At 34.7% G+C, this 1,123,661-nt stretch overlaps 35 protein-coding genes and 3 long non-coding RNA genes across 51 annotated transcripts; 21 read left to right on the top strand and 17 right to left on the bottom strand.

Moving 5' to 3' along the window:
* Window positions 1-1,956: 1,956 nt before the first annotated feature.
* LOC128548933 (uncharacterized) lies at window positions 1,957-4,743 on the bottom strand. Its single transcript, XM_053524648.1, has 2 exons — window positions 3,437-4,743; window positions 1,957-2,992 (listed from the first exon to the last, which is right to left on the bottom strand). The coding sequence occupies exons 1-2, from the start codon at window positions 3,673-3,675 to the stop codon at window positions 2,722-2,724; spliced, it is 510 nt and encodes a 169-aa protein (XP_053380623.1). The 5' UTR covers window positions 3,676-4,743; the 3' UTR covers window positions 1,957-2,721.
* A 10,036-nt stretch (window positions 4,744-14,779) lies between these two features.
* On the top strand, window positions 14,780-24,259 carry LOC128548932 (uncharacterized). Its single transcript, XM_053524643.1, has 3 exons — window positions 14,780-15,038; window positions 18,194-18,337; window positions 18,720-24,259. Exons 2-3 carry the CDS (start codon window positions 18,244-18,246, stop codon window positions 19,823-19,825), a joined length of 1,200 nt encoding a protein of 399 aa, XP_053380618.1. The 5' UTR covers window positions 14,780-15,038; window positions 18,194-18,243; the 3' UTR covers window positions 19,826-24,259.
* A 13,930-nt stretch (window positions 24,260-38,189) lies between these two features.
* On the bottom strand, window positions 38,190-44,099 carry LOC128548931 (uncharacterized). The gene is made up of 2 exons (XM_053524642.1): window positions 43,843-44,099; window positions 38,190-40,730 (listed from the first exon to the last, which is right to left on the bottom strand). Exons 1-2 carry the CDS (start codon window positions 44,065-44,067, stop codon window positions 40,641-40,643), a joined length of 315 nt encoding a protein of 104 aa, XP_053380617.1. The 5' UTR covers window positions 44,068-44,099; the 3' UTR covers window positions 38,190-40,640.
* A 1,671-nt stretch (window positions 44,100-45,770) lies between these two features.
* LOC128548930 (tubulin alpha-1A chain-like) lies at window positions 45,771-49,914 on the top strand. Its single transcript, XM_053524641.1, has 3 exons — window positions 45,771-45,928; window positions 47,923-48,145; window positions 48,522-49,914. The coding sequence occupies exons 1-3, from the start codon at window positions 45,926-45,928 to the stop codon at window positions 49,649-49,651; spliced, it is 1,356 nt and encodes a 451-aa protein (XP_053380616.1). The 5' UTR covers window positions 45,771-45,925; the 3' UTR covers window positions 49,652-49,914.
* A 9,343-nt stretch (window positions 49,915-59,257) lies between these two features.
* LOC128548928 (tubulin alpha chain, testis-specific-like) lies at window positions 59,258-62,491 on the top strand. The gene is made up of 3 exons (XM_053524640.1): window positions 59,258-59,358; window positions 60,130-60,352; window positions 60,701-62,491. Exons 1-3 carry the CDS (start codon window positions 59,356-59,358, stop codon window positions 61,834-61,836), a joined length of 1,362 nt encoding a protein of 453 aa, XP_053380615.1. The 5' UTR covers window positions 59,258-59,355; the 3' UTR covers window positions 61,837-62,491.
* A 15,099-nt stretch (window positions 62,492-77,590) lies between these two features.
* LOC128548927 (tubulin alpha-1A chain-like) lies at window positions 77,591-80,115 on the bottom strand. Its single transcript, XM_053524639.1, has 3 exons — window positions 79,974-80,115; window positions 79,212-79,434; window positions 77,591-79,039 (listed from the first exon to the last, which is right to left on the bottom strand). Exons 1-3 carry the CDS (start codon window positions 79,974-79,976, stop codon window positions 77,910-77,912), a joined length of 1,356 nt encoding a protein of 451 aa, XP_053380614.1. The 5' UTR covers window positions 79,977-80,115; the 3' UTR covers window positions 77,591-77,909.
* Window positions 80,116-97,719: 17,604 nt separating this feature from the next.
* Window positions 97,720-101,085, bottom strand: LOC128548926 (tubulin alpha-1A chain-like). The gene is made up of 3 exons (XM_053524638.1): window positions 100,980-101,085; window positions 99,823-100,045; window positions 97,720-99,606 (listed from the first exon to the last, which is right to left on the bottom strand). The coding sequence occupies exons 1-3, from the start codon at window positions 100,980-100,982 to the stop codon at window positions 98,477-98,479; spliced, it is 1,356 nt and encodes a 451-aa protein (XP_053380613.1). The 5' UTR covers window positions 100,983-101,085; the 3' UTR covers window positions 97,720-98,476.
* A 10,159-nt stretch (window positions 101,086-111,244) lies between these two features.
* On the top strand, window positions 111,245-115,793 carry LOC123531918 (uncharacterized). The gene is made up of 4 exons (XM_053524079.1): window positions 111,245-113,268; window positions 113,421-114,567; window positions 114,707-114,878; window positions 115,011-115,793. The coding sequence occupies exons 1-4, from the start codon at window positions 111,245-111,247 to the stop codon at window positions 115,715-115,717; spliced, it is 4,050 nt and encodes a 1,349-aa protein (XP_053380054.1). The 3' UTR covers window positions 115,718-115,793.
* Window positions 115,794-116,408: 615 nt separating this feature from the next.
* On the bottom strand, window positions 116,409-117,622 carry LOC123530746 (uncharacterized protein F54H12.2-like). The gene is made up of 2 exons (XM_045311518.2): window positions 116,614-117,622; window positions 116,409-116,488 (listed from the first exon to the last, which is right to left on the bottom strand). The coding sequence occupies exons 1-2, from the start codon at window positions 117,620-117,622 to the stop codon at window positions 116,409-116,411; spliced, it is 1,089 nt and encodes a 362-aa protein (XP_045167453.2).
* A 1,561-nt stretch (window positions 117,623-119,183) lies between these two features.
* LOC128548709 (uncharacterized) lies at window positions 119,184-120,308 on the bottom strand. The gene has a single exon (XM_053524077.1). It carries the CDS (start codon window positions 120,306-120,308, stop codon window positions 119,184-119,186), a length of 1,125 nt encoding a protein of 374 aa, XP_053380052.1.
* A 2,968-nt stretch (window positions 120,309-123,276) lies between these two features.
* LOC128548925 (uncharacterized) lies at window positions 123,277-127,690 on the top strand. The gene is made up of 3 exons (XR_008367353.1): window positions 123,277-123,380; window positions 126,858-126,962; window positions 127,593-127,690. It is a non-coding gene; the product is annotated as an uncharacterized LOC128548925 (long non-coding RNA).
* Window positions 127,691-130,506: 2,816 nt separating this feature from the next.
* Window positions 130,507-187,896, top strand: LOC123555729 (uncharacterized). Its single transcript, XM_053524637.1, has 36 exons — window positions 130,507-130,625; window positions 133,440-133,559; window positions 133,886-134,032; window positions 135,552-135,791; window positions 136,006-136,209; window positions 136,433-136,552; window positions 136,778-136,900; window positions 139,037-139,150; window positions 140,318-140,518; window positions 144,772-144,957; window positions 150,108-150,330; window positions 150,674-150,791; window positions 152,116-152,205; window positions 153,302-153,766; window positions 153,905-153,999; window positions 154,358-154,433; window positions 155,610-155,771; window positions 158,867-159,060; window positions 159,309-159,562; window positions 160,311-160,452; window positions 160,938-161,052; window positions 161,684-161,767; window positions 162,261-162,623; window positions 162,956-163,041; window positions 163,658-163,721; window positions 164,347-164,526; window positions 164,898-165,136; window positions 165,344-165,635; window positions 168,684-168,842; window positions 171,241-171,330; window positions 173,670-173,748; window positions 173,928-174,112; window positions 174,413-174,676; window positions 178,020-178,140; window positions 178,625-178,781; window positions 184,376-187,896. The coding sequence occupies exons 2-36, from the start codon at window positions 133,493-133,495 to the stop codon at window positions 184,464-184,466; spliced, it is 5,790 nt and encodes a 1,929-aa protein (XP_053380612.1). The 5' UTR covers window positions 130,507-130,625; window positions 133,440-133,492; the 3' UTR covers window positions 184,467-187,896.
* A 30,300-nt stretch (window positions 187,897-218,196) lies between these two features.
* LOC123555317 (uncharacterized) lies at window positions 218,197-244,165 on the top strand. Its single transcript, XR_006687232.2, has 3 exons — window positions 218,197-218,300; window positions 218,685-218,764; window positions 244,090-244,165. It is a non-coding gene; the product is annotated as an uncharacterized LOC123555317 (long non-coding RNA).
* An 18,432-nt stretch (window positions 244,166-262,597) lies between these two features.
* Window positions 262,598-269,456, top strand: LOC128548708 (vesicle-trafficking protein SEC22b-like). The gene is made up of 5 exons (XM_053524076.1): window positions 262,598-262,621; window positions 264,161-264,276; window positions 267,199-267,359; window positions 268,308-268,454; window positions 269,302-269,456. The coding sequence occupies exons 1-5, from the start codon at window positions 262,598-262,600 to the stop codon at window positions 269,454-269,456; spliced, it is 603 nt and encodes a 200-aa protein (XP_053380051.1).
* Window positions 269,457-280,942: 11,486 nt separating this feature from the next.
* Window positions 280,943-285,333, bottom strand: LOC128548924 (uncharacterized). 2 transcript variants are annotated; one of them, XM_053524635.1, is made up of 6 exons: window positions 285,199-285,333; window positions 284,886-284,946; window positions 284,266-284,415; window positions 283,430-283,519; window positions 281,920-282,103; window positions 280,943-281,070 (listed from the first exon to the last, which is right to left on the bottom strand). In XM_053524635.1, the coding sequence occupies exons 1-6, from the start codon at window positions 285,204-285,206 to the stop codon at window positions 280,985-280,987; spliced, it is 579 nt and encodes a 192-aa protein (XP_053380610.1). In that variant the 5' UTR covers window positions 285,207-285,333; the 3' UTR covers window positions 280,943-280,984. The 2 variants fall into 2 exon arrangements, with proteins under 2 accessions (XP_053380610.1, XP_053380611.1); XM_053524636.1 differs by having other exon boundaries at window positions 285,125-285,209.
* A 650-nt stretch (window positions 285,334-285,983) lies between these two features.
* LOC128548675 (uncharacterized) lies at window positions 285,984-289,567 on the top strand. Of its 2 annotated transcripts, none has more exons than XM_053524032.1 (6): window positions 285,984-286,090; window positions 287,178-287,228; window positions 287,607-287,758; window positions 288,410-288,565; window positions 289,224-289,273; window positions 289,483-289,567. In XM_053524032.1, the coding sequence occupies exons 2-6, from the start codon at window positions 287,185-287,187 to the stop codon at window positions 289,516-289,518; spliced, it is 438 nt and encodes a 145-aa protein (XP_053380007.1). In that variant the 5' UTR covers window positions 285,984-286,090; window positions 287,178-287,184; the 3' UTR covers window positions 289,519-289,567. The 2 variants fall into 2 exon arrangements, with proteins under 2 accessions (XP_053380007.1, XP_053380008.1); XM_053524033.1 differs by lacking the exon at window positions 285,984-286,090 and adding an exon at window positions 286,128-286,175.
* A 7,466-nt stretch (window positions 289,568-297,033) lies between these two features.
* Window positions 297,034-304,042, top strand: LOC128548923 (uncharacterized). 2 transcript variants are annotated; one of them, XM_053524632.1, is made up of 6 exons: window positions 297,034-297,107; window positions 297,313-297,373; window positions 297,885-298,034; window positions 302,216-302,305; window positions 302,843-303,026; window positions 303,889-304,042. In XM_053524632.1, exons 1-6 carry the CDS (start codon window positions 297,043-297,045, stop codon window positions 303,972-303,974), a joined length of 636 nt encoding a protein of 211 aa, XP_053380607.1. In that variant the 5' UTR covers window positions 297,034-297,042; the 3' UTR covers window positions 303,975-304,042. The 2 variants fall into 2 exon arrangements, with proteins under 2 accessions (XP_053380607.1, XP_053380608.1); XM_053524633.1 differs by lacking the exon at window positions 297,034-297,107 and adding an exon at window positions 297,194-297,218.
* Window positions 304,043-333,004: 28,962 nt separating this feature from the next.
* LOC123547384 (uncharacterized) lies at window positions 333,005-405,280 on the top strand. Its single transcript, XM_053524631.1, has 32 exons — window positions 333,005-333,049; window positions 341,517-341,621; window positions 355,874-355,984; window positions 356,445-356,564; window positions 359,495-359,614; window positions 359,913-360,065; window positions 360,518-360,751; window positions 361,568-361,771; window positions 363,214-363,333; window positions 367,558-367,680; window positions 368,696-368,809; window positions 370,397-370,600; window positions 371,125-371,310; window positions 372,300-372,522; window positions 373,844-373,961; window positions 380,942-381,031; window positions 381,908-382,381; window positions 382,586-382,680; window positions 390,236-390,311; window positions 390,569-390,730; window positions 390,888-391,081; window positions 391,422-391,687; window positions 392,841-392,982; window positions 393,511-393,625; window positions 395,520-395,603; window positions 396,550-396,912; window positions 397,744-397,829; window positions 398,659-398,722; window positions 399,526-399,705; window positions 400,549-400,787; window positions 401,004-401,295; window positions 405,141-405,280. Exons 2-31 carry the CDS (start codon window positions 341,537-341,539, stop codon window positions 401,188-401,190), a joined length of 4,932 nt encoding a protein of 1,643 aa, XP_053380606.1. The 5' UTR covers window positions 333,005-333,049; window positions 341,517-341,536; the 3' UTR covers window positions 401,191-401,295; window positions 405,141-405,280.
* A 38,855-nt stretch (window positions 405,281-444,135) lies between these two features.
* LOC128548707 (uncharacterized) lies at window positions 444,136-473,240 on the top strand. The gene is made up of 15 exons (XM_053524075.1): window positions 444,136-444,253; window positions 452,554-452,653; window positions 453,276-453,386; window positions 455,464-455,583; window positions 458,738-458,857; window positions 459,163-459,315; window positions 460,005-460,253; window positions 460,507-460,707; window positions 460,938-461,057; window positions 461,283-461,405; window positions 465,000-465,113; window positions 466,340-466,540; window positions 470,394-470,579; window positions 472,558-472,780; window positions 473,120-473,240. Exons 2-15 carry the CDS (start codon window positions 452,569-452,571, stop codon window positions 473,238-473,240), a joined length of 2,127 nt encoding a protein of 708 aa, XP_053380050.1. The 5' UTR covers window positions 444,136-444,253; window positions 452,554-452,568.
* Window positions 473,241-477,640: 4,400 nt separating this feature from the next.
* LOC123547367 (eEF1A lysine and N-terminal methyltransferase-like) lies at window positions 477,641-495,255 on the bottom strand. The gene is made up of 8 exons (XM_053524630.1): window positions 495,145-495,255; window positions 487,652-487,767; window positions 485,435-485,663; window positions 482,786-482,994; window positions 481,920-482,043; window positions 479,887-480,005; window positions 478,492-478,626; window positions 477,641-477,908 (listed from the first exon to the last, which is right to left on the bottom strand). Exons 2-8 carry the CDS (start codon window positions 487,741-487,743, stop codon window positions 477,656-477,658), a joined length of 1,161 nt encoding a protein of 386 aa, XP_053380605.1. The 5' UTR covers window positions 487,744-487,767; window positions 495,145-495,255; the 3' UTR covers window positions 477,641-477,655.
* On the top strand, window positions 495,181-526,609 carry LOC123547373 (target of rapamycin complex 2 subunit MAPKAP1-like). Of its 2 annotated transcripts, none has more exons than XM_053524628.1 (12): window positions 495,181-495,311; window positions 503,221-503,384; window positions 504,411-504,496; window positions 505,675-505,791; window positions 510,599-510,750; window positions 513,254-513,423; window positions 514,917-515,090; window positions 517,012-517,121; window positions 517,854-517,961; window positions 520,386-520,520; window positions 520,831-520,962; window positions 523,229-526,609. In XM_053524628.1, exons 2-12 carry the CDS (start codon window positions 503,266-503,268, stop codon window positions 523,426-523,428), a joined length of 1,503 nt encoding a protein of 500 aa, XP_053380603.1. In that variant the 5' UTR covers window positions 495,181-495,311; window positions 503,221-503,265; the 3' UTR covers window positions 523,429-526,609. The 2 variants fall into 2 exon arrangements, with proteins under 2 accessions (XP_053380603.1, XP_053380604.1); XM_053524629.1 differs by lacking the exon at window positions 495,181-495,311 and adding an exon at window positions 495,341-495,359.
* Window positions 526,610-538,194: 11,585 nt separating this feature from the next.
* Window positions 538,195-541,662, bottom strand: LOC123543310 (uncharacterized). Of its 2 annotated transcripts, none has more exons than XM_053524627.1 (2): window positions 541,494-541,662; window positions 538,195-541,023 (listed from the first exon to the last, which is right to left on the bottom strand). In XM_053524627.1, the coding sequence occupies exons 1-2, from the start codon at window positions 541,513-541,515 to the stop codon at window positions 539,555-539,557; spliced, it is 1,491 nt and encodes a 496-aa protein (XP_053380602.1). In that variant the 5' UTR covers window positions 541,516-541,662; the 3' UTR covers window positions 538,195-539,554. The 2 variants fall into 2 exon arrangements, with proteins under 2 accessions (XP_053380602.1, XP_045185325.2); XM_045329390.2 differs by lacking the exon at window positions 541,494-541,662 and adding an exon at window positions 541,317-541,418.
* Window positions 541,663-577,636: 35,974 nt separating this feature from the next.
* LOC123539822 (AAC-rich mRNA clone AAC4 protein-like) lies at window positions 577,637-580,095 on the top strand (the record flags this gene model as incomplete). The annotated part of the gene is made up of 3 exons (XM_045324604.2): window positions 577,637-578,152; window positions 578,813-578,978; window positions 579,296-580,095. Coding segments are annotated over 3 exons (876 nt in total), but the record flags the coding sequence as incomplete, so codon positions are not given.
* A 1,658-nt stretch (window positions 580,096-581,753) lies between these two features.
* LOC123540330 (perlucin-like protein) lies at window positions 581,754-586,944 on the bottom strand. The gene is made up of 5 exons (XM_053524626.1): window positions 586,840-586,944; window positions 585,808-585,911; window positions 583,664-583,754; window positions 582,936-583,161; window positions 581,754-581,905 (listed from the first exon to the last, which is right to left on the bottom strand). Exons 1-5 carry the CDS (start codon window positions 586,874-586,876, stop codon window positions 581,860-581,862), a joined length of 504 nt encoding a protein of 167 aa, XP_053380601.1. The 5' UTR covers window positions 586,877-586,944; the 3' UTR covers window positions 581,754-581,859.
* A 1,425-nt stretch (window positions 586,945-588,369) lies between these two features.
* LOC123541521 (asialoglycoprotein receptor 1-like) lies at window positions 588,370-593,816 on the top strand. Its single transcript, XM_045327076.2, has 5 exons — window positions 588,370-588,456; window positions 588,776-588,879; window positions 590,157-590,247; window positions 590,759-590,975; window positions 593,696-593,816. Exons 1-5 carry the CDS (start codon window positions 588,420-588,422, stop codon window positions 593,733-593,735), a joined length of 489 nt encoding a protein of 162 aa, XP_045183011.2. The 5' UTR covers window positions 588,370-588,419; the 3' UTR covers window positions 593,736-593,816.
* Window positions 593,817-621,172: 27,356 nt separating this feature from the next.
* On the bottom strand, window positions 621,173-624,059 carry LOC123560133 (uncharacterized). The gene is made up of 2 exons (XM_045352395.2): window positions 623,903-624,059; window positions 621,173-622,768 (listed from the first exon to the last, which is right to left on the bottom strand). The coding sequence occupies exon 2, from the start codon at window positions 622,745-622,747 to the stop codon at window positions 621,533-621,535; it is 1,215 nt and encodes a 404-aa protein (XP_045208330.2). The 5' UTR covers window positions 622,748-622,768; window positions 623,903-624,059; the 3' UTR covers window positions 621,173-621,532.
* Window positions 624,060-633,878: 9,819 nt separating this feature from the next.
* LOC123560123 (uncharacterized) lies at window positions 633,879-654,095 on the top strand. The gene is made up of 10 exons (XM_045352386.2): window positions 633,879-633,981; window positions 635,021-635,059; window positions 639,321-639,400; window positions 640,134-640,202; window positions 647,654-647,753; window positions 648,277-648,321; window positions 648,699-648,793; window positions 652,294-652,365; window positions 652,490-652,640; window positions 653,957-654,095. Exons 1-10 carry the CDS (start codon window positions 633,969-633,971, stop codon window positions 654,031-654,033), a joined length of 741 nt encoding a protein of 246 aa, XP_045208321.1. The 5' UTR covers window positions 633,879-633,968; the 3' UTR covers window positions 654,034-654,095.
* Window positions 654,096-655,010: 915 nt separating this feature from the next.
* LOC123547310 (uncharacterized) lies at window positions 655,011-728,441 on the bottom strand. The gene is given in 28 exon segments (XM_053524624.1): window positions 655,011-656,853; window positions 659,886-660,077; window positions 660,490-660,606; window positions 664,614-664,777; window positions 665,466-665,507; window positions 666,886-666,958; window positions 672,567-672,673; window positions 672,676-672,737; window positions 673,416-673,546; window positions 673,942-674,105; window positions 681,656-681,688; window positions 701,039-701,060; window positions 708,218-708,517; window positions 709,160-709,276; window positions 713,983-714,072; window positions 716,877-716,891; window positions 717,939-718,130; window positions 718,647-718,760; window positions 720,051-720,226; window positions 720,489-720,713; window positions 721,553-721,699; window positions 722,144-722,282; window positions 722,519-722,632; window positions 722,945-723,120; window positions 723,979-724,086; window positions 725,170-725,382; window positions 726,468-726,687; window positions 728,260-728,441. Coding segments are annotated over 28 exon segments (3,585 nt in total). The 5' UTR covers window positions 728,320-728,441; the 3' UTR covers window positions 655,011-656,781.
* Window positions 728,442-736,479: 8,038 nt separating this feature from the next.
* Window positions 736,480-754,539, top strand: LOC123547358 (GPI-anchor transamidase-like). The gene is made up of 8 exons (XM_053524623.1): window positions 736,480-736,541; window positions 737,471-737,547; window positions 738,680-738,791; window positions 741,951-742,047; window positions 743,916-744,033; window positions 745,309-745,419; window positions 748,840-749,012; window positions 751,297-754,539. The coding sequence occupies exons 1-8, from the start codon at window positions 736,496-736,498 to the stop codon at window positions 751,376-751,378; spliced, it is 816 nt and encodes a 271-aa protein (XP_053380598.1). The 5' UTR covers window positions 736,480-736,495; the 3' UTR covers window positions 751,379-754,539.
* A 4,020-nt stretch (window positions 754,540-758,559) lies between these two features.
* LOC123547304 (vacuolar protein sorting-associated protein 52 homolog) lies at window positions 758,560-941,253 on the bottom strand. 2 transcript variants are annotated; one of them, XM_053524614.1, is made up of 19 exons: window positions 941,179-941,253; window positions 782,089-782,164; window positions 781,463-781,515; window positions 780,688-780,763; window positions 779,269-779,336; window positions 777,348-777,461; window positions 776,980-777,041; window positions 775,620-775,770; window positions 773,899-773,999; window positions 772,889-773,021; window positions 771,920-771,977; window positions 770,074-770,207; window positions 769,502-769,657; window positions 768,828-768,946; window positions 765,780-765,903; window positions 765,165-765,368; window positions 763,100-763,277; window positions 762,009-762,127; window positions 758,560-760,226 (listed from the first exon to the last, which is right to left on the bottom strand). In XM_053524614.1, the coding sequence occupies exons 1-19, from the start codon at window positions 941,212-941,214 to the stop codon at window positions 760,080-760,082; spliced, it is 2,109 nt and encodes a 702-aa protein (XP_053380589.1). In that variant the 5' UTR covers window positions 941,215-941,253; the 3' UTR covers window positions 758,560-760,079. The 2 variants fall into 2 exon arrangements, with proteins under 2 accessions (XP_053380589.1, XP_053380590.1); XM_053524615.1 differs by lacking the exon at window positions 941,179-941,253 and adding an exon at window positions 784,662-784,738.
* LOC123547296 (40S ribosomal protein S18) lies at window positions 786,121-792,974 on the top strand. The gene is made up of 5 exons (XM_045334279.2): window positions 786,121-786,253; window positions 788,037-788,123; window positions 788,851-788,952; window positions 791,862-791,953; window positions 792,870-792,974. Exons 1-5 carry the CDS (start codon window positions 786,230-786,232, stop codon window positions 792,943-792,945), a joined length of 381 nt encoding a protein of 126 aa, XP_045190214.2. The 5' UTR covers window positions 786,121-786,229; the 3' UTR covers window positions 792,946-792,974.
* LOC128548921 (uncharacterized) lies at window positions 806,511-822,119 on the top strand. Of its 3 annotated transcripts, none has more exons than XM_053524622.1 (2): window positions 806,511-807,120; window positions 818,397-822,119. In XM_053524622.1, the coding sequence occupies exon 2, from the start codon at window positions 819,558-819,560 to the stop codon at window positions 820,191-820,193; it is 636 nt and encodes a 211-aa protein (XP_053380597.1). In that variant the 5' UTR covers window positions 806,511-807,120; window positions 818,397-819,557; the 3' UTR covers window positions 820,194-822,119. The 3 variants fall into 3 exon arrangements, with proteins under 3 accessions (XP_053380597.1, XP_053380596.1, XP_053380595.1); XM_053524621.1 differs by having other exon boundaries at window positions 806,511-807,207; XM_053524620.1 differs by lacking the exon at window positions 806,511-807,120 and adding an exon at window positions 809,642-809,847.
* LOC123543607 (uncharacterized) lies at window positions 834,406-849,144 on the top strand. 2 transcript variants are annotated; one of them, XR_008367352.1, is made up of 5 exons: window positions 834,406-834,553; window positions 845,380-845,476; window positions 846,011-846,107; window positions 846,531-846,615; window positions 847,174-849,144. It is a non-coding gene; the product is annotated as an uncharacterized LOC123543607 (long non-coding RNA). The 2 variants fall into 2 exon arrangements; XR_006684991.2 differs by lacking the exon at window positions 834,406-834,553 and adding an exon at window positions 844,899-844,952.
* Window positions 858,427-1,031,135, bottom strand: LOC123543606 (uncharacterized). Of its 3 annotated transcripts, none has more exons than XM_053524613.1 (7): window positions 1,030,981-1,031,135; window positions 876,404-876,485; window positions 863,494-864,611; window positions 863,074-863,184; window positions 862,771-862,809; window positions 862,449-862,493; window positions 858,427-861,741 (listed from the first exon to the last, which is right to left on the bottom strand). In XM_053524613.1, the coding sequence occupies exons 3-7, from the start codon at window positions 864,599-864,601 to the stop codon at window positions 858,857-858,859; spliced, it is 4,188 nt and encodes a 1,395-aa protein (XP_053380588.1). In that variant the 5' UTR covers window positions 864,602-864,611; window positions 876,404-876,485; window positions 1,030,981-1,031,135; the 3' UTR covers window positions 858,427-858,856. The 3 variants fall into 3 exon arrangements, with proteins under 3 accessions (XP_053380588.1, XP_045190183.2, XP_045190192.2); XM_045334248.2 differs by lacking the exons at window positions 858,427-861,741; window positions 862,449-862,493; window positions 862,771-862,809; ... (1 more) ...; window positions 863,494-864,611; window positions 876,404-876,485 and adding exons at window positions 999,392-1,007,139; window positions 1,011,175-1,011,216; window positions 1,011,465-1,011,503; ... (1 more) ...; window positions 1,012,912-1,013,940; window positions 1,014,561-1,014,642 and having other exon boundaries at window positions 1,030,981-1,031,114; XM_045334257.2 differs by lacking the exons at window positions 858,427-861,741; window positions 862,449-862,493; window positions 862,771-862,809; ... (2 more) ...; window positions 876,404-876,485; window positions 1,030,981-1,031,135 and adding exons at window positions 999,392-1,007,139; window positions 1,011,175-1,011,216; window positions 1,011,465-1,011,503; ... (2 more) ...; window positions 1,014,561-1,014,642; window positions 1,020,602-1,020,674.
* Window positions 922,071-934,264, bottom strand: LOC123560099 (uncharacterized). Of its 3 annotated transcripts, none has more exons than XM_053524616.1 (6): window positions 933,988-934,263; window positions 933,004-933,121; window positions 931,268-931,434; window positions 930,755-930,841; window positions 930,315-930,426; window positions 922,071-927,317 (listed from the first exon to the last, which is right to left on the bottom strand). In XM_053524616.1, the coding sequence occupies exons 2-6, from the start codon at window positions 933,017-933,019 to the stop codon at window positions 926,824-926,826; spliced, it is 876 nt and encodes a 291-aa protein (XP_053380591.1). In that variant the 5' UTR covers window positions 933,020-933,121; window positions 933,988-934,263; the 3' UTR covers window positions 922,071-926,823. The 3 variants fall into 3 exon arrangements, with proteins under 3 accessions (XP_053380591.1, XP_053380592.1, XP_053380594.1); XM_053524617.1 differs by lacking the exon at window positions 933,988-934,263 and adding an exon at window positions 933,791-933,974; XM_053524619.1 differs by lacking the exon at window positions 933,004-933,121 and having other exon boundaries at window positions 933,988-934,264.
* Window positions 948,734-966,974, top strand: LOC123547286 (40S ribosomal protein S18). Its single transcript, XM_045334269.2, has 5 exons — window positions 948,734-948,879; window positions 953,414-953,500; window positions 961,754-961,855; window positions 965,523-965,614; window positions 966,860-966,974. The coding sequence occupies exons 1-5, from the start codon at window positions 948,856-948,858 to the stop codon at window positions 966,933-966,935; spliced, it is 381 nt and encodes a 126-aa protein (XP_045190204.2). The 5' UTR covers window positions 948,734-948,855; the 3' UTR covers window positions 966,936-966,974.
* Window positions 1,031,136-1,057,081: 25,946 nt separating the features above from the next.
* Window positions 1,057,082-1,064,708, bottom strand: LOC128548920 (uncharacterized). Its single transcript, XM_053524612.1, has 6 exons — window positions 1,064,574-1,064,708; window positions 1,063,787-1,063,904; window positions 1,062,119-1,062,285; window positions 1,061,607-1,061,693; window positions 1,061,169-1,061,280; window positions 1,057,082-1,058,640 (listed from the first exon to the last, which is right to left on the bottom strand). The coding sequence occupies exons 2-6, from the start codon at window positions 1,063,800-1,063,802 to the stop codon at window positions 1,058,144-1,058,146; spliced, it is 879 nt and encodes a 292-aa protein (XP_053380587.1). The 5' UTR covers window positions 1,063,803-1,063,904; window positions 1,064,574-1,064,708; the 3' UTR covers window positions 1,057,082-1,058,143.
* Window positions 1,064,709-1,079,529: 14,821 nt separating this feature from the next.
* LOC128548706 (protein transport protein Sec16B-like) lies at window positions 1,079,530-1,113,263 on the bottom strand. The gene is made up of 5 exons (XM_053524074.1): window positions 1,113,147-1,113,263; window positions 1,102,915-1,103,113; window positions 1,094,007-1,094,142; window positions 1,093,729-1,093,853; window positions 1,079,530-1,079,659 (listed from the first exon to the last, which is right to left on the bottom strand). Exons 1-5 carry the CDS (start codon window positions 1,113,187-1,113,189, stop codon window positions 1,079,530-1,079,532), a joined length of 633 nt encoding a protein of 210 aa, XP_053380049.1. The 5' UTR covers window positions 1,113,190-1,113,263.
* Window positions 1,113,264-1,123,661: the final 10,398 nt, after the last annotated feature.

Raw genomic sequence — 1,123,661 nt, 5'->3', positions numbered from 1 at the left:
TGATCTTGATCTGCACTGGAAGCAAAACCAGAATCACTTGCCGCCAGCAGGCTAGAGGTTAAATGAATGAAAGGACGTGCTAAAGAAAATCTTTCTAGCTTATCTTTTTTATACTAAAAGATACAGTTTAGGTAAGTAAACTATTCACTTTAATATAATATAATATCAGACAATAGCATTTGAATATTAAATGTTCAGTTATTGTTTACTACAGTCTTTTAGTAATGTCTTAAAATTGTTGCACTAACAAATGCGTATGGTATTTGAATAAAATGTTAATTTCATCCAATTTATCGTATCTTAGGAACAATATAAAAAGGTGCCGGTATTACCTCTTCTTCAGAAAATTTGGTATTGTTTGGTGATACATAATTTCGAGTATGAATTTTACAACCAGCACATCTACATCAACACAAAACTTGAAACATTACCCACCTGAATGCCGGAGCTCGAGGAACTTCAATATTAAATTCTGGCACGAATTCCATGTTTGGCTCTCTTTTTCTCTCTCTTCGTTTTTTGAATCTGTCATTAGCTTCCATCTCTAATTGTAGGAACTCTGGTCTATATAGCCTCTGTTTAGGTATGTTTTTGTGCATGGTTTTCTCGCGGGTCGTGTATAGGTGATTAATATTTTTTTCCTGAAGGTAGCCATATGTTATATTGAACGCCATGTCTGCACGTGTCACTATTTAATGTCCTTGGTAGTCAAAAGAGCCTCCTTAGTTCCAACAATGCACGAGAAACTTAATTTCTCCTTAAAAAGGTCTTTGTTTGTTTTACTTCTCACCGTACTTCACCCTTTCATAAAATAATTTTTCGAGGTGCTTTTAAAATTCATTCCATAAATATGTTCGTGTCAAATTCTTTAGTTAAACATCTATGCAATTTTAATACGTTAATATACCCTCACTCGAAGATTTGAAGTGTCATAATCCTTTTTTTGTATTTTCAACATTAAGTGAAAACCTCAGTGGTTTTTACCTTCGTGACATCCCTAGATAATTTATAACATGAAATATTGCAAACAATATAAAGATAATTTCACATGCCCCTGAAATTAAAACATCGTATTTTTAACAAACAACCGTGATTTAATCGCCAGTTAAAGAGTGAATGGTCGACAGATACCACCATGCAGATTTCGTTTGGTCCCCTAGACACGCTAAAAGTGAACTGTCTGCTCTAGAAAGATATCGCCTGCAGCCAAACCCTTAACTCTGTTGCAAGCATGGAATAACAGGTGGCTGCCAGAAAAGTCTTAGTTCGATGTATTTATCCAAATTGTTTTAGAACACATCTTAAGAGAAAATGTATTTTATGTACGCTTCATTTCAATATACTGAACCTGTCTTCAAGAATATTCAAATGAATATTGAATGTGATAGACACCTTATTAAGTAAATTTGTTCGGAGTCATATATGCGAACTCCATGAGGACTGTCTGTTTATTTAATCTCGACAGATCTTCAAAATCGTGTCTGTATACCCAGTCTAAATAGCTTCAATACATAAGTTTGCATATTCAGCTACTAGCTTTATTTACGGACTAATTTAACCTCCGTATTTCAATTAAAACGTCTACACCATTAAGTATATAAACATTATTGAAATTTCCATATTTATACAACTTATAATCCCTGATCAGAAAAAAAAGAATTACTTTAGTTTGTGTACGTACAAATGATCTTACAATTTGTTGAAATTAATTCTCTTTCAAGTGGATGCATTGCTTGAATACAAAATTTAAAGTTAAACTAATATACAACTTTCAAGTATAATTATAGTTATTCAGTATATTTACCCAGTTTAGTTACAGAATAGTACTTTCATACTTCCATTTTATTCATCACATACAAACTTATGTCATTGAAAGAATGCCAAGGTGGGACCCTTTAATGAAATCCTGCATGCTGAAAAACGTCATGGTAAAAGCACAGAACAATAACATGTAGGGACAGTGAAAACATTTTTTATTTCAAGGAGGTTCGTCTGAACACAGTACATATATAATTTAACAGCAATTAAGTTTTAATCTTCAACTGCTAGAAAGTAGCGTACCCGTAAAGCATCGTTAGAAATACCCCCGGTATGGCATTTGCTGCTGAAAATAGGCGACGTAAGATTTTTACAAAAACATCATTTTTGACCCTTTCTACAAAAGATTTATTTTCTCCAACACCCGGAGATCACGAAAAATTAACCATTTCTCGAAAATAAACTTTTGAAGGACTGGTCCAAGATAAGAAAGGGTCTCTAAAAAGTAACTTGACTTTTCGCCTATCTTGCATTTTGACCAAAGGACCCATATAAGGGGATAATTTGAGGTTATGATTTGGTGCATATTTATAAATGTCTTCCTATACAGCTAAGTAGTCTAACAGGTTGTAGACTTGTTTGTCTTTTTTTTGAAGATTTTAATTTTTCCGTTTAGTGGGTCTTAAATGTTGAAAAGTTAAACCTGTATATTCAAAAAAGTTTTTGTACTGACAGAAATATAAAAGTCATTAAAAATATAAAAATTATGGAATGACTAGTTTTCACGTTTCTTCATAAATAGCCTCCGCCAGTATACAAAGAATGTCAAAAATTACGAAAACGTAGAGTTGGTACTATTTGACGTCGTCTGTGCGACATACAACGTACGTTGAAACGACGTCCTAAAGAATAGCTGTGTCATGACATCAAATACAAAAATGTTATCCACTAATACTATTTTAATCAAAATTTAAAGTTTGGTAGATAATCGTCTTCACGTATGTCAGGGGATTGGTGGCGGCGCCCGCATCCAACTGGCTGCATCAATCTATCCAAAATACTGTGCATTTTCCGGCGGGAAACTGGGTCACGTGGTGATTCTAACTCCTCTTCTTCCCATTCATACTCGTGAAAACCGCGCTGATAATGACCACAGCCACGCGGGTTAGACTTTATCTTCGGTCTCTGTGTTAAGCGTGCAACCATTTCGTCAACATAAGATCTGTCTGCAACTCTATACAAAAGTAAAGTAATGACTCTGTTGAAATGTGAAATACAATGAACGTTAAGGAGTAAAAAGGTCAACACGCTACGTCTGTGTAATAATTACAAAAAAAAAAAAAATAATGCAGGAAAATTTATTCGCTAAAACCTTCAAAGGTTTGTATTCTTCGTGTTAAATGCAGATAATATATAAAACTATACGTTTTTGAAACGCATAAAACAAAACTGATAATAAATCTCAGGGCTAAAGAAGATTTTACTAGTAGGCCACTGGAGAGAATAAAATGTATTATCATAAATTTTGAACGATGCTTACAGCTCCGTGTGTTCCCCGATACCCTAAATAGTTTTGATAAATGATCCGGTTAAGGGGATATAACCACCTTGCACTTATAGCTTGCTAAATGCCGATGTATACGGAATATGCGTATAGTTAAGTTAAACATATAGCTACCTAAATGCTGGGGCACGTGGAACTTCTATATCGAACTCAGGCACAAACTCCATGTTTGGCTTAGATCGTCTTTTACTCCGTTTTTTATGCCTCTCACAAGCTTGCATTTCTAACTCTAGGAATTCTGGTCTATAAAACTTCTGTCTCGGTACGTTCTTATGCATGGTTTTCTCGCGTGTTGTGTAAAGATGTTTAATGTTATTACTCTGAAGGTTTCCATAGGTTACATTGAACGCCATTATTGCAAGTTACTGTTCTGGTTTTGTAAATAAGATGTTTTAAACTGAGGATAATTTTTAAAATCACAGTCTCACAAATTTTGAGAATCACATCACACAATAAGCTGTGTTGTTGTACAATTTATGTAGAACTCCACATAGAAATCTTTACATTAAGAATTGTTGTGAATGCATAAACTTCCTTTTTATCGAATATCACAAGTGTTGCGTTTCTTTACAAGAACTTAAACCAAGTATTTCACTTTAAATTATACAAACTAATTCTTCTTTCAAAGATTCGTACACGTTGTTTGACACAGGTCGTATTGTATACATGCAATTTTCATTATAAAATATTTACTTATTCTATTGAAATTTCTACATCAACATTTAAAGATCTCGATGTATTATCGATACTTTATCTCTAACGAAAACTATTCTATTCAAAATTGTTCTAAAAGTGGAAATCCTACACGTAAATTGGCCTCAAAATACCCATATCAAATTTCAGATAATGGCTAATCCACTTTATCAGTTCATATCTAACCCACCTTTCAAAACGTGGAAATTAATTTTGGTAAATAAATCAATCACAAGAACAAAAAAAAGTTTTATATATATATCCAATTTGATTATACGAGTTCCTCATTAATATATTTATAAAAATGCACTACAGTTCTCTGACTGACCGGTGGCCAATATTTGCCAAGACAAATTCACTTAAAGAAAGGAGAAAATACCGCAACAAGAATTTGTAATATACTAACATCTATGTTACTATGACACTCTATTCCGCATTATCACGATAATATCCGTATTGTCTTTAGCCGTATGCTCGTTTCCAAATGAAGCATTTTTGTTCAATTTTGATCTGTCTATTCCGTTAGATATTATTTTCCAGTCATACCTGCAGTTCACATGAAGGAACACTGTTGATAATAATGGCTAACCAGCCTTATTTCAATGCATTACTAATCCTAAATCTTTTTCAGTTTTTAAGATTAACTTAAACACGCGATACAATGCATTGACCTTTAGATATAAATTGCTAAAACATTTTCTAATAGCTTCAATTTATTACTCTTTTGCAAACAATGTATTGCTGATATAACCGCGGAGATTTATTGTGGTAGATAAAAAGGAACAAGAAATTTCTATTTGTGAAAGCTAACATTCTCTTTGAAATAAATGCGGGATATGAAAAGTTAAATGAGTGCATATGCATTTTGAAATGAAATCATCGATATTGTCATTTTGACAAAAGCTCGTTAAATCGAGATATTTTGTATTGCCTTTTGAGATGAAATGGCAGTGTGTTGATATTGATTTCATATTATGGCGTGCACTAAATTACCAAAACATTTAATGTTTACATTTTTGCCACCAAAAAACACAGATGGACCTTATGCACTCATACAATTTGACACCAAGAAACAACAATGAACCTTATGCACTCAGGCATTTTTACCACTAATTAAGAACCAACAATGGAACTTATGTAATCAGACATTTTTGTCACCAAGAAACATCAATGGACCCAATCTGACTAAAGTACTTGATCTTCTAAACGAAGATCCGAGAATAACACCTTACGGCATAAGAATTGTATATATCAAAAATTAAGGCTAAATATAGATTTGCAAAATGTTGTAAGTTAAGCTCTGTCTGGCTAGCGAAAGGGTCGTCAGAACGGGGCTATCAATAGCTCGTTCTCAGATACTAAGTGTAGCGTAATAGGAGATGTACTTTAGTCAGATTGTAATGGACCTTATGTACACAGTCCTTTTAGAAAACAAGAAACAACAGTGGACTTTATGTACTAGTACATTCTGCCACCAAGAAATAATAATGGACCTTATGTACTCATACAATTTGACACCAAGAAATAACAATGAGCCTTACGCACTCATACAATTTGACACCAAGAAATAACAATGAGCCTTACGCACTCAAACAATTTGACACCAAGTAATAACAATGGACCTTACGCACTCATACAATTTGACACTAAGAAATAACAATGAGCCTTACGCACTCATACAATTTGACACAAAGAAATAACAATGAGCCTTATGCACTCATACAATTTGACACCAAGAAACAACAATGGACCTTATGCACTAATACATTTTTGCCACTAAGAAACAACAATTGACCTTATGCACTCATTCATTTTTGTACTGAGACCTTTCTGCCACCAAGAAACAACAATAGACCTTATGCATTCATACATGTTTTGCCACCAAGAAACAACAATAGACCTTATGCATTCATACATGTTTTGCCACCAAGAAACAACAATGGACCTTATGTGCTCAGATATATTTGCCAACAGCAAACAACAATGCACTTTATGTAGACATACATTTTACCAGCAAGAAACAACAATGGACCTTATGCACTCACACATTTTTGTCACAAAGCAACAACAATGGACCTTATGCACTCATACATCTTTTGGCACTAAGAAACAACAATGGACCTTATGCATTCATACATTTTGACACCAAAAAACAACAATGGACCTTATGCACTTATACATTTTTTTGCCAGAAATAGCAACAATGGACCTTATGCATTCATACATTTTGACACCAAGAAACAACAATGGACCTTATGCACTTATACATTTTTCCATCAAGAAACAATAAAAGACAATATGAACTCATACAGTTTTGCCGCCAAGAAACACAAATGAACCTTATGCACTCATACATCTTTTTGCCACAAAGAAACAACAGTGGACTTATCTACTCAGGCATTTTTCACCACAATCGACCTTATGTACTCAGACATTTTGCCAACAAGAAACAACAATGGACCTGATCAGACATTTTTGCCAACAAAACCTGCAATGGATTTCATGTTCTCGTATATTTTTTTGCCACCAATAAACATTAATGGACCTTATACACTCATACATTTTGCCACCAAGAAACATCAATGGACCTGATGCACTCATACATTTTGCCACCAAGAAACAACAATGGACCTTATTTACTCAGACATTTTTGCCACCAAGAAACAACAATGGACCTTATTTACTCAGACATTTTTCCTTCAAGAAATGAAACAACAATGGACTTATTTACTCAGACATTTTTGCCTACAAGAAACAACAATGTACCTTATGGACCTTATGTACTCGTACATTTTTGCCACTAAGAAACAACAATGGAATTTATTCACTGATACATTTTTGTGCCAACAAGAAACAACAATGGACCTAATGTATTCATACATTGTTTACCACCAAGAAACAACAGTGGCATTTATTCACTCATACATATTTGCCAACAAGAATCTACAATGCACTTAATATACTCATACATTTGTACACACACACACAAAAAAAACAACACAACAATGGACCTTATGCACACATACATTTTTGCCACTAAGAAACAACAATGGAATTTATTCACTTGTAACGCATGTATATGCTTATTTTAGAAACAATTACTTATTATATATTGTTACCATTTATTTATTAATCATATTAGGCAGTTTTAAGGCCTAAAACAAAGATATTTTAAGTCTGGCCTAATTCATGTTCAGTCAGCTGGGACTTTTCTACCTATTTTTGTATCTTTACAGTGAAAAGCGCATGCATTTCTTGCATTTATCATTTTCTTCATTTTATTTGAATTAGTAAATACAAGAAGGGCAGTTCAATAAGCTCTCAAACAACTATAAGTACCGCTAAGTATTATGGCGTTTTTATATTTAGCAACATGTAAATAAACAATCAGTACTTAGCTCTCTCTTTTTAAACAAAGGATATAGGAAGTAAGTTCAATAGTTGGCTTGATAGCGCAGTAGGTTGAGTGGATAGACATGTAATCATTTTGTATTGATAGTTTTGACAGTTCGAACCTTGCATCCGTCCATTTTTTTTTTCATTTTGCATTTAATTTACATACTTTAAGTTTGTTTTCTCTGGTTTTTAATTCATTCACGAAAGCTGCAGAAACGTAAGATCATATTAAAGACGATGCGTATTTCAAATAAGTAAACATGATTACGTGTTAACAGTGACATAAGTTAGTGAACAAATTAGTAATAGATTAACCAACCCGTGTTGTTTTCGTTGAATCGTATTGAAAAAAAAAAAATAAAAAAATAAAATTAAATACAGTTTTAAAAACAAATGTTTACGGGTCCGGGAATCGAACTCCCGACGAAAAAGTATAACACGAATACCGTTACCGCTCGGCCAACGAGGAATTATTGTTTGCATCGTAAACGTAGTGTATTGACTTAAATTTATGCTATTGTTTTTGTTTGTTTACATTTCAAAGCGCTTTATTACTGTGCGATACCTATACTTTTATTCTCTGGCATTTTGAAACATGTCATTTTATACAGTATAAAAATATTTTTGTTTCATCCCTTTTTCAGATAATTTTATCAGTAGGTTGTATTTCATGCAAAGTATGATTTTTCTAATTTTTGGCGGGAATATTTTGCCATATATACTGAATTTTCTGCATGTACTTTTGGCCAGATCTACAGACGCTCAAGGTAACGTTTACCTATTGTCGCCAGGCTGGTCATTTCTCCCTTTATCCTTTCTTCCTCTCACTAATTAATAACTCAGATTTTATTTTCGAGTGTATTTCAGATAATTAATATTGATAAAATGTAGTAAAACCTTATAAGTAAAATAAAGTATTTGTGTATTCTAACTGGTTTTTCTTTTAGTTGCCAAATAAAAATAGATTTCAAATCAGGAATTGTGACCACTTTACGTCCGTCTGTTCGTCCAATTAAAACCTGTTCAATTTGATACGTTGGTCAGTCCTGTTACACACTGATAAATTTTTGTGCCAACAAGAAACATCAATCGACCTTATGTATTAATACATTGTTTGCCACTAAGAAACAACAATGACATTTATTCACTCAAATATTTTTGTTCAACTCTTCTAACCACAGGTTTCGAACATTTCAGAATATTTACAGACTAAGTCCGGTATTTCCTTGCTTTACTTCAAACAAGTCGACGTTTATCTCTGTTAGATGAAAATGACATCGATAGGTAGATAGATAGATAGATATTATTCGGTAAAAGTGTACACAAATCAAGCATAAAACATGGCAATAAAACAGATGCATGATATATAACAACAATATGGTGGCAAGCAGCCTAATTACAATCATACATATATTCTAAACCATGAACCAATACCAGCGATAACACAAAAAGAGAAACGTAGTTCCCCTTATTTCCATTGTGGTCCATGTTATTGGAGGCATGACACAGAAAGTCATGTATTTGTTTAAACTATAAAATTGCACATTAAATCTTGAAATCAAGTGAGCACAGATAATTTAGCTTTATGTATTATCACAGTACTTGATGTCACATATTACTATCACAGTATTAAGTATTTGACACCTGGAGGTCAGTATGAAAATCACAGAAATATATCGTGCACAACTATTTTAGGAAATAAAAATGTAGGAGAACTAACTGGCCATTAATTGGATTTTGATGACGTGTTTGAACTTTGAAGGACAAGTCATATATGTAAGATTCTGGGGAATATGATTCCACAAAACAATACCATTAAAGGCAAATGTCTTTTTGCCAAAGCTTCCAACCTTTGACGATGAGAACCGCCCAGTATCAGTGTATAAATAAGCAACACTGGGATCCTGACTAGGGAAAGCAGTTACTCTGGACCTTGTGCATCGATCACAAATTTATCATTCTGGTACTCGGGGTCTTTACCCATCTTAATTATATGTACATGACAGAGAGTTATCTGTTCGACCCTTCTAACCACTGGTTACCAGTTCAAGGACCTAAACTGTTCAGGACAAATATGAGACATACTATCAAGACCAAGGACAAACCGGATAGGCTTGTTTTTGGTAATTTGAAGTCTGTTCTGTCAAACTGAAATACTAGAAAGAACAAACATGATCAAGGCGGCACTGTATTAGAGCCATGACCAACATTTTCGTGGTGTGAAGAGTCAGAAATTTGTCTGTGAAACTTGAATCGAGATGCTTCACACATTAAAATATTCTGCAGTCGGGACGTGTAAGTTTGTTTTCACTCTAGCTTGTGTCTGAAATCATTAGTCCTCCACCTCTGATTCATGTGGGGAAGTTGGCAGTTACTTGCGGAGAACAAGTTTGTACTGGTACAGAATCCAGGAACACTGGTTAGGTTAACTGCCCGCCGTTACATAACTGAAATACTGTTGAAAAATGGCGTTAAACCCAAAACAAACAAACAAAACAAACACTCTAGCGTGCTCCTATGGTAGATATGTAGACGTGAAACATATTCTTACATAAAGAACATGTTTATTTTCATTAAAAAAAGGCAAAATTGACGTCACTTCACATAATAATGGCATCATATTGGCATCGGGAAGATCGCTAACTAATTTCATGTAGTATTTTATAGAAAAGGTATTTAAGAAAATCAAAATTACATAACTGAATGGCACAATCGAATCGATTATTAGGCCATAAAAATTATTCATTACCTGAATTTTTCCACATTATTTAGCAAGTCAAATCAAGTTTATTTGCAAATCGGCAGTTATCTACCTTTGGCAATATACAATTATGAATATGACAAACATACAATTCGTACAATATAAAATAGTTCTAGAGTATTAACAAAGACATTTCATACATTACATCATGTAGTTAACATATCAAGTGTTTTGTAACATCTCTGCTCTACGGCTAAAAGCAAATTTCAAGAATTTACATAGATTATATTCTTTCTTTTTCTTAGAACTTAACATAGCTCGAACAAATTTGTCAACAGTTGGAAACGATGATGGTACTAGTATATTACGAAGAATTCTTAAATTCCTATATACTGGACAACATAACAGGAAATTAAATTGGTTTTCAACAAAGACTCGTTTTACCTATGCTCGACCAGATTTACATGTATTTTTCTCGGAGCAAATTAAAAAATGACAACATTTTGGAAAATGTTTAGTTTCTGAAGTGACCTACTTTTATCGGTAAATTTCCACCCAAACGTTTGACTGACATTGATCAGGATAAAATACGGTGCGGTTCCAACTAGAGGGTGCAAAACACTAAATTTTAAAGTCACATTTTCCTATGCTCGACCAGACCGATTTCTATTTTTAGAGGTAATTGTAAAATCAAACAAACAAGTATTTTTATGCTCAAAACTTCATATTTTCTAGTTTTGTTTTCAGATTTGAAAACCAGTAAGTTTCAGACTTTCAAACAAGAGACAGAAACACCTACCTGGATAGCAGGATTAAGGAACACTGGTAAATGGTGTGTCTCCAGTATCCATCAAGTAATTTAACCAAAAAACGAACTATTTCAACAATCAAACAAACCTAAACTTAAGTCAAATGTCTATAACATTAAAAGTTTTTTAAACATCTTATTTTAACAGTTTTAACAAGCAGTTTATTCCTCTGTGCATTTATTGCAGCACCAGGATGAAGCAGTCACCAGACTGAGATCGACTTCTGTTTGCACATATGTTGGAGGCATTCATAGTGAAACCAGCGTTCACAAAGTCACACCCCACCCAGTAGAAACCTTCCCTAGTAGACAGCATACACACTTGGCACAGTACATTGTCATCTTCAGCTTGAGTGGGTGAGTCTGGAGTGGGTGAGTCTGGGGTGTTTGTTTGTTCATTTGTGCCCTTTTTTCCAGTACATGCCTGTTTCTGCTTTGGGCTAAGATCAACAGAAGAACACAATACAGATCGAGCTCTTTTATAAGTTTTTTCGTCGTGGCTTTGGTACTGCTAAGTTTGAAGTGGGCTCTAACAAGATATTGGCAAGTTCCTCGGACACAATGCCTAACTTGACAAGATTGTTTTGTTGTATTACAGGATGAGACTCAGCGGAAGTAGATGGCGTAGTAGAGCAATCATCTGTCTTCGAAGATGAGGGGACTAGAGCCTTGGCTGCAGATGGATTGTAGGGAACTATTCCTGTACACTTGAATGCATTTGAAACGGACTGTCCTGTGATTTTGTTAAGAGCTTGGTGAAGGATCTTTGGAAAAAGGCTCCTGGGTAACGTTTTCATCCCCAAATATCCAAGCTGAACAGCCAGTTCGCCTACACGCTGCTTCAAAATATGAAAATACCCAGCATCCTGAGGTTGAAGTAGATGTGACGTATGGGCTGGGATATACAGCAAATCAACTCTGTTTTCTCTTGCAGTGTCAACAAACATCTTTGATACGTGTGAGGCATGGTTGTCTAATATGAGGAGAAACAGGACGACGGCTCCAAACATAACGCGTACAAACATAAAAAAAAACCATTCTACAACAGCTCAGAATTGATATACCAACTCAGAAGACAATACCCAGCGCCAGGCAAACGTTTCCCTATTTCTTGTGGTCATGTAAATATGGAGGCATGCACACAAGTCAGATTTGTTTAACTTAAATTGCACATTAAATCTTGAAACAAGTGGCACAGATAATTGGCTTTATGTTTTCACAGTACTATGTCACATATTATATCACAGTATTAAGTATTTGCACCTGGAGGTCAGTATAAAATCACAGAAATTATCGTCACAACTATTTAGGAAATAAAAATGTAGAGAACTAACTGGCCTTAATTGGTAATTTGATGACGGTTTAGAACTTGAGGACAGTCAAATATGTACGATCTGGATTGATTCCAAAAACAATCCATTAAAGGCAATGTCTTTTCAAGTTCCAACCTTGACGATGAGAACGGCCAGTATCAGTTTAAATAAGCGAACCACTGGATCTGACTAGGAAAGCAGTTACTCTGGACCTTGTGCTCGATCAAATTTATCATCTGGTACTCGGTCTTTACCATCTAATAGTACAGAAGAGAGTTATCTGTTCACCTTTAACCACTGGTTACATCAAGGACTAACTTTCAGGACATATGAGACATATATCAAGACCAAGGACAAACCGATAGCTTGTTTTGGTAATTTGAAGTCTGTTCTGTCAAACTGAATTAGAAAGAACAACATGATCAAGGCGCACTGATTAAGCCATGACAACATTTTCGTAGTGTGAAGAGTCAGATATTTGTGTGAAATGATTTCGATGCTTCACACATTAAATATTCTGCATCGGACTTACTTGTTTCACTCTAGCATGTGTCTGAAATCAAGTAGTCTCCACCTTGATTCTATGTGGAAGTTGGCAGTTACTTGCGGAGAACAGTTTGTATGGTACAGAATCCAGAACACTGGTTAGTTACTGCCCGCGTTACATAACGAAATACTGTTGTAAAATGCTTGAACCAAAACAAATACAAACATACACTTATAGCTGCTCCTATGGTAAGATATGTAGACGTGAACATATTTTACAAAAGAACATTTTTTTTCATTAAAAAAAGGCAAAATTGACGTCACTTCACATAATAATGCATCATATGGCATCGGGAAGATCGCTAACTAATTTCATTGTATTTTATAGAAAAGGTATTTAAGAAATCAAAATTACATAACTGAATGGCACAATCGATCGATTATTAGGCCATAATTTCATTACCTGAATGTTGCACATTATTTACAGTCAAATCAAGTTTATTTGCAATCGCAGTTATTACTTTGCAATATAAAATTATGATATGCAAAATACAATTCGTACAATATAAAATAGTTTCTAGAGTATTAACATACATTTCAAATTACATCATGTAGTTAAATATCAAGTGTTTTGTAACATCTCTGCTCGTACGGCTAAAAGCAATTTCAAGAATTTACATAGATTATATTCTTTCTTTTTCTTAGAACTTAACATAGCTCGAACAAATTTGTCAACAGTTGGAAACGATGATGGTACTAGTATATTACGAAGAATTCTTAAATTCCTATATACTGGACAACATAACAGGAAATTAAATTGGTTTTCAACAAAACTGCGAACACAATTTATAAAGTCTATATTGTCTATGGCCATTATATCTACCAACTTCAATTTCTAAGAAATGCGAACACGGTCTAAAACGAGACAACTCTTTTGGTAATTTATTCTTTCCTGCATTATCTTAATATTTCTAAAACGTCTTTGTACTTTCTGTATAAATCAAGACTTGACTTATTTTCAATAGAGTCGTGCCAATCAGTCTGTACGAACTGGTCATGTAAACGTTGTTTAATTATTCAGCGGATCTACATAAATGTTGGCTGATTGTGAAGTGGGTTGTTTCTTAATCTTAATCCAAAAATCCAATGCTTTTTCTTGATGGAAATATACCCAGTTCTAAATAAAAAAAACGCATAATTATGTGTTTGCTTTTAAACCCCTGGTAGATTTTACAAAATTTAATATGTATCTTATCCACTTCACTACAGTTGTACACTCCCCAGATTTTAGATCCATATAATAAGATTGGTGCAACCATAGAGTCGAAAAAGCTTTAATTTTGTTTTAATGTCAAAATCAACTCTGTCAATCTCTGAAACGATTTAGCGTAATGCATATTCGTTGGTTTAGATAACATATTCAAACATGGTTCTGCTATATACTTAGAAATAGAATTATTAACTTATTTTAGAAAATGTTTATTGTATAGGATTCAGGTAAATTTTCTGTAAATTTCGAGCCGTTTCCAGAAAGTTTACCAGCGAACATCACACAGCTTGCGGGTTATATACTTTACATTTGTTCCTCTAAACATCAAGACATTTTGGCTTGTTAACTTTTATATTTTTGCAGCATTATTTAGGCCTAACTATAGTAAAGGAACCGGCGTGGGAGCCATCAGGGCGCGTAATGGCTGCCAGGTATTTGAATACTAATTTTTCACTTGGCATGGTCAGAGAGGTCTTAATTAAAGCTGGTTTCTGTTTAAATTTCATTCATGATTGTGGGTATATCTTTGACACTTTTGTAGAAAAATTGGGAGAGGAGGTTGCATCTGGTGAAGTGAAATTCAGTTTTATTATGAGTAATACTTCCAGGTCATAGCAGTGTGATTTTGATGTTATTTTACAGTAATCAAATGTGACATAAGAAGTCTCTCTTAGAAGATGCATGACCCCTACTTTTCTCTTCATTTTATGTCAGTTTTATCGTACCTCTTTAAAATGAAGTGAGGAATTGTTCTCTAAAATGGGTCTAGATATGTTTGGTAGCTCATTAAAAAATGCCAGTTTTATATAGAATATATAGGGAATACTATTTATGCTATTGTGACCTTTATATTAAGTATAAAAATCGTAGAATATAGAACAGGTGTGTTGTGGTGCGAAAAGTAATATCACGACATTAATATCGCTCTTTTTTCGTACTTAATCGATTGGTTCTCAGCTCAAGCCCAGGTAAAATATAGCGCTAGACCATGATTTACACAAAGTGAGAAACCAGCACAAATAGAACATGTAAACAAGGAAATAACACAGGTAACTAATTTGATTGTTTGACATTTTACTTATTTTTGTTATTATTCTTTATTTCAGTTGTTATTAATTACATTTTCTATACTGTAATCAAGATGTCATGAAGTCGCCTTTAGCGGCTTTACTCCCAGAGAACCTGCTGATTAGGGCTTTTAGTGCATTGTTTAAAAGTTTTCAGTATAACGTGTAACGTGTTTCTAGACATGTTCGGTCAATCAGATAATTGAAATAGATGGTATGTAAATCTCTGATAACATCTCGGCTATATGTTGTTTCAATTAAGACAACGTACGAATTTGTGATGTGCTTTAGTGAATATGACCTGGACATGCAACTCAATGTGACGGTTTTTTGTACGCTTGATCAAAAGAATGCTATTTATCATGATCAATAAAAAACTGTCAAAAATCAAAAGACTAACGTGTACTTGTTGAAAGTTATGTAAAATTAATCTTTGAAGAATTTTTATTAAAGGGAAACATTTTCATGTCATCTGTCACTCATTGTACATATCGAATAATATAACTATCAGTACATGGTATAAAAACAGATAGATAAATTTGTAAAAGTGCTGAAACTTTTTTTCCACTTCAAAATCATACATTTATGTTTTGATTCTTTTCACCGTTGCGCGAAAATCAAAATCAATATGTGTCCTCTCCCCATCCCGCGGCAATTTATGTTTTGAGAATGTACTTTCTCCATGATGACATACATGAAATTTTATTTGAAATCTTAATTTGACACCAGTAAGATGACATCGGGACATTTTCAGATGTATTAAAATTGACCAGCCCGTGACCGCAATTATCATAGGAATATAAAAGGAGCAGCCCGAATTTACAACCCGTTGTTAAATTGGGCGTTTGAATTCTCATCACTGCGCAAGTTTATAAAGTTAACTACTAGTATTCAAATCTGAAAACACCAACATGAAAATACAGACAAAACAAATCTTAGACCTCGAACTTTATTTAAGGGATGGATAATGGTATAGCCGCTATGTTATACGAATCGGAGTCATGCCAGCTGTTTGGGAGACACATTCGAACAGAAAGCTTTAAATTTAACGATTTTTTTCTGTTAAGTTTTTAGTATTTTTTTTTAAGTTAGCGCTGGAATAGTGGTAGGTTTATTACACTTAGGTTAGAGACATAACAGAAGTTGTTTTCGTGTGAGATAAGATTGCGAATAACTTAATTCCCTACACATACACACCCAGTAAACACCTGACGTCGTACCGACGTTGGTTAGACGTTGGATTTTGGTCGCTACGTCGGCGACCTGAATCCAACGTCTAACCAACGTCATATCCACGACGTCTAATAGACGTCAGACTTAGACGTCTAGAAGACGTTGGAATTAGGTTGGATAGAAAGTCTGATAAATTTTTTTAATTTTAAAACTAACTGGTATAATTTTGCTAGTATAGTTTAAAGATATTTACTTGTTTTCATAAAGGCCTGGACGTGCGCTTATTATAATTATGTTACAATATCGCATGAGATTGTCTATTATCGGAGACGGATTTTTTCACGAACTTTAAACTGTTCAAGATAAAAATGCATTCTATACACATGTATAAATTATTCTAAATTCACATAGATCTTCTCTTCTACACATGCTGTCTATTAGTCACACATTCGCGAGATAAGCCTGCATCGGTTTACACAGTCTTCCTGTAATTTGATATTTATTGGGATAAGATAGAGCAAGTTTATAAATACTTTACACAAAGGGAAGGATCCGCAACGTGAGTAACAGATTTTTAAAAATTATACTTATTTTAAAAGTTATATTGATTTATATTCCTTATTTTTTTTTTTAAATTGACTTATTTTTGTTTGTTACTTTAAAAAGCAATTTCATTTAATTACATTTTACGAAGTTATAGAATATTTTTTTCATAGAATTTAAAATATTACATATTTTTTTGGCACGTATTAATTATGCTCTTAGTAATAGCACTAGTATATTTGTATATGTTAAATAATGAAACTGGCAAATTTTTATATACATTTCAGGTGGAAATGTTGGCGGAGTTGAAGATTCATACAAAAATGACGAAACTTGAAAGTTTCAATTACTGCATTACTTTTTGGACTTATTGTATTAGACTTACGTCGCCATAATATGAAATAAAGATGATAAAATACATGTGTTGATTACTTGTTTGATTGCAAATTACGTTGAAAATTTGGTCAGATTTTGGTTGAAAAGTGGTTAGATTTAGGTTGGAAAATGGTCGGATTGCGACGTCTAGCCAACGTCAGGATCCGACGTCTAAACGGTTTGCAAATCCAACCAAAATCCAACGTTAATCCGACGTCGGGGTCCGACGTCTATACGACGTCTAACCGACGTCAAATGCCTACTGGGCAGAGGTAACCAGTAGTTCAACTACGTCGGACTGTCAACATTATTTTTCTCTACGTATCTTTTTTTTTCAGTGATTGCATTTCCATGACAACTGTTTTTGGCCGGTGACTTTCCAGCTCGCCATTTTATTGTTTCTAAAAAATTGTTAAGCCCTGTTAACATGTCACCGATCAATGCGAGACAAGACGATGTTTGCTTTCCTCTTTATGATACTGCCTTGTCAATACCAAATTTCATTTCTACGTTTGTAATGATCTCCAGATGCAGAAACTATTGTCTGAGATAAGAGAAAAGTCGTTTCAGCATTTCTAAATTTAACTTTGGAAGGTATTATTGTTTATGAACATATTGGCTATCAGACCATAGTGACACTATGGAATACACCCAGAATCAATAAAAACAGTTACTGCAGGAAGATTTATCTTGAAATCACGGCACTCGGCATCAGTTAAATAGTTACTACCGCAAGTTTATCTTGTAATAATATACTCGGCACCTACAAGAAGTTTATACCATGTCATATACTCGGCATTAATAAAACAGTTATTACTGGAAGTTTATCTTTTAATATCCTCGACATCAATAAAACATTTATCTTGTAATATACTAGGCATCAATAAACAAGTTACTACCCACCAGCGATCTTAATTGCTGCTATTAGTTAGTTCTAAGAAAATATAATTTGCAGAGAATTATTTGTGCTACAGTTCATAAAATGAACTAATATCTGATAACTTGGTAAAAGTGATGATATAAAGTGTTGTTTATTTCTTCTTCAGATTTCAAATATCACAAGTAATACAGACGTGCACGAGCACCATGTGCAGACATGTATCCCCAGTTCCAAAGTTTTTTCGCAGCACACTGTCTCGTGGAGATATATCTTATCAACATTGTCATTATTGGATCAATTTTGTCCACAGGTAAGACTATTCGTTTTCTGCTTGGTGTTCGAAAAAAATAAATTTAATTGTTCTACTTTTGGCATACTAAATAAAAGACCGCTAAAATAGTGAACACGGATGTCGTTTTTAAAGAATTCCTTTGGCATGTTTGTAACTAACATTAGAATACTCAGCAACAAACTGACATTAACGAGGTAGCTTGCTGTAACGTGCTTTTGCAAAACTTCGAACTTTGTCATAATAGATTGTTGTGCAACGATTCTCTATATCTCGTTCTGAATCTTGAATCTGATAAAGTTTACACGTTTTGTGGTGAGTAATAAAATTCACAGCTGCGGCTTTAAGTACAAACGTGGCCGGAGTTAAAATGGTAATGTTTTCTCATGAATTCAATTTTCAGAGACAACGACAGAAATGTGTGACAGATGTCTCAACAACAGCACGTGCCGCATAATAACCAATCTGCAATCAAATGTCTCAAGTTTTCATTGCGCATGCTTACAAGGATGGCTTGGCGAGCGTTGTCAAACACGTGTACGTCTGCTTCTAGTCTCAGTTACCATGACAACAGCTACCTTACAATGGGAATATTCAGTAACAGACACTGTAGGTGCAATTGTAGATAGAACAGGTGTCTCAGATGTAGAAATTGTCTCGAATTTAAAGAACGCTCAAAACAGTTTAAAAGGTCTGGAACCTTCGCAAAATGATCTCATGACGGGTTTAAGTGATATAAATAAAAAGGTACCCGAAGGAACGTATTCGTTTTATACGCAAGCGCAATTGAACGTTAATTACTGGACAAGTAGTCAAAGAAATGAGTGCAATATTGTCCCAAATCTTACCAAAACAGTTTTCACTATCTCAGGTCTAGATAGCAGAACTGAATATACATTTTGTGCCAAAACTGATCACTCCTTTACGTGTGACTTTGATCTAGTCGGTCATCTCGATGACATTGTCCCTGCTTGTATTTATGTGACTACAAAAGCAGACGACACTTCTAAACCAAATGTGTATTTAATTATAATTTCTTGTATCGCTGTGATCGGGTTAATAGTTCTTTTAATAGTTGTAGTCGTCTCAAAAAGGAATAATTATTTCACTTTTCTTGTCTGTGCAAAACAACATACAGATAATCGTGAAACTCATAGTATTCTGCAAGGTTCATCAAGAAGAACCGAGTCACCAGACGACTCCCACCCGGATATTTATCGACTCAAATCACCAACAGCAAACCAGACGATCTCAATATCTGCACCAAACTGTCCCGGAAAGCCCAAATACCAGCTGATTAAGAAAAGACTACGTGGCTATGCCTCGTTTTCAGCTCAAAATGAGCAGACGATACCATTGTCTACAGTTCTAGAATACAGCGAGTACGACCATGATGGAGAATATGAAGACTCTGACGCTGATTCTGATATAGCAGCAGAGACAGAGGTAGACACTGAAACAAATATACACCAAATTACTGATATACAAGGAGACAACCCTAATGAATAAAGTGCCTTTTTGTTTGAAAACAGTATTAAAGTGTTACATTGACCAGCTTTAACCTTCACCTTGCTAAATTTTTAAAATGGACTGGTTCATCATTCTATTTGGGCAATACCATTTATCATTCAGTGGGGTGTTCACTGAAAATTTACTGACTGAATAGTCTACAAAGGCAGACTTACTTGCCGCCAGCAGGCCAAAGGTTAAAAGGGCTGTATACCTATACTTAGCATTTTAGAAAACCGTTTTTACTGATCAGTTTTATTGACGATACATGTATGACCGTCTCATTGCTCGTTAAGTCTTATAATTAACTTTCTCTTTACCTTTTGGGCAGACCAAATCCAAGTCTCAATTTTCTCGTCAGTAATTTTTATCATCTGTCGGGTGGGGATCGTACGGTGAGGGGTCATAAGTTGACTGCTTATTAACATTACATTTCATTTTAACAAGATTACACATGGAAAGGATAAAAAACAGCTGCGTTATTTTCATTTTTGCATAATTTTATGATTTGTCATCTTTAAACTGTCATACAGCTTTAATATGTAAATTGAATAATGTAGGGCTTTTATGTGATATTTTAGTACAGTGAAAAGAAAATGATTCACTAGATCCGGTTACATTGCTTTATTATTGTTTGCGCGTTCTTTTTTTATTTTTGTCATCGATATAACTTGTTTAACACTTAAACAGTATTCTGAGCTATCTTACACAAACCGTGTGTGATAAAGGAACAAATAAATACATACCTAGAAATAATGGATTAGTAATCTACCTTTAAATTGTATACGTTTAACAATAGAAAAAAAAATCTACAGCAGAACTTGCATGTACTGTTCTTGCATAAATTGATGTTAAGAATCACTTCTAGTAGTTAGGTTTAATTGCCAATATCTTTTTAAAGACATACACGTATATTTAACTTATCCCACACACATGCTAAATGCACAAAAATAAGTACATTATAGTTTGCACACATTTTATAACTTTATTTCCGTCATGCATTGCAGTTTTTCAGAACAGAAATGAAGTTCAGGTATTTTTTATGATATTGTTCATAATTTATAGCGTTTGGATGGAAGTATGATAATACTTAATTGTTAATTGCAAAATGCGAAATAGTGGGTGCTAAATGCTTATTGTTGCGTGCTTACGAATTTATCAGATGAAATGTTTTTCTAAACATTTGCGGTTCCATGTTACCGATAGAACATGCTATTGCTTCAAATCAGACTGTTAGAACATTATAAACAAAAATGCGAAAGTTTTATTCATTGGTTTAAGAACTTTTCAGCTTAGAGAAGTCATCATTTGGCAGTTAGAAGTACATGTATGACATATATGGCATATAGCATTTGGTATTTAGCATTTGTCACTAATTAAGTGTTTGACAGCATTTGGCAGTATAGCAAGGCACACCGGCCTTCCTTACATTTTTAGCTCGACTATACGAAGTATGGAGAGCTATCCTACTCGACCCGGCGTCGGCGTCCTTCCGCGTCCGCACTTTGGTTAAAGTTTTGATGCACTTTCTCTTTATCTTTGTTATTACTTGATGGATTTACTTCAAACTTAAAATAGTTGTTCCTCATCATCACCCACATCATATGGCACAAGGGTCATAACTCTGGCACCAATATTTCATGAATTATCCCCCCTTTTTACTTAGAATTTCAGGTTAAAGTTTTGGTGCACTTTCACTGTATCTCATTTATTACTATATGGATTCGATTCAAACTTAAAATAGTTTTTCAACATCATCTCCCACATCATGTGACACAAGGTCCATATCTCTTGTACCAATATTAAATGAATTATCCCGCTTTTACTTAGAAATTCGGGTTAAAGTTTTGATGCACTTTCACTATCTCAGTTATTACTAAATGGATTTGATTCAAACTTATAATAGTTGTTCAACATCATCACTCTCATCATATGACACAAGGGCCATAACTCTTGCATCTGTATTTCATGAATTATCTCCCTTTTTACTTTTAATTTCAGGTTAAAGTTTTGATGCACTTTCACTCTGTCTCAGTTGTTACAGAATGGATTTGATTCAAACTTAAAATAGTTGTTGCACCTTATCACCCACATCATATGACACAAGGTCCATAACTCTGACACCAATTTTTCATAAATTATGCACCCTTTTACTTACAATTAAAGGTTAATTTTGATGCATTTTCACTATATCTCAGTTATGACAAAATGGATTTGATTCAACATGACGCAAGGTGCATCACTCTTGCACCAATATTTCATGAATTATCCCCCCTTTTTGCTTAGACTTATACTTATTTAATGTTTTGATAACTTGATCCTTATCTCTCTTATTACTTAATACTTTTGACACAGACTCAAGCTATTATCCGATATCTTCATCCACATTGGAGTCATTAAACACTCCAGTGACACCCCCAGCTTCATCAAATATGCCCAGTTTCACTATCCAGCATCGAAATAGTCGAGCATGCTGTCTCCTGTGACAGCTCTTGTTAATATTCTTTTCCATTTTAACTCTTCTGTAATATTATGTTGACTTTAGAAATATTGTTACATATTTTGATAACAATTTTAGTTATTTGTTACATATTTTTAGCTCAACTATTCGAAGAATAGGGGAGCTATCCTACTCGCCCCAACGTCGGCGTGAGCATTAGCGTTAGCGTGAGCGTCACACAAATGTTAAAGTTTGCGTACCACCCCAAATATTTTCAAAGTCCATTGATATATTGCTTTCATATTTTGCATACTTGTTTACCATCATGACCCCAGTCTGTAAAAAGGAGGAGGCAACTCTATCAAGCATTTTGACTGAATTATGGCCCCTTTTCGACTTAGAATAAATGTTAAAGTTTGCGTACCACCCCAAATATTTTCAAAGTCCATTGAGATATTGCTTTCATATTTTGCATACTTGTTAACCATCATGACCCCAGTCTGTAAAAAGGAGGAGGCAACTCTATCAAGCATTTTGACTGAATTATGGCCCCTTTTTGACTTAGAATAAATGTTGAAGTTTGCATACCACCCCAAATATTTTCAAAGTCCATTGAGATATTGCTTTCATATTTTGCATACTTGTTTACCATCATGACCCCAGTCTGTAAAAAGGAGGAGGCAACTCTATCAAGCATTTTGACTGAACTATGGCCCCTTTTCGACTTAGAATAAATATTAAAGTTTGCGTACCACCCCAAATATTTGCAAAGTCCATTGAGATATTGCTTTTATATTTTGCATACTTGTTAACCATCATGACCCCAGTCTGTAAAAAGGAGGAGGCAACTCTATCAAGCATTTTGACTGAATTATGGCCCCTTTTTAACTTAGAATAAATGTTGAAGTTTGCATACCACCCCAAATATATTCAAAGTCCATTGAGATATTGCTTTCATATTTTGCATACTTGTTAACCATCATGACCCCAGTCTGTAAAAAGGAGGAGGCAACTCTATCAAGCATTTTGACTGAATTATGGCCCCTTTTCGACTTAGAATAAATATTAAAGTTTGCGTACCACCCCAAATATTTTCAAAGTCCATTGAGATATTGTTTTCATATTTTGCATACTTGTTAACCATCATGACCCCAGTCTGTAAAAAGGAGGAGGCAACTCTGTCAAGCATTTTGACTGAATTATGGCCCCTTTTCGACTTAGAATATGCTTATTGTAATGTTAAAGTTTTACACATTGCTTATATTATACTATCCGATCAAGCACTGAGAATAGTCGAGCACGCTGTCCACTGACAGCTCTTGTTTCTTAAGTTACAAACTTTTTAATTTGTGGGTAACTTTTATTTAGAACTAACACCATCTTATTCTAAACATGTTTTTCTCTGCTTTCGATAACTAGTAAATGATCCCAAAGAAGTGCCTTTGTGAGTGACCACTTTTTGGTGGGTTTAACGTCACCGTGAATTTTATAAACTTCTGCAAATTTTCAATTCTGTAATAAAGATGACGACTCCTCTATGGATAAAATTAATATGAACTTACACAATGTCATAATAATATTCGTGCCATGTTTGGCTTACTACATATGTTTACAGCATTTATATTTCTATTATGCATGTAGGTACTGGTGCTTTTAAATGTTAAATCAAACTTTTATGTGTTTTTGTACTTCAGCCATTTTTTTTTTCAAGGCATCTGTAATAGTTGCAAAGAAAAACTATTGTACACTACTTTCTATGTTTTTGAATTAACGCCGTTCAGAGTTTTGACTGACAGTGTTACGCTACAGAAAACTGTAGGGACAAACTACATGATTTATATTCGTAAGTTTTTAACCAAAAATAAAACAATGTTTTACTTTGTAATTTCCTTTTTCATGATATATCTTGATCTTTTATTTATTGTGACATGTGCAACATTTGCAAATTTACACGCATTGTTTGAATTTAATAAAGATTATGGGTTTGAAATATATTACCGGATTCGTTTTTTTTTGTCATCTGTGTGCTGTTCGTTTTTTTTTTTGTTGATTTAAAACTATTTTTTTTTCAACAATATTTTAATAATATGGGTAAATTACTTGGATTCATTACCAGATATGTCCTCCATGAGTACTCAGATGCAAATTGTATTCAGCCAATCATCTCTTTCGAAACTACGAATACATTCCTCCTTTCTTGTGCTCCACCTATTGGTCTAGCAATATTAACCTACCAGGTAGCGATAATGTAGGAGTGAGTAGTTCAAATGCGCTTTTTCAATAACGCATGCATGTTCATACAGGATTTGTCAAGCATATCGTTCTTTAGTGATTGAATATGTTGGACAGGTTGATAAGGAAGCAAGGCGCATGTATAAAGGTTATGTGTTGAAAATTCGATTGTTATAATGCTATAAAGCCCTGGCAGCTCTGTAAAGCAGCAGCAAACTAAGTTCAGAACAAATTGTCTGTTATGGTTGAAAATTATTGCAGCTTGAACAGCTACCTGTTAAAAGGATGACCATTAATGTACAGGCTTTTAACTTGGTGTGGCAAATTTTACCCAATTGTTGGCGTACGTATCAATTTTAGCTACTTCCAACAGTCTGGCCATTTCCTTACCATGGTTATTGCTTCATGACTCGTTTGCTTCTTTCTTTTTTTGTGTTAGTATTAGTGTAGTTTAAATATTTCTTAGAATTTAACCCTTTAACTTAAAGCTATAAGAAAACGAACAAATAACTTTAATCAAATTTAGATACAGCATTTAAAACCTCAGATGTCTCCCTATATTTTTTCATTTTCCGGACACGTTTTTGTAATTTCAGTAACCTTGTAACTATATGTGTAACTTCGGTTCGGTACTGCTAATTCATATGAAGTTTCAATCTGTACTTTCAGAGGTGTAGTCAAGAGATTTCAGAGTATTCAGAAAAAAAACATTTACTTAATAGATAATTTTCAAAGGCCTATGTATATACAGGTCACATAATATCTTTGAAGGGCAATAGCTCTATATTAAACTAGTGAATAAAGTACTGCCATGAAATACAGTTCCCTACTGGAAGGTGACAAAATATTTCAACTGCAGCATAACCTAATGGTCTGATATATGTTAATGATGTATACACAATATTGTGCTTTATGCAAAGTATTTAGATTTAAATTGACATATCTGAAAGTCTGCTGTTGTTCATTGCTTTTAACATCTATTAATATGTTAAACAAGGTGTGTTTGTAAAACACGCATGTTCCCTATGACGGCCTCTCGAGATCACTATGATCTTTGTCCTTTGATCAACTGACCATGGACACAATAGATTATCTACTGACTATAGGCAATCACTCTAAGAAGTTTGAAGCTGGTAGGCCAAAACAACCAACTTCCAGATCAAGGTAAAGGTCACCATATCCTTACCCATGATCTTTGAACAACCTACCTCAAAATCGATAGGGGTCATCTGCCAATCACACATCAAAAATGGTAAAAAAATGGTTCGCAATTTTCGCTATACATAAATTATATAATTGATACCTCAGTAGAGTTTGACTGCTATCTTTAAAAATACTGAGTTAGGTACATGCGGTAGAAGTTCTCTATTTTGCATTCACTCTTTAGATTACATATTGTGGAAGAAATGTAGGTAGGTTTTACTTCTGCCCCAAAGTTATTTTTGAATGAAGTGAGCAAAATTCAAAACAGACAACAAATGACAGAATGCCGTAGTTCATAATTTACAGTTTTAAAGCTAATGAAATTTTACACAGAGTTTATAATCAGTTCATCACAGTCTGTGATGAATTCTGTGTGTTGTAAAGAGTTGAAATTATAAATATTGTTATTCACATTATTTTGTCTGTGTGTTTTAAAGCTATTCTTAACAAAAGCTGTCCTTGCGAAAGCTCGACTTTTTGAATTGTTGTCCAAGAAGCAGAAATATTACCATAAATGTTAAAATATCTATAGAGATTCAATACAGTATCTGCATCTAAGTTAACATGAATGCAAAACTTTAACCAGGATTTTCTCTATGTCCAAAAGGGCATAATTTGACAAAAATGCATGTGAGAGTTATAGAACTTGTGCTATCACCTAGAAAGGAACTTGCATGCAAAATTTTAACCAAGTTTTTCTAAGTCCAAAAGGGGCATAATTTGGTCAAAATGCATGTCAGGTTTATGGGTCTTGATGCTATAACTTAGTTTAATAACCCTGAAGAAAAGTGAAGTTTCAAGTCAATATATGCATTAGTTTTGGAGATAGTAACTTGTACCCAAACTTTATAACAGTAACCAGGATTTATTTTCAAAGTCCAAAAGGGGGCATGATTGGCAAAATGCATGTCAGACTTATGGGAGTTGATACTGCGGGGTAGATATTTTAACATACAAAAAGGAAAAAATAAGTTTCAAAGCTATATGCCTTTAAATAATAGCTATAATTATGTACTTGCATAAGGCATATTACATCTTATGTTACATTTTATTTTGAGAAAATGTTGTATTATTTCTGTACAATGGGGGACGTAAAATTGTGCAATTTGTGCATGCTAAATCCTGAATTTTAAGGCGATTTCAACACTGATTATGGTTGTAAATTACTTTTGTTTAAGTTACATATTGTTATCAAAACTTAGAAAAAATGTATTTTAATTAGAAATCTTTATTAGGGTACAAGATCTTTGTTGGAAGTATTACTGCAGATGGTTCTGAATATTTCAACAGCCAACTGCTGAATGCTAGTGAGCTTTTAGGATATATTTATCAGTATGGTCTTATAAATAAAAAGAAAATATACCAATATATATAATACTCCAAAAATGGTATTCCCCTCCCCATGCCTTCTTGCACATATGCTTAGGTTTGCAGTATTGAGTACTGTTCATATACTGAAATTATCAGTACAACATATTATAGTCACAATTACACTATACAGAATCAATCTCATCTTCAGCAGTGTCCAATATTTAAATGAAATGCTGCCAAGAAAAAGTGCTCAGCTATAAATGATATAATAATTATACTAACCTTATTATGTGATTATAAAATATTAAATCTAAGCGCAGTTTCGAAACAAAGTAAATGGTTTTCAGAGTAATAAAAATATTTTTTTTTAAAAATCTGACTTGGAGAATTACAGTCGACATCGTACTTGCAACCACCTCTATTAAGCAATTCTTTTTATTAAATGACCGGTCAAAATCCCTCACGAATTTTTTCAGTACATAAATACATTCCATTAAACAGCATTTTTATCAAACAATTAGCGACCACATCACTGTAGTCCTGACAGGTAAAATAAAACATTTAGATGTTGATTCTGAATTATTTAGGAAATGACAATTACCATCTGTTTAACAACTTTTCTGTTGGAGAGCGTATTTGTGCTACAAAGGCTCTTCAAAAATAACGTAAACTTTTTCTCTAGCTTTTACATTCTTTAATGAAGCAAAACAAGAAATATAACATCATGATTTGCAATCTTCAATCTGCTTTTAATTTTGCTATCAAATACAAATATATCGAGTTGTTTATGAACTACATTATCATGGCTAACACCCCACTGAAACAAATAAATTCAGAAGACATTTTCCTGACCCCAGAGACTCTAAAGATAGAAATCCCGATCTGTGTTTTGCGAAACATCGAACCAAATGATGAACTTCTAATAAATATTATAAATAGACACCTGAAATTCTATCAGTTGAAAGATGATGAACGTCTCAAGGCTAGAGTTAGGAATGAAATATATAGGGTTCGGAGAGACTTTAGAAGTATAAGTGGTGGTAAAAAGAGAACACTCTTTGATAAAAAAGTTAAGACATTCACAGTGTATGAGAACGAAATAAAATCTTTTCAACAACAAAGCAACGACCAATCAGTGTTATCCCCAATGATGTCTACACCTCCTCCTGGCCTGTCTAATAGTGGACGCATAAGAATAGACAATCCATCAAAGAAAAATCGCCACAGAGTAGTTCGAAAACTTGAAGAAACGTCCGAAAAAGCTTTAGGTTTTATTGAAACTTTTGGTGTGTTACCAAAACAATTAGTTTGTGAGACATTTTCTGGCGATGAGTGCATAGTGAATGTGAATGGAACTAAAAGTGTCCAGAAATCATATGAAAATATGGCCTCTGTTGAAAAAGAACATGTTAAATCAATATTAAATGTTTGTGATAGTACACTGATTTCGGATAAAGCATATCATGAAATTGCTATGAAGGTCCCTTCTATGCCAAGAACACACCATCTTATTTCGTGCAGGAATGAAATGAATGACCAATACGACGTTAAACGCACCCCTGGGATGCTTCCGGGGTCATATCTTAGTCTTTCGTCAGAAGTAAATACATATCTTCAAAATTTATTAAATGTGCGCGGGTCATTGCCGCAATCTTTAAAGCTTAAAGTGTCAGGTGACGGTGCAGCTGTAAGTAGAGTGTCAAACTTTGTTGTGATATCATTCTCAGTTGTTGATGAAAGTGCGTCTTCCTCTAGTCACAATGATCAACGAGTACTAGCCATTGTAAATTGTTCGAAGAACTATTCAAACTTGCAACAATCTCTAGGCCCACTGTTTGATGAAATTAATGACATTCATTCGAAGGGATTTATTCAATTCAATGACATAGAAATTCCCCTTAAGCTATTTGTTGGTGGTGATATGAAGTTCATCCAGCTGTTAATGGGACTAAACAGCAGCATTGTTAACTATGCATGCCCTTGGTGTAAAGTGTCAAAGGAACCGCGGGGTGATATATCGTTGCCATGTGAATATTACCACAGTAATGATATGAAAAGAACTGTTAAAGAAATGAAAACGCTAGCATCTTCCGCGTCCTCTAAGAATAGATACGGTACGAAACAGCCGCCATTAATAAACATTGAACCCGAAAACTATATTCCGGATGAGCTACATTTGATGATGAGAGTAACTAACATTCTTTTGCGAAATTTAATTGATGATGCAAATTCAAAAGATCAGTTCGCAAAGATCTCTGGTGGTGCAACAGACAATCTGTCATTATTAGTCCAAGACTGTGGTTGTAACTTTCGCACGTGGATATCAAAATCTGGTGAAATGGAGTACACTTCACTCTCTGGAAATGACAAAAAGAAACTGTTGAAATTACTTCCAGAAAAGCTCTTGTTTTGTCTGCACGAAGATACGCGCGTCTGTACAATACAACTGTGGAGAGATTTCTATGAACTATACATGCTTATAAATAGAAAGGGAAATGAACAGTTTGAAATAGAACAAGTATTTAGCCAGTGCCATAAATTCCTTGGAGATTTTCTGTCTTTGGGACAAATGAAGCGTGAAGGGTATCATCCGAAAAACGTTACACCGTATTTGCATGCCCTCCTATATCATGTACCATATTTCCTCAGTGAACATGGAAGTTTGTCAAAGTTCAGTGGCTAAGGTGTAGAAAAAACTAATGATATAATAAAAACCATCCACCAGACAAAGTCAAATAAACTTGATGCAACCAAAGACGCATTGTTGGTGCGAAAAAGAATAGAATTAGGGAATTCAAACAATCCCAATCGAAAAAAGACAAAGTATGAAAAAACAGACGAACATTTTTGGGGTCACGAAAAATCAAGAAAAGTTACGCTGAAAAAATGCAAAATTCAGAATGACATTAAAGAAGCACACTGTTCGTACCAGAAAACGGTCATTTCTATGTCTGATGCTAATGACTTGTCAGTAATAGATATTAAACAGAAATTGCATGAATTGGGCATAAAAACAAAGCTAAAAAAAAGGAAAAACTGTATGAATTACTGAAACAGTCTATGTCAAAACAGTAAAAGTAAAGAAATATAAGATATGTATGCATTGATATTGCAATGAGGTTTCAGTTAGAAATGTCAATTTAAACGATATTTGTCAAACTTTACACAATGTAAAAATATGATTTTTAATTGCTGATAGCTATATTATATTGATATAAGAATTAATTTAATTATGATAAAATAACATGCTAAAAATGCTATGGTTCAGAAAATTGCATATTAAACATTCTTTTGATATAAAAAGACTTGTTTTATTTCTAATGAAAAATCCCTTTTCCATAGTTTGTAACTCCAGTGACATTTCAATTAAGCTTGTTTAATTATCTTATGAAAAACCTTCTCTTTTATTACACTTGATATTGAAATAAACATCCAGGCACAGGTGCCAGACACATAACCAAATATTTTACTTAATAGACCTATATATACATATATAGGTCTATTAAGTAAAATATTTGGTTATGTGTCTGGCACCTGTGCATCCAGGTGACAATACCCGGAGGCAATAGATATCGACATCGCAATACCGGTCACCTGTTACCAATACCATATAGCTGTTGTCTCCCCTGATATTGATTTTTTGCAATATTGGTCATGAGGTCAATTCTTCCTCATGTCTACTAACTGCACTGCAAATTTGACGTGATTATGACCATGCATTCAGGAGTAAGTTGAGGCTCCTCGAAAAAAGTTACTTACACGGACCGGGCGCACAGCGATCATATTTCAAAGACGTTAACGACGTCGTGCCTACATTATGATGCTTTCATTAAGTTTGCATTCATTTATATAGAGGATAATTGTTGGTTTCGGTGTAATATCACCTTATAATTTCACCGAGTGGGCACCAAAAGTGATATTTTCACGAGTGGCGCAGCCACGAGTGAAAATAACAACTTTTGGTGTTCACGAGTGAAATTACCGTGATATTACATCGATACCAACAATTTTTCTGTTTATTTTATGTCTAAAACTCTACTTTTGTTGTGTTTATTTCAATAAAATGTCGAAATTTGCGGGAAATTTTATCAGGAAGCATCGCAAAGATGACGTCATTTTAACGACGTCATCGTCATATTGTTTCCGGCTTTCAGTACGCTCGGTAAACTTTTTGACGTTAATCCGGGTATCAGATTTGATAATTTTCACTGAGTGGCCAGTGAGTTTATCAGGATATAATTCACCGTTATATTTCGATAAACCACCGAAAAACATAAAATAAATTTGTAAATTTATTTTATGAATTTTCATGAGCTATACTTAAGTCATAACAAGTTTTTTGGTTAGAATACTAACAATGTATGAACACTTACGACACGCATCTTGGACAGGGTACTCAACGTGAGTATTTGGTCTTTATCTACGGCGTCATACATTGGCGTTAACATTCATTCGCAGTTTTTCCATTTTTGCCCTCCCATCTTCGCTGGCTTTAAGCAATTCTGAACCATTTGAGAAACGTTTGTACCACTTGAAGATAAAGACACAAATGATTGAACATTGTTGTGGTGTCTGCTTCATTAGTTTATGAGTTTCAGTTTTTGTTCGCCAAAATTTCTCTGAAACTAAGCAACTGTCTTAGTAACCATGTGAGTCGATGACGACATTACAATAAACAGTGATACTCACTTAGTTTAAACGTTGTTCTCCTCCGCCTCCCACGTCGGAATGACGCTATACTCTAGGTGCATGTTGCCTTGACGTGTTGCTGCACTTTGGCAAACATGTGTATTATTAGTGCGAACATAGCGATCAAATTCAAATCATGACAGATCAAAAAGCGACTGCGCCGGTAATGCGTAGCTATGTATAAAAACGTTCAACGCACTTCACCTATCAGCAAAAATGTTACAATTATTATTTACACAATATGCAACATTTGATAGCAGAAGTCAACGTTATTTTTGAACAACTCTCTTATACTTCAAATTATTGGAAGAATTAAAGTATCTATCTATATTATTATGTTGCAAAGGGGTCCAGCATTGAGTGGATTGAGTTTTGCGACTTATTTTTGTGTCCTAGAGCCATAATTATATTCTAGGAAGTAGTCATATTAATATGATTTTTATAGGCTCTAGGACACAAAAATAAGTCACATAACTCAATCCACTCATGTGCCAGACCCCTTTGTTATGTTGCATTTGACTGTTAATTAAGATTATTGAGATAATTAAGTTATCAATTTCAGTCACTGGCTTGCACTAGGTTTCTACATATTCAAGTCATTAACATAAATGATTATAATAATTAACACCAACTGTAACTGAATGTAGTAAAGTAAAACATATCTCGCTATACAACATAGTATCTTTAATCACCTGATGCTCTCTAAACTTACTAGTCATGAGTTTGAGTCAACTTTGAAATCTATTCTTCTTATTATATAAGCATATACAAAGCTTTATTTTGAGTTTGGTTGTGCAAATATGCATTAGGGAAGTGCACATAGCTACTTTTTGCACACACAAAAATGATGCAAAAGCCAGTTATGAGCATTTAACCTGTTTTTGCACAAAACAATTTTGGAACAAAATCAAGCTATATGCATATTTAATAAAAAACTCTTTTACAATAATGATTTTATAGAAAATACATCTAAGGTATAAATTCATGTATTTTCAACTGTTGGAAAATTATACACATATAAAATGAGCTCAAATTAAAGTAGGAATTAATAGTTTTTTGGCTCTCCTGAAAAATTATGAAAATGTCAGTTATCCAGTTTTTGCGCTCACATGATGCAATATTCATTTTAAAGAGAAGTATATAACTCCGAAGAGAACACACAAACTTTCTTTTACTTCATCAGCGTTATCTATCCATGCATAGGTCAAAAAGTTAACAACGCAACAGTCTAGACAAGAAAATGACCTAAAATATGTGACTTCCAATGTGACTTTGACCTTTCAACTAGGGATCGGGGTTGTGCGCATGGCATACCAACAGATTATCAGGAACATTTGTGCCAAGTAAAAAGTAAAATCCCTGAAATGTGCATGGATTTCACTGAAATACGGCTAGGGGTTATTGAGCTGGAGTGTGGATAACATAGAAGGTAAAACAATATTTGATAGATACAATTTGATGACAGCCTGACTTGTTCACTTGGAAATATCGTGCTGCTGTTATCACATATTATGTAAACATGACTCTCTGTGAGAAAGTTGCTGATCAGTTCTTCACAAATCTGATTTGAGGAGATATCTGTTCTTAATTTCATCTTATTTGTCACACTTTTGTGTTAGTTTTGCTCAATCAGTTTTTTATATAGTTACTTTTTATGGCAGATTTTAGGCCTAGGTCAAGATCAGCAGCTTTCCCACAGGTTTTACTTTTTTTCTGTATTATCTTTTTCATGCCTCATTTTTTATTTTTTCTTAGTTGCATCATATCGTTTTAGTTTAGTTTCCCTAGTATTAGTATGCATGTGCTTTTTAAAAGCCTATTATTAATAATGTGCTCCTCTCTTAGTTTAGTTAATTTTACGTAAATATGTACTGAAAGTTGTGTTTTTTGTTTTTAACTTGCTTGCTTCTTTTTTCCTCGTCTGGTGTAGCTTCAGCACGTGTGGAGTGGCCGTACCGCTGGTGAAGCCAGTCAAGATAAAAAAAGTAAATTTCTAATATGAATGTGATATAGGGTAGATGACAGATGTGGGTGTGGTGAAGTGTATGACCCCTCCAGGTCCTTTTCCCAAATCTACACCTTTCTTTCGGTAGTTTTTGGGACACTTACTTTGGTAGGGTTTTTGTCTTACACTTGCCACAATAATACCCATATGTCATCTACTTCTTTGTAATAAACTGAGTTTTACTTTGCTTATTTTGCTCTTTTCTGCATGTATGATTAATCTTAATTTGCTTCGAAGGGGAGTAACAAAGTCAGTAATGTATATGTACTGTTACAGGGTTATTTCCCTTGCTCTTTTGTGACTGTGCTTATCCTTTCCAGCTGTTCTATTTTATTTTGTTATTACTATATCATTTGTTTGTCGGGAAATAGCTTTAAGCTTATGTTAATTGTTAAATTCATATCCGACATTTAATAAAATTTCTTGTATCTTGTAAGTATTCATGAAATTTTGTTGATCCCGAAGGACGAAGCTGGTGATAGCTCAGTCTGTCCACAGTTTTTTCTCGATTTCTCTTTAAGTATAAGACAATACTTTTTATAGCATACTTCGTTTTAAAGAACTCTGGGGCTGGTAATATGAACTTTTTAAATTTTCAAGATATCGTTATTGGTATTGTAGATATTTGGTATTGAAGAAGTTTTGATGGGGTATCTTCTATTGTGAATATCAGCCATTGTTGACTTTGTGTATGGATTCTAAAACAATTAGCCATTTTTGACTTTGTGTATGGATTCTAAAACAATTAAGACATCATAATAAGCAACAAGAGCTGTCACAGGAGACAGTGTGCTCGACTATTTTGTCACTTGATAATATAACTGGGCACATCTGAGAAAGCTGGAGCTGTCACTTGAGTGTTTAATTACTCTAATGTGGATGAAGATATCGGACAATAGCTTATGTCTGTGTCAAATGTATTTAGTAATAACAGAGATAGAGAATGTATCAAAAAATTAAAAAAGTATAAAACTTAAAAAGGGACAAAATTCATGGAAAGTTTCTGCAAAAGTAATACACCATGACACTGAGTCATATCATGTGGCAAAAAGTGTGGAGCAACTTGAATCAAATTAGTGGGTTAGAGCAGAAGTGCATCACAACTTGAACCTGAAATTCTAGTAAAAAGGGGGCATACGTCGTAGCATTTTGGTGCCAGCATCATGAACATTGTGACATTTGATGTGGGTGACCATGTGGAACAACCATTTTAAGTTTGAATGAAATCATTTAGTAACAACAGAAGTATCAAAATTAAACTGAAATTCTAAGTAAAAAGGAGCACAAGTCACTAAATGATTGTGCCAAATACATCAAAATCAACCTAAAATTCTAAGTAAACAGGGGGCATAATTTATGAAAAATTGGGGCAAGAGTTATGGACCTTGTGCTATATGATGTGGAACAACTATTTTAAGTTTGAATCAAATCCATTTAGTAACAACTGAGATGAAAGTGAAAGTGCACCTAAACTTTAACCTGAAATTCTAAGTAAAAAGGGGAAATAATTCATAAAATATTAGTGCAAGAGTTATGACCCTTGTGCTAAATGATGTGGGTGATGGTGAGGAATAACTATTTTAAGTTTAAAGCAAATCCATCAAGTGATTAAAGAGATAAAGAGAAAGTGAAAGTGCATCAAAACTTTAACCAAGGTGTGGATGCGGAAGAAGGCCGACATATAGTCGAGCTAAAAAACATTTCCCTGTTGTTGTTTTTTTTGTATTTTTTTTTCAAAATTGTCATATTGCCATATCACAGAAGTAGAAACATCAAAATTAAACTAAAATTCTAAGTAAAAATGGGCATAAGTCACTAAATGTTGTGCCAGAATAATGGAACTTGTGTTTATGATGAGGACAACAGAAGAACTATTTTAAGTTTGAATTCAATTCATTAAGTAATAACAAAGATAAAGTGAAAGTGCACCAACATTAACCTGAAATTCTAAGTAAAAAGGGGGCATAATTCAATGAATATTGGTGCCAGAGTTATGACCCTTTTGTCATATGATGTGGGTGATGATGTGCTATAACTATTTTAAGTTTGAATCAAATCCGTTAGGTAATAACAGATATAGATTGAAAGTGCATCAAAACTTTAACCTGAAATTTTATGTAATTCATGAAATACTGGTTCCAGAGTTATGACCCTTGCATCATTTGATGTGGGTGATGATGCTGAACCATTGTTCTAAGTTTGAATCAAATCCCTTCTGTAATAACTGAGATGTAATGAAAATACATCAATATCAACCTAAAATTCTAAGTAAACAGAGGGCATAATTTATGAAAAAGCTGGTGCCAGAGTTATGGACCTTGTGCTATTTGATGTGGGTGATGATGTGGAACAACTATTTTAAGTTTGAATCAAATCTATTTAGTAACAACTGAGATAGAGTGAAAGTGCACTTAAACTTTAACCTGAAATTCTAAGTAAAAAGGAGGAATAATTCATAGAATATTAGTGCAAGAGTTATGATCCTTGTGCTAAATGATGTGGGTGATGATGAGGAATATCTATTTTAAGTTTAAAGTAAATCCATCAAGTAATTAAAGAGATAAAGAGAAAAAAAGAGCATCAAAACTTAAAACCAAAGTTTGGATGCGGAAGGACTTCTATGCCAGGGTGAGTAGGATAGCTCTCCATATACTTCGTATAGTTGAACTAAAAAATATTCCATGTTTTTTTTTTTGTAAAATTTCTTATTTTTTTCAAAATTGTGATTTTGCCAGATTTCACACAGGGAAAGTTTTCCAAACAAGAGGACCATGATGGTCCTGAATGGCTCACCTGTTCCCACATGGCCAAGTTTTGAGTATGATGTCGTTTTTTCTATTATTTGACATAGTGACCAAGTTTTTGAGCTCATGTGACCCAGTTTTGAACTTGACCTAGATATCATCAAGATAAAAATTTCTGACCAATTTTCATGAAGATCCATTGAAAAATATGGCCTCTAGAGAGGTCACAAGGTTTTTCTATTATTTGACCTATTGACCTAGTTTTCGAAGGTACTGCCGTCGAACTTGACTAGAATCTCAAGTGAACATTCTCACATTTTCAGAAAACTCATGAAATATGGCCTCTAAGAGGTCACAGGTTTTCTATTTAAACCTACTGGCCTAGTTTTTGAACACACGTGACCCAGTTTCGAAACTGACCTAGATATCATCAAGATGAACATTCAGACCAATTTTCATGAAGATTCATTGAAAAATATGGCCTCTAGAGAGGTCAAAAGGTTTTAATAATTTTAGACCTACTGACCTAGTTTTTGACCGCAGTTGACCCAGTTTCAAACTTGACCTAGATATCATCAAGATGAACATTCAGACCAACTTCCATACAGATCCCATGAAAAGTATGGCCTCTAGAGAGGTCACAAGGTTTTTTTTATTATTTGACCTACTGACCTAGTTTTTGACGGCACGTGACCCAGTTTCAAATTTGACCTAGATATCATCAAGCTGAACATTCTGACCAATTTTCATGAAGATCCATTCAAAGGTATGGCCTCTAGAGAGGTCACAAGGTTTTTCTATTTTAAGACCTAGTTTTTGATTGCAGTTGACCCAGTTTTAAACTTGACCTATATATCATCAAGATAAACATTCAGACCAACTTTCATACAGATCCCATGAAAAATATGGCCTCTAGAGAGGTCAAAGCGTTTTTACATTATTTGACCTACTGACCTAGTTTTTGAAGACATGTGACCCACTTTCGAACTTGACCTAGATATCATCAAGATGAACATTCTGACCAATTTTTATGAAGATCCATTCGCAAGTATGGTCTCTAGAGAGGTCACAAGGTTTTTCTATTTTTAGACCTACTGACCTAGTTTTTGACCACACATGACCCAGTTTCAATTTTGAACTAGATATCATCAAGATGAACATTCTGACAAACTTTCATACAGATCCCATGATAAATATGGCCTTTAGAGAGGTCACAAGGTTTTTCTATTATTTGACCTACTGACCTAGTTTTTGAAGGCACGTAACACACTTTCAAACTTGACCTAGATATCAACAAGGTAAATATTCTGACCAATTTTCATGAAGATCTTATGAAATATATGGCCTCTAGAGAGGTCACAAGGTTTTTCTATTTTTAGACCTACTGACCTAGTTTTTGACCGCACGTGACCCAGTTTCGAACTTGACCTAGATATCATCAAGGTGAACATTCCGACCAATTTTCATTAAGACCCCATGAAAAATGTGACCTCTAGAGTGGTCACAAGCAAAAGTTTACGCACGGACGGACGACGGACGCTGCACGATCACAAAAGCTCACCTTGTCACTTTGTGACAGGTGAGCTAAAAAGATGAGACATTTGCTTTTAACCTCAGATACAGCGCAAGCTCTACAACAATTATTCAAAAATCAGAGACTGCAAAGAATAACTTTAAAACTGATAAATGATAGCTATTAAAAATATTGTCAAATTTGTCGGTAGTGCAACAAAAAATGCGTGACATTTTACATATATATTACTGTACATTTTCACAAAATGTATTTTGTTCAAAAACACTAAATCTAGTGATTTCATGAAATATCCATTACAGTGCATTCTAAATTATATCATTCGCTGTCTGTATCTGTTTTATGGCAAGCATGAAATATGTTTAAAGAGAACTAGGGCTAAACTGTCCAAGGTGCAACACAATTTTTTTGTTGATTGACAACAAAAATGCACAAAAAAAATCAACAAAAAAGGACAAATTGTTTCTCTATATATCTATGATGGACATACATATATTACAGGCATAAGCAGTATATTTCTGCAGATGGCTGTAGAATAAACTGCAAAAAATGTGCAGCACTTAGGACAAAAAGACTTGTTGTAACATACCAATTACTTTTCTTACAGTAAAGTGATATTATATGGCTTTCTAGCTGTAGTAAAACTGTGTTTGTAGCAACTATAGTATAAGAATGGAATACCTGTGAAGAGTGTAAGTGTTAAATGTCCCCAAGTGCAACAAAATTTGGTTAAACATAAAAAACACACCTAAAATGCAGTGATAACATGAGATTTGGGTTTTTTTTGTACTCTTATTATACATATTCATCTATGAGAAGCATTTTCAGTTATTTTCTTTACTTGGCTATAGAATGATATGCAGAAGAAAATTCTGTTGTACAAAAGACAACCATTTTTCCCAGCATGGATTTCTTGTTTTCTTTGGAACTACTAGGCTGATATATAATCAAAGTTCAGTTTTTCTGGTGCAGATTTTCCCCGGTGACTATCAGTTAGGCTTGTCATTATTATACATTATAAAGCACAGAAAAACACAAAAACTAAGGCCAGTTTTGTACAGAAAGCTTGCCTCATTTTTTGAAAACTACCCATGTTTTGACCTTGACCTTGACATTATTAAAGATATTCACTGGTCCCCTTTCTATAATATATATTATTTCCAGATACCAAGTGTTTACTTGACATGAAGAAAATCCACATCAAATGTATTTGACTTTACAAAATATATAAATAAATTGTTTATATACAGCTACATTCATAATTAAATGACAGGCAGTAACAGTTAATTGTTTAAAAAAACTTCCAGTTTTTCAGTAGAAGTACATTTTGATACTGTGTTTAGCTATACATGTATACAGTAATGTACAATGCAAAGTATACTATCAATACACATAAACATGTTCATTTTAGGTTTCGTACACCTAATTGTTCAGGGTTTCAGATACGAAATTTGGGTCTAATATATCTTTAACCTTGAGCCTGCTAGTGGCAAGTTATTCTGCTTTTGTGGCCAGTGCAGACCAAGATCAGCCTGCACAACTATTCGCTATTCAGTCAGTAAATTTTCAGTAAACACTGAACACCCCTTTGAATAATAAGTGGTACTGCCCAAATTGAATAATGGACCAATCCATTTTAGAACTTAAGCAGGGTAAAGGTTAAAGATATCTAAAAAAAAATTCTAAGAGATCCTTATTACCATCCTCATACACATATAGATCGAATAATGTGTATTTCATAGCTGGATGTAGCAAAATGAAAACCCTCATTATGAATAAGGAGGATCTAACAGTGGTAAGAGGACCTAACAGTGGTTTTTGTCCCTGAAATATGACACTATTAATTTAGTGTCAGTGTTCATAAATAAAAGAAATCACAGAAAGTTTAGTATTTTATGAAACTATCAAACTTTATTCCAGGTTTTTCTATTGCATAAACTGTGAATACAAAATGACAGAGAAATAATTTTGTAAAATTGATATAGACTATGAAAACTCAAATATATAGTTTAGCATATACTAGTATGCTGTTATGTAAAAAAAACATTTGGCTTGGAAAATTGTATACATAAATATATATGTAAAAAAATAAATAAAATCTAAAAATATAAAATTAAAGCATTTTCTAAACAATGAAGAAGCCAATTTCAAACTTCTTCCTTAAATACACATTTCAAACTGAAACTCAAAATAAGATGCAGCTTCTTATACTCTTAGCTGGATACTGATCAAAGTCATTTGCACGTACCTATATGCCTGTAAATGATTTAAGAAAAATATTTACAATCAGGTGAAAAAAAAGAGAGCGAAAAAATCAAACTTGGATAAAAACAAGTACTATAAAAAAAATACAACAAGCATTTAAAGGCTTTTTAGATTTGGTATTTCATATAAAGAGAATTATTATGTTTTTTTTTCCATTTTTTCCAGATTTTTTGTATGCATGTAGAAACTTAATGAAAATTGTTTGTATTAACTTTTTACGAAAATGCAAATAAAATATCAGCTATTGGTAAAAAATACAAATTATCATAACTTGACTTAAAGCATATATTTTCTGTAAGCAGGTGTCAAAAATAGCAACATCACTTTTCAAAGTCCTATAAATCTATCCATATCCATATTTTACAAGTTGAATTACTTCAGGGCTCCAGCTGTGACTAACTTTTGCCTAGGTCTCCATTAGAATGCATTCTTGTTATTTCTTTTTCTCCTCCAATGTATTTCCCATCAAGGAAAAGCTGAGGCACCTGAAAATACACAAAATGACAAAACTCTAGACATAGTACCTATAGAATAATCATGTAGAGAATACTTTGTGTTCAAATGCAGTGACACTTGCCGCATACAGCTACAGTTCTCACATCTACAGTTTAAAAGTAAGTGGCAATATTTATTAAAGTTCTATAAAAATAAATCAGTTATAACTAGAAATGTGTCCATGGGACACAGATGCCCCCACTACATGACATTAAAATGGCAATTTATTCCAAGGTCAGGGGCCATAACTCCTTCAATACTGAATGAATCCGGACGCGAAAGCCCAGATGCACAACTGCACATGCTGACCAACATGTCTGTAAACTTTGGTGACTCTAGGTCAAGTACTTTTGGAGCTACACGCAACACAACATTAAAATGACCAATTTTTAACTAAGTCAGGGGCCATAACTCCTACACAACTGAATGAATCTGGACGTGAAACCCCAGGTACATAACTTCACATGCTGACCATCATTCCTGTAAACTTTGGTGACTCTTAAAGGTCAAATACTTTTGGAGCTACGCGCGACACAACATTAAAATGACCAATTTTTAACCAAGTCAGGGGCCATAACTCCTACACGACTGGATGAACCCAGACGTGAAACCCCAGGTGCACAACTACACATGCTGACCAACATTCCTGTAAACTTTGGTCACTCTACGTCAAATATTTTTGGAGATAGATGCGACACAACACTAAAATGACCAATTTTTACAAAGTCAGGGGCCATAACTCCTACATGAGTGAATGAATCCGGATGCGAAACCCCAGGTGCACAACTTCACATGCTGACCAACATTTCTGTAAAGTTTTGTGACTCTACGTCAAATACTTTTGGAGCTAGGCGCGACACAACATTCTCGGATGGCCGGACGGACGGACAAGGGCAAATCTGAATGCATAAAAATTGCCTTGTCTCATGTTTTAAATAAATAGTAGATGGGAAGACAATAAATAAATATGCTGCAAAAAGTTTGCATCAGGGGTTACCATCTTGAATTACTAGTACACACAGGACATTTCTATGAAACACATAGGATTAATGCAATTTTATGCGGAATTTTCCTCAGAACTGAAGGTTACAAGTCTTCAATACTTTAATATGTGTTAGCTTGGAGTCTGTTACCTGTCATTGATTATGAACCTCTAATTTTCTTTAGCAGCAAGAAATGGAAATTTTATAGGTAGATGTAATCAGGAAGCAGAGTTTTAAAGTTTTTTTCTTTTATCAGCTAGTTTTGACACTAAGGAAAGCTTCAGAGTTAGTGTTTTTATAAGAAAGTAAATAACTTACTTTATACTTACTTAGAATCAATAGCATTAAGGGGTCAGATCAATGAAGGGAAATGCAGCAATGTTAATCTATAAAAAAAATCTTTGGTTTGAAGTAAAAACTGGCTGCTAAAATCAAGCACTTGACTAGCTGTACATTACTTAGCTAACTCACTGTCACATAGAAAGAAAAACATGCCACTTTTGTAAAGTAAATCTTGAAATTTGAAATACTGGTCCCATATGCTGCACAAAATGTAACAGCGGTTGGGCTTTTTGTGCAACATTATCTTCTAAGTCAGATGTGTACTGAGCATCAGTATAATTGTGTCCAATACTATATATTGTATAGATCATATTATATCCACTATGGAAAGGACTTGCTAGAAGGCTACAGACAATTGTACTGAGCCGCAGCCTAAATATCATAAGTGCAGGAATATCTTTAATTCCATGGCCAACTAGAACAAAGATAGCCCAGCTATAGGAATTCCAAAAGGAATGAGCATATGAAGGCAGTGGTCTCCCCAAAATGAAACTCAAACTAAGTACTCAAGATATGTATGTCAAAGTAACCTATATAGATATACCATCAGCTTTGTGAATATTTTCTACTGTCAAAAGCACTGATTTTGTGCTGTAGTGCTATTTTGTCATTGCTATTTGTGATGTTACTACTAGCACTGACACCCATTCACAGTGAAGAGCAAAATGTCTTAGAACAAACATTATTTGATTTATCAATAAGTTTGATGATTTTGCTTGTCACAGGTTGAACATTTATTATGGTTTAATTGTAATGTCTGATGCAGCATTTTATATTTTAAACACTTAACCTTCCTGCATGTGTTGTAATCGGATTTGTTTGGTTTTATCCAGTAGTGTTTGACTTCCAGTATTGGAACAGTGATACTCGTCAATGTACACCAGTGGCGGAAACTGCCGAAGCTCTTTGAAGCAATATAGTTTGTGAACACTTGTCAGTGAGTCTATTGTGTATATACACCATGTGACACTGGTGGCTAATGTGGAAGCAAATGTCACTGGGTGAGAAAAATATGCAGTCAGTCCTGGGTTTGAACCCGGGACCCCTCGCTTAAAGGGTGAGTGCTCTACTGACTGAGCTAACCGGGTGCCCGACACATATTCTCCCCTTACGTGACCAAGTCTGTACTGTGACAGAAAGAACAATTTATAATGCGGAAGGACCAAAAATTTCTTGATAGCGAGCTCGAAGAGCTGGCCCGAAGGGCCTGCTCGAGAATCGAGCTTTACGGTAACGCAAGTATACTTTCACACATGGTGATGGATTTGAAAAGTTTCGTCGGAAGTTTTAAAAAAGCGCACCCTAGCCGACTGGTGCTCACAGGAAGTACTTCTTTCCGGAGTGAATACAGAACTTCATTCAATTGCTAAAAATTATTCATCACTCAACAATAATGAACGAATGATTTCCAGTTGTTTGAAAAAAATAGTATTTGCATTTAAAAGATAAAGCATCGGCCAGAAAATGGAAAAAATGTCATTAATAAGCAGAAAGAAATGGGAACGCGCTAATGATGTCACCGTGACACCGGCTTCCCATAAATTTTGCAACGTATGATATTCACTGTTATAGGCATGGTGACACTAAATGTAGACTTTTTCAAGTGAATAGGTTCTCCTGAATTCTTGTGACTAGTGAATAGTTTCTTTGTGACAAATAAATGATGCATAATATTTTTAGATAAATCCGATTTCTTTGAGCTCGCTTTGAGGTTCTGCATTAGTTTCCAGTCAAACAGGCAACGACTAATTTCAAATTAAATTCATATTTTCATTACCTCTCTTCTGTCTGTCAGACATAAAATCTGGAAATAATTTTCAATCTGGTTGCAATCCTGTCTAGATTCTATTTCCACCACTTCATACTTTGGAAACTTCAGTCCATAACTGTCTAAAATTTCTTTTACTGATTTGCACGCAGGAGAATATGTTTTAGAGAAGAGGATAACTTTTCTTTGCAAAAGTTTCTTGTCAATGAACGGCTTTGCTCCTGCACCCGCCATGTTGGCGTCCTTAGAAATTCAAGGTTGTTAGGAGCTTGCTTCCTTTTTTGAAATTTCGGGTTCGTTAGTATTCAATCGTTTGCATAATCGTGATCTACATAGAAACTGAAATATTTACTAATGGAGTTTATGACGTTGTCGTCTCATAGTTTCTCGTGACGTTAGAGATATATTAGATGCAAATTTCATATTTAAAAACGTGAACAATTACTTAATACAGTTCAGGCATACAGACACTAATTAGAAAAATGGCGCGAAAAAATGGTAGTCGCATAATGGCGGATACAAATAGTCCTCAGTTTTTTTTGCTCTGCAGAGCTATTTTCCTTATTTTCTTTGCAATTTTTTTTTGCTAAAATCACAGGACAGATCTATGTTTGACATGTAGGTAGCATTTTCATAATGAAATAACAACATGACAAATTTTTTCATGGAAACGTAGATCATACACCACCCGTATAATTTGGGGTCTCATTTTTTAGCTGATTTTGCAGTTTGTGTGTTTGACTGAAATTATTTTTCTTGCATCAAACATGATCCCCACTTTTCTTTTGATTTTTAGTTAGCACTGACAATATTTTTCAAGAAAATGTAAGTTACAGACATTTAAAATGGGTCCTGATGTGTGCTGCGGTCATTGGAAATAGGTCAATTTTATATAGAATAAAGAACAACAACTATTTAGTGTGTAAACATAAAATTAACAAGTTTATGTTTATTAACAGTACTTATACATAGATTTAAATAGTACACACTGTATATACATGTAGGCTATAGATAAAGTACCAATTTGTTCTAGCACTAAAACTGGCAGTTTTTTAAGTTTAACAATCAATTGTTACTGCTTTATATTTAATTATGAATGTGGTTCTATATGCAAAGTTAATTTATATACTAAACTTTGAAAGTTTATTAAAGTTAATACATTAAATTTGATGCGGATTTCATACATTGGATATCTTTAAGAAAAGGAAGATTGAATGTCAGTTATTAAAATTTATGCTGTATGGACTGTAGATAAATGCTCGTGATCTGCGAAAGTACAAACAACTTGTACGCAGTATAAATTATTACAAACAGAAAGAGACAATTTATACGCGAACAAGCCACTACCATAATAAATTGACTTCAGTCCTGCTTTACATTCTAAAGTGCACTGCACATTTAAATTGGTTCAACATCTGCACATGTACCAAAATCTCTGCTATCTCATAAGTCAGTAGTGGCATTTTGGTCTTTTATATATATGCTGGGACCGACAGGCTATATGTATATTCTATATTCTATATTCTCTAAAACAGCTAGTGAGGTCAGTTTGCGTCTAACGCCTTTTTAGCCCGTGATGTTATGAGTTCAAAAGTAAAACAAGGAACTTGGGTGCAATAAACACATTACAATTGCGTTTACTAACTCATTCGCGTGCTTTCTCTCTCTTTCACTCACTCCCTTCCTTACTCCTTCCCTCCCTCTCTCACTCTTAAACACTAGCAAAGCATATTAACATGTTTTCAAATATACATATGTAATCATATAATGTCTTGTTTGATATTTTATTTCAGAACTTTCGAATCCATTTCCTCAAAGAAAAAATACAACCTTGGAGACGGAGTCTTGATCCCAGCTGGACCCGAACCCATGACTTTCGGACTGAGCGGCGTACAACGTATCCACAATCTCACAACTCGTCTCTGAATGATGGCACACATTAGCTTCCATACCCCGCAGAATTCAAAAACGATTTATTTGTTCGTGATGTATAGTGAACAAACAAAGACAAGTATAAATACCGTGCAGCGATAGTAACCAGGTACACAAATAATTTTCGTCGAGACCATAACGTTTCACAGAATAAATCAAAATGGTGAGTGAAGTTTTCCTACTTATTCGCAATTTATTGAATATATAGTAGAATATTAAGAAATATATAAAACATTGAGATGTTATTATATGATAATTTATGTTATATATATGCATAATTGTAATTAATAAATGTTTGGTTCATTGTTGAAAACAAATTTTTTATAGTGACTTCAGTTTTTTTACAAACATTATTTTAATGTACATTTGTAACTTTAATTTACACATTAATTTAACATGTCTTGTAGATGTGATTGAATTGCTACACATACGACAAAACAATTATCAATTTATTATCATAGTATCTATTGCTTTATAGTTTGGTGCACATTGTCAGTAAGAGAAAGGGATAGAAAAATAGATTTATAATAAGGAATCATTAATTAAGATGATTATACTTTAGTTGTGCACAATTTTAATGCTTTTATTGTATTGAGAAAATGTGTATCCACTCTCGGTATTTGTAAATAATGAATTGCAACAGTTTCTATACTGATGCGCGTAAATGTATTTTGTTTTAAAGACAACAAATATCACATGGTTTTGTGTGCTCTTTATGTAGAAAAGGAAAACCAAGTAATTTTAAGAAGGAAACCCGTCCTTTTCAATACTTGTGTCTATTCATAACTTTATAATGACATCAGGAGTTCTAAGTGGCTGAGAAGTGCATTTTCAAGTACCTGGGTAAAACTAAGAATTTTTACAATGAAAATATAGCGACATTAGAAATAAGTATCACATTATTTCAGAAATCAAATTATATTTTTGACTGTACATGCCACAGATGATATTAGAAATTAAATAGCTTTGAAGTTTCATTGAAATATTATATAGATTTAATACTTTGATTTTAGTTTAAAATTTGAGATCTTATACAGGGAGTATATGATAAAGTTCGAGTAAAATGTAATTATTACCCAAATGAAAGTAGTATCATTCCGCAACGTTTCGGACATGTTAACATTGTTAATTGAAATTATGAATGGTCAGAAATTTAGACATCAGGTCGTCTTATAATTGTGACGGAGATAGAGTAAAGTATTAGGAAAAGAATTTAATCCGTCTAAAAAAGATGCTCATTTAAGTCAGTTTAAACCCGGTCGCCTAACAAGGAATGTTTTGTATACCTAGATAATCATACTGTTCGATCTTATCAAAATATATGATTTTTGTGATCACTTAAACACGCAACTATCGGGAAACAATGCTTTAATTTATAACTTTTTTTCTAAAGACTTAAACATCTGTACAATCAAGTATCTAAACAATTGTGTTATAAAAGGCTTAAATAACAGAATTATACATGATTACCCACTTGAAAACAGTCTTGGGTTTTGCCATTAAATTTGTTCTTTTCATCGAGTTGTTTGTAGAGCAAATATTTGTTCATTGTAAATCATAAGTTATTTGCAAATGGACCAAGTTCTTATTTCAGCAATTCAAACCATGTTTTAGCATGTTGATTATGTACATATATAATTTATATTACATGTTTGGTTAAAAGGTAACCGCCCTTTGTCAATTCGTCGCAGGCGGGATAAAACAAACATGACCTGTATTGATGCAAATTTCAAAAGCCACCATAAAAGATATATCAAAAATATGTGATAAAAATAAAATGGAAATGAAGAATAATCATAAAAATGCGATTAGACATTATTTAGCCTTCCAACATTATCATGTACTAAATAACTATAAGATAAGATTATTGTCCATTACGCACATTGGTGAACGACAGCAACCCGATGGTTTTATTTCAAGTCCATTGCCATTATAATGTGTCCCTATTTTCCAAAATGTTAAACACTCACGGGTATAAAGTTAAAGTTTTTATTTTGAAATCCCTCCTACATCCTCGAGAATTCAAAGACATAGGTAGCAATTATCTTATAATATATAATATCTTATATAATATTTTATTCTGATCTCCGGTCATCTTGAAAAATCAATTCATTATTTACTACACACATCTCTCTGTCTTTTTTCTAATGTTTCCAGCGTGAATGTATCTCTATCCATGTCGGCCAAGCCGGGGTCCAGATCGGCAATGCCTGTTGGGAGTTGTACTGTCTCGAGCACGGGATCCAGCCCGACGGTCAGATGCCAAGTGACAAGACTATCGGAGGTGGTGATGATTCCTTTAACACATTCTTCAGTGAAACTGGAGCCGGGAAACATGTACCCAGAGCTGTTTTTGTGGACCTGGAACCAACAGTAGTCGGTATGACTATCTTGTTATAAGTTTGTCGTATCTGTTATTCTGTTTGTAGAATAGGCTAAATAAATTACTGATAAAAGTTATTAAAAGGTCTTTTCTATAACCAAGCGCCACTGCGATAAACATTAAATATCTTAGTCAGAAAAACTGATAAGTGACATACAAAAATATCTAAATGTAATTTTAACACAGAGCATAAATATTTTAAATGTAGATATATATGCTGGGGTTCGTGTTCACATGCTTAAGTAGCTTATGCTATCTATACGCTAATGAAACCTATAACACTGTTTCATTGCTAGTATTAGAAACATTTTATATGTCTAGTGCAAATTTATTCCATACATAAAATGAGTTTGAACAAAAACGTCTATTTTAGATGAGGTTCGTACCGGCACCTATCGTCAGCTGTTCCACCCCGAACAGCTCATTACTGGAAAGGAGGACGCTGCCAACAACTACGCTCGTGGTCACTACACCATTGGTAAAGAGATCATTGACTTGGTTCTCGACAGAATCCGTAAACTTGCTGATCAATGTACTGGTCTTCAAGGCTTTCTGATCTTCCACTCTTTCGGTGGCGGTACTGGTTCTGGATTCGCCTCCCTTCTCATGGAACGCCTCTCCGTCGACTATGGAAAGAAATCTAAACTGGAATTCGCCATTTACCCCGCTCCACAGGTATCTACGGCAGTCGTTGAACCGTACAATTCCATCCTTACCACCCATACAACCCTAGAGCACTCTGATTGCGCCTTCATGGTTGACAACGAGGCTATCTACGACATCTGTCGCCGTAATTTGGACATCGAGAGACCAACATATACCAATTTAAACAGACTGATCGGCCAGATTGTTTCCTCAATCACTGCCTCTCTGAGATTTGATGGCGCCCTCAACGTCGACTTAACTGAGTTCCAGACCAACTTGGTACCGTACCCACGTATCCACTTCCCTCTCGCCACATACGCCCCTGTCATCTCCGCTGAGAAGGCCTATCATGAGCAACTGTCTGTGGCTGAAATCACGAACGCATGTTTCGAGCCAGCTAACCAGATGGTAAAGTGCGATCCTCGTCATGGCAAGTACATGGCCTGTTGTATGTTGTACAGAGGTGATGTTGTCCCCAAGGACGTCAATGCCGCCATTGCTACCATCAAGACCAAGAGAACTATTCAGTTTGTTGACTGGTGTCCAACAGGATTCAAGGTCGGCATCAACTACCAGCCACCAACTGTCGTACCTGGAGGTGATCTTGCCAAGGTCCAGCGTGCTGTATGCATGTTGAGCAACACAACAGCTATCGCTGAAGCCTGGGCTCGTCTTGACCACAAGTTTGACTTGATGTATGCTAAGAGAGCGTTTGTTCATTGGTACGTTGGTGAGGGTATGGAGGAAGGAGAGTTCTCCGAGGCTCGTGAAGATTTGGCTGCCCTCGAGAAGGACTACGAGGAGGTCGGAGTTGATTCTGTGGAAGGTGAAGGCGAAGAAGAAGGAGAAGAATATTAGAATATTTAAAGACTTGTTCCATCTGACCAAATCTAGAAAATTACGTTAGCAATATCATTAGCACTATCATACAAAGAACGTTCTTGACTCAATAGTATGGAACATAAATTCAGATTCCTACATGTAAAACATTAAGATAATAAATAAAGAATCGTGTTTTCATGTTATATTGTTAATATTCATAGAGAGAAACATGTGCGGATGCAGTTTAAAGAGATATTATTCTATATACATGTACTTAATAAAATGCAGTATATAAACTATTAATGTGTGTTTCTATATGAGGAAAGGTAAATAGCAGCCTTTGACAGTTTTTTTTATTCTAATGTACTGTATACAACATAAATGTTCTCATTCTCTGTCTAGCTATCGGTGATCCTATCAAAGCTTTGCTCTTCAATGTATCTATCATCCGCAATACCGATTCTCCTACAACTTTGTTCAATATCTGAATGCTCTGTCTTACTACTTTACAATGGTAGGTACTTCCAGAGTATGATTCCCATTCACATGTATGTGCAGCAAGGGTTTTAAGGAGATCAGACGAGATCCCATCTACTAATGTGCAGGATGAGATTTGTTCAAAATAGTTAAGTCCACCACCATATCCCGGTTCAAAGTCGGTTTGTAAGCAATTTCTATACACAGTGTGCAAAGAATACGGCGGGTTCTCAATCTATTGTATTCTTATATCATTTAAGAAAGCCGCATGACCTATCCGCGCCGTTCAGGACGACCACGTGACATTTTTTACGCATTTCAGGACAACCACGTATCATTGTCACGTCTTTCAAGACAACCACATGACTTATTCATACCTTTCAAGACAACCACATGACCATTTCATGCCTTTCAAGACAACACATGACCTTTTCATGCCTTTCAAGACAACCACATGACTTATTCATGCCTTTCAAGACAGCCACATGACGTTTTTATGCCTTTCAAGACAATCACATGACCTTTTCGCACCGTTCAAGAATACCACATGATGGTTTTACGCCGTTCAAGACAACCATGTGTCAAACCATGTGACCTTTTCAAGCCCTTCAAGACTACTACATAACACGTTTTACACCGTTCAAGACAACCGCGTGACATTTTCACGCGGTTGAAGACAACAACATAACCTTTTCAGGTTCAAGACAACCACGTGACATTTTGAAGACATTCTTACCGTTCAAGACAACCACATAGTTTACATTGTCAAAGTTAATTGAAATCTTAAGAACATGAGCTCGGCCTCCGTAGCTATTGCAATAGGAGTTCTTTTAGGTTCCACACTGTTTTTCCCGTGACATGGGCTGACATCTGACCACATATCTCTTTATCAGTTTCATTTTTTTGCAGTGCCGACAACGGCTGGATTATGACGAACATTGATATAACGATGTTTAAAACAGGCGCTACTGGCACTTGAACCAATGCATGCAACAGACCACTGTGATGAAAAAGAAAATCACTGACTGACTGAGACTTACTAACTTCCGGGAGTTCAAAGTGATTGTCAGCTGTTTTCTGATAGGTCTTGGATAGTTTTTTCATCCTGGGTGGGTTTTAACGGCTATAACCCAAAACATTGCAGTCTGGGCCTATGGAATTTGAGTTGATTCCCTTCGACTATACAACTGCTTTGTATCTAGTGTTGTAGAAAGTAAATCTTTAAATTCTTAAATATAAATGATAAAGTTTCTTTAATGAATACTTTGTTTTTGTGTTACTAAGACAATGATATTACACCCTAGTAAACAGTAGACATTCACATTTAGCATTAAAAGTGTTAATCAAATTCAGGATTCAAAGAACCCCAAAGCACGATATCATCCTTAAGTACCGTTTTTTTTAAGAAAAAAAAAAAATAAAAAAGAATACAAAAAATCCGCCGAAGTACGTTTAAAAGTGGGTACTTAGTGCTGTATTTTGCGTGAATGTAGGTACATGTATATGAATCAAACAAGGATCATTGTTAACTACTCAATGAAAATACTTCTTTATTAGCAACTACGTTATAGATGAAGTTTATTTTTACACGTTGTAGCGTAATTCCGTATATAGATACCACATTTGCTAATTTAACATTTCACGCCGTCCTGTCCAGTCTTTATATTTTGACGCTATCATAATCTTGCAGACCTGTGAACGAATGAAAACGGCGCTTTAAACTTTTTGAAAGGTGAGAAATTTGGGCGCTAGCAGCAAGGGTAAAATGGCTTTTTTTTTCTAATCGCGCATGTATTGACAAAAAATCAGAGGAGAGAATCATTATAAATATAGTTCCATCAAAAAATTACAGAATAACTGGCAATCATGAGATGAATTGTGTAATTACATGTTGCAGGTACCTTGAAATAATGCAACTGTATATCATGAACTAAAATATTTTTTTACGTTGATCTTTAAATTTTATTTTCATTTTTAATTTTCTCACGGCTTTGGTTTATTTATCGTAGTTACAAGTGTTACCACAACATACGACACTGATCAGTATTCAGCAACAGAAATCACATTTAATTGAAATATATTTACTCTATTGATATGTTATAAACACCAGGCCAATGCTGAATTCAATTTTGCATTCCGCAACGCATGCACTATATTTTCAGAAGTCATATTCACCTTATAAAAATAAACTAGCCTACTTATCTTATAGGGTGATAGCCGGTGATAATCAAAGCAACAGTTTCAAAGTTAACGTAAACAATTTATATAAACGAACGTCGTAGGAAACCAAAATCCTACACAGATAATGTCCTTGAACGCATCAATTTTTTTCTGTCGTGAGCATACAGGCATTAATCATGCAAACAGATTTCTGTCGTGAGCATACAGGCATTAATCATGCAAACAGATTTCTGTAGTGAGCATACAGGTATTGATTATATACACCTGACGTTTCTGCAGTGAGCATACATAAAATGCTCCTGCACAAGGAAGGTTTCTGTAGTAAGCAAACAGGTATTGGTTATGTACACCTGAAGTTTCTGTAGTGAGCATCCAGGCATTGATCATGTACGTATGAGATTGAGGTAGTAAGTATACGGGTATTGGTTATGTACACCAGGGTTTCTGTAGTGAGCATACATAAAATGATCCTGCACAAGGAAGGTTTCTGTAGTAAGCAAACAGGTATTGGTTATGTACACCTGAAGTTTCTGTAGTGAGCATACAGGTATTGGTTATGTACACCAGGGTTTCTGTAGTGAGCATACATGCATTGATCAAAAACATCAATTTTTTAGTGTGCATACATGCATTCATCATAAACATCAGGAAGTTATGTCGTGAGCATAAAGACATTGATCATGTACACCACATCGGGGTTTCTGTAGTGAGCATACAGTCATTGATCGTGAACAACAGAGGTTTCTTTAGCGCGCAAACAGTATTGATCATGCACACCAGGGTTTCTGTAGTGAGCATACATAAAATGATCATGCACAAGGAAGGTTTCTGTAGTAAGCAAACAGGTATTGGTTATGTACACCTGAAGTTTCTGCAGTGAGCATACATAAAATGCTCATGCACAAGGAAGGTTTCTGTAGTAAGCAAACAGGTATTGGTTATGTACACCTGAAGTTTCTGTAGTGAGCATACATAAAATGCTCATGCACAAGGAAGGTTTCTGTAGTAAGCAAACAGGTATTGGTTATGTACACCTGAAGTTTCTGTAGTGAGCATACAGGCATTGATCATGTACGTATGAGATTGAGGTAGTGAGTATACGGGTATTGCTTATGTACACCAGGGTTTCTGTAGTGAGCATACATAAAATGATCATGCACAAGGAAGGTTTCTGTAGTAAGCAAACAGGTATTGGTTATGTACACCTGAAGTTTCTGTAGTGAGCATACATGCATTGATCATAAACATCAGTTTTTTTAGTGTGCATACATGCATTCATCATAAATATCAGGAGGTTATGTTGTGAGCATAAAGACATTGATCATGTACACCACACCGGGGTTTCTGTAGTGAGCATACAGTCATTGATCGTGAACAACAGAGATTTCTTTAGTGCGCAAACAGTATTAATCATGCACACCAGGGTTTCTGTAGTGAGCACACAAGCACTTTAGTGAGCATACAGTCATTGATCGTGAACAACAGAGGTTTCTTTAGTGCGCAAACAGTATTGATCATGCACACCAGGGTTTCTCAAGTGAGCATACATAAAATGATCATGCACAAGGAAGGTTTCTGTAGTAAGCAAACAGGTATTGGTTATGTACACCTGAAGTTTCTGTAGTGAGCATACAGGTATTGGTTATGTACGCCAGGGTTTCTGTAGTGAGCATACATGCATTGATCATAAACATCAATTTTTTTTAGTGAGCATACATGCATTCATCATAAACATCAGGAAGTTATGTTGTGAGCATAAAGACATTGATCATGTACACCACACCGGGGTTTCTGTAGTGAGCATACAGTCATTGATCGTGAACAACAGAGATTTCTTTAGTGCGCAAACAGTATTAATCATGCACACCAGGGTTTCTGTAGTGAGCACACAAGCACTGACCATGAACATCAGAGATTTCATTAGTATGCATACAGGTATTGATAATGAACATCGGAGGTTTCTGTAGTGAGCATAAAGGCATTGCTCATGCACACCAGGGTTTCTGTAGTGAACATACATTCATTGATCACGAACATCAGAGGTTTCTTTATTGCGCATACAGGTTTTCATCATGACCATCAAAGGTTTCTGCAGTGAGCATAAATGCATTGATCATGCACGCCAGGATTTCTGTAGTGAGCATACAGCCATTCGTCATGAAACATCAGAAGTTTCTTTAGTGCGTATACAGGTATTCATCATGAACATCAGAGGTTTCTGTAGTGAGCATACAGACATTGATCATGAACATCAGAGGTTTCTGTAGTGAGCATACAAACATTGATCATGAACATCAGAGGTTTCTATATAGCGCATACAAGTATTGATCATGCACACCAGGGTTTCTGTAGTGAGCATTCAGGCACTGATCATGAACATGAGAGGTTTCTTTAGTGTGCAAGCAAGCATTGATCATGAACATCAGAGGTTTCTATAGTGCGCATACAGGTATTGATCATGCACACCAGAGTTTCTGTAGTGAGTAAACAATCATTGATCATGCACATCAGGGTTTCTGTAGTGAGCATACATGTATTGAACATGAATATCATAGGTTTCTGTAGTGAACATACAGGTATTGGTTATGTACACCTGAAGTTTCTGTAGTGAGCATACAGGCGTTGATCATGTACGTATGAGATTGAGGTAGTGAGTATACGGGTATTGCTTATGTACACCAGGGTTTCTGTAGTGAGTATACATAAAATGATCATGCACAAGGAAGGTTTCTGTAGTAAGCAAACAGGTATTGGTTATATACACCTGAAGTTTCTGTAGTGAGCATACAGGTATTGGTTATGAACACCAGGGCTTCTGTAGTGAGCATACATGCATTGATCATAAACATCAATTTTTTTAGTGTGCATACATGCATTCATCATAAATATCAGGAGGTTATGTTGTGAGCATAAAGACATTGATCATGTACACCACATCGGGGTTTCTTTAGTGAGCATACAGTCACTGATCGTGAACAACAGAGGTTTCTTTAGTGCGCAAACAGTATTGATCATGCACACCAGGGTTTCTGTAGTGAGCATACATAAAATGATCATGCACAAGGAAGGTTTCTGTAGTAAGCAAACAGGTATTGGTTATGTACACCTGAAGTTTCTGTAGTGAGCATACAGGTATTGGTTATGTACACCAGGGTTTCTGTAGTGAGCATACATGCATTGATCATAAACATCAAATTTTTAGTGTGCATACATGCATTCATGATAAACATCAGGAAGTTATGTTGTGAGCATAAAGACATTGATCATGTACACCACATCGGGGTTTCTGTAGTGAACATACAGTCATTGATCGTGAACAACAGAGATTTCTTTAGTGCGCAAACAGTATTAATCATGCACACCAGGGTTTCTGTAGTGAGCATACAAGCATTGACCATGAACATCAGAGATTTCATTAGATGCATACAGGTATTGATAATGAACATCGGAGGTTTCTGTAGTGAGCATAAAGGCATTGCTCATGCACACCAGGGTTTCTGTAGTGAACATACAGTCATTGATCACGAACATCAGAGGTTTCTTCATTGCACATACAGGTTTTCATCATGACCATCAAAGGTTTCTGCAGTGAGCATAAATGCATTGATCATGCACGCCAGGATTTCTGTAGTGAGCATACAGCCATTCGTCATGAAACATCAGAAATTTCTTTAGTGCGTATACAGGTATTCATCACGAACATCAGAGGTTTCTGTAGTGAGCATACAGACATTGATCATGAACATCAGAGATTTCTGTAGTGAGCATACAAACATTGATCATGAACATCAGAGGTTTCTATATAGCGCATACAAGTATTGATTATGCACACCAGGGTTTCTGTAGTGAGCATTCAGGTACTGATCATGAACATGAGAGGTTTCTTTAGTGTGCATACCGGTATTGATCATGAACATCAGAGGTTTCTGTAGTGAGCAAGCAAGCATTGATCATGAACATCAGAGGTTTCTATAGTGCGCATACAGGTATTGATCATGCACACCAGAGTTTCTGTAGTGAGTATACAATCATTGATCATGCACATCAGGGTTTCTGTAGTGAGCATACATGTATTGAACATGAATATCATAGGTTTCTGTAGTGAACATACAGGCATTAAACATGAACTTCGAAAGGTTTCTTTAGTGAGCACACAAGCATTGATCATGAACACCTGAGGCTTCCGTAGGGAGCATATAGGCATTGATCATGCACACCTGATGCTTCTGTAGTGGGCATAAAGGTATTGGTCATGTACACCTGAGGCTTCTGTAGTGAGCATATAGGTATTATCATGCACACTGGGGGCTTCTGTAGTGAGCATATAGGCGGCATTGAGCATGCATACCAGGGGTTTCTGTAGTGAGCATACAGGCATTATCATGCACACCGGGGGCTTCTGTGGGCATACAGGCAGTGAGCACGTATAGGGATTTTTTAATGAGCATACATACATGGGTCATCTACACCTTAGGTTTCTCTAGTGAGCATAGATGCACTGATCATGCACACTGAAGGTTTCTGTAACGAGCATATAGGCATTGCTCATGTACACCTGAGGCTTCCGTAGTGAGCATTTAGGCATTGATCATGCACACCTGATGCTTCTGTAGTGGGCATAAAGGTATTGGCCATGTACACATCAGGCTTCTGTAATGAGCATATAGGTATTATCATGCACACCAGGGTTTCTGTATTGAGCATATAGGCATTGCTCATGTACACCTGAGGCTTCCGTAGTGAGCATACAGGCATTGATCATGCACACCTGATGCTTCTGTAGTGGGCATAAAGGTATTGGTCATGTACACCTGAGGCTTCTGTAGTGAGCATATAGGCGGCATTGAGCATGCATACCAGGGGTTTCTGTAGTGAGCATACAGGCATTATCATGCACACCGGGGGCTTCTGTGGGCATACAGGCAGTGAGCACGTATAGGGATTTTTTAATGAGCATACATACATGGGTCATCTACACCTTAGGTTTCTCTAGTGAGCATAGATGCACTGATCATGCACACTGAAGGTTTCTGTAACGAGCATAGAGACCTTGATCATGCATCCCGAGGGTTTCTATACTGAGCATACAAACATCGATCATGCACACCGTTTTTTTCTGTAGTAGGCATACCGGCATTTATTATGCACACTTAAAGTTTCTATAGTGAACGTACATGCCTTGATTGTGCTCACCTGAGGTTTCTGTAGTGAGCATACACGCACTGATCATGCGCGCCGAAATTTTATCTATTGTGCACAGATGCATTGATTATGCACCAGGAATTCTGTAGTGAGCACAAAGGCACTACTCATACACATACCGAGGTTTGTGTATTGAGCTCAAAGATATTCCATTGCATGGGCGGTGCTTGTACAGCTATTGGACGTCTGTCGGCCATACGGTTAATCCTTTAAGCGGGAAGTATTCTTGCACCGACCGGTCTGTCGGTCACACTACGACTTCTTCACGCGAGAGGTGCTTTTGTATCGACTGCACGTCTTGACCACACAACGGCATCTTCACGCGGAAGGTGCTCATGCACGGACTGGACGTCTGTCTACCACACAACGACTTCATCACGCAGGAGGTGCTCTTGCACCGGCTGGACGTCTTGACCACACTACAACATATTCACGCGGGAGGTGCTCTTGCACCGAGTGGACGTCTTGACCACACTACAACATATTCACTCGGGAGGTGCTCTTGACGTCTATCGACCACACTACGACTTCTACACGCGTGAGGTGCTTTTGTACCGACTGGACGTCTATCGACCACACTACGACTTCATCACGCAAGAGGTTCTCTTGCACTGACTAGACGTCTTGACCACACTACGACTTATTCACGCGGGAGGTGCTCTTGTACCGACAGGACGTCTATCGACCACACTACCACTTCATCACGCGGGAGGTGCTCTTGCACTGATTGGACGTCTTGACCACACTACGACTTCTTCACGCGGGAGGTGCTCTTGCACCGACTGGACGTCTGTCGAACACACTACGACTTCTTCACGGGGGAGGTGCTCTTGCACCAATTGGACGTCTTGATCACACTACGACTTCTTCACGCGGGAGGGGCTCTTGCACCGATTGGACGTCTTGACCACATTACGACTTCTTCACGCGGGAGGTGCTCTTGCACCGATTGAACGTCTTGATCACACTACGATTTCTTCACGCGGGAGGTGCTCTTGCACCGACTGGACGTCTGTCGATCATACTTTCCGCGAGAGATGCTTTTGTACCAACATGACGTCTGTCGACCAGGCGGTAAGCTCTTTATACAGGCTATGCTTTGCACTAACGGGGCGCATGGTTAATGACTATATTACATAGTTCTCTTGCACTTACTTGACGTTTTTCTAACGTCCAGACGGACATTTCTTTTGTTCCAACTGAACTTGACATACAAGCGACCACACACATACGGTAGATCGTGGCAATATATTATTCATTCTATCATACATAATTATCATGTTTTCATTCGTCACCAAAGCTACATTATACAACCATATTATGACGATACCGCCTTTGATAGAGATTATGAAATTATGAAATATAGTTAATAGACTATACTTAACATAAAAACTATCAAACATGAATTGCAGAAACGTGTGCAAAGGGTGGCTACAGGTTTCGTGTCAACTATATACAAAGATATGCATGACAATATCCAATATATGTGTTAGGCATTTTACAAAAAAAGAAAGAAAAAAAAGAGAAAAAACTGTCAGTTTGGTTTCTCCAAAAAGATACATGTTTGCTTGAACATATTTTTACGATAATTTAACGTTTCTGTTTCACGCCACCTTAAAACTGGCAACAATAAAACACCGTTATTTTGATATTCCTCTTCTCTAGAAGGCGATTAACACTTTTAAATTAAAAGCCAATTTCTTATTCTGAAATGTATGTTTCTCAAATACATAACAAGTTTTTGATTTGATGTATACTTATTGATGAATAGAATAAATCTACCCCGATATAAAAGAAAGCGTCGCTAGCAACGCACAGTCTGATCATCGTCTCCGCAACATCATTACGTTCAGTGAGAAAGGCTGTCTTAATTCTTCACGATGGTAAGTCCATTCTATTACTTTAAATAGAACAGTAGCTATGTAACTTGCTCTATATTTAATACTTAATTAAGACTTACATTAAAACTATTGATACGAAAAACATAAAACAGTCGGGAATAGGACAAGTAAATTTTGCCAAGGATTATCTATATTAAATACTTAACACTGCACTTTGAATATTGGCAATTACGCATTTTGCCTGTGTTGATCCGATTAATTATTGACATGAACTTTTCCAAGATGATCATTTGAACAAAAGCATCACATATATTAATTTCTGTTAACATGAATGTAACCACCAGTCCTTGTAGGTATAATTTGATTATTTAGCTTTGAAGTTTTTTTGTCCATTAAAGAGGCGCGCCTCTAGATAAACTTCAAATCATCATTACTTCAAAAAGAGACTGCAGATTATAATCAATACGAAAAGTCATAAATAGATGTTATCTATGGTACACCTTATTAACTTTTATTTACAACGAACGTTATATATTTCTATCGCATGATTAACGCTTTAAAGAGTCGATGACTACAGGAAAGTTAGTATAAATGTAGATATATAAAATTTACATTTATTATTAACCAAATAAAAACACCGAGTCTCTAAATAGTATTACTAAAGAAAACATGCACAAATCTTGTGATGTCACTTTAAATATGAGCCGATTTTGTTTTGTAACGAAATCAGTTTTGTGTACGTCTCTATCAAAGCACTCGACTTGATTTGATATACTTGTTTACACTTTAAAAGGAATGCTTTTATAATTTAAGCGTGAGTGTATCTCCATCCATGTCGGCCAAGCCGGGGTCCAGATCGGTAATGCCTGTTGGGAGCTGTACTGTCTGGAGCACGGTATCCAGCCCGACGGTCAGATGCCAAGTGACAAGACTATCGGAGGTGGAGATGATTCCTTTAACACATTCTTCAGTGAAACTGGAGCCGGGAAACATGTACCTAGAGCTGTTTTTGTGGACCTGGAACCAACAGTAGTCGGTATGATTGATACACATTTCATATTATTTTGAATGGATCTATAAGTGAACTATCAGCAGTAAAAGTCAAACGTATGTCAGACAAATAATGTCTTCATTAAATCACTGAAACAACTGAATGTCTTTTGAAAATTGATTCTAGATTAAGTTAAACTATTTCTTTTGAATGGAACTATAAGTGAACTATCAGCAGTAAAAGTCAAACGTATGTCAGACAAATAATGTCTTCATTAAATCACTGAAACAACTGAATGTCTTTTGAAAATTGATTCTAGATTAAGTTAAACTATTTCATCAAATGCTCAACTTGACGAGTGCAAACCGTTAAATTGAATCTTGACCATTTCAGACGAGGTTCGTACCGGCACCTACCGTCAGCTGTTCCACCCCGAACAGCTCATTACTGGAAAGGAGGACGCCGCCAACAACTATGCTCGTGGTCACTACACCATTGGCAAAGAGATCATCGACTTGGTTCTCGACAGAATCCGTAAACTTGCTGATCAATGTACTGGTCTTCAAGGCTTCCTGATCTTCCACTCTTTCGGTGGCGGTACTGGTTCTGGATTCGCCTCTCTTCTCATGGAACGCCTCTCCGTCGACTACGGAAAGAAATCTAAACTGGAATTCGCCATTTACCCCGCTCCACAGGTGTCTACGGCAGTCGTTGAACCATACAATTCCATCCTTACCACCCATACAACTCTAGAGCACTCTGATTGCGCCTTCATGGTTGATAACGAGGCTATCTACGACATCTGTCGCCGTAATTTGGACATCGATAGACCAACGTATACCAATTTGAATAGACTTATTGGCCAAATTGTATCCTCCATAACAGCCTCTCTGAGGTTTGATGGCGCCCTCAACGTCGACTTGACCGAGTTCCAGACCAACTTGGTACCTTATCCACGTATCCATTTTCCTCTTGTTACATACGCCCCTGTCATCTCCGCTGAGAAGGCCTACCATGAACAACTATCCGTGTCTGAAATCACGAACGCATGTTTCGAGCCAGCTAACCAGATGGTAAAGTGTGATCCTCGTCATGGCAAGTACATGGCCTGTTGTATGTTGTACAGAGGTGATGTTGTCCCCAAGGACGTCAATGCCTCCATTGCTACCATCAAAACAAAGAGAACCATTCAGTTTGTTGACTGGTGTCCAACAGGATTCAAGGTCGGCATCAACTACCAGCCACCAACTGTCGTACCTGGAGGTGATCTTGCCAAGGTCCAGCGTGCTGTATGCATGTTGAGCAACACAACAGCTATCGCTGAAGCCTGGGCCCGTCTTGACCACAAGTTTGACTTGATGTATGCTAAGAGAGCGTTTGTCCACTGGTACGTTGGTGAGGGTATGGAAGAGGGAGAGTTCTCCGAGGCTCGTGAAGATTTGGCTGCTCTTGAGAAGGACTACGAAGAGGTCGGAGTTGATTCTATAGAGGGTGAGGGTGAAGAAGAAGATGAAGGCCAAACGTGCTAACGTTTGCAAACATTTTGTCTGTTTAAAATTACTAGATTACTCTGTTTATTTTTCTTTTTGCTTCACACCGGTAACTGAAAATCATGACTATAAATGATCATTTGGCTGATTGTTATAAAATAAATTTGTCACAAAGCGAAATGGGACATACATGTACGTAGTTATCGTTATATACTTGGCATTTGCCGTTGGTTACTTAAAACACACCCATTAAACTTTCATATTCAACGGTGTAACGTCAGGACGAATTATAAACAGCTGAATATGGTGCCTGTCTAGTGAATCAAAGTTAGAAACAGGGAAATAACATAGAGTATTCATAGCACGATAATTGTCCAACAGATGACAGATTACAGTAGATAAAAATCATTTCAAGATGCTTTAAAACTGGTAAAAGCAGATGTATTTATTTATATTTCATGCGAACTAATTAAATATATATGGCATGACTACTAAAAGTAAAGGATTTACGCTGTGTTATCAGTCAATATCAAGTGACAGTGGTCACGTGGTTCGTGATGGTATGTGTGCTCACATGTGGCTTTCACATTTTCCGCTGTGAACGTAAAATATATTAATTTCTTTAATTTGGTATTTTTTCTCTCTAATATTTGTTGAAGGTTTGAATTTTGATGAATACAGTTGAAAAGTTTAATTTGAATCTGTTTTTTTTATTAACTCCCTTTATGGTTCAAACTTTTAATGATCATTTGCAGTATTAAAAGTAGAGGTTTTCTTACTACGTAATTATGAATAACATCTATTTTGAAAGCTTTTATTTCAACCAGTTTTAACATAAAATTTAAAGCCTTATGGAACACATTTGATAGATTCTGGAACTACATGGCCATTTATATGCAGTGAGGTGGATATTAAATATAGAATAGAACTTGTCTGTAGATTTAAAAGTTAGTTAGTCATCCATGTGAAATCTAAATCTTTAAGTATGATTAAATCAAAATATTATTAAGACATTTGCTCAAAAGATGAAGTAATAATAATACAGGCGTACATTTATTAGCGCGGCAAACATTTAGCGCAAACGCAATTTTTGGTGAAATATCTATTTAATGCGTGGACGTGAATTAGCGCTCTCGCGAGACCGCTAATTTGTAATTTTAGCGCTGTCCGAGATGAGGCTATCGGAGATTTACGCAGATTCACGAAAATATTCGGAAATAAACTTAACCGTCGGCAATTTTTATGTAATGTGTTTCTGCTGTAATTATACGTCATACTGATTATGAAATCACCTTTTTCACTGTTGGCGGGCTAAAGAAAGTAGGATTTATTTTAAATTATTTACTTAAGTGTTATACCGTAAATCTCTTCTTGTATTTAATTTTAATAATCTGCGTGTTATATATTCTGTATACTAGTTCTAACTGCTAAAATAAAACGAGATTGTCACACATTTTAATCATTGAATCTCCTTTGTCCTACATGCATTGTGTCTTAATACAAACGTTCACACCTTTCCGTAAACGAGCGACTGCAACAACGGACATGTCCGAAGGTGATACGGTATTCGATAACAACTTGATCAAATGAGAAAAAACACAAACTACAAGCTTAAATATTTTATTTTGTATGATGATATATTTGAAATAATAATATGAACAATAAACAGGAATATTATACGAACCTTTAAATATTAGCAAGCAGTGTAACTAGTGCAAACAGTCAAGAGTATTTATTTGCAAAAGTTCGAGAAAAATCATCAAATGAAAATGTAATGAAAAGCTTGGACTAATAATGCGGGAATGATTAAGCGCACGTGAGATAGCGCTAAAGCGCTGTTATTAGTACACCGCTAAAATAAGTAAGCCTACAGTAGCATCAACTGTCATACAAAACAGAGAAATATTATAGATTTGTAGATCTATATGCAAATGTATTCAGTATCTAAATGATAAAAATGATAAAGTATAAGAGTTTAATATGTATTGACTTTATTTTATTAATTTGAATTCATTAGATAAGGCGAAGAAAATATTGAAGTTGAAGCTTTCTTCGTAGAAGAACCTAACAATTTAAATTTAAAATGACAGTAACATAATGTTCATTTATCCTACTTTCTCATTTAAAACCATTTTTTTTTTATATTAAAATTACTCATAAAATAGGTATGTGTATGTCTTAAAAAAAGTTTAAAAATTGATACGCCAATATAACAAAAGCTGTCCGTAAGACAGCGCGCTCCACTATTCGACGATTTGACAGTAAAATGAATATATGTTTCAATAAGAGACCTCAACCGTTGAAGTTTAAAAGGAAGATACACCAAGGGGCATAATTCTGTCAAGAACACAAATAAGAGTTATTGGGATTGTTACCACACATGCAGATGATGATGGTAAAGATATATTTTGAGTTTCAAGTCATTATCTTATATATTACCAAAGTTATGTCCAGAAAACGAAGTATGTCAAAATATTTAGGTATGAAAGGGGCGTAATTTGGTAAAAAATCAGAGTAATGGGGATTGTTACCACACATGCAAATATTGATGATAAAGATACATTTTAAGTTTCAAGTCTTTATCTTATATTGTACTAAAGTTATATCCAGAAAGCGAAGATTGCCAAAAAAACTAAGCATGAAAGGGGCATAATTCTGTTAAAAATACAATTAGAGTTTTGGGGATTGTGACCACACATGCAGATGATGATTATAAATAAATATTCAATATTTCAAGTCATTAACTTTTAAAGTACCAAAGGTATGTTTATAAACAAAGCTTTCAAGAAAATTTAACATGAAAATAATTCCAAGTATAACAACAATGTGACCTTGACCTTGGGTATAATGGACCCAGGCCCTGCATATACCTTGTTTGTATGCTGGACAACGTTTATGTGAACGTATAGTAAGATATAAGCATTAATAACAAAGATATGACAGAAAAACAAAGGTTGCCGAAGAACTTTAACCTTAAAAATAACATAAGTATAACACCTTGGTGGCCTTGACCTTGGGTATAATGGGCCCAGCCCCTGCACATACTTTGTATGCTGGACAATGTTTATGTGAACTTGTAGTACGATATAAGCAATAGTAACAAAGATATGACAGAAAAACAAAGGTTGCCGGAAACCTTTAACCTTAAATATAACCTAAGTATAACAACTTGGTGACCTTGACCTTGGGTATAATGGGCCCAGTCCCTGCACATAATTTGTTTGTATGCTGGACAATGTTTTTGTGAACTTGTAGTAATAGTGCAGTAAAATGGTGTAAATATACTTCAGAAAATGGGAAAAGCACAAAAACTGGTACATAAATACTTTAGGGCAAAACACTAAAAATGAGCATGAGACCCACTCCAAATAACCCAATATGGCCGAAAAATCCAAGATGGCCGCCATGCATGTATATATTTTCAGAAATACCTAATATTATCTATAAAACTTCCATAGACACTTACAGTCATCAGTATAATAAGCTAAAATCACCCGTTTGAATAAATTCAAACATATTTTTTATTAACAAAAATACCACTCTTCCAACAAAATGAAAAAAAGTTGTCTCCCTTGGATAAAATTTGCTATTAAGCAGAAGAAAAGTCAGAATGCATTTATGTGAGTCAAAATTAAGTATATAATAGTAACTGGCATATCAAGAATGTTTAAAATGGCAACAGTCCTGTGCAGAACTTTACAACAGTTGTAAATTAATATAAATACATTCGAACTTCGATAACTGGAACCCATCAGGACCGACAAAATGTATTCGAGTTATCGGTAGTTTGAGTGATCGAGGAATAATATATTATAAAGGAATTTGGTTGGGACCTGACGATAGGTTCAAGTGAAGGATGGTGTTCGAATTATCAGAGTTTGAGCAAACGAAGTTTATCTGTAGTATGTATTAGTGAATAAAAGACATGTGTTTCACTTTGTCATTAGTTTTCGCGACTCAGAATGTGTTAGTGTTGCTGTTTTCATTTCAATTTATATACATCAAGAGAACTAATGATACTTAGTAAAACTATATAATTCATTAACTATATTAGTGCGATAGATCATGTGAACATCACTGGCCAGTTAGACCATCATGATTTCTTTGGGAAAAAAGTTATTGCCGTTTGATGTTCCAGTAATATTCAGTTTTTATCAAATTGTAGCATATTGTGTCATAACAATAGTTTTATAGTTTACTGTCATAAGCATATCATATACAGTCACTAATGCCCTGATCACTCCCAGACGAAGACCATGAAGATCACACTTCGTCCTGAAAACTTTAACGCAGTTGGGACGGGGGTCAAACTCGAAAAATGTGCAGTTCTAAAGATCATACTGCGCCCTTACAACATCCTTGCCAGGTTCTCACGGCGTCTAACACATTCACACTTATTTTCTTACCACGCGCCTCTTCACGTCCAATGCTTTCTTACTACATTCTTAGTACGACCAGTCAGATTGCACCTCTCGCTTACCATGCTTTAAGCATGCGCGTATCACTTCACTACGTTCGTCGGCTACTTGTAAGTACTACGCCACGCGCCTCTTTCATTTCTTCTGCAAGTGATATTGTGTCCTCATCTACACTCAACAACAATCAAATACAATATACAACAAGGCCATATCATCCTCCCCCCGAAGAAATCAGAGCAGTCTTATAGAGAGGCCGTCGTGGAAAAAGCAAAGGCAGTGTGAAGGGTATACGAAAGTCTAGATATCTGCTACAAACTGCCGTGCTGGTGAGTCCATGATATATGGTAATTCCTGATGATATGCGATCAAACCCATTGCTGGTTGAAATGACGTGATGGGGAATTGGATCCAGTATTTATACTCAATTCTCAAAATCTGAAACAGACACGATGAGAACCTGCTGCAAACGTGACATAGACATGTTAAGCACCGAAAGAACGTATTTATAACCTAATGCGGTGTTCTACAATGTGGTATGGACGTAGCATGTTATAGCACACAAGCGTAGATAAGTCGTAGTGAGAACTTTATTGACATAGCAAGAACGCAATAACAACCCAGTGACAGCGCAATGAGCATGCCATGCTGTCTTTCCCGTCCGCATCACGCTTGTACCATGCTTTACTAGGTTTTAGTTACATCATAACTACGTCCTTATTAAGTTCTTCCTGCTTCCTAATTCGACCACGTCCTCACTACTTTTGTTTTTAACATGTCCAAAGTTCGACCGTGTCCTCTACAGTTGTGGAGACCAAAATTATCATGTTCTTATCGGTGTATACTGTATCCCTTCTACATTGTACAAGTTCTTACTGCATCCTGTCAGTTTTTAGGATGTAGTTGGAACGTTGCTAAGTGTGATGGGGGTATACATTAGGAAAAGAATCTGTCATTTCTGCAAAAAAATGTGCTGTAATATCTATTTTTGGACATTTTTACTGAAATTAGAATATATTAGATAGGGACATATTAACTGCGAGTACTTGAGGATTTATCTAATGAGCACATGTATTCGAAACACAATTTTAATGTGTAGTGGGAACGTTGCTGAGTGTGCTGGGGGTATAAATTAGGAAAAGAATCTGTCATTTCTACAAAAAATGTGCTCTAATATCTATTTTTGGACATTTTTACTGAAATTAGAATATATTAGATAGGGACATATTAACTGTGAGTACTTAAGTATTTATCTAATGAGCACATGTATTCAAAAAAACAATTTTAATACCAATTTACTAGTTTAAGACAAGAAATAAATAACACTGTCTTATTTTAAAACAAAAGTAACAAGTACAGCTCGGCTTACCGGTGAATCAAGTTTTTAAATGCATTTTCTACACCTTCCTACAAACAAACTGTTCATGTAATATTTCTGTGGTATAGATGGAGGCTTTCGATACTCTTCCTTACAACAAAACATGTCAAGTAGCTGATCAACTATCTGTTCACACAAAGATTAGGGCTATAGTGTGCATTCCTGTATCGTCTGCCACACCTCTTGAACATACTAAAAAAGGTTGCCGATTAGGCCGGGCACATATGGGGGTCAGATGTTCTATCATTTTCCTAAAATTCCAAGTCAAGATAAATAAGGCTGACCAGAGGTATCTTTAATAAATTGGAACCTTTCCGGTAGTTTTTGCCTCAAGTACCTGAGTCTCGAACCAATAGCTCCTCAAGTGCATTTGCAACCTACATGTAGATAAAGGCTGTCGAAGGAAGTTTGTCAAAAGTGCTAAAATGCTCTGCACTGCCTTATGCAAGTTAACATAAGTCGTCACCAATCTCGTGCTTTTGTGTACTGACACAAGTATCTGACATGTACCTTATTTCAGATTTCAACTCACTGTGCAGAGTAATATATTTCGCAGAACAGTTATCGTTATATTTAATGTTATCCGTGAAAGCAACTTTTAATATTCTCAGCCTTACTCTTCTTTGTTACACAGTAAGCATTACATAATCAATGATTTATTATGCAGATATTGTGACTGCGGGTGCATAACAAGGATTCTTGTTTTATTTTATCCTGCTAGCCAGTCGCTATAATCTATTCTTGCATTTCGAAGTCCAAAACCGAAAGGGGCAGTTGTCGTACTTGGTGTCAATGGAACTACAATTTTATATAGAAACTAAGTTAATTGACCTTCACATTCTCCATAGTACCTACCATCTGTAAACAAGGTTTCATAAAGAAGTCTTTAGAATTTGTACTTCTGAAGTTATTTTAGAATCCGTCATTTGCCATAGGAACAAATTTAAATAACACTGGCATTTTCCACATTGCCATCTATCCATGAAACACGTATCACGTAAAAAATCTGCTGTAGTTTTAAAGTTATTGCAATCTCCCACTTTGCATGGCTGATGTATTGACATTTATATTGGGCAATTTATAAGCCCCCTCTGGCTTAACACTGGTGGGGAAATAACAACATTGTTTCACTATTCTGCTGCTAAGGGAATGCAAGTAATATAATATAAATTACATATAGTAAAACAAAACATTCTTTAAAATATGACAAAACACAATGATAATATTAAACTGAGTTTTAAAGGCTAGATTTTAGCCGTTACAATGGGAACAGAAAGAAATTAACATCATTTGAATTGTTATTTTTGCATTTGATGCAAATTTAGGATTTATTTTATTATATATATTTATATTTTGTGCATTTTGGGGATGAATGTAAATATAATGACCTTTCATTAGAATCTTGTAATATTGAGTTTTGGCGATCATTTTGGAAAATGGCTGCCGTATCGGCCATCTTGACAGATATCAAATGGGTCCCATGAAAAAAATGTTTTTTTTATGCTTTAATAAAAAGCTGTGCCAATTTTGGTGCTTTTCCCATTTTCTGAAGTATTTTGACATTTTCTGTTACGAATTGATCGGACTATAAGATATAAGCAATAGTAACAAAGATATAACAAAAACAAACGTTGCCGAAAAACTTTAACCTTAAAAATAACACCTTGGTGACCTTGACCTTGGGTATAATGGGCCCAGCCCCTGTACATACTTTGTTTGTATTTTGGACAATGTTTATTTGAAGTTACAATAAGATATAAGCAGTTTCAATTTAAAGTTAAAAAATAGACTTACCATTGTGAAGAATTGACAGCCTTTTCTACTGAACGTAATGATGTTGCGGAGATGAACTGACTGCACGTTGCTAGCGACGCCGTATTCTATATCGGGTTAGATTTATTCCATTCATCAATAAGTATACATCATATCAAAAACTTGTTATGTATTTTAGAAACATAAATTTCAGAATAAGAAATGATTCCCGTTCTGGTAGGCCTAAAACCTCTATTACAAAGGCAAACATTGCTGCTGTAAAAGCTGCGGCTGGATGTGCGATTGTCGGTGAAATATATAGCCAGTTGTACCGGCATATCAGAAGGCAGTGTGCAAACAATTCTGAAAAAGCATTTGGACCTGACAAAGGTTTGCGCCAGGTGGACACCTCATTTGCTCACTGGGGACCAAAAGAAATAACACATTATATGTGCCCAGGAACTTTTGAAAACATACAAAGGCTGTGATAGTCGGTTTATTTCTAACTTGCTAACAGGTGACGGAACCTGGGTGCACATGTTTGAGCCACAGAGAAGGGCTGAAAATAATCAATGGAAGCGAAAAATAAATGCTCCTGTATTGCCAAGAGAACCATAAGTTCGAAAAAAAATGTTGTTTGCAATTTTCTTTAATTATAGTGGGCCAGTCGTTCAAGTGCCTTGTCCATCTGGTCATACAGTCACTGGACGATTCTACAAGAACTCTGTACTGAAGAAAGCGAAAGCGTATTACAATAAGAAAAGTCTTAGCAAAGGATGGTCAGGAGTCCATCTTATATACGACAACGCCTCCATCACAAGATCACAAGTGTGAGGTTGTTAAGTCTTTTTTGGCTTCTGAAAAAGTGTGAAGTTGTAAACCATCCGCCGTATTCACCTGACCTGAGTCCCTGTGACTTTTTTCCAAGGCCTAGGAAATTGTTTTCTGGCAAGAAATATAAGTCCAGAAGTTCTCTTGGCAGCGCCATTTATCATTGTCTCCAACAGATACCAAACACAAAAAAAAGAAAGAAAAAAAGGACAATGCTTTTCGCGATTTGGTTAAAAAAGTTACAAAAAATGTGTTTCGGTAAAGGGGGGTAATAAAAATAATTTTGTTAAAACGTAGTACTTAAAAATCCGAACCCAATGACAGAACTTTTTGCAGGACTCTCGTACCTATATAGATTCTGTAAAAGAATGAAAAATAGGAAAATCCACAGGTCGCCCGACACGAAATAAAAGAAAATGTTGCCATCTCGGTTTGATTGAACCTGTTCATGGACGGTAGTAGAAATGCAAGCTACCGTCCACGCCCTCTAGCCGCTTTTATTATATATCTATATAAATTCTGTCACAAATACGGCTAGTATTTAACAAGTAAATATGAACAGGCAGAAAAAAATCCGTATTGTACCTTTTGTATTGTATGTTGCCGGACTACTTTCATTTAATATGCATGGCCTGACACAGTTCTATAAATATGACACATAAAAACTTCACTCAGTTCTGTTTTAACATCGACAAACATTGAAGACTGATGGAGGTATATTATAAAAGGGTCATTATGACTAGCTAGATCTGGGATTTTGTATTAGGCTCTCGTGGTTTGCATTTGCACGCCTCGTGAGATCCGATCTGGCAAAATCCACTTGAGCCGAACACAGCAATGCCTTGAAAACTGACATTTTGTTCAACCTGTATGTGGCAATTCCAAAACAATATGTCCATTTCTCTATCAAAAGGTCTAAGAAAGTTTTGTTAGTTCATTCTGATTTGAAACTTTTAAATCGTAGAATAGTTTGTATTTTCTTTCGTTTTTCATTTATTTTGCATTTAGGTTTTATGCTTACCATGCAGAATTTGAAATGGAAATCTACTTTGAGAATGAACGACGGAATGAGCATAAGGCAATATTTAGTGTGAAGTGAATCGAAATATATTAGACTTATTAATTAGTATACATGGTTATTCCCTCGAATGATATATAGTATTTCATGCATATTATAGAGAAGCATTTTGAATTGAAAATTACTTAAAATCTTATTGATTCATCATAATCCACTACTGATGGTATCGTAGTTATAGACTCCACGACATAAGATAAGATAATTATTATAACTTATGATATACCGTAACGATGTATTCAATAAGATCAGCAGAGAGTTTGAATGATTTCTTTTCACCTGGTGATTTCTTTACGAATTGATTCTTCCCAAACATTCGAGCATATTTATACCTACTGTTGTAAACTAGTCACGTAAGTTAATGTTCAGTCTGAACATGTAGCACAAACACATAATTACAAATTGGTATTTTTTTTTGATTGAACAGAAGATGCAAACACTGTCAACCACTTGTTAAATAAATTTGTTACCTTTAAAAACCGAAAATGAAAGACCGAGTAGCACTCAATAACATAATTGTATTTAAAATTATAGTAGCACTTCAATCCATTTTGAAAAAGTCACAAAATACGATATAATAGATAACTGCATATTTATATTGGCTCATTCTTTTATGGTAGATTACAGCTACCTGAAACATGTTCCAAACTGCATTTTGAAAGTGACTTGCGAGATAGATATTCAAACACGTATTCTACGATGGACAGATGTTTAAAGAGGCACAGAACTCTGTGAAAGGCGCTTAATTTTTACAGGACGAATACAATGACCATCTGTGTATAAGTGGTTTGTTAATCTCATTTCTACATCATATCAGTAAAAAGAAGATTCTTACAAAAGTGATCTTGCGAGCCTTAGTGTAATGGAAACTCATGTGTAGGTATACCTTTCTCAAACCTTAGTGTAATGGAAACTTATGTGTAGGTATACCTTTCTCAAACCTTAGTCTAATGGAAACTTGTGTAGGTATACTTTTCTCAAACCTTAGTGTAATGGAAACTCATGTGTAGGTATACTTTTCTCAAACCTTAGTGTAATGGAAACTCATGTGTAAGTATACCTTTCTCAAACCTTAGTGTAATGGAAACTCATGTGTAGGTATACTTTTCTCAAACCTTAGTGTAATGGAAACTCATGTGTAGGTATACCTTTCTCAAACCTTAGTGTAATGGAAACTTATGTGTAAGTATACTTTTCTCAAACCTTTGCTTTAAAACTTTACGTCTTCTTCCTAGCTTTTTGACAAAACAATGACGTTATTGTATTTTTATGACATGTTTATGTATTAAACTCAAATTAGCAAAATTCAATACGTTTAGGCAGTGTAATTGCATGGCAACACTCAGAAAAGTTTGAAATATTAGCAAAAAAGAATTAAACAAAACAAAACAAAACAAAACAGCAGCAACAACAATAACAAAAAAAAAAACCAAAAAAAAAAAAATACCAAAAAAAAAAAAACCCAAACAAAACAAACAAACAACAACAACTAAGTGTTGTTAAGTGTATATTTGAAACTTTCTTTATCCGTTTCTACTTATCAAGTACATACAAGAATGGACAAGTTAATTTTGATGAAAGAAAACAAGTTTAAGCATTACGCCAGATATCTAGACATTTATTTACTGTAACAATATGGTAGTCTGGTCACGAAGAACCACCCAGGGTACGCTCTAGATCTTGTGGAAAGTAATCGATAGTGATAAACGGACCGAATCTATAATTTACATTCAATTAATCCATCTGAATGCCGAATATTGAATGCTATATACTGATGAGGTCTGAATGTATAAGATACCACAGCGTTTGCAAAAATATGCTAGCATACTTAGCTAGCGTTCTTATTAAAATTATCAAACATCTTTTTGCAAGAGGTCATCACCGTACTGTTCTAAAACATGCCACGTATTCAGCGTTCAACCCTTAACCGTTGTTCACTTAGCTTTCCTCTTTGACTGTGTGATGATGGGACAGGAGACTCCATGGCAACTAGATCTTACATCCACTCTTGGTATGGACTGATTAGATACTTGTCTCCTATCCTGCTTAGCCGCTATGTGCGGTGGGTGATATATAGGCGGGTTTGTATTGCGATCCCAAATGGATTTAACAAATCAATTAAAGCCAACGTCACCACCTCTGGCGTCGAGAGTTAGTGCGTGTATTTGTCTGCGTTGGTATAAATAATTCGTCAGTGCAAATTATATTTAAAAATTAATGCTGGTTTGAAATATTCATATTTCGAGAGGTGAACAATTTTCATATCACCCTCTCAGGAATGCAATATTTATTTTTTTTATACCGAATAGATAAAAAGATCTAAACATTTACTGGAAAATCAACATAATGATTTAAATGATTTATTTAACACTTAAAAAGTAATTACTAACCAAAAAATGAAGACAGAATTCTTTATTTGTTAGCACTCAGAAATTGTGGCGACAATGCTGTTAATAAGACTTTTTTGACAGATTTAGTTGAAACGTTTAAATATTGCATCAAAGCTGAAAATCGACTGCAGTAACATTAAAAAAAACGGCGATAAATTTTCTTATTTTTAAACGAAACATACAAATATGAGCACTAATTTTCTTAGTTAGATCATTTCCAATCTGAAGGGGATAGTTTTGATTCAATATGTGATAAAAATTTGTTTTCGAAATTTTTGGCACGTAGAACAAATCTTTAAAAAAGAAAAATCGGCCGTGTTCACACATGCATGAACACCAGAAAAGGTAATTCAGTCCTAAAGTGTATAAGGGCCTCGTCTGAAAATTTATCGTCTCAGTCTTTTAATCAATGCGCAAGTATCAATCTCTCCACGGGAGATATGAAAAAAAATATCACACGCGCAGAAAAACAAAATAGCGCTGTTGCGCATGTGATATGAAATTATGGACCTTATCACAAGCGCAGAAATTGAAAATAACGATTTTGCGCATAAGATATAAAATCACTGGGGAATATGATATATTATTCAAGTTAAATTAATGGGAAATTTGCATTGGGCATTTATGTGAGGTATAATAAAAAAGAATGTTCCACGCGTACGTGAAAAAATGGCGGTACATGTAAGAATCTTACAAATGCCTACAAATGGAAATGTGTTTAATTGTACATGTATATGAGGGTACAACATGCGCAGATGGTATGCATAATTCGCCAAACACTTCAATTTTTACAGTATATAAAAAAAATTATAATGTATAATACATTGTTGTTCATTAACAGCCTAAAATCTGAGATAGTTGTAAACTTGGACTGTGCTCCGGATGTGTAATGGACAATTAGAAACAAGTCATGTTTCAGACTTCAATGGCAGTAATCAATACATTACTTACCAACTTCTTCAGCAGGGACGCCACTACCTTAACTTAAAAAAAAGGTTTACTAAACTTCAGCTATGGTACTTCAAGTTTTCTTTAAATTCAAAAGTAGCCTAAAGAAAGACAACAGGTGCTTCGATGGGCGAGTGTTTATGTCGCTTACCCCTCACCGAGCCTCTCTCCGGGCGTTGAATTCTTCATGTAAGGAAGCCATCCAGCTGGCTTACGGAATGTCGGCGGTTCTACCCAGGTGTCCGCCCATGATGAAATAATTATGCACGGAGGGGCACCTGTGATCTTCCTCCATCGTTAAAGCGGGAAAGTCGCCATATGACCTATTCTTGTATCACAGCGACTTCAAGCCCAACAAAAATAAAACAAGGAAAGACATTTCTATTACAAGGTATATAAAATTTGATTTTCACGGAGATGCTGATTTATGGCAGTTTTCCAACTTTATACAATTAAAAGAGGTTTCCATCGGACAATTATGATATACAAAGAATGGCTATTGTTCAGTTTTTCATACAGTTAAACACTACGCTTTCTTCTGATTGTGTCTGACGGAACAGGTAGAAAATTATATGCCATACATGTTATGACTTTTCTGCGGAAATGTAAGGACTATTTCGGGGGCGACTGTTTACTGTTGCTTGTAGGCATATGGTATTAAGATAATCTTAACCGTATTGCTCACCCTGGGGATAATCACCCCCAAAATAAAAAATGCTACTAGTATATGGTTACTAAAGAGTTAGTTCTTCGGGAGGAATTCGTTATTATCGAGGCTAAAATATCTTCATTTATTCGAAAGATTTTGGTGGTCCTTTTGCTCAATTAAGTTATATTGGCAGGTAAATAAGGTTACCTTCCCTTTAGAAATGTGCATGCTTTCCTCTTTGATTGTGTTTGACGGAACAGGTGGAGGACTCTATGATTAGTAGTTCTTAAATCCCACCAGGACTGAGCTATTATGATTTCCGTCTTCTGGCCTATTTCGTCGGGTCCTTAAGGGTGTTTCCCTTGTTGCTCTGTCTTTTGCAAAGGCAATGAGTACATGCGTTTTAGGTTCTTAAGAACTGCATATGTATATATACAAGAGCATTTTTGTGTTTTACATTACATGCCTTCTGTTGCCTTTACGTATGTTAGGGTTTCACCTGGCAGGGATAATTTTATTTACACTGTCTTGTGACTTTGGAACATGGTTGGGGTAAGAGTGAGGTTAGGTGCAACATAAACCGGTTTAAACTCCCCAGTGGTGGTTTTGCCACTGATCGTTCGAAGGCGGTGCTCCACTGTGTTCCGGTATTTGTTTGTTTTGTCCCTCTGTGTGTGTGTGTGTGTGTGTGTGTGTGCGTGTGTGTGTGTGTGTGGTGTGTGCGAGTGTTGTTCGTGTGTGCCTTTGGGGAGGCTGCGTTTTCGGAACGTTACTTTCCATGTTGGATATTATTCCTTGTATTTCTGTACGTGGGTTACCGGATGTATGTGTGTTTCCGTCTTGAGTTGTTGAACTGAAGATGCGAGCAACAACTATCTTTTAAAAAAGATAGTCATTGCATTTTAAATCAGTCTATATAACACAAAGTTCTATGTCTGCTTCCACGATCATACTGTCCAAATAATTTAATCTGCCTAAACACCGAGCTTGATTATCAGTTACGGTCTTCAATGGATACATTTTCAAAACTTAGTATTTAAAACCCCTGATTATTCTTCCTGAGGTGATTATATTCAGACAATCAAGTGTAACAACTTTAACCTACTTTTATTCCGTCCAGGAGTGGAAAAGTTTGTAGTGTTGTTCACATTCTTTATTGGCTTCTTTCAGGTAAAATTTTAGTATTACATTTGTAAGCATATAATTCTCTTTCAAGATTTTTTATGAGTTTTAGAATCTTGGCCAGTCTTAGATTTTATTTAGATACAACATCTTTCAAAATGTTGAAAGTGGACTTAACTTACACTGCATTCTATTGAATTTATCAACATGTTGAGTCTTTTGTTAAAGACTATTATTGGTGAAATTTCAAAATGATTGGAAGACTGTGGATGCAGCAGGATGATCATTTTTCAAATACCATATTGTTTTGTTTTATATGGAAAAATATATACGTCTTTGGTAAATTTCACATGGAAGAAAAATCAACTGGAAAGCCCGAGTTTGATATTTTAGGTACCATCCCTATACAATGTAGTTTTACAGAATGTTATAATAGAAGTGAATTTCTGGTCACACACTACCAGTCAAAAATGTTTCAAGTATATGAAAAATATATTTTAAGGCAAATATATTGTATGTATATGTAACATTACAGGAAAGTCGCTACGTGAATGCAGTTATAAGTTGATGGTGTGTGACGACTTTTAGAAATATATGCACCGTGTTTTGGTAAAGGTCCGTTCGAATGCACTCAACTGTTACTGATTTCAACATTTGTTTTTGCCAGAACTGAAATAAAAGTTTGCCACTTGTGATAATCGTGTGCTACGGCACAATAAAATGAATACAGAAAAGGGTTATTTTAACTGGGAATATTTATGAAACATACTCAGGAAGTAGCTAAATAAAATGATATGTAGAATTGTAGATTCACTAAATCTATACAGAAAAATATCGTTTTTTATTTTCCCAAAGATAATTGAGGTAAAGACATCCCTTATCTTTTAAACCTAATAATTGAACAGCCAGTAAGAGCTAAACATTAGTAAGAGAGGTTGCGTGTACTTATGCACGTGTAGTAAATCAATAGATATTATAATAAGCATCTGCTAGAATTGTTTTATCGAATCGTACACATTTAAAACGTGTAAGGTACTATATCGAAACTCTTCTCTTTATCAGCCTCTACTAATCTCATCGAATATTAAAGTTTTCACTGCGACATTGTTAGATATTACCTTATGATTGTAAAACCATGTTGAAATACATTTGCGAACACGAAATAATTGAATTTTTAAAGTTATTGGTAACACTCTAGTTCTATGAATCGAATCATTAGATCCACAACTAGTATTCAAAAGTTTCCAGTTATCTATTTAGCATCAGCGGTCAGCAGTGTAAAGACAAAATAGATATAATGAAAAAATATATATTTGCTATACACAATACAATAGTTAATGTCAACAATTTTAATCGTGTATCATAAAATGTTTATAAGCATATAATAATTAAATCTTTCCTTGTTCATATCACTGCCAAAGTATTTAAATCGTAACCTGTTCCTCCTGGCTTCCGTCTTTGTCTTGTAACAATGAACTTAATATTCCACTCCTTCCATTTCCCACTCACCCTGACAGGATTAAACTCCAGATGGAACAAGTCTTTAAATATTCTAATATTCTTCTCCTTCTTCCTCGCCTTCCGCATCCACACTGTCAACTCCGACCTCCTCGTAGTCCTTCTCGAGGGCAGCCAAATCTTCACGAGCCTCGGAGAACTCTCCTTCCTCCATACCCTCACCAACGTACCAATGAACAAACGCTCTCTTAGCATACATCAAGTCAAACTTGTGGTCAAGACGAGCCCAGGCCTCGGCAATAGCGGTTGTGTTGCTCAACATGCATACAGCACGCTGGACTTTGGCAAGATCACCTCCCGGTACGACAGTTGGTGGCTGGTAGTTGATGCCGACCTTAAATCCAGTTGGACACCAGTCAACAAACTGAATAGTTCTCTTGGTCTTGATGGTAGCAATGGCGGCATTGACATCTTTGGGGACAACATCACCTCTGTACAACATGCAACAGGCCATATACTTGCCATGACGAGGATCACACTTTACCATCTGGTTGGCTGGCTCGAAACATGCGTTCGTGATTTCAGACACGGACAGTTGTTCATGGTATGCCTTCTCAGCGGAGATAACGGGGGCGTATGTGGCGAGAGGGAAGTGAATACGTGGGTATGGTACCAAGTTGGTCTGGAACTCAGTCAAGTCGACGTTGAGGGCGCCATCAAATCTCAGAGAGGCAGTGATTGAGGAAACAATCTGGCCAATCAGTCTGTTTAAATTGGTATACGTTGGTCTCTCGATGTCCAAATTACGGCGACAGATGTCGTAGATAGCCTCGTTATCAACCATGAAGGCGCAATCAGAGTGCTCTAGGGTTGTATGGGTGGTAAGGATGGAATTGTATGGTTCAACGACTGCCGTAGACACCTGTGGAGCGGGGTAAATGGCGAATTCCAGTTTAGATTTCTTTCCGTAGTCGACGGAGAGGCGTTCCATGAGAAGAGAGGCAAATCCAGAACCAGTACCACCACCGAAAGAGTGGAAGATCAAAAAGCCCTGAAGACCAGTACATTGATCAGCAAGTTTACGGATCCTGTCGAGAACCAAGTCAATGATCTCTTTCCCGATGGTGTAGTGACCACGGGCGTAGTTGTTGGCGGCGTCCTCTTTACCGGTGATTAGCTGTTCAGGATGGAACAGCTGACGATAGGTGCCAGTACGAACCTCATCTAAAATGAATATTTATCATATTAGCGTTAAGCAATTTTCAAAGTCTTACCTTCAAATGACATTCAGTATAGCTTTGTGTTTAATTCAGACATACATTTAATGATAATCTAAGCGCTATATTATAATAGTTTTGTATGTAGTTTACACATCATTAATTCAAATAATACATACCGACTACCGTTGGTTCCAGATCCACAAAAACAGCTCTGGGAACGTGTTTCCCGGCTCCAGTTTCACTGAAGAATGTATTAAAGGAATCATCTCCGCCTCCGATAGTCTTGTCACTTGGCATCTGACCGTCGGGCTGGATCCCGTGCTCGAGACAGTACAATTCCCAACAGGCATTGCCGATCTGGACCCCGGCTTGGCCAATATGGATGGAGATACATTCACGCTGTCAGTTACAAATATATAGGAATTCAAAATATACACAGACGATTTAACAGTTATTCCTATATACTCCTTGTTTCCGTAGGAACCGGTTAAAGAAGTATCTTTACATTTTCAAGTTACTTTTTGTATTAAGAATTCGTAAAAATGCAAAGTAAGATTCATCTAAATTGTCTATTAACGATTGGCAAAATCTAGCGGAATCAACGTCCCCGCACAGCTTTTAATGCTCTCATTGTGAAAACAGGTGCATTTGCATCCATTTCTTTAGTTCTTCACTTTTTAAAAGGCAAAATGTAAAACTATCACACAATGATATTAATAGTGAAAACCTCTATTTTTAGGCAAACTTGTTGTCATAGGTAAGACCAATGTTTCAAAAACACTTGTGGTAATCTTCTAGAACTCTAATATCCAATATATCATAGAACTTAGATATTATCATTATGTACAAATCAAATTAATTACCATTTATTATGGAAACGCAGAAAATGGCAAAAATAAAGGAAAAATAAACGTTGATAGTTTATTAAACGGACTTACCATTCTGACGGAATAAAGAGTAGAAACTTTCCCTTTAGATGTGAAGATGCTAATAAGGAAAAACTTATGACGCGTTGCTAACGATGATGTCTGATATATAGTAGCTGTATAGGCAGTGTATACTTCACGCCAAAACTTTCAACTTCCATAACTATAGATCAATATAAATCAATCCATGGGAAAACGGATGTAATAACTGACCATGCAGTCAAAGTTTCGACTTGAAATTTTGCGAGTTTTACATATATCACGTTGTTATAAACGCGTCGTGTTATATTGTATGGATTCGATTGAAATGTTTCTAGCTATTTATTGCATACAATTAATGCAATGGGTCTCTTTTCCTTTTTCTGTTTGAGAGTTTTAATCAGTTAGAAAAATACACAATAAATGGGGAAAAACTCGAGAATTGGTAGACAGTCTATAAAATTAAACAATGATAGGCAGTGTTTGAGATCGACTATGAGTAAACAGTTTACAAAATAGAAAATGGATAGACAGTTAATGAAAGTTAGTCTGTCAAATTGAAAATGAGTAGACAGTCTATAAAATCCAGAATGGATAGACATTCTGTTGTTGAGAATGGGTAGATAGTCTATAAAATCAAAAGTAGGTGGACAGTTTATACAATTGAGTACAAGATGAAAAGTAGACAAGTCTATAAAATCGATTGAGAATTGGTGTGGGTAGACGTCTAAAATCTCTGCACAGATTTGTTTTTCGCAAAGTATACGAAACACACGGTCCTTCGTTGTAGCAACCAACATACATTATAAAGGTTCTCATCTGCTGATTGAATTAGATAAAAGTAAATCTATTTAGGAGCTCCTTTACAATTTCTTTTAACACTTTTATAACGGTCTGGTGGTCATGTAAATTTTTATTGACTATTAGGTATTTTATCAATGTACTTAGTTTGAAACTCGGCATCAGTTCAAAGCTTTGGTGAATGTGAGACCTGAGGTCTAGATTACAACATTCAGTGTAAAAAATCTTACCTGAACGGATTAAATTTTATATAGACTTTAATAGAAATTATCCTACCTGATTGCTTAAGAAACTTAATAAGGTATAATGGGAGTTAAACAAATTTGCTTTTTCATATGTGTGTTTTGAATTTTGATTTCAAAACATCATCTGCATACGAAATACGAGGACTTAAAATAACTAAACATATTTTTTATTGAACTTTCAATTTTTCCAATAATCGGTATTATCGATTTTTGACACGTTAAATAAAGAAGGATAAATTCGATTTATTCGTTATATCTTTTAAACGGTTTAAAATAACGATTTTGCCCCTGCGGCAATCGTTGATTTAATCTGTCCTCTAAATGATGATATAATTTTAGAAATTGTAAGTTTATTATTTCACTTACCTTTTGGACCGTTTATATTACCACCCTTATTAGCTCGTCTTTTACTCGCACGTCGTCGTTTGTTAATGTTTTTAATAAAGTAAAATATCTCTGTACTATTAAAGCTATTATCAAAGTCTACAGCAGGAGAAACAATCCCCATAACTCTGATTTGAATTTTGATGGAGTTATGCTCCTTTTTGACGTAACGTTTTTGTTAAAGTTTTTGATAAAGTCAAATATCTCTGTTACTATCAAAGCTATTGACTTGAAACTTAAAATAGTTATTTACTATCAAAGTCTGCACCAGGAGAAACAATCCAACAATCCCATAAACTCTGATTTGAAGTTTTACAGAGTTACGTCCCTTTTTGACTTAGATTTTCTAGTAAAAATTTTTGATTAAGTCAAATATCTCTATTACTATCAAAGCTATTGACTTGAAACCTAAAATATAGTAATGGGCAAATCAGTTAGATTTGCCAACCGATTAATCGGCATAATCGGACAAGCCAACCGATTCGATTTATCATACATAATCGGATAATCGGTTATTTTAGTTGCATATCTATAAATTTACTTCACAGTGTATGTTTTATATCATTACTTAAGAAAGAATAATACACATTAAGTATCCTATTTATATTGTATCCCTTTATTAACACGTGTAAGTTAACAGCGTAAAAGTAAAATATTTGTGAAGATAGTAAACTTCAAATCAGGTACTAGTCCTAATTTCACTAGAGTGCAGACAGACAGTATTAATCTAGTCGTTATTGTGTTATTAAATCAAAAATTATTGGAGTTCAGCAAAAAAGTAATAACGATTTATCATTTCTTAGTTAACGACTGGAATGTTTTCAATCCCACAAAATCAAAAATTGAAAATACTTTTGCTTGCGTAAGTCGTAAGGCATGCTATGCGTACTGCCATACTAATATCCAGAGTTTGGGATGATGGTTTTCCCGGCTTAATTTTGTAAAAGCCATATATCTATCAAAATCTGAGTGATCATAGATGACTTCGAGTTCTTCCTAGAGGAATAAGGTCAGTAATTCGGTTGAAAATGTGCTTCCGTGGTGTAGAAAAAAGTCCATAATAAATAGATCCGAATTTTCCCATTTTCTGCGCAAATTCGTGTAGAACGAGTGCTTTAATCACACTTTTTTGCTACTAGAATACATTCTACATGACATGAGACGGTTTTCATGTTCATACAATCCACATGACAAGTTTTGCAGATCGAAACCGGAAGTAGATGTTTATTGCGCGAAGGAGAGCAAATATGCGCCATTTTTAGGGTAGCAGACCACAACTGACTGGCATTTCACTAGGAACTATTCAACCCCCTATTTTCTTTTTATTTTTTCGTTAATTTGTGATAGAACTTTCATGAAAAATTGGTGTAGGAGTAAGTGATGTTCTCTAAAGATACGTAAAGACGACATGAAGTTGTCGTTTTTATATGAAACAAAGAAGGATTTGAATTACTGACCTTTAACCTAGACGTTGGAGGAAGCCATTTTTGCAAAAGAGTAGTTTCCCTTGGCGTAACTGCCCCAAAGATCCGTAAATACCAGAAAGAAAAAGGTCAGAAACAACTAAATTATCCGTTTAAGGTACAGGCAATACAAAATGCCGAGAGACCGAAAACAAAGAAGGCAGTACGTTCATTCTTAGTGTAGTCGGATTTTACAGGAAGTTTATTCAAATTTTTGCCGCCATTGCAGTTTCCCTCACAGATTTTACGAAAAAGTTTCAGCCAAATCTTGTAAGGTGAAACTTAGCAATTCCAGGTTGATGAGATGGGCCTTGGCATTGCAGCCATATAGGATCAGTATTAGTGCAATTCCTGGTAGAGACAATGTAGGTGCAGATTATTTGAGTAGAGTGTAGATAGGTGACTATATTATATGGTGTACAGACAGGGACAGTTTTTGTTTTTTATAGTATGTCATTTTATTACTGCACTTGATTAAAAGGTCCCCGCCAATAAATAAATGCTTTGCATCGGACCAGTAGCTGTGCTTAATTGTAATAAAAAGATACTGTTCCAAGAATCAATTTTCTACGTTGGACCAGCTGCAATACTTTATCGTCATCTCAAGATCTATCTTTCTGGAATAAGGTTACTCTGCCTAACCGTGACCTCACTGTCTCTGTCTCTTTGTCGCTCTGTCTCTCGCTCTCTCTCCGGCGGGGCTCAAACTCCGGAACTCTCGTCGAGGATCCAGAGGTGAACGCTCTTCCAATGGGATATAATTGCACACGATTCCACTTTCAGTGAATTCATCTAGTCTAGAGCGCCCGCCGCCAGTGCGGAAGGTCGCGACTTTGTATGACGTACCGTTTGGGTCAAAAGTCTGAAATCGCTCCAGCAATACCATATTACACGGTTAGCGTGTAAATTTACACGCTTACCGAGTATTTCAATCGGTAGATCTATAAAAGTACACGCTCACCGTGTACTTTTACGCGTTAACCGGGTAAAATATACGCTTAGCGTACAAATTTATACGCTTAGCGCGTATCGCTCGTTTGAGTTACACTTTTAAATAAATTAGCCAATCAAAATACATGTTACAAAGGAAGATATTTATAAAGTTTATGATTGAATTATTACTTTTAAGGAAACATACATAATATTTTCATTATATTACGAATTGTTTTGCCACTGTAAAGATGATTTCAGTCAAATAACTCATTCTACAGTATATACGCTTTGATTACAGCCATGTATATTTTTTATCATATATTACCTGAAAAGCCTGCTTTATCCTTATTTTCGTCAGAAAAGAACAAGCATTTCCAGTCTAATTCCACACATCATACACATATAAAACTTGTACTTTACATTTTAAAATGTCATTTGTTATCATATATCTATTTCACTGAAGTTGCTGTTTTAAGTGATCTACCGGAAATCATCACGTAACTATCTACATCTACATCTACATCTTTCACCCAACCGTCGATTTCCGACTATCACTGGGCGGCGCTGTCAGAGAAACAGTTGTTAAAGAAATGATATGTTACAATGTTAAAATAATAAAAGATAAAAAAGACAGTATGCTACAGATAAAATGGGGCAGAGGCAATAGAATTACATACTGACCACCGCCAGCCTCTCTCTATAGATACTGAGACTGGGGCTAGATTTAACATAAGTTGGTAGGGAGTTCCAGAGACGGATGGTCCTTGGGAAGTAGGAGTTAGAAAAGTACTGAGTGTGAGAAATGGGGATTAAGTAATTTAGGTTTCTAGTTGGAATAAGATGAGATTGGTCGACTGCAACTGTCTGGGTCCTTATTTTATAAAACATTACTAATGAGTTGTGTAACCTTCTATATTGGAGTGTATTCCATTCTAAAGTTTTTAGCATTTGTGTAACACTACTGGTGTAACTGTAGTCGTACATGACGTACCTAGCAGCTGACCTTTGGACATTTTCGACTTTGCTAGTGAGGGTTTTTTGCCAAGGATGCCAGACGCTTGAACAGTACTCAAGTTGAGGGCGGACATAGGTGTTATAGGCAGCAATTTTGACCTTTTTATTGTCAGTTTTCACATTCCGTTGTATGAAGCGAAGAGTGGAAGTTGTTTTGGAAGTGATATTGTCAATGTGTTTGGACCAGTTTAGATCTTTGGAAATGGTTATGCCTAGGTATTTAGCTGCCTCACAAGTTTTTAACTCTATGTTAGGCGTAAAAAAAAAATTGTTTGTTTCCGGTATCCCGACCTACCCTAAATTTTTGGCCCGACCCTAAATGTTTTTATGGCCTTGGAGAATAATTTTTTCAACTTTTTGACAAAAAGTTGCCAAACTGCACTTTTTATGCTTTAAACATGGTCAGTGATGTTAAAAATCAGCTTCCTGATGCTCTAAAGGCATAACCCCCTTATTTGTATTAATTTTTTGAGACAAAAATAATTTCCGAAAAGTCTCCCTTAATAAAAATAATTTCCAAAAAAAAAAAAAAAATTCCGACCTACCTACCCTAATTTTTTTGAGCATGTTACCGGAAACAAAGAATTTTTTTTTAGGCCTTATGAGTTATGCAAAATGACATAATAAAACACATGTCACCTAGGTTATCAAGATCCTTTCGAGGTTCCCTAATTAGAGCAGATCATAGAATTTACTAAGCATATAAGATGGTTTTGATATGATACAATTTAATGCCTTCGGTCATCAACGCCACTATATTTGAACGCACACGGATTAATATATCACGTGGCGGAGCTGTCTTGTGAAACGAAAATAAAATTTTCACAAGATATCTAGTATTCTAAAATCTGTAAGAATATATCTGGAAAATAAATGAACATTTATTTTTAAAACGATGAAAGTTTAGTAACAAAAAATGTAAATTCGTTAGATATAAATCAAGGACTTACTGATGGGAAATACCTGATATCTGGAACAATTGATACGTATTAGACCTTCCTGCTAATTCATAACTTTATCATGACATCACAGTACATTAGGGGTTCTAACTGACCAATCAGAGAGCTGCATTTTCGAGTACCTGCCAGTTTCCACTTGGGTATAACAAAGTATATTTACAATGAACATATAGTGACTTTAAAAATAAATAACACACTATTTTAGAAATCAAATTAAGATTTCACTCTGCACATGCCCCAGATGATGCTGCAAACAACAAAACTTCGAAGTTTCATTGAAATATTATATTGATTTAATATCTTTATTTTGTTGAAAGTTTGAGATTTTACACAGGGAGTCTATGATAAAGTCCGAGTAAAATGTAATCATTACCCAAGTGAAATAAGTATCATTCCGCAATGTCTTGGACATGTTAAAATTATGAATATAAATCTATAATTTTTTATTTCTTATATTCACATGCTGGATCATTTTCATATCGAAAATGTATCGTTCGCAAAGTCATTATCCGTAATTTAATAGATTATAATTATGATAGAGCTGAATTCCGCAAAATAAAAAAAATATAGAACAAGATTTCAAGTCTAGAACACCCTTCCCTGCTACCCGCCCCCGCCCCCTCCAGCCCCGCCTCTCCCTCTCTCTCTCTCTCTCTCTTTCTCTCTCTCTCTCTCTCTCTCTCTCTCTCTCTCTCTTAAATCTGACCGCTGCCATTTGATATTTTCAAATAAAAACTTTCAATTCTAAGAATCAATAGAAATGATAGATGATTACTATTTTTGAATACGGAATGCATTGATCCAACAATTTACACGCTTACCGTGTATTATGGTACCGCTCGAGCGACTTCAGACTTTTGACCCAAATGGTACGTCATATCTTTGATCGCCAGTCGTTTACCAAGGATGTGAAAAATGATACCTGTCGCTCAGCATTATGCGGATAAAACAGACTCCTCTCTGAACTCGTGGCCTCGCGTGATTGAGATGTGGAGATTGATGTCTAAATTTGTAGAATTTTATTCATGATTCATTAGTGTAAAAAATAGTAATTTGATATCAGATATAGGATCCGATATACTATTTTCGTGCTGATTGTACATGTAAAGTTGAGCAACCATTTGAGATGCGTCGATAAATATTTCTGGTAAAATCAGGCAAATCCTCTTATCATAAAATTATATTTGAACGAACTATTTTTATATGTTTAAAACATATTAATGTAAATCGACAACGGTCTGCATACTAGCTTCTTTTTACAAATGCAATAGACTGTGTGAACGGTTGGCGGTGTGTACTAGGTTAAAGGTAAACGGTAAACCGATAGTAATAGAAGACAGACATTTATTCTTTGAACAATCTTTAAATTTGCATTTTGAAAACATCAATAGGAAGTATAGAATGGAAAGTAAGTAGTGGATATTGGCCCTAAGTATTGACCTGATTCTGTATATTTCCGTAATTTAATGCCCGGTTTCCGAACCTAAATAGCGATATAACTGTTGCGTATAAATTTCTTGATAATTTACAAAATATCGCATGTGCAAGTAGCTGCGGGGACAAAAGGATTAGCCATCAATCTCGGGGTTGTGCATTCGAGTTCTCAGCCTAATCATTTTTTTCTCAAATTTCATCTCCAAACTTTACAAGCAGGAAAATGGATACACTTATCTGATTAAACTTATGGTTCATTTCCGAAGTTGAAAGAAATACATTTGTATTCAAGATATTTTGTAGAAAGTGTCGAATAAAAATCTTTAAATAAAACATAAAAATAAAAATTTTCTGGAGTAATTAGATACCTTCGATAAAAAGGCAAATTTCTCCCGAAAATTGATACTTCAAGAGAAAACAATTAAAATTCGTGAAAACTGTTGCAGAAATATTGTAAGAATAAAAGCAAATGCGATAACACTACATTATATTGAATTTAAAAAATATGGTCCAAAGTAATTTCGAACCAATGGTCGTGAGTGGAAGTCAGACGGTTTACAATAAAGGTTATTCGTGTAATAATAGATCTTTTCAGGATACAATATTACGTAAAGTAACGAAAACGCCCTAAAATATCAGCGATGAGAGCCGGGTCAATGCTAACGGACAATACGTCGCCTTATTTTCATGATCGATGTAACTCATTGCAGACTTGGAGCGGTCTTCTGCGCATGCCCGAAAGTGATTATCAGTTCTAGCGCACGGCAAAAATATGTATATTTTTGCATGTCCGCATGCATTTAGTGTACTATATGCATAAAATACTGACTAAAAGTTAGGGTTAGTATCACCATGGTTACAAAATATATACATTTAAGATATTTTCGTTCAAATTTAGTTAATCCGGTATGTACCGGAGACTGTAATTTGTACCGGCGCTCCAAGTCTGCATTGTCAGAGTCACAGTCTTTTCATGATGCCGTAACTTGCTTTTAGATAGTTTGGGAAACGACGTTTAAAGATTTGAGTGTCAATGACTTTACACTACTTACAGACTGGCTGAACTAAAATTTAGCCTGTTTACTTTTGTTTTACAAGGCCACACATTCACCATACAACAGGTGTCATATAGATGGCACTAAAATCTCAATTTTGCCAAAAGTGGACTTACGGCGCTCTAGAGTTAATGCGACGATATTATAGTATAAATTGTTCATTTTATCAAAGGTGCTTTCCCTTCACCAGTCCATGGCACCATCTGAAGTCCAGATCGAATATATCGTGAAAATTTCTAAAAATAAATACAACTCGTTTTTAACACGAACGTGAGTTGTGTAAGTTGAAAACACATTCTATTTATATAGCCTCAAACCATGTTGGGGTAGTGGTAAAGCGCTGAAAAGTAAAATGCCGAGTGCATTCGGAACTGCGTGCTGCATGAAATGTGACGTCAGGTGTCATGTTTCTGACACAATAAAAGAAAACTCGAACAATATGGCGACAAAATGAAATCTGAACTCAATCGCATCTATCCTAAATTTTGTATGGTATAAATTTTAGGACGACATTCGCCAAAAATGGGGCGCATTCCACATTAAGGAAGCTGCGTCACAACATCGTGGCGTAATAATTTCGAACCAAGAAATCATAGTTATCAGAGGTCCGATGTTAAATAAGTAAGCAACCGCTTTCTTTCTCCCTAACTGTGGCTGTTATGTATCAATAGCTATATTTTATGCTATGTATACTTGCGTATTTCATTTTAGTCTGCCTATATATCCAAAAAAAGAGGCCTAGAAATTGTCTTTGATGGCATTTTTTGTTAATGCCCGACAGCCATGTTCATTGTTAACTTTATAAAAAATGGAAACTTTTCAGGGGGTGGGGGGAGGGGGTCACAGCACAAGGTCAAAGGTCAATAAATGCATTTTTTTTGTTATAAACTTCAGATTTTTGCAATTTTTGGTACATTCTAATACAAACTTGTAATTTTTCGGGGATAATTATGAATCTCAGAAGTAAAATAAATTACTTCAGATAGACTTATTGCATTGGAGACTGGCAAAATTCAAAACGATTAAAGTTATTTCTATAGAATGAGCTTAAATTTTCGTACGCTCTTTGTTCATTTATGGAAGTTATCTTTCTCATGTTTCTAAAATTTCCGTTTTCAGGCTAGTAATTTCCATAATGGCTGGTTGGTTACCTGTATGATTGTCTGTATGAACAGTACAGGTAGAAAAACTCTATGGCGCGTATATTTACAAAGACTAGTACAGTCAAACTTCATTTGCTCGAATTCGGATTATCCAATTACTACTTTTTGCTCGAACTCGGTGTCAGGTCTATATAATGTATACTTCACGTTGGCTTGTACTACTGATATCTCGAACACATTTTGCCTGTACTGTCAAGCTCTAGCGAAAATAGTTTGACTGTACTTACTGTTGACAGATCTAAAGATTTCTTCGGAAGCATAAAACTCCAGGACGTAAAATTAGCTAACTCGGTTTGATTAAGTCTGTTGGGAGATAAAATGAAATGTGAAAATTCTCTCAAGCATTATCTAAAATGGTCTATGCTGTCAATCAAAACTCTATTCCATTGGTTTTCGCATGTGTTGTAGCAATTTCATGAATGTATGGGCGTTTAGAAATACTACCTATGTATAAAAATCAAGCGATATCAAAGTATAAATATAAGTAGCGCAAATGTTATGTTTTGTGTGTGTGTGTGTGTGTGTGTGTGTGTTTTCATTCCCTCAGCATGAAAAATGGTACTTTTCATATTTTTGAATCAGCTAAAGAATTATTTCTTTGCACATTAACATAAGCCTATTATAAGAACTTGTAACCGCTCTTCAAGTGTTTCAATATCTACAATTTTGTAAATATTTGTTTATGTTGGTTCTTTGTCATAACTTTAAAAAGGCTTGATAATTGTCAGTGAATTCAATAGTAAATCGAATGTTATTAGTATGATCTTTATGACTGTGAATATAGGGGCAAAGCATGTTTGTTTTCCTGTTACAACACCTTTAATTTCCGAGTGATTGATTGGTGATAGAACCGTGTAGAGAAAACTTGCCAATGTATCACGAAGGAAACTACTAATGTTATAAAATAAACAAATGTGAGCTAACGCTACTGTAGCCTTAAACATGTACAAATGATATATTGTCAACTGAATTCAGTGCGGAATGTTAGAATGAACTACCCTTATATAGAAACATCTTACCCTTATATAAAAAATGAATAAACTCCATAACACTTCACAAACTATAGACGTCTTAGCCTGACATAATTTATCAATCGGAATTATTTGTTTATTATAAATCCATCATTTTGAACTTCAAATCTCTTTTTCATACTCTTCTCATCATGCAGGAAGTTACTTTTACGCATTTTATATCTCTTGGTAACTATCGAACCAGCATATTTCATCATTTTGATTAGCTGAACCATCATCTGTCAGTATTCATGAAAATATTGGATGGTATAACTTTAATTTATCACTGAACGAGCCTTAATGTTACTATTATAAACAAGAGGGTCATGATGAACCTGGATCGCTCACCAGAGTAATATGAGCTACATGTTTCAAATGTCAAACTGATGATTTTTAGAATTTTTTTGGAAAATTTTCCGATGTACAATCAAGTAACCCCTGGGGCGGGGCCAATTTTACCCCGGGGGTCATGATTTGAACAAAGTTTGTAGAAGTCTACTAGGCAATGTTACATATCGAATATCTAAGATCTAGGCCTTCTGGTTTATTTTAAGCAAATTTATGAAGATTTCCCTATGTACAATCAAGTTACCCCTGGGGCTGGGTCAATTTTTTTTTTGTAACCCCGTTTATTTCAAATTGTATACATATATAGATACATATAAACACATGATGCAAACGTACATATATAGATACATATAAACACATGATGCAAACGTACAATTACATGAATTAATAATGTAAATATCAAGACATATTGTCCAACATGTAATCTTAGTAATCTATTATGTATACATATTTTTATAACTACTTCATATACTATCTTAAGTCGTATATTATCATTGACATTTGTTATCAGGCAATTTACAAATTGGGGTAATATTTTACGAAAATATGAAGAAATGTGTATGAGAAAAATATATAGACAGAAAAAAAAAGAGCACATGTTTAACAAAAATATGCTCAAGTTGTTTAAGAACAAAAAAAAAAAAAAAAAGAAAAGAGGAAGAAAAAAGTGAAAAATGAGGGAAACTGATTTAATAAAATGAAAAATCCCTTAATAACTCTTAGTAGACAGTTTTTGCTTAGTTATCTATCGTTTCGATAACTTGAGACCAATTCTTTTCGAATTCAGATATTTTATTATTTATGGCTGAAATGTATTTCAAACTTATAAGTTTATCTTTAAAATAAACTTTGAACATTGGTATAGAGAGGTACCTACAACAGTTTTCTTCAAACTTTGTTTTATAAACATAATACTTTAGAAGTAAAGCAAGATAATTTCCAGCTCGACTGGTACAGGTATCATACGAAAAAATGAATTTTTTTTTCTGTAAATTAATGTCAATATTAAATCTTTCTTTTGCCCAATTACTTAAGTCAAATAAAAACTTATTAACATGTGCACATTCAAATGTTAAATGTTCTATTGTCTCTTGTGGGGGGCTGGGGCTGGGTCAATTTGACCCTGGGTATCAAGATTTGAACAAATTTTGTAGAGGTCCACTAGGCAATGCTACATGTCAAATATCTAAGCTCTAGGCCTTCTGGATTATTTTTAGAAAATTTTGAAGATTTTTCTATGTACAATCAAGTAACCCCATGGGGCGGAGCCAATTTGACCTCGGGGATCATGATTTGAAGAAGTTTTGTAGAAGTCTACTAGGCAATGCTACATGTCAAATATCTAAGATTTAGGCCTTCTGGTTTATTTTTAGATTTTTTTTAAGATTTTCCTATGTAAAATCAAGTGACCCCTGGGGCGGGGGTCAATTTTGATTTTGGGGGTCATGATTTGAACAAATGTTGTAGAGGTCCATTAGGCAATGCTACATGTGAAATATATAAGCTCTAGGCCTTCTGGTTTATTTTAAGAAAATGTTTGAAGATTTTCATATGTAAAATCAAGTGACCCCTAGGACGGGCTCAATTTTGACCCCGGGGTCATGATTTGAACAATTTTAGTACAAGTCCACTAGGCAATGCTACAAGTCAAATATCTAAGCTCTAGGGCTTCTGCTTTTTGAGAAGAAGATTTTTTAAGATTTTCCTATATAAAATCAAGTGACCCCTGGGGCGGGGTCAATTTTGATTTTGGGGGTCATGATTTGAACAAATTTTGTAGAGGTCTACTAGGCAATGCTACATGTGAAATATCTAAGCTCTTGGCCTTCTGGTTTCTTTTTAGAATTTTTTTTGAAGATTTTCATATGTAAAATCAAGTGACCCCTCGGGCGGGGTCAATTTTGACCCCGGGGTCATGATTTGAACAACTTTAGCACAAGTCCACTAGGCAATGCTACATGTCAAATATCTAAGGTGTAGGGCTTCTGGTTTTCGAGAAGAAGATTTTTTAAGATTTTTTTATGTAAAATCAAGTGATCCCTGGGGCCGGGTCAATTTTGACCCCGGGGTCATGATTTGAACAAATTTGGTAGAAATCCACTAGGCAATGCTTCACACCAAATAATTAAGCTCTAGGGCTTCTGGTTTTTGAGAAGAAGATTTTTAAAGAGTTCTGCATGGAATTCAATTCTTTGAACAATTTTTGTAGAGCTTCACCCAAGGAACATTCCTGTGAAGTTTGGATGAAATTTGCCTAGCGGTTTATGAGGAGATGTCCTTTGAAGTAAAAGTTTACGGACAATGGACGACGGACGACGGACGCCGGACGCCGGACGGTGAGTGATCCTAATAGCTCACTCTGAGCCTTTGGCTCTGGGGAGCTAAAAATTCTTAAGCTGCCTTCTGATGTTTTTATATCTTTAAGTTTACATTTTTGTTTGTAAAACGTCTGAATGACTAATGTTTTAGTGTCAAGACACAAGCCTCGTTTTCACAATGTTATCAAGGACATCCTGTCTGAAACCATTTGTCAAATCTGTAAATTGTTACGATCTGATTCGTTTTCAACTTTGTTTTGAACAGGAAGTCAGAGTGTAGAAGCAAAGCCAAAGATAAAAAAAAGATCGAAACAGAATTAGCGTGCTGAATTTTCAGAATAAAATGATGCAAGTATCGCATTAAGAGCGGTGATAGAAAATCTAGTTCTTGAAATTTGCTACTTAATTGGAAATACCTAAAATATGATGATAAATGCCTGACTTATAGTAAAAAGAAAGAACTATATTACAGCAAATCAAGGGAATAGTGTATAGATTAACTAGCTGAAATCCTACAGATCCGTTCTGTTTAGTTTATTACCGTACATGTACTGTGTAAACCTATGTTGTGACCAATATTTCAGTTATTCTTCTAAAACGGTCATATTTAACCATCGCACGTGGACAAATTAATATAAATATATATCATATAATGAATCACCACCAGAATGAAATCATTTCTTTTGGGGCTAGAGAAGGATTCCATATAATATTATAAATGTTACTTTCAACAGTATTTCAGTCATTTAACGGCGGTCAATTAACTTAACAATCATTGTTCTGGATTCTCTACAAGTAGTAGCCTTTTCCCCGCAAGTAACTGCCAACTTCTCCATATGATTCAGAACTGGAGGACGAAATCACTCCTGACAATGTCTATTATCAAATCGTCATGGAGAACATTCACCTCTCCCGGGGATCGAACTCACGACCCCGCGATCCTTAGATCTGCGCTCTACTGATTTAGCTAAAATACTTGTTTCTATACACGACAGTAAAGTGATTTTAACTATATACGTGAGGATTTTATACATTTATATGTAATTCATTTTCCGCTGTAGTCTTCTTCCTCAAAACCTATCATATTTTCTCTTTCGCGCACATTTCTCAAAAGGTGTACAATATGTAAATATTCTTTTTATAGTCAGTTCAAAGCTTAAATTCTAATTTTATTGCTGCCTGAAATGCAAGAAATGCATTTGCAGTGTCATTTTGTAACCATTTGCTCAACAATTTTTCTAACTGCACACCTGACTTTTATTTTTATCTCTGCCAAATTTTGATAGATTTGAATGAAAATTGGACACATTGTTTAATGACCAGTTCAATTAAATAAACATAACAGCAATATCAATTGTGCAAACATTTGTTGTGCCATGACAGTATAAATAAGGTAACCCCCACCCTCCTCCCAAAAAATGTCTCTGAATGAATGCAACTTGGTGCTGGTCTGTATGCGGCAAGTACTGTCATAGGTGGGATTAAACAATTTTGTCATTAATTTGGTGTCATTAATGACGTCATAAACCTGATAAAAAATTAAATATGCACATATCGAAAATATTAACGGATGTTCCATTACAACTAAACAGAGCTGAACATTCAGAATATAATAATTGTAATTGCATTGAATTAATAGGATCAAATTGTACTACTGTGATTTGGATTTACTAATGTGACTTTTACTTTAAGGGTTGCCTTATTGTTACCCTTACAGTTAAATGAATTTACATCAGGCTATGATCGTTTTTATGTTATATTATAATAGAATAATCATTTAACATTGTGTAAAACTTTCATTCAAATCTGTCAAAATTTGACGATAAAGGGAAAAACAGGTGTGGAGTTAGAAAAGTTGTTGAGTATATTGTTAATATACGCACCATTTTGCTACCTTTAATAACTTAAAAGTCATTTTTAAAAGTTCAGTTTTGACCTTGACATGTCAATGACCTTGAAATTACATTGAAATAACCCTTGAATACAACATTTCCAAAAATATTTCTCTAGTTCATCCACATATAAAGATTAGCAAACATGTCAAGTAAAACACACTTTGCCATCGTATGCCACTTTTCCCAGAACTAAAGGGCATTGAGACACAATATTTAAACCAATTTAGATGGTATATGAAAATAAAACGAGTGCACAGTGGCATAGTTTATTTGTAAATGCACTTATTTGACCTTTGACCCCATTGTACTGTAATGAGGAACCCTAGAAGGCGACAGCCCCTTTTAAATTTCATGTTCGATTCTAAGAAACACTTTAATACTAATATCCGAGCATTAACAAAAAATGCCATCAGAAGTCACATTTTCTCAAGATATTGACAGACTATTTAGAATTTATCGGAAAATAGTGTACTCAGAACATACTACCAAGAATCACAAAAAAAAAAAAATAAAATAAAAAAAATAAAAAAAAAAAAAATAAAAAGTCCAGGAGCAATACATTTTATCTTAAAGTCTGTTGAGAAGAAAATGTGTTTTACTAGGTTTTACGTTAAGAGTATATTAACCTGTGCTTTTTTAACAACTCTAACTGAAGCAAAAGTTGAAAATCTAAGGAAAAAAACTAAATAAAAAGGTGCTATAAAGTATTCAGGAATGTCATCTTTATAATATTTCATGGTTTTTGCTTTTATAGACGCTGTCTGCAGAATCCTCAGTTATATACCGCGCTTCTGTCAATTGTGGCGTAAAATTTGCGGTAAAAATTGCATAAAAATAGTTTGCTATATTGATAGTACAAGAACTGTTGATATTGAAAATGTATGCCACTTTTTGCAAAATAGTTATAATTACTATGATATAGGGTACTGACTGTTTTTGTCGCTATGTACGTACAGATATCATTACTAGTACCGGTATTGATTAGCATATCAAATTTCAAAAACATCAGTCACACAAAAAGTTTGATTTTATTCATAATACTTTAACACACCAGTTTTTAAAAAGTCACAAAATATACATAAAAGTTGTGATTTTACAAAACGAGTGAATAGCATTGGTGAAGATTTTGAATTTCACTTCATGATCAAGTATTAAGGACGTATGCTAGAATTTGGTGCGAAAATTTTCCCAATAACAGAATTTCTTCAAACTTTGGATATTGAAGGACAATCATCTAAGAAACAAAAAAATGCAATAAAAACCATAGGTCACCGGTATCGAAAAAGAGTTATCTGTCCTTGAAAATGGCATTTTCCCCAAAAATGACGTTTTCAAGGGCAGATAACTCTTTTTCGAATCCGGTGACCTATGATTTTTATTGCATTTTTTTGTTTCTTAGATGATTGTCCTTCAATCTCCAAAGTTTAAAGAAATTCTGTTATTGGGAAAATTTTCGCCCATCTCATATATAGGGAATTCTAGCGTACGCCTTTAAAGCTCTTTTTCACGACAAAACGTCAAAGACGTTATTTTGCTTTTATTGCCATTTACTTCCCTTAAAAAAGTTTCATTTTAGTACTTTTGTGACTTCAAAAATGGTTTGAGGTTGTAAAATGAGGATTTACTATGATGGCATAGTTTTAGTAAGACCGGTTTACAGATTTTAAGGCCCGTCCGCTTAGCTCAGTAGGGAGAGCGTTGGTCAACGGATCGCAGGTCGCGAAATTGATCCCGGGTGGGGCGTATGTTCACCGTGACGATTTGATACAAGACATTGTGTCTGAAATCATGTGGGGATAGTTACTTGCGGAGAAGAGGTTTGTAATGGTACAAAATCCATGAACACTGGTTAGTTTAACTGTCCGCCGTAACATGACTGAAATACTGTTGAAAAACAGCGTTAAACCCAAAACAAACAAACAAACAGACCTCGAAAAATCAAACAATAGACACATCTTAATACGGCTGTACCGAATATCAGGTACTGACATATTAGCTAATTGAACGACAGAAAAATAGAAGTACATTTAGTCAGAAAAAATACATGTTTATTTGTAACAGAAAACACACATATCTCATCCTTATCAACATTACTTTAATATTGCCCAAGTTATGTAGGAAACTCGCCATTTTGATCACGACAGTAGTAAACAGAGCCGCATTTTCAAGCGATGTCTTTTATTGTCATTTTGTTTCTAGATCGGTTAAACAGCTAACAAAGTCTGCGCGGCATTATTTAACACAGAATGTATATATGTATATTTTCGGTTTGAATGTTCTTTCGTATGCCTGTAATGATATAATTGTTCTTGACAACATTTCAATATAAATTCAACGGTACCAATATCTCAGTTTTGCGAGGCGATACGTAAGCTGAATACCAGTATGCAAAATTGTGTTAAGAGATGCAAAGACAATAAGAATTTTATTCCTTATTTCCCTGTGCAACAATTTTTGTAATACATGCAAAGATGTACATTTGTGTCATATGTTAAAGGTCTATAATGCTTTAAGTTTTTATCTTAAAAACAGGTGAAATAGCTTTCCAAATACATGTAGATGCTATGCGTACTTACATGATTAGAAAAGCACGACTTTTAATATTGCACATGATATTTAATAGTTTGTGTACGTGTGCGTGCGTGTGCGTGCGTGTGTGTGTGTGTGTGTGTGTGTGTGCGTGCGCGCGCGTGCGTGCGTGCGTGCGTGCGTGTGTGTGTTAGGGAGAGGGGGTTCTTTGGTAATAAAAACAATGGATTCAGTAAAAATATTCTAGTATATTCAGCAATATTAAAACCTTTAACAAATGTTAATGTAATGATCAGAAATAGGATTTAACAAGAGACTACTGTATTTTATGTTCATAATGGAAAATGTCACAGTCACACTGTGAGCCTTTAAAGTGTATACACTACGCGAAGGACACACAATTAGTTCTCGTCTAAAAACCATACGCGTTTAAGGGAAGGTCCTCGCAACAGATGACCGTTTGTTCCAAGATTTGTGTACAAGCAGAACGAGGTAAATTGAATTCTGCTCGCACCTGCTTCCGAACCACAACACGCATATATATGTATATAGTAAAGTAATAACATCCGGCATGGAACAATTGTCATAACCATTATAACGATATCTCGGCTACAGAAAATCAAAGCAAAGCATGACCTTAATTCTATAAGGTTCATTTAAATGCAAATGTTACGGTGTCCCAAAATTATTTGTCCAGTTCTAAAGAAGAAATAATAGAGAGAGTATATCTGATGGGATTCTAAAACAAATAAAATTATATCCGTACATCTAAAAAGGATAATTTATGTCAAAGGTTCTTAATTATTGTACTCGAAGTCAATTTTAATTTTTAGCGGGTCGAACAAATTTTATTTCATGACAATACCATTGTTAAATTAGAAAGAGAACAGAAATTTTGTAGAGATATTTTTAACTGCTGCAAGGTCAAGATAGATCGAATAGATAATTAAAAACAGCAATTTTGTCGCGCTAAGTAGCATTGAATTTAATATTCTTCTCCTTCTTCCTCGCCTTCCTCTTCCACAGAATCAATCCCGACCTCTTCGTAGTCCTTCTCGAGGGCAGCCAAATCTTCACGGGCCTCGGAGAACTCTCCTTCCTCCATACCCTCACCAACGTACCAGTGAACAAACGCTCTCTTAGCATACATCAAGTCGAACTTGTGGTCAAGACGAGCCCAGGCCTCCGCAATAGCTGTTGTGTTGCTCAACATGCATACAGCACGCTGGACCTTGGCAAGATCACCTCCCGGTACGACAGTTGGTGGCTGGTAGTTTATGCCGACCTTGAATCCAGTTGGACACCAGTCAACAAACTGAATGGTTCTCTTTGTTTTAATGGTAGCAATGGCGGCATTGACGTCCTTGGGGACAACATCACCTCTGTAAAGCATGCAACAGGCCATGTACTTGCCATGACGAGGATCACACTTTACCATCTGGTTGGCTGGTTCGAAACATGCGTTCGTGATTTCAGACACGGTCAGTTGCTCATGATAGGCCTTCTCAGCGGAGATCACGGGGGCGTATGTGGCGAGAGGGAAGTGGATACGTGGGTATGGTACCAAGTTGGTCTGGAACTCAGTCAAGTCGACGTTGAGTGCGCCATCAAATCTCAGAGAGGCGGTGATTGAGGAGACAATCTGGCCAATCAGTCTATTTAAGTTTGTGTAAGTTGGTCTATCGATGTCCAGATTACGGCGACAAATATCATAGATAGCCTCGTTATCAACCATGAAGGCGCAATCAGAGTGCTCTAGGGTTGTATGGGTGGTAAGAATAGAATTGTACGGTTCGACGACAGCTGTAGATACTTGTGGAGCAGGGTAAACTGCAAACTCCAACTTGGATTTCTTTCCGTAGTCGACGGAGAGACGTTCCATGAGAAGTGAAGCAAATCCAGAACCAGTTCCGCCACCGAAAGAGTGGAAGATCAAAAAGCCTTGAAGACCAGTGCATTGATCAGCAAGTTTACGGATTCTATCCAGAACCAAGTCGATGATCTCTTTACCAATGGTGTAGTGACCACGGGCGTAGTTGTTGGCGGCGTCCTCCTTGCCGGTGATGAGCTGCTCGGGATGGAACAGCTGACGGTAGGTGCCGGTACGAACCTCGTCTGAAATAAACAGGTATGCGCAAATCAGATTTAATCTCTGTGTAATTCTTGTAAGAATTTGTCAGCATTGTCAATGTTCATACGTCCATTTAGTTTTTGATTCAACAAGAACATTAACTATTTTAACTGTCATAACAGACATTTGTTATTCGTAACAGCAAAGGATATTGATTTTCATTTTAAGTAAGTACTATTTTAGTTGTTTATCAACCATACCGACAACTGTTGGTTCCAAGTCCACAAACACAGCTCTGGGAACATGTTTTCCGGCTCCAGTTTCACTAAAGAAAGTGTTGAAAGAATCATCTCCACCTCCTATAGTCTTGTCACTTGGCATCTGACCGTCGGGCTGGATCCCGTGCTCAAGACAGTACAGCTCCCAACAGGCATTGCCAATCTGGACCCCGGCTTGGCCAAGATGGATGGAGATACATTCACGCTGTAAAATAAAGTGACCTACGTTTTACAGTCATACATTGAATATTCAATAGATATCGTTGTTTGGGTAACGTAGAATATGGTCTTAATTATGATCAAAATCGTATCATTTGTGGTGACATTATTCCAGACGCATAATTCAGGTTGTGCACTCGAAAAACAAAACCTTTATATATAACAGTCTGTGGCTTGTCGACTACAGCTGACTTGCTATTCAATAATAATTCAATGATTATTTTCAAAATTTTTATGCATGTGTTTATCGAAACAAAGTGTATGAATATGTGAAAATATATATAGAAATACAATGCGTTCATTAATTGTCTGGACTTAATACGAAACAATGAACCTGCTAATCCATAGATTACTGGAATTTAATATCAACACAGCGTTTCAGTGTGCACATTTACACGTTTTGTAGCCATTTACTGATAAAACCTGTAAAATATCCCTTGCAAGCATGGAACCGAACAGAACAGAGGAAAAAAATAGCAGACTTGGCTTTATTGGATCTGTTTATCAAAGGTAATGAAATGTGCAACACCCCTCTCGCCCCCTTGAAACGGCTTAAGCGGAATTCTGTTACAGTAAAACTGCAAATAAAGCCATGATCCCAATGGACCAGAACAACATCCAAGTACTATGTTTTATTTTCATTTGCATTGTTCTTCAGTTTTATTAGCATATAATCATTTTCATCTTCGAATTTAAAGTTATGTACATATAATTCTATGTACGTATAGATAAAGAGCACTTAGAACACTTTCTGTCTCATCTGCCGATCTATTGACTTTAAACTGTCTGCGAAGTACAGTCGTACAAATAATAAAAAAATATATAAAAGAAATAAAATAAGTAACAGATTACAGGAACATGCAATATAACTAGTACTAATAATAGGCATAAAAAAGTATTAATTTGTAAGGCGGACTCACCATTGTGAAGGAATATAGAGTTGAAAATTTCCTTTTAGATATGAAGTCACTAAGGAGGAAAAAAACTTCTGGCGCGTTGCTAATGATGCTGTCTGATATATAGTGGTTCTTAGGCAGTGTATACTTCACGTCAAAAATTGTGGACAGCAGAAAGCTCATATAATTGATTGAGTGCACATATTAGGCAATGGATAAAAAGTCACCTGAGAAGTATAGCTTAGAGGCGTGCTAGCAAATCGTTTACATGGCATCGGATGTAGCTCATTTTATCTAAATTCCAAAAAAATGCATATCTATATGGTTATTAATCTTATTGTAAAGACTCGAAGGAACTACTTGTACGTATTTGAGCTGGTATTTACCATTACCCACGTCTCCATCCTTTCAGTTCTTTTTTAAGTTTTACAGTACTTTTTTCTCCGCTAAGTATACAAAATATCTGTAACATTATTTGTTGTAGCAACTGGGATACATCATGAATCCTTAATAGATTTCCATTCATTCTAAATATCATATGAGCCGTGCCATGAGAAAACCAACATAGTGGGTGTGCGACCAGCATGGATCCAGACCAGCCTGCGCATCCGCGCAGTCTGGTCAGGATCCATGCTGTTCGCTAACAGTTTCTCCAATTCCAATAGGCTTTAAAAGCGAACAGCATGGAGCCTGACCAGACTGCGCGGATGCGCAGGCTGGTCTGGATCCATGCTGGTCGCAAACCCACTATGTTGGTTTTCCCATGGCACGGCTCATATTAGAAAAAAATATTCATTTAAGCATTACCAATAACGCTTCCTTTAGAAAATGTTATTACGCTCTGATGGACATTGATTTAAATGTAAAAGTTATAAACTTTCAATAAACTTAAAAAATAAGGAATCATTTTAACTTATACGGCAAACGCTTAAGATATAACGCTTACATTATATGACATTAAATTCTAGACCACTAAGTAAAATAACACTTATTACAACGTAGGCATAAATACAAGAAATATATCTATATTTCTCTAGAAACTTGCATAGCAGATGTTTGGTGGATGAAAGTAAAGTTAGTCATCTCATATTTTAATTACATAATGTCCTAAAGATAGCATATTTAGGTTATAACACTTGCACCAAACTATAAAGAATAAACCAGTATCTATGTTATACCATACTCCCTATATATAGTATGATAAACAGTCATGTACTGGAACACAATTAAAGCCCATTTCAGTCGCGCATTTCTCACCTAAATCGCGCATTTCGACAAATGAATATTACGCAAATGTTTTTCTTCCATAGTCCATCAACATAACTTTTGAACAAGCTTTTGTTCTGAGTTCTACATACAAGTTTGTGTTCCTTTGTTTGTTCGTTTTGTCCTCTTGTGTAGGCTTTGTGTGTGTGCGCGTGTATGTGTGTGTTCCTTTGTTTGTTCGTTTTGTCCTCGTGTGTTCACGGGTGGTAAACGCGCAATCCAATTCCTGCTGGGAATACGCTTAAAATGGGTTGCGCAACGTCCGGTGCTGGTGTTGCGCGTAAAAAAAGAGACGAAATTGAGGTATGTTAAGTTATGATTTTGCTTAATATGAGACAAGAATAGATTTCATCGAAAAAAGCAAAATGCTATTCGACACAAATATGATAATACATCATATACAATGTATGTAAAATATCTGGTTTGTAATTTATGATTCGGCTCTATTATCACAAAAACTCAGGCGACACGAAACGTGAAAAAAGTATGAAATCAACAACAATAGAAGTTTCTGACCTCATATGCCTAATCTGAGGACATCTGATGCTATTTATGATAACTCAACTATTATAAAGTAACGAATATCATAAATTATTTGCTTCAAATCCTGCTTACGGGGACATAATTGACAAAAACTCATCGGGAATGGGGTTGCGCACCGGGAATGGAGTTTCTCTATACATCATAGTGTATATAATGTATAGGCGCAACTCCATTCCCGGGGCGCAACGCCATTCCCGATTATCTTTTGCCAATCTTTCCCCCCAAAGCAACATTTCATTCAAGTGTATGTAATATTCATGACTGTTTTATACATGTTTGATCATTAGAAGCGTCACATTTCCAGAAAGAAGGCACAAGAGTTAGAAAATTTTCATTTTTCATAATTCAATGTTTTTTTGACAGTTCGAGCCAGCAGAGTTTTCGTGATAACAGTGCTGATTCTTAATTTAATAAGTTGGTATTTCACACATATGATCTTTATTCATTTTTGTGTCGAATAGCATTTTGCTTTTTTCGAAAACACTCGTAAATATGTCATTATTTACAAAAACAAAAACCCACCTACCTCGATTTTGTATATATTAATGCGAAACACCAGCACCGGAAGTCGCGCAACCCATTTTAGCGTATTCCTAGTGGGAATTGGATTGCGCGTTTACCACCCGTGGTGCTGGCTTTGTGTGTGTGCACGTGTATGTATGTGTGTGTGTTTGTGGTGTGCACGTCTGTGTGCTGTAGGTTTCGTTTTGGGGAGGCTGCGATTTTGGTACGTGGCATTCCCTGTTTGATATTTGTCTTTGTTTTTACTAGGGGGAATGGAAACTAGTCAAAAGCGCTATGGTAGAAAGATATCTATTGAACAAGCTTTTGTTCTGAGTTCTACATACAAGTTTTACAAGGGGGAATAGAAACCGGACAAAAGCGCTATGTTAGAAAGATATCTATTGAACAAGCTTTTGATTTGAGTTCTACATACAAGTTTTACAAGGGGGAATGGAAACTAGACAAAAGCGCTATGGTAGAAAGATATCTATTGAACAAGGTTTTGTAGTTAGTACTTCACATTTATTTGAAGTATGATTTTGGAACGTAGTGGAGATTGCGAGAGAATTACCCTGCTAAATTTCTAAAATGGACGTGCCAACCATTCAATTTGGGCACTTGTGTTCACTGAAAATTTACTGACTGAATAGAGAACATTGTAGGCCATGATCAACCTGCATGGATGTGCAGGCTGTTCTTGGTCTGCACTGTTCGCAAAGACAAAATTACTTGCCGCCAGCAGGCTAAAGGTTAAGCTCCCCAGCAGTAATTTTACCACTGACCATTCCAAGGCGATGCTCCACAGTGTTCATTTGTGTTTTTGTTTTGTCTTTGTTTTATATTTATGTTCATTTACTTCTTCTATGTTCTTTATTCAGATGACTTCATCTGCACATCTATACATGTTTTGTTTCGAGGAGGCGATCTGAGCATGATTTCATCATTTTCTTCAAGTCTTATCTTACCAAGCGCTGTATAAAAATTACTACTTTGATATTGTTTTACTGTCACTACGTAATAAAAAAATATAAAAACAATTGCTTTTTATTGTATCAATGCGATACGTAAATCAGATTAAATCGATTTTTCGTCGGTAGCTGATCAGTTTCTCAATTAATATTAATATTTTTATATACAGCTTCTTTATTTAAGTCCCGTCATGATTGGGTGAAGCTAAATTTGTTATCCACTGGCAGAATACTTTCTACTCAGCTGGTGAGCTGTCTCTTCAATTAAATGTACAACTTCGTGCTTTATCAATCAGAAAATATTTTCGAACTATGTCCAATGTCGTGATAATATTACAATCAGTTCTCAGCGAAAATCTTAAAAACCGACTGGCATTTGTCACTATTACATAAAATAAAAGAAAAATTACAGAAGTTGAAATTTTGTGACAAATGTTTTATTATCAGTTTAGTGGCTAGTCTACACTAAGCCTAAACAGAATCTAAAAGGGGGTCAATCAGATTTTGGTCATGTCTTGAAGATTTGTTTTCATGACTGATATCAGTTTACTCATTCACTGGACATTTGATTCATATTCACTGGAGATTTCTTTTTTAAATGGCTACCCATCAAAGAAACAGCTTTTTAGAATGAAACGAATAAAACTTGTAAACTTTCATTACATATAGAAAGATAGGGATGTCAGGAAATGGTTATCTCCCTTGGTTGTGAAAATATGTTTAATAGCTAGAATGAATGCGTTGTTTGAAGTTTGTTAGCTGCACGCAAAACTTAAGTCAGAAAAAGACTACAATTTGCATAAAATTGAACCAGAATTATCTACCTTGATAATGCAAATACGTTTGATCAGTTTGATGACTAGAAAGCACTTTGTGAAGTTTAAACCCAGTGCATGTATTTGTTACTGAGACACAGCTTGACAGTTCTCCGCGCGCAAAACTTTAACTAAAGGGCCATAATTTACATTGAATTCAACCAGGAGTTATCCAGCTTGGTATTTGACTAGAAGCTATATGTGAAGTTTCAATCCAATGCATGCTGTGGTTACTGAGATATGATCTTTAATCAGTGTGCGTCACTGACGCCAGAGTGAGTAGAATTGCTAGCAGTCTCGGCCCAGTTAGTTAAAGGAGTATCAGGGCCGATTCACTCGTTACTGTACTGTTCCGCATACATACTTTCATTTTACCCTTGCAGTAACCCTATATGTAACAAGGTCAGGGATGGTAACTATATGGCTAGGCAGGTTATTCAACAATACAACTGAGTGTGGAAAGAATGAAAATTTCTGGTAATCAGAGGTGACCTGTACTTGTCTGAAACTATACGGGTGCATCTGTCTATAAAATCTAGATGGTACTTGTATAACTCGGGAGATTGATGGCAAAAAGATGATGGTAGATTTTGTAAAACATTACAAAGCGGGAATCCAATCTACTATGTTCTAGAGAGCGCCAACCCAGTCTTTCTTGCATTTCAGTAGCACTGGAGAAAGGTGAGAAATCACCTGTTACCCATCGAAGTGCACGACGCTGAACCATTTCTATCATATGTGTGAGAATATATATGGCCCAAAATGTGCACCCCTGCACAAGTGTGTCCATTTGTAACTGGTAAGACTAGCTATACTAGCTGCGTCCGTGCAAGAAGACGAGCAGAACTATAAAATACAGTATTTTTTTCTTTGACCTATGACTGTTGCAATCTGATCACCTCGGCCTTTATGCTACGCAATAGACGTGTATTTACCGGAGTATACGGAAATGCCCGATGTTGCACGATTGATGACTCCTTGTTTACTGCTGTTTGTATTACATTGAAGACTTTTATCACCAGTCTTACATTGAAATTGATAATTATAATAAAATGGATTATTTGACAGATATTTTTTTAATCAATGGTGTTGGGTTTTCATTTTTAGCAGGAAAGTTATATGAGTAGACCGAATTAAGTGAAGTAATAGCTCTAACATTAGTTCATAATTATCACAAAACTAACTACTCGATTAAATAAAGACCTTACACGTAGAACTTGTTCTATATTCTTTTGGCTAATTACAATCAAACTAACCATGAACTGGCACCGGCCACGTCAAAACAAAAAGTAAACGGTTAAAATGAGCAAAATATCCGTTAGTTTTTAATAATTCCTACATAACTGACATCATGGTGTTAATGACAATGATAGCACGTGTAGCGGATGGCTTACCACTAGCTGCCTCCGTGCAAGAAGACGAGCAGGTAAGTAACTGAATAGTCGAAATAATTCGACGTTCAGTTTTCAGATTGTTTTATATTTGTGACGGGGCAATCTAAACGTCAGAACTTTGAAGGACCAAAATAATGGAGGATAAATCACAGTACACACAGTTGTGTAAAGTAATTGGTTGTAGACACTGTAAACGTTAATCGTGTACAGTTTGATACATAGTTTTAAGGGGACGCATACTTTGAAATTAGAAAAAAGTGGGTGGGGTATTATAAAATTTACCTGCAAAAAAGTACAAGGTTTTGGTAAATGAAATGAATACTGTTTCAACTGTTATAAGTACACAAAGGATTGCTCACTAAAATAAAAATGAGAAAAACTGAAACAAGAAAGTTATTGTTGAATTACATAAGACTTCTTGTGTACATTCAAAGTCAACAATTAAGACTTTTTGGTGCAAAAATAATAGTGCTTCACTTTGTCCAAACATTTATCAATGTCCTACAGATTCTAATTTAAAGAAAGAATGTGAAATAAGTTCACTGTCTTGCTTTTCATTTGGCATATGTGAGCTAAAACACATTATTTAGTTTGTTTACAAAGTAGTGCATAAGAAAAGATACGGTGGTCAAGGAATGCCACATTACAAAACTAAAAGAGTATATTCCCCTTAATACATTAAACATTTATCATTACAGAAGTCTAGTGGCTAACAATAAAGGCCTAGAAATGTTGCCATTATTAATTTTTAGCTCGACTATTCGAAGAATAGTCTAGCTATTCTACTCACCCTGGCGTCGGCGTCACACCTTGGTTAAGTTTTTGCATGCAAGTACATACAGCTATCATTTAAAGGCATATAGCTTTGAAACTTATTTATTCTTTTTCTAGGTCAATTACCAACCTCACTGGGTCAAGTTCCATAACTCTAACATGTATTTTGAGCAAATTATGCCCCCTTTTGGACTTAGAAAATTCTGGTTAAAGTTTTACATGCAAGTTACTATCTCCAAAACTAATGCAGATATTGAATTGAAACTTCACATGTGTCTTCGGGGTTATAAAACTAGTTGATAGCACCAAGTCCCATAACTCTGACCTTCATTTTGGCCAAATTATGCCCCCTTTTGGACTTAGAAAATTCTGGTTAAAGTTTTGCGTGCAAGTACATACAGCTATTACTAAAAGGCATATAGATTTGAAACTTATTTTTTCTTTTTCTAGATCAATTACCTACCTCACTGGGTCAAGTCCCATAACTCTGGCATGTATTTTGGCCAAATTATGCCCCCTTTTGGACTTAGAAAATTCTGGTTAAAGTTTTTGCGTGCAAGTACATACAGCTATTACTAAAAGGCATATAGATTTGAAACTTATTTTTTCTTTTTTCTAGATCAATTACCTACCTCACTGGGTCAAGTCCCATAACTCTGGCATGTATTTTGGCCAAATTATGCCCCCTTTTGGACTTAGAAAATTCTGGTTAAAGTTTTGCGTGCAAGTACATACAGCTATTACTAAAAGGCATATAGATTTGGAACTTATTTATTCTTTTTCTAGATCAATTACCTACCTCACTGGGTCAAGTTCCATAACTCTTAACATGTATTTTGAGCAAATTATGCCCCCTTTTGGACTTAGAAAATTCTGGTTAAAGTTTTACATGCAAGTTACTATCCCCAAAACTAATGCAGATATTGAATTGAAACTTAACATGTTTCTTCGGGGTTATAAAACTAGTTGATAGCATCAAGTCCCATAACTCTGATATGTCCCCTTTTGAACTTAAAACTCTTTTGATATTTAACATTTTGGGTAATAATTTCCAGCTTCTGTGACAATATTTCGAATAGTCGAGCTTGGCTGTCTTATGGACAGCTCTTGTTAATTTGGTATTCATGAATTGCAATGCACTTAAATATCAAAACACATTCAACAAACTTTTGAAAATGTACTGTCTTAAAAATCCCTAAAATAAGGTATGAAATTTGGTTGAGAGGTCCAATCAATGTGTATATGTGCAAAAGCAACATTCTAATCTTGTTAACAAAAGTTACTAATACACAGCAGGAATGTCAATGATCAAAACTGGACGAATATACAGTTATCCTCATTTTAATGTCATTTATAATTTGTCCTTGAATTCTCCACCATACTTTTCATAACTCTGTTTGCACGAGTTGCACGAGAATGCTGTCATTCACGTAAAAAAATGGGGTCAAATAAGTTGTAAATGCAATATCATGTAAACGTAGTTAATGGATTATGCAGTTCAAGATAAACTTTATCTCATAACGTAACGAACATGTATAATGTTGTAACAACAACTTTACTTGCTTTGATTTAAGTAGCAGTCGGTTTATAAGTGACTTTATTGATTCATTTTGTGTTTTGTTATTGTTGTCAAAAGTATAACGGAAGTGCCTCACAACTGAAGCGGAAACCAGTTTGATGCGCAAAGTAGTCCACTGTAGGTAATATTTTTTGACAAATGTCCACAGAAATTAATAATTTTCTAATATTAAAGACGAATATCTGAATAGGATTCATTACTTGATAAGAAATTATAATCATCGACATGTTTTTTTAAAAATCGTACACGTGCTGACACCTAAGTTGTCTCCCGTTGTTTATTAGAGTTACCTTTCGTCCGGCGCAGTAATACATTTGCAGTGAATCACCGAGAAGTCGTGGGAAAATTAAAAACCATGTAAACAAGCTAAAATTAACCACCTTTTCAAGATGAATTTCAAGTGATCGACATTATGCATTTAACCCGCCTGACCTGTGTAGCATCTTAGATATCTGTTCTAAGGTATTCATTGTGTAGAATGTCATGTTATGCCCTTGCAATGCTAATCCCACTCTGATTTTTTTGTTTACATTTTTTATCAATGAGAAATATGGCGTCCATCCCGAGATGAACTGACGTGGCGTTAAATTTTTACATGTTTAAGCAAACCTGGTGTGTTAGAAAGAAAATCTCATCCCTTCAACATTATTTGGAACACTGTTATTGTAAAAAACCTGTTTTTTCCTTATACAAAAGCTAAATATTTTGTGTTGAATGTACTTTCACAAACACCTCTGTTTTCCTATTACATTCATAGTACCACATCCTTATCCACAAAATACTGAATATTACAGGTGTCCATCAGTATTATATCAGTTTAGGAATATGTTTTTTATTTTCCCACCATTGATTTCTTGAATATGCACCCCTTCCGCATTGCTGTATGAACTGTGAATGTAGCAATATGCGTCCCCTTAAATCACCAAAACATTCGTAATTTTGGATATTATTGGATAATTTTTACATCAGGGTTTCAGAAATCACATGTCCGGAGCCCGGGGGCTACCAAAAAATTCTGCCAGGCTTCTAATTTTTTTAGAGCGTGTCCGCCGGGCTACCTTGAAACTTCGTATCGAGTAGCCCGGAAATCAATAATTTAGTCTTCAAATATAATTTTGATAGTTGTCTATAATCCCCTTGTTTATCAAGAGATACATGCCCAAGGCTTTTATTATTATCACCTACTGTCATAATCGGCAAACAATTAACCATTAAATCGTACCCGCAGGCAAATGTTTACAAAACTGGCACGAGTGATTTTAGACTGATCCAATAACCCCAAAGTCGCAGATCGGTATTGTTTAAAACAATATGCAAACCAGTATTAAAATTACGTCATTTTAGCACCACCTGCCAAAGTGTACTTTCGGTTTCGCTGACCTCAATATTTATCGAGCGATCAGAAAGAACAGATGTTTGATTTTGAGGCAGTTTAGTGCCTACACTGATTGTTTATGCTTTTCGATTTAAATACTTGCTTAACATGCAAAAAAATCGATCATGATTTAGCAAAATATCAGAAAGTATACAGAATTTTGTACAACATAAATTCGGATAAGTGAATACACAGTGTCAAGAATGCGGATATGAAATCAGAGACAAGTATTTCCACTGAAAAACAGAGCAACAACAGAGATGAAAATGAAAAAAAGGAATCCATGGAGAACGATGAAAAGCCGAAATTTTATGTAGATAAACCGCTATCAGAAATGCCTTTTGACAGAATAAAGTTAACACCCTCAAGAAGGAACAAGAAAAAAGGCGCTAACTCACATCTTTATGGAAGAAAGCATACACAAGTCAGGGGAAAGAAAAAAGGCGCCAAACTTCAATGGATAAACTATACCATATAAAGAAGGTAAAAAAAATGAATGAATCGTCTCAAATAGAAGTTGATGGAAAGCTTATTTATTTTCATGCAACAACTATCAAGAAAGACACCTTTTCCCACGGTCTCCGTGGATGCCACTGTTGATTTTATATAAGAACGGGTCAAAATAAATTATCTCATTTATTTTTGCATATAATTCGCGACATTTAAAAAGCAATCGGAAAACACCCGCTGGTTTTTGTTTATTAAATGTAAAATTGAATTGCCAAGAACACGATAATCTCATTTATCATACTTATTTAGGCTTATTGAAACTATCTTAAGAAAATAAATTGAAAAAGACCACCTGCTGATGATATTCATAAAAAATGTAAAGTATATCTAGGCGTGATAATCGAAATAGCCTGTAAGCTGAATTTTAATTTTCCGCCCTCAGAAAAGACATAAAATAGATTGTTTAAAAGGATAGAATTATAAGGTTGTGAATATGTTGATTGATATTAGAATGCACTCAAAAACGAATCTAGTCAGTGTAGATGAGACAGTCAGCTTGATATTTTGTATCAAATAATCAGAATATTTTGTGTTTTTTTTTATAGAATATAATACAGAACTATGGAAAAAGGACAAAGAGAAAATCGATCAGAAGAAAGCAGTGATGAGGAATTATTAAATCAGGAAAATCAGAAAGTGGATAACAAAGAAAAACAATTGACGTGTGTGATATGTTCTAAACAATACAAAAATAAAATAACATTGAAGCAGCATATGCAGAGTCATTTAGGTAAACAAAAGTGTCAATACTGTGAAAAATCATATATACGTCTAACAGATCTACGTATTCACGAGAAAAATGTACACGAAGTACGCAACGAAAACAAACACAAACTGACATCTTTCACTTGTGCGACGTGCGGCAAACACTTTGGTAGAAAATATCATCTTACTAGACATATTGCCAGTGCGCATCCACACTCTACTCAGAGACAGTCCAGATCTCAGTTTTCCTGCAGACATTGTGCTTGTGTGTTTCCAAATTATAACGACTTGTTTCAACACGTGACAGAAAATCACCCATTAAATCAACAAGGAGGCCGAATGGAGACGGAACCACGTACATTGAATAATGATGAACCTGTCCCAAATAATGGTGAAAAAGTGCTTGATAGGGATGATGGGAAAGTGCAGCAGCGGACTGAAACTAGTGAAAACATGCACCCTTCTGCTGACGAATCGGCGATTGAGAATGCTGTTGTTAACAGAAATATATACCCAAGGAGTGGTGAACAATACGACGCTCTGACATTTTTTGGCAATATCAGAAATCAAGTAAGAACATTTTTGCAGTCTAGAGTACAAGCATTGAGGGGCATAAAGTGGAATTTATGTGTACAAGTGGAGATGCAGAGAGATGATGGAGAAGATGCGACAGTTACAGCGCCGTATTTCAGAAGCCGAACTTATATAACTTTGTCTTTGGACGACTTTAATGATCACGATATAAATGAAGCTATGCAGAAAATGTTTGCGAGTTTGGAAAAATTCTTGCGTGAAGGTTCGGGATGGTACGTGAAAAAAGTATTGAAACTTGAAATCCATACAGTGGTGTACAGACCCGTTGGCGGTTCCACATACATTCCTTTGCCAAAGACACTTAATTTAAGCCACAGTCTGTTAAATATACAGAACCAAGACAACAAGTGTTTCCTGTACTGCTTGTTAGCATCTTTACATCCGACTTTAATACAACCTCAACGTGCAGAACATTACTATCAATATGAACAAGAAGTCAACATGTCCGGGATCACCTATCCCGTTACCTTATCGCAAATTCGCAAGGTGGAAAACCAAAATGAAAATATTTCCATCAATATCTTTGCTTATGAAGACGACTCAATCGTCCCATTGAGAATTACTGAAAAGCGAAATCGTCTGCACCATGTGAATTTACTGTGGCTGACCTGTGAGGAGACATCACATTATTGTTTAATTACGAATTTGAATCGCTTTCTGTCTCGCACAAACAGGCATACGGGGCAACTATATTTCTGTCCTTACTGTTTGCATGGCTTTCGCAAAGAAACATCCTTGCAGGAGCATCAACAATACTGCTCGAGGCATGAAGCGCAAAGGATAGAACTCCCTATTCCCGGTGAAAATGACATTCTAGAATTCAAAGATTATGAAAAAACTTTGAAAGTGCCCTTCGTCATCTACGCCGATTTTGAAACCATTAACATGAAACTACATACGTGTGCGCCTAATCACAAACACTCGGCTGCCACACCCACGACCAAACTTGAAGTGTGTGGGTTTGGATACAAAGTCGTGTGCGAAGATGATAGATACACCAAACCTTCTGTGATTTATAGAGGCGAAGACGCTAGTAGTAAATTTATTGAAAGTTTATTACAAGAGCAGGAAGAAATACAGGAAATTCTTTCAACAGTGGAGCCCATGCAGATCACTGACGAACATGATGATCTCATTACAAATGCCGTTGACTGCTGTATCTGTAAAAAAACATTTACTGCTTATGACAAGATATATGGTAGGATAGTCAGACATCATAATCATTTGACGGGTGAAATCATCGGACCAGCCTGTAACAGTTGTAATCTCAGTTGTCAGCAAGCAAAGTTCATTCCCGTGATATTTCACAACTTGAAAAACTTTGATGCTCACATTCTTTGCGAAAACCTAGGACTTTTCAAAGACCATCAGTTGAAGTGCATTGCTCAAAATACCGAGCGATATGTTTTTCTCTGGACAAGCTGCGGTTTATTGACAGCTTTCAATTTCTTCCAACCTCGTTAGAAACTTTGGTGGACAATTTAGCTCAAGATGGATTAGAAGCCTTCCAGCATGTGCTGTCTGAAACTGTCAACAACGAAGATGCAGGTCTTCTTCTTCGCAAGGGCGTTTATCCATACGAATATATGGATTCCTTTGATAAGTTTGATCAGTCACACTTACCACCTAGAGAGCAATTTTATTCGACAATCAAACAGGAGCATATTTCGAATGAAGATTATGAGCATGCACAGACCGTCTTTAAGATGTTCAACATGACATCTTTGGGTGAATATCACGATCTCTACTTAAAAACTGACGTGCTATTACTGAGTGACGTGTTCGAGTCATTTCGAACTTTGTGTATGAAACAGTACGAGTTGGATCCGTGTCATTTCTATACTTCACCTGGTCTCTCCTGGTCCTCTTGCTTGAAAATGACGGGTGTCAAACTCGAGTTGCTGACGGACATTGATAAAATATTGATGGTAGAGGCTGGCATTCGTGGAGGTGTGTCCCAGATATCTAATCGTTACAAGAAAGCAAACAACCCGTATTTGCAGGATTATGACCCTTCACAGCCTACGTCATTTCTACAATACCTAGACGCAAACAATCTCTACGGGTGGTCCATGGTCCAACCACTTCCGGTTTCAGACTTTGCTTTCATGGAAGAAAGAGACATTCAATTATTTGATGTCATGTCCGTTCCTGAGCAGGGAGAAACGGGGTACATCCTAGAGGTTTCCCTAGGGTATCCGAAAAATCTCCATGATGAGCATAATTGTCTGCCCTTGGCACCTGAACGAAAGATTATTCCTAACGAAGTTCTATCGCCATATGCGCAACATCTGCTTAGAAAACTGCATGGACTGTCTGAGGATGATCCCCTTCCTAACCGTGGCAAAGTGGAGAAACTGTTGACTACATTAGAAGATAAAGATCATTATGTGCTCCACTACAGAAACTTACAGTTGTACCTGCGTTTGGGCATGAAAATCAAAACCATTCATAGAATCTTGAAGTTCAAGCAAGAAGCGTGGATGAAGCCCTACATTGATCATAACACGGAGATGCGAAAGAAAGCCAAATCCACGTTTGAGAAGAATTTCTACAAGCTGATGAATGTATCCGTGTTTGGAAAAGTAAGTCTATAGTTTTTGTTCAATACTCAACAAGAAACGCGCATTTTACTTTAATATTACTTTCTCTTTTTTTTTCTTTATGTTTACTAATATTACGTAAAATTTATGGCTTAAAATATATTTTCATACATTTTTACAGACAATGGAAAACGTGAGACGTCATAAGAACATTGAATTGGTACATACAGAGAAAAGACTTAAAAAGGTCACTGCAAAACCCACTTACAAACATACTACCATCTTCAATGAAGATCTGGTGGCGGTGGAACTATTCAAGACAAAAGTCAACTTGTTTAAACCCATCTACTGCGGTATGTGCATATTAGGTATGTATTTTTTCCTACTATTTCTTTTATTTATATTCTAATCACAACATTTTCCCTTGCATCTTTTTAGCCTCTTGTTTTGTGCATGCATAGTTATCATGTGTTATCTGGTTTCAGACTTGAGCAAATGCCTGATGTATGACTTTTGGTATAATTACATCAAACAGAAATACAAAGACAGCGCCCAACTTCAAATGACAGATACAGACAGCGTGCTCTATTCCTGCGAAACGGAGGATATATATGAAGACATGAAAGCTTCGCTGGACTATTTTGACACATCTGACTACCCTAAAGAACATTTTCTTCATAGTGATCAAAATAAAAAGGTCTTAGGAAAAATGAAGGACGAAACAAATGGAATGCCAATTTCAGAATTTATAGGACTCCGGTCCAAAATGTATAGTTTTTTATGTAATGGCAAAGAAGAGAAACGAGCAAAAGGCGTTGCTAAAGTGACAGTTAAAAAGGACTTAAAACATGATTGTTACAAAAACACTCTGTTTGATGAAACGAACACGGTCTCTACCATGCATTCTCTTAGAAGTCACAGACACGAATTATTTGGCGAAACGACTCAGAAAATATCATTATCGGCAGTAGACGACAAAAGATTCCTCATGGATGCAGTGAGGAGTTATGCCTACGGACATTTCAAAATCGCTAGTGATAGTAATAATAGGGTTGACGAAAATGATCCGCAAATAGTTTCAATCATGTCTGTTGAGGACTTTTTAGCAAATCAGGGTGCCAGTTGGAAAAAACTAGATGAAGAAGCATTCATGATTGGTGACTTTAAAATTACTCCTTGTGTAAAACAGTAAAAGCGTATATGTATATTTCTTTTATGTAACCTATATTTATCTGTACAAAAGAAGAATAAAGTACATATAAAACCGCTTTGTTGTTTGCTTTATAAATAAAACAACGACAAACAAGTGAATTGTTTTCTCTCTCCATTTATTAATCTAATATCCAACTAGGCACTAAAGAACTAAAAGCATTTCAGTAATGAAGTACATGTCTGATTATTGTCATGTTCATTTCCAACACAGTGAGAGTATGCGTTCAACATCGTATGAGCCACGTAATTGTCATTCAAATCTAGATTTGCTGCATCAAATACATTTAAAAAGTCTTGATAGGTATGTCCAGCAAGTCTTTGATGGAGAAACAATATACAATATAGTCCACATAATGCTGAAGTATCACTCTGAATTTGAATATGATTTATCTGTAAAGTGCTTGCTTTGATTTCTGTCCAACGTTGGAAATAGTGGCTATTTTGATTTGGTGTTCTACCGAACGTATCAAAAAATTCCAAATGTCCTTGAACATCACTGAAAAAGGCGCACCAGTGCCGCCCTGGTTTAGTGTGAATGTCCGTGTTAGCAATAAATCCAAAGGGTGCTCGTGGAAGTTCGCTTGGTAGTTTGTCGGCAGCAAAAACACCAATGACTCGTTGATTTAAAACGGGGTCACATTCTATCATACATTTCAGCTGTGATGTATCCATTATGGAAGAATGATATCTCTCATTTCATTGATCTCAAAAAAAGCTGGCCCAACGCTCCAGGCAATACAGCTCATTGGTTCTGAAAAGAAAGCAAATGCTATTTATAATATGCATGTCTTGTATAAATACGTAAAAAGAAATATATACATAAAAACTTTCAAAAGTAGGAATTTTATAAGTACGGTAAATTAAAGTATATTTTACCTGCTAATGGTGTCTTGAATACGACATCCAATCGCACATTCCCCGTTTTCACCAATGAAAGATATTCCCCGTGATGGGAAAAGTCTGGCTCCAACTGGAAAACGAACAATGTTGAACCTTTTATATAATGATTTCTGTCTAGTAGATTCCCTTCATCTTGCCTCCATTTTCCGCTTGATACGAGCAAGTTGGTATAGGCGCGCATAATAGCCGTACCTCCAGTTGTGTCAAAATCCAACTTCAGTGGGTTTCCTCCAACAGGTAATCCATCGCAATATACGGCGATTTGCTGAATAGAACAGTTCTCGAAGTTGAAAGGGTTGGTCTTGTAATCACCGCTTACTGCTCTACTTTTCACAAATCCTAAGATGATTTTGTTTGGTCGTTTTCCCTGAAACATGTTCTCCCAGTTGAAACTAGTTGAACCCGTTGATATGCTCACTGATCTCACTTCAACCTTATCATAGGGATATAGCGCATTTTGCTTCTCCAGTATTTTTGAATGGCCGTAGATGACGGCAGGGTTGACTCTGATCTTTCGAGCTAGGATGTAAATATCTTCAATTTTCACATTGTAGTCTGAGTTATCTCCAGTGAGCAGACAAAAGTTGGTAGAACTTCTATACATCTTCACTTTCACATCCACCTGGTTCAGCAAATATCTTGACATGGAAAACAAATCGTGAAAGATAGGTCCTTGTAAGTCGATGCGTTTAGATAAGGCAATTTCATTTGCTCTCAGAAATAGCCCGTTGTTTCTTCCATTTGGATCTGTTACTCCTGGACTGTCTGAATCATCCCTGATGAAGAGCTGCGTATCCAGCTGGCTACTAACAGCATTTGATCCGTAGTTCAGTAATGTCTGAATGTAAGCTCTGTAAGGGTTGTAATTACAAGTGATCGTGGCTTGTTTTGCAGAGTCACTTCTGTCGTTGAGAAACAGCGACTTGCAGAAAACAAGTTTGCGGGTCCCCCTTTTTCTTGCTTGACATCGTGAGTGGCGACCCATCCGCTTTTTCTACTTTCAGTCTGACATAGATCTGCGAATTCCTCAAGTCGAGATAGTCCATTGAGTTTTGCCCGCTTATCCTAAACTCGAATGGACTGTCATCTGACACTTGTGATAGAGGTCTAATTTCATCGTAATACACATCCGTGACACTAGTCTGTGTGCTAGGAAGATCGAACAAAGCCAACTCCGACACCAGTCCTTCTTTAAATTTCTCTTCATTAAACACCGACATTCTTAGTTGATTTCAAAGATATCTTTTTTCTTGTTAGCACGTGACGTTTTCTGTCTCTTACAAGAAGTTTTCTTCTTTGATTTGGCGTTTTTGTTACCGTTCCCACGATAACGTTTAGCTCCTTTATGTGATTTATTATCTGTTTTCTTGCGTTTTGTCCCGCGTCGACGCTGTCCACTCGAAGACTGAAGCATATTTACTACACTAGCTGGATTTATATCCTGCCTCTCTAGTTCCGATTTTGCTTGCGCTGTCGTTTGCTCCGCCGGCAAAACTGCTTTAATCGGAAACTGCTTCTCATCGGCTGCCTTTGAGTCATCTACAGCGATGATGGATAAACGTCTACCAGCTCCGGTTTGGTTCAGTGTCGTTCTACCGCTGCTCACTCTATCAAAAAAGTCTACCCACTTTTGAGGATTTGGAACATACAATTTCATTCTTCCTTTAATAAAACGGATACTGCTTTAAGTGAAGTGTTAGGTTCAACGGCGATTTCAAATCTGACGGGAAAGTACCATCTCCCAGTTTTATATAGATCTGAAATTCTCTCAGCTCTTTCCTTCTGACGGGTAGATAATAAGGTGTATATAACATGTAATCCCATCCGCTCCTTGTGTTTTTATCCAACCGTCTCAAGAGCGGTTGCTCCGCGCCGTGCACAATACTTTCGTAGCAAAGGTCTGTGTAGATGTAAATAGCTCCAGTCGTTTTAGTTCTAGATCTAGAATTGTCTATAGCGTGAAACTCTGTGAGTGCGACTGCCCACTTACCACTTAGAGTCAACGGCAAATTCAAATGAACTTTAAATCGAAACACTTGATTATCTGCAAAGTAGGCATCACTTTCATCGCTTTTGATATATAGAAATCTATCCATGGTGTTCATGGAGCGCTTTCCAAAACGTCTTTGATGTTATCCGTTACAATTCAGCTACTTTATTTTGATAATTCATCTTTATTCATCTCCCAAGTATATCGTGTCGCTTATTTCAGCAGCTATGGTTTGATAAATGTACTGAGATCGTAGTACTCTAGCTAACAGCGCGTGATTTCTAAGTAACGCTCTCTTTTTCCTTCGTCTGTTTACTTGCCTGGAAGCTATAGTTCTCATAGGGAGTCGTTCGTCTTCAAAAATATGAACATCAGGTTGGTAAATGATAATAGATCGAACTGTTAACCTCCTCATAATTTCTGCAATGGCATCTATCTGGGCTGCGGTTATTTGTCGAATTAAATGACGGCGAGCATTTGCTACTGCATTTCTTAAGGTAAACAAAAAGTTCAGTTCTCGAAACACTCGAGATCGCTCCATAGCAGTATCAGATGTTTATGGCCTGTCTTCGGATATGTCTTTAACATCTTTCGCATCTACCCAACTATTAAAAGCTTTAGGGAAGCCTTGCCATTCCACAAAATATTGAAGTTTCTTGTTTCTTTTCCGCTTTTTCAATATACGTTCAATGAACCAAAGGCTATTTTCGTCCTTGTTTACCTTTTGCAGTTCAGCAGTGTAGAACAAACCTTTGATACTGTCACCTTTTAAATCTTTCAACTTGTACATGGGAATGCCTTGCTTCAGGATCCTTCCCGCCACTTTAAACACCTCCGTGGTGTACTGTTCTTGATAAGCCCGTTGAAAGGGTTGTTTGCTAAAGCTGATGCGTACAAGATCTCCCACTTTAAACTGAAAAACAGGTTTAGAAATGCGTTTGTTTGATTTCTTCAAGTACATTTGCGCCCACACATCAGCTTCGTTGCCTTTGGTGATATCATTAGGAGCCAGACCACTTAAGCCGCGGTGGGGAGTTGCGTTAATACTTGAAACAACATGTTGCAAGTCATCGATGTATCGGTAGGTTCTCATGTGTCTCATCATTCGATACAGTCTTTCCTTCAGTGTCCGTTGAGCTCTCTCGATGAAATTACTTTTTGGAGGATTATTTGTCGTAAAAAAATAGATATCCATGTCTTTCATATACTTTTTAAACCATTGGTTTGAAAACTCACTCCCTTTATCCGCGCGAATTTTCTCAATTTCACCTGGAGCAATGCCACTGAGAATGTCTTTCATGGCACTTAAAACAACTTTGGCCGTCTTGTTTTTCAATGGTCTCACCCACAGTTTTCTGGATAGAATATCAATGGCACAAAGCAGAAATCGCACACCGTCATTCTCGTCAGCTAGATTTGACATTGACAGAAGATCTATGTCTAGCTGCTCGCCAATGGATGTGACTCGCACGTTGGCCGTCTTAAATCTATGTCGTCTTGGCTTCTGAAGAGAATAAGCCTCCTGGTCGTTTAACCATCGTTTGATGTGAGTAATTGTAAATAGTCCTGGGTATTTCTTGTTGAGAACTTGAAACAACTTTTGAGCACCCGCGTACGCAGCAGGATTTTTTGCGTTAAAATAATATTCTTCAAGAATATTCTCTTTCTCTTTATCATCCATGCTTGACACTAATTTCTATGATGATTTTACTAGCTAACTAGGATGATCTAAACACCACCACCTATGAGAAACTGATAGTGCTCCTCCTGTTCTCCAGTGTTTAATAGTTTCATACACGTTTACATTGCTGGCAACGTCTTCTCTCCATTCCTTTGTATTGATAGCATAACTGTTAATGTTGCAAAAACCTTTTTCAATACCTTCAACAATACAAGATTTGAACTTTTCGTATGTAGTTTGCTCAGTCAACCAATGTCTGATTTTCTCGTTGTTGTTTAAAAGGTGATAGAAGTCCTTCGGTAAAATGCAGAATAAAGCCACCTTGTACAGCTCAAAGTCTAGTATATTTGACAGAGGAACATGAGGCTTCTTTACAAAATCGCGGTAAATCCTTTGACACAACTCGGGTGGTAAAACGTTCCTGTCACTAGATTCCATGAAGAGCTCCAGAGGACCTCTTCCAGCGTAGGAATACAAGCACAATGATAGATTTCAGACACACAACTGCTTTTTAATACAGTAAATGACGGAGAGCAGGGAGACAAAAGATCCGCTTCTCCAGTGATTGGTGGAAACTTGCAAAAATTGAAATTGTTGAAAAGAATAACTCTTCATACATTGCTCTCCCCTTAAGGTTATCTTCTATATACAACAAACTCGTATAAGCAAATATTACCATGAGCAAAAACATCTACATGGGCAAAAATATCGGTATGTTCAAAAATATCGGTATGTGCAAAATTTCGGGATGTGCAAAAATATCGGTATGGGCAGAAATATCGGTATGGGCAGCAATATCGGTATGGTAAAAATATCGGTATGGGCAAAAATATCGGTATGGGCAAAAATATCGGCAGGCTCCATTTATACCTACTATAATTAGTAAAACGAAAATCAAATGATAGTTTTCGTTATGAATTGATTAATTAATTTATGTATTGGTGTATAAAAATAGAGAAGAACTTTTGTCATGAAAAAGTAGCGTACCATTTACAGAATAAGATAAGCATATGAATCAAGATATGAATTCAAGTTAGTGTGAAATATATTCAAATTAGGCATTTAGCTATTATGTCAATTATTTCTCTGGAAAGGAAAATGCTGACTGTCTATAGGTACTTAATGTTTTATCAATAGAGAATAACATGCTTCTGTCTTTTGATATCAAGGTTATCACGTCGAGGTTAATATGGGCTAGCAGAAGTGAGGTTCAGCCTCAAAAATATCAGGCAAGTGATATCAGGCACTTTGCATAGAAGTTGCATGATAACAATTTTACAATTGATGCTACCTGAAAATGGTGCTATCTTTCTTAGGTCGACTACTAAAAACTCCAGTTTTATGCAATATTTTGAAAGTATCTGTCCATGTTTCCCCTGACTGCTTGCATTCGTATGTCCTTTTGGCGTCATTGTCATGTCAGACCACTTCTGACTGTCCTTGACAAAACATTGATTGCTTGAAACCCGCAATACAATTGTGAATACATTGTTTGAACGTTATAAAATATACAAACGCGGTTTATGTGATCTCCTGTCGCAGAAATTATGTGACTTCATTTACAGTTTTTGACAGTCCTGTACATTTAACACGCCAAAACGTCGACTGGATCGTTAGTGCGTTAAAATGCTATTTATGAAAAAATATATCCCAAACAGTGATTTGTCGTTGAATAAAATCATTGGAGTTTAGATCTGCTAAAATTTTATAATGGACTGGTCCATCATCCACTGAAAATTAACTGCATGAATAGTTAGCAGTGCAGATCAAGATCAGCATGCACGGATGTGCAGGCATACCTTGGTCTGCACTGGTTGCAAAGGCTGAATCACTTGCCAACAGCAGTTAATATTTTAAAGCAGTTAAAAAAGGTTAATATTCTCCCACTTAAAAATTACTAACAGTCGTCTGGAGGGAACGCCTATATGGGTTAACGGTGATGACTATAAATACGCTTGAATACAACAAATCACTATCTTATTGTACAGAAAATTATTTTAGACAAACTGGAAGTGTGACAGATAGTCTTTCATCATTTCCACATATACATGTAATACTTATAGGTTATTAACTTAAATATTATCCGCGGAAGAACGAGTGCATATGTCTACATACAAAGTTAATTCTTTTTATTACATATACCCACTATCAAATAATGAATTTATGTGTAAATTATCATTCTGTAACAAAATACAGTAAAAATACGAAAAGAATTTCTCCGAAAATGTAATAAACAAATCAAACTGACGCGCATTAATATTTTCCGCGAAAATTACGTAAACATGTTGTTGCAACGTGTGCGTGGACGCCATGCACGTCACGCTATTCTTTCCATTACAACGTTAAGAAAAAATTTCAAGTCCGATATGAAAGCGTTCCACGTCAATATGGAAGAATATTGCACGATCGCGGTCCATTAAAACTAAATAGAAAATATTTTTAGGTATGTAATAAGTGCATTTATTGTTAGTTTATATTTCTGAATGATCTACTTCAATTTCTTTTATATTGGAGGCCTCCGTGGCCGAGTGGTCAAGGTTCCTGATTTCGGACCACTTTTCCCTCATCGGATTTCGAGATTCAATCGGGGCGTTGAATTCTTCAGGTAAGGAAGCCATCCAGCTTGCTTACGGAAGGTCGGTGGTTCTACCCAGGTGCCGGCTCGTATTGAAATAATGCACGGAGGGGCACCTAGGCTCTTCCTCCACAATCAAAGCTTAAAAGTCGCCATATGACCAGTAATTGTGTCGGTGTGACGTTTAACCCAACAAAATAAATAAATAAATAAATAAATATAGAGATGTAGATAATAAATAAATAAATAAATAAATAAATATGGAGATGTAGACAAACTAGTTTTACACATGCAATCTTCCGGGTCTATTATTTAAACCTTTATATCTTAAATGCCTTGTCTGATTTAATGCCTTGATTTTCTATAGCCTATTGAATCCCGTCTCGTTCGTGTATAAGCCAATAAACAGGAATATCAATTACCAAACTTTAATGCAAACTGCATGCACAATTGTTCAGGCTACAAAATGGAGCAGACTTAAACAGGCTTTAAATGTAGTAAGTACATTTTAGCTATATATTTGTGCCTTTTGATTACTGCTGCATCGGTAATATGTTAGTCAGTAGATTTTTTACACTTGTTTTTTTTTTTAATTATTTGAAATTTGAAACAAACGATCATCTCAGCTTCGATCTGTTTGGTTATGCAGATAGTAGCATACCTTTGTAGCATCCCTAAAACGTTTATAATAATAATAATGAAAGAAAATATTTGAGCAGATTAACTTTTAAAATATTTCGATTGAACTTAAATTCATTGTGGGAAAATACATGAAACAAACAAGTCTGTAGAAAAACTTATCGTCCATCATAAATTGCCTGTTCATCAACTTCATTGTATGTCATTTTATTTTACTGGATCCTCATGATATTCCAGATGTGTTAGTGTAAAAACAAATTTAAAAAAAATACCATAAACATTTATATGGCTAAATTCAAATAAATACCACTAGCAGGCTTTTAATATAGGATAGAGTTGTACTCCGTATCTAAATAAGCAGACTTAGATCGTAATTAATAATCATAAGAATACGCCATTGATCGTTCGACAAGATTCTATTACCTTTAGAAGTGGAAGGTTAACATTGGTGCATCAGCTTTTCTGAAAATTAGTGTTCTCATTTCAAAAACTTGGTTAACAGTATGATGCAAAACTCGTTTAACAAATACATTTTATTTTCCTTTATTCGATAGGTTACTGATCAGATCTTGATACTTTTTAAGGTAATTATCGAGCACACATTTTATTATTCTCTACTTTTTGTGTAAAGACACAAATAGATACTCTATAGGAAACATGAATTTCAAGTGTCTGTTTTCAGGATTTTGTGGCTTAACGTCATGCCAAAGGAAAGATTTCGCATTTGTTTCGATATCATCGTTGAAGTTTACCAGCTATTTAAGCAATTCACTTTTATATCGGATAATGCAATAATTTTTAACGAAACTTCTTGACATATTTGAATTATAGTCCATGATAATTCAGTTTCATTTTACAAAGCCCCATCCGCGTCTTCAGGCGCTTATGATTTAGGTATTATGTTCCTTTTTCAGAATTTCGTATTTACAAAATAGATCTTTGTGATAACGAACTCTTTTTTCGTATTCTCGAACATTTTAAATGTATTTCGTTTTTACGGAGTATCATTTCAAATGTACGAAATAAAGAATGTAATATATAAATCAAAAGTACAAATTATTTCGTAATAAACGCATTAGTATTCCGAAATAATATTTCGAAATAAAGAAAAGATAATTATACGAAATAAGAAGAATAAAATATTTTTTGAAAAACAAAAAAGAAATAAAATTTCGTATTTTCGAATAAATTTATTTTAATGTGTTTCTTTTTCTACGGAGTATCATTTCAAATGTACGAAGTAGAAGAATGTAATATATCAAAATTTCTTAAAAATGCAGTAGAATTCCGAAATAATATTTCGAAATAACAAAACGATATACGAAATAAGAAGAATAAAATATTTTTTGAACAAAAAAGAGAAAATTTCGTATTTTCGAATTTTTATGTAGCATTTAAAATATTACTTTATGATTATTATTTTTCTTTACAAATTAAAGAAATATAAATCTGGTATAATAATAATAATACTAATAATAATAATACAATATGCATCATTTAAAATAAAAGTGTTGAATGTTATTGTAGGGGTGCTGTACTGCTCCAAGAATTCTAAATTACTATATATCTAATTTATTCATAGTAAAAAATTCAGCTTTCACAATCAAAACAAACATATAATTTCTTGGTGGTTGGCAGAAACAGATTATTCTGTGCTTTAGGAAAAGATAAAACATAAAGATAAGATAATGAGAAAATGGAATATTCTTCACCATTTTGGACATAATTTTAAGTAAAACGTACCTGCTTTCCTGTATCAATGTGGGTATAGTTTATATGAAGACATTTCTTCGCCTTTAAATTTTATTTTAAACAATGCATTCATTTGATTTAGATAACTTTAAATTTTGTATATTCGCAGCACCGTTGTGCTGTTATTGTAAACTTTGGCCTCTTTCACGGCGTTGAAAAAAACGTATGGGAATCGCACGTCAGTTATGACAAAATGAATATACTTAGCCGATCCTGTGTCACAACCATTGAACATATATCTTATTTCAGTAGCTGGACAGTTTTAACAATTTTTCGATACAAAACTAAGGTTCTTTCACTGCAAAAAAAAAGAGGCATTGAAATTATGTTAAATTATCCTTGTACTGCAAATTCGAGTGTGCATTCAACAAGAAAGATCGCCGTTTATAATATCAACGCGTTGGTATGTTTTCAATAAATAAGCAGTTTGAGAAAATATCTAGTTTTTATTTTGCATTTGTTTCGCCTGATATGTAAATAACTGAATGGCACTGAATGTTTCTTGGGGTGTCATTATAATTAAAGATATGAATGTTATCTGAGTTTTATCAGTTTTATCTCATAGATATCAGTGTTATCTGTTTTTTTATCGTATTTATCATGTGTTACGACTATACAAAGAAAGCAAACTAAACGACCGCGGTATAGATAGGAAAAAAATGCAACAATTTCTTACAATGAGATTCACAGATAAAGATTCATTTGAAAGACTTTAAATGCGCACAATGTGTTTAAATACATTGTCACTCATAATACTAGTATCGATTATGTGCAGCGTTAGTATTCACAAAGCATTATCGATATTATGAAGTATATGGTGGCTCGTTTCTGCCATGTCGTGCTGTCGTATTGGCGCCTCCGCAAGTAAGGCAGCAAAAGCACGACAGAGGATAACATGACAGAATGCTACTTTGACGTGTACTAGTGTTGTCGCGTGGCAACCGCCAGCACAAGGGCACGATAAAATTGAGCGTCATAACGACGTGGACGGAAATAATTTTCGTGTCGTCGCTCTATATTTTGTCGTGTCCTTTTGCTGCCAATTTACTTTACCTTATTATTTAACTCAGTTGTTTTCTATTGGTACCAGGGTATTTAGGCGGCCATATAGGCCCTTCTTAACATATCAACTGTAAGGCGAAACAAAGATTAAACAATTTGTCATGTCCTCATGTTGTTGCGTGACGTGCCTGCCAGTACGAATTCACGACAGCACGATAGAATGCTGCACTATCGTGTCCTCGTATTGTCGTAAATAGGGCGCCAATATAATAGAAACATGTCATGTCGTCACCTTACGTTTGCCGTGTCCTAGTGCTAGCTGGAGTTGTTGTTGTCGTTCAGATTTGGACGCCCAAACGATAGCACCTCTTAGCAGAAACGAGCCGCCATAGAAGTTAGATGTGGGCAAGACAAATGTGAACCATTTTGAATGTGACTGAATTTCCTGCCGTATACAAATCGGTTGTCTAGTGTTAATGCTTATGCATTTGTAATGCTTATAAATGCATTTGCAGGTTAAGGAATATAATTGGCATATTAACAAAAGCATATAACCTTTACAACAACTTTGCTTTCTTTAGTGCAGGTCAATGGATAAATCATGCAGTCTGTGGATTCAACGAAGACTTTATTTTTCTGCGCATTTCTTGTGCTGGCCATTGTTGTCGTTGAAGTAAATGCATTCGGTAAGTTCTCATGCATTTGACCAAGTCTATAATTATAATTGGTGTGTCGTCAATGACACTAAATAAGTGTTTCAAGGTTTAGAAAACACTCGTGTATTATGGTAATTGAATAATCACTAAGACCATTAACATTTCTAACCTGAAATTAATGTGATTTTAGTATTTCAAGTCAATATTGCTGCTGTCATTAGGGATTATCTTTACACAAGTGCATTTTTAACTGTAACAATTGACTTGTACAAAGGTACAGGTCTTGTCCATTAATTGACGATATCTTTTGAAATCGTGCTTTATCCGGAACAAATATCCTAACGCAATACTTTGATTGTCAATATCTTTTAAATTAGAAAATTAACACTTTTATATTTTAAACACATTTAGAAAAACTGCTTGTAATGGCATCTCAAAATCGAATTATGCAACCACACGAATTTTTAAAATCCACTCGGATTTTGTGAACATTTCTTTCATACTCAGTTATTTTACTGCTATTTAGATATCTGTAAGAGCATGAATTTCCTGATAGTTCTATGTAAAACAACAGCTGTTGTTCACCAGGTACATGCTGTATATAGAGTAGACAAATTTGAAGCACTTATTAATAAAATATATTTGATTTTTTTCCGCAAGGTTTTTGTTTCGAGGACAGTGATTGTACAACAAACAACACGTTCTGCGATGGTGATGTATGTATGTGCATAGCTGGTCACACACTTTTGAATGGAGTATGCTCACCAGGTACTTATTATATTGAATATTATCAATAAAACCTGTGAAAATAGAATGCAACAAAGCAACAAAATAGCAGACTCGGACTGACAGAGTTTGATTATGGTAGGTGATGAAATGTGCAACATCCCTCGTAACTATAAGCAAGCTTTCTTTTCTCACCCATGATAAAACATATGTTACTTTTTTAAATGACACATTAAAAGAAATGTTATATATTAGGACCATTTTATGCATAAAGTACACATAATTATGTATCCCACATTTAATGGTGGGAACATTAACTTACTGTTGTCCGTCTACATGTCTGTCGGTTTATCTGTCTGTCTATATGTCACAAAATGTGTCCACTTAACTTTTCCAACACCACCGAGCGGATTTATACTAAGCTTCAAAACAACCGTCGGCATGTTAAGGTTTGGTGTTTTCAGTGGAATTATTGCACTTGATTCTTCAAATATTTTGATATTTTGCCTGCTTCTCTTATATTACTGGGCGGATTTGCACCAAATCTTAAAGGATTGTTTAAGCTTACATCTGAATATTGTCGGCATGTTCCCATTCAGTGATTTTCAGAGGAGTTATGGCTATTTGATTTGCACAGTTTACTTTGGCCGCGCAACTGCTTCGACGCCACCTAGAGGAATTTAACTTCATAAAGTAATTATTATCAAACTCTATTGTGCATGATCCAGTTGTTCGAAACTTTAACAGTTGATTAAGCTAACAGTCGAGTAATATTTCGAATTTTAGAAAACTTAGAAAAACAAATGTATGACTTAAGGCTTATGAACACTAAAACGTCTTTACAGTAAAATTAAAACATTGTACTAGTGTTTCCCACCAAGACCAGTATTTTAAATCAAACTTTAACAGGCGATTAGTTTAACAGTCTGTTAAAATTTCGAACAACTGGGCTCATATCGTCAGCATGTCCCGACCGGAGATACTCAGTGAAGTTATGACCCTTGATTTGTCAAATCTTATGATGTTTTGGTCAATTCTCTTAAATAATCTGAGCCGTGCCATGAGAAAAGCAACATAGTGGGTGTGCGACCAGCATGGATCCAAACCAGCCTGCGCATCCGCGCAGTCTGGTCAGGATCCATGCTGTTCGCTTTCAAAGCCTATTGGGATTAGAGAAACTGTTAGCGAACAGCATGGATCCTGACCAGACTGCGCGGATGCGCAGGCTGGTCTGGATCCATGCTGGTCGCACACCCACTATGTTGCTTTTCTCATGGCGCGGCTCATCTGGATTATTTCAACCAAACCTTACAACAGTGAACAGTGCCGAGTCTAATTGCGGATATCTTCGGTATGTTCTAGCTTAGTGATTTTCAGCAAAGATATTGCCCTTTATTTGTCATGCTTAATGATATTATGGCCAAATATCTTACACTATTGAGCAGATGTCCACAAAACCTTACAGGATGTATCGGTGCAAAGCTTGTTATGTATATCATCGGCATATTTCGGTTCAGTAATTTTCAGCGTTATGGCTCTTGATTTGTCATATTGTATGGTGTTTACAATACTTGTTGTTTACCACTGGGCTGAATTTCACCAGATCAGAAGCATATTTGTGCATATCAGTTTAATGATTTTCCGCGCAGTTATAACCATTGATTTCTCAAATGCTGCTATGCTATCTGTGCTACTTCTTCTATATCACGGGCTGATTTCCATCAAACTTACAGGAGAGATCAGTGCAAAGCCTAGTTGTGTATGTCGTTGGAGTATTATGGTTCAGTGATTCCCCCTGGAGTTATGTCTCTTCATTTGTTAGTGGTGTTTTACGATGTCTGCCTGCTGAGTGATGGGAGACGTGCGTTTTCCGTGAAAACAAAATCTCTAGTTCTTATCATTTTAAGCTAAATCGCATTTGCAGCAGTCAGTAAAGGACAACCAATGTATAAATAACGAAAAGAACTACTAAATGCATGGCATTTATATTTGAAACACTGTCAACCTTCTTCATTTAACCTTTAGCCTTCTGCCTTTGCCTTTGCGACCATTGCAGACCAAGATCAGCCTGCACATCGTTATTCAGTCAGTAGATGTTCAGTGAACACCCCTTCAGATAATAAATAGTACTGCCCACATTGGATGATTGACCAGTCCATTTTAAAAATTTAGCAGGTTAATGTACATTTAGTTTTATTGAATAAGATATATCTTCAGTTCAAACTTACCCACATGCAAATTATGTTACATATACTACAGCAATGGTTCTGATAACATTCGGTGTCCCGTAAAAGCTACACGTAAATGCAACAATGTTTAATCAAACACAACATTTCTGTGTGCATTATGTGAAACATTGTATAGCGTTGTTACCTATTGCTGTATCAATGTTATAATGATTTGACAAAATCATGTTTACCTACTAGACATTATTATCTTTATCCTAATATAAAAAACAATTGAAATCTTCACAGAAGAATATAATTATTTGTTTTGCAAATTAAGTTTACGCGGCATTATTACAACGAAATGAAACTATTTGTAATACTTGTTTCATTCGTTCGATTGTGTACCAATATTTTATACTAATATAACAATGTAAATGTAATTATAGCAGTTTTATCCGAAATTTGTTCATACTATACTATACTATACTGCAAGACGTATTGCAACATGAAGAAATAAAGTATTTTTTTCCAATAAAATGAATATTGCTTTGACTTGTTTAAATCGTTTGAGGTATGTTATTAATTATTAATCTAACTCATCTATTGGTCAACATCCCTTAAAAAGTGAGTTCGGTCCTACTTGTCATTATACGCCTCTTGTCGTAATACCTTTTTTCAGTTTTCGGACGATCTTGTCTTGATGACCTTAACTGTGATGATGGAAGAACAATTTGCAAAGACTCCAAATGTGTGTGCAACTCGTTCAAATGGAGAGAGGAGAACGGCATTTGTGTATCGTGTAAGTATAGCTTAATTTCATATTGCTCTCATTCATAAAGGTGTTCTCGATGGTCGTAGAAACTTTTTGTCGTAAGATTCCATATGAAATTTCCATCCGACATATTCCTTGCCCCTACGACAACTCAACATGCTTTTTATATCGTGTATACATAGAAAAACGACATAATTATTGTAATCCTTTTTTATCAAACATAATTTCATTTACAAACCATAAAACTAAAAAAAAATTGACGGTATTTCTAACGCTTCATTCTAATAATTTATATGTTAATCATGTACTCATTATAACATACACTGCTAATGTATGTGTTATGGTACAAGGAGAATACATTCTTGGAACGTGTCTGTTTCTGTTTGATATTTATCGTTGTTTTAGTCGACTATCGGAGCATTTTTTAACCCTTAGCCTGCTAAATTTCTAAAATGGACCGGTCCATCATTCAATTTGGGCAGTACCATTTATTATTCAAAGGGGTGTTCACTGAAAATTTACTGACTGAATAGCGAACAGTGCAGACCATGATCAGACTGCACGGATGTGCAGGCTGATCTTGGTCTGCACTGGTCGCAAAGGCAGTATCACATGCCGCCAGCAGGCTAAAGGTTAAATACCCATGAGACAGAAAAAACGTCAGGTGTCAATAATTCTCTCATACATATTTATTGGAAACGTCTTTGCCACCCTCGTGATTCAATCAGTTAGAATAATAATTAGAGGTTTTTCTCAAATGAATGGAAGTAATTGAAAACAATGTATTAGGATATTAAAAGACATAAACAATTTACAAATAGATTATTTACCACCATGACGTTCAAAACTACCCGACGCACTCATCAATCGTTAATTTAGAAACTGCATTTCGCATCACATAAATAAACTATTACATATTTCTTGATTCTTTGCCTAGTTCAATTCACAATCAGTTGTAAAAGGACTGTAGTTTCAAAACTGAAATATTGCTTAGTATTTTTGCAGCTGCTATACATTTAAAGTCGTCAGTACATTTGCAAGTATTTTGTTTTCAGATGATTCAAAATGCGTTTTCCTAAACATGTTGTAATGTATGAATAAAGCATGTTCTTGTTATTACATCTGAAGAATCCTAATGTCATATAATGGTTTAAAGAATCCATTATACTAAATACTTCTTAGGCATTCTTTTCAGATAGCTTTTCGGCCAATAATAAGTCATGTACTTTAAGAATATATTTCGCATTCCTTTTCACACTTAGCTTTACGGTCTAGAAATTAGTCATGTGCATTAAATGACAGGTTACATTATATCGCCCAGTTAATGCATTGTCCAGCAAAGCATGTTTCAAAATTACTAATTGTTTTGACAACTGACTAACTGGATAAATGACAGGGTAATTATAAACACCCGGTCTTTTGATCACGCCGGATGACTCAAGTCACGATTAATTTCTTTCATAAGCAGAAGTTTTGAGACAAAACTTTAGTATCATTCTGGTACTCAGTTAGGTTAAATGCTTATGTCCGATACGCGCAAAAATGTATAAGTTAGATACGGACCGAGGCAATTAACGTTGAAGTAATTATGTCGAAGAATAGAAGTTCTTGTTAATAACTGAGAATATGTCAGTGAACTATGTTAGAGAATTATGAAGAAAGGCATTGATGTATATATTATCTTAGAACTTAGTGCAATATTAAATAGTAGTTATTATAGTGAACAGTAGTTGTTGTTGTTGCTGATATTTAGTAGAGTGAACCTTAGTTACAGTTACACCACACTAAGCTATAAGTTGGCGCGCAGACCCATTTAGATGAGGGCACCAGAAACTTCCGAGGGATTCCTACATGCTAAAACAGGAAACAGTATTTTCAACATAGCATAATTAATCAATCTTGCGGAACACACTGAACCCTAGCTCAAAGGCTAAGGTCATTTTAGAGGTCAAAGCTCACCAGTTTGATCCATAACTCAACCATCTATCACGGAATTTTAACAATATTTGGCACTGATTTTCCTATAACATGCCAATGTGCTATGTAAAAATAACAGACATTTGACTTAACGTCAAGCACGCAAATGGAGGTCAAACGTTAACATAATATTAACAGGGTCTGTTTCGGATCCAGTTTGTAATTCTGAAATGTATTACGGGTTATATCGGTATAAGTACTTAACGCAAATGATTCCCATAACAAAACGATGTGTCATGTGCAATTCCCAGATCCAAATCGTAAAGGTCAGTGTTTACCGCGACCACAATTCGTAGTGTGAATATCTTTTAACGGTAAACAGTGTCATTTTTCAGAATACTCGTTTAACATGTTCATACTATTCTAAGCTTCTATATCAATACTTAGGTAAAAATAAAGTAAACTAATTGAATTATACAGCATGTTGAGTTTTATTTTTATTGTTTACTTAAAAATATGTGATCAATGCGAACTAATGCCTGATTCAGATACGGTATCGAAAACTCTGTTAAGTATCCGCCGTATTGGAATATGCTTTGAAATAATCCGGTTGATTTGAATTCTATTATAGTAAAAATTGATTGAACTCCATAGTAGTAATCCGAAAGGACCAGAAAATATAACACTGAGTAGAAGTACGGAAAGACTTTACAACCGTCACACGGAACTTAAGACGGATATTGAAAAGTTAACACCGAGTCTCAGTAAAACTTAATTACATGTTTACTGAACATGTGGTACAAATGGAAAATACACATGCTATTCTCTTCCTAAAACGTGCAAAAGTAGTGTCAAAAGTCGTGTTATTTACGTGTTTCTTTACTTTATGCATCTTCTATAGAAAATGTGTTTTCGCTACTTCAGATTATGGTTCCTTTTGTTCAGACTGGTCTGACTGCGGACTGTCAAACAACTATATGTGTGAGGAAAACACGTGCAGATGTGGACCTGAATATAAACATAACAATGACACGTGTGAAAAAAGTTTGCATCGTTTTATTTTTTTTCATTCTTTTCTGTTATTTTAAGCATGTGTATTTGAGGGTGCACTTACAAATATGTTTATTAAAATCCTCATAATATATCTTCATGTACTTCAAAGTGACTCGAATTAATGCGAAGTATGAAGTTCAACATATCTAGTGCTATAATATACTTTCTAGTAATTACTGCATTTGGCGTGGCGCATTTTAATCATATATAATAATGTATTCGACAGTATTTTATTAAAGAAAAATAAGACTAACAACATAAACAATGTTATCATAAAGCTAAATTTTTATATAAATATTTTTTTTTCAACATTTCAGTTATAGACAGTAACTGTAGAATGGACAACAGCTCAGAAGACTGCCCACTTGAACATGCAGTATGTAAAAGACATTACTGGAACTACATGTATGGACAATGCAAGTGTGAAAATGGGTTTGACGAAAACAATGGTCTATGTATACAGGGTAAGGGAACATTTTACATCACCCATGTTGTTTTGAACAAATTCATGAACGATTAAATACATACTGATTTTGATTCGCTATCGGTGCATTACCGGAGAGGACTTATGGTTTGCCACCGTCTTTCTGTCCGTATACCCATTACCAAAAGTTGATTCTTCCAAATCTTAAAAAAACATCAAAAGATTTTTTTTATAAAACTTGGTACATATGAGAAACTTTAGTGTGTTATTTGATGGCTACGTCGTATTTAAAAAGCGACAAAGATTTAAATACATAGAAAGGAACAATGAAAATGTGCTTGCTATATGTATGTCCGTTTTTCTGTCCGCTCGTATTGTTTATTATAGTTTATTATATGATTATAGCGCTGCCTGGTGCAAGTAAGTAAGCAAACTTCGTAAATAACATATATCAATAAAAAAAACCAGCCTGCAGAGGCTTATGATGTACTTCCATACAATTACGCCGTATGTCTTTACGCTCGTCAAAGCAAATAATTTTAAAATCATTCCATAATGTTACCTGCCATTACTTAACATAAAGACTTCATTTTCATTTCTAGCTATTCTACACACCCTGGCGTCGGCGTCGGTGTCGGCGTCCAACCTCACTGGGGCAAGTTCCATAACTCTGACATGTAATATGAGCAAATTATGCCCCTTTTTAAACTCAGAAAATCCTGGGTAAAGTTTTACATGCAAGTTATTATCTCCAAAACTAATGCAGATATTGAATTGAAACTTCACATTTGTCTTCGGGGTTATAAAACTAGCTGATAGCATCAAGTGCCATAACTCTGATCTGCATTTTGGCTAAATTGTGCTCATTTAGACTTGGAAAATCCTGGTTAAAGTTTTGCGTGCATGTACATACAGCTATTACTTAACGGCATATAGATTTGAAACTTATTTATTTCTTTTTCTAGATCAATTACCAACCTCACTGGATCAAGTCCCATATTTCTTACATGTATATTGGGTCCACTGGATCAAGTCCCATATTTCTTACATGTATATTGGGCAAATTATGTCCACTTTCAGACTTAGAAAATTCTGGTTAAAGTTTAGCGTGCAAGTTATTATCTGCAAAACAATGCAGATATTGAATTGAAACTTCACATATGCATTCGAGTCCCATAACTGTGACATGCATTTTGGTCAAATTTTGAACATAAAACTTCTGGTTAAAGTTTTGCATGCTAGTTACTATCTCCAGAACTAATGCAGATACTGGATTGAAACTCTGTAGATATCTTAACATTTAGGGTAACATTTTCCTGCTTCTGGGACAATAATTCGAATAGTCGAGAATTGGCTGTCTTACGGACAGCTCTTGTTCATGAAACACCATTTATAGATAAAAATGTAATACCAGTATGCAAAATATGGTATCTCCCTAACATTCTTAAAATGATCGGCAAATAAAGCTCAGATTTAATAATCTAACATTCACATTACTTCCTTTAGAATTATAATTTCAAATTCAAATATGATACTTAAGTTGCAAGGTTTTTATATAGTTTTAGGTTCCAGTTGTGAAGATGTAGGTTGCGGAAACACTCTCCATTATTCCTACAAATACTTAGATCCCTCCTTTAAGCCAAACCAAAACTATATGTATTATTACTGGTATTATCCAATAAGTGATTGGTACGATTGGTACTACTATTATCACTTACATCTCACATGTAACATTGACAATATGTGTGTGTGTGACCACGGTTTCAAGACAGATGATTCTGGTGTATTCTGCGAACCAGGTAACTCGATGTTTTCCAACTTGTTTTGTTTAATCATAGAACCAATACATTTTGCCATAGTAACAACATGGTGTAATGCAGTGTACAATTCATTGATTTTGTAATTTTTGTTTAAAAAACATATTTGATTTTAGCTCATATCAAATAAAAACACAAACAGAAAATTCACCTAAATATGATTCCTTGTACTAACATGCTTGTTTTCGGTTTGAAGTATATGGAACACTTTGTGAAAGCACGGATGACTGCGGTACTTACCATGGGTATGTATGTGACTCTGACTTAAGACAGTGCACTTGTGCCGAAAATTACATTAGTTACAGTCAGCAATGGAGTTTTGAAGCGGATGTTGACGAAACCTATCAGCATATCTACAATTATTACCCTGACCAAACGAATGTATATTTGTGTAAACCTGGTAAATATGTTATTAAGAAACTTTTGTAAAATTGAATTGTATGTCTAAAACTGGATTACGAGAGCATAGCTGGGGAAATGTGATTTAAACTCTTCAGTCTTTATTCTTAATCATAACACGAATGAATAACATGAATGAATAAATAACATGTTTATTATTTTAATAATTTTAAAGTTTGTTTATCTGACATACATTTCTTTTTGTTATTTAAATCTCTTAACAGAACTCGGAGAGTCTTGTTCAGTTGTTAATTGCACTTTTGAAAATGCTTATTGTAACGAAAACAATACCTGCACTTGTGAAGAAGGTTACACAGAGGACAGTGATGGCACTTGCCAACAAGGTAATTAACATCAGTATAGAATAATGTGTCTTTAGATATTTTACACTATCCAAAAATGATAGTAAAGACAACATACTAGTATTCTGTATATGATATGTAGTTATTTTATTTCTAATATGTAAATAATTTTAGACAAATTCATTTTAAATCACTTTTTGAACATGTAATTTTGTAATTATATTCCGCTACATTATAAACAAGACACTTGAAATTATTGGTTTTCAGTTCTTGGAATGTCTTGCATACGTGACACGTTTTGTCAGATAGTTCCTGGTGGATTTTGTGCAGACGATAACACGTGTAAATGCAAGGAGGGCTTCTTTCAGACCGACTGTCTTTGCCAAACAGGTACATTGCATTTAAGGCTTTGACAATGTTAGTAAACGAAAAGGTCTTGTATTAAGGATGTAGGTTCATTTTGTTGTCTGCAGTTGAGAATGTTTGCATACTCTGTGATCTGTGAGCTTGAAGAACGTTATTTTCAAAGAAAAGTAAGAGCAGAAAAAGCTTAGGTCATCGCACTTGTTTTTAATTTTATACGACATTTTTACCCACTGTTTAAGCACTTGTGAAATTGAAAAAAAGATGGGATTACCTAATACAATATATAATATCCCACTTAATGTTTATATGGATTTCAGGTCTTACAAGTTACTTTGAATATACAAGTTGATATCAGTGTTATGTAAGCACAAATGTCACTATTTCTTTCAGTTTTACGTGCTTAAATCCACAAAAAGAAAATCTGATGTTAAGTTTTTAAAAATAGTTATGCTGCTTTAATGACACATAAAGATGCTTAAAAATGGAGAAAAAAAGTTGGGCTCACCATGCATCTAAGAGATATATGTTGAAATAAACAACAACATTTTTTTGATATTTTTATTTCTTTTTGTTTTAATTTATACTTCCTAGATGTAACCGCCCTGGCAGCCTAGTGGTAGAGCGTCCGCTTCGAGTGCGGGAGGTCGTGGGTTCGATCCCCGGCCGCGTCATACCAAAGACGTAAAAAATGTTACTAACAGCTTCCTCGCTTGGCGCTCAGCATTAAGAGGGTAGTGCAAGGACTGGTCAGCCCAGTGTCAGTATAATGTGACTGGGTGGGGTATCATGTCCTGTGTCTACGGTGTGATATTCCATTGAGGAAGCACTATAAAGTTGGGCATTGTGCTCACTTCTACAAGTAGACACCGTCGTTTATATGACTGAAAAATTCTTGAAAAAGACGTTAAACCCGAACACACACACACACACACACACACACACACACACACACACACACACGCGCACACACACTTCCTAGATAATATGCTATGTTGATAACTTTTATTTTATTTTTTTTATTTTAGCTGTATCATATCAATGTATATCAGTCAGAAAAATATCAGAACAAAAATTGATCTACATAAATAGATATTTGAAATTAACTACTACTACATTGTGCATTGTGCATCTTATATAAGATTATGGCAAATGACGGCCAAAAATAAGGATGATTTTTTTTTTCTCTACAAGTAATTATCTGTTTGAATTAATGTAAATTATTAGCAATATTGTGATGCTTTATCATTTATTTTCGGCGCTTTATTTCTATCACCCAAGTTACACATACGCCGCGGATAGCTACGTCTAGCCACGGATAGAAACTTCATAATCTGTATCGATCCGTACCTGAGCCGTTCCTCAAAGTAGTAATCCGTATCAATCCGTACCAACATTTGATCAAAACATATTCAACTTTAGTCCAACTTGGTTGAAAGTTAAACATACTAAAACGCAGTTATCTGTACTGAAACGTACCCTGCCGTAGCTGAACGTAGTTACGCAGTAAAACGTAGTTCAACGTAGTACGCCATACCTATTCGCACTTATTCGCATCCTGGTTTTTTTTTTGTTACCCGTTTCTCACCATTTGTCCCGTACTAAGACGTACTGTTCCGTACTTATCCGTGTCCGCCCTCACAGACAAATCCTATCCGCACCTTACCTCTACGCAAGTTACAGTTAACCGATGACACGATGGTGTAGTGGTAAGGTGTCTGACTTCCACGCACGTTACAACGGATTCGAAATAATCTTATTTAATGTAAGATGCTGCTTTTATTCTTACATTATTTAATGTATCACATTTGACGAAATTTAATTGTTCAATTCTTTATTCGACTTTTTCTGCATCGTTTCGATAACTTTCAATACATGAACCATAAATTCACGGAGTTTGATCAGATATATGGCAAGTTTGTATATAAAATTTGGAATTCTAGATGATATGGCCAGACGTACAACGCTGAGATTGAATACTAAACGCTTTATCCGCACAGCTACCTGCACTTACGACATAATACCAATTAAGAAAAGTTATATCGCTATTTAGGTTCGAACACTGGAAATATTCAGATAAAATTTGATTTGTTGATAAAAGTTGATAAAAGTTGATTTGTTGTTAAAAGTTGATTTGTTGATAATAGACTAATTTTTAATTAGTTTTAGGTTCAGTCTGTACTAGCACCAGTGACTGCCAGTTAGAGCACACAGTTTGTAAAGAAGGATTCTGTGAGTGCGAATCTTCCTTCGATACATATGGCGAACGTTGTTTGAGTAAGACTGTTTCGTTTCCGTTTTGTTTTTATGGGGGTGTCTCTTAGATTTGCCCTTGGCAATGCGTCTCTCTGTCTGCCTGTCCTTCCGTCCGTTAAGTTTTGTGTCCTGCATATTCTAAAATAGTATTTGACTAGTCATCAAACCTTTCAGCGTTGGAAGTAGTCCACCCAGAGTTATGGCTCTTGACTTTGTCAAACATATGTATGAAAAGTGCCGCACATATCTCAAAAAGTATTTGGCATAAGATAATGAAAACTATACAAATTTTATTCAGCATGTAACGTTGTGCAACTCGGGTTTTGGGTTGTGAACCTATGGTTTTGTTTGAAATTTCACTCTGCAAGGTCAGAGCTATGGTCACCGACTTGTAAAAATATGCATGAAAGACCATAAGTGTCTGTGTCTCAAGTATCTTCAAACATATTTTAATTAGGAGTATGAAACATGTGAACACTATTCAGCATAATGTGCATCTGAGGTTTTGCTTGGGATATTTATTGGTTAGACTAGGGTTCTGGCCATTAAGTTTGGCAAATATGCATATATAGTTTGTATCACATGTATCTCAAAAGCTATTTGACTTTGAGTCATAAACACGAAAGGGTTGTTATATAGCATGTGAAGTTGTGCATCTGGCGTTCAGTTAGGGATCACACTCGGCCAGGCCAGTTCTGGTCCTTGTCTTAGTAAAACACACATTAAGTGCTTAAAAGTGTGCAATAAGTGTAGCATATATCTTAAAAATAAAGTCATGAAACCATGTAGGAATATGAATTTGTGAACTTGAGTTTTAAATTTTTTGGAGTTCAATCTATAAGACCAGAGTAAGGGCCCTTGACTTTGTCAAAATTTTAAGGGAGTAAAAGTTGTGTCCTGTGTATTTCAAAAAAGAATTTGACTTAGAGTCATTAAACATCAGAGGATTGTTGTATTTAGCAAGTAAATGTTTGGCATCTGGGGTCCCGTTTAGTACTTAGTAAATGTATTTATATCTTAAAAATATTTCACCTGGTGTCAAGAAACGCATTTAGTTTGTTATGTTTTTGCTACTTTTGAATATGTTATGCATTAAATCCAAATTTTCAATACAAATTCCTCTTACATGACGAAAATTGCAATACATCAAAGTATTTCAGCAGTCTCTCCTTCCATTGTTCTTTAAAGGTCAAGCCTGTTCTGAGGTTCCTGAGCTACCCGATATTCGTAGACGATCTGTGCTTTACACTCCTGCCGATGGAGAGCCGCTAATTGATGATACTCAGCTCAAAGAGGGATGGTACACAATTGGAAAACACTCAGTTTACTCGAGTACTGAATCTCTGGAATCAGGAAGCTGTGCTACATTTTATCCAATATATTTGACAGGTATAACAATATAGTGTACTGTACTGAATCACTCTAACATAAAGATGAAAGAGACACACATGAAAGGAAACAACTAGTTGTTATAAAACAGATGTATGATATCAAAGATTTTCGTTCTGCAATTACATTAGCAAACTTTATAAGAAGATCCTATTGAAACGTAACTCAACCAAACGAAATAAATGAATGAAGTATTGCCATGCAATACAAAGTCCCCTACTGGAAGGCAACTAATTTTCTCTCCTGCAGTATAACATAATGAACTGATATATGTCAATAATATATAAACAATATTGTACTATATATACAGTATGTTATAACAAAACACTTGGATTAAAATTTGTATACATGTATTAAAAAACCTATTGTTTGGCCGATTATCAAAAAGGTATCATATAAGTTATTTATAGTAAAAAAAAAAACAAAAAAAAAACAAGAGTGCCAGAATGTAACAATATACGTCCGTCATAGCAAATTTCTTTTCACTAGCACACGTATTTGCAAATGGAATTTTTATTTTGTGGTTGTGTAGTAATTATTGTAATCCTTCTGGTTTTCTAAATTCACAAAAAACTCATTACCAGGCAGAAATACCTTAAAAAACGCCTAAAATTTGAAAGTAATATCCATGTTGTACCACAGAAAAGTGGTCTTGGCTTTTCCCTACGGTCAATTATAAAAAAAGTTACAATATAAGTTATATATAGTAATAACTAAGGGAAGTTAATCTTAAAAAAATCTAAGTCCACACAAAAATCCTTACCTGAGGTAGAGATAGGTCAAAATACACCTCAAAATTGGATTTACCATACATGTTGTACTACAGAAAAATGGTTTCGATTTTTCCCTATGACTAGTAATGAAAAAGTAACAATATAAGCTACATTGTATTTATAGTAAGAACAAAGGTAAGTAATTCTATAGCTAAGAAGGGACATGTGCATTACACTCTGTCTCATGATGGTGTACAATTGTGCCAAGTTAAATCAAAATCCCTCCATGCATGAATGCATGAAGAAGAGATGCTCCGGACAAAGTCATTCTTGAATTTGGTATTTGACATCTAAGTGTGACCTTGTGACCTTAGGCCTAGGGATCTTGTTCTTGCGCACAACAATCCGTCTCTTGGTAGTGAACATTTATGCCAAGTTACATCAAAATCCCTCCGTGAATTAAGAAGAAATGCTCCAGATAAAGTCATTCTTGTATATGACCTTTGGCCTCTGTGACCTTGCCTTCGACCTAGGGACCAGGTTCTTGCGCATGACACTCCGTCTCATAGTGATGAACATTTTTGCCAAGTAATATTCAAATCCTATGTTGCATGACAAAGTTATACACCGTACAGGAAAAATGTCCAATTGACCTTTGATATCCAGTTGTGACCGTGACCTTTAAGCTAGGGTTCTGGGTATTGTGCATAACACATCATCTTATCATGGGGAATATTTATGCCAAGTAATATTAAAATCCCTTGATGAATGACAGAGTTCTGGATCGGACAGGAAAAAAACCCTATTTACCTTTGACCTCCAATTGTGACCTTGACCTTTAAGCTAGGGGTCCGGGTTTTGCGCATGACACGTCGTCTCATCATGCGGAAAATTTGTGCCAAGTAATATTAAAATCCCTTCATGGATAGTAGAGTTATCGTCCGGACAGGAAAAAGCCCTGTTGACATTTGACCTCCAATTGTGACCTTGACCGTTGAGCCAAGGGTCCGGGATTTCCGCATGACACGTCGTCTTATCATGGGGAACATTTGTGCCATGTGTTATTAAAATCCCTTAATGAATGACAAAGTTATGGACCGGACACGAAGCAGACCCTGTTCATGCCATGTTAACATCTGACTGCCAAATGTGACCTTGATCTTTGAGCTAGGGGTCTGAAAGTTGTGCATGACACATCGTCTTATCACGATGTTCACTGGTGCCAAATAATATTAAAATCCCTTCATGGATGACAGAGTTATGGACCGGAAAGGAAAAAACCCTGTTGACCTCCAATTGTGACCTTGACCTTTAAGCTAAGGGTCCGGGTTTTGCGCTGTTTATTTGAGGTAATAAACATTTCAAACAACATGTTTTTATATCAACAGACCGACCTATAAGAGATCACTACGCCACTTTAAAATATAAGCATAAAAAATTGGTTTTAAACTTAGTGCTTCTTTTGAGCAACGTTTCTAAAAGTATAAAAATGCAAATTTTGATAAATTTTAAAACAAGAGAAACACCCTTAAGGGTCCGACGAAACAGACCAGAAGACAGATATCAAGGCAGTTCAGTTCCGGTGGGATTTAAAAAACTGATTATCATAGAGTCCTCTCCCTCTTCCGTTAGACACATTCAAAGAGGGAAGCGTTGTGTCCAACTGTAAACGGGTTGAACACTAAACATGCGGCATGTCTCAATGATTTGGGTTGTAACCATACTGAAGTTTTTACATCTTTTATCAGTAAAGTTCTTGACAAGGCTAAATTCAACCTAATTTGTAACTGTACGTCCTGGTGATAAGCCATGGTGCAACATGTCAGTTGGATAGCTTCTTCACATGAAATATATTTTACATAGTAAATGCCGTTTCTGACACACGAGTTTAGGTGAAGCAAGTCGGAGACTCGGCACTGGCCTAAAAGATCACGAAGCATAACTAAGGGCAAGCTAAACATTGAAACCGCGGCTCAAACATATGTAATACATTGGGCTCCGGGTTACCCTCAGAAAATTTTGAAAACATATGTCAGAAAAAGTCTGTGGAACCAATATTCATTAAATTATTTAGTTGTAAACTGCATGCCTAACGGTTTTGAGAGTGTCTCTGCATAATGTAATATTCTCCGAGTGCTTTTATAAACAAGTAATGTCAAGAAGTCACGAAATCGCAACATTTATAATAATTACGGAACTTTTTTCGGACTGCCTAGCTGTGTTTTATATGCTTGTTCTTTTTCCTCGTTGTGAATTTGTTATACTTTGTATTTTTTGTGTACAAAACTATTGATAATATACACACGGATGTAGGATTCCATTTTTACACAGCGTCCTAGAAACAAGATTACTCTTTCAGATTAAATAATTAAGTAGAACATATTCACAAAAAGGGACAACAACTTAAAGTAATTCATAATAACGGTTTTATTTTGCAATGTAACAAACACAAATAAAATCTACCTTCATAAAAACGTTGCATTCATTCGGCAAAGCAAGTCCACTTCTTAATTGTAATTATAGCTTTTATGGTCCCATTTTTTCCTTGGATCAATTTACATCTTTATCTGAAATAAGTACAGTTCAAAAGAATATGAGTATAAGAAAATTAACATTACCTTAGCAATGTCTATAGAATTTTGACAAATCTGAATTTATGTATCTTAAACCTACTCATGTCGCTTCACTTCTTTAGTCAATCAAGTTTATGTACACATGCGAGGCTTTTTGACAGCACAGTCATATAAACATTCGAAGGTAATAGTCAAAATTTGTTCCACTTACTTTTGTATGCGATACTGTCATGAATTAAATTCATAAGCATATGTATCGCATGTAGATTTAAGCATTTTAACGTTTGTTGATGCCGTCCTTAAACTGTTTTCACGTTAAACGCCGAAAATTATGTACTTCATAAAGCAAAGTGCTAAAGCCTGATCACATTACTACGAACAAACACATTTTAGTGTTACAAATGCTGAAATATAATTTTATCCTGTCCAGTACTTTGTATCAGAAACCGTTTCTAAAAATATCTGACATATCTGACTTTTATATGCATTGCCATTGTAATGAGATCATGAGATTTGTTTTTCGTGAATACAAATGTTTATGTGAACTCAATAATGATATGAAAAGGAGAGAAAACAGAACATATTTGAAATGATCGAAACAGAGCTTTCAATCAAATTATTTTTGAAAATTGATTGCTGTAGATATTTTATTTAGGAGAGTTTTTGTCACAATTTTAGACAGAATACTGCTTGCTTGTATTAGCTGTCGGTTATGAGAAACCGTCGATGAAAAAAATATTTTCTTCTGTCTTTCGTCCGGATTTTCAGGTTAAAGTGTCATTTATTTTTCAAGATATATACTAAAAAAGGGAGCTTAATTATTTTCAATGGTCGTTTCATTCATCAAAAAGTGTTACTCTTCATTAAAATCTCGCAAAATGGTCTTCAATATTTTGGCTAAAGAATGTACCTTTAACTGTTTTTCGATTATTGCTTTCGATTAAGTCTCGTGTGTTCGTTCATACAGCCCCATTGACGACCAGTCAGCATGATGCCATGGCTTCAGGTGAAGAAATAACAGTCACAGCCAGTGTTGGAAACCTCGACATATATGGACATGACGAACAGATAGATTTGAAAGTGCGAAAATGTGGACAAGAGACGAATGTTTTTGTACCCAAGCCATCTACACATTTTGCTGGGCTTTGTCTTGGTAAATCTGTTTTGTGATTTACTGATAATTATTATGCCTGAATCAAACAGTCAATGTAACATTGTTACGTAGATTTATTTTCAACACTTTCAAAGTGTGATAACAAATTTAAATATCACCCAGCAGGTGTAATTCGTTTTCAAAACTCCGTGCAGACAAACGTTCCAACAAACTGATTTAGCGACTTAGAAGACGCTATTTTTAACAATACGTATTTCGTTTCTAAAAACATCTACCGACGGCCCTACCTAAAAATAGTGAGTTCCTCTTTTTAGTATTATACCCGAGGATGTTTCATGCTTGTAACTTTTCCGTTTGGTAAATATGACGGGATATTGTTCCCAGTATAATTAAACAAATAAGCCACGAGAGCGCAGATCTAAGGATCGCGGGGTCGTGAGATTGATCTCCAGGAAAGGTGTATGTTCTCCATGATGATTTTAAAATATACATTGTCAGGAGTAATTTCGTCCTCCACTTCTAAATCATATGGAAAAGTTGGCTGTTACTTGCGGGTAAAAGGCTAGTACTTGTAGAGACTCCAGAAACACTGATCAAGTTAATTTACCGCCGTTACATGACTAAAATAACGTTGAAAGTAACATTTACATATATGGAATGCTTTTCGAGCTCCAAAAGAAATTATTTCAATACTGGTGATCATTCATTATATGATATGTATTTATGTTATTTTGTCCACGCGGTGACGGTTAAATAGGACCATTATAGAGGAATAACTGAAATATTGGTCACATTATAGGTATACACAGTACATGTACGGTAATAAACAAAACAGAACAGATCTGTAGGTATTCAACTAATTACTCTATACACCATGTTTTTCATTTGCTGTAATTTCTTTCCTTTTTTCAATATCGGTCAGACACTTATCATCATATTTTATGTATTTGTAATTATGTAGGACATTTCAAAAACTATCACCGAAGCTCTTAATGCGACATCTGCATTATTTTATTCAGAAAATTCTGCACGCTATTTCTTTTTCTTATAATTTTTGTGTTTGCTTCCACACTCTTACTTCCTGTTCAAAAGAAATGTTGAAAACGAATCAGATCGTAACAATTTACACATCTGACACTTGGTTTCATACAGGATGTCCTTGATTACATTGTGGAAAGAAAGCTAGTATCTTGGAACTGAAACATTAGTCATTCGTATGTTTAACAAATTTAAATGTAAAAGTAAAGATATAAAAAAAAAAAAACATAAGAAAGATTGCTTTAGATTTTTTATAATAGTAACATTAAAGGTCCATTACTAAGGGAAAGTGAGTTGGCAATTTTTTTCATAGCCAGTGCATAGACTTCTGCAAGACACTAAATAATGAAGATTGGCAGGTCAAAATTTACAGAAGGTCTTTGCAACTCAAATAAATGTATGTGTATTATGTTGAAATTTCAATGAATCGACAGAATGACCCCCCAGGTCTTTTTAACTTTCTTCATACTTCATAGAAAAATAATTGTACATATACTGCGATTTATTTCGAATTTCTACATACCAACTTTCATTTTCCAATAAAATGAAATAGTTTCTGTGCTTTTTAAAAGAAATTAAAATGTTCACTTTCCTTAGTATTGGACCTTTAAGGCACATTGACACATTGAAAATATACATTTCCATATCTTCATGATTATTGACAGATGATGGTTCAGCTTATTAAGATGATGAAACATGGTTGTTCGATAGTAACTAAGAGATATACAATGTGTTAAAATAACTTTCTTCATGATCAGAAGAGCATGAAGAAGAGATTTGAAATTCAAAACGATGGATTCATAATAAACAAATACTGTCGATTGAATATGTCAGGCTAAGATGTCTATAGCATGTGAAGTGGGAGTATGATGGGGTTTATTCATTTTTTTTATACAAGGGTAAGAAGTTATTTTTATATAAGGGTAGTTCACTTGAAGAGCGGTTACCAGTCATTATAATAGCCTAATATTAATGTGAAAGAAATATTTTTAATCTGATTCAAAAATATGAAGAGTACCATTTTCATGCTAATGAAATGAAAATAAAATCAACATAACATTTGCGGTTATCTAACATCTATATTTATGCGTAAACCACTGGAATATATTTTTAATTGACAGCATAGACCATTTTAGATAATGCTTGAGAAAATTTGCACATTTCATACTATCTCACAAACATACTTAATCAAACTGAGTTTGCTATTGTACATCCTTGAGTTCTATGCTTCCGAAGGAATCTTTAGATATGTCAATAGTTATTACAGTCAAACTATGTTCGCTTGAGTTCGACGGGACAAGCAAAATGTGTTTGGGATATCAGTAGTACAAGCCAACGTGAAGTACACATTATATAGAGATGACAATGAGTTCGAACCAAGAGTAGTGAGCGAATAATCTGAATTCGAGCAAACAAAGTTTACTGTACCAGTCTTATAATATGCGCCATAGATTTTTCCACCTGTACTGTTCATACAGACAATCATACAGGCAATCAAGTAGCCTTTTAATAAGTGTTAGCCTGAAAACGGAAGTTTTAGAATATCAAACATGAAAAGGAGAGCTTTTATAAATGAACAAAATATCAGAGCGTACGAAAAATTAAGTTCATCCTATAGATATAACTTTAGTCGTTTTGAATTTGCCAGTTTCAAATGCAACAAATCTACACGAAGTATTTTATTTAACTTCTCACATTCATAATTATCACCGAAAAATTACAAGTTTATATTATAAGGTAGCAAAAATGGCAAAAGTCTGACGTTTATTAAAAAAAAATGCACTAATTGACCTTTGACCTTGTGCTGTGACCTTACTGTGACCCAATTTTTATAAAGTTAACAATGAACATGGCTGTCAAAGGCAAGTTCTAGGCCACTTTTCTGGATAAGTAAGCAGACTATATGGCAACGTGTGTGACATTGATATTGTCAACCCGAGGGCAAAATGTCAATATCATTCTGTTTCGAGGGTTGACCATATCAGTGTCACACACGCTGCCATATAACATTTATTTTATTATACCAAACAAAATGTGTTAAAAATGTTTTAATTCATTTATTTTCTAACTTTAACTTTAACATAACTTTATTGGCATTAAATGTCATAATACATTTATAGCGTCATACATTTGTATAATACAATACACCTGTAGTGAAGACATGAATTTACATAGAAGAACAAAACTTCACATAATAAAGAAACATTGTGATACGAGATATCTTATTGAAAATTGTACTTTTTACTTGACAATGCTAGAGTGTATGGTAAACAGTACTATAGACTATACGGTAAATAATGTTTAAGATTGCACGGCAAACAATGTATAGATTGTACGGTAAACAGAAGAATACTAGCGATTGTACGGGAAACAATGTTGGACAGCGTATGACGCTAGATATTGTACGGTAAACAATGCTAGAGTTTCTAGAGATTATACGATAAACAATGTTAAAGATTGAACGGTAAACTACGCTAAAGATTGTATGAAAGACACTGCTAGAGATTGTACGGTAAACAACGCTAAAGATTGTATTGTAAACAAGGCTAGATTTTACGGTAAACAATGCTAGAGATTGCACGGAAAATAATGTTAGAGGTTGTACAGTGAGCAATGTTAGAGAGTGTACGGTAAACGACGCTTAAGATTGTACGATAGACAATGCTAGAGATTGCACTGTGGACAATTCTAGAGATTGTACGGTAAACATTGTTATAATTTGTAAGGTAAACAACGCTATAGATTGTACTGTAAACAATGCTATAGATTGTACTGTAAACAATGCTAGAGATTGTACTGTAAACAATGCTAGAGATTGTACTGTAAACAATGCTATAGATTGTACGGTAAACAACGCTATAGATTGTACTGTAAACGATGCATATGATTGTACAGTAAACAATGCTAGAGATTGTACGGATATATATATTTAGCTACTGTAACATTAACAATTTTCTTTCAAGATTCACATGTTAATGATTCTACAAATTTTGTTATGTTTGGCCATCTACAATAATAAGGATTAAAATATCGCGTTCTTAGATTTCTGTATTTCGGACAGACTAGTAAGAAATGGTGTTCATTTTCTACCGAAAACGATATTGCCTATCAATGTTGTTATATCTTCCCGTTTCTATCGCCAATTTATGCGAAGAAAGAGCAATTTGATACTTTCTTTCCTTTATACACTCTAAATATTTCTAATTCAGAATTGTGCTTAAATAAGCTATAAGACGATAATCTATCAGAATTATTATTTGTGTACCAAGACTGCTTGTAGATATCAGTAACACGTTGTTTTATCTGTGAATAAGAACTGTATAATGTTCTTTGGTTAATCCACACATAGGAGAGACCTATGTTATCTAAAATTGTTATAATTTTGCTCACCTAATTCATATTATTATATGAGATATTGTTATTTGCATCATTTGCCAGCATTTCATAAATTTTGACAATCAAAGGGTTGGGTGATTTAAGAATTTTAATCCAGTAATTTAACATTATGGGCTTTCTATAAATTTGCATGAGCAAATGCTAATAATACTGCATCGTCTGCAAGAAAGTATAATGAATAATTTAAATTCGTCTATAGTCCTGCTATGTCGGAATTAATACTATTTACTATATCATTAACGAAAAATAAAAATAATAAACTGGAACTGGGTCACCTTGTTTGACCCCTACATGTGATTCAAAGCAGGTCGATTTTGACCGTTATACCGTACACACTGTTTCAAGACATTGTACATTGACTGCAAGGCTTTCATAATTTTTGTACTAACATTTTCCAAGAAATTCACAGTTTCATCATTAGCGCGGTAATCGCCTGTGTACACATGGAATAGTGACGTCACTATTTTATGTGTACAAAGGAGCAATCATATGGCTAAAAATTGAAGCAGTTAATTGCTCTTATATGACATTCAAAATATCAGCGCGTGTCGTGTGTCACGTGTCAAAAAGGTTCAAAATGTTTTTGATAGTCAAAATATCTCTTTCTCGGGTAATGGGATTTTATCATTTTAGACAAAAGAGAGGTCTAATAAATGTTGTTTTCATACTCTGCTTATAGAATGTAGGTGTGCAACGCAAATTAGAAGATTGCTGATAGTTTCGAGTACAAAAAACATACTATATATAAATTTCAGATAATGAGCATATTCTCAGTATGACACGGTCAACGGGAATCAAGGCCACCGTTCTGACAGATCTGCTGTTTAGTAATGAGACGATAGAAGGAACAACAAAACGTAGCCCTTTTCTCGTTTTTTCCTGTGTCGCCTCGGAGTTTATTATTACTTCTACATACCAGAGATATCCGTATGAAGGGTACATAATGGATGATGACATATATTTCTATTACGTGCACTGGTTTGTAGCATCACTATTCATCATTTCAAACATATCTGCGACCTGCCTCATTTAATTTTTTAAGGCTTTGACATGCCCCTTAAAAGTTTAAATATATTTTTTGTTTTAATTTGTATTGAACGTGTTATATTCGGTTAAACAATTATATAACCTGTTAAATTTTTTCTTCTACATATCTAGATTCTATAACAGTGATAATATTGTTTTATTTAGTTGCTCGTTTGGAGTCATATGCACGAACCGGAAGTTACATATTCTTGTCACTGTCACTAAACATTAATTGGTTGTCTTACAAAAGGAAAGACAAAACGTTTGTCATTAACTTCACAAGATAAACTTGCAGGTATATTGACAATGTGCACTTTAGAAACATTGGACCACTAAGAAGAAAACACTTCATAGAAGGATCATCTTTTTTTGAAATGGACATCATAGAAGCTGGATACGGATTGGGGTTCTCGGTAATTTCTATTCAGAGGCATTCGATGTTTTCAAAAATAATCGTTTAAAGTTATATATTAGAATTTATTGAAAACTAAATCAAATTTTTAAAGCTAGAGCAAATCTGACTGGCTGTGGAAGAGTTGCCTAAGGTAGTCGACTCGGAAAGATGATCGATAATTTCCGTATATTTACGTATTCTTGTGTGGTGTTTCGGCATTATCGGACGATGATGTACCTCATTCGAACATTTGACTTTCCGTTTATAACATAAAAGACGGAAAATACGTAATGAAACGGAAATTTCCGATTGTCAGTTATAGATACACTACCATAAGTACTAAAAACATATCTTCCTTCTAAAGTCAACTTACATAACCACTATATTTAGTTTACAGAGTTCATAGATTTGGTACTTCAATGCACTGGCACCAGACCAGAAAGAAAATACCGATGTACGTGTTATACCCTATCCGTAGATATTCTATAAGAACCATGGTCATGAACGGGAACATATATTAACCCGATTCAATCGCGCATTTCGTACCTAAAACGCACAGTTCGGTAAATAGGTACTATGGATATTGAATATGTGGTAATCTATCTTCAATTGTGCACCGGTCACATTCCTTCAATATTTTTATCTTAGAGAAACAACGCGTAGTTAATAGTTTTTTTTCAACGTTACACAGAAAACTTGGTTGAACTTCCCAGGTGAAATCCCGGTCTAGATTACAAAACCTTTTTGATTTGCTGATGTGAAAATGTATGTCAGTCGTCGTTTAACTACACGTGTACGCTAAAATGTGTATATGCAGCATAAATGTGCAATTTGAATTAAATAAACAGTATTGATGTATACAAATGCATGACTTTAACTTCAAAATCATAACTAAGATGAATATCATTCATCATTTCGAGTTTTATTGTAAAATTTGAATATTTTATATTCTGTTTTTGTTTGTTTACATTTCGCCAAACATGTGCACACTGCTGTGACGTCTAGACCGGATGTTCATTAGGGAAGTTCACGCAAGTTTTTTCTGTAGCGTTGACGAACGTATAAAATATGTGGAGTATCTCAGCAATATGAAATATTGTGACAATGTGACTGGTGCACGATGGAAGATAAATTACCGCTTGATCAATATGCTAGGTATCCATTCACCGAACTGTGCGTTTTAGGTGAGAAATGTAAGATTGAAATGATAGTGCACTTTTCCGTTCATGACCATGTTCTTATAGAATACATAAGGGTAAGGTATAACATGTACAGAGGCATTTTCTTTTTGGTCCGGTGCCAGTGCTTTTATCGCGTTACAATTTTCTTCTCTCTTTTTTAAGATACGTTGCACGTTTGACATATCACTAAGCCCGAACGGTCTGAACTCTCTACTTGCTATAAGTGAAGAGCTATACACAGGATTCCAACTGGTAAGTGTATTGTTATACCTGTATAATGTTTTAAATACAAAATTTGATTCATACGCTCAAAGGTTAATAGTCAAGGCTCATGGAAAACTGATAAAGCTGAAAACCCTTTTTGTGAGGGTCATACAGGAAAAATTGGTAGACAGCTATTTTTAACATATCATCACGAATTCAAATGATTTTTTTCACAAAACTCAAATAATTTTTTCTTGAAAAATAAATTTATTTAGACGAAAACTGTTCAAGAAAGTTTCTTTTTTTTTGAAAGGTGAAAATTGCCTTGTTGTCAATGAATACGGCAAAAGCCGTTAGCTCATTGAAAAACCATTTTTTCCGAAAAGTACCGTGCGGGTAGTGGTAGTGGTATCGTCGTTTTTCCAAATTGGTTAAGTGTGTGAGGTACGCGAAGCTATGAAATGTTGATTCTGTTTGATTCGCAATTGATAGAATATATCTGCTTGGTTAATTATGACTGTGTGAAAAAGGGTAAAACTACATTGTTGATCTACTATACCTCTTTTTGAAATTAAAAGTGTAACATTATAAGCAATAAACTTAAAGGCTGCTATTCCGTCCGAACACTTGCACAGCTTCTTCATCACGTTCTGATGTGCTCGATGATGAATAAAGAAATAGAAGAGTATTTCACTAAAGGACTTCTCTTAAGCCCTGAACAAAGTCATCATTCTGTTCGTTTGCCTGTCTACCCGTCCATTTGTTCCTGTCCGGACATTTTGATTTCTGGGCCGTTTATTTGTAACCCCTATTTAAATATAAATTCTCAAATGTTATATTATTAGATTTTAGTGATTTAATTATTAAGAAACGTCAGTCTTTTACAATGTGTCTTTCAGAAATGCTTAACAATTATTTCATTTGATAATTTTACGCTCTGATCTTTGTAAAGATTTAACTTATCGAATTCATTTTATCTCGGCATTTAAAATGTTTTTGACTGTCTTTGGATACAATCAGTGAATACATATCATACATATTGAATTTGATTGTTAGCAAAAAAATGTGTATTAAATAAAACAAATATTTTACTGCAAGTTACAAATAATTGATTGCTGTTTTTGCTTTATGTTACTATTTTCAGCGTCACGTATTAATAGATGAAAATGAAGACAATTATTTTCTGCAATTGATGACAAACACGCCACTTGGATGCGAGACGACCGAAGAAAATGACGTTGAAAAATGTGAACTATTCTGGCCTGTGATTGGCATTGACGGGGATACGTTATGTAACAATCCTATTACAGAAAATGACCAACATGAACTTTGCAGAATTTTCGTTCGAGGCTACTCGTATGAAAAATATAGAAATAGTTGGGGTTCGTGGTCTCATTTATCGCTTTGGGACGCTTACTGGGACTATACTTATGTATATAATTACACAGAGACACTATATTTAGACAGAAGCACTAACGAAGAATTTGGAGTGTATGTAGATATACAGGGTGTACAACAATCAACTGGTTCTATGAAAATCAAATTCAGTGCAACTACCAGCACGACAGGTCACAGGATATGGAACAACTATAAAATGCCGGATATAAATGTATGTTACATTTCAAAAAACTTGCAGTCTGGTATATTATATTTTAAGATAAATAAATTAAAGCTTTTCTCACGAATGCAGATGATTTTCAGTTATGTTAATGCGGTTTTAAAGTTAACACTTAATAATTTATTTCAGTTTAATATTGCAAGAAGTTCATTTGTTCAAGAGGTTTGCAAAATATCCACGTTTAATGTTCCTGTCCTGACCAAGGAAGCAGACTGGACAGATGCGTAAGTGAATAAATCAGTTTTATTTATGGTAGCATGGCGCTGTGGTCGGGTGGTAGTAAATCAAATTTTTAAGTTGAATTGCATTCACTATCTATCGAAATGTCTAGCATGTTTTGATAGTATAAAAGCTATTGTAAAAATACTGAGGTTGTTAGAAGTTTCCATATGTGTATTGCAATGTAGGATATGCGTATACATAAATGAATAAAACTACACAGCTGTCAAGAACATGTAAAGATAAACACAAACCAATGCAGTCGTAAGAACATTGAAGTAAAAACAGACCCAAACAAGAAGAATGGACAAAGAAGATGTTTTCAAGTATAAGTGTATTATCTTAAGCCTATATACTGTTTAGTTTCAGCACTGAAAACGTGGAAATTGATCAGATAGGTGAATTTACCATGTATCGCAGCACCAGCATACCTGTTCAAGTAAGACTTTTTGTCATATAAGGAAATAAATGTAACAGGCAGGTTGCGTAGTAGTAGTTTTTGCTATTGACACAGTACACAGTCTTCTTAAGCATACAGTAACTGCAACACTTAGGAAAAAGAAGGCAGTCACTTATGTATCTAACGCAAACCAACACGGTCTGACAATGAACTGTCGATCATGTTAAAAAGGTGGATGATGTCTGAGTTGTTGTGTTACTTGGGCAAAGATTGGACTGCATAACAATGTAACATCACGACAAAGACAGATAAAGAAATTATCGTTTTGTCGCGCTTTTATGTTGGCGTGGCGTAAACCTAACAACACAGAAATATGACAAATAAGATAAACCCGGCACCAAAACAACATAACAGTTAAATCTGACTAAACTTTTGTCGAGAGGGCGACCTTTATTTGTCGTTATTTCATGTAAAAGCGGTTGCTGTTGTCATATTTACGTGACTTTGACTGAACTAACATGACAGTATGGCCAAATCACGCTTACTTTATTCGAGTTTTCATTTTGTCGTCTTCCGATAGATATATGTGTGACAATCTATAGAACTCGAGTTATGTAATAACGGAATTAATAGTAAACGGTGCAAAATTGATTACAAGGCTGTTGAAATGATATAATTTGGAAAAAGGGGTTTGGGTGTTTAGCAATAGAGATTGAACCATCAATATGAATAGTGCATTTTCCTATCTAAAATAAATTACCCTTGTTTACCAGCTAAAAGCTTTGCAGTAGGGTTAAGACGCCGTTGCTATTAAAACCATGTATGGTACTTAGTACACTAATTGTTTACAGACCAAACAGTGGCAGTCAAAAATAACTTATTATATTAAGTCTGTGCAATACACTATACAAGAAAGTTAGAAGAAATAGAAAGACCAGTTAGAATAAGTATTGTTCTTATACATCTGTGCTGTAACATGAATTCTTATAATGAATACATATTTCAAGAGATAGCATATATTATATTATATTTGGTACGGGAAAACCTTACCGAAGCTAACCCTCCCTGGTGAATTACGATTAAATAAGGAAACAGGATATACTGATACTAGTTTTTGATAATCATATCTCAGCACTTTATTATTCTATGTTTGCAAAATATTTCCCTAATTTTCTTCTCAATGGTTTTTACTTGTCTTTGGTGCTCCTTTTACAGGTTCAAATACAAACGGAAGCATGCAGTTTGACTACAAGTGGTGTTTGTTTATGTGCAGTTAATTACAGAGATGGGGACAATACATACATGTACAGCTATTGCAATGGTCTGACAAGAATAGGACAGACAAACGGAGATTCGTCGAATCACCATATAAATAATGTAAGCACTCGGTTGAATCTGTGTCATTCAAAATGTCACAATATGACCAATTATATTCAATGTGATTCTTAACCACAAAAAACAAATCCGCCGCGTATGCGGGAGGGGGTATGGAAATTTTGTCTGTGACAGATGAAAATGTAAGCGAGTACAAGTATTCAGAGCATTAGCTTCTAATTGAAAAATCTTCAAAATTGAAAACTAAGGTGAATTTAATCACACTTGCAATCATTAAATAGGTGAAAATAAAGAAAGTGCAGAACACACACACAGAAAGGTAAGGGTAGATTTAACGGAAGCACAGAAAACACCAAACACAACCATGAAGCCATGCATCGCAAGGTAGGCCCGCAACAACAACAAAACAAAAACACAGAAAAATGAACGGAAATATAGAAGACGGGTTGCTTCAAAAATTCAACAACAAGAACATCTTCATTATATTCAAAATACAAAAAGGGGGTGGGGGTAAGAGGTAGATAAAATTGTGGGGGTATTAGTGGAAAACAGAAACTTGAAAAAAGCAAGGATGAATATTCAACAGGGAAAGCCTCGTTCCTAGATTTCTCCATACACGCTTAAGGGTATGCCAACGTCGCACTTGCCCTATTTTCAACAAGTTAGACAAGACAGTGTAAACAAAATGATTATAAAATAAGAAAACTAAAATAGCAAATCATAACTTTTCTGCTTTCATCTTTAAATAATTTCCTTTTTAGACTTAATTTTCATAATGGTAGTAAACGATTTTGCATATTAAACTGAAAGTATTCAATGAAAATTGTCATACACTCGTAGACTTTTATAATCGGTCACTGCGATAACTTGGTTAATATTTAAATTACACGACTGAAATTTTCTCGATCACCTTTGTTCCCATATGCTATTTATTCCTGAGGGTATTTTTTCATTAAAATGACTTAAACCAACCATGTGTGGTATACTTTATTGTTTTATTTCTGGCGGCGTAGTCTTAGAGAAATATATGAAAATCATAGGTGACCGATTACAAATGTCTATGCGTGTATTGGTAGGTTGCAAAAATGGAGTACATAGCACAGTTACCTACCTTTTCGTTTTTTTTTAAATTTCACAAATACATTTGTTGTACTGAAATAATCTTTTAACTATCAAAGAATGTTTCACAAATGATAGACAGTTGTTAGATAGCTTAGTTACTGTTGAAGTGGGTTTAAAGAAACGTTGCATATCGATAGAAGGTAATGAATGGGAATGCAAATTGCAAAATGCTAAAACCATTCTTCTATCCAGATTTCAATTTACTCCCCCATCCACATTCTCTCTTTTTATTTAATGCCTTCAACTTTTAAACGTCTTAATGCCTTTTAAGCAATATCTATTGCCAGGCCAGGTGAACATCGTGTCATCAAGGCCTAAGATGACTATTGTTTTGAGACATGAATACAAATTTTGCAAATCTGGGAACAAATGAAAGCGGCCCAGAACATGGATGAACTAAGTTAGAAATGAGGCATTTTGCCATCCCAGGAAAATTGAAAGAATTTTTACTTGATATATTTTAACTATTGATACTGTGTGAAGATATATTTTATATGAGCTCAGTGTTGATTAAACAATTAAAAAATTCATACATAATACAACATTAAATTAAAGGGACTAATTTAAGAAAACCTTTTATGTTGGTTTGCAAAGACGACTTTGTCTATCAGTTACCACTAGTCTAAATAAACAATAAAATCTATAAAAAGATCCTTTGGAATATGTTCATGAGAGGCAATGAAATGTGCAACATCTCCCACGACCCTAGCACTGGCTATTACACATCTATTGAATATTCCGAGATTCCAAAGGACCAGAAAATATAACAACACTGAATCCAAGTACGGGAGACTTTTTACAGTCGGCACACGACACTTAAAATTGCTGTTGTGATAGTAAATATAATCTGTAAAAGAACCTATGGACGCATGGAATTCAACCGAGAAGACTAATAGCAGACTCGGTTTGATTGAATCTGTTCATGAGAGGTAATGAAATGAAATGTGGAACAACACCTACGCCCCCTAACACCGGCTTAAGGTAGTTCTGCACATTTAATAAACCTGAAGTGATGGCGTAACCTCATTTATTTGGATAGCGTAGAATAAAGCTTGGATTTGGCGTACGGAAATAAAGATCATTTTATGAATTAATGGCAACCTCTGAGTAATGTCACTATCTTTCTAAAGTTAAAATATGATATTAAAACATCTGACACGTTAAATAATTCAAAACAATGTCTTAAAACCAGATTGAAATGAGGGGATCACTTAAACCATGGGCAAATATCTCAAAAACAGGCACACAAACCTGTACATTTTATTTCACCAATTATATGCCCTACGTTTATTTATGACTGTGATAAGTTTCATTAAAACTATATTGTAGAAAAAATGATACTCGCGATAATGTTATGAAAATTGTGGTTTTCCCATAGACTCCCATTATGAAAACATGCTTGAGGTCCTAATTTTTCAAATCAGCCTATCAAACAATCACGCACACGATTCTATTTTTTATTTGCTGATTTTTCTGAGTATATTCTGAAGTTTTGAAAAAAAGGGTTTAATTAAACTCTACAATGTTGATAAAATTTTGATTCCAACGTGCAGAACTACATTAAGCGGAACTTTATTACACATTATATCGAATGTATTCCATGATCCCAAAGGATCAGAAAATATAACGACACTGAATCCAAGTACGGGGAGTCTTTTTACGGCCATCAGACGGCACTTACGGATTGCTGGTGTGATAGTAAATTAAATCTGTAAAAAAGATCCTTTGGAAGCATAGAATGCAACCGAGAAGAATTATAGCAGTCTCGGTTTGATTGAGTCTGTTCATTACAGGTAATAAAATGTGCAACACCTCCCACGCCATCTAGCACCGGCTTTTAATAGCTGAACTCTACTACACATCTATTGGATAAATTCCATGATCTCAAATGAATTATTTCACTTGAATAGGATTTAGGCTTACACTATGAACATGTTAAGCTCTCAAGGATTTGTTTAGTTTCAAAATGAATTTTTCAAGTTCTATGGTCAGTTATTACTTTTTATAAATCATAGGTGCAGTTAATAAATGGTCTCGAACTCAGCATAGGAACAGAGAATTACAGGATTGTAAATGTCACACTGAATACTAACCACAGTGCTTCCACATTACAAGATGGAGAGGGACTCTGCATGTTCTCACCAGGCTCGTACAAACACAGAGATGGCACTGAAAGCATAAATAGTGATGGATTTGTACCAAGTTGGGGGTTTGTAGAAATGCCAAATTTTATCATCAGATACATTTAACAACAAGTAATTACCATTCAACAGAAATGTGCTAATGTTGTTATATTCAAATAAATACGGTTTATGCCCGGAAAAATCTATAGATGCCGGCAAAAGTTATATCATTTTCCTCGAATAAAAGTATTCTTAGAACAACCTTTTACTTTAATTGTTAAATATCAGTTTTGTGTAAATCATCTTATATATTTCATCGACTTGATGTCTTCAGGGTATCCGTAGCTGAAAGCTTGTTCAATCCACTAAATCACAAGGCTTTATCCTGGGATGATGAATATGTACAATGTGGATGCCCTCAGAAAACTGAAGCTTTACAAGACAGAGAGCAGACGTACATCTATAATAATACATATTGGTCGGGTGATACTTTCTACTCGTATATAAGTGAATCATATAGGGTATACGGGGGTTATGTACGATGTTTGGCGGAGAACACCTGCAAAGTGAATCACACAGGAGATGCTGGTAAATCCAAAACAATATACCACAATAATAGAACGATGTGTCATTCTGAATAATAGGAGACAAATGTCCTAATTTGTTTCGTTAAAATTATGTATTCTGATTTGCTTTTGTATGCAACGTTTTTAAATATACTGCATTTAAAAGAAAGATTAAAGGTATTATTGATCTCACTTCATCATTGATACATCAATGTGCGTACTTTATATGCACCTGATTATATTTCATGACATTTTTGTACAGCAAAATGATAAAATCACTATCATTGTTCTGTCGTTTCATTCCTGTTGAAAAAGGTCACTATTTATGTCAGTTTATGTGAATATATACACGAATGTATTGTTTCAACATATATAAAATTGCGACAATTCTTGTAACTATTAAATTCTTTAATCTAGAGTTAGAACATGATATGGTGTCATGATAGGACAATAATGTCAACACAAGTTTTCACAAAAACAAACTTAGCTTGCATTTTAAGGTATTACATCTATTTGAAATACCCAACATACCGTATATAAAGAAATTGACAAATGCTGAACATAACTAACAAAAAAAGACTGTTTCAACTTCTTAGTCTACTTTTCCTTGTCTAACTAATTTTCAGCAGCCAGCAATATAAACTTTTTACAATATTTGTTCTCTGTTTCAGCGATATCAACTTTTCACAGTATTTGTTCTCTGTTTCAGGGTTGTTTGGATCTTTGTTTAACACCATTTAAATTTACATTCTTGTCGTTTTGTTTTTCAGATTGGTCTGGTTCATTACTTCCGGTATTTTCTTTGGCAAGTATAAAAGCACGAATGGAAATCAGGTACATAGGAATTTGGCCCTTACTGCACTTGTTTTGTGATTTTGAAGGACAAGAGGGATACCAATATAAGATCAAATGGTTAGTTTACTATCATATATAATAAATTGTAGCGTATGTTATATCTTTATGATGTACAAATAAATTAAATATGATATAATATAAGAACTGTAAACATATGCAGCTTTGTTTCTTGTTTTTGATTCGATATAGTCAGCTGTTTGCTTTGTTTTTCTGTATTTGTTTTTGGGGTTCAACTTTATTTCTAATTTATAACGGCGGGCTGTCAATCTAATTAATGTTCCTAGATTCTCTACCAGTTTAAACTTGTAATTACAAACTTCCCCACATGAATCTTTTATCAAATCGTTACGGATAACATATAACATGCGCCTCGCCTGAGGATAGAACTCAAGACCCCACAATCCGTAGATCTGCACTCTCCCTACTGAGCTAAGTGGGCAGTTTAATTTCTGAACGCGGATGCTGGCGTGCATTGTATGGTTAAGGCAGCATTGCCTCCTAACAGACTATGTTTAGGATTTATTTAAACGATATATTTGCAGGAAACTTGATAAAGATATCGTGTACACTTCACCTCTTCTGGACTATTCTTCTGTGGACACGTATTATATAACAAACGACAATTTACAAACAGAGAAGTTCTTACTGGAAGTGAAGGTAATAAATTGTCATTAGTGTATGTATGCATTTTAAAATAAAGGTTAGCTTCATTTTTCTTATCTTAACTTTTAAAAATACGTGTTTCTTGATAAAGATATAGAACAGTACCATTTACAATAATTTTCTCAGTATTGAAAATGGAGTGAATAAGAATCTGTATGAGCATTTAAAAGTTTAAGACTTTATTATAATCAATTGTTTTTACATTCATATTGCTATTTAATAGACACTTTGAATTACCTTTCGACAACAGTAGATGGTGTGAGTGGTGTAGCACATTCCATTTTTTCTTATGAAGAGCTCAGTCAAACCGAGTTTGCTATTATTTAAGGTTTTAACTACCCATACATGTATAAATCCCGCACGATAACTCAAACGATAACATGTTTGATAATTATGATTTTTCTTCATTAAAACGTTTGAATACAGAAAATATTTTGTATAACGTTACAGTGTGCACTTAACTTCTATCATTGACAACATTTTTGAGATCAACGATTCATGAGAACCATAACAATAAAACAATATTATAAACATTTTGTCGTTTAAATTATCGCGGAGTAGTATAAGCAATATTGCCTTTCTATTTATTGACTTATTAGCACTTGTTTATATTCTGAAATGTTAGTTTTCATGTGGTGTCAGCATACATGATGCAGCTGGTACAGAACTTCTTGATTCAAAAGACAGTGATGAAATCTCTGCTGTAGAGGTAACTCCATTCATTCTGTCATAGACATATCAACGTTATCTCAAGAGTCTTTTTTCAAAGTAAAAATGTTGACAACCTGGACATACTACACTGACAAGTATTGTTAAGGTGATGTTGTTTAATCTTGGTTAACCGCTAAAAGCATATCTTGAGGAAGCTATCCAGCTGGCTTACGGAAGGTCGGTGGTTCTACCCAGGTGCCCGCTCGTGATGAAATATTGCACGAAGGGGCACCTGGGGTCTTCCTCCACCATTAAAAGCTGGAAAGTCGCCATATGACCTATCATGAAAAAAACATATCTGAAATGCAGTTGAAACACGGTGCTAATCCCAAAACAAAACAATAAAAACATGGCACTTAATTGTTAGAATTCATGTGAACCTGGCGGTACGGAAACTGGTCAAAGTCTAATAATATAAATTGTTATCATATTGAAAATCTCAGTAAGTACTGTAGAAATACCATTTACCTTAAGACTCATGATAATTTCAGTTTGTGGAGACAGAGTTGCTTTTACCTAGAGGAGGTGATGTTGTAGTGCAGGTCAGATTAAATATTCCTCTTGTGTGCACGCTAGGGTATTCGTGTTACTTTGACATTAAACTCTATGCCCCAGATGACGACTGTTCCAACTCATCTATTGCAATTAAAGGTCAGCAAACATGCGGACAAAGAATAATTGGTACATCCACTGAAGATGGGCTTGTAAACGAGGCACGAATCATCAATATCACAGTAACCACGAAAAATAACGCAAAGTATTCATTAAAAGATACATTCTATCTGAAAATGAAATTGTCTGCACATGGAGATACCAGTACATTTTGGCTACACACGTTCAGCCAGGTTTTGACGGTAAGAGTGTTTCACCATTTTCGACAAATGTAATCTTAATTTGTATGCATAAAAACAAATATTAGCTTATTTTGATCGATGTTGCAATGTCCATAAATAAAGTTTATTAAAGAAAGGCTAAGCAAAGGGATTGTACAATTTAAGTACAAAAAGAAAAATATAAAAGAAAGAAAATCGTGACGTTTTCGTCTTTTGGTATACATAGCAGATATTTGTGGATAATTACGAATTCTTTCTTTCTCGTACTTGAACCTTTTAGTCTATTGCAATCTCTTTCCACGAATTATCTTAAACAATCATAATTTCACAGCACTTCTATTTTATTTTGTAAGGTTTTTGTCCGAGATTATGAAAACTACTGGCAAAGAAATTATTGCTATGCAAACAATGACCCGAGAATGCGGACGTTCGATGGACAGTAAGTTTTGAATACATATTCTAACTTTGCGTTTCCATTTACATGCTTTTTACTCAATAAAATCTGTCACAAGATCCTTTGGAAGCAAAGAATGTAACCAAGAAGAATAATAGCAGACTCGGTTTGATTGAGTCTGTTCATAAGAGGTAATGAAATGTGCAACCCACCCGGTTAGCCCGCCCGCTTAGCTCAATTGGGAGAGCGCAGATGGGTCGTGAGTTCGATTCCTGGGCGAGGTGTATGTTCTCCGTAACGATTTGTTAGAAGATACTGTGTCAGAAGTCATTTCGTCCTCCACCTCTTATTCATGTGGGGAAGTTGTCAGTTACATGCAGAAAACAGGTTTGTACTGGTACAGAATCCAGGAAAGCTGGTATCTGTCTGTCGTTACATAACAGAAATACTGTTGAGAGACGACACAGTTCGGTAATTTTATTATGACAGATATTCATCACAGAAGCTCACAAAATCTTATAGTGTCCTTCTCATGTCCATTTGTTGTGGGTACATACTGTAGGATAGATCTCAATGATTATCTTCAGATTGATATGATTACAAATATACTAGTAAAGAAAAGGGTATAAAACTGTATCGAACAATTGGTTTGTATTGACAGGTACTATAATGTTATGGTGGAAGCCGTTCTTGTATTGATGAGACATAAACGGTTGCCGGTGGAGGTAGTATCAGTTACTTAATTTACTATTAATTGTTTTAAGCAATGAATATACTTGGATAATGAGATCGAAATAGTCCGACAGTATAAGAAAATTAAAATCGAAATATCTTAATTTTTTTCAAATGAAAAGATTAGGACATCGTTAAAACAGCGGCACGTTATCACTAGGGGGGTGTTTTCGTAACTCTGACGCCTTTCCTTTTGTGGCTCATAAAAATGAACGTCAAAAACTTCAGTTAAACGAATAGAGAGAATTAATCATTATCTCCTAAGTCTATTAAAACATGAATGGAATTAGAAACATATGATAAAGTTACAAAAAAGGCACCTTGTTTCTACCATTTTTAAAAAAAATATATATATGGTCTTACTCACCCACTAGTATTGTGCGGGGTCGCAAGAATAACTTATTTTACATATGAATATTCCATACTATACGCAGAATTATTTGTTGATTAACATCATTCTAACAAATTCAGGTTTGATAAAACACATTACCAAATAATCCGAAATTTGAAAGAAACGATTTCTGACAACATTATAATATGTGGCTAAGATGAAAGTAATAACTTCATATTTTTGTAATGTAGAATGACTTTAATATTTCCTACTTGTAAAATTCACAGATTCAGCTTGAGACCAATCTGTGTGGGGGTTGGCGTGTTGCGTGTGCATGTGGAGTTACCATACGTGCTGGAAGGGACGTATTTATCGTGAACCATTGCCATGGTAACCACATGACAGGTTATTTACTGGCTGACGACGGTATCTTAAGAGTAAGGAAAAGAACTGCACATCGATATCAAGTAAATTTACACATATATTTTTGTAGTAACTGTAGTATGAAATCGAAATCTAACGATATACAATTAAAATTAACATGTTTCTTTAATCACATCTACTTTACTGGTACAAGGTATGCAAATAGGAAGTGTGTATTAATTTGTTTTGGGTTTATATATATCACAGAGACCATCTTCCGACCGGCAAGGCGGACAGTTAAACAATCAAAAAAGAACAAACAAAAAGCAGCTTTATTTTCGTGCATTAGCTACTCCCAATCTTAAAACAAACAAAAATCTGGAGTGTCAAAGCAAAAGAGGTTTTTGTGTTTCTCTATAATTATGCTCTCTTTTCTCTCTCTCGTTCGCTCAATTTGTTTTCACCTCTTCTGTAGATATACCTACCACACGGCACCATGGTAGATGTGCGTATCTCCTCTTGGAACGGATTCATGGTCAATGTTTTCATTTATCCCTCTCCGGCTGATATGAAGTATGTAGAAGGTCTTTGTGGTAATTTTAATGGTGACTGGGGAGATGACTTGATACACAGTGATGGAAAAGTCACTACTTCTAGTCGGTATTACTGGTGGTGGTATACCCCTGACCCCGACGATTTTGTTCAGTCCTGGGGGTATGTATGTGATTTATGAACTTTTAATTCTAAGAAAACAAGATAAACTATTCAACTCAAGAAGTCGTTTCATGTTTCATTTGATAATGCAAATTCAAACAAAGATTACAACTTGTGTAGCATTAACCTTGACCAACATAAAAACACAAAAATAAAACGCATTTGAATAACTAAAGAATATTAGATGATTATTTTCATATAACACAGACTCGCGTTTACTAATGACCTAGACTTGACTGATGTTGATGAGATTGATGCAACCTTACACAGTTGGTATGAGAATGATGTTTTCTGTGTTTGTACCGGAACCGATGGCGATGGAGAAATAATGTGCTCTGCAAATGAGGAGGACACATGTATAACAAAACCTGATAAACCAGGAGTAGATCTCTCAATAACTGTGAGGAACAAGAGATCTGTTGTCAGCCCTATACACGAAAACAAACACAGACTTACAAAAATGCGTGAAAAACGTGCTGTAAGTTCCAAGACAGGCAAGGTAAATATTGACTTCGATTATTTCATGTCCTTTTGATTTAACATTTGCACTATCTTATTACTGTTTCACAATTAATACATACATTTAAATGATATTTTATTAATATGAAATAAATTTCAGCTATTTCCCCTCTGTTTTAGATTAACTAATTGCGAAAATACCATCTCAAAAGAGGGTATTTTGTAAAAAAAATGCTTAAAATTCACTGAACTGTAGTTCAAAACATAATGCATAAGAATTTTTCAGGAAGAAAGAAATAAAAATCGATTGTCGGGAAAAATCTACATACAACATATTCGACCTTCCAATGTTCTCTCTCTCTCTCTCTCTCTCTGTCTGTCACAAAGCTTGTCCGCACTGTAAGTCAAACATTTCTCATCCGATTTTCACTAAACTTTAACAAAATGTGTTTGACCATAAGACCTCGGTCAAGTTCGATAACTAGTCCAATCGGTCCAGGCATATTGGAGTTATGGCCCTTGAATTACCAAAAATCGAACTTTTTACTCTTGTCCGCACTCTAAGTCAAACATTTCTCATCCGATTTTCTCTAAACTTGAATAAAATGTGTTTGACCATAAGATCTCGGCCAAGTTTGATAACTAGCCAAATCGGTCCAGGCGTTTTGGAGTTACGGCCCTTGAATTACCGAAAAACCTGCCTTTTTGCACTTGTCCGCACTCTTATTCAAACATTTCTCATCCGATCTTTACTAAACTTGAACAAAATGTGTTTGACCATAAGACCTCAGACAAATTCGATAATGAGCCGAATCGGTCCAGGCATTTTGGAGTTCTGGCCTTTGAATTGTAGTGAGTAAACAGTATATAAAGACTGACTTGCTATTTAGATGATTAGGCAGTTGTGGGAGACATTCGCTTTTCTCTAAAGTAGCTCTAGTTCTATCTTGCTTTCCAAAAGTAACAGATTGTTTCGCTACATGATACAAATGAAAAAAAAAATCTCTTTTCTGTCAAATGCAGACATCGGACATGCGATATAAAGTCTAACAATTTTAGTAAAGTCATGTTTTTCTTTATATAATATTTAGCAGCCTTATCGTTGAAATGCCACAGCCTCCGACGTTCCTTCGGTATCAAACAAGCCTATCTACAGCCTCTGTCAACATAACCATTTATTTTTATTTCATACTAAGTGTAGTTAGTAATCGGAGTGTTGTGGTAACCCATTTTCCTTTTTCTCTGCCTTGATTGTTGACTTCCTGTTGTTTGCGCGACGATACGGTAAATCAGAAATCGAGCATAAACCATTACGGTCCAAGCACTGGAAATTTCTGAGATGCTCTTGAATGTATCCCACCTAACCAAGAGGCCTGTGGAAAGACGGCTTCTCCTGTACCGTTGCTATACACTGGGCACGTTAAATAACCAGACTGTTTATTCGTAAAGAGCTAGGCTTAGGCCATAATGAAATAATTCCTAGATTATCATCCAAATTTTGTTCAAAAAGGGGGCGGCAGGGGGTGTAGAATTTTATTTTTATTTTTTATTTTATTTTTAAAACAACTGTACTCAGGGGTTCCATTTGACCCGGACTTGGGATTTTGACTCTTGAAATAAGCAAATGAGTACATACAGACTCCTAGGATTTCAGCAGAAGGGTCCTTTTCATCAACATGAGGTTTATTTCAGTTTAAACTCACAAATCAAGCCTTGTGTATTCCAAATGAACAGCTATTTATACATAAATCGAACCCCTGAGTACATGTCAAGACAAACGGCGAAAACGGAATAAAGTAAAATCAAACTAGTAGACTTTCTTTTTTAATTTCATATTTTATTTATCAACAATTCTTCATTTTATTTAGAAGCTGGATCGACCTGCGTTTTTGATGAACCGACTTCTCGAAAATAAAACGAGTATAATATTTTTTTTTGTTTGTTTGTTTGTTTGTTTTTGTTTGTTTGTTTGTTTGTTTGTTTTTAAATAAAATATTTAGAATAAAAAGAAAGGAAATGTTTCAATATTTCGGAATGGTATCTTTCAAACTGACATGAGCTTCTCAATTCAGACTGATAACAAAATGTTTGACAGTCTTTTTGTTACGATCAAATAGCCAGTAAATATCGGCAATAAGCTAGTCACTTCGTTTCAATTTTGTTGTTCACAGTTGAATCTCGATTGAAAAAATCCACGATATTTATAAGTATCTTAATATTTGTAATTTTTATTTCTTTAATCAAAATACTTCAAGATTTATATGAAATTTATTTTGTTTGAAAGTGAAATATACTACTCGATCTTCTGCAATCTCGATACGGAACGTATCGTAATCTTAGATTTTAGCGTATACAGTAGTAGTTTCCCTTTACCAAAATGGCGAAAATCGGAAACAAAATAAGTTTTAAAGTTGGAAAGTCGTCTTTACCTGTGTATAATGTGCACCCACGATTCGAGGCTGGTCCTGCGGTAAAAAAGTTGTGCATTACACATGGGAATATTTTGCGGCAGCATTGAATTTAAAACAAATATACTGAACCATATCGCAGTTCGTACATTTTTGGTTCTTTTCATTTTTTTTTTTTTTTTTTATTGAGAGAGAGAGAGAGAGAGAGAGAGAGAGAGAGAGAGAGAGAAGATAAAAAAAGGTCGGGGCGGCATAAAAAAGAGGGGACGGGCAGGGATGATAATCTAGAAATTAATTTATTATGGCTTTATAAAGCCGGACATGCTTGTATCTAAAATGGATTCTCTCTATCCGTTCTGGAGCTTTATCTCACTCTGTCCCTCTGGTCAGATCGCTCTGTGTCTATACTAGTAGAGGGTGAATTTTGCATCAAGTGTGACTGCATTTGGTACATGTAAAGCGCCATTCAACGAATTTATCATGAAAAGGGCGCTGTATAAATCTGGTATAATAATAAGTAATTTGATAATAATAAACATTGGTATGCATCGCTGTCATAACCTAGGTCCGTGCAATGTGAAGTCACTTCATTGTATATGCATCTAACACGATAAATATATTTTTTATTAGGTAATTTATCATACATTTCTAAAAATAATATAGAAATACTGTTTTTAAAGTTTTTAAACAGAATCGTCAAACGGAATACAATTACCATTGAAGATGCGATTGAAATCTGCAACAGAACATTATCCGCCTGTACTGTCATCACAGCTCCAAGTGACGGTGTTAATGTTACATTCGAAGAGCTGATTATGAATTGTGGACAAGACTCTGTGGTAATTTATTCAATTATTGTACAGTTATATTTGTATTAAATTCATATTTATTTAGTCAAGTGGTATGATCAAATGTACATTTATGTGTCACATTGTGCCTAACAGTTCTAAGGAAACATGCAAGATAGCCATCTGGTTTTGTCGCAGAATGCTGGATGTGGTGAGAGCAAAAGTCTAATTTAAGGCTTGTTTTTGTTTTACTTTCATTGATGGATCTATTATTGTGGGATTGATATTACAGGAATACTAGTAGATCTATTACTACATGAATTAGAACTCGGGGGTTAATCTGTATTTGTCCATCAAAAATTTTGGTATTATCAAAATAAAGAAACATTACAAATGTTCGACTATTTGATACTCGCCTTAACATTCTTTTAAAACTTGGTCTTACACACCCGTTATACTATGGGGATGTAGATTATAAAATTGTGAAAAAAATTAAGCTTTTTGTACAGTTTATTGCTGCGGTTTCCTATTTGATGGTGCTACACCTTAAAAATTGCAAGACTTCTTGTTTTTACTCCTTATTCCTTAAAATTGGACAAAGGGAGTGGAATTTTGTCTTGAAGACCTTTAAAGTTAGGCTCTTGATACTCTTGACATATTGACCTTTGACAAATTGGTGAGTACATTGGTGTAGTTATACCTTAGATTGGCCCTAATTTTATGTTTTACTTGTTATGATCTGGTATATTTTCACAATTGTTAGAGAATGCATTAAACAAATGGTTAGAAAATACTGCTTATAATTTATACAGTCAGAGATTGAAAAGTAGATAATCAAAACAAGTGATGCAATAAAGCTTTCTACTGAGTAATCACATATTTAAACCCTTGACAAATACAGTTTATACTTGAGTTCTCGAACTCATTTTTTTTTAAAATTCCGACTACCTCGAAGACATTTTCAAGACTCGTTCCAGAAAGACCTGTGCACAAAATATAATTTTATGTTGAATATCGGTTATCTTGAAGTAAAAAGCTCGATCCTTTGGATTTCTAGGTACAGGGTTTGAAAATAATTATTGAAAATCGCATTTAACAAGAAAAAATATATCGTATCATCATAGCAAATTCTGCGGCACTCACATTTTCATTGAATTATATGGGCGAATGAGCATAGCCTTATTTCCACCACTGCAGATGCCACAGATATATAATATTAATTCTCGCGATTCGAGGGAAACAGAACAGAATAATTCTATACCTTTGCAAGCAGCAACCTTAGTATTACCCGTATTAATGACCATCAACCCCGAAGGAATAGATTTATCAATGCTGAAATTTGAAATTCATAGCCTTACTTTTAACGCTGCAGATGTCACACACATATAATATTGATAGTCACAGCAGCATGGTTTTGATGTGATTTTGCATTCTGCAAATGTGACAGGAAACATATCTTTTTTTTCTCTTCAATTTGTATCAGTTTTAGGATAATTGTTGAATATGAGGTAGGATTTGAAATATGTAATGGGTCTGACTATATGAGGTAGCTCTGTAAAGATTGTCTAGCTTTTTGAAAAATATATATCGAGAATAATATTCAGGCGAGTAAAAGCATAACCATAACAGACCTCACTCATAGGTAAAGGACTGCTGTAGTCGTTCAAAAAAAAAAACAAGGAAAAACGTTTAAATCTGTTTACAAAGCCACAGTCACGGGCTTTTCGCTACGTATCTATTAATATTGATTTGCTATACTTAACTCGCTCCACGCAGATGAAACTACATATATGTACAGTTTCGTTTTCTTGACTAAAGCTGATAATACTTGGATGTTATTTTTTCTGCTAAAACATGTTCTTTCTATATTTGAGTGGCTATAATCTTGATAAAATGACATAAGCTTTTGATTTATTCCATTTATTCTATATTTGCCATACATAACAAGAAACCAGTTATAAACGTATGTATTCAGATTCTTTGCAGAAGACATATATTGAGAAAAACAGGATTTAGGATTGATATATCAATGTTGATTTAGGAGTAATAAGTCTGTTCCGACAGACACAATCTTAGAACCTACTCAGTTCTCTATCGGCAGAGCGCCCGCTACAAGTGCGGGAGGTCATGCCAGACCCTTTAAACTTCAAAACAAAGTGACTGAAGATATGGCTGCCTCAGATAAATGAAGGGATTAAAAGTACTTGGGTCGTCCGTGATAGTTGAACTAGCAGTTGTGCGTTTTCAAAACAATTGTTAAGGAGAATATTTTTTATCTTTGAAAGCCGAAAAGCTGATTAACGGAAGGTCGGTGGTTCTGCACATGTTTTGCCCGTCCGTTTCGGAAATAATTCTTCGGGTGCCAAAGGGGTCTTTCTCCACCATCGTCATTCTTGTGTCGAAAACGAGGCAAACAAATTAAATTTTTTTCATTATTTGATCATTTTAGGCTAATCCTGAGACGAACTGGATAGATCTAACATGTGAGGCGATGACAGCAAATGTGGAGAACGAAGTGCGAAATGATGTTGTACTACAGGTTAGCCAGTTAGGAAACCAAATACAAGTTTCATATTTCACTTTTTATGTTGTCAAATGGGTTTGTTCTTGTACAAGGCATATAAATAACATTTTGCTTATGTAATAGTTGCAAAATACAAAGTACTGGCTTTACCAGAGAAATATACTTTGAGCTCGCATGTAAAACAAAAAAAAGTTTCTTTGTATTCCATATCTTTTTAATGGTTGTAACCACATTAAATTTTACTCATTTTTCTAAGCAACATCATCACGTAACAATGTTGATTTCTATAACATTTTAATGTGAATGTGTCTTTATTGTGAGATTCTTGTCATTTACATCTTTGTTTATATCGAGATTTATTTGATGAGAATTCTCATGTATTTCTTGTTTTAATGTTAAGAATCAGATTTTGGATGAAGCTAAACCAAGATAAGATCTCGCATATGATGGAATTTATCATTCGGGTTTCGCGATAAGTACTTTTGTATATGTTCATATACAGTTTTCTTGATTTACAGACAAGATATTGCTTTTGGTATATTGTATGTGAAATGATGAACATTTAGTTGACCTTTTCATACAAACTGCATATAGATATGTATGTAGAGAAAAAAAGTAATCATTGGAAAGCACTTTTCCTAAACAAAAGCAGGGCTCATATGAAAATATAGTCCGATATTGTCTGAATATTCTTAATGTAGCAGAACATTTGTGCCAATTTAAAGTAATTTACTTACAAACATTAGATTTTTTGCATAAATAAATGAATAAATATCGAATACAAATTGTGTGCTGTAAAGTCAATTTATTCTAGCATAGTTCGGGCTAATAATAAAAGGAAAAGAAAACTTTCTGTTGATGTGTCAAGCTGTGTTATCTTATTGATATATAATATTTCGAAAGAGATTGTACACCAAGATCATTTTCTAAGAGCGCGTACTTCACTACAAGACAAAGTAAATAATGTAAATGAATTATTTCTATGAAAGCGTTACAATGAAAAGTTGGTAAAATGTTTTGTTTTTTGGGGATTTAACGTCGCACCGACACATGATAGGTCATATGGCGACTTTCCAGCTTTAATGGTGGAGGAAGACCCCAGGTGCCCCTCCGTGCATTATTTCATCACGAGCGGGCACCTGGGTAGAACCACCGACCTTCCGTAAGCCAGCTGGATGGCTTCCTCACATGAAGAATTGATATGTACTTGATATGGTATTGAGGCCGTTTTGGTGGTTTTAAATGAAACGAACTTTCATCTTCACGCCCTTGGTGAGGTGAACGTAGTTGTAAATTTATTACAAGAATTATATGTCCATATTCTTTAATATAAGATATATTGAAATTTCAGTCGAGTTTGATTCTTGTTTCTATTTATACATATAATGACTGGTTTGTCAACTGCAGCTAGTTTTGCACCTGAAATGGTATTTTGTACTGAAGGTGCATTGTATAGTGGGTATCTTTTTTTTGTTTCCAGTGTGATATCAAACTATATCGTCACCGATAAGGAAGACAATTCCTTATTTTAACGAAGGCGAAAACAAATATGAAAAATCCTTTCGAAGCAAAGGGCTCCCTCCTGTAACCATAACATTGAATGGACTTAACTTCCCAAAGGACTGCAAATAGTATCACCAAGCATTGGGGAGCGGGGATGCATTTTACGGCCACATCAAGGGCACTCAAATATTTCATTTGTGAATTTTAATCAATTCATTTCTATAAATTCGGTACTATTAGATCTTTCGAAAGCATAGAACATAATCAAAGATAAAAGCAGACTCGGTTGAGAGATGACGAAATGTAGAACACCCCTCACGTCCCCAGCACCTGCTCATGAGGAACTCCATTGCTTAAATAAAATTGAATTAAATTTATGGTCCCAAAAGAATATCATATTTTGTCTCGGTATTTTAACAAAGAAAACAATGATAGTTGTAAACTCCAGATCTTGCATGTTCAATCTTGGCTTCGCCTCTCATGAAAAAAATCTGTCTTGTGTTTACTTGGAAACAATTATTTTGATCTGATGTTGAAACATTCTTTTTTATTTCACTAGCGTTTTGTATTTGTAAAGAATCCATTGGCATATAGAATGAAATATTTTGTACGTCTCAATTTGACTGGAAAATATATTTCAAATCACGATTCAGATCATGGTAATAAAAGTAATTCTATTGTTAGTTTCGGTGATAGGCACAACTTCCTGTAATGCTAGTTCTGAGAGTATGGACTTAAAAAGTCAAAGTTTGAAACCTAGTAATGTAAACATAATATTTATTGGAATTATACGGGCATAAATCCTTTCGTATAATGCAATAATGAAAATATATAAAATTATTGTGTTTTAGAAAGAAAAGCCTGAACTTGCCAAAATGATGATACAAATCTGTGCTGGAAATTGTTCAGGACATGGGCAATGTATCGAAGGTACAAACTGGACTGGTTGTGTTTTTCTTTTACTTTAAGTTATATACATACTCGTTCATAAGGTTTTCCGTCTTGATTTCTTCGATAATTTTTCTTAAGTAATATGGTTAAGTGCTTGTAATGTACTGTTTCTGATACTTTGTGATTTATTGTGATTTATAATGCCAGATATTTTACAGGCAACTGTGATTGTTACCAAGGATATGGAGAAGACGACTGTTCAATTCAGTTTTCGGTGCCGCCAAAAATTGAGGGAGTCGCTGGAGATGGAGTCTGTGACAAGAAACAAGCCGACTGTACTTCTATATTGGTTACCACTTCGGGATCACTGTCTGATTCTTCATACACTGCTAGTCATTTTGAGGTTCACGTTTTAAATGTCTTCTTCTAGAAGATTTTTTTTCGATTTTCCATCAATTTATTTCATGTGAGCTGAAGTGTATTTACAATACATGAGTAAAACACTTCAATATTACACAAAAGCTCCAGTAAATGAAAAAGGACAAGCCAATCCAGTTGATCTCTAAAAGTACGTGTTGCTCAGATGCTTATTTAGGCATTCAAAATATTTAATTTGGCTGATTTGCGTTTATGTACATAAGTACATACAGCTTTACTTTAAGATTACACTCTGATTTACGATTATTTGCTGTTGTATTTTAAGGCTAAATCCGATGGTTCCTGGAAGATAATAGAAACGTTTCGAGGTCAGGTTGACTACAGAAATCCTTATGAGGTCAAAGTTGGTCTAAATATGAATAGCAGAAGGAAAAGATCAACTAGCGGGAACATGTACATAGCTGACCAATATGTTATATCCCTGAGCAATGATGGCTCCACATTTGGAAATAGCTCCACAGTTTATGTATTGGATTCTACTTGTCTTCAAGTCAATCAAACAAATGGAACAGACAACATTGTTCTAACGGTAATTTATTTCTTACTTCATTGTGTCAGTACATATACATCATTTCGCATTTTGCCAAATTCAGTCAAATTATTAGGTGTATAACATTGCCAGACTTTGACGTTTACCGCCGTCCAGAAATTATTTTGAAAGCGTTCTTGAATGAAACTTTTTATATTGATGGATAGTTCGATATAATTGCGGGGTTTTGCGTTAATAAAGACCTATATCTCTCAGAATTATAATGTATTATAATGCCTATTTGAGAAATCCACAAAATAAACAGGTGCTTGGATCTTAAAAAATCACCTCACTCGATACACTCTATATCTGTCATATAAATACTTCAAACATATTTCACTTTATTCTTACATAAATTAAGTGTTGTTTCTTCTTGATTATAGATGATATAAAATTTGTACATTTTTTTAAATGCACATGTAACTTAATTTGTTAAACTTAAAATGTATGTATTTAATGAATGTGTTCATTGTTTGACATCTATCTGAATTTTAGATATATGCGGCTTTTTTATTTATCATTGGATGCCATCAATTTAAACATACAAATCAACAAAAATGTTCTTGTATATACTTGTTTAAAAGTACCTGAAAACTTAAATTAACTCCATTCTACATTCTTGCATAAAATCTTTGGGTTTTTTTGCAAACATTCTGGGTACGTACAAACAAGGCAAAAAATACGTGTATAAACAAAGAGATTCTCGTGACCATGCGCTGTGTCCGAGGCATATAAAATGGTTTATTGCATTTTCCATTACCGCTCATGAACAGACTCAATCAAACCGAGTCTGCAATTTTCACTATTTGCCTTGTTCTCGGTGCTTCCGAGGGATCTACCTTTCAGATTTTATGTACTTCATAACAGCGGATGTTAAGTGCTGTGTGGCGGCCGTAAAAAGTCGCCCCGACTTCATCTTAGTGTTGTTATAATTTCTGGTCCTTCGGGAGCATTGATTTCAACTCATTTAGATTTAAGACTGAATACTGCTTAAGCCGGTGCTAGGGGGCGAGGGCAGTGTTGCATTTTCCATTACTGCTCATGAACAGACACAATCAAACCGAGTCTGCAATTTTCACTGTTTGCCTTGTTCTCGGTGCTTCCGAGGGATCTACTTTTCAGATTTTAATCTATCACTTTATCAAAATATCATTTTGCAACCTTACGCGCCTGAGTTGACTTTCCGTACTATAATTATTATGCCCGTATGTTTGTTTCAAAAGTAAGTTTCCACGTCACGATTCAATCCCTAAAGATAATAGATAAACGCCATTTCGAAGAAGTTAACATACTCAGTCTAAATAATACACTAAATCTTTATAATTATGTTCCCGTCTACTTCACATCATTGTAGCCTAATTTGTAATGCCAAAATAAACAAGACGTTGAAACAAGCGAAAGTTGTAAACTTTTAGTTTAAAGGAGTTCTAATTAAGAAATAATTCTTAGCAAAAGAGTGCTCTAACACTATTTATGCAGAACGGGCGGTTATACGTAGGGCGTAATAATTGCATGAGGGCGCAGCCCGAGTGAAATTATTTGTACGACGTATTCCGCCCGAGTGTATAAATAGTGTTATAACATTTTTTTCGCTATAAATTATTTCGATTCTAATTTCCCTTAATCTAAATCAGTAGATAAAATAAAGAAGCACTCTTTCTTGGTCGCAACAAAAACTCTGACGTCACCCTACGGTAACGTGACGTCATTCTAGCGTAAGAGTGTTTACACATAGACAAGCTTATTATAATAGCTATTCTAACACGATCTGCAGCAATTGCCATATAAACATATAGCGAAATCGCCTATACATGAATCTACGATAAAATATTTTACCCCCTATGATTGTGGCATAAGAGATTCTACTTCAGTTACATTACATACAAATTATTTCAGGGCCAAACGGTTGAAAACAGCATTTCAAAAACATAAATATGATAAAAAGTCATACTGAGTTATGTGTAGGACCGTAAAACACGTTTCGATCTCTTTGAGCGAATTCAATTAGCTTAATTAAGATATCTATACTTTCCATTGGCTATGCAACTCTTTCTAACCATAGGGGGTAAATTGTAACAGCATATGACCCGAACGACGTAACGCTGAAAATGTAGAACTGTAAAATGCGAATTATTTGCGTTGTTAGAATCGAAATAATAAATCTGTTCCAATAATTTTTATCAATTAATGAAACATGTGCAGTCGTTTTGATGCGAATGATCAAATCACTCGTGCTACGCACTCGTGATTTAATTATTACGCATCCAAACTCCTGCCCATATTTTATTAACTGATAAAATATAGGAACAGATATATTATTTCTTAATTAAACAGTTGATAAGTAGGCGGTATTTATTTGATATTTTCAAATTTATTTGTAAATTCACCAACCATGCTTTATTTCATAAATCGCAATCCGAGATGTTTATATCTATATTTGAAAATTCAAGTTTTCGTGTTTGTCAAACTTTGTTCGAGATATGTTGGAGTGCAAAGCAATTTTTCCTAAGTTGAGTTACAAGAGAATTGAAGAATGCATGTATCGGTTTCTTTGACACGATATTCTGTACAATTTAAAACGCCATTTCATCGTGTACCTTTTCATCGTATACCGATTATATCAAAGAAGGGGGGTCAAACTTGTATTATATAAATCTTATAAGAAATAACCACATGTTAAAAAAATCTACTCTTGTAAACATGTGTCCATAACAACGTGACACGGCTACGTGAGCTGAATAGTCTTGTATTTTCGATATTTTCAGTACTTGAGTTGTGTTTTATGCCAGAATAGCGTTAACACACGTTTATGTCGTGTAACAACAGATGCAGAATCCCGAGAATGTGCATCTATAAATCCCTTGGGACTCTTCAGATGTTTTTACACGAAAAAGACGTGCGTTAACCGTACATTTGCTCAATTGTATACTGTTAAATGCCATTTTATACCAGATCATGACCTTTTTCTATTAGAATTTGAGATGATCATCGTGAAAATGACTATAGTTCCACAAAATTATTCATAAATGACACGTATTTTAAATAAATCAAGATAGTCTGGCACTAAACTACTCAGGAAGTGTGCATACAATTACTACACAATTAAGTAAACATTGAATATGAAATCACTTTCTTAAATTAAGTAACCTTATATGACTCTTTATTTTGTGGTAATACTATGTGATATCATAAGGTTATGATATTGCTCATGTTGCCATACATCACGTATTCTATAAATTGGGAAAATATTACATATACTTAAATCTAGGCAAACTATTGTACTTGATATATATGAAGGAAAGGATTGTATTCAATATATGATAGAAACCCATTTTATTTCTAGACCGGATATTGCATCATCGACGGTGTTTGTTACGCCAAAAATATTTCCAGTCCATCAGATTCCTGTATGGTATGCAACGACTCGGTAAATCCTTTTGGATGGACGAACAATTATGCCAAAGGTAGAGATAAATATTAAATAAATTGATGTGTTGTGTTTATTTTCTTGACAAACTTTGAAAAGAGACTATATGTAGAACTTTTCGACGATTATTATCGTAGAATTTGTTATTCGGCATGTTAAAGTCATTTTTACAGAAAGTTTACATGCTAGTCATTAATATCTATGTCAAATGTTATTCAATCGTCAATTAAGTAGATATTTTTTCATGATAGGAAGCAATAAAACTGGTTAACCCAAAGCGCGGTAGTTAAATTCGAGTTCCCGTCCGTGTCGAAATGATGTCCTGTGGTATGTCTCCAGTATTTCAAATGATATGACGGACATACATTATGTTGTTAGAAGATATGATCCAACAAAATTATTGCAGAGTCCATTACCAATCATAACAGATTAAATAAGTCTGAGGACTATTACTGTTTCTATGCTTTCAAACGATATTTGTTAGATTCTATTACTTGATGTTAAGATTATGATATAAACAGATGAGTGCAGTGAGAGTGAAGCCGAGACAGATGAGACAGATACTGACGATGCTGAAAATACCAAGCTGGTCTTGTTTGTTGCAATCCCACTTTCTGGCCTTATCCTGATAACAGTCCTCATTGCTGTTATTGTAATAAAGAAGAAAACCTCACCCAGGTTGGTATACTTATACATTTTAGATGATCCGATTTACGACTGGGTAGTTAAAAGTACATGCTTAGTAGAACGATATTCAACTAACGAACCAAAGTTTATTGACGCAACTTGAAATGTTAGTATAAGGAATATTTTAATGGAATTTAATATCCGCTCAAAAATTGACAAATTCTCTCAAAATACAATGATGTAGTTTATGAAAAACACTTAGATCATAATTTTCATAAGCTCATTGTCTCAAAGACTATATATAGTTTGATTTAACGAGATAATCGCTGTGTATAATGGAGCACAGTCACGTCAAATCAACTGCGAGACTCTTGGACACTGAGCATTTTCTCGACTGATTTTACGGAACCGCGAGGAGCGATCGAAATCATGCCTATATATTATCGGTTGCCAGTAATGTTATGTCTTTATCGTAACTAAAAGCATAGAAAAGAAACTGATATTACAGAAATCCGTAACGCTAAGGAGGTTACATGTTCAGACAAACAGGATTATCAAGCATTTGTTCAGACATACGTAGCATTCTCAAACATTTGTATACTGTTGAAAATGATTATTTGAGACAGCAATATATGTATAAACAAGAGCTGTAACAGGAGACAGCGCGCTCGACTATTTCGGTGCTGGATCGTGAAAATGGGCATATCTGAGGAAACTGGAGCTATCAATGAAGTGTTTAATGACTCAGATGGCTGATGAGCATATTGCACAATAGCTTGAGTCTGTGTCAAAAATATTAAGAAATACTCAACATATAGGGAAAATAATATTTTGTTGTGACAACATTATGAAATTATACACATGAAATAAGTAAATAAGTAGTTATTAAATTACATGAAACCTCTACATACAAATAGAACTGTTTAAAGTATGTAATAAACCATCTTTAATTAAATAAATTAATTAAATTTAGTAATAAGTTAGGTAGAGTGAAAGTGCATCAAAACATTATCCTGAAATTTCAAGTAAAAAGGGGAAATAAATTCAGATAAAAATATGCCAGAGCTATGCACCTTGTGTCATATGATGTTGGTGATGATGTTGAACAATTATTTTAAGTTTTTAATCAAATCCATTCAGTAATAACAGAAATAGAGTGAAAGTGCATCAAAACGTTAACCTGAAATTCAAAGAAAAAAGGGGGATAATTGATGAAAAATGTGTGCCAGAGTTATGCACCTTATGCCGTGTGATGTGGGTGATGATGTTGAACAATTATTTTAAGTTTGAATTAAATCCATTCAGTTATGATAGAATGAAAGTGCATCAAAACTTTAACCTGAAAATCTTACTGAAAAGGGGGGAATAAATCATGAAATATTGGTACCAGAATTATGGCTCTTACGCCGGATGATGTGGGTGATGATTAGAAATAACTCTTTTAAGTTTGAACTAAATCTATCAAGTAATTACAGAGATAAGGAGAAAAAAGAGAAAGTGTAAAAAAAACTTTCACCAAGGTGGGGATGCGGAAAGACGCCGACGCCAAGTCTAGTAGGATAGCTCTCTTTATACTTCGTATAGTCGAGTTAAAAATGTCATGTTCTTCGGAAACATTAAAAATATTAAAAATATATTAAAATATTAAAGAAGATCTTCTTATATGAATGGATGTCGCTGACTGCAATACCATACTTAAAACCTTGACAGACATGCCATGTTATCATGTTCAACGCTGTTACCCTGGTTCACGTATACCGAGCTACTATATTATCAAAATTGTGTTATATAAATAATTTTCCTTAAACTAATTGCATTTTGATTGAAAAACATTTATAATGAATTTCTTAACGCCTCTTCTATTTTTGACCAATGATTTGATAAATGATTGTTTGAACATAAATTAACTAAAAAATCAAGCAATAAACAATTTACTATGCGGCCTTATTGTACACATCTGTTTCAATACAACTTAAATTTAATGACCTTTAAAACAGAGGTGTTTCAAACCGTAGTTTCAACCTCTTCAACGAACCACGACTATAAATAGTATATAATGGAAACCAAAGATGCATACGTGCAAGGATGAGGGACTGACCTTCAAAACCCAACCTAGATGTCCACCTTAAACACTATTCAAACCAAATGCTCAAACACCAACAATATCGCTAACACCTATATTTAAACCTTGTCTCAACCTCGGTTCAGGCACAATAACTTAAACCATCAGCTTATACTGCGGACACCGTACCAATAGATATTCGTAGCAGAGGACCCAGCAAGATCATTTCTAAGCTGCAATATGAGTGTCCATCACCTAAATAATTTTATACCAAAGCCAGTAATAAATATATCTTCGATCCTCCACTCACAAATTCGGTCACGATCTGCCAAACGGAATGCTTAGGTGTTTTTATATGGCCGTATACGTACTTGCATACAGATAAATCTCTGACTGTACAATAACCACTGATAACCATATTACTTCAATACAATTTACCGATATATACTATACATTCTGGACCGCATATGCATCGAGGTAAATGTTACAAAATTCTATATATGCAAACATTAAAACTAAACCTTATTTTATTATAATTTAACTGTTTAATAATTCAGTTGAAGTAGTACCTGGTACAATTAACCGAAACGTATGTAAAACACGAAAAGGACAAATTTCACGACACTCTTTTTCTATTTAACGATAATTGACCTAGAAGCTTACTATATTGTTATCAAAACGCATCCATTTTAAGACACTGCATCTCTAAACACACACCACATTCTAAGATGACATATTTCTAAACACACACCATATTCTAAGGCGACATATTTCTAAACACTCATCATTATCTTCGCCGACATATTTCGAAACACCCATCATTTTCTACGGCGACATATAACTAAACACACATCATTTTCAGTGGTGACATATTTCTTAACACACATTATTTTCTACGGTGACATATATCTAAACACACATTTCATATTCTAAGGTGACATATCTCTAAACACACGTCATTTTCTAAATTGACATATTTCTTAATACACATCATTTTCTAAGTTGACACATCTCTAAACGATAATAGGTAAGGGTAGATTTCTCGGAAGCTGTAATGGAAAAATATTTCAGACGGTTTGCTTCAAACATCCAACAAGTACATATAAATTTATGCTAAACATAGATGGAGGAGAAGGAAATTGTAAGGGGCAAAACTGGGCCGTGGTTGGGGGGGAGGGGGGGGGGTTGGGGGGGGGGGGGGGGGGGGGTGGAGGAACACGAAGGGGAAAGTTGAACAGGGCCGAATATAATAAGGGAATGCCACGATTCTTAATAACAGTCACACAACAACGTAAACCTTAATAGCGCAGACACTCGTATACCAAAGATAAATATACAACCACGACTAATTGAATAACATAGAAAAATGAAACACACATCATTATCTTACGTGACATATCTCTAAACACACTTCGTTTTCTAAGGCGACATATTACTAAAACATGTCATTTTTTGCTCAGGTGACATATTTCTTAACACACATCATTTTCTAAGGTGACATGTCTCTATACAAACATCATTTTCTAAGACGACATATCGATTCTACATATGACCGTTAACGTAACTTTCTCCACATATCTAGTTGATTGAGCCATAAGCCATGTCCAAAATTTCTAAATTTTAGGAAAGATGTTTTTATTTTTCATGCTAGATCTGTATTTGTTCATGCAGATAGAACAAAAAACAATATCATCTGATTAACCGTATTTACTGTACAATACTTAAATGAAAAAAAATGAAAACCTATCAGTTCTGTCGCCTATATAGTCAAATATTGTTACAAAACATGATGATCAGTGCCAGAAAAACTATTAAAACTACCAACCCTGTATTTTATCTAAAATTCATAATCTTGTCTTGCATATATTTATTGGTGTATACTATCACGGCCCCTTACCAGTTCCCTTTCAAAAGTATGTCATTGCATAGCAATACATCTTGTTTATCTTCGAAGCACAGCCATCTGTTTCTCCCCTCTGTAGAGTCCAATTGTAGGCGAACGTCCTTGCGTTGATCTGGTTGCTTTTTCTATGCACATTGAATACAGATATTTTCTCTTACTTTTTTCATGATATCAAGACGAATTTAAATAATTTGTAGAGAATGATTGAATACTCGAACAGTTTGCCATAGAAATCTCACGAAACGAGATTGTTTTTTCAATACAATTGAATCAATACGAACAAACTATCGCTGTATAGGGGCCTAAAGAAGATACGATCGGTGTAAAATTGGTGTAAAATATCGGGCCTATCATAGTATCTAAAAGTAATATAATTACAGAAATAAATTTAGTAGGAGAGATCGTGTTTGCATACAGATCCGTTGTATTTTCTGTTTTAGAACTGATAAGACAGCGATCGGATGGACAAAAACCAAACGTCCATGTTTTTTGTTAATAGTGATGTTTTTAAATGGCCTAAACTTTCTTAAAACACAAATTAAATCAATAATGTTTTGATTAATTGAACTGTTATTAAACAAGCAATTTATTAATTGCTCTTAATCATTATTTCGAAAAAAAAAAGTGATTAATTATGAACGCTTAACTTACACTGTTTTTCTAAAAATTTTGAACATCACTACGCCGCTTTATAACTGTATGTCATTTAAAGGTCCATTACTAAGGGAAAGTGAGTAGGCAATTTTTTCATAGCCAGTACATAGACTTCTGCAAGACACTAAATAATGAAGATTGGCAGGTCAAAATTTACAGAAGGTCTTTGGAACTCAAAGAAATGTATGTGTATTATGTTGAAATTTCAATGAATCGACAGAATGACCCCCCAGGTCTTTTTAACTTTCTTCATACTTCATAGAAAAATAATTGTACATATACTGCGATTTATTTCGAATTTCTACATACCAACTTTCATTTTCCATTAAAATGAAATAGTTTCTGTGCTTTTTAAAAGAAATTAAAATGTTCACTTTCCTTAGTATTGGACCTTTAAAACGGCTTTTCATTTTAAAAATATATTTTAATACGAAAATATGAGAACTGAAAGTTTTCAAAACTCTATCATTTTTTCATTCATTTGATTAACTTTACCCATGTTTAAAAAGTCACATAAAAAATAAAAGGTAAGGTATATTTTCCGAGCACCCTTAACACAGCCATAGAGGTAGTATAGTTGATTCTTGTGCTTTTATTCAGTGAGCAATATGTTTACATACATATTTCTTGTCACTGATATATGGTCGTATAAGTTTCAAAATATGGCATTGATAAAGAAGTTAAAGTGCTTTATCATGATTCACCACCATTTCTTATGTAAATTCAGATATTTTTTATGTATTTTGTAAATTTTAGAAATGCTTTGAGGTCGTACATAACTTGATATTATAGCATTAGATCTACTGGATTTTCTTGAACTTTTAACACGTTATTTACTACAAACTTGTCTAGATATGTAATAATTGTACTTTTAGTATGATGAAAGATATTACAACAAAATCGAATGGGTATAAGAAGTCTCGATAAGTATAGAGCAATAAACACATGAGACAGAGTCTCCCTATACAATCTGAAATAGAACTTTGATTTACGTTAGTGTTTCATACCCACTATTTACATTTTCAGAGTTGTATCGACTCCAGACGCTGGTGGGGGCCTGTACGATATGCCGAGGAATGAAAAATTCAACCTTCGAAAGCAGGAAGCGTGGACTTAGATCAGATCTTTTAAGCATAAAAACCTACTGCATAAACATTGTGTTAGCGAAACCATCCAGAAGTACTTCTACTTTTTTCACGTTTCTCAAAATGTCATTGAGACTGTTAATTTCTTGTTTTCATTCTTACTTTTATGCTGAAAAGAAATTTGAAACATATCATCAACCAAAATTCTACCATGTAAACTTTTTGTTTTATTCTTAAAAACACAAAATGCACACATATCTGTTACAATGTATTTTGTATTATATTTCGTTTTAATGGTAAGATGAACATTCTGTATTTTTTATTTATTTGTTTATTTAGTTTTTCATTTTATTTTGGTTGGGAGCCTGGTAGTTCGGTGTGGCTATAAAGGACTAATTATCTGCGTCCGTCCTTCACCTGTCCGCTCCAAACTGTTTTCCTTGAATATCTTTTTAACCCATACAGATATTCTTTTCAAGCTAAAACAGAGTATTTTATGCATTTTATTCAAGCTTTACAAATACCTTTGGGGTCAAAATAAAAATTTATACATCAAGTTCAATGGCTCTGTCCTTTTTGACAAAATAATTTCCGTTTTAAACTTAACAAAATGTGGCAGAATTATGGATTTCTTTGAATATCTCTGAAACCAATGGAAGTGTTGCATTGAAATTTTAAAACAGGTTATCAAGATTATAAGACAGATCCACATATCAGCTGCCATAACTCTGTTTCCCTTTTCAAACTTGGAAGCTGTTCCAACATTTCATTCAATATTTCTAGCACCTGAAATGCATTGGATTGATACTTTCTGCAAACCTTAAGGATCATATTGCAAGTTAACGCATATAATCAAGGGTCGTAACTCCGTGTTGTTTTATTTTTAAAAAATATTCCCAATACTGGACATAAAAACTGGGTATTGTTATTAATAAATATGGTAGATTTTTTGTTTTTCTTCTACAGCTATGATACCGAGGAAGGTATATCTTCACATAAACCTCGGAGATCATGCAGCAATTGGTCATAATAGATATTATATTCTTGAAATATATGTCCTTTTTAATTCTACATAATTTGTCACATTTTAATATTTTAGACAAGAATAGTGAAGGTATTTTAATGAATGTCGATAAAAGGAATGACATAATAAGACAGCATTTGGCTTTTGGTGTGTCGGGGTGGATGGTGGCAGTGATAAGGGGTTGGGGTCTTGAGTGCAGAAAAACCATAACTGTCATAAATACGTATAAAATTATCTCTATTTATGTACTTCGTTTCCCATATGTAACATTAAGGACAATAAAAATCTGCAATTCAATGTAACTTGAAACAAAGATAAATGTAAACGAAATAAACTGAAAGGCAGACAAGAGCCATAACTCTGTCGTGAAAAAATCCATATTTGGAATAAAATGTACCTTGAGTAGTATCTAAAAGAAGACAATGAATATCATTTATAGTCAACTTTTCAAAAAAGACATTTAGTGAGGGTAAGAATGACCCCAGTGTAACTGCTTACTACTTTTGAAACATAAAATAACTTACTACGTTACACAGGCATTTTTGTATATAAACACCGTGTTAATTTATATATATATGTTGACTTTGCAACTAATGTATTTTTAGTTCACCTTTTAATGTTAAGACAAGAGTAGTTTTAAATAAAAATCATATCTGTTTTGGAATTAAAATTTCATATAAAAAAGCTTATTTAGATTTTCTTGGTTCTTTGTTATATACTGAAAATATTGAAATACATAAGAGAGGCTGCAAAATCTTTTTGAAGCATCGTTGTTTCTCTTCTTTAATTTTAGATCAGTCATATTTAAGGTTTTTTTTTTTTGTTTTTTTTTTTTTGTTTTTTTTTTCTTTTTTTTTTTTCTTTTTTTTTAGTATGTAACATGATGCACTGTCTCATTTTTTATTCAATTTTCGATATTTATCACTACTTGCATTAAATAGTCATTTAGTGTTTTCACTGTTTTGTATGTATAACATAAACCTCTAACAAGCTATTATTGATTTGTATAAGGTCTTTAAGTTTGATGAGAAATATAACTTTGATGCAACAGAGTCACTTATCAACTCGATAACTTGAGGATTATGATTTGAAGTTGATGGCGTTGTTAAACTTTTTTAACAGGAACCAGCGAAATATCTTTATAACAAGAATTGCTAATTTGGTACACGCCGTACAGAATAATTTCATTGGACTACAACAATCATTTAGTCTTCTGTTGTCTATATATTATTTCATACATTTTATGATTGGCCAAATTGAAAACTTAAAACAGATTTTAAAATTAATTATGACAAATACGTCAATCCAATTACTAATAGACAAAAGGACATTTCAAACGCTAAAATACTAATCATGATATCTGTATTGTTAGTGACTAATTTACCAAAGTGATAAATCTGTGCATGAACTGAACCACGCGGGCAAAAGCGTTAATGGCTAAATATCCAAGCATCTGAATGATAGGATAGAACAGAACAGAACAGAACAGAACAGAGACTTTATTAAGACTTGTACATAGTACATCATGTACATAATACATATTCTTTACATATATAATACCAACGTAGCAATAAACATGAAATAAGAAATCTTTGTATATTTAGTATTTTAGACTTAAATGTAATTACATATACAGCAGAAAATATGTAGAGAATGAACATAAGATATCAACATTTGACAGTTAGAATTGCATTTCTGATGGTTAGGTCTTTTTCTACACATCTAGATAAATGAATACGTTCGGCTGTTATTTAAATTAAGAAGTTTTATGAATTTATACACCGATGGACGTCTAGAATATTGTACTTTAAGTAATTCTTTCTAATATCAGCGTAACATCTACATAAACAAACAAAACGGCACTAGTATTCGTCTTCAATGTCTAAATTTTTGCAAAATAAACAATATCTTTCCTCCCGAGGAATTCAAATTTCTACTATATCTGCCAGTCTGTATTCTGAATGGAAGACCCCTCATCCTAAGTCTACAAAAATAAAATGTAAAACATCTTGGCAGTATATCCAAATAACTCTCAAAAGACATTTTAAGTTTTTATACATGTACGATACAGAGCTGTTTTCAATAATAGCATACCATTTTTGTTTTGCAGTGTCAATAATGCGACATTTAAACTCGCTCAAAAACAAAAGCTTATTTATACCTTCAGAATGATCAAATAATGATATATATGTATATGAGAATCCATAGTGGTTTAAATAGACAGTTGTAAATCAAACAACAAACCACCAGAATGTTTTGTTTATTTTCATTCTAACATATTTATTAAAACATAATGATTAAAAGTATGCTGTACTGTATTTATGTTGAAATCGTCTCTTGTATAAATGACATCTTTGTTGATGTACATGTAGTATTGCTATGACCAAATGAAAACACAGCGTGTATTTAACTAACACAATAAAAAAGTTATCAGACAATGTGTTTATTTGTATTTGGTCAAAAATTAGTGTAGCAACCAGTCTCATTTTAGCTCTGTCTTTGTTAAACTAGCATAGGCGTAGGAGCGAGTTTAACTTTGGTGTGGGGGGGGGGGGGGGGGGGGGGGGTCAAAGCCAAATGGGCCATAGGCCCTTCAAGTCCCAGTCATTGAGTTATTCTGATGCATTTCTAATGAACCACACAATGGTGTAACTTAATCGGTCAAAATATGTATTGTTCTAAACCAAGAGTGCCATTGTTGAAGCCCTGGAGATACAAACAAATAGCGCTGCATTTGTCTAATTGTGATATAAAAGTATTGAAATATTATATCCCTTAAATACACCATGAAAAATGTAATACATAACGTAAACATGCATAAACAGGCTAAATACTTAAAACGTCTTTGCAGACGCTCAAATATGAACTGTAGTGATGCGCAAGATATTATACTCTTTTTATAAAATATAATCGCTCAATCCTAGGCGCAGGAATTTGTTTACATATAAGAACCATTTTATAATTTTGTAAAGATTTCCCTCGACAATTATACATTCGAAATCCATGAAAATGCAAGTTTATATGATAAAGATTACTTCCTTTCGCTATCCTGATGAATTTCGAAGCTACACGCTTGCTTTTTGGTTCAGACTGATGAACTATCCCTTTAAAGTGTAAAACTAGATTTTTTTGAACAAGAGAGAAATACTCCGCTTTTTTAAAACAGTTGAAAATTATATGGGGATAATCGCAAAATTTTATAAAAACGGAAAAGCATACAGTTCTAATAGGGTATGGTAAGCGCAAACTGTCATAAAATGTTTCTTAAATGTATTTTAGCGCCTTTAGTGTGAACGTTATAATAAGAAATCTTACAACTCTGCCAGCACTTACGCCAGTCACACGCCAGACATTTCAAAAGTTTCTAATATTTCTTTTCTCAGTAGAGAGTGCATCATGTAGATATCAGCCACTGCCCGCACAACTACCTTACCGTTAAGTGTTATTAAGAAACTGACCTACACTACGCTCTCTTTCTAAAGCAGCTTCTTTCCTATATACATCTGATTTATCCTGAAGGTGGTCAGTCAAATTAAGGCTTTGGAACAAAACAGCCCGTTACATAGACCTAGATCTATCATAAATATTTTTTAAAAAAAGAAATGAGATTAGAGCTACGTGCTCTCTAAAATTATTTAGACAGTATATAAGCAAAAACGTTTTCGGAAATTTCTTTTAAATCTCTAAACAACAATGGTCATAGAGATACCTGACAAACAAACGAAAATTCATTGTCTATATATCCTTTCCGCGGCCGTAAAATAATAAAACGTATTAGCGCCTGATGGCACTTACACGCTTCCGTAGAATCAACATTTATTACACGAAATTCATTTTGAAAATATTTCTGAAATGTCTAGGTCTGCAGCTCTCAAATACAAAAGTATCTAACATCCGAGGCATACTGACACTTTTAGACAACATAAAAAGGGACCTTCTAACGAAGTTCCAAATATCTCCATATACCTTTGCTCTGTTACGGACCCCTGTGGAATTTGTGTTTATTCCGAGTGCAAATATTTTTTTTCATTGTTGAATAGCTGAAATATCATGCTAAAGCACAGACATTTTCAAATCGTTAGAAAGTGCTGAAAATTGACTCCTCATTAGCAAAAACAGGAGCTGTCAAAGGAGACAGCGCGCTTAAAACTTTAACCTGAAATTCTAAGTAAAAAGGGGGAATAATTCACGAAAAATTCAAGCCAGAGTTATGCACATTGTGTCATATGGTGTGGGTGATGATGTTGAACAACTATTTTAAGTTTGAATCAAATCCATTTAGTAATAACAGAGATAGAGTGAAAGTGCATCAAAACTTTAACCTGAAATTTTAAGTAAAAAGGGGGAATAATTAATGAAAAATGTGTGCCAGAGTTATGCATCTTGTGTCATATGATGCTGGGGATGATGTTGAACAACTATTTTAAGTTTAAATCAAATCCATTTAGTAATAACAGAGATAGAGTGAAAGTGCATCAAATCTTTAACCTTAAATTCTAAGTGAAAAGGGGGATAAATCATGAAATATTGGTGCCAGAGTTATGGCCTTTATGTCAGATGATGTTGGTGATGATGAGAAATAATTGTTTCAAGTTTGAATCAAATCCATCAAGTAATTAAAGAGATAAGTTGAAAAAAGAGAAAGTGTAAAAAAAACTTTAACCAAGGTGGGGACGCGGAAAGACGCCGACGCCGACGCCGATGCCGGGTCGAGTAGAATAGCTCTTCTTATACTTTGTATAGTCGAGCTAAAACAGCAGTCCACGCGCAAACATTTTGACGGGGTGCGAGAACCCTTGCTATTGACCAATGCAAATGCGACTTTCGTCTTCAAGTTTAACCTGTGTACTTTCATTTTCTTTACTTCCGAGAAAAGCTGAAGGTCATTTGACGTCATTTTCTGTGTTGTCAAAAACATACGTATGCCTGTCAAGATTGTATTAATATGTACCGGCCATTCTAACGTTATGAATTTGAATTTTAGGAAATAAGTTTGCAAGAATGATAGCAAAGAAGGATAATTCCGCATATTTCATACACCAGGTTTACTAAAGCTAGAATTACACTGCCCCGGATGGACTTGCGGATGAGTTCCGGATTGCCATCCCCGGATTGCTCCAGATGTGTAAGGAAACAAGAAGGCCATGAAGGTCCTGTATCGCTCACCTGACCTATTGACCTAAAGATCATCAAGATAGTTTCATTAAGATATGGTCATAAATGTAGCCTCTAAAGTGTTAACTAGCTTTTTCTTTGATTTGACCCGTTGACCTAGTTTTTGACCCCATATGATCCAGATTTAAACTTGACCTAAAGATTATCAAGATTAACATTCTGACTAAGTTTCATGAGGATACAGTCATAAATGTGGCCTCCAGAGTGTGAACAAGCTTTTCATTTGATTTGACCTGGTGACCTAGTTTTTGACTTCATCTGACCCAGATTTGAACTTGACCTATAGATCATCAAGATAAACATTCTGACAAAGTTTCATTAAGATATGGTCATAAATGTGGCATCTAGAGTGTGTTAACTATATTTTTATTTGATTTGACCCAGTGACCTAGTTTTTGACCCCACATGAACCAGATTCAAAGCTGACCTAAAGATCATCAAGATTAACATTCTAACCAAGTTTCATGAAGATACAGTCATAAATGTGGCCTCTACTGGACCTGGTGACCTAGTTATTGACTCCGGGTAACCCAATATCAAACTTGTCCAAGATTTTATTAAGGGTAACATTCTGACCAAGTTTCATTAAGATTAGGTCAAAATTGTGACCTCTAGAGTGTAAACAAGCTTTTCCTTTGATTTGACCCGGTGACCTAGTGTTTGACCCCAGATGACCCAATATCAAACTCGTCCAAGATTTTATTGAGGGCAACATTTTAGCCAGGTTCCATTAAGATTGAACCAAAATTGTGACCTCTAGAGTGTTAAAAACTTTTCCTTTGATTTGACCTGGTGACCTAGTTTTTGACCCCAGATAATCCAATATCAAACTCGTCCAAGATTTTATTGAGGGTAACATTCTGACCAAGTTTCATTAAGATTGGGTCAAATTTGTGACCTCTAGAGTGTTAACGAGCTTTCCCTTTGATTTGACCCGGTGACCTAGTGTTTGACCCCAGATGACTCAATATCAAACTCATCCAAGATTTTATTTAGGGCAACATTTTAGCCAGGTTCCATTAAGATTGAACCAAAATTGTGACTTCTAGAGTGTTAAAAAGCTTTTCCTTTGATTTGACCTGGTGACCTAGTTTTTGACCCCAGATAATCCAATATCAAATTCGTCCAAGATTTTATTGAGGGCAACATTCTGGCCAAGTTTCATTTAGATTGGGCCAAAATTGTGACCTCTAGAGTGTTAACAAGCTTTCCCTTTGATTTGACCTGGTGACCTAGTTTTTGATCTCAGATGACCCAATATCGAACTCCTCCAAGATTTTATCAAGGGTAACATTCTGACCAAGTTTCATTAAGACTGGGTCAAAATTGTGACCTCTAGAGTGTTAACAGTCAAATTGTTGACGACGGACGGACGACGGACACAAGGCGATCACAAAAGCTCACCTTGAGCTCTTCGTGCTCAGGTGAGCTAAAAATTGGTTTTGCGAATTTGTTACGTTATAAATCTCAAATGTAGTCGTAACAGAAACTTAATTAACCTTATTAGAACCTAAATAAGACCGTAATAGCTCGTATTGTTTTACCACCGTGATTGTCTTCCTGACTGTTACGATCATTTAAGATATGTTACTATCTTTTCAGGACTGTTGTGGATTTATAATAGTTTCCTTACGGATATATTATCCGTGGCAAAATTTTGAGCATGTTCAAAACTTTGAACACTTGTCCCCGGATGCCCCCGATTTCTGAACGGATACACCGGATGACTTAGGAGTGAGTTAGGAGTTCTGCGGATGCGTTACGGATGGTATCCGAGACTCATCCGTAAGCCCATCCGGGGCAGTGTGATTCTAGCTTAGAAGTATAATGTTTGTTTGACATACGGTAGGAAGCGACATCCGGTCTTAAACGATCCGAGAATCAATGCATCAATGGTTATGGCTGAAGTAGATGAACCTTTGCCTCATGTCTTGGTACTATGGTTTTGACTAAACTTGTGTATGATGTATGTCCCTTTCTCATTATTCCGAAAATTCTCATTGACTTGGAACTTCTGCCCTTCTAGTATTTGGTAAATAGTTTGCATTGCTGAAGTCAGTAAAAGATAATAAAATTTAAAAACAAATAGAAGTAAGAAAGAACAATTCAAAAGCTTTTGAATTCGTAACCATAATGAGTTATACGATTTTTTTAATATAAAATGGATAGATTTTCTTCGACATTTCACTTCTAGTTGAAATTAAATCATAACTGGTTCAGTACAAGCAAAGTAACATTTATTTATTCAGACTTGGCGAAATCTTTCAGTACATACGTATTATACTAAACGTAAATTTATTATTTTTGAAAATGTAATATCAAGGGAGTTTTTCCATCTGAAAAATAGATATGAAGTATAAAAGTAAGATGTACAAATTCACTCCCAAAAACGAAACAAGAGGTTCATTGAACCTAAAGCGCTCACCTGTGTACAAGGCTTCAAGTGTGTTTGTATAAGTACAGAGTAAGGTTTCTTCTATGTTAGCCTATATTATACATGTCACACACACTTTTGAACAAAGGGCAATAATTTGAACAATTATGGTAGACATTACAGATCTGATATCAAACGCCAATTATCAAGGCTCAAGCTATTACTGATTCAGAGAAGAAAATTGACCACGCCCCCTGGCAGCCATGTTTTTTGACGAACTGGAATAATTTGAACAATCTTGGTAAAGGGTGATACAAGAAGCATTTGTGTAACATTATTTTAAAATCGGGCTTGCAGTTTCAAACAAGAAGATTTTTGAAGTTTCCACAATATACATATAGGGAAAAGTGACCACGCCCTCTGGCGGCCATGTTTTTTTGACACATTAAAATAATTTGGACAATCCTTATAGAGGGTCACAAAAGGACCATTTGTGTAAAATTATTCTAAAGTCAGGCCAGCAGTTTCACACAAGAGATGTTTCCATTATATAGATATATGGGAAAGAGACCACGCCCTCTGGCGACCATGTTTTTTGACGAATCATAATATCATTATTTCAAAATCGGACCATCGATTTAGGAGGAGATGTTGTTTGAAGGCTTTTTTTCTAATTTTAACTCTGGTAGCCCCTATGTGCAACTAAGCGGAACCGTTTGAACAACTTTGTTAGAGGACCACCCAAGGAACATCACGGCCAAGTTTCATCAAAATCCGTTCATTGGTTTTGGAAAAGATGTCGTTTAAACACAAATGCTGACGACGGACGGGCGGCTTGACGCACGGACGGACGCACTGACGGATGCACGACGGACGACGGACACAGCGTGATCACAATAGCTCACCATGAAAACTTTGTGCTCAGGTGAGCTAAAATGAAAAGAAAAAGAAAAATTGCGGATAAAGAATAGATTTCAGTTTCACAGATTATTTCCTTGCTGTTTTGTTTTCTCATAGATGCCGTTTTCCTTATAAGAATCTTTCACTGTTTCACTGTCTTTCTTGCATGATATTTTCTTCAGTTAATAGAAGAATAAAGTAAAACAAATGCTTTTTCTCTTTTGCACTATTCTGTGTTATAGTAGCGTATGAATTTATGTATTTATTCATAAATTACAGCACGGGGTGTAAGATGAGTTTTTTTCCAGCACTGGCAATAACAAATGAATTGCAATCTGTTCAATTTATCATAAATGAAATAAGATTTAACTTCAAGTCATATTTATGATAAGATCTTAGTTTTCTGTCGAATACGGGAACTTGAATGTAGATCTCTGACAAAGCTGAATGGCACTAGCATTCCATAATAGGTCGACATAAAGATCTGTAGTGAACAAATTCCCTTTAGGGTTATGTAGGACTGTACCAGAGTACATGGCTATTAAACAAATAAAGGCAAGTAAAGGACCACGAGACCGATATCATGGCGGCCATCCTTTTTAAAATTTCAAGACGGTGTCGGTAGAGAAACACTCAACGAACGACTTAGTAAAATAATTTGGAGTATAGACCAGAACATTTTCAAATTACCGCTTTACACATATAAAAATAATAAGCCCCGCGCGTGGTGGCTGTTTTTTTTTCTTCAGCCATTGGGACAACGCGGAAATTATCTGATTAGTATGAGGTGATTGAAACAATAGGAATTCTTGCAGGACATGAGTAGAAAAAACGGCCAGTTTTTCTTTTCTAACTTATGGATAGAAAAAACTTATTTAAAAAATCGAAACTGTGGGGAGGGGTAGAAACAACAGATTTTTGTTATTACGACACGTGTCATTTCAAAGTGTCATATTTTGCCACTAGTTTTCACGATATGTCAAATTATGTATGTCTTTCCGTTCTTCATATTTCTTGACTACCTAGCAGAGAAAGTATACATTTGTCCGAACACGCGCCGGGAATAGGTTCAAAAAATTCTTTCACTGGTTGTAGGTGCAGATGGGAATTTCCGGTCTCGAGGGTAACTGTTTAGGTGGTTACGAGGCTCCAGCCGAGTAACCTCGTTAACAGTTACCCGAGAGCCGGATATTCCCATCTGCACCTACAGCCAGTGATAGAATCTTTTTCTTGCATACCATATTAAACTTAGAAGAGTAAAAACATAAATTCAAACAAATGATTTTCTTATAGCACCTTTTTCTTATAGTAGCGTATTAACAAAGGGTGGGAACTTTACGTCCAAAAACAGGAAGTACGGCATGACGTTACAGAGACGAAAACAACGTTAGAGTTCCGGTTTTGTTTTATCATCTGCAATGAAACGATATGTTATTTCCTTGAAATAACGTTTTTTTGAATCGAGAAATATGTTATAGAGGAACTATCAAGATATTTAATTTTTATCCCGTTTTACGAAAAACATTATTATTACTACACACATCTTCTGTACATATGTAGTTCGTTATACGTCATTTACAGCATTAAAGTCATCTTACATCCCCGGTGAAATCACCAGAAATCCCCGTCTGGTATGCAAGAAATTCCTGTCTTTCCCTAGGAAAAAACCTTGTCTGAAATAGCGTGCAGTAAGGTGACGTCACATAGTACTGACACCATTGTGACGTCATGAACATGATAAATAATGACAGGAAATACCCAAGTCTATTTACCTCTACGATCTATACTGAACGTGATAGGCAAGAAAAATGATCTAACATGTCTGTTTGTGTAAGACAGCTGTTTTCCCAACACTCGGGTCAGCTTGGATAAAAAACCTCGCTAACGCTCGGTTTTCCATTCCACACTGTCCCCCGGGTATGGAAACCCCTGTCTTACACAAGCAGGCATATAAGATCCTTATAGTGGTTTTATGTAAGTGCCTTGATAGGGCATTGTAGTTTGTATAATTAAGATATCTAAATTCCATGCAAACACAGTTGTGATTGAAATTGCTTTGTTGAGCTCAGTGAAATTCTGTTGTTAGTAACTGGTAATAAGGGTGCCAAAACTCGATCCTTTCTGATGAGTAATAACATAACGTAACCTATAAAACGTGACGCAAAAGAAAATAAACTTGGGTTTTATACTTCCGTGCCAGGGGCTGATTTGGGACGATCTGAACTAAACAAATACGCCGTTAGTTTTATGTAAGTGTAATAATGTTCAAAGCACAAAGACATACTATTGTATTTTTATAGAAATGAGAGCAAAACAATTTACAGGCAAATTATGACGTCTTTTTCGAGATGCCGTCACTTTAAAAAGGTTAACGTAACAACAGTTCCCGCCGAAATAATAAATACATATCGGTGGTTTGGGTGTTATACAACTGGTCGATGAAACGCGATAAAAAGACTACAACGCACGTTTTACGACGATCATATATTAGAAGAACTATTTAATTAAGATGTTCTTTACTTCAGTAAATTGAAATACGTTGAGCAAATTACACAATATTATGTTGATAAATATTTATCCAGTCTAGCATACCATTTAAAAAATAAGACAAAACCTAATTAAAAGCCGAACAAAGTTCTTTTAAATCAAAATTATATATGATAAGCACTGGCGGACTAGTGAGAGAATACAGGCAGGTACGTTTTTCGTGGACTGCCTTTGAAATATATTGTTATATTTTTTAACAAATTTGAAACCTATATCTTTTATAACATCTTGATTAAAATTTTACAGATATAAAGAAGTAAATGTGATCATGAAATAAAGTAATACTTCGCAAGATTTTGTTGTTAAGGTTATACCAGTGTCTTCAGCTTGATTAATGTTTATATTAATAGGAATTTAGAATACGTTTTAAATTAGACCCTATCATATTGCATTTGGATGCCTCACTGGCCGAGTGGTTAAGGTCTCTGAATTAGAATTACGTGTCCATCACCTTTGCGGGTTCGAACCCTTTGTTAGGGTGTTGAATTATTTTATGTAAGGAATTATTTTATGTGAGGAAGCCAGATCAACGATCTTATCCAGATGTCTGCCCGTGCCTGAAATAATGCCTAAAGGGGCAACTTTGTTGTTGTTGTTTTCTCAGCCATAAAAATGCTGGAGAGTCGCCACATGACATATAATTGTCTTGGTCTGACGTTCATACCAAACAACAATTCATTGCTTTTTAACCTAATATCATGATGCAATTTTCAAATAATTAAATAATAAACTGCAGGGGTCAAATTTAGCAACATTTTCTATTAGCTAAAAGTAGCTAGTACCCTTTTTGTTCACTAGCTAAAATGAAAAGATACCGGCTAATGTTAAACAATAAAATTTAATTACTTTATTAATATTTTACTGGCCAAAACCTCCTGATTAATCTCTGTAAGTAGCCAGTCACAAAAAAAGTCTATTAGCTTTAAACAGCTAGTGCCATTTTTATCCACTTACAAGCTAAAGTCAAATCCTTCCATGTTAACTTGATGCAAGCTGCAATCATGGATTATATCAAAGTTTTGTTGAACAATGAAATATCATTTATAAACATAAATGATAACATTCCTTTCATGCAGCAAAATGTATACCTGCAAAACAAACTTTATTCAAGCTTTGAAGACATCTGCATGGTATATTATTGACTAGCTGAAATTAGCTAGTACATTCCAAGCCCACTAGCTATTCTAAAATTCCACTAGCATTTAGCATTTATCTTGTATGCTTGTCTAAATTCGAACCCTGAACTGTATAAGTAAGATTGCGAATGTTTGGGACGTTCCTCGTAAAAAGACAGACGTAAAAATACACTAGATAATCTGATACGTTTTGCAATTAAGTATGTAAATGTATATGAAACATGTGTATTATAATTTAGTAAATTAAGATAACATTACCATTGCATGTGTTGAAAAAAGGAATCCAAACGAAGAACAAATCGCGCACACAAAGTGTAAAATAATCAGTTGGGTTAGACAGTACACCAGCTACACACCTGTCAAGTTGATATATGATGCATGTTTGTAATTGTTTATTATATCAAACCCACACGTTTTATACGTCAAATTGTCAGACAGTACATATGTATGATGGTTAGAAAATTACTATATATAATGATGTTTTTAGATATCTCTAGAGAAGGGTCTTGGAGAGAAGGGTCTAGAAGAGACCAGGTGCATGAGACCTAGGAAATGGGTCTCGTAGATATTAAGATTAAGTTAGGCTTTAGATATGACATTTGTTAAGACTTAAGAAGTTACAAAATGAATTATGAAAGTTATGTACGAAATATTCTACTGTGTAAATAAACATCAAAAACGTTCAGACTCGTTTCGTGTCGTGTTGTGTTTGTGTTACGCTACACAACCTTTATTCAATTTTTGGTGCCGTGACCAGGATGTCGAATTTCAAGATGGGTTGTTGCGACATTACCAAGCGAAGTACTACTGCCAACGACGACACGCTGCCAAGACGAATGAAGAGAAACTGTAAGTTACCATCTTACCATTCTTCTTGTATAATTTTGCAAGCTAGTCTTTTCTTTTATTAAATTTTTGTTTCTATTTTTGAACAAAATTTCAAGGTAAATTTATTTTGATCAATTGTTAGACATGAAAAGAAATTCAAATTTATAAAATGATAAAACCTATCTCATAATATACAAAATTCTTAAAAAAAGTAAAATGATAGAAAAAAAACAACGTAAAAACAAAAGGAACAATGCCTTGAGGAAAAATACTCAAAAGACTGAATTATGAAATGAAAATGTGAAATATTTGTTTTTCAAAAATTTTACTTGTCATATTATGTTTATTTTACTTGTTCCATATGATATTTGTTTCCCTTATGGCCACATTTAAACAGTTTTGAGCATTCCTGCATTGACAAATTGTTTAAATGAAGGAAGATGGATTGTCCTATGAAACTTGTGTATAGTCATAGATATGCGCAAAATGAGTTGTAAATAGTTTCTGTTGAGGTTATTGGTAATATTTCATCACGAATATATGTGAAAATACAAGGAGCGGCTGAAAACTAGTTAGATATGCGAAATTCATGTTCAAGATGATTCATGCATGAAAATGCATGGCTGGGTTATGTTTACATTGTTATTTTTCAAAAATATGGTTACTTCAGGTCTCAGTAAATTAAAAGGTTGGTCTGGTCTGTTGTGCTGGAAATATTTTGAAGCCTGTTTTGTCGCTGGAACATGTGGATTCCAGTAAGGTTGAATTTATATATATTGTGAGATACTTAGAGTTACTTAATATTGTCTTTGTGAGACTGGAAGTTGAGATCCCAGTTGTTTTGTAAGATGTATACTATTATACAGACACAGATACTGTCTTCCGAAATATTTAATCGGAGTCTTACTATCATAGCGTGAAATCGATGCATATATTGCATTATGAGGTACATGTGTGTACCGGATATTTTAAGCGCAATAGCTTTTTGTTTTATGAGACCTGACATAGTATTTTTGTCAAAGAGTTGCAAAAACAGTCGAATGTGCTGTTACTTTTAGGTTACCTTTCATGGTTTTTAAGCAGGGTATTTTGCCGGAAAATTTATATTTTTCTCGCGGACGACATAATATTTCTGTTGAATCATCTAGAAAGGTTACATTGTGTAAATATAATCATGGAAGAAATTTTTACCAGTTATTCTGTTTATATATTGGTGTTGGTTTTGTATGTATGTCTGTTTGTATTTGGAAATGACTAAATGCTTTATTTTGTAGAATTTTATAGCTATCTTATACATTTTTAAAAAGTATATTTTTATGTTGAGAACATGTTTTGCTTTTTGTTAGAAACATATTTTGGCTGATATCTTTATTTTTCGAATAATGTAAAACGTACGTAGGACATAGCTTGCAAAACAAAGTACAAAGAAGTAAGGTTTTCGGTAACATAACGGTTTATTTGAAGTACAGATACCACTTATGAAAAGAAAGTACGAACGAACTGCCTTGAATAAAATACGAACTGTCCGAAATAAAATACCAACAAACTGTCAAATTAACATGGGAAAAAGTGTATTCCAAGTCAACATTATAAGTCTTGTCATATTGTGGACTGTCATTATATAATAGCCAAAGGGAAACTAATTATACCTAACGGTTACATATCGAGAAGTACCTGTCAAAGCAAAATGATGACATTTGCATTTTGTATTATGACAATTTGTAAACATGCAGACTTGATTTTATCTGTCATAAACTGTCATTTATGACAAATGGGAACAATGAATAATAAAGTATTTTCGGAGGTCATCGGAATATTGGACATGACTTTAATAAAACAGTAATATTATAACTTGGAGAACTCTAGAAAATACATCTGAAATATTGAACATTTCGTTAATGAAACAATAATATTATAACTTGGAGAACTCTAGATAATTTCAGAAGTTAGCAAATGAAATTAGATGGATGAACATCATAAACTTGGATAGTGCGGTACAACGTTACGGCCTATGACGGGAGATTTTTAGCTACAGAGATTGTTGGTAATGCGTTACGCTGTAGAAGGATGCCGAAACCAAAAGACAAATGTGTAGAAGGATCGATGGCGAAACCAAGCGACAATGGCGAAGTGGATTGAAAATGCTGGGAAGCCTGTGGAGTTTGGCGAAGAAAATGGTCCAGCTGGAAAATTACAGAACACTAAAAAAACTAATTATCTTCTCTCTCTTTCTACTTATCAATAAATAATTCATACATTTTGGTCATTACATATCGATTGTACTATTTATTTAAGATCTGTGGTCAAATATCAAAATATTTCGAAAGTAAGATTAATATGCTGAATAAAATCTTTGTATAAATAAGTGAAATTTAAATATCATGATAAATATTTTTACACGCGACAATAATTACAGGCAATTTAGCAATGTTATTAAACGAAATTGTTATCTTTTTCCTAACTCTTATATAGCATATATTCTAAAAGATGCTCACCTGTGTTTTGCTTTATTTTACAGATATTGGTTTTGTGAAATATGGATGTAACACGGGTTAAAGAAAAAGTCTTGGAGGAAGAAAGGAGAAGTGCCACTACAAAGGCCGATATAAAATAAAAAAGACTTTTTATGAAATGTGAAAATTGTTTAGTTTTAAATACTATTCTCCTTTGTTCTTGTTTATCATTAATTGTATAAATGACTTAAGATTTTTTCTTTAACACTGTTCTTTAATATCATTCCTTCAGATAGTATTCTAATGTTATTGATCATATTAAATATCATTCTACGTAAGGCGAGAGATAGTACTTCAAGTCTAAAAAAATTTAAATTTGTAATTCAATTTTTTTCTTTCGGTGGGTAACGAGTGTAAAATAATCAGTTGGGTTAGACAGTACACCAGCTACACACCTGTCAAGTTGATATATGATGCATGTTTGTAATTGTTTATTATATCAAACCCACACGTTTTATACGTCAAATTGTCAGACAGTACATATGTATGATGGTTAGAAAATTACTATATATAATGATGTTTTTAGATATCTCTAGAGAAGGGTCTTGGAGAGAAGGGTCTAGAAGAGACCAGGTGCATGAGACCTAGGAAATGGGTCTCGTAGATATTAAGATTAAGTTAGGCTTTAGATATGACATTTGTTAAGACTTAAGAAGTTACAAAATGAATTATGAAAGTTATGTACGAAATATTCTACTGTGTAAATAAACATCAAAAACGTTCAGACTCGTTTCGTGTCGTGTTGTGTTTGTGTTACGCTACAAAACACAGACAAGCTAAAAACAAAAAAGAGAAAAATATATTTTTACCTTATACTGAAAACCAGATTTTATTTCAGATGACGAAGTGAAATAAAAAGTCTTTTAAACTATAATTTGTTTATTTGTTTATAAATAAATGTGACCTTCTGATTAAAAACAATCAGGATAATACGACGATATTTTCAAACTTTTATTTTTTAATGAGGGCAAATACATCATGACGGAACACAGTTTCTGCACTCATCTTTAAGGCCTGAGTTTTTGTGCTGCCTTCCCTTAAGAGTACAAGTCTTAGAGTAGTTCTTTTGGCTCACATTTATATCGTGACAATGTAACAACACAGTATGTGAACTTTCATTTATAAAAGTAGAATAGCCAAACATGCTGTATAGAATGCCTTTTCTTGCATGCTAGACAGGGTTTTCCCTTATTCATGTTTGCAGGTACTTGAGAAAATACCGTCCTATCTATACCCTTACAAAATAATAACAAACTCTCACTGCGGTTTGCGAGACGCCTGTATTTAGAGACGACAAACGTACATTATATGAGGTGAAATACAACATGACATTTCGGCAAGAACAAAATTATTTCACATACAGTAAACAATATAGTATATCAATATGTTATGAAATACACATCTCTGTTTAAGGTCGATCCACACCTTAGGAACGGAATGTAGAATTTCGACGGAAAAGTATGAAATTTGGCTCAAATATAGATCAAACTCTATATTTTCAGAATGTATGTTTCTTTTTCGGTTTTACGTTTGTGCGTTTACGTTAAAAGCGCCACCTGGTGGCACCCGATTTTTCACGTCAATTGCTCGTTTTTCTGTCATAATTTCAATAATATTTTGGCAATTTCATTTTTTTTTTCGTTTGCGCATTTAATTGTCTGTTCCAATGTATTTGGCAAAATTTAAATATATTTAGTGCATTATAAGACCGTCATTTTTCTGAAAGCAAATTGACTGACGCCGAAATCGTTATAAAATTTGTACGTGCAAATTTACGCATTTTGTCCTATAACTTTTTTTCCGTACGGTCAAAGAGTTTCGTTTTTTGAAAGCGTCTGTGGTAATGTTCACCCTTTAAAATTATCAAATAAAAAAGGCATGTGTTTTCGTTGGATTTTTTGCTAAAAATCTTTGAAAATAATAGTTAAATGTCGAAAAGCGCGACGTTTTTAAGGACATTATATAACGTCGTTACAGGACAGGCCGTCACAAGGCACGACATTACAAGATATTAAGCAAGTCAAGACTGTAACAATAATCGGGGTAACTACGGCTTTAGATAAAACCGTTTTTATATGTTTTTTCAACTGTACACCGGTCTATTTTATCATAAATACAGACTTTTCAAACTAATATTATTTTTGATACGCCGACATAGAGCTTTGATGTATTGCATCATTTATTAACGCGAGTAAATTTCTTCTTTTTTGTTGTTGTTTTTATTCACGGCGGTTGAAAAGGTAAACCCCTGTTTTCCCAAATTTCATTCATTCAAATAATCTATAATTTGATAATAAACGACATTAACTTTGAAGTTTTGCAAAACGTGGTCGACTCGCACAGGAAAAACCAGAAATAAAACTCAGTTTTGTATTTTTTATTTGTAATTATTTTCTTTTTATTTTTATTTTGAGTAAAAATAAACTCTGGAAACCTGTACCCATTTGTCATCGGTTATAAACGACTGTCTAGTACCACTGAATGTTGGGTCTCATCCTTGCAAAACATCTGAGAATAACAATTTTTACATTAGCTAAATATACGTTTTCGTAAAATAGGTATTACATTAAATCGTCGTGAACGATTTTAGAATAATGTGTAAGCGTGCTAATTATACAACTTGACTCTGTGTCCAACAATTTCAATTTTGAATATGATTAAAGAAACTTTTGCATGACTTTTTTCAGAACTTTTACATGCTTTTCATTTTGGCATTGAATTTGAATTAAGGCGATGTAGTCTTTGGTAGTGACTCGCTATAACTGATTTCAATAAAGAAAAATCTTTCATATATAGCTTGAATCATTCGAGCGTACTAAACCAGTTTGTAATCAATACCGCTAGGACAAAGGTGCTCCAACTATATGATGTAACGCGGAGTACCAAATATTCTTGCACACCAGACAGTATTTCCCGTGCTTTTGCCGGTGCTAGAGAATGACTAACGTGCTGCAATTTATGAATGAAGAGAAAAGCATTTGTTTGATCTAGTTTCTGTTATTAATTAAATACGGTATGCAAGAAGAAAAATTTATCACTAGTTGAAGGTGTGGATTGAAATGTCTTGCTCTCAGGTAGCTGTTATCTCCATCCGCACCTTCAACCATCTGAAGATTCTAATAATATAAATTTAATGCTCGACTGCTTATGCAGGCATGCAAAACTTCTGGCGGAATAAGGTCAGTAATTCGGTTGAAAATGTGCTTCCATGGTGTATCGAAAGAAGTCCAAAGTAAACAAATATTAATTTCCCCATTTTTGCCATGAGGAAGAATTGACCTCATGACCGATATTGCAGAAAATCGATATCAGGGGAGACAACAGCTATTTGGTATTGGTAACATATATTGGTAACAGGTGACCGGTATTGCGATGTCGATATCTACTGCCTCCGGGTATTGTCACCTGGATGTTAATTTCAATATCAAGTGTAATAAAAGAGAAGGTTTTTCATAAGATAATTAAACAAGCTTGAATTATCACTGGAGTTACAAATTATGGAAAAGGGATTTTTCATTAGAAATAAAAGAAGTCATTTTTATCAAATGAATGTTTAATATGTAATTTTTTCTGAACCATAGCATTTTTAACATGTTATTTTACAATAATTAAATTAATTTTTATATCAATAGACCATATCTATCAGCAATAAAAACCATATTTTCATATAAAATTATTTTCATACATATTCTTATATAAGAAGAATGTATATTTTAACATGTTTTTGAAAAACAATGTAACAAATCGGCTGAACATTGCTATCTGTAAACCATTTAGATTCAAGTTAAAGGCAAATATCGATGAAGTCTTTTATTTATTTATTTTTTTCAGTTTCAACCAAATCTGAAATGTAAATGACCCTTAATCTCTAGAAAAAAGGAGGTTTGTACCCCCCCCCCCCCCCCCCCCCCCCCCCCCCCCCCCCACACACACACACCCAACAAAAAAAAGAAGATCGAACCATGTTTTATCCGATTTTATAACTTTTACGGCCATAACACATTCTTGTCCAAAAACAAAGACAAATATCAAACAGGGAAGTCACAAAATACTGATAAACTTGACGAATATATTTTAAAATTGTCTGATTGATATGTATTATACCTGCTGACACTACCACGTCCATTCTTATGTCACAAAAATACATACGTAAGTTATTTTGTTGTTTGTTTTTTTTTAAACAGCAGTTTACAATTTATAATTACACAGGTGTAGGTTTTGAAATATTTTAATCTGAAATGGTTGAACATCACACGTATATCAATTCAGTAATTCTTAACATATAGACAAAATAGGAAGTTTAATGAATCGGAAATTATGGTATGTTTGTAAAATTTAAAAAAAAAAAGAAAAAAAAAAGATAGTGGCAATCAGCGTGGTACAGGTATTTTGCCGTATTCAGGCAGACATTATTCATTTTAATATAACTACACATATTCCACCAATATATGAAAACTGTTTGCAAAATAAAAAATATGCAAAAGATTAAAATCGCATGATAATTTTACCTTGTAATTACAAAACAAATACCCGTATTAAATTCAAAACGTAATTATAGCCTTATCAGTATTATAAACGTCTGTGTTGTTTTAACGTTCCTTATTTATAGGTATTTGGCAAGTTTTATTACAGGTCCAATAAAAAGGATTTATGCGTGATGCATACAACATTTTATTACTTCTATATAGAAATGTGTTTCATGTAAAATTATCTTGAATTGAACATGTACAATAAATTATGAAAGTAAGTTAATCACGACGACATTTATGATAACTGAAAAGATCATGAAACCAGGTAAAATGTTCACGAAAACAAAAATATATCATTAAGTTACTGAAGTAAAATTCAATTCTGTTTTAAATGCAGATATTATTTACATTGCAAAAACATTCTTGTACACAAAAAAATGCTCCGAACATATTTTCCAGCTTTAATTTGATCAAGGCGGACCTTGAAATTTATTTACTCAAATTTATTAAGTAAAATATATACAAAAAATTCTGTATTTTACTTTTTTACGACAATTTGCATTTGTGATCCAAGAGTCGATAGGAAAGCTATCTCTTTTAATGTTTAATTGGCATTACTGACACTTGATATTTAAATGTATATGAAATAAGATGAAAACAACAACATAAGAAGAAATGCGCATCTCTTTCTTTTTAGAACCGAAATATTAAAATGCAATATTTATCTTATATTGTTTTTGTGATATTAACACAAAATGAATTAATCGCGAAGTAAAATTATATTAAATGATTAAATCATTACTTTAACCATTTGATCACAATACCGCATGTTCACGCGGCATACTATAATATCGTCTGCTTATGACGCTACAACAACAACTTCGCGCTGAAGTTAATTTTTCTTCGAAATTAGTGGAAATAAACCGTCTGAGAACGAATCAAATTTTTATTTCACAAAAATGAAATAAATATCATTCAAAAGATAAATTCAATGAGAGTAGGAAAGTTCTTGCACCTAAGCTTTCATATCAATGGTTTTATAACAAAAAAATGCTTTGAAGAAACGCATGTATGAGATTTTTGCACATTTTATATGGAAACAAAGAAGGGAAAAAATGACGAAATGATGGCATCAAACTTCATGCGAAGAACGAATCAAAAATTAAGATAAAATTTAATTAAAAAAAACCTTGTGATGAATCAAATGTTGAACTTTGGTAATATGTTTGCACCTAAGGTTTCTTATTTTTAGTAATTTTGTTATTAAGTAAAATGTGTACATGCCCTTCTTATTTCTATATAGAAAATCTGACCGCTATCGATTATTGGCCGGAGGAATATTCTTCGGTATGGCAACTTCGAACGAGTGTGTTCACTGCTAGAATACGTTCTTCATGAAATGAGACGATTTTCATGCTTATACACTCCATACGGCAAGTTTTGCAAATCGAAAGCGAAAGTAGGGGTTTATTGTGTGGACAAGAGCAAATATGCGCCATTTTTTAGGGTAACAGACCACAAATGATTGGCATTTAACTAGGAACTATTCAACCCCTTGTTTTCTTTTCATTTTTTTTTTGGTTACTTTATGGTAGAACTTAACGAAAAATAGGTGTATGAAAAAGTATTGTTCTATAAGATACGTAAATACGACCTGAAGTTGACGTTTTTTATATGAAACCAAGAAGGATTTGAATTACTGACCTTCAAACTGAAGGGATACGACAAATACAATGCTCAATGTTTCTGTAATGCATTCAAGCTCGTCTCTGTTTCTGTCCGGAATAATTCTCAGTCTTTTCTATAAATCTTAACATTCGAAGATTTGTTTTGTTTATACCACATAATGGCTAGATTTCAGCCGATTATCATTTACTGTAACATGACAGCGTTTAAGCTCTTTCTTTTCAGGATTATGTAAAGAAATCGTAATATAACACATTAAAAAGAAATAATGCCATATCCGCTTTTAAATACGAGAACAATGGCATGTATTTACACTTACGTTATGATCCCTGTTATAGCTTTATATCCATGTTTAAGAGCTCGCATCCTGGGCGAGACGTATGCACTCCGCTGAAGATCGGGATGAGTACTGGTGAGAAAACTCCGTATGTAACTAAAATGCTGTTGAAAAGATATCGGTAAACACATAAAAACATCTAAATAACTTTATTACACCATATGTAACCAGATCGCTTCTCAAAAATAGCATTACACAAAATCATTCAAATATTTTTACTTCAGTTCTATGTTGAAAGTACGGTGCCCCTAAAGTGACATGTTACACACATTTTTTCCAATTAGGTAATGTGAGACTTTCTTTATTTCGTTTAAACGAAATAATCATTTCGTTTAAACGAAATAACTTATTTCGTTTAAACGAAATAACTTATTTCGTTTAAACGAAATAACTATAATCATTTCGTTTAAACGAAATAAAAAAAGTCTCACATTACCTAATTGGAAAAAAGGTGTGTAACATGTCACTTTAGGGGCACCGTATGAAAGTAACTACTGTTGTTGGTATATTTTATTTGGCTAAGAATATCATATTCGATATAATGTTGACAATGATTGTAATGAAGCTGTTGTTGCTATTTACAATATTTATATATTTAGAGTCTTTCAATATTGTATGCCATACAGGAAGCTGATGTCTCCATTTTGTACTGAGAAATACCTAATGTGTAAAGTAATCGGCCTTCACTAAATTCGGTTGTGGTGTAGGACAACTAAGATTAGAAACGGGTAGATATGAAAATACTGATGTGGTTAACAGAACATGTTTTAATTGTCATGATACTATAGAAGGTGAAAAACACGTACTTTTTATTGCCCATTCTAACATGACTCGGTTTGATTTCCAGTTAAACAAAAAAGGAAATCAAGCTCTGTATATTCTGCGATAAACAACGTTTGACGCGCGGACCGGTAAGAGAGCATTATGACGTCAATTATGACGTCAAATTGCCGCATGACGTCCGATATATTACTCCTCGCGTAAATGAAGTCCAGTATAATATTTATTAAAATATATCAATGAGCATGTCAGAATAAAAAAAAACAATCAAGGCCTTCTTGTTATTTATCGTCTAATTTACCACGGTTCATCGTTCAGATGCTTCAGTATTTAACCACTCGGGCTAACGCCCTCGTGGTTCAATCCCTACGCATCTGAACTCTGAACCGTGGTAAATTAGACGATAAACAACTTGAAGGCCTTGATTATTTGTTAAGTATATAATGATATAAAGAAAGATGTAGTCACCAGAATACACGTATATCTGATGATGAGAAAATGATTACGATTTTCAGTAATGAACACTTTGTATATAATTATATCTGTCAAAACCTGCTAGATATCATACTTTACTTGAAAGGAAAAGGAAGCTGACTGTAGAACATAAATTGTACTTTTTAAGCGTACGTGTAAATAATGGTCAGTAATACCTTTTATCTAATATACTGTCTTACTTTGTTCTAAGGAGTAGCCGCTGATCAGTTCACTTATAACAGGATGTTACAGATTTCAAAATAAAAGTAAAATGACGTTCTTATGAGTATGCAGCTATATTTTATGCGTTTCCTTTTGTTTTGTTTTAGATGCATCCTATGAGTGATTAGCAACTGCTCCTTAGTCTTACTATGTGAATAGATAATAGTAAATGTGATAGATAACTCATACTCCCTTGTTATCAAGAACAATGTATTTTGGTTCAAACTGTATTTATTTCCACAATTATATTTACAAACACGAGTAGTACATTTAAGTTAATAAAGTTTTACAAAACCATACATCAATCAAAATAGAACAAATAAACAAAGAAAATATTAATCGAATGAAATGAAAAACAAGCTACTTAAAACATATATGAATTCCGCTCCATAAGGAGAACAGATAATGAAGAATAGTAACTAGGCTGTGCAAGTACGTGTGTCATGTTGTATGAATCGAAATATGAATGTAAAAAATATTTGTATAATACGAAGATTTTTTTAGAATGAGGAGTGAACGAATTTGTTTATGCTATGGTCTCTCGTCGTCGTTTGGAGGTTGGAGAGGGGAGGTGTGGGGGTCGCAGCTCATGCATTGAATCTATTTGATGAAATGATAAATCGTTGTACTTCAGTGAAAATGGATATATTATGTTGATATGATAGATGTTCATTTCTTGCATACCAGACGGGGATTTCCGGTATTTTTACCGGTGCTGGAAAAATCCATCTTACACCCCGGGTTGTGAGATGACTCTCGTGCTTTAAATGACGTATTACGAACTATATATATATGTAGAAGATTTATGTAGTTATTTATATTTTATTTCGAAAAACGAAATAAAAATCCAATACCTTGACAGTTCCTCTTTGTTCCTGATAGTATATTTCTCGATTCAAAACATGTTATTTTATCAAAAATTCATAACGTTACGCTGGAACTGATAAAACAAAACCGGAACTAAACATTGTTATTTGTCTTTGAAACGTCATGACGTCTTTCGTGTTTACGGACGTTGATTTCCCGCGCTTTGTTTAAATACGCTGCGATAAGAAATAGTTCTAAAAAGAAAGCCATTCAACTGATTTTATTTTTATTATTATATCTTGATATCGGTATGCAAGAAAAAGATTCTGTCACTGGTTATAGGTGCAGATGGGAATATCCGGCTTTCGGGTAACTGTTTCGGCGGTAACTCGGTAGGAACCTCATTACCGCCTAAACAGTTACCCTCGAGGCCGGAAATTCCCATCTGCACCTATAACCAGTGAAAGAATCTTATACTCCATACAGTAGATTGTTAAGTGTTAGAGGGCATTGGATATTGGAAAATATGTCCGTATTTTCGACAATGTAGCAGATAATGGTCGACAGTTTCCATATCACCACAATCCCATCTAGCAGTGTTTTTGAGTCCTCGGCGGTTGAGGTCATGGTTAAGGGAGCTACATCCCAGACTAGACGTAGCCGAGCATAAAGAATTTGTCCTTTTCTGTAATGGATTTGATTTTGGTATGTTTTTGTTCAGATTTGTTATGAAGGCATTGATTGAAAGAGATAATTTTACATGTTGAGAAAGTAAGTTCCAGTCGTGTATTGTGTTTGGAAGAAAGGAAGATCTGTATGAATGTGATTGGCAAAAGATATTTCTGATGTTTCCTTGGTTATATCTAATGTATTTTCATCCGATTTGTCAGGTAAACATTAAAGCAGAACCATAATACTTAATTCAGTCACACACATTTAAGAAATGGATTTTTGCGGTGTTCATGCGAAATGAACGACAGAATAGGATTAGCAAATCCATGAATCGCGCTAGCGATTCCTGTTTAATTTGCCGATCCTATTCTGTCGTTCATTTTGCATGAACACCGAAAAATGTTTCATTTCTTATAATTATTTAAATTATATTTCCTTTCCATTTGTAAACAAGATTAAATTATAAATTGCACATATTTTGTTGCATTTAACATTAAAATCAGCTTTCCGGCCATTCTGATAGGATAAATCTAAGGAACGTTCTCCCTGACTATACGCGGACGTCGTCAAAACAGCGGCCCGTTATCTCTAAGCAGCGTTGATGTAATTTTAGCGCGATTCATGGATTTGCCGATCCTATTCTTTTGTTCATGTCGCATGGACACCGAAAAAAAACATTTCATTTCTTAAATATCCATCGAAAAATCGCTTACTCATTCACCCACCCATGCAACAACCGGTCATTCCCTCGTGATACTCACTCACTCTTACATTCACACTTGCTCCCAGAAAGCCGAATACGTTTTTTAACTGTCACTGTATTCCTATGGTCTCAAAATTTGTTTTTAAGATTTTACCAAGTGTTGTATTTGTATAGCATGTGTGATATTCATGTTTAGTCTCCTATACCTCATTAATGAGTGGCATCTATGAACAGTGTTATGTATTGTGTATGTAGAATAAGTTAAGACATATACACTTGTGGACTTCTCGAACTAGATGCCTAACAATTTTATCAATTATAGAAGTTTTCTTAAAGATGCAAAATAGTAATATTAATCACTTTTTACTATGTTGAGCCTTGATAATGTTATATGCTGAAAGGCTTTGAAAAAACGTATATTTTGGTGGTTTTGCCAAAAATCAGTTGGAATACTATAAATAAAATGTTTTACAGTAAGATGATATCATATTTATTAGGTTATTAATAGATTTACACAGAGTTACTGTTTAATATTTGTTGCAAATATGTAACTTACCGTAACAATTGTCCTCGGCAGGACCAGGTTGAATTTTTTTCCTGATCAAGATTTATATAAAAAAAAGTCAAGCCTTTCTTTTGTGTTAATTTCTTTAGGCAGATCTATTTCATGAAAAAAAAACTTTTCATGCAAGACAACCTATTTAAATTATAATGATAACCGTGATCAAAATAAAAACTACATACCTAATCACCGACATGATATATCTAATCATCTAGGGATGGGTGCCTTATCAACATATTCCGGATAATACAATACTGCAAATCTTATGCTCTTTCTTAGAAAAGAAAACCAAATATGCATAATGGTATTTGTCGCTGTTACATAAAAGAAAAGTAACAAAACTTTATTTTTTGTCTATTAACTAAGGTATTAGAAATATATAAAATCTGGACATATATAAAATAGGCTGGCCATATTCAAAACGTAATCTAACAGTATTTCTAATTTTTCATTTTTAAGACTTTCAAATGGCACATTTACTAATATATTGGCAAGAGCCTTTAGATTTTTCCTTAAAGTATTAAACAGAGTTTTAAACGTTTGCTTAAATGCATGTACTTTCGCTACGTTTCAGGCTGTATGTCCTAAAGTATAGGCATTTCGTGTCTAAACGTTCTCTATTTAGAACGATTTGTTATTATTTCATGTACCGAAATGTCAGTAAATGTCATTTTCTGCGGGAATATAATAAAAATGACAGACAAGTTTGTTACGAACAGTTCAGATGCTTGTCACGACAGTGCCATTTTATAAGATAATTTAGTTCAACTGACGAAAGACTGTTTTATAGTTCGAAAATTCGGTTATATCTTAAGAGAATCTCATGTACAGCGTTTGATAGTTGTCAGATCGAAGCGAAATGCACTATTCCGGTCCGTCTCGATCGGTCGGAGTTACGATAATGCCTGCTGCACAGTAAATGGGCCAAATGTGTTAGCATCAAAGTCAAAAATTAAAGTTAAAGATTTCTTACCTGTTAAGCCTTTTTCATGAAGTTATATGTTTTAACTTCATGAAAAAGTAAAATAATAGATAACTTTTGCTGATTTTTGTTTTTATACATCATTTTCTATCAGTGGTTGGGCAAGGGGACGGACGTTACATGGGAATGTAAAAAGCTTGTTTCTGAAGCTGTTTACTGTCATTAAGATGAGAAAATTCACCAAATCAATAAACCAGTACATCTTTACAAGAAACTTATAAAAAATTTGCCAAAAATTGAAAAAAAATTTTTTTTTTGTTATTTTACCTGTCGAAGCAGAGAAGGAAAAAAACAGCCATACTCATATTTTTCCTGTTACCATTTATAATATTATACTTAATTGGATAACAACCTTTTAAATGAAGACACAAGAACATCAGTTATTAAACAATTCTGTTTTTTGTATATTTCTTTTTTATTTAGGCTTCAAAACTAGTAAAGAGAAACTGATGGCAAAGGGGGACGGACGTTACATTATGAGGGGACGGACGTTACACTAATTATATACATTTGTTTTTCAAGCTTTAATGTGGCTCTACTGAATAAAAACAGATTCTGTTAATGTTAAACCTATCTAGATGAATGAAAAATGATACAAAGTAATAAAATAAAAAGAAATATTCTGAATTAGAGTCTTAAAATATGGAGGGAAAAAGAAAACAGTATTTTTTAATCAGGAAATTGATAGTGTTCGTCCTATATATTCACTGACTTAATGAAAGGTGTTTCTAAATTTTCATTATTATGCTAATGTCATTCAATAAAAGATATGTGTGTGGTTATGGTACATCTGACAGCTAGACTTAAGTAAATTAGGATGGACGTTACAAATTCACCATAATTTCTAACAATTTTTTTTTGCAAAAACTATGTTGAAGCATAAAACAAAACGAAACAGAACAAAATGAGAAAACGTATTAAAATATTTCTTTTCATGAACATGTAAATGATATGTATCATATAATATCATACACTTTTAAGAAAGTGACAGTAATCATCATCTCAGCACAAGAAGGGGATAAGAGCTCTGACATCAAACACTTTTTTAACCGAGGTGAGGAGGATCATTTTGTTTCACTTTGAATTTCACAGATACCCCTATAAATCATATTAATATACATAGATTAAGAAAAATCCCTTAAGTATGTAATCTGAAAGTAATGCTGAAAATACATTTATATAGACAGTATTTTCTATTCCCCTGTTTTGGGGATTGAAGGAAGGATCCATTAGGAGGGGGAAAATATGCTGTAATAACAAATACTATTTGGGTCCTTAATATGAGTTTGAAAAAAAAATACCCTGGACCCTGTACAACAGTTGGTACATTTACTTAAATATCTGTGATTCATTGCCATGACACATCAGATTTTGTTTATGAAATGATCATAATTTAGAAAAATTTTTTATTCAATTTAAGGGTCTACACAACCATATGGCCATTATTACTGGCATGAGCCTGGATCATAAAATTAGTTCATTAGAATTTCACACATTTAGTCCCACTCCTAATCTGCATATGACAGCAAGCTCCTCCCCTTTCTCAGTTTTTCAAAAGAAATCACTTTGTACAAGGTTCATTAACGAGTCAGTGTTTTTACAAGGACTAGGTATGGATCCAGAAATGTATATACAGGGTCCAGTTTTATGGCACCTTGTATAACGCTTAAGTTTTCCCAAAGTATGTGTTTATACAAGACTCGTTAAGAGGGTAAGTGTTGTTTTTAGAATCTTACAAGGATCCAGAGATATATACATGTATAAACTGGGCCCATTTTATCAGTTTTGTATATTTTTCTCATGTTGTTTTTATAGCCAGCAGGGGTCTCGTTACATGTGACATATTATTCTTTTGAATAATGTCCTCATATTTGTAAATAAATGTTTCATTGGGAATGATTTAACACACACCATCTTTATTTATCAATATATAACCTACAAAAAGTTACTGATGAATAACAAAATCAGAATATATGAAATATTCAATTATCACAATTTTTGTAACATCCGTCCCTTTTCTGTAACGTCCGTCCCCCTATTTTTCAGATGAAAATGATACAACATCATATAAATCTAAATGAATCTTTTTATTTATTTATTACTTATTGATGCATGTCCTATCAAACAGGAGTTAATTTCATTTAAATTTCCTCACATAGCATAAAAAACAAAGATTTTTGCTCTAATTTTCAGGTTTTTTTCTAGTTTTCAATTTAAAATACTCAAAAGTATGAAAAAACATTGTTTTTGATAATTTCATACCTCATACATACTCTTGTGAAATAATAGTATCAGATATTACCATAAAAACATGAAAACACTGCATTTTGTACAAGATTAAGAAAAGCATATATAGGGGGACGGATGTTACAGGGACGGACGTTACACGTAACTTTTGATATTTCATCATTTTTTTCTCAGCAAGGCTGCAGATCTATTTTTTTTTCATTTTTTCATGATAGGTATGTCATTAAGCATATATGAAAGTAATTAATATCAGTATATTCATATTCAATTATAAAATAATAGAGGGGGACGGACGTTACACTTTTTTTCACGCAAATGGTTTTTTGGGTGCTTAAATGGACTTTTTTACTAAAATGTCCATTGATAAGTGCTGCAAGCATTTTTTTCATATTCTACAAATACATAGTAAGACAGTGAGCAAGAAAATTATTTTGAATATGTAAAATTAAGACATTTTGTGTTCAATTCAAAATTTAGCATTTTTGTTAAAAACAGTGGTGTTACACGAGTCACTTTTTATTATCATATTCATAAAAATGTAACGATTTCAGTGATCATCAATGTTATACATCATTTTAAAGCTAATAAAATTATCTGTTTAAAGGTATTCAAATCAAACTTATATTTTGTTATTTGAAAATACTGTAGCATTTTTTGAAAAGTGTAAAAATCCAATGCTAACGTATTACATGAAAAAACAGCCTATTTTCAGCCATAAAATGGCTTTCAAATTTTTTTTTTGGTTGATTATGTGATTTTTTTTTACTGCAGCATTTGAATACTACTAAGACACATTGAAAACAGTTTTAACAAAACTTGAAACGGATGTTCCTCTATAAATAAAATGCAGTTACATGTTTTTTGAAAAAATTGGCCCATTTACTGTGCAGCAGGCACAAAGCCATCAAAACTAGCATCACTGTACATATTGTTCGAATTCTTAAACCTCTTAATTTACTTCAAAAAATTTCTTGAAGACTTTCTGCTAATTTCTGTCATTTTCCTTTTTTCTTCATTATAAAAGGCACACTTCGCACTATATTTAGTAGTAACGTTTTTCTGCTTTGTAAAAAAGTAATATAGTTACATTGATTTATTTTGCAAGACGCTACCGGGAAAGGAATTTAGCTTGCCTTTCTACACTTTTCATCAAACCAACCAAATTTCCACTTTGTAGCATTCGTACTTTTATGAAGTAAAGAAGGAAACACAGTGTACAAGTTCAGTAAAACTATTGATTACTTTAAATAATATTATATTCGCCAGACAACAGATTTTTATTGACTTCATAAAATAGTTTTTACACTTTTACAAATCATGGATTTACTAGAAAAATCAGTCAAGTGAAACTTCATCACATGTTATTACATAGTCATAGACATCGGTCTATTTCTATTGGTAGCATGAACAATACAATATCTTTCTTCGATTATGCTGTTAACTATGCACAGGCTAAGTCAACAATTTTGATCTGACTGACTGACATTTTCATTACAATTATTGCGTGTCTTATTCTTGTACAATAGCTAAATAATGATAAAACTATTAAGTACTCCTTTTTGACCGCCAATACAACCAGGGTCTTTTTCAAAGATAAGGCACTTTTAACTGATCACAAGGCGCGTAGACCGCCAATTTTGAAATGCTATATTTTTCAGTTTTTTATAACTTACTGTGAAGTTCATATATGAACCCAAGTTATAAAACTCATATTCTAATTGCAAATATTTAGTCAGTTGTTGTCTGTTATTAATTTATTTACTACTTTCTCATAACACTAGTCTTGAAATACAAAACATTAACAAAACACACAACAGTAGGTCTTAAGTACATGTACGTACATAATTTCAGCATGTATAATTATTTAATAAAAAACTAATGGATTTAGAAAACGCCGACCCTTTATTGTTGCAATAACTTCTGGACCAAACTTTGTTAATGTTTTGTATTTTCAAGTGTTTTAAGAAAGTAGTAAATAAATTAATTATATTCGCTTTACTTCCGAAAAAAAAAAAGAAAACGGTAGGCAACAATTTCGAACAATAAACAAAACCAACAAGATTGCTCAGGGGTAAACCGATTTGTCCCAAAACTTCCAAAAAGTACAGTTTACACATTAAGTTTACTTAAATTGATCTGTCTGATATTTATTCAAGTGATAGGCTGCAACATATTTTGTGAAAATAATGCAAGAAATCAATGTTAACTCTTGCAAATTACAGCGTCTATGTCAACCAGCAAACATCATTACCTGAAGGCCGCAGGTGTATTGGAATGCAACAAGTAGTGTAGCACATGGGTACTAGGTGATTTCACGTGACTTTTTACCGATATGCGATTGGCTTATCGCATTTATGGAATGCCGTTTTTGCAATATAGCTGGCACTCTATATGATATATAGAGAAATGTTTGTGACCTGAATTCCTCATTCATTATTCCATATAATTTATTCAAACTTTCAACAATGATCAATATTGATACCTTGTTGTGCATAAGGATCTTTGTGTGTTAATTGCTCTTCAATTTCATGGATTAAGGTCCTGTGTTGTCAAATAAGTCCAGGTGAAGGCATGAATCACATTTGTGAAAGCTCTAGTAAAGTATTTCAATAGTCAAGGAATGTGACCAGCTGAGCTAAAAGTTATGTTATACATGAACGGGAAATATAGTTATTTTTGCTCAAAACAATAACTTTCATACTTAAGAAATACATATTTCAAAGATATACTTGTAAATCATGTAGAATGGAGTAATATTTCCTACATTAAAGCGTAATGCTGTAATGATAAAAAAAAAAACAAGTAGGTTATTTACCCATAAGTTACTGTCAACAATTTCTGGTCTGTATAACTTCTGACCGAAGGAAATCTTTCGACTTGTAATTGATATTATTTATCTCAATACCTTATGAGTATGGAAAAAAATGTTATTTACATTACAACCAATTATGTGGCGTGACTAACACTCTACACGTTGCAATAGAGTTTTAGAAATGAATACTGGAATCGAAAATATCTTTACTTCTTATTTCTAAATTTTGAACATTCTGGCATAAATCAAGAGACGTTTATCTAAATAATGAATGCATATGGCTCTTCCTTCCTCTTCAAACTCCTACTCGCTACTCCCCCTCCCCCACCCCCATTCTTTTCAAAGCATTAAGCGTCTCTTCAAAGCATTAAGCTTACTCGTATATACTATTTTGTGGCTGCCCTTTTCGTCTCTGTTTATCATCTTATTGCGTATGTTCGTTTGCGTGAAGATTGTTTTAAATGCCATAATCAGATACGCGCCTGTCATTTGACATCGTGACGTAAATGTACGGGACTTGTATAAAAAGTTGCAAAAGTAATAATGTTGTCATTTAGCTCCAACATGAAACTTATTCTCATATGTATTGCTTTGTTGGTGATCGGGAAAGCTGAAGGTAAACATTAATAACAATATGAAATTAAATAAATTCACCATTCATAAATGAATATGGTTTAAAAACTCTATAGTTCTCATTCAGTTTTATTAACGTTTCGGCCTTAAGGCCTTTATCAAAATATAGTTTAGAATATAGTTTAGTTTGATAAGTGTTTATGAACGTGTTATTATATGCTTAATTATTTAACTTAATGTTATGAAATTTGACTCCATATACCTTTATTGAAACGTATAATGTTATTTGAGTACTAAACCCGAGGACATGTACTGCCGTTCCTGTGGTAAGTATAATTAATTTAACTTGTAAACATATCTCAAGACATGACTTTTTTTTGCATTACACGTACACGCTTTTAAAGATACTTTTTCTTTTACAATTTAGAAACGGAACCTTCAGGGAACTTAGAGACACTTGGTGATGGCCCTTTAAGTAAAGCTTTCGGTCTACAACGGCTGCAAAGGGTTTGTAATACGTTTTGTTTTTGTCAAAGTGAATTTTGTTGTGCTGGGGGTAGTCAGACGTCACTTGTAGTGTCACTCCGCCCCATTTTCCTCAATAGTTTTTAATTGATAGATGCGACAACATTACGTTTTTGTTTGGTAAATAGTTAAATTACAGGTTGTAAATAAAGTAATTGTGACTAATACAGCGACTGCGTGGCGCATCGTTCCTCGCTTGCTTAAAACGATGTTATATAATTTCTGACAAGGTGAACCGTCAAAAATGTCGATGAAGTAAGGGAACTGAGACAAAAAGCGAAACAAAAACTAATTCCTTATAAGAAAAAAATATATATATTGATAATGTTATTTTAAGACTCACGAGGAAAAATATATGTGAAAAGTATATTTAAAGCGGTACTACAAGCTATGCCTTCAATACGCACTTGTACATGTCGGCCGTAATCTAACACCCAACGGTGGTGGAGAGGGGAGGGGCAAGGGTCTTGGGAGAATGCCGGAACCGTACTGTATACTAATGTTTTTGAGTGGCTTTGCTATCTGCTAAAGTAACCAGCTAGTGTATTGTTTCAAATTCAAATAAAAATTTCTTGTCTTAACTCATGTAGGAATTTATGCATGTAAAATATACATACGTCAAACAATGTCATTATGTCAAAATAGATTAAATTCTGTGAACAATGTCATAGAAAGGGTCGAACCTATTTACCTCTGCTATTTCGGAGACCATTGCCGACGGTTTAAGGCGACACCAGGGCTAAGACTAGAAAAAATAACTTCTTGGCTTGAAGTTGGTTCTAACGGTTACCCATCTGTGGGCTTCAAAGTGAAATATAGAAAACACCTTTTCAAATATCTTGACATACCGGACTTTTGCGTACATTGCTCCGATTTATCGATGAAAGTGTCTCCCTTGTTAACACCTGTCATACCGTGATTACGGTGATAGAGAAGCGCACTCGCTTGCAAAACAGCTGTGAATCGTATAGGGAAAGAATTTTTAAACGTTTAAAACACTAATAATTATTCATTTGTCATAATTCTATAACCTATAATCCAAATCAACATTTCTGTAAAAAAAATATGAAAATATTTAAAGAGGGAATTGCTTCCTTTTAACTTTCAATTTCCTTACTGTCGCTCATATATACATGTAATATATAAGGATAAAAAGTAGAATTGCGACTTTGTCCAAGTTTAAGATTTTATTTCTACTTTTAATAAAAAATGCCAAAATTTATAAACTTTATTCTGTATATACATTTCTGATCTTTTAGACAATGCTTTTTTGAAAAAGATATTTTGTTAGAAAATTGCTTCCAACTTTCTGTCAAATTGCTGAAATCATTTTCCTAAGTTTTTTGGACTTAGCAAACCTGCAGCCATATTGGTGAATTGAAATCGTAGTGATTATTGCGTTAAAAGTGTATTGTAATATGTTTATTTGAAATACATTTTTAATTTTAGATATATTTGTGTTTGCTTGTATGGGAACTTGTTTAAATTAGTTTTGAATATGGCATACAAAATTACTAAGATTCCTGTATTCTCACACAATAACAGCACACTTGTTGTTAAAGAAATTGTGTTTCATTGCATATGTACTTCATTATTATCATTATTATTGCTCTATTTAAGAAATTTAATTTCTAAATCGAAGAAGTATGTAACACATTTTAATCAATTTGAAAGAATATTATTATATAAAGTTCTGAATTGCCTAATCAGAATTTTTTTATTGTTATATACAATGTATATTAGCAATGATTTAAGCTGATTGATACTGTCAGTATAACACTCTAATAACAAACACACAACTGCACATGTTCAAGTATGACAATATAGTAGTACGAGGGGTGATCAATAATTACGCAGACTGCCTCTATATCTATAAAAGTATAAGACATGCATTAATAAAAAGACAATAGAAACGTCGTTCTATCCTCTACTAAGTCTGTAAATATCAAACATGTCTGTCTATCCTACATCAAGTGACAGCGACTTGAAGACGCATACTACAGCGCTGCCGGCCCGCGTCGTGATCTGTTAAATAGATAGATAGATAGATAGATAGATAGACAGATTTATTCGTGTAAATATATACATCACATTGACACAATTATCACATACATTGAAATTATACAGCACATAATATATTAACACAAATTGGATATCACAGACATTATTGGTGACTAGTGCACAATTATGACATATATAAAAACACAGGATAACCTGTACTTAAAAGCCTTGCGGTTTATTTCCAATAGGGTCCTTACGACGTCAACGACGTTGCTTATCCTGAAGGAGCTCGAGAAACGTCTGCTGTGTTAATTTTAGAAGCGGTTTTCGGCACTTTATAGAGCAATTTATTGGGAACACAATGCAATATAAATTATAAAAATCGGCAGATTCAAAGTAATAATCATTATAGTGAGGTGTATTCAGGTAAACTGGACCATAATTATAATTTAGGTTTGTCCTGGGCATCCAGTGTTTCAGAAAAATGGAATAACTTGTAAAATTACAAATTTCTATCATTTTTCTATGAGGTACAGCAGTTTGTGATGCGTTTGCGTTTTTTTTAAACTATCTATTGCATTTTTAATTTTACAACATAACTAAATATCTGGAATGAGTGTTGAGAGCAATTAATCAAAGTTGTAAGAACTAGTTTCGCAATTGAGAATTAAGATACTAGTATCAACTTAAAATACAATATTTTTTTAAACGATGATTATCGCGCTGACAATTTGAAGAGGCTTATTGTACTCACCTTATCATATTTTTAGTAAAACTATACGCACTCAATTTGAAACTGTTATAAACATTTTTATTCTAGTTTTTATATGTTTTCGTGAAGATCATGATCTTTTTCTGTTTAAACTGAAAATTGAATTATAGTTCTAGTTGTTGAATAGTAGAATGAAGGAATTGCTTATTACAATCTCAATAAAACTTGCTAGTATACCCAAGTCACCTAACTCAAATGATTACATTTTTACTTTGAATCTACCAATTCTTATAATTTCTATAGCATTGTGCTACCAATAAATAGCTCTATAATGTTCCGAAAACCGCATCTAAAAATAACCAGCGGTTACGGAACTACATACAGGTTAACATTACATATTGAACGCCCCTCGTATTTTAATTTTCCCAATTTTATAAACTACATCTCGATAGTATTCGGGTGTGAATGACCAAGTTTTAAAAGTGTTTTAAGGTTAGTTTTATATTTCGTTGACAGTTTGGACGATCTGTAGTAAAATATACTGAAAGCTTGTTGTAATAAGTTTTTGGTGATATGAAGATTTCTATCATTAAAATCCTTTAACTTTGTGCAAGCTCTTGCAAAACGAATAAGTTTTGAAATATAGACACCATATGATGTTGCTCGAGGGACATCTCCATCAAGGTGGGGGAAATTGACAATTTCAAAATTAAAATCGTCTCTTATCATATATTTTCGTTTCTAGATTATTATTCACAATTGTTAAATTTAAATCCAAAAATGACGCTTCTAAATCTGATGTATTAGCCTTGTTAAGCTGTGACTCTTTTGGGTAAATGTGTTTCACCATTTCTGAAAAACATAGGTTGTCCATATTTAAAGTATCATCAAAATACCTCGAGGTTCCATTAAAAGCTTCTATAATTTCAAATTGTGTCAAAGTGGATAAATTAAGCATGAAATCTTGTTCATAACAGTACCAGAATAAATCAGCAATGAGTGGGGCGCAGTTAGTTCCCATCGGGATACCAATTACGTGTCTGTAAGTGTTATTGCCAAATTTTATAAATATGTTATCAAATAGAAACCTTAGAGCTTTACAAAAAAAAACAAAGACAAATATCAAACAGGAAATGCCACGTACCAAACACGCGGCCTCCTCAAAACAAACCCACAGCACGCAGACGCGTGCACCACACACACACACACACACACACACACACAGCCAACACATTAGGACAAAACGAACAAACAAAGGAACACAGTGGGGCACCGCCTTGGAACGGTCAGTGGCAAAAACACCACTGAGGAACTTAAACCGGTTTATGGTGCGCACCCAACTTCACTCTTACCCCCACTATGTTCCAAAGACACGGGACAGTGTAAATAAAAGTAATCCCCTCCAGGTGAATCTCTTACACACGTAATGGAAACAAAAAGGCATGTCATGTAAAACACAAAAATGCTCGTGTATAAATATGTAAAAAGTAAACCTTAAGAACCAAAAAACGTATGTACTCAATGCCTTTTCAGAAGACAGAGCAACAAGAGAAACACCCTTAAGGGCCCGACGAAACAGGCCAGAAGACAAATATCAAAACAGTTCAGTCCTGGTAGGATTTATAAACTGCTTATCATAGAGTCCTCCCCTTCTTCCGTCAGACACAATCAAAGAGGGAAGCGTGATGTCCAACTGTAAACGTGTTGAACACTAAACATGCGGTATGTCTCAAAACAGTTGGGTCGTAACCTCTTTTAATAAAACGTTTTATAATTTTACCAAATACATTTGGAAAATTACCATGACCCAATATCTTACGTAGTTTGTAAACCACATCCCCATAAAAAACGGGTTTAGAAATACCTTCTCGCTGAAGTGTCTTTAAATTACTATTGAATTTTAAAACTAAATCAGAATTGCGATAGTAAAATTTAGCAAAATATTTACGCAATTTGTAATAACGGTAGCCTTGCTGAAGAAGTTTACTTGAGAAATATATACCCCATAAGATGTAGCCTGAGGTACATCCCCATTCAAATGGGAAAAATTTACAATACTAAAATTACAATCATCCCTCTTGTCATAAATTTTGGTATGTATAATATTGTCATAAATAGAGAGATGCAAATCTAAAAATGAAGCATCATTATCCGAATTGTTAGTTTTAATTAACTGAAGCTCCCTAGGATAAATAGTACCCACGAAATGACCAAAAAACGGATTATCCATATTAAGAATATCATCCAGATAGCGTGATGTATTATTAAAATGCAGTTATAATATCTGCCTGCGTATCTGGAGAAAGGCTCAACATAAAGACTCTTTCATAACAATATAAAAACAAATCTGCGACAAGGGGTGCACAATTTGTTCCCATGGGAATACCAACAACTTGTCTAAAAACTGCATTCCCAAACCTGATGTAAATGTTTTTCAATAAAAAGGAAGGAAAGGGCTTTACAAACTTCGTCACAGGTCCACATTGTATAATGCTTAATAATATTGTAAAAAAAGCTTTATCAAAATTTCAAGCGAGAAATGTAGCATTCTCTCAGGCAAAAGTCTGATCACAACTCCATAGGGTGTATGTTAGAAAAGAATGTTCTAGTTTCATTGCATGCCAGATAATTAACGTTTTCTCTTGCAAATGCGTCCTCAATTAAAGTTACCAATTTGTCTTTAATAAAATTATGTGGTTAATTAGAATAAAGAGTAGAAAAGTCATAAGTACTTATAGTCGAACATTTCAATTGCTGGTTTATTAGCTTTTTAATAACATCTCCAGAGTTCTTGAAGGACCAAAACAGATTATGACGAGTTCTCATATTCAGTGAAGCAGTACTTCTGTACGTGGTCTTTTATTGCAGTAAGACAAGAAGTCAAAAGTAGAGAAATATTTTTTTGTAGTGTTTAAGGTTGAATTTGCAATGAATCGAGCTTTATATGGAGTTTTATGTAGTTTAGGGATCCAATAAAGAGTAGAGAGTTTCTTCTGATTGCCGTCTAGTGCAACATGAAAATGTATACATTGATCTACATGACTTTTTTACAGTATTATTATCATGTTGTTGCGATAACTAATAAGTAAATGCGTCATATAATAATAATGATAATAATAATAATTAAAGCTTTGTCTGCAGGAGTTAAAACAAAAGTCGTTCGTAACTTTCTTTAAATTTCGAAGTAAAAACTTTGGTTCAGGTAGTAATAAGTAAGGGTTTGATTCATGAAATTTAGTTTTTATGATTTTAAAAATGTTCCGTTTCCATTCAGTAAGAGCGCTCGGGTCTGCATTTTCTTTCCGTTACCATTTTTTAGAATAGTCATCAACAGACTAAGTTATTTATGAGAGACATTTTTCAAAGTTAATAGATGAAGGAATTCTATATTTTGGACCTGTGGAGAAAATATTTCTGATTCTTCTATCATTAGATATCTTAAGATTACCCGTTATGATATGGCCGACTGGTTGGAAACAGTATTTAGATTCTTTACAGTTACAATTGTCTGGGACATTAAGTTCTATGTATAAATTAGAGACAATTTTATTGTAATTAAATATAACGTTTCTAACTTTTTCATATTTGTAACAGATAATAGTGTTTTCGAATTCTTGATATATTTAGGAATTGAGTTAACTACAGATTGGTCTCTAAAATGACTAGGTAAATCAATAAACTCGATTCCTTTATCTATGAAAGATAATTCTAGAAAGTTGTGTTTATGATCGTATTCAGAAACAATACGAGGTCTAAGAAAATGTTGCGTATAGCTTTTAACCAAAGATGCAGCTTCGTAAAATAGATGTGTACGGATATACATAGCCTGTCTACCAGAGTGTTTTAGTATCATATTGCAATCAGCGACAGTCATTCTTTTGCGAAGTTTACGTTTGATAGTCCTATTTGTCTAACACCATGAGAACGGGATTAGTGAGAGAATATATCGATTCCGGAATCTTTTGAGATATTTCCCTTTTGATAAATGTTATCATTTAAAACAAACTAAATGTAAATAAAATCGTAGGGTAAGGTTCGGTGCATTCCAGGAAAACTTCAACAGCGTTTGCTTATGAACAATAACTGGTATGTTCCAAAATGTGTAGCAGGTTTATATCTAGGTGATTTTCTCCAGCATGTCTTGAAAGGCACAATATTAGGAAAACCTAACATTTTCGTGTAGTGTCGCCATCTTTGTTGTTTAGGTAAGGTTCAGTGCGATTCCCCCCTTGAAGGTCGCCGACTTTTAATCACAAGCCTTTTCACCGCTTAAAGATGTAAAGTGCCCTGCTCTCCGCAGAAAGGAATGTATGGTCATTGCATGGGAAAAGCATGGGGATTAAAGGTGCCCAATCGGATATTTTTTCAAGATTGGAAAAATTCTGAAGAAGCCATTTTATGTTTCATTTGTCTTAACTATGGTGAACTAGAGAATTATTTTCCAAATATTTTGCAAAAATGCTCACCAAAAGATGAAAACTTAACTGAGAGAAATCATTTTCCTATATGTATTTAGTAAATACACTAGGCAATTTCTCCCGTTAAAAACTAAAATAAATACTTTCTTTTTGTCTGATTACAAGTGATACAATTATGTGTAAACCTACACTTTGAAAAAAGAATGTCATATACGATTGAGCATCGTTTACTGTTACAATCCTGTTATTGTAATCAGTGAAGTATCTAAATTTGAGGCCCTTCAGCTCATCCATTACTAGTGTCGTATGAAGATACATTTTATGAATTAAAAACAACCAGTTGAAAGAAAATCGAACTGCTATACTCACACAGTCATACATTATTTCTAGCTCGACTGTTCGAAGAATAAAGAAAGCTATCCTACTTGGCCTGACGTCGGCGTCGCCGTCTGCGTCACACCTTGGTTATGGTTTTGCGTGCAAGTTACTATTAAGGCCGGATCTCAGTAACCACTTGGTTGGATTGAAATATCACACGAGTCTTCCAAGTGATCAACCCTATTTAAATAATTAAGTTAGACAACTCTTGCTAGAATATAATTCAAATTATGGCCCTTGTTCGACTTAAAAAGTCTGGTTGAGGTTTTGCGTGCAATCGGTGTTGATTCTTTCTTCAGTACTAGTATATATTTCTTTATTTCATTTAGACCCATCGTTGTGCTTGTAGACCAAAGTGCTAATGTGAACGTAAAACTTTTTCACTTTGGCGCTCGTTTTTGGTTAAAAGATCGTCGCTTCCTACACGGCGTCGGCGTCTTTGATCTTTCTGTGCGGCACCTTTTATGTAGTTCAAACTTTAATTAGCTCAGTCAAAGGAACACAGCATCAAAGCCGCCGGTGTATTTTCAAACACGCTTTTTTACACGCCAAAAAATATTTTGTTGTTAACAAACAGGCGTCTTTCAATTGGTCTTTTTTACCACTTCTGCCAGTCACACATTTTTTTTATGGCAAAATAGATACCTATTACACAAGAAAGCTGTCGCTTTAATATGGAAGCATCCTAGTGCCAGGTGGATTTTAAGTTTATCTAAGTCTCATCCATGAAGCTATTAAAACATGTGGTCATTCTAAACAGAAGTTAAGGAGACTTGATATCTGAAAGCCATATCTGTATATTCTATAAACGAATTTAAAACAGTAGATTATACACATTCATAAAGTCACATATAATAAGTATTTACAAGAATAGTTGGTGCATTTAGTTTGATATTATACAAAAAATAAAACTCTTAAAAGGTTAGAAAAATTATGATATTGTAAAAAAAATACGCATAATTAGAAGTTATTAAGTCTACTATCTCGTAATTAGGACTTGGTAACTCCTAATTATGAGATAAAATATTTCAAACCTGGCATTAGGACGTTTCCACACTTTAACATAAAGATATATCTTTTGTAACGTAAAAATACATCTCCTGTGTAAAACGTATATTAGATCCAAATGTCATGTTTTAAAACATGAACAACTGCTTTGTATGTTTTATGTAAACATAAAAAAACAACAAGTGTATGTGTATTAAAGTAATTTAAGGCTTTAAATTTTATGTTAAAAACAGTTGACACGGCTGTCCAAATAGATGGTATGCATACTTACATGGTTATAAAAGCTCTATTTTTAATACTGCACATGAACTTTTACAGTTAGAGCCATCAAGGGAGGTAAACAATAGATTCAATAAAGCTTTCTACTATATTCATCAATTTCAAATCTTTGACAAGTGTTAGAGAAAACAATTACTGGAAATAGGTTTAAAAATTAATTAATATACTTTATATTCATAACGGAAAATGTTGCAGCCACATCTTAAACGAAGGCATTATGAGCCTTTAACAGTACTATCCATTAACATAGTGTACACATGTACATATAAAAACAATGTAATGTGTACCGGATGTTGTCCAACAATCAACTATTACTGCATGACATATAAGTATGAATGTATTTCTATATACAAGCTTTGTACATTAAGTTAAGTGAAATTTGCATTCATTTGAAGTAAGTATCTAAAAAGAAAAAATAGTTTTTGAAAGTGGCCTTTGTTATTTTTAAAAGAGATTCCTAAAATTTACAGAGATACCCTATAAATATCTTGTTTGTTCGATAAAGATATACTTGGTGGAAGCTCGATGTCCCTATGAAGCCCAACCACACCAGCCACCTATCAAAATTTCTTGGGGAAAACTTTGTTAACAGTTCCCTGCCAAGTACAGTTGTTTCCGCCTGCCTTGGGAAGTTGTCGTTTGACCCGGGGGTGGGCCCTTGTAAATTATTTTTAAAATGCTACCCAGCTAGCTTGCAAAGTGTATTAGAATTCCCGCTTTTGGGCCGATTTTGCCCCCCGCCCCTTTGCCCCTATTCAAAAAACCCCCAATGCGGCAATTTAAACCAAAAAAAAAAAAACTTTTCATGTACTTTTAAAAACCTTAGAAAAAATATGATTAAAGATATTTTAACATTCCCCAAATTTTTGCCAAACTCCCAGGGGCGAAATGTGGCAGTCGTCCCAAAATTGACAAATTTTTGGCAAACTTTGGGCAAAACAATTCCCTCAAATTTGCCTTTTTTTCCCAAGTGGCGCAATGCGACAATGTCTCCCAACTTGACAAACTTTTGGCAAAACTTTGGCAGATTATTTTTTTGAAAAAATGTAAGGGGGGTTACGCCCCCGGGGGGCAAACCTCTGGTCTTTGATCTTTTTTTTTAATTAGTAAGTCTTATTGTCTTTAAATATTTTTAAAACTTTTGAAAGTGGTTTAAAAATAAATATATTTTTTGGGAAAAGAATTTACAAAAAATTTCCCTTTATTTAAAAAAAACAAAAAAATAAATTTTTTTCATTTTGTAAAAAATAAATCAAATTTTTAAATCTAAATTTTATTCCAAACAATTTCCTTTATTCCCCCAAAAATTTAACACTTCCAAAAAAAATTTCCCAAAACCCCAAAAAACCCCTCTTAACAAAACACATTTAATCCTTATTTTGCTTCTATTAAAAAAATAATGTGCCCCCAAACTTTCCCCAATTTTAAAACTTTCAAAACTTTAGAACAGTTGCAAAACTTTTATTTAAAACCCCCCAAAAAAAATCCCATTTGGGTCTCACCAAAATCAAAAAAGGGAAAAAAATCCCCCAAATTAACTACAATAATTTACAAAGTTACACAAACCTTAAAAGAAATTTAAAACGGATATTTAAAATTTTTGATATACTTTCCCTTTTTTTTCATGCAGCTTTTTCAAAAAATTAAAAAAGGGTAAAAGTACGAAAACCTTTATTGATTTTTTAGAAAATATGTTTGGTTATTCCAAAAAAAATAAAAGGAGAATTGCGAAGTTTAAAAAAAAGAAAACCCGGGAAAAAAAAGCCCCCCGGACCGGCCCCAAAAATTTGGGGGAAGGGGTTTTTAAAATAAAAAGTTTGAATCTTTTTGAAAAAAATAGTTTAAATATGTTCATACATTTATAAAGGAAAGGCTGTAGAAATAGAAAGATTTAATAGAATTTTAAAAAAAGAATAATGGGGAAATTTTTACAGCAAAAAATACTTATATTTTTGTAATTTGCGGAAATGGTTGAAAAATATAACAAACAAAAATTTAGTATAAAATGACCCCAAACCCGAAGTGTAAAACTTAAAAAGGTACTGTTTATTTTAAATTTTTATAGGGGATTTAAAGTTTAAAAAGAGCAAAGCAAATTTAAAATTGGGATCGATTTTCGTTAAGCAAAAAAAAATTTTGAAAAAGGTAACCCAAACTGGCGAGGAATATTTATAATTTAAAAAATTTAATAAACAAACCCCAGAAAAAAAATTTTTAAAGATTTAAATGATGAAATAATCAAGGTTTTTTTTGAACAAGAACTTTTACCTATACAAAGAAGTTTTTAAATAGAAAAAGTTATTAGACGGATTAAAAGAAAAAACAGCTTTAGAAAATGGAAAGGGTTTACAAGAAAAATTTAATAGTTGGGTCCCTTTAGCGATCTTGAAAAAATTTAATTTAGAAATAAAAAGTTTAATTATATAAAATGAGTAATAAAAATTTTTTTAATAAAAATGGAATAGAAACAATAGATTTAATTATTCACTTAATAAACTAGCTGCGCTTACAGAAAAAGTTATAAATTTTGTGGGGAGTAATAGGGGGTTTATTTTTAAGCAGGTTTTTTGGGTTGCTCAGCTGTTTAGTATTTTCCAGCTATTCCTTATTTGTGAGTTGCGGCGCTTTTTCCACAGTAATTCCATATTTACTAACAGACTAAAACTTGACGACAAAAAATTTTTTTTTTAAAAATCACATCACCACAAAATAAAACAATTATAAAAAAAGACGGATTGGAAAAGTAAATAAAGAAAAAGAGAAAAAGTTATTCGGATTTTTTTTCCAATACTATTAGAAATGAAAAAAAAAAAAAAATTTTCAACCCCTTGAAGTATGGGGAAATTTAAATTAAACGGTATAAAAGTAAAAAAGAAAAAAGGGCTCTTTTAAAAATTTTCGTGTTTTTTTTAAATTTTTTTCTAAAAGTTATTATTTAGAGGGTTTAATGAAAGGTAGAAGAATGTTATGCAAAATTCTAGATTTAGGAAAAATAATGAACAGATAAAAATTCATATAAGAAATTTTTTAAAAGAAAAAATTTTTAAAATCAAAACTTAATCAAATAGTTAGCGATGAATAAAAAAATCACGTTATGATAAATTACAAATGTTTAGACCCTTATCTTCGTAAAAAAACTTTATTTGAATGGGATGTGGTTGTTATTAACTGAAAGAAAATGATAAAAAATTATGTGATTGCCCCAGCCCAAATATTTCAAAACAATCCAAAAAAAGTTTTGCAACCGTTTGGGACACTAATAAAGGGGAAAAACAAATAAAACCCCTTATGCGCACCAAAAGCCCTTTAATATTTTTTCAGGGTTAATAACAAGTCTGAAAAGGAAAAAACCAAGTTAAATGGAATATAAAAAACCGGGGAAAAAAAGATTTAAATTTAATTTTTAAATTTCATCTTAAAGATAATTTAAAAACTTTATTTATTTTTTTTTTTTTAAACCCTTTTTTTCCCTTTGTGATTTTTTTTTTCTAATATAAATTTTAGATGGAAATCGGGATCTACAAAAAAAATATTTAAGAAATTTGAAATTAAAATTCTTAGACAAGACCCCAAAGAATAAAATTTATTTAATATAAACGCTCTTTTGAAATTTAAAAATTAAAATTTAAAAACTTTAAAAGGTTAAAAATAAATGTTTTTTTAAAAATAATTTTGCAAAATGGATAAAACGATAAATATTAAATCAGTTTTTTTCAATAAAAAGGCTTTAAAAAAATTAACAAATAAATTTAAAAAAAAAAATTTCATCAAGCTTTTGATAAAATAATAATAGAATTGGTAATTGGTTTTCGAAGGAAGTGGCTGGAAAATAGAGTCGTGTGCTCTTTTAAAAATGATTAGTTGTCCAGGCGCTTCAAGTTATTTAAAATTCCCAAAAACCCTTTTAAACTCAATGAAAGGATTTTAAAAAATTAAAAAATGATGATAACGAATTTTTTAGTGGTGTCTTTGGCTTACAAATTTCCTGTTTAAAAAAAATCCTAAAAATTTTTTCAAAATATAAAAAAATATAAACGATCTTGATTAACGGGAAATTTAAATTTTCCTGTTACATTAAATAAAATACCTAAAATAGAATTTTTAAAATGAAATATCTTTAATATTTTTGGATTGAAGAAAATAGTATTTATCCATTTAAATAAAAATATCAATACAAAGAAACTGGAATGTTGCTAATTACTAATGAAAAAATAAATGAAAAATAAATGTTTTAAAATAAATGAAAAAATAATGATGATGACTGAAAAACCCTCAAAAAAACTGTAATCCAACATTTTTTTGGGATAAAGACTTTAATGATTAATGTTTAAAAAAACCCAAAAGATAAATAAAAACATTTTTGAAAATCTTTTTTAAGTTTTTTACTAAAGAAAGAATTTTAAAGAAACTCCCAAATTGTTTAGCTATTAAGGTACCAAGGCGTAAAAATGCCAAAAGGGAAGTAAAGTACAATTTAAAAATTTTAAAAAGGGTTTAGCGACCTTTTTAATTTTGCTGTTTTTGAATCAATAACTAAAAAATTTTTAAAATGCTTTCCCATCAACTGAATTTCATTTACTGACCATTCAAAATCATATAGTTGGGGTTAGGGTAAAAAATTTGTTTTTGGTTATGATAACGCTTACAAAAACCAAACCCAGATTTATGAGGCCCTAATGCAGTTTAAAAGTTTTTGAAAAAATGCTTGAGGAAGGGAAATTGTAAGAAAATTTAAAAAAACATTTTACAAAGAACTAAGAATGTCTAAAAATGATTCAACCGAATTTAAAAAAACAAAAGTTTTGTCATTTTTGTGAAAAAAGAATATGGAAAATAAAAACTGCCCGTGACATTGGGGCATATAACGGAAAAAATTTAGAGGAAGTGCTCACTCAGAATTAAATTTAAATTTTAAACTAACAATAAAATTCCTGTTATTTTCAAAATTTTAAAGGGTTTGACGGTCATTTTTTATGCAAAAAATAGGAAAAATTAAAAAAGAAATTAATGTTTTTCCTAACAAATGGAAAGAATATGCTTTATGATTTCTGACTTGGTCTTTATTTTTTCTTCCAATTTATGTCTCAATCATTGGATAACAAGAAAAAAATATTCCAAAATTTAAAACTTATTCAAAAATTTTGATTGTGAAAACATTAATTTATTAAAGAAAAAAGGTGTTTACCCAATTGTTTAAATGGATTATTTAAAAAATTTAAAGAAAAAATTCCTTTTAAAAGAAGAGTTTTATTAAATTTTAAAAAAATAATATTTTGACAACGATTTAAACATGTAAAATGTTTGGAAAAAATTTTAAAATTAAAAAAATGGGAGAAATCATGATCATATTTAAAATGATGTTTTACTTTTAGTGATGTATTTGAAATTTAAAAAATTATTTTTAGAGTCTAAAAAATTGACCTTGTTTTTATTTTAGTAGCCCGGGGTTAGTTGGGGATGAAATTTTTAAAAATGACGGGAAATTAATTTAGATTTTAAACTGATTTTGATAGACTTTTTTGAAAAGGGAGGAGGAGGATAATTTATTTCAAACAGATAGCAAAAAATAAATTATGAAAGATTATATTTAAAAGAAAAAGCAAAACATTATGTCCCCTCGAGCCTTTTCTTTACGGTTGGTATTGTAAAACCTTTTACCTCTGGAAATTTTAAAATTTATCCCGAAAAACATTTAAAAAATTATTGCAAAAGGTTTTTAAAACAAACTTTATAGTTAATGTGATTTTGAATACCCAAAAAAATTTAAAAAAACCCACAATGATTTCCTTTAGCCCTGAAAAAATTAAAATACCAGACGAAGGGCTTTAAAATTATAGTAGAAATATTAAAAAAAATTGAAATAGGAAAAAGTAATGAAAAGAATTTGGGGTTCCAACTTTAATGAAAAAAAAATTTATGTATTTCATTAAAAAAAATCTTGAACTATATACACAATTGGGGTTAAAAGTAACAAAAATACATAAAATTTTAAAACTTTTGATGAAAGCCCTTTGGTTTAAAAAATTTAATTGTTTTTAAATCTCAGAAAGATCTAAAGAAAAAAATTTCTTTTAAAAAAAAGGGGACTTTTTTAAGTTAATAAAAATTCTGTTCGGTAAGACGGGGGAAAAAATTTACGTAAGAGGGTTAATTTTAAAATTAACACATGATGAAATTTTTTAAAACATAGCCAAACCTTCATTTGTTGTCAACGATTTTTAACTCAAACCCTTTTTGGGTATTATAGAATAAAAAAAAGTTTGTTTTTAAAAAGACTTTATGTGGAATGGCATTTAGATTTATCAAAATATTTAATGTATGATTTTCATTATAATTACTTTAAAGGGAAAAAAGTCGAGGAAATTGTAATTATTGTTTACTGACACGTTCTTTGTTAGAAAAAAAAAACCAAAAGAAAAAAGATTTTATAAGGACAAAGTTTATTTGAAAATATGATTCTTAAATTCAAAATTTTTACGAAAATAAAAAAAAAGTAATTGGAAAATTTTTAAAGAGACTCCGGTGTATAATTTGGTTTTTTTCTTTTTTTTTTTTTTCTTTTTTTTTTAAAAAATTTTTTTAAAAAATGAAAAGGGAATTAAAAATTTTTGTTAAGAAAAAAAAGGGTTCATAAAATTATAAAGTATTTTGTTTTTAAACCCCAAAGTAATCCCCCCTTTAAATTAAATTTTTTCTAATAAACAAAATCTTCCGTTATTTTATAAATAAAACATCTTTTATGTTTGATGATAAAAGATATTTTTTTTGATAATGGTATTGAAAATTTTAGCTTATTTTTTAAATTAATTAAATTTTTTATTAAAGTTTTATTAAAGTTTTTTTTAAAATTATAGCCTTAAAAGAACGAAAATTTTTAAACGTTTTTTTAAAAAAATTTAAAAAATAACTTCATTTTTTAAATTTTTTTAAGCAAAAATAGAAAAGTTAATTTTTTTGTTATTTTTTACATCGTAACTTTGAAGAATACATTTTCTTTATTTTTTAATTGTATTTGCTTTCCTTTATCTAATTTAATTGCTCAACAAGAAAAATTTAAAAAGCTTTAAAAATTAATTGTTAAATTCCTTTTTGAACTAAACCAGGACTAGTTTACGTTTTCCATTAAAAAAAATCCCCCATCAGTTCTTGAGTATAACAGTTAAAAACAATGGAGGTTTTCTTTTTAATTGCCTTTCTATTTGTTTTTTATTTTATTTCTTTTTCATTTTTTTATTAAATTCCCATTATATTAATTTTTCCAGTTAAAATTCCATTTAAATTTTTCAGTTAAAAAAAATGCCCTTTTTTATTAAAATTTTTTATATAGTTTGTTATTTCCCTTTTTGATTATGAATTTTTTTATTTTTTTAAAATAAATCATACAACGGTACTTTTTTGTAACTTTTAATGAAAAATAAACAAAAATATCACAAAGCATATTGTTTTGTTTTGATATTGAACATTGTTTTTTTTTTCATTTGGATATACTAAAATATTTTTTGGTGGGGGAAGCCAATGGTCAAAGTAATATTTTTTAAAATAAAAACCAATGTGTTCCAGGCCCAACAGGTGCCCAAAATTTTATAATTCCACACTCTTTTTTTTTTAATTTTAGTAATTATTTTATAAATACACCCCTAAAGTTTTTAATTTTTAATTGTTTTACCATTTTTCTTTTTAAAGTTAGATATTGGTTTGTTTAAAATTTTATTTTTTTTTTTTACAAAGGAATTCGTCTGTAAGGGCTCCGCTGGGAAACAATCTGTGTCCTTTTCCCCTTAAAAAAAAAAGTAATCAAAGGTATTCCTAGACTAGCAGCCCCCCAACCCAAAAAAAGCCCCGTCTTGTTTTTTTTTTGTGTTTTTTAAATTTTAAACACTCAGATCCTACTAATTTTTTTTTTGATTAGGTGAAGTATGGTGATATTATATTTTTTATCTTGTACTGAAATAATCCCTTTCCAAGTTTTACTAACCCCGAGGTACCCCAGATAAAGCGCAAAGCCTAGAGGGGTAATATTTTTTGGGGCTATTTTTGCTGCCCTTGGAAAAAATTTTTTTTCCCCAAACCAGCCAAGTCCTAAAAATCCACCCTTTTGATTTTATGGAAAATTTTTTTTTTCGAAATTGAAAATTTTAACCCTTCTTATTTGCAACAGTTTTTTTAATTTTATTTAAATTTTGTTTTTTTTAAAATAAAGGGAAGTTTCCCGTAATTGTTATGTTTTAATCTAAAAATATGCGGAAATTTTATTTTAAAGTTTGCTAAATTTTTCTTTTGTCCTCTGTAAAGGTTAAATTTTTTTTCAAAATTAATTTTATGACATTTATACTTTATATTTATTTTTATTTATATTTTTTTTATTTAAACAATAACAGTTCATTTCCAATTTTGGAAATTTTTTTCAACTGTTTTCCCCTTTTAATACAATTTTTTAAAAACGTATCTTCAGTGGGAAATGCAGTTAACTTTTTAAATTTTAAGTAATTGGTTTGGGGTTTCTGTAGTTATTTTTTTTTATATTTAAGTTAACATGAACAAATCCCAAAAAAAACTATTTAAAATTTTATTATTTAGCAGACTTCCCCTAGTCTTATTATTTTGTTTATTTTAATAATTAATTCTATCATATATTTTGTTATTTATATTTGTTTTGGATAAAAAAAAAACATTAAATTCAAGACGACAAGAATCAAAATGATTTAATCATCATTTCTGCATTAATTTTAAAAAGTTTAATAAATTTTTGGGTTTGTATTTGTGATTACTTTGCAGGGCGTTTGTAAAAAAAACAAAAAAGTTGTGGTTTTATTACACCCGCCCTTATTCTAAAAGTTGGATTTATCGTTGTGTATCAGTTTATTGCGTCTATTTTTCCCAAGGTATGACCATTTGCTTTTTTAAAAACTTTCGTAGTAATTGATCAAACCCAAATTTATTAAAAAATTAAAAAGTGGGAACCCATAGAATTTAAATTTTTTTACAATTTCCCCACCGGTCAGCGATTTGCTCTAAAAATTAAAATTTATTCATCTGTCCTTTCAGTGTTATTTTAATTTGATTGGAGGTAAAATATTGTTTTAAAACCCCGAAAAAATGAATAATTATTTAATGGAATTTTGATTTACCCCTTTTCCACTTGGATTAAAATTCCCAGAAGCAAAAAACCCATTATCATCGCAGCGCGTAGCAGTGATCTAAAAAAAATAACCATTTGTTCCAGGATTTGCTAATCCTCAGGGCAATTTCAACCCGATTCTTTAATTTATTTTCTTTGTATAAATTATTACAAACTAACAATTTTTCCATTTTGTTTAACCATAATGATCAATTAAGAAGCTGCATTATTAATTTGAGCAATTTGATTCCATAGCTAATTATTACCCTTAGAAACTTATTTTCTTTTAAAATTTCTTTAAAATAAACCCTTAAAACCCCTCAAAATAGAATTCTTATTATTGTAAAATGATATCGTTTTTTTGTTGTTTAACTTATTTCCCCGGACAGATATTAAGCTGTATTATTTAATAGGAGTTATTCATATTTTCGCAATATTTTTTGTTCCAAAAATTTATATTTTATAATTTTTTTTTTTATTCTGTTTTTATTTTTGTTTTTATTTTAGTTTTTTTTTTTTTTTATAAAATTTAAACTGTTAATAGTTTTTTTGAGCTGAAGTTCCCGCACGAGCTAAAGTCCCGTTGAAATATTCTATTTATTTTCATATGAAAATCTCCTCTCCTTATATTTTAAATATTATTCTTTTTTGTAATTCCTTAGCAATTAAATTACCAATGCCGGGCAGGTTTTTTTTAAATTTTTTAACAATTTTAGCGCAGCTAAATTTTCCAACTTCGTTCCAACCTTTTTTGTTCCCCTTTAAGTTGCTTTTCTGCGTTTCCCAAAACTTTTTTTCCCGCTGTGCTAATTGAAAATGCGGTGAACTTTAAAACAATTTGTTAAAGTGTCAAAGTACCTGTTCCGTGTTTGTTTTTCCGTGTGAGCATCTTAATAAATAAATATTCCTTTATTTTTGTCTAATTTTTTTTACTTTATTAAAATAAATTTTAATAAAAATTTTTAAACTTTAGTTTTAAATTAATTTCTTTTAAAATTGGTAAAATTGTTTCAACTCATTAAAATTAAAATTTTTTACAAATCTCTGTAATTTATATTTATTGAATTTATATTATTTTTAATTTCAGAATATCCAATTTTGTGGTTTTTTTTGTAAAGGATAAGTTTGTTTAAAAATTTCAGTACTTAAAGCATGATTATCATGAAAATTACATCAACAAGTGAAATTTTCAATAAGTCACAATGAATATAATTGTTCCACAGAGTTAGTTATATTTGGTGTTGTGTTCCCCCTTCGTTTTGTCTATTTTTTTTTCCAAATCCCAAACAATTTTTGAAAAATTGTATTCCCAAAACCAACTTAAAAAATTTTTGTAATTGAAATCAAAATCTTAAAAATTAAATCAATTCCAACTTTTGGAGCAATTTTGTTTATCAAAATTTTAATACCTTATTATTAAAGTTTCCCCAATATAATTATAATTCTGTGTAAACTGTAAGAACCCTTTGTTTAAAAATTTTACTTTCCATTCTTTTCCATTTGAACGAAATTTTTTATTGTCATATTCATCCAATATTTGCCAAAGTTGGTCATAGGTTAAAACTATCCAAAACCAACAACATAAGTTTTTTTTTTATCTAAAATTAAGAACGATAATCTGTTGTAAATCACTCGGTTATTTTTATTATCTTTAACTGTTAGAACTTAAAATTTTTTTTGTTCCATTTATATAATTATCAAAAAAATTTTTTAATTTAAAATCAAATTCAAAAAAAATAATTTTTTTATAAAAATTTTTATTTGTTTGGTAAAAAAGAATTTATTTTTAATAGTTAAAAATTATTTTAATACCTTATTTTTTAGTTCTTCTTATTTTTTTCCGCATTTAAATTTAACCACAAAAATTTAATCCAATCATTAACCCAAATTTTTTGGTTTTAAAGACAAAATCATAACTTTTCCCTAATTACTTTTTTAAATTTAAAGATTTTTATTGTAGGTAATCCTGATTTTCTGTTAAAATTTTTTAAATATTTTTATTTAATGAAAATTTAATGCTTTTTTTTATTGTTTTATCTTTTTTAACAAATCAAATTAAAACATATAACTTTAGGTTAATGACTTTTTCCGTTTTCTTCCTTACAATTAATTTTTTGGCCCTAAAGTTTATTTAAGTTATTTAATTAAATTACCATATTGTCCTTTGGTGAAAATTTTATGGGTTATGATATTTATTTTGTCCATCTTGTTTAAATGTAGGAGTTAAATTAAAAGTAATACAACCGTTTTTTGTACTTTATGAGTTATCTGATATGTTTTAATTCTTTTTCCTTTCTTTTTTTAGGATTTTTTGTTTTTATTTGCTAGTTATTGAACCATTTAATTTTTTTTTATTCGTATTAACATATCTATTTATCTTTAATATAGTCTTTATCTATTTTATTGGATCAGATTCATCTGCAGTAAAAAGTAAAAATTTTAGCGGTTTTTAATATTTATTCTTTTAAAAAATTACTATCCAAAACGCATTAAATCTCTATAGGTTTTCCCTTTGGTTTCGGGCCTTGTCCCCAAAAAATTTCAGGAAAATTTTTTGATTCTTTAGTTTTATATAACCTTTTTTTAATGGTTGTAAACGTGTTGGTTCGGAAAGCTCTTCCAAACCCTATCATCTTCCGGCGGTAATAACGTGTTGGTTTTCGGAATGGTTGTGGTAATGGTTTTAAAGGTGGTTCTTGGAAAAGCGTGGTCACCTGGGATGTTTGTATTCTTTCATTTCATCACCTAATAACGCTATTGTGTTTTATTCCAGGCAAAGCTTTTAACTGATTGATAATTGTTCTTTTTTACTTCTTTTTTTCAGTAATTTGGGTTATAAATTTTAGTTACAATCCGATTTTAGTTTTCTTATTTTTCTTCTTATTTTTCTCTAAGATTTTTCATCTTTTGTCCCACTATTTTTTTTTTTTATATTTCATTTTAAATTTTGATTTCTTTATATAATAATAAAGATAAAGTAAAATAATGTAAAAATAAAGTAAGAAATGTAAGATATTTTAAAAATGTAATATTTATAAAAGGAAATTCCAAATTTGATACAAAAATGATAAATTCAATAACTTTTAAAAAAATTTTCCCTTTTTTGCCAGATTATGTTTTGAGTTAAAATTTTGGATTTTGGTCTGGAAAAAAAAAATACATTAAAGCATATATTCGAAACCTCTTTATATTTTTGATTTTAAATTTACTTGTTGCCCAAAAAATTGAACAATCTAAATACCAGATTTAAAACAACCCAAAACCCTTGCAAAAAGATTAAATTAGTCCAAAAAATACTTGAAAATTTAGTGATCCCCAACCAAAATTTAAACCTTGTGAAAATTTGAATCAGAAAACAAAAAATGTAATATTTTATGATTTTGTATGTGAGATAAAAAGTTCAAATGAAATAAAAAAATATTTTTTCAAGGCGCCAAAAAACCCGTTTTGTTTTTTTTTAAGTCAGTCTTACTATAAAACACAAAAGTATTCGAAAAAAGTTACATTTATTTTATTTTTAAAGTCCCCGGTTTTAAAAAGGAAAATATAGGTTTTCGTGAACAAAATATAGATGTGAACTTTTGCTAATGCAACAAATCAAAAAAAAAAGATTTTTATTTTTGACAAACCCCAAAGGGAAATTTTTAGAAAAAAATTTTGGTAAAAAAAATTTAAAAATTATTAATGGGGTTTTTTTTTTAAACCCCTTAATCAATGACAGTATAAGTAAAAATTTAAATTTGATAGATTTAAGTGATTATGCACTAAAAAGCAAATTCAAAAAGTTGGAAAAGGAAACGTATTTTCCCGAAATAAGGAAAAATTTAAACAAATGAAAAGGCATTAGATATGGGAGGTAATGAAATAAAACCCGGAAAAAACCCGATAAAAACCCCAAAGTGCCCCCTTCCAAGACGGGGTTTTGTATAAAAAAAATTTAAAGGTAATAAAAGATATAAACTTGAAGACATCAAAAGTATAAAACAAACACTGAAAAGAAGTAAAAGAATATTTAGAATTAAAAAAATTTTAAAAAGAATTTTATTATTAATTATCAATTACAAAGGTAAAATTGAAGAAGAAAATGAAAAACTATGATGATTCTATTAAAGAATTGAAGAGAAATTGTTTTCAGTGAAACATAAAAAAGTATTTCGAGTTAAATTTAAAATTTTTTCACTCAGTTCAAGAATTAAAAAATAGTATATTAAAAAATGAAAAAACTAAAAGACAAGTTATTGAGTGAGAAAAAGTTACAAATTGTATCAGTTAGAAAAACAGAACAGAAATAAATAAAAAAAAACTGAAATGGCAAAAGGGAAATCGATTTTTCGATACATTTTTAAATAAATTTGCAAAAATAAATCTGAATGGAAAAGGCAGCTTCACAAAGAGGTGATGTCATGATACGCATTAGATAACCCCTTAAAAAAAAAATTTTAAATTTTAAAATAGATGACTTTTTAAAAAAAAATTCGAAATTTGGGTTGATTGTTGACAAACCGTCAAATTTAAATAGCAGAATTTGTAAAATTTCAAAAAAATTCAAAAAGATATTAAGAATTTAATATCAAAATTAAAAAATAACAATGATTTGGCTTGTATTGAAATTCAGAAACAAGAAGAAGCAATTAAATTTTAATTTAAAGATCAAAATTTAAGATAAAAAATTAAAAAAAAAACAAAGATTTGGGCCTGGTTAAAATTCGATAAAAAGGAGAATCAATCACTGTAATACCAAGTAAATTTCTGCTAATACTAAAGCAATAACCCCTAATGTTGAAAATTAAATAATGTTGAAGAAAATTACAAAAGTAAAAAATGTTTTCTTTTAAAAAAAAGAAACAAATTGTGAACAAAAAATGTTGTTGAAATTTATCGTTTGAAGTTTCTACAAAAACGGTGATGTTTAGCTGAAATAAAAATTTTAAAATTAAAAAAAAAGACAGAAAAATAGAAAAAAAGGGTAGGGAAGTGGACATGAAGCGTTTCTCTTTTTAATCATTATAATCATACTTTTGATTACTCAAATGAAAAGTATTTTGACCGTCGTGGGGCCGGATACATTCAAATATAAAAATTGGCCGATCTGACTATTTAAATATATTTTAAATAAGACCCGGAAAAAATCTTAATTATAAAGATTTATAAGCATAAACCAACAATATAAAATAGATGTACTAAATATGCTTTTGAGTGGTGTGTTTATAGTCGGAAAAACCGGGGAATTAAAAATAGAATTTTAAAATTTTATTAAAAGGGGGCGAGCCCCCGGATGAAACCCTTAAAAAGACTAAAAGCCAAAATCAATTTTTATTTAGGTGGCGGAAGAAAGGCCCCAGGATGATGTTTTTTTTGATATATTTGATAATGTAAATATAACAGTGAGGCAAAATGGGACTTTGAAATGATAAGTTAATATCTTGTTAGAAAAAAAAAAAAATTTATCTAAAAAAAAGGAACAATGTTTTATATTCACCCGTATGCGATTCAGCACAAGAATTAACATTTATGCTTTTGATAGGTGTTCTTAGATTTACTATCGGGTGAAAATTATCCCCTGGTAGAAGCAGATTTTTGGGTTAAAGGGTTTAATTAAAAGCTTAATTAAAAGTTATATAAAATTTAATTAAAGTTTTTAAATTTCATGTGTCCCTAAAAATATCTTACTTTAAAAAATAAGTCAAAACCGAGGGTTTTTCCTCCGGGGGTCGTAGACCCCCTTACATTTTATCTAAAATAATCGCCAAAGTTTGCCCAAAAATTTGAAATTGGCAGCATTGTGCATTGCTGCCAATTGGCAGAAAATGGCAGCTTTTGATTGGTTGGAAATTTTTGGTTTGCCAAAGTTTTGCCAAAGTTTGTAAGTTGGCAGCGATGCCCCTTGCTGCCACTTTGGGAGGATTTTTGGGAAATATTTGGGGGAAATGTTTTAAAAATTTTTTTTAATATATTTTATATAGGTTTTTATAAAGTACTATGAAAAAGTTGTTTATTTTTGGTTTTAAATTGTCCGGATTGGGTTTTTTAGATAGGGTCAAGGGGCGGGGGGTCAAACGGGCCCAAAAGGGGAATTTAAAACTACTTTGCGACAGTTTTGGTTTTCCCGGGGGGTTTCTTTTCTACTAACAGCGATTCCCCGTTTAATTAAATTTAATTACCCGTTAAAATGATCCTTGATGATCAAACTTTAGTTTTGAACGACCTTTTGATCAAACTTTAATGTTGAAATGTTGGCGGGGTCAATTCTCAACGTTTAAAAAGGACCCATGGGTCAATCTGTAACGGTGTCAATATTTAATGTTACCCAGGCGATCAAAATAATGGTAGGATCGATAACTTACTCATAGTAAAAAGGGAGTGGCAGCTAATACAAGGGAGTATAAATGCGAGGGAAAGGGATGGGATGTGGCGATGGGGGTAATGGAGGTAGTGAAGAAAAAGAGGAAAGACACGCTAACAATAAACAAGAAAACATACACAACACAAAGAATGAGGCGGACTGAAAACAAGTTGAAAACTGGGGCATCGCCTTAGAACGGTCAGGAATCTATAAAAAGGAAACTGGGGGTTTAATCGCGTTTAGGGTATGCCAGCCTCGCACTTACCCAATTTTCAACAAGTTAGACAAAACAGTGTAAATAAAATCACATCATGAACTGACGACATAAAGCAAATGCACATCACGAAACGTGAAATGTACATTGCGAACTGACTTATTTACTGCACAAAATGTTAAAAAGCACATCTCGAAATGTGAATTGGACATTGCGAACTGGCTCATAAACTGTACGAAATGTAATATTCACATCACGAACTGACTTCTCTACTGCACAATTATGTGCAATGGACATCACGTACTGGCTAATATACGGCACGGAATGTGAAATTCACTTCACGAACTGACTTATCTACTGTACGACATAGTAAATGCATATCACGAAATGTGGAATGCACATCATGAACTGACTTCTCTACTGCATGACATATCAAATACACATCTCAAAATGTGAAATGCACATCACGAACTAGCTAATTTACTACACGAAATATATAATGCACATCACGAACTGGCGTAACTACTGCATGACAATGTAAATGCACATCACGAAATGTGAAATTGATTTAACTACTGCACGGCATTGTAAATGCGCATCACCATCTTATTTATCTACTTCACGAAATGTGAAGTATATCACCAACTGACTTATCTACCGCACGAAATGTAAAATGCACATCAGGAACTGACGTATCTACTGCACGACATAGTATGCACACCACGAAATGTGAAAAACGCACATCACCAACTGATATGACTAAATTACCGTTTAAGAAGTATAAGCAGAAGGCAGCTTTGGCGTGCCATACATTATCCCTCTGGTGTTTATTGCAGGAACGGAATCCAACGGATGAAGAATGACAAGGCTCCAGTTGATCATAGAGTAACTTCTGTTGCACATATGTTTATTTCACGATCTCTGGTAAGTTCCTTAGCATATATCTATTTCTATTTATAACTATGCCTATTTCTGTCGGCCAGTTTGCTCATCTTATAATCAATGGTAGCAATAAAAAAGAGGGTTATGGAGGTCATGATGACCACCTGACTTAAGTGGTTAAATGATGAATAGGCAGATAAACACTGTAGAATACTATATGCTTAACAACTAAGCTCTATGCCTTTATATTTTAAACAGGAATCTTTAAAGATTTTTATACAGTCTATGTAAATATAATGGACAGGCCAATTATATTTCCAAAGAAATGATTTACACAAACTTGGTAAAGGACCACTAGACGATGCTTCCTATCAGATGTCTAAGCTATGGATCCTGAACTTCAGACAAGAAAATTCTTCTTTTTTTCTGACATAATAATATGTTAAGAAAATCATTTGGAAACATAGAATGCAACCGAGTAAAATAATACCAGACTCAGTCTGATTATTTCTAATCATAAGAGGTAATGGAAATTTCAAAACTCTTCAATTCCCATAGGATCGGTGACATAGATATAATTGTACTCTATGACTCCGAAAGGTTCTATAAAAAGTCTGATTGAAATGGAGGTCCCAGGGCAGGGCCAGTTTTGAACCTAGCGTCATAATTTGAATAGAACTGGAAATTGGGTACTAACATTTCAAAGGTCTGAGACTTCTGGTTTGGAGAAAAAATAGTCTAAGTGATTTCCATTTGGTTGTCATTGCAAATAGAATTACGCATGAAATGAAATTTCTTGAACAATATGGTAGAGGACTGTCCAGGAAATATCTAGGCCAGGTTGTATCAACTTTCACTCACTAGTTTCAGATAAATTGTTGTTTGAATAAAAATTTGGACAGACGGACGGTGACTGATCACAATACCCCAAGCTTAGCTTATGCGTCTTCATGAAATATCCTATGGTTTACTTATTGTTTAATTCTATCATCATTACTTTCCTTTAAAGGGGGAGGATCTGGAGTCTATAGTCCAAGTATTTACTTCTTTGAATTTCAACATATCGGTGCACTTGACTGAAACATGTGTATGAAGGATGCGCATGTCTATTTGTGAAGGTGCAATAAGCTCATTTCATGTGTGATGTATTATTATATCATATATCAGTTTTATCAATATATAATTATATTAGCAGTTTAGTGTTATAAGATCTCATCAAATGCGATCGATTGTAATTTACGAAACACCTTTTCTCGCAGCCCCATTATTTGTTTGATTTATTTAATTAAGTGTCTCAACAGTTAAATCTTAGGTGTAGGTCACTTTGCAGCCAGCAACACATTTTCAGCAACTGCTATTTTAATACTTTAGGCCTTCTCCATACACGTCTTGAATTATATCAATCTCTAATGTTAATTTAATTTATTTTTCAGGTTGACGTGAAATAAGTTGTACCAGTGAACAGAGGGACTTTATTTTTTTTAAAACGTTCATTACATCTGCGAAGGCAATTACTTGCTTACATGAGGAAAAGACGAACTATTCATAATAAACGTTTTAATGTAATCGCTTTAAGGAAGTACGAGCGTTTTTTTTTTTCATCGTATCCGCCATTTTGAAAAATGTTTCTCCGAATAATGCTTTCTTACAAAAGTTTTGTCAAAAATTAATGATAGATAATTAAAATATGGCTAATAATGTACAATTTAAGCAAATATATTCTACTTTTTGCAAAAAAGTATCACCCTTATTTTTGGTTGGTACTTGCCTAAAATTGACGTAAGATTTACAATGGGGTAGGAGTAGGTAATGTCAAATATCTACTAAAGTAGATTAGGTTTAGTTTTGAAATTTTCTTAACTGATACATATAATGTTGGGCTATAACTGAAACAAAAAATACCATAATTCACAAATTTGTAACACTATTTTCTTAATAAATCTCTTAGATGCACGGTGACACCAACTTTTTTTACTTTCCATTTTGAAGCACTTTTGTGGGTCATCAATCTGACTAAAGTACATCTCCTATTACGCTACGCATAGGATCTGAGAACGACCTATTCATAGCCTCGTTCTGACGACCCTTTCGCTAGCCAATCAGAGCTTAACTTACAAAATTTAGCAAATTACCTTTAGCCTTGTCTTTTGATATTTACAATTCTTATGTCGGAATATGTCAGATAGCCGGTTAGCTCAGTCGGTAGGCCACTTGCTTAGTAATCGAGGGGTCCCGAGTTCGAGCCCTGGAATAACTGCACATTTTTCTTACTCTTTGACATTCTAACAAGTCGTCTCATTGGTTAAAATAAAAATAGCAATGCTGGAAATCCAAAATATACAGAAGACGTATGTGAATGGGTCGTTCTCAGATCTTCGTTTAGAAGATCAAGTACTTCAGTCAGATTGGTGGGTCATTAAAGCTGCAAAATATTTTGAAAATCAAAATATCAGAATTTTTTTGTATGTCTAAATACGTTTTCTCTATTGACAATAAAGCGGGAGGGGTAATTATGTCAATATGTAAAGAAAATTGATAGTGACATTTATGCTTATATAATACTTATATAATATTCACATTAACCTGTAGCACCAGAAATCCCTATAACATTAAGTGGGATATTATATGTTTTATAAAGTATCACCATCTTTTTTTAATTTTACAAAATTTCGGTGTCCAATGTTTTTCTTCTCTTGTTTGTCTTGGAAACAAAAGTTCTTCAAGCTCACAGAGTATGAAAAAATTCTTTACGTTAGAAAAAATTCGCTCCTACATCCTTAAAATGAATGTACTTCTCAGTACTAAGGATATACCTCTGGGCAGAGTGGTCGCATAAATACGCTCTTTGAATAAAACCAGGGTCCGCATTCATCTACATTAAAACCTAAAACTTAATTTGTCATACATTTTACAGAAAATTATCACTGATGAAATTTTGATAAGCTGTTTGTAACTACAGAATGCACATACATGCAGTTTCATGACAACAGCAAAGACAAAATTTAGCATTTTAAAGTCTAAATTTCAGACGTAAAACGTTGGTGAATCCGGTCCCTGGACAAATGAATGATATTAAAAGAAATAATTACACGCATTATTATTATATTTGCAAATGTGATTACACAAAAATCTTTCAAGTAATACTACGTAATAATATTTTTACCGAGTAACTGACATTGTTCCTGATTTCGCGGTTTAAGACAGAAGAACGATTTTTAGGGAAAACAGTGTAATCTAATAATAACAGAATAATGCCTGTTTCAGTATTATAAATATTGTAGAAGTACGTTTCCTTTTGGCAAAATTTGTATCGATATTTTTTATGTATTTTTATTTTAAATTTAGGTTAAAATGTAAGCATGTACACGATTTCATCTCATCAATAGTCATGAATCCTCACATGTTTCAATTAAGTGTTTTCGCCGTCAGCCAGCTAATGACTACCGGATACAAAAAGCTCTAACGGAGCATGTTCTGATAGGATGTGCCGCTGACGACGTATACAGGTATATATACTATAAATAATAAAACGTAAATAAATGAGTTTTCTACTTTTATGTGTGACAAAATCAAATGCGTTGAAATGACATTGCTTATCTATTATCCCCCAAAAACGAAATTGTAAGAGGGCTATACTGGTTTTAGGTTGTCCGTCCGTCCGTCCGTGACATAATCTGTGTGCACCACTTTGACATAATTTAACGAAACTTCACAAAAGTGATCAGTAACAACAGTAGTTGTGCATGGTGCATGTTAGGTTCTTTTAGAAATAAAAATGCAGAGTTACGAAACATTTTTTTTTATTCCTATACTATTTATATATATACAGTCTGCATATGCAATCTTGTGCGCGCCTAATCCCTTCAACCCATGCACACAGTTTAATAAAACTTCGAATTAAGTTTGATTTAAAAACAAACAAACATCATTTTGCTACGGTCACCCGTGGCCTATAATGATGAAATAGTCATGCTTTATTGCCAAAAATAGACTAGCATTAATCAACGTGGCAATCCATGACCTGCTTAAAAATGTTGGTTATTAACATCCTTTCACTCTGGCAATCCGTGACCTGTAATATACTTAATTTAATCGCTGCGGCCTTCCGTGACTATGTGTTTTGATGCTGGTGATATTAAAAGCAAATTCACTTTCATTGTGCCATAAAACAAGGATAAACATCCAACGGGCATGCAATGTTCCAATAACGCAGCCTCCCCAAACTGCAAGCCCCAGCACGTACCGCTTTATGTTGCGCACCTTACCTTACTTTACTCCAACAACGTTCCAAAGTCATGGGACTGTGTAAATAAAAGTATTTCTGGCTAGGTTAATCCCTAACAAACGCAATGAAAACAGAAGGCATAACATGTAAAACACAAAAACCCGCTTGCAAATTTATTTAAATGAATATAAATGTATTATATAAAAAGCAAAACTTAAGAACCAAAAAAGCATTTACTCAATGCCTTTGCCGAAGACATCTGTGACCTGTAACATGCTTAAATGCTGGTGATATCGAAAATCATCCCTGACCTATCACATCAAACAATTCGGGCTTTATCAGCAAACCACTAATATTAATCGACGTGGCAATCCAAAACCTGGACTATGCTTAAACGATGATTACAAACATCTTGCGACCTGATGATATTGAAGAAAGACAAATGTCATTTTACTACGGAAATCTTTGACTGGTAGTATACTCCAATACTGCTGATATTGATCAATTTGAAGAAAAATATCATTCCACTACAACTATCTGTGACCTAAATACTTTAATGATAAGACTAAAAGCAAATGTAATTTCACTGTGGCAATCCTTGCCCTGTAATGTACTAAAGTACTAGAGAAATCGAACAAGAACAAAGATAATTTCCATGCGGCCATCCGTGACTGTAATACCCTTATACCTTCTAATTCAGACAAAAACAAATTATTCTTCATTCTGGCCAACCGTATTATGTAATATGCTTTAATGCTGTTGATATTGACCAAAAGCATATAAAAACTGAGATATAAATATTGAGAAACGACCTTTTAAAAGTCATCAAGGTCATGCATTCTATCATATTTCCATGGTGTATCATTAGTGTTTTCTTAATCGAAAAATACAGACACTAGATGTTGCATCTCGAATGAAATATTTTTCTTGTCGGATTAATATGGAGTGTAATGTGTTGCAATATTATATTTTCTATAATTATTGTCAATCTTTATATATTTATTCAATGTCTTAAAATATTTATCGTGAAACAGAAATATGTTTTCAATGTTTTCATATTTTTTTTCAATGTTTTGGAATAATTATTGTAAAACTAAAACAAGTCTGCAATGCAACAAAATATTTATTCAATGTTTTCAATTCATTTATTCGATCCTACAAAATAGTTTTTACACAATAAAAATATTTATTGTATATCACAAAATATTTTTTCTAAAATTTATTATTTTTATTCAATCCTACAAAATTTTTGTTCGATGCAACCGTAATAATTTTGTGTAAAACGTAAATATTTATTATATCTGCTTAAAATATATGTTCGAAAGAAATCTGGGTAAATTGCTATATTGCGGCCAATCTGCGGAAAACTGCGGCGCATTTTATTAATAAGCCCGTTTTGGAAAAACGAACGTATTAGCCTATGTGCTGATGCGTGCGTCCGTCTATTCGTCCGCCTGTCTGTCCGTCAGTCAATATTCGTGTCCGTAGCATAATTTTATAACCATTGACTTTAAACTTGGCATATAGGTAGATGGCGATGAGACAATGTATAGAGCACTTAAATCGGCTCTGTAGGTCAAAGGTAAAGGTCACAAACTGAGCTAAAAGGTCAAAACTGACCATCTCGTTTGTATCCGGAGCATAGCTAAATAACCATGCAAGGTATTGACTTCAATTTTGGCATGTTTTAGGTGACGATGAGACAATATACAGAGCACTTAAACTGGCTCTGAAGATCAAAGGTCAAGGTCAAAATTGGGCTCAAAGATGACATTTGTAAGTTTAATTTCATGTCCGGAAAAAATCTTATTAATCATTTAAGGTATCGACTTCAAACTTGGGGTGTAGGTATGTGGTGATGAAACGATGTGCAGAGTGCAGAAACCAGAGTGGACGGTCAAAGGTCAAGGTCTAAGCAAGGTCAAATCTCCCCATCGTAGTTCATGTCCAGAGCATATACATCCCCCGGCCCACAAAAACAACAACATCTTTATTTTCATTTACACCCCCACCCCATCTACACTGTACCATCGCCCCCTGCACCACAAACCCCACGTCCCACCAATTATTGTTTTCTCTCCTCCCTCCTTTTTTTATTTAGCTTCTTGCCCTTTAGTATTATGTCACATCCAAACCCCAAACACTCCAGCACCCTGCATTTGTTTTAATTTAGTTTTTGCTCTTTAGTAAACTGTCTCCTGTTACCAGCACACACACACACACACGCACGCACGCACGCACGCACACACACATCCTTCTCCCCCTCCCTTCCCGATCCCTCACATGCCCCGCCAAAAAATCTTTAGATATGTATCTTCTTTAAATTTTGCTTCCCTCCTCTAAAAAACATTAATAATTGCCCCGCTAGGCGAAGCTCTTGTTTTGTATATTTCGGTTATCGATGATGTGATCTATACCCTCTAGCGTTTTTTTACTGATCGTTGAATCGAATAAAAATTCTGTAGGGTTTGACAAATAATTTGAAAACATTGAATAAATATTTTGCCACATTGCATTTTTTAATATTTCAAAAGATAGAAAAAATATATGAAACATTGAAAAAAATATTTTGTTTTACAATAAATACTTTAAGATATTGAATGAATATCCATATATAAAGATATACAATAATTATAGAAAATATAATAGTGCAACACATTACACGCCGCAGTATAATAAGATTATAACCGTTTGATGAAGAGTTTATGGCGAAGAAAATGTCAGCCTAACAAATGAAAGACTGTTTGCAATATATTCGTTGAAGATGCAATGAACTGATCACATTTAGCCAAATGACCCAAGCTTGAGGTTTTTCCTTTACCATTAAGTGTATAAATCATATCCCAACCTGGAATTCAATATAGGTTCCAGAGAACTTCAAGAGAAACAATAAGGACTTACAAAAGGAAATTTTTTGTCAAAAGGAAAGCCAGAGTTACAGGACATGGTAACTATATGAACTTATAATCCTAAAAGCTCATTTTTAAGTTTCAAAATAATATGTGTATCCACTCCAGAGTTATTCCTGGAAAACTATCTGAGATAGGTTAAGAGGGCAAAAGAATAATGTAACACCGCAAAACATACAGGAAGGATAGATAGAAACACACTTCATTTGACACAACTGTAAGAGGTCAATTCTACATGTTCTTAGTAAATTAACTGACCAGAGCAACAATCTCTGTACAACAATCAAAGTTCAGTCCTCCCTGCTGCTTGCTCTAGACAGGCTGCACTTTAGTAGCTTATGTCTTACAAATGTATAAAATAATTCAAGTGTAAGAATTACAATGACTTAACAATTATATGCAACTTTAATTTCATATAATCTATAAAATTAATACAAACATAATATGCATTGCATGCGTCCGTGTAAATAACATGTCAAGTATTTTTTAATCTGACTGGATTGAAAGAACTCACTTCTAGATCAGTATCTCAAGCTATTAAAGCAATTCAATTTAATAATTAAACTTTTTACTTCATAATCTATGTTCACTGATCCTCTATTATTTTAGGAAACCAGAAAATATCTACACCTCTTCCTCATAATTCCAAGCATTCTCACTGACCAGAGCCTACTCATTGATCCGAGCTTTTAGAAAATTTGCACTTGCAGCTATTAACCATTTCTAAATTTTATGCATGTTGTGGCAAACCAAGTTAACATTGAAAAGGAGTAAAAAGAAAATAGTATTATTCAAATTAAAATAAAAATATGTTCATCTAAAAATATGGGTATATAATTTGCTTTTTTTTATGGGGAAATGACAACCATTTATTGTAAAACTATAATACACACCAGTTCTTGATTTTAAAAAAGAAAAAAAGAAGTCTTTGGTTTTGAGAGCTAGTACAAATATGATTACAATTTCTGGCTCAACAAGAAAGCATCCTGAAAACAATACAAATAAATTCTGATTTATTTTTTTCAGAGATTTTTAAAATGTTAATGTTGTAGTATCAAAATGAAGCAAAACCTCAACTAACATCAATTATTGACAAGAACTGAAATACCAGTTAGGTGAATTGCGATAACGAGAAAAGGGCATATTGATTAAAAAATCACAAGCAATAAGATATTGCACTTCATTATTTATATTATTTATTTGATTTTGTTGGGTTTAACGTTACACCAACACAGTTATAAGTCATATGGCGACTTTCCAGCTTTGATGGTGAAGGAAGACCCGGGGTGCCCCTCCTTGAAATATGTCACTACAAGCAGGCAGCCAGTTGGATGGCTTCCTCACATGTAGAACTCAATGCCTCGAGTGAGGCTCGAACTGCCATCGGTGAGGAGCAAGTCATTTGAAGTCAGCAACCTTAACCATCCGGCCACAGAGGTCCCCTCATTAATAAAAAGAAAAGCAACTGCGGGAATATGAACTGGCTTGAGAAACTGATGTAGGATAGCAGAATGTTACTTTCTAATCATGTGTTTTCTCTTTCATGATTTATGAAAAGACTCGCGTTTTTTTTCTGTAGTTTATTGTCTTTATGTGCCACATAATCTTTCCTGATGGGCTAAGCCTCAGTTCCAATATATTGTTCATCTTATGTACTATCTCATTATACATATGATCGTGTCAGCCTCAAAATCATGATGTTTGTAGTCATGCCCAAAATAAGTCAGTCGGAATACAGATTTACCTGTAAAATATGGGATAATTTAGTTAGTTTACGTGTGAACAAAATTTTTTAACTTTAACAGGATGTTTTAAAATTTACGACAGAATCCATTATATATGACTAAATGACATATAACAGATGGACAAAGTCAAACTGAGAAATGGATTAACACACATATTCTCCATATTCTCTTATACATATATTGCAAGGTTTAGGAAACAAGAGCTGTCACAGGAGACAACAAGCTCGACTATTTCGATGCTGGATACTGAAATTGGGCACATATGAGGAAGCTGAAGCTGTCACTGGAGTGTTTAATGACTCAAATGTGGATGAAGATATTGGACAATAGCTGAAGTCTCAAATGCTGTAGGGGATGTTGATTAACAATTATTTGATGTCTGAATCAGATCCCTCCGGAAATAAAAGAGATATAGGGAAAATGTATCAAAATTAACATACAATTCTAAGTAAAATGGGTGCATAATGAAAAACCTTATGTCATATGACGTGGGTGGGTGATGATATGAAACAACTATTTTAGGTTTAAATCAATCCATTCAGTAATAACTGAGATAAAGTGAAGGTGCACCAAAACTTTAACATAAATTCTAAGTAAAACGGGGAGATAAGTCATTAAATATTGGTGCCATAATGATGTGGGTGATGATGAGAATTAACTATTTCAAGTTATAAGAAAATCCATCAAGATATAACAAAGATAAAGAGAAAGTGCATTAAAACTTTTACCAGGCCGGGGACGCGGAAAGGCGCCGACGCCGGGTCAAGTAGGATAGCTCTCAATCCTTTGTATAGTCAAGCTAAAAATATTTTGTACTTTGTACAAGTTATCCAAGGATCTATGTTTGTTGCCATAGGAACAAAGTTTGTGTCCACAACAACAGAATAAATTGTGTGCCTATTCTCATCTTGTAATTTTCAAAGTTATGGCAGGATCTCAATTTGTGTGACAACTACTGACTGACTGAAAGATGGGGATCAAACCAGAAGTCTCCTACAGTTGCAAGAGAAAGAGGCTTCGACCAAAATACCTATTCCAAGGGTACATAAATTTATAAATGTCCATTTTTAAAGATAAAATATTTCTTCCTCTAAACATAATTGACACTGCTGTCACACAACCACAAAATTAATAGAAAAAAGTCCGCCAGTATAGTGACTTAACAGTAAAAGACCCTACTCAAAGAAATATAATTATGACCACAAAGCAATTTTTAATTCAGTCATGGAATATTTTTATGGATTTTGTTTTTGTTTCAATCCATGAAATTTCCTCCCTTTAAACAAAAATCCTGTTTATTTTTCAACTTTCAAATCCACAGATTTAAGCCCCTATAGAAAAACAGTTGTTTTTTTTTACAAAAACCTTAAAAACTGTAAGCCAAAAAAAAACAACAACTAATTTTGCAGTACCTCCATCCTTTTCCTCTAGCATATCACGGGATGCTTTACTATCAGCGTCGTATGTCACAGCTCTCTGGCGGAACAATCTTGTACAACTTTTACTTGCCACTGGATCTATCTCACCCTTCTCTCCATTTATACCTGGTGCCAGTATGGAAACTAGAAACGTGTTCATGGGACACAGATGCCCCCACTACATGACATTAAAAGGACAATTGTTTCCTAGGTCAGGGGCCGTAAGTCCTACAATACTGAATGAATCCGACCGTGAAACACCAGGTGCACAACTTCACATGCTGACCAACATTTCTGTAAACTTTGGAAACTCTAATGCTACGAGCAACACAACATCAAAATGACCAGTTTTTAACTAAGTCAGGGGCAATAACTCCTATATGACTTAACGACTGCACATGCTGACCAACATTCCTGTATTTTTTTTTTACTCTACGTCAAATACTTTTGGAGCTAGGCGTAACACAACACTAAAATGACCAATTTTTACAAAGTCAGGGGCCATAACTCCTACATGACTGAATGAATCCGGACGTGAAACCTCAGGTGCACAACTACACATGCTGACCAACATTCCTGTAAAGTTTTGTGACTCTACGTCAAATACTTTTTGAGCTAGGCGCGACACAACATTCTTGGAAGGACGGACCGACGGACGCACGCATGGACAGACAAAGGCAAATTTATATCCCCCACCCCCGAAAGTGGGGGCATAGTAAAAACGTAATTTGAAAGAACAATATGAAAATATTAACAATATATTTTCACAGTTAAATGTCAAGTGATATAAAAGTAGAATTTAAGGCTCTTTTTGGCCACAGGTTATCACAACCTATGTGAATATGACCAGTGTCATAAAAAGCATGTACACTAACTGTAGTAGGAAATCTACAATGCAATATGCAATGCAATACAAGCTAAATGGTAGGTCTTGTTAAGAACTGCAAGCTAAATCTGCAACCTCTAAAAATACTTACCTAACTGCACCTCTGTCTTAGTTCTAATCTTATGAACCATGTTTACAATATAAGACTTGTCCCAGCCAGCATGACTATATTTGAAGAAAACTTTGACGAAGCTCTGCGTGTCACACTATTTCGCGACAACGATATGATCTGCCAATATCAGGCCGATATCATTTGATGTTGGCCAAATATCGTTTGCCAATGTCGGACCGTTGTCATTATGATGTTGGCCCGATTTCGTCTGCCGACGTCGGGCCGACATCTTTCCTATTTACAGCCGATATTAAAGCCGATATTGGACCATTATAGACAACGACGTCGGTTTGATATCGGGCCGATAAAGAATGCTGGCTGGGGTACTGGTGACTTGTCAGAGATTCTGCAATATTGGAGGACTTGTTATCAGCACTTTCAATAAAATCTCCACGGGAACCTACGATATAGAAGATTCACAATAATTTACTATCAATAACAAGTGAATGGAATATTGTCATGCAATACAAAGTCCCCTACTGGAGGGCACCTAATTTTCTCTTCTGCAGTATAACATAATGAACTGATACCTGTCAATAATGTATAAACAATATTGTACTATATATACAATATGTTATAACAAAACACTTGGATTAAAATTTGTACTATGGCCCAACGATAACTTGATATTTACAAACATGACTATAAATAGATTAAAATGGAACATAGGGAAATCAACATTTTTCTAACATTTTAAAACCTAAATATTTCTAGTTTCGGTACCACTTACATATTAGCTCAGAGGTAAAGCATACTCTCCATGTTAAACAGATATTTTGCCGTGTGGGTTCGAAACTCAGCATCGACATTTAATTTTTATTTCTTTTTTGCATGAAAAATTTAGATTCCTTCATGTGCTCTGTGACAACACCACAGAGAAATCTCTAAAGCCGATATTGCAGAGTAGACGGTTTAAGTTCCCCAGTGGTGTTTTTGCCACTGACCATTCCAAGGCGGTTCCTTTGTTTGTTCGTTTTGTCCTCGTGTGTTGGCTGTGTGTGTCTGTTTGTGGTGTGCACGTCTGCGTGCTGTAGGTTTCGTTTTGGGGAGGCTGCGATTTTGGTACGTGGCATTCCCTGTTTGATATTTGTCTTTGTTTTTTAGCATTATATCAAAGATGATATTAATTAAATACATCCACTTAAGCGAATAATGAACATAATATTAATAATGAAATATGTAATATAAAGACATATATGCAATGCAAATACAAACCATCAAAGAAAGAAACGAAAATATGGGAATAAAAACGAAAACAAAAAAATCCTCATGAGGATTCGAACTCACAAAACAATTTGCTTATATCCAATTGTTATCTGCATTTTACCCACCTGAGCTATGTTGCCATATACTTAGTGGATAGTTAAAATGAAACAAATACTAATACTTACTTGTACAAGCATTATGAATTGTTACTTTATCAGTTATCATGAAATAGACTCGTCCTCGCGTTTCGGCGGGAATCACGTTATCATTGGGGAATAGTATATATATATAAACCTATAGTTGTTTTCATATAGCAATTTTTTGGCCGATTGTCAAAAAGGTATCATATAAGTTATTTATAGTTAAAAACACATTCTGTGTAAGTCCACACAAAACTCTTTACCAGGTAGAGAGAGGAGAGGTCAAAATACACTTTAAAATTTGATGTAACACGCATGTTGTACCACTGAAAACTGGACTCAATTTCTCCCTACGGCCTGTAATAAATAAGTAACAATATAAGCTATTTATAGTAATAACAAAGGGATATAATTCTAAACAAGACTGCCTCATAGTTGTAAACATTTGTGCTAAGTTACATCAAAATCCCTCCGGGCATAAAGAAGAAATGCTCCGGACGAAGTCATTCTTTAATATGGCATTTGACCTCTAACTGTGACCTTGACCTTAGACCTAGGGACCTGGTTCTGCGCACAACAATCCATCTCATAGTAGTAAACATTTATCCCAATTTACATCAAATCCCTCTATGCATGAAGAAGAAATGTTCTAGACAAAATCATTCTTGTATCTAATTTTTGGCCTCTATGTGTGACCTTGACCTTCGACCTAGGGACCAGGTTCTTGCGCATGACATAGCGGTAAAAAATCCTGTTTTGCATGACAAATTTATACACTGGACAGGAAAGATGTCCTATTGACCTTTGATCTTCAAGTGTGACCTTGACGTTTAAGCTAGGGTTCTGGGTGTTCCTCATGACACGTCATCTCATCATGGGGAATATCTATGCCAAGTATTATTAAAAACCCTTGATGGATGACAGAGTTCTGGACCGGACTGGAAAAGAACCCTGTTGACGTTTGACCTCGAATTGTGACCTTGACCTTTAAGCTAGAGGTCCGGGTTTAGCGCATGACCCGTCATCTTATCATGGGGAACATTTGTGTATTTAAGAAATAATATATCTCATCGGTGATTTGTCGCTGAATAAATCACTGCTTGGAGTTCAGATGCGAAGGAATTATATCACGAGGGCGTAGCCCGAGTGATATAATGCTACGCATCTGAACGACAAACAGTGATTTATTCAAGAGCAAATCACTAAATGAGATATATTATTTCGATTCTAACACGTTATCAAGGACTTTAAAGTACACCTTGTCGGCTTGCATTAAATATTTGCCCGTTTTCAATCGGGTTCTTTTCCAGCGCGCCGTTACGCCGCTTGACGCTATGACGTAATAGTTGTGACGTCAGAACAGTGAATTGTTGTTTAATAAATCACTGTCTCCAGCCTTCTTTGTTTAATAGGAAAATGAATCGGATCGTGTTAGAATAAAATACTTTCACGAAACAGACCCTGTCCATGCTATGTTAATAGTTGACTGCCAAGTGTGACCTTGACATCTGAGCTAGAGGTCCGAAAGTTGTGCAAGACACATCGTCTTATTATGAGGTATATTTGTGCCAAGTAATATTAAAATCACTTCAAGGATGGAAGTGTTATGGACTGAACAGGAAAAAGGTCCTGTTGACCTTTGACCTCCAACTGTGACCTCGACATTTAAGCTAGGGGTCCAGGTTTTCCGCATGACACGGCGTCTTATCATGGGAAACATTTGTGCCAAGTAGTATTAAAATCCCTTCATGGATGAAAGAGTTATGGACCAGACACAAAATTTCGGTCGGACAGAAGGACGAACCGAAAGACGGACGGAATGACAGAATGACGGACGGACGAAAAAGCGCATTCCTATAATCCCCGAAACTGGTTTTCAACCAGTAGGGGACTATTAATTGTTTTATTCTATTGTGTTGCTCTAACATAAATCTTAACTTTTCATGTGAGCTGTTACTTTCAAGTTTAAGAACCATATTTAGTATAACGCAGACCTGCTATTCAACATTTTATTTCTCATATAAACACAGTAGAACCTGGTCAATCAATATATATACCCTAATGATCCTTATCTGTTTGATTGTATTGTTTATTTAGAATATAAATAACATGTTAATGCCAGCTACAGAAACAAATTCTTGTTTGTTCTTATAAGATGTGCAATCATTATACATTCATTCCAGAATTTACATGAAATATCTGCCACTTTTAATTCACGATCTAAATATAAAACACAGTATTTACCTTGCTGCAAGAAAAAAAATGACTAAAAATTTCCACATGTGAAAAGCCTCTTGTCAAGATTTCCTGCAACAATAGCACTCTAATTTATAAATTATTCTAACACGACCCAATTTGTTTTCTTATTAAACAAAGGTCGAAAAACTATGTGTTATTATTCAATAATTCATTTTTTATGTCACAATTTATACTTCATAGCGTCAGACGGCATAGCTGCGCGTTAGAAAAAAAGTCAACAGAAAACAGGCAAATATTTGATGGATATCGTCAAGGACGTCATAATAATCCTTGATAACGTGTTAGAATCGTCATAATATATCTTAAACAGTGATTTGGTAAAATCATTGTGTGTCGTTTAGATGCCCATTATAATAACACAAGGGTGCAGCATCTCAACTCCAAACAATGACTTTATTCAATGACAAATCACTGTTTGGGATTATATTATTTCTTAAATTAAACATATCCATAATAATAATTAAGTATACAAGCATTTGGAATATAAACAAGAGCAGAGCAATATAGGCCTGACAACAGCTCAGAAAGAGATGGTAATGAAGAAAACTCTTGAGAATTCAGCAGATACGACCTTCTATCTGACCTCTTGTCAAGTAACCAAGACCTTTGACAAAGAAATCTCAAAATCAAGAATGGTTCATGGTAAATGTGCTTTTTGTGCTATGGTTACTGTGCCCTTGACCTTTTATCCTACGGCCGCAAAATTAATGGACCTTCCATTGCCTACATGCAATGTGCCTGCCATGTTTGAGACTCGAAGTCAAGGCATTCTGAAGAGTTACTAACAGTTACTGTGACCTTGACCTTATATCCACTGACCTCAAAATCATTAGGTGTTATCTACTGGAAATAAGCAATGTGTCACAAATACAACAATATTATACGAGCCATGGCATGGATCCAGACCAGATACGCATCCGCGAAGTCTGGTCAGGATCCATGTTGTTTGCTAACACTTTTTCTAATTGCAATAAATAGGATTTGAAAGCAAACAGCATGGATCCTGACCAGACTTCGCGGATGCGCAGGCTGGTCTGGATCCATGCTGGTTGCAAATGCACTATGTTGGTTTTCTCATGGCACTGCTCAATTATTACACTTTCTATGTTCTCTGACCGGACAGAACTCTAGTGTATCCATGCTGGACAGATTGGCATCAAGGTCCACTGGTAGCCATAGTTCAACCTGCTTCTCTAAGTTGTACGACTGGCCTAAAACAATTAATTCACATTTGAAGAAGTTCTACATTACATTATGTATTTTCAAAACACAATTAAGTCTACTCCAGATGATGTGTGAGGCAATTACACAAAGAGAAACTTAATGTACATTTCTATGATTTACATTCGAGTGATATATTTGCAGCCATTATGCTACAAAATTAGCACGGGAAAGTCAACGGTCCTTTCAGCTTGTCCATTTTCCTTCAACTGCTTTAGTCCTATATCTGTTACTGGTATCATTTTCCAACAAAATTTTAAAACATTTCATGATCTTTTTTTATCATCAACTTTTGTGAATTACTCTTTAGTTTCTGCTGGATTGGGATGAAATCTTGAAGCTTATTTGAATCACTCTCAAGTCTGCTTCCTGGAAAAATCAGTACTTGTGTCATATGAGGTGTGGTCATTATCCCAGTGGGGCTCGAACAAATGATGGTCGGGGTTGAGCAGCTGGTTACCTTCACCTCTACACCACCACTCTCCTTTTACTCCCTGTTTTCTGTAGTCTTCACTCACAACTATATTTGTAAATTAACCTGGTCTATTTACTTGTAAACTAACCTGGTCCTAATTTTAATATTCTAGCTTATTTACTCGTGAACTAACCTGGTCTGACTTTAACTTAATATATATATATATATATGGTATTAACAATTCAACATCCTTTTCTAATCCAAATTGTGCATCCGAAATAGTAGCATTACTTTCACAAAATGACTCAAAACGTTTATTTATTGGTTTTAAATATCTAAGAGAATCAACAAACACGAGTTATGCCTCTGTAGTTATTAACATCATTGACGGAACCTTTTTTGTGGAGGGGAACAGGCCAAAGCAACCAATGAAAAAAAAAAGTTTTCCACTTCACTGTAAAAGAATATTTATTGGTTTAACAGATACAAGGATTAATCTGTCTTATTAATTGATATATAACAAGCCTAAGCTAACTGACCTATTCCTTGCCGCACCGAAATGGAAGGAATTTTGAAGTCATACCTAACAACAGCTGTCACTAATGGTGACAAATGCTCCCGCAGCACCTTAACCTTCGGCCTGGTGACTCCAAAGTCAGTACAGGTGGTGTACTCAATAAGTACTATCAGCATGTCAAATTTAAAGGTCCTGGGTGAAGTGGGTCGCGAGTAAAGTGCCTTCATGCAAAAAGATAACGTTGGCCCCTATGACCTTGACCTTTAAACTGGTGCCTACAAAGTCAGTAGGAGTAGTGTACTCAATTAGTACTATCAGCATGTGAAGTTTGAAGGTCCTGGGTGCAGTGTTTTGCGAGTAAAGGGCCTTCATGCAAAAAGATAAAGTTGGCCCTTGCGACCTTGAACTTTGACCTGGTGACCCCAAAGTCAGTAGAGGTGTACTCAATAAGTACTATCAGCATGTGAATATTGAAGGTCCTGGGTGCAGTGGCTCGCGAGTAAAGTGCCTTCATGCAAAAAGATAACGTTGACCCCTGTCACCTTGACCTTTGACCTGGTGACGCCAAAGTCAGTAGGGGTGATGTACTCAATAAGTACTATCAGCATATAAGGTTTACAGGAACTGGGTGCAGTGGTTCACGAGTAAAGTGCCTTCATGCAAAAAGTTAACGTTGTGACGAACGAACGAAATAACTAACTACATAACTAACTAACGAAAGGACGGACACTTGAAAACTAATATGCCTCACTTCGGGGGCATAAAAATTGCTCACCTACACCTTAAAGGTGCCACTTCACTGTAAAAGAATATCTATTAATTTAATACATGTTGTAACAGCAGTCATTGTTCACTTACAATATTGTCATATTAGAAATTTGTATATATGTATATTAGAAATGCTCACCTAAACTACACCTTAAAGGTACCACTTCACTGTAAAAGAATAAATTATTTTGTTTAACAGATACAAGGATTAATTTGTCTCATTGATTAATACATAACAAGCCTAAGTTAACTGACTTCAGTTGAATTCCTCCCCGCACCGAGTGCGCATATAACACAATTCAACATCGGCACGCATGAAGAAACACCTCCGCGGCGCCCGAACTAGTACAAAACGCGCTACGGTCCGAGTGGTGGAATTCCATCGCGGCGCCCGAACTAGTACAAAACGCGCTACGGTCCGAGTGGAGGAATATCCCTTGCCGCACCGTAATGCGCACAGACCGCATCAAGGGATTCCTCCGCGGCGCCCGAACTAGTACAAAACGCGCTACGGTCCGACTGATGGAGTTCCACCGCGGCGCCCGAACTAGTACAAAACGCGCTACGGTCCGAGTGGAGGTGTTCTTGCCGCACCGAAATGGAAGGAATTCTGAAGTCATACCTAAAAATCTGGCTGAGGCATGGCAACTGCAAAGCATGATCATGTATGTGGCAGGCTCGAAGCAAATTATCATTTGATAAATCGGAGCTCCTTTAACTTTAAATAAAATGTTTGGATTTCTCCATTGGCATGTATATATTAACTCACCGTCCCCATTCTATTTTGTAGACTGGCATTATAAATATATTTCTAAATGCCAGGTTGTCAAAGTTGATTCAATCAACACCAAATTCAATTAAATCAACACTAATCTAAATTCAGTTGCATAAGATTTAATAACAGGTGTCATAAACCTTAAAGCAATATACAACTCTTTTACTGGAACATAGAAAGAGACTTGTTTCCTACGAAATCAGCACAAATTGTTTTGTTGAAAGCGTTTTCAAACCATTTACTATTGATCATGCTACTATTCCAAAAGTACTGCATAATGAAGTTACTTCATCAAACTACAAAAGTGTTAGTAATCAAGGGTATGACTTTGCAGCAGCACCGATCCCAAGTTGGAGAAATGAAACTTTCTGTTTTACAAATATGTTTTTATTAGACTTATTGAAATTCAAAATTTAATGGAAAAAATATTTAGGTTCCTGAATGATCTATAAATATTAAAGTAATTGTCATTGTAATTATTTCTTTTGATATGTTTGTATGTGTGACTGGTATAATTATGCACATTATTTTTATTTGCATGTCAGTTGACAAATGGATTGATGTCACTTTCATATTTGAACATGTCACTTCTTCCAGACCATTTTGACATGCTAGTAAATTAATAATTTCCTGTGTAATCAGACAAAAACTTTAAAAATGTATACCATAGGAACAGCAGATAATAAAATCTAGTAAATGAACATAGTATCTTGATGTAGATAATAAAATCTACTAAATGAACATAGTATCTGGATATGTTTTATTTGAAAAAAAAACATAACAATCCATACTGCGTCGCTAGGTTCTACTTCCAACTATGCAATATGTCGCATTATCGGTTTCTCAGTAACGGAAGTGACGTCATGCTGACCTGATCAATATGCAGGAAGATAAAAGCTGATAAAATATCTCAGAGTCTAGTAGGTTTGTCAAAAAATGGACGTGTTTAGCTATCCTGTACAGTCCTGGTCAGTCTTGGACCATTAAACAATGTCATATTGCTTTGAAACCTTGTAGGATGGTTCAAATAATCATTTTACATCCATACAGTGAGTCCTTGCCCACTAGTGCCATTGACCTTGAAGAAATCATCTTTTGAATAGATTTGAAACTTTGGAAGATGATTTTAAAACTCATTTTGCACATATTTCATGAGTCAAAGCTCATGTGGGCGAGACACTTTCAGGTGGTGGCCTTGTTAAAAAGATCTGTCTGCTGAACAACAACTGTATAGATGGTCTGAATGAATTTTTGTGGGGGCCCTGAGAGTTCAAGAGAACGAAGTTTAGCTTTTTATTAAAGACAGTAGGGAAGACAACAGATAAGCAGTGGAGAAATATGTACTGTTTTTTTTTTTTTTAAATAGTTAGATACAGAATATAGCCTTTGACGTTTGTAAGTTTGCAAAGATCATGCTGTTATATTTCAGGCTGGGAGAAGTATGATGGAGTTTCAGAACCAAGCAAAGCAGTTGTTTCGTAAGATTTCAGCAGACCCGCAACCCCCAACTAGATGTAGCCTTGAATCGGGACCATATATATTCCAGTGAGTCTTGTCCACTAATGATATATCTTCTAGTTTATATTATCTGATATTGCATTATATGCCTTATTATATTGTCATGTATATAACATAGTTTAAACTTAAACCCCATGATAATGTTAACAATACTAGGTCGGTTTTGTTGGCTATGTCTTGGTTATAGAGTATTCAGTAAAGGTATTTATTTGCTGTTGAGTGTAAATAGAGGGCTTTTTCACATACAACTGCAGCAAACAATTCAAAAAGAACTTCCCAATCTAAAATGGACATATTTCAAAATTTGTGAGTTAAAGTTTTCAAAATATTTCTTGTTCAGCTTTTACTACTAGTAGCTCACCAAGACACAACATGCTTTTGTGATCATTCCCTGTCTAGCATCAATTTATCTACATTGTGTTCATCATCTTCTCAGAGACTAAGATTGTAGATTTAGATTTGTCAAAAAAAAAAAAAGCATGACAACTAGGGAGCATAATCATTCATATGTTTTACTGGAAACTTTTCTAATCTGCATGCTTGATTTGGAATTCTGATATGCTTGTCTCTGTTAAAACACTCTTACGCTAGAATGACGTCACGTCAACAATAGTTACATGCGGTGACGTCAATGTTTTTGTTGCAACCAAGAAAGAGCGCTTCTATATTTTATCTACTGTTTCAGATTAAGGGCATATTAGAATCGGAATAATTTATAGCAAAACTGTGTTTTAACACTATTTATACACTCGGGCGGTGATACGTCAAGAAACATTGCTTGGAGGATTTGTAACATTTCTGTGTACATATACACAATTTTACCTAAAATTATGCTGCACAAGTGATTTCTTCTGTAAAATCGGCATTGTTAAAATGATAAAAATGCAAAGTATGCTTTATTCTATCTTTTGCAGATTATTTGTTATTTATGACAGACATTGACGGAAATTATTATTATACTTGCAGTCAGGGGTGTAACTGTTTTAAGTTATGTAACCTATTTCAGTTACTTTTTCAAGCATCTTATAACCTGTATTAGTTATAAAATGTAGTTAACTCAGGTAAGTTATTCAAAAAAAGTCTTTTTGCTGTTCTCACAAAGTGACCTTTAAAGTGAAATTAGTAGCAAACCGTGGTTAAGCAAATTCTCTTTTAGTCTGAGCATGACCTGATAAGCATAATGGGATATTAAGAGTTTTATAGCTTTAAAACTTTTGCATAAAACTTTATCAGCCTTGCGTAAATATTTTTACTGCATAGCTGGAAAGGTAAAAGGTCAAGGATTCAGAAAATAATTGCATTTGTCTCATTCAAAATGAGGAATTGGCACAGGAGGGCTTTGTAATATTTTACGAGAACTGAAATAAGTTATGAAAGTTTAAGCAATAACTCAAACAGGTTATAAACTGCGATAACTTAAAACAGTTACACCCCTGACTGACTTGATATATGTAAAAGAAAGTACCGTATAAGTACTTTCTGCGGGAACTTTATTTCTGCATTTTCTGCGGAAGACAATAAGACCCCAGATATAAAATCCGCAGAAAATTTCGTCCTGACATGCCATGATACGACGATACAAGCCGTCATTATAATCCGGTTAAGTATAAGACAATGTCTGATAGCGTTATCGGCTTTTGTCCCACATGTAGCTGAGTACTGATGAAGTAAGTTGAAAATTTAGTATTAATGGTAATATATAAGAACCATTTTATTATTGTTTTGGTGTGGCAATTGTTTTGCTGTTTAATAAACCATAATAAAAAATATTGAATTTGTTTTGATTTTCGTTCACCATTTAGCAGTCAGCTGTCAGTTTCATTTTCTTTAATTATGTGCATGACAAACAAAATCCATTGTATCCTTTGTGTCTATTGTCAACCGGTCTGTCTGGCGATGTTACCGTTATTTGTATGGGACTTGAAAAAGGCATGTTTAACAAAAATTATCACACAGTTACAATGCACAGATGGGAATGTTTGCAAAATATAGATTCGGGCATATTTCGTGTCTGTTTGGCATGATCGTATTCATAAAATGACCGTTTCTCCTTGCATTTAATCATTAACATTATGTGATGATGACGATGTTTCATCAGTATCAGTCAACTTTTATTTTCAAACCGGAAGCCAAAATAACTGTCAAAATAACAACAAAATATGTACCTGTCTATTTGAAATTAATAAAACAACCGTAGAATACAGAACTGCAGAAATAAATTGCTTCAACGTGAGAAGAAAGACACCACAGAAATAATGTACGCAGAAATTTAATACCACCTCATTTTTTTAAAAATTGCAGAATATTCAGCCCGCAGAAATAAGTACCTGTACGGTATGTGTACTATTACTGAGATATTATTGTTATATATTTTTGCTATGTTTTCAGCTACTACATAGAGAGAGGAGTGTGTTATTTAGTGCTATGTTATATTTTCAGCTACTACATAGAGAGAGGAAGGTGTTATTTAGTGCTATGTTATATTTTCAGCTACTACATAGAGAGAGGAATGTGTTATTTAGTGCTATGTTATATTTTCAGCTACTACATAGAGAGAGGAGTATGTTATTTAGTGCTTTGTTATATTTTCAGCTACTACATAGAGAGAGGAATGTGTTATTTAGTGCTATGTTATATTTTCAGCTACTACATAGAGAGAGGAATGTGTTATTTAGTGCTATGTTATATTTTCAGCTACTACATAGAGAGAGGAGTATGTTATTTAGTGCTTTGTTATGTTTTCAGCTACTACATAGAGAGAGGAATGTGTTATTTAGTGCTTTGTTATATTTTCAGCTACTACATAGAGAGAGGAATGTGTTATTTAGTGCTATGTTACATTTTCAGCTACTACATAGAGAGAGGAGTATGTTATTTAGTGCTATGTTAAATTTTCATCTACTACATAGAGAGAGGAGTGTGTTATTTAGTGCTATGTTATATTTTCAGCTACTACATAGAGAGAGGAGTGTGTTATTTAGTGCTATGTGATAAAACATTCTCAAAGAGACTTGCATACTCATTTCTCGAGGATCTTCAAACAGAATTCGCATCAAATTACGGTTTTAAGGTTGAAACTGTGTCTAGACCATACAGCTTTATAGAATTTGGTAAGTTTTTCTTCTTTGTAATATTTTACCTCAATGATTTTTCTTTTGTTGAGATTATTTCCATTTTAGCATCTCCCAAACCATAGGTTTAGGGTAAGCTGTTGTGATGGTGCTCTGTCTGGTGTCTGCTGTCAGAGTTCTGGTGTAAGCTTTTTACCTTAACCCTTACCCTGCTGAATTATTATAATGGACTTGTCCATCTTTCAATTTGGACAGTACTGTTATCTGTCAAAAGGGCTGTTTACCAAAAAGATGCTGATTGAATGGCCAACAGTGCATATCATGATCAGACTGCACAAATGTGCAGGCTGATCATGATCTACACTGGTAGGAAAGGCAGAATCAATTGTGTCCAGCATGATAAAGGTTAAGCTACTTTTTCTTATGAAGAACATGATGGATCTTCACCAAACTCAGTCAGAAGCATCTTGGCATTGATCTCTCTCATTTTCACTCAGATGGTTCCACTTTGCCTGATTTAGGGCCTACTGGAGCTAAAAATAGAAGACCTTTAAAAAATCTTTTCTCATGAATCACTCAATGGATCTTCACCAAACCTAGTCTGTAATACTCTGGTAAGGTCCTCTCATAATTTTGTTCAAGTGATTCAACTTGTAGTTTTTAAGTTAACAATGGTTAAAAATAGAAAAAAAAGTCTTGTATTATGACACATACAAAGTTCAACAATCACAATCAGAGTGAGTGACTTAGGGCCACCATGGCTGTCTTGATAGATATTTACACTAGCTCCTCTGTAATATCTGTACGTTATCATGTTCTAGTTACTTGTGTTTTTGAGTAATGAGTTTTGTCCTTAAAAAGTTTTCTTCTTGTTCATTTCAGCCTTTAAATTCTCTTTACGTATCTCCATATTTTGATTTTGACCTCACTGATCTACTGTTGAAAAATGTGTCCATTGTGCATTAAATGGTGTATACATCATTACAGATACCTACATACAAAAAGTTCGGAAGAACTACATGGACTCAAGAGCCAGGAAAAATCTTTCCTCGATAAACACAGAATTGCAGGATGTTCAGAGAATTATGGTACAGAATATAGATGATGTTTTACAGAGAGGAGATTCCCTGTCAGGTATGCTGTGATAACTTAATTTTAAGATTTAGCCTACCTGTTTAGCACAATATAGAACACAAATCTTTGGATCATGGGGTCTTAAATTTAATCACCAGGCAAGATGTATGTTCGCTATGATAATTTGATAGAAGACTGTATGTCTGAAATCATTGTTGCTCCACCTCTGATTATTGTCGATAAAATCACAGTTAATCATGGAGAACAGGTATACTAAGTGATGGTACAAAATTCAGGAACATGGGTTACTTTGAATGCCTGTTACATGACAGAAATACTTGAATGTACTGTTGAAAAACTGGGTTATGATATATTTTTGGTAACAACTTACATCTTTAGAACTGACATCTGGCATCACAATCGTTATAGCATCTGTAATATATATACCCTGGTCCTAGATCTTGCTGAAAATTGCCTTTACCATGAAACAAATCACGTCATGATATGGTTGATCCAAACTTTTAATATGGTTAATTTATTTCTATCCACCTGCTGTTAAACTAATTTAGGTATCTTACAGTTAAAGGGTAAGATCAGACTGATACAGAATTTGGGCAAAATTGTATTCTTTAGGAGACCGTTCAAGTTTTGCCTATTGAACAGTTACAGTATTAGCTTTTAGCTTAATTTCATGTTATTGTTTAAGAATCAGAATCTGAATTAGTGTACAATGAAAAGTTTTTCAACAGTCACATCATGGAACATTTATTCAGGATATGACAACATCTGCATCTTTCAATAAAAGATAATAACTCTCTATCTCTGCAGGTTTTATAGGTATCAGAAAAATGAGCACTTATAATTTAGCCATATTTAGTAACATGGATATGTTATTTTTAAATTTCAGTATTGGACACCAAGGCCAGCAATTTATCTACGTTGTCATCAAAGTATAAAAAGGATGCCAAATATTTAAATTTACGTGCATCGTATGCTAAAATAGCTGCAATAGTTGCCGTGGTAGTTGTGTTCCTTCTATTTATTAGGTATTGGATTTTATGAGTTGAAAAAACTATGTGAATTTTTGAAACTAGAACATGACTTTTTTTGTGGAAGATGTACATATACATTGGACTGTCTGTTTATGCTGAAGTTTTTTCAGTATGCAAGCCATGTGTTTAATACTGCATTGCAAGAAAAAGTGCTTGTTGCTAGAAAACAACTTTTTTGCTTTTCTGAAATTATTTTCCTGTAATTGAATTTTGAAATTTTAAGTTTTATCTGCTTTCAGTCCAAGGCATTTCATTTTTCATGGAAAAATATGTAATTATTTTGATAACAGCAGTTTTGATGAAAATAGTATGAGGAAGATCCTCTATTTAGACATTAGGCATTTTTAGCTCGACTTTACAAAGAAAAAGTATAGCTATTGCACTTGCCCCGGTGTCAGCATAGTCGTCGCTATTTGTTAAAGTTTTTGATAAAGTCAAATATCTCTGTTGCTATCAAAGATATTGACTTGAAACTTAAAGTAGCTATTTACTATTAAAGTCTACACCAGGAGAAACAATCCCAATAACTCTGATTTGAATTTTTACAGTTATGTCCTTTTTTAACTTAGCATTTTTTGGTTGAAGTTTTATTAAGCTTTTACTGGCAAAGCTCTAATTCAAGGTCAAGCACTGAGCAAAGTCGAGCCTGCTATCTTACAGACAGCTCTTGTTTAACTGTACAGTTGTATAAGAAGATGTACATTTTAGCAAATTTATTACAATGTCATGTAAATGTTAAAATTTCAGTTTATGAGTTCTTTTCAAATATGTATATTAGAGTACATATCTTTCACAAAAATCAAAAAGAATCAGACTTTACAGAGTTACATTATTGCTCTGCAGATTTTGAAAATTTGAATATTTCATTGAAAGATAAACGACAACGTTATGAACAGGAAGGGTTTAGAAACAGATATAAATTTTTTGGAAAGCAAAAAATTAATCAAACTATTTTTGTCTAGTCAGTTGCATATATATAACATTTTTAATATGGCCCAAAATATTTTGTAATTGTAATCGTATTTAGACTTGATAAGCTGAAATGTAAAGCTCAGTATGCCTGAACTTCAGACGTAGTACAGGGTTGTTGAAAATCCTGTAAAAATAGCAAAATTGATATACAGAGATGTAACAAAGTGCTAATATTCTCATGTTTGCCAAGGCTCATTTGATGGAGAAAACTTTTTATCTTCAAGAAAGTTCCAATATACATTGTAGATCTACCATGGAAGGAATGCTTTTCATGTTTACTTGATTTTACTTCCTGGGATTTTAGCTGTAGAGGTAGCTTCTATGTCTGACCTTGACACATGTTTGATGTTTGTATTTCTGTGTTATTTTACTGGAATGAAAATCTTAAGATAAGATGAGATCGCAGATTTAACACTTTCCATGGGGAGATAACTCTTCCTTAACCCTTACCATGCTAAATTTCTATAATGAACTTGTCCATCTTACAATTTGGACAGTACCATTAGCTGTTAAAAGGGATGAACACCAAACAGATACTGTCTGAATGGCAAACAGTGCAGATCATGATCAGACTGCATAGATGTGCAGGCTGATCATGATCTACACAGGTCGCAAAGGCAGAATCAGTCGTGCCCAGCATGATAAGGGTTAACTTATCATAAAGTTTGCAATATTTAATTGTTCATCTTTTCAGAATAAATAAAACTGCTTCATAGAAACTTGGAGAAGACATGATTTCTTTTTTGTTTACTTTGAATTTTGTTGCTTTCGATGAAAGTTTCTGAAAATATCAGGAAATATAATTGTTCATTTTGAAGCTGTTAAAACATTTTTGTCATGTGTAATGTCGTAAAGCATTCTGGTAGAGAGCTCCATTCAAATGTAATATTAACATGCAAATATTTATTTCAAAATAAAAATTGATTATACATGTATTTTAGTTAGTTTTTCTTGTCCAACATAAAACGTGATCGAAAGGTTTTAAAGGTAATGGTGTTGTACGTAGTTATTATTCATCAACATAATTCTTTTCTACTCAGTTCACTCTGCATGCATAATGTAAAAGAACTGATATGAAAAACATCTGTATCACCTTATTTGAAATAAATATGATGCACCTGAACATGAAGTGATCAGTTTTTAGGATTGTTGGACATCTGTCTGTCACTTGGTCTGTAGTATCATATTAAAGTCTCCCAATTCTTTTTCAAATTGGGACAAGTGGTCCCATTTAGGGTTTGCTAATGTTCCCCGTGACGATTTGATAAAAGGCATTCTGTCTGAAATCTCTGATTCATGCGAGGAAGTTTGCAGTTACCTGAGGAGAACATGTTTGTAAAGGTACAGAGTCCAGGAACACTGGTTAGGTTAACTTCCCGCCGTTACCTAACAGAGTACAGAGTCCAGGAACACTGGTTAGGTTAACTTCCCGCCGTTACCTAACAGAAATACTTTTGAAAAACGGTGTTGAACCCAAAACAAAACAAAAAAACTGGATATTCATCAAAATTTATTTAAGTCTTCTCTAAAGTTTCAAAAAGCAAAGGAGCTCGATCCCATTTAGGGGTCACTAGAGCTTAAAAGATAAATGCCTATGGATAACTTCTCATTGACCACTAAATTGGTCTTCATCAAACTTGGTCAATAGCATAATTATTAGGTTATCGCAGATCTTTTTCAAAAAGGGATCGCTAGAAATATGTTAACTTTTGATAAACCCCTTGATGAATCTTTATCAAACTTGGTCTCCAGCATCTTTATAAGGTCCTCTTCCAAGTTTATTCAAAAGAAATCTCTGGCCCCTTTAGAGGTCGTTAGAGTAAAAATTGAAAACCTTTCAATTACTTCTTGTTATGGACTGCTTGGGTGATCTTCATGAAACGTGGACTATAGCATTATTGTAAATTCCTCTCCCAAATTTGTGCAAATGGTGGCGTTTGACTTCTTTAAAGGGCCACTTGTTTCTGCTAAACATAGTTGTTACAATTCATGATTCAGTGTGTCATAAATGTATACAAGGCCAAACAGTGAACATCAAGTGAGTGACTTGGCCTATGGCCCTCTTGTTTCTAAAATTGGCTCATGTTGAGCTTTAAGGCTTGTTGGGTGTCTGTCCTGCTGCTGTCCACAATTTCTTCAAAGAACGTCTAGTAAACCGCAAAAGCCAATTTCAACCAGCTAGCACCCTTAGCTCAATAAGTTTTTTACTGATTATGGATTGCATGGTGAGTTCAAACCGAAGGCCCAACCTCTGATTCATGGGGAGTTTGCTAAAATCAGGTAGTTTCTGGTTCAGAATTAAAGAACTCCGGTTACGTTGAAAGCTCGCCGTAACAATAACTGAAATACTGTTGGGCGCTAAACCTAAAATAAACAAACAAAAATGACCCCAGATTAATTCGCAACTGTTTAAAAGTATCGCGGGTGGCTTTCATAGGAAGATATACTAAAGTGGAGTGTGGTAGGACGAAGTAGCATGTACTTAAATCTTTGTGTTCGAGAGTTTGTTAAAGCAGATTTATATTCAAAGATGTTAAGACTAATATCGCTGTTTTAATATCTTTTTATTTACACTGTAATCGAGGACTTTCTTATAAATGCTGTGGTATGTGTCCTATATAGAATGTGATGTTATATATTTTCTGTATTGTTTTCATGCTACATGTAATTGATACCAGTGTGATAAGAGTATGTCTTGACACATTTCTCAGGGCCAAGTCTTCAAGTTCAAGATCACAGAGCTAAGTCCTGTTTTTTTTTGTCTTGGTCATACATGTATCTTTGCCCAAGTCAGCATTTATGTTTTTCATTCTGAACACAACATTCGTGATATAGGATGTCATACATATATTCAAGGTGTTGTAGTCAAGGTCATGTGATTGACCTAGGGCCATTATGACACTCTTGTTTTTGATTCCTCATAACATGGACACATGAGCTAACTTGCACAAATAAATATTCTAATAGATTGTTTATTACTTTGATATTAGATCCTTTCTAAGGGACGCATTATATCAAATACGGTCCAATTTGTTTCTGGAAAATCGTTTAGTTTACTTTTGTTCAAGTTAATGCACGGAACACGACAACAGTACTAATTTCAACGTTTAGCAACTACTAAATTAGTCTAATATGTTATGTACGACAATTTATGAAAAGACAGCATTTGTACGCAAAAATGAGATATATATATAGCAATGTAATATTTGTCTTTGAAAAGCAATGACAAAGGCTTAATTCTGTATTATCCAGAACAATGAATACACTATTACTTTTCGTTTATTAAATTGTGCAGAACTATGTTATGAAGAACCATGCTTAAAATTGTTCATTCACATATTCAAATGTAATAAATTTCATTCAAACATCACAAACATGTAATAGCCCAGCCAATACCTAGACATGTTCCAAACTAGATCTGGCCTTTTGAATCGAATTATAGTCACATATTTATAAAACAATGCAAATTCACAACTGTACCCAGGCATTGTCTTGTAATTGAAAATGTGTCTCAAAATTCAAATTTTACTGGGCTTACTATTGATTAGCAATGAATGGAACTAGCTATGCCTTCGCAGTGCAGTGTAAACAAATAAAATGGAATAAGACAACAAAAAATTAAATGCAATTGCATTCAATTTTGTTTTCTCGAAAAGGCCAAGAAGAAGGTTACCAAATTTTCACGACCGCTTTTACAATAAAACAGAAACAGTAAAACAATTAATCCTATTTCACATGCGGCTTTCACTTTAAAGGTAATCACATACAATACACAAAGATATATACAGGCTTTGACAGTCTTGTCTACGGTGGCACAGAGGTGACATCCGCAACACTTTATTTATATTGTGGCCACAACATAGTAAATCGTGGCCACAATTTAGTAACTTGTGGCCACAAGTTACTAAATTGTGGCCACAACTTAGTAAATCGTGACCTCAACTTAGTAAATTGTGGCCACAATTTAGTAAATCGTGGCCTCAACTTAGTAAATTGTGGCCACAACTTAGTGACCACGACTTATTAGCCAATCGAAATAGATGGATAGACGGACGAATGAATAGATTGGATGGTACAGGGTCTACGTACCTACCTACTTATTTATTTGTTTGTACTTCCGTCCGTCTGTCTTCCCTTCCTGTATCACACTTCGCAGTGACGTAGACATTTTTGTGCGTTCATTTCGTATGGTTGCTGATTTCTGCCATTTTGCGTTATCTCCCCGCAACCCTGTCGAGCGAAAACACGAGATAACAAGTTAAAATGCGGGGACGAAGGTTGAAAACTCTCTATTTTCGCAGGGACGCGGAGCGAAAACACGATAATTACAATTTTTCTGGGTGAGAAGAAGTAACTGGTATGTCGGTGATGGGGAGCGAAAACACGATGATTAGCGCTGCTTTAACGTAGTGTTCTCAAACCGCGCCCCAAATTTCCACTTACTAAATCTCACCCCGCGATCTTGATAATTATCATGTTTCCGCTCCTCGCCCCCGCTATATAGCGAGTTATCACCCCGAACCCCTGCCATTATTAGTTGTAAATTTCAAGTGTTTTCGCCCGTCGGGGTCACCAGGCGATAAATTGCTATTAAAAGTTTAAGCAGCGCTAATTATCATGTTTTCGCCCCGCGCCCCAGACATACCAGTTTCTTAATCTCCCTGGCGGGGTTTCGGCCTGCTTTCTCAACATTTGAACCTGTTTATTCTCGTGTTTTCTCGCGACGTGGCCACGAGGCGAAAATATAATTTAATAAGGCTAAAACGCGGAATGACAGAATTAGCCAATCGAAACGAATGTTTTTTCTCAGCTGCTGTATAGGAGTGCAAAATAGGAGCGCACAAAAGTGTGTACGTACCAGCAAATGTTAAACAGGAATAAAAGGTAGATATATGGATGGATCGACGGAAGGACGGACCGATGGACGGATGGATTGACGGACGGATGGATTGGATGGTACCTACCTATCTATTGTGCAATTTATTTGACCTGTCAAAACTTGGTCCCGGCTGTCATTATATTCTGATCAAGCCTAAATATGATTAATATGAAAGTCAGAAACATATTTTGACAGGTCAACTTAATAGTACAATACCTATTTATTTGTCTTTCTATCCGTCTGTCTATCTTCCATTCCTGTCTAACCCGTTGCAGGGACGTAGACACTTTTATGCACGTCCATTTTGTAAGGATGCTAAATTCTGCCAATTCGCGTTTTAGCCCAATTAAATTATATTTTCAGCCCGTGTGCCCGTCGAGCGAAAACACGAGAATTAGCAAGTTAAAATGTCGAGAACGCAGGCCGAAACCCCACAAGGGCGATTTAGTAACTGGTATGTCTGGGGCGCGGTGCAAAAATACGATAATTAGCACTGCTTATAAACGTTAAATAACGAGTTTTCGCCTGGTGACCGCGCCCAGCGAAAACACGTGAAATTTATAAGTTAAAATGGTGGGTGTTTGGGGTGATAACTCGCTATTTAGTGGGGGCAAGGTGTGGAAACATGATGTTTAACCAGATCGCGGGGTGACATTTGGTAACTGGATGCCCGGGCGCGGTTCGGAAATACTATGTTTAAGCAGCGCTAATTATCGTGTTTTCGCTCCCCAACCCTGACATACCAGCTACTAATTCACACCCCGTGACCCCGGTAATTATCGTGCTTTCGATCCGCTTCCCCACTCAATAGAGAGTTTTCAGCCTGCGTCCCCGCATTTAAATCGTTAAATCTCGTGTTTTCGCTCGAAAGGGTCGCAGGTAGATAGCGCAAAATGGCAGAAATCAGCAACCATACGAAATGGACGCATAAAATTCTACGTCACTGCAAAGGGTAAGACAGGAATGGAAGATATATAGACGGCCGGAAGTGCTGACAAATAAATAAGTAGGTAGGTATCATCCGATCTATTCATCTGTCCGTCCGTCTATCCATCTATTTATAGTTTCGATTGGCTGATATAAGTCGTGGTCATGAGTTATTATATTGTGGCCACAACTTATCAAATTGTGGCCACAATTTACTAAGTTGTGGCCACAAGTTACTAAATTTTGGCCACGATTTACTAAGTTGTGGCCACAACTTAGTAACTTGTGGCCACAATTTACTAAGTTGAAGCCACAAATTAATAAGTTGTGGCCACAATTTACTAAGTTGTGGCCACAAGTTACTAAATTTTGGCCACGATTTACTAAGTCGTGGCCACAATTTACTAAGTTGTGGCCACAATATAAATAGTGTTGCGGATGTCACCTCTGTGCAACCGTACTTGTCAGAATGTTCGGATACTCTCTGATAATACACAGAACAACACATTTGAAACTGTAAAATGTTTTTGGAACTTTCCTATATATATATATATATGTTTTTAAATTTTGTTTCATTCCCGACAAATTCATCTACTTCTCTCTTTATTGGCTCACTGTGAGGTCCAACCAAACTATTTTGTAGTACTTATCTTCCATCACGCTCCCTGTTTTGACTCATCAGTATGTAATTGATTTCTGTTCACATTCTGTCACAGTCATATAATACCTGTATTGAAGGAACGCATCTGGTCAACAGTGAAATATACAGTACGGTACAAGTTTCTGACCGACACCCTTACGACTTTACATGATAAATCCCCTACGTATGAAGTGTATAGACCGTTAGAAACCTAAGATGACAAGACACGCTGTCATTGGTTGTGGTAAAGTCTAAAGTCGTGATGTATGACAATCAGGGCTTTTCGTTCACTGCTCCCAAGCTTTGGAACTCCCTTCGCGTCAAGATTATGGAAGCTGACGAACTGGTTGCTTTTAAAAACCTGCTTAAATCCCAGTTCATTGTACAGCGTATCGCAAAATAACTGATAGATTTTTTTCCATATTAAAGTGTAGAACAGTATTTTATCCCAGTGTCAGGTAAGTTTTAATTTTTTGTATATGTTTGCCTTGTTTGGTTTTTTCTACTTTTTATATTTTTTTCATAATTTGTTAATAAAAAAGGCTACTTCCATTGTTTCTTTTGAATTCATTATTATTTGTATTTTTGGAAGTTATATCAAGACATGTAAAGCACATTTGAAAGTGTACATGTGCATGAAAAGAGTGTTATTTATAAATGTTGTATAATAATTTGTTATTTATGAATTTAACTTATAAGAGTGTATATATAGTTAATAGTCATTCTGTGGAATAACTGGTGATTGTTCTAAATCAAATTTATCGTTGCATTTCCCATAACAGCTAGAAATAATTTCACATTTTGTTTTGTCGTCAAAATAGATATTTCCATTCGTAACTGTTTTACCGGCGAACTCTCTTTTTATACTAAAATTAGTATTTGAGGCAAATTATGGACACCAAACGTTAGAAATGACATAGAATAAACGGTAAAAAAGAATGGTAAGAAAACATAAATACATTCATATATTTTATGTTAGAAATGCTTGGTCTGCCTTTTTGTCTAGTATTTTGTAATTTCTTTGGTTACTCATTTTATACTATATCTTTGCCAGTGTACTTACCAAATTTGTGGATGTGTGCATGTATTACAGCAACCTCTTTACTTTATTTACCTGAAATTGTTGGAATATTTAAGGGTGTATGTCAGTTTTTCTTTAAATAGTATCTGAGCACCGAAGTGCACACTGTGTTTAACCTTGCAAAAAGCCTATGAAAATAATCGAACTGTATATGAATATTGTAGATGTGCAAGTCATTGTGGAAATAATTTGGAGGAAATATCTTGTTTCGGAGGAATCATCTTATTTATTTGTAGTTCAGATTTGGGATTGTTTTTATATTTTGCTAGTAATGATTATTCTATTTTTTCAAAATGAAGACATTTTCGAAATATAACTGATTTGTCCAAGGTACACATACTAAAATGCAAAGAACCTGTTTTAAGTAGACATGCGAGTAAATGCATCTCTAGTATAAAAACCGTATAAAAGTCGATTTCATATAATTCGGATCTACATGGACTTCGAACTAAATAGACGGGCTATCTGAAACGTATATTAAATGTAGTTGTAACTTTGGTACATACGAGGTGTTGGTCAAGTCAAGTACTATACGCAAATATGTACATGATTTTTTTATAAAAGAAAGAAAATTATACTACAAGTCATTCGTGATCAAGAACATGTAATACGGAGAATGAACTGTCTTCTTCTTAATAACAATCTAGAACTGTGAACAGAATACAATTGAAAAGACAATCTTTTCAGAGTCCTGCGAAGTGGGGAGGACTGTTTATAATGTTGGCATACTAGTAACTTAAAGTCCAACCCATTGCTTTTTTTTCATTTCAATATACGATTAATTACTTTGAATGTTATGTATATATGTCGAAATGAAAATATGCAAAAAAAAAAAAAAAAAAAAAAAAAAAAAAATGATTAAACTAAGTCCCGCAAAGTGCCCGACAGGTACAGTCCTTGGATGGCTAGAGGACAGTACTTCATGTCGTTTTTCAAAGAAGAAGTTAGAAAATTAAATGTCCTTTTACGTCTCATGGCTCACTCTCCTAATTTTGTTTTTGAGTTTTGAAATAGTAGATTAATACATATAAATCAATAACATGTATACCTCTCTCACTATATAATGATTTTTCAAATAATTAATTCTGAAGAAAAAAATACAATTGAGCCGTGCCATGGGAAAACCAACATAGTGGCTTTGCGACCAGCCTGGATCCAGACCAGCCTGCGCATCCGCGCAGTCTGGTCAGGATCCATGCTGTTCGCTAACAGTTTCTTCTATTCCAATAGGCTTTAAAAGCGAACAGCATGGAGCCTGACCAGACTGCGCGGATGCGCAGGCTGGTCTGGATCCATGCTGGTCGCAAACCCACTATGTTGGTTTTCTCATGGCACGGCTCAGTCATGATTAAATCGATTAGAAGAGCCTTTGGAAGCATAGAATGCAACCAAGTGAAATAATAGCAGAGTCTGACTGGGTTTGACTGAGTCTGTTCATGGGAAGTTACCTCGAGTTATTATCAGTAAATAAATATGTGTGACTGGGTTTATAAACTCACGGGGTAGATTGTGCACTGTAGCAAAGACATCATTAAAGGAACGGAAAAGAAAGTGATTTTTATTGTATTGTGTTGTTTCATCTTTATATGGACTGCAAGTCAGTCACGAATCTTTTTTCTTGTCTGTAACCTTTACGAACATTGGACCACTAAGGTACTTTGATTTTTTTTTTTATTATATGATTACTGATTAACTCATGAAGAGTCTTTAACTACTCACAATTTATTGTTTAACTGAGAGTTAGAATAAACTTGACCTCCAAATAACTATAGCATATCTTCTAACCACAATCAGCCACTCTATAAGTTTTCCCGCTTGTGTTCTTTGGCTAACTATTTCCTAGTAATTATTCTGGAAACAACTCAAAAAACAAATAGGTGCGATCCCGACTTTTTTATCTAAATATTTGTAATGATCATGTACCGGCTTTGATCAATCATTGTCTGTAGACATGCGTGTAACGTCACTGAGTAGTGACATTTTCACTGTATATATCATGTGACCATACCCTTGACAAAGTAACAATCTAATCACCACAGACAATCATGTACGGAGTATATATGGAGTTTACAATAGTGGAAACATATTATCTATCGACCGGCTGACTAACAAATTGGTTGATCTTTGCAGAGCTGTAAACATGAGAGCATAAACTTAGGTAGGAACAAAGGTAGCTTTCTCGAATTTTATTTAGCGGTGCAAACGTTAAGGAAATAGTGATTTGATGCTGTTAAGATATGTTTGTTCTTTAATCTTACAAAATGCATACCTATAGAAAACTGGGAATTGAATACGGGCGCTTCCACACATTAAGCGGACTCCCGACCAAGTCGCAATAAAAGCTAGCTAATGTAACAAGGCAGTATAAGTTCACCCTTTCAGTTTTCCCTACCACATTAAAACGATGCTTTTTAATGATATACTATACTCAAAATTCACTAAAATAAATCATCATTTGATGTTCATTCAAATATGGGTAGTCACAGTGTAGTAATTACTCATATTTTCCAAATATCTTTAAAAGTGGGTGGGGGAGGGGTGGGGGAGGGTACGTTTTCTTATAGTAATACAAGGAAAACTAACTAACATCCACAGCAGTCTTATCTTTTAGTTTATACAGAATTTATTTTAGGTCGTTTTAAAACAACTTATATGAATCACTCTCGACACCTCATCCTGATGGAATCCATCGCCACGAGGGTATGAGAGAAGAGGCCAGTTTCCCTTTTAATGCTGAGCGCCAAGCAAGGGAGGTACTGGTATCATTTTTTACGTCTTTGGTATGACGCGGCCGGGGATCGAACCCGTGACCTCCCGCACTCGAAGCGGACGCTCTACCACTAGGCTATCTTTTGAAGAAATAACCTTATCGAAAGTGTTAATACATGCGCATTAATTTTATAGAAACAGTCATTTATAAAGTGCGGTCAAAAGAATATCGAAATTGCTCATTCTAACTCTGCGTGCCAGTTGATTTAGATAACATAAAAAATCAGACTCAGATAATTTTTATTCTCCTGTTTAAGATAGGCATATATTTCAACCAAGCACATTTGCAGCTCCAACTGTTTGGTATCCTTTGTCTGCCTCTACTATACATACTCCGCAAGCAAGAGCGCAAGGTTCTGAAAGAAAGTTACGAAATGTCAGTAATACAAGCATAAAATTATGCTATTTACATGAATCAACACTATCATGTAGTTTTGGATCATGGATGGGGTTATGAGAGGGACATGGTGCTCACCACTAACCGTTTGGACAGTTCCGAGGTGGTTCTCCTCTGTTTTGTCGATTGCTATATTATATCTATATATTTAAGACTGACATGTTCATACATACACTGCCATACGATTTCCATTTCGGAGGCATTTTTAGTTTTGTTTTAATATATGACATTACTGACTTGTTATGTCAATGCATTTATGCTGTAGACAATAATTCGGGTACGGGTGTGACTAGTCCAGTGAAAGAATTATACATTCTGATCGGTCAATAACAAAGTCCATTATATAATAAGGTTTTTCTAACAATAAATTGATATGGGTTGTTGTATTTGGCCCTTTGGGCTGGATTACAAGAGACGTATACATTCCTTGATCAAGCGCTACAGTTAAAATGACCCCCTTATCATATATACTTCCAACTGTTGTTTGCTTTCAGCTTTAGTGGCAAAAGTGACAATAAATTCTGAAACACAGAACTATTTCATTATCGTGTACTGAATACTAATGAAAGCAGTAATACGGAATCTAATTCTCATATTTTGTGATATGGATTTTGAATTCTTTGAGTGCGTGTTTTTACCATAGGTATATAATATAATAGGAGTTAACAAGTCAGAGATTAATAAAGAACAGAGGGAAAACTGATTCAGAAGGTTTTTAAGAAATGGACTCATAGTACCTGTGGCTACAGACGCAAATATATTTCTGTATCGGGAATGGCTGCCTGAAACTTATTGTTATTGCCCCTACCTGGTTCATCCTCTCCTCTTTTGGCCAGTTTGTTGTCATGTTTAGGTATAAGATCCATCCATAATGTCTTGTAGTCTGCACAGAAATCGCCAATGTTAGAACCAGCTCTCAAACGGATTTCGTCATTGCTAAGAATTTTATTTTGCACTTCTGCTGTGTACGCTAATGTCAAGTCTGTTCTCCCCTGAAAGAGACGTATGCCTAGCTGATTTTTGTTTTGCTACTTTTCTGATTTCAAATAGTTAAATGATAAAACCTACATTGCTAGGGTTTAAAACGACATAGTTTAAGATTAGTGAAGCACAATACTCTTCCTGTTGTCGGTCATTCAGCTGTAAGCAGCCGTCCAATCTTACACGCTATGTGTTCCAGTGCATTGGGAAAACTTACAAGCTATTTGTTCCAGTGGATTTGGGCATCTTACGAGCTAACTGTTCCAATGGATTGGGACATCTTAAAAGCTATTGATGTAATTCTGTACATTAGGCATCTTACGAGCTAATTGTTTTCAATGGTACAAGCTAATTGTTCCAATGTATTTTGATATCTTACAAGCTATGTGTTTCGTTAAACTGGGACATCTAACATACTATGTGTTCTAATGGATTTGGTCATCTTACAAGGACTGGATTATAGTTAAATAGAGAGCCGATATGGAACATCATGTGTGAGTTTTTATGTCTAAATGCTGCTTTGGCTGTCTACTTGACGTTCAATGGTAAAAGTGTTATTGTAAGCGGCTCGAGGGTAACTGTTTAGACAGTGATGATAGATTTTTCATGCATAATTATCATTAATCTGCAAAAGTCGTCGAAATAGAAAATCATTTTTCTCTTTCATATAGTAGCGAAGTAATAAACGTCTTGATTTTTAAATGACGCATTCAGTCATAAAATGGCATACTGTGAAATCATTAATATTCGTGGGGGACTAATTTTCGTGAATTTCGTGGTTGAGTCAATCCACGCAATTTAATCCCAACGAACAAGTAAAATTCCAATTCATTTTATGTTCAAAAGTTGAAATCTACGCATTCATATCCCCACGAAATTGCCGTTTTGACCAAAACAACGAAATTTCATGCCCACGAAATTAAATGAATTTACAGTACAGTAAACAACTATGTAATAAATAATGTAATTCGCAATGCGATGGTACTTTTATATTCCGGCATGTATGGCGAGATTTTTTCAATACCATTGAAAACAATGGAAATGTCTCTCTGGTATGCAAGAAATATATTCCTTCGTGGCCGAGTTTGACAACCCAAATCATCAATTAAATTCATTTTCGTTTTCTATATGCATGCTTCCAGATGATCAAATTAATTTTGAAATAACTACAAATAATCTCTTCTAGTAACATATTAAATCAAGATATTATTGAAGGCATGACATAGCATATTTCTACAATATATATATATATATATATATATATATATATATATATATATATATATATATATATATATATATATATATATATATATATATATTAATTATTAACTTACAAGTTTGTATATACTAGGAGTAGCAAATGGTATTGGTGCGTAGGTAAGGAGACACACTCCATGTTCAATATCCTTAAACACGACATATTTCTGTAAAATAAGATACAGTTATATTTATGCTAATCATGAATAGCATTCTACTTGTTTATTTCAAGATAAAATGTACAAGAACACTTCAAATCAAAATATAGCTTAGATGTTATGAAATTCGCTCATGACCAACCTTTCAGTTCAAAAACCATTTACTGAAAGGTGGCTGGAGAAAAACATTTAGGAGAAACTTAACAAAATTACATGGCTAATTAGTATAAAAGAATCCAGCTTCTAATCTTTTCATCTTTTACTATATTTAAGATATCAAAATCATAACGGAAAAAGACTAGCGCGATACCATTAAAATATTTTAGCACTTCCATAAGTCATACCAAGTTTTCCTAAATGCATTTGTACAATTCATACTTACAATAAAACAACATCTTAAAGTAACCTTATATTCTTATTTTGAGCAGTTTTAAATTTGCTTTTCAGTTTCTGTGTTACAAAAGCCGGGACGAAAGTCTAACAGAAAAAGGAAATAAAAACAAGTCTTATAACATTCACGTGCTTTCTGGATGAGTACATGTATATATAAACATAAATGAATGCAATGATATAAACATAGAAGTAACAAACAGGCACAAACATACATGGACATGGAAGACAACAAGACACAGCTGGTAAAACCACCACTTTGGAGACTTTATTCTGTTTTTGATATTTCGGATCACTTTGATAAAAGTTTCTCTCCTCCCCTCAAGTACCATTTTAATAACTGGGTAAAGAAGAACTAGACATACCGTATTAAAATCATGAAAGTTGACAGTGGGAACAAGGTATTCATGCGCAGGTGTTTGGCTGACTGTTATGGCCACTGTATTTTCCTTAATATCATGCACAATGTCTTGTGCTATATCTGCTCCATCATGGCGTTTGATAAGACGATGGGTCTGAAATTTGGTTGGTAACATAATGCAATTATTAATATAAATATAAAGATATATCTATAACAAGCTGGTTTATATTATAACAGGGCTTAAAACTAACCTGCCTGGAGGTAACTGTAGTAGACAAGGTTATTTAAAGGCGGTCAATCACATTCAAGCACCATTTTATGACATTTTTAGTTTTAGTTATTCTGTTAGAGATTAATTTAGTAAACATCGAGACCCCTTACATAGAGTTAAATCCCTGTCATAACATTTTGTGATTACTCCCTTACTTTATCAAAATCTGTTTAACCACTTTTAAAGCTGAATATAACATTCAGTCCTCATAATCATAAAACGTGGCAAACTACTTCCGAAATTTTGTTGCTCCAGACCAAAATTCAAATTTGAGATCTCTCTATTCATAGCAGTGTGATTCTCGTACCTAGTAATCTAGGAAAGTTAGCATAATAAGTCGTCATTGAACTTACCTCGAGGGCCCAAGATGCAGTCAAGGCAAAAATTGCTATAAGCTGTGTTATACAAAGTACTCTGAAATGATATACAAAATATCATATAATCATTTATTTATATTTTAGATAATACGAATTTGAATTAACTAATCTGAAACATAACAGCGATATTAATTAAATGATGTTGTTGATGATGATGACGGTGATGATATATGATAGTAATAATAATTATAATAAATTAATGATAATAATAATACCTCATTATATATGTAATTACAGAACTATTGAAAGAGATACAATGATACGTATTTGTGATAATTCTCTTTTATACCTGAACATATTCCTATCCTGTTTTCTCCAGTTTAGATACGTACGTGGGGTTTAGTAAAAACAATTATGTTATTGTCAGTGCAAGCAAGTGCGTACCGAACGGAACATTTGCCGTAAACAGCAGGTGTCTGGAGAAAAGAGTGACGCAGTTCGACCATGTTCAAAACATTCTATTTATGGTAAGGCGAAGGACGAACAGATAATTGCGTATTAAGATATGAACTTGAAACAGCAAACAGCATTGTCTTAATAGGAATAATAAAATAATTCTATAAGAAAATCACTTTGAAACATTGTATACAACCATGCATAATAATAGCAGACTCGGATTGATTGATTCTTTTTCAAGAGAGGCAATAAACAAGCAACTTCACTCATGCTCCGTATCACAGGCTTACATATGTATGAATGAGTGATTTAGAGCAGCCAATAAATGAAATTCTATCCCTATATATTTGTCTGTTGAACATTGCAATTATCACGTGAGAATAGGGACTAACAGAAGAGATTATTTCATTAAAGAGCTTTATGTAATTTACAGCATAAGGCAATCGACTTAGGGTTCTTTCATTTCTTTTAAAAGTTAATACAAACTAAATAAGCTGCAATCTCGGTATGCAGGTGGGTCTTTACAATTGGGGACGTTTAGTTTGTAAACATGTTAGGGAGTGCAAAATATATGTTACTAAGGCCAACTTTTTTGTCAATGATTATAAGGACACTTTCTATGACATTTAATCACGGTCAAATTAAGTGATCAGACAATACTACTTGTGTGAAAAAAGCAGGTGACACAACTACTAGTGATAACAGTGGGTCAACAAACTGAAATTAAGCCAGAGCAACCGACACTCACATCATTTAGTCAAGAGTAGGATTGAGCTGCTCTACAGGTAATAATCCAGTATTATATATAGTTATAGAAAAACCTCTGGGCTAAGCAGAAATATTTCTAATAAAGTTTAATACTCCGGTTCGGTAATATGATAATATTGATAGATAATGCCTAAATTAAAAATAATATATAGCAAATCCATGTTTTACTGTTATTAGGTAAACACTCTGAATCAGTTAAACGCTGCGCACAATAATTTACTTGGGCTACAGTTATAGAATTGCAAAATAGCATTTCTTTTATCTGATAGCAAAAACTAATCATTTCATCTTAAATTTATTCATTTTAACATAAAACAATCTACTAAATTGCATTAGTTTCATTTTAAATGCGTTTTTAGATTAAACTACATGTATATGCAGCTAATGCTTTCTGATTGTTATGATTTTTTTTTAACACGATTGGCGAAGAAATCTAGAGGTCACAACGATCGTTTTGTAACGATTGTTTACAACATCAAGACTTTCTACCGGAAGTTGCCCCAAACGCAACTTTATATTAGAATGTTTTCTTTTCGAACAGACGTCGTTAGTTGACAATTTTGTCGTTTCAAAGAGTAACTGCGTTATAAATAAGTAACAGTAAAAGAAATTAGAACTATAAATATATGTATTTTATATCCATATACTAACTGCAATAACCAAATAGTCTCCTTTGATATAAAAGGCATTATAGTAGTGTAAACATAAACAATAAACACATCATGACAACTATTCTTCTAGCAATTTTTTGCGAATTAAAAGCAAAATCATGAACCAGTTAAACACATCAATTGATAATAGAGTCAGTTTGCAATATCATAAGTTACTTTAAAACTAATAAGATTCTCGGGGCTGTTCAGAAATTCCAATATTTCTATATGCTAAATGTGAGTACAGAAAAGATAACCGTAATATTATAAAGCTACAAACATATAAAGTATCACATGAATAAAGCTAAAAACAAACTGTAGACTTACATATATAAATTGAATGGATTTTGCAGGCGCTTCTTTACAGTTATATTAATTTTGCGAAGCTGTTTTGTCTTTTATTTGTGGTTGAGAAAATAAACGAAAGTGATAGTATCTGACTTATTCTTTTCAGGTTCGAGATGGTATATGTCTATACAACAGTTTTCCTTCTTGTGACAAGCCAGTATGTTGAGTAACATTTTATCGTCAATTATTATTCACTTGTAAGCTGATTTTACTTTAGTGGTGAAAGTTATATTTACATTCACTATTTATAACGAAAAAAAAAATCCAAACAAAAAAAACCCCAACAAAAACAAACAAACGTTGTTTATTCGTAAAACCAACTTTGGGGCAATAATATCAAGAGTAAGATTGTACCCGCGATCTTACTTGATTCATAAAACATAAACACTGTGACGTCCTTCGAAAAATAACTTCCAATCTCTTCAGTAAAAATTACAAAATCAGCGTTAAAATATAAATAAAACTCATTTTACTGACAGTAAAGATCAAAATTGAACAGGTTCAATTCTAACTGCTGTATATTGTTTTTGAATAGATTTTGGCTTGCAAAAAGTTTTGACCCGCCACTGAATATGAACGAGTTTAACCATGAACTCGATGCTGAATTCGCTGCTATGGACACGGATAAAGACAACGTCGTTAGCGAAAGAGAAATGGAAACATATGTTCTACAGCAAGACTATAACAGTATGAACATTGCATACTTGTTTTGTAAACAGTAAAAATACCATTCTTTCACTTGATATTTGTATTATAAGGTTTGATATTTAATGTAATATCAAAATTAACTACGCACAATTTAATTCTATGGGCAGATATTCGAAACTTTCGTACAGCAGGCTGGAGCTGCTCAAAATTCAACAACCAGATGAGATACCAGTTTCATAATTTGACTTTATTTGCTGAAATTCATCAATGCAAAATATCAAATTTAAGCAACAGATATTGTGATTAGTAAGACCTTTCATTATTTGTAAAATTCATGCAGAAATAGTAAGATACATTATGACAACTCTTTGTTAGTGGTGAAGATCATGGATATATACTATGACTAACTCACTGCAGACCTGGAGGGCCTGTATATATTAAAGACTGCGGTATATACCGGATTCAAGCAATTTGAATGAAAAGTATATTTAATGTATATATTTTGTAACCACGGTAATACTAACCCTAAACTTTAGTCAGTATATAATACATATTATATTCTAAATGAGTGCGGACAATAATTTGCGTACTTTTGCCGTGCGCACCAATTGATAATCAATTCCGGTCTTCCGCAGAAGACCGCCCAAGGTCTGCAATGAGCCACATGGATATAACTATTTGCCATTTCAGATGATGGATGTATAACATTCGTTGAATTTATGAAGAATCGTATTCACGATACTCTCATGTTTTCTTGGGCCCTTTTCAATCATTTTGACCATAACGATGATGACTGTCTTGCGTCCTGGGACGAGATTCAAGAGTTCGATGAAATTGACTTAAATCGTACGTATGCTTGCTACTTTCTTAGTACATTGTAATTAGTAAACAGAAACAAATCAATTAGATACATGAATATCTGAAGCTTTAATGTTTGAATAGCCATCGTCTGCAATGTCCATTAAACAAATCTGATACGATATATTTTGAAATTTATATAAGTGTGAGGTATGTCTATAACTTAGATACTACATTTTTATACTGGAGTTACACGAAACATGGAAAATGTTTGTCATGAAACAATCTGGGTCCGATTTCAAAATGAGTCATCTTGAAAAATGATGACTAGGTTAAGTTCGAAACTTGATATCTGGGTTCAAAAAGTAGGTAAATAACTTAAAACAGTATTATTACTCTAGAAACAATATTTTCCTGCGGATTTAATTGAAGTCTGGTCATAATGAAATCAATAGAAATTGCTGGAAAGGTTTACAGCGGGTTAACATCTATGTCCTACGGTCAAATCATAGAACAATTCTGATTAGCAACTAGAATTATGAAACTTTTATCATGGCATATAATTCAGGCCAAATGGTCAGGTGGACAACCGAAGATCATGGCCCTTGTGTGTTTGTTCATGTATGTTTCAGTTTGAAAGTTTTGCATTGATATGTTTTTATCATGTTTGTCCTATGTGACTTGATCTACTTCTGTAAACTTGCAGCGAAAGACTCGGTGTTTACACTGGCTGAATTTGAAGCGTACTATGATAAGGTATGGTTTGTTCAAATATTTCGACAAACAATTAATTGTCTTGCTGTTTTATAAGAACATTCAGATTGAACGGCACTGACCTTCAATTTTCGAAGTTATAATATTAACATCAACAAAAAGTTTACTTACTCTCCTATATACACATTTATTGTTCGTCAGCAACATATATGATACAAACGTTTACGAGAGTTTTTTTCTGTTTGTTACAGCTATACAAAAAGATGGGACTAGCAATGAAGCCTTGACTTTTACATGGATAAATGCTCCTTATAAATAAATTATTATATCTAAAAATGTGTACCCTTTTTTTTGTCCTCGTCACAATGTTTTTTTTTGTATACAGACTTTACTGCAGTTGTCCGAATATGATTTCACCTGAATATCGTAACCATATGACTTTTAAGTGATACATTATAGTGCTCAGTAGTAATACCTAGTACAATATAACAGGGCAAACGTATTTGAATTGAAAAAATAAATTTATTTGTGTTAACGTCAGTTTGGGTTTAAGCCTTTGTGTTTATAGTTATGTACAATGATGCTTTTATCTGCACTGTATACATGTACATATGTGTTCATGTATTTTAGAGCGAAACTCAATAATCAATAGTTTTGAATTATGTTTCAACAATTATAATAGTACATCAACCTCTTCAGTTACATGCACTAAACTCGAAAGTAAAAATGTATGTAATATTGTCATGGTATCTAATGTTTTCTTTCATTTTCACTTCCCTATGTGCAACCACTTTCAAATACTGAAGCGCGCTGGCCTGTCGATAGTCAATTTGTATACTTCGGAAATCAGATTTGTTTTTCTAGTAACAGTAGACCGAAATATATTCCAAAGCTTGTTTGTCATATAAACTTGCTGCACAACAAGTTTGGTAATAGCATGTCCATCCTAATTAAATGACTATTTTTCATTACTAAAAATGAAAAATGTTAAAAACCCGGACCGAAATTAGAACCACTGTTCGTCTGCTGCCCTCCAAACTTTCTAGATTCTAAAAGCTAAAAAAGACCTACGCTTTATGTCACTGCCCGCGGTGGAATTTTGAAAGCATACAGATTAATTGAGTTATGCTGGCTTTACACTTGATCCCACTAACTTTGTATGCAATCTTGTATTTCTATAATTAATATATCAATCAAAACTAAGGTTACTGAGCGAAAACTGTTCTTTTTTTCAATTTTTAGTAACAATGACTATGACTATGATTCCACAAAACCCAAATATCAACCGTATCTTGACTTTACTATAATCTGTTTATAGACCAAGTTTCATTCAATATCTCAATTCAAACTTAAGCTATAGAACAGAAATGAAAAACTCGACGCCCCCATACATCCCCTGCCCAACGACATCGCTACTCTGACAACCAGGCTGAAAACGTTATAAGTAATTGCAAAACAGAACATTTTCAGTTGTTTAGACCCCATCCTCATCTGGATTTTGAAAAGACATGATGCATGGAGTACCGAATTTTCTCCCGCATAATATATAACAAGAAATATCTTTAAAAAAGATGGTCGGCGAATTCTAATAAGGAAAGAAGTTTATGAAATTTTCATCTAACATTCATCTTTCGTCTAACATTTTTCAAATTGCAAAACTAAACACCGCACTTTAACAATTTAAATGGTTCTCTTTTAATTTTTCACAAAGGTTTCGTAGGGTTGCAATTTTGTTTCGTTTATCCTTAGACGAATAATAACAGCAGTAATTTGATGAAGATTCATCAAGCGGTTCATGAGAAGAGGTCATTAAAAGTGTTTATATTTTTAGCTAAATTCGTCCATATCCCCATTTGTAACAAAATAGCAAGAGACCTTACGATATTGTTACACACCAAGTTTGATAAAAATCCATTACATTTTAGTGGTTAATGCGAAGAAAGGCATATCTACTTTTAGCTATAGTAGTCCCTAATAGGGCCCAAGTTCCTATATAAATAAATTTGGAAGAGGACCTTATAATGATGCTCCAGGCCAAGTATGACAAAGATCCACCAAGCTGTTCATGAGACGTTGTCTAAAGGCATTTCTAGTTTTAGCTCTAGCAGCCCCTAAAAGGGGTCAAATGCCCCAACTGAACAAAATTGGCTGCGGGCCTAATAAAGACGCTAGAAATAAAGTTTGATGAGAATACATGAGAAAAAATCAATTAAAGGATTTTTTATTTTTAGCTTTAGATGCCCCTAAAATAGGCCAACTGATCCCGCTTTTACAAATGCATATTCGCTATTCATGAATCTTTGGACAATGACGTCACACCTATAAAAAAGTGAAGGTCAAGGGACACATACAACTTTAATTATTTCAATATTTCTGTTTCATAAGCAAAGTTTGACCGTAGTCATATCATGTAGATAAACTGTATGCAGCGTACCTTCATTTCAATGTAATGAGATTCAGTCATTTTATAGCATATATACATAAAACAGATTTCAACTGAGTTCAATATTTGCATACCATACTAAAGAAAAATATTCATATATAATAAATCAGTTAAATAATTTATAACAAATATATCAAAGCAAACAAGTACTCATTTTAGTATGCAATCTGAATAAGTCACAAAAGCAAGAAACCTTTTCATATACAGACGACAATTGTAACAAGGAAAATCTTTTAAAAAGCACTTCTCTACATAGAAGACTCTTATCACACCCTTATTCATGTGATACGCAGACCGTATTCAGCTCTTTCTTTAATTTGATATATGTTGGTATTGGAACAGGTTTTTATCATATTTATTAAACTTACTTATCATTTTGGGATATACATGTGTATCAATATTCTTGCTAAATATACTGAGCGAAAATTAGCTTTAAAACTGTGAACAGCGTCGTTTAGGATAAACGCTTTGTTTACATTTCACTCAGCGTAGCACAATCAGCAGAGTGAAACAAATTGACACTCTCGTCCAATCAGGCAGAGTGTTGCATAAATCTTCCATTTTGATAAATTATCTATAATGCGTTATCAAGTATTTTGATTTGCAAACTGAAGTCACGTGGCATGGGTCGGTCAAGGTCACGAATTCGTTCTTATAACGGCATTCGCCGAAAAACATAACAAAAACAAGGGACCTCCTGGTCGAGTGGTTAAGGCCGCTTATTTCAAATCACTTGTCCCTTACCGATGGGGCTTCTAGCCTTACTCGGTGGGTTGAATTTCTTATCTGAGGAAGCCATCCAGCTGGAAACGGAAGGTCAGTGGTTCTACCCAGGTGCCAGCCCGTGATGAAATAATGCACGGAGGGGCACCTTGGGTCTTCTTTCCCCATCAAATTAGCTAGGAAGTCGCCATATGACCTATAATTGTGTCGGTGCGCGGTAGAACCAACAAAAATAAAACAAATGATTCATTTTGCTGAATAACAAAGGGAGATGATTTAAATCCCCTGATTTACATTTGTCCAATATTCAAGATAATAAACTGCAAGAAATCGAGGATCTATTTATTATTGTATAATGTTAGGAACTCTTAAGAGTTGTTTCAAGTATCAAACAAGGTTATGTATTGACAGTATACTTTAGCGACATTTTAATTTGTACACTGTTGTTTAAGACAGACACATACATAGTTGGCAAACATTTTTGTGGGTAAGTTTGATTTTAAAATGATTATAAATCAGATGACAGAATAAAAAGAAAATTAGCTTACTCACTGTGTCCAATCGTTACTTTGAAAAACCGGATCAGTAACGTATGATCTCGGATCAAATGGAGCGGTTTTGGTAAGAAAATTGTCTTTTGCGGTTATTTAGAAAAAATATTGTCAGAGACGGCATACAGCGCAAAATGTACTCTGAACATTATGGAATACTCGTTGCTATTCGTTTTCCAGCAAATCTAAGCACTTTTCTCAATTACTTCGGAAAACCATGCGCAAATAGCAGCTAAACAGTGATCTATTACAATTGTCCCCTCTATCCCCTCATAGTATAATACTGGATGTAAGAAAACTGTGAGCTTTCTTACAATGTTAGAGGGAAAGGAGAAAGACCACAAAAAGTGAGTATTCAACACTTGTGCCGACTTTTTTTCACACACACACACACACACACACACACGCACACGCACACACACGCGCGCACACACACACACACACACAAATGTATATATATCCAAAGCTCTAATATAGGCTGGATGACTACTTGACACATAGGCTATGCTCATGAACATCTGGCTTCATCATGCATGTCCAGACACAGGATCAGCGATTGCAAAATGCAGTAACATAGGAGCTTAGGAGTTTTCTTCTAATAAAATAGATGTTCGTTGTAATCAATTTCCAAGAGAAACATACCTTTATTCACTTAATTGATCTATCGAAACAGTGATGAGTAGTGGCAACCCAAAGAACAACATGATCAAAAAGATGTTTAATGCTACACTCTGGTAAGAGTAACGTCACAATATGTTGCTACTAAATTGAAGTATATGAAAATGGAATAGATGAACAAACAGGACGGCTCCAACTTATCTAAGAACTTGAAAAAATCAGTACTGATTCTTAAGGTATACACTTATACTGGCTGTAATAAAAAAGCTTTCCACACTGTGGACATACCATTAGCTTCCCTGTTCCATGAAGGTTTACATCAGCTCGCCAGCACAGTAGAATGATTTATTACATCTGTTACACTGGAGAACTTTTTACACCTGTTACACTAGAGAATTTTGTCGTTGTGTCTTTTCGTACATCTCTCCAGGTTTGATTTTGTTGAGCATGTTTGATAGCTTATGTAGCATATGAAGCCATAATAATGAAAGAATAATGCAACGGCTCACCCTCTTTCTTTGCTTACATTTAGAACTCCTATAGTTCCGGTAATTATAGCGCTGCTATGGAGGTATCATTAACTCTTTTTTTTTCAACTCACCTCCAAAACGAGGTGGAGCTAGTGTTTACAGGTCGTGATTTTGGGAGAATAACTCGCAAAGCAGTGGTATGATAATTTGTATTTTTAAACAAATCAAATTACTTCTGTTAAAGAAATTATTGTCGATTTTTACTACTGAATAAAGTTCGTAGAGATGTCGTCAAGGATCCAAAAGCTTTTGCCTTACTTTTAGTCTGAAAAAGGATAATTTTCTAGTCTAAAAGAGGTAAAATCACAAGGATGAGAACCATCTAAGAATAGTCACTTGACGGCGGACCAGTACTTAATTGAGAAATCCTTAAAACTATACGTGCGTGTTCATTGCGAATGTTTTTGACATTTTGGTAGAAACGCAGATGTGTTATGGTGAGAAATAAAATTCCATTGTAGTATGAAAAGTATGATCCGACATCATACGTTACTGATCCGGTTATTCAAAGTAACGATTGGACACGGTGTTACTATCTTCATTAATATAAATTTATTAGGTTTGTCTCGGCTGGAGTCTCGACTTTTATATTTTCTTCGATTCGCCTAATAAATTTAAATCTATGAACAACTATCCCATTGTTCAATATTTATGGGGTTTTTTTTATGAACAATTCACAAACACATTTAACCATTTAACCTGCAAACACTCATTTGTCAAAAAAACCTCTTCACAACCTAACCCATTGGTCTGACTTTTAAGAAGAATCTCTACTGAAACAACCAAAGCAATCTTGATTTGTTGAGACAAACACAACAACATTGCAGCCTGATTAAAAGGATAGATTTTAACTGCTCATCATGCTGTCCTCCGTCTGTTCCAGCAGACACAATCAAAGAGGAAAACGGAGCGTCAAATTTCAAATGCGGTTATTACCAAACGTGTGGTGTCTCATAATAGTTGGATTATACATGTAACCAGTGATTTACAAACTTTCGCGGAATCTTAGATAAGTTTGAAATTTATAATTACAAGTTTTTTTATTCAGTTTGAACGTATGATGTCTCCACTTTTTATACCACTTCACCACAATATGCAAGTCATTGGTATTCATATGGAAACAAATTGTGCACCCTTGTCCCAGATTTGCTTTTATATTTTTATGAAATAGATTTTATATTGAGCCTTTCTCCAGATACGCAGGCAGATATCATTACTGCTTTTAACAGCATATAAAGCTATCTAGACGATATTATAAATACGGGCAATCAATTTTATTCTTAGATCCACGGGAATGATTTCCAACATTTGGATGGGTATGTACCCCTGGCAACACCTTATGGGTTATAATAAGTTCGGTTTGCCAGAGCATGTAGTTATGTTGAGGATTTCAACTAACATAATCAGTATATTACAAATAAACTTCTTCAGAATGGCTACCATTATTATGAACTACGTAAATATATATTTTTTAAAATTTTTATTATCGTAATTCAGATATGGTTATAAAACTTAATAATAATTTAAATACGCTCTTCAGACTATGTACATTTAAATCTGTTTTTTTTTTTGTGCGGATCTTATCTACAAACTTCGTAAGATTTTAGGTCATGGTAATTTTCCTATTGTATTTTGTAAAGTTATAAAACGTTTAATTATAAGAGGTATGACCAATGTGTTTTGAGACACGCTGCATGTTTAGTGTTTAACTCTTTTACTGTTGGAGGCTACGTTTTGATTGTGTCTGACGGAAAATGCAGATGATTCTATGATAGGAAGTTTTGATATCTGCTTCGGTCCTGTTTCGTTGGACCCTTAAGGGTGTTTCTCTTGATGCTTTGTGCCTAATGTTTGCTTTTTATATAAATTTAAAAGAGCATTTTTGTGTTTTACATGGCATGCATTCAGTTACGTTATGTGTGTTAGGGATTCACCAGGCGTGGTTAACTTTTATTTACACTGTCCTGTGAACCTGGATCATGGTGAGGGTACGAGTGAGGTTAAGTGCGCACCATTAATATTTCAGATTCTGGATTGGCACCAGTAAATAGTTGCACATCCCAGCGAGTGATTTGCTACTGACTGTTTCAAGACGGCGTCCTGCTGTGTCCCTTTTTCGTGTAAGCTTCTGTCTGTTTGTTACTTCAGTGTTTTTTTCTATTGCATTAATTTGTGTTCCTGTATTCTATTCGTGTGCTCGGTCAGTACCCCTACTTCCATATGGACTGCTGTGTGGATGATTGCATCTTTAATACGTATTTTTTGTTGGGCATTTGTCCTTGTTTTTATCCATTTTGATTCTTCTATTGCTTTTCGGAAAATGAAACAGAATTGCTCTTTCTTCAGTCTAAATATAACAGATAGAAGAAGTTCATAGGCAAGCATTCGTATTTATGTGTGTTATTCGACAGCATAGGTTTCAAGCAAATTGCGAAAGTAGCTGGATTAATACAATTATGCTGACTGCGTAAGATGTGTCTATTGTACATCATTTACTTGACTTGGACGTAGTGGCGTTTTTAAAGTAGGGGGAGGGGGCAAGATGGTGGAGAGTGTTGGAGGGGGTGACCCCATTCCACAGGTGAGACTATGGAAGTCCTTACCCGAAAAGAAAATATATTTCAAATGCCCCTCTAATTAGTTTCTAGAGAAAGAATTCCCTGTCATATATAGAAGTATCTTAAACGAAAAGAGAGTTTGCAAGCTAATAAACAGGTTTATGTTTGCTTCTTTGTATGTTTTAGAGAGATCGAAGGTAGAACAACTCGGCGCAGCTAGAAGGCACATGACCTTCATCACTTCATGTTCACCACTCGACCACGGAGTGTCCGTATTTTAGATAATGTCAGGTTAAAGTTGTTTTCGTGTATGTGTTCTATAACGAGAAAATAGCGTAAATATTTTTGTTACAGAAAATTGACGACACAATTAGATAAGATTTACAACATGTCAACTTCCCACAGTGTACGCCATGTTAAGATGTTCTATTTCTCTATAAAAGGCGCTGAAAGGCACGTTTATAATTTATCAATATTTCGCCAGGTTATAATTGCTTTCCTTCATTTACACTCTGTCTTTTATTATAATGTTCTAAAGGCGTCGAGTTGCTGAGACTGAATTGTGTTTCTATCATTTATAAAATACTGCAGACCTACTATTTCTTATCTATTCAAATTCCATTATATTATTTGTTATAAATTTTGTTTTGAATTTCAGGATGCTACTTATTTTACAGTTGATTGCAGTTTATATATTGACTGTGTCTGGGGAAACACAGGTGAGCTATCAGATGATTTGTATTTCAGATAAAATACCTTTACTCAACGCTTTTCCTGGCTGTTTTTCCTTTCTTCTTTTTTTCGTGGTTAGACGAATAGGAAGAAAGAATGCCGATTTCAGTCGAAAGTTTTTGCAAAAATGATAATGAAAAAGCAAGTAAATAGAAATGACAGGAAGGACAAAGAAAAACATACCCCGTACACATGAAATTATTTTAACAGGGGCAGTGCAACTGATGTCATTGATTTTATATCTTATACTGTTCTTTTCAAGCTCCAATTTGTCATAAAATCAACGTTTCTCTAACAAAAAAATATTTGATGTAAAATTATGTTGTAGGAGAACGGTATTGTTACTGTTATAAAACAGCCAAAAATAACATGAAGGAAATTCTCCGACATTGTCCAGTATCAATGGAATAATAAAGTAAACGCTCATATAAATGTGTTAATATAGCGAAATGCAGTTTCAGACTAAGTACTCAATACCATTTACATATATGTTTTCAGACACATCGTCTTGTAAAGATATACGATGGAGCGGATATAGCACAGGACATTGTGCATGACGTAGATGAGAATACAGTGGCCATAACAGTCAGCCAAACACCTGCTCTGGAGAAACTTGTTCCCACTGTCAACTACCATGACTTCAATACGGTAAATTTTAAAAGTACTTATTTTTGTCGGGGCGATATTCTGAGAAAATATATATCAGAAAAACAAGTTATTTTTTATTGACTTAATTAAATGGCCTTAAAATGGCTGTTCAGTAATAAACTCTTGTTTGTTCACCCCATGTCGCTCTAAAATTTGTTATACACTTGTTATCACCTATAAATGGAACCTTTCGGAGTAAATCACAGGAGAACGTAGTGTTTGACATCATCTACGACATTCGCCTCATCTGTAATTCGAAACTCGCAACCTCTGAATTGGTCCTTTCCTGAAAGATAGAAAACTCAAAAAGAATCAATAATCATTTGTCTACATGTACTGATATTTTAATCATATTTTATTTTAAGCATTTTTTTATTTCAGTGTAATATAAACAATAAGGTTATTAAAGCAGCACCTTGATCTGCAATGTTTTATTCGGCTCGGACCTGGATCACACAAGGCGCTTCAGCCGAGTGTGTCCCGGTCTAGCAATGTTGTATTCGGCTCGGACCTGGATCACACGAGGCGCTTCAGCCGAGGGTGTCCCGGTCTAGCAATGTTGTATTCGGTTCGGACCTGGATCATACGAGGCGCTTCAGCCGAGTGTGTCCAGGTCTAGCAATGTCGTATTTGGTTCGGACCTGGATCACACGAGGCGCTTCAGCCGAGTGTGTCCCGGTCTAGCAATGTTGTATTCGGCTCGGACCTTGATCACACGAGACGCTTCAGCCGCGTGTGTCCCGGTCTAGCAATGTTGTATTCGGCTCGGACCTTGATCACACGAGGCGCTTCAGCCGAGTGTGTCCGGGTCTAGCAATGTTCAGCCGAGTGTGTCCCGGTCTAGCAATGTTGTATTCGGCTCGGACCTTGATCACACGAGGCGCTTCAGCCGAGTGTGTCCCGGTCTAGCAATGTTGTATTTTGCTCGGACCTGGATCACACGAGGCGCTTCAGCCGAGTGTGTCCCGGTCTAGCAATGTTGTATTTTGCTCGGACCTGGATCACACGAGGCGCTTCAGCCGAGTGTGTTCCGGTCTAGCAATGTTGTATTCGGCTCGGACCTGGATCACACGAGGCGCTTCAGCCGAGTGTGTTCCGGTCTAGCAATGTTGTATTCGGCTCGGACCTGGATCACACGAGGCGCTTCAGCCGAGTGTGCCCCGGTCTAGCAATGTTGTATTCGGCTCGGACCTAGATCACACGAGGCGCTTCAGCCGAGTGTGCCCCGGTCTAGCAATGTTGTATTCGGCTCGGACCGTGATCACACGAGGCGCTTTAGCCGAGTGTGTCCCGCTCTAGCAATGTTGTATTCGGCTCGGACCTTGATCAAACGAGGCGCTTCAGCCGAGTGTGTCGCGGTCTAGCAATGTTGTATTCGGCCCGGACCTGGATCACACGAGGCGTGTCCGCCGAGTGTGTCGCGGTCTAGCAATGTTGTATTTGGCTCGGACCTGGATCACACCAGGCGCTTCAGCCGAGTGTGTCGCGGTCTAGCAATGTTGTAATCGGCTCGGACCTGGATCACACGAGGCGCTTCAGCCGAGTGTGTCCCGGTCTAGCAATGTTGTATTTTGCTCGGACCTTGATCACACGAGGCGCTTCAGCCGAGTGTGTCCCGGTCTAGCAATGTTGTATTCGGCTCGGACCTTGATCACACGAGGCGCTTCAGCCGAGTGTGTCCCGGTCTAGCAATGTTGTATTCGGCTCGGACCTGGATCACACGAGGCGCTTCAGCCGAGTGTGTCCCGGTCTAGCAATGTTGTATTTTGCCCGAACCTGGATCACACGAGGCGCTTCAGCCGAGTGTGTCCCGGTCTAGCAATGTTGTATTCGGCTCGGACCTAGATCACACGAGGCGCTTCAGCCGAGTGTGTCCCGGTCTAGCAATGTTGTATTCGGCTCGGACCTGGATCACACGAGGCGCTTCAGCCGAGTGTGTCCCGGTCTAGCAATGTTGTATTTGGCTCGGAGCTGGATCCCACGAGGCGTGTCCGCCGAGTGTGTCCCGGTCTAGCAATGTTGTATTCGGCTCGGACCTAGATCACACAAGGCGCTTCAGCCGAGTGTGTCCGGGTCTAGCAATGTTGTATTCGGCTCGGACCTGGATCACACAAGGCGCTTCAGCCGAGTGTGTCCCGGTCTAGCAATGTTGTATTTGGTTCGGACCTGGATCACACAAGGCCCTTTAGTCGGGTGTGTCCCGGTCTAGCAATGTTGTATTCAGCTCGGACCTTGATCACACAAGGCGCTTCAGCCGAGTGTGTCCTGGTCGGTCTAGCAATGTTGTATTCGGCTCGGACCTGGATCACACGAGGCGCTTCAGCCGAGTGTGTCCCGGTCTAGCAATGTTGTATTTGGTTCGGACCTGGATCACACAAGGCGCTTCAGTGGAATGTGTCCAGGTCTAGCAATGTTGTAATCGGCTCGGACCTTGATCACACCATGCGCTTCAGCCGAGTGTGTCCCGGTCTAGAATGTTGTATTCGGCTCGGACCTTGATCACACGAGGCGCTTCAGCCGAGTGTTTCCCGGTCTAGCAATGTTGTATTCGGCTCGGACCTTGATCACAAGAATCGCTTCAGCCGAGTGTGTCCCGGTCTAGCAATGTTGTATTCGGCTCGGACCTTGATCAAACGAGGCGCTTCAGCCGAGTGTGTCCCGGTCTAGCAATGTTATATTCGGCTCGGACCTTGATCACACGAATCGCTTCAGCCGAGTGTGTCCCGGACTAGCAATGTTGTATTCGTCTCGGACCTGGATCCCACGAGCCGCGTCCGCCGAGTGTGTCCCGGTCTAGCAAAATTCACGACAGCCGAATTCATAATTGCAAATCAAGGTACGGCTTTATTGGCCATTTTATTATACACATATACCTATTCCTACTGTTATATCAGCTAAAACGAGGCTGAAACCTCGTTTTAAAGTGTAAACTGTTGACGTTGACGCATGAACCGCAGCGACAAAAGAAAACACAAGTAGTCCTACCATTTAACATATTTCTGTATCCAATGAAAGTAGTTTAATTCAGACAGAACACCCGTAGGTATATAATGAATACTAATATTTGATTACAACAACGTAATATATCATCATGTTTGAGAAGGAAATCAAACGATTTTTGTAAATATCTCTCTCCTGTTCTAATGCATAGCATGATATAATAACAACACAAATGTTTTTTTTTTATTTACAGATTGAAAGTATGTGTACAAAGCAAATGCAAACGGGTTGGGTTCATGTTCTTTCAACATTATATAAATATCATGTTGCAGCGTTTGTGACATTGATTATTATTGTCAACCCGAGGGCAGAATGTCACACGAGGCGAAAGCCGAGCGGTGACATTCTGTTTCGAGGGTTGACAATATCAATGTCACACACGCTGTTATATGATATTTATTTTATTATACCGAACAAAAAAGCACAGATAAAAGTTTTAAAAAATGTTTTAAATTAATTTAATTCAACAGTTTCATCTTTAGCGCGGTAATCGCCTGTGTACCATTGAATAGTGACGTCATTACTATATGTGTAAAAGGGAGGCAATCATTTCATGATTTGGCTAAACAATTGAAGCAGTTATTTGCCCTTATATGACATTCAAAATATCAGCGCGGTCACATGACCTGACAGTCACTTTCGCCTGGTCACGAGTCAAAATGGTTGAAAATGTTTCTGATAGTCAAAATATCTCTTTATCGGGTAATGGGATTTTATCATTGTAAGGGCATTTAATTTGTTTAAGTATGATAACACATAGTTGTATTCTGTACATTGATTAAACAAAACTTCAACACTAATCCGGCATATTAAAACGCTCTACTTTTACATTTCTTTCACTCATTTACTTTAAAGGCGTACGCTTAAATTCCTGTATACGAGATGGGCGAAATGTTTCCCAATATAGAATTTCTTCAAACTTTGGATATTGAAGGACAATCCTAAAAATGACCGCTTTCCAGGGCAGACAACACTTTTTCAATACCGGTGACCTATGACTTTTTATTATTGCAGATTTTTGTTTCTTAGATGATTGTCCTTCAATATCCAAAGTTTGAAGAAATTCTATTTTTGGGGAAAAATCGCCCATCTCATATACAGGAATTCTATCGTATGCCTTTAATATAAGAAATATGGTATACAATTATATTCCAAGCAAAACAATTATTTTCAATTTTTAGAACTATGTGGTGTTTAAGGACATTGAAAGAGGTATTTGTCTGCTTACACACCCGCCAATTCCCTTTGCGACACCAAACGTCTATAAACTGGTAAGCCAATACAAAACATTGATAGAAACTAATTATGTATTTGTTAAAATAGAAAAAGTGGAAACTCCACAGGTCGCTCAGCACAAGAAAAACGAAAATGTTGCAAGCTCGGTTTGATTGAGCCTGTTCAATCGAAGTTTTCACACATTGAAATTAAATTCGAAAGATATACTATGTAGTTTTTCAGAGAACATAGCTATTTGACAAATGTAAGAAGTCTGAAAGTAGAAAGAATCATTGTTTCAGAAAGACACATATTACTAAGTAATAAAAGTATTAAATACATCTTTTTCGGTGAGTTATCGAAATATTAGACTGGAATGCATGAAGAAACTATATAATGAGTAAATTAAATCAAAACAGGAAATAAAAAGAAAATGTGTTTCTTTACATATAAGATCAAAAGATCTTTCACTCATGAACGCCAAGTCTTATATTTCCACTCGTAAAAAGATATTTCAATCTTACACTTAATCAAACAATTATGCTTTCTGCAAGTCTATTAAAACATCTAATAATTAGAGTTGTCTATTCTAGAAAAGAACAGATGTTACACTGGCCTTCAAGTCAAACGTGAACAACAAGCAGTTAGATAATGAAGAGGTAAAAGAGAGAGCTGGAGAGAAAATCAGCGACTTCTGCCAGGACTACAAAACATTTTGGATGGACCTCACACCCAAACACAACAATGAGCCTATAAAGAGAGAGGCTGATGAACCTGGTAAGTTCCCAAAATTTCCACCTCTGCAGCAATAACAGTTGTTTTAAATTTGTATCTACCTTTGAGGTGATGCGGGTCATGTTTTGCTTTCGGCGTTATTTCAGATTTACACCTTTCTGTAAGAGGCCGTCTCTCAAAATCGGTATTTGTGGTCCAAAGCTTCTTAATCAGAGACATTATGCTAAGAGGCAATGTCTGAGCGACTACCTCCGATAATGTATTCGTGGTAATCTCATAAAATGTGTTTCATTTACGTCCGTATAATAATTGTGCAGTTGAAACAGTGGACGAATAAATTGCATTCTGGACACTGGAACCAATACAAGGCGGAACATTTTTTTTAAAAATTTCATGAGCTTCTTAACATTCTGACAGAAAAACTCAGATGTTATATGTAGTAAATGCCTTGGGATTGTATGTTAACAGGACGTTTCAACAATGAGACAGCTTTTTGTTGAAAAAAAAAAACGAAAAGAATTTCACAAGTTGGGTATGGTACCTTAATTGTTGAAAATGAAAATGCTTAAAATGGTTCGATTTCTTAGTCGTTCGAACTGGCAAAAATTGTCTTAGTACAGTTCCCTTGTAGATGTCAAAGAACATTCTCCAATAACAAAGGAAATTATCAAGAATCGATAATACATTTTTAAAATGTTTGCAGCTTTGCCACAATACTGTGTTACCGTCTGATAAATGTGAACACAGATTGATCTTTTAAAGTGTGAAACAAATCAACGCACAGAAAATTACCAAAGCAATTTATTAGAGATTAATATAAGTAATCATGTCGGATTCTTACCAAGTGTTGAAAGTGGTCATTTGCATTTGATTTGTATCATATCCATTTGTGTCTTTGTTTCAGAACCGTGTGTTGCAGGCTGTGGATGGTGCATTGTGGAACTTGCTCCGGATTATAAAGAATTAACACCAGTGAATTTATTCGGCTAATTGAAACAGATAACCTGAATTGCTTGTGTTATTAATAGTTATCAATTAAACTTAAATTATTTAAATAATTGTGTTCATGTTCACGTCTTTCAATAAGTAACTGTTTTAATTTTTGACTATAATACTTCTGTTAACGTATATTTTAATACTAAGTGGCGATCAAACTCATATAGACTGAAAAGTAAACTTTTAGAGCATAGTCTTGAGAAAAATAAATATCTACCAAATTAAAAGTCCATGTAATAAAAGAATGTACCACTGACAGAGGAAATAATTCAAAATAAAACTGAAATTCCGTAATACAATCTTGTCAAACATACGTAAATGCTCATTTTATTCATCCTTCCACATTTGTATTAGGATGATTTATCCGCCATTTCTGAATCTGTTACCTTAAGGGGTCAAATTGCATAAGTTCATGTCAGAGCGAGTATCTAACATGTCACTTTTAAAAATGCAGTTTTAAACAAATGTTCGAAATAACATTAAATTTACCACAAAAGTGTGCGCGACTTACTTAGATAGATGTAAGTTCTTTATCAATGCGTATTATGCGGCTTTTTTGAAATTGGTTGAAGAATTGAACTGTATAATGTATTTCATTTCAAAACTTTGTGTTACATATAATTGTAAAAACACAGTATAAAGTTTACGATTTATGGTATTTATTTTAAGATGATTTAACCCTTTACATACTATTCACCAATTAACGTTTCGTCTAATATTAAATAAAGTAAACTTAGGTAGCTCTACATACTCTGATTGTTTTGTTACCAACTTTTCAAAACGTTGACAAATTTATACGTTGATATGATCTAATTCAAACGTCCGAGCGATAACAAAGGGAAATTAGATTTTATACATTGATATAATTAAATTCAAACGTCCGGGCGATAACAAAGGGAAATTAGATTTTATACATTGATATGATCAAATTAAAACGTCCGAGCGATAACAAAGGGAAATTAGGGAAATTAGATTTTATACATTGATATGATCAAATTCAAACGTCCGAGCGATAACGTCAAAACAGCTTGCTCTGGCTTTCATGGTTGCCTTATTTGGCTGTTTCATATTCAGAAATATTTAGGATACAAGCCGGGCTAAGTTGCAAAAACTCCCTCCGACCGTTTTTGTAGGATTTGGGAGAAAAACATCACAGAGTGTTTCACTAGAGTAGTCATGGCACAATCAAATAGGAAATCGCCAGAGATGCAGTGAGCTCTACAATGTTTGCATTGTATTCTCTTTGAAAATTTTCTGACAGATATACCAAATATTTGAGTGCAAAGTGCGTTATAGTTTTATAAACTACATTCCAATAGTACTGGGCGTGTGTGGCAACGTTAAATGTCGCAACACCGATAAATGTCGCAACCACCGTTAAATGTCGCAAGGTTGACGCTAAATGTCGCAACCACCGCTAAATGTAGCAAAATCATCTGCCGCTAATTTTAACGTTAAATGTCGCAAAAAATTTGCCCACCGTTATATGCCGCAACACCAACGCTAAATGTCGCACTTCCTATTTGACACTATTACACATATAAAACAATTCCTTGTGTATATTTCAAAATTTCATTTTACGTTATTTACATGAATCTTCAATAATAAATAATATGGTGCTAGCTTTAAGCCCAATGGAAGTCATACTCATACATTCTTGTATACGTTTCCGAGGGAAGAAGAATTAACAGGTTTATGTTATCCCGGTAATTATCTTGATAATAAGTGCTGTTACGTATAGAAACAAAAGGGTCTTGGTGACCCTAGATCGCTCACCTGAGCTCACACATTGCTTGAAAAGTCACATAAGAAAAATATCTGTGAAATTATTTTGTTATAGGGCCAGTGTTTCATAACATTTCCATTAACTAAATACGATTTGGTAATGGCGTTGTGTGTTTCTCGGGGTTGGGTATGGATGGGGAACGGGGTGAATGATGACACAGAAATCTGTGACACTTAATAGAAAATGTATTTACATTTTTTGAAGAGGGAGAGGTAGGGGGTTTATGTGTGTATGTGTGGTGTTTGTGTGTATGTGTTTGGGGGGAGGGGAAGGTGGCGGAGAAAAGAGGATAATGTGGATAGGGAATATGAGACTAAGCCAGACAGTTTTAAGAAACTAAAAGTAAAAAATAAAATCAAAATGCCCGCTCGTACCTGAAATAATGTACAGAGGGACACATAAGATCTTCCTCCGCCATTGAAGCTGAATAGTCGTCATAGGACTTTAAATGTAAATCTTCAAAAAGAAATAAAACCAATGACTGATTAATAGAAAATCTTGGTTTTTAAAATGCAGTGGTACAAAACACAGTAACACTGGTTTAGATGGCTCGCTTCAAAGTCAAGTTCACTTAGGTGTAAAAGGCATAATGTTGTGTTAAAGGTCGGATCGTGGCCCGGGTCGGTCCCCACCCTCACCCCACCCCACAGTGGGCTGAAAAAGTGACCTATACTCATTCAAGTTGCACATAACTAACTATTTCGAAATAATATTTTCTCAAAAATCAGCTTTTACTGAAATGAAACAGATTGGATTCGATTGGAATAATTTAGCTTATATATTTGATAGAAGCCACTCACTTTGTATAAGCCAGAAGGGACGTATTATGTTATGTCCGTCCGTCCGTTAGCAAAGTCTTGTCCGCTCTGTAGCTTTTGGACCTCTTGAAGGATTTCAAAATACTTGACAAAAATATTCAACACATCGAGACAACGTGCAGAGCGCATATTTTGGTTGGCTTGCTTCAAGGTCAAGGTCACACTTAGGGGTCAAAGTTCATATGACTTTGTTTCATGTCCGCTCTGTAACATTGAACTGCCCAATGGATTTTAAAGAAATTTGGCACAAATGTTCACCACATCAAGACGACGTGCAGAGCGAATGTTTTGGATGGTTCGCTTCAAGGTCAAGGTCACACTTAAGAGTAAAATGCCATACCTTCGGGCGTATATTGTTCCGCATTGCGTTGCTCTTGTTATGTCTTCTTATATTTAGTACCGTGAAGGTAAGTTATCAGCAACTGTTTAAAACAATGTTATATTTGTAAAGTACGGTTGTATGTATAGGACGCATACTTATGTTGTTTTGACACTTATCATGAGTAATCAAAATAAGATGTCGTACGATCGAAATTAGGATTCGCAAGCTCGAGATAAGATGTCGAGCGCTCAAGTTAAGATTACGTGTGATCGAGATAAGAAGTCGTTAACTCGAGATAAGAAGTCGTATTCTCGAGAACAGTTGTGATTCAATCGAGATTTGATGTCGTGAACTCGTGATTAGATGCTGCGCTCTCGAAACACGCCAATGCGACACGGAGCATGACAGCATGATATGACACTCGACATGTGACACGACGCGCGACATTGATGTCACGATGTCGCGTCGTATTGTCGCTCGTCGTTTGTCCAGTGTCGCACTGTTGAGCATCATGTTGTGTAAAAGACCCGGATCGCGGCAAGGGTCGGGCCCTCAACCCCACCCCCATATACTCATCAAAGTTGCACACAACTATTTTGAAATAATATCTTCTCAAAATGTAGACCCAAACTGCCCACCATAAGCCAGCATACCTACATTTCAAAATTTCCCAGGAGAAACCCCTGCCCTCACACCCCCACCCCAACCACTCAAATGAAGGGAGTACCATTCCATTAACTTAAAATCAAGACAAAAATGCACCAGAGGCCACCATTTCATACCTGTATTTCAAAATTTCCCAGGGGGAGAGCCCCTGACAACCCTCTATAATGACAAGAGTACCCCCTCCCATACATCTAAATGCTTTTAGAGTCAAGCATTTCATACATGTATTTCAAAATGTTCCAGGGAGAGCCGCCCCCCCCCCCCCCGCCCCCGCACACACACACACTGAAATAGGGGTGAGTAACCCTCCAGTACCTAAAGCAATGCACAAAAATGCACCACAGACCAACATTTCATACCTGTACATGGATCCAGGTCTGTTGTGTAATGAAAGTCTACTAGGTCCACGCAAGATATATAATACGACGCGCACGACGTTTATGTCTCATCAGCTAAACATAGAATTACGTAGTCCTGGAATAATTTTAGCACTGTGGTGAGTACGCGTTAGTGCTCAAACCTTAAAATATTAAATATATAACGTGCGTATGGCGCGTGACCATTGAAAAGCAAACGTGCAGTTCAGAACGTTTTGCCATTTCAGTCCCCATTGCATACTCATGCATGCAAGTATGCACTCATCCAATCTTGTCTCTAAGTAAAGACTGTTGAACTTACCTTATTTTGCTGTGCGACATTTAGCGTTGGTGTTGCGACATGTAACGGTGAGCAAATTTTTGCGACATTAAGCGGCAGACGATTTTGCGACATTTAACGGTGGTTGCGACATTTAACGTCAACCTTGCGACATTGAACGGTAATTGCGACATTTAGCGGTGTTGCGACGTTTAACGGTGCCACAATGTGCAAGGCGAAGTTTAAGGAGTGTATTTGTTTAAAAGTTTTTACAAGTTAATATCATTATTATTACAATTTATTGTGTGCAGCTATCTTTGCAGCTGTCAGACATGTTTGTGTCATGGTCGGAACAGAAGAAACAAGTACATCTTGCTATGTGCAATATCCGGAGACCTCTGTGGTCGAGCGGTAAAGGTCGCTTCGAATCGCTTACCCCTGAATTATTTCATGTGTGGAAGCTATCCAGGGGTTAAAAACCAGAAACATTCGTTAACCTAACGATAATCGTTAAGTATTCGTCGATCATTCGTTCGTTATTTTATCGATTACTTGAACTATTTGTTATTCTTGAATCATTAATGAGACTGTTGTTACGAAACAATTACTTCGGAGTATTCGTTAGAACTTAGTTGCGCACCATTCCTGTTTTTAGGTTGAAACTGCGAAGCGGTTTCAATCTATTACAATCATATTGAGAATGCAAGAATACAATAATGACAGTTTGCACTGAAGCAGATTAATTCGCCGTCCTATTTCCGCACTACTTTTATTGATTATATATTTACGAGTATACCGACCGCTTATGTCTCTACATAATGTCTATGTAAAAGTTCCTGGTCAGGTTTAACAATCGTTTCAATGAACATGATAAAAGAAAAGATATCAAATTATACATCTTTGAAAAGCTCAGATCGCAAGCTTTCTAATGGTGTCGAAACACACTGGCAGTTTAAAAATAGCATTTTCTATAGATGTTTAGCGTAAAAAACCGTTTACATCTTTCAAACTGTTAACTGTGCATACCCTATAACTGAGAGCAAATAAATATCTTCAGAAACAATTCTATCAAAAGGAACAAAACCACACTATTTTACCTTTTTTCTTGATTATTTTACACGCACCTGTATTTATTCATAAGACAACATCAGTTTCAAATTTTCAGCTAAACATTCCAGCTATAATAAGTGAAATTCACGTTTAAATATTTATCAAGTTTTATATTACTTTAGACTATAGATCCTGATAAAGGAATGCTTTACACAAAACGAGGTCCAAATGTTTCTGTGCTTATATTGATGCACTGTCTTTGAACAGTTACAAGAAGATAGAAGATAGAAGATAGATGCACAAAATGCTTGCACTCTCTTAACATATGCGGAATTAAAAATAAATACAAGGTAGAATAATGTTAATACTGTGTGACGAATAACCCTGAAAATGCTTAAATAATATTATAAAGTCAACAAGGCAGTCTGAAAGACAGCTAAATCCCCCGCTACTGTTATGGATAGTGAAAGGGTAAACCTTTGACCTTGAGCTGTGACCTTGACTTTGAACTGACATGACTGACTCATGAATTCTGCACGTCATCTTGATGAGATTTTCATTTGACCCGTTTCATGAAAAACGTTCAAGAGGTTTAGGAAATACAGAGCTCAAACATTTGACCTTGACCTTGGGTTGACATGGCTGACTCATGAGTTCTTGATGTGGTAATCATTTGACCCAAGCTTATTGAAAATTCTTCAAGGGAGTTAGGAGATACACAAAATGGAAGGCTCAAACCTTTGTGACCTTGACCTTGACCTTGAGCCGGCATGGCTGACTCATGAGTTCTGCACATCGTCTTGATGAGGTGATCATTTGACCCAGGTTTCATGTGAATCATTCAAGGGGTATTAGGAGATACAGAGCGGACACAAAATGGAAGGCTCAAAGATTTGACCCTGAGTTGTGAACTTGACCTTGAGCCAACATGGCTGACTAATAAATTCTGCACATTGTCTTGATGAGGTGATTAATTGACCTAAGTTTGATGAAAATCCTTCAAGGGGTTTAGGAGATACAGAGAGAACACAAAATGGAAGGCTCAAATATGTAACCCTAAGGTGTGACCTTGACCTTGAGCCGGCACAGCTGACTCATAAGTTCTGCACATCCTCTTGATGAGGTGATCATTTGGCCCAAGTTTTATACAATTCCTTCAAGGGGTTTACGAGATGCAGAGCGGACACAAAACTGGAATGCTAAAATCTTTTACCTTGAGTTGTGACCTTGACCTTGAGCTGACATAACTGACTCATAAGTTCTGCACATCATCTTGATGAGGTGATCATTTGACCCAAGTTTCATGCTTCAAGGGGTTTAAGAGATATGAAGTGGACACGAAAGTGTTACGGACGGACAGATGGAAGGACAGACGGACGGACGGACGGAGACCATTCCTATAACCCCCCACAACTCATGGCAGGTTTCATACGAATACTTCAAGGGGATTGGGAGATACAGAGCGGACACAAAATGGAAGACTCAAACCTTTGACCCTGAGTTGTGACCTTGACCTTGAGCCAACATGGCTGACTCATGGGTTCTGCATAAATCGTCTTGATAAAATGATCATTTGACCCAAGTTTGATGAAAATCCTTCAAGGGGTTTAGGAGATACAGAGCGGAAACAAAATGGAAGGCTAAAATCTGTAACCCTAAGTTGTCACATTGACTCAAGAGTTCTGTAAATTCTCTTGATGAGGTGATCATTTGACCCAAGTTTTATAAAATTCCTTCAAGGGGTTTAAGAGATACAGATCGGACACGAAATGGAAGGCTAAACGCTTTCACCTAGAGTTGTGACCTTGACCTTGAGCCGACATGACTGACTCATGAGTTCTGCACATCGTCTTGATGAGGTGATCATTTGACAGCTTCATGAAAATCCTTCAAGGGGTTTAGGAGATATGGAGCGGACAAGAAAGTGTTACGGACGAACAGATGGAAGGACGGATGGAAAGACGGACGGACGGACGGACGGAGACCATTCCTATAACCCCCACCACTCGTGGCAGGGGATTAAGAAGGGACATAAATAAGATTAGTCAGACATGAAACTCCTGACAAATGTCACATAACTATTTGATGTTGATGATGTAACATTTGAGCAGAACAGCATGTTCTGACGGACATATAATATTTCGAAGCTAGAAAAGGAGTCTTAAGGCCAGAAAATATAACCTGACATGAACAATCCGATAGTAATCGCATGTTTACTTAGTAATTAGAGTATACCAATAAAATCTACAAGATTATCCTTCGGCAGCATAGAACGTAACCAAGCAAAAATAACAGCAGACTCGGTTTGAATGGGTCTGTTCGTGAGAGGAAAATCCAGTACTAGTGTCATATGAGAAACCGCGATCGTGATCCCAGTGGGGCTCGAACACCCAACCCAATGTTAAGCACCTTAACCAACAGACTACCGCAACTCTTACCTTACATTTCTGAATAATAAATTATAATAAGAAACAAGTATACAAAGACATAATTATGAAGCAGAACATTTTATCTTTTCATTACAATGAAGTTTTTTAAGAAATGTAGATATGACCATATTGATACGTAACTAACTCTATATCAATCTAAAATTATTTGGATGCAATGTTTCTTCTTACGTTTATTCACAAAAACACACACATACGCATACGCACACACCCGCACGCACACGCGCACGCTTACACACGCACGCACGCACGCACGCACGCACGCACACATATATATTTGTGTGTGTGTGTGTGTGTACTTTTGCAAATAATCGAAGCTTATTATCTCCGTCAACGATTGAGGATGATAAGGTAACTAATATCGGTCTTAACATTACTCTAACCCCACAAAAAAATTGTCACAATCTTTGTTTTGAGAGTATTTTGAAGAATGCATGACTGTGCTTCGCAAAACTCGTCCGATCTAGCACGTATTTATAAGCATAGACGAGGACTTTAACATGATATGGACATGCGCCTGAGCTGGCTGTTGGGTCTTTCTTACTAAAACTTTTTTTCCGGATTTATGGCTCTTTTTCGGACTTTGCCATATTACAACCTCAGCAGAATTTTGTATAATCAAACTTTACATTTTTATGAACTTGGTTAACATAAAGTAGCTATACCGTCCCCCCCCCCCCCCCCCACACTTTTTTTTATCTAACTTGCATTTAATCATAAATCGGTTTTTACTTCATGCTTTTATTCTATCAAGTATTTTTCTTGGGCAGTGTCATCCAATGTTGACATCATTCTTGTTTGTAGTTCCGCGTGTGTTAAGAAAGTGCAAGTGTTTCGTCTGTCTGGAAATTTAGTTTTGCTAGCATTTAGGCATAGAAATGTATTGTTCTTGCAGCAGACACGCTTTGATTTAAAATCTGTTACAAAGAGGTAATGGAATGTGCAACAACTCTACCATTCCCGAACCCGTTTTCTGCAAAATGACATTAAATACTGCATTGTGGCATAAACCAGAACTGATAATAATTCGACTGCCAACAGTCTAATGTTAAAGTAAAAGCTTTCGTAATTTAAAATATGATTTTTTTTACCCAAGGAACATTGTCACAAATTGACATACGGGCCTTATTTTATCTGTAGTGTAAATGCAGGTATTGCATCATCTTTTTGTAAATTTTTGAGTTATTGAGGTAAATGTCAGATTTCACGCATGAAATACCTCTCATGCTTTTCTGTATTTCATAACTTAAATTTCCATGTAAATTTCATTGAATTCTGTTCAGTAATAAGAAAGTTGATATTTTATAAACTTCAGTAATTCATGTTTTTATCCCCAAAACCACTATAATGGGCCTCAAATTGTCAATTTAAATTCGCGCCAAAGTAGTTAGATTCCCCGGCTATATCGTGAATCCCGTGAAAATGACAATAGTCATAGCTCACGGCTTAGCCGTGAATCCCATGAAATTTAGTATTTGGCGGGACATTATCCTTTAAATAGACTGGGCTAGATATGCCTTGCGCACACCACCTTACGACTTTATAGACGAATCTATGTCTGATTTATTTTCTTGCTAGAAATTTATGCTCGATCGAGGTAAGAAATTTATTTGTTAGATTTTTGTATGATTTTTGCATTACGATTTTTATTTGGTAAATTTTTGTTCATTCTACAGAATTCTGTAACATTTACTTTTTGGCACATGATTTTGGCTAGTTTCGGTATGTCAGGATAATTTATTAAATTTTTCAGACTTTTGTAAATTATTTAGAAAGAGGAGTCTAAATGTTTCGTTTATATAAGATGTAACATTTATACTGAAATTTGTATCGTGATAATTGTAAAGCACTGTTTCAAAAACTTATGTCAAACATTTTTGTTAATTATGGAACGCCATTACTGCATTGTATTGTTATGTATAAATCTATATGGCAAGTCTAGTACCATGTATGTAATATATTATTGTAATTTGTAATTGTGTGCCAGTCTATGCACATCTAATTAATGTCCGTTGTAGTGTATGGCATTAGATATTATATGGATGCCAACTCTCATATAACGTTTAATTTACATTGAATTTTGTTAATTTGTAGTTGTAAATAATAGCTGCAGTTTATCATGTCCGTATCTATAATGTTTCATCATATACTTTTCATATCTTTTTCATACTTTAACTTTAGTCTTTTAAGTAAGTAATCTTTGTAATAATGGAAGTAATAAGTGACGTATTTTAATCATGTGACGTCTGAACTTAGTAGCACATATGTCTTGTATAAGTAGCACGTATTATTTATGGGAGCCTACGGAGGTATGGTGTACCCAAAGGAGCAGTTTTATGCCCTGACTTATTTGTTTTGCTATGGTGCTTACCATATGTTATATATTTTAGCTTCTTCCGCCAGACGATTTTTCCTGGTGATGTCATAACCCGGAAGTACAATGCCCGAGGTTCACTTGTCTTCACTCGCCTGGATGTGATATTCCCAGCGCAGAGCTTTCGTCCCATGGTTGTGCCGTAAACCGCAAAGACGATGATTTTTGTTATCCTCTGAAGTCAGCTCAGGGATGCAATCACCTACCACCATAGGGAGCCAACACGGAATCAACGTATTCACGGTTTAAAGGGACTGTATTTTGAATTTAGAAGCTGTTTTGTTTGTGCTACTTAAAGTTCACAATTACATTAAAGACCTGTGTCACGTCAGATTAGAATGGAATTTAAGAACTTTTGTATCTAGAGATACTGAACTTTCTTTTTTTTTCTTTCTTATAATCAGTTTTTTTTTCTTTTCATATCTATTCATTGTTAATAATCATCTTATGTAAATAAATTTGTAAATATTGTAAAGGGTGTTGATTTGTTTTGATGGTTACTGTCGCCGGTACGGCCTTTCCTGTCACAAACATTACACCAACTATCAGTGCCGTATGTGCAATATTGTCGAAGACAATGCAAGGAAAAACACAGTCCCTTTAATTCAATTAAAAATCCACAAATGTACAAAAAAAAAAAAAAATATACAGGAATGCTTCCCTACTATCACTACGCAACGAAGGTCTATAACGAATAGTCCGAAGATAAAGATAGTTTTTGGTTATCATATTAACCATATCTGGCTTTCGGAATGTCGCTATTGTACATGTTCCTATTCCCAATTCGTTGGTGTCATAACTTTAGCAAGTGTACTGTTATATTCTAGCATACCGGAGAGGAATTCCAAGCGTTTTTATTTATGCTCTACTTACTTGCTCCACTGTGTTCCTTTAAGTTGTATTTGTTCTCATGTGCTTGCGTTCTTTGTTTGTGCGTATCTTTGTCAATATGTGGTACTCTTGTGCACGTCCGCGTGTTGTAGGCTGTGCATTTGGAAGGCTGCTATTTTGGAACGTGCATTTCTCGGTTTGATATTCATCCTTGTTTTCACAGATCGGGTGTAACACAAGGAAAAATGTCCTACTGGAAAAGCCACATTTAAAACTTGCAGCCGCCTATACAGCACTCCACACGGAATATGGGTATGTGAAACTGAATACATGCACACAATGGCTGGGCATTTGCACACAGTAACACAAACGAATGCGATATATAAAGAAGTAACAAACAGACAAATAACATATACGAAGAAGAAACACATTAGGTTTCTGCCTTGGAATGGTCAGTGGCAAAACTAGTTTACTGGCGCAAAACTTCACTTTTTAAGCCCTACCATATTCCTAGTCTATATTACAAGACAGTATAAATAGAATTACTTCGCGCCAGGGGAATCCCTTATACACGTAACAGTAACCAAATCTATTACACCATTTTTACGGCTCATGAATTCGTAAATGCATTTTCATCTATAATAAAACTGTTCGTAAAAGAAAGTTTTATTATATTCTTTCTTTTATTTGTTTAAAACACTATGACAGAAAAGGAACATTTCCTGCTACATGACATGTGTCTACTGTATAATCCTGTTATATGACATGTTAGTGTCCACTGTATAATTAACATAAACTTTGCTGTAAACGGCATCTTTGTGTGTCTTCTGTAGAATCACGACAACTGTTGTATTTAATGTTAGTATGTACTTAACAATCACATCATCCTTGCCGCTATATGACATGTTAGTATGGACTTACAAACACAACATCTTTACTGATATATGGCATATTAGTGTTTATTGTACAATCACGTGATCTTTGTCGCAAGATGTCATATAAGTATATACTGTACAGTCACATCATCTTTGCTCCTGTATGGTATGTAAGTGTCTATTGTACAATCACGTCATTTCTGCTCCTCTATGACGTGTATGTGTCTACTGTACAATCACGTCATCTTTGCTGATATATGGCATGATAGTGTTACCTTACAAACGCATCATTCTTGCTCCTATATGATATGTAAGTGATATTGCTTTCATTAAAAAAAGACTACACTTGAAATGTATTTATGAACATATTCTAAATTAAAATGCTTGTATCAGAATGGCACAAATATTTCAGAAAATGTGTGCATTTTTTACTTCGGAATACAGAGTAATGCTTTATAAGTAAGAATAATAGATCTTTTTTGTTCCGAAATTAAATGTAACCTTTACAATGGTTACAATGCTTTTGTTACTGATGCCAAGCTTTATGTAAACATCTTTTCTAATGTAATTTGGGGCATTGTTTTCTTAAATGTTTAATCTAATTAATAAATAGAATTACATTCATTCTTTCTTACAAAAGTATCATATCAATACAGAACTGACAAATTATATAATATTTCTTTCAACAATTCGACCCAGAATGGGGCCAGAAACCAGCTCCCATCCCTAGACTTTTTTGCATAGGTACCACATCGTTTTGCAGGGCTAGATCTTTCAAAATTAAAAATGTTCCCATGAACATATTTTGAAGTATATATGATACTATTGTATCAGTTGCAACCATTCATTTTTGAAAATGACAACCGTAATCGACGATACTCCATTATAGTTTGGTCAGTTTTAGTGATAAAATAATAACAATGGAATCAAAATGGAGCTGAGACATTGGCAGTTTATTTGCAGTTTTTTTTTCTTAGCAATAAACTAATTTGCATATTCATGAATATTAATGAGAATGTTACAAAATGACAAAATTTTGTTAAAGAGTAACTTTTTCTAAGTTTTAAATCAGTCTTAAATGCAGCAGTTTTAATCTAGTCTAAAAGTCTCCCAGCGTTTTCTAAAATAGTACTTTGTTACTCTGATTGTTCAATTATTACGCCAATTTGCATAGACTGAACAAATGCCACAACATCGTCTCAGGAAACAAAATATCACTAAAACTAAATGAAATGATATGATTAGCTGTTATCCATAAACTCACAATTATGTGAGTATTGAATGAAAATATAGCGATAACACTTAATTGAAGGAGGAAACAGTATATACATTGTAACATATTTTACACATATTACGTTACCATTATAATAGCTAATCAAGACGTTACATAATGTAACGTCTGTATTACTGCTACCTTAAAATGTGTGCAATTAATATTTTTAGAAATTTTGTCATGATATTAGATACAGATTTTAAGCAACGTATCAATCCATTCAAAATAAAATTCCGTTAAAGCCAGTGGTAGGGGACTTTAGCAAAAATGCACATTAAATTACCTCTTAGAACAGACTCAATACAGCCGAGCCTGCTATTAATTTGCTCGGTTGCGATCTATGCTTCCAAAGGATCATCTTAAATTTTTTATTAACTATCACATCAACAATCACAACAAGTGACTTGTGGCAGCTGTAAAAGGTCTCTCTTTACTTGGACTCAGTATTGTTAGATTTGCCGGTCCTTCAAGATCAAAGAGTCAGTTTTTTTTACTAAAATGAAATTCCGCTTAAGCTGGTGCTTGGGGTTGTGAGTGGTACTACACACGTCGTTACCTCTCAGTAACAGGCTCAGTCAAAGATTTTAGTATCATTTCTATGGCAAAATGTTTCGGCAACTCTCAGTGTGGTTCAAAAGGCACTCATTATCTTCCTAGAAATTGTAAATAGTATTTAGTATTAGTTTTTAAATGTTTAGTACGACTCATATAATACTAATGTATTCAATGTGATTTAGAATATATCAAATTAGGCACTATTCAAAATGTATTAAGTATTTTGACACAGTACAGTGTAGTCATTAATTTTATGTTTTGCAATATTTCAAGTGATATTTAGGATATCTTACGGTATTTCTAAATGTTACAAGATGATAATTCCTTCATTTAATATACATCAACTTGATATGTTTATATCTTGGTTTTCTACCACTTGAGATTGATCACATTCTTGACAACGTTTTGCAAATTTATCAGTTTAAATCTAAAGATTACTTAAATACATGTACATTGCCTTTTATTTGTTAGTTACTTGCTTAGAGCTGGTTTTCAACTGTAAATATTTTATTAATGTGCACATAAATATCTCACTGTAATGCATGTGTTTCTGAAATTCGAAAACAAATGCATTATTTCTCACGTAAATGACTGCATAGATACAGTTTAGGATCACAAAAATTTCAAGGATAAATATCCATTAAGAAAACATATGTTTCAAGAAGGCAGCTTCACAAATTGTAACCCTGTATCAGTATTTGGGTGTGCGCATAAACATGAACATGAAATATGTACACAAAGTTTATACAAAATTAAATAGTTAAAGTAAAACGTATTTGAGGACAACAATGATGAAAACCATTGCAAAAAGAACAACACAATTAAGAAACTGTTAGTAGTATAACTAAAGTGATTGTTTCAATTAATTCAACAACAAAAAGGAACATTGAATGGGTAATGAATGTTTCAGATGATTTCTTGGTTGACAAAAGAAAACAAAGTCAGAATTAATACTTTAAAGTTTAAACGGGAATATTCCTAAACTGTTTTCTTTAAAAACAAAAGAATTTAAGAAGTTTATTGAAATAATAACGTAACTTTTGTAAAGTATGTTACATACTCATTCCTCATTCGAATAAGTGTTTACCTTATTTGTTCATATGATGTGGTTAAATAATCAACGGTTTATTGATCACAGTATATTTTATCAGCTAAAATACCTAATGTAGAATAAAGTATATACCTTCAAAGTAACAAGATACTATTCTAGAAAACACAGAAATTTTAACACCAGATAAAGATAATAGGTAAGGGTAGATTTCTCGGTAGCACAGAGCACCAAAAACACAGCCTCAGAGCCACACAATTGCAAAGTAGGCCTACAACAAAAAGAAGCCGTAATGGAAAAATATTACAGACGGGTTGCTTAAAAATTCTAACAAGTACATATACATTTATGCCAGATATAGATAGGGGTGGAGGAAGTGGTAAGGGGTAAAAAGGGGTTGGGGTGGGGGATGTTTCTGCTACATTTAAAATGATTTAAAACTTAGAAAATGTTACTCTTTGACAAAATTGTATCCTTTTGTATCACTCTCATTAATATTAATGAATATGCTTATTACTATAAAAATACTGTTAAGGTCAATGTCTCAGCTCCATTTCGATACTATTTTATTGTTTTATCACAAGAACTGACCAAGATATGATGGATTTTCGTCTATATGGTTGTCATTTCTAAAAATGAATGGTTGCCATGGAAACAGTTTATTCGAATATAGTTAAAAAAATTGTCGTGGTAACTTTTTATTAAATCATTAATTTTTATTTTGCAAGATTTGGCTCAGCCAAACAATTTGGAGAAAAGTCGTGGGGGGGGGGGGGGGGGGGGGGGGAAGAGGGGGTGCATAGTAGACGTTGCTGGCCTCAGGCCTAGTGTGGTATAACATTTTTTTGATTGCATATATAATGCAAAAACTAAAAACTTGTGCTTTATTGTGAAAATGCCAATATCAGTATTGCAATTTGAACCTGGGATGTTAGGTCCCCTTTAAATGTCGTTTAGTTAAGATAATTTAAATTTAATACATGTATGTCTGTATGTGAACAAAGTTTATTGGAACTGAAAATGATTAAACGCTGAAATCACGCATTTGCACTCCATGCGTACACCTGAATTTATGGACAGTATCTCTGCAGCGCTAATAAAGCCATCGCAAAGGGATCACATTGCACATGCGGAAAAGGACGGCGATGTCACTCAGAACCACGATCGCGAAAGTCGAAGCTATCATGATGAATGTCGAAACTACGATGGTAAAAACACAAAAGTCGAATGTCAAAACTACGGTGATTAAAATTGAAGCACAATGATGAAAGCAGAAACCACAATGGAGAAAACTATTATTGTGAAAGTCTTAAACAATTATATCATGTTTTTTTCTCATCGTGGTTTCGTGATTTCATCATCGCAATTTCGTGTTTTCACATCGGGGTTTTGACATTCGCCATTATGGTTTCGGCTTTCATTATCGTGGTTTCGAGCATTATGGTGTGAGGAAAAAGAAAACGCGATGTTCCATATGGAACACCATACTTTTACAATATGTTATATCCAAAAATGAATTTTCCCTACCTTAAAAAGACATCGGCTAGGTTTCAACTGCTAATTACCAAGGTGACAAATGATTTCTTTAAGGTCCGCATAGAAAGAAAAGTTGGTTGCCATAAATAAGTATCCGTATCCTCAGCACAGTGTTTTAGTGTACGAGTAAATTATCATCTCAAGAAAATAAAGGCAGAAGTGTAAATGAAACTGTAACAAATTGTAACTAGCGGTTAATTTTCTTCTTTTCTATTATCATAGAATTATTCAAGTCCATTGAAAGGCGCAGATAATGGGAAGTTAACATGTGCAACATCTTATCTAATTGTGCGTGCATTTTAAGTAGCATTTGTTTTTGTGTCGTAACACGCTTGACTATCAATCCAGGTCCGGGGTTAGTCAGTTCTAGCTCTTTCCGGGAAAGAAGCCTTTGCGAGTATCGGTACTCTACCCCGGACATGTTAATTAATCAGGTTGTCTATTTAGAAAGGTTAGGCTAAGTTAGCCAGAGATGCCATATTTAAAATATTATGTTACGCCAAACACGATAAATTTGCACAGCCGAGAAAGAAAGAAAATGTAACACTTCATAATGTAAAGTGGCAACATCAAAGTGACAAGTTAGCACTGCCGAATGACAAGTTAGCATTGCCGAATGATACATTAGCACTGCTGAATGACAATTAAACACTATCGAATGAAATGTTACAACAGCAACCTGCCCACATCAGAATGAAAATATACCACCTAATGATGTACAGTGACAGCATCAGATTGACAAGAGGGTCATGATGACCCTGAATCGCTTACCTGAGTAATATGAGCCACATAATTAAAATGACAAACTGATGCTAAAATATTAAGAAAGTAGGTCAGTAGGTCATATTCATGGTCACTGAAAGCCAGTTTTAAGATCGGTGTGCAAAACTGTACATGTCATCCAAATTTCAAGGCTGTACCTTAAAAAACACGAAAGTAGGTCAGTAGGTCAAGGTCACATGCAGGTGGCCCCTAATCACTTGGGGTCATCATGTAATTATAATTAAACAGTCTAGGAAATATGATCTGATAATTTTTGAAGTATTTATCCCTATATAACTCATATAACAAGTGAGACCCTGGGCGGGGTCTCTTTTCACCCCAGGGCTTGAACTTTCAGTCAAGAAGATTTTTTCCCTATATAAGTCTATGTAAAACTTGAGACCCACAGGGCAGGGCACCCCAGGGTTATAATTTGAACAATTATGGTAGAGGATCTCTAGGCAATGCTACCTACAAAATATCAAAGGCCTAGGTCTTGTTGTTTCAGACAAGAAGATTTTTAAAGTTTTTACCTATATAAGTCTATGTAAACCTCGGTACCACCGGGGCGGGGCCTCTTTTCAACCCAGGGGCAGAACTTGAACAATCTTCATACAGGACCATTAGATGATGCCAAATATCAAGGCTCTATGCCTCGCGGTTTTGGACAAGAAGATTTTCTTTCGTTACCACTAACGAATTACAAGTAACTACTGCAAAATGACAAGTAACCATGCCAAAATGAAAATATACCAAATCATAATGAAAAGTGATAATGCCGAATTTCAAATTAGCATTGTCGTATTACAAGTTATCATGCCGAATGAAATTATAAGCACTGGCAAATAACAAGTTACCAATGTCAAATAACAAGTTACCAATAACAAATAACAAGTTACCAATGTCAAATAACAAGTTACCAATGGCAAATAACAAGTTACCAGTGATAAATAACAAGCTGCCAATGTCAAATAACAAGTTACCAATGTCAAACAACAAGTTACCAATGTCAAATAATAAGTTACCAATGACGAATAACAAACTGGCACAGCCAAATGTCAAGTAAGCAATGCCGAATGACAAGTTAGCACTGTCGAATGAAAGAAACCCCAGCCGAATGTAAAATGAAACCATTGCCGAATAATATCGAACCGCATCAGAATGAAAATGTACCACTTCGTAATGTAAGCTGTTAATATCAGAATGAAAAGTCACCACTAACGAATGACAAGTAACTTCTGGCAAATGGATATTAGCACATTCAAATGATAAGTTAGCACTGCTTAATTTTGTCTATTGTAGCTATTGTTATTTTCATTTGAGCCGGACCAAGAGAAAACCAACATAGTGCATTTGCTAACAGCATGGATCCAGACCAGCAGCGTATCCGCGCAGTCTGATCAGGATCCATGCTGTTCGCTAACAGTTTCTCTAATTGCAATAGCCTTTGAAAACGAACAGTATGGATCCTGGTCTAGATCCATGCTGGTCGCAAACGCTCTATGTTGGTTTTCTCATGGTGTGGCTCATTTCAACGTGTTTGTCTATAATGCATCTAAATAGGTACTATGCAAACTATTTATCAGAAGTATTAGTGATTGTACAACTTGAGGAAAATGTTCAAGCCGAAGAGTAGCAACAATGATTTTATCAAAATGCAATGAAAACAGTTTTATTTTCATGGTTTGGCATGCCTAAATTGTTAGAAAAAAAAAACAACAACTTTTGAGACAACAATGTACATGTTTCAGTATCATCATGAATTCATTATGTACAAGTATAATACTCTTTTAGATTTCAGACTGTCCGTTTCGTACCAGCAAATTATTATTAGCGCCATGATAATGTATTTTTAAGGTCGGGCAAATTTAGTGAAAATCTGTTTATATTTTAAGCTTGTCTTGGGGACACAAGTCCCTTTTTAGGTGTAAGTTTGTAGCTGTTAAATGAGATTGATGGTGTTATTCATTCTTAACATTTAAATATTTGTTGAAAATGAAAGAGATCGCTACAGTTATTTCTCAAAGGTTATACTAAAATAATAATAACGACAATATAAAAATGTATAAAAATATATCATTACTTATCCCTTGTCCTTACAAAATATATTTTAGTAAACGGTATAAAACACTTATTAGGTCAAAATTGGAGTACTGTTGTCGAGAAAACAAAACTGGTTGTTTGAGAGTTCTAAATTTATATTGCATATATCGAATTATTTTGCGAATGGAACTTACATGAAAAAAATTAATGGTAAAAACAGGATGTCATGCATTTAAACTAATAAGAAGTAGTGTAAGAAAGACACAGTTGAAAAACAGATGGTCATAAGAAAATGTTGCAGGTTCGGTTTAATTGAGCCAGTTCGTTGACGGTAGTGGCCAGCTACAATCCACGTCCCATAGTCCTAGGTTGAGCAGAACTCAACATCATACATGTTACAATAACAAAAACAATTAAGACTAATAGTGAATAGTGAACATGTAGTATATTCTGTCAGCAGCTGCTGTTTCAGCTATATCTTTTAAATTAATTTAAGAATTCACTGTATATGAGTATGTGTGGCTAGAAATTTACATTCATACCGGAATCTGATAATACCCCGGGCTTAATAATTTAAGTCAGGGATTATATAATCTCAATCTTGCGACCTAGATGTACACATTAAGATACAAAATAGCTGGACACTGTGAATGAATTCTGTAGCAGTAGTATTTGACCTTGACATTTAGCCTCTTGAATTTGCCAAAAAATGCACTTCAGTCATTTCGTATACTAATATACTTGCAAATATAGTGGTTGACTTGTGTCATTTTGTCTTCTGACTTAATATATCTATATACTGTTGGTGTTCAATACTGATAGGGTTTTCAACCTACTTGCAATGACCGGGTTTACAAAATAAAATAAATAGGTCTATACAACTAACTACAAAAGGATAAAACTATTTCTAAATTAAGGGATTGATTTAAAAACACTAAACTGGCTCAAAACTTGCACTTATTTCGTTAATACTTTCCAGTCAAAGAGTTACACATGGAAGGGAATTCCAGCACAGTATGATCCTTGAAATGGAGGAGCATTCCAAGGAATCAATACAGGCAACACATCTTCTTTCCTAAAAAGGATGGATCGAGGAAGACTTCGATGGTCGTAGCGATACTTTAGGAGAGATATATTCGTCCTTATAAATAGAGACAAAACTTTGGTGAATTTTGAAAACTAAAATGAGACGTTTTAGTATTCCAACGTTGCTGACAGGTCTTCAAGCATATCTGCTACATGGCTATGAATTCTCCAACGCTTACAGACCCACAAGGTAGATAATCTCTGTCGCATTTAAAGCTATATGTATCTTTTTTATGCTTGAGGAATCCAGATTTGAGACGTCCATCGACATTCGAATTTTTCTTTATACTCTTGTACTCCATATCATAATCAAAACCTGACAGATATTAAACGTATCTCTGTACGTGTGTCGCTGTCGTTACAGGCATGTTTTTCTTCGGACTGATGATAGATAAGAGAGTTTGGCAATCAGTTATCAGTGTAAAAATTCTACCATAAAAACATGTGTAGAATTTCTTTACAAAGAAATATGCTGTCAAAGATTCTCTATCGACCTGTGCATACTTCTGTTCTGTTTTTGTCAACGTTCTTGACGCAAATGCAGTCGGCTGACATTACATGCGAGAGTATGCCACTGAAACCAACCGGTGATGCATTCGTTGACAATGGGACTGGTAATCTAAACATATTTCTCGAGTAGCTCGTTCAACGATTTGATGACCGTAGATATATCTTGTAAAACTTGTGATCATACATGAGAAGTCCAAGATAGAGAAATAACATTTTTGTTTCCCAAGAGTTCTCTCACATTTAAAGGGAAAGGAAATGTTGTTTTGATGTTAATTCCATCTGCTGGGATTTCTTTAGTCATTTACAGAAGTAAAAGAATTTATAAAATCGACTTAAAAATGAGAAAATTGTTGGCATTTTAATATTTGATTAAAAAAATGGCGGCCATTTTGTTTCCTTGGCAACAAAAAGCAAAATGGCGGATTTATTAAATTTTAAAGAACTGTATTCACTTATTTTTGTTAATCTTTTTTTTCTATTTTTCCAGCTATTATGAAAAGACATTACCATGTTTTATATCTTACACTCAAGAAACATATAAAGTTAATCTATTTAAAAGATTATTTGCTAAATAAAGAATTCAGCAGTGTGTAAACGACGTCATAAACACACAAAATGGCTGCCTCCATGATCAGCAATTTTCTAAAATTTCAAACTGCCACATCTTTTTAATAGTTGTCCGACTTTAAAAATTCTTTCAGCGAAATGAAATGCTTGAGGATGGCTTTCATTTTTGTCAGGCTTTCTTTGTCCTTTAAATGTTTTGCTCTGATTTTAAAATGTTCTTGTGGTGTCATTTTATGTCAGACCACGTATGACTGTCCTAGACAAAACGTTGTTTGTTTTAGACCAGCATGACAAATGTACGTTAAATTTTGGTAATACATCGCTTAAACGTTATAAAAACATACGCACGCAGTTCAGGTGATTTTCTCTCACAAAAATTTATGTAATTTCACCAAGTTTAAACTTAAGACGCCACAATGTCGACAGAAACATTAGATTTTTACTATGCTATCTAAAAAATGATATATCCCAAGCAGTGATTTGTCATCATTGATGGGAGTTTAGATGCAAATGAATTATCCTATGAGGGCGCTGCAGAAAATCATATGAAATTGAATAGTCCTCTATAACTTTTAATATCCCCAACTGAAAATTACTACAGTCTTCTTGAGGAGTCGCGCAGATGGGTTACCGATAGTGTATCTAGTACATGCATGTGTTGTTATTTTAGATTTCTGAATGATCTACTTCAATTTGTTATATATGAAGATGTAGAGAGAAGATAGTTTAACATTTAACAAAACTGCAAATTTTTTTTACTTTATTTTACGTACAAATATGTCCTTATGCTTCCAGAATGCAGTTGCGAAGATATAGAATTTCGAAATTTTCCCAAATTAAAATCTACACAGAATGTATCAAGCTACGTCCCTGAATTGTGTTTGAGTATTCTTCCGGCTATGTCGTTAAAATCTTTCTATCTCAACTGTCTTGTCTGTTATTTTTATCCATGATTTTCTATAGCCTATGGAATCACGTTTCGTTCGTGTACTAGAATATTAATTGCTTTATCAAAAGCATGCATAATTAAATTGTTCTTTCTACAAAATGGAGCAGAGTTAAACAGGCTTTAAATGTAATAAGTACATTTTAGCTATAATTATATATGCGCGTCTTTAATTCTGATAACTGCTTCGTCGGTAATATGTTAGTCAGTAGATTTGTTTTTACTTCAATTTGTTTTCTAAAATCGTTTGAAATTTCACTATTAACGTTCAACAGATGATAATCTCAGCTTCGATCTGTTTGGTTATGAAGGTAGTAGTATACCTTTGAAGAATACTTAAACGTTTATATTAATAATGAAAGAAAATATTTGAGCAGAATAAGAGATCGAATTCAGATTCAATGTGGGAAAATACATGAAAGTCACAAGTCTTAAGAATAGCTTAAGGGGACGCATACTTTGAAATTAGAAAAAAGTGGGTGGGGTATGATAAAATTTACCTGCAAAAAAGGACAAGGTTTTGGTACATGAAATGGATATTGTTTCAACTGTTATAAGTACATAAAGGATTGCTCACTAAAATAAAAATGAGAAAACTGAAACAAGAAAGTTATTGTTGAATTACATAAGACTTATTGTGTACATTCAAAGTCAACAATTAAGACTTTTTGGTGTGAAAATAATAGTGCTTCACCTTGTCCAAACATTTATCAATGTCCTACAGATTCTAATTTAAAGAAAGAATGTGAAATATGGTCACTGTCTTGCTTTTCATTTCGCATATGTAAGCTAAAACACATTATTTAGTTTGTTTACAAAGTAGTGCATAAGAAAAGATACGGTGGTCAAGGAATGCCACATTCCAAAACTAAAAGAGTATATTCCCCTAAATACATTAAACATTTATCGTTACAGAAGTCTAGTGGCTTACAATAAGGGTCTAGAAATGTTGCCATTATTAATTTTTAACTTGGTATTCATGAACTACAATGCACTTAAATATCAAAACACATTCAACAAACTTTTGAAAATGTATTGTCTTAAAAATCCCTAAAATAAGGTATGAAATTTGGTTGAGAGGTCCAATCAATGTGTATATGTGCAAAAGTAACATTCTAATCTTGTTCACAAAAGTTACTAATACACAGCAGGCATGTCAATGATCAAAACTGGACGAATATACAGTTATTCTCACTTTAATGTCATTTATAATTTGTCCTTGAATTCTCCACCATACTTTTCATAACCCTGTTTGCACGAGTTGCACGAGAATGCTGTAATTCACGTAAAAAATGGGGTCAAATAAGTTGTAAATGCAATATCATCTAAACGTAATTAATGGATTATGCAGTTCAAGATAAACTTTATCTCATAACGTAACGAACATGTATAATGTTGTAACAACAACTTTACTTACACTGATTTAAGTAGCAGTCGGTTTATAAGTGACTTTATTGATTCATTTTATGTTATGTTATTGTTGTCAAAAAGTATAACGGAAGTGCCTCACAACTGAAGCGGAAACCAGTTTGATGCGCAAAGTAGTCCAATGTAAGTAATATTTTTTGACAAATGTCCACAGAAATTAATAATTTTCTAATATTAAAGACGAATATCTGAATAGGATTCATTATTTGATAAGAAATTATAATGATCGACATGTTTTTTTAAAAATCGTACACGTGCTGACACCTAAGTTGTCTCCCGTTGTTTATTAGAGTTACCTTTCGTTCGGCGCAGTAATACATTTGCAGTGAATCGCCGAGAAGTCGTGGGAAAATTAAAAACAATGTAAATAAACTAAAATTAACCACCTTTTCAAGATGAATTTCAAGTGATCGCCATTATGCATTTAACCCGCCTGACCTGTGTAGCATCTTAGATATCTGTTCTAAGGTATTCATTGTGTAGAATGTCATGTTATGCCCTTGCAATGCTAATCCCACTCTGATTTTTTTTGTTTACATTTTTATCAATGAGAAATATGGCGTCCATCCCGAGCTGAAATGACGTGGCGTTAAATTTTTACATGTTTAAGCAAACCTGGTGTGTTAGAAAGAAAATCTCATCCCTTCAACATTATTTGGAACACTGTTATTGTAAAAAACCTGTTTTTTCCTTATACAAAAGCTTAATATTTTGTGTTGAATGTACTTTCACAAAGACCTCTGTTTTCCTATTACATTCATAGTACCACATCCTTATCCACAAAATACTGAACATTACAGGTGTCCATCAGTATTATATCAGTTTAGGAATATGTTTTTTATTTTACCACCATCGATTTCTTGAATATTCACCCCTTCCGCATTTCTGTATGAACTGTGAATGTAGCAATATGCGTCCCCTTAAGGTCCATCATAAATTGTCTATGTAATGAAAACATGAAGTTCATCAATTTCTTTTCCTTCTTTCGATAGGCTTAAGATTTAATTTTGATACATTTTAAGGTAATTATCAAGCACATACTTTTTGTTTGTCTACATGTTTTATATAGACACGAAAAGATACTCTAGCAGAAATAAGAATTTCGAAATCTGAATCATAATCCATGAAATTCATCTGCATTTCACAGAACCTATTACGCGACATTAGACACGTATAATTAAGATTTTGCATTCCTTTTTTTCAAAATTACGTATTGACTTAATACATGTAGTATTTTGTAATTACGAAATCGTTTTTTTTTTTTTGTATTTAAGGATATGTGAGTGTTAAAATAATACTATATTTTCGAAATAAAAGAATGTTACCTACAAAATAAAAGTAGAGTATTTCGTAAAAACGCTGTAGTGTTCCGAAAATAATATTTCGAATCAACGAAGTAAGAAGAATATTTCTATATATAAATATAGTAAAAAGTATTTCGTAAACTTCTAAATATTTTTTTTCGAAAAAAAAAATAATATTACGTATGCATTTGTATATGAGATATTATTTTGTTTTCATAAAATATTATTTCATAATGTTATTCCTATTTACGAAATGAAGAAATATGTAACTTTTAAAACAGAAGCATCGAATATAACTTTAGGGGCGCTGTAGCGCTCCATGGATCATGTGTCATTTTTATGTATTAACAACTTCAAGTTAAACTTTGGCAACACAAACAAATCTAACATGTATTTATTTGTATAAAATATTATTCTGCGCTTTGGAGAAGGTAACGTATAAAGATTAAATATTAATGAGAAGTTAAACTATTCATCACCATTTTGGACATAATTTTAAGTCTCCTGTCTGAAGTGAGCATAGTCTATTTGAAGACATTTCTCTGCCTTACATTTGATTTCATTTGGTTAAATTTACTTAACATTTTAATATATTATCCGCACAATCGTGCTGTTATTATAAACTTTGGTCTCTTTTACGGCATTGAAATATCAGTTTTCTAAAACATATAGGAATCACTTCAGAATATATTTAGCCGATCCCGTGTCACAACCATTGAACATATATCATATTTCGACAGCTGTATTTTTTAAACAAATTTTCGATACAAAGGTAGGGTTTTTTCACAGCTCAAAAGAAGCATTGACAATATGCACTGCAAATGCGAGTCCGCATTCAAACCCACTAACGATAGCACCGCGTTGGTATCTTTTAAATAAGTAGGCAATCTGAGAACATATTTACGTGCTGTTTACATATTTTTTCGTTTAAGACTGATATGTAAATAACAAAAATAATAATTTCGGCCATACAAAGAAAACAGATTAAACGACCGCGGCACCGAGATAATTAAAAAAAATGCAACGTTTGCTTCTAATGAGATTTACAGGTACAAATTAATTTAAAATGTATAAGAATAACATTGTCCCATATTACTAGTAGTCGGTGAATATTGGCGCCATCTTGGAACCAAGTAATTACCGTATAATAAGTAAGAAGCGACCGCTAAAATTATGCATACATTTATTCCTAATTTAAACGAAAAGCTCTATAGATCTCCTCCTGCACACCAAAGCCGCACATATCCTCACAGTAACAGACAACAATCTACTGGGATTGCGCCACATTTATTTGTCTTTATTTAGCCTATTCTGTGTTCAACTGATACTCTATATTTTATAATATCTGTTATATCGTACACACATTTGCTTTCCTGACCTGCGTAATTGAATTGCCCAGTACGATGTAACATTGGGATGTATTTTGATATATTTTTCAGTTAACAATACAATTGTCATGAAAGTGCAAATCTGCTCTACCAATTTGCCGCACTAGCCTATACGTTTGTGCATCGTTCTGGTGACTAAGAAAAACTGATTCATAATAACATATTTTACCACTGTTAGCAACCACAACCTGTGTATGAAGACAGTGGTAATTTCCATGGCCTGAATAAAATTCGTGTTGGTTATCAGTAGGCCTTTATGGCTAAAACTGCCACTTTTAGCTGAAGCCAACGTCCCCGCAACTGTTGCCAGTTCTGAATACTTGGCCAGGGTATATTCGTTGGAAGTACATGTTCAAATGTGGGGATAGAACGCTTTATGTAAGTGTCAATGACATTAAACATCCTTGATATGTGATCAACTACATTAAAACTAACAACAGTTTCTTTTAGATAAAACAGTATCCTGTGACTCAGTCAGTCCAATCAAATTCACAAATTGTAGGAACGTTTCAGGACCAGTAATCAAAGAAAAAAAGTTAAGCTACAATTTTACGAAAATGTAGCAATATGTTGTATGCTGTGCGACAAGTGCAAAAAAAAATAGAATACACGTCAGTTAATAGTCCAAACTATTGCCCCAAGTCTGAAGGACCAAGGGCAAATAGTTCATACTATTGCTCACCAGACCATTCAACAGGTGTTTTATTATGTATTTTCATAAATAAGTTTTCATACTGATTTTCCACAAGATTAAATTTTAGCCCGGCAAAATTTAGTGTTGAAAATAAATGTGTTATATAGCGCAAACTATGGACCATTGATATATGAAGAAGTCATGTAATAGTTGTAATAGCTATATCCATTTGAAGTTAAAACAAGGATGGTAGAAGAGTCACACATAGAATTTTTATGGTGACGTAACTTTCCTACACGTGCAAAGATCTTAGCACAATTGTGACTTTACAATAGATGTTTGCAAAACAATTTTATATGCTGTGGCTTTGTCCCACAGGTAGCCTAAGGCCGAAGAAGCAAGTTGAAATTTTTGTTGCAACGGTAATATAATAGAACCGTTTTATAATCATTTTGCTGTTAAATAAACCATAATACAAACATCGATTTTTTTTTATTTTCGTTCACCATTGATCGGTTTTTGAGGGTTTGCATGCTCAGATGTTTGATATTGTCCAATATAGACAGTGTTAACGCAACCGTATTGATCTTGTTCTCGTGGTTGCAATATGAGTATCCTAAATCATTTTCGAAAGTTGGAGCCTGTTCCTTCTGACAAGGATGAGGGCTTAACTGTACCCTACTATGCTAAAAGAGGTTAATGCTGAAATGGGGAAAATATCTGACTCTCCAGAACCCGGATCAAGCAAGAAAGGTAAGTATAATGTGTATTCCCCTACAGATAGGGCGGGCATTGTCAAATATTGTTTTGAAAATGAACCTTCAAAGACGGTAAAAAAATAGTGATAGTTTTCCGAAGTTACATGAGAGCTCTGCTAGGTATTTGAGGGACAAATATAAAGTTGAAATTAGTAATGGAAAACGTTGGACTTGGATGAGGTCACTGATATTCAGTCGATAAAAAGGGGACGACCTCTAACGCTAGGCCCTGACCTTGACGTAAAGGTGCAGACCAATATTAAGGTCATAGGACAGAATGAATCTGTAGTTTACAGTTCTATCGCGAAATCATTAGCCAGGGGTATCACTGCTGATTGAAAACGGTGGCATCATGAACATATCGAAATCCTGGGCCAAGTCACTTTTGCGCCGCATGAACTATGTTAAGCGAAAGAGAAGCAGAAAAAGTAAAGAACTTTGATGAATTAAAGTCGGAATTTCTCTAGCGAATCCAAGATGTTGTAGGTAAAAACGATATTCCGACCAGTATGGTCATAAACTGGGACCTGAACCTTGTGCCGCGACCGAGTAAACTATGGAGGCAGAAGGCGCCAAACGAGTAGAGATTTCTGATCCAGGTGGACCATTCAAGGTGAGCTTTCTCGCAGTGACTTGTTTAAATATTTTCATACATGCCAGTTTTTTACAGCAGTCAGTTGTCAGTTTCAATTTTCTTAAATGTGACAACATAATTCATTATATCCTTTGTGTCTATCGTTAACTGATCCGTCTGGCGATGGTCATATTTACCTTTTTGGTATGGGCCTTGAAAAAGGCGTAAAGATTAACAAACATTATCATACCGTTACAATGCACAAATGAGAATGTTTGCAAAATATAGATTCTCGTATTTTTCGTGTCTGTCTGGCATATCCGCATTTATAAAATGACCTGCAACAAAGAATGAACATAATCCTCTCATTATTTTCTTTTTCAGTCATACTAGTTTAACTGCTTCGTAACTTCGCACCTAATTGTGTGCGTTTTATATTCTTTCACAGGCTATTTTCATCGGAGAATTTTCAGTGGATGTTGATTTTCAAATCAGAATATGTTCCTTATATGAAGAATAGCATCTAAATATTCTTTTTCAATTTGGTGTAAGAATACTCGTTTTATTAACTGGCTATATATGAATTTCATATAATTGAAATGTTCTTTACTACTGAAAATGATGTTTTAAGCAATCTTCCGGGTCTATCGTTTAAATCTTTATATCTTAATTGCCTTTCTTCATTTTTCCTCTTGAATTTCTATAGCCTTTTGAATCACGCCTCGTTCGTGTATAAGCCAATAAACAGGAATATCAATTGCCAAACTTTATCAAAACTAATGCTTTTCTTTTCAATGCATGCAAACTTGTTAGTCTACAAAAAGGAACAGACTTAAACAGGCTTTAAATCTGGTAAGTACATTTATAGCTATATATGCGTGTCTTCTGATAACTGCTGCATCGGTAATATGTTAGTCAGTAGATTTGTTTATACTAAAACTTGTTTCCTAAAATTGTTTGAATTTTCACTATTAACATTAAACAGACGATTATCTCAGCTTTGATCTGTATAGTAATGCAGATAGTAGCATACCTATGCAGCATCCCTAAATGATTATATTAAAATGGAAGAAAATATTTTAGCAGATTAAATTTTGAAATATTTCGATTGAATTTAAATTCAATGTGGAAAAATACAGGAAAAGAAAGCTTGTCATTCATCATGAATTATCTGTTTATCAGCTTCATTGAATGTCATTTTATTTTACAAAATACTAATGATATCCCAAATTTGTTTATGTAACAATAAATGTGAAAATACCACTTACATTTAAATGATTAAATTCAAATTGATACAACTAGTAGGCTCTTAATATAGGATAAAGTTGTTCTCCGCATATAAATAAGCAGACTTAGAGCGTAATTTATAATCGTAAGAATACGCCAATGATCTTTCGATATGATACTTATAAAATACTTCTAGAAGTGGCATGTTAACATTAATGTTTCTGCTTTTCTGAAAATTAGTGTTTTGGTCGAAACTTATGTTACATCATTTCGCATTTCAGGAACTCGGTAAACGGGGTGATGCAAAACTCGGTTAACAAATGAGCCGCGCCATGAGAACACCAACATAGTGGCTTTGCGACCAGCATGGATCCAGACCAGCCTGCGCATCCGCGCAGTCTGGTCAGGATCCATATTGTTCACTTTCAAACCCTATTGCAATTAGAGAAACTGCGCGGATGCGCAGGCTGGTCTGGATCCACGCTGGTCGCAAAGCCAATATGTTGGTTTTCTCATGGCGCGGCTCAAATATTTTTTCTTAAATTAAATTACAATATTATTTTCATTTTTTTGATAACCTGATGATCAAATTTTGATATTTTTATGGTAACTATCAAGCACAAACTTTGCACTTTTCTACTAGTTGTGTATAGACACAAATAGATACTCTAGTAGAATTATGAACTTCGATTATAGACCTTTTTACCCAAGCTATTGGTTGCTATACTATTTCATGGATGTTTTGATTTTAACGCACATGCTCTCAAGAACGCTCAACGGTATGAAAACCTATATAAAATTATAATTGTATTACGAATCATTTTGCCACTATAGAGATTATGTCAGTCCAGTAATTTATTATTCCTTCTTTTGAGAAGGAATATTATAGTTCAGTAAGTCACACTTTACTGAGCTACTGATACCGAAAGCTGTTGTCATTACAAGCTAGCCAATAAAACTCCGTGACCTTAGACATAACCTCTGACGTTTAGACTATTCTTTCCTAATTGAGGCGACTCTCTGACTGAACGCGTTCCGTGGATTTCATATTACTAAACCCGAGGATGTTATTTCCTCCATTCTTGAAGAACATAACATACATTCAGTCGACCAGATAGACGTATATCACCAAATTTAAATGTAAACAACTAAATATTATCGTTACCTTGAAATGCATAGTTAATATATGAAAACAAACCCCATTGCGACCCTCTAATTATGCGCAACAAATTCACGCAATGACCGGGTCACTGTCTTATCTGTATTTACTCTACTGAAAGTGGTAACAGATTTAATTTAACAATTTATGTTAAATAACTAGCGTAAATACTTACTTGAAATTTTTGGCAGTATAAAACAGACATTGCAACCAAAATTTTACAAGACGATCATTTTATATTTATATAGATATGCCCTAGAAGGAATTTTTGCTATGCTTTAACTTGTTATAACATGTATGTTATTAATCCAATCTTACTTCAAAAGCCTGCTTTTTCGTATTTCCGTCAGAAAAGAAACAGCATTTCCAGTCCATTTCCACACATCATATAAATATAAAACTTGTTCCTTACATTTAAAAATGTCATATTTTCTTTCATTTTATCTATTTTTTCCACAACTTCAAAAAGTTGTTGTATATATTTTTCTCCGACTTGAATGCCATCTACATACTTAGGGATCGTGGCTCCATGTCACTGAATTTGCTGTTTTAAGTAAATATTATTACGTAACTATTATGCAAATGACATGATAAAACATAGATCACTTAGGTAATCAAGACCCTAACTTAATTTTGAGGGTGTCTCCTAATTAGAGCGGATCATAAAGGTTACTGAAACATATAAGATGACTTTGATGTAATATACTTCAATGCCTTCGGTCATCAATGCCATAAAAGGACGCACTCGGAATAATATATAACATAGCGGAGCTGTTTTGTGAATCAAAAATAAACATTTCACATGATATCTAGTATTGTAAAATCTATAAGAACATATTTTGAAACTTTAATAGACATTTCCTTTTAAAACGATGAAAGTGTAGTTACAAAAGTCTGAATTCGTAAGATATGAAACAAATCAAGGACTATAACTACATACTGAAGGAAAAGACCGAATATAAATCTCTATTTTTTATCTCTTATGTTTACATGCTGGATCATTTTCATACCAAAAATGTATGTGCGCAGAAGTCATTGCCCGTAAATTAATAGAGTAGATGATAAACTTGAATTCCGCAAGGAATAGAACATCAGATAAAGAATGTAAGTGTATAACACCCTTCCCCGCTACCCGCCCCCTCCCTCTCCTCTATTGAATCTGACGCTACAATCCCCATCCGAACCACTCTGATATTGTCAAATAAAAACTTTCAAATTCAAAGTATCAGCAGAAATGAAAAAACAACAATTATTTTTTTTAATACAGAATGAATTGATCCCCATTTAAGTATAACTGGATACAAAATCAAAGGCTGAACTTTGTTTATTGAACATTTTATTTTCAACTTCGACTTTTGATAATTTATTATATTACAAGTATCATGTAAGCTAACTGCGACAACTGGTAAGTTTCTGTGAGATCATTTTAGGAAATAAAACAAAATCTTTATTATTACTTTATCAATTTATGGAAAATATCTTTTATTTTTCATTTTTCTAATCTAATTAAATTTGTCAAGATCAAAATTGCTGTAAAATGTTCATCAATGATAATGCGCATTTGTTAAAGTATATTAGCTGTGGGTTTGCAAAGATCTACGCATATTTTCCTTTGTCTTGCGTGTATATTTACTATCAAACAAACTCGTTATTGATCGAAATGCAACATACCTTTAACCTTTTTGCCCTACGTAGAGTGCGCATGCGCGAAGATTGTCCCGCATTCTAAGGAAATAGCTCTCTGTACAAAGGTCTATTTTTCAAGATTTGTGTCTTAACGTCTTGTCGGAAGGAAGGTTACGCGTGTGTTTTAATATCATCGTTGAAGTTTACCAGTTATTAAAGCGATGTACTTCCATATCAGTGAATGCAATAAATTTTACTTGAACTTCTGGAAGTATATATGAAATATTGTCCATGCGAATTCAGTTTAATTCAGTTTAATTTTAGAAATCCTCTAAAAAAATTCTCTAAAACGCGTACGCTAGAATTCCCAGTGTATGAGATTGTCGAAATTTTTGGGGGAAATGACGTTTTCAAGCCTTAGGGCAGATAAGTCTTTTTCAATACCGATGACCTATGATTTTTATTGCTAATTTTTTTTGTTTTCTTAGATGATTGTCATTCAATATCAAACGTTTGGAGAAATTCTATCTTTGGGAAAAAATTCGCCCCGATTCACCATAGGCACTAGCATTACATGTATTTGGCCTAACTTATAATAACTTTTTACAGAACTTTAAATATATTATTTCAATTTCTTTAGACTTAGAGTTATCCCAGATTTTACATGAATAGTTCAATATTGTATAATAGATAATACAAAATCGTCGAATAAGTGGCATAATGATTTATGACTAAGACCAAATTCCCTATATTTACACAAAAGTACATTAATTGCCTTTAACGCTTTACCAAATAAATGTTCTTGATTTAATAAAACTTTCCAGTGTAATTAAAATAGTACCAAGATAATTAAAATCATTAACTTCTTCGATTACTTGGCCATTATAGGTCCAACGCTCGGTAGCTAGTAATCCCCCTCTTTTATGAAAAACCATAATTTTTGTTTTCAATATATTTACTTTAAGTCCCCAAGAGTATAAATCGTCTGAGTTTTACCTATTATGGTCATATCATCTGCAAACAGCAAAAATATTAAAACTATATCGTCTAAATCAGACTCGGCATCGTTTTGCAGATATAACTCAAGATCTTCCACAAAAAGAGAAAATAATAGAGGAGGCATTACCTCCCCTTGACGTAAGCCGAAAACATATTGAAAATAATCAGAATAGTTAGAAAAAGCGTTGATACAAGATTCAACTTTTTGTTACATATCACGTATAGTTTTGTGTAATCTACCTTGTATTCCACATTGATACATTTTCAACCACAAGCCATTTCTATAAATTGAATCAAAACATTTTATCATATCAACAAAAATAACATACACTCTTTCATTTTCATTTAAATATTTTTGAACTACTGACGTAAGTACAAATATAGCGTCTACAGTAGCCTTTCCTTTACGAAATCCGAATTGAGCATCCGAAATAGTATTATGTTCATTATAAAATTTCTCAATCCGTGTATTGATAACAGTAGTAAACAATTTTGACAAACAACGAACAAGTGTGATACTTCTATAATTATTAACATCACTTTCGCTACCTTTCATATGTAAAGGAATTATAATACCTTCTGACCACTTATCGGGAAAGTATCCCGAGTTCAAAATACAATTAAATAAATCACTTAAATGAGAGGATAAAATATCTACACTTTCAATAAAATATTCGTTTAAAAGACAGTCACTACCATAAGCTTTACTACGCTTCAATGATTTCACAGCGGATAAAATTTCACAAATTGGAACTGGTTGAACTAAATCTGGGAATAATACATTTGGGTTCATAAAATTATTGTTCTCACAAAAATCTTAAGCCTCTTCATTGTAGCAATCGAACACTTCATTACTTATATTAAACATTCCAGAAATCTTTAGGTTTACTTTTCTTTAAACTATCTATTTCAAGCATTTTTCTTTCTATAATGCATATTTTTCTTTTTGCGTACAACATTTTTATAATAGGACTAATGCTTACACAATAGTATTCTTTTATCATCCGTTTTGTTGCAATTAAACAATCTCAATGATTCTAAATATACATAACGTGCATCAGCACAATCCTTATCAAACCAATCGGCACGATTAATGTATGATTTTGCTTCAAAATAATGAACATTCTTAAAATGACATCTCATGTCTTTACATTAACAAGTAAACTTTGGTCTCTTTTACGGCGTTGAAATTTCATCTTTCTCAAACGTATTGGAATTGCATGTCATTTATGACTAAATGAATATATTTATCTAATCCTGCGTCGCAACCATTGAACATATATCAAATTTCAACAGCTGTAAATTATTAAACAATTTTCGATACAAAAGTTAGGTAAAAGAGGCATTGAAAGTTAGGTTAAATTATTCTTACACTGCAAATTCGAGTCCTTGCAGAACAAAGATCCCCACTAATGGTATCAACGCGTTGGTACCTTTTCAATAAAATGCAAATTGAGCATACATTTATGGGCTGTTTACCTTACATGATATGTAAATAACTGAATGACACTGAATATTCCTTTGAGTGTAATCATCATTAAAGATATAAATGTTACCTGAATTTTTATTCGTTCTTATTTGATTATAGATATAAGTGTTGTCTGGATTTTATCATAATTTTACAAAGACAGCACACTAAACGACCACTGTACTGATATAGAAAATTCTAATGATAACAAATGAAATATTTGCTTTAAATATATCAATGGATAAAATCAGTTTAAAATACTTTAAATGTCCACATTGTGTTTGAAAACATTGTCATTCATAATATTAGTATTAATTAATTACAGCGTTAACATACACAAAGCGTTATCAATATTATGAAGTATAAGGTGGCTCGTTTCTGCCATGTTGGTGCCTCTGCCAGCTAGGCAACACAAGGACACGACAAAAAGTAGGATGGCGACACGAAAATTATTTCCCTTGACGGCGTTATGGTGCTCAATTTTTTTGTGTCCTTGTGCAGGCGAGGGCCACGCGACAACACTAGTACACATCAAGGTAGCATTCTGTCGTATTGTCTTCAGTTGTGCTGGTGGGATGCTTTGCGAAAACACGAGAATAATTATTTCATTTTGTTTTTCCTTCCGCTTGACATGCGCGTTATACTTACATTTATGTTGCTACAATAATGTAGATAAATGAAAGCAAATACACGTCGCTTATCATCAATTAGGTTAAGACCATATTCATTTCAGCCTATAGAAGTCAGTTGTTTTGTTTTGGTAATAGGGTATCTTTTAGGCGGCTAAATAGGCGCTTCTGCATAAAATGATTTGTCATGTCCTCACGTTGGCGCGTGGCTCGCCCGCCAGTACGATAGCACGACAACACGACAACACGATAAAATGCTATATTATCGTGTCCTCGTATTGTCGTCAATAGGGTGCCAACATAATAGAAAGATGTCATGTCGTCACCTTACGTTTGTCGTGTCCTCGTGCTCGCTGTAGCGCAAACACGACAAAAATGCTGTCATGTTGTCGTTTAGTTGGGGTGCCCAAACGATCACACTTTTTAGCAGAAACGAGCCACCATAGAAGTTAGATGTAGGCGAGATAAATGTTAACCATTTTGAATGTGACTGAAATTCCTGCTGTATCAAAACCGGATGACTATGCAATTGAAGGTTAAGGAATTTTTTTTCGGGCTCTACTGAAAGGTGACCCCATTTATTTGTATTTTCGCCAAATGACTAGTAAGGGCCGAAGCACATTCCCTAGTAGTCTTACAAATTACAAGTTATATAACATTATATCAATAATAGGTACATGTTAAGTGCAAATACATTTTGTTATAGGGTTTTCATTTCTTGCTTGAATGGAAAAGCAATAGAGTCCAATTGACTTTTTTCCAATGATGATAGAAAAGAAAATTTAAACATTAAAACACACTAAGTTTATTTCTTTTCCTAAAGATATGTTTATGTAAAATAAAAAAATCTGTCACACTTGTCTACTTTATCTCTATTTATATATTAACACCTACCCTGCAAAATTTCTATAATGAACTTGTCCATCCTCCAATCAGTTTGATAAACGACATTGTGTCTGAAATCATTAGTCCTCCACCTCTGATCATTCATGTGGGGAAATTGGCAGTTACTTGCGGAGAACAGGTTTGTACTAGTACAGAATCCAGGAAAACTGGTTAGGTTAACTGCCCGCCGTTACATGACTGAAATACTGTTGAAAAACGGCGTTAAACCCAAAACAAACAAACAAAAAATCCAATCAATTTGGACAGACCCATTATCTATTTGAAGGGGTGATTACCCAAAATATACTAATTGAATGGTGAAAAGTGCAAATCTCTATCAAACTGCACAGATGTGCAGGTTGATCATGATCCATACTGGTCCCATAGGCAGAACTAATCGTGTCCAGCATCATAAGGGTTTATCTGGTTCCCTCAGTCCCTTCTTACTTTTACAAGGTTATATAATTTTGTTTCATTTACATTAATAAATTGACTGTATGGAATAGAAAAAAGATATTTAAAAATCTAAAAGCAACACCTCTTATATGAATTATTTTGTTACATTGGAGGTTATTTTACCTTTTCTTTCAGTCTTAATCAGCACAGCTCCGGCGAAAGATTTTTCATAGATTTCCAAGTGTTTTAAAATGTTTGATATTTTTATTGAGTGTTGCCATTCTTTTTCGATATTAAAATTGAATAATATGTAATTTTTGGCTCCTATTACTGTAGGTGACGGATTAAGCATTTTGCATTCATAAATGTACATTTTGAATAAGATCAGTACTAGGTTTTTTGCTGCTGACGATTCATCATTTTTGCTGTATCCAAAAATCGTTATATTTTTATTCAAGGAAGAAAATGGGTGAGTTGTTGGTTTCAAGAGCTGATTTATAAGAATTTTGGTTTTATCACATTTCTAGAATAAGTGTTCGATTGTTTCGTTTTCCTGTTTGCAAAAAGAACACAACGGACTATCTTTATATTTCATCATGTACAACAGATCATTTGTTCCTATAATTCTGTGTAGAATTCGAATTTGAAACCATTGTATTTTTGTGATTTTAAAAGGCAATTCGTAGATACATTTCCATTCGTTTTCGTCAAAATCCAAATTTAAACTTTTCTATCCATTTTTCTTGACTTGTTGGCTTTGATGTGTTTGGATTTAAAATGTCATACATCATTTTTGACCCGTTGTTATGTTTATTATAAATCTGATGTATGGTGGTAACTTTGGTCCATAACTAGCACTAATGTTAAGGAATATAAAATGGTATATTTACAAAAGCATATAACCTTTACAACATTTTTTCCTTTCTTTAGTGCAGGTCAATGGATAAACCATGAAGTTTGGAGATTCAGTGAAGACTTTAATTTCTTGCACATTTCTTGTGCTGACCATTATTGTCGTTGAAGTAAACGCATCTGGTAAGTTGTCGTCAGTCATTTGATTAATTCTATAATTATTATTGGCAAGTCGTCTACGACTTGAAAACTAAATGAGTGTTGCAAGGATTGGGGAAAACACTCACGTTTCGTCGAAAGTAGATAATCACTTCTGTCATTATTATTTCTTACCTGAAATGTCACTGTATTTAGTCTTTCAAGTGCTTTAAATTATACTTGTTTCTCATTTTTCATGTCAGTATTGTTATTTTCAACAGGGCTGTCTTTATATAACTGCATTTTTAACTGTAACAATTTATCAATTTAAAGGTCTGGTCCATTAATTGATATTATGCTGTACCCTAAACCAATTTTCTAACGCAGTTAGTAAACAAACATTTTGTTTAATTTTAAAGCATTTGGAAAAATCTGTTGTTAGTAGCGTCCCAAAATTACACCATAATCAAATTATGCAGTTTTATCTTATTGTAATGAAATGGCAAAATACAAATAAATAGATCAAATGTATTTGTGTCAAGTAGCTTGCTCCTATGTTATAGTAATTTGGGATTATCTTAAAAGCTGTTTTAAACTGCAGTTTGTAGAAGTAACACGTGAGACCTTTTTCTTTCACAATTTGATCCCTTCAAGTAAAAATATTTCATAAGAAGGAAGAGTCGCCGGAAAAGACGAAACTTACTTTTCTCATTAAATTGCTTAAATGTTTACTTTCATGTCTAGATTTTCAAACAATGGTGTAATTATACATTTAGTGACAGTTTTTCCTTTTTAATTCATTTTATGTGTTTTGTGTTTTTACAATCCCTGGCGGGGATCACTTTTATTTACACAATCCTGTGACTTGTAAACATGGCGGGGATAAGAGTGATGTTAGGTGCACCGGTTTATGCGCCCCCACCACCCCACAGTGCTAAATTTGGCACTGACCGTTCCAAGGCGGTCCCCACTGTGGTCCTTTATTTGTTTCTTTTGTCCTTGTGTGTTAACGTTGTGTGTCTCTAGTGGTGGTTTTGCTGGCGGTGCCCCACTGTGTTCCTGTTTTTGTTTTTATTGTCCTTATGTGTTTACTTTGCGTACGTGCGTTCGTGCGTGCGCGTGTGTGTGTTGGTCGTGTGCGTGTCCATGTGCTGGGTTAACTTTAAAACGTGGTTTTTCCTGTCTTAAACTAAAAATCATCGTAATTAATTAATTAATTAAAAGCAATCACCATGTTTTAGGATCACAGCATCTTCAGACCCTTACCACATTGACTATAAGAAGACTAAAAGAAATTAAACTAAGGTAAAAATATAATAAGAATGGTAGAAGCTGCAACATACTCGATTATTTGACACTCTTCTGACATAAAAATGGACCGTCTAGCAACAAAAATCTTTCATTTAACCTTGATTTAGTAATTTACATTGCTGTCATACAATAGCGCCACATTACCTCACTATAAATGGTTTCAATCTCATTTTAGCTGCAACGGCTGCGTTAAGAGTATGCTTTCCAAAAGGTAAAACGTATCGCATTTCCCTAAGTTGTTCAGACGCCATTGATAGGTTAATGACTCCAAAACTAATTACTAGCTCTACAATTGTGTCAAATAACTTTGAGAAATTTGCGAAATGGAAACCTCAAAAACTTTATCACTTAGAAATAATAGATACAAGAGCTCTGCCTGCCAATAGTGAAACAGTTTTTGCTATCTCAAAATAATAAAAAAAACATTCCATTCAATTCTAAGATAGGAGTATCTACTAAAAATATTTATTGTTAGTGTACCTAAAATAAACGCATAACAGTGACAGCTGAAATGTACAATATTTGATTTTTCACTATTAGTCATCCAAACATCTAACGTATCAAGAAGGTTATATTTTTAGCTATCAGAACTAAGTCATACGATAAAATGCATGTGCAATGAAATAAGATATTATTATATACGTTTATAAATTATATATACATAGTAAGGACGGTAACGAATATTCGAATATTCGTTCTTTACACTAATACTCGAATACTGTTCCATTATTCGAATGTTTGTTAAAACAAAATATAATAAATAAGCGAAAGCTAAATGGAACCAAGATGCTGTATTATCTAATTTGCCAAACACACTGGCATTACAAATAGGCGCGAAATGGCTTCCGTCGTTGTAAGACGTGTCATTTTGTATATTAGCATGCTACGTCGGATATCAGTCAAAGATCAAAGGTGTATGTGAGTCAATGAAAATAAGGAAAAGTCTGGTAAATTTGATAAATATTAATTTGTTTTGACGTAAATCGTATTATCCTACCGATATGACTGTAAAAATAAGTTACGCAAAATATAACGAATAAATGCAATTCGTACGGTTAAAATCAATATTCAGACAAAAAGTGTACTTAAGGCAAATTTTAATTTGACTCTACTACAATCAAAACATACCTCATTTGATAGAAAATATTGTTAATCCTACAACGTTAATCAAAATGCTATGTTTTCTGTCGTTTGGATGAATTTCATTTTATCATCCGGCGACTGAAGTCGGCAACATTGTATGTGTGGAATGAATCTTATTTACGAAGGAGCTGCATCCCTGTAATAAATAAAAGTCTTAAATATAATCTAAATTGAAAATGATTACAAATATGATTATTTACATTCCGTGTATTAAACAATGTGAAACAAGTGACGAGAACGATTGATCAGACTTAATGCGCCAATATTTGAATTATTTCCGTTGAAAACGAAAGTAAACATAATAAAAAAATAAAAAAGTAAAAAAATAAGATTCATTGGCTGCCAACAATTTATCCAAGTTCAATAATTTAATTCATAACATGCTATTTTAAAAATAAAACCATTGATATGAAAGCTAAGGTGCAAGTGATTTCTTAATCTCAATGAATATATCTTTTGAATGATATATATTTTATTTTTGTACAAAAGATTGATAATCCCACAGACAGTGTGCTTCCACTTATTTTGAAAGAAGAATTAACTTCAGTGCGAAGTTGATGTTGTAGCGTTATATGCAGACGATACAGTAATGACGCGTAATGCGGTATTAAAGTAAATGATTTAATCAGTTTACTTATTTTGTGTAACTTATACATAAGGAGTCTAAGTTTAAATGTAACAATTATTTTTGTTTAATATCACGAATTTTACATTAGAAATTGCTCAATTAAATATTGCAGTTAATGATATTTCGGTGCTAAAAGGAAAGAGATTCACATTATCTTCTTATGCTGTTGTTATCACCATCTTTTATTTAGATTTTAATAATTAGTGTCAATTATGTCAATTAAACATTAAAAGAGACAGCTTTCTCTATCGGCTGCAAGCTTTTTTGTGTATATTTTATCTTAAGTTTTCATTTATTAAAATGAAGTTTCTCCTTGAGAAAATTTAAGGGGGAATTATGTCCGGAGGACTTTGATGCACAAGAACGGTTTTATAATGTAAATACAATATATGTATTAAAAATAATTGATTTAGTGTTTATGAAAACTTTCGCAACAATAATGAGGGTTTTCGTGAAAACTAATTGTTCATAAAGTGTGTCGATTTAATACAGAGATATTTTTTATGACTTGTTCAAATCGATTATTGTATACAATATTCAACTCAAAATTATTTTACATGAAACCCATTTCTACACTGTAAGCTTATTAAATTAAAGTTGATTGAAATAATAAAATGTTTTATGCATCAAGCGTATACCATTTCTATTGGACCTGTAATAAAACTTGCCAAATGAGGAACGTTAAAACAACACAGACATGTAACACACATATACAACACTTATAAGGCTATGAATGCATATCAATTACGAGTAGTTATTTGTAATTGTAAGATATAATTATAATTTATTTTATTTTATTTTCATATATGTTATTTTGACTGTAGTTTGCATTCTTTGGTGAAATATGTGTTGATAAATTTATAAAGATATGTAATGTGTGCTTGTATAAGGCAAAACATATGTAAAAATTCACGCTGATTGTCAAAAGAGAAAATTCAATTCAAATATTTTATTTGAGTCTCATCATGGTGTATACATGAACATATATAATACGTACAGTACATGTAACACAAAACCAATCTATTCAGATTTGTAAGAGATTATACATATAAAAACAAATTAATAAAATATTTCAAGTTCACATAAAAAGATATAAATCAAAATGATGCTAATTAAAACATGATCCTATGGTTGAAATACTGATAAAAGTTGTAAATACCATGTTACTTACATTCATAAAAGGGTAAAATAACCGTAAAATATCGTAAATCAAATTTGGTAGGTCATCAATTGCAGATATTAAATCTTTCCTGTTATTTTTACTGTATATTCAACAATGGATAAAAATATGTTTTTCATCTTCAATAACACATTGACACTTAAAACAGCATCTTCTATTCAATTCTAAGTTCTCATACCTTCCTGTCTCAATTCTCAGGGAAACAACGCCACATCTAAATTTTGTGTCGTATGTAGTCTACAGCTTTCCATATTCATAGCACTAAAATATTGTCTGAAAACAGATCCCCGAAGTCTAACATTTAGTGGTTTCCATCACATTTCCCAGCTAACTGCCGAGTTTGGAGTGTATTGTCCAACGTCTAGAAAATAATACATGGCCCTGTTCTGAACAGCATTGATACAAGCAAATAACCTATCCCCCACACTGGAGCACTGTAACTAATGATTGGCCAAACCATTGTATCAAATAGTTTTGTAAGTGTTGAGAAGTGGAAACCGCCAAAAGCTTTTAGATTTAGATATAACTAATCCCAGAGCTCTTGAAGCTGACATTGCCACAAATTTGGTAATTTCATGATAGACCAAATATTCATCTAACACAGCCCCTAAATATTTGTAGCTGTGTATATATTCTAAGACTTCATTATTAAACTTAAAAATGTGATTTGATCTCAGCATACTATTTGTCCTAAAATGTACAGTCATTTTACTATTGCTACACCATATTGACATCTGATCCAAAATATATTGTAAATCTTTTTATTTTATGCTAACTAATGAAATACTGTATTCTATCAGTTTAATATTTTCATATCTCATCGCTCACACTGTGAAAATATGAAATCTATATTTTCACACTGTGAGAGATATAGCTCCGCCCCTTCATACATTGTGTATGAATTTTAAATTATTTGCTTAATACAGGATGAAAATTGTAGCCGCACTTTGTTCTTTATAATATATTTCTCGATTCAAATTATTTTACTTAAAGAGAATTTCATACCGTTATGCAGCACAATATAAAACAAAACTGAACTTTATGTTGCATGCGTCTTTATAACGTCACAGCACGTCTGACGTCATGTCTGTTTACGCGCGTCTGTTTCCCTCGCTGAGATTAAAACAGTTGCAAAATGCATTTCTCAACGTAATTGAGCATAAAATAAAAAGAAAATGTGCTTGTTTTTCGTGAATATGGAATATATCTCACCTCGAAGTGAGAAAATTTTCACATTTTCACTCGCGCTACGCGCTCGTGAAAATATTTGAAATTTTCTCACTTCTCAGTGAGATATATTCCATATTCACTCAAAACAAACAAATATCCTGTATATCATTATCAGGTAGATGAACTACCTCATCACCATACAGTAAAATACTTATTCATGTATATCCTATAGTAACTCCTTTCTTTAGGTTGTTGATAAAAGTAACTAAATCATTGATGTAGGGGTTAAACAACATTGAGGATAGTGGACAGCCCTGCTTTAAGCCGCACTTTATATTGAACCAGTGTGTGTCGAAGCCTTTCAAACGAACATATCATTGCACATCTTTGTATAACGATACTATAACATTAAAAAGTCTGCCCCTTAGACCCATGTTCCGCAATCTCTGTCGCAATGTTTTTTCCATCCAAAATATCTTTCTGAAATCTATAACGGCTGCAAAAGTCGGCAATCTCTTAAGCTTGCTTGTTTCAACCTAGGAAGTAAGAGATTGTATTTGATCTACATTACTCTTGCCTTTATAGAATCCATTTTTCTCCTCACGTATTACTTTCTTTTTGTAACACCATTTTTCTGATCTATTATTTAAAACACTGCAGTAAATCTTATACAAACATGGAGCTAATGTTATTCCTCTATATAACATTGGATCATTAATATCTGCTGTAGACGACTTTGTGATAGAAGTAATGATACCTTTCGATCAGGCCGATGGCACCTTGCCATTTAAAAACATCAATTAAATAAATTGTGCAACATGGTCACGGCTAAGTCATTTATCACAATTCATTTGGAATCTCATTTACCAGATTTCATCGATAGTAAATAAATTGTTGAAAAACACCCCCATCGTAAACAATGTGTAAAATAATCAGTTAGGTTAGACAGTACACCAGCTACACACCTATCAAGTTGATATATTGTCGATGCATTTATGTAATTGTTTATTATACCAAACCCACACGTTTTATACGTCAAATTGTCAGACAGTACATATGTATGATGTTACAGAACGACTATATAATGATGTCTAAGAGATCTCGAGACAGAAGGGTCTTGGAGAGAAGGGTCTAGAAGAGACCAGGTGCATGAGACCTAGGAAATGGGTCTCATAGATACTAAGATTAAGTTAAGCTTTAGATATGACATTTGTTAAGACTTAAGAAGTTACAAAATAAATTATGAAAGTATGTACGAAATATTCCACTGTGTAAATAAACATCAAAAACGTTCAGACACGTGTCGTGTTTGTGTTGTGCTATGTGACACAATTTTATACATTTTTTGGAGCCGCAGACAGGATGTCGAATTTCAAGATGGGTTGTTGCGACATTACCAAGCGAAGTACTACTGCCAACGACGACACGCTGCCAAGACGAATGAAGAGAAACTGTAAGTTACCATCTTACCTATCTTCTTGTATAATTTTGCAAGCTAGTTTTTTCTTTTATTAAATTTTTGTTTCTATTTTTGAACAAAATTTCAAGGTAAATTTATTTTGATCAATTGTTAGACATGAAAAGAAATTCAAATTTATAAAATGATAAAACCTAACTCATAATATACAAAATTCTTAAAAAAAGAGTAAAATAAATAGAAAAAAAACGTAAAACAATTAGAAACCATGCATTGAGGAAAATACTCAAAAGACTGAATTAAGAAATGCAAATGTGAAAATATTGGTTTTTCGAACATTTTACTTGTCATATTATGTTTATTTTACTTGTTCAATATGATATTCATTTCCCTTATGGCCACATTTAAACAGTTTTGAGCATTCCTGCATTGCCAACTTGTTTAAATGAAGGAAGATGGATTGTCCTATGAAACTTGTGTATAGTCATAGATATGCGCAAAATGAGTTGTAAATAGTTTCTGTTGAGGTTATGGTTAACATTTCATCACTAATATATGTGAAAATACAAGGAACGGCTGAAAACTAGTTAAATACGTGGAATTCGTGTTTAAGATGTTTTATGCATGAAAATGCGTTGCTTGGTTAAATTGTCATTGCTGAATAAATTTGTACATGGTTATCTTTCTAACCATATGGTTACTTCAGGTCTCAGTAAATTAAGAGGTTGGTCTGGTCTGTTGTGCTGGAAATATTTCGAAGCCTGATATGGCACAAGAATATGTTTATTATGCAAAAATGACTTGATATTTTCGCTGGAACATGTGGATTCCAGTAATGTCGAATTTATATATATTGTGAGATACTTAGAGTTACTTGATATTGTGTTTGTGAGACTGGAAGTTGTGATCCCAGTTGTTTTGTAAGATGTATACTATTATACAGACACAGATACTGTCTTCCGAAATCTTAAATCGGAGTCTTACTATCATAGCGTGAAATCGATGCATATATTGCATTATGAGGTACATGTGTGTACCGGATATTTTAAGCGCAATAGCTTTTTGTTTTATGAGACCTGATGTAGTATTTTCGTCAAAGAGTTGCAAAAACAGTCGAACGTGCTGTTACTTTTAGGTTACCTTTCATGGTTTTTAAGCAGGTTATTTTGCCGGAAAATTTATATTTTTCTCGCGGACGACATAATATTTCTGTTGAATCATCTAGAAAGGTTACATTGTGTAAATATAATCATGGAAGAAATTATTACCAGTTATTCTGTTTATATATTGGTGTTGGTTTTGTATGTATGTCTGTTTGTATTTGGAAATGACTAAATGCTTTATTTTGTAGAATTTTATAGCTATCTTATACATTTTTAAAAAAGTATATTTTATGTTGAGAACATGTTTTGCTTTTTGTTAGAAACATATTTTGGCTGGTATCTTTATTTTTCGAATATTGTAAAACGTAGGACATAGCTTGTAAAAAAGTACAAAGAAGTAAGGTTTTCGGTAACATAACGGTTTATTCGAAGTACAGATACCACTTATGAAAAGAAAGTATGAACGAACTGTCTTGAATAAAATACGAACTGTCCGAAATAAAATACCGACAAACTGTCAAATTAACATGGGAAAAAGTGTATTCCAAGTCAACATTATAAGTCTTGTCATATTGTGGACTGTCATTATATAATAGCCAAAGGGAGACTCATTACACGTAACGGTTACATATTGGGAAGCACCTGTCAAAACAAAATGATGACATTTGCATTGTGTATTATGACAATTTGTAAACATGCAGACTTGATTTTATCTGTCATAAACTGTCATTTATGACAAATGGGAACAATGAATAACAAAGTATTTTCGGAGGTCATCGGAATATTGGACATGACTTTAATAAAACAGTAATATTATAACTTGGAGAACTCTAGAAAATGCATCTGAAATATTGAACATTTCGTTAATGAAACAATAATATTATAACTTGGAGAACTCTAGATAATTTCAGAAGTTAGCAAATGAAATTAGATGGATGAACATCATAAACTTGGGTAGTGCGGTACAACGTTACTGCCTATGACGGGAGATTTTTAGCTACTGAGACTGATGGTGAAGCGTTACGCTGTATAAGAATGTCAGAACCAAAGGACAAATGTGTAGAAAGATGGCGAAACCAAGCGACAATGGCGAAAGTGGACTGCAAGCTGTGAGCCTGTGAAGTTTGGCGAAGAAAATGGCCCAGCTGGGAAATTACAGAACACTAAAATAACTAATTATCTTCTCTCTCTTTCTATTTATCATATCGATTTTACTATTTATTTAAGATCTGTAGTCAAATACCAAAATATTTCGAAAGTAAGATTAATATGCTGAATAAAATATTTGTATAAATAAGTGAAATTTAAATATCATGATAAATATTTTTACACGCGACAATAATTACAGGCAATTTAGCAATGTTATTAAACGAAATTGTTATCTTTTTCCTAACTCTTATATAGCATATATTCTAAAAGATGCTCACCTGTGTTTTGCTTTATTTTACAGATATTGGTTTTGTGAAATATGGATGTAACACGGGTTAAAGAAAAAGTCTTGGAGGAAGAAAGGAGAAGTGCCACTACAAAGGCCGATATAAAATAAAAAAGACTTTTTATGAAATGTGATAATTGTTTAGTTTTAAATACTATTCTCCTTTGTTCTTGTTTATCATTAATTGTATAAATGACTTAAGATTTTTTCTTTAACACTGTTCTTTAATATCATTCCTTCAGATAGTATTCTAATGGTCTTGATCATATCAAATATCATTCTACATGTCATACTGTATGGCGAGAGATAGTACTTCAAGTCTAAAAAAATTTAAATTTGTAATTCAAATTTTTTCTTTCGGTGGGTAACGAGTGTAAAATAATCAGTTAGGTTAGACAGTACACCAGCTACACACCTATCAAGTTGATATATTGTCGATGCATTTATGTAATTGTTTATTATACCAAACCCACACGTTTTATACGTCAAATTGTCAGACAGTACATATGTATGATGTTACAGAACGACTATATAATGATGTCTAAGAGATCTCGAGACAGAAGGGTCTTGGAGAGAAGGGTCTAGAGGAGACCAGGTGCATGAGACCTAGGAAATGGGTCTCATAGATACTAAGATTAAGTTAGGCTTTAGATATGACATTTGTTAAGACTTAAGAAGTTACAAAATAAATTATGAAAGTATGTACGAAATATTCCACTGTGTAAATAAACATCAAAAACGTTCAGACTCGTTTCGTGTTGTGTTGTGTTACGCTACAAATGCCACTAATATCATACGTAATGTGATAATCGTAAGTGTTTTTACTCGACATTTTTCGCAGAGTTAGGAAACGTTTCAAGTCTTAATCCCATTTTTGCAGGAACTGATGGACCCATCAAGCAGCATAACTTAAAATCTTCAAACATGAAATCTTTTTCACCCTTTCATTACCAATACCTATTTTACCAATGCTTTTCCAAAAAGATCTGGAATCCTGTGAAACTGCAGCTTCAGTTTAGCCTTTGCGTTCTAAACGTATTACCTCTAAGCACTTTGCACATTACGGTCAAACTCTTTGTGTTTCATGACATAAATTTGCTTTAAATGTTGCCCAATGGCATTTTTACATTATTACATTTAAGCCACTGTTTTTCAGCCATACACATATTTTGCCATAACTCTTAAGTGATTAGACCGCCATGGTTTTCTTATTATGTGACCAATTTGACCAAGGGTGACAAAATCCTCCATTTGATTTCCTTGGAAAACATCCCTAATTTTTGATTCACTTAATGTGAAGATGGATACTTATACTTTAAAATGAAAAGAGTAAATGATATCAGACAAAAAATGCATAAATTTGGAATTACAACAAAACTTTGAAAAAAAGGAAAAACTGAATAATTTACTGACCAAAATATTAGCGTTAAGATATACATAAATATGTGTTTATATTGCAAACACTGATATTGTCATGCCAATGTTATGAAAATCTTCTCTTTTTATATATTTGAATTTGAAATAACAGGCTAATCATCCAGTTGACAATACCCGGAAGCAATAGATATCGGTATCGCAGATCAATCACCTTACAAATACCATATAGCTGTTGTCTCCCCTGATATCGATTTTCTGCCATATCGGTCCCGAGGTCGATTGTTCCTCATGAGCTATGCACGCACAGATTAGGCATGTACACACTAAATAGCTGCTCTTCTTTATTCTATATAAAATAGAAAAAAATTGAAATGGCTGCAGCACATATCTGGACCCATTTTAACTAACATTTTCTTAAAGAATAATGTCAGTGCTAAATAAAAATTAAAAGAAAAGTGGGGGTTATGAATGACACAAGTAAAAATATTTCGGTCGAACAAACAAACTGCAAAATCGGCTGAAAAATGAGATCTCAAATTGTAATGGTTGTTTATGACCTGAAATTCTATGACAAATACTGTCATGCCATCATATCATTATAAAAATGCTTCCTAAATAGATCAGTCAATTGATTTTAGCAAAAATTATAAAGAAAATAACTTTCTGGAACAATAAAAACTGAGAACTATTTGAATCTGTCATTATGTGACTATAACTTTTGAACTATTCCCTACTGAGTGTATGTTTAACATTAGGACATGATGAGAAAATAATATTTTGAGTTGTTGTTCTGGGGTTGTGCACGATTTTGTTTTCAGCTTGTCGGTGTGCGTTTGTTTGTTTGCTTGTTTGTCTAAAGCGGTGCCCTGCAGTGTTCTCGTATCTGACTTGTCTGTTTTCCTATGTTAGTTAGTTAGCTGGGTGTGGTTGTGTGTTTATCTTTGGTACATGAATGTCTGCGTTATTGTGGTTTACGTTGCAGTGTAACTGTCATTAAGGAATGTTGCATAGCCTTTGTATTTTCATCCTTGTTCTACTTTCCCCTTCAACCTCTTCCCAATCCCTTATCTACCCCTTAACACTTCCAGGAATCCCCCACTATCTATGTTTTGCATACTTTTATATGTACTCGTTAGATTTTTGAAGCAATCCGTCTGTAATATTTTTCCATTACAGCTTCCTTTTGTTGTGGGCCTACTTTGCAATTGCATGGCTCTGAGGCTGTGTTTAAGTGCTCCGTGCTTCCTAGAAATCTACCGTTACCTAGTATCATCTTTTGTTGATCAACTGATGTCAGAATATTCGAATATTTACTAGGCAATTCATTAAATTCCCACAAACATTTTGCATCAGTTAGATTACAATTAACTCAGTATATGGCAAAATCAGTTTTGTTTTACAAAAGCGATTTCAAAAGCAAATATTTTGATTTTTGTTTAGGCCATTTTAAGCCACAGATGAATATTTAAATAAAATAGTACTTTTATGATGTAGCTGTTTAAGCCAATTTTTAATCTATTTAGGGAACCAAAGAAAATTGTAAATTTATAATTCTTTAACCAATAAAACAGCGGGAGAGGAAAGAAATGAATTGAGGCGTACTTTTAATTGGCTGAAATTAATACACTGTTTCACAAAAGGTATCGTTACATTTTAACATAGTATTGCATTGATAATTAAGAAACTGTCCTTAATGACGTTTATCACCGGAGAAACGCAAAATAAAACTGTAGAATGGAGGCATTACACCTGAATGATGATTAGACTTTAGTAAACGAATCTTTAAAGTCCAAATGTGTATAACTATTTATGTATAGTGTGGTCGACGGTCGTGTTGAGCTCGGCTATGATTCTCATCGCTTTATTAATCTCGTTGTAATAAATGCAAGAGACTTTGAATCATAAAATGCCATATTTTTTACTGGTATATCTACATAAAAAGTGTCAGAAGTGCAATTTTAATTTAAATTACTCAGGAATACTTGGCGTCAAAATTATATCAAGAAGTATTGCATTTCCTACGTAATCAACGCGCGGTAGACTCAGACTGAACAGTTACACTGATTTTATTGAAACTTCACATGGTGTAAGACGACAACGCAAGAACGCATGCCTAGTTTGAAAGAATAACTTTATCATACTTCTGTATATAAAATCCAACATTTCTATACATTCCCATCAGCATTGAATATTTTAAAGATATTTCTTCCTTCAAACTTTGCGTCAAAATAAAATTTATTGACTGTATGGATATGTATTCTTCTTGTTGTTGTTTTCACAAGATTAAATGTAATAATTAAATTATAGGACAACTTGTATTAACTCCTAAAAAGTACAAATGTAAAGCGGTTACATCTACCTACACATCCATATGATACCAAACATGTTGGACCTTGAAAACATATACTACCATACATCAACGTATGGCATACCCTAGTATATAGTATCAAACTATAGACAGGATATAAACTTACATTTTTATTTGGCTTTAACGTCGCACCGACACAATTTTAGGTCATATGGCGACTTTTCAGTTTTGATGGTGGAGGAAGATCGAGGTGCCCTTGCGTGCATTATTTATTCACGAGCGGGCACCTGGGTAGAACCACCGACCTTCCGTAAGCCAGCTGGATGGCTTCCTCACATGAAAAATTCAACGCCCCGAGTGAGGCTCGAACCCACATCGATGAGGGGCAAGTGATTTGAAGTCGGGGACCCCTAAACTAACATTTACATATATAAATCATGTTGAATATGATACACATGTTTTATATTCTAATTCTTAATTCGAATTTGTAAGTTTTATTTTGTGTATTAAATTTAATTAAGTATATTGTCTCTTGTAGTTCTGTTTAGAACGGTCATTTACAATTGTTTTATGTTGTATGTAAATTTTTACGTGTGTAAATGAATGAGACATAAATAAAAAAAATATATATATACAGTATGTTCCCTTGGAAGCAGCTTACATTAGGTTAAAAGCCTAATAGATATTATCAAAATAGTGAAATATTCGAACATTACCCGGTCACGTAGTGTGTATACATATTCATATTTATTAGCTTGTAATCTTTTACACCTACACGGGGTCTCTAAAAAAAATGTCTTAAAATTTTTCTTTTAATGTATCAAGTGATACTTTTGCGTAATTTTAGCACAGTTTTAGACCAATAGTACAGAAACTTCTATCATTAAATGTTTTGCACTTGTTGTATGGAACAACATAATGGCATTCAGATTAATTTTCTGATTATCTCAAACCTTGTCTACTAGGAAAATACTCTGTAAGCAATTCTGTTAAATACATAGGTGCTCTGCCAATGTGACAGTTGGGAAAGTTTTGACATTTTCTCTTCATTTGATACGACCGTATGTGTATGCGTGTGTGCTGGTGTGATAAGGTAGTTAAATAAAAGATGCTTAGAAATGTTGCAAATTAGTTTGAAATAGCTTTGAAATTGTAAATGATCTTTTGCGATTGTTGTTTCTGAGATATGTTATGCAATGTATAGCATGATTAATGTTTCCGCTAGGACTGTGCATCACAGACGATGACTGTACTGCAAAGAACACATTCTGCGATGAGGGTGGTGTGTGTATGTGTACTGCTGGTCATTCACATTTAAACGGATACTGCTCACCAGGTACCCTCTGGAGATAATAATAATTTATTATGAATCTGTGTTTTTCATTTTAAGGATATTGAGAGTTATTTCATTGTCTGCAGAAACAAGAACGAGAAAACATGACCTGAATATAACTTCTCAGGTATGAAATATAAGGGCGTGTTAAAAATGTGTGGACCTCTACGCGGATGAATTTCATAGCATACATGAAAATTACTGATATCATAAATTACAGTTTATGCATCACCATGTCCTCACTGGACTTTGATTGAACAGACCTGTAAACTTGTAAACCTGTATTTTAGGAATCCATTCGAAAATAGGTCTTATGCTTATATGAAAATTATTCATCAAGAATATTTCATTTCACCTATTGGTAAGTATATTTATTTTGTACTTAAAAAGTACATTCAAAGAATGATTTTACGTAAGTTTAGTCATATTATAATAGTTTTCCTTCTTTTCTCTTTTCCCGAAGTTTTCGGACGATCTTGTCTTGATGACCTTAACTGTGATGACGGACGAACATTTTGCAAAGACTCCAAATGTGTGTGCAACACGTACGAATGGAAGGAAGAAAACGGCATCTGCGCATCTTGTAAGTACTATTATAGGTATATTTGCACAATACATAACTTCAGATGGTTTCAACAGGTGATAAACAATATTTCTTGAGAACTTGGAATCATAGAGTTAACAAGACCACGGGGAGTTTATCAGTATACATATACTGGACCAGGTTTTCGTGTACATGTACTTCTGATGGTAGATTACTTTGGATTATTCTATTTCTTCATTAACTCTCTTTAAGAAGAATTTGTAGACAGCAATTTTTTTGTAATTTTCTAACGCTAAAAATGAATATCAGGAGTGGCATTAGGACATTTGAGTATTCTTTATATTGGTGTTTAATTCTGCAAAGTATGTTGATTTCGTTTTTTCATTTTCTGCACGTAAATGGTCTTTTCGAATACTATAATTATAAGGCTTCTTTAAAGTTCCGGATTAAGTTTATATTCTTCCAATACAAGCAACTTTCATCACCTTATATCATACTTATAATAAAAATGCGACGAGATAGATGATTTTAATCGCAGATATATTATGTCGTTCTCATCCATCTGTTGTTTACAAACGTCTGCGCGCCTAATAATCATTTACCCGTGAATAACGTGTGCCTGTATGTCTTAATAAAATGCATGTCTGTTAAGTTGCGACAACCATTGCCAAAAATGCCATCTTGAAGTCGTCGGGGTCTCGTAGGGTCCTCCTTTCAACTGCTGAAAGGATTTTAGCCCATCCCGCGCCAACACCGCCACACACACCGGCCCGGGTTCCTCCAAAGCAAGAGTTGGAATGGCGGCCACACGTGCCGGTGGGAGACAACCTCTCTACAACGGTTACATGTCCGATCCAAAAATCAAGGTCTTTGGCGGAGCTATGGACCTTCAAACCCCTTCCTTTATTTAACAATCATGTCATGAATCTAGATGGTAAATGCATGCACGAATAGATGAGACTTCCTGTTTGTCTGATTTTCCTCACCCAAATGTAGTTCTAGTCCAAGTCGTCCCTAAGGAGCTAGGAAATTCGATTCAAGCACAAAGCAACTTCTTGTAAGTTTCCATTTGTGTTTCATCTTCTATCATCGTATCAAATAACTCTTGGGAAAAATGCCCATGTTCTCAATTTATTAAGAAAATATACCGGCCTCAATTCGTAACAAACCCTTACCATTTAGAAAAGCGCGAATTCTCCTTCGTACGTTTTCGTAGCAGTAAGGGAGAACGGGGTTGAATGTGCCATTTTTCAAAATTTGCCTTCTTCTCGGGCGCTGTTTCAGTTTATCAGTTCATCAAGACCATGAGATGTAACAACAGCGGATATAGTCTTTAGTTCAAGAATACTGTTAGTGTAAACGTGGCCTGTGAAACATCACAACCTGCCCCGCGTCTGGGGTAGGTTGTGACAGTATTCGGGGTACAATTTGCGGGGTTCGCCCTTACCATATAGCCTTATAAAACTACATGGCATTTAACCTTTTTATATTTCTGTAATCACACATCTCAAAATGCTGAATTTCATAATATATCTTATGTCAATAAATATTTATAATAACGTACTGTCGGAACACAAATGTGTAATAACATCTAAAATCTACTTATAGCGGTGCAAATTGGTTTTTCAAACACAGTTTCGTTGACCTTTTGTTTACAATGCTTGTGCTTTCCAAGAAGTGTATTTGAAAAATGGCGCGTTTAAAATATTTGCAAATGCCGTCACAGCTCTTCAATAAAGATGGAAAGTCACGTGTGGCACAACCAACCCGTGGCACATTCAACCCCGTTCTCCCCAGTCAGGGGAAGTAATTACATAATAGTCAATATTGACACACGTTGATGCTTTTTTAAGCATATTCTTTAAAATACATCAAAAACCTGATGCCAGTAACATCATTAAACTGGTATAAAAGCTTTATTTAATAAACGCACCGCCCACTTCCAGTTTGCCAAAAAAGGAAATGAAATAATGAATTTCTTTTCTGATTGCTTATCTGTGCCTTACTTAATTATCAGTCTTTTAAGGTTATTGTATACCTCTAGCGATTCGCATTAATGTTTTAATGCATTAAAGTCTATCTCTGATGTTACTTAAAGTGTTTGACTCAAACTTTAGCTGTTGTTTAATATAATTATCTACATTAAGTTATATATCACACTAGTGGTAGCTGATAGCTCCAGTTACTGAAAATATGTTTTATTTCACTGTCAAGCATCGAAATTCGATCTGATAGCTCGTGTTTTTCAGTATATACTTGTTCTACCGTATGTAGTTTCAGGATGTTCCTGTATTGTCGTATACACCAGTATGAACGCATCCATCCCCTTCAAAAAAGGCACCCAATTACCTCCAGAAAAAGGAATGGAGTATTACTCTGAATATTTTTTTCATATAAATATACCAGTCTAATAACTCCTAATAAACGCAACTTTCCAGCTCCTTTTAAGTACACTTAAAAACAAAAATATAATTTAGTTCAGTAAGTAATATTTATACCGCAATTTACTTTATGTGCAATATAAATTAAGTACAAAACGTTGTATATAATGATTGATGTATCTATCTATCCTGTCAGCACTTACTTTTACACCTTTATAAAATTGCAAGAACAGAATGCAATTCATTAAACATAGTATGCGGGAAACATTACTCTCTTTCAAGTGGTCTTCTATAGCCTATAAGCAAATACTGTTGCACCTCTTGTGTCCAGGATATATTGGTGGCAATAGCTTTTGTTTTGTTTTATTATTGATAATAAGTGTTAATATAAGGTTACTTAATATAGTTCATATTTAACATTGTTCTGTACAAACAACGACATATAATTATTAGGACGAGTACCCGTTCGAAAACAGCATACTGAACGTCGAGCTTATTTTTCTCAGTATAAACTTGGCCGAGTGCGCTTCCCAAATTCATGGCTTTTTCAGTTAATACTACTGTATACTTCTTCTTTTATTTTTTGAGATTACGGCTCATTTTGTTCCGACTGGTCTGATTGTGGCCTTTCATACAACTATGTGTGTGAAGATAACACGTGCAAATGTGGAACAGGTTACAAGCTAAAAAGTGGCTTTTGTGAAAAAGGTACGTAACGGTACAAAATTAAGAAAGAACGTTTTGGGTTTTGTAATTGTTTTACGCCAATGCTAAGTTTGATAAACTTAATACGTACCTGTAGGCATAAAATTAGACGGATTCTCTTCTCAATTTTAGGTGGAAATTTATATTTACGCTAATGTGTGGTGAGAATCAAAAGCATTCGTTTCTGTATCTCTAATTTATTTTTTAAGAAGCAACATTAAGAATTTTTTCAAAAAATAATGACATTGATAAGAAAAGTAAATGTTATAATGAAGAATAAATTGACAATCTGATACTCCAGTTATAAACAGTCAATGTAGAATGGATTACAGTACAGAGGACTGCCCACTTGATCATGCTGTTTGTAAAATTCCTTACTGGAATCAGAATGAAATTTATGGAAAATGTAAATGCGAAAGTGGATTCGATGAAAATAATGGTATATGCATACAAGGTAATGAAAACGTTTGGTTCATGTTACTTAGTGTTACACACATAACTTTTGTTTCTTTGTAAGTAAGTCTTACGACTTTTAGCCGTAACAAATCAAAGAGATATCATTTCATAACGGAAAATCCCAATTTTCTGTTGCGGGATTCGAACCCGGGCCGCACGGGTGCTAGTCCGATTCTTTAACTACTAAGTCAGAGAGTAGGCACCTTGACGGTGTTGTCAGAGATTGGCTTTGAACCAATTTATGCGTAAGCGACCGAACGGGACAAAGTTTTACACGTCTAAGCGATCTAATATCAGATATATTATTCCGGGCTCATTTATTGATGTAAATTATGTATGAAGGTGTTAAATTATACTCAAAACTGTCTTCACTTTTAACAAGTATAACATTTCTTTGAAATAATAATAGACTTTGAGATGATAATAATACAGAAATTTATGTGTTTGTAGTTTTAGGATCCAGCTGTGCAAATGTAGGCTGTGGCAACACGCTTCACTATTCCTACAAACATTTAGATCCCTCCTTTAAAAGGCCCGATTATAACTACTTTTACTGGTCCAGTACAGATTATTGGTTCGACTGGTCCTACTATTATCACTTACATCTATCATGTAACATCGACAATACATGTGTGTGTGACCATGGTTTCAAGACAGATGCTTCTGGAATATTCTGCGAACCAGGTAACACGAACCAAGTATCACTACAATGTGAAACAATTAGCCGCAATATATAATATATAAGCACAGCTCAGACATACAAACGTCGGTAAGAGCCGGGTAATCTAATTACTTTGAAATATGTCTTCACTGTGTTCATTTTTGTTTGTTTTTTTCTTTATATACTCCCTATAATTACCCGTTTACAAAAAATGGTCGTATTATGTGATGACACGTGCATCTGTCAGTCCGTCTGTCGTGTCCGGAGCTAAACGTCATAAAGGTATTCACTTTAAAAGTGGCATTTAGGTAGGGGCATTCAGACAATGAGCAGCTTTGATCACCTCGGCAGCATTGTGACAGAGCGCCCGCTTCGATTGTGAGAGGTCGTGGGTTAGATCCCTGGCCGCGTCACACCAAAGACGTAAAATGGTTCTAGTAGTGAAAATCACATTTAATTGTATTTTTTTTTTATTTGCAATTGTCTTATGTACACATTTAATATTGTCATAAATACTAGCAGTTTAATCTAATCTCTTTATTTTTCTTATTACTGATATGTTTTAGATATGTTTAAACATTTTTTTTTCTATTTGAGCTGCTTTATTTCTGTTAAACTCTTTTTTCTATGTGTTTGTCGGAAAAAAATCATGAGCTAATTTTTACTTGTTATATTGTATCCGACGTAGAATAAATATCATATCTTGTATCAAATGATATATATTTTTTTTTATTTAAAACGGGTTTTTGACCTATCCTACCTTCTAACGAAAGATAAGCAAAACTGAAAAACTAGCGTGCAGGATTGATTGTGCTAAGTAATTGTTTGCATCGTTGCAGTATACGGAACTCCATGTGAAGGTGCAGATAGTTGCGGTACCTACCATGGATACACCTGTGATTCCATCTCGAAGCAATGTGTTTGCGCCGAAAACTACATTTCTTACAACCAAGAGTGGAGATATGTGGACGATGCTGAAACAAACGATAATCTATACTACTATGATAATCATGCATCAACAATCGTTCAATTGTGCAAACCTGGTATATATTTCATTACGCAAACCTGGTAGATATGTCATTGTGAAAATATCGTCTCGCAAATCTGGCAGATATTTCATTGCGTCATCCTTGTCTCGCAGACCTAGCAGATAATTCAGCGCGCAAACCTTGTCTTGCAAACCTAGTAGAAATGTCATTGTGCAATCATTAATTGCCTCGCAAACCTAGTAAATATTTCATTACGCAAAACCTGTCTCACAAACCTGGTAGATATTTCATTCTGTGATATATCCTTGTCCTGATTTTTCTAGTTCGCAAACCTTGTTTCGTTTTGGTCATGTCACTGCGCAAAATCTGCCTCGCGGACATTGTAGATGTTTCATTGCGCAAATGATGTCTCGCAAACATGATGTTTGTGATGCGTAAATCTTGTCTCTAGAACTTGGTCATGTAATTGCGCTAGACTTGTCTCATGAACTTGGTAGATATATCATGGCTATGCAAAGACCTTGTCTCGCAAAACTGATGCTTCTAATGTAAAAAATGGTCTTGCAAACTTGGTATGCCATTGCTCAAACTTTGCCTCGTATTTCATTATGCAAACTCGATAGATATTTCATTACACAAACCGTGTTTCGCATATCTGGTAGATATTTCATTAAACAAACAGTGTCTCGCATATCTGGTAGATATTTCTTTTCACAACCGTGTCTCGCATATCTGGTAGATATTTCTTTTCACAAACGTGTCTCGCATATCTGGTAGACATTTCTTTGCACAAACCGTCTCTCGCATATCAGGTAGATATTTCTTTTCACAAACGTGTCTCGCATATCTGGTAGATATTTCATTAGACTAACCGTGTCTAGCACATCTGGTAGATATTTCTTTGCACAAACCGTGACTCGCAAACCGGGATGATATTTCAGTTAGCAGTTCTTGTCCCCAAAACCTGGTAGATATTTCATTGTGTAGATATTACATTGCACAGACCTGCTAGATATGTCCTTGCTCAAACCTTGAACATATTTCTTTGCGTATACCTGCTAAATATTTCGTTGCGCTAAAGATGTGCAATCTGTTAGATATTTGATTGCACAATACTGGCAGAAAGTTCATGTTGCAAACTCGCAAATTCATCGCTAGTGCTGTACCTAGAATAAAGTATTTTTTTGACAATTCATTTATTTAATAGACGGCTTTTATAACTAAATTATTTTGATGCCACATCAATACAGTTATAAGTCATATAGCTATGTTGCAACTTTTCATAGTGAAAGACAAGTGATTTGAAGTCAGCGACATTAACTACTTGCCCACGGAGGCCCCACCAAACTTACTTATATCAAAGTTAAAATAAATGTTGAAAATATGGTAAATAGATAGAAAACTTCCAGACTGAAAAAGACCATAGCTTTACGTCTCTTTTTAGTTACACGTCGGTTTGATTCATGAAGCAATTCATTGTATTTATGTTTTACCAGAGCTCGGACAGTCTTGTTCCATTGTCAGCTGTGCTTTTGAACATGCTGACTGTGACGAAAACGACACCTGTTCCTGTGACGAAGGATATACAGAGAGTATTGATGGCACCTGTCAACAAGGTAATTACATGCAATATAAAATCATATACATTTATATGTCTTAAAACAATCCAAAACTGTTTTAAGGCAAAATATTTCGTCCATAATATGTGACTGTGAAGAGGTTTTTTTGTCTCTCCCGATTTTTCAATAGTATAAATAACACTGATTTCCTATTACCTGCTTCAAATATAATAACCCAGTTAGAAAAGTAATATTTAATTACTATGAAATTGTTTCAGATTTAGACATAGACCATTTAGACAGTTGCAATTGTAAAAATATTTATCGACCGGTCATATCATAGCAGGTAATTTTAAGATTAATAATGATAAAAAGAATCAGGAACATTTTTTCTAAAGGTCGAAAATACTTCCCTCGTGTATAAAATTTGAAATCGTCTCTCTGAAATTACTCAATTGTTTGATCACTATGCTAAAAATTGTGTCGGAAAGAAAATGCAGATTCGAACACACTTACTGAATGGAAAAAGAATATTTTTTAAAATCATAAAATCTATTAATCAAGCCCTTCCTTATGCCCGCTGGTATTACGTTAGGAATTTAGTGAGAAAACAACATGAACACATATAGAACTACGAACGTTCCGAAAATTAGGACCAACCTGGATTCCAGCTTCATCGTATCAATAAAACAAAAAATCGGACACCACATATTACGTTTTGCAAAGTGCCCAGTAGAAATCGGTCTTACAAAGTATGTTTGGCGGCCATAAGAACAGTAGCCCAAATATGTCTTTGAAACGAAAAAGAGACGTCTTAAGATCAAAGCACTGATGGTACTGATAGGGAGCCACAGTAAGATCATGTAGATCAAATTTTAAATTTTGATGTCAGACTTGATAACAAGCAGTTGAAGCTGCCTACTCTTTACTGGATCCCAAAGTAACACAAAACCCCATATAAAGATCGATTCATTGCTAATTCGACCTTATGCAATTCAAAAATATTTCTTTCCTTTCTATTTCTTGTCTAACAGCAATAAAAGACCACGTCCAGAAGTATTGTTCTTAGGTATATGAGAACTCGGGTGTTTATCTGTTTTTGTCCATCAAGAATTCTGAGATGTTATCAAAAAGCATTTTAACAAACACTGCAAATGTTGGACTAAAAGAACTCTTTATACATACATTGTATTTACCACATAATCAGAAAAAAAGAAAAACTGGTAGCTTTAACTGAGAAAACATTTGCAAGAGAAAACGTTAACTATATGTCATGTAATAAAACTAGAGCATCTTATGTTCTAACAGTAAATTTGACAAAAACACCCTGTGGAGTTGTGATCAGGTTTGTGAAGCGCTACGGTTTCTTTTAGATATTATATTAATCACATTAAGCAAAAAAAAAAAAAAAAAAAAAAAAAAAAAAAAAAAAAAAAAAACACGAAAGATAAGTTATTGGTATAGTAACCCGATAGATCGTCCTAATTTTTAGCTATTGTGATCGCTCACCGTCCGGCGTCCGTCCGTCCGTCTGTCCACACTTTCCTTTAAATAACATCTGCTCTGAAACCATTGGGTTGAAGTTGATGGTCCCCTTCCAAAGTTGTTCAAAAACTTGAATTCCACACAGAACTCTGGTTGCCACGGCAACCGAAAGGAAAAACTTGAGTGAAAAGAGGCTCCGCCCCGGGGGTCCCAAGATTTACATAGACTTATTGGGAAAAACCTTTAAAAATCTTCTTGTCTGAAACCACAAGACATTGGCATTTGATATTCGTATGTAGCATTGCCTTATGGACCTCTACCAAGATTATTCAAATTATTACCCTGGGATGAAAAGAGGCTCCACCCCGGGGGTCCCAAGTTTTACATGGACTTACATAGGATTTAAAAAAAAAATCTTCTTGTCTGAAACTGCAAGGCCTAGGCTTTTGATATTTGGTATGTTGCATTGCCTAGTGGTCTTCTACCAGAATTGTTCGAATTATGCCCTTTGGGTGAAATGAGGCCCTGCCCTGGGGGTCCCAAGTTTTACATAGACTTATATAGGAAAACACTTTAAAAATCTAGTCTGAAAGTTCAAAGTATAACCCTTTGATATTTGGTATGTGGCATTGTGGTTCTCTAACAAGTTTGTTCAAATTATGCCCCTGGCGTGAAAAGAGGCCCCGCCCTGGGGTCACTCATATATGAGGTATACAGGAAAAAATACTTTAAAAATTATCTGATCATATTTCCTAGACTGTTTAATTATAATTACCTGATGACCCAAAGTAATTAGGGGTCACTTTACTTTGACTTTGACCTTGACCTAGTGACCTACTTTCTTGTTTTTTAAGAAACAACCTTGAAATTTGGATGACATATACAGTTTTGTACACTGATCTTAACACTGACTTTCAGTGACCATGAATATGACCTACTGACCTACTTTCTTGATATTTTAGCATCAGTTTGACATTTGAAACACGTAGCTCATATTACTCAGGTGAGCGATCTAGGGTCATTATGACCCTCTTATTAAAAAATCTAACACTTCCTAATTTTGGTCTTACATACCCCGCATTCTATGTGGATGTAAGTTATAAACTTCGGTAAATTAAACAGAATGTTTATTTCAATCAAATATTTATAGAATGTATAAAAAAAGCTTATCAAAAGAAGATTCAATGAAAAAATCGTATAACAAAGTGCATGTTTGGTGACTGACCCCGCAAAAATCGTTATGCTTTCCTAATGACCAATAAAGTAGAAGTTTCTATGTTGCTTTTCTCCTAAATCCTGCAAGAACGGACAGAGAGTGTGGAATTTGTCTTGCAGCTTGCATATGCGTGCCCTTAAATGTTAGACTCTTGGTGCTCTGACTTCAGATAAGCTGTTGCGTACTTCGGTGTAATCAAACCTAAATTAACCCTGTTTAAATATGCACATTTCATTACCTCTCATGAACAGAGTCAATCAAACAGAGTCCGCTATTATTCTTCTTGGTTGCATTCTTTGCTTCCAATTTATCATTTTACAGATTTTATTTCTTTATTTAATCTGGTATTTTGTCACTAATGTTAGAGCTTTTCTCAGCGGGAAGTTATTTTTATCTACACTGTCTTGTCTAACTTGTTGAACATAGGGTAAGTGTGATGATGGCATGCCCTAAACGCGTTTAATCCCCCAGTTTCTTTTACATAGGTTACTGACCGTTCCAGTGCGGTGCCGCTATTATTGTTTTATTTTCTGTTACGTTTCTCTTGTTACACATATCGTCTTGTTTGCCCCCATTATCCCTTGGATTTAATGCCCTTCTCATTTTACTGTGAGGGAGGTTAGAAACCCGCCTTCGTTTTGGCCGTCGGCCGTCCCTGGGAGGTGCCCTACTGTGTTGTTTTTCCTGCTTGTATTTTTGTTTATTCTGTTTGTGTATGTGTATGCATGTCTTGTGTATATGAGTGTTTTCGCTGCTGTGGTTTGTATGCTTGTGAGTCGATAACGGTGCCCTACTGTTTTCTTATGTGTTGCTTGTTCGTTTTTCTACGTTATTTAGTTGATCGCAGTTGTGTGTTTATCTTTGGTACATGAGTGTCTGTGCTATTGTGGTTTACGTTGTATTGCGACTGTTTTTAAAAAACATGGCATTCCCTTGTATATTCGTCCTTGTTCAACTTTCCCCTTCGGATTCCCCCCCACATCCCCACCCCCACCCATGACCCCATTTCGCCCCTTGCCGTTCCTTCCCCTCCTTCAATATTTAGCATAATTTAATATGTACTTGTTGGATGTTTGAAGCAACCCGTCTGAAATATTTTTCCATTACAGCTTCTTTTTCTTGTGGGCCTACTATGTAAATGCGCGGCTCTGGGGCTGTGTTTTTGGTGCTCTGTGCTTCCGAGAAATCTACCCTTACCTATTATCTTTTGTGGTAAAGGGAGACTGCGATTTTGGAGCGTGGCTTTCCTTGTTAGATATTCACCCTTGCTCTTTTGCACTTACCCTAACCTTTATCTACCCCTTATCCATTTCTGTATTTTGCATATAATCAAAATGCACTTGTTGTTGACTGAGGTAACCGTCTGCTATATTACTCCGTTACAGTTCCTATTTGTTGTGGGTTTGTTTTGCGATACATGTCTCTATGGCTGTGTTTAGGGTGATGTGTGGTTAAGGGAAATCTACCCTTACCATACCTTTTATCTTTTAACTATAAATCATATGATCAAAGAGTGGCCATGAAGTTTGTTTGATAGGGATTAAAATATATCAATTAAATAAAAACAATTTGCTTTTCAGTGCTTGGAATGTCCTGTATACGTGAAACGTTTTGTCAGATAGTTCCAGGTGGGTTTTGTGCAGACGATAACACGTGTAAATGCAAAGAGGGCTATTCTCAGGCCGGTCATCTATGTCAGTTAGGTAAATTGGTTTTCAATAAATTAATAAGAACATATATATATCTAGTACTAATAGATATGTATGAAATTATTTTCATTCCGGGTAAAGAGTACTGTACATTTATGTCTTAATTACATTCAAAATTGTAAAATAATTACCGTCTTATACACCGAAATCCATAACGGGATTTTTTTCATTTAATGCAGACTGCGGCTTTATTATGCAAGATCCAAAAATACGTTATTCATATATAAGACCTCCACAAACGAAAGTATGTTTTTTAAATGTCAGTCTTTAACAATGTAGATTTTATTACCAAAATGTATTTTCCCTCCCCATACACATTAAGTATTATTTTTTAAATATTTCATTTTTTACGTGGAAATGTTGTCTAATGGCAAGATATCCTGAACGTTTTATTACACTTATTAAATTATTTGTTATATATTTGTATATCAAAATGTATTTATACTCATCTGAAACGTGATAACGTTGAGTAGAAGCCGACATGTTTTCAAGAGTGGCTTCTATGGCGTGTGGTTAAGGTAGGTCACTTCAAATCGCTTGCTTCTCACTACTATGAGTTTGACAACTCTCTTGGAAATGTAGAATTATTTCATGTGAGGAAGCCGCCTTGCTGGTCTACGGTGATTCTACCGAAGCGAAGGTATCCACCTATGCCTAAACTAATAACTGGAAGGGCAACCACTGTGAAAAGCTTGAATGTCGGCGTATGACTTTTAACACTGTCTGTTTGACAAAACTAAAACAGTCTGAAAAGTTACCGTATGTCGGCCTGATACGTTATCTAAACATATGTTTTATTTGTGCTTGTCAGTGCATGTAAAATTTTAGCCTCTGGATCGACTGTTTCTTGCAATTTGTCATTTACAGTATAGCTAATAAAATGTTATAGTCAAGTTATAAATCAGTTTGAATTAACCAGCTGTCAACAAGTGTCTCGAAATTTTGTATTCGACAATTTATTGTTCCATCACTTAATGCAAATAACAGTTCATATTCAATTTTGCGACAGTTTTAGACACTGACTGCACTGCAAACGTTGACTGTCAATTAGAACATACAGTCTGTAATGAAGGAATGTGCGAATGCAAATCTTCAGTTGATAAAAATGGCGGACGATGTTACGGTAAGAGTTTTATAGTGTCAGATTTATTGAAACATATTGTTACGGAGAAACATCTGGGCCAGTCAGTCTCAGCTCATATCAACAGGAAAGGAAATTGTTGTGACAGTCATAATTTGAATTTTTCTGTTGTCAGCAAAAGATACTGGATTGCGTTAATCAAATTTAAATTGCGAAGTTGTTCACATTTTTATACGCCCGTTTGAAAACCAGGACGTATTACGGGAACGCCCCTGGCGGGCAGGCGGGAGGGCTGGCGGCGTCCGGAGTATCTCTTCGTCGTGCATGGAGGGATTTTGATGTAATTTGACCAAATGTTCACCATTATGAGACGGAGTGTTATGCGCAAGAGCCAAATCTCTAGGTCTAAGGTCAAGGTCGCACTTAGAGGTCAAAGGATACAAGAATGAGAACTTTGTCCGAAGGATTTCTCCTTCATGCATGGAGGGATTTTGATGTAACTTGGCACAATTGTTTGCCATCATGAGACGGGGTATCGTGCGGAAAAACCAGGTCCCTAGATCTAAGGTCAATGTCACACTTAGAGGTCAAAGGATACAAGAATGACAACTTTGTCCGCAGCATTTCTTCTTCATACATGGAGGGATTTTGATGTAACTCAGCACAAATATTCACCACCATAAGACGGAGTGTGAAGTGTAAGAAGCAGGTCCTTAGGTCTGAAGTCAAGGTTACACTTAGAGGCCAAAGATCAGATAAACAATGACTTTGTCCGGAGCATTTCTTCTTCATGCATGAAGGGATTTTGAGGTAACTTGGCACAATTGTTCACCATCATGAGACAGAGAGTCACGCGCAAGAACCAGATCCCTGGTTTAGAATGACTCCTCTTTTTTGTTACTATAAATAGCTTATAGTGATACGTTTTTATTACTGGTCGTAGGAAAAAATCAAGAACAATTTTCTGTAGTACAACATGCATGTTACATCCACTGTTAAGTGTATTTTGACCTATCTGTACCTAGTAAGGATTTTTGTGTGGACTTCGAAATTTGTTTTATTTTAAAAAAAATTTATTTCTTAAGATTAACTTCCCATTGTTGTTACTATAAATGAATTATATTGTGACTTTTTTGTAATTGACCGTAGGGAAAAACCAAGACCACTTTTCTGTGATACAACATAGATGTTACTTTCAAATTATAGGTGTATTTTTATCTCTACCTGGTAAGGAGCTTTTTTGTAGACTTAGAAAAACAAAAGAATAACAAGAATTACTACACCACAGAATTGAAATTCCATTTGCAAATACAAATACTAGGGTAAATAAATTTGCTATGACGGGCGTATATTGTGACATTGTGGCACTCTTGTTCCACTATTGGAACATCATTTATCATTGGCCTCGTTGAGCAGTTGCCTATGTGTTTAAATTGTTTCTTTCTCATTATTCTTTAATGAGCAAGACAAACTGTAGCAAGGGCACCAGTTACACAGTGTTACCTTTTGACACTTCCTTATATAACGATTTGTTTCTTTTACGTTAAACGTAAATAGCAACATCACAATTTACTTATCTCGCTATAAATGATAACAAATTTTATATATTCCATAAAATTTCTCTCAAAGGACAAGCTTGCTCTGATGTTCCTTCATTACCCGATATTCGCAGACGGTCAGTATCGTATATACCTGTTGAAGGAGAACCGATTATTGATGACAGTTGGCTTAAAGAGGGATGGTACACTATTGGCAGGCATTCAATTCACTGGAGTACAGAATCTCCTCCGGAATCGGGAAATTGCACTACGTTCTATCCCGTATATTTGACAGGTATAAAATACAAATGAAAGGTATGTACAGAAGCAATATCACAGGTTTCTGTCATGTCATTCATTACCAAAGAGCATGTGTTTTGATTAAGACAATTTTTATTAATAATACGCATGTACATTTCTGTATTGCGAACAATTATTACTATACTGTGTGCAGTGGCTGATATATTATACTTTATGCAAATATTTATAGGTTATTAGCTTTGTATTGGAAAACATGCACGAGTGCTGCAGCAGAATTAATGTAATGGAACGCAATATCATTCCGCTAAAAACAAATGTATATTTCCCATTGAAAAGATAATAACCTTTTTATTACAAACGTATCTACACGTAAAATGTCATGTAAATATTACTGATTTGTTCAATAGCCTGAATAAGATTGACATTACTGAAATAGATAAAACATGGAATTAAGTCGTCAATGTGCTGGAAACTATTAACGTTACCGCCTGCATTGCAACATAACGGGGAATAGAAACGATTATGTAATGATGTTTTCTTGTGTTTATTTATATATAGACCCAATTTCAACAAGTCAGCAAGATGCATTGGCTGCAGGTGAAGACATAATAGTAACAGCTAAAGTCGGAAACATGGACCTATATGGACATAGTGAACAAGTAAATTTGACATTGCGGCAATGCGGACAGGATACCCATGTCTACGTAACTCCGCCTTCGACACATTTTTCAGGGATTTGTCTAGGTAAATCTGCTCTGTTGATTTCTGGATAAGTATTTAAGGAACAGTTTAATATTTTGCGTGGTTAGAGGTGGGATGGTAGGGGCGGTGGTGTTCAGAAATGTTCTATAACTCTGTAAGACCTATTCTTTGCTTTTAAATTGCTGTTATATTTAAATATATATATAGTACAATATTACTCCTGAAGATCCCGTAAACGGGTGAAACTACTATAGTACTGGTTGAGTTACATTATTTTATACAACTTACTTGGATTAGAATCATTAGATATGTGAAAAATTAAAGGCATCTTGGTTCATCTTTTTTCCGCTATTGAATATCCATATTGCCAATCAATACATTTTATATATACACACAAACACAACGCTCTCATAGCGTCTGATGTGCACAATACTTTCAGTGATTTTACTTTTTCATTTTGTCGAAATAAATCTTACAAAAATAAATGTATCGCAAAGATGCATTGTTATTTATATCCATATCGTATACATTTTGATGATATGCTGTTCGAATGAAGATTATTCATGAACATAGTGTTATTTATATCCATATCGCATATATTTTGATGATATGCAGTTCGAATGAAGATTATTCGTGGACATAGTGTTATTTATATCCATATCGCATATATTTTGATGATATGCAGTTCGAATGAAGATTATTCATGAACATAGTGTTATTTATATCCATATCGCATATATTTTGATGATATGCAGTTCGAATGAAGATTATTCATGAACAAAGTGTTATTTATATCCATATCGCATATATTTTGATGATATGCAGTTCGAATGAAGATTATTCATGAACATAGTGTTATTTATATCCATATCGCATATATTTTGATGATATGCAGTTCGAATGAAGATTATTCGTGGACATAGTGTTATTTATTTCCATATAGCATATATTTTGATGATACGCTGTACGAATGAAGATTATTTGTAGACGTAGTGTATGTAGCAATTAACAAAATATTTTTCTGTCTTCAGATAATGAAGATATCCCTGATATTACACGGTCAACGGGCATTAAGGCCACAGTTCTGACAGACCTACTTTTTACTAACCAAACAGTAGATAACGTAACAAAACACACGCCTTATATCGTGTTTTCCTGTGTCGCCTCTGAGTTTGTTATAACTTCTACATATGAAAGATACCCATATGAGGGATACGTAACGGATGATGACGTATTCTTCTATTACGTTCACTGGTATGTAGAACTCTTTTGTTCAAATGCTTAAAATATCGTAATGGAAATAATGTTTTACTTAAAAAGTATATATTATTTTATCCTTAAATGACCTTTACCACTACTTACAAGTCTTACAATATAAACATTAAACATAAAAGTTGTTTGTGTGCATTTGTTTGCAATACAATCCCTATGTTTCGAGTTTCAGTCAAAACAAAATATATTCACTACCTTTATTAGGGCCCCACCTATTGCAGCAAGTCCTACAGTAATCAAGCAGTCATTCCGTCCGCTCCGCCATCTCTCTGTATACGGACTTCTTCTTGTTCGGGAAATAATTTTTAAACAGTGCAATGGATTTTGTTGCATACTGATACAACAGGGAATATGAAGAATATCAGTCATCATTCTATTTGAATTATCTCACTTTATCAAATAAATTTATCGGTCAATAAATCTTTAACGGAAATTTATCAAACTGCGAAGAAAGATAGTGGGTATAAAGTAACGATCTTGTGTTTAAGAACCATAACTGTGCCTTGCATACTTTTTTAAATGATTTCCCTTTATGAATTTTTATAATACTTGTCCGGCGAACAACTCAAAACCTGTCGGAGTGATTTTGTTGACCTTCTATACAGTCATAGAATATATTGAGAAAAAATAAAATTAAAAAGAAACGTAACTTTATCTTGCCTATTTTCATAACCACCATTTATGAAATTTAAAAAAATTAAAATAACCCTAAGAGTGCCCTAAGAAATATATTTTAACTGCATAGAATGAAAGAGAAGATTAAAACTGACTCACTTTTCAGTTTCCACCCAACTGTCTTTTCACAGTACTCAAGAACTGTTCATAGGGTTTCGATCATATTTCAAACAGTGGACATTTAGAGGACGTGCATTGTTCAAGAACCATAATTCTGCGTTGTAACCGATTTGGAATTATGTTTTGTTATTATAATTGATTACGTTTGTACTGAACATAACTGAAAAACAGTCTAGGAATTAAGTCGACATTTCACACAGTGATAGAGGACAAGGTGAAGAATCCAGAGTGCAAAAACAATAGCTATCCCTTTACAGTTTATTCCCCTTTCCTTTTTCCGTTTATTTATTTTTATCCGTGAAGGCTCTTGTTCATAATGTTCTTTCTTATACGGGCCATTTATTTATACACAACGTCATCAACTACAATAAGATATTTCCGACAACAATAATACATTGAAAAAATGTTTTGGTTTAGCGGGTTCCCCCGAGCAATGATGCACTAGTTTTATTGGTCATAACGGAGTGTGTGGCATTTACACTGTTATTATTAAATAGTTTCTTTTCAGGTATATTGACAGTGTACACTTCAGAACCATAGGACCCTTAAGAAGATATTCATTTATAAATGGGTCATCAATCTTTGAAATGGACATCATAGAGGCTGGATATAAATTAGGATTTGGGGTAATTTCTACAACCGAAGTGAATGATCAACACTGACAAAACGTTCAGTTTTGAATTAATTTGTTACTGGAAGTTTTCTGTAATGTGTGTGTGCACGCGCACGCGCACGCGCATGCGCACGCACACAGTAAATGGTATCAAATTGATGATTTTCTGTTGCACATGAATCTATTATTTGGATTAGCAAAGTTTGGGTCAATTTACAGAGATTCTCTATAAGTTTTGATAACGTTTAAAGAATACTTTTTTTAAATCTATTATGAAATATAGAGTGGATTTTCATGTTGCAAAGCGCTAAGGAAGGCTTTATTGGTGTAGCTGTTAAAAATTCTGCCAGGGACTATCATGTTGTAGAGCTTTAACAAATGGTTAAGATACGTCTATTTTGACAAGAATATAAAAAATTTACCTTAACATTGTCATAGCAATTGATACTTCATCAACTGACTTTCGTAGTGACATATGTTTGGTCTGCAGCATAATTATAAGGTATTTTCAAGTGAGGACATTCAGTCACTCCGTGGGTCGCTAAAATTAAAAGTAGATAAAAGTTTGGCGAGGCTGCGTTTTTGGAACGTGGCTTTCCCTGTTGGATATTCTTCCTTGTTTCTATTGCTGTAGCTTCATCAAATTTGGTCAGTTCCATCGTTATAAACTTTTTTTACATGCTTGTTCAAATGGGGACACGTGGTCTTTTCTAGTGCTAAAAATAAAATACTTTTAATCTGACCAATAGCATTACTATAGAGTCCTCTTTAATTCTTTTTTTTTTAAATTGGGACATTTGGTTCATTTGAAAGGCGTCTATTGCTGACATATAAATATCTTTAAACAATTTGGTGGATCTTTATCAGCTGAGCCTGTAACATTCTTATAAAGTTCTCTGATTAGTTAACTGCGGACAACTGACCCTTTTAAGGGGCCAGTAGAGCTAGAAATAAGAATAAATTGAAGTTTTCCCTTTGCGAAAGTTCATAAACTTAATTCGTAGCGATGTGATCACTTGTCCTATTTTATGTTTTTATACTAAATACAAGATAGGTTAAGCACTGTTTATTATCCCCCTTAGAAGAAAAAGAGGTATTATATTGTTCTGCTGATGTCGGTCAGTTGGTCTGTCGGTCGGTCAGAAGACCAATCGGTTTCCGGATGATAACTCAAGAACACTTGAGCCTAGGATCATGAAAGTTTATAGGGAAGGTTGATCATGACCAGCAGATGACCCCTATTGATTTTGAGATTAGTAGGTTAAAGGTCATGGTCAAAGTGACCCGAAACAGTTAAACTGTTTCTGGACGATAACTTGAGAACGCTAGGGTCCTAGGATCCCTCAGTAGGTCAAAGGTCAAGGTCACAATTATCCGGAACAGTTAAACGATTTAAGAACGCTTTGGTCTAAGATCACAGATAAGGAGGTCAATTATGACTTGTAAATGTCTCATAATCATTGATATGAGATCAGTTAGTCAAACGTCCAGTGCACAGTAACCAAATAATTTCTGTTTATGTGAAGTTGCTGAATACATCAAGGGGACATTCTTTGCACGTACACAATAACAATACAAATAAATCACAAACATGATAATGTTGAAAGCTTTGAGTTTGTTTAAAAACTCTTTCCAGTAATTTAATTTTCCAACATTCGATATTAGTGATAACAACATACTTTAATAACGATAACTTATGTAATAAAAACAATTTAATAACTGTTGTTAATTTGGCGTTAATTATGTAAACTGGGGTAACAAAATAAATAACATTGGAGGAACAAATGTATAATAAAATTGAAAATAAATCGTACACATTATCAAAAGAGTACATGAGCACTAGATAGTTGTGTGAACTTTTTCAGAACAATAAGAGAAAGAGAAAGATGAAGGGCGGTAACTGTGGTTTGACGGGATATATAGGTCCCCTCGTTTTTGTTTGAATTTTTACATTTTCGAAATACGAATGTGTTAGCTTCATGCGAAAGGCAAGTGTCTCAAGATAGGAATGTCGGTGAAGTGATAGTTATTATTAGTCCCCTACTGGTTGAAAACCAGTTTCGGGGACTATAGGAATTCGATTTTCCGTCATTCCGTCCGTCCGTCTATCCGCAATTTCGTGTCCGGTCCATACCAATCCTCGCGTGTATCAGTGCTATACACTGGGCACGTTAAAGAACCAGGCTGTCTATTCGCAACGAGTTAGGCTAAGTTAGCCGGACAAGCCTGTATCTGATTTCTGATCTCTCTGTCGTGGGGGCTTCGTCTCACTCTGTCCCTCTGGTCAGATCGCTCTGTGTCTGTACTAGTAGAGGATGAATTATGCGCCCTGTGTGGCTGCATTTGAACTATGTAAAGCACCTTTGAACGTAAAATTGATCATGAAAAGGGCGCTATATAAATCTGGTTTAATAATATTAATAATAATACCTCTGTCATCCATGAAGGAATTTTAATATTACTTGGCACAAATGTTTCCCATGATAAGTCGACGTGTCAAGTGCAAAACCCGGACCCCTAGCTCAAAGGTCAAGGTCACAATTGGAGGTTAAAGGTCAACAGGGCTTTTTTTCCTGTCCGGTCCATAACTCTCCCATTCATGAAAGGATTTTAATATTACTTGGTACAAATGTACCTCATAATAAGACGATGTGTCATGCACAACTTTCAGAACCCTGTCTCAAAGGTCTAGGTCACACTTAGCAGTCAAATGTTAACATAGCATGAACAGGGTCTGTTTCGTGTCTGGTCAATAACTCTTATATTCATTTAGGGATTTTAATATCACTTGGCACAAGTGTTTCCCATGATGGGACAACGTGTCATGCGCAAATCCCGGACCCCTAGCTCAAAGGTCAAGGTCAAAATTGGGGGTCAAAGGTCAACAGAGTTTTTTTCCTGTCCGGATCATAACTCTGCCATCAATGAAGGGGTTTTAATATTACTTCGCACAAATGCAAATATTTTCCATTATGAGACAACGTGTCATGCGCAAAACCCGGACCCTTAGCTCAAAGGTCAAGGTCACAATTGGAGGTCAAATGTCAATAAGGTTTTTTTTCCTGTCTGATCCAGAACTCTGTCATCCATCAAGGGATTACAATATTACTTGGCATAAATGTTCCCCATGATGAGACGACGTGTCAGGTGCAACACCCAGAACCCTCGCTTAAAGGTCAAGGCCACACTTTGAGTTCAAATGTCAATAGGATTTTTTCCTGTCCGGTCTATAACTTTGTCATGCAAAACAGGATTTAAATATCAGTTGACAGAAATATTCCCCTGGATGAGACAACATGTCATGCGCAGAACTCTGGCCCAAGGTCTAATGTCAAGTTCACACTTAGAGACCAAAGGTCAGACATAAGAATGACTTTGTCTGGAGCATTTCATACATAGAGGAATTTTGATGTAACTTGGCACAAATGTTCACCAACATAAGACAAATTGTCGTGCGCAAGAACCAGGTCCCTATGTCTAAGGTCAAGGTTATATTTAGAGGTCAAAGGTCAAATTCAAGAATGACTTTTTCGGAGCATTTCTTCTTCATGCATGAAGGGATTTTGATGTTACTTGGACCGAATGTTCACCACCATGAGGCACCCTTTTTTTAGAATTACGTCCCTTCGTTGTTACTATAAATAGATTATATTGTAACCTTTTATTATTGGCCGTAGAGAAAAATCGAGACCACTTTTCTGTGGTACAACATGCATGTTACATCCAATTTGTAGGTGTATTTTTACCTATCTCTACCTGGTAAAGAGTTTCTTGTGGACTTATATTATATAGATCTTTAAAAAATTTATTTTTTATTTTTTAGGATTAATTTCCCTTTGTTGTTACTATAAATAACTTACATGGTAACTTTTTTATAATCGGCCAAGAAGTTCAATATGAAAACAACTGTGGATTTTTATATATGTACATTTTAATCCAAGTGTGTTGTTAAAACATACTGTATATATAGTACAATATTGTTTATATATCATTGACAGATATCAGTTCATTATGCTATACTGCAGTAGAGAAAATTAGGTGCCTTCCAGTAGGGGACTCACTTGTTATTTGAAGGTTTGTGAGAAGCTCTACGCATTCGGTAGTTAATCAAGCGTGGACAATAGAAGAAATTGTGTCAGGTTTCGTCTATATTTTGTTAGAAAATATTTTCTTTAAGGTGAACTGCAATGAGGTCTTAGACGCGTGTGGTTTATTTGCTCTTCACGTGTGATTGTTTACTAATATTTTGGAATCTTTTATTCGGCGGAGTTTACCTTTTGATGAGGAGTTTCTATAATCAAGGGTAGTTGATTTCATTCAAAAATTGTTATTGGAAGAATTTAATTTGAGTAAACTTGTGTGTTGCAGTGGTAATCTTTTGAATCATTAGAATTTCTGAGACTGTATGCATATATTTCACATTATCAAGGACAATATTCGATAAATACAACAGAGGTAGTCCATGTTCCATTTTATGACATAATATTAATCTGCGTTTTTTGCCTTCTAAGTTTTTAGGGCTGAATTCAAATTTTCTTATAGGGAACGGTAAGGATAAGTTTTGTGGCTGCTGTATTACGTATGCAGGTCTCAAGCTGTTTTTTTCAAGTTCAAGTTCCTGTTGCTTTGTAATATTTATTGATTATATGCCATCCGAGTATTAAGGAAGTGATCTTACAAAAGTTATATAAATGATTTCAAGAGACTTTCTATAAATATTTTTTCAGTTTTCTCATAACGTTGAAGCACTGTCGTTCTTTTGCTTTGGTGGTTTCAATTTCCGTCGCCGGAATATGTGACACTAAGATGATTAGAGAGAGAGAAAGAGAGAGAGAGAGAGAGAGAGAGAGAGAGAGAGAGAGGCTTTTCGAAAATTCAATAAAGTTTTGCTAGGAATAATAGAAACTAGCCATCATTTTTTCCATTTAGATACTTTCTTCATATCCGCATTAAGTTACCGGGTTTTCAACAATATTCGTATAGAAGATTTGATGTCATAAGCATTGTTCTTTATGCAGACAAGGTAAGGCAGTGAATGGAACAAAACATTTAGCCTTTGGAAACAGTAGAAGACACTCTGAGTATATCAGATATGAATTGAATCACGCACAAGTTAAGAAGTTGACCTGTAACACCCGTTGACTTCAGCTTATGCAAAACATCTCGTATTTCTAAAAGATATAATGACAAAGTGAAGAAGTTCTCCTAGAAGAATATCTTTTTTTTGTGTGAAAAAACTTTGTCCTTTATAATGCATGAACAAAGAGAGAACTCTTCAAGTCATTCAGAATTTCCTATGCAGAAGAGTTTTATGACATATTCGTGTCAGCGCCAGGATTGTAGCGAATGTCGCAACATAATAAGAAGTAAGAAAAAAAAAAACTTTTTTAGAAGAAGTGAAAAATTTATGAGACAATGTAAACATTTAGGCATTGTAAAGACTTAGAAATGTCTTCACGACATGACTGTGCTCAGCTGTGTATTAATCTAATCATTAAATGTTGTGAGGCAAATAGAATTTAGTTTTCCAATTACAAAAAGAAATAAAAAACTAAACCTTTTTCCAATAAACACCATTCATGATTCCATCTGTCATACATTCAGTGTGTCGTATATTCAAGGTTAAATTCATTTCGTCTTTTGACAGCTTATATGATATGTAAAATAATAGCTTAGGACTCCCTTCTAAATTCTAGTTTGTTTAGTTCTGCCTATCGTTATTTCGTTTTTGCGTGTCCACTATTTTAATTTTGGGACAGCACCCAGCGTTAAGTGAAATTTCACTGTAGTGTTTCATTGTATCTTGCCACACATCTACGGGTGTCTGTACTTGTTACTTGTGCAAATGCTGAGTTTTGCTAAAACCGGTGCTAGAGGGCGTGGACGGAAACATGCATTTTCATTACTGTCCAAGAACAGGCTGAATCATACTGAATCAGAAACATATTCATTTTTGTAGTGTTTGGCGACCTGTGGAGGTATCAATTTTTCTAATTTTATGTAAGCAAAACCAAATAATTATGCACTATATAGTCATATATTTCTGTAATTTTGATCTACGTCCCTGCAGTTTGAATATGATAAAAGCTTTGTCCATTCTTTTCATGTATAAAATGTTTTTCAAAATTATGACAAAATTGAGGTTTGTACATACAAAAATAACTAATAACCTAAAACACTTCTGTTATTTGAAGGAATGTTGCGTTTATCACAATATGTATTGCGTTATCTTTACTCTTGAAATTAGCAAAGAGTAAGCGAAATAAAACCTTTTCCCTAAAAAGTGAAAGAAGGACATATGAAAGTAGATTACTACAAGTCAAGTACACGCTGTGAGTTACGTATGACATGAATTAACTCTCAATTCTACAGATGACAGCATTCACAAGTTTCAACAAAAGGAACCACAATTTATATTGGGATAAATACATAAACAAAACATTGATTTCAAAGCTTTCTAAGTATTTGCATTCAAGCATTTTATTCTTCTTCTATTTATTTTCTTCAGTATGTTATACTTTTCTCCATATCATAATGTTACGGCATAATTGTAAAGAATAAAGCTATGTGATATGTAGGATTAATTAATATATTAGACTTGCTCGCCTATTGAACCTCCCAACAAACAAATACTATTTCTTGATTAAAGCAAAGATATATCATGCGTATCATGCATATCAAATTACCCTAATTATTACAAATAGATAAAGACATTGAAATATATATATTCTTATATATTCTGCCATGTTTATACTATGCGATTAGACAAGGACTTCGCAAAACATTTATTAGTTCCATATTCCATTTTATAGAGAAATGGTATATTAAGCACTACATAATATTTTATTCAAACTTGCAAGAGGGTGGAGAAATATTTTGTCTTTGTATAACGCCATTTACCAAATTTTGCAAAAAATCTTGTTTTTTGTTTATTTATATTTTTTTTGGTTTTTGTTTTTTTTTTTATTTGTTTTTATTTTTTTTTTTTTATAGATACGTTGCACATTTGAAATATCAGAAAACCCGAACGGCCAAAACTCGCTCCTAGCAATAAGTGAAGAAATCTTCACAGGATTTCAACCGGTAAGTGAAGTTTTTACATTTTATCAAAATAGAATGAGTAGAAAAAAATAATTCTTGGAATAAATTTCGTATAAAACAGCATGAATTAACGGCATTTCTATATTATCATGTAATCTGCTGTAAAAATACATGTAATTCAGAAATGTCGGTTGACAATTGCATTAAAAAAAAAAGGAACAAAGATTTGTTGTAACTGATAAAATGTAAGTAAATATACTTTGATACTGCACTGTATACAAACTAATTCCATATAAACATACACAGCTACCCTAAGCACCCTTGATTTCTACAATGAAATAATCGATATGAATAATCAGCCTAAGGTCAACCATCGCGGTCAAGTTGCGACTACTATATACGCGTGGTTGTGTACATGTTTCACATAAACACAAAAATACATTTACAAAGAAGCCCGCCCGCTTAGTTCAGTAGGGAGAGCGCGGGGTCGTGAGTTCGATTCCCGGGCGAAGCGATTTGAAAGAAGACATTGTGTCTGAAATCATACGTCCTCCACCACTGATTCATGTTCATGTGGGAAAGTTGGCAGTTATTTGCGGAGAACAGGTTTGTACTGATACAGAATCCAGGAACACTGGTTAGGTTTACTGCCCGCCGTTACATAACTGAAATACTGTTGAAAAACGGCGTTAAACTGAAAACAAAGGAACGAACAAACAAAGGAAACATGTAGACAACGCGGATGAAACATACAAATAAAGGCAAACTGTTGGGCACTTCCTTGGAACGGTCACCTTTAAACGTGTTCACATCTCAACAAAGGTGTTAATTTTTGAAAATTGTAATTCAAATTTAAAAATATGTACATGACTACTGGCAAATATTTTTCATTAACTTGCTTTTAATACCTTTTTTCAGCATCACATATATATTAATGAAAGTACTGACAACTACTTCTTTCATCTGATATCGAGCTCACCACTTGGTTGTGAAACAACTGAAGAAAACGGCGACGGAACCTGCGATTTGTTCTGGCCGGTACTTATGGAAGACGATGGTGTATGGTGTAATCAGCCTGTCTCAGAAAATGAGCACCATGAACTTTGCAGAGTTTTTGTTCGTGGCTGTTCGTATGGAAAATATATGAATAACTGGGGTTCCTGGTGGTCTTTATCGCAATGGGAAAACAACTATAACCATCACTATGATTATAACCATACAGTAACTGATGATGTGGATTGGTATTTCAGCAATAACACTTCAGAACTTTTGGGAGTGTATATAGATATACAGGGTACAGCAAAAACTGGTTCGATGAAAATCAAGTTCGGTCCAACAGAAACAACAACTGGTCATATGATATGGAACAATTATAAAATGCCAGACATAAATGTGTGTAATAGTTTTACAATCTGACATTTCATGTGCATTTTTGCAAAAAAACTCAATTGTTTTTGTTTAAATGGAATTTGTTAATAGAAGGTAATAATTGAAATCATTTCAAGCGATATGTATTAAAACGTTAACAGTTATAATAACATTTCATAAATTATATAAATTTAGTCAAAATTACCACAAAAGTAAATTATTTTTCAGCTACATATAGAAAGAAGTCCGACTGTGAAAGAGGCATGCAAGATATCAATAGTCAATATTCCTGTCCTGACCAAAGAAACAGACTGGACATTTGCGTAAGTGATGATAAGTTTTGTGATTTCAATACTTTTTATTTAGACAAAATATTTTCTTCAGTGTAATGATTTGAGAAGATATTCAGGAAAATTTTCAACCTTTACAGGGTTGTGTACTTGTTTTCTTTAAATATAGTTTGGTCATCTTAAAGCGACTAACCCACACATTGTGAAATGTAATTTTTAAAATAATGTATCACCGAAAGGCAAAATACCGTCACTGTTTCATATGTTTACATGAAACATAATGGTTGACCAGTTTATGGTCTCCAGAATTACAGGAACATTCGATTTTTTGCAGTTTTTTCATGTACTTTTATAAACCGTTATAACGCTTTATTTTGTAAACATTGATAAATACAGAACGAGACTCGACAGTATATTTAGACGCTATCACGTGGGAAGCACATCAAAAGTGCGCATGTAGGGTCGATTTGTATACTCGTCTACCGGTTAGGGAAGTCAGCATGATTTACTCTGCCTTATTTAGGTTAAAACCACTTATCGTACTGAATAACACTACCTATAATGGACCGTTACATTATTAAAGGTACACAAACATCGCTCGCCACAAAACCGAACTATAGGTAGCGTTATGAAGTGAAAAAAAACAACAAAAAAAACAACACAGTAACACTAAGTTTACGATTTAGTCAGTGATTCCTCGTTGGCCGAGCTGTTACGGTATTTCTTTTTGTTTCTAATTTTCGTATAAAATTGGAAGTATCTATAAATCAATCAATCCTTAAATTATGGCCGGACAATGCTTGTATTAAAATGAAGTGTAAGAAAGTTATAAAAATAACCAGTACATGTTAAAAAATATCACAGGAAAGCTTAAAACATTAGATCGTATTAAAGGTGGAGTGTATTTAGACATAATTACCTGTCAGTTGTGACATATATTTTTAGTAAACATGCTTGTGACAGTCAGGATGGTCGCACCGGGGACAGAAACTACAAGAACAGTTTAACACTCAGGATAATATTAACAAGTTTATTTACAGAAAAAAATGATTATTTACAATGAACGAATAAAAACCAAATAGAAGAAGGAAAAAAAAAAACTGAGCTTAAAATCCGATTTCTAAAAGATGTTCAGTTCTATTAATTACAGTTGAATGTCATCGTTACGTATCGCAAATGTTTCCATTTTACTTAAAACTTAAAGTAGCGCTAAACTTTTGTAAGATAATGTCCCACTAAATCGCGAAGACGTTGATTCCATTCTGCCTTCCCATGTCCGGTGTTTGTATCCCAGAGCTGTCTCAGTTGACTACAAAAGTCAGCGGCTTGGCAGTTAAGTCACAACCATGGGACGAAAAAATCTCAGCGCTGGGAATTCACATCCAGGCGAGTAAAGTAAAGCAAACCGCGGGTATAGGACTTCCGGGTCGTGACATCACCAGGTAAAAAGTCGTCTGGTGGTAAGCACCATAGCAAATACAAATAAAGGCATAAAACTGCTACTTTGGGTACACCATACCTCCGTAGGCTCCCATAGATAATACGTGCCATTTATACAGTTCATACGTCACGTGACACCACAATACGTCACTTATTCCTTTCATTATTTCTCAAATAAATTAGTTACTAGTCTAAAGTTAAAATATGATAAAGATATGAAAAGATTATAATGAAAAATTATAGATTAAGAGATGATAAACTGCAGCTATTATTTACAACCACAAATTAACAAAAAAGCAATGCAAATCAAACGTAACACTATAGCTGGAACGAACGTATTATTGACTACCATACAACAAACGGTTATTTTATAGATATGCAATATACTGGCACACGATAAATTTAAATTGCAATGACATATTAAATACAAGGTACTATACTTGTCAACATGTAATAGATACAGTACGAGTCTTCTTAAAATGTGTCCTCTTACAGAAGGAGTTCGTCCTAGCAAAACGGCTTCTTATGTCTGTAAGGGGACACTTTTGAAGAAAATCGAGTAACTGTATCTGATTTATATGACGATAAGTGTACTGAATATATTAATGAATGAATAAATAAATAAATAAATGGAAAATTATTTTTTCGAATGATAAACATTATTGCCGTGTGCATGTCTAAATAAGATGTATCGGCTAGTGGTATTACCCGAATTTTTCATGCATTCAAATTTCAAACGGTTGGCAGTATATGTGTTTGTACATTAGTATTATACATCACTAAATTAAATACAAGTTCTAAAATGACAGACGCTTTTTGACGAGGAACAACGAACGAGACGAAATCCTAGACCTGTTAGTACCATCCCTTACTGTTGACATTGGGGAATCGGAGCTCCGTTGCTGGATGTTTCGTTTTGTTAGGGAGTTACGATAAATTTTATCTGTTTATATATAACACTTTAACAGTTTAATAGGGGTTTCTTGTAAATTTAATCTTGGACTTCGTAAAAGGTGTCTATATTATCTACAGGCAATACACTCACCTTAAATGTTTTTTTTTTTTTTTTAAAAAGCCTATTAAACGGAAAAAGGTCACAAGTGAAGTGAGCTAAATAGGCTCACAAAAGGAATAGTTACTAAGCTCACCTGAGCACATAATGCTCTTTAAGGATCGATGAATGCCTGGTTTACATTAACATTGATTACACTATAATGTCACACTTGCTAAAACATTGTGTATCTAACTTGAAGACAAGATTCAAAAGATCATCACCAGACAAAGTGTTATTTATAAACAAATTGTTTACTCAGGCCGTGAGAAATTAAAAATATTTTTTATCAGCTTGAAAAAACAAATGTTGCTTATATCAAAGCTTTTGTGTAATTTTATACAGAAATGTTAATTAGGTCTAGAAAACAAGTGTTTGTTTTCGCTGTTCTGAACGACCCTTTTTTATGATCGACCCTAAAGTTTTATTGATCTTTTTTTGTAATCTGTGTTCCTTAAATAAAGTTCTGTTCATTTCTGTTCTGTTCAATAAAATTGGATTTTTCTTGTAGATTTATGTTACACAAGATTATTAGTAAGTAAAGCATGTACCTCCATCTAAAGTAAAAAAAAAAAACAAAGACAAATATCAAACAGGGAACGCCACGTACCAAACACGCAGCCTCACCAAAACGAAACTCACAGCACGCAGACGCGTACACAACAAGCACACACACACATACACATACACGCGCACACACACAAAGCCAACACATAAGGACAAAACGAACAAACAAAGGAACACAGTGGGGCACCGCCTTGGAACGGTCAGTGGCAAAAACACCACTGAGGAGCTTAAACCGGTTTATGGTGCGCACCCAACCTCACTCTTACCCCCACCATGTTCCAAGCCAACTAAGTGGATTGTTCTGCACATTATTGACAGGAAGCAACAGTACGATGGTGAAGAAAGATTTGCGATGGCGAAGCGCGACAGTACAATGGACTATCACCATCTTCATCATCGTACACTCGTACCTTCGCGGAACAGGCGCTGACCCTAACGGAACATCGTAGTTTTCACATGGCGTGACCCATTTGATTGTGAATTGCCTAACGTATTGCCGATGTTGTATGCTTACTGCGGTATAAAGTCATTGCCGTTCTGTTTATAAGTGGAAATTGATAATTCTTTCTTGTGTTGTTTAAAAAAACTGTTCTAAAATATTGATACATTTAACAGAAGATAGCAAAAAATTAAATCATCTTGAAAATTCTTTACATCAGGCACAGTTTACGACTTCGTTCACGAACTTTACGTGCAAGTGGTTAACTGATAGAGTGCGTTCATACAAGACAGTTCTATTTATAAAGTGTCCGCTTTCAACCGTAAGAAGAGACTTTAACAATAGCTCTGCTTGGGGTATAGTCGTATAAATACATTTATACATTACAATACAATGCAGTACCGGCATTTCATAATTTACAACGAAAATACTGAAATATACGTTGTATGACAAAAAGTACTTGCTAATTATCAGGATACATAATTTAAAAAAAAATGATAACTTATACAAGCAAAACATTTTAGATTCCTCTTTCGAAATAACTAATTTACAAAAGTCTGAAAAATTTAATAAATAAGCCTGACATATCGAAACTGGCTAATCTCTTTCCGAAAAGTAACATTTTACAAATTCTTTAGAATGAACAAAAATTTACCAAATAAAATCGTAATTCAAAAATCATACAAAAATCTAACAAATAAATTTCTTACCTCGATCGAGCAAAAATTTAATTTCTTCAAGGAATAGTGACATAATGTCGTCAAGACTGTAATGACGTGAACACTAAAGACATCTAGTCCAGTCAATTTGTATGGTATTGTCCCGCGAAATATTGGATTTTCACGGGATTCACGACATAGTCGTGACCTCATACTATTTTGGCGCGTAGGTAAAATTGGACAATTTAAGGCCCATTATAGTGTTTTTGTGAATAAAAACATAAATTACTGAAGTTAAGGGGACGCATATTGCTACATTCACAGTTCATACAGCAATGCGGAAGGGGTGCATATTCAAGAAATCGATGGTGGGAAAATAAAAAACATATTCCTAAACTGATATAATACTGATGGACACCTGTAATATTCAGTATTTTGTGGATAAGGATGTGGTACTATGAATGTAATAGGAAAACAGAGGTCTTTGTGAAAGTACATTCAATACAAAATATTAAGCTTTTTTATAAGGAAAATACAGGTTTTTTTACAATAACAGTGTTCCAAATAATGTTGAAGGGATGAGATTTTCTTTCTAACACACCAGGTTTGCTTAAACATGTAAAAATGTAACGCCACGTCTGTTCATCTCGGGATGGACGCCATATTTCTCATTGATAAAAAATGTAAACAAAAAAATCAGAGTGGGATTAGCATTGTAAGGGCATAACATGACATTCTACACAATGAATACCTTAGAACAGATATCTAAGATGCTACACAGGTCAGGCGGGTTAAATGCATAATGTCGATCACTTGAAATTGTGGTTAAAAGGTGGTTAATTTTAGTTTGTTTACATGGTTTTTAATTTTCCCACGACTTCTCGGCGATTCACTGCAAATGTATTACTGCGCCGGACGAAAGGTAACTCTAATAAACAACGGGAGACAACTTAGGTGTCAGCACGTGTACGATTTTTAAAAAAACATGTCGATGATTATAATTTCTTATCAAATAATGAATCCTATTCAGATATTCGTCTTTAATATTAGAAAATTATTAATTTCTGTGGACATTTGTCAAATAATATTACTTACAGTGGACTACTTTGCGCATCAAACTGGTTTCCGCTTCAGTTGTGAGGCACTTCCGTTATACTTTTTGACAACAATAACAAAACACAAAATGAATCAATAAAGTCACTTATAAACCGACTGCTACTAAAATCAGTGTAAGTAAAGTTGTTGTTACAACATTATACATGTTCGTTACGTTATGAGATAAAGTTTATCTTGAACTGCATAATCCATTAATTACGTTTAGATGATATTGCATTTACAACTTATTTGACCCCGTTTTTTTACGTGAATGACAGCATTCTCGTGCAACTCGTGCAAACAGAGTTATGAAAAGTATGGTGGAGAATTCAAGGACAAATTATAAATGACATTAAAGTGAGGATAACTGTATATTCGTCCAGTTTTGATCATTGACATTCCTGCTGTTTATTAGTAACTTTTGTGAACAAGATTAGAATGTTGCTTTTGCACATATACACATTGATTGGACCTCTCAACCAAATTTCATACCTTATTTTAGGGATTTTTAAGACAATACATTTTCAAAAGTTTGTTGAATGTGTTTTGATATTTAAGTGCATTGTAGTTCATGAATACCAAGTTAAAAATTAATAATGGCAACATTTCTAGGCCTTTATTGTAAGCCACTAGACTTCTGTAACAATAAATGTTTAATGTATTAAGGGGAATATACTCTTTTAGTTTTGTAATGTGGCATTCCTTGACCACCGTATCTTTTCTTATGCACTACTTTGTAAACAAACTAAATAATGTGTTTTAGCTCACATATGCGAAATGAAAAGCAAGACAGTGAACTTATTTCACATTCTTTCTTTAAATTAGAATCTGTAGGACATTGATAAATGTTTGGACAAAGTGAAGCACTATTATTTTCGCACCAAAAAGTCTTAATTGTTGACTTTGAATGTACACAAGAAGTCTTATGTAATTCAACAATAACTTTCTTGTTTCAGTTCTTCTCATTTTTATTTTAGTGAGCAATCCTTTGTGTACTTATAACAGTTGAAACAGTATTCATTTCATTTACCAAAACCTTGTACTTTTTTGCAGGTAAATTTTATAATACCCCACCCACTTTTTTCTAATTTCAAAGTATGCGTCCCCTTAAAATATCAACTTCTTTATTACTGAACCGAATATAATGAAATTTACATGGAAATTTAAGTTATAAATACGGAAAAACATGAGAGGTGTTTTATGCGTAAAATCTGCCATTTACCTCGATTACTCAAAAATATACTAAAAGATTAAGCAATACCTGCATTCAAACTACAGATACGTTGAGGCCCTATGTCAGTGCGTGACAATGCTAGAACTAGATTTACTAACATTGAATTGTAGTGGAGAAAAAAATAAAGACAAAATTTAACGGGTCTTGGAATCCTTATACCATAACCGCACTAGATCAATGAGAAGTCACTCACTGCATCGTAATGTATTAAGTGCACTGACTTTATGTTATGTTATTGTGTTGTTTGTTTTTTATTCAAAACGTCAAAATAGTGTGTGATACCTATACGTGTGCTGTCTTTTGAAAATCATGTGATACAGAATTTGATGAAAAATACATTGTAAGAACATCAAATATGAAGCATAAAGGTGAATAAAGCAAACGTTTGATTTTTATGCCCCCACTTTTGGGGGTGGGGGTGCATATAGATTTGCCCTTGTCCGTACTTCCGTCCGTCCGTCCGTCCGTTCTTCCGAGAATGTTGTGTCGCGCCTAGCTCCAAAAGTATTTGACGTAAAGTCAGTCACAAAACTTTACAGGAATGTTGGTCAGCATGTGTAGTTGTGCACCTGGGGTTCCGCGTCCGGATTTATTCAGTCGTGTAGGAATTATGGCTCCTGACTTTGTAAAAGTTTGTCATTTTAGTGTTGTGTCGCGCCTAGCTCCAAAAGTATTTGACGTAGAGTCACAAAACTTTACAGGGATGTTGGTCAGCATGTGTAGTTGTGCACCTGGGGTTTCGCGTCCGGATTCATTAAGTCCCTGATTTAGTAAAAAGTAGTATTTGTTGCATTTTTTTTAAAAAAAATAGCAACATATTGTTTTCCCAAAGTTCTGTGTCCTTTGTCATGTAGTGGGGGCATCTGTGTCCCATGGACACATTTCTAGTTTTCAAATCTGACATCACGATGTGTGGGTTAGTTGCTTTAAAGTCGGTTTTCGTTACATGTACATTTATGGAGGCCTCAAATGTATATTCCCAAGAAAATCGTCATCACCATATAGTTAAAAAAAGAGAGAAGATATTGAGATGCATTTTAACAAATTGTGAAGAGCTTTTCTATCGTTGACAGGTGTATCAAATAGCATGTATACACGCTTAGTTTCAGCACTGAAAACGTTGAAATTGACCAGGTTGGGGAATTTATCATGTACCGCAGCACCAAGATACCTGTTTATGTAAGACTTATTTCCTTGTTCATGATATTTTCTGGTAAAGAGGAGTTAAATTATCTTCCCATCATATCATATAATTCAAACAAACCGACAGCTCACTTTTAATTACCTTTTTCGGGCAACACTTGGAATTCCATTCACATAAATGAAGAATAAAGTGATGTCAATTAACAATACCAGAGAGGGGTAACTGACGTGTGTCCTTTTTAATTTAATACATTCTTTGTTCTTGCATATAGATGAAATTAACTATTCAACAGGTCCAAATACAGACGGAAGCATGCAGCTGGACTACAAATGGTGTGTGTTTATGTGCAGTTAATTACAGAGACGGGGACAATACATATATATATAGCTATTGCAATGGATTGATGAGAATTGGTCAAACAAACGGAGAATTGACAAATCGCCGGATAGATCATGTAGGTTTCTTAGGCGCGTAATGCATTTGCTATGTACAGTTTGATTACTCTTTACAATTTCAGTTTGAGAGTTTTGTTTAAAATAATTTATATCTAAAAAAGGATTTACCTGCTTATCCAAAATTAAACATAACACTGCCTTTGTTATGTATTAAAGGTAACGCTGATTAATGATATTGCCTTGGATATAGAGACATGGAATAATAGGATTGTTAATGTCAGCCTAAATACTAACCACAGTGGCTCCACGTTAGAGGATGGGGAGGGACTCTGTATGTTCTCACCTGGCTCGTACAAACATAGAAGTGGAACTGAAGAGACAGATAGTGACGGATTCTTATCAAGCTGGCGGTTTGTAGTAGAGCTGAAGTTTAGCATTTGAGAACAATGATTTCGTTTTCACTCTGATCTACAACAAAATTACATATTTATACGGTTAAATATATCCAACCGCACTTTTGAATGTACCCAAGCAGTAAAAAATAATATTCTATCAGTTTTTACAATACATGGCAATTGAGTTATAACTTTTTTATATAAATATTACACAAATAGCGCATTTTAATCAACTGGTCTTTTTCAGGCATGATCGTACTAGCCATTTTTAAATGCACACTTTATACGTCTATCTGTCCTTTGAAAATTTACTTCTTTCTGACATTTTGAAAAATATTCATTGATTTTATTTTAGATTACTCATAAATGAGAGTTTGCTTAATCCACTCAATCACAAGGCTGTGTCTTGGCTAGATGAATATACACAATGTGGTTGCCCAGACAATACTGAAATTTTGCAAGAAAGGGAGGAGACGTACTATTACAATGATACATACAGTTATAATTATACTTCCTACTTGTATACAAATGAATGGTATAGCAGCCATTACAATGTTCACTGGGGATTCATACGATGTTTTGCGGAGAGCATCTGCAAGGTTAACCACTCTGGAGGCGGTGGTAAATATATGACCATTACTTTAAAGATTGTTTGGTGTATAATCAGCTTAATTATCGCAACCAAAAAATGTTCTGTTCTGCACTATGAAATACAGACATTTATTAAATAAAGATGCTTTTCACTTATTCTGCGAATATCATCATCATATTGCGCATACATTTTAGAAGGTAAATAAAGGAAAACACTAAAGGTCCATAATAACTTGAAACAATGGAATGCACCATGTGACATGTATCTTTAAAGTTGATAATGAATTATGAACACTAAGCTTTATCATTATTTTGTTTTAATGTGATGGTCAAAAAAGGCGGTGGAGATTTTTGTCAAATTTATACTATGAAAGAAAATAAAAGAAAATCAATATTTTCACATGTGACAAAAAAAGAAGAAAAAATGCTCAACAGTTTTGTATATTTAGAGAATAATTTTCAAAAAAATACCTTAGGGTATTTTATACTTCAGTCAAGAAAATAACAGAAAAATACTCGTTTTCTATATCTGACCAAAACGACAATTTACATTGTTTTAGATCATTTGCATTAATCAACCAAACTATTTTTTTTCTTGCATTGAGTACATGCATTTTAGGTTCTTAACGATTGCTGTGATATAAGTATACAAGAGCATTTTTATGTTTGACATTAGATGACTTCTGTTGCCTTTGCATATATAAGGGTTTCACCAGGTGTGGATAACTTTTCTTTAAACTGTCCTTTGACATTGGAACATGTTGGGGATAAGAGAAATGTTAGGTGCACCATAACCAGTTTAAGCTCCCCAGTGATGGTTTTGCCACTGACCGTTCAAAGGCGGTGCTCCATTGTGTTCCTTTATTTGTTCGTTTGGTCCTTATGTGTTTACTGTGTGTATGTGTCTGTGTGTGTGTTGGTCATGCGCGCGCGTCCGTGTGCTTGGTTAACGTTTGGGAAGATTGCGTTTTTAGAACGTGACTTTACCTGTTGGATATTCATCCATGTTTTTGTACTAAACCTAAATTTGAAGTCTTAATATTCTCTAGGTTGATATTGATTTGAACTCGCCATGTGTGTTAAAACCTCGCTTTCTAAACCTTTTCACCGAAGAATCTTTTATTGCTTTTCTTTTTTTTCAAACTGCTTTTTTATTATGTATCAAAACATATTGATTTTTCAGAATGGTCTGGGTCACTGCTTCCGGTTTTTTCTGTTACAAGTGTAAAAGCCCGCATGGAAATCAGATATGATCGGAAATGGCCCCTTCTCCATTTGTTTTGTGATTTTGAAGGTCGGGATGGATACCAGTACGGTATAACATGGTTAGTTTACTGTCATTATATTACTTAACTTCATGAGAGGTCGCACAGATGATAAGATACAATATAAAATAAAACAAATAAGAAATGCTGTTAGTTACGTTACATGCACGATTGTAAACATATTCAGATTTGTGTTTGAGTTTAAGCATAATCTCAATTGTATCCCACAGGAACGGCTATATTCATTATTTTACCAGTAGCGTTGACAATGCAGTGTTAGAGATATTTTTACTCTGTTTAACGTCGTACCTAAAAAGTCTAAGGTCAGATTAGCGACTTTTCAGCTATTCATTGTGAACTACGATCCCAGGTGTCCCCATTACGCGAATATTTTTTTCAGACACGGGTGGACACCTGGCTAGAACCACCGACCTTCCGTATTTAAAGCTGAGTGGCTTCTCCACTGGAGTAAGGGATGAATGATTCAAAGGGGCAACGTTCTTAATCACTCTGTCACGATAAAAAGTCTATTTTTTGGTACTAATGTTAAAGCAATATTGTTTTTGCACTTAATCACTTTATCTACAGGAAGGCTGATGACGACGTTGTGTACACATCACCTCTGCAAGACTATTCTTCTGTGGAAAATTTTAACATAACTAACGATGATTTACACACTGACAAATTTTTATTAGAAGTGAAGGTAATACTTACTTTTTCTCGCTGTCACTCATACACCTGTGTATTGTAGTTATATATAGCGATTTCTCTTAAAATCCCCACTCCAAATTCGAGCAGAATTAAAACTTCATCTTATCATATACGAGTCGAACAGAATCAATTTTTGTTTTCATTATGATGTATATATTGCGAATTAAATAAATTTCTCTCTATGTAAAAACTATTTGTAAATATAAATTTAAAATCTTTTTCACTTGCGATTATGCTAAAAAATAATGCCACTGAATAGTACTATTTAATACTTTGATTTTCAGTTATATGCAAACCTGGAATTTAGCATTATCATAAAATTGTTTTTATATTAAGTATATCATTAAAGGAAAAGGCAATGTTGTTCTTACGTTAATTCCGTCAGCTAGAATTTCTTGAACCAATTAAAGAAGAGGAAGAATTTTAAAAATTAGCTTAAAATGGGAAAGTTATGAGCATTTATACATTTGATCAAATTGGCGGTCATTTTGTTTCGATGGTAACAAAAAAACAAAATGGGGTATTTATTATATTTTATAATACATATCTGAACTGTATTTACTTATTTCTGTAAAAACAATTTTCTTTCTACCTTTTCAAGCTATATTGAAAAAAAATTACCATGTTTTACATCTTACACTAGAGAAACATATAAACTTAATCTATTTTAAAGATTATATGTTAAATAAGGAATTCGGCAATGTGTAAATGACGTCATAAACACACTAAAATGGCTGCCTCCATGAACAGCCATTTTCTTTAATTTAAACTAACATACCTTTTTCAATAGTTATCCGATTTTAAAAATTCTTTCAGCGTTATAAAAGGCTCGAGGACGGCTTTCATAAAAATAATTATTGTCAGGCTTTCCTTGCCCTTTAAAACCTTTTACCTGTATGTTCCATATCATTTAGTATTGAAATAAAAACACTTAAATGAAAAGTATATTTCCAAAATGACCTTGATATGAATGAAAAATTCCAAATAACCATACAATTTGATAGCTTTTCATTTGTTTTTTTTGACGATATTGCTCTATAAGTCAATAGAGTCACTTGCCTACTCATTTTTTCAACGACTGTAATCTTAAATTGGGACTTACTTACGTATACATGAGAATTATTATAAAACAGCGCAGTGATTTATTGAGAGATCATGTTTCAAACAGTGGGATTATCATTTCTTAACTTTTACTGATAAGGCGAAAGAATGTAGTTTAATAATTATAAGAAATTCTGTCCAAATAAATATCAGTACAGATATACCTACTAAAAGATATGCGCCCCGCGTTTATCAAATGTAAAAGACATTTTAATAACAAGACGTCATTTTGTGATTGATATTGTCCGTTGAGCGTGCCGTTGCTTGGTTACAACTGTAACGACTGATACAACTTTTAAAAAATTATTGAGAAGACATAAAATAAACGGAGAACTGCTTTTTACACTTAAGATCAAAGTATCTTCCTCTCGTGAAAAGCAGATTTTAAATTTTGAATTTGTTGCACTCGATGAAACATAATTCTGCGTTATACTAAAATTAATAAAAGTATTCTATATGTAAACGTCAACTGGTAATGTCTTCTTTTTAATAGTGTATATGAAATTTTGGTTTCCTATGTTTGTTTTGCTTTGTCCTAGAATCCATTGTACAAAGAGAATAAAAATAGCTGAAAAAAGGTAAAATGTTTAAGAAAAAACAAAACAAAAAACACACACACACACACACACACACACACAAGAAACAAAAACGATTTATCCACTAGTATTATCTAAAAGCATTATAATAATATAACTGTTCTATAGCAGCAAATAAAATACATGTTACCGATATTGCCATTTATTTGACTGTTGTTGTCACAATATTTGCTTTGTGTTTTTTTCTAGTTTTCATGTGGTGTCAGCATTCACGATGTATCTGGTGCAGAACTTATTAGTTCGCAATACAGTGATGCAATCTCTGCTGTGGAGGTACTTTAAAAAAATTATTTGGTTTGACCTTCCACCAAAAAAAACGGAGTCGGTATAATAAATGACGACGATTTCCCTTATATATCATACCGACACTACATATTTCTTTAAAGTTTTATTTAAATAACTAAATCTTAGCGTAACCCAAAGTGAACATCTACTGATATTTTGTTTTTGTTGGGTTGAACGTCGCTCTGACACAATTATAAGTCATAAGGCGACTTCATAGCTTTGATAGTGGAGGAAGACCCTAGGTTCCCCTCTTTTTATTAATTTCTTCATGGGCGGGCACCTGGGTAGAACCACCGATCCTCTGTAATCTAGCTAGATGGCTTCCTCACATGAAGAAATAAACGCCCCAAGTGTTGCTCGAACCCATAAATATGCTTAAATATTGAGATAAACCAATAAAATCAATCTTGCCTAAAACATTTATTTTTTTATTTATTTTGTTGGGTTTAACGTCGCACCGACACAACTGTATGTCATATGGCGACTTTCCAGCTCTGATGATGGAGGAAGACCCCAGGTGCCCCTCCGTGCATTATTTAATCACGAGCAGGCACCTGGGTAGAGCCACTGACCTTCCGTAAGCCAGCTGGATGGCTTCCTCACATGAAGAATTCAACGCACCGGGTAAGGCTCGAACCCACGTCGATGAGGGGCAAGTGATTTGAAGTCAGCGACTTAACCACCCGCCCCCCTCCACCTACACACACACCAAAGAATTTTAACGAAATGCACAATAATTCATGTTCTGCTCCTTATGCAAGTAGTCTATACAAATTTTTGACTTGTTCATTTCAATGTCCAAACAAATGTGTTCCGTTGACTGCCTGAACGCTTTTTTTCGCTATGTTTGACCAATATTGAAATTCAGTGGGCAATTTCAGCGGCTCTGTTGAGATGCGAACGTATGAAAGTTTCTTTTATCTTACAATTTCAGTTTGTGACGACCGAATTGCTTATGCCTAGAGGTGGTGATGTATTGATACAGATCAGGTTAAACATTCCGCTTGTTTGCACAAAAGGGCATCCTTGTTCCTTTGACTTCAAATTATTTGGCACAGGTAACGACTGTTCCCATTCATCTATTGCAATTAAAGGCCGACAAACATGCGGACAACGAATAATTGGTACATCCACTGAAGATGAGCTTGTAAACGAGGCACGCATCATCAATATCACAGTAACCACAACAAATAACGCAAAGTATTCGTTAAAAGATACATTCTATCTTAAGGTGAAATTGGCTGCATATGGAGATACCAGTCCATTTTGGTTACACACTTTTAGCCAGGTTTTAACGGTAAGATTATTTCACCATCTTTGATAAACGTTAAAATAATAGTTATATCACTATATTTATCATAAGAACTGTCTACACTATGTTCTGGTGTCACAATGACCAAAAATGAAATATCCTAGTTATTGTTCAACATAATCAGTAAAACGAAGTAAATATTTATTCTTACTCGTCCCGATTCATTTTCCTATTTAGTAAAGAAGGCTGAAAATTGTATGTTATTATACAACAATTCATTTTTCTGGTGTCACAATTATTACGTCATGGCGTTAAAAGGCAAAGCGGCGCGCTGGAAAAGAAACCAACTGAAAACAGGCAATTATTTGATGGATGTCTTCAATGATGTACTAAATAACCCATGGTAACGTGTTAGAATCGAAATAATATATCTCACTAAGTGATTTGCTCTTGAATAAAATTATTGTTTGTCGTTCAGCTGCGTATTATTATTTCACTCGGCCTCTTTCGCATCTGACCTCTAAACAACGATTTTATTCAACGACAAATCACAAATATGAAATATTATTCCGATTCTTACTCGTAACCAAGGATTTTAAAGTACATCTTTGATGGCATCCATCAAATATTTGCCTTAATTATATCAATTGCTATGATGATTACACAATAGATTTTATTCTGAATATTTTAGCACACAGTAAGGAAACTTTGGGGATTTCAGTACTTTGTCATACCAGACGTAACATAATGTAATAAAAATTATAGTGTAAATAATTGTTGAGTGATTCTACCACAAAAATGACTAACATGACTAAGGCAATTCATTTAAGCCACTGTCTTTATCAGACATGAACACTTCTATCAACTTTTTAAAAGGTATTTGTTCGAGATGATGAAAACTACTGGCAAAGAAATTACTGTTATGCAAACAATGATCCGAGAATGCGGACGTTTGATGGACAGTGAGTTGAAAATTCAATATTTGACAATGTCTATATTTGGAAAGAATTTAATGAACGATGGCGAAATAAATATAAAAAGTGGACTACAAATAAAAAAGATAGTGCAGATTAAATGTTGTCAATTTAACGATTTGTCAGTTTGGGCACGGTGACGTCATCGTCCTTACCTTATATAGGCATTACCAAATATGGTATTGATGGTAAAAGTATGTTAAATACAATTGAACACAGAGCTTTAACTTAAGGTATACACTTAAGCAAACACATTAAGGTCCATTTTATATTATGACCCTCATAATACAATTCTCTTAGTTGTTATTCACTGAATTACCATATATAGTAATGCTCTTTAAGGAAAAGATGATGATGTCACTATGCCCAAAATGGTTGCCATTTCAGTACAAAGATAGTATTCAAACGGCTATATCTTTCTTGTCTTTAGTCCGATTTAGATACTTTTTTTCATCAGTGTTAACGTTTCACATAGTTCTTTTAACTGTGCAAATAACTGTTGCCAAAAATTGCATATTACCCCTATCATGGTTTACTTAATTCTTCGGAAAATTAAGCTCGTCAGTATTAGTCTAACCCTTCCTCGATGCCGAATTTAATGTTCACATGTTGATGTTTTACAAAAGTAATGACAAATCTATTTTCTTGGAAAAACGACACCGGTGGTATTTCATGCTTCCAATCTATGTGGAAAACTAGTGCTTGTATTAAGAATCTCTGAAACATAGAACTATACATTCTATGAAAAGTTAAAAGCAAAAAGGTTATTGCCTGAATTATTGGACAAAATACGACCAGAACATTTTAACACTTACAGGTACTATAATCATATGCTGACTGGATTGTTTGCATTAATGAGGCATAAGCTGTTGCCGGTTGAGGTAAACTTATAAAAACTTACTACTTCCTATTTGAAATTAAATAATTTTCCTAGCTAGAATATTATTTGAATTCACTGTGAAGAATTTCTTTCTTTTTAAAACAATGAATTGTTAATAACTGTGTTTAAACATTGATACACTAGACAGATATATAACAGAAAATTCATGTTTATAATTAAAAACGACAGAGTAAAAAGGTTGCTCGAAAACAAGTATTGATAAAATTGTCTTACACTGAAGCAACATTAAAGGATCGTTGAAGTTTCTCTGTCTTTCTTCCGTAGAACATACAAAACGGTTCTTACTTGATGATTGTCGCTTATTTGTACAACTATATATCTGAATATGGGAACATAGGCAAGTTGATGTACCTTTAATTTTCCCAATTTTTCATTATCTAAGAATCTTGACACGTTTGAGCAGAATAAGCAACGAAATTGAATTATATATGTTTCCAAGAAAATTGTTGGAAGTGAAAAGAAGCCATCACAATGAGGAGCCATATTCTATTCTTATTATGACTACAATATCCAATAATTACTTTGTGCTTTTTGCTAAACAAAGACACATGAAAATAAAATAAAACTCGTCGTTCATGTATCTTTCATGACACGATCGGCAATAACTTTTCGTTTCTTTCAATGTATTTTGCATATCAAATTTAGGTTTAACTATATAATCTCAGTTAAATTGAATAGCCTTGTGGAGTAATTCAAAACTGCCGTCTGACTATTTTGTTTCGATGAAAATAATAGCTTCATATTTTTTGAGCAAAGATATGTTACTGATTATTTATTATACAGGTTCAGCTTGAGACTCGTCAGTGTGGAGGCTGGCGTGTTGCGTGTGCATGTGGAGTTACCATACGTGCTGGACGGGATGTATTTACTATTAACCATTGCCATGGTGACCACGTAACAGGTTATTTGCTGGCTGACGATCGTATCTTGAGAGTAATGAAAAGAACTGCACATCGATATCAAGTAACTTTTACATACAATTTTTATAGTAACCCTAGTGTTTCTTTGTTTTGATTAACGTTGTACCGATACATTTATATATTAGCTATTATAAGTGACTTTCCAGCTTTTCACGCACGAATGATCCTTGGTTTTCCTCCGCGCATTATTTTAGACTAGGATAGTATATGTTGTAAAGCCTCCAACCTTCTCAAGCCATCTGATCTGGATTGATTCCACACATGAAAGAATACAACTGCCCAATCAAGGTTTCGAACCTTTTGCGAAGCAGGTCAAGTAATTTGAAGTCACCACTCGATCACTGAGGCCTCCATAATTTTAAAATATACTCAGTGTAGCTTTAGATAATACTCCAAGATAGGGTCGGTAAAACAGACTTAAAATATTAAACTGAAGTATGTATAGCGTATGAAAAACCTACAAGACAGCAGTACTTTGATTTTGATATATTGATCTATTTAAAAGTAGATATTGAGGGAAGAAGGGTAAAGAAATTTAGTTCCCCCCATTATTTTCTCGGTAAAGGATCGTCTATTATTTTAACTGATTCACTTTAATTTGAAGTCGCATGTATGTGTACATGGCCGTCTGCGGATGTCTCTAAATGTAATTTGGTACTTATAACATGTGCACATTTTGAATTGTGCTCTTATCCTAGGGCTAGAGGGCATGGACGGTAGCATGCATTTCCACTACTTTCATAAACAGGTTCAGTAAAACCAAACCTGAAACACTTTTGATGTGATGGGCGACCTGTGTGTTTCCATTTGTATCTTACGTGATTTCCTATTTATACGTCCTTATGTCTTTTATCTCTCCTCTTTCTATGTTCCACCTCTTCTGTAGATATACCTACCACACGGCACCATGGTAGATGTGCGTATCTCCTCTTGGAATGGTTTCATGGTCAATGTTTTCATTTATCCCTCTCCGGCTGATATGAAACATGTAGAAGGTCTTTGTGGTAATTTTAATGGTGACTGGGGAGATGACTTGATACACAGCGATGGAAATGTCACTAGTTCAAGTCGGTATTACTGGTGGCGGTATGACCCTGACCCTGAAGATTTTGTTCAGTCCTGGGGGTATGTATCAGATTATGAACTTTTAATTCTAAGAAAACAAGATAAACTATTTAACTCAAGAAGTCGTTTCATTTTTCGTTTGTTACTGCAAATTCAAACGAAGATTACAATTTCTATAGCATTAACTTTGACCAACATAAAAAATAAATAAAACGCATTTGAATAACTAAAGAATATTAGATGGTTATTACTAGTACATATTTTCATATAACACAGACTCGCCTTTACTAATGACCTAGACTTGACTGATGTTGATGAGATTGATGCAACCTTACACAGTTGGTATGAGAATGATGTTTTCTGTGTTTGTACCGGAACTGATGGCGATGGAGAAATAAAGTGCTCTGCAAACGAGCAGGACACATGTATGACAAAGCCCGATAAACCAGGAGTAGATCTCTAAATAACTGTGCGAAATAAGAGATCTGTTGTCAGCCCGATACACGAAAACAAACACAGACTAACAAAAATGCGTGAAAAACGTGCTGTAGTTTCCAAGACGGGCATGGTAAATAGTGATTTCGATTATTTCATGTCCTTTAGATTTACCGTTTGCACTATTCTATGACTGCTTCACAAATAATACAGAAATTAGAATCATGATATTTTATTAATATAAAAAATACCCAGCTATTTCCCCTCTGTTTTAGATGAACTTAAAACCACAAAACCATCGCAAAAAGAGTATTTTGTTAAAAAAGATGCTTAGAATTCACTAAACTTTAGACAAGTGAATTTACATCTAGAGTAAAAAGAATTTTCCAGGAAAAAAGAAATGTAAATTGATTCTCGTGAAAGCCGACCAATCGTTTTGTAAACTGCTTCACGCCTGTGGCGTGCTTGACTTATTAAGTTTGACGTGCTACGGGAGTGAAATAGCAAGTGTCTTTTTTCCGAAAGTAACCTATTTTTTCGCCACATGAAACAAAAGAATAAGAATGACAATCTCTTTTGTCAAATGCAAGCATCAGACATGCAATCTAAAGTCTAACAAATTTAGTAAAGTAATGCTTTTTTAGCTCACCTGAGCAATGCTCAGGTGAGTTTTTCTGATCGCTCGATGTCCGGCGTCCGTCGTCTGTCGTCTGTCTGTCGTCCGTCAACATTTAGCTTGTGTATGCGATAGAGGCTGTACTTTTCAACTGACCTTCATGAATTTTGGTCAGAATGATTACCTTGATGAAATCTAGGCCGAGTTTGAAAATGGGTCATCTGGGGTCAAAAACTAGGTCACTAGGTCAAATCAAAGGAAAACCTTGTGTATGCGATAGAGGCTGTATTTTTCGATTGATTTTCATGAATATTGGTCAAAATGATAACCTTGATGAAATCTAGGCCGAATTCGAAAATATGTCATCTGGGGGCAAAAACTAGGTCACTAGGTCAAATCAAAGAAAAACCTTGTGTATGTAATAGAGGCTGTATGTTTCAATTGATCTTCATGAATATTGGTCAGAATGATAACCTTGATGAAATCTAGGCCGAGTTTGAAAATGGGTCAGCTCGGGTCAAAAACTAGGTCACTAGGTCAAATCAAAGAAAAACCTTGTGTATGCGATAGAGGCTGTATTTTTCAATTGATCTTCATGAATATTGGTCAAAATGATTGCCTTGATAAAATCTAGGCCGAATTCGAAAATGGGTCATCTCGGATCAAGAACTAGGTCACTTGGTCAAATCAAGGAAAAACCTTGTGTATGCGATAGAGGCTGTATTTTTCAACTGATCTTCATGAATTATAGTCAGAATGATTACCTTGATGAAATCTAGGCCGAATTCGAAAATGGGTCATCTGGGGTCAAAAACTAGGTCACTAGGTCAAATCAAGGAAAAACCTTGTGTATGCGATAGAGGCGGTATTTTTCAGTTAATCTTCATGAATTTTGGTCAGAATGATTACCTTGATGAAATTTAGACCAAGTTCGAAAATGGGTCATCTCGGGTCAAAAACAAGGTCACTAGGTCAAATCAAAGAAAAACCTTGTGTATGCAATAGAGGCTGTATTTTTCAACTGATCTTCATGAAATTTAGCCAGAGTGATTACCTTGTTAAAATCTAGGCCGACTTCGAAAATGGGTCATCTGGGGTCAAAAACTAGGTCACTAGGTCAAATCGAAGAAAAACATTGTGTATGCAATAGGGGATGTATTTTTCAGTTATCTTCATGAAGTTTGGTCAAAGTGATTGCCTTGATGAAATCTAGGTCGAGTTTGAATATGGGTTATCTGAGGTCAAAAACTAGGTCACTAGGTCAAATCAAAGAAAAAACTTGTGTATGTGATAGAGGCTGTATTTTTCAGTTGATCTTCATGAATTTTGGTAAGAATGATTGCCTTGATAAAATCTAGGTCGAGTTTGAACATGGGTCATCTAGGGTCAAAAACTAGGTCATATCTAAGAAAATGCTTGTTTTATCGCAAGAGACCAATTTTTTGGTCCTATCTTAATGAAAATTGGTCAGAATATTTGTTTCCATGAAATCACTAGGTCAAACATGTTTTACACTGTTATGGTGTGTTTCTTAGGTGAGCGACCTAGGGCCATCTTGGCCCTTTTGTATAAATTTAGCAGTCTTCTCATTGTAACTATTCTTCCTGGTTAATGTGTTTATAATCAACTTTCTTTAACATCTGTGTTTTATACAACCTACGACTTTCTATCAATAGCAAGCAAGCCTGGCATATCTACAGTCTCTGTCAACATTTCCTTTTTAGGTCACCTGAGCAATGCTCAGGTGAGTTTTTCTGATCGCTCGATGTCCGGCGTCCGTCGTCTGTCTGTCGTCTGTCGTCTGTCAACATTTAGCTTGTGTATGCGATAGAGGCTGTATTTTTCAACAGATCTTCATGAAACTTGGTCAAAATGATTACCTTGATAAAATCTTGGCCGAGTTTGAAAATGGGTTATCTCGGGTCAAAAACTAGGTCACTAGATCAAGTCAAAGAAAAACCTTGTGTATGCGATAGAGGCTGTATTTTTCAATTGATCTTCATGAATATTGGTCAGAATGATTACCTTGATAAAATTTAGGCCGAGTTCGAAAAGGGGTCAGCTGGAGTCAAAAACTAGGTCACTAGGTCAAATCAAAGAAAAACCTTGTGTATGCGATAGAGGCTGTATTTTTCAACTGATCTTCATGAATATTGGTCAGAATGATAATCTTAATGAAATCTAGGCCGAGTTTGAAAATGGGTTAGCTGGGGTCAAAAACTAGGTCACTAGGTCAAATCAAGGAAAAACCTTGTGTATGCGATAGAGGCTGTATTTTTCAATTGATCCTCATGAATATTGGTCAGAATGATTATCTTGATAAAATCTAGGCCAAGTTCGAAAATGGGTCATCTGGGGTCAAAAACTAGGTCACTAGGTCAAATCAAAGAAAAACCTTGTGTATGCGATAGAGGCTGTATTTTTAAATTGATCTCATGAATATTGGTCAGAATGATTATTTTGATGAAATCTAGGCCGAGTTCGGAAATGGGTCATCTGGGGTCAAAAACTAGGTCACTAGGTCAAATCAAGGAAAAACCTTGTGTATGCGATAGAGGCTGTATTTTTAAATTGATCTTCATGAATATTGGTCAGAATGATTATTTTGATGAAATCTAGGCCGAGTTCGAAAATGGGTCATCTGGGGTCAAAAACTAGGTCACTAGGTCAAATCAAGGAAAAACCTTGTGTATGCGATAGAGGCTGTATTTTTCAATTGATCTTCATGAATATTGGTCAGAATGATTACCTTGATGAAATCTAGGCCGAGTTTGAAAATGAGTCATCCGGGGTCAAAAACTAGGTCACTAGGTCAAATCAAGGAAAAACCTTGTGTATGCGATAGAGGCTGTATTTTTCAATTGATCTTCATAAATATTGGTCAGAATGATTGCTTTGATGAAATCTAGGCTGAGATCGAAAATGGGTCATCTGGGGTCAAAAACTAGGTCACTAGGTCATATCTAAGAAAATACTTTTCTAAACTCGAGAGACCTCATTTTAAGTCCAATCTTAATGAAAATTGATCAAAATATTTGTTTTCATGAAATGACTAGGTTAAACATGTTTACACTGTTATAGTGTGTTTCTCAGGTGAGCGACCTAGGGCCATCTTGGCCCTCTTGTTTTCATACGTTGTCTAGTAAGTTATCGTAGTCTTGTGGTAGCTAATTTTCTTTCTTTCTCTAACTTGGCTATTAACTACCTTTTGTTTGTGAACCTAAAAATCAATCGGTATGCAAAGCTGTTATAACCAGGGTCCTTGCAATGCGGAGCCACTTCATTACATACGTATTAACACGATAAATATATTGTTCTTAGGTAATCTTTCAAAAAATACTATATAGATATTGTTTTTAAAGATCTTTAAGAGAATCGTCAAACGGAATGCAATTAGCATTGAAGATGCGATTGCCCGCTGCAACACAACATTATCCAGTGACTGCGTTGTCATCACAGCTTCAAGTGACGGTGTTAATGTAACATTAGAAGAACTGATTATGAATTGTGGACAAGACTCTGTGGTAATGTTTTCAATCATTGTAAATATTTATTTGTATTAAGTTTATTTTTAGTCAAGTGTATTATCTAATGTACATTTTTTTTACACCAGATGCCTAACAGGATTTCCGATATTACTATTTTTATTTTCGCAAATCTATTTTTGTTTAAACCTATCAGACGACTTGTTTCAACAAGCATTTTGCTAAACCATCAAAATTGCGTCGAATGTAAAAGGATGAGAAAAATGTGCAGTCAGTCTGAGGATTTCTCTCATTACCCTACCCCATTTCTGTACTTTGCATATAATCAAAATGTAATTGTTGGATTTTTGACCCGTCTTCATTATTTTATCCGTTACTTGGCGATACACGGCTGTATGGATCAGTTTGGGGTGCTCTTTGCTTCCGGGAAATCTACCCAGACCTTTTATCTTTTATGTTAAAATCACATAAAGAAGCTAAGTAGAGAATATGAATTAAATAGATGGTTAGAAAACACTGCTTACAACTTGTTCAGTCAGAGATTGAAAGGGGGAAATTCAAAACAATGGATTCAATATTACTTTCTACTGAGTAAATCAAATATTTAAACCCATGACAAATAGAAAACTCGATCTGTCGAACTCATTTATTTTAAAATTCCAGCTGTCTCGATAACATTTCAAAACCTGTTCCAAGAATAAACTGTGCACCAAATAACTTTAAGTCGAATTTTGGGTATGTCAAAGTAAAAAGCTCGATTCTTTGGAGTGTTGGATACCGGGTTTCAACTATATATGAGAAAACAATTATTGAAAATGGCATTTTACAAGAAAAATATGTATCATCATAACAAATTCTGTGACGCTCACATTTTTATTGAATTTTTATGGGCAAGTAAGGACATTTCTATCACTGCAGTTGCCGCAAACATATAATATAGTTTTCCAAGAAGCAACCTCAGTATTATCCATATTTATGATCATCAACCTCGCAGGAATAGATGTATTAATGCTGAAATTTGAAAATCATGGGCAAGTTGGCATAGCCTTATTTCTAATGCTGCAGATGTCAAATACATATAACATTGATATAAGTCCCAGCAGCATGGTTTTGATGTGATTTTGCATTCTACAAATGTGACAGGAAACATATACATTTTCTCTTCAATTTATATCAGTTTTAGCACAATTGTTGAAAATGAGGTAGGATTTGTAATACGTAATGGTTTTGACTGTATGAGGTAGCTCTGTAAAGATTGTTTATGTTTTAGGCAAGTTAAAGCATAACCATAACTGACTTCATTCCTAGGGATAGCATTGTCATGCATCAAAAAGCGTTTATTTCTGTTTACATAGCGTTTTGGTTGGTAACACCAAATTGCACCATTGCAACATTCACGGTTTTCTCGCTACGTATCTGTTAATATCACTTTCTTATACTTATCTTGCATCACGCGGATGCAACTAGATATATACAGTTGTCTCAACATTCTCATTAATACTTGAGTACATTAGAGCAATATGTGATTTTTTCTGCTAAATCAGATTCTTTCTACATTTGAGCGGTTAAAATTTTGATAAAATAACATAAGCTTGTGATTTATTCCAATAACTATTTTTCATATTTGACATACATATACATAACAAAAGCAATTATCAACGTATGTACTCAGGATCTTTGTAGAAGACATAATATATCAAGAAAAAACATTTAGGACTGAGCGCGACGGCCCGAATTGTTATATATCAAGGCAGCTTAGTTCAGGTGGATTTAAGTAGTAATAAGTCTGTTACGTCAGACACAAAGAACCGTCTCAGTAACATATTGGTAGAGCGCCCGCTGTAAGATTTGCTCCCTGGCCGCGTCATACCAAAGTATAATTTTCTGCCTTTTAACTTTGAAACAAAATAACAGGAGATATGGTTGCCTCAGAAGAAGTACTTGGGTCGTTGGTGGTTTAACTAGCAGTTGTGCGTTTTCAAAAGCACGCTTAAGGTTAGAAAGCCATAAAGCTGATTAACGAAAGTTCGATGGTTTTGCACATGTTTTGCCCGTCCGTTTCTGAAATAATTCTCCGAGCGCCATCTGGAGTCTTTCTCCACCATCGTCATACTTGTCTCTAACAGGAAACAAACAAATTAGAAATATTCATTATTTGATAATTTTAGGATAATCCGGAGACGAACTGGACAAATCTAACATGTGAAGCAATGACAGCAAACGTTGAAAACGAAGTGCGAAATGATAATAAACTGCAGGTTAGCCAGTTAGGATACCATAAACAAGTTTCATATTTCACTTTTTGTTGAATTATTCTTGTACAAAGCATATTAATAACATTTTACTGTCAGCTTAGTCATAAATATCTTGAGGTATTAGATAGATGATATTTATTTGCCTGAATGTGATATCGATGTAACTGCCAGGTGCAATAGTTGCAAATGGCAACGTACTGTGTTTACGAGTGTAATATACTTTGATCGTACATGTAATTATCATTTATCAAATGCTCTATATAATTCATATCTTTTTCATGGTTGTATGCACACTTTACTCATTTTCCTACGCAACATCATAAGAGTGTTGTTCTCTATTACATTTTATTTATTGTGATATTCTTGTCATTTACATCTTTGCTTTTATCGAAGTTTATCTTGATAAGATTGCTCGTATAATTCTTAGTTAATGTCTTTTGCTTTTATGTTAAGAATCAGAGTTTGGATGAAACAAAAGCAAGATAAGATCTCGCATATGATGGCATTTATCATTGGGTTTTCTCGATAAGTATTTTTGTATACGTTCATATACAGTTTTTCTTGATTCACAGAGAAGCTATTATTATTGGGTTTTGTGTAATGAAGTTTTGAGTATACTGCATGTGAAAAGATGAACGTTAAGTTGATCGTTTTGTAGAAATTGCAAATAAGTATATAGAGCTGAATAAGGTTATTTTTTCAAAAATCATTAGAAAGCACTTTTCTGAAGGAAAGCGGGACTCGTATGAAAAATAGTCATATATTGTCTGAATACTCTCCATGTAGCAGTGCATTTGTGCAAAGTTAGGGTAATTTACTTACAAACATTAGATTATCTTGCAAAAATAAATGAATAAATATCAGTTACAAATTGTGTCCTGTGAAGTGAAATTATTCTAGCATAGATCAGGCTAATAATGAAAGGAAAGGCAAACTTTCTGTTGATGTGTACAGCTGTTATATCTTATTAATATACCCATGTAATATTTCGAAATTACACATCAATATTATTTTCTAAGAGCGCATACTTCACTATGAGACAAAGTAAATAAATAGATGAATTATTTCTATGACAGCGTTACAATGAAAGGGTGTTTATCATAGCTTTTTTAAATGTAACTGAACTAAATATGGTATTTAGGCCGTAAATGAAATGAACTTCAACTTCACGCCCTTGCTGAAATTTCATATAATGGGAAATAAGTACTTCTGTCGTTTGTTTCGGTGATAGGCACAACTTCAGGTAGTGCTAGTTCTGACAGTATGGATTTAAAAAGTCAAAAGTCCTAGTAATGTAAACATATCATTTATTGGAATAATACGAGCATATATCATTTCGTATCATGCACTATTGAAAATATGTAAAATTATTGTGTTTTAGAAAGAAAAGCCTGATCTTTTCACAAAGATGACAGAAACGTGTGTTGGAAATTGTTCTGGACATGGGCAATGTATCAAAGGTACAAAATGAACCGGTTTTGTTCTTTTTTACTTTAAGCTAAATACATACTCATTCATAATGTTTTCCGTCGTCTTGATCTCTTCGATACTTAATTTAGAAAAATATCGTTAAGTGCTTGTAATGCAGTGCTTCTGATATTTTGTGAATCATTGTGATTTACAATGCCAGATATATTTCAGGCTTCTGTGATTGTAACGAAGGATATGCAGAAGACGACTGTTCAATTCAGCGTTCGGCGTTTGTGAAAATTGAGAGAGTCGCTAAAGATGGAGTCTGTGACAAGAAACAAACCGACTGTACTTGTATATTGCTTACCACTTCAGGATCACTGTTTGATACTTTATACACCGCTATTCATTCTGAGGTTCGCCTTTTAAATGTTTAGTTCAAGAAGAATTTTTCGATTTTTCATCAACTTATTTCCTCTGAGGTTAAGTGTATTTGCAATAAATAAGTAAAACCCTTCAATATTACACGAAAGATCCAGTAAGTGAAAAAGGACAAGACAATCCAGTTGATATCTAAAAGTACAAGTGTTGCTGAGATGCATATATAATTTGCCTTGTTTGCGTTTTGAAATAAAATTTATTCGAACATGAAATTTATATATGGTGTAGTTGAGAATATTGAGATACTTTCTTAAAAGACGTTTCTTGAGACAATGACTGCGGGACATTTTTATTGAACAAGCATTGTATTACATGTGTTTGATTGTGAAACACTGTTTTACACTGAGGAAGCTCAAGAAAACGGCGTGTTGCCAATCTGAATTTTGAATTTGGCTGCTGCCTCTTATCTGTAGAATACATAAGTATTAGCTACATTGTAGGAGAATCATATCTTTACAAGAATAAGTAATTCAGGTTGTTTTAAAAGTAGATGATTTTTGTTAGGACAGGTATGTCCCAAACACAAAATCCTAAATATCCACAAAATAGACGTATATTCACAGACAACATAAAACAAAGCATGTTGTCTGTGCATTTGTAGAAAGCGGAGCAACATTTTTTATGTCATGCTTTAACTGAAAATAGAAATGAACCTTATTAAGGCTATGATACGAATAAAATTGTGTCATTACAACTGTTAGAGTAAACATTTCTCCAAACCTTTTTTTCCCCAAATGTGTGACGGTACAATATGAAAACAAAAATAACGTATAATTCTAACATGACCAGATAATAACCTACATACATGTAAATCTATCTCGGGTTATTCTGAAATATACCACTCGCGTGCAATGACGTCATCCGATCCAGGTGTGTAACGCGGTCGTAAAAAGTAGTTACCACTTTTTTCTAACACTGCTGATACTAATATGTCGTGTTAGAATCGAAATAATAAGTTCCCAAGTGTGATTTATCATAGAATAACCCGAGTTTTTCGTTCTTATGCGAAACAATATATCACTCAGGCCTACGGCCTTCGTGATATATTCTTACGCATAAGAACTCAAAACTCGGGTTATTCTACGATAAACCACGTTTGGGATCTTATTATTTCTTAAATATACATAATTAGAAAGGGAAGCATACAGCTGTAAACAAAGTTTTCTGAGCATTGTTTCTTTGCCTATAATTTAATTTACAAATAAAGTTTTTCAACTAGTTGTTAACTTACAAAATGAAAAAGACATATCTAATAATATATCAAAAGAAAATATAAGTACACATACCTTTACTTTTAGATTACATTCTGATTTACGATTATTTGCAATTGTATCTTAAGGCTACAACCGATGGTTCCTGGAAGATAATAGAAACGTTTCAAGGTCAGGTTGACTACAGAAATCCTTATGAGGTCATGTTTTGTCCGAATGGCAATAGAAGAAGGAAACGATCAACCAGCGGGAATATGTACATAGCTGATCAGTATGTTGTATCCCTGAGCAATGATGGCTCCACATTTGGAAATAGCTCCACAGTTTATATACTGGATTCTACTTGTCTTCAAGTCAATCAAACAAATGGAACTGACAACATTGTTCTGATGGTAATTTATTATTTACTTCATTGCGTCAGTACACATACATCATTCTGCATTTTTACAAACTATCAAATGTATCACCTTGCGAGACTTTGACGTTTACTGCCGTCCAGAAATAATTTTGAAAGCATTCTTGTATGAAAGTTTTTTTTATCGTTGGATAGTTTCGATATAATTGCGGGTTTTGTGTTAATAAAGACCTATATCTCTCAGGATTAATGCTTATCTGAGGAATCAACAAACGAAACATTTGATCTTAAAAATTCATCTCAATCGATACACTCTTTATCTGTCATGTAAACACTCAAACAAATTTCACTTTATTCTTATATGAGTTTAGTGTTGTTTCGTCCTGTTTACAGATGACATAACGTATGTAAATTGTTTTTTTTTAATTAAATCAGCCTAATTCTACATTCTTGCATAAAACCCGGTTTTTTGTTGTTGTTGTTGTTTTTTTATTGTTTTTTTGTTGTTGTCGATTTTTGGGGGCACGCACAGATAGAGCAAAAACATGTATAAACAACGAATTCTCGTGATCGCGCGCTCTATCCGAGGCACATGAAATAATTTAATCTGTCGCTTCATTACAATATCATATTTCACCCTTATGCACCTGAACTGACGTTCCGTATTATGCCCGTATGTTTGTTTCAAAAGTAAGTTTCCACGTCAAGATCCCTGAAGATAATAGACAAACACCATTTAGAAAGTTAAAACGAATTTGATCAGAGAAAGTTAACACGCTAAATTTAAATTATACACTAAATCTTTATAATTATGTTTCTGTCTACTTCACATCTATGCAGCAAAATGCTTAATGCCAAACATTAACAAGATTACAAAAGTAGATAAAATTGTAAACTATAAGTTTGGCCATTGAACAGTTGGTTGATAAGTAGGTGGTATTCATTCGATATTTATCAAACTTAAATTTCACCAACCATATGCTTGATTTTATTAATTGTGATCCCAGTTGCTTGAAAAAGCAAGTTTTAGTGTTTATCAAACTTTGTTTGAGACATGGCACACTGCAAAGCAATTTTTCCAACGTTGAGTTACAGAATGAATAAGGCTATGGATTTCAATGTAAGGTATTGAAGAATGTGTGTATCGGTTTCTTTTACACGATAATGTTTACATTTTAAAACGCCATCTGATCGTTCTGAAAAGACTGTGTACCTTTTCATTGCATAACGATTATATTGAAGAAGGGGAGTCAAACTTGTATTAAATGAATCTTATGAGAAATTACCACATGTTAAAAGATCTACACTTTTAAGTCTTGTAAATGTCCGCTCTACGTGTATAAAATATGCACAATTAAAGTAAGCCCCGAATATACATATATAAAACATGTGTCCATAACAACGTGAAACGTCAGCTGAATAGTCTTGTTTTTTTTATATATCCAGTACTAGAGTTGTGTTTTATGCCAGAATAGCGACAACACACGTTTATGTCGTATAACAACAGCTGCAGAATCCCGAGGGGTTGTTGATGCACTCGCCCAACGTCCTTATGCACCTATTTATCCCTTAAGACTCTTCAGATGTTTTTATTCGAAAGACGTGCGTTAACAATACATTTGATCAATTGTATACTATTAATTGCCACTGTTATACCACACCATGAACTTTTTTATCGAAATTCGAGATGATCATCGTGAAAATCACAATAGTTACACAAAAAGATTTATTAATGACACAAAAAGACGTGCGTTAACTGTACACTTGATCAATGATATACTATTAGATGCTACTGCAAAACCAGAATATGAACATTTTTTATTAAAATTTCAGATGATCATAGTGAAAATCACAATAGTTACACAAAATGATTTATTAATGACACAAAAAAGACGTGCGTTAACTGTACACTTGATTAATGATATACTATTAGATGCTACTGCAAAACCAGAATATGAACATTTTTTAATAAAATTTCAGATGATCATAGTGAAAATCACAATAGTTTCATAAAACTTTTATTACTGTCATTTATTAATTAATCTGAAACAGATATATTCAATGACCAAACTACTAAGAAAGTATGGAGACGAGTCGGAAATAACTGCAGAATTAGATAAACATAAAATATGAAATCACTTTCTGAAACTTGGTAACATGATATATATAACTCTTTATTTTATGGGAATAAAGTTATTATGGTCTAACGCATACATCCTCCATACTATAAATGGGGAAATATTACATATACTAAAACTATTGTATATACATGTAGTATATATGCAGCAAAATATTGCGTACAATATATGATAGAATACACATTTTATTTCTAGACTGGATATTGCATCATCGACGGTGTTTGTTACGCCACAAATACTTCCAGTCCGTCCGATTCCTGCATGGTTTGCAACGACTTGATAAATCCTTTTGGATGGACAAACAACTATGTCAAAGGTAGAGATAAAATATGTTAATTCAATCAAATTGATATGATGTGTTTATTTTCCTGACAAACTTTAAAAAGTGAATTTATGTAGAACTTTTTGTAATCGTGATTGTTATCAGTAGTAAAGCATTTTTATAGCAAATGCATGCTGTATAAATATATGCAAATTGTTTCAAGCAGGTCAAGCTCTCTACTCTCAAACGTCCTTATACTGTTTACAACAGTGGTTGAGTTCACTGCATTCAAATTACTTCTGTTAAAATCAATTTAAATCTTTGTAATGAATGTAGATTTTCTTCATGAAATGAAGCAATAAAACTGGTTAACCAAGGGGCTGTAGTTCTATCCGAGTTCTCGTCCGCATTAAAATAATGTCTCCAGCATTTCAAATAATATGATGTACCTACATTATGTTGTTATAAAATATTATCCAACAAAAAGATTGCAGATTCCATTAACAAACAATAACAGACTTAATGAGTCGGAGGTCTGTTACTATTTATATGCTTTCAAACGATTTTGTTAGATTTCATTAATTGATGCTAAGATTTTGATATAAACAGATGAGTGCAGTGAGAGTGAAGCCGAGGAAGATGAGACAGATACTGACGATACTGATAATATCAAGTTGGTCTTGTCTAAGGTGTTACTATTTCTATGCTTTCAAACGCTTTTGTTTTAGATTTTATTGATTGATGTTAAGATTTTGATATAAACAGATGAGTGCAGTGAGAGTGAAGCCGAGGAAGATGAGACAGATACTGACGATACTGGTAATATTAAGTTGGTCTTGTTTGTTGCAATCCCACTTTCTGGCCTTATCCTGATAACAGTCTTCATTGCTGTTATTGTAATAAAGAAGAAAACCTCACACAGGTTTGTATACTTACACATTTAAGATGATAGGTAGTTATAAGTAAATGACAAGTAGAACAATATTTAACTAACGTAAGTTTATTGACACAACTTGTAAAGTTAGTATAAGTCATGTTTTAATGAAATATAATCCCCGCTCAAAAATTGTCTCAAAATACAAAAAAAAGAAATAAACAACAACATTTAGATCATAATTTTTATAAGCTCATAGACACAATATAGTTTGCCTTTATGAGGTAATTGCTGTGCATAATGGAGCATAGTTACGTCACAGCAACTGCGAGATTCGGGTGCACTGAACCGCGAAAAGCGATCTAAATCATGCATGCCAGTTATGTTATGGCTTTGTCGTATTTAAAAGCATAGAAAAGAAACTAACATTACAGAAGTCCTTAACGGTAAGGAGGTTACATGTTCAGACATACGTAGGATTCTCGTACATGTATATACTGTTGGGTAATATTCTTTAAGTCAGCAATATAATAATGTCATATTCTTTGGAAATATGGAAAATATTAAATTAAAATATAAAACGACATAAAAACCTGGCAGACATGCTATGTTGTCATGTTTAACGGTTTTACCCTTATTTTTAACAATGACTGACTAAGAAGCTGACAGTATTGTTACCAAAACACACCCAGTTTAAGACGTTGCATCTCTAAACAGTTTAAGACGTTGCATCTCTAAACACCACATTCTAAGATGACATATTTCTAAACACACATCTAAGGCGACATAACACTAAACACATGTCATTTTCTAAGGTGACATATATCTTAACACATTATTTTCTATGTGACATATCTCTTAAAGCATATCAGTTTGTCAGGTGAAATATCTCTAAACATTATTTTCTAAGAAGACACATCGATTATACCACATTAGGTAACCGGATATGTTCGGCATGCATTGATTTTAAAACTTGAGTGTTAGTATTCTTCTTATTTCGGTATATAAAAACAATCAATCTCTTCCTGTATTAAATTATGGCCACAGATGCGTGAAAAAATTATATAATATTCTAAAAAAATCAGATTCAAACAATGGACACAATTGCTTGACAGTGTCCTAATTGATCTCACCGCTCTCTATCCGCTAAATATACATGTATGTATGTATGTATGTATGTACGTACGTACGTACGTTCGTATGTATGTATTTAAATGAATACGTCTCCAAACGAAAACCAGTACATCATATACTAAACCGTTAAATACATACAACAAAATCAATTAGATATCAAAAATTTGCCTCACAGCGTCAAAAAAACGGTCATTGCAATATTTGTGATGAAGTTTACAATAACCTGCTCCCGAACATTGCCGCAAAATTTTTGTCCTGCGCCAATCATCGCCTTTGTTTTCGTACAAACGGTGTATTTCAAACTTAAAATCTTCACTAAAACACCGATTTCAACATTGTAATTTGGAAGGATGACAGAGAAATGGTTGATAGATATAGGCCATAAAGATATTGACTTTTTCTGCAATGTTTTCAAGAAATAAAATGTAGCTATAAACTTTATAATTGCTGAAATTTGCGTAAAGTTTACCATTTAATTTCGCCGTTTTTGCTTAAAAAGGCATCTTTTCAGGATTATACGTGATAAGACTAGTAAGGTGGTTTTACTTGTTATTTGTTTTTATGGACCGAAATAAGGAGAATACTAAAACCACTAAAGTTTCAAAATTTATATATCGATCCTGCGCCGAACATAGCATCCTGCGCCAAACATATCCGGTAACCTAGTGCGTATACGCATGATCGTAAACACAAGTTTCTCCACATATCATGTTAGACAAAAGAATAGAAGTTAAAGTTCTTTATCATGATTCACAACCATTTCTTATGTAAATTCAAATATTTATTGTATTTTGCGACATTTTAAAAATTGTTTGAGGTCGTAAACCTTAAAATGATATCATAGATGTACTCGATTTTCTTACATTTTCAACATATTTACAAAACACTTGTCTAAATATACTTGAATCTTGTCTTATGATAAAAGTTATTACAACAATATCGAAGGGGTATTAGAAATGTCGTTAAGTATAGAGCGATAAACGTATCAGATGGTGTTTCTCTATACAATTTAAACAGAACTTTGATTTACGTTAAGTGTTTCTTACCTACTGTTTTCATTTTCAGAGTTGAAACTACTTCAGACACTAGTAGAGACCTTTACGATATGCCGAGGAATGAAAAATTCAACCTCCGAAAGGGGGAAGCGTGGACTTAGATCAAGTCATTTAAGCATAAATATCCCCTACATAAACACTATATTAGTAAATAGTACAATACACCCAAAAGTACTTCTACATTAAAAAAGTTTTTTTTTTTTACGTATCTCAAAATGTCGCTGAGACTGTTTCTTGTTTTCTTTCTTGCTTTTATGCTAAAAAAATTGAAACATGACATCAAAATGCAATCATGTGTTTGTTTTTTGTATTATATTACGTTTTAATGGTAAGATGAACATTCTGTTAGTACAGTATTTTTTGTTAAGTTGTTATTGTTGTTTTGGTGTGGTCAGGGTTGGGGGTGGGGGCTGGGGTGGTTTTTTTAGGGTCTGTGGAGCTATAAAGTAATAATTGTCTGCGTCCGTCCTTTTCCTGTCCGCCCCAAATTATTTTCCATGAATATCTTTTAACCGATTAAGATATTGTTTTGAATCTAAAAACAGGTTTTTGGTTCATAAGTCAGTGTCACATAACTGGTTCCTTAGCTCTGACGTTTGATTTGACAATATTATTTCACTGTTTTATTTTAAAAATATGCCAGTTTGGATTCCCTAAAATATTCCGGCAACTTTTAATGCATTTTATTGAAGCTTCACAAATACTTTTGGGATGAAAATGAAAATTAACACATCAAGTTCAATAGCTGTGTCCTTTTTTTTATTAAATAATTTCCTTTTGAACTTCTTTGAGTCCTCAGAAATCAATTAAGGTGTTGCAGTTAAACTTTAAAACAGGTTATTAAGATCATAAGACAGATCCATATATCAGGTGTCATAACTCTGTTTCCCTTTTCAAACTTGGAAACTGTTCCGACATTTATTCAATATTCTAGTACCTATAAATTATCGGATTGATACTTTCTACAAACCTTAAAGATCATATTGCAAGTTAACGCATATATTCAAGGGTTGTAACTCCGTGATTTTTTATTTTGAAAAAATCCCAATATCGGACATAAAAGCTGGATATTTTATTAAAAACTATGGCAGATATGTTTATATTATGTCTTTTTTTGTTCTATAGCTGTGAAACCTAATAATTATATCTTCACATAAACCTCGAAGATCATGCAGCAAATAGTCGTAATACATATTATTTTCTTGTAATATATGGCCTTTATAATACTACATCATTAGTCACATTTTAATATTTAAGAGAAGAATGATGGAGGTATGTTAATGAATGTCAATAAGAGGAATAACACAATAAGATTTTTTTTGTACGTCGGGGTTTGTGGGAGGTGCAGGATACGGTGTTGGGAGATAAAGTGCAGAAAAGCTATAACTTTCATAAATAAGTATAATATCAACTTCATTTATATACTTCATTTTCCCATGTGTACATTAAAGACAATAAAATTGCAATTCAATGTAACTTGAGACAAAGATAAACATAAGCGTAATAAACTTTAAGCAGATAAGAGCCATAACTGTGTCGTTGAAAAAATCCCCATATTTAGAAATAAATGTTCCATGAGTACTTTCTAAAAAATGAGTATCAAAAAAGACATTTAGTAAGGGTAAACTGACCCCGGTGTAACTGCTTACTACTTTTGAAACATTAGATAATTTACTACGTTTTACAGGCATTTGCGTATATAAGCTCCGTGTTACTATATACATGTATATGTGTTTATATATGTGTTGACATTTGCAACGAATGTATTTTATTTCACCTTTTAATGTTAAGACAAGAGTAGTTTTAAATAAAAATAAAATCTGTTTTGGAATTTAAATACTCGTAGAAAAAAACATATACTCGTAGAAAATAAGCTTATTTACATTTTCTTGGTACTTTGATGTTAACTGAAAATATTGAAACACATAAGAGAGGCTTAAAAATCTTTTTGAAGCACTAAAATTAGCATTTTTTTCAATTGTTTTGGTATGTAACATGATGCACTGTCTCATTGTTTTCAATTTTTGATATTTATCACTACTTGCATTAAATACCGGTAGTCATTTATATTGTTTTGTATGTTTAACATAAACCTCTAACAAGCTATTGTTGTTTTGTATAAGTTTGTATATTTTAACATATAACTTTGCTGCAGTAAAAGCAAGTATCAACGCGATAACTTAAGGGTTAATATTTGTAAATTGATGGTGTTGTTAAACTTTTTTTAAACAGGAACCAGTGAAATATCTGAATTGTTAAATTTGGTACACGCCGTATAGAATAATTCCATTGGACTACAACAATTATTTAACCCTCTGCTATCTATAAATTTAGATAAATACGTCAATGCAATTGGACAAAAAAAATTTTCAAACTCTAAAATACGTACTAATCATGATATTTGTATTGTTAGTGACTAATTTACCAAAGCAATAAATCTGTGCATGAACTGAACAACGCGGGCGAAAGCGTTAATGGCTTAGATCCAAACATCAGAATGATAGAACAGAACAGAACAGTTACTTTATTAAGACTTGTACATAGTACATCATGTACATCATGTACATCATGTATAATACATATGTTTTACATAATTATATGCTATCAACGTGACAATAAACATGACGTAAGGAATATTGTATATCTAGTATTTTAGACTTGAATATAATTGCATATACAGTAGAAAATATGTGGAGAATGAACATAAGATATCAACATTCGAGAGTTAGAATTGCATTTCTGATGGTAAGAGCTTCTTTTGCATATCTTGATAAAAAGTTCAGCTCTGTTATTTGAATTAAGGAGCTGTATGAACTTATACACCGATGGACGTCTGCTTTTAAGTAATTCTTTAAATCTACACATACAAACAAAATGGTATTCGTCTTCAATGTCTAAATTTTTGCAACATAAACAATATCTTCCCTTTTGAGGAATTTGATTTCTACTATATCTGCCAGTCTGTATTCCGAGTGGAAGACCACTCATCCTAAGTCTACAAAAATAAAATCTAAAACATCTTGGCAGTATGTCCGAATAACTCTCATATTCTAAAAATAAACATTGTGTTTATACATGTAAAACTCAGAGCTGTTTTCAATATTAGCATACAAGTTTTGCTTTACGGTGTCAATAATGCGATATTTTAATTCGCTCGAAAACAAAAGCTTCTTTATACCTTCAGAATGATCAAATATATATATATAAGAATCTATATGAATTTAAATAGACAGTTGTAAATCAGACAACATACAAACAGAATATTTTGTTTATTGTCATTCTTACATGCTAATTAAAACATTATGGTAAAAAGTATGATGTACTATATTAAAGTTGAAATCATCTCTTGTATAAATGCCACCTATGTTGATGTACATGTAGAATTGTTATAACAAAATGAAAACACAGCGTGTATTTAACTAACACAATAAAAGTTATCAGACAATGTGTTCATTTCATTTGTACACGGTTCAACGTTAGTGTAGTATCGTTTTGAAAAGAGTGCATTAAGACATACCACATGTATTGTTATATACAAATACCTATAATGATAATTTGAGATTTTGTACGAGCTAAGATGTAAGAGATCAAAGGACAGTCCTTGTTATCACATATATCGGAACCCACAAACGCCTATCTTGCGACCTAGGCGTATAGATTAAGATACAATTAATCGGTGACTTGAATGAATTCTGTAGCAGTGGTATCTGACCTTGACATTTGGCCTCTTGAACTTGCATTTTTGTCATATCGTATACATGCAAATATAGTGGTTGACTTAAGTCATTGTGTCTCCTGACTTTATCTATCTTTTGCAAATGCAGTCGGCTGGTATTACATAAGAGAATATTCCAAAGATACCAACTGCTGATGCATCTGTTGCCAATCGGACTGGCAAATCAGGATTATAATTTGTGAGCAATTTTGAATATGTTTCTCGAGTAGCTCGTTCACTGGTTCGAAGACCGTAAATATACCTGGCAAAAGCTGTGATAATACAAGAGAAGTCCAAGATATGTACATAGAGAACTAACCGTTGTTTCCAAAGAGTTCTCTCACACTTAAATGTTTTGCTCAGATTTTAGATGTTTTTATTGCAGTCAATTTATACCAAAAAACGTACGACTGCACTAGACTAAACGTTGTTTGTTTCAGACCCGCATGACCACTGTACGTTAAATTTTGGTAATACATCGCTTATAAAAATTCGCACGCAGTTCATGTGATTTTGCATCGCAAAAAATATGTAATTTCATTGAGTTTGAAATCAAGACACACAAATGTCGACTGAAATGTTAGTGTGTTGCTATGCTATCTAAGACATAATATGAGCCACGCCATGAGAAAACCAACATAGTGGGTTTGCGACCAGCATGGATCCAGACCAGCCTGCACATCCGCGCAGTCTGGTCAGGATCCATGCTGTTCGCTTCAAAGCCTATTGGAAATAGAGAAACTGTTAGCGAACAGCATGGATCCTGACCAGACTGCGCGGATGCCCAGGCTGGCCTGGATCCATGCTTGTCGCAAACCCATTATGTTGGTTTTCTCATGGCACGGCTCATATATTCCAAGCAGTGATTTGTCATAATTATGTAGTGTTTAGATGGAATATCCTCCTATGAGAGAGCTGCAGGAAATCATCTGGAATTCGATAGTCTTCTACATCATGTAACATCCCATAACTGCAATTTACTGCATGTGGTCTTCTCGAGGAGTAGCAAGGATGGGTTAACGATGGTACATTTAGTACATGCATGTGTTGTTATTTAGATTTCTGAATGATCTACTTCAATTTGTTTTATATGAAGATGTCGAGAAATTAGTTTTACATTCAGCAAAACTACAAAATTGATTACATTATTTCCCGTACAAATATGTCCATATGCTTCCAGACTGCAGTTGTGGAGATATAGAATTTCAAAATTTTCCGAGGTTAACATGTCCCAGAACACTCCTTGAAAATTAAAGTCTTTTCGGAATTTATCAAGCTACGTCCCTGAATTATGTTTAAGTGTTCTTTCTAGTCTGTCGTTAAAATCTTTATATCTTAATAGTATTGACTTTTATTTTTTATCCTTGATTTTCTATAGCCTATGGAATCACGTTTCATTCGTGTATTAAAAATATTAATTGCAACATTTTATCAAAACTACTGCAGTTCTTTTCAATGCATGCATAATTAAATAGTTCTTTCTACAAAATGGAGCAAAATTAAACAGGCTTTTAATCTGGTAAGTACATTTTAGTTATATGTATGTGTCTTCTGATAACTGCTGCATCGGTAAAATATTAGCCAGTAGATTTTTACTGCTTAGCTTTGCTTTCGAAATCGACAATGTTTATTGACTTTCTAATATTCTTATAAAAATAACAATGAACTAGAAGATGCTTTTGTAGAAAAGCGCATATCTCCCCAAATGCATTATCGTATAGGCAAGAAGTAAATTAGGGACAGGTGCAAAGTCAAAGAGACACTGATGGCTTGCTGAATAGGGATCATTTACTTGGCATGTCCAATCATCCCACTAAGTTTAAACATTCTAGGCCTAGTGGTTCTCAAGTTATAAATTGGAAACGGGTTTTCATTTTTAGGTCCCTGTGACCTTAACCTTTGACAAAGTGTCCCGAAACTCAATAGGGGTCATCTTTTCTGCATGTCAAACCATCCTATTAAGTTTCAACATTCTGGGACAAGTGGTTCTCAAGTTATTGATTGAAAAGAGTTTTAAGTCCCCTGTGACCTTCACCTTTGACAGAGTGACCGCAAAAGCAATAGGGGTCATCTACTTTGTAAGTTCTATCATCCTATAAAATTTGCAGGTTCTAGGTCAAATGATACTCAAGTTATTGACTGGAAATGGATTTCCATGTTTTGTCCGCTGCCTTTAATAGAGGGACCCCAAAAACATTTTACTCCGTCAGTTCGATCACCCTATGAAGTTTCAATATTCAATATTCTGGGTCAAGTAGTTCTCAAGTTACTGACCGGAACTAGATTTCCTTGTTCTGTTCACTGCGACCTTGACCTTTAATTGAGTGACAATAGGGGTCATCTACTCTGTATGTCCAATCATTCTATGAAGTTTCAACATTCTGGGTCAAGTGGTTCTCAAGTTATTGACTGGTAATGGTTTTCCATGTTCAGGCTCCTGTGACCTTGACTTCTATCAGACTTACTCCAAAATCATCTACTTTGCATGCCCAATCATCCTATGAAGTTTCAACATTCTGGATCGGGTAGTTCTCAAATTCTTGATCGGAAATGGTTTTTCATGTTCAGGCCCTGTGACCTTGACCTTTGATGGAGTGACCCCAGAAACAATGGAGGCCATCTACTCCGCAAGACCAATCGTATGAAGTTTTAACATTCTGAGTCAAGTGGTTCTGAGGCTATTGATCGGAAATTGTTTTCCATGTTCAGGCCCTTATCATAGTGACCCCAAAATCAATATGAATCATCTACTTTGCATGACCAATTATCTAATGAAGTTGCAACATTCTGGGTCAAGTTGTTCTCAAGTTATTGATCGGAAATGGTCTTCCATTTCTATACTCTGTGACCTTGACCTTTGATGGTGTGACCCAAAAAACAATACGGGTCGTCTACTCTATAAGACGTGCCACTCAATCAAGTTTGAAGGTTCTAGGTCAAATTGTTCTCCAGTTATTGATCGGAAATGAAGCGTGACGGACGGACTCGGCAAACTAGTAGGAGAGACATAAATAAATCCTTATCTGTGTAAAAAATCATTCTCTTGAATAAATCAAAACATGCTTTATTTCCATATTATAAAACACTTGACTCAGACAACTACATCACATGTACATGTCGAAAGCGTTTAAAATTTCACTTCCAGTTCCAGACTCAGTCAGAGATCCTTTAAAGTTTAATAACTAAATTTACACTGATCCAAGAAATATAATTAACAAAAACAATTTTGCTACTGCTTAATAAAAATGAATGCTTTAAATAAGGCATAAATCAAGAATAAGTACATTGCTTTGTGTATTGTAAATCTTTCAAAGAATAGACCTGAAAAAAATACGGAGACAGGCATATTTAAGGAAATGATTTGAGATTACAGAAACTGTTTAGAAAAAGGTCGTACAACATTAAAACTGGATTATGTAGTAAACTTCGATGTTGAAGGAAACTGATGTAAAAACTAGTACATCAATAAGGGAGAATCTTAATGTTGATATCAAAATAAAATATCAGACAAGTGATATCAGGCACTTTGCATAGTAGTTGCATGATACATTTCTTTAAAATTTAACTAATATAGCATGTTCAAGTAGCTGCGCGGACAAATCGTTTACCTGCCAATCTCGGTATTGATTGTTCAAGTACTGTGTCTGACCTATGTTTTTTCAAATTTTATCTGCAAACTTAGAGTAGAAAATTGCCACACTTATCTGATTAAAATTTATTGTCCATTTCTTGAAAGAAATACACTTGTAGTGTAGTTAACCGTTGTCGAAAAAAATGAATAAATATATGTAAAAGTTTCTTAGATAAAAAAGTAAAAGTACTTGTCCACAACGTTTTAAGAAAATCAATACTACAAGAAATAATTGATAGAATTTGTGAAATATGTTATGTAAATATTGTAAGAAGCAATATGGATAACATAAAATTACAGTAAAATGTTTAAAGAAAGTGGTCTGAGATGTTTTTGAACTCGTGGTAACAAGCATTGAAGTCTGACATCTTACCACCACGCCATTGTGTCATTGATTATTCATATATGTTTTTTCAGTAATTAAGATATTTTCAGGATACAAAAATTGCGTAAACTAACTAAGTTCCTCAAAACTATTCGCGAAGATTAATGAGTGTCAGGTCAATACTTGCGGACAATACGTTTACGATGCAGTCAGTGATTTCTCGTTGGACGAGCGAACCTTACGGTATTCGTAGTATAATTCTTCGTTGGGAGATCAATTTCCAGACCCGTTAAAATATTATTCTTAAAACTGTATTTTTTTGTCTTCAATACGATTCAACAAAAACAAAGCGAGTTAGTTAATCTAATACATTTTGTATATCACTATTGACACGTAATTATGTTTAAATACACCCCCATTTAAAATGGTCTTATGTTTTTCAAGCTTTCCTGTGATATATTTAACCTGTACGGGCTAGTTTTAAAATTTTTACAACAAGCTTACACTTACACTTACACTGTTTCACTTACTACTTCAATTTATTAAAAGCATTGCCCGGTCATGATTTCAGCATCGACTGACTTAAAGATACTACCGATTTTATACGAAAAAAGGAAACAAAGCAATGAATTCGAAACCAGGGGAAAACAATTTTACACAAAGTATGTAATGTAAAAATGAATGTCGGCCGAATGCAAGGTTCGAACCGTCAAAACTGTCAATATAAAATGAATAAAGTATTTATCCACTCAGCCTACTGCGCCGTCAAGCTATCTTTTGATATCAAGCGTATTAGATCTTTAAACAAAAGTGCTACTGTTTTTTTTTAATCAGAAACAACACAATACTATGCGATACCTAAAGCTACTTATCAGCTCTATTATTAGTGACGGAATCAAAATAAACGCATGTAACATATATGATTTGCTGCCCACGTGATGAAAGTGTCATAAAATACTGTCGCGTCTCGTTCTTTATTTATATCAATGTTTACAAAATAAAGCGTTATAACGGTTTATAAAAGTGCGTGAAATCTGGAGACTAGAAACTTATCAACCATTACGTACCATGTAGATATATGAAATAGTGGCGTCATTTTGCCTTTCGGTGACAAATTATTTTAAAAATCCCAATTCACAATGTGTGGGTAAGTCGCTTTAAATAAATGCAAATAACATGAAAATATTACTTACGTTAGAAATAGGATGTTCTTAAGCTACATTAAGAAGAAAAATATTTTTACTTTATCTTTTTATAAAAAAAATGAGATAAAAATCAAAATATAAGCTATTTTAAACATCTCTGTTGCCATGGTTACATAAATTTTGTTAATAAGCTAATCATATTACCCAAATATTCCAGTTGTTGGGGATAAATATCATGTGGTTCATAATTTAAAAACTGCAGTAAATTTTTGGAAGAGAAGAAATCTAACTCCAGTTGGAAGAATGACAGTTATAAAAAAAATTCTTATTGCCATCGTTTATCCATTTGTTTCTTTCCTTTACAGATTCAGGTAATAAAATACTAAAAGAACTAAATATTATTTTGTATGACTTCTTATGGAATGGACCAGCAAATGTTTAAAAAATATCTGTTATAACTAAGGATTACTCTGAGGGAGGACTTAGGATGACAAATGTTGAGTGTTTCATTAAAAGTTTAAAGGTTACTTCGATTAGAAGAGCAATAAGAACCGAAGGAAAATGGATATCTATGACCGATCATATGTTTTATTTACACAGACTTGTAAATTGTGTAAACATTATGCTGATAAAATGACTCAAAAAAAAAAAGAAAAAAAAAGAAGAAAGCTTTTAAGGTAATCATCGGGCAGAATTTTTATACTTTGTATAGATACTCTAGTAGGAATATGAATTTCGAATGTCTTTTTCTAAAGATTAGTGTCTTAACGTCATGTCAGTTGGATACACATTTGTTTCAATATTATAGGTGAAGTTAATCAAGTATTCAAAATATTTTACGTCTGTTTCAGAGAATGCAATAGATTTGTACTGAAACTTCTTGAGATATCTGAATGGGCTTAAGGTATATCAACGACTTGTATTAAAATAATAAACTATTAACAAAGGAAGAATTTGAACTAAAAGCGAATTTACAAATAAATAGTTTCAATTATCTTGGTATAACCAAAGCTGTACAAACTTTTCACAGAAAACTGAATCTCAATTCAAAGTCACGAAAGATGGATCGAATATTCGTTATTCATTGATACCATTACAAACAAAGACACTACTAAAAACTGAAGTTGAGTGTAGGGATATATACACTTTGTTTAAAATGAATAAGGATTATCCGATAAGTCAAACTAAATGGATGGTAGATTTTTCTTTTGAAGATGATAAATGGAAAAGTATTTATAGTAATCCTTTTAAATTAACGAAAGATAGTAGGATGCAGTTTCGAAATTTACATCGTATTTTACCAGTTAATAAGTATCCTAAAACCCTAAAACTTAAAGATTCAGATCGTTGTGCTTTCTGTAAAACAGACATTGAGACAATAGAACATGTAAAGAGGTTAAAACATTCTTTGATGTTTTATGTACCTGCCTTAAAAGTAAGCATGTTGAAGTAATTTTTGATGAGACTAGTGTGTTATTTGGAGTTGATTATGTCACCTGTAAACATTTAGACATAAACAGTCATCGGCTGGTTATAAAAGGTCTTTACAATATCATTTTAATACATATAAAGTGATTGCAGTACAAAAATCAAACATTATATTTTTTTTGCCAATACCTGGCAAATAATACAATCTATAAACTTTAAAGCTAAGGAATCTCAGATAATTATGTATTAAAATCGAAAATTTTCAATCCGGGCTCTATTATAGAAATGTGCTCTTTCTGTAAAACATTATATATAATATAGGTTCATGTGTTGTCACATGTACAGTATCTTAGAATATATTTTTTGAAATATTAGTTTGTATCTTGTATTAAAATGTATGACATTATGTGAATATTTTGAGCTTGGCCTATAGTTTATCAAGACACAAACTTTGACAATTTTTAATATATGATATATAATTTGTATATGTAATATATATGTAATTTGTGTATGGTATGATATTATGGTGTTTGAAATATTGTAACGTATGGAGGGGGATGGTTCCCCGACCCTCACATATCAGTTCGACGGGGAAAAACAACAATAGATATTCCAGATTTGTCAGTAAGAGAATGTCACGGAAGCCGTCGAAAGACCTGTTTTCCTACATAGTTGTTTAAAAAATGAGACAAAGTGTGTTAATACGGGAACACTAGCTCCGCGACATATATATTTTAAGCTAATGTTAGAAAGCTTACGTGCATACAAGTAAAATTATCAATTATGCAGACTTCTTAGGATAATAATGGAACCAAAATGCACTGAAAAGTGTAAAATACCCGTTCTTTCCTTCTTCTTTCAATACAAAATACCTTTGGAGGGTCATTGACTTCAAACCTGGATAAAAGTTGTACTTGAAGGGACAGAGATAAACGAAATCGACATTGTAGCAGTTAGAACATTAGATTACACGAAATACAAAAAATAAAGAGAAAAGAAATGCTGCTGTTCAACAAATCTGAATTTACACCTCCTTAAGACGTCAAAATGTCGACTGGATCGTTAGTGCCTTGCAATGTTAGACCTTTTATTTTTTGATTCTACGAAAAAAAAGAGCGCTTTCAGAAAAAAATAGAATTGGAGATACGAACTAGTATTTTATTTCTTACGCTATGACATAGAACCTCGCAGGAGAAAATATGCGTACTCCGAAAAGAGAAAAAAACCGTGTCGTTCTCCGAATATGATACCCGTTTCAACGGACGAGCAAATCCTCCAAAAATTGGGATCTCCGATAGCTCTATATTTGAATTAATACCTTTTGCGTTACGTATACGACCAATTAAATTTTCACAATTTACGAAACTTCTAACGGCTGCGGTGCCATGAAAGAATCTGGCCTCATTATTTCCAAAGTTTTGGGATGTTTTTGATGGAAATGCAACGTAGAGCTTTTCTGAAAAAAAAAATGGACAAGTGTCAGTGTTTTCAGTACGAATTCGTTTACGGTAAATGACGTCCCGATAGCGCAATGCGTACAACGCGGACATGTTAACCTTTACCCTGTTACATTTCGAAAATAGACTGGTTCATTGTTCAATTTGGGCAATACCACTTATTATTCAATGGGGTGGTCACTGCAAGTTTACTGACTGAATAACGAACAGTGCAGACCATGATCAGCCTGCACGGACTGATCATAGTCTGCACTGGTCACAAAACAGAATGAATTGCCACCAGTAGGCTTAAGGTTTATATTATTTATAATTCTAACACGACCAGCAAATAAATTACATAGATCTACATGTAGAGCAAAATCTATCTCGGGTTATTCTACAATAAACCACTCGCGAGCAATGACGTCATCCGATCCAGACGCGTAGCGTAAAAAGTAGTTACCATTTTTTTCTAACACTGTTGATACTAGTATGTCGTGTTAGAATCAAAATAATAAGTTTCTAAGTGTGATTTATCACCTCCTTCCCTAGCCCTATGTCTCTGGCACCTAAGGCTAGGATGAGTACAGGCAGCTAATTGATTGAGGACACCATACTACTACAAGAGAGTATAATATTACACAAAGAACACGGTGTATACCCATATTGGATCCCTCTCTGTAGAAAATGAGAAAACGGATCCCTCTCTGTTCGCGCACAGGACACTCCCTGTGCTAAACAATGAACTTCAACGTCAGTCAGCTCGGTAAATCAAATTTTTCGTCCTAAACACATTTTTGTGCATAAAAACATATTGCCCACGGAATGGCGTAGCTATATACCATTGCTTTTTTATTGATACATTTGTTTTGTCAGTTGACACAAGTCCAAACGAAGATGGAATATACCCGGAGGTACTGGCTTCGATGAACATCGTTTTATGTTTATGAAAAATATTATACGACTTTCCTTGAATATAGCAAATATCGAGTACACAATATGTGGATATTTTCATCACATGTCCTTGAAAACGCAACGCTCTACTTTCGATTTCGTTAATGGACGGGATCCCTCTCAGTCGGCTCAATTTTGCCTCACAGGATCCCTCTTGACTCTCTACACACGGCACGGGAACCCTCTCGGACACAATTATGTTTCTATTGGCAATGGTGCCCTCTCAATTTAACTTCAATGTTAGAGTTATGAAATGGTGTTCGTATTTAAAAGCAAAACAATAATTATAGGTTATTACCTACGCACAAGTTTTGCAGCGGAAATAGATAGTACGACTTTAGGAGCGCAATATTCTTCCGCTAAAGAACGATCGAGTGCATATTTACCGATGCAAAAAAAAGAAGATAATAACCTTTTAATTACATACGCATACAATGTAATGTAACTGCACTATAATTTTTTTTCAATAGTCTGAATAAGATTGACAATACTGAACTAAATAAAAGAAGTTAATGCCACGACACACATTCAACTACGCCACACATCCGATATGAAAGTCAGGCGTCTGTGTATGTACCGATGTTTTCGGTACAGACTTGTGTGCCCGGGCGGATGGGGGTTTGTTATGATAAGTACAGATGTGTCGCTGAAACTTTTCGAACTAGTTATGCATGAATAGCCTTTCTTTGTATCAAATCAAATTATATAAATTCGCGTTTAAAAGATATTTGTGCATCACTAAGATATCTACGGAAGAGCATTAGTGCCAGGTGCGTTTTTTTATTAACTCGAAATTTCGAGTTAGTAACTCGAAATTTCGAATTTGGAGTTACTATCTTGCCCTTTTATCAGCAAAATTTGAACGTCCGTCCGTCAGTCAAAGGCCAACAATGTAATGGACGACTTTTGACTCTTCAAAGTGGAATCATCCAAATACAAATCCATATATTGTACCGAACATATAGGGACTTGAACATATACCACAATACATCAATGTATGACCTACTACTGTATAGCATCTAAAGCTACTCCAGATTTCAAACTGTATCCAGGATATATACCCTAAATTACATATATAATATATTCATGTGTTAAGGGCTCGAACTAGGTCGAAAACCTTCCAGACATGGTCAAAATAGTGAAATATTCTAAGTTTGAATACTTCCCGGTCACCTTCTATGACCTCTCCTCAAAATCATGGTATGTCAAGGTACCAAATCTTGATAAGACTCATAATTACACTTTCATTTAGGTATGTCTATATTTCATTGTCATACGGGCTCAAACTAGGTCGGAAACCTTCCAGACTTAAGCATGGTTTAAGTCGCCTGTGTCGGTGCGACGTTACACCCAACAAAATCAATAAATAAAGAAACATTGTTTAGATAGAGATATTTTCTATGAGCAAACGCTGCTATATAACCCTGTAGGGCTACCCATTGACTACGCCAGGTACCTAATCTTGGCCAGGACCTATACAGCGACGTAAACAAATGTAGTTTCAAGATAAGTAACTCGAAATTTCGAGATAGCCTCCGTGGCCGAGTGGTTAAAGTCGCTGACTTCAAATTACTTGCCCCTCATCGATGGGGGTTCGAGTCTCACTCCGGGCGTTGAATTCTTCATGTGAGGAAGCCATCCAGCTGGCTTACGGAAGATCGGTTGTTCTCCCCAGGTGCCCGCTCGTGATGAAATAATGCACGGAGGGGTACCTGGGGTCTTCCTCCACAATTAAAGCTGGAAAGTCGCCATATGACCTATTATGTGTCGGTGCGACGTTAAATCCAACAACAACAAAAAAAGTAACTCGAAATTTCGACTTAACATCTCGAAATTTTGAGATAAGTAATTCGAAACTTCGACTTAGTAACACGAAATTTCAACTTAATAACTCGACTACACCTGGTACTAATGCTCTTCCATAGGTATAAGTTAATTTGATAATAAAATTTTCATATGAATGTTATGTGAAATTGTTGATTTATTTTCAATTTAAAAGCATATTAAGGGAAGTAAAAACACCATGATCTATACCCTTAAAAACAGATGTTGTTTTCAATAAGAATATCATCTCAGAATTCTAACACTGAAGTTGAGGGTGCCGGTGCCGATAGAAAATTTTGTCGAAGAGGGTTCCCGTGCCGGGTGTAGAGAGTCAAGAGGGAACCTGTGAGGCAAAACTGCACCGATTGAGAGGGATCCCGTGCATCAACGAAATCGAAAGTAGGGCGTTTTTTAAGGAAACATGATGAAAATATCCACATAAAGTGTGTTTACATGGAAAATGGGATCAACGACTTTACATCTAAGGTACCAATTATTTGCTATATTTAAGAAAGTCGTATTTAAGTTTCGAAAACATCGCACGATGTTCATCTAAGCCAGTACCCTCCATCTACATTACATCTTCGTTTGGAATTGTGTGAACTGATAAAACAAATGTAACGATAAAGAAGCAATGGTATATAGCTACGTCATTCCGTGGGCCATATGTTTTTATGCACAAAAATGTGTTTAGGACGAAAAATTTGATTTTTCTAGCTGACTGACGTTGGGGTTCATTGTTTAGCACAGAGAGTGTCCTGTGCGCGAGCAGAGAGGAATCCGTTTTCTCATTTTCCACAGAGAGGGATCCGATATGGGTATACACCGTGAAGAACTCTTGTAAAATATGCTGACTGTGCATTTAGGATTTCTCAAGCATTTAGAATTCTCATATTTCTCAAACTTTGTCTTCCATAAATAGAATTTTGGCTTCAATACTTAAAAGAAGATTTATAACTGCACCCTGTTTGATTTTATGATGTATATATATATATATAAAGCATGCTCTGTCATTGAATAAAGTCATTGTTTGGAGTTTAGATGTGATGGAATTATTCTCCTACTGTGGCTCAGCAGGAAATTATCTGGCTTTGGATTTTTTTATATCCTGCAACTGAAATTTAGTAACAGTGTGTGAGTGTGTTGGGGGGGGGGGGGTGTGTACTTTTTTAAAATCTTAAAATCAGCCGACCTTTAACAGACCCAGAACAAATGAATACAGTATAGTGTAAAAACAACTCACCTTTTTCTCGAGCTTGGGACCGACAATGAAACTTATCACTAAACTAACGTTTACTTCCTACGTACATGTATACACACTATTGAAATCAAATAAAGATTAAATTCCAGCGAGTTACGTGTTACAATAGAAGGGTTAACTTAAGTATGCTAAGGCTTTGATCACATTTATAATTTGTTTAAGATGGGCTAAGCACTGCATACATAGCACGGTGCATGCTTAGCCCATCTAAAACAATTATAAAACTGCATGTCTGGTGACACGTCAGAGCTAAAATTGACTTGCTGTCAAAAAATTGGTAAGATAATTACCATAATCGATCAAATTACTGGGGAGCCCGCCCCCGGACACCCTGTTCCTACGGACCTGTGGGTTAACGGTGGCGACTATGAATAAGCTTACATACCACGAACCACTGCGCTATTGTACAAAGAATTTAAGTTAGACAAATTGGATTGTGACGAATCGGTCAAAATCATTTTTGGATATATGCGTGCATTTGTTGTTATTTTAGATTTCTGAATGGTATGCTTCAATTTGTGTTGTAAAGTGATGTAGGTAAAATAGCTTAACATATAGCAAAACGTACAAAATTATTGACCTTATATTTTGTACAATTATGTCTCAATGCCTCCAGAATGCAGTTGCATTCATATATATAGAATTTCAAAATTTTCCGAGGTGAAGATATCTCAGTACACTCCTTGAGAATTAAATCTCTACACAATCAATTTGTCAAGTTACGACCCTGATTTTTATTATTCTTCCGGGTTGTCGTTTAAACCTTTATATCTTGATTGTCTTTATATAGCCTGCGTATATAAGCCAATGTACAGGAATATCAATCGCCAAACCTATCAAAAATACTATTGTTTCCAATGCCCGCATAATTAAATTGTTCAGTCTACAAACTGGAGCAGAATTAAACAGGCTTTAATCTGGTAAGTACATTTTAGCTTTATGTATGTAGACATACCAGTAGTACTAGAGATCAATCAATGATACAAATATTAATCCTAACCAGCATTTTGATGTGCACCTGCATGAAACAAGTTGATAGAAATTTCATGGTAAACACCGAAGAGTTTTTTCTTGTTTTTAAATATGATGTCTGGTATGGCACAAATAAAACTATATCTAAATTTCAGCCTAAATAGTTGATTTGAATTTATTTTAAAAGACTTGAAATATAATAATCCTTAATAATCCAGGTATAATTTGGATTGAAAATTTATCAATGACTTGATATGTAGGACTATCTGCTAGGCAGCTACATTGAAAATAAATAAGATGTTTCAGAAAATCTTTAGTTGTATGATTTAAAATGATCAAATCAAGACTTGAGTATTATATTTAGTTTTAAAAGTATAAATCTTAAAAAGGACTACACATTTTGAAATAAACATCTAAACATTACGATAGCCTTGCAATATTCCCTTAAAGTCAAAATATGTGCAGAGAAACGAATGATTTTTTTCTTACTTTCTTAGACTGACATGGATGGTCATTTTGCCCTACTTTCGCGTTTATCGTGTTTCCGTAACCGACCTGAAATTCTTCGGGATCACGTGATTTTATAATTAATTCAAAAGAATGTCCGTTTAAAGACGCGCCACAAAATAACTGTATTTTTTGTTTAATTCCATGGTAGTAGTTATACTTGGTTTGCATGAATAATATGAGATATACAAGCTTTTAAGTTTTAAAATGACAGTGACATATATTAGGCCAAGACAATGTGTTTAATGTATACAATTTTATTGAATTGTACATAAATGTATGTAGGTAAATTTCATCACATTTTGTTTCTAGAGAGTAAGAGTATATATATTCCTAAAATTATTCTGAAAAGAGATTGACTAAATAAGTTTGCAGATCAAGTTGTGAAAACACATTTATTCAGGAAGGGTCTAAATTGTCCACCCGGAAACTTGCAGTATGGCTATATATTACCTATATTATAAGAATGATTTTCATGAATTTTTTGTGAGTTACAAAAATGCTGAATTCCCTATGCTATGTTTGTAAATATCACGTTATCGTTGGATCTACTTATAAATTATAACTTTGTTTCGGAGCATTCCTCTAGAAAAATCCGAAGATGCGCGACGGGTTCGTAAGCAGTTGGAAAACATACTTTCGGTTTGAAAAAGGCAAAAGATTTTTGTTTATTTGTTGGTTATTCTTGAACATATTCACGACTATTTGGTCAGATCCGATACAGTGAGTCATATTTTCAGTAAATATGAAGTCTCAGCTACAAACTCTGGTTTTTATATGATATTCGTTCGAGTTTTAGTACTGGACCTTTAAATTCACTGTGAAAACACACAAGTCTTTAGAAAAGCTTACCGTCCATTATAAATTTTCTGCTCATCAACTTTATTGTATGTCATGTAATTTTACTGAATCATCATTATATCCCATTTTTGTTGGTTAAACAACAATTCTTAAAATACCACATACATTCAAATGGCAAAATTCAAATTAATAGCACTAGCAGGTTCTTGATATAGGAAAGAGTTGTCCTCTGCATCTAAATAAGCAGACTAAGATCGTTATTTGTAATCGTACAAGCATAGCTTTTAAAAAAGCTAGAAATTAGCTCGCTCAGCTCTTGTAATGAGAGGGCAGGGATAGAGTCCAAAGGGATATGTCATTGAAAAAAGTGTCTATGAACGTTTATAGTGCTACCTCAATACCAGAGAAGCGTCCACATAGCCCCGATGGATTTTTTGTTATCACTCAGTATTACCATCAAAGAATTCTGCCTAAAAATTAAAAAAAAAACATAATAAAAATATATATCCAATCCCTGGAAATTTTCCAGGGTAAAGATTTCCAAATGCCATTCGTTTCAAATATGCAAACTTTAAGTGCTCAACTGGCTTAGGTTCCCTTACTGTAAGCTTTCGATTGGTCACTTTTCATAAACGAACCGACATTTTGTTTTAGGTTATTGGCTTGCTCTTAGTAATTAAAAAAAGCTGGGAACAGAAATTGGAGATATTCGGCGTCTAAGGTAGTTTTCATAATAAAATACTATCGTAATACTGTCTTGCCGTGGCGAGCCAGCAAGAATATGCCATTGATCTTTTTTGTGTTTTTGGTCGATACTTATCTGACAGCATTTTGCTTTTTAGGAACTCGGTAAATGGAGTGATGTAAAACTCGGTCAACAAATATATCAAATTTTGATAGATTTTAAGGTAATTTTCGGGCACAATTTTTATACTTTTCTACTTGTTCTGTATAGACACACATAGATACTCTAGTAGAAATATGAATTTCGAATGTCTTTTTTTTTTCTCAAGATTTGTGTCTTAACGTCATGTCGAAAGGTTACGAATTTGTTTCAATATTATAGCTGAAATGTATCGACTATTCAAAGTATTTTACTTCTGTTTCAGAGAATACAATAAATTTGTACTGAAACGTCTTGATGTATATCTGAATTATAGTTCATGAGAATTCAGCTGTATTTTACAGGAACACTTAAGCGATATCAGATACTTATAATTAAGGTTTTACATCCCTTTTCATCAAAATTACGTATTGACTGAATGGTATTATGTAATTACGAAATCGTTACTTCGTATTTATGAATATATCAATGTTAAATTTTACTTAATCATTTTTTAATGTATTTAGTTTTCACGGAATATCATATCGTATTTAAGAAGCGCCGTAGCAGTCCAAGGATGCTAGATTAATGCATATGTCATTTCTATCTATTGACAAGTTCAAGTTAAACGTCGGCAACAAAAACAAAACAAACATATAACGTTTTGGTGGTTGGCATAAACAGATGATTCTAAGCTTTGGGAGTAAGTAACATATAAAGATTAAATAATAAAGTTAAAACTATTCTTTACCATTTTGAACATAATTTTAAGCCTAACGTTCTTGACCTCCTTTCTCACGTGAGTATAATCTATAATAATACTTTCCTATGTTTTACGTTTTATTTCGAACAATACATTCATTTGTTTTTATTTACTTTATAATTTTGATATGTTTTAAATACAACTGTGCTGTTATTGTAAACTTTGGTCTCTTTTATCTTTTTATAATATTATTTTTCTAAAACGTATAGGACTTACGACAAAGTAAATATACTTAGCCGACTTTGTGTCACAGCCATTGAACATATATCATATTTAGACAGCTGTAAATCTTAAACATTTTATTTCGAAACAAAATGCACAAAAGAACCATTGAAAATAAGTTAACAAAGATCCCAACTAACTGTATCACCGCGTTGGTATCTGTTCAATAAAAGCAATTTGAGAATATATTATTGTGCTGTCTACATTTGTTTCACTACGACTGACATATAAACTACTGAATGACGGTGAATGTACTAATGCGCATTATCATCATTAAAGATATAGATATTATCTGGATATCATAACAGATATAGGTCGTTATTCATTTATTCGTTCAGGCCTTCGGCCTTCGTGATTAGATTACTACGCATCTGAATTCAAAACCGTGTTTTATTTGCCAGCAAAGCACATAAAACTAATATCTATTTTCAAAATGATTTCTGTACATGGTTAGTGTACTTTAACCACAATTTTGTTATCATTTTTTAATAATTTCTGAAACTTGGTCCGAGTATACCGTTATTTAAAAGGGTAATAATAATGATGTCATTGATTATAGAAGCATTACACTTTTAAGCATATTAGGTAATCTTTTTTACAAGATTATTAGACAACCAATTAAAAGGTTGGGTTGAAAATTATAGTGTATATACAAATGTATTTGGACACAGGCAGGTTTCCGTTCTAAATAGGGGCACAGTAGATGATATATTTGTTTACATTGTCTTATAAATCATATGTTTAATAGTGGTAATCAATTATATCGTGCATTTATAGACTTCAGTAAGGCCTTTGACTATGTAAACCGAGAAAATTTAGAACAAATATTAATTGAAATAGGTATTCGAGGTAATATTTTGAATATTATCAGGTCACTGTACAAAACAGTAAAGTCAAGAGTTAAGTAATGTAATGAGCTTAGTGATAGCTTTGAATGTGTTAAGGGTTCAGACAGGGTGAATGTTTATCACCTTTCCGTTTTTCAATGTTTATCAATGATACCGAAGATATGTATGTCAAAAACATTTTTAGGGTATCGATGTTAATTTATTTAAAATGTTTGTGATATTGTATGCAGATTATATATAATATAATAATATTAGCAAATAAAAGTGTAGAGTTGCAAGCCAGTGTAAAATTGTAATACATGGAAAATGGTTGTCAATACTGCTAAAATAATATATAATGTAATAATATTTAGAAATGGTGGACGTTTATCAGAAAACAAAACTTTTATTAAAGTGATACCACTGTCTAAATTGTTGATAAGTTTGTATATCTTGGTATAGTTTTTACAATAGTTGGGTCATCATCAGAGGCAGAAAGTACTTTGGCAGGGCAAGAACTCAAAGTTTTTTCTTAATACGGACAAATATTAAGTAATTTGTCAGATACATGTGTGAGACATAGAATGAAATTGTTTCATAAACTAGTATTACCTATTTTGAATTGTACAAGGTGATCATGACAGTGCCAGAACCATTTTTTGTGAGTTTACTGTAATTGATCTGTTCGTAGAGATCACTGATTGGTTTAATGTTCTGTCACGTGCTCTACAGTTTTTATGGTTGGAAATTTTTTTTTGTCATTTTGTATTTAAAGTGCGTGTGTTGTATCTACGACTGTTTCGTGTACCAAATAACCCACAGTGGCACATTACAGGGGATAGTATAAAGTGTGCAGCATCTATTTGATATCGAAGTAATTAATGTGTTATTTGTGAATTTAATGATGGACCAGAATGTGAGTATCTCTTATCTTTTATTTTCACTTATTTTCACTTACGCATCGTCATAGCTAAATTTGCATAAAAGGTACCTTTTTGGCGGCTGAGTATATATTTTTTTTCGACCTGTTAGTACGCCTCTAAACGAAAGAACATGTAACATATGTAACAAGTTAGGAGACGAGTTTCATTGTTTTAGAATGTGACCTATATAAAAATTTAAAGAAACAATTCATACAAAATTATTATTACAGACGACCAAGTATGCATAAATTCATTGATTTAATATGTACAGAAATTAAAAGTGTCATAAAAATTTAGGTCTGTACATTGAAAAAGCCTTTACTGTTAGAACAAATGAATACTATAGAGAATCTGTAAGATGTATGCAATAATTTGTCTTTTAAGAAAATCTGAATTTAGCATCATATTACAGATGTTTAATATGATAATGATGAAAGTCTGTTAGTTTACTTTGTGTTCAATATTTAAATCTTCGAAATTCTGTTCAAAAGTAGCACTCCCCCTTATGTTTTCGTCATGTGATTAACACGAGCGGGCACCTGCATATAATATACACAAGAAATTCACATATTCATTTACGAAACGCGAGAAAGGGATCTGGACAGGTTAAAAAATGAAAAGAAGCCGCCAGTTCAGGTTTGCAAATGCTTCAATAATTGAAGCATTTGCAAATCTGAACAACAGCATTTGCAAATTGCACAGATAAAACATCACGTTTCATAACATGATTATTTGGCAGGAGTCTATTTTCAGGAGGGATATAGTCTTAGCGTCGTGCGTCCGTCCGGAGCCGACCGTCCGTCCGGAGCCACATCTTGGAAGTGGCTAAGAATATTTAAATAAAACTTTATATACACATGAACATCTTTACCACTATAGGGGGATGCGATCTGTCAAATTTCAGTTGGATTGCTTAAGTAACACTAGAGATATGGCCCTTTGAAGTTTCTAATGTTAACTATTTTTTATTGATAACTCTATAGGGAACCATAAATATGGCAATTTCTGCTTTATAACTTGTGACATATTTGACCTAGAAGTATGAAACTTAAATTGTATTTAGATCAGTATAATGTAATAGTGCACACACAATTTAGTTGGGATCTATTCAGTAACTTCAGAGTTATTGCCCTTTAATTGTTTAAAAATCACATATTTGTACATAACAAACTAACCATTTGGTAGAATTTCTTTAAACTTTCATTTTTTCCATGTGAAGTTGTGTACCCACACCCGGTTACCCCCACCACCCAGGGTACACACCCTCCCTCTCTCCCTCCCTCCCCCCACCACCACTCAAAGTGTTTGTTTTTTCATTGTTTCTTTTTAAATCTTAAAGCTTCCATGAATATTAATCAAAATGCAAAGTTGTACCCTCCACCCGTCCCTCTAACCAGTCACCCTAACACCCAAATCATGCACGACCCCTCCCACCAACATTTTTATTTTCATTTCTTATTTTCATCAATAGCTTTTATCAACATGTAAAGTTTTGTACCCTTACCGACACCCCCACCCCACCCCTATTTTTAAAAAAATTCAAACTTTCCATGAATATTTATCAACATGTGAAGTTGTAAACCCTCGCCCCCGTCACCAACCACGTTCCAAATTTCTTACTTGATTGTGCTCGCTAAAGGACATTTGTTCTTTTAAGTTCAAATGTAATGAAATTATTTGCTTCTAAGTAACATCCTTAACTTTTTACCAGATATATTTCTTTGCCATTCCGCAACACAAACTCATTGAGTGGGGGATACCAACTTCATTTGCTTGTTTCATAACATGATTATTTGGCTGGAGACTATTTTTAGATTATGCATATTCATTATATTAATCTCTATTCTACAGTATCAAATATTCAATGCAAGGGTTAGTACTCTAAACGAATTATTGTTCCTTGTCAGCCTGCTGTTAATAACATGCATTTCACAATAGATTGCCATATATACGTACGAACACACATTGGCATAGAGGCTATTTGTAATGAATATGCATAAGTCCAAGATGGCGGCGCCATACTGGTATTCGGATGCTTTTGACAGTATCCTTGTATCCATTACCTGCTCAGTCAAATGTGAAATGTTGACCATAAGAGTTCCTTCTTAAGAGAAGGAACAATAAAACGCGTAAAACTAGTAAATAAATATATTGTACATCAACGAGGTGTTTTGGCAGCACACGAGTTTTGTTGGTGTAACAACAAATTTAAAAATAAATACATTTAAATGGCTAAATTCAAATCAATACCATTAGTAGGCTCTTAATATAGGATAGAGTTGTACCCCGCATCTTAATAAGCAGGCTTAGATCGTAATTTATAATCATAAGAATATGACACTGATCTTTCTATAACATACTGGGAATGTTAACATTGATGTTTTTGCTTTTCTGAAAACTAGTGTTTTGTCGATGCTTATCTGACAGCATAAAATTTTGATAATTATTTCAGGTAATTATCGAGCAAATATTGTTTGCTTGTCTACGTTTTGTGTAAAGACGCAAATAGACGCTCAAGTAGAATTATTAATTTCGAATGTTTTTTTTTTTTTTTTTTTTTTTTTTCATGATTTGTGTCTTAACGTCATGTCGGAAAATAGGTTACGCATTGGTTTCAATGTTATCGTGAAAATTTATCAACTATGTATGCCATTTTATTTATATTTCAGAGAATACAATACGTATTGACTGAATAGTATTTGTAATTACAAAATCGATTTTCGCATTTTCGAATATATGAGTGTTAAAATATTACTTAGATTTTTTTTAAATGTATTCGTTTTTACGAAATATCATATCGAATTTACGAAATAAAAGAATGTTAAATATAAAATGAAATTACAGATTATTTCGTAAAAACGCAGTAGTATTTCGAGATAATATTTCGAAATAAAAAATAAGAAGAATATATATATATATAAAATACAAATTATTTCGTAAAGTTCGAAATAATTTTTCGGAAAGAAAAAGAAATAACATTACGTATATACGAAATATTATTTTTATAAGATACTATTTCATATATACAAAACAGTTTTGTTTACGAAATGAAGAAATATGTAACTTTTAGAACAGAAGCGTTGAATATCACTTTAGGGGCGCCGTAGCGCTCCAAGGATCCTTGTCATTTATATGAATTAACAAGTTCAAGTTAAACTTTGGCAAACATGTATTTATTTGTTGGTTGGCATAAAAAATATTCTACGCTTTGGAGAAGATAACATATAAAGATTAAATAATAATGAGAAGTTAAACTATTCCTCACCATTTTAGACATAATTTTAAGTCTCCTGTCTCATGTGAGCATAGTCTATTTGAAGACATTTCTATGTCTTACATTTGATTTCATTTGGTTATATTTTTACTTAAACTTTCAATATATTATCAGTACAATCGAGCTGTTATTGTAAACGTTGGTCTCTTTAACGTCGTTGAAATATCAGTTTTTAACACGTATAGGTATCACATGTCAGTTACGACAAAATGAATATATTTAGCCGACCCTGTGTCACAACCATTGAACATATATCATATTTCGAAAACTGTAATGTTTTAACATTTTTTTAGATACAAAGGTATGGTTATTTCACTGCACAAAAGAAGCATTGACAATATGCACTGCAAATTCGAATCCACATTTAAACACCTACTGCAAAAAGCTAACAAAGATCCCCACAAACGAAAGCACCGCGTTGGTATCTTTTCAGTAAGTAGGCAATTTGAGAAAATATTTATGGGTTGTTTACATTTGTTCTTTTAAAACTGATATGTAAATAACAAAATTAATAATTTCGGCCATACAAGGAAAACATTAAACGACCGTGGCACTGATATAATTAGAAAAAGATGCACTTTTGCTTAAAATAAGATTCACAGGTACAAATCAATTTCAAAGTATAAGAATATAATTGTCCACAATGTGTTTGCTCGTAATACTAGTAGTCGGTGAAATTTAAGATTTTCAGCGCCATCTTGAAACCATCGATGGCGGATCCAAGATGGCTGTCTGGATGGAGCTACTAAAATGGCTGGAGGTAGCTAGTTCTTTTGTGGATTATTTTTGAATGTTGACTTTAGCACGCCTTTTAAATTCTGGCCGAGCGAATCTTTCGCGCCTTTCGTGCAAGACATTATAGCAATAAAAGCAAACGACTTTTAGGAAGTCATTGAACTCTCCTGTCAAAAATATTAATATCTATTTAGTATGAAAAAATCTATTTCTTGAATGTTAGAGAGCTTGTAATAGCCAATTTTTGTGTTTCAAAAATTGATAGCATCAGACGATTGTAAATTCAAATCAAATTTTCCTTTAAATTATACATGTTTAATCGTTTTAACTTATTTCATCTTTTTTAAAAGCGAAGGTTAGGCTGTCTATGTCCATATAAGCTGATAGGAGACTGTGTTTAAAGCATGCGGTTTAAGTTTACACAACTCCACAGCGGTCTTTAAGCAGAAAAGTTCATCAATGTAAAAGGAAAATAGCTTTGACACGCAAAATAGTTCTAAAAGTTTGAAGAAAGTGTTCTACAACTGAGGCAAAATATAAAACCTATTTCATGACTAGATATTATCCTTTCCAAAGAGTGTTATAAATTATAATTTTCTTTGCATTTTCTCAGCAAAATTAGAGATTACTTTTTCATCATTTCGCTATAAAAATATACTGAACAACGTTTTTCATTAAAAAAGCAGTGTAGATCTACCATTTACAAAATAAAATATTCATTTTCACCAAGATATCAATTCCGGTTAGCGTAGAATACATTCAAGTGAAACATGCAGATGTTAGATTTTTTTGTCAATTATTTCTCTGGAAACGAAAACGCAATCTATCTATAGGTACATAAGCTTTATCAAAAGAAAATAACAGGCTACTGTCTTTTGATATTAATGTTATCAGGTCGGGGTTGATATGAAGGAGTGAGGTTCAGCCTTAAAATATCAGGCAGGTTGCATAGCAGTTGCATGATAAAGTTTTTAGAATTGTTGCTAACTGAAGATTGGGTTATCTTTAAAGATATGTCAACTACGTAAAATTCAAGTTTTTTACAGTATTTTGGAAGTTTCTCTCCATGTTTCCTTGCATTTTATATATTTTGCTAAGAGTTCTAAATTTTCTTGTGGTGTCATTTTTATGTTAGACCACTTATGACTGTTCTTGACAAAACATTGTTTTAAACCCGCAATACAAATGTAAATAAATCGCTTGAACGTTATAAAATATACACACGCAGTTAAGGTGATCTCCTGTCGCAGAAAATTATGTGATTCCATTTACACTCTTAAACAGTCTTTTACATTTAAGACGTCAAAATGCCGACTGGATCGTTAGTGCGTTACAATGATAAAACACCAAAAAGTTACTTGTCATTGGAGTTTAGTTGTGATGGAATAATCCTCCAACGAGGGCGCAGAAGACTTCTGGAGGAGCCGCCAATATGGGTTAACGGTGGTGACTATAAAAAACTTAATTACTACTCTATTGTACAGAAAATTAAGTTAGACAAACTGGAAGTGTGACGAATAGTCTACGTCATTTCCGCATATACATGTAATACGTGCATTTATTGTTAGTTTATATTTCTGAATGATCTGCTTCAATTTCTTTTATGTTGGAGGCCTCCAAGGCCGAGTGATTCAGGTCGCTGATTTCAAACCACTTGCTCCTCATAGATGTGAGTTCGAGCCTCACTCGGGGCGTTTGAGTTTTCATGTGAGGAAGCCATCCAGCTGGCTTATGGAAGGTCGGTGGTTCTACCCAGGTGCCCGCTCGTGATGAAATAATGCACGGAGGGGCACATAGGGTCTTACTCCACCATTAAAGCTGGAAAGTCGCGATATGACCGGTAATTGTGTCGGTGTGACGTTAAACCTAACAAAATAAATAAATAGATTAATAAATTTATATGGAGATGTAGACAAACTAGTTTTACATATAGCAAAAACTACAAAAGTATTTACTTTATTTTCGTATAATTATATGTCAATGCCTCCGGGATATAGAATTTTAAAATTTTTTGAAGTGAACAAGCCCAAGTACACTCCTTGAAAATTAACGTTTACACAATGATCTTGTTAAGTTACGTCCCTGACGTTTTTAGTAATCTTCCGGGTCTATCATTTAAACCTTTATATCTTAATTGCCTTGTCTAATTTTATGCCTTGATTTTCTATAGCCAATTGAATCCCGTCTCGTTCGTGTATAAGCCTATAAACAGGAATATCAATTACCAAACCTTAATGCAAAATTGTTCAGTCTACAAAATGGAGCGGACTTAAACTGGCTTTAAATGTAGTAAGTACATTTTAGCTATATATTTGTGCCTTCTGATTACTGCTGCATCGGTAATATGTTAGTCAGTAGATATTTTACACTTGTTTTTTTTCCTGCCCTTTCTATCCCTTCTTTTTTCCTAAATCAATATGGAAGGAACTTCTTAGTATTTAGGATGAATTTAGATTCTATTAAATCACTACCACAGTCAGATTGGTATTACCTGCCTTTTATACAAATGTACTACAAATATGGATAGAGTTCAACAGATCTGTCCACAACAGTAGTAAACTAGAAACTTTTGATAAAATAAGACAACAGTTAATATGGGGTAATAGCTTCATTAAGCATAAAGGAAAATGTATTATATTCAAAAAGTGGATAGATTCTAATATACTTTTTGTTAATGATTTATTGTCAGAGAAAGGTGAACTTGATATAACTCAAATACTCAATAGTCTCAAGGTAAAAAATAACTGGATATCAGAAATAAATATACTGAAAAAAACGCAATTCCAAAGGAATGGAAAATAATTTTAAAATCAAAAGACTCTTATTTGACTAAAGTTAGAACAAATTTAACCTTCCCTGATGTAAAAAGGAAACCTTTTACTGACGTTACCAATAAGGATATATACATGGTACTTGTTAGCAAGAAAATTGAATCACCGTATATTCATAGGTATTGGGAAACACAAATTGGTCATCAAATAAATTGGAATGCATTTTACTATTTTTTAAACAAAATTATTCCTGACAATAAAATCAAACAGCTAAAGTATAAATTGATTCATCGTATTGTTGCTACAAACTTGAATCTTTTTACTTGGAAAATAATAGATAGTCCGAACTGCCATCATTGTAATTGCATTGAAGACAGTTGTCATTTCTTCATTAATTGCAGTTATTTATCAGATTTCTGGAAGATCGTTCATGAAGCACTTAGTAAGTGTGGTTTAAATAAATCGGTGAAAAATATGAATAACATAGTAATTGGTTACAAAATTGATTATAAAGAATACCAGGATATTAATATTTTACTCAGTATAATAACATACTGTATTAACAAGACGTATCTCTTCAGCGAACGAAGAAAGAAATTTATTAATATGATCGAAATATTGCACACTGATATATTAACTGTGGTTAAATATTTGTCAAGAAATAAAGATTAAAAGTTACTATTTCTTAATAAATTTCTGAATGCGTTAGAATACTATTGCTAAAGAAATTATATGTAATGCTTATCACTTTGTTTGAAACATAAAACATCTTCTATATTACTATCTTACACATTTGTATGTTATATTGTAAACTTCACTTGTGTAATATTGTGGACTTTGTCAATAAACATTCTGTTTTATGAATAAATTTGAAAAAAAAAAAAAAAAAAAAAAAAAACACTTGTTTTTTTTTAATTATTTGAAATTTCACTTAACGGGAAACAAACGATCATCTCAGCTTCGATCTGTTTGGTTATGCAGATAGTAGCATACTATATATATATATAGTGTGCGCGCGTATGTGTATGCTTATTGTTCGTCTTGTCCTTATGTGTTGGCTTTGAGAGAGTGTGTGTGTGTGTGTGTTGTTCGTTTTGTCCTGATGTGTAAGCTTTGAGTGTGTGTGTGTGTGTGTGGTGCACGCGTTTGCGTGCTGGGGGGTTCGTTTTGAGGAGACTGCGCTTTTGGTGCGCGGCATTCCCTGTTTGATATTTTTCTTTGTTTTTTTTTGTACCATCCCTAAAACGTTTATAATAATAATGAAAGAAAATATTTGAGCGGATTAACTTTTAAAATATTTCGATTGAACTTAAATGCATTGTGAAAAAATACATGAAACAAACAAGTATGTAGAAAAACTTATCGTCCATCATAACTTGCCTGTTCATCAACTACATTGTATGTCATTTTATTTTACTATTCCAAATGTGTTGGTGTAACAACAAAATTAAAAAAATACAACAAACATTTAAATGACTTAATTCAAATAAATACCACTAGTAGGCTCTTTATATAGGATAGAGTTGTACTACGCATCTAAATAAGCAGACTTAGATCGTAATTAATAATCATAAGAATACGCCATTGACCTTTCGATAAGATACTAATACGTTTAGAACTGGAAGGTCAACATTGGTACATCAGCTTTTCTGAATACTAGTGTTCTCATTTCAAAAACCTGGTTAACAGTGTGATGCAAAACTCGTTTAACAAATATACTTTATTTTCTTTTATTTAGTTTAAACATATTTTATTGCTTATATATACATGTATTTACAGAGACAAGACATTTATAATACACTGAAAAGCAAAAGGGTTTGCCCAAGTTCTTACAACATTAGCGATCGGCCCTCCCCTACATAGAAAGTAAATATATATTGTTATTTAGAAATGGCATAATTTTAAGCTATTTGTAACATGCATACATAATAAGCAGAAGAAAAAAAACAACACAAAACGTTGAGTTAGAAACATAATAATTTGTCCAGCCAAGAAGTATCCCACCAATGATCAATGGATTGGTTTCTGCCAACAGATACATTCGCAAAATAATGAACTTTTGAACAGCTGTAAATACTTTTTTATTATTTTCAACGTCTAACAAATCACTACCGAAAAGTAATAGATTTACATTAACCGGATTAAAGATTCTAGTTTCTTCAAAGAGTATAATTCTTTGAGGTTTAAATATGGGAGAGTGAAATAGGTAATGCTCAGCATCTTCAAACGAGTATCCACAATTACATGTTGCAGTTTCCCTCAAAAAGTTCCTGAACAGATCGCCATGAAATTTACTACAGTTATTTCTAATGCGCGCATGTAGAACCGAAAAAAGTCTCTTTCCAAACAAAAAATGCTTAGGTACTTGTGGCGCTTTGAAGTTCTCTTTCATTCTTGATTTATATATATATATATATATATATGAACTTGAATCGCGAACAGCAGTATCAAGTGTATTCCATAATTCGGTAGCAGAAGGTATAAATGATTTATTGTATGTCTCTGTACGTCGATTTACTATTGTATAATTGTTACTATTCTTTAGTGGAAAATTTGTCGTTTCTGATATTAATGAAGAGAAGATATTTTCTACGTATTGTGGAAGAAGACCATTTTATGCTTTATAGACCGTAACCAACTTCTAAATTTTTCGCCTGTCTGAAAGAGAAATCCAACCTACTTCTTTAATCAGAGAGTTGATTGAAACCGACCGCGTTAAACCTGTTACTATGCCAGCGGCTTCATACTGTAACTTTTCTAAAGATTGTTTTACATATTATGTGCATCCGTCCCACACAACCAAAGCGTATATGGGGCGCATGTAAGAGATGTCGATTTTATTTAATGTTAATTGTTTTAGTTTAAATTTTAATGCCCGCATTGTACTTGGCACTTTAGAGGCTGATAAGGTTATATTTTCAATGTGTTTGTGCCATTTTAAATCTGTAGATAGTGTTAAGCCTAAATATTTATGATGATCTGCAAATTCGATAGAGTTGTCATTAAATACAAGTGTTGGCTTATTATTTATATTTGTTGAGAAAAACATAACTTCAGTTTTACTAGGATTTAAATTTACTAGCCATTGTTTAGACAATTCATCGATGATTTGGAGGTCACGATTTAAAGTCGTTTCGATATAATGTGTGTCACTAGATGAAACAGCTAAAGAACTGTCTTCTGCAAAGAGGCGTGTTTCACTTAGTAGATTTTCGGCAATATCATTAACGTAGACGATAAATAGAAGAGGCCCAAGGGCGGGGCCTTGGGGAACACCGGCAGAGATATCAAGTATTTCAGATTATTCAGAACCTACAAACACAGACTGTTTACTTTCAGAAAGACAGTCATTGGTCCATTTTAAGAGTTCGTTATTAATACCGTATTGTCTGAGTTTAAAGATGAGACCACGGTGCCAAACTCTATCTAAAGCTTTAGAGATGTCGCAGAAAATAATACATGTTGACTGTTTTTTATCGAATGATTCACATATTTGATGATATATGTCGATCAGTTGATAAACAGAGGAATGACCTGGAAGAAACCCTAACTGTAATGGATACATTAAGTTATTTGAATGTAAGTGATTGTTAATATCTTTGAATATTACCCTTTCCATTACTTTTCCTACACAACTAATCAGTGAGATCGGTCGATAGTTTGAAGGTGAATTTTTATTTCCATTTTTGAAAAGTGGCATAACTTTTGCAAATTTCCAGATATTTGGATAAATACCTTCATTAAACAAAATAGTTAAAGGATAACTAATACTGAATCGAGTTTCTTTTAATAATTTATGACTGATTTCATCTGGTCCGACAGCTTTATTTGTTGGTAGTGATGAAAGTATATCTATTATCTCTAGACTTTTTATAGTGAAATCTGTCAAAACATTATTTCATTTATTTACAAATGTCGGCAGTTGAGTTTCTGAAGAATCAATTTTTTATATTGAAGTGAAATATTCATTTAAACAGTTAGCTTTATCGTTATCAGTAGTATAATATTTTTCATAGTTATCTTCGTCAACGACTAATGTTGATATTGAGTTGAAGGCATTAGAATTTGTACCTTTATAAGTAATTTTCCAGTTTTCCAGTACTGTTTTGGATTGTTCACGTTTGATTCTTCTAACGAAAACTCTAGAGTATTGAAAATTTTTTCTTTAGCATGTGTTTTTAAGTTATTTACTTTATTTTTCAGTCATTTAAAGGCATTCAAATCCGATGTCAAATTAGTTTTTATAGCTTTTTTCTTTGTTCGATCACGTTGTCTTTATGGTCTGCGAATTTCTGAATCATACCAAGGTTTGTCTTTAGGTCGGATAGTGACTTAACGCGTAGGAATGCATTTTTCTGCCAAATTCAGAAATATTGATGTAAAAGAGTTACACGCTTCGCGAACGGAATTTAAAGTTAGACACGACTAATCTGTGTTCTGTATGAGATTATTCAATTCTTGAAAACTTCCGCGATCGTAAATCCATACGCGTCTTTAACATATTTTACATGATACTTGTGTATATCTAATATAAACGTAGGTTCCATAATAATCGCTTATATCACGTGGTGTATTAAATATTCCTGAACGGTAAACTTGGATATTGTCAGTAACTGCTATAGGGTCTATTAATGTTGAAGAGTTATCAGTAACTCGTGTCGATTCTTTAATAATATTTCGAAGATCATTAAGTAATAAAATATCTTTTAATTTGTGATTATTCAAATTTAATTGGTCTTCATTTACATCTCCTACTAAAATAACTTTAGCACAATATTCAAGACTATTTTCTAAACAAATACTCAGTTTATTTCAAAATTCAACGGGCGCATTTGGCTACAGATATGATATATAGTATGTTTGTTTCTTAACATAATCCAAATTGATTCTTGCTGATAGACTTCGAACATTAATTTACGCTTTGAAATAAATTGATCAGAAACATTAACTAAAATTCCGCCTGAATGACAGGTAACATCTTTGCGATAGACAGTAGAAAAAGATTCAATAGAAACAGATTCGTTTGATAGCGTATTGTCAAGATGTGTCTCTGTGAAACAGAGCAAGTCGTAATCAAGCCATTTATCTTTTATAAAACTAATCTTATTTCTAATACTTCATATATTTTGACTATAAATAGATAAACAATTTTCATCTGTATCATTCCTTTATTCGATAGGTTACTGATCAAACCTTGATGCTTTTTAAGGTAATTATCGAGCACATATTTTATTATTCTCTATTTTTGTGTAAAGACACAAATAGATATTCTATAGGAAATATGAATTTCAAGTGTCTGTTTCCAAAATTTTGTGTCTTAATGATATGTCAAAGGAAAAATTTCATGTCAAAGGAAAGATTTCGCATTTGTTTCGATATCATCGTTGAAGTTTACCAGCTATTTAAGCAATTCACTTCTATATCAGAGAATGGAATAATTTTTACCGAAACTTCTTGACATATCTGAATTATAGTCCATGAGAATTCAGTTTCATTTTACAAAGCCCCATCAGCGTCTTCACGCGCTTATAATTTAGGTATAACGTTGCTTTTTTCAAAATGTCGTATTTACAAAATAAATCTTTGTAATAACGGAATCTTTTTTCGTATTCTCGAATATTTTAGATGTATTTCGATGTTAAGGAATATCACTTCAAATTTATAAAGTGGAAGAATGTAATGTATCAAAATTTCTTTAAAGTGCAGTAGAATTCCGAAATAATATTTCAAAATAACGAAACGATATACGAAATAAGAACAAAATATTTTTTTGAAAAAAAAAAAAGAAATAAAATTTCGTATTTTCGAAATTTTATTTAACATTTAAAATATTACCTGATCATGTTTATAATTGTTATTTTTAACAAATGAAAGAAATATGTATCATTTAAAATTAAAACGTTGAATGTTATTTTAGGGGTGCTGTACTGCTCCAAGAATTCTAAATTACTATATATCTAATTTATTCATTGTAAACAATAAAGCTTTCACAAACAAAACAAACATATAATTTCTTTGTGGTTGGCTGAAACAGATTATTCTGGACTTTTTTTAAAAAAGATAAAATATAAAGATTACATAATTAGAAAATAAAACATTCTTCACCATTTTAGACATGATTTTAAGTCTAACGTATCTGCTTTCCTGTCTCAATACGGGTATAGTATATATGAAGACATTTCTTCGCCTTAAAATTTTATTTTAAACAATGCATTTGTTTTGAATATCGTTTGAATAACTTTAAATGTTGATACATTTTCAGCACAATAGTGCAGTTATTGTGAATTTTGGTCTCTTTTACGGCGTTGAAAAAACGTACGGGATTCGCATGTCAATTATGACAAAATGAATATACTTAGCCAATCATGTGTCACAATCATTGAACATATATCATATTTCAACAGCTGTAAAGTTTAACAATTTTCGACACAAAAGAGGCATTGAAATCATGTTGAATATTCCTTGCACTACAACTTCGAGTGTGCATTCAACACCTACTGCATAAAAAGATCCCTACTAATAATATCAACGCGATGGTATGTGTTCAATAAATAAGCAGTTTGAGAATATATCTAGTTATTTTTACAATTAGTTTCGCCTGATATGTAAATAATTGAATAACACCGAATGTTTTTTGGGCGTAATCATAATTAAAGATATAAATGTTATCTAACTTTTATCAGTTTTTATCTCATTAAAGATATAAATGTTATCTTTGTTATCGATTTTGTCAGGTGTTACGACTGTACAAAGAAAAACAAACAAAACGACCGCGGTATAGTTAAGAAGAAAATGCAACATTTTCTCACAATGAGATTCACAGATAAAAATTAATTTGAAAGACTTTAAATGTCCACAATGTGTTTAAATACATTGTCACTCATAATACTAGTATTGATTATGTGCAACGTTAACATTCACAAAGTATTATCAATATTATAAAGTATATGGTGTCTCGTTTCTGCCATGTCGTGCTGTCTTGACAAAAGTAGGGTGAAGATACGAAAATTATTTCCGTCGACGTCGTAATGACGCTCAATTTTATCGTGTCCTTGTGCAGGCGGGGGGGCACGCGACAACACTAGTACACGTCAAAGTAGCATTCTGCCATGTTGTCTTCGGTCGTGCTAAAGGGACACTTTGCGAAAACGCGAGAACAATAATTTTATTTTGTTTCTCCTTCAGCTTGACATGCGCGGTATACTTACAAATATGCTGCTACAATAATGTAGATAAATTGAAGCAAGTACACGTCGCTCAGTATCCTGTGTCAAGATCATATTCATTTTAGCTTATTTAACTTAGTTGTTTTCTATTGGTATCAGGGTATCTTTTATATGTCCGTCTGCATATGTCAACTATGAGGCGAAACAAAGATAAAACAATTTGTCCTGTCCTCATGTTGACGTGCCTGTCAGTACGATATCACAAGAGCACGATGGAATGCTATTATCGTGTCCTTGTATTGTCTTCAATAGGGCACCAACATAATAGAAAAATGTAATGTCGTCATCTTACGTTTGTCGTGTCCTCGTGCTAGCTGGAGTGCCAACACGGCAATGTCATGTTGTCGTTCAGGTTGAGGCACCCAAACGATAGCACGTCTGAGCAGAAACGAGCCACCATAAAAATTAGATATGGGCGAGACAAATGTGAACCATTTTGAATGTGACTGAATTTCCTGCCGTATACAAATCGGTTGTCTAGTGTTAATGCTTATGCATTTGTAATGCTTATGCTTTTGCAGGTTAAGAAATATAATTGGCATATTAACAAAAGCATATAACCTTTACAACAACTTTGCTTTCTTTAGTGCAGGTCAATGGATAAATCATGCAGTCTGTGGATTCAATGAAGACTTTATTTTTCTGCGTATTTCTTTTGCTGGCCATTGTTGTCGTTGAAGTAAACACATTCGGTAAGTTCTCATGCATTTGACCGACTTTATAATTATAATTGGTGTGTCGTCAATGACACTTAATGAGTGTTTCAAGGTTTAGAAAACACTCGTGTATTGTGGTAATTGAATAATCACTACGACCATTAACATTTCTAACCTGAAATTAATTAGTATTTCAAGTCAATATTGCTGTAGTCATTAGGGATTATCTTTACACAAGTGCATTTTTAACTGTAACAATTTACTTGTAAAAAGGTACAGGTCTAGCCCATTAGCTGACGATATCTTTTGAAATCGTGCTTTATCCTGAACAAATATCCTAACGCAATACTTTGATTGTCAGTATGTTTTAAATTAAAAAATTAACACTTTTATATTTTAAACACATTGTGAAAAACTGCTGGTAATGGTTTCTAAAAATCGAATGATGCAATCACACGATTTTTTAAAATCCACTCGGATTTTGTGAACATGTTTTTCATACTCAATTATTTTACTGCTATTTAGTTATCTTAAGAGCATGATTTTCCTGATAGTTCTATGTAAAACAATAGCTGTTGTTCACCAGGTACATGCTGTATATAGACAAATTTGAAGCACTTTTTAATAAAATATGACCATATTTGATTTTTTCCGCAAGGTTTTTGTTTCGAGGACAGTGATTGTACAACAAACAACACGTTCTGCGATGGTGGTGAATGTATGTGCATTGCTGGTCACACACTTTTGAATGGAGTAGAATGCTCACCAGGTACTTATTATATTTTACATTATCAATAAAATCTGAAAATATCCTTTGGGAGCATAAAATGCATCAAAGCAACAAAATGGCAGACTCGGACTGTTAGAGTTTGATCATGGTAGGTGATGAAATGTACCACATCCCTCGTAACTATAAGCAAGCTTTTTTTCTCAACCATGATAAAGAATATGTTACTATTTTAAATGACACATTAAAAGAAACGGTATATATATTAGTACTATTTTATGCACAAGTACACATTATTATGTCTCCCACATTTAATGGTGGAGACATTAATTTACAGCTGTCCGTCTATATGTCCTTCGGTTTGTCTGTCTGTCTATATGTCACAAAATGTGCCCACGCAACTTTTCCAACACCACCGGGCGGATTTAGGTGATTTTCAGAGGAGTTATGGCTATTTGATTTGCACAGTTTACTTTGGCCGCGCAACTGCTTCGACGCCACCTGGAGGAATTTAACTTCATAAAGTAATTATCAAATTCAATACTTTTGTTCCCCTCCAAGAATAATATTTTGAAACAGAATTTAACCGGCGGTTAGCTTAACAGGCAGTTAAAGTTTCGAACAACCGGGCCCTGGGCTCATATCGTCAGCATGTCCCGGCCGGAGATTCTCAGTGAAGTTATGACCCTTCATTTGTCAAATCGTATGACGTTTTGGTCAATTCTCTTAAATAATCTAGATTATTTCAACCAAACCTTACAAAAGTGAACAGTGCCAAGTCTAATTGTGGATATCATCGGTATGTGATTTTCAGCAAAGTTATTGCCCTTTATTTGTCATGCTTAATGATATTATGGCCAAATATCTTACACTATTGAGCAAATGTCCACAAAACCTTACAGGAGGTATCGGTGCAAAGCTTGTTATGCATATCATCGGCATATTCCGGTTCAGTAATTTTTGTGTGTACAGCGTTATGGCCCTTGATTTGTCATATTGTATAGTGTTTACAATACTTGTTGTTTACCACTGGGTTGAATTTCACCAGACTTCACGAGGGATCAGAAGTATATTTGTGCATATCAGTTTAATGATGTTCAACGCAGTCACGACCCTTCATTTCACAAATTTAATGCTATCTGTGCTACTTCTTCTATATCACGGGTTGATTTCCACCAAACTTTACAGGAGTGATCATTGCAAAGCCTAGTAGTGTTTATCATTGGAATATTACGGTTCAGTGATTTTCCCTGGAGTTATGTCTCTACATTGGTGTTTTACAATGTCTGCCTGCTAAGTGATGGGAGACGTGCGTTTTCCGTGAAAACAAAATTTCTAGTTCTTATCATTTTAAGTTAAATCGCATTTGCAGCAGTTAATAAAAGATAATCAATGTTTAAATAATGAATAGTACTATTAAAGGCATGGCATTTATATTTGAAACACTATTAACATTCTTTTCTTAATGGTACATTTAATTTTATTGAATAAAATATATCTTCAGTTCAAACTTACCCTTAAACAAATTATGTTATATAAAATGGCGCTGATAACATTCGGTATCGCGTGAAGGTAGCATGTAAATGCAAAAATGTTCAATCAAACCCAACTATTTTGTGTGCATTATGTAAACATCGTAAAGCATTTTCAACTATTTTTGTATCAGCTTTATAATGATTTGACAAAAACATTTTTCCTACTTAGTAGACATTATTATATTTAGTCTGATATAAAAAAAATTGAAATTTTCACAATTGAAATAATTGTTTATTTAGCAATACTGTTTACGCAACATTATTACAACGAAATAAAACTATTTGAAATGCTTGTTTCATTAGTTCAGTTATGTACCAATATGTCATACTGATATAACAATGTGATTATAGTCATACTAGTTTTACCCGAATTGTTTATAACATACCTTTCTGCAAGACATATAAACTGCAACATAAACGTATAACGTACTTTTACCAATAGAATATTACTTTAACTTAATTAAATGATTCGAGGTATATAATTAACTTTTCATCTGAATCATCTATTAGTCTACATCCAGTAAAAGAGTGAGTTTGGTCCCTACTTGTCTTTATACGCCCCATTTCGTAATACTTTTTTTCAGTCTTTGGACGATCTTGTCTTGATGACCTCAACTGTGATGACGGAAGAACAATTTGCAAAGACTCTAAATGTGTGTGCAACACGTACGAATGGAAGGAAGAAAACGGCATTTGTGTATCGTGTAAGTATAGCGTAATTTCAAATTGTTCTAGTTGAACAAACGTGATCTCGATGGTCGTAGAACTCACCTATATTTTTGTCGAAAAGTGCAATATGAATGTTACAAAAATTTCTAACCTACATACTCCTACCACCTTCGACAACTCAACATGCTTTTTACAATGTGTATACATAATAAAACGGTATAATTATTGTTATCCTTTTTACAAACATAATTGCATTAATAAACAAAAAAAATCTATTTAAGATAAGATAAACGGATGTATCAAATGCAAGCAATTTGGTGTTTAAAAATAACAGTATTTCTAACGCTTCGCTCTAATAAATCATATGTGAACCATGTACACATTATTTCATACACCGCTTATGCATGTGTTTTGGTAGGAGGAGAATGCATTTTTGGATTGTGTCTTTTTCTGTTTGACATTTATCGAGGTTTTCCTATTCATTTTTTTTACATCCTGTCGACTATCAGAGCACTTTTTAAATACCAATGATGCAGAAAAATATGTCAGGTGTCAATAATTCTGTCTATACATATTTATTTGAAACGTCTTTGCCACCCTCGTAATTCATTCAGTTAGAAAAGTTTTCTCAAATGAATGGAAGTTATTTAAAACAATATATTAGAGTCTTAAGAAAATTTACCCACCATGACGTTCCAAACTACTCGATCGATGCACTCATCAATCGTTAATTTACAAACTGCATTTCGAATCACATATACTATTACAAATTTCTAGATTCTTTGCCTAGTTCAATTCACAATCGGTTGAAAAAGAACTGTAGTGTCAAAACTGCCATATTGTTCAGTATTTTCACAATTGCTATATATTTATTGTCGTCAGTACCTTTGCAAGTATTTTTTTTTCAGATGATTAAAGATGCTTTTACATTAACATGTAATAATGTATGAATAAAGCATGTTTAGTTCGTGTTTTCATATTCTGAGGAATCCTAAGCTATAAGTTGACGTGCAGGCTCATGGAGGCGAGGGCATCAACAACTCCCGAGGGATTCTGTACATGCTACAACAGGAAACAGTATTCCTCATAATTATTCAATGTATCTAGCGGAACACACCGACACTTAGCTTAAATGCAAATATCATTTTAGAGGTCAAATCTCACCATAACTCAACCATCTATCACCGAATTTTAACATTATCTTGCACACATTTCTCCATAGCATGCCAATGTGGTATGTACAACTCACAGACATTTGGCACTTGGAGGTCAAACGTTAATATGATATAAACAGGGTCAGTGTCGGATCCAGTTTGTAATTCTGCAAGGTTTCAAGGATTTTTATAAGTACTTAACGCGAATGATTCCCATAACAAAACAATGTGTCATGTGCAATTCCCAGACGTAAAGCGTAAAGGTCTATGTCACACTTCGAGGTTAGAAATTAACATGGTATCAACAGGAGCTTTATTGTGTTTGCATTTACACATCTGAGAATTTATGAGCAGCTCCTGCTGTGATACCAATGCATTTAGCTATATGCCTAGTTGTAAATCTTGCATCGGTAGCAATCAAATCCTTTACTTTTTCAACTATTTTTAGCGAAGTTGCATTTTTCGGACGGTGTCATGAGGCGCATCTTTTACTGAATCTACACCGCATAAATTAAATTTCAAACACCACCGTATGACAGTTCATTGTTCCCATAAACACGACATCATTAAATATGTCTTTCGCCTGTATACCGAGAAAACAGCGGTTCTTGATAAAGGACCGTATTTGGTCAGTGAAAGGAGACCTTTGCCCAACCATTTTAGCTTTAGTGTACACGCGTAGATAGTCACAGTGTTAATCGAGCTACTATCAAAGCTAGACTGAATGGACTTAAACAATGGACAGCTTACACAACCCTCTATGCGATACATTTCCCTATTTCGTGCAAATCGTAGTTAAAAGCGAGAATTTGGCCTAGTTGCATTCATATCTGAACGACCCTCGTACTTGGCACAAATGTAACATGAGCCGAATTTGCACATGCAAGATCGAGACCTTCGATTAAAGGGCCATGGTCACTTCGAGGTCTGGGAATTTAGTTTAAATGTCTGTCCATTCTCTGATTTTTTACATATATACATAAATATTTCAATACATTAGCAATAACCATGACATGCTAATGTGTCATATAGACCCTGAAAAAGGTTTTATTCTTCAGAATTATTTCCTTCTAATAATATTAGATATTTCATTACATTTCCCTCTCTATACTCATGAATTTACAGACGAAATTTTACTAAATCACTTTGATATCAACATATGTTTCAAACGGTTAAGAACTGTAGACTTTTCGACATGCAAATTCAAATCCAAAACATACATACATGTAGCATAATAGTTAATATACATAAGATCATCAAGTATGCTTCATTTAAGACAATCTTAAAATCCCTTCCTGATTCCTTTAGGGACTCTCTATTACATGGCATTACTTCATTCACTTCCGAAACCTTAGACAGTGACTTCATTATCGTTGGAGGGGAAACATGCGTTCTTGTGAAATTAACCAGCATTTCTTTCAACTTTACCGCGACCGCAAGTTGCAGTGTGGATATCTTTTAACTGTAAACAGTGTCTTTTTTCATTATACTCGTATAAATCTTAGTTTCATACTATTCCAACCTTCTATATCATTATTTAAAAAAGATAAAGTAAACTCATTGAATTTTACAGCATGATGAGTTTTATTTTTATTGTTAACCTCAAAATATGTGATCAGTCAAAACTGTTACCTGACTCAGATACGGTATCAAAAACTCTGTTAAGTAACCGCCGTAGTGGAAGAGTCCCGTTAATTGAAATTCTTTAATAGTAATAACTGAATAATCCGAAAGGACCAGAAAACGCAGCACACACTCTCTCTGATTGGATATATAATAAAGTAGGCGGAGCTATAATGTTGTAATGTCTCTTCTACAGGAGAGACCTTACATCCGCCACACGGATCCTAAGACTGATGTTGAAAAGTTAAAGCAGTGTCCCAGTAAAATTTAATGTATACTGAATGTATGTGGTACAAAAGGAAATACACATGCTATTATCTGCCTAAAATGTGCATAGGTAGTGTCAAAATCGTATTATTTACTTGTTTCTTTACTTTATGCATCTGTAGAAAATGTGTTTTCGCTTCTTCAGATTATGGCTCCTTCTGTTCAGACTGGTCTGACTGCGGACTCTCAAACAACTATATGTGTGAGGAAAACACGTGCAGATGTGGACCTGAATATAAACATGATAATCACACGTGTGAAAAAAGTTTGCGTCGTTTCTTTTTCTTTCTTTTTTTCAGGAGTGTTACTTTAACAATGTCTCTTTGAAGGTGTGCAAATAAATATGTTGATTGAAATCATCAAATATATCTTTATGAACTTTAAAGTGGCTCGAACTAATGAGACGTATGAACACATATAGTGATATAATATACTTTTTTTTCTAGTAAATAACGGATTTTAATCATAATTCGACAGCATTTTATTAAAGACAAATATGATCGACAACATAAACAATGTTATCATAAAGTTAAATTTTTATAATTCTATAAATATTTTTTGACATTTCAGTTTTGAATAGTAACTGTAGAATTGACAACAGCTCAGAAGACTGCCCTCTTGAACATGCAGTATGTAAAAGACATTACTGGCATTGGAACGACATGTATGGACAATGTAAATGTGAAAATGGGTTTGACGAAAACAATGGTCTATGTATACAGGGTAAGAGAACATGTTACATCAACCCTGTTCTTTTGTAAAAATTCATGAACGTTCAAAGACATAGTGATTTTTGATCCGCTATCGGTGTATCTCCATGGAGGTCTTATAGTTTGTCCCCGTGTCCGTTACTAAGAGTTGAATTTTCCAAAATGATTGGTCATAAAAACTTTATACATACGAGGCATTTTAGTCTTTTATTCGATGGCTACGTCGTAGTTAAAAAGCGAGAAGGATTTAAATATTTAGACGGAAAAATAAAAATCTGCATGCTATATTTATGTCCGTTTTCTGTCCATTCGCATTATTTACTATAGTCTATTGTATAATTATAGCGCTACCTGTTACGTAAACAAACTTTGTATATAACATATATCAACAAAAACAGCCTGCAGAGATTTATTATGTACTACCATACAATTTACAGTCGTATATCTAGGCAAATAATTAATCCTCACATAATGTAACCTGTCATAACTTAAAAGATGTTTTGCATTTTTCATGAAACATTAAGCATAGATAACAGGTAATACGCAGAATATGATGTTTTCCTAACATTGTCAAAATGATTTGCATATCAAACGCAGGTTTAAACGAAATAATATAACATTCACATTACTTTCTTTAAAATTATAATTTAGAATTCAATCACTTTGGTAGTAACTACTATATGCAAGTTTTATTTTATATAGTTTTAGGTTCCAGTTGTAAAGATGTAGGTTGCGGAAACACTCTCCATTATTCCTACAAATATTTAGATCCCTCCTATAAGCCAAATGTACCAAATCAAAACTACTATTACTTTTACTGGTATGATGAAACAAGGTATTGGTACGACTGGTACTATTATTATCATTTACATCTCACATGTAACATTGACAATATGTGTGTGTGTGACCACGGTTTCAAGACAGATGATTCTGGTGTATTCTGCGAACCAGGTAATTCGATGCAGCACCTTTTTTTTGTTTTAACTTGTTTTGTTTAATCATAGAACCGATATATATTGCCATAGTAACAACATGGTTTAATTCAGTGTACAATTCATTGATTTTTTGTATTTTTGTTGTTTTTATTTTTTTTTTTTAAAAAATAACACATTTGATTTTAGCTCGTTTTAAATTAAAACACCAAACAGAAAATATATATACACATATGATTCTTTGTACTAACTTGCGTGTTCTCGGTTTGAAGTACATGGAACTCCTTGTGAAAGCACAGATGACTGCGGTACTTACCACGGATATGCATGTGACACTGACTTAAGGCAGTGTACTTGTGCCGAAAATTACATTAGTTACAGTCAGGAGTGGTATGAACTGGATGTTGACGAAACCTATCAGTATATCAACAATTATAATTTCGACCAAACGAATGTATATTTGTGTAAACCTGGTAAATATGTCCTTACCAAAATTTTGTAAAATAGAATTGTATGTCTAAAACTGGATCATGAGAGATTAGCTTGGGAAATATGATTAAATAAATCTTAGTACAAACTTTATTCTTAATCATATGACGAATAAATAACATGAATGAATAAATAACATGTTTATTATTCTAATAATTTTAAAGTTTTTTTTATCTGACATGCATTTCTTTTTGTTATTTAAATCTCCTAACAGAACTCGGAGAGTCTTGTTCAGTTGTTAATTGCACTTTTGAAAATGCTTACTGTAACGAAAACAATAACTGCACTTGCGAAGAAGGTTACACAGAGGATAGTGATGGCACTTGCCAACAAGGTAATAAACATAAGTTTAGAATAATATGTCTTTAGATATTTTACACTATCCAAAAGTGATATTTAAGACAACATATTAGTATTCTATATATGATATGAAGTTATTTTATTTATTATATGTAGGTGATTTTAGACAATTTCATTTTAAATCACTTTTTGAATATGTAATTATTTAATTGTATTTCGCTACATTATAAACAAGACACTTGAAATTACTGGTTTTCAGTTCTTGGAATGTCGTGCATACGTGACACGTTTTGTCAGATAGTTCCAGGTGGATTTTGTGCAGACGATAACACGTGTAAATGCAAGGAGGGCTTCTTTCAGACCGGATGTCTATGCCAAACAGGTACATTGAATTAAAGGCTTTGACAATGTTAGTAAACGAAAAGGTCTTGCATTAAGGATGTAGGATCATTTTTTTTCTACAATTGAGAATGTTTGCATACTCTGTGAGCTTGAAGAACGTTAGTTTCAAAGAAAAGTAAGAGCAGAAAAAGCTCAAGTCACCGCACTTGTTTCTAATTTTATAGGGCATTTTTACCCACTGTTTAAGCACTTTTGAAATAAAATAAAATTGAAAAAAAAATGGGATTACCAAATAAAATATAAAATATTCTACTTAATGTTTATATGGATTTCAGGTCTTACAAGTTACTTCAAATATACAAGTTGATATTAGTGTTATGTAACCACAAATGTCACTAACAAATCTCTTTCAGTTGAAAAAATAACGTTTTGACGTAATTACCCCACCAAACTTTTTTCAATGGAAAAAACGTGTTTAAATCCACAAAAAGAAAATCTGATGTTAAGATTTTAAAAATATTTTTGCTGCTTTATTGACACATAAAGATGCTTAAAAATGGAAAGAAAATATTGGGCTCACTGTGCATCTAAGGAATATATGTTGAAATTTTTTTATTTTTTTTGATATTTTTGGTTCTTTTAGTTTTAATTTTAATTAATTTATACTTCCAAGATAATATTTATGAAGTGCTATGTTAAAAACTTTTATTTCATTTTTTTTTATTTCATCTGTAGCATATCTATGTATATTAGTCAGAAAAATATCAGAACAAAAATTGATCTACTTAAATAGATATTTGAAATTACATACTACTACCGCATTGTGCATCTTATATCAGATTATGGCAAATGACGGCCAAAAATAAGGATAATCTGTGTGAATTAATGTAAATTATTAGAAATATTTTGATGCTTTATCATTTATTTTCGGCGCTTTATTTCTAACACCCAAGTCACACATACGGCTCGGATAGCTACGTCTAGCCACGGATAGAAATGAAATATTCCGTATCAATCCGTACCAACATATGATCAAAACGTATTCAAGACATATCCCAAACTTGCAAGTTTCTCCAACTTTTGAACATGCACAGAAGTGTTATACCCCAGTCAAACACACGGCGCGGATAGATACGTCTAGCCATGGATAGAAACGTAGTAATCCGTATCGATTCGTACCTGACCCGTACCTTAAAGTAGTAATCCGTATCAATCCGTACAGACCCGTACAGCTCAGGTACGGATCGATACGGATTACTACGTTTCTATCCGTGGCTAAACGTAGCTATCCGCGCCGTATGTGTGACTGGGGTAATAGCGATCCGTAGCCATTTCAACGTGACTTTAGTCCAACTTTGTTGGAAGTTAAACGTACTAAACGCAGTTATTTGTACTGAAACGTACCTTGCCGTAGCTGAACGTAGTTACCCGAGGCTGCCCGCACTTAAGCGTAGTTCAACGTAGTTCGCCGCAGACCTGTCCACGCGCTGGGAAAGTTACCAGGCGCAGTAAAACGTAGTTCAACATAGTACGCCATACCTATTCGCACTTATTCGCGTCCTGTATTTTTGTTCCCCGTTTCTCACCATTTGTCCCGTACTAAGACGTACTGTTCCGTACTTATCCGTGTCCGCCCACGCAGACCAATCCCGTCCACACCGTACTTCTACGCACGGACATATCCATATGTGTGACTGTAGCTTAATGACGTAACGTCAAAAGTTGCAACCCATTAGTGTAACATAAAAACGACGTCAAAATCATGAAAAATCAGTAGTTTACACATGATAAAAACGGGACGTCTAAATGCTATTATTTCATTTCAGGCATATTTTTGTTTCATGTTATATTATAAAAATAATGCATACTTATAATAAAGCGTACATTTAAATGTAATAAAAAAATTTAATAGTACAGGTATTACCGTTTATAACATCTGAATGTTAAAGAACATTTTTCTGTCTCGTAAGTTTGTGTTTCTTTTATAATTGTGAGATTTCACCCACAATGTCAAGAATGGTTTCGTGTAAATAAACCGGTAACGAAATAGAGTGTTTGCAATCAATTTCTTTAACAACACACATTATTAAACTTGAATTAGTGCGTGTTTCTTTTTTCATTATAATCTTGTATGACAGAGATCCTGCTTTCGGATAGTAAAATCCGCGGTAATAATCTGAAATATACATATCAATTTTTATGGTTCTCTTTGAAAATCCACTTTTTTAAACAAATGACAACCCTTTCTATCATTGTAGGTATATTCCTTATATTTTGCCGTTATTGAATAGAAGACAGAATAAAACGCATTGACGTTATTTTCTTTTGACGTTAGTTTCTTTTAATGTGTGACAATTTTAAGAACTCATTCATCTGTAAATAAAAATATCATCTTTGAAAGAATTTTCAAAATTAGATTATCATTTTACAGAGAAAAGTAAGCGAAATTGATCAAACTTGTTAAAATACAAAAAAGAAAACAGATTTTTTTTTGTTATCGCAGTTTACAAAGCATGGTTAATTTTTCCTACATTTAATAATTGAAAACGTGACAATTTTAAGAACTTGTATTCCTGTAACTACAAACAAAGAAAAGGCTAATTTTTAGCTTAGCGTTGCTTATACAGATACTGTGAAAACAGCGAAGTAAAATAATCTGAAAATAGTTAGATTTTTTCAGATAATGAATTTTTCTCAGCATTTTATAACTCAACATGTCTTAATTTTGTATTATTTTAAGTGAAAATTACATAACTCAACGGCCGCGGAAAACATATCCATCTTGTTTTTTAACGTATTCACAACCGTCAAAATTACTCCACAAACGTTATCACGTTCAATGACAAAGCATGCAAAATTTCCCGCAATTTCAATCACTTAAAATAAGAATAATTTCCCTAAAGTTACTGTTTGTTTAAAAAAATGTTACAAATTACATACACTTTTTCGTCATTTTTTCACGCGGTTGGTGTTGTTTTTTTCATATAACTGTGACTAAACGATAACTTTTTTAATTCTTTACTACAGCTTAATCATTGCTGTATATTTTGATACTTTTTTCAAGAAAATAGGATGAATAGTCATTAAAAACTTTACATTTATTTATATCACTTGAAAGAATTTTAGCATGGGTCGCAACTTTTGACGTTACGTCAAAGTAACTTATACAGTTAACCGATGACACGATGGTGTAGTGGTAAGCTGTCTGACTTCCACGCACGTTACCAAGGATTCGGAATAATCTTTTTTAATGTACGATACTGCTTTTATTCTTATATTATCTAATGTATCACATTTGATTAATTTTAATTGTTCATTATTTTATTCGACTTTTTCTACATCGTTTTGATAACTTTCAATAAATGAACCATAAAAATCACGATAAGTTTGATCAGATAAGTGGTAAGTTTGCATATATAAATTTTGGAATTTTGAAAGATGACATGGCCAGACGTACAACCATGAGATTGAATGCTAAACGCTTTATCCGCACAGCTACCTGCACTTGCGACATAATATCAATTAAGAAAAGTTATATCGCTATTTAGGTTCGGACATTGGAACTATTCTGACAGATAAAATTTGATTTGTTGATAAACGCTGATTTGTTGATAATAGACTAATTTTTAATTAGTTTTAGGTTCAGTCTGTACTAGCACCAGCGACTGCCAGTTAGAGCACACAGTTTGTAATGAAGGATTCTGTGAGTGCGAATCTTCCTTCGATACATATGGCGAACGTTGTTTGAGTAAGACGTTTTCGTTTTGTTTTTATGGGGTTGTCACTTAGATTTGCCCTTGGCAATACGTCTGTCTGTCTGCCTGTCCTTCAGTCCGTCCAGTTTTGTGTCCTGCATATCCTAAAATAGCATTTGACTAGTCATCAAACCTTTCTGCGTTGGAAGTAGTGCACCTGGTGCAATTCCGATTTTTACGAGGCCGCCCAAGGTTATGGCTCTTGACATAGTCAAACATATGTATAAAAAGTGCTGCACGTTTCTCAAAAAGTATTTGTCATAAGATTATGAAAACTATACAAATTTCATTCAACATGTAAAGTTGTGCAACTTGGGTTTTGGGTTGTGAACCTTTGGTTTTATTTGAGATTTCACTCTGCCAGCTCAGAGCTATGGTCATCGACTTGTAACAATATGCATGAAAGACCATAAGCGTTTGTGTCTCACATATCTTCAGACATATTTGAATTAGGATCATGAACCATTGGAATATTATTCAGCATATGATTATGTGCATCTGAGGTTTTGCTTGGGATATTTATAGGTTAGACTAGAGTTCTGGCCATTGGGTTTGGCAAACATGCATATAGTTTGTATCGCATGTTTCTCAAAAGCTATTTGACTTGGAGTCATAAAACACGAGAGGGTTGTTATATAGCATGTGAAGTTGTGCACCTGGCGTTCAGTTAGGGATTTCACTCAGCCAGGCCATTTTTGGTCCGTCTTAGTAAAACACACATAAAGTGCTTAACAGTATGCCCCAAGTGTTGCATATATCTTAAAAATTAAGTCATGAAACCATGTAGGAATGTGAATTTGTGAACTTGAGTTTTCATTTTTTTGGAGTTCAGTCTATAAGACCAGAGTTAGGGCCCTGAACATTGTCAAAACTTTAAGGGAATAAAAGTTGTGTCCCGTGTATCTCAAAAAGTATTTGACTTAGAGTCATTAAACATCAGAGGATTGTTATTCAGCATGTAAAAGTTTGGTATCTGGGGTTCCGTTTAGTACTTAGTAAAAAATACACTTAAAGTTTATGATGCATTTATCTTAAATATATTCCACCTAGTGTTAAGTAACCATAGTGTCCTAAGGAACGCATTTAGTTTGTTATGGGTTGCTACTTTTGAATATTTTATGCATTAAATCCAAATTTTCAATACAAATTCCTCTTACATGACGAAAATTGCAATACATCAAAGTATTTCAGCAGTCTCTCCTTCCATTGTTCTTTAAAGGTCAAGCCTGTTCTGAGGTTCCTGAGCTACCCGATATTCGTAGACGATCCGTGCTTTACACTCCTACCGAGGGAGAACCGCTAATTGATGATACTCTGCTCAAAGAGGGGTGGTACACAATTGGAAAACACTCAGTTCACTCGAGTACTGAATCTCTGGAATCAGGAAGCTGTGCTACATTTTATCCAATATATTTGACAGGTATAACAATATAATGTTCTGTTAACATAAAGATCAAAGAGACACATATGAAAGGAAACAACTAGTTGTTATCAATGATAACGCAGATGTATGATATCAAAGGTTTTCGTTCTACAATTAGATTAGGTAGCAGGGTACTCTTCGAATTTTGGCCCCCGTCAATATTTGTTATAATTAGAACTTCGTGACTTTGGATGTCTGTAAATTAAGGTGAGAGATAATGATTGTTAATTCTTTAGAAAATTTATACAGCCGACACATGTAAAATTCTGATGTCAGTTGTAAAACTAACTGCTGGTAGTTTTGTATGAATCAATGAGGCACCTTTTCGCGGAAAATTCAAATCACGGAAGGGTTCTGTGCTTATTGATTGATATTCGGGAACATTTTCGCTATTTTGTGAAAAAAAAAAACGAGCTGGATGGGCCCCCACTCCGTTTATATCCAGAAGTTCAGTAAGGACTATTAAATTGAGAAATGCAATAAAATTGGGCATTGTTCTTGCAGCGGGATCATTGCAAGCTGTTCAAAATGTGCAAAATTGATGATTTTGGCATGCTATTTTTCATGGATAGTGTAAAACTTTCGTTTTGATAACTTTCTTTATTTTTGTATGAGAATCCTGATCTTGCCATTGATTAAAAGCACAAAACATGCACGCAATTTATTAAATGGCCACCCTGATTCTGCTCATAAGGGAAGTGCAATATTGCAACTCGCTACATGTAAGACTGTTCATGCCTAAAGTTTTCGAATCTAAGTATACCCTGCTACCTTAGAAAACTTTATAAGAAGATCCTATTGAAACGTAGACCTCAACCAAACAAAATAAAGGCATACTGCAGTTGAATGATTCTGTTTATTAGAGGTAAACATTTCAAACAATATTTTATCATATCAACAGACCGACCTATAAGAGATCACTACGCTACTTATGCATATACAAAATTTGCTTTTAAATTTAGTGCTCCTTTTAAGCAACGTTTCTGGGACTATAGAAATGCAAATTTTTATACAGTCAGGTAAACTAAACCATACTGAAGCTTTAACATCTTTTATCAGTAAAGTTCTTGACATGGCTAAAATCAACCTACGTTATGATAGTGAACTAACGATTCTTGCGGACGAGTAATTATTGTGTAAAATAAATATATGCTTGGATCAATTTTCCTGACTCCGTGTAGACGGCCGGGTCTAAAATCTTACCTGAGGTTGAAGTCAGACGAAATGGAAACGGGCATCCATCCATCCAGATTCAGCTCAAATTTTATCATTTTCGCTCGCCTTTATAGATTCTATAGCACTATTCAAACGATAGGGTCTAAAACTACTTCAACAATATTTAACAGGGTTTTTTTTTTTCAAAATACTCTACATCCTCGTATGAAATCTAAAATATGTGCTTCATTAGATTATCTACATTTGTTTCCAATGGCCTCAATAATTTGATAAACACATTATTGTTCCCAACTTCGAAAACAATTCTTACCTCCAAAATCTTTTAAACAATTTGTCTACCAAACTGGTTATTGTCAACCTTCAGTCCAAACGCTGAGCCGATAACTACTTACAAAATACATCGCAGCCTTTTTTACAATTCAAACGTGATGGCGCTCTAGCACTGCATCGAATGAATGCTATTATGTCGATTACGGCCTTCAATATGAGGTTTAGAATGCCTGCAACTTAAGCCTGACAACAGAGCATCAGCAAAAGGGACATTTTATGATGTCCGCTGAAGTCGTTGATAAACTTAAATGTTGTAAAACTCTGCAAGACCGCTCGTCTGAGTTTTGTGATGGAGTGCGTCTCTGGACATATTGCGCACAGTTTAGTACACCTTACGATTTCCAGTTGGTTAGATAGCTTCTTCACATGAAATATAATTTACATCGTAAATGCCGTTTCTGACACACAAGTTTAGAGGAAGCAAGTGGCAGACTCGGCACCGACCTAAAAGGCCATAAAACATAATTAAGGGCAAGCTAAACATTGAAGCCACGGCTCAAACATATGCATTACTTTGGGCTCTGGATTACCCTCAGAAAATTGTGAAGATATGTGTAAGAATAAGTCTGTGGAACCAATATTCATTAAATTATTTCGTTGTAAACTGCATAACTAAAATTTTTGATAGTTTTTCTACATAATGTTCATATTCCCCGAGTGCTTTTATAAACAAATAATGTCAAGAAGTCATGAAATTGCAACATTTATAATAATTACCGAAATTTTTTCTGACTGCCTAGCTGTGTTCATTTGCATGGTTTTTCCTCGTTGTCAATTTGTTATTCTTTGTATTTCTGTACAAAACTGATAATATACACACGGATGTAGGATTCCTTTTTACACAGCGTCATAGACACAAGATTACTCTTTTATATTAATTAATTAGGTAGAACATATTCACAAAAAGTGTAAATATACAGCATTCATTACATTTAGTCCTTCTGTGGATGATTGTGCTATAAACGGTAAAAAGATATAAGGGATAACAACTTTAGGTAATTCATAATGACTGTTTTATTTTGCAATATAACAAGAAAAAAGCTACCTTTATAAAAACGTTGCATTCATTCGGCAGAGCAAGTCCTTTTCTTGATAATTATAGCATTTATGGTCCCATTATTTCCTTGGATCAATGTACATCTTCACCTGAAATAAGTACAGTACAAAAAAAACTATGAGTATAAGGACATTTACATTACCTTAGGACTTTAATGGAAATTTGACAAATCTGAATTTATGTATTTTAAATCTACTCATGTCGCTTCACTTCTTTAGTTAATCAAGTTTATTTATAACATATGTGAGGCTTTCATCACAGTCATATAAACATCCGAGGGTAATAGTCAAAGTTTGTTCCACGATGTTCTGCGATACTGTCGTGAATTAAATTCATATGCATAATGTATTGCATGTAGATTTATTATTATTATTATTATACCAGATTTATATAGCGCCCTTTTCATGATCAATTTCACGTTCAAAGGCGCTTTACATAGTTTAAATGCAGCCACACATGGCGCATAATTCATCCTCTACTAGTACAGACACAGAGCGATCTGACCAGAGGTACAGAGTGAGACAAAGCCCCCACGGCAGAGAGATCAGAAATCAGATACAGGCTTGTCCGGCTAATTTAGCTTTGCTCGTTGTGAATAGAAAGTCTGGTTCTTTAACCTGCCCAGTGTATAGCACTGTTACACGCAAGGATTGCCTGGGTTCCTGACCAGTACACCTCTAGTTGGGTGGGAAACACTGCAAAGCGTTTCTGAAAATCCCGGAGTAGCTGCCGGGGATCGAACCCCCGACCTCAGAAATCGTTTCTAAAAATAAAACTGACATATCTGGCTTTTATATGCATTGTCATTGTAATGAGATTATGTTTTCTCTTGTTGTGAATACACACGTTTGTGTCAACTCAATAATGATATGAAAAAGAGAGAAAACACATTTTTGTTTTTAAAAAAAAAGTCGAAACAGGCCTTTCCATTAAATTAATTTGAAAATTGATTGCTTGCAGAAAGTACTGTAGATATTTGATTTAGGTAAGTTTTGTTCACAATTTTAGACAGAATACTGCGTGCATGAAAAGCCATCGATTACTTTGTTAAAAAGATTTTCTTCTGTCTCTCTTGTCCGGATTTTCATGTAAAAGTTGGCATTTATTTTTCAAGATATATATTTCAAAAGGGAGCTTAATCATTTTCAATGGGCGTTTCATTCATCACTAAGTGTTACTCTTCAATAAAATTTTGCAAATGGTTGTCAACATTTTGGCTATAGAATGTACCTTAAACTGTTTTTCGATTATTGCTTTCGATTAAGTCTCGTGTGCTCGTTCATATAGCCTCATTGACGACCAGTCAGCATGATGCGATGGCTTCGGGTGAAGAAATAGCAGTCACAGCCAGTGTTGGAAACCTCGACATATATGGACATGCCGAACAAATAGATTTGAAGTTGCGAAAATGTGGACAAGAGACCAATGTTTTTGTACCCAAGCCATCTACACATTTTGCTGGGCTTTGTCTTGGTAAAACTGTTTTGTGATTTACTGACAATTATTATACCTGAAATTATTATGCCTGAAGTAAACAGTCAATGTGGCATTTCCATAGACCAACGTGTATTTATTTTGAATACTTTCAAGGTGTGATAACAAATTTGAATATCACCCAGCAGGTGTTATTCGTTTTCAAACCCCTGTGCAGACAAACGTTCTAACAAACTGATTTAGCGACTTAAAAGACGCTATTTTGAACAATACGTTATTCGGTTCCCGACGGTCCTACCTAAAAGTAATAAGTTCCTCCTTCTGTTAGTATTTTACCCCATTTTAACGTCGTTACTCTTAGTGATGTTTCATGCTTGTAACTTTCCCGTTTGGCAAATGTGACGGAATATTGTTTCCAGTATAATTAAACAAATAGCCCAGGCCTGCTCGAATAATACGGGATATTGTCTACGAACATTCAAGCATGCACATAACTAGTAATTGTAAAAAAAATGCCCATAAATATTTGCTTTCACAATGGCTTTGGAACAGATTTTTGATATGTTGTAGTAACCTCTAAATGCGGCCTCGGACAAATACGAAAACCCTTGAACTGTAAGAAGACCATTATCAAAATACTTACGTCTTCACGTTATATCAGTTAATAACTCTTATTTTCAATAAGAGGCGAAAATATGATAAACATTTTTTGCTTCACACTTTGTCATAGCCTGTTTTATGATTTTAGACAGGTTTTCACAGTAAATCATAAATACTTCTTGCTTGATATATGTTGTTTCGATACTCTACTCCTAGAATGTAGGTATGCAAGGCAATTTGGAAGATTGCTAATAGCTTCGAGTACAAAATCCATACTATATATATATATATCGTAAAATTACAAAATGACTTCAAAAGCTCGCTTAAATTTTCTTAAATTTAATAGAAAAGTCACAAACTAGTTCCGCCGTGAATGGCTGATCAGTGTGTCTCAATATATTTTTACTATACCGTAGAAGTGGGCAGATATACGTTTGATATAGAGATTCAATCCGTAAATGTGGGCAGATTCTATTCAATTACGACCGTAGAAGTGAGCAGACTAACGGTACTGGAATTCAGAAGAATCTGTCCAGATTTACGGAGGCGTGCGATTATATATAACAATATAAAGGCAACTGTTCTGAATTTAATTATATTTCTTAATACAAACTATCTCTATATATTCAATGTATTCTCGAGGTGCAGAAAATATAGCTTCTCTGGTCCCAATCAGTTAAATAGACTAAAATGTCTCTACTGATTTGTGAGACATGAAAACAGAGATTTGAGTATATATATGCAAATGTTGAACTGGTACGAATGTGTAGTACAATGCTGGCTCATATATAAAGCAGCATCGAAACTAGTCTTATTGGGTTAGGAGACTTGTTGTGGAATGTGCGTGTTCGTTTGTACTGCTAGGCGCTTTGCCGTAAATGGTCTGGTATATTGGGGTGTATATTGTGGTGGTGTTTTAATTTGTATAAATTCTCTCTACTATATAATTTATAATGCGAACTTGTATCCTAGCGGATCTCACGTATGGGAAAGTCAGCTGTTCTGAATTTAATTATATCCCTTAATACAAACTATCTCTTTATATTCAATGTGTTCTCGTGATCCAGTTAACTTTCAGAGAGAGAAAATATAGCTTATCTGGTCCTAATCAGTTAAAAGGACTAAAATGTCACTACTGATTTGTGAGACATGAAAACAGAGATTTGAGTATATATATATATGCAAATGTTGAACCGTGAACCGGTACGAATGTGTAGTACAACTCGGACTCGTATATAAAGCAACGTCGAAGCTAATCTTATTGGGTTAGTGGACTTGCTGTGGCATGTGCGTGTTCGTTTGTACTGCTAGGCGCTTTTCCGTTATTGGTCTGGTATATTGTGGTGGTGATTTAGTTCGTATAAAATCTCTCTACTATATATATATATATATATATATATATATATATATATTTCAGATAGTGAACATATTCTCAGTATGACACGGTCAACGGGAATCAAGGCCACCGTTCTGACAGATCTGCTGTTTAGTAATGAGACGATAGAAGGAACAACAAAACGTAGCCCTTTTCTCGTTTTTACCTGTGTCGCCTCGGAGTTTATTATTACTTCTACATACCAGAGATACCCGTATGAAGGGTACATAATGGATGATGACATATATTTCTATTACGTGCACTGGTTTGTAGTATTACAATTCTTTTCATCATTTCAAACATATCTGCGACTTGCCTCATTTAGTTTTTTAATACTTTGTCACGCCCGTTAATAAGTTTATTTATATTCTATGTTTTAATTTGTATTATACGTGTTATTTTCGGTTAGACAATATAACCTGTTAAACTTTTTCTTCTATATATCTAGATTCTATAACAATGCTAATATTGTTGCACGTTTGAAGTCATATTATGCACCAACCGGAAGTTACATATTCTTGTCAAAGTCACTAAACATTCATTGATTATCTTACAAAAGGAAAGACAAAACGTTTGCCATTTACTTCACAAGATAAACTTGCAGGTATATTGACAATGTGCACTTTAAAAGCATTGGACCACTAAGAAGAAAACACTTCATAGAAGGATCATCTATTTTTGAAATGGACATCATAGAAGCTGGATACGGATTGGATTCGCGGTAATTTCTAAAATCAGAGGCATTTGATTTTGCATGGATGGCTTCCTCACGTGAAGAATTCTACGCCTCAAAGAGGTTTCGAACCCACATCGATGAGGGGCAAATGGTTTGAAGTCAACGACTCTAACCACTCGGCCACAGACCCCCCTTGTCTTTTATCAACACTCTGCTATGTAAGACCGCTAGCTATTTTTCAGGGTTTCATTACTTCAATACCTAGACCACGGAGGGCTTTTTTCCATTTAGATCAACAAAATTACGCATTCAGTTCTAATTTCGTGTTTACTGGTTAATAGTTAACAGTTAAACATGTCGAAACTGTAAGAAAACCTAACTGTTACAGCATACAACTAAAAGGTATTTTTGTCACAAAAACATATGTTTCCCCCTATGTATACCTTAAGCTCTGGTGGCCACTTTGTGCAGTGAAGCGGAAAGTGTTGGCGATATGCACAACTAGGCTTGGTACTGATCACTTCTGTGAAGTTTCGTGGAAATCTTTCAAGTAGTTTGGTCTGTGAAAGCCGGACAATATTTTTTTTTAGTTTTAGCTCTGTTGGCCATTTTGTGCAGCAAAATGTGCACAACTAGGGTTGGTATTAATCACTCCTTTGAAGTTTTGTCGAAATCCTGCAGTTTGCCATGTGAAAGCCGGACAAGATTTTTCTATCTTTATCTCTGGTAGTCATTTTGTGCAGCAAAGCGGAACGTGCCAGCGATATGCACAACTAAGCTTGGTACTGATCACTCCTGTGAAATTTCGTCGAAATCCGGCCTGCAGTTTGACCTATGAAAGGTGGACAAGCTTAAAACTGACGGATGGACAGACATGCCGATGGACAAACGGCGAAGGCAAAAGCAATGTGTCCCCCACCTATGTGGGAGACGTAATTCATTTGATTGCAATGTAAGAGTCAGCGGCAGCAGCAAATGCAAGACCAGATTCAAATTCAGTTCAATAGGGTCCTCTCAAACTGTAAAAGTTCTTCAAGTCAAATGTTTCAAAGGTTTAAATTATTATTTTGCGTGTAATTTTTATCAAGCCATTATATTCGGTGTATACGGTAATTACACTCGAGCTAAATAATTTTATCAAAACTCAGAAACCATCCTAAATGTTATTTTTACCTCATTATATAATTTGTTTCTGGGTAAATATACTCATTTTAGCTATATTTTGCTAGCATAAGGTTACAATCCTAAAGTTCGTTATATAATTTATATCAGGTAACTTAACTCACCGTATAAAGTTATTATCCTATTATATTTATACATCTTGTATCACTGAAGTATCTTAAATTAGTTATATAATTTGTATCAGGTAACTATCGTCAATTTAGATATACATTTTGTGTTAGGTAACTATCTTGAAATTAGTTTCATACTGGTATATAGTATCAGGAAAGAAAAAAAATATATATCAAAGTAACCTATTACCAAAATATACCTATTACGGTGGTAGTACTTTACATTTTTAATAAAAAAACATCCAACAACTGCAACTTCGCACCTTTTTGATACATTTACATATTTTTATCTTGTGAATGGCATTGTTTCATAATACATAGTAAAATTTCAATTATTCGAGTTATATATTTTTAAAGAAATGTCTTCTGTTTTACAGAATTACCATAACTTTTACACCATAGGCTTCAAAAGCGTGTTATAACTTTGTAAATTCCCTTTGGAATGGTTTCGCATTTACATTGCAAGAAAAGAATGCATTCTTCACTATTAATTTAAACTGTTTGTGTGAAGATTTCCAAGAAAATGTCCAAAAAATTACATTTGAAAGCTCAAACATTTGTAATGCGTGAAAAATAATCCTCAACCATTATTATTATTTACATTATGTATTATTTTGAAGCTTAACAAAAATTATTTAGACTAACATAATCAACAAACACTGGTTCTATGCATCACAAAATGTTTGTTCTTTGATAAATACCAGACAAATTAAACAAGAGCTGTCTGTTGACGGGGCGCTCAACTATTCGTTGAAATGATGGAAGTATAGGGTCAAAATATTTCCAGAGATTTTCATACAAAAGGATAAGATAAACAATGTTCCTGCATGTATTTGTGGATTTGTTAAGTATTGCACTATATGGCAATGTGTGACTATGATGGTAAGCAAAAGTTCAAAGTTTGGAAGTCATATATCAAACAGTTTAGACAAAATATGGAATGGTATGCGAAACCTAACTACCGGTAATTTCTATGTCAAAAAGGGCCACAACTGTGCTAAAGTCCTTCTCCTAGTTATGTAGTCTTGCCTACATATGTAGACTATGATGGTAAAAATATTTCAAAGCTTTATGACAAACAGGTCAGGAAAATTATGAAGTGGCATGAAAAAAAACAAAAAACAATTGATTTCTCAGTCCAAAAAGGGCAATGATTCAAAATAGTTGAAAAAGTTATGTGCTCTTGCCTACTGATGGGGACCATGGTGATAAACAAGTATTCAAAGTTTTAAAACCACATGTCAATTATTTTTTACAAAACTTTGACTTATACGAAAACTGTACCAATTTCCAAGTCCAAAAATAATTGCCAGAGCTATGTACACTTGCCTACAGATGACCATGATGACAAGCAAGTGTTCAAAGTTTCAAAGCAACACATCAAATAGTTTTGACAAAACATGGATTTGTACGAAAACTGCACCAATTTCCAAGTAAAAAAAATAGCCATAATTCAGCCAAAATAGTTGACAGAGTTATGTACTCCTGCCTACAGATAGAAACTGTTATAACAAATAAGTGATAAAGTTTCAAAGCCATATATCAAACAATTTACACAAAATATGAACTGGTACGGAAAACGTTACCAAGATTTGAAAATTAAAAGGGACCATAATTTAGCCAAAATCCTTGTTGATGAGTTATGCACTCTTGCCTAAAACTGTGTATGGTGATGGTACACAAGTGTTGAAAGTTTCAAAGCTATAGGTCAAAAGATTTTGTCAAAATGAGGATTAGTATGAAAAACTTAATAAAGATGTGATGCCGACGTCGTGCAGTGAATTGGATAGATCTACTTTTTTTTTGAATAGTCGAGCTAAAAATGCTGCCATATTTTATAATATATGTTCATTTGAATTCTGAATACCATGGCAATATGTGCTGCTAGTATCAGGTAACCCCAAATTTATTATAACTTTATCATGTTATTGTTCTTAAATTAGTTATATAACTTGAATCAGGGAATTCTTTTTTTAATTCATTATCAGTCTTTAATTTTCGCTAAACTTCTCTAATTTGGATTTTCCACAGCTCAGATGATTAAAACTACAACTCCATATTAATGTACAGCAATGTTTTTGTAATAAATGAGCAAAGTAACTGAAAATTTTGGAAGTGCTTTATGGCTCTACAAAGGCTTTGCAATTTGAAATTCGGTTCTAAGATTATGGACTTGAATGAGTGAGGGAAAGGGCTTAATGTTTAAATAGAGATGATTGTTGCATCACTTTCTTCATAACGTCAAACAAAGGCATTATTATTTACTCAGTGAAACAAGGATTTTCATTCACTCTCAATAAGTCTCAAATTGATTTTCCTAAAATGAATGATACCTAACCCAAATAATTCACCAAGTAATTGTATTTAAGTTTATAGTATTCAAACTTATAAGTATTTATAATGTTAATTTTGTAAAATGAAAATCTACTGCTAAAAGGGCGTAAGTGGTAGATACACCATTTCATGATCATTTTTCTCAAAATTTTCTGGGTGATATCTGCTGCTTATTACCTTTTAACGTGAAATATATTTCTGTATGCCCATAAAACAAAAAGATGATAAATGGTAGTTAACACCTTTTTACCACTTTAAATTAAACATTTTTTACTTATCACCTTTTAACAAAACCTCATAGCGAGGTTTGTAATTACGATATGGACATGGGACCAAGACCAGTACATGCGCACTGATCTGTAGTATTTAAAAATGTAAATTTTCAAAAAGGTGTTAACTACCACTTATTTCCTTATAGCACTATGCCACTGAATCCATGTTACAAGCTATCAGGTATGTTACAGAGTCTGAAACTGAGACTGGCTTTCATTATCATCCTCATTTTTAAGCTTTGCTATGTTACTACGGAAGCTTAGAAACATTAATATTTATTCTATACTGATTCTTGCCTAATATGGATTTCCATGTCAGCATATATCCAATATCTAGTCATCAAGAATCAATATATTTTGTAATGTTTATTGTATAAGTAGAAAATGACCGACAAAAAGATCAACATGCGGCAATTTTCATTCAAGATATAGGAAAGAAAGTACACAAATAAGCCAATCTGTTCTGATTACTTACACACCAAAGTATGAACAAAATATTAGGGATGTTTTAAAACTGGTTCACAAATTCCTGGTACCATCACAAAATTATACTAAATGTATGTTCTTTAGCCACATCTATATAATCTATGAATGACAGGTAACATCCGATACCAAGAACTATATACATATACCTTTGTTCCAGTTTTGAAGCTAGGTGGCGATAATTCCATCACCTTGGTAGACAGTTCAGACTGTATGGCGTTCAGATCGGTGTATGTATGATTACGATGTAAGGTAACCACAACCAGACGCTCAAACCCAGCACTAGATGACAGCTGAACACGACCAGCACTGGTAGAGAACATCCACTCGGTCTCTCTGATGTGGGAAAGAAAACAGAACTAAATCAAGTGTATTCAAAGATATAAAACAAAATACTACATTACTGGCACTCATTGTCTCCATTTTACAGATACAGCATCCAACTACAAGCTGAAAACATACTGACAATAGTAAATCTGTGCTTACAAAAAACTCTAAAGAGTCCAATATATATCATGTTCTGACACTCTGACACTCACTTATTTTCTGTTACAAGACCATATCTGACAACATGGGTAACAGACAGGAAATTCTTGAAGTGAAGTGAATAAAGAGTGCCAGCTTCACTTAGATATCCTGCAATCTATTTCTTTATCCCTCACAAGCACATGCTATTTCTCTAGTGTGCTACTATAAAGTACTAAAATACTGCATGTTCCTGTAGTACTATCAAGTTACTTTACTACTATAAAGTACTAATATACTACATATTCCTGTGGTACTCTCATGTTCCTGTGGTACTTTCACGTTTCTGTGGTACTATCAAGCACTAAAATAGTCTATTCCTGTGATACTATCAAATATGAGGATACAGCTTATTCCTGTGATTCTATCAAGTACTGAAATATAACATGCATACCTTCCTTGTGGTACTATGAAGATAGCAAATTTGTTGGCCATTTTGTCGGTGGAGTCTACAATAGTGAGAGTATATCTGGGAGTGGCAGCCATATCCGTGTACAGGGACAGGGACAACTGCTCTTCTGTTACTTTTCTACAACAACAAAACACAAGACATATAATGCTAAAATGGCAATTTCAAACAATAAATAAATATGAATCTGCATAACTCTATTATTCAAACTGTCAAAGATATAACTTAGAATAGTGTTCTGTATTGTTCAGAACATTAATGGCTGTTCTTACAAATAATAAAAATAAAACAGTCATAAAATCATAAACTGATTGTTTTTGAGCTTAATGCTATTTCTTCAGTTGAATATTAGCTAAAAATTGTTATGAAAATGTCGTTGATTAACTAAAAATAGTTCTTGGATTCTGTTCATACAGACTTGTTCAAAATGTAAGTGACAAATTCCCCACATGAAGTGAGCAGTTCTAAGTAAAAATGAAGTGGATAATGTGTGACAACTTCCCCAAAGGAAGTGTACAGTATATTTGACAACTTCCCCATAATATGTCGAAGACAAATCTGATAACTTCCCACATGAAGTGATGGATATATGTGACAGCTTCCCCACATGAAATGGGGAACATATGTCAAAAGTTCCCTGCATCAAGTGCAATACATGTGACTTCAGACACAATGTCTTCTGTCAAATTGTCAATAAGTAAAATCTGCCTCATTCTGGCTTCAAACTCACTTCGTCTGGATTATTTAATTGACAGGCATTACCAGAAGAACAAGAGCTGTCACTAATGGTGACAAATACCTTGCTGCACCTTGACCTTTGACCCGGTGACCTTGACCTTTGACCTGGTGACCCAAAGTCAATAGGGGTCATGTACTCAATAAGTACTATCAGCATGTGAAGTTTGAAGGTCCTGGGTGCAGTGGTTCGCAAGTAAAGTGCCTTCATGCAAAAAGTTAACATTGGCCCCTGTGACTTTTACCTTTGACCTGGGGACCCCAAGGTCAGTACGGGTCATGTACTCTATAATTACTATCAGCATGTGAAGTTTGAAGGTCCTGGGTGCAGTGGTTCACAAGTAAAGTGCCTTCATGCAAAAAGTAAACATTGGCCCCTGTGACCTTGACCTTTGGCCTGGTGACTACAAATCAGTAGGAGTCGTATACTCAATAAGTACTATCAGCACGTAAAGTTTGAAGGTCCTGGGTGCAGTGGTTTGCGAGTAAGGTGCCTTCATGCAAAAAGTTAACGTTGTGAAGAACAAACAAACTAATGAACGGACGGACAGTTGAATACTAATATGCCCCCGAGGTTTCATTATATGAAAATAAGGCACATAGTGTTTTAAATGAAAGACAATTCAAACCATTTCAAGAACAAACCTTTTTGAGATTCTCTGTCGTATAACAGCATAGTATTGCATTTCCTTGACAAGACCAACAACTTCCTCTACACTGCCTAATCTTTCATTCTTATCTTCTTTAGAACACACCTCCAGTATCTGTTAACAGCAAACAACAAAGTATTTAGGTACAATTTTATTCTTGATTCAGATCATCTTTTATATATCAATTAACTTCTAGAACATGATCAAAACAACAAAAGCATAATATAACTGTACTGGCAAATCACTAATTTAGGCAAATAACAAAACTTCTTGCTACACAGAGGCTGTACTGTATTGTATTTCACGCAATAAATATAACGTACCACCTAAAAGTTGTACTTATAAAGTCCTTATTTAAACGGAAAGGTGAAGTGATGTATAATTAATAGTCAATTAATCTCTCTTTGACCTTTGGTCTCATAAAACAACCTTGACCTTGAACAGATATAACAGAAAGCTGTGTTCTGCATGTAGTTTCAACTATGAGTAATACCTGTGGCAAGTGGTTTAAAAATGCTTCCATGAGGTAAAAATATGCATAGGAATAGTCCCAATCTGACCATTGATCTCACAATACAACCTTGACCTAAGTTTATACATAATTTATTTTTGGATCGATTGTGAAGGAAGTTCTACAACTTATATTAATCACTCTCGACATCTCATTCCTGATGGAATCCATTGCCACGAGTGTATGAGAGAAAAGGCCAGTTTCCCTTTTAATGATGAGCACCAAGCAAGGGAGCTACTGGTACCATTTTTCACGTCTCTGGTATGACGCGGCCGGGAATCAAACCCGCGACCTCCCACACTCAAAGCAGATGCTCTACCACTAGGCCACCGAGGTAGTTAGACCTTGACCTTGAACCTACATGACCAAACATTGTCTCCTAAAATTCAAAATTTATTCAAAAATCATTCCTGGAGTTTAAAAGATACAGAGCAGAAATTAAAAAGAGCTGTCTAATGACAGCACACTAAACTATTTGAAACCCTTCCACCTAAAACTAGGTCATAATGACCCTGGATCGCTCACCTGAGTAATATGAGCCACATGTTTAAAATGGCAAACTGATGCTAAAATATTAGAAAGTACAACAGTAGGTCATATTCATGGTCAATGAAAGTCAGTTTTAAGATCCGTGAGCAAAAGGCTGTATCTTAAAAAACAAGAAAGCAGGTCAGTAGGTCAAGGTCACAGTCAAGTGACCCCTAATCGCTTGGGGTCATCAGGTACTATAAATAAACAGTCTAGGAAATATGATCTGATGATAAGTATTTATTCCTTTATAACTCATATAACAAGCGACCCACAGGGTGGGGCCTCTTTTCACCCCAGGGCATAATTTCAACAATCCTTTTAGAGATCCACTAGGCAATGCTACATACCAAATATCAAAAGCCTAGGCCTTGCAGTTTCAGGCAAGAAGATTTTTAAAGTTTTTTTCTATATAAGTCTATGTAAAACTCAAGACCCCCGGGGCAGGGCCTCTTTTCAACCCAGGGTTATAATTTGAACAATTTTGGTAGAGGACCACAAGGCAATGCTACATTCAAATATCAAAGGCATGGGTCATGTGGTTTTAGACAAGAAGACTTTTAAAGATTTTCCCTATATGTCTATGTAAAATTTGTGACCCCCGGGACGGGGCCTCTTTTCACCCTAGGGGCATAATTTGAACAATTTTGACAGAGGACCATTAGATGATGTCACATGCCAAATATCAAAGCTTTACGCTTTGCGGTTTTGGACAAGAATATTTTTTAAGTGTTTTTTTTTGGTTGCCATGGTAACCAGAGTTCTGCACTGAATTCAATTCTAAAAACAATTTTGAAAGAGGGCAATTTTTTTAGAAAATGTTAACGGACGCACAGCGGACACTGAGCGGTCACAAAAGCTCATCATAAGCCTTTGGCTCAGGTGAGCTAAAAAATCTATTAAAATTTGCAAACTTCAGAAAGGCATATAATTTTGCCAAACTGTATGACTTATGAAGCTGTTGAACTGAATCAAGGAAATTGTGTTACCTGTTGTAATTTTGGATTTTTCTTAAACTTGGTAAATATCATTGCAAACACTGGCATGTGGAACTCTCTGTCTGAGTTTCCCGATTCTTCTGTATGTATACGATGTATTCTCACTGCCCAGCCCCTGCAGTTATACGTAATACAGTAGTCAAGGGAAGCTTTGTTGCATAACGTTTTCAGTAACAGCTTGAATTAAGTTAATTTCATTAACAGTTTGAAATTACATGTAGTGACCTTTTTTAAAAGATTTCTCCATGGTAAGTCCACTAACTGGCATAGGAGAGGAAATAGTCTCCCATTTCATTTGCTTATTATAGTAACCGAGGGGAAGTTTCAGTTAGATACACCAGATCAGTGACAGTGTTCCTGGCTTTCAGTATCAACTTGTTCTCCAAAAACAACTGGCAACTTCCCAACATAAACCAGAAGTTACGGATGAATGAACTTAGACATACTGATTCAGTCAATAATCATGGACAACATGCCTAGCTACAGAAGCAAACCTAGAACCAAACTACTCTTACTACTGAGATAACTAAGCGGACAAAAATAGTGAACCACTGACATTCTTTAACCCTTACCCTGCTAAATTTTTATAACGAACTTGTCCATCTTTCAATTTGGACAGTACCACTAACTGTTAAAAGGGGCCCTTACCAAAAATAGACTGACTGAATGGTGAACAGTGCAGATCATGATCAGACTGCAGGCTGATCATGATTTACACTGGTTGCAAAGACAGAATAAAGTGTGTTAAGCTTGAATGATACAGATTAATTAAGACAAATTAGTCAGTTCACAGAATACTGAGCTTAAACATAACTATGTATACACTCCTTCATGCAGGAATGATAAAAACTGCTTACTTTTCTGAAAAGAAGTGGATAACTTTATCAAGGATATGTTCTTGTAGCAGAGATATACAAATGTATCGTCCCATCAGCTTAAGTACCCTGTCTATCTCGTTAAACATCTGTTCCACATCACTGACCACTTTCTCTGAGCTATCCACCATTAATGCATCAAGAGTACCTTTATCTAGTGCTACAGTAAACTCTCCATCAGAAAACTCCATCTGAAATTCAAAAGTAACTGCTAGTACAACTCCTTCTTCAACCTAAGACACTTTGAAATCATACTTCATGGCCATGAAAACATCATGGTTTCAGCCCAAACATTTTTTTTATGGCCCCATGAAATTTCAAGGTTTCAAAATGATGATTAGATAAAAGATTTTAATGTAATTTTTCTCTGTTTCTTGGAACTTTATTTTGCAAATCAACACAATGACAGAGTAGAACAACTAATCTTTAATAAACCAACTGGCTGACCTCAACATGCAATAAGAATTAAACAATGATAGTGATAAAACCAACAGCAGTGAAGGACATGTGGTTCAACTTTGATAACCTAAATTTCAAAATTAATGAAGGCTGGAGAGACACTGGTCATTATAAGGTCATTGTAGCACCCCTACTCACCTATCGATGACAAAATCTAGAGTATTCAAGAAAAGTGAACCGAAACAAACTAGAGCTATCACTAAAGGTGATGAATGTGTCCCCAGCATGCACTGACACATTACATTGCAATGTGACGCACACAAGATTGCAGAATTATGTGGACTGTATGTATACAGTATAGTAACAAAAAACAAAGTCCCATAATTATGCAGAATATTTATCTAAAAGAACATACCATGCACAACTAGGGTTGGTATTGATCACTTGTGTGAAGTTTCATTAAATTGTGTGCAAGGGTTCGGAAGATTAGGTGCGCACAACATTGCATATGCAGACTGTATGTACATAGTATGTTAACAAGAAAAAAAGTTTGATAACTCTGCAACTTTTGTTGTTGAAAGAACCTAACATGCCCCATACACAACTATTGTTGTTACTGATCACTTGTGTGAAGTTTCATTAAATTGTGTCAAGGGGCTGAGGAGAGATGGTGCGCACAAGATTGTGTCTACAGACAGATGGACAGACAGACAGATGGATGGATGGACAGACAGACAGACAGACAGACAGACAGACAACCTGAAACCAGTATACCCCCCCTTAAAATGTTGTTGTCAGGGGGTACAAAAATGATAAAGAAATAACAATTTTCTAAGTTAAAAAGGACCTAATTCTGAAAAAATGCAAGAGAGAATTATGATTTTTGGCCTACATACTAAACTAGTGATAATAAAAAACAATGTACAAAGTTTCAAAGATAAAGCTTTTAAAGTAGTAATTTAACCAAGAAATTACAATTTTTCTATGTATAAAAAGTGTCACAATTCTAACAAAAATCAAGTGAGAGTTATGTTTCTTGGACTACTTACTCACACAGTGAAGATCAGCATTTGTGCAAAGTATGCAAAGTTTCAAAGCTATAGCTCTTATAGTTTTTAGAAAAAAAAGTGGACCGAAACAAAAATCTTAACCAATGCTGGCATTGACTATCAAGTGACGACAATACTTCTAGCTGAGCTAATAAAAACAAGCAAATTCAATGAATTGGAATCCCCCGCCGAAAGGGTCAGAGTTGAGGAACGGCAAAAAAATATATCCAGCAAAAAGTTAAGAATGTTACCAAGAAGCAAATAATTTCATTAGTCAAAATCAAATTAAAAGAAAATGAATGGTTTGTTCGGGTGGGGCTGGGGGGGGGGTGAGGATACAACAGTTTACATGTTGATTATAAATATTGATAGAAAATGAAAAATGAAAAAAAAAAAAAAAAATGGGGGGGGGGGGGGACCAAGGTAAGGTGGTGACCAGGTGTAGGTACACAACATCACATGTTTATAATAAATGTTCATGGAAAAGAATGAAAGAAGTTTAATGAAATTCTTCCAATTGGTTGGTTTGTTATGTACAGATCTGTGGATTTTTAAACAATTAAAGGGCAATAACTATATGGAAAATTGACCAATCGAAAAAAAACTTGAAAGGCATCGTCGCAGTATCTTGGTTCATGTCTGTTTCAAGTTTGATGAAATTCTACCTGCTAGTTACTGAGAAATGGCTGCAGACAGACATTTTTCATTAAATCAAGGGCAATAACACTGACGGAAATTGACCAATCAAAAAAAAAAAAACTTGACGGGCATCAGCACAGTATCTTGGTTCATGTCTATTTCAAATTTGATGAAATTCTACCTGTTAGTTACTGAGAAATGGCTGCAGACGGACATTTTTTATTAAATCAAGGGCAATAACTCTGAAGGAAATTGACCAATCAAAAAAAAAACTTGACGGGCATCATCGCAGTATGTTGGTTCATGTTTATTTCAAGTTTCATGAAATTCTACCAAGTAGTTACTGAGAAATGGCTGCGGACAGACGGACTGACGGATGGACAACGCCATTTCAATACCCCCCTCCCGATTTCATCGGCGGGGGATAATGAAGATGAAGTAATGCTGCGGAGAAATTGTACATCAATGACTATTTTAATAAATTATCAAAATTAAGGAATTATGCATATTAAACCAAATCTGATTTATGCTATAGTGTACATACATTTAAGACATCCATTTTCAGAAACTCCATATCAGGTCTCTGTTGTTCATTTTTGTCTTGCATCTGTCTGATGACAGTATCACTGATATCTACGTTTACTATCCGGTGATAGCCAACATCATATAGGTCTGCACTGAGCTGAGAGTTACCACAGCCAACTACCAGGATATTGTCCTGTGGCTTGATGTACTTGTGGAGTACTCCGCACAATTCTGGGTACTCTCCATACCTTGAAATAAAAAATCTAGTTCAGGGTTCATTTTAGACAAAAAAAGCAAATTCAGTGAATTTATATCCCCAGCCTAATATGTGTTAGCTTTTGTGAATGATGGGGACTATATTTGAAAGATATAACAATTTAAGAGCAATAACTCTGCAGTTACTAAAGAAGGTTGTGAGTACACCACCATCTTATACTGACCTATATTTGTATTAAGTTACATGAAGTTCCATCTATGGGTTATTTTGCCTTGTAATACTATGACATAAATGAATTTTATAACAATTCAAGGGCAATGCTTCTGCAGTTACTGGAGAGATCCTCATGAATGAAAGATGTACATACATCACTGACCAATAGTAATCTATATTTTTGTTAATTTTTTTTATTTAGAACTAAGAAGCATTTTCAATTTCAGACTGACAGAGTGACACATGAATGCACACAACACATGCACGCACACATGAACAGCCAGATAGATAACACCAAATCTATATCCAAGCACCTTCGGTGGGTGATGATAAATCTAAAAGTTATTTAACTGAATAATGTGATCTTTCTTTTAGATGCGACTTTTTCCAAAATCAAAGAAATACTTATCTAAGAAATATTAACATTCCTGAAAGTACCGACTATGGTTTCAAAACGCTATTAATCTCAACTTCTGAAAGCATCCTGAAGAAAGTGACTGTGCAGTTTCATAACTGCTATAACTAAATCCTTCAATAGATAAATACCAGTGTCTCCCAGCTATGCCTATAGTCTTTTATTTCCTTAACATATTTCTTTTATCTATTTTTTGCAAACATTAATAGTGCAGATAATGGAAATCATATTGCTGTTAACAGCATTTGCTATTGTTAAGTACAATGAGTACTTGCTATTGTTATGTGCAATGAGTACTTGCTACTGTTATGTACAATGAGTACTTGCTATGGTTATGTACAATGTCTGAAATTATCATGTTAAATGCTGTTTCTTTCTCTTCTCATTTTGGATACATAAAAATGCTATTTCACTTTTTTTTATATCATACATGTCATCCACGCATTGCTTTTCTTTTGCTGACAAAAGCATAATTAATTACTATGTCTCTCTGTTTTTGACTAAATCTTACCCATTTATATTATAGATTCTTATACACTGTGAAATTACCAGATATACTTCGCTCTAATATTTCGATATTTCGCTGAGAGACAAACACATTGGTATAATTAAATATCTCATACTAATACCTAATTCTAAGACACTTACCAACTTGTTGTTTTTTTGTTGTTGATTGTTTTTTTTTTTTTGTTTTTGTTTTTTTAATCCAATGTATCGAATAGAAACTATTCCCGAAATAATACTGTTTATAAATATAACCTAATATCTACATAAATAGAATGCACTTGCTAATCTTTATGCTTCAGTAATCCAGCCAATGATTGATTACTTCACATTTGACAATAGCCAAGCAGGTAAAAGTAGTAAGTTCATTTAGAGATACTATGGACTTTCATTCATCAAAACCGGACTACTTTCCGCACTTTTGTCATGGAAATCATGCTTTTTTTCTTTATTTTGAGTCACTTGTTTCACTGTGAGGAAACTGAATTTCTAAGAGGTGTTTTTCATTGTATACACATAGCAAATGTATATTCAGAAATACCTAAATGTTTTTTTTTATCTTTTTTAATTATTATTCTAGCATTTCCCATATCTCTTGTCTTTTTTTCTTTTAAGTATCTGCTTATTACTGTTGTCTATACTTTTCTCTAAAACTGTAACATGTATTGACTATCTTGTACCGGAACACCATTAAATCATGCTAATTTACCTTTCTGTAATAACCCCATGTTGTACTATAATACCATGTACCTGGGTGAATAAAAGAAATGTTCTGTTCTGTTTTATTTATTTCATGAGCTAATTCGCTGTCACAATTAAATGTACACATGATTCCATATATCCCCTCTTATCTAAACAGAAATTAAATGCTTAACATGAACATTTACCATTCAAAAGCTTTTGCCCCTCTCTTCTTGAAGAACTGCTCCCAGTACTCTGGCTTCACAAACTCACTGTGATCCTTCGGTAACAAATTCATTCTCTGGTCTTTAACTTGAGATACCTGTTAGAGAAACGAAATAAAAACAATTACAGTAAACCTCAGTTATAAGGAACTCGGATATAAGGAACACTCGGTTATAAGGAACAGTTTTCAATTCCCCGATGTAATTCCTTCTTTATTCAATGTAAAAATCCTCAGTTATAGGGAACTCAGTTATAAGGAACACTCGGTTATAAGGAACACTTTTTCCAATCCCAAAGTACGAAATTCAATGGAAAACACCTCGGTTATAGCGAACAGACATAAAGAATAAACATTATTGAAAACCGGAAATAAACACGAGAATCTCTGATGACGTCAGAGTAACGTCGGCACAAATCATGCGCTTTCATGCACATGAAAATCGCGTTCATGCACATGAATAAACACAAATTATTTCATTTCTATGATCTTTAGTTTGTTAATTCACGGATACGATAAAAAGAAAATATATAATATCATCAAATTACCAAATACTAGACGATAGTAGACTTGACAGTAGACTTATATTTACTCAAGATTATGTTCGACAGCTACATGTATTGAGTATTTCATGTTAACAATAGTGACGGTCACGGTCATACTATCCTAAATAAATGTGATAATTACACGTGATTAACAATGGCAAACAGTCCAATATACAAAATTTCCAATTGTAAAAATTATAGCAGGTGCTAAAATGGACAATAGCAAATATGTAGGTATAATTTACACTTTAATCCGTATGTATTGCGCCGTTGTCTAGTCGTAATACACTGTATGTCATAAACACCCTAAACTTTAATAGGTAGACCAATTTAACATTTTGTATTAAAAAAAACAACAATTGTTTTATATTAGTATTGATTGTCTATTCACATAACATGCAGTCAAGCAAGGTAAGGGGAGTAATTGCAACCTATCTTGTAGTCATCATGTAGCGCTCTCTATAATGAAGATAGAAATAACCGAAAAAAAATAAACATAAATTATGGTCTTTCTGCCCGACGAACATTTTGGCTTGATTTAGGCTTAACGCCGCGTTTCTACACTATTTCAGTCATATACATGCAGGCAGTTTACCTTACCATCTCTCCAGAAAAGGAACGGTACTAGAAAAGTAATTCCCTCACATAAAGATTCAAGGTCGGCCCGGAATGTGAACACTTAGCCCTTATCAAACGTCAGTCAAATAGTGTTCGCTATATCAATTGTGTTCGTTATACAAACCTCGGTTACAAGGAACTAGTTCGCTATACGGATATAAGGAACCTCGGTTATAAGGAACAATTTTTAGAGGTCCAAAGCTGTTCCTTATAAGTGAGGTTTACTGTAGAGAGGCAAATATAACAAGCAAATTCGATGAATTGGTATCCCCCACCGAAAGGGTTTGTGGTTTGGAATGGCAAAAAAATATATATTCGGCAAAAAGTTAAGGATGTTAATAAGAAGCAAATAATTTCTTTAGTCAAATTCAATTTAACAGAAAACAAATGTTTAATTAAAGAGTACATAGTAAATGTATGATACTTTGATGAAAAGAATTTATTTTGAATGGGATATGCTTGTACTGTAATAAGCTTAGCTTTTAAAATTAAATACAGTTAATTGAAATGTGAGCTTGAAGTTTAACTGGAATGAAATATTGTCTTTGAGTGGTTTGGCACCAGGTGTTGCTGTTTAACATGTACATTTGAACTTAAAAGAACAGATGTCCTTAAGAGAACACAATCAAGTAAGACATCTTGAACATGGCTGAGGGCAAGGTTTGTGCAGTCACAACTTAACATGTTGAAGGTTTGAACATTTTTTTAAAAAAAGAAAAGGAATGGAAATATATATATGTATATATATACATATATGTATATATTTATTTTTTTAGGGGGTGGGGTTGGGTTGCTGGGGAATGAGTGAGGAAACAAAATTTCACGTGTTGATTATAAATATTGATGGAAAATTAAAAATGAAAAAAAAAAAATGGGTGAAGTGGGATGGGGGCAGAGGATGCATGATCAGTGGTGGGCATGACTGGGTGGAGGAGCGAGGTAGGGGAATGGTACAACTTGCATGTTGATAAATATTCATGGAACGTTTGAAAAAAAATCTAAAATTAGGAATGAAATTTTTTTTTTTGGGGGGGGGGGGGGGGGGGAGGGGAAGGGGTGTGACCAAGGCAAGTGGGTGACCAGGTGTGGGTGCGCAACTTCACATGTTTATAATAAATGTTCATAGAAAAGAATGAAAGAAATTTAATGAAATTCTGCCACATGGTAAGTTTGTTATGTACAAATATGTGGATTTTTAGACAATTAAAGGGCAATAACTCTGAAGTTACAAAAGAAATCCGTATGAAATTGTGTGTGCACAACCACATTATAGTGCTCTAAATTCTGTTCAAGTTTCAAAGTTCAAGGTCAAATATATCAAAAGTTATGATGCAGAAATTGCCATATCTATAGATCTATAGTACCCTGTATAGTTAACACTAGAAACTTCTAAGGGCCATAACTCTGGTATTACTTGGGCAATCTGACTGAAACTTGATGGGCCCCATAACCTCATAGTGGTGAACATGTATATGAAGTTTGTTTGAAAAAAATCTAAAATAAGGAATGAATTTTATTTTTTTGGGTGGGGGGAGGGTGATCAAGGTAAGGGGGTGACCAGGTGTGGGTACACAACTTCACATGTTTACAATAAAATTTAATGTTCATGGAAAAGAATGAAAGAAATTTAATGAAATTCTACCAAATGGTAAGTTTGTTATGTACAAATATGTGGATTTTTATACAATTAAAGGGCAATAACTCTTAATTTACAAATAAATCCGAACAAAATTGTGTGTACACAACCACATTATGGTGATCTAAATTCTGTTTAAGTTTCATAGTTCTAGGTCAAATATATCAAAAGTTATGATGCAGAAATTGCCATATTTATAGTACCCTATATAGTTAACACTAGAAACTTCCAAAGGCCATAACTCTGGTGTTAATAGGGCAATCTGACTGAAACTTGATGGGCCACAAGAACTCATAGTGGTGAACATGTATATAAAATTTTATATAAATATTCCCAACCATTTCCTAGATATGGCTCCGGACAGACTGACGGACAACGCCAAAACTATATCCCTCCGACTTTCGTCGGGGGATAATTATGTGTGATTTGGTGATTTTACCTAAAATACTTTTTGAATTATCAGCATTTTCAACTTCAGATCACTACTTTTGGCTCTTGATAACTTTTTTAACAAAATTAACTTTTCCCAAGTAGCTCAGGACTTTTACACAGTTGAATCTTTCCTTTTTCTATTGAGATATATTTCCTTGCTGTAGTTAAAAATATCAAAATACACTGTGTTTTTATTTGATTTTTAGTAACACATGATGTTTTTAGCCAATGCAGCTTTTTCTGCAAAACAAGAGACTAATATATAGTACCAGACCTTTAATGTTCAGAGTTTAATAGAAATAAGGATATGCCAACTTGCCCCTGAAAGTCAAAAATCAGCAGGGCAAGTCAAAATGCTTTTTAGAGAAAGCACCAAATTCCAGGTGTTCAAAAATTCACTAAACTAAATCAAAGAATGAATATAAAACAGAAAATTAAAATTAGCGTCAAAATGCTTTTTAGAGAAAGCACCAAATTCCAGGTGTTCAAAAATTCACTAAACTAAATCAAAGAATGAATATAAAACAGAAAATTAAAATTAGCGTCAAAATGCTTTTTAGAGAAAGCACCAAATTCCAGGTGTTCAAAAATTTACTAAACTAAATCAAAGAATGAATATAAAACAGAAAATTAAAATTAGCGTCAAAATGCTTTTTAGAGAAAGCACCAAATTCCAGGTGTTCAAAAATTTACTAAACTAAATCAAAGAATGAATATAAAACAGAAAATTAAAATTAGCGTCAAAATGCTTTTTAGAGAAAGCACCAAATTCCAGGTGTTCAAAAATTTACTAAACTAAATCAAAGAATGAATATAAAACAGAAAATAAAATTAGCGTCAAAATGCTTTTTAGAGAAAGCACCAAATTCCAGGTGTTCAAAAATTTACTAAACTAAATCAAAGAATGAATATAAAACAAAAAATTAAAATTAGCTGATCTCACAATTTAGCAAGTGATACTGCTGATCAGGAATAATTAGTCACTTATTAAACCAAGAAGGGGAACAACAAACGAAAGAAGGTGGGACATTTTTCAAACACAAGAGTCGGCTGGGGCTAAACCAGGAGTATATAAAAGAGACTAAGAAGATAACAAATTTGAAATAATTTAATTGTCTCAGTAACAACTCTACATTACAATCCGTAGAGTTAATACCTGGGGGTTCTAAATAATCTAAATTGACTATAGATGTACCGCCCGTTATCAGGATGGCAACTACAAAATATCAGATAATAATAAAAGCCATCCAGATAAGCCAAATGAGTAATTTGTAGCTTGTACTGGTATATTTGTATTTGTCTTCAAGAATATTCTTGAGTTCTGGTACTCATCATCTACATCAATTTATGTAACATATTCTACCTTTTGAGTTTTTAAAGCTACACCTCTGGTGTTTAATGATCAGAAGTAAAACGAATCAGTCAATTAAATGATGGTTGATTAATAAATGTTAGTCACAGGTATCAGATCTAGTATCACCATGACATCTATCCAACCAAGTTTTGAATTGTAACATTTGTTGCCTTGACAATATTGTCTGACAATTTAATCTATTTCAAAGAGATGTCTTTTGCAAACATCTGGGTTTTATCAATTTTTTGTTATTATCTCAGCAAGTTCAAACATATAGGAATGTCATCGATATTTTCAATGATTTTAAAAACTTGTATCTAGTCCATATTGTTTCTTCTATATAATACCACAGGTGCTAGACACATAATAAATATCTTACTTAATAGGCATATATAATTATATGTATATTACATATATATATATACATGCGCAGATCCAGAGGTGGGGTCCGGACCCCTCATTTTAAAATCCTACAAAAAGGAAAGAAGAGAAGAAGGAAAGAAAATGTTTTATTGAAAAGGCAACATTAGGACTGCATTCAAAGTGTATGTGGCTGCTGCTACATACGACTTCGACATAACTCACATAATGATCATATTAATCATCTCAAAGAATCTAAGAATTTTACCTTTAAAGTAAGAAAACTTAATTTTATCATTTTTCCCAAATTCAACAGTTTAGCCCGTAAAACTGTGAAAATAAGGGGTATGATGTATATAAAATTGCAGTGGAAAATGTGTTCTTAAATGCGCCTAAAATGCCCCAGAATGCAGAAAATGAAGCGCTGGATTTCAAAATTTTCCTTGGGTACATGCCCCCGAATCCCCCTAGCTGGACGGCTAACCATCTAGTCAACCTGGTCAACAAAAACTTCTGACAACCCTGTACCTTTAAACGGCTAACCATCCACACTACACACACACATCAATATTTAGTGTGTGAAGACACGTTTGTTGTAGCTGGAACGACTGATCAATACTTATTAGACCTTCCTGTCATAGTGAGGGGTTCGGTCAGACCCCCTCTGAGAAAATAGGCTGGATCCGCGCATGTATAAGGCCAACTATGTAAGATATTGATTATGTGTCTAGCACCTGTGTATACATGTACAACTAGACAGTAAATAATAAAAATTCTAAAGAATGTTGTAAAATTCAGGCAATATTTTGGTAATTCTACGCTGAACATTTTCGTCATCCTAATATCTTTTTCAGGGTGTTTGTTTGTTTGTTTTGGGTTTAATGCCGTTTTTCAACAGTATTTCAGTCATGTAACGGCGGGCAGTTAACCTAACCAGTGTTCCTGGATTCTGTACCAGTACAAACCTGTTCTCCGCAAGTAACTGCCAACTTCCCCACATGAATCAGAGGTGGAGGACTAATGATTTCAGACACAATGTCGTTCATCAAATAGTCACGGAGAACATACGCCCCGCCAGAGGATCGAACTCATGACCCCGCGATCCGTAGACCGACGCTCTACCTACTGAGCTAAGCGGGCGGGCTCTTTTTCAGGGTGACCAACACACTAAATGTCAAATTAGTTGTATAGATTACTAGTTGTATCATATAGGAGTCGAGTAGTCAGACTAATTTCGATGCAATCCTAGGAAATATCGAGTTATTTTTCTTATGGGCAATACCTACACTCGCGTCAAACACTCAGATTACCAAAATACATGACTGTGATTTATCCTGTATTATTTTAGTCTTTCTAAGTTTTGATGGTTATATTATATATAGATTGCCTGTCACAAATAATTTATATAAAACAATCTGACTGTCAAATTATTCTATTAATCAGTCGAGAATTATTTTGACTGCCGAAAAAGTGAGACTAGCTTTGACTGACTTTGAAGACTGATAATCATATTTTTTGTCAAAACTACAGGTCAGAGACCACCAATTCCGAAAAGTACAGGGAACTTACTGGGAATGAGGTAAGTGTATACCTGGGAATAAGGTAACGTCTGTGCGTTCTGATTGGTCAGTCATGTAAACAAACCCAGGAAGTGATTATTTTTTCAAAATTGATATTTTTTCACTGCATTTACAGTATTTTATTATACATTTTGACAAAATTTGCTACATTTTATGTGTATTGAAAAAAAGTTTTATCAAACGAATTTCTCCCGCCATGTCAATGATGTGTAATAGGAGCGGAAAAATGTGCAGCCCGATACAGGACTCGAACCTGCGACCTTCTGCTTGCAAGTCAGATGCTCTACCAACTGAGCTAATCGGACAATCGATATCATAGACAAATTATATACATTATATACACACTGCTACATTCCTCCCTCCTTTTTTCAAAGACAAACTCAGATTCTTTTGACTAACCCAGCCATTGCTTCACCCTAGCTCTAGGATTCCAAGCAGGCACCACACATCACGGCACCAATGTAATAGGAGCGGAAAAATGTGCAGCCCGATACAGGACTCGAACCTGCGACCTTCTGCTTGCAAGTCAGATGCTCTACCAACTGAGCTAATCGGACAATCGATATCATAGACAAATTATATACATTATATACACACTGCTACAGATGTAAACAGGGGGTCATCTCATTCACACGAAAATTACTTAAATAAAGTATCACTATTCATGTGTTTTTCGTCCGATATTTTGGTAGAGCTAAGATAGTTCTTGAAAAACTTGTAATTTGATACACATGTACACGCCATAATGTTACAATGTAAGTCTATGGGAAAACAACTGGTGGTCTCTAACCTACAGTTACTTCTGCCTAAGCAGCTGAGGCTGAAAGTGAAACTGTCAGCTGATTGTGGAAAAGTGAAATTTTGACTACCAGTAGTCAGTACTACGTTTTCGATATAAATACTTCAAATATAGCGAGACAGGCATGATTTTAAAAACAAAATTATACAAACTTAAAAGCTGCACTTCACAAAGAGACGTCATGTAATGTTTGTGTAGACACTACAAGAAATATTACGTGCACATGATAGGATTTTCTATCACTGGCATTTTTAACTCGTCACCATTTCAAACATCTGTGGTTTTCGTGACAGGAGAGTAATTGGGAAATAAATATTTTGTAAATATCAGATTTTTTCTAATTTATGCAAAATCTGGCGTCTTTGAAGTATGTAGATATTTTGTAAACTGTTTGATTATAATGCAGGAAAACTTTCCAACAAAAGCTTTCAAAACGTGAGTTTTGAATCTGGATCTATACTAGAATAGTTCCCGGATAGGAAAATCTCCCGACACAACCAGTTTTCAACCGCTTAACAAGTTTTTTTCAATGCAGTTTTGTACAAATGCAAGTCCAAATCTTTGGTTTATTGTCTAACACTTTCTATCAGCATAAGTGCTATAAAAGCATACCATTTAAGTTTCAAGTTTCTAACTGAACGAATACCTGGCAGGATGATTTTGAAAGCCATCAGTAGGAAGTCATGCTGAAAATTTACAACCTAAATTCAACCGCAGGTGGTATTTTCCTTCCAGCAAAATGAAACAGCACTAAACTTTTACTGTAGTTTCATTACAACATTGCAAACATAATACACCCAAAATTCAAGTCTGGCAACAAACACTTAAACCAACATGGCAGATCAATATGCTGTAGGTACACTTGTCTAAATTGGCACCTAAATTACAGGGGGTAGGGTAAAGTAAATGGCAGTCAAAAGTTAGTGCATTATCAAAAGAACTATATCATGTGCTCAATTACTCCAGAGAACCAGGGTGTCACATCTGCTACATTGATAGCTGTCACATATGACGATGTATTATATAATTGCTAAGGTTTTGACACTCCAAATATGTCAAATTGCTTAGAAAATGAAGAAAACTGCTGCAAGGACAGGCATCATGATTGCATTGTCAAAATAATTTAATAATAGTATGCTTCACAATTCTGGCAGTAAGCATGTGTTAAGCAATAAACATTTAGTGCAAAAGATATATAAATACTGATATTGGCTTAAGCAAGAATAGGTAGTAGACTAGGAAAGACGCAGGTTTTTTAGTAATAAGAAAAACCTCATGAAAACATAGTACTGCTACATAAATGGAATTTATATAATTTTCTAAGTACCAAAACTGAAGGAGAATAGGTTCATAACATGTTCTGTCTCTGCTGTAAACAGTGAAACAATCACAACTGATCAATTTGGCTTGTAAAGATTTTTATCATACGAAGTCCTAGGCGGTTGAAAATAGGTTGTGTGGGGATATAGTAACAGGAAATGTGCATGCCTTTTTACTGACCAGTGTTGGAATTCATGAATACTTATACGAAAACACATCACTTTACATCAACATCTATCTACATCTACATGATACTTCCAACAATCATTAACGATTATAACTGGAAGGCGCTAGACTAGGTCTGGGCAGTGTTAAAAATGAGAAAACACGTTAGGTGCAAAGAATAAAAATTACTACAAGTGCTAAGTTAAAAACGTAGTGAAGGAAGTTACTGCAGATGTACAGTTGCCAGCCGCTCAGCAAATATGTTGAGGCTGGGGCTGGACTGTACATATTGAGGAAGGCCATTCCATGTAGTCTGATTGTACGGGGGAAGAAGGAGTTCATGTGGTATTGAGTACGGGACTGTGGAATTAGGTAGTTCAGGTTTCTGGTCGGAGTTAGATGGTTATGGTCGACGCATACATAATTCGTTCGGATTTTGTAAAAATAGATGAGAGAAGATTGTATGCGCCGTTGTTCTAAAGTTTGCCAGTTTAGGGTGTTAATCATCTGGGTTACACTGCTTGTATAATTATAGTCGTTAAAGATGAACTGTGCAGCTGATCTTTGCACTTTTTCGACTTTGTATGAGAGGGACTTTTGCCAGGGGTGCCAGATGGATGAGCAATACTCGAGTTGTGGACGGACATAGGTGTTATAGGCTTTCTCTTTGACCTTTTTGTTTGTTGTCTGAACATTTGTTTTGATGAATTTAAGAGAGTTGTTTGCTTTAGAGGAAATAGTATTAATATGTTCAGACCAGTTTAAGTCTTTACTTAGTGTAACACCTAAGTATTTAGCGGTATCGGTAGATTTCAGTTCCTTGTCATGCAGGGTGTAAGGAAACATGACAGGGTTTTGTTTGCGAGTAATTCTCAGCACCTCACACTTGTCTGGATTAAATTCCATTGACCAGTCCCGTTCCCACTTTCCAAGGGCGTACAGATTTTTTTGTAGTGTTTGGGCATCAGATGAGAACTTGACTGTAAGGTATACTATGGTATCATCTGCAAACAGTCTTGCCTTACTTCTAATAGAATCTGGTAGGTCATTAATGTAAGCCAGGAAGAGACAGGGCCCTAGGACGGATCCCTGAGGGACACCGGACAGGACAGGCAGGGTGTCAGAAGTGCAGCCGTCTACAACTACTCTTTGGGTTCGACCCTTCAAAAATGACTTTATCCACTGTGATACCAGAGGGTGGACACCCAGCTCATTTAAGTTTGTCGAATGCTTTACTAAAATCCATTACTATTACATCTGTTTGTTGACCTTGCTCAAGGTTGTCGTAAGCTTCTTGTGTAAAGCTGATCAGTTGTGATTCACAGCTATGCTTAGTTCTGAAGCCATGCTGGTACTGGCTTAGGAGGTCATTAGTGTCAAAATCATGTGTCATGATGTTGGAGACTAGAATGTGTTCCAATAATTTGGAAGCTATGCAGGTGAGAGATATTGGCCTGTAGTTACTGGCCTTGGATTTCGGGCCTTTCTTATAAACAGGGACGACAACTGCACTTCTCCATTCTGGCGGGACGCAGCCACTTTCCAGGGATGACCTAAATATAATTGTAAGGATAGGCGCTATCTCGTGGTGTAGCTCTTTTAGAACTCTTGGTGAGAGTTCATCTGGGCCAGAGGCTTTGTTTGGAGAGAGCCCCTACAGGAGTTTATCAACACCCTCTTCTGTAACGGAGATCATGGGCATATTGGGTGCTAAAGTGTTTGTAGTAACTTTTTTGCAGAGTTGCTTCAAACTGAGTGGTTGTGGTTTTGAGAAGACCGACTCAAATTGCCTATTTAGTATATTGGCCTTGGTGGCAGGGTCAGTATATGTTAGACCCTCATGCTTAAGAGGTGCTACACCACAATTTTCTGTTTTCTTATGTTTTATGAAGGAATAGAATTTCTTATTTTTACCTGGTTGTGAATCGTCCATGAATATGACTGATTCTAGGTAAGACCAGTACGAGTTCCTTAGCTGTTTTTGGATGCTATATTTAAGGGCTTTGAAAGTGTTACTTTTGCATGGGGATTGGTTGGATTTTCTCAATTTGGTGTACATTTTATCACGCTTGCGGATTTGCCTAAGGATCTTGGGAGTTAACCATGGGAGGTCGCAGCGTGTCTTAGTAGTTTTTGTTGGAATGCGTAGAGAACTAAGTCGATTTAGTTCATCTTTAAACAGATTCCAATAGGAGGCGGGGTCAGAGTGGTCAGAATCAGCGAATTTCTTTCCAAAGGAAAATATAGTAACAGGAAATGTGCATGCCTTTTTACTGACCAGTGTTGGAATTCATGAATATTTATACGAAAACACATCACTTTATATAGGAGATGGCAAAATAAGGGCTATCATGTTGTCATCCAATGTACATAGTCATAATGAATGGTGTTCGTAAATTTTGTTGGCAGTGGCTAACCGGAGCTTGATCTAGATCTGGAATCTAGATGTCTGGTTAATGGACCCCTAGACAACCTGTGTAGTGGCTGTCTAGAGGTCTGTTAATCAATATGCTTGAATGGTTTTATAGAGAGGGAAATGGGAATAGCAAAAACAAAATACACTGCAAGTGGTGGGATACAATTTAAGTATTTTTAATACTTTAACTCTGAGAAAAACACGATCTTAGATTTGGATTGTGCACATAAATTGCTGAATTTGTTTTACAGCTAAAGTTTCTCTGTGACTATTTGATAAACGACATTGTGTCTGATATCATTAGTCCTCCACCTCTGATTCATGTGGGGAAGTTGGCAGTTACTTGCGGAGAACAGGTTTGTACTGGTACCGAATCCAGGACCACTGGTTAGGTTAACTGCCCGCCGTTACATGACTGAAATACTGTTGAAAAACGGCGTTAAACCCAAAACAAACAAACAAACAAATTTACAGCTAAAGTAAACAGTGACTAATGGAAAGCGCCGATAAAATTTCATATTCAATATATCTCCAACCAGAGTGAGAGATATTTCTTAAAAAGATATTTACTAAAATAATTCTCTACATAGATACTATACGTAAAACCAGCAACTTTGTGACAACTTATACAGCTTTCCCCTGGCAATTATCTAATACACTGGTAACAGTCAGTACATAACAGTACAAGACTTTAGTATTGTGATTACCAGACCTCTAGACATTTTGTCAACCTACTGAATATTCCTTTTCTGACTAGTGATCATACACAACAAAGAATAAAGGTATAGCATATGTTACTAGTGACCATGTTATCCCAATCAGGAGATCTTTCTGCTGCTTTATTTATGAGATACAAATATTGTTCATGTAGATACTGTCACAAGGAAATAAATTGATGTGATGTAGAATAGCCAACTCTATCAAAAATTGGTAGTTTCTTATGTATTTATTAGTGATGCCCTGATGATCAGTTATAAATTTTCTGTTGTTTTCTCTCTCTGTGACTTACTCTTTTGGTTGTGGTAATGTTTCTCAAAATTGCAACAGATCTGACAGTGCTAGATTGGTATTTCCATTGCCTGGCAATGCCCAGTCTCCTGTGGAAATATTTTGGGTTACAGGAAGAAATTCAGGGTCCAAAGACCTCCAGTCAACACTAATCTTGATTTGCAGGTTGAGATTTGCCGGTTATGTCAGAAAACCCATGTTCATAATGATTAACCCTTTTTCATCTTTTCATAGATGAAAACATATTTATTCATAAAATATGTAGTTGCCGCTTTAAGAAGAAGTAGTCGTTATATATATTTTCATTTCATGTTGTAGAAAAACAATTTTAGGGATTTTTCTAGACCTCTAAAAAGGGCAGGGTGCTGCTAAAAAGGGGCAGGGTGCATTTTGCGCGTTGCGTACCTTTGTCTACGAAAATCATAAGGTAGATTTCCATCGTTTTTGTTGTAATGTCTACATTGTAAGGTACTACAGAAAGATTTGCAATGAATCTGAATGTCAGGAAAAATATTAATACCTGTTTGTCTATATAACATGCTTATCATTTATAAATATATGCAGTTTGTTTATGTTTGCATACATTATTTCTGTCTTGAAAGTTTTCTTGATTAGATATATACCATAAAGATACTATTGAATAATTTAATTTAAGGTTAAGAAGTAGGCCTTGAGAAACAAAAATCAAACAACACCAAATCATAGAAAGAAAGAGTTGTTTGACATGAAAATTGAACAGCATGTAAAACATGTATATTACTTAGCGAAACAAGTGTCAGTATACTGATATAAATATTGAATTCCGGAAAAGGACTGCCTAAAGGGGCTCCACTTCCGGACAGTTGAACGCCTTTAAAAACTCACCATTTTCAAAGAACAGATACACATGTTCATTTTGATGCATTTGCAATGGCGTGCGAGTGGTGATTACTTAAATCGTCGAGAAAAAGTTGTCTCCCTTTGAAAATGAATGCCATTTGTAAAGAAATAAAGATAAACATTTGCTGAAAACTGTGTTCCACCTTGTCATGCGAAATTTCACCACTCGCACGCCATTGCAAATGCATCAAAACGAACATGTGTAACTGTTCCTTGAAAATGGTGAGTTTTTAAAGGCGTTCAACTGTCCGGAAGTGGAGCCCCTTTAGGCAGTCCTTTTCCGGAATTCAATATTTATATCAGTATACTGACACTTGTTTCGCTAAGTAATATACATGTTTTACATGCTGTTCAATTTTCATGTCAAACAACTCTTTCTTTCTATGATTTGGTGTTGTTTGATTTTTGTTTCTCAAGGCCTACTTCTTAACCTTAATAATTCTGGTGCAAATCTGTCATTATACATTCATTATATTACTGGACGTACCGTTGATACTCTTGAATAAATGCACAATTTTTTTTACCCCAGACAAAGCCCCCCCTCCCCCAATCCCCGAATCGTGGATGCATATTATACGAAGGTGTAGACAATTTTCCAACTACAAAAGATTTTCGCCATTTTGGTAAAGGGAAATTACTCTACGCGCTGATTGTCTACGCTAAATTCTGAGATTGCTGTTATGTTCTATAAAAGATCGAGTGGTTTATTTTCTTTTAAACAAAATTAGTATCATACAAATTTGATAGTATTTTGATGAAATAAATATAACAAAATCATAGATATTCTGATAGGCAGTGATACTAATTAAAGATCGACTGTTATCTTCAACCTAGATCAAACTGTGAACAACAAAATTGACACGAGGTGCCACGCTAATTGCCGATAATAACTGGCCATTAATCGGCATTTAAATTATAAGCAGCAGACTTTGTTTTAAGATGTTTTTTTCTCCTTTTTTATTCTGTTTTGCAGTTTGCTTTAATTGCTGACCTATCTAATTGTTGTTTGTTACGATTCGGTCGGTCGTCATCTGCATACTGGTACTATGCCTCGGGCAAATACACAGCACCTGTGTATAGTCGGTGGGTGTCATAACTTCGTATCGATTGACAATTATTTGGGATGGTATTTTGACAGATGATTGATGGGCAGTTTGTTTAGAAATACTTAATTAATGGTCAAAGGGGCGGTGCTAAAAGGGCAAAGGGGCGCTGAAGAACGGCGGAAGGGCGGCGATTTCGGGCAGAAGGGCGGCGCTAAAAATGGGCAGGGCGCTGCGCCCTGCTATTCCGCTCTAGAAAAATCCCTACAGCTCTTGTCCAAACCATGCAGAAATGAAGAATATAACAACAATTTAATAAGTATATAATAATCGGCAAACAACACAAATTGTGGTTGAAATGGCGATGTGAAGAGACACTGGAGCATCCATCATTGACTGAATATACCGAACATTTCGTAACAACGTCTGGAAGCAAATGATACATTATGTACTCTACTAAACATATTAATATAGCACTTCCAGACAGGCTTAGGTTACATTGCATCATAACCCTAGAGCCATATTTGAGCAATACAATACTAGCTCACCAACTGGTACAATCTGGTCTAACTGTTAGGACTTGGAACATAGTATGATAACTGTCATACAATTTGCCTTCTTCATGTAGTCCTAATGAATATAATATAATAGGTAAGTTAACAGATAGATCTGTTGTATGCCATTCCATTAATACAAGTCAGTAACTTAGTAAGGTTGTAATGCTGCAAGGTTATGTCATCTCATTGATATTTTAGGGCTTACACTTAATAAATTTTACAATAAATGGAGATACATTGGAACTAAAATTTTATTTGAAGGTTGCACGCCAGAAATGTATTTCCTTTGTTATTTCATGTTTTTGTTATTAGCTCACCTGAGCACAAAGTGCTCAAGGTGAGCTTTTGTGATCGCCCTGTGTCCGTCATCCGTCATCATCTGTCTGTCAGTCGTCCGTCCGTCGTCGTCAACAATTTGACTGTTTAAACACGCTAGAGATCACAATTTCGGCCCAATCTTAAAGAAACTTAGAATGTTACCCTCAATAAAATCTTGGATGAGTTTGATATTGGGTCATCTGGGGTCAAAAACTAAGTCACCAGGTCTAATGAAAGAAAAAGCTTGTTAACACTCTAGAGGTCACAATTTTGCCCAATCTTCTTGAATCTTGGTCAGAATGTTACCCTCAATAAAATCTTGGACAAGTTCGATATTGAGTAGTCCGGGGTCAAAAACTAGGTCACCAGGTCAAATCAAAGGAAAAACTAGTTAACACATTAGAGGCCACATTTATGACCATATCTTAATGAAACTTGGTCAGAATGATAATCTTGATGATCTTTAGGTCAGTAGGTCAGGTGAGCAATACAGGGTCTTCATGGCCCTCTTGTCTCTTACAGATGTTATGATTGTTTGGTGAGTCGGCAGCTAAAATTAAAGTCAGCATGGCGATGATGGACAATAAAGAATTCCTGATATCTCACATAAGGAACTCATTTATTACAAGTGATGACACTGGAATGTGTGAGATGATTATTGATGTGGATGATCATGAACAGCATAGGTATATAATATTCTATTAAACATGTTTACAGCCTAGGTGTATTCTATTAAACATGTTTACAGCATAGGTGTATTATATTAAACATGTTTACAGCATAGGTGCATTCTATTAAACATGTTTACATCATAGGTGTATTCTATTAAACTTGTTTACAGCATAGGTGTATTCTATTAAACATGTTTACAGGATAGGTGTATTCTATTAAACATGTTTACAGCATAGTTGTATTCTGTTAAACATGTTTACAGCATAGTTATATTCTGTTAAACATGTTTACAGCATAGGTGTATACAATTAAACATGTTTACAGCATAGGTATATTCTGTTAAACATGTATTCTGTTAAACATGTTTACAGCATAGGTGTATTCTGTTAAACATGTATTCTGTTAAACATGTTTACAGCATAGGTGTATTCTGTTAAACATGTATTCTGTTAAACATGTTTACAGCATAGGTATATTCTATTAAACATGTTAATGATATAGGTATATCATTTAATTTAGACATTTTAGCATGTTATTTGATAGTTTCATTATATTCTGTTAAACATGTTAACAACTTCCATAGGTATATTCTGCAAATGAATGGTACAAGAACACAGCTGTAATACAGTGTTCACTGCAGTCTTTTCCACGGCAGACTTAAAAATGTCTGATATGTCTTAACATTTAGTCTGACGGCGGCAAGTGATTCTGTCACTGCAACCAGTACGGACCATGATCAGCCCACATGTCAGTGCAGGCTGATCTTGGTCTGCACTGTTTGCTATACAGTCAGTAAATTTTCAAAGGTATTCAGTCAGTAAATATATTTAGTGAACAACCCTTTGATAAACAAGTAGTACTGCCCAAGTTGAATGAGGAACCAATTCATTTTAGAAATTTAGCAGGGTAAAGGTTAAAAAGACAGAATATCTCATTGAATAAACAAATGCTTATTTGAATGTAAAACACATTAAGTCTAGACTTCTTGTGAAACAAGTACCTTTAAGATATTAGCATATTTACTCTGGGTTATTTTACAGAAATGGTTTAGCCAGTGACAGTGGGATGGAATCCTCGGATAATGAACTCTCTCATTCCTATGATATACTGCCAGACATGGATTTTGGTAAAACCATTTTCATATTTAACCTTTAGCCTGCTGCAGGAAAGTGACTCAGCCTTTGGGACCAGTGCAGACCATGATCAGACTGCACATCCATGGCTGATGATTGTCTGCACTGTTCGCTATTCAGTCAGTATATTTTCAGTGAGCACCTCTTTGAATGATAAATGGTTTTGCCCAAACTGAACGATTGACCAGTTCATTTTAGAAATTTAGCAGGCTAAGGGTTGAAGATGATTTCACTCTTCTTTTCTGTTCAGTTGGAACTCCTGTTTTTAGCTCACATGTACCAAGTGACAAGGTGAGCTTTTGTGATCGTGCAGCGTCCGTCGTCCGTGCGTCCGTCCGTAAACTTTTGCTTGTGACCACTCTAGAGGTCACATTTTTCATGGGATCTTCATGAAAATTGGTCGGAATGTTCACCTTGATGATATCTAGGTAAAGTGCAAAAGTGGGTCACGTGCGGTCAAAAACTAGGTCAGTAGGTATAAAAATAGAAAAACCTTGTGACCTCTCTAGAGGTCATATTTTTCATGAGATCTTCATGAAAATTGGTGAGAATGTTCACCTTGATGATATCTAGGTCAAGTTTAAAACTGGGTCACATGCCTTCAAAAACTGGGTCATTAGGTCTAATAATAGAAAAACCTTGTGACCTCTCTAGAGGCCATATTTTTCAATGGATCTTCATGAAAATTGGTCAGAATTTTTATCTTGATGATATCTAGGTACGTCAAGTTCAAACCTGGGTCATATGAGGTCAAAAACTAGGTAACTATGTCAAATAATAGAAAAAAAATACGTCATACTCAGTTCAAAACTGGGTCATGTGGGAACAGGTGAGCGATTCAGGACCATCATGGTCCTCTTGTTTTATGCCGCAGTAATTCACTAAGAACTGACCTAGAAAGAAAAAAAAGTATTAGCATTTATAGGGAGTTCTTTGCATTTGTTGGTGTATTTAATGAGGTTTTATTTCATGTGTTGAATGTAACATGATGTATGACTGTAAACCAGAATACCATTATAAAAAGAAAGAATTCATGTCCAAATTAGAAATCTTAATCATTCTGGACAAAACTATGAGAGTATGAGACTGCATGGAGGCAGTGAGTATGTAATGTTGTTATGTACTGTATTTATGTTGTAAGTTAATGCTGTATGTAACACTATATTTGTAGGAGCACATCGACGAAGATCTAACACAGCACAGAGGCTGGAAAGAATGAAGAAAGAAAAGAGAAACCAGAGCAAAGTGAAGAATATACCCTGGAAAGATGCCAACATACAATATAATGGTATGTCTTCAAAATATGTTAATATACATTTTCCACCTAGATGTGTATGTTGAAGCCACACAAAGGGAATGTCATTCTAAGAAATACTAGTAAAATATGTATTTAGTGAGACTTCACTCAGTAACTGGTCAAAATCTGTCTAAATGTTGACATCTACTGAATTACTGAAAAAGACTTTTCAGTAGATTGATTCAACAGACCGGTAGTACAAATACTACATGGCGTAACAGGCAGTTTTCAAACGTATTAGACTAAGTGCTTTTAATTTCAAATATAAAAAGGAACAATAATACAAAAATGTAATAAAGATTCACAGATATTATTATTATTATTATTATTATTATTATACCAGATTTATATAGCGCCCTTTTCATGATCAATTTCACGTTCAAAGGCGCTTTACATAGTTCAAATGCAGCCACACAGGGCGCATAATTCAACCTCTACTAGTATAGACACAGAGCGATCTGACCAGAGGGACAGAGTGAGGCAAAGCCCCCACGACAGAGAGATCAGAAATCAGATACAGGCTTGTCCAGCTAACTTAGCCTAGCTAGTTGCAAATAGACAGCCTGGTTCCTTAATGTGCCCAGTGTATAGCACTGATACACGCAAGGATTGCCTGGGTTCCTGACCAGTACACCTCTAGTTGGGTGGGAAACACTGAAAAGCGTTTCTGAAAATTCCCGAGTAGCTGCTGGGGATCGAACCCCCGACTTCAGGATTGGAAGGCCAGTTTGCAAACCACTAAGCTATCCATCCACCAGATAAGTGTTCAACCTGTGATTTACAATAGAAAGCAATCATTAATAGACCATTTCACGAAGTATATGCGCATGCGCAAACTGATTACCGTTAATCCGTGAATTAACGTGATTAAACGATAAGACAAAAACTGGGGGCTAAGAGATAGATAGATAGGTTATGTACAGCGTGTTAAGTTTGAGACAGTTTTCTTCATTTTTGGATCGAACAACGTTGAGACTAAACAATCAAATAGTCTGTATAGCTGAACGCTTTACTTAAATGTCTTACGATAGCTGACCAACCGCTGCGTCTGTAAATTATTGACAGGTGTAATGAGCGGGAATTCCAAACACAAGTTGCGTCCTTAATAACTTGTTTAATTAATAGCAAAAGCTGATCTTCACCCGATGTACAATTATTGAAAAGGTCAAATGCACACTTTTTACGCAAATGGCGTCGAAAAAAAATCACGTTTTAGCCTAAATAGTTTTGACGTTGCTGTTTTTACAGCGATTAATTTAGTTTCGGGCGCCCATTTCAATCAAAAAGAAATTTATTTCATTTATTATAACAGGACCGTTGAAACCTATACGGTAATGTAAGTTTCAAATATGTACTCCGACTATTCGCCGAAGGAATTCTTACTTCATGCAAAGACCATGCCAAAATCTTTCTACGAAATTATTATTTTCGAACGGAATGACTAAGTAATGTGTAAAAACCATTCCATAGAATTAAAAAAAAAAAAACAACTAAACTCATACAAATTTATTTTACTGAAAAATAAGAGATAAAATGCGGGGTCTCCGACTTTGCTTTCGCTGTATTGTCTTCAATTTTCCCCTACCATCCTTTTTACGCGAGATTTAGGGAAAAATACAAACGACAACAAAAATTTCATTTTAAGCGTACTTCAATTTTGTTAGCAATTCTCCGATTTCTTTCCGATTTTTATTGTCACACTTGTATGCCTGAATGCATGTTACACACACCAAAAAAGCGTAATGAAAAAATGATACTTTTTATTAAACATTTTACTGCTCGTTCTCTCCTCCATAGATTTTTATAAATTTTCTGAAAATGATCCCCGAGATGTTTTTGAATAGAATAAGATAACAAAACTCCTTGACTACCGGGTCCATTTTCACGCTACAGTGCTAAGAAAATTAGGAAGTTAAAGGAACATTAAACATGTCTTTTTCCCGCATTTTCCAACCAAGTTCATATTGTCTGTTTGTGGAATTTATTAATTTATTTGCAGCCTTTATATTACGGCTTGTAGCGTTATTAGATAGTGTTTTTTTTTTTTTTTTTTTTTTTTTTGTTTTTGTTTTTTTGTATTAAGTTTAAGCCCGTTTCAGCTGTTTCATAAATAACTAAATGCAGTTTTCTCCGGAATCTGGAGATGTTAGTTCGGGCCCGACTTCCTACAGCACTGCATGAAGTGGGAAAGATGTAAATTCTTACGGAGAGTAGTTGTGTAAGCAAACCGCCGTGACAAGGTTGTTGAGAAACGGCGTAAACCCAACACAAATAATGGACATCAAATGGATAAGTACAATAATCTATTTATTTCATGTCCGCAAATTTTTACGTCTGACATTAACTTCTTGTCGTTTTGATTGTGCATATTTCGACCAACTTATAAGGGAATAATTATTGTTTGTTTAGGGTTATACACCCGTTTTCTTCAACATGTTATTTATTTTTTTTTTATTTTTTTTTTTGCAAGCACTGAACTATTTCCACAGTAACTTAAACTTGTCCCATTGATAAATAATACTTACGGATAGAATGGCCGTACCAGACACCAAACATGTGATCGCTCGATTGACGGGCGAACGATCCAACCAGTGTGTTATTCATTCCGGGCGGGGGTAATTTTTGACTGGATGAATGAGACAAAGACTATTTTTAAGAGTCATTTGTATTTGAAGTTTCAAAACTGGAATTATTTTAAAATCTGAATTGCACGTATTTGTTAACAATGGTTTAAAATGTTCATTTAAAAAGATGAATGTTAAATATTGTGGGAAGGACTTAAATACCGATCATTTGAAATAACTTGTAGCCTGACCCAATTGGGTTTTTTGTGTGTTAAAATGATATGCTTGTATTATTTTATGTATGAAACAAAAAGCAATCAAATATAATGATTAAAATAAGAAAACGAAGTAAGCATGTAATTGTTTAAACGCGAAAGTCCATTTTTTTTTCTTTTTTTTTTTTTGCCTTTTGTTAGTGCTTCATTAAAACAGACTCTTAGCCGTGACACGGGTTCTAAATTTTTGCATAATATTCACGTTATTCAAATTTGATAAAAAAGAAATACACATACTGATAAAAACGATGGAAGATTTTATCTGAGTGTTCGATATGAATACGGTCAAATGTTGACAAAATCATAACCATATTTTTACTCTAAACAGTCAGATAGGACTTCAGTTTTCCTTTGTCAATATCAGTCGAATCAATAAACCACTGAAGTGAAAACCCTTTTTCACCGATTTATGCATCAGAAAACTTTGTTGCAAAAATCGATAAATAACTGAAGAGCCCCCAGTTTTTCAAATCTCGTTGCGTCTCAAGAATTCTCGCTTAGAATGCGTCTACCGATAATGACTTTTCCAATGCTTAGACGCTTGCCGTGAAATGGTCTATTATGCTTACTTTCTTTGAAAATAGTCACAATTATCGACAATTAACAAATTTTACTGTAACTATTACTGAAAAAAAAAAGCAAAATAATTATTGATATAATTGATTACTTTTTTACATGTCTGCATCTCAGGAATGTATTTCATGTCAAGACCATTTTTGAAAGGACTCTACAATGTCAGAATGTGACTTACACCTTAACTCCCTGAGGCCGATATCATGATATACATGCTGCAGCGAGATAAGAATTACCACCTGACGTCGAAGAACATTATCTGATTTTATCATAATCACACTCGCAGGCAATGAATTGAAATCATGCACGGAAATATTATTAATGTGGGTGTAAATCAAACTATACTTCCAAGTTTGAACAAATATTTATATATATCCACTTTCGTCCATAATTTATCTATAGAATAATAATTTCACTTCGAAACATTCACCATTTTTAAATACCTATTGCGTTTAATAAATATTTGAACATGTCCGATTTTATTACTTTCTTTAACATGTAAGCACATTAAATCCAGTAAATATAAATACATTATTAACACAGAGTATTTACATCAGCATTACTCCAAATTAACACCCATTTTTGAGTGAATATCGGTGGTTTATTTTGATGTATAATTAATTTCTAAACGTGTACACAAACGTTGTTTGACATGCACTGAGACAATTAAGGCGTAATATTTACACCCATCTTTTGAGAATTGTTAAATCTACAAAAAGCGTTTATTTACACACAGTTTTATGTATGAAACATGTTTTGCTGTGTTATTTTTATCCATTTAAATTTAATGCAATATAAGTGTACGAATATTTCAGCTTTCTAAAACTTAACATTTTCCGACCCTACATTTCTCTAATAATGAAATTTCATCGCCGGAATCATCATCCGACGGAAATGATACATCAAAATCAGCATAATGAATATTTTCTTCAATGTAAGAAAAATCTCTGGCAGCCGACATTATTTTAATCTTTTAAAATACAGTATAAACGAAACACAGTGGAGTTTGTCTTTTTTATTTCATTTACTGCATATTTACAAACATTTTATTTTAACAAGGAAACTAATTATTAGCATAATTAATAATTATAACATCAAAGAAATAATAGACGGCAGCAAAATAATTTTGCTTTTATCAGGATTATCAAAAACTAACAAGTACGTGACGCAATCAGCATGATCTCGGTGCCGCGACTATACTCGTCAATCGCCATCCTGGGGGGTCCTAATAGCGCGCGTATAGTCGGATTTCGACGCTACAGGGGTAGAAAATGTAGCGCCTTTAGTCGCATTTCGGCCCCAAGGAGTTAAGAAAGCTATGCCTGAATTTCCTTTTAATATAGAAATGAGAACATGGGTTGTTGATTTGGGCTGTTGTACTTTCAGCGGAGGAGAAAGGTCATTTGTTTGAGAAGAAAGATTTATCACCACTGAAGTGGAGTGATACTTCTCTGATCTCCAGGTTGTCCGAGCAGTTGGATAGCAGTGCAAGTATGGGAGAAAACCCCTTTCTAGAATATGCCAAGTTTGATGGCAAGGTAAATTGTGTGATTATCGATGCAATTTTTTATATGAAGATTATATAAGTGATTTTAACTTTGAAATTTCCAATGTACAATTATTCTAGCTCACTAACAGAGTACATATTACCTTTGTGTTGAAGACCTGAGAGGCATATTTATAATAATATCATAATTGTACAGTCTTCCATCACATTTTAATGGGTTCTTAACTCCTAATGTTTCCATCCTTGGGCATACATCATCGACATAAGGTGGATAGTGTCTTACAATTTTTCTACAGTTATGCCCCTTTTTGCTGAAGGTGAGCTTTTGTGACTGCTTGATGCCTATCGTGTGTCATGCATATATCAACAATTTCTTAAAAAAGCTTCTTCGAAACTGCTGGGCAGATATACATGAAACTTTACAGGTATGATCCTTGGGTAGCCCCCTTTCAAAATTGCCCAGTGAATTAAAATCCATTCAGAACTGTGGTTGCCATGGCAACAGAAAGTAAAATCTTTAAAAATTTTCTTCTCAGAACCTGAAAATTTTTTGTTGAAATGATCTCTATGTGACCCTCTACTAAAATTACCTAAGCCATTCTATTTCGGTAAAAATCATGGCCGGCAGAGAGCGGGCTTATTTTCCCAAAATAGCTATATTGCAAATTTCAAAAATCTTTTTCTTCAGCACCACTGAGCAGATTTACACCAAACTTCACAGATATGATCTTTTGGCAGGGTTTTCAAAACTGCCCAAAGAATTGAAATCCATTCAGAACTGTGGTTGCAATGACAACCGAAAGGAAAATATTTAAAAATCTTCTTCTCAGAAAGTGGTAGCCGGATTTCAAAAATATTTTGTAGGAATGATCTCTAGATGACTTTCAACCAAAATTGCTTTTATAAGCTATTCTATTTTGTTAAAAAACATGGCCGTCAGGGGGCAGGGGTTATTTTCCCTATATAACTATATCTTAAATTTAAAAAATCTTCTTCTCTGAAACCTGAAGATCTAGAGCTGAGATATTTGGTATGTGTCATTGTCTAGTAGACTTTTACCAAGAGTGTTCAAGTTATGATTCTAGGGTCAATGTTGGTCCCAGCACCTGGTGCCTTGAATTTACCTGGAACAAATGATACGAGGACTGGAAAGCGGCATTTATCTTATCTTATGCTGTCGTCCAATTGAAGCATATGCCGTAGGTTTTTCTGCTATTACTCACACACTTACGTCTTACAGTTTAACTCGTCCTTTCAGTGAAAATCTGGGAAAGCACTTGTTTAATTTTTTGTTGAAAACAAAAGTTCTGCCATGAAATTTTTGCCTGATTCTGTTTTTAAATGGAAAATATCTACATTAATGTTACTTTTCGCCCTGTGAAAATGGCTTAATCTAGGCTTGTCTTACCCAGAGAGAAAGATGTCCTTTTTACATGATATTTGCCTTGTTGATTCAGAGTATTTAGAACAATAAAATTAGGACATATTTTTATGAAAATAGCAAGTCGAAACTGTAAACTGTTGCCTGAAAATATTTGTTTATGATATTGCTTTGTTCTTCACCATTTAAATGTGTGTTAAATCTAGATGATTTTCTGCAGTTTTATCTAAAAGTTCAGAATACTAAATGTTACTTCGTTGACGGCATGTTTAAATTTTCATTGTTATTTTAATTCAAATACATTGTCCTTTTCACACATCAGTTTTAAGATTAAATTAATTAAACTAATCTTTGGAGTTTTAACAACAATTTCGTTTGAAACATTCTCTGTGTTCAAGAATAATGTTTGATTCTGTATGTAGAAATCTGACATTATAAACAATAATTATAATTATGGCTCTACAAGATTGAGAAAAGTGTCAGCTTCTGTTTCTTTTTCCATTTTATTTATTCAAATCCAACAAAAATTGGTCCTTTGATAAAGGTTTGAAGTTACGTGGTAAAATATTTCTTCAGGGAAGTAAGGTCGAGTTAATTCATAATAAGTAAGCATATCACCACATGCAGTTGCATGCTGTTTTTCCTTCAGAATCCCTTTAGATCAATCTCTGATCATCTAATTAGCGCCACTTAACATGTGACTGGTAAACCCTTTGAACAATAAGTGTTATAGCTCCATGATTAACATTGTGGTAATATGCTAATTACACGCTAATCGACAGTGGCGAAAACAAAATATCAATCTCTAACGACTGGTCGATATTTAAGGTATGGACGACAGCATAATACAGATAAATGTATTGATTTATACGGAGTGTCTACTCCCCGTATTAGACCTTCCTGAATTTACATAAAGTTCTATAGGAAAAACATAAAAAATTGTTCTTTTAAAACCGAGAGGCACAGAGCTTAGATATTTTACATGTGGCATTGTTACTTATTTTTTTAATGTTGATTAGAGAGTTTAGCTGTCTGGTCTTATTTTCCTCAGTTTTTATGGTATTATATTTTAGAACACATTTTTAATATAGTTTCCGAACAGAAACTAAATGTGTTTGTTGTAAATGACAAATAGTTTGTATATTTGTTATAGGCCAGTGTTGGTGTATCCACAAAGAAGATAGATATTTTCCTGACAATGGTGCCGCCGGAGGATCGGCCATACCCTATGACAGTAGTGGTGATAGCAACAGCCAAGATACAGGACCTTGTTGGCTTGATATGTTGGCAGTATACGATAGAAATGAGGGAGCCTCCTCTACAGTGAGTTACCCTTAGTTTCTTTTGAGAAATAAGACAAAACTGTTCTAAGGCTAAAATGTAGTAGCTGTGTTTACATTCAACACATTCAGCGAAATGTCTAACTAGATACCTGGGTGTTAAGATTTATTTGTCCAAATACAGTTGAAAATTGATGTCTCAACACTCTTATCTCAGAATTGGAAGACATATTCAAGTCCCGTCGTGAAAACACATGTACATAATATTATTTTAAGTCAGATTTCAACTGTGTGTTGTGCATTTCTTAAAATTAAAGTGTTTGGCCAAAAGTCCACAAACACCATAGGATTGTTATTTGTGCAATTTGGGTTTTCACAGGTAAGACCAGAGTTTTGACTCTTGACATAGTAAAAACTGCTTAATTTAGTTGATCTCAAAAAAGCATGTGAAGTTGTGCACATTGGTTTTTAGCTCGACTTTTCGAAGAAAAAGTAGAGCTATTGTACTCGCCCCGGCATCAGCATCGCCGTTAGTTAAAGTTTTTGATAAAGTCAAATATCTCTGTTACTATCAAAGCTATTGACTTGAAACTTAAAATAGTTATTTACTATCAAAGTCTACACCAGGAGAAACAATCCCCATAACTCTGATTTGAATTTTGACAGAATTATGCCCCTTTTTAACTTAGAATTTTTGGTTAAAGTTTTTGATAAAGTCAAATATCTCTGTTACTATCAAAGCTATTGACTTGAAACTTAAAATATTTGTTTACCATCAAAGTCTACACCAGGAGAAACAATCCCCATAACTCTGATTTGAATTTTGACAGAGTCATGTCCCTTTTTAACAAGGATTTTTTTTTACTGGCAAAGCTCTAATTCAGAGTCAAGCACTGAGAAAAGTCGAGCGCGCTGTCTTACGGACAGCTCTTGTTGTTTGGGCTTTTACACAGCCAGATCAAAACTATTATCCTTTACTTAGTCAAAAATATGCAATAAAGGGCCCACATGTGCTCCTAAACAATGTAGTCTAGAATTGTTAGACAACAATATACATTCAGAATGTTTTTATTACATTAAAGTGAGCATTTCAGTAATGTTGAAGTTGGTGTTGTAATTTTATTGCTAATGAGGAGCACATACATTTTATCAAATTTTTTTGGGGGTTATCATTGTGTAACCAACTGTTGCAATAGAACTACTCATCAGGGCTCGACGCTAAGCACTGCCATATTACCCAGGACAGGTAAAAGATATATTTTGTTTACATATATTTTAAAGAGAACACATTATGTATATTATTTACATATATTTCAGAGAGAACACAGATATATATTGTTTACGTATATTTCAGAAGGAACACAGATGTATATTGTTTACATGTATTTCAGAGGGAACACAGATGCATGTTGTTTACATATATTTCAGAAATGAACACAGATGTATATTTTTACATATATTTTGTGAACACAGATGCATGTTGTTTACATATATTTCAGAGGGAACACAGATGTATGTTGTTTACAAATATTTCAGAGAGAACACAGATTTGTACTGTTTACATATTGCTGAAGATGATGGCGAGGTTGACACAGACTTTCCGAGTTTGGACAGTAAGGAACCAGTGTCAAAGTTTGGCTTCACCAAGCTTGCTCTCGTACAGAAAGATGTTCCTGCAAACACCAACAAGCCTTCTATTATTGTTACTGTGTAAGTACTGGGTACATTTACAAATTTACATATGTCGGGGTAATTACTTGAATATATCTGACTGTATTTACATTCAACTGTTTGGCTTATATTCAGAGTGAAAGTCTTTGAATAAAACAAATTAATTGAATCATTAGCATTATTTTATACACACAATTATAATCAGCAAATATTTCATAAAAAAGCTGTACTCCACTGACCTGCTGTTGATATATCCCTACATAAGGAATTGTCTTTGGGTAGAGGGGCCTTGTGTAACCAGAGACTTTTTTAAGCTTTCCTTTGTTAGCTCACCTGAACCACAGGTTCACAGCGAGTCTGAAACAACTGAACAGAAGAACACCAAAGTTGGCCTGTATCATCTTGACAAGGTCCTTTGGCAAATATGTTCAATAGTTCAATAGTTTTAAGGTCCCACAAGAGTGAAAAATAGAAAAATGTTCAAACAACTTCTTCTCAAGAACGGCTTGATGGATCTTCATTAAACTTGGTCTGTAGCATCACTTTAAGGTCCTCTACCAGTTTTGTTCAGATGGGGGCACTTCTTTAGAGCTGAAACTAGAAAACCCTGTAAATGACTTCTTCTTGTGAACTGCTTGGTGAATCTTCATTAAACTTATGTGTAACATCAGTATAAGGTCTTCTTACAAATTTGTTCAAATAGGAACACTTAGTCCCTTTCAGGGTTGCCACTTACCTTGAAAAGTCAGGGAAAAATTTTATTTTTTTTCAAGGTCATTGAAACGTAAGGGGAATCTTGATAATGGTCAGTGAAGGTTGATGTTTAAAATGGTCAGTGGCTATTGCAGCCTTCAAGCAGTATTTATACGTATTTCCAAACACATTTGTGAGGGAGGTGTTCATAGTCAAGTCAAGTCAATTATTATCACTGACTGATATCATCATTATAATGTTTACACTCATATATTTTTGGTATTTGTTGATGAGAGTTTGTTTTATCTGAAAAAAAATAAATATAAAAGTGTGGATTGGTTGTGTGTAGGGGAGGCTGAAAAAATGTGTATGGTTAAGTCAGGGAAAAGTCAGGAAAAAGGGAATTTCATTTTCTGAAAGAAGTATAAAATACACAGAATGGCAACTGGCTGTAATCTCGCGTGAGCTCGTGTCAGAGCGTGATTCGGCGTTATCTTACTAAAAACAAACATCAGCGAGCATGGAGTTACAATTTGTACCTTTAAAACTACATTTAAAATACATGTTAGCTTCTAAAACAAAATTAGTTTAATGTGAAATGGTCTTAAGACATGAAGTACATGCTTTTTTTTCCATCGAAAGAAGCGTGGTCATACGGTGATAATTATTTTACCGATGAATAATTGCTTTCGCATAAAAATGGCGCGTGGAGAAAGCGCCACTTCCGGTAAACGAGATCTCGTTTTTTTGTCACAGGAGGTTGGCGAGATTTGCTCTATATGCCTTTCAAGTTGCCAATCTATAGCCCTTTGATTTTCTCAACTAAGTGGCAGCCCTGCCTTTTTTGACCACTAGAGCGTTAAGTAGAAATACTTTTAAAGAACTTCTTTTCATGAAACATGTAATGGATCTTCATCAAACTTGCTCTGTAGCAATTTTTACAAAGTCCTAAAATAGATTCCTCCAAAAAGGGGTCAAGTGCGCCTAAATCACTAGTCTAGAGCTAAAATTCGAAATATGTTTAAACAGCTTCTTCTTATGAAGCCTTGGATAGGTCATCAACAAATTTGCTAGGTAGAATTCTTATAGTCATATTTTAAATTTCTCATATCTGGGCACTGGGGCCTTAAGGATCACTAGAGCTTAAAATAAAAATATTTTTGAATGACTTCCCTTTGAACCGCTAGTCATTGACATTTAATATTTCATTCTGATCTATGTCATATTATATATGTTTACTGATTTATGTTGTTTATTTTAATGACAGGAATGTCCCGCACCGAGGCTTTAACAAGTTTCAAGTAGAAACTATGAACATTTCTATGAGGGAAATTCTAGATAAAGTTCTCAAGAGAAGGAAAATCAAGGTCAGGCCAGGTAAGTTTACAATCAGATAGACAGAAAATTGAAGCCATACTTGTTTGGTTTACAAAATTTATATATTTGTCAGTGAATACTACAGAAAACAAAATAGGAAAAGGAGAATGGTGGTCCAGATGGTAAAATAGCTTTTCAGCTGCTTAACATGGAGTTCATTTCTTCAAGCCCCGCTGGGATAATGGCCACACCTCATATGACACTAGTACTGGCTTTTCCTGGAATCAAATAAGTATAAACTAAAGAGTAATTCACAATAGCTGGTGATAAAAAAATCATGATTTTTTTTTAAAGTTTTGTTTGAAATGATAGCAGGTGTAGGACTAAAGCAGTTGAAGAAAAATTGACTAGCTGAAAGTAACGATGACTTTTCTGTGCTAATTTTGTGGCATAATGGCTGAAAATATATCCCTACATACGTAAGTTTCTCATTGTGTAATTGTCTCACACATCATCTGGAGTAGGCTTAACCCATATCATGCTGAACATGATTAATTCTGCCTTTGCGACCAGTGTAGATATTGATTAGCCTGCACATCTGTACAGTCTGATCAAGATCTGCATTGTTCGCCATTTAGTCAGTATCTTTTTGGTAAGCACCCCTTTTAACAATTAATGGTACTGTACAAATTGAAAGATGGACAAGCTCATTTTAGAAATTTAGCAGGGTAAGGGTTGATTGTGTTTTGAAAATAATATAGAACTTGTTCAAATGTATATTTATTGTTTCAGGCCAGTCATACAACTTAGAGAAGCAGGTTGAACCAGGGCTACCAGTGGACCTTGATGCCAATCTGTCCAGCATGGATTCACTAGAGTTCTGTCTTGTCAGAGAACATAGTAAGTATATAATATTTATGGGTTATTAGGTTTGTATTGAGAAATATGCACGAGTTCTGCAGTGGAAATATTGTGTGACTTTAGGAGCGCAATATTATTCTGTGAAAGAACGAGTGCATATATCTCGATGCAAATCTAATAATCTTTTTATTACATGCGTATCTGCACTTAAAATTATCATATAAATGATACAGAATTGTTATTAAGCCTGAGTCAAATTGGAAATATGGGCGTTTAAGATCTTTTAATGCAACAACATACATAAAACTGATGTCAAAAATGACGTCACACACCCGGATATGAAATTTGCACATAAATATGGAAAAAGATTGACATTTTAGGTTCTATTGAAACTTAGAGATTTTAAATAAGTAGGTAATAATGTTGTATATGTGACACATTGCTTATTGCCAGTAGATAACACCTAATGATTTTGAGGTCATTGGATGCAAGGTCAAGGTCAGAATAACTGTTAGTACAAAAACCATATTTGTTTAATATCTTCAGAATGCCTTGACTTTGAGTCTCAAGCATGGCAGGCACATTGCATGTAGGCACTGGAAGGTCCATTGATTTTGAAGTCAGTGGGTAAAAGGTCAAGGGCACAGTAATAGGGCACCATAGCACAAAAAGCACATTTACCATGAACCACTATTGATTTTGAGCTTTCTTTGTCAAAGGTCTTGGTTACTGTATTTACAAGAGGTCAGATAGAAGATCATATCTGCTAAATTCTTGAAAGGTTTCTTCATCATCATCACTTTCTGAGCTGTCATCAGGCCTATCTTGCTCTGCTCTCGTTTATATTCTAAATGCTTGAAGCTTAATTAAAATTATCTGGGTATGCTTGATTTAAGAAATAATATATCTCAAACAGTGATTTGTCATTGAATAAAATCGTTGTTCGGAGTTGAGATGCTGCACCCTCGTAATATAATAATGGGCATCTAAACGACAATGATTTTACCAAATCACTGTTTGAGATATATTATTTCAATTTTATATTATGATTATTATGTACGTCCTTGAGGATATCCATCAAATATTTGCCTGATTTCTGTTGACTTATTTTCCAACGCGCCACTATGCTGTCCGACGCTGTGACGTAATAATTGTGACATCAGAAAAATTATTTATTGAATAATAACACACAGTTTTTGACCTTCTTTGTTTAATAGGGAAACAAATTGGGTCGTGTTAGAATAGGTTATAAATTTGAGTGCTATTGTTGCAGGAGATCTTGACAAGAGGTATTTCACATGTGGAAATTTTTAGTCAGTTTTTAGCTTAACGGAGCACAGAGTGCTCAAGGTGAGCTATTGTGTCCGGCGTCTGTTGTGCCTGGTGCGTCGCCCTTCGTCCGTCAACAAACATTTGCCTTGTGAACACTCTAGAGGCCACATTTGTGGTCCTATTTTTATGAAACTTGGTCAGAAAGTTAGTCTAGATGATCTCTAGGTCAAGTTTTAAACTGGGTCATGTTGGGTCAAAAACTAGGTCAGTAGGCCAGATCAAAGGAAAAGCTTGTGAACACCAATATTTTGACTCAAGCTTTGTGAAATTTGGTCAGAATGTTTGTCTTGATGATCTTTAGGTCAAGGTTGAATTTGGGCCATGTGGGGTCAAAAAGTAGGTCATTAGGCCAGATCAAAGGAAAAGCTTGTGAACAATCTATGGGCCACAGTTGTTACTTAATCTTTATGAAACTTGGTGAGAACGTTTGTCTTGATGATCTCTAGGTCAAGTTTAAATCGAGATCATTTAGTTTAAAAAACAAGATCACATGGTAAAATCAAAGGAAAAGTTTGTGAACACTAAAGGCTACATTTGTGACTCAATCTTTATGAAACTTTGTCAGAATGTTTGTCTTGATGATCTCTAGGTTAAATTGAAAACTGGCTGATTTGGGTTGAAAAACTAGGTCAGTAGGCCGGTAAAACTCCGGTGAGTGATATATATAGGGCCATTATGGCCCTTTTGTTTTACTTGCTGTGTTTTATATTTAGATTGTGAATAAAAAGTGGCAAATATTTCATGTAAATTCTGAAATGAATGTAAAATGATTGCACATCTTATAAAAACACACAAGAATTCTTTGCTGAAGTTGGCATTAACATGTTATTTATATTCTAAATAAACAATACAATAAATCTAATGAATAAGCATCAGTAGGATGTAGTGTATATATATATCGGTTGACCAGGTTCTGCAGTTTTTATATGGGAAATAAAAATTGCTATTAATATAACAGTTTCCTGGACAACAGATCTGCATGATACTGAATGTAGTTTTTAAATTTGAACTGAATGTGGTTCTAAAATTTGAAAGTAACATCATAGTTTTACGTGAAAATTGAAGTTTTAGTATTAGAGTATTAAATAATTATTAATGATATTAAATGATTGTGATTCTTCTGTATCGTAGGTTCCCGTGGAGATTTTGTTGAAAGTGATGATAGCAAGTCCTCCAATATGGCAGAATCTCTGACAAGTCACCAGTACAAGTCTTATATTGTAAACATGGTTCATAAAATCAGAACTAAGACAGAGGTGCAGTTAGGTAAATATTTTTACAGGTTGCTTATTCATTCTGTGGTTTTTAGACAGGTCTTTTGCATAATTTTCCCCATAACTTTTACTTTGTTTGATGGACATTCCATAGATTTCTTACTTAACATTTAGTATGCATTCCTTGTTGTTTTTTGACACTGGTCAGATTTGCACACATTTTGATTTTACCTGCAACCTGAGTCTAAAATTCGACCTTTATGTCACTTGACATTAAAGTGCGAAGTTGTATTTTTTATATATTTTCATATTGTTCTTTAATTTCCGAAAGTTATGTGTTTTTATTTCCACACTGGCACCAGGTATAAGTGGGGAGAAGGTTGAGATTGATCCAGTGGCAAGTAAAAGTGGTACAAGATTGTTCCGTCAGAGAGCAGTGACATACGATGCTGACAGTATAGCATCCTGTGATATGCTAGAGGAAAAGGATGGAGGTACTGCAAAATTAGTTAATTTTTTTGGCATACAGTTTTTAAAGTTTTTGCAAAAACCAACTGTTTTGCCATAGCATTAGGGGCTTAAATTTGTGGATTTGAAAGTTGAAAAATAAATAGGAATTTTCTTTGTTTAATGGGAGGAAATTTCATGGATTGAAACAAAAACAAAATCAATAAAAATTATTCCATGACTGTTATTAAAAATTGCTTTGTGGTCATAATTATATTTCTTTAAGTAGAGTCTTTTACTGTTAAGTCATTATACTGGTGGACTTTTTTCCATTAATTTTTGGTTGTGTGACAGCATTGTCAATCCATGAAATTATGTTTAAAGGAAGAAATATTTTATCTTTAAAATGGACATTTATAAATTTATGTACGCTTGGAATATGTATTTTAGTCGAAGCCTCTTTCTTCTGGTTTGATCTCCATCTGTCAGTCAGTCAGTTAGTTGTCACACAAATTGAGATCCTGCCATAACTTTGAAAATTACAAGATGAGAATATGCACACATTTGTATTCTGTTGTTGTGGACACAAACTTTGTTTCTATGGCAACAAACATCAGGCCTTTTTTTCATCAATTTGGGAATGCCTCCGACACCGGTGGAATTGGGAAATGCTCTCGGAATTTGTCTTAATTGGGACAACTTGCAAATTATCAAAATCTACATAAATGTATTTTTGTGTGAAATATTAAAGAATTGCATTTCAGTAATTGTTCAATAGTATTATAATGTAACTAAATATACATAAAAATTAGCAAAACTATCTTAAAACAGCTAGAAACCTAAAAGGTGTAATCATTTGGCAATTTTGAATTCAGCTTTGGGAAAAAAACATACTTTTTTGCATTGGGATTACCTCCTTTTACAGGAGGTAGATTTATACGGGAAAAAAGCCCTGAACATAGATCCTTGGATAACTTGTACAAAGTACAAACAAATTTTAGCTTGACTGTACAAAAGATGGAGAGCTATCCTACTTGACCCGGAGTTGGCGTCTTTCCGTGGCCCCGCTTTGGTTAAAGTTTTGATGCACTTTCTCTTTATCTTTGTTCTTACTTGATGGATTTGCTTTTAACTTAAAATACTTAATCCTCATCATCACCCACAACATATGGCTTAAGGGTCATAAGTCTTGCACCAATATTTCATGAATTATACCCCCTTTTTACGTAGAATTTTATGTTAAAGTTTTGGTGCACTTTAACTTTATCTCAGTTATTGCTGAATGGATTTGATTCAAACCTAAAATAATTGTTCCACATCATCACCCACATCATAGGACACAAGGTCCATGACTCTGTCACCAATTTTTCATGAATTATGCCCCCTTTTTACTTAGAATTTTATGTTAATTTTGATACATTTTCGCTATATCTCTTTTATTTCCAAAGGGATATGATTCAGACTTTCAAAGTTATTGTTCATCATCATCGCCTACACAAAGACCATAACTGTAACACCTGTATTTTATGAGTTATCCCCCTTTTTTACTTAAAATTTCAGGTTGTAGTTTTTATGCACTTTCACTCTATCTGTGTTATTACGAAACAGATTTGATTCAAACTTTAAACAGTTTACCACATCATCATCCACATTATATGACACAAGGACAATAACTCTTGCACAATATTTTTTTTGTTATCCTTACGCTTTAAATTTCTGGTTAATGTTTTGATGCACTTTCACTTTATCTCTGTTATTACCAAATTGATTTGATTCAGACTTAAAATAGTTGTACCACATCATCACCCACATTATATGATACAAGCGCCATAACTCTTGCATCAATATTTCATGAATTATGTCCTCTTTTTACTTAGAATTTCTGGTTATGATATGACACATGGTACATTACTTTTGCAGAGGATTTCCACGAATTATATTTCTTTTAATAAACTGATTTAATGTTTTTAGACCTAAGCTATTGTCCAGTATCTTCATCCACATTTGAGTCATTAAACACTCCAGTGACAGCTTCAGCTTCCTCATATGTGCCCAATTTCAGTATCCAGCATCGAAATAGTCGAGCTTGTTGTCTGCTGTGACAGCTCTTGTTTCCTAAACCTTGCAATATATGTACAAGAGAATATGAAGAATATGTTTGTTATTCCATTCCTCAGTTTGACTTTGTCCATCTGTTTTATGTCATTTAGTCATATAATTATAATGGATTCTGCCATGAATTTTAAAACATCCTGATAAAGTTCAAAAACTTTGTAAACACGTAAACTAACTAAATTTTCCCATATTTTACAGGTAAATCTGTATTCCGGCTGACTTATTTTGGGCATGACTACAAACATCATGATTTTGAGGCTGACACGGATATGTGTAATGAGATAGTACATAAGATGAACAATATATTGGAACTGAGGCTTAGCCCAGTCAGGAAAGATTATGTGGCACATAGAGACAAAAAACTACAGAAAAAACGCGAGTCTTTTCATAAATCATGAAAGAGAAAACACATGATTAGAAAGTAAAATTCTGTTATCCTACATCAGTTTCTCAAGCCAGTTCATGTTTCCTTAGTTGCTTTTCTTTTTATTAATGAGAGGGCCTCTGTATCCGGATGATTAAGGTCCCTGGCTTCAAATCACTTGTTCCTCATCGTTGTGGGTTCGAGCCTCACTCGAGGCGTTGAATTCTACATGTGAGGAAGCCATCCCAACTGGCTGCCTGCTTGTGTTGTAATAATTCAAGGATGGGCACCCTGGGTCTTCCTTCACCATTTAAGCTGGAAAGTCACCATATGACCTATAACTGTGTTGGTGCAGCGTTAAACCCAACAAAATAAAATAAATAAATTTTATTAATTAATTGCAATATCTTGTTGCTTGTGATTTTTTAGCTCACCTGTCACAAAGTGACAAGGTGAGCTTTTGTGATCGCGTGGTGTCCGTGGTCCGTCATCCGTCCGTGCGTGCGTAAACTTTTGCTTGTGACCACTCTAGAGGTCACATTTTTCATGGGATCTTTATGAAAGTTGGTCAGAATGTTCATCTTGATGATATCTAGATCAAGTTCGAAACTGGGTCACGTGCCGTCAAAAACTAGGTCAGTAGGTCTAAAAATAGAAAAACCTTGTGACCTCTCTAGAGGCCATATATTTCACAAGATCTTCATGAAAATTGGCCAGAATGTTCATCTTGATGATATCTAGGTCAAGTTCGAAACTGGGTCACGTGCCATCAAAAACTAGGTCAGTAGGTCTAAAAATAGAAAAACCTTGTGACCTCTCTAGAGGCCATATATTTCACAAGATCTTCATGAAAATTGGCCAGAATGTTCACCTTGATGATATCTAGGTCAAGTTTGAAACTGGGTCACGTGCCCTCAAAAACTAGGTCAGTAGGTCTAAAAATAGAAAAACCTTGTGACCTCTCTAGAGGCCATATATTTCACAAGATCTTTATGAAAATTGGTTAGAACTTTAACCTTGATGATATCTAGGTCAAGTTCGAAAATGGGTCACGTGTTGTCAAAAACTAGGTCAGTAGGTCAAATAATAGAAAAACCTTGTGACCTCTCTAAAGGCCATATTTTTCATGGGATCTGTATGAAAGTTGGTCTGAATGTTCATCTTGATGATATCTAGGTCAAGTTCGAAACTGGGTCACGTGCAGTCAAAAACTAGGTCAGTAGGTCTAAAAATAGAAAAACCCTGTGACATCACTAGAGGCCATATATTTCATGAGATCTTCATGAAAATTGGTCAGAATGTTCATCTTGATGATATCTAAGTCAAGTTCGAAAGTGGGTCACGTGCCTACAAAAACTAGCTCAGTAGGTCAAATAATAGAAAAACCTTGTGACCTCTCTAGAGGCCATATTTTTCATGGGATCTGTATGAAAGTTGGTCTGAATGTTCATCTTGATGATATCTAGGTCAAGTTCAAAAGTGGGTCACGTGCCTTCAAAAACTAGGTCAGTAGGTCAAATAATAGAAAAACCTTGTGACCTCTCTAAAGACCATATTTTTCATGGGATCTGTTTGAAAATTGGTCTGAAAGTTCATCTTGATGATATCTAGGTCAAGTTCGAAACAGGGTCATGTGCGGTCAAAAACTAGGTCAGTAGGTCTAAAAATAGAAAAACCTTGTGACCTCTCTAGAGGCCATACTTTTGAATGGATCTCCATAAAAATTGGTCAGAATGTTCACCTTGGTGATATCTAGGTCAAGTTTGAAACTGGGTCATGTGCCTTCAAAAACTAGGTCAGTAGGTCAAATAATAAAAAAACCTTGTGACCTCTCTAGAGGCCATACTTTTCATGGGATCTGTATGAAAGTTGGTCTGAATGTTCGTTTTGATGATATCTAGGTTAAATTTGAAACTGGGTCAACTGCGGTCAAAAACTAGGCCAGTAGGTCTAAAATTATTAAAATCTTTTGACCTCTCTAGAGGCCATATTTTTCAATGGCTCTTCATGAAAATTGATCTGAATGTTCACCTTGATGATATCTAGGTCATTTTCGAAACTGGGTCACGTGCGGTCAAAAACTAGGCCAGTAGGTATAAAAATAGAAAAACCTTGTGACCTCTCTAGAGGCCATATTTTTCATGAGATCTTCATGAAAATTAGTGAGAATGTTCACCTTGATGATATCTAGGTAAAGTTCAAAAGAGGGTCACGTACCTTCGAAAATTAGGTCAATAGGTCAAATAATAGGAAAACCTTGTGACCTCTCTAGAGACCATATTTTTCAATGGATCTTCATGAAAATTGGTCAGAATTTTTATCTTGATAATATCTAGGTCAAGTTCAAAACTGGGTCACATGAGCTCAAAAACTAGGTCACTATGTCAAATAATAGAAAAAACGACGTCATACTCAAAACTGGGTCATGTGGGAAGAGGTGAGCGATTCAGGACCATCATGGTCCTCTTGTTACTCAATATGCCCTTTTCTTGTTATCACTATTCGTATTTCAGTTCTTGTCAATAAAAGATGTTAGTTGCAAGAGTTTCATTTTGATACTCCAACATTAAAATTTAAAAAAATTCTGAAGAAAAAAAATCAAATTATATCTGTATTGTTGTCACATGCTTTCTTGTTGAGCCAAAACTTGTGATCATTTGTACTAGCTCTCAAAAACAAAGACTTCTTTTTTTCTTTTCTAAAATTAAGAACTGGTGCATATTGTAGTTTTATAATAAATGGTTGTCATTTCCCATAAGAAGATAATATATTACTCCAGGGTTTTTAAAAAAGAAAATTATATACCAAAACTTTTAGATGAACATATTCTTTATTTGAAAAATATTATTTTCTTTTTACTTCTTTTCAACTGTTACATGGTTTGCCACATCATGCATAAAATTTAGAAATGGTTAATAGCTGCAAGAGCAAATTTTCTAAAAGCTTGAATCAATGAGAAGGCTCAGAACTATGAGATAGAGGCATATTGATATTTTCTGATTTCCGAAAATAATAAAGGAATCAGTGAATATAAATTATGAAGTGAAAATATTAATTATTGAATTGGATTGCTTAGCTTGAGATACTGATCAGACAGTAAGTTCTTTGAATCTAGTCAGATTAACAAAAATACTTGACAAATTATTTTAATTGGATGCATGCAGTGCATGATATGGTTGTATTTATAGATTATATACAATTAAAGTTGCACACGATTGTTGAGTCATTGTAATTCTTACACTTTGATGCATTTGTAAGACATCAGCTTCTACAGTGCAGCCTGTCTAGAGCAAGCAGTAGGAAAGACTGAATTTTGATTCAGCTGATGATATTGTTCCACTTTGATTGTTGTACAGAGGTTGTTGCTATGGTCAGTAAATTTACTAAGAACTAGCAGAATTGCTGTATGCTTCCAGTGTAACATTATTCTTTGGTCCTGTTTGCCCATCTTAAACTGTTTTCTATGAATAACTCTGGAACTGATACAAATATTTTTAGCTCAACTGAGCCAAAGGTTCATGGTGAGCATTTTGTGACCACTCAATGTCCGTCGTGTTTAGTGCGTCCGTCAACATGTTCTAAAAAAAAAAAATCTTCTTGAAACCCACTGGGCAGAATTACACCAAACGTAACAGGAGTGATCCTTAGGTGGCCCCTTTTAAAATTGTTCAAAGAATTTAATTCCATGCAGAACTCTGGTTGCCATGGCAACCGAAAGGAAAAACTTTAAAAATCTTCTTGTCCAAAAACACATGGCATAGAGTCTTGATATTTGGCATGTGACATCATCTTATGGTCCTCTATCAAGATTGTTCAAATTGCAATACCAAATATCAGAGGCTTAAGCCAAGAACATTTTTAAAAAAATTTCCTGTATAAGTCTATGTAAAACTTGAAGCCCCCGGGACAGGGCCTCTTTTCACCCCAGAGGCATAATTTGAACAATTATGGTAGAGGACCATAAGGCAATGCAACAAACCAAATATATCAAAAGCCTAGGCCTTGCAGTTTCAGGCCAGAAGATTTTTAAAAAATTTCCTGTATAAGTAAAACTTGTGAGCCCCGGGGCAGTGTTTTTTTTTCACCCCAGGGACATAATTTGAATAATCTTGGTGAAGGACCACTAGGCAATGCAACATACCAAATATCAAAAGCCTAGGCCTTTGAGTTTCAGAACAAATTTTTTTTAAAAGTTTTTTCCTATATAAGTCTTTGTAAAACTTGGTACACCCAGGGTGAGGCCTATATAATTTTCCTATATAAGTCTATATAAACCATGTGACCCCATGGGGCGGGGCCATATTTGACCCTAGGGTGATATTTGAACAATCTTGGTAGAGGACCACTAGATGATGTTGCATACCAAATATCAAAGCCCTAGCCCAGTGGTTTGGACAAGAAGATTTTCAGTTTTTCCCTTAATAAATCTACGTAAACCGTGTGACCACTCCCCCAGGGCGGGGCCATATTTAATCCTAGGGAGATAATTTGAACAAACTTGGTAAAGGACTATAAGATGATGCCACAAACCAAATATCAAAGCCCTAGCTACCAGAGTTCTGTATGGAATTCATTTCTTTGACTATTTTTCAATGAAGAACATTCCTGTGAAGTTTCATCAATATTGGAGTGGTGGTTAAGGCTGGGAGGTGTTGACGGACGATGCAGGACACCAGACAATCACTGACCACAAAAGCTAACTTTTGAGCACTCGGGTGAACTAAAAACTTTAAAAATCTTCTTGCCTGAAACTGCAAAGCCTAGGCTGTTGATATTAAGTATGTTGCCTTTCCTAGTGTTCCTCTACCAGATTGTTCAAATTATGTCCCTAGGGTGAAACGTGGCCCTGCTCTGGGGGTACCAAGTTTAACATAGACTTACAATGTTTATAGAAAAAAAAGTCAAGATCTTTTCTGAAAGTCCAAGGCCTAGGTCTTTGATATTTGGTATGTAGCATTGCCTGGTGGATCTCTGACAAGTTTATTCAAATTATGTCCCTGGGGTGAAAAGAGGCCCTGCCCTGGGGGTCAATAGTTATAACTATGAGTTATATAGGAAAAAATACTTAAAAAATTATCAGATCATATTTCCAAGACTGTTTAGTTATATTAAAAAAAGCTTTTGTGAAACTGCTAGCCAGATTTTGAAATAACTTTACACATTCAGATAGTCCTTGTGTGACCCTCTACCAAGATTATTATCCCCCACCGATGAAATCGGGTGCGGGGTATTTAAATGGCGTTGTCCTACTGTCAGTGTGTCTGTCTGTCTGCAGCCATTTCTCAGTAACTAGCAGGTAGAGTTTCATGAAACTTGAAATAAACATGAACCAACATACTGCAATGATGTCCGTCAAGTTTTTTTTGGGATTGATCAATTTCCCTTAGTGTTATTGCCCTTAATGTAATGAAAAATGCCTGAAAATGCCCGTCCGCAGCTTTTTCTCAGTAACTAGCTGGTAGAATTTCATGAAACTTGAAATAAACATGAATCAACATACGGTGATGATGCCCGTCAATTTTTAGCTCACCTGTCACAAAGTGACAAGGAGAGCTTTTGTGATCGCGCGGTGTCCGTCGTCCGTCCATGCGTGCGTGCGTGCGTCCGTAAACTTTCGCTTGTGATCACCCTAGAGGTCACACTTTTCATGGGATCTTTATGAAAGTTGGTCAGAATGTTCACCTTGATGATATCTAGGTCAAGTTCGAAACTGGGTCATGTGCCTTCAAAAACTAGGTCAGTAGGTCTAAAAATAGAAAAACCTTGTGACCTCTCTAGAGGCCATATATTTCACAAGATCTTCATGAAAATTGGTCAGAATGTTCATCTTGATGATATCTAGGTCAAGTTCGAAACTGGGTCACGTGCCTTCAAAAACTAGGTCAGTAGGTCTAAAAATAGAAAAACCTTGTGACCTCTCTAGAGGCCATATATTTCATGGGATCTGTATGAAAGTTAGTCTGAATGTTCATCTTGATGATATCTAGGTCAAGTTCGAAACTGGGTCACGTGCGGTCTAAAACTAGGTCAGTAGGTCTAAAAATAGGAAAACCTTGTGACCTCTCTAGAGGCCATAATTTTCATGGTATCTGTATGAAAGTTGGTCTGAATGTTCATCTTGATGATCTCTAGGTCAAGTTCGAAAGTGGGTCACGAGCCACCAAAAACTAGGTCAGTAGGTCAAATAATAGAAAAACCTTGTGACCTCTCTAAAGGCCATATTTTTCATGGGATCTGTATGAAAATTGGTCTGAATGTTCACCTTGATGATATCTAGGTCAATTTCGAAACAGGGTCATGTGCGGTCAAAAACCAGGTCAGTAGGTCTAAAAATAGAAAAACCTTGTGACCTCTCTAGAGGCCATACTTTTGAATGGATCTCCATAAAAACTGGTCAGAATGTTCACCTGGATGATATCTACGTCAAGTTTGAAACTGGGTCACGTGCCTTACAAAACTAGGTCAGTAGGTCAAATAATAAAAAAAAAACCTTGTGACCTCTCTGGAGGCCATACTTTTCATGGGATCTGTATGAAAGTTGGTCTGAATGTTCATCTTGATGATATTTAGGCCAAGTTTGAAACTGGGTCAACTGCGGTCAAAAACTAGGTCAGTAGGTCTAAAATTATTAAAATCTTTTGACCTCTCTAGAGGCCATATTTTTCAATGGATCTTCATGAAAATTGATCTGAATTTTCATCTTGATGATACCTAGATAAAGTTCAAAACAGGGTCACGTACCTTCGAAAACTAGGTCAATAGGTCAAATAATAGAAAAACCTTGTGACCTCTCTAGAGACCATATTTTTCAATGGATCTTCATGAAAATCGGTCAGAATTTTTATCTTGATAATATCTAGGTCAAGTTCAAAACTGGGTCACATGAGCTCAAAAACTAGGTCACTATGTCAAATAATAGAAAAAACGACGTCATACTCAAAACTGGGTCATGTGGGAAGAGGTGAGCGATTCAGGACCATCATGATCCTCTTGTTTATTTTTTATTGGTCAATTTTCCTTAGAGTTATTGCCCTTGGTTCAATGAAAACCCACGTCTGCAGCCATTTCTCAGTAACTAGCTGGTAGAATTTAATGAAACTTGAAATAGCATACTTTCATGATGCCTGTCATTTTTCTTTTTAATTTGTCAATTTTCCTTAGAGTCATAGCCCTTTAATTGTTTAAAAATCTACAGATTTGTACGTAACAAACCAACCAATTGGTAGAATTTCGTCAAACTTCTTTCATTCTTTTCCATGAACATTCTTTATAAACATGTGAAGTTGTGTACCCACATCTGGTCACCACCTTGCCTTGGTCACCCCCCCCCCCCCCCGGACTGAGTCATGCCCACCACTCTGATCATACATCCCCCCACCACGCCTTTTTCCATTTTTAGATTTTCCATTAATATTCATGATCAACATGTAATGTTTCGTACCCTCACCCGGTCGTCCCCGCTGCCCCCACCCCGACCCCAACCCAAATAAAATATTCATTTTCTTTTAAAAACTGATTTTGACTATTGAAATTATTTGCTTCTTAGTAACATCCTTAACTTTCTGTCGGATGTATCTTTTTGCCATTCCTCACCACAAACCCTTTCGGCGGGGGATACCAGTTCATCGAATTTGCTTGTTCATATTATTTTGAATCGTCAAAAATCATGGCCGCTAGAAGGCATGGTAACTTTTCCCAAAATGTATATAGAGGAAACTTTAAAAATCTTCTTGTGTGAAACTGCTAGCCCGATTTTAAAATAACTTTATACAAATAGTTCTTGAGTGTCTATATTCTTCAAATATTGTTCAAATATTTCTGATTTGTCAAAAATATGGCCGCAAGAGGGTGTGGCCACTTTTCATCAATTTCTTTAAACAATATCTCCTCCAAAACCATGGAATGGATTTTGATGAAATTTAAAACAAAATTAATCTCTTGGTAGCCCTTTTTCAAAGTTGCTTAAATGGTTCCGTTTCATTGAGCATATTGGTCTTTAGATTTAAAATAGCTTTTTAGCTATAATATTTTAAAAATCCTTTTCTCAAGAGCTTTGATATTTGGCATTTTATATACGGGTTTAACTCTCGACCATACTTGCCCAAGTCATTACCCTAAGGTAAAAAATGGCCACGCCCCTGTGTCTGACATGTACTTACTTTAGGCTTTTATATAAGAAACTTTGAAAATCTTCTTCTCTGAATCAATATTGGCTAACGCCTTGATATTTGGTATGTGATATCGGATTTGTAATATCTACTGTAATTATTCAAATTATTGCCCTAGGTTCAAAAATGTGTGTGAAATGTATTTAATATAAGCTAGAAACCTAACTCTGTACATTGTACTAATACAAACACACTTGAAGCCTTCTACACAGGGTATAGGGTCAATGACCCTCTTGTTTACATTTTGCAGATATAAATACTACATCAAAATATCACATGGACCAATAGCATGTTCTTATGGTTAGAGGATATCCTCTTATTATGTACTGTTACCGTCGCAGCTTGTAAGTTTAAAACCAATCTCTAACAGCTGCGTCAGGGAATCGACTCGTTTGCTCAGTAGTCAGAGCATTGGACTTCCATCCATGTGACCTCAGGATTTTTCATCATAAAATTCTGTCCTCTTAAATTTCTGTTAGTTCGTAAGAGTACATCACGTTATGCTTTTTTTTTATAAAAACGATAGGGGAAATTAGAACTTTTTTTATCATACAGCATATATTGTGAACACATTTCACACCCGACATGAACATGATATGGACTCTACGACCAGAAAATATAAGAACTCTGAAATAAAGTTTAAGCTTAAAAGACATCCTGAAAATGTTTTAAGTAAGTCAGTTAGCTTCTTTGACAGTTTTTATTACTGGTACTGATGATAAACCCGAACAGAAAATGAGGTTTTTTACCTGTAACTTTTTTATTTCTGCAAATTAAAATCAATGGTCGGTATCAAAATAAAGCTTAACCTTTGCTGAAAACTTTACATAATTCAAATTTATATTTAGAAAGCAAACTACACGAAGTGAGGGCCTGAAAGGGGTATGTAAAAAGGGGACTTTTTGAACGTTGACTGATGATAAATTCGAACCCTTTATCATTTACAAAATTTTCTTGGTATTATTATATTGAAACTTTCCCCAAAAAGCTGCAACAGTCATTCCTGATCAAGTAATGAAAAGTTAACAAATGTGAGGCCTTCATGTTTCGACAGTGAGCATGTGAAAAAAACACCCTCTTCCCCAGTAATTTTGGATAAATTTTTTTTATACAAATTTATGTAAGACATTTATTTATACACAATATTTACCAATTTTGTTTTTGTTTACACCAGTTGGTGTTGTAAGTGGAAACTATTAGATGGTGTGTTCAATTTTATAAATAACCGATTGCAATAGAATATTTCCAAGGTGTTCGACTTTATCATCTGTCCGGGTTTATCATCAGTACCAGTACAGACAGAAGTCACAACGTTCTTTTCAATGCAATATTTAACAAGTAATCAAGGCTTTAGGGTGGTTTAGTGTCTAATTTACCACAGTTCAGAGTTCAGATGAGGTGGAATTGAACCACAAATATTAAGGCATCTGAACGATGAACCGTGGTAAATTAGACGATAAATCACAAGAAAGCTTAATTTAAACATCGTGGTCCTGGCTACAGATTAAGACCATGTTCGAAAACCTGGATGAGCCATAGTTGTCATGGGAGGTAATGCATGGAGACACGGTATTGTAATTTATACTGAATTTCAGTTGATAATGACACTATGCTAGATTTTGACCCTTGTTCGAGTCTCTACAGCCCAGGTACCTACCTATACCATACTCTAGTATATGAATATGTTCGTAGATAACTTGGCTGTACATTTAAGCTTCTTAAAATTTCATATGATGCCATCAGAGCTCGGGACAGGTATCAGAAAATGACCAAACTTGTTATATGCGGTAGGGTGCTGGCCAAGACTAAGCTAGCCCGACCCGGGGAGCCGTGAGAATTGCTCCAATGGTGTCATTTGACTCAGTGAAGGTAGTGCTTGGGTTTTCAGGACTGTCTTGACTGCTCTGACAAGTTCATATTTTGAGAATATTACCGGAATTTGACCTATGACCCTGACCTCTAGTCGAACGGGTTCGAACCTGACGTTGCCATTTTTCTCTTGGTACTGGCTTGCCTTTTGCAACAAGGTATCATTTATTAAAATCGGATATCGGGTTACGAAGACATGGCAACTAAGACAAGGACCACCCCTTTATGTAATATATGCAGAAGTTTAGACGATGTTTAAATTTAATTTATAAATATTATTTATTGTCCAACAGGTATCGGCAGACATAAAAGCTATTTTATTAAAATATCTTGTGTTTGGAACAATAATTTCTACAATTATTTGAAGTTTATGAAAAACACGGACATTTTCCGTATGGAAAAGTACGAAAATACAGCTTTATCCTAAATTACGTTCAGACGGACAAACAGATATTGTCCTTTTTTGTCACAAACATTCAGATTTCGTCATTTTCTTTCAAAACAAGTTTTTATTTGCAGTTATTTACCCAAAATAAATATTTTATAAGCACTTTTTCCTTATTCTACTGCTAATATTTTAAGCCAAAAATGGCAAAGTTCAGCAAATGTTCCCGACGGCGTGCCCGTCGGGGAAGAACATTGTTTTAATATTTGATTAGGCAATACTACTTATTAAAAGAAATTTCAGTTTGATAACTTACTTTTAACGCTTTTAATAATAAAATGAAATTGATGAATTGTTCGAAAAAAAAATGCGACCAAGATTAGCCAGTATTTATTTTTGTGAACACCGGTATTTATTCAAGTGAACACCGGTCAACGCACGACAATGAGATACGACATTGCAACAATGTCGTTTGTCGAATCGCATTGTCGCGCATCGTATCACATTGTCGCGATGTCGTATCGCATTGTCTTGTGTCGTATCGTGATGTGGCGCTATTGGTGCATAGGCGACACACGACAATGCGACATGACATTGCGACAATGTTGTGTGTCTTATCGCATTTTCGCGGGTCGTATCGCATTGTCGCGCGTTGCTAAAATGCAGGACGTGCAATGACACGACATCGCGACATTGTGATACAACATCGTGACAATTCGATACAACGCCTGACAATGTGATACGACGGACGACAATGCGACGCAACATCGTGACATAACGTGCCAATTTGACGAATGTCATATCGCATTATCGCGCATGGTATCGTATTATCGTGTGTCGTACCGCATTGTCGCGCGTCGTATTGCATTGTCGCGATGTCGTATCTCACTGTTGTGCATCGCCTTTGAGGGGCGACGGACGACATTTCACATGGCACTAACAGGATTCTGTAGCTGGGTGTTGCAGAGACATTTAAGTGTCAGTGCGGATCAGAGGAACAAACACCATTCCACATCCTGCTGAGGTGTTCCTACCTGGATGAAGCACGCCAGAAAGTTTGGCCCACAGACATCCCATTTGAGACCAAGCTGTAAGGAGATGCCAGCGGCCTGCAGAATACGATGCAGTTCATTGCCGCATCTAATCTTAAGATATAAAACGGCCATAAGAAGATGGAACGCAGTAAGTAAGTAAGTAAGTAAGTAAAGGTTAACATTAAAATGAATTAGCATCAAATTATAATGACAAAATATTTTTGAACAAAGAAATAAAATAACAGTACAATTTTGAATTTTTACCCGAAAATGAATTTTAACCTCTAACATCAGGGCTGATCTATCTATCTATCTATCTATCTTGCGTTGACGTCAAACCCCTTGCGGGAACGTAGGCGTCAAAATCAAAAAGAGAATAATGTCTATATATATATATATGAAACTTCAAGAACAACTATAACATACTAATATTGACAAACTACCTTTAAACAATGAAAAGTATTGCAAAAATGCTATTTTGCGCTTTAACACGAATGTGACCTTTTACTTTTGATACAAGCTTTACCAATTACTGCTTTTTAAGTAAGATCTGCATTGCTGACTTTAGTAACCTTATATATATATAAGAAAGAATTATTTTCAAAGAAAACAAATGACAAGATAATTTTTAACGAAGAAAAAAATTAAATATGCTGTATTTTGAATTTTACATGAAAATGAACTTTGACCTTTAATGTCAGGTTTGAACTTGACTATTTTTTCATTGTATTTCAAAAGAGATATTGTCAGACATGTATAGTTTAAAATGAATAATGATCAGTTTTACTAATAGTGACAAAAATACCCTAAAACAACAACAACACAAAAAAACATTGCATTAATGTTGTTTTTGTTGCGATTTTTTTTTTACACAAGTTTGACCTTTAACCTTAGGTAATAGGCTTGGCTTTGACTTATTGGGACAAGACCTACATTGCTGACTTTTCTTGACATGTATACATTAAATTAAATTGCTAACAGTGAATTAAAACAACAAGCTTTTTTTAAACAAAGTAATGAGTAAGTATGCTACATTTTGTGATTTTTATACAAAATGACCCCTGACCTTCAATACCAGGTTTGACCTTGATTTATTTCCTCTTTCATGACATCGTCTGACATATATACAATAAAATGAACAAAGATCAGTTACTGAAATGACAAAACAAATACTTTTGAACAATTAAAAAGTATTACAAATAGATGGTATTATTGCAACATTTTAATCACTATTTTTGACCTTTGGCCTTTGATCATTATGGTTGACTTTGAATGTATTGAAATTATATGTGCATACCAGACATCGCCTATCATTTATATATTAAAATGAACTGATATCATTGACTAATATCGGCCAGATATTATTAACAAAGAGAAAAGTTAAAGAGCTATTTTTTTTTCATTCGTTTACTTGAAAATGACTGACCCTTAATATCACATTTGAACCTGACTCATTTCAGACTATATTTTTGTTACTGATATTGTGAGCATATATACATTAGAATAAATCACGAGCAATTACTAATAATGACAAAAATAATTCAAACAGGAAGCTATTCATGAATGCAATTTTTCCACACAAATTTGACCTTTGACCTTTGATATAAGCTTTACCCTTGGGCGATTTGGGAACAGAACAGAAAAGAACAGAACAGATATTTTATTATAGACTTTTACGAAGTACATCGTCTCAACACATAATTTTGGGGTTACATCTGCACTGCTGACTTTGACATACAAACATTAAAATGACTTAACTTCAGCGACTAATGATGTGAAGACATATTAAACAGATAAGAAAAAAGTACAGATAACATTTTTCACATTTTTACACGTAAATGAACTTTGACCTTCAATTATCAGGGTTGACCTTGCCTTTTTGCAATAACATTTGTATTTCTGATTTTGGCTGATATATACACATTACATAAATAAAGTTGAGTGACTTATGATGACAAACAATTTTTAAGAATAAAAATGAATTTCAAATGTGAATTTTTTTTTATGATTTTTACATAAATTTGACCTTTGACCTTAAATATCAAGTTTGCCCTTCATTTTTCTTGATGAATTTCTTATTACTGTCATTGTTTGACATATATACATTTACTGACAATCAGATAGTTACTGTAATTAACAGTGAAATAACTGATAGACGTAAACTTTACCCTATCCCCTAATATTTTTACAAGTGAGTTTTACCTCCCCTATCACAAACATAAGTGAACAAAATATAGATAGGCATGGCTTGGGAGATAAATCTCAGTAATTTCAAGTGCTGGGACCCTTCCCCCCCCCCCCCCCCCCCCCATAAATCTACCTCCTTACCGAACAGAACAGAACAGAACAGAACAGAACAGAACATATTCTTTTATTTCATCCAGGCATTTTACAATACAACATGGATATACAGTGAAATCATTTTTATTCGCGTAGGACGAATTTTCGCGTATTTCGCGCTAGAACCGATGCGCGAATTTAAGACTGCGCTATTATTATTTTTTGATTTATTATTTCATTTATAAATTGAAAATGCGCGAATTAAAGCCCGCGCGAAACAGTCCTTTTTCACGTTTGCGCGAAATTTCATGCCAGCGAATTTAAATGATTTCACAGTATATCATAGTAAAGATTAAAATGAACAATAGAATGGTTCCGGCGCAAGAAGTACTGTTAGGACGGATTACACCAAACCGGAAATGACTACTCAGTGTTACATGTGAAGTAGTCCAAAATGTAGTTCCATGCTATGGATGAAATCTGGTATAATGAGTGACATGAGGAGGTGACAGTTAAATTTTTGGCTTATGTTTATTGCTTATAGTACTGAGAATAGATCTAGACCATTTTCATTGTAAATTTCTTGGAATAAGTTTTATTCTTTGCGAAAAATGTCTACCTACGCGTAACTGCTAAACGGCTGTTTTCATGGGGGCATTTTTAGTGGGTGATGTTTCTCAGAACAGATTGTTTTTCTTATATTCAACATAACATGTCAATATTTTTCTATTTTTGATAAGAAGACATGTTATACTAAATGACCATATATGGTTTTCATATCATTGAAATGCTCTAAAGTGCTGAAAATGAGGTCTGAATGTTTTGTTATTAATATGAAATAAATAAGGACTTGAATTGGTAGAGTGTAACCTGTTAACAAATAGTAACAACATCAATAGACATTTACATAGGAAACTTGAAATTCACTTTCAGTATTAAGTATTCATCAAGTAAATGGAGAGCAGGGGTTCATTTACTAATAAATAGGTAGAAACTCTTGTATATAATACTAAAATCAATTTCAACAAAAAGATATATATATATCGGGGGGTGGGGGGGGCATGTGAAACTAGGATTTAAAAATGGACATGAAAATATCAAAGGCATGTTTACTGAAATTAATGTGGTATTTTATTAACAAACAAGTTGACAAAATGACATGTACACATGTAATTAAAGCAAAGATTTTTATCAACAGTTTTTATCAAATACATTATATATGTACATAGCGTCTGATTCATATTGGCCGCATCAGGCTAAAAAGGTCCTTAACATAAATGTTGTTAACGTAGATGTAGATGAAAATCATTTCATGAATTAATCGAAACCTGTGAGTAAATTTATAACAACGGCTCTTGAGAAGTTCCATCAAAATCTACTTTGTAGCAAATATTCTATTCTCCAAAATGTTACGAAAGCAATTTATATTTTATGTGAAGAATTTCATGTACTTACCAAGTATGCAAAAATGTAGAAATGTCATCAAAATACTATAAGGTCCCTTTTTGCTTGATGCAGCTCAATTATATATGTAAATAACATAATATCATATTATGATCAACAATGTTTCCTATTAAACAGAAATCCTAGAGACCTAAATTTTTATTTCGTGTGTCTAGAATTTTTTTGTTAATTTAGCCTAATCTGCAGTCAACATTCATTGCTACATAAACTGTATTTCATACTATTTCAATGTTTAGTTACATGAAATCACAAACATTGGTTATTAAGACTAAATAAAACACACAAATAGTTCTCTTTATTATTGTTTTTGTATTATTTTTACTGCATATCTTGCATATCAGTCCATAGATCTACTAGGAATGCTAGATTGAGACAGATTGAATGTGGAACCTCTCGACCAAAGAATTTACCAATGCACCACATTTCCCGTAATAACCCTTACCCTACCGCCTACTAAACTTTCATTTGTCCATCCTTCAATTTCGACAGAACCATTAATAATATATATATATAAACTTTAAAAAGGGATGTTTATCAATAAGATAATCTCTGAATAGCGAAAAGTGAAGATCTTGATCAGACTGCATGGATATGCAGGCTGATCAAGATCTTCACTGGTCAGAAAGCCAGAATCAATTGTATCCAGCATGTTAAGCATAAAGACTAGCATTCAAAGAATGTAAAAAATGCTTGTTTCCGGTAAAAATGTTTGGCTTGACAAAAAATGTAGTAAATTATAGTATAAGAGAAACCTAATTTCCGAAAAGTCATACTTAATAAAAAAAAACTACCAAATCTTATTATTTTAGAATATAACCAGAAACAACAACATATTTTGAGGCCTAACTGGAACTAGTACTGCTGTGATATACCAAATGCAGATATCTGGATGACTGTAGAATATGCTTTAATATAATATATTAACCACACATGACATGGCATATCACATTGTATGTTTTCCTAGCAACATATTTTTTGGTATTCCCTAGAAATTTTAAGCCTCTGATTGTAGTGCTCTTCTGTCATACGGACAAGAAGGTGATGGAAATAAAAATTTCTAAGCCTTGGCAATACACCAGACATATATTCCATAGAAAATGGTACACTCATAATACACTGCTCATCTGGTGTCCATAGTACAAATTTACATAGAGACCTCTTTGTACAAAACATGGTCATTTGCACCTGACAGTAATATCCATTTACACCTTTTGGATTTAAGATAAGCTGACCATCCTTGAGTGTAACGTCATATTTCCCGGAAGTTACAAGTTCCTGCAATGGGCGGGTTGGGCATTTTATTTCTAATATAGTGTCCTCACCCACAAGACCATCGGGGCTGGCAGCAAAATATGGTTCATCTGGATGAATAGTTATCCCACTCTTGGTCACAATTTGTCCAGTTTTAGCCTCAAACCACTCGCGTGCTTTTGGCTCACTCTTCTGTCCATGTCGTGTCACTGCACAGCCTTTAAACCTTTGATAAAGTTGATTGTTTATAAACTTATCTGGGTTGGCTCTATTGGACTTCGGTACAGCATTTGCTCTACTTGCCGTAATTCTTAATTTCCTGCTATCCATCCACAAGGTAGAATTCTGACTTTGTGTTAAACTGTTCAACTGAATGATTTTGTTCTCGGGAAAGCGCACATACTTTTTAAAGAACTGTTCACAAGAATGGCACGGTGAAGATTTTACAGGCCTATCTGAACTTATGTCATGACAGGCATGACTTATGTCAGTTTGTTCAATAAAGCTTTCTTCAGGAGCATTTAACACTTTATATAACATTGTGCCTTTTACATTCCATAAGTCTTTCACAGCCGACTGCTCAATACTTTCTTGGAGGTCCTTGTGATCTAGGAATTGCTGTGTATCCGGTGTGATGTTACGACTTGCAAACTTTTTGCTGGTGTCTTGAAGCACTTGTGAACTTGGCCTGTCAAATGTTATGTCAATAACCTTTTCATGGGTTAAGGATTTTGCCGCTCCTTTTCCCCAGGCTTGTGTTTTGTCTGTGCAAGTTGTCCCAGCTACACCACTAGACCAGGCCAGTACCACTGCGTACAGAAGAGCAGAGATGTGGCTGCAGCTCTTTGCATTTCCTGCCGGACACATACAATGACCCGTCAATACCGAACAGTCCTCAGAAATCGCTACCCATGTTTTATAGTCCAAACGTCCAACTCCTGGTTGGCTAGGGGATATCGTTGCTCTTAGGAAACTGACATTGTCAACGTTCAATGAATAAATGTCTCCCATCCAGCCATTTTGAACATAATTGTAACCATACAGTGCACGAAAAGCCTTCATTTCCTTTCCGTCATAAGCTTTTGAAAGTATTAAAAAGTCAATAATGTCCTCATACGTGAGTTTGGGCCACAATTTGGAATCATTCTTGGCCCATGAGGCGTCATCAGGTGGTGGTTCTGAAATAATAAAAAATATAATCATTAATATGCAAAGCCAACAAAAAAAAAAATATTCTGACTTGATATAATATAGCTTTCAACATTGCATTTCCAGTTTCTAATTTATTCATCTGTCATCCAGATGTCAGTTCTGACAGCGATCAATGTTTCAAATTCAATGCACCTACATCATGATTCATGTTAATATGCAGCATGTCTTAATTTAAATCTCATCAAGTCAAGTGACATTAATCTAATTCGTTTAAAAAAGCTTTGTCGATGTTATATACATAAAAATAGTTTACACAAACCTCGAAACCTTCAATAAATTCTCGAATTAACACAGTACACCCGTGTAAACACATACGCCATTTCTACATGTACACATTCGTCGCTCTGCAGTAGTATTTATTGTTAACTTCATAAACTCTGTACCGTTACCATATTACAGGTACATTCACAAAATACAATCTACCAATTTAACTTACGGAAATTCTGTTTAGCGTCCATATAAATCACTTATTTTTCAAGAAGATTATATCTTTCTGATTTTCTTCTCTCGTTGGACTCGCAGACTTGCAGATATTCTGCAGTGGCGTAATGGCGGACGGGTCACGTGATTAACAAAATGGCGGCGCCTTTGTTTTCTGGAATAGAACTGTCTATAAGGGTGAGATACATACGCGCCTGTAATATAACCGAACCTCACCGTCAATTCGCCGAGAAAAGTAGCCCCTTTATATTAAAGCGTATATTATATATACAAATGAAAATATTCTATGGAAAAGCTGTAAACATTTTTCAATTATAAAATAATTATAACTGTAACAGTTCTGTTATAATTACATGGATAATATGTGAGATATTTGTTTTAAGCGGTTAGGAGAATTGATTAGTTCTGCACGTGGATAACGAGGATTTCGTGTTTGTCTTTTCACAACTGAAAGGAATGTCATTCATAAAATAGAGCAAAAATGTAAATAACATACATGTGCTTAACTAATGCTTTATATAGAACACTGACGGATTTAATACTTAAACATGTGTACGAAGATGCGAGTTACGTATAAATATGTACATGTAAGTGACATCTTTTGAACATAAATATTTCAGTTGTAAGGCAGTAGAATAGTTACATGTATACTATGTTAGTGAGTTAGAAATATGAAATTACTTAATATTGATGATAATCGAAGAATATAAAAATGTAAAAAAAAGTAGGACGGAGGCGTTGGGATTATTTCTTGAACTGTTTCATAATAACGTCAAGGAGTTTTACTAAATGTTTTAAGACTAGAGCGTTCTTCGATCCTAATAGCGATTTCAGAGTAAGGTCGCGTCTTTGGGAAAATGCTGCGTTTTGCATGAAAATTTCTCTTTGTCTTTCGAAAAAATTACAATGAAATAAATAATGTCGCTCAGGGCCGGTGTAATGAAGTATTTTGACCCCCATAGAATAACGACCCCCATAGAATAACGACCCCCCGGTCATTATTCTATAGAAAATGTGACTCCTTTCCCGTAAAATATTGACTCCCCTTATAAAAAACTGACTCCCTTTGAAAACTCTATAGAATAACGACCCCCGGTCATTATTCTATAGAAAAAACTGACCCCTCCAAGTAAAATACTGACTCCCTAAAGATGACTCCCTTCGAATCTCATAGAATAACGACCCCGGTTATTATTCTATAGAAAAAATGACTCCTTCCATGCAAAATACTCACTGCCAAAATTACTACATTCGAACTCTCATACAATATCGATTCCCGGACATTATTCTATTTAAAAAAGTTACTCTTTCCGTGTAAAACACCGGCTCCTAAAAAGACTTTCGACGATAATATCTATTAAAAAGTGATCCCCACCAAACCTAACGGACAATTTTACTAGATCTACAACTCTAATACCCTCCATTGCCAATAGTTAACATTTTGATTGTACTACTACTACTACTGGTGCCGCTACTTCTATTGCTATTACTACATGTACTTCTTCTTCTTCTTCTACTACTACTACTACTACTTCTACTACTACTACTACAACTGCTACTACTGATACTACTATACCTGCTTCCACTAATACGTCTTGTACATCTACCTCTTCTTCTCCTGCTGCTGTTGTTGCTGTCACTTATTCCTCTGCTGCTGCTGCTGCTGCTGCTGCTGCCACTGCCACTGCCACTACCACTGCCACTACCACTAGCACTACTACTACTTTCTATTGTTGCCGCTACCGTACTTTAGTATTGCAACTTCTATTAATACTAAGTTCTATGCTACCAGTTTCTTGTGCAGTTTTCTTCTGAAGAATTACTTCATACCGAAGTTTGCAGGGATTATTGACACTGGTGTGTTTTGTGAACGTATTGTAAATTGTTATTTTCCTGAAAAAAAAATGTATACACCAAGATACAGCGTCTAGAAATAGAATCCCTTTTCCCGTTGCGGAATGCTCTGATTTCTGTGTCAAGTGATGGTATCTGGGGCTAATGGTCAAACGGAAGGACGGACGGACGGACGGACAAGGGCAAATCTATATGCCACCCTCCCCCGAATGGGGGCATAAAATGCAGCAATTAGGCCTTAGATACATGAGTTATCACTAAATTTGACCAAATGACCGGGGGTCGTTTTTTTATGGGAGTCAATATTCTTCGTGAGGTTCAGTTTACTTCACGTGGGGGAGTCATAGTACTATGATCTGGAGGTCATAATACTATGACCGGGGGGTCACTTTTTCTATAGAATAATGACCGGGGGGTCATTATTCTATGGGGGTCGAAATACTTCATTACACCGGTTTGATTCGAGTTACACAGTGTTAAACGGGATACCATCGTACCGCCCAACTTCTACTGGGAGTTTATGATTTGCAGTTCTAAATCTGAATAAGGTTATACATTCATTTGAAATAATCTTCAAGACAATGATCTTCTTTGAAACTGTTGTAAATTAGACCTTTATTTGACTGGGGAAGCTGCTGTGCATGCCATGACTGTTTACATTGGTCTATTTATAATGTTTGTTTTATTTGTTTATGGATGATTCCATGATTTATTTGGGCCTGGTTCTGCCAGAGATCTGGTCGACCTACAGAGTTCAAAATGTCTTTTATCTTAGAAATCCATTTAAATTCATGATTAGAATCGTTGACCATATATTTGTAAATTTCGAACGATATTTTATTTTGTTTCCCAGTAATAAGACGATTCCAAAATGATATCATTCGGGATTTAACTATGATAGATATTGGATATCGGCCAAGTTCGCCCATTAGCATGTTTCGAGCTTTAGTAATTTTACGTAAGAAATCTATGCACTTTTTCTAATATTTCCAGATTTTCGTATCCAAATATTTCTGATCCGTAAGTTAGTATAGGTAGGACGGTGCGGTCAAATAATTTGATAATAAGGTCTAAAGGTAAATCTGAATTGTTCGATTTAGTAAATAATAGATACATTGCCTTAGTTGCTTGCTGCACTACGTGTTTTCTAGCTTTAAGAAAAGAACCATTACTGGAGAATGTTACCCATAGATAGTGGTAAGTGTCAGAAATCTCAATAGTTTCCTCACCTAAGTAGAAACTGAAATTTCTCAATTGGCGAACCCCAAATATAACTATTTTAGTCGTGGTAATCCCAAACCAAGAAAGTATGTTTTGTACATATAGTACCTCATTACATAATGTATGTTGACATATAAGAAATAAGTTTGATAAGTTTATTTTTCAATTTTCCTTTAGGCCAACTGGCCCATGAGGTTAACAAGCATGAAAATGGCGAGACAGTTATTTAAACGGAGAAGGATGTTAACATTAAATTTTCTGCACAAATAGTACATTCTAATATTACAACATTAGAATTACGAAACAAAATTATACATAAGTAACCATATAGACAGTATATACATATACAAGTTTAGACAAACGACAAATTATTTATCATGTTACTGGCGCAATTTTGTTTAAAGCGTGTACAGCTTATTATACTCAAAACAACAAGAAGAATGCAAGACAGTTTGAATAATTGATACAAATATATTGCAACGCAAAACATTATCCTATACTTAATGTCCATGCTATGTTGATCTTGACGAAACGAAATACAAGGTCAACAGCTGGATCTCAGAGATGAAAGATTGTTATGTTGATAATACGTTTGAAACTTACAAATTCAAACTGCGCTTGCATTTACATGTATTTTACCATGTAACATGAGAAAACATATACCTATACAATTCCATATAACATTCATGTAATGGTTTTACTGCTCAAGTAAAGTACTGCTTAAGTACGAACTAAGTACATATTGTTTTTCCTAAACTGAAAAGCATAATACAAGAAATTTGCAAGATTGTACGTGTTAATTTTTCTCTATCAGTATTTAACAATTTTATCAATTTTGGCATATTTGGTCGTGTCCAATAATAAGACGGAATAAAACGTTTCAACATATACATTGCACTCTAATATGAAGTGGAATTCGTCTTCTAACATACCACAAGCATAACATTTTCTTTTATTTATAGGTGTACTGTTTGGCTTAGTCCATCTACCAGTTTCTATACATGCAATCTATGAGAAGATACTCGTAAACGTGCTAGTTCGCAATAATTTTTTTTAATATTGATCAAATTGAGGTATGACTGGCTGCTTTGACCCAGAGTAACCCGTCAATGAATTTACAAACATAAAACGCGTAGATTATTGATGTGAATGTTAAAGGGAGAATACACGCTTTATGCATTACTTACTCACCGCATGTCTTACTACTTGTATGTTTATGTATTGTTGGCCGGTGGCCTTTAATTACAAAATAAAATTGTCGAGTTGAGTCGAAATGATAATGATCATGGAAATACTATTTTTTCTCTTGTAAATGTAATGAATTAATGAAAAAAAAAATATGCATAGGTATCTTTTGTGTATAAAATATTTTTGAAATTGTGAATTGTGACTTCTTTGTGAATTTAGAAATTCATAACAAGAAACATTTTTAACTTATTTCTGATATGTGCATTTCAGTAGTATTTTAGAAAAGTTGGTCAAATGGAATATCCTTAATTTACTTTATAATCTTTCAGGAATATTTCAGTAAAAGCTCAGAAAAATAATCTTCTGAAACTTTCCGAATTCGTCTCTAAATCTTTCAGATACATTTCAGTACAAGATCAGAAACACTCAGAAATGTCCACAACATAAACTCTCTGTTCAGAAAGATTCAGACAGCTAAAATGGTTCAGACAAGGTTCAGTCTATGTTCAGACATGTTTCGGAAATATTCAGAAAAATAATTTCACCAACTGAGTCACAGTAAGGTAGAAAATATGTCAGGCAGCTAGTATGTTCGGCCAGTAAAGCACCGTTGTATATAAGCAAGAGGTCACGGATTCAAGGGCAATATTGCAGACTTCTACCTAATTTTGCACTGGCTGATATAGGTTTTTCAATTAAGTAAATGAATAAATGAATGATTGACTGACTGAATGAATGAATGAATGTGCAGGCTGATCAAGATGTGCAGGCTGATCAAGATCTGCATTGTTCGCCTTTCAGTCAGTATCTTTTTTGGTAAGCACCCCTTCTTAGAACAGTTAATAGTAGTCCAAATTGAAAGATGGACAAGTTCATTATAGAAATTTAGCACGGTAAGGGTTATTATGAATAAACCATTTACTCGGCTGGAAATTGTTAACATGTTATTTACTGTGTTTATTGATATCAATTATAGATATTAAATGGGTTTGTATTTATTTATTCAACAGCAATGTTTTCCTAAATGGTTTACAGTCTTGCATTGATATGGTCAACCTTTCAATGATGGGAAGTTGGGGCTCCAGTGTCCTGTGATCAGCATCTTGTCTTTTCTTTGATTTGTTTGGGGGCATACTTATTTCTTTCACAGATAGCTATGGGGATAATACTGTAAACTTCCTGTGAAACTGGAGCATTTTTTCTGAAAACATTTCAGCAAAACATAATTTTGGGTTTTACGGCGCACCAACACAGTATAGATTGGCGATAAACAAGACTACAAATATTGCTTTCACATTTGTAGGGGTAGAGCTTTCATATTATATTTATAATAGTTATTATTCATTCAGTCTAGCTGTTATTATATACCCTCTGAACACACTTCGTGCCATTTGTATGGATGACCAATAAATGAACAGTTATGTGTTAAAATTTTCATGACTTATTCATGACTAAAATACAGTGTACACATACGTTACCAGGTTACTTCTCTACTTGCTGTGCATAGATGGTTATTTTGGATTTAGTATTTTTTGATAAATTAATAAAATTGACTCAATTACATTTGGGATTGTTGCATCAGTCTAATAGGAAAAATAAAGGTATGTGTTACAATTATATTTTACTTTTGCTTGATCCCAATGGCTTTACCAGATTTACTGGCTATAGAATTTAGGGATGAAATATGGTCAAAATCTAGGTATGAAAGAAACATGTTTTATGGGAAATTCAGGGTATTGTTTACCTTTATGAATTTAAGAATTAATAATAGGGACCACATAGGCCCACATTGTTCACCTTAGGATAATTTCGCTGCAAAATACAGGCTGAACAGGGAATTACCAGTATACATGATTTTCATCAAACAAGTGCAATTTTGAAAAAAATGAAGACCATTGTTAGGTTTTTGCACCTTCTTTCTACTTTAACTGTTAGGAAGCACCTGATAGTCTTTTACTTTCTCTAACCCCCACTGTGATGGGGTGACGCATGGCCATAATGTATCATATTGAGCGTTTGCGATTACTATAAAAGAAGAACTTTGAAGAAGAGAAACAAAACCTATTACAATGCATAGGCATTAGAGCAGGGTGGGGTATGAATGGGATTGCTAGGGCAAGTTGGAAACTAGGTCATACGGAGTAAAAAACTAGGTCACCCGTTCAAATCAAAGGAAAAAGTTTGTTAACATTCTAGAGGCATCATATATGGCTCTATCTTCATGAAACCTGATCAGAATGTTTTTGTTGATGATCTCTAGGTCAAGTTCGAAACTGGGTCATGTGGGGTCAAAAAAAGGCCACCCAGTCAAATCAAAGGAAAAGCTTTTTAACAGTCTAGAGTCCACATTTATGACCCTATCTTCATGAAATTTGGCAGAATGTTTATCTAAATGATTGCTAGGCCAAGTTTAAAACTGGGTCACGCGGGGGTCAAAAACTTAGTCACCCGTTTAAATAAAAGGAAAAGCTAGTTAACACTCTAGAGGCCTCATTTATGACTCCATTTTCATGAGACCTGGTCAGAATGTTTGTCTTGATGATCCCCAGGTCAAATCCGAAACTGGGTCATGTGGGGTCAAAAATAGGTCGCCCAGTCAAATCAAAGGAAAAGCTTATTAACACTGCAGAGGCCACATTTATGACCCTATCTTCATGAAACTTAAATTGTTAAGAATGATCTTTAGGCCAAATTTGAATCCGGGGATTGTAGGGTTTGTGTGTTTTTAAGAATACCAAATTCTGTTTTCAAACTAAAACTATGGGGTAATAACCAACTCACTCTGAAAATTTATCTGTTATTCTGCATAATATAATATTTACATTTTGATTGTTTTTCATGGCTGTAGATATTACAGAGTAACTATAGAAAAACTGCAGACAAATGCAAAACTTCAATGGAAAGTATGTATTTTCAATGAAAGTTACCTGTTATATAACATGTCCAGAGTGTTTGCGAAGAATTTCCATGGACTTCTCTGGAAATCACTCTGGACATGTTTTAAAATGTTCATGGAATGTTCACAGACACTGTGAAAATGTAACACTTGAAAAATTTCTAGTTGTTTAACTCTGCAAAATAACTCAGTCATTTCCTGAGGAATTTTAGAAAACAGTAAGCTTCAGACTGGGAATACTTTGTGATGAAGTTCAGCAAATTAGATCAACTGATCTTACAAACAGATTATAGGAATTTTCAAAATGTGTAACTTGAAGTCTGATGTTAACATGTTGCGTAGAAATTAGTGAAACTTTGCTATGAGAGGTAATTTAAGGCATAAAAAAATTGTTTCTGGTATCCTGACCTACCCTATATGTTGGCCGGGTGCAGGTCAAAACGTAAAAAAATGTAAAAAATGTACCCACATGAAGTCAAAATGTATACTACCCACTTGTGAAAAATGTACCCATTTTTTGCCTGACCCAAAATGTGATTTTTCGCTCGACTTTTCAAAGAAATAGTACAGCTATTGCACTTGCCCCAGCGTCGGCATCGCAGTTGGTTAAATTTTTTGATAAAGTCAAACATCTCTGTTACTATCAAAGCCATTGACTTGAAACTTAAAATAGTTATTTACTATCATAGTCTACACCAGGAGAAACAATCCTCATAACTCTGTTTGAATTTTGACAGAGGTATTCCCCCTTTTTAACATAGAATTTTTGGTTAAAGTTTTTGATCAAGTCAAACATCTTTGTTATATTAAAGCTATTATGAAAATAAAGCAATGCCTCGATCAGGAATCGTTACATTCCATCAACTTGCCAAGAAATATTCGTTTGTATCATTTTAAAGGTAGATTTTGGAATAAAAAACAATACTGTCTATATTTGTACTGATGTGCAACACGTTGTGGTTCAGACAAGTTATGTGGACGCTTATTACGCACAAGGAAGAAGCGTATTCTTCCAAAACATCAGAAGTCAGACGCTCTGTGCACGTGCCGGAAGAAAACATTTTTAGTTTGATAGTATATCTCATTCGGTATATATCGCATGTTACCGAAAAGGGATAGATTCCCTATTAATATTAACTTGAAACTTAAAATAGTTATTTCACGTGACTATCAAAGTCTACACCAGGAGAAACAATTCCCATAACTCTGATTTGAATTTTGACAGAGTTATGCCCTGTTTTAACTTAGATGTTTTTGGTTAAAGGTTTTGATTAAGTCAAATTTCTCTTTAACTATCAAAGCTGTTAATATTAACTTGAAACTTAAAATAGATATTTACTATCAAAGTCTACACCAGGAAATACAATGCCAATAACTCTGATTGAATTTTGACTGAAATATGCCCCTTTTAACTTTTTTGTTAAAATGTTTTTGATAAAGCCAATATCTCTGTAACTATCAAAGCTTTTGACTTGAAACTTAAATAGTAGTTTACTATAAAAGTCTACACTAGGAGAAACAATCACAATAACTCTGATTTGAATTATGACAGAGTTATGCCCCTTTTTAACTTTGAATTTTTAGTTAAAAGTTTTTGATAAAGTCAAAATATCTTTGTTACTATCAAAGCTATTAATATCAACTTGAAACCTAAAGTAGTTATTTGCTATCAAATTATACACCAGGAGAAACAATCTCCATAACTCTGGTTTTAATTTTGACAGAGTTATGAATCTTTTAATCTTAGAACTTTTTGGTTAAAGTTTTTTGATTAAGTCAAATATCTCTTTAACTATCAAAGCTTTTGACTTGAAACTTAAATAGATATTTACTATAAAAGTCTACACTAGGAGAAACAATCCCATAACTCTGATTTGAATTTTGACAGAGCTATGCATCTTTTTAACTTAGATTTTTTTGGTTAAAGTTTTAAAAGGTTTTACTGGCAAGGCTCTAAATTCAGAGTCAAGCACTGAGAAAAGTCGAGAGCGCTGTCTCATAGACAACTCCATGAACTGTTTTGTAACTTTTCAAACAAAAAGTTGCAATGCTGCACTTTTTTGCTTTAAACATGGTCAGTGATGTAAGAAATCAACTTACTGATGCTCTGCATAATCCCTTATTTGTATTTATATTTTGATACAAAAATAATTTCCGAAAAGTCCCACTTAGAAAAAAGAAAAAAAAAAAATCAAAGCAACCTTAGTAACTTACCTTAATTTTTTTAGCATGTTACCAGAAACAAACATTTTTTTTCTACGCCTAATACAATTCAAAGTTTATCTTTGGACTTATCTATAAATTGTTCAAGTAAGTTTGTTTACATAACTGACTAATGAAACAAAACATAAAGTTGTAAATATGCTAATTAAACACATGCATGTGTCTTTGTGTATTATTCATTACATAGCATAAAAAGTGAATGCTAAAGTTACCAAAGGCTGATCACAACCGTTACGGAAATATTATTTTGATACACTTGATGCAATGTTCACTGGATGTTCAATGGTGTTCACTTTTCACATGCAAATTAGATTTGCCACGAACAAGTAGCTGTGAGCTTCCAGCGAACAAGTTGCTGTGATCATCCCGCAAACTAGTTGCTGCGATCATCCCAAGAACTAGTTGCTGCGAACATGCCATGAACTAGCTGAAAACCATGACTACCAAAATAGCATGCACAGAAAAAGTGCGAAAACAAATAAATTAACAGGTATCAGGGATTAAATTTATCAATCCCCCGCAATGAGTGGTGGTGGTGGTGTCCTTCCGTCCGTCCGTAACACTTTCGTGTCCGTTCCGTATCTCCTAACCCCTTGGAGGATTTTCTTGAAACTTGGGTCAAATGATTACCTCATCAAGACTATGTGCAAACCTCATGAGTCAGCCATGTTGGCTCCAGGTCAAGGCCACAACTCAAAGTCAAATGTTTTAGCCTTCCATTTCGTGTCCCATCTATGTCTCTTAAACCCCTTGAAGGAATTTTATAAAAGTTGGGTCAAATGACCACCTCATTAAGATGATGTGCAGAACTTATGAGTCAGCCATGCCGGCTCAAGGTCAAGGTCACAACTTAGGGTCAAATGTTTGAGCCTTCCATTTTGTGTTCGCTCTGTACCTCCTAAACCCCTTGAAAGATTTTCATGAAACTTGAGTCAAACGATCACCTCATTAAGATAATGTGCATACCTTATGAGTCAGCCATGTTGGCTTAAGGTCAAGGTCACAATTCAATGTCAAAGGATTTAGTCTTCCATTCTATATCCGTTCTATATCTCATAAACCCCTTGAAGGATTTTTTTTAAACTTGGGTCAAATGATCACCTCGTCAAGACTATGTGCAGAATTCATGAGTCAGCCATGCCTGCTCAAGGTTAAGGTCACAACTTAGAGTCAAATATTTGAGCCTTCCATTTTGTGTCTGCTCTGTATCTCCTAAACCCATTGAAGGATTTTCATGAAACTTTGAAGAAATAATCACCTCATCGAGACAATGTGCAGAACTTATAAATCAGTCATGTTGGCTCACGGTGAAGGTCACAACTCAAGGTCAAAGGTTTGAGCCTTCCATTTGTGTCCGCTCTGTATCTCCTAAACCCCGTTGAAGGATTCATATGAGACCTGGGTCAAATGATCACCTCACCAAGACGATGTACAGAACTCATGAGTCAGCCATGCCTGCTCAAGGTCAAGGTCACAACTTATGGTAAAATGTTCTAGCCTTCCATTTTGTGTCTGCTCTGTATCTCCCAAACCTCTTGAAGGATTTTCATGAAACTTTGGTTAAATAATCACCTTGTTAAGACAATGTGCAGAACTTATAAGTCAGTCATGTTGGCTCACAGTCAAGGTCACAACTCAGTGACAATGGTTTGAGCCTTCCATTTGGGTCCGTTCTGTATCTCCTAAACCCCTTAAAGGATTTTCATCAAACCAAGGTCAAATGATCACCTCATCAAGAACTCACGAGTCAGCTATGTTAATTCAAGGCCAAGGGCACAACTCAAGGTAAAAGATTTGAGATCTGTATCTCCTAAACCCTTTGAAAATTTTTCATGAAACTTGAGTAAAATGATCACCTCATCAAAACAATGTGCAGAATCTATAAGTCAACCCTGTTGGCTCAAGGTCAAGGTCACAACTGAAGGTTGAAGGTTTGAGCCTCCATTTCGTGTCCGCTCTGTATCTCCTAAATCCCTAGAAGGATAACCATGAAACTTGGGTCAAATGATCACCTCATCAAGACAATGTACAGAACTTATGAGTCAGCCATGTCGGCTCAAGGTCAAGGTCACAACTCAAATGTTTGAGCCTTCCATTTTGTGTCCGCTCTGTATCTCCTAAACTCCTTGAAGGAATTTTAAGAAACTTGGGTCAAATGTTCAGGTCATCAAAACAATGTGAGAACGTGAGAACTTACGAGTCAGCCATGTCGACTTAAGGTCAAGGTCACAGAGCTGGGTCAAATGTTTGAGCCTTCCATTTTGTGTTCGCTCTGTATCTCCTTAACCCGGTGAAGGATTTGCATGAAACTTAGAGCAGTTGATAACCTCATCAAGATGATGTGCAGAACTAATGAGTTGGCAATGTTTGCTAGAGGTCAAGGTCAGACCTCAGCGTCAAAGGTTTGATCCGTGCATTCTCTGTCTGCTCTTTATCTCCTAAACCCCTTGAAGATTTTTTATACGACTTGGCTGTAATATTCCCCGTATCAAAGCAATGTGCTGAATTCAAAATTCACTTCTGCCAGCTTAAGGTCAAGGTCACAACTTGAATGTTTAATAGCTCTACACAATACCATCAACCCTTTCATTATCCATAACAATGGCGGGGAATATAGCTGTCTTTCAGACTGCCTTGTTGTACATCCTACTTATCAAACTTATGAAGCTGAAATTGTCATTATTGTATTTCCTTTTAAGTATTCTGATTCAGCTCTGCAAAAGTTTAAGAACCTATTTCATTTTCAAAATTCCTTACGTTTATTCAGACATACGAGTATAGATATCAAACATAAATTTTCTGACTTGCCACAAATAAGAATATAGACATGTCCAAAATATCTGGTTGTAATTAGCTAATAAGATTCATACTGTGACCTTACAGATAATGTTACAAATTAATTGATCTATAGTTACCTGCTCTTATCAAAGACTAAAACAATGTTCTAAGTTCTTCTTGTGATCATGTCGCGATCATTGGTCTTCCTGCGAATATACTACGAACTAGTATCAAATCAGTCGCGGGTAGCAGTGAATATTTCGCGAATACTTCCTGCGGATAGGTATGTTCGTGTCATGTTGGCATCTTTTTGATAATTTCGTAAGGGAAAAAAATTATAAATAATATGCATATTAATATGACATTTAAAACAGATGACTTTAGGTACGTTTATTTGAATGATTCATCATTGTTTTTCGTGTAATTGATCTTTGTTCACAAGTGTATATGTTTAAAAATATTCTAATCAGCCACTTTTAACTGGCAAAAGTGTATTACCAATGTTCATACACATCATACAGTGTTTCAAACTGCAAAGTTATCACATGCAATAAAGCTGCATTGCTTGTAAGTATTATTGCTCACAATACAGGAACCACAAAAAGTCTCATAAATCACATTGCTATTGAACAAAGAAGTATAATTTTTTTATATCTCTTTGTATCGAATAATACTGTCAGCAGAACTTCCTGGACAACCGCAGAAAACTGTTCTTGGACGACCATGGAATAACTCTTGAAAACTGTTGATGGACGTCCATGAAATTCATAATTTTAACATGTCCGAAACATTGCAGAATGATACTAATTTCACTTGGGTAATGATTACATTTTACTCTGACTTTATCATAGACTATCTGTGTAAAATCTCAAACTTTAAAGTAAAATCAAAGTATCAAATTCATGATATACTAGTATTTCAATAAAACTTTGAAGTTTTGTTGTTTGTAGCATCATCTTGAACATGTGCAGTGAAAATTCTTAATTTGATTTCTGAAATAGTATGATAATTTTTTCTAAAGTCACTATATGCTTATTGTAAAAATACTTCGTTTTTTTTACCAAAGTGGAGACTGGCAGGTACTCGAAAATGCAGCTCTCTGATTGGACAGTAGCAAGCACTGATGTCATGATAAAGTTATGAATCACTCTTGAAAGCTGTCCATGGAGAGTACCCTGGAAACCCCTGGACATTAAAGGTGGATAATCAGATTTTGGCCATGTAACGGATTTGTTCGAAATTTTAGTATCTGATCATTTACACTCATTTATGTTCACTTAACACTTAATACAAATTAGATTTTCACTGGAGGTATTTTTAAAATTTCATTTTCCTATCCTGGTTGCCCAACCAAGATAGAGTTATTTTATCATAAGTATAAATTTGATAAACATACTTTGCCTAAGGAAATGTATAAATATTAGACATATTGTAATATATTTGTAAAATATTTGCATTAAAAATTATGTATTTAGATGGAATTCATTAGAAACGCAAGTTTGAAAAATTATTATTACCTCCCTTTGCCTATCTTGGTGGCGCAACCAAGATAGATTGGAAATAAATGAATTCAGAAGCTACACACAGCTTTAAAACTTGCATTTTGGTTCAGATTGTTCAATAGTTGATATCTCTATCAAATGCAAATGTAAAATAGACATTGTATCGAAATAAAAAGAAATACCCAGCTTTTTATATACTTTCATATTAAAGGGGAGTAATTACAAAATTTTATAAAAATAATAAAATATACATTTCAAATAGGAATCTAACTCTATGTAATCGGTCTTTTTGTTTCTTAAATAATTCTCTACCAGAATATACAAAAAGTAAAAAATGTCATTAAATGTTGATTAAATGTGATTGACCACCTTTAAATTCTCAACAGTTTTCCTCAGTATGCGTCGTATGATATCCAAGACTGGAAAATGTGTAGATTTGAAATTATATGCGTAAGGTATGCATTTTGGGCCATTTTCGACTCAAAATACCAACAACCCACAAGAAAGATATCTCTTTCAAACACCTGATTTCAAAAAAATGTGACCCCCCCCCCCCCCCTAAAAAAAACAAAAAACGCATGAAAACGCGTTTTAAGCTTATTTTGTTGCATAGAAGGTATCAGAAATACTGTATGATTTTTAAGACGGGAAAGTATGGAGATTGGAAATTATACACTTCTTTCGAAAGTTAAAGTACCATGTGTATTTGAATGGGGCTAAAATTTCATTTTCATTTTTTTACTGAATGGCTGCATAAACTCTCTAAAGAAATTGGGGAAATCTTCCTTTGTAATACATAAATCCGTCATATTAAAATAAATTAATTACATATAGGACAAAAAATTCAATTAGATACGGTCACTTTTGCTACAAAAACTGAAACATTTGTTACGTGTCAAAATCTTGGACATGACTTTTAACACCAAATAAAACTTCAAAAACAGAATTAATTTGTCTTTCATACACATATAAGAGTCCAAAAACATAATTTTCATCTTGAAATAAAAAAAAAAGCAAAAAAAAAAAAAGCAGTTGTTGCTACTCATAAGTTTAGTGGCCTAAAACTGGAGTTTTACTAGTTTTTAATACAGAAGAAATGGAATCGGCAGGCTTGAAATGTCACAGGATAAAGTGCTAAGTATACGCAATATATTCACTTTACGCTTTCCTGGCATTTCTTAAAATTGGATTTTTTTAATGATTTCTTTGCACTGGTATCAACTCCGATTCCCATAATTAGTGGCAGTGGACAGTTTCGCATTTGGCCCGGGTACGTTTTTTAAATAAAATAGATAGATATATATTAAAGGCATTTATATTCAACTGGTTATTTATGATGTTCATAGAACTAATGATTCCTGCGGACGAGTAGTTACTGTGTAAAATAAGTAAGTGCTTGAAACATCCGATTTTCCTAGCTCCGTGCAATCGGTCGGATCTAAAATCTTACCCGAGGTAACAGAAGTCGGACGAATCGGAAATGTCCATCCATCCATCCATCCATCCATCCGTCTAGATTACACTCAAATTTGCGAAAAAAGTGAACGGTTATGAGACACTTTTCTTACCACCAATATCCCCACTGGGTCAAGTCCCTTAACTCTAACATGTATTTTTGGTAAATATGCCCCCTTTTGGACTTACAAAATTCTGGTTAAAGTTTTACATGCAGATATTGAATTGAAACTTCACATTTGTCTTCAGGGTTATAAAACTACTTGACAGGATCAAGTCCCATAATTCTGACATGCATTTTGGCCAAATTATCCTGGTTAAAGTTTTGCATGCAAGTAAATACAGCTATTACTTAAAGGCATATAGCTTTGAAACTTATTTTGTTTTCTTTTTTTCTAGATCAATTACCAACCTCACCGGGTCATGTCCCATAACACTGACATTGTTTTTTAGGCAAATTATACCCCCTTTTGGAACAAATGCAGATTTTTGCATGCAAGTTACAATCTCCAAAACTAATGCCGATACTTGATTGAAACTCTATAGATATTTTAACAATTAGGTTAATATTCCTGTTCTGGGACAATGCTTCGAATAATCGAGCACTGGCTGTCTTACGAACAGCTTTTGTTTCTTTCTTTTTAGCTCATCTGATTTTTTGAAAAAAAATGATGAGTTATTGTCATCACTTGAGCGGTTGTCGGCGTCGGCGTCGGCGTCGGCGTCGGCGTCTGCGTCGGCGTTGCCTGGTTAAGTTTTATGTTTAGGTCAGCTTTTCTCCTAAACTATCAAAGCTATTGCTTTGAAACTTGGAATACTTGTTCACCATCATAAGCTGACCCTGTATAGCAAGAAACATAACTCCATCTTGCTTTTTGCAAGATTTATGGTCCCTTTTGTACTTAGAAAATATCAGATTTCTTGGTTAAGTTTTATGTTTAGGTCAACTTTTCTCCTAAACTATCAAAGCTATTGCTTTGAAACTTGGAATACTTGTTCACCATCATAAGCAGACCCTGTACGTCAAGAATCATAACTCCATCTTGCTTTTTGCAAGATTTATTGCCCCTTTTGGACTTAGAAAATCAGTTTTCTTGGTTAAGTTTTATGTTTAGGTCAGCTTTTATCCTAAACTATCAAAGCTATTGCTTTAAAACCTGCAACACTTGTTTACCATCATAAGTTGACCCTGTATAGCAAGAAACATAACTCCGTCCTGCTTTTTGCAAGATTTATGGCCCCTTTTTGACTTAGAAAATATCAGATTTCTTGGTTAAGTTTTATGTTTAGGTCAACTTTTTCTCTTAAACTATCAAAGCTATTGCTTTGAAACTTGCAACACTTGTTCACCATCATAAGCTGACCCTGTACAGCAAGCAACATAACTCCATCCTGCTTTTTGCAATAATTATTGCCCCTTTTGGACTTAGAAAATCATTTTCTTGGTTGAGTATTATGTTTAAGTCAACTTTTCTCATAAACTATTAAAGCTATTGCTTTAAAACTTGCAACAGTTTTTCACCATCATAAGTGGACACTGTACATCAAGAAACATAACTCTATCCTGCTTTTTGCAAGAATGATGGCCCTTTTTAGACTTAGAAAATCATGGGTAGGACAATATTTCTATTACACAAAAAAAATCAGATGAGCGTCAGCACCCGCAAGGCGGTGCTCTTGTTTTAGATCAGTTACCAACCTCACTGGGTTATGTCCCATAACTCTGACATGTGTTTTGGGAAAATTTTGTCCCCTTTTGGGCTTAAATTCTGGTTAAAGTGTTGCGTCTGCAAAACAAATGCAGATATTAAAATGAAACTTCTTCGGGGTTATAAAACTAGTTGATTGCATCAAGTCTCATAACTCTGACTTGTATTTTGGGCAGTTATGTCCCCTTTTGGACTTAGAAAACTTCTGGTGACAGTTTTGGTTGAAACTCTGTTGATATTTCAACATTAGATTAATATTCCTGCTTCTGTGGCAACGATTCGAATATTCGAGCACGGACAGCTCTCGATTTTTTTTGCACTGGTATTAAATCAGATTAACCAAAAAACAACAATTTTATTCCCATAGACTCCATTATAAAATTACGACCTAGCCGGAATTCCATCAATCAGACCATAGCGCGATTTTTACTAGTTCATATGCGAATGCGTTTGTATGTGTCAGTGTGGCAAGAGATTCCTCCATGTGGACGGTATAACTAGTTCAGATGCGAATGCGTTTGTATGTGTCAGTGTGGCAAGAGATTCCTCCATGTGGACCGTATAGCGTTTTGTACTAGTTCGGATGTGAGGATGGAATTCCACCACTCGGATCGTAGCAAGTTTAGTACTAGTTCCATATCTGGCCCAAAATGTGCACCTCCGCCCAACTGTGTCCATTTGTAACTCACTATATACCTTTGGTTACTAGGGTTATACTTACTCTATGTCTTTGCTTACTGTACTATTTTTAGTTCACCTGTCACATAGTGACAAGGTGAGCTTTTGTGATCACCCGTCGTCTGTCGTCAGTCCGTGCGTGCGTGCGTCCGTCCGTCAACAATTTCTTGTCTGCACGATAGTGGTTTCATTTATGATTTTATTTTAACCAAACTTGGACACAACTTGTATCACCATAAGATCACGGTTCATTTCTTGAACTGGTCAGATCCCATTATAGGTTCTAGAGTTATGGCCCCTGAAAGGGCCAAAATTAGCTATTTTGACCTTGTCTGCACAATAGCAGCTTTATTTAGGATTTGATTTTTACCAAACTGATACACATCTTGTGTCACCATAAGATCTTGGTTCCTTTCTTGGACTGGTCAGATTCCGTTATAGGTTATAGAGTTATGACCCCTGAAAAGGCCAGAATTAGCTATTTTGACATTGTCTGCACAATAGCAGCTTCATTTATGATTTTATTTTAACCAAACTTGCACACAACTTGTATCACCATAAGATCTTGATTCCTTTCTTGAACTGGCAAGATTCCATTATGGGTTCCAGAGTGATGGCCCCTGAAAGGGTCAGAATTAGCTATTTTGACCTTGTCTGCACAATAGCTGCTTCATTTATGATTTGAATTTAATCAAACTTGCACAAAACTTGTGTCACCATAAGATCTCGGTTTCCTTCTTGAACCGGTCAGATCCCTTAATGGGTTTCAGAGTTATGGCCCCTGAAAGGGCCAAAATTAGCTATTTTGACCTTGTCTGCACAATAGCAGCTTCATTTATGATTTGATTTTAACCAAAGTTGCACACAACTTGTATCACCACAAGATCTTGCTTCCTTTCTTCAACTGACCAGATTCCGTCATGGGTTCCAGAGTTATGGCCCCTTAAAGGTCCAAAATTGGCTATTTTGGCTTTTGCAGCCATCTGGAGACTTCATTTATGGTTTTATTTAATACAAACTTCCAAAATATCTTCAACAACAATAAATCTTGGATTCCATGACAAATCCGATCCAATCGTAGGTTCAGAGTTATTTTATATCTGATTACCTCCCCCTGATTGTAATTAAAATGGATTTATATCAGTAAGTACTTATAGGACTTATTTGAAATTTCATTATTGTTATTAGTTGGACTGAGACAATCAGGGTAGATAACTATGAACTGATTTTATGTCAAATTACCTCCCTTTATTTCAAATTAAAGTGGGTTTATCTCCAAAACTAATGAAGATACTGATCTGAAATTTCATTTATGTCAACAGATTTATTTGGCAGATCCTTCTTTTGTTCACTTACAATTTTTTTTAATTACTTCCCTTTTACGTTACTATAAATAGCTGATTTTTAGGAACTTTTTTATTATTGGCTGTACGGAAAAACCGAGACTACTTTTCTGTGGTACAACATGGATGGTACCTCCAAGTTTTAGGTGTATTTTGACATATCTATACCTTGTAAGAATTTTCTTTTCTTTTTGGTTAAATTTCTTCGCTTTGTTGTTCCTGTCCTTTGGACTTAGATATTTTTTCTTGTCCTCAAGTGCAATGATACCAGGTGAGCGATATAGGGCCATCATGGCCCTCTTGTTTCAAAACTGTAATGTCAGTGCACAAGTGTTTAACTAGTTCAGATGCGGACAGTGAGGTGTTCGTGCACACTTAGTGCGGGAAGGAATTCAACTGAAGCTATAGTTAATATAGGCTTGAAATACATTAATAAGAAAAATAAATCCTTGACAATTTTGTAAGTGAACAATTATAATCACTTCTAGTATATCATGTGTCAATTATCTTGTCTATTACAGAACATGTATCAGTTAAATTAAAAAATATTCTTTTACAGTGAAGTGGTGGCGAAGTGGTTCGGACAGAGATGATATCAGTTGGAGGAAGTTAATGATAATGAAACGAACCTACAGAAAGATAGTTTGTCATTTCGGATCATGTCTTTAAGTTGTCAATATTTTTGGGGATAGGGGTGGCATATTGAGAATTAAGTACGTTGGCTGCCAGGACTTCACATTTACTCTGTTAATATATGTAAAGGACTTTAATTTTTTTTGGAGATAGTTAGAATTTCAAGTACCAAGTTTCAACGATACATGTACTTCCAAAATATTTAACAAATCCGGAGGCATTCCCTGTAAGTGGGAAAACAACAGGTGCCTTATAAATTATACTTGAATAATAGAAACATATGTTCATTTGTATATAAATATATTCTTTATTTCTACTATTTTAGCATAGATGTGTTTAAGGTTTTGACTCTCCGCACCAGTAACACAGAAAGAATATTGTTGTTTATGGAAAATATGGTACGGGAACTGGTCAAAGTGTTTCGACATCTCTTGTCTTTGTGAGAAATAAAGTCGAAGAAAACACTATGCAGTCATGAATGTTGCTGCAAGGACCATTAGGACTGTATCATCTGTTGGAAAACTGAAATTGACACGCACAAATTCTCACTTAATAATCTAACATATTGATCAAATTATTATATCGTCACTCATCATGTAATGTGCACAGGTTGTATTTGAATGGAGTGATTGAGAGAGTTTGATTTGAATTGAATAATTTTAGAAAACAGATCTGGCTGCTTTCTAGAATATTTTTGTTGTACCATTTCACTGTGTGTAAGTATGGGGTACAAAATTTGATAAACGTAATTATTGCTAAACCAATAGTTTAAATATTATCATGGCATCAAGTTATAGACCTGATTGTTCGAGACTGGGGTTGTAGAAGTTAGGGAAGAAACAAAGCATGAGGAAGTATTTCAAACAAAAATAGATGAATGTTGAACCACATAAGTTTTCAGATTGCATACTAGCATTATGTAATGATTTTTCAGAGTAAAGTTAAATAGAAATACTTGGATAATAGAAACAAGTAATATTGTATATGAAGATCATCTTTAATATTCTTAATTTATCATAGATAGAAAGTTGACATCCATCCTTAGTACTCAAATAGTTTACCTTTTTTTTTGCCAATAGCATATCTTCAGCATAATTTGTTCTACATGCTTTGTACCTAAGTTAAGCAACAGATACTTTTGTGAAAATGATCTATAATTCTAATGTAAGTTAAAAAAACTTTATCAACAACATATGGTTAGTTATATATTTGACAACAACAAAGGGGATCTACATCCATGGAAACATTTTAAAGTGGAAGTAAGCCTGAGTGAACTAAATCATGCTGGTGGAAACTGAACTACGTTAAAATACTTATACCAGATTTTACATTTTTCACTCAATTCTAATATTCCTAACTTCAAACTTTTCCTGTAAGTATGGTCGAATGACATTTTGATGTATGTTTCAAACAATAGGGCATGCAATTGTTGTGTAAGATTTTTGATTTCTATAAACAGTACGGACTGACCTTAAGATAGGTAATTGATTTAGAGTAAATTTTAGCTATCTTAGTAAAGTTTCAATATAAAATAGTGTAGTTTCATGGCAGCCAATAATGATAATGACTTACAGTAGAGAATTGTTTGCGGTCAGGTTGATATTGTTTATATTGCAAACATTATTTTGAAAGACTGTAATAACATTGGGCAATAACGGATTTTTTAGTCACCTTGTCACAAAGTGAAAGGTGAGCATACTGTGTCGCTCGTTGTCGAAACGCCGTCTCATAGCGGCGTTTTTGCGTCCATAATTTTGCATGTGACGCACTCTAGGTAACATTTTTTGAGTGAGGATCTGTTTATGAAAATGTTGGTCAGATATGTTACATCTGTAGATTATCTAGTCAAGTTTTCGAAAATTGGTTACGATGCCACAAAAACTTAGCTGTCAGTAAGTCAATTATAGAAAGAACACTTGGACCTTCATCTAAAAGCATATTTTTCATGGGAATTGCATGATGAAAAAAGTTGGTCTGATGATTATTCTTGATGAATATTCAGGTCAAGCATTCGAAATTGGCACGTACGGTTAAATAATCTAGGTCAGTATACGAGTTTTACGAAAATAGAAAAACCATCTGTACCTCTGCTAGGGCTAATATTCATGAGCTTCAGAAAATTGGTCACGAATGATTCACCTTGTTAATTATCTAGTCAAACATCGAAACGTTGAAATGTCATCAAAAATATGGTCAGTAAGGTATCAAAAAAAATTAGAAAAAACCTTAAGTGACTCTCTCTCTAGAGCCATATATTTTCATGGATCTAGTTGAAAGTTTGGTTCTTAATTTTATATTTCATGATATTCTATATAAGGTTTCGCAATATGTGGTTCATGGGGTGCATCATAAATTAGGTCACGTAGGTCCAAATAATGAACAACCTTGTGACTCTATTAAAGGCCATTAATTTTTTCTGGGATTGTATGAAAGTTGCTCTGAATGTTCATCTTGATGATATCTCAAGTTTCAAGATCGAAAAGGTCATGTGCCAGTCAAACAACTAGGTCCTATAGTACTTAAAAATAGAAACCATGTACTCTGTCTATAAAGGCATACTTGTGATGGATCTCCATAAAAGATTGGTCAAGATTGTCATCTTGAAGAGATATGTTGTCGATTTGAAAGTTGGGTACGTGCCATCAAAAGTACCGGTCTCAGTAGGTCAAATAAGAACAAACACAAGTTGTGACAGTTAGAGTGATACACTTGACTGGATCTTCATGGAAAAGATGGTCCAGGAATTTAACTTGATGATAACTAGGTCAATATTGAACACATAGTCAGTGCCACAATAATAATAGGTAGTTGGTCAGATGAATAATAAAAAACTTGGGACTCTCTAGAGGCCATTAGTTTTCATGGGATCTGTATAAGAAAGTTGGTCAAGAAATTTATCATTGATGATATCTAGGCAAGTTGGAAATGGTCATCGGTGAAAAACAACATAGTGCGTTGTCAAAAATAAAATGAAAATCTTTTGATCTCTAGAGGCCATATTTTTCGAATGGAATTCATGAAAATTGATTAAAAATGTTCACCATTGATGATCATCTAGGTTCTAATTTTCGAAGATGGGTCTCCGTGCGGTTCAAAAATGGCCAGTTTGGTATATAAATAGAAACTTGTTACATGCGTCCTAAAGATGCAATATACTTTCATGAATCTCATGAAATTATGTAGTAGAATGTTCAAAACTATGTGATATAGTAAAGTTCAAAAAAAGGGATCACTACCTTGAAACATCTAGGTAATAGGTAATAAATAGATAAAACCTTGTGACTCTTAAAAGATTAACTCATATTTTTCAATGGATCTTCATGAATATCGAGTCAGAATAATTTTATTTGTATAATAAATCATAGGGTCAAGTTTTTCAAATACTGGCTTACAATGTACTCAAAAACTAGGTCACTATGTCAAATAAATAGAAAAAAGAGTCATACTCAAAATTGGTCTTGTGGGAAGAGGTGATGCAATTCAGAAGACTATCATGGCATATTGTTTTATAGTATTGCCCAGTCCTGTACAGCCTTTTTTGTTTCAAAACCTGTTGACAGTACCGATAAATCTCTTCCAGTGCTGATGCTGGGTTTATTTTCTTAGGAATAAAGATAACTTTATTGACCTGGAATTGATTAAAGCAGTTAAAAATGATCATGTAATGAAATTGTCATTTAATGTTTTTACAGTGGTCTTGTAACAGATATTGCCAACAGCTGGTACAGCGTGCTGTGGATATATAGGACATTATGAAAAACAGATGTCTATTAACATTATATTACCTGTAGTTGATTATTACGTGTTAGTTATAAGAGCTGTAGTAAGCATTAATGTTAAGTGTGTTAGATTGTGATATTATGCACAAAACAGTATCATATCATTTTTGTGTTGGCACTAATTTACGCAGTATAACTGACCCGGTGTATTTTTGTCTCCTTGCAATATTAGTTGTTGAAACAAAAGGAATACCGTATTTTGGTGTGTATAGGTTGCGGTAATGTATAGTACGCATCTTTTTTGCCCTGGAAATGGTTGGAAAATTGAAGTTCTAGCGTATTAGTCGCAGTTATATTTCAGATTTTTACCGGCAAAAACCTAATTGGTGGAAATCGCACAGTGTTATTTTCGATCCCAACCGTTTTGTACCAACGGTAGTATCGGTAATAGACTGCACCTCAAATCAAAGAAATGCGGCTTTTTGACAAGATTGGCAGCAGTCGATTTGTGTTTACATTCTGCAATTATCAAGTTAAAGTGTGAATTGTTTGCACAGCAATTATAACACCTTTCCGTGTCATGTAATTAACCGCGTTCTTTTGATGTACCTGTCATGGCGTCCAGTAAAATGGAAGTAGAAACTAACGTAAACATCAATGAATTAAAGTCTCGTAATTTTAATAGTCTGTATGGGTTATTTACGATATATTTTATTGAAAATAACCGCTATTGGTTGCAAAGCCGTCAATATTGATACTTTTTATCCATTTTGTTCGTTTGTTACAAATGCACGTAATTTTGCGAGAGCTACGGTCAGAAAATTGGTCGAAAAAAATTCTGCTGCCCATGTTCTGTCGTATAGGTCGCAGGAATTTTTTCAGGCAGCAAAATGGGTAGAAAAAGTGCGACCTATACACACCAAAATACGGTAGCGAGATACTCATATATAAACAAGCCTGGGGTTGACAGTTTCCTTTAAACAGTATTCAGCTGTTTTGAGGTTATCCTGTTTTATTCCAGCTGTATATTCCAGAATTCTGTTGAAAAACGAGTGCGAGTAGGCATATACTTTATACACATTGTGTGAATCTGTTGTCGCATAATTCTTCAGATTTTTAAGGTGATGATAATGCCTTCATTTTTAGGGGAATGAAAAGTAAGAAATGTTTTGAAAACTGTCAAAGGGGAGTAATATGTTCACATTAGTGTAATTGAGCAGGAAGGAATTTGTTGGTATTTCTTATAGAAATTGTGTAGTTTTTAGACAACAAGGTGAACATATGGTCAAAAATTTGTGTCCAGTATATTTTACATTGGAATACAGAGGATCATCCCTGGCTTCACCTATCAGAGCTGTTTTGAGTTGAGTTAAAAAATATCTTCGCCAAGATGTCATATTGAAATGTTTTGAAACTTCCATTATATCACTTAAAGTAACTGGCCTATATGAAAAACTTAAGAAGACTAGATGCCATTCTCAAATTCCTGGGTGTACACTTAGATTTGCCCTTGTCCATACGTGTCTCTGTCCATCTGTCTGTCTTGCATATTTCAAAAAGTGTTTGACCCAGAGTCATTAAATCACTCAGGATTGTTTTTCAGCATGAGAAGTCATGCACCTGATGTTTTAATTAGGATGTCACAAAACGAAATCAGATTTATGGCCCATGACAGTCAATAATGTGTATGAATAGGACCTGAAAGTTTGTGTCACATGTATCTCAAAAAGTATTTGACATAGAATCTTGAAACATAGGATTATTATTTAGCATGTGAAGTTGTTCTGATTTTGGATTTCACTCAGACAGAGGAGAGTTATGGTCCTTGACTTAGTGAAAAAATGTACATAAAGTGCTTAAAAGTTGGGTTGCCTATATTTTGAAAAATATTTCACCTAGAGTCAGGAAACCATGTACAGTGACAAGTAGTGGGGACAGCAGTGTTCTGTGGTCACATATGTTGTTCTTTTTTTAGACACCATTTCCACATAGTGCAAGTGGTTTTGTGATCGTGCGCGTCGTGTCATGCTGTCGTAACTTTTACATTGACACTTAGTTCATTTTCATGGACTTTATGAAAGTGCAGAATGTTCACCTTAAGAAATTAGTCAAGTTTTAAACTGGGTCATGTGCAGTCAAAATAATCTAGTCTGTAGTCAAATAATAGAAGAATCTTGTGAACCTTTAGGAGAGTGTCCATATTTTTCATTGATTGCATGAAAATTTGTGTCAGAATGTCTATGTTGTATGTCAGAATTAGGTCTATGTCGAAAATGGTTCACGTTGTCCAAAACTAAGGTCAGTTGTCAGAAATAATTAGAAAAAACTGTTTTTTGACATCTCTAGAGGTTCATACATGTTTTTGGATCCTCTTGACAATATGTCATAATGTTTCTCTTGATAAATCTTAGACCAAGTAGTTAAACTGTGGTCACATGCGTTCATAAATAGGTCAGTTTGGTCTAATAATTAAAACAACTGTTTTGACCACATAGAGGCACAGTATTTTTCAATGGGATCTGTATGAAAGTTGTATGAATGATTATATTGAGATATCTAGGTTTAAGTTTGAATACCAGGGGTCAACTGTCGTATTAAAAACTAGGTCACTAGTATTCTTAAACATTGTAAAAACCTTTTACACCCTAGAGCCATTTTTTCAATGAATTCTTCATGATACAATGGTGAAATTTCACTTGAATGATATTCTAGGTCAATACAAATCTGGGTCACATTTGCTTTATAAACTAGTTCATTATTGTAAAATATTTAGCAAAACTTGACCTCTTCTAGGGCTATTTTTCAATGGATCTAATCAAAAATTGGTCAGCAATTTTTTCTTAGACTAGGTCAGTCAGAAACTAGTGAAAAAACTAGTGATTCAACCAAATATGTTATATGTCAAATAATAGATAAAACCGACGTCATACTCATGTTAGTGAGGAACAGGTTAGATTCAGGACCATCATGGACCTCTTGTTTACCCTAAATTTCCCATACTGCTTCTACTAGAAAAATGTGGCAAAACACAGCTGTTGTCTATGCTAAGGTTACAGTAGATTAATGACTTTTTTTCGTTTGTAAGCAAATAATATATATACAACGGAAATAATTTTCAGTAAGATTGGTTTGGGCTGTGTTAGTGTGTGAAATGCTAATCTTTTACAGTCTGTATCATAAGTTGTTTTGGGCATCTTCCCTGAACATTATTGGTGTAGACTGTGTTTACACATGTTTTACATTGTACCTTACATGTTCAGTTGTAGAAAATGTTGTGTTGTATATGACAGGCAATGCTACTGTTTACATATGTCAGGAATTAAAGTGATTATTCAGAAATAACCTTGGTGTTTATTGTCAGAATTACCATGTTCATTAGTCAGGAATGAACACATAGTGATTTAAATTAAACACTGAACTAACGTGGTAATTGCTGAAATAACAAGTGCTTGTTGTTTAAATTGACATGCTTTTCATATTTAATACACATGTTTATGTGACTTAGTACCGAGATCATTATTTCGCGTAATACGGACCAAGAGCTAATTGTTTTTGGCAGTACACCGTTTATTATAGAGAATTACAAGCTGATTTCTTGTTTCTGAAATAAATCTGTTAGAATATGATATCATTAATCGAGTTTATGATTACAAATTTTGCGAACATTAACCACTGTTTCGATTGTTCAAAAGAAATTCCTATATTTGTGTACTTGTATAAGTGTGTACTAAATTTTATCTTGACTTTACAACAAGCATAACGACACATTTCAACTCCATCCAAGTAGATGGTTCGAAATTCTGTGTTATTATTATTCTTATAAGGTTAATACTAGTCGGATATCACTCAGTGGAGACGTCTTAATCTCACATTGATTGTGTATATGGCACAGATACTTGTGACACACCTGGCTACACAGTATCTTGCGTTACACATTATATATGTTCAATTAAAATGTTCAGTATGTGATTTCTATATTGCGAAAATAAGAAATTCTTAATATATTTTTAATCTCTGCATTTTAGTTTTAACATTTGTTATATTGTGTAAATTATGATTTATAGTTTCATCTCTTTGTCTTTAGGGTTTGTACTGTTCTCAAGGTCATAAATGCGAGAAAGGTCGTGTTAATTTAAGAAGGTAGTGGTCACAACTGGAGGTAGGTTAAATATACTTGAAAAAAACAACATCTGTAGATTCAATCCATTAGCAGGTTTTAGTATAAGAATTGTTGATTTTTCAAGTAAATTTACTGAATTATGGTCATTTAAGTTGAAATGGCTGTAATAGCCATCATAACCTTGACCCATACACCATTCCATCCTTACTGCACCACAGAAAAAACCATGTGCCAAAGAATTACAGGTAACGATGGCTGCCTCTCGTCCAATCAGTGGCTTAACTAGAGAAATGATCTGACCCCTGGTCATACACTTGGTCTGATCCTCTTGTGTGGACTCCATTTCGTTGTTTGAATTATGACGTGCTCTTGTTATTGCTGAAAACGTGTTTTACTATGTAGATATTAATTTCTTCGTAGTACTCGCTGCATTCATAAATTGATCATAATGATGTTTCTTAGTCATATACTGCGTGGATTTAATAAAATCCCTTATAACTTTCAGTTCTCCATGTTTATAACTATGTAGGCCTGTATGCTTCTCTAGTTTTTTTATGTAGGAAGTGGATTGTTGGGGTTGATATTTATCCTGAATACCAAAATTGCTGCAAAGGTCTTAACCGGAATAACAATTGTACATTTGAAATAACAACGAAAGTCATTACTAGTCTAATTTGAATTTAATTAATCAAATGGCCGAGTATTATACTTACCTGGGCAAGTGAGGCTTGACGAAGTGATGAAGATAGTCCATGAGGCTCTGGTCTCTTGTCCGCACTTCAGTGCAACTTATTGAACCTTAATACTATGCTGTGTACTTACCAAACAAGATGCACAGTCAGTTTAGAATCACCGGTTAAGGTTAAGGAGCCAGTTTGCTCATGAGTTTACTGAACTTTCGTTAGACAATAAAAACTTATAGCTTGTATTTACTGTTGTGCAAAAGACAATCTGGATACTGAAACCTTCAGTTTGGAATTTATCTCATCAAATACATAATCATGATTGGATGATTATTTGTGCAACTTTTTGATATGGACAAAGGAACAGTATTTTTGACATGGTTTAAGCATATGTAGTTGTTCTATATTTAGCAGTTAAAACTGCTTTGATGTTTGTTAGAAATAGTTATTCATGAGGCATTCCAGAACATGTGACAAAATTGTAGTAAGTCATTAATTGTTAGACTCAAAAACTCTGCATTTTTTTTTAATTTTGTATATGTTAAAGATAGTGGAAGTGTAGCGTCCCTGTTTTTATTTCATGGGGTATGATCTTCATAGATGTCATAAGAGTAGTGTTTAAAATATAAATGAAATTATAGTGCTAAATTGCTGTTTACTTGTGAAATAACAAGATTGTTTTGGTTGTTCAGGATAAATGATTTATTGCTGGATTTTAATATCGTTGATGGAAACATGTTATTTATTACAAATAGTTAGTTTACTTTATACCTATGCAATTGATAGTTTATCAACTGGAGCAAAGGGCACATATTTCACTAAATGTCAGTGTATTCAAAACAATGGAGATATAATAATATTTCTTCTTTGTGTCATTACTTTCCCATAGAATGTGATACAATGATGTTTAATATGTATTTAGAAATTAGGCACAGTAGTCATTTAAAAAATTTTAACATAGCTTCATTTGACTTTGATACATTTAATATGTTGTGAGGATATGTCAAAAAAGTTATTAATTAAAGGACTATTTAGTTTTTATAATTAAAGGCAGAGTTTAAGGTGCTTTTGATAATGTTCTCTACTAATGACCAAGAACTTTGATTGTCAATGTTGAATAAGTTTTCAATAAAATGTAAAATTTGTAAGTAACAATTAATCTTGTATCTATTTCTGATTAAATTTAGCTTAGAGATCCATTTAACATCTCCAGATTTCTACTTAGAGCTTGACTTTACCTTGCTGGCGTCAGTGATTCTGCCTTGGACCAAGGTTAGACCAAGATCTTCCTTGCAGGCTGATAGTCTGCTTTGTTCCCTATTCAGTCAGCAAATTTCATGACACATTCACCAATTTTGACATAGTAAGTGGTACTGCCATATATAGGATGGACCAGTCATTTGAATGCAACTTTTCAGGTCAGTTAATGTTAATGGACCCAAGATTTCTCAGAGTTTAGAACTTCGTGCAAACAATAAAAAATTGTATGCACTCTTTTACTGTTCATACAAAAATACCGAACTGCGACCCCTTTTAGAATTTATTCATCTGTCAACACACTTCTTTGATTGGATGATTTATATGTGCAATTTCTGTGAATGGAAAAGGATACATATTTTTTACATTGTTGTTAAGCACTTATTTGGTTATGGTTCATCAATTATTAGTCCACAGTGTTTCCTGTAGAGTATTGCATTTATGTTGAAGAAAAAAGTGCAAACGTTCAACTCATTTTGTTTTCCAAGAGGATCTTTTTAACAGATATCTATGATATAAGATCTATTTGTAATGTTTGACAGCTGAAAACGTTTCAGTTGAAATCAGTCTTTTTTAAAATTCAGGTCTAAGCATATATATGTTGTAATACGTTATATGGCCAGATGTCGTTTCCCAGGATCCCAGGGTTGTTTTGTGATGCAATATACTACAGGATCTTGCACAATACCATGGTCATATGGATTGTAGATGTCACCTTATATAATAAAATGCATTTCAAATTATTAGTTCTTCATCTTCTTATCTTGTATCTTTGAGTTTTTGGTTTCCTCTCCTGAAATGGTTTTTGTTGGGTTTCCCCAGGTAAGATAGTCTGCTTCTGACTGCAGAAACAATGTATATATATAAAAAATAAGGAGGCATGTTTAACTTTGCCTTGAACTTGTCATTAAACCCAACTTGACCAAACCACAAGTACTAAAAGTAGATTGTACTAGAACTAATTGCAACCTTATCAAAATATTTCTGTTTTGATTTTTACTGTCCCTATAAAGTTCCCAGTGTCTGTCAACCATGTCTTTCTCGCAAATCAGGTCACAGCTGGTGCAGAAAAAGATCTGTTAAAATTACTCATTTATAGTTAGTTGAACAAAATTTAATAATCTTCATTGACATATAGTTAGAAAAAGTACTATTACATTAAAAAGCCATATTTAGTTTGTTCATAATTTTAAAAGCATATCAGAATTCCTTTCAGATAATCGTTCTCTTACCTAAGCGTGTCCTAGCGTGTTAAATTTTTTGTTGAAAAAATCAAACGCCAATATACAGTGGTAAGTAACATTTGTGTAAAATAATCTTGGTCATATTTTTGAATAAAATTTGCTTAGTAGATCATTTACACATCTCCAAGACTTTCTTCCTGTCATGTAGCTGACTTTATCTGTGACCTAGGCTCATGTGTCTCTTTGTGTCGTAATCTAAAGGTCTAACCAAATTTCCTTTGTCAGAACGATAGACCAGGCAAGTTCCTCAAGTCTAATATATTTCTGCACCATTGCCACCAAGTTGTTACATACAGTGGTATGAGTAGTATTCATGTAAACCAGTCTAAGTTTGAATGCAGCTTTGTCATTGGTCAGTTTCAATTTTGAACTCGAAACCAACCAATTAGATGTCTGAGGTTTGAGACTGCTTGAATATAAATTTAGTATGCACTCTATTACATGTTCAGGGGTGTAGCTGACTACAATGTACGCGAGTCCAGGCCCGTATCCAGACCTTTAAAAATAGAGAGGCACTTCTAGTGGGTATGCTTCCACGACCTTTCTTTTTTGGGTTGGGGGTGGGGACGTGAGGGTTCCATTCCATGCTCTCTCGTGCATTTCAGAGATAATTTATTGTAAGTTTTGGGTTCAGTGTTGTTATATTTTCTGGTCCTTTGGGATCATGGTGTCCATTCAAATGATGTGTAATTGAGTTCCACTTAAGCTGGTGCTAGGGGTCGTGAGAGGTGTTGCATTTTTCATTCCCACTCATGAACACAAAATCAAACCGAGCCTGCTAGTACTCTGCTTGGTTGCGTTCTTTGCTTCCAAAGGATCTTTTTACAGATTTTATCAACTATCACAACATCAATCTTTAAGTGCTGTGTGACGGCTGTAAAAAGTCTCCCCGTACTTGGATTCAGTGTTGTTATATTTTCTGGTCCTTTGGGATCAGTCCATTCAGTATATGTGTAATGGAGTTCCGCTTATAGAGTTCCGTTTAAGCCGGTGCTAGGGGGCGTGAGAGGTGTTGCACATTTTATTACCTCTCATGAACAGACTCAGTCAAAACGAGTCAGTTATTATTCCGCTTGGTTGCGTTCTTTGCTTCCAAAAGATCTTTTTACAGATTTTATTTAAAATGGTGTAAACACCTTGTTTATATAACCTTCAAGAAAACATAGTCAATAAATAATTAATGACATACAAGACGTCTCAAAATTAGGACAGGCTTTATCAGCAAACAGTGAGTCATCAAACAGTGAACATAATGGGGAATGACATGTATGTAACGAGTTAGCAAGGTAAGCGAAGACATATTTCATTTATCTTATAGAAGTTCTAGGTTCTGCAAAACTTTTATAAAAATAAATGGTTTCTAGAAATATTTCCCTCTTGGCCGCGAAAACAATGATTTGAATATGCTTTCAAAAATTATTCAACTTACACCACTATTTTCTACAGCTCTTCAGAATGATAATTTGTCTTTGATTCTTGCAAATACATTGTATTTTTGTAGTAATTATACACTGATCAGGGTAATTTTCTAAAGCAAAAAAGAATACTGTTATCATAACGAAATTGCAATAAATTTCAAATCTTGTTGGTGATGAAATAATGCACGGAGGGCACCTGGGGTCTTCCTCCACCATCAAAGCTAGAAGGTCGCCATATAACCTATCAAAATCAACACATTCAAGTAATGTCAAATGACTGAACTTTGATCATTATAAGTATACCGCCATGTTTATTTTTCAACAGATTTGGGGTAAAGACGTATTTCTGATACAATTTACACGCGTAAGGCTACCACGTTATAAAAATACGTCTTTTTTTATTATTCACAGGTAACTAAGTTTTAGTCTGGCAATATTTCATACTTGTTCCATGTCAAACTTAGGTCTATCACCAGAAGAGACAATCATTAGAAAATCGGTTGGGTTTCTAGACTTGAATCCATTATAATATTTTTGTTTCAAAGTGAAGTTTTATTATGTGATTTGTAGGATATGTAAGAGAATGAAATAGGTATTGCGAGAGGGGCGAGCAAAAATTTGATTTTCAGTTGAAGCCTGATTATAATATCTCCGGCCTTTATAAGGTATGATGGTTATTGAAATAGATATTGCGATCAAAGCGAGCATTTTTAGGATTCCATGGTATCGTTCATTGAATTAAGTCCAGGTTATTTATTTTCTTTAAAACTTAGGTCAAGCTATCTATTTACTTTATTGTTGAGGTCAGAATATTTACTTACTTTCTCTGCCTCCCTGAAAATTGGGCCGTCCCCTTTAGCAAACATTTCTTGGAGTGTATTTTGCACTCTCTATCAATCAATTATCTTCAAAGAAATGAATGGAAAAGCTAATAGGTGCATAGCATATATGCAGTGTAATACATTGGGAAAGAAAGAAATATAAAATAAAGAGTGCCTTGGCTCCTTATTTTCAATATTGACCGAGGGCCTCAATTAATATTTTCTTTCATATTTAGAGGAAAAAAAACTGTGCCTCAATGTAGCTACGGGCCTGGAGTCCGGGGGCATGCTCTTTCGGAAAAATTTTGTTTTCAAGAATGCCTGTGGTGCTATCTTGAAACATTTGAACTATCGAATACTCACAATTAAAAAAAAAAATATTGCTAAAATATTAATCATATTAGATATTGCTATACATTGCAAGTTCTTCCAAAATAGATGAACGTAGCCTTACTAATTTTGGATTATCGGGATGAATTATTTCATGATTTGCCATTGCTTACGGGTCAGTGACAGTCAAAACGCTGTCCCGTAACGTGTAGATGTTATCTGGACCGAGCTGGATGTAGATAAAATACCTCGGAATCATTTTTAAATGGCGATACTAAATTTTTACGTTAAAAGAAGAAAATGTCTTGTAAATAAGATATTGCTTTCTGTACTTTTACAGAACTAAACAAAAACTTATTGCAGTAGAAAAAAATATATTGTCTAAATGAAAATAAATTTTACCATGCAATAATAATTCCACGTTGTTACATTTATAGCAACTGGCAGACCAATTAACACCTTAGCATTTTGTTTAAACATATTTTATTGCAAACGATACATGTTTATAATACAAATAAACATATGCGTTATTTTAACATAGATTAATGAGAATTAGAAAAGCATGTTAAGTAATAGATACATTGAAATCAGAAGCAAAAGGGTTGGGCCACAAGTTTTTCCAACATTAGCGACGGCCCTTCCCCAAGAGAAGATTAAGGTACCAGATGGATCTAGAATTTAGTATAAACATATATTGTTATACAGAGAATGATGATACAAAAAAAATACAAAACCAAAATGTTTAGTTCAATAAAGAATGACAAAAAGCTGAAGAAAGAAAAAAAACTAATGAAGATTTTGAAACTTGATCAACCTCGATTCTCGTGCCTCATGTGCCCCCGGAATTTACTGTTTTGATTGAGATCAGCGACTAAGTACTTACAATTATGATAAGGTACATGAACAACATTTAGTTATTGGACGGTTCATCTTAGCATTTCGATTTAAGTAAGGCTACACTTTTGAACGAGAACGTACAGGTCCCGTTGTAGAAATGATTTAATGTTTGCCCGGTATCGGGATAGTCAACCAAACACAGTATCATATAGACGATGAACATGAAAACCGCGCCCGTCCCTGTTCGGACCATGCGTACATGCGTACATGGCCCAGGTAACTACGCCCCTGAATGTTTGTATATAAATTTCAATAATTTGAATAAAGCAAGGAGCTCCTATCATTCCAAGTCAGTCTTAGCCTGAAAACGTATGTTGTCAGATTCATATTTACTTGACGAGTACTGGTGCGGAAAGTTTGAAAGTTTATTTTGAAAAGAATGAAGCTTTTTTGTGATGAAATGCACAGACACTTGGGGGTCAGAACCTGTCCCCTCTCCCAATCCGCCCCTGCCAACCTTCAACCAATATATTTTTGCTTTTTAAATCAAACTCAGCACATGTCTCGATCATACAACAACTTCTGTTACCATTTCAATATGTTTAAAAAATCTCCCATATGCTATCAATGCTCAGAAAAACTAGTTTTTTTTGAGCATTGATAGAGTATGGGAATTTTTCAAACATGTTGAAATGGTAACAGAAGTCGTTGGATGATCAAGACATGTGCTCAGTTTGTTTTAAAAAAACAAAAATGTATCGACTGAAGGTTGTCAGGGGCGGCATGGGAGGGGGAGGGGTGCTGACCCCCAAGTGTCTGTGATGAAATGAGCCTAAACTGTAAACTGCCACCCAGATTATTCCCCTTAGTCAAAATGACTAAAATAAGAACAGTATAAATAGCGCATTACACAGAAAACAAGTTTTTGATTGGCTACAGCTGACGGTATTTCTTAAAATAGTATCGGAAATTTCCAACTTTCATATAAATAATGGTGCAATCGCCGTTGTTGTAAACAAAACTAACTAACGATCATGTAAAAAGGTAAGACAATTTACTGTACTTTCTTAAAACAGTTTTTTAAAGATAAAAACTCACAAACAGTTTCAGATAAAAACTCACAAACAGTTTAATGTTCTGATGTAGATCTACAGTGCTTTAGGGTATAGTGGGTTTTAGGGTATAGAGGATAGCTTGGTAAATTTTATATTTAGACTTGAATTATTGTATAAATTTTCATATCATTCTTTTACTGGCATGCAAACAGACACTCTGACATACATTTTAAATGTTTGCTTTTTGTGTTATTTTTCATATGTCATCAAGTGAAAATTGAAGCTATCCTCTAATGACTAAATCAGTGTGTATGTAAAAAACACCAGTGATTGAAAAGTATTTGATAGAAATTTAAAAAGCTGAATGTTTTTGAAAAGGTGATACATTATTATTCTGATTTATAGTGAAAAAATATTGGGAAGTTTGTTTAGATGTGGATTTTAAACTAATAATGGAAAAAATGACCAAAGCTATCCTGTACACCCTAAATCGGCGCATATGTAAACAATGGCATGGAGAGAAAAAATACATGAATTTCTATTAAAAGCTGAATGTTTTGAAAAATATAGCTGTTTTCTGTCCGATATACAGAAAAAAATACTAAATTCCATTTCTATGAATTGGAGAACTTGAAAAAATAAGTTATCTATCCGCTATACCCTAAAGCACTGTATTTAACCTAACATTTTACGGTCGTAAATCTTTTACAAAATATTGAAACTGGAGTGTTGATCAAGGTTTTCCAGATGTAGCCTAGGCTAAATTGCGCAATATTTTTAGCGGTGTTTTTTAGTACATAAATTATACCGCGAGCATTAAATTTAATTTGGATCCAACAACGCATAAAATGCCACTATAATAATGTATTTACCCTATTACGATATTCTTTACTCTTACCGGGATACTGTCAAAAGTTACCGCATTGTCCCTTGTAAAACGTCCTCGCTATTACAGCTTTGACTTTGTCTTGGTACGACCAATATCGGTGCCAAGAACACGAGCAGTCTCTGGATTTCGCTCGTTCTGAGTTGTATGTTTTGTATTTCAGAAAAAAAAAGAGAAATTTAAAACCCGGGACCCTAGACTACTACCAAGACCAACGACCCTAGACCAGCGAGCCGAACCAGTCTATTTCTATGCTAACTCAGCCAATTCACAGAAAACACAAGATAAATATGCAGCAAGCACAACAGCATCACCACCACCATCGACATCACCACCAACCCCGACACCGGCGGGCACAGCACGTTCCTGGACGTCGGGTTTTCGGACATTTGCCTCAGCATCATTTCTCCGCCTGCCCGCCTCCAAAGCAAGAAGAGGGCAAACTTTGTATTATCCTCGAATACTGGGACAGTGACCTTTCATACACAATGCCCAGGCACTGCTTATGCAGGGCCCACTAAGACTCAAATACATCAGCAATTTTCACCTGTAAATATATATGTTGGAGAGAATTTCTCAGTGCGTCTTCAGGAATGGTTCAAATTCCTGACTTATGTTGAAGATAATAAAACTGGTGGTATTGTGCAGTGTGATTTCACTCCCAATAGGCGACTTACGAAAATGAATCTCTCTGTCGACGGAACTAAGATTCGAGACGTGCCGAACGCCGGAGGATCGTCTGTCATATCTGAGGTGCTGTCTTTCGAATTACTGCAGAAATGTTTCAAAGCCAAGCTTCTCAAGGTAAGATTTTTGCCAGAAAATTAGGCATTGTTAGTTTATTTTGTCGATACATACAATTTAAGAAATTTACTCTAAACTAAAATGCCTCCATATGTATATCAAACTCTTTGAAATGTTGAAAGCATTAAAATTTGAAAAAAAGTTGTATAAACTTATTTAACCAAACTCCTGAAGGGAGTTTTAGTCACTTGGCAGTATTTCTTTTAAAAAAGAACAATTACATAGGTGTAGTTTGCAAAATAACTGTACACTGTGTCCCTCTTCAACGTTAGTATCGCAGTATAAATTTAATGAGATATAGAAAGATATAGAATTGTAACTTTCCACGTTGATATACAGACAAGCTTCATTCGCTCGAACTCGGACAATTCAAACCCCACCGTTCACTCGAACCATTCAACAAATTCAATTGGCCCTGACTAGTTCGAGTTAACGGAGTTCGACTGTATTTTGTTGGAAAATAGACACTGTCGAAAATAAAACATATAGTATGTCGTTAGCAACGTAATTTTACTCGTCATCTACGTACGTATCTTTACTCGTTAGCAACGTAGTTTTACTCGATCCCACTTGATAAAGAGGGGCATTTCTATTCGCTCTGTTTATGTTTTGCTCAGTCGTGATGTCTGTAGACTTAATTGTAATTTCCTCTTATTTCAGACCGAGATGGAAGTATCATATTTCCCCGAGGGAGGGTCTATAACGGATTATGTTTGTGAGATATTCGGAACCAAGGTGGGAGTGTCAGTCACACGTGCAATGAAATTTCGAGGCGGGGCCTTCACAGAGGAGGACGCTGAACATTTACTTACTAAGAAACTAAAAGGTATGTTTACAGACCTTTAACAATATACCAAACGTTGTTAAATACCCCTCATCAGCATCATGTAGGTATATTGAATAAGCATTAAATACAGTCAAGTCAAACTGACACGGGTATCAAAATATCCCAATACACGCGATACAGAGGTTGACCTCCACACTCCACAGACATCGGGATCTTCTATATTTTCTTTTATTAGATTTCTAAGTTTCAAGAATATTCTCAGAAACAGTTGTAAAGACTAGGACCGATGTCATGATTACTTTAACGAAAGACAATTGTCACTTAATTCTAATAACAATGTTAATATATAATTTTAGGTGTGATACAGTCTAGCCGAAACACCCTGGAGAACTGGAACAAACAGGTGCTGCACGTATGGTCTATCAGCAATGACGTCACTAACACCCTGGTCAAAGTGTTTGAGTGTTTACCAGCGGAAATTAGATCAAATACCGTCGTCTTGGTAACAACAACTACCAAATCGTCCGATTTCATTTACCTGAATGGATGACAATTTCAATAAACACATCAAAATGTCGAAATTAATTTACACGTGCCATTGAGAGACAAGAGAGACAGCTCGCAGAGTACGCACGACTTGAAGGATGAGCCGAAGAAAACAACTGTTTGACCCACCTTTTCATAACAACGTTCAGTCCTTTGATTTCTCTTCAAAAACGGGACAAATCTATTGAGGTTATAATCATTCTACAGAACTCTGAGGGTGGAATAGACTCTTTTCTTAAATTTTCATTAGATCTTGAATTTGAAGCGATATTTTCTAAATAAAATAAAACATGTGATTTTTTTTCATTTCCATCAAACTGACATTATAGAAAAATATTTAAAAAAAAACAACAACAGATCGTTCTGTGACTGAGACCTTTGGAATAATATGTAACGCCGTAATTCGTAGAAAAAACTTGTCACTAGGTGGGTAAGATGGTCAAACAGCGTGTCATTGGCAAGACGGATGGTGTTAGAAATAGACAGGTTTAATTATATTTTAAGATAAAACATTCAGTGACTTGTGCAATAGACATTTATTGAATCTCGGAAAGAAAAATAGTTTTTTTTTTCATCATAAGCATTTTCAATTAAAAGCGTACAAAAATAATTCTAATGTGTGATTTTTCAATGTTCTTTGTGTGTTTATTCTTTGTGCCAGGATATCCCAAGTAAGAAAAGGTTGGCCTATCCCCTAAAATGTATGTCAAGCAACTGAAACCCTATTGTAGTGATGTTATTTGAATAAATTATACCTGCGTAAAAATGCATATAACTCACCAATGTAACCATTTCCAACAGTGTCTGCCAAAGATCAAACATATTTATCATGGCCACTAAACTTCGGCTTGGAAGTCACTTTATCTAGTGTTCCCTGGCCTCATCTAGACACTCTTAAGGTACTCCGGAAATCGGTTCTTTATTTCAAACTGGCAATGTGTGTTGCGTTTTCGATAACTGAACGACACATGACTTTTTTTGGTGAAGACTCAGTTTACAAAATACGAGTAGATCTATTCTAATGTAACATGCTAACAGATAAGTATACATAACATAATGAACACTACCAGATAATAACATTTAGACCATCATATTTTTTATTTTTCTCCCCAAACCATGATGCTCAAAACCACGATGTTGAAAGTCGAAACTAAGATGCACGTACCTCTCGTGAAAAGTGTAAGTTGCATATTTTTTATGCTTTGAATAACAGTCATGTCGCATAGTTGGGCCTCAATTTAAAGCATATATTTTGTGGGTATTAAAACGGAACTGTTCTAATGCTGATCTTAAATTTCAACCCTCGGGTTCGCTTAGGTTTCATGCAGCATGGACTATCCTGGCCATTCTATAACCAAAATGGAATTCTTACAGTTACGTGAAAGGGACAAGTATTTCGTTAGCATTCTGGAAAAGGAAAACAAAACCTAATAATATGGATGTATCCCTAGGTTTATGACCGTTTATGGCTGCTAGAAAGTTGGTCCTACACTCATTTCATCTATGTAAGCATATTTATAGCCGCCACCTGTAACCCTTAGCAGGTACGCTTCCAGAGGACTTTTAGTAATTTTAGTGGGAAAATAGGGCAAAGTATAGAGAGAACACTCCTCAATTCCAAAAGCTTTCCTGCTTCTTAAGCGTTACAGGTGTAATGCAGTCATACACGGGACTCTTATCCCAATGTTAGTTATTTTAGTTGGAGGAGCGGGCGCTCGAACTCACGACCTCCGGTTTCGTAGTCACCACTGGACCACTGCGTTCACACCTGACCTAGATTAATCAATTCCTAAAGTATTTTTGTAAACAGATTGGTTCTAATATACAGCATAAAAGATATATGAATATTAATAATTTTCATCAATACCTTTCTGTCTTGGAGATATATATTTCTACCGGAAAAATGCGAAGTAGTATTACATTAATCAGACTGTAACGTACTACTAAAGTCGATAAAAAGGGAACAAATGATAAATGCAGAGTTACTGTATTCTTTGAATTAGCATATAGATTTGGCACAAGTCGCAGTTAGATGAAACCGTTTCATACAAAAATACATTTCTATACAAAATATTATGGTGTATGAATGATCCACGCATCAACGCCTCGAACACGATACCTATGTAAATTCATGATTATTCTAAATGTCCAACAGTGCCGCACTGGCATGAATTTCAATTTTAGTCAGCTTATAGACTTGGTACAACCCCAAAAAACAACAAGTTCCATGCAAAAAAGAACGTAAATGACAACCTGACAACTTCAGCATCTTTTTTTCTGATTTAATACAGATACAATCATTTAGAATATGTGTAGTTTCTGTTTTTATAGTTTTGTCATAGGAAGAGAATGTTACATTAAAATGTCAATTATTCTACCCAATGATACCACCGCCACTGTTTCCATCAGTACCGGCCTCCCTGTGAAACAGAAGAGACAGATGCATGCGACAAATTATATCTATATGAAGTCATTACTCAGTTCATAAACCTTATTAATATATAATTATACCATTACCGTTTTCTGTTTCATTATATTAAACTTTTTTTTATAAGGTTTCATTATATAAAGCTCAGCGCAGAGTATGTCGTCGATAGGGTTATATACAGTTACTTCCTGTAATAACGGATGAAAATTTAAAGAATTATTTGAGACAAATGAGGTTCAATTAATAATTAATTTGCCTTGAATAAAAGAACTACCATCCACATTTGTGGACCTGAAGACAGAACGAGTAAAGTAATCCAGATATATATATATATATATATAATATATATATATATATATATATAATATATATATATATATATATATATATAATATATATATAATCATGTCTGTATGTTAAATGTGGGACCCCCAGACAGGGCTCTTCACCCCAGAGGTATAATTTAACATTTTGGTAGAGGACCACAGGGCAATGCAACATACAAATATCAAGCCTAGGCCATGTGGTTTGTACAAGAAGATATATATATATATATATATATATATATATATATAAGGATTATATAATTCCTACGTACCTTGTTCAAACTATGATATATGTATTTAATTTGTACAGGTATTACTGGGAATAAATTATGTTTAAACTAAACTAATCCAAAAACTTCTTTTTAGTTACACTCCATTTTGTTCCTATTCATTCGCGTGTTTTCCCCCAATTTATATATCTTATTTGTGCTGTTGCGCCTTTTTCTATGAGATGGGGATCCCATTGGAAATAAGTGCTTTTAAGCTATTTCCATGGGTCATGCTTGGTAAATGCACTACGTCACATACAAGAACGCGCCTTTCAATAATACATGACTGCTTTTATTAAAGTTGTGTCTATATCACCTTTCATAAGTGGATGACGAAGTTTTGATCAAATGACCTATAGCTGAAAAGGTACTGCTTTCAATTGCAATTAGCCTGCTCATGGTACCATCAACTGGATTATCAATTTACCTTTCACAAATTGGCCCATGGATTTGATTGCAATGAACATCGACCCATTGGTAGTCATGATGGTAGTCATCGAGGTACATTGAAGCACAATCTTCATCGAGTGTTCCTCCATTACTATTTGGTTCTCCTGGTACCCAGTCTTTGTATTCTGGTGCCTCATTTTTTGGGTACCATAGCCACTCGCCTTCTACTAATTCATCAGTGAGGCCAATCCACCATCCCATCGCTCAATAGAAAAAAAAAATAACAAGAGACGGTAGGTTTAACTATTTGCTGTATTTTATTTAGTATGCTTGTAGCTTAAAGGTCCGTTTGTAAAAGATTATTCATAGTTCTTCAAGTAACTCAGATGGTTTATTTCTCTAGAAAACTGTCAATCATTTTTAGTTGGAGGATAGTACGATAGTATAAAAGAGACGACGTCTTATTACAGAAGCTTCCCTGGTTCTAATGCGTGTCAAATGTAAAATCATACAAGGGACTCTTATATCATATATCCCTTTTATTGGAGGAACGGACTCGTGGCCAGACTTTGTTATTAAGAGAAAAATGAGTCCGCTCTAACTAGTTTAAATCTACAGAACTGTGATATAAAAAGTCTTTTACATTGATTTACATTGTAATACCATTCCGTTACATTTATCGTCTGGTAAAGATCAATTGCACTTTAATGAATAATGAATGACGGAATAAACTGTACATTATAATATATATAAAAAGATAATTACGTTTCAATCTTCTGAGAAAATCCTTAAGGAATTTATTTTCATGAACGTCATTTACCACAACTAAATGTCCATTGTGCTGACTGCAGTATTGCTGGAAAAATAGAAATATGCACAACTTGAAAGCCTTCCAGGAGAGTCTCGGATATTTATCACTAATTACACGTTCATGCTACATTGTGTGTTGACTCGAACTTATCGACTGATGCTGATGGGGTCAGCAGATTGTCTACACATTTTAATTACTGCACAGGTAACGACTATTTTTCTAACAAGCTATATCACCTATTACATTGTTAAAAAGGACTTAACTTTTTACCTTTACCTTCTGTAACGGTATTCTGTCCATTCTAAACTCAACAAAAAAAAAGGTCAAGTATATAGGGTCATAATAAATATAATATGAAATAAGGCACTGCCTCAGTCGGGAATCGATCCGACTTCAACTTGAAAAGAACTGTCTAATGACACTGTCTAATGACCGCATCGATTCCGTATCATTTTAAAGGTAGACAACACTGCCCATATTTGTTCTGATGTGCAAGGCGTTGCGGTTCGGACAAGTTATGTGGACGCTTACTAGGCACAAGAAAAAAGCGTATTCTTCCAAAAGATCCGAAGTCAGACGCTCTGTGCACGTGCCGGAAGGACAAATTTTATTTCGATAGTTTATATTTCATTCGGTATATCGCATGTTACAGTAGAGGGATCGATCCCGAAGCGACGAAAATCGGTAGGATCGGTTTATTCAGTGAAATCTTTTCAGTATCATGTAAAATTACTTGTTTACTTCAACGTAGAGTATTCCTCTCTTTCAAAAAGTAAAATACAATATCACAATTCTCCATAAAACACAACCACCCTCAAAATCCCGTGTGTCAGACTAGGTGGGTGGGTTAACAAAAAAATTAACCAATTGCCCCACATCAAGTTATGGGTTCTTCTAGTATCGTTTGTGTCCATCACGCGCATTAATCACTTCCTGTCATCTGCGGGGAAAGCTGAGAATCAACCTCCGGATGTCTGCGGTGGGTATCCTGTGCCATTCTTCAATGAGCATGTCTGTTAGCTCCTCGAGAGTCCTTGGTTGCCGATCGCGACCGGATATCCTACGTTGCAGCATGTCCCAGGCATGCTCTATTGGATTGAGGTCTGGCGACATCGCTGGCCAGTCCATCCGCCCTATGCCCTCCTGCTCCAGGTACTGGTCCTTCGCCCTTGCCCGGTGGTGGCGTGCATTGTCGTCCATCAGGATGAAGCCTGGACCGTAAGTTTTAGCGTAAGGGCGCACAATAGGGTCTAGTACCTAACACCGGTCAGAGCCCCGTTCCTAATAACGTTAACGTCCGTGCGCCCGTCATTGAATATGCCTGCCCATACGAGCACCCCCCCCCCCCCCCCCCCACACACACACTGAGTCGGTCATGCTCTGCCACAAAGCAGTCCCGGAAACATTCGTTTCTCTGTCTCCAAACTCGTCTGCGCCCGTCATTTAAACCAAACTGAATTTGGACTCGTCAGTCCACAAAACATTGCGCAAACGTTGACGTCCAAACGGCAGCTGGGCGCCGGCAAACACTAGACGACATCTTCGATGGTGTGGGGTCAAGGGTGGTCGCACGAGTCAGATGGCGGCTTTGAGGCATTATTTTCGAATGTTATTCCAATATGTACTCTACTTTTGCGCTAGAACACAAATCTGCACTCGTTACAATGACAACAATTGTATAAAGAGTTATTGGAGCATAGACAGTAACTTGGTGCGAAAATCCCGTGCACGCTGAAAATCGGGTTTTGATACCTGTCCGGTTCAGTTCATTCAACCACGACCGTTGTTGCACTTAGTGATTTGTTTTTCTTCATTTTTATTCTAAAGTCTAAACATTTATTCACTATTGTTATTTTAAAAATATTTGCATTTTCAAAAAAGATATAATTATGATCTTATACTTTTGACCATTTAATTATTTGTTGAGTTTATAAATAAACTGGTTTTTAGAATGAAATTTTTAAGCTGGTGAACGTGCAGATTTACAAGACGACGAAGATTTGGAACAACTATACTGTTGCAAGTTACTTTCTTTTTGTGTACAAAAACGTTTGCATACAGCACATTTTTGCATGAACAAAATGAAAAAGGTATTTACTCTAGCGTCAGCGTAGTTTGAAGCCCTATCGGGGTTGAATAAATAGCAAGATCCTCTGTCGGCAACCCATGTATCTGGGCAGAATGTATCGGAAACAGCTTCCCCTGCAAATACATTTTGTTAAACTTGAGCCATATGTTTGACTGACATCTCAGTTATATTTTAACATAAAGTTTGAATAAGGTAACACCTATTTGTATAATAATATCACACTGTAAGTGCTAAATTGATAGAACATACATGACATCAAAAATGTTGATACTCATGTCTGTTATACGTGACCCTGGAAATCCTAACGGTAGAACATGATAACAACGGTGTCCATATTATTGTCAGAATATGTCATCAGTTAGTTTCTACATTCAAACAACATTACACAGAGAAGCAGATCGCCTTCTTTAACTGTGGTCCTACAGACACGTTCTACATGAAGCTGATGTAAAGAGTGAACTCATCCTGGTAATATGGCAGTACATGTATGTATGTTTGAGAGATGGTTGTGTCGTACAAGTAGGTCTCATTTAAACATTTAAACATTTTTTGACATTTTATATATATTTTTTTGTACATTCAGCATTCAGTTAGAACTTTTTTGAAGGTTCATTTAATAGCAAACAACATTTCGATATCTTATAGTTTGATTCCTATTTGAAAGGAATAATTTATCATCTTTTATATTTTTTTGTAATTATGCCCTTTGATATGAAAACAAAATAAAAACAAGGATAAATATTCCAACAGGTAAAGCCAGGCCTACTTGTCAGAAGTTTTTTAAATGTCCATTTCACAGCACCAAAGCACAAAATCCGCATTAAATATCATTTTGAATGAAATCAGGACCTTCAGTTTTGACACTTACCTTTATTTTAAGATTCGCGTCTAAGGCTGGAAACTACTAACTGCTACCAAAAAGACTGGGCAAATTCGTACAGGCTTGTTTCAAATCATTGTTTTAAGTATTCAGTGCTTCAAATTTCTCGAAATGTTTATAAAGAAGCAACTACAACATTTGAAAAGGCAGTATCTACTCACCAAGAAAATACACCAAAATGATCAGTGACAAAACCATTTCTTACAGGAAGATTCTATATATATGTATAGAGATTTTATCACGACATAAAATACCGGGTCACTATGTCGCTAACTATATCAATGCACTAGTTTGTTGTTGTCAGACACGATTGTCTAATTTTAAACTTTAAATCAAATTGCTCTAGTTCTTTAACATTGACCAGCTCTAACTTTTCGAAATTTTACACAGTTCCTCTAAAAGAAAAGAAAAGCCGTGTATGCTTTGATGTATGTTTCTGTATCAGTTGAAAATGGTTTTCTTAAGTCAGCCCACCAAAATCCAACATAACTGTTGTCAATCGTTTAAATAGAATTTAACAAAATTTCAAGCCTTACTAATATCCATTCTCTAGTTTTACATAATTCTTTTAAAAAACTGGAAAAGCGGTTGAATTTGTATATTTGTATACTACTATAATCATTAGTTAATTTAAAACATGGAAAAAAAGCGTGATAATGTATCAAATGTAGTGATTTTTGTCGTTGAATAAAATCAAATGCGAAGGAATTATATCACGAGGGCGCAGCCTTAGTGATTTCAACGACAGTTTTAGTCTTCTTTTTTTTTAATGTGTTTGAAGCTTATGATACAAAATAAAAAAAGATCAGACACTCGCAAAAAACGCCCACAAATAGCTCAAAATCAAAGTACATTTTATTCACACGTTTCTCGGGGGACCTCCACGAGTGGGTGTTATGAGGCAAACACCTACCCACACAATCTCATTGTTTGTTCAAAACTACTATCGCTACGCCGCTGCCCGGGGAGATTTTATCATAACAATAATTAAGAAAACTTTCAGCATACAGAAAATTCGACCATAAGTCCATGTAGTCCAAATACAGCAAGTCCTGGTTCAAAATCAGTTTTTGGCATTAAATATACAATTTACTTTCAATGTATAAAACGTATACTGAATTCCTTGTAGTCTGTTTTCTTTGTTACTAGTTAAATAATTACAAAGGATAAACAAACTTTGTAAAACAGTGCAGTTTTTTTGGTCCCTTTCCTTTTTTATTTCAGTTGTTGAAGGTCTGGGTCCGCCAACGATTAAGTTTTATCACAATCTCCTTAATATCAACGCAGACAAAGACTCTCGGATAGGTATGGAAGCGTCCTGGCGCCATGGGACAGATTTATAATGAGGCCCACGCACGACTAAATAACTCACATGTACTACCAAGTCCTCCCGGCTGTGCTGGGAAATGAATTAAACATATTGTAAAAATACGACTGATTCTGCCTTTGCGACCAGCATAGATCATAATCAGCCTGCACATCCGTACAGTCTGATCATGATCTGCACTGTTCGCCATTCAGTATCTTTGGATAAGCACCCCATTCAACAGTTATTGGTACTGTCCAAATTGAAAGATGGACAAGTTCATTACAGAAATTTAGCAGGAAAAGGGTTAAATATAAGTTTTTGGACGATGAATGTGATGAATATATTCACGACAATGATAAACTTAAACCTTTTACAGTGTTATCTTGATCGCGTTGCAAATATCAGTACATCTAGAAGCGTAATTTGACTAAAATGGTCGTGTCATATATTCTTCTTGCGTCTTTTCTCAGTGAGTTAACATTTTCAAATTTCTTGTGAATGTAAATACCTGCGTATTAGTAATTCAAATGTTTGAATTTTCTTATTTTCATCATTATGCTTATTAAATACATGTATGTAACGCTGTAGGAAATAGCTATATGAAACAGTTGCATGATTTTTGTGTCCTCGAAATTGTTTTTTAATATCAATTATGAGCTGAAATGTTAAACAACTTGACATGTGTGTAGATGCCATTTAGTAAACATTCTGAATCCAAAGCCGAGTTTTACCGGATCGGGCGAAAACTGGGTCTCGAGCGTATATAATCAAGGCTTTATAAATTGAAGGTTCTGCACTGAGTGATACAACCTGTCCCGATGCTTGGGTAGCAGACAGAGGGTCATGCTACTTGTTTAGTATAGACCAGACTTCTACCTTTGTCGAAGCACAGGCAAGTACCATTTTATCTGCGTAATAATATACGTTTTGAATAAAAAAATCTTGATATGAAATGTTAAAATTTTGCCTGGCTAAGATCACACGAGACGCGCAACATGAAACTCCACAAGCGCAGATCCAGTTTGTGTTTATGATATTCATTCACCTATTTTAGCAAAAAAACGACTTTGAACTCCTTTGAAATAAAGAGCTATTTCTACTGGGTATAGAGTACGGAATCAGATTTCCACCATGCAATACAGAATTTTATGAAGAATGTAATACAAGATCTTTCAGCTTAAGCCATTTATAGCGAGCTCGAAGAGCAGGCCCGAAGGGCCTGCTCGAGAATCGAGCTTTACGGTAACGCAAGTATACTTTCACACTTGGTGATGGATTTGAAAAGTTTCGTCGGAAGTTTTAAAAAAGCGCACCCTAGCGGACTGGTGCTCACAGGAAGTACTTCTTTCCGGAGTGAATACAGAACTTCATTCAATTGCTAAAAATTATTCATCACTCAACAATAATGAAAGAATGATTTCCAGTTGTTTGAAAAAAAAATTATTTGCATTTAAAAGATCAAGCATCGGCCAGAAAATGGAAAAAATGTCATTAATAAGCAGAAAGAAACGGGAACGCGGTAATGACGTCACCGTGACACCGGCTTCCCATAAATTTTGCAACGTATGATATTCACTGTTATAGGCATGGTGTCACTAAATGTAGACTTTTTCAAGTGAATAGGTTCTCCTGAATATCTTGTGACTAGTGAATAGTTTCTTTGTGACAAATAAATGATGCATAATATTTTTAGATAAATCCGATTTCTTTGAGCTCGCTTTGAGGCTTTGCCTTAGTTCATATTAGAACGAAATGTGCACCAAAGATTGCTTCACAAAAAAAATAAAAAAATAAAAAAATAAAAAATATAAAAAAATAATTCCAATTTCGCCATCGCTGTAAAGTCTTTCAAAATACTATCAGTGCACGCTATTCCACGTTTTGAGAAATTAATGGTTACCTGGAAGACATAATGTAACACATGTGTTGCGCGGCAAGTATGTGTAATGCAGTGTCGTGTAAGTATTGTTCATATATAGTGTTTGCGCATTTCGAAAGGTGTTTCCTGAAGCCCAAACAGTACCACATGAAGACCTACAATTTGCTTAGCCATGATTACTGTAAGGGAACGATTTTTGTTGTTGTTTGTAGCATTACTATGAATGAATGGCTTTTATTGTTGTTTCTTTAATTATTGTGCATGAATGACTCTGAACTTTTCGTTTCTAGCATTACTGTGGACAACATGACGCACATTTGACCATTATCGACGACGACTTTGAAAACAACTTTTTGAAAAGTTTCGTCAGAAAATTTAGACGTAAGTTGAAACTTTATACATACAAGCACTTATCAATTTATAAACATGCGTAAACCAACTTATCTCCTTAGAAAAACGAACAGTTTAATGTATAGAATTGTATACATAATGTTTATCGGGGTTATGTCAGACACCCTCTCGGCTCTTCCGTCAAATTAACGGCTATTCTCTTTTATTTTCCTAGGTGTACTGTTACGCATTTAGTAAACCAGTTGGATTTATGTGTTTGTGCTTGTCTCTATCAATCCCATGCCTTTGCTATAAAATTGTTTATAAAACATCTAGTACGTACTTTTAAAGACATTTAAAAAAATATAAAATGAGTATGACTGTCACATTTTGTTTGAATCTGAATGTGTCACACGAAACACTGAACCGCTAATGACATTTATTATAAAGTATTGCATTTGCGTTAGTATTCTCTTGCATAACCATACACAGAAAGAATGTGTTTTTAAGGTAAGGCAAATTAGTAGGGTAAATTGTTACATAATTATGTATGATATTGTAGACACAAACTGGTGGATTGGGTTGACTGACGAGCTAGTTGAGGGTGACTGGCGATGGTATAAGACACAGGAAGTACCGGTGTTCACTGACTGGGCACCAAACGAGCCTAATAGCTACGGCGGGAAACACAATGAAGATTGTGGTGTAATGCATACAAGCACAGACTTCAAATGGGTGGATGATTTGTGCAGTCTACATTACTCACCTATATGCGAAAAGTTCGTTAATATGTTAATTATGACCAGATGTGCCATGCTAATTTCCAAATGCAAAATGTTAATGCTAAATTCATACTAATTTATGTTAAATGCCAAATACTTTAATATGCTAAATGCTACATACTATATGTTACATGACACATATTTTATGCTAACTTTCAAATAGCTAATGCTTATGCCAAATGATAAATGCCAAATCCACCAAATTCTTGCTAATGATCAGTATCTCAAACTAGTGAAAATACATTCTATTCTACTAGTTTGATTTGAATCAATAACATGATCTTGCGGTAATGGAAACTTGGTACCTAAATTGTTTACTCTGAAACGTTTACAAAAAAAGAGATAAAGTTATCTAATGAAGGCCAATGACTGTTTAAAAGGTGCATTCATCTGCTGATAAATGCTGCTCTTTATGTGAATAAGCACGTAACATTTTGAAATTAATATTTAGCATATGTCATTTAATATTAGTAATTAATGTTTAACAGTCAATATTTGGCATTAGGCATTTACCAAATAGGACTTCACATTAAATAGTTCGCATTTAACATTTAGCAATAAGAATTGCGCACCTTATTATTTTTCATGTAATTCATTTGGGTTACCTCCTCTCAAATGGCTTTGCTTTTTTTTTTGAAATTTCATACTTATACATTTAAACTTTATTTTCTATTATTATGCGCCATGCTAATTGCTAAATGCCAAATGCTGAATGCCAAATATTTATGCTGAATGCCAACTAATGTGTGCTTAATGCCAATTACTTGATGCTAAATGCTACATACCAAATGCTTTATGCCATATACTTAATGTTAAATGCCAAATGCTAAATGTCAGATAGCTGAATTTAGGATAAATGCTAATCGTCACATTCTTTAACTTTATGAATTGATGACTTTATCTCTTAACCTAATTAATGTTACTTTTAATTATTTAAGACATAATACTCCACAGTCTGACTTGAAACAATAACATGTTCTAAGAACAGTAGACCTTAAACAGTCCAGAAAAAACGCTTTTTAGAGACATAGTTATATATCAAAGGCCAATTGATTATTCAAAGAAGTATAAAATTTATTTTTATAGCTCTTTGGATTATTTAAAGGATGTATTCACATAATTTTTAAATAAGCACTTAGCAACTGACATTTATTGTTTTGCATTTCTCAATTAACAATTAGCATTTATCGTTTGACAGTCATTATTTGACATTCAGCATTTGGCAAATAGCATTTTCATTAACTATTTATCATTTAGGATTTAGCAATTAACATGGCGCACCGGCCTTCCATACTTTATAGATTATTGCTCTTCCTACTATACCTCGTCTGAACAATTTTTCATATTTTCTGAACAAAACAGCTAGCCCAACATTTGTTATTTTGCTCATATCTTTAAAAGATAATGCAAGTACTTACTGAAATTTAGCTTACATCCAAAACAATATGTATATAAATAATAACGTTGTGGTCTTATTCTAACCTTCTAACGAAAAAAAGACCATTTTCCTACTATTCAATATTTGTGTGGTATTCAACCTAGCTATTTTCCAGATCAAAATTTACACTTCCGTATTCGTAAAACGGTATTCGCCCGTTCTCAAAAAACACAACTTTTATACGTATTTTTGTTACTTTTTATAAAAGGGGATGTGGTAGTAAAATAAATAAGATTATTATATCTCTTCACGACTCAATATCTTTTTTTTTTTATATAATTTTGCAGTTTCATTAAGAACATGATAATTTAAATATATGCTTAACTTCGAAAAAGTGTTTTTAATATTTTTTCAGATATTTGCAAAATAGCAATGGTTCACGCGATATAGATTTCACTTGAGGGGGAGGTAATCAAATTAATATAACACAAACCCAAGAAAGCTGTACATGAATGTTTGTTATTATGTTTAAATTTACGCTATTGTTACAGTCCAAAACCTAATCCATCTTACTTAATCTATGTAAATTTATTGTAAAAGCAAATAATAGTCGAAATGAACTATCTACACATTTGAGCCGTGCCATGAGAAAACCAACACAGTGGCTTTGCGACCATCATGGATCCAGACCAGCCTGCGCATCCGCGCAGTCTGGTCAGGATCCATGCTGTTCGCTTTCAAAGTCTATTGCAATTAGAGAAACTGTTAGCGAACAGCATGGATTCTGACCAGACTGCGCGGCTGGTCGCAAAGCCACTATGGCACGGCTCATTTGTAGATTACCATTTAGCAGAGTGAGAAAATGTATCTTTAAGTTAATAGAACTTTGTAATTCCTGTATAATTAAGTATCTCGCAGAGTTTAAATTGAATGACATATCTCACTTGCTCTATAATTCTGTTCATTCTCCACTTTGTATGATGAATTAAGGATTAAGTTAATATCTAAACTTCAACTACTTTTTCTTATTTTTCAGCTTAGCACATGTGTATTTCTTTGATTGAAATAGTCTTCCCTCCTGTGATTAATAGTTTTTCCACATGTGCTGTCATAATAGCGTCAATTTCATTTGTATGCGTGACCTCTAGAATCGTATTATTAGTATGTAAAATAATGCATGTTTAACAATTAGTGTACTCGTTAAATAAACTTTCTGTTCTGTTCGTGAAAAAATTGTTTCCATTAAGTTTCCGGCTCATTATTAATGGCTTTGACATTGCTTTTCCTAGTCTGAAAATTTTTATCTTTGATATTCTCTAAATTCAATGTCCATTCACAGGGAGGCTGGTTCAACAACCGAATTGACGGTCATTGGATAGAAGGAGAGGAAAGAACATTTTGTCGAATGTCATTTTATGATAAAATATACAAAATGTGATTAAATTATATAAGATGCTTGACTGATATGTTTGCCTATGTTTTCCCCATTTCTTTATTTGGCATTGCATATGAACTGTTTAATTTTTGACTTCATACTTTGACAAGTAGGTCATACGGTACCGTATACCTAACAAAAAGCCAGCCCAACATTTACACTTTTGCCAGTACCTTGAAAAGATAAGAAAATATAGTTTTGAAACTTAATGTACGTTCAGAACAATGTGTTGTCAAGTACATATCAAAATTTCAAAAATATCCATGTGCAAGTATATATATAACTTTACTAATTTTACTACCTCACCACACACACACACGCACGCACGCATAACAACAATAACAACAACAACACATGTGTTTTAGAAATGAATAAATAACATTTTTCTCTAGGAAATGGTAAAGTAATGCCATTTTCAGATAGTATCGGACAACGGCGCTATTTTATTTTTGTTATTATTTTTCTACATTATGTTTCTTGTTTACGCGTAGTCCTGGATTCCAAAACTCTAAATGCCGCTTTTTTATATTTTTTTTTCATATTTGCGGCTTTACTGTAGAGTTTTGGACCAGGCCTACTATGAAACCATACCAAAATAAAAAGTTGTCCAACTTTTCGTCGCAAACGTAGTCAACTTAAATTTTGAACGAAGACGTATGGGTATCTTGATAAAGTAATCACTTCTACATCAGTTAACACCATTTATCAAATTCTGCAAGCAAACCTTACAATAAAATAGCCGATTTTTACAAGACACTGTTAGATCAGCATCATTTTGGTGGCCATTGTTGAATAGCTACACGAGATTCTCGCATGACGTAACCGCGCAAGTCGCTAAAAATATACATGTAGAGCACATTGTAAATAAAAGAAATGATTTATACATACAAGTTTTCTTAAGGATTTATCTATGAAAGTAATAATTCAAATCAATTTCAATAAAAAATAACCATATTCCCAAGTTATTTTTTGCCGCCGGGATACTGATGCAACTTCAAACGCGAAGCGGCACACGTAAGTCCTCTCTCAGTGGTTCGCGCGGGTGAAAGGTCAGTCTCGTATAAGAAATGTTTCTTATCAAATTTCACACCATTTTTATCTCTATTTCCAAGAAAGATGTAATACCAAACATATTGCCGAGTTTCATTGTGAAATTTTGAGATTTTGGAGAAATATAGACATTTAATAGAAGCCGCACCCTACTCATATACAGGGCTAACTTTTGGCTTTATGGACCCTTTATTGTACAATTTGGTAAACGTTTCCGTTTTTTTTTGCATCATTTTTCACTAGAATTCTGAAATATCATTCATTCTGTCATAAGTAAGACCTAGAAGGATGCATTTTGTGCATTTTCTGACATTCTGGAGACAAAGGATTGGCTTCAAAATCCCAGAAATCGCTGCTGAAATAGGCGCATCAACATCAAATCAGGTGAAAACTCAACATTTTTCAAATTTCATTATCATTTTGCATTGGAAACACTCTTTTATATCATATACAACGGATTTATGGCTATAAAGACTAATTACGATGCGTTTCGAGAATAGTCTTATTTCAGGACTTTTAAGAAATGTTTCTTATCAAATTTCACACCATTTTCATCTCTAATTCCAAGAAAGATGTAATACCAAACATATTGCCAAGTTTCATTGTGAAATTTTGGAGATTTTGAGGTAAATATAAACGCTTAATAGAAGCCACCCCCTACCCATTTACAGGACTAAATTTTGGCCTTATGGACCTTTTATTGTATATTTTGGTAAAAGTTTTACATTTTTTGCATCATTTTTCACTAGAATTCTGAAATATCATTCATTCCGTCATGAATTAGATACAGAAGGATGCATTTTGTGCATTTTCTGACATGCTGGAGACAAAGTATTGGCTTTAAAATCCCAGAAATCGCTGATGAAATAGGCGCATATGTGCTCTCCTCCGCGCAATAAACACCAACTTCCGGTTTCGATCTGCAAAACTTGTCATGTGGGTTGTATGAACATGAAAACCGTCTCAGAATGTATTCTAGTAAATAAAAAAGTGTGATTAAAGCACTTGTTCTAGACGAATTTGCGCAGAAAATGGGAAATTTAGGATCTATTTATTATGGACTTCTTTCGACTACACCACGGAAGCACATTTTCGACCGAATTACTAACCTTATCCCACCATTTTCATCTCTATTTCCAAGAAAGATGTAATACCAAACATATTGCCAAGTTTCATTGTGAAATTTCGAGATTTAGGGGTTAATTTAAACGTTTAATAGATGCCACCCCCTACCCATTTACAGGGCTAAATTTTGGCCTTATGAACCTTTTATTGTATATTTTGGTCAAAGTTTTTACATTTTTTGCATCATTTTTCACTAGAATTCTGAAATATCATTCATTCCGTCATGAATTAGATCCAGAAGGATGCATTTTGTGCATTTTCTGACATGCTGGAGACAAAGTATTGGCTTTAAAATCCCAGAAATCGCTGATGAAATAGGCGCATATGTGCTCTCCTCCGCGCAATAAACACCAACTTCCGGTTTCGATCTGCAAAACTTGTCATGTGGGTTGTATGAACATGAAAACCGTCTCAGAATGTATTCTAGCAGCGAAAAAGTGTGATTAAAGCACTCGTTCTAGACGAATTTGCGCAGAAAATGGGAAATTTAGGATCTATTTATTATGGACTTCTTTCGACTACACCACGGAAGCACATTTTCGACCGAATTACTGACCTTATCCCACCATTTTCATCTCTAGTTCCAAGAAAGATGTAATACCAAACATATTGCCAAGTTTCATCGTGAAATTTCGAGATTTTGGGGTAAATATAAACGCTTAATAGAAGCCACCCCCTACCCATTTACAGGGCTAAATTTTGGCCTTATGGACCTTTTATTGTATATTTTGGTCAAAGTTTTACATTTTTTGCATCATTTTTCACTGGAATTCTGAAATATCATTCATTCCGTCATGAATTAGATCCAGAAGGATGCATTTTTGTGCATTTTTCTGACATGCTGGAATCAAAGTATTGGCTTTAAAATCCCAGAAACCGCTGCTGAAATAGGCGCATATTTGCTCTCCTCCGCGCAATAAACACCAACTTCCGGTTTCGATCTGCAAAACTTGTCATGTGGGTTGTATGAACATGAAAACCGTCTCAGAATGTATTCTAGTAGCGAAAAAGTGTGATTAAAGCACTCGTTCTAGACGAATTTGCGCAGAAAATGGGAAAATTAGGATCTATTTGTTATGGACTTCTTTCGACTACACCACGGAAGCACATTTTCGACCGAATTACTGACCTTATCCCACCATTTTCATCTCTATTTCCAAGAAAGATGTAATACCAAACCTATTGCCAAGTTTCATTGTGAAATTTCGAGATTTAGGGGTTAATTTAAACGTTTAATAGATGCCACCCCCTACCCATTTACAGGGCTAAATTTTGGCCTTATGAACCTTTTATTGTATATTTTGGTCAAAGTTTTACATTTTTTGCATCATTTTTCACTAGAATTCTGAAATATCATTCATTCCGTCATGAATTAGATCCAGAAGGATGCATTTTGTGCATATTGGCTTTAAAATCCCAGAAATCGCTGATGAAATAGGCGCATATGTGCTCTCCTCCGCGCAATAAACACCTACTTCCGGTTTCGATCTGCAAAACTTGTCATGTGGGTTGTATGAACATGAAAACCGTCTCAGAATGTATTCTAGTAGCGAAAAAGTGTGATTAAAGCACTCGTTCTAGACGAATTTGCGCAGAAAATGGGAAATTTAGGATCTATTTATTATGGACTTCTTTCGACTACACCACGGAAGCACATTTTCGACCGAATTACTGACCTTATCCCACCATTTTCATCTCTATTTCCAAGAAAGATGTAATACCAAACATATTGCCAAGTTTCATCGTGAAATTTTGAGATTTTGGAGTAAATTAAAACGTTTAATAGAAGCCACCCCCTACCCATTTACAGGGCTAAATTTTGCCCTTATGGACCTTTTATTGTATATTTTGGTCAAAGTTTTACATTTTTTGCATCATTTTTCACTAGAATTCTGAAATATCATTCATTCCGTCATGAATTAGATCCAGAAGGATGCATTTTGTGCATTTTCTGACATGCTGGAGACAAAGTATTGGCTTTAAAATCCCAGAAATCGCTGATGAAATAGGCGCATATGTGCTCTCCTCCGCGCAATAAACACCAACTTCCGGTTTCGATCTGCAAAACTTGTCATGTGGGTTGTATGAACATGAAAAACCGTCTCAGAATGTATTCTAGTAGCGAAAAAGTGTGATTAAAGCACTCGTTCTAGACGAATATTGCGCAAAAATGGGAAATTTTAGGATCTATTTATTATGGACTTCTTTCGACTACACCAACGGAAGCACATTTTTCGACCGAATTACTGACCTTATTCCACCAATTTCATCTCTATTTCCAAGAAAGATGTAATACCAAACATATTGCCAAGTTTCATCGTGAAATTTTGAGATTTTGGGTAAATATAAACGCTTAATATAGCCACCCCCTACCCATTTACAGGGCTAAATTTTGGCCTTATGGACCTTTTATTGTATATTTTTGGTCAAGTTTTACATTTTTTTTGCATCATTTTTCACTAGAATTCTGAATATCATTCATTCCGTCATGAATTAGATCCAGAAGGATGCATTTTGTGCATTTTCTGACATGCTGGAGACAAAGTATTGGCTTTAAAATCCCAGAAATCGCTGATGAAATAGCGCATATGTGCTCTCTCCGCGCCAATAAACACCAACTTCCGGTTTTCGATCTGCAAAACTTGTCATGTGGGTTGTATGAACATGAAAACCGTCTCAGAATGTATTCTAGTAGCGAAAAAGTGTGATTAAAGCACTCGTTCTAGGACGAAATTTGCGCAGAAAATGGGAAATTTAGGATCTATTTCTTTCCACTACACCGCGGAAGCACATTTTCGACCGAATCACTGACCTTATTCCACCAATTTCATCTCTATTTCCAAGAAAGATGTAATACCAAACATATTGCCAAGTTTCATCGTGAAATTTTGAGATTTCGGAGTAAATTAAAACGCTTAATAGAAGCCACCCCCTACCATTTACAGGCTAAATTTTGGCCTTATGGACCTTTTATTTGTATATTTTGGTCAAAGTTTTACATTTTTTGCATCATTTTCACTAGAATTCTGAATATCATTCATTCCGTCATGAATTAGATCCAGAAGATGCATTTTGTGTGCATTTTTCTGACATGCTGGAGACAAAGTATTGGCTTTAAATCCCAGAAATCGCTGATGAAATAGGCGCATATGTGCTCTCCTCCGCGCAATAACACCAACTTCCGGTTTTTGATCTGCAAAACTTGTCATGTGGGTTGTATGAATATGAAAACCGTCTCAGAATGTATTCTAGTAGCGAAAAAGTGTGATTAAAGCACTCGTTCTAGCGAATTTGCGCGAAAAATGGGAAATTTAGGATCTATTTATTATGGACTTCTTTCCACTACACCGCGGAAGCACATTTTCGACCGAATCACTGACCTTATTCCACCAATTTCATCTCTATTTCCAAGAAAGATGTAATACCAAACATTATTGCCAAGTTTCATCGTGAAATTTCGAGATTTTTGGGGTAAATAATAAACGCTTAATAGAAGCCAAACCCCCTACCCATTTACAGGGCTAAATTTTGGCCTTATGACCTTTTATTGTATATTTTGGTCAAAGTTTTACATTTTTGCATCATTTTTCACTAGAATTCTGAAATATCATTCATTCCGTCATGAATTAGATCCAGAAGGATGCATTTTGTGCATTTTCTGACATGCTGGAGACAAAGTATTGGCTTTTAAAATCCCAGAAATCGCTGATGACAATAGGCGCATATGTGCTCTCCTCCGCGCATAAAACACCAACTTCCGGTTTCGATCTGCAAAAACTTGTCATGTGGGTGTTATGAACATGAAAACCGTCTCAGAATGTATTCTAGTAGCGAAAAAGTGTGATTAAAGCACTCGTTCTAGACGAATATTGCGCAGAAAAATGGGAAATTTAGGATCTATCTATTATGTACTCTTTCGACTACACCACGGAAGCACATTTTCGACCGAATCACTGAGCTTATTCCACCAATTTCATCTCTATTTCCAAGAAAGATGTAATACCAAACATATTGCCAAGTTTCATCGTGAAATTTTGAGATTTCGGAGTAAATATAACGCTTAATAGAAGCCACCCCCTACCCATTTACAGGGCTAAAGTTTGGCCTTATGGACCTTTTATTGTATATTTTGGTCAAAGTTTCACCTTTTTCGCATCATTTTTCACTGGAATTCTGAAATATCATTCATTCCGTCATGAATTAGATCCAGAAGGATGCATTTTGTGCATTTTCTGACATGCTGGAGACAAAGTATTGGCTTTAAAATCCCAGAAATCGCTGATGAAATAGGCGCATATGTGCTCTCCTCCGCGCAATAAACACCAACTTCCGGTTTCGATCTGCAAAACTTGTCATGTGGGTTGTATGAACATGAAAACCGTCTCAGAATGTATTCTAGTAGCGAAAAAGTGTGATTAAAGCACTCGTTCTAGACGAATTTGCGCAGAAAATGGGAAAATTAGGATCTATTTCTTTCCACTACACCGCGGAAGCACATTTTCGACCGAATCACTGACCTTATCCCACCATTTTCATCTCTATTTCCAAGAAAGATGTAATACCAAACATATTGCCAAGTTTCATCGTGAAATTTCGAGATTTTGGGGTAAATATAAACGCTTAATAGAAGCCACCCCCTACCCATTTACAGGGCTAAATTTTGGCCTTATGGACCTTTTATTGTATATTTTGGTCAAAGTTTTACATTTTTTGCATCATTTTTCACTAGAATTCTGAAATATCATTCATTCCGTCATGAATTAGATCCAGAAGGATGCATTTTGTGCATTTTCTGACATGCTGGAGACAAAGTATTGGCTTTAAAATCCCAGAAATCGCTGATGAAATAGGCGCATATGTGCTCTCCTCCGCGCAATAAACACCAACTTCCGGTTTCGATCTGCAAAACTTGTCATGTGGGTTGTATGAACATGAAAACCGTCTCAGAATGTATTCTAGTAGCGAAAAAGTGTGATTAAAGCACTCGTTCTAGACGAATTTGCGCAGAAAATGGGAAATTTAGGATCTATTTATTATGGACTTCTTTCGACTACACCACGGAAGCACATTTTCGACCGAATTACTGACCTTATCCCACCATTTTCATCTCTATTTCCAAGAAAGATGTAATACCAAACATATTGCCAAGTTTCATCGTGAAATTTCGAGATTTTGGGGTAAATATAAACGCTTAATAGAAGCCACCCCCTACCCATTTACAGGGCTAAATTTTGGCCTTATGGACCTTTTATTGTATATTTTGGTCAAAGTTTTACATTTTTTGCATCATTTTTCACTAGAATTCTGAAATATCATTCATTCCGTCATGAATTAGATCCAGAAGGATGCATTTTGTGCATTTTCTGACATGCTGGAGACAAAGTATTGGCTTTAAAATCCCAGAAATCGCTGATGAAATAGGCGCATATGTGCTCTCCTCCGCGCAATAAACACCAACTTCCGGTTTCGATCTGCAAAACTTGTCATGTGGGTTGTATGAACATGAAAACCGTCTCAGAATGTATTCTAGTAGCGAAAAAGTGTGATTAAAGCACTCGTTCTAGACGAATTTGCGCAGAAAATGGGAAATTTAGGATCTATTTATTATGGACTTCTTTCGACTACACCACGGAAGCACATTTTCGACCGAATTACTGACCTTATCCCACCATTTTCATCTCTATTTCCAAGAAAGATGTAATACCAAACATATTGCCAAGTTTCATCGTGAAATTTCGAGATTTTGGGGTAAATATAAACGCTTAATAGAAGCCACCCCCTACCCATTTACAGGGCTAAATTTTGGCCTTATGGACCTTTTATGTATATTTTGTGTCAAAGTTTTACATTTTTTTGCATCATTTTTCACTGGAATTCTGAAATATCATTCATTCCGTCATGAATAAGAACCAGAAGGATGCATTTTGTGCATTTTCTGACATGCTGGAGACAAAGTATTGGCTTTAAAATCCCAGAAATCGCTGATGAAATAGGCGCATATGTGCTCTCCTCCGCGCAATAAACACCAACTTCCGGTTTCGATCTGCAAAACTTGTCATGTGGGTTGTATGAACATGAAAACCGTCTCAGAATGTATTCTAGTAGCGAAAAAGTGTGATTAAAGCACTCGTTCTAGACGAATTTGCGCAGAAAATGGGAAAATTAGGATCTATTTGTTATGGACTTCTTTCGACTACACCACGGAAGCACATTTCTGTCGACCGAATACTGACCTTAATCCCACCATTTTCATCTCTATTTCCAAGAAAGATGTAATACCAAACATATGCCAAGTTTCATCGTGAAATTTCGAGATTTTGGGGTAAATATAAACGCTTAATAGAAGCCACCCCCTACCCATTTACAGGGCTAAATTTTGGCCTTATGGACCTTTTATTGTATATTTCGGTCAAAGTTTCACCTTTTTTGCATCATTTTTCACTGGAATTCTGAAATATCATTCATTCCGTCATGAATTAGATCCAGAAGGATGCATTTTGTGCATTTTCTGACATGCTGGAGACAAAGTATTGGCTTTAAAATCCCAGAAATCGCTGATGAAATAGGCGCATATGTGCTCTCCTCCGCGCATAAAAAACACCCAACTTCCGGTTTCGATCTGCAAAACTTGTCATGTGGGTTGTATGAACATGAAAACCGTCTCAGAATGTATTCTAGTAGCGAAAAAGTGTGATTAAAGCACTCGTTCTAGACGAATTTGCGCAGAAAATGGGAAATTTAGGATCTCTCTATTATGGACTTCTTTCGACTACACCACGGAAGCACATTTTCGACCGAATCACTGAGCTTATTCCACCAATTTCATCTCTATTTCCAAGAAAGATGTAATACCAAACATATTGCCAAGTTTCATCGTGAAATTTTGAGATTTTGGAGTAAATTAAAACGCTTAAAAGAAGCAATCCCCTACCCATTTACAGGGCTAAATTTTGCCCTTATGGACCCTTTATTGTATATTTGGGTCAAAGTTTCACCTTTTTTGCATCATTTCTCACTGGAATTCTGAAATATCATTCATTCCGTCATGAATAAGAACCAGAAGGATGCATTTTGTGCATTTTCTGACATGCTGGAGACAAAGTATTGGCTTTAAAATCCCAGAAATCGCTGATGAAATAGGCGCATATGTGCTCTCCTCCGCGCAATAAACACCAACTTCCGGTTTCGATCTGCAAAACTTGTCATGTGGGTTGTATGAACATGAAAACCGTCTCAGAATGTATTCTAGTAGCGAAAAAGTGTGATTAAAGCACTCGTTCTAGACGAATTTGCGCAGAAAATGGGAAATTTAGGATCTATTTATTATGGACTTCTTTCGACTACACCACGGAAGCACATTTTCGACCGAATTACTGACCTTATCCCACCATTTTCATCTCTATTTCCAAGAAAGATGTAATACCAAACATATTGCCAAGTTTCATTGTGAAATTTCGAGATTTTGGGGTAAATATAAACGCTTAAAGAGAATTCCTATAGTTTTTTTCCTTTCATAGAATTTTTTTAAATTCACATATATGATATGAAATTTTGTGCTGAAAACAATGAACAAATAAGAACAATAGGTCACCAGGCTCGTTTCTGTTAAAAATTGTTTTGAACACACCCACTGTTGATGAAACTGCCAGCGATTTTTCAACATTTTCATTATTTTCTGCTTTTTTTATAAATACCAACCAAAATATACATCAAGACAGCACAATAAGGTTTTTTTCTTTTTACAAATTTTATTATATACTTATTTGATATTATAGCCATATTTGTAATACTCTATCCTTACAGTTATTAGTACAAATGAAAAACAATACTGTTTCATATTTACTTTGTGAACTTTTTTCAATAAAAATACCCAAAAGTAAAACATCTTTCTTGGAAACAGAGATAAAAAACGGTGGAATAAGGTAAGTAATTCGGTCGAAAATGTGCTTCCGTGGTGTAGTCGAAAGAAGTCCATAATGGTTACATTCTACCAATTCAATTCCTTATTTATTTCATATTAATAACAAAACATTCAGACCTCATTTTCAGCACTTTAGAGCATTTCAATGATATGAAAACCATAAATGGTCATTTAGTATAACATGTCTTCTTATCAAAAATAGAAAAATATTGACATGTTATGTTGTATATAAGAAAAATAATCTGTTCTGAGAAACATCACCCTCTAAAAATGCCCCCATGAAAACAGCCGTTTAGCAGTTACGTGTAGGTAGACATTTTTCGCGAAGAATAAAACTTATTCCAAGAAATTTACAATGAAAATGGTCTACATCTATTCTCAATACTATAAGCAATAAACATAAGCCAAAAATTTAACTGTCACCTCCTCATGTCACTCATACCAGATTTCATCCATAGCATGGAACTACATTTTGGACTACTTCACATGTAACACTGAATAGTCACTTCCGGTTTGGTGTAATCCGTCCTATATGTTCTATATAGGCACTGGACGCTATAACAATTTTGCATGCATTCCAACCCCTATGAAAATACCTGAACTCAACAGAACTATTCAAGAGAAAAAATTCCAGCCACAGTAAACATGGGGTTGACCGGCTCTTTTTTCCACCATTTTGAACCAAATCACATGCGTATGAAGAATACTCTCTAGATGGCCGCAAACAGGCAAAACAGGCCCTATCAAAAAGTCATGTTATGCATATTCAGACATTCTCATTCTGTCAAATTGTACATGTACCTACTATTTCATATCTCCTCTATTAAATCATGCCATTTATTCCAGATCTTTCACTCAAAAATTCACCAATATTCACCATCAAACAGAGGAACTATTTTCCGAGTAACCACTTCCGTATTCGAAGGGCAAATAACTGTGGTCTTGTGCCAGCTAAACTTCGGGCGAGTTCGTGCGTTTCTGCACGCGTTCGGAAATACCACGGACACGGCAAATAAAGAAATAATACAAATATCACCAACTTTTAAACGTCTAGGGAAGCAAGAAGACATTAAAATAATTTCAAACAAAACATATATAAAAAGTTTATTGTCTGTAGAAATCTTCAATAGGATAATAAATATTCTCTTTGCTTATTTTATTCAGTAACTATATGCCGTAAACAGAGATTGATAGCGATGTTTTTTAATCGCCAAGGGAAGCATTGATTCTTCATTTTAGATAAATATTTTTTTATATCTTTGTAAAGAGAAAAGAATGACAAACACTTAATAAACAGTGTGTGTGTTCCTTCTTTGTTTCTATTGGAAAATATCAAGCAGATAAAAATCGATATCGCATAGCCAGGTGATTTCAGGGGGGATAATTTTACCGATAAGATGACAAAGTGTTTTACCTAATTGTTGATCATGGAGTCAAGTTTTTCAAGTAAGCACGTTTAAACATAAATAAAAGTTATCACTGATGAATGTTAACAGTCCATATAACCTGATTCTCTTAACTTGTACAAGATACACATCCAGCACAGTATCACAAATGAGTATTGGCGTTCCATCACATCCTGTAATCCTTCCGTACAAGAATGAACAATAGCCATCAGCTTCCGGACATTACTACATTGTTTAATCACATAAATACCATTTTGTGAGTATTCTGTCTGGTTATAACGTCTCTTGACTCTCATGTGCCTTAATATTTGATGCCATTAAGTGGTAAAGCATTATGAAAGAACGAAAATCTCGACAGCAGAAAAGTAACAAGAATATTGCGAAAATAGGAAAGTATAGCATGTAACGTGTAACAACATTTAAAGGATGATTACCCGTAATAGGCCTTAATTTCACTAGAAACGTCCATACAACTTGATACTGTAAGCTTTGAAAATGTCAAACGATAGTAATAAGGTGCATATTGACAAGATATATGGTGACAGAAGTTCTCAAAAATTTCCTTTAAATTACCTTCCCTGAAAATTTTGGTTTTTCACGAGTTATCTCCCCTGAAAACAAAAATAATAATTTTCTCCTTTTCCCTACGGTGAATTTTATATTTCTTTTTGTTATTTGTATCAGCATCATATAATGCAGCTTTTCCCCGCAAAATGTTCTCGAAACTCAATCTCAGATTTTCATAATCAAAGAAATTATGCATTTTCCATAGGCATCGATGTTAACTTTAATGCCGATTAACGAAGTATCGAACTGGCACAAAATATATTAGACCAAGTGATCTTGAGATATGTTTCGACATACCATTTATAATAATGACTATTTATTATTCACGTTTTCCTCATATTTGGCGACCATTACGTATATTTCACGTTTTCATTTCCTTCAACTCATGTTCGTTAATTAATAGTTTATACTAATTTGTTTTAGCTCGATTGTGATGAAAGCTTCAAGCTTATTGGACCACATTTTTGGCCGAATATAATATCTGCCGTACCCATTTTTTTTCATAAAATTTCATCTTTTGCTTAGATGAAAGTGCCGAAATGTTGCCTTGTTAATTATCCACAACGAGCGGTATCTGTCATGATTACCCGCAAGGTGTGAAAACTTCGGCACACTTCGTGTCAAACGTATTGACCCTGTTTGAGTGGACTAGTCATAATTAAACGCTTATCTGATTTATTTTTTTTTTTTTTCAGTCTCATCCATTTACATAAATTGTAAAAACATATAAACATTAAAAATCATACAATGTAAATGGCCACTCTCTAAGAGTTACAGGAGACTATAGATAATTACTCATATGAGATTATTACATATATATTATACAAATACAACAATTAGTATGTTGTATAAGGTCATAAGAGGCGCTTCCTGTCAACTGACTAAGTACGGATGAGTGGACAAATGAGAGGGTGGACAGGAATGAGTGAGTGAGTGAGAGTGGGTGGGTGGGTGAGTGAGTGAGTGAAACAGCAGATTGATGGGTGCATGAGTGGACGAATGAATGCTGCATGTGTGTCTAAGTGTGTGGGCGGATGAATGAACAAGAGCTGTCCGTAAGACAGCGCGCTCGACTTTTCTCAGTGCGTGACTCTGAATTAGAGCTTTGCCAGTAAAAAAAAAAAGAAAAAAAAAAAGGACATAACTCTGTCAAAATTCAGATCAGAGTTATGTGAATTGTGTCTCCTGGTGTAGATTTTGATAGTAAATAACCATTTTGAGTTTCAAGTCAAAAACTTTAATAGTAACAGAGATATTTGACTTTATAAAAAAATTTAACACAAAAATTCTAAGTTAAAAAGGGGCATACTTCTGTCAAAATTCAAATCAGAGTTATGGTGGTTGTTTCTCCTGGTGTAGACTTTGATGGTCAACAAGTATTTTAAGTTTCAAGTCAATAGCTTTGATAGTAACAGAGATATTTGACTTTATCAAAAAATTTTAACCAAAAATTCTAAGTTAAAAAGGGGCATAATTCTGTCAAAATTCAATCAGAGATAAGGGGATTGTTTCTCCTGGTGTAGACTTTGATAGTAAATAACTATTTTAAGTTTCAAGACAATAGCTTTGATAGTAACAGAAATATTTGACTTTATCTAAAAACTTTAACCAACGGCGATGCCTACTCTGATACATCTTTAATCCGCTATAATAAAACAAAACTAACCGAAAGTTGATTTCTACTAGTTATTTTGATTAATCTTAATTAATTGATTTAAATCAAATAAAATGCTGATGTACATCTCAGCTATAAAAAAAAAATTAACTTATAGCTGCAAAAAGGCCATACCTCAAATTCCAAATCAACCTAAGACATTGAAATTTCCGAAACGCACCTTTGGTCAGAAAAATCCAGTTTTCAGCCTCCGTGGTTCACCATAGATTGGGCTTGAATTACGATGAAACTTATGACCTCGCTGGACTATAGAAATAAATGGGGAGACACAGAATTATGTCTATAAAAACATTAATTCATCAACATGTGCAAATTGGAAAAATGACAACGCAGATTCTTTTTTAAATAATATTGATACGGAACATTTAGAGTTTATTAAAACACAGCTTAACACATATCCTCACTTCCACAATTCAATTGAGCATATTACAGATGAAATTAAGCAATTGTTTAGCAATTCAGCAAATATGACATTTCCGTTAAGACATGAATTCCACAAATTTGAGGGAAATAAACCATGGTTTGGACCTGAATGTTTTAGATCAAGAAATAATTATAACGATGCTAAAATCATATCAGCTGCAACCCTCCCCAGATAACAAATTAAGACTGAAAAATGCAAGCAAACAATATAAGAGAACTATGAATTTTCACATTAATAAATATAAGTACACTAATGTAAGTATATTAAGGGAGTTACGTTCCAAAAACCCTAAGCAATATTGGAAAATTTTAAGATAATCTTAAGCCAAAAACCAAAGAAAGTGCATCGCCATTAATAACTGAGCTGTATGACTATTTCAAAAAATGTAAACACTTGTGATGATGACATACAAATGATAATGATGTAAGCGATGACGTATACACTGTAAATGCTAATAATTATCTTAACACCCCAATTACTGAAAATGAGATTGATAAATGTATTAAAAAAAATCTCAAAAATACAAAAGCGTCAAGTCCGACCGATAATATATTAACAATATATTGTAAATTATTCAATAGTGTACTTGATACTGGTTATATTCCAACTAGCTGGCTTGAGGGTATGATAATATCAATATTTAAAAACAAAGGTAATGCAAAAGACCCTGCAAATTATTGCCCAATAACAATTTTGAGTTGCCTAGGTAAATTATTCACTTCTGTACTAAATGAAAGGCTAACACATTATTTGGAAGTTTCACGTTTACTTAATGAAAATCAAGCAGGATTTCGAAAAGGATACTCTTGTGCGGACCATATATTTAGCCTACATTCGTTAATAGATATTTTAAAAAAGAGGAAAGTTAAAGTATTCTGTGCCTTTACAGATTTCTCCCAGGCCTTCGACAAAGTCTGGAGGGTTGGGCTCTGGCAAAAGACTTCTCAAAAATAGTATCAATGGCATTTTTTTCAAGTTATCCATAATATGTACCAAAACATAACCAAAACATAAAGTCATGTGTTTCACATAATTGCGAAACTTCGTCGTTTTTCAGTTCACAAATCGGGATCAGACAAGGCGAGAATTTGTCTCCGGCACTTTTTTCTCTATTTTTGAATGATCTTGAATCATACATGCAGTCGAATGGTAATATAGGCATAGAGTTAGAAATCCACTTGACGTAAACGTATGATTTAAACTATTTATCTTACTTTATGCAGATGATACCATTCTTGTTTCAGACTCGAAAGTTGATTTTCAGAATTGTTTGAACACTTTTTCTGATTATTGTAACGAATGGTGTCTTAATGTAAATTTGAACAAGACAAAAATAATTGTCTCCGGAGTTAGAGCATTAAATAACTATATTTTTTATTTTAGAGGACATAACATTGAAATCACAGATAAATATCACTACCTGGGTGTTACTTTTTTAAGTAATGGGTCTTTCCTTTCAGCACGTAAGCATGTCGTTGAACAAGCTACCAAAGTCATGTACTTTCTGTTTACTAGTGGAATCAAGTACGGGGCAGAAATTTGGGCCTATAAAAATCTTGAAATAATCGAAAAGGTCCACAATATTTTCTTAAGAAAAGTTACCAAAGCTAGGAAAAGTACGCCAATGTACATGATTTTACGGCGAGTTGGGTAGATACCCCATTTCCATTATAATCAAAACGCGTACTATTTCCTTTTGGTCGAGAATACTCAAAGGTAAACATGATAAAACATCTTACAAAATGTATGGTTACATGTTGAATGACACCAATTATGAATATAAGTGGTTAAATACAGTAAAAGGCATATTAAATGAAATAGGACGTCCAGACATTTGGATTAATCAAAACAATTTCACTCAAGTAAATATTCATAAGCAGGTGAAACAGATTTTGATAGACCAATTTAGGCAATCTTGGTTCGAGCAAATTAATCAATCAAATAAGGGGCAAATATATATGAGTTTTAAAGATTGTTTAGAGTTAGAACAATATTTTGCATTACTTTCTCAATCAGACTTTATCACCCTCTTAAAATTCAGGACTGCCAATCACAGACTACCAATTGAAACTGGTAGAGGGAATGGTACAGTGCATTCTTTGTAACCGTGATGAAATTGGCTCGGAGAAACACTATCTTTTTTCATGCGACTTTTTTCAGCAATCTAGAAATAGGCTAATTGGAAATAATATGCATGGTACCAGTGATTTTTGTTTTAAAGCATTACTTTCAAGCACTGATGTTCCTGCTCTGAAAAACTTGTGTACATTTGTTAGAATAATTATGTCAGAAATCCGCTAACTTCCTCAGTTACCTATAATGCTAGATGTTTTTGGGGTTTTTTACATGATAATGCCAATGCCTCCCAAAATGCCACTCACTTATACTAAGTCAGTTCTTACAACAAACGTAGATATTGTATTATTTTCTTAAATGAATAATTCATGTGCTATCTCTTATCATTTAACAGGCTTACTAATAATATTACCCATGAACAATTATTCTTTTTTTACTGAAAACGATGTTTTCACGTGCGGTTTCCACTGAGAAAAAAACTAAACTTGTGTAAACCTGTCAGAATAATGATGTCAGATGTACGTTAACTTTCTCAATCACTTTTTTCCCAAAACCTTCTCTTTTTTAAACGATTATTAATGCCACTCGATATAATACTTATTTATTAAATATTAAGTCAGTTTTTTACAGCAAACGTAGATACTGTATTTTCTCTTTAAAGAATAATTCATTTGCTGTCTCTTACCTTTTACACTTACGTATTCCATACTATAAGAAAATTGTAGACTGGACAAAAACATACCCCTGCTCTGCAACAAAGTTTTTAAAAAGTGTAAAAAAACATAGTCTAATCTCTCCCGAATAGATATACTAAAGTCGAAAGCTATACATAGCTTATGTTCGTAATGTTATATTGTTTACTGACAATAAATAAATATTGAATTGAATTTTATTTTTTAATGTACGTTTTACTTAATAATTGTGCAAGCTGTGGATTTTCAGTTCAGTGTTGTAAAAACAAATCTACCTCTCGATTACCATTCAAGATACTGCTGTGATACTTCATAGGATGGTTAAATATGATAACTAAATGCAAAAGGCAAGCACGTGCATTCTTATATCAAAAGTAAAGTTCACACATATGGTTAAATGTCAAATTTTGTGTACACTTTAAAAGGTTCCCCTTATATTTACACATAATGGGTACAATATGTGTTGTTCAGAGGCAATCGATCCTCCAGTACTTTCAGTGATTTGATTTTATTTACACTCTGCCAGTGGAATTGCAATTGCTCCATTTTGTTCAAATCTGTCCATTCTGTTTCACATATAGTTGTCAACTGTATGTATTGAATTTATTTGTAAAATTTTACGATTTAATAAATTCCGTTCAATAACACTATACCTGGGTAGGGGTTTACTGTAAGCCGATTATAAGTTGAATACAGCAGATACGCAGCTGTGTGAAGTTGGCTAAACAAACGACATACGACATTCGAAAATTTTGAATGTCGTCAATTGCGCGACATACGACATACGACATTCGAACTTTGACAAAAAATTTGAATGTCGTTCAGTGCGCGACATACGACATACGACATTCGAAAATTTTGAATGTCGTCCATTGTGCGACATACGACATTCGAACTTTGACAAAAAAAATTGAATGTCGTTCAGTGCGCGACATACGACATACGACATTCGAACTTTTTGAATGTCGTCCATTGCGCGACATACGACATTCGAAAATTTTGAATGTCGTCCATTGCGTGACATACGACATACGACATTCGAACTTTGAAAAAAAAAATTGAATGTCGTTCAGTGCGCCACATACGACATACGACATTCGAAAATTCTGAATGTCGTTCATTGCGCGACATACGACATACGACATTCGGAAAATTTTGAATGGCGTCCATTGCGCGACATACGACATACGACATTCGAACTTTGAAAAAAAAATTGGATGTCTTTCAGTGCGCGACATACGACATACGACATTCGAAAATTCTGAATGTCGTTCATTGCGCGACATACGACATACGACATTCGAAAATTTTGAATGTCGTCCATTGCGCAACATACGACATTCGAACTTTGACCAGAAAGTTTGAATGTCGTTCAGTGCGCGACATACGACATTCGAAAATTTTGAATGTTGTTCATTGCGCGACATACGACATTCGAAATTTTGAATGTCGTCCATTGCGCGACATACGACATTCGAACTTTGACCAAAAAATTTGAATGTCGTTCAGTGCACGACATACGACATACGACATTCGAAAATTTTGAATGTCGTCCATTGCGCGACATACGACATTCGAACTTTGACAAAAAAAAATTGAATGTCGTTCATTGCGCGACATACGACATTCGAAAGTTCTGAATGTCGTTCATTGCGCGACATACGACATACGACATTCGAAAATTTTGAATGTCATCCATTGCGCGACATACGACATTCGAACATTGACAAAAAAATTGAATGTCGTTCATTGCGCGACATACGACATACGACAGTCGAAAATTTTGAATGTCGTTCATTGCGCGACATACGACATTCGAAAATTTTGAATGTCGTCCATTGCGCGACATACGACATTCGAACTTTGACAAAAAAATTGAATGTCGTTCAGTGCGCGACATACGACATTCGAAAATTTTGAATGTCATCCATTGCGCGACATACGACATACGACATTCGAACTTTGACCAAAAAATTTGAATGTCGTTCAATGCGCGACATACGACATACGACATTTGAAAATTTTGAATGTCGTCCATTGCGCGACATACGACATACGACATTCGAACTTTGACCAAAAAATTTGAATGTCGTTCAGTGCACGACATACGACATTCGAAAAAAGTTGAATGTCATGCAAAAAACGACATTGGACATACGACATTCGAACTTTGAATTTTTTTGTCAAAGTTCGAATGTTGTATGTCGTATGTCGTGCAATGGACGACATTCAAAATTTTCGAATGTCGTATGTCGCGCAAAGAACGACATTCAAAAATTTCGAATGTCGTATGTCGCGCACTGAACGACATTCAAATTTTTTTGTCAAAGTTCGAATGTCGTATGTCGTGCAATGGACGACATTCAAAATTTTCGAATGTCGTATGTCGCGCAATGAACGACATTCAGAATTTTCGAATGTCATATGTCGCGCACTGAACGACATTCAATTTTTTTTGTCAAAGTTCGAATGTCGTATGTCGTATGTCGTGCACTGAACGACATTCAAATTTTTTGGTCAAAGTTCGAATGTCGTATGTCGCGCAATGGACGACATTCAAAATTTTCGAATGTCTTATGTCGCGCACTGAACGACATTCAAATTTTTTGGTCAAAGTTGCAATGTCATATGTCGTATGTCGCGCAATGGACAACATTCAAAATTTTCGAATGTCATATGTCGCGCCCTGAACGACATTCAAATTTTTTGTCAAAGTTCAAATGTCGTATGTCGTTTGTCGCGCAATGGACGACATTCAAAATTTTGGAATGTCGTATGTCGCGCACTGAACGACATTCAAATTTTTTTGTCAAAGTTCGAATGTCGTATGTCGCACACTGAACGACATTCAAATTTTTCATTTCAATGTTCGAATGTCATATGTCGCGCACTGAACGACATTCAAATTTTTCATTTCAATGTTCGAATGTCGTATGTCCAATGTCGTTTTTTGCACGACATTCAACTTTTTTCGAATGTCGTATGTCGTATGTCGCGCAATGAACGACATTCAAAATTTTCGAATGTCGTATGTCGCGCACTGAACGACATTCAAATTTTTCGGTCAAAGTTCGAATGTCGTATGTCGTATGTCGCGCAATGAACGACATTCAAAATTTTCGAATGTCGTATGTCGTATGTCGCGCAATGGACGACATTCAAAATTTTCGAATGTCGTATGTCGTATGTCGTTTGTTTAGCCAACTTCAGATACGCGCTGATTCAATATGCATTTGCCGAACTCCGCATGGATGACTGACAAAAGTCGGTTCATAGAAGCCTGTGGATGGATTTAGGACGCCCATGCATCTCAAAATTTGGAATTGTGTCCGCGGGATCTATATTACTTCGCACGGCCTAAAATGTGCTATTCACTATAGTGTCAAATGAAATCGCGAAGGTAGACCAATTGTAATATCTAAAATGCTGGTATAATGACAATACAACCAAACACATTTGGTGTTTTACCGGCCAATTTAGACATTTTAGAATATAGACATACTTCTTTGTCAATACAACTACAACATGTTTCATCCTTCAAACAGTGTAACGCTAGTAATCGTTTTATTTACGATTTTGACTGGTCCTGATGCCATCAAAATTCAGTATATTATATGTCGTAAATTGCAGTTAGGAATTGATTTGATTTTGCATTTATTTGAAACAATGGCCAGTCCCATCTTGCTGTACGGAAATGAAGTGTGGGGCTGTGAAGACCTTAGTGTTATATGCACTTTTCAGATGAAATTTCTAAAATTATTACTAAATGTTAAGAAATCCACGCCTAATAATATGGTACTTGGTGAGCTTGGTGTTTTACCATTAGATGCAGTTGTTAAGAGTAGGGTTTTGAATTACTGGAGTAGAATAGATTTTGAAAATGTATATTCATGTCCTTGGATAAAGTTTGTGAAAACGTCATTAGAACAATTAGGTTTCAGATTTTTGGATTAATCAGTCGGCTCCTAGCCCAAAATATTTTAGTACTATTATTAAGCAAAGAATCAAAGATCAGTTTATGCAGAAATGGAATGAGCAGTTACAGTCATCTAGCAAATGTATTAACTACAGAATATTTAAAACAGATTTCACTTTTGAGAATTATTTTAATTTACTTCCAAGAGACTTGGCTTTGTCATTTTGTCACTTTAGATGTCGTAACAATAAATTACCAGTAGAAAAGGGTGTAAGATATAATACTGATCTTAGTCAGAGAACTTGTCATTTGTGTAATAATAACTCTGTAGGGGATGAATTCCATTATATTTTTGATTGTGTACACTTCATTTCAGAAAAGAAAAAATACACTCCAAGAGAACTAAGAATACGCAATATTGTATCTTTTCAAATACTGTTTCAAAGCTCGGATAGGACTGTATTATTAAAGCTTGCAATATTTCTTAAAATGTTATGCAAAAGGTAAGGTAATATTACCACCTTCCATTAAATGTAACTTTATATTCAATTATATTTACACATGTCTAGTCACGCTTAGATAGAATTATCATTTTGAATATGTTTGAACTGTCTTGGAACTGATTTGTGAAAATTGTTATGGTATTATGCCATGCAGATGCCCTTATGGGCCTTATATTAAAAATAAACTGAAACTGATTTAAAAAATGAAACAAATATTTTTATAATGTATGAATTTAACAGAAATAGCAGATTTTTAATATTTGCCTTTTCTCGTTATGTTATTGCTCTTAGAAAATTGTAGTGGTATCACTGGTATGCAATTCATTTCGAAATATTACGTTGGTATAATTATAAGAAGAATATTTTATAAGACTCTTAACTCTAAAGTTTCTGGTCTATAACAATATACAATCATACATACAAATATAAATAAAGGTCAATCAAAGATTAACTATTTATATCCATGAGGGTGGATCAACATCTGGTTATAATCTATCTATCTTTAAACACTTTCTCCTACACATACAGTAGCTTCGCTCATAACATGGTGATATGCTTTTCTGATATTGTCCAACCAGATTTACGCTGTACCATCAAAACTTCTTCAGTGTTCGGCAATATTCATACTTATTCCTATGTCTTTCTGTACAGCTATATTGCTTAAAAATAAATGAACCAAGCTTCTTGCTCGATTTCTACTAGGACAGGTAAAATGTTTGCCGCTAATCGGAATTCTTGCGAAGAGTTATAACGGAAATTAGTGGGAGCGTGGTAAATTTGGTCGCACGGAAATATATTTATTGTTACGTTGGTGTAAGTAGAGATTTTCAGCTTACTTCGACGCGTACTGCGGACCACGGACTGCAGACTTACTATAGGGGTTTTCTCAAACTGCACTTAAGTTAGATATGCATAACTGAACAGTGGCATATTTTAGCATCCGGTTCTAATGCCGTAATACTGTTTCCATTGAAAATACCTGAGAAAAGACAGTTATAAGATTTATTAATATCCCTTTTACAAGCATTCTTAACAGCATGGGCGCATTTTTTTTTTAAAAAAATAATCTTTTACATTTTTTGTATCGCTTTTTGATTAATGTACCTTTTCAAATCTTTCGACTATCGTATTTATGAACAAGAAGCTAGAGGATCTGTATCGCAAACTTGTTCTTTTTTATTTGAAGCGTTGCAACTTATTTATATGCTTGCTGTCAATTCCGTGAGGTTCTAGGGTTCTAGCCAGTGTTCGCTAGCAGCGAAAACGGCTGTTGACTCAACGATCAACATAACCTATAATCCAGGATTTGAACCAATGACCACCTGGTGAGGAGACAGACACGCTACCCCTGCGCCGCAAGAGGTTCACCTATTTTAGACCAGGGGACTCCTATGCGTAGGGAATCACAACATCATATGTTACAAGTTATTACTAAATTGAATATTTGGTATCAAAGAATGTACATAGTGATTTTGGAAACTTGGAGTTTCGTACTATAGCACTCGCGACGCTGAAATGCACGATACGATGCGTGACATTTTGATGCACCGCACGTGGTATCATACATGTATATTCTTAACCATTTCAAACCCTAAAAAATCAGTTTCATAGAGTTTAAATCTTAGTCCAAGTTCCCTGAAGCTTAGTATATGCATGTGTTCGAAAAGGTACTCGACTAAAAAGGCTTTGTCAATAATGATTAAAGGCTAGTCTCGACTACTAAGCCGGTTGTATATATCAAATGACCACACAGAATTGCTCAAATGGTGTCATTGAAGTTGGCTAAGTCAAAAATATAAGTTCGTTGACAATTCTATGCATGTACTTGCCATAAAACATTTTTGGAAAATGATCGGAATTTTGACCTCGGCCGGTTCCTAGGCCCGATGTTCACAAAACAATTTTCGATCTAAATTAGGTTTTAGATTGAAATTTTGACAGCTAGTTTTAATGGTACTTAAAGATTAAATTCCAGTTGAGACTGAAAATCCATACTGAATAGTCACTTGAAGATAGTCATGAATATAAAACTTAAATTTTAACATTCAAAACTCTGGTATCAGATTATGAAAATACGAAGTGGCTATTTCCTTTTTTATTTTCAAACTTACTGATACATAACTACATGTAATTCAGGATGTTTTCGCTGAATTATGGTAATGTATCGGATCCCGTTTCGACGGAGATGAAAGATACATGTATGAGAACTTCCTGTATGTTTAGACAAAGTGTTAAACTAAATCATTCAAGATATTTCATTAAAACTTCTTATTTTTCTTATCTTGTTGCTAGGAAAAATAAGGCTATGAATAATATGGATGGAACAAATTAAAACCAAACTGTGTTTACAGGAATCGCCGTTATCTTCAAATCCATGTTTCAAGTTGTATTTTTTAATGCATGAACATATTAAGGTAAGTATTATCGTAGTACAGTCGGTCTGAAACTTCACATGTCGGAGGATAAGTAACGCCATAAATGTCTCAAAATATCAAAACAAAATGAGCCACGCCATGAGAAAACCAACATTGTGGCTTTGCGACCAGCTGTTCGCTTTCAAAGCCTATTGCAATTAGAGAAAACGTTAGCGAACAGCATGGATCCTGACCAGACTGCGCGGATGCGCAGGCTGGTCTGGATCCATGCTGGTCGCAAAGCCACTATGTTGGTTTTCTCATGGCGCCGCTCAAATGTTAAAGCACATGGATATTTGAAGAACCTGCTAAAGGTAAGTAATATATGACAGAGTATTTAGATGAATCTAGAGGCATCCTACATGTAGACATTTAAGGAGCCGAATCTTTAAAATATGTCATGAACAAAAAATTAATAGAATATGACATCTGAAAATTTCTATTCCTTGTGTTAATTAAATGTGTCCTGTTCACTATCCGTATATTTTCAAACGTATGTATGTATTAACAGATTATTACAATACACTAATTTCTACAGTTAGAGCAAACGTTACAACACATATAGGTAAAAGAAACATATATACCATAGGTATGTTTTCTTTCTTGCGAACCTTTAAATATTTTGAGAAAACCCCTACTCTAAGTACGCAGTCCGCTGTCCGCAGTCCGGGTCGAAGTAAGTTGAAAATCTCTACTAGACCTTTACAACGGACACGGACAATGTAGACGTACTGTGTACTATGGTCAAAATCTGGGGGATTTCTCAAAACATAAAAATTCAAACACATAACCGCAGGGATTCTTTTTATTTTTTAAGACATCAAATTCAAATGTTTTCATCTTATTATCAAGACAGAGCACATCTTTATAATTCTTGGAAGCGTTATTCTCTGCTAGAATAAATTTTGTCCACAAAGAGAACACAGACGAACACATATATCTACATTGTACGAAACAAATACCATGTTCAGTATAAACAAATTTTAAACAGTAGATTTTTTTCATCCTAATGACCGAAAATACATTCTTAAGGTAAGTCCTGATATACGTTAGCAATAACCAAGTATGGTAAGAATGTTTCTCAATCAAAACTAAATTCATTTGCCGGTAGCTGTTTCTTTGTTTAGGTACAATAATATTGACCCCAATTCAAGCAGCCTGAAACGCAATCTTAAGCTAGAGTTTTTATAAGCATGTTTTGTGAAAATATGTCATTCCAAATCCAAAAAACAAAAACAAAAACGAAAACCTTTGTCTCTATTTTCAGTAACAAACAAGTTGAAGTTAGCTGCAGCTGCCAATACATCCAGGACTTTCCATCTTATATACTACCTATAAACAAAGTGTTATCGTAATATCTCAGTAAAGTGGTTAAACAATTTAAGCGAATAAAGAGCGTTGTATAGTTATCACCAATGTTGGTGCCGATTTTGTTAAAGTTGTCCACATTCTAAACTTCACTATCAACTGCCCCTATAATTATCAAACCTCATATATTGTAATAATGTTGGTTAAATATTTATGTCAAGCTTCTCAATACCTGCTTAACTACGGTCCAGGGCTCAAACTATTTAACGTCTACATAAGCGGCACTGGCTTCATCTCGTATCTCAAAAATGTATATAGACAAGTCAAAACAATTAGTAAACTACCTAATTTATTTTGTAGTGAATAATGCTTCCCAAACTTTTTCAACTTTCATTTTCGAACCGGCTCTATTTCGCTACTCTCAAAACTTGTCAAGTCAAAAGTGCTAACTTAAGAGAGTAAATCTATGCAAATCGCTCTACATACATGTAAGTTACAATCTGACTAAAGTACATCTCCTATTACGCTACGCATAGGATCTGACAACGAGCTATTGATGGCCTCGTTCTGACAACCCTTCCGCTAGCCAATCAGAAGTTAACTTACAACATTCTGCAAGCTTTAAAAAGCCTTGGTATTTGATATCACCAATTTTTATGTCGAAAGATGTCAGATAGCCGGTTAGCTCAGTCGGTCGCGCACTTGCTCTGTAAGAGAGAGGTCCCGGGTTCGAGCCTTGGATTAACTGCAAATTTTTCTTACTCTTTGACATTCGGACAAGTTATCTGATTGGATCAGACAAGAAATAGATTTGCGAAAATAAAAATAGCAATCTTGGAAATCCAAGATATACAGAAGACGAATGTGAATGGGTCGTTCTCAGATCTTCGTTTAGAAGATCAAGTACTTTAGTCAGATTGATGTAAGTTACAGTCATTTATGACTATAACTTTGTATTGCCCGTTTAATAGAAATGCGTTTACAAATTGTTACAAAAAGTAGCCTTTCTTTACAACTTAGTGCCACCTATGAAGTATTATTAGCTCTTTCTTTCACTCACCTCATTTGCTACCAAAAGCAGATGGAGTCAGTGTTTACAGGCCGTGTTATAGCTCATTCTGTTTCTAAGTATCCATTTTCCTCCAACCCAGTGACACTTACACCTAGACCACCAAAACATGACAACAAAATAAATAGAATTTTATTCTCCAAAACATCCAGACCTTTAACCCCTCTCACCTCCCTCAAGCCACCCCCCTCCACACACACACACACACGATACAATTCTACATCGACCCTCAGTTCCTTGTCTTACTTTTCATTGACTGTTTTCTGTAAGCTTACACAACATGCAACTTTACTGGGTTAAACCTTAATCTCTACATATTTGTTTTAAAAAAAATGCGCTTTAATTTATAACCAGACATATTCTCACAAGTTCCAAAACATGTTTGAGAAAACCCCCCAAATTTGAAAGAAGTACAGAATACGTTTACATTAACATTCCCATGTCCGTGTCCGTGATAAAGGTCTAATAAGATTTCGTGTTCTTCATATAAACAATCTGACAAAATTCATAAGGAAAAAGTAAAATCGTATAGGAATGGCAACAGTGTGATGATGTTACTTCTGTCTGCTGGGTCTTAAATCTTTTAAATAATTTAATGCAGTGAGAAAAAAAATCAAAATCGGCTTAGATGAATATTTGAATATTTGACCAAAATAGAAGTTGTTTTGTTTCCATGAAAACATAGAACGAAATGATGGATGTTATTTATCTATAAATATTTATTTGAACTGCATATCCTTAATTCCGTCAGATAATTTCTTTATTTTTTCCAGCTAGAACGGAGAAATTACCGGTATAAATCTTTACACCCAAAACTCGAGAAACTACAGAAATTAATCTGTTTATAGGTTATATTCAACAGTGTGTAAATGACGTCATAAACTCACTGAAACGGCTGCCTTCACGGTTATACCCCAGTCACACATACGGCGCGGATTACTACGTCTAGCCACGGATAAAAACGTAGTAATCCGTATCTGAGCCGTACCTTAAAGTAATAACCCGTATCTATCCGTACCAGTCCGTACGGCTCAGGTACGGATCGATACGGGTTACTACGTTTCTATCCGTAGCTAAACGTAGCTATCAGCGCTGTATATGTGACTGTGGTATTTGCCAGTTTCTTAATTTTTTAAGATTTCAAACATTCTTTTAGCGTTATGAATGGTTGGACGATAGCTTTCATATAAAATCAGTGGGTGGCTATGCATTCCCCCTTTAAGAAATAGACATAGTTACATTTGCGTCTTCATAAATGAATAAACAAAATAAATTAAGGGCATCAATCGAATTTAATCAATCTTTTGAATGCACAATACCAAACAGCTATCCGTAACTCCTGAAAAAAATGGACTTCTCCTGGATTTTTTTCCGTTAAAGTTATCTAAATATTTTCATTTCATTACTGGTACAGTACAACCTCTCCAGAGCGGCCCTCTCTTATGCAAAAAAACTCTCTATAACAACAACATCAAAATTTCCCTAAGCTTAAATATACTATCAAATTTACCTCTCCAGAACAACAACCTCTACATAACAGTCAGTATGTGTATCTCCTAAAGGGCGTTGCTCTACAGAGATTGCACTGTATATTGTCATTGTGAGATATATATGAGGTAGAGAAAGTTTAAAATCCAATTTTCCTTTCTATCTGGATCATATTGATGGTAAATCTCTAGAAAAGGCAAGCCATATACTTCAAATCCCATTCCTTTAGCAAGTTGCGCAAGTCCTTCACTTTCAAGACCTTCAAATTCAACCATAACACCGTTTGGCATATACGGTTCCTCTGGGAACACCAGTCCTTTTCTTAAACAGTCAGCTTTTATCATAAGCATACAGGCACCCACGAGATCTACTTTGGCTTCTCGGCCTTCTGCCTTAAGATCATTCACATAAGTACTGTATTGAGATCTTCCTCCATCTTCTGTATGAAGCCTACGAGTATTTCTATCAAATACACCATACGTTTTAAAATATCCGAGATCTACTTTCGACACAAGTGCTGATGCAACCATTACGTCTTTATTTGAAAACAAGAACTGTTGAATGATGTCAGGTCTGAACTGACCGACATCGCTGTCTATCCACAGAACCCATTCTTCATCTTTTAGGGCAAATTTTGTTAACAGATTCCTAGCTTTAGCCAGGTGACTTCGGCGTTCTATTTGCTTCGATGGGAAATGTCGCGTTTTACGGTTACTACTGTTTCCCTTAATTGGTAATTTAAATACTTTTGTATTCCGAAAGCCGTAATCCTGCTTCAGTTTGGTGGCCATTTGAGTAGCAACTTCTAGTGTATCATCAGTACTACCTTCCTCACCGAAATAAATACTGACAAGTTGATGCGGATAATTAATTTTTGAAAGCTGTTCACTAAAGTGCTTTATTCGTTTTGAAGCGTCTCTTAACGGAGACAAGATTACCACGTGTTCTTTGAATGTTTGATTAACCGGAAGTTGTAAATAGGGTTCGGAAAGTGAAGGTTCTAGAACGGGAACTATCCAGCCAATAGGTGATTGTTTTTCAGGAACTGCAGGAATGCAGTGGAGTATAACCTCCTTGATTCTCTTGCTTTCTGTATACTCAGAAGATATATGTCTCCACATTAAATCACCATTCGCACATCTTTGCATTACGAATATATATACGAAATTGATGACTAGTTCGTAAAGGAGAGGAAACACTATCCATCGTAAGAGGAATATGGAGCATAAAATTAGGAATACAAGTTGAATCAGTTTGAAAATGTTAAGTCGCATGTACTTTTTAAGAAAAGGAAATCCTCGCAGTTGAAATACTGTTGCCATTTTTGTCAGTCCTCATTGAATCTGGAAAATAAAGTAATGAAAATGAGTTGCAAGATATGGTATTACTTGTTTTCTAAACTTATCAAGTGACCGTGCATTAACCTAAATGACGCATTTTTGTCCTTAACGGTGTATTTAAAATAGTTACTGTTTAGTTATTCTGATTTTGTAAACTGTTTAATCTCAGTTACTATTTATCAAATAATCAAGGCATTCGAGGGTTTGTCACCTGGTTTATCACGGCTCATAGTTCAGATCCACCATCATTTTTACATGCACATTGAAATATTAAGACAAAAATTATGCTGGACTTCATTTTTCCGACTAGTAATGAATCGGACGACACTCGGAAATTTGACGTCACATTGATCTCTTACCGGTCCGCGCTTCAATCGTTGTTTACCGCAGGATATACATAGCTTGTAAATGTGGTACTTGCAACTGTATAAGAATTGGTTTTACATTTTCATATGGTGGTTTCAGCTGCACTTGTGGTGATTTCAGCTTTATATACATGTATAATGTTTTCTGCTTTTTAATGGCATATGCTGTTCTTTCCTCTTTTCATTATGTGTACTAGTTCGATTTTCATACTCGGTACTTCATACCGAATCTAGTTTGTTAAGAAAAATAACGAACATCGTCCAAAGGATTTGAGACAATGGTACTTTTATAAGGTTGTATTGATAAATATCAGAAATGGACATTATCATTTTGTGTATTTTAGAGAAAAAATGTTTCGCATATTATTCTTCTGAATAACATCTTAAAGTGAAAAAGAACTGTATAGAGCTTATTTACATATTTATGTTTGTTCAGATTTACAAATTTTATTATAGACAGTAGGGTATATTGGTAATTGTATAAACTGGAAGGGCATGGGCTCTTTTTACAGATGTGTAAAATAAAGTTTCTTCTACGAGTGCTAAGACAGTGTCATTTTTTGAGTAAGCTACACATTATCTCTATGGAATATAGTCTTATTCACATTGACCAAGAGATAAATCACTTATATACAGACTGTTTCAATATTTGCATTGGTAAAATATAGCTTAATAAAAATAAATTTAAAAATATAGCTTTAAATAGAGCGCAATTTTAATCCACAGTAAAAGGATTTCGTGTGTTGTTTTTAAATAGAATAAAGAAACTTACACAGTGAAAGTAAAATGTCCATGTATTACAATTTCTTAAATATGCACAATATTTCAAATCAATGATAATGGTATCTAAACGTTATAATTAAATCAACATGCAGCAAGGCTGATAACAACTACATGTTGAATTGATGAGACAGTCACGACAAATTGATAAAACGATAACTTTAATAATAAATTTAACAAATGTACTATTAGCAGTGGGCACATAATTATGGAACGCCTAGACTGTCTTATGTTGAGAATGACTGATATGCCTGGTTAGATGTCGTTCTGTTGTGTTCGAGATACAATATGGAAATCACAATGTGTCCAGTTATTGAAGTGTTGCTGATTATATTTTCTTCAGGCAAGCCAATGTATTGTTGTATAGTCCTTATGTTCAGTTCTTGAAAGAAACAGGCACGTGGTAACAAAATTATTTTCAGTTAAAAAGATGCACTGTGGGGTGTTACATTATTATGTACAGTTAATAATAACATGCTGTTTGGTGCTAAACTCATGATGTTCAACTATGAGAATAAACAGTTGAGTGGTACTATCATGTTGTTTAGCTGAAACAGTGCATTATTGAGTAGTACTCACGTTATTTTCAGTTGCAATGATATGCTCTTGGGTGTTGTATTAATTATGTTCAGTCGTGAAAAAAGAACTGTTAAATGGTACTCTCATTATGTTGTGTGCTGATTTTATTTTCTTTAGTCAAGTCAATGTGTTGTTCGGTGTTAAGGTCGTTATATTCAGTTCTTAAAAGAAACAGGCATGTGGTAACAAAATTATGTTCAATTAAAACTGTGGGGAATCACATGATCAAAATGATCTCTAAACCAAAGTTATATTTCGAAGAACAGGAATAATTTCCTGTCATGATAAGGTATGAAATTTAAACATAGCCCATTATGTGACTAATGAAAATTGTTAAATTATCATGTAGTTGACAATAATGATAGATATCCTGTCATTACAAACACTAAGGAAAATAATAAGTATCAGTTTCTTGAAGTGTTCCAGATAATCAAAAGGTTATTGTGATTGAAATCTATGTAGTTTTAGGATACATGTAGGTTGGCATATGATAGGCTATATTTTAGATTTATAGCAAAAGATTTTTCAATATTATCCAATATTATTTAGGCATAGAAAATAGAGATCAATATAATTGCGCCTTTATTAATCCTACCAGGTGTTCTGTATTACAAAAGTGGTTCTATTGTGACATTTTGATGCAAGCAAAACTGTATTATCTGCACTATTATTTACCTACTGGTACTTCATTTTATTACTGGCTTGTTAAAAGTTAATTTTTTACCATATGTAAGTTGACAGAATCCTAGGAACCATGCCTTGAGGGGTAAATCAAACACAAATGAATAAATCCTAAATGTTTTTGTTGTGCAAAAAAGTATGATATTGTGTCTAAAACAGTTTTCATTTTCCACTCAATTGTGTAATTGCAAGGGAAGTAAACTAACAGAGCTCTACTTCAGCAGTCAATTGTATAAAACATTTAACCGCGCGGTAACCACTAAGTGCCAGTAACCAATATGGTAACATCGTGGTAAGCGATTGTATAAATAACGTCATTCGTGGTAACCCCAATATAACCACGGTTAACTAATTTTAACCCACCCAAATAATGAATCCTATTCAGATATTCGTCTTTAATATCAGAAAATTATTAATTTCTGTGGACATTTATAAAAAATATTACTTACAGTGGACTATTTTGCGCATCAAACTGGTTTCCGCTTCAGTTGTGAGACACTTCCGTTATACTTTTTGACAACAATAACAAAACACAAAATGAATCAATAAAGTCAGTTATAAACCGACTGCTACTTAGATCAGTGTAAGTACAGTTGTTGTTACAACATTATACTTGTTCATTACGTTATGAGATAAAGTTTATCTTGAACTGCATAAGCCATTAATTACGTTTAGATGATATTGCATTTACAACTTATTTGACCCCGTTTTTTACGTGAATGACAGCATCCTCGTGCAACTCGTGCAAACAGAGTTATGAAAAGTATGGTGGAGAATTCAAGGACAAATTATAAATGACATTAAAGTGAGGATAACTGTATATTCGTCCAGTTTTGATCATTGACATTCCTGCTGTGTATCAGTAAGTTTTGTGAACAAGATTAGAATGTTACTTTTGCACATATACACATTGATTGGACCTCTCAACCAAATTTCATACCTTATTTTAGGGATTTTTAAGACAATACATTTTCAAAAGTTTGTTGAATATATTTTGATATTTAAGTGCATTGTAGTTCATGAATACCAAGTTGAAAATTAATAATGGCAACATTTCTAGGCCCTTATTGTAAGCCACTCGACTTCTGTAACGATAAATGTGTAATGTATTAAGGGGAATATACTCTTTTAGTTTTGGAATGTGGCATTCCTTGACCACCGTATCTTTTCTTATGCACTACTTTGTAAACAAACTAAATAATGTGTTTAGCTTACATATGCAAAATGAAAAGCAAACTTATTTCACTTTTTTTCTTTAAATTAGAATCTGTAGGAGATTGATAAATATTTGGACAAGGTGAAGCACTATTATTTTCGCACAAAAAAGTATTAATTGTTGATTTTGAATGTACACAATAAGTCTGATGTAATTCAACAATAACTTTCTTGTTTCATTTTTATTTTAGTGAGCAATCCTTTGTGTACTTATAACAGTTGAAACAGTATCCATTTCATGTACCAAAACCTTGTACTTTTTTGCAGGTAAATTTTATCATACCCCACCCACTTTTTTCTAATTTCAAAGTATGCGTCCCCTTCATATTGAACCAATATCGGCATTTGAAGTTAAAAAAATTATAGACAAATTAGATACTAATAAATCAACGGGATTAGACGGCATTGGTCCTAATATTCTTAAATATTGTGGTGACTATATCACGTCTGCAATTGCATTTTTGATAAACAAAAGTATCGACACACGTACGTTTCCAGATTCTTTAAAAGAGGCATTTGTTGTTCAGGAAACAAAGAAGATCCAAACAACTATCGCCCTATCTCAATTTTACCGACAATATCTAAAATATTTGAAAGGCATATAGCGATTCAAATGCAATCTTTTTTCAAAACATTTAACATCATTCACGAAACTCAGTCAGGATTTAGACCCAATCATTCATGCCATACAGCTCTTACGCGATTAATAGATGCCTGGTTAAAAGACGTAGATTCTGGGAAATATGTAGGTGCTGTATTTTTTGACTTAAGGAAAGCATTTGATCTTGTTGATCACACCATTTTACTACATAAACTAAGATTATATAAATATACAGATAGTACAGTTAAATTATTCCAGTCGTATTTATCCAACAGGAAACAGTTGATTAAAGTTGGTAACTTCAGATCCGAACAAATGACCGTTAGTTCCGGCGTTCCACAGGGGTCAATTCTCGGCCCCCTGTTATTTTTACTTTATATCAATGACAAACGAAGGTAATATTGATCTATACGCTGATGACTCAACAATATATGAATCTGATTATGATATGAAAATTGTTGAAAGTAAACTCCAAGAAAATTTAGATAAAATTGAAAAAATGATGTTTTTTCAAACAACATGCTGTTACACCCATCAAAAACAAAATGTATGCTAATAAGTACAAAACACAAGAAGCGTATTTGCAGCAATCTGAACTTAACTATTGGTGGATCTATCATAGAATGTAACAGTTCAAAAAGTTTTAGGAATCTATATCGATAATACACTTTCGTGGAATATACAAATAGATAAAGTATGTTTGAAAGTTAACTAAAAAATTGCACTATTGAAGAGGATTGTTTATTATTTAACAGAGGATATGAAAAAATTATTCTACAATGCATATATTTTGTCTGTTTTAGATTACTGCTGTACAATTTGGTCTAAATGCAATAAAGGCTCATTAAAAAAGATTTTGGCACTTCAAGGAAGAGTTGCTAGAATTGTTTTAAAGAAAGATTTGCAGACAAATAAATTTGCAATGTTAAAAGAACTCGGATGGATGAAATTTTCTGATCGATGTAAATACCATACTGGAGTAATGATATTTAAATCTACAAAAAATCTGGTACCATCTTACATATCTGATATTTTAACATTTTCCAGCAATAAAATTTATGGCCTTAGATCAATTGTGCAAAATGATATTATAATACCTAAATGTCGCACGAATAATATGAAACGATCATTTTGGCTATAATAGTGCTAAAGTATGGAATATCATTCCACAAAATATTCGTTGTGTGGATTCACTTTCTTCTTTCAAAAGCAAATACAAAATATACTTATTAGGGTCTGAATAATCCATAACTTTTTTTCTGCAGTTGCTATTTATTTATTTTCTTTTAATGGATGAATGCGTATCTGAGTGGTTTTACTTTTTATGATTGTATACATGTTTTATTTTTCTAATTAAATTGAGTGTTTGTCATGAGTGAATGCTGTATTTAAATGTTCATCATTCTAATTCTGTCTTATATTAAAATTAGATAATCAGTTTTAATCTATTTTTTTGTGTGTAATATTACAGAAGGCCACATTGAAACTTAAGATATTTAATATGTTCTAACACTGTTATATAACTTTATGTGTTACCTTCTTTAAATAAAGTTATTATTATTATTATCATATTATTTCCGTTAGTCTAATTTTTTACAGGTCCCTCAAGTGAAATATATTAAAACTGGTAAGAACTTGTTTAGGTATGCAGCCCCTGTACTCTGGAACTGCCTCCCTGAATCCTTCCGTCAGTCCTGTAAAATTGCCAATTCAAATCAATTAAAGATTGCAAATACTCAGCCTGTCACTAATAAACAAATTCAAACCTACAGAGCCATGGACTGTATAATTAAAATGACTGTTCTATGTCGTTATTATTCTGATGTGGTTTGTGTTCTTCTGTGCTATTAATGCTAGTCTGTATGTGCTAAACATGTAATAGTGACTATTTCATTTTTTGTTGCATCTATGCTGGCATGATTTTTCTTGTCATGATAATAATTTCTACTGTCAGATGTATGTTTGAATGTCTGGCATATATTTGTAGCAGCCTCCACTCCTGCATGTATACCCAAACGCAAAAGAAAGTGTGTACTCAGGTTTTCGTCAATTGAAGTAGATTATGTTGTCCGAAGTAGAATATTTTGACTAAAAGTGTGTCATGTTTGGTACCAAATTTTAGTGCAGTTTATGGCCAGTTTGATGTGTTTCGATTACATTCAAAATTTTAACATTTACGGGGATTCTTGGCTAGATCTACTCAAAGCCAACAGGGGTCAAAAACGGAAGTTGTAAATCTCTTTCTTGTCAGATGATAAAAAGCTGCTTGTTCCTCAAACATTATTTTGTTTAAATATAGAGTGTGACCACCTCTATTATTTATTCAAGCATTGATATGGCAACGCTTAGGCCTAACGTAACAGTAGCATGACGTCATGAGGAATGAATTCTTGAGTAGCGGTTGTCACCCGAGGTCTGTTGGATCTATGGCGTACAGCAACTCGACCAGTTTGCTGAAATTGTTGGTGCAAAAGAATTATGACATTACGTTGGCACCCAAACGTTCTGCTGACGTAAATAACGTTGTCACTCCGTTGAAGCATTGTTAATGCTTCAATTCGCTGAGTTTCACTAAGTCGTGGCATTTTATTACAGCACAGATTTGACATCTAATGTGTTTTTTCCTTTCACCAAAGGTATAAGAAAACTGACAAAACACATTTTTGTAGACATGTACATTTCCTATGGACAGCACGTGGAAATCATGCAAAAGTCTACTATCGCTAATTATCTTGACTCCACTCAGTTTTTATCGTAAAATTTAAGGAAGATGATCAATAGTACATGCTTCGAGCAAAGTATGTTACAAAGTGTAGACGGATACCTCTTTTAGAACTGAGAATATTTAAATTTAAAAAGTGCACACTTTCTTTAGCGTTTGGGTGTATTTTGCCTTCTGTTGCTACCTGTTTTATTCAGTTTATTCAGTTCAACCTTTTGATGCACTTGTTTGTTGTGTTTCCTGTAATTGCTCATCTCGTTCTATCACTGGTGCTATTTGTGCTTTCTCTATTACTATAGAAATGCTTATCTGTTATCAACTGGACGAGTACACTGGTTCGACAGATTAGACATACAAACGTCAGTAAGAGCCCTGTGATACGATTGCTTGAGAACACATTTTTTAAGACATATTTATGTACTTAAAAATGATTGATACTGTGATCTCTTTGCTCTTAAAAATATGTATTGTGCAGTTTGTTAAAAATGGTTACGCTCCTGTGGTTATACCGTTAACTATTCTCAGTCGTGGACATTTAATACGCTCTCATGTGATACTTGCTTCTTTAACACCACCTTTTTATTTGTCTTGTATCTTAGCATTTCGTTAGTGCAGTTGGTGTAGTTAAGTATAGTATTCGTAACATAATCATACCTTAACTGTTTAAACTCCTGATATTAAATACTTTTTTGTATTCATGAATTTATGCAGATTAATTTTAAACTATATACTAATGAAATTATTTTATTTACAGCTCTTATGTATTTGTTACTAGTTCTTTGCACTTTTTTCAGTAGTCGGTTAAAAAGCTTAGTCAGAGCATATGTTGTCTTGTCTTTTCTTGTCACCATTTGTATAGAGTTTGCCATCGACAAACAAGTTGTCACAAATTTTGATGCACGCATCATTTTTGGTTTCCGAGCTTTTTTCATATTCGGGGTTAACTGTTTCCTCTTAGCAACAACATATGGGGAAAATCGGTCATGCATGAATAGCCCGAAAAGTATTTGGGTCTACATTTCCTTTAAACGATTTTACATATTTTTACTTTTTCAGATCTTTGAAGGACACTTACACATTTTTCGGCTTATCAGTTCTGGGTAATCCAATTCTTCTAGCGTCTTCAACTTGAATATTCAGCATATCTCCTTCTGGAATTATCAGATCGTTCTTGAAATATTGCTTGACTTTTTGAATTGTTTGTTCTTTAGTTTTGTCCTTTGTTTCGGCAATACAATCGGACTTGGCTTGCAAGTCAGCAACAGATTCCTTCAGCCTTTTGGTTTCCTGCTTTCAACTGCTTAACTTGTTCTTTTGTCTTATCTATAGAAGTTATTGACTGCAATTACCTCTTCCATTATGAACAGTTTGTCCTCACTTTTTGCCACCTGTTTATCTAAGTCAGACCAAAGCTTGTTCAGTTTACCATATAGATCAGTCACCTTTTGCTCTGCCGATTCAAGTTTATTTAAACGAGTGTTCATTTTTTCGAACTTTCCACTAATGAATTGCATAAAGTCAGCATCACTGCTTAAACCACACAACTGCTCTTCCGTGCTATTTAAATATATATGTATTAAATACCAAACTGTGCAATGCCGCCATACATTTATTCTACCATGTCGTATTTGGATGGTTATAACTTTTTTTAATATTGCCAGTTACATGAGTTAAGATATGGGCAATATTTAGAGCAAAACGTAATATATCAAGCTGACAACGGCTGGAAAACAGTCAGCAACTGCTTTTTTAACCTGGTGGATATTCTGTCGATGACTCGGTGGACACAAAGCTTGCCTACAATTTCCATATTCTATGTTATCGGAGGGAAATTTAAAAAAAAGGGTAGCTTATGGTGACTTTCGGCTAGAAAACGACTCGGAATGCCAATCTAAAAATATTTGTAACCTACTGATCACAGGGATAGGACCTCTGTAATCCTCGTCTACTATTAGCTACACAGATATTTCACATACAGAGATGACACCGTTAGATAATCAGGAGTTAAGGAGAAGGACTGGTAGTTTTGGAAAAGAAGAGATGGCTTTCTTTATAATCTCGGATCATTTTATCTTTTTACAGAGCATGAACTTTTAAATTTATTGTGAAACTGTTTGATTTTATCGGGAACAGATGTTTTTAGAAATGATTGCATCGGGACTTTCTTGAGGTTCTGCTAAATTTTGTAACAAAATAATTCACACGTTATTCATACATGGGAGTTAAGTGAAGTAACCAAATTATCAATCTTAAAATGGCTGAAGTTTCTCCACTTCACTTTCATGCATGAATAACGTGTAAATTATTTTGTTACAAAATTTAGCAGAACCTCAAGAAAGTCCCGATGCAATCATTTCTAAAAACATCTGTACCCGACCTGTATATTGCATAAAGCACACGAGAAAACTTCTTATATTGTCTATCAGATGCCATAACAGCCGCCCTGATAGCGAGTGGGGACATTGCACTCACCTTGCTTTAAAGCATTAGCCAAGACACGTAAGCCTGGTTAGTGCGTGGGAAGCTACAACTGGTATCAAACAATGTACAAATATATATTGAGTGAATACAGCGTACTTTGATAAACAGTCCCTTTATTTCTAGAGTACATCTACTAATTCAGATACAAATTTTTATGAACATAAATAGTCTGAAAAATAAACCTGATCCAGTTCAGAACCTTCTCTCAAAGATTATTGTCCATCTTCTGTTTATTTCAGAAACAAAACTAGCTGACATTACGGTCGCATGTATGGAAAGCTGACCGAACGGAATATGGAGGGATTCTGGCAGCTTATCTTCGATCCAATAAATATTGCATGGAAAAAAATCTAACATTGAATCAATATCAATTGAGGTAAACACGCAAGAAGAAATGATTATTGCGTGGGGCGTATAAACCTCCGTCACTTAATCATGATCTTTTTCTGACCCCCCCCCCCCCCCCCCCCCCCCACACACACACACGGATTATTTTGGGTCCGTCTCCCGTCCGTCCGATTTGTGTTATTCATATCTCAAAACGTATTTGACCAAGAGTCAGCAAACCTCACAGGATTGTTATTCAACACGGGGAGCTTCGCACCAGGAGTTTTGATATGAACCTCATACAGCCAGACTAGAGTTAAAGCCCCTTGACTTAGTAAAAATGTGCATAAAAGGCCTAAGTTTGGGTCACATGTATCTAAAAGTACTTACCCAGTGTTATGACATTACAGGAATATTATTCAGCGTATCAAGTTTGTGCACATGGGGTTTTGTTATAGATATAACTCAGCCAGACCTGAGTTATGACCTTTTCCATAGTCAAAAATATGCAAAACATGGCGTAAGAATTGAGTCTCACATGACCTTCAGAATTACCTTGGCCTTGCTAGTTTCTATGTTCCTTGTAAACTGTTATACAATTTTAAAATAAACCGGGGTGTCATCGACTGAGGTTGGAGTATTTTTCATGGAACTGTTAGTCTTATAGCAAAAGTATCAAGTAAGTATTTAGTAAAAAAAATGTAACTTGCCCATTTGAGATTTTAATAAAGTAAGGGACACAGTCTCCATATGCTGACCATCACATCCAATTAATGTAAATAAGACTGACCAATACACCGTATTATTTTATAATGATATCATGATTAATATGTATATGTGAGGAACTATCAATTTAATTCTACAGATGGGCATATCGAAAGAATAAATATCTGTGAGCTTTAAACGCACATTATTTACTCGGAACAAAGTTGAATAAAATAAATGGCACTTTTGGTGACTTTCATTCTCATGGTCAGTCTCAGATCTCATTCTTATATATGTTATATACGGAATAAATAATATTTTCAAATTATTAATCTCCTAAAGTGTGCATACTAATATACTTATTGAACCACACGTATGCGTAAATTGCCAAGATAGCTTGATATATAGGACGAGATGGAAGAGAAACGTTTTTCTCCTGTCAGACTATTAAAAGGAAACTAATTTCAGGTCTTAACACATCTTGAATTAAAATGTCTTATGATAGAATTATTTGTATGTTTGATTACCATCCTGCTTTAATAATCATTTTTTTTATTCTGAAAGAAGAAATCAAACGATCTGTTAACAGTTGACAAACGATCTGTTGACAGTTGACATTTAGATTGTCTTATCTGCGAGATGTTTCCATATTTGGTGGTCAGTTATAAACACAAGATAAGAAAGTCACAAGTTCATTCAAATACGTAAACTTGATATGTGTTACTTCATATATAAAACAAAAATACAATGATATATTTAGGTAAGTTTTTTAATTATTCTTACTTCAAACAAGTTTTAATACATGTTTGCGCCATGTTTTTTCGTTTTCCTTACCCGATATTAACAAAGTCGTAATAGTTGTGTATGAGATTACCAGAAATCTAGATGATAAAATTATAAAGTAACTACTAGTTTTATGTCTATGTCAGACCCAGTCAGAACAAACAACAAAACTCGATGACTGTGTCAGACCCAGTTATTGTACTATTTGAACTGTCAAAACATATTTCTGGCTTTCATGCTAATCTTATAGACGTGTGAGCAGAATATAATGAAAGTCGGGAACAAGCTGTGACAGGTCAAAAAAAAATAGTACAGTAGAACATGCAAAAAAGTGCTGATCGCTACTCGGTGACTGTGTCATACCCGCATAACAAGTGCACAAACTAGACACAAGGATACACACTGGAGCAGTTCCTGTATAACCAAGCAACAGATTGAAGGTCACCATTCGATGACTGCTAAACTCACTATGACCAGACACAAATCATTCGGTGACTGTGTACATTTATCAAATAATTAAGGCCTTCAAGTGGTTCATCGCCAGATTTATCACGATTCATGAATCAGATGAGATGGGATTAAACGCCCGAGTGTTTATCTAAACATCTGAACTCTGACGATAAACCGCATTTTTCATTCGTACATGCCCACTGAAATATTCTGATGAAAATTACTCTGGGCGTCATTTGTTCGGGTAGTAATTAACTGGATGTCATGTGGCAATTTGACGTCATAATTGACTTCTTAATGCTCTCTTACCGGTCCGCGCTTCAACGTTAACCGTTGGTTATGGCAGATTATACATAGCTTAACCTTCTACTTGCAATCAAAGCGAGCCATGTTAGAATTGCTCATAAGATATTTTACTTTGTGATGAATCCAAAGTAGTCATATGATGGTGAATGGTGTATGGTCAAGTAAATTTTTTTTAATATGATTAAGTCATCATTCATCGTCATATTCTTTCGTGGTGTTATGTTATGGAACAACTTTAAACAGAGTTTTATGTCTTGCAGTTGTGTTGCTTGTATTGGTTGGCTATCCCGGACAGGGGAGTAAGTACACTTTACAAAATGTCTGATATTAATAATTTTTGTTATAACTGTCTCATTACTAATAATATCTTAACGAAATGTCTTACACGTTTAGAGAAAAACGTTGAAAAAAATATTCTAAAGTTTCAAAAACATCAAATTATCTTATAATATCTTTAAAAACTTGTTTTACCACCTCTACATATATAAAAGCACGTGGATGCTTTATTTTATTAGAAATCTACACGAGAATGAATAAAAGGTGCACATTACATTACCAACTTTTAGTAACATCGATCTATTGGAAAATCGATAAATTTGCCTATATAAACAAAGAAGGAAAAAAATACTTAAACTTAAATATAAAAAGTTCTATTTGGAAATCAAAAATTCGATACCCCACAAATTAAAGTTTAATTTATTCCGGATAATATAAATATTTTTTTAAAAAAATATTTTAATATTTGGTTGGTCCTTTTTGACTTTAAATAGACCCACCTCAGTTCATATAGACTCTGTAGGAAACGGATAAAAAAAACTGACTTTTTCAAATATAACAGATAAAATGAGATATTTTCCGCAAAAAATCAAAAATTCGATACCCCTAAAAATGTAGAAAAATTATTCAGTTTTCGTTATGTGTAATTTGTTTTAAATTTTATAATGGTTTGTTTGGTCCTTTTTGCATTTTAGTGTGTACAGTGAACATTTCTTAAAAAATTCCGGCATTTTCCGCCGTTATCCGTAAGTACTCGGAAGCTATTACGGAAATTATTGTCGTCTGCTAGTCTGACTCTGTCGGGTACAAATTATTATAGCTCAAAGCCTATAAATTGTAGGCAACTTCACATTGACAAAAAAAATGTAATTAGACAATTTAAAACAAATTAATTGTTGAACTCAGAAACGCTGAAACCTAGATCCGCTGTCCTTTAAAATAACGCTATGGAGGATTTAGTCTTCAATTCGCAATTAAATATACAAATGCTTTTAATTTTCATTGCAAAATAATATATAAAAGCAACTAATTCTCATGTGTTTCCGTAAAATATAGTCTGTCAGTAATTGGGTTTCAAAGCATTCTTAAGAAAAATAACGATGATTAATTTATTAATTTCCAGATACCTATATTACTTTTTGCCGAACGATCTGGAGACTTTTTATTGCCGCGGCGGTCCGGGTCCGATCTCCGACGCGGTCATCTTTTTTTCTTCATATGGGATTTTTTAATAATTTTTAAACAAAAAAGAAAAAGAAAACAATCATTTTCTATTATTCATAATATGACCAAACTTTAATTTGAAAGATAGCCTTGATGAACTGATAATTCTGCTTCTTTCCGAACCTCCTTTGTATATATTATTCTGTATTCTTAAATTAATGCATGTTTTGGTACATTCTTTAATCATTCGTTTAAAAAAAAATGCGATATCTATTATTTGATTTAATTGTAACAAATATCTTAAAATTACCCTTTGACTTTTATTGTGTATTACAATATTGCCTAGGGGTAAACAATATCCGGTCAGTGTTGTTTCAAGGCGGGTCATAAAAGATATGTTACCCCACTTACTATAAGTGATAGGTATTTTTATGGTTTTTGCATTGTAATATATGTTTTTCACTTTCTTCTGTCTTTATATAGTCCTTTCCCTTTCTTTCAAGAAATTTGTTTTTATGATTTTTGCTCTTATTTCATGAATCGTATGACAGTAGGAAGAATCAGTCCAAATTTAGAATTCACATCGTTAACAGAGTTGTTCCGTAAATATTTACTGAGTAAAGAACCTGGCCCAAATTTAACGACAAATCTTAAGTTATTACTTAGTTAAGTCTGCTATTCTAAAATTGAGATATTGATGAAGTTATTGTTATTTAATGTTGTTGTTTTTTTCTGTAACAATATATTTATAGTTAAAGTATACTATGGTAGTAGTATTTTTCAGCAGTACTTATTCATGTCACTCAAATATAATATTTCTATTTAGGTACGAAATAAGAAACTAAATCCTTACCATGCTAAATTACAATAATGAACTTGTCCAGCTTTCAATTTGGACAGTACTATTAATTATGAAAAGGGTGCATACCAAAAAGGTTACTGGCTTAATGGCAGACGGTGCAGATCATGATTAGTCTGCACGGATGTGCAGGCTGATCATGATCTTCACTGATTGCACAGGAAGAACCAATCGTGTTCAGCGTTGTTAGGGTTAAGTATTTCCTTTTAACAGTATAAGTCTTATTTCTATATTTCTTTTTCTTTAAAGCGACCGGCCTCCGGATCTTTCGACAATAAAAATACTTTTTAGATATCTTGAAAAAAATGCTATATTTCTTATGAGGGCTTCAAAACTTAATTACTGACAAACTTTATGTTATGGAAATACATGAGAATTTGCTGTTTTTACTACCTTTTACGATGTAAATCGAAACACGTTAGTGGTTTAGAATTTTGAAAATATTTTAGAATCAAAAGCTCATATTCTAATGTTCATAATATGTGAAAGAAAGCGCGTATAGAGGAAGTATATACGCTTTCTAAATATTTTAGATAACATATTCATATTCTTGAATATTTATTTTTTTACAGACAGTTTCTTGTGCGTAAATATTTCTTTTCTGTACATAAATATAGGCCCTACGTTAGCATGATGTTTCATGTATTAAAAAGAAAGTAAATCTATGTGTTCGATGTATAAAATGTAAAGATTTCTAAATATTTTAGATAACGTATTCCAAAGAACTAAAAATGCATTGCTCTAAATGCCTTTCAAGTTGCCGATCTATTTATTTTTATAGCTCTTTGCATATTCCTATCCTTAAATATTACTTTTATTTGACAATTAATAAAGTATTATATAATTTTTCGACTTGTTCTGATTTTCACTTTAATAATTACCAAAACTTCATTCAATTCAAGTAGATCTATATCGTTTAGCAAACCGCCCGCCTGTAAATGCATCAGATAATGACCAAAGATGTTAATTATCGACCCCCCCCCCCCCCCGTGTTACTACAACAACAACAATTAGTACGGAAATCAACGAATCCGTCCGATAGCGATGATATTGGATTATTGGTTTTGTTGATTTTTATGATAGGTAGATCTGTCCCGCTTTATCGGTTTCGAGATGTTACTAAAAGTTGGTAATGTATACTAAAATAAACTTAAATGTGTCTAAAATATGGAATGGACCCGCCCGCTTAGCTCAGTAGGTAGAGCGTCGGTCTACGGATCGCGGGGTCGTGAGTTCGATCCTCGGGCTGGGCGTATGTTCTCCGTGACTATTTGATAAACGACACTGTGTCTGAAATCATTAGTCCTCCACCTCTGATTCATGTGGGGAAGTTGGCAGTTACTTGCGGAGAACAGGTTTGTACTGGTACAGAATCCAGGAACACTGGTTAGGTTAACTGCCCGCCGTTACATGACTGAAATACTGTTGAAAAACGGCGTTAAACCCAAAACAAACAAACAAACAAAAATATGGAATGATAAAGATATTTTACTGCCTTATAAACTAGATTGAAAATTTTAGATATTTGTGACATTTTATTTGTATTTGTGTGACTTAAACAAAATGATCTTACAGCATGTCTCGATTCTCTGGAAATTTTTAATATGTTTAAAGTTATTAAATAACAGCATATTTGACAAAATGCATTTTTGTAAAATGTCAGAAATATACAGTAAGGCTATAACTGGTAGTAATAAGAAAGGTATTGCAATATTTTAAAGTACCACAGAGCTTTCAATTTCATGTTAAGAAGAGATTAAGCAATTGTCTAAATAGAGTATGCATTATTACATGGTTAGAACTTAGAAAACCTTTTTTTTTTCAATATTGCAAATGAACTTAAAGTTAAAGCAGTGCAGGAGGCTAATAAAAACAATGGATTTTGTACTGTGTTAATCTATATTCAAATCTTTGATAAATATATGACAAATAGGATTTAACAAGAAATTAGTATATATACTTTATGTTTATAACCAAATTAGCGGCAGTCACATCATAAACAAAGAATTTTAAGGTCTTTTAGTATAATCATATATCCGTCTGTCACATGTTGTATTGAAAATAAGTAAATTTAACTTAAATAATCAAAACGAATCAGCGAAGTTTCTATATGAATTTGAGTCATATATGAATACCAGTATTAGCGCAGTTGGGTCTGCAAGAATCGGGTCGTATAAAATGACGGTAGCTAAAACATTTTATGTCGACAACCATATCAGATTTGGAACTGACAATAAATATCAAACATTCCAAAATTTCAGACAGCCTTCAATGTAGGGTGTGTAAAAACGTTGCTGGCTTGGAAGACTGCACAGAATCAGAAACATGTTCACCTAATTCGGTAAGTACTTTCTCTTTCTATTTATTCGTTTTGAGATACACGGTTTTCTTACGTCTAGATAATGAAATATAGATACGTATGTATTACCTAAAAACTGTATCCATTTCAAGATTCTGTTTTGTATGTCATCATATTGAAAGTTATAGCTCTTGTATTCTGACAGATAGTCCGACAAACCATGGCTCAATAAATGCCAAGAATAAGTGTTCAGGAAACTTAACTGTATACATCCGTAACTTTCCCGATGACAGAAAAAAAGTCAAACTGAAACAAATATAGACCGCTTCTCTCCTTGTATATGTCTAAAATTACTGGCTGTAATTGATAGAATTTATATATTTTGAGGCATTCAAAGTATCTACATGACTACATGTTATTTTTCAAGGGCGGTAAATAGTTTCCTTTAATATCCAGTAAACATATTTTTGTTTGCATGAACCCGTTATAATAGGGTTTCCGAGGCCAGGTGGTTAAAGCGCCTGATTTTATATTACTTAACCGTTACTGCTGTGGATTATGTTTTCTTTCATGTGAGGAAGGCATCCAGCCAGCTTACGGAAGGTTGGTGGTTTTACACACAGACTCGCCCGTGCATGTTAAAATGCCCCGGATCTTCCGCCATAATTAGTAAAAGCTTGAAAGTTAAACTGAAACTGTTTTAGCGTGACTTTAAATCCAGTAAATACAAAATACCGTGTTGTTCTTTAATTCCTTTGATAATCTTTTTATACAGGTGTGTTTCACAGATGAGAAAATTGTTGGCAATGAAGTATTGTACGAGTCTGGCTGTCGGTCTCTGTCCGTAAGTTCTGTGCAGTTTTACTAACTTTTAAGTTAATGCTTTTGCGGGTAAGCAAAATAAAACTGTCAAAGTGAGATGGTTGGACGCGTATTCTCATTGTTTGCAGAAAACATTTCATGCCAAATCTTTTATTTTCATAAAGGGTAACTTTTCGTATGATTAATTACTATTTGCTTATTCTAACTGTTAAGGCTTGTGTTTTTCTATTAAATTCCTTAATTTGTCATTCTGTATGTTTTATCCTATACTTTGATATATATTTGATAGAGATATAATGTTTATTTGCACATTACCATTTCTGTAAACCTAATTTGTAAAATATTTTAGTATACCTGTAATTCTTTAAGGGCTATCTTTGGCGGTACTTATTTTCGGATGCAGTGACTTACACTTTAGGGAAGGTATCAATCTGATTTTGACAATAGAAGTGAACCGAAGTTTTGTTATCTATACGCAAGCTGAAACGTAATTACGAGAGCTGTCAGTCGTTTCCTTGGCATCGGTAAAGATGGTTACGCAAAGAAATAACCTTAGAGCCTATTTAAATAGCGACAAGCATTATTGGACGCATGTCTGCAAGTAGATTTCAGTATATTTTGCTATAAATTCCAGCCGCAACCCCCTCATTAACGTGGTGTCCATGTATATGTGTCCCTTTTCCCCGTGAAATATTTGTTTTACTGATATCGTCCCTTTGAATTTTGTTTTTGAAATAGAGGTTTAGATACTGATTACGTTCTCAGACTACAACTTAATGAAAATTTTCACTGATTAATGAACACGGTGTTGTGGTAACGGTGCTCACAAATGTGTGAATACTGCTTACTGTGTGATTTTCACGACATGATGAATACTGAATGTTGTTCACTGATTAATAATCAGTGCTTGTAAGAACTTCTCTCTTGTGATGTTCATGGTACTGTAACCATGCGCTCTTAGTGATGTTCTCGGCACTGTGATTACTGTTCACTGAGTATTGACAACCGCTTATACTTAGTAGTCTTCACGAGACTGTGATTTCTGTTCTCTGATTGATGCTCCCGGTTTTGTGATTTCTGTTCTCTGATTGATGCTCCCGGTTTTGTGATTTCTGTTCTCTGATTGATGCTCCCGGTTTTGTGATTTCTGTTCTCTGACTGATGCTCCCGGTACTGTGATTTCTGTTCTCTGACTGATGCTCCCGGTACTGTGATTTCTGTTTTCTGACTGATGCTCCCGGTACTGTGATTTCTGTTCTCTGACTAATGCTCCCGGTTTTGTGATTTCTGTTCTCTGATTGATGCTCCCGGTACTGTGATTTCTGTTCTCTGATTGATGCTCCCGGCTTTGTGATTTCTGTTCTCTGATTGATGCTCCCGGCTTTGTGATTTCTGTTCTCTGACTGATGCTCCCGGTTTTGTGATTTCTGTTCTCTGATTGATGCTCCCGGCTTTGTGATTTCTGTTCTCTGATTGATGCTCCCGGTACTGTGATTTCTGTTCTCTGATTGATGCTCCCGGCTTTGTGATTTCTGTTCTCTGATTGATGCTCCCGGCTTTGTGATTTCTGTTCTCTGATTGATGCTCCCGGCTTTGTGATTTCTGTTCTCTGATTGATGCTCCCGGCTTTGTGATTTCTGTTCTCTGACTGATGCTCCCGGTTTTGTGATTTCTGTTCTCTGACTGATGCTCCCGGCTTTGTGATTTCTGTTCTCTGATTGATGCTCCCGGTACTGTGATTTCTGTTCTCTGGCTGATGCTCACGGTACTGTGATTTCTGTTCTCTGACTGATGCTCCCGGTACTGTGATTTCTGTTCTCTGACTGATGCTCCCGGTTTTGTGATTTCTGTTCTCTGATTGATGCTCCCGGTTTTGTGATTTCTGTTCTCTGATTGATGCTCCCGGTACTGTGATTTCTGTTATCTGAGTGATGCTCACGGTACTGTGATTTCTGTTCTCTAATTGATGCTCCCGGTACTGTGATTTCTGTTCTCTGATTGATGCTCCCAGTTTTGTGATTTCTGTTCTCTGATTAATGCTCACGGTACTGTGATTTCTGTTCTCTGACTGATGTTCCCGGTTTTGTGATTTCTGTTCTCTGACTGATGCTCCCGGTACTGTGATTTCTGTTCTCTGATTGATGCTCCCGGTTTTGTGATTTCTGTTCTCTGACTGATGCTCCCGGTTTTGTGATGTCTGTTTTCTATTCTCTGACTGATGCTCCCGGTTTTGTGAATTCTGTTCTCCGACTGATGCTCCAGGTTTTGTGATTTCTGTTCTCTGATTGATGCTCCCGGTTTTGTGATTTCTGTTCTCTGATTGATGCTCACGGTACTGTGATTTCTGTTCTCTGATTGATGCTCCCGGTTTTGTGATTTCTGTTCTCTGACTGATGCTCCCGGTTTTGTGATTTCTGTTCTCTGACTGATGCTCCCGGTTTTGTGATGTCTGTTTTCTATTCTCTGACTGATGCTCCCGGTTTTGTGATGTCTGTTTTCTATTCTCTGACTGATGCTCCCGGTTTTGTGATTTCTGTTCTCCGACTGATGCTCCAGGTTTTGTGATTTCTGTTCTCTGATTGATGCTCCCGGTTTTGTGATTTCTGTTCTCTGATTGATGCTCACGGTACTGTGATTTCTGTTCTCTGGCTGATGCTCACGGCAATCTCAATTATGTTCACTGAGTAATGTTTATGACACTGTGATTTCTGTTCTCTGAGTGATGCTCACGGTACTGTGATTTCTGTTCTCTGATTGATGCTCCCGGTACTGTGATTTCTGTTCTCTGACTGATGCTCCCGGTTTTTGTGATTTCTGTTCTCTGATTGATGCTCCCGGTTTTGTGATTTCTGTTCTCTGATTGATGCTCCCGGTACTGTGATTTCTGTTATCTGAGTGATGCTCACGGTACTGTGATTTCTGTTCTCTAATTGATGCTCCCGGTACTGTGATTTCTGTTCTCTGATTGATGCTCCCAGTTTTGTGATTCTGTTCTACTGATTAATGCTCACGGTACTGTGATTTCTGTTCTCTGACTGATGCTCCCGGTTTTGTGATTTCTGTTCTCTGACTGATGCTCCCGGTACTGTGATTTCTGTTCTCTGATTGATGCTCCCGGTTTTGTGATTTCTGTTCTCTGAATGATGCTCCCGGTTTTGTGATGTCTGTTTTCTATTCTCTGACTGATGCTCCCGGTTTTGTGAATTCTGTTCTCCGACTGATGCTCCAGGTTTTGTGATTTCTGTTCTCTGATTGATGCTCCCGGTTTTGTGATTTCTGTTCTCTGATTGATGCTCACGGTACTGTGATTTCTGTTCTCTGATTGATGCTCCCGGTTTTGTGATTTCTGTTCTCTGACTGATGCTCCCGGTTTTGTGATTTCTGTTCTCTGACTGATGCTCCCGGTTTTGTGATGTCTGTTTTCTATTCTCTGACTGATGCTCCCGGTTTTGTGATTTCTGTTCTCCGACTGATGCTCCAGGTTTTGTGATTTCTGTTCTCTGATTGATGCTCCCGGTTTTGTGATTTCTGTTCTCTGATTGATGCTCACGGTACTGTGATTTCTGTTCTCTGAGTGATGCTCACGGCAATCTCAATTATGTGCACTGAGTAATGTTTGTGACGCTGTGATTTCTGCTCTCTGAGTGATGTTCATGACACTCTGGTGTGGTGTGGTGTTCACAACACTGACTACCGCATACTTAGTAGTCTTCACGGCACTGTGATTTCTGCTATCTAAGTAATGTTTATGACACTGTGACATCAGGGGCCGTATTCATAAAGCATCTTAAGTATAAGTATAAGAAATTGATTATTTACTTAAGTAATACTTAGGTTAGAAATTTATTTTACTTAAGTATATTTATTATTCATAAAACAACTTAATAAGTCATTCTTGTTTTTTATTGTAGACGAAAACATGAAAAAAACAACATTGATTTCAGACGGATAAAACAAGCACAATCATGTTTAAAGTGCTTTTATCTGAAAACAACACTTTAATTGTACTCACCACGCTATTTTATTTTCTGACTTAAGTCATTTCTTACGTATCTTAAGTTTTAGCTGTTTTATGACTAGAACTTAAGTTTTTACTTAGACTTAAGTTGAAATCACCACACACTTTAGTAAAATCTTAAACTTAATTAAGTCAAAACTTATACTTAAGATGCTTTATGAATACGGCCCCTGCTCTCTAAGTGATGTTAACGACACTCCGACATCGGTTCTGTGAGTGATAGCCACTGCACTGCGACTACCGATGTCTGAGTGATGTTCGAGGCACTGCGACTCTTTTGTTCTCGGAGTGATGTTTACGTCACTGTGACTTCTGTTCATTGAGTGATGTTCACCACACTGTCACTTCTGTTCAAAGACTGGTGCCATGTTTACGTCACTGTGACTTCTGTTCATTGAGTGATGTTCACCACATTGTGGCTTCTTTTAAAAGACTGGTGTCATGTTCACGGCGCTGTGGCTTCTATTCACAGAGTGATGTTTAAGGCGCTGTGACTTCTGTTCTCGGAGTGATGTTTACGGCACTTTGACTTCTATTCTCGGTGTGATGTTTACGGCACTGTGACTTCTGTTCTAGGAGTGATGTTTACAGCACTGTGACTTCTTTTCTTGGAGTGATGTTTGCGGCACTTTGACTTCTTTTCTCGGAGTGATGTTAACGGCACTGTGACTTCTGTTCATTAGTGACTGTGACTTCTGTTCTCGGAGTGATGTTCAAGGCACTGTGACTTATGTTCTCGGAGTGATGTTCGCGGCACTATGACTTCAGCTCACTGAGTGATGTTTACGGCACTGTGACTTCTGTTCTCGGAGTGATGTTCACGGCACTGTGACTTCTGTTCACTGAGTGATGTTTACGGCACTGTGACTTCTGTTCTCGGAGTGATGTTCACGGCACTGTGACTTCTGTTCACTGAGTGATGTTTACGGCACTGTGACTTCTGATCTCGGAGTGATGTTCACGGAACTGTAACCTCTGTCCTCGAAGTGACGTTTACGGCACTGTGACCTCTGTTCGCTGAGTGATGTTTACAGCACTATGATTTCTGTTCACTTAGGGATGTTTACGGCACTGTGACAACTGCTTTCTTAGTGATGTTCACGTCAATATGACTTATGTTCATTGAGTGATGAACACGTATCTGTGACTTATTGTGCCCCCGCCATAAAATGGGGGAGTAGGGATATAGTGCTATCCCAGTCCATGTGTGTGTGTGTGTGTTTGTTTGTTTCTGTGTTCGGGAAAGGGTGGTGTTCGTGTCCGTGTCATAACTTTGACATGCATGGTCTGATTTCAGAAAATTTCACACAAATAATGAGCATAGATAAACAATGTGTCATACGCAAAACCATTCCACTTGCTCAAAGGTCAATGTCACAGTCCTTGGTTGAACTTAGCCAATTTTCACTAAATATTTACTGATAATGTGGTCTTCGTATCCGGTCCATAACTTTGACATGCATGGTCCGATTTCAAAATAATTTTATACATATAATAAGCATTGATAGACAATGTGTCACGCGCAAAAACAAATCTCTAAAGTTAAGGTCAAGGTCACATTTAGAGGCCAAAGGTCACATACAAGAATGATTTTGTCCCGAGCCTTTCTTCTTTATGCATGGAGGAATTTTTATTTAAAAATAATTTGACACAAGTAATAAGCATGGATAGACGATGGTCACCGATCATTTCTTCATGCAAGGAGGGATTTTGATGCAAGTTGGCTCAATTGTACACCATCATGACACAGAATGTTATACGCAAGAACCAGGTCCCTACTTTAGAATTACTTCCCTTTCAAGTTGTTACTATAAATAGTTTTTATTGTAACTTCTTTATTACTGGTCGTAGGGAAAAATCATTACCACTTTCCTGTAGTACAACATACATGTTACATCCAATTTTGAGGTGTATTTTGTCTTATCTCTAGCTGGAATGGGTTTTTGTTTAGACTTAGATTTTTTCTCTTTTTTTTAGATTAACTTAAATCCCTTAGATGTTACTATAAATAACTTATATTGTAACTTTTTTATAATTGACCGTACGGAAAAAAACATGACCACTTTTCTGTGGTACAACATAGATGTTACTTTCAAATTTTAGGTGTACCTAACCTGGTAAGGAGTTTTTTGTGGACTTAGAATTTCAACAAAAGAGTTACAATAATTACTACACAATCACAGAATTAAAATTCCGTTCAAATACAGGTGCTAGTGTATATTTGCTATGAGGGGCGTATATTGTGACATTCTGGCACTCTTGTTGTAAATAAATAGGGCCAAGGGTCCTTCTTTTTGTTTGTGAGCAGTACCATGCCTGTGACCTTTCTCAGTTGCGGGGGCATGATCCGTGTGACACATTTCTTGTGTTCACAGAGTGATGTTTATGGTACTGTTACAACTGCTTTCTGAGTGATATTCGCGTCACTGTGACTTATGTTCACTAAGTGATGTTCACGGCACTGTTACTTCTGTTCACTAAATGATGTTCACGGCACTGTTACTTCTGTTCACTCAGTGATGGTCACGGCACTGAATAGTGTTCTGAGACTATACTGTTGACTGAAAAATGTGATCACTAAATATTGTTCCATGTGTAGTGTTTGTAGTACTTTGAATACCTTCACGGTGTTGTTATTGAAATATTGAAATATTGTATACATTCTGCAACTTTTCTTAAGAATAAATTTATGCACCATACAATATTGTAAATCCATCATTTGACCCTGAAAAAAGATACTAAAAGTAGGATTTAAGTGGTTTGCATTATGATAAGCTACTCGAACTTAACGAACTAAGAAGAAACATAGCATTTGCCAACAAGCATGATATGAGGTGCGCCATGAGAAAACCAACATAGTACGTTTGCGACCAGCATGGATCGAGACCAGTCTGCGCATCCATGCTGTTCGCTTTCAAAGCCTATTGAAATTAGAGAAACTGTAAGCGAACAGCATGGATCCTGACCAGACTGCGCGGATGCGCAGGCTGGTCTGGATCCATGCTGGTCGCAAACGCACTATGTTGGTGTTCTCATGGCTCGGCTCATATCTCCATTATTCATCATTAATAATTAGAATGAAGCATTTAGGCATTAACCAATAATTATTCTTAAAACATGGGAATGAATGAAAATGAATAGTAAAAGTAAAGTAGTTTATTGAGTTCTTGACAGTATAAAAACAATACATGAACAGTCTAATAAATATGTAGAAACTCTTTAATACGTTAGTCACGCAATAGAAAATGTGAATTAAAATAGGAAGAAAATTAAGCTGAATTTAATATCAAGCCCTAAAAGTACCTCTACTATCTCTCTTTGAAGATGGGATATTTTGATATCCATCTTGAGGCATGCCCCTTTAAGCAAATTGAATTAACCATTTGATACAAAATCCGTCAACTGGTCGCTAGCAGGAGAATACATGACATTTGTTTTTTATTTTGGTTCAATAGGTTTGCCAGGCGACTGGGCGTAGGTCACTGTCAAAGCGAGATGATGGTGCCCTAATAGCTTGTTCAAGATGCTGTAACCTTAATGAAACAGTAACCCCGCGTACGTATTCTAAAACGTTTGATACATCCACGTTATGTTTTCTCTGTATAGCGTAATTAAAGATTTTGAACTTCAAATACTGCAATATTGTTCAGCGTTTAAAATAAACTGCATGCATCTTTAGTGAAATGATATTTAAGTTGTCAGTTTCAAAAACTTTATTGACGACACCTTGTAGTTGGTTTATACTAGTTTGTTTTTGGTCCATTGTGAAGCAAGTTCGAAAACTTTTAACACGCTCGACACCTCATTCAAAATGACGTTCACCGCCACGAGGGTATGAGTTCCCCTCCAAGCAAGGTAGCGACTGGTATCATTTTTTACGTCTTTTGTATGACGTGGCCGGGGCTCCCACACTCGAAGCGAAATATTCTCTCACGACAAAAAATTACTATTTCAGGTTATGTGTATCTAGCATACAAAATATTTGCGTATTTGTCCATCCTTAATCATGATTATATTGTATGTTGGTGTAAACCTAAACTTTGTACAAATACTAATCAATTTTCGAATCTATTTGCAGTTGGTAAAAAACACTGTAACGAGTATCTGTGCGGCTTACGTTTAAGTACGTATGTTAGAAGTATCTAGTTTGAATTTGTGAAAGATCGGGCGAATATTTTTCGTTTACATTGTACTGAAATATGTTTCTGGTGACAACTTGGTTAAGACAGTGGAATATATAGCGCTAAAAGACAAAATTATTTTTGGTATCCTATACAAGTAACAATTCAGTGTCTTTGTATGGAGTTCAAAAGCTTATAGAAGCATCTATATTTGTTTTCTGGAATTAAAACATATAACTTAAGGCATTAAATGCTATTCAGTTCATTTTAAATAAATATTTCCTTTCTTAATGGTAAATTAAAGCCAACTTATGCCTGTGTACTGTACTGGAAGGTTACATATTTGAAGGGATGAAAGTTCAGCCTTGTATATTTTCAGGCGGAAGTCTGGCGGGATTACACCAGTGTTACACGTGCTCGGGAGTTAGGGATATCAACGCCTGCAACACGATAACTACCTGTCAACAAGACAAGGTTTTTGAAATATGACAGGATAAGCATTTTTTAAAACTGCTGTGCCCCTACATGGTTATAATTTCTGCAAACACACGTAAAAATACCAAACAAGTTTCAAACCTCACAGGGAGAGATGTTGGTTTTATTAGCTCGACTATTCATAGAATAGTGAGCTATTGCACTCGCCCATGCGTCGGCGTCCGCGTCCGCGTCCGCGTCCGCGTCCCGATTTTGGTTAAGGTTTTGTATGTAAGCTGGTATCTCAGTGACCACTTGTGGGAATGGATTGAAACTTCACACACTTATTCACTGTGACAAACTGACTTACATTGCACAGGTTCCATAACTCTATTTTGCTTTTTTACAAAATTATGCCCCTTTTTCGACTTAGAAATTTTTGGTTAAGGTTTTGTATGTAAGCTGGTAACTCAGTAACCACTTGTGGGAATGGATTGAAACTTCACACACTTATTCACTGTGATGAACTGATCTACATTGCACAGGTTCCATAACTCTATTTTGCTTTTTTACAAAATTATGCCCCTTTTTCGACTTAGAAATTTTTGGTTAAGGTTTTGTATGTAAGCTGGTATCTCAGTACTTACTAATGGGAATGGATTGAAACTTCACATACTTGTTCACTATCATGATCTGACATGCACTAAGCAAGTCCCATAACTCTACTCTCTTTTTTTCAAAATTATGCCCGTTTTTCGACTTAGCAGTTTTTAGTTAAATTTTTGTATGTAATCTGATATCTCAGTATCCACTAATTGGAATGGATTGAAACTTCACACACTTGTTCACTGTCATTATCTAACATGCACTGTGAAGGTCCCATAACTCTACTTGGCATTTTTACAAAATTATGCCCCTTTGACTTAGCAGTTTTTTGTTAAGTTTTTGTATGTAAGCTGGTATCTCAGTATCCACAAATTGGAAAGGATTGAAACTTCACACACTTGTTCACTGTCATGATATGACATGCAGTACAGAGGTTCAATACCTCTACTTTGCATTTTACAAAATTATGCCCCTTTTTCAACGTTTGTATTCATTCAATTGACAAGGCTGTTGAATAGTCGAGCGTTGCTGTCCTCCGACAGCTCTTGTTTTATCTATGTTTTGACTATGATAAAGTATGTTCGAAAATCAATTAAGACCAGTACTGGTTCTTCCCAGGAAAATGGCGTTGCGTGCACCGTGTCTACACACCGGGTACGTTAATGAACTAGACTGCCAATTCGCGAAGAGCTCGGCTAAGTTAGCCGGACAAGCCTCTCTCTTTGCATGTGTCTTTCCCCCTCCCCCGCCCCTCTCTCTCTTTCTCTCTCTTGCTCTATACCTTTGGTCAGATCTCGACGTTTCTGTACTGGCGCCCTGTATTGCTGCTTTTGTATGTAAAGCTGTTACAACCCGTTTTGTAATAAAGTTGCAAATTGTAGTAATTATAACAAAACGGACTGTAGTGCTTATTACAATTTGAAATGGACATCATAACCCGTATTGTAATAAAGTTGCAAAATCTAATAAAATTTCTTAGTGTATGTAACGCATTTGTTTCATAGTTCTAAGGTTCATGTGAATAAAAGTGTATGAGGTGAAGATGTCAGAAGGCGTACTTTTAACATCTATTTTTTCTCATTATTTGTAACTAGAAAGGCAACTGGAGTATTAATGATATGTAAAATTAACATCGCAATCTGTTCAATAATGAAGTTGCAAAATGTAATAAATTTCTCTGCATATGTTAACATGTTTCTGTCACATTTCTAAAGCTCACTATATGAGTAAAGTGAAGGAGATGAAGATCTTCAGACAGTATGGCTTTAACCTATCATATATAAGAAAAAAGGCAAGTAGCTGGAAATTAAAATTGGATATTCATGAAATCAGTGCATTGAAATTGTAATTACAAAACGGGTTACAAAAGTTATTACATTGTGAAATGGACATCACAACCAGTTATGTAATAAAGATGAAAAATATAATAAATTTCAGAGTTAGTTGAAACTCATTTGTGTCATAGTTCTGAGGTTCATCTGGAGGAGGTGAAGATGTAATGTGTCATACTTTTGACAATCTGGCATTTAATATTTATATAAAAGTAAAAAAAGTAGTTACAAAATCAATGTGGATATTCGAATTGTAATAATTATTACAAAATGTGTTACAATGCTTATTACAATGTGGAATGAACATCGCATTCCGTTTTGTAATAAAGTTACAAAATGTAATAAATTTCTCTGCATGTGTTAACACGCTTGTGTCATATTTCTAAGGCTCACTATATGAGTAAAGTGAAGGTGATGAGGGTCTTTTGACCATTGGCTTTTACCTTCCATATATAAGAACAGAAGGCAAGTAGTTAGAAAATAAAACTGGATATTTATAAAATCCGTGAAATTTAAATAATTATTACAAAACGGGTTAGAATGCTAATTACATTACAAGACACAAATGCGTTTCAGCCAACTCAGAAATTTATGACATTTTGTAACTTTATTACATAATGGTTTTTGATGTCCATTTTACAATGTAATAAGCTTTCTAACCCGTTTTGTAATAATTATTTCAATGTCACTGATTTCATGAATATCCAATTTTATTTTCTAACTACTTCCCTTCTTGTCTTATATATGAAAGGTAAAAATCCTCATCTCCTTCACTTTACTCATTTAGTGAGTCTTAGAAAAATGACACAAACCTGTTAACACTTGCAGAGAAATGTATTACATTTCTTTCAAACTTCTTTCAAAACAGATAGCTATGTTCATTTTACATATCATTAATACTCCAACCCGTTTTGTAATGATTATTTCAATTTGCATCTTAATTACAAAACGAGTTTTTAATGTCCATTTCGAATTGTGATAACAACTCCAACCCGTTCTGTTATAGTAATAACAATTTTAATAATTAAATCAGTGTTCACATTCATTTTCTTACTTATTAGAATCTTTATTTTTAAATCTTAGACACATGACATTTTCGCCTCCTTCACTTTATTCGCATAGTGAAACTTAAAAATATAACAGAGGTGCGTCTACACGTACACATTTTATTAGTTTGCAACTTTATTACAAAACGGGTTGCGATGTTCATTTTCACATCGTAATAAGCACTCTTAACCATTTTGTAAAAAAATTCCTGGATTTATGCTTCGCATCACTATGCGCACCATTTGCAGTTTTAGCCACAAATAATGAGTATAATTACATGTTCAAAGTACGCCACCTGACATCTTCATCTCATTTATTCACATAGTGAACCTTAGAACCATGGCACAAATGCGTTTACACAAACTAAGAAATTTTATTACATTTAGTAATTTTATTACAAAACGGGTTGTGATGTCCATTTCAAATTGTAATAAGCACTCCAAACCGTTTTGTTATAATTATTACAATTTGCAACTTTATTACAAAATATCAAAATTTATTACATAATCAATTATTATTATTTTAAATTATGGTACACAAGAAACAGTTGTCAAAGAAAATTTTGTTTAATTTTAGGTTTGCATCGTGGAAGAAGGTTATGATGTCAACAACTTTACAACATATACGATGGGATGTTCAAAAACACCTGTAAGTTTTTATCTCTAAGTAATTGTTTCGTGAAATTGCATGCGGCATAAATTATTTCTATAATGTGTTTAAGACGAGTTGTCATTACAAAATATCTATTTTCATAATGATGTTAACGTTGCAGCAATGTATACTGGCGACGAGGTTTCGAGTGGAAAATGAAGCGTTATTCAATCAGGGTGCTATAGTCACTGGTAAACGCAATGTTGTGACGGCATGTTCTGCGTGTTGTGGAGGTTCGCTATGCAATACTGGTGGTTGTTTCAAGTTAGTTGGTAAGTACGTTTTGTGTTATAACATACACATCAACTCACGGTAACTCTTAACAAAAACAACAACAAAATGTGCAGTTTCCCTCTTCATTGGCGCAGGAACAAGGGGAAAGTGGACATCCCCACCCCCGCATTTTAAGAGTGGGCATTGCGACAACTTAGGCCACAAACAACTGGTTTTGCCCAGAAATAACAGTAAAATAGATAAAGGAAAAAGATAATTTACTAGATACACTGATCGGGACCTGGTGTGATGTAGAGTTGCATTAACAGAAAAGTTGCTCAGAAATAACGATGAATACAGTAGATAAAGGAAAAGGAACATTTAGACACACAGATCAGACTCTGATGTGATGTTTTTTTGCTTAACAGAGGGTACGGTCATATACATCATATACTGCTTTTCTCGGTTAGCTACTAGCAGTGTTAAATGATATATTACATTTACAATTTAGTGCACCAAACTTTTATAATAACACCAAAAGTTAAGCAAAACCATGTTTATTATCACTAAAGAAAGTTAAACGAATAAATAGAAATGTCGAAAATGTGAACATTTCATAAAAATGCAATATAGAGCGGTACAACTCAGATCAGCACAGTGACGTTTCAACTAGTGGATAGTGAGATACCAGTTTGCGTACAAAATTAAACAAAACAAAAATGCTAAGCCAAGAAGGAGAAAAACTTTGTCAAAATCCAAAACAGAGTTATGGAACCTGTGCATTGCAAGTCAGATTACCACAGGGAACAAATGTATGAAGTTTCATTCAGTTCCCATCCGTGAATATTAAAACACCAGTTTACACACAAAACTTAACAAGATCGAGACGCTGACGCCGATACATGGAGGAGTGCAATAGCTCCATTTATTCTTCGAACCTTCGAATAGGTAGACTAAAATGACTTTATGAAAGTTGCGTGTTTGGTGTGTTAAACGTCACATAGATACAATTATAGATCTACGGTGGCATTCCAGCTTTTCGTGGCGATGGAGGACCTAATGTGTCTCCTTGCATTATTTCAGCACAGAAGAACCACTAGGTTGAACAAGCACCTTTAAACAAGTCAACTAGATGGCTTCCTCGCATAAAAGAATTCTATACCCCAAGCGAGGTATCGAACCCAGAGTGATGACGGTCACGTCATTCGAAGGCAGTGACATTAACCACTCTGCCACGGAGCCTCGGCAAATGATACTTGAACTTCCTCCGAAACACGTCTGTTTATTATTTCATTTTGCCGTTGGGTTAATTAAGGTTGAGAAAAATAGACAAAAGTCAATTTTTATGCAAAATTAATACAAATCTCAATTTCAGATAAACTGCGTAAGTTATGGAAAGCAGGGAGTTTGGACATTTCAACGCTTACATATGTTCAACCAACCAATGGATGAAGTTAATGCAGTAAAGATGTATTATTATCACTTTTAACAAGATAATAAATCATGTCGGTATCACACAATTATTATTTTGTAACATGAAAATATATTTGAGTCACACCATGAGAAAACCAACATAGTGGCTTTGCGACCAGCAAGGATCCAGACCAGCCTGCGCATCCGCGCAGTCTGTTTAGAATCCATGCTGTTCGCTAACGGTTTATCGAATTGCAATAGGCTTTGAAAGCGATCAGCATGGATCCTGACCAGACTGCGCGGATGCGCAGGCTGGTCTGGACCCATGCTGGTCGCAAACGCACTATGTTGGTTTTCTCATGGCGCGGCTCAAATATATTTGAAGTTGAAACAACGAACAGCTGACGTGTTTGCTGTCCTAGAAAATTGTGGTGGTGTCGTTTATTATTGAATAACAAGCGTTGAGGGAGCTCTCCAAGTTAGCCGAGTAGGGAGAACACGGAGTATGGAGCGAGATCTCGCCAGTTCGATCTCTTGGCACGGTGGATTTTCTAGATGGCTATTGCATGTGGAGTCATGTGAAGACCACGTGATTAGAGGGGCAGGACACAGATACAGGAAAGGTAAACTTACCTGTCGTTGCATAACTAAAATGCGATTGGAAAACGGCGTTAAGGTCGCTGACGGCCATTTCTCCGTAGCTTTAATCTAGTTATGTTTTTTTCTAAAGCAATGAATTAGTACTTAATCTTTAGCCTGCTGGCGGCAAATGATTCTGCCTTTGCGACCAGTGAAGACCAAGATCAGCCTGCACATCAGTGCAGTCTGAGCATGGTCTGCACCGTTCGCTATTCAGTCAGTAATTTTTCAGTAAACACCCCTTCGAATAAAAAAGATTAGCCCAAATCAAATGATGGACCTGTCCAGTCAGAACTTTAGCATGTAATGATTGCTCTGCAGTGTATGAATATTCAACTTTTATGAAGTAACTTAATGAAATGACAAGGAACTGAATATTAAGAATTAAGCGTTTAATGTCGATGACCAAAATAATTGAAATAAATAAATGAACAAATATCAAACAACATAACTAATTTTTTACAACAAAATTTGAAGACAAAGTACCATATCAAAATACAGGGAGAAATCTTTTTTTTTTACACTTTTTAAGTTTACATTAATTTACAGGGTGAAAACTCTTTGTTATGATAGAGATAAAATCTAAAATTAAGAAAACCACTGTAAATTTTTTTTTTTCATAGAAAGATATGCAAACAAACTCGAGGCATTGTTATGAGGAAAAAGGTCTTATCGAATTACAATATTCATAATATAATGATAGTAATAAAAATGAAAATAGCAATATCTCTATCTGTAATAATAGAGAGGTTTTGTCACCAAGATCTGAAGCGAACTTTATGTTCTCATAAAACGTTTCGTGCTTTATTAAAGTTTAACATGAAGAAGAAGATAGGCAACCAGCAAGCAACTCATGAAATTTGTTGAAATCACACCAAAATTAAACAGCTTCTTTTAATCAAAGGGAGTGGGTAGTTAGATCATCCATTATACTAAATAGCTACTAAATAGCTTAATACGGTGTGAAAGGTTATCACAATCCCTCAACCAGCCATTGTCAGGCATGCTTTAAGGCTGTAAATCAACAAGCCACTGCCACTTATGTATTATCTGACGTCGGGGAGCGTGTTCGATGAACAATCTGGTGTCTTTTCAGCATAAAGCCTACTACCGAAAAGTTATCCGGGAATGAAAATACAAGAATTCATCAGTAAGTTGTAGTAGGTGACTTGCCAACATTCACCACAAACAAATGTCTCGGAGCGCCGTAGGGAAAGATATCACAGAAGATGTATACAGATTGCTAAAAGCCCACAGAAACTAACAAACTGAACAAAAATGTAATCTCATAACATAAATAACATCTAAAAAAATAACGCATATAAAATTCTTGCGTAACAAAAACACGTGACATTATTCAGCCTTCATGGGAACGCGTTAGACTGTCCCAGTCCCGTCTACTGAAATGTTTCTATACCTACTTACTTCTTTGAGAAGAAAAACGTAATAACACACATAAAGCTGAAGTCATCTAAATAAAGAGAAACATGTTTTTCTGTTGCTAATTTAGGACCTAGTTAATCGATTGTTCTTTACATATTTCTATAGTACAGAAATAGATCTACGAAGTTGTCTGCTTATCTGGCAAACAATGAAACAATTTATATAGTCAAAAACTGACTCTTCATCTTCACAAAGCGAAAACTGTAGCGATAAAATAAATGGAGAAGTAAAACGTTTCCAGTTAACCCCAAAGGTGATTCAATGCTAGATTGTAGATTGAATCCGTTCTTGTGGATTTTTTAAATATCCGTTTGTAGAATTTAATTTATTGACATAGGTTGTGAAGCCTTAGAAGTATTCATTGTAAACACAGAGGCGTGCTTTTTCGCGTGCACCGGATAGGAAACTGAATAAAAAGGGTACATGTTATACTTTTTAGTAACGGGTAAAATTTACAACAAAATACGAAATTAAAAAAAAAGAAATTTCACAACAGTGTAATGCTATGGTATGATAAACAACGACAATTTTTGAGCTTTATCATCAGCTGATATTAGAGTTAAATTCAGCTCCTGCAGATCATAATACAGAGATGGTAAATGAAAGCATTTTTTAGAAACTGATCCTATCACATGACAACTACTACAGGTCACGTGACCACTACAGAAAGTCACGTGATCATTTCTTTTGAAGACAATGATGGCTTCACCATGACTTGCTATTCATGAATGTTTGCACTTGGGTGAACACGTCATCAACAGTTCCTTCGGCGGGTACCTGAAAATAAAAGTATATAATGTGATTATTGAAGATACTCAAATTGACTAACCAGTGGTTGCAGAACGAAGAAATCTTTTTAATTAATTAGAAGGCAATAACTCTAGTAATACTAAGCTGATTTTCAAAAAAAGTTCTAAAGGGATACACAATAACGAAATATCAAATTTAATGTGACTAAGTTTCTAAAACATGGCTGCGGACAGAAACATGGACAAAGGCAAAACTGTATCCCTCCGCTTTTCAAGAGGAAAGGGGGCGGGGATTACTTTTTAAAATGCGAGTCAGAGCTATGGAACCTAAGAGGTCATCGAAGTCTAAAAATATTCTGCCTGCAGTCTTACATGCAAAAATTAGAAAAAGAGACAGAGTTTTGTTATGATTTAAGCCAAAATTAGTTTGGAACCTGGCTCTGTGAGGTTATGTTACCATGCCGAAGACCTATGCAGAGTTTGAAAGCTGTCGGTCAGTACCTGCCGAAACAATCTCAGAAGACTTCAGTAAGCCTACTGGCTTCCAGTCCAATCCAGAATTTATGTATGTAAATAATCATTTGATATGTACATATTGGGAAATAAAAATATGTTTAAACCAAACAATCTCCCCAAAATTGAAATCAGTTATGTTACGTTTTTCTGGTCCTTTTTGTATCATGGAGATCATTCAGTATTTTTGAATGAAACTGGCGCTATTGGGCGTCAGTGTGTTGCACATTCCTTTGCCTCTCAAGAACAAACCAAGTCTGCTTTTATTTTGCTTGATTCTTTCTATACTTCGAACGAGCAAAATGCTAGTATAAGATAAGTTAGAGTTATTGAACCTGGCTCTTCTACAAAGCCGACACTTTTATAAAATTTGAACACATGTTGTTTTACAAGCACGACCTTTGTAACGCGGACGCCGACACCAAACAAAAGCAAATTCCGTGAAGGTTGCGAACAACAGGTGACAACGATATTTCAATAATATATAGTCGACCCAAGCAAAGTCAAATAAAGCCATTATATTAGTTTTTCGTCTTATCATGATAGATAAACATAAATGATTCGGTTTTATTCAACATATAAATAAGAAAATGCAGTTGTAGATACTGCTTTTATCAATATTTTATGACTGAGGCACGTTACGGCAAAGAAACCCTTTTGATTTTTCCTGTCTTTCCTTCGTAAAATAATGAAATGTGCCTCTTTATAGCTTGTATATATAATAGAAAACAATTAAAGTTTTAAACGCGGCGTTCCAGTTTCTTTCAAACATGTTCCGTCTCAGTGACGCTCCTTTAGGGTAAAAAACAATTATTAATTTTGTGTATCTTTTGCATTTTATAAACTGGCACAAGCCGTAAAACGACTTAAGCATATAACGGTATTACTTGATTTAATTAATTGTAAGTAAATCATACTGTTCTATTTCAAAATGCACTTTAATTAGTTTTGACAAGATTATTACTCTATAACCGTTTCTTCAGGAGATTTATTCGTGCAACAAGTGGATTACACATCGAGCCAAGTGTTTTCTGAATCCTATCACTCTTGTCAGTCGAGTTCACTAATACAGTGTATAGCACACAGGGAACTTTCGGTCTCGGGCGATACAAAAATATTGCAACAAACTCTACACGACACAAACGCCTAAAACAACTCACAAATATAGATAGATAGATATTATGGAATATATAAGAGACGGCAGGTCCTTAGTTAGTTTTAAGTCCTGTTTAAAGAAGTACCTGATGAACTAAGCCTTTCCTTCTCTTTTTTTGTTCATTTTCTAGTCAAATTTTTAAGTAAAGATAGATTTATCATTTTAATGTTGTAGTGATTATCTAAAATCTATGATACATGAAAAAGTCCAAGTCTAGTATTTAATAGTGCACCATACTTTTTCCAATTGCTGTGGTATTTTTAGTTAATTTTGTGTCCTGTTTAAAGAAGTAGGTTTCATTTTCTAGGCATGTTTTTAATTTATAGATAGATTTATCACTTTAGTATTGTAGTGATTATCTCAAAACTGCGATACATGAAAAAGTACACGTCTAGCAATTAATAGTGCACCATACTTTTTCCAATTGCTGTGGTATTTTTTAAAAATGTCTTCCTATGTCAAACTGTTTTGTATTTAAAGAACTACAATGGAAATAAGAGATTCCATGTCTCTTTTTTGTGTCATCCTTTGTATATAATGTAGTTGACATGGATCATTATCACATGTTTGTTTCTGTTTTCATGGATAATGTATTGTGATGCCATGTTTTATACATTTTATGCAGAAATAAATCTGTCTATCTGTCTATCTATCTATCTATCTATCTAGTAAGCAGGACGCTGTCGTTCCATAATGAACAACCACGGTACATGAATGGCCTTTTACCAAAGCCCTTAACTGTGGGTACAGAGAAACGACCACTGTTAGCAAAAGTACGAGATAGATCATCAATGGATGATGTGGATGTTACTCTAAACCTAGTATTATAATTTTGAACAGAAGCAGCAGGGGTAAACTATTCTATCATATAAGATGGTGCAGAATTGGGAGATACCTTAGACATGACACAGAGTTAAAACCTCTACTGGCCACAGGTAACCAATTTAAGCTAGAAAACGGCTCCTTACCTATATGTGCCCTGGGGTCAAGGTTTAGGACAAATCTTATAAGTTTATTCTGCGTGACCTGCAATTTCTTCCTGAATTCTTGCGTAACAGAATAAAACCAAACAGATGATGCGTAGTCAAAATGACACTGTATAAGGGACATAACCAATAACTTCTTGGAATGTTGGGTAAGAAACCACGTTTTCTATAAAGAAACTTCCATCTTGCATTGGCCTTCTTAATTACAGACATCACCATAGACTCAAATGACAAACTCTGGTCACGGTTTGCACCTAGATATTAAACCGTGTCCTTAGACTCAATAGGATGACCTTTAAAAGTGTAAAATGTCATGTATAGTATTCCCTATAGCATTATGAGTACTTCTATAAACCATAATTTAACCTTGGGAACCCATGTGATACTAAGCAAATTTCACTGTACCTTGACAACTTTCTCATTTGCTGTATAATGATCTATGACCGGCTGTGTCTGATTGTGGAAAGTCTGTAAGCGTTTCTTAATCGTTTCTTCGTTATCATCTACCCGCCCACTTGTCTTCCCTCTGTCCAGTAACCGTGCTGTCATCGTATCATCAGATACTTCGAAATATAATACGTTACAACATGACGCTACCTGTAAAAAAATGTCACTTTATATTTATTTTTTCTCCGATACACTTCTTTTTGTATTTTAGTAATATAAGAACATTCAATAACAGGAGTTTCTGAATTCGCTACAACCTAGCGCCCCGTCAACATTCCAACAACTCTCCGAAATGAATCAAATATTAGAGGTTGACAATGTATTTAGTCTTCTGTCAATTTGCCCTGTGAAAATTTGCATCACCTTTGAATCAAACTTCCGACCTCTAGGTTGGTAGTCCCAGCTCGCTCCCACTACTGAACTACTGACCTAACTCGTTGTTTTTTGTAAATAAAGAAACATTTGGCCATTATTCAGCTTTATATGCTACTGAAATATGAAATAGGTGCAAAAAACTGCTCAATAAGTAACGTATAACAGCCTAGAATCATGCCATTCTTACCTCGTTTTCAAATCTAGTGCCCTGTTCCATTTCCCGTGGATACCCATCAATTAGGAAACATTTAGTTTCTGACAGCTTAGATACCATGGCTTCTCTGATAAGTTCTAACACAACATCCTGAAAGAAGAAGAGGGGAATGACAAGAAGAATACTTGCACTAAAACAAAAACTAATGACTAATATTTAACGAGGATAACATAAATGACTATAATCAATCTCGCATACCATTCTAAAAACATAGAGTGGCGGAACCTATGCTCGCGGTATTTTGTACATATATAATCTTTTTAAGAAGCAAGAAAAAATTATTATTCGACTTGCCTATGCAAAAACATAAGTTATCCTCCTTTTATCGAAACATATTGTTGATGTGTGTCATCACGGGACTTAGTCGTCTCGTGAGCTATCGACACGGCTATCGTGAAAAGGTAAAATTCGCCCTGAAGGGAACCCATGCTGGCGGTATGTTATATCGATTAAACTAAGGGCCGAAAAAAAATTCAGCAGCTAAAAGAACAAACAAGCATATGCGAATATAATATTAGAACATTACTCATTATTATGTGAAAAACAAAAGAATGAGGATAAAATTTAGTATGTGCCTCTATGTGTATTTTCCTTATAGTAATGGAGTCACTATTAGAACAAAGCTTAAAGACGTATGATAATGTTATTTAAAAACGAATGTTCAAGTATTAAAGATTCAAACAACGACAGTGATTAATTCACTAATGTTTTCTACACTTCTTTTGTGTGTAGAAATTTACTCCTCCTACATCTCAGAAATAACCATTTGGACTTGTCAAAATACTAAGATCAACGTCGATCTTTCATGGTTCGAAAGGCACTCGTAGTGTGCCAGGCGTCACATTCTCACATCTTGCTCTTAATGTATCTTATATCTGAACGTAATGCACGATTTCTAAAAAACTAACTTTGTTGAGTGATTTTGACATATTTGTGTGAGATTTGTGCGACGATAAAGATTGCGTAAAATGTATCGGCTGCTGTAACGTCACGTGAGCGGCACGAGCGGCTATCGCACGTTTGTTGCAAATGCATTTCACCATGGTCGGTGTTGAACATAGCATGGTGAAATATTTTATCAGTGCTTCTGCGAGAGCGTAATTATCGAAATACCGCGAGCATAGGAATACCGCGAGCATAGGTTCCACCACTCTAAACATAAAAATAACAAAGAGTTTTAAAATTCAAGATTACTTTAAAACGGTACAAGTAACGGTTATATAGGCTAGGATATTCAGATGAAATTGGAATGTCTTTATATAAGTTTCACTTTCCTTAAGGAAAGTTATTTTTCAAGGACTTTTCTAATATGAGTCGCACCATGAGAAAACCAACATAGTGCATTTGCGACCAGCATGGATCCAGACCAGCCTGCGCATCCGCGCAGTCTGGTCAGGATCCATGCTGTTCACTTACAGTTTCTCTAATCGAAATAGGCTTTGGAAGCGAACCTCATGGATCCTGACCAGACTGCGTGGATGCGCAGGCTGGTCTGGATCCCTGCTGGTCGCAAATGCGCTGTTTTGGTTTTCTCATGGTGCGACTCATCTTTGCTTTCTACTTTTATATATGTCGTTTTCTTCAAGACAGTTTCAACAAAAAGGAACAAAGGCCAACCTAACGTTTTATCTTGTTTTACATGCAATGTAGAGACATGATAGGCCAATCATAATATTTGTGACTCCTGAAAGAAAAGGATATGCCTATCTGAAAGTATAATGTAAGAATATCTATCACGAAAAATTATAAACAAAAAAATTAAAAAAGTATATCAATTGTACACAAATTAATTAGTACATGTCGGGCATTTAATTTGACAGTCAACTTTTTTCTGCTGAAAAGTATGCAACCCGTCTATCTTTGAATTGTTTTTTTTTTTCAATCTTCTTTCCATATACCAGTATGTGTTTTGCATATTGCACGTACCACAATCTCTTTTACAGCTCATTTTTTAGATAACGCTAGTTTAGTAACTGTACATTCATGTCAAAATATTTTTGCCAGTTTTTGTAAGTATTGTATATAAGTATAATGGAAGATCACTTCGATTGGCATGACCTTTTTACGTTGTAATTATATTGGCAAAACGATTCTGTCAATAAAATCAAATTATTTTACACCAACATATTTTTAACCAATTAGAAGTTTTTCTTTCTATCACGTGACAATACAATAGAAACCAGTATTGTACTGTATGATTTAAATTTCTTAAGTATATACAGTAACATCCAAAATCTATAATCCACAAATTCCATATTTTTTCATATTGGACTCCAGTCCCAAAAATCCATATCTTTTTCATATTGGACGGGACAACTCTTCCGATTTCTTATAAGGAGACATTTGGAATTACTTCCCATGTATATAGCGGTATTAAACAAGAGCACCGCCTTGCGGGTGCTGACGCTCATCTGATTTTTTTTTGTGTAATAGAAATATTGTCCTACCCATGATTTTCTAAGTCTAAAAAGGGGCATCATTCTTGCAAAAAGCAGGATAGAGTTATGTTTCTTGATGTTCAGTGTCCACTTAAGATGGTGAAAAACTGTTGCAAGTTTTAAAGCAATAGCTTTGATAGTTTATGAGGAAAGTTGACTTAAACATAATACTCAACCAAGAAAATGATTTTCTAAGTCCAAAAGGGGCAATAATTATTGCAAAAAGCAGGATGAGTTATGTTCTTGTTGTACAGGTCAGCTTATGATGGTGAACAAGTGTTGCAAGTTCAAAGCAATAGCTTTGTAGTTTAAAGAAAAAGTTGACCTAAACATAAACTTAACAAGAAATCTGATATTTTCTAAGTCCAAAAGGGGCCATAAATCTTGCAAAAAGCAGATGGAGTTATGTTTCTTGCTGTACAGGGTCAACTTATGATGTGAACAAGTGTTGCAAGTTTTAAAGCAATAGCTTTGACAGTTTAGGAGAAAAGCTGACCTAAACATAAAACTTAACCAAGAAAACTGATTTTCAAGTCCAAAGGGACAATATTCTTGCAAAAAGCAAGATGGAGTTATGTTTCTTGATGTACAGGGTTGCTTATGATGGTGAACAAGTATTCCAAGTTTCAAAGCAAAAGCTTTGATAGTTTAGGAGAAAAGTTGACCTAAACATAAAACTTAACCAGAAATCTGATATTTTCTAAGTACAAAAGGGGCCATAAATCTTGCAAAAATCAAGAAGGAGTTATGTTTCTTGCTATACAGAGTCAGCTTATGATGGTGAACAAGTATTCCAAGTTTCAAAGCAATAGCTTTGATAGTTTAGGAGAAAAGCTGACCTAAACATAAAACTTAACCAGGCAACGCCGACGCAGACGCCGACGCCGACGCCGACGCCGACAACCGCTCAAGTGATGACAATAACTCATCATTTTTTTTCAAAAAATCAGATGAGCTAAAAATGCGATAACTTTCTTATTTTTGAACGAAACATGTAAGTGTAAGCACTCAATTTCTTAGTCAGAATGTTTCCTATCCAAGTATCATGGTTTCGGTTCAAAATTTCACGAAAAGTTGTTTTCGAGTTTGTTGGCACTGAGAGCAAATGTATAGATCTATGAACGTATTTTTAACTAATGTGTGTTGTTGTGTGCGAGTTGAAATGTGTGAATTTTTGTTTTCTACATGTATCTTTTTTATGGTGTGAAATAAAGAGGTAATTTAAAAGTGTTGAGTACAATACTGAATTCAACTGGACTCGTACACAGCAGTAATAACCCATATTTGGACTCGGCATTCGCCTCGTCCAAATATGGATTATTACTGCTGTGTACTCGTCCAATAGAATTCAGTATTGTACTCAACACTGTTAAATAACCTCATATTATCGTGCTTTCACTATGTCTTTCACGTTTTGTTATGATTCAATGTCCCTCAAAACTAAATGATTTGAACGCTATATACTTCCCCCTATCGTGAGCAATCGCCTAGCTTAGAATACCGTTACATTTGTGGCACTTCAAAAAAAAATACTATAATACAATATGCAATATGAATCCCAGAATAAAAAAACATAGGAATAAAGTACCGAGTTATGCTCAGTTATACATTCACTAGGCTAGTAGTACGAAAGCGTTAATGAAATCACTAAAATAATACCAAAGGAACAAGTTCTCCCTTTTCCATTATTTCATTTAACCGTTTGCCTCGCTCTGAACCCGAGGCGACTTCCGCCCTAAGTAAATCTCCGGATGAAAGATGGCAGAATCCATATTTCTCCACGATACGGGCACATTGTGTCCCCTTTCCAGATCCTGGTCCGCCTAAAATAAAGACAACAAATTGTAGCAGCACAACAAACAAACATCTGATACGAGTATTCTTCTTGAGCTCCTGTACTACTTGTCGGGGAGTAATAAGTTTCAGAAGTATGTACCGAAAATAAGGGACGGTAAAATTATATGACAGTAATCACTTTTCTATGTACTGGGAAAATATTCATAAGGTACCAGATGACACGTTGAAAAATACTGTTTTGTATATTATATGCTGGATTCATCACTGCCCTTTGTTGGGTTTGACTTATGAAGTTACTCAAAATATGTGTATCCTGCGATAATAGAGATGTCAACATTTAATATTTGCGGTGACACAATATAACACAATGAATATTTTGCAGGCAGCAAGGTTTTAGAATATCGCATTGATGCACACATCACGTAGAATACACAACATAAATAGTTAACACAGCAGTGATTAATTACGCTGTTTATATCTTTAGAAAGATAATAAATAATATTTTCATAACAATGCTGTCAAACTTCCAGTAACTTATAAAAGAAATATTCCTATTAGTTATAATACAAATAACCGAGTAACAAAGCCTAATAGAATAATCTCTATAGTTAATGCGGAATTATTGACTATTACATTCATGGCAGTCTACCCCAGTACACAAAATAATAGCCCTTTATTGATCAGTATATATAAAACAATGTAAGAATTACATACCAACTACAAATATGACTTTGGCATCAACTAACTGGGATGTGTCTGAAATATGTAATATTATAGCATTTATACACAGTCAAGTATACTGTTCAATTCATATACAAACGTCAATATGTACCATTTACTCCAGAATGAAAAAAAAATAACTGGGAAGAAAGTACCGAGTTATGCTCAGTTATACATTCACTAGGCTATCAGTGCGAAGGCGTTAATGATGTCATTAAAATAATACCAAAAGAACAAGTTCTCCCTTTTCAATTAATTCATTTAACCGTTTGCCTCGCTCTGAACCCGTGGCGACCCCGCCCTAAGTAAATTTCCGGATGAAAGATGGCAGAATCTATATTTCTCCACGATACGGGCGCATTGTGCTCCCTTTTCAGAAATTAAATGTTCGAATGCTTTGTTTCAAAGCATTTTATTGCCGTTACCAGGCATATACAGACACTACGGTCGCCGACTTCAAATCACCTTGTCCCTCATCTATATGGGTTCGAGCCATGCATGGAACGTAAACTCTGGTGTATCCTTAACTGCCGGTGCGAGTTTAAAGTCAATAACACATATGAGCCGTGCCATGGGAAAACCAACATAGTGGGTGTGCGACCAGCATGGATCCAGACCAGCCTGCGCATCCGCGCAGTCTGGTCAGGCTCCATGCTGTTCGCTTTTAAAGCCTATTGGAATTGGAGAAACTGTTAGCGAACAGCATGGATCCTGACCAGACTGCGCGGATGCGCAGGCTGGTCTGGATCCATGCTGGTCGCAAAGCCACTATGTTGGTTTTCCCATGGCACGGCTCATATATTCTAATTTCAACTGAACTGGACTTCAACATACTTCGTGTTAATTTTAATGTAATTGGTATGTACGTGACCATAAGCGTTCAACGGTTTAAAGACACTGACCTCAAGACTTTGGCTAAAAATGTTCTGTTTTTGAAATTTAAGTTTAATCATATTTTGAACATTAGAACATGATTTTTTTTGTTTCTAAACTATTTTAAAAATACCAAATCAAGAAAAAATATGCCCGAGTCGGGAATCGAACACGGGCGCCGCGGCAATAAAATATTTATGCGGCCTTGACCAACCACAGAGGAATACGTATTAAACAGCTGTCAAATATAAATAAAACTTTATAATTAAGGCAGTTGACCTCCAGTACCACGTTACAAACGCTTTTCAATTTTGAACGGAAAATATAGTAAAAACAACTAATTCTTGTATGTGTTTCCATAACGTATAATCTGCCAGTAACTAAGTTTCAAACTTAAAGAGATTTAGCAATAATTTTCTGATTTTGTATCTGGGAGTCAGTGCCTTTAAGTCAATGACTTTTATGAAACTTAATATTCGTCGCTTTTCATTATTCTAATAATTGGCAAGTGAAAATAGTTAAGTACATTCATTAAGTTCACCTTTTTTGAGCATTTCGTCAAAGATGACCTCAACGTCTTTGAATACCTCGTCTGGTCCGGCCTCTGCTACCACCTGCAGAAACAATTTTTATATTTCAATAATTCGTACATATTTTTATTGAAAAGAAAAGAATTTATAACTAACTGCAAAACAAATTAGCATCTTTCTCAGTGCACATCCATTTTTTATCAACTTAGCCAGACCAGTATTGACTGGAATAAAAAAAATTCCTTTGTTTGTGCAGACTAATAACATTTTCTTGCAGTAAACAGAATCCTTTCATAATGAAAAACTTGATTTCTGTTTGCACAAATTGCATTCTGGAAATATTTTCCTAGCAATAAACATAACCACTCCATAACTGATCTGATGCCATAAAAATAGTTCTTTCTTGTTTTCGAATTATTGCATACTTTGTACGAATATGACCTTCTTGTTTGTCTCTAAAAATGATTGAGATAAAACTGGCTTACAATGAAGACAAATGTATAAATATACGGGAGAGCAATGACAAATATACGTACATGGGTGTAAGAAAATAAACATCATTTGAGCCGTGCCATGAGAAAACCAACATAGTGGGTTTGCGACCAGCATGGATCCAGACCAGCCTGCGCATCCGCGCAGTCTGGTCAGGATCCATGCTGTCCGCTAACAGTTTCTCTAATTGCAATAGGCTTTGAAAGCGAACAGCATGAATCCTGACCAGACTGCGCGGATGCGCAGGCTGGTCTGGATCCATGCTGGTCGCAAACCCACTATGCTGGTTTTCTCATGGCACGGCTCATTTAGTTAAATCAATCAGTTGTACTCTGAAACAGGTATATAATTTCTAACCTACCGCTGCAGGGTGGCGAATGATTATTTTTTCACTCACATCCACTTATTGCTTAAAAACTTTCCCGACTTTAGAAAAAGTTTGAAGTTTTAAAAAGCTGCAGGTTTATACAATATATACAACATAATTTTCTGGCATAAATTTGATCAATCAGCTAGCTGTTAACGCATTCTTTAAAGAGTGTTTTTTTTTTATTTTCAATTTTTTCCCCTTAATTTGCCGGTATTTATGCCAATAAACTTTAAACATGAAGTTAAGATACATGGTGCGTGGATATCTTCAACGAAACATTAGAGACTGAATATCAAATCCACTGATAACTGCTCACTGACGGAAACCACACTGAATCTTTCTCTCTAACGCTACAAATATATGACATTTATTCAGGACTTAAGAAATGTAATATTTTAGTGAGTTATTGAAATAAACTAAATACGATGGTGATCTTACGATGAAGAATATATAATAATATTTTAGATGGTACTGTCCTGTAAAATGTCTGGTCAAAGTTACTAAAAATTAATGAAATAAAAAGAAAAAAAATCTTTTACACGTAACATCAAAATATGTTTCACTTGGCAAACGATATTTCAAACTTACATTGAATTAAAAATTACCGAGTGTATTTGTGTAATGGCAGTTTTACCGAGTGAATAGACCTTTAAGAATCCTTTACTTTCTGTCTGCTGAAAGTGTAATTGAGTGGATAGACGATCAAGATTCCGGGGACATACTTACCTTCTGTCTGCTGAAAGTTTAATTGAGTGGATAGACGATCAAGATTCCGGGGACACACTTACTTTCTGTCTGCTGAAAGTTTAAATGAATGGATAGACGATCAAGATTCCGGGGACACACTTACCTTCTGTCTGCTGAAAGTTTTACTGAGTTGACAGACGATCAAGATTCCGGGGACACACCTACCTTCTGTCTGCTGAAAGTTTTATTGAGTGAATAGACGATCAAGATTCCGGGGGCACACCTACCTTCTGTCCGCTGGAAGTTTTATTGAATTCCGAGGACACACCTACCTTCTGCCGCTGAAAGCTTTATTGAGTGGATAGACGATCAGGATTCCGGGAACATACCTACCTTCTGTCTGCAGAAAGTTTAATTGAGTGGACAGACGATCAAGATTCCGGGGACACACCTACTTTCTGTCTGCTGAAAGTTTTATTGAGTGGACAGACGATCAAGATTCCGGGGACACACCTACTTTCTGTCTGCTGAAAGTTTTATTGAGTGGACAGACGATCAAGATTCAGTGGACACACCTACCTTCTGTCTGCTAAAAGTTTTATTGAGTGGATAGACGATCAAGATTCTGGGGACACACCTACCTTCTGTCTGTCTGAAAGTTTTATTAGTGAGTGTCGAACAGACGATTCAAGATTCGGGGACACACCTACCTTCTGTCCGCTGAAAGTTTTATTGAGTGGAAGCGATCAGATTCCGGGGACACACCTACCTTCTGTCGCTGAAAGTTTTATTGAGTGGATAGACGATCAAGATTCGGGGACACAAACCCACCTTCTGTCTGCTGAAAGTTTTATTGAGTGGATAGACGATCAAGATTCCGGGGACACACCTACCTTCTGTCTGCTGAAAGTTTTATTGAGTGGATAGACGATCAAGATTCCGGGGACACACCTACCTTCTGTCTGCTGAAAGTTTTATTGAGTGGATAGACGATCAAGATTCGGGGACACACCTACCTTCTGTCTGCTGAAAGTTTATTACAGTGGATAACGATCAAGATTCGGGGACACACCTACTTCTGTCTGTGAAAGTTTTATTGAGTGGATAGACGATCAAGATTCGGGACACACCTACCTTCTGTCTGCTGAAAGTTTTATTGAGTGGACAGACAACCAATATTCAGGGGACACACTTACTTTCTGTCTGATGGAAGTTTTATTGAGTGGACAGACGATCAAGATTCTGGGGACACACTTACTTTCTGTCTGATAGAAGTTTTATTGAGTGGATAGACGATCAAGATTCCAGGGACACACTTACTTTCTGTCTGCTGAAAGTTTTATTGGATAGACGATCAAGATTCCGGGGACACACCTACCTTCTGTCTGCTGAAAGTTTTATTGAGTGGACAGACGATCAAGATTCAGGGGACACACTTACTTTCTGTCTGATGGAAGTTTTATTGAGTGGATATGCGATCAAGATTCCAGGGACACACTTACTTTCTGTCTGCTGAAAGTTTTATTGGATAGACGATCAAGATTCCGGGGACACACCTACCTTCTGTCTGCTGAAAGTTTTATTGAGTGGATAGACGATCAAGATTCAGGGGACACACCTACTTTCTGTCCGCTCAAAGTTTTATTGAGTGGATAGACGATCAAGATTCCGGGGACACACCTACCTTCTGTCTGCTGAAAGTTTTATTGAGTGGATAGACGATCAAGATTCAGGGGACACACCTACTTTCTGTCCGCTCAAAGTTTTATTGAGTGGATAGACGATCAAGATTCCGGGGACACACCTACTTCTGTCTGCTGAAAGTTTTATTGAGTGGATAGACGATCAAGATTCAGGGGACACACCTACTTCTGTCGCTCAAAGTTTTATTGAGTGGATAGACGATCAAGATTCCGGGGACACACCTACCTTCTGTCTGCTGAAAGTTTTATTGAGTGGATAGACGATCAAGATTCAGGGGACACACCTACTTTCTGTCCGCTCAAAGTTTTATTGAGTGGATAGACGATCAAGATTCCGGGGACACACCTACCTTCTGTCTGCTGAAAGTTTTATTGAGTGGATAGACGATCAAGATTCAGGGGACACACCTACTTTCTGTCTGCTGAAAGTTTTATTGAGTGGATAGACGATCAAGATTCCGGGGACACACCTACCTTCTGTCTGCTGAAAGTTTTATTGAGTGGACAGACGATCAAGATTCTGGGGACACACTTACTTTCTGTCTGCTGAAAGTTTTATTGAGTGGATAGACGATCAAGATTCCAGGGACACACTTACTTTCTGTCCGCTCAAAGTTTTATTGAGTGGATAGACGATCAAGATTCAGGGGACACACTTACTTTCTGTCTGCTGAAAGTTTTATTGAGTGGATAGACGATCAAGATTCCGGGGACACACCTACCTTCTGTCTGCTGAAAGTTTTATTGAGTGGATAGACGATCAAGATTCAGGGGACACACCTACCTTCTGTCTGCTGAAAGTTTTATTGAGTGGACAGACGATCAAGATCCCGGGGACACACCTACCTTCTGTCTGCTGAAAGTTTTATTGAGTGGACAGACGATCAAGATTCTGGGGACACACTTACTTTCTGTCTGCTGAAAGTTTTATTGAGTGGATAGACGATCAAGATTCCGGGGACACCCTACCTTCTGTCTGCTGAAAGTTTTATTGAATGGAATGACGATCAAGATTCCGGGGACACACCTACTTCTGTCGCTGAAAGTTTTATTGAGTGGATAGACGATCAAGATTCCGGGGACACGCCTATCTTTCTGTCGCTGAAAGTTTTATTGATAGACGATCAAGATTCCGGGGACACCTACCTTCTGTCGCTGAAAGTTTTATTGATGGATAGACGATCAAGATTCCGGGGCACACCTACCTTCTGTCTGCTGAAAGTTTTATTGATGGATAGACGATCAAGATTCCGGGGGCACGCCTACCTTCTGTCTGCTGAAAGTTTTATTGAATGGATAAACGATCAAGATTCCGGGGACACGCTTACCTTCTGTCCGCTGAAAGTTTTATTGAATGAATAGACGATCAAGATTCCGGGGGCACACCTACATTCTGTCCGCTGAAAGTTTTATTGAATGGATAGACGAACAAGATTCCGGGGACACGCCTACCTTCTGTCCGCTGAAAGTTTTATTGAATGGATAGACGATCAAGATTCCGGGGACACGCCTACCTTCTGTCCGCTGAAAGTTTTATTGAATGGATAGACGATCAAGATTCCGGGGACACGCCTACCTTCTGTCCGCTGAAAGTTTTACTGAATGGATAGACGATCAAGATTCCGGGGACACGCCTACCTTCTGTCCGCTGAAAGTTTTATTGAATGGATAGACGATCAAGATTCCGGGTGCACACCTACATTCTGTCCGCTGAAAGTTTTATTGAATGGATAGACGATCAAGATTCCAGGGACACACTTACTTTCTGTCTGCTGAAAGTTTTATTGGATAGACGATCAAGATTCCGGGGACACACCTACCTTCTGTCTGCTGAAAGTTTTATTGAATGGATAGACGATCAAGATTCCGGGGACACGCCTACCTTCTGTCCGCTCAAAGTTTTATTGAGTGGATAGACGATCAAGATTCCGGGACACCCTACATTCTGTCCGCTGAAAGTTTTATTGAATAGAATCAGATGAAATTGCAGTGAATGGATAGACGATCAAATTCTGGGGACACCTACCTTCTCGCTGAATTAAAGTTTTATGAATGGATAGACATCAAGATTCCGGGCACCTACCCTCTTCTGCTGAAGTTTACTGAGGATACGATCAAGATTCCGGGGCACGCCTACTTCTGTCTGCTGAAAGTTTTATTGATGGATAGACGATCAAGATTCCGGGGACACGCCTACCGTCTGTCCGCTGAAAGTTTTATTGAGTTGATAGACGATCAAGATTCCGGGGACACACTTACTTTCTGTCTGCTGAAAGTTTTATTGAATGGATAAACGATCAAGATTCCGGGAACACGCCTACCTTCTGTCTGCTGAAAGTTTATTTGAATGGATAAACGATCAAGATTCCGGGAACACGCCTACCTTCTGTCCGCTGAAAGTTTTATTGAATAAACAGACTGATTGTGGAAAGACACGTACCTTCTTGAGTTTGCCTTCCTTCTCATAGAATTCTACAACCGGTTTAGTGATATCGTGGAAAGTCTTCAATCTCTTCTTGATGGTCTCCTCATTGTCATCGACACGCCGCTAGTTCCCCTCCAGAGCCTTCGTCATAGCTGTTTAGAAACATCGAAATTTAACGCGAAACGACTGGTGCTAACTGCAAGTGGCAAGGATATAATCTCATATTTTCATGTCCCGCGTATATACATAGGTTCTATTGTTATTAATCATCATAGAAATTTAGTCTGCAGAAGTGTGTCTGAAGAATGTCTGACTTACTGCCTTAGCCCAGTCAGTCTTAATAATTTTCAGAAAAGTATTTCATCGATTCATGTCTACGGTCAATGACCGGTTAATGCGTTCTAAAATTTCTCAGATTCTTGGCAACTAACTGGCAGTTTTCCGCAAGGAAACGCTACACTAAATTCTACGATCAGTGCTCTATCAGTCAGTGGTCAGGGCCGAATTCTAGAACCAGACCGAAGAACCAAGGACATTTTCCTCTCTTGTATAACTCTCTAACACACTAGCCACTAGACTGATAAGGAAAAATTAGACATATAATTTCAGATTTTCGTATTTTTCTTTTATTTTATGTAACAGTGACATATACTAATATTTTATTGAGATTTTCTCAAAAAAACAATTGTAATGTTATAGAATATAGACTGGCTGTATATTAACAACTTTTAATACAGAAATTGAAAATGATATACTTCTCCGTGAATAGTTTCAAAATAAATTCTGAAAAAAAAAAGATGAGAGTCTGGGTCTTTATCTACAAGGTGGACAATTCAGTGTGTTAATCACTGTGGTCATTTGGACCTTTTACCACTAACCTCTTTCTCAAATCGTGTTCCTTGCTCCAACTCACGGGGATACCCGTCAATCAAAAACCCTTTACTCGTAGAAGCTTTCGCCAACATAGCCTCCTTCAGCAGCTGCAAAACTGTGTCCTACAATAAAATTTAATAGAATACTAATCTCTTACTATGCTGTATGGATAGTTCAATTAAAGTAACGTAATTGCTTTTGATAAATAATTCATGTGTTTACTTGTAGGCATGCCCGCGATCATTCATTACAATGTAAATTTCCGCCTCTACAGTGGTCACTGAAATTATCATAGGTGTAGGGAAAATGAAAACATTACAAAATTACAACCAGCAAGTTGATTTCAAGCACGTAAGTGTAATTGAAGAAAATCAAACGATAAACAAAATAAAAAGGCATGCATCTATACCAAGCATGATGAAGCGTACTTTCAATTGATGGCCAGTTTATTCATCTGTAAATAATTTGAACTTCGTAATAACCATAACTGTCACCTGAGTAAAGAGAGAGATATTACCAGAGGTACAAGTTCTCCTTTCTCCATGATGGCGGTAAGTTCCTTGCCTCGTGCAGAACCGGAAGCAACCTCTGCACGGAGCAGATCACCAGACGACAGGTGGGTAAATCCATATTTCTCCACTATACGTTCACACTGTGTTCCCTTACCACTGCCAGGGCCTCCTACGAGAAAAACAATACAACAGTCAACGGGAGGACCTGCCATTAGCCCGATCAGTATTTTACATGCACATCAAACAATAACTGTAACAATGTTAGTCTATATATCATTATGCGATTGTTAAGGAAGTTAATGTACATCAACCACTTCTTATTACAAAACGTTTCAATGTATACGTGAAGCGTCTCACGTTAACAAACTCAAGTTATCATATATCCTTTAGCACAGTATAGAATTCTATTGACTGAAAATCTAATGATGGCAGTAAAGGTCATAAGAGATCGATAAGATTATCGATCTCAGTAACGGTGATGTCCCTGATCGGTAGCGGGAAATTTAAAGCGAAATCGGCAAAAACCAATTAAGCACCTAAGACGACACACATACCTAAAGTCACGCAGAAAAAAACCCGAGTTATATCGTTAGATCAATTTCAGGTGAGATTTTATTCCCATATGCAGACTGTCCATTGCTAACTTCCGTTATGCCAGAATTGACATTCCAAAGCTGTTTATATCATACACTGGCGCGCATTTCCCCACAACACTTGCATTTGCCCTCTTCTTAATTCACGAGTATCATACGACTTCTCCCAGACTTGAATTAAATCTCAATTAAATCTAAATAGCCATTTGACGTTTTTCACATTCCGTGTTGCTTTTTAAGTAAACTTGGCTATTAATGAAAACATTTTTTTTTTCAATTCAGCACTGAGCGTCAGGCGAGAAATGTCTATATAACCCAAGACTGAATAGCTTTCGACAGCTTTTAATATATTAAATGAGGAATTAAAGTCTTAAACTTGCTTTTGGTCCTTCTGTGCAGTGAATAAGGCTAAACCTGACATCTTCAAGTTAGAAAATCAAAACAAGGGTCCTCAAAACCCATTATTTTGAAGACAAACGGTCCAGTCTAATGTGATATCGCAACAAGAAGATTATTCTTCCTTTCCTTTAAGCGCATGTAGCGCGTAAGATGAAAAAGACGGAACAATAACATCTTGGCCTTGTCGTCTTTCACTTTCGTCAAACCTGTATACGTCCCACCTACTCTACCAAACATTCAGACTCTTAAAAATATACGACTGGTAATTGTCTCCTAACCTACCAGCAATTACACACGTGCCCTCCTTCAGATGACACTTTGCTTCAAAAGAAAACTTGAAAATTTATTAAAACACCCGTGGTTCATACGTTTTACCATCATGATATCCTGTTTGTGCGCGGAACATTATCTTTTCCTTTTTTGAGAGAGTGGGGGTGGTGGCTATCAATTTACAATGTAAAACAGCAACTTTTTGGGCACGCGTATATTTCACCCTTTAAGTACAAAAATATTGTTTGGTTACGACAACTGAACAGACGCGCAAATTCAGTTTATTTTGTTAAACAAGTTCATAAATTCATAAAGGAAGCTGTCTTAGTATGAACCACAGATGGTGGTAGACAACAAAAACATTTCTGATTTCGGTTACATCTATCAAAGTTCCAGTTATTTTTCTAAAATAAAATCATATCCTATATAATACAAAAACGTTAGAGAGAGTGGGGGTGGTGGCTATCAATTTACAATGTAAAACAGCAACTTTTTGGGCACGCGTATATTTCACCCTTTAAGTACAAAAATATTGTTTGGTTACGACAACTGAACAGACGCGCAAGTTCAGTTTATTTTGTTAAACAAGTTCATAAATTCATAAAGGAAGCTGTCTTAGTATGAACCACAGATGGTGGTAGACAACAAAAACATTTCTGATTTCGGTTACATCTATCAAAGTTCCAGTTATTTTTCTAAAATAAAATCATATCCTATATAATACAAAAACGTTAGATAGTAAATTCTCACTTGTCAAGTACTTGTTGAAACTTGTGGTCAAACTCTTTTGCGTAATATATGTTTGTTTAAGTTGAATGTATGTGTACTTTTGAAATAAAATATGGTTGGTTAGATCAAGCAGTTTGATTAAGTTCGAGAAGATATGCCAATATGGTTATCATCTATGAATAAAATATCAAAATTCGATAAGGAATTGTTTTACGACACTTGCCAATCTACTGTTAAACAACATCTATGAAATATAAAAGGTACTTCTTTAATGAGTTTCAAAATACAACCGTATATGACATTTTAGCAAATGAAAAATTATGAAAATCAGTTTGTAATACATTATGATGTAGGATAAGTAGCTGGTAGTTGTCTGAGGACTAGAGACCATGGACTCGGGGTTGTCTGTGTACAAGCGGATTGGTACCAGTCAGTGTAATGCAAAGATCATTTTCATTACTCTAATACTTCTAGAATATCTGAATATCAAAGTTTAGTCTGATCTCTTAGATTTATTAAATTAACAAGTTATGCCACTTATTATATCATAGAAGCATTCATACAGCATGGAGGTCTTTAAACATATCTACACGGAAAATGGTCTAATTTCAAAGGCAAGTTCAATGTTCCAATTATCTGAACCTTAAATGTTAAAATATGAAAACAAATTCAAACTTTTTTATGTAGATAAAGCAGTTGTTATGTACATTTACTATCTGTCCGATACATATCTTAATTTTGTAATAATTATCACGCAAAAACACTAAATTAAGGCGTTCCATTGGGGTGGGTGCATGATATATAATACTTGAAGCCGAAGTATTTGTTGAGTCAGCGCATAGAATATCTATGCAGGGTCCCCAGTAATTCAAGTATTACCGAGTTTTCAAAAACCTTGATCACCAAAATACAGCGTATTACATAGAAGAAGAATGATCAAGGGCATCTAGCTCTATTTCAAAGTAATGGTGAAGAACATCTGCGCTAAGTCAGATTCAGTTAAGTACTCCAGTTTCACTAAAAACGTTATGCTGTACTGCAGCTATGAAACAACAAATACCATCATAGATATTGCCATCTCTCTCTTAGATAAGAATGTAATGGTATCTTAATGACAATGGTTTCGAATAATTCAGTTGTTAACGAGGCTCAAGCAGGCACTCGAGTACCAGCATCAGTTACTAACAGATAAAAGTAGGTAGTAGTTTTTACAGTTCTCAGCAGGTATAAAGTATATATGAAATACATTGAAATGCATTACAACTTGTCTGTAGCTATAGATCTCAATGTGAAAGTGCGTAATTGTATTAACATTGACAACATTTTCACGTAAGTTATGTTTAAAACCCCTCAAAACTCTGACTGCTTGTTAGCAATGAATAAACTGTTACAAATTTATGCCCGGATGTTTTATAAAGATATAAATAAAGATTTTAAAATTTTCAGATTTCTATTAACCAACGGATCTCACGATACCTTAATACACGTTTTAGTCTTCTGAGTTTTTACAATATAAGCCTAATTTATGGTAGACTTTTACAGTGTAAAACAGGACAAAGTCGATGCAAAACATGCCTATCTTGAGGTAGTCTTTTATAGCTCTACTGAAATATTTGAGAAATCCGATATGGACTTGTTTTGCGCTGAGGCCTAAATATGGGGTTTTCGACCTTCAAAATTTGACAAAAACTCCTTTTTACAACAAAGCATTCCATTTAAAGATAAGCTGTATTTTCAATACAAATGGCAGACAAATACTACGAGATTCTCTGACATACCCAGGCATTCTCCAGTCTTATAGTCCTTACATTCCTGGAAGCTGGTATCATATTTCAGCTTGCCTTACTTCTTTTACAAAGCTCTGGATAAATATATCATATACTTCTATAAAATTCGCTACTTGTAACATCTGACATTAATTCTGCTGACAAACAATAGTTTCTGTAACCTAAGAAACGGCGTGTCTCATATTGTATTCAATACCCGTTCGTGATATATCAAGGTTTATTAATAAACAGTCATACGCTTTACTAGATAAAATATACTCTTACAATACATGGCAACAATCACGTTTGATTTGTAAGTCATTTGAACGTTCATAACAATAGATGACTTCTTAATTGAAATGGAGAATTCACTTCACAGTCTAACTTTTCGTCCTTTCATTTCCGTAAAAATATTATACCGTTTACTGTTTAATGTATCATGCTTAACATTATCTTTACAATACTTAACTTATCACAGATTTAATTTTGTCATGTGGGCTATGTTGATCCTATTTCGTTCACCAGTCTTTAACAACTCCAAACGCCAAATTATAGTCGAACTTGCTCGAAATACCACGTCTGTTAACAGACCACTTCGAGGTAGGAAAACCACTTTTTTTAGATCCTTTTTCTTTTTTTTTTTTTTTTTTACATTAAGGACGTATGCTAGATTTTGGTGCGTAAATTTTCCCAATAACAGAATTTCTTTAAACTTTGGATATTGAAGGACAATCATCTAAGAAACAAAAAAAATGCAATAAAAATCATAGGTCACCGGTATCGAAAAAGAGTTATCTGCCCTTGAAAACGGCATTTCCCCCAAAAATGACGTTTTCAAGGGCAGATAACTCTTTTTCGAATCCGGTGACCTATGATTTTTATTGCATTTTTTTTGTTTCTTAGATGATTGTCCTTCAATATCCAAAGTTTAAAGAAATTCTGTTACTGGGAAAATTTTCGCCCATCTCATATACAGGGAATTCTAACGTACGCCTTTAAGTCATTGTTTTATCTTTCCTTTAGGTGGAACTCTATTGCAAGTTGTACTTTGAAAAGCGGCCCATACAGAACTAAAAATTTTTCATTGAGTCATAAACGAAAGCTAGACTCTCCACCACAGGTGTTCGGCGCATACCCCCACCCCTACTCTACAATCCTGCATATACCCCCTCTACAACCCCCCAGTAAAAACTGAACACTTTAAATTGTCCAAACACATGTAGATATCATCCAAATATCATGATACAACATTGTCACAACTTGATGAATTTTTTTTTCTAGTGACATATATAAACACAGGTGTTCGGCGCATACCCCCACCCCTACTCTACAACCCTGCATATACCCCCTCTACAACCCTTCAGTAAAAATTGAACACTTTAAATTGTCCAAACACATGTAGATATCATCCAAATATCATAATACAACATTGTCACAACTTTATGATTTTTTTTCTAGTGACATATATAATTAGTGTTTATATATGTCACTAGAAAAAAAAATTATAAAGTTGTGACAATGTTGTATTATGATATTCGGATGATATCTACATGTGTTTGGACAATTTAAAGTGTTCAATTTTTACTGGGGGTTGTAGAGGGGGTATATGCAGGGTTGTAGAGTAGGGGTTATATATGTCACTAGAAAAAAATTCATAAAGTTGTGACAACGTTGTATTATGATATTTGGATGATATCTACATGTGTTTGGACAATTTAAAGTGTTCAATTTTTACTGGGGGGGTTGTAGAGGGGATATATGCAGGGTTGTAGAGTAGGGGTGGGGGTATGCGCCGAACACCTGTGCTCTACACTAGTTTAGTAGAAGGTCGCCCAAGAAACATTTCTGTGAGGTCGTTTCAAAATCAGACCAGAGAGTTAGAAGGAGATGAAATTTGACTTGTTTGTTTTTATTTGTAGCTGTGTTGTCCATTTTTTGACAAATTGGAGTAATATGACCAGATGGTCACCCGAGAAAACTTTTGGGTGATTTTTCTTCAAAATCAGATCGACGGTTTAGGAGGAGATGTTGCTTGGAGGTTTTTCTATTTTAGCTCTGGCGGCCGTGTTTTTCATAATCGAAATAATCTGAATAACCTCATGAAAGGGCCACCCAAGAAACAGTAACTGACGATGAGATTTTTGAATTTCCTAATTACATAAATTAGAAAGAATAACGATGTCTACTAGATTTGTTTGTTGTTGCGTTTTTGAGAACCAGAATATTTTTAACTGAACTCTCTCCATAGAGAGTTACCCAAGAAACTTTTCTGTAACATTATAAAGAAAAGTAAGTAGGATATGTTATCTGAAGGAGTTTTAAGCAAATCAGAATATTTTGACAAGGACAGCCACGGATCATTTGTGTAAAATCATTCATAAAAATGGGCCAGCAGTTTTCTGACAAGATTTCAACTATATTCATATATGGAAAAGTAACCACGCCCTTTTCGGCCATGTTTTTAGACGAATCGGAATAATCTGAACACTTCCTATTGAGGCTTTTTTACTAGATCTATTGCGGTTTAGGAAGCTCTGGGCCCAGTTATTCGAAACTATCACAGGCGATACGATAGATTAACTTTTAAGGTTGTGTTTCGACATTTTAGAAGACTTGGAAAAACAATCGTATGAATGAAGGATTATGAACACAAACATATTTACAGTAAAACCAAAACATCGAATGTTTCCCCTCAAGACTAATATTTTGAATCAAAGTTTAACTGGCGGTTAGTTTGACAGCCGGTTAAAGTTTCGAACAACTGGGCCCTGGTGGCCATTTAGCATCATCCACGCATACGCCAAATGGTTTTCCGTGTGATGAGCTAAACTTGTTTAATAGTGTCATGATACAGAAATGAGGAAGGATAAACGGACACTTTTCTGGAAATGTTATGTTAGGTTATCGAACAAAATTCAGTTATGGCAGGTGAATTCTCGAATATACAAAATTTTAAATGAAACTACCTAATAGGATATATTTTGTCAAAAAAAAAAAAAAAAAAAAAAAAAAAAAAAAAACCCTGTCACATGTTTCAAGTCTTTTGAGACCTCTGAGAAGTTTAATACCGTAGCATTCTTCTTCAGACTGTGCGATGAAATAAGAAACAATTTAGCGCTGCGCTGCGCTGCTTCTGCATGTATCTAAATAAACTCACGACAAAATATTATATGCAAAGTCTATCAGGCTACAAAGTCATGTTGATAATTTTTTTGCAAGAAAGATGGGCAGGGGAGGGGCTTGGAATGGAGTTGTTTCGGACTTCAATACGATAACATGAATAATTGGGTTAGAGATGTATGTAATTTTCGTTTAACAGCGAAAAGTTAGGTTAGAATTTTGGGCAGCGAATTTACAATATAACTGTTAGCCATTACATGTAAGCTATTTTCAAGTTAACAGCATTGGCATCGGTTGTAAATACGAAAATTCTGAATGAAAAAAGTCTGGCTTTCGTGATTACTTGTTTTGGTGCAATTAGCTGGGTTCAGAAATTAGAGACATCATGTCTGATTCGGGTATCATGTTAAACAGCCTGATTTTCCAAAGGTACTCCGCAATCTGATAAATGCTACGCATAAGACATAGGATTCAACATTGGTGTAAACCCCTGCATTTGGAATTTGTAGGTGCTCGTAGCTGAGGAATTTTCAGTATATTAAACGAAGCATATCGTGCTACCATACAGTTTAGTTTATATTCGATTGTTACGTAGCCTGTATCAATCGATTATGTTGCCAGATTAAACTCAATCTAGGGTGTACAAAGTATTGGACCCAGCTGAGTGACTGACAACAGTCCATAACCATTTTGCTATTAATAATATACAATAACCTTGCATCTGCGTACAACCAACACTAGCCCTAGCGGACAGACAGAAGAACGACGGACTTACTGCAGCCACAATTTTCTTTAAAAGGTCAGTACATTCAAATGAGCTAAATATAAAAATCTTAACTTACCTATAACAAACACAACACGGACATTTTTCAAGGCTGCAAATAAAAAATGAAAGGTTAGAGTAATTTACATTTGATGTAAATTGTCAACAAACATAAGGTGTATATGTATGTCCTTGAAACAGTCACATTTCAAACAGCAAACAAATTAAAATACAGCGTCGGTGGGTATATTTTTAAATCACTGGAGTTTAAATTTGACACATATTTACATTCTTAGAGATGTCAAACTAGAAGCAACGTCAAAATCATTTTTACATGAATGTGAATTTGATAAAAGTCTAAATTTAGAACATTCAACCTCTTAAATCTGTTTACTATTATTTTAAATCGCAATGGCCGCAAACAACATTTTACATCAAAAAAAAAAAAAAAAAAAAAGCACGTTATCTGTAGAAAGGCTCAATTAATTAGATCATGTTTACAGTTTCAACATAACATTAGAGAAATGTATGTATACTTTGCTAAAAAGATGTCCGAAATAAAAGATCATCGAGTTGCTTGGTACATACAAAACAGATTTGATTTTACTATCATCTACTGATATAATTCTGGCTCTCTAATAATAGTGGAATAAACTTACACACACGCATGATCAATATTTATATAAGTAAATCGAAAACGACGCCCGGAAAACATTGCAAATATAACGTGTTTGCGTCTTGTAGGAATAGTGTGTATATAGTACTTAAATGTTTCTTTTCTAAATCCCCCAGACAGACATATCACTTAAGATATAATATCATAGAGATGTAATCAACAGTTTAGATAAAATTTCTACAGGAAAATACAGAAGACGTTATAGATGTAACTATCACAGCTTATTTACGAAATCAGAAAGTGATAAAATCGTGTACAGTCTCTATGATCTGGCACGAGTTCAAATCCAACAAAGTATCATCGCATTCTACATCACGCTTCACTTGAAATACCAAACAAAACTTAACTAAATCACATATACACACCATCAGCATCGACCTGTCCGTCCGTACGGCTTTCCTTCTGCTTCTTGGCACACAGATTTCCCATTTCTAATCACCTGGACGGCTGCTTTCAATAACCAATCAACAATTCACACGCAGATTTATTCCCAATTACTATATTGTAAGACACTTCCCGGCTTAGTTCCAACAATTGCAACTTTGAAAACCGTTACTGGAGGAACAGCGGAGGAATTTGTTTCCTATACACAACACGTTCATAACATTGAGTCTACTAACATTGCATCTCTCGTATCAGGTAAAACTCTACAGGTGTGTTATAACATAAACACAGATGTTGTGAGCTCACAGGCTAGACTACAGGTTACTTATACCAAATCAAACAATAACTGTCTACATTTTTTAAAAATAAATATACCGTTTTAGAGCTAGGTATTTTTTTTTAAATAATTTTCAATAATATCCAAACAATGTAAAAATTGTTAAACGCAATCAATTCATTTCAAATGAAAAAAAAAAAAAAGATCAACCAATATTTAATATCACTTTATGGTATTGACAATGAATGTATAATGTAAACTGAATGTTTCGCTTTTACTGACAAGCAATATCAATATCAAAATACTGGAAAAAGTCATAGGCCTACTAGTGAAAGTGATATTACCTTTAAATTTATATGCAATGCTTACAAAATGGCAAATGAGTTTATCACTGTTGTTGAAATTTACCATTATGGATAAGATGAAATTATTGTGTTTCATCTATAATCTTATAGTTCTACGAAACTGTTATATTTTTTTTTTTTTTTTTTTTTGGATTTTAGCCGTTTAGCAGTAGAAACTATATTATAATAGGTAAAACCTCAGAATACGAAGGGATTCCAAAAGGCCATAACATATTACCATACATCTGACATTCAGATTACAAATAATTTGATCAACTGATTCATTTCAGTGTTCAGTTTTCTTCAAGCTTTTCTCGTTTAGTACGTACGGTCCTGGTATTGCAAAAGTCAAGACACTAACGTCATGTTGACGTCTGCAATGCAAAGCTTACAACTGACATGTATTTCGACATACTAACACATTTAAAAATATAGAAACGTGATACACCAACAGGGCGGAACAATTACGAAAATACTAAAAATTATGTGCGATGATGCATACTTTAACGAGTATACTGTATTTCAATAATGTTTATATGACGTCAAAGTCAGCCCCATTCCAGCACCTCGATAACATATGCATGCGTAATTAAAATTGTGCGTACTCACAGGTGCGCGTCGCGTGACCTGGACCCCCAACCTTTAGACTACTACACTAAAATCCATAGGGTTGTAACGTATGGACTGGGGGAATCTGGGTCACGCGACGTGCACCTGTGCGTGAACTTGCAAACGATCTAACGTGGTTATGAATAAACTTTATGTCCTTCTATGACACCCCCCCAACCCAAACCCTTTGTAGGTAGATCTATGCCAAGTTTATTTCGGTTCATTTATGTAGCTCAAAATAATTAAAAATGCATCGAATGACTTTAAAGGGACCAACCCACACATTTTAAGTGAAAAATAATTTCGCTCAAAAAAAAAAAAATCCTTAAAAAAATGAGTAGGCCTACTCCGAAAATGACTCATAGATATTCTTGCATGATATTTTTATAAATAACCGAAGATAGGAAGCCGTTGTAACGGTTTTGAAATAATGCAGAAAATTTACATTTTTCTGCATTTTTACCAATATCTAACTATTATCTTCACGCACTTTATATACATTCTTTGCCAAACTTGGTTTTAATTAACTGTTGAAAAATTTCATGTAAGCTTTAAACGAAACTTGATGGAATTTAAATAGGTCGAATTAAATATGTTCACATCTAATGTCACACTGGGTACGCGTTATGCCATTCGTAATCCAACCCATCCGCACCCCTTTTGTAGGTATTCCAGACATTAAGGTCCATATCGCTGATTAGTGGAAATTGAACTACATGGATGAAATTCAGTTAGTCTCTTACCAGTTACGTCCCTTAATAGAACAAAAAAAATCTCACCACTACTAACCACTTCACTATATTTCTTTAACAACGAAGAACAGCAACAACATTCCACTTATCTAAAAGGAAGTGAAACACAAAATGGAAACATAATGTATGTTTATTATTGGATTTCCTTCTGTCGTGGTCGATGTTTCAATACAGTATAGACAGTGGTGACGCTTCGCTGAATCACAGATATGCATTAACATGATTCATCAACACAAAAATCGACCGTAAAGGCGATTTTCACTCCAATTGTAAGTGCAACAAGAGCGCCGCCAAGCGGGGCAATATACTCCCGAAGGCTTACATCATAGGATGGGAGCAAAATTTTAACAACTTGACTGTTGTAGCCCAAAGGACTGGAACAACAAAAGGAAAACTTCAAAAAAACAAATCTAAGTTCACAAATAAAAATATTCAAAGTCTACAAAAAAATCCTTATCTGGTACAGGTATGTAAAAATAGACCTAAAAATTGTAAGTACCATCCATGATGTACCACAGAAAAGTGGTCTCGGTTTTTCCCTACGGCCAATAATAAAAAAGTTTCAAAATAAGCTATTTATAAGTGTGACCTTGACCTTGAAGCGAGTCATCCGGAGCACGCGCTCTGCACATGGTCTCAGTGTTGTGAACATTTCTGCCAAGTTTCTTTGAAATCCTTCAAGCAGTTCAAGTTACAGAGTGGACACAAAACAAACTGATAGGACTTTTGACCCCTAAGTGTGACCATGACCTTGAAGCCAGTCGTCCAGAACATGCGCTCTGCACGTCGTCTCGGTGTGGTGAACATTTGTGTCAAGTTCCTTTGAAATCCTTCAAGGGGTTCAAGAGTTACAGAGCGGACACGAAACAAACTGATATGACCTTTGACTCCTAAGTGTGACCTTGACCTTGAAGCGAGACATCCAAAACATGCGCTCTGCACATCGTCTCGGTGTGGTGAACATTTGTGTCAAGTTTCCTTGAAATTCTTCAAGGGGTTCAAGAGTTACAGAGCGGACACAAAATTGCTAACGGACAGACGGACGGACAGACAGACAGACGGACACCAGCGTCATAACATAATACGTCCCTTCGGGCGTATAAAAATACATGTCACATAAAGATGATACGTGTACGTGACACGATCCAGGATTATGTAGCTCTGTAAAAAGATCTTTTGGAGGCATAGAATTCAACCAAGCAAAATGATAGTAGCATGTCTGATCGAGTCTGTTCATGAGAGGTAATGGAAAGTGCAACACGTCTCAAACGGGAGGAGATATGTATGCATTTTTTGTCCTATAAATATCATAGATTATATTTTAAAGAATGAGGCTAGGCGCGAGCAGTCTCAAAATCAATAAATTTTTTTCAAAAGTTTGAGCTGAATCTACGTGGACGGATTACCGGCCTTCCATATCTTTCGTCTTAACATAAAATACTCATTTGCGGGAACTCTACAAACCAACGGGATAATCAATCAAAATTTAGTGACCTGAAACCGGTACTTGCTATAGTTCAAGGCACTTTCTTGACACTTTCCTGACAAATCTTGCGTTTTTGTGTGGAATTTTAAATTTTACAATCTCCTGTCCCCATAATACTATACTTACTCTATCTACGTGCATAATTTTAAGCTTGGTAATTAGGGATGGAAGCATACGGAAACCCGAGGCAATATCGTACAGACGTTGCAATTGATTGTGTATCATCAGTGAATTTCATTTATCGTTCATTTAGAGTTCTCGTGATATTAGAATTATTTACATCCTATTACTTTGTTATTTTAAGTGCATTTGATTGCAATTATATGGCGTTGATAACGTTGTGTTTTGTGTTTTTTTCAAAATCTGCGTGTCTGCGTTTTGTCTAACATTAAGCCAACAGGAACCTCGTACAATGTTTCAAAAGTATGAAGGCGCATTTATTCTTAAATTCTTGATAAACAAGGTCGATTTGAAATGTCTTAGTGGGATTATGTCTGACGTCGAAATTCCCCATGTATAATCAACTGCCACAAGCCTTTGATTGATAAAGGGGGCGATCCAACGATTACACATACGATGCGAAGATCCGAAGATGATACGATAGCATGAGAAAACCGCGATAACACGATGCGACGACGCGATATCATCATCGCACTTTCGAATCGTGTTTTAGCGTTTTCGCATCGTGTTACCGTGTCATCGTCCATTCGACCTATAGTTTGAAGTATAAGTGCGATGCTAATATCGCACTGGCTTTTCGCATCGTAATTAGTCGAGTGGCGATATTGCAATACGCGATGCGAAAGTGTGATATTGATATTATCGCGCCATAGCATCATATCACCGCACTGTCGTCCTTACCAAGGATGGCCCTAATGGAAATTGGAACACCATCAAACAGACATTTGTATAACTCTATATATTTTGACGATCCGTTTGCGCGTTTACTGGTTACTACGACAACCAGAACATTGTACCTAGCTGTCCTTGAAAACTATGTATATTTTATGAAAGCATGTTCAGTTGAAAATTGCATTAATGAAATTAAAAGTAGAAACGTTCACGTATATCCATAGACAGCGGTAACTCGGCGGATCACTAGGAATCAAGCCATGTTTGACTACAGCAAACCACCAACATTTTGGAAGTAATTGCATATTTCTAATAATGATTTGCACGTCCCATTTTCTGTCGACTAGCACATATCAAGTAACCATGGAGAAATATGAGACAGTATCACGGAATAAGCCAAAGAATGTGGTCTGTCTCGCGGAAGAAGAGTGTTTTGTGGCAGTATAAAATGATAAACTCGAATGCTTTATGGCAATGCCATATTCTGATCAAGGTGGAAACACGTGACATTCACATTGTCGTGCACATGACACCTTCGGAAATATTCTGCGAACATAAGTAGGTTTGCAGACGATGTTGTGTTTACTATAAAGTGAACTGTGTGGGCTGTATACATGTAGGAACATTTTTTGAATTAGAGAAATATGGCCCTTAACAGTAAAAAGTAAGAAACACTTAGATAATTATAGTCCAAGATCTTCGAATTTTCTTTGTACATGTATTTTGGTAGAATCATTTCAGAATTCTACATACATGCTGTAATTTTGATTGTATTCTCAAGGGTTTACCTAAGATATTTAAAATTTCTATAAAACGAAAGCGTTTGAGCGAAAATTATTGTTTTATTCTTAGTAACAGCAACTCTATACACAACTCAAATAACCTTTCTATAACAGTTTGTCAATCCCATCTACATAGGGATCCCAGTAAAAAAATTTAGTAACTGTGACCTTGACCTGTAACATCTAAATGTACTTTTTGTTACCAAAAAGAAAGAAGAACTTAAAGCTGTTTGCTGCTCTCCAAAACTGGTACGATAGACCAATAGCTTAGACACTACACAACAGTGAAATTTTCCAAAACAAACAGATTAATTAATTAAGTTATGCTGGACCCACTGACCCCATACATGATCAAAACCCGTTGGATTTTAATAAGCTGCCTACAGACCAAGTTTCATTTCGATATCAAAATCCAAATAAAATTGACAAATTCTTGATACCACACATCCATCCATCCATTCCAAATCAATCTGCAACATGGTCAATCTCAAATCCAGCTTATCAACTTTAAAACACTGTTACTACCATCACTCTAACCATTACAATTTGAATCTTACACTGTAAAACTGAAATTCAAGAAAATCTCTTTCATTTATAAAACAATAAAGGTTGCCAAGACATCAAAAAATAGTTATATCTTATATCAAGTGATTTTCTATTATTTCTCCCATGTTAAAGTAAATAAGCTAAGAATATTGGTTAAGTAAAGCAATATCTTTCTTTTGAAATTTAATGAGGCACCTATATAAAAAGAGTAAGGTAAAAGTCATGTTGGAAATGAACAATGCCATGCACTCTGTAGAATAGTTATTGACTGGTAATTAAGATGGATTTTGTGATATATAGCATTTACTGAACCATGCATGGATTTGTGGGAAGAGTGCTTATACTTTTGGAGGTAACTGCATTTGTAAACTAAAGCTGCTTTTGAGAAAAGTGCATGTCAGACCCACAACTGCCCAATCATCTGAATAGTAAGTCCGTCTTTATATACTGTTTGGAGTAAGTGGCTTATCGTTAATTCAAGGGCCATAATTCCGAAGTGAAAGGGCCAATTTGACTAGTTATCAAACTTGGCCGAGGACTTATTGGCAAACACATTTTATTCAAGTTTGTTGAAGATATGATGAGATATGTTCGACATAACAGTGCGGACAAGATTTATGACAGATGGACACATAGACAGACAGACAGACAGGAGTAAACCAATATGTCTCCAATGACACAGTGGTGTGGGAGACATAATTCACTAAATATCATAGAACAGTATAATTAGCCAGTATATACAAGTTTATTTCAAGTTTCAATCTGTAACCATGCAAAGCATACTTTAAGTAGTTGTTAAAATGGTTTTATCTGCAAGACATGGCTGGCACAAAGTGAAACACCTTGACAATATTTCTAGTTATGTTCAATTTTCTACATATACAGTGACAACATCACAGTCATGCAGAGTGCCCTACTTTTACAGTGACAACATTGTCAGTAATGCAGTTCCTTGTTTTTACTTTGGCAATATAGCCTGCCTGCATACACAACATCTGGTTTTACATAACATATAGCCTGTCAAATTAAAATATATCAATGACAATATAGCCTGTCATGCAAAGTATCTTGTTTTTGAAGTGACAATTACAGGCTGCCATGAACAATATCGTCATGCACAGCTCCTTGTTTTTACATCAACATTATAGCCTGTTAAGCACAATCTACCCTTTTCACACTGACAATATAGCTTTCATGCACAGTATCTTGTTTGTACAGTGTTAATGCAACTTTTCAAGTTCAATATCCCCTTATTACGGTGAGAATATAGCAAGTTATGTTCAGCATCCTGTTTGTACAATGGTAATAAAACAAGTCATGTGAAGTTTCCTGTTTTTACAGTCACAATATAGACAGTCATGAACACTTTCCTTTTTGAAATTACAATGTAGCCAGACATGCACATTGTCTTGTCTTTAATTATCAATATATCTTGTCATGCACAATATCCTGTTTCTACAGTAAGAATTCAGTCAGTCATGATCAGTATCCTTTTTTTTAAGTGACACTATGGCCAGTCTGTTTTCAAGTAACAATGTTGCCAGTCATGAACAGTATCCTGATCAGTATCCTGTTTTTAAGTGACAATATAGCCAGTCTTACACAGTATCCTGTACTTGAGTGATAATATAGCCGGTCATACACAGTATCCTGTATTTAAGTGACAATATAGCCAGTCATGAACCGTATCCTGTATTTAAGTGACAATATAGCCAGTCATACACAGTATCCTGTATTTAAGTGACAATATAGCCAGTCTTACACAGTATCCTGTTTTTAAGGGACAATATAGCCAGTCATACACAGTATCCTGTTTTTAAGTGACAATATAGCCAGTCATGAACAGTATCCTGTTTTTAAGTGACAATATAACCAGTCATGCACAGTATCCTGTTTTTAAGGGACAACATAGCCAGTCTTACACAGTATCCTGTTTTAAGGGACAATATAGCCAGTCATACACAGTATCCTGTTTTTAAGTGACAATATAGCCAGTCATGAACAGTATCCTGTTTATAAGTGACAATATAACCAGTCATGCACAGTATCCTGTTTTTAAGTAACAATATAACCAGTCTTACACAGTATCCTGTTTTTAAGTGACAATGTAGCCAGTCTTACACAGTATCCTGTTTTTAAGTGACAATGTAGCCAGTCATGAACAGTATCCTGTTTTTAAGTGACAATATAACCAGTCATGAACAGTATCCTGTATTTAAGTGACAATGTAGCCAGTCATACACAGTATCCAGTTTTTAAGTGACAATGTAGCCAGTCATACACAGTATCCAGTTTTTAAGTGACAATGTAGCCAGTCATACACAGTATCCTGTTTTTAAGTGACAACATAGCCAGTCTTACACAGTATCCTGTTTTTATGTGACAATATAGCCAGTCATACACAATATCCTGTTTTATGTGACAATATAACCAGCCACACACAGTATCCTGTTTTTAAGTGACAATGTAGCCAGTCATACACAGTATCCAGTTTTTAAGTGACAATGTAGCCAGTCATACACACTATCCTGTTTTTATGTGACAATATAGCCAGTCATACACACTATCCTGTTTTTAAGTGACAATGTAGCCAGTCATACACAGTATCCTGTTTTTATGTGACAATATAGCCAGTCATACACAGTATCCTGTGTTTATGTGACAACATAGCCAGTCATACACAGTATCCTGTGTTTATGTGACAACATAGCCAGTCTTACACAGTATCCTGTTTTTAAGTAAAATATAGCCATTCATGCCTTTATCTGTTCTTAGTGACAATATAAGCCAGTTTTCACATTTCTTTTTAAGTGACAATATAGCCAGTCATACACAGTATCCTGTTCTTAAGTGACAACATAGCCAGTCATACACAGTATCCTGTTCTTAAGTGACAACATAGCCAGTCATACACAGTATCCTGTTTTTAAGTGACAATATAGCCAGTCATACACAGTATCCTGTTTTTAAAAGGCAATATAGCCAGTAATGCACATTATTATGTTTTCAGAGAGACAATATAGCCAATCATGTACATGATTGATAAACATTTACACAACTGTAAGTATAATATATAATTTGTGTTTTCTTTGGTATGGCTTGATGTCATAGTAACAAATAAGACAGCTATTTGTTTTTTTTTTTTAATCTTTTTATTTTATAGAGAAATGCACCGGCAAAAACCTTATCAAAGGCATTTAGTATTTTATATTCACGAAACATAGAAAGAGTAAGAAAATTATTTAAAATAGATCTGCAACATTACAAATGCATTTTCTTGCAATATGTTTTTGCCAATAACAGTATCACATGTGAATATATTTGAAATGATACAAGATAATCATTTGACTACTTGGTTTGCAATGTACAGACCAAAGCCTCATTGATATAAGTCAAACACAATTAACTGAGTGAAATAAATTGGCACATTATGCTTACTACAACATTTAAACATGAAAATCAACAAAATATGTTCTGTCTTCATTACAAATGTACTTCTGGATGGATATAAATTGAGCAAGTAAACTTTTATATAAATGAATATAATTCAAAAGGAAGATATTGAAAAACATGCTTATCAATAAGGCAGTGCAAAGTTATCAGATATAAAGAAATTCATTTGACTTTCTGAGACTCTTAACTCTGTTTAACGTATATTGACTTTATAACTAATAATAAAAGAATAGTCCTGTTGCAATGTTAAGTGATTGGGGTCAATAGGATGCTAAAAATAATTTTCCATATTTGACTTATATGATGTTGTTCGTTTTTTATTTTCTTTCCAGCAAAAATAAAAAAGAATAAATTTTTGTAAGGTTTGTAAGTTTGTTAATCTTTAAACAAACAAGTATGCAGGTATGTCTTAAAATAATTAAAACTTTACATTAATTGTGTGATATATGTATGCAACATATTTAACTTACTGTTTGTAACTTAATGGCATGTTGCATATCGGAAGTAAAAACCGATAAACTGCAACAAAATATGGACAAATATGAATGTATAGACAGACGAGAACGAAACAATAAAATGCAACAAGTTATCACAGACTTTAGAAATATCACATTAATAAGAAATATACAGTATGTAAACCACTGTAACAAATTATGATAATCTAAACAGCTTTAAAAAAAAATAGGTAGTTTCTGACAGATGAGTGAAATAATGAAATAAATGTAGCACAATAAAAAACATCATAGAATGTGATAGAAACAGAACAAGAGGGTCGAAATGGTCTTTGATCGCTTATAGCTCAAATATGTTAACAATTTGGTTACAAAGTCATACCTGATTGAATGATTTAGATAACGTAACCGTGACTTTAGCACTTAGATTTTGTAATGTTATTACCAGTACAATTTTTAATAAATTTCTAAAACATGTTTTTAAAAAACATGCAAACTTAACATTCAAATACAAAATTCAAATATTAAATTCAAATACATTAAAGCTCTGAAATCTCACCATATCATTACCTAAATGAATTGCGCAAATTTGAATTCTGAAGTACATTTTTGAGAAATATAATCTTATATTTATACATGTATATTCTAAAATATATATATTAATGTGTCATGTGAAAACTGTCATAAATATTTATCTTCATTAAGGTGCACAATATTTGCATCATGAAACCTTGAAAGCAATGGCTAACAAGGTGAAGGACAAATCTTCATTAACACTGAAATTCTCTTGTATATATTTTACTGATTTCAGTCTATTTTGTACATATCCGGTAATAAAGTTATAAAAATGTTTAAGAACCTGTTCTCTCAGTTTTCTATCATCAATTACATACATTTACACCCAAATCATGACATTTATATTTTTCATAGGCCTTCTTCAGAAAGCCGTGCTCAAATAAGAAAATTCACATTTCAACATATGGCCAGTACCATGCAATTCAAAAATTCTAACAGAGAAAGCTGCACAAAGTTTCTATACCAGATTACATGAATATTATTACGATTTCATTTCCAGCTGGCTACTGGCCTTCTGGTCAGTTGCCGGAATGTAGTTCTTGTCATTTAGTCAGTATTTAATATGCATTGTTACTGTATGGCATGTGTGAACAATTTTAACATTATTTCCAAAATTTCTGTGCATGATGTGTGTGTATACATTTAACAACTGTTTTTTTTCTCATTTTTGCCTGGAATTCATAGTTAACAGTGTGTACGTTCCCTCAATAAAGAATACAAAGTTCACTAAGTTTCAGCTGCCTCGTCAAGTTTCTGTGTATGTGAAGGATTTTCGACATTATCCCCTGTCGTTTTTGCTGTGTCTTGTGTGATTGTTTCTTCTATAACTTCTTCCTGCACTGGTGCTATAGTTGGCAAAAATACAGAAAAAACTACAATTAAAACAACAAGCAGGCATAGGGTTAGCAAAATACAGATAAATTACTATGGAATCTAACTCTTATTTAGAAACTGTACAAATGACATCAATGTGTTTTCTTTATTTATTTTTTTTTAATTCATTAAAACAGATATTACAGAAAAAAGATTGTTTTTGTAAATTAAAAATTGAAAAAATAATGAAAGTAAAAATAGGGTCAATGATGATGATTAAATAATTGTAAAACAGTTGTTATAAAAAAATTGTGAGATTCCATAGTAACAAAAATAATTATTTCAAATGCAGCTAATTTCTATGTTTTACATTTGTATGACAGTACATGTAAATGAAAAATGTTTAAAAAAAGGAAATAACAGTTTGATAATCATGCCTGTTTCCTGTAATTGTAGCTTGATTGTATCTGACTATATCCAAAGGCATTTGACCATACCTACAGATATTTAACCATAACTACAGGTATTTGAAAATATGTACAAGTATTTGACCAATATCAAGTGGCATTTGACCCATTTGTCCACATCTACAGACATTTGACCATATCATTTGGTACTGACCAAATCTACAGGCATTTGACCACATCTACAGGCATTTGACCACACAATTAGGTATACCTGACCAAATCTACTGGCATTTGACCACATCTATATGCGTCTGACCATATCATTAGGTACTGACCAAATCTACTGGCATCTGATCGTATCTACAGGTATATGATCATATCATTAGGTACTTTGTCCACATCTTCAGATATTTACCACATCTACTGGTATTTGACCATATCTACAGGCATTTGATCACATGTACAGGTAAATGACTATATCTAATGATATTTTAACATATCTACAAGCATTTGACTACATTCTGCAGTTATTTGACTATATCTAGAGAAATGTGACCATATCCACAAGCGTTTGCCCATATCTCCAGGCATTTTACGATATTTAAAGGTATTCTATAACATAAATCATATGTAATAGACCTTTCTTCAGATATTTAATCATATCTACAATTATTTTATCACATTTAAAGATATTTGATATTATTTTCATGTATTTGACTGAGTATATTGGTATTTAACCATATTTGGTGGGTATTTGACCATGTATATTGGTAATTAACCATATCTAGAGGTATTTGACCCAGTATACTGGTATTTAACCATATCTAGAGGTATTTGACCCAGTATATTGGTATTTAACCATATCTAGCTGTATTTGACCATGTATATTGGTATCTAACCATATCTAGAGGTATTTGACCCAGTATACTGGTATTTAACCATATCTAGCAGTATTTGACAATGTATATTGGTATTTAACCATATCTAGAGGTATCTGACCAAGTATATTGGTATTTAACAATATCTAGCTGTATTTGACCATGTATATTGGTATTTAACCATATCTAGAGGTATTTGACCATGTATATTGGTATTTAACCATATTTTGAGGTATTTGATCATATGCTCAGAAACATGATTATATATAAAAACATACATACATAATGCATTTTACCATAAATACAGGTATCATATTCTGCAATATATACAGGTATTTAAACATATCTACAGTAATTTGACTACATGTATAGGAATCTGACCATATCCGAAATAATTTGACTATGATATTATTTGCAAGCTTTTGACTATAATTAACTACAGATATTTGACTACATCTAAGTCTCTTGGCGATATGACAATTTTGTGTTGATTCACCTTAAAACTCAACTCACTTGCTCACATCTAAGTCTACAGGACTTTAGCTAAATTTACATGTATCTGACAACTAATGACAGTAGCGTTGGGGGTGCTGACGTCATTGATTTTTTTTGTGTATAGAATATATGTCCTACCATGATTTTAGTCTAAAAGGGCCATCATTCTTGCAAAGCAATAGAGTTATGTCTTGATGTACAGTGCCACTTATATGTGAAAACTGTTGCAAGTTTAAGCAATAGCTTTGATAGTTATGAGAAATAGTGACTAACAATATATCTACAGGGATGATTTTCTAAGTCCAAAAGTGACATTTAATATGAAAATCAGATGAGTCGCTGCTTTCTGTACAGGGTCAGTTATGATGGTGAACAAGTGTTGCAGTTTAAGAATAGATTTGTAGTTAGAAAAAGGACCAACATAAAACTACCAGAAATCTGAATTTTCTAAGTCCAAAAGGGGCAAAATCTTTGCAAAAGCAGGATGGAGATTCTCTGTACAGGTTCAATTTGATGGGAAAGTTTGAGTTTTAAAGCATGCTTTGATAGTTAGGATAAAGCTGACTAAACTTAAACTTAACCAAGAGAAACTGATTCTAAGTCAAAAGGGGCATAAATCTTGCAAAAAGCAAGATGGTTTGTTTTTGCTGTACAGGTCAGCTTTATGGTGAAAAGTTCCAGTTCAAGCAATAGCTTTACAGTTGGAGAAACGTTGACCTAATCATAAAACTTAACAGGATGATATTTTCTAAGTACAAAAGGGTCCCTAAATCTTTCAAAAGCAAGATGGTAGTTAGTTTCTTGCTATACTGGGTCGCTTTTGATGGTGAACAGTATTCAGTTAAGCAATAGCTTTGATAGTTAGAGAAAGCTAACTAACATAAAATACAGCAACGCCGATCGCAGAGCGGCCGACAACGTCAATGATGACAATTATCATCATTTTTTCAAAAATTCAGATGAGCTAATTAATACAGTCAAGGGGTGGGGATCCTGATTAACTAATGTAGTTTTTCAGGTATAAATATCATGCATAGATTGTATTGGCATGGACCATCAAATTTTAAAAATGTGCACTTTTTAATACTTGCAGTCAGGAAATTTATATTGAAACATCATAGCAAACAATATATGTACAGGTATAGTTGCAACTCTCAAGAGTTACATTTAATAGAAACATGCAATCACTGTGCATCATTAGCTTACTGTCAAGATATTGTTGATATATGTATAATTGTCAGGCAATAAAGCACATCAACAATACAAACACACAACAAAATCAGCACAGCTTGACAACACATTGAGGGCCGACCTGTCAGTCATCTCAGTGAATTGCCAACCTTTGTGAGGTCTGATAGAATCTTTACTAAAGCATGGCAAATAATAAAGGTTTTATACACCTTTTGCTTTTAGGGAGAGGTCTTCATGAAAACGTTGACGTGATGAACTTTATCATTTCGAACCCTACACATATATCAGTAAGGTTTAGGTCAGTCAAACAAGAGTCATACAGCCTGAAGCCTGCAGATGGTACAGTAAGGTTTAACATACTCAACCCTGTGACCTTGACTTTTGGCTTAACCGATAAAAAAGTTCAGTTCGATGTAGTGGAGAGAGAGATTCTTGCATTTATACCCTTTAAACAAACATTAAGCTTTCAAACCACACACCAGCCATGAATTCCAGCAATTAAAACAAAGGCCAAACATATTAAAAGCTACTATACAGTATAGTTTAACAGTTTAGTGTTGCACATGACAGAAGTTTATGATATAACCTTCTGTCATGTGCAACAGTTAACTTTTAAACTGACAGTAACACCCTCTTACCAAGAAGCTATGTTGCTATATTGTATACTAATGACCTGGTAAGGAAGAAATGCACATTATTATAATGGTTGGATGCTTTTGTACAAAACTAAATGGCTCATACAAACACTTCTAAAAGAAGGGCGAAAAAAGATCTGATTCTCAAACAGCTGTTCTCAAGATTTGTTTGCTTCCAGTCATTATTTTTTCTTTTTTTTCTCTACAAAACTCCTATTTCATATAGTATTTCTACATAAAAGTATTGAATTCCTTGTGTTTTTTCCAAGGAAAACTTATGCATACTCAAGACAACTGAGGTTTTGCAAAATTTACTCTATTTAAGAATCAACAGTAATCATGCAACCAATCGTGTGGTTTGGAATCAGATATTATTTTTTGTTAATTTTAGCAAACAGTGCAAAGTTATAGAAGAAACCTGGTCTGTAACACAACAATTACAAATAGTTGATAATCAATAACAGTGAAATAATGCAGTGTTGCAACTGGTATATGTGTTTTAAGCATTGAATGAAATTTATTTATGTCTCTTTCGTATAATGATTAATGTGTTTTCTTATGTCAATTTAATGTTGATTTTTTTTTTCACCTTACAGACTTCAATATTTTGTGTTTTTATTGTTATTTACTGATCTTTTCCTTACATGTTTTATTAAATATCTATTGTTAAATTACTGGCTCTTTCTAAGTATTTTCCTAACAATGCTTTCATAATGTTAGAAGTTGTGATAAACTACACTTTGGCCAATGAAACATTCCGGCCAAATGGACATAAGTCAAGAAACAGAAGCTGCATATAAAAGAAGATACAACATTACCTACCAAAAGCAAAACAAATAACTACATTCTGTACAAAGAGCAAAGATTTAAGAGCCCTCACTGGTCAATCAAACTTAATACATTAAGTATCTTTTAAAAAGATGCACGGCTGCATTTAAGCCAATGCAAACTTTAAGCTACGAAATGTGCAAGCACTCTGCACTTTTACATACGATCAGGTATTTATAAAGCAAAACAAAATGCAGTAGACTGGGGAATAAGTTGACTGGGGAACAAGGTGACTGTAAATTGTTTACAGGAGATCTTTCAATATCATAAGGTTTGAAGTCGAAAATCTGCCGCAGTTTCACTACCCAGTGGATTCAGGTTTATGATGTAAGCTATTTTCATAGGAGTCTTGCAACAGATTATACTGTCTAACAATACAGCTCAAAGCACCTGCACACCACTTAAGAAAATATTATCTACTCCATTCAAAACCCTGTGGAATTCTTCATCCACCTTTCAAAAAGTGCAGTTTTAATCGGCTGTTAAATGACCTTCACCCAAGATATTTACAGAAAGTAAAGGTGAATTCAATACCGGCCTGCAGCTGGAATAAATTAACTACAACCATCAAACAACAACAACAAGAGACAGGAAGAGGAAATGTCCTTGTCAAGGTCACATAAGAGCATAATGGCCTCGAATACAATAATCAGTTTATATATACCAGCCTGTCAATCTACCTCAGACCTAATTACAACAGTACCTCAGGATAATGTGAAATACATTCCTCTGCATGCTTACACTACCAAGGTATAACAGTATGTAACAGGTACAGGGGAACAACATTTCTAATTCTAAAGAACAGAAAACCTCATTATTCTCTTCAAGCATGTAAATGAAAATACAACCAATAGTCCAAGAGTAATTATCTATGTTACAATTATTTCTGAAAACAACTTAATTGCAACTTAACTGCTAAGATACCAAATTTTGATTTTATAAGAAAGTATTCAAAAATAGCAAAATTACACTTTATGGACAAACTCAAGATAAATCTTAATTCAATCAAAGACCTTTTCAATTTACATCATAACAAGGTGTTAATGTGTGGCCAAATTAAAGCTGTTGTAAGATATCAAGATGCCTTTGAAAGGTGACATGGACTAAAATACTAGTAGAATCTGGCCCCTATATTACCCTTAAAAATTCAAAAGCACATTAAACTGAGTCCAAGCTACAGATACTTCAAGAGACTGCAAAATATTTTGAATTTAAGAAAGATAGAATAATACAGCATTAATGTCAACAGAGGAAAATACTTCTTAGGCATAATATTACTGCTTGCATTGCAGAAAAGTAAAAACAATATGTGCAAATTATTACAGTCACTGAATGCAATAGCATTATCAATTATCTGCAATTGAACAACCATTGTCTGTCACTGTAGATTCTTTGCCATAGTGATATTCTACCTGTGGTATCACTGGTATGTATCAAACAATCAGGAAGCCATATTTCTACATGATATCTGCTAGAGTTAATAGTAGCTTTCTTACTTTCTAAACCAAATCTTATGTACATCTGATTCACTATAATATCAATTAATTAATCCAAACATGACATTGCAACAGAAAGAATATTGTTGTTGAGAGATAGAATTTAAGTTCAGCAAGATGAAAACTTCTGAACTGTAAGTAAAATTCATAGTTTATAAAGAATAATTTTTCTCACAGGTAACTGTCAATCATCTATTCACTTAATTGACCACCAATCAACCGAGCTCTTACCTCTCAAACTGAAATGGTTAGAAGCCACAGACTCCAAGAAGTTCAAGAAAGCCTGGACAAGAACACCTTGACAACAGAATATACCATCAAATTTTACTTGTGAAAAAGAAACTGTTGATTGGCACCTAATATAGTCAATATGTAGTCTATTTTATCAAATCTACAAAACCAATTTCAAGAATGAGCCAGTATCAAAAAACCTCACTAACTTTAAGATATTAAATATCAAGAAGGAACCATTACCAAGAACAAATCAATGTCAAGAAGGAAACATTATCAAGAAGGAATCAATAACCAATATCAAGAAGGAACCAATAACCAAAATCAAGAAGGAACTAATATCAAGAAGGAACCATTACCAAGAACAAATCAATGTCAAGAAGGAACCAATAACCAAAATCAAGAAGGAACCAGTAAACAAAATCAAGAAGGAACCAATAACCAAAATCAAGAAGGAATCAATATTAAAGAATGAACCAATAACCAAAATCAGAAACGAACCAATAACCTGAATACCAAGAATGAACCAATAACCAAAATCAAAAAGGAACAAATATCAAGAAGGAGCCATTTTCAAGAACAAACTGATACCAAGGAACAAACGAAAATCAAAAAGGAGCAAATATCAATAATGAGCCAATAAACAGTATTAAGAATGAGTCAACAAATATCAAGAAAGAACCAGTATAAGGAACAAGCCAATTCCAAGAATGCACTTACATTACAAGAAAGAACCAATATCACAAACAATTTAAAACCAGTATTACGAATGAACTAGGATGAACCAAAATGAAAAAGAAAATTTTCCCACCTATATATGAAACAAATCTATACTAAACAAAACCCTTCATACAACCTAATCCATTACTGACCATTAACAAATGCACTGGTAGAGTGAGTCAATTATACACACAGAATAGAATGTACAAGTAATGTAACAATAATATAGATCTAGAATCAGCAACAGCTGGACAAATCTATAATAGATCATGAAACAGCTTGTGCCCCTCAAAAAAGAATTTTGTATCTTAGACGAATATTTTTTTTAAAAGGACTGTATATTCAAACACTAATAACTGAAAGAGCTAATTTTAAAACATGTAGGTTTTTAACACACTTAAAAAATTTTGTGGTACAGTGATAAAAGTCTGTCTGGGTTCTGGTTTCAATGCCCACTGTACCTCATGGTACAATATTTAGTTAGAACTCATCAAGTAAATTCTAACTGCATTAATGATTAGAAAACAGCTAATAGTGACAGGTTATCATTATATAATACCAAACAAAACAATCACTCACCTTGAGTGTCTTCTTTCTTGTCCTGAAATGAAATAAATATAGAAATAAAGTAAAGAATACATAAGTAATACATTCATTCTAAAATACTAATAATTTATCTACTTTCAAAATAACATAAATTATGATATAGTAAAATAATAATTTCAGCTATAAAACATAGAAACATAATTTGTGTTAGTAATTCTTCACACTTTTATAAGCTGTAAACTGTATAAACTAACAATTTCACTTAAGATTCAAATGCAAGTGTGGTCATTAACTATTATTGTATCTTCAAAGACTGTATATTAAAGTAAGCCACACACAAATGTATGAAATGCTATGAGCTTTCATTCTTAGAAAAGAGAAACAAAATATTTATACAAATACTTAACAATAATCACACATTTCTTCCGCTTAATTAAATACATGCAGGATAAATATATCTGTATTTCCTAGGCACTGACAACAGAATAATAAACATAATATAATTGTGGTCATATACATATATATTTTGAGTTTAGAAAACTGTAACTAAAATGTGCAATCAGTACATACCACCATTGTGACGAAAAATCAGAAATATTCCAAATCCTAACAAATATTTCTTTGAATACAAAAATTTGTATGATAGTCAGCCTTGACTTGAACACTGATAGTGTATGGAATAATTTACCCTTCGATCATATACCCTTGTTAGCAAGGACGTTTTGGCTTAATTATCATGTTATAACATCAGCCTGGTATACTGATACTGAGGCCAAGTTATACAAATTGTTGGGTTTTCCTGAAAGCAGTCTTTTTTAACTGGCTTTAATTTTATTAATGCGGTGATACTTGATTTAGAACCATGAACTTAATAAGTATGATAGGTACAATCAAAGGGTGAATAAGCTTGAATTTAATATGCTATCTACATTCTCTTATTATTACATTATTAAATATTAGGCATGAAAACTTCTTCAAAATTGCTGACAGTGAGATAGGACATTCAAATTGAAATTATCAAAGCTAACTTGAATCTGTTTCATTGGCCCTGGTAAAACTATTATTTACTGGGAACTATTTTGTTTAATAGCCTAAAAGCATTGCAATGTGAGTTATTAGATATTTGGCATGAAATACCTAGTGCAACTTTTCTAACAAACTTGCTGATTATACCAAAGTCTGTCTACTGCTTACTACTGCTGATTACAGAATGGCCAGTATCAATAAATTATTGGTTTTCTGCCTCCTCTCCTTACAAGTCTATACAAACCTCTCCCCTGCATCATGCATTTACATATAGCCTCTAACATAAAAACCCATAAAGTATTTTTTTATTTCTGGATCTGCTTATTTTCAACTGATTTTGTACCTTCCTACATAAATATAACAGTGCTAAATCAAATACTGAATAATAATTTGCGTACTATTCAAAGGCACTAATACCCTCTCTGTAACATACCCAGTTTCATTTAATTAATCCAACAGAGCCTTCAGTCTCAACAAAGAGACTTTCGTCTGCTTCATACTTCCACTGTTTTGCCCACGTGCCATCGTACATCAACGGCTCTGGCACCTGAACAAAACAGCGAAATAGTCAATTACAGCTTTTTTTCAACAGATTTATACATAACTGGAATATGTGAACAGAAATTACCAAGCCAATTCCATTTTGCATTCTTAATTGAAGAACTATTTCAAACTAAACTTTAATGGGACAGGTTGTATATATGTAAAAAAAAAAAACAACCAATGATGCATAGATGAATAAAAAGCAAAATTTTCTCTGCAGTTTTGACAGAATTTACTCTGCAATATCATAAAAAAAAAAAAAAATTATGTTGACAACAAATATAAATAATAATATCACAGAGCATTTAGCCTACAGAAACATTAGTAAAGATGAGAAAACAATTTTCTCATGTAAAACATGACACCCAGTAAATAGTATTTATGCTTCTTTGCCTAATATTTTATATTAATATGATTTTCTTCTATTCATCTGATCATAGTGGAATAGTGGAAGTATCACAATTGTTGAAGATGAGATAATAATACATTTGCAAGAGAATAGTGTTCCAAGTTAACAATTTAAGGCCACTGATGTCTAATTTACTAGGGGGTAAACAATATCTTTTTTTTTATTTTTACTATTTCAGCAATATTTGTCTTAGTTCTAATTATTTTGTATGTTTTGTGAATTATAAATGCTTTCACAGATATTTGAATACCTGAGGATTTATATCACAAATGCTACAAAATGTAAGAGCAGCAGCATCAGGAGACAAATCTACTGCTTTACATGTTTGTCTCTAGCAGAGTTGTCTTCCCTGACAAAAGCAGTTTAGTACATAATCATTAAGCTTTTGGACATTTACAGTGCAACTGTAATTGCTCAGTTTTGGCATATGTATTGGTCAGTAAATATCTGCTGTCATTCTGTGGACATTGTTTTAAGTTGTTTTTATTCCCATGCTGTATCATTGCCATGAAAACGAAATTGGTTATAGTTGATATAATAGGGTTATTATAACAGTAGCTCGATCTGGGATGCAGTATTCGGCTCGAGTGGATTTTGCCAGATCGGATCTCACAAGGCGCGCAAGCGCCGAGTGTGATCCAACCTTGCAAAATCCACGAGAGCCGAATACAAAGTCCCAGATCTAGCTACTGTTATAATAATCCTTTTATTATATACCTTTACCTTTTTGTTTGTTGTTTTGTTCTTGAACGAAATCTTCAATGTTTATCGATATTAAATGGAACTTAGTGAAGTTTTTGTGTGCGCTTTTTATAGTAATGTGTCGGGTCATGCACATTAATGAAAATAGTCCGGCAGCATACAATACGGAAAGTACAATACGGAATTTAAAAGGTACAATACGGAATTTTTGTCTGACTGTTCATATTTAATTGTGAAATACAAGCCGATTTTTTACAGAATTTATATTGGTATATAATAAAGCACTTTATGATATACTTATATCAGAATATGAAGTACCTCTACAGCAATAAAATATGTACATGAAGAGCTGAACATCATATAATTATGGGGTGCTTTCATCTATCTATTATGTGATGATGCAAAGTTTGTATATGGTCGTTTCAACTGTATGATTACGGTATATGCAGTGCTTCCATATATACATTTGCTGTCTGTTTAACTTTATTATGCAGTTCTTTCAACTGTATATAAATAGCTTTGCATTCTATTGATTATGTGGTGCTTTCAACTAAATATGCTGTGCTTTTAACTTAGCAAAGTAACTTTGTGTGAGGTGTGAGGTGTTTTCAACTTTATATCCAATGCTTTTATCAACATATTTTGGTGTTTATAACTTTATGTGCAGTCCTTGCAGTTATATGTGCTACACTTGATTCTGTGTATGAAGTATCTGCAACTGAGTGTGAATTTCTTTAAGATTAACATGCGTTTATTTCAACTGCATATAATTATGGTGCTTTTACCTATGTATATGGTGCATTGTATTGTATATACAGTGCTTATACAGTTCTTTTAAATACATAATTATGCTGCACCTTTATATTTATATCTGGTGCTTTCAACTATATATTTTATATAACACTATAATGTAAGCTACAGTACCAGTTCAAAATATACAAAGTAAATGAATATTACCAATATATTCAATTCAGGATATGGCTTGAGGGCATTCTGTCAAATTCTAGGTCAGATCTTTTCTGTGATGTACATTATTTTTCATAATAAACTAGATCTCATAACACTGTTTAACTATAATTAAGTTTATGTATGCATGGAATCACTGTATTTGAACCACTGCACATTATGACAGGAAGGAACAATGAAAGTCGAAACAAATGCATATATCAATAAAAGCACCGTATATACAATACAAAGCCTATAAAGCTGAAAGCAACACATGTAAGCTATAACCACTGCATGAAAATATTCAACCAATCCATATACAGTTGAAAGTACTTCATATATAGTAGAAAGCATATCATATGTAGTTTAAAGCACATCATAATTTTATGTAGTTTAAAGCATATTATATTTAGTTTAAAGCATTGCATGTAACACATGTAATGTTAAAAGCATTACAAACTAGAGCTGTTTTTGAGAAAAGCTAATGTCTCCCACAACTTCCTAATCATTTGAGTAGTTATGTATCCGAGTCAATCATGCACCAATGACTTAGAGAGCAGATACCAACATCTGTGTACAGAGCAATTTTCAGTAATTTAAGGGCCATAATTCTGAAGTGCCTGGGCCGATTTGGCTAGTTACTGAACTTGGCCAAGGACTTACTGGCAAACACATTTTGTTCAAGTTTGGTCAAGATTGGATGAGAAATGTTCGACTTAGACTGCGGACAATATTTGTGACAGACAGACGACACACAGAGATTTTCGGTAATTCAAGGGCCATAATTCTGAAGTGCCTGGGCCAATTTGGTTATTATCGAACTTGGCCGAGGACTTATTAGTAAACACATTCTGTTCAAGTTTGGTGAAGATCCGATCAGAAATTTTCGACTTAAAGTGCAGACAAGGTTTGTGACAGACGCATACTGACAGACAGAAGTAAATCAATATGTCTCCCACCGCAGTGGTGTGGGAGACATAATAAAGTTAAAGTCAGCATACATACAGATAAAAGCACCCTGTATACAGTGTTAAGTGCATCATATACATGTGTAAGTGCTGCACATGTAAGTAGATGCACTTCATATACTGATATAAATACAGCATAAAGAACTATATCAAAATCAAAAGACAACTAAGGCATTCCGTAGTTGGTAAACTATGTTTGTTTGTAAGTTTTTGCTTCTTTTATAAACTTAGTATCAAATTATATAGAGATACATGAGAGTAAGTTTATAAGTGGTTAAATATCTAAATCAGTTCTTGTCACTTATGAAGTAAGTGACAAGAAATCAGGGGAGGTAATTACAAAAAGAAGAAATTGCTGCTCTTTCTTGACCTGTATATGCTCTGCAGCCTCATCCTGAGTGTGAGTCTGTGAGATATTTGCGGTTGTGTCTGACTGGGGAATTTATTCAATATGATTCATTCCTACTGATGAAATTGTCTTTTTTCTAAAGAAAATCACTTGCTGTGTAAATACACAGAAATGTGCAGATATCACTGAATACAACATAGACAAAATAAGAGTTTAAAAATCTTGAACAATTAAGTTTACATATGAAGATCAACTTTCTGCAGGGCATTTTATACCATGGTGGAGATAGACTGGGTTCAAATTTGTAACTGTGGACATAGACTGGTAACGAAGTTGTACTGGTGGACATAGACTGGGAACAAAGTTGTAATGGCCCATACAAAAACTTTTAATTGTAGACATGCACTGAGTCCAAATTGTAATGATGACATACAGAATTAAACACCTACAAAAAAATGTATGCAAGGTTAGCTGATATAATTGTGGGTTAGCCAAGGAGTCGGGGCAATCACTATTATACTGAGCAGATTACAGTATCTACAGCTTACTAATCTCTGTAGCAATCTTGCAAAACATTTTAGAACTTTATCATTTATACAGTGTAAAACACTGTAATACAGAATGCCGAAGGGCTAGGAAATATTAATACATTAACTGTTTGTTAAAAGAACAAAGAATTGGTTAACAGGGGCATCATTATTACAAAAGTTTACTACATCTTAGTTTTATTATTATACTATGACAATTAATTTTCAAGTGTCGGGCACTACTAAATCTATATATTCTAAGCAGCTAGGATCTGTAAATCAGGATAAAACAATTAATACAAAATAATATACAGGTAATAAAAATAAGGACCATGTGCATATATTTCATGTGACTAACTTTCAAATTTATTGACTATGTTTTGTTCCTTGTACAAGTTGCTGTTTTCCATTAAATGCCAAAATACAAAGGTCAAAGCTTACTACCAGTACCTATCTGGAATTAAAAAATAATTATTTACTGTCAAAAAAATAATTAATGTATATTGAAATTTTACCATCCACCTTTAAACCCATGTATAAGACATTGCTGGAGAAATTCTGATTAACTTTATTTGTAAGCAAAGTTTAAGTATGCACATAATTGCTTAAAAAGACTGGATAGAATTCATGTCAGTTTTAGTGTCATCACATTATAGAAAGAAGCAGCATTAAAATTTTGTGCTATTTCTTATTAGTCATGTTTCTGTGACTTTTCTACACAAAACCCTGGTAATAAAGAAAACTGGTATATATTTACTTAAAACATACAAATACAATACATTAAATCCTAAATAAAACTATGTTGAATTTTATCCAGTCTATTAGAGGCATCACTATATCTAACTATATATAAATCTAGGACTACAGTGGGCAGCACCTGCTGCTGAAGTTGGGCTTGTATTTCTTTCCTAGCCTGGAAACCACGGAAACCAGCCTGGATACGCTCTGCTGCAGCATGTATCTGTGCCTCGTCTGTACTGGATGTCTCAGCTTTTGGCTGTATAGAAAGGTAACAATGTCAGAAATATCAACTAACCAAACATAAATGTTACAGCTAAAATCACACATGTACAATGACCACTAATAAGCCCAACACTAAATATAATTAATACGCAAACACACTATGATGCAAATAAATCATTCATGTCAAGCTTCTTGATTCCTAATGACATTATAATTCTTCCTAACTTCACCCAGTCAAGTTTTCCCATTTAAGCATCCAGGGATTGGTTGATGTAGCCTGAAATGAAACTCTTCCCCTAACATGTTCAACACTAAGTTACTGTACCAAAACAGAACAAAACAAAACAATGTCTACAGAATAAGTTCTAATTTAAATCATTAAAGGCACACTGTTTCAACATTAGCAAACATACATTTATCCATACACCACTGTGCCAACCAAAACTCACTATCAAGTCATATTCACTGTAAACCCTTTGTTATCCTGTGCTCACTGACACCTAAGTAATGTGCTCATTAACATGCTGTGCTCCTTCATCCTCTGTGCTTCTTCACCTCCATGTTCCTCAATCAGTCCAAATACTTCTCAACCTGCTATACTTGTTGACGCTCTGTGCTCCAACACCCCTATGCTCCTCAATCTACCCCAATACTTCTAAACCTGCTGTGCTCCTTGACCATCTGTGCTCCAATACCCCCATGCTTCTCAATCAGCAAAGCTCTTTGACCCCCTTTGCACCTAAAACACTGCCCTCCTTCACACAATGTGTCTCAACCAACCTGGTTCACAGCTCTTTTCTTCTCTGCTCCGTTAACCCTTTTTCTATATCCAGCAAATGCTGCAGTAATTTGATCAGCAGCTCTTGTCATTTCCTCCGATTTCATTTTTGTTTCAGATTTACCAGGCTGTCTTTCTGAAGAGTCATATTTGCCAGAATAACTGGCTCCCTGCCTCAGAACTTTTTGTTGTCTTTTTTTGCCTCCTTCAAATGCAGCTTTTATTCTTAGTGCAGCTTTTGCCATTTCATCGTCAAGTTTGTTTGCCTTTACTTCTGTCATAACTTCCCCTTTCGCTTTTAACTTTAATCAGGACAAGTCAGAAGTAAATAGAGTGAATGTTGGAAAATAAGTAATGCTTTTTATTGTAAATTGCATATACAGATCCGTTCAATTAAAATTTACTTAACTGTTTTTAAAACACTTCAAGGTAGTTAATAGTCTGCCTTTTCAAAATGAGCTAGGTAAATTTACTAAGATTTTTTTACTTCTCAAAATTAAATTAACTCATTAAAAAAATATGAACTGCAAAATCAATTTCTGTTTCCAAGAAAAGCAAAAAAATATCCTTATCCATTACTGTATAGTTCTCTCAAAGCCATTTTAACTAGGTGCAACACATACTAAGCCGTGACATGAGAAAACCAACATAATTGGTTTGCGACCAGCATGGATCCAGACCAGCCTGTGCATCCGCGCAGTCTGGTCAGGATCCATGCTGTTCGCTTTTAAAGCCTTTTGCCATTAGAGAAACTGTTAGCGAACAGCATGCATCCTGACCAGACTGCGCAGGCTGGTCTGGATCCATGCTGGTCGCAAAGCCACTATGTTGGTTTTCCTATGGCATAGCTCAATTATTCACACACAAACGATGTCCACAATAACTGTATTATTATATATTGCTGTTTGCTGAAAATGTGCAGTGCTGTTTGTGAGCCACATTACCTTATCATCATCAGTTTGTGGTGGTTTATTTGATTTTTGTTTATTTCTTATAGTACGTCCTTGGATACTGGCTTTTATCAGCAATGCTGCTTTTTGTTTTTCATCTAGAGTTTTAACCTAGATGAAGTATTTAGATTAAACTGTATTGTAAATCACAATGCATGATAACAGTGTGGAACAAAACTTCATATTTAAGCCTTTAACATGGTTCATACAGAAGTCTTGTTATAAAATTCAAGGGCTTTTCAAGGCTAATATTTTTATACTTTCATTATTGGCTAAGGAAGATGTGATTTCAACGTTTTTCGTATGCTTTGTGCCCTTTGAATGGGAAGTTAATGCACATTTGCCCGTTTGCGCTGTTTTTCATACATGACTGACATAAAGCCCTGTGAGGGGGTCTAAATAGCAGAAAACACCATTTTGCAAAAAAAACCCAAAAAAAAACACCTTATTTATTTTTTAATTTATTGACTTGGTTGTTTTTCCATATCATAAATAATGTTAATAAAGTTTAATATACGGAATTTAAGCGATACATACCAAAAACTGATGAAGTTATTAACAGTTTCTGTTTTTAAAACGCAACATGAAAAAATCCTTTCCGCTATTTTTATATATTATGTTTAATAGCAAAAACAGTCTGTTCTAATATTTGGTACTATAAGAAACATAAATATTGTAGAAATAAATAACAAAATTTCTTACCTCGCACTTAATACAATCTGTTTTGCAGTTTTCACTGCGCACATAACAAGATAATTTTGATTCTGACATTTTGATGCAAAAGCAAAAGAAGAATAACAGCATTAGTAAAATACAATATATATGAACATTCATAATTGTTTATTACTCTTTTTATTTCTAATTCCTTTTAAAGTAATTCTGTAAAAAATTTCAATTCAATTCAATTCAATTCAGATTGACATGAGTCCCACAATGCGTGGGCAGCATCAGCAATATATATGTACATACACAACTGTATGTATATAACATATACAATGTTACATACATACATATACACGCAGATAGAGAACAATTCAATTACAGTAATAAACTGGAAATCAACTACTTTTCAGCATGTGAGAAAAGAAGAAGAAAAACAAGAGAAAAATATTCTACTGGTAGTGTGATATTAAAGACATTTCCATTTTCTAAATTAGATATAAAGTACATTACTTGGACTAACGAAATACATCATAGGAAATCAGGAAATAAATGTGATATCTTGTAGAATGATATAACATTTTATAAGCAGGACAGAATATAGAATATTAAAATCTTAAACTTCGTGAGACAAATAATCATTCAGTATTCATCTTCAAAGATAGCAATTAATTATACAGTTATCAAATATTTGTACAATATTAATATTTTGTAGGTCAATAAAATATAGTAATCAAAATATACATGTTGTATCAAGGCACTATACATTTCCAATATTAGAATGAAAATATACATAGAAAATTAAATTTCTGTCGATCTGGAGCATATTAGTACAAGCATGAGCAAGTCTTACCATGAAATGGAAAATAGATTAGACCTGCTACAGGCCATACTAATATAGTCGCATGAGATATTGAAAGACGAAGAGAATTCTGTATTACAAAAGCACCGAATATTAAGCCCCTTGTAATTTGACAACACAAAAGTGTATTTTATATTATTAATAGATAACTAATTCTGACGATGTGAGTTATGTTCTAACTTAAAACAAGAGCACCGCCTTGCGGGTGCTGACGCTCATCTGATTTTTTTTGTATAATAGATATTGTCCTACCCATGATTTTCTAAGTCTAAAAAGGGCCATTATTCTTGCAAAAAGCAGGATAGAGTTATGTTTCTTGATGTACAGTGTCCACTTATGATGGTGAAAAACTGTTGCAAGTTTTAAAGCAATAGCTTTGATAGTTTATGAGAAAAGTTGACTTAAACATAATATTCAACCAAGAAAATGATTTTTCTAAGTCCAAAAGGGGCAATAATTATTTCAAAAAGCAGGATAGAGTTATGTTGCTTGCTGTACAGGGTCAGCTTATGGTGGTGAACAAGAGTTGCAAGTTTTAAAGCAATAGCTTTGATAGTTTAAGAGAAAAAGTTGACCTAAACATAAAACTTAACCAAGAAATCTGATATTTTCTAAGTCCAAAAGGGGCCATAAATCTTGCAAAAAGCAGGATGAAGTTATGTTTCTTGCTGTACAGGGTCAGCTTATGATGGTGAACAAGTGTTGCAAGTTTTAAAGCAATAGCTTTGATAGTTTAGGATAAAAGCTGACTTAAACATAAAACTTAATCAAGAAAACTGATTTTCTAAGTCCAAAAGGGGCAATAATTCTTGCAAAAAGCAAGACGGAGTTATGTTTCTTGATGTACAGGGTCTGCTTATGATGGTGAACCAGTATTCCAAGCTTCAAAGCAATATATTTGATAGTTTAGGAGAAAAAGTTGACCTAAACATAAAACTTAACCAAGAAATCTGATATTTTCTAAGTACAAAAGGGGCCATAAATATTGCAAAAAGCAAGATGGAGTTATGTTTCTTGCCATACAGGGTCAGCTTATGATGGTGAACAAGTATTCCAAGTTTCAAAGCAATAGCTTTGATAGTTTAGGAGAAAAGCTGACCTAAACATAAAACTTAACCAGACAACGCCGACGCCGACAACCGCTCAAGTGATGACAATAACTCATTTTTTTTCCAAAAATCAGATGAGCTAAAAATGGTTAATAATCCTTTTACAGAATAGACTTAGATTTTTCAGTAGTTTAAACTTGCTTGATGTGATTAAGTTTCTAAATTTGAACACCCTTGGTCTTGTTCTTGTAAATCTAACAATATATCGAATTCTATCGTCATTAATTAATGGACAATATAAAATATAATGATATTTGTCTCCTAAATCATTACAATTGATACAATTGCTTTCATTATGATGGATATTTCTCATTCTTTCAGTTTCAGTTGGAAAATGATGGTTTCTAGTAATATAAAACATGAAAGATTTTTAGCTGTTTTTAAACTCACTGCATATTACTAAGAAAACTGTTTTATAGTGTTTGTATAAGTTGCTAGGTGATGTATAGTCTACTTCTGAATGCCATTCTTGAATGAATATGTCCTTAAGTTATTGATGTGATAATCCAATAATGTTGTGTTTATACTTTGCCAAAAAAGCAAGGAGCTCCACGATTTATTGCATAAATTTTGTATTACTACGCTTTCCTATGCTTTCTCACGCTCTCAGTACATTTTGTTACTACCTGTAGTGTTTTGATACGAAACCAACAAGATCTGGTCAAGATCTGTTATGATTTATACATGATTTTATCAACCGTCCTCATTAATCAAGTATATAGAATACTTACATACACAGTTTTGCCTCCCATTGATTTCTTATATATCACTTTATTAACATTAATTATGATATGAAAATTTTGATAATTCAAATAATAAAGAAATACCAGCCTGTTTGCTGTTCTACCTTATATGTGAGCAAAAGTGAAAAAAAAATTCATGATGTGCATTGAAAACATTTAATAACTTCATTATTTTTCGATATATATAGCTCAAATTTCGTATAATATGAGTCTTTTATCATTAATTACAATATGAAAGAAATAACCATGTCAATAAATTGAATAATAAGCAAATGGAATTCTTTCTTTTTGCTATTATATATATATTATATTATATTTATTTACGACATTTAAAAAAAAGCAACATGTTAATAAATTAGATAATAAACACACACCAAGCTTTTTTGCTATTAAACATCATAATTATGTGAATATAGCAGAAAAAGGTTTTTACATGGGGCGCTTTGAAAACATTAAATTACTTCATCTTTTTTCGGTATATATATAGCTCAAATTTGGTAGATTAGACTTTATTAACCTTATTTAGAATATGAAAAATAACCATGTCAATAAATTAAAAAATTAAAAAAATGCTGAGCTTTTTTTACTATTTAAAGTGTTTTTTTTTTTTAAATGGTGTTTTCCCCTATTTAGGCATACCGCCTATGAGGATCTTGCTTCGGGCTGCAGCTGCCACTTAGGCTGGAAAGCACATTCCTTTTCTTTGCTCATGATTGCCAGGATGCTATTTTTTTTTTTTCATATGTGCACTGAGTCTGCTTACCTCATGCGCACAGGCACACTCTCTCTGCTTACATAGACTGCAATTTCGCTTGTCTTCAATTTGTTTTGTACCAAATATATGATCATTTCTTCACAATAATTATAAAAGGTCAGTACATTTATGGATTTTAAAATGTCATTTTATTCTTCCGAATTCAAGCATTTTTTTAGAATTCATGTACTTTTCAATGATTTCTCAAGGAAACACCTTAAATCAAAGACTTTTCAAGAACAGAATCACTTTCAAGGCTTGTGCCAACCATGTGTAATTCTTAATAACATGAAACTTGCCTCAAGCTTTTTCCTTAAACTGTCACATGATTTTATATATTCTTGAAGCAATATAGATGTCAAAGGTAGTGCAGCATCTTCATAACAAAAATATTCACTACTTGATCACGATGAAGACTAGCTGTTAGTTACTGCATACCTGTTTTGGATGACTGTGACATTGTTTGTGTGATAAGAACATTTTCTTTCACTAGTTTTACCTTGATCTAAAGCTGTATCAAAGTAACAACATGGCAGTCATCAACATTCATAATTTTTATTTTCATTTTTAAATATTTGTTTTCCATTTCCCTGATCTCCTGTGGAATGTCTATAACCAAGATCCAGCTGAAAGAAACATTTCACGCTACAGGTAAGGAAACACAACTCTCAATACATTTAGATACATACCTCATCTCCAGGCTTTCTACCAAAGAAGGCAAAATCAAACATCTGACTGATATCATAGAACATTGTCTCCATGTCACGATCTGCATCCAGCTGTAAAACAGAGGTAAATTCATCATTAGAAACTGACCAAGCTACAAACTTCAGGTAGAAGAAATACAATGAAAAAGTATGATCCAACTGCAAGATTTCTTACAAATTTGAATAAAACATTTAGACATTTACAAATGGAATTCTAGTTACTAATTAAGGTTGAGAATGACTGACTTACATTGAAAAATGGCTAAAGTTCAGAAAATAAAAGTTGCTGATAATCATACAGGCTCACATCAGAAACGTTTTAGTTTTAGCTTTCACACTACAACATGCATGACAGTACGTATCTTTAAACTGCACTACAAAATGACAGTGGATTATGTCATTCAAAATATGTGAATAAAAAGCTCTATATAATGTTTCAAGCATATTATCCTTTTTTTCCGCAATGTCACAATTAAAAGACACCTTTAATTTATGACTGCTTCAAAAGCCAAGAGGTTTACACAATTTTAATATGTAAAACTTTAATTATTCACTTTAGAAAATAAGTTTACTTTGCAGTACATCTACCTATTTTAAAATAATTTTGATTGTTTACTTGGAACTGTTAAACCTCGCACATTTACCTTTTGTTTCAGGGTTAGTACAATACCACATGCCAATCTCATAAAGAAAGCATTCAATAAACTTGAATATTGCTCAAACAAAACTTTTATGTAGTTTCCTATGCTATCATAAGCAAAACAAGAACTATAACTGAAGCATGTGTTTTGCCATGATGGCTAGTTTGGGGCTACTGAATATGTTAATTTGCAGTTTCACAGTGACCTTCATCTCCAACATAATCACCCTATATGTATTCTACTGAAAACAGAAATTCATTCTGTCAAGTTTGACTTCTGTAACTGGTAAAGACCACCACAATATTCAACTCTACCAATGACCTTGACCTTTGACCTAACTATCCCTGACCCAACAGCAGTCATCAACTCATCAAAAGAAATAATCCTATAGAAATTTGGGATGTAGGCCTAAGCATTCTACAGGTATTCAGTCTTGAGATTACTGTAATCTTGACATTTGACCTATTTGACCTACTGATCCTAAAAACAACAGGGTGACCACATAACCATACTATGAAGTTTAACAGTCACTTTTGAATCACTTATCCCAAAAACAAATCATTTTCTGACCATAAACAATCACCTTATGTAATATATGGCAGTTGTAGGCCCAAGAGATTAGAAGCCATTTCCAGTCTCAATATTAGTGTGACCTTGACCTTTGATCTACTGACAACAAAAATAATAGGAGCCATCTTCAAACTGCAAGAAATCATCCTCTTTGAAATTGGATGTAATATGTCTTTGTGGGCTCTAAGCATTCTCAGGTTAGTAATAAGAAACTGTTTTCAGAATTGAGGTCATCTTGACCATTCCCTTATCAACCCTCAAAACAAAGGGGTTCCTTTGTAGACCAGAGGTATATCCTTTTACACTTAGCTGTAAGTCTAAAAACCTTCATCTACTGATCGGAAACCAATGGTCTACCAAGGAATTGTTCAATGAACATGACAATATATCCTTTTTGTGACAAAGATGAGATTTCTAAGCACAATATACACAAACACAAACAATGCCAAGCTCATTAGAATCGATACTCATAAGAAAAAAATTGTCAGTTTGAAGAAGCATTATTTATGAAAAATTCTTACAAGTGCTAGGACAGGCAGAATGCATGTATAGGCTTTGTACTAGCATGTTAATGTTGTCAGTTGCTGATATAGACCAGCATGCTGGTACTGAGAAAGACATAATCTTAATTTCTACACAACTAATACTGGCATATGAAGCAATTTCTGTGAAATCATTTCATTTTGTGGGACTGAATTTTGTGGTTTTGAGATAAAATGATTTTTGTTGGAACATGAACTTGTAGATTACAAAGTCTGAACACAAACTGAATGGGAATTTCATTTGTTCATTTCAGATGTAATTCTAAGGATTCAATCAATGATGAAAACTAGTTCCCCACAAAAATTAAAGATTTCACAGTAGTGCATATAGTTTTATAGCCTGAAGCAAAGTGCAGCAAACATATATATGATCATTTTTTGAGTAAAGTATGCAACTCTGCATCAAAGAATCCATTTTTCTGGAAAATTAGATTTTTATAACCTTCTCGACGTCATTCCTAATAATTATACTTTGGTTAGTTGTAGAAAAAAGTTATTTTCAGAATAATTTCTAAGTTCTGCCAACAGTTCTACATTTAAAGTTAAGGATATAACATAAAAGAACCAAGTTAAATCCACCAAACAAAATGCTTTTCCTTGATTTCTCAACACAACCATGTTTTTCTGTTTACATCCCCTGTCTGGCACCAACATGAAAGCTGTATACACTATTATGATGGTGAAAAAAAAAATTAAAAACACTTTGAATGAAAAAAAATTAAAGTCTTGTCCAAAATATGGCTGCCTATAAGCACAGTGTATAGAAGCATCTATGCGTACAACACAAACAACAAGAACACCGCAATGCGGAGCAATATACGCCCAAAGGTATGGCTTTTGAACCCAAAGTGTGACCTTGACCTTGACCTTGACGCGAGTCATCCGAAACATGCCCTCTGCACGTCATCCCGATGTGGCGAATATTTGTGCCAAGTTTCTTTTAAATCCTTCAAGCAGTTCAGGAGTTACAGAGCAGGCATGAAATTGCTAAGGACAGACGGAAACCTGCGCCATAACAGAATATGTCCCTTCGGGCGTATAACACAACTGATTCAACAAGAACAAAAAGCAGACACCAAAAGCTAACAGTGAACAAATATTTACAACAAGCAAAGATACGTACATCTGCAATGTTTCTCTGCAAATTTACATTGAAAAAAATGTCAAAAATGAAATTATTTTAATTTCAGCAACATTTAGTCTATTCTCTTTGGCTTTTCTTAGCATTCTGGTTACTGAAACCAAAGTAAATCCCCATCATGAAAATGATAAAACAGTCCTATTGTACATAATTATGTTAGTGAAAGTATGCCTGTTCTGTCTGCATAATTAGGAAGTTTTCAAAGGTATAATTAATTTATAATTCCAACAACTTTGCAAATATATTAAAATCATGCCAGAGATCAGCTGAAACACAAGTTTTCAGCAAAAAGAGTTTTTCAAAACAGTAAAATCTCACACCATTTTAAGTTTTATTTTCTATAAAGCAACTTATTAAGATTTTTTGATGTGCTTTGTTTCTCATAAAAAAATAATAGTAGACTGAAAATGCCAAAATTGTATGTAAAAGTTAAATAAAGGAAATGTATATTTCATGCAACAAATTTTCTATGAAAGAAAAAAAGGAAATACATGTAACTTTTGCTGCTAAATTATAAAACGTGAAAAAATCTATTTATAGGAATTTCAAAGCAATGATTTAGTAAGGGAACTGAAGTGACAAAAATTGGAAATAAAAACGCTACTTTTTACTTTCTTGATGGAAATGACTTAAAATGTAAATGTATAATAAAAATATTCAGAAATTCTAAATCACTGACCTCTAAAACAACATTTAACTTGTGTTCTTAAGCAAATGGCATAAGTACTCCCAAGTCAAAATTTTGACTTTCATTTTGAGCACCCCTTCCCCTAACAAATTGCAACACAATTTCTTTTTAGAAAAAGTTGAAAATAATAATAAAAAAAACAATACATAATATAAAGATAAATAGATGGTCATTTCTATAAACTGCATGACATGTTTTAAATCTAAGGAAAAGTTCAGCAAATTCCATTTAGCATTATTATTGCATCAACAAGTTGCTTTTCTTTTCTTTATAAAACAGCATTATATGTATAATAATAATTGTAATGCCATCTACTTTGATATAAAGAATCTTTTCTAATTATAAGAAATACATACCACAACTAACTTTCCTTCATCATCAAAATGTTTCATTACTGGTAAAGTATTATATTTGTAGAAGTTAAGCCTGCTTGCTATGGCAGATGGATTGTCGTCAACCCTGCCGCTCTCCCGGCCACGCTTAAGTAACCGTGTCTGCATGTAGTATTCCTCACAGTCAAATAATATCACAAAATTTAGGCCTCCGATCTGTAAAACATAAACAAAAATACCACTCAAGATATGACATTGACTCATCAACATAAAGACCAGTAGTAGGTACCCACTATCCATAAGCAATGTGTCTGCAAAGTTTAGGGGTTGTAGGTCAAGGGTTTCTCAATATATTGAGTGGAATTATTTTTTTTTTGTACTAACAATAACCATTACCTTAACCTTTAACCAAATGACCTCAAAATCACCTGGGGTCATCCAATGACCATTAGCAATGTACCAATCAAGTTTGAGAATCACAAGTTACAAGTATTCTTCATATCTACAAAGACTGGCAATCAATTTGGCAGTGTTGAAGATTATAAAAAAAACTCTTGTTGACACATCAAGAAAATGATTTTGGCTTTGAAATTTCTAACCAATGCAGATGATTTTAAACATGCTATAGACTTTTTAATTCGTAATGGTATATGGATCTTTTTCATTTTTCCAGACAAACGGTTTATATAGGACTGGTAGAGAATGCTGTAAAGTTAACAGTCTTGTACTTACATGTTTATTAAAAGCTTCTACTTGACTTTTATCCCTTGGAAAACCTTCTATGATAAAAGCTTTAGCTGAACTGTTCTTTTTAAGCTGTTCTTTCAGTAAATCTATGGTCACTTCCTAGAAAAAACAAAACAAAATTTTCAATATGCTATCAAACAATATCTACTGGTAATCATTTTCTCTAAGTTTCAAAGCTGTAGCTCTTATACCCTGAAATCCCGAAAATAAGCCGCGGCTTATTTTAAATTTTTGTAAGGATTTGGTGGCTTATTTTCGAGACCGGTTTATTTTTGAGTCCGGCGAACTTTCGAGTACATAATTATTTATATCCGGTAACGATTTAAAAACCGGCGTATTTTCGAGTGCCATTTTTTTCATACCGGCATTTGATTTATAGTAAAAACATTGATGTCGGTAAATACTTATACTTCTGACATAATTACCCATAGAAGAAGTTTTGTCTGGCCTAACAAACAAATACACCTATGTTTCAATCGCCAAACCGTGAACGGGTATGAATAACTTACACAATACGTGACAAACAATGCGGGTGTTATCAATTTAACAGTTTTATAGGCTTTCTAATATAGCGGTATAATTACATGTACAATGATGTTTTACAAGTTGTAAGAAATGGAAACGCCAAAACAGAATCGTAGGAGCTATATGAGGGAATTTAAACTGAAAGTTGTGTCTCATTACAAAACGTTGTCAGTTGGAAATGTTAAAAATAAAGTACATTGTAATAGACACAGCCCGACATTTTAACATAGAAGAAACTAATGTTAGACGTTGGCTGAAAGCCCAGGCAGACATTAAAAACTCCCTAAAGGGTTCTAAAAGTACCGGTTCGGGACGGAGAGCTTTATTTCCAGACATGGACTCTCAGTTACATCAAGAATTTCTTGAAATTATACAAGAAGGACTGAAAACAAAAGCTTGGTGGTTCAAATCCCGGGGAAAGGAACTTTGATACAAAAAGGTGAACGGCTTATTTTTGAGTACGGCTTATTTATGAGCCCGTTTTGCCTGTAGTGAAATGGTGGCTTATTTTCGAGACCGGCTTATTTTCGAAACCGGCTTATTTTCGGGATTTCAGGGTAGTTTTTGGGAAAAGGTAGACCTAAATAAAAATTTTAACCAAGAAACTCAAATTTTCTAAGTACAAAAATGGTCATAATTTTGACAAAATGCAAATCAGAGTTATGGTTCTTGGCATACTAGGTCATCTAATAATGACAAACAAGTGTGCGAAGTTTCAAAGCTGTAGCTCTTATGGTTTTTGAAAAAAGGTGGACCTAAACAAAGACGCTGACCATCGAGTGACAACAATACCTCATAGATTTTTTTCAAAAATCGGACAAGCTAAAAATATCATTTACATTGCCTTTGAATTAGTATGTTTACCTCAGGAGCCATTTCTCCTTTCGATACAAGAGTTGAGATCATGCCCCACTTATCATCCGCTGTGCCTTTTGTTGAAATCTCTGTTCTGATAATGTCACCCATTGATAAATGAACAAAACCAGGATATCTCTTAACAATTCTCTGACACTGCGTACCTTTACCACTACCAGGGCCTCCTGAAAGAGTAATAACACATTCGTAATGGACACAAATAATGCTGAACACTTTACAATATCAACATTCAACTGAAAAATTTGCATAAAAGTTGTCATATGTTTTCAACTTCTAATTTCAACACTTCTATCATCAACTGAACAGTTTTTTGACTATACCTTTCAGACATAATAGTTTTATAATGAAACACATCTAAACTTTTGCAAAGTCATCATAGCTTCTGGAAATTTGACACAATATAATAACAGGATAGGAATCTGTTACCTGCTACAAAGATAATAGGACATGTTGGAAGGTCTGGTTTCCTGCCTGTATCTTGCTCTGAGATTACTGGAGGTAGGGGAACCGGCCCAGTAAACATTGGTTTCTCCTCTCCATCATCCACAAAACTGTCCTCCTTCTTACCATCCTTACTCTCATCCTCATACCTCTTACTGTATGTTGCTGGTTCTGGTACATTTGACCCTGCAGATTTAGGTGGTGCTGCCTCTGATGAATATAAACACAATTATATTGTAACACTATTTTAACATCTTGTTATCTTTTTAAATTTAATAAAATGAGGCAGTTTACCAGACTGCACTTGGATATAATCTGCACTGTGTAGTTAGTCTCTTTCATTTGAGCCGGCGCTGAGAAACTATCATAGTGGGTTGCAGCCATGCATGAATCCAGACCAGCCTGCGCATTTGCGCGTCTGTCAAAGATCCATGCTGTTGCTTTCAATAGATTCTAATATGGAATTTTTGAAAACTAATAGCGATACAGCTGGATCCTGACCAGACTGCGCGAAACGCAAGGCGTCATGGTCCATGCTAGGTCGTTAAACCACACTATGTTGGTTTTCCCATGGCGCGGCTCATTCATTTTCCTGCATGTCTGTCTCGTGTGAAACAAACTTATATCAACTAGCTTGTAGTTCATCATGAAGAAAGCTAAACTTAAAAGGTTGTCAATAAAGCTTGGCGCACATGTTTTGAACTTAGATTAGCTAGCCTTTATATATCATTCTTTTGCAAAAAAGCTGTACTTCTCCTTGACATACATAAATTTGCTGTGGAATCCCATAGTTTCTGAATCTTATAAACCATCCTGACAAAGTACATATTCACGTTATCATTTTCCAATTAAACTTTTTTACTTAACAAAATTGAAAGGATTTTGCCTGTCAGTCAATGAAAGCAGAGGACGGCTTTGTGTAACAGTTGAAAGCAATGTTGAGGCATACATGTGGCTATAAACTTGTAAATTTGAATGCAACTTCTTAAGATTATTATTATCAAATCAATGTTGTGTTTAAATAATCTGAGACGACAAGTTTTACTTACGTTGTGGATGTGAGCCATGCTGTTTGAAGAAGAGTTTATCAAATGCCTGACCAAACTTGTACTGAACCTGTTCATCATCTGCATCTCCCTCAACAATAACAAGTTTACCCTGGTCATCATAGAACTTAGCTGATGGTAGTGAATTTGCTACAATAATAACAAGATTTGTATACATCCAAAAGAAAATCAGTGGAAATAAGAATTTAATTAACTTATAACTGTCAAGGGAATTACCTGAGATTATCATAAAATGAGGCACACTGATCTACCTCTTGAACATTCACATCATCATTTTATGGCTTACATTTCCGCTAAATGGTTGTTTTTTTTTTTAAATTCTTTTCATAATATGTATTGTTTGGACATGAAATGAAATCTAAACATTAAATTTTTTGATGCGACCTTGCATGCCTTGGTCTATTGGCATGTGGTGACCAGCTTACATTATTCTGGCAGTTGCAGCCAAGTTTCTAATGGTTAAGCAGCACGAAGCAAAAATGCATAAGAAATCTGTTATCAATTTGCTTACCTGAAAGTGTTATCAAATTTATGCTTCAAACAACTTGTCCAAATTGTTTCAGATTGACTTACCTTTGAAATAGTTCATTTTGGTTGTGACAGCTGACATAGAATGTTCTGGTTTGTTAGATGTACGTCCCTTGCGTAGCAATTTATCCATAGCTTTAGACTCATCGCAGTCTATCATGAACACAACATCAATTCGTGATACCTGTACATGATAATTTTATGGTAAAATACCTCTCCATATAATCAGAACTGTTCTGTATTCAACATTTAAACTTAAGAATCTGTGTATATTTTTCATACTTATTTTTCTTTTTCTGCTCTTCTCAGAAATGCCAGAAGCGTAATTATTTCAGATATTAAGTAATAAGCTCTATCTTTAAGAAAGAAAAGCAGCATTATGGTAAATGAGACATCAAAAGAAAAACAAAGATAACATACAAATCTGGCGTAATCTCCGACTTGCTGCATGTTTCTTGGGTAACCAGTGATAACAATGCCCTTAGCTGATGATGCTTTCTTTATTCCTTCCAACAATGCCTCAATTGTTACTTCCTGAAACACATTTACAGACGAATGCTGAGAATGTTAAATATCATGCAAAGATTTCTAAAAGTCAACCAGATATTACCAAAATGAGAATCAATTTATGTCAAATACTTTTGGAGCTAGGCGTGTCACAAACTTTGGACAGATGGATGGATGGATGCAAGCACAGACAAGACCAAATTTATAGGCCCCAATATGCCCCAACCATGGTGTGTGTGTGTGGTGGGGAGAGGGGGGTGGGGGTGAGGGCACAAAATGCATATTTACCCCTGTAAGAAAAGGTAGAGAGAATATTATACTTATTGAACTGTCAATTACCTCTGGTGCTACTTCCCCTCTGCTCAGCAGATCTCTGGTCATTTTCCACTTGGTATGAGCCTCACCGTGGCGCTGTATCTCTTCCTTTATAAGCTTGCCAACTTTCAGATGATGCCATCCAGGGTACCGCGTCAACAATTTATCAACCTGGCTATCCTTCCCTGATCCAGGAGGTCCTGAAATATTTGCAGAAACAAAACGTAAGAATTGACAAGGAATAATTATAACCTCACTTTTACAAACTCTAATATCTAATTTTTCATACTTCCATCTTTTCACAAAATATTTAAATAAATGTATGTACAATTATGAAAATCTATCTGTCTATTTAGTGGTGGGTTTTATAGCTTGCTTCATACCAGGAGGTAGTATCATTTTATATAGTTGTATGACTATGCAACTGACCATTAATCTAGAAAGCTTGAAAATGATCTTTTAGTAATTTCTGTTGCTTCAAATTTCAAGTTGTTGCCTATTTAGGCAAGAACTGACTTACAGATTTAATAAGTATTGAAAACAGATTTTGTTAAAACTTTTAACATTTTTAACTACTATCTAGTAGAATAACAATAGCAATTATACAAGAACTAAAGGCAACAAAAGCAGTTACTGTAAAAGCACATATTTTCGCTGGGCCAAAATTTCGCAAATTTGAAATTTTGAGTATGTTCGCAAGGTTTGACATTTGCAAAATTGTAAAAATTGTACCCTGTTTGAATTTGAATTATACTAATGGTAATTATTTATACCAGGATTAATTTTCCTAGATCTATGGCCTCACAAATATAGCGAAAATTAAACCTTCACGAAAATATCTGCTTTTACAGTAATCATATACAATTATGTAAAATCAAGTATCATATTAAATTTTATCAATTGAAAATTATGAGGGAAACAATTATATTGGTTAAAACTGCAGAGAACATACTACATGTAATTGTAAAAGCATAATTTTTTTTTTTAAGTTCCTTCCTTTTTTCCAACCTTCCAAACTCTGCTACCTAAGGCATGTTCTTGAGTAAATTCAAACTTACCCATGACAATAACAACAGGTATGTCGGGTAAACTGACTTTCTCTGGGGCTGTTGATGTAGGTATGGCAGGGAGCGGCGAGGAGGTTTTCTCTCTGGGTGTCTTCTCCTCTGAAATTATAAAATGATTCTTTTCCATCAGATACAGCTACCATAGACAGATAAAAACAAGAGGTATGGTCTCACAAAAAAATGGGAACTTATGAAGGTATATACATGGTCATGAAGTCCTGGCTAAAAAACTAATAAAGTAAAAATTGAATAATGTACATTCCTGTGAATCTTTTATTATCACATCAGAGTTAGAATTATTTACACTAGATGTATCCAAAATAAAGACTTTTCCAGACATAGAGTAATTCTTATTTGTCGTAAACACAGTGTCAGAGGTAAAATGTAACTTGGACTTGAGTTTCATACAGCAAGTCATACAGCGACTAAAATTTTAAATAAAAGTTTAAAACATAAACAAGTTAAACAGAAAATATGCATGCTAACAACACTATGGGATAAATATAAAAGATTTTAGAACAGAATGGTAACAAATATAAAGAAAAATTGCAGCTAAAAATGCAGGAATTTTGACAATTTTGCAACTTTAATCAGTGGACAGGTTTTTTAGGTGATGCAGTATAGGACATACAGAAAGCAACTGGCAGGGTAAACTGTAAACATGCTGTAATTTACTCTTGTTAACTACTCCAGATGAAAAGAATAAAATTTACATTCAGTTTGATATATATTATGAATATCAGACTGGGTCAAAATGTTTGTAAATACCTATCTAGAATGCTCATTTTCTTCATCATTTCAGTGTCTCAGACCTTCAAATTAAATCATTGCATTTATACTTTATGGGATCTCTTTATAAAATTCAAGTTTTTAACACTTTCAAAGATTCATTTTAAACCAAAAAAAATTTGTTTAAGAAAATCTTGTTCTTTTGCTGCAAGTTCAAAATCCTTGGATATAAAACAGAAGAAAAAGTAACAATTATTCTACTTTTGTGCAAACGTTTAGAATACGTAACTGAAAAAAATCATCACATTATATCTTATAAAGCAGGTGTATAATGGTAAATAAAACATGCAGGTCACAGTATAGTTCTGGAACAAAAGCTGAGATCTTCACTGATACCAGGAAAGACACATTTTCTACAGCACTAGGTCATGTATTCACAACACCTAAACAAACCTGTCAAAGGAACTGAGCTTGCTTGAATATCCTGTTCTGGTTTATTATGTGTTATACCAGGTGATCTTCCCTGTATAGCTCCACTCTGAACAGGGGAGTTAACTCTTCCCTGCATAGCTCCACTCTGAACAGGAGAGTTAACTCTTTCATGAGCAATAACTCTGTTAAGTGACTCTTCAATGTTTCCCATATTCAGTGTTAGTATTTCTTCATCTAGTATCAATGTGCAATAAAAACATCAATGTTGTTTGTTAATTCTGCTAAATTTCCAGCTTTGCATACTGTAGACAGGATAATCACTTAGCAACTGACTTTTTAGCGGCCAATAACCTAATCTCTCTGCTAAGAATCTGTGGCTTATCTTACTGACGGTCACAAGTATAAGAGTATAAATGGAAATTATCCAATCTTCAGTACAAAAGACAAAGTTTTGGGGTTTTCATGTTGTTGGCAAAAACCCTTACTTTTGTAATATCTTTTAATATATATAATTTGTAACAGGGTTGAGTTTAAAAGTTAACAAAATCAGTTGCATTCAAGATAATGTAATCTCTGTAGACGTTTCGAAAATGCTAAAATTATCGGTATCAATATCCTTACAATTTTTCAAAAAAATTGTTTTTTCAACTTCTAAAGTAATTTTTGGTGATTAAAATGCTATTTCTGAGAACAATATTATAACTGTCTTTAACAATTTGAGTATGTCTGTAGACTATGACTTGTAACTTTGACTCTTGTAAAAATAAAGTTTTAGCAAGTATCATAAGACAGTGTGAGTTAATTTAACTTCTGGTGTAAAGAGTGAGTGATTCAAAATGATGAGAAAAGGTGACAGCAATCATGTTCTCAATGGAATTTCAGATGAGATTAGTATAAATTCAACTGTCACATGACGGCAAGTGTTTTATATTTTGAGTTATAATTCAGCACACTTTCATGTACCTTCAATAGCTCTAGTAAATGTTGTAATCCTTACAAAAGGACCTTCACCTAGGACAGATCAAATGCATCCAAGTGCTATATATTGCCAGAAACAAGTCAAAACAAAATGTAAAATACTATATGCCTGTACCTAGAAAGCACTAAGCAGTGATGGCAAAAGTTTTGAAGCCCTATCATTCAATAGAAAATCTGAAACTTGTAAAATATCATGCAAAAATTTGTTAGTCAGTTTCAGTTAATGTGTATCTGATAGTAAACTCTAAAAAATTAAACTTAAGAAGCATCTTTTATGCCTAACTTGGAGAAGATGAAATATTGAAGTTGAATACTGGTACTTAGATTTACTGTAGCTATACCTTTTGGAGTTTTTGTTCTTGATGTAGGCCTTGATCCCTTTGAAGATGGTCTAGCTGTTCCATTTGTGATTGGAGGAAGTGGGGTCTTTGTCCGACGAATGTCAACAAAAGAACTCCAAGTAATGTCAGCTTGACCCTTGTCATGAACTTTTTGTAGGCAATCTATCAGGTACTTGATATGATCCTGTGGTCTGTGGTACATTAGACCAGTCATAAGACTCTAAAAAATGAAAGAGGACTACATGTATAACAATTACAAGATAACAGTTGTGCAACTAAATGTAAAGTTTTAAATAACAAATTACTAGGAGGTATTTTTTAACTTCATACATGCGATGAAAAGATTAATTAAAAATACGGTTAATCACACAATAACATCGAAACAGAAGGCATCAACAATGCAGTAGAACAAGCTACTTGGAAGCCCTTCATTCAATGGCATATTTTTTATGTTCTAGGGCTTTTCCATGGTAATTCCCTCAATCCATGGTTGATCCATCAAACACTGTTTGCTCCGGAGTCTTGGGCTTTTACTCTTACATCTTTGAGTAAAAAACAGTTCTCCATTTTTTTTAATGGAATGGCATTTGATCATATATAATACCAGTTCAGATGCTGGATCCATAAAGTTTTCTAATATTGCCCTGGACAGAAATTGCATTATATATCTGTATTTTTCAAAACTGAATTCTATAAATTCAGTCATAAAACATAACTCCTACTACAGATTACTCCGTCACTATGACATTATACATGTTCATGTCCATTTATTTATTTATAAGCAAACTTCGATTTATTCAGGGAAGTGGCTATTCTTACCATCCCGCAGGAATAGCCTAGCCCTCCCGTAAGAATATTAGTGAAAAGCCCGCTGGTGTCAATTCCTACGTTTCTCTTGTACGAATTGTGAAAAGCACACAGGTGGTTATTCCTACGGCAGTTTTGTGTTTTTTCAAATCGTACTATATTCATTAAATTTTTAATGATATAATTTCATCCAACTTCTTTACTTAAAATTCCAGTAAGAAAATCCAGAGAAGACAGAAAAGGAAGTGATTTTCCCTAGTATAACACATTTTGTTACATTTTATTACTTCAATTTGTTACATAAACAAACAGTTTAAATACAACAAATTTATCGTAGGTGTAAAATACTTATTTAAGTGAAATCTGTCTTCTAAATAAATCGGAAAACGATTGCTGGTTGTACAGATGTAGATGTAAATACATATGTATTACTGTTAGATCTATGTTTCGTGTATATAAATGCAAATTTTTTTACAACAATACAAATCTTTTACCACTCTAAACATGTTTATTGCCCTTAAATTTAGTTTTATACTTGAAGTTTGTCTCACACATAAGCTTGGCATATTTCCATCAATCCAGACCTGATATTTTATTTGTAACACAATGACCAAATGTGATTACATGTCATTTCCAAAATCGGTTAAAAATAAATCAGTTGAATGACTTCAGTACAATATATTTTATACAAAACTGCCGTTGGAATAACAGCTGTGGGCTTTTCACTATTTTATGGGAGAGACGTAAGAATTAGCCTGCGAGGCTATTTCTACGTGACAGTAAGAATAGCCACTTCCTTTATTCAGACCAATGTCATTGCCTTCACGGTGTAAGTCAAACCCACGGCAATCAATGATAAAACCTTCATGGACATTATGACCATCAAGGGTTAAGTATATATCCTGAGATCAAGGAATGATATCAAAAGCATAAAAAGGCAAAAATAATATTTCATTTGAATTGACTTGGAAAGAAAAATACAAACCTCAAACAAGCGTGGAATATCACGCTTAGAGAGATAGGTTTTCGCATCTTCTGTCGTCATCTTGCCACTACGGCATCGGATGTACGTGGGGTCTTGGTGTGAAATTTTGCTGGTTAGCTAAATACAGCTGCAGAAAATTGTGCACCGTTTCAATTTGCTCTGTAGCTAAGGACAACAAACATGCGGATTCTCTTCCGGTTTTTTGGTAGAAAAAAATAGACCCTTATTTAGAAATAGTGTGATGCTAAATAAGCTATTTTCTCTAACTACTAGCAAAATTTTCACACACAGTACAAAACTATATGCTTCTAGCTCTGACAATTTACATCTTTATCAATTTGATTCATTTTTCTTTTAATTTCATGCGCAGCCGGACGAAACTACTTTCAAAATGTCTGCGCCCATGCGAAAAGACAGAAATATGTTAAATTTCCAATTTTTTGCTTTTTGCCTTTGTCTTTTGTTGACATTTATCAGATTCTCGAATGTAAATATGTCTTTTTTAAATATTGTAACATTAATATTTTCTATATGTACGTTAGTTTTATTGTTACAGTTTATAAATTGAATAACGGGCACCTGTTGTAATGCAAATGTGATGGGTGGGGTAACAAATAAGTGAAAGTGACAAAGCATTGGTAACTAGAAACATGAAACTGACGTGTAGGCATTAACAGATTAAGCTGCGATTAGAAATCACCTGTTTATAGCCTGACCCTGATTAGAACGGTTACCCAGGTTACAACAGTCACAGTCCGGACTTCCACCGACTTATCCAATTTTTCCTACCCATGAGTAGCAAGCAGTCCAAGGGTGTGTTCGATTCGGGTAGAGTCAAGTGGATTTTTCACACTAGCGCCAATCGAACGCGAGTAGTGCAACGCTAGTGTCGAGGTTAGAGGTCAAGTACATGCTCCTCCCGCAATGGGGAGTGCAAATGTGCGTATTGCCTTGATACAAAATGACGGCATAGCAACGGAAAGTGAAAGGTTAGCACTGAGCACAATTTGTACCGATTGTAAATAAAGTTTAACCTTTGCATCGAAGCTGTTGTTGATAAACAATGCAAATTTATCGAATTAATGTAGATGCGTCCTTTTGATTAAAATCCTTTTGATTGATCATATTTACGCTCAACTCGACCTGACTCGAGCCTGTTCGATTCGACAGTAAACTGCGCATGGGCAAGTGTAACACTAGTGTTCTGTCTTTTGACCGAATCAAACGCACTCCAAGATAAAATATGAGATTTATATAACTTTTACATGATACGTACCATATTTTTAGGGGTTTGATTCGATAAGTAGCTGAATTTATTGTTACAAACTTTCTAGTTTTGTTCGTTTTATTGTCTTTTCTGGTATAATCAACAGAATATATATATAACATATAACACTTAATTTTAAATAGGATGGTATGGCATTTAGCAAGTTTTCTCCCATTTACATCAAAGCGCCATTTGTACAGACCAAAAACTGTTACATATGTTACCTGTTTACTTAACTTTATTCAGTGAATTTATACGAAGCCAATTTATTAATATTTACGAATCTGATTTGGTCATAAAAAATATTGAAAATTAGCAGCAAGTAAAAAAATAAAAATAAAGGGAGAAGATAAAGTCAATAATGAACATACCGTAGCTCTGATAAGAATCTAACTCTATATGTAAAAAGCAGAAACCAATTGTAACATATGATTGAATAAATTGGCAACAGAATATGCAAAACATGAACTTCTGATGCTCAAATTTGATTGACCACATTTTAAAGTTTATAATCAGTCAGGGGTGTAACTGTTTTTAGTTATGTAACCTATTTCAGTTACTTTTTCAACATAGTTCAAGCATTTTATAACCTGTATTAGTTATAAAATATAGTTAACTCAGGTAAGTTATTCAGAAAAAGTCTTTTTGTTGTTCTCACAAAGTGACCTTTAAAGTGAAATTAGTAGCAGACTGTGGTTAATCCAATTCTCTTTTAGTCTGATCATGACCTGATAAGCATCATAATGGGATGTTAAGAGTTTTATAGCTTTAAAACTTTTGCGTAAAACTTTATCAGCCTTGCAGAAAAATTTTTACTGCATAGCTGGAAAGCTAAAAGTTCAAGGACTTGGGAAATAATTGCATTAGTATCATTCAAAATGAGGAATTGGCACAGGAGGGCTTTGTAATATTTTATGATAAAACCTTAAATTGAAACAAGTTATGAAAGTACAGTAAACCTCGCTTATAAGGAACAGCTTGGGACCTTTAAAAATTGTTCCTTATAACCGAGGTTCCTTATATCCGTATAGCGAAATAGTTCCTTGTAACCGAGGTTGGTATAACGAACACAATTTGTATAGCGAACGCTATTTGAATGAGGTTTGAAAAAGGTAATGTGTTCTCTCTCTCATGAATCTTTATGTGAGAAAGTTGCGAGTCTGTCCATTTAAAGGAAATTCTATACTTAAAATGACCAAACAATCCGGCCAAGGGAATATATTTCGTATCGTATCCATTTTGAAACCAATGTAAGCCAATTATTGTTTACTTGATTCGGGAACGGCTACAAAAAACAACACAATCAAGTTCTGTGACTGTCCTGCAGTAATTCTAATTTTAATCATCATTTAATCCAATTATCGCGATTAACGATAAATTCAAAACTCAAGTACGCCACGTGTTAAAAACCAAATTATTTGTTACATAATTATTGTCGCGTGTTGATTAGAATACGTAAACACACAATACTACATGTGCCTTAAATGGCCATTCACCTATTAGAAAACGTGGATCTCTGATTGGCCAGGAGCAAAAAAGAGTCGCCGTAAACTCCGCCTTTTGACTAACAGGCGCAACTGTTTTCCGTTAATGTAATTCATTGTGTATTGAGCAAGCACGCGCATGGCAAAAATATGTGCCTCGGGGAATCGCGTTTGGGATTTTCTAGCGTCCTTTTTCAAAATGTATGTGTCCAAATGTTTGTGAGTCTCTACAAATGTAGATATATAAATTAAACAGCACAAGTGTGTTATCTACGAGTATATAGACTGAAGCATAATACATAATCGTCTAGTATTTGGTAAATATTAAAGATGATATTATATTTTTTCATTTTATCGTGTCCGTGAATTAACAAACTAGAGATCATAGTAATGAAATAATTTGTGTTTATGTGCGTGAAAGTGCCGACGTTACTCAGACGTCATCAGCGATTCTCCTGTTTATTTCCGGTTTTTAATAATTTTTATTCGTTTTGTCTGTTCGCTATAACCGAGGTGATTTCCATTGAATTTCGTACTTTGGGACAGGAAAAAAGTGTTCCTTATAACCGAGTGTTCCTTATAACCGAGTTCCCTATAACCGAGGATTTTTACATTGAATAAAGAAGGAATAAAGTCGGGGAATTGAAAACTGTTCCTTATAACCGAATGTTCCTTATGTCCGAGTTCCTTATAAGTGAGGTTTACTGTATATGCAATACCTCCAATGGGTTATAAACTGCGATAAATTGAAACAGTTACACCCCTGACTGATAATTGTGTAGAAATAAAAATTCAAAAGAAAAAAATAATGTTATAAGAATAATAAAACATAATAAAATAATCCTGATGATTTTGAAGATTTTATTTTCACCTTGTATTAACAGTGGTAATTGAGACAAATATATAATAAATACATTATTTCTTTAAACCTAGATTATAAAGTAATTTTTGCTTGGTACTAAGTAACTGTAGTCTTACTACTATCAAACATAAGATAATTAGAGATTTATGGTTAGATCTGAGATTTTGACTTTACAGATTGTTACTTATAGTTCTGAGGGTTGATACTATTGATATACTCTTTAAGCACCTGTCCTTTATGAAAACTTACAGATAATTATAGCAAAAAGGAACAACACATTTCACTGTCAAGGATCTTTAGTTACAAAATACTCGGTATACATTTCCCCTTACATTTTGCATGGAAATTGGGAAGCATTTATTTAGGCTCTTGTTTTAGAGGAAATATTTACTTAATGTAATTTATTTAATGTAATACCCCCCCCATTAAGTTAAACTTTCTCTAGGATCATAACTAGGAAACAACCACTAGACTGCTTATTACTATCAGGTTATTATACCCCAGAAATGAAGTATATGGGGACTACAATATTGGAGTCACACATGGCTGTCCATTCATAATTTGTGTCTCCTCCAATGGACCATATTTTCTGAACTGCTTGTAAGAGTTTCATAAAAATTACGTCATTAATTATTAGCCTTATACAGAGTGCATAACCCAAGTCATTAGGTCAAAGGTCATCCTTGGAGGTGAAAGGTAAAAATGGATAATTCTGTGTCCACTCCATATTGTCAAGATTGCTTGGAAGATTTTGATGAAACTGGCTTCAGTTGTTAACCTCATCAAAATGACATGCATAGCCTGGCCCAGGTCACTAAGCCAAAGGTCAAGGTCACATATACAGGTAAATGTGACTTCTGCAGGAAATATCAGTTAGTGTCAGATAAGACATGTTCTTTAACTCGCTCTTCCCAAAATTCTCTGTTGGTGACATTGATGTAACATTCCAGTAAGTGTCAGATAAGACAGGTTCTATAACTTGCTCTTACCAAAATCCTCTGTTGGTGACACTGATGTAACATTCCAGTTAGTGTCAGATAAGACGGGTTCTATAACTTGATCTTACCAAAATCCTCTGTTGGTGACACTGATGTAACATTCCAGTTAGTGTCAGATAAGATGGGTTCTATAACTCGCTCTTACCAAAATCCTCTGTTGGTGACACTGATGTAACATTCCAGTTAGTGTCAGATAAGACGGGTTCTATAACTTGATCTCACCAAAATCCTCTGTTGGTGACACTGATGTAACATTCCAGTTAGTGTCAGATAAGACGGGTTCTATAACTTGATCTCACCAAAATCCTCTGTTGGTGACACTGATGTAACATTCCAGTTAGTGTCAGATAAGACGGTTCTATAACTTGATCTCAAACCAAATCCTTGTTGTGACACTGATAAAATCAAATTAGTGTCGATAAGACGGTTCTATACTGTTCTTACCAAATCTCATGTTGGTGACACTGATGTAACATTCCAGTTAGTGTCAGATAAGACGGTTCTATACTTGCTCTCACCAAAATCCTCTGTTGGTGACACTGATTTAAATTCCAGTTAGTGTCAGATTAGACGGGTTTAAACTTGATCTTACCAAATCCTCTGTTAGTGACATGATAACATTCAGTTAGTGTCAATAAGACGGGTTATAACTTGATCTCACCAAACCCTGTTGTGACGATAACATTCCGTTAGTGTCAATAATACAGGGTTCATAATCGCTTAACCGACAGTCACATGTGGGACATGATTGTTGAAATTCCAGTCAGTGTCAGTGAATGTTTTGTTGGAATCCTCACTCAAAAATCCTCTGTTGGGACACTGATGTAACATCCAGTTATGTCAGATTAGACGGGTTTATGAACTGATCTTACCAAAATCCTCTGTTGGTGACACTGATGTAATATTCCAGTTAGTGTCAGATAAACGGTTCTATAATCTCTGATCTTACCAGAAAATCCCTGTTGGTGACTTGATGTAACATTCCAGTTAGTGTCAATAAGTCGGGTTCTTACTTGATCTCACAAAAATTCTCTGTTGACACTGATGTAAATTCCAGTTAGTGTAGATAAGACGGGTCATAATCACATCCAACAAAATCCTCTTTGGTGACACTGATGTAACATTCCATTAGGTCAGATAAGATCATTTTCTTTAACTCCTCTATACAAACTCTGTTGGTAACTGATTAACATTCCAGTTAGTGTCAGAATAAGACGGAGTTCTATAACTGATCTTACTAAAATCCTCTGTTGTGGCATGATGTAACAATTCATTAGTGACTATTAAGACGGGTTCTATAACTTGACTCACCAAAATCTCTGTTGGTGACACTGATTAAATCCATTAGTGTCAGATAAGAAAGTTTTATAACTCGCCCACTAAAAGAAATCTCGTTGTTGTGGACACTAGATTGTAAATTCCGTTAGGTCAATAAAGCATGTTCTTTAACTGCTCTTTACCAAAATCCAGTCTGTTGGTGACACTATGTAACATTACCAGTTATGTGTCAGATAAGAAGGGTTCTATAACTTTGTCTAACCATAAATTCTCTGTTGGTGAACTGGTACATCATCCAGTTAGTGTCAGATAAGAGGGTTCTATAACAGTATTACTAAAATCCTCCTGTTGGTGACACTGATGTAAATTCAGTTATGTCAGATAAGAGGTTCTATAACTGATCTTACTAAAATCTGTTGGTGACACTGATGTAATCCAGTTCAGTGTCCCGAAAGACCTGTTCTTTAACCTCGACATATTACAAAACCTCCTATATGACACCATTGATGTCAGATAAAACCTTGATTTTAAGTAATTTAACTTGCTGGTATAACAACAAACTTGTGATATGTAAACCTGCAAATATTAATGGACGGATAAGAAAGTTTCTGTAAGCATATCTTACCAAAAATCAAAGATGTAGGTACACTGTGTAACATTCCAGTTAGTTGTCAACAAGACAGTCTGCTATTGCTTCTACAAATCCTGGTTAGTGACACTTGCATAAAAATAAGTTTAAAAGTATTATGCAGAGTTGATAGTTTGAAGATTTTTTCACAAGTGACCAAACAAAAATCTGGCAGTGTTATTTGATACATAAGGTTTGTGTTAACTACAACATGCTGCAAATGTGCTTCTATGATTACAGTGTGAAACGCTTGGATTCCCCTCGACATGTACAGTGTATGTTTGGTTGAATTCCTGACAGTACAGTGAATAGTTTGGTTGGAAAATTTCCTCGACAGTACAATGAATAGTTTTGGTTAGGAATTCCCTGACAGGTACAGTGAATAGTTTTGGTGCTGAAGATTTGTGAAGTAGAGTTTGAACTATCCATTCATCAGTCCATCTGTCACACTTGCTTGTGTACTCAACTCCTCCTACAGTTTCCTTGTAATTAAAATGAAATTGGGTGTACACAGTATAAATACGCATATTATCGAGACTTCAGTGCCTGATTTATTTTCTCAAGATACAACCCTGTTGTGGTCTTTATTTATTATTGTATCAAGCATTTTCAGGGGGCATGTGTCATACTATGTCGACATCATTCTTGTTCTTCATAATATATTTCTTAAAGTTGAAATTATGATAAGAATTTAGGAAAAGTGTGACAAAATCACATCCAAAAAAAATCTTCTTTGTGCTGACAGAATCTATTGTGCTTCAAAAAAATAATAAAATGAAAAAAAGAATATGTATTACAGTATCTTTATATTTAAACTATACACTTCCCTATAAGTGAAACTTATTTGAAAGTATATGCAGTGGAATTAACAAGGGCTTTTTGTTCTTCATCTTTAAGTTGTCAATAAGGTACATTATATGGGGTCTGGATCCAATTTTTGTATCTATATAGAGAAATTTGTCTAAAGTAGCCATTAAAGTATTTGCAGCATTGTGTAATACAGATTTTTAGCTTGACTATTTGAAGAATAGGGGAGCTATCCTACTTGCCCGGCGTAGGCGTGAGCGTTAGCATCAGCGTCACAAATGTTAAAGTTTGTGTACCACCCCAAATATTTTCAAAGTCCATTATGATATTGCTTTCATATTTTGCAAACTTGTTTAACATCATGACCCCAGTCTGTAAAAAGGAGGAGGCAACTCTATCAAGCATTTTGACTGAATTATGGCCCCTTTTCGACTTAGAATAAATGTTAAAGTTTGCGTACCACCGCAAATATTTTCAAAGTCCATTGAGATATTGCTTTCATATTTTGCATACTTGTTTACCATCATGACCCCAGTCTGTAAAAAGGAGGAGGTAACTCTGTCAATCATTTTGACTAAATTATGGCCCCTTTTCAACTTAGAATAAATGTTAAAGTTTGCGTTCCACCCCAAATATTTTCAAAGTCCATTGAGATATTGCTTTCATATTTTGCATACTTGCTTACCATCATGACCCCAGTCTGTAAAAAGGAGGAGGCGACTCTATGTAGCAGTTTGACTGAATTATGGCCCCTTTTCAATTTAGAATATGCTTATTGTAATGTTAAAGTTTTACTCATTGCTTATATTTATACTATCAAGCACTGAGAATAGTCGAGTGCGCTGTCCACTGACAGGCTCTTGTTACTTTACCTTGACATAATTATTTTTCATTTACAGTCACATAATACTGATGGTGGCGGATGATATGGCATGCAATCCACGGAACCCAAGACCTGGTAACTCTTTACTGTTCTGTAATTTATATTGATTATGGTGATATATGAGAGAAGGCTTTTGTGAATATTTAGTAAACTGTCATTGCACTTAATATGGCACTGTTGATGTATACTTTACTCATTGAAGCAAAAATCAAATCAGTCATAAAATCAGAAGGAATGGTCAAATGGTCGTGGCTGCTGACTTCAGATCACTTGCCCTCTATGTTTAAGTTTTGTTTTCATACAAAGAGGCCATCTAGCTGGTTGACCCTATACCTGACATAAAGCCTGGTTGGATACTTGCAATGTAAAGAATGAAGTAATTAAAGTGCAAATAAAATGAAAATTTCAATCTGATGTGTTGCAAGATTATTGTAGTTAATATGAATAACAAAAGAAGTAATCTGTTTGATCTGCTTGAGTTATTTGCTATACAGACTGTGGCTTGATATGTTACAAGATTAACCCCAGACACAGCATATTCTTTCTATGATGATTCAGCTGTGAAACCATTTGTCCTCCACCTCAGAATCATGTAGGGATGTTGTCAGCTGGTACTGGTGTGAAATCTAGGAACACTGCCTGCTATTACCATGACAATATAGCTGAAATACTGTTGAAAAAAACTTTCTCACTCCATCAAATAAACAAACATTACAGAGACAACAAATGTAGAGGTTGTAATTTTGATCCCTAGGAAAAACAACTGATCCCAAACATACAAAAGGCAGTGCTTCATATAGGTCTGTTATCCTCCATGTATGATTCATGTCACATGTTGAGAATTGTGTTAGTTATATACCAAGATCACATTAGTGCTGAATCTTGGAAGAAATGGTAGGTTTATTGACCATCACTAACTTTAGTATGCATACTATTGACAAATGGCATTAAACAAATAACAAAGAAAGAAATACATTTCAACTGTACTGAACGATTTTTTTCAGCCACTGTATTCAACAATGCTAATGAACAGATAAATGTGTATGGTGATGATGTAGAGGTAGATTACAGGGGATACGAGGTTAGTACATCTCAGATGATTCATTTTTAGCTCATCTGATTTTTTGAAAAAGAAATGATGAGTTATTGTCACCACTTAATCGGTGTCGGCATTGGCATTGCCTGGTTAAGTTTTATGTTTAGGTCAGCTTTTCTCCTAAACTATCGAAGATATTGCTTTGAAACTTGCAACACTTATTAACCATCAATAGCTGACCCAGTACAGCAAGAAACATTACTCCATCCTGCTTTTTGAAAGAATTATGGCCCCTTTGGTATCAGATTTCTTGGTTAAGTTTTATGTTTAGGTCATCTTTTCTCCTAAACTATCAAAGCTATTGCTTTGAAACTTGCAACACTTGTTCACCATCATAAGCTTACCCTGTACATCAAGAAACATAACTCTATCCTACTTTTTTCAAGAATTATTGCCCCTTTTGGACTTAGAAAATAAGATTTCTTGGTTAAGTTTTATGTTCAGGTCAGCTTTTCTCATAAACTGTAAAAGCTATTGCTTTAAAACTGCAACATTTGTTTACCATCATAAGCTGACCATATACAGCAAGAAACATAACTCTGTCCTGCTTTTTGCATGAATTATGGCCCCTTTTGGACTTAGAAAATATCAGATTTATTGGTTAAGTTTTGTGTTTAGGTCAGCTTTTTTCTAAACTATTCAAGCTATTGTTTTGAAACTTGCAACAGTTGTTCACCATCATAAGCTGACTGTGTACATCAAGAAACATAACTCCATCCTGCTTTTTGCAAGAATTATGGCCCTTTTTGGACTTAGAAAATCATGGGTAGGACAATTTTTCTATTATACAAAAAAGTATGTGTCAGCAATGGAACACTTTGAATAGGTGGCAAAAGATCCAGCAACTTTTAGAATGTTTTACATGTAGGAAGTTTCAGCAGGAGAACACTTCTCAGGATGAAGTTATATATAAGAAAATGATACAAGATAAACTGATCAGACAAATTATTTACCCAAACAAAAAGAAAGGATGCATTTGTCACATTTATCTTTATATTAATATTTAATTTCAATGGGAGTTAAGAAAAAAATACATGTTGAAGTCAACCAGTATAATTAACAGTAACTGACACATTGATTTCAATTTAACTACTGCTAACTACTTTGATTACTACAGGTGACAGTTGAGAATTTTATCCGTGTGTTGACAGGACGTCTGCCACCTAGTACACCAAGGTCTAAGAGATTGCTTACTGATGAACATAGTAATGTCCTTGTGTATATGACAGGTAATTTTCTGATTCTAAACTTTTCAATTTTACTGGTAATTTTCAAACAACATCTTGATTCTGTATAAATTGAAGGAGATGTTTCATTCTTTACAGTTAATTCAGTCAGTTTTGTTCTGAGGCACCTGGTTATTTGTGCATTGTCCTGAGCTCTGTCACCATTATAGTAGTGAAAACTGAAAAAAAAACAGTTATTAAGTGAAAAAAAAGCCAGGAAATTGTTCAAGAAGTGCTAATATTGAGCTAGGATCATTGGATTTTCATTGTCCATTCTTTACAATTCTACAATTTATTTAAATAACTTTTAATTAACCACATAGCCAATTTCAACAAAACTATGCAGGAACGTTTCTTTCTTGGGCGCCTTTCATATTTATTCAAATCAAGGTAATCCATAAAGAATTCTGGTTGCCATGACAATAACGTAAAATACTAAAATCTTTTTCTCAAGAATTGTTGGCCTGATTTTAAGATAATTCCACAGCCATGCTTCTTGGTTGACCCTTTAACGAAAGTCCTTCAGGCCATATTGATTTGTCTAAAAACATGGCCTCAAGGGAGTGGGCCTAGTTTTCTGTATATAGCTGTATTGAAATATTTAAAAGTCTTCACCTGTTAAAAACATTGCCACCTGGGTGATAGGTAGGCTCTCTTTATATATGTTTAATGTAAATTTTTTAAGAACTGATTTTTAGCTCATCTGATTTTTTGAAAAAAAATGATGAGTTATTGTCATCACTTGAGCGGTTGTCGGCGTCGGCGTTGGCGTCTGCGTCGGCGTTGCCTGGTTAAGTTTTATGTTTAGGTCAGCTTTTCTCCTAAACTATCAAAGCTATTGCTTTGAAACTTGGAATACTTGTTCACCATCATAAGCTGACCCTGTATAGCAAGAAACATAACTCCATCTTGCTTTTTGCAAGATTTATGGCCCCTTTTGTACTTAGAAAATATCAAATTTCTTGGTTAAGTTTTATGTTTAGGTCAACTTTTCTCCTAAACTATCAAAGCTATTGCTTTGAAACTTGGAATACTTGTTCACCATCATAAGCTGACCCTGTACATCAAGAAACATAACTCCATCTTGCTTTTTGCAAGATTTATTGCCCCTTTTGGACTTAGAAAATCAGTTTTCTTGGTTAAGTTTTATGTTTAGGTCAGCTTTAATCCTAAACTATCAAAGCTATTGCTTTAAAACTTGCAACACTTGTTCACCATCATAAGTGGACACTGTACATCAAGAAACATAACTCCGTCCTGCTTTTTGCAAGATTTATGGCCCCTTTTGGACTTAGAAAATATCAGATTTCTTGGTTAAGTTTTATGTTTATGTCAACTTTTTCTCTTAAACTATCAAAGCTATTGCTTTGAAACTTGCAACACTTGTTCACCATCATAAGCTGACCCTGTACAGCAAGCAACATAACTCCATCCTGCTTTTTGCAATAATTATTGCCCCTTTTGGACTTAGAAAATCATTTTCTTGGTTGAGTAAAGATTTTGAAATAATTTCACAGAAATGTTCCTTTAGTGACTATATTCCATGTTTGTTCAAGTTATTCTGGTTAGTCAGATACTTGGCCACCAGAGGTTGTAGTTTATTAGCTTGACTTTTCGAAGAAAATGTAGAGCTATTGCACTCGCCCCGGCGTCGGTGTTGGCGTTTGTTAAAGTTTTTGATAAAGTCAAATATCTCTGTTACTATCAAAGCTATTGACTTGAAACTTAAAATAGATGTTTATTATCAAAGTCTACACCAGGAGAAGCAATCCCCATAACTCTGATTTGCATTTTGACAGAATTATGCCCCTTTTTAACTTAGAATTTTTGGTTAAAGTTTTTGATAAAGTCAAATATCTCTGTTACTGTCAAAGCTATTGACTTGAAACTTAAAATACTTATTTACCATCAAAATCTACACCAGGAGAAACAAACCCCATAACTCTGATTGAATTTTGACAGAATTATGCCCCTTTTTAACTTAGAATTTTTGGTTAAAATTTTTGATAAAGTCAAATATCTCTGTTACAATTAAAGCTTTTGACTTGAAACTCAAAATAGTTATTTACTATCAAAGTCGTCTACACCAGGTGACACAATTCCCATAACTCTGTTTTGAATTTTGACAGAATTATGTCCCTTTTTAACTTAGAATTTTTTAAAAAAAAATTTGATAAAGTCAAATATCTCTTTTACTATTAAAGCTTTTGACTTGAAACTCAAAATAGTTATTTTCTATCAAAGTCTACACCAGGAGACACAGTTCCCATAACTCTGATTTGAATTTTGACAGAATTATGTCCCTTTTTAACCTGGAATTTTTTTTACTGGCAAAGCTCTAATTCAGAGTCAAGCACTGAGAAAAGTCGAGGGCGCTGTCTTATGGACAGCTCTTGTTTTACCTTCATGTTTAATTAAAGTGTTTCAAATATTGTACGTAATGAAAACTTCAGAATTTTTCTTGTTTGAAAATGCTAGCCTTTCAAAATAATTTCTCCTGATATTTTCCTTCCTTACACGACCCTCTGTGCGGCAACCTAGGGCCATTATGTACCATTTGTTTTCTATATTGATTCTTTACAATTAATTAAGGTAATATCAGATCATAGAACTGGCTAGAATTGTGCCAGGACTGCCCATAGGAACAAGCAAAAAATCTCTTGTAAACGTATTTAAAGGTGCTTTACCAATTTCACCACTGTCATTACGGACACAAAGTGCTTTGACCAGAGGGACACAGCCCTTTTTGAATAGGCAGGCTGTTTTTAGTTTAGTTTATACAGAATTTATTTTAGGTCTATGGTGAAGTAAGTTCTACAACTTATATTAATCACTCTCGACACCTCATTCCTGATGGAATCCATCGCCACGAGGGTATGAGAAAAGAGGCCAGTTTCCCTTTCCAATGCTGAGCACCAAGCAAGGGAGGTACTGGTACCATTTTTCATGTCTTTGGTATGACGCGGCCGGGGATCGAACCCACAACCTCCCGCACTCGAAGCGGACGCTCTACCACTAGGCTATCAAGACGGCTGTTTTTATTGTAGCCTCTTCTCTGGGTGGCAGACATTCAGGACCATATCAGAAATTTCCAGTACCTGGATCAGTCATGTCCTTTGTAGATATTTCAAATTGCTGTATGACCTGTTGTATGTGTTACAGGCCATGGTGGAGATGGGTTTCTCAAGTTCCAGGATGCTGAGGAAATATCGAGTGTTGAACTCGCCGATGCCTTTGAACAAATGTGGCAGAAACGGAGGTACATTTTCTCATTACTTAACAAATAAATTTGTTTCATACAATCTTAACTTTTCTCAACATTTAAAATGTTAAGTGAGAGATATTCAAGTATTTCTAGTAATCCAGTTTAGCTCTTTTGGTAGATATTGAGAGGTCTGATGTTTGATACCTGGACAAGACATATGTTCTCTCTGAGGACATAGTTTAAGCAGACATTAGCCACCTACATCTGAGTGATCTGGTCAAGCTGTCAATTTCCTGCTACATAATCTGATACATTAAAATTATTAGTGTTCTCTCTAAGATAGTAAATCAAGTGTTTCTGTGTAAAACAAATAATTTTTTATACAACAAACCATTGTGTCTGTATTAAAAAAAATCAATCATGACTATGTAAAACAGTCATTGTTGTGATGCATGGAAAATTGATACAGAAACTTTATGTCTGAAAGCAAATCAAAGGTGACCCAAATAGCCAAATTGCTTTCCACCCAACCCTGTAGCCCTCCTTATAAACAGATTTAACAAACAAAATGTATGCTTACACAAGTTTAGTGTATAGAATAAGTAGACTGCTTGTGAAAGAATAGAGGTTTTATTAGCTCATCTGATTTTTTGAAAAAAAATGATGAGTTATTGTCATCACTTGAGCGGTTGTCGGCGTCGGCGTCGGCGTCGGCGTTGCCTGGTTAAGTTTTATGTTTAGGTCAGCTTTTCTCCTAAACTATCAAAGCTATTGCTTTGAAACTTGGAATACTTGTTCACCATCATAAGCTGACCCTGTATAGCAAGAAACATAACTCCATCTTGCTTTTTGCAAGATTTATGGCCCTTTTTGTACTTAGAAAATATCAGATTTCTTGGTTAAGTTTTATGTTTAGGTCAACTTTTCTCCTAAACTATCAAAGCTTTTGCTTTGAAACTTGGAATACTTGTTCACCATCATAAGCAGACCCTGTACATCAAGAAACATAACTCCATCTTGCTTTTTGCAAGAATTATTGCCCCTTTTGGACTTAGAAAATCAGTTTTCTTGGTTAAGTTTTATGTTTAGGTCAGCTTTTATCCTAAACTATCAAAGCTATTCCTTTAAAACTTGCAACACTTGTTCACCATCATAAGCTGGCCCTGTACAGCAAGAAACATAACTCCATCCTGCTTTTTGCAAGATTTATGGCCCCTTTTGGACTTAGAAAATATCAGATTTCTTGGTTAAGTTTTGTGTTTAGGTCAACTTTTTCTCTTAAACTATCAAAGCTATTGCTTTAAAACTTGCAACTCTTGTTCACCATCATAAGCTGACCCTGTACAGCAAGCAACATAACTCCATCCTGCTTTTTGCAAAAATTATTGCCCCTTTTGGACTTAGAAAAATCATTTTCTTGGTAGAATGTTATGTTTAAGTCAACTTTTCTCATAAACTATCAAAGCTATTGCTTTAAAACTTGCAACAGTTTTTCACCATCATAAGTGGACACTGTACATCAAGAAACATAACTCTATCCTGCTTTTTGCAAGAGTGATGGCCCTTTTTAGACTTAGAAAATCATGGGTAGGACAATATTTCTATTATACAAAAAACAAAAAAAAATCAGATGAGCGTCAGCACCCGCAAGGCGGTGCTCTTGTTCAATACATTTCTCTTGAGCATTGCTTTCTTTTATGATCGAATTTTTCTATTTTTGAATTTGTTTTTTTTTTTAATTAAATCAATGTTACTGCAAGAAGTTTAATCAGATATCCTTACATAACACAAATTGAAGTTTATGGTTAGATGTTGTATGTAAATTTTGCTTGATTAAGTGTTTTGAAGGGATAAGCAGCAATTTTGTCAAGAGACTGTACAGAGAAGGATGTACTTTATACAGTTTATATGTACATTTTCAGGTACCATGAATTATTTTACATGATTGACACATGTCAAGCAGAATCTATGTTCCAGAAGTTCTATTCTCCTAACATCCTTGCTGTGGCCAGCAGTAAAGTAGGAGAGGACTCCCTTTCTGTAAGCTCATTTTTGCATTTGTTTGTATTGTTGGGTTTTATGCCGTTGTATTATCATCATTTCAGTTAAAGTATATACAGTGGCATTTTAGTCACAGAGGGCTGTCCCATTAAATCGTATAAATTTGGAATAACAAGGAAAATTATGACATCAGTTCATGAGGTTTACACATTCATTTAACACAGCATTTAGGAATACACTCACAAAATGACAACATAATGTGTTTAAGAATTATGATTTGACAGAAAGTTAAAGTGGAGCACGTAATATTGACATATGCACATCATAACGTGCATCTTTTCCGAGAGTACTTGCATGCTAATAATGTCACTTTCTAAATATGACAATTTGACTTTAGAATAATTTATAGTGATATGATATTTACATTAAGCAGGAATTTTTTGTGTTAAATAACAGTTATTATAACAGCTGAAGATTGATCATAAATTCTTTATTGTGCCTTATAGGTTACACTGCTCACATGTATCGGATTTCTATTTTTTGATAAAAATCAATTATTCCTTCTTGAAATAGTCAAAAAATAGATTTTCAGCATGAGAGTACATCAAGTCATTGTGTAAGAAACAGACAAAATTTAATGTCTATCAAAGATAAAGAAGTTAACTCAGTTACCATGGAAGAATGGTTGAGTGTATTTAACCATTGACTGCATAAACACAGAATCATTTCCCTTACAGGTCTTTAACTTGCCTGAACGAACATCTTGAAGATTCTACAGTGTATGTCATACAAAAGCACTATCAACAAGATGAGCTTCACAGGGCATTACAGAATTAAACTTTTTACAAACTGAGCAATTTTTTTTAATGAAATCTGTGTTAATAGATATTTACTAATCTTTATATTGTGTTTGAAAATTAGTTGAATGACTTGATAAATCAAAGTCTGAGTGGAAAATAAATATAACTCATTGAATTAACAGAACAACTAACAACAGTTTTATGTTGATTCACGGAGTAACACTCCGATATAAGTTAGATTGAATAGTTACTTTCCAGATTTTAGTGGTGGAAGACTCCAGGTACCCAGATCCTGTGTAAAGCATCGATGGGAACTTAGATAAATCCACTGACATTCTGCAAACCCAGTTAATATTTTCTTTATGTGAAATAATTGTACACATAAATTTAAAGCAAGACTTGTTAATCCATTGTGGTGAGAGGCAAGTGATCCATTGTCATTTTACATTTCCTTGACTGCAGAGGTCAGATCAGCTTTGAGCTCTTGAAATATATTTACCTATTTCTTTTTCAGCATCATGTAGATCCAGCTATAGGTGTTTATGTGATAGACAGATATACTTACTATGCTTTAGAATTCCTGGAAAGTGTTCAACCAGACAGCAAGAAAACCATGGGTCAGTTTGTAAGTATGCCTAAACTTGAATTCAACAGCAGACACACTGGTATGAACAAAAACAATTTCAGCACCAAGACTGATTGGAGAAAACCAAATAGTTGCAAACAAAATATTTATAACAGCACAGTCACATCCTTCCTGTTATCAGTAGTTTTTGGATGCAGTATTTGCCTGTCTGTTTTTCCATCTGTTCTGTTTTTATAGATGACATTTTAAAACTTTTTTAGAAGAATCGGTATTGGATATATGTGCAGTTGTTATGAATTGTCAAATTGGGTTTTGATACTTTCAATATTTTTATGCTAGCAGGACAACATATGTTTAATACTTTAGGATAATAACCATCTTTGTAATGACAAAAAGAACCAAAATATTTTAACACTAAATTTTTAAAATACATACATTTAATGTATGTTTGATTGACTGATTAAGAAGATGTAACAGATTAACTTCTTTTATCTGGAAAACTTAAAATAATGCCTGGTAGCTGTTATAGAGGTAGGATAGCTGTTCCCGGGAATCTTTTGTATCCCATTTAATCTTTAGCCTGCTGGCGGCAAGTGATTCTGCCTTTGCTACATCCATGCAATCTGATCATGGTCTGCACTGTTTGCCATTCAGTCAGTAAATTTTCAGTGAACCCCCCTTCGAATAAAAAATAGTATTGCCCAGATTGAATGATGGACCAGTCCATTTTAGAAATTTAGCAGGGCAAGGGTTAATAAATGTTAAACAATCAGTGCTTCTGTCTTTTTTCCGATTAATTTTGACAGTAGATACCGAGGTTTTGATGCAAAATGATCAAAAAATGATAACGTAAACTAACAAGCAATATAAGGACTCCAACTGATATTTGGCCAATTGTAAAAAATTAAGCATACAAACTTACACATTTTATTTGGCTATAAGATTGAAAATAGGTAAAGAGTGTTATTAAGATCTACAGTGGGGAACTTTTTCTAAAGTTGATTAATTTCAGGCCATGAAAATAAACCCCTCACAAATAATGAGTTCACAGTTAAACAATTTGTCCCTTGTGCACTTATTGCTCCTGAAATTTTTATACGCCCGAAGGGACGTATTATGTTATGACGCTGGTGTCCGTCTGTCCGTTAGCAATTTCGTGTCTGCTCTGTAACTCTTGAACCCCTTGAAGGATTTCAAGGAAACTTGACACAAATGTTCACCACACCAAGACGACATGCAGAGCGCATGTTCCGGATGACTTGCTTCAAGGTCAAGGTCACACTTAGGGGTCAAAAGTCATATCAGTTTGTTTTGTGTCCGCTCTGTAACTCTTGAGCTGCTGGAAGGATTTCAAAGAAACTTGGCAGAAATGTTCACCACATTGCAACGATGTGCAGAGCGCATGTTCCGGATGACTCGCTTCAAGGTCAAGGTTACACTTAAGGGTCAAAGGTCATATATGACTTTGCTTTGTGTATATTGCTCTGCATTGCAGTGCTCTTGTTTTTATTTGGCAGATCTCTTTTTTTGTACTTACAATAATTTTTTTTTTGAATTACTTCCCTTTTATGTTACTATAAATAGCTTATTTTGAAACTTTTTAGCTCACCTGTCACAAAGTGACAAGGTGAGCTTTTGTGATCGCGCAGCGTCCGTCGTCCGTGCGTTCGTGCGTAAACTTTTGCTTGTGATCACTCTAGAGGTCACATTTTTCATGGGATCTTTATGAAAATTGGTCAGATTGTTCAGCTTGATGATATCTAGGTCAAGTTCGAAACTGGGTCACATGCAGTCAAAAACTAGGTCAGTAGGTCTAAAAATAGAAAAATCTTGTGACCTCTCTAGAGGCCATATATTTCATAAGATCTTCATGAAAATTGGTCAGAATGTTCACCTTGATGATATCTAGGTCAAGTTCGAAACTGGGTCACGTGCGGTCAAAAACTAGGTCAGTAGGTCAAATAATAGAAAAACCTTGTGACCTCTCTAAAGGCCATATTTTTCATGGGATCTGTATGAAAGTTAATCTGAATGTTCATCTTGATGATATCTAGGTCAAGTTCGAAACTGGGTCACGTGCCGTCAAAAACTAGGTCAGTAGATCTAAAAATAGAAAAACCTTGTGACCTCTCTAGAGGCCATACTTATGAATAGATCTTCATAAAAATTTGTCAGAATGTTCACCTTGATTATATCTAGGTCAAGTTTGAAAGTGGGTCACGTGTTTTCAAAAAGTAGGTCAGTAGGTCAAATAATGAAAAAACCTTGTGACCTCTCTAGAGGCCATATTTTTCATGGGATCTGTATGAAAGTTGGTCTGAATGATCATCTTGATGATATCTAGGTCAGGTTTGAAACTGGGTCAACTGCGGTCAAAAACTAGGTCAGTACGTCTAAAAATAGAAAAATTTTGTGACCTCTCTAGAGACCATACTTTTCAATGGATCTTCATGAAAATTGGTCAGAATGTTCAGCTAGATGATATCTAGGTCAAGTTCGAAACTGGGTCACATGCCATCAAAAACTAGGTCAGTAGGTTAAATAATAAAAAAACCTTGTGACCTCTCTAGAGGCCATATTTTTCATGGGATCTGTATGGAAATTGGTCTGAATATTCATCTTGATGATATCTAGGTCAAGTTCGAAACTGGGTCAACTGTGGTCAAAAACTAGGTCAGTAGGTCTAAATATAGAAAAACCTTTTGACCACTCTAGAGGCCATATTTTTCAATGGATCTTCATGAAAATTTGAATGTTCACCTTGATGATATCTAGATAAAATTTGAAACTGGGTCACATGTTGCCAAAATTAGGTCAGTAGGTATAAAAATAGAAAAACCTTGTGACCTCTCTAGAGGCCATACTCTTCATGAGATCTTCATGAAAATTGGTGAGAATGTTCACCTTGATAATATCTAGGTCAAGATCAGAACTGGGTCATGTGCCTTCAAAAACTAGGTCATTAGGTCATATAATAGAAAATCCTTGTGACCTCTCTAGAAGCCATATTTTTCAATGGATCTTCATGAAAATTGGGTCATGTGGAGACAGGTGAGCGATTCAGGACCATCATGTGCCTCTTGTTTATTATTGGCCGTAGGGAAAAACCGAGACCACTTTTCTGTGGTACAACATGGATGGTACCTCCAATTTTAAGGTGTATTTTTACATACCTGTACCTGATAAGGATTTTTTTGTAGACTTTGAATTTGTTTTTTGTGGTCTTAGATTTTTTTGTTGAAGTTTTTCTTTTGTTGTTCCAGTCCTTTGGGGCTTCAACAGTCAAGTTCTTAAAATTTTGCTCCCATCCTATAATGTAAGCCTTTTGGCGTATATTGCCCCACTTGGCGGCGCTCTTGTTTTTATTTGTTTCTGAAATGAAATTGGTACATTTAGTATGTGTGTAAGCTTTACTAATATTTCTGTTCTTTCATGTATTCATGTTTCTGTGCCTTTCAGTTCAGGGTTTGTCCACGTAGCCAGTGTGTGTCTACAGTAGCATTCAGGACAGATTTGTTCAAGAGAGATCCCAATAAAGTGCTGCTCACCGACTTCTTCGGCAGTGTACGTAATGTGGAACTGCTCACTGAAACTGTACCACTAGCGAATATATCACTGGATGAAACTTGCAGGTTGGTAAATAAGCAGTATCACTAGCTAGGAAACATCAAAATATACCACTAGCTATTTATGTAATTAAGTTACTTTCAGCTTGGTAAATAAACTATACCACGAGCTATTGTATGTAAATAAGGTACTTTCAGTTTTTAGCTCACCAGAGCCAAAGGCTCAGGGTGAGCTATTAGGATCACTCACCGTCCGGCGTCCATTTTCCGGCGTCCGTAAACTTTTACTTTAAACGACCTCTCCTCATAAACCACTAGGCCAATTCATCCAAACTTCACAGGAATGTTCCTTGGGTGAAGCTCTACAAAAATTGTTCAAAGAATTGAACTCCATGCAGAACTCTGGTTGCCATGGCAACCGAAAGGAAAAACTTTAAAAATCTTCTTCTCAAAAACCAGAAGGCCTAGAGCCTAGATATTTGACATGTACCATTGCCTAGTGGACCTCTACAAAATTTATTCAAATCTTGACCTCCCCCCCCCAGGGTCAAATTGACTCAGCCTCAGGGGTTACTTGTTTGTACATAGGGAAATCTTCATAAATTTGCTAAAAATAAACCAGAAGGCCTAGATCTTAGATATTTGATATGTAACACTGCCTAGTAGACTTCTACAAACTTTGTTCAAATCATGACCCCCAGGATAAAATTGGCCCCGCCCCAGGGGTCACTTGATTTTACATAGGAAAATCTTCAAAAATTTTCTAAAAGTAAACCAGAGGCCTAGAGCTTAGATATTTGACATGTAGCATTGCCTAGTGGACTCTACAAAATTTGTTCAAATCATGACCCCAGGGTCAAATTGACCTCGCCCCATGGGGTTACTTGATTGTACAAAGAAAAAACTTCAAAATTTTCTAAAAATAAACCAGAAGGCCTAGAGCTCTATAAAATTTGTTCAGATCATGACCCCCGGGGTCAAAATTGACCCCACCCTAGGTGTCACTTGATTTTACATAGGAAAATCTTCAAAACTTTTCTAAAAATAAACCAGAAGGTCTAGATCTTAGATATTTGACATGTAGCATTGCCTAGTAGACTTCTACAAAATTTGTTCAAATCATGACAACCGGGGTCAATTTTGACCCCACCCCATGGGGTTACTTGATTCTACATAGAAAAATCTTCAAAATTTTCTTTAAAAAAACCCAGAAGGCCTAGAGCTTAGATATTTGACATGTAGCATTGCCTGGTGGACCTCTACAAAATTTGTTCAAATCTTGACCCCCCCCATGGTCAAATTGACCCAGCCCCATGGGTTACTTGATTGTACATAGGGAAAACTTCATAAATTTGCTAAAAATAAACCAGAAGGCCTAGACCTTAGATATTTTATATGTAACATTGCCTAGTAGACTTCTACAAACTTTATTGCAGTCATGACCCCTGGGGTAAAATTGTCCCCACCCCAGGGGTTACTTGATTGTACATCGGAAAATCTTCCAAAAAATTCTAAAAATCATCAGTTTGACATTTGAAACATGTAGCTCATATTTCTCAGGTGAGCGATCCAGGGTCATCATGACCCTCTTGTATATGTAAACTGTACCACTAGCTGTTTATTGCAAGTAAGTAAACAAACTGCATTACCATCTAATGTATCATTGCAAGTAACTTGTGGGTTGATAAGTCAACTGTATTATCCTCTGATATATCACAAAAAGAACTTGTGCTGCATCACTAGCTACTGTATCATTGGAAAAAACCTGCAGCTGAGTTAAAAAGCTGTCCTCCCAGCTAATGTATCACTGGAGGAATCTTCGTATTTGGAAACAAACTGTTACTAGTTATTGTATAAATGGAAGAGAATTGTGTATTGGTAAACAACTTTGTCACATGTCTACAGCATAATATTCCAATGAAGCAGCACTATAAAGTTGGGCATTGTGCTTATTGCTTCAAGTAAACACAGTCATTTATAAGACTTAAAAATTGTGGAAACCTGAATACACATGCTGTCAGAAATGAAATTTCACATATTGTCTTAATGAATTTATAGCTCTGACTAGTATTCTATTTAATTTTCACTGTTCTTTTTGTTTGATATTTGATGTAAGCCATTAGTTCAGATTGCAAAGAAGTTGGTTATATTTTTCATATTGTTGCCTTGCTTTTCTTTGTCTAATGTGATTTTATAAGACGTTGAGAAAAAACTTTTAAATACAGTGTTGTATATTTGTTGGCAAACCGCATTTAGATCTTGAGAAGTTTATATGTACTGATGATGCATTAAGTGAAATAGCTTTGAAAACCATACCAAGTTAAATTGTGCTATTCTCTTACATTTTCAGCAAAGACACTTGTAAGCGAAGTGAACAAAAACCATCAAGAGAAAAATTGACGTATGCTCAACAGTTTCCAATGCCATCTTGATTCAGGTGATCTAGAATGAGACAACATTCACAGATATATAATAACGAAATTGAATGGTGAGAAAACTGTAACAAGAAATGCTGAGATGACGCAAGGAAGTAGATCTGTATCTGAAAGGGATTAATGTGATCCAGTAGTGCCTTTACAGTTGAATTCTTTAACACTTAATATGGAGAAATCCTATCTTTAAATTGCTGCTTGTTATGTTTATGTGCTTATTCATTGGCTACTGATACTCTCTTGTTATTTGGTGTAATGGAAATGACCTGCAACCTTAATACTTGAACTTTCAATACTGTTGAATTATCTATACTTTATTTGTTATTAAATTTTATGTTTCTTTATTACATTTTTACCTGAATCGAAGATGAGTTATCATGATATTGCTGTCTCTGGCTTGTTTTGGTCAACTGTCCAGAAAATTCAATACAAAATAACAAGTTAGGGAACGACAGAGTTCAGTTCTTTACATTGGATTATTTTGCATGAAACATAAAGTAGTTCCCATATCATGTTTATATAAAAAAAAAAGAGTCCTTAAGACTAATTTTGGGGCTGCCACATGGGTCAGAGTTTTACAAGGTCTTGACAGGAAAAGTTGACATGTTCTAAATTTCATTATTAGTGAGTATTGCCTCAGGCATCACAAATGTTAAGGTCACACCAGGAACTTATATGAGCCGTGCCATGGGAAAACCAACATAGTGGGTATGCGACCAGCATGGATCCAGACCAGCCTGCGCATCCGCGCAGTCTGGTCAGGATCCATGCTGTTCGCTAACAGTTTCTCCAATTCCAATAGGCTTTAAAAGCGAACAGCATGGAGCCTGACCAGACTGCGCGGATGCGCAGGCTGGTCTGGATCCATGCTGGTCGCAAACCCACTATGTTGGTTTTCTCATGGCACGGCTCATATACTGAGCAGACCAAGCATTGAGTATTCAAATTTCATGTAGTTATTTATGCCTATTTTAAAGGTTTAAGATAGATGCTGATTATTGTTGAATATATTCATGCTTGTACAGTAATCTAAGTAAGGATTTTTCTATGTTTTGATAATAAAGTAGATCTGTTTTCAAATACTTTACAAGAAAAACATTTCTGATCATTTTAAACATAGGAAATGTATATATAATTAACTCTTTTCAACAAAGTTCTGTGAAATTTTTAATTATGTAAAATCACCCCTTGTGTGTATACTGCCAACTTTTAAAAAGTTCATATCTGTAAAATGAAGTGTGTTTCCAGTCAGTGAGTTGTATTATTATTCACCTTATCAATCATATATGAAACATTGCGGATTAAAAACTTCAATTTTTTTGCTTTATCATTGGCTTTATTTTCAGGTATGCATGATTTTAGAATTTAATGATTGTTGAACGAAATAGACCTAAAGTTACCATGTAATCAAACATTTTACTTTAACTGTTCAAAGCTATTCAAAAAAATTTGGAAGACCCTCAAAAAGTACATTTCAATGTAATGTTTCCGACCTGCATTATAAATGGAAAATAAGTCTTGTGTTAGATGACCTTTTCTTGAGAAATATTAATTTGTATGAGAAATATGACAATCAAGAAAAGTATCTATAATTCCAACCGAACTGTTAAATAAATTGTTGTTGCTTGTTTAGTTTGAATGATTATAAAATAAATGATCTATTCTAACCAGAAGAAATATTTGTGTTTTTACCAGAGCTCATATCAAAATATAAAATAAATCGACTTCTTTACTTTACATTAGGTACCAGGACGATTTGGTAAAAGACATTTTGTCTGATATCATTTGTCCTCCACCGTTGATTCATGTGGGGAAGTTGGCAGTTACTTGCGAAGAACAGGTTTGTACTGGTACAGAATCTAGGAACACAGGTTAGGTTAACTGCCCGCCATTACATAACTGAAATACTGTTGAAAAATGGCGTATAACCAAAAACAAAACAAAACAAAGCTTAACAGATATATCGGTATCTTTATCATTACTGTGTTAATTATTACATGAATAAAAATTAAAACGGTTTAACATCACATCAAAACACTGCAGGATTTTGTGGATCATGTAGCATATGTTTTTGTTAACATGTATGATTTTTTATATGATTATACTGTAAGTATTGTGCAATATATTGTGTTAAATGTGCTATGTTCAAAAATGTGTGTTATATATACCTACTTGGATGAACAGCAAGTGTTTTATAAAGAGCAGGCCTGCTTGAGAAGCAAGTTCTACAGTAACCCAAGTATATAATTTCCAATATATGAAAATCGTATTATTTGTTTATATTTTTAGTAAAGAAAATGCTACTGCCAGGCAGATAAGAACAGGCATCCATTTGATTGATGATTAATGTTTAATTTTGTTTTATATACACCTTTAAAACATAACATATTTGTGATTGTCATTGCTTGTGGCAACAAACCAACAGCACACACTAAACTTGTCTGATCTCTAAGTTGAGTAGTTCTTATCCAAAGTTCACCAACTTGGTCACAATTGTTAAGGGCGTAAAAATTCGGCCAGGTTCAATAATCAACTGGATCCTCCCATGTCTTTCTTGTGCTATGGCCCTTGAGTTACTCAAAATTGCAAATATGGACAGCATCTGCTGTCAAACTTGAGCAGTCCTTATTCCTTTATGAAAATAGACAGTGTTCATTGACTGACTTAAGAAGTTTTAATGCAACTTTCACAAAACTTTGTCACAATGTTTATGGGCTTAATGTCTTCACCTAGTATGACAACCAGCCAGAAATTCTCAGTCACTATTAAGTTATGGTATGGAAGGCTGTTGGTTCTACCCAGGTGCCCGCTCATGATGAAATAAAGCACGGAGGGGCACCTGTGGTCTTTCTCCACCAGCAAAGCTGGAAAGTCGCCATATGAACTATAATTGTGTCAGAGCAACGTTAAACCCAACAAAAACAAAAAATTAAGTTATAGCTGTGGACCTGTGTGCCCTTGTAACTATCACATTGACTTTGTTCATTAGCAAACTAAACAGAAAATAGTTATCAGATTTGAACTTAGTTACTGTATGTGAACAGAATCATGTGTGTAATTCTAATTTATTCAAGACACATTCATAAAATTGTGACTATTATCTTATTAGATATTGTAATGTCATATGTGATTGCATTCCATTTAATAAAGAAAAACAAACATTCTAGTTATCTTCATTTAAAGATCTTCAGTTTTACAACAGTCTTCATGTAGCTTATCTAAACAAGAAAATGAGACAATTGGGCATTTGAAACATATTTCATTTTAAACAAAAAGGTATTTAAGGTTTAGGGGTATATCATCAAAACACAGAAATACCTGCTAAACGAACAATTTTACTAGCTATCTACCTGCTAGTACATGTTCTGCCATACCGTCCCGTACGATGGATACTTAAAATATTCTGAAAAGGTTACCCCCCCCCCCCCCCCCCCCCCCCCCCCCCCCGTTAGAGATGAATGCCATTGTAAAGGCATTAAAATAGACAACTGCTGAAAACGTTTCACCCACTTATTTGAAAATGGTGAATTTTTGAGGTGTTGAACTGTCCATAAGTGTGGCCCTTTATGCAGTCCTTTTCCAGAATTCAATGTACGTATCAGTATACTTCAACTGTTTTGTAGAGTAATATACATGTTTTAAGTGCTTTTCAGTTTTCATGTGAAACAACCCTTTCTTTCTATGGTTTGGTGTTTGATTTTTTTTCTCAAAATGTAAGGCTAACCATTAGTCATCAAGCTGTATCACAAATCAGGAAGTATTTGTTGGTTATTTTTCTTACATTGTGCAAAGGGAGTAAATAATTCTGAATGAGTGTAATACTATATTTAAATGGCAAACATTTACATAAGTGTCTTGCATGCCAGGAAACGATGATCTGTCGTTACGATTGTAGTATTGTAATATATATAAGGTAATTCTGTCCATATATTTTAAATTGACTTGATAACACGAGGGAGATGATATACATCAGTATAACCAAGTCCACACTTGTAAATTGTGGGTGCTGTGAAAGTAATGTGTGGTACAAATTTACTGACATGAATTTTGTGAAATACCCTAATAAATTACTAATTTAAAATCAGAAACATTGTGCAGGATGGAGTAAACCATTGCAACAGTTTTGAAATAGCAGAAGTTAAGATTCTTCTTGGTATTTCTTTTATTATCATTTTTCAATGTCATACATACATTATAAACCAAACTTTGTGGAAATGAACATGTAGAAAAATCTTACCCAAACTATTGGCACATAGCTTTAAAAAATTAACATTAGTTTAATGATAGGCTTTTCCTGTTGTAATGCCCAACAAGTCCGAGGAGGTTTGAAAACTTGTATGTCCTGGTAGCACAATGTTTGACAGTATCTACCAGCATTAAGTATTTATAATAACTTCCTGGTAGGTAAGGTTTAGAACAGATGACTTTTAAATTCTATGGTTTGTGTTTCGTTTAATCACCGCAGAAAACATCTACCTCAAACAGATTAAAGTCACAACTTCAATTGTTCACCTTAATGTAGCCATGAAATAGTGGTCAAAACCAGTACCAGAAAAATGCATTTATGTCACTTGTCTTCCTGCACCATTAAAGCTGGAAAGTGTGACTAAAGCCTCAATAAAAGAAGCCCCAATAAAACAAATAAACAGAAAATTTTATGATGAACTGCTATATACATTACAAATGCATGAAAAAATATGGCAAACTCAGTTTGGAAGGAATATATAGTTTTATACAAAGTATCAGCAGATCCATATACATAATTGTAATCAGTCTTTGGTAATTCCTAGGTAATAGTGTTGTACAGACATTTTTCAGCTCTAGAACATTTGTGACTAGTTAATCTTATTAAGTTAAGATATTAAAATGTATACAAGTATGGGATGAGAATGTTGCATATCAAATCCTACTGTGGGCAGGGAGGATGGGGGCTCTGTGGCCTTGTGTTTAAAGCCGCCGACTTTAAATCCCTTGCTACCACCCACTGGGAAGTGTAGGGTTGAAACCCCACTAATGATGTAGAATTTTTTCACAAGAGTGTGGCATTCAGTTTGCTTTGTGAAGGTTGTGGGTTCTATCTAGGTAGCTGGAAACAATGTCAGAAAATGGCATTAGGTCTTATAATCGAATAATGACTGATTGTGTTGGTAGTACTTAAAATCCAACTAATCCAAATGTAGTGTTACAGTCTGATTGTACACAGTGTTACAGACAGTCTGATTGTACACAGTGTTACAGACAGTCTTGATTGTACACAGTGTTACAGACAGTCTTGGTTGTACACAGTGTTACAGACAGTCTTGATTGTACACAGTGTTAAGATAGTCTTCACTGTACACAGTGTTACAGACAGTCTTGATTTTACAGTGTTACAGACAGTCTTGATTTTACACAGTGTTAAGATAGTCTTGATTGTACACAGTGTTACAGACAGTCTTGATTGTACACAGTTTTACAGACAGTCTTGATTGTACACAGTGTTACAGACAGTCTTGATTGTACACAGTGTTACAGACAGCCTTGACTGTACACAGTGTTAAGATAGTCTTGATTGTACACAGTGTTAAGATAGTCTTGACTATATACAGTGTTACAGACAGTCTTGATTGTACACAGTGTTACAGACAGTCTTGACTGTACACAGTGTTACAGACAGTCTTGACTGTACACAGTGTTACAGACAGTCTTGACTGTACACAAGTGTTACAGACAGTCTTGACTGTACACAGTGTTACAGACAGTCGTGATTGTACACAGTGTTACAGACAGTCTTGATGGTACACAGTGTTACAGACAGTCTTGATCGTACACAGTGTTACAGACAGTCTTGATAGTACACAGTGTTACAGACAGTCTTGACTGTACACAGTGTTACAGATAGTTTTGACTGTACACAGTGTTACAGACAGTCTGATTGTACACAGTTTAAGACATATTTACTATAAAGGATATTACTCCATCCAAAAGGCAACTGTTACACCTACAGATAACAATATTTTTTGTGTTTAGTGTCTTTTTCAACAATTTTTCAGTCATAGACAGTCTTTACCATGAAATAAATATGCACTGTTACTTGAAAATTTTTTATGGAGTATGTCATCAAAATGCAGAAATATTTGATAAACAAATTTACCTGACCATTACATGTTCTGCGAAACTGTCCTGTCCAATGGATACTTAAGATATTTTGAAAAAGTTGTCCCCCAAAATGAACGCTTTTTGTAAAGAAATAAAAATAAACAATTGCTGAAAACTATGTTTCATCTAGTTATGTGAAATTTCAGCACTGGGACATCATTGCAAATGAATCAAAACAATATGTTACAGTTCTTTGCAAATGGCGAGTTTTAAAGGTGTTGAACTGTCTGAAAGTGTGGCCCCTTAATGCAGCCCATTTCTGAAATTCAATTTATGTATCAGAATACTGACAATTGTTTTGTAGAGTAATATACATGTATTTTTATGCTGTTCAATTTTCATGTGAAACAACCCTTTCTTTCTATGATATGGTGTTGTTTGAAATTTTTTTCTCATCACAACAACGCAATTACAGGTCATATGGAAACTTTCCAGCTTTTCACGACGGAGGAAGACCATAGGTGCCCCTCCTGGCAATATTTCATCATGGCTGGCAGCTAGATAGAACCACAGACTTTCCATAAGCCAGCTGGATGGCTTCCTCAAATGAAGAATGCTATGCCCAAAGTGAGGCACAACCCCACATTGGGGAGGAGCAAGTTATTTTAGGTTAGCGACCTGGACCACATGGCCAAAAAGGCCTCCCCATGTTCTTTAGATATTTATTCAGCACAGACATTTTTCTTACAAGACAACATAACTGGCAGCTCTCAGACCTTGGCTCATTTTATATGGAATAAAGAATGTCAGATATCTAGTTTGTACTGTGAAATCATCAGTATTCGTGGGAGATCAATTTCCGTGGATTTCATGGTTGAGTCAATCCCAACCAAAAAGTAGAATTCCCATTCATTTTATTTTTGAAATCCACCAATTCATATCCCCACGAAATTACTGTTTTCACAAAAACCATAAAAATTTTATGCCCACGAAATTAAATGATTTTACAGTATATTCTTTAATCAATCACTTTTCCTGCTGAAGGAAAGATGGGACGAGTGATTCTAATACAGCATGGGCATATAATACAAAAACCTTGGAAAGTTGTTTTTTAGATTTATTTATTGCACAATGATTGGTAACAAGCACTTTGCACATGTATTTTTAAAATAAATGTAACAAGTAATATAATTACAATTTATATAAATTGATAAAAATTCATTTACGTAACAATCTGTATATGTTTGGAGCATACTAGTATTGTAAAATATTTGGAATGAGAATGTAGTACAGTGTATACAATTTCATTTGGATTCTGTATGAAGCTAATACTTAAACAAGAGGGTCATTGAACCTAAAGCGCTCACCTGTGTACAAGGCTTCAAGTGTGTTTGTATAAGTACAGAGTTAGGTTTCTTCTATGTTAGCCTATATTATATACATGAACCTAAAGCAATAATTTGAACAATTATGGTAGACATTACAAATCTGATATCACATGCCAAATATCAAGGCTCTAGCTATTACTGATTCAGAGAAGAAAAGTGACCACGCCCCCTGGCAGCCATGTTTTTTGACAAATCAGAATAATCTGAAGAATCTTGGTAGAGGGTCACACAAGAACCATTTGTGTAAAATTATTTTAAAATCGGGCTTGCAGTTTCAAACAAGAAGATTTTTAAAGTTTCCACTATATACATACAGGGAAAGCGACCACACCCTCTGGCAGCCATGTTTGGTAGAGGACCACACAAGGAACATCATGGCCAAGTTTTATCAAAATCCATTCATAGGTTTTGGACGAGATGTCGTTTAAACACAAATGTTGACGACAGATGACTTGACGGAAGGACGCACAACGGACACAGCATGATCACAATACCTCACCATGAGCACTTTGTGCTCAGATGAGCTAAAAAGGAATGAATTAAAAATATGTATGTACTGTGAAATCATTATTTGTTGCAGAGTAATTTTCTGCCCATGAAATGAAATAATGACTATCATTTACTCCAACATGTTTAACACGTATGAAACATATGTCTTATCACATAACTTGTATTACTCATATTCAAACTTTGCCACAACCCTCAGGAATGGTCATCCCACTTATATTCAGTCTAGACCCAGTCTAAATGTCCTCTCTGACAGGCTAGTGGTGTCACTTTCTAGAGCTTACTCTTCCAATGTTTTTATCTTTCTTTAAGCACTGTGTACAATCTTATTTCCTTTAAACTTGACTATTCTTATAACTTTTGCACCAACCATTGTAAATTAACACACTATTTTCCAGACTAGCACCTCCAGATCATAACCATGAACAACTGCTAGAATGTAGGTCAGCAGCCCATATGTTATACTGACATAGGTCAGCAGCCCATATGTTATACTGACGTAGGTCAGCAGCCCATATGTTTTACTGACGTAGGTCAGCAGTCGAGATGTTAGACTGAAGTAGGTCAGAAGCCCAGATGTTAAACAGACGTAGGTCAGCAGTCCAGATGTTAAACTGAAGTAGGTCAGCTGCCCAGATGTTAAACAGATGTAGGTCAGCAGTCCAGATGTTAAACTGGCATAGGTCAGCAGCCCAGATGTTACACTGACGTAGGTCAGCAGCCCATTTTCAGAATGTAGGTTTATATTTCTTCACTTCCACCATGACATGATGTATATTGATAAGTTCATTTCTGATCTGTAGATTACGTAGAGGTCCCTGGTTCAACACTTTCTGGAACCTATGGTAGTACTGTATCAGCTGGGTTAAAGCTCCCTGTAAAGAGAAACAAATAAACTTTCTTTAGATGAAGATTTTACTTTGTCAGGAGCTAAAAAAGAACAGCTGGAAAAGAAAGCTTTCAAATGTGATGTAGATAACATGCTCTGCATTTGAAAGTTTGCCTTTAAATTAAAAGGCTTTTTTTCCAAAATACTGGTTTGCAGGATAACAGTCACACATAGATAAAATTAACATTCATAATTAAATCAATTAAACAGTTCTTTCTTAAAACCAAGTTCACCATCAGATTGTAACGTTCAAACTCGAAAATGCTACAAATTTTGTCATAATCAGAAAGTATTTATGATGTCTCTGAATTTTTGTTTACAAAAATCACTATCTCAATGTCTTGGGCATTTCACTTCCAGCATGCAAGCACGAAAAAGCTGTTTTATGAAATAAATGTGGTGCCAGTGTAGCAAGCAGTTCTGCAACACAGACTTGAATAACACAAGAGCAGTCATAACTTCAAGGATACCTTTTAAATTTAATTAGTGATTCACTGGTATTTTTCATCCCACATTTCTACTTGACCGATTGTTAGCATGTTATTAGCTATTCTGGCCTTAGGCGTAATTAAATTTAACTAATAGTTCAAAAATACATTAACCCATTTTGAACAACTGATATTATCGGTTATATTTTTACAGTTTTCGACTTATATGACGAAAAAAATCAGGTTGTTTTTTACTACTGTTGTGATTCAAAAACCCATTTATGGGTCCCTTAATAGAACATGTCCCAGTTTACATATAATTTTAGTAGTTCAGTGATGTTACTGGTAAAGCGTCATGTTGGGCTGAAGTTTGCTTTGAAATCTATAATTGTGAAATATTTACACATGAGGAAAATATTGCCAAAATCTGATATTTAGTGTTGAGTTTATCATGCCAATCATTATTGGTAAATATTTATTTAATATTTCATTTAAAAGTTAAAATTTTACACTTACAAAAAAAAAGAAATATTCACAATTTCAAAATTTAGCTACACCAGTGTCAGTGTACACTAGTTGTCCATAAACAGACAAACAGAAACTGCTTATTTAATTAAGTTAACTGGCTAATTATTCATTAGCAGAGAAGATTTGATGGTTAAAAAGCTTTCTAAATAAACACAAAATTTACAACCCTTGCTCAGTCACTCAGTATTAACTTTCCTGCATTTATGCATTAATCCAAGGTGTCCATTCTAACATTTTATTTAGACACTTGCTAGCAACTTCTAGTACCATTAGCACCGATCCTGCTGGATGGCCGTCACATGCTATAATGTAACTATTGGGACGTTAGCAATGGACAAACATTTAGTGTAGGAATACCAGTGTGTGTGTGCGTGCGTGCGTGCGGGCGTACGGGCGTGCGTGCGTTCGGGTTTACGGTCTTTTTTAACAATTTTTCAGTCATATAAACGATGGTGTCTACTTGTAGCAGTGAGCATAATGCCCAACTTTATAGTACTGCCTAACTGGAATATCACGCCGTAGACAGGTGGCATGATACCCCACCCAGTCACATTATACCGACACCGGGCTGACCAGTCCTAGTACTATCCCCTTAATGCTGAGCGCCAAGCGAGGAGGCTGCTAGTACCATTTTTTTTTATGTCTTTGGTATGACACGGCTGGGGATCGAACCCACGACCTCCCACACTCAAAGCAGACACTCTACCACTAGGCTACCGAGGCGGTTGAATACCACTGTAAACTTGCTGGTTGTCTATATATAATCTGTATCTAAATTTACTGACCCTTGTGGATGATAGCTTATATGTTACCTGTAATATCTGTGTTCCATTTTTAAAGTTGGTAAAGGATCTCATCACTTCCTGGTTGATATATTCTAGAGCTCTCTTCCAGTCAGCATTAAAACCTTTAACAAGCTGTGTTACCCTCCCTGTAAATAAAATACTAGTTTATACATTCGAGATATTGGTTTGTATAAATATTCCAAAGCTTTCTTCTAGTCACCATTCAAATTCGTAATAAACTGTGTTACACTCTCTGTAATATAGAATACAAATAGTAATTCCAGGAGATAAATACTACACCTGAAGACTCATCTTTGTTTTATAGCTGTATGAAGCCCACCCGCTTAGCTCAGTAGGGAGAGCATTGGTCTATGGATCACATGGTCGCCAGTTCAATCCCCGAGCGGGGCGTATGTTCTTCGTGGCAATTTGATAAAAGAAATTGTGTCTGAAATCATTTGTCCTCCACCTCTGATAATTCATTTTGGGAAGTTGGCAGTTACTTGCGGAGAACAGGTTTGTACTGGTACAGAATCGAGGAACACTGGTTAGGTTAACTGCCTGCCGTTACATGACTGAAATACTGTTGAAATGGCATTAAACCCAAAACAAACAAATTATAGCTGTATGTTGTATTTTCTGTCTACCCTTTAGAAGCCTGTATGATATGTAATGATTACATAAGGCATGAAGATCTACAAGCATGTGCACTTAAGTGATATAAGTCTTTAAAAATAGAAATATACATGTATGTTGTTCTAAATCACCATGAAAGGACTTACAAATCGCTGGATATATCCTAAATACTAGTTTATCTCACATTTGAAAGAAATTATAATTCAAACAACATAATGTAAAATCATTTAATTTTGTGGGCATGAAATTTCGTGGTTTTTGTAAAAACCGCAATTTTGTGGGGATATGAATTCGTGGATTTCAACCTTTGAACATAAAATGAATGGGAAAGTTACTTGTTCATTGGGATTAAATTTCGTGGATTGACTCAACCACAAAATCCACAAAAATTAGTCCCCTACGAAAATTAATGATTTCACAGTAATATATAGGAAACAATTCTTTGTTACTGAAGATATTCATTTACAGACAGTAAACCTTACTTTCTTCATGTCTTAAAGCCTCCATATTCCCCCTCTCAATATGTGCTTCACAATCCTTCACAAACATGATCATACCACCAAAATGTGGTGTAAGTACTTCCTCAATAAACTCATGTGTCCGTGCTGTTAGCAGCTCTTTGAAACTTTCAGACTCTTTTGAGTCTTCTGTTGTCCTCTCCTAAACAGAGATAAATAATTATTAAATGATTTATAGTTTATTAAAAACAGATGAAAGTAAATATAAACAACAACCACTAATTTAATTAATTATACTGCCCTTGCAACACATTACATTAATGCAAAACAAAATATCCATACATGCCCTGAGACTACATGTTACAATTTTGTTTAGAATAACATACAGTTAAACACATATCAATCCAAGTTACAACGAGGTGAAGAAAATGCTTAAGTTATCCACGGATCTTAGTGATCCAAACAAAGAGATTATAAGGACAAGAGGACCATGATGGTCCTGAATCGCTCACCTGTCCCCACATGACCCAGTTTTGAACTGAGTATGATGTCGTTTTTTCTATTATTTGACATAGTGACCTAGTTTTAGAGCTCATGTGACCCAGTTTTGAACTTGACCTAGACATCATCGAGATAAAAATTCTGACCAATTTTCATGAAGATCATTTGAAAAATATGGCCTCTAGAGAGGCTATTATTTGACCTAATGACATAGTTTTTAAAGGCATGTGTCCCAGTTCCGAACTTGACCTAGATATCATCAAGGTGAACAATCTCACCAATTTTCATGAAGATCTCATGAAAAGTATGGCCTCTAGCGGGGTCACATGGTTTTTCTATTATTTGACCTAATGACCTAGTTTTTGACCACACGTGACCCAGTTTCGAACTTGACCTAGATATCATCAAGGGAACATTCTCACCAATTTTCATGAAGATCTCCTGAACAGTATGGCCTCTAGAGAGGTCACAAGGTTTTCTATTTTTAGACCTAATGTCCTAGTTATTGACTGCACGTGACCCACTTTCAAACTTGATCTAGATATCATCAAGGTGAACATTTAGACCAACTTTCATGAAGATCCATTGAAAAATATGGCCTCTAGAGAGGTCACAAGGTTTTTCTATTTTACACCTAATGACCTAGTTTTTGATCGCATGTGACCCAGTTTCAACCTTGACCAAGATATCATCAAGGTGAACATTTTGATCAATTTTCATGAAGATCCATTGAAAAATATGGCCTTTAGGGAGGTCACAAGGATTTTCTATTTTTAGACCTACTGACCTAGTTTTGGACCGCACATGACCCGGTTTCGAACTTGACCTAGATATCATCAAGATGAACATTCTGATCAATTTTCATGAAGATCCATTGAAAAATATGGCCTCTAGGGAGGTCACAAGGTTTTTCTATTTTTAAACCTACTGACCTAGTTTTGGACCGCACTTGACCCAGTTTCGAACTTGACCTAGATATCATCAAGATGAACATTGTGACCAAATTTCTAGAGTGGTCACAAGCAAAAGTTTACGGACAGACGGACGGACGCCACGCGATCACAAAAGATCACTTGTCACTTTGTGACAGGTGAGCTAAAAACAGCTGGAAACCACATAAACTGCTCAATTCAGCCTGGTGCTTGAGTCACCAAAGCTCACAGGAGCAGTGTTTCACAGTATTTTCATGATTAAGTAATATAAATTGTTGTATTTTAAAGTAGATACACACATTTCCAATGTTTCACTACCTAACCACCATAAAATAGAAGTACTGGTGTTTGCATAAATTATGTACTGTAAACGAGAGAAACTGTTGCTAGCTGTCCATCTCTATCAATAAAGTAAATCTTGCATCTATAGAACAAACTCATATAAGAGCAACTATTTTCTGCCACTGAAAATTATATTTCTACATGATCTGGATAAACAAAATCTTTGGATATAAAGCACAAATATATTTATTCCAACTTTACATGTCAAACTTTGCAGACACCTTTTTTATCTGTTCGAAACATTCATTTAAAAATTATTATCTCCTAGCATTAGGGGATATCAAATAAATAAAAGTCAAAAGCTTCATACTTACTGTAATTACACCTAACATCATATCATAGTTGTTAATTAGGAAAATCAGCTGCTCCTTCCTGTGTGGAAATTCTGCTGCTAGTTTTAGAATAAAGTTTTCGACCTCTGTTTGTAGCTGTCCCAGAATCCTGTCTGCTCTTTCATCTGGGTATGACTGGTTGATACCTAATATTGCCGCAGAGTACTCAGCATACCGTCTTGTTATCTGCATAGTCAAATAACATATTAACTTTTATCCTGCTAAATTTCTAAAATGGACTAGTCCATCATTCAATTTGGGTAGTAACATTCCTTATTTCACTTTCACAAAATGGGAAATGTGCCTGGACCCTGACATTTGGAGAAAATACTGGCTCAGAATTTGAGTGATACAGATAATAAAATCCTTATGTAAAGTAAGGCATTGTTTCAGGCACAGACAGACATCTGAGTAAAACCATCAACCTTCAGTAAACCTTCTGGGTCACTTCCTTATATCAAAGAATTCTACATCCTCAGTGAGCTTTTAAACCCACAGCAATGAGAGCAAGTGATTCAAAGTTGGCATACTTAACCATTCGACCATAGAGGCACCTCTTACCAAACTGTAATACAAATTCTAGATTACAACACTTACATAGTTAGGTCTGACATCAATATGGCCCAGCCTCTCTGGATCACAGTCACGTACACTTTGTATGTTTAGAACCAGGATGTATTCAAAACGAGGCCACATTATGTGTAATATACTATCCCAGTACCTGGAAGTATGACAAGAATACATATCTCTACTTTACAATATCAACAAGACATACATTACAAACTAGAGCTATCATTAAAAGTGGTGAATGTACCCCCCACATGCACTGACACAGTACATTGCAATTTGACGCACAAAAGATTGCATAATTATGTGGACTGTATGTATATAGACTGTATGTATACAGTAAAGTAACGAAAACCAAAGTCCCATAACTATGCAGAATATTTATCTAAAAGAACGTAACATGCACCATGCACAACTAGGGTTGGTACTGATCACTTGTGTGAAGTTTCATTAAATTGTGTGCAAGGGTTCTGAAGATTAGGCATGCACAAGACTGCATATGCAGACTGTATGTACATAGTATGTTAAGAAAAAACAAGAGGACCATGATGGTCCTAAATCTCTCACCTCTTCCCACATGACCCAGTTTTGAGTATGACGTCGTTTTTTCTATTATTTGACATAGTGACCTAGTTTTTCAGCTCATGTGACCCAGTTTTGAACTTGACCTAGATATTATCAAGATAAAAATTCTGACCAATTTTCATGAAGATCCATTGAAAAATATGGTCTCTTGAGAGGTCACAAGGTTTTTCTATTATTTCACCTATTGACCTAGTTTTCCAAGGTACGTGACCCTGTTTTGAACTTTACCTAGATATCATCAAGGTGAACATTCTCACTAATTTTCATGAAGATCTCATTAAAAGTATGGCCTCTAGAGAGGTCACAAGGTTTTTCTATTTTTATACCTACTGGCCTAGTTTTTGACCGCACGTGACCCAGTTTCGAAACTGACCTAGATATCATCAAGGTGAACATTCAGACCAACTTTCATACAGATCCCATGAAAAGTATGGCCTCTAGAGAGGTCACAAAGTTTTTTTATTATTGGCCCTACTGACCTAGTTTTTTACGGCACGTGACCCAGTTTCAAACTTGACCTAGATATCATCAAGGTGAACATTCTGACCAATTTTTATGGAGATCCATTCACAGGTATGGCCTCTAGAGAGGTCACAAGGTTTTTCTATTTTTAGACCTATTGGCCTAGTTTCTGACCGCAAATGACCCTGTTTCGAACTTGACCTAGATATCATCAAGATGAACATTCAGACCAACTTTCATACAGATCCCATGAAAAATATGGCCTTTATAGAGGTCACAAGGTTTTTCTATTATTTGACCTACTGACCTAGTTTTTGATGGCACGTGACCCATTTTCGAACTTGAACTAGATATCATCAAGATGAACATTCAGACCAACTTTCATACAGATCCAATGAAAATATGGCCACTAGAGAGGTCACAAGGTTTTTCTATTATTTGACCTAATGACCTAGTTTTTGAAGGCTGGTGACCCACTTTCGAACTTGACCTAGATATCATCAAGGTGAACATTCTGACCAATTTTCATGAAGATCTCATGAAATATATGGCCTCTAGAGAGGTCACAAGGTTTTTCTATTTTTAGACCTACTGACCTAGTTTTTGACCGCAAGTGACCCAGTTTCGAACCTGACCTAGATATCATCAAGGTGAACATTCAGACTAACTTTCATACAGATCCCATGAAAAATATGGCCTTTAGAGAGGTCACAAGGTTTTTCTATTATTTGACCTACTGACCTAGATTTTGATGGCACGTGACCCAGTTTTTAACTTGACCTAGATATCATCAAGGTGAACGTTCTGACCAATTTTCATGAAGATCTTGTGAAATATATGGCCTCTAGAGAGGTCACAAGGTTTTTCTATTTTTAGACCTACTGACCTAGTTTTTGAGGGCACGTGACCCAGTTTCGAACCTGACCTAGATATCATCAAGATGAACATTCAGACCAACTTTCATAAAGATCCCATGAAAACTGTGACCTCTAGAGATGCCACAAGGGAAAGTTTACGCACGGACGACGGACACCACGCGATCACAAAAGCTCACCTTGTCACTTTGTGACAGGTGAGCTAACAAAGTCCCATAACTCTGCAATTTTTGTTGTTGAAAGAACCTAACATGCCCCATGCACAACTACTGTTGTTAATGATCACTTGTGTAAAGTTTCATTAAATTGTGTCAAGGAGATGAGGAGAGATGGTGCGCACAAGATTGTGTCTATGTATATAGTATAGTAACAAAAAACAAAGTCCCATTACTCTGCAAATTTTTTTTTCTGAAAGAACCTAACATGCCCCATGCACAACTACTGTTGTTACTGATCACTTGTATGAAGTTTCATTAAACTGTGTCAAGGAGATGAGGAGAGATGGTGCGCACAAGATTGTGTCTATGTATATAGTATAGTAACAAAAAACAAAGTCCCATAACTTTGCAATTTTTATTTCTGAAAGAACCTAACTGTTACCTAGTAGTTTTCATGGTTAAATAAGGAGTTTTTTGAGATGGCTCTTGAAACCCTATCAATAAATATTAAAAATTTTGTAATTTCATATCCAACCCACTTAGTATACTATTAATTGTAAAATTATGATATAAACAGTTTAACCATTGTATAGAGAAGGGTTTTTTAGCTATTGAACAAAAAAGATTTTCATTCTCAAGGTCACTTACCTGAACCTTTCATCTACTGACCCCTAAAACAATAAGGCCACAGGCAATAATGAAGTTTTACTATTCTAGACCAAAACATTCTTTTAGTTATTGAGTGGAAACAATTCTCAATCACAAGGTCACTGACCTGGACTTTTGATCTACTGACTCAAAAATAATAGGGGTCATCTACTATCTACAGGCAATCATCCTATGAAGTTTGACCACTGTGAGACCAAATGGTTTACCAATTGATAAGACTGATGGACCAGAAGACAGACTAACAATTGGCAAAACAATACACTCCTGGCATGAAAATTGAACAGCTTACTTTGATAGCAACTCTTGATCAGTTTACAATCATTACAAACCTTTCCAGTGCTGGTACCCCTCTATTTTCCATAATTGAGCGGAATCGATGCACTATATGGATGGAAAGGAAAATGGCTATAGAATCATAACATTCATTTATATGCTCCTCCATTGATTTCTGAAATTAAAACGCAAAACATTAAATTACTTCATATTTGCTAATGCATTCCCCATTTTGGGCTTCTGCAATTTCATTATTATTGCTGGAGACTATTTTTGGGGAATCTCATTGTGGCAATCTATAAAATTTAATCCTATCAAACAGACAATTCATTTATTCTGTGTAAAAATTTACTTTCTACAAATGCATGTTCCCACGTAAGAGCTACTTTTGCCAAAACAAAGAAATTACAAATACATAATAAGTCTGCAATAGCTCACAAAATTTTACATCTATGAAATTTAATTTTGTCACAGTGCTTATTTATTATCATACAATTTACTGTGGAAGTAGAATTTAAATTTCTGTGTAATGCAGAGTCTGTCATCAGAATATCTATTGTGTTTTGAAGTACATAAAAAAGACTGGAGTAAGAAAATTTCATGTGATTCTTAGTCCACACAACAAAATCAACATGATTTAACCCTTGCAAAAATGACCTTGTTTTTGAGAAAAACTGTTGTGAAAAATCTGTTATAAAATTTACAGGCATCAAAATTTATATAGACATACCAGGTAAATAGAGAGTGTTTTGCCAAACACAGTATTAAACAGGTCTATAGCCGAGGTTCCCGACGCCATGAAGAAATCTGTGAGGAACAGGTACTCCCTGCATGCATTGTCCATCAGAGCAAAATGTAAACTTCGGAATAAACTCTCAAATGTGTACTAGAAAATATAACAGAAATAGGTATATCTGATTGAATATACAAGATTTAACTATTTTAACTACATGTAGCTTTTCAGCAACAAAGCAATTAAGAACTTCTCCTGAACTACATCACAAGTACATGCCTTTTCTTTTCAGTCTGTGAAGTTCAAAAAGACATCCTAGAGTATTTTTCTTATAGGACATATTAATTCCAGTTAGCTATGACCCTATTGCAGTTCAAAGGTTATTGATGAATACAATTACTGACAGTATGTGTACTTAAACATATATACCGGTGCCATCAGGAACTTGCATATGCATCTCCTCTAGGGGAATGTCAATACTTGTTAGTTGGAGAGTAGTATTATATATGGAAGACATTCCAATAGTAAAAGCTTTCCTGGTTCCTCAGTTTCTAAAGAACTGTACATACCCTGTTTTCAGATTTCTGTGCAGCATGAGGTACAATGATAGGGGCCTCTAACTCAGTGGTCAGTACTTCACCACGGTTACCAACTGTAAATACTGTTGACCTGTTCTTCAGGATTGTCTTGCTAGTAAAGAAACTTTGGAAATGTTAAAGAAATAGTAAACTGACCAAACGGCAACAAATATCAGAAATGCTATATCCTTTAGGCAATCAGGCAGAAATTTTTGCATTTTCATTTGTGTGAAAAAAGAAATAATGTAAGAAATGAATTTTTTTGGATCTTCCCCCTCACAATAAAAAGCAGAGAAAAGTGTATGCATCTAGGCACCCGATGTATGCTACCACTGGCTAAGTTATATAAATAACAAGGCAGTCTGAAAGACAGCTAAATTCCCCGCCATTGTTATGGATAGTGAAAGGGTAAACCTTTGACCTTGAGCTATGACCTTGACCTTGAACTGACATGGCTGACTCATGAAAATCCTTCAAGGGGTTTAGGAGTTTCAGAGCTCAAACCTTTGACATTGAGTTGTGACCTTGAGTTGATATGGCTGACTCATGAGTTCTTGATGAGGTGACCATTTGACCAAAATTTGATGAAAATCCTTCAAGGGGTTTAGGAGATACAGAAAGGACACAAAATGAAAGGCTCAAACCTTTGACCCTAAGTTGTGACCTTGACCTTGAGCTGGCATGGCTGACTCATCAGTTCTGCTCATCATCTTGATGAGGTGATCATTTGACCCAAGTTTCATGATTATCCTTCAAGGGATTTAGGAGATACAGAGCTGACACAAAATGGAAGGCTCAAACCTTTGACCCTGAGTTATGACCTTGACCTTGACCTTGAGCCGGCATGGCTGACTCATGGGTTCTGCACATCGTCTTGATAAGGTGATCATTTGACCCAAGTTTAATGATTATCCTTCAAGGGATTTAGGAGATACAGAGCTGACACAAAATGGAAGGCTCAAACCTTTGACCCCGAGTTGTGACCTTGACCTTGACCTTAAACCGACATGGCTGACTCATGCGTTCTGCACATTGTCTTGATAAGGTGATCATTTGACCGAAGTTTCATGATTATCCTTCAAGGGGTTTAGGAGATACAGAGCGGACACAAAATGGAAGGCTCAAACCTTTGACCTTGAGTTGTTACCTTGACCTTGAACCGACATGGCTGACTCATGGGTTCTGCACATTGTCTTGATGAGGTTATCTTTTGACCCAAGTTTCATGAAAATCCTTCAAGGGGTTTAGGAGATACAGAGCGGACACAAAATGTTACGGAAGGATGGAAGGACGTACGGAGACCATTCCTATAACCCCCCACCACTTGTGGCGGGGGATTAAAGTCAATAATAATACTGTTTGCTCATTGCATGCACTGCATAAGCAGCTCAACATTCAACCCCTTAGTATCCTTTACCATACTAAATTTCTAAAATGGAGTGGTCTAAAATTCACTTTGGGCAGTAGCATTTCTTATTCGAAGAGGTGTTTACTGAAAATTTACTGACTGAATAGGGAATAGTGCAGACAATGATCAGCCTGAACGAATGGTCTGCACTGGTTGCATAGGCAGAATCATTTGCTGCCAGCAGGCTTAAGGTTAAACAGATCAGACAGTACACAAACGACAGAATGCTACATGTAATATACATGTGAACACTCAAACACTCATGTTGTTGCTTTAGCATGTACAGTAAAGGTGGTTAAGACTCTAGATGGTTATAAAAGGACTAAAAGCGGAAGAACATTTTTGCTTTTAAACACCTCTTATGATTATCATTGACTATGCTTTTGTTGAATTTCATATGAATCAATTAGAGTTTACACAAAAGGATATCTTTCTTGGCAGTTTCATCCACAGCCATCAGATCATCTTTGGTTGCTACTTCTTCAAACTGAAACAAACAAACAGGTGTTACATTTAAACTGATACAGCATAATGTTCAAGTACCTTACTACATAAAAAAAGATCAAACTTCTTCAATAAATAACACATCTGATACAAAGTTAATTACCTTTTTAAAACATGTCACAAACATAAAGATTAATAGTAAAACTTTGATCGCTTTAAGTCTAAAGTTGTTTAAGTTACAGAGGGTTCTGAGAGATCAGAACTTTGATATTTTAAAAAAGAACTGCAAACCACAGGAATTACTTGAATCAGCCCTGCAACTCAAACAATCAATGCTCTAACTACGAGTGTTTCACAGTATGTTTATTTGAAAACATTAATTTTTCAGAGTACAAAGCAATCATTCATACTTGTAAACTTCTATTCATTCTTTACCAGCACCAATTTAAATACTGAATATCTCATATTGTAAATATATAATTATTAACATAATTCAAACTGATTACAGCTTAATTTAGGATGCTTAAAGCTTATCTGAATCATACTTCAGTGCTTTTCCTTGTAAAACTAGCACTAGGATTTTAAAGGTAGGAGACATTGTGACTCTTGTCTAGAACAAACCTGTTCTCAGCAAGTAACTGCCAACTTCCTTACATGAACCAGAGGTGGAGGATAAATGATCAGAGACACCATGTCTTTTATCAAATCGTCATGGAGAACATAGGCCAATGGACTTCCATCAAATCATTGAGAACATTTTCTTTAACCTGAAACAGCACTTCTGAGCTGAAGGCCTGTAGTTATCCACTCACCTTACTGAGATAACCAGGCAGGCTTTTCTGCAGATCTAGTTATTTACTCACAATTATACAGAACAATTGCTTACCTACGGTGAATCCATGAATGACTAGAAAGAATTTGAACAAGGATAAAATAAATATGGGCATTATATACCTGTAACTTCATCAATCTGCTGAGATATCCCTTGTAATAGGAGAAGTAGATTTTGCTCATCGTATCCATGTACTCGTCTCTAACCTCCTTAGCAACATGTCTTTCATTGGTCATCAAAAACTCATTGAAAAACCTGTCAATAAATTTAATTTTGTCAAACCGCATAAAGTTGTTAACATATTTATTTTATCTTTATTGATGAAATCTTAATATTTAGGTTGTATCTAAGGCCTGAACTGATACAGTTAATTGTGGACAGTACTGTAGAGGGCAGAAAGCCAAACTAATGTGGTTACTCTCAAGTTAAATATTATACAATCATTAAACAAAACAATCCAAAAGCATATATAAGAATACAAGAGCTGTCGGAGGACAGTAACGCTAGACTATTCAACAGCCTTGTATATAATAAAACATAATTTTGTAAAAATGCAAAAAGAGAGTTATGGAATCTGTACAATGCATGTCAGCTCATCAAGGTGGACAAATGTGTGGTTTCAATCCATTCCCACCAAATGATACCAAGACACCAGATTACATACAAAAATTTAACCAAATCCGGATGCCGACATTGACAAATGGGTGTGTACAATAGCTCTATTTCTCTGATAGTCAAGATTAAAAGATAAAAGTGTATCTTTCTCTATCTGGTCTTTCTCTATCCGGACAAGTTTACTGGTATAACCACCACACCAGTGCTGTCAAAGAAGTTCGGAATTCTAAACAATGTGGGCAAGGAAGGCAAAACATTACATCAGAATTTAAGAATGGGCACAAAAATAAAGTATAAAGTACTGTGAAATCATTTTTATTCGCGCAGGACGAATTTTCGCATATTTCGCGCTAGAACCGATGCAGGAATTTAAGACCGCGCTATTATTATTTTTTAATTTATTTTTTAATTTATGAATTGAAAATGCGCGAATTAAAGCCAGCGCGAAACAGTCCTTTTTCACATTTGTGCGAAATTTCATGCCAGCGAATTTAAATGATTTCACAGTATGACAGACCTGAATTTTAACATTGTATCTTGTGGTATCTGGTAGTTAGTCATTGGTTTCTTGAAGGAATTTATCTTCAACAACAGAAACTCTCTGATCTTTGCTATTGCCTGCAACAAAAGTACAAAGTTTAGTCTAACACATATTTGATAAATAGATGGAGGGGAGGGACACATATAACTACACAGTTTACCTATGTTATACTAATAAGTAAATCTAGATTATCAATTTACATATAGTTAACAATATCCCAATAAAGTAAATTTATGAAAATATTTTTTGTAATCAACAGCATTTTCTGTACCAGAGAATATTTCAATTTTCCAAAAATATCTGCTAATGATTAAAGACAGATGAGTAACTAGTCTGAAAGACAGCTACATCCCCCGCCAGTTATGGATAGTGAAAGGGTTGATGGTATTGGGTGGAACCATTAAACAATCATCTTGTGACCTTGACCTTAAGCTGGCTGGTGTGAATTTTGAATCCTGCACATTGTCTTGATAAGGGGAATATTACAGCCAAGTCATATTAAAATCCTTCAAAGGGTTTAGGAGATACAGAGCAGACATAAAATGGAAGGCTCAAACCTCTGACTTTGAGTTGTGATCTTGACCTTGAGCCAACATGGCTGACTCATGTGTTCTGTACAACATCTTGATAAGGTGATCAATTGACCCAAGTTTCATGAAAATCCTTCAAAGGGCTTAGGAGATACAGAGCTGACAGAAAATGGAAGGCTCAAACATTTGACCCTCGAGTTGTGACCTTGACCTTAAACTAACATGACTAACTCGTGAGTTCTGCAGATTGTCTTGATGAGGTGATCATTTGACCAAAGTTTCTTGAAATTCCTTCAAGGGGTTTAGGAGATAGAGCAGACACAAAATGGAAGGCTCAAACATTTGACCCTGTGTTGTGACCTTGACCTTGAGCTGACACTGCTGATTCATGAGTTCTGCAAATTGTCTTGATGAGGTGATCATTTGACCCAAGTTTCATGAAAATCTTTCAAGGGGTTTAGAAGATAAAGAGCTGACACAAAATGGAAGGCTCAAACCTTTGACCTTGACTTGTGACCTTGAACTTAATCCAACATGGCTGACTCATAAGTTTTGATAAGTTTTTCATAAGTCATTGTCTTGATGAGGTGATCATTTGACCCCAGTTTCATGAAAATCCTTCAAGGGGTTTAGGAAATATAGAGCGGATACAAAATTGAAGGCTCAAATGTTTGACCTCGAGTTGTGACCTTAACCTTGAGCCAACATAATTGACTCATGAGTTCTGCTCATCATCTTGATGAGGTTATCACTTGACCCAAGTTTCATGATTGTCTTTCAAGGGGTTTAGGAGACACAGAACAGACAAGAAAAGGAAGGTTCAAACATCCTCGAGTTGTGGCCTTGACCTTGAGCCGACATGGCTGACTCATGGGTTCTGTACATCGTCTTGATCAGGTAATCATTTAACCCAAGTTTCCCGGGTGCTCCTCTGTGCATTATTTCATCACGAGCAGGCACCTGGGTAGAACCAAACGACCTTCCATAAGCCAGATGGATGGCTTCCTCACATGAAAAATTCAACGCCCCGGGTGAGGCTCGAACCGACATTGGTGAGGTGTAAGTGATTCGAAGTCAGCGACCTTATCCAGTCAGCCATGGAGGTACGTTAAGTAAAGAAACCTGTTATATAGTTTACAGTTAAAGTTAAAAATGTTCAATATTTACCTTTATTTTCAGTTTCTCAAGTATATCTCTCACATCAAGACAAGACCTAGCATCTCTAAATGACTGTTCCTTCACAAAGTTTATCTTGTGATTGAGTTCATGTAGCTGTTCTAGAAACTCTCTCTCAGTTACAGGGGTATCCAATATATGACTGAAATACAAAAATACTTCAGTGAAACACATGTATACATTTTGCAATAACAACTTTTAGGGAGGGCACTCACTAGTCCATAGTAGATATTTGACTACAAAACCATTGATCCAGTGTTCTACCTTATCCTCCATTAACTAAATTACCAACAGTCAATCAGTTGCTACATGTCATGACATGAAGTCACATGACTGTGCTTTACATCTTGCACATTAAAGAACCATGGATAGCTTCTGAAATAGGAACATCTTCTGTATCTTGCACTATCCTTGAAACAACTGCAACAATATACATTCTTGAGAAGTCACCCATATGGGAAACTGGAAGCAATTATAAGTCAAGGTTAGTTTAACCATATAATGGTATATTATCTATCAAGATGAAATTTCTGTAATATACATCGTAATAAGTTTTCAAATTCAAAATCAGTGAATAACTGGAAATGAGTCAGTTGGATAAAAGTGCCACCACAATAACTTTGTTTTCCCATGAAAGGATTGTAAAAAATTAATAAATTCTTGCAGTTGCAGCACCTAAAAAGTTACTTTTATGTGTATATTTTCACTCCATTGAAAACCATCTGAAAATGTTTACCCCAATTCCACCAAACTGGACAAGTGTATGCCAGTGCAAATGGATAGTTCATACATGCCAGTCAGGATTTTCTCATGTTTTGCTGGTGCTAAAAAAATCAATCTTACACCCCGGAGTGTAAGATGACTAACAAGCTGCACTTTATGAATAAATGTGTAAATTCATACGCTACTATAATGAAATAGTGCTCAAAAGAAAAGTATTTATTTTTCTTTATTTCTTCTATTAATTAAAGAATATGGCATGCAAGAAAAAGAATCTATCACTAGCTGAAGGTGTGTATGGAAATGTTTGTCTCTCATGTAACTGTTTTGCGGTAACTCAGCAGAGCCTCGTTACCGCCTACATAGTAACACTCGAGACAGATATTTCCATCCACACCTTCAACTAGTTAAAGATTCTTACATTATATTCTGCTCTGTTTTGCTCATTCTAGTCAAATAAGCAATACTGCTTTAATGTACTGGCTATGGAATCAATAGCCTCACTGTTTTCTATAGCGCAGATAGTCAATTGAGCATAGATCTATTTGTTAGCTTGTTATACAAGGGTCAGCCATCCATCAACTCCTCAGTTCTCTCAATTTGATAATTCTGCTGAAAATTGTATACTTACTTGATCATAGATTCAGGTATGACCATTTCATCTACAAACTGACTCAGCTCTCCTCGTATTGACTGTAATGTATAGTTTTCAACTACATAATCAAATTTGAATATATAATTATCAAGCTCATCTTTATTTCTCATGTACACAGTGTGCAAATATAATGTTTTAAACATAAAATATACATAAACATTCATCCCTTTTAAATGGAAATGCATTTCAATTAAAGTAGAAAAAAAGTAAACTAATATGTAATCCTACACTGAGGGTGCAACTAAATTAAAACAAAACTTTTCATTTCGAAAGATTGTATGCCGATATTAATTCAATTACACGGTTGTAATGAAAGAAAATGAAAATGTAAGTTGTAAAACTACCTGTCTGTTTTTCAATTTGACATTCATTGCTATACTTTGCTCTTGTAAAGACTGGATCTCTGTGCTGATACTGCTCAAGTCAGACTGGAACCCATTCAACATCTCCTCCATTCTCTAAAAACAATTTCAGCTATACGTTATAAAATACCAAATGAATGTAAATAGTGTTGATTCATAATTTTTTGATATCTTAAGTAGATTCTATCTTCTTTTAGCATGCTTTACTGTGATTCGCACCTTGAAAACATAATTAATGCTCACAATAATTGGAGTAAGCTTTTAAACTGTAAAGTTGGACTGCTGACATCAAATCCACAACATAACAAGAGCTGTCCATAAGACAGCCAAGCTCAACTATTCGAAATATTGTCACAGAAGCAGGAAATTATTACCCAAAATGTTAAATATCAAAAGAGTTTTAAGTTCGAAACGGGACATAATTTGACCAAAATGCATATCAGAGTTACGGGACTTTATGGGACTTGATGCTATCAACTAGTTTAATAACCCCGAAGAAACATGTTAAGTCTCAATTCCATATCTGCATTAGTTTTGGAGATAGTAACTTGAATGTAAAACTTTAACCAGAATTTTCTAAGTCCAAAAGGGGGCATAATTTGCTCAAAATACATGTTAAGAGTTATGGAACTTGACCCAGTGAGGTTGGTAACTGACCTAGAAAAAGAATAAATAAGTTTCAAAGCTATATGCCTTTTGGTAATAGCTGTATGTACTTGCACGCAAAACTTTAACCAGGATTTTCTAAGTCCAAAAGGGGGCATAATTTGCCCAAAATACATGTCAGAGTTATGGGACTTGATTCTATCAACTAGTTTTATAACCCCGAAGACACATGTTAAGTTTCAATTTAATATCTGCATTAGTTTTGGAGATAGTAACTTGCATGTAAAACTTTAACCAGGATTTTCTCAGTCCAAAAGGGGGCATAATTTGTTCAAAATACATGTCAGAGTTATGGGACTTGGCCCAGTGAGGTAGGTAATTGATCTAGAAAAAGAAAAAATAAGTTTCAAATCAATATGCCTTTTACTAATAGCTGTATGTACTTGCACGCAAAACTTTAACCAGAATTTTCTAAGTCCAAAAGGGGGCATAATTTGGCCAAAATACATGTCAGAGTTATGGGACTTGACCCAGTGAGGTAGGTAATTGATCTAGAAAAAGAAAAAATAAGTTTCAAATCTATATGCCTTTTAGTAATAGCTGTATGTACTTGCACGCAAAACTTCAACCAAAATTTTCTAAGTACAAAAGGGGGGCATAATTTGGCCAAAATGAAGGTCAGAGTTATGGGACTTGGTGCTATCAACTAGTTTTATAACCCCGAAGACACATGTGAAGTTTCAATTCAATATCTGCATTAGTTTTGGAGATAGTAACTTGCATGTAAAACTTTAACCATAATTTTCTAAGTCCAAAAGGGGGCATAATTTGCTCAAAATACATGTTAGAGTTATGGAACTTGACCCAGTGAGGTTGGTAATTGACCTAGAAAAAGAATAAATAAGTTTCAAAGCTATATGCCTTTAAATGATAGCTGTATGTACTTGCATGCAAAAACTTAACCAAGGTGTGACGCCGACGCCGACACCGACGCCAGGGTGAGTAGAATAGCTAGACTATTCTTTGAATAGTCGAGCTAAAAACCATGTCAAAATTACCCAATTCACATTTATGTTTTCAAGTAAAACTACTACAACGTTTAAAAGATAGCTGAAGATATCTTTAGAACTGTCTATTTGAGATGCTATCATTTACCAGCACTTGTATATGAATTAGGATCTTTTTCTTCATGAGAGATTAAAAAAAAACAACAGTTTAAGCATGATGGGCTATGAACCATTATGGATATCAAGTCACATGCTGAATATTTCAGCGTAATTAATCATCAATAAATTACCTCTAGTATAGTATCACAGGCTGCTATCTGTTTATGAAGACTGGCAATATTCTCACTTTCCTTGATATCTTGTTTATGTTAAAGAAATTATCTACCAGTGTATGATATTTCAACTACAATATGGTATAGTACAATTAACTGAATAATATTATGGTAAAGTCTAATGCAAAGGTGGCCAAAAGGGTCATGTTCTAGACTGCTTACCAGAGTTTAACAGCTCAAATAGGAAATCCTTTTTTGCAGAGCCATTCCAGAAACAGTTCTGCTATATTACTTTGAAAGCTGAATTTCTACGAAAAAGATTTTCTAGAGCCAAGTAGGACAAACCAGTCCTGTCCCCAACCAACCATGATTTTTCTTAACAACTCAAGATGACTTCAACAATTTTAATTGAGACTCTTTCTGTGAAATTACTTCAAAATCTTAGAATAGTCTAGAATGGTATCTAATGAATTTTTCATTTTTAGCTCTGGTGGCCATGTTGTTCTTTCTTTTTTTTACAAATCAGCAGAATTTTAATGAGCTTGGTACAAGTTCACCCATGATATATATTTGAAATTATTTTAAAGCAGGCAGTTTCTGACAAGAAGATTTCAAGAGTTTCTACTCTATAAATACATGGAAAAGTAACCATACTTGTTGAAGATTGTATATTCTGATGAATCTGATATATCTAAAAATTTTGATACACAATTTTCCAATACATGATACATATAGAGAAAAGTGTAGACTCTCTCTCTGGCAGCCATGTTTTTGATGATTCACAGAAATTTGAAGGAACATTTCTATGTTATTATTTTGAAATCTGGCCAATGGTTTCTGACAATAAGATATTTAAGCTTATCATTCTGCATGGTATGAGTTCCTCTGAGCGACTCTGAAAGAGCACCAACCAAGCAACACCAATGCCAAGTTTCATCAACTTCCACACCAAATGGTAGCAAAGGTGACCAATGGACAACGAACAAAGAGTGATCACAATAGCTCACATTGATGACACTGTCATCTGGTTAGCTAAAAAAGATTTTTCCAGCAGCAACATTTTGTATATTTTAAGCTGAACAGAGAATAATTTACTTTTAGTTTTATTTCAGAAGTTTAAAAATAAGCCAGCAGCAGTTTTTCACCAACTAATTCTGCTAATAATCAACAAGAAACAACAGTTTAATAGTGGTAATGAAAATAATGATCACAGTTTTTTTCAGTTACAATTACCCCACTGACTTATAAATTTTACTTTTACTGACCTGTTTGATTGTTATCAGAAACAGTGGAAAAATATTGGCTTAACTTATTACATTTTTCACAAATTAAATGTATTTGATGAATTTTCAGAATGTGTTTACCCCTTCAAAAACCTCTGCTTGTAAATATATTCATTTTTTGTATAAATGAATAATAAATATATATAAAGGATACAATCTTGAATGGATGCATTCTCAACCTGTAGTAACTCACACTCTATCTGTTTGGAATATTGTCGCAGATCAACTCCCTGAAATAATGATAAAATTAATCCAATATACAATCACTGAATCCTTCTATGTCACACTTAAATCATTTTGAACCAATCACTTTTAATCAGAGTGGAAGAAATTATCAAAACACAAATTATTTTTTACACTACCATATATATAGTCTATGACACCTTGCCTTAACTTGTGCAGTATGAATATACAAATTATACCAACACTTTCTTTTTTACTAATGTTGTACACAAAGTAACCGTAAGAAAGTTCTTATGGCAAAGTAAGACAACACAGGTGAATCTGATGGGTGCACCAGGCATACTCTCAGTCCCCCTCTACCCAATCCCTTCCATCGCCCACCTCTAAAATCTAGCAAGCATATGTCTAAAATTAAAAACTTCGTCATTTCAAAACTTTTAAACCCCCTTTTTTGAAACATCATACCAATAGTATTTCTAATTACTGAAGTGGATAGACTAGGCAACAGTCAAAGTTTAAAGCTATTGTTTGTATTAAAGTGCTGTTTTTGAAAATTTAAACATTTTACAGATGATGTCAGGTCAAAAAGTTATGTTTAAATATACATTAAATATATGTAAATGTAACAACTGCACCATTTCAGGTGTACTTGGTAAAACGTTTCTGAAATAGCATGCACCCAAACCCCTCTAGAAATTACGTGTACCCATAAACAAAATCTGGATCTGGCAACAGAGAAGACTTACCGTTTTTAATGCCTCCTTAACAAATTCATCTTCTAAATTTTCTTGAATGTGAACTGAAACAAAAAAACAACATACTATCTAAGCATAAACTATAACATTTTTCAATTTACTTGTTACTCTTGGGTCATTTAAACAAAATCAAATATATAAATGATGGTCATCTCTAGTTACTGTGAAACCAATTCATTTTGTATGCATAAAATTTTGTGGCTTTGGCAAAAAAGGCTTTTTGTGAACATATAAATTCATAGATTTCAAGTTTCCAATATGAAATGAGGGAGAATTCAATTCTTTGAGGGGATTTGGTTTCATGGACTGAGAACCATGAATCCATGAAAATTAGTTTCCCACAAATACTAATGACTTCACAGAATTTCCAATGAAACCTGTGCAATTTAAGTCAGTTTATAACAATGAATAAGTGTGTGAAGTATCAATCCATACCCACAAGTAGTTACTGAGATAACATCATACATAAAAAACTTAACCAAACTGGGATGTCGACATTGACGCCAATGCACAGGTGAGTCCAATAGCTTTCCCTATTCTTCAAAATAGTCATGCTAAAAGTGTATATCATGTAATTCTTGTACTGATACTTTCATCTCAAAGTAGTAAATTCTTACCATCCACTTCTTCCAATAGAAAGTCATCTGAAGTAAGGTCTAGCTCTCCTAAATTCAGCGCAATACCTTCAAGTTCCTGTAAAAGACATTCACAAAGTAAAAGAAATTACCTTCCATAAAACTTGTGAATTCTGAAAAGATAAAATTCCAAGTTATAAACAATGGGTAATCATCAGGCTGGTAAAACTGCCTGATCAGTCTTCAAAGCCAAATCAAGCTTTTAGCCCAATCAAGTTTTTATTGACCGACTGACCTTATTTTTATGTACAGAAAGTGAGAAACATAACTTTGATCATACACGATGACATAAATATGATTCCTGAAAAGTCCTCACTTATATATTTTGTTGCATTCCACTAAAATATTATACCGCAGTTTTTGAGAAAATTATCACAAGTAACATGCAGGTTCCAGAAAAAATATCGTCTTTTATAAAAGGATCATTTAAAATGGTTGAGAATGAACATATTTTTGAAAATCCTGCTCCTGTTTACTCAATACCATGCGCATGCTGCTATTTTGGATAACTGGTCAAACTCCATCACTTATTAACTTCAGAATACATTTACAGCATCATTGCCAGCATCTTTCTAGTTTCAGCATTCTGTTACACAAAGTTTGCAAATGCTTTTCTAGTCAAAATTTCATACTGCTGTATCATGATATGCTAACACTTATGTCATGATACGTATTATGAACTGGAAGAAAAGTCTATCCATATTTTCACAGACTGCTAAGCAACATTACCATCAGTTTTTTTGACCAGATATTCCATCAAACACAATCGCACTTACACTTCAAATATCTTCTTGTCTTGGGTGTGGTTTTGGACAAGAAGATTTTCAAAGTTTTTCCCTGTATAAGTCTATATAAACCATGTGAGCTTAGGATGGGGCCATATTTGACCCCAGGGGGATAATTTGACCAAACTTGGTAGAGGACCATTAGATGATGCTACATACCAAAAATCAAAGCCCTAGGTCCTGTGGTTTTAGACAAGAAGATTTTCAAAGTTTTCCCCTACGTAAGTCTATATAAACCATGTGACCCCCGGGGCAGGCCATATTTGATCCTAGGGGGATAATTTGAACAATCTTGTTAGAGGACCACTAGATGATACTACATACAAGATATCAAAACCCTAGGACCTGTGGTTTTGGACAAGAAGATTTAAAAAGTTTTCCCTATATAAGTCTATGTAAACCATGTGACTCCCTGGATGGGGCCATATTTGAGATTTTGACCCTAGGGTGATAATTTGAACAATCTTGGTTGAGGACTTCCAGATCTAGGACCTGTGGTTTTGGACAAGAAGATATTTAAAGTTTTTTCCTTTTGGTTGCGGTTGCCAAGGCAACCAGAGTTCTGTATGGAATTCAATTCTTTGAAATTGTTTTTAAAGAAGACCATCCAAGAAACATCCCTGTGAAGTTTCATCAAAATTAGCCTGGTGGTTTAGGAGGAGATGTTGTTTAAAGGGAAAAGTGGACGGGTGGACACCGGACAATTTGTGCTCAGGTGAGCTAAAAACAGCAACTAATTAAACATGTGTGTGTGTGTTCGGGTTTAATCTCTTTTTCAACAATTTTTCAGTCATATAAACGACGGTGTCTACTTGTAGCAGTGAGCACAATGCCCAACTTTATAGTGCTGCCTCACTGGAATATCACGCCATAGACACGTGACATGATACTCCATCCAGTCACATTATACTGACACCGGGCTGACCAGTCCTAGCACTACCCTCTTAATGCTGAGCACCAAGAGAGGAAGCTACTAGTACCATTTTTTATGTCTTTGGTATGACGCGGCCGTGGATCAAACCCACGACCTCCCGCACTCGAAGCGGACGCTCTACCACTAGGCTACCGAGGCGGTTAAATTCAAACTCACGTGACTCCAACAAAGTTATATGCGATGCCTTTTATTAACTAATCGAACTATAGTTCTGAACTGTTAGATGATGCAGATGAGGACAGAGACGAGCTAGTGTAACAAAGTCCGGGGCAATGCAACTCAGATTTTAGTTTACCAGAGAATACAGATAAAAAATTTAGTAAAGTTGAAGAACGGTCCCTGAATTTATACACATACTGTACACGATTAACTTTACCGTGTCTACACGCCAATATGCTCAAGCGATAAAACTAATAACTTTACATGACTGTGTACTTTAATTTATCCTCCATTATTTTGGTCCTTCAAAGTTTTGACATTTAGATTGTCCCATCACAAATATAAAACAATCTGAACGTCGAATTATTTTGACTAAATTTTTGCAAATACCGAGGTCTTCTCAACAAAATAAGCTGGCCTAAGCCCCGTCACAACTTTGGCTATAATAACCCTGGACAAACATATATTTATCATTTTCACAGTCGAAATTCTTTGGGACGAAATACACGGTACGAAAATATTTGTTAAAAGTGTACGGCATTTCAGCGAGTTGTATTTCATATCTTCACACCTTTTACGATTGAATAAGGTGTTCGTTCTAATGTTAAAGATATATGCTATATAAGAATTAAACTAAAGTCTTTAAAACAGAAATTATTATGAAATAAATGTCCTACTCTGGGGCGATGACAGGTGTCAGACTCCATTTTCATTACACGGCGTTTCCCGGCTGCGTCGCGAATTACACAGACATTACAAGCTGAGAACCAGTTTACGTCTTAACTTCCTTTTCCGCTAAACCACCAAAATGGTATGTGAAAAATAGCAATACTGTAAGAAATCTAGAAATATCTAGCGTTAACACTAGGGAATCTCCTAAATTATTCAATCACCAGTTGCCTTAATATTTTACTGTGGTAAAAAAAAACTCAGTGTGTTTATCAAAAGATGTATTTACCTTATTTTAGGCGTTAAAAGATCGTCTTGTACTAATCGGTAGAATTTTACATGGCATATAGTTACGTTAGTGCTTAATCTAGGGTAATATGAATTGAGGCAAGGCATTAGAGATTTAGAGCTCACGTTAAAAATTCCAGTTTGTGAAAGGCTAGAAATTCACTAAACTTGTTTCAAGTTTTATGAATGATGCTCCAGTTGTATAAATTATTTTTGTCTTAAGTGTCATGTAAAGCCTTTGAGACCACCTGACAGAAGCGTAATATTCATAGCATATATATACAGAATTGTTCAGAAGTAGCAGAAATAGAGTCGGGTGGTGGTTTTTTTTTTTTTTTTTGCTAAAATAATTTGGCCCCATTCACCTTTGTAAAGTATGTTTTTTTGCCTACCCACCTCACCAGAGATTACTTTGAGTAAAATTGATGTCCGATGCAGCACCAGAATTTACCAGCGATTGGTTTTATTCAATACATAATATTATCAGGAAGGCGCTTTCTGCATTCATTTTAGTTTCATAGTCGAGCGTCTCCCTGATTTCGTTAAAATGTCGCACAATGCAAAGTCTTACCTGAAAAACTTGAAGATAAATAGCTAAAGGTTCTAAGAATATTGACATTTTATTAAAGCAGAGCCTATTATTTCAAAGGTATTTCCACATCTACGTGGTCGTGGTGCATAATTGTTTTTGACGTGACATCTCTGCAAATCAAACTTGTGAAATAGAGAACATGAATTTTCCGTTGGCAAAAACTTAACGGCTTTCTTTTTATTTTTAACTCGTTTTTGGCACTTTGTCATTAATAATTAGTCAATTTCTTGAAGTTTGAATATATGGACTAGAATTGTCAATTCATTTCAGTCTATGATAATCTATCTGGGTCTGCACTTCTAAATCTTGCAGATGCAATATAGTTCAATTTTGGCGAAATGATTATTTTAGAGGAAAAAAATACTCCTTATAATATATTTGACGTTTGATTAGCCAAGTGGTTGTATATTCTCTACCAGTGGCTAAACTAACCACACTATTCAAGATTCTGTGTGAAATAAAACATGCCGCATGATACAAAAATTCCCCATTCAGCTTGTTTGCTTTGACATTTTGTTGTAAATTACATAAACAATTTTGGTGTGATATAATTTGATAGTCTGCAAGTTGAGGAGTATACATGTATATGATGTCTAATTTCTATATTAAAATTAATTTCAGGCGTTGGTGATACCAGAGAAGTTCCAGCACATTCTTCGTGTTTTGAACACAAATATAGATGGACGGCGCAACATTATGTTTGCCCTTACAGCTATCAAGGTGAGTATGGATCATGTAATCAAAACTTGTCAGTGCTGTTTTCTACTTCTACTTGTCATATTTTAATGAAAATTATTATCTACTATAATCTAGGGCATATCATGAGCTATGTACTATTATTAAACACCATTGGATAAATTGCTGGTCAGTAGTCAAAACTGTTGCAAGAGGTCAGAAGTGTTTTATTACATGACATAGACACTGGCACCAGATCAGAAAGAAAATGCCTCCGTACGTGTTATACCATACCCCTAGGTATTCTATAAGAACCATGGTCATGAGCGGGAAAGTGCACTAACCCGTTTCAATCGTACATTTCTCAACTTAAACGCGCAGTTCGGTGAATGGGTACCTAGTATATTGAACAAGCGATAATTTATCTTCCATCGTGCACCAGTCACCTTGTCTCAATATTCCATATTGCTGAGATTATCAACATATTTTATGCTTTCGTCAACGTTACAGAAAAAACTTGCTTGAACTTCCCTAATGAACATCCGGTCTAGAGGTCACGGCAGTACGCACATGTTTGGCGATACGTAAACAAACAAAAACAGATTTTAAAAAAATCACAATTTTACACTAAAACTCGAAATGATGAATGAAATTCATCTTGTATATGATCTTTAATTTGAAATCGTACATTGGTCTGCATCTGTTCTGTATATTTTATTCATTTTGCACATTTTGCTGCATTTTCACATTTTAGCGAACACGTGTAGTAAAATGACGATTGACATACATTTTTACAACAGCCAATCAGAATGGTTTTGTAATCTAGAACGGAACTTCACCAGGGAAGTTCAAGCAAGTTTTTTGTGTAATGTTGAAATTACTATAAACTACGCGTTGTTATTCTAAGATAAGATGTATTGAAAAAATGTGACCGGTACACAATGGAAGATAAATTACCACTTGTTTGATATCCATAGTACACATTTACCCCACTGCGTGTTCTAGGTATGAAATGCGCGATTGAAACGGGTTAGTATATTTTCCCGTTCACGACCATGGTTCTTATAGAATACCTAGGGGTAGGGTATAACACGTACGGAGGCATTTTCTTTCTGATCTGGTGCCAGTGGACATAGAAACTAATTTCAAAACTGTTTTTATCTCATCTGAAGTAAAGGTTCAAGGTGAGCTACTGATCAATACACGTGTCTGTTGTTAACATTTTTAGCATGACTATTCAAAGAACCACTTGTGGGAATGGATTGAAACTAAACACACTTCACTGTGATAAACTGACTGACATTGGACAGGTTCCATAACTATTTTTCTTTTTTTTTCTTTTTCTTTTTTACAAAATTGTGCCCTTTTTTTGACTTTCACAGTTTTTGGGTAAGTTTTTATATGCAAGCTGGTATCTCTGTATCCACTAATGGGAATGGATTGAAACATCACAAACTTGTTCACTGTGATGATCTGCCATGCAGTGCACAGGTTCTGTGACTCTACTTTTTACAAAATTATGCCCCTTTTTCAGCAGTTATTTATTCAATTGACAAGGCTGTTGAATAGTCAAGCTTTGCTGTCTTCTGACAGCTCTTGTTGATTGATAAAATGTACATAGGGTATACTGCTGTGTTGGTATTGAACACATGTTCTGTAAGTAAACATAATCCGGTTTGTGAACTTTTAAGATATAGTTCTTAAATTTCAATATAACTTTGCATGCCTACCAAAGTGGCAAACCTCAAGGGGGAAAAGGCTAAAAAAATGATATTGTAATGTTTTATTTAGAGGCATGCATTCACTAGCTGTGTTCTTTTTTCCCCAGGGTGTTGGTCGTCGTTATGCCAACCTTGTATGTAAGAAGGCTGATGTAGATCTCAGCAAGAGGGCTGGTGAACTTACTGAAGAAGAGGTAATTCTATATTTTCATTGACAGTTTTTCTCAGGATTTTTTGGATACTTTTCACCAGTAGACAAAAGCCTGTCTTAGCTCAGTGGAGAGAATGCATATCTATGGATTGTATTGGGGGAGAAGTTAAATCATATGGCAAGGCGTATATTCACAAGTTATTTGACAGAAGGCGAGTTGAAAATCACTGGTCCTCCAGCTCCACTTTATGTGGAGAAATGTTACTTGTAGTCAAGACTTAAACCCATGGTCAGTAGATGACTGTTATTGTGTTGGAGGTCAAGGGGCACTGTCAGTGACCTTGACTAAAATTGGGATGTGCAATCATGGGAGGGGCATTCATGTTTAAACATCATCTCTTGTTCGGTTTATTCATTTAATTTAGAAGAAATAATGCTAAATATGTAAGATGTTAAGTTGCAGGCAATAAAACTGAAATGTCTAAAGATGAAAAAAAGTTAATTGTTATACATGTATGTAAAGCAAAGTACACTGTAATTTGTATGAGGTGAAATGCAGATTTGCCATCAGATTCTGTAATATGACTTAAGAATAGTGGTATGTATATGCTATATTGACTTGAGAATATGGTCATATATAAATGCTGTATACCGGTATAATGATGTTAGTATATAAATGCTATCTGTAATGACGCAAGAGCACGGTCATGTATAAAATTTAATGCTTTCTATAATGATATGAGAACACAGTTGGATGTGAATGCTTTCAGATTGAGCGAGTGATGACAATTATTCAGAATCCTCGTCAATACAAGATCCCAGACTGGTTCCTCAACAGACAGAAGGATGTCAAGGATGGTAAATTCACACAGGTACACAACCAGTACAGTCAATGTTTCTACATTTCCTCTCCCTTTTCATTCTATATATGTTAGTGTTGTGTAGAACTGTCACCGCTCCTAAGATCAAAACATCTGTTTTAATTCTTACCCTTCCCCTGCTAAATTTCTATAATGAACTTGTCCATCTTTCATTTTGGATAGTTCCATTAATTGTTAAAAGGGATGCTTACCAAAAAGATATTGACTGAATGGCGACCAGTGCAGATCATGATCAGACTGCAAGCTTCATTTATGCGACCTTAGAATGTCACATTATGACATTAACTGCATACATTTTTTCCATGCAGGGTTTATAATTCAAAATATTTTTAAATATGCAAAAACAAATGGTTTCAGAAAAACAAAAATTATGTTACATTGTATTTTTAAAGTTGCCATCTAGGATGAAAATTCAAATGTACATTTTCAATAATTTTACAGTATTGTCTGTGTATCATTTATGTGGAGAAAAGTGAAATATACAAACTAAATGACACAATTGATAATCTGTGATATTAATAAATATACTAAATGCGGGCCTGAAGCACATGACTAAACCTGTATTTGCACAGTGCCAAAAACCACTTAAATTATGCTATTGCCATTTAGTTAGTTATTATATATCTTGATGCCTTCTTCATTGTCTTAACCCCAAACTCTTATTTAAGGTATTGGAACCCTAATGGTATTGTTTAAAGAATGGTATTTGCTAGGTATATTCTTAAAGTTGACTGTGTTTTGCATTGTGTTGCAAATTTTTAGCTCACCTGAGCACAAAGTGCTCTTGATGAGCTATTGTGATCATGCTGTGTCCGTCACAAGTGCGTCCGTCCGTCGTCAACAATTGTGTTTAAACGACATTTCCAAAACCACTGAATGGATTTTGATGAAACTTGGCATGGATGTTCCTTGGACGGTCCTCTACCAAAGTTGTCCAAACTGTTCCGCTTGGTTGCACATAGGGGCTGCCAGAGCTAAAAATAGAAAAATCTTCAAACGACATCTCCTTCGAAACCAATGGTCCGATTTTGAAATAATTTTGCACAAATGGTCCTTATGCCACCCTCTACCAGGATTGTTCAAATTATACTGATTTGTCAGGGGTCATGGTCACTTTTCCCTATATGTATATTGTGGAAATTAAAAAATATTTTTGTGTGAAACTGTTGGGCTGTTTTTAAAATAACTTTACACAAATGGTCCTTGTGTGGCCCTCTACCAAGATTATTAAAATTATTTTGATTCATCAAAAAACATGGCCGTCAGAGGGAGTGGTCACTTTTCCCTATATATATATATATATATATATATATATATATATATATATATATATATATATAGTGGAAACTTCAAAAATCTGCTTGTGTGAAACTGCTTCCCCAATATTAAGATAATTTTACACAAATGGTCCTTGTGTGACCCTCTACCAAGATTGTTCAACTGCATGGATTCATCAAAGAACATGGCCGCCAGGGGGCATGGTCACTTTATCCTACATGTATATAGTGAAAATTACAAAAAAATCTTGTGTGAAACTGCTGGCCCGATTTTAAAATAATTTTAAGTAAATGGTTCTTGTGTGACCTTACCTTCTACAAACATAGTTGAAATTATCTTGATTCGTCAAAAAATATGGCCGCCAGAGGACGTGGTCACTTTTCATCAACAATTTCTTTAAACAATATCCTCGAAAACCACTGTATGGGTTTTGATGAAACTTTACATTAGTTAAATGATCTTTTGGTAGCCCACATTCAAAATTGTTCAAATGGTTCTAGTTAATTAAACATGTGGGTCTTTTTGGTTAAAAATAGGTTTTTAGCTATCAGACTTACAAAAATCATTTTTTCTAGAGCTTTGATATTTGGCATGTGATATAAGGGCTTGACTCTCTACCATTCTTGTCCAAATTATTACCCAAAGGTAAAAAAATGGCCACGCCCCTGTATCTGACATGTACTTAATACAGGCTTTTATATAAGAAACTTTGAAAATTTTCTCTGAATCAATAATAGCTAGGGCCTTGATATTTGGCGTGTGATGTCAGATTTGTAATTTCTACCGTAATTATTCAAATTATTGCCCTAGGTTCAAAAATGTGTGTGAAATGTATATAATATAAGCTAACATAGAAGAAACCTAACTCTGTACCTATACAAACACACTTGAAGCCTTGTACACAGGTGAGCGCTTTAGGGTCAATGACCCTCTTGTTAACAACTTTCACCGTGCCGTTTTTTATAAACTTTGTATGATATAAGGAATTTCCTCAAGCTCAAGTAGAGACAAATTGCAAAGTGATGGCCACTAGTAAACAAATTTAATTAGACAGAATTCTAACTCTAACATTGAAAAATTATGGTCGAGTCCTGTGGGACTGTTTTAAATTTTGTTCACTTCATTCAAAAATTATCTTGGGGCAGAATCTGCCCCCTTCTGTTTCAGAGGTAAATTCACTTTGAACAGCAAGAAATTACCTATCAAATGAATAATTTCCACTTTTGTACAATAAATTAATAATAAGTATTGAAAAAAGTAAAAACTTACCAGGAAAAAAGGAAAATAAGGGGGGAAAAATTCCCAGTGGGGCTTGAACATACGCCTTCTGAAAAATTTCAAAGTAGATTTATTGTAGGAATTGAATACTCTTCAAAAAGGAGGTACTCTATTATGGGTCTAATACCTTAACTCATAGAGTAAAATTGAGAAAAGTAGACTATGTAACAAAAGGACACATTAAAATGATGTCAAAAATGAAGATGGACACCCACATTCCAATAACTGGTAAGGGTGAATGCTTCCAGTTACTGGCACAGGTTATAGTGTTCAGTCCTATACAGGTTTGTTACTATTTATAATAAGGTATATAATAATCTTAATTGCATTGCATGTTGTTATAGGTGATGTCTAACTCCCTTGACAACAAACTTCGTGAGGATTTGGAGCGACTGAAGAAAATCAGAACACACAGAGGTCTTAGACATTATTGGGGGTATGTTATTCTGTCTGATTAAAGACACTGCAATTTCATGTATGAGAGAGATGGGGCAAAAAGTTCTTAGTAATAGACTTTGTTAAAACTTTGTATATGAACACAGTTTCATGTTAGAAATAGAAAAAAATGCAGAAACAATCATAGGTCACTATGCTTGTTTAGGAGTTATATGCCCTTAAAACTGGATTTTTCTTCAAATTTGCATATTAAAAGGCAGATAACTCCTGAACAAGTATGGTGACCTTCGATTTTATTTTCATAATTCTGTTTCTAACATGACACTGTTTATATACAGAGTTTGAACGAAATCTATTATTGGGAAATTCTTTACCCAAGACTGTCGCATAGGTCAACATGGTGAATCAGATAAGCAGTGAAAATAATTAAAAGATATTTGGGTAATTGTGGATGACAGTAAAAAAAATATTTCATGCTAATTTGCAATTTGACCATCAAGTATGACTTTCAAGTTTATATTCATTGATTAGGGAGATTAGGTAACCTGTATAAACTACTTTTCTGGTTGTATGTAGTGGAATGGATCCAGTACACCTGAAAAATGGAGCAAAAGAAGTTTTCTTAAAATTTATTTTTGTTAAAACATGAGTACATTTGTTTATTATAATGCAATATCTAAATACCTTTCCAAGCTGACAAATTATTTTCACTTGCATGGAGCAAGACCATGTGAAAATTTTGTTCACAAATGAAAGATACCGTGATGCAAAAAGGAAAAAAAAGAAATTGTATATGTTTTCTTTTCATTGGTTTGAACTAAATTATAATGTTACACCAATAAAAATATTATCTGAAATTTTTGACTGTGAAATTGCCAGAAGTATGTCACATGTATATATTTCAGTATTCCACTGAAAAATGTAATAAACGCTAATATTTTTTTTTTTTTTTTCAGTCTGCGTGTGAGAGGCCAGCACACAAAGACAACAGGCCACACTGGTAAAACAGTTGGTGTGTCAAAGAAGAAGTAAATTGTATATTCATTCTGTCAATAAAAAAAGCAAAGAAATTTTCCTTAGTTTTACTTTCGTTTGGCATTTGGATTGGAACCTCCACTGTGAGAAAAGTTCACAGGCATGGCAAGGAAGTTATCATGATCATGCTGTGCCTGTCATCCTTAGATAAGCAAGATTTATTGTCAGATTTGCTATGATTTGGAGTTTTTAAAAACCGTGGTGGTTAAAGTAAATAAACCTTAATAAATTGAGCAATAAACCTCCAGAAGTATTTATTTAATTGTGCCCCCCTCCCCCCATGAGTGGGGGGGCATATAGATTTGGTCTTGTCTGTCCGTCCAAAGTTCTCGACATGCCTTGCTCGAAAAGTATTTGATATAGATTCATGAAACCTTGCAGGAGTCTTTATCATGATATGAACTTGCGCACCTCCTATTTTTCGTCTGGCTTCGCCCCCTATTTTCAGAGTTATGGCCCCTGAAATAGTCAAAAATGCTCATGTTTACCTTGTGACACACTTGGCTCAAAAAGTATTTGATATAGATTCATGAAACCTTGCATGAGTCATCATGATATGAACATGTGCGCCTCCTATTTTTCATCTGGCTCCGCTCCCCCCATTTTCAGAGTTATGGCCCCTGAAATAGTCAAAAATGCACATTTTCACCTTGTGACATGCCTAGCTCAAAAAGTATTTGATATACATTCATGAAACCTTGCATGAGTCTTAATCATGATATGAACTTGCGCACCTCCTATTTTTCATCTGGCTCCGCCCCTTTTTTTAGAGTTATGGCCCCTGAAATAGTCCAAAATGCACATTTTCACCTTGTGACACACCTAGCTGAAAAAGTATTTGATTTAAATTTCATGAAACCTTGCATGGGTCTTAATCATGATATGAACTTGCGCACCTTCTATTTTTCATTTGGGTCTGCCCCCTATTTTTAGAGTTATAGCCCCTGAAATAGACAAAAAAGTCCATTTTCACCTTGTGACACACCTAGCTCAAAAAGTATTTAATATAAATGGTTGAAAACTTGCACAAGTCTTTATCATGATATAAACTTGCACACCTTTAATTTTTTGGCTGGTTCCACCCCTTATTTTTAAAGTTATGGCCCCTGAAATAGTAAAAAAATGCACTTTTTCACCTAATTATGTGCCTAGCTCAAAAAGTATTAGATGTAAATTCAGGAAACCTTGCAGGAGTCTTTATCATGATGTGACCTTGCACACTTGGCATTCTTCTTGAGAATCTTAGCTCTTATTACAGAGTTATGGCCCTTGAAATAACCAAAATAGTGGAATTTTTTGTTGTGATGCTCATAGCTCAAAAAGTATAGGGCCTAGAATAATGAATCCTTTTCATAAAATGTTTGTTGAGGCAATACCCCATTAAGACTGCAAACATTTGAATTATTGCCCCTTATTTGTAACAAATGTACCAGTGGGTGGCACACCCTGCGTCCTACAGACACATTCTAGTTTTTACATGCTTTCATTCATATATGACAAAATCGATGCTGAACTTTCATTTGGATAGAAATGAATGGGACATGTTTCAACCATTGATTAATGATTATTGCAGCATACATATAAAATGCTTGGCTTCATTTCATTAAATGAAACTACAGTGAAATTAATTTTATATTCACATGGGTGAAAGTTTTCCGTATTATGACGGAATTCCGTATTTTGGACCTTCCCAAAGGTCATTTTTCCAAATCGTGTAAATCCGATGAGATTTTCGGGGTGGAGGGGGAGGGTCAACATCCAGTCCGGTCGTCTATCAATGGCAAAATAATATTCATATTTTCCAGGATGCTAAAAATAGCGCTGATTGCAACAATTTGATCGTCCTTTTCCGTTAGGAATACCGTATGTAACATTATTCGATAGCCGAAGATAACCGAACGCTGGCGATTATTCATCCAAAAATAGACTGTAGATCGGTTATTTCCGCAGGTAAGGCTGAAGATGCTATTCGAAATTTCCGTGTGTAACCGTTTGTAACCGATGGTTAACGAATCATTTCTGCACGCGTGATACTTTATGACCTCCTTTTACGACAACCAAAAACCTGTTCATTACTGCAAATTGGAGGAAGAAATTTCGAATGTCCACAATAATTGAAGAAATAAACCGATCTGACCATTATGAAGTTTCTACCAACAGGTAGTTCAGGAGTTTGAGCAACAAGCCAAGAACAAAATTTAATGGCGATGGCAGTTGTCCGAGTTAGATTCTGAGGCGTTGAAATGGTCTGATAGACATTTGCTGTGTTGCATATTGCACTTCCTATGAAAACGATTAATTACAAATCCAATGGAAAGAAAAGCCTCAAACTTCACCACGAGGACGCCAAACACCAGAAAAAACACTGAGTTGTGAAAACGGGGAATGACTCAATGAGGTGAGATGATTTTATATTATCTGTTAATAAATACTTAATCTATGTGGAAGAGGTTCTCAAGCATCCATGACAAGTATGCCTCAAATTCAAATAAAAAAAAAGGTATTCAACATACCCCAAAAGACTGAAACACAGTCTTGAACAATGTTACCTAAACTTTATACTTATTACTGTATTCTTAATTCAGGCAGTTTTGGCATGGATGTGACCCCACCCTCTCCCTTTCTTCTGTCTTCTCCCTGCTTTACTGGCCATATACACTGTTGCTTGCTGGGACTGGTCTGTTAATACTGAGTAAATATTAGTTTAACTTGTCCTTAACTTATGAGCCCAGAAGCAAAGTGTCTGTTTAAATCGATGAAGCCAATTTGTTAGGGGGAACCCATGCCCAATTTTTTAGAAAAAAAAATATATGGTCGAATTTGGGACTGCTCTATAATGTATGTCATTAAATAACTGGTCCATTTGTTTACTTTCAGGTTCTTCTAAGGTTACTAAGAACACTGAATCTATGCAAGACAGAGTGGCTAAACAGCACGCTATAACCATAGCCTTCCAAAGTTGACACTGCCATTTACATTTATATATAGCAGAGCTGCTGAAATTCACAGAAGGGTTAGATGAGGATAAACCTGCTCTTGACAAGACCACAACTCGGTTAGATGAGGATAAACCTGCTCTTGACAAGACCACAACTATGTAAACACACGTAGCATTGCCAAAAGTTAGAAGAATGGTCTAAAGAAAAAACTTAAAGGACAGATCTTATCACTGAATTCCAGTGAGGCAACAAACAATAACAATGATTAGATTTTGAATGTAATTGCATTGTATATTGTGAAATAATGTGGAAATAATAAAATGACAAATTAATTTTTGAAGAATAAGGTCTTGAATTTATGTTTGTAGAAGACTCCAAAACTTAAATGCAGAGGACTCTGCTTATCAGGAAAAGCTTTGTACAGTACTTGGTAATTGCATTATTTCAGGAGCTTCCGGGGGCCTCAAGCCCCTGGGCCCCTGGCCAGGGCTTTGCCCTGGACCCACCGGGGGCCCTATCGGCCCCCTGGCCCCCAGATATTTGTTTCAGTATTTTCAGTTTCTCCAACTTTCACCCATGTATTCAAGTCAATTTTTATTCCCCCAATGCAATGGGTGGGTCCTCCATGGCCGAGTGGTTAAGGTCACTGACTTTAAAGCACTTGCCCCTCGCCAATGTGGGTTCAAACCTCACTCCAGGCATTGAATTTTTCATATTAGGAAGCCACCCAGCTGGCTAACGGGAGGTCGGCTGTTCTAGCCATGTGCTAGACCGTCATGAAATAATGCCTGGACATGGCACCTGGGGTCTTCCTCTACCATTAAAGCTGGAAAGTCGCCATATGACCTATAATTTTAAATCCAGCAAAGCAATCGATCCAATGCTGAGGAACGAGACGGCATATAGTGTTGAACTGTCCATCCACCACTTTTGTGTCTTGTCCTACAGTTTCTTTCCAATTGAAATTAACTTTGTGTACATCATCGAGATCAAGTGAACATGTACATATTGTCAGGATTTCATGTGCAATTATTACTCCCACTGATTCAAAGTATATGGGGGTTATATTTAGGACCATTGTTTCTGCTCCATATCCTTGGGGAGATTTTTAGCTTACCAGAGCACAAAGTGAGCTATTGTGGTTGCCATGTCGTCAACAACTTTATTGTTAACAATCTATATGTTGCAATACTAGTATTGGCCCAACTTTTATGAAACTTTGTCAGAATGTTGCCCTCAATAACATCTAAAGAGTTTGAAACTGGGTCACCCGAGATAATAGTCAATTATTCTAACACGACCAAAAAATAACCTACATACATGTAGAGCAAAATCTATCTCTGGTTATTCTGCAATATACCACTCGCGTGCAATGACGTCATCCGATCCAGGTGTGTAGCGCGGTCGTAAAAAGTAGTTACCACATTTTTCTAACACTGTTGATACTAGTATGTCGTGTTAGAATCGAAATAATAAGTTCCCAAGTGTGATTTATCATAGAATAACCAGAGTTTTCGTACTTATGTGAAACAATATATCACTCAGGCCTACGGCCTTCGTGATATATTCTTACCCATAAGAACTCAAAACTCGGGTTATTCTACCATGAACCACGTTTGGGAACTTATTTCTTAAATAATGATCAAATGTCACAGAAGTGTTCCTTTGGTATACAGTATTTCCTATACTTTAAAAAAATCATGTCCGAAAACACTGGCTCAATTTAAAAGATATTTTTCTTGCAACATATGTCTGTACCAAAATTCTTCAAGCAGTCTGTAACTAAGCACAGGAGTCTGAAATTCTATCAATAAGACCCTAGAAGTCTATCTTTACAGAAAATACCCCCTCCCCCTCCCCTATATATAAAATAAACACCAGGAATGAAACGTCAAAAACCCAGGGTCTCCTGAAAATACGCACGGAACACAGGGTGATTGCAATTTAGCGAGCGTAGTTAAGAAATAACACTAAAATACACCTACCACACTCGACAGCATTCAAATCTGATACACTTTACAAGAGTAATCAGGCATTTTCTGAGATTTTCAGCTGTCGCCGAAGCCATTCGCTGACGTCACAACAATAACAACAATTACAGCGCCGGGATAACTTCAACTTCAACTTTGTACTGCCATAAAATCAATACTGATTACACTTGGCAGGCGCTTGTCAGGAGCAGTTATTAGTTTAAAGATATATTATGTGCATGGGGGTTAAAAGTATATATAGCATATACATATATTGCAAAGATAAAAGATCTACAGATCTAAGGTTAAAAACAGTATACAACGGTCTACAGAGAGCATGAGTCGAGTCTACCAACAAAAATTGGTAGGCTCGAACTTGACTGGACATATATTGGAAGACTGTTCCATAGCCTGATGGTCCTTGGGAAGAAGGCTGTAGCATGGTAGTTGGTCTTGGAATGTGGGATTAGATAATTAAGATTTCTAGTAGGGAGCATGTGATGGTTATCGACTACTACAAGATTGGATCTTATTTTATAGAACATGATCAGGGAAGCATGGTTTCTACGTTGTTCGAGTGTTTTCCATTTGAGGGTATTGATCATGTCTGTGACACTACTGGTGTAACTGTAGTCATTTTTTACATAACGGGCAGCTGACCTTTGGACCATTTCTACTTTATTTATTAAATATTTCTGCCAAGGACACTAGACTGTAGAACAGTACTCTACCTGGGGGCGGACGTATGTTTTGTAAGCAGTTTCTTTGACCTATGTGTTATTGGTTTTGACATTTCTTTTAATGAAGCGGAGGGTATTATTGGCCTTGGAGGTGATATTGTTAATGTGGGGGGCCCAGTTAAGATCCTTGCTTATCGTAACACCTAAGTATTTGGACTGGTCTGCTGATTTAAGTAGGGTATTGTGTAACCTGTAAGGGAAAAGGATAGGTTTTCTCTTGCTATGTATCCTTAGGATCTCACACTTATCAGGATTGAACTCCATGGCCCAATCCTGTTCCCATAACTCTAACAATTGCAAGTCATGCTGTAAGCTTTCTGCTGAAGACTGAGATGAAATGGTAAGGTAGACAATAGTGTCATCAGCGAAAAGGCGGACCCTACTTTGGACACTATCGGGCAGGTCGTTTATGTATGCAAGAAAGGGGCAGGGGCCTAGGACTGAACCCTGGGGAACCCCTGAGAGGACGGGTAACCTATCTGAGGACTTGCCTTCGACAAGAACTTGTTGTGACCTATTACTTAGAAATGATTTAATCCATGATGTGACCTTGTTATCTATGCCTAAACGTTTAAGTTTGTGGACTAGCTTATGGTGATCCACTTTATCGAAGGCTTTGCTGAAATCCATAACAATGACATCAGATTGCTGGCCTAGGTCTAGGGAATCAGCAATTTCTTGTGTGAAACCTATGAGTTGGGTCTCGCAGCTGTGTTTTGACCTGAAACCATGCTGCTTTGGGCTAAGGATGTTATAGGAGTCAAAGTAGGACATGATATTGGAGACTATGACATGTTCAAGGAGTTTGGACGCTATGCATGTAAGTGAGATTGGACGATAATTACTAGCCTTTGACTTTTCACATTTTTTGTAGACGGGGGAGATAACCGCATGTCTCCATTCATCAGGGACACTGCCTGTGTCCAGAGACAGTTGAAATATGTGGGTGAGCATGGGGGCAACCTCACTGTGCAGTTCCTTCAGTAACCTAGGGGAGATTTCGTCCGGGCCTGATGCCTTATTTGGGTTAAGACCAGCTAACAGTTTATCAACGCCCTGGACTGTGATATATATTGGTGTCATGGGTGGATGTAAAAGTTTAGATATTGCACTCTTTGCTATTTGTTTAAGGCTAAGGGGCTGGGGTTTTGAGAAGACAGACTCAAACTGTTTGTTCAGTATATTGGCCTTGGTAACTGGGTCAAAATGGATGACGCCATTACTAGACAGAGGGGCGACACCATTATTTTCAGTTTTGTTATGTTTGATGAATGAATAAAAAATTTTCTTTTGACCTGTGTTTGAGCTGTCATTAAATATGACTGAGTCCAAGTATGACCAATATGCATTCCTAATTTTACTTTGGATGACCATCTTAAGAGTTTTGAATGACTTGACATTATCTGGATTATTGGAAGTTGACCTTTTGATCTTTTTATAAAGTTTGTCCCTTTTCCTAATAAGTTTTACAATTTCATGAGTAACCCATGGGAGGTCTTGACGGGATTTACTTAATCTTGATGGGATGTACTTTGAACTTAACCTATTTATTTCTTCCTTGAAACTATTCCAAGAGGTATTTAGATTAGTGTGCTTACACTGGAGAAATTTCTCAGAGAACTGTTTTAAGTCCATCTTGAAATTGAACCAGTCAGCATTTTTATATGATTTAATGAGTCTTTTAACCTGGATTGGACGGCCTCTTTTTAAGTTGAGTTCATGATGGACAATGTCATGATCAGAAGAACCTAAACTTGGGAGAGTTTGGATGTTGTGGACAACGGAGGGATTATTTGTGAGGTACAGGTCAAGTATGTTTTTATCACGAGTGGGGAGTTTGACCATTTGTTCAAGATTGAGATTTGTAAGATTTTCAGAGAAGGATTCATACATATCTTTGAATTTGCATGTTGGGGTGGGTGACTGTGTTTCCCAATCCATACTGGGAAGGTTATAATCTCCGAAGATCCAGATGTGACTGTTCTTTGGGATTTTTGATACTGATGTCCACAATTCGTTTAGGGAATGTTCATCATTTTCATGTGGTTTGTAATATGATGAAACATATATGTCTTTTAAACCAGTGATGGAGATCTTGGACCAAACTATATTGCAATCAGTTTTAAGGTGGGGCTGGTCTTGACTTAGTAACCTGTTGCTTACAGCAAGGAGGACACCTCCGCCTTTTGAATATGACCTATCATCTCTGTAGACTGTGTAATTTAGACTGCTGGGGAAAATTTCAGATGTTCTTATTTCTGGTGTTAACCAAGTTTCTGTTAAACAAATTACATCAGCCTTTGTTTGGTTGATAACCTGGTGGAGTTCCGGGATCTTATTTCTAACTGATCTACAGTTGATGTTGAGAACTGAGAGTCGTTGGTTGTTACCTAGTGTTCTGGGGCGTTTGCGTTTTGACTTTACGGTGGACTTTGGGGTTGAAGAGGCTTTAGGTGGTTTTATGAGGTTGGGACTGCATGGGTGTTTAGAAGGTGTTGTGACAGGGTCATTTACAGGGATATCATCGAGAGGACTGAATGACGATGCATTAATCAAGGAATTGAGAGAATCTGATAGATTGGCTGTATAATTAAGAGTGTCACAGCACCGACACTGCCACGCAAAGCTAACAGGCAAATGGTCATAAGTATCATTTCCTAGTTCTTGGCAGGTTATGTGAAACCATTTACTACAGTTATCACAAATTATAGCTTTACATGTCCAGGTGACTTTCCTTTTACATGTGCCACATAGGTATTTGGGGCCTGGGTTGCTCTCGACATCCGATATCTGTGTAGCAAGCAAGCAATGTATGAATATTAAATTTCTATTAATTGTAGTTTGGTACCTTTTTCTTACCAGGGGCAGAGGTCCTGAAAATGATTTCCTAATCAAGAAGAAGATACCAAGGTCCTTTGACAAGGCCTTACTTTCATTCTGGCCAGGGCTTATTGTAGGGTATTCTGAATGCCCTTGTAATTGGTTTTGAAAACCAATTCTATAGATATTGATGACAGTAAACACTAGAATACCTGTTATTTGGCTATCCATAGTCCTTGAGAAATGTAAACAAACTGGACCGGAAGTAGGTAGACAATATGGCGGACTATTTGAACGGTCTCCCAATCCGATATTACATCACACAATAAACTATTTTGGCGATGCTAAAAATCTAAATAAGAAGGTTAGTTGATGTTAGGAGGACGATTGTTTACCACCTAGCGATAGACAGTGCTCATACTTATTCTGAAATTGGTGAAAATAATTAGAAATTGACAGAGTCAAACGGAAGATGTGAACTACTCCGACGCATGCGCATAAGTAAAATTAGAAAGTAGCAATTCCCGTACTGTCTTACCTTCAAATTACATAACAGACATTTTCATATTGCTCTATTCATATAAAAAAGTCATTGTACACCAAGTATCAAATTTTACTACTGAAATTTAGATGTTCCGCTGCATCGTAAAATGGATTATCCCAAGAGTAACCTCCCTTTACGGGTTTTCCCAATCAAATTTTATAAATTATCTTTTTATTGCAAAAGGAATCTAGGGGATATTAAAGACTGATGTAAACATATAAATATTCTAATACTTATTTACTCGATGTACAAATTTTAAAGGATAAAATAAGTGTTTTATCTTTATATCGGCGCTGTAATTGTTGTTGTTGTTGTGACGTCAGCGAATGGCTTCGGCGACAGCTGAAAATCTCAGAAAACCTCAGAAAATGTCTGATTACTCTTGTAAAGTGTATCAGATTAGAATGCTGTCGAGTGTGGTAGGTGTATTTTAGTGTTATTTCTTAACTACGCTCGCTAAATTGCGATCACCCTGTGTTCCGTGCGTATTTTCAGGGGACCCTGGGTTTTTGACGTTTCATTCCTGGTGTTTATTTTATATATGGGGGGGGGGGGGGGGGGGTGTATTTTCTGTAAAGATAGACTTCTATGGTCTTATTGATAGAATTTCAGACTCCTGTGAACTAAGGCGAGTGATCTAGTTCGCCTGGCAATTGTTAACTGCATCAATACTGTGCCGAGTACACAATGCAGATCTTTACAGATGTCAAATAGCTTACCTTGGTGTCAACTCCATGTTGTCTAAACCCCTTGAAAGATTTTCATACAACACATCAATTGTTTACCCTACCATGGCAGATTTGCAAAGTACAAAACCTAGGTCAATGCTACACTGAGGTTAAAGGTCAAATAGCTTAACTAAATGTCTGCTACATACCTTCAAACCAGAGCGAAGATTTTCATAAAACTAACATTAATTGTTAACTTCATCAAGACAACATGCAGGACAGACAACCAAGGTCACAAAGTTAAAGGTCAAGGTAACAACGGTCAAACATCAAGTAGGTTGTGTTCATGTCTGCTCCACATCTTCACCGGTTGAAAAAATAAGGCACATCGATTATTAACCTTGTCCAGCCCTCGACCCGGATAAGTCTAGTCAAGGTCAAAGATCAAATAGGTGAAATTGGTACCTGTTCCATATCTTAACCACTGGGAGGGTTTTTCATAAAACTAGCATCAAGAGTTAACCTCTTCAAGATGATCTGTAAAGAGCAAACCAGGTCGCCGAGCCTAATGTCAAGGTCATACAAAGGTCATAACCACATTAGTTATTAGTTCAAATATATGAAGAACTTTTACTCGACCTGGCGTCGGCGTCTGCACCTTTGCTAAATATATGCACTTTTATTGGTCACTAGGTTGTTGTGGGTCACTAAACCTAGTGACCTTTTCAATCCACTTAAACTTTATGGAAACCATTTAGATAATGCAGGTATAATACAACAGTATTACAAAATGACAGGTGGTCATTTCTTAAGTTAGGCCCTTCCTAAATGAATGTTTTCACAACTTTACGTGCTGACTTATTCAATGAATCTCTATCTAGCTTAGTTAAGTTTTTAAAACACAAATATTACACTGTAAGAAAAGAGTGTAATATATAAAGTACTTAGTATACTTCTTCATTAATTCAATAGGCCTTATCTATACCAGTGTCAATTTATAACAAGTTTCTTGTATTTTACCATTTTTTATGCAAATCGTGTATGAGTACCACATTGGCGAAAAAAAGGTGCCAGCATGCCGCAATATACGCTCGTCATAGCACATTTCTTTACCCTAGCACCTGTATTTGCAAATGGAATTTTAATTCTGTGGTGGTGTAGTAATTATTGTAATTCTTTTGTTTTTCTAAGTCCACAAAAAACTCCTTGCCAGTTAGAGACACCTTAAAATAAACTTAAAATTTGAAAGTAACATCTATATGTTGTACCACAGAAAAGTGGTCTTGGTTTTTCCCTACGGTCAGTTATAAAAGAAGTTACAATATATGTTATTTTTAGTAACAACAAAGGAAAAAGTCCACACAAAAATCCTTACTAGGTAGAACATGCATGTTGTACTACAGAAAAGTGGTCTCGAACTCCTGATTTTTCCCTACGACCAGTGATAAAAAATTTACAATGTAAGCTATGTGTAGTAACAACAAAGGGAAGTTATTCTAAACTAGGGACCTGGTTCTTGTGCGTCACACTCCGTCTCATGATGGTGTACAATTGTGCCAAGGTACATCAAAATCCCTCCATGCAGGAAGAAATGCTCTGTACAAAGTTTTCATCATTGTATCCTTTGAAGTGTGACCTTGACCTTAGACTTAGGGACCTGGTTCTTGCGCATGACACTCCGTCTCAAACAGAATTTATGCAAAAATTCCTCCATGCACGAAGAAGATATGCTCCGGACAAAGTCATTCTTGAATTTGACCTCTGTGTGACCTTGACCTTAGATCTAGGGACCTGGTTCTTGCAAATGACACTCCGTCTCAAGATGGTGAACAATTGTGCCAAGTTACATCAAAATCCCCCCATGCATGAAGAAGATATGCTCCGGACAAAGTCGGTGGAAGCCGCCCGCCTGCCAGGGGCGTTTCCATAATACGTCCCGTTTTTGAAACTGGGGTATAAAAACAACAATTCAAACACGACTTTATTCATTTTCCTATTCAACAAAGAAGGCTGAAAGTTGAATGTTCATTATTTTACAACAATTCATTGTTCTGACGTTACAATTAAATCATAGAGTAAAACGGCATAGCGGCGCGTTGGAAAAGAAACCAACAAAAACAGGCAAATATTTAATGGACGTTGTCAAGAATATACTTAAAAATCCTTGGTAACGTGTTAGAATCGAAATAATATATCTCATTTAGTAATTTGCTCTTGAATAAAATCGTTGTCATTCAGATGCGTATTAATATTATCACTCGGGCTGCGCACTCGTGATGTAATTCCTTCGCATCTGAACTCCAAGCAATGATTTATTCAACGACAAATCACTGGAATGAGATACATTATTTCTTAAACAAAACACAGTAGATCTGTTGCCGTTCTTGAAGGTGGTTCTGCACGTTTTATCTAACGGAAGTAATGGCGTAATGTTATTTTTTCTGTTGACGTTGAATAAAGCCTGGTTTGTTTGTTTGTTTTGGGTTTAACGCCGTTTTTCAACAGTATTTCAGTTATGTAACGACGGGCAGTTAACCTTACTAGTGTTCCTGGATTCTGTACCAGTACAAACCTGTTCTCCGCAAGTAACTGCCAACTTCACCACATGAATTATCAGCGGTGGAGAACGAATGATTTGAGACACAGTCTTTTATCAAATCATCACGGAGAACATACGCCCCGCCCGGGGATCGAACTCTTGACCCCGCGATCCGTAGACCAACGCTCTCCTTACTGAGCAAAGCGGGCGGGCTTGATAAAGCCTGGGCTCGGCATACAGAAATGAAAATCATTTAATGAACTGATGTCATCCCGTGTGAAAATCTATTAAAATGGTAAGTTATTAGTTCTAAAGATAAAATATGATAGTAAAACATTTGACACGTTAAATAATTCAAAATAATGTCTTAAAATCAGCTTGAAATGTGCATATCTCTTAAATCGTGGGCAAATATATCAAAAACAAGCATCCGGACGTATATATTTAATCCAACGAACATTATATAGATCGTACGTTTATTTGTATGGAGCGGACACGATTTTGTTACGGACGGACGGAGACCATTCTTATAATCCTATGCCTCAACGGGAAATTAAAAATGAGGATAAATTTGATGAGGTCATTGTTAACTTCGGGTTAAAATAAAATTCGCAAACAGAATTTATTCAAACATTGCATGATTTTGATATGATGGGTGAACTTCTGAAATTAAACCTTTTATTTGGAGGGTTAACCCAATGCAAGAAATTTATGGCGTATACACTAGAACATAAGAAAAAAAATAACCAGAAAGTAAAACATAAATGAAGCTTTAATATCATTCGTAACATTGTTAACAAGCAAACACAATTTAAGTTATCAGATGGGTTTCTATGTACATTTTTGTAATATCATCGGCTTTGATATACTTTTCCAAAAGAGATGGTATGATGAAGTTATCATGTTTTATTAAAAGATATAAAATTTAGCAATATTTTAACATACCATGCACTTTGATAGACACGTGACATTATAATACAGAGATCGTCAAACTATGACTCTCAAACTACTAGTATCAGATTTCTATATAATAAAACATTGAAATTAATAACTGTAAATCAATGTTTGAGGTAAGTTTTTTGCTCGACTTTGATTTTGTAGATTTTAGGATAGTCGGTATCATTTACATGTATTATTATTATTATCATTATAGCAGATTTATATAGCGCCCTTTTCATGATAAACACGTTAAAAGGCGAACACAGCCGCACAGGATGCGAAATTCATCCTCTACTGGTACATATACAGAGCGATCTGACCAGAGGGACAGAGTGAGATAAAGCTTCCCCGCCCGCCCCCCCCCCCGCCCCCACCCCACCCCCGAACAGATAGAGAAAAGTCCTTTTAAGATACAGACTTGTCCCGCTAACTTTGCCTAGCTCTTTGCAAATAGAGTCTCACTCTTGTTCTTTAACGTGCCTGGTGTATAGCACCGATACACGCGAAGCCGTCTCTCCTGGGAAGAACCAGTACAGGCCTCTAAGTTAGATGGGAGACACTCAAGAGCATCTCAGAAATTTCCAGTGCTTGGACCGGGATTCGAACCCCGGACCTCTGGATTGACAGTCAAGCGTGTATTCAAACATTTCTCAGTATATGATTGATATTTTATGCTTATATCTGAAATATGATAAAACAAAAAGCAAAATCGAACATGTCCAATAACAAAGCTTTTTGAAGCACCCTCGTATCTCTCTGTTTGTTAAATTGCATTATTTATCTAGAGTGCATATTGCTTTTTTAATGTTTCACCGATAAGCCTGCACATTAAGTCCAAACATGTGCAAGCGTTTAATACGCTTATATTATGCATACTGGTGTACAGGCTCGTTGAGTTCAACTAACGCGCTTAAAGTTATGTCCTACTTTTTGTTATAAACAAATTAAGTATTTTCTTGCTATGGATTGACTTTATTGGATTCGTGACTTGCTTCATTGGATGAGCCTGTGAGGTAATTAGTTGTTGTTGTTTTGTCCGAAAGAAAGTTCTGTTGTGGTACTTTCCCTTCTGGTCATGTTAAATTGGATGAACCAGCGAGGTATGCATTTCTCAAAAATAAAAATTAATTGACTTCTTGTATATCATGTATGTTTTGTGTATCATGACACTAATATGTACATACATATTTAAAGAACCGTACAAATATACATTTACGTTCTTTTCTTTGTGTAATGCAAACTATAAAGCACCTTGTGTCTGTGATGTTAGGTTTACAAAAGCAGGAAATAATGTTTTACTAAACCAGGAAGGTCTAATACGGGGAGTAGACAATCAATACATTTATCTGTATTATGCTGTCGTCCATACCTGTAAATATCGACCAGTCGTTAGCGATCGATATTTTGTTTTCGCCACTATCGATTAGCGTGTAATTAGCATATTTACCTCATGTTAATCATGGAGCTATAACACTTTTTGTTCAAAGGGTTTACCAGTCACATGTTAAGTTACAGCTTATGTTAAATACACTGTATGAATGGACCAATGAAAATTGTATTTATGTTAATCCAAACAAGAGTAATATAGTTCATTTCAGACCACGACATATACCATCTACCAAACATATATCTAAATGTGGTAACGATAGTCTTACAGTTGTAGATAAGTATGTGTATTTAGGCCTTACTTTGGATCAGTTTCTGGACTTCAATATTACTGCTAAATATGTTGCACAATCTGCAAGCAGGGCACTTGGTCTTTTGATTGCAAAGTTTAGAATTCTGGGTGGTATGCCTGTAGATGTGTTTACAAGATTATTTGACTCGATGGTGTGGTCCGTCATTGGATACGAAGCAGCTGTTTGGGGAACCCAGTCATTTTCTTGCATTGATTCAGTACAAAATAGAGCAATGTGTTTGTTTCTTGGTGTATCAAAATTTGCCCCATCAGCGGCAGTTGCTGGCGATATGGGATGGCGACCCACACCAGTGAGACAACTAAAATGTTTCAACTTACTGGTATAGAGTTTGTAATATGTCAACAACACGTATAAACCGTAGAATCTTTGATTATTGTTATAAGCAAAATGGCAATAAATGCAAAAATTGGTGTTTTAGAATATGTCAAAAATTTAAACTTATTAGGTGTGAAGAGTTGTGTAATCGCTTTTTGGGTATGTCTAAGAAATCTGTTTTAGATAGAGTCATTGAGTCTTCCATGCAAGAATTTGTTAATAGGTGGAAAACCGACATAAATGTTCAACATGGCCCGAGCAAAAGAGGTAGAAATAAACTACGTACTTATAAATTGTTTAAATCAAAATATGAAACAGAACAATATTGTCAAGTTATTCTGTCTCGTCCACATAGAGCTGCTTTTGCAAAATTTAGGATAGGTGTTGCGCCAATACGTATTGAAACTGACTGGAAGATATGAAAGACTAGATATTAATGAAAGGCTTTGTCCATTTTGTAAGGAAAATATTGAGGATGAAAAACATGTCATATGGAATGTCAATTATATAGTGATTTTAGACAAGAATAATTCAGAAAAGCCAATTCTGTAGAAACAGAATTTAAGCATTACTCTGATAATGAAAAGTTTCTATTCATTTTTACAAATAGAGCTCTTGTTCGTTTTACAGCCAAAACCTGTTTTCTTATTTTAAGGAGAAGAAATGAATTTGTATATAGATAAAGTAGTTATTAAATGTACTAACAATATTCATATTTTAGATAAAACATGTGTTTTAGGTTAATGCGTAATGTCAGTGTTAATCACTCATATTCCATGCAAAGTAATTTCTATTTTGAGTAATAAGTGTTTCTTTTTGTTTACAATTTTTATCAATGGTATTCACTATATCTTTCAGCTCGACTTATCGAAGGAAAATGGAGCTAGCACACTTGCCGCGGGGCTGTTTTTTTTTATAAAGACAGAAGCATTTAAGGATTAAACTAAAACAGTTATCAATACCAAGATCTACACCTGGGGACCGTTTTACTAACGTACTTATACGTATGCGTAACTCTACGTTTTACGTAAATTTGAGTTTCTCCCAATAAAATTCACGTGAAATTTCCAGTAGCTCTATTACTTCAAATTTAGAGAGCAAATTCCAATGGCGACAAGAAATTACAATGAGAGACTGCCGTTGAAAATAGATTCTATAAATTTGCCATTTGTAAGCAGAAAAAATGACTTTTTCTTAGTTTATTTTGACGATAAGAGAGCTTGAGACTTTTTGATTGTGATATATAGAGAATATTAGGTTACTGTCTTATAAATTTAAATTTATTAAGTGAGTCGGAGAAAATATAAAAGTCGAGGCTCTAACAAATCTTGATTCTTTTTTGTTATGTCAATATTAAGTTTATTTATTTCTGTTTTGATTTCTAACTGATACATATTTTGTATATGAGGACGAGCAATGTCAACATTATTATCATGCTAACTGCTTAATATAGCGACCCACAAACACCAAGATATTCCTTTATCTTTATAAATTACAGGAAACTCGTTGACTTCAATAAAGAAGTATGAACTAACTCGCTATTTATATTACTTTTTGTTATACACAAATTTAGTATTTTCTTGTTATGGACTGGCTTAAATTGGATTCATGACTTGGACGAGTCAATGAGTTAATTAATTGCTTTGTCAGAAAGAAAAAGCTGTTTGGATGGATACATTGTGGTACTATATTTTCTGGAAATGTTAAATTGGATGAACCAGCGAGGTATGCATTTTTCAAAAATAAAACTTAATTGACTTTTTGTATAGTATAGTTCACAGACGGCATCATGGCCTTTGTTGACTGAAGGAAAACTAATATTATCAGATATAACTGGTAAGACATGTAGCTGAACCCTGTCAGGATACGAGTGATATGACGACCCAAGGAAGTGCCTACGTCTTGAACAATGAAATGGGTCCAATCACTAAGGTAACTATGTCTTAGATGTACTTTGTTTTTAACAGAGGACATCTAAGACATAGTCACGTATAGCTGGTGAGACCAAATATCTCGTAAATAAAATTTTCTTCTGGCTACCTTGCCTAAATGATTCGTGTACCAATGATTCGTAAATGATTCCAATTAAGAACTAGTTAATTTCAGGGATCAGGCAAAAATCACGTAATGTTTCAACTATCAACCTTCAACTCAAAATCAGCTCAAACTCATATAGGCTGGAGATACTATACTTGACTGTTCTTTTTGTCGAAATTCCCGTCAGACAATGTCTTTGAACAACAACGTACGAGTGCTATCGCATAGACGCTCAGTCTATGTCCTCTTAACTAAAGCTGCAACTCTATATGTTTGCCCTGACTCCTGGATGCTCAGCGCTTATATGCTATCGCATGTAGCATTTATCTATCATATAGATATAACCCCGATGCCTTGGCTGTACTTCGCCAACAACGCTGAACCTCGTCTATAAGCTGGAACTCTCCTACTATCTCAGTAGATTTCCAAACTCTGGGCCTCTGTCTCAGCTTTCCGATGCTCAGCCTATATTTGCTATCGTCTATAGCATTCGACTACCCTTAAGGTAAAACTGCTATGCGCTGGCCTTATAGCTCGAAACCTTGTTGAAATTCTGCAACTCTTCTTTAGTCTATGAACTTCGAACGTCTTCTTTTAATAATTTATCCGCCCTGCCAGTGTAGTTGCAACGACTTTCTCATCAAGGGATAAATTATTAGTTGAATCCTCGATTTGTCTACATCAATTGCTGGATACCGTATGATCTCTCTGCAATCCATCTGCCTATTTATACTTTAGTAGACGTGAGCTTTGATTTGTGCTATTTATAGAATTTGTATCTGATTGGTCCAAATTCGTACATAGTATTTTACAATGAGTACTGGCTCTAACAAGTATCTGGGTCCATTTAAATATTGTATCTAACATAATATGTGATGCTTGGATCCAGCTATCTCTGTAATTACCCGACATTAGATTGACTCCAGTTTCCTTCTGTTCTATCTTGACGTCTGTATTCTTACGAACCATCTCTACGTTTATTGCTCTCTCTTGCCAAGTCAAACTTAACTTTCTGGCATACATCACATAATCGGCAAAACCTTGTTACTTCATTTTTTTTATACCAGGCCAGTGAAAACTTGTTCGTATTTCATCAACTGTCTTTTTAGCTGATAAGTGTCCTCTAACTTTTTGACTTATGAGTTAGTGTCATAACACTTCTCCTGAACTGTGTTGGGACTATTATCTGTTTAATAACTCTGTCCTTCTTCTCCTCAAAGTTTCTATATGATAGTTGAGATAAGATATTTTTTTGCATTTTTTACTTCTGTAATTGCTTCAGCATTAGTGTAATTGTTTAACTGATTTTTCAGCTGCAAAGTCCAGATCATTTTCTATTTTCTTAATTTTAGTATTACATTCACTGATATCTTTTTGTGATATATCTGTAAGTTTAATTAAGTCCGCGTAGTTTTCATTGTGACGTGCGTTGACAATGTTAACCAAGTCTCGAAGTTGTTTCTTAAAATTTTCTAGCTTATTGTTTATGTCTTTGTTAAGGTTATTTAATGCTGTGTCGTGGTCATCACCTCTTTGCGAAGCCGCCTTTTCAAGCTCAGATTTATATTGTTTAGGTTTATTTGAAAATGTGTCTTACAAATCTTGATTCTTTTTTGTTATGTCAATATTGAGTTTATTTATTTCTGTTTTGATTTCTAACTAATACATATTTTGTAACTTTTTATCTGCTTCAGCAATCTTGTCTTTTAGTTCTTTATGTTTAATCATACTATTTTTTAGTTCCTGAGCTTACTTGTATAAAATGTTTAAATTGACCCGGAATACTTCTTTTAACTGGCTATCTGTTAAATCAGATTTCTTTTCCAGTTCTTCCACTGCATCATACATAGCTTTCATTTCTTTTTCCTTGTAACTCAGCTATTATTTTTTCATTGATTTTTATGTCCTTTGTTAATTGTGTTATATTTTTCACTTCTGCTTCGAGTGTCTGTTTAATACTTTTAATGTCTTCAAGATTATAATCTGCTATTACTCTTTGAATTTTCCTAAAGATAAATCTGCTTGAAACTGCATCATTGGGTTTATCTGGATTTCCTAAATGATTATTTCATTGCAGCCCATATCTAATGGCTTGTACATTTTATTTTTAAATTCTTTGTATCTGTGGAGAAATGATTCCATTTCCTTTTTAAGCTTTTTAAATTGTTTTATAGTGGCATAATCACTTAAATCGATATCAAATTTAATTTGCTTATACTATTTGTTTCACATTATTCTATATTATTCCAGTAACGTTTTTCTTGAAAACTTCTTTGGTTTGTCAACATACAAAAAAAAATCATATTTTTGTTTTGTTGCATTATTAAAAGAATTACGATCTATACTTTGTTCATTACAAATTGTATCATTTTTTTACTTGGACTTTCAAATAAAATATAGTGGGAACAGTTTATACGGATGTCTTTTGGTGTTTTATAGTAAGACTTACTTAAATAAATAACAGAGCAGTTTTTGTGACGTCCTTGAATAAAGTATTTTGTTATTTCATTTTGAAACTTTTTTCTTCACACATAAAGTCAGCAAATACAACTACCTTTGTGTATTTGGTTCAAGATCATTGACATCAATTATTTCATTATTTGAATATTCAAGTATTTCATTTGGATCTACTTGAATTCTTTTTGCAATTTCATTTAAGTGGTCTTTTAAATCCTGATATTTCGTAGCATATGCATAAGAGTGTTTGTTTTGCCTGACCCGGAACATCCACATATTAACATTCTAAAACATGAAATTGGCATAAAAGGAAAAATTGCTTAACGTTATTAGATTTATTACTTTTTATATCATAATTGGGAGTTTCCATTATACAATAATATAATATCTATCTTACATTATCTTACAGCATCTTATATTATCTTACATTATTATATAAATGCAATCAAAACTTAATGAAATAAAAGAAAGAAAAACTTACTCGCACAAAAGAGCCCTTAGAGATGAAATAATGAGAGAAACAATATAAAAACGCTGCCAATCGAGAAATGTATAGTGAAATTTATAACCGCCGTTTTTCAACAGTATTCTAGTCATGTAACGGCGGGCAGTTAACCTAACCAGTGTTCCTGGATTCTGTACCAGTACAAACCTGTTCTCCGCGAGTAACTACCAACTTCCCCACATGAATCAGAGGTGGAGGACTAATGATTTCAGACACAATGTCGTTTATCAAATACTCACGGAGAACATACGCCCCGCCCGATCGAACTCACGACCCCGCGATCCGTAGACCGACGCTCTACCTACTGAGCTAAGCGGGCGGGCAAACCAATTACAGAAGGAATAGAAAGTCAAAAAGAAAAATTATCAAGTCAGTTAAAAGCATTGCCCAGAATCGAACACGTTACTTCCATAACAGTTTGTTGATAAAATACAAGAAGCAGAACAACGACAAAAAATGACAGAGTTATTGGAAGAACCATCCCCGGAAGTACAAAAACCATTAATAGCATTACCACCAACAAAACACAACCTAGACGACAAAGAGATTGATAAATTACTCAAATATTATGGCAGAGAAAGAGGATTGATATATTAAAATAAGATGAGGATGAAACAACCGAAGAATCAGAAGAAGAATTAGGGGCAAGGCCAAAAGAATTCAAAATAGACCTGAATAAAGAAACTGATTTAGAACTTTTAGACACAAAAAATAAAACACATCACAAGAAGTGTTTCACTTTTTAAAAAGCAAATCTAAGGAATCTGATAAAAATGACTAGGGAAGAAGAAGAAAATATCATAGAAAATGTATCGGAGGATATAGTAAAATTGGGCAATGATTCTGGTTGAATAAGTAGAATGAAAAACCCCACAAAACTCGATATAAAGAAAAAAAGCAATTATAGCTAAGTCTGATAATTAAAAGATATAGAGAAGTGGTCAAAGACATTCTTAAGTAAGGAAAATATGTGGGAAAAGGAATAAAGTCTCACTATCCATATAAAGTTTCAGCAAACGGACAATATGGTAATCTAGTTATTGATCTTAGTAAACTTTATGGTCAAAACAAATTGATTGCAAAGGGTCAAACAACTGGAAAAGAAGTCATAAATATGAAGGTACACAATGATTTAATTGATCTGATTAATAAGAGATACAACAATAATAAAAAATATTCAATACTTTCTAGGAAAATATTTAAAGAATTAACAGAATAATCAGGATTACCTGTCAATAAAAGATCTATGAAATTTAAAAAAGTAATTAGAGGGGAAAGGTTTTGGTTACGTTTGTACGTGCGATCCAGAAGAATTGCTGAATGACTTAGAACTAATTTGTGGTTCAGTTAATGCTGGAACTAAAAAATGAAGATATTAACGTTATTGACAAATTATTCAAAATGAACAAATTGTTACCAGAACAACAAAAAATGTTATATAAAATGATTTTTCTTAAATATAAATGGAATAAAAATAGTGTTAAGTTCTGGTAATAAAATACTCCAAGCGATTTTACAGTCAGGTTCAGTCGTCCTTTAATTTTAGATAAAGATAAAACTTACGCTGTTGGTTTGGGTAGTATAAATACTATGACTTACTCTTGGCATAATTTTAGTGACGAATACGACAATAAAAGAATTCGTTACAATAATGGTAAAGAATAGAAAAATATCATATTTACAAATGGTTCTTACAGATATACAGACATTAATGATTATATCAAAGAAACTTAAGTAAGCATTAATAATTTTGAATTTTATAAATCAGACATTGTCCAAATAAGTTTGGAATTTGATTTAAGTAGTTTTAAAATTCTAATTTCAATTAATGATAATTTTTTATTGGATCTGAGAATGTCAAACTTCCATACATTGCTCGGTTTTGAGAAAAAAAGCTTTAAATAAAAGTGAATGGGGAACTATGACACCAAATATAACTAAATCTGTGGATACAATTTACATTCATTGTGATCTTATTGACAATTCACTTGTTGATGGTTATGTTGATAATGTTTTATATGCTTTAAGTACTGCAGATTTAAAAAGGGCTTATCCATTTACAAAAGAACCAAACAGAGTTGAATATTCTGAAATTAATAAAAACGTTATAAATTCAATTAGAATATATATTACAGATGTGTTTAGTAGAATAATCAATTTTAACGGAGTTGAAACAAGTTTGACACTAATTTTAAAAGAAATATAAATATATAATGTACAAAAAGTTTATGACAAAAATGAAAGAATATTTATCTATGTTGATGCTTGGACAGGAACGCAAGTTCCCTATGAGCTTTATCCTCAAAATGGTTCGGGTCGTGGACAAAGCCACTCTGTTGGTGCTGGTTTCTTGGACAATTTAACAAAACTGGTTTCGTCTTCTATTGGAAAAAACGCTCTTGAAAGTGGAACAAAAAAAAACGGAACGGAAGTTGGAAATTTAGCTGCTGATAAAATAATTAATGTATTCAAAAAACCTACCGCCAAAAAAAAACCTGTTGTACCACAAGAAAAAGCTGTTGGTAATTTAATTGCTAAGGAATTAAAATAAATAAATAATGATAAAAGTAATATGATATTAATATAAGAATAAATAAATTATTGTGAGGTTCTGGAACGCATAAACGTAAAAATAGGTTAATTTATAAAAAAATAAAAAAATATATATAATATACATGTTTAGATCAAAACAGTATTGTGAAACAAACTCTTATTCAATTAGATACAGCTTTAATATCCGTCTTGATAATGTTAAACAATACAAAAGTGGGTATCACTTTACAAGTAATGATAGAAGTTCATATTTGGATTGGTTTAATGGTTATTTTGAAGTAAGTTTTAAAGTTGATAAACTTGCTAATGGTAATAATTATGGTGATGGAGATCAAATTGCTTTTATTAAAAATGCAGCTTCAATAATTGATCAGCTAATAGTTAAACAAAATGGAAAAACTTGTTTATGATTGTATTAATTTATACAAGGTAATAAATGTAAAAGAAATATTACTTGAATTATCTAAGGATTATGCAGAATCAACCGGAACAAATGAATTTATATATTTAGATACTACCGCTAGTGCTGAAAGCAGGGATGTCCAATAAAATCTATAAAAAGATCCTTTGGAAGCAAATAATGCAACCAAGAAGAATAATAGCAGACTCGGTTTGATTGAGTCTGTTCATGAGAGGTAATGAAAAGTGCAACACCTCTCACACCCACTAGCACCGGCTTAAGCGGAACTCTATTACACATATGTTGAATGGACTCCATGATCCCAAAGGACCAGAAAATATAACAACACTGAATCCAAGTACGGAGAGACATTTTACAGCCGCCACACGGCACTTAAAGATTGCTGTTGTGATAGTTATTAAAATCTGTAAAAAGATCCTTTGGAAGCAAAGAAAGGTTTTGCTGCTATGAAGGGATTAATCCAAGGTGGTAATGAGATAAATGCTAAAATTCCATTAAATAATTATTGATTTTTTAGGGTTTGGAACAGAATATGTTACCTCCAAGTCAAATTCAAATAACACTCCAATTAACAAATGATGATGAATTAATTTACGGAGTTAATGCTGCCGATCCGGATAGGGTTATTGTAACAAAATTAATTTTGTGGGTCCCGCGTTTAATTTTTAGTGATTATGGAATTAATTTAATTTCTGAAAGATATACGAAAGCAAGGTGGAAATATCTCCGAGAAATGATAACACAGTCGGCAGATACACAACAAAATAATATAACGTTTACAGATTTTATTATTTTAGAATAACAGCCGGAGTAACAAAACCCGAACATGTGTTTGTTTATTTAAAACGGCCTGATAAAAGTAATTCACAAGAACATAACTCACATTTATTAGATACATTTAAAGTTAATGCAAATAATAATTGCACGTTGGAATCTTGTCTTCTTGGAGTTGGTAACGGTGCTTTTTATCCTGAAACGGACTATACAAGTATATCAAGAATTTATGATGATGTTATTAATCATTTCCATAAACAAATTAATAAAACTGCTGGAAGTCTCTTAAATGTTTGAAATGTAATAAGTTTGTTTGGACGTGTTCATTTTAGCTTAGAATTTAAAAAGGAAGGAATTGCAGAAGATCCTAAGCATATTACATTAACAGCTAAATTAAATATTCCACCAGCAGCTAATATCCGTGTCTAAGCAATTGTATTGTATGAAGAAACTGTTGAAATAAATACAACTAGAAATGAACTTGTTATTGTTTAAATAAAATATATATAATATATAATGGCATCAAATTATATTGAATACAAAGTAAATTTAACAGATGGACAAAAGAATAATTTATAATAATAAAACCCCATATACCTTTAGATTGAATTATAAACAATTGCACGGAAACTTTCCTTTACTTTTAACAAAAACACAGATTAATCAAATCGAAAAGTCTATTAGAAATAAGACGGGATTAGAAATTACAATTTCGAAAAAAACAACAAATGGCTAGTCAAGGTCAAAGTTGGGGTTTTCTTGGTGCTTTGGCTGGTTTGTTAGGCCGAACAGTACTTCCGATAGCTGCAAAATAGCTTCAAAAATACTAGCTTTATTAGTCGTTGGGGCATTAAGTGGGTTGGCAAGTACTGGTGTTAGTAAATTACTTGGAAATGGTACGATCTGGGTAGCTAATAATAAAAGAAACATGATAACGCCGTATCTTACACCTAATCAAAGAAAACAATTAGTGGGAAATGGTGTAATAAATCTAAAGCTAATTCAAAAACAAAAACAAGACGGCGGGTTCTTGGTATACTGGCTACTAGTCTCGGAATACCTTTGATTACATCCCTGTTAAGTGGTAAGGGTCAGGGTCAGGGTATACAGATTGATTCTCAACGAAGACCTTATAGACGAATTCCTAATATAAAAAAAAATTATAAACAAACTTATCTCTAACTTTGAAATAAAACAGTGGGTTAAACAACTTGGTATCGAACATTTTAGGGGTGTTTTAGCAGAAATAAATTATCAAAAACATCATTAAAAACGAGTGTGGAATTATAAATTTGGATGACTTTTGAGGATCTGGAACACTTTTTGAATATATTCTGCATTTTGTTAAAACCTGCGATTTTGTCCATTTGGTCAAAACCTGTGGTTTTCACAGTACCAGAAGTACTTTGTCAGCAGTGGTCACTTTAGGTCAAGGGTTAGGCGTCATATGAGATCAAAAAGTTGCCAGAAATCACATCTCTCTAACTACGAACTTAAATGAAAATATAGATATCTTCTCTATTTCAGAACTGAACGTGAGCGACTTCCGGTTCCGAAGCGATGAACAAAACACATACCAGAGGCATATTTTAAAAGTCAGCGGTTTTCATACTTGTCTATGGCCGGGACAAGATGGCCTCACAACTACGTTATAGAAAAGAAACAGGCCCTAGCCTCAAAGACTTACCCAGTTCGTTTTTTCACAATGCATATAGCAAACTGGGATATACGAAGACGCTTTCGGAAAAGCGAGTTCAAATAATGGAACATGCTTTCGCCTATTTAACTCGGAATTCCGACAAAAACTAGGGGGAGGGCTTGCAAGTTCAGGTTGCCGGAAGCCGCGGAGAAGGAACAGCAGTTACTTTAAGTAGTGCTGTTGATTTGCTATATATTCAGCCCTTAGTAAGATGCTTTGAAACGGATCAGTTAGCAACAAAACTTGAAGATGCCGTTGCCACTTTTCAAATGGACTTGGCTGACTCTCCGCCAGGTTATGCTAAGCTAGGACTGTTATCAATAAATGAAAGGTCGGACTCGTTTGACCTAAAGAAAAATAACCTCCTTCAAAGGCTAAATGATGCGTTAAAACAAAAGGATGGACACCAGTATCTTTTGAATGACCAGATATTAGTATCTCCAGTAGAGTATGGTAGGTTAGGGTACATAAGAGAAGGATGGTTGAGTAATGAACAAAAAGTTGATGGAATAAGTGGGCCTGCACAACCGGTTGAACCGGATGAAGTTCCCATTCAGTGTAGACAAATATTTGAAAGTGGATTTTGTTCCAGCCTTGCCTTGCTTGTATCCGTCAGCATTAGAAGCATGGCGCAACCGCCAGAGATCACACGATTGGCCTAGTAAAGAAGATATAAAAGCAGTTTTAGAATGTAATGTTCTTGTTGTACCTGCAGGGGAACCAGGTAGTGATGACGTACTGAACTGGAGAATTTCTTTTACACTAGCCGAGCGACATTTGGTACGTTCGTTCAATGACACTCAGATCAAAGTGTATGCTGCGCTGAAAATGTTAGCTAAGCATCAACTGAAGCCAAAATGTTCTGCCATCACTTCATACGTGGTGAAAAATATTCTTTTCTGGGTGTTTGAGACGAATCCAGCTTCCCCAAAAGGCTCGGAGAAGGAGGACTTCATCTTCATCGAAATAGAGGTAATCTGAAAAATTACATGATTCCTTCCAGGAACTTGCTGAAGGATAAAATCACAGAGACAGAAAAAACATACTTATTGCAATATCTTGAACTTATGATTGAAGAAAGGGCAAGCGTTTTACTGCTGTGTCCCTTGGTGAAGAAGATGTCTGATTTGTATGAAGATGAACTGATGACTGAAAAAAGGGAAAGGTTATTACTGCTGTGTCGTCTCTTGATGAAGGAGATGTCTGATTTATATGAAGATGAACATATGATTGAAGAAAGGGCAAGGGAATTACTGATGTATCCTTTGGCGAAGGAGATGTTTGAGTTTTATGACGATGAAGTTGCTTTACAGCGTAAGCTTACATTCAGAGAAGTAGTAGAAGAGATTGGTATGACCTTTATTTCACTTTCCCTAATTCCACGTGAAGTAGAGACCAAAATAGAACATTCGATAAGTCACGCACAGACAAAGGCTGAACTTATAAGTTCTGTTATAATAATAATTGTGAATCTGTTTCCTCTTTTACGAAGGAAAAATCCGTTTGGATTTTTCGACCACATTATTCAGATGGACAACGCAGAGATTATGTATCGTCTTCTAGAAGGATTAGTAATGAACGATTGGTGGATATGGACCGGCTATAGCAGAGCAGCGTCTTCTTAAACACATTGCTAAGGCTTTGTTACATCAATATTACATTTAAGAGGTACATTTTGTATATTGTTATCAGGAATTGTTTCTTCTGTCACGTTACGGTTGAATTCATCAAAATGTGAGTGTGGGTAGAAAGATAATTAAAAAGAAAATATATTGGCCATCTCTCACATAAGCTGACAATGACAAAAAGGCAATGGCACACAGGCAGTTGAAGTAAGACCTTTATATTAGTGCTCTGTAAATACTAAATATAGTATAGTTAAGCAGAGTCCGTGCTGACACCGCTTGTAATGACAAGTAAGAATCCCTTAGACCATTTCGTAACAAAACCTCAGAAAGTGTTGCTCAAATAACCATAACCAATATCGTAGAGTCTACTTCTCGTCACATCAAAACAAGGATTAAATTGCATGAACAGACTAGAGAGACTTTATACGGCCCTGTACTGCACAAGTAAAGGAAGAGCTTAGGATTGGGACATGTTTTGAACAGCGACATCGCATTTCAGTGAAAATTAAGAACGCTTATAACTAACATCGGAAAACCAGCACGTTAACGTAGCCTGATACAAAACGTTGATGACGTACGTATGGAATTTAAGCATCGAATTAATAAGTATGTCGGACGCGTCTGTTCGAAAGAGGAAAAACAGCTCGCTGAGTTGACCTCATGAGTACGCCGAGGTCTAATATCTGATTACACACTAGTTAAGTTATTATACAGATCTTTTAAAATAAATGTTTTTATGTAATAAACATTAATTTCTCGGTATAGCGAGTTTTTTTGGATGCAATGTAATACTGCAACTATTGCAATGGACATATTAGATACCTGAAATATAAAAAATGACATTCATTAGACAAGTGTACATCATATAAATATTAATAAACATTAAATATTACTTTATTTTTGAAAAACAAAATGGTAGAAGGTCATGATTTTATACATTTGTTTTATCTGACATCAAAAAAAAATCTTAATTCTAAATTCTAATTTACCTGTCATATTTTGAAGTTATTTTGCAACCGAAACTGATTTCGGAAAATTCGTATACAAAAACACCATTTACAGAGGAGAGCTTTACTTACATTTTAAATTTTGAAATACTGGGATTATTTTAAACGAGATGTATATTTATCCCACATTTACTCATTCCATGGTATTTATTTCACACATCAAGAATTGAATTTGCACGAAAACGTCGAAAATAAGAGTGAATTTTACTGAATTTATTTTTTTCTTGACGAAAGTTAGTGCATGATATTTGTTATTATATGTACCTATGGATATTTGTCGTTCGTCATATTATTTCAACCCTGAGCCTGTGAGGTAGTAGATGCGCAAGCGCAAAAGTATTATTATCGGATGTGTTATCGCTTCGCAGGTAATTTATTGGTTTTATTCCTAATTTTAATGAATGAAAGTATACAATTGTATAGCTCTGCATGTTGCAAAAATAGTGGTTTATCTTAAACTAACATTGATAGAGGAAAGCATGCGTTAAAACCGTTGTGCAGATGACCTAGTTTTTGATGCATGAGAATGCTTTTGGGTACGTGGCCATACTGTTTTGTGATATAACTGATGCTGTGATAAAAGAAAGATAAGAGAAATCTGAGACATTTGCAGTAGTCATACATGTTTATTCATCAATTAAATATGTTTATTATATGTTGACCTACTTGTGGTTGTTTACATTTACATTTACGTACCACGTGATATGTATCAACCAACCAGAACCAGTCAGATGTACGGGGTTGTCTTTGTTGAAAAAGAATTGTTTGAAAAGCAAGGGGAATTCGTGATTATAAGTGTGTTTTGATATTTCTGTATGCGTTTCTGTATCGTTTTTGTTATGAATGTCACCCAGAAGAAAGTACAGGTAGTTTACGTATGTGATTGATTTATGATGAAGCTGGAAAAAGGCTTATATCCCAGGACCAGGCTTTTGCGCATTATGTATTAAATAAATAGATTCTTGTGCGGTCATCAATGTAATGGTTTATAGTTATTGGCTTATGACTTTTTATACCATTTAGTTTATATGATTTTAAAAACGTGTAAGCTTCTTTTAGTTGTTGTTTAAAACTGGAAAGAATTGCAACGAAATTACGCGGGCAAGTTGGCACGTGACCTGGATAATGGGAGGAAGTGTACGTGTAGATATCTGAGAATTCATTGCATTTATGGTGTATATGTTTGCTTGAAGAAGTATTGTACTTGTAGACCTAATTATGCTGGTACCCGGCTGATGACGATGTTATATCGGCGAATAGTCGTTCATGCATATAGATCTATGAACGGTAGAAATTAGTGCAATATTCAATAAATATGTCCGAACGTATGTTGCAGCTAGAATCTAGTAGTTCTCAATAAAATAAAATATTGTATATTTAAGACACGAATGGAAAACCAGCGTCAGTCCGTCTGTTCTTCAACGCTTACTCCTCTTCGTTTCTTTTACGCCCTTTGCATGTCAGAAACGGAGAAGCAGTTAACCATATACAGTATCTAATTTATGCATTTTTAAAGTCATTAGAACATATACTATACAGTACAGCAGACGTGCTTATTTAGTCTATATAGATTGTATTTTGTGTATGTAGCTATTTATGCAAAATATGAATTTGCGTAATTTCGCCCTTGTAAGCTCCTTTGAAGTTAAATATTTTCGTACCGGTGAAAAGTCAGCTTTTATATTTCTGTCTCTTATTATGACAATGTCAGAATATTGAATATAACATGCGTCTATATTCTTTTAGATTTGAGGACATTATGCGCGTGTTATCTAGGTTGACCCAAAGCTGAAATTTGTCAGAATTTACTATATGATTATATTAATGGACAAGTACAAAATAGCGATTGACAAAAGCTGACAAGCAGGTCTAAATCAGATTTTAGTCATCCCTGATTTTAAGTAATTTCGACTGTTTTCTCACGTGCAAAGTACGTGTCAGCATTAAAGGCCATTAAAAAAGTAAATATTAGTCCTAATTAAAATTCTATGATTAATTTACGATGTGGTCTTACCACGATTATTTCTCTACAAAATTTCAATTAGTTTCAAATTTTGTTACAATGGCGGATCAGCAAACAGTGTTTGGTATAGGGGTATACAGAAATAAAAATGATGAAAGCAGCAAGTGAATCCTCAGACTGAGATCGATCTATAGTGACATTAATGACGTGCAAATTTAATGACATGAAATATATTGTGCATTATTTATATTTGTATTCCAGAAAAAAGCAGAATTAATGTTTTAATGTGATGTTGCTAATAAATAATAAAGTTTTACATTTAACCTAATCTCTCTTTATTTCTTTATTTTTTAATCTCGCCAGAACATTGTTATCCCCCCCCCCCCCCTCTTCGAAGAAGGAGAGGTATATTGTTTTGCATATGTTGGTTGGGCGGTTGTTCGGTTGGAATGTAGACCAATCCGTGTCCGGATGATAACTCAAGAATGCTTGGAATCATGAAAATTGATAGGGAGGTTGGTCATCACACATCACAAGCAGATGACCCCTATTGATTTTGAGATCAGTATGTCAAACGTCAAGGTCACAGTGACCCGGAACAGTTGAACGGTTTCCGGATGATAACTCAAGAACGCTTAGGCCTAGGATCATGAACGTTTATAGGAAGGTTAGCAATAACTAGTAAACGACCCCTATTGATTTTTAGATCAGTATGTTAAAGGTCAAGGTCACAGTTACCCTGAACAGTTAAACGTTTTCCAGATGATAACTCAAGAACGTTTGGGCCTAGGATCATGAAAGTTGATAGGGAGATTGGTCATGGCTAGCAGATGACTGCTACAATGTATTGATTTTGAGAATAGTATGTCAAAGTTCAAGGTCGCAGTGATCTGGACTGGAACAGTTAAACAGTTTCCGGACAATAACTCAAGGACGCTTTGGTTTAGGATCATGAAAGTTAATAGGGAGGTTGGTCATGACCAGCAAATGCCCCATATTGATCAAGGTCACAGTGACACGGAACAGTTAAGCTATTTCTGGATGATAATTCAAGAATGATTGGGCCTATGATCATAAAAGTTTATAGGGATGTTGGTCATCACATGACCCCTATTGATTTTAAGGTCAGTAGGACAAAGGTCAAGGTCAAGGTGACCAGGAATAGTAAAACAGTTTTCGGACGATAACCCAAGAACGCTTGGACCTAAGATCAGGAAAATTAATAGAGAGGTTGGTTATGACCAGCAGATGACCCGTTATGAATCATAATTCATTAGGACAGATGTCAAGGTTACAGTGACCCAGAACAATTAAACCATTTCCAGACAATTACTTGAGAACACTTGGGCCTACGATCACAAAACTTGATAGGGAGATTGGTCATTACCAGTAGATGACCCCAACAGATTTTTACGTCAGTAGACCAAAAATTCAAGGTCAAATTGACCCGGAACAGTTAATCCCTTTCCGGACGATAACTTGAAAACACGTGAGCCTAGGATCACAAAACATAATAGTGAGGTTGATCATGACCAGTAGATGATCTCTATTGATTTTTAGGTCAGTAGGTCAAAGGTCAAGGTCACATTGAACCAGAACAGTAGATTCTTTGTTTACAGTGATGAAATAATTTCTCTTCTTTGTGCAATTACTGAATTGAATGCATCAAAGGAGGCATCTTATGTTCTACGAGCTCTTGTTTAAGTAAATTATTGTGATCACCAGAATTTAATGTCATTAAGCTTGCCTGTACAAAAAAGCCAAAGTTTTGGCAAAATGCTTATGTCAATCCATCAGTCTACTTTTCTCCATCTTAACACAAATGGATTGGTATAAAGGGATTATACAAACTGATTTTGGGTTGTAACTTTATATAAACGATATAAAATTTTTGGTTTCATTGATATTTCCTGGTATTTCTTGCTGTTCTTGGAAATACCAGTTTTTGCCGCATTCAGATTTGATACTTTCAAATCAAGGTGATAATTAACAAATGGTCTAAACCTTTAAGTGGCTTGTTTATTTATTTATTACGGCTTGAAGTTCAGACATGCAGGAATTGAACTAGAAGGGCGTTAGGCCGAGTGGTTAGATATAGAAGTGTCTGAACTAGATGTGTAACGGTGTGTTGCAATTCACTGTATCACAAATGGATTTGTCTGGCGATAAGCGTATCATATCATAGGCCTGTTTTTTGATACAGAAATGATACAGGGAAAAGTAGAAACATTGAATAAAAACTTTCATACATTCAATGTTAAAGATAATAACTTAACAATGTATCATTTATAGCAGTTTCTTTACTTTAAGCAAATTTTCAAGTACTTTCTAAGTGTAGGAACTAGTGATGGGCTGATTAGCGGGTACATTCTATTGACAGAAAAGCCCAACCGTTTCCGATATTCACGTATAATGTCTAAATCAAAAAAATATCTGTTCTAGTTAAGATCGTGGAGTTTATTTATTTTGTCATGCAGGCTGGAAATGATAATGTTTGATGTATTTAACTTAAATATATACTGTAAATTTATTATACTGCTCGATTTAATAACGATATATGATGTATTGTGTATTGATTTTATTTTTACTGAATTTAACTTAATACGGTACATACATATGTATATTTCTTATTTTCATGTTATCGCTAGTATTGCCGCTTTTGTTAAAAAATTTCATGCTTTTCAATTCAACTCTGTTAAGCAAACCGCCAAATGATAGCTTTTTGCGAAAAATATGTATATATGTTTATGCCAATAAATATTTTGACTTGACTCTGTTAACACACGTTTTCTCTTTTGTTAAAGCCCTTCCAAAAAGTGACAATAACAGCAGTTTTATGCTGAAATAAATATTAAAAAGAGATTTGAAATAGTGACCATGATGGGTGTTAACTCTTAAAAAGTTTTTTTTTCAGCCGGCTGTATTGCATTTTCAGTATTTGCATATGAGTATCATATAAATATCATAATCGAGCAGTATAATAAATTTACAGTATATATTTAAGTTAAAATACATCAAACATTATCATTTCCAGCCTGCATGACAAAATAAATAAACTCCACGATCTTAACTAGAACAGATTTATTTTTTGATTTAGACATTATACGTGAATATCGGAAACGGTTGGGCTTTTCTGTCATATAAATATCATAATGTTAAAACAAAACGTATCATTAAATTTGAAGCTGGCAGTTGACTACATGTAGTTTTTAAGGCTAACTTTGCATTACATGCATGTGTCGGCTCTCTACATTTATTTATGATAGGCAAAATACGATATGCACGAGACAGTTTATTTATGCTACATGAAAAACATCAATACGTTTATAATATGCAGAATTAGGCCTCTTGTACGTTCCGTGGTCAACCAAGCTGATATTAGACTTCTTTTACAGTCCGTGATCTACCATGCTGGCTAACATGAAACCTCATGTACATCCGTAATCTACCATGCAGTTGGTATTAGACATCTTACACAGTCCGTGATCTAACTAGCTGGTAACTATTAGACCTCTTGTAAGTCCGTGATCTACCATGCATGTAAATATAAGACTTCCTGTATACAGCTAGTCCGTGATCTACCATGTACGTAAATATAAGACCTCCCGTACAGTCCGTGATCTACCATGTACGTAAATATAAGACCTTCCGTATAGTCCGTGATCTACCATGTACGTAAATATAAGACTTCCCGTACAATCCCTGATCTACCATGTACGTAAATATAAGACCTCCCGTACAGTCCGTGATATACCATGTACGTAAATATAAGACTTCCCGTACAGTCCGTGATCTACCATGCATGTAAACATAAGACTTCCTGTACAGTCCGTGATCTACCATGTTTGTAAATATAAGACCTCCCGTACAGTTCGTGATCTACCATGTATGTAAATATAAGACCTCCTGTACAGTCCGTGATCTTCAATGTACATATATACAAGGCCTCCCGTACAGTCCACGATCTACCATGTATGTAAATATAAGACCTCCGGTGATATACGACCATTTTGTGTCGATTCGCCGTAAAACCCAACTCACTCACTGTACAGTCCGTGATCTACCATGCATGTAAATATAAGACCTCCTGTACAGTCCGTGATCGACCATGTACGTAAATATAAGACCTCCTGTACAGTCCGTGATCTACCATGTACGTAAATATAAGACCTCCTGTACAGTCCGTGATCTACCATGTATGTAAATATAAGACCTTCCGTACAATCCGTGATCTACCATATACGTAAATATAAGACCTCCCGTACAGTCCGTGATCTACCATGTATGTAAATATAAGACCTCCCGTACAATCCGTGATCTAGCATGTACGTAAATATAAGACCTCCAGTACAGTCCGTGATCTACCATGTACGTAAATATAAGACCTCCTGTACAGCTAGTCCGTGATCTACCATGTACGTAAATATAAGACCTCCCATACAATCCGTGATCTACCATGTACGTAAATATAAGACCTCCCGTACAGTCCGTGATCTACCATGTATGTAAATATAAGACCTCCCGTACAGTCCGTGATCTACCATGTATGTAAATATAAGACTTCCTGTACAGTCCGTGATCTTCAATGTACATAGATAAAAGACCTCCTGTACAGTCCGTGATCTACCATGTATGTAAATATAAGACCTGTACAGTCCGTGATCTACTATGCATGTAAATATAAGACCTCTTGTACAGTCCGTGATCTACTATGCATGTAAATATAAGACCTCCTGTACAGTCCGTGATCTACCATGCATGTAAATATAAGGCCTCTTGGACACTTCGTGATCTACAATGCAGGTAAATTTCAGACCTCTGTGATCGTCCATGACCTAACATATAGATAAATAATAGACCTCTTGTACTTTTTCTGTGATCTACCGTACGGGAAAATGTTAGGCTTCCTGTACAGTTCCTGATCTGCGATGCAGGTATATATTAGATCTCTTGTGCTGTCCATGATCTACCATGCAGGTAAATATTAGACTTATTCACAGTCCGTGACCTAATATGCAGGTAAACATTAGACCGCTTCTATAGTCAGTTATCTACATGTACCTTGTAGGTAAATATTAAACTTCTTATGCAGTCCATGATCTACTATAAAGGTTAATACTGAAACGAAGTCGGAGTCTGCTTCCCAAATTCGCCTCAAATTCCAGGATAGGGGTTCTTCTCGAACACACATAGGTCAAAAAGGACAGGAAATCTACAAGGAAAATACATTAAAAAACCTTAAATTAAAATATAATACAAACATTTTACTTACAATTACAATTCAGAGTACAACTAATTGCTAGACTTGAATAATTATAATCCATCCAGTAGGTTTCGTTTCATCACTGTAAGCCACTTACCTGGTAACGGTAACTGAGCCTGGACGAAACTATGCTTAGCGTGATTGTGACTAGTACTAAGGTACCTTGGATATGGTAACAGGTATAAATGCAACCAGAATAAAGTAACCAGTATTGGTGTAACTTAGTACAAGGTAACTGATATTAAGGTAACACATATTAAGGTAACCAGTGTCGGGTAACTATTTAAATGGTAACTAAAGTACTAGAAAGGTATTAATAAAAGATAATAGGTAAGGGTAGATTTCTCGGAAGCACAGAGCACCAAAATCACAGACCCAGAGCCACGCATTTACATAGTAAGCCCACAACAAAAAGAAGCTGTAATGGAAAAATATTTCAGACGGGTTGCTTCAAACATCCAACAGGTACATATTAATATAAGCTAAATATTGATAAAGGGGAAGGAATTGGCAAGGGGCGAAATGGGGTCGGGGTGGGGGAGGAATCCGAAGGGGAAAGTTGAACAAGGACGAATATACAGGGGAATGCCATATTCTATAAAAACAGTAGCACTACAACGTAAACCACAATAGACACTCATGTACCAAAGATGAACACACAACGACGATCAACTGAATAACAGAAAAACGAACAAGCAACACATAAGAAAACTGTAGGGCAGGGCACCGTTATAGACTCACAAGCTTACAAACACACCCAGACAAATAGGAAAAACAATCAAGTACCGTCTTGGGATTCGGCTGCCAAAACAAAGAGGAGCCACGAAAACTTACTAAAAGTAAAGGGGGAGGGGATGCAAAAAGTAGTGCAAATGCAAGGGAAAGGAGAGGGCAAAAGGGGAAGTAGGGCGGAGGCAAACGCGTACAACAAACAAGAAAACGTACACGACACACAATACAAGGCAGACAAAACAACCTGTTGAAAATATGGGCACCGCCTTGGAATGGTCAGTAACCTAAATAAAGGAAACTGAGGGTTTAAACGCGTTTAGGGCATGTCAACCTCGCAATTTACCCTATTTTCAACAAGTTAAACAACACAATGTAAATAAAATCCCCGCTGAGAAAGGCTCTTACATAAGTGCAAAAATAGATAAATAAAGCAAAACATAAAATTAAGGTAAATTTAAGGTACAATTACACCAATGTACTCAACAACTTGTCTGAAGTCAGAGCAACAAGACCCTAACTTTTCAGGGCACGACTAAGAAAACTGTAAGACAAAAATCAACTCCCTCCGTCCGTTGTAAGTAGGATTTAGGAGAAAAGCATCATGGAGTCCTACACTTTATTAGTCATCGCAGCATCAAATAGGAAAGCGTAGCAATTAACTGTAGAGGTGTCAATCACTAAACATGCACTGTGCTCCACGATTTTCGCATCGTATCCTCTTTAGATAAACCTTTTAACCAGTTTTAAAAAAATTGATTAAAATAAGGGGTATGTTTAATTTTCCGAATTTTATAAACTACATCTCCATAGTATTCTGGGTGTTTAAGTCCCAGTTTTAAAAGAGCTTTAAGGGGCGTATTGTATTTTTCTAATAGTTCAGACGATCAGTAGTAAAATTTACTAAAAGCTTTCCGTAGCTTATGGTAACGGTAACCCTGTTGTAACAATTTTTTGGTGATATGAATTCTGTCATTAAAAACATCTGTCTTTGAGCAAGCTCTTGCAAAACGAATAAGCTGTGAAATACAGACACCGTATGATGTTGGTCGGTGGGGGGGGGGGGGGGGGGGCATCTCCATCAAGATACAAGTAAAGTATTTATGGTCCTCAAATGGGGGTGTTTATGTACTAATGTTAGTGGCAACATGAAAACTGTTTTTTATCGGCATGGATATTTCATGGTAGGTTTTGTTTATAATTGTTCTGGGATTATTCTGGTGCATTTGTAGAATACCAGCTGTTATTCTAAATCTAGACCTATCTCTATTTAATCAAGGAACTCGTATATATTTTATCAAAAAGTATTATATGGCATATATACATTCTTGAATATGGAGATACTGGCAAAAGTCTATTCATGGCTGAATTGTACTTTGAAATTGGTCACGACTATGAAATCTTACTAAATACTTACAAAGATCAGCCGGCTGTTTATTTAATATTGGGAACTGAACGCTGATCAGTCATCTACGTCAGCTAGCCGATGACGTTATTGCCGTTCACATGGTTTTAGCCCAAACCGGTGCATAAATAGTGTATCATTATGTAACTTTGAAAGTCTAGTACGTTTAAACTTATTAGAGTCAATGTTGTAATAAATCACAGTTTTGCTATAGTTATTGATATCCATTTGAATAATGAAGTTACTAGCAATATTTCACTGCAATCACTGAAATGTCATTGAATAAGTAGTATATATACATCGCTGAGTAATCTAAGTGTCCATATAAAATCACATGTCATGGCATGTGTAACAAATCACGTGTATGAAGTAATTTTAACTTGAGTGGATACAGCTTGGCAGTGGGTTACATGGTAACACCTCTTTTGGATCTGATACGGGGTGCTCGGATAAGACCGTCTCTACCAGTGACTACGTCCTCTATAACGCCAAGGGACTAGCGATTTCTCGGAAGGTTATTGTCATGTATTTGCACTACGTCAGCAACCTCACAGTATCCCCATGACTGCAAGAAACTGTCGCAAAGATGTGAAATATTCTTCCATCTCGACCAGAAGTGATCAAGCGTCGCAGACTTAAGTCTGTAAAGTTTGCCTACAGAATTGTGGGAAATGTTGTCTGCTGTGGCTTCTTGATCGTCTGGGTAAACAGGGGAGATAATTCTGTGTCCATATAGCAAATGGAAATGGGTAAGAGGTTCCTTATCAGTAGGGTCTGTAGAAATGTGCCTGAGCGGACGGTTATTGATGATACATTCTACTTCTGTAACTATCGTTTGTGGAACTTCCAAACTCACCAGTGATTTCCCGATTGCTTTCTTAATGGATGTCTTAGTAACGCCAATGAGCCTCTCCCACCAGCCTCCATACCATGGGGCATGTTGTTGGATAAACTTCCATGTAATACCGTATGTTCCAAGGATCTCTGTCTTCAGTAATTTTGCAGTGGAGATGTACGTCCGGGAATTGTCCGGCATAATGAGTTTTGGTATTGCTTTCCTGCTAAAGAAACGTCAGGGAAACAAAATAAAAGAGTATACTCTCATGTTTGGTACAATTTCTAAATGAATAATTAACCCATGTATTGGCACACGTGAACAGACAAATGTAAGCCTTTTGTAGATCTCCGTCTAATTCCTTCACTGTTAACACTTCGGTGAAGTCTATTCCTGTGACCGTTAAAGATGGCGCATGTTTCACTCTGTCGCTAGGTAACGTTAGGGGATCTGGTACTCGGTATGGTCTTCTTGTAACTTTGCTGCACGTGACACACGAGCGAATAATTTTCCGAACACGTTGGCGAATGCTTGGATTCCAAAACGTTTGACGAATAAAGGTTACCGTGCTCTCTGTGCCGGAATGTAAATGTGTAATGTGTGCGTCCATTACAATCAAATCTGTAAAGTTATCTCTTGATGGAAGTAGATGCGGGAATTTCGTGCTGTCTAGTAATGGTGCATTGGAAATTCTACCGCCACAATGAATCAAATTGTCTTCATCCAGATTCCTGGTCACGGCACCAAAATGTCATGGAGACACTAAACGAAGACAAAGCTGTTGTCCGTTTTATGCTGATGTTTTACTTTATAGGCCAGGGCCCAGTTGTTCGAAACTTTAATAGGCGATTAAGTTAACGGCCAATTAACTTCTAGAGTGATATTTCAACATCTTAGAAGATTTAGAAAAAAAATATATGAGTTAAATATTAAATATTTTTCAAACGGGCGTATAAAAATTGTTGAAAAAGACAGAAGTTAAACCCGAACACACACACACGCTCCGGCGTAGGATCATGAACATTGATAGGAAGTTGGTCATGACCAGCAGATTACTGATACTGATTTTGAGTTCAAAGTTCAAAGTCACAATTACCCAGAACAGTTAAACTTTTTCCGGTCAATAACTTGAGAATGCTTGAGCTTAGGACCACAAAACTTAAAAGGGAGGTCAATCATGACCTGCAGATAACCCCTATGATTTTGAGGCTGTTCTTGTGCAGTTACTGAATGCATCAAGGGGGTGTGGGCATTTTATGTTGTACGAGCGCTTATTTGAAAATAGGTCAATGGGATTAAAGACGAGATCAATCAATATGAAAACGTTGTGAACGCTCTAATGTTCACGTTTTGTTCTTGATCTTCATTAAACTTATATGTCGTCTGAATGTAATTTACCTAAGATAATATAACATAAATGTTCCTCGAGTATACAGTATTTCTACAATTTAAAAATCTTCGTTAGAAAACACGGCTGTATTTCATATAATAAATAATTTTATCACCCAATACACTGTTGTGTGTGAGACATATTGATTTAATCCTGTCCTTGTGTGTTTGTGTGTGTGTGTGTGTGTGTGTGTGTGTCTGTCTGGCTGGCTGGCTGGCTGGCTGTCACAAATCTTGTCCACACTCTTAGTCGAACATTTCTCATCCGATCTTCACTAAACTGGAACAAAATGTTTTTGATTAAAAGTCCTCTGCCAAGTTAAATAACTAGTCAAAGCGGCATAGGCACTTCGGAATTATAGTCCTTGAATTACCGAAATCGGCCTTTTTACACTTGTGCGCGCTCTAAGTTGAACAGTTCTCATTTGATCTTCACCAAACTTGAACAAGATGTGTTTGCCAATAAGTCCTCGGCCAAGTTGGATTACTTTGGCACTTCAGAATAATGGCCTTTGAATTACCGAAAATCAACCATTTTACTCTTGTCCGCGCTCTCACCCTCTGTAAACGACTGTATCACCCCCCCCCCCCCCACGCCCTCCACACCACCACCTCCGTCACCCTCCTGTTGCAACCAATCAAAACAATAAGCTGACCGCTAAAAGTTGTAAAAATCTATTTTAAAATGACTAATATGCTTTGTTGGTGTGTACATCTATATGTTATTGGACGCTGAACATGCTGTTTTATCTTTATATAATGTGTTAGTCTGATTACAGGTAAAATTATAGCACAGGTAAAACTCGATTGTTCACTCGATTTTGTCCAGAAATCGCACATTGTCGGCGTCGAAAGTACATATTTTCTTGCTTCGAGAATGATCTGAACATATAAATCCCAAATGTTTCATGGATAAAGAAACAATACTAGTACGGTAAAATTAAATAAAATTATTGCTAAAACCTCCAACTTGTTTACAACCGTCAAATGAAAGAGGAGTCAGTGTGTTGTCCTAGCTGTATGCATGTTTGCTTACAAATGTTTGCAACTTTCATAAAAAAAGACTGTTTGCCTTTTAGCAACTGACTTATTAATTAAATATTGGCTTTTCCTTTGCTTCTGTAGTATTTCTTCATAATTACAACACGCAAACGAAGTTTGAAGGAGAGGGGTATATAGGAGTCACAATGCGACTTTGTTTCAAGTGTGTCCTCATAAAGGTCCTGCAATTTCTTGAATACTATTACATGTATACACACACATAAGCAATATATAGTTAATGCCCGTCATCTTCTTTTTCTTTTCTCTTTAAAGTCAATGTCCCACTTAAGAGGTCGAAGTTAAAAAGGGTCATTTTTTTCGTGTCCGTGCCATAATTTCGTTATGCATTAAGGGATTCTGAAATAACTTGACACAAATGTTTACCATCATGTGACAATATGTGACGCAAAAGAAACATTTCCATAGCTCCAAGGTCAAGGTTTACCTTAACTTTTGGTCAAATGTCAAAACTGGGTCGGTTCATTTTTCATGCCCGGGTCATAACGTCTTTAGGCTTGAAGGGATTCTGAAATAACTTGTTACAAATATTCACCATCATGTAGACATAGTACTAGAGCCGATTTACGCAATCGAATACCGCCGGAAGTAGAACATTTATGTCAACACCGGTTTCGTGTTTTCACGTGAAAACGGCCGAAAACTGAGAGGTTATCAACAAATTATAAGTTTACGGGTACCATGAGGATTTTTCATGCATTTAAACGGTAAGTATAATCTTTATGGATTATTCAATACAGTATGAGAGTAAATAGTTACGCTTTAAATGGAAATTATGAAAGAAAAGTCGATAAGCAAATATTGACTTTCCACTGGCACCAGAGCACCAAACTGTGCTTTAAATTATGCCAAAATAAGTTTTAAACAAAAATAATCCAAAAACAAACTCAAAAACGCAGATTTATTGATATGCCCCATTCATACTTTGTCTATATTTACACATGGTAATGAAGCTGATTCGCGGTACCACTCGTTTTCATATGCGTATTTTCGACACGCGGCGATAAATGATCACAATATATATGCAGTTCGACAGAAAAATGATTTATCTTCAAGCTGCAACCAAAAATTTGTTCGACCTTGCCGTTTATATCAGGTAAAAACTTCTTTTTTCCTTGCTGTGACTTTTCTGCTAATTTTCTTTCACAGTAAACTTCCGGTACAACAACAACAATAACAAGGCATTTTGTAACCTGTTATCTGATTGGTCGATATTTTTCCGCATAGTATTTCCCGCAATATGTCAATTTTGTGCAGTCCAATGATGTGTGAAATGTTGACTGTAGAACAAATAACAGCGTTAAATACAGCAAAGGCTGGTCACAGCCTACTTATTTGTGGTCAGGCAGGTACGGGCAAGACTCATCTTGTGAAACAAATTGTGTCTGACTTAAAACATAGCCGGAAGGTGTCTTTGTTGTGCACAACTGGCATGGGGTGTCTTCAATACTCGGACATGGGGGCCACAACAGTACACAGGTAAATATGCTCAAATCATAATCGTGGATGTCTGTACCTATTTTGCCAGCTAATATTGATGAGATAGTTTAAGATCATGATCAATTGATAATATTGATTAGATAACACTGTCAGCATGTGCGGATCCAGGATTTTCCCAGGAGCGCCCAGACCAAGATCTCTTTTGAATGTTGTGTTTTCCATACAAATTGAAAATTCTGTGAAGGGGTTTTGACGTGCCGCTTTTCTTCACATAGATCCACATAAAATAATTATTATCAGGTAAGAATGATTCATTGGCCCAGAGCAGCCCTCTTGCACTTTCAGAAGAGGGCTTTGCCATTTGGAAACTGTTTTATAATGTATATGAGCCGTTCCACGAGAAAACGTGTATAAATTACAAGAAATCAAAATTGAGATAACAAAATATTTATAAAGAACATTCTTTTATCTTTCAATTTATATAGTTATCTCTTACTCTTTCAACAGTTACAATGCTTTTAAGTATGTCACCGAAGGCTTTTGTGACGTGAGGTTAAGAATGTCATGAAAGCAATATGACGTCGGCTTGTATGGCATGTATTTTTATGCCCCCACTTTGGTGGAGGGAGAGGGGGGCATATAGATTTGCCCTTGTCCGTCCGTCCGTCCACCCTTCCGAGAATGTTGTGTCGCTCCTAGCTCAAAAAGTATTTGACGTAGAGTCACAAAACTTTACAGGAATGTTGGTCCACATGTGTAGTTGTGCACCTGAGGTTTCGCATCCGGATTCATTCAGTCGTGTAGGAGTTATGGCCCATGTAAAAATTGGTCATTTTAGTGTTGTGTTGCGCCTAGCTCAAAAAGTCTTTTAGTGTTGTGTTGCACCTAGCTCAAAAAGTATTTGACGTAGAGTCACAAAACTTTACAGGAATGTTGGTCAGCATGCGAAGTTGTGCACCTGGGGTTTTGCGTCCAGATTCATTCAGTCATGTAGAAGTTATGGCCCCTGACTTTGTAAAAATTTGTCATTTTAGTGTTGTGTCGCGCCTAGCTCCAAAAGTTTATGACATAGAGTCACATAACTTTACAGGAATGTTGGTCAGCATGTGTAGTTGTGTACCTGGGGTTTCGCGTCCAGATTCATCCAGTCATGTAGGAGTTATGGCCCCTGACTTAGTAAAAAAAATTAGTCATTTTAATGTTGTGTCGCGCATAGCTCCAAAAGTATTTGACCTAGAGTCACCAAAGTTACAGGAATGTTGGTCAGCATGTGCAGTTGTGCACCTGGGGTTTATGCGACCTGATTCATTCAGTTGTGTAGGAGTTATGGCTGATGACTTTGTAAAAATTGGTCATTTTAGTGTTGTGTCAAGCCTAGCTCCAAAAGTATTTGATGTAGAGTCACAAAACTTTACAGGAATGTTGGTCAGCATGTGCAGTTGCGCACCTAGGGTTTCGCATATCGGATTCATTCAGTCGTATAGGAGTTATTGGCCCTGATTTAGTAAAAAATTGGTCGTTTTAATATTGTGTCACGCATAGCTCTGAAAGTATTTGACCTAGAGTCACCAAAGTTTACAGGAATGTTGGTCAGCGTGTGCAGGTGTCCTTTGTCATGTAGTGGGGGCATCTGTGTTCGATGGACACATTTCTAGTTTAAGTCATAAATACAACAATATATATGTATCACTTCTAGACATGTTTAATTAACATCTAAAACGTCAATTTGTAAATACTAGTATGTGAAAAATAAATTTATTTTCAGTTTTGCTGGATTACAAGATGGGAGATTTGATTCTTTGAGCCTTGAGAACCTTGTCAGATATGATGAAAAATACCACAAAGTGAGAGACAATGTAACAGTATGTGACACGCTAATCATAGATGAAATTTCGATGTTGTCAATGAAAGATTTTGAACAGTTAGAACTGGTTTGTAGGGTAGTTCGAAACAGCAACAAAGGTTTTGGAGGTATCCAGGTAATATTATGTGGTGATTTCTACCAACTACCACCAGTGGCTAGTCCACTTCATAATGATAATGGACAGTATTGTTTTGAAAGTGCAATTTTTAAAAAATGTATACCTCACAGACTAGTACTTACAAAGGTGATGCGTCAGTCAGAAGAAATTTTTGTGAGAGCTGTTAGAGAAACAGCAGTAGGTTGTGTATCTGATGAAGTTGATGCTTTTTTGAGAAGTCTGGAAAGACCACTTGAGGGTGACCAACAAAATGTGAAGCATCTGTTTCCCAGAAACTATGATTCAGCTGTGTTTAATAATTCTTGTTTAGCTCAACTTGAAACAGATGGTAAAATATACAAAGCACTGAAAAACAGTGGGGATCAGAAGTGCCTCAGGAAAATTCTGGCACCACATTATCTACATTTAAAACTTTCATGTCCAGTGGTTTTGTTATGCAACTTAGGTGGGAAATTGGTAAATGGATTGTCTGGTATTGTGAAAAAGTTAGAGGAAGATTATGTTTATGTTTATTTTAAAGAGATAAAGGAAACCCATAGATTTTGGCGTCTTAAATTTACACAGTACAGTACTAATAAAAAAATGTGTTGTCGCTGAGCGGGAGCAGTTTCCATTACATTTAGGCTACGGGTTGTCCATTCATAAGTCCCAAGGAATGACACTGCCATCAGTTGTAGTTCACTGCCATGGAATATTTGAAGCAGGACAGCTGTCTGTGGCAGTAGGTCGAGCAGTTTCATCAAAAGGCTTGTCCTTAATTGGTTACAGAAAAGGACTGTGTCTTCAGCCAAAACCTGTAATAACATCATTTTATGGAGCCCCAACTTCTCCATTGTCAGATGACTTATCTTGTTGCAGAGCATTGGAAATTACTCCTATTTCAAATACTGACTTAGAAACACTTGTTATTGATTCCGACGGTGATAGCTCAGATGATGAAGACTTAATTCAAATAGACAATGCCATTCAGGACTACAATTCAAACTTAGCTATTATTGAGCAGTTACAGTCCATGGAAGAACTGCCTGAGTACATAAATGCTGATGATTTAAAAATGCACTGTTTTATGAAGACACCTGCAACCCAGACTCGTGTAAAAATTAATGACATTTGTACTGGCCTAGACTTAAACAGGTTAAATTATTTTTGTCAGATTCAGTTGAAAAGAATAAAAGAATTAACATCTGATCTAACCTTTGAAAATAAATGTACTCCTAAGCAGTGGACCTCTGTTCTTGGAACAAATCACAAATATTGTGAAACCGCTGAATACACATCATCGGTGAAGGCATTATTTTGTGTCACTGGGGACATCTGTAAGGAACATAAACTTGTTGCCTCAAGTATCATTACAGAAATATTAAAGGCGGAAATTCACCATAGGTGTAGTGCTAGACTTCAGGGTTCAGGGGCAGAAACATCAGGTTTCAGTGCTGATATGTCAGATGCAGGAAAAGCAAAAGTGCGGTATGTTGCAGGAATGTGTGTTGCAAAGTTAAAAAACCATTACATGAATATTGTGATATCAAACCAAAACAATCCTGACAAGTCAGTGCAAAATAATGTTAAAAGCTCAAATGATAAAGTTGAAGTGTTGAAACAAATGGTTGGTGATGAAAATTTGGATTATGAACATGACAAAACCTTACAAGAAATTGAACGAAGACAAAATGCTAGAAGAGGATTAACTTACGTGAATGAGTTATCTTTCCAGTTCTTCTTAAATTTATTGAGCAAAATTTGTAGTACACTTAATACAGAGAACTTCAGGCAACAGGGAGGGGATATTTTTGAATGGTCTTATTCTTTGCTAATAAATGATGATGATCTTCAGATGTTATTTTCAGAAATAAGTAAATGTGAAAATCCTGAAATTACTAACTCTGTTTTTAAAGAACTAGTTCACAAATTTCTCATGGTTTGTCACAAGCAGTTTTTGAAAGACACTAAAGATAGGTTAAATGTAATTAAAAAAAAGGCACATAGAGAAGAAATAAGTAGGAAAGCTGAAAAAAGAAAATCAGAAGTGCAAATATCAATGAAAGACATAGTCAGTGATAAATCTGAAGAACGAGAAACGTCTCACATGAAGTTAAAGTTAAATTGTTTAGGAAATGAAAGTTACTTGTGTGGTAGAGAATTCACAAAAGCAAAATTGATGGAGTTATGTGGAGCATATGGGGTTCACTGTACTACTAGCATGAAGAAGCAGGAAATAGCTATGATTTTGAATAAGGAAATAATTAAGTCTGACAAAATGTTGAACCCTGAGGCATTATCAGGTGAAGTGCTACCATTAGCAACATCGTCACAAACTGCAGGAGCATCGAAGCGCCAGAAGAAACCAGGAAAGGGGAAGGGTAGGGGTAAAGGGAAAAAGAAAGCGGACACTAAATATATTTGCAGGGTGTGTAAAGAGGAGTATCTTGAAGGGGAAGAGTGGATCCAGTGTGATGACTGTAATGCTTGGCTTCACAGAACATGTGAAAATGTCATTGATGAAGAATGGGAAGTGCTGCAGGAGGAGGAGATTCCATGGTCATGCTCCCTGTGTTCCCAGGAGTAATACCAGCTAGATTTGATACCATTTGGTAAGATCATATTTTACATACTGAAGATTGAACCTATAATTGTGTCGGTGCGACGTTAACCTCTCCCCCGCAAAAAAAAAAACAAAAAAAAACAACAATATTTCCAAGGGTTTAGAATTCACAGGCAACTAGGGTCGTGAAAATTACGAAAATAAAGCTCTCCTGAAAATTTCTCAATAAACATTACTTTAAATTACTTTATATTCAGGGAGGAGACTTATATGTATCGATGCTAAAAATGAGCCACGCCATGAGAAAACCAACATAGTGTATTTGCAACTCACATAGATCCAGACCAGCCTACGCATTGCGCAGTCTGGTCAGGATCCGTGATGTTTGCTTTCAAACCCTATTTCAATTAGAGAAACTGTTAGCGAACAGCATGGATCCTGACAAGATTGTACAGATGTGCAGGCTGGTATTGGATACACACTATGTTGGTCTTCTCATGGCACGGCTGAAATGTAAAATTGCAGACTTTGTATATTTGTTGTAATGGGTTTTTTGAACATAATACATGTGTGTACATTCATGAACCACATTGAAGTATTAACAACATGGTTTTCTCATGGCACAGCTCAAATCTAAAATTGCAGGCTTCTATATTTGTGTCTGTTTATGAGCAGTAATGGTAATCACAACACCACTGATGCCCCTATATGTATCGATGCTAAAAATGAGCCACGTCATGAGAAAACCAACATAGTGTATTTGCAACCCACATAGTGGTAATTGTGGTAAAAACATAGAGCTAGTCTGTGATACCTACAGTGTTCACAATGGCTTTTCTGAGAATTGCCTTGTGCATTAAGCTTTTTACTGGACATCATCCAGAGTGAAAATGGACCCTCTAGTGTTACATAATATATACAGTAAATGATGTGGTCATAAGTAATTAGACAAGTTTATTAAATAGTCAAATCTTTACTTATTGCTAAATTATTGCACAAAATTACATTACTAATGGGTTTCTTGAACATAACGCATGTGTGTACATACATAAACCACATTGAAGTACACAATCATGTATATTAAAAACAGATGATTACCAAAACAGTACATTATTTTCAAAAGAAAGATGTAAATAGTATAAAAAGAATTCAGCAAGTTATTTTTAACCCATACATTTCTATTACCCTTTTAGCAAATTGAATGGATAACATCAGGGATGAGTATTTAAGTTGATACAATTTGTTTCACCAATCATCACCTAAAATAAATATATATAAACTATTTTGCCACATTTATCTGTACTTAGTTAAACTTCTGTGCTTTAATCAAAGCATGATAACTCTGGTCAGTTCAAATAAACTCTCATAATCTAATGCATTTCTTCTTGTTAAGTGGTGCTGATAATACAATGTTAAAAGGCTGCACAGACTTTCTTTTATTATAAGCATTGCTTTTCTTTGAAACAGCATTTTGTCCAAGTATGGTGGCATTAATACCGTATTTATACTGGTGAACAGTAGGATTGTTATTGGATCCATTACATAATGTCCTCTGCTGGCAGAAGAAATTCTCAATAACGTCACTGTTAAGACCAGCAGGAACTACACTTCTGTGATGAATTTCAATTCTGCGTTTGCATATTTCAGTGAAACCTCTGCACATACTTGATATATCACTATACGTTTCCCTGCTGATAAACATTTTGTTTCTTTCAGATGCGGTTTTGTCAGTTACATTGTTTACATTCTCCGCCCACTGATCAAGCCATACTTCTAGTTCAGACAGACACTCTAGCCTAGGATCAGACATTTCAGATATTGGACGTCGGTCTCTAAACAGTTCTATAACTTTACTGGTAAGTTGAAGCAACTCAATAGTTTTGTCTAAGTGTGAACCATCAGCTAGAGACTGCTGGTATTGTTGCATTAAATACAGCATGTCACTATTTAAGGCATCTTCAGCTAAGTGATTGCGCATTTTGGCAGCTTTTGACAAAAACAAATGGTCATTTGTTAATTTAGGATGCACACGGACAGGATTGTTCAGTTTATCCCAATGGAATGCCTTAATCCAGTGGTCCCAAAATATATTTTTGCCATCTATTTCAAGATGCTTTTTACAGCCTACCACATCACTTGTACCACTGGAACATATATTGTTTCTGAGCTTTTTAATATTGTGTGAATAGTCCATTATGAAGGTCACAGTAGATGATGCTCCATAAGGATTTGTAGCACTATAATTTTTCAGTTTTGCATCTTCTTTGTCATCAAAGTGCATCATTTGCAGTGACCTGTTATTTGATGCACCATCAATACAGACATAGTCAATTTCAAAATCATAACCAAGTAGTTTTGAAATAGCTTCCCAAACAGTTATATATAATTCAGGGGCATTTGCACCTACTGAAGGAAAATATGCAAAAGGGAACCTGAAGCCATCATATGATAAAAACATGAATTGAAGAACATGAGTGGCAAGTTTAATTTCATTTTGTTTGGTGTTAAGGAAATTCATATCCTGTGCTAACTGTCCCAAATCTACAAGTCCATCAACCAAATTTTTACCCTCAGAAAAAGACATTTTTAAGTCATCCTGTACAGCCATTTCATCTAATATGAGGCCACCTCTTTTATCGATTTTCATTCTTTCTGCCTCTTTACACATCCACATCAACATATTATCATTTAGTCCTGGACTTTGGCTGTGACAGTTTTTATATCTCTGTAACAAATTTGGTGATGGTAGGTACACAAGCCCGCTATCCCGCAAAGATGAGTAAGTTTGGGGACTTCTATTCCACAGGGACAAACAGACTTGTATTATCTCATTGTCCCAGCGCCGGCTCCTAGGATCTTTGTTTGAATTAGTACTTTTGCATATGTCACTCTGGGCCTTAAGGATTTAAGTGTTAGTTCACTGGCCCCAGGAAAGAAACTTTCAAAAATCTGGTCAGGGTCAAGGTCACAAGTGTCGGGTAGCGCAACATTATCACCAGGGACTGCTTGGTTTTTACACATATTACATACACTAGAGTAACTTGTAAAAAAAGCAACACCTTCACATTTCTTTGCAGTAACTCTAAGTTGTACATTTTCATCACCAGGGACTATCCACTCTTGAACCAAACTATATTTTGTGGTGTTAAGTTTTGATTCCACAGGCTTTCCACAGCACACTTTACTCTGTTTAACTGTATTAAAGACAATTCGAGCATCAACAGCAGTTTTTATTGTTATGTTATCTAAGCATATGTTATTTGTAGACACATTTCTACCATCCAGTGATATTTCTAAACCTCTTGTTTCTGTATCTATAGTCACAGTTTTCATGTGATCATGTTTATTGACAGTATATCCCGAGTAACAAGAATATGTAATACTAGAATTTGTCTCTTTCATTTTTATGAAGCCGTAAGTTTTTGCCAGGTCTGTCATTTCATCAATATGTATTTCTTTATTGTTGTCAAAGCTAGGACGGAGACCCTTGTATCTGCTAGGACCATTTACATGGACTACTTTTACTTTGTCAAACAGTAATGGAACAATTTGTCCCACAGACTTCTTAGAAAGTAATTCTGTATCTGGATGAGTTAATGCATATTTATCATACAGATCTTTTGATGAAACACACACAGAGCCAGGAACAGCAATGTATGACCTCTGTACCCTGAAAATATTTAAGAGTTCAGATTATGTCTTACAGCCAAGGTTTTTGAAGTGTCTTAGGAGGTGGCGGGATATTTAGGTTTTAATTAAACATGTTTTGTTAGGTTAAGCTTGTTAAACAATTTTAGCATTAGTTAACTGCCAAAATGCCAGTCATTTCTGAAAAATGACAAAGATACTTCTAGCTTAATTTCATAAATTTTAGTAATACATCACCAAAATGAAGGAAGGAAATTGGCTTATAATATTTATATAGTTAAAATGGCTATTCATTTCAGTAATCATTAATTCTATACACTATAATAGTATTTCAAACATTTCAACAATATTTTGCCAATGCTTTGAATTGCTACCTGAAGGTAGGACTTTTCTAGTAGAAAATAGAGGTACTGGCAAAATTTGCAAGTGCTGATACAAGTAAAATTTAAATCCTTTCATTATTTGAGTTTTGTATTTTGTGTCAATTTTGTGATCATGTGGCCAACATCCTTCCCATTTTCATCAAGAAAAAGGCATGAATTATATGCCCATAATACTTGCTTCTTTGGTTTTTGCTACTTTCAATGTGTCTGTCAACACAATAAAGTTTGATTAAGCTTTTTTTATTATTTGGACAGCAAACCCTTGAATACTATAAATGAAACCTTTTTACAATATCTATAAAGACTGTCTCAATAGATCTTGGTAAACTAACCTTACTTTATGCATTTACAAAGCATGCATGGATCCAGGAGGGATGTTTTTTTTAATTTGTGTGGTAAAAGCTTTAAATATCAAATGAACCTTTTTGTGTGGATGCCCAATACCAACCCCAAGACATCCCACCTTTTCCAGTCCAAGGTGGGAAATATAAATTATCAAGAGGTATATTTGGAAATGTTATACATATAATGCAGCATTTTTTTAAGATCTGAAAATATGTGAAAAATGTAGTTCATTTTAAAGATGTTTAAAACCCTGGAACACTCCCTCTTAAAATTTGGAAGTCTGCACCCCAGAAAAATCCTGGATCCACCCATGGAAAATATATATCAAGCATGATGTGGTGTATTCTAGCAATAGAATATGTCATTCATTGCTTTAACAGCCAACAGGTCTAGTTCATTTATAAAAGAAACATTTTATTCATGTACAAACATACTGTAAGCATGTTTTGGATTTGGTGGAAATGTCACATGAAAATAAAGATAACTAATGCACAGAAATGAGTACCATTGTACAAATTGTGATGTCTGACCAATTTGAGAAATTGTTTTATTCATGACTTCATGAAACAACAGCTGACAGATACAGTGTGAAAAAAAATATTTCTTCGCTAATTTGACATTTAAATTTCCCTCCAGGTAAACAGCTGGAAATGAGCAGCCAATCAGATCGACCGTTACAAACTACCACAACAACCGGAAGTTGACAGTGACAGATTTTCCGATAATTCTGACAGATCGAGAAACCTAATGAAAATTGAAAGCTTTGGTGAGTAGTAGTCTTCTCCAAGAGTAACATGTTTGGTTGCAGCTTGAAGATAAATCATTTTTCTGTCGAACTGCATATATATTGTGATCATTTATCGCCGCGTGTCGAAAATACGCATATGAAAACGAGTGGTACCGCGAATCAGCTTCATTACCATGTGTAAATATAGACAAAGTATGAATGGGGCATATCAATAAATCTGCGTTTTTGAGTTTGTTTTTGGATTATTTTTGTTTAAAACTTATTTTGGCATAATTTAAAGCACAGTTTGGTGCTCTGGTGCCAGTGATGTATTTTAGCTGTAGTCAGAACAGAATTAAATTTAGATAAAATGAATTTTCAAAATAAACTGTTGCAAATTGTAGGAAAAGAATAACATACTATATTTATTTTAAGTTATTGAATGATTATAATTGCCTTATTTCAGACAGAAGTACAAGCAAACAGATGACACATAGTGGCTGCAGAAGCTTTAAAAGTTAGATAGAGCTGGGGCAGTCAAAACACTTGGATAATACTTCTATGTAATTTCTTTTTAAAGGCAATTTATTCAGGATGGTATGGTATCTCATACAATGTTTTACAATTTACATGTAGTTTTATCTCTGTTTATGATGTTGAGAGTATACAAGTCAGTGACATCTAATTATTGTAATTAACACTTATAAAACTATTGACAGTTGATATATATACATATTAGACAGCATTTAATAAAATGCAATTATTGAATGGTTTGTCTATCAATATTAAAAAGAGCAATCAGTTGACAATTAACAGGCAGGTCATTCTTTTAAATGACACCATAAATAAACTTTCATAATTTGTTTTTCTTCAACTAATGGATTTAGACTGGAAGCTATTCTAAGCTATGAACTGGTAAATTATATAAGGAGTCATATAATGATTATGGTTGGGATACATTATAGGTTAATGGACAATGATAATTTGAAATAATAATATTTTTTAAGATCAAGGTGTTAAGGTGACTTTATAAAAAATGGTGTTATGCTTTTTGCATGTTGAGTCTTTTCACAGATTTTATCATTTATATATTTCAGGGTGTCCAACATGTCCAGTGAGGTTGACAAGTGGAAGATGGTCTGATGGTACAATGATGTGCAGATGATACTCTGTAACAAGTTTAACATGTCAAAGGTAATATAATCATAAATGCCAGTTATTAAAATTACATTCCCCTAAACATTTAACAGATACACATTGTAAATGTAATTAAAATGATTTTATGAAGTTTCATGAAGGTAGGTACAGCCAACCATTTTGAATCAAGAAATTTTGACTTAGGTTAAGATATCTATTCAGACTTCTTAACTCCTAGCCTTTCAGATAATACAGGGATAAAAGAACTACAGTTGTCAGCCACTAACCATGTTTCAAAGTTTTTAAACACACTATAGCAATAACCATTTTGTTTGAATATCTTTTTAATTCAATGTTTTCTTGATATCTGTCACTTGGTGTTTTCAATGGATTAGAGTCCTAATTTAATGTAAAGTCTGTATTTTTCAGTATTACAAAATGGAAGCACAAAATGTGTAGAAAGTTGTTTCTTTATTTCAGTGTAAAATGTTCTATGGATTCATATGATGATAATGCCAGTGTTGATGTGTATGACTTATTTAAACACAGATATTGATACCTTCAGGTAATTGTTTACAATATTCAAAGAGTTACCATGTAATTCAGTTATTGATTTGGTATATATCACTTCAAGAGGCTTGTGTAAAGTTTGTTTCACATGAGACCAAGGATAAAGTATGATAATATATAATATAAACTATACACTTACAATAAGAAATGATACAGTACCAAATAATTACAGACTTATGAATTTATCTTTCCAAATATCTTACATTTTTCTCCAGAAATTAATTCAAAAGCTAAACACAATTCTATTGTTATAAGCTTTAAAAGAATTTAAGATAGAGAATAAAATATAGCCTGTAATCGTAATATTCCAAAATACAAAGTGTATCATACATACATTTTAGGTCAAATAGTAAGGTCAAGTTAGTGACTTAGGGTCACTATTGGCATCTTGATATCTACTAAAATGGGTCTTATGCATAAGATAATTTGAAGTTTTATTAATCCAGTAACACTTTTATTCTACCTTATATTCAGAAATATACACATTTTGAGTATCAAAGAGCTGCAGACACCTCGAATACAGAGTTACTACATTATGCATTTCTTTCTTCAGATATGTACCTGTGAAATCTTCAGTGTAACCGTTCAGCTGTCGTTCAAGATCAGTGTCTGCAGCTTGCACAGTTTAGTATAGAGGAGCCTACTGAATCAATTTTGTTACATATTTGCTTTTATTATAGGACACACATGTAGAGAGCAGCAAGTCCTGTAAATGTGATTCAGAAACTCTGAGAATGTGTAGACATTACACTGATATAATTTTCAAAATACTGTGTCATGCAGTGTATCAGTACTTTTTTGTCTCAGTTTAGCTCAGTATGTTCACAAATCAAACTTAAGATCATAATGATCAGTATTATTAAAATCATTAATTATTTGTATGGTGACAAAATTTAATTTCATGAAATACCACAGTAAAACGTTTGATAATTTCCGCTTTTAAAGTTGTGAGTTTAAAGTTGGCATAAATTGTTTTTCTCCTTCATCAATCTAAAAAGTGATTGGTCATTGTAATTGCAATATCATTTTAGTATGACAAAGTTTATATTGAACTAAAACACTAATGTAAATTTTTGAACTGGTCAATGCATTTTCTTCAGTCTTAAAACATTTGTTTATCGTACATGTCATGGCCCATAACTCCTCCATATTACTTGTGTTTTGTCCTTTTTAGTTTCACTGAAGAATAGGTAGAGGTATTGCACATCCATTTTTTAGCATCCTGATTTTGTAAAGTGCTGTATGTAAGGTTTTATCTCAGAATTATGTCTCATCTAAAGGTGGGCAGAGGTATTGTTTATGTGTTTATGCCTTCTCATCTGTTCGCATTAAGCCTGTCCGGCTTTAAGAGGACGAGCTGCTGGCCAGATTTTGATGAAACTTCACAGGACTGATCAGTACCAAGCATAGTGATGTGCATAGCGCTTGCATGTTTCGTTTCGCTGCACTAAATTGCAGCTAGAGCTAAAAATAGAAAAATCTTGTCGGCTTTCATAGGTCAGACCTACATAACAGATTTTGATGAAACTTCACAGGAGTGATCAGTATCAAGTATATTTTTGCATTTCACCGGCACTTTCCATTTTGCTGCACACAATAGCCGCCAAAACTAAAGGTATGCATAGGTGGTAGACATGTTTTGTCATAAAAATACTTAAAACACCCTCCACTTTGTTAATGAAAAATATATCAAACTTCTTACAATTGCAAACTGTAATAATTTGACATTAAATACACTAGTTCCATAACTGCATTTGTTTTTTTACATAATTATTGCCCTTTTCTTACCATAGCAATATTTTGTGTAACATGTTACCTCATTAAGCATCATAAGACCAGAAAATTCTATGACTCAGAAATGTTGGCCGTTTAGTACTTGTCATGTGTACGCTTTCAGTATTTTATATTGTCATTACTTTTTGTTGTGCCACTTTGCGGAAATGAAGACTTAGCTGTCCAAATGGTGTGCCTGTGCCTGTCCTGATTAGTTTGTCTGGACAATATATTATTGATTAGTCTTCACGAAAGTTTGCAGGTTAATTTCCCTAAGTTCCCTGTCAACTTTGATAGTGGCATGGTTACTTTAGAAACTCTAAAGTGATGTCACCACTGCACTAGTCAAACGTTTTGTATTTCAGATTTTATATCACATTACGGGCTACTGGTCTTTAGCACCCTTCCTTAAACTTTCATAAAATTTTCCAAAAATGTATTTTAATTTGAACTGGCATTATTCAGACATTAAGAAGTAGTACTATAAGACAACATTTGACCTCTTTTCTGGTACTTTTTTTTATTTTCTCTGTTACTATGAAATAGCCTTTTCCTAGAAATTGGTTGGCTTATTTTTGATGATCTTATGTTTTTAATGAATTGTAGCTATGTTCTTTATCTCATGAAAATGTCTAAAGTGCAATACCACATACTTATCACTTTCATTAAGATACTTGTATTATTTTCATAAAACATTAATAAATCATTATATTTCATATAAACAGAATTAAATAAATATTTCAGAACATCAGTGTTTTCTTCCATTGCTAGATGAAACAGACCATAGGTCAATTTAGGGTCAGTTCTGACACTTTATATGCAAATTGATAAGGGAGATAACTAGTACTGTCTTAAGTAACCAATATTTAGTTGCACAGTTACCTTCCCTTTACACAGGTAGGACTATTTGTTGTTGATCATCTTTTCAACATTATTTCATTACTGATGACAGAACATTGAAAACAACAGTTGTTGTATCATGCAATTAGATGATATATAACAATATACACATTTTTATTCCATTTGTATATCTTCTTTAAATTAGGTACTATGCCTATATCATGAGTAGATGTGTTCTGTACTGTTTTTAGGTTGAAACCGCAAAGCGGTTGAAACCTATTTTAACCGTATTCTGGATACTTCAAAAATTCAATAATGACAGTTCACACTGAAGCAGATTAACCCGCCGTTCTATTTCCGCACCACTTTCATTGATTATTTACGAGTATACCGACCGCTTATCTCTCTACACATTTTCTATGTTAAAGTTCCTGGTCAACAGTCATTTCAATGCACATGATAACAGAAAATATATCAAATGATACATCTTTGAAAAGCTCAGATCATTTATCACAGAAAATCGAAAGGAAAATTATGACACACTTACGGTTTAAAAATAGCATTTTCTATAGCTTTCAAACTGTTAAAGGCACTGACCTCCAGATTTTGGCTATTGAATGCTATACTGTTTCATGGAAATGACTTGAACTGTTACAGCGGATTGGTTTATTGCACATCAAATGCGGGTTTCAACCTTTCTGTGCTGTCAGCGCTTTGATTGCCATAAACAGTTAATACTAATAAACTAATAATACACTTATTTCGTTTTCTATTTTCTTTTCTTTCCTTGTTCTTGAATGTGCTCGTAAATCATATATTATGCTAATTGTATGCTAATGCTGTTTGCTCAGAATATGCCCCTGAAAACACTGTTCTAATTATATGAGTTTAGTTTTAATAAACAATTTGTATTCTATTTATTTGTTTGTAAAAAGGAAACTGAATAAGCGATGTCCTTATTTAATGCGTATAGGCAATGTCCTGTCGAACGTTTGCCAAACTTCTCCCTAAATTTAAAAACTATTCATATTTCTTCACATTCTGTCCACATCCGATCTTAACCAAACTTGAACCTAATGTTTTTTACCATAACTCCTCGGCCAAGTTTATTAACTAGCCAAATCGCCACAGGCACGTCAGAATAATGGCCCTTGAATAACCCAAAATCAGCCTTTTTACTCATCAAATATATATTTGTATTGAGTAAACAGTATATAAAGATTGACTTACTACAAATGTATTTAAATAATCAGGCAGTTGCGGGAGACATGAGCTTTTCTCAAAAGCATCTCTAGTTTCACTGTTATATTCCATGCTTCACTCTATACCAAAATTCTCCAATCAATCGGAGAAACTCTGTTGACCGATCTTGAGACCATCATAGCTCTTGGTGTTCACCCGGCATAACGTGTTGTCTGCATCAATACAACGTGCAGAGTGCACAACGTAGGTCTTTATATGAAAGGTCACACTTAGAGGTCAAATAGCTCACCTTGGTCTCACTCCGCTTAAAATATTGTTGTAAAACACATCGATTACCTCCCATGATTGATGTGCAAAGCCTATGCACCAGGCCAGTTGATGATAAATGTCAAGAAGCCTTACTTCTTGTCTGCTCTATACATTTCAAACCAGAGGGAATGTTTCTGTTAAACTAGCATCTATCAAGACAAAATGCAGGGCGAACCATCCAGGTTCAAGATCAAGGTCACACTGAGGTCAATTGTCAAATACCTTTAATCTGTGTCCGCTCCATTTTGTCAAACTGTTTTGAAGATTTTCATAAAACTATCACCAGTAATAGTCGTTAAATTCACCAAGAGGACATTCAGAAACAAAAGAATACAGCAATTCTGTTTTCGCCTTTAAAGAAATCTATCTACCACGCTTCAGTAATTTTGCTATGCTACTGAAAAACATGACCCCTAATGTACGTAAGACTGTAAGAATCTGTGGTTGAAGGTGTGGAATGAAATAATTTTAATAGGTTGGACAGAAATTTGTGATAAATGGTACTGTAACTTGTTATAATTGCTAAGAAATACATATTGCTAAATCTCACTGTTGACGAAGCTGCAATGTACCAGTTAGAAACATTTTTAAATCATTTTCCCTGGATGGTAGGTACGTTTCCAAACATGATTAGGTCGCTTAACGTAAATCTGATAGCCTTAATTTTACAATAAGGAAGGCAAGACATTTGCAGCTAGTGCATTTGTACATTATTATTATTAAAACCACTCACAAGTTAATCAACTTTCCAGAAAAGAGTCTGCCATCATTTCTGCTAATTACAAAGCATTTAATTACAGCTATAAATAATACTTATGAATGTTACTTAAATTGACATATATAGTGCCTTAGAAAGTTTCCGATAAGTATGTACTATGTATGATGTTTTCATGTGGATGAACACCTCTAAGTATTGCCTTAAATGGAAAGCTATTTATTTACTTCGCCTGGTAACCTGTCGTATTAGTTTTGCAACCATGAAGCTAAACTTTCTAATGTTAAAACTGTTTACATATATACTTTAAGGGCATCATAAAACATATCACTTGGTCAAGGGGCGTATCAAATGGACATGCGATTATTTTGCCAGCAGTTTAAGGTAGATCTATCTTGCTTAAAGAGAGACATATATTCAAGATAAGTTGATGGTCGTTTTGGTAACTATAGTCCTCTTGTTATATTATTTGTTAGCAATAAGGTAGATCTACCTTGCTTAAAGAGAGACATATATTCAAGATATGTTGATGGTCGTTTTGGTAACTATAGTCCTCTTGTTATATTATTTGTTAGCTTAAAGAGAGACATATATTCAAGATAAGTTGATGGTCGTTTTCGTAACTATAGTCCTCTTGTTATATTATTTGTTAGCTTAAAGAGAGACGTATATTCAAGATAAATTGATGGTCGTTTTCGGACCTATAGTCCTCTTGTTATATAATTTGTTAGCAATAAGGTAGATCTGTCTTGCTTAAAAAGAGACATATATTCAAGATAAGCTGATGGTCGTTTTGGTAACTATAGTCCTCTTGTTATATTATTTGTTAGCAATAAGGTAGATCTGTCTTGCTTAAAGAAAGACATATATTCAAGATAAGTTGATGGTCGTTTTGGCAACTATAGTCCTCTTGTTATATTATTTGTTACCAATAAGGTAATGTGTGTCACGTATTATTTTGCCAGCAGTTTAAGGTAGATCTGTCTTGCTTAAAGAGAGACATATATTCAAGATAAGTTGATGGTCGTTTTCGTAACTATAGTCCTCTTGTTATATTATTTGTTAGCAATAAGGTAGATCTGTCTTGCTTAAAGAGAGACATATATTCAAGATAAGTTGATGGTCGTTTTCGTAACTATAGTCCTCTTGTTATATTATTTGTTAGCAATAAGGTAGATCTGTCTTGCTTAAGGAGAGACATATATTCAAGATAAGTTGATGGTCGTTTTCGTAACTATAGTCCTCTTGTTATATTATTTGTTAGCAATAAGGTAGATCTGTCTTGCTTAAAGAGAGACATATATTCAAGATAAGTTGATGGTCGTTTTCGTAACTATAGTCCTCTTGTTATATTATTTGTTAGCAATAAGGTAGATCTGTCTTGCTTAAAGAGAGACATATATTCAAGATAAGTTGATGGTCTTCTTGGTAACTATAGTCCTCTTGTTATATTATTTGTTAGCAATAAGGTAGATCTGTCTTGCTTAAAGAGAGACATATATTCAAGATAAGTTGATGGTCGTTTTGGTAACTATAGTCCTCTTGTTATAATATTTGTTAGCAATAAGGTAGATCTGTCTTGCTTAAAGAGAGGCATATATTCAAGGTAAGTTGATGGTCGTTTTGGTAACTATAATCCACTTGTTATATTATTTGTTAGCAATAAGGTAGATCTGTCTTGCTTAAAGAGAGACATATATTCAAGATAAGTTGATGGTCGTTTTGGCAACTATAGTCCTCTTGTTATATTATTTGTTACCAATAAGGTAATGTGTGTCACGTACATCAGCATGTCCTTAACTCCAAGGTCAACATCACAAGTTCAGGTCAAAGGTTTACAGAGTGTGTTGTGTATACTATTCATCAACGGACTTTAATGTAACATGATAAAATGTTATCCATAATGTAGAAAATAAGACTTATATCAAAGCTAAACTAGACTCTGCATGGCTTTCGTGTCAACAAATACACGTGCGTACAGGTAATGACCTACATTCTCGTTGCTGACCTTGAAGGGGTGTAGATGTTTAAATTAACGAACAAAATCCCTATGACTTCATATTTTATTTAAAAGTGAACATGTTAATTAAAAAAGGAAAAGTTAAATGCATTTTAATAACAAAAAAGAAGAAAGAAAACGAAATATTAGAAAAACAAACTAACTACAACTTAAATAAAACAAAAACAACGAACAAACAAACTAAAAATGAACAGGAAAGTCAAAATGTCATAGTAAATGGCTCCGAAATTTGCAGTTTCTTTAAAGTACAAACCATTTTCATGTTTTAGTGAATTAGTAAGTTGCCACTTGATCTTGCCAATGTTAAAATCCCTGTAGAATTAAATACATGACAAATGAAAATGTAAGATTTCTGTATTTTATAAGAGCATCAATAATCGAAAGTTGTAATTGGCGATACGTATTGAAAAAAAAACTGAATTTTGAATTTTAACGAAAATCTATCTATATTATTTTATGGAAAAGGTAGTTTGCACGTTGCTGAAAAAGTGACTACGGTCGTACTTTGCAAAAAACCTACATGCTTAGTTTGCAGAGAAAAGCGGACTGTTTTTACATTTTCCGTGTATGTACACAAACAAATAAAAACAAAGAAAAATATCAAACAGGGAGTGCCACGCACCAAAAGCGCAACCTCCTCAAAACGAACCCCCCAGCACGCAAACGCGTGCACCACACACACACTCAAAGCTTACAAATACTACGATTATTAAATGAGGTCCCGAATATAGTTACTAATTCTGAACACGAGTTCGTCGTTGTTGCATGTTATAATACACTAACACTATTGTAAATTATGGTTCAAACTTAACTAAAATTTTCTATCGTTAACAGAGGAAGACAATAGCTGTATAACTCGTTGAATATACCTATGTATAATATGCATTTCTGTGATTTATCGAAATATTGGAGTAAAATATAGCAAATATACTTTCCACTGTAACAGTTAAGAAAATATAAAATGGGTAGGGTAAATTCCGTCATTTTTTTTATTTACATTTAAGGTCAAATTATCTTTTACTCATGATATCTTATATTTTTACTCATGGCTATGCCACTCGTAAAAATATCGCATCTGGTGTTTATTCGTGAAAAATATTTCAGCAAATATTCTCTCTATTATGCGGAAAAACTTCAGTTAAAAACTTGAAAACGTTGTAGAATATCTTTCATTAAAAACTGTAAAATCATATATTTAATAGATACAATAAATATACAAACATGATAATTATGTCAAATATTTTAAGGAAAACCTTCACAGCAATGTGACGTTGATGCCAGAACTTTTCCTGTATTTCTTACTCAGTACAACCACAGTATCTAACACCATTTTAATCTATGGTTCATACTAACACTTTCTATCTTTGTCAATGGGAAACAATAGTCGTGACATGTTGGATACACTTAAATTAGGAACTACTCTAGTGAAAAAAAAAAACAACTAGAAAACGTTAAAATTTGTCAACTTTCACAGTTATAGGTTAAACAGTAAATACGATAAATGAACATAAATGATAAACAAAAATAATTTTAGGAAAACCTTGAAAAAGACACAAGCCTTAAGACATATGTAAGAAATAAATGCATACGTTTCAAATTCAAGTGATTCTACCCAAAATTCTCTTTTCCGCTCAAGGCTTAAAAGACCAAAACGCTTATGTCCGCATTTATAATTAGCTCTTTCCTAATCTACAGATGTATGAGTGGCTGAAACACGCGTTGCTTAGAATTTGTCTTGCCGAAACGAAAAGCAAGAATGCAGTCAGTAACGCATTGCCATATATCAAATGATAAAAACCTCTTTCTCACATGAAGAAATCCAATCAAATATTTTATGTGGCTGACTCCTCATCAGAATCTTGCTTGAACCAACATGTATCGGAGCCGCCATTTTCCTTTTTGAATAATAAAGCCGCTTTAATGTCTTGAGGACATTCTCTTAGTTCATTTATAATGCTGCTGAACATACCTTGTTTTAAAATGCTACTTAACATTTATGTCGAAACGAGATACAAGGTAGATTTCACAGCAGTGTAATCGTCTGATTCATGCTAAAATTTCCCCCGTATGTTCCTACTTCTCACAAAAATCGAAACCACGCTATCTGAGAAGCAGTCACAGAGGGTACCATATTCATACTAATATAGATCAGACAACATTGAAGCTGTTTAACCATTGCGCCAGCATAATTTTTAACTGTTAAATGGTTTTGAAGTGTTAATGTACGGACATAAGCTTTGACCTCTTTTGTCTTCAATACGAATTTATAAAAAAAAAACGCTCAAAATACATGTGAATGAAACACCCAGAATTACGTTTTTATGTTTTTCTACTGAGAATTTATTGGTATTTACATTTTGGAAGTATTTTAAAATTTAATTTCTATATCCTGGTTGCCCAACCAAGATTATTTTAGCATAAGTTTGAATTGAATAAACAATTTTTGTTAAGGAATAATATAGATATAATCAATATTGAACTAGAGATGCTTTTGAGAAAAGCGCATGTCTCCCACAACTGCCACTATGAAAAATGTCTAGTTTCTCTGGATGGTTTAGACGAGTGGATCCAATTAGATGGTCTGGACGAGCGGATCCAATCAGTAATTCAAGGACCATAAATCAAAAGTGCCTAGGTGGATTTGGTTAGTTATCAAACTTGGCTAAGGTCTTATTTTGTTCAAGTTTGGTGAAGATCGGATGAGAAATGCCCGACTTAGAGAGCGGACAAGAGTAAAAAGGCAGATTTTGCGGTAATTCAAGGGCCGTAACTCCAAAATGCCTGGACCGATTTGGCTAGTTATCGAACTTGGCCGAGGACTCACGGTCAAACATATTTTATTAAAGTTTTATGAAGATCGGATGAGAAATGTTCGACTTAGAGTGCGGACAAGAGTAAAAGGCGAATCTTTCGGTAATTCAAGGATCATAACTCCAAAATGCCAGGATCGATTTGGCTAGTTATCGAGCTTGACCGAGGTCTCATGGTCAAACACATTTTGTTCAAGTCTGGTGAAGATCGGATGAGAAATGTTCGACTTAGAGTGCGGACAAGAGTAAAAGGCCGATTTTTTGGTAATTCAAGGGCCATAACTTCAATACGCCTGGACAGATTTTGCTAGTTTTCGAACTTAGACGGGTCTTATGATCAAACACATTTTGTTTAATTTTGGTGAAAATCGGATGAGAAATGTTTGACTTAGAGTGTGGACAAGCTTTGTCACACACACACACACACACACACACACGCACACACAGACACACACACAGACTGGAGTAAATCAATATGCCCCCCATACGACTGTGTGGATGGAGACATAATTAAAGTTGTCAAAGATTTTCATTGACAAGTATGCATTTTGCTAAAATTAATAAGAAATATCAAGTTTATAAAATCATCATTACCTCCCTTTGCCTATCTCTGTTGCACATCCGAACTTGATTGAAAATAGATGAATTCCGAAGCTACGAAGCTACCGTCTCTTTTGTTTCATGTAGTTGAAATATCCCAATATTTATCAAATGCATATGTAAAAGTAGAAATAGGGATCTAATTCTATGCAATGGCTCTTTTTATTACTTAAATAAATCTCTAACAGAATATATGAAAACCGAAAAATGTCTTAAAATATTGCTCAGATGTGATTGACCAAAACGACATTCATCCAGATGAACATTAAAATTTCAATATATTTAATTTATTAGATTTCGAAAATTATGAAACAATATTACCTGAGTATCATAAAAATGCCATATTTGCCGTAAAACTGTCTTCTAAATCTCATTCTGATATGTTTTTCTCTGTTAAAATACTCTTACGCTAGAATGAAGTCACGTTAACGTGCGTTGACGTCAATGTTTTTATTGCGACCAAGAGAGGGAGAAAGAGCGCTACTATATTTTATCTACTGTTTTAGATTAAGAGCATATTAGAATCGAAATAATTTATTGCAAAACCGTGTTTTAACACTATTTATGCATTCGGGCGGTAATACGTCGTACAGATAAATTCACACGGGCTGCGCCCTCCTGAAACTATAACCGCCCATCGTGCATAAACAGTGTTAAAACATTCTTTTGCTATAAATTATTTCTTAACTGAATCACGTTATGTCGTATTTAAAATCACCAATGAAAGCCTTATCGATTAAAACATGACATAAATCTATAGGCATACCACTAATAAAACTTTTATACAGTTGTACAAAATAAAGAAGTCAATGACATGTAATAATATGGCTAAACTATTACAAACAGAAAAAATAATGGACTTAAAATGCAAAAAGTAAACATAATAATATAATAAAAACTAGTAACAAAATTGACATGGTATATATATCAAAATGAATTATAGAAGTCACAGTTAACAGGTAAAATTCTCCGAACTCACACATATACACCTTTACGAAATCAAAATTGAAATTTAGCATGAACCCGATTTCTGATTTTTTACCAAACCGACCACAGTTTTAACTTGCTTCACATGTACACCGAACCAGAAACGAGTCTGAGTCAAAGCCGCAATTTTGTCGTTTCAGAATCGGCAAAGGTTTTCACATATTTATCCGAGTAAAATGTGTAGAAGAATAGCAAAATAAATGAAACGTATGTTTAAAAAGCCGACAGAGTGTCCGTCGGAGGATGGAATCGGTACACATATATGTCTAAACTGAAACGAAAATTTGAACAAACTGAAATCCTAGTTGAGTTACCGAAATCTTTCTGTAAAGGTGTCTGTCTGTTTATAAATTACATGTACCGATTCCATCCTCCGACGGACACTCTGTCGGCTTTTTTAACATACGTTTCATTTATTTTGCTATACTTCTACACATTTTATTCGGATAAATATGTGAAAACCTTTGCCGATCCTGAAACGACAAAATTGCGGCTTTGACTCAGACTCGTTTCTGGTTTGGTGTACATGTGAAGCAAGTTAAAACTACGGTCGGTTTGGTAAAAAATCAGAAATCGGGTTCATGCTAAATTTCAATTTTGATTTCGTAAAGGTGTATATGTGAGTGTTCGGAGAATTTTACCTGTTAACTGTGACTTCTGTCATAATACATTCTTTTTTTTCGATTCGGTTTCGGTTTATGTGTTTTCACAAAGTAACAATGTAATCATGTTTGTTAAGTAATAGATGAAATATGAAATACGATTTGTGATAAGTATGTGGAAAAAAGTGAAACGGTGACTTACTACGTGTATATAAATACATTTGAGTATATTACTGCAAACCCAATCTAGGCCAAAAGATATAGAAAATGCAGTCAAAGAACATGTACAACCGTAAAACATCACATAAAATGCAAATACTATATGCAAAAGGAGAATCGTTATTGGTTCCAGGACGTTCAGTGTTCGTTTACATTGTTTATAAAGCGGTCTCAAGCATGACCTTGTGTCCTGATAGAAGCATCTTTACCGAGTAATAGTTTTCATACTCTTCTGTGTGTCTTTTAAGTTCTGAAAGTTTCCGCTCGACAAGGCTTATAGGTGTTTCGGAACGCTTGTTTATCGGCGACCTTTCGGCTCCATGGGCTAGTAGAGTACGTGTTACTGACAGGTTGCCATGTCGAGCTGCTATATGTAGCGGAACTTCACCTTTCTTATTTCTACATCCAATTAGCGAATCGTCTTTCTGAAGTATATGATATACCAGTTTGTTGTGACCTTTCTCTACTGCAATATGGAGAACAGTGTCATTACTATCCTGTGTAACTTCTTTAATATGTGCTCCCGCGTCAGTCAACATCTGGAAAACTTTCCTCTCGCCACTAGAAGCCGCAAAATGCACTAGGAACATACCATTGCAGGGTGTATTTACGTTCAGTTTCATAAATTCTCTTTTGCGCAGAAGTCGTTTGACGCCCTGTACATTTCCATTTTTACACGCGAATAGCAACGGCGAGTGCCCATCTTTATCTTGCTTGTTAATATCTGCATTAGCTTCCAGAAGGCTGTGAACAACAGTTCCTTTCCCAGATTCTGCGGCATAGTGCAAAGGTGTTTTCTGTTTATAATCATATGCGTCTATTTCAACACCATGCTCTATTAGACAATTTGCTGCTTCAAAACTTTTGTTAATAGCTGCATAATGTAGTGGTTGACGTCCATACTTGTCCCTTGTCATGGCAATATTTTCATCGGCTTTCATGAGTAACCGAATCATATGTGGTTTGTTTTGTATTGCTCCTTCATGAATTGGTAGAAGACCACTTCTGTCTGCCTTTCTCTGATCAGCTCCATGGTTGAGGGCCACTGTCATAAATGCTGTCTTTTTCCGTTTGATAGCCTCATGAAGAATGGTTTTGCCCTCTGAGTTTGTAACATTTATGTCCCCATCAAACACTTCAAGAGTAACCAAAACACGAGTATCACCTGTTTTACCAGCAGTATGGATGATCGGATCCACACCTTTAATCTTGTAATCAACTGATACAACTTTCAGCAGGGCCTTTACAACATCATGGTGACATTTCGATGGGTTCCTTGAAAACTGAATTAAAGCACGCTCCATGCCCTTGCATTTTTCTTCGTCAGATAAATCTTTTCCAACGGATCCCATAATGTCATTAACTATAGCATATGACCCACTTTTTATGGCTAACTGAAGACATTGGAAGTTGACCGGAATGTTGTATTTTCTCCTCAGTTCAAAATATATTTCTGTATCGCCTTGTTCGCAACAGTGTTTGATGACTTCAGACTCCTTCTGTGACGTCCATTCCCGATTACCCTTTCTCTTCTGATTCCAGACCTTGTGACGAAGGATTGAATATACCAAATTTCCTACCATACCGTGATGCGAGCTCGACTTGTTTTCTAGCGAGCACGATATAACACATCTTGCCATATTCCCCCCGTCGTTCTTGATAACATTCCAAAGCTGATCAATATTCTTTCCAAACGAGTCAATAAATTGCTGAATGAAAATCCCATCTTCAAGAAGTTTGTGCTTCGCAAAAGACTGTATATCACCATTTGCATGTAGTTCCAACAGCCTTTTGTTCGCCTCACTACAGACAACTTTATTCGAAACATCAATCTTAACACATTTGGTCTTATCTGTTATGAAATATCTGTCACTGCAAACACAATCTTTAAAGAATGACAGATCGCAAACTTTCAGAATGTGCTGCGGAAAATCTTGGCCAAATGTCAGAAAGACTGCATTTTTCACGCAAGGAGCTGCGAAACCGAACACGTCCTTCTTGTCTTCCCTAATGCAGTATCCTTTCAAAAGAGTTATCCCCGTTTCGACAGATTCATAAAGGGAATCCTTACAGTGCTGCGCATAATGATTTATAATTTCTATCCACCATGGAATCTCAGTCGATTCTTCAATACGCTCTTCTTTAGATCTGGTTCTTTTTTTAGTTTTTTTCTTTGTCTTCTTAAACGACCGCTTGATTGCACATTCGTGACGTTTTTGATCTATGCTGCAGACCTCTGCCAGTTTTAACTCACCATAAAGTGCTATCAGAACCAAAGTAAGGAATGAGTCCAAATCAGAACGCTTCATATCAGTCATGTCATTTAGATCATTTTTACTAGGGAGTGTAAAATAGTGTAAGCCCTGTTTGATATTTGCTTTGTTCTGAATGAACTTCTGAAACCTCTTAGGAAATCCGACGGCAGATGCATTTTCAGAGATGTCAGAAAGAAGTTGTTTTGAAAGCTTGGCATATTTTCTGCTTTTACTCTTTTTCTCAACTGGGACATTTTCTTCGGTAAGAACTATTTTAAATTTATCTTTGTTGTTTTCAACCATATTTATCATGATATCTAACATCTCTTCGCTGTCCATCTGCAGTCGTAGCCTTTCTACGTCGACAATACATTTTTCATAATCAGACAGTTTGTCTTCACACTGACGTAGTATGTGATGTTTTACGGTAAAAATGAATTTGACATTTCTTGACTTGTTTCGCTTACTTACGTTTACATATCTAAGCCATTTATCAAGAGCGGACTTATCTAAGTTAGATATTCCGAACGCATCGTCTGCGAGAAAAGTCGCAGATTCTTTTGACCGTGTACATATTTGAAAATGATCTACTTCTAGCAAATTGTACTTTTCTGTATTTGTGTCTAACGAAAGCAAGTCCCATCCTAAATGAGAGGATCCTGAACCATTTCGGCTAACAAGAAACACAACACCATCTCGGTCAAGAATCCTTTTCGCTTCCTTTAGACGTCTGTGCCTAGAAATCTCCGAACTAACTGCATGCGTTTCTAGAATCTGTCTTGTTTGTTCTGCAGATAAAGGTATTTTCAACTTTAACTATTATTATCCTGATATGTTAAAGACTACAATTCACAGCTTTGCAGACCATTTGAAATATTACATAGAAATTTATTCACTTTAATTTGAAAACAATTACACCATCCCATGATGGTTGGTTTCTTAGAGGCAATGTGTTAAGTATGGTATCTCAAGTTTACGGTTACTTTTGACCTATTGACTCATTGAATTTTAAACAGTAAAGATCATCTCTTGTATAAGCAATCAATAGATAAAATTGGCAGTCACATGTTTATAAGCGCTTATTTATTTTTTGTTAAGAAACTATTTATGCTACTATGGCAATGATTTTGATCTACTGACCTCTAAAACTTGGGTAATCTATTAAATATAGATCATTCAGAAGTATGACGACCAAAGACCAAATTGCGTACTACATTTATTGATCGAAAACCATTTTCAGTGGAAATAGTACTGTGAACTTGACCTTCGACAAGCTGACCATCGACCTTCAAGTTTCTATTTGAACTTTATGAATATTAATAAAAGAAGTAAGGAACACATATCGTACACGAATGGACTTGAACATAGTACAATAGGGAATTTGTTTCTGCCTGTTCGTATTTACTTTGAAATAGGAGCCACGTGTTTTACAGAGTTTAACCAGGTGTATAACAAAAAGTGTTGCAATATTAAACGCATTTAAGTATAGTAATACCTGCAGTTGATTCTCTAATCTCTTGCTGGTCCGAGGACACAAACGCTTAAAAAGATATGCATATAATTATTCATTAGAATATTGTTAAAAAGAAAAGGCGTTTAATGAATTCAAAAGTTTACAATACAGCGAACCGTTGTTAACTATATACAATTTCGAAAAAAAAAAAAAAAAACAAAAAAAAAACCCAGTTCAACACGTTTTTAATAATGCTGAAAATGCAATTTGTACGAAATAAGACATTATTGACAATGTAAATATAATCTTGAACTCGCACTAAAATGCCAGGCATTAAGAAATAGAAATAGTTACTAGTACTTACATATCTGACTCACAGAAAACGATTCTGTATACCCAGACTCTGAAATGCGAATTGTTCACTTTCTAATTAACAGTTTCACTGACTAATATTCCGCATTTACTACGACTTTAAGTTATATGCATTAGATGAGAGATTGTAATTAATCATTGTAAAAACACGTATATTTATTTTAGGTAATCAAAACACAGAAAAGTGGCATTGAACGTTCAAATCCAGCCAATATTAATTGTCGGCAATCAGTAAAACAAAATATTAACTTAAACATTTTAAGTTTATAATTCTTTTAATTTGACTTCTACTTACCACTTTCCGGTGTGGAAATTGAAAATCTGCTGTCGCTGATTTTAACGACATTTTCTTGTGTCCTCGTTATTTTTCCGCAGGGTATATTTTGATTTTGTAAATTGCTAGGCTCTGAAAAGCAGAAAGAAACAATAATCACATGGTACATAAATGTATGTTTGCGTATATATTCATCCATTGCACACAAAGTTGATATGTAATCAATTAGATAACTTTATTATTTAAAATGAGCTTTATTGTATGCGTGTCAACAAGGCACTAAACAAATATAAACTACTTATAACGCAACTGAATCATGAATCAGTTAACACTTATGAAACTTTTCACACATTTAAAGCACTTATTTACTAAAAATAACGTTTAAGAGATACTTGCAAAATACAAATGTGATGCCTTAGAAGATTTGACAAATGTCCTTACCACTTGGATATTTCCTTCGGGAAGGTAACTGACTTTCAACTTCTTTCACGTAACGTGCTGTATTTTTGGCGCGCCGCTCATTCATGTGCATGTCTTCGGTTGATTTCATTGCAGATTCATTGTTTTTCGAAAGTGTTTGCGTGGAATCTGAGTAAACACCTGAAGTCCTCGTAGTTGTTGCACTTCTACTACTGACTTTGACTGCTGTTTCTTGGTTAGTCCTCTGCAGGACATTATTTGTTGCTTGGAAACTGTTGCCATGGTGATTTGTCTTCTTGTCAGCTGTTTCCGATCCGCAGAGTGAATCCGATTCATCATCGAATTGAAGAAGAGACCACTTCGGGATATTGGATGCGGACTTGCAAGAATCTAATTCTCCCTTTCTGTGTGGTGATGTTTTGTCCAGTTTTGTAAATCCATTTGCATCCATTTGACCATTCCTTTGTCTTGAAAGGTCCTTTGTTGAGGCTTCATTATGTTCAACGTGTGTATTGTTGATACCAACAAGGTGTGCTATGTTTTTTATCGAACCTTTAGTACATGGGTTCTCTTGCAAGGGTGGCTTGTCTACTTTTATGTAAGGTACATTGGCAGCAATGTCTTCTCGTGTGTTTGGTGTACCTTTTCCGCTAGCACCACTGCATTTAGTTAAATGGTTTGCTGAGCCCGTAGACAAGCAGTTCACTTGTTTAGTTTCTGCTCGCTGCTGTAAATACGTTTCTGTGTCATATTTATTGTCCATCCGAAGGTTACTGTTTGTACTGCTAGTATTTGATGAGACGATACCTCTTTTGTTTGCTTCTGTAGAGGATTTAAACTGTTTCTGGTTAGAAGTCTTGGTTTCATTGTTTTTAACCCATCCAGTGAAATAAACAACAAGGTTTGAAACTACAGCCTTGCTGCCTCCTGTTGTATTATCTGACGTTGTCTTTTTAAATGAAGTTGCTTCTTTGACATCGTCTTTAAGTCCATTATTGCCGTCAAAGACATCCGAAAGTCGATTCGGCACTGGTTCCTTTTGCATAGTTGTTTTCAACTGTTGTGATGAGGTTTGACCTACCAAGGGCTTGCCTTCAAATTTTCTTAAAAGATCTTTAAAGCCCGGCATAGTTGTCAACCTACAGAGGTAAGAAATAATATTAGAAGTTAAAAATTATGAATATTATCAGTATCAATGTTATATGTAAATAAAACACCAGAGATTTTATGTCGACGCTAGTATCGTTGCTCACTTCTCTATCCATTCATTAGACTACTCCTACTCCTGCCCGAGTCTCAGTCCTACGTGACTCTGCTCTACTCTTACTCAATTTTCCAGTCTGCTCCAACTCCCTCTGTCATCATCCACTCAACGTTCACACACACTCCCTCGCCTACTCTAGTAACTAAGCTCACGCATTCTGCTCCCAACACTCTGTATTCTTTCTTCCACTCTAACATACACTCGTATACTTCCAAGCCAGTTGTATGCCTACTTCCACTTTAGCTCCCACTCGTCAACTTGCAAACCCACCAAACTCTAACTTCAGCTCAAGCACCCACTTTTCTCCCTCTCATTCTGCCGACCCCACTCCCAATTCTATCCTATTTATGCTCTCGCTCCTTAACTCACTACTTCATCCACACACGACCCAATTCTTCTACACCGACTCCTACACCCACCCTTCTCATCCTCCTACTTCCACCAACTTCCACTACAATTATCCAGCTATTCAGGGTGAGCTATTAGAATAGGTTGCTGGTCCGGCGTCCAGCGTCCGTCGTCAACATTTTTACTTAGACATCTCATCCTCCGAAATCCTAGGAATTACATAAAACTTGGTCTGTAGCATGTTGGCAAGGTCCTCTTTCAAGTTGTACAAACTTGGGAACTTGTACCTTTTTAGGGACCGCTATAGCCAAACACAAATAAAAAGCTTTTAAAAGACCTTTTTGCATGAACAATTTGATGGAACTTCATCAAACTTAGCTTGTAGCAACATTGTATATCCAAATAGAGATACTTGATCTGTTTTAGGAGCAACTGTCTACAGCTAAAACCAGAAAAAGTTTAAATGACTTCTTCATACGATCCGCTTTTTGGATCTTCATTAAACTTGATCTATAGCATCATTATATTAAGATCGTCTCCTTATTTTGTTGAAATGGGGACACTAAGTCTTTTTCTGTGTCCACTAGAGCTAAAGAAAAACTATAGAAATATCTTTAACTTTGTCTCGGGAATCGTTTTATGGATTTTCATCAAACTTTTTTTTATTCGTATAAAATTTGCTGTTAATTTTCTTCAAATTTGGCCACTTAGTCCTTTTCAGGGGCTACTAGTGCAAAAAAGAAATATCTTTAAATATCATTTTCCCTTGAACCGCTTAATGTTTATTCATTAAACTTGGTCCATAGCATCCATGTAAGTTCCTCTCTCAAAGTCGTCCAAATACGGTAACTTGGCCTGTTTCATGTTTTGTACTTAACATTAATCAATGTGTCATACATATATTCAACGTCAAATGTCAAGGTCAGGTGAGCGAGAGACTTTGTGCCAGCGTGGACCTCTTGTTTACATGTGTATGTTCTACACTCGCACTGCAACTTCCTCTTCGTTCTGTTTTCCTTTCCGCTTCTCAACTACCACTCATACTCGCATTGCCACTACCACCACTCCGCTCTGTTCTAAGCAGTTCTACTTTCACTCCAACTCTAACTGAATACTAATATTCAGACAGTTTTAACATCCCTCGTATTTTGTATACGTGCCAAACAGTTAATGTGTCATAAAGTGTTGCAGTTGGTCGATTTATTCTGTAAATACTAAGATACATAAGATTGGACGAATAAGTTGTTAACCTTTGATGTCATCGACATATTTAACAACTTAGTCAAATATTTGAATATCCCATAATCTTATTTATCTAAAAAAAATCCAATTACATTTTATTGCGAATACACGTGACTTCAAAACTACGCTGACGCAACAATGTTGGCATTTGTTACCTATTTTATCTGTTTAACGTGTTAGTACAAAATGACATTTGCGTATGACAGCTCATGTGATTTGAAGTACTGCCACAATGAAATATCACCAATAAGTATCGGAATGCAAGTAAATTAATAGCAAATAATTGACGTCAACGCCATTCAAACTGAAATATTTTATTGATACCGGTATACCGTTTATTGAAACAAAGGCTTTAAGTTATTTTGAAAATTTTAGGACTTCATATCTAATATTGTGTAGAATTTTATCCGGAAGATAACATAGAGCGTAAAACAATATTGCATTATAAACGTTATTAAACATCTCCAAAAGACTTACTATTTGTCGTGATGGTATATATTCAAAACAAATCATCAGTAAATGAACGGGAGAAGAAATTTTGGCGTCCTAACACTGCTAAATTAAACGCTTTTTCCGTCGACAAAATTGTCATTCATGGTTATCAATTAAGAAATAATTTATAGCAAAAGAGTGTTTTAACACTATTTATGCACGATGGGTGGTTACGTCGGGCGTAATAATTTCACGAGGGCGCAGCCCGAGTGAAATTATTTGAACGACGTATCACCACCCGAGTGTATACATAGTGTTAAAACACGCTTGTGCTATAAATGATTTCGATTCTAATATACCCTTAACTAAAACAGTAGATAAAATATAGAAGCGCTCTTTCTTGGTCGCAACAAAAACGTTGACGTCACCGCACGTTAATGTGACGTCATTCTAGCGTAAAAGTGTTTTAACAGAGGCAAGCATATTAGAATGTACTTTCTAAGCAGCTAGAATCTATAAAGACCAGTTTTCGCAATTTCTGATTGTTAACATTACACGTGTACACTAATGAATAATATGGTATCACTGTATGACGTTACTGATTTCTCAAATACATATCGGCTCAAAAACTGCATACAGAACATGGTAAAACGTAGCAAAAAATATATGTAATAATGACGAAGAATAAAGAAGGCTACTATACTACGCTAGCCTTGGCGTTGACGCATGTTAGTAAAATGTTTCTCATAAAGTCAAGTAACCTCTTCATTATTTAAGATAATTATGTGAAACTTGCTGTACTTGCTAAGCTCTTAACTGCAGTATTTTCAGAGTTATGACACTCTTTAGCTAAAGTTTTTCAGAGAATGCTAACCATTGCAATATGCTACGTTAAATTTCTACACTCATCGGAACGGTGCATGTCCCATAACCCTGAACTGTATTTTGTAGAAACTTATGTCTCTTTTTTGGGACTTGGAAAATGCAAATTAAAGATTTAGCTGAAATGCATATTTTGCTTCTATGCTTGTTGGTGAATTTCTTCTGCCCTCTATAAATCTTGCAAAACTATCACTCTGATTAAGTCTTGATCAAGCTAAAATACTATCTGAAGAAAAAGAGACTACTTTACAAATTTCAGGTACCATTCTTATTCATTTGACATGAGATGAATAAAAGCTGCATGATTGTCTTAGACCTTCGAAGGCCGATTGATATTATTGTCAATGAAACAAGCGTTAGACAGTCTATCAAAATACTGTCTTTATTTTAGTTCAGTTTGCCTAGTGTCTATGTATACGTCTTTTTAAGACTGGACCTAGTTATATTTTTTCTGAAGCAGTCTCCTACGGAATCCTGTTCGTGCCACTTTAATTCTCGCCTCACGAACACGCGCCAAAGCGATAATTATCATATTGTCGCCTTGACCAGAAACATATATACATGCGAGATTTAATAGTCTTCTCGAGGTTTTTGAGTCGATAATTATTGTCTTAATTTACGCATGTCTTTCTTAATTTTCGTATCGGGAAATTGAATTTCCTCTTAAATAATGGTACATGTTTGCGAGAATCAATAAAACCTCGCATTGTCGCACTGTCGCTCGGGATAAAATTTCTGGATATTTGATCGATATAATTCTCCCCGGGTATTATGTAACAATGCACAGATACAAATTTCTAATGACTGTCACTATCCTTTGTAACGGTGTAAGAGAAATTTTCATCCACGGTGCTATAGTAAGAAATACCCCCTAACACCAAGTAACATAGCGACAATGCGAGGTTTTACTAATTCTCGCAACTATGTATCATTATTTAAGCGGAATTTTAATTTAGAGAATTAAGAAAGACATGCAAAAATTAAGACGATAATTATCGCGCTAAAAATTCTCGGGAGGATTGTTAAATCTCGCATGTGTATATGTTTTGGGACAAGGCGACAATGCGACAATTATGACAATCGCATTGTCGTGTGTTTTTGAGGCGAGAATTAAAGTGGCAAGAACAGGATTCCGTAGTTTCCCAATCATTATGTGATAATGTGCGCGTTCAAAATTCTATTTATTTTGTTCAACATGATAAAACAAATGTTAAAATGTTTTACGTAGGAATATTCGGAGAAATACCGTCAGTCTTGGTTGAAAGTATTACACCCCACGTTGTTACTTTTTACTGTCCCACTCAAAGCGATCTGATATTATTATTTTATTTTACATGTATCTTAAAATTTCAAACGAAATTTGTGAAAAATAATGTTATGGGGTTTCCAAATATTCAGATATTTGACTGAATTATAAAATATGTCGAGAACATCAAACGTTAATACCTTACTCGTCACATGTTATAAATTTTAATATGAGATTTGGTTGGCTGCCTTCCCACACGACAAACTGCAACACTTAACGGACACATAAACTGTTTTGCACATATATAAGAAAAACGAACTGTCTGCATGTTATTTGCTTTTTTTCGGTGCGTATTATTATGGATAATCATAAAGTAAATCTGTATCATTTGAATATTGTTTATGTAAAATAATTATGTCAAACATGTCTCATACCTCGTTGTTAAATCGTATTTTTATAATTTTGTGAAATGTGTCAAATGTACGTAAACAGTGACTGGACCCGAATAAAGACTAAACTTATATAGTCTATACACAATACATTCTTTTTGAGGCCCACTAATTGAAACTGATTGAATATTTACACACTTTCTCTAATCTGATATTTATTTCGCAGTTTTACAAAGTAATGTTAGCGATTTGGGTTATAATTTTGTATATTTTTGGCACGATTCCCGGCTAGATTTCATTACGGGGTTCATTTCAGCTAGTATAGATACATCTCTGGGGCTGAATGGTTTGGTAACCTTATCCGCCCCCCTCCCCCACCCCACCCCCGCCCTAACGACTCCCATCCCAGTTATCTGCTTGTATCTATTTACAACAGTAGGAACATAAAAAGAACAAAATATTCAAGGATCTATACGGATGACCAATTTACACATCTGTCTTAATAAACAGTTTTGTGTTGAAATTTGCATTTGTGTTGCAGAGCTTTAGTTATTTTAGACTGGATATAAACTTTCATTTTCAACTTTGGAAATTTTACAAATAGCGTCGGATATGTTATATATTTAAGCCTATGCATGAGGACAACATTCCAATGCAAGCATAACAGAAAATTTTCATTGCTTTGTTATGCACGTATTCACTTTGGTAATAATAATAATGATAATAATAATAATAAGAAGAAGAAGAAGAAGAAGAAGAGAGAAGAATAAAGTATACAATACTATAACGTGTTTCAGAAAACGCGAACACATCGCAACAATTTTTGGATAACCCTCGTAATGGCTGGTGTATCAAAGGCATAACCTTGGCATATTAAATAATTCGGTCAATTATCAGTTTTTGGAAAACCAATAATATCATTTACTTACTTTTGAAGTTTTGATGTTTTATCGTATGATGAAATGTTAAAAATAGATCTTGATATACCCGTTATAAATAAATTTTCAAGCTTGCGCATTCTTTCGTGACATCACTTTAAATAGATCTACATACCAATAAATATTGTCTACTTTTCCGCATCTCGTAACATTTGCTATTGTATGACACAATGCTCCATGTGCATGTATAGTTGGTGATACGTGTTAATTTTCTTGGCAAATATTGAAAGTTCACAATTTCTTTTCCAGAATTTCGGCTTTAACAATTTTATTAGACAATAATTTGTTTAATATCACACATGTATTTGAAATTTACTTCCCATTGTCGTCGCAATTTATCAAGTCTTGATAAGTAGGATGTGTTGCAAGGTAACAGTATGCTAAGTAAAGGTGAAATCAAGCTCTATCTTAAATGGTACATATCAACACTTTAATACCCTTAGACTTTTATTTTGATAATTCAGACATTTTGGTACTATCTATTGATAACATTATGCTGTATTTAAAACCTGTAACGCCACAATCATTTGAAAACATACTGCTCTTTTAAAAGACATGAAAATAGCAACAAAAAAGGAGAAAAGAGAAAATAATAATTTGCTTATCTGCTACCTATATTTGGATAACTTTTACAGCTCCATGTGACCGTACAAAACCACAACTCATTAAAAAATGATCTACAATGACCTACAACTGTTTTGTAAATTAAACAACTTGGAAAAAAAGTGTGACAAAATAAATTTACAACAGTTCTCCATATTTAGAGATGGAGTTTAAAGAAAATTATCTCCGACGTTGCAATTTGTGTTGTTATAAGATGACAAAAAAAATTATAGTTTATCTATTAAATGCGCGTGTTTGCTCATAGACTTAGGGTAGAAACGGATCATAGATGCTGAAAATGGAGACATAAGAGGACGCGTATCATTTTGTACAGAAGTGCCAAAATATAATCTTAAAAGAAAAGAACTCATTCCAAAACATAACTGGGAGGAGACCCAGTGTGTGGACATTTATACAACATTTTTAATTCTGAAAATGAGTAGACTCTTAACAAAATTGGCATCTTATGTATTAAAAGCGAATTAAACTAGAGCTATCACTAAAGGTGATGAATGTACCCCCTGCATGCACTGACACAGTACATTGCAATTTGACGCACACAAGATTGCATAATTATGTGGACTGTATGTATATAGACTGTATGTATACAGTATAGTAACAAAAAACAAAGTCCCATAATTATGCAGAATATTTATCTAAAAGAACGTAACATGTACCATGCACAACTAGGGTTGGTACTGACCACTTGTGTGAAGTTTCATTAAATTGTGTGCAAGGGTTCGGAAGATTAGGCGCGCACAAGACTGCATATGCAGACTGTATGTACATAGTATGTTAACAAGAAACAAAGTCCCATAACTCTGCAATTTTTGTCGTTGAAAGAACCTAACATGCCCCATGCACAACTACTGTTGTTACTGATCACTTGTGTGAAGTGTCATTAAATTGTGTCAAGGGGACGAGGAGAGATGGTGCGCACAAGATTGTGTCTATGTATATAGTTTAGTAACAAAAAACAAAGTCCCGTAACTCTGCAATTTTTTTTCTCAAAGAACCTAACATGCCCTATGCACAATTACTGTTGTTACCGATCACTTGTGCGAAGTTTCATTAAATTGTGTCAAGTGGATGAGGAGAGATGGTGCGCACAAGATTGTGTCTATGTATAAAGTATAGTAACAAAAAACAAAGTCCCATAACTCTGCAATTTTTTTTTTGAAAGAACCAAACATGCCCCATGCACAACTACTGTTGTTACTGATCACTTGTGTGAAGTTTCATTAAATTGTGTCAAGTGGATGAGGAGAGATGGTGCGCACAAGATTGTGTCTATGTATATAGTATAGTAACACAAAACAAAGTCCCATAACTCTGCAATTTCTTTTTCTGAAAGAACCTAACATGCCCCATGCACATCTACTGTTGTTACTGATCACTTGTGTGAAGTTTCATTAAATTGTGTCAAGTGGATGAGGAGAGATGGTGCGCACAAGATTGTGTCTACGGACAGACAGACGGACGGACAGACAGACAGACAGACAACCTATACCAGTATACATCCCCCCCCCCCCCTTACAACTTTGTTGTCGGGGGGTACAATAAGAAATAACTATATAAATAATATGATGTAAATACATTGTCAGCATTTTTTCTCTCTCTCCGTATTTATTTCTTTGTTGTGATGTAAATGTATTTAATTATGCCACTGTTAACTGATCTTGATGCATATTATTCTTATTATTTGTGTGGTTGGAAAAGGAAATTCTGTTCAATTCCTAGAAAAAAAAATTTCAGTTCTGTTATGTTTTGTTCACATAATGCTAATACTCCTTTGAAGACAACAGCCCAATACGTACATAACGAAGCAATGAAAAAGTTTATGCCACGCATGCATTGATCTGTTTTCCTCACGCATAGGCCTAATCCAAAGATGTTTGTGAAATGTCCAAAGTTGAAAATGGCCAGGCTAAAATAACTAAAACTCTGCAATACACGTGAAAATTTCAACACATAGCTGTTTATTTAGACAGGCGTGTATACTTTTTGCATTTTATGTTCCTAACCTGCAATCGTGCCAAAATATATAAATTATATTGTTCATCGATTCAAATAATACGGACTAACCTTTAACTTAAATATGTTTTAACATTTTTTCAAAAAGAGTTATGCGACCAGTGTATTGTAAGCTTGCCTTATCATCAAAGAAAACGATACAGTTAAGTTTCGATCCATTCACATAAGTGGTTACTGAGACACCAGCTGACATACAAAATCTTAAACAAAATTGCTAATTTGTAAAACTGCAAAATGAATGTCAGTTCAGAAAAAGTCATGATTAGAGTCCGGTCAATGTGCAAGTTTATTCGACACTTTTCACAAAATCATTTTACATAAATATTATTCAAATTATACAGATCCATTATTTACAGGCAGGCGATAATTCATAACTTGATGATATGCACCGAAAAAGCAAATCACATGCAGACAGTTTGCATTTTTATATGTGCAAAACAGTCACTATGTCCATGAAGTGTTGCAGTTGGCAGTCAGCCAAATCTCTTTCTAAAATTTATAACATGTCACATGTGACTTGTAGGGTAGTTATATCCTCGACATAATTTGATAATTCAGTCAGATATCTGAATATTTGGAAACCCCATAACATTATTTATCTGACTACGAATCTTACCAAATCTAACTACGCCGCAAAAATGTAAACATTTGAACGAATTATTATATTTATTTCATGTGTTTGTATTTAACTTTATTCAAATTGAATTCACGTCTGACAGCTCGTGTGATTTGAAGAAGTTCGCCAAATAAGTATTGTAACTTACGTAAATCTGTTAAACAATAGTAAATAATAGACTGACGTCAACGCAATTCAAATTGAAATATTTTGTCAATGTATCATTCGCTATAACAAAGGTTTTAGGCTATTTTGAAAAAATCATGACATCAACTTTAATATTACATTTGTATGAAGATTTTTATCAAGAAACAAACATACAGCGTAATAAAATATTGGATAAAAATTATGAAAAATCAGGATATGCCTATGTGTAGAATTTTTAATGAGCAATGCAATAGCCTGAATGGTGAATCATGGTCACATAAAATTAAATCAAATTCTAACACGATCCGATTCATTTTCCTATTAAACAAAGAAGGAAGAAAGCAGTGAATTATCATACAACAAATCACTGTTCTGACGTCACAGTTATTACGTCATGGCGTCAAGCGGCATAGCGGCGCGCTGGAAAAGAAACCGATTGAAAACGGGCAAATATTTAATGCATGTCATCAAGGATGTACTTTAAAATCCTTTATAACGTGTTAGAATCGAAATAATATATCTCATTTAGTGATTTGCTCTTGAATAAATCATTGCTTGTCGTTCAGATGCGTATTATTATATCACTCGGGCTACGCCCTCGTGATATAATTCCTCGCATCTGAACTCCAAGCAATGATTTATTCAACGACAAATATTACTGGATGAGATATATTATTTCTTAATTAAATCTTTATTAGATAGTTTAGGATTTAGTGATATCTGGTTGAATTTCGATTCGAACTGCAACTATTATGCTATGTTTAAACAACGGCTACGTGATCAGTATATACAAAGTTGGAAAGCGTCGATTCAAAATGTATCGAAACTTGAATATTATAGTAAATATAAACTTGAATTTTGTTATGAGAAATATTTAGATATTTTACCAAGCAATTTACAGAGAAAACAATATACAAGTTTTAGAACTGCATCACATAGCTTAGAAATCGAAGTAGGCCGGTATACTGATATTGATAGACAAGATCGTATCTGTAAAATATGCTCTAGTCATTTTGTTGAATCTGAATACCATTTTATGCTTTGTTGCAATAAGTATTCACATATTACACAGAAATATTGTATCAATACAGCTTGGCCGTCTGTTAATAAATTCATATATATCATGTCCTCTACTAGAAAGAAAAGATTGATAAGAAATGCGAAATATATAAGCGAAGCTATTAAACTACGTGAACAAACTCTTGAAGATTTAACTGCTCTTTAGATTTTCATATAATGTTTAGCTGAATTTATGTTTGCACAGTATAAATGTTTTATTGAAGTGATATTTTCTGTGTATTTGTGTATATTATATAATTATGTATTTCTATGTCTTGACCATATTGAATAAACATATTGTAAATGGTCAAAGGCATTTGTAATGCCGATTTGCCAATAAATGAAATGAAATGAAATGTAATAAAATGTTACTTCATAAACGTTAAAATCTCCAAAACAATTCTTTTATCATTACTGTTCCTATTCTAGACGTAAATCAGTAAATGTACGGAAGAAGAAACTGTGGTGTCCTAACAATGCTCTAACATTTAGTGTTTGTTCAGTAGGCGAAATTGCCATTCTTATTTTATCAATGTGCTTTCTAAGCAGCTAGACTTGTGGAAAAAAAACGACATTTGTAAAAACAAGTTTCTCTATTTCTCATTCCCAATATTACGAGTGTACAATAATAAGTTATACGGTATCATCTTGTATAATGCTACTGTTTTTATCATTTATCAAGTACATATTGACATGAAAACTTATTACATACACAAAATGTTAAACATTTAGAAATAAAATCTATGTAATAATGACGAAAGCATATTTGTGACAATGACAAAATTGTAATCTCTTTTTAGTTCGATGTTCGAAGATATTGTCGTATGGCCCAATATCTTCTTCCTTATTTAAGATAATCAACTGAGACTTATTTTTTTGGGTTTAAAGCCGTTTTTAAACAGTATTTTAGTCATGTAACGGTGGGCAGGTATTAAACCTAGTCAGTGTTCCTGGATTCTGTAACACTACATACCTGTTCTGCGCAAGTAACTGCCAACTTCCCCACATAAATCATCAGAGGTGGAGGACGAATGAATTCAGACACAATGTCTTTTATCAAATCGTACTGAGACTTATATTTGCTAATAGTGATAAAGTACATCAGAATGACAAGTTGCATATCTTTCCCTATGATTTCAAGAATTATGCCTCTTTTTGATAAAGGTTTTTGTAAAGTCAAATGTCTTTTTCATTACTTAATATATACAGCTGAATACGGTATGGTGACAAGGTACAGTAATTTGTGACAAGACGCGTAATACGCAACTCTTAACTGCAGTATAACGAGAGTTATGACACATTTTAGCTAAAGTCTTTCTAGGAATACTAGTGAGGGGGTTGGGTTTTACGGCGAATCGACACAAAATGGTCATATATGACCTAACCATTGCAGATACTACGTCCGTTAAAATTCTACACTCTACAGTAACAATGTCAACATCAGCCTCCGCTGGCAGTATTTTCGAATCCTGACACCATCGGCTTTACTATCCCAATCAAAGCCAATGATCGAACACAATAATTGTTAAATAATGTTGTGAAATTAGGAGAATCTTATACAAAAATGAATTAATCAATGTAATAATTATCTCACATTTAAAAAAAAAAATCATTTGAGATCAGACAGTTTGTAACGTGAACCTCCTTGGTGACTCTTTAACGTCATACAACACGGAATATATTTAACTTAACCCTAAACTACAAGTGGGCAAAATAAACCTATTAACTTACCTCGGAAAACGTGACTTGTTTTTCTAGGATAGGGACTTGTTATTTCCCCCGAAATGCTTGTAGTAACGGATACTCTGTTACACTGCAAAAAACAAACTATTATACATTACTGTAGAACCTTACATTAAAGAAGTTAATATCTTCTAAATCAACATATCATACATATTGCAGCGTTGATCTTTGTGACAAATGAAAAATGCCTTTTTTATGTAAAAAGAATGCACCACAGTCTAAATTTCTGCATCGGGTTTCAAAGTTAATCTACATAAAATTAGAAATTATTTACATTCATAATTATCCTGCGCCGGCGAAAACAGAAAAAAATCTACGTGAATCTTAAAGTGGACATTTTCTAAAGATGACTGTACACACTGTTATAGAGTGGTGGAACCTATGCTCGCGGTATACCTATGCTCGCGGTATTTCGATAAATATGCTCTCTGCAGAAGCACTGATAAAAATATTTCATCATGCTATGTTCAACACCGACCAGTGGTGTAATGCCTTTACAACAAACGTAGCGATAGCCGCGCGTGCCGCTCACGTGACGTATACAGCAGCCGATACATTTTACGCAATCTGTATCCGTCGCACAAATCTCACACAAATATGTCAAAATCACTCAACTAAAGTTAGTTTTTTAGAAATCATGCATTACATTCAGATATAAGATACATTTAAGAGCAAGATGTGATAAATGTGACGCATGGCTACACTACGAGTGCCTTTCGAACCATGAAAAGATCGATGTTGATCTTAGTATTTTGACAAAGTCCAAATGGTTCTTTCTGAGATGTAGGGAGAAGTAAATTTCCTACACACAAAATAAGTGTAGAAAACATTAGCGAGTTAATCACTGTCGTTGTTTTAATCTTTAATACTTGAACATTCTGTTTTTAAACAACATTATTATACGTTTTTAAGCTTTGTTCTAATAGTGACTCCATTTCTGTAAGGGAAATATACACATAGAGGCACATACTAAATTTTATCCCCATTTCTGTTGTTTTTCACATAATAAATGAGTAATGTTCTAAATATTATATTCGCATATGCTTGTTTGTTCATTTTTAGCGTGCTGAATTGTTTTTCCACCCTTAGTTTAATCGGTATTACATACCACCAGCATAGGTTCCCTTTAGGGCGAATTTTCACCTTTTCACGTATGCCGTGTCGATAGCTCACGAGACGACTAAGTCACGTGATGACGCACATCAACAATATGTTTCGATAAAAGGAGGATAACTTTTTGTTTTTGCATAGCCAAATCGAAATAATATTTTTTTCTTGCTTCTTAAAAAGATTATATATGTACAAAATACCGCGAGCATAGGTTCCACCACTCTAGTGTCAGTGTTTAGATTTTTTCCACATGTGTTTTATGTAAATTACGTATTTAAAGGCCATGCTGAAATCCGATTAGAGTGCTACTATGGTCCTGTATCAGCTCGCCTGTGTGCTTGGTAGGACGATAGGTTGGTACGAGGTTCGTATAAGCCAATAGGACCATAATTGTATAAGATTTCCTGTTTTTAGGGGGAAACAATTTGATTTTTGAGCTCCTTTTGAACCTGCTTGACCTACGAAGTTCAAAAGCATCTTTTTTTTTTTCTTAAAGGGCGTAAAAAGGAATGATATACCTCGACGGGGGTATTCGAGTTTCACTTAATATTGATAGGATAAAAATGGGTGCATTTCCATTTAATTTTATTTAATCAAATGTAGTTTTTTAAACCACCCACTGAAAAGATAATACTTTAAGAAAAAAATTAACTATTTTTTAAAAAAAGACAAATGATTCTTAAATCTTATTTTAAAAAAAAGTACTTCAAACAGCATGATGGAAGTGGGTGCTATGAAAAATTTTTTTTTTTACAAAAAATCGGTTTGTTTGTTTTTTTTGGGTTTAACGCGTTTTTCAACAGTATTTCAGTCTTTAAAAACGGGGGGCAGTTAACCAAACCCATGTTCCCTGGATTCTGTACGTAAAAACCCCGTTCTCCGCAAGTAACTGCCAACTTCTCCACATAAATCAGAGGTGGAGACTAATTTTTCAGACACAATTCTTTTAAAAAAATGTCACGGAGAACATACCTCCCGCCCGAGATGAACTCGCGCCCCCCGCGTCCGAAACCCAACGTTTTTACCTACTGGCAAGCGGGCGGGCTAAAAATTATTTCGTAGAAATTTATTACACACCCACTACATTTTAAATTAAAAAAAAATTATAGTTAGAGTTTGAATTTTCATATGTAAAGCCCCAGTACAGTCACATGAGAAATTGGACCTGGTTAACGTTTTCCCTTAAAATTTTAAAAGGGGAAATTTAAAGTAACAAAAATGTAGTGTAAATTGAGGTAAAAAGTCAAGAGTTCAAATAGTAACGGGATGAAATTTTAATAACTTAAAAGGTATTTTTGGGAAAAAATGTAATTTTTATCTAACGGGGAAATATATTTGCCTACTGAGCCAGTCTAGCATAATAAAAATATTAACTCCTTTTTTGGGGCCCTTTCTTAACTTAAAAATTTTTTTAAAATTTTAGTCAGTATACTAATATGCAATAGTTAATCAGTTCCCCGGGATCGCACCCCTGAAGGCAAGGAGAATTTAAAATACACGGCAAAGTAAAATGTATTTCAAAACAAAATTTTTTTAAATAGGCAATTTAAAACGTCTTTTCACCCACACTGTATTTTTTTTAATGATGGGGAGGCTTTATGGGGGGCTGGGAAAACCAAAGTCACAAAGAAATGATTATTTAACATAAATTTTTGGGACAGATTAAAATAAAAAAACACGGGAACAATTTGCAAAAGTGGGGTTTTTGATAAAGTTTATATCGACACCCCATTTAATAGGGAAAATCCTGTTCGTGCCATTAAATTTCGCTTGAAAAAACCGGGGACAACGCGAAAATTTATCGCGTTGTCGCCCGCCCAAAAAACATATGAAATGCGAATTTTAACAACCCCGCGGGTTAAGGGGGCGACAATTATCGTTTATTTGTCGCTTGTCTTTTTTAATTCTCGCGTCGAAAAATTAAAACCCAACAGACTTTGCGAGAATTATAAAACCTCGCATTGCGCTTGTCGCACTGTCGCTTGGGTTAAAATTTTCCGGGACAAATTGATCGATGATTTTCCGGGGTATTTTTATCAATACCCGAATAAACCGCGCGAAAGAAAAGGTTTTCAGAAGATGGCGGTGAGGATCAGTGAAAAGGTATTCCCAAATTGAACTTGATAATTATTTTTGATGTGACAACAATTTAATGAGAGTCATATAAATGATAAATTTTTAAACAGACTATAAACACTTAAAAAAATCTGAAAAGTCAAATGTTTTGCGTGCCATCGACGGACCCCCAGTGTTCTTAAAAATTTTAGCAAAAGGGTTGGGCGTGGTCATTGGGGGGAAAGAACAAAAAACCCTTTTCGTTGGATCTCTATATCCGGTAATACCAGAGTCTGATTTTCACCCACAGCTGGAACCGTATTAAAACCTCCAGTGTTAACATCACTTTACCCGTTACCCCTTTTTGTTATAATTCATACTTTTTGATTCAAGTACAATTTAGTGATGCTTCAACTACACCCAAAAATAAACATTCTAATGGGCTTTTTTTCTGAAAAAGCATTTAAATGGTGTCACACAAAAGGTAAGGAACAACAGATTTTTTTTTAATTTTCTTTTTGCTTTGTGATCAAACTTAAAGGACATCAGCTCTGTGATTCTTTTTGAAGGGAGATATTTTTATACAAATCCGGGATTTTTTATTTTAGAACTGATAAGACGGCCATCGGGGGGGCAAACCGGTCGTCCATGCTTTTTGTAATCGCCTAATGGGGTTTTTTTTTGTAATGGTTAAACTTTTTTAAAAATACAAATTACATAAAAAAGAGGAGGAAAAGGAAACTCAGTTAGTATGAGTATATTCCAGGTCACAGCAGTGTGATTTTGATGTTTTTACAGAAATAAAGGGAAAAGAAAATCTCTCTTAAAAATACAGCCCCTACTTTTTCTCTTTATTTTATATTAGTTTTATCATAACCTTTAAAATGAGATAATGATTTATTCTCTGAAAGGGGTCTAGTTATGTTGGTAGCCTTTAAAAAAAACAGTTTTAACAGAATATTGGGAATGGTTTGTGGGGGGGGGGGGGGGGGGTGGGGGGGGGCGGGGTTTTTGGGAAACAGCTGTTTTAAAAACTGCCAGTGAAGGTTGTTACCTAAAAAGGGTCTACAACTTATCTGACTTTTTTGCATACACTTCTCATAGGGAGAGCGATCTACGGATCGTGGTTTCCGATCCAATGCATTTTTCCCATGACGATTTTGATAAAACTTTTGGGGATATTTTTTTTTTACCATTTCTCCCACAAACCCTTTCGGCGGGGATACCAATCATACGTATTTTAATATTAAAGACTGAACATCCAACAAAGAATGGTAATTGCATACAGTTAAAAAAAATAAAAGTAATAAAGTTATTTCTGATATTAGTTTTATTGTATTTAAATAATACAAGAAACATTAATGCTAGAGTTTTGTCAAACTGTTTATTGATAAAGTATAAATAAACTAGTTTTGCCCCAAAGCCCTTAGGCCATCCAAATTGTTTTGTCGTTGTTGGAACTACCGCTCAATGATTTCATCCCGAGAAAAGAAAAAGAAATTCACCTGCCCCACTACATAAAAATATCCAAAATTTTTTTTTTTTCTTTTTTACGGGGGTCCGGAATGAAAACAGAAAAACAGGTTTTATCACTGTTTTAATGCGCAAAGTGTATGATGGGAAATTCAGCGTTCGAAATCATGTGCTGATATAAAACTAAAAAAGCGGGTTTTTATGATGTTTTTTCATAATTTTTTTTAAATCTGGAGTGTCTGTCGTGCCACACATGGCCTTCGATGTGCCGGTGGGTGATGAAGTGGCACTTCTACTTTTTTTCAGTACAGTAAAAAAACAAGGAAGGGGCTATTCCTAGGGCCCCTGAAAAGAATAGCCTACGGCTAATCCACGGTTTCCCCTTTTAAAATAAATACCCCTCGCCCCAGTAAAAAGCTCCCCGCCTCTGAAAAAAAAAAAATTAAAAAAGAAAAAAAAAAAATTCGCTCGCTCGCCCCCTTTTTTTTTTAAAATTTTTCCCGAAAACTATGAATAAATTTGGTAGGCCTTAAAATAATTATAGTCTAAAGTAAAAATGAAGTTTAAAATTAAAAAACACCCTACTTTTGAAGTGCCACCCCCATTTGTTTACCTGGGGTATAAAAACCCCAAAAAAGTCTGGTGGGAACCCTGTTCCCAAAAAAAAAAGGTTGTTTTGTTCTAAAGAGGGTTTTTGATCACTATATTCACTTTTTTTTATTGGTTACTGGTATAGTGGAAACAAAAAAAATACTTTTATGAAACTGCGGTCTGATTATAAAAAAATTTGCACCGAATGGTCCTTGTGTAAAAATCCTTTACTAAGAATGAAAATTTATGTCTTAAAAACCTCCCGAGCTTATTGTTAAACTTTTGTACATAATTTTATGAGACAAGGCGACAATGTGATTGGGAAAATTGAAGGGGCAAAAGAGGTGACCTTTTCCCAAGATTGTTGTTTATTTTGATAAGTTTGACTTTTTTGCAGTATGTATATATTTGCAAACTTAAAAAATGTATTTGTCAAAAGTTTAAAAAATTTGACACATATAAAAGTACTTAGGTGACTTTAAAAAGATTGTAAATAGAACTTTCTTTTTTGTAAAAAAGGGGCTGCTGGTGTGGTTGTGTTTTTTTGTGTGTGTTGTGTGGGAAAATGTATGTTTTTAGATTTTTTTTTTTATTTTCAATCCATCACCCCCCAAACTGCTTACTTCATACATTACTTGCTGATATTATTTCAAGAAAGAATTCTGTTGTTAAATTTGGCACTCTTTTACTATAATTTCATAAACATTTTCTCTACCAAAACTGTTCATGCAAAGAGCATAACTCAGGTCAGAAACTAGACCATTATGGCTCTCTTGTTTTCTAGAAGTGGGGCCCTTTTTTTTCTTCATTATTAGTCTATCGAGTTTTTATGCCCCCATTTAAACCTTTTAAATTATGCCCGCATAATTATGTGATACATTTTTCATTTTGTTTGTATATTTTGAGATGAAAAATGAAGTTAGTATTATCCTCCTAGGGTGCACATTTGTTGCCGGTTTGTGAGAACAGGTTTGGCTTCTACTAATTCATAATATATTTTACTAATTAGAATGCAAAATTAAAAGGAGTGTAATTGTTAAATGAGATTTCTCCTCTTCTGATAATTAGCCAGAAGTTTTTAAACAAAGTACATTTGTTTATGGTAAAGAACACATGGTTTTATCTGTTTTTTTTTAAAATAGACATTGTACATTTTTATCACACACTTTATATATATTTTTTTGAAAGTAGACAATCCCAGAATTTTCATGGTCAGGGCATTTTGTTAGATTAAGGTTGTGTTCACGTTCTTATAATTTGATGATCCAATTGTGTGAAAATTTCCAACTTTTAATTGCTCTGAAAGAAAAAATGGTACCCCTGGCCAAATTTTATGTCATTAAAACCAAATAATTTTTTACTAGTTGACTGGAAACGTTTCGTTGTTTAAAATGCCTGTGGTTTCCACAATAAAATAGAGCTATTGGGCTCGTCCCTGTCTGTGTCCCATTTTTTTTTAAGTTTTTGTATATTATTCCCCGTGATAAACTGGTTTCAGGCACAGGTTCCTTAACAACTCTGAATTTTTTAAAAATTATGCCCCCTTTTTAACTTTTTAAGTTTTGGTTTTAAATTCTTTATTTACGATATCCGTACCTATTAAAGGTTAAGGATTTAAATTTAAAATACTTGTAATTGTTTAATTGAACTTGTTTAGGTTCCATAACCATGTTTGCAATTTTCAAATGCCCTTTTTTAATATGCCCTTTTTGAAAAAGGGGGGGTATAATTTTGTAAAAAAACCTAGGAGGTGCCACTGGGAGGCGTTTTCAAAAACATGTGGAACGTTTTCATCTGATCTTCACCAAGCTTGCTCACAAGCACAATCTTGGGGCATAATATCTGGGGCCAAGTTCAAAACCGCCCAAAACGCCCCGTCAGTCTTAAATTAGGCCCCTTAATTATCGAAAATGTGAGTTTTGCCTTGTCGCTCTTAAGCCAAAGTTTCACCCAAACTTCACCAAAATTGCTGACAATTTTTGTTGGATAATCTCTCGGCCCGGGTCGTAACCAACCAAACACCTTAAGCACTTGCATTTATGGGGCCTTGAAATACCAAAAAAAATCGACTTTCCTTGTCCCCCTTCTAAATCAAACAGTATTCATCAGATATTTAGTAAACTGCTGACAAGTTTTCAGGGATAATATCTTCCAAGGTAAGATAAACCACCAAATAGTCTGTCACTCTTTGGGTTATGCCCTTGAATTTGGGCCAAGTTCAATGTGGGTGTATTTTTTACAGTCTAGCACTCTTGTTATACTTTTATATTCTTCATTGAAAAGGCTGTTTAATAGTTTTGCTTTTCCCCCAACATCTTTTTTTATATTGTATGCATTTTAAGGTTATTGAGTCTAACTCAACTCATCTGTTTTTCTTAAAGCCCCTCAGTTTTAAGACCCGGAATGCAGTGTGTTTGAACTATCTGTGTGTCGTTTTGTCTGTTTACCATCACACTTTCTTTTGTAATCAACTTCTGCTGCAGCTTTCAGCCAATTCAGATGAATAAAAAAATTTGTAGTGATTAATAGATTATAATTAATAGAATTTAAAAAAGGCATATTTGTAGTGGGGAAACAGACTCATAAAAGACTGACTACTAATAAGATTGCTGTGGGAAGTCGGTTCTCAAAAACAGCTCTATTTTTTCTTTTAAATTTAAAATTGTACTGAAATAACGAGTTGGGTTATAGGGGTTTTTATCAAATTTTTCAGTGTTGATATCTGTCTTGTCAGAATTTTTTTTTTTGCATTAAGCAACAGTTAAAATAAATAGCGTATTTTAAAAGGGGGGGCCCAAAGGAAGTAGAAATGCTGGCCAGAGGATTTACAGCATTAGGGGTACAAAAATTGGAGACAAAGCCAACTTAAACGAATGCAAGGGCACTTAAAGGGCTGTTTATAAAAATTTTATTTGGGGTTTAAAATTTTGGTCTTTTTCAACTTTGCAGTTATTGTACCCCGACAACAAAATTGAATGGGGGGGTTTCGGTTTCAGGGTTTTCTGTCTGCTGTCCGTAACAAGTTTTTTTGCGCACCATCTTCCTCATCCCCTTCACCAAATTTTTGAAAATTTACACAAGTGATCAGTAACAAAATAGTTTGCATGGGCATGTTTGGTTCTTTTAGAAAAAAAAATTGAGAGATACAGGACTTTGTTTTTTGTTACTATACTATATACATGACACAATCTTGCGCACCATCTCCCCATCCCCTTCCACAAATGAAAACCCCACAAGTGATCAGTAAAAACAATAGTTGTGCATGGGGCAAGTAGGGCTTTCAAAAACAAAAATTGCAGAGTTATGGACTTTGTTTCTTGTTTAACAACTATGTACATACAGTCTGCATATCAATCTTGTGCGCGCATAATCTTCTGAAACCCCTTTCACACAATTAAAGAAAACTTCACACAAGTGACCCCGTACCAAACCCTAGTTTTTCATGGTGCTGTTACGTTTTTAATAAATATTTGCATAGTTAGGGACTTTGTTTTTTTTTTACTATACTTATACATCCGCTAAACATACAGTCCCCAAATTATGCATTTGTGTGCTCAAATTGCAAAGTACTGTGTCAGTGCATGTGGGGGGGGACATTATCACCTTTAGTAATAGCCTTTGTTACTTAATGGAGATGATTCAAACTTCAATTGATTGTTTTCCCCATTTACATTACTGCTTCATTGAAAAATGTCCATAACTATGGCACTAGTATTTCAAAATTATATTCTTTTTACTTATTTATAAATTATGTTAAAACAAAGTTGTTCCCAAACACACACATTCATTTACCCAAAAGTACATAAATCTATACCCTTGATTTTTTTAGAATTTAAATAAGTTTAAGTTTTTGGGGCAATATCTTTTTATTTTTGTTGGAATAAAAAAGGGTTGTTTTAAACTTTTGCCCCAAAAATTTGTTACTTTATCCCCATTTACATTTGCATTTTTTGGATGAAATATTGTTTTAAAACAAAAAAAACAAAAATTTTTTTTTTTTTATGCAAATTTTTATGAACAAATTTTTTAACTTCCCTATTTGTTGCGATCTGTAAAACTGACAAAACAAAAGTCGGCAAGATCAATGCACATATATACAGGATGAACAACATTTAATTAACGCATCTCCAACAGTAAGGGGCTTGTACAGCATAAAACCCATGTGAACGCAAAGAGAAACTTACAAAAAATTTTTTGACTGTTTGTGACAAACGTTCTTTGATCATTTTAGGAATGTATTATCAGTTTCCGACTATGTTTCATCCTTTGGGTGTCCAGGAGTCCCGGGATGAATCAGGGGCCACCGGCAAGAGAATGCAATCCCAAAAAATACGGAAAAAGGGAAAGACGAGTAAGGAACAAAGCCATTGCATCTGGTACAGTAACTGTAATGAAAAAAAACTTTGTCTGGTAGTGTATGTTCCAAATTTTGAACACGCTCAAACCTTTCATGGGGGGAACATAATCTCGAGACAAGGAACACAGGAGCCGCAGGAAACGGGGGAAAAAAAAAACCCTGCGAAAAAATACAAAGGTTGAAAATTTGTTATCATTGGGTGTCCGTTAAAACTATAGGTGAGTGGACTGACCCATTATTTATAGATCGTAAATACTGCAACCTGGAAGGGGCTAAATTTAATTTTTAAAAAAAAAATTGCAATGTTTAAAAACAGATTATTCACGTACCAAGAAAATAAAAATACTGTTTTAAAGAACATAAGTTGTAAACACTTTGAAAAGTTGAAAAAAATTCGTTAGCTTTTTCGTTTGGCATTTTTACCAAAGTTGCGGCACTTATAAGAAAAATGTGGAAGGGGTTTTTTTTAAAAAGTGTTATTGAATTCATTATTTTTATACGATTTTTTGCGTGGAAGACAGTGCACAAAGTATACAAACTAAACTGCAAGAACTCAAATTTAATTTACTTGAACATGTAAATATTCTTCATTTCAGGAAAATCGTTGGATTCACCATTATGTCAAATTTCGAGAAATTTAAAAATTCAAATCAAAATCAAACGAAAATTTTAGGAAAATGAATTAACTAAAAGACTCTATATTGGATGGGAAACATGGCCCCAAGATCTGTACAACTTTTCATCCCGCTAAAGGGGGCGGGGCCCAAATTTGTTCAAATGTAAAAAAAGGGTGTCTCTCAGTGAGTTGAAAAACTTCTTATTGACCTGTATTTCCGGGGACCTGTAAAGCAGGAAAACCCCATGTTTTAAAGAAGTAATCAACAGTTGTAAATTCCGGATACCTCCCAGAAAAAGATTGGATGATCCTTTTACAGTGGTTATCTGCGACAGCAGGGAAAACAAATCCAGTGAGAATTTTTTTTACAAACTGAAAGGTGATCAGATTTTTTCTTTAAAAATTTTATAGCATACATTTGTTTTGTTTTTAAAGCTTGATATTTCTTTAGTTTTTCTGATAGTCCTTTTTTGGTAAGCCGTTTAGCCGTTCATTATGTGATACTGTCTTTGTGTCTGTCTCAATTATTCTTTACTCCTGTCGAACAGTTTCCCTCCCCTTTTCACCAAAATTGATAAATGGTTTTACGAAAATCCCCAGCCCGGTTCGATAACTAAGCCCAAACGGCGAAAGGGACTTTTTTGGGGAATGTATCTATTTTGAAATATTTTTGGGATTTCGCTATTTGTAACACTATGCTTACTTCTTCAGTTCATAATGGTTGTTCAATAAATTTAACTCTTTATGAAATAAATATTTTGTTAATTCATCATTTTTACTATATTCCAAAATTACACGTTTTACGTACAATATTTCACTGGCTGTATGAGCGAATATGAACGGGGCTGTTTCGAAGTAACTCAGAAACAGCTACCCGATGGCCAAGTATTTCCATTTGCAACTACTTCCAATTATAAATGCTTTTACTTGCATGCCATATTATACAAATAGTAAAATAAAATGATATAAAATGAATGACTTTCTGTACAGAGCTTTTTTCTTATAGACGCGTATTTAAACTAAACGTGGAAATATAACGTCTGTAAAAGAAGGGATATAGTTATAGCGTTGTTCATCCATCGGTCGGAACGTCCGTCTGGAGCCATATCTAGGAAGTGGTTTGGAATATATATATATTTAGATACAGCTTCATATGCATGTTCACCACTATAGGAAAATGTGGCATGTCAAGTTCCAGTCAGATTGCCCAAGTAATACCAGAGCTATGGTGCTTAGTAGTTTCTAGTTTTAACTATAAAGGGTTCTATATTATACTACATGTTTACTATACATTGTATATATACTGATATGGCAATTTCTGCTTCATAGCTTGTGACATATTTAACCTATAACTATGAAACTTAAGCTGAATTTAGATAACCATAATGTAGTTGTAGACACACAATTTCACCAGGATTTCTTTAGTCACTTCAGAGATATTGCCCTTTAATTGTTTTAAAATCCACATATGTGTACATGACAAAGTAACCAGTTGGTAGAATTCCTTTAGACTTCTTTCATTTTTCCCATGAACAGTTATTATTAACATGTGAAGTTGTTTACCCACACCTGGTCACCTCCACCGTCCTCGTCACACCACTCCCCTCCAGACCTACCCCCATTTTTTTCTTTTTCCTTTTTATCTAAACCACCTTCTATGATTTTGGTGGCTGATGCCACCAGTGTCAAAAAGAATACTCCGTTTGAGAAATCTTGTCAGTTCTTAAGACCATCCTAACAACACAACCAAAATTAGTTCCATGCTTTCCAGGTAAACAATTATCTACACAACGTGCAGAATATGCAAAGCTACAATATATGCCTTAATACCATTTAAATTCGGCGACTAAAATCAATACAAACTGAAGTCAACGTTTTAATTAAAACAACCACGTGTATGAATACAAATATGCAAATTTATGGTGACGTGAATAAACGATGACCTCATGTCACCTGAACTGGAGCGATGATATTGATTAGCTATTGCATAGTACTGCCCGAGAGGTCACGTAGCTTATAACGTAGAAAAGGTAGCTTATATATATAGAAACGTAGCCTGGGAATTCAGACTGACAATTCAAAAATGTTTCCTAACCGCAGTGTCACATGTATAACTCCCGAAATTTAAGGCTTTATTTGATAAAGAACAATGACTTCTGCTAGCAATAATCCGTGGCTAAAAATAGAAACGGAATTTCAACGAAAAGTTTCCAAACATTTCCGGTCCATAGACAATACCAGTTTGTACCTCTGATAGCTTTTCCAGCAAGTTGTAACACTTTTCAAATATGTCAGAACAAACTTAAATGTTCGTCATAGCTTTCAAATTGTAAGATATTGTATTAATGCAACCCTAGTGATCTAAGAATGTTAATGAATTTTCGACTGCATTGTCTCGTTTTCGTTTCAAGCACGCAAAAATATGACCACATGTTAATTAGGCTATTTATAGAAAACCGATAATCAGCAGTGATATGGATTTCCTCAGGCGTTGATACTGCCAATTAACACTAATAAGCGCAAATTTAGTGAGATGATTTATGAACAGGACAGTACTTCATTGATATAACTTGAACATGTACAGTTCATCGTTATATCAAGAACAAAATATACTAAAACATACTTAGCAATACGAGAGTGAACAAAAATAAAAGAACATTCAGTTAAAATTCATTCGATATTGTTTGCAATGTGACCTGCCGTGAGAATCAAAGACATGTATGTCTTCTAAATAATATTCCCTCACGGATAATCTTCCTTCAGCAGATGTACAATATAAGACACTATATGTATGCATAGATTCACATGTATTCGCGGTATAATTTAGTCTGACAAAACACGAATTATCAAAGTGAAAACCAACAGGTCGCCCAAGCTGAGAAGTGTTGCAAGCTCGCTTTGACTAAGTGGTGCTACTGTATCACGATTTCATCAACTTGTAAGCCCGTGAAAGTGGGCGCAGCGATAATACTAATACTCGCCTTTTTGAAACGGCAATCTGTCAGACTGTAGCAAGTCGTCGGATAACAGATTTAACCAATTCTGCTCACTTCAGCTAAATTCATTCGAGTCGCACCATGAGAAAAACAACAGAGTACATTTGTGACCAGCATGGACCTAGATCAAACTGCGGATCTGCACACCACTCTGGTCAGGATCCTTGCTGTTCGCTAACAGTTTCTCTAGTTGCAATAGGCTTTGAAAGCTAACAGCATGGATTCTGACCAGACTGCGCGGATGCACAGGCTGGTCTGGATCCATGCTGGTCGCAAACGCACTATGCTGGTTTTCTCATGGTGTGTCTCAATATATCTGGATACAAATATATGTATAAAAATTAAAACGGTTTCGTTTCGCCAGTTACATATTTTCGACTTTTTCTCGGTCTGACTAAAGTTGTAAGTTTGTCTGACTTAATGTCCAGCATTTTTGCGAAGCCTGCTGTTATATCTAGCGAACATTTGAGTATAACAGATGAAGTGATAATTAATGCACCTCTAAAATACACTGGCTGCAGAACTGACATCCTGAGGTGCATTTGTGGTGCATGTTTGTGTTGTTTTCTTTCACAAAAGTCTCATGAAAACCACAGCTATCTGATACGGACTAAATCAGTGTGTATAATAATTCATGACAGACACTGCCCAAAAGCTTTAAAAAGAAATCTTAAAAGCTGAATGATTTGGAGAAAAAGCTTATATTATTTATTCATAGTAAAACATTTTCGATGTAATTTATGTTGTAGTTTTCGTCACAAATAATCAAAAAGGATCAAAACTATTCGTTAAAGACTGAATCAGTGTGTATGTAAACAATGACTGGCAGTGAAAAATGATTAATTTTGAAACCAAAGCCGAATATTAAAAAAATGCAAAAAAAAGTACTTATGGTTTATATTAACAATTTCTCAGTTGTCGCTTTCTTTATTGATTAGCAGCCACCATCAGCGCTTTGAGCGCTTTGATTTTTTTTCTATCGATAGTTATTATCTACATGACTTGTAAAGGTTTTGTACCCTCACCCCCACACCCCTTTCTTTTCAGATTTCTTACTTGATTGTTGTTTCCTAAAAACATCTGTTCTTTTAACCTCCAATGTAATACTTTTTTCCGGTTATATTTCTTTGCCATTACTCACCACAAACCAATTAGACAAGAGATTCCAATTCATCGACTTTGTTTGTTGTAACTAGCTGTTCTCTTGAATGGAGGACCATCAAATAAAGCACATTTGTCACGTTATTCAAGTTTAATCCTTTACATGTAAAATAGGAACAAATATACAAGCATCCCTTCAGTACTTCATAAATGTCGATTTAATTATGTCATTTACAGGACCGCAGTCATCGTACACAACGGAACTCGTACACAACAAAACACGTGGCTGTTATGCAAGACGCTAGTCTAGTAGATGCATTTTCAGCTGTGTTATCATTTTGGATGGTTTCAGAATGCTGGACATGATGTCAATTTATCTCATTCGTTTAGTTTCAGGGCTTAAGATTATCCGTGGGTGTCTTTAAGTAAGTTTTGGCTGCAAAAATTCTGGAAGGGCTGATCACGGTGACATTGTTCATACAGTAATGCAAATTTTATAGATATTTTTCATGAAAGTCACATTCTTAAAATTTATCAATGCATTTAAGTTGACTTAGCTTACACATGAATACATTATATATTTAGTACAAAGTACTTTTAACCGGAAATATATCAGACCGCTCAATGAGATTTTTTTCTGAATTATTCATAATTTTCAGCCCACTAAGCTGAAAAAAATACGTAACATTACAATTCATATTCATATTATACTTTATCCTACAGAAGTCCAAGAGTGGTAGTAGGAACTTTTTGTAAAGAATTAGTTGTAAAAACAAGTTCAATTACTTTGGACATCAGTAATCATGTGAAAGATTTCATATCACTTTGATGATAATAATCAAAGACAAAAGAAATGTTGTATAATACTGTAGTGTGTTTCAGAAAACGCTGAATAGAGGATATTTGTTTGTTTTGAGTGAATATGGAATGTATCTGTCTACCTAAGAAGTGAGAAAATGTGAATATTTTCTCACTTCTCAGTGAGATATGTTCTATATTCACGAAAAACAAACAAATTTTCCTTTTGTCATGCATAATTACGTTGAGATATGCATTTTCCAACAAATTTAATCTCGGCGCGGGAAACAGACGCGCGTAACGAACATGACGTCAGACGTGTTGTGACGTTAGAAAGGCGCACACAACAAAAAAGCTTCATTTTATTCTATTTCTTGCTGCATAAAGTTATGAAATTCTCATTAAATAAAATTATTTGACTCGAGAAATATACTATGAAGAACAAAGTGCGACCATACTTTTCATCCTTTTTTAAGCAAATAATTTAAAATTTATACACAATGTAGGCCCTACAAGTAGATCGGCAAAGCAGTGAGTGATATGCAGTGAGTGATATGGATTATATCTCACTGATAAAACACAGTATTTCATCAGTTAGCATAAAATAAAACATAGTAATAAGCTTTTTGGATATCCCTCGTAATACTGGTTAATGCACTCAAAGGCATGCCCTTGAGATATTTAATAATTCTGTCAAATCTTATTTTTGTTGGAAACCCGTAATTCTATTTACGTGTTTTTGTAGTCTGATGAAATACCGTACGATAAAATATTAAATTTAGACTTTAGTGTACCCGTTATCAATAAATATAGTCATACGCATCCTTTCGTGACATCATTTTAAATTGAGATGAACAGATCAATAAAAATAGTCCATAATACAGGCAGCTTATACTGTAGAGATATGCCAATGACATCCTGATGTTTTTCTATGCAGCTGTATGACATCAGTTAAAGTTTCACACGTTTTTAAATTTCAAATTGAAAAACAGATGAAATAGCTTTATGCATAATTACATCGTTAGAATGTACACACTACCGGGAAATACATGTAATCAAAAACAAAGGACTAAATAAAACTTTCTCTTGTATTAATCAATATTCAAACCTTGGTCAAATATTACAGAAAACAATCATTGAAACCGCGCAGTCTGGTCAGGATCCATTCTGTTCGCTTTCAAAGCCTATTGCAATTAGAGATACCGTTAGCGAACAGCATGGATCCTGACCAGACTGCGCGGATGCTGGTCGCAAACGCACTATGTTGGTTTTCTCATGGTGCGGCTCATATAATGTCCTGAATTATTTTAGATTTCAAAATATTAGACAGTTGAAATTTTTAGTCATAAGCACAATGGAAATTTGAACGTCAATGAGGAAAGCATTCATTTTGTTTTGCTTCCTTTGACCCAACTTTATCTTTAATATAAAAGAAAACAATATAGGCATCGTGACGTTTTTCACCGTGTATAACTTGTTAGAGCAAAAGTCCCACTCTCCTTCAAACGTTGTAATGAATTTGAATGCAAAGACACATTATGTATAATGCAGATAATCATGTCATATTAACACTTCTACGACATTCGCTAAATTAGACCGAAATTTTAAAATAAACCATGTACACGGAAGTATATATATATATTGAAAATAAACATTTTGGACATCCCTCATATTTTGCGGTTAATCTTGCACGGAGATATGTCATCCTTTATGTTCTCGTCATACTTAATAATTCAGTTAATAATTGGTATTTGGAAAACCAAATAGATTTTTTCAGTCTAAACATTCCTTTGGAAGTTTGAAGTTAATTTGAACTATTTCGACCTTACCAAAATCTCGTCCATTTGTATTCGACAGACGGATAAATTATACCTGTTTTGATATGCTTCTACAAAAATGCCCTATAGTCAACTTCTTTGTGTGTTATGAACACCAGCAAGTTTTGGTATTTTGCGGAGGCAACTGGCTATAAAACTGTATATTCTCGCCATTTTCAATTATACTCGAGTGCATTTAAAACATTATTTAAGAGCAATTTATTATTAGTTTTTGTTGGTAAAACTAGCTTTTTAATTGTATTGAAATAATCTTTCTAAAATGAAAAAAGTTGTGATTTATTCCCATTTTTGTCGGCATATCTACGGTCCTTTTGAAAATACCTTGAAAAGAAATTTGCAAAGGGGAAAGTAAATTTGAAATATGTGTCTCTTTATGTAATCTTGGATGATATCTTCAAAATACCAATAATATAGACAAAATTGTAAACTTTCCTAAATTAGTGATTAAATGTAAAACGCAACTGAATATTTTTGAGATGGATTTATTTTTTCTTTTACTTTTCATGAATTGATAATCATATAATCTCAATTTTTAAATGCATAAGAACTACCACGAATTCAGTAATTGAATGTAATCAATTCCTCCAAATACTCATGTGACCAATAACCGACATTTGCTAAAAATAAAGCTCTAGTCATTTCTGTATTAATTAGCTGTAATATGCGTAAAATGATATGATTATTTGTCGTTCTTATGCGCAATTACAGCCAATGGAAGAAATCCTCATAGTCATTTTTTTGTCCATTTAAAACCTACAAAGGCATAGAAGTGTCAACTCATCACAATATTTTGGTGCTATTTTAATTAAAGGTCTTAATCACCCTTAAAGAGCTAGAATTACTTGGCAGTATTTTGGAAATTTTGAGGAACCCTCAAAATACTATATACCAGATGACACAATATTTTACCTTGAAATTTATTCTCTGACGGATGCTGAACAAATTCCGGAAGAAGACTAGGCCATGACATGTAACCCAAGTTAGAAACAATACATGGAAACACAAACAAGTGAATAAAAGATATACAAAAGTAAAAAAAGCAAACTACTTGGGCGTTAATGTGGGAAAGGGATGAAATATAATATTGGAAAGGTTTTAATGTATAAAAACTATATTAAGTGTGGGAGTCGGGTTTATCAAAATGGGCATACAATTTGTTTATTGAATTGAATGATTTCCATTTTAAATTGCCGATCAACAAATAGGTAACATTTCGATGTCTGGTGACCACATGTTTTTTGGATATCATTTGAAAGAATTCTGTCTGTTGAACATGAATATAAGTAAATAATGACCATTAATCATATGTAAGAATCATTACAGTCGTGAGTTTGAATTAGATTTCTATTTAATTACCATTGAAGACCATAAAGGAAAAAAAAAAGAAATAATTTCTAGCAAAAGAGTGTTTTTTTTCTCACTATTTATGCACGATGGGCGGTTATACGTCGGGCGTAATATCTCAAAAGATCACGTGCTCGATAGCAATGGAAGACGCTTGATTGAGCTCTGCCAATCAACGTCCTACGTAATAGGTAATGGGCGGCTACACGCTGATTTTAACATCGGTGACTTTACGTTCCATTCAGTAAATGGGTCAAGTGTAGTAGATTACTTGTTATTAAATATTCATGACTTATATTGTATTTCTCATTTCGAAGTGTTAGAACCGAACGAATTTTCTGATCATTCGGGTATTTCGTTTAATTTATTAAGTAAAGAATCTCACCTATTAAGTAAAGAATCTTACCAAGTAACACGTAATGCAAATTTAAAAATAGAGATGATATTAAAATGGGATAGTGAAAAAATAAGTGATTTTAAACAAATTTTGAATAGGGAAGAAAATACATTTTCAACCCTTACTGAGCGTATGCGCAGCCACGAAGATATCGATGAGGTGACAGATTCTTTCGTCGACGCATTAAAAACGTCTGCCCAAACAGTATTTGGACAAGAACGTATATTACGCACTGAAACGCATGATTTTAATCCGGGTAGAAACAAAAAGCCATGGTTTAACGCTGATTGCTTTACTACACGAGCGAAATTTAAGAAATCTAGAAATTTATTTTTAAGAAATAAATCTGATAATATTTTGAGACAGAATTATGTAAGCGCTAAAAATGAATATAATCTTATATAATTTTATGTGGTGTTTTATACAGACCTCCGAAGCAATCTAACTTTTATGAGATTTTAGAATCAGTATTTTTATCCAGTGTATCTCTGATTAAATCAGAAACAGTCATTTTAGGGGATTTTAATACAGACGTGTCAGCTAAAAACAAGTGTCCTCTAGTCAGGAGTTTGAAATCTTTGTGTGATATGTTTAGTCTTAAACAAATAATCAATAATTTTACAAGAATTTCACTTTCATCTTCTACAACTATTGATTTGGTCTTGGTATCAGATCCTAAAAATATTTCACAGAGTGGTGTAATTGACTGTTGTGTTAGTGACCATATGATGACATTTTGTACCAGGAAAGTTTCACGTGAATTTATTGGAAAACATAATACTGCTACTGTTCGTTCTCTAAAGCATTATAATAAAGAAAGTTTTCAACAGTCTCTTTTGGGTTCTGACTGGTCATCAGTTTTACATTGTGATAATGTAAACAGTGCTTGGAATAATTTTAAATCAATTTTTGTCTCTACTTTAGATACCATTGCTCCTCTAAAATCTGTTCGCATAAAACAAAGAACTGAAGAATGGGTTGACTCTGAAGTTCTAGAATGTATTAAGGCTAGGGATAAGGCTTTTTATAATTTCAAAAATGTCAAATCTGAAGACATGATCAACAATTAGGTAAAATTTGTCGTCTTATCGGTAAAATTATCCCCCTTGAAATCACCTGGCAGTGCGATATCGATTTTTATCTGGTTGATATTTTCCAATAGAAACAAAGAAGGAAAAAAAGTTTGAACAAATATTGTTTTAATTAGAATGAACACACAATATTTATTATCCTATTGAAGTGTTCGTCATTCTTTTCTTTTTACAAAGATATAAAAATTATTTTATCTAAATGAAGAATTTATGCTTCCCTTGGCGATTAAAAAACATCACTATCAGTCTCTGTTTACGGCATATAATTACTGAATAAAATAAGCAAAAACCTGTGATACGTATCTTATTCTTTTCCCTGTAGCCATTTTATTCATATATTGAAAATATTTATTATCCTATTGAAGTATTCTACAGACAATAAACTTTTTATATATGTTTTTATTTTGAAATTATTTTAATGTCTTCTTGCTTCCCTAGACGTTTAAAAGTTGGTGATTTTTTGTATTATTTCTTTATTTGCCGTGTCCGTGGTATTTCCGGACGCGTGCGGAAACGCACGAACCCGCCCGAAGTTTAGCTGCCGATGATACAGAAAATATTATTGTTACAACATAGTTTTTAAGTGATAATAATTTCAGTTATATTAAGGCGAACCATAGTTTTTGGGAATTACAAGCTTACCGCAAAATAAATGTTACAGAGAAAGATGCTGACGTATCATGTTAATAAATAAAAAAAATATAAGACATGATGCACGTTGCAACTATATATATTTCTTTCTAAACCACTGTCTCGTATTTTAAAGATTCGTTTAATTATACTTATACCCCTTAGTTTAAGTTTTAACCATAAATATGTTATTAAGAATTTATATAATGCAACATTTGAGTAAATTGTTTTCGGAGCCTCTGAAACAGCCATATTAAAGCGCTTTTCGATAGTTGTTTATTACCAATTAACAGCTTTTTGCAAGTTTATTGCTTATCAACACCTTTTTATTAGGGGATTAGAGACAATCAGGTCTTTTTATTACACAGATAATAATCTTCTCGGTGACTGCGTAAGAGCATTTTGAAAACTGTAACATGTTTAATAAACAAGACTTAAATACACAATAAATATATTGTTTCATTTAAATTTCCAAGTACAAATGTTGTTAGATACATAAGATAATGGGTCAGTGATTGAGTATTTTACTTGTATTTGATTAACAGTATTTTTTCCTGAATACAGGTTAATTGTTCGATATTAAAGTATATATATATATATATTATATATAATATATATATATATATAGAACACGTGTTAAAAGTTCGCCTAAGAGTGAAATATTATAGTATAGAAGTTTTGTGACAACATTGTTGAAAAATTGTCGTTTATTAATTTATTAGTTTATTCAAAGAAGTATAAAAATACATTTTTAATTTTTTATAGCTTTTTGGTTTATTGTCTCTCCTTAAAATTATCATGTACTTTCTCTGCTCCATATTATATAATGCTTTCACTTGCTGTAGGCATTGTATTTATGCAATAAATCGAAATTGAATTGAACTGAATGTACGCACAGCTAATCTCAAGAAGGTATAGCACGCGCTAAAAGATATGAAAAATCTGTAATCCCCTGTTCATACAGTAAAAATATTCGTGATAGTTATTATGAATAACCTTTACACTACATTAGTGTCACTTTATCCTAAATCTTTTTTAAAAGACTTTTTTCTATGGTGTGCTTGTTTTATTCTTAGGTTTTCCACTTTTTATTTTAAAAATCTGACATTTATTAAATCAGTCAGTCAGTCCCTTTTGAGAAACCTTGAGAAGTCATAATTCGCACATACTTTATTACACAATGACTGGCTCGGGGGCAAATAGGTCACACTTCCAATTAACAGGCTCTGGTGTCATAAAAAGATACCTTTTACATTGTCAAGTATGTTTGCTAGTTTGTTTTTCTGTTCATTTTTCATCAGTGTGTGAAATATGTTTTTCAAATGTTCATTACATAGCAAAATTAATTTTAACAAGTTAAATATGATTAATAATAATAATAATAAAAAACGCATTTCACATCTATTTATAATAACTGAAAATGAAATTGTCAAGTTTGTAAGCTCTTTTAAAAAAAATTTTTTTTCCTGCTTTCTATTTTTTAAGATAATAGTAGTTTCATGTACATGTATGTTATGCTCGCCTAATATACATGATTTTGTGTATTTATATTTGTTTTTATGTCTCAGTTTCTTTAATGTAAAATGTAAAGAAGATAATATAGTGTTGATCATATTTTCATATACTATGCCAAAGAAGTATAAAACACTTTTTTACATCTCTTTGACTATGCAAAATAAAAGAATAAATAACGTAGTGTCTTCTTTTCTCCGTTCCGTATTTTATATTATTGAAAAACAGAATTAAACCAAGTTGATGACTATATTTGCTGTTGTTGTTTTACCGGTACTTAAAATTGGTGTAAAATAAATCACCCTTCCCACTACGTTTTTACAGGAGATCTCTAATCTATAATCCTTGTTTTTTATGATCGGCACCTCCCGTGATACGATAAGCGGAGATAGCCGAACCATAACGATCTAAAAAATATCCGATAGTGATCGATATTTAGCTAGACGGTCGAAGGGAGACAACAAGGTATAGGGTTGATCTCAATAAACAAGGAAAGATAATAGAATCGATTTTTGCCCAATTCTTCAGTATGAAACTTTAATCTTTTCAAGTCCTCGAGAAACAAGGCTAATACTGTTATTATGAATGCAGAAAAGAACTTCTTTAAATCTTCTCTTGAAAACAATAAAAATGACTCTAAGTCTTTATGGAAAAGCCTAAAAGATCTAGGTCTACCAAGTAAGAATAATCAGTGCTCAAGTAATATTGGTCTGACCATTGATGGTAACATATGTTTTGATAAACTTAAGGTGGCAGAAAAATTTAATTCATTTTACACCTCTGTTGCAGATAAACTTGTGAGCAAATTACCAAACTGTGTTAATAATTTTGGTATGAATTTTGTTTTTAATTTTTATTCTTCTAAAGGTGTAAAGCCTGATTGTTTTTCATTTTCAGTTGTTTCTGAAAATAAGGTTTTGAAATACCTAAACAATCTTTGTCCAAATAAGGCGACAGGTTTAGACGGGATTCCCTCACGTTTTGTTAAAGACTCGGCCTCTATTGTTGCTGGTCCACTTTCACATGTTATAAACTTGTCAATTATACAAGGTACTGTCCCTGATGAACTTAAGTCTGCTCGTGTAGTGCCTTTGTACAAAAAGAATGATAAGACGGATGTTGGGAATTATCGTCCAGTTTCTATCCTTAGTATTGTATCTAAGATCTTTGAGCGAGTCATTTATGATCAGTTAGAACAGTACCTTGTGCAAAATAGTCTTTTGTATGAATATCAGTCAGGTTTTAGACATGGGTTTTCAACTGATACATGCCTTATTCACCTCACAGATTATATTCGTTTTCAGATGGATAAAGGTCATCTTGTGGGTATGGTTCTTTTAGATCTACAGAAGGCGTTTGATACCATCAACCACTCAATTCTTTTAATGAAACTAAGAGCATTGGGTCTCACAGAGTCCTCTATCAGATGGTTTTCTTCGTATTTGTCTGATAGACGCCAATTGGTTGAAATATCATGTACTTTGTCTTCTTCTGCCAATATAACATGTGGTGTGCCCCAGGGATCTATATTAGGGCCTCTGCTTTTTCTTATTTATGTGAATGACATGTCAGCTGTTGTAAAAAACAAGCTGCTTCTCTATGCTGATGACTCAGCAATTCTTGTGTCTGCCAAAAACAAGTGTGATATTGAAAATCTCTTAAGTCAGGATCTGAATATTGTCAGTCAATGGCTTGTATGTAATAAACTATCTCTTCACCTTGGTAAGACAGAATCTATTTTATTTGGGTCAGTACAAAGGTTAAAAAAACATGGTAATCTTGATATAAATTGCAATGGTCAAACTATTGAATCCAAATCTTCAGTTAAATATCTTGGTGCAACCATTGATCAAAGTTTGTCATTTGAGTCAGTGGCATGGTCTGTTATTAAGAAATCCAATGCTCGGTTAAAATTCCTCTACCGTAAAAGTGAATTCCTCACTTTGCACACAGAAAAGCTCTTAGTTACATCACTTGTACAATGTCATTTCGACTATGCCTCTTCTACTTGGTTTAATAGTTTAACACAGGAATTAAAACACAAGTTACAGGTCACACAAAATAAACTTATACGTTTTGTGTTGAATTTAAATCCCATGTCACACATTGGAATTGAGCATTTTTCACGTCTTAACTGGTTACCAGTTTCAAGTAGAGTTAATCAAATAACTCTCTGTCATGTTTATAAAATAAATTCTAATATTGCTCCTTCATATTTAAGTGAACACTTTACCCCTATCAATACTGTTCATGATTATCCCACAAGGTTCAGAGCAAAGGCAAATGCCTCCCTTGATGGTACAGGTTTTTCAATGTCAGATAGTAAGAGATATGCTTTCCCAGTGGTCAAAGGTTTTGGGAAAAAAACATTTGCTTATAATGGTTGTTGTTTATGGAACAGTCTGCCACAAAATGTTAGGGATGCCACAACCATGTATTCATTTAAACGCAAGGTTAAGGAACATTTTTTAAGCTTAATATGACTTTTAGTTAGATTGCATTATAGATAGATTTTTGCATTGTGTTTTTTTACTAGTCAATCATTTTTTATACTAGTCAATCATTTTTAAGCATAGGATTTTTATACAAACTTATCTTCGGGCATTTTTCTGTGATTATTTTTTTACTGTGATAAATTATTCTTCCTATGTCATACAATACTATATCTTAAGGACCACAATGGAAATAAGAGTTTATTTTAACTCTTTTTTGTGTAATCCTTAACATATAATGTTGATTGACATGGCTATATTAATTCATACATGTTTGTTTATTGTTTGATTGTATGTTTTAATTATAAGTCGCCATGTAAATTGTACATTTTATGTTGAAATAAATCTATCTAAATCTATCTATCTATCTATCGAGTTTTACGTATTAACAAAAACAAATATAGATCACAAGAAGGAAAAAAGCTTACGAATTTAAGTAAATCACAGCCACGTAAATTTTGGAAGGAAATTAAGAAACAGTATGTAAAAGGCTCTGTAAATTCAAATGAACTGAATATATCGGAGTTATACAATCACTTTAATAATTTATATAGTACTGTCGCACGAGTCGAGAATTTAAATTTAGATACAAATATTATAGAAGACGATGATCTTGACGGAGTTATAAGCATTTCCGAAATCAAAGACGCGGTGTTTTCACAGAATAATAACAAAAGCGCGGGCATAGATACTTTAATCGCGGAAATATATAAACACTCTTTTGATATCATCTCTCCCTTCTTAGCTGTAACCTTTAATAGGATTTTTGAAAGTGGAGAATATCCAAAAAAATGGGGTGCTGGAATTATAGTCCCAATATTCAAGGGAGGAAATATCGAAGAAGCCAAAAACTATAGAGGAATCACCTTGATAAATATTATCGCGAAAATATACTCGCAGATATTACTTAATCGCTTGACAAAATGGTCGGTAAAACATAATAAAATCATTGATAACCAGTTTGGATTCTAAAAGGGAAAATCGACTGTGGATTGTATCTTTTTATTACATTCTATTATCGCCAGATCACTTTCAGAAAACAAAAAGGTTTATTGCTTATTTTTGGATTTCGAAAAATGTTTTGATAAATTGGATCGATTTTCTATATTCCAGAAACTTTTGTCAGAAAGAGTTAGTTCCAAATTTGTAAAAGCTATTCAAAGTATGTATAATACTGTTAAAGCCGCTGTTAAATTCAAAAATGAAGTGTCACCTTATTTTGATTCAAATATAGGTGCAAAACAAGGGGACCCTAGTTCAACATTACTTTTTTTGTTTTTCGTAAACGACATATTGGGTAGTATTAACTCCAATATAGATGGCCTTTTTACTATTGATGACATAAAGGTATTCATGTTATTGTTTGCAGACGATGCCGTGCTATTTGCACATACACCTACAGCTCTTCAGTCAATGCTGAATGACCTAAAGATTTATTGCGAAACTTGGGGCCTAAAAGTAAACACAAATAAAACGAAAGTCATGATATTCGAGCTAGGACGACATAATACAATTTTACATACGGTGATACTATCCTAGAAAACGTGACATCTTTTAAATACCTCGGAATAAACTTATTAAAAAATGGACACTGGCATCGTACACAAAAGAAATTAGCCCAGCATTCATTATTTGCATTACATAATCTATTTATAGTATTTAATCAACTAGAAGTATCCATAACTGATAAATGTAAACTTTTTGATAGCCTAGTCGGATCTATCTTGAATTATGGTGCAGAAGTTTTTGGTTATAATGAAGGGAAAAATATAGAACTCATTCATTGCAAGTTTCTGCGAAAAATTTTGTGCGTTAAAAAATCAACTAATCTAGATGGATTATACGGAGAAACGGGGCGATATCCAATGCGAATTCAACGAAAACTGATTTTAATATAATATTGGTTAAAATTAATATCACTAGATAATAACTGCTTGTTGAAACGTATGTATAGAACACTAAAAACTGATGCTGATAATGATAACTCTTATAGTGGGAAAAACTGGGCCCATCAAATCAAATCCATTTTAAATGAAATCGGAATGACTTACTTATGGATTAACCAAGAAAATATCCAGATCAACTTTCAAGTTATTAAAAACAGAATAATTGATATATATAAACAAGTGTGGTACTCAAACATTAATAATTCTAGCAGACTGGCTTCGTATAGCCTTTACAAACACTCATTTCAACTTGAAGAATACCTTAATCGTGTAAATATTAGCAAATATAGAATATCACTGGCAAAATTTAGGCTATCTTCTCATAACCTAGCGGTAGAATCAGGGAGATATGAACAAGTCAGACGGGAAGACAGACTGTGTTTAAACTGCAACATGAATGTAGTAGAAAACGAATATCATTTTCTATTAGTCTGTCCAAAATATTATATGTTACGTAAGAAATTTTTGAAACCATATTTTTGCCACTGGCCAACTGTTCATAAGTTTGAAACATTAATGTCTTCAAAAAATTCTGTGACACTTAATAATCTATCCAAGTACCTTTATTTTGCTAATAAGGAACGAAATAATGTGTAATAGATTCTATTTTGTGCTTTACTTTAAATAGTTTGCATTGTTATTGAAATGTTTTTTTATCTACAAGTATTCTTATTATATTTGTCTTACTTTGTAAACATACTTCATGTTAGGACTTTCTCTGAAAATGTCACATGTTCTACTCCATGCATGCATTGAAATAGTTTGGCTATAAATGTAAATGTGTTTAATGCCAAATAAATGATATGTTATGTTATGAAATATCACGAAAGCGCAGCCCGAATGAAATTATTTGTACGACGTATTACCACCCGAATGCATTAATAGTGTTAAAACACGGGTTTTCTATAGTTTATTTCGATTCTAATATGCCCTTAATCTAAAAAATATAGAAGCGCTCTTTCTTTGTCGCAATAAAAACGTCACCGCACGTGAACGTGACGTCATTCTAGCGAATGTGTGTTTTAACAGAGGCAAGCATGTTAGAACAAAAATTCAATAGCATATTTTTTCATGTAATTTATATATTCTTTTAGACAATAGACCATTTCAAATTTTACCAAAATAATATGACCTCTTTGGGCATCAATATTTGACATGATATAATAGCACTGTTTTTAATACATAGAACTTCCTTATTTGTAGATCGGATTCATATAGATCTACTTTTAATGACATGTGTTTGAACCTGTTGATTTCTGTCCAGTACGCCATAATAACTATTTCAAAATTGTTGCAAGGTGTAACTAAGGAATTTGTTCAGTATTGTGTCAGACCATCCCATTTGTTCAGTATTGTGTCAGACTTTCTTGTGTTTCCATAATTATATTGTGTTTTACTCGGGTTAAATTTCATGCCTTAGTCTTCCTCCGGATTTTGTTTCGCATCCGTCAGAGAAAAAAATTCAAGGGGTAAAATGTGATTAGCTGTCTTCATTCGCACAGAAAAAAACAACAACAAAACAAACACACTTGCCGCCAAGTCGCATTTATTTGCAATTGTTTATGAATGTAAAAATTTTCTTAGCAAACATTTTAATAACACATAAGAATATAAAAAAGCTAGGTAAATTTAAAAGTAGTGACTATGTGTAATATAAAAAAAGTCGCTATTTTTTTTTATACCTATGCAATTGTATACTTAATTAAGAAATGACTGTCGCAAATGCTTGTTGTATATTATGGACGGAATCATAATATTTTAAACGAATCCACCAAGTCTTACGTATGTGTTATTTTTGGAATCAAAGATACAAGACACTGGAAAACCTCATATTTTGTGTACCACTGTCAAATTTTTGAAAAATTTGCAAACTGGCTTATGTCAGTTTTCAATTGACCACATATCTTTATTATCAATTTTCAAGTGATCATCATATCTATCGTATATAATAATCACGCATATCCGGATACAAACTGTTCTTGTTTTCGTATTTTATCGACACAAACAAAACCCAAGAGGGATTACCATGATCTTTTATCAATATTTACTTATGTAAAACATGTTTAATTGTAAAGTGCCCTTGAATGTATATTTCAAATGAAAAGGACGCACAACAAATCTGGTATAATAATAATATTAATAATAATAATAATTTTCAATAACATCTCATTGTTGCAATGTAAACACGCTATAGTATTATACAATATGTTCTTCTATAGTCTGTCTGGTTATTATGATAGGTATGGACATTTTTCTTGAAGACTGCACAGACGCACTTTTCCAGTTTGTAATGATTTGTTGAAGAGATGACTGAGAGGATGTGCTAGTTCTTGTGAAAGTTCTTTTGGTATTCTGTTGTTTGTTGAGCCTGGGCCCGATGCCTTATCTGATGATCAATATATTAGTACGGATGTTACTTCTTGTGGTGTTATTTCAATGTTGTTTAACTGTGGTGTGTCTATATTTCTCTTTACGTTTGGAAGAGTTTTATTGTTATAATTAAGTTCTGTCTGAGAGTGAGAAAAGTGTTCAATAGATTTGCTTTGTCTGTGTCTGAATTTACGTATGTACATAACATAATTTGTGGCGGCCATTTTGACATCAAGATAGCGGTCAATATAATGATGATAAAACTGTTTCCAATAGATTTTGAGAGACTGGATGTTTAACCTCATAAATACAACTTCATAAAATATAGCCAGACAAAATAACAAACTAAATTTTAGGACAATTCGCCACAAACTATTTTTCTTTCAGTTCCAAATACTTTCTTTAGTAGAACTCAGTATGTGAAATCTATATTTTAGATGAACGCATTAAATGGATATCTTTGACTATATGAGAAAGATATGAACGATATTGAAATATTTCCATTCAGTAGGGCAAACTGTCTATTATAAATTACACACCGATCATTCTTGATGGATTATTCATTAGAGTCTCTAGGGATCATTTTTGGTGGTTTATTCATATGGTGCCTTTTAAATAGTACTATAATTATCTTTCAGAGATTGAAATGTTATTTGTGAACAAAATATTACAAAATGCTTAAGTTAAAGCTCACATATAATACATTTTTTTTTGCATTACAATACATTACAAATAGTTTATTTTGTCAAGGTAACCATCAGTAACTACAATCTTTATAACTATATTACAGCAGAATAATTGCACACATGTTTCCTTATTCCGTTCCTTTACTTAATTAAAGATTAACTCAAACGAGTAAGTTAGGATTGTTTTTCTATTCCGCTGTCAGTTTTTAATTTATTTTAAGTTTAGGTCAAACGACTAGCTTAGTTTTAAGAGCATATTACAAATTATAATCAAAGAAATAAGCGAAATAATTTCTACTTCTTTTCAAAATGCGTTTTAGCTACATGTATATGCCATTCAAATAATATTGTAAGGCGTTGTTTTTACTGAAACGAAATATGAAAGAAAATATATATATCGTAACCAGATATAGATATATTTGATTGAATTACTAAGTATGCCGAGGACATCACATGTGACATATCGCAGATATGTAGGAGTCTCACAAAAACATGACATATGCAATCATAAGAACAACTTCAAGTGAAACTCAAGTCTTGAAAAACACACACATAGAATGTCATAACCATTAAAATGTGACATGATGAAATAAAAGATGAATTTGCCAATTCAGTTAATTACATGTTGAATTGTACAGTAAATTTAAGAGATCTTCGTCAGCGACGAATGACTAGCCGTAGTTCTTATGGGTAGAAACAGTCACAGTTGGTATCTATGTGTTGTAGAAAATTTTGAAAAGGTGTGTTTTGAGAACTCTTTTTGAATAAATTTAGTGATGAATCCAGGAAAGAATTCCATAGTTTTGCGGCGGCAACTCTGAAACTTCTATCCCAATAGGAAACCAGTCGACGTTTTTCTGGCACATTCAAATAACATTTTTACAACAGTAGCTACTTACTACTTAGATCAAAATTTACTGAATGTCTGAAAATTCCGTTATGCAACGCTTTCCAGTCGTGGGGAGGTTTTTATAATAGCATAGACCAGCCGAAATACGTATCGAGCTAAAATGTAGTGCTGTAAAATGCGGAGAATTGCGTGGTTAGAATCGAAATAATAAATATGTTCCAATAATTTTATCAGTTAATAAAATATGGGTAGTCGTTTGGATGCGAATATAAAATCACTCGTGCTACGCACTCGTGATTTAATTCAGGATTACGCATCCATATTTCCTTTAAGAAATAATAAGTTCCCAAAAGTGGATTATCGTAGAATAACCCGAGTTTTGAGTTCTTATGCGTAAGAATATGATATATTATTTCGCATAAGAACGAAAAACAAGGGTTATTTTACGATAATTCACACTTGTGAACTTGTTATTTCGATTCTAACACGACATAATAGTATCAAAAGTGTAAGAAAAAATGGTAACTACTTTTTACGACCGTGCTACGCACCTGGATCGGATGACGTCATTTCACGCGAGTGGTATATCGCAGAATAACCCGAGATAGATTTTGCTCTACATGTATGTAGGTTATTTGCTGGTCGTGTTAGAATAACTGATAAAATATAGGAACATATTTATCATTTCTTAAATACAAATCATTTACCTGCAATTACCTTCACATTGCGAGTAGGTGGTCCCTTTACATATTAAATTAAAGTAATAATTTCACCAACTAAGGTCAGCACCTGTGGAAAGTTCTTACATGCGGGTGAATGTGTATGAAGTTTCACATAAATGCAGTTTGTTGTTAAGGGAGGAAATGCTGAAAGTTAATTATTTCAGAGTTGTGGTTCACAGAAACTATATTTTTTATTATCATAATGTAATGACTGATAAAATTCCACGTGATCTTCTAATGCGATTTCCTACAATTTCATTGGATATTTGAAAAGCGTCACTCTTTCGGAAAACTTTACTTGAGTAACCTCCATTATCAATATTTCGGGTCAACATTTTGAAGAATTTTTAAATATTTTTTCTACTCTACAAATAAGGAGAGGAATGACAAATAACATTGTTTTCTTTCACATAATAATTTGCATTACATACAGTTTTGATGTTTAGGGGAGACCGGGGCTAGTTGGTACACTTTTTAGATTTTTTTGGTGTACGATCTAAACTAATACACCGGTTTCGGATTCGATACTATTTTCAGAAAGCTCATTCTATCGACCATCAAATAAATGTTGTGGTTCCCTAAATGGAAGTATTCAACAGCTTGAAAGGTTCGGTTGAATCAGCCAGGTCGAATGTAACAACTTACCCCGCCATCGGGTCAAGTTGTTACATAGATTGGGGCAAGTTGTTACAAACTGTACTTCGTCATAAAAATAACAAAATTGCTAATTTATTTTGCTTTTAACTTTATAAACTTCAAAAACTTTCAACGCAGCAACAAAGAACATCATTCTGCATACTTCAGTAAGCCTAAATACTAGTTTCAGACACAGCATTTTTTAAAAAAAAAAAATAATAGTATCCTTAAAATGTTCTGTCTATTTAAGTATATTCAAGTTTCAAAGACACTCACTTATTCAAAAGTCTATAGTATCCTTGAAATTTTCTAATTGTAAAATCATAACAATGTAGCTTCAAATAAGAACACATAACATGACAACATAATAGCATAAATGGTTTGTAAGTCCGACTCGACTTGCTGTGTAGAAATTTCACTGCTGATTTGGCTTTCAACTGCTTCCGTACCCCCATAAGTTGAGTCGTTGCCGTTCACGGTCGCATCTGGACAAGGCTGAGGACGATCTGTTACATAGGAAGCGCCAAACTCTGTCTCCTCAAAAATGTCTTCATTTAAAAGGTGAATTCCTGTAACCTGAATAAAAAAACGTTAAATACTTACGAAATCATTCTTATTTTTTTCATAGACTTAAATTATCTGCATTGTTATGATATTGCTGAAAGAGTAATTTGAAACAAATAGCTTATCTAGATCTAAATAATTCTATTTAGAAACTGAATATTTCTGATCTTGCAAATTCACATACATTAGTTTTTCAATGTTAGTAAAATAAACAAAAATTTTGATTAATAATTGTAAAGAGGCCTATCTAGTATACAATAAAAGAATGTTGTTTCAAGTTACAGACAAGTATACCTTAAAACCACTCAAAGCATTAGTCTGGTTTGCTGATCTCTTCCAGGCTTCTCCTGCAATGCCTGGCAGGTGATAGATACTCAAATTCCGCGCCGGATTCGCACGCATCCACGTGGCCTGGAGAGAAAATACATACTTCTTAAAGGGTCCGTCAACTGTCACTGCTCGATCAAGCGGTCGAAGCTTGTGACTGGTGAGAGGCGGGAAGGAAAGCATATTGAAATCCCTTGTGCCACTTGTTTGAGCCTCCTTAACGTATCTACAAAGAGTCATAACGTTCATGCCGAGCTCTGAATCAACGGACCGTATAGTTCTTCCTGCACACAAAATCTCACTGACCCTGTATATATACATTATCATCTTTAATCGATCACTTCCTTAATGATGGAAAAAGGTTATATTGTTCCTTTATTGACATGAAAAAGTGCTTCGACTCTATATACAGGAATGCATTATGGTTTAAATTATATAAACTTGGTATTAATGGTAAAATGTTGAAAATAATAAGATCTATGTACGATATTGTGAGATCAAGGGTGAGGCATTGTGGTAATTACTCTGACTTTATTAACATAGCAGTAGGCTTGAAACAGGGTGATGTGTGTTCTCCTTTGCTATATTCTTTATTTGTTGAGGACTTGGAGCTGTTTTTACAATCAAAGAATGATTCTGGTTTAACAATCATAGACATTACATTAATTGTATTACTCTATGCAGATGACATGGCATTGTTAGCTGAAACCCCGGAAAAACTGCAAAGCAATCTAGATACATTAAAACATTACTGTGACATGTGGGGTCTGAGTGTTAATACAGAAAAGACAAAAGTTGTGGTATTTCGCAAAAGAGGTCGTTTGAAAGAAAATGAACATTTCTATTATAATGGTATGAGATTAGAAGTTGTTAACCAGTTTAACTATTTAGGCGTTGTATTTAGTCACACAGGTTCTTTTAACTGTAATCAACAAATGCTTGTAGGCAAAGCACTTAAGGCTATGAATATGTTATTAAATAATATTAAATATTTTGATTTTTCTCCGAGAACTTATTTACAGTTATTTGATTCTTTTGTTAGCTCAATATTAAACTATTCGTGTGAAGTCTGGGGTATGATTAAGGCAAAGGAAATGGAAAGAGTACATCTGCGTTTTTGTAAACGTATACTAAATGTTAAAATTTCTGCGAGTAATGCAGGTGTGTATGGTGAATTGGGAAGATTTCCCCTGTATATTAATAGATATATACGAATTATGAAATACTGGTTCAAATTATTATATACTGATAATTGTATATTACAATATATATATTCAAGCTCTCTTGAAGATTGTGACAATGGTAAAACAAACTGGTCATCAAATGTCAAACTATTGTTATGCAGATATGGATTTGGTTATGTATGGGATAACCCATTTTCAGTTGAACCCAAATCCTTCATTTTGCAATTTAAACAAAGACTATTTGACAGTTTTTTACAAAATTGGCGTGAAAATGTTAATTCCAATCAAGTATTGTCTATAGTGTATAAGTATCTTAAACCGGACTTTGGATACGCTCCATACCTAAATATTACCAAGAACAAACATCATCGACATTTGCTAACAAAACTAAGAATATCGGCTCACAGTCTACGAGTAGAGTCAGCTCGATATGGCAGAAACAGGCTGGAAAGGCAAGAGAGAAAATGTCAGATGTGCAATAACGGTGACATTGAAGATGAATATCATTTTATCCTGCGTTGTGATAAGTACAAAGATATTAGAAAGGAATATATACCAAAAAAATATTCTATCAGACCAAACATGTTTAAACTGTTGGAACTGTTGAGCTCTGAAAATAACAAAGTCTTAAAAAATTTATGTAGTTTTATTGAAAAGGCGTTGAAAATGAGAACAGTTACGCTTCATGTAAGAACATAATGTCAGCATTTTAGTTCTAATTTAGTGTCAATGTCTGTTATCATACCATGAGGTAAAAGTATGATAGTTCACCTCGTTAGACTGATTTACTAGATTAGTTTATATGATTGACAAATTAGATAGATATGTTGTATTTTTTGTTTATGTATTGCAATTTAACATTCTGTAATTTAAACTGTATTTGTGTGTGTAAATAATATATTTTGACCTTGTATAATACTATCAAATGTGTTTGTATAGAATAAGAGCCATTCAGGCTCATTTCTGAAATGAATAAAAAATATATGTTCATATGTTCCTGTGCCGAATGAGATCGTGTGGTGTTGATGACCTGTTTGTTTCTCGTATATAATCTCTCACCATCTGAAAAACAAGATAGGTCTAGATGATTATATAAGATGATGTTATGATATATATCTATCTAGATTTATAAACATGTATTCTATAACTATGGATATAGATCTATAAATATGTTTTTTTCATATTTGAAACTAATATAGAGTATTTCAACTTTCCTACCCATTAAACCTACGAGATCTAGCCTATTCTGAAATTCACTAGATGTAAAATGACGCTTAAACCAAATTGCGGTTGTCTACATGCAAAATTATAACCAGCTTTGCACAAAAGTAACTCATAAATTGAAACAAAATATTGTTGGTACACTGTAAAAACTTGCCCCGTGGTGTGTGTAACAACTTGCCCCATCCCTACCTCGTGTGACATAAACCAAGGTAGACAATTCAGATGTATTATTTTACTGTTTTGACTCAAGAAATTGTACACATTATATGGTGCAAAGGTTTCATTCTGATTCGGAGCAATATATCTTAATTATTGAATAAATGAGATTTTTTTCGGAAAAATTAGGAAAATTACTTTTGAGGCTAAAATTTGACTTTTATGTAAAAGTTTCAAAAATACCTTTCTCTTGGTCTTCAGGCTTCCGGAAAAAATGGCGGTATTGAAATCCTATAGATTCTAGAAATCGATGACGTTATAAACTACGTCATCTTTTCAAAACAAGCGCTGTAACAACCTGCCCCGTGTATCAACTAGCCCCGGTCTCCCCTACTTTTTGCCAATTTTTTGTTTATTCACTAAAATCTATTGTGCAATATCGTGGGTCCTTTACCACACTGTGTTCAGTTTATTGTTTCGAATTATTCATAACCATCTTTACATGGTCCAAAATAAAAGTGTATCCCATACGGTCAGAGACCAACTTATTGGGAATGAGGTAATGTATACCTGGGAATAAGGTAACGTCTATGCGTTCATGTTAACAAACCCATGGGAAAGTGATTTTTTTTTCAAAAGTGATATTTTTTCGCTGCATTTACAGTATCGTATTATACATTTTGACAAAATTTGATACATTTTATTTGTATTGAAAAAAGCCACACGAATTACTCCCGCCATGCCATGGATGTAAACAGGGGGTCATCTCATTCACACGAAAATTACTTAAATAAAGTATCACTTTTCATATGTTTTTCGCCCGTTAGTTTGGTAGAACTAATCTTGAGAAACATGTAATTAGATATATACAAATGTAAATGTTTCGATGAAGGAAGCATGCGCGGATCCAGAGGGGGAGGGGGCCGGGGGTCAGGACCCCCTCTGGAAAATCCTTAAAAAGGGAAAGAAGACATGATAGAAAGAAAATATTTAAAAAAAAAACAACAACAAAAAACAGATAACATTAGGACCGCATTCAAAGTATATGCGACGGCTGCTACATACGACCCCAACATAATTCCTATTTATATTAATTATCTAAAAGAAACTAAGAATTTTACCTACGGGAAAGCTTGATTTTTATCATTTTCTAAAATTTAACAGGTTAGCCCATAAAACACTGTGAAAATAAGAGGTATGTTGTATATAGAATTGCAGTGAAATGGTGTTCTTAAATGCCCCTAAAATGCAGAAAATGAAGCGCTAAATTTCAAAAATTTTCTGCGGTGCGGTGTGTGTGTGTGGGGGGGGGGGGGGGGGGGGGGGGGGGGTCGGATCCCCTCTGAGAAAATCGGCGGGATCCGCGCATGGGAAGGCCGTACACGCCATAATGTTATAATGTAAGTCTATGGGAGAACAATTGGTGGTCTCTAACCATATACTCGACGCCGCATCCCGCCTTCTCATATTAACACATCCTACGACATTCATTAACTTATTCCGAGATGTACATCATTTCGTTTCACAATTAACCACGTACAGGGATGTATTTATACTGATTGAAAATAAACATTTTTGACATTCCTCATATTTACGGTTCACATTTTTGTGGTAAACTCGTACGAGGATTTGTAGGTATCTCGTCATGCTTAATAATTCAGTCAGATATTTTAGTTTTTGGAAAACCAAATAATCTTTTGTAGTCTAAATATTCCTTTGGAGGTTTGAAACTAATTTTATCTATACCGAACAACAAAAGAAACTATCCAGATGTATAACTGGGATATTTTTAATACAACACTTAAATTTATAAATTTGACTTGTTTTCTTCAGACCACATTACACTAGAAGAACTTCACGTGTTAAAAAGGCACCACAAAATAACTGTATTCTTTTGTGTTTCCATGATGGTAATTATACATGATTTGCATGAAAAATATGAGATATGCAAGAATTTAGTTTCAAACTGACAGTTAAATATATTAGGCCAAGACAATGTGTTTAATGTCTTGTCTTTAAAATTTATCGAATTAATGTAGTAATATGTACATAAATCAGTGTATTTAGTTAAATTTCAATCACACTTTGTTTCTACAGTGTAAGATAGTTCTTCTATAATCTTAAAACTATGCTGAAAAGAGCCTGACTGAATAAGTTTGCAGATAAAGTCATGAAGGCACATTTATTCAGGTAGAGCCTAAATTGTCACTAGAAAAGCTGTATATATTACCGGTATTATGTGAATGATTTTCATGAAGATTTTTTGGGCGAAAAAAGTAGGTCACTAGGTCGTGGTGGGTCTTTAAATTTACAAAATAGATCAACCGTGAAATCAATCGATATATCTAGTCCCACAATAGCCGTTTTGCACGAAATTCATGTGCCCGTGTAATTAACGATTTTCTTTGTGAAATTTTATTATCATTGAAAACATTAATGATTGGCACACTCCAAAAACAGCATAATTTTAAAGAAATATTGTTGGTTATATGGCACTACTGAATCAAATTCAGCGAGAGTGCGCAAAGGGGATGTTACAATAGCAAAACGGCTATTTTGGGACTACAGAGTTCACGGTTGATCGATGTTTTTTTTGGGTTTTTTTAAACAACACGTTAATTTCTTCAAGTGTAATTTGGTATGAAGAAAACAAGTCAAATTTATAAATTTAAGTGCTTTATTAAAAAGTGCGTGTGTTTGTGTGTGTGTTCAGGTTTAACGTATTTTTCAACAATTCTTCAGTCATATAAACGACGGTGTCTACTTGAAGCAGTGAGCACAATGCCCAACTTTATAGTGCTACCTCACTGGAATATCACGCCGTAGACACGTAGCATGATACCCCACCCAGTCAGATTATACTGATACCGGGCTGACCAGTCCTAACACTATCCTCTTAATGCTGAGCACCAAGCGAGGAAGCTACTAATACCATTTTTACGTCTTTGGTATGACGGGACCGGGGATCGAACCCACGACCTCCTGTACTCGAAGCGGACGCTCTACCACTAGGCTACCGAGGCGGTTACCAAAATCTCGTCCACTTGTATACGGCAGACGGATAAAATTATACCCGTTTCAATATGCTTCTACAAAAATGCCTTACATTCAACTTCTTCGTGTGTGACAGCTTGTGTGATTTGAAGTCGTAACAAAGATCACCAGCACGTGTGGTGCCCTACAGTGTTGTTATATCGTACTTGTCTGTTTATCTATGTAAGTTAGTTATGTATGTGTGTGTTTGTCTTTTGTACACGAGTGTCTGTGCTGCTGACGTTTACGTTGTAAGGTAACTGTGATTAATGAACGTAGCATTCCCTTTTGAATATTCATCCTTATTTTGATTAACACACATAACAATCCCTAAACGTTTATTCCTTTTCCACAGTACACCTTCACCCCTTTCCCAATACAATGCCCCCTTTTCCTACACATATATTTGCTTTTTCACTTTTGTTTGTAGTTATATTCACTTTCTTGTGTTTCTATGTATTTTATTACTTCTTACTCGAGCAGGTTTAATTTCATGATCTAGTCTTCCTCCAAGTTTCCAGCGGCGGCCGTCAGAAATGATTTCATATATTCCTTTACTTATTATATTTGGTATACACGCATAAAAATTAGTAGAAAATTTTATACAAATAAGCCAGTTTTTCCCAAAAATAATTAATAAATTTAAACTTGACCGACTGCGGAATATCATATTCAGTGTTAAGTAAAGGAACGAAATAAGGAAACATATGTATAATAATTCTGTTGTAATAATTATATAGTTTGTAGTTACTGAAGGTAATCTTGACAAAATAAATAAATTTGTATTGCATTGCATTGCATTGCATTGCATTGCTTTGCTTTGCATTGCATTGCTTTGCTTTGTGATATTTTGCTTTGCATTGCATTGCATTGCTTTGCTTTGCTTTGCTTTGCTTCGCTTCGATTTGCATTGCTTTGCTTTGCATTGCTTTGCTTTGCATCGCATCGCATTGCTTTGCTTTGCTTTGCTTTGCTTTGCTTTGCATTGCATTGGATTGCTTTGCTTTGCTTTGCATTGCATTGCATCGCATCGCATTGCTTTGCTTTGCTTTGCTTTGCATTGGATTGCTTTGCTTTGTGATATTTTGCTTTGCATTGCATTGCATTGCATTGCTTTGCTTTGCTTTGCTTCGCTTCGATTTGCATTGCATTGCTTTGCTTTGCTTTGCTTCGCTTCGATTTGCATTGCTTTGCTTTGCATTGCTTTGCTTTGCTTTGCTTTGCATCGCATCGCATTGCTTTGCTTTGCTTTGCTTTGCTTTGCATTGGATTGCTTTGCTTTGCTTTGCATTGCATTGCATTGCTTTGCTTTGCATTACTTTGCTTTGCTTCGCTTCGCCTTGATTTGCATTGCATTGTGTTGTGTTGTATTGTAAATTGTATTATATTGCAGGTAATGTTGACAAAATAAATAATTTTGTATTGAATTGCATTGCATTGCAATGCATTGTTCGAATTGCAGTGCTTTGCTTTGCATTGCATTGCTTTGTAAACTGTATTGTATTTTAGGTAATCTTGACAAAATACATAAATTTGTATTGTATTTACAGGTTATTAGCTTTGTATCGGGAAATATGCACGAGTTCTTCAGCGAAAATATTGCGCGACTTTAGGAGCGCAATATTCTTCCGCTGAAGAACGAGTGCGTATTTTCCGATGCAAAGATAATAACCTTTTTATTACATACGCATCTACACTTATAAATATGGTGTCAATAGCATAAATATGTTCAATAGGATTGACAATACTGAAGTAAATAGAAAAAAAATAATGCAACAACACACACTGAATTACGTCACGTACCCGATATGAAATTCAGGCGTCAGTGTATGGGAAAATTTTGACGTTTCCGGTACCAGTGTAACTTAACGGGGAATAGAAACGAGTATGTAATAATGTATTGTATTGCATTGCATTGCTTTGCTTTGCTTTGCTTTGTTTTGCTTTGCATTGCTTTGCCTTGTATTGTTTTGCTTTGCTTTGCTTTGCTTTGTATTCCTTTGCTTTGCTTTGTATTGTATTGTATTGCTTAGCTTTGCTTTGTATTGCTTTGCTTTGCTTTGTTTTGCTTTGTGTTGTATTGCTTTGCTTTGCTTTGTATTGCTTTGTGTCTAGCCCGCCAGAGCCAACATTTTTTAATGTATTGTCGGTACACAGTACTTAAGAGAAGCAAAATGATTAGGATAGAATAGGTTAGAGGAATGAACAAAATATTATCACTTGTCAACATCTACGTCGCCTTAATGTTTAACAGGAAATGTATGTCGTAGTGTATCATATGATCCAACAGTTCATTCTAAAACCAAGAACCGACGTGGGTTGCCTGGTCATTCCAGTTATGTGCAGGTCCAAACGTGACAAAGCGATCTGAAAACTAGATGGTAGCTATTGATATATCCTTATATATATAATAAATGGTCTATTTTTAGAAGAAAGAATGTAAAATGTAAGTTATCGTCAGTAATCAAAACCTTCCAAAACACCTTAACTAAATTTATATACAAATGATCACGTTTCCGCTTTGCGGCTGAAGAGCAAGTGATAATTTAGTTTCGATGCCAAAGTGGTTGAAATATACTGCGGAAAATTCTCATATAATTAAGAAGGGTAAAGGTATTTTAAAAATTGTTGAAGGAATTTTGTAATAATAATGGTATTCACCTAGTGAAACGTTAATGCGTATCAGATATGTTTCTGACATACTAAACTCGGTATCCTACTAGTGTTTGTTTGTTTGATTTTGGGTTTAACGCCGTTTTTCAACAGTGTTTCAGTTATGTAACGACAGGCAGTTAACCTAATCAGTGTTTCTGGATTATGTACCAGTACAAACCTATTCTCCACAAGTATCTGCCAACTTTCCCACACAATTCAGATGTGGATGACGAATTATTTTAGACACAAAGTCTTATATCAAATCGTCACAGAGAACATACGCCCACCTAGGGATTGAACTTATGACCCCGCGATCCTTATAGACCTGCGCTCTCCCGGTCCGGTGTAATGAAGTATTTCGACCCCATAGAATAATGACCCCCCCCCCCCGCCCGTCATTATTCTATAGAAAAAGTGACCCCCGGTCATAGTATTATGACCTCCAGATCATAGTACTATGACTCCCCCACGTGAAGTAAACTGAACCTCACGAAGAATATTGACTCCCATAAAAAAACGACCCCCGGTCATTTGGTCAAATGTAGTGATAACTCATGTATCTAAGGCCTAATTGCTGCATTTTATGCCCCCACTCGGGGGAGGGGGCATATAGATTTGCCCTTGTCCGTCCGTCCGTCCGTCCTTCCGTTTCACCATTAGCCCCAGATACCATCACTTGACACAGAAATCAGTGCATTCCGCAACGGGAAAAGAGATTCTATTTCTAGACGCTGTATCTTGGTGTATACATTTTTTTTCAGAAAAATAACAATTCACAATACGTTCACAAAACACACCAGTGTCAATAATCCCTGCAAACTTCGGTATGAAGTAATTCTTCAGAAGAAAACTGCATAAGAAACTGCTAGCATAGAACTTAGTATTAATAGAAGTTGCAATACTTAGCAGTGGCAGTAAAGTACGGTAGCGGCAACAAGTACGGTAGAAGCAACAATAGATAGATAGATAGTAGTAGTAGTAGTAGTAGTAGTAGTAGTAGTGCCGGTGGTAGTGGCAGTTGCAGTAGCAGCAGCAGCAGCAGCAGCAGCAGCAGCAGAGGAATAAGTGACAGCAACAACAGCAGCAGGAGGAGAAGAGGTAGATGTACAAGACGTATTAGTGGAAGCAGGTATAGTAGTATCAGTAGTAGCAGTTGTAGTAGTAGTAGTAGAAGTAGTAGTAGTAGTAGAAGAAGAAGAAGAAGTACATGTAGTAATAGCAGTAGAAGTAGCGGCACCAGTAGTAGTAGTACAATCAAAATGTTAACTAGTGGCAATGGAGGGTATTAGAGTTGTAGATCTAGTAAAATTGTCCGTTAGGTTTGGTGGGAATCACTTTTTAATACATATTATCGTCGAAAGTCTTTTAGAAGCCGGTGTTTTACACGGAAAGAGTAACTTTTTTAAATAGAATAATGTCCGGAAATCGATATTGTATGAGAGTTCGAATGTAGTAATTTCGGCAGTGAGTATTTTACATGGAAGGAGTCACTTTTTCTATAGAATAATAACCGGGGTCGTTATTCTATGAGATTCGAAGGGAGTCATCTTTAGCCTAGAGAGTCAGTATTTTACTTGGAGGGGTCAGTTTTTCTATAGAATAATGACCGGGGGTCGTTATTCTATAGAGTTTTCAAAGGGAGTCAGTTTTTTATAAGGGGAGTCAATATTTTACAGGAAAGGAGTCACATTTTCTATAGAATAGGCCTAATGACCGGGGGTCGTTATTCTATAGGGGTCGAAATACTTCATAACACCGGCAAGTTATTTAAGAAATAATATATCTCATCCAGTGATTTGTCGTTGAATAAATCACTGCTTGGAGTTCAGATGCGAAGGAATTATATCACGACGGCGTAGCCCGAGTGATATAATAATACGCATCTGAACGACAAGCAGTGATTTATTCAAGAGCAAATCACTAAATGAGATATATTATTTCGATTCTAACACGTTATAAAGGATTTTAAAGTACATCCTTGATGACATGCATTAAATATTTGCCCGTTTTCAATCGGTTTCTTTTCCAGCGCGCCGCTATGCCGCTTGACGCCGTGACGTAATAAATGTGACGTCAGAACAGTGATTTGTTGTATGATAATTCATTGCTTTCTTCCTTCTTTGTTTAATAGGAAAATGAATCGGATCGTGTTAGAATATATTAGATCTATTGATCGTTTTGAATTTCTGTTTGAATTTAGTTTTATGAATATGATAGTGTATTTATGTAGTCATGTAATAGATGTAGTTTTATATCAGGGTCTTTATCTTAACATTCTTTAAAGTATATTTTCACACTCTAGTAATCTTTCAGGGTTATTATTCTATTTCTATGCATTTTTACGTAAATTAAAACGACAAATAATGTTGTAAGGAAGTTTTAGTTTTCTTTCAAATTTCCGTAAACGGTCATATTTAAGAATAACAGTTCAAGTACTTTATAACATTTAGTTAACAACAGATCATGCTGTCATAACAAACTACTACAAAAACCACTGAAACTGGATAAACAAAAGAACAAATTTGGTATGTACTAATACCATACAGAGTAAGACTATTTGGGTCTCAGGTATTCTTGAAAGAAATACATTTTGTAGCACTCAAAACTACAGCCAACCTTTACCGAAAACGAAATAAAAGGTTTAATGTATTTAATGATTTTGTCAAGGGGAGAGAGGGAGAGAGAGGGAGAGAGGGAGAGAGTCGATCTTGTTTAAGATAAGCTTAAAGGCTCATAATGCCTTTGTTGATAGCCACAGTTTCGGTTATAAAAATAGAATATATCAAGTTCTTGTTCAGTCCTATTTTCAATTAAGAAATAATATATCTCATCGGTGATTTGTCGCTGAATAAATCACTGCTTGGAGTTCAGATGCGTAGCCCGAGTGATATAATGCTACGCATCTGAACGACAAACAGTGATTTATTCAAGAGCAAATCACTAAATGAGATATAGAGCAAAGGAGGCAATTATCGACCCCTTAAGACCATAATCTACCGTACATATTCTTACTTTCACTTTCGGAGACAAAGTGACGCATATATTTGAGACAAACTATCATTGGTCGATTTCAACCAATGAAAACACTTGTTACATTACAGAATAAGGTATGGTCTAATATTCTGTCTCGTGACATGTGTCTGCCATTATCGACCCACTTCTGCTATTATCGACCCCCTAGTTTGTTTTTTTTTTAAACTTTGAAAACACTGAAAATCAAGCATAATATTATTATTAACTTAATATTAAGTTAATTTTTATTTGTCCTTTATTGTCATAATTGCAATTTGAAATTATGCAACTGAGCATATAAACAAAGCGTCACTTTTCTACGATTTCATGGAAAATATTATTTCATGTGTGTTTTTTTTTATTTATAAATTTGGTCTTTCATACTATCACAGTTTCATATTTGGTCTTTTGACTGACAAATTGTAAATGTTAGATAATAGTTATTTGTAATATAACATTAGCCACACACAAGATCGAGATAAATAATTCAAACATTCAAACAAAGTTGATTATCCATTATTATCTACAGCCTTAACAACATATTTTAGCATTCAATTTTTATACATTTAAAATTAACTTTTTTAAGTCCTCTGGAGTCAACAAGTGAAGTTCTGGTTGCTTAGTACATTTAATGTGCCACCATCCTGGGCATTCATCACAGCCTTTTCACTCATTTGGCTTCCCATTAGACTGACCACACCCCTGACATTGGTCTAAGCTGTCTGCACTGTCCATCATCATTTTGTCCATCAGAGGAATCGTCAAAATCGTCATAACTGTCACTATCGTCATAAATGATAGAAACATCAGACTATGACGAACTTTCAGAGACTCTGCGCTTTTTTCTTTTTATTTTAGGAGATTTTTAATCCTTGTGATCAACTAAAATGTGCATTCATAACTTTATCATGAGTCATCACAGAACATTAGGGTTTCTAACTGACCAATCAGAGAGCTGCATTTTAGAGTACCTGCCAGTTTCCACTTTGGTATAACAAAGTATATTTACAATGAACATAATAGTGACTTTAGAAATAAATATCACACTATTTTAGAAATAAAATCAAGATTTTTCACTGCACACGCTTCAGATGATGCTACAAACAACAAAACTTTGAAGTTTCATTGAAATGTTATATTGATTTAATACCTTTATTTTAGTTAAAAGTTTGAGATTTTACACTGAGAGTCTATGATAAAGTCCGAGTAAAATGTAATCAATACCCAAGTGAAAATAAGTATCATTCCACAATGTTTTGGACATGTTAAAGTTATGAATTAAGTGCTTTTCTCAAAGCAACAAGAAATTATATAAATTTAATTAATTGGGGGTCGATAATAGCAGAAGGTCATATTTTCAATCTGCTATTATCGACCCCCACATAATCTTTCCAGAAGTTGCAAGAGACTACAAAAATGGCTGATAGAAATGGGTTCTATATGTGTATAGTAGGATTAAATACAAAATTAAACTGATTCGATCCATAAAAACGGTAAATTTCATTTAACAGAAACATACCTACCTTAACGGACGATGTAGTGGTTGGCACTGAAATTTATCTCATGCAGTCACACTGTATGTAAACATTCAAAATGGCGCATGAAGAAAATTTGTGACGTAAAAATGACAGTGAATGACATGATCACATGATTTCTAGTAATAAATGTGATTAAGTATCAATTAAGGGTGGGGGGTCGATAATAGAAGAGGGTCGATATTAGACTCCTTTGCTCTATTATTTCGATTCTAACACGTTATCAAGGACTTTAAAGTACACCTTGTCGGCATGCATTAAATACGCATCTGAACGACAAACAGTGATTTATTCAAGAGCAAATCACTAAATGAGATATATTATTTCGATTCTAACACGTTATCAAGGACTTTAAAGTACACCTTGTCGGCATGCATTAAATATTTGCCCGTTTTCAGTCGGGTTCTTTTCCAGCGCGCCGTTACGCCGCTTGACGCTATGACGTAATAGTTGTGACGTCAGAACAGTGAATTGTTGTTTAATAAATCACTGTCTCCAGCCTTCTTTGTTTAATAGGAAAATGAATTGGATCGTGTTAGAATAATTGTTTTTCACAGTATTCGTCAAAGATGTGAATATTGTTTCATATATAGGAAGTTTTAATAAATCCATTACTTTTGATTAGCCTACCTCCCTTTACGATTCAGACAGTATAAGTTCATGTGCAGCAATGAATTCATTAAATTCAGACAACCTAAACTGGGAACCCATTTTTTTCGACATGTGTCATGATTTGGTAAATAGAGGATATTACACGAGTGTCTTTTCATACTGAATTTATTAAACTCGTTGAATAAAATAATAAAATGCGAGGCTCTGCCGAGCATTTTGTCAGTTCAAGTTATTCAACAAGTTAATAAATTCAATGTGAAAAGTCACAAATGTAATATTCTTTTTATCACATGTTAGCCTTTCCTGTCGAAACATCAAAAAGTTCTACTTTATTTTATGCTAACTAATGAAATACTGTATTCTATCAGGTAAATATTTTTATATCTCACCACTCACACTGTGAAAATATGAAATCTATATTTTCACACTGTGAGAGATATAGCTGCGCCCCCTCACACATTCATACGTCCCATGTCAAAAAGAAGCCATTAGTCCGATTTTAACCGAAATCTAAATTTGCCGCATTTTGTATAATCATATACATCATACGCCAAAATGGATTAATTTCGTTAATCATTTCAAGTTCGAATGAAAACCAACATTTTGCAAAATTTCAAGTCAGAAATGGGTCACAATTCTTCAAAAATTGGTGGACTGTAACTAAAATATTAAACGTGGCCTTATTCTATGATGTACTTTAAATGAATTCACTCCATTCAGCCTTACAAAACTTATCGAACGAACATTGACTTTGAATAGTAAAAGAGCCATAACTCCTTCAAAAGTTATTGAATTGTAACCGAAATTAACCTCTTAATCGTGTACTTGTCTTACAAAATAACTTTAATTAATGCATCTTTTCAACAGTTATCGAACGGACGATTTGCTGAAATTAAACAGGGACAGATGGTCACAAAAGGAAAAGTTTTGTGCAGTGATTTCGAAATTAGTCTCGTATGTTCTGAAAATACAATTTTAATGTGTTTTCTTTTCTTTTTCATTGCGAATTTGGATATCTCATTACAATGAATTTCTTTGTCAATCCAGTCAAAGGTTGATTGAAATCAGGTTACACGGACTATAGTTCGAAGTAATCATTGACAAACGACGGACCGGAGATGGGCATCCAGCAGAATGAAAGTTTAAGATCTCCAAGTGAACGCACACAAACACCAACTGCAACTAAGTGTTACTTAGTGGACTGAGAAGAATGAATGGTCAACGCTAAATTTTGGGGACGGGGACAAATGTTAAGACCTCTTTCCAATTGTGCGGCAGGGCTCAAAGCCAGACAGATTGAAATCAAACGTTCCTTTAATTGAATATTTTTGTTTTACATTTTGTTTCGCAAATTCCCTTTTATATCGCGATTTTTATTGCCTCAGTAGTATGAACCTAAACACGACTGGGAAAGTAGAATTTTCATCATTTATTGAAAGATTAAATGTTTTGGGGTGTCACGTAGGGTTGCCCTTGTCCGTCCATCTGTCCGTCCGACTTTGTGTCGTTCATATCTAAAATTGATCCAGTGTCATCAAACCTAACAGGATCGTTATTCAGCATGGGAAATTGTGCACCAGGGGTTTTAATTTCGATCTCACACAAATAGACCAGACATAGTAAAAATTTACAATAAACGGGCCTAAATTTGTGTGGTATGTATCTCAAAAAGAATTTAACCCAGGATTGTAAAATATTTTTATTGGAATATTATTCAGCATTTGAAGTTGTGAAGCTGTGGTTTTGTTAGAGATTTTACTCAGCCAGACCAGAGTTATTCCCTTGACTTAGACAAATATAATCATAAAAAGGCATAAAAGTCGTGCAGAATATTATCTCAAAAAGTATCTAACCTAGGGTTACGGAACACCATATGAATATAATTAAGCATGACTTTTTTGTGAAGATATGCAACTGGACTTTTGTTCCGGATTTGTGTCAGTCAGACCTGAGTGATGGCCCTTGGTTGTCAAAAATATGCATAAATGGGAAACAAGTTTGTGTTGCCAGTATCTCAAAAAGTGTTTCACTCAATAGTCATAAAACAATAAGCGATAATGATGTAACATGTGAAGTTGTGCACGTGTTCTGTTTGGGATTCCACTCAACTAGACCGGAGTTATGGTCGTTGACTTAGTGAAAATTACACACAAGTGCTTAAAAGTTTGTGTTGCATTTATGTTAAGAAGTATGTCACCTTCAGTCATGAAACCCTGTAGGAATATTATCAAGCATGTGAATTTATTTCATTTTGCAATACCATCATGGCCCTAGACTTAGTCAAAAATAAAAGTTTGTGTCCAATGTGTCTCAAAATGTACTTGACTTAGAATCATAAAACATAAAAACATAAGATGATTGTTATACAGCATGTGAAGCTGTGTGTTTTCCTTGGGATTTCAATCAGCTTAGCCAGAGTTATGGTCCGTGGAAATACACACTAAGTTCTTAAACGTTTGTGTTTCAAACATCTTAAAATATTTCACTCGTACTCCCGATACCAGGTACCGTCACAGGTGAGGGGGCACCTGTGTCCCATGAACACACGTCTAGTTTAACTATTACTCTTACATGAAACGTCTTTGCCTTGAACGATTTTCAAGTTGAAATGATCAGCTTTATTATATACCTATATAAATTCTGTAAAAAATCGGCTTGTATTTCACAATTAAATACGAACAGACAGACAAAAATTCCGTATTGTACCTTTTAAATTCCGTATTGTACCTTCCGTATTGTATGCTGCCGGACTATTTTCATTAATATGCATGACCCGATACATTTTTATAAGTAGCGCACATAAAAACTTCACTAAGTTCCATTTAATATCGATAAACATTGAAGATTTCGTTCAAGAACAAAACAAGAATCAAAATGGTCAAGGTATATAATAAAAGGGTCCTTATAACAGTAGCTAGATCTGGGACTTTGTATTCGGCTCTCATGGATTTTGCAAGGTCGGATCACACTCGGCGCTTACGCGCCTCGTGAGATCCGATCTGGCAAAATTCACTCGAGCCAAATACTGCATCCCAGATCAAGCGCGTGTTTTAATAACCCTATTGTATTTTGTTAAATCTTTTTATTACAAAATCTAAGATAACTATCCGTTTCAAGCATGCTAGTATTCCATCAAACTATTGAATATCAATACTGTAAAACACGTCCCTTCTCTTAAGGTATGGCATAGTAGAGTGCTCAAGACCGACGACTTCGAATCACTTGTGGGTTGAAGCCATGTCTGGATCGTTGTACGAGTAAGCCATCCATCCGACTTGAGAAGGGCTTATGGTTCTACCCAGGTGTCCATTTGTGCCATAAGCAACATCCGGGTGAACATCTCGGTTCCTCAACTATTTAACAGCTTGAAACTTCCAATCTAAACATGCAAACAGGCAAAATTGGCAAAATTACAGAACAAATAAGCCAGCTACAAAAAACAAAACGTATATATTTAATAGTGTAAATTGTAAAAGACCGAAATACTGCAACTGTTCATACAATTTAAACTGCTTAAATAGAAGCTGAATGTAATAAACATCTTCGAACACCGCTTTGTAATAGGAAAGGAGGCACTTTTTTTTGGTAAGATACCTTACCCCTCCCCTCTCCCATTTTTCCATAAATACAAAAGTGAAACCACAAACTTGAGCAGGGAATAGGTGTATCGGTGTCACACACGTCTTCATTTCATGAATATCGTGTGTCGTGCAAGAGGAAACTGAAATTGTTCTGAGGGCGGAGTGTTATGCTGGGGAGCAAGTTTAGGAGCGCCTATTTTTGTCCACACCAGAAAATATGTCATGTTTAACTCCAAATATAATGTACGAAGTTTTATTTAGAGTCCCTTTAAAATGTGGAAGTAGTTCGCACAACAAACTTGAGGGAAAAAAACGTCTCGGAGCATCTCATCTTTGTCAATTACCGAATAAATGTTTGTCATGCGTATCTACGCTTCGTAGTGATCAGGTCTATGAAGTATTACTGGAAATGATTTTAAAATGTGTAAGTAGTTCGCTTCGTCGTTATTGCTTAGATGGTCCTGAGCATCCAACTTCGCAGTTCTCCTAAAGACCCTGAGAAACTAGCATGTTCTCGCCCAGCCCGCTGCTTGAAGGCATGTATTCGCATCTGCAAGTCACTTTATGCAATAATTTCAAGGTCGATGTTACATTTTTACTTAAAACAACCGAAATTTTGTTTTTCCACTTTCACGTACTTTCCAAAGTTCAGAAATGCATTTCCTCTTACTTAATAATTGGACCATATCTAGTTCGAAACTAACCGCTGAAACCTCGGATATGCCTTTCTGACGACAATGCAAACAGAAGTGTTTTTTTTATATCAATCCGGGCTAGCTTTGTTTCAGCAAGTTTGTCATATTCGCACCAGCATGTGTATCGTTTTCGGTCCATTACATATGAAGGTACAGAAATTCCTGTTTATGGGACTAAAATGAATGACTGTTTTTATTGTCACTATTTCATTCCTGCAATTAAAGGGGCGTTTCCATGGGGTCACGTTCCATGACTTCCTCGTATGAGGGAGGCGGATCTTCATATCTATGTGTGTACCCAGAACCTCGAACAACCGAGTTGTGAACGTCCGAGTTAATTGTCTCGTCTGCATATTCGCCTGATCTATATCTGGTGTCTGTGGAATCCAAAGCGAATGGGGGTGCGGTAGGCTCGGCTCTATGTTGAGCTGTACCGTGACTGTTATTTTCAGTAAAATGTAAACTGGGTATTACAGTAAACCCTGGAGTTTGATCAATGTTGGATAGCTGGTGTATGCGTCGTTCTCTGATATCAGCAACAGGATCGTTGCCGACAGCATAATCCGTTGATGACAAATATGACAAATCTGACAAAACCCGACAGTTGCAACAACATATAACAAATATAGCTGTTATTACAATCAATAAGATGCTTGTTAAAATCACCGTCAAGATAGCGAGTGCAAACTGTGACTCTTTATTCTTCCAACATCCTGCAAAAGAAAAATGTGAAACCTGAATATATTCTGTGTACAAAAATAACGTAGACTTTGGCTTTAGCTACAATGTATCCAAATGACGTAGACTAACAAATACGCCTCCACTCTATGCAATCCTTCTACTAACTTTACAGCAAATTCACCGTAAATAAGACCACCCTGTTAAACGTTATGTTTGCCAGAAAAAAAGTCACTTACATGAATCTGGCGCATGGTAATTATATTTGAGCCGCGCCATGAGAAAACCAACATAGTGTGTTTGCGACTAGCATGGGTCCAAATCAGCCTGCGCATCCGCGCAGTCTGGTCAGGATCCATGCTGTTCGCTTTCAAACCCTTTAGCAATTAGAGAAACCGTTAGCGAACAACATGGATCCAGACCAGCCTAGGCATCCCTAATCAGAATGCGCGGGTGCGCAGGCTGGTCTGGATCCATGCTGGTCGCAAATGCACTATGTTGGTTTTCTCATGGCGCGGCTCATTTCAACGACGTCGTGATCTCAGGTGAAGTTTTGAATAACTTCGCATTAAAATTTATGATTGAAAAAAAAGTTTTTATTAGGTTTGATAAACAAAATCTTAGTCATGAATATGCTTTTGTTATGTCGAAAATACTGTAAACGATCATTACACTTATGACAAATAGCCCAGACATATATGTATACATAAGCAATAAAATAAGATTAATGTAAATTTTCGGTCTTTATCTAAAGCGTCACTGATTGACGTTAACGTAGAGTCACTGACTGTATCTTCTCGTTATCGTCTGTACAAGTTGAATACCATGGAACAGAATACCAAACATTTCTGTTTCATTAATTTATAAATTTACAAAAACTCTTTACTTAGTTTAATAACAAACCAATTCTTCATGTGGTCGTGACAGAGTATGACGCATTCTGGCGTAATTTCTAGTAAACTAGTGGACTATTTGAGAAATCATTAGCAGCGAAATTCATAGGCGTAGCCTTAGTAATAGAAACGTTTTTTTTTAAAGTTTTTATTAGGTTTGATAAACAAAATCTTAGTCATGAATATGCTTTTGTTATGTCGAAAATACTGTAAACGATCATTACACTTATGACAAATAGCCTAGACATATATGTATACATAAGCAATAAAATAAGATTAATGTAAATTTTCGGTCTTTATCTAAAACTTCACTGATTGACGTTAACGTAGAGTCACTGACTGTATCTTCTCGTTATCGTCTGTACAAGTTGAATACCATGGAACAGAATACCAAACATTTCTGTTTCATTAATTTATAAATTTACAAAAACTCTTTACTTAGTTTAATAACAAACCAATTCTTCATGTGGTCGTGACAGAGTATGACGCATTCTGGCGTAATTTCTAGTAAACTAGTGGACTATTTGAGAAATCATTAGCAGCGAAATTCATAGGCGTAGCCTTAGTAATAGAAACATTTCATGCACTTCACCTATCAGCGAAGATATTACGAAAAGAGCTGCATTAACGATGAAAAATAACACTTTACTCGAGGTAAACTGCCTTAATTATTATCCCCCGCCGATGAAATCGGGAGGGGGGTATTGAAATGGCGTTGTCCGTCCGTCAGTCCGTCCGTCCGCAGCCATTTCTCAGTAACTACTTGGTAGAATTTCATGAAACTTGAAATAAACATGAACCAACATACTGCGATGATGCCCGTCAAGTTTTTTTTTTGATTGGCCAATTTCCCTCAGAGTTATTTGGTCAATTTCCCTCAGAGTTATTGCCCTTGATTTAATGAAAAATGTCCGTCCGCAGCCATTTCTCAGTAACTAGCAGGTAGAATTTCATCAAACTTGAAACAGACATGAACCAAGATACTGCGATGATGCCCTTCAAGTTTTTTTCGATTGGTCAATTTCTCTTAGAGTCATTGCCCTTGATTTAATGAAAAATGCACAAAAATGTTCGTCCGCAGCCATTTCTCAGTTATTAGCAGGTAGAATTTCATCAAACTTGAAATAAATATGAACCAACATACTTTGATGATGCCCGTCATTTTCTTTTTTTATTGGTCAATTTTCCATATAGTTATTGCCCTTTAATTGTTTAAAAATCCAAAGATCTGTACATAACAAACCAACCAATTGGAAGAATTTCATTAAACTTCTTTCATTCTTTTCCATGAACATTTATTATAAACATGTGAAGTTGTGTACCTATACCTGGTTGCCACCTTACCTTGGTCACACCCCCTCCCCCCCCCCCCCCCCCCCCCCCCCAACCCACCCAATTTTTTTTTTCATTTTTGATTTTCCATCAATATTTATAATCAACATGTAAACTTTTTGTATCCTCCCCCCTCCCTCACGCCCCCCCACCCCCCCAATAAATATTCATTTTCTGTTAATTTGATTTTGACTAATGAAATTATTTGCTTCTTGGTAACATTCTTAACTTTTTGCTGGATACATTTTTTTGCCGTTCCTCACCACTGACCCTTTCGGCCGGCGGGGGATACCAATTTATCGAATTTGCTTGTTATTATCTATATTCAACGCGTTTAACACGTATGCCTCCGAGTACAGGTAAAGACAGCGGAGAAGTTTACATTGCCATAGCGGTCCGGGTTCGATTCCAACGCGGGCATTTTCGCATTTTCAATAGAGTTTAGAAACAAAAACTCATATTCTAATGATCATTATTACGAAACTTCAAATTAAAAGAAAGATCATATTTTGCCAAAATCTTGCGGTCAGTGCCTTTAAGATCCTTGTTGAATTAGTGTTAAAGTTGCTATCATATCGGTACAAATGTTATTTTATTGTTTTACACCAATTTTCCTGAATGTATTCAATGTTACTAGACACACAAAGAATCTGCCATTCAATCTGAAGAAATATTGTCTATAACATTTCCAGCTGTAACAGCAAGGGTGATGCTACTAGATTTTTATAGAAGACGATAGGATATTTTACTGGTCTCCCAATTATATCTAGTTTATCATTAATGACTCATATTTGTTGTTATGGTTACCTGTTTCCTTTGAACGATGATGACATCCTAGCAATGCTCCTATTCCATTTACAGCAAGTCCAAATATTATACCCAGCATGGCAAACAGTCCCCAAAAGCACAAAGACATAATCTGAAAAATTGATGTTAATGTACATAATATTAAAACCAGAAAGAAATTTTATAGAGGCAAAATACGGAATCCTGTTTATATAAAGAAAATTGTTTTGGGATGAAGCGGTAACATATGTGCGTCCCCTTTCGGAGAGCAAAACAAATGTAATCCAGTTGCTCGATACAAGAAAATACACTCATATTACTTTTACTTTTATTGGTTTGATAAGTGTCATGTTCTGAATGACACCTCAGACGCTTGTAGAAATAAAGAATGAAATCCTACCGATACAAAAATGAAACCGCAACCTCTATAAGTCGTTCTAGGTTAAGACCACGAAACTTACACAACAGTCATATGAGCTTTTCCTATACTTCTTATATCGCCAAGATTGGAGTAACATACACATAGGACAAATTGAGAGCAGACAGGCCTGAAAACAATAAAGACGATTTTACAGTGTAAATGGCAACATGGTCCAGTATTTCCAAATACAATACACTTTCAATACTGAAACATACGAGACTGTTAAGGTTTGCATAAACACTGTGAAAAAGCTGCATGAAGGCTTTAAGTCGCTCAGCTAACTTTAGTAGCTTTTTATAATCGGTTCTTCAACACATTTTACAAAATACTGCACGAAAAGAGGTTTGATTTTCATTTCAATTCCTGTGATTTATTTTGTAGTGTAGTTAAATATGCATATGTATATAATTTTATTAAGATAAAATATTTTTAATAGCAGTACTCATTATAGAACAATTGAAACAGATATAGGGATATTATAATTGATTCTGTATAATTTCCGTCCAAAGCGAAATGAAGCTCACAAATGTTTCAATATTTGAAAATGGCTCACCACGATACCGGCAATTATACCACCTCCTGCATTGTACGGAAATTTACTGCCCGAGTATACGACGGCAATTATACCGACTAATAACGAAGCAAGCCCGACAAATAAGACCACTACTGAAAGTTTACACATACGCCTCAATACCGTCTCCCTCCTATCTGCATCAAGATCTGTAACGTATAAAAGACTGCTTATACATAGGCCTAAAAGTCACTAAAATCCAGAATGGATGTAGTGGCCCAGTGGTAACACTGTCTGACTACGAAACCAGGGGTCGTGAGTTCGAGCCCCCGCTACTTAGCAGTCGCCCAAATAGATAACGAGCTGCGAGTAAGAATGTAGTTGCCCATGTAAATAACTGATTGCGAGTTAAACTTTAGTCAACCATAAAGGCAACCAGCACTTGGCGAGTAAGAATTTAGCCGCCTATATGCGCAACCAGTGGCGAGTAAGAATGCAACTGCACATATGGGCAACCAGTGGCGAGTAAGAATTTAGTCGCCCATATGGGCAACCACCGGCGAGTAAGAATGCAACTGCCCATATGAGCAACCAGTGGCGAGGAAGAATTTGGTCGCCTATATGGGCAACCTGTTGCAAGGAAGAATGCAATCATCCATATGGGCAACCAGTGGCGGGTAAGAATTTAGCCGCCTATATGGGCAACCTGTTGCGAGGAAGAATGCAACCATCCATATGGGCAACCAGTGGCAAGTAAGAATGCAACCGCCCATATGGGCAACCAGGAGCGAGTAAGAATTCAGTCGCCTATATGGGCAACTAGTGGCGAGTAAGAATGCAACTGCCCGAATTTAGTCACCTATATGGGCAACCAGTTGCGAGAAAGAATGCAACCACCCATATGGGCGATTGCATTCTTAGTCGCCATCTGTCACCCTATAAAAACTGAAATTCTTACAAGCCATCGGTTACATATACGGGCTAACGCATTCTTTCCGCCATCGGCTACCCAAAACAGCAATTTCATTCTTACACGCCACTGGTTAACGATACGGGCGACTGCATGAATTATTTCTTGACAAGGGTTATCCTTATGTGCCTGAAAATTGCATTCTTATTCGCCACCGGTTAGCTATATGGGCGACTGGATTCGACCACCTACCGGTTACATATATGGGCGACTCAATTCTTACTCGCCATCGGTTACATATTTGTGCGACTACACTTTTAGTCGCCACCGGTAGCCCGTACAGGTAACCGGTGGCGAGTAAGAAAGCAGTTGCCTTTATGGGTTATCGACGGCAAGTAAGAATGTAGACACCCGGCCCATATGGGTAACCGGTAGCGTGTAAGAATACAACGTACGACATTGACTTTAAACCTCAATACCGTCTCATTACGGCAACATGTTTGCCATTTGAAATATGGAGTTTAAGAGCGAATCCTGGTTAAGGATAGGGGCGCAGTTCCTAGGGGTCCGAGACCATTTCCCACGGAGAAAGTTTTGCCAAGTATACCTCAGATGATGTAAACAGGCCATAACTGACTTAGTCTGAGCATGAAATTCGACAAAGTGTCATCACTTAATTTGAAACTTTCCTAAAAAGAAATTTGACAAGTCTGACAGCTGATGTCTCAATTTTAGGCTAACAAAAATGTATGCTCGTACGATTTTTTGCGTCTATACCCTGGACACACCCTTGGAGTTGATATCATAAGTATCTGTGTATGTATAGTTTTGTTGATTTAAAAAAATCCGAGTCAAAAATCAAATAAACCTATATGAATAGTCATCTCTCTGGTCTGGTTTGCGCCTACTATGGCTTGATAGCTTCTCTTTATCTCTCATATAGCCCTCTACGTATTTTCATCCAGCTGTGTCAGAGGTTTGGATCTCTGTGAAATACAAAAAACGAGTATCATGACTGTGGACAAGAGAAAATATATTCCAAATGTTTATGTCCGTTCATTCTTATGGATCTTTGCACGTTTCCATTTCATTTGCCATTCTTTTCAAGTGTGTACGCTTGCACTTTATAATTTTTATACATTTTAATTACATCTTTTATTTTTCATATATTGTATATATAAAAGGTCCGTCACATAGGCAGAGCCAGATCTCTACCAAAAATGGTTATTGATAAAATTAAAAAAAATCATATAGGGCCTAATTTAAACTTGATTCAGTAGGCAGGTTATAGCTTTGAAAACAATTTATGTTGATCACTGGCTAATCAGTCACTAAACAGGAACGTTTATTTGTGTTGAATCTAGGCCTAAAAACATGTTTTGATTTACATCTACAATTGCTAAACTTTCGGCTAGACAAGTTTCGAACCCAGTAGACAGTTGACCACTGTGAAAGGCACTCAAAACACAGTAATATATGTCCCATGTATATAACGAAAGTAGAAGGTTTATCCTCCGGATAGTTTGCTAAACTGCGGCGTAGTGTTTTACATTGTTTATTGCTGCCCGATATTCACTGTCCAAAAGCCCAGAAGTAGATGTCCAGAAGCCCAGAGGTATTTAGCTACTGTAGAAAATCTAAAAAAGACATCTTACCTGTCCAAAATATGTCTGAATTTGAAATGAACTGTTTATTAATTCAGGTAGGCTATCCATAGTGAGCTGTCCTCTATTGATTAATGCAATCGCCGGGAGAAAATTGACAGTCCATTTAGGTCCACAGGATGTACATGTATGAAGTAAAGTGTAATAAAACCGAAGCTCTGAACCAAGGCAAACAATATAACACTAACCTCTAGGTATATTCCGTTCACGTTCCTCGGTATCCGTGTCATTTAATTGTGTAAACAGGTAAACACTGCCATTATGATTATGATGATTATTAAATGTGACCTTCGTGTATTTTGAAAGAGGTTCCTGGCTGTTTTGAAATAACCATGAGAGAAATACACATTAACACAAGAGATGCGTTTCTTAATTCTATTTCCTGATTCCCATTCCATACACTTGATTTCTGTATTCCTGTTTAAATAAAGCTGGTTAAGTTAATATTGATCATACTTGTTTGATAAGATAACACGTAAGGGTCGTTAAGTATAAACAAGAGGGCCATAATGGCCCTATATCGCTCACCTGTTATCATTGCACTTAAGGACAAGAAGGTCAAGAAATCATAATCAAGATCAATCAAAAGAATCATGAGAAAATATAGTTGAAATTTTATTAAAGGTACAGATATGTCAAAATACACCTAAAAATTGGAGGTACCATCCATGTTGTACCACAGAAAAGTGGTCTCGGTTTTCCCTACGGCTAATAATAAAAAAAACTAAATAGGCTATTTATAGTAACATAAAAGGGAAGTAATTCAAAATAAATATTGTAAGTGAACAAAAGAAGGATCTGCAAAATAAAAACAAGAGCACTGCAATGCAACGCAAATGCAGAGCAATATACACACAAAACAAAGTCATATGACCTTTGACTCCTAAACGTGACCTTGACCTTGAAGTGAGCCATCCGAAACATGCGCTCTGCACATCGTTTCGATGAGGTGAACATTTGTGTCAGGTTTCTTTGAAATCCTTCATGGGGTTCAAGAGTTACAGAGCGGAAGGGAAATTGCTAACCAACAGACAGACAGACAGACACCGAGGCGGTAACATAATACATCCCTTCGGGCATATAAAAAGGAATCGAGATCTTATGGTGATACAAGTTGTGTGCAAGTTTGGTTAAAATCAAATCAGAAATGAAGCTGCTATTGTGTAGACAAGGTCAAAATAGCTAATTCTGGCCCTTTCAGGGGCCGTAACTCTGCAACCCATAAGGGTATCTGGCCAGTGCAAGAAAGGAACCAAGATCTTGTGGTGATATAAGTTGTGTGCAAGTTTGGTTAAAATAAAATCATAAATGAAGCTGCTATTGTGCAGACAATGTCAAAATAGCTAATTTTGACCGTTTCAGGGGCCATAACTCTGAAACCCATTATGGGATCTGGCCGGTTCAAGAAGGGAACTGAGATCTTATGGTGACACAAGTTTTATGCAAGTTTGATTAAATTCAAATCATAAATGAAGCTGCTATTGTGCAGACAAGGTCAAAATAGCTAATTCTGGCCCTTTCAGGGGCCATCACTCTGGAACCCATAACAGAATCTGGCCAGTTCAAGAAAAGAACCAAGATCTTGTGGTGATACAAGTTGTGTGCAAGCTTAGTAAAAATCAAATCATAAATAAAGCTGCTATTGTGCAGACAAGGCCAAAATAGCTAATTTTGGCCATTTCAGGGGCCATAACTCTAAAACCCATGATGGGATCTGGCCAGTTCAAGAATGGAACCAAGATCTTATGGTGATACAAGTTGTGTGCAAGTTTAGTAAAAATCAAATCATAAATGAAGCTGCTATTGTACAGACAAGGTCAAAATAGCTAATTTTGGCCCTTTCAGGGGCCATAACTCTGGAACCCATAATGGGATCTGGCCAGTTCAAGAAAGGAACCAAGATCTTACGGTGATACAAGTTGTGTGCAAGTTTGGTTAAAATAAAATCATAAATGAAACCACTATCTTGCAGACAAGAAATTGTGGACGGACCACGGACGGACGACGGACGGACGGACGGACGACGGACGAAGGGCGATCACAAAAGCTCATCCTGTCACTATGTGACAGGTGAGCTAAAAACAATGTACTGTGGATCTTGAATTCTAACACAGACCTAATCCATATACTTCCGTAATTGTTGCAAACAAATATCTCTTTTAACTAATAAAACGAAAGCTTCAATTAAACATTCTGCACTTTTAACCATGAAATATTATTATTCAGAAAAGAAATCTAGATGCAAATGGGGGCGGGGTGAGAGGGGGTGGGGGGCATTAATTGTTTTGGCACGAACGATGCTTTGCCGAATTGTCACCAAAGCCGGATATTCAAATTAGTGGTCAATTATGTGTTTTGCATACCGTATTTTACAAAGTGCGAAACGAAATAGGTCCCTCGGTAGGACTTTAAATCAAAGTGCGGGAAATTCACGTGTTTTTGCGTAACGTTGTTTTTCTGTATTTTATAACTTTTTCGAAAAAGAGAAACACAGAGCAACTTTCAAAATACTTTATAGTTTACATCGAATTTTACAGGCCTAATCAATACATGAGATGGGTATTTGCCATTAACACGCTAGTCATCTGGCCTGGGGATTTTGTCGACAAGGCAAGTACTAAAATTGTGGCACTCTTTTTCATGTTTATACACTTCTTAAAAGAATTCAGTCGTATCATTTGAGATAGCTCAGACACGTGAGACACAAAACTGTTGACCTTTATGCATTAATTTCATTGTTGATAACATTTCTCAACTAAATGGGTGCGACTTCAAATTATCGCAACTCCGTCAATGATATAAATTGTTATAAGTCTTTGTCTTTAGAAATGCTCAGTTTTCAAGGAAAGTTAAATTACACAGATACTCGTTTGGAGGTGGGCCCATTATCAGAGGCTATGCCTACAAGCCAAATTTAGCAATTTAGCTTCACCAACATTAGATAAGTTAGACGAAGGTGAAATACATGCACATGCTTGCTAGCGATGTTGTTTTTGTTTGATTTAGACAAAGAGCTATAAAAATAAATATACTTTTTTGGTTTAGAGTAACACCGACACAATTTAGGTCACATGGACTATTTGGGGGTTTGGTGGTGGAGGAAGACCACAGGGGCTCCTCGGGGAATTGGTTTAGGCATGGACGGGCTCCTGGTTGACCAAAGCCAGCTGGATGGCTTCCTCATTTGAAGAATTCAACAACCCAAGCGAGGGTTCGACCCGGCAGGTAATTCCGAGCCATTGAAGCCAAACTAGGCACAAAATTAATACAGGTCTACAACCCTTGCAAGTTACTAGTATGCATGTTTATCTAATCGTCGTTTTAAAATGTCACGATGAATATTTGTCATACAACCCATACCCATCTCAAAAGATTACAGATAACCCGGACCAGTAGTATACAGCTTTGTCCATACTGTACAATCTTATTGAAATTCTGGATATGCTAACCCCTTTTGCATGTGCCTACACGATAAGAATTGACAAATAGAACATGAATTTCAATGAAAATGAAGAGAGAAAAACCTTTCATTTGGAAAATTATTTTATTTTTTTTCAAGTATTTTTGTATACAAACATTTGTTTTATCAAAAACATAAACGTATAAGTTCAAAGTAACAGAACCAAATTATGATACCTTTTTAAATGTCAATATCACAGATTTTTGGTTTATCACTGAGAGCACAGAAATTAGGAGTTATAGTCGACATTTGTGTCATTAGGCAGTCAGTACCAGGTACGCTATAAAGATAATCTAAGGTTTAATTAGTAACAAATCAGCTTGCTTTTGAAACAATGGTAAGTGCAACACAATTCTGGGTAATTCATGTTCTGTAAGTGGTACATGTGGTTTGAGTACATCACAATTTGGATAATCTATGTTCTTTGATGGCCAATACAACATTCAGCAAGTAGACATTTTCAGCACACCCAAAGACCTATCTGGTGACAAACAGCACTAGGCAGTGTGAGTATCACAGTAATGCATAAAATCAATCATCAACAACACTGTGTATATAGTAACATAAACAAACTGTAATATGAAGCATAAATAAATGAATTTCTGAAAACAATGAGAAATAGGAGTAAATATGACTAAGAAGACAATCAGCTGGACAGACAGGCAGACAGACTGGCAGGGAGCTGACAGAGGCAGAAAGACTGGCAGAGAGCTGACAGAGGCAGACAGACTGGCAGACAGCTGACAGAGGCAGACAGACTGGCAGACAGCTGACAGAGGCAGACAGACTGGCAGAGAGCTGACAGAGGCAGACAGACTGGCAGACAGCTGACAGAATACCATCAAATGAATGTCAAGATGTTGGCCCTTTCTTAAAATGTTTACAGTGAACAAAAGATAAAACTAGCACAATTTAAAGGACATTTTATAGTAATGCTGAAAGTGAAATATAACAAAACTGAATATTTTCATAAACAGTCTGCATTCAATCAAGTTTATATACAGCTGACTTCATTTTTATGTGACAACTTTTCTTAGGAGAAATTTCTTAAAGTGCATCTCCATGAAACTGAAACACTTTCATTTTTTTAACCTTTTCTATTTATATGTTACATTGTACCTTGATTTGAATTAAAAACTTACAAAAATGACAAAAATGAAATCCAACAGTATGGTTAAACAAGAGCTGTCTGTTGACAGCGCGCTTGACTATTCGAAGCACTGATAGAAGTATAGGGTCAAAATATTACCTCAGATTTTCAGACAAAGGAAAAGGAACAGATATGACAAACAATGTATCTGCATTTGTGAATTTTGATAAGTTTTGCACTATAATGCAATGTGTGACCATGTTGGTAAGCAAGTATTCAAAGCATCAAAGCCATATATCAAACAGTTGATAGACAAAACATCAAATGGTATGCAAAACCTAACTAATTTCTATGTCCAGAAAAGGGCCATAACCGAGCTCAAGTCCTTGTCCTAGGTAAATAGACTATGAAGGTAAACAAGTGGTTCAAAGTTTCAAAGCCATATTACAAACAGTTAGGCATGATACAGATTGGTACGAAAAACTTCACTGATTTACAAGTCCAAAAAAGGGTCATAATTTAGCCAAAACAGTTGACAGATTTATGTACTCTTGCCTACAGATGGAAATCATGGTGATAAAGAAGTGTTAAAAGTTTCAAAGTCACATGTCAAATAGCTTTGACAAAACGTTTGTTTGTTTGTTTTGGGTTTAACGTCGTTTTTCAACAGTATTTCAGTCATGTAACGGCGGGCAGTTAACCTAATCAGTGTTCCTGGATTCTGTACCAGTACAAACCTGTTCTCCACAAGTTTGACAAAAAGTTGACTTGTATGAAAACTAAACCAATTTCCAAGTCCAAAAAGGGCCATAATTCAGCCAAAATAGTTGATAGAGTTATGTACTCTTGCCTACTGATAGAGACTGTTATAATAATAAACAAGTGATAAAAGTTTTAAAGCCATAATGTCAAACACTTTACACAAAATGTGAACTGGTACAAAAAACTTAACCAAGATTTCTAAGTTAAAAGGGGCCATAATTCAGCCAAAATCCTTGATAGGGTTATGTACTCTTGCCTACAAGTGGACATGGTGATGGTAGAAGTGTTGAAAGTTTCAAAGCTTTGTCTCAAAAGACTTTGTCAAAAAATGGACTGGTATAAAAAAAACTTAACCAAGGTGTGACGCCGGTCCCGACACCGACACCAACACCGTGGTGAGTAGGATAGCTCTACTTATTCTTCGAATAGTCGAGCTAATTTGTTTTTCTAGCAGTAAAATGCAGATATGGTAAGGCTTAGAGGATGACAACTATAAAATATCAGATCATAAAATAAGTCATCCCGATAAGCCAAATGAGCAAGGCTATATGTGAAAAAGATCACAATTTTTGCTAGTCCAACAATGCAATCCAAGGAAATATTGAGATAATTTTTTCATATGGGCAAAATCCCCACTCGCGTCAAACATTCGAAAGACCAAAATAGTGGAAGCAATTTCCGATGAAATTTTCATCGCTGCCAACACATTACATGCTACAGGTTTAAATGCAGACTATGTTACGAATGGCCATAAATTCAATTAAAACTTACATGTATCGAAAGGGAATTCAATTCCTTATTGATTTATGTAAAAATTATCAAATAATATACAAAATTACAAATTTTCTGGTGATTTAAGGTTCATGTAAAGTGTTTGAGACTGTCCCTCGAGTGAATTTTTGTTTCATGTTTTGAGACCTCATAGGCCTTTGTTTTTCATACATTGTATACTAAACTGTTCAGAAAGAGTAGACGTGTCATTCAAGAGAGGTTGTTTTGTTCGGTACAATAATATTTCTCTTATATGACATGTACTTTGCTTGTCCACATTCTGTTTTGTAAAAATTATCAAACTTCTTTTTCAAAAATATTTTGACATTAGGTCTTTATTTATTGTGTGCCTAACATATTTCTCCAGGTACTCCCAGTGTTAAAATTGCTACAATACATCTACATTTCAAAAAGTTGCCAAAATTGCAAAACGGAAGTGAAAGTAGCTGTCAAAATAAAAAAATACTCCCTATATTTCAGAAAATATGTAAGTTAACTGTATTTCAATACTAGGAGTACCTAGATAAATATGTTACAGACACAAACAAAACGTATTTAATGAAAAAAATACTTTTGAAAAAAAGTTTGATATTTTCTACAAAATAGAACCATGAAGGTCGAAGTACCTGTAATTTTAGACAAAATACTTATTCTCAAAGAAGCTTACCTTTGTATAATGTATTCCCTACTTCCTCTAAACAATTCAGTGTATTTATAATAAATAGAAATGGTCTTCGAAGAATGAATTTCCAAAATCAAAATTCACCTGAGGGGTGGTCTCCAAACATTTTACATGAACCTTAAAGCTGTTTGTACTGTACACGATTAACTTTACCATGTCTACACGCCAATATGCTCAAGCAATAAAACTAATAACTTTACATGACTGTGTACTGTAATTTATCCTCTATTATTTTGGTCCTTCAAAGTTTTGACATTTAGACTGTCCCGTCACAAATATAAAACAATCTGAACGTCGAATTATTTTGACTAAATTTTTGCAAATACCGAGGTCTTCTCAACAAAATAAGCTGGCCTAAGCCCCGTCACAACTTTGGCTATAATAACCCTGGACAAACATATATTTATCATTTTCACAGTCGAAATTCTTTGGGACGAAATACACGGTACGAAAATATTTGTTAAAAGTGTACGGCTTTTCAGAGAGTTGTATTTCATATCTTCACACCTTTTACGATCGAATAAGGTGTCCTTTCTAAATGTTAACGATATATGATATATAAGAATTAAACTAAAGTCTTTAAAACAGAAATTATTATGAAATAAATGTCCTACTCTGGGGCGATGACAAGTGTCAGACTCCATTTTCATTACACGGCGTTTCCCGGCTTCGTCGCGAATTACACAGACCTTACAAGCTGAGAACCAGTTTACGTCTTAGCTTCCTTTTCCGCTAAACCACCAAAATGGTATGTGAAAAATAGCAATACTGTAAGAAATCTAGAAATATCCAGCGTTAACACTTGGGAATCTCCTAAATTATTCAATCACCAGTTGCCTTAATATTTTACTGTGGTAAAAAAAAACTCTGGGTGTTTATCAAAAGATGTATTTACCTTATTTTAGGTGTTAAAAGATGGTCTTGTACTAATCAGTAGAATTTTACATGGCATATACTTACGTTAGTGCCTAATCTAGGGTAATATGAATTGAGGCAAGGCATTAAAGATTTAGAGCTCTCGTTAAAAATTCCAGTTTGTTTATCAGAAGTTTGTGAAAGGCCAAAACTAGAAATTCTCGAAACTGGTTTCAAGTTTTATGATGCTCCAGTTTGTCTAAGTGTCATGTAAAGACTACCCCTCGGGTAAATTTTCATTTTGGAAATTATACCTGACAGACCCGTAATATTCATAGCATATATATAAGGAATTGTTCAGAAGAAGCAGAAATAGAGCCGGGTGGTGGTGTTTTTTTTTTTTTTTTTTTTTTGCTAAAATAACTTGGCCCCATTCACTCCCACTGGCACTAGAACCGCAAATTTAGCTTTGAGTGGCCTATTTTCATAAATATGTGCATTATTATTCAATTTATAAAGAAATATAAAAGAAATGGTGCCTTCTTATATATTACTCCCACCCTCTGTTCTTATTATTAAAACATGGTAATGAACGGAATCCGACATCGCTCCGTTTCGCCGGTCATAACTTTCCATAGAAATAAGCTATCCCTGATACTCATGTACTGATCGGAAGGGCTTACATTAATTTAACAATGACAACAAGAAATCTCCACCAGAGAACGCTATTTTTGCAGAAATCAAGCGAATTTTATCGCTTTCGGAATTATTTACACCTCGATAACCCATCAACTTCCGCTTTAACCCAGTGCGAGCGATCTCATTGGACGAACAAAAATAGTCAAATGGCGCGATATTTGAATGTAAAAAATCCAAACAAACCAGAACAGTATATTTTTCTGTATAACTTCTTCTGGAAAAAGTCATGAATGAGAAAATACCCAGAACGATTTGTCCAACAGAAATAGTATAGCGGTATCCTGCTTTTTCGAATAAAATAAGATATTTCTTCAATTTGATTTGCCATGGTATTAAGATGTAATTGATTGGGCAAATACAATTGAAAAATTATCTTATTTATTCATAAAAGCAGGATACCGCTGTACTATTCCTTTTGGACAAATCGTTTTGGATATTTTCTCATTCATGACTTTTTCCAGAAGGAGTTATACAGAAAAATATTCTGTTCTGGTTTGTTTGGATTTTTTACATTCAAATATCGCGCCATTTGACTATTTTTGTTCGTCCAATGAGATCGCTCGCACCGGGTAAAAGCGGAAGTTGATGGGTTATCGAGGTGTAAATAATTCCGAAAGCGATAAAATTCGCTTGATTTCTGCAAAAATAGCGTTCTTTGGTGGGGATTTCTTGTTGTCATTGTTAAATAAATGTAAGACCTTCCGATCAGTACATGAGTATCAGCGATAGCTTATTTCTATGGAAAGTTATGACCGGCGAAACGGAGCGATGTCGAATTCCGTTCATTACCATGTTTTAATATAAGAACAGAGGGTGGGACGTAATATATAAGAAGGCACCATTTCTTTTATATTTCTTTATAAATTGAAAAATAATGCACATATTTATGAAAATAGGCCACTCAAAGCTAAATTTGCGGTTCTAGTGCCAGTGTTCACTCCTTTGTAAAGTATGTTTTTTTGCCTACCCACCTCACCAGAGATTACTTTGAGTGAAATTGATGTCCGATGCAGCACCAGAATTTACCAGCGATGGGTTTTATCAATACATAATATTATCACGAAGGCGCTTTCTGCATTCATTTTAGTTTCATAGTCGAGCGTCTCACTGATTTCTTTAACAGGTCTAGGAAAGTGGAGTATTTACAGATTATCTGTAAATTTACAGATAATCTATAGATCTGTAAATTTACAGATTGTGTGTATGAAAACTGATGAAATTACATTTATCCTCAAAACAGCAGCTTGGAATTAATTGGTTTATTTACAGCATGCATAAATTAAGGTCATTTGTGGGTTTCAGCCATTTTTGTTGACTTTGAGTTTTTGGCATTTTAAGAAAAATCAAAGTCAACAGAAATGACTGAAAGTTACAATTGACCTTTATTTATACATACCTTAAGTAAATCAATTAATTTCAAGCTGCGATTTTGTGTCTAAATATAATTTTAGCAGTTTTCAAACACTTGATCTGTAAATTTACAGATTGAAAAATCTGTAAATTTATAGATTATCTGTAAATTTACAGATAATCTGTAAATACTCCACTTTCCTAGACCTGTTTAAGGCAGTGGCTACGATTACGGTACCGTAATCCTAGCCTCCGGTTCTAGGATTACGGAAGTTCCGTATTCCTAGACAACCCTATGAGGATAGGCTAGGATTACTGGAGTATTTTAAGAAGCATAAAGTATATGTTAGAACACGCATAAATGATGTTGTTAACCAACTTATTTCACTTAATTTTTCAAGCCTGCCTTATTATTTTGTGTTTTCTATCTGCCGTTTTGGATTAGTATGATCTTAATGGCGGCGTGCGGAAATATATTAGAAATGTGAGTGTCAACGTTAGATTTAAAAAAATTCTATACTTTGAATTTTATGATTTAAAACCATATAGTATGTCAGAGGTCGCGAAAGCCGTCGGACATTTCCGGTAAATTTTGATCCGGTCCGGCATGATATATCAAGTTCACAAGACCGAGTGTCCGATAAAAATTGCAGGTCAATATGATAAAATAAGAAGAAAGTCCACAATTTCGCGAAATTTCGACTTTCATCATTAAATTGTAAAATGGAATCCCGAGAAATTGATGTCAGACTATATTTTAGTAAGCGCTTGTTTCATTGGTACTTAAAATAGAAACAGTGGAAACCCCTCACGACGTCACGACAATTCTAAGAACGCGCGTTATCATTGGATGCGTACTAATCGTGGATGGTACTCGATTTATGTACGCGGGAACCAGACGGGAATTTCCAGAAATTCCGAGGTCATCTTTCTCTATATGTCAACATCAACGTGCCTCGGTGCAAACAATAGACTTGTGGGGTAAAAAACAGCGATGATATAGCAAATGAATATGAATAAAATCTGTAAAATTACTTAAAGATCCTTTGGAAGCAAAGAATGCAACCAAGAAGAGTAACAACTGACTCGTTTTGACTGAGTCTGTTCGCGAGAGGTAATGAAATGTGCAACATCTCTCACGCCCCCTAGCAACGGTTAAGCGGGACTCTAGATCTATTACACATATGTTGAATGGACTCCATGGTCCCAAAGGACCAGAAAATATAACAACACTGAATCCAAGTACAGGGAGACTTTTTACAGCCTGAAAACTTAATGTCTGAAATCTGTTTCAATTAATAAGTGGAAATAAACTTAAAGGATGTAATTTGTGTAATGCTGTCTATATAGACTATATATAAATACCAGTTTTAAAGATCAGATATCAAATTTATTAAAAAGAATTCGGTCTGGTAAAATATTATCCGGTCCTGTAAAAAAATCATGTTTACCAGACCGAGTGTCCTGTGAATTTTCAGGGTCTTTCGTGAACACTGGTATGTTATTAAAGACCATTTGTGGTAACTTGATGAAACAAATGCAGGTATATACGAAACATGGATAATTCTTTATTTCCGCCCACCGCCATTAAGATTATACTAACCCAAAATGGCCGATCGATAGCACGAAATATTTAGTGAAATTAAGTGAAATGAGTAAGTTTACAATGTCATTTATGCATGTCCTAACATAGATTTGATGCCTCTTAAATACTATCGTAAACCTAGCTAATTCTCATAGGGTTGTCTAGGAATACGGAACTCCCATAATCCTAGAACCAGAGGCTAGGATTACGGTACCGTAATCGTAGCCACTGCCTTTCTTTAAAATGTCGCACAACGCAAAGTCCTACCTGAAAAACTTGAAGATAAATAGCTAAAGGTTCTAAGAATATTGACATTTTATTAAAGCAGAGCCTATTATTTCAAAGGTATTTCCACATCTATGTGGTGCATAATTGTTTTTGACGCGACATCTCTCAGACTGCAAATCAAACTTGTGAAATAGAGAACATGAATTTTCCGTTGGCAAAGATTTAACGGCTTTCTTTTTTTTTTAGCTCACCTGAGCACGAAGTGCTGAAAGGTGAGCTTTAGTGATCACCCTGTGTCCGGCGTCCGTCGTCCGTCCGTCCGTCGTCAACAATTTGACTGTTAACACTCTAGAGGTCACATTTTTGACCCAATCTTAATGAAACTTGGTCAGAATGTTACCCTAAATAAAATCTTGGACGAGTTCGATATTGGGTCATCTGGGATCAAAAACTAGGTCATCAGGTCAAATTAAAGGAAAAGCTTGTTAACACTCTAGAGGTCACATTTTTGGCCCAATCTTAATGAAACTTGGTCAGAATGTTACCCTCAATAAAATCTTGGATGAGTTCGATATTAAGTCATCTGGGGTCAAAAACTAGGTCATCAGGTCAAATCAAAGGAAAAGCTTGTTAACACTCTAGAGGTCACAATTTTGGCCCAATCTTAATGAAACTTGGTCAGGATGTTACCCTCAATAAAATCTTGGACGAGTTCGATATTGGGTCATCTGGGGTCAAAAACTAGGTCACCAGGTCAAATCAAAGAAAAAGCTTGTTAACACTATAGAGGTCACATTTTTGGCCCAATCTTAATGAAACTTGGTCAGAATGTTACCCTTAATAAAATCTTGGACGAGTTCGATATTTGGTTATCTGGGATCATAAACTAGGTCACCAGGTCAAATCAAAGGAAAAGCTTGTTAACACTGTTGAAGCCGCATTTATGACTGTATCTTCATGAAACTTGGTCAGATTGTTAATATTGATGATCTTAAGGTCCAGTTTGAATCTGGGTCATGTAGGATAAAAAACTAGGTCACCAAGCCAAATCAAATGAAAAGCTAGTTTACACTAGAGGCCACATTTATGACCATACCTTAATGAAACTTGGTCAAATCTTGATGATCTATAGCTCAAGTTCAAATCTGGGTTAGGTGGGGTCAAAAACTAGGTCACTAGGTCATATCAAAGGAAAAGCTTGTTAACACTCTAGAGGCCACATTTATGACTATATCTTCATGAAACTTAGTCAGAATGTTAAACTTGATGATCTTTAGGGCAATTTTGAATCTGGGTCATGTCGGGTCAAAAACTAGGTCACCGGGTCAAATCAAAGGAAAAGCTAATTAACACTGTAGAGGCCACGTTTATGACCATATCTTAATGAAACTTGGTCAGAATGTTAATCTTGATAATCTTTAGGTCAAGTTTAAATCTGGGTCAGATGGAGTCAAAAACTAGGTCACTAGGTCATATCAAAGGAAAAGCTTGTTAACACTCTAGAGGCCACATTTTTGACTATATCTTCATGAAACTTAGTCAGAATGTTAAACTTGATGGTCTTTAGGTCAAGTTCGAATCTGGGTCATGTCGGGTCAAAAACTAGGTCACGGGGGTCAAATAAAAGGAATAGTTAGTTAACACTTTAGAGGCCACATTTATGACCATATCTTAATGAAACTTGGTCAGAATGTTAATCTTGATGATCTATAGGTCAAGTTTAAATCCGGGTCAGGTGTGTTAAAAAACTAGGTCACTAGGTCAAATCAAAGGAAAAGCTTGTTAAGACTCTAGAGGCCAGATTTATGACTGTATCTTCATGAAACTTAATCAGAATGTTAATCTTGATGATCTTTAGGTCAAGTTCGAATCTGGGTCATGTGGGGGCAAAAACTAGGTCACCGGGTCAAATCAAAGGAAAAGCTAGTTAAACCCCCAACTGCCATATAAAAGCCACAAGATGGTGCCGGGGCAGGTTTTTATATAAATTATGCATGTTTCACATCAGAGAGCCCTTTTTCAAAATTTTAAATAAACCACTGAATAAAAAGTTATGAAAAATTGCATAAATACACATTGAAATATTCTTTATCAATTGGTGTTTTTATTTTTTAAAACAAAAAATGTTGAAGTATAGTTTCAAAAAATTATTTAAACCTAACTGCCAAAAATTTGAATTTGCCGGGAGGAGCTAATGAGGTCATGAACTCTAGAGGAACAGAGAATGTAAACAATTCCCACGTGGTTAATTTTATCAACAAACCTGATCGTCAGAAGGCTTCGTATCAATGGAATTAACACCTAGCTAGAGTGCATTGCAAAACTTCTCCAGAAAGTAATTTTGAATTTTTAAACCAAATAGAATATCATAGTCATTTCTACAGTTATATTTTTATATGTCATATCATAAAAATGTTTTAAAGAAATAGGGAACTACTAATTACAGACATACAGTGATAAATATAATTTCAAATAGCTTATCATTTTTATTAGTCCTTATCACAGCTGCAGCACTTGCTAATTTGTGTTTATTGTTCTGCATCCCAGACTTAAAGTTTATTATTTCTACATTTATTGCTAGGTTATCTCCATTAATGGACCAGCCAACAATGACAGAATTTTAGTTAAATGAATGTTTGATTTTGAGTTTCATTGTTAAATTTACATAAACAAGATTAAAAATCAGGAATGCTAGTCTTGACTCAATTTTTCATAGGATTGATACTGATATGGATGCACAATATGGATAATAATAGTTTTTTACCATCAAAACATGCAAACTAGTTCAAATTTCTTCTTCAACTGACCATTGTTTACATTTGCCTGTGAATCATTTAAAGTGAGCTATTTTTAGCTAACAGACAGCCTAGAGTAGCGTTGTTATTTGATAGGCTCCTCCTACAAAACTTACTGCCAGGGTAGTAAAAGTTGGGGCTTTAACACTTTAGAGGCTACATTTATGACCATATCTTAATGAAACTTGGTCAGAATGTTGATCTTGATGATCTTTAGGTCAATAGGTCAGGTGAGCGATACAGGGCCTTCATGGCCCTCTTGTTTTTACTTGTTTTTGGCACATTGTCATTAATAATTAGTCAATTTCTTGAAGTTTGAATATATGGACTAGAATTGTCATTTCATTTCAGTCTGTGATAATCTATCTGGGTCTGCACTTCTAAATATTGCAGATGCAATATAGTTCAATTTTGGCGAAAATTATTATTTTAGAGGGAAAAAAATACTCCTTATAATATATTTGACGTTTGATTAGCCAAGTGGTTGTGTATACTCTACCAGTGGCTAAACTAACCACACTATTCAAGATTCTGTGTGAAATAAAACATGCCGCATGATACAAAAATTCACCGTTCAGCTTGTTTGCTTTGACATTTTGTTGTAAATTACATAAACAATTCTGGTGTGATATAATTTGATAGTCTGCAAGTTGAGGAGTATTCATGTATATGATGTCTAATTTCTATATTAAAATTAATTTCAGGCATTGGTGATACCAGAGAAGTTCCAGCACATTCTTCGTGTTTTGAACACAAATATAGATGGACGGCGCAACATTATGTTTGCCCTTACAGCTATCAAGGTGGGTATGGATCATGTACTCAAAATTTGTCAGTGATGTGCTGTTTTCTACTTCTACCTGTCATATTTTAATGAAAATTATTATCTAGGACATATCATGAGCTATGTACTATTATTAAACACCATTGGATAAATTGCTGGTCAATAGTCAAAACTGTTGCATGAGGTCAGAAGTGTTTTATTACATGACATAGAAACTAATTTCAAAACTGTTGTTATCTCATCTGAAGTAAAGGTTCAAGGTGAGCTACTGATACACGTGTCTGTTGTTAACATTTTTAGCACGACTATTCAAAAAAACCCTTGTGGGAATGGATTGAAACTAAACACACTTCACTGTGATAAACTGACTGACATTGGACAGGTTCCATAACTCTATTTTGCTTTTTTTTTTTTTTTTTTTTTTTTTTTACTTTGCAGTTTTTGGTTAAGTTTTTGTATGCAAGCTGGTATCTCAGTATCCGCTAATGGGAATGGATTGAAACACCACAAACTTGTTCACTGTGATGATCTGCCATGCAGTGCACAGGTTCTGTGACTCTACTTTTTACAAAATTATGCCCCTTTTTCAACAGTTATTTATTCAATTGACAAGGCTGTTGAATAGTCAAGCTTTGCTGTCTTCTGACAGCTCTTGTTGATTGATAAAATATACATAGGGTATACTGCTGTGTTGGTATTGAACACAAGTTCTGTAAGTAAACATGATCTGGTTTGTGAACTTTTAAGATATAGTTCTTAAATTTCAATATACATTTTTAGCTCACCTGAGCAATGCTCAGGTGAGTTTTTCTGATCGCTCGATGTCCGGCGTCTGTCGTCCGTCGTCTGTCGTCTGTCGTCTGTCGTCCGTCGTCTGTCAACATTTAGCTTGTGTATGCGATAGAGGCTGTATTTTTCAATTAATCTTCATGAATATTGGTCAGAATGATAATCTTGATGAAATCTAGGCCGAGTTCGAAAATGGGTCATCTCGGGTCAAAAACTAGGTCACTAGGTCAAATCAAAGAAAAACCTTGTGTATGCGATAGAGGCTGTATTTTTCATTTAATCTTCATGAATATTGGTCAGAATGATAACTTTGATGAAATCTAGGCCGAGTTCGAAAATGGGTCATCTCGGGTCAAAAACTAGGTCACTAGGTCAAATCAAAGAAAAACCTTGTGTATGCGATAGAGGCGGTATTTTTCAAATAATCTTCATGAATATTGGTCAGAATGATAATCTTGATGAAATCTAAGCCGAGTTCGAAAGTGGGTCATCTGGGTCAAAAACTAGGTCACTAGGTCAAATCAAAGAAAAACCTGTGTATGCGATAGAGGCTGTATTTTTCATTAATCTTCATGAATATTGGTCAGAATGATAACCTTGATGAAATCTAGGCCGAGTTCGAAAATGGGTCATCTCGGGTCAAAAACTAGGTCACTAGGTCAAATCAAAGAAAAACCTTGTGTATGCGATAGAGGCTGTATTTTTCAATTGATCTTCATGAATTTTTGGTCAGAATGATTGCCTTGATGAAATCTAGGCCGAGTTCGAAAATGGGTCATCTCGGGTCAAAAACTAGGTCACTAGGTCAAATCAAAGAAAAACCTTGTGTATGCGATAAAGGCGGTATTATTCAATTGATCTTCATGAATTTGGTCAGAATGATTACCTTGATGAAATCTAGGCCGAGTTCGAAAATGGGTCATCTGGGGTCAAAAACTAGGTCACTAGGTCATATCACGTAAAAACCTTGTGTATGCGATAGAGGCTGCATTTTTCAATTGATCTTCATGAATTTTTGGTCAGAATGATTACCTTGAGAAATTTAGACCAAATTCGAAAATGGGTCATCTTGGGTCAAAAACTAGGTCACTAGGTCAAATCAAAGAAAACCTTGTGTATGCAATAGAGGCGGTATTTTTCAACTGATCTTCATGAAATTTAGCCAGAATGATTGCCTTGATAAAATCTAGGCCGAGTTCGAAATTGGGTCATCTGGGGTCAAAAACTAGGTCACTAGGTCAAATCAAAGAAAAACATTGTGTATGCAATAGAGGATGTATTTTTCAATTGATCTTCATGAAATTTGGTTAGAGTGATTGCCTTGATGAAATCTAGGTCGATTTTGAATATGGGTTATCTGAGGTCAAAAACTAGGTCACTAGTTGAAATTAAAGAAAAATCTTGTGTATGCGATAGAGACTGTTTTTTTCAATTGATTTTTATGAAATTTGGTCAGGTTGATTGCCTTAATGAAATCTAGGTCGAATTTGAATATGGGTCATCTGAGGTCAAAAACTAGGTCACTTGGTCAAATCAAAGAAAAAACTTCTGTATGTGATAGAGGCTGTATTTTTCAGTTGATCTTCATGAATTTTGGTCAGAATGATTGCCTTGATAAAATCTAGGTCGATTTTGAACATGGGTCATCTAGGGTCAAAAACTAGGTCATATCTAAGAAAATGCTTGTTTTATCGCAAGAGCCCAAATTTTTTTGGTCCAATCTTAATGAAAATTGGTCAGAATATTTGTTTCCATGAAATCACAAGGTCAAACATGTTTTACACTGTTATGGAGTGTTTCTTAGGTGAGCGACCTAGGGCCATCTTGGCCCTCTTGTTAGCTCACCTGAGCACGAAGTGCTCAAAGGTGAGCTTTAGTGATCACCCTGTGTCCGTCGTCCGTCCGTCCGTCGTCAACAATTTGACTGTTAACACTCTAGAGGTCACATTTTTGACCCAATCTTAATGAAACTTGGTCAGAATGTTACCCTCAATAAAATCTTGGCCGAGTTCGATATTGGGTCATCTGGGATCAAAAACTAGGTCATCAGGTCAAATCAAAGGAAAAGCTTGTTAACACTCTAGAGGTCACATTTTTGGCCCAATCTTAATGAAACTTGGTCAGAATGTTACCCTCAATAAAATCTTGGACGAGTTCGATATTGGGTCATCTGGGGTCAAAAAACTAGGTCAATCAGGTCAAATCAAAGGAAAAGCTTGTTAACACTCTAGAGGTCACAATTTTGGCCCAATCTTAATGAAACTTGGTCAGGATGTTACCCTAAATAAAATCTTGGACGAGTTCGATATCGGGTCATCTGGGGTCAAAAAACTAAGTCACCAGGTCAAATAAAAGAAAAAGCTTGTTAACACTCTAGAGGTCACATTTTTGGCCCAATCTTAATGAAACTTGGTCAGAATGTTACCCTTAATAAAATCTTGGACGAGTTCGATATTTGGTTATCGGGGTTTTTATAAACTAGGTCACCAGGTCAAATCAAAGGAAAAGCTTGTTAACACTGTAGAAGCCGCATTTAGACTGTATCTTCATGAAACTTGGTCAGATTGTTAATATTGATGATCTTAAGCTCCAGTTTGAATCTGGGTCATGTAGGAAAAAAAACTAGGCCCACCAAGCCAAATCAAATGAAAAGCTAGTTTCCCACTAGAGGCCACATTTATGACCATACCTTAATGAAACTTGGTCAAATCTTGATGATCTATAGCTCAAGTTCAAATCTGGGTTAGGTGGGGTCAAAAACTAGGTCACTAGGTCATATCAAAGGAAAAGCTTGTTAACACTCTCGAGGCCACATTTATGACTATATCTTCATGAAACTTAGTCAGAATGTTAAACTTGATGATCTTTAGGGCAATTTTGAATCTGGGTCATGTCGGGTCAAAAACTAGGTCACGGGTCAAATCAAAGGAAAAGCTAATTAACACTGTAGAGGCCACGTTTATGCCCAAATATCTTAATGAAACTTGGTCAGAATGTTAATCTTGATGATCTTTAGGTCAAGTTTAAATCTTGGTCAGATGGAGTCAAAAACTAGGTCACTAGGTCATATCAAGGAAAAGCTGTTAACACTCTAGAGGCCACATTTATGACTATATCTTCATGAAACTTAGTCAGAATGTTAAACTTGATGGTCTTTAGGTCAAGTTCGAATCTGGGTCATGTCGGGTCAAAAACTAGGTCACGGGGGGTCAAATAAAAGGAATCGTTAGTTAACACTTTAGAGGCCACATTTATGACCATATCTTAATGAAACTTGGTCAGAATGTTAATCTTGATGATCTTTAGGTCAAGTTTAAATCTGGGTCAGTGTGTTTAAAAAATAGGTCACTAGGTCAAATCAAAGGAAAAGCTTGTTAAGACTCTAGAGGCCAGATTTATGACTGTATCTTCATGAACTTAATCAGAATGTTAATCTTGATGATCTTTAGGTCAAGTTCGAATCTGGGTCATGTGGGGGCAAAAACTAGGTCACCGGGTCAAATCAAAGGAAAAGCTAGTTAACACTTTAGAGGCTACATTTATGACCATATCTTAATGAAACTTGGTCAGAATGTTGATCTTGATGATCTTTAGGTCAATAGGTCAGGTGAGCGATACAGGGCCTTCATGGCCCTCTTGTTTTAACTTTGCATTGCCTACCAAAGTGGCAAACCTCAGTGGGGAAAAGGCTAAAAAAATGATATTGTAATGTTTTATTTAGAGGCATGCACGCAAGTTTTCACCAGCTGTGTTTTTTTCCCCAGGGTGTTGGTCGTCGTTATGCCAACCTTGTATGTAAGAAGGCTGATGTAGATCTCAGCAAGAGGGCTGGTGAACTTACTGAAGAAGAGGTAATTCTATATTTTCATTGACAGTTTTTCTCAGGATTTTTTGGATACTGTTCACCAGTAGACAAAAGCCTGTCTTAGCTCAGTGGAGAGAGTGCATATCTATTGATTGTATTGGGAGGGGCCCCATGCAGGCCTCGATCTTAACCTACTTTTGCTGGTAGCCAGCAGGGCTACCAACTTGTGAAATCAAGTAGCCCGACCAGGTTTCTGGTAGTCCCGTTTTGGAAAAGAGAAAAATATATTACAGTCTTCACCTTAATTTTTTTCCAGCAATAAATTGTCCTTTCGGGCAAGTAAGTTAAGAAAACCATTTGCCAGAAAACATTTTTAATTGCCCGAAATCATTTTGTTTATAAATATGATGTATTTTAGTTTATGCTTGATTCAACATTCAGTTATTTGAATGGTAGGCAACAAACCTACCCACACTATCCATGGGCAGGCTAAGCCAACGTAAGTGGATAACCATGTTACAATATTCAAGTAACTTGCAGACAGAAACTATGGGAGAAAACTGTAGAAAAAAGTAAGACCTAGCAGTATCTAGTTATATGCCAGGCGTGGGGTGCAAATTTGCACTACCCTTCTAAAACTTACTTTTTTAGCCAGGGCCTTTAAAATATAGTGTAGCTGTTCAAATTTAACTGCAATAATGGATCAGCCTGGTTAACCCCCCCCCCCCCCCCCCCCCCACACACACACACACACACACACAAAATGTGTTTCTGGTGGCATGGCCAAAAAAAGTAGGGTCAGTAGGTCGGTATTTGTTTTTTTTGCATTATGATCAAGTAAATGTAGCCTATTATCACAGTCCGGGGCGACGTGGACACAATAATCATCATCAACCCACCCGTGTTTAAAGCGGAAAAAAAAACATTAACAATTATCGGTAATTATTCTGTTGATAAACAAGTAATTGGCCTTGTTTTCATCATCAATTAAAACCCCCTCAAAGAGCTAAAAGAAGTGTGTCGTTGTCATGGCATTGCGTCATCTTTTCGCGCCATGTAACACATCACTGTCTGATCGTATGGCCTCGGTTCTTTAAATTGCTGAGAAGAAATCAGTAAAAAAGTATCTTCTTTAATTTTTTTAAAAGCAAATGCGCAATATCCCGTATAAACTGACAGGTAAATGTGTCAAACGATAATAGTAGATTTCCTACCTCTGTGACCTATTTGCCCTCAAGGAATTTACATTATTGTTTGAAAAGAATATCTGACATAGTGTCGAGTCAAAAAAGACATGTACAAAGATTCATTTACTTATTAAACGTATTAAAAACCACAGCGACATCATACTGCTTTATTTTAAAACAATCGTTGTTTTTATTTACGTTCACAAAGTCCCGTAACCTATTCATCCGCACTTGCAGAAATCTGTTTGCCAAAAATCGTTTTACTTGATGTATTTAAATTGCTGCCGCTTTTTCATTATTTAAGATTTTTTAATTCTGTTTTTTGTACTTTCTTGTCAAAAGTCTGAATTTTATGACCATAGTATGTATTATTTATTTACTTTTAGAAATAAATAAATAATTAAGATCGCGCTGTTTGAAATTTTACAAATAATTGTATGAAACTTCGATCGTTTTTATAGAATTTTGCCTACATTTCTGTCGACATCTTACTAAAATCGTTATAGAATTCAAACTGTATTATTTCTAAAGCGGTGCTGAAAATTTGAAGCGATTATATTAAAAAATGAATGCACTACAAGTGTTTTTTTTGTGTACGTGTCGATAAACATTTAAGTAACGGCGATACGATTGGTCGCACGTGCTCGTGGAATGGAAAATTACTGGCATGACGTTTTGATATCTTTACGATTCGCGGGTAAATTCCAGTCAATCCAGGTAATTTTTAGGGATGTAGTATCTGAATTTTGTAAAGTTACTTTATATATTGCAAATCTGAAGTCATCAATTCATGCATAAATATACGAAAGCTAGTATTTAGGATGTACATTTCAGATTCATGAAGTTCTTTTTGTAATTATTGTGAAAATTAAGGGATTTAAATTTCGGAAAAATGGCCGACCGGTGTTATGTGGACCCAGGGGTATAAAATTCCACTCGCCCGCTCGCATTGGCGAGTTAAAGTCTTGGTAGGACGAGTGGATCTCGCTGTATACTCGACCGATCGGGCGAGTGGTTTTTACGTCGTAGCTTTAATGAAATTCAGAAATTACATCTTGAAAAACATCAACAAACTTTGAGATAGTTCAGTTGCTACTTTGATTGACTGGAATTTACCCGCGAATCGTAAAGATATCAAAACGTCATGCCGGTAATTTTCCATTCCGAGAGCACGTGCGACCTATCGTAATATCAAATTTACATCTCCGTTGCTTTTGTTTATCGACACGTACACAAAAAAAAACGCGCGTAGTGCATTCATTTTTAGCTCACCTGAGCACGAAGTGCTCAAAGGTGAGCTTTAGTGATCGCCCTGTGTCCGTCGTCCGTCCGTCCGTCGTCAACAATTTGACTGTTAACACTAGAGGTCATATTTTTGGCCCAATCTTAATGAAACTTGGTCAGAATGTTACCCTCAATAAAATCTTGGACGAGTTCGATATTGGGTCATCTGGGGTCAAAAACTAGGTCACAAGGTCAGATCAAAGGAAAAGCTTGTTAACACTCTAGAGGTCACAATTTTCACCCAATCTTTATGAAACTTGGTCAGAATGTTACCCTCAATAAAATCTTGGACGAGTTCGATATTGGGTTACCTGGGGTCAAAAACCAGGTCACCAGGTCAAATCAAAGGAAAAGCTTGTTAACACTCTAGAGGTCACAATTTTGGCCCAATCTTTATGAAACTTGGTCAGAATGTTACCCTCAATAAAATCTTGGACGAGTTCGATATTGGGTCATCTGGGGTCAAAAACCAGGTCACCAGGTCAAATCAAAGGAAAAGCTTGTTAACACTCTAGAGGTCACAATTTTGGCCCAGTCTTAATGAAACTTGGTCAGGATGTTACCCTCAATAAAATCTTGGACGAGTTCGATATTGGGTCATCTGGGGTCAAAAACTAGGTCACCAGGTCAAATCAAAGAAAAAGCTTGTTAACACTCTAGAGGTCACACTTTTGGTCCAATCTTAATGAAACTTGGTCAGAATGTTACCCTCAATAAAATCTTGGACGAGTTCGATTTTGGTTTATCTGGGTTCATAAACTAGGTCACCAGGTCAGATCAAAGGAAAAGCTTGTTAACACTGTAGAAGCCGCATTTATGTCTGTATCTTCATGAGTCTTGGTCAGATTGTTAATATTGATGATCTTAAGGTCCAGTTTGAATCTGGGTCATGTAGGATAAAAAGCTAGGTCACCAAGCCAAATCAAAGGAAAAGCTAGTTTACACTGTAGAGGCCACATTTATGACCATATCTTAATGAAACTTGGTCAAAATGTTAATCTTGATGATCTATAGCTCAAGTTCAAATCTGGGTTAGGTGGGGTCAAAAACTAGGTCACTAGGTCATATCAAAGGAAAAGCTTGTTAACACTCTAGAGGCCACATTTATGACTATATCTTCATGAAACTTAGTCAGAATGTTAAACTTGATGATCTTTAGGATAATTTTGAATCTGGGTCATGTCGGGTCAAAAACTAGGTCACCAGGTCAAATCAAAGGAAAAGCTAATTAACACTGTATAGAGGCCACATTTACGACCATATCTTAATGAAACTTGGTCAGAATGTTAATCTTGATGATATTTAGGTCAAGTTTAAATCTGGGTCAGCTGGGGTCAAAAACTAGGTCACTAGGTGATATCAAAGGAAAAGCTTGTTAACACTCTAAAGGGCACATTTATGACTATATCTTCATGAAACTTAGTCAGAATGTTTAACTTGATGATCTTTAGGTCAGGTTCGAATCTGGGTCATGTCGGGTCAAAAACTACGTCACGGGGGTCAAATCAAAGGAATAGCTAGTTAACACTTTAGAGGCCACATTTATGACCATATCTTAATGAAATTTGGTCAGAATGTTAATCTAGATGATCTATAGGTCAAGTTTAAATCTGGGTCAGGTGTGTTAAAAACTAGGTCACTAGATCAAAGCAAAGGAAAAGCTTGTTAACACTCTAGAGGCCACATTTATGACTGTATCTTCATGAAACTTAATCAGGATGTTAATCTTAATGATTTTTAGGTCAAGTTTAAATCTGGGTCATGTGAGGGGCAAAAACTAGGTCACCGGGTCAAATCAAAGGAAAAGCTAGTTAACACTTTAGAGGCTACATTTGTGACCATATCTTAATGAAACTTGGTCAGAATGTTGATCTTGATGATCTTTAGGTCAATAGGTCAGGTGAGCGATACAGGGCCTTCATGGCCCTCTTGTTTAACATTATCGCTTGAGTTTTTCAACATCGCTTGAGAAGTAATACAATTTGAATTCTACTAAGATTTTAATAAAATATCGACGGAAATGTAAGCAAATTTGTATGAAAACGGTCGAATTTTATTATAATCATTTGTTAAATTTCAAACAGCGCGATCTTAATTACTGATTTCTTTCTAAGAGAAAATAAGTGATACATACTATGGGCATAAAGTTAGGACTTTTGGCCAGAAAGAACAAAAAACAGAATTAAAAAATCTTAAATAATGAAAAAGCGGCAGTAATTTAAATACATTGAGTCAAACGATTTCTTTTGGTAAAAAGGTTTCTGTTAGTGCGGCGGAATACGTTACGTGACCTCGTGGACGTAAAGTTTGCGTAAACAGAAACGTGGTTTTAAAATAAAACAAAATGATGTTGTTGCAGTTTTTAATAAGTTTTAAATGAATCTTTGTACATGTATTTTTTTTAGCTCACCTGAGCACGAAGTGCTCAAAGGTGAGCTTTAGTGATCACCCTGTGTCCGGCGTCCGTCGTCGTCCGTCGTCCGTCCGTCCGTCCGTCCGTCCGTCGTCAACAATTTGACTGTTAACACTCTAGAGGTCACATTTTTGACCCAATCTTAATGAAACTTGGTCAGAATGTTACCCTCAATAAAATCTTGGACGAGTTCGATATTGGGTCATCTGGGGTCAAAAACTAGGTCATCAGGTCAAATCAAAGGAAAAGCTTGTTAACACTCTAGAGGTCACATTTTTGGCCCAATCTTAATGAAACTTGGTCAGAATGTTACCCTCAATAAAATCTTGGACGAGTTCGATATTAAGTCATCTGGGGTCAAAAACTAGGTCATCAGGTCAAATCAAAGGAAAAGCTTGTTAACACTCTAGAGGTCACAATTTTGGCCCAATCTTAATGAAACTTGGTCAGGATGTTACCCTCAATAAAATCTTGGACGAGTTCGATATTGGGTCATCTGGGGTCAAAAACTAGGTCACCAGGTCAAATCAAAAGAAAAAGCTTGTTAACACTCTAGAGGTCACATTTTTGGCCCAATCTTAATGAAACTTGGTCAGAATGTTACCCTTAATAAAATCTTGGACGAGTTCGATATTTGGTTATCTGGGATCATAAACTAGGTCACCAGGTCAAATCAAAGGAAAAGCTTGTTAACACTGTTGAAGCCGCATTTATGACTGTATCTTCATGAAACTTGGTCAGATTGTTAATATTGATGATCTTAAGGTCCAGTTTGAATCTGGGTCATGTAGGATAAAAAAACTAGGTCACCAAGCCAAATCAAATGAAAAGCTAGTTTACACTAGAGGCCACATTTATGACCATACCTTAATGAAACTTGGTCAAATCTTGATGATCTATAGCTCAAGTTCAAATCTGGGTTAGGTGGGGTCAAAAAAATAGGTCACTAGGTCATATCAAAGGAAAAGCTTGTTAACACTCTAGAGGCCACATTTATGACTATATCTTCATGAAACTTAGTCAAAATGTTAAACTTGATGATCTTTAGGGCAATTTTGAATCTGGGTCATGTCGGGTCAAAAACTAGGTCACCGGGTCAAATCAAAGGAAAAGCTAATTAACACTGTAGAGGCCACGTTTATGACCATATCTTAATGAAACTTGGTCAGAATGTTAATCTTGATAATCTTTAGGTCAAGTTTAAATCTGGGTCAGATGGAGTCAAAAACTAGGTCACTAGGTGATATCAAAGGAAAAGCTGTTAACACTCTAGAGGCCACATTTTTGACTATATCTTCATGAAACTTAGTCAGAATGTTAAACTTGATGGTCTTTAGGTCAAGTTCGAATCTGGGTCATGTCGGGTCAAAAACTAGGTCACGGGGGTCAAATAAAAGGAATAGTTAGTTAACACTTTAGAGGCCACATTTATGACCATATCTTAATGAAACTTGGTCAGAATGTTAATCTTGATGATCTATAGGTCAAGTTTAAATCTGGGTCAGGTGTGTTAAAAAACTAGGTCACTAGGTCAAATCAAAGGAAAAGCTTGTTAAGACTCTAGAGGCCAGATTTATGACTGTATCTTCATGAAACTTAATCAGAATGTTAATCTTGATGATCTTTAGGTCAAGTTCGAATCTGGGTCATGTTGGGGCAAAAACTAGGTCACCGGGTCAAATCAAAGGAAAAGCTAGTTAACACTTTAGAGGCTACATTTATGACCATATCTTAATGAAACTTGGTCAGAATGTTGATCTTGATGATCTTTAGGTCAATAGGTCAGGTGAGCGATACAGGGCCTTCATGGCCCTCTTGTTTAAATATTCTTCTTAAACGATAATGTAAATTCTTTGAGGGCAAATAGGTCACATGACGCGAAAACTGTAATATGACGTAATGCCATGACAATCTCGTGCAACAATACCGCTTTGATCTCCGCTTCAGAGGTTATGATACCGACACACTTCTTTTAGCTCTTTGAGAGGATGTTAATTGATGATGAAAACAGGCCAATTACTTAGTTTATCAACAGAATAATTACCGATGATGTCAACATTTTTTTTTTCGCTTTCAAGACGGGTAGGTGGATGATGATTATTGTGTCCATATTTTTAGGGCACTTTTCAAAATAATCATTTTTCGGGAAATAAGTTTTGAGAAAATGAAAATAACTGATGTTTAATACTTTCCTGACAAATTTGGGAAACTACGTAGGGGTTAAAAATAAAAAATTAAAAAGAAACAAAAATGAATAATCAAAAAGGAAACGTAGTGTACGAGCTATGTGTTATGTCTGGAATTTGCTTGTTGTGTTGTACATACTAATACTCCTTCCATAAAACATGACAGTATTAAAAATGTTAATTATTAGGGGGAGTGACTGTCCACTAAGGGCAAGTAGATTTTACTAGCTACTAGCCCTGCAGGGCGAGTGGTGTGAAAAAGAATTTTACACCCCTGGGACCGAAAATATCGTTGTCATTTAAAAGGAAACATCAGATAAATCGGTGAAATTTCATGCTTTTATTATTAACATGTTTGAAAAGTTAGTAGCCCGACGGACTACCCAGCTTTGGAAATTCGGTAGTCCGTCTGAAAAACTGGTAGCCTCGGGCTATCGGGCTACCGTCAAGATCGAGGCCTGCCCATGTGGTTCGGGGACGATCTGTGTATGAAAAGAATCGGAACCACTGCCGTGCCCTTGCATGATCGTAAGAGGCGACTAATAGGGTCTTAACACTTGGTTTTGCAGTAACTCTGTGATTCCAGCAGGTATGCAAATTTTGATTCCATACCTCATGTTTTTTATTTCGATGTTAAATGAGATGTGGAACCAAAATTTGTAGTCCTGTTTGGTGCCATATAACCTATACTCTGTTGGTGCGCCGTAAAACCCAAATAAATAGTATTGGGAGGGAAGTTAAATCATATGGCAAGGCGTATATTCTCAAGTTATTTGATAGAGGGCGAGTTGAAAATCACTCATCCTCCAGCTCCACTTCATGTAGAGAAGTGTAATTGTAGTCAAGACTTAAACCCATGGTCTGGTCAGTAGATGACTGTTTTGTTGTGGCGGAGGTCAAGGGGCACTGTCAGTGACCTTGACTAAAATTGGGATGTGCAATCATGGGAGGGGCATTCATGTTTAACCATCATCTCTTGTTCAGTTTATTCATTTAATTTAGAAAAAATAATGCTAAATATGTAAGACAACTGAAGTTGCAGGCAATAAAACTGAAATGTCTAAAGATGAAAAAAAGTTAATTGTTATATGTGAAGCAAAGTACACTGTAATTTGTATGAGGTGAAATGCAGATTTGCCATCTGTAATATGACTTGAGAATAGTGGTATGTATATGCTATATTGACTTGAGAACATGGTCATAACACAGTTGGATGTAAATGCTTTCAGATTGAGCGAGTGATGACAATTATTCAGAATCCTCGTCAGTACAAGATCCCAGACTGGTTCCTCAACAGACAGAAGGATGTCAAGGATGGTAAATTCACACAGGTACACAACCAGTCAATGTTTCTACATTTCTTCTCCATTTTCATTCTGTATGTTAGTGTTGTGTAGAACTGTCTCCGCTCCTAAGATCAAAACATCTGTTTTAATTCTAACCCTTCTCGTGCTAAATTTCTATAATGAACTTGTCCATCTTTCATTTTGGACAGTTCCATTAATTGTTAAAAGGGATGCTTACCAAAAAGATATTGACTGAATGCCAACCAGTGCAGATTATGATCAGACTGCAAGCTTCATTTATGCGACCTTAGAATGTCACATTATGACATTTACTGCATACATTTTTTCCATGCAGGGTTTATAATTCAAAATATTTTTTAATATGCAAAAAAATGGTTTCTGAAAAACAAAAATTATGTTACATTGTATTTTTAAAGTTGCCATCTAGGATGAAAATTCAAATGTACATTTTCAATAATTTTACAGTATTGTCTGTGTATCATTTATGTGGAGAAAAGTGAACTATACAAACTAAACAACAGGGGTGTAACTGTCTCAAGTTATCGCAGTTTATACCCATTTGAGTTATTGCTTATATCTTCATAACTTGTTTCAGTTATCATAAAATATTACAAAGCCCTCCTGTGACAATTCCTCATTTTGAATGTGGCTAATGAAATTATTTCCTGAATCCTTGAACTCATCTTTCCAGCTATGCAGTAAATTTTTTTTATGCAAGGCTGATAAAGTTTTACGCAAAAGGTTTAAAGCTATAAAACTCTTAGCATCCCATTATGCTTATCAGGTCATGATCACACTAAAAGAGAATTTGATCAAACACAGATTGCTACTTATTTCACTGTATAGGGCACTTTGTGAGAACAGCAAAAAGACTTTTTTTGAATAACTTACCTGGGTTAACATATTTTATAACTAATACAGGTTATAAAATGCTTGAAAAGGTAACTGAAATAGGTTACATAACTTAAAACAGTTACACCCATGACTGCTAAATGACACAATTGATAATCTATGATATTAATAAACATACTAAATGCGGGCCTGAAGCAGTTATTAGCATGACTAAACCTGTATTTGCACAGTGCCAAAAACCACATAAATTATGCTATTGCCATTTAGTTAGTTATTATATATCTTGATGCCTTCTTTATTGTCTTAACCCCGAACTCTTATTTAAGGTATTGGACCCCTAATGGTATTGTTTAAAGAATGGTATTTGCTAGGTATATTCTTAAAACTGACTGTGTTTTGCATTGTGTTGCAAATTTTTAGCTCACCTGAGCACAAAGTGCTCTTGATGAGCTATTGTGATCATGCTGTGTCTGTCACGAGTGTGTCCGTCTGTCGTCAACAAATGTGTTTAAACGACATCTCCAAAACCACTGAATGGATTTTGATGAAACTTGGCATGGATGTTCCTTGGATGGTCCACTACCAAACTTGTTCAAACGGTTTCGCTTGGTTGCACATAGGGGCTGCCAGAGCTAAAAATAGAAAGATCTTCAAACAACATCTCCTTCAAAACCAATGGTCCGATTTTGAAATAATTTCGCACAAATGGTCTTTATGCCACCCTCTACCAGGATTGTTCAAGTTACACTGATTTGTCAGGGGTCATGGTCACTTTTCCCTATATGTATATTGTGGAAATAAAAAAATATTCTTGTGTGAAACTGTTGGGCTGTTTTTAAAATAATTTTACACAAATGGTCCTTGTGTGGCCCTCTACCAAGATTATTCAAATTATGTTGATTCATCAAAAAACATGGCCGTCAGAGGGCGTGGTCACTTTTCCCTATATATATATATATATAGTGGAAACTTTAAAAATCTGCTTGTGTGAAACTGCTTCCCCAATATTAAGATAATTTTACACAAATGGTCCTTGTGTGACCCTCTATCAAGATTGTTTAAATGCATTGATTCATCAAAGAACATGGCCGCCAGGGGTCGTGGTCACTTTTTCCTATATGTATATAGTGAAAATTACAAAAAATCTTCTTGAGTGAGACTGCTAGCCCGATTTTAAAATAATTTTACACAAATAGTCCTTGTGTGACCCTCTATCAAGACTATTCATATTATTTTGATTCATCAAAAAACATGGCCGCCAGAGGGCATGGTCACTTTTCCCTATATATATATATATATATATATATATATATATATATATATATAGTTGAAACTTTAAAAATCTTGTGTGAAACTGCTAGCCCGATTTTAAAATAATTTTACGTAAATGGTTCTTGTGTGACCTTCTACAAACAGTTGAAATTTTCTGATTCGTCAAAAAATATGGCCACCAGAGGGCATGGTCACTTTTCATCAACTATTTCTTTAAACAATATCTCCTGGAAAACCACTGTATGGATTTTGATGAAACTTTACATTAGTTAAATGATCTTTTGGTAGCCCACTTTCAAAGTTGTTTAAATGGTTCCAGTTCATTGAACATGTGGGTCTTTTTGGTTAAAAATAGGTTTTTAGCTATCAGACTTATAAAAATCATTTTTTCTAGAGCTTTGATATTTGGCATGTGATATAAGGGCTTGACTCTCTACCATACTTGTCCAAATTATTATCCAAAGTTAAAAAATGGCCACGCCCCTGTGTCTGACATGTACTTAATATAGGCTTTTATATAAGAAACTTGGAAAATCTACTCTGAATCAATAATAGCTAGGGCCTTGAAGTTTGGCCTGTGATATCAGATTTGTAGTTTCTACCATAATTATTCAAATTATTGCCCTAGGTTCAAAAATGTGTGTGAAATGTATATAATATAAGCTAACACAGAAGAAATCTAACTCTGTACCTATACAAACACACTTGAAGCCTTGTACACAGATGAGCGCTTTAGGGTCAATGACCCTCTTGTTAACAACTTTCAACTTGCCATTTTTTATAAACTTTGTATAATATAAGGTATTTCCTCAAGCTCAAGTAGAGACAAATTGCAAAGTGATGGCCACTGTCCAAAACATTTGCAGAGAATTCATTATACCATATAATTTAATAAAAGAAACACCAAATTGTTGGTAAACAATAATAAAAGACAAAATAAAACTGTCAATATCGTTGTTCCTAGGATGCCTCTAGTAAACAAATTTAATGAGGCAGAATTCTAACTCTTAACATTGGAAAATTGTGGTCGAGTCCTGTGGGACTGTTTTAAATTTTGTTCACTTCATTCAAAAATTATCTTTGGGCACAATCTGCCCCCTTCTGTTTCAGAGGTAAATTCACTTTGAACAGCAAGGAATTACCTATCAAATGAAAAATGTCCACTCTTGTACAATAAATCAATAAGTATTGAAAAAAGTAAGAACTTACCAAGAAAATAAGGGGACAAAAATTTGGTTCCAGTGGGGCTTGAACATACGCCTTCTGAAAAATATAAAAGTACCGGTAGGTTTATTGTAGGAATTGAATACTCTTCAAAAAGGAGGTACTCTATTATGGGTCTTATACCTTAACTCACAGAGTAAAATTGAGAAATGTAGACTATGTAACAAAAGGACACATTAAAATGCTGTCAAAAATGAAGAAGGACTCCCACATTCCAATAACTGGTAAGGGTGAATGCTTGCAGTTACTGGCACAGGTTATAGTGATCTGTCCTATACAGGTTTGTTACTTTTTATAATAAGGTATATGATAATCATCTTAATTGCATTGCATGTTGTTATAGGTGATGTCTAACTCCCTTGACAACAAACTTCGTGAGGATTTGGAGCGACTGAAGAAAATCAGAACACACAGAGGTCTTAGACATTATTGGGGGTATGTTATTCTGTCTGATTAAAGACACTTACTGCAATTTCATGTATTAGAGAGATGGGGCAAAAAGTTCTCAGTAATAGACTTTGTTAAAACTTTGTATATGAACACAGTTTCATGTTAGAAATAGAAAAAATGGAAAAACAATCATAGGTCACTATGCTTGTTTAGGAGTTACATGCCCAGCCCTTAATACTGGATTTTTCTTGAAATTTGCATATACAAGGGCAGATAACCTCTGAACAAGCATGGTGACCTTCGATTTTTTTTCATAATTCTGTTTCTAACATGACACTGTTTATATACAGAGTTTGAACAAAATCTATTATTGGGAAATTCTTTACCCAAGACTGTCGCATACGTCAACATGGTGTGATTAATCAGATAAGCAGTGAAAATAATTAAAGATATTTTGGGTAATTATGGATGACAGTAAAAGAAATATTTCATACTGATTTGCAATTTGACCATCAAGTATGACTTCCAGTCTTTGAGAGCTGTTTCCAAAACACAAAACCAGAAGAGCACATGTGCTGTCTCCCACTGTTATGAAGTTGCAGTTAATTTTAGAGAATATGTCATCAGGAAGAAATCTAGGCAAACTGCATGGTCAAGGAAACAAAACATGCGTATCAGCTGACATTTCTATAGACAAATCCTATCCTATGGTTAGAATGTTTTCCAGCTGAATATATAAAACAGAATTAAACAAAATGCATACAAAAAAAACTGCATGTAAAGGGTGCCGGTATAAAATCGGAAATGCATTAGTGAAACTGGAGTTTTGGTTGATAAGTGTTTGAAACAAGTTTATATTCATTGATTATGGAGATTAGGTAACCTGTATAAACTACTGTTCTGGTTGTATGTAGTGGAATGGATCCAGTACACCTGAAAAATGGAGCAAAAGAAGTTTTCTTAAAATTTATTTTTGTTTAAAAAAATGAGTACATTTGTTTATTATAATACAATATCTAAATACCTTTCCAAGTTGACATTATTTTCACTTACATAGAGCAAGACAATGTGAAAATTTTGTTCGCAAATGAAAGATACCGAGATGTAAAAAGGAAAAAAAAGAAATTGTATATGTTTTCTTTTCAGTGGTTTGAACTAAATTATAATGTTATACCAATAAAAAAATTATCTGAAATTTTTGGCTGTGAAATTGCCAGAAGTATGTCACATGTATATATTTCAGTATTCCACGGAAAAACATAATAAACGCTAATATTTTTTTATTTTCAGTCTGCGTGTGAGAGGCCAGCACACAAAGACAACAGGCCACACTGGTAAAACAGTTGGTGTGTCAAAGAAGAAGTAAATTGTATATTCATTCTGTCAATAAAAAAAAGCAAAGAAATTTTCCTTAGTTTTACTTTTGTTCGGCATTTGGGTTGGAACCTCCACTGTGAGAAAAGTTTACAGGCATGGCAAGGAAGTTATCATGATCATGCTGTGCCCTGTCATCGTTCAGATAAGCAAGATTTATTGTCAGATTTGCTACGATTTGGAGTTTTTAAAAACCCAGGTGGTTAAAGTAAATAAACCTTAATAAATTTGGCAATAAACCTCTGAAAGTATTTGTTAATCCCCCGCCGTGGCGGAGGGATTATAGGAATGGTCTGCTTCTGTCCATAACAAAATCATGTCTGGTCGATATCTTTTGAACCCATTGACATATTTCCATTATATTAACCAGAAATGTTAAACTCACCAAGGTGATGTGCAGAACCCATGTTCCAGCTGTGCTGGGTCAAGGTCACACTGGGATCAAAGGTCATGGGGTGATATTTCGTGTCCGGTCCATATCTTTTGAACCCCTTTACATAATTCCATTATATTAACACCAAATGTTTAACTCGCCAAGGCGATATGCAGAACCCATGTTCCAACTGCGCTAGGTCATGGTCAAGATCGCACTGGGATCAAAGGTCATGGGATGATATTTTGTGTCTGATCTCTTAACTTTTTAACATCTTGAAGGATTTTGAAGATACTTGACACAAATGTTCATCACATCAAGATGACTTGCAGTGCGCACGTTGCGGATGGCCCGCGTCGAGGTCGGAGGTGAAAGGTCATATGTGTATATTGCTCGCCATTGCCATGGTCTTGGTTTTTATTAATTATGGAGACATAATGTTTTTGCCCTGTCCGTCCGTACGTCACACTTCATTTCCGAGCAATAACTGGAGAACCATTTGACCTAGAACCTTCAAACTTCATAGGGTTGTAGGGCTGCTGGAGTAGACGACCCCTATTGATTTTGGGGTCATTCCGTCAAAGGTCAAGGTCACAGGGGCCTGAACATTGAAAACCATTTCCGATCAATAACTAGAGAACCACTTGACCCAGAATGTTGAAACTTCATAGGATGATTGGTCATGAAGAGTAGATGACCCCTATTGATTTTGGGGTCACTCCGTCAAAGGTCAAGGTCACAGGGGCCTAAACATTGAAAACCATTTCCAATCAATAACTAGAGAACCACTTGACCCAGAATGTTGAAACTTCATAGGATGATTGGTCATGAAGAGTAGATGACCCCTATTGACTTTGGGGTCACTCCGTCAAAGGTCAAGGTCACAGGGGCCTGAACATTGAAAACCATTTCCGATCAATAACTGGGGAACCACTTGACCCAGAATGTTTAAACTTCATAGGATGATTGGTCATGAAGAGTAGATGACCCCTATTGATTTTGGGGTCACTCCGTCAAAGGTCAAGGTCACAGGGGCCTGAACATTGAAAACCATTTCCGATCAATAACTAGAGAACCACTTGACCCAAAATGTTGAAACTTCATAGGATGATTGTACATGCAAAGTAGATGACCCCTATCGATTTTGGGATCACTCCATTAAAGGTCAAGGTCACAGGGGCCTGAACATTGAAAACCATTTCCGGTCAGTAACTTGAGAACCACTTGACCCAGAATGTTGAAACTTAATAGGATGATTGGTCATGCAGAGTAGATGACCCCTAACGATTTTGGGTTCACTCTGTGAAAGGTCAAGGTCACAGGGGCCTGAACATTGAAAACCATTTCCGGTCAGTAACTTGAGAACCACTTGACCCAGAATGATGAAACTTCATAGGATGATTGGTCATGCAGAGTAGATGACCCCTAACGATGTTAGGGTCACTCTGTTAAAGGTCAAGGCCACAGGGGCCTGAACATGGAAAACCATTTCCAATCAATAACTTGAGAACCTCTCGACCCAGAATGTTGGAACTTCATAGGATGATTGTTCATGCAGAGTAAATGACCCCTATTGTTTTTGGGGTCACTCCGTTAAAGGTCAAGGTCACAGGGGCCTGAACATTGATAACCAGTTCTGATGAATAACTTGAGAACCACTTGACCCAGAATGTTGAAACTTCATAGGATGATTGAACATGCAGAGTAGATGACCCCTATTGATTTTGGGGTCAGTCTATTAAAGGTCAAGGTCACAGTGGCCTGTTCATGTAAAATCATTTTTTGGAAATAACTTGAGAACCACTTGACCTACAATGTTGAAACTTAATAGGATGATTGGACATGCAGAGTAGATGTCCCCTATTTATTTTGAGGTCACTTGATCAAAGGTCAAGGTCACAAGAGCCTGAACAGTGACTTGAGAACCACTAGGTCAAGAGTGTTGAAATTTAGCGGGATGACTGGACATGCCAAGTAGATGATCCCTATTGCAGCCAACCATCAGTGTCTCTTTGACTTTCGCTCCTGACCCCTATTGACTTCTTGCCTATAGGACTTTGCATTGGGGGAGACATGCGCTTTTTACAAAAGCTTTTTCTAGATTTTGTTTTCCTTTTGCGGATCTCTTCTGTTCACTTACATTTCTTTTTATTGAATATCTTCCCTTTAATGGTACTATAAATAGCTTTTTTGCAACATTTTTACTATGGTTGTAGGGAAAAAACGAGACCACTTTTATGTGGTACAACATGGATGGTACTTCCAATTGTTAGGTGTAATTTGACATATCTGGATTATTAATCCTCCGCCACAAGTGGTGGGGGGGGGCGGGTTATAGGAATGGTCTCCGTCTGTCCGTAACACTTTCGTGTCCGCTCCATATCTCCTAAACCCCTTAAAGGATTTTTTATGAAACTTTGGTCAAATGATCACCTCATCAAGACGATGTGCAGAACCCATGAGTCGGCTCGAGGTCAAGGTCACAACTCTAGGTCAAAGGTTTGAACCTGCCATTTTGTGTCAGCTCTGTATCTCCTAAACCCTTTGAAGGAATTTTATAAAACCTTGGTCAAATGTCCTTATGACCACCTCATCAAGACGATGTGCAGAACCCATAAGACAGCCATGCCGGCTCAAGGTCGAGGTCACAACTTTGGGTCAAATGTTTGAGCCTTCCATTTTGTGTCAGCTCTATATCTCCTAAACCCCTTGAAGGATTTTCATGAAACTTTGGTCAAATGATCACTTCATCAAGGCAATGTGCAGAACCCATGAGTCAGCCTTGTCTGCTCAAGGTCTAGGTCACAACTCGAGGTAAAAGGTTTGAGCCTTCCATTTCGTGTCCGCTCTATATCTCCTAAACCCTTTGAAGGAATTTTATAAAATTTGTGTCAAATGATTACCTCATCAAAAAGTGCAGAAATTATGAGTCAATCATGCGAGCTCAAGGTCAAGGTCACAACTAGGGGTCGAAGGTTTAAGCCTTCCATTTTGTGTACACTCTGTATCTCCTAAACCCCTTGAAGGATTTTCATCAAACTTTGGACAAATGATCACCTTGTCAAGACATTGTGCAGAATTTATGAGTCAGCCATGTCAGTTTAAGGTCAAGGTCACAGCTAAAATTAAAGGTTTACCCTTTCACTATCCAAAGCAGTAGCGGAGAATTTAGCTGTCTTTCAGACTGCCTTGTTTATTTAATTGTGCCCCCTGTGTGAGTGGTGGAGGCATATAGATTTGGTTTTGTCCGTCCGTTCGTCCGAAGTCCTCGACACGCCTAGCTCGAAAAGTATTTGATATAGATTCATGAAACCTTGCATGAGTCTTAACATAATATGAACTTTAGCAGCTGCTATTTTTCATCTGGCTCCGCCCCTATTTTTAGAGTAAGGCCCCTAAAATAGTCAAAAATGAACATTTTCACCTTGTGACACGCCTAACTCAAAAAGTATATGATATAGATTCATCAAACCTTGCATGGATCTTAATCCTGATATGAACTTGTGCACCTCCTATTTTTCATTTGGGTCCGCCCCCTATTTTTACAGTTATGGTCCCTGAAATAGTCAGAAATGTACATTTTCACCTTGTGACGCACCTGGCTCAAAAAGTATTTAATATAAATGGTTGAAAACTTGCATAAGTCTTTATCATGATATAAAGTTTTTTGGTTGGCTCCTTCCCCTATTTTTAAAGTTGTGGCCCTTGAAATAGTAAAAAAATGCATTTTTTCACATAATTATGTGCCTAGCTCAAAAAGTATTGGATGTAAATTCAGGAAACCTTGCAGGAGTCTATCATGATGTGACCTTGCACACTTGGCATTCTTCTTGAGAATCTTAGCTCTTATTACAGAGTTGGCCCTTGAAATAGCCAAAATGGTGGATTTTTTGTTTGTTATGCTCATAGCTCAAAGTGTAGGGCCTAGAATAATGAATCCTTTTCATAAAATGTTTGTTGAGGCTATACGCCATTAAGACTGCAAACATTTGAATTATTGCCCCTTATTTGTGACGTACCAGTAGGTGGTGGGGGGAGGGGGGCACACCCTGCGTCCTACAAACACATTCTAGTTTTTACATGCATTCATATGTTACGACAAATGAATGGCACATGTTTCAACCATTGATTATTGCAGCATACATATAAAATGCTTGGCTTCATTTCATTAACTGAAACTTTTATATTCAAGTTAATTTTTATTCCCACAATGCAATGGGTGGGTCCTCCATGGCCGAGTGGTTGAGGTCACTGACTTTAAAGCACTTGCCCCTCGTCAATGTGGGTTCGAACCTCACTCCATGCATTGAATTCTTTATATTAGGAAGCCACCCAGCTGGCTCACGGAAGGTCAGCACATGAAATAATGGCACCTAGGGTCTTCCTCAACCATTAAAGCTGGAAAGTCGCCATATAACCTATAATTGTGTCGGTGTGATGTTTAATCCAGCAAAGCAATCAATCCAATGCTGAATGAGGAACGAGACGGCATATAGTGCTGAACTGTCCATCCATTACTTTTGTGTCTTGTCCTACAGTTTCTTTCCAGTTGAAATTAACTTTGTGTACATCATCAAGATGAAGCGAACATGCACATATTGTCAGGATTTCGTGTGCAATTATTATTTCCATTGATTTAAAGTATATGGGGGTTATATTTGGGACCATTGTTTCTGCTCCATATCATTGGGAAGATTTTTAGCTTACCAGACATACATGGTACCTAAAATTTTAAATCGTGAAAAACAATTAAAAAAATTAATGTTCACTGCTGATCTATGAAATTTAAGACGATAAGAATATACAAGTCGTGATCTGATCATGTTCAAGCATATTATTGATGATTTTCTGAAAATTCCTATTTAATTTCCATGTACTCGCTCTTGCAGATAGTCGCTAACCATTGATTGATATTTAATCCCCAATTATAACTAGATTATTGAAGGAAAAAATTATGTCAATGTGAATGTAAAAGATTGGTCAAATACACGCATATTGTATGATACCACAAAATGCTTTAAGACTCATAAAATGAATTCAGATCCACAATTTAAGCTGAAATTAAAAAGTAATTTTATTTATATCATGTCACACATCATACATAAAAAAAACAAGGAAAAAAGCTCGAGTATTTACCATGAAAATGGACATTTAATTGAAAAGACTTAAGTTTTTAACCATACAGTTACTGCATTCTGCCTATTGATCTTCGTCATACAGGTGTAAATGTAAATGCAAGGTGGATTATTATTTGGGTAATTGACTGATCTCTAGTACTATGTCTATACCAGAGCACAGAATGAGCTATTGTGGTTGCCATGTCGTCAACAGCTTTATTTTTAACAATCTATAGGTTGCAATACTAGTATTGGCCCAACCTTTATGAAACTTTGTCAGAATGTTGCCCTCAATAAATTTTCTAAAGGAGTTTGAAACTGGGTCACCCGGGATAATAAATTGTCAATAATGATCAAATATCACAGACGTGTTCCTTTGGTATACAGTATTTCCTATACTTTAAAAAAATCATGTTCGAAAACACTGGCTCAATTTAAAAGATATTTTTCTTGCTACATTCGTCTGTACCAAAAATCTTCAAGCAGTCTGTAACTAAGGTGAGTGATCTAGGTCCGCCTGGCCCTTGTTAATAAACTAACATCAATTGTAACCTACATCAATACTGTCCCCAGTACACAATGCTGATCTTTAAAGATGTCAAATAGCTTACCTTGGTGTTTTCATACAACACGTCAATTGTTTACCCTACCATGGCAGATTTGCAAAGTACAAAACCTAGGTCAATGAGGTTATTAAAGCTAAATGTCTGCTATATACCTTCAAACCAGAACAAAGATTTTCATTAAACTAACATTAATTGTTAATTTCACCAAGACAACATGCAGGGCAGACAACCAAGGTCACAAAGGTCAAGGTAACAACGGTCAAACGTCAAGTAGGTTATGTTCATGTCTGCTCCTCATCTTCACCGGTTGAAGAAAATATAAGGCACATCGATTTTTAACCTTGTCCAGTCCTCGACCCGGATAAGTAGTCAAGGTCAAAGATCAAATAGGTGAAATTGGTACCTGTTCCATATCTTAACCACTGGGAGTGTTTTTCTTAAAACTAGCATCAAGAGTTAAGCTCTTCAAGATGATCTGTAAAGAGCAAACCAGGTCGCTGAGCCTAATGTCAAGGTCACACAAAGATCATAACAATATTGGTTTTAGTTCAAATTTATAAGGAACTTTTACTCGACCTGGCGTCGGCGTCTGCACCTTTGTTAAATTTATATGCAATTTTATTGGTCACTAGGTTGTTGTGGGTCACTAAACCTAGTGACCTTTTCAATCCATTAAACTTTATGAAAACCAATTAGATAATGCAGGTATAATACAACAGTACTAAAAAATGACAGGTGGTCATTTCTTCAGTTAGGCCTTTCCTAAATGAATGTTTTCACAACTTTTACGTGCTAACTTATTCAATGAATCTCTATCTAGCTTAGCTAAGTTTTTAAAACACAAATATTACACTGTAAGAAAAGAGTGTGTCGTAAACCCCAGTCCCGGGGTTAAATTGTTCAACGAGGACCTAAAATGTGGTTGTTGGCAATGTTCTTATTGCTCGAGTTTTGGGGGTAAATGTTCAGGATGGCCGACACCACTGGCTTAATTAATTTAAGGAAAAGCCAGATTCCTTTTGAAGCCACTTTCTGGGCTATTTCAAAGTTATTATAATGCCAAGTGCTGTAATAATAAGTTCAATTGTTATAACACCACTTATATTATAATTTGGAAAAATTCAACACATTATGTAGAATTAAATGAAGACACAATTAAGAGTAAGTCCAGTTTTATAAATCTATTAAATCAAAAGTACTCTCATAACCACACATTTACAACTACAAAGATCTAAATTATGTCTACAATTAAACTTCTGCTTTTAATATACACCAGTTATGCAATTAAGTTAAAATTATCAGAAAAGTCCAAATAAAATTAATGCATGTAAATTCCAGTAATTTTCTTAAGCAAATAAATTAAACTCCAAATTTCTAGTTATTCCCCAATAAAAATAAAGTCCAAAGTTCCTAAAATTGGCTCCAAATTTTCAATATTTTCTTAACAAAGTGAAGTGTTTAATCCAAAAGTGTAAACTAGGAGAGCCAAGAAATAACTGATAAGCCCATATTTATAGAGAAGCACCAAAAATGCTGCAATCTGATTGGTCAATGACATTTTCCCAAATATGTAAAACTTTTCTCACCAAATGCAAGAAACAGAATCAATGTCATCAAAAACCAATTACATAAACACAAACTAGAAGAAAAACTACACCTTATCAGTTTATTTCAAATTACAAAAAATGATTTAAAAGTACTTAAATCAAGTGTCAAAGGATTGACACACAAATTCTCCCAAATATATCCAATATGGCCGCTAAAATCAGTCTTCACATCTAAGGGCCATTTTTAAAGGATTACAACAGAACAAGGCTTCTAAAAAATCTATAAAATTTCATATAACTAAAAATTAATATCCTTGACATGACAGTAAAGTTTCAGACCTGAACAATATCTATAAATATTTTTAATAAATATTTTCATTGGTCAGCTCTAGTCACATAAGAAATTGACTAGCAAAAATGTAAACAGAGTAGATTTTTCAAGATTAATTTAAAGCTACATAATGTCATGTCCTCAAACTTTACATAAATATTAAGACATATATTTACAATATATTGAAAGTGGAAATACCATGGCAAAATATAAAATATGTATTTAGGAGCATTTAATGGTTTCTGCTGATAAACTTTCTCGAAGTCGGGAGTTTTTTATGTATATTTTTGGGAATAACTTGAACAATATTTACTCAATAAGGTTCAAATTTTCAGCAAAGCTCCGTCTTAATGTATTCTTTAATATATGATAAAAGAACATGGTAACGTAAACTATTTATTCAGATATTTACAAAAACCAAAATACTTCTGAGCCAAAACCCAGGTTTACCACACAGCTCCCCCCTTTGGAAAGAATGCATTTGACCAAAATGCATTCCATTCCGGCCTCGGAATGTCACATACAACATTTATGTAATACTGAGGTTTTGGCAAAAATACAATATTAATTAAAATTGCATGAAACTAGCAATAATCAACATCACACAAATATTAGCAATATGCTATCAGCTGGTTCAATTCTATATCAGCTAAAATAATTCTTACTCTTTATTCCAGTATCTCACAAAACAAATGACACTATTGCCAATATGACACCTTAAAATGCACTTGTACTGAATAATTTGTGATTCACAATAAAATCATTAAATCTCAAACCAAAATAATGAACAATTGAACATAATCAGGTATAAATGTACTTTCACCATATGTAACATAATGAGCACCTGCAGACTTGCAAAGTATTACCAATCTACTGACAAACTTCAAACAATATAGAGACAGGTAAGTGTTCAACCTGGCAATTTAAATATTGAATGAACAGTCACAAACTTGACATACACAGAAATGCATAACTTTTGAATGCATTAATTTAAGTGACATCAAAAATACCAAACAGTAATATCTTTAAGAATCACATCTCTAACCATATTGCATCAGAAGTATTTATATTTTACACAGTATATAACTGTTGGATACACTATGAATGTAAGATAGAAATACTCAAAATAGCCTTTCATACAAATCAGAAGTAATCCAGTCCACCAGTGAACGGTGCAATGGTAAATCCTAGCTCAATTCCTTTGAACGGTACCATGCTAAATCCAGAATCAGCAGGCAGGCGGTCTTCTCAACAAATCCCAGCAAAACCTACAAACTCATTAACAAGAAAGTTAATAACAGTCGGCTAGACAGTCTTTAAAAATTGACACACCCAATCCATCACAAATAGAAATAGCACAAAATACTCAATAAAGTTCAAAGTCCTATAAAACCATAGATGAACTTTATAAAGAGTCTTACAAGTTAATTAGTCTGATTGATCTGAAAAGTTCGGTTCAATTTTCAACACAAAATTAAACTTCTGATGTCCGCCACTTCACGATCAATAGTTCTCAAAGTCATCTATTACTCTTCTTGGAAGTTTACGGATTCCAGCCATCAAATCTATTGATGTTTTTCTTACAAGGAAACATCATATAAAATGTTACATTGTCTTAGCTGTCTAAATAGCACACATTTGAATAGACAGCACAGTTCTGCAATTCTGGTCCTATAGCATCAAGTTTATATTTACAGATATTTACAAAAGAAGTCACTGTCTTCAGCAAAATTCATCATATATGGCTATAATGAAATAGTCAAATATAGATGGAAACATGTTAAATTAACATTTATAGTCACAAAGTCTTTTTGATGAGTTGGTCAAAAGTTGTCTCCTCTGCTTGTCACGATCCTTATTAGATGGTGACCTATACTTCATTGTTGGTATGCTTGCGCTTGAAGTTTTGTTCTTTTCACTTTCCTCGATTCTTGAAAGGGAAGTTGTTAAGTCTGTGCAAAATGTTGATAACACACTTTTGCATTGATTGTACTCCGTCATAAAGTCCTCTCCCTGGCGCCCAACATGAGTACTTTTCCCCATGAAACGAGTTGTATTTTTCTTACAGGTCTCAAACCATGTAATCATCTCTACAGCTTGATAAATGTCCCTAGGTTTCTTTGTAAGGACATCGTAAGCCAGTCTTTGGTCTGGAAGTCCTCTTAGAAAGTGTTCCACAGTAAGTTGTTTGTATATTTGAAATCCAATCATCCCTGGATATGCCCTTGCCATAAGCTGATTTACCCTTGCACTGTATTGTTGAAGTGTCTCAGAAGGGTGTTTTTGAATACTGTACAAATTAATCCTATGGATTTCTGACACCGCACTCTGCCCAAAACGAGTTGTTAGAGCCTCAATGAGTGTCTGTGTGTTTTCACGTGTATCTGGGGATAAGGTAGAGGCAAATTTCACAGCATCACCTTTCAAGGCCAAGATTAACTGTAATCTATATTGTTCATCTGTCCATGCATAGTATTTAGAAAACCGTTGTAGTTGCCATAAGAAAGCCTCAAAATAACCTTGCTTCCCATTGTAGGTAGGTAGTCTGTATCTGGGTTCATAAAAATCTCCTTCATACTGGTTCAGGTAGCTTGGAGTGTGATTCCAATCTTGGTCACAATTCCTCATTTTGGAATTAATTCCTACATACATTCCAGAATTAAAGTCAGTATTCATTCTAGAATCCATCCTAATGTCACTTATTAAATCCATTTTAGAATCACCATGTCTACAGATTCTACTCCAAAGCCTTAACTTTTTATTGTCTCAGAATTGTGGAAATATTCTGGAGTGTGATTCCTATCTTAAGTCACAATTTCCTATACTGGTATCAGTTTCAACATAACATCCCAGAATAACTGTTAAAATCCATTCTAGAATCAACTTTAAATCACTTTATTACATACTTTCATGAATCACTTTGTCTACTCCATTAAATGATATATAGCTTTTCTGTACATTAGATACAGATTTTTAGCCTTTGTCACAAAATTTGGGTTTTAAATCCTCTTTCGATGTAAGTATCCCACAATTATGATAATCCACTTTAGAAAGCTGAAGAAAGAGCATCTATGGGAATAATTATAACATTTAACTTAGTAAAATACATGGAAAAATGTAGCAGGCGCACCGATGCTGTGCTCCCCTGCCCTTAACTCTAAGGTTTAAAGAAAATGTAGCAGGCGCACCGATGCCGTGCTCCCCTGCACTAGGTTAGTAATGATCGCAGGTACACAGATAACGTGCTCCCCTGCTCTTAACACTAAAGTTAGGAAAAATGTTGCAGGAGCAAAGACTAAGAGCTCAACTGCATCTACAACTGAAGTTATGAAAGAAATGTACAGGCGCACCGATGCCGTGCTCCCCTGCCCTTAACTCTAAGGTTTAAAAAATGTTGCAGGCGCACCGATGCCGTGCTCCCCTGCTCTTAACTCTAAGGTTTAAAGTATGTGGCAGGCGCACCAATGCCGTGCTCCCCTGCCCTTAACCCTAAGATTAAAAAATGTAGCAGGCGCACCGATGCCGTGCTCCCCTGCTCTTAACACTAAGGTTAGGAAAAAATGTTGCAGGAGCAAAGACTAAAGGCTCAACTGCATTTACAACTAAAGTTAGGAAAAATTGTAGCAGGCGCACCGATGCCGTGCTCCCCTGCCCTTAACTCTAAGGTTTAAAAAATGTAGCAGGCGCACCGATGCCGTGCTCCCCTGCTCTTAACTCTAAAGTTTAAAAAATGTTGCAGGCGCACCGATGCCGTGCTCCCCTGCTCTTAACTCTAAGGTTTAAAAAATGTTGCAGGCGCACCGATGCCGCGCTCCCCTGCACTTAACACTAAGTCTGAAAAATTGTGGCAGGCGCACCGATGCCGTGCTCCCCTGCCCTTAACACTATGATAGGATTTGGAAATTCAGAAAAAGTGAATGACCTGATTTAATAATCACAGGCCCAATCACCCAACTGAAGATTTGTATAGCAATAGAGGAAAGCCTAGTTCATTCACAGGCCTTTCACACTATCACCACAAGAAAGAAGGAGTTGTGATGCAATAAGCGATAGAAGAAAGCCTAGTGTATAATACAGGTCTTCCCTACTATCACCTATGTTTCAAAGATAAGAGTATAATCCAGAGGTCCTGTTGAACTGCTGAGGTCCGATTATTAAAAATGATTCCTGCAGTATAAATTATTTCCAAATAATATTCCTGTATGAAATCCCACTTCTGACACCAATTTTGTCGTAAACCCCAGTCCCGGGGTTAAATTGTTCAACGAGGACCTAAAATGTGGTTGTTGGCAATGTTCTTATTGCTCGAGTTTTGGGGGTAAATGTTCAGGATGGCCGACACCACTGGCTTAATTAATTTAAGGAAAAGCCAGATTCCTTTTGAAGCCACTTTCTGGGCTATTTCAAAGTTATTATAATGCCAAGTGCTGTAATAATAAGTTCAATTGTTATAACACCACTTATATTATAATCTGGAAAAATTCAACACATTATGTAGAATTAAATGAAGACACAATTAAGAGTAAGTCCAGTTTTATAAATCTATTAAATCAAAAGTACTCTCATAACCACACATTTACAACTACAAAGATCTAAATTATGTCTACAATTAAACTTCTGCTTTTAATATATACACCAGTTATGCAATTAAGTTAAAATTATCAGAAAAGTCCAAATAAAATTAATGCATGTAAATTCCAGTAATTTTCTTAAGCAAATAAATTAAACTCCAAATTTCTAGTTATTCCCCAATAAAAAATAAAGTCCAAAGTTCCTAAAATTGGCTCCAAATTTTCAATATTTTCTTAACAAAGTGAAGTGTTTAATCCAAAAGTGTAAACTAGGAGAGCCAAGAAATAACTGATAAGCCCATATTTATAGAGAAGCACCAAAAATGCTGCAATCTGATTGGTCAATGACATTTTCCCAAATATGTAAAACTTTTCTCACCAAATGCAAGAAACAGAATCAATGTCATCAAAAACCAATTACATAAACACAAACTAGAAGAAAAACTACACCTTATCAGTTTATTTCAAATTACAAAAAATGATTTAAAAGTACTTAAATCAAGTGTCAAAGGATTGACACACAAATTCTCCCAAATATATCCAATATGGCCGCTAAAATCAGTCTTCACATCTAAGGGCCATTTTTAAAGGATTACAACAGAACAAGGCTTCTAAAAAATCTATAAAATTTCATATAACTAAAAATTAATATCCTTGACATGACAGTAAAGTTTCAGACCTGAACAATATCTATAAATATTTTTAATAAATATTTTCATTGGTCAGCTCTAGTCACATAAGAAATTGACTAGCAAAAATGTAAACAGAGTAGATTTTTCAAGATTAATTTAAAGCTACATAATGTCATGTCCTCAAACTTTACATAAATATTAAGACATATATTTACAATATATTGAAAGTGGAAATACCATGGCAAAATATAAAATATGTATTTAGGAGCATTTAATGGTTTCTGCTGATAAACTTTCTCGAAGTCGGGAGTTTTTTTATGTATATTTTTGGGAATAACTTGAACAATATTTATTCAATAAGGTTCAAATTTTCAGCAAAGCTCCGTCTTAATGTATTCTTTAATATATGATAAAAGAACATGGTAACGTAAACTATTTATTCAGATATTTACAAAAACCAAAATACTTCTGAGCCAAAACCCAGGTTTACCACAAGTGCAATATATAAAGTACTTAGTATACTTCTTCATTAATTCAATAGGCCTTATCAATACCAGTGTTAATTTGTAACACGTTTCTTGTATTTTCACGGTGTATACCCATATCGGATCCCTCTCTGTGGAAAATGAGAAAACGGATCCCTCTGTTCGCGCACAGGACACTCTCTGTGCTAAACAATGAACTTCACCGTCAGTCAGCTCGGAAAATCAAATTTTTTGTCCTAAACACATTTTTGTGCATAAAAACATATGGCCCACGGAATGACGTAGCTATATACCATTGCTTTTTTATCGTTACATTTGTTTTATCAGTTCACACAAGCCCAAACGAAGATGGAATGTAGACGAAGGGTACTGGCTTGGATGAACATCGTGCGATGTTTATGAAACTTAAATACGACTTTCTTAAATATAGCAAATATCTGGTACCTTAGATGTGAAGTCGTTGATTCCATCTTACTTGTAAACACACTTTATGCGGATATTTTCATCATGTTTCTTTAATAACGCCCTACTTTCGATTTCGTTGATGCACGGGATCCCTCTCAATTGGTGCAATTTTGCCTCACAGGATCCCTCTTGACTCTCTGCACCCGGCACGGGAACCCTCTTCGACAAAATTTTCTATCGGCACCGGCACCCTCCACTTCAGTGTTAGAATTTTGAGATGGTTTTCTTATTGAAAACAACATCTGTTTCTAAGGATATAGATCATGGTGTTCTTACTTCTCTTAATATGCTTTTAAATTGAAAATCAATCAGCAATTTCGCATAACATTCATATTTAAATTTTATTATCAAATTTACTGATACCTAAGGAAGAACATTAGTGCCAGGTGTATTTCATTTATTAACTCGAAATTTCTAGTTACTAACTCGAAATTTTCGAGTTATAAAGTTGAAATTTCGAGTCACTGAGTCGAGTTGCTTATCTCGAAATTTCGAGTTATTAAGTTGAAATTTCGAGTTACTATGTTGAGATTTCGAGTTACTAAGTCGAAATTTTGAGTTAGTAACTAATTATTTGTCTAACTAAGATTAGGTACCTTGACAGACCTTGGTTTTGAGGAGAGGTCATAGAAGGTGACCGGGAGGTATTCAAGCTTAGAATATTTCACTATTTTGAGAATGTCTGGAAGGTTTTCGACCTAGTTCGAGCCCCTAACACATGAATATATTATACATGTAAATGAGGGTATATATCCTGGATACAGTTTGAAATCTGGAGTAGCTTAAGATGCTATAGTGTGTCATACATTGATGTATTGTAGTATATGTTCAAGTCCCTACATGTTCGGTACAATATATGGATGTGTATATAGATGATTCCAATTTGAAGAGTCAAAAGTCGTCCATTATATTTTTGGCCTTTGACTGACGGACGGGCGTTCATAATTTGCTGATAAAAGGGCAATAAAGTAACTCGAAATTTCGAGTTAATAAAAAAACGCACATGGCACTAATGCTCTTCCGTAGATATCTTAGTGATACATATATAACTTTTAAACGCGAATTTATATAATTTGATTTGATACAAAGAGGGGCCATTCATGCATAGCTAGTCTGAAAAGGTTCAGCGACACATCTGTACTTATCATAACAAACCCCCGTCCGCCCGGGCACACAAGTCTGTACCGAAAACATCGGTACATACACTGACGCCTGACTTTCATATCGGATGTGTGGCGTAATTGAATGTGTGTCGTGGCATTAACTTTTTTTATTTAGTTCAGTATTGTCAATCTTATTCAGACTATTGAAAAAAAATTATAGTGCAGTTACATTACATTGTATGCGTATGTAATAAAAAGGTTATTATCTTTGCATCGGTAAATATGCACTCGATCGTTCTTTAGCGGAAGAATATTGCGCTCCTGAAGTCGTACTGTCTATTTCCGCTGCAAGATTTGTGCATAGCTAATAACCTATAATTATTGTTTTGCTTTTAAATACAAACACCATTCATAATTAACATTGAAGTTAAATTGAGAGGGCACCTGTGCCGATAGAAAAATAATCGTGTCCGAGAGGGTTCCCGTGCCGTGTGTAGAGAGTCAAGAGGGATCCTGTGAGGCAAAATTGAGCCGACTGAGAGAGATCCCGTGCATTAACGAAATCGAAAGTAGAGCGTTTTTTAAGAAGTATGATGAAAATATCCACATATTGTGTATTTACAAATAAGATAGGATCAACGGCTTCACATCTAAGGTACTAGATATTTGCTATATTCAAGAAAAGTCGTATATAAGTTTCATTAGACTAGCTCCTAGACTATGATATATCTTTTTACAATTTTATGAATGAATGTAGTGAACTGAGCCAGTCTTTATCCTATGTCCAATATAGACTAGCTCCTAGACTATGATATATCTTTTTACAATTTTATGAATGAATGTAGTGAACTGAGCCAGTCTATATCCTATGTCCAATATCATAGTCTAGTACAATCCGAAAATTCACAAACCTCTTTTTAGGTTTGTTATCAATCAATGTCAAGAACTGACCACAGCCTAACTGATAGAGATCAGTGGTTTACTGCCACATGTTTATGCAATTTACTGAGACCATCTGGTAGCTGGGATTTACAACTGCAGGGGTCAGCTGAGTTGAAATTTTACCAGAAATGAATTTTCATTTTTCTGTATTAGTACTTGCAGTTAAATCGGAAAATCTGAAAGATACACATTGCTATGGCTTGTCATAAAATGGACATAACTTATAATGAATTAAACTGTAATTGAACAATAAAGGAGTAGAACAGATGTGGTTTTTTAACTCACCTGTCACAAAGTGACAAGGTGAGCTTTTGTGATCGCGCAGCGTCCGTCGTCCGTCCGTCCGTGCGTGCGTGCGTCCGTGCGTCCGTTCATAATCTTTTGCTTGTGACCACTCTAGAGGTCACATTTTTCATTGGGTCTTTATAAAAATTGGTCAGAATGTTCACCTTGATGATATCTAGGTCAAGTTCGAAACTGGGTCACGTGCGGTCAAAAACTAGGTCAGTAGGTCTAAAAATAGAAAAACCTTGTGACCTCTCTAGAGGCCATATATAATTTCAACATCAGTCCTGTGTGAAAATCTCTAAAATAGACTGGCTTTTGTCTCTATGAAATTGAATTTAACAAAAAAGGGAAAAAATATAGAAATACAGTTATTATCAGTCTAGTGGCTAGTCTAAAGTTTCATAAACATCGCACGATGTTCATCCAGGCCAGTACCTCCGGCTATATTCCATCTTCGTTTGGACTTGTGTCAACTGATAAAACAAAAGATTCAATAAAATAGCAATGGTATATAGCTACGCCATTCCGCGGGCCATATGTTTATATGCACAAAAATGTGTTTAGGACGAAAAGTTTGATTTTCCGAGCTGACTGACGTTGGAGTTCATTGTTTAGCACAGAGAGTGTCCTGTGCGCGAACAGAGAGGGATCCCTTTTCTCAATTTCTACAGAGAGGGAACCGATATGGGTATACGCCGTGATTTTACCATTTTTTATTCAAATCGTGTTGGAGTACCACATTGGCGAAAAAGAAGTGCATACGCTCGTCATTGCAAATTCCTTTACACTAGCACCTGTATTTGCAAATGGGATTCTAATTGTGTGGTTGTATAGTAATTATTGTAATTCTTTTGTTTTTCTGAAGCCACAAAAAATCTCCTTGTCAGTTAGAGACACCTTAAAATACACCTAAACATTGAAAGTAATATCTATTATGTTGTACCATAGACTGAAAGTGGTCTTGGTTTTTTCCTACGGTCAGTTATAAAAGAAGTTACAATATATGTTATTTGTAGTAACTACAAAGGGAAAAAAAGTCCACACAAAAATCCTTACTAGGCAGAACATGCATGCTGTACTACGAATGCAGCCATAGCAGTACCTTTGCCACCTCGTGACTATTTTTCTTTCACCAAAAGAATAAACATTACATTGGATCATGGAATTTTATTGAAGAGATAAAGATATGTTTATTCAGTAACTGAAAAAATATCATCATTTCAAAGCAAAGACATTTGAAATAATTGCAACTGCATGTGCAAAAATATTGCAACGCCCCTGTAAAATACCATTATCATGATTGTACAGGAATTATTGTATGAATAACTTTCAATGTTCTAATTTACTTCTAAATCTAGACTCCTCAAGACCCATACTGAATTAAAACGGAAATTTTATAATGTGCGTGTATCACAATATACACGTCCGTATAACCTTAGATATAAAAGAAATTCAAGACTAGTAAACAAGTGTAACCTAAACATCAGATGTTTCGCAAGGTGATAAAATGGTCGCACGTGCTAAGTTTTGTTTATTCTCGAGACCGGAAGTACAATATTGAGGGCGTCTGTGTCAGAATATTTACAAAGATTTCTATTACGGATATTGAAAAAGTCGTATGTTTGGAAGAATTAAATTTTGTTACTATACCCCCACAAAACATGTTTGGAGGGGGTATATAGGAGTCAGTTTTGTCGCGTCCCGCCCCGTCCCGAAATCTATTATTTCAGTTATTACTAAACAGATTTGATTCAAACTTAAAATAGATGTTCCACCTTATCACCAACATCATGTGACACAAGGTGCTCAACTCTGACATCAATTTTGTATGAATTATATCCCCTTTTTACTTAGAATTTAAGGTTAATTTTGATGTATATAATTCACTGTATCTCAGTTACTATTAAATGGATTTGATTTAAACTTAAAATAGATGTTCCACCTCATCACCCACATCATGTGACACAAGGTGCATAACTCTGACACCAGTTTTTCTTGAATTATGTCCCCTTTTACTTAGAATTTAAGGTTAATTTTAATGTATTTTCACTATATCTCATTCTGATTGGCTTAGAGCCAAAGGGAAGTAACCTTTTTTAACTTTTGTACTGAGTTTCTTCCCCTTAAATTACAAGAATTAGTCTATATTTAGAAGTCCTATTTTTAGATTTTCAATATTTTTGGTATTTTTCTAACGTTTTTATTATCAGCCCTATGTAAAAAGTAAATACATTTTTCTGTGGTAACATGGGTCGGTAAGACACGTTTTTGTATTCACTTTTAGTGTATCTCTAATATTAGAGATTTTTTATATTTACCTCATCCCTCATCCAGGGAACATAATTATACTAGAATTACTTATATGGGGACGCTCAGGATGAAATACTCCAAAGACGAATAAACTTCTTTTTAAGTATTAAGCTTTTTTGACATTTTTATATTATTCTAAGTATTTTAAGATTACTTATGATTGCCATTTTTCTGTGACAAGATCGTATGGTGGGGGTATGAGTCACTCCTGTGACAGTTCTAGTTATTTCTGTCGTCAATTTGTTTATACATCCATATCAGTTTGCCCTTGAAAAATAGACTATAGGTTCTCCAAGTTTAGAGAAATTGAATGCATTATTGCCTTGAGACCCTACCTTTGTTTTATGATTAACACATTCGAAAAGTTAGAGGCAGAAATCTTTCATTCCTTTTTAATAACAACAGGTTGAAATTTTAGTAAATGTGAGCTTGACTGCTTTACAAAGTTAACCATATTTATGTAATAAATGAATGGGATTCCATGCAAATGAACATATGAATGTAAGTCAAACTTAAGGTATATCAAAAGTCGTCTCAACACTTAAAGTTACACAATCATCTGCACATTACCTTTTTTGGAAACAGATTGTCAGATATTATATACTTGATTGCAGACCTTTGTCGAAAATAACTCAAAAATAACCATATCTATATTTACGGTAAAAATGGAAACTACTAGACATTACCTTTTATCCTACCCAATACATACACAAGAAAGTCAAAAAGTCAATCATTTTAAACGGACCGTGCCAAGTCCCTTAGCTACTAACAACTTCCATTATGAAAATGAACATCTAACGGTTGACTAAAATAAACTTGTAGTCATACAAATGCAACAATTTATTATTGCGCGAAGAACCTCGTTGCGTGAGTGGCATAGTAGTGGTCGTGGTGAGTGGTGACACGGACGTTAGACACTTTGCATAACATTTATGGCTTACCATTGCCGTTTTTTTTTTTTTTATTTATTTATTTATTTATTTCTTTTATATGAAAAGTACTCTAAACTAGGTAAGAGCTATATCATCCAAAAGAGTTCCAGTCAATTCCAAGACGTTGCGCTCTAAGTAGTTCTGCAAAAGTATTTGCCACCCTGCAATTACATTTAGAAGTAACACGGATGTAAAAAGAATTACTGAAATGTACATCAAAAGATATGAACTGTTGCAACATTTACCCAAGATTACCTTTCGCAATTTTTTAAAACTTTATCTAGGTTCCTTTTTGTGACAGACTGTAAAAGAACAAAAATGAAGAAAAATGAGCGTGAGTGCTTATTTCGCTAAAGTTAAGGTGACACATAGCATAAAGCAGCGTTACATTACATGTAAAGTAAAACATATTTAGTTTTTCGGTCACGTAAATTGCTCATGTGTGGATAAGTTGCTGATACAGAAAACTGGTAAATTTCAATATTTCTTTTGTTGTTGGAAAAATAAAGAACAGGTCATATTCTTTTGAAAATAAACAAGCAGGACTTCATACAATACAGACAATTTATGATAGACCTTTAATGAGTGTGTGTGTGTGCAATAGGAAATCCAAACAAAACAAATATACTGCAACATATTTGTGTTGGTAAGTCTGCAAGAGGCATAACCCCATAGAAATAAGTGAATATTGAAATCTTCTACATATCGCTACATGAAAGAAAAAAAAGCCCGCAAACATTTTCTTAAATGTAATACATTCATCTGATTATGTACAGTAATAAAACCTAGTATGGTCGCTTGTTTCTTTAAGAGTTCTTTAAAGAAAATAATGGAAATTCAAGGTAGAGCTGCAAGAATAATTTTGAATAAAACTTTCCAAACAAGAACAAATGATATGTTAAAAGATCTTCGGTGGATGTGATTTAACGAAAGATATAAGTTCCACACGGGTTGTCTTATTTACAAGCTTGCAATAGTTTATTACCTTCATAAATCTCTGAAATTTTAACCTTTTCCAATGAAACATGCTGCTCATACTGACATATTTATACCTAAATATTGTACAAATTATGGTAAAAAAAAAACACATTTTGTTACTGTGGTGCAAATGTTTGGAATTCAACACCGACTGCAATTCGCTCCACATGTTTTCTAACATCTTTTAATTTAAAAAAAAAGAAATATAAAAAGTATATCTTGCAGCTGACTTCCTAAATAATCCTTTGTTTTTATCAGCTGAATTATAACTATGTCATTATAATATAATTGATTATTATAATAAATTGATTGCCTAAATGAAAACTGTATGAATGGATACTCAAAGGCAATATATATTTCTAGGGGTATTTGTCTATGAATGAATCGAAGATATTAACAAGGTTGAATGTGATATTAATTAGGTTATGTTTTAGTGTAAACTGCATTTGGATGCCTTTGTTTTTCAGAAGGCCACATTTAAAATTAAGACGTATCATTTGTACTTTGTACTGATCTATGTCTTCATGTGCTACCTTATATAAAGATATTATTATTATTATTATTATTATTATTATTATTATTATTATTGGTGAATAGTATGAACCCTTTGCTTAGCTGGAACGAATATCCTTTGCATCCATTAATACGCTTTAAAGGGTTCTATATTTAAGAAAAGAAAGGTTGCAAATCTCTATAAGCTACAGATCAACATAATATGAATCTACTACAGATAAGATTAATAAATATTTGGTTAATAAGATTATATAATTATATATGTTATTGTCTTAAAATTCTCTTGAACACGTAATTACTTCGTCACCATGTACAGCTCAAGCAAATTTCACGGTATTGATATTTTTTATTATGTGAATATACAAATAATTTTGAAAATAAAACATAGTCACAAGTGGCAAAAACATTTGCATATGTAAACACGGACCTGTTAAATATCAAAATCGTTTCAATTCTGCTGAAACGGACTGTCGTTATCGAAACTACAATAATATCTTGTCAGTATTGTGATAGTTTGCTTTGTTCTCCAGAACATTAATTTGCAGAACTGTGTACCATTCTTATTATTGTCGCTTATTAAAAACAAATAACAACGGGGTACGCTTTCACTCCAGAATATTTCTGTTCATGTTTGTTGCTCAGTGTGTTATGGGAATAGATCTTTCTGGATATTTCTCTTTTAATAACTGAATTGATTCCACTTTTCAAATTTTTCTACATGTGACTGAAATAGTTTTATATAAATTATGGACATATTAGATAAATATACTGTATTACCTTTTTCGAATAGAACGCTTAATTCAAGCTCTACATTTGTGGCTCAATCAGGATTTTCGTCTGCCATTCACATCGTTTGGGACATTGTTTATGGACTTATTTCTGTAACCACAGTCATAGGAAACACTCTAATCTTAATGTGTCTATCAAAATTCCGGGACAGCACAAGCAGTATCCACATACTGATCGGAAACCTCGCTGTGTCCGACCTCATTTTGGGAGCTCTGTTGCTTCCCTACAGCATCATTCTGGACGCGCTGCAGCTAAACTCGGAAAAATATTTTTGTCTTGTTAAAGTTTCTCTGATAGTGTTCGCCATTGGTATATCAGCGTATGGGCTGCTGTTGGTATCAATTGACAGATTTTCTGCTGTGTGTTTCCCGTTCAAGCACCACAAAACTTTGAGTACGAAAAAAATACTCATCATGCTGGCGATCGGCTGGACATACGTGGCTTAATTTGGTTTCCTCCCCTTATCCGGGTGGAATTTTTACGATGTGAATTTACCGTACAGTTGCACGCCAAATAAAGTTTGGACGCCAGTTTATGCCAAAGTCATGAATGGACACTTCATCCTTCTTTTGAGTATCAGTTTTATTCTTTACATCATCGTTATTCGAATCTCTATGAAGAAGGCGAGAAAGGTTTATGCTACACAGGAATTTGCTTCCGAGTTCAGAGCAAACGTGAGAGAATTATACCGGGTCAAAACGATGGCAATGGTTCAAGGTCTTTTCGTGGTTTGCTGGTTCCCATACGTTTCAGTTTCTATAGCGATAACTTTTACGGAGAACCAAGTGTTGCAGCAGACACTTGACTGGTGCGTCATTCCAGGTTTGCTGAATTCGGCCGTCAACTGGATTGTCTATGGATACAGAAATGAGCAACTACGCAGACAATTTAAAAAACACTTCAACTGTATATGCAGATTTTAATATTTAATATTGTTATAGGCGTTTATTGATTCCAACATTATGAACTTATTGATGAAGCTTTGAACTTCGGTAATCCAGTTTGTTCGTTTGATGCTTATTCTCTCTAGCGAAGCTTTAAACGCCGTTCAGTTATCATTACAGTTCATATGTGATAGATTAAGCTTCATTCGGTTGTTGTCAGTTATGTTCTTTTGAGAGCATCTATCTTTTTCGGCGACGCCGTCTAAATTCGTTTTCGTTACCTATGCCACGTGACTTCAGTTTGCAAATCAAACTACTTGATAACGCATTATAGATAATTTATCAAAATGGAAGATTTATGTTACACTCTGCCTGATTGGACGAGAGTGTCAGTTTCTTTCACTCTGTTGATTGTGCTACGCTGAGTGAAATGTAGACAAAGCGTTTATCCTAAACGACGCTGTTCACAGTTTTAAAGCTAAACTTTGGCTCAGTATATTTAGCAAGAATATTAATATATCTCAAAATGATAAGTAAGTGTAATAAATATGATAAAAACCTGTTCAAATACCAACATATATCAAATTAAAGAAAGAGCTGAATACGGTCTGCGTATCACATGAATAAGGGTGTGATAAGAGTCTTTTATGTAGAGAAGTGCTTTTTAAAAGATTTTCCTTGCTACAGTTGTCGTCTGTATATTAAAAGGTTTCTTGCTTTTGTGACTTATTCAGATTGCATATTAAAATGAGTACTTGTTTGCTTTGATATATTTGTTATAAATTATTTAACTGATTTATTATATATGAATATTTTTCTGTAGTATGGTATGCAAATATTGAACTCAGTTGAAATCTGTTTTATTATATATATGCTATATAATGACTGAATCTCATTACACTGAAATGAACGTACGCTGCATACAGTTTATCTATGTGATATGACTACGGTCAAACTTTTGCTTATGAAACAGAAATATTGAAATAATTACAATTGTATGTTTTGCTTGACCTTCACTTTTTTATAGGTGTGACGTCATTGTCGAAAGATTCATGAATAGCGAATATGCTATTTGTTAAAGCGGGATCAGTTGGCCTATTTTAGAAATAAATAAAAATAATAAATAAAAAATCCTTTAATTGATTTTTTCTCATGTATTCTAATCAAACTTGATTTGTAGCATCTTTATTAGGCCCGCAGCCAACTATGTTCAGCTGGGACATTTGACCCCTTTTAGGGGCTGCTAGAGCTAAAACTAGAAATGCCTTTATACAGCGTCTCATGAACAGCTTGGTGGATCTTTGTCATACTTGGTCTGGAGCATCATTATAAGGTCCTCTTCCAAATTTATTTATATAGGAACTTGGGCCCTATTAGGGACCACTTTAGCTAAAAGTAGATATGCCTTTTTTCTCATTAACCACTAAAATGTAATGGATTTTTATCAAACTCGATGTGTAACAATATCGTAAGGTCTCCTGCTATTTTGTTACAAATGGGGATAGGGACCAATTTAGCTAAAAATATAAACACGTTTAATGACCTCTTCTCATGAACCGCTTCATGAATCTTCATCAAACCACTGCTGTAATTATTCGTCTAAGGATAAATGAAAAAAATTGCAACCCTACGAAACCTTTGCGAAAAATTAAAAGAGAACCATTTAAAAAGTTAAAGTGCGGTGTTTAGTTTTGCAATTTGAAAAAAGTTAGATGAAAGATGAATGTTAGATGAAAAATTCATAAACTTCTTTCCTTATTACAATTCGCCGACCATCATTTTTAAAGATATTTCTTGTTTATCATGTATCTTAAATAGACTTTCAACGTCATAAAGTTGTCAGTTACGTACTTTATTGGTCCATGTGATGAAACATAAAAATGACTGTTGTAAATTGTGGTCTTTTAAGAGCCAGTCCTTGGTGCTAGAGCATATAGAGCTTCAATCGGCTTGCAGTATCATAAAGTTGTCAATTATGTTCCTTTGAGAGCATCTTTCTAACAACCAATCTTTAACAGCCTTTTAATATCATGCCGTTTTTAAAAATATCATATATCTTTTTGATGCGATGAGTAGATCTCTACATACATTTGTAAAAAAAACAAAGAAAAATATCAAACAGGGAATGCCACGCACCAAAACGCAGCGTCCTCAAAACCAAACTTGGACTCACGCATGTCTGCACGCTGCTCTTTCAGTTTTAAAAAGACGTTTACTTATCAGAACTTTCTATCCTTTAACTTTTAAGTCATCTTAACATTCAAGCTTTGATCAACCTGAAATGAATCTTTGGTAAAACTTTTTCCGCAGATGCTAGTAACTAAATCCTTGTTAATGTCTATAGCTATTGGACATTATAAAAAGATTTAGTTACCAGCACCTGCGATTTTTTTTTTCGATAGCAAAGTTTATATTGTTTGTCTGTCTGACCTGGGTTTTGCCTAGGGATTTGACTCAAGGAAAGTAGCTTTAATCGGGATATAGCTAATTGCAAAGTTTGACAAAACAAGGCATAATATAGAATCGCTTATGATGAAATTTTCTTAAAGCTGACCTAGTTTGCGTGATAACATAGAGAAAAGAAAACATAAGGTATTCATGTTGACAAAGTAATTTCATCTTGGTAGCTGAATTTTCCACTTAATTCAAATATAAGATGAATCAGTACGAGTGGTTAATTATAATTGCTGTAATTTAGACAGAGAAATAGATGAGCCCAGACACAGCTGACCGCAGTGATCAGTTATCGTTGTGTGGTCAGTTATCCTTGTGAATGTGTAGCACTCAAGGTAACTCGTAACTAAGTGGCAGTAAATTTGTAAGGGCTGAAAAATATTTGAGCCGCATAAAATTTTGCCCATTTGTGGGTACTGAAATACCTTCTTACACACAAAACCTTAACAAAAATTTACGAAGTTGAAAAAGAGGCATAATTTTATATAAAAATAAAACAGAGTTATGGAACCTGTGCAATGTAAGTCGGTTTATTATAGTTGAATAAGAGTGTGAAGTTTTAATCCATTCCCAAATGTGGTTACCAAGATACCAGCTTACATACAAAACTTAACCAAATCGGGACGCCGATGGAGACGATTGTCAATACTGTAGTGAAAATAGCAGAAACCAGTGATAGTGAAGGAATATGAAAAAAAAAATATTTTACTAACTAGGGGTGTGATGGGGGAAGGGACAGGCAGGGAAGAAAATATGGGAGAATGCTAAGAAACAGTATGGGGTAACATAAGGAATGAAAAGGAGGCAAAATGGGAACAGAGGCAGGTGTAATGCATAAAGAAGGTGGATTGGATTTGAAGTAAAAGGAATTGTTGGGGATGTGGATATGACTAATACTGAGAAAGGAGAAATATGAAAATTTGAGGAAACTAAGAATTACTGTCAGGCTGAAAGATGGGTAATAATGAAGCAGGAAATGGGCGAAGGGGAGGGTGTGCATTTGGAATATGGTGTATCATAGGTGGAAGAATAACATTTGAAGAGGGCCATGATGACCCTATATCGCTCACCTGAGTACGATTGCCCTTAATGATAAGATCACGTTTTGACGTAGGTCACATAGGCATACACATTAAATATCATCAGGATAAATATTTTCTTGTAACAGTCTCTTTTGACCTATGGGTAAAGTACTAGTCACGGTCAATCTCCATACCAAGTTTGAGAGCCCTAGGCTCAAATGCTGCATTTTTGTACAAACATGACTATTTCGTACCCTGGAAGACTTAAATAACATTTAAAACCAATCTCATTAGATGTTGCTGAGGTATATTCATTTACAGAAAATAAGGGGAGAAAATTTGTCATAAATTCAGTCAAAAGTTATCTATCCTGATTGTCCAAGTCCATCTAATGGCATAAATGACATTTCAAATCAGTATCTTCAATGGTTACTGAGATATACCCATTTCAATTTGAAACAAAGGTGGGTAATTTGACATAAAATCAGTCCATAGTTATCTATCCTGATTATCTCAATCCATCTAATGGCAATAATGAAATTTCAAATGAGCTACAAATACTTACGGAGATAAATCCATTTTTATTAAAATCAGGGGAGGTAATCATGCATTGGTATATGCATGTAGAAGATACAGAGTACAAGCTTTACAGCAATATATTAGAAAGTAAGTAAAAGTAGAAATTTCTTACCATGGAAGACATAGATAACGTTTCAGACCAGTCTCATTAGAAGCTGCTAGGTATATTCATTTACATAAAAATCATGGAATCCAAGATTTATTGTTGTTGAAGATATTTGGCAAGTTTGTATCAAATGAAACCATAAATGAAGTCTCTATATGGTTGCAAAAGCCAGATTAGCAATTTTTGACCTTTCAGGGGCCATAACTCTGGACCCCATGATGAGATCTGGCAAGGGTTTGAAAGGAACTGAGATATTAAGCAAATACAAGCTGTGTGCCAGTTTGTTTAAAGTTGGTTGCAAAATGTTGTCTTTATCGTGTTCACAAGCAAAAAATAGCAAATTTTGGTCCTTTAAGGGGCCATAACTCTAAACTCATGATGGGATCTTGCCAGTTTTCGAAATGAACCAAGATATGAAGCAAATACAAGTTGTGTGCAAGTCTGCTTAAAGTTGACTTTAAAATGTTGTATCTATCGTGTTCACAAGCCAAAAATAGTAAATTTTAGTCCTTTAAGGGGCCATAACTCTTGATGGGATCTGAACAGTTTTCGCAATGAACCAAGATATTAAGCCAATAAAAGTTGTGTGCAAGTTTAATCAAAATTGATTGCAAAATAAGGTCTTTATCATGTTCACAGGCCAAAAAATGGCGGATTTTTGTCCTTTAAGGGGCCATAACTCTGGAACCCATGATGGAATTTTGCCAGTTTCTGAAAGGAACCAGGATATTATGCCTATACAAGTTGTTGCAAGTTTGATTAAAATCAAACACCAAATGTGGTCTCTATCGTGTTCACAACGAAATTTTGGACGGACGAATGATGGGTGATCACAAAAGTTTATGCTGTCACTATGTGCCAGGTGAGCTAAAACTGGGGATTGGATGCAAAAGTTACTCCTAGTCATTTTATTATTACTATACCAGATTTGTATAGCTCTATTTTCAGGACAAACACATTCAAAGGTGCTTTATATACAAAAGCAGCACTCTGGGCACCAATTCATCTTCTACCGGTATAGATGCAGTGCAATCTGACCAGAGGGACAGAGCGAGAGAAAGCACCCATAACAGAGACAGAGTGAGAGAAATCAAGAAATCATTTAGAAACAGACAAGTTCGGCTAATTGCACATAGCTCTTTGTGAATAAACAGTCTTGTTCTTTGATGTGCCTGATATGATGGACCAGTACACGCAAGGTCATTTTTCTTGGGAAAAACAATAATGGCCTTTGGTTAGGAAGGAGGCTCTCAAGAGTATCTTAGAAATTTCCAATGGCTTGACTGGGATTTGGATGCCACACCTTTGGATTAAGTCAAGCAAGTTACCACTAGACCATCAGTAGCCTAGTGGTAGAGCGTCTGCTTCGAGAGCGGGAGGTCGTGGGTTCGATCCCCTGCCGCGTCATACCAAAGACGTAAAAAATGGTACTAGTAGCATTCCTCGCTTGGCCCTCAGCATTAAGAGGGTAGTGCTAGGACTGGTCAGCCCGGGTGTCAGTATAATGTGACTGGGTGGGGTATCATTTCACGTATCTACGGCGTGATATTCCAGTGAAGCAGCACTATAAAGCTGGGAATTGTCCTCACTGCTACAAGTAGACACCGCCGTTTATATGACTGGAAAAATTGTTGAAAAAGACGAACCCGAACACATTCACACTCTCTGTGCGAGTTTAAATGATAAAAAGAGTCAGTTGTTAAGAGCATACACCATACCATTAAAATTTAACCAGCTTTTTAACAGTAGCTGATTCCAGTGAATATGACCTATGAGGTACTTGACCCTAAACCAGAATTAGTTATCCTGTATGTAAGACCAATATTTATATGAAGTTTGATGAGTATCATGATTGGGTCAGTAGCTATGATGTCATGAAATTGAAGAGCTTTCGAGAAAAGTTTTACAAACTCTTTTGAAATATATCATCCTAGTGCCCTTGACCTTTCGGTTAACTCAGTCTTAACCACAAGTTGAACGTTCCCTGTCAAAACCAATCCTTATGTGACTTTTGATAAAAACTGAGGCATTATAGTGACACTGCTTGCAATAGAACAACAGTGATGCTGATCCAGATGCAATTGCAATAGCTTACTACATAATTTGCACAGTCAAGCTATAAACAGATGAATGACGGGTTAGAATATTTTGCAAGAAATATGTATTAAGTTTTTTTTTATAGATGACAAAAAAATCAAACTTTATTTTTTTACAGTTGCATTTAAAAATGCATTTTCATTGAACCACTTTAAACTACAAATGAATCATGAATTCATAAATATGTATATGTTGTTTGTTATGGAATAAATTCCTTTTAAAAAATGAAAAGAAGTAGTTAGCGCTACGATGGTGCAAAAACAGTTTGACTTCGTTTGACCTTTAGTCCTCGGTCCAAACGGAACAGTGCTGACCAATTGAAAAAAAAACAACACAAAAAACAGGTTTTTGCAGTACTTTGTGAAAACCTTTAGTAAATTATGATTAAACACTTCTGCCAAATTTCTGCCAAAATCCTGCCACGAAGGCAGCAAAGTGGCAGTCTCTGCCAACTTGGCAAACTTCAGGTAAACTTTTGACAGATTATTTTGATTGATAAAGTGTAAAGGTATTTAAACTTATATTGAAAAATGATTTATGATTGTTTGTTCATTTTGTTTTACATTGCTAATTTTTAGTGTTTTATACAATAAATTATAAATGTTTATACAACCTTGTATCATTTTTATGAAAAATAAACAATAATAGCCGCACAATACACTTTTTTTGTTTTGATATTGTATGCTGTTATACTTTACTTTAGGTAGCGCGACAGAGAGAGAAACAAGTACGTAAATATGTTAAAAAAAATGCAATATGCAGTATTCAGGACGTTCGTCTTGAATTTAAACCTGACCCGACAATGGCACGACTAGCAAAAAGTCTAGAAATTTTATATCTTCTAACAGGACAAGACAAAACCAGAAGTCTAGAAGCAGCTCTAGTTTCACTGTTATTTTCCATGCTTCACTCTATACAAACATTCTCCAATCAATCGGAGAAACTCTATTGAACGAACTTAGGGCCATCATAGCTCTTGCTGTTCACCTTGCATCAGGTGTTATCTGCATCAATACTACGTGAAGAGTGCACAGTACAGGTCTTCAGATTAAAAGCCACACTTGGAGGTCAAAAAGCTTACCTTGGTTTCATTCCGCTTGTAATTTGTTTTTTTTTTATAAAACACATCGATTACCTCCCATGATAGGTGTGCAAAGGCTATAAACCAGGTCAAGTTTACATCGATGATAAAGGTCAAGTTACATAACGTCATGTCTGCTCTATACCTTTTAAACCAGAGGGATGGTTTTCATCAAACTAGCATCTATCAAGAGAAAATGCAGGACGGACAACCCAGGTCAAGGGTCAAGGTCACACTGAGGTCAATGTTCAAATACCGGTAGCTTTAATCTGTGTCCGCTCCATTTCGCCAGATTTCTTCGAATATTTTCATAATACTAGGACCAGTAACAGTTATTTTATTCATCAAGAGGACATTCAGAAACTAAAGGATACAGCAATTCAGTTTTCGTCTTTAAAGACACCTGTCTTCCACGCTACAGTAATTTTGCTATGCTTTTTGAAAACATGATCCCTAATGTACGTTAGACTGTAAGAATATGTCACTGGTTGAAGGTGTGGATTGAAATAATTTGAATAGGCTGAACAGATGTTTGTGATAAATGGTACTGTAACATGTTACAGTTGCTAAAAATACATATTGCTAAATCTCATTGGTGACGAAGCTGCATTGTACCAGTTAGTTAGAAACAATTTTAAATCATATTTTTTCCTGTACGGTAGGTACGTTTCCAAAAATTAATAAGAGCGCTAAACGTAAATCTGATTTAGTATAGCCTAAATTCTACAATAAGGAAGGAAAAACGTTTGCAGTAATTCTATTTGTACATTATATTATTGAAAACAATTACAAATTGGTTAACTTTTCAGAATAGTCTGCTGTCTTTTCTACTGATTACAAAGCATGGCAAATTTATAAAGAATATGTGTGGATGTTACTTAAATCGGCATATTCAGTGTCATTTAGTGTCTTAGAAAGTTACCGATAAGTTTGTACTTTGTATGATGTTTTCAGTTACCTTTATATAGGTTACTGACCGTTCCAAGGCGGTGCCCTTATTTTCAATTGTTTTTTCTTCCTCCTTACTCCCCTGTCGCACCCTCATTTCCCCTTGCATTTACGCTCCTTTTTTTATTCCCTCTGCCTTTACTTTGAGCTAGTTACCATGACTCCCCTTTATTTTGGCTGCTTTAATCCTGAGGCGGTACACGATTGTTTTTTGTCCTACTTATAGGGGTACGTTTGTGTACGTGTGAGTCTAAAGCGGTGCCCTACTGTGTTCGTTTATCTTACTTTTCTGTTTTCTATTTTAGTTAGCCGAGTGTGGTTGTGTGTTTATCTTTGATACATGAATGTTTGCCCTATTGTGGTTTCGTTGTTATGTAACTGTGATTTAGGAACGTAACATTCTCTTTGTATATTCATCCTTGTTCTACTTTCTCCTTCAACTCCCACTTTTTTACCCCTTACCACTTCCTCCCCCTCTAGCTATATTTGTCATAAATTTATATGTACTTGTTAGATTTTCGAAGCAACCCGTCTGTAATATTTTTCAATACAGCTTCTTTTTTGTTGTTGTGGGCCTACTTTGCAAATGCATGGCTCTGATGGTGTGTTTTGGGTGCTCTGTACTTCCGAGAAATCTACCCTTACCTATTACCTTTTGCTTGTGAATGAATACTGCCTTAAATAGAAAGCTATTTACTTCGCCTGGTATCCGGTCCCATTAGTTTTGCAACCATGAAGCTAAACTTACTAATGGAAAAAATGTTTACATATATATTTCCTTGGGGATCATAAAACATGTCACTTGGTCAATGGGCGTATCGAATGGACTTACAATTACTATATGTCAGCATTCAAGTGTCTGACGACCTGTCTTGCTTCAAACGAGTAAAATCAAAAAGTTCGTGATGAACCATATCATGTCATACATTCAAGTTAAGTTGATAGTCTTTTGTTTGCATTTGTCCTCTTACCTATAACGAAATGATTTGTCATGCGCATGACTCATGTTCTTTAGTCCAATGTCAGTATTACACTTTAGGTCAAAGGTTTTCGGGGTGTGTTACGTCTATCATTCATCGACGGACCTTAACATAACATGGTACAAGTATTATTCAGAGCATAGAAAATCTATCATTCATCGACGGACCTTAACATAACATGGTACAAGTATTTGTATTCAGAGCATAGAAAATCTGACTTGTATTAAAGCTAAAATTAGTTTCTGCGTGGCTTTCGTGCCAACACATTCACGTGCGACCAGGTACCGTCTGAAGCTACATTCTTGCTGCTGACCTGGAAGCGGTACAACGATTTAAATTAATGAGCAAAAGTCCCTATGACTTCATATTTTATTCATAAATACACTTGACCATATTTATTTATCAAGGATAGATAAATGTATATTAAAAACAAAATAAGGGAAAGAATAAACGTAATATTGAAATAAAAAAGAAAACAACAAAACAGAAACAAAAAAAAACAACAACAAATAAAGAAACAAAAAAACAACAGCAAAGTGAAAAGTGTCATAGTATAATGACTCAGAGATTTGCAGGTTTTTTTTTATAGAAGTAACCATTTTCATATTCTAGTCAATAAAAATGTGGACCTTGTTTCGTTTATATCCATGTAGAATAAAATACATGACAAATGAAAATGTAACATTTCTGTATTGTTCCAATAATTGAAATTTGTCATTCGCGCTATGTATTAATTAAAAATAACTGCATTATGTATTGTAACGAAAACCTATCTATATTATTGTATGGAAAATGTAACTATAATTTGTATTAAAATGGAAAATGTAACTAGTATGTACGTTACTTAAAAACTAACCATAGTCGTACTTTGCGGAAAAAAACTAACTACAGTTTCATGGGTTTATACTAAATGCAGACAAAAGCTTACTGTTGTACTGTGCTGAAACGCTAACAAATGCTTTTACATTTTACGTGTACGTACACAAACAAGTTAGTACTACGATTACTAAATGAGGTCACGAATATCGTTAATAATTCCGAACACGAGTTTGTCGTTGTTGCATGCTATATAATACACAAACACTATTGTAAAAAATGGTTCAAACTATCTAGCATTTTCTAGCTGTATCATACTGAATATAAGTATTTATTATATGCAGTTTTTTATTTATCGAAATATTAGAGTAAAATATAACTGGCATTTCAAATATACTTTTCACTGTTAAGAAACTGTATAAAATGGGTACAAAATTGGTAAAGTTTAGCCGAACATTGAAATAAAAGATTTTTTATTTACATTTATTATTATACAGTTATTGACTTATCTTGAGTCAATATGTGTTTTACAGACCTGTAAAATTGATATTGACCGAGGACGCAGTCCTCGGTCAATATCATTTTTAAAGGTTGGTAAAAACACATATTGACCGAAACATATGTCTTTAATTGTTATATTATATGCCCTTCTCAAATGCATTCATTTGACTGGTTCATATTTCATACATATAAGAAAAAAGTGTTATCACAAGAGTCATTATCACTTTTGCAGGTCAATATCGCTTTTTTGCGGACCCGCGCTTGCATTAATTTCGACCAATCAAATGAGCGCATTTGAGAAGGGTATATAATATAAGATAATAATATCTTCATTCATGAACACCATTCTTACATTTTCACACGTGGCTATGCCACTCGTAAAATTATTGCATCTAGTGTTCATGAATGAAAGATGAAATTTAACTGAGAACGTTACAGAATATCATTAATTTACAGTTATAGATAAAATACTAAATATGATAATGTACAAACATAATATATGCAAAAACGTTTTAAGGAAGACATGTCTTTACAATCGTCAAGAAATAAATGCATACACTTTAAATGCTGAAGTGATTCCACCAAAAATTGTCTTCTCATCTGCTGCTAAAAGGGTCAAAGCGCTTATGTCCGCATTTGCAAGTAGCTATTTCCTAATCTACATATGTCCGATGGCTGAAATACTTATAAACTTAGAAATTATCTTGCCGAAACGAAATGCAAGAATAATGCCAGTTACGTATATGCTGTTACATATAAAAACGATAAATGTTTGTTGTCCAGATGACTGAAGGAAACCTAATCCAATATTTAACGTTAAAACAGAATTAAAAACAGCAGAACCTTCCTTGAATAAACATATATCGGAGCCACAATATTACCTTTTAGAAAAAAGTGATGTTTTACATCATAGTTTTGTTACCGTGTTGTTTAATGTACCTTGATTAAAGGCACTAACCTCCAGATTTTGGCTTTAAGATCTTTCTTTAAGACTGTATTACCTTAAAAATGTCAAATAAAAAATAAATAAATAAATAAATAAATAAAAATAAAATAAAATAAAACATGCCACAGTAGGGTATCGAACCCGGACCGGCTCGGCAATAGAAGTTTTCCAGCGTTTTTGACCAGTATATTGGCTAGAGATGCTATTTTTGCCGAGAATATATAGAGCCACGTAGGCACTCGGCATATTTGTTTGGTCGGTCTATAATGATGCTCTTTCTCATAAAAAATCATAGACAATCCAGGACCCAACAATAAATACATCATCCACTTACTGTATCATGTAATAATAATAATATTGATTCATTTTAATCAATATATAGTAAATGGGTGCAGGATTTAACTTTAGGTCCTGAACTGTCTATGAATGTTTTTATCATATATATAGCATCATATTTTAAACTATACAAATGTGCCGAATGCCTAAGTGTAGACCACAGACGCCTACTAACTTAACAGAATTTGAATATAAAACTTTATTACTAGTATTAAGGCAGTCCCGATATAAACGCTTTTCAATTTTGAGTGGAAAAAGTAAGTAAAAACAACTAATTTTTACGTGTTTCCATAAAAACAAATTCTCTTTTTTTGTTGTTGTTCGATCTGGAGGTCAGTGTCATTAAAATGTTGCTTAACATTTGTGTCGAAACGAAATTCAAGGTAGATTTCACAGCAATATGACGTTGATACTACAACTTTCCCCCGTATGTTCCTACTTCTCACAACATTCACAACCACAGTATCTGAGAAGCTATCACAGAGGGTAACATTTACATACCGATTATGTATACTAGTTTACGATCAAACCAATCAAACAAATCTATTACTTCACCACTATCAATTTAACCTTTACCCTGCCAAATTTCTAAAACTGACTTACCCATCACTCAGTTTGAGCAGTACAACTTATCATTCAAAGGGGTGTTCACTGAAAATTTACCGATCTTGGTCTACACTGATCGCAAAGCTAAAATCGCTTGCCGCTAGCAGGCTAAAGGTAAAGATATTACTTATTTCGAACTGTTGTTAAGGTACGGATATAAGCTTTTACCTCTTTTGTCTTCGATGCAAAGATACCAAAAAACATTGAAAATACAATACTAAAATAGGTACGTCAATACAATACATAATCTTTACCATTAAAATACATGTAACTACACTCAAGGACTTTAAAAAAGGCCGCATCCCAACATTTCAGTTTAATCCACTGATAAAATTTTTGTAATGCTAATATCTTATGATATACATTTTTGTATGCATAAAAAATTCGGATATCAAAGCGGTAACTTTTTTGGTGCTATCTGAAACAAGAACCCATATTCGCCATATTTTTAATCGGATATACAGATATTCGGTTGTCGGAAAAGAATGTAGAATATTAGATTAATATGTCGTTCAGCGTTCAAAGATAAATTGATTGAACAGTTTTTCCAAAAGCAAAAAAAAAAAGGTGACGTTTTGGCTCATTCATAATGTTCACATGGTGGTTCCTTAGGTCCACAGCCTGTCCAGAATAATTTCGGTGACGCTCCCATATGATTTTGATCGTGTCGCACTATAACGTTTGAATAATGGAATAGGGGGATGATCTAATTTTGACAAAAATTAAAACGATAAAGATTTTTGATAAATGGAGACAATTGGAAAAGACAAATCGTCGTTCACGAGTTTGTAATCGACTTCAACATGTAATGATATTTACGTTTTAAATATGCGCGCTGTGAATTTTTATGACGTTAATTACAACACAAGCTTCACATGCATCGGAGAACAAGTATCACGCTTCAAGCATCACAAAAGAAGCCGCCAAATCTGATAATTAGAATTAAACATCAACATATGGGCGTACAAGTTGCAAGAAATAAATCATTGCCGTATACGAATCGGTCGTTTTTAACGTCCTTGAGTGTCTGACAACGCATAGCCAAGTTATAATTCAGTCACAGTACCTATCAATTTCATTAAAACATGCAAAACTACTGATGAAAATCAAAATGGTTGAAACATCTTCACATATAATCAAGACGCTCTTACACCTCGTCGTCTTAACTGGAAATGGTAGAACCCCAGCACATTAAATTTAAAAAAAAATACTATTACGCTCTGTTTGCTTTCTGTTTTCGATAATTAAAACGTTGATATAATCATTACGTAGAAGACTTTTGGTTTATTGTAAAGGAATTCATCGTCAACCTAAATATGTTTTGCTGCAAGTAGTAATGCTTAAAATCAGTTTTCCCAACATCTTATAATATTTTCTGCGGGCTAGTCTGAACAGTTTGTTCTTTCAGATGAACATCAAAATAAAAAAAAAACAAATAAAAAACAAACAAACAAACAAACAAATAATAATATGTATATAAAGAAAAATGTACATACATTAATATGTGTTCACAAGGCTTAATCAATGCAAAAATGTGTATCTAAAGCTAACAGATTATTTGTTATGTTACTTCCCATATTTTTATAAAAAGAGGTTGCCTTGATATTATTAAATTTTTTATTAATGATTTTATATGAATGTCGTAACTCAAATAAGCTGTTGCTATTGTCATGGAGTCAAAATGCAGCATAAAAATCTCATTACCAGATAAATTTCTCAAGAAATCTCAAGAAAAGAATAGGTAAAATATTTTTCAAAATGATAAGGCAATTCCAAAACAAGTTTCATAGTCACTTTACAGGAACCATTGACATTGTTAATTTACAAAGCAGTCTCACGCATAACTCTGTGACCTGACAGAAGCATCATTACCTTGTAATGATTTTCATACTCCTTTGTATGTATATGATTCCCAAGTTCTGAAAGTTTCTCTTTGACAAGTGTTAAAGGTGTTTCAAAACACTTGTTGATTGGCGAGCGCTCAGCTCCGCTATTTAGTAGTGCATGTGTCACGGACAGGTTACCATGACGAGCTGCAATATGCAGTGGAACTTCACCTCTTTTGTTTCTGAATCCTATCAAGGAGTTGTCTTCCTCGAGTATGTTAATCGCCAGTTCATTGTGACCATTTTCTATTGCGATATGTAGTACAGTGTCACCGCTGTCTAGTGTTACTTCATTAATACCTGCTCCTGCTTCAGCTAACATCTGGATCACCTCTACTCTGCCTTCAGACGCCGCAACATGCACTGGGAACATATTGTTGCAGGCAATATTAACGTCTACCTTTTCCTCGATGAGTTGCTGAACCATACCTGCATTAACTTCTATCGCGAAATGGAGTAATGTTTTCCCGTCTCTATTTTTTTGGTTTATATCAACACCTTTCTCGACCATCATTTTTAGTATCTCGGCTTGGTTTTCTTCCACAGCTATGAACAGACATTCATTTTGGACCGAAACCGATTCCATGGCACTTTCATCTCGTATAAGTCTTTTGAATCCCTTTACGTTTCGACTTTTACACGCGAGTACCAACGGCGAACGTCCATATTTATCTTCTTTCCTTGTATCTGCATGGGCTTCCAGAAGGCTATGAATGACGGTACCTTTTCCTGACTCGGCTGCATAATGCAGAGGTGTTTTCTGTTCACAATCGTATACATCTATTCCAACATCATGCTCTATAAGACAGTTTGCTGCTTCTACACTATTGTAAATAGCTGCGTAATGGAGCGGTTGCCGTCCGGACCTGTCTGTTGCCACAGCGATATCGAAGTCTGCTTCCATGAGTAACTCTATCATATATGGCTTGTTTTCTTTCGCTCCTTCGTGAATTGGCAGATATCCATGTTTATCAGCTTTTTTCTGGTCTGCTCCGTGTTTAAGTGCCATAAGCAAAAATGCTGCCTTATTCCGTTTGATAGCTTCATGAAGAATAGTTTTGCCATGTGAGTTTGTTATATTAATATCCCCATCGAAAACTTCAAGGGTAACTATAACACGAGCATCGTTTGTTTTTGTAGCAGTATGGATGATGGGATCCACGCCTTTTATCTTGTAGTCAACAGATACGAACTTTAACAGAGCATTTACTACCTCATGGCGACTTTTCAATGGACTTTTCGTATACTTCAGCAAAGCAAGCTCCATGCATTTGCATTTTTCTTCGTCTGATATATCTTTTCCAATGGATCCCAAAATGTCTTCAACAATTGCAAATGTCCCACTTTTAATGGCTAACTGAAGACATTCGTAGTTGACCGGAATTTTGTATTTTCTCCTCAACTCAAAATAAACTTCTTTATGACCTTGTTCGCAGCAGTATGTGATGACTTCCAGCTCCTTCCGTGATGTCCATTCTGCACAAATCTTTCTTTTCTGACTCCAAGCCTTATGAAGTATAATTGAATACGCTAAATTGCTTGTCTTTTGGTGGCTAGAGTGTGGCTTGTTTTCTATGGCGCAGGATATAACACATCTCCCATCTTTTTCGCCATCATTCATGAGCATTTTCGAAAGCCTATCAGTTTCTTTTCCAAACGATTCAATGAATTGCTGCAGGAAAGTTGGGTCGTTGAAAAGCCTATGCTTCGCAAATGCCTCCGTATCACCGCCATCACAGAGGGTCTTGAGTTTCTCGTTCGCTTCAGAACAGAGAGATTTATTCAAAACATCAATCTGAATAAATCGGGTGTTATCCATTTCAAAACAGCTGTCAGTGCAAACGTAATCTTTGAAAAATGGCAGATCACAAAGTTTTAGAATAAACTGCGGAAAATCTTGACTGCAGGAAATTAAGACTGCGTTTTTCACACAGGGAGAAGCAAATTCGAAAACACCCTTCATGTTTTCCTTGATATAGTTGCCTTTCAGAAGGTCTAATCCCTTCTTGACGGATTCAAAAAGAGACTTTGGACAATGTTTTGCGTAATGATTGATAATTTCAATCCACCAGGGTGTCTCAGTTGCTTCTTCCTTAGTCTTGATCTTTCCTCTGAATTTCCTCTTCGTCATTTTAGTCGACGGTTTGTCAATACTTCGATGCCGATTAGCATCAATGCTTCCGATCTTTTCTAGTTTAAGTTTCTCTCCACAAACTGCAATCATCATCAAAGTAAGATTCTTGTCAAGATCAGATTGATATTCTGAACGCTTCATATAAATTATTTCATCGAGAAGGTCTTCTGTCGGGCGTGTAAAAAATGTCAAACCTTGTCTAATGTTTGCTCTTGTGTCAAGAAACTGTCTGAATTTCTTCGGAAAACCTGACGGAAGAGCGACATCGGCAAGTTCGGTAAGAAATGACTCAGAAATTAGTTCCCATTTCTTGCTTGGTGGCTTTAATCTGTGAGGGTCGGTTTCAGAAGAGAGCTGAATTTTCAATTCATCTCTATTATTTTCAACTATCGCTTTCGAAATTTCAAACATCTCATCACCGTCAAGCTGTATTTTCGGGTCATCCAAATCCACTATACATTTTTTATAATCGGACAACTTTCGTTTGCATTGGCTTGCGATGTGATGTTTTATTGTGAAAATTATCTTTACAGTTCTTGATGACCTTTTCTTTTTACACAATTTAACATATTTCAGACAGGTTTCTAATGCGGGTTCGTTCAGTTTAGTCGCACCAAATGCGTCATCTACAAGAATAATGACGGGCTCTTTTGAGCGAATACATACTGGGAAAGTATAAACATCTAATAAATTATACTTTTCTTTGCTCTTGTCCTCTAATAATAAATCCCAAGCAAGATGAGTTGACCCCGAGCCTTCTTCGTCAACTATAATTAAAAACCCTTCCTCTTCAAGAACCTTTCTTCCTTTTTTCAGCCGTCGTGGTTCGGCAATCTTCATGCATTTTTTATGTTCTTTAAGGCTCTCTCTAGTGTGTTCTGGAAGAAATGTTTTTATGTTTTATTTTTTCAATAATACCACTCCTACAAATACAGTATTAAGAAGAAAAAGAAACAACACGTTACAGAGGAAAATATATGCAAATGATCCACTATATCACAAAAATTAGCTTTTTTGGAGTTAGTGAGACTCTAGTTTTAAGTAACAGTCCGGCTGCTCAAAACTGAACCTTTTTGATAATATAATATATCAAAATATGGAATATCGTAATTTCAGAAAGTGTACAGTCCAAGACTATAGTGGGGCCTCCGTGGCCGAGTGGTTAAGGTCGCTGACTTCAAATCACTTGCCCCTCATCGATGTGGGTTCGAGCCTCACTCAGGGCGTTGAATTCTTCATGTGAGGAAGCCATCCAGCTGGCTTACGGAAGGTCGGTGGTTCTACCCAGGTGCCCGCTCGTGATGAAATAATGCACGGAGGGGCACCTGGGGTCTTCCTCCACCATTAAAGCTGGAAAGTCGCCATATGACCTATCATGTGTCGGTGCGACGTTAAATCCAAAAAAAAAAAAAAAAAAAAAAACAACCAAGACTATAGTGATTGCTGTAGATCGCGCATGGTCATGGTTTAAAGGACAAAAGGTTAAAATTCAAAAAGACGAACATCCTGACCATGTTTCATGAAGGTCCAATTAGCAAAGTTAGACCTTTGGTTGTATTTGAAACAGATTTGATAATATGTCCTTATTTTTACCAAAAATTAAACACTTTCAAACTGACCTAGATTTTATAAATGCAATACATCTGGTCAGGTGCCAACAACGTTTATTTATGAACTTTGGCAATTTTGACTAATCCCAGGACGATAAATCCAGTGTTACTGCTGAAATCTTGTACTGTTCCTCTTGCCCGAGACTTTTCGAGCTAGTACAGTCGGTGCTAGTATCATGAAGACTGACCAAGGTATTTATGTGGCTTCTAATGTTTTAGCAATGAAAATTTGACTAATTAGGCCGTTATACTTGCTTTACTATCTTGAGCAGTGTGTCGCATTGTTAACTTGACTGAAACCTTATGGCAGTATATATCAGTTTATGTATTTAGTAAGGATTTTTAAGAGATGAGGTCTCCAGCGTGTTGTTTACGGATGACGACAGACGATAGGTGATCGAAAGAAAAAGTTTATGCTCGTTTCAGTAGAAACATTAAAAGTAGGTTTAGATCGAATACTTGAAGAAAAAAATAAACATCTTCAAGTTATATGATAAACAAAATTCTTTCAATTTTCATTGTCTCTTTCCATGACAAATAGCTAAAACACCCTTTAAATGTATGTGATTATGTTATTAAGTGTCTAAAACAAGTAGTTAATGAGAAAAAGTTGTTTACAGATTTTTCTGTATCAGTTCTGACAGGTGCTACCTACAGTTAAGTGAACCCCTTTAAAATTTCTTACAGATTTTGTTTTGCCGTTTTTTAGCTCTAAACGCACCTAATAAGCAGAACTATCTAAAAAAGATGAAGAGAGGTCCATGCAAGGATGTCATGGATCAAGTTCGGTTAAATCCAACTATCAGTTCGTTAGAGAAGCAATTCTAAGTGTTTTTACCAATAGCTCTAGCTCTTGTGGCCCGTAAAAGAGGTCAAAGGGAACCAACTAAATGAATTGAAGAATGTTACAGACCAAGTTTGGTGGAGCGGTTCAGGAGTAGAGGGCGCTTTAAGATTTTTCCAGTTATACCTCAACTAGACCCATCCCCAACCTTTCCCAACAAAAAGGGCCAAGTGGAACCATTTGATCAGTTTAGAGAAATGAACATACAAGGCTGCTGTTTTTCTTTTACTATTTTTAGCTATTGCAGTCCCCGAAAGGGCCAGGCCAAATCAGCTGAAAGGTCCATGATTCTGCACAACAAATTTGTTGTGTGTTTGCATAACCTGTAGTTTCAGATGCGAACATGTTTAAATATAACAAGAGATGACAGAGTGATCTTGTGATCTTGGCGCCCACCAATGAGCCATTTTTGAATGTTCCAAATTTCAAGACTAGTTCAAGATCAAAATCAAGGTCAAATTTCATTTCGGTACACAACACTGTGCACGTGGTCCAAGCATGTGATCCAAATTTGAAAGCTGTAGCTTGAGAAATGTGCAAGTAGGTCACTAGATCAATTTCAAGGTCAAAGTTTATTTCGGTATACAAAACTAAGCATTTGCTTCAAATTTGAAGGCTGTAGCTTGAGAAATGTGAAAGTAGTTCACTACATCAATTTCAAGGTCAAAGTTCATTTTGGTATACAAAACTATGCATCTGCTTCAAATTTGGAGGCTGTAGCTTGAGAAATGTGAAAGTAGGTACTAGGTAAAAACCAATGTCAAATTTCAATTCAGAACACAAAAATATGCCTGTGGTCCAAATTTGAAGCCTGTAACTTCAGAAATGTGAAAGTAGGTCACTAGATCAGTCTCAAGATCAAAGTTCATTTCGGTACACAGAACTACGCATGTGGTCCAAATTTGAAGGTTGTAGCTTGAGAAATGTGAAAGTAGGTTACTAGGTCAAAATCAAGGTCAAATTTCATTGCTGAACACAAAACTATGCCTGTGGTCCAAATTCGAAGCCTGTACCTTCAATAAAATGTGAAAGTAGGTCACTAGGTCAATGTCAAGGTCAAAGATTTTTTCGGTGTACAAAACTATGCATATGGTCCAAACTTGAAGGATATAGCTTGAGAAATGTGAACGTAGGTCAGTAGGTCAAAATCAAGGTCAAATTTCATTTCGGAACACAAAAATATGCAAGTGGTCCATATTTGAAGCCTGTACCTTCAAAAATGAGAAAGTAGGTCACTAGATCAATGTCAAGGTCAAAGTTTTTTTTCAGTGCACAAAACTATGCATGTGGCCCAAATTTGAAGGATATAGCTTGAGAAATGTGAACGTAGGTCACTAGGTCAAAATCAAGGTCAAATTTCATTTCGGAACACAAAACTATGCAAGTGGTCCAAATTTGAAGCCTGTACCTTCAAAAATGTGAAAGTAGGTCACTAGATCAATGTCAAGGTCAAAGTTTTTTTCAGTGCACAAAACTATGCATGTGGTCCAAATTTGAAGGATGTAGCTACAGAAATGTGAAAGTAGGTCACTAGGTCAAAATCAAGGTCAACTCATGTCAAGGTTCATCTTGCCACTCAAAACTATACATGTGGTCCAAATTTGAATGTTGTAGGTTATTGACAATACGATTTTAAAAGCTTTTCCTTATATAGGTCAATATGTACCATGTGACCCCCAGGGCGGGGCCATATTTGACCCTAGGGGGATAATTTGAACAAACTTGGTAGAGAACCACTAGATGATGCTATTTTACAAATATCAAAGCCCTAGGATTTGTGGTGTGGACAAGAAGATTTTCAAAGTTATTCTCTATATAAGTCTATGTAAACCGGGTGACCCCAAGGGCGGGGTCATATTTGACCCTTGGGGAATAATTTGAACAATCTTAATAGAAGACCACTAGATGATGTCACATACAAAATATCAAAACCCTAGGCCCTGTGGTTTTGGACAAGAGGTTTTCCAAAGTTTTTCCCTATGTAAGTCAATATAAACCATGTGACCCCTGGGGCGGTGCCATATTTGACCCAAGGGAAATAATTTGAATCATTTTGGTAGAGGACCACTAGATGATGCTACATACCAAATATCAAAGCCCCATGCTCAGTGGTTTTGGACAATAAGATTTTCAAAGTTTTTCCCTATATAAATCTATGTAAATTATAAAAATAAACAAAGGGCCATAACTGACACAAAAATTGTTGAACCAGTCTGATTTTCAGGGGGACACAACTAGGGTACCAATACATTATTCTGACAAAATTTGGTCAAAATCCCCCAGTTGTTTCTGAGGAGATGCGATAACGAGAAATTGTTACGGACGGACGGACGGAAGGACGTCGGACCACGGACGATAACCACAGGACGACCCACCTATACTTATAGCTCAACCCGAACAATGCTAAGATGAGCTAAAATGCATTCATTAAGTTGAATTAAGAGTGTAAAAATGCAAACCTGCTATTGACTCCCTGGTTTCTTTTTCAGAAGAAAACAAAGCTGCAAAAAAAGTACATATTAATTTAAAAACTGTTATTTTCAACTTTTATATATTGAGGAAAATGCGAATATACAAAAAACAATGCTTTAACAATTACAAAATGACTTGCTATGTAAAGAGTACAAAAATTTGTTTTTGCAAGAGTGACTAATTTACCAAGAACCTAAATTTGTTCGTTTGTCGGATTAAAAATCTCACAAAATAAAGCGTGTTCCTAGAACTAATTTATCAGGTAGATTATACTTACAAAATTGGCTTGCTGTAACTGATTCTGTACATCCAGATTCTGAAACGAACAAAGACATGAAGTATGTTCTGGTGGACTGGTTTGCATACAGCTGTGTGTTGCTGTTATCTGATGTTTGCAGCTAGGAATGTACTAATAGAAAGACATTCTTAATTACAAAATATTACACACACGTGTACTGAAATTGGTTAAGCATGACTAGGGGTCAATGTTTGAATGAGAAAGATCTACTTACTATTTTCCAAACTATAAATGGACACACTGCTGTCTTTGATATTCAGAATATTTTCCTGCGTGAGTGTTCTGGCTTTGCATGGCTGTAAAATAGTCGGTTCTGAAACAAAAAGGTCATAAAACGTATGCCAGTTTAAACCATGAAGTATACGCAGTCTTTTCATAATAAAGTCAGTACAAATATATTTTGAAGGGATAGTAAAGTAAAGACTTTGTTTATTACAGTGTCCTATTTTTTAGTTTCAAGAACTTGACAGGTTGACAATTGGCAACAATTATTGAGCTAGCTGGCAGCTCACCAACCGGCCTTTCCTTAAAAAACAAAACTAACCCCTTACAGAATTCGATCATGCGATGCGGCTACATAATCGTTTATGCCGCCGTATTTCTGTATATGAGAATACAATCATAAACATTTATAATCGATCACCTATGATTTTCGTATATTTTTAAAGAATACACAGAAAATAAAAGAATAATGTAATCAATCAATTTATTTAATATCTTATAACAATATGTGCAGTTTCATTTCATTAGAGCATTTGAGATTTGGTAACAACAGTTTGAATAGCAACACCCACACTTTTTAAAGTCAAATTAATACTATTCAGGAGTTGCACAAAAGAAGAATTCGACTGTATGCCACAGCAATTGAGTCTACATGATCTTAAAAATGACGCCATTAACAAGAGGCAGAATATCGTACAAGGCGTTATTCAGAGATATATCATTTCGATGCGTAGCCCCTTTCGGGCATTTATTTATGTGAACAGCAGACATACGAGATGTTGATTGAAAGTGCGACTTTGGAAAGTGTGAGTGTTGTTATTACCAAATCTCAAATGTTCTAATGAAATGAAACTTCCCATGTTGTTATTAAGATATTGAATAAATTGGTAGATTATATTATTGTTTTATCTTCAGCGTATTCTTAAAATATATATATCTAAATCATAGGCGACAGATTGTAAATGTCTATAAGTGTATATGTAAACTAGTATTTACAACAATCAATTTACCCAGAACCTGGCGTGTCCGAAATGGAACAGATTTACTTGCTACTTCAGTTATATTGTATAAGTAATACATTCTGAACAGACAACTGATGGCCTTAGCCTACCTGGTTTAAAGCACATGCCCGTTTTTGAGCAATTTAGACAGTCTTCGAATCTATAAGATTTTAGTAAGTGGTTTTGAAAGATAAAATACGTACCGCTTGGATATTTGATGCGGGATGGCAGTTGATTTCCAGAACTCACATCATCCACATATCTTTTTGTACTGCATGTTTGATGTTCAACTCCCTGTCTCTCCTCTACCATGTTACTAAGAGTGGTAACTGATCCAGTATATATACCAGAGCTCCCACTGGTAGCTTTACATAACTTTTCTCCAGTTTCTTTCCAGTCATGGCTCTGTTTTTGAATGTTTATTTCATGGTTTAGTTCGTCATCGGCAAACTGTGACTGTATTGATGTTATGGATTCCGATTCATACTGGGAGCCTGCTCCACTCCCATTGCTAAGCAGAGAGAATTTTGGTAGTCTGTTTCCAATTGCATTTGCCTCCTTTAAATCGTTCCTTGCGTGCAAAAATCTCTCTTTCGCATTTGTAGTTTCTGTAAGACCGCTGTCTTTTGATACCTTCCCTTTCTTCGTCCCAGTCTCTTGACTAGCGTTTTTAGTATCTTCGCCAATCAGGTAGGCACTTTTTCTAGTGGAACCGAGTAGTTGATTTTGCCCTGTGAGAGAAATTCTCTCTCTTTCTATTAGTCCGTTCCCATGGCCATTTTGTTTGACTTTGCATAGAATTTCCTCAGAATTATTATTTCTTTCAACCCATTCCACGTCATTTACTCTTGACTTCTGTTCTTCTCGAACGTCCTCTTGTCTTGTATCAGATAACTGCTGGATTACAGAATCTGTACTTTGCATCAGACTGCTACCTTTAAATATGTCTGATATTCTGTCGTAGATTCCCGAAAAAATAGACTTGCTTTGTTTCTCGATATGTGCATTATCTGTGAAATCATTGCTCTTCGTTGGAATGCCTGATTTACAGGTTTGCTCCATCCCAGCATCAAAAGTCTTTGGAAATAAGGGTGATGAAAATCCATGCTGAAACGAATGTCGAAAATTTGACTGACTCTTCGAAGGTACTACTTGACCGCCCGAAAGGCCCTCGAAAAAGTTCACCAATTTTGTCACGTGAGGCATGCTACGTTATCATTTCTGTTTTATCCCTAAAACATATAAAGAACATTTTTAAAGACATATTTTATTGACTTTCCTTTATTATCAATTTATTTTCAAGCAAGTATCAAATAATGTCGCTGTATTCTGATAACAATTCAAGGAAAGAATTAAAGTGTTTTTCAAAGACTTTTCAAGAATTTTCACCACTTTATCAATGTCTTCATTTCAGCATCACGACAGTGTAAAATAGTTACGACAATATGATAGTTATCATATAACGGAACATTCGATACTACTACTACTAGTAATAATAATAAGTTGTAGAAAATATATACTCAACAACAAAGAGTATAAAGATGATTTTCGTAAAACTGGAAGACCGTCTTTGCATTTTTCATCGTGAACAACACTTTAAAGTGAATTGTTCATAATATATGGTAGAATAAAATAATTTGAAGTATTTTAAAGATTCTATTTTGACAAAAATAGTTTCAAAAGATTGATTTGTTTAATGTAGCTATGTAATTATATCTATTCATGTTTTCAAAGCGTGCAATTCATTTGCATATTTCAGGTCACATGTAAGCAATTTTATCTATAACGTACATATACATATATTAAAATGGGCTGCTTGTGGGCAAAATATGAAATAAACAGATTAATTTACCTCAAGAATAAAGCTTGTTTAGTATTAAACTCTGTGCTGGGGACCTACTATTTTCTTCGAAATGTTCGTGGCAACTGCTACACTGTAAAATCAGACAATACACGTGATTGAAAAAGAACATAGAAATTAAAAAAAGAAAAAAAAGTACCCGTTAATTTCTTCTAAATCATGGAATTAGAAATGCTGTAGTGTCGACATTTGTGACAAACGAAAATGTATGTGATGGACTTACTTCACAGTCCGGCATAAATGTTAATTTCTATGAATTTTAAATCTCTTTACCTTAAAATTTTAAAATGCCTAATAAATTTATACATTTGTATCACTATACAACTAGCTTCACAATAAACTTTTCCTTTTAACAAACTGTCTATTCGTTGAAAAGACACTGTCATCGTATAACGCTACTTTGTATAATGTAAACATAATTACCCTGCGAGAAAACAAAAAAAAGCTTTCACTGTTATGTAGGGGAAAACCAATGTTTTTGAAGGGTTAGTTTCATTTAAGATAATCTTATAGAAAGTCAGCCGATAATCACGTCGAATCGAAGACTATACATGTAGATTATACATAGGAAGTCTTATGGATCCACCTAAACAATGTTAAGAGTAACCCGTTTTAAACTGTTTATACTGACATGGCAATCTTAGGTCTGCAAGGACCTGCTTATTCTTAGCTCTGTCCAATGATCTTCATGGAGACTGAGTCGGTGGTTTCAGAGATATATTGTTCACAGACAGCCGAACACAGGTAAAAAGGTAATGGCAATACATCGCCGAGTGGTTGAGTAAAACCTGTTTTTGTTGGGGCTAACGTCGCACCGACACAGTTACAGATCATATGGCGACGACTTTCCAGCTTTTCTCTTTGAGGAAGACACAAGGTGCCCCTCCGTGCATTATTTTATCACAGAGGCGTACATGAAGCACCGACCTTCCGTAAGCCAGCTGGATGGCTTCCTCACATTAAGAATTCAATGCCCCGAGTGAGGTTTGAACCCACATCGGTGAGAGGTAATTCGAAGTCAGCGATTTTATCCATTCGGCCACGGGGTCCCTTGCGTAAAAGTTATACACTCATATACTAAAAGCATGCAAAAATGAGGTACATTTCCATTTGCATACATTGTTCCATTATCACTGAAAATATGTTAGTCTTAAAATGAATTAACTAGTTTCGTAATACAAACAATATGATTTTAAGAAATATCTATTTAGCTTGAATAGATTACTACATTCAGCCGTACGAGAAAACTCGGTAAACTTAAGGAAAAGCAGAAAACGACAACTTCGGTTTTATAAACTGCTTTGAAGCTAAATTATATATAATTTAAATTTGATAAATTAATTTCATGCTAAGTTATACAGACATAACTAAATCTTAAGTTATAGCAGTAAATAAAGGTTTTTGAAGTTTTATATCAATATAAACGTATAATTTATTTCTTTATGTATAATACAATATTAAAACATATAAGATTACAAATATGTACATAGCCATTCTTATATCACAATTATAAGAGACTTATCACAGATGCAAATCATAGTCACTGCAGGAATATATACATGTTAAAAACTGAGGAGCAGTTGTTAATACTGACGAAAAAAGAAAAATGTGGATTTATACTAGTATGTGAAAAGGCAACAACAGATACAGTGTTGGACTGGTATAAAAAAGAGAAGGACATTAATTTTATCAACCTCGATTTAAGAAGTGTTAACAGATAAAAACTGCGTATATAATATGTGGGAATTGAGGTAAATAAATTTAACACTTTAAATAGTACATGAACTTTAATTCTAGAAAGTTATATATAAAACAGGTAATATAATATGTACAAATCTGAAAAGGTATATAACTTTATTTAACGAGGATATCATATTTGCCTATTGAGCCAGCTTAGCGTAAAAAACTTCAAATATTCCGAACTTTAGTAGAGATATCTGATATGCAATAGTGATCCAGAATACCCGGGAATGACCCGAAATAGCCGCGTTCAATGCCGTTCATGGAGTTCGGAAAAATGTTCGGGAAAATTTAAATACACTGCAAAGTAAGTGATATTGTTGAAGTTTTGATTGTTTTCAAGTGTTTCTGCTTTATGTAGAATATTGGAATTTGGCAGTTGTGAGCAGAAAATAGCTAGAATTGTGTTTTTGTGTTTACTTCTTAGATTCATGGTGTGCTTTTTGAGAACTTTGAATTTTAAAAGCAAAAGTTGTATATATTGTGACATTTTATACATGTGCATTTTACCTACAGTAATGATGAGTGAACATGTATCAATGCGGATTTACTATGAAAGATCATTTTTATACTATATTGGACAATCAGTGACTGCCCAGGGTAGTCGACCTAATCCTATTGTCATTGAACAAACCAAGCAATTACGCATTCAGAAATACAAAAGAGGAAAGAGAGGTGGTCAAAATGGTGTGAGAAGGACATGGGGTAATAATAAAGGAGTGAATGAAAATAATTTGCAAACTTTACCACAAGAAATTTCCGCTGTGATTCAAACAAGACGCTTCTCAAATAGGAATAATAATAAATATAATATGAATAATATTACAAAGATAGAATGTGAATCTCTAAACATAACAAAAGGTCAAAAAACACTTAAAGTATGTTCTATAAACTGATCTGTAAAAAGCAAAACAGTACTCCTTTGTGATTTTATCCTTTCAAACGATTTCGACGTTGTTGCCATCACAGAGACATGGCTTGACAATACCGTGGAAAAAACATACAGTAGTGAGCTTGTCCCTGACGGGTATCGCATGAAGCAAGTCCCTCTTCCCGGGAAAATGCGCGGAGGCGGAGTCGCTATTATTTATAAGTCCAATATAGAATTTAAAATGCCGACATCTTCCGGTGATGGACACTTCACAAAAGAACGGTTTCAGTACTAATGAATTCCTTCAGCATGAATGGCCTCTGTTTCTTTCAAAATACGCAACCACTGACAAGCCAATAGTTTTTGTTGGCGACTTAAATTTTTATCTGGACATACCTACGGATCGTGACGCTTCCAAGTTCAACAGCTGTCTAGAAACATTTGGTATGGAAGAACATGTTCGAGGACCAACACATGTTGCAGGACATACTTTGGATGTTCTTATCACAAGAGAAACTTAAAATAATGTATCAAAAATAGAAGTTACTATTTTTTACTATTACCAGGACTAGATGGGAAGATATCACGTGACCATTTCGCTGTAATATTTCATATTCAAGCAGAAAAACCTGCCCAATAAGGACAACTGTGACCTTCCGAAAGGTGAGATCCATCGACATTGAATCATTTAAAAACGAAATAAAATCTTTGGAGATTCTTGACACGAACACTTTAATTTTTTTATGTTGACGAGCACGTGGAATCATTTAACAACAGTTTGATATCACTCGTTGACCAGCACGCCCCTTGGCTTACTAAAACAATAGTGCTTAGACCGATTTGTTCATTGTATAATGAAGAACTACACGAAGCCAAACATTTGAAACGAAAACTTGAACGCAAATGGAGAAAAACAAATCTGACAGCAGATCATGGGATAAACAGAAATCACTGTGCTTCTGTGAATAAATTGCTGAAACAAACACGTGTTAATTTCTATTCTGAAAAGATCGAGTCCTGTGGACGCGTACCGAAAACTTTATTCATAGTGACAAAGAATCTTCTTGGTAGACACGAGGAGGCCGTGCTGCCAACATCTTCCTCTTCCAAAGAACTAGCGCAAAATTTCAGCGATTTCTTCATCGATAAAATTGATGGAATACGAAATAGAATTAGATCAGAAACAGAATTACAAACCGGTGCGGTTACCACCGAGGAAATTTCAAACACGCAAATAGATAAACTTGTTGAATTTACTCCAGTCTCACAGAATGAAGTGAAAAATGTTATTTCAAAATCTGCAAGTAAATCATGTGAGCTAGATCCACTTCCGACATGGCTTTTTGAAAGAATGCTTAGAAGAACTGCTACCATCTCTTACTAAAGTAATCAATTATTTTTTGGAGAAAGCATATGTACCAAAATCCTTCAAAAGTTCGTTGATCAGACCACTCATCAAGAAGTCAGATCTAGAAGCAAATGTTCTGAAGAACTATAGACCTGTCTCTAATTTACCGTACGTGTCTAAAATACTTGAAAGGTAGTCGATGCTCGTTTGGAAAACCACTTGTCTTTGAACAGTCTCCACGAAGAACACCAGTCTGCATACAGAAAATTTCACTCCACTGAGACTGCATTACTGAAGGTTCAAAATGACATTCTCAACTCCCTTGACCAAAATGATGTAACAATGTTAGTGATGCTTGACCTATCAGCTGCTTTCGATACCACCGACCGCAAGACACTACTGCATCGCCTCCGCGACCACTTTGGTATCGCAGGGAAACCACTCGAATGGATAACTTCATATCTAAGCGACCGCTACCAAACTGTGACCATAGATAGTGAAAAACAGTGAAAATGACATACAGTGTCCCACAGGGGTCCGTTCTCGGATCAAAAGTTTTCACAGTGTACACTAAACCAGTTGGTACAATATGCAAAAAACATGGACTAAATCACCATTTTTGCGCCGACGATGGGCAACTTTATTTATCTTTCAAACCAACAAATCCGGTCTCTCAGAAGGATGTTTTACGCTGTGTTGAAAACTGTCTCGTAGAAATTGTATCTTGGATGAACAGCAACATGTTGAAAATCAATTCCGATAAAACTGAAGTCATTATATTTACCTCTCAAAGAAACGAAAAACCTATTGAATCGGCTTCTGTGAAAACTGGAGAAGAGAACATTAAACCATCTAAATGTGTAAGGAATCTTGGTGCTGTTCTAGACTCCAAAATGAGCATGGAAAACATATTAACTTAGTTTGTAGATCAGGATACGAACATCTACGTCAAATAGGCCACATCAGGAAATATCTAAATACAGATGCTACAAAATCGCTAGTAAATTCACTCGTCACTTCACGCCTTGATTATTGCAATGCGCTCTTGTATGGTGTTCCGAAGGCCTTGCTGAATAGACTTCAAAATCTTCAGAAAACTGCAGCTCGAATCATAACGAGAATATCGCGTTATGATCACATTACACCGGTATTAAAAGAACTGCATTGGATACCAGTTACTCACAGAGTGGACTTTAAGATTCTTGTTCACACATACAGAGCATTACATGACCAATCACCGATCTATGTTAAAGACTTGCTGGAACTCTATCAGCCAGCAAGAAATTTGAGATCCAAGAACAACTCAAAACAACTAGTTGTTCCAAAAAGCAAAACTGTGAGGTACGGTGATCGTAATTTTTCATCAGCTGCACCGAAGTTATGGAATGCTCTTCCGGCTACCATTAGGGACGTTAAAAGCTCGGATGCTTTCAAAAGATCATTGAAAACACACTTTTTCTTCAAGGTCTATTGAAACTAACTTTGAACTGGAAAACAAGCTGTTATATGACTTTACAATGGAAATTATTTACTGTTGTTTATTGTTCTTTAAAATATCTAGTACAACTTAAATGTAGAGTAAAACCTGATTCAGGCTAAATACCTTTTAATGTTGATATATTTTTGTGTTGTATTGTGTGTCCATATCATTCTGTAATATGTAGTTTGTACAGCGCTTTTGAACGTTTATTTTATAGATGAAAAGAGCGTTATAAAATCTGGTAAATAATAATAATAATAATATTTCATAAATCAGATAATGTCTTCTGTGTTTTATCGGCGATATAATACAATATTTCTTTATTGCGAGAAAGCAATTTAAAAGTCTGTTGTGAACGACACTGTACTTGATAAATCAGTAATCTCATTTTCATTTACACAATTTGCCCAAAGAAATGATTATTTGCCGTAAATATTTAAGCCAGTAAAACTCGGGGTAAACACAAGAACAATCCTGCAAAAGTCGACCTTCTATCAAGTTTTATAGGATAATTAACCTACATATCTATAGACTAACATATATAAACGGTAAAACGTACCGTTCTTGCGATGAAATAAAAGGGAAACTGTTACCGGAATCAAAAAGGACCCAAACATCCCACAAAACAAATATCCGAAACATAGTCGAGTGTTTTACGCTAAACCAACATAAACTGAAAACTTTGGGTAACTGTCTGCAGTTTATATATGTACCTAATTTTAGATATTTTGGGATTTCGCTATATGTAGCAGTCTGTTTACTGTGTCAGTTCATAAGTTATGTTCAGTAAATTTAACGCTTTAAAAATTAAACTTTTTTTTTTGTTGATTCATCATTTACTATATTTCATGCCCAAAATCATGCACGTTTTTTAAGGTACACATACATTGTACAATATTTCACTGGGTGTATGAGGGAATATGAACGAGGATAACAATCACTGTATCATCTGCATAAAGAAGGACAAAAATTTTCATGTAGATATCTGGGTCAATATGCGGTTGATGTAATTCCATACCAGGGTTTCTTTCTTCCAAATAAGACTCTAAATCATTTAAATAGATTGAAAAAGTATGGTGGAAAGATTTTCCCCTTGACGAACCCCACAATTACTTTTGAAAAATGGGGACATTTTACCATTTGCAGAAACGCACGACTTTTATATCTGCGTACATATTTTTGATAACCGTAAACAATTTCCCACTTATACCGTTTTTCAATAATTTGCTCCACAGACCAGCCCGCCAAACTTGGTCGAAGGCTAGAGAAAAATCTACATAAGAGCAATAAAGTTTTTTCTTTTGTTGTCTCAATTTGTCATTAAGATATTTTAACGTAAAAATGTGGTCACATGTAGAATAACTAGACCGGAACCCGGCCTGATTTTCATTTAATATATTGTTGCGCTTAAGAAAAATATTTACCCGCTCATTTAAATTAGCCGTAAAAAGTTTTCACAGACAACTTAAGATTGTTATCGGTCTATAGTTAGAAGGATCAAGGGGAGAACCCTTCTTTTTAAATATTGGCTTTATTGTACCAATCAGCCAAGTTTCAGGCAGATTGCCTGAATCAGAAATAGCGTTAAAAAAGGACGTATAAACAGGTAACATTAAGTGTTTGGTACTTTTTATATATTCATTACAGATGTTATCGAATGGTGATGCAGCTTTACAATTATTGCACTTTGAAATCATTTTATTAATTTCTTGGGAGGTAAGTGGGGAATTTAGAATTTCAGAATCAGTAGAGTCATATGCTAGGCTTTCAATATCACTTTCCGTAGAATGCACATTTGAATTCACATTCTTAAAATGTTCGAAAAAATCGCTTGTCGTCGGCATTTTGTTTTGTTCAGTTTTATTAAAACTATTTATTAATTTCCAAAAGTCTTTAGGACGTTTAGAGTGCATATCACGTATTTTCCGTTCATTATTTGTTTTATGTATATGTATATATGTGTTCATCGTCTGTTTATAATGTTTGCTGGCACGGGCCAGTTCTGATTTGTAGTAGTCATTCTTATTTCTATTGTATTCCCAGGTATACACTTACCTCATTCCCAGTAAATTCCCTGTACTTTTTTGAACTGGTGGTCTCTGACCTATTTGGACATTTTAAATTCCTTTGAAAAGACTGGGCAGGATTGGGTACTCGGGTCCTTATACATCACTTGTCTAAGATTTCGGCAGTGACATTTTTTATGCAGTTCTGCCAATTTGATACGTACCTTTTATGAAAGATACAGGCTTAAAATTTGTCAATGCATTTTACTACACTTGGTTAGTACAGATATAAAAATAGTTTTTAAAAAGAAATCATTAAGTTTTTTCCGAAATCTCGGTTATTTCTCAGTCTATCTATCTTGATAAACGTGGACGGAATCAGAGGAACAGTTGCTGTGTGATAAAACTTTTATGTAACATAACCATCCATATTATACACCAATCTAAATAACTGTAAGAATGGCAAGAGGAACTTTAAAAAAAAAAGAAAATCAAAACATCTTAATTAGCTTTTAATATGTCGGCACAATTACTTTGGGCAACAAACAGTAATCATGCGAATGATTTTATTTCATTCTGATAATAATAATAATAATAATAATAATAATAATAATAAGAAGAAGAAGAAGAAGAAGAAGAAGAAGATGATGATGATGATGATGATCACGATGATGATGAATATAGTATACAATACTATAACGTGTATCAGAAAACTCGAATACATCGCAACAATTTTTGGATAACCCTTGTAATGGCTGGTGTATCAAAGACATAACCTTGGCATATTTAATAATTCAGTCAATTATCAGTTTTTGGAAAACCAATAATATTATTTACGTACTTTTGAAATTTTGATGTTTTATCGTATGATAAAATGTTAAAAATAGATCTTGATGTACCCGTTATAAATAAATTTTCAAGCTTGCGCATTCTTTCGTGACATCATTTTAAATAGATGTACATACTAATAAAAACTGTCCATTTTTCCACACTCATGATATAGGCATCTCGTAATTTATCTATGCTACTTTATTATACTAATTAAACGAAACAATGAGCTCCATGTATAATTGGTGATAGTGTCCATTTTCTAGGCTGATATAAAAAGTTCACACTTTGATTTCAAAATTAATTTACATTCTACACAAGTCCCACAATATTGGGAAACATCAGCATAGCATACAATATAACATCATGATAAAGATAAACATCGCGTGTAACAATGGAAAACGGCTTAAATCATTTTATTAGACTATAATTTGTTTAATGTCACACTTCCCGATATTAAAGTAGGATTTGTTGCAAGGTAACAGTATGTCAAGAAAAGGTGAAATCAAACTCGGTCTTAAATGATACATATTACCCTTAGACTTTTATTTTAGTAATTCAGACATTTAGGTACTATCTACTGATAACATTATGTTGTGATTAAACAGTTTTTCATATTTAGAGATGGAGTTTCAAGAAAATTGCAATTTGTATTGTTATAAAGAAATACAAAAAGAAATACAAAAGAAATATAGTATATCTATTACATCTATTACAAAGCCTTAGGGTAGAAGCGGATCGTTATGGTCGTAATAGACTAGATGCTGAAAATGGAGACATAAGAGCACGAGTATCATTTTTTGTTGAAGAACTCATTCCAAAAATTACTGGAGGAGACTCACACGGGGGAGGAAGTGTTACACGAAGGATGGAGTTCTTCAGATAACCTGTCATGTTTTCTTCTGATAACTGTTACGGAGTTCCTGGAAAACGTTACAGAGTTCTTCTGATGTCTGAATGACGAGCCAAGGAATCGGTGGATAAAATGGTAATTATTTACCTTTAAATAGAGAGAATGGGGTGTAAAACTAAAGTTTGATGATCAAGGTTGCCTGATGTATTGTGCTATGCGTCAGAAAAAAACTGTTTAGTCTAATAATCAGTGCCACTTCTTTGAAATGAAGACATTTTGAGTAAAATATCGAAATCGTTTGCTTTTTCATACATATTATTCTTCTTATTCACGTTCTTCATCCTCACCACATGCAATAGAATAATTTTAGCGCAAAGTTGCAAACATAAACCATTTTCTAACAATTTTATGCCCGATTTTTCAAATGTTACGGAATTCAGGTGATAACTCTGAAGATGTCAGAGAGTTCTTATGATAACTTTTATTACTGCGAGGGTGTTTCTTGAGCTATGTTAAGATACTTTTTAGCTAATTTAATTATTTACAAAGGGTGTTAATGGTGTTCTAACGTAATATATTTATCCAATGCACAGTATTGTGGTTATATAATGAACGGTATGAGTCTTTTGTAAAGTTTAAAACTATGTGCAGTATAATGACATATATAGTATAATATGAATAGACAACAAATGCAGTAAATTGTATTTTTTCGTTCTATCAATGGATGTGCCAATGTTCGTGAACAACGGTTTATTGGTTTCCGTTTTGATTGATCACTGAATTGAAATCAAACCCGTTCATCTATTTGCTGCATTTGCAGAGGCTGTCTTTTTCTGAAGCGGTTTATCGGATTAATATGTATGACTGCTGTTGTCATCGCATGCAATTCAACTGCTTGTCTAGTTATGCATATTCATATTATGACCTTTACGTTGAGTTAATATGTGGTAGGCTGAAAAGGCCAATATGCTAGGTAAAGCTTAAGATAATTGTCCTTTGTTTCAGGATGCGACAGTCAGATATAAATACTGTCACAAAAGATTCCTGACGTCTGAAGCAGTCGCTCATGTTGTAAATATTCATCCTGAAAGGAAAGTCGCAATTACAACATTGAGGCCATGTAGCAAATTTAAAACAACTGTTTATGCACATTCTTGGTTGGTGTATTTATTCTTTTTAATTTGTGTACAGGACTTTATGTAGTATCTTTCGTCAACACTTGTATCAAACCATCTTTTTGATTCCACACCTCATGTTTTTTTTTATTTCGATGTAAATGAGATGTGAAACCAGAATTTGTAGTCCTGTTTGGCGCCATATAACCTATACTGTGTTGGTGCGCCGTAAAACCCAAATACATAAATAAATAAAAAAAAACATTTTTCATCATAGGATATTTTTTATTCGTCCTGTCCAATGTCTTCCCCTAAGTAAATCAAACGTCCGTGTTTTAAGTTTGCCACAGTCATACATATTAATCCGATAAACCGCTTCAGAAAAAGACAGCCTCTGCAAATGCAGCAAATAGATGAACGGATTTGATTTCAATTCAGTGATCAATCAAAACGGAAACCAATAAACCGTTGTTCACGAACATTGGCACATCCATTGATAGAACGAAAAAATACAATTTACTACATTTGTTGTTTATTCATATTTTACTTTATATGTCATTATACTGCACATAGTTTTAAACTTTACAAAAGACTCATATTATACATTATATAACCACAATACTGTGCATTGGATAAATATATTACGTTAGAACATCATTAACACCCTTTGTAAATAATTAAATTAGCTAAAAAGTATCTTAACATAGCTCATGAAACACCCTGGCTGTCATAAAAGTTATCATAAGAACTCTGTGACATCTTCAGAGTTATCACCTGAATTCCGTAACATTTGAAAAGTCGGGCATAAAATTGTTAGAAAGTGGTTTATGTTTGCAACTTTGCACTAAAATTATTCTATTGCTTGTGGTGAGGATGAAGAACGTGAATAAGAAGAATAATATGTATGAATAAGCAAACGATTTCGATATTTTACTCAAAATGTCTTGTGGCACTGATTATTAGACTAAACAGTTTTTTCTGACGCATAGCACAAGACATCAGGCAACCTTGATCATCAAACTTTAGTTTTACACCCCATTCTCTCTATTTAAAGATAAATAATTACCATTTTATTCTCCGATTCCTTGGCTCGTCATTCAGACATCAGAAGAACTCTGTAACGTTTTCCAGGAACTCCGTAACAGTTATCAGAAGAAAACATGACAGTTTATCAGAAGAACTTCCTCCCCCGTGACTCAGTGTGTGGACAATAATAGAACTTTTCAATTCTGAAAATGAAAAGACTCTAACAAAATTGGCATCTTATGTATTAAAAGCGAATGAAATAAGAAATAACTATATAAATAATATGATATAAATACATTGTCAGTATTGTTTGTCACTCTCCGAATTTTTTAATTTATTTGTTGTGATGTAAATGTATTAATTATTGTTAACTGATCTTGGTGTATATAATTATTATTTGTGTGATTGGAAAAGGAACTTAGGTTCTTTTCTGTTCTGTTCACATTATGCTAATAATCCTTTGAGGACAACAGCCAAATACGTGCATAACCAAAGAGCTATAAAATGTATTTTATACTTCTTTGGCATAACGAAGAATGAAAATTTTCTGTCACGCATGCATTGAACTGTTTTCCTCACGCATAGGCCTATATGTAAAACATATCCGACGCTGTTTGTAAAATGCCCAAAGTTGAAAAATGAAAGTTTATATTAAGGCTAAAAAAACCTAAAGCTCTGCAATACACGTGAAAATTTCAACACATATCTGTTTATTTAGACAGATGTGTATATTTGTGCATTTTATGTTCCTACTGCTGTAAATAGATACAAGCAAATTGTTGGGATGTGGGGTGGGGAGGGGAGGTATGGTTACCAAACCATTCAGGCTCCAGAGGTATATCTATATTTTCAGAAATGAACCCCGTAATGAAACCTAACCTGCAATCGTGCCAGAAATAATTGACGCTATATTTCATCAATTCAAATAATACTGACTAATCTTTAATATGTTTTAACTTTTTTCAAAAAGAGTTATGCGACCAGTGTATTGTAAGCATGTCTTAACATCAAAGAAAACGACAGTGTTAAGTTTCGATCCATTCCCATAAGTGCTTACTGAGACACCAGCTGGCATACAAAATCTTAATAAAAATTGCTAATTTGTAAAACTGCAAATTAAATGTCAGATCAGAAAAGTATTAGAGTCCGGTCAATGTGCAAGTTCATTCGACACTTTTCACAAAATTATAAAACATGATTTAAAAACGAGGTATGAGACATGTTTGACATAATTATTTTACATAAATATTATTCAAATTATACAGATCCATTATTTACAGGCAGACGATAATCCATAATATATGCACCGAAAAAAAACAACAAATAACATGCAGACAGTTTGCATTTTTTATATGTGCAAAACAGTGACTATGTCCATGAAGTGTTGCAGTTGGCAGTCAACCAAATCTCATACTAAAATTTATAACATATGACGTGTAGGGTAGTGATATCCTCGACATAATTTGATAATTCAGTCAGATATCTGAATATTTGGAAACCCCATAATCTAAAAATTTCCGTTTGAAATTTTAAGATACACCTGACTACGAATCTTACCAAATCTAACTACGGTCTACTTCGACAGACGCAAAAATGTAAACATTTTGAACAAATTATTATATTTGTTTAATGTGTTTGTATTTAACTTTATCCAAATGGAATTCACGTGCGATAGCTCGTGTGATTTGAAGAAGTTCTCCACATAAGTATTGTAACTTACGTAAATCTGTTAAACAATAGTAAATAATAGATTGACGTCAACGCAATTCAAATTGAAATATTTTGTCAATGTATCATTCGCTAAAACAAAGGTTTTAGGCTATTTTAAAAAATTCATGACATCAGCTTTAATATTATGTAGATTTTTTATCAAGAAGCAAACAAAGCGTAATAAAATGTTACTTCATAAACGTTAATTTCTCCAAAACAATTCATAAACGTTAACATCTCCAAAACAATTCATAAACCAATTCATAAACGTAAAACAATTCATAAACGTTAATTTCTCCAAAACAATTCATAAACGTTAACATCTCCAAAACAATTCTTTTAGTCATTACTGTTCCAATTCTAGACGTAAAACATCAGTAAATGTACGGAAGAAGAAACTTTGGCGTCCTAACAATGCTCTGACATTTAGTGTTTGTTCAGTAGGCGAAATTGCCATTCTTATTTTATCAATGTGCTTTCTAAGCAGCTAGCCTTGTGAAAAAAAACCGACATCTGTAAAGACAAGTTTCGCTATTTCTCATTCCCGAATATTACGCGTGTACAATAATAAGTTATACGGTATCATCTTGTATAATGCTACTGTTTTTATCATTTATCAAGTACATATTGACATGCCATAAAATGTTAAATATCTAGAAATAACATCTATGTAATAATGACGAAAGCATATTTGTGACAATTACAAAATTGTAATCTCCTTTTTAGTTTGATATTCGAAGATTTTGGCGTATGTTCGTACAAGTTTTCTTTTATAAAGCCCAATATGTTCTTCGTTATTTAAGATAATCAACTGAGACTTTTTGGGGGGTGGGGTGTGGGTTGGGGCTGTTAAAGCCGTTTTTCAACAGTATTTCAGTCATGTAACGGTGGGCAGGTATTAAACCTAACCAGTGTTCCTGGATTCTGTAACACTACAAACCTGTTCTGCGCAAGTTACTGCCAACTTCCCCACATGAATTATCAGAGGTGGAGGAAGAATGAATTCAGAGACAATGTTTTTTTATAAATCGTACTGAGACTTTTATTTGCTAAAAGTGACAATGTATTACAAATCGTACTGAGACTTTTATTTGCTAAAAGTGACAATGCACATCAGTGTGACAAGTTGCATATCTTTCCCTATAATTTCAAGCATTATGCCTCTTTTTAATAAAAGTTTTTTTATAAAGTCAAATGCCATTTTCATTACTTAATATATACAGCTGAATACGGTATAGTGACAATGTACAGTAATTTGTGATAAGACGCGTAATACGCAACTCTTAACTGCAGTATAACCAGAGTTATGACCTTTTTTACGTTAAAGTCTTTCTAAGAATACTAGTGAGTGAGTTGGGTTTTACGGCGAATCGACACAAAAATGTTCATATATAACAATTATTGTGTTCGGTCATTGGCTTTGATTGGGATAGTAAAGCCGACAGTGTCAGGATTCGAAAAAAAACTGCCAGCGGAGGCTGATGTTGACATTGTTACTGTAGAGTGTAGAATTTTAACGGACGTAGTATCTGCAATGGTTAGGTCATATATTCATATATTGTTGTGAAATTAGGAGAATCTTATACAAAAATGAGTTTTTCTAGGATAGGGACTTGTTATTTTCCCCGAAATGCTTGTAGTAACGGATACTCTGCTACACTGCAAAAACAAACTATTATACATTACTGTAGAACCTTACATTAAAAAAGTTAATATCTTCTAAATCAATATATCATACATATTACAGTGTTGACCAGTGTGACAAATTAAAAATGCCTTTTTTACGTAAAAAGAATGCATCACAGTCTAAATTTCAGCATCGGGTATCAAAGTTAATCTACATAAAATTAGAAACTATTAACATTCAAATTTTGTAAGATATTTTACATGTATATACATGCGTAACTCTATACAACTACCTTTACATTTAACGTTGAAAAGATTTCATCTTAAAATATATACTTTGCATAATATTTGCATAATTATCCTGCGCGAAAACAGAAAAAAATCTACGTGAATCTTAATGTCGACATTTTCTAAAGATGACTGTACGCAAAGTTATAGTGTCAGTGTTAAGATTTTTTCCACATGTGTTTTATGTAAATTACATATTTAAAGGCTATGCTGAAATCCGATTAGAGTGCTACTATGGTCCTGTATCAGCTCGCCTGTGTGCTTGGTAGGACGACTGGTTGGTACGAGGTTCATATATAGCCAAGAGGACCATAATTGTATAAGATTTCCGTTATGTAGGAGGAAACTAATTGATATTTGAGTTCCATTTGTAACCTAGACCTTTGACCTTACGAAGTTCATAAAGTATCCGTTTTTTTTTTCTTAAACGGGCGTATAAAAAGGAATGATAATACCTCGACGAGGGTATTCTGAGTTATACACTTATATATTGATAGGATCAAAATGAGGTGCATTTCCATTTATATTTATTTAATCAAATGTGAGTTTATTTAAACCACCACACTGAAAAGATAATACTTTAAGGAATAAATTAACTAGTTTTGTAAAACAGACATATGATTCTTTAATCTTATCTTGTATAAAGTACTTCACACATCTGCATGATGGTGCTATGAACACATTTTTTTTACTAAAATTCGGTTTAATAAACTGATTTGATAAATCAATTTCGTAGTAACTTATACACACAGGACTACATTTTAAATTAAAGCAATAGTTAGAGGTGTTTAAGTTTTCTATAAGAGAAGCCCGTGCCACAGAGTCACATGATGATATTGGACCTGGTTAACGTATTCCTTAAATGTGAAAGTGGAAATTGAAGTAACAAATATGTATGTGTAAATTGAGGTAAAGAAGTCAAAGAGTTCAAATAGTAAACTTGAATTCTAAGCGGTTATATTTGAAACAGGTAATGAGATATGTAATAATCTTAAAAGGTATTTTGGGAAAAATGTAACTTTATCTAACGAGGGTAATATATTTGCCTACTGAGCCAGTCTAGCATAATAATAAATATTAAACTCCTTATTTGGCCCTCTTAACTTCAAATATTTTAAAATTTAGTCAGTATATCTAATATGCAATAGTTAATCAGAATACCCGGGATCGCATTCCTGAAGGCAAGGAGAACTTAAATACACGGCAAAGTAAATGATATTTCATAAATCAGATAATGTCTTTTAATAGGCAATTTAAATGTCTATTCAGCCCACACTGTACTTTTTAATTAATGATAGGACGGCTTATGGCGGCTAGAAAACGAAATACACAAAGAAATGATTATTTAACATAAATATTTAGGACAGTATTAAAACTAAAAAAACACGAGGACAATTCTGCAAAAGTAGGTCTTTGATCAAGTTTTATATCGACCTCCCTATTTAAAGACATATATTGTATGAACTAACGTACTTAAATGGTACAACCGTTTTTAGATGAAATAAAAGGAAAGTTATTACCAGATTCGAAAAGGGCCCACACGTCCCACAAAACAAATATCCGAAACATAGTCCGAGTGCTTTTTCGCTGTCCAGGCTCAAAACTCAAACTCATTTTAGCTGGTACTTCGTTGCCGAAATACCAACATAAACTGAAAACTAACTTCGGGTAGTCTTCAGTTTATATATGTATCTATTTTGAAATATTTTGGGATTTCGCTCTTTGTAACCCTCTGTTTTCTTTGTCAGTTCATAAGGGCTGTTCAATAAATTCAACTCTTTATAAAATAAACTTTTTTTGTTAATTCATCATTTTTACTATATTCCAAAATTACACGTTTTTACGGCACACATACATTGTACAATATTTCACTGGCTGTATGAGCGAATATGAACGAGGATCTTTCGAAGTAACTCAGAACCAGCTACCCGAAAGCCAAGTATTTCCATCCGCAACTACTTCCAATTATAAATGCTTTTTCTTCATATTACACAAATAGTAAAAGATATGAAATAAAACGAATGACTTTCTGTACAGCACTTTTTTCTTATAGAATCGTATTCAAACTAAACATGGAAATGTAATGTCTGTAAACGAAATGATGTGATGACATTTCCGGTTAAGTTTATTATCCCCAGCCGAAGGCGGAGGGAAATAGTTTTGCCGTTGTCCGTCCGTCCGTCCTTCCGTCCGTCCGGAGCCATATCTTGGTTTGGAAAATATATATTTATTATAAAAGATTTCATATACATGTTCACCACTGTGGGAAATGCGGGACGCCAAGTTGCAGTAACACCCGATCTATGACCTTTAGTAGTTTCTAGTGATAAATATAAAGGGTACTATATTATTCTTTATAACATACTCGTTTCTATTCCCCGTTAAGTTACACTGGTACCGGTAACGTCAATATTTTTCCATACACTGACGCCTGAATTTCATATCGGGTGCGTGACGTAATTCAGTGTGTATTGTTGCACTATTTTTTTCTATTAAGTTCAGTATTGTCAATCCTATTCAGGCTATTGAACATATTTATGATATTTACATTATATTTATACGTGTAGATGCGTATGTAATAAAAAGGTTATTATCTTTGCATCGGGAAATATGCACGAGTTCTTCAGCGGAAATATTGCGCGACTTTAGGAGCGCAATATTCTTCCGCTGAAGAACGAGTGCATATTTCCCGATACAAAGCTAATAACCTATATAAATACTATACATTGTACATACTAATATGGCAATTTTTGCTTCATAACTCATGACATATTTGACCAAGTATGAAACGTAAGCCGAGTTTAGATCACCATAATGTGGTAGGTGTTAGTGCACACACAATTTCGCCAGGATCTCTTTAGTAACTTCAGAGTTATTGCCCTTTAATTGTTTAAAAATCCACATATGTGTACATAACAAACTAACCAATTGGTAAAATTTCATTAAGCCTCTTTCATTTTTTCCCATGAATATTTATTATCAACATGTGAAGTTGTGAACCCACTACCGGTCATCCCTGCCGCCCCGGTCACACCACTCCCCCCTCCCCCCGCCCCCATTTCTTTATTTAAACCTTCAATGAATATTCATCAACATGCAAAATTGTACCATTCCCCCCATCTGGCTCCTCCACCCAGTCACCCCCACCACCTCCTATCGTGCCCCCAACATTTTTTTATGTTCCATCAATATTTATTATCAACATGTGAAGTTTTGTACCCTCACCCGGTCATCCGCTCCTCCCCCCCCCCCCCCCCCCCATATTTTCATTCATGTGTAGTTGTAACACACACCCACCCCCCCTCCCCCAACCCCATGTAATAAAGTTATTTGCTTATTTGTTCCTTAGTAACATCCTTATTCTCTTTGCCGGATATATTTCTTTGCCATTCCTCACCACAAATCCATTCGACAGGAGATAGATCTACCAATTCATTTGTCACGTTATTCATGTTTAATCCTTTACATGAAATATAAGATTCTAACACGATCCGATTCATTTTCCTATTAAACAAAGAAGGCTGAAAACAGTGAATTATTATACATTCTAACACGATCCGATTCATTTTCCTATTAAACAAAGAAGGCTGAAAACAGTGAATTATTATTCAACAATTCACTGTTCTAACGTCACAATTATTACGTCATAGCGTCAAACGGCAAAGCGGCGCGCTGGAAAAGAAACCGATTGAAAACGGGCAAATATTTAATGAATGCCGTCAAGTATGTACTTTAAAATCCTTGGTAACGTGTTAGAATCGAAACAATATATCTCATTTAGTAATTTGCTCTTAAATAAAATCATTGTTTGTCGTTCAGATGCGTATTATTATAATTCCTTCGCATCTGAACTCCAAACAATGATCTATTCAGCGACAAATCACTAAATGAGATATATTATTTCTTAAACAATTCATTTTTCTGACGTCACAATTATTACGTCATATTGATGTAGCGTCAAACGGCATAGAGGTGCGCTGGAAAAGAAACCAACTGAAAACGGGCTAATATTTAATGATTCAATGCCGTCAAGGATGTACTCTGAACTCCTTGGTAACGTGTTAGAATCAAAATAATATAGATCTATCTCATTTAGTAATTTGCTCTTGAATAAAATAATTGCTTGTCGTTCACATGCGTAGGGCCTATTGTATGAATTGGTTTTGCAGCCGGAAAACACGTGTCTAGTTTGCAAGACGCTAGATGCGTCTACAGCTGTGTTATTATTTTAGATGTTTACAATGTCTAAAGACTCTTTCAGAAGGCTAGGCATGATGACAATTTATTTAATTCACTCAGTTTCAGGGCTTAAGACGATCTGTTGGCGTCTTCAAGTAGGTTTTTGCTGCAAAAGTCCTGGAAGAGGCTGATCACGGTTGCATTATTTATACAGTAATGCAAGTTTTATAGAGATTTTTCATGAAAGTCACATTCTTAAAATTTAGCAATGCATTTTACTTGATTTAGCTTGTACAAGAATATATTACATATTTAGTACAAAGATAGAAAAGTAGATCTAGTTTTGAACGGAAACATATCAGACCGCTCAATGAGTTTTTTTTTCTAAATTTTTCATTATTTTCAGCCCATCAAGCTGGAAAGAAACATAACATTACAATTCATATTATACATTATACTACAGAACTAAAAGAGTGGTAGAATTTGTCGTAAAAACGATTTCCATTTCTTTGGGCATCAGTAATCATGTGAATGATTTCGTATCACTTTGATGATAATAATCAAATAATTGTCAGAAGAAAATGTTGTATAATACTGTAACGCTAATACATCGTAACAAGGTTTTGGATGTCCCTCGTATACTGGTAATGCACTCAAAAGCATGTCCTTGAGATATTTAATTACTCAGTCAAAGTTTACTTTTGTGGGAAACCCGTAATTTTATTTACGTATTTTTGTAGTCTGATGAAATATCGTACGATAAAATATTAAAGTTAGACTTTAATATACCCGTTATCAATAAATACAATCATATACGCATTCTTTCGTGACATCATTTTGAATACAGATGAACAGATCAATAAAAATAGTCCATAATACAGGCATCTCATACTGGAGAGATAAGACAATGACATCCTGAGGTTTTTCTATGCAGCTGTATGACATCAGTTAAAGTTTCATAAGGCTTAAAAAATTTTAAAGTTCAAAACAGATGAAACAAATAGAACAGATGCTGTCTAAATAGAAGTTTATGCATAATTACATTGTTAGAACTTAAACACTATTTTTGATACTGCACATTAACTTTAAAAGCTACAGCCATACTGGGAGGTACATGTAATCAAAAACAATGGACTAAATAAAACTTTCTATTATATTAATCAATATTCAAACCTTGGTCAAATATTAGACAAAACAATTATTGAAAATAGGATTTACCAAGAAATTAATATATTTTACATTGATAACGAAACACGTGGCAGCTACAATATAAATAGTGGCATTATGAGCCCTTAAACGGAACATTGAGCTATCTGTCAGCAAATACTGAAACATTTTTGTTTAATTTGTTAAATTAAAATATCCTGAGTAACAAGCAAATCGATTCTTGTAGAATGAACAGAACGATTTACGAAAACCGTCTGATGGACGTGAAATCGCGGTTCATCAAAAATGGACGTCAATGGTCGTGTTTGAAGGTTTACAGAGATATAGAAGTTACAGAGTTACATAAAATATAAAAAAGAGAGTAAAATACGCATTATATAAGGAAATGCTGAGTTTTATATTAAACAAATTGTCGAGACGGAACCAAATAATTTCAAATTAGGCGCATTCCACTTTAAATCATTCCATCAGATAAAAACATTTTCTGATATCATAAATGTTCACAGTCCGGTACGTTATTCCCGCAATTTATCAACAACTTGATAGAAGGGTTACTTGAATTAAAGTTGAATGGGGAACTACATGGATAAAATAATACGCCAACAAAAATGAACTCAAGCTCCTGCTGAAATGAAACTTATGAACACTCACCCAGAGACTTAATTGTTTTTCATAATTAAAAAAATAGCTACTACATATGCATTGTTTATAAAACCTATATCACCACAATTATTTGTTAACATATTGCTCTTTCGGAAGACATAAAAAGAGCAGAAATACAAGACAATAGTAAATGCGTTCATTTTTCTTATCTGCTACCTATTCTTTGGATATATTATAAAGCTCTAAAGTGACCATAAAAATCAGCAACTCAATGATTTTATGTTCTATAATGTTCTGAATTATTTAGCAAATTTCGTGTTACATTTCAAAAATATTAGAAATTTGAGCTTATTAGTCACACTTCCGCTAAACAACAGAAATTAAATTGAACATTGGTCAATGTGGAAAGCATTCATTTTGCTGTCTTTCGGCGCACGTCCGTCAAGTAATAAAGAAAATAAGACCCCTGGTGCCCCTCCGTGCATTATTTCACCACGAGCGGACACCTAGACAGAACTATAAGCCTTTCGTAAGCCAGATGGATGGCTTCCTCACATGAAGAATTCAATGCCCCGAGTGAGGCTCGAACCCACATCGATGAGAGGCAAGTGATTTGAAGTCAGCGACCTTAACCACTCGGTCACGGAAGCCCCGTATTTATAATTAAACAGAATAAAGACACATTGTGTACATTGTATAATGCAGATAATCATGTCATATTAACATTTTCTATGACATTCGCTAATATATTCTGAGATGACGTACAGGGATGTATTTATACTGAAAGTAAACATTTTTGACATTCCTCGTATTTACGGTTCACATTTTTGTGGTTATCTCGTACGAATACTCGTCATACTTAATAATTCAGTCAAATATTTTGGTATTTGGAAAACCCAATACAAATGTAATCTTTTTAAAGTTTGCAGCTAATTTGATCTATTGCGAACTAACCAAAATCTCGTACACTGGATAAAATTATACCTGTTTTAATAAGCTTCTACAAAAATACCCTATATTCAACTCCTTTCAAATGGAATTCGTGTGTGACAGCTTCATAACAAAAACCACCAGCAAGTATTGGTATCTTGTGCACGCAACTGGCTACAAAACTGTACACTTTCTAGTTCCTCGCCACTTACAATTATACTTGAGTGCATTTGAAACATTATTTTAGAGCCATTTATTATTAGTTTTTTGTGCTAAAACTAGCTTTTTAATTGTATTGAAATAATCTTTTTAAAATGAAATAAGCTTGTGATTTATTCCCATTTGTGTCGGCATATCTACGGTATTTCGAAAATATCTTGAAAGAAAATTTGCCAGGGGAAAAGTAAGTTTGAAATATGTGTCTCTTTATATAGATCTTGGATGGTATCTTCAAAACGAAATTCCAGTAATACAGACAAAATTGTAAACTTTCCTAAATTAGTGATTGAATGTTACCTAACAAACTGAATATTTCCTTTTACTTTTCATGTATTGATAATCATGTAATTATCTCAATCTTTAAATGCATAAGAAGTTACGAACTACCAAAAGCATCGATTCTATTGTATCAAATTCAGTAATTTGATGTAATCCACCATTGGTATAGCAAATACTGTTTTATATACTATTTGTAATTTAAAAGTGACTTATATGCCCATGGGACCGGGTGTTCATTATATTACTGATGTATTTGTATATACAATGTATTGAATATATACTACAACACAAGTCACTATAATAAACAATTTACGTACTTACTTACTTACTTACTTACTTACGTGACCAATAATCGACTTGTGCTAAAAATGAAGCTCTAGACATTTTTGTACTTATTAGCTGTAATATGCGTAGAAAAATGATGTGATTATTTGTCTTTTTATAAAGAAATAGCAGCCAATGGAAGAAATCCTCATATTCATCTTTTTGTCCTTAGGTTCTGATAAGTTTAAAACTAACAAAGGCATAGAATAGCCAACTCATCACAATATTTTGGTGCTATTTTAGTGAGAGGTCTTACCATCCTTCAATACTAAGAATTACTTGACGGGATCTCAGTCTTAATGACAGAATTTGGAAATTTTGAGGACGCTTTATCAATATCAGTTTCAATTCGAGAACAAAGTGATTCGAACTATGCAATTACTATACAATATATGTCCCTCCTTAGTTTGTTTAGGTATAAAAATGCAATTTACAACATCAATTTTACAATTATTTCTGGTAAGCATACATGAAATCAAAATATCACATATTAAAATGGAATGGACCGACATTGTAACTGACAAACTACTGAAAAGATTCCTTATTATACGCTATAACGTAAAAGACAGCAATCAACAGGTTCAAACGCATGTATATAATTTCCGCACCTGTAAAGTAATAAAACGTATTAGCGTCTGATGGCGTAGACTCAACATTTATCATAGTATACGAAATTCATTTTGAAAATATTTCTGAAATGTCTGCGTCTGCGTCTGCAGCTCTCAAATACGGAAATATCTTACATCCGAGGCATATACTGACACTTTCAGACAACATCAAAAAGGACCTTTTGAGCGATTTGACGAAGTCCAAAAATCTCTATGTACCCTTGCTCCGTTACGGACCCCTGTGGGATTTGTGTTTTTATTCCTAGTTCAAATACGTTTTCGTAGATGAAAAGCTGACGGCTGACACGTCGTTCTAAAGCAAAGGTATTTTCAAATCGTTAGAAAATGCTGAAAATTGACTCCCCATTAGCAAATAAAAAAAAAAAAAAAAAAATACAACAACAACAACATTTTGACGGGTTGACCCCCGCGCAATCTGATCACCTCGGCCTTTAGCGTATTTACCGGAGAATACGGAAATGCCCGATGTTGCACGATTGTAAGTTTAGCATTCTTTACTTCCGGAAATAGCTGAAGGTCGAGTGACGTCATTTTCTGTGTTGTCAAAAACATACATATGCCTGGCGAGATTGCATAAAAATGTGCCTGGTGTTCTAAGGATATAAACTCTGTTGTAATGGAATAAACAAATTCTGTGTTTCTTTCGATATACCCAATCCCACACATAACAGTCCCTAAACATTTCTAGTTTCAGTTTCTATATACCAATTCCTTTTCCATAGTACACCTTCACCCTTTTCCCACATTAACGCTCCCTTCTCCCACATATATTTGCTTTTTCGCTTTTGTATCTAGTTATCGTTTTCTTGTGTTTCTATGTATTTTATTACTTCTTACTCCATCGGGTTTAATTTCATGACTTTGTCTTCCTCCATACAGCGGAGTCCGTCAGAGTAAATTTCAAGGTAAACTATTGTGTCGTCGGGACTAGTTTTAAGTAACACAGAAAAAAAACGTGCCGTCAAGTTGTATATGTATCTGCATATGTTTATGAATGTAGATGTTTTCAAAATATATATATTAACAAATTAGAATATAACAAAGTAGGACAAATATCGGAATACACATAACAATTTAAATATCAGCGCACGTATGTAAATTGTATATTAGTTTAACCCTTATCACGCTGGACACGTGCGACCAGTGCAGACCATGATCTGCCTGCACATCCGTACATTACACTGAAATAAGCTGTTTTATTTCGAAGTTAAAGAAAATGTTGAACAAAACAATTATGAAATGTTGTGATACTGATTACGTAAAGAGTCTGAAATTACAGCTTAGCTGAAATTATAAATACATATTCAATTGCATTCTAAACTATGAAATTACTATCGCAAATGCTAATTATATTTTAGGACGGAAACATAATATTTTGACCAAATTACTGTAATTCCCTTTTTATTGGTCTTACGTATGTCCTATTTTTGAAATCAAAGATACAAAACTCCGGAATCCTCCTGAAAACAAAAACTAGGAAGTGGCAACATGGTCTTTTACTAGTATAAATATTTTTAGTAAGTGACGACTAATGTAAAATGTATACCTAGTAATTCAATAAGGTATATCTGGTTGAAGTAAATGTTTAGTTTGTTTCATATTTCTATTCAGTAAAAAAACAGATCCTTTTACAGTATCATTTTAATGATACAGACAGCTAAAAGGTACTTTTAAACATAAAAAATGATTTCATTTTTTTCTTTACCTATCATATATAGTTATTATATGCGCATAAAGAATAATAGAAAATTTTATAAAAAATAATCCAGCATTTTGCTCTAAAATACTAATAAATTTAAAACCAACTGCGGAATAGAATATTCGTTGACTTAATCTTTAATTAAGTAGGAAAGAGATGTGTAATAATTCTGTTGTAATAATTATATTGCTTGTAGTTACTGATGGTAATCTTGACGAAATAAACTATTTGTCTCGTCTTGTCTTGTCTTTGTCTTTTGTTGTTGTATGGTATTGCGTATGCTTAAACTGATGTTTTGCTTAAAATATTTTGTTCACAAATAACATTTCAAAATATACGAAAGACAATTTTAGTACTATTTATGAGACGCTATATGACGAAACCATCAAGAATGATCGGTATGTTACTTATAACGAATAGATTGCCCTGTTGAATGGAAATATTCAATATTTCAATATCGTTCGTATCTCACATAAATATAGTCAAATAAATCCAGCTATTTGAAACTTTAATGCGTTCATTTTAAAATATAGATTTCACATACTGATATCTATTTAGGAAAGATACCAGTGTGAATAAATATCCTGGTTTCGCTTGCTATCAGTATTATTATTCTTTTTAAATACATAATTACTTCCGTGGCCATGTTAACATCCTGACATTTTATGCCCCGCCTCTTAAATTAGGGCTGCATATACTAACTGCAGCATCCGTTTTGAATAATCTCGTTATACTGAATGTCCATCCGGATTTTAAATATATATATTATATATATAGGCCTATAGCGACCACTTTCAGCGCGGGAGGTCGTGGGTTCGTTCTCTGTACTCGTCATACCAAAGTTATGATACCTTGAGCTTCCTCGCTTGGCGCTAGTATTAGCGTAGAGTTCTAGGACTGGAAGGCTCGGTGTCCGTATATAATGTGAGTGGGTGGTTTATCATGCACGTGTCTACGGCGTAATATTCCAGTGAGGCAGCACTGTAATTTTAAATGGATTCTTCGTGTGTCTTTGTAGAAGCCGTAAAGGACACATTAAGAAATGATAGAGTGCCTTGCTTTAACATGGTTGTCTTCCACATTTCCAAAAAGGCCTGTCATGTAGCATACCAACATGAAAGGGAAAGATTCAGCTAAACCATGGTACTATTTAATTAAAATTGTATGCACCGAGATTCTGTTTAGATAACAAAATTTGTAAAACTCAATAAACATATTCAACTCTCTCATCAGTATTTCTAACGAGCCAAAATTTTGTAATGCAGTGTTTGGGTCCCATAAACTCCTAAAGCATATCATAAATATTCCCGATTTTTCAGCGGAAAAAAGAGTTTCACAGGAATCAATTACTTTTTGGTCTCTGATTCCTTCCTCGCTTAATTAAAGTGATGTAATTCAAGAATGGGTTAATATATTGAAAAACTGTGGTATTTTATGAAACACCTTTCAAAGAAACAGCCATTTTTATACAATTTCCTCCTGAATTATTGTTTGAATCAAACATGAAAAAAGGTCGCGTCATTTCCACCAAAATGTACGCTTATTTTTTATGTATTATATTGGCATGTATTTGATCATTTTACAGAACTTTTAACGGATTTATTAACCTATCGCACAAAATTTTCTGTCGCAATGTAAGTGATTTCGAAGCTTTATGCAAAGCGTTTGTTTACCAATTACATTACGATTCTTACCATATATGAAATAGTGGTACAAACATAGTATTATATCGTATCATAACGAATCCTACTTTTGTTTTATGCCTTGTCGAAACGATATACAAAACATAAAACGGGGTAATTGAAGAAAAATAACCTTATATTGGAATTTTAGTTAAGTTGGTCTGCAGTTCGCAGTTCGCGTTTCGAATTGCGAACTGCAAACTGGTCTGCAGTTCGCGATTCGAATTGCGAACTGTAAACTGGTCTGCACTTTACGATTCAAATGTCAACGTGCAGTCTGATCAACAATGTCCTGCACATTGCAGACAAGAATGCATTTTACAGTTGGTCTGCAGTTCTCGTTTCGAATTGCGAACTGCAAACTGGTCTGCAGTTTGCGATTCGTGTTGCGAACTGCAAACTAGTCTGCAGTTTACGATTGAAATTTCAAAGTGTGCAGTCTGATCAGCACTGCCCGGCAAATTGTAGACAAGAATGCATTTCACATTTGGTCTGAAGTTAGCAGTTCGCGTTTCGAATTGCGAACTGCAAACTGGTCTGCAGTTCGCGATTCGAATTGCAAACTGTAAACTGGTCTGCGCTTTACGATTCAAATGTCAACGTGCAGTCTGATCAACACTGTCTTGCGCATTGCAGACAAGAATGCATTTCACAGTTGGTCTGCAGTTCGCGTTTCGAATTGCAAACTGCAAACTGGTCTGCAATTCGCGATTCGAATTCGAACTGCAAACTGGTCTGCAGTTTGAGATTCATATTGCAAACTGTAAACTGGGCTGCAGTTTACAATTCAAATTTCAAAGTGCAGTCTGATCAGCACTGTCCAGCGCATTGCGGACAAGAATGCATTTCATAATTAGTCTGCAGTTTGCATTTCGCGTTTCCAACTGCGAACTGCAAACTGGTCCGCAGTTCGCGTTCCGAATTGCAAACTGCAATCTTGTCTGCTGATTACAATAAAAATTTCAAAGTGCATTCTGATCAGCACTTTCTTGCGCATTGCAGACAAGAATGCATTTCACAGTTGGTCTATAGTTCGCAGGTTGTGTTTCTAATTGCGAACTGCAAACTGGTCTGCAGTTCGCAGTTCGCGTTTCGAATTGCGAACTGCAAACTGGTCTGCAGTTCGCGATTTGAATTCGAACTGCAAACTGGTCTGCAGTTCGGGATTCGTATTGCAAACTGTAAACTGGGCTACAATTTACGATTCAAATTTCAAAGTGCAGTCTGATCAGCTAACTAATACAGATGGATAACTCTAGTTACCCTAAACGGTGTTATTTTATGCTAAAATCTTTAGATAACGTAGGTAGAATCACCTGGGCTACTCAGGTCAAACACTTGTTATTTTTGTATGGTTTGGGTTATGTTTGGGTTTCACATGATGTTGGAAATATTGACTACTTCGTTAGTATTTTTCGTCAAAGACTCATAGATTGTCATAAACAAAACTGGAAAGAGTCTATCGAAGAATCAAGTAGATGTCAACATTATAAACATTTTAAAACTTTATTAAATACAGAACGTTACCTTACAATAAATTTGCCATTTAAATACAGACTAGCAATGTCAAAATTTCTTTGTTCAAGCCATAAGCTGCATGTTGAAACTGGTAGGCACAACAATACACCTTCTGAATCTCGTATCTTAGTATCTGCCAATTTTGTTATAATTGAAGTAACACTAGTATTGTTGAATGTGAATATCATGCTTTTTTTTCAATGTGAGAAATTTAGTGAGATCCGTAATCAGTATCTTCTTAATTGGTATTCATCTGACAGAAGTATACAAAGTTTTTATAACATACTTAGCTCTGATAATGAAAAGGTGTTATATCTAACAGCATTGTATCTTGAGAAACTCTTAAATAATGTTTGATGTTAAATATGATATTCAGCAGCCTATGTTTACTAGTCGACTGTGTGCTGAACCTAAGAATATGTATTTTAACTTATCCGATTGTATATGTATACATTTTGTGGGATCACAACTGTTTATATATTTACTTACCATATATTATGTAGTGTATTTTGGGCCGGAGGCCTTTGTTACATTTCATAAACTTTTGACTTGACTTGACTTGACTGTCCAGCGCATTGCGGACAAGAATGCATTTCATAATTAGTCTGCAGTTCGCATTTCGCGTTTCCAACTGCGAACTGCAAACTGGTCCGCAGTTCGCGTTCCGAATTACAAACTGCAATCTTGTCGGCTGATTACAATAAAAATTTCAAAGTGCAATCTGATCAGCACTTTCTTGCGCATTTCACAGTTGGTCTATAGTTCGCAGTTTGTGTTTCGAATTGTGAACTGCAAACTGGTCCGCAATTCGCAGTTCGCCTTTCGAACTGCGAACTGCAAACTGGCCTGCAGTTCGCAGTTCGCGATTCGAATTGCGAACTGCAAACTGGTCCGCTGTTCGCAGTTCGCCTTTCGAATTGCGAACTGCAAACTGGCCTGCAGTTCGCAGTTCGCAGTTCGCGATTCGAACTGCGAACTGCAAAATGGTCTGCAGTTCGCGATTCAAATTCGAACTGAAAACTGGTCTGCAGTTCGAGATTCGTATTGAGAACTGTACACTGTGCTGCCGTTTACGATTCAAATTTCAAAGTGCAGTCTGATCAGCACTGTCCAGCAAAATGTAGGCAAGAATGCATTTCACAGTTGGTCTGCAGTTTGCACTTCTCAGTTCACGTTTTCAAATGCGATCTGCAAACTGGAAAAGTAAAGAAGAAATGAAAAATCTTGAAATGGAGCTTCTCTATCTTGTAGGATTTTTTTCCAATGAATTTAGTAACATTTTTATGGAGGAGCCGCCCATATCAATTACCGGTGACGAATATAGATTAGCTTAAATATAAACAATGGAAACATGTAGAAGTTATAGCATGTTTGTCACGGGATGTAACATTTCATGTTCTTTAAACTTAATAGTGACGTGCGCCGCGCATAGCGGGGAAACTAATACTTTTCCCTGGCGGTATCGTCTGCTGTTTAATTGAATTGGATATCCTCGGCAATGAACGTGTTATTACGAATAATAACGGAGATGTCCGAGGCACTTCATCCTTGCCCGTACAATCTTTGTGAATTCTTGTCATGTAGGTTACATTCTACCAATTCAATTCCTTATTTATTTCATATTAATAACAAAACATTCAGACCTCATTTTCAGCACTTTAGAGCATTTCAATGATATGAAAACCATATATGGTCATTTGGTATAACATGTCTTCTTATCAAAAATAGAAAAATATTGACATAAAACGTTTATGTTGTATATAAGAAAAATAATCTGTTCTGAGAAACATCACCCTCTAAAAATGCCCCCATGAAAACAGCCGTTTAGCAATTACGCGTAGGTAGACATTTTTCGCAAAGAATAAAACTTATTCCAGGAAATTTACAATGAAAATGGTCTAACTCTATTCTCAATACAATAAGCAATAAACATAAGCCAAAAATTTAACTGTCACCTCCTCATGTCACTCATTATACCAGACTTCATCCATAGCATGGAACTACATTTTGGACTACTTCACATGTAACACTGGGTAGTCACTTCCGGTTTGGTGTAATCCGTCCTGTATGACCAATCTTCTTGGTTTGTTTTATGAGTATAAAGGAGAGCTAGAATGAGAGAAAGAAATTCACTGGTGTTCTCTTAGTACCTTTTACTGCCAAATTCCTTCTACGCTCAGAGTAGTTAATGTACTCTTACGAGCAATACAGTAAAATTCATAGAAAACTGAATTAAAATCATTTAGAATTCTTATGATTACTTCAATTAATTCACCAGTCGGAGTGGCAAGGAATATTTTGAAATATCTTTAATATTGTAGTTTGTATTTCTTTACAGAGCGCGTGATTATTATTATTATTATTTTTTTTTTTGTGAAAACTTTGTATTATTTTATCTTTATTTTATCTGTTGACATATATTGTGACATGTTTCAATGTAAAGACATTTACACCCATTATAAGGATCGTCTACAGCCAAGTATGGCCTAATGTAACTCTTGAATGGCTTAAAGCCCAACTCGTTTACTGTCATGATGTTATAACATTTTTTCTTATGGAATGTTTTTAACTCAAATACATTTCTATTGTATTTAGGACTTATTAAAAGGTCATAAAACACATGAACTGACATATAAAAAATAAAATAAAAAAAATCTTGTGCAGCTTTTGCAGTAGTGCGTTGTTCCTGTAAAATAATTCAGCTTTACGTTGTGTGATTTCTATTACAGTACATGTGTGTATATCATTTCAATTTTAAACAAAAATTATATTGCCCTTTGTAAATAAAATCAACGAAAGATTAATTGTAAGATTAATCAAAGAACTGTTTCATTTGACGGAATTTGCCCGGATATTGAAGTAACTAGCCGGAATGTTCAAGTTACTGTCAGCCCACTCAAGAATGCTCATCTCACGTCTGACTATAGCTCACCTGACTTTGGATTATTTCTGACATATAAAATATTCAGATTGTAACCTACAGGTCAGTGCAAGCTTGACATATCTGCGTCGAAGCCTGTATTGATTGTCCAGTCAGAGAGAGAGGCTAATTTTGCGATGAACTGCACCTGAGACGGGCTAATTTTGCTATGAACTTTACCTATTTCTAACTTTCTGAAACAGAACAATTTGATAAATAGTAACGAATATTAACGAAAGTAGTCCACACACAAGCAAAGTACGCAGTCGTATTTTGACAGTGTTTAAAGCGAAATATACTGGACTTATTGTACAAAATATTCATAGATAGTGTCGTATAAAGAAGAAAGTCCGTATAATCTCGTCCCTGGCAAAACCAGCATATTACATACATCTGCTAATAAAATACCAACATTTAACACCATTCTTGCCGCCGCCTTCGGATATGTCCAAAAGTAGCACTGGCTCATCGACAGACCCGTTTTATTGTCTTGGTATTATAATGAAATATGACATAAGAAATCTGCAAACGGTCAGTACTAGAGCCTGGGCTTTGATCTTGGCTTAGAAACATTACTTTATAAATCTTGTTTGGTTTAATGTAAGTGGGGCTTTGATATGTGCAGGTGTCTAATACTTTTAGAGATTTTATCTATTTGTGTCATTGATAAGTAATTTGAATTAAATTGTCCATAACTAATTGGAACGACGACATTTCTTGTCGCAGTCGCAAATTATGCACTCGGCACCAAGACCTGCATGATTGGTCAACATACCTTAAATGGGCGTAAGAAGAGAGTTGTGTTGTTTGTCTGTGCAAAATGTAACCAATCAAAGTGTTTAAATGATCCAATGGGGCTAAAGTGATTGAATATATGTCTCGCAATTTTCTTAAAAAATATATGGACATTAAACAATAAATGTCAAATAATTCAGTTGTCTCCTTTATTTGTTTTAATGTCATTTTTTACCTGTTCCAAATGATCGCTAATCAAAGTTCAATGCATTATTCACAATTTTAATTGTAAACTGCATATACATTATGACAGAGAGAATGTTTAAAGTCCAGTGATTAATCCTTTTTTGTATTGTATTAAAAACCGCTAACTTCAGGCCGTCTTTACGTATCTTTAGAGAACATCAATTTTTCCTACAACTACTTTTCAGAAAAGCTCTGTTACAAATGATAATAACAAGAAAATTGGGGTTGGATATTCCTTTTAAAATGCCTGCCAGTTGAGGTCTGCTACCCTTAAAATAGCGCATATTTGCTCTAGTCCGCACAATAAACATTTACTTCCAGTTTCGATCTGCAAAACTTGTCATGTGGGGTGTATGAAAATGTAAACTGTCTCATTCCATGTAGAATGTATTGCAGTAGTGCAAAAGTGTGATTTATTAAAGCACTCGTTCTACACGAATGTGCCCAAATAAAATGGGTAAATTAGGTACCATTTATTATGGACTGATTTCGAATATACCACGAACATTTTTTTTACCAATTTACTGACCCTATTCCGAAAGGACAAAACATATAATGTATATGACTCTGATTAGAGTAATTTGAAATTATTATTATTATACCATGTTTATATATAGTCCTTTTCATGATAAGCCCATTTAAAGGCGTTTTACATAGCACAAACGCAGCCACTCTGGTCGCGAAAGTAATCTGACACCGAACGATCTCACCAGATGAAGAGCGAGATCCCTCAGAGCAGATGGAGAGAAATCGTGTATTTAGACACAGACTCTTTGTGGAAAGACAGACTGGTGCTTTGATATACCTTGTGCATAGCAATGACACTTCAGAAGCCTTCTTTTAGGAGAAGAACCGGTACAGGTCGCTTAGTCAGACCAGCTTACAGTTTACAATTTCGATTCGGATAAAGTGACTGCAGCTGAGGGACCATAACCTCTTTTAAGCAAAAACTTACTAAGTACGAAATTCTAGGCCTAAGAGTAATGTTCCAATATACTTTCATTTTAAATATTGAACTGCAGACCAGTTTGCAGTTCGCAATTCGAATCGTGAACTGCGAACTGCAGACCAGTTTGCAGTTCGCAATTCGAATTATGAACTACGAATTGCGAACTGCGAACTGAGAACTGCAGACCAGTTTGCAGTTCGCAATTCGAATTATGAACTACGAATTGCGAACTGCGAACTGAGAACTGCAGACCAGTTTGCAGTTCGTAGTTTGAATCGAAAACTAGGAGCCGCAGACTTGCCGGCACTTTGCAATTCTAAATAAGAGGGAGGAAGTGCAGACCATTAACATTAATGAGCCGTGCCATGAGAAAACCAACATAGTGGGTGTGCGACCAGCATGGATCCAGACCAGCCTGCGCATCCGCGCAGTCTGGTCAGGATCCATGCTGTTCGCTTTTAAAGCCTACTGCAATTAGAGAAACCATTAGCGAACAGCATGGATCCTGACCTGATTGTGCGGATGCGCAAACTGGTCTGGATCCATGCTGGTCGCAAACCCACTATGTTGATTTTTTCATGGCACGGCTCAAAATTTTATATTTAGCAAACACTGACCTATTACTTTAAAATATAAGAGTAACCTTCAAATTCACTTTCATTTTGAATCTTGAACTGCAGACCAGTTTCAGTTCGAATTCGAATCTTGAACTGCAGACCAGTTTGCAGTTCGCAATTCGAAACGCGAACTGCAGACCAGTTTGCAGTTCGCAATTCGAATCGCGAACTGCGAACTGCGAACTGCAGACCAGTTTGCAGTTCGCAATTCGAAACGCGAACTGCGAACTGCAGACCAGTTTGCAGTTCGCAATTCGAAACACAAACTGCGAACTATAGACCAACTGTGAAATGCGCAAGAAAGTGCTGATCAGACTGCACTTTGAAATTTTTATTGTAATCAGCAGACAAGATTGCAGTTTGCAATTCGGAACGCAAACTGCGGACCAGTTTGCAGTTCGCAGTTGGAAACGCGAAATGCGAACTGCAGTCTAATTATGAAATGCATTCTTGCCCGCAATGCGCTGGACAGTGCTGATCAGACTGCTCTTTGAAATTTGATTCGTAAATTGTAGCCCAGTTTACAGTTCGCAATACGAATCCCGAACTGCAGACCAGTTTGCAGTTCGAATTCGAATCGCGAACTGCAGACCAGTTTGCAGTTCGCAATTCGAAACGCGAACTGCGAACTGCAGACCAGTTTGCAGTTCACAATTGGAAACACAAACTGCGAACTATAGACCAACTGTAAAATGCATTATTGTCTGCAATGCGCAAGAAAGTGCTGATCTGACTGCACTTTGAAATTTTTATTGTAATCAGCAGACAAGATTGCAGTTTGCAATTTGGAACGCGAACCGCGGACCAGTTCGCAGTTGGAAACGCGAAATGAGAACTGCAGACTAATTATTAAATACATTCTGGTCCGCAGTGCGCTGGACAGTGCTGATCAGACTGCACTTTGAAATTTGAATCGTAAACTGCAGACCAGTTTGCAGTTCACAATTGGAAACACAAACTGCGAACTATAGACCAACTGTAAAATGCATTATTGTCTGCAATGCGCAAGAAAGTGCTGATCTGACTGCACTTTGAAATTTTTATTGTAATCAGCAGACAAGATTGCAGTTTGCAATTTGGAACGCGAACCGCGGACCAGTTCGCAGTTGGAAACGCGAAATGAGAACTGCAGACTAATTATTAAATACATTCTGGTCCGCAGTGCGCTGGACAGTGCTGATCAGACTGCACTTTGAAATTTGAATCGTAAACTGCAGATTAGTTTGCAGTTCGCAACACGAATCGCGAACTGCAGACCAGTTTGCAGTTCGCAATTCGAAACGCGAACTGCAGACCAACTGTGAAATGCATTCTTGTCTGCAATGCGCAGGACAGTGTTGATCAGACTGCACGTTGAAATTTGAATCGTAAACTGCAGACTAGTTTGCAGTTCGCAACACGAATCGCGAACTGCACACCAGTTTGCAGTTCGCAATTCGAAACGCGAACTGCAGACCAACCGTGAAATGCATTCTTGTCTGCAATGCGCAGGACAGTGTAGATCAGACTGCACGTTAACATTTGAATCGTAAAGTGCAGACCAGTTTACAGTTCGCAATTCGAATCGCGAACTGCGAACTGCGAACTGCAGACCAGTTTGCAGTTCGCAATTCGAAACGCGAACTGCGAACTGCAGACCAACTTAACTGATATTAAATTGGACATAAGTATATATAGAGAACATAACATTTCGGCACAAAACTAGCATATGAATACTAGTACATAAGCATCAAATATGATTTCATAATCGGCGCAGTATAAACCGGTCAGTAAGTACTAGGTGATTTTGATATAAACGACACCACAGTGCGCATTTTTTTTTCATGTATTGTTTCACACAGGAGATCGGTACGCAGTAAGAGAAACCAAAATAATTAGGATAGAATAGGTTAGCGGAATGAACATGTCAACATCTACGTCGCCTTTATATTTAACAGGAAATGTGTGTAAGTGTGTTTTTATTCTAAGTGTATCATAATAAAATTATATGATCCAACAGTTCATTCTACAACAGTTCATTCGAAAACCAAGAACCGACGTACATAAAACGAAAGGGTTGCCTGGTCATTCTAATTATGTGCATGTCCAAACGTGACAAAGCGAACTGAAAACTAGATAGATGCACTGCCAGAGCAGTCTTGGTTTTAAAAAGAAATAAAGCTGTTGATCTATCAGTATAAGGTCTATTTTTAGAAGAAGGAATGTAAAATGGAGTATAAAGTCATAAGTTATCGCCAGTTATCAAAACTTTCCAAAACATCTTAACTAAATATAATATATAAAGGATGATGTCGCAGCTTTACAGCTGAATAGCATCGATGCCAAAATGGTTGAAATGTACTGCGGAAAAGTCTCATTTAATTAAAAAAGTGAAGTAGTTTAAAAATTGTTGAAGGAATTTTGTAATATCAATGGTATTTCCCTAATAAAACGTCATTGAGTATCAGATATGTTTCTGACATACTGAACTCGGTAAGCTATTTGTTTGTTTGTTTGTTTTGGGATTAACGCCGTTTTTTAACAGCATTTCAGTTATGTAACGGCAGGCAGTTAACCTGACCAGTGTTCCTGGATTCTGTACCAGTACAAACTTGTTCTACGCGAGTAACTGCCAACTTCCCAACATGAATCAGAGGTGGATGACGAATGATTCAGACACAAAGTCTTCTACCAAATCGTCACAGAGAACATACACCTCGCCCAGGGCTCGAACTCACGACCCCGCGACCCGTAGACGTACGCTCTCCCTTTTGTACGGAAGCCTGTATGGGGCACCCTGATGATGGGATGATGTCGTCTCTGTCGAGCTGCAAACCACAACAAGCTATCAAAAATATGACGAAAAGCCTCTAAATACCTTATCTTAAGATATGTCAACGTGTCGAGTTATTAAATCCCGACAAAATAACATGTTATTTATATCGACTTCAAGTAACATGCCTGCCGACATACTTCATATCGACATACGGTATACAACGCAACAAGTTATCAAAAAGCATGACAACAAACTTTTGTAAATATGTCCCAATTTGTCGTGTTATTAGTGCAATTTTACAACATCATTATACCGACAAAATAATATGTTGTATATGTCGACTTCTAGTAACATTCCTGCCGACATTCATTAAGTCGACACACAGTATTCAACGCCCGACGGATGGACAGAGGCAATAACAATATCCCCACTTTTTATTCCAGAAACATGGGTATAAAAATACTGTAATAAAGTATAGCTTCATTTGTGTAGTTCAGGTGACACACGAAAATCTTCCTAGAATTAATCTTTTTCAAATGTATTTTAATCTTAAAATTATATTCTGATGTTCCAGGTGCGTGTATGACAACAATCTGAGTGTCTTTTACCAAATCAAATTACATTGTAGGCCTACTTGACATTTTCATTAACAGAAGTTTTAAGTCAGGCTGAGCCAAAACCTTAGATTCATTGTGGGACGGGGCATGCCTTTCTGCAAATTACAACTTTCTGTATAATTGTGTATATAAACGACATTTACAACAATCAGTCATTGTATACACGCATGCAGTATTTTTTCTTATAATAATACGAAACAACCAACATATATCATAATTTTATGATCCTCTTCGCAATATTTTCTATATGCACTGCCACACATCTGCAGATGTCTCAATGTCTCTGTATTTCGTCCATATAACGTTTGTAATTGTCGATTTCCGCTCAAAGGTTTGCTTCCGCTAGACCTACTGCTAGCTGCTGCCACTGCCAACTTCACGATTTGCAACTGCTACTGCTCGCTACTGCTACAGCTTATTTCACGAATTGTTACTGCTACTGCTCATGCTAATTTTACGATTTGCTACTGCTACTGCTAGCTACAGACCCTGCTAGTTTCACGATTTGCTACTGATACTGCCAGCTAATGCTACTGCCGGCTACTGCTAGTGAATATTTCACGGTTTGCTACTGCTACTAACAGCTACTGGTACTGCTATTTTTACGATTTGCTTCTGCTACTGATAGCTACTGCTACTGCCAACTTCACGATTTGCTACTGCCACTGTCAGCTAACTGCAACTGCTAATTTTGATATGTACTACTGCTACTGCCAGCTACTGACCCTGCTAATTTCACGATATGCTACTGCTACTGCCAGCTACTGCCACTGTTTGCCACTGCTATTGCCAGCTACTGCTACTGCTAATTTTACGAAGTGCTACTGCCACTGTCAGCTACTGCCACTGTTTGCCACTGCTATTGCCAGCTACTGCTACTGCTAATTTTACGATTTGCTACTGCTACTGCCAGCTACTGCTACTGGCAACTTCAAGATTTGCTAATGCTATTGCCAGCTACTGCTACTGCTATTTTTTTACTATTTGCTACTGCTACAACTACTGCCAACTTCATGATTTGCTACTGCTACTGCCAGCAACTGCTTCTGTCAACCTCACGAGTTTGCATCTGCTACTGATAACCCCCTGGTCATCATTATTCTGCAAATGTACTTAATATAGTGTTGCCTGCTCTTTTTCGGTTCGGTTTCTTCTAAAATCGAGTGACCAAAAATTGGAAATTTGTAACTAAAAAATGGAAAATATGAGCGTTTGATATCGTTGGATTCCTCTCGACGGGCTCTTTCCAATGAAGGAAATGCCATGTTTGAAGTACAATAATATAAAGCAAAATTATGCATGTAAAAAGTGTAAATTTTTACGTTCGTTTGAACTAAGATCTGAAAACGTGTATTTTGTCAGCCTACCACGTGGTAGGAAACTCCGAATTGGATTGGCTGTGTCGATTTGATGTATGTCGGCAGGTATGTTACTAGATGTCGACATATACAACATATTATTTTGTCGGTATAATGATGTTGTAAAGTTGCATTAATAACACGACAAGTTGACATATTTACAGAAGTTTGTTGTCATGCTTTTTGACAACTTGTTGAGTTGTATACCGTATGTCGACATGAAGTATGTCGGCAGGCATGTTACTTGAAGTCGACATAAATAACATGTTATTTTGTCGGGATTTAATAACTCGACACGTTGACATATCTTAAAACAACATGACGTGGTATTTAGAGGTTTTTCGTCATATTTTTGATAGCTCGTTGTGGTTTGCAGCTCGACAGAGACGACATCATCCCATCATCTGGGTGCCCCATACAGGCTTCCGTACTATTGAGCTCAGCGGGCGGGCCGGTAAGCTATTAGATTGTTTTGAATTTCCGTTTGCATTGCGTTTAATGATACTGTATTTATGTAGTCATGTAATAGATGTGGTTTTATATCATGTCTTTATCTTAACATTCTTTAAAGTATATTGTCACGCTCTAGTAACCTTTCAGAGTTATCATTCTAGTTCTATGCAAATTTTTGACGTAACTTAAAACGACAGGTAATATAATGCTGCAAGGAAGTTTTAGTTTTCTTTCAAATGATCGTAAACGGTCATAATGACAACAGTTCAAGTTCCTTTATGACATTCAGTTAACAATAGATCATGCAGTCATAACAATGTCTTATTACTACAAAACCACTGAATTTGGATAAACGAAAGAACAAATTTGGTATGTACTAATACAATACAGAGTAAGATGTAGTCTACAAGCATTACGTTTTGATATGAGACTATTTGGATCTCGTGTATTCTTGAAAGGTATACATTTTGTAGCACTCAAAACTACTACCAACCTTTACCAAAAACGAAATAAAAGGTTGAATATTTTTGTCATGTGGGGGAGGGGAGGTATTCTTATGTTGTTTAACATAAGCTTAAAGGCTCATAATACCTTTGTTTATAATGTGGCTGTCATATTTTTGGTTATGAACATAAAATATATCAAGTTCTTGTTAAATCCTATTTTCCGTAATTGTTTTCCAAAGTATTCGTCAAAGATGTGAATATTGTTTCATATATAGGAAGTTTTATTGAATCCATTACTTTTTGATTACCTCCCTTTATGATTCAGACTGTATAATTTCATGTGCAGTAATGAAAGAAGTGCTTTTCTGACTATGTAAGTATGCGTACCATTTGTTTGGACAGCTGTTACATAAAGCCTTACAAATAATAGCTTAGGCTATCAGGTAAAGATGAGATTTGATCCAGATAGTGCAGCAATTGCACTTTAACATTCCTTTCACTTTATCAATTCCAAAAACTTTATCATGATGTGTAAAGATAAGACGACATAATACAGAGCTGTTTTCTAAAATCATTGTAAATACCGAATTTTTTTTCTTGTGAAAGAGATTTGGTGTACTATGGTTAAAATATACATTTTGTACTGTGTACGCTTGGATTTCATGATTCTTGGCTTCAACAAAATTTCAAATGATTCTTTCCACAGACAAATCCTAAATGCAAATTCACACACTTAACCTTAATATTTTAGGACTGACACTACAAACGTATCAAATAAATCAAGCTTATGTCTTAAAATAGCCTGCTCAAGTACTTTAGACCAACAATGAGATTTTGCAAACATTTTCAGTTGATTAACAATCACCATGAATAACTCAAATTACATGGTTATGTGCGCCTTTTCTGACTTCAGCTGAAATTGTGAAACTACAGTATGTCAGTACGACAAGAAGTATCTTAGACAATAAAACCAATCCTGTCCCACTATGCCTCTGTAAACATGAATAGCTTGTCTTAATATACGAGACCATTACACCATATGCAGCGAGCGCTACCTCAAATTCATTGCGTTTGTTATTATATTAGGAGACAAGACGGGATAGACTGGGAACCAATAATTTTTGAGACATTACGCGCACTCTAAATAAGTCACTAAGCGTGTGTCATGATTTGGTAAATAGGCACTAGTTGTAGCGATATTACTTTAAAAGACAGCTAATTCCCAACGATGTGTTTTATCATCCTTTTCACTTGGAAGGTGTCAAGTTTAATCTGCAGTAAACTTATTGCTAAAGACGAAACTAAAACAAAAATAAATGGCAGAAATCTCACTGTAATAAGACAGTCATTAAATTTTTGTGCAGTGATTTCGAAATTAGGCTAGTATGTTCTGAAAATAAAATTTTAATGCGTTTTCTTTTTTATTTCATTGCGACTTTGGTGTCTCATTAAAATGAGTTTCTTTGTCAATCAAATCAAAAGTTACATTAGCTGTAGTTTGAAGTAATCATTGACAAACGACGGACGGGCGATGGACATCGAGAAGAATGAAAGTTTAAGATCTCCAAGTGAACGTACACAAACACCAACTGCAACTAACCGTTACTTAGTTATGGTTGCAGAAGAACAGGAGGATGAATGGACAACGCTATATGTTTGGGGGTATGGACAAACGTTAAGACCTTTTTCTATGTGTGCGGCTGTACTCAAAGCCAGATAGATTGAAATCAAACGTTACTTTAATTGAATATTTTTATTTTACATTTTGTTTTGCAACTTCCCGTTTTTATCACGAATTTTTATTGTCTCAAAAGAGTATGATCTTAAACACACGACTGGAAAAACAGAATTTTCATCCTTCGTTAAAAGATTTAATCTTTTTGGGGTGTCACTTAGGGTTGCCCTTGTCCGTCCACCTGTCCGTCCGAATTTGTGTCGTTCATATCTTAAAATGTAATTGATCCAGTGTCATCAAACCTCACAGGATCGTTATTTAGTAAGGGAAGTTGTGCACCAGTAGTTTTAATTTGGATCTTACACAGCCAGACCAAACTTAGTCAAAATTGTAAATAAAAATGGGCCTTAATTTGTGTGGCAAGTATCTCAAAAAGAATTTGACCCATAATTGTGAAATATTATAGGTTATTACTGTGGTTTTGTTAGGGATTTCACACAGCCTGTCCAGAGTTATTCCCTTTGACCTAGACAAAAATAATCATAAAAAGGCATAAAAGTTGTGTCGCATATATCTCAAAAAGTATTTCACCTAGGGTTAGGAATATAATTAAGCATGTAAAGATATGCAACTGGGATTTTGTTCCGGATTTATGTCAGTCAGACCCGAGTGATGGCCCTTGGTTGTCAAAATATGCATAGATGGGATAAAGTTTGTGTCGCATGTATCTCAAAGTGTTTGACTTAAGAGTCATAAAACATTAAGGGATTGTGATGTAGCATGTGAAATTGTGCACGTGCTCTGTTTGGCATTCCACTCAACTAGACCGGAGTTTGGTCCTTGACTTAGTGAAAAATACACTCAAGTGCTTAAAAGTTTGTGTTGCATTTATCTTAAGAAGTATGTCACCTACAGTCATGAAACCCTGTAGGAATATTAAACATTGTTATACAATGTATCTCAAAATGTACTCGACTTAGAATCATAAAACATAAGATGATTGTTATACAGCATGTGAAGTTGTGTGTTTTCCTTGGGATTTCAATCAGCTTAGCCAGAGTTATGGTCCGTGGAAATACACACTAAGTTCTTAAAAGTTTGTGTTTCAAATATCTTAAAATATTTCACCCGTACTCACGATACCAGGTACCGTGACAGGTGAGGGGGCACCTGTGCCCCATGGACACACGTCTAGTTTAACTATTACTCTTACATGAAACGTCTTGAACGATTTTCATGTTGAAATAATCAGCTGTATTTTGTTATATATTTTTATTACAAAATCTTAGATAACTATCCGTTTCAAGCATGCTAGTATTCCATCAAACTATTGAATATCAATACTGTAAGACCCGTCCCTTCTCTTAAGGTATGGCATAGTAGAGTGCTCAAGATCGACGACTTCGAATCACTTGTGGGTTGAAGCCATGTTTGGATCGTTGTACGAGTAAGCCATCCATCCGACTTGAGAAGGGCTTATGGTTCTACTCAGGTGTCCATTTGCGCCGTAAGCAACATCCGGGTGAACATCTCGGTTCCTCAACTATTTAACAGCTTGAAACTTCCAATCTAAACATGCCAACAGGCAAAATTGGCAAAATTACAGAACAAATAAGCCAGCTACAAAAAACAAAACATATATATTTAATCGTGTAAATTGTAAAAGACCGAAATACTGCAACTGTTGATACAATTTAAACTGCTTAAATAGAAGCTGAATGTAATAAACATCTTCGAACACCGCTTTGTAAGAGGAAAGGAGGCACTTTTTTTTGGCAAGATACCTTACCCCTCCCCTCTCCCATTTTTCCATAAATACAAAAGTGAAACCACAAACTTGAGGGGGAATAGGTGTATCGGTGTCACACATGTCTTCATTTCATGAATATCGTGTGTCGTGCAAGAGGAAACTGAAATTGTTCTGAGGGCGGAGTGTTATGGTGGGGAGCAAGTTTAGGTGCGCCCATTTTTGTCCACACCAGAAAATATGTCATGTTTAACTCCAAATATAATGTAAGAAGTTTTATTTAGAGTCCCTTTAAAATGTGGAAGTAGTTCGCACAACAAACTTGAGGGAAAAAGACGTCTCGGAGCATCTCATCTTTGTCAATTACCGAATAAATGTTTGTCATGCGTATCTACGCTTCGTGGTGATCAGGTCTATGAAGTATTATTGGAAATGATTTTAAAATTTGAAAGTAGTTCGCTTCGTCGTTATTGCTTAGATTGTCCTGAGCATCCAACTTCGCAGTTCTCCTAAAGACCCTGAGAAACTAGCATGTTCTCGCCCATCCCGCTGCTTGAAGGCATGTATTCGCATCTGCAAGTCACTTTATGCAATAATTTCAAGGTCGATGTTACATTTTTACTTAAAACAACCGAAACTTAGTTTTTCCACTTTCACGTACTTTTCAAAGTTCAGAAATGCATTTCCTCTTACTTAATAATTGGACCATATCTAGTTCGAAACTAACCGCTGAAACCTCGGATATGCCTTTCTGACGACAATGCAAACAGAAGTGTTTTTTTATATCAATCCGGGCTAGCTTTGTTTCAGCAAGTTTGTCATATTCGCACCAGCATGTGTATCGTTTTCGGTTCATTACATACGAAGGTACAGAAATTCCTGTTTAGGGGACTAAAATGAATGACTGTTTTTATTGTCACTATTTCATTCCTGCAATTAAAGGGGCGTTTCCATGGGGTCACGTTCCATGACTTCCTCGTATGAGGGCGGCGGATCTTCATATCTATGTGTGTACCCAGAACCTCGAACAACCGAGTTGTGAACGTCCGAGTTAATTGTCTCGTCTGCATATTCGCCTGATCTATATCTGGTGTCTGTGGAATCCAAAGCGAATGGGGGTGCGGTAGGCTCGGCTCTATGTTGAGCTGTACCGTGACTGTTATTTTCAGTAAAATGTAAACTGGGTAATACAGTAAACCCTGGAGTTTGATCAATGTTGGATAGCTGGTGTATGCGTCGTTCTCGACGTTGTTCTCGGATATCAGCAACAGGATCGTTGCCGACAGCAAAATCCGTTGATGACAAATCTGACAAAACCCGACAGTTGCAACAACATATAACAAATATAGCTGTTATTACAATCAATAAGATGCTTGTTAAAATCACCGTCAAGATAGCGAGTGCAAACTGTGACTCTTTATTCTTCCAACATCCTGCAACAGAAAAATGTGAAACTTGAATATATTCTGTGTACAAAAATAACATAGACTTTGGCTTTAGCTACAATGTATCCAAATTACGTAGACTAACAAATACGCCTCCACTCTATGCAATCCTTCTACTAACTTTACAGCAAATTCACCGTAAATAAGACCACCGTGTTAAACGTTATGTTTGCCAGAAAAAAAGTCACTTACATGAATCTGGCGCATGGTAATTATATTTGAGCCGCGCCATAAGAAAACCAACATAGTGTGTTTGCGACTAGCATGGATCCAAATCAGCCTGCGCATCCACGCAGTCTGGTCAGGATCCATGCTGTTCGCTTTCAAACCCTTTAGCAATTAGAGAAACCGCTAGCGAACAACATGGATCCAGACCAGCCTAGGCATCCCTGACCAGACTGCGCGGGTGCGCAGGCTGGTCTGGATCCATGCTGGTCGCAAATGCGCTATGTTGGTTTTCTCATGGCGCGGCTCATTTTAACGACGTCGTTATCTCAGGTGAAGTTTTGAATAACTTCGCATTAAAATTTATGATTGAAAAAAAAGTTTTTATTAGGTTTGATAAACAAAATCTTAGTCATGAATATGCTTTTGTTATGTCGAAAATACTGTAAACAATCATTACACTTATGACAAATAGCCTAGACATATATGTATACATAAGCAATAAAATATGATTAATGTAAATTTTCGGTCTTTATCTAAAGCGTCACTGATTGACGTTAACGTAGAGTCACTGACTGTTCTCTTCTCGTTATCGTCTGTACAAGTTGAATACCATGGAACAGAATACCAAACATTTCTGTTTCATTAATTTATGTATTTACAAAAACTCTTTACTTAGTTTAATAACAAACCAATTCTTCATGTGGTCGTGACAGAATATGACGCATTCTGGCGTAATTTCTAGTAAACTAGTGGACTATTTGAGAAATCATTAGCAGCGAAATTCATAGGCGTAGCCTTAGTAATAGAAACGTTTCATGCACTTCACCTATCAGCGAAGATATTACGAAAAGAGCTGCATTAACGATGAAAAATAACACTTTACTCAAGGTAAACTGCCTTAATTATTATCCCCCGCCGATGAAATCGGGAGGGGGGTATTGAAATGGCGTTGTCCGTCCGTCCGTCCGCAGCCATTTCTCAGTAACTACTTGGTAGAATTTCATGAAACTTGAAGTAAACATGAACCAACATACTGCGAAGATGCCCGTCAAGTTTTTTTTGATTGGTCAATTTCCCTCAGAGTTATTTGGTCAATTTCCCTCAGAGTTATTGCCCTTGATTTAATGAAAAATGTCCGTCCGCAGCCATTTCTCAGTAACTAGCAGGTAGAATTTCATCAAACTTGAAACAGACATGAACCAAGATACTGCGATGATACCCTTCAAGTTTTTTTTCGATTGCTCAATTTCTCTTAGAGTTATTGCCCTTGATTTAATGAAAAATGCACAAAAATGTCCGTCCGCAGCCATTTCTCAGTTATTAGCAGGTAGAATTTCATCAAACTTGAAATAAATATGAACCAACATACTTTGATGATGCCCGTCATTTTCTTTTTTTATTGGTCAATTTTCTATATAGGTATTGCCCTTTAATTGTTTAAAAATCCAAAGATCTGTACATAACAAACCAACCAATTGGAAGAATTTCATTAAACTTCTTTCATTCTTTTCCATGAACATTTATTATAAACATGTGAAGTTGTGTACCTACACATGGTTGCCACCTTACCTTGGTCACACCCCCTCCCCCCCCCCCCCCCCCCCCCCCAATTTTTTTTTTCATTTTTGATTTTCCATCAATATTTATAATCAACATGTAAACTTTTTGTATCCCCCCCCCCCCCCCCCCCCCCCCCCCCCCCCCCCAAAAAAAAACCCATTCATTTTCTGTAAATTTGATTTTGACTAATGAAATTATTTGCGTCTTGGTAACATTCTTAACTTTTTGCTGGATACATTTTTTTGCCGTTCCTCACCACTGACCCTTTCGGCGGGGGGTACCAATTCATCGAATTTGCTTGTTATTATCTATATTCAACGCGTTTAACACGTATGCCTCCGAGTACAGGTAAAGCCAGCGGAGAAGTTTACATTGCGGTAGCGATGGGTTCGATTCCAACGCGGGCATTTTCGCATTTTCAATAGAGTTTAGAAACAAAAACTCATATTCTAATGATCATTATTACGAAACTTCAAATTAAAAGAAAGATCATATTTTGCCAAAATCTTGCGGTCAGTGCCTTTAAGATCCTTGTTGAATTAGTGTTGCTATCATATCGGTACAAATGTTATTTTATACTTTTATACCAATTTTCCTGAATGTATTCAATGTTACTAGAAACACAAAGAATCTGCCATTCAATCTGAAGAAATGTTGTCTATAACATTTCTAGCTGTAACAGCAAGGGTGATGCTACTAGATTTTTATAGAAGACGATAGGATATTTTACTGGTCTCCCTATTATATCTAGTTTATCATTAATGACTCATATTTGTTGTTATGGTTACCAGTTTCCTTTGAACGATGATGACATCCTAGCAATGCTCCTATTCCATTTACAGCAAGTCCAAATATTATACCCAGCATGGCAAACAGTCCCCAAAAGCACAAAGACATAATCTGAAAAGTTGATGTTAATGTACATAATGCTAAAAATCAGAAAGAAATTTTATAGAGGCAAAATACGGAATCCTGTTTATATAAAGAAAATTGTTTTGGGATGAAGCGGTAACATATGTGCGTCCCCTTTCGGAGAGCATAACAAATGAAATCCAGTTGCTCGATACAAGAAAATACACTCATATTACTTTTACTTTTATTGGTTTGATAAGTGTCATGTTCTGAATGACACCTCAGACGCTTGTAGAAATGAATGAAATCCTACCGATACAAAAATGAAACCGCAACCTCTATAAGTCGTTCTAGGTTAAGACCACGAAACTTACACAGCAGTCATATGAGCTTTTCCTATACTTCTTATATCGCCTAGATTGGAGTAACATACACATAGGACAAATTGAGAGCAGACAGGCCTGAAAACAATAAAGACGATTTTACAGTGTAAATGGCAACATGGTCCAGTATTTCCAAATACAATACACTTTCAATACTGAAACATCCGAGACTGTTAAGGTTTGCATAAACACTGTGAAAAAGCTGCATGAAGGCTTTAAGTCGCTCACCTAACTTTAGTAGCTTTTTATAATCGGTTCTTCAACACATTTTACAAAATACTGCACGAAAAGAGGTTTGATTTTCATTTCAATTCCTGTGATTTATTTTGTAGTGTAGTTAAATATGCATATGTATATAATTTTATTAAGATAAAATATTTTTAATAGCAGTACTCATATAGAACAATTGAAACAGATATACGGATATTATAATTGATTCTGTGTAATTTCGGTCCAAAGCGAAATGAAGCTCACAAATGTTTCAATATTTGAAAATGGCTCACCACGATACCGGCAATTATACCACCTCCTGCATTGTACGGAAATTTACTGCCCGAGTATACGACGGCAATTATACCGACTAATAACGAAGCAAGCCCGGCAATTAAGACCACTACCGAAAGTTTACACATACGCCTCAATACCGTCTCCCTCCTATCTGCATCAAGATCTGTAATGTATAAAAGACTGCTTATACATAGGCCTAAAAGTCACTAAAATCCAGAATGGATGTAGTGGCCCAGTGGTAACACTGTCTGACTACGAAACCAGGGGTCGTGAGTTCGAGCCCCCGCTACTTAGCAGTCGCCCAAATAGATAACGAGCTGCGAGTAAGAATGTAGTTGCCCATGTAAATAACTGATTGCGAGTTAAACTTTAGTCAACCATAAAGGCAACCAGCACTTGGCGAGTAAGAATTTAGCTGCCTATATGCGCAACCTCGGCAACCATCGGCGAGTAAGAATGCAACTGCCCATATGAGCAACCAGTGGCGAGGAAGAATTTGGTCGCCTATATGGGCAACCTGTTGCAAGGAAGAATGCAATCATCCATATGGGCAACCAGTGGCGGGTAAGAATTTAGCCGCCTATATGGGCAACCTGTTGCGAGGAAGAATGCAACCATCCATATGGGCAACCAGTGGCAAGTAAGAATGCAACCGCCCATATGGGCAACCAGGAGCGAGTAAGAATTTAGTCGCCTATATGGGCAACTAGTGGCGAGTAAGAATGCAACTGCCCGAATTTAGTCACCTATATGGGCAACCAGTTGCGAGAAAGAATGCAACCACCCATATGGGCGATTGCATTCTTAGTCGCCATCTGTCACCCATAAAAACTGAAATTCTTACAAGCCATCGGTTACATATACGGGCTAACGCATTCTTTCCGCCATCGGCTACCCAAAACAGCAACTTCATTCTTACACGCCACTGGTTAACGATACGGGCGACTGCATGAATTATTTCTTGACAAGGGTTATCCTTATGTGCCTGAAAATTGCATTCTTATTCGCCACCGGTTAGCTATATGGGCGACTGGATTCGACCACCTACCGGTTACATATATGGGCGACTCAATTCTTACTCGCCATCGGTTACATATTTGTGCGACTACACTTTTAGTCGCCACCGGTAGCCCGTACAGGTAACCGGTGGCGAGTAAGAAAGCAGTTGCCTTTATGGGTTATCGACGGCAAGTAAGAATGTAGACACCCGGCCCATATGGGTAACCGGTAGCGTGTAAGAATACAACGTACGACATTGACTTTAAACCTCAATACCGTCTCATTACGGCAACATGTTTGCCATTTGAAATATGGAGTTTAAGAGCGAATCCTGGTTAAGGATAGGCGCGCAGTTCCTAGGGGTCCGAGACCATTTCCCACGGAGAAAGTTTTGCCAAGTATACCTCAGATGATGTAAACAGGCCATAACTGACTTAGTCTGAGCATGAAATTCGACAAAGTGTCATCACTTAATTTGAAACTTTCCTAAAAAGAAATTTGACAAGTCTGACAGCTGATGTCTCAATTTTAGGCTAACAAAAATGTATGCTCGTACGATTTTTTGCGTCTATACCCTGGACACACCCTTGGAGTTGATATCATAAGTATCTGTGTATGTATAGTTTTGTTGATTTAAAAAAATCCGAGTCAAAAATCAAATAAACCTATATGAATAGTCATCTCTCTGGTCTGGTTTGCGCCTACTATGGCTTGATAGCTTCTCTATATCTCTCATATAGCCCTCTACGTATTTTCATCCAGCTGTGTCAGAGGTTTGGATCTCTGTGAAATACAAAAAACGAGTATCATGATTGTGGACAAGAGAAAATATATTCCAAATGTTTATGTCCGTTCATTCTTATGGATCTTTGCACGTTTCCATTTCATTTGCCATTCTTTTCAAGTGTGTACGCTTGCACTTTATAATTTTTATACATTTTAATTACATCTTTTATTTTTCATATATTGTATATATAAAAGGTCCGTCACATAGGCAGAGCCAGATCTCTACCAAAAATGGTTATTGATAAAATTAAAAAAAATCATATAGGGCCTAATTTAAACTTGATTCAGTAGGCAGGTTATAGCTTTGAAAACAATTTATGTTGATCACTGCTAATCAGTCACTAAACAGGAACGTTTATTTGTGTTGAATCTAGGCCTAAAAACATGTTTTGATTTACATCTACAATTGCTAAACTTTCGGCTAGACAAGTTTCGAACCCAGTAGACAGTTGACCACTGTGAAAGGCACTCAAAACACAGTAATATATGTCCCATGTATATAACGAAAGTAGAAGGTTTATCCTCCGGATAGTTTGCTAAACTGCGGCGTAGTGTTTTACATTGTTTATTGCTGCCCGATATTCACTGTCCAAAAGCCCAGAAGTAGATGTCCAGAAGCCCAGAGGTATTTAGCTACTGTAGAAAATCTAAAAAAAGACATCTTACCTGTCCAAAATATGTCTGAATTTGAAATGAACTGTTTATTAATTCAGGTAGGCTATCCATAGTGAGCTGTCCTCTATTGATTAATGCAATCGCCGGGAGAAAATTGACAGTCCATTTAGGTCCACAGGATGTACATGTATGAAGTAAAGTGTAATAAACCGAAGCTCTGAACCAAGGCAAACAATATAACACTAACCTCTAGTATATTCCGTTCACGTTCCTCGGTATCCGTGTCATTTAATTGTGTAAACAGGTAAACACTGCCATTATGATTATGATGATTATTAAATGTGACCTTCGTGTATTTTGAAAGAGGTTCCTGGCTGTTTTGAAATAACCATGAGAGAAATACACATTAACACAAGAGATGCGTTTCTTAATTCTATTTCCTGATTCCCATTCCATACACTTGATTTCTGTATTCCTGTTTAAATAAAGCTGGTTAAGTTAATATTGATCATACTTGTTTGATAAGATAACACGTAAGGGTCGTTAAGTATAAACAAGAGGGCCATAATGGCCCTATATCGCTCACCTGTTATCATTGCACTTAAGGACAAGAAGGTCAAGAAATCATAATCAAGATCAATCAAAAGAATCATGAGAAAATATAGTTGAAATTTTATTAAAGGTACAGATATGTCAAAATACACCTAAAAATTGGAGGTACCATCCATGTTGTACCACAGAAAAGTGGTCTCGGTTTTTCCCTACGGCTAATAATAAAAAAAACTAAATAGGCTATTTATAGTAACATAAAAGGGAAGTAATTCAAAATAAATATTGTAAGTGAACAAAAGAAGGATCTGCAAAATAAAAACAAGAGCACTGCAATGCAACGCAAATGCAGAGCAATATACACACAAAACAAAGTCATATGACCTTTGACCCTAAACGTGACCTTGACCTTGAAGTGAGCCATCCGAAACATGCGCTCTGCACATCGTTTCGATGAGGTGAACATTTGTGTCAGGTTTCTTGAAATCCTTCATGGGGTTCAAGAGTTACAGAGCGGAAGGGAAATTGCTAACCAACAGACAGACAGACAGACACCGAGGCGGTAACATAATACATCCCTTCGGGCATATAAAAAGGAATCGAGATCTTATGGTGATACAAGTTGTGTGCAAGTTTGGTTAAAATCAAATCAGAAATGAAGCTGCTATTGTGTAGACAAGGTCAAAATAGCTAATTCTGGCACTTTCAGGGGCCGTAACTCTGCAACCCATAAGGGTATCTGGCCAGTGCAAGAAAGGAACCAAGATCTGTGGTGATATAAGTTGTGTGCAAGTTTGGTTAAAATAAAATCATAAATGAAGCTGCTATTGTGCAGACAATGTCAAAATAGCTAATTTTGACCGTTTCAGGGGCCATAACTCTGAAACCCATTATGGGATCTGGCCGGTTCAAGAAGGGAACTGAGATCTTATGGTGACACAAGTTTTATGCAAGTTTGATTAAATTCAAATCATAAATGAAGCTGCTATTGTGCAGACAAGGTCAAAATAGCTAATTCTGGCCCTTTCAGGGGCCATCACTCTGGAACCCATAACAGAATCTGGCCAGTTCAAGAAAAGAACCAAGATCTTGTGGTGATACAAGTTGTGTGCAAGCTTAGTAAAAATCAAATCATAAATAAAGCTGCTATTGTGCAGACAAGGCCATGTGGTGTAACAGGGTCTAATGGTTCACTCTACTAGCTATCAGCAACAACAACAACTGTTCTCTATAATAACTACTATTTAATATTGTACTAAGTTCTAAGATATATATACATCAATGTCTTTCTTCATAATTCACTAACATAGTTCACTAACATTTCCTCAGTTATTAACAGAACTTCTATTCTTCAACGTTAATTGCCTCGGCGCTAACCTAACTAATTCATTTTGCTAGTATCGAACATACGCATCTAACCTAACTGAGTACCAGAATGATACTAAAGCTCTGCCTCAAAGTATGCTGTATTTAAGGAAAACTGTCTATCGGATGACTAAAATGTTTTTCTCGGAGCACACACGCAAATGACCATTAAAAAATAAACATGTCATAATTCCTATTTAGTCAGCTTGTCAAAACAATTAGTAACTGAACAAAAACAACAATCATGACGTGGACAGAAGGTAGTTAACCTGGGCGAGATATCATGACCTGTCACTTTCTCATATGACCAAGTGCTGAAATTATTTTAAGTAGCATTCCGAAATTCTTCTGTGTGTGACTTATAACTTGACCGAAAAACAAGATGAATAATGCTTATCTAATAAGTAAAATGAATTCTTAAAGTCATTATACGACACTCGCCTCTTCCTTGTGAGTTTTTTTTTTAATTATCTATAAGAGAATAAAAATAAAAACAAAACTTCATGTGAGGCAATTAACAATTTAACATAAAGCAATGCATAAAACCGGCTGATTAATACGTAAATTTTAATTTAAATGTTTTTAGCCGTACTTCTGGAGATGAATGTCTTTAAGAAGAATAGAATACAACTGAATACAAAATCAAGAATATATAATTTCAACACATGACATAATATACATAATCAATGAATAGGAAATCACATGGCATACGTAGATTTAATTTTCAGTCCTAGAATAATCAATTTATTTTCATTTTTGTTTCAGTCCTAGATTGTTTTCCTTGCGTTTTGAAGTCAAAACCCCATTTAATTTAAATAAAACACTGCATTACTAGCGAAACACAAATTTCACAATATTTTTCACAATACTTTACAAATTTCTAGAGCTAGAATGCACTTGTGCGCTTTTTCCTCCCTTGCCCAGAGGGGTTTTGCCTTCAAGATTGTAACTGAAATAAAAAATAATAATTGTTTGTACACAACATAACTGTCAGAAAAATACCTGTCAAAAGGAATAATATCATTAGGAAATATATTGTACTTCAAGTAATACTTAGACATGCGTAAAATGTTAACTACTGATAATAAAGAAACATATAAGGTCACAAATCTCTAGAAAATACGATTAAATACGCAAAAGTAATATTAATAAGAAATATCCCGTAACCTGTTGTATTTTATAATGAGTTAATAAAAAATCTTCTACTTTAGTATGTGCTAAAAATGAAACAATGTTCTCAAATCTTATTTAACAATCGGAACGATACTTGTTTTTACGTGTAGACGATAAAGTGACATCATTATTCCCGTTCCATGGTTGACATCTCTACACTGCAGTTGATTTTAGTTGGATTGGTAAGAGAGGTGACCCATCAGCTTGTCAGTTTTCTTCAAAAAGCCATGAAATATGTTCGTATGTCACCAGGCATTATTATAGCCTTCATTGTTGAGTAATAGCTTAGCCCGGCTTCAGAAGGTCCTTTTCATAGAAGGTTTGAAGTGTAGCTCCAGGAAGTCTTGTTGTTGTGCATTCCATCGATTTAATGAAGATACAAGCAATTATTTAACATTGTCAAAAGTTTCGTTTGTCTAAGAACTTTACATAAGGGTGCCTTTTAGAATCTCTCAATAGAATGTTTATAAATATCTCTTTTGTATGCAAATCTGGCTTCCTGTTTTCTGTTTTTCATTTTTTATAGTTTTTATTTTATTTTAGTAAACAAAGCATCGTCGTCTTAAAGTCAAGACTGTTAAAAACACCGTAAACCTCTAATAACTATTCGGGATACATTTATTGTAAAATGCAAAATGTTAGTTTCTTCATAAATTTTCAAAAATAATTCTAATAACAGTTATCTCTACGCTGAAAAAATATGTATTTATCATGCACAAATTTGTCCTTAAATCTTACACGTAGACTCATAAAAACATGTTTTCTTCTCTTTCTTTACGGAATTCCGCCTTAAATAGCAGTAATGCAATGAAATATTTTACTATTGAATTTCCAGCTAATTAAAGTACTACTCATTCATATTGAAACATAACCGCAACTACTCTGACTCATACGTAAGAAGCAATCTCCAGGTTTGATTGCAAGGGTCGCATGTCTAGCGACATTATTCTCTACAACTCAACTTAGTAAACTTCATGTTCCATATCAATACATGGTCGCTTTCCTAGCGACATAATTCCCTAAGACTCATAATATAAGAAACTTCGTGTTTCATCAACGGTCACATCTCTTGCGACATTCTACTATGTATAAGCATTATACATGCTCTATGATGGTTCTTGACACATCATACAACGATACATTTTAATAATACATTTAGCGTTACACACGCCTCACAGACGTTATCAACGTCATCTCAAAATCTCATGGAGTTCAGAGCATTTGGGTTATGATTCATACAATGTTATCTTGTCATTTTACTAATTGAGAGCAATTAAACTACTTTACTTTCCTAAGGGTATTCCTCACTTAATATAACAAAAAAAACGAAGCTAGACTATGTACATATTCTTGTCAATTTTATGTTCTAATGAGTAACCTGTATGAAATTTATCTTTACAACAACAATGCATTTTCCTTATGAAATATACCATTTTCGAAAAAATTCTATATGATATTCTTGTAAAAAATCTTAATTATTGACTTAAAGGTACGAAAATTCGTAAAATTTTAAGAATAAAGTTTCTTTAGGATCGCCTGTAAAATTGTAAAAAATGTTAAAGAGAGCTGAACATCTCTTCAAGTCAAAAATGTATCTAAAGAGTTCCCGAATAGCATCGTTGGTATACGAGTTAAAATGAACAGTCACTAACCTGATGAAGTATCGATTTCTTTTTCCATCCACCATGGATGTCCTCTTTCCTTGCCGAGCCTTAAACTGCATCTTGTCCGTATGTTTCTTCTGTTCATGGGGGTTCTAACAGCTGTCTTAAGAGGTTCATCGGTCGTCAATTCCATTTCTAGTCGTCTGCCAAATCGCAAGTGTTGCTATTCCGTCTTAATCGTCATGGTGGCCTCGTTTTAGTTGGTAGTACTTCTTTCGTGTTGTGTCCGCGACGTTTGGAAGATTCGTTTTAATCCTGGTTCTTTTAAGGCACCAAATCAGTCCCGTGTAGTGTAACAGGGTCTAATGGTTCACTCTACTAGCTATCAGCAACAACAACAACTGTTCTCTATAATAACTACTATTTAATATTGTACTAAGTTCTAAGATATATATACATAAATGTCTTTTTTCATATTCCTAACATAGTTCACTAACATTTCCTCATTATTAACAGAACTTCTATTCTTCAACTTTAATTGCCCGGCGCTAACCTAACAATTCATTTTGCTAGTATCGAACATACGCATCTAACCTAACTGAGTACCAGAATGATACTAAGCTCTGCCTCAAAGTATGCTGTATTTAAGGAAAACTGTCTATCGGATGACTAAAATGTTTTTTCTCGGAGCCACACGAAAAATGACCATTAAAAAATAAACATGTCATAATTCCTATTTGGGTCAGCTTGTCAAAACAATTAGTAACTGAACAAAAACAACAATCATGAACGTGGACAGAAGGTAGTTAACCTGGGCGAGATATCATGACCTGTCACTTTCCCCATATGACCAAGTGCTGAAATTATTTTAAGTAGCATTCCGAAATTCTTCTGTGTGTGACTTATAACTTGACCGAAAAACAAGATGAATAATGCTTATCTAATAAGTAAAATGAATTCTTAAAGTCATTATACGACAGCCAAAATAGCTAATTTTGGCCATTTCAGGGCCCTAACTCAAAACCCATGATGGGATCTGGCCAGTTCAAAATGGAACCAAGATTTTAGGTGATACAAGTTGGGGTGCAGTTTAGTAAAATCAAATCATAAATGAAGCTGCTATTGTACAGACAAGGTCAAAAAAGCTAATTTTGGCCCTTCAAAGGGGGCCCTAACTCCCGGAACCCATAATGGATCTGGCCATTCAAAAAGGAACCAAGATTTGTACGGGGATACAAGTTGTGTGCAAGTTTGGTTAAAATAAAATCATAAATGAAACCACTATCTTGCAGACAAGAAATTGTGGACGGACCACGGACGGACGACGGACGGACGGACGGACGACGGACGAAGGGCGATCAAAAAAGCTCATCCTGTCACTATGTGACGGTGAGCTAAAAACAATGTACTGTGGATCTTGAATTCAACACAGACCTAATCCATATACTTCCGAAATTGTTGCAAACAATATCTCTTTTAACTAATAAAACGAAAGCTTCAATTAAACATTCTGCACTTTTAACCATGAAATATTATTATTCAGAAAAGAAATCTAGATGCAAATGGGGGCGGGGTGAGAGGGGTGGGGGGCATTAATTGTTTTGGCACGAACGATGCTTTGCCGAATTGCCACCAAACCCGGATATTCAAATTAGTGGTAAATTATGTGTTTTGCATACCGTATTTTACAAAGTGCGAAACAAAATAGGTCCTTCGGTAGGATTTTAAATCAAAGTGCGGGAAATTCACGTGTTTTTGCGTACGTTGTTTTTCTGTATTTTATAACTTTTTCGAAAAAGAGAAACACAGAGCAACTTTCAAATACTTTATAGTTTACATCGAATTTTTACAGGCCTAATAAATACATGAGATGGGTATTTGCCATTAAACGCTAGTCATCTGGCCTGGGATTTTGTCGACAAGGCAAGTACTAAAATTGTGGCCCCTCTTTTCATGTTTATACACTTCTTAAAGAATTCAGTCGTATCATTTGAGATAGCTCAGACACGTGAACACAAAACTGTTGACCTTTATGCATTAATTTCATTGTTGAAAACATTTCTCAACTAAATGGGTGCGACTTCAAATTATCGCAACTCCGTAAATGATATAAATTGTTATAAGTCTTTGTCTTTAGAAAAATGCTCAGTTTTCAAGGAAGTTAAATTACACAGATACTCGTTTGGAGGGGGGCCCATTATCAAGAGGCTATGCCTACAAGCCAAATTAGCAATTTAGCTTCCACCAACTTAGATAAGTTAGACGAAGGTGAAATACATCACATCTTGCTAGCGATGTTGTTTTTGTTTGATTTAGACAAGAGCTATAAAAATAAATATACTTTTTTTTTTAGAGTAACACCGACACATTTAGGTCACATGGACTATTTGGGGGTTTGGTGGTGGGGGAAACCACAGGGCTCCTCGGGAATTGGTTAGGGCATGGACGGGCTCCTGGTTGACCAAAGCCACTGGGTGGCTTCCTCATTTTAAGAAATTTAACAACCAAGCGAGGGTTCGACCCGGCCAGTAATTCCGAGCCATTGAAGCCAACTAGGCCAAAATTAATACAGGTCTACAACCCTTGCAAGTTACTAGTATGCATGTTATCTAATCGTCGTTTTAAAATGTCACGATGAATATTTGTCATACAACCCATACCCATCTCAAAAGATTACGATAACCCGGACCAGTAGTATACAGCTTTGTCCATACTGTACAATCTTATTGAAATTCTGGATATGCTAACCCCTTTTGCATGTGCCTACACGATAAGAATTGACAAATAAACTAATTTCAATGAAAATGAAGAGAGAAAAACCTTTCATTTGGAAAATTATTTTATTTTTTTTCAATATTTTTGTATACAAACATTTGTTTTATCAAAAACTAAACGTATAAGTTCAAGTAACAGAACCAAATTATGATACCTTTTAAATGTCAATATCACAGATTTTTGGTTTAACACTGAGACACAGAAAAATTTGGAGTTTATAGTCGACATTTGTGTCATTAGCAGTCAGTTACCAGGACGCTATAAAGATAATCTAAGGTTTTTAAATTTGTAACAAATCAGCTTGCTTTTGAAACAAGGTAAGTGCAACAATTCTGGGTAATTCATGTTCTGTAACGTGGTACATGTGGTTTGAGTACATCACAATTTGGATAATCTATGTTTATGTTTTCACTTTTGCAATGGTGCTCGACAAAAAAATGGGCATTAAAAACAACAATATTTTCAAGTGTGTGTGAGGGGGATGTATGGGGAAGTGCAATGTGAATGAGGGATACTCAGATGCAATACCAAGAAACTCTAATCCCTGAGGCCTTAATCTGTCAGTCAATGACCAAAAAAAACAAAAAATAGGGATCTTCCTCAAGTGGTAGTTTGTCATTGTGCAAAGTATGAATTTAAGGCAGTAGCTAATATACTTTCTGACTTAGAGCCAGGAAATGAACAAATCTGGACCCCTGTGGCCTTGACCTGTGAGCCACTGACCCAAAAATCCATAAGGATTTTACTCCAGTGATACTTAGTCATGGTGTACAGTATAAAAGCTGTAGCTATTATATCTAATGACTTACAGACTGGAAACCACTTTCAGTCTCCCCATTACTGTGACCTATTGACCCTAAAACAATAGGGATCCTCATCAAGTGGTGTTAAGTCATCATGTTAAGTATATAGCACAAATACTTTGTGACTTAGAGCCTGGCAATGAAATAAATTACCAGAAATTTAGTCAGGTCACTTTAACTTTCACCTTTGAGCAAATGACCACAAAATAAACAGTGGAAAAGCACACATTAGAAGTGAAAAGGCATTGAATGTTTTAATTTTCAAAGCCGTATCTTTATATTTTGACATAGTTATATAACAAGACCCAAAAGTCTCGAAAACGTGCATGTCAGCTTTATGTCGATGACAAAATTATATCAAGTTTCATTTCAATCCAATGGAAACTGTAAGAAGTGTTGAGTACACAATGTTCTTATGTAGTTGTACTATTTCAATGTCCAAAACAGGGAAAGAAAAAATATGTTTCAAAGCTAATTTATGCCTTTCAACTGAATGATAGCTGTTTGTACTTGCATGCAAAACTTTAACCAAGGTGTGACGCTGATGCCAACGCCAGGGTGAGTAGAATACCTTTGACTATTCTTTGAATATTTGAGCTAAATATATCGGACACGAAAGTCCTAAAAAATATGCGTATGTCCATTTTTTGCTGATGATATACACCAAATTTCATTTCAACTGGATGGAAACTGTAGGAAGAGTCTAGTACATAATATTCTAATGTAGTTGTACTATTTCAATGTCCAAAAAACAGCCAGGACTAAAACAAGAGCACCGCCTTGCGGGTGCAGACACTCATCTGATATTTTTGTCTCTGTATAATAGAAATATTGTCCTACCAATGATTTTCTAAGTCCAAAAGGGCCATAATTCTTGCAAAAAGCAATGTACAGTTATGGTACTTATTGTGTAGTGTCAGCTTTTAATGGCAAATAACTGCTCCAAGTTTTAAAGCAATACCTTTGACCGTTAAAGAGAAAAGCTGACCTAAATGCAAAAATTAACCAATATATCTGATATTTTCTAAGTCCAAAAGGGGCCATAATTCTTGCAAAAAGTAGGATAGAGTTATCTTTCCTGCTGAGCTGAACAAAGTCAGCTCATGATTGTGAACAAGTGTTGCAAGTTTCAAAGCAATAGCTTTGATAGTTTAGGAGAAAATATGACCTAAACATAAAACTTAACCAGGCAACGCCAACACCAACTTCGATCAAGTGATGACAATTACAATAACTCATCATTTTTTCCCCAAAAAAGTACAAGAATACAGAGTTATCAAAACGGAAGTTTTACACATTCCATTAAAAAAAAGCATGCCAAAATCATCAATTTTGCACTTTTTGAACAGCCTGCAATGATCCCGTTGCAGGAACAATGCCCAATTTTATTGCATTTCTCAATTTCCCTACTGAACTACAGGATATAAACGGAATGGGAGCCCAGTGATTTGAATTTCCCGCGCCAAGGTTACTCACTGATTCATACAAAGCTAGCGGCAGTTAGTTTTACAACTTACATCAGAATTTTACATGTATCGGCTGTTTAAATTTTCTAAAGAATTAACAATCATTATCTCTCACCTTAATTTACAAACATCCAAAATCACGAAGTTCTAATTATAACAAATATTGACGGGGGCCAAAATTCGCTGCTACCTAACAAACAAAACCAAAGTCCCATAACTCTGCAGAATTTTTTTCTGAAAGAACCTAACATGCAACATGCACAACTAGGGTTATTATTGATCACTTGCATTAAGTTTCATTAAATTGTGTGAATGGGTTCAGGGGATTATGCACGCACAATATTGCATATGTAGACTATGTATATAGTATGGAAACAAACAAAAAAACAAACAAAAACAAGAGGACCATGATGGTCCTGAATCGCTCACCTCTTCCCACATGACCCAGTTTTGAGTATGACGTCGTTTTTTCTATTATTTGACATAGTGACCTAGTTTTTGAGTTCATGTGACCCAGTTTTGAACTTGACCTAGATATTATCAAGATAAAAATTCTGACCAATTTTCATGAAGATCTATTGAAAAATATGGTCTCTAGAGAGGTCACAAGGTTTTTCTATTATTTGAACTATTGACCTAGTTTTCGAAGGTACGTGACCCTGTTTTGAAATTTACCTAGATATCATCGAGGTGAACATTCTCACTAATTTTCATGAAGATCTCATGAAAAATATGGCCTCTAGAGAGGTCACAAGGTTTTTCTATTTTTATACCTACTGGCCTAGTTTTTGACCGCACATGACCCAGTTTCGAAACTGACCTAGGTATCATCAAGGTGAACATTCAGATCAATTTTCATGAAGATCCATTGAAAAATATGGCCTCTAGAGAGGTCAAAAGATTTTAATAATTTTAGACCTACTGACCTAGTTTTTGACCGCAGTTGACCCAGTTTCAAACTTGACCTAGATATCATCAAGATGAACATTCAGACCACCTTTCATACAGATCCCATGAAAAGTATGGCCTCTAGAGAGGTCACAAGGTTTTTTTATTATTTGACCTACTGACCTAGTTTTTTAAGGCACGTGACCCAGTTTCAAACTTGACCTAGATATCATCAAGGTGAACATTCTGACCAATTTTTATGGAGATCCATTCACAAGTATGGCCTCTAGAGTGGTCACAAGGTTTTTCTATTTTTAGACCTACTGACCTAGTTTTTGACCGCACATGACCCTGTTTCGAACTTGACCTAGATATCATCAAGATGAACATTCAGACCAATTTTCATACAGATCCCATGAAAAATATGGCCTTTAGAGAGGTCACAAGGTTTTTCCATTATTTGACCTACTGACCTAGTTTTTGATGGCATGTGACCCACTTTCGAACTTGACCTAGATATCATCAAGACGAACATTCAGACCAACTTTCATACAGATCCCATGAAAAATATGGCCTCTAGAGAGGTCACAAGGTTTTTCTATTATTTGGCCTACTGACCTAGTTTTTGAAGGCACGTGACCCACTTTCGAACTTGACCTAGATATCATCAAGGTGAAAATTCTCACCAATTTTCATGAAGATCTCATGAAATATATGGCCTCTAGAGAGGTCACAAGGTTTTTCTATTTTTAGACCTACTGACCTAGTTTTTGGCCACACGTGACCCAGTTTCGAACTTGACCTAGATATCATCAAGATGAACATTCAGACCAACTTTCATACAGATCCCATGAAAAATATGGCCTTTAGAGAGGTCACAAGGTTTTTCTATTATTTGAACTACTGACCTACTTTTTGAAGGCACGTGACCCAGTTTCGAACTTGACCTAGATATCATCAAGGTGAACATTCTGACCAATTTTCATGGAGATCTTGTGAAATATATGGCCTCTAGAGAGGTCACAAGGTTTTTCTATTTTTAGACCTACTGACCTACTTTTTGAAGGCACGTGACCCAGTTTCGAACTTGACCTAGATATCATCAAGGTGAACATTCTGACCAATTTTCATGAAGATCTTGTGAAATGTATGGCCTCTAGAGAGGTCACAAGGTTTTTCTATTTTTAGACCTACTGACCTAGTTTTTGATGGCACATGACCCAGTTACGAACTTGACCTAGATATCATCAAGATGAACATTCTGACCAAGTTTCATAAAGATCCCATGAAAAATGTGACCTCTAGAGTGGTCACAAGCAAAAGTTTATGGATGCACGGACGCATGGATGGACGACGGACACCGCGCGATCACAAAAGCTCACCTTGTCACTTTGTGACAGGTGAACTAAAAACAACAAAATTATGCAACTCTTCAATTTTTTTTCTGAAAGAACCTAACATGCACCATGCACAACTACTGTTGTTACTGATCACTTGTGTGAAATTTCATTAAATTGTGTCAAGGGGATGAAGAGAGTTGGTGCACACAAGATTGTGTCTACAGACAGACAGACAGACAGACAGACAACTGAAACTAGTATCCCCCCCCCCCCCCCGTTACAACTGGTACAAAAAATAACTGAACATGATAGTCCTGATGATGTTTACAAAGTTTCATTTCAATTAGATGGAAACTGTAGGAGTGGAGTACACAGAAAAGGGAAAAAGACGTACTGATGGACAGACAGTTCAAACACTATATGCCTCCCCGGTCTTTGGCATAAAAGATCGCTCTTTCTTGCCTACCTAGCGGGGAAAGTATACATTTATCCGAGCACGCACCGGGGATAGATATTCCTGTCTTTCCCTAGAGAAAAACCTTGTCTAAAATAGCGTGCACTAAGGTGACGTCACATAGTACTGGTACCACTGTCACATGATTGTGACGTCATAAACTTTATAAATAATGTCAGGAAATACCAAAAACCTATTTGTCTTAACGATCTATTTTGAACATGATAGGCAAGAAAAATGATCTAACATGTCTGCCTGTGTAAGACAGCTGTTTTCCCTACCCTCGGGACAGCATGGATAAAAAACGCGCTAACGCTCGGTTTTCCATTCCACACTGTCCCTCGGGTAGGGAAAACCCCGTCTTACACAGGCAGGCATGTAAGATCCTTATAGTCATACTTTGTGAAATTGCAAAGCAGGATAATGGAACTTGTGCATTGCAAGTTACATCATCTTAGTGAACTAGTGTATTACGTTTCAATCCATTCCTTGTGGTTACTGAAATACCACTTTACTTGCAAAAATTTCACTGATCTGGGCGCAGATGCAGACAACAATGCAGACTAAATAGAAGGTACAACAGCTCTACATGTTCTACGATTATTCAAGCAACAAAACAGTTAAAACAAGAGCTGTCGGAGGACAGCAATGCTTAACTATTCAACAGCCTTGTCAGTTGAATGAAAATGCAAGTTGAAAAAGGGGCATAATTTTGTAAAATTGCAAAACAGGGTTATGAAACCTGTAAAATGCATATCAGTTCATGACAATGAACAACTGTTCGAAGTTTCAATCCATTCCCATTAGTGGGTACTGAGATACAAAAACTTAACCAAAATCTGCTAAGTCGAAAAAGGGGCAGAATTTTGTAAAAATTCAAAGTAGAGTTATGGAATTTTAATTTTGTGGTTGTTTAGTAATTATTGTAATTCTTTTGTTTTTCTAAATCCACATAAAAACTCCTTACCAGGTAGAGATACCTTAAAATACACCAAAAATTTGAAAGTAACATCTATGTTGTACCACAGAAAAGTGGTCTTGGTTTTCCCTACAGTCAATTATAAAAAAGTTACAATATAAGTTATTTATAGTAACAACTAAGAGAAGTAATCTTTAAAAAAAAATCTCCCCAAAAAGTTGTATGTCCACACAAAAAACCTTACCAGGTAGAGATAGGTCAAAATACACCTCAAAATTGGATGTAACATGCATGTTGTACTACAGAAAAGTGGTCTCGATTTTTCCCTACTACTAGTAATGAAAAAGTTACAATACAAGCTATTTACAATAACAACAAAGGCAAGTAATTCTAAAGAAGGGACCTGCGCATGACTCTTCGTCTCATGATGGTATACAATTGTGCCAAGTTTCATCAAAATCCCTCAATGCATGAAGAAGAAATGCTTCGGACAAAGTCATTCTTGTATCTGATCTTTAGCCTCTAAGCGTGACCTTGACCTTAGACCTAGGAACCTGGTTCTTGCGCATGACACTCCGTCTCATGATGGTGAACAATTGTGCCAAGTTTCATCAAAATCCCTCCATGCATGAAGAAGATATGCTCTGGACAGTCATTCTTGAATTTGACCTTTGATCTCTAAGTGTGACCTTGACCTTAGACCTAGGGACCTGGTTCTTGCGCATGACACTCCATCTCATGATGGTGAACAATTGTGCCAAGTTTCATCAAAATCCCTCCATGCATGAAGAAGATATGCTCAGGACAAGGTCATTCTTGAATTTGACATTTGATCTCCAAGTGTGACCTTGACCTTAGACCTAGGAACCTGGTTCTTGCGCACGACACTCCCTCTCATGATGGTGAACAACTGTGCCAAGTTTCATCAAAATCCCTCCATGCGTGAAGAAGATATGCTACGGACAAGGTCATTCTTGAATTTGACCTTTGATCTCTAAGTGTGACCTCGACCTTAGACCTAGGGACCTGGTTCTTGCACATGACACTCAGTCTCATGATGGTGAACAACTGTGCCAAGTTTCATCAAAATCCCTTCATGCATGAAGAAGATATGCTCCAGACAAAGTCTGTGGACGCAGCCTGCCCGCCCATCCGCCCGCCAGGGGCGTTCCCATAATACGTCCCGTTTTTCAAACAGGCGTATAAAAAGGGGCATAATTTTGTAAAAAAAAGCAAAATAGAGTTATGGAACCTGTGCAATGTAAGTAAGTTTATAACAGTGAATAAGTGTGTGAAGTTTCAAACCATTCCTTTTAGTGGTTACTGAGATACCAGCTTACATACAAAAACTTAACCAAATCAGGACGCCGACACCGACGCATGAGTGAGTCCAATAGCTTTACCTATTCTTTGAATGGCCGAGCTAAAAACATAGTTTACAATAAGCAATAGCTAATATGTTCTTCTTTGTTCAGTAATGTTACATATTTGGTTTACTAAATTTTAAACTAATTGCAATACAGTTTTTCTCGTTTATGGCCTAGCAACACACTACTCTAGTCATATCTTAACTCTTGTTACGGTATCCAAGTATGAGATTAAAGGTTCTATATGTCAGCTGTTTATCAGCTGTTATTATTTTTATCAGAAGTATAAGGAGAGCTATTCTAATCACCCTGCAGTCAGTGTCTGCATCCAGAATGAGACACAACAACTTACATCAGTGGCTGGAGGACTTGCATTTAGTATCTCATCAAATCTTTGAGAAGCATCATTTTCCTCAAAATCTGAGCTATCAAACCTGGAACAAAGAAAATCTGAATTCATTTGCCCACTAAAACAAGACAACATTACATACAACATTATCAAAATAACTGAGCAGACACCACCTTTTGATGATCTCCTTGAAAGACAAGGAATCAGTAAAACTGAATGATGCTCTGCGATGTGTGTGCTTGTCCCAATATGGGGAATAATGTATTAGAAACTTCAAGTAATGCTCCGGAAAAGCCTTATTTTGTATAATAAAGGGAGATAATTCAAAAACTAGGTAAGGTAGAGTTAAGATTCTTTGACACTGCACTTTGTCTCAATGACCTCTATGATTATGTGAAGTTTCAATCAAATGCCATTAATACTTTTCAAGTTATACTCCGGACAAAAGTGTGACAGACGAACAGACTGTCTGACGGATGGACGAACCATCAATCTATCATTTTGTGAAGTTTCATTGAAATGCCATTAATACTTTTCAAGTAATACTCCGGACAAGCCTTATTTTGTACAATAAAGGGAGATAATTCAACAAGAGGGTCATGATGACCCTGGATAGCTCACCTGAGTAATATGAGCTACATGTTTCAAATATCAAACTGATGCTAAAATATTAAGAAATAGGTCAGTAGGTCACATTCAAGGTCACTGAAAGTCAGTTTCAAGATCGGTGTGCAAAACTGTACATGTCATCAAAATTTCAAGGCTGCATCTTAAAAAACAAGAAAGTAGGTCAGTCAGTCAAGGTCACAGTCAGGTGACCCCTAATCACTTGGGGTCATCAGGTAATTATAACCTAACAGTCTAGGAAATATGATCTGAAAGTATTTTTCCTATAAAATTGATATAAGAAGTGACCCCCAGGGCGGGGCCTCTATTCACCCCAGGGATATAATTTGAACAATCTTGTTAGAGATCCACTAGGCAATGCTACATATTAAATATCAAAGGCCTAGGCCTTAGACTTTCAGACAAGAAGAGTTTAAAAAAAATTTCCTATGTAAGTCTATGTTAAACTTGGGACCTCCAGGGCAGGGCCTCTTTTCACCCCAGGGGCATAATTTGAACAATTTTGGTAGAGGAACACTAGGCAATGTAACATACCAAATATCAAAAGCCTATGCCTTGCAGTTTCAGGCAAGAAGATTTTTAAAGTTTTTCCTATATAAGTATATGTAAAACTACAGACACCCCAGGGCAGGGCCTCTTTTCACCCCAGGATAATGATTTGAACAGTCTTGGAAGAGGACCACAAGGCAATGCTTCACACCAAATATCTAAGGCCTAGGTCTTGTTGTTTCAGACAAGAAGATTTTTAAAGTTTTTTCCTATATAAGTCTATGTAAAACTTCGGACCACCCAGGGATGGGCTTCTTTTCACCCATGGGGCACAATTTGAACAATCTTCATAGAGGACAATTAGCTGATGTCACATGCCAAATATCAAGGCTCTACAACTTGCGGTTTTGGATAAGACAATTTTTAAAGTTTTTCATTTCGGTAGCCATGGCATCCAAAGTTCTGCATGGAATTCAATTGTTTAGCAAGAGGGCCAAGATGGCCCTAGGTCGCTCACCTAAGAAACACTCCATAACAGTGTAAAACATGTTTGACCTAGTGATTTCATGGAAACAAATATTCTGACCAATTTTCATTAAGATTGGACCAAAAAATTGGTCTCTTGCAATAAAACAAGCATTTTCTTAGATATGACCTAGTTTTTGACCCTAGATGACCCATGTTCAAACTCGACCTAGATTTTATCAAGGCAATCATTCTGACCAAAATTCATGAAGATCAACTGAAAAATACAGCCTCTATCACATACACAAGTTTTTTCTTTGATTTGACCAAGTGACCTAGTTTTTGACCTCAGATGACCCATATTCAAATTCGACCTAGATTTCATTAAGGCAATCAACCTGACCAAATTTCATAAATATCAACTGAAAAAAACAGTCTCTATCGCATACACAAGATTTTTCTTTAATTTGACCTAGTGACCTAGTTTTTGACCTCAGATAACCCATATTCAAAACTGACCTAGTTTTCATCAAGGCAATCACTCTGACCAAATTTCATGAAGATCAATTGAAAAATACATCCTCTATTGCATACACAATGTTTTTCTTCGATTTGACCTAGTGACCTAGTTTTTGACCCCAGATGACCCATTTTCGAAATCAGCCTAGATTTTATCAAGGTAATCATTCTGGCTAAATTTCATGAAGATCAGTTGAAAAATACAGCCTCTATTGCATACACAAGGTTTTTCTTTGATTTGACCTAGTGACCTAGTTTTTGACCCGAGATGACCCATTTTCGAACTTGGTCTAAATTTCATCAAGGCAATCATTCTGACCAAAATTCATGAACATCATTTGAAAAATACAGCCTCTATCGCATACACAAGGTTTTTACGTGATATGACCTAGTGACCTAGTTTTTGACCCCAGATGACCCATTTTCGAACTCGGCCTAGATTTCTTCAAGGTAATCATTCTGACTAAAATTCATGAAGATCAATTGAAAAATACCGCCTCTATCGCATACACAAGGTTTTTCTTTGATTTGACCTAGTGAACTAGTTTTTGACCCGAGATGACCCATTTTCGAACTCGGCCTAGATTTCATCAAGGCAATCATTCTGACCAAAATTCATGAAGATCAATTGAAAAATACAGCCTCTATCGCATACACAAGATTTTTCTTTGATTTGACCTAGTGACCTAGTTTTTGACCCGAGATGACCCATTTTCGAACTCGGCCTAGATTTCATCAAGGTTATCATTCTGACCAATATTCATGAAGAAGAATTGAAAAATACAGCCTCTATCGCATACACAAGGTTTTTCTTTGATTTGACCTAGTGACCTAGTTTTTGACCCGAGATGACCCATTTTCGAACTTGGCTTAGATTTCATCAAGGCAATCATTCTGACCAATATTCATGAAGATTAATTGAAAAATACCACCTCTATCGCATACACAAGGTTTTTCTTTGATTTGACCTAGTGACCTAGTTTTTGACCCGAGATGACCCATTTTCGAACTTGGCCTAGATTTCATCAAAGTTATCATTCTGACCAATATTCATGAAGATTAAATGAAAAATACAGTCTCTATCGCATACACAAGGTTTTTCTTTGATTTGACCTAGTGACCTAGTTTTTGACCCGAGATGACCCATTTTCGAACTCGGCCTAGATTTCATCAAGGTTATCATTCTGACCAATATTCATGAAGATTAATTGAAAAATACAGCCTCTATCGCATACACAAGCTAAATGTTGACAGACGACGGACGACAGACGACGGACGCCGGACATCGAGCGATCAGAAAAACTCACCTGAGCATTGCTCAGGTGAGCTAAAAAATTTTGAAGGGGGGCCACCCAAGGATCATTCCTGTGAAGTTTGGTGTAATTCTGCCCTTTGGTTTTCAAGAAGACTTTTTTTAGAAAATGTTGATGCACACGATGGAAGACGCACAACACACGATGGACATCGAGCAGTCACAAAAGCTCACCATGAGCCTTTGGCTCAGGTGAGCTAAAACCTAGGTAAGGTAGAGTTATGGTTCTTTGACACTGTACTTCCCATCAATGGCCTCTATCATTTTGTGAAGTTTCAATGAAATGTCATTAATACTTTTCAAGTAATGCTCCAGATAAGCATTATTTTGTAAAATAAATGGAGATAATTAAACAAGAGGACCATGATGGTCCTGAATCGCTCACCTCTTCCCACATGACACAGTTTTGAGTATGACGTCATTTTTTCTATTATTTGACATAGTGACCTAGTTTTTGAGCTCATGTGACCCAGTTTTGAACTTGACCTAGATATTATCAAGATAAAAATTCTGACCAATTTTCATGAAGATCTATTGAAAAATATGGTCTCTAGAGAGGTCACAAGGTTTTTCTATTATTTGACCTATTGACCTAGTTTTCGAAGGTACGTGACCCTGTTTTGAACTTTACCTAGATATCATCAAGATGAACATTCTCACTAATTTTCATGAACATCTCATGAAAAATATGGCCTCTAGAGAGGTCACAAGGTTTTTCTATTTTTATACCTACTGGCCTAGTTTTTGACCGCACGTGACCCAGTTTCGAAACTGATCTAGATATCATCAAGGTGAACATTCAGATCAATTTTCATGAAGATCCATTGAAAAATATGGCCTCTAGAGAGGTCAAAAGATTTTCCTAATTTTAGACCTAGGCCATCCTTAAAAAATTGTTTGTTTGCAGTAACGCGACCGACTCACGAAAATCGCCGCGACTCAAACAATTTTTTAACCCAAAACTCGGAATTTTTTTTTTTTTATCGGTGCCGTGTTTTTATTCTTTCCTGTTTCGTTATTTCTTTTGGGTAACTATTTGTATCGCTAAGTTTTCCTAGACAGTGTTCGTTGAGGTTCAAATACATGAATGATCGATATGACCGATAAGAAACAAAATATGTGAATGTTACGCTTTCTGTATACCGCTAATTAACAAGTGAAACAAATACGATAATAGGCTGCTCTTCTATGCATTGTTTATCAATTAACTTTTACACATTGATCAATAAATACCTTTGGCAATGACGGACATTATTGTACCAAATACAAACCGCGAGAAGCCCACGTGTCAGTCGGCGCGTGGCATGATTGACATCTGCCAGAAGCTGATTAATATACCAAGCTCCGCCTACTGCCATACTTCCGCTTATGGCGGCGAACAATATTGGAATTCACCGGGATTTTGATTGACAAGGGGCAGTACTTTCGAACTCGAGACGCATAAAAGAAAATTTCCTCGGGTCAAGCCGACGCACGGGACATTTTTTGTGCGGGTTAAATACGAGTTTTTCTCGATAAGTGCGAATGAAAACCCAGAACCTCGGGTCTACCGAACGCCCTGCCGATTTTCTGATATACTACAAAAAATTCATGCAAAAAGTTGTTTAGAAAATTCCACATGGACAAATCGTGGTACATAGTATTATCTGTGCAATACTGCAGACGTATTTAACCGAGTTTTAGATTTGTAAAATAATGATTTTTCTCGTACGTAAAACATCTGGGATAGATAAATTCTTGGATATCATTCTATCATAATTTCTCAAACGATTTTGCAAACAAATAATAATTTTAGTTTCGATCTTTTGTCGTTGCAAAATCTTTTTAATCTGCCCCGAGGATAAAACTGCAGTGACACTGCACAAGTCACTTGGAAAGAGCACAGTAAACGTCAAAAATATTAGACAAACAAAATTTTCTTACCTGAAAATTTATTTATAAAAGTTAAACATCCTTTCAATGCAATGACTAAAACCAGCGAAAGAAATCCATAATGTTTACATTTCTAGATTTTCCTATTTAAGTGAAATTAAATTTCCATGTGTCCACTTTTTTCCTATTTTTCAAAACCCAGACTTTAGAAACATAGTTATTATTACTGAAACTTTCTGTGACTTAAATAATGTAACTGAAATTCATGCAAATTTTTGACACCTGCCATCAGAAACTGGGTTTAACCTGTTTGACAACTGTTTCTTTTAATGTGTGCGGACAGTAGCAGATCAAAGAAGACACTAGCAGATCAAAGAAGACGTGTATTCTGTGTGATGTCATAGTGATGTCACTGCTATTGACATGTATTTAATTCAAGAAGTGACTGTGTAATGCTTTTATGGGTTTTTGTGTTTTGACTTTGAGTGTATTAGCATTGGGAGCTTGATTTATTTTTTGCTGATATGGAATTAACCTAGCTTTTTTAATTGTATTCATATTCAGATTAGGCTTTTCTTGGTTAAGGCAATCATTGCAAGAGTGAAAAGAAAAAACTTTAATTTGCAGTTCAATCACATTAGATTCACAAGGATAAGAAATTAGGTTTACATTGAAGGATAACAAAACAGAATCACTGATATTTTCAGTGAATTTGTTATTTACTTTAAATCAATAGACTTAAACAAAGACAGGAAATAGTAATAAAAAAAAAAGTATATTTAGTTCCATTTTCAACTTGCATGTCATGGCGCTATTAAAACTCTTTCCACGTTTCCCTAAAATCACTCCACCTCTCCCTAAAATCTCTCCACTTCTCCATAATCTTAGCTGAGGAAGAAATGGCTTCTCCCTAAAATATTAGCATAGCTTAAGCCCTGAGTAAACAATGTAAAACAATTAAGTATTGTCTAAAAATTACATGATACATAGGCTTTGAAGGAGTGCGGTGCTAGTAATCAGACTCAGGTCTACAGGGTAAAATATCAAAAATTTTGCTATGTACTTCAATGCTGTCCATTGGAGTAGGAATCCTAAGGAATGTAATGTTTTTTTATTACCCCATCCAGTGCAAGGACATTCAAAAGGTCTGGCCAATTATTTTTGTTTAATATATTGATAATCTTAAATTTTTAAGTTTCATATGGAGATAATAAACTCTGTTTCTGACTGGTGTCAGGCTATCTGTTATTTTTATTGTTATTAAAAAGGTGATATTAATATTAGTATTCATACTATGTGAAAACTACCACCCTTGCAGATATGTTACAATCAAGTTAGCATTCTACAGAGAAGTGTTAGTACCCAAAAGGTGTATAAACCAGAGGGTTAAAAAGAAAATGCAGGTGTTGTACAATTAGCATACAAAAAAAAAAAAAAAAAACGAAAAAAAAAAAAAAATCCCTACCTACCTACTCACACTAAAAATTCTGGGTCGCGTTACTGCAAACAAACAATTTTTTAAGGATGGCCCTACTGACCTAGTTTTTAACCGCAGTTGACCCAGTTTCAAAACTGATCTAGATATCATCAAGATGAACATTCAGACCAACTTTCATACAGATCCCATGAAAAGTATGGTCTCTGAGAGGTCATAAGGTTTTTTTATTATTTGACCTATTGACCTAGTTTTTTAAGGCACGTGACCCAGTTTCAAACTTGACCTAGATATCATCAAGGTGAACATTCTGACCAATTTTCATGAAGATCCATTCAAGGGTATGGCCTCTAGAGAGGTCACAAGGTTTTTCTATTTTAAGACCTACTGACCTAGTTTTTGATCGCAGTTGACCCAGTTTCAAACTTGACCTATATATCATCAAGATAAACATTCAGACCAACTTTCATACAGGTCCCCAGAAAAATATGGCCTCTAGAGAGGTCACGTTTTTTCATTATTTGACCTACTGACCTATTTTTTGATGGCACGTGACCCACTTTCGAACTTGACCTAGATATCATCAAGATGAACATTCTGACCAATTTTTATGGAGATCCATTCACAAGTATGGCCTCTAGAGAGGTCACAATGTTTTTCTATTTTTAGACCTACTGACCTAGTTTTTGACCGCACATGACCCACTTTCGAACTTGACCTAGATATCATCAAGATGAACATTCAGACCAACTTTCATACAGATCCCATGAAAAATATGGCCTCTAGAGAGGTCACAAGGTTTTTCTATTATTTGACCTACTCACCTAGTTTTTGATGGCACGTGACCCACTTTCGAACTTGACCTAGATATCATCAAGATGAACATTCAGACCAACTTTCATACAGATCCCATGAAAAATATGGCCTCTAGAGAGGTCACAAGGTTTTTCTATTATTTGACCTACTGACTTAGTTTTTGATGGCACGTGACCCACTTTAGAACTTGACTTAGATATCATCAAGGTGAACATTCTGACCAATTTTTATGAAGATCCATTCACAAGTATGACCTCTAGAGAGGTCACAATGTTTTTCTATTTTTAGACCTACTGACCTAGTTTTTGACCGCACGTGACCCAGTTTCGAACTTGACCTAGATATCATCAAGATGAACATTCAGACCAACTTTCATACAGGTCCCATGAAAAATATGGCCTTTAGAGAGGTCACAAGGTTTTTCTATTATTTGACCTACTGACCTAGTTTTTGAAGCCAGGTGACCCAGTTTCGAACTTGATCTAGATATCATCAAGGTGAACATTCTGACCAATTTTCATGAAGATGTTGTGAAATATATGGCCTCTAGAAAGGTCACAAGGTTTTTCTATTTTTAGACCTACTGACCTAGTTTTTGACCGCACGTGACCCAGTTACGAACCTGACCTAGATATCATCAAGGGGAACATTCTGACCAATTTTCACAAAGATACCATGAAAAATGTGACCTCTAGAGTGGTCACAAGCAAAAGTTTATGCACAGACGGACTGACGGACAACGGACGCTGCGCGATCACAAAAGGTCACCTTGTCACTTTGTGACAGGTGAGCTAAAAACTAAAGCCAAGATGGCCCTAGGTTGCTCACCTGAGAAACACACCATAACACAACATAACAGTGTAAACATGTTTGACCTAGTGATTTCATGGAAAAAAATATTCTGACCAATTATCATTAAAATTGGAGCAAAAATCTTGAGTATAAGTAAGTATTTTCTTTGATTTGACCTAGTGACCTAGTTTTTGAACCCAGATGACCCATATTTGAACTTGACCTAGATTTCATCAAGGCTATCACTCTGACCAAATTTCATGAAGATCAATTGAAAAATACAGCCTCTATCGCATACACAAGGTTTTTCTTTGATTTGACCTAGTGAACTAGTTTTTGACCCCAGATGACCCATATTCAAACTTGACCTAGATTTATCAAGGCAATCATTCTGAGCAAAATTCATGAAGATTAACTGAAAACTACAGCCTCTATCGCATACACAAGGTTTTTCTTTGATTTGACCTAGTGATCTAGTTTTTGACCCCAGATGACCCATTTTCAAAGTCGGCCTAGATTTCATCAAGGTAATCATTCTGACCAAAATTCATGAAGATCAATTTAAAACTACAGCCTCTATCGCATACACAAGGTTTTTCTTTGATTTGACCTAGTGACCTAATTTTTGATCCCAGATGACCCATATTCGAACTTGACCTAGATTTCATCAATGCAATCATTCTGACCAAATTTCATGAAGATCAATTGAAAAACACAGCCTCTATCACATACACAAGGTTTTTCTTTGATTTGACCTAGTAACCTACTTTTTGACCCAAGATGACCCATTTTCAAATTCGTCCTAGATTTCATTAAGGTATCATTTTGACTTAATTTCAGAAAGATCAATTGAAAAATACTGCCTCTATCGCATATACAAGCTTTTCCTTTGATTTGACCTAGTGACCTAGTTTTTGACCCCAGATGACCCATATTCGAACTTGACCTAGATTTATCAAGGCAATCATTCTGAGCAAAATTCATGAAGATTAACTGAAAACTACAGCCTCTATCGCATACACAAGGTTTTTCTTTGATTTGACCTAGTGACCTAGTTTTTGACCCCAGATGACCCATTTTCAAAGTCGGCCTAGATTTCATCAAGGTAATCATTCTGACCAAAATTCATGAAGATTAATTGAAAAATACAGCCTCTTTCGCATACACAAGTTTTTTCTTTGATTTGACCTACTGACCTAGTTTTTGACCCCAGATGACCCATTTTCAAAATTATCCTGGATTTCATCAAGGTAATCATTCTGACCAAAATTCATGAAGATTAATTGAAAAATACAGCCTCTATCGCATACACAAGGTTTTTCTTTGATTTGACCTAGTGACCTAGTTTTTGACCCCAAATGACCCTTTTTCAAACTCAGCCTAGATTTCATCAAGATAATCATTCTGACCAAAATTCATGAAGATTAATTGAAAAATACAGCCTCTTTCGCATACACAAGGTTTTTCTTTGATTTGACCTACAGACCTAGTTTTTGACCCCAGATGACCAATTTTCGAACTCGGCCTAGATTTCATCAAGGTAATCATTCTGACCAAATTTCATGAAGATCAGTTGAAAAATACAGCCTCTATCGCATACACAAGCTAAATGCTGACAGACGCCGGACATCGAGTGATCAGAAAAACTCACCTGAGCATTGCTCAGATGAGCTAAAAACTAGGTTAAGTAGAGTTATGATTCTTTGACACTGCACTTTATCTCAATGGGCTCTATGATTATGTGAAGTTTCAATCAAATGCCATTAATACTTTTCAAGTTATACTCAGGGCTTCCGTGGCCGAGTGGTTAAGGTCGGTGAAGTTATGCTGACCTTTGACCCTACTCTTCACCTATACAATCCCAAATTGACTGATAGACCAGTCCATTTTATAATTTAGCAGGGTAAAGGTTTAACAGAATATGCTTATGCGCAGTGCTTCCAAATACCATGTTGACATGATTAAACATATTAATTTTCTATAACTCCATTTCCACAGAATAGATAGCTTAGCTCAGTAGGGAGAGCGTTGGTCTAGGGATCGCGGGGTCGCGAGTTCGATCCCCGGGCGGGGCGTATGTTCTCTTTGACGATTTGATAAAAGACATTGTGTCTGAAATCATTCGTCCTCCACCTATAATTCATGTGGGGAAGTTGGCAGTTACTTGCGGAGAACAAGTTTGTACTGGTACAGAATCCAGAAACACTGGTTAGGTTAACTGCCCGCCGTTACATGACTGAAATACTGTTGAAAAACGGCGTTAAACCCAAAACAAACAAACAAACAAAAAACAGAATAGATATGCATATTCAGTTCTGAACTGAAATAAAAAATTAAAGAATTCTTTCATAATACTACATGTAGATCTATGTTTCATAATGAGACCCTTTTTTTTTATCTGTCATATTTCCATTCTGGTGTCATGTTACATTTTATCAACCAACATCTTTTTTAGAATTATATTTTGCTTTTGCATTTAAAGGTTTATTCAACCTTCAGTCTGCGGACTGGTCCATCATTCAATTTGGGCAGTACCATTCATTATTCAAAAGGGTGTTCACTGAAAATTTACTGACTGAATAACAAATAGTGCTCACAATGATCAGCCTGCATGGACATGCAGGCTGATCTTGGTTTGCACTGGTTGCAAAGGCAGAATCATTTACCACCAGCAGGCTAAAAGTTAAGAAACAAAAGATCCCTTCCATAGAATAACACTGAAATTAAAAATGTTTGTTTTACTCATTTTAATAAGATATTGTAATTACAACCCCTCGCCCTTTATTAGGAAAGTTTTAAAAAGCTGAGTATATCTTTTTATGTCAATAATATAAGTTGAAGCTTTACATTTGCATTAATTTTTTGACAAATATTAGGATATTTCAATGATCTGAACCAAAATGCAATTTTAAAATTGTGTGCAGCTTCTGAATTCACTTCTTTCCAATAAATTCAATACATCTTGGCTGCATAAAGGTCGTAATATTATTTGAACTTTTGCTTCTAACAAATTTTAGCTAGATGTGCAGTTGTTAATGTAGATATAACAAAATTTATATAAAACGATAGATCTTTTTATTCATATTATCCCTATGAAAATTTGTAGTTAATTAGGATAAAGTAATTCTATCTTGCCTGGGCAAGGCAGGATAAGTAAATCAAGTTTTAAAAAATCCCTCAGTAAAAATCTAACTTTCAGCTAAAATAAGACATCGAAGTGTAATGTAACCACACAACCAAAGCTGGTTTAGTTTTAAAAATTTTTTCCTATAAAACCAATGTTTCGGCTTTTACAAAAGCCTTCTTCTGGGTACAAAAATATATCTAATCATAGATACAAAAATCCTGTGTTTTTAGTCATGTGACTGGGGACTAAAAACAGAATTTAGTGTTTTACAAAACTAAGTGGGAATGTTTGTGCACTATACTATAGAACAGTAGAAATAAAATTGTTATAAAGTAAAAGAGAATTATTGCTATTTGAATAAGTAAAGACTGAATAAATAAAAATTTCTTTGTTCTGTGAATGTTCGACATTGCTCTCCTCTAAGCAGGTGTTTCTGTGCTGCTGATTTGATTATGCTTGTATCTAACTTTCAAGTATTTCAAGTATGAAATGCTCAGTGAATGAAAGTAAGTAGAAAAAGATAATATGTTTAATTTCAAATGAATTCATTGCTTGCAAAATCTGATTACCTGTAACAACCTGTTAGTAGAGAAGTGTTAACAGGGTTTCCATGATTTGACCTAGTGACCAAGAATTTGATCCCGATAACCCTGTTTCAATTTTTTCTGAGATTTTATTAAGACAAACATTCTGAACAATTTCATTGGGGACTGGGCTAAAATTGTGATCTGTAGAGAGAAAAACAATTTAAATTGTTGACGGCAGATAGGTATCACAATAATCGCCTTCAGCACATTTATAGTATTCTGGCTTACATAGCTATAATATTACCTTCCAATAACATACGCTTGTGCCTGTCTGCCCTAAAGTGAGCAAGAAGAAATGAAATGCCCCAAAGTTACTTTTAACAGCCCAGTCCAATGAATCCTGTAAGTAAATAAGACCAATACATTATATGCGCAGCAAAACGTTTACACTTTACATATAATGTTATATAAAAACTCTTGATTGCTCAAAACAGTCTTGAAACATAAACTATTTGAACAAACTGGCAAGGAGTCATTTGGTTCATGACAAGTGCTTTCTAATGACAGCACACTCCACTATTTGAAGCCCTTCTACCTAATAATAGCTTACATAAAAAAGCTTTAGCAAAATTTTCTCAGTTTAAAAAGGGGCATAATTTTTGTCAAATGTAAGCAAAGTTAAGGAACTTCCCATATGAACCCATCTAATGATGCTAAAAATGTAGGAAAATTTTGGGTAAAGTATTTCCCCTGAGAAAGTGCTCACTTGCAAAACTTCACAGAATTTCTATGTTAAAAAGGGGAAACAAAAAATTAAAGCTAGAGTTATGCAAATTGCCCTGTGAATCTTCTAATGACTATGAAGAATGTGTGAAGGGTTTGAAAGATTTGGCCTATTAGTTTTCGAGACAAAACAAGAAAAACATATGCAACACAAAATCACAAGAATAAATTATTTTTTTACTAAGAGACCACTTTTCCCCCTTTGCTTTAGGTGGTCTCTTTAATTCAAGTTGTACAGAAATAAGTCATACAGTATACCTTCTTCCAGCCATACATCATAGATGTCTGAAGTGATCTGCTACTTCTTTAAGTGACTTATTGATCTACCCACTCTAAATGGCTGATCAATTTCTTCCAAGCCCTGTGCAAATATCTTATTCACTGGGTTTCATCATTTCCTCTTCATCTGAATTGGGCTGTATGGTGGTGGTTTGTCTCATGACCTTTCAAAATTAGGTCATTTAAGGTTCTTTCTCACCATTACCTAAATAATAAAGTGTACATTCATCCAATTTTTCTCTCTGGAGTGGGTTTTAAATAAGTACTGACAAATGAAAACTGGTACTGATGCAATGAAATGCAGTACGGTACTTTGTCCTTATCTAAAACTAGAAAACTGTTTTCATGAAAAATGTCTGTCTCCCACCACTTACCAATACATGCAGAAATTGAATATTGCCACAAATTAAAAGCAATTAACTCAAGGGAAAATCACTGAATCAAAAGATTCTAATGATATACACAACAAGGATTTGCAGTGGTAACTCCTGTGAAGTTTCATGGAATTCCATTTCCCGTAGTATAAGAGAAGTTGCACAGATCAAAAAATTTTTGACAAATCATGGGCAATGACACTATTGAAAATCATTAAAATAATCTGCTGATCATGTGCACCCAAAACACTTCACACTAATCACTTGTGACGTTTGGTGAAATCAACTTATGATCTATAGCAAGAAGTGTAATCACTGTAAAATATGACAAATCAAGTGCCATAACTACTACTAAGGAAATCACTGAACCAGACCTTGCTAAAAAAATGCATAAATAGATTTGACACTGATCATTTCTGTATTAATGATAAAGTGGAATCCACCCTATATATAAGAATTGGCCAAAAACATCTTTTGATGAATCATTGGGCCAAACTTGCTGAAAATCACCAAACAGGGAAGTGCTGATGAAATGCATAATTAGGCTTGGCAATGATCACTCTTGTGTAGTTTGGTTTAAATCTGCCCAATGATGTCGGAGAAGTTGAGTGGCAAACTTTGTGACATACAGACACACCCGACAGCAGTCAATCTATATATCTCCCCCACACTACATGTGGATGACATAATCAAGACCTTAAATGCTACACTACGGTTCATTCTGAAGGCAGACACACCAGTCATCTAGGATGAACACAACAGTTAACTCTTGAGCTCTCCATGTTGTGCCACAGTCCCAAAGACTGCCTGTGTCCTTAGGTAAGCTTAAAAGTGACATTTTTAATGAGTTCGACATTTTTAACTAAATGTACAATAAAACTGCTACTAATTAACCTGATCAAGAAAATTGGAAATCAAAAATTCATATATCCACAAAAGTAGCCCCCTTGGTCAAAGACCCAAAATGTTATGCAGAGGAAATCAAAAGTAATTTACAATACAAATATTCACTTACTCCATTTTGCTTAATATGATGTTCCAGGAAATTCCCAATTAGTTCAAAGAGTCTCTTTTCCTCTTTAACAATATTTTGTGTACCTGTCATCCACTTCTTGCACTGGTAGAAAAGCTTGTAATTTGGTGCATCCAATCTGGAATGAGAAAAGGGCTAAAAGTGGAACCCTGTATATTTGCATTAAGACAGCAAAAGTGGAAAACTGACACAAAAACACAAATCACAGCAAATTACTTTTGACAACCTATTGAGCAGACAGGTTGTCAATTTTCTCAATTTCAACTAATTCAAGGCCCATAACTCAAAAGCAACACAGATGATCAGATCTGGCTATTTAATGAATCTGACTATTTAACTAGAGCTGCTTTTGAGAAAAGCAAATGTCTCCCACAACTGCCTAATCATCTAAATAGCATGTCAGCCTTTATATACTGTTTACTCACTAAAATTCAAGGGCCAGAACTCCAAAATGTTTAAACTAATTTGGCTCGTTATCAAACTTGTCCAAGGTCTTATGCTGAAACACATTTTGTTCAAGTTTGGTGAAGATCGGATGAGAAATGTTTGACTTAGAGTGCAAACAAGAGTAACAAGGAGCTGTGTTCAATAAACGCCTGATGCCCCTGGTGGCATCTTTGTCGATACAAAGCAACCTAAGTCCAAAACGAGGTCAAGGTCAAACTGAGGTCAGGTGATGCTTGAAGATGAGGAATGGTCACAGGTTACATCTGCATTAGTATCAATTCATTCTTGTAAGCGGTATTGATGCTAGACGAAACGGTCCCATTTGGTTAACCAAGAGATGGCCCATATAAAGCAACCTAAGTCCAAAATAAGGTCAAGGTCAAGGTCTAACTGAGGTCAGGTGATGTCTGAAGATGAGGAATGGTCACAGGTTACATCTGCAGTAGTATCAAGTCATAAAAATGGCTGATTTTTCGGTCATTCATGGGGCATAACTCCAAAATGCCAGGACCAATTTGGCTAGTTATCGAACTTGGCCGAGGTCTTATGGTCAAACACATTTTGTTCAAGTATGGTGCAGATCGAATGTGAAATGTTTGACATAAGAGTGCGGACAAGAGTAAAAAGGCCAATTTTTCAGTAATTCAAGGGCCATAACTCCAAAATGCCTGGACCGTTTTGGCTAGTTATCAAACTTGGCTGAGGTCTCATGGTCAAACACATTTTGTTCAAGTTTGGTGAAGATTGGATGAGAAATGTTTGACTAGAGAGCAGACAAGAGTAAAAACCCGATTTTTGGTAATTCAAGGGCCATAACTCTTAAATGCCTAGACTGATTTGGCTAGTTATCGAACTTGGCTGAGGTCTCATGATCAAACACATTTTGTTCAAGTTTGGTGAAGATCGAACGAGAAATGTTCGACTTAAGAGTGCAGACAAGAGTAAAAGGCCCTATTTTTGGTAATTCAAGGGCCATTACCCCAATATGCCTGGACCGATTTGACAAGTTATCCAACTTGGTCGAGGTTTTATGGTCAAACACATTTTGTTCAAGTTTGGTGAAAATCAGATGAGAAATGTTCGACTTGAGTGTGGACAAGCTTTGTGACAGACACACAGACACACACAGAGACTGGAGTAAATCAAAATGTCTCCCACACCACTGTGTGGTGGGAGACATAATGAACTTGGCAAGATAATAATTATGTCAATAAACATTCTGACTAAGTTTGGCGAACACTGGATAATAACTGCAGAAGTTATTAAGTGGTCACTGTCAATTTTCACAATTTTAACAAATTCAAAGGCTGTATCTCAAGAGCTACTGTAAGTATCCACTTGCTTATCGAACCTGTCTGAGATATTACGCCCATAAACATTGTGACCAAGTCTGATGGACATTGGGTAAGAACTAATTAAGTGGACACTGTCAATGTTTGTGATTTTAAATAATTGGCATTCAAGAGCCACAACTTAAGAGTAACTAAGAGTATCCAGCTGGATATTAAACACTGTGTCCAAGTCTGGTGAACACTGGAGAAGAACTACTCAATTCAGAGAGTGAACATAGTCAATTTTCACAATTCAAGGGCCGTAACTTAAAGAGTATTGAGCTGCTGCCTGAGATATTGTACCCATAAACATTGTGACCAAGTCTGGTGAACATCAGAAAAGAACTGGGTGGAACAAGCTGGAGAGAAGACACTGTCAATTTTCACAATTTTGAGTAATTCAAGGGCCATAACTCAAGAAAGATTTAGATGATCTAGTTGGTTATCGAAACTGGCTGAAATATCATGCCCCTAAACATTTTGACCAAATTTGGTGAACATAAGATAAGAACTGTTAGAGAGCAGACACAAGTCAATTTCTTCAGAATAGTCCCAGCTAAAAATTTAAAAGCAAAATTTCTGCCACTTTCTCTCACTACTTATCATTATGTAAAATATCTTTTACATCTTTTAACTGCTGCAGAATAAGTGCAAAAAATAAAACAAGAGCTGTCTATTTGAGGCCCTTCCACTTAATACTAGCTTATATACAATTGCTTTAGCAACATGTTTTAAGTAGAACAAGAGATCACAGAGTGATTTTGGCGCTCACCAATGTGCCATTTTTGAGTGTTCCAAATTTCAAGACTTATTGACTAGCTCAATGTCAAATTTCATTTCCTTACACAACACTGTGCATGTGGTCCAAATTCGAAAGCTGTAGCTTGAGAAATGTGAAAGTAGGTCACTAGATCAATTTCAAGGACAAAGTTCTCTGTACACAAAATTATGCATGTGCATCTAACTTGAAGGCTGTAGTTTGAGAAATTTGAAAGTAGGTCACTAGGTCAATCTTAAGGTCAAAGTTTATTTCGGTACACAAAACTATGCAAGTGGTCCAAATTTGAAGGCTGTAGCTTGAGAAATGTTCAAGTAGGTCACTAGGTCAAAATCAAGGTCAAATTTCACTTCAGAACACAAATCTATGCATGTGGTCCGAATTTGAAGCCTGTACCTTCGAAAATGTGAAAGTAGGTCACTAGGTCAATGTCAAGGTCAAAGTTTGTTTCGGTACACAATCCTATTCATGTGGTCTAAATTTGAAGCCTGTAGCTACAGAAATGTGAAAGTAGGTCACCAGGTCAAAATCAAGGTCAAATTTTATTTCAGAAAACAAAACTATGCATGTGGTCCAAATTTGAAGCCTGTACCTTCAAAAATGTGAAAGTAGGTCACTCGGTCAATGTAAAGGTCAAAGTTTGTTTTGGTACACAAAACCATGCATGTGGTCCAAATTTGAAGGCTGTAGCTTGAGAAATGTTCAAGTAGGTCACTAGGTCAAAATCAAGGTCAAATTTTATTTCGGAATATATAACTATGCATGTGGTCCAAATTTTAAGTCTGTACCTTCAAAAATGTGAAAGTAGGTCACTAGGTCAATGTAAAGGTCAAAGTTTGTTTCGATACATAAAACCATGCATGTGGTCCAAATTTGAAGGCTGTAGCTTGAGAAATGTGAAAGTAGGTCACTGGGTCAAAATCAAGGTCAAATTTCATTTCGGAACACAAAATTATGCATGTGGTCCAAATTTGAAGCCTGTACCTTCAAAAATATGAAAGTAGGTCACTAGGTCAATCTTAAGGTCAAAGTTTACTTCAGTACACAAAACTATGCAAGTGGTCCAAATTTAAAGGCTGTAGCTTGAGAAATGTGAAAGTAGGTCACTAGGTCAAAATTAAGGTCAAATTTCACTTCAGAACACAAATCTATGCATGTGGTCAAAATTTGAAGCCTGTTCCTTCAAAACTGTGAAAGGAGGTCACTAGGTCAATCTTAAGGTCAAAGTTCATTTCGGTACACAAAACTATGCAAGTAGTCTAAATTTGAAGGCTGTAGCTTAAGAAATGTGAAAGTAGGTCACTAGGTCAAAATCAAGGTTAAATTTTATTTTGGAAAACAGAACTATGCATGTGGTCCAAATTTAAAGCCTGTACCTTCAACAAGAGATCACAGAGTGATCTTGGCGCCCACCAATGTGCCATTTTTGTGTGTTCCAAATTTCAAGACTTATTGACTAGCTCAAGGTCAAATTTCATTTCCATACACAACACTGTGCATGTGGTCTAAATTCGAAAGCTGTAGCTTGAGAAATGTGAAAGTAGGTCACTAGATCAATTTCAAGGACAAAGTTCTTTGTGCACAAAACTATGCATGTGCATCAAGTTTGAAAACTGCAGTTTGTGAAATTTGAAAGTAGGTCACTAGGTCAATCTTAAGGTCAAAGTTTATTTCGGTACACAAAACTATGCAAGTGGTCCAAATTTGAAGGCTGTAGCTTGAGAAATGTTCAAGTAGGTCACTAGGTCAAAATCAAGGTCAAATTTCACTTCAGAACACAAATCTATGCATGTGGTCCAAATTTGAAGCCTGTACCTTCGAAAATGTGAAAGAAGGTCACTATGTCAATGTCAAGGTCAAAGTTCATTTCGGTACATAAAACTATGCAAGTGGTCCAAATTTGAAGGCTGTAGCTTGAGAAATGTGAAAGTAGGTCACTAGGTCAAAATCAAGGTCAAATTTTATTTCGGAATACAAAACTATGCATGTGGTCCAAATTTGAAGCCTGTACCTTCAAAAATGTGAAAGTAGGTCACTAGGTCAATGTAAAGGTCAAAGTTTGTTTTGGTATACAAAACCATGCAATGTGGTCCAAATTTGAAGGCTGTAGCTTGAGAAATGTGAAAGCAGGTCACTAGGTCAAAATCAAGGTCAAATTTTATTTCGGAATATATAACTATGCATGTGGTCCAAACTTGAAGTCTGTACCTTCAAAAATGTGAAAGTAGGTCACTAGGTCAATGTAAAGGTCAAAGTTTGTTTCGATACATAAAACCATGCATGTGGTCCAAATTTGAAGGCTGTAGCTTGAGAAATGTGAAAGTAGGTCACTGGGTCAAAATCAAGGTCAAATTTCATTTCGGAACACAAAATTATGCATGTGGTCCAAATTTGAAGCCTGTACCTTCAAAAATGTGAAAGTAGCTCACTAGGTCAATGTCAAGGTCAAAGTTTATTTCGGTGCACTAAACTATGCATGTGGTCCAAATTTGAAGGTTGTAGCTACAGAAATGTGAAAGTAGGTCACTAGGTCAAAATCAAGGTCAACTCATATCAAGGTTCATCTTGCCACTCAAAACCATACATGTGGTCCAAATTTGAATGTTGTAGGTTATTGACAAGAAGTTTTTAAAAGCTTTTCCCTATATAGGTCTATATGAACCATGTGACCCCCATGGCGGGGCCATATTTGACCCTAGGGGGATAATTTTAACAAACTTGGTTGAGAACCACTAGACGATGCTACATTACAAATATCAAAGCCCTAGGCTTTGTGGTTTGGACAAGAAGATTTTCAAAGTTTTTCCCTATATAAGTCTATGTAAACCATGTGACCCCCGGGGCGGGGCCATATTTGACCCTAGGAGGATAATTTGAATAATTTTCGCAGTAGACCACTAGATGATGTCACATACAAAATATCAAAGCCCTAGGCCCTGTGGTTTTGGACAAGAGGTTTTTCAAAGTTTTTCCCTATATAGGTCTATATAAACCATGTGACCCCCGGAACGGGGCCATATTAGACCCCAGGGAAATAATTTGAATCATCTTGGTAGAGGACCACTAGATGATGCTTCATACCAAATATCAAAGCCCTAGAGTCTGTGGTTTTGGGCAAGAAGATTTTCAAAGTTTTTCCCTCTATAAATCTATGTAAATTATAGAAATAAACAAAGGGCCATAACTTACTAAAAAATTGTTGAACCAGTCTGATTTTCAGGGGGACACAACTAGGGTACCAATACATCATTCTGACAAAGTTTGGTCAAAATCCCCCTGGTAGTTTCTGAGGAGATGCGATAACGAGAAATTGTTAACGGAAGGACGGAATGACGGACAGACTGACGACAGACCACGGACGCAGAGTGATTTGAATAGCCCAACATCTGATGATGGTGGGCTAAAAATGTGAAAGTAGGTCACTAGGTCAATGTAAAGGTCAAAGTTTGTTTCAGTACACAAAATCATGCATGTTGTCCAAATTTGAAGGCTGTAGCTTGAGAACTGTGAAAGTAGGTCACAGGGTCAAAATCAAGGTCAAATTTCATTTCGGAACATGAAACTATGCATGTGGTCCAAATTTGAAGCCTGTACCTTCAAAAGTGTGAAAGTAGGTCACTAGGTCAATGTCAAGGTCAAAGTTTTTTTCAGTGCACAAAACTATGCATGTGGTCCAAATTTGAAGGCTGTAGCTACAGAAATGTGAAAGTAGGTCACTAGGTCAAAATCAAGGTCAACTCATGTCAAGGTTCATCTTGCCACTCAAAACCATACAAGTTGTCCAAATTTGAATGTTGTATGTTATTGACAAGAAGATTTTAAAAGCTTTACTATGGAATGATATTTAGGTAAATATTACACAATGCCTGCTGACTGTTACAATTTACTCACTGACACTCCCATTGTGCTTACTGGTATAGTAATCATGCATGCTGGCACCTTTAACACGCTTGTTGACAATGATATCACGCTTGTTGACAATGATACCATGCTTGCTTACAATGATACAATGCATGCTGGAAGTTACAACTTCTTTGCTACTTAGACCCTGATGTCTATCATAATTTCATTTGGCAAAATGACAGTGCCGTGTAGCGTATTGGAATATTTCAACATGCCGGGACTGTATATAAGCAACATTGCACAGTTACAATGCTCACAGAAGAAAATACACGATGTGACCACACAATATGAAAGATGCAATCAGCCACTAAGCAAGTTGAAAGTAAGCATAATGCAAAGTGCAACATTGCACGTCACATTTTGATACCAGGGGGCGCAAGTTCGTAGTTTTCACGAAAGGTAACGGGAATATCCGGTCTATAACGGATTTTAATTAGCTCTTGGCTAAACCATTTGCTATCAGTTATGTCCCTTTGTTTCAATTACTCCATTTATTAGCGAGAATTTTTATACGTTCAGCACTCATTCGCTGCAAGAAAATCAGCCTGTTTAGCGCAAATTTGCTGCAAGAAAATCAGCTTTACAGGTAAATTTTATATAATTTTTGTACGCTTTGACGATTTGACACATTTTACAGACATTATTTTTATAGTTGGAAGAAATACATCGCCTCTGTTAAAAGTTTCCTCGATGTTTCTTCTACCGACTTCCGCCGTTTCGGCCTCGTTATGTTTTGTCTCTGTAAACTGGTAAATAAGCATAGGGTTTCGGCCCAAGGTTCAGCGTGGCCAATCTGATAATGTTGACAATGAAACCGTTGAACTTCTGGCCGAATCCTTATATAAGTTTGTTGGGCATAGTATACTGTATTAGGTGCTAAGAATTAAGCTGGAGTGATGTTGGGATCCTACTACGGCTACGACAGGTGCCGGGCTAGCTCTTTTTTTTTTTGGGTTGGGTTTAACGTCGCACCGACACATTTTAGGTCATATGGCGACTTTCAAGCTTTTGGTGGTGGAGGAACCAATGACCCTGGGATACTAGTCCGCAGCTCTGCCAACTGAGCTAGCCCGGCACCTGTCGTAACCGTAGTAGGATCCCAACATCATTCCAGCTTAAGTCTTAGCACCTAAGACAGTATACTATGCCCAACAAACTAATTTATTATAAAGGGAATCTGCCAGAAGTTCAACGGTTTCATGGTCAACATTATCAGATTGGCCACTCTGAACATTGGGCTGAAACCCTATGCTTATTTACCAGTTAACAGAGACAAAACATAACGAGGCCGAAACCGCGAAAGTCGGTAGAAGAAACATCGAGGAAACTTTTAACAGAGGCAATGTATTTCTTCCAATTATAAAAATAATGTCTGTCAAATTGTCAAAGCGTACAAAAATTATATAAAATTTACCTGTAAAGCTGATTTTCTTGCAGCAAATGTGCGCTAAACAGGCTGATTTTCTTGCAGCGAATGAGCGCTGAACGTATAAAAATTCTCGCTAATAAATGGAGTAATTGAAACAAACGGACATAACTGATAGCAAATGGTTTAGCCAAGAGCTAATTAAAATCCGTTATAGACCGGATATTTCCGTTACCTTTCGTGAAAACTACGAACTCGCGCCCCCTGGTATCAAAATGTGACGTGCAATGTTGCACTTTGCATTATGCTTACTTTCAACTTGCTTAGTGGCTGATTGCATCTTTCATATTGTGTGGTCACATCGTGTATTTTTTTTCTGTGAGCATTGTAACTGTGCAATGTTGCTTATATACAGTCCCGGCATGTTGAAATATTCCAATACGCTACACGGCACTGTCATTTTGCCAAATGAAATTATGATATAGACATCAGGGTCTAAGCAGCAAAGAAGTTGTAACTTCCAGCACGCATTGTATCATTGTAAGCAAGCATGGTATCATTGTCAACAAGCGTGATATCATTGTCAACAAGCGAGTCAAATGTGCCAGCATGCATGATTACTATGCCAGTAAGCACAATGGGAGTGTCAGTGAGTAAATTGTAACAGTCAGCAGGCATTGTGTAATATTTACCTAAATATCATTCCATACTTTTCCCTATATAAGTCTATATGAACCATGTGACCCCAGGGCGGGGCCATATTTGACCCTAAGGGGATAATTTTAACAAACTTGGTAGAGAACCACTAGATGATGCTACATTACAAATATCTAGATTTCACATTTTAGACAGACATCCTGACCTCTTTTGATCATGCAGATCAGCTCTAGGATGTAAACAAAGCTTTTTTCTATTACTTGACATAATGGCCTAAATTTTAAGCCCAGATGACCAACTTTTGAACTTTATTAGACAGGCATTTTGCATTTTGAATAGGTTTCATGTAGATAAGACAGAAAATTAAATTGTCTCCTGAGTGAACTTAAGAGTTGATTTTGAACTTACCCCACTAAAGGTCCAGCGAATAGACTCCGACATTCAAACTCGTTTTGCACTTCAAGCATTTGAGCATCATGAATCTCTACAGTTGCAGGCTGCCCACTAGATGGCTTATTTGGTAGAACTAAAACCAGCTGGTCACTTGGACCAAAACATGCCCTCATGTGATGTCTTTCAGATTCTGCCATAACATTCAGTACTTTCACTGTAATGTAAAAAATACTCACTTATTATAATTAATGTTTCAGAAACATTTTTTATTTTCAAAAAGGTATTAAATAATAAATATGTGTAGACTTGATGGCTCTCAAACGTCCTAAAAATAACACATGCATGTAGTTTATTGCATACCAAGTTTACCCAGTGTTGGAGATTTCTATTTCTTCAAATCAAGCAGTAAACGCTCAAGTCACAGTGTCTGACTCTGGATTAGAGCTTTGCCAGTTAAAACTTTATAAAACTTAACCAAAAAATTCTAAGTTAAAAAGGGGCATAACTCTGTCAAAATTCAAACCAGAGTTATGGGGATTAATTCTCCTGGTATAGACTTTGATGGTAAATAACTAGGGATGGGAACGAATACTGAAACCAATATTCGAATATTCGGTTTGCCATATTCGAATATTCGGTTTGTTTTAATGGAAGCTTTAAATTCATATTAAGTGATTGGCATATACAAAATGTATTCATTTGTTTAAAGCGTGAATCATCGTATGTAATAAGACCAAAAAATTTTTGTTTCAGGTAACCAGACCCTACCTAGTAAAACCTGCCGACCCTAGCATTTTATTTCACGATTCTGTCAGTATAATTATGAACATATTTAACTTATTCAGTGTCTCAGCTTCAAAATGGTACAAAAAATCAAAACGATTATAATTAAGACTGTCGCAATTTTATCTAAAAATAGCATGTCGTCCCATTTAAACATGTAAACACGTGACGCACTGTTGTATTATCGCCGCCATTTTAAAAAATTTTCAATCGGCGTGTAAAAATCGTTGTAGCAAGTAAGGCAAACTTAACCCTCCTTCAACATGAACCTACGAGGGGTGTTCAATATGTAATGTTACTCTGTATGTAGTTCCGTAACCACTTGTTATTTTTAGATGCGGTTTTCGGCACCTTATAGAGCAATTTATTAGGAACGCAATGCTGTATAAATTATAAAAATCGGTAGATTTAAAGTAAAAATATAATCATTTTAGTGAGGTGTACTCGGGTATACTGGGCAATTTTATGTCCAAAATATTGAGATTGTAATATGCAATTCCTTGATTCTATTATTCAACACTAGAACTATAGTTCAATTTTCAGTTTAAACAGATAAAACAAATCATGATCTTCACAATAATATTTGAAAACTAAAATAAACAAGAGGGCCATGATGGCCCTATATCGCTCACCTGTTATCACTGCACTTGAGGACAAGAAGGTCCACAGAAAAAATATCTCAATCCAAAGGACAGGAACAACAATGGGAAGAAATTTAACCAAAAAGAAGAAAAAATTCTTACAAGGTATAGATATGTCAAAAAACACCTAAAAATTGGAGGTACCTTCCATGTTGTACTACAGAAAAGTGGTCTCGGTTTTTCCCTATGGCCAATAATAAAAAAGTTACTAAAAATAAGCTATTTATAGTAAGGTAAAAGGGAAGTAATTAGAAAAAAATATTGTAAGTGAACAAAAGAAGGATCTGCCAAATAAATATGTTGGCATAAATGAAATTTCAGATCAGTATCTTCATTAGTTACGGAGATATACCCATTTTAATTTGAAATAAAGGGAGGTAATTTGACATAAAATCAGTCCATAGTTATCTACCCTGATTGTCTCAGTCCAACTAATAACAATAATGAAATTTCAAATAAGTCCTATAAGGACTTACTGATATAAATCCATTTTGATTACAATCAGGGGAGGTAATCAGATATAAAATAACTCTGGAACCTACGATCTGATTTGTCATGGAATCCAAGATTTATTGTTGTTGAAGATATTTTGGAAGTTTGTATCAAATAAAACCACAAATGAAGTCTCTATATGGCTGCAAAAGCCAAAATAGCAGATTTTGGACCTTTAAGGGGCCATAACTCTTGAACCCAAGATGGAATCTGGCCAGTTTAAGAAAGGAAGCAAGATCTTGTGGTGATACAAGTTGTGTGCAAGTTTGGTTAAAATCAAATCATAAATGAAGCTGCTATTGTACAGACAAGGTCAAAATAGCTAATTTTGGCCCTTTCAGGGGCCATAACTCTGGACCCCATTACGGGATCTGGCCGGTTCAAGAAAGAAACCAAGATCTTATGGTGACACAAGTTTTGTGCAAGTTTGATTAAATTCAAATCATAAATGAAGCTGCTATTGTGCAGACAAGGTCAAAATAGCTAATTCTGGCCCTTTCAGGGGCCATAACTCTGGAACCCATAAAAGAATGTCGCCAGTTCAAGAAAGGAACTAAGATCTTATGGTGATACAAGTTGTGTGCAAGTTTGGTTAAAATAAAATCATAAATGAAGCTGCTATTGTGCAGACAATGTCAAATAGCTAATTCTGACCCTTTCAGGGGCCATAACTCTGAAACCCATAATGGGATCTGGCTAGTTCAAGAAAGGAACCAAGATCTTATGGTGACACAAGTTTTGTGCAAGTTTGGTTAAAATCAAATCATAAATGAAGCTGCTATTGTGCAGACAAGGTCAAAATAGCTATTTTTGGCCCTTTCAGGGGCCATAACTCTGGAACCCGTAATGGGATCTGGACAGTTTAAGAAAGGAACCGACACCTTATGGTGATACAAGTTGTGTGCAAGTTTGGTTAAAATAAAATCAATAATGAAACCACTATCGTGCAGACAAGAAATTGTTGACGCACGCACAGACGACGGTCGAAGGGTGATCACAAAAGCTCACCTTGTCACTATGTGACAGGTGAGCTAAAAAGTTTATAACAGTATTAAATTGAGTGTGTATATTTTTACTCGAAAAATGATAAGTTGAGTACAATAAGCCTCTGCAATTTTGTCAGGCGCGATAATCATTTAAAAAAAATCTTGTATCGTAAGTTGATACTAGTATCTTACTTCTCGATTGCGAAACTAGTTCTTATAACTTTGATTAATCGCTCACAACACCCATTCCAGATGGAATCAACCTCGAGTTATTTAAGATATTTTTAGCTGTGTTGTAAAATTAAAAATGCAATAAATAGTTTAAAACAAACGCAAACTCATCACTCATTTGTGATTTTACAAGTTATTATATTTCTCTGAGACTCTGGATGCCTAGGACAAACCTAAATTTTAATTAATGTCCAGTATACCTGAGTACACCTCACTAAAATAATTATATTTTAACTTTGAACATGTCGATTTTTATCATTTATATAGCATTGTGTTTCCAATAAATTGCTCTATAATGTGCCGAAAACCGCATTTAAATATAACCAGTGGTTACGGAACTACATACAAAGTAACATTACATATTGAACGCCCCTCATATGCATCAATCATATGTTATTTCGTGATTTTATTATAAAGTACTTCAAAATTTAATTCGAATACGGCCGACTGCAGATGAAAACCGATTCTGCGGATGGTCTGAAACGTCAAACAAAATATTGTAAAACGATCGACAGTATCTACAAGTTTGGTATTGTTTTCGAAAAAAAAGTTCTAAAACTTGTTACATAAAACAGGCGCCAATAAAATGAACATAAGATCAATAACAAGAGCACCGCCTTGCGGGTGCTGACGCTCATCTGATTTTTTTTGTGTAATAGAAATATTGTCCTACCCATGATTTTCTAAGTCTAAAAAGGGCCATCATTCTTGCAAAAAGCAGGACAGAGTTATGTTTCTTGATGTTAAGTGTCCACTTGTGATGGTGAAAAACTGTTGCAAGTTTTAAAGCAATAGCTTTGATAGTTTATGAGAAAAGTTGACTAAAACATAATACTCAACCAAGAAAATGATTTTCTAAGTCCAAAAGGGGCAATAATTATTGCAAAAAGCAGGATGGAGTTATGTTGCTTGCTGTACAGGGTCAACTTATGATGGTCAACAAGTGTTGCAAGTTTCAAAGCAATAGCTTTGATAGGTTAAGAGAAAAAGTTGAACTAAACATAAAACTTAACCAAGAAATCTGATATTTTCTAAGTCCAAAAGGGGCCATAAATCTTGCCAAAAGCAGGATGGAGTTATGTTTCTTGCTGTACAGGGTCAACTTATGATGGTGAACAAGTGTTGCAAGTCTTAAAGCAATAGCTTCGATAGTTTAGGATAAAAGCTGACCTAAACATAAAACTTAACCAAGAAAACTGATTTTCTAAGTCCAAAAGGGGCAATAAATCTTGCAAAAAGCAAGATGGAGTTATGTTTCTTGATGTACAGGGTCTGCTTATGATGGTGAACAAGTATTCCAAGTTTCAAAGCAATAGATTTGATAGTTTAGGAGAAAAGTTGACCTAAACATAAAACTTAACCAAGAAATCTGATATTTTCTAAGTACAAAAGGGGCCATAAATCTTGCAAAAAGCAAGATGGAGTTATGTTTCTTGCTATACAGGGTCAGCTTATGATGGTGAACAAGTATTCCAAGTTTCAAAGCAATAGCTTTGATAGTTTAGGAGAAAAGCTGACCTAAACATAAAACTTAACCAGGCAACGCCGACGCCGACGCCGACGCCGACAACCGCTCAAGTGATGACAATAACTCATCATTTTTTTTCAAAAAATCAGATGAGCTAAAAATGAACATAAGATAAAAAGGTATCCCATTTACGCCTAATACAAACTCTTAATGCGTAACGATGACCCCAGGTAATTATGCATTGCAATTTTCTTGTTAATTGGACATCTTTTGACATGCATCTGACACACTGACGCCTGTTGCAAACTATTAATCCGTAACAATTGCCCCTGCCAATTATCAGGGTTTCAGAAATCCCATGTCCGGAGCCCGGGGGCTACCAGAAAATTCTGACGGGCTACTAAATTTTTTCAGAGCGTGCCCGCCGGGCTACCTTGAAACTTCGTATCGAGTAGCCCGGAAATCAATAATTTAGTCTTCAAATATAATTTTGATAGTTGTCTATAATCCGCTTGTTTATCAAGAGATACATGCCCAAGGCTTTAATTATTATCACCTAATGTCATAATCGGCAAACAATTATACTGTTAAATCGTACCCGCAGGCAAATGTTTACAAAAACATGTGCACAAGTGATTTTAGACTGATCCAATAACACCAAAGTCGCTGATCGGTATTGTTTAAAACAATATGCAAACCAGTCTTAAAATTACGTCATTTTAGCGCCACCTGCCAAAGTGTACTTTCGGTTTCGCTGACCTCAATATTTATCGAGCAATCAGAAAGAACAGATGTTTGATTTTGAGGCAGTTTAGTGTCTACTACACTGATTGTTTATGCTTTTCGATTTAAATACTTGCTTAACATGCAAAGAAATCGACCATGATTTAGCAAAATATCAGAAAGTATACAGAATTTTGGACAAACATAAATTCGGATAAGTTAATATACAGTGGCAAGAATCTGAGTGACGTTATATACGTGGTTCTAGTCCGTTTATTAAACCAGACAGATGTTTAGAATCAGACAGAATTATTATGTCAACTATAAAAAATTTTGAGATAAATTACAATTCATACAGCTCTAAGGAATTTGCAAGTTTATAAAAATTGATTTGCGTTCCCTTTATATTGCCATGTTGCAATAACTATCAGGAGTACTCCGATAATATTTCTCAGTTTAAATACATGTACCGGTTTTATCTTTTAAAAGGAGTAATGATAATTGCTATTTAAGAGAACAAAATTTATACAATGTGCATATGGCTAAAATTATGAAACCTCTTATAATTTAATCAGTCCATCCACTGTAGTATAGAAGCACATAGTAAATAAACCGAAATGGCTATTGCCAAATAAACTTAAATGTCCGGGCTACCAGATTAAAATTTTGGTAGCCCAATGGGCTACCAATAAATTTGCAGATTTCTGAAACCCTGATTATGCATTGCTATTTTCTTGTTAGTTGGACATCTTTTGATACGCGATAAGCAAACACATGACATATGGTTTTATTCTGTACCCAAATCAATGATACTTATTTTGAAAAAAAAAATACAATAATTCACGAATATTCCAATTTGATTTTCACATTCGAATATTCGATCGATTTTTGAATATTCGAATATTCGTTCCCATCCCTATAAATAACTTTTTTTAAGTTTCAAGCCAAAAGCTTTGATGGTAACAGAGATATTTAACCTTATCAAAAACTTTAACCAAAAAATTCTAATTTAAAAAGGGGCATAACTCTGTCAAAATTCAAATCATAGTTATGCCGATTGTTTGTCCTGGTGCAGACTTTGATAGTAAATAAATATTTTAAGTTTCAAGTCAAAAGCTTTGATAGTAACAGAGATATTTGACTTTATCAAAAACTTTAAGCAACGGCGACGCCGATGGCAACACCAGGACAAATGCAATAGCTCTACTTTTTCGAAAAGTCAAGCTAAAAATGAAGCTTATATCAAGAATTCTAAGTGCATGGTGGCTAACTAGTCAGACTTTTTTTTATCAAACAACGCCCCCTGACTATTATGATCTAGGGAAGGACTATTTCAGAATTTTATCAAAGCATTTTAACCAGGCACACACTAAATTTATATTTTTTTTAGTAACAGTGTTGTATATTCATGAAACTAGATACAGTGAAAAGTTTTTGTGTACAAATGAATATAAACATACATTTTACTGGTTTACAGATCAAACAAGCTTCTTAACCTATAAAACAAGTTGTTTTTAATGAAGTGTGTACATGTACATTATTGGCGAGTTTTCATAAAAAGCACGTTTTAAATTTTGTACTGAAAATAACATATAGGTATGAAAACAGTTCAATGTGTCCATTTTTACCATGAAATACAAAATAAAAATTTTCTGTAAACATATACCAGTTTTTCTCAATTTTAGCAGGTCTGTGGCTCCTCGTTTTTTTGTAGACTGATCTTTTTTGGCCGAAAAAAAATTACGGTCAGGGGTAAAAAATTACGGTCAGTCAGGTGACCAGAAACAAGACTTTTTTTACGCCTAAGGGCTATCGTCTTAGTGCCAACCTTAAACATTGTTAAAAGTAATGTTACTCTGAAAATTGTCCAACTTTTAATTGACAAAATGCAATATTCAAAAAGTTACAGACATTCAAACATGACATGGTCGAAAAAAAGTGTGACAGCATTCCACTGTACAGCGCTGCACAGTTAAAAAAATTTTGCGTGGCCAGGAAGAGCAGTTTTGAGTCTTTTGTGGTTTTAGTTTAATATAATTATTGTCTAGTGATATCAAGCTTGTAACTCATTGTAATTCTGAGGCCATGATTAAAAAATTGTTTGTAGTGCTCTGATCCTGATTTTTGGGAGTGGGTAGATAGGTAGGCAGGTAGGGATTATTTTTTTTTGACGTGTCAGTGAACACAAATTTTCACAGCATACGTTGAAACAAATTCATGAATTTCAGGGAGCAAATACATGCATGGCAGACAAATTTTACCAGGAATTTCAGAGAGCAAAAACTTGCATGCAGATATTTATTAACCAGATCTTACATTTTATAATTAATCAAAATTTTTGTTAAACTGAATGACACTACTGTGGAAATAGACCAAGAATGCACCAAAGGATCTGGACACTCCCAACCTTCATTCCCTAAAACCTTTTACAGGAGAGTTGTTCTCCAGGCCCTTGGTGTATGAAATGATGGCCTCTGTTGCATTTCTGGTCTAAGTTTTGACTACTCAAATGTCATTAATCTGGATACTGAAAGAGACAGAAGGTTTATAATGCAGCGATTTTTTTCCTTCTTTAATAGGGTCCGTAAAACGGACCCTTTCCCAATTGAAAATAATGACCATTTTTCCCAATTTCAGACCAAATTATTCCCAAAAATGACCTACACCCGACATCATGAAATTCGCTGATTATAGAAAATATGTTCCGAATTTTAATCGAGTGTTCGCTAATTTTGACCAAAGGGCAAATATTCAGTTAAAATTCAGAACATGTTCTCTGTCATCACAAGCGCGAATTTAATCAATCGCACCATGCATTGTTTTCGGTAACCGGTTTCCACGATCTTTTTCTGTAGAACCAGTGACAAACTGTGCGAACAATGAGTCACAACAGCAAATATAATGTTCAAAGGCTAACAAAATCCAAGCTTGCTGGCTGCAAAAGCCTTGTGGAGTTCAGATTCTCACGGGCATCTTCACAGCCTGTTCTGACTGAGGAAACGTCCGTTGAATGGTCGACATCGGTGTCGTTTTCATGTCAGAGTCAGGAGAACTCTTACAAGTAAGTGTAACTCCGGTTGAATTTGTGCCAGAGTGTGTGCCTTTAGAACAACCATCGTTATCTCAGAGTCAGGCCACTGTATCATGTTGTGATGATCAGAACACTAGCTCTAGTGTAACTCAATTAAATCCAGGAAAGGGGTTATTGTAATTTTGTTACACAAAATTCCCAATTAGGATGAAAACGACGCTATTTTTCCCAAATCGTCCGGACGCGGACGCTTTCCCAAAATGGCAAAAAAAATCGCTGTAATGACCTCACTGCTGACTTCCAAAGCTGTCCAACCTGTTGGTGGTAGTGGTGGTGGGGGTGGAGGGGGTGGAAATGTTAGAAATATATGAATGGAATGGTGGCATCTGTTACATCTTTTGATAGGAATGACATGTTGGCCTCTGTTACTTTGTTTAAATGACAGGAATGAAATGGTGGCCTCTGTTACATCTTTTGATATGAATGACATGTTGGCCATCTTTTATTTAATCACTCGAGTTGCCAATTATTCCTCTGCATGATAAAAAATGTAGATGTCCGTCTTTTATAAACTTTTAAATGTTGAAACTAATCAACATAAAATCAAAATCAATTTTTAGATCATAGCCATGTTAGTTTATACATAATTTATTTTAGGTCGATTGTGAAGGAAGTTCTACAACTTATATTAATCACTCTCGACACCTCATTCCTGATAGAATCCATCGCCACGAGGGTATGAGAGAAGAGGCCAGTTTCTGCCCTTTTAATGCTGAGCGCCAAGCAAGGGAGACACTGGTACCATTTTTTACGTCTTTGGTATGACGCGGCCGGGGATCGAACCCACGACCTCCCGCACTCGAAGCGGACGCTCTACCACTAGGCTATCGAGGCGGTTTGGCGTCAGACAACATTGTTAATTGGAAAGTTGTTTATAAAATGTACATAGGACACCGTAAAAGATCTAGGGTCATGCCAGAAAGGCTAAGTCAAGACGGTCTGAGTGACTCTCGGATCGTAACTTGTGACTTCCGAAACACTCACGAGTGACTTCCGAAACACGCACGAAGTCGGCAGTCTGCAGTCGCGTATAAAAAATGCTGAATGATCTGTCCAGTGCCTGCATATTAAGGTATCCTTTCCGCAGCCTTAACATACTAAAACGTATTAGCGTCTGATGGCCCTTTCACACTTCCGTAGAAACAACATTTATTACACGGAACTTAGTTTTGAAAATATTTCTGAAATGTCTAGGTCTACAGCTTAGAGAACCGGTTCCAGACGAATAAGTTTGCTGTCTAGGGAACCGATTCCGGTTCTCTGTCTATCTTCCGTGACCGTCAAACCCCTAGCGGGGATGTAGACGTTTTGCATGTCAAAATCATTTAGAGAAAGAGTATAGTGATAAAAACTTAGAGTGGAAGAAACTAAAAAAAAATAACTTTGGTGAAATAAAAGGTTAAAACTAGAGTTTGCAGGATAACTAGGGCGAGACATGTTCAAGGCTGCAAACTGCGGCACTGAACTGCTCTAGGGTAGGGAGGTGGGCGACACTGGGGGGGAAGTTGGTTCACAGTTCTCGGAAAATAAGAGAACTTGTAATAGTCTATGGTTGCAGTAATTAACCTATAGCTTAGGGAATGGCCATAGGCATAGCGGACACAACGGGTCATTGGGATAAGGTAATCTATGATTGGGATGAACCTTATAGAAGAGTGGGCGAAGAGTGATAACCTAGAATCTATACGCCTTAAATCCAGTCGACGAAGGTTAACTTTAGGGAGTGTAGCATATCTGTTACACTGGAAGTCTCTAGCCACTAGTAGCTGCCTTCAATATTTCAGCAATTCAGAAACTTGTACAATGATGTTTATCTTTATTGTGAAATTTACCCCTATTTGAGCTATAATACATGGAACCATGTCGAATCTGCATTAATACTGAATGTAGCGTCACAAAATGTTGGGAAACCAAAATGTTTCACAACTGTTGTTGTTGTTGTTGTTGTTCGTGTAGCTGTTAACTCGTGTGCGAATGTGATGCCACATCATTGTCATCCTTTGTACTTTTTTTAAACTCATGTACTTAAACTCATTTGTATGTCACTTTTGGGAAGGAGTTTATTCTGATTCGCTGCTGAAACGACCAGAATTTTGTATATATTGGCTGAAAACACCTATCAGTTCTTTCCTTGCCTCAACTCTGATATCAGCCAGTTCTCCTACTAGGGTAGCCATTGATCAATATGTTACCATAATTAATGTTTTCCCTGTATAATATTGTCTCTATGTCTCTTTCAAGTATCTCTCTCTCTGTTGTGTTAATCTGGCACAATGAAAAATGTAATGTTGCACTGTTTCTGGTACCTTGCACAGGCTGCACATTGCTGATTTTGTTGGATCAATTTTTGACCAGTGTGCGTTTAATCTTGAGTGACCGCTTAATAACTGATTGATAATACAAAAAAATCTTCCTGTTTTCCTCTCCTACCAAAGACCTAGCTCCTGCTTGCTGGTAAACTTCCTGAATATTTTCAACGTTTTTCTGACAGGTTGTACTTGTTTTTCCTTTTTTCTTTTATTTTTTCTTTCATATTTTTAACAACTTCCCTAGTATCCCTCTTATTTGTGACCTCTGTCTCATCTTTGGAGCACATTTCTATAGCTGCATCTTTTACCTGTGCATCTGCCAACTCGTTTCCTGTTATGTTTATATGGCCTGGAATCCAGTGAACTTCAATTTTGTACATTTTATCTTGTAGGACTGACAAATATTTCTTGATGGTTAGAACATGTTCAATCATTTGAGTAGGGACCTCTTTACAAAATACTGAGGTGATTGCAGCCTAACAGTCAGTGAAGATGTGAATATTGTTTGGTGTAGGTGTTTTTACCTACAGTGAGGAATTGCTGCACCAGCTCCTGTTGGGCCAGGGTTCCCTATTGCCGATCCGTCTGTGAAGGCTAAGATACAATTGTCTTTACAAGACCCTAATACTTTTTTTATATTGGCCACCTATATTTCCTTTGAGTCATGAAATGTTTCTACATGTATATATTCTTTGGCTCCAGACAGCCCAAAATGTTCTTTACTGTATTCAAATTCTTTTTCAATGTTCTAATCTCACATCTTCTCTAACCTCATTAAATCTACTGACTAGTAAAGTTCTGGAATGTTTTTGGTCTTCCTCTGTGGTTATGATTTTCTGCCATCCATGCATTAAATTCTTCCTTCAAAGGATCTGTCTCTCGTTTCTCAGCTATTCTTATCAACCCTTGACACTGCCTTAATTTCATATGCAGTTCAATGTAGGGACTTCTAGTGTGTCTGTTCTGGTACTTGATACACATCCAGTTGCTTTCAGCATTGCGCTTTTCTGGATTCCATTAAACTGTCTGTAATAACTGTCAGTTGCAAATTGCTGTAACAAGTAAAGGTGCTCCATAGTCTATTACTGGGAATACCAAAAATTTGTACAATCTCATATAGTTAGATTGTGAACAACCTGTATTTTGATTGACGAAGATATCAATATTTCTCAGTGCTGCATATCCTGATTTAGTTTTTTCAGCAATATGTTATTGGAAAGTCAGTTTATCATCTAGGGTAACTCGAAGTAGTTTGCCACTGTGTTTAATACCAATTTTCTTGTTGTCTAGTTTGATGTTAATTTCTGTACATGTATCCTGTATTTCATCTCTATTTTTGCAAAAGATCATGGCATGTGTTTTTTCAGGAGCAACTTTCATATTCCATTTACTGCACCATTTACAAATTCTGTCTAGGTCCTCTTTTGTTTTCTGTATCACATCTTTTATCTCTAATGCTTGATTCAGTAATCTTGCATTATCTACATATTCCACATGTTTTCCTTCTACAGCATCAAGGGAATCATTTGTATATAAATTGCATAATGTAGGACTTAAAACAGATCCCTGAGGTATTCCAACTTTTGATGTCAGCTCTTCAGATATGTAACCGTTAACCTTTAGGTAGTATTGTCTGTCTGTTCAGAAGTTTTTGAGATACAACCGAGTTTTATAAGGGAGGTAACCGTACCTAGACCGGTATTATATAGCTAAAATCGTATTTAAACAGATAAACCAACAGATTTTGTAGATAAACGCATAGATTTGCAAATAATTTTTGCCTTCTATGAAAGTCAGAAAATGTTTTTTCAGAATATTTTTTTCAGGAGTAAACCAAAGATAATTTCTTTTTTATATAGATACTGTATACATTCTGTGTTGAGTAATTTGCCCGAGTTCTGTACACACGAATGAGCTAAATCTTTTTTATGAAAATTTTAAATAAGAAGTAATTTGACCCAAATTACAGATCCAGATTTTAAAGGAAACTATCTTAAATAACCTTGGATTTCAGAGGGAGCAAGTGGTTGAGAGTTAGAGAAGTAGCTGAAAGGTGATCATGTTTTTTTTTCTACGGTAAGAGGGCAACAATTAACTACAGCTGCTGCCTCATATATAAGAATGTCCTTAATCTCTCATCATCCAGTTGCAAACCACGACTTTCCAGCAGATACATCAGTACCGAACGGGTTGACCTCACGGTTCCCAAACGCTGCCCATGGCTGGATGCAGGTACATTCATTTTAAATAGAAAGTAATCACAATTTTGTGAAAGAAAAAACTGATATCTTCTCATTATCTAAATGGCAGAATATTATTAGCTTGATTCAACCCATTCTCAGCACCAACGAAGTTGGTTCCTCTATCAGATCTAAATTGTTGAATAGGACAACGAAAATGAAATAAAACGGCGCAGCTATCCGGCGAAAGAATAAGTCTCTAATGAGTTTGCCGTTTCGACATGAATCGCTCAACACCCCAAGCAAGTACACAAAACACAATATCTCTTCCCCTGTACTAAAATAGGACCTGTTTTACAGTTGTAAAACGTCTTTTAAAGACCTGTATTTAGATATTACAGCTGTAAAAGACCTGTTAATGGAAAATGACCAGAAATACAGTTGCAATTTACTGGTGTAAAATATGCAGGTCTGAAAAATACAGCTGTAAAATACAATTGAAAGTTACAGCTGTAAAATGGTCATGTCTCAAAATTACAGGTGTAACTTCTTTGGAGGGAAACATGAGTATTGTCACCCATATTGAATGCATTTTGGCGGGATATAACTGTAATTCACAGAGACACCACGTCTTCTAAAATATTGGAATTTTAACTGTTATGGAGTAAGTGCACATGTTTAATGATCTAATATAGTTGTAACAGGACATATATAAGTACATACATTAACTATTTACTCTATATATTTGAGGCTGATAAGTTAAAAAGAAATGACTACAAGATTGTCATATGTTTTTATGACAACGAAAGCTTTATAAACAAGATCTGATGCGTAATTTCTACTTTGTATCCTATTCTTGAATTAATTTTGCAATTGCTTTGTACTGTACACATATTTATTTCATACCGTTCTTTACTAACTAGATCATTTATTTTGCATTTTTTTGTAGTAATTGCTAACCTTTCTAGAGAAATACAATTCGTCCTACCTGATTTCGTCCCTTGAGATAAAGCCTTCTTTTTCAACACCTGTAATATTTCTACAGCTGTAACTTTCAGGGAAATTCACAGCTGTAACTTTTTCATTTTTACAGCTGTAAGTCTTTCTACAACCGTGCCTCATTTGCATCATTCGAACTTTATTATAGTCGTTTTACTGCTGTAAATTGAATTATACAGCTGTAAAATCAATGTTGTTATATAAAAGCTACAGGTGTAAATTTGAAATCATCATGACTGTTATTTAGAACAAAATTACAGGTCTTTTACATGTATAAAATTTCATACAGGCTGAATGCCTTGCGGCCTTCTTCAATAATGAAAGGTCCAAAAAGGTCAACAGCGCAATAACTAAACGGTGGGACCGCCTCTAACCGATCATCCGGTAAATTTGCCATTTGTTTGGTCTTGAGTAATTGCGCTCAGCCTCTGCAAATACGACATGCTGAAATAATAGTAGAAACGACACTACTGCAACCAATTATCCAAAATCCATTTTGACGTATTCCATTTATTGACAAGCCACGTCCTTGGTGAAAACACCGTTCATGTAAATGTCGGAAAATTAGTTCCGTTAATTGCCCTCTTCTAGGTAGCAACATTGGATGTTTGAAAGACCTAGATTCCTTTGTATTTTGAATCCGACCACCTACTCTTGAGGGAACATTAGCAACACTGTGCAACCCCAATTGCTCAATTTCGTCCTTAAAATTAGCTGATTGAACAGCCTTGCAAATAACTAGTTCTGACTCTTGTAATTTATGAAGACTGAATGGCGGTAACGAAGAGACATACTTTGTAATGTTATCATGACGTGCATTTTGGCGCAGTTTAGTTTTCTGTCGCAAACAAAGTGCATTAGCGAAACAGCTGGTTTGCTCTTGTATGAATAACAAGGAAACTTTGTTTTTTCTTAACCTCAATGTCATTCTAATTAAGTTTCGTTAAGTCAATTGCAAATTTGATTCCCACAGAAAAGATGAACCATCAAACCAAAGTTTGTTACCAATTAGCTCATTGGCAGATCCCACTAGACACAATATCCCCAGGATTTTCTTCTGTTACAAGGTAATGCCACTGAGATGGCTCAGAATGGTTTCTAATTTGCTGAACCCTATTTGCAACAAAAAATGTGGAACCGGCGAGCTACATTACCGATGTAGCAAATAACAATCTCACTCTGCGTCCAAAATATGTTCTTCACATTCCCGTACTTTATCTCTTGTTGTAACAAATTCCCTGTATTTACTGAAAGCGTAGTGGCAACCAGTTCCAGCCTCGATATTGTTAAGGGCTTAAGAGGTATTACTCTTGATATTCCCATTAACCAGGAGCGATGAGCCTTATTCTCAGAACTACAGTACAGCCAGCGCTCAACCTTCATTTAAACATCCATCGCCGCAATTCAATTCAACGTGTCCGTATTGACCCCCGCAACGGGTGCTCATACCGAATATTTCAGGTGGTTCCCGAAGGCAGCGTACACCGCGCGTTGCGATGGACATACTCCATGGATCCTGGAAGTCGGCACCGAGGCACCCTGGTGTCTATTTAATTCTTACGTTTTGAGAGAATTTTTTTTTTTATAATTTGTACGATTAAATGCACCAAATGTCTTTACTTACTATACTTATAAATATTTATAGATCTCGTCCACACTCTCGTAACGGTCAGTCGCGGCGGTGATCACATGTTTAGCATATATCATATTGTTTTACATTTTCTATAACGTTCAATTCAAGTTACTTTCTTTGTTTTCTTTTCAAGATTTTTTTCTATTTTCAGGTTATTTCCAAGCGTATAATATTTCGATCCCATTTTTCATTGATTGCAATGTTATTTGCGCGACTTCTAACAATTACGTTACAAATTACAAAGTTTTGAATGTGTTTACTAACATCTGTTTCTTACTCTGTTTTAATTAATACGGTACCTAATACGCTATTTTAATTCGCTTGTTTGTCAATTTTCAAATGCTGAGAAATTATTTTTCTTTATGATATTCAACGATTACTACTAATAAAAATGTAGTCAACTGTTCGTAATCTGTTTAATTATATAACAAATGTGTTATTTGTTAACAACCGTTGATGAGCAATAGGGTTACTAAAGTGACATTAATATGAATATTACATACCTGTTATGAAAAAAGTGTCATTTCTTCTTTTTCTTTTGTCTTACATATTTAAGAAATAATAAGTTCCCAAACGTGGTTTATCGTTGAATAACCCGAGTTTTGAGTTCTTATGCGTAAGAATATATCACTTTTTACAGATTTTATTCTACGATAATTCACACTTGGAAACTTTTTATTTCGATTCTAACACGACATACTAGTATCAAAAGTGTTAGAAATCAAAGCACTAAAGTGCTGAATGCGGCGGGCTTAAATAGAAGACAAGCTAGTGGAGAACTGAAATATAACGGACGATTATATCTTAATATCTCTCTTTCTCAAAACAGTGAGATTTTGAATTTTAATTATAATTTGCATCAGGAATATACACATATCATTCAATACATATTTTTCTCAGCGAATCACATTTGTACCGCGTGCCTGTCCAATATATCCATTATATATTCCGTATTTGACTAGACAAAAATTTTATTCTAATCTGCATGTTAGCAAAACGATAAAAGCCATTGACCGATGAAAGTATCCGCATGAATATCAACTTGATGCAATGTTACATACGTCTAAAAGATGAGTTCATGTCCGTTTAATTGTCTTTTTCCTTTTTTACCGAGAATAAAAGGCATTGAATAACAAGAAAATAATGGCCAATGGATGCTCACCAAAATAAGATTATTGCATATTAAAAGAAACAAGAGGACCATGATGTCCCTATATCACTCACCAGAGTTGATCTGACTTACTGACCTAGTTTTTGACCTCACATGATCACAAATGACCCAGTTTCAAACTTGACCTAGAAATTATCAAGATAAACATTCTAACCAAGTTTCAAGAGGATCGGCTACAACTGTGGCTTCTAGAGTTGTAACAAGCTTTTCTTTTGATTTGACCGGGTGACCTAGTTTTTGACCCCACATGACCCAGATTAGAACTTGACCTAGAAGTCATCAAGACAAACATGCTGACCAATTCTTATGAGTTTCAAATTTAAACTGTGAAAGTTAACAAGATTTTCCTTTGATCTGGCCTAATGACCTAGTTTTTTATTCTAACTGATCCAGTTTCAAACTTGACCTAGAGGTCATCTATACAAACATTCTGACCCAGATTCATAAAGATTGGATTACAACTGTGGCCTCAAGAGTGTTAACAAGCTTTTCTTTTGATTTGACCTTTTGACCTAGTTTTTAATCCTACATGATCAAGATTCAAACTTAACCTAGAAGACATCAAGACAAAACATTTAACCAATTCTCATGAATTTTCAACTTAAACTGTGGACTCTAGAGTGTTTACAAGATTTTCCTTTGATCTGGCCTACTGACCTAGTTTTAAACCATACATAATCCAGTTTCGAACCTGACCAAGAGATCTTCAAGACAAATATTCTGACAAAGTTTCATAAAGATTTGGTCACAATTGTGGCCTCTAGAGTGTTAAAAAGGCAAATGTTGACGGATGACGCATGTCGCACGGCGAACGCTGCCGGACAATGACTGGTCACAATAGCTTACCTTGAGCACTTCGTGCTCTGGTGAGTTAAAAAGTGGAATTCACTGACTGGGCACATATAGTTTTAAAAAATACTCATGTTGAATAATAAAAAACCTCATTGGAAGATCATCCCACCATAACATGAAGATAAAATGCGCACCACCTCTTGTTACCAAGAAATATCCTGACTAGAATGGCGTTATAGTTCATTAAAGTTGAACAATCAAAGGGCAGTAACTCAGTGATAATCATCAGACCGGAACATGAAGATAATATGCAACTTCTGATGAAGTTTCTATGGTATCCAGCCACTCAAGACAAAAAATGGTACTATAGTGTACTAAAGTTGAATAATAAAAGGGCAATAACTCAGTAAATCATCTGACTGGAACGCACATTTCCTCTTGGCAGTGAAGCTTCCTATATGAAGTTACTATAAATTCCAGCCAGTGGTTGCCGAGGAATACCCTGGACAAGAAATGGTACTATAGTAAACTAAGTTCAATAACCAAAGGGCAATAAGTCAGTGAAAAATCAATATCTGACTGGAACATGAAGAAATATGCACATTTCCTCTTAGGAGAAAATCTTCTGATAAAATATTGATGAATTCCAGGAAATAGAATTTTTGTATACTATGTTATGTAATCTCAGGACAATAACTTTGAAAAATCATCCGACCAGAATATGAAGATAATATGCGCGTCTGATATAGCGATCAAGAGATTTAAAGAAACAAAACTTTTTAGTTGATGAAAAATGGCTGTATTTTACTGGCACATATACTGTACCAATGCGCATGACCATCGGGAGGCGATGGTACGATGGTGAAAATGCGATGGTACGATGGTGATAACGCGATGACATCATCTTAGCACCCACTTATCAATTGATAAGCATCAGTAGCTTTGCGGAATAACGCTATTAGCTTATCGTGTTTTCTAATTTTTGTAGTGATTCTTAGTGAATGCTTTAAAACTTAATTACTGCCAAACTTTATGGTATGGACACACATTAGAATTTGGTGTTTTTATTGCTTTTTGGTACGGAAACTAGCCTGGGAATCCAGCCTGACAATTTCTAACATTTTTTTACTTGCACATTGACAGCCTGGGGAAACCTGTTTTCAGACTGCAGCGCCACCTGTATTACACCCGAAATATGCGGGTGTTTGATAAAGAACGATAACTTCTGAAAGTAATAATCCATGGCTAAAAATAGAAACGGAATTCTCACGGAAAAGACTTCCGAACGTTTCCGGACATTTCCGGGCCATAGACAAATTTCAGTTTATACCTCCCATAGTTTTTTCAGCAAGTTGTTCTTTAAGTATGTCAGTTTAAACATAAATTTGCGTCATAGCTGTCAAGATGTTATATTAATTCAGACCTAGTAATCTACGAAATTTCGACTGAACTCCTTCAGATTTCCCGTTGATAATATCAGAAACTCAATGAATTCCAATTAACACTAATTAGCGCAGATTAAGTGGCATCTTTAGGTATGATTTCCTGTGATAAAGCACAAAAATTATCAATGGCTTCCCAGGCTAATTGAATGCATATAGTACATTGTCTATTAATCCTGAAAGGATCGTTCAGTCACCTAACATAACAAGTTAAACCTACAACTATGAAGGTTTAAACAATATACAACTGATAAGCGCTTCCAGTCAGCTATAATGTCCATGTTGTAGAATAGGTCTAGAAATCTAGATCTACTGGTAACTTACTATAAATCATTCTCTTTCTACACAGGTATCTAGTATTGATAATAGAATTGTAATTAGGTATAACTAATTGAAAGCTTCTGCAAAGCTTCATAAATTAATGACTTTCCATATCCAGTGGGTCAAATCATTGGTCAAATTACTAATGTATCTCCATCATTTATTTTTTCTAACACATTCAACTTTTTGGGTTTAAGGATACTGAATTGTGTATTACTTTCATTTTTTGTTACAGAAATATCTAATGTTTTTGTAAATTCCATCTAGCAGCCCACAAAAAAAGGATCCAAAATAAATGGAAGCTCTGTCTGACGTTTACATCGATATATACACTCAGCCAATCAGCGATTGCTATCTTTCACTAATTTCATACCTGGCGCGTGATAGTTCTTGGGTTGTAACAATCGTTAATATGTAGTATTTAACGCGTGGAAGGTCTATCACAAAAACAAGATGGCGTCATAAACAACAATAATTAAAGAAGTCCGGTAATACCTATTAGAACAAAAAATATAATTCGCCTAGATTTTGCTCTTTATTCTTAGTAAAATGCATGAAGGTAGGATAATATACAAACTTCATCAAATGCATTTTTACGGTGTAATAACAATGAAAATGTGGACTATTTTGTCACAGTGTGTTGTTTGGTTTTGTCCAATGACATTCCGCGAAGTCAAATAGTTCTGTTCTTGAACTAGTTTGACGGGTTTATTACTGTATAAAACACGGTTACCATGCAAGATATAAATACTTTAAAAATCATCGCGCAGTTAACACTAACCCTTCTTCTCATTAAACTATCTGTTTTACAAGAATTATTACGCTTCAATTTGATGTGTTATTCGGATTGTCTTCAATTTTCGATCTTCCGCGTGATGACACACCTTGAAACTGTGAGTGTTAACTAAGAAGCAGAGGCCGCAGGCGGCCCGCCGCAAAAAATGGTAACTACTTTTTACGACCGTGCTACGCACCTGGATCGGATGACGTCATTGCATGCGAGTGATTTATTGCAGACTAACCCGAGATAGATTTTGCTCTACATGTATAGATTATTTGCTGGTCGTGTTAGAATACACAATAAACGATTCCATAAGTAAATGAAGGCAAGAAACTAAATATGATATATCATTAAAGTTTACATTAAACCTTCCTTTGATTTGTAATTAAAATGTTAAACAAAAACTCAATCCAAATGTTTTGAAACTGCAAAAATAAAAGAAAACAAGAGGGCCAAGATTGCCCTAGGTCGCTCACCTGAGAAATACACCATAACACACCGTAACAGTGTAAAAATGTTGGACCTAGTGATTTCATGGAAAAAAATATTCTGACCAATTATTATTAAAATTGGAGCAAAAATCTTGAGTATAAACAAGTATTTTCTTTGATTTGACCTAGTGACCTAGTTTTTGACCCCAGATGACCCATATTCGAATTTGACCTAAATTTCATCAAGCCTATCATTCTTACCAAATTTCATGAAGATCAATTGAAAAA

Source organism: Mercenaria mercenaria, chromosome 15, assembly GCF_021730395.1.
Source record: "Mercenaria mercenaria strain notata chromosome 15, MADL_Memer_1, whole genome shotgun sequence".
Taxonomy (NCBI): domain Eukaryota; kingdom Metazoa; phylum Mollusca; class Bivalvia; order Venerida; family Veneridae; genus Mercenaria; species Mercenaria mercenaria.
The sequence above is the reverse complement of the archived record's forward strand: the minus strand, read 5'-3'. Positions and strand labels throughout refer to the sequence as shown.

Excerpts from the sequence above, each read along its gene's own strand:
- LOC123543310 (XM_053524627.1), bottom strand. The coding sequence starts at position 541,515 with ATGGACGCTAAACAGAATTTCC. Across the intron at positions 541,024-541,493 it reads GGACGCTAAACAGAATTTCC|AACCACCACCTGATGACGCC; the intron begins GTAAGTTAAATT and ends TTATTATTTCAG.
- LOC128548709 (XM_053524077.1), bottom strand. The coding sequence starts at position 120,308 with ATGGATGATAAAGAGAAAGAGAATATTCTTGAAGAATATTATTTTAAC.
- LOC123547286 (XM_045334269.2), top strand. The coding sequence starts at position 948,856 with ATGTTTGCCCTTACAGCTATCAAG. Across the intron at positions 953,501-961,753 it reads GTGAACTTACTGAAGAAGAG|ATTGAGCGAGTGATGACAAT; the intron begins GTAATTCTATAT and ends AAATGCTTTCAG. Across the intron at positions 961,856-965,522 it reads AGGATGGTAAATTCACACAG|GTGATGTCTAACTCCCTTGA; the intron begins GTACACAACCAG and ends ATGTTGTTATAG.
- LOC128548921 (XM_053524622.1), top strand. The coding sequence starts at position 819,558 with ATGATTCCTTCCAGGAACTTGCTGAAGGATAAAATCACAGAGACAGAA.
- LOC123547296 (XM_045334279.2), top strand. The coding sequence starts at position 786,230 with ATGTTTGCCCTTACAGCTATCAAG. Across the intron at positions 788,124-788,850 it reads GTGAACTTACTGAAGAAGAG|ATTGAGCGAGTGATGACAAT; the intron begins GTAATTCTATAT and ends GAATGCTTTCAG. Across the intron at positions 788,953-791,861 it reads AGGATGGTAAATTCACACAG|GTGATGTCTAACTCCCTTGA; the intron begins GTACACAACCAG and ends ATGTTGTTATAG.
- LOC123547304 (XM_053524614.1), bottom strand. The coding sequence starts at position 941,214 with ATGAAAATGGAGTCTGACACTTGTCATCGCCCCAGA. Across the intron at positions 779,337-780,687 it reads GAATGCATCCATTCAAGATT|ATATCAAGGAAAGTGAGAAT; the intron begins GTATCCTTTATA and ends AACATAAACAAG. Across the intron at positions 765,904-768,827 it reads GGGGTACCAGCACTGGAAAG|GTACTGGGATAGTATATTAC; the intron begins GTTTGTAATGAT and ends TCATACTTCCAG.
- LOC123560133 (XM_045352395.2), bottom strand. The coding sequence starts at position 622,747 with ATGGCAACAGTATTTCAACTGCGAGGATTTCCTTTTCTTAAAAAGTAC.
- LOC128548924 (XM_053524635.1), bottom strand. Across the intron at positions 283,520-284,265 it reads ACTTTCATGATTTTAATACG|AAATATGTCGTGTTTAAGGA; the intron begins GTATGTCTAGTT and ends CTTATTTTACAG. Across the intron at positions 282,104-283,429 it reads CTCCTAGTATATACAAACTT|GGGAGAACAGACTTGACATT; the intron begins GTAAGTTAATAA and ends CGTCTCTTTCAG.
- LOC128548930 (XM_053524641.1), top strand. Across the intron at positions 48,146-48,521 it reads CCTGGAACCAACAGTAGTCG|ATGAGGTTCGTACCGGCACC; the intron begins GTATGACTATCT and ends CGTCTATTTTAG.
- LOC128548920 (XM_053524612.1), bottom strand. Across the intron at positions 1,061,694-1,062,118 it reads GTATAATTGCCGGTATCGTG|GCCTGTCTGCTCTCAATTTG; the intron begins GTGAGCCATTTT and ends TATTGTTTTCAG. Across the intron at positions 1,061,281-1,061,606 it reads AAAGCTCATATGACTGCTGT|ATTATGTCTTTGTGCTTTTG; the intron begins GTAAGTTTCGTG and ends TCAACTTTTCAG.
- LOC123541521 (XM_045327076.2), top strand. The coding sequence starts at position 588,420 with ATGGTCGTGTCATATATTCTTCTTGCGTCTTTTCTCA. Across the intron at positions 588,457-588,775 it reads TCTTCTTGCGTCTTTTCTCA|GTTCTGCACTGAGTGATACA; the intron begins GTGAGTTAACAT and ends TATAAATTGAAG. Across the intron at positions 588,880-590,156 it reads CTACCTTTGTCGAAGCACAG|CATTACTGTGGACAACATGA; the intron begins GCAAGTACCATT and ends TTTCGTTTCTAG.
- LOC128548932 (XM_053524643.1), top strand. The coding sequence starts at position 18,244 with ATGTATCCCCAGTTCCAAAGTTTTTTCGCAGCACACTGTCTCGTGGAG. Across the intron at positions 18,338-18,719 it reads TGGATCAATTTTGTCCACAG|AGACAACGACAGAAATGTGT; the intron begins GTAAGACTATTC and ends TTCAATTTTCAG.
- LOC123560099 (XM_053524616.1), bottom strand. Across the intron at positions 930,842-931,267 it reads GTATAATTGCCGGTATCGTG|GCCTGTCTGCTCTCAATTTG; the intron begins GTGAGCCATTTT and ends TATTGTTTTCAG. Across the intron at positions 927,318-930,314 it reads TCATCGTTCAAAGGAAACAG|GATGTTGGAAGAATAAAGAG; the intron begins GTAACCATAACA and ends TTTCTTTTGCAG.
- LOC123547367 (XM_053524630.1), bottom strand. The coding sequence starts at position 487,743 with ATGAATTTGTTACCGAAGGATCACAGTGAGTTTGTGAAGCCAGAGTAC. Across the intron at positions 485,664-487,651 it reads GGGGCAAAAGCTTTTGAATG|GTATGGAGAGTACCCAGAAT; the intron begins GTAAATGTTCAT and ends TTTTATTTCAAG. Across the intron at positions 478,627-479,886 it reads CGACAGAGAATCTCAAAAAG|AAAAGTAACAGAAGAGCAGT; the intron begins GTTTGTTCTTGA and ends TTGTTGTTGTAG.
- LOC123547373 (XM_053524628.1), top strand. The coding sequence starts at position 503,266 with ATGGCGATGATGGACAATAAAGAATTCCTGATATCTCACATAAGGAAC. Across the intron at positions 503,385-504,410 it reads GATGATCATGAACAGCATAG|AAATGGTTTAGCCAGTGACA; the intron begins GTATATAATATT and ends GTTATTTTACAG. Across the intron at positions 510,751-513,253 it reads ATGCCAAGTTTGATGGCAAG|GCCAGTGTTGGTGTATCCAC; the intron begins GTAAATTGTGTG and ends TATTTGTTATAG.
- LOC123530746 (XM_045311518.2), bottom strand. The coding sequence starts at position 117,622 with ATGGGTCGCCACTCACGATGTCAAGCAAGAAAAAGGGGGACCCGCAAA. Across the intron at positions 116,489-116,613 it reads ATTCAAGACACCATTAGCAG|AACCAATGAGCTGTATTGCC; the intron begins GTAAAATATACT and ends CTTTCTTTTCAG.
- LOC123547358 (XM_053524623.1), top strand. The coding sequence starts at position 736,496 with ATGGTGGCGGATGATATGGCATGCAATCCACGGAACCCAAGACCTG. Across the intron at positions 736,542-737,470 it reads TCCACGGAACCCAAGACCTG|CCACTGTATTCAACAATGCT; the intron begins GTAACTCTTTAC and ends GATTTTTTTCAG. Across the intron at positions 737,548-738,679 it reads TAGATTACAGGGGATACGAG|GTGACAGTTGAGAATTTTAT; the intron begins GTTAGTACATCT and ends TGATTACTACAG.
- LOC123543606 (XM_045334248.2), bottom strand. The coding sequence starts at position 1,013,914 with ATGCCTCACGTGACAAAATTGGTGAACTTTTTCGAGGGCCTTTCGGGC. Across the intron at positions 1,011,217-1,011,464 it reads AGTTACAGCAAGCCAATTTT|CTTTGTTTTCTTCTGAAAAA; the intron begins GTAAGTATAATC and ends CTTTTTTTGCAG. Across the intron at positions 1,007,140-1,011,174 it reads AACCAGGGAGTCAATAGCAG|AACACACTAGAGAGAGCCTT; the intron begins GTTTGCATTTTT and ends CATTTCTTCCAG.
- LOC123540330 (XM_053524626.1), bottom strand. The coding sequence starts at position 586,876 with ATGGTTTTGTCACTGATCATTTTGGTGTATTTTCTTG. Across the intron at positions 585,912-586,839 it reads CATTTTGGTGTATTTTCTTG|GGGAAGCTGTTTCCGATACA; the intron begins GTGAGTAGATAC and ends ATGTATTTGCAG. Across the intron at positions 583,162-583,663 it reads TTTTCTCAGAAGATTGAAAC|CGATGGGATGGTGGATTGGC; the intron begins GTAATTATCTTT and ends TTTTCTATTGAG.
- LOC128548926 (XM_053524638.1), bottom strand. Across the intron at positions 99,607-99,822 it reads CTTGGAACCAACAGTTGTCG|ACGAGGTTCGTACCGGCACC; the intron begins GTATGGTTGATA and ends TGTTTATTTCAG.
- LOC123547384 (XM_053524631.1), top strand. The coding sequence starts at position 341,537 with ATGAAGTTTGGAGATTCAGTGAAGACTTTAATTTCTTGCACATTTCTT. Across the intron at positions 373,962-380,941 it reads GATATAAATTAGGATTTGGG|ATACGTTGCACATTTGAAAT; the intron begins GTAATTTCTACA and ends TTTTTTTTATAG. Across the intron at positions 400,788-401,003 it reads GATTTTGTTCAGTCCTGGGG|ACTCGCCTTTACTAATGACC; the intron begins GTATGTATCAGA and ends CATATAACACAG.
- LOC128548708 (XM_053524076.1), top strand. The coding sequence starts at position 262,598 with ATGGCAACTGCAAAGCATGATCAT. Across the intron at positions 264,277-267,198 it reads TCGGGACCATATATATTCCA|CTACTACATAGAGAGAGGAG; the intron begins GTGAGTCTTGTC and ends TTATATTTTCAG. Across the intron at positions 267,360-268,307 it reads ATACAGCTTTATAGAATTTG|ATACCTACATACAAAAAGTT; the intron begins GTAAGTTTTTCT and ends ACATCATTACAG.
- LOC128548933 (XM_053524648.1), bottom strand. The coding sequence starts at position 3,675 with ATGGCGTTCAATGTAACCTATGGAAACCTTCAGAGTAATAACATTAAA. Across the intron at positions 2,993-3,436 it reads CCACGTGCCCCAGCATTTAG|AGTTGCAGACAGATCTTATG; the intron begins GTAGCTATATGT and ends ACTTTTGTATAG.
- LOC128548927 (XM_053524639.1), bottom strand. Across the intron at positions 79,040-79,211 it reads TCTGGAACCAACGGTAGTCG|ATGAGGTTCGTACTGGCACC; the intron begins GTATGTATTATT and ends TATTCATTTTAG.
- LOC123555729 (XM_053524637.1), top strand. The coding sequence starts at position 133,493 with ATGTGTGAGGAAAACACGTGCAGATGTGGACCTGAATATAAACATAAC. Across the intron at positions 133,560-133,885 it reads CAATGACACGTGTGAAAAAA|TTATAGACAGTAACTGTAGA; the intron begins GTTTGCATCGTT and ends TCAACATTTCAG. Across the intron at positions 139,151-140,317 it reads ATATGGCGAACGTTGTTTGA|GTCAAGCCTGTTCTGAGGTT; the intron begins GTAAGACTGTTT and ends TGTTCTTTAAAG.
- LOC128548923 (XM_053524632.1), top strand. The coding sequence starts at position 297,043 with ATGTCAACTTCCCACAGTGTACGCCATGTTAAGATGTTCTATTTCTCT. Across the intron at positions 297,374-297,884 it reads CTGTGTCTGGGGAAACACAG|ACACATCGTCTTGTAAAGAT; the intron begins GTGAGCTATCAG and ends ATATGTTTTCAG. Across the intron at positions 298,035-302,215 it reads ACTACCATGACTTCAATACG|AACTATGTGGTGTTTAAGGA; the intron begins GTAAATTTTAAA and ends TTCAATTTTTAG.
- LOC123560123 (XM_045352386.2), top strand. Across the intron at positions 635,060-639,320 it reads TGGCTATCCCGGACAGGGGA|ACAGCCTTCAATGTAGGGTG; the intron begins GTAAGTACACTT and ends CCAAAATTTCAG. Across the intron at positions 648,794-652,293 it reads CTACCTGTCAACAAGACAAG|GTTTGCATCGTGGAAGAAGG; the intron begins GTTTTTGAAATA and ends GTTTAATTTTAG.
- LOC123531918 (XM_053524079.1), top strand. The coding sequence starts at position 111,245 with ATGGAAAAAGGACAAAGAGAAAATCGATCAGAAGAAAGCAGTGATGAG. Across the intron at positions 114,568-114,706 it reads ATGTATCCGTGTTTGGAAAA|ACAATGGAAAACGTGAGACG; the intron begins GTAAGTCTATAG and ends ACATTTTTACAG. Across the intron at positions 114,879-115,010 it reads GTTTAAACCCATCTACTGCG|ACTTGAGCAAATGCCTGATG; the intron begins GTATGTGCATAT and ends ATCTGGTTTCAG.
- LOC128548707 (XM_053524075.1), top strand. The coding sequence starts at position 452,569 with ATGCAGTCTGTGGATTCAATGAAGACTTTATTTTTCTGCGTATTTCTT. Across the intron at positions 459,316-460,004 it reads CAATGGTCTATGTATACAGG|TTTTAGGTTCCAGTTGTAAA; the intron begins GTAAGAGAACAT and ends TATTTTATATAG. Across the intron at positions 460,708-460,937 it reads TGTATATTTGTGTAAACCTG|AACTCGGAGAGTCTTGTTCA; the intron begins GTAAATATGTCC and ends ATCTCCTAACAG.
- LOC128548706 (XM_053524074.1), bottom strand. The coding sequence starts at position 1,113,189 with ATGCAGATTCGACATGGTTCCATGTATTATAGCTCAAATAGGG. Across the intron at positions 1,103,114-1,113,146 it reads GTATTATAGCTCAAATAGGG|TGAAAGTACTGAATGTTATG; the intron begins GTAAATTTCACA and ends TTTACATTACAG. Across the intron at positions 1,079,660-1,093,728 it reads GTGTTCATCCTAGATGACTG|GTTTGATAGCTCAGATTTTG; the intron begins GTGTGTCTGCCT and ends TCTTTGTTCCAG.
- LOC128548675 (XM_053524032.1), top strand. The coding sequence starts at position 287,185 with ATGGTATATGTCTATACAACAGTTTTCCTTCTTGTGACAAGCCA. Across the intron at positions 287,759-288,409 it reads TCTACAGCAAGACTATAACA|ATGATGGATGTATAACATTC; the intron begins GTATGAACATTG and ends TTGCCATTTCAG. Across the intron at positions 289,274-289,482 it reads TTGAAGCGTACTATGATAAG|CTATACAAAAAGATGGGACT; the intron begins GTATGGTTTGTT and ends TGTTTGTTACAG.
- LOC128548931 (XM_053524642.1), bottom strand. The coding sequence starts at position 44,067 with ATGGCGGGTGCAGGAGCAAAGCCGTTCATTGACAAGAAACTTTTGCAA. Across the intron at positions 40,731-43,842 it reads GTCTGACAGACAGAAGAGAG|GTGCCTCAGCTTTTCCTTGA; the intron begins GTAATGAAAATA and ends GTGTATTTTCAG.
- LOC128548928 (XM_053524640.1), top strand. Across the intron at positions 60,353-60,700 it reads CCTGGAACCAACAGTAGTCG|ACGAGGTTCGTACCGGCACC; the intron begins GTATGATTGATA and ends TGACCATTTCAG.